The 1137416-nt window shown below is 41.7% G+C and overlaps 71 protein-coding genes, 5 long non-coding RNA genes and 1 other non-coding gene across 234 annotated transcripts; 33 read left to right on the top strand and 44 right to left on the bottom strand.

Annotated features, from left to right (window-relative positions):
- Positions 1–40950: 40950 nt before the first annotated feature.
- On the bottom strand, positions 40951–131913 carry LOC124294501. Its single transcript, XR_006904376.1, has 6 exons — positions 131658–131913; positions 127535–127704; positions 99223–99832; positions 52751–52999; positions 42048–42308; positions 40951–41802 (listed from the first exon to the last, which is right to left on the bottom strand). It is a non-coding gene; the product is annotated as an uncharacterized LOC124294501 (long non-coding RNA).
- Positions 47843–49109, top strand: LOC124294500. The gene is made up of 2 exons (XR_006904375.1): positions 47843–48589; positions 48807–49109. It is a non-coding gene; the product is annotated as an uncharacterized LOC124294500 (long non-coding RNA).
- Positions 52362–53313, top strand: LOC124294502. Its single transcript, XR_006904377.1, has 3 exons — positions 52362–52761; positions 52839–53029; positions 53111–53313. It is a non-coding gene; the product is annotated as an uncharacterized LOC124294502 (long non-coding RNA).
- Positions 55724–58609, bottom strand: LOC124294503. The gene is made up of 2 exons (XR_006904378.1): positions 58001–58609; positions 55724–56777 (listed from the first exon to the last, which is right to left on the bottom strand). It is a non-coding gene; the product is annotated as an uncharacterized LOC124294503 (long non-coding RNA).
- On the top strand, positions 75193–130653 carry LOC107226325 (ras-related protein Rab-37). 4 transcript variants are annotated; one of them, XM_015667108.2, is made up of 8 exons: positions 75193–75659; positions 78191–78306; positions 79049–79342; positions 83982–84092; positions 126610–126718; positions 127553–127663; positions 128304–128445; positions 129043–130653. In XM_015667108.2, exons 2-8 carry the CDS (start codon positions 78244–78246, stop codon positions 129158–129160), a joined length of 948 nt encoding a protein of 315 aa, XP_015522594.1. In that variant the 5' UTR covers positions 75193–75659; positions 78191–78243; the 3' UTR covers positions 129161–130653. The 4 variants fall into 4 exon arrangements, with proteins under 4 accessions (XP_015522594.1, XP_046595775.1, XP_046595777.1 ...); XM_046739819.1 differs by lacking the exons at positions 75193–75659; positions 78191–78306; positions 79049–79342; positions 83982–84092 and adding exons at positions 93169–93284; positions 94431–94765; positions 121744–122127; positions 125225–125335; XM_046739821.1 differs by lacking the exons at positions 75193–75659; positions 78191–78306; positions 79049–79342; positions 83982–84092 and adding exons at positions 93473–93655; positions 94431–94765; positions 121744–122127; positions 125225–125335.
- Positions 131914–131935: 22 nt separating the features above from the next.
- On the top strand, positions 131936–139111 carry LOC107226291 (zinc finger protein 62 homolog). Of its 2 annotated transcripts, none has more exons than XM_015667056.2 (4): positions 131936–132225; positions 133506–133649; positions 133755–133856; positions 134075–139111. In XM_015667056.2, the coding sequence occupies exons 1-4, from the start codon at positions 132082–132084 to the stop codon at positions 137822–137824; spliced, it is 4140 nt and encodes a 1379-aa protein (XP_015522542.2). In that variant the 5' UTR covers positions 131936–132081; the 3' UTR covers positions 137825–139111. The 2 variants fall into 2 exon arrangements, with proteins under 2 accessions (XP_015522542.2, XP_046595774.1); XM_046739818.1 differs by having other exon boundaries at positions 132089–132225; positions 133822–133856.
- Positions 139112–140281: 1170 nt separating this feature from the next.
- Positions 140282–141044, top strand: LOC107226148. 3 transcript variants are annotated; one of them, XM_046739562.1, is made up of 3 exons: positions 140282–140423; positions 140570–140702; positions 140777–141044. In XM_046739562.1, the coding sequence occupies exons 1-3, from the start codon at positions 140338–140340 to the stop codon at positions 140921–140923; spliced, it is 366 nt and encodes a 121-aa protein (XP_046595518.1). In that variant the 5' UTR covers positions 140282–140337; the 3' UTR covers positions 140924–141044. The 3 variants fall into 3 exon arrangements, with proteins under 3 accessions (XP_046595518.1, XP_046595517.1, XP_046595516.1); XM_046739561.1 differs by having other exon boundaries at positions 140298–140423; positions 140519–140702; positions 140798–141044; XM_046739560.1 differs by having other exon boundaries at positions 140298–140423; positions 140519–140702.
- A 1796-nt stretch (positions 141045–142840) lies between these two features.
- On the bottom strand, positions 142841–148603 carry LOC107226238 (probable serine hydrolase). Of its 5 annotated transcripts, none has more exons than XM_015666995.2 (6): positions 148430–148603; positions 148101–148316; positions 147799–147843; positions 147199–147434; positions 145326–145673; positions 142841–145246 (listed from the first exon to the last, which is right to left on the bottom strand). In XM_015666995.2, the coding sequence occupies exons 2-6, from the start codon at positions 148144–148146 to the stop codon at positions 144995–144997; spliced, it is 927 nt and encodes a 308-aa protein (XP_015522481.2). In that variant the 5' UTR covers positions 148147–148316; positions 148430–148603; the 3' UTR covers positions 142841–144994. The 5 variants fall into 5 exon arrangements, with proteins under 5 accessions (XP_015522481.2, XP_015522472.2, XP_046598028.1 ...); XM_015666986.2 differs by lacking the exon at positions 147199–147434 and adding an exon at positions 146504–146742; XM_046742072.1 differs by lacking the exon at positions 147199–147434 and adding an exon at positions 146504–146742 and having other exon boundaries at positions 148101–148295.
- Positions 148604–148703: 100 nt separating this feature from the next.
- On the top strand, positions 148704–150703 carry LOC107226249 (AH receptor-interacting protein). 3 transcript variants are annotated; one of them, XM_046742070.1, is made up of 7 exons: positions 148704–148904; positions 149068–149153; positions 149244–149423; positions 149517–149685; positions 149774–149960; positions 150035–150177; positions 150248–150703. In XM_046742070.1, the coding sequence occupies exons 2-7, from the start codon at positions 149076–149078 to the stop codon at positions 150451–150453; spliced, it is 963 nt and encodes a 320-aa protein (XP_046598026.1). In that variant the 5' UTR covers positions 148704–148904; positions 149068–149075; the 3' UTR covers positions 150454–150703. The 3 variants fall into 3 exon arrangements, with proteins under 3 accessions (XP_046598026.1, XP_046598025.1, XP_015522493.1); XM_046742069.1 differs by having other exon boundaries at positions 148704–148970; XM_015667007.2 differs by having other exon boundaries at positions 148704–148987.
- Positions 150704–150749: 46 nt separating this feature from the next.
- On the bottom strand, positions 150750–156088 carry LOC107226312 (DNA ligase 1). Of its 3 annotated transcripts, XM_015667098.2 has the most exons (17): positions 155733–156084; positions 155557–155616; positions 155261–155347; positions 155067–155164; positions 154598–154776; positions 154299–154506; positions 154066–154204; positions 153814–153986; positions 153506–153729; positions 153299–153427; positions 153071–153210; positions 152787–152988; positions 152473–152679; positions 152051–152267; positions 151687–151922; positions 151410–151607; positions 150750–151266 (listed from the first exon to the last, which is right to left on the bottom strand). In XM_015667098.2, the coding sequence occupies exons 1-17, from the start codon at positions 155750–155752 to the stop codon at positions 151093–151095; spliced, it is 2691 nt and encodes an 896-aa protein (XP_015522584.2). In that variant the 5' UTR covers positions 155753–156084; the 3' UTR covers positions 150750–151092. The 3 variants fall into 3 exon arrangements, with proteins under 3 accessions (XP_015522584.2, XP_046598024.1, XP_046598023.1); XM_046742068.1 differs by having other exon boundaries at positions 154066–154201; positions 155261–155616; positions 155733–156088; XM_046742067.1 differs by having other exon boundaries at positions 155261–155616; positions 155733–156086.
- Positions 156089–156238: 150 nt separating this feature from the next.
- LOC107226205 (ubiquitin-like modifier-activating enzyme 1) lies at positions 156239–160988 on the bottom strand. Its single transcript, XM_015666940.2, has one exon. It carries the CDS (start codon positions 160448–160450, stop codon positions 157298–157300), a length of 3153 nt encoding a protein of 1050 aa, XP_015522426.1. The 5' UTR covers positions 160451–160988; the 3' UTR covers positions 156239–157297.
- A 774-nt stretch (positions 160989–161762) lies between these two features.
- LOC107226369 (kinesin-like protein KIF12) lies at positions 161763–186627 on the bottom strand. Of its 9 annotated transcripts, none has more exons than XM_046739461.1 (17): positions 186553–186627; positions 180876–181184; positions 177744–178000; positions 168043–168135; positions 167773–167851; positions 167278–167490; positions 166650–166787; positions 166408–166549; positions 166207–166301; positions 165824–165965; positions 164777–164895; positions 164576–164680; positions 164316–164445; positions 163972–164200; positions 163693–163843; positions 163286–163500; positions 161763–163019 (listed from the first exon to the last, which is right to left on the bottom strand). In XM_046739461.1, exons 3-17 carry the CDS (start codon positions 177989–177991, stop codon positions 162575–162577), a joined length of 2544 nt encoding a protein of 847 aa, XP_046595417.1. In that variant the 5' UTR covers positions 177992–178000; positions 180876–181184; positions 186553–186627; the 3' UTR covers positions 161763–162574. The 9 variants fall into 9 exon arrangements, 8 of the variants coding, with proteins under 8 accessions (XP_046595417.1, XP_015522662.2, XP_046595419.1 ...); XM_015667176.2 differs by lacking the exons at positions 180876–181184; positions 186553–186627 and adding an exon at positions 178742–179021 and having other exon boundaries at positions 161763–162795; positions 162859–163019; XM_046739463.1 differs by lacking the exon at positions 177744–178000 and having other exon boundaries at positions 186553–186626.
- LOC107226215 (unconventional myosin IC) lies at positions 182444–209056 on the top strand. Of its 3 annotated transcripts, none has more exons than XM_015666951.2 (21): positions 197509–197631; positions 200340–200366; positions 202473–202683; positions 202785–202900; positions 203455–203525; positions 203936–204144; positions 204280–204462; positions 204545–204751; positions 204831–205090; positions 205201–205370; positions 205474–205628; positions 205717–205845; positions 205956–206109; positions 206206–206437; positions 206528–206758; positions 206878–207037; positions 207117–207362; positions 207442–207657; positions 207750–207850; positions 207947–208049; positions 208128–209056. In XM_015666951.2, the coding sequence occupies exons 2-21, from the start codon at positions 200362–200364 to the stop codon at positions 208140–208142; spliced, it is 3174 nt and encodes a 1057-aa protein (XP_015522437.2). In that variant the 5' UTR covers positions 197509–197631; positions 200340–200361; the 3' UTR covers positions 208143–209056. The 3 variants fall into 3 exon arrangements, with proteins under 3 accessions (XP_015522460.2, XP_015522437.2, XP_015522444.2); XM_015666958.2 differs by lacking the exon at positions 197509–197631 and adding an exon at positions 197777–197856; XM_015666974.2 differs by lacking the exons at positions 197509–197631; positions 200340–200366 and adding an exon at positions 182444–182946.
- LOC107226128 lies at positions 208737–210250 on the bottom strand. The gene is made up of 2 exons (XM_015666834.2): positions 209967–210250; positions 208737–209521 (listed from the first exon to the last, which is right to left on the bottom strand). The coding sequence occupies exons 1-2, from the start codon at positions 210079–210081 to the stop codon at positions 209346–209348; spliced, it is 291 nt and encodes a 96-aa protein (XP_015522320.1). The 5' UTR covers positions 210082–210250; the 3' UTR covers positions 208737–209345.
- A 1643-nt stretch (positions 210251–211893) lies between these two features.
- LOC107226084 lies at positions 211894–215004 on the bottom strand. 2 transcript variants are annotated; one of them, XM_046739468.1, is made up of 5 exons: positions 214868–215000; positions 214181–214446; positions 213780–213909; positions 213386–213700; positions 211894–213306 (listed from the first exon to the last, which is right to left on the bottom strand). In XM_046739468.1, exons 2-5 carry the CDS (start codon positions 214211–214213, stop codon positions 212783–212785), a joined length of 1002 nt encoding a protein of 333 aa, XP_046595424.1. In that variant the 5' UTR covers positions 214214–214446; positions 214868–215000; the 3' UTR covers positions 211894–212782. The 2 variants fall into 2 exon arrangements, with proteins under 2 accessions (XP_046595424.1, XP_046595423.1); XM_046739467.1 differs by lacking the exon at positions 214181–214446 and having other exon boundaries at positions 214868–215004.
- Positions 215005–221526: 6522 nt separating this feature from the next.
- On the top strand, positions 221527–226532 carry LOC107226110 (cytochrome P450 315a1, mitochondrial). Of its 2 annotated transcripts, XM_046740654.1 has the most exons (7): positions 221527–221686; positions 223271–223793; positions 224673–224863; positions 224951–225285; positions 225427–225651; positions 225788–226000; positions 226302–226532. In XM_046740654.1, coding segments are annotated over exons 1-7 (1602 nt in total). In that variant the 5' UTR covers positions 221527–221685; the 3' UTR covers positions 226416–226532. The 2 variants fall into 2 exon arrangements, with proteins under 2 accessions (XP_046596610.1, XP_015522295.2); XM_015666809.2 differs by lacking the exon at positions 221527–221686 and having other exon boundaries at positions 222661–223793.
- A 2867-nt stretch (positions 226533–229399) lies between these two features.
- On the bottom strand, positions 229400–235514 carry LOC107226340 (contactin-1). 2 transcript variants are annotated; one of them, XM_015667127.2, is made up of 6 exons: positions 235239–235514; positions 234059–234340; positions 233773–233963; positions 233278–233407; positions 233041–233181; positions 229400–231370 (listed from the first exon to the last, which is right to left on the bottom strand). In XM_015667127.2, the coding sequence occupies exons 1-6, from the start codon at positions 235279–235281 to the stop codon at positions 231207–231209; spliced, it is 951 nt and encodes a 316-aa protein (XP_015522613.1). In that variant the 5' UTR covers positions 235282–235514; the 3' UTR covers positions 229400–231206. The 2 variants fall into 2 exon arrangements, with proteins under 2 accessions (XP_015522613.1, XP_015522622.1); XM_015667136.2 differs by having other exon boundaries at positions 231102–231365; positions 235239–235512.
- Positions 235515–235698: 184 nt separating this feature from the next.
- Positions 235699–262953, top strand: LOC107226165 (protein retinal degeneration B). 10 transcript variants are annotated; one of them, XR_006904524.1, is made up of 23 exons: positions 235699–236257; positions 252326–252438; positions 252513–252849; positions 252942–253078; positions 253150–253267; positions 253367–253745; positions 253847–254016; positions 254458–254487; positions 255238–255342; positions 255431–255616; positions 255691–255853; positions 255943–256344; positions 256431–256717; positions 256779–256931; positions 257008–257270; positions 257362–257470; positions 257567–257723; positions 257838–257987; positions 258068–258248; positions 258325–258599; positions 259326–259442; positions 259885–260090; positions 261632–261767. XR_006904524.1 is itself a non-coding variant. In XM_015666922.2 (22 exons), exons 2-21 carry the CDS (start codon positions 252361–252363, stop codon positions 259399–259401), a joined length of 3756 nt encoding a protein of 1251 aa, XP_015522408.2. In that variant the 5' UTR covers positions 235699–236257; positions 252326–252360; the 3' UTR covers positions 259402–259442; positions 261632–261765. The 10 variants fall into 10 exon arrangements, 8 of the variants coding, with proteins under 8 accessions (XP_015522408.2, XP_015522398.2, XP_015522365.2 ...); XR_006904526.1 differs by lacking the exon at positions 259326–259442; XM_015666922.2 differs by lacking the exon at positions 259885–260090 and having other exon boundaries at positions 261632–261765.
- Positions 262954–263866: 913 nt separating this feature from the next.
- LOC107226384 (kinetochore protein NDC80 homolog) lies at positions 263867–266278 on the bottom strand. The gene is made up of 2 exons (XM_015667187.2): positions 265955–266278; positions 263867–265829 (listed from the first exon to the last, which is right to left on the bottom strand). The coding sequence occupies exons 1-2, from the start codon at positions 266148–266150 to the stop codon at positions 264064–264066; spliced, it is 1962 nt and encodes a 653-aa protein (XP_015522673.1). The 5' UTR covers positions 266151–266278; the 3' UTR covers positions 263867–264063.
- Positions 266279–266368: 90 nt separating this feature from the next.
- Positions 266369–270877, top strand: LOC107226354. Of its 5 annotated transcripts, none has more exons than XM_046740645.1 (8): positions 266369–266537; positions 267295–267400; positions 267556–267915; positions 268023–268367; positions 268540–268661; positions 268741–269073; positions 269167–269591; positions 269677–270877. In XM_046740645.1, exons 1-8 carry the CDS (start codon positions 266509–266511, stop codon positions 270120–270122), a joined length of 2166 nt encoding a protein of 721 aa, XP_046596601.1. In that variant the 5' UTR covers positions 266369–266508; the 3' UTR covers positions 270123–270877. The 5 variants fall into 5 exon arrangements, with proteins under 5 accessions (XP_046596601.1, XP_046596600.1, XP_046596602.1 ...); XM_046740644.1 differs by having other exon boundaries at positions 268020–268367; XM_046740646.1 differs by having other exon boundaries at positions 266471–266611; positions 268020–268367.
- Positions 270878–271447: 570 nt separating this feature from the next.
- Positions 271448–277302, top strand: LOC107226095 (ribokinase). The gene is made up of 14 exons (XM_046740993.1): positions 271448–271494; positions 271669–272425; positions 272742–272874; positions 272985–273111; positions 273234–273395; positions 273471–273562; positions 273663–273851; positions 273966–274141; positions 275608–275740; positions 275856–275982; positions 276071–276235; positions 276322–276413; positions 276498–276686; positions 276767–277302. The coding sequence occupies exons 2-14, from the start codon at positions 272379–272381 to the stop codon at positions 276944–276946; spliced, it is 1812 nt and encodes a 603-aa protein (XP_046596949.1). The 5' UTR covers positions 271448–271494; positions 271669–272378; the 3' UTR covers positions 276947–277302.
- On the top strand, positions 277303–282817 carry LOC107226156 (40-kDa huntingtin-associated protein). Of its 5 annotated transcripts, none has more exons than XR_006904529.1 (12): positions 277303–277437; positions 277512–277573; positions 277657–277818; positions 277878–277924; positions 278130–278332; positions 278458–278659; positions 278732–278840; positions 279176–279294; positions 279404–279582; positions 280937–281234; positions 281415–281697; positions 282720–282817. XR_006904529.1 is itself a non-coding variant. In XM_015666868.2 (10 exons), exons 1-9 carry the CDS (start codon positions 277372–277374, stop codon positions 279571–279573), a joined length of 1140 nt encoding a protein of 379 aa, XP_015522354.1. In that variant the 5' UTR covers positions 277303–277371; the 3' UTR covers positions 279574–279582; positions 280937–281312. The 5 variants fall into 5 exon arrangements, 1 of the variants encoding a protein (XP_015522354.1); XR_006904528.1 differs by having other exon boundaries at positions 281415–282131; XR_006904527.1 differs by having other exon boundaries at positions 281415–282817.
- Positions 279124–284682, bottom strand: LOC107226101 (solute carrier family 23 member 2). 5 transcript variants are annotated; one of them, XM_046740651.1, is made up of 13 exons: positions 284551–284676; positions 283822–283947; positions 283153–283310; positions 282871–283076; positions 282003–282129; positions 281770–281890; positions 281431–281686; positions 280958–281086; positions 280692–280850; positions 280469–280548; positions 280236–280377; positions 279954–280044; positions 279124–279251 (listed from the first exon to the last, which is right to left on the bottom strand). In XM_046740651.1, the coding sequence occupies exons 1-13, from the start codon at positions 284578–284580 to the stop codon at positions 279248–279250; spliced, it is 1629 nt and encodes a 542-aa protein (XP_046596607.1). In that variant the 5' UTR covers positions 284581–284676; the 3' UTR covers positions 279124–279247. The 5 variants fall into 5 exon arrangements, with proteins under 5 accessions (XP_046596607.1, XP_015522283.2, XP_046596606.1 ...); XM_015666797.2 differs by lacking the exon at positions 279124–279251 and adding an exon at positions 279394–279780 and having other exon boundaries at positions 279903–280044; XM_046740650.1 differs by lacking the exon at positions 279124–279251 and adding an exon at positions 279394–279780.
- Trnan-guu lies at positions 283415–283488 on the top strand. The gene has a single exon. It is a non-coding gene; the product is annotated as a tRNA-Asn (tRNA).
- Positions 284683–284740: 58 nt separating the features above from the next.
- LOC107226258 (ketimine reductase mu-crystallin) lies at positions 284741–324228 on the top strand. Of its 15 annotated transcripts, XR_006904534.1 has the most exons (14): positions 290762–291254; positions 291568–291735; positions 291813–291990; positions 292271–292465; positions 292892–293087; positions 293619–293828; positions 293931–294036; positions 298131–298422; positions 300666–300838; positions 300929–301087; positions 312988–313803; positions 320756–321045; positions 323350–323496; positions 323617–324228. XR_006904534.1 is itself a non-coding variant. In XM_015667020.2 (7 exons), the coding sequence occupies exons 1-7, from the start codon at positions 291145–291147 to the stop codon at positions 294002–294004; spliced, it is 1131 nt and encodes a 376-aa protein (XP_015522506.1). In that variant the 5' UTR covers positions 290763–291144; the 3' UTR covers positions 294005–295365. The 15 variants fall into 15 exon arrangements, 1 of the variants encoding a protein (XP_015522506.1); XR_006904537.1 differs by lacking the exons at positions 300666–300838; positions 300929–301087 and having other exon boundaries at positions 312988–313335; positions 313687–313803; XR_006904538.1 differs by lacking the exons at positions 300666–300838; positions 300929–301087 and having other exon boundaries at positions 312988–313335; positions 313678–313803.
- Positions 285592–290491, bottom strand: LOC107226280. Of its 4 annotated transcripts, none has more exons than XM_046740655.1 (4): positions 290404–290491; positions 289039–289262; positions 288712–288807; positions 285592–288430 (listed from the first exon to the last, which is right to left on the bottom strand). In XM_046740655.1, exons 1-4 carry the CDS (start codon positions 290462–290464, stop codon positions 287627–287629), a joined length of 1185 nt encoding a protein of 394 aa, XP_046596611.1. In that variant the 5' UTR covers positions 290465–290491; the 3' UTR covers positions 285592–287626. The 4 variants fall into 4 exon arrangements, with proteins under 4 accessions (XP_046596611.1, XP_046596613.1, XP_015522531.2 ...); XM_046740657.1 differs by lacking the exon at positions 290404–290491 and adding an exon at positions 290127–290266; XM_015667045.2 differs by lacking the exon at positions 290404–290491 and adding an exon at positions 289605–289737.
- LOC107226138 lies at positions 297541–313094 on the bottom strand. 3 transcript variants are annotated; one of them, XR_006904545.1, is made up of 5 exons: positions 312964–313094; positions 304752–304838; positions 303469–303751; positions 302829–303005; positions 297541–298234 (listed from the first exon to the last, which is right to left on the bottom strand). XR_006904545.1 is itself a non-coding variant. In XM_015666845.2 (4 exons), exons 2-3 carry the CDS (start codon positions 304807–304809, stop codon positions 303504–303506), a joined length of 306 nt encoding a protein of 101 aa, XP_015522331.1. In that variant the 5' UTR covers positions 304810–304838; positions 312964–313094; the 3' UTR covers positions 297541–298234; positions 303469–303503. The 3 variants fall into 3 exon arrangements, 2 of the variants coding, with proteins under 2 accessions (XP_015522331.1, XP_046596614.1); XM_015666845.2 differs by lacking the exon at positions 302829–303005; XM_046740658.1 differs by lacking the exons at positions 302829–303005; positions 312964–313094 and adding an exon at positions 304946–304995.
- A 5319-nt stretch (positions 324229–329547) lies between the features above and the next one.
- LOC107222166 (L-asparaginase) lies at positions 329548–332972 on the bottom strand. 3 transcript variants are annotated; one of them, XM_015661415.2, is made up of 9 exons: positions 332821–332972; positions 332532–332699; positions 331890–332001; positions 331702–331813; positions 331259–331595; positions 330863–331177; positions 330490–330794; positions 330216–330389; positions 329548–329969 (listed from the first exon to the last, which is right to left on the bottom strand). In XM_015661415.2, the coding sequence occupies exons 2-9, from the start codon at positions 332653–332655 to the stop codon at positions 329634–329636; spliced, it is 1815 nt and encodes a 604-aa protein (XP_015516901.2). In that variant the 5' UTR covers positions 332656–332699; positions 332821–332972; the 3' UTR covers positions 329548–329633. The 3 variants fall into 3 exon arrangements, with proteins under 3 accessions (XP_015516901.2, XP_015516902.2, XP_046596943.1); XM_015661416.2 differs by having other exon boundaries at positions 332532–332668; XM_046740987.1 differs by lacking the exon at positions 332821–332972 and having other exon boundaries at positions 332528–332664.
- Positions 332973–335565: 2593 nt separating this feature from the next.
- LOC107222164 (SAYSvFN domain-containing protein 1) lies at positions 335566–336972 on the top strand. 2 transcript variants are annotated; one of them, XM_015661413.2, is made up of 2 exons: positions 335566–335721; positions 336170–336972. In XM_015661413.2, exons 1-2 carry the CDS (start codon positions 335566–335568, stop codon positions 336497–336499), a joined length of 486 nt encoding a protein of 161 aa, XP_015516899.1. In that variant the 3' UTR covers positions 336500–336972. The 2 variants fall into 2 exon arrangements, 1 of the variants encoding a protein (XP_015516899.1); XR_006904596.1 differs by having other exon boundaries at positions 335585–335721; positions 336163–336299.
- Positions 335843–341066, bottom strand: LOC107222163. Of its 2 annotated transcripts, XM_046740991.1 has the most exons (9): positions 340099–341066; positions 338504–338643; positions 338173–338397; positions 337881–338083; positions 337606–337801; positions 337420–337501; positions 337248–337315; positions 337060–337137; positions 335843–336442 (listed from the first exon to the last, which is right to left on the bottom strand). In XM_046740991.1, the coding sequence occupies exons 1-8, from the start codon at positions 340371–340373 to the stop codon at positions 337094–337096; spliced, it is 1233 nt and encodes a 410-aa protein (XP_046596947.1). In that variant the 5' UTR covers positions 340374–341066; the 3' UTR covers positions 335843–336442; positions 337060–337093. The 2 variants fall into 2 exon arrangements, 1 of the variants encoding a protein (XP_046596947.1); XR_006904595.1 differs by having other exon boundaries at positions 337060–337315.
- A 132-nt stretch (positions 341067–341198) lies between these two features.
- On the bottom strand, positions 341199–345820 carry LOC107222165 (probable RNA-binding protein 19). The gene is made up of 16 exons (XM_015661414.2): positions 345622–345820; positions 345330–345534; positions 345041–345219; positions 344704–344940; positions 344348–344621; positions 344037–344249; positions 343721–343915; positions 343510–343649; positions 343288–343413; positions 343074–343209; positions 342658–342986; positions 342356–342558; positions 342153–342269; positions 341949–342054; positions 341726–341849; positions 341199–341637 (listed from the first exon to the last, which is right to left on the bottom strand). The coding sequence occupies exons 1-16, from the start codon at positions 345655–345657 to the stop codon at positions 341570–341572; spliced, it is 2688 nt and encodes an 895-aa protein (XP_015516900.2). The 5' UTR covers positions 345658–345820; the 3' UTR covers positions 341199–341569.
- Positions 345821–348585: 2765 nt separating this feature from the next.
- Positions 348586–376978, top strand: LOC107222156 (mucin-4). 2 transcript variants are annotated; one of them, XR_006904594.1, is made up of 20 exons: positions 348586–348968; positions 357788–357848; positions 360386–360568; positions 360649–360908; positions 360999–361253; positions 361340–361525; positions 361603–361868; positions 361944–362455; positions 362544–362666; positions 362779–363264; positions 363373–363745; positions 363827–363997; positions 364073–364153; positions 364245–364370; positions 364437–365022; positions 369474–373415; positions 374424–374625; positions 374756–374917; positions 375021–375268; positions 375696–375834. XR_006904594.1 is itself a non-coding variant. In XM_046740984.1 (19 exons), exons 1-19 carry the CDS (start codon positions 348960–348962, stop codon positions 376142–376144), a joined length of 8433 nt encoding a protein of 2810 aa, XP_046596940.1. In that variant the 5' UTR covers positions 348586–348959; the 3' UTR covers positions 376145–376978. The 2 variants fall into 2 exon arrangements, 1 of the variants encoding a protein (XP_046596940.1); XM_046740984.1 differs by lacking the exon at positions 375021–375268 and having other exon boundaries at positions 375696–376978.
- Positions 376979–378369: 1391 nt separating this feature from the next.
- Positions 378370–389375, top strand: LOC107222157 (protein halfway). Of its 4 annotated transcripts, XM_046740989.1 has the most exons (9): positions 378370–378757; positions 378879–379512; positions 385954–386218; positions 386324–386638; positions 386754–386923; positions 387018–387200; positions 387301–387459; positions 387538–387654; positions 387728–389375. In XM_046740989.1, the coding sequence occupies exons 3-9, from the start codon at positions 385954–385956 to the stop codon at positions 387998–388000; spliced, it is 1482 nt and encodes a 493-aa protein (XP_046596945.1). In that variant the 5' UTR covers positions 378370–378757; positions 378879–379512; the 3' UTR covers positions 388001–389375. The 4 variants fall into 4 exon arrangements, with proteins under 4 accessions (XP_046596945.1, XP_015516881.1, XP_046596944.1 ...); XM_015661395.2 differs by having other exon boundaries at positions 378370–379512; XM_046740988.1 differs by lacking the exons at positions 378370–378757; positions 378879–379512 and adding an exon at positions 379543–382228.
- LOC107222150 (probable ATP-dependent RNA helicase DDX52) lies at positions 389056–393079 on the bottom strand. The gene is made up of 12 exons (XM_046740986.1): positions 392785–393079; positions 392360–392593; positions 392059–392244; positions 391653–391908; positions 391492–391564; positions 391191–391394; positions 390960–391050; positions 390738–390860; positions 390482–390632; positions 390341–390416; positions 390092–390256; positions 389056–389919 (listed from the first exon to the last, which is right to left on the bottom strand). The coding sequence occupies exons 1-12, from the start codon at positions 392869–392871 to the stop codon at positions 389661–389663; spliced, it is 1905 nt and encodes a 634-aa protein (XP_046596942.1). The 5' UTR covers positions 392872–393079; the 3' UTR covers positions 389056–389660.
- Positions 393080–407753: 14674 nt separating this feature from the next.
- On the bottom strand, positions 407754–819191 carry LOC107222160 (RNA-binding protein Musashi homolog Rbp6). Of its 15 annotated transcripts, none has more exons than XR_006904484.1 (19): positions 818398–819191; positions 816002–816042; positions 673998–674079; positions 607671–607727; positions 605861–605945; positions 589129–589170; positions 553594–553686; positions 509682–509730; positions 450946–451028; positions 449494–449578; positions 443027–443059; positions 442217–442300; positions 423108–423200; positions 417282–417383; positions 416102–416167; positions 413375–413661; positions 410156–410344; positions 410022–410086; positions 407754–409087 (listed from the first exon to the last, which is right to left on the bottom strand). XR_006904484.1 is itself a non-coding variant. In XM_015661398.2 (18 exons), exons 1-17 carry the CDS (start codon positions 818460–818462, stop codon positions 410045–410047), a joined length of 1380 nt encoding a protein of 459 aa, XP_015516884.2. In that variant the 5' UTR covers positions 818463–819191; the 3' UTR covers positions 407754–409087; positions 410022–410044. The 15 variants fall into 15 exon arrangements, 13 of the variants coding, with proteins under 13 accessions (XP_015516884.2, XP_015516891.2, XP_015516885.2 ...); XR_006904485.1 differs by having other exon boundaries at positions 410261–410344; XM_015661398.2 differs by lacking the exon at positions 410156–410344 and having other exon boundaries at positions 417291–417383.
- A 4451-nt stretch (positions 819192–823642) lies between these two features.
- On the top strand, positions 823643–859851 carry LOC107222152 (3 beta-hydroxysteroid dehydrogenase/Delta 5-->4-isomerase type 4). 4 transcript variants are annotated; one of them, XM_046740443.1, is made up of 8 exons: positions 823643–823794; positions 857129–857216; positions 857384–857520; positions 857875–858042; positions 858182–858517; positions 858768–858923; positions 858991–859244; positions 859334–859851. In XM_046740443.1, the coding sequence occupies exons 3-8, from the start codon at positions 857442–857444 to the stop codon at positions 859481–859483; spliced, it is 1143 nt and encodes a 380-aa protein (XP_046596399.1). In that variant the 5' UTR covers positions 823643–823794; positions 857129–857216; positions 857384–857441; the 3' UTR covers positions 859484–859851. The 4 variants fall into 4 exon arrangements, with proteins under 4 accessions (XP_046596399.1, XP_046596396.1, XP_046596398.1 ...); XM_046740440.1 differs by having other exon boundaries at positions 857129–857332; positions 857416–857520; XM_046740442.1 differs by lacking the exon at positions 857129–857216.
- LOC107222151 lies at positions 853459–855676 on the bottom strand. The gene is made up of 2 exons (XM_015661389.2): positions 854560–855676; positions 853459–854200 (listed from the first exon to the last, which is right to left on the bottom strand). Exons 1-2 carry the CDS (start codon positions 855625–855627, stop codon positions 853979–853981), a joined length of 1290 nt encoding a protein of 429 aa, XP_015516875.2. The 5' UTR covers positions 855628–855676; the 3' UTR covers positions 853459–853978.
- LOC107222154 (protein rogdi) lies at positions 859631–863658 on the bottom strand. The gene is made up of 7 exons (XM_015661392.2): positions 863585–863658; positions 863395–863470; positions 863007–863078; positions 862643–862777; positions 862298–862576; positions 861973–862182; positions 859631–861881 (listed from the first exon to the last, which is right to left on the bottom strand). Exons 1-7 carry the CDS (start codon positions 863641–863643, stop codon positions 861813–861815), a joined length of 900 nt encoding a protein of 299 aa, XP_015516878.2. The 5' UTR covers positions 863644–863658; the 3' UTR covers positions 859631–861812.
- A 767-nt stretch (positions 863659–864425) lies between these two features.
- Positions 864426–883321, bottom strand: LOC107222153. The gene is made up of 7 exons (XM_015661391.2): positions 883308–883321; positions 871713–871860; positions 868496–871533; positions 868255–868412; positions 867974–868163; positions 867673–867855; positions 864426–867575 (listed from the first exon to the last, which is right to left on the bottom strand). The coding sequence occupies exons 2-7, from the start codon at positions 871741–871743 to the stop codon at positions 866757–866759; spliced, it is 4419 nt and encodes a 1472-aa protein (XP_015516877.1). The 5' UTR covers positions 871744–871860; positions 883308–883321; the 3' UTR covers positions 864426–866756.
- LOC107222162 (cilia- and flagella-associated protein 45) lies at positions 872444–892120 on the top strand. Of its 5 annotated transcripts, XM_046740433.1 has the most exons (8): positions 872444–872759; positions 873312–873465; positions 888542–888744; positions 890084–890488; positions 890583–890968; positions 891046–891178; positions 891252–891545; positions 891608–892120. In XM_046740433.1, the coding sequence occupies exons 3-8, from the start codon at positions 888574–888576 to the stop codon at positions 891803–891805; spliced, it is 1587 nt and encodes a 528-aa protein (XP_046596389.1). In that variant the 5' UTR covers positions 872444–872759; positions 873312–873465; positions 888542–888573; the 3' UTR covers positions 891806–892120. The 5 variants fall into 5 exon arrangements, with proteins under 5 accessions (XP_046596389.1, XP_015516897.1, XP_046596388.1 ...); XM_015661411.2 differs by lacking the exon at positions 872444–872759 and having other exon boundaries at positions 873077–873465; XM_046740432.1 differs by lacking the exons at positions 872444–872759; positions 873312–873465 and adding an exon at positions 887245–887586.
- Positions 892121–892125: 5 nt separating this feature from the next.
- Positions 892126–902113, bottom strand: LOC107222167 (GATOR complex protein NPRL2). 2 transcript variants are annotated; one of them, XM_046740444.1, is made up of 9 exons: positions 901989–902113; positions 893989–894240; positions 893813–893904; positions 893586–893742; positions 893384–893501; positions 893036–893270; positions 892826–892956; positions 892579–892748; positions 892126–892475 (listed from the first exon to the last, which is right to left on the bottom strand). In XM_046740444.1, the coding sequence occupies exons 2-9, from the start codon at positions 894121–894123 to the stop codon at positions 892302–892304; spliced, it is 1212 nt and encodes a 403-aa protein (XP_046596400.1). In that variant the 5' UTR covers positions 894124–894240; positions 901989–902113; the 3' UTR covers positions 892126–892301. The 2 variants fall into 2 exon arrangements, with proteins under 2 accessions (XP_046596400.1, XP_046596401.1); XM_046740445.1 differs by lacking the exon at positions 901989–902113 and having other exon boundaries at positions 892126–892456; positions 893989–894250.
- Positions 894713–899544, top strand: LOC107228077. Of its 4 annotated transcripts, none has more exons than XM_046740451.1 (6): positions 894713–895015; positions 895143–895365; positions 895466–895579; positions 895667–896029; positions 896087–896507; positions 896595–896902. In XM_046740451.1, the coding sequence occupies exons 1-4, from the start codon at positions 894827–894829 to the stop codon at positions 896005–896007; spliced, it is 867 nt and encodes a 288-aa protein (XP_046596407.1). In that variant the 5' UTR covers positions 894713–894826; the 3' UTR covers positions 896008–896029; positions 896087–896507; positions 896595–896902. The 4 variants fall into 4 exon arrangements, with proteins under 4 accessions (XP_046596407.1, XP_046596408.1, XP_046596406.1 ...); XM_046740450.1 differs by lacking the exon at positions 896595–896902 and adding an exon at positions 899288–899544 and having other exon boundaries at positions 894714–895015; positions 896108–896507; XM_046740449.1 differs by having other exon boundaries at positions 894714–895015; positions 896108–896507.
- On the bottom strand, positions 896724–898742 carry LOC124294580 (putative nuclease HARBI1). The gene is made up of 4 exons (XM_046740446.1): positions 898107–898742; positions 897698–897994; positions 897368–897576; positions 896724–897269 (listed from the first exon to the last, which is right to left on the bottom strand). The coding sequence occupies exons 1-4, from the start codon at positions 898446–898448 to the stop codon at positions 896975–896977; spliced, it is 1143 nt and encodes a 380-aa protein (XP_046596402.1). The 5' UTR covers positions 898449–898742; the 3' UTR covers positions 896724–896974.
- LOC124294581 (putative nuclease HARBI1) lies at positions 899533–901910 on the bottom strand. The gene is made up of 4 exons (XM_046740447.1): positions 900800–901910; positions 900391–900687; positions 900061–900269; positions 899533–899962 (listed from the first exon to the last, which is right to left on the bottom strand). Exons 1-4 carry the CDS (start codon positions 901064–901066, stop codon positions 899668–899670), a joined length of 1068 nt encoding a protein of 355 aa, XP_046596403.1. The 5' UTR covers positions 901067–901910; the 3' UTR covers positions 899533–899667.
- Positions 902114–904384: 2271 nt separating the features above from the next.
- LOC107220153 (cytochrome c oxidase assembly protein COX19) lies at positions 904385–904929 on the top strand. Its single transcript, XM_015658620.2, has one exon. It carries the CDS (start codon positions 904670–904672, stop codon positions 904925–904927), a length of 258 nt encoding a protein of 85 aa, XP_015514106.1. The 5' UTR covers positions 904385–904669; the 3' UTR covers positions 904928–904929.
- A 211-nt stretch (positions 904930–905140) lies between these two features.
- Positions 905141–906209, top strand: LOC107220152 (phosphopantothenoylcysteine decarboxylase). The gene is made up of 2 exons (XM_015658618.2): positions 905141–905566; positions 905633–906209. The coding sequence occupies exons 1-2, from the start codon at positions 905141–905143 to the stop codon at positions 905804–905806; spliced, it is 600 nt and encodes a 199-aa protein (XP_015514104.1). The 3' UTR covers positions 905807–906209.
- Positions 906210–923630: 17421 nt separating this feature from the next.
- LOC107220740 (cytochrome P450 4c3) lies at positions 923631–937816 on the bottom strand. Of its 2 annotated transcripts, none has more exons than XM_046741017.1 (8): positions 937738–937816; positions 929956–930153; positions 928744–928929; positions 926279–926348; positions 925885–926011; positions 925533–925772; positions 925280–925442; positions 923631–925035 (listed from the first exon to the last, which is right to left on the bottom strand). In XM_046741017.1, the coding sequence occupies exons 1-8, from the start codon at positions 937799–937801 to the stop codon at positions 924680–924682; spliced, it is 1404 nt and encodes a 467-aa protein (XP_046596973.1). In that variant the 5' UTR covers positions 937802–937816; the 3' UTR covers positions 923631–924679. The 2 variants fall into 2 exon arrangements, with proteins under 2 accessions (XP_046596973.1, XP_015514938.1); XM_015659452.2 differs by lacking the exon at positions 937738–937816 and adding an exon at positions 935595–936594.
- Positions 937817–951562: 13746 nt separating this feature from the next.
- LOC107220718 lies at positions 951563–956015 on the bottom strand. Of its 3 annotated transcripts, XM_046741031.1 has the most exons (5): positions 955868–956015; positions 955389–955586; positions 954282–955305; positions 953456–953833; positions 951563–951805 (listed from the first exon to the last, which is right to left on the bottom strand). In XM_046741031.1, the coding sequence occupies exons 3-5, from the start codon at positions 954373–954375 to the stop codon at positions 951771–951773; spliced, it is 507 nt and encodes a 168-aa protein (XP_046596987.1). In that variant the 5' UTR covers positions 954376–955305; positions 955389–955586; positions 955868–956015; the 3' UTR covers positions 951563–951770. The 3 variants fall into 3 exon arrangements, with proteins under 3 accessions (XP_046596987.1, XP_046596988.1, XP_015514900.2); XM_046741032.1 differs by lacking the exon at positions 954282–955305; XM_015659414.2 differs by lacking the exons at positions 955389–955586; positions 955868–956015 and having other exon boundaries at positions 954282–955372.
- Positions 956016–956031: 16 nt separating this feature from the next.
- Positions 956032–964451, bottom strand: LOC107220715. Of its 2 annotated transcripts, XM_015659407.2 has the most exons (6): positions 963953–964451; positions 960991–961301; positions 960829–960846; positions 960064–960168; positions 956851–956976; positions 956032–956382 (listed from the first exon to the last, which is right to left on the bottom strand). In XM_015659407.2, exons 2-6 carry the CDS (start codon positions 961154–961156, stop codon positions 956261–956263), a joined length of 537 nt encoding a protein of 178 aa, XP_015514893.1. In that variant the 5' UTR covers positions 961157–961301; positions 963953–964451; the 3' UTR covers positions 956032–956260. The 2 variants fall into 2 exon arrangements, with proteins under 2 accessions (XP_015514893.1, XP_015514894.1); XM_015659408.2 differs by lacking the exon at positions 960829–960846 and having other exon boundaries at positions 963953–964432.
- Positions 964452–968419: 3968 nt separating this feature from the next.
- On the bottom strand, positions 968420–976427 carry LOC107220726. 2 transcript variants are annotated; one of them, XR_006904601.1, is made up of 3 exons: positions 975858–976427; positions 968688–968792; positions 968420–968448 (listed from the first exon to the last, which is right to left on the bottom strand). It is a non-coding gene; the product is annotated as an uncharacterized LOC107220726 (long non-coding RNA). The 2 variants fall into 2 exon arrangements; XR_006904600.1 differs by lacking the exon at positions 975858–976427 and adding an exon at positions 970318–970394 and having other exon boundaries at positions 968424–968448.
- LOC107220723 (single-strand selective monofunctional uracil DNA glycosylase) lies at positions 970346–971937 on the top strand. The gene is made up of 3 exons (XM_015659422.2): positions 970346–971359; positions 971444–971593; positions 971797–971937. Exons 1-3 carry the CDS (start codon positions 970652–970654, stop codon positions 971905–971907), a joined length of 969 nt encoding a protein of 322 aa, XP_015514908.1. The 5' UTR covers positions 970346–970651; the 3' UTR covers positions 971908–971937.
- LOC107220725 (tRNA-specific adenosine deaminase 2) lies at positions 972090–972956 on the top strand. Its single transcript, XM_015659424.2, has one exon. The coding sequence runs from the start codon at positions 972095–972097 to the stop codon at positions 972614–972616; it is 522 nt and encodes a 173-aa protein (XP_015514910.1). The 5' UTR covers positions 972090–972094; the 3' UTR covers positions 972617–972956.
- LOC107220722 (probable tubulin polyglutamylase ttll-15) lies at positions 973187–975432 on the bottom strand. Its single transcript, XM_015659420.2, has 4 exons — positions 975261–975432; positions 973917–975103; positions 973608–973812; positions 973187–973461 (listed from the first exon to the last, which is right to left on the bottom strand). The coding sequence occupies exons 1-4, from the start codon at positions 975348–975350 to the stop codon at positions 973363–973365; spliced, it is 1581 nt and encodes a 526-aa protein (XP_015514906.1). The 5' UTR covers positions 975351–975432; the 3' UTR covers positions 973187–973362.
- A 140-nt stretch (positions 976428–976567) lies between the features above and the next one.
- Positions 976568–978046, top strand: LOC107220727 (40S ribosomal protein S29). Its single transcript, XM_015659427.2, has 3 exons — positions 976568–976725; positions 977292–977391; positions 977963–978046. The coding sequence occupies exons 1-3, from the start codon at positions 976664–976666 to the stop codon at positions 977969–977971; spliced, it is 171 nt and encodes a 56-aa protein (XP_015514913.1). The 5' UTR covers positions 976568–976663; the 3' UTR covers positions 977972–978046.
- On the bottom strand, positions 977451–999154 carry LOC107220724. Of its 3 annotated transcripts, none has more exons than XM_046741029.1 (5): positions 999079–999154; positions 992824–993075; positions 980134–980322; positions 978423–978607; positions 977451–978317 (listed from the first exon to the last, which is right to left on the bottom strand). In XM_046741029.1, the coding sequence occupies exons 1-5, from the start codon at positions 999137–999139 to the stop codon at positions 978300–978302; spliced, it is 705 nt and encodes a 234-aa protein (XP_046596985.1). In that variant the 5' UTR covers positions 999140–999154; the 3' UTR covers positions 977451–978299. The 3 variants fall into 3 exon arrangements, with proteins under 3 accessions (XP_046596985.1, XP_015514909.1, XP_046596984.1); XM_015659423.2 differs by lacking the exon at positions 999079–999154 and adding an exon at positions 996513–996726; XM_046741028.1 differs by lacking the exons at positions 977451–978317; positions 978423–978607; positions 980134–980322; positions 999079–999154 and adding exons at positions 992381–992693; positions 996513–996737 and having other exon boundaries at positions 992820–993075.
- A 785-nt stretch (positions 999155–999939) lies between these two features.
- LOC107220721 (protein HEXIM1) lies at positions 999940–1005603 on the top strand. The gene has a single exon (XM_046741018.1). It carries the CDS (start codon positions 1000062–1000064, stop codon positions 1001433–1001435), a length of 1374 nt encoding a protein of 457 aa, XP_046596974.1. The 5' UTR covers positions 999940–1000061; the 3' UTR covers positions 1001436–1005603.
- Positions 1005604–1005891: 288 nt separating this feature from the next.
- On the top strand, positions 1005892–1010549 carry LOC107220720 (transmembrane protein 245). Of its 3 annotated transcripts, XM_015659416.2 has the most exons (10): positions 1005892–1006133; positions 1006225–1006742; positions 1007057–1008064; positions 1008165–1008329; positions 1008429–1008627; positions 1008711–1008895; positions 1008981–1009081; positions 1009171–1009188; positions 1009286–1009588; positions 1009710–1010549. In XM_015659416.2, the coding sequence occupies exons 2-10, from the start codon at positions 1006227–1006229 to the stop codon at positions 1009912–1009914; spliced, it is 2700 nt and encodes an 899-aa protein (XP_015514902.1). In that variant the 5' UTR covers positions 1005892–1006133; positions 1006225–1006226; the 3' UTR covers positions 1009915–1010549. The 3 variants fall into 3 exon arrangements, with proteins under 3 accessions (XP_015514902.1, XP_046596958.1, XP_015514904.1); XM_046741002.1 differs by having other exon boundaries at positions 1005892–1006742; XM_015659418.2 differs by lacking the exon at positions 1009171–1009188 and having other exon boundaries at positions 1005896–1006742; positions 1009710–1010548.
- On the bottom strand, positions 1009963–1014545 carry LOC107220739 (beta-mannosidase). The gene is made up of 11 exons (XM_015659451.2): positions 1014407–1014545; positions 1014295–1014324; positions 1014068–1014214; positions 1013845–1013993; positions 1013554–1013759; positions 1013224–1013482; positions 1012426–1013152; positions 1011915–1012343; positions 1011640–1011854; positions 1011350–1011553; positions 1009963–1011269 (listed from the first exon to the last, which is right to left on the bottom strand). The coding sequence occupies exons 1-11, from the start codon at positions 1014543–1014545 to the stop codon at positions 1010949–1010951; spliced, it is 2826 nt and encodes a 941-aa protein (XP_015514937.1). The 3' UTR covers positions 1009963–1010948.
- Positions 1014546–1016007: 1462 nt separating this feature from the next.
- Positions 1016008–1021538, bottom strand: LOC107220738. 4 transcript variants are annotated; one of them, XM_046741003.1, is made up of 7 exons: positions 1020657–1021538; positions 1020338–1020453; positions 1019533–1020222; positions 1017273–1018361; positions 1016840–1017173; positions 1016454–1016615; positions 1016008–1016380 (listed from the first exon to the last, which is right to left on the bottom strand). In XM_046741003.1, exons 1-6 carry the CDS (start codon positions 1020742–1020744, stop codon positions 1016458–1016460), a joined length of 2475 nt encoding a protein of 824 aa, XP_046596959.1. In that variant the 5' UTR covers positions 1020745–1021538; the 3' UTR covers positions 1016008–1016380; positions 1016454–1016457. The 4 variants fall into 4 exon arrangements, with proteins under 4 accessions (XP_046596959.1, XP_015514936.2, XP_046596960.1 ...); XM_015659450.2 differs by having other exon boundaries at positions 1016008–1016615; XM_046741004.1 differs by having other exon boundaries at positions 1016008–1016615; positions 1020560–1020695.
- A 1132-nt stretch (positions 1021539–1022670) lies between these two features.
- On the bottom strand, positions 1022671–1028375 carry LOC107220744. Of its 7 annotated transcripts, none has more exons than XR_006904598.1 (3): positions 1027412–1028364; positions 1023396–1024062; positions 1022671–1023009 (listed from the first exon to the last, which is right to left on the bottom strand). XR_006904598.1 is itself a non-coding variant. In XM_046741027.1 (2 exons), the coding sequence occupies exons 1-2, from the start codon at positions 1027942–1027944 to the stop codon at positions 1022928–1022930; spliced, it is 564 nt and encodes a 187-aa protein (XP_046596983.1). In that variant the 5' UTR covers positions 1027945–1028359; the 3' UTR covers positions 1022671–1022927. The 7 variants fall into 7 exon arrangements, 2 of the variants coding, with proteins under 2 accessions (XP_046596983.1, XP_015514943.1); XR_006904599.1 differs by having other exon boundaries at positions 1022671–1022982; XR_001525608.2 differs by having other exon boundaries at positions 1022671–1022987; positions 1027412–1028362.
- Positions 1028376–1030523: 2148 nt separating this feature from the next.
- On the bottom strand, positions 1030524–1034401 carry LOC107220713. Its single transcript, XM_015659404.2, has 5 exons — positions 1034395–1034401; positions 1034256–1034354; positions 1031973–1033036; positions 1031380–1031877; positions 1030524–1031312 (listed from the first exon to the last, which is right to left on the bottom strand). The coding sequence occupies exons 1-5, from the start codon at positions 1034399–1034401 to the stop codon at positions 1031133–1031135; spliced, it is 1848 nt and encodes a 615-aa protein (XP_015514890.2). The 3' UTR covers positions 1030524–1031132.
- Positions 1034402–1034450: 49 nt separating this feature from the next.
- On the top strand, positions 1034451–1037417 carry LOC124294523. Its single transcript, XM_046740027.1, has 6 exons — positions 1034451–1034464; positions 1034822–1034898; positions 1035852–1036052; positions 1036439–1036647; positions 1036822–1036956; positions 1037250–1037417. The coding sequence occupies exons 1-6, from the start codon at positions 1034451–1034453 to the stop codon at positions 1037415–1037417; spliced, it is 804 nt and encodes a 267-aa protein (XP_046595983.1).
- A 1196-nt stretch (positions 1037418–1038613) lies between these two features.
- Positions 1038614–1053038, bottom strand: LOC107220743 (peroxisomal acyl-coenzyme A oxidase 3). Of its 10 annotated transcripts, XR_006904597.1 has the most exons (16): positions 1051316–1051591; positions 1049615–1049811; positions 1049047–1049211; positions 1047515–1047670; positions 1047174–1047321; positions 1046492–1046663; positions 1046248–1046363; positions 1045984–1046156; positions 1045584–1045706; positions 1045328–1045448; positions 1045029–1045262; positions 1044769–1044923; positions 1044508–1044655; positions 1044215–1044369; positions 1042830–1043171; positions 1041832–1041965 (listed from the first exon to the last, which is right to left on the bottom strand). XR_006904597.1 is itself a non-coding variant. In XM_046741010.1 (15 exons), the coding sequence occupies exons 2-15, from the start codon at positions 1049780–1049782 to the stop codon at positions 1041843–1041845; spliced, it is 2157 nt and encodes a 718-aa protein (XP_046596966.1). In that variant the 5' UTR covers positions 1049783–1049811; positions 1052927–1053038; the 3' UTR covers positions 1038614–1041842. The 10 variants fall into 10 exon arrangements, 9 of the variants coding, with proteins under 9 accessions (XP_046596966.1, XP_015514942.1, XP_046596965.1 ...); XM_046741010.1 differs by lacking the exons at positions 1042830–1043171; positions 1051316–1051591 and adding an exon at positions 1052927–1053038 and having other exon boundaries at positions 1038614–1041965; XM_015659456.2 differs by lacking the exons at positions 1042830–1043171; positions 1051316–1051591 and adding an exon at positions 1052662–1052819 and having other exon boundaries at positions 1038614–1041965.
- Positions 1053039–1053639: 601 nt separating this feature from the next.
- Positions 1053640–1067274, bottom strand: LOC107220714 (tektin-1). 3 transcript variants are annotated; one of them, XM_046741021.1, is made up of 6 exons: positions 1067270–1067274; positions 1055332–1055758; positions 1054825–1055097; positions 1054447–1054669; positions 1053924–1054142; positions 1053640–1053806 (listed from the first exon to the last, which is right to left on the bottom strand). In XM_046741021.1, the coding sequence occupies exons 2-6, from the start codon at positions 1055730–1055732 to the stop codon at positions 1053669–1053671; spliced, it is 1254 nt and encodes a 417-aa protein (XP_046596977.1). In that variant the 5' UTR covers positions 1055733–1055758; positions 1067270–1067274; the 3' UTR covers positions 1053640–1053668. The 3 variants fall into 3 exon arrangements, with proteins under 3 accessions (XP_046596977.1, XP_046596976.1, XP_015514892.2); XM_046741020.1 differs by lacking the exon at positions 1067270–1067274 and adding an exon at positions 1056826–1056983; XM_015659406.2 differs by lacking the exon at positions 1067270–1067274 and adding an exon at positions 1055911–1056042.
- Positions 1056600–1065635, top strand: LOC107220728 (E3 ubiquitin-protein ligase Bre1). Of its 6 annotated transcripts, none has more exons than XM_046741001.1 (17): positions 1056600–1056811; positions 1058438–1058793; positions 1058871–1059033; positions 1059422–1059608; positions 1059708–1059896; positions 1059998–1060119; positions 1060329–1060565; positions 1060693–1060818; positions 1061711–1061884; positions 1062015–1062272; positions 1062344–1062487; positions 1062747–1063018; positions 1063319–1063472; positions 1063543–1063674; positions 1064098–1064482; positions 1064704–1064798; positions 1064933–1065635. In XM_046741001.1, the coding sequence occupies exons 3-17, from the start codon at positions 1058884–1058886 to the stop codon at positions 1065212–1065214; spliced, it is 2907 nt and encodes a 968-aa protein (XP_046596957.1). In that variant the 5' UTR covers positions 1056600–1056811; positions 1058438–1058793; positions 1058871–1058883; the 3' UTR covers positions 1065215–1065635. The 6 variants fall into 6 exon arrangements, with proteins under 6 accessions (XP_046596957.1, XP_046596956.1, XP_015514917.1 ...); XM_046741000.1 differs by having other exon boundaries at positions 1056601–1056811; positions 1064080–1064482; XM_015659431.2 differs by having other exon boundaries at positions 1056602–1056811; positions 1063561–1063674.
- Positions 1061639–1071304, bottom strand: LOC107220729 (pre-rRNA-processing protein TSR1 homolog). 3 transcript variants are annotated; one of them, XM_015659433.2, is made up of 13 exons: positions 1071164–1071304; positions 1070790–1071060; positions 1070406–1070655; positions 1070120–1070323; positions 1068317–1068559; positions 1068006–1068177; positions 1067703–1067912; positions 1067415–1067638; positions 1066886–1067149; positions 1066676–1066786; positions 1066349–1066556; positions 1066108–1066275; positions 1061639–1062153 (listed from the first exon to the last, which is right to left on the bottom strand). In XM_015659433.2, exons 1-12 carry the CDS (start codon positions 1071273–1071275, stop codon positions 1066118–1066120), a joined length of 2427 nt encoding a protein of 808 aa, XP_015514919.1. In that variant the 5' UTR covers positions 1071276–1071304; the 3' UTR covers positions 1061639–1062153; positions 1066108–1066117. The 3 variants fall into 3 exon arrangements, with proteins under 3 accessions (XP_015514919.1, XP_046596962.1, XP_015514918.1); XM_046741006.1 differs by lacking the exon at positions 1061639–1062153 and adding an exon at positions 1065339–1066002; XM_015659432.2 differs by lacking the exon at positions 1061639–1062153 and having other exon boundaries at positions 1065339–1066275.
- A 75-nt stretch (positions 1071305–1071379) lies between these two features.
- Positions 1071380–1075502, top strand: LOC107220730. Of its 3 annotated transcripts, none has more exons than XM_015659435.2 (5): positions 1071380–1071502; positions 1072463–1072818; positions 1072912–1073186; positions 1073434–1073650; positions 1073722–1075502. In XM_015659435.2, the coding sequence occupies exons 2-5, from the start codon at positions 1072476–1072478 to the stop codon at positions 1073892–1073894; spliced, it is 1008 nt and encodes a 335-aa protein (XP_015514921.1). In that variant the 5' UTR covers positions 1071380–1071502; positions 1072463–1072475; the 3' UTR covers positions 1073895–1075502. The 3 variants fall into 3 exon arrangements, with proteins under 3 accessions (XP_015514921.1, XP_015514920.1, XP_015514922.1); XM_015659434.2 differs by having other exon boundaries at positions 1071420–1071784; XM_015659436.2 differs by lacking the exon at positions 1071380–1071502 and adding an exon at positions 1071825–1071970.
- A 2113-nt stretch (positions 1075503–1077615) lies between these two features.
- On the bottom strand, positions 1077616–1080993 carry LOC107220741 (FGGY carbohydrate kinase domain-containing protein). Of its 4 annotated transcripts, none has more exons than XM_015659453.2 (10): positions 1080508–1080993; positions 1080098–1080209; positions 1079707–1079944; positions 1079491–1079618; positions 1079134–1079316; positions 1078846–1079046; positions 1078596–1078759; positions 1078402–1078476; positions 1078014–1078291; positions 1077616–1077902 (listed from the first exon to the last, which is right to left on the bottom strand). In XM_015659453.2, the coding sequence occupies exons 1-10, from the start codon at positions 1080688–1080690 to the stop codon at positions 1077815–1077817; spliced, it is 1650 nt and encodes a 549-aa protein (XP_015514939.1). In that variant the 5' UTR covers positions 1080691–1080993; the 3' UTR covers positions 1077616–1077814. The 4 variants fall into 4 exon arrangements, with proteins under 4 accessions (XP_015514939.1, XP_015514940.1, XP_046596972.1 ...); XM_015659454.2 differs by having other exon boundaries at positions 1078596–1078746; positions 1078839–1079046; positions 1080508–1080982; XM_046741016.1 differs by lacking the exon at positions 1080098–1080209 and having other exon boundaries at positions 1080508–1080637.
- A 242-nt stretch (positions 1080994–1081235) lies between these two features.
- Positions 1081236–1083407, top strand: LOC107220737. Of its 2 annotated transcripts, none has more exons than XM_046741030.1 (4): positions 1081236–1081384; positions 1081856–1082001; positions 1082495–1082664; positions 1082761–1083407. In XM_046741030.1, the coding sequence occupies exons 1-4, from the start codon at positions 1081236–1081238 to the stop codon at positions 1082875–1082877; spliced, it is 582 nt and encodes a 193-aa protein (XP_046596986.1). In that variant the 3' UTR covers positions 1082878–1083407. The 2 variants fall into 2 exon arrangements, with proteins under 2 accessions (XP_046596986.1, XP_015514934.1); XM_015659448.2 differs by having other exon boundaries at positions 1081353–1081655.
- Positions 1082953–1089804, bottom strand: LOC107220736 (probable cytosolic iron-sulfur protein assembly protein Ciao1). 5 transcript variants are annotated; one of them, XM_046741025.1, is made up of 5 exons: positions 1089706–1089804; positions 1086682–1087061; positions 1086485–1086593; positions 1085435–1085596; positions 1082953–1083695 (listed from the first exon to the last, which is right to left on the bottom strand). In XM_046741025.1, exons 2-5 carry the CDS (start codon positions 1087045–1087047, stop codon positions 1083427–1083429), a joined length of 906 nt encoding a protein of 301 aa, XP_046596981.1. In that variant the 5' UTR covers positions 1087048–1087061; positions 1089706–1089804; the 3' UTR covers positions 1082953–1083426. The 5 variants fall into 5 exon arrangements, with proteins under 5 accessions (XP_046596981.1, XP_015514933.1, XP_046596979.1 ...); XM_015659447.2 differs by lacking the exon at positions 1089706–1089804 and adding an exon at positions 1089555–1089699; XM_046741023.1 differs by lacking the exon at positions 1089706–1089804 and adding an exon at positions 1089400–1089547.
- Positions 1089805–1090024: 220 nt separating this feature from the next.
- LOC107220731 lies at positions 1090025–1107077 on the top strand. 4 transcript variants are annotated; one of them, XM_015659437.2, is made up of 11 exons: positions 1090027–1090263; positions 1096077–1097789; positions 1099028–1099140; positions 1100433–1100573; positions 1100674–1100771; positions 1100895–1101078; positions 1101448–1101676; positions 1103477–1103727; positions 1103893–1104104; positions 1104230–1104418; positions 1104556–1107077. In XM_015659437.2, exons 2-10 carry the CDS (start codon positions 1096091–1096093, stop codon positions 1104375–1104377), a joined length of 3075 nt encoding a protein of 1024 aa, XP_015514923.1. In that variant the 5' UTR covers positions 1090027–1090263; positions 1096077–1096090; the 3' UTR covers positions 1104378–1104418; positions 1104556–1107077. The 4 variants fall into 4 exon arrangements, with proteins under 4 accessions (XP_046596954.1, XP_015514923.1, XP_046596952.1 ...); XM_046740996.1 differs by lacking the exon at positions 1090027–1090263 and adding an exon at positions 1090343–1090496; XM_046740997.1 differs by lacking the exon at positions 1090027–1090263 and adding an exon at positions 1094682–1094749.
- LOC107220732 lies at positions 1092816–1094616 on the bottom strand. Its single transcript, XM_015659440.2, has one exon. The coding sequence runs from the start codon at positions 1094379–1094381 to the stop codon at positions 1093800–1093802; it is 582 nt and encodes a 193-aa protein (XP_015514926.1). The 5' UTR covers positions 1094382–1094616; the 3' UTR covers positions 1092816–1093799.
- Positions 1107078–1108442: 1365 nt separating the features above from the next.
- Positions 1108443–1109599, bottom strand: LOC107220719. Its single transcript, XM_015659415.2, has 2 exons — positions 1109069–1109599; positions 1108443–1108826 (listed from the first exon to the last, which is right to left on the bottom strand). Exons 1-2 carry the CDS (start codon positions 1109458–1109460, stop codon positions 1108769–1108771), a joined length of 450 nt encoding a protein of 149 aa, XP_015514901.1. The 5' UTR covers positions 1109461–1109599; the 3' UTR covers positions 1108443–1108768.
- A 2275-nt stretch (positions 1109600–1111874) lies between these two features.
- On the bottom strand, positions 1111875–1113728 carry LOC107220717. Of its 2 annotated transcripts, none has more exons than XM_046740994.1 (2): positions 1113535–1113728; positions 1111875–1113504 (listed from the first exon to the last, which is right to left on the bottom strand). In XM_046740994.1, exon 2 carries the CDS (start codon positions 1113479–1113481, stop codon positions 1112783–1112785), a length of 699 nt encoding a protein of 232 aa, XP_046596950.1. In that variant the 5' UTR covers positions 1113482–1113504; positions 1113535–1113728; the 3' UTR covers positions 1111875–1112782. The 2 variants fall into 2 exon arrangements, with proteins under 2 accessions (XP_046596950.1, XP_046596951.1); XM_046740995.1 differs by having other exon boundaries at positions 1111875–1113537; positions 1113568–1113727.
- A 1214-nt stretch (positions 1113729–1114942) lies between these two features.
- LOC107220716 lies at positions 1114943–1117732 on the bottom strand. 3 transcript variants are annotated; one of them, XM_015659410.2, is made up of 4 exons: positions 1117499–1117732; positions 1116984–1117188; positions 1116250–1116869; positions 1114943–1115156 (listed from the first exon to the last, which is right to left on the bottom strand). In XM_015659410.2, the coding sequence occupies exons 2-4, from the start codon at positions 1117182–1117184 to the stop codon at positions 1115093–1115095; spliced, it is 885 nt and encodes a 294-aa protein (XP_015514896.1). In that variant the 5' UTR covers positions 1117185–1117188; positions 1117499–1117732; the 3' UTR covers positions 1114943–1115092. The 3 variants fall into 3 exon arrangements, with proteins under 3 accessions (XP_015514896.1, XP_015514895.1, XP_015514897.1); XM_015659409.2 differs by lacking the exon at positions 1117499–1117732 and adding an exon at positions 1117257–1117484; XM_015659411.2 differs by lacking the exon at positions 1117499–1117732 and adding an exon at positions 1117281–1117484.
- Positions 1117733–1120279: 2547 nt separating this feature from the next.
- LOC107220735 (G-protein coupled receptor 143) lies at positions 1120280–1125195 on the top strand. 5 transcript variants are annotated; one of them, XM_046739942.1, is made up of 7 exons: positions 1120280–1120399; positions 1120504–1120764; positions 1121847–1121958; positions 1122160–1122254; positions 1122395–1122573; positions 1122664–1123000; positions 1123069–1125195. In XM_046739942.1, exons 2-7 carry the CDS (start codon positions 1120615–1120617, stop codon positions 1123276–1123278), a joined length of 1083 nt encoding a protein of 360 aa, XP_046595898.1. In that variant the 5' UTR covers positions 1120280–1120399; positions 1120504–1120614; the 3' UTR covers positions 1123279–1125195. The 5 variants fall into 5 exon arrangements, with proteins under 5 accessions (XP_046595898.1, XP_046595897.1, XP_015514928.1 ...); XM_046739941.1 differs by having other exon boundaries at positions 1120283–1120410; XM_046739939.1 differs by lacking the exon at positions 1120280–1120399 and adding an exon at positions 1121428–1121637 and having other exon boundaries at positions 1120645–1120764; positions 1121724–1121958.
- Positions 1123672–1131396, bottom strand: LOC107220733 (A-kinase anchor protein 10, mitochondrial). 2 transcript variants are annotated; one of them, XM_015659441.2, is made up of 10 exons: positions 1131251–1131396; positions 1129737–1130484; positions 1129554–1129677; positions 1129361–1129497; positions 1129077–1129227; positions 1128886–1129000; positions 1128477–1128651; positions 1127411–1127484; positions 1127164–1127216; positions 1123672–1126924 (listed from the first exon to the last, which is right to left on the bottom strand). In XM_015659441.2, exons 1-10 carry the CDS (start codon positions 1131273–1131275, stop codon positions 1126823–1126825), a joined length of 1704 nt encoding a protein of 567 aa, XP_015514927.1. In that variant the 5' UTR covers positions 1131276–1131396; the 3' UTR covers positions 1123672–1126822. The 2 variants fall into 2 exon arrangements, with proteins under 2 accessions (XP_015514927.1, XP_046595894.1); XM_046739938.1 differs by lacking the exon at positions 1131251–1131396 and adding an exon at positions 1130716–1130873.
- Between the last annotated feature and the right edge of the window lie 6020 nt (positions 1131397–1137416).

Raw genomic sequence — 1137416 nt, 5'->3', positions numbered from 1 at the left:
TATAGGTATACCTACCCTACCTTTTCTTATATCTTATCGCATTGCTCGCAAACGCGAACCACTGACCATGGACCACTAAAGAAGTGGAAACAGTCGCTTACCTTACTCGGGATATATACCTAATAACTACACAGTTTCTAGGTATAATCATTATAATGATCGAAATTTCCTCGTAACGCGATGCGTCAATCGGTTATATATACATTACGTGTATATATATATATATATCGTCCGCATAATTCCAACGTCGATATGGCGGCTCGACGAGAAACTTTCCGTAATGAGTAATCGTCTGTATCATATTCTATATTACCGTATACAGGATGAATCTCGCACCGCGGTCGGTGATTTTTCTCTTCGATTCTATTAATTTCTACTTATCCCGACGAATACGAATACACGGATGTTAAATTATGCGATATACGCCGCATGGTTAACGAAGACAAAATTTAACGTTTTCATATCAGACATACATATATATGCAATGTTTATAACATCGCTGCAACGTATTCCACGTATAACAATCGCTGTTCTCCTCCCGTAAAAGTCGCGAGTTTAAAAATCGGCGCGATCGTTTCACTTCGGATAAATACAAGACCGTGACGAGTTTCGTATAAGTTTGTCATTGCGTAAACGAGTCTTAAAATTAGCGAAAGTTGTTTAGTTTTTTGATAACGATCGATTCGCCGATGCGATTACGGCCAGATATCCGCATCCAAGTTTGCTCGATAACTCGCGTTCCCCTCGTCGGATTTCGACGATATTAAAAAAGAAGAGCCGCGAAATGGTCGGGAAAATAATGGTGAAAAAATCGCGTCTCTATCTCGCTTCGATCCCGAGTTATAAAATACACGTTTTTGTATGCGCAGAACGTTTTCATTTCTATCGTCGCGCGCGCCGCTCAGCTGCTGCTGCTTTGCAGTGTGTAAGCTGCTTCGAAATAACTTCGAGGCTAGGCGTCAACCACCGCACTCGATATACGCCGTAGATACAAACCCTCTTTGTTCCTTCTTCGCAGGTTAAACCCGTTCACACTGCTTGCGTGCCACTTCACCTCGTTTAAACGCGCTAATTTAACCATACATGTATGTATATATATATATATATATAGGATGCAGATTACGCAGACGTAACCTAACTTGTATAGGATCAATTAGTTCTTCTGCCCTGATTTTTTCTGCTGTTAAAAATATCGGCAGAATGATTTTATGCGGATGTATAGTAATTATATTTCGCGAATTTTATTACCACGAATCTGGGAGATATTGACGCGTTTGACCATAATGAGAAAGAGTGGCAGAATCGTTCCGATTATAGGGTATTGCCTTCATCCTTCCTTCAAAAAAAAAACCGTCCTTCTCTCTCTCTCTCTCTTTCCTCGTCTCGCCGGAGCCTCCGGACACCGAGTTCGGCAAGTGAAATTGCGATAAATTGGTAATCAACTCGTTTCTGCAGCTTCCGCACCGCCTTTATATAGTCAATTACCCAGCGGTCATTCAATTACTACCCGAGATGCCTCGGGTCGATAAAACAAGGCCGACTCTTTATTGCACCTGAGGTAACCAGCCTACCTACATCATGGCTAATATATTAATGCCTATCCATCGCGTGCATGTATTTGCCGAGCCTTATACCATCCCAAAGTACAGGCTTAAGTGTACAAACTCGCTTCGTTCAAGGAACCCGGTCAATTTTCAACAAGTTTCATTTCGCTGAGGGCGTTTAACGGAAGCAGACACACACCGTTGACTAGTGAATGGTAGGGCAAGTTTTCTGCGTCGATCCGTCTTCTTTGATCTTTCATATCTCTGTCCTAAATACCACAAAAATACTCGAGAAACACTTTGACCGTTCATGTCATATCATATATAGGTATAATGGATACTTGAAATTAAACATCCTACCGTTACACGATACATCAAAGCCTGCGTCATCTATAAAATCATCGGCAAGTTTCCGCAGGCGTGTAACTGCAATGACTCAAAATCTATAACTCTGCACGCATATATCTTACTCATACCTACCATGGTCTATATTTTCTATTTAATGTATATACTCCAAGTATTGTACACAGATAACCTGCAGACTTAGTTCCCCATTCTTAAAAGAAAGCTCAAAGTTCCCCATGAATTCGTTATAGTTCAAGACATCCGCAAGTATGCTTCTTCTAACCGTCTACACTTGACCTGAGAACAGGAGAAAAATCAACCTTACGATAACTCGAAATTAGTAAAATTTACTCCAATTTCAGTCGAAAAAGACAATATTTTAGATTCCCGATCAGATCCATAGACAGCGTTTAACTATCAAATTAAAATTACAAGTTCCTCCTAATTTCCATTGCACACGGGATTAATGAATTCCAATACGTCACGGATAAGTTGTACAACAAGTGCACGCGATGCGATTTTCATGAGTGAAGAAAAAAAAAAAAACATGCAAGATGTATCTACACACAATCGTTAGACGATAAGAATCCCTTTGCGCAATATCGCAGCCTTCGTAGTTGAAAAATAATTAAACCAGCGTTGACCAATACCTATCCTAGGTACAATAATTGCACACACGTATATCGCTCACGTATTTTGGGGATGCGGAGTAGCGCCCACGGGACACCCCCTCGATCCCCTCGATCCCCTCGCCCCAATACCTACCCCACTACCCCGTCACCGTGGCAACAGCCCTGCACCCCCGCACCCTGTGAAGCGCCCACCGCGTCCTCATCGCGTACGTCGAGTTATCGATCCGACGAACCGCCGTCGACGTAGACGTAATCGTGTGGGTGCCGAGAGCGTGGACGAGCGCACCGTCGGTTCACATGGATCGAAGCCCCGATGTGTGCGAAGGCTGCACAGGTTTGTGTCGCGTAGACGCGGCTCCTGCAGTCCTTAGACTCGGGCTACACTCGGCGTGGAAACGCGGGAGTTCCTCCACCACTTTCCTGGCGTAGCCTCCTCGCGAGATCTCCGTACCTCCGTAACGCACGAGTTAACCTACACGCGAATAAGTAGGTACGAAAGAGAGGAAGAGACGGATTTTTTGTTTTTTTTTTTTACTCTCACATTACATGCACTTGATTCGCTTTAGGTTCGAGTTTACGTAATGTAGATACGCGTGTACGTGACGTGCTGAACACTGACGACGAGAGAAAAAGAGTCGTTCACGGGTGATGATATGAATGTTTTTTTTTTTTCTTCCTTCAATTCAAGATCTGGTAGTATGGAAAAATTTTAATAGTTCGATCGAACATTTGTTGCTGTACCAACAGATCTTGAATCGACACGATTAAATAAGTATTCGTTTCGCCGATCGTGAACACTGCATATTTTTTACATGTAGTTAATTCGACGCCTTTTTTTCTCTCTGTGTAGTAGGCTACGCGTAGATAAAAGCTCTCAAAATCGTCGAGCTTTCCCCCGTTCCTGCAGATCCTGATCGTCGTTTATATGACGCGAAATTCCGAATAATTTGCCTGCTTCGCTCTTCTGCTCTCCATGGCTCTCTCTCTCTCTCTCTGGGATTTCTCGCCGCTGCCGTTTATGCTTTTGCTCCAACTCGCGACTACGGTGCAAATGAATTTTTCGTACGTCTAATCCAATATGTAGGTTATATATACACGTGGATAGCAATTAATAAAAAGCTCGATTTTTCTATTAACATATTTTTTACATACGTAGTGCTTAAAAAACTTTTTAGCATTATTTCGCTAATTGGAGGAAAAATTTTCGTACCATACAAATCTTCACGCACGCACCTCTAAGCGTATAGAACTGTTGTATAATCTGTATCTAATCGTTATACCTAATTGTAAGCGTTACATGATCAATTTATATCGCTTGAGATTTATTCTAGAAACTTGTTGCAGTAGGGATTTATACATATATGTATGTGAGTACTGTACATGTAGGTATAGATCACGCGCGCAGTCATATTCTCAAGATTGTCGCGACTTACGACCAAATTAACCTCGATATGCGAAAGTTTATCGCATCAGCGTATATATATACGCATAATCGCGGAGAACAGAACTTGGCGATTTATGCTCGAACCGCTGTGGATTATTGCAAAAATCATTTTTTTATCGTATGCACATTAGTCTGTACGGATAAGCGTTACACAATCTCGATTAATTATATAATTTAGGCCTACAACTACGATCGTAAATTTTATTTACCGAGTTGAACGAGTGTTTTTCCTCCGCGTTGATAAAAATTCAAGACCAGCTGTATTAAAATCTATAAATACAAAATCTATGACTTTCGAACGAGACGTATAATGTGAAAATTTTACCGCGTGAGGGAACGACCGTTCGTGTAAATCTCCCGAGTTAGCAAAGAAAATGAAGATAAGAAACAGTCCGGATTCAGATCCGCAATTTAACGTACTTATACCTGAAATCAGGCTGAAGCTTCTAACGTTAATGTAACGATGGATCTTTTGAAAGAGTCGTTATTTTTCAACTTCGAGATTGCTTGAAATTTAGTAAACTGTTAATATAAGGGTTCAACGAACTCAGATTTAGCAAATGAAACTTCATCAGTCATTCTGAAGTTGTAAAATAGTAATACTTATTTCAAAGTTTCGATAAATCAACGTTACCAACGTTAGCCTCGTTATCTAAACGAACTTTCAACCATTGCCTTATTAGAATGGATGTATAACCAACCCACCTACGTACCGCAAGGTCTGCCGTACGTGAGGGTAAATCGACAAGCTTACTGGACATTTACAAAGACGCCATGCACCGTGTAATCAAATAAGAAGTAAGTCGAGTCAAAAGACAGAAATCAGGCTTGAATTAATGAAGTTGAAAGGAAAATAAAAGCTGGAGGATCGTGGTCGCGAGAATAGCTATGAGACTTGCAGCCGCAGCTCGACATTTATCAAAGGTGATATTCCCCGCTCCTCGGTTCGTCCGGCCGCTCGGGCAAAAACGGCGATCCGCTTCGCGGCCTCCCGTGCCGATCTCGCGGGCCTTATCGGGCCTTGTCGGGCCGGTTTGGGCCTTCCGTCGGGCCCGTCGGCCAAAGTCGCGCGCCTCTCGGTTTCTCGGTGCAGCGCAGTGTGCGCTTCATTCACTCACCGAGGGTCGATCCTTCACTCTCTCTCTCTCTCTCTCTTTCTCTCTCTCTCTTTCTCTCCGGCGTTTATCTCCGTCGAGGCTACCGTCGTTCGGAGGGCGTCGCCGACGTCAGAAACGAGTGTGTAGCTACGTTATTCCTTGCCACGAATCTCCCGCTTTCACCGTTCGCCTCCATGGAACGGACCGCAAACCGAAACAGAAAACTAACGTCAACTCGCTTCGCCTCCGGCAATTTTTAACCGCCTGCGTTCCGCGCCACTCGCGATTGTCTCCGGCTGATGCGATTCGCGGTTTTGCTGCAGGTTCCCGGTTAAAACACATCTATATGTATATATATATATATATTATGTATATATGTGTGTACATACCCACGTATAATACCTCTTGTACTCCAACTCCAAATACTTTCGGCCTCTATCAGATATTTTAAAACAATAAGTGTTTATAACGAATTACCCAAATCGTGGAGAAATTCGTTGCAAATATTCGGAATTTTGAATTTACCGACATTATTGTGATTCTCATTGTTAATATTATTCCGCATTTTTTTTTCTTTTTCTTTTTTTTTACAATACAACTATTCGACAAAGATGCAGTTGTTCTAAGTACGTATCACTGTAACGTTTAATAACATGACATACACGTTTATTTGATATGCTTCAAGGGATTCACCGATATTGTTTTCTACCGTATCGTTTGATTCAAATTTTAAGGCTGCACGACGATTGTATATCCGAAAGGATCAGCCACGTTTGAAAAACCGCGAAAAACCTGCGGTTCGTTTCGAGCTTTCATTTTTCAATTCCAAGACAAATTTATCGCTCTCAAGTTTTGCACAATTTAATTTCGTCATACGATGAAAGAGGCCGCGTGTTTGAAAACTCTCAAGTTTTAGTCCCACGAGACTTTCTTTTTTTTTTCAGTGATTTCCATATAACGGAGTAACCGCAGTCTGCTAATTTTGATAACCGCACTGCAGACGTTATCAGCCGTGTGAAAAGGTAGAGAGCTCGGTAGAGAGGAAAAAAGGAAGAAAGATGAAAAAAAATTACAATAAGAACGGAAAATTAGCCCGCGTGAATAAGGTAAGCGCAAAATGCACCTGCAGTCTCTCTCCGTGTAGGAGAGAAAAAATACTCCTTTGTATACAATAATAATATCCCCTGCAGACTTTGCCTTTGAGCAGATGCTGTCGTGACATTATGCGTATATACATACATGTACATAGGTGTGTATACGATCATATCTTGCAAGCAGACGGTTCTTTGTTTATTATAACATGAACCCGCGAGTGCAGCCTAGCCAGCGGACTTCAGCGAGCACATCAGCAAAAACAGAGTCCATCCATTGCAGACTTGAAAATATGCAGCATCTATTTTATCACGTGTCAATATAAGCAGAAATTAGCATTCAGTCTGTATTTTTTTTTTGCGTATATTTAATATGTCTAAACTGCACATTCGAGTATGCAAATGATATTGGCTATACAAATTGGCAAGAGTATTAATACTTTACTTTTTCTACCGACTGTTTGTAACATTCAATGCAAATTTCCACTGGAAATGACGGCGGTTTATCTTTTCGACAAAACGTATTCTGAAAAGCGCGATAGAAATTGATTCGGGAGGTTTTCCAATCCTCCGACTCTCCCCCTGCGGTATTCCCGATATTCATTTCCATTTCTCGTCGCGTCAGTGATTCCGGGTTGGAATATCCGTTCGTTTCGTCCAGGATCGTGTCGCAGGTATACGAATCACATCCAGCTACAACAACACGCCTTGAACGCGTACAACGAAAAAACTTTTAACTATAATACAACACGTGCCGGATCGAGACGAAGATTAGAATTTCGGGAAGAATATATTATACATGCGTAACTTATACAACGTATTCGACGTAAATGTATATGTATATATGTATAAAAATTTGAAGAGACAAGGAAATACGGCCGTGTGGCTATCCGCGTTTATAATGTTGTATACGAATATAGGCAGGGTCGGAGTTGCGGGGAAAATCAAGCCCTGTGGGGTAAGAAATCTCTAATAATCTGTCGGAATTCTTTGGGGGAGTCGGAGCGTCTTTCATTCACTAAATTCAAACCTTTCGTCGTCGCTCCGGAGATCGGAGGGAAAATATAAGGGTAGAATAATATGGACAATAAATAATGAGGAAAGAGGGCTGCGGGATATCAGCTACTCGATCAACACCTCCCAACCACATTCAATAACGATCACGATTTATATTCACGAAAGCTTTCGTCGTCGTCGTTCGATCGTGATAGGCGATAGCTTCGTGTAATACATACATGACAATCATCGCGCTGTAACTAGATAGCCAAGGTGTTTTCCAAGTTTGTTAAAAAACAAACAAAAAGAAATCACAAAAATTGTGTAAATCGGAAGAACCTGCTTCTAAGCTTGGGCTCGTCCAAAGATAATAAATGATGAAATTTTCCGCAACGCGGCCGCCGCCGTGACGTTGTGTCAGAAAAATATGTTTCTTTTTTTTTCCCATACTTTTCGCCGTAGCAAAAATTGACGTCGTCGTTACATAATTCGGTGATTTCGAGGAATGAAAAATTTCGCTACGGCTTGAATATGCGGTACAGTGGTCAAGTTTGGCACTCGACGCTGCACATGCAGCGATGCGTCAAGGTGTACATGCACGCATGTCGCGCTAATTGGCTCGTTACGGGAATTCAGTAAGTATCATAGCTGGTCTCTTGCTCGCGGAGTTTCATCACCGGCGCCGTGCATCGGGCACCATATGCCTGACTTTTTCGCGTTCGTTATATCGCGCCTTATTAAACGCACACACACACACACACACACACACGCGCGCAGCTATTACCGCGTTCTCCAACACGCGGCAACACCAACGCATTTGTGTAACACAGCGACGTGTTGCACGCACGTGTTTGACACGTATACGGCACACGCATGCATCGGCATACATGGCGAAACAATGAGAAATGTATATAAATATATATATATATATATATGTATGCCTAAAGCGAGACTGCTGCTGCTGCTGTTGCTGCTGGCTGTAATCGTGTGGGTTATATTCGACGCTGCCGAAATCCCCGATGTTACGTAATAGTGTGAAATAAGTGAGATACCTGCTCGCACGCGAAGAAAGCGCGATTTTATTGCTACGTGTACCTACACGTGTGCAACCATGTATGCGACGGCGTAATAAATATGTGTGTGTGTGTGTGTGTGTGTGTATGTATGGGACATTCCGCGCCGACTTGACCAACGACCGACCCTCTCCATTTTTGATCTTAAAAAAAAAAATACGATGCCATTGTTTCGACTCCAAAACAGCACCCAGAATTTTTTCAAACTTTTCCAAGTAAATCTGTTTGACTGCTCATTTTTGAAAACCGACACGTTTTTAGCCGTAATTAAAAAAAAATGTGAAAACATTGTCAAAAATCTTTTGTCAAATATCAATATTTCCAAGCCTTTTTTTTTTTTGTTTTACAAATTCTTGAATTACAGCCAAGGACATGTCTGCTTTTAAAAATGACAAGTCAAACTCTCAGGGTAGCGTTTTGGAATCGAAATAATGGCATAAAAATTTGTAACCAAATTTAAAAATGGCGTGTATCCGACGTTGGTTGAGTTGGCGTGGAATGCCCCGTACGTATATGATATACTGCAGGCGTTAATTTAATCGCACACATGTTTACATCGTTTGCGAATTAATAATAAGGAGATATCGCCGTCGCAGTCGGAAATGTCTGCACTGTTATATCGGCTAGGTTGTAACGCTCTCGTATCTTGCAATGTACACGGCGGGATTTCTAATTCTTTTCAAACATCGCTGCTTCTACGCGTGTATTCGATCTGGAAGAAATTCTCGGAAGACGAGTATCGCTTAATAATAGGTCATTGTTACCACTTTCCTAATATATTTTTTCTATTTTTCAGACGCTGAGTATAGGTACTACGAGTTATTGTAGGTATCAGCTTGCAGTTATCTTTCTCTGAAATTCAATCTCTCGTTTCTTTATTGACTGAATTTTTGCTTCAAGATAAGTATTCAACGTTAATATTTACAAAACGCGTATCGAAACGTCAGAGTAAAATCGAATGAAAAAGTGTTACATCGCGCTGAGAAAAGTGTATTAACATTTTTTTTTTAAATCGGTACTCGTACATCCGAGGGACTGCGAATACAAAGAAGAGTTGCGATCACAAAAAACGACGTGATTAAAAAAAAACGTAAATAAGCAGCGTGCGGCATCATTTAGGTATAATATAACCACGTGACAAGTGAATGTCCGTCATACGAATGAGAAAATTCGATAAGAACACCCTGTATAGATTTAGTATACCTAACGAAGAGTACCTATCTTACGTAACGTAGCGATAGATCGCGAGTCCGATTAGGTATGTCAGTTATTTTTTCGTTCGTTGTTTTATCTTTTTTTTTCCACGTTTTCTCATTCTTTATTGTTTTTATTTAATTTAATTTTTTTTTTTTTTTTTTATTTTCTCTCACTCTTCGTTCACGTCCTCGAGAGCTTACACTCGCAAAGAATATTCGCTTTGACGACGCCATGTTTTAATTCAAGCCCCGGGTAAACGAACTTGCGTTGTACAGGATAGGTATACATTACAAACTGGAAAGGAATATCGGCATAGCTGAGGTGTGCGAATATAGACGCAGATAGATATATCGACGTTCGTACAAACGTGCTCGGCATGCTGATCATCGCCGTTATATACGCTAATACCAATACGCATTATATGTAGGTATATACATTGCTTGTTCAACATTGCATATTACGCAATCTTCTTTCAATAGTTCAACCGAACGCCCGACGTTTCGTCGTAATAGAAGTAAATTGACATTAGGCAGGCATATATTATACAGGCATGTGCATTAGTCTTGTTAAATTACCACTCCGTTAATGATGGATTAACAAATTGTACAACTTTTTCTTTTTTTTTTTTTTTTTTATCCATTAGAAAAAACACCTTCATAATTCTCGACAGAAAGTACCGTATAATAAAAAAAAACTCCTCTCAAATTATCCATAGAATAATATATGTATCCTCATGTCTGTAAGAAAATCTACAGCTTTATCAGTACAAGTGTTCTCACGACGAAAAATTACAAGTCGTCCGAATTTTCACCGATGACTAGTATTCGTTAGGCAAAAAACTATCTGTATGTTCTTTGGACAATTCAAATAATGTAATTTGCTTACGGTTTAAAAATAAGAAATAAAAATGTTAATGAAAACAAATAATTCGAATGTACAATTATTACCTACATTTTCCCAATATATCCCTGACGATCGGTTAATCCGCATGAAAATCGGTGAATATTTTCTCAAAACAATTAAATCCAAGGTAAGTATCGTAATTGGGAATCACGAGTATAACAAGAAATGGTGGATAAATTGTGTTCACCATTCAAGATAGAGTATCGCAGCTAAAAAGTGGCGAATATGGGATCAGTTCAGAAACAAGAATTCCCACCGTGGGCGATTTTGAACGTCGTAAAAACCGACGGGACCGGGTCTTCTAGCCTCGGCTGAGTTCCTCAAGAATTAGGAAAGATGTATATATGTATATATATATATATTTCCAGTTCCCATGGGAATGCGGACGGTAGCTGTAGGTATGGCGTATACCTATATACGCGTTATAGTGGGCGGCATGGAGAGCCATTGTTACGCGCCTATGAGTGCCTCGTTCCGTCCTCGTCCCTCCCAGAGCTACGCACATATCCCATGGTGCCTCGATGAACGAGTCGAAAGAGGAACGCCGGAACGGAGCAGGCATGATAGGGCAATCCGTGTGGTAATTACCGGGGCTTTTGCCATTACGCAGGATGGATGTAAAAGGAGAGCTGGAAAACCGAGTCCTTTACTTTGTTCGCACCGCGTAGGTGCGTTCAGAGTTGGACACGCGATCGCGATTCGAGGTTTCCAATCTAAAAATCTCCACAATTGGCCGACAAATAAGTTGGAACAAGTCGGAAACCCTGATAATCACCCAGGTACAGCTCGCTTCTCAAGATTTGTCGAAGCTCTGTCAACCTCAGGTTGAACCTAAAACTTCGAGGTTAAGGCAAACCGTAGAACTGAATTTAATTGCAGGCTCAAAAAGATCTGATACTTGTCAAAATTTCAAAGATTCGCTCGGCCGTTTTTTGTAGAGGATCAATTTACAGTCGACTTATACAGTGTGTTGATTGTGAATCGACAACCTAGAGGACATTTGCAAACATATGTAGGCTCCGAATATTGCCTGCCGTTCTCGTTATTCTCAGACTATATAAATTGGCTTGATTTTCTACCGGCAACGAGTCAAACGTGGTTACACTTGGCAGGTAAGTCAAATCTGCGCGATTTCCAATATCGCTTCTGGAATCGTGGTGTCCTCGAACGATGACCAAGGACAATTTCTTCCGGGAGTAAGGAGTTGGGCCGCATGCTCGCGGACGGTCTGCTCGGCTTTGTGCGGTGCATGGTCGTCCAGGACGTGACAGGAGGGCCAGGCGAGGCCATGCGGCACTAGTCGTGCTGGAAGCTAAAACGGAAGTTGAGAATATAGGGCGGTGATGGGCGACTTCCGGTGGTTCCCGCGCGTTCACGAGTCACCGCTCAACCGCAGACAGCTTGTCTAGTCATTTTTATTGAGCAAGAGAGCTGCGGCATGCAATGGCTTTGTAGGCTCAGACGCATAAGCGACGCGGTGGTGGTCATTGGACTCTGATGGATCGAGGACGCGTCGAAACGCTTGTCTTCCTCATCTCGTCTGTGGTTGTCGCTGCGGATTAGCCGACTGCCGTTCTTCAACGTCAATAAGAATGGCAGTGTCGAGAAGACGGAGAGTGACGAAGGTTTCGGAAAGCTGACGAGGCGTTCCATGCCCAATGTTTCCAGTTCACCGTAATCCAGTGCCGCTTTGTTTAATCAATTTTGAGTAGCTGAACCGATGGTTAGCTTTGGTACCAAATTGCGTGGGTTTAGGTACATCCTTACAACTAGTCTCGGGATCAATTACACAACACATATAGTACAAACTTCGTGGCAAATAATTGCACATGCTCGTAACTAATCCATGAACAAGTACAGCATGTATGCGATGTTCGGTCGATGGTTCAGTCTTGAGTATGCATATGTTCGCGATGCTATACATGTACCTACTGTAAATCTTTACGACAGTCGAGAAAATGACTTGTTGAATCTACGGAATGGCCTTAACCAGAAATCCACCATTTCACTCGAGTATTTCTCTTGAAACAGCGTCGTACTTAAAAACGCAAATTAGCGGTATTTGCTTGTGATATCGTTTCGCCGTGTTCGTCTCGGTTCGATATGTAAGGTACGTAACCTATCAGCACTGCCTTCGGTTGCAAAAATTTGATAAGACTCTGTGTCAAGTCTTTCTACAGAATCGATACAGAATCTTCCCTGACAACAGACTCGTGCAAGATTTCGGACAATACAGATTCTGATGTCAGACCCGCGGTCAAAAGTGGAAGTAGACACATCGTGTCTTCAGTTGCAGCTTGTAGGCAGACTAACAGGTACCTTTGAATGCTACTAGGGATATGTAAGGTAAGTGTTCCAGTTGTTGACCTTTTTTGATTGTATCTGTTTGATTCTTGGTTCTAAAATACGAAAAAAATTTTAAAAATTGCAGTGTCGGTTAAACTGTAGCAATTTTATTCAGTTATCGAGAAATTCACAATTTGTACCGTAAATTTATAACTTTGGAAAATAAAAGTTTCAACAATCGGGTCTAAACATGCCAATAACTGGTGCACTTACCTCAACGTATGAATATTTGCTGCACCGGCATTGAAAGAAGCATAAAAAAAAAAAGAAGAAAAGTCCCCTCTATACGGGAGTTCCGATCACGAGTAACGGTACGGAATGGACGCTGAGTACAAAGTGAACGGAACCCGTGCGCGGATATATCCGCGCGTTATCGCCGCATGTAGGAAGTAGGTAGGTATCAAGCGCGATAACTGCAGCGAGCTATATTATATACTATAATTACCCAGCTGCCAAGAGCGATAGCCGCCGAGCGGTGATCGAGAGGAGGAGAAAGATATAATTACCGTCGCGGCTACACGAGATGCGTGCATACGTACGTATCTGTGTATGTATGCATGCGTGTACGTACGTATAATTCCGCGAAGCAGCGACCATTTGGCGGGAATATTCGCAGATTCGAAACCGCCAGGTTACGAAGGCATAACACTTGCGATCCCATTGTTGCAGTCGGGTAAAAGGAAAGCCTGCGGACTCGGTACGTACCTGCAACAGCTTTTGTACCTTTTCCAATATGGCGTCGAGGAACAGCCACCGGGGCCGTTGTCATGGCTCCTCGGTGCTGCAGGCGAAGAAACAAGCTCCTCGATGCGGCCGTTTCCACCCTGAGGTCTCCGGATCAAGCGACTGAATATTTCCGTGCGGATCTTATTCCTGGAGGCTGCGATATCGCCGCGGCATGCCGGCCGCATCGACGAAGATGGAATCTCGCCGGTTTTAGGTGAATCCTATAAGTGACTTGCGAGCTCGTCCGGCGTGGTTTGAACCTCGAGACGAAGTCGACGCCCAGTCTAAAATTAGAAACATTTTATTCGGAACTCGACGAGGCGAAAACAACCGGCAGCACCTGGCCAAGTAGACGACCGAATTATATCTCCTGCGGTTGCGCCTCGTCGCAGCTTGCGTATAAGGGAGAAGAAAATCATGTGTCGGTAAAAATTGGTTTCTTGTTTCTAGGGAACAAGAGCTGAAGTACGTAGGATGCGAACTTCGGGAGAAAAGAATGGTTTTCCCGCAGGATACGATCGCCTGAATCGCACACGTAAATTACCATTTTTGGCAACTTTATTTGCACTTGTCCATGGTTCGGAGGATGCAGGTTCAACTTTCGCGTATAGATGTTACCCACTTTCCTAATACACGCGTAAACGTTACGCTACATAACCTAGTGCAGCATGAGCTGCGGGAGCGCGATATTGTAAGCGAGTTGGCGAAGCCTAGCCTTGGGACAGAGATGTTTTAAAAGATAGGAATGACGTCAGCGGTATAAGGCAACGGCGATACTCTATACCGCTAAGAGGATCATCTCCGACCGCGACCTGCACGCTTAACCGCAGACTGGAAATTAGAGAATTTCACCTTTTATGGATACGAGCTGGTTCCCATTAAGCGGAAAGCCACTTGCAGAACAGGACTAGACGCGGGAGGATTCTTTCTGTGCAATTGAAGGCAAAGGCTCGGGATGTAAATTTTGATCACAGAGACATCCTCCACCAAGAAGGTCGTACGTATAATCCTGCAGGGCGAAGAGGACGATTTCATTCGCACTCGAACGAGTTTTCTTTCTCTACGTCTGCAAACAATCAGCGTCTAGGTAAGTAAAATTTGCTGGTTTTCCAGTTTCTCATTCTGACGTTGTAGATTTTCGTCAAATAGAGCGCGGTGATTAGGTAAGATCATCAATTTCGACGGCCCATCAGGAATATCCGATCAACGAACATACGGACATGTTTCACGATGCTCCCGAGTCATGCATAATTTCTCTCGATTATAAAAATACTTTGCATTTTACAACGTATACCTAACCAGCGTCGAATCCCAGTATATGTTGAATCACGCCGCGCATTAAAAACCCACCAACAAAACCAAATAAGATATTCTATCATCCTTGAGGAAGCTTGATTAAGCTATTCTTGCGGGAATAAAATGGCGGTAAATCTGGGCAAAATGGCAGCATGGATCTGCGTAGGAAGGATATCCATGCAGCGGGAACGCGTGTGTAATAGCGACCACGGGGCCCGAGACCCCGGCTAAAGATAAAACGGGATCGACCTCCCGATATAATTAAAACCGCGATAAATGTCGCATAATCAAGAAGCGCCGAACGCGTCGTCGTCACAAGATACGGTTTTTTTCCCGTTTCACGTTGCGGTATGTACGAATTCGAGCTTACAAAAATAAGCTCCGGCACTCTGCTGTCGCACGCGTCCCGTGTCTTCGAGGCTATGAAATACCTTTCAACGCCGGACCAAACTCGGACAATTCGCCCCTCGCGTGTCTCCCTAAAAAATAACGATCAGCAGTCCAGGACACTTCGTCATCGGTACAAGTCTCAAAGCTCGGTTCAAAAAATGCGCGATCGTTCCAACGCGAGATAATTTTCCAACGGCGTAATTGATCGTTTTAAGTGACGTTTGGTTTGAGAGAAGCTTTTTTTAGACAGACCAAAATCCGAATTCAGGCAAGCGTGATGCGGTCGGTCCGTGAGTTCGTGGCCGAGCTGCCGGCTAGCTGCGGCTTATTACACCGGGTTAGGTACATTCGTACCTATATAAGCTGCATCAGCGATATTGGTACACGTAGGTATATAATTTGAAACCGGTTTACTCGCGCGAGTTCTTCTCTCCTTATACATACACGTGTACGTATATATGCACGCATGATGTACGCGCGGTGGGATATGCACAAGTATCGCGTTTACTCTTCACGCGAGAAGAACTTCTTATACCTAGTAGATCTAAGGTATGTTCTAAACGAGAATAAACTGCGGCTTTCGTGTACTCGCGTCTGCAGCGTTATCCGTGTTTACTACCACCTTGTACGTCCCACGCACGCTGCATGTGCAGCCGTTTGTTTACTCTCTACGCTAAAAACAGACACCAACGACCATACGGTGAACACGGTTGGATGAAAACGCACCGGCTGATCGCGGGACGCGGTTCTCCAAAACGCGATCACTTCGCCAAGGATTCGCCAAATCCTGAGGGATGAAGAACGAGATTCGCGAACGGCGTAGAGGAAGCGGCACTTTGTGCGGAGAGTTCTCGGTCCCTTCTTGCAAGTATTATAATTTTAAACCTCATGACTGAGGCGAAACTATCAATGTGAAATAATTCCAAAGAAACAACGCAAAATCGCTGGACATTAAGTTACAATCCACATCGTCGATTATTGTCCATTAATCGTCCATCATCCGGGTGGTAGCGTCAAAGTCGTCAAGGCGTCGATTTTTTACTTTCTTTAAATCCGACCTCGACATACCGAGAACTCTACGCATATTACCAAGATAAGCTCGATAAAACATTCAACAATGGCACTTTGTCTCCCGTGACACAAGAACCATTCTCTGCATAATGAAAGCACTCTGGTATGTTAATTGGGCTTGTGAGTGAAATGTTTGAAGTACTTATCGGTAGACGAATGATTGGCGAGTTGAAAAATCATTTGTGCAAAATATCGTGTAAGTAACGAAGCTTTGTTGGTTTCTCGCGAGACTGACGGATAAAAATGTTTTCGGGTTCAGCTTCGGGAATAATTGCACCGCGTGACGTGAAAAAAGGGAGCAGTATTCGCTTCACGGTGACATAATATTCGTAGCCAGTCGCTGAGCCAGCGCACGGTCGGCGCATGAATATTCATGGCTTGAACGCATGCGCTGCGATTATACGCCGTACCGTATTAACATAACTCGTCCCAATCCTCAGGTTTGCGGTCTCAACTTGTTATATTATACGCGCATTGCACGCGATTGTAAGGTGCGTAGGTACCAAGTTGTACGAAAGGGAAAGATTAATATTATTAAGAAATTATTACCCATCGATCCGATCCGGTATGATCAACGGTAGGAATTCTTTACACAGCGCATGCGCTTACGCTTGTATTCGATTCGAATTCAGCGCAACTGTCACGGAAGGTTTTGGAAGTAGAAAAGCTTTTACTCGATATCGGGAAGGCTCTCAACTAACCTTTTTCCCATCTTAGGTATTGCACGAAAATCGTTGACTGCATGCGAAGAACGCGTGAGTTGAGCGCAGCTTCAAAATGGCGCCGAGCTTAGGAACCTTCAGTCACAGCGTAATGACGATCGCATCAACCGGAAATTCTTTGGTCGGTCTGAAACCAGGTTTACCTCATTACTGAAACCGCTTTGTCCGTTTTCCTCAACCTGACCAGCAACATCGCCTACTGCAGTCGCCCATTTCCGCAGTCGCGTTTCTACTTATAACCGCAGATATTAGAAGGAGATTAAAAGTTGCAACGGTGAATACAGCGAAGGCATTGGTCACCGGATATAACAGGGTATAACTTGCGTTATTGCCTTATACCGCATTTTACAATAATATTTTTTTGAAATCGTCAAATCCGCTGAATTCCATATTTTTCCAAACATGCCAAGAAATCTTGTCCTTGTACCCTTGCGATGCAAGTGTTAGGGAAACGGTGACAATGATCACCGCCCCTTCTTTCCGTTTTCTCACTCCGCACAGTTACAAATATCTCCTCTCCTACTTTTAGGTAGAAAGTTTTGGGTGGGGGAGAGCAAACCGAAGAGAGGCAGAAACCCAAGTGCACCAGGGTGCACGTTAAGTAGTAGGTATGGTTTGTATGTATAATGCATGCGGATGCTGATGAGTAAAACACGTGCAGCCCACATGCCGAGGTAGGTACGCTTAAGGTCCCATGCTTAACGAAAGGAATGTATTCCTAGGACTGGTTCTCTAGCCAACTGAATACACCACCCTCCTCTCGGTGCGTATAATTAGGCGTCTACACCCCCGAAGGTCGTCTTCGGAGTTGCCAAGTCCACCTGGTTCCAAGCTGTTCGCGTTATTTCGTGATACTTTACATTAGCTCATACGTGTAGCAGGTTGAATGATTTAAGGGAGGGGGGAGGGGGAGGGGGGGGGTACAGCTTGGACGGTATGAAATCATACCTATTTTTAGGAGCTTTTTTTTTTTTTTTTTTAAGAAAATGAAAACACTTGGAGCAATTTGAGTTTGAGAGATTTATTATTTATAGTTTCAGCAAAATTTTAGAATTGTTTCATTCAAATTTGTAACAGAATGGCGGGCATGGTTTTCAATCCGGTGGCGCAGATTACTCGGTCAATTTTTATCCGATCGACTTGAAATTTGGACACAATTTATAATAAAGCTTGTTTATCGATTCGAGCTCGTGGCTAGATTTTTCAATTTCAGTCCCAAATTTTTTTTAACAATTATTTGATGCAAATATGAAATTTTTCGTTCATAATCGTATATGTTAAATGAGAAAAAAATGTGTATCAACATTTGGGATACGAGCTCGAACCCGAAAAGGTGTTTCTAACTCAAAGAAACTCTTCTATCCGTTACAAGTTGGACAAGTGATGCCGGGAGATGCGCCACCGCAAAAGCCCTCGAGTTCGGAGTCGTTCGCTACTTATACGCGCCATGCCGGCATATCGTTACTAATTTGAATGAAAAAATTCCAAAATATTCTTAAAACCATAAATAATAAAGCCCTCGAACCCAAATAGCTCTAAATATTTTCATTTTCTTTAAAAAAAAAAAAAACTCTCAAAATTAGCTCCCCAACACAGTCTCTGAAGTATTACTTCAAAATCACGGTCACGAGTGATCATAATACGTACATATAATTATCGGAAGGTGGCATCACACCATCTTTGCAACTGCACGCTGATCGGAAATCGTCGTCTGTAGCCCAAACAGACGCATGCGTATTCGGTTACCGTCCAGCACCGCAATTTATTCCATAAGCTAGGTAGCTGCAGCCCACCTATATATGTATACGTACAGTGTACACCTAGGGAGACACTAAATTGGAAGAAATACTCTGGCAACGTTGGGGGCGCCAGTCACCGGGGGCCCCGGGGGGTATTGATTTACAATGCGGGCCGAGCGTCGTCCCGACGCCGCCCGTCGCCCCGACTCGGTAGGTGTTCTCTTCTCCTACGGTTTTCAGCCCTGAGGGACTCGTGCTGAAACTCGCAGGGTGACACTTGGGCGTCACTTACGGTTGGCTTCCATGGTAAAGACCGGGTGAAACCGGGTGTTTATTGCGTCACGATGACGATCGTGCCGCCAGATTGCGCGTACAAACCATACCCAAACAACTTGTCGTCGCCGCACACCGTCCCTTATCATCCCCTTTTCCCCCACCTCGATACAAATTGCAAGGCGATTGTCGCCCAGTGACACATCCCGCATATCCCCTAATTATGTTTCGTGTAAAGGTAAGTGCATGCAAATATACGAGATTATAAACAATATAGATTCCACTCTTGTATCGTATCCTGGAGGTTATCGAGGCCTGATTACAACCGTTCCGGAGTGATATAGTTTAACCCACGTGCCTCATACATGTATATTGCACTCGGCTGGAGGTCCCGCATCATTAACATCGCCCAAGTTACGTATCCCGCAGGTAGTTGCAGAGTCAAGTTTTAATATTATTAGGGTAATTATTGATGCCACGAGCAGTAGCGATGTAGCTACACCGATTTTCTCTTTACGATCGGATTACCTTCAGCGGTGCACCTACGGCAAACCATCATTGGTAGGTACATGATTGTATCGTGTAATGTTCAACGGGTCATTTCATGGTCTAATAAACATCGACAAAAGTAATTAATGTGACTCTGAATCCTAATAAGATCGCGGAATTTGTATTATACAGGTCCTATTTTGTCGCAAACAGATCGATGTGTTTTTTCATTCGAGAAAACGTTGTTGCTAAGAATATCATTGAGGATTCCAACAAACTTTCCTGTACTTTATATAGCCGCATACTATTTTCAAAAGACTGCACGTGCAGCTTGTCTCGTTGCTGATAGTGTTGGAGGCAACTTTGATTAAGGTTTGAAAACTGACATTGCGATAAGCGCAACCTCAAGCTTGGTGAATTTTACACTGTAAAATAACACCGTTTTTCAACAATTATATATATATATACATTCATCCAATTCAACATTACATACGCAATTCAGACACAGAGACGTTTCATGACGAGGAAAAGCTCACGGAAGCGTGACATGCAAATGAAGATGAAACGTAGGAAACCGTAGCAATAAATACCAAGTTAATTGATTAATCCAATTCAATCAAGAAGCATAATACAATTTCATCTCCGCATTTCACGCGGCAGAATTGGGTATCGTCTACTCACTGCAGGCTGCTGAAGCGATTCAAGCCAGCGTGAAATCTGTACAAACAAGCACTTTGTTAGACGTATAAAGTCTGAGCCCACGTGCTCACCTAAACATGGAATGTATAAGAAATTACTAAGAGAGATGAACTAAAAGATAAAAAAGAACCGTGCAGCAGGCCGCGAGGCAGCGTTATATTTCCCGAAGAGCCGCCGAGCGATTACGCTTCGTGATGATATTATATACGTACTTACGTTTACACGTAATGTAACGTGCGACGGGGGACTGCAGAGCTATTTTTGCACACTCGCGAGAGCGATAATGGCTGCTAATTACCTCCAGCTACTCAGCTTATCTATATCACTGGGGCGCATGACGTAGCCGAGTACACATTCATTATAATACGCGGAGTCTTCTGATACGCACAAGTTTGAAACATTCGACTCTTCGACAACAGAGGCGCACCAGATCTTCGGGGGTTCCTGGAACCCATTTGAGAAATTAAGGCCGCGGATGAAACGGAGCGGAAGCTCCGTTGCCGGCTCGATTAGATCGCGGGCTGCGTTCACGTCTCGCTTCGGTGGAACCTCGACCCTTGAACGGGCATGCCAAGGGACGTTTCGAAGGGCAGGCAGGTGAAAGTGCACGACCACTTCAGAGAACGGTCCTCGAGGCTCGTCGTGCAATGGTGACGTCGGTTCGTCAGGTTGGCAACATCACAGAAAAATCCAGAGAAAGATAGAGGGAGAGAAGGAAAGGAGGATACTCACACCATCTGGTCACATCCTTCGCGCAGAGCAGCTGCCATTCCACCACCGCGATGATCATCCTGCGGCGTCACTCGAGGATCCAAACTTCACAAAACATCCCGCAAAAGGTTCGTGGCGCTGGGTTTAACGCTTATGTGGGTACGCGGGTACAGAAATGATCGCCCATCAACTTTATCGATCTTTTGTTTGTTTCCTTCACTCTGCCCTTCTTTCCGTCTTCGTCATTATAACGTAACTCGTTCCTTACACGTAATTTAATTACGTAGAGTGTAGCAACGTCGGTCATGATCAAAACGTGGTCATCACCACATCTTTTTAAACCGTAGCTCGCGAGCAATTTATGATACTCAAAATGGCGGTCGGGACGACATTTTTTGGGTATAAATCACCCTTCAAGAAAGTCACGTAGAATACTTTTTAATGTACAGATACAGACACATACGATTTATTTTTCCACCGATCATTATGTCGAAATCAACAAATTATCTTTCATTTAATTCTTTTACAATGTGGTTGCAATATTCCGAGTTGACAAATATATGGTCTCGACTGAATTGAACGAAGCTTCGCTTCGAATTCCCGACAGCCTCCAATTGTATCGCATACGAAGAGCTGGACACGAAATGAATGAATGATTTTTTTTTTGCCAGACTCGATCGTCAGACGATATATTGGCCATTCTATATTTTTCATATCTGCAGCAACACTGTAACTATTAACCACTGATTATCGATGATTACAGCGTGACAGAATCCGCATATTTCCTTCATCGATAAAAGTTTACTGATCGCCATAGTAGGTATAAAAGTAAATGATTCCGTAAAATCGACTTGATCAACATCAATTATTCCACAGTAATATAAAAAGATCGTGCAGCCGGTAGCCAACAAAACGGTAGTATAATATATATATATACACGTATCTCGCCATTACGAACCCCTAAGTTCATTGGCGGTTGACCGCAAGTGGTCCGATCGATTTCTAGGTGGGATAATATCCCTGTATTTGTACAATAAGCGTAGGTGTCCTCGGCTATGCAGAGTGGCGTGTAGGAGTGCCGGTTGGCGGTGGATTCGAAGATAGAGTAAAATTATATCCTTGGATTGGGGAATTTTTTTTTTTGCTCAACTGGCAACAATCACTCACAAGATTTCAGTAATTGTCGTAGATGGCCATTTCGATACTGATTTCATTTATCTATTATTTTCACGATCGGTTTCTTTTTCTTTTTTTTTTTATTGTTTCTCTATCTTTGCAATGATAATATGTATATATATACATCACACATCCGACCGTACGCCAACTCAGTTATAAAACTCGACCAGCGTCGATGGTTCTATAGAGTGGCGAGGCGTCGCGTTGGCGTTCGCGCTGAATTTCACACGGATGCGTAGGAGCGCACAGCTGAGATAGTTAAAATAGCAAATCGCCTTGAAGCAAGTTTTCTTTTTTGCTCTTCCATGGTTCGTTGTTTTTTCTAGTTTTTTTTTTCCTGCACGTGGCAATTCCCGGCTTGCCTTGCGTTCGAACACTCCTTTGCTCTCTCTCTCTCTCTCTCTCTCTCTGCATGTTGTACATTATACAATGTCGCTCCGGTTCTATCGAATACCGAGCAGTGTTCCCCCTGATCGTTAGTTATCACAATAATAGCAACGAAAAAATTGGCGATTATAGAGAAAATTGTACACGATTCGATGTATTAATTTATTTTCAGCAGGTATCGTATAATGCGGTAATCGGTATGTGCGGGATAGAAATCGGCGAAAGAATTCAATCCACGATAGAAACGCGAGACAGGATGCGGATATATTTTTTTTTTTTTTATATCGCGATCTTACACCGCATATTATGGGTGTAGCAGATCTCGGTGTTCGACGTCTTCGGAGTTTTGCCTTCGTAGGATGTACGTACGTATTATAGTGGCGACTTTACCGCGGCCTTGCCAGAGTATATTACTCTCGCATCTGGAACTGCCTGCCGGGTTTGAATAGCGAGTTGAAGAGAGAAAGAGAGAGAGGGAGGGAGAGAGAGAGAGAGATTAGAGAGAAAGGGAGAGCGGACGACGGGTGATGAACGGAGACGGCGAGAGACGAAGGAGAGAGAATAGCTAGGCGGTTGGCACGTGCCTCTGTCATCCCATGTTGGAAGTACACAACAGAGTCCGGATCCTGCGAGAGATATGGCGTTGAATTTACCGCACCGGTCACAAGATTTGGCCCGAGTTTAAGCCGCGTTGTGCCTGATTTAACGCTAATGTTCAACCGACGCGATTAACGGGGCGATGATAGATAGATAGAGAGAGAGAGAGAGAGAGAGAGAAGTGTTTACACAGTGATCCAGTTATCATAACGTGGTCGGGTCATCGTTAAGCCGCAAAAAGACTGACGGTGTAAATGACGCCGATATCGTTGACTGATTTAGATCAACGGAACAATGAATTACCGAGCGTCGAAACGACGGAGGAACCGTTCGTACTCAGGGAATACGAATCGACTTGGATATGTAATTTTGTACTATTCGTCGAACAAGTGATATACTCGTTTCTTGTAAACCCTCTGTCAAAGTATATTATACGGACCAATTAGCACGAAGCCAAGTGAAATTCAGGAAGAAGGTAACACTTGAAAAAGGTCCGGGAGGTCGCCGTGATATCTCGCCGCAGGTACGCAGCGGCAAGGTGTAATGAATGTGAACGATTAAAATGCTGAACGGACGAATAGATCTGACTGGAATTAAGGAGGCATGGGGTGATTTTATTGCCGGCCTGCAGTGTAGGTAGGTAGGTATAATGCATATAATAAGCGGCAGACTCCTTATCGGTAGGAATCGGCCGCCGTCGGTTTCTTTAATTTATTTTTCAAATCGTACCCCGCGTAAGAGCGGCGTTCACCGTTTGGTTGGTTTGGTCCGAAATTAATGAGCTTTACATGGAACGAAGACGGCCGCGTGGCGCAGCCTACACGTACAAGGTAAGTGTGTACAACGCACTCGAATCCACTCGAGGATGCAGCGCCACAATGCTTCAACGCTGCGGGATCCGTACCCTCGTTCCTCGACAGTTCTCAGTTTTTATAATGACAGGATACCTCTGTTCCTAATTACGTTCCTCAAATTTGTTTCTCGAGGTGTTACGAGAGACGCGTTGAACCTGCCGGTTAGCTTGGGTGTAACGTGGGAGGCTCAACGCCCAGCAACAATCATTACTGCCCGATGCCATTGACAAGGAAGGTATCCCATGCAGGTCGATATATCTGATTTAATTTCATTTATGTACTATGTTACGGTAGGTAGACTAAAAACTAAGCGACAGCGATTTTTTTTCATCTGATATTGAACACTTTAAGGAGTTGTGTAAACCACTCTCCAAAGTAAGGCATGTCCAAGGGGCGATTTGACAGTTTTACCCACGAGAACATAATATTTCTTAATCGATTCAACTGGAAAAGTTTTCTCATAACGAGAGTTGAAGAATGTAAGTTTTTCAATTAAAAACAATACTGCCAAATCGCTCCTAGGACATGTCTCACTTTGGAGGGTGGTTTCACTCCGTTACAGTGCATAATGGGAGATGAAAACAAAATACGTGTCGCTTAATTTTTAGTCTACTACAACGTACTACAAAAGAAATCAAACCGGAGAAATCGACCTGGGATACCTTCCTTGTGAGTAATTGGTCATAATACGAAAATCATTGTGGAGTAATTACAGTTTCACAAAGTTGTGCAATCATCAATAAGTTTCAAGTAAAAACTCGTAAGACATGAAGTGTATCAAGCAATTGACGAGTCGAACACATATTGGCCTCGTTCATTTGTAGATGAGATGTAAAAATCGAACGATGATAATCGAAGAATCTGATAGCAAACAGTGTGCAATCTTAGATAAGATATATTGGCGGGACATCCGTCAACTTTAAGAGAAACCCACGAGATAACGCTTCGCGTGTAATAAAACCGGGTTGCACAATGAATGCATGGATGATATTAACCGGCAAGTGAGCATTGGAATATCACCATCATTCCCTTACAATATCATCGATGGAGTAAATCAACGTCATTTCGGTCCTTTCGCTCGGGTAATTAGCTAATGCCCGAACCCCGTACCGGAACACAGTATACCAATATAAGATACGCTCAAACATAGACGTCAAGAGCGCAGCGCCGATTCTCCGACAATATAACGACGACGAGAGTCCCTCGAAGGACCCGTAAGGTCCAGAGTGTTATTCCGCGTCCAATTAGAACGATAGGATGCGTCGGAACCGTTGCGTGCGTCGGTCGTATTCGTCACTCGTTGGATCACAGATCTGGAGGACGTCAACGGCGCGTCGGAAGCGCATGCCTAGACGGTTGGCGGGCGGCCAAGGAATTCGTTAAGCAATACCGTTCAAAATATTGACTCATTTGTCACGCGGTATAGCGCGCACACGCGTGCTTTCACGCACGCACTCGACACACGTGCTGGTGTCCGTCAACCATTCTCCCGCATCCGTGCATCCATCCCCCCCAATCGTCATCGTGTTAGATAATATATACCAGCGAGATGCACCTACCGCCGCATCGTCGAGATGCTGCGAGATGCGCGCGCGCGCGCCAAGACCGTCTCGAATCGAGATCATACGGCTGGATTAGCCGTGTGGTAATCGCCCCCATCGGCCGCTTTCACTTTGCCTTTTGACAAATTCTCGCCAGTCACTCACACGCCAGAGGTGAAGACAAGTACTCTAGGATTTATAGGCGAAATGATGCGGTTTGTTCGTATTTGAATTTCGCTACTCGGTATACCTAGATCAAGATATTAGGCAAGACACCGTACAAAGAAGCTCGAGGTTTTTTTGTAGCGACAACTAAGGAGGAGCTTTTACTTTGTTGCAGTGATCGTTGATCGCTTTCGAAGATAGCTGTACGACCAGAGTCGCTCACGTGTCAGCAATTTGTCACGTTGTTTTCAGAAACGAGATTGTCTTGGATTTCTCAATGCGATCCGTTCGGTCCGACTGGCGCCTTGGAGGGCCCAAGAGCTTCGGATTTCGACGTTCCGGGTGGCAAGGGCAGCGAGTTACTTGAGAAAAAGCAGAGAACCACGTATTGTCAATTTATGACGTTCAGAGAGAGAAAACTCCGCAAGTCCCTCGCTAAGCTAGCTAAGCCAATGCCGTGAAGGGTAGTCGATAAGGCGAAGACTGAAGACTCTTCATGTGAAAGAGGACAAGTGTTTCTACCCGAGAAAAAGGCGAATCAATAGGAGTAAAAACTATCCGCTTTGTACATATATATACATAAGCAGGGTCTGTGTGCCACTTATTTGAAAAAAATAAAAAATCCAAAAACAGGTAGAACCAAACTAGATTCATAGGTTAACACAAATAATTCACAGCAAACACATTTTTCCTTTTGAAATCCAATACTAGTTAAACATCGAAATATTAAGAGTCCGTTCGGCTTATGTGAATAGTAAAATATCTGTCAATTATAAATATTAACGAATACAATGTGGTCTGAAATTTTATCAACAAACTGTATGTTAGGCAGAACCTTTAAGCTCAACACGATCGTTCCTGAAAAACATTGGATGTCACTTTGACAAGCGCGAAGAAGAATTGACAATACGCTGCATTCGACATCCAGTCTTCGGTAGTTTGGCTGCGCTACTGCACAAGACGAGAAGAAAAGACAACAGAAAGGTACGTGTGCCGATCGAGAAGGTTAGTATGCATTATATAGCCTTCTAATAGAGATATTATATTACGTCCTGCGGAGTTATCATCGGACTCTGGTGTCTGTCGGGGTACCTAATCTTATCTCCGGGGACATCTAGCCAACGTATAAATGTCGTTTGACCGGTAGCACGAGGCGTGGCTTCGAGTTATTATACGCGTCGCACGATTCTCGTATGCCGCAGTCGTGATCGGTTTCGAAAGATTTATGTACGTGTTTGTCAAAAACGATTCTGCATCGACCGGTGCCGAAGCGATGAAAGGGTGAAAGCGCGAGTCGTCGGTGCCACGGAGCGTGCGGAGTAGCTTTTCTAATTTACACATCACACCTCGTCGAGTTAATTCCTGTGCAATTGAAAGTTTCAGGTCCGCACACGGAGTGCAGCGTTTTCTATACCTCAGCGATCCCTGTTTCTTGTTCAATGTTCCCACGGGCAAAGGAAGAGCGATAGACGGAGAGAGAAAGAGAACTGCGAGTGAAACTTGGTTCGGAAAGACAGAAGAGAGGCTCGTTCAACCCGCTCGGTCGGTTTTTGCAGGATTCCTCATGTCTCTTCCTTGCGCGTACCCCCTGGACCGCATCATCCTTACGTTGTTAAGCCGACCAAGCCACCCGAGATAGACGCAAGTTTGACGGTCTCTTCTAAACAGGGTCTTCCTTCGTCTTTCCGTCGATCATCAAAACCTGGAGGTTCAACACTGTGGCCAGTAGAATGTTAAAACTTGATACGTATAAATTTTAATGATAGTTGTACCGCACGACGATGACATTATTAGGATCCCGACCGGTAGCTACCGAGGCCTGAAGTGCTGATAAGAAGTACCGAAAGGTCTTGTACCCAGATGTGTATGTTATACTGTTTCCAAGACTCGCCAAAGTCTTGCTGACAGCGTACTCGACGCATGCGCGACACGATTTTGAAACTTAAATACATTCACTTGTCCTTTATAGGTGTCCATCCAACCAGGACAACAATAAGATTTTCAATTTACAATTTCCACCATTCAATCGACACTTGTGATTCTGCATTCCATGAATTAATGAACTCTTATTGTTCATCCTCTGTAAATGATTTATTGTCCCTGTTTGTCGCGATCGTTCAAATGTCAAGATGTAATATCGCGATCAGCGCTCATCGACTGTAGGATTAAATTTGTATTAAACCATGCCAATGAAACCGTCAGGACGACTCAACGAAGAGGCTCATTTTCCTCGTGAACTTACCACTTCAGACTCCTGGCCCAACCCTGAATGATTTTATCCCGCACCGGGATCATGCCTAGTCCGGTCTACACTCGACATGGGTATATCCTGAGCATGGTATTGGGGTGTGCGTGAGCGTTATACACACGGTTAGAATTATACCTGAGCCCATGCAACACCCGTTTAAGGGATAGGCACACCGAGGCCAAAAGCGTTGCTGCTGCTGCATCGGCAGCTAGACGAGGCACAAGCTGCTTCCAGACGCGTGTCACGAACGCTGCAGCTGTTGCCATAGGCTTGTGTAGCGTTGAGCGATCATTGTGTTTCGTTATATAGAGAAAGATGGCAAAAGAAAGAGTGAGAGAGAGAGAGAGAGAGAGAGAGAGAGAGAGAGAGAGAAAGGGGGATAAAAAAGAAGGGAACTAGAAAATGAAGGCAAGAAAGGACGCGTAAAAAAAAAAAAAAGGAAAAAATGAAGAAACGAAAAATGAAATGGAAAAAGGAAAAGCGTCCCTTGGCTCGGCGCGCATGCAGGGATGAGATGGGGCGAGGAGGGGGTGCAAAAAGGGAGGCGTATAATGTCTCGAAATGGCCAAATTATAGAGAGGGATGTGTATGCCATCCGTACTCCTGTATGTGCATGTAGACCTCGTATGTATAATGTGGTGTGTCTCGTGCCGATACGGATAATAATCTGAAGCAACTGTTTGTCCAGGTAGGTATAATACACGTAGGTTACTGCAGGGTGACGAACTTCGAACTAGAACCGAGGCGGCGCGGCGCCCCTTCTTGATCCATCGAGACGACGACTGCGACAATGACCAAGATGCTCGGGTCACCCCTGCGTGACGTTTCTGTACCTCCCGATACCCCGCACTTTGGGTGACGCTCGTCATTCATATTCCATACGATATATGGATCACGCTTTTTCGCTTCGCTTAAGACATTGAAAAATTTATGCCCAGCACGTGAATAAAGTATGCCGACGTGTGCAAGAACAGAAGAGGTCAAGGCACGAAATGACCCTGTGATCGATTTTATCTGTTCCGTGTCTGTATCCACATTTTTATCCTCTTCACAATTTGCGGGTACCTAACTCGATTCTGGGTACGAAAGAAGTTTTTTAATACGCTAACAGCTTAGGATACTTATCTACATCGATGTAGATGTTGAGGTAAAACCAACAAGCTATCACGACATCCGGTACATTTCTACGGCTCCCACTTCCTGACCTATCCACTACCATTTTTTCGCCTCTTTACGTACACACTCGATCGTAGGTTCGTTTAAACAACAATTGGTACACAAATGATCCTATACTACAGTAACTGATACAACGGATATCCGACGACCCTGAAAGACTGAGAGACAGAGAGAGAGAGAGAGAGAGAGTAAAAACTGTTGCATTTAACGCACAAGGGGTGGTAATAACGAAACAGTTTCTTGTCGCTCGACACTGAAGCCTACACATATGCCCGCCCGTACAGACACAGACAGACACGAAAGTGTACAGTTATAGTTGTTAGTGTCGAAACATCTGCCGAGCGCTCGGTGGCGCCGGGACGCCCGAAGATCGGGACAAGGGACACGCAGGGGACGAGGACGAGAGGGTTGTTTGTGGTTCGAAGTCTTGTATTCGTTGGCTTCGTTAGTGCGAGGGTGGAGGGGACGGGGACGAGGACGGGGAGGATGGGCCGAGGCTGCATGGTTGGAAAGCGTGCGATGTGACGTAGGACCGGACTCGAAATGTGGGCGACAAGAGGGAAACCGACGATAATACGAGTGTCGGAAAGGTAGAACCCGTGAAGCGGGAGGAAAAAAATATGGAGATGAAGAGAACTGGAGTACTTGTTCAAAATCGAGGTGAAAGTTGGCGAACCCGGTGCAGTTACCAAGCCACCAAGGATACCGTTTAACTACATAGTACTGTAAGTCCTGAGAGTGAGCGAGGCGAAATTTACCGCCTACCTTAAACCCTACGTAGGGTTTAAAGATAGTAAATTCCGTTATATTTTAGTGCAATGTCAGATCCTAATCTGACGCTAAGAATGTCCGAAACTTTCCAATTTACCAAGCCTGGGTTCAGGTAGGGTATGTTTATGACCTCCTTCAACCCTTCGGAGGTGGGTTTGAGCCTGCTTGTTTGAAACCTTCCTTTAACGCTCAAAATTTTACCCCGTTGACGAAGGTCCATCAATTCTAATTGATTATGGTAGAAATACTAAAAATGCGATCAAAACGTATGGAATCAAATTAAAATCCCAATAAATGGGAATTGGTTTATACGTATGTTTAATCGAATTTTTTGTATATTCAATTAATTAAAAGGGTTTTTGTATTCGTAAGAACGTTGAATGGATACAGTGGAAATATAATAGTTGGTTTTCAAATGTTACCGAATGAAAAGTGCAGCAGCATGTAAAATACGTCTGAACGGCTGGAGAGCATCTGTTTGGTTGATCGTCTGTGTTTTTCTTTTAATTCATCATCCTGACACGCGTGAAGTTTGTCGGAGGGATGTACTCGTATGTACGGGTCGCGTTTGGTGTTTTCAGTACGAAAGGGATGTCCGAAAACAAAGGACTTTAGAGCGAGGGTTGTGTGTACCGTGCAGGCATTATACCGGGCCTTAGATCGTAACGTTGTTTCGTAGGAACCAACGTGAATTCAAATTAGAAGAGGTTCGGTGTGTGTATAGCTTCGTTGATGTATCTAATTACGCTTGCATGCATCCGTCCAGGACGTCCCTATGCTTCTTCGCTCCGTGGCACGAGACCTCGGAATGAAACGGCTTCCAGGTAGTCCCAAGGTAGGTAGATCCTTCACGATCAGTGTCCGGGTTCCGGGGGTTAGGCACGGACCAATTCACGTGGAAATAGCCGATCGTCCGATTCGCTAATCGCTTTATTCCCTCGCCTGTAGGGTCGTTCCGAAAAATCCTGGGGTTCTGTAGACGCGAGGCGACACGCGGTACAAATAGATAAGACCATTACCGTCTGCTGATCTCCCAGCTACATAAGCGTCAGTGATATTTCTGTCACTCTCCTACTCCCCGATCTCTCGAGACTCTAATCCATTATTCACCGATATAATCGTATACGGAGCATAATATCTATAATCATCACAAGCGGTTCGGCTAAAGAAAGATAGACACGAAGCACGTAAGTATGTGAGAATGTGAGAATGATAAGAGGCTCGGACGACGTTCACGCACCGTGGCCTTCCTCCGCTTCAGATTAGAATGGTGTCCGGTTGGGTTATGAAGGAAGACGAAAAGATTGAATGATTTCTTTATCGAAAGGGTCACTCCTTGACCCTAGAGCCGAGTGCGTTCACCTCGGCATTGAGAATCGGGAGTCCTGGGCTCGTTAGAGAAAAGACGAGGGTCCAAATTACCAATTTGTTACCACTTGCCCGAACGAATATTATTATACAGCGTATATAGGCTTCGTTGCTGTAGCGTGCACCTTATATACATATATATATAATACAGTCCAATAACTCTGGAGTGAAAATTCTAATTAGACCTCGTGGCGCATCGATCCACAACGTACCTTTTGAAGGCTCGTGTTTGGTGCAACGTTGAAGTATAATTTGATTTTCTCTAGTTCGCCATGTTCGTTTTTCGCCTGATCCCCCCCCCCCCCCCCCCCCCCCCCCCCCCCCGATTAAACCAATTCCCTTTACAGGGTGGCCACTTAATCTCCTTCACGAAATTCCCCGACTTTGCCAGCTTCTCCTGACAAAAATCTTATATTTTTTCCCGACCAATTCGGATAAATTGGTTACAGCAAATAGACAAAAATATACGTATTTTCCATATAACTTTTTTTTTCTTTCAAAGTACGAACTTATTACTTGGGTTACACTGTACGTAACGTTTGCAAGGTAACATTTGGGAATGTTCAGGTATGAAGAGAACCTTCCGGCGATGGTAGGAAAAATTTGTATTCTATCTAATCTTATCTAAAGCTTAAAAAAAGTTGTGGGACGTATTTGTATGAAAAAAACTATATTAAACGATTCCCCGACTTTCCGCAAAAATCCCTGACCATTCCGTGAATTGCAGAATTCCATGATATTTCCAAGTTTTCCAGAATTCCCCGACCGTTACTTAATTTTCCATCGTGGTCGGGCCCGTTGTAAAAAAAATTAAAGTAAAATTTCCCCTTCGTCCCAATCACCGATCAAAACACATTACCCGGGCAAGAACGTATAACCAGGTTAATCAGGAGGACGGAGAGAGGAGGAGCTGGGTCGAGTATTTAAATTCCTCGGTGCAATCAGGGGCTCATTAGTCGGTGCGATAAGCACATCGTGGCCGCGCAGGGTCAGTATCTGCTGGAGGCACCAATACTCAAGTCCGGCACATCGACGCGTACAAACGTATAAATAAGTACATCGTTGTACTGCCCGCAGACGTAATTCCTGGATGGTACTTCGCTCCTGCGTCTACATTAGCATTAACAGTTCACGGGCGTTACAGATATTATATATATAGGTACACTATACGTAAAATGCGGTGCGTCGCACAGCTTAGCAGGTATAACGTGCTTATCGTCGAACGCAAACTAATCGTTTTTCTTTGAACTTTCTTACGATAAAGAAAAAAAAAACTCTCGTCTTGGGTGTAAATTCGTATCCACCAATTCATAGATAACAAAGGTCTGCGACCAAATAACTGCACTGGTTCTTTTTTATACTGTTTCTTATAGAGTTTCAGTCAGTAAAACGGGGAAAGATACTCAAAAAGTTTCATCGCGATAGGTTTTTTCTTGAACTCGTGTTTGTAGTTTCATTTAGAGCGAAGCTCCCGTTTAACTCGAAATCTGGTATTCTATTCTTGATTCTAAATATTCTGTGCACGAGGGATTTCTTACTTTCATATGTCGGAGCGAGACTCAAGAATAAATGCAAAGAGGGAAAGAGAAAATGGAAAGCTGAAGCGTCTTCGGAGGTGTACCATAGACAAGCAGAAAAGGTTACGTAGGCGAAAAGAATAAACACGGAATGTTGAATACGTTTCATAAGAAAATTGTTTGTTTAATTTCATAAGAAATATCGTTTAATTCATTGTAATAAAATGATGGTTTTTTCATTATTGTCGTGCTTCTTTTATGCAAAAATCTTGTATTTTGCAAGAATACCGTACGTAATGGAGGGAAATGGAATTCACATTTGAATTCAGCACATTCGAAAACTTATTATTCGTCAAAAACATCCCATGCAGGTGAAAAAAAAATATTCCCTTGCAGACCTGTGGAATCCGAAATTCCCGTGTGAAAAAAAGTTAAGGACCTTTTCCTTGAGGGCTATTCGCGGAAGAGGCGTAAGAAAGTTGGTTCTCGCCGAATATATTCATCTAAATTTTTTCAGGCCGTTTCGTATACCTTGAGCATTCAATTTTGTGGATATGCGTTCCACGACGACTCCCCGAAACGCGCGGTTCGTAGGTGTGTCCACGTGCAGGAGCGGTATAATAACACAGGTGTTGTTGAGGCAGGCAAGGAAAAAGAATAGAGATAGATGAGAGAGGAGCGAGGAGAGAGGAGAGAGGAGACGGGGTTTCCAAGCCATATACACCGCGTTCGCCGGCTATAGCAAATTAAAGGCTAATCGTAAGGCAAGGCGGTCCACCACCTGCCACCTTCCGCGTTCCTAGCGAGCGAACGCGTTCATCAACAACGATCAGAAGGAGCCGTGCTGCGAAGCGGCCACCTGGATGCCTACTAGTGCATCCAGCCTGGTTCATTTTTATTCCCTTGCTCCTTATTTACCCCGGAGGGATAACGCGCGTGCAGCAGCATTAGCCGTGTGATGCTGCCGCCGCAAATATGCAAATAAATCTTCATCTCGGAGCTGAGTTTTTGCCAGAATGGACTCCATATTACGCGCGGCAGCCCCACCTTTACACGCTTCAATTAGTTCCGGCTTATTAACATCTTTATACATCTCTCCGCTGTTATAAAGGCCGCTCGACGTTCAGTTGCAGGTGTGCCGCGGAGATCAATGGGTGAAAAATTCCTCTCGAGAGCAGAACTCGTTACTTTTATCACCGGTCAATTAGCGGTTCAGAGTTTATAGAAAATTGACGTTGCGTCACGGCCGACAGAAGTTTATTGTACGCTATGGTGTTTCGCATTTTTAAAATTTTCCATTTTTCTACGGGTCCATGCAACAGATGATTGCTTCTGGTCTAAAAAGAAGCTTCGAAAAGACTGAGCACTCTGTATAGTAACAGTTGTAGAAGCAAGAATTTTTTGCATACGCCTGTAAAAATAGAAAGTAAAAAAAATTTGGTAAAAACCCTATTGCACACATTTACGCTTGTCAAAAACATCGCTGCGCTTCTTTTGCAGTGTAAAGTCATTACAAAGCGGTTTTTCCAGCGCTTAAATTCCTCTCTCTTTCACTTCACTCGCCTAGTACCTGAACACCTATCCGTAGAACCTAAAACTGTTACTTGCCAACTGGCAACGCAGGCCGTCTTGCATTGTAACCATTTTGTATACCGGCCGCTGTTGTCCGAGCGAATATTTTAGGTAGATGTCCAGCACCGGTACCTTGTACCGAAAATCCTGAGGAAAAGTTTATTTGCGATGGGACGGATTAGGGACGCTCCCTTCGAGTCGGATTATTTATGGATTTACAACACCCTCCGTCACACTTTTCATGGTAATTTTACGTACGGTACATACCGAAGCAATAAAGATCTTGGGTACCGAGCACTCGAATCACCGCGTTACGGACCTCGTGCCATATAATAACTTAGAACTCCAGGTAAAAGTTGGGGAATCTATAAACAGCGATATTACGTAGGTATGTACGTTTCGGGGTGACATTACGCTAGTTGATGCATTTATTAATCATGATTTGAGCAATATAGACTTCTATGTCTGAACCATCGGATTCTTCATGGAAAGACGATAAATAGACCGAATGGAAAAATGTTTGTAACCTTGTTCCAAGCTCGAGGTACATGCAGTGCGTGTTGTTGCACGTATAACGCGAGAGAGTATAATTCATAGATTACCGGCTTAGTTCCTGAACCGCAAACGCGTTCAAACTGATAATCAGTCACGCCGCAGATTGCTACTCACGTTCCTGGAAGCATAATTGACGCCACTTAGAACAAGAAGTACCTACACGGTATTCGAGTATAAGGTGATTCCAGGATAGAAATAAAAGCATCCGTATACTCGCAACGATTTTCCGACACGCAAAAGTCCATGCGTTTCAAATCGCCAGCGTTCAAACGGCCGCCATATTGATTCTAGGCTGTTGTCGACTTTGGCTTTGGCTGCTGGGGATGACGGATGCTTGAATCTCGAATTGGCTCAATTTGGTGATCATCGGACGATTAAGGGACGTTTAAGGGATTTTTCAAAAATCGACGTTTTTTCTTTTTTAATTTCATTTTCGTAATGTACGTATATTCAAGTACGTACACAGAAAATTGCATATCGATCCGACAAATATTTTCCAAGTTACGCGGGCATTTGCAAAGACGCCCCGGAGCGTTTGAAAGTGCTTTTGAAATTTTGAACGCCTGTTTCTCAGAACTACGTTTTCAATGTCGGTGAACAAGTTTTCTCGGAAACGGCTGAACCGATCAGTCTCAAATTTTTACACAAGCTTTATGAATATATCTTTCGGTCTTTTATGATAGGCTTTTTTTTCACCGATAAATATTTTCTATTTTATAAACAAATTAAGGCGAATATTTTTATGGAAAATCAAATTTTTTTTTTAGAAAGCGCCGTCTTGTTAACAATTAATATTTTACTTATTCCTTCCATTAAAGACCAAATTATACCTCATATTAACAAAATCTTTTTTGTTTTTTTCATTTCCGACGATCCAGTCCTGCTTACCGCAAGATGCCTTTTTTATATGTACTCCCAGAGTTCGACTATAGCAGCATTAAACATCGTTATTTTAAGAAATAAAAAAATATCAGAACGAAGTTAAATGTTACCCCAATATGTATATAAATTTTCATATTAATAAATTGAAACGTATCGTCATGAAAAATCCTTGAAAAATCGCCTTTTTCAGCCTCCTAACTGCGCACAATCCCTCAAGAGATCATCCTCTGGAATACCGGCATCCCTTTCAAGTATAGTAGATTCAATTCCCAGCCAAAGTGAACTCGGCAGCACATTATACAAGCGGGTTGGATCGGCAAGAACGGAAAGTGCAGAGCGCTGCCTGATTAAGGTAGGAGTTTGCGATGCATCGTCCAGGTTTATCGAAGGTATAGCTCCGTGGGGCGTCTAGCTCTTCTCGGTCATTATTTATCTCGCAGTGATGGACCGAACGACGTGAGCTACGCGAACCAGCCTCTGTGTTCTCCCATCCCCATTCATCCCTGGTGGTGCAACGCTCAGAAATCGTGAGGCGTAATGGATCGGCGGTCGCGTATTGCAGGCTACAGAGATGGAAAAAAAAAGAGAAGAAAAAACGAACACCGCAAGAACAAAAAATACGACAAACATTATCGCGGGTCCGCCGCCTTTGCTGGACCGTTGAAGCCGATAAACTTATTCCTGCGGCGTTCAATCGGCGAGGAAATGGCTAACAATGAACTTCCGGTGCTGACAAATTCCACCGCATTATTTTTATCTCCGCAGTTATTCGCGACGTGCTTTTGTTTTCTGTAGCTAAGTAGCAAAAGCGTGAACAACCTTCTAGGTTTAGTTTTTCCCATTTTCGACAATACCAGCCTACTTTTTTCTCAACATTTTCGCCAACGCATCTATTCGCTCCGTTTTACTTGCACACGCATGCACGTTTCGCGCTACTACTTGTTGAAGGGTCGAACCGTCGCCACACGTTTGTTCCCAGGCGTCAATGTCTCTCCGAGAGAAACAGATCAGGCTCGTCGAATCGAATCCTTGCCGGATTTAAGCGACTGCGTAGGTACAGGACCAACATCTCTGTGAGAAGGTACGGCTACGTTTATACGTGCGATTTGCATGGATAGTAGAGAGATATTTTTATTCGTATGGAACTCGTCAGCCGAGGAATGAAAATGAGATGGCACCCTGAATTCGGAGGAGAGAAGTATGAGAAAAAAAAAATAGTTACTCGAACCTTTTTGGGCGTGTCTCAAACCGGCGGCTGCTGCACCTTGTGCCTGAATTATTATCCAGAAAGTGTATAATTTAATTAGTCCTCTTTGTTCGGCGCAACCCTTTTTCAAGTTGGACAGGTGGGCGTTCCGCGTCTTCGACGACTTAATGACTCGCAATACTCTTTAGTTCCTGTGTATATACTTATACATATTTATGCGTTATATGTAGGTACGCGTATGTACCACGCGCTGTACACCGTTACACCATTTTTGGATATTAATCCAATCTCTTGCTCCTGAGCCGCGAATTTATCGACGTTAAGAAGATCAATGACGAGTCAAAGAGACACTTCCCTTTAATCGTTATTACGTCCACCTATTTCAAGCAAATCAGAGAGATGAGAAATAAAAATCTGACGTTTGGATGTAACTCGAAGATGATAATTTATCGGCAAATCCATTCACGATCGTGGTGAGCATTGCAGGTATAACCTCGTCTGCTCGAAGAGAGACTTTCCCTTCTCGGTGAGGTACGAACTTTGTTAAACTTAGGTTCAAACTTGCGGGAAGTGGATAGCGGTTTCATGGTTTCGCACCGCGTGCATACCCGCGTGTATACCATGCCTACTGCAGGTGTGCAAATATCCGCGCGTAACAAGCATGACTAGGGAATTGTGTCGCCGCCTCTTCAGCCCCCTTCTTCCCAATGAGCACGTGGATCGTCGATCACGTGGTTGCAGAGGGTGGCCACGGGGTTCTCTTATACCCGTTTCCGGCTGGCGGAATTTTTTGTCAATGCACGAGGTGCCATCTCGCCAAGAAATCGAACGAAGCCTGATAGGAATAGGTTGCATTTTTTCCTTTGCAATTATTTCCCTCCTCATTTTCCGAACACTAGGTACAGTCGTAAGACGTAAATTCCATTCTAGTATATTAACTAGCGATCTAACGAATGTAACTTTTCAAGTAATCGCGAATTTGAATATACATTTTTTAATCTGGCGCCATTTCTATATGACTAAAAGTCGACGATTGATTGAGTGACAGGTACAGAAAGAAATTAATTATGAGATCGGAGTGTGATTAAAACGTGAAGACAAACTTTTGTAATAAGAGTTAATTATGAAAATAACGTGTTTTGTTTTATTTAATATTATTTTCACAACTTTTATAAACAAAATATGAAGCATTTGCGACAGTCACATTCGTAAAATATACGAATATTGGGGAATGCGAATGTTCGTTACATCACTGATATTAACCCGGAGGATCGCCGCAGAAGCTGGAGCATCCTGCAACCGGTTGTCGCAAAGTGGCGGCGCTTCGCGTTCAAAGGCACGAAGAATCACGCGACTGTGTTGGGTCCCGTGCAGATACCTCCTTTCGTCGCTTAATTGCTCCGCGGTTTTGTAGGAAAAAAAAAAAGAAAAAAAAAAAAACAACTCACCGAGAAATGCCCACTGAGTGACTCCAAATAAGGCTCTGCCCTCCGCGAAGTCTGCGGCGCAAGCAGCGCTGCTGCATCAGCCGGGATTTACTTTCCCCCTTCAGCCCTTCCCACATCTCGACTTAACCTAAGGGGACTCTCGATCCGAGAGTGCAATTCTTCTCCCGAGAACGGTTACCCCCCCCCCCCCCCCCCTCCACCTTCCACCATCCTCCCACCCCTCCCTCGTTCTTGATAATTTAATGCGGTGAATCGGTGATCGATAAGATATCCTAGTATTCAGTATCGAAGTTTATATAGTCGAGGAATCGGAGTTGCGCCGCGATTCCGCACGGTGTAAATTCACCCAGCATTCCAGACCGTAATTATCTGTCTCGTTTGAACGTATTTTAGGAACGAATGTCCTCCGATCAATTAAGAACCGGTTTCACCATATGCGGGAGCTTTTGTTGAGACTTTAGTTGACCACCCGAGACACCGGATAACAATAATTTATAAAAAAAATGCACACAATGCCAATGCAGCTGGTAGAGTGCGCGATAATTTCAGTGTTAATTGTTACGCTCCCACGAATCGGGACCGTGCAAGATCATCGAAATGACGAAAGAGATTCGTTTTGTCGAATCTCAGCCGAAAGGTTACTCCGATATTCAAGAAACAATTAATCATCGCGCAATGATCAACAATATATGGAGATAACCGCGGATGCTTTATCGCGGTGAAAAACGCTCCATATAAAATGCATGAGTGAGAAGCGACAGTCAACGTTACTACCTACGTGTGCTCAAGACACAACAACCTCTTCAGGGTCATGCGTCACTGCGTGACGCTCCGATTTAATGATCGTGACGAGATCACACCTCGACTCAGTGATTTTACATTGACGCGTACAACGGGGATCATCGGTTGATCGTAATACCTACAACCCAAGCACTCACGCCACACATTCATGGACCAATTGAAAGGACTCCTCTTCGTCCACGTTGATCAAAAAATTCCTGGCTTTTTGTACAACCAACCAGCAACTGCACACGTGTGTCTGACTGAATGAGAGTTTAACCGACCATGTGACGATCATCTGCACTCTGACCGGACTAGCAAAAGACCATTAGGCTAAACATTAGTGGTGGTCCTTTTTTAAAAGCATTTTTCTTCAAGGTGCCGCTCGAAAAATTTGTGACCAGTACCGAAAAAAGATTGTCGTAAAACCTGGAGGAGGTAGAAAAATATTTAGAGGTCGCTATCAATTATTTTAGTATCTTTCATTTATTTTCATGTGCACACCTAACGGACTTATATAATGTTAGTTAATTTTTTTCGTATCGTGATCCAGTTAATAATTGTTCATAAAAATCAGGGACGTTACAAGGCGATGCGATACTTCTATTTCGGCAACAAAAACTGTTGTCCAAATTTCTGCGAGAGGATTAATCTTTCGTATAAGACACGAGAGCCGCCAACTGCGGAATTGTTAGACGCGGTTTGACGTTGATTGGTAAATGATTAATTGGACCGCGATACGAAAAAAATAAACTAATATATATATATACAAGTCCGCAATGTGTGTACACATAAAAGTGAATAAAAAAATATTACAATGATTGGTAGCGACGTCTAAATTTTTTCTCCAGCATTTGTCACGAACTTTCGAGTGACACCTTGAGCAAAAAATGCACAACCCTACAAAACATACACGAGTCTAATTATCGGACTGCAAAAGTCTTAAAAGGTATAAATTTGATCTCCATGAAAATTCTTTCGTAATTACATAAAGTGAAAATAGTGCAAGGATGGTGTATTTGCCGAGCAATTGCCAGCTGAGACAACTAAGTCGGATATATATCCCTGCAGCGTTGAACAGAGTGAGCTGCCGAAGGAGAAGCGTCGTGGCGCGGCGGGTCGGCCGCCAGCCAGGGCTTGGCGGCGTACGTGCGACCGTCCCGATGCTACGATCCGATAAGCGCTCCCTCCCCTCCCACCCCCTCGGCGTTCCCGTCCCACCCTCTCCGCGTCGAGCCTTCCTCTCCTCGTCGCCCTCCTAGCGACGCTCAGCGACGCTCAGCGACGCTTTGCCTCCTCCTCGCGACCCGGGAGGCAGCGTGACTCTCTCCGTCCTTGTCGTGTCCGCTGCTCCGATGAGCCAGTCTCTATCTCTCCCGCGAGTAAACGGGAAAGAATTCCTCCTCCCGCCTTTCTCCTCCGTCCGAACCGCGGCTGACGGCCCGGAGACCTTCGTGCAGGCTTCGTCTAACTACTAAACTCTCTCGAGGCTAAAACCTCCGGCTCTTGCTTCTCCTACTACGTGCGCCGAGTCAAGAGTCCCCGAGTCCGCTGCCGCGTTTTATCTTCGCCTATACACTATAGCTCCTGATAGATACGTGTGTATGTACATACGTGGGCTTTTTTTTAAACTCGAAACTGCATATGCAAATTGTACAGAGATTTTCAGGCAGTAACTATACCTATGTGAGGAAAAGGTTTGAGGATAACGAATCATTGACAATGCGTCGTCAAGTGACTGTAAGATAAGAGTTCGTCAAATGTTTATCAGGCTGAAACAATTGACAACGGAAGAAATTCAACATGGCCGCCGTTGACACGCTTGCAATTTTATTTTGCATATACGATCGTAACCAGCGCTTGCCGGTTATCGAACACTGCTTCAGGCCAAACAAAATGACGGCAAGAATAATTTGGTCATCGTCTCGCCTTCGAAAATAATACCAAAAGTCGATTATTTAACCGGCAAAATTTACTCGTGTCTTATCTCATTGTGTACAGTGCTAATTATTCGCTGATCCTAATACCGCATTAATGCTGTATTGAAAAAGCTTCTATAAATCGTAATAAAGGTTACGAGACGCTCACACTTCCGTTCGACGTAAAGTTCTAGACGTTTCCAAAACCGGACGTACTCCAAGACCGTATAGGAAAGTGCAAGAGCGTCTGGGAGAAATAGAGAAGGAGTGGGATTGAGAGAAGGTGGGGGACGAGGGGAGGTCCGAACTTCGGGAACCTTTCTTCGTTGTTCGACCGACAACGAGATCCCCTAGCTGCTTGGATGCTCGATGGCCTATGCCTTCGTAGGTACAGGTCTGCTTCCTTGGGCTCCCTGGACTAAGTGTCGTAGTGTCTTGAAGAAGGCACGCCCAGGATGAGAATTGATTCAGAAGTTGCCAAACCAAATATCGTGGCTAAATGAAGAACGTAACTGGCGATAAGGGTTTCAGCAAAGCTACGAGGCACGCGAAATTGCGTTGGTTACGAACACTGAATCCAATGATGAAACTGAAGGGTTCGTGAACAATCTCGTTTGAAAATATTTCCGGAACAGCTTTCCTCATTATTATCCTCCGACCATTATGAGTCAAATTTCGTACTTGCACATACCTAGAAATTTTATCTTATCTTCATCCGATATATGTTTATAGAGTAGTTCTGAATGAAGAAAAGTACAGTCCCGCATGCGTACAGATACCGTTCATTGCTTATCTTTGTTTCCGATCATTCGTCTCTGAAGAGATAGTCGCACGTGAACCACCGAACCGCGACAACTGGAAGCAGAAAAGACCCGAACCGCCTATAGAACCTTAAACAAACACTGTGTATAAAGTAAAAAATCGTCTCGTCGAACGTGTATTTCCTGTATAATTGAGATTTCTGGTCTTCTTTTATGTATACACAACAGTATACCATATTATACTACAGTCTAGTCGGTGCTACTCAAAAACAACCGTCATTGTTACCGCTATTGGTTGTTTCAACCTTCTTCCTTACAACTAACTGATTGTACGCTTACCTCCTTAAGCGCGAAGCTTGACTGAACAAAGCGTGGGACGTGTCTAACGCAGCTTGGTACACCTACACGTTCACGTCAGTGACCGTAATTCATCGACAGCCTTATAAACGTACACATTGATTGGGCACGAGTGTGGACGCGTGTAGCTCGAATCCCGATCCCTGGATCCATCAATTGATCCGCATAAGGTGCCCGTCATTTATCTCTCAGGTGCAAGGTCAGTCTGTCTTAACGTTAGACGGTTCCCGGTCGTTGGCTTTGCTTGTTCACCAAAAAAAAAAAGTCACAGAATGAAAAATGTCAATCAAAGAAAAAGTTGGCGGATATCTACGAGTTCGATGTATCTAATAATCGAACTCTCGTCATCCGACCGTTTGCAAGGTGTACTCAGCGCCACTCCTGGTGGTCCATCTAGCCGCTGGTTCGCTCACGATTCCGAGACCGTGAACCGGAGAATAGACGGGGCATTTGAGCTCTGGTATATCATGCTCGGAATATGTTGTTTCGCGTGCCTATAAGTCAACCGCTGCATGCGGGCTGCATACCCCGGGTACCAACATGCGTACGTGTATAGGCTGTGCATAAATCAACAAGTGGTAGAAAACAGTTGATCTCCTCACGTAGAGCGTACACGACGCCCTCTTCGGCGCGGATCAAAGGGCGAGACGAGGTGAGGTACTTGGTAAAAGTACTTTGAAAAGTTGATCAGCCGTAGGTGGGGCTGCGCCACGTTGCGGGTGGGCCCAGGGCAAGCACGATGATTAACAATGATTACCGCAAGCGTCCTTGAGACGTACGTACCTACGAGCGTGCTGCACTGGGCCTGATGCAACGATTCATCACATGAAATGGTTGTGCTCGGTCACTTTGCAAGAGCTGATATTCAAACCTGGGTGTACACTTTGACAGCCTACATCAAGCCACGGGTAAAATCCTTAAACGTCCTTGCGGAAACGAAAGTCTCCTTGCGGCTAGAGGTGAACGATTCCTGCAAGGCTGTTTGTCGCGTATATATATATATATATATATATATATATATTATATGCGAGATCAGGAATAGACCGATAGACGGAGAGAATATCTATAGATTTTACGTCTTAGTGTACTGCAGAGGTTTGGTCTTGGCGTGTTATACCGCCAACTGCTTGTGAAGGCTTGGATACCCGCGCAGTTAGGATGGAAAAGGTTATTCGAGGACATAACTGGAGAACATCAGAGTCATCAGGACCGAAAATGGTGGCAAGCTTTCAAAGTGTACCGAATGTATATATATATATGGTATCGTATTTGATGGAAATAAGAAATTCCCAGCTTGCAGCAAACTTTTCGTCGGTTTGTTGAACTAGCCCCAGAGAAGGTTTTCACTTGTTGATTTACCGGGGTCGGGTTTCCTCGACCAAAATATGTCGACGCGAGGTATTACGATGAGAGTACGACGTGCCTATTCCGCCCGTACTCGAAGTAGAGTCCCGGGGCATTACCGCGCTTTAATTACTGTTCGGATTGGGACGCGACGGTGTGGCTTGTAGGCGAGAAGAGGAGGCGAGGCGAGCCACGCAAGTATATAATGCCTCGAGGGTTGGGTAGACCACTTTCCTCCTCCACTTCCATCTTTGTCACGCGTCGCACCGTTGGACCGCACGCCGATTCTTCTCCAGGGCCCTTCCTCGTCTTCCTGTCCCTCCTGGGCCGCTCCCGCGGCCTTGTCATGGACCGCCTCCGCCCACGCGCAATCAGACTCGAGTCAACGTCATTGTTAAGCCGTTTTTCTTCTCTTTTTTTTCTCCTCTACTTATCCCTCTGGTTATGCTCGTGAGCCGTTGACGTGGTTGCGTCGGTCGGAATAAATATGAATCGATCGTGACTTCGGTCCGTCTAACGAAATTCTAATTTCGATCATTATTATTTACGGCACGAATACTATCGGAATTTCAGATTCCGTCGTTGAAGTTTCTCCGAAAATTTTGGTGCAAACGGCAGATCTTACATGTATTTGTGTTTGGCCCAATGTATTCTAAACTAAACGTGACGCATGTTATGTTTTATAGGTATTATAATACGTCAATATATCACGGACGTTCTTTTCGCGTGGGCCGAGATACGCTTACCATGTTTACTGGATATTTACCAGATATAATATTTACCTTGGCGTTATTTGACAAGACTAGGCATGTCCTGCGGGTTCTCAAAACCCTAAGCTATTCATGTAAAGATGTGTCGTAGGTATTTAAATTATTCTTATAAGCGCCGCGGCCGGATTAGCTGCAGCTATTCACGGCTGGTTAGTGGTTATTTCAACCGAAACTCTTTAACCCCGCATCTGGGAATATCGGTTCAAACGAATAAATCGTTCCCGAAAATTGTCTCAAATGTATTTCAGACCATCCGATACGTCAAATTCGACTGTTACGTGTTTCCGCTTTCAAAATGGCGCGTCAAAAGAGATGCTAAACGTCTATAACTTGGAAGATTACCAACAAACATCGACTAAAATTAACCCGCGAGTTTTTTCCATCGCACTGGACGATTTTGAATTATTTCAAAATTTTTCAAACGACCAATTCAAAACTACGGTCGTTTGAATGTTTGAAGTGAGAAGTTTCTGCAATTCTCTGCTATAATTTCGATGTCAGTACAGAGCGGTCTCATTCCCGGTAGTAGCGAGTCTTTCCAATGACATAGTATCCACAACGCATGATTTTTCAGTGAAAATGCAAATCCGTTAAACATTGCGTAGCTACCACCGATACGAATGTAAATGGTGCGAAGCGGGTTTGTATCCGAAGGATAATTCGGATAAACGGCACGTCTAGGATACACGTTCGGTAGCCACGCCCACCGATTCGCCAGACAACCGACTGCCCTGGGACACACCGATCGTTTCACGTATAATTATGTATACAGGCACAATAAGCCCTTAGGTATTATGCACCTATATACCTACCTCCCGACGTTTTTTCACCCCGTAGGTACCATATACGATCCTGAGCAATCAAATACGCGCCGCCGCTATTCTCCCCGCTGCGATACTCAAGTTCCGCTGGCTGATCCTCGCCGCTCGAACCCACCGCGGCTATAAATGATCGTCTGCTGCGTCTATTGTAAGAAATGTAAGAGCTTTTTAGCCCCGCGCTGCAGTTTCAGCACAAGGATGAAAAATAAATCGAATGAAAAAAATGCGGTAAACGCTGCAAGGAATCTTCTGTCTCAAATGAAATTCCCTTTTCGTGCAAGCATAGGGTAATCTACCTACTCGTAACATCATACCGTACCGTTTACAGCGAAAATCAAATGAAATTAAACGACCCGCGCGGGGAATTCAATCAGACGTCCGATGAGCTAAGAATAATCTGGAAAGTCAGAAGCTGCTGGGATACTATTCAATTGCGAGGACAGCGAGACGGAGGATATCGACGGGTGGCCGTCTCACTGTGGAAAGAAATTCACTACCTGCATGTTTCAGTCGGTGGTCGTGCATCATCACTGCGGGTCTCGAAACTGAATATCTTGCGGCGTCGGCCGCGATGCAGCTGGACTTGAATTCACCGATTTCTATTGAAATTTTACGGTCTTCTTGAACGCCGCGTCACATGCGAGGAATTGTTTCAGTTATATCCCCTACATCAATAACTGTATACCTTCATCCACTTATCCTCCTAGGGAGAATAACTCCTGCAAGTGTCACCGATCGAACGATCGCGACCAATTCCTTTCCACATAAATGTTTCTTTTCCCGTGATGCAGTCGCGATATTATGCCCGCGGTCACGATTAAACTTCCACGTAAACGTGATGCATGTATCGAGGACTGCAGTTCAATCGAGTGTGACTCAAACGGACGTGGGTTTCTCAGCTGCAGCGAGAATCGCGAACGCGGGCAAATAATTCCATCGTCGTTATCAACAAGTGCAGTAAGCAGAGTGAAAATGCCGCAGTGACAGTAGCCGAAGCCAGAAACAGATCATGCGGTAAAACAAACACATTCGCCCTATAGATGCACTTATACATTTATGCACACACACATGCGTACGTGATAGCTGTAAGTTAAGCGATAAACTCCTCGTGCGAGAGAGTCTGGAGGCCGCTGCAGCCTTTTGCAACATTCGCGGAGAAAAATGCTTCTACCGGTTTATTTTCATTATGTTTTTTTTTTTTTTTTTTCGTCTTTTCCTTTCAATACGTGCTTTCATGCTACCCCCTTAAAGAATCGATTAACCCCATAAATATTTCAACTCTACGTCCGCGAAACGGGATCGAATCGCGTGACGACGAATACCTGCACACGTTATAGTTACACCGTCGCGGATTCGTACGTTTTTTTATGGACTTTTCTGCACACTGCGGCGCGAGAACGTTAACCTTCTTAAGAGGGAGAGGGGGTAAAAAAATACCTATTTTTAAGAGATTTTTTATTGAAAAACATGAAGGCACTTGCAGCAATTTGAATTTGAGGGCTCTATTATTTATAGTTTCAAGAACATTTTGGAAAATTTCACTGAAATCAATAACAAAATGGCGATATGACGCGTGTAAGTAGCGAACGACTCCGAACTCGAGGGATTTTGCGATGGCGGATCTTCTGACATCGCTGTCCAACTTGTAACGGCTTAAAAAATTGTTTTGAGTTTAAAACATCTTTTGGCTTCGAGCTCGTAGCTCAAATGTTGAAAAAAACTATTTTTTCTTCAAATATGTACGTTTAAGAACAAAAAAAATTGTTACAAAAATATTTATAGAAGAATGTTGTGATTGAAATTCAAAAATTCAGTAACGAGCTCGAATGGTTAAACAAGCTTTACAGATTGCGTTAGAATTTTAAATCGATCGGATAAAAATTGACAGAGGAATCTGCGCCACCGTATTGAAAACGTGGTCGTTCGCTACTTACATGCGCCATGCCGCAATTTGTCATTAATTTCAATGAAAAAATTCCAAAATGTTCTCTAACCCGTAAATAATAAAGCTCTCAAACTCGAATTGCTCCAAGTATTTTAATTTTCTTTAAAAAAAAAAAAAAAAAAAAACTGTACACACCCCGTAACCGCGATTTTCACACTCGCCCGATATGATTTCTACGGCACAGGTGGCAGCCCTCCGATCGTCGTAGAGGATCGTTATCTCACAGAGTGACGTACGGATTTCTCGTCGCTGTTGTTGTCGGTATATTCTTTATCGCAAATATCCATGCCACCGAGTCGCGTCAACAAGATGTAACGCACAAAGTATTTATCATGTTTGTATCGTATATATTATATGTACTGCGCAATCTGCGCGAAAAAGCCTTATGCAAATTTTTATCGAATCACCGTGTACCTACCGCAAGCATTATCATTTATAATTGCGCTCTGGTTTGTAGAAGAATACGCAATGTCACAATTTCTACGTATTTGTGGTATCAATATACCTAATCAGTTGGATATCTGCGAAGAAAAGATACTTTTATATACATACGCCTGGAACACCGTCTATCGTGAAATCGAGAGATTCGTAACGATAATAATGAATGCTGCTACCGGTTTCCGATATCAACTTTTATATGCAGCGCACCCTCTCGTCACGTGTTGGCGTAACACGTATATAACACGCGAACTGCAATTACTCGAGAATCGAGAGGGAATTTATGCACATGCGGCGCGCTTCGTTGATCTCGAATAGCGTATTATAGGTGAAACGTCTCATCCCCATTCACCGAGAATTCCTCACGTATGTATGTCGGTAGATATTGCTCGCGCTTCAGACACGCGTGTTACATAGTTGAAATATGCACGCTCTTGTGTATTTGCAATATTCCGTAGATCGCGTTATTATACTATATATAATACATGTAGTTATACATACGTACGTACTACGATGTGGAATTCATCGCACGCAGCAGATGTACTATCCGCATTTCGGCTTGTCATTTGGAGAAGTTAAAAACGAGCAAAGTGACTCTCGCCAATTAGCCAGCGTCTGAAAGCAAAGATGAAGAAGAGGCTCGACCGGAGGACAGGCAGCGAACTCGATCGGATCCGAGGACGGCAAATCTGGCGGATCTCCAACGCGCTTTGTGTACCTCCATCCCTCTCTTCTCCTCTCTCTCGCCGTCTCTCGCTCTCTTGGCGGTGGCTTCATTGTCCGCTCGGGAGGAAAAGCCGATATTGAGAACGTTCGCAAAGCCCCCAACGGGTATGCCTACGTACCTATTTTATTTTCGCCTCTACACATATACGTATCCGTACACAGACAAGAGGTGCACGTAGCTGATGCGATGCCACGGCGGCAGCTCCAACGGCAGTCCCGCAGCAGCGGCAACAGCAGCCTCGTGCCCTCGGGGCAAATCCCGAACCCCGATCCTCCCGACGTAAACTTGCAAACCCTAACCTTCCGGAGGTTGCAGGTATGTAGGTATTCACGAAGAGATGGATGCAGGTATAGAGGCAACGCATGCCGCGTGTACACGCCTCACCCACGTTCATCCGTCTCAAGGAGAAACTCGCGGAAAGTATCGCAGACCGCAAATTGCACCCGATTGTACCCTCTGTACGCACACGGCATCCAGAGGTGAGCGCTTTTATCACCGTTATACCTGCCTGTAACTAAACTGTATCTAGTATATGATCATTTCGGATCATCGTGAATAAACCTTCGGAACAAACTGTAAGCGCAGGTATGATAATTACTTGGGAGAAACTTACAATTGCAAGATAATGTGACAATCGAAGACCAATTATGTATATTGAGAGGCAGTCGATATTCGTAAAAATGGAAAAACTGTTAGTTTCAGATGAATGATGGACAAATTCTTCTGCGGTGGAGTAAATCAAGAAAAAGAAAGAACTGAGATTTTAATCAACGGTCACTGTCGACACGATAATACACTCAGCACTAAGTGAGCACTGAATTGCGCTAATCGACATCAGCGAATCAGCTATCGTGCGCTTCGAGGAATTTACAGGAACGTCATCTTGGATGTCCTTACCATCATAACATGTAAATTAGAATAGAATTTGAGGATGATGGAATATAAAGTGTATTTTCTCACGATCAAACCAGTGATTAATAAACTAAAATAAATTTCAAAGTACCTAAAATTAATATCCTCGAAACACTTTTTTCCCCCTCGAGAGATTTTACGAGGTATAAGCATGGTGCAGACACGTCACGGTTCGACCTCTCGATCCGTCTCTCTTTCACTTCCACTCTTTATCCTTTTCTAGCTTTCGTCGCGCGCAGAAAGACGGCTCGACGGACGAGAGGGGCGAGCGTAGAGCTGCGAAGGCCGGTAGGTGTAGGCGTCAGGAAACTACGACGCGACGATACACTTATTCGCGATTTCCGCTGAAAGCAAACTTCGGTAAGTTCCTGGTCCGCGAATTTATACCATTTGATTTAAAACGATATTGGCATTAGGTGGGCAGCCGTCTTGTATTGGGGAAAAAACGCGAAGGTACAATTTGGCACCACCAAGGTCCAATCATTGTACAATGTGTAGGTTTTATACGACAGTCTGACAATGCAATCGCCATTTTTGTCCCTACGAAAAGTTCCTCATGCAAAGACTTTCCCTTGTCCGCTCGTCTATCTACGAACCTTGGGTACCATTAACCGATGCGCAATTTGCATAGTGCATTTGTTCGCTAGATCAATCAAACTCCAGCTCGAAGGCTTCGAGATTAGCAACGCGCGCGAGAGAATTGAGCTGTGAAAATGGATGCATATATATAGTATAAAAAGAGCCATGGAGTAAAACGTGGCCGAGAGGCGAGTTTGTTCCGCGATATCGACTCGGCGAGGAGACACGAGGAGCGAGGTAGTGAGTTACTGCGTTTATCGATTGACTTACGACCGCCGCAGTTCACCACGTCGTATCCTCCTCGCAACCTCCGCGAGCCTCCCGACTATCCGAGCTTTTTTGAGCCCTGTAACATAAAAGTGCGAAGGACCTTGGATTCCGAGGGCCGATGGTCAGGCGAGTGCCTCGAGAAGACTGATAACGACTCGAGTCCTCGTCACTGATCGGTCTGGGTACGTTGGTAAAGGGTGGGATGGAAGCGTCGTCGAAACCTTGACAAGAAACGCGAAACGTTTGACCGTCATTAGACTAGACACGACGATTAACCGCGAGAAAATGCAAGTCGGCACGAAATAGGTATAAGGCACCTACCCCGAGGCGTGATGTAAGAGGCGTGCCGAATGTATTGATTGAAAAAAGCTCGCCGCGAGACTCCTCCAGCACGACAATAAGGTTCGAGCTAGGCGTCGCGTTCGCGTTTTTGGAGCTTCAATTTTATTATATCCTAAAACGCGCCAGACGCCGTGATTACTCGTTGAGGAACCTTCGCAGGTCTGTAAAAACGGGCTTATATTGATCAAGGAACGTTCAAAGTTAGAGGAAGAAAGAAAAAGAGAAAGGTATTCGAGTATCGGATGAAACGAAATGGAGAAAAAGGAAGGTGTGGAGAAAGAAGAAAAAAGGAAACAACTTCCCGAGGAACGGATCGCGGACTGCACAGAATTGGACCGCGTCGATTTAAATTGCCTCCTCCCTTGGTAAGCCCAGCACCACACGTCTCTCTTCATCTCTCATTCTCCATGCCCGACCGACCATCGGCCATTCTTTCGTTTAACCCATTTACCAATGCCACTGAAAATTGCTTGATCCTTAATTCTCTCGCCCGCGTCGCGGCCAGGCGGAATTATCTCTCCATTTTTCGCTACCCTTTATCGCATCTTGCGGTACATGCGTGGGTCATTCCGCAAAGTAGGTACGCGGAAAGCCGGCCACACGATTAGCGGCTCGACGAGCTACAACTTATTGCACAACAAACACGTGACGACTGTATCTGTAGGAGAGATGTCACTCTGTGGATAGCTAATCTCGATCCAGCTGCCATGTCAGGTCTTATTCGCTGTCAATTGCAAATGTCCACGATTTCTTACCGCTCGAATAGGCGGAATATCCGCTCGACAATGTTACACAACTCGGAAAAGGTTACACGTTTTGTAAAAATGTGAAAATCACATTTAGGTAATTGTATACAGGCATTGTGGAGACACGTGACATTTCCAACTTCAATCAGAGATTCGATTTTATGTCAGATCATAGATACCTACAGAGTATCTAAGCTAACACTAAATGAGTTGGCACCGAAGACCATGCAACATAGTTTTCTATCTCTCCCCATGATCGTAAGCAATAGTAGGTATCTATGCAAATGCCAACTTGCGATGCGTTAATTTACAAGTGGTCAGAAATTAACCCAGCTCGTTTACCACGCTAGGCTTTTTTCGCTTCCGTAATCGGTGCTGCGTCGCGGCCTACGTTGTCCATAAAATTCGGCATACCAAACAAGTTTGGTGACGTGGTCCAATCCTGTGTAGATTATACGTGTATCAATAAAGGCTTAAATTTAGACTGCGACGTTCGCGAATTGGGAGTCCAGGTCAAAACCAGAGTCGAGCGTCGTATTGAAGAGATTCTGGCTAAGAGCCAGCCGCGTATAAGAACGGTAGCCAAGATCACTTCCTCTAGAATTTGTCCAGGGTCAAAGCCTGGTCTTTGATTCCGTGCAGAGCATAGCATAAGATAAACTGGACGGTATTATGTATGTATCAATCACTCGAAATTCTATTTCTCCTCCCTCATATATTGCAGGGAAAAACAAACAATGTCAAGAATCTGCACCACCTGGAGCAGAAATGATATGAAATCGCCGACATCTGTGACTTATTCTTCCTCGTATTATAATATTATACATCGCAACGTTGGCAGCAGCAATTTCTCGCCAGAATATTTTATCGGATAAAATTTAGCCGCGGTATTCCGTTTACACGTGGCTGAAGCGTGGCAGCTATGCGCAATGTCGTCAACTCGTTTAATATATTGCCTTCGGGCAACAGGAAACTCGGCAAACAATGTTACCAAGTGTCGTCGTTTTTGAGACCACCACGTCTGACAAAGCCTGGAAACGTATCTAATTGCATATACGTAATCCGCACACTGCACCTTGCATGTTACACTCACGTGTAAAATTATACTCTTCCAAGTATGTAATTACGTTAAATTAAGCACGGTCAATCGATATGCGAGTAATGTTTGTTTTCGCGACGATCGTGAGAAGGTATCAGCGTCAAGCAACGAAACGCACACTCTTGTCGAACGGTAACAAACCGAAGCCTGCGATAGCCTGCAGAGTCACGTCCATGAGTCGCATAATTCATAGTTTAAATTTTCATCAAGTGGCCGCGTATTACGCTGACCATTTTTTATCCCTTCCTACTTCTCATTCCGTTCACGCAATCAATGAATCGTACGGTTAGAGCTGAACATGAACGAGCCCAGGGTAAAGAATTACGTACACCCCGGGTACATATCGATATGTACAAATATACGAAGAGCCTGTGGCATGGTATGGGTAGTTACACTAGTACCGCCGGCCTCTACGACGCCGGTAGACAATCGATACTGTTGCTGACAAGGTCTGCTCTCTACACTCGGTGTCTACACAGGTCGAAACCGGAGGCCATCTTTACGTGGCTCTTGACAAAGAAACCATTCGTCGTGTTCCAGTCACGACTTGAGACTTGACTTTGACCGTTTTCTCCGCGCATTTGAATCATAATTGAATCTTGACGCTTCGAGCGCTGCTACCACTACCGCTTCTACTCAAGTGGTAACAGGATTGGGTTGTAAAAATATTATTAATTTTGAGGTAGACTCACGTGAGCGCCGGGTAAGATCCTCGTTTCTTATTCATTCCAGCGTTATTTCACACCTTGAATGAAACAAATTTCATCGTTGAGTTTTTAGACTTTGGTCGGCGAGATGCACAAGGCCAACCGGTGGACTTTCCAGTGGCTGACAAGCTTGGATTAAAGTGACAGACGTCCTACCAGGCTCATGGGGGACAGGATGGGACAAATCTCCAGACATTACCGCTTACACGCCGTCGAAGATGCTTCAACAGCGCACTGCAAAGAATCGAGAGATTATTTACAAAGGTGAAAAAGAATGTATACAGGTTAAAAAGCAATGAACGAAAAAGGGGAATAATAATTGGAGTCAGTAATTTTTTCGATTAGTGCTAAATCGAATCTTTCGTCATACAAAATTGTGGAACTCTTGGAAAAGCTTCGAAAGCCAAAAGGTTAGTGAGCGTAATTGAGGATAACGAAAATGGCAGACTAGGTAAGTCGAAGAGACTTTATAGGCTGAGTTTCGGCCAGCAGTTAAGATGATAAAAATCTGTGAGTCAAATCGAACGGTGCACAGCTTTCCCCGGCACGGTGGTTTGATTTAGGAATTCATTGTCCCAGATCCGGAACGGCATTTGCATTGCACTGCACTGCACGCAGTGCAAGTTTCACCCATTATAGTTCACCGCGCATACTCCCAGATCCAGGTTGGAGGTAGAAAGGTACCCCGTACATAACCTTCGACCCCGTTAACAGGAGAACGCGTCGATGCATGCACCCTGCCTTGTGCGTGAATGTACCTAAGCGTGGCGATTAGTATCCCCGGAATATTGCAGGGTGACATACATACAACGCTACTGCAGGATTGCACAGCATGTTTGACAGTATGGAACGGTGCCACACGGCATTCTGGGTCAGGCACTTAGGCCTTGGTTAAATCTATCAAATTCTCAGTGCAAGTTGAGTTTCGTGAGCTGAAAACAATTGCAAAGCGGAGTTGAACACGATGTGCATTCCAAACTTGTCACCGAACACGCCTAACCCAACATTCAAAGTCTAAAGAGACCAACTAGCGGTGGTAGTTTATTTTTTCATTTTATCTTCGTAAAATTATTCTTATTCCATTACTTGTGACAAGCATAAAAAACAAAATACGATATGCAGTAGAAACCAGCACTACAGATCGGGACTGATCGACGGATATCTACTGTGCAGAAGAATAGAATACCTACAGAATGTCGGTCACGGATCGCGAAACGTTCGAATTCTATCAACGCGAGAATGGGAATGGAAAGGGAAGCCAGTCGCCAGACGCCGAGTATTGGCATGGGAATTTCTAATCGTGCCCATCCTAGGACGAGGGAATCCTGCTACTCTAAGACCCCATGTCGAATTGTCTCTCATGATGACGGTTCAAGCCGTATCCTAATAAATACCTCTTCAATAGAATTCGTATATTTGAAAGTAGGCCTTGTACACTCTCGTGAATAATTCCGCAGTCCCACAACATTTAACAAAAGTTATTTAATATTGAATGTAATTGGTAAATAGGTCCGATGTCTAGTCTTCAATCATTCGTATGGGGAAGAAAAAAACTTTCAGAACAATCGGAAAATGATGTCCGATTAAGATGCGTCCGGCATGGTTTAAAAACAATGCCGCGGGATCGCGTAGTCGAACTATTCGCTCGTTAAAAAATGAGAAGAATTCGGTGAAGGCTACCGCGATTATCGGAGAGCCACTCGAACGGCGAACGATAAACAACGAGCGGAGAGAGGAAAGATGGTGCGTGTATATTGGTGGCTACACACGCATTTCTATGGATGGTTCGGAAACCTGTTTCTCCCCGCTGGCCCGTTCATTGATGGTCCAACCTCATATGCATAACAAGCACAGGTCGCACACAATGGAAGCGCTTTAATGCTGCGGGCGCATTATACACACTTATACACCCATCTTGGGTACCTCTCTATCATAGAGGCACGTCGGTATCTAGCATTCCTCGACAATGTACAGGGGATACATACACACGCAAGCCGTGTATATACTTATCCACGAATAAACAACGCCGTTCGCTGTGTTTCAGACATAAGCGAGACGAACACCGCGAGAATTTTTCCAGCATGCTCAAACGGTGCAATTTTTCATACGACACTAGCGGAGACATCCACGATCGAGTTTGGGCTCATCATGACTTCAGACCTTACGGTGGTCGAAGGTCAGGAACGTGTCGAGAATCTTCATGATTGGGTGGGAAAAATAATGACATGATAACATCAGTTATTTAACAAACGTCAGCAGGAACTGTTTTCAGTGATTTCGAATCTTTCGTGGTTACGAATAAGCGGCGTATATTTGTCAACCCATCAGTTTGAAAAACAAAATCCCTACCACGTCCGATGAGAGGTGAAAATCAAGACTTTGCCGTAGACTTCCGGAAAAAATAATACCTCCAATTACGAAACATTGTGTATAATTCAATTTGTTTTTGGTTTCCTTTTTTTCTATCGACCCGGACGTGGCCCTTGCCTCTGCAACCCCGGCAATCACAATAGCGTCCGGAAGCCGAAGGTATTAGAGCTATATTGCACAATTGAGAATGGCAGAAGAGTGTCTCTGTGGGGTTCGGATGTTCTTAACACTGTGTGCGGATTCCAGGCCGTCCCGGGGTTCCCGCACTTCTTTCATGACGCCTTGACACATGTCACTCATTTCTTTACCCTTCCGTTAACCCCGTCGCCATTTTGATTTTTTTTTACCCCTCTCCTATATCCTCGCCGAAGAGGGTGCCCGGATATCGCCAAGATCCGAGGAACGGCCGTTCGGCATTTCTCACGATTCGCGGCTCCGCCGCTTGCCCTCAGTCTAGGGAAGTCAGACAATGGACCTGGACCACGCTCGTCCAACAATAAGTTGATTTCAGATCAGGCATAACCAGCGACTCTTGGCATCGCTGGAGGAATCCTTTTGTCCTGAGTGCATAGTACGAGGTTCTCCTCATAAATTTTTATTATTTTTATTTTATTTCCTTATTTTGTTTTACAAATTAAGTGTCTGATTCGCGAGGGGGAAATTTAGGGGCTGAAAAACATCGGGGAAACTCGGGGAGAGAGTTAGAGAAAGAATATAGATATATGCAAGGTGCGGGAGTGAGAGAATCGGAGGAGAGACGAGTTGGCGTTGTATTTATTGCACGAGGGTGTCGAGTGGTCCATTGGGAGATGAGAGCGAAACCAAAGCTCTAACGATTATTGGTTTAACGATTCAGACCTAATAGCGTTACGTAAGAGTAAATTTCTCTCCACTCTCAATCCTCCTTTCAGAGCATCCTTACTTACATCGAAATGCCTCGAGAGTAATTTCTATACGGTGCAAGTTCAAGCACTGCGAGAACGCGTTCTCGCTTCCATGCAAATGAGGTCCACCCCGCCTCCCAATTTACCTCGCCATCTTGCCGCAGCACCTACCTACCCTCGAATCTCTAATCTCGTAGGAGAAGTTAATTAGGCGGATTAGCATCGAGGCGCTACATGCTTCTCACGAATCTTGAATACATGAATTCTCGGATGCAGGATTCAGCCAATTTAATCAGGTACAAATAGCTTCTTCATAGTACAATCGCCTCGCGCATAATGGACCCCGTTCATCAACCCGTCCTCCCTCCCTGCGATCGACAGATTCTCGAGTGATCATCACGTGGGACTGACAGGATGCTGGGTCGCTTTGAGCAGGTGCTCGTGGTGTCCGCGTCAATCATGGAACAGAGAGTCTAATGGTGAAGGCAAATCCGAATCACTGCTATCATGGCAGGGGTCGTCGGCGACGAGCCAAAAGGGATTGTAATGTGCGGAAATGATTTGCCTTCGTAAAATGCTGAATGACCGCCGGAGATTAGCCTCAAGTTTCCTTTCCACATTTTTAAGGTTTAGTTCCAATGGTGAGGCACCGGTAGACCGGGACTCACTTCAACGGGGATTTGCCTGAGTAGAACAAACTACGGTTTCCTGTCTCCGCCGCAGTTGCAACAAGACAATCCGCACACCTTCCACCCTTGCTGTAAGTTCAAATTTTTGTTTTAACCTTAGGTCAATGGCTTCGATTTGCCGTGGCTTCTTTCGCACAGATTGCAGAGGTAGGACTATTATATCCTCAAGCGTTCGCCGGAGATTTGACGCGATATAAAAATCGCTTAGCGTTAAACTACCCGCGCTGGATCATTTACGGTAAGAGTTATCGTTCAAGGTTCGAGGAGATGTTTCGATACGGTCTGCACCGTTTATAAAACGGTCTTGGATTTAAGAGACCGCAGTATTATACGTGATAAAATCGCTCGCCAGTTCGCATAGTGTATGAAGGGACTAAAACATCAGAACCGCGTCTCTTGACTCGGTTTGCACCTGGCGTTGCGATGGAGGTACCGCTTATAAAGGACCTCGCAGAAACCTAATAGAAATTGGCTCCCGATCGAATTGGTTGTATTTTCAATATATTATATCAAAAGTTTCCATGGACACAAGTTCCATAAATCAGTAGCTTCCGATTATAGACTTCAGAAGGGGAGCGAATGAATTTTTTGATATACATGGATTACGCGATTCTTACGAATTACAAAGCTTCAAGCGGGACTTGAAATCAAGTATATCAATCAAAAACTGCACAGCCGATTCGCAGAGACTCCGCACAGGCGTGAAAAACAGGACAAGTCGATTCTTGCAAGACTCGGAGGGTCTCGTTCTTCACGCGAAATCCGACGTTGTACCTCCTTCTAGTAAACCAGCGAGTTCATGGATGGAATCGATGCATCGATGGAATCAATCACAGCTTCTTGTCTATCTTTGAGAATCAACCGTGAAGTTTTCGAATGATTTGTATGATTTCAAGTCCCCTTGAAGCATTATAATTCATGAAAATCGCGAAATGGATAGATATCAAAAAATCTGTAGAATTTTCTTTCGCAGCCTGTATCTCGGAAACTACTGAAATTTTTGGGACTTGTTTCCATGAGAACTTTCAATCAGGAGGATATGAACTATAACATACTGAAAATCCAGCCAATTTCCGCAAGGATTCAGCAGGATCCTTTCTAAGCACTATTCGGCATCGTTTTTATCTCTCATTACGCCAACACTGAATCGAGAGGTTGTGACATTCCTCATTGTTTGAAGTTACCCGGGAAACTTTTCCTGAGAACAGTGCTTCGTGTGTAACACCGGCTGCTCGACGATCATAAGGATAGACTGAATACAGTTGCGTTTGATTCGCAGGTCTTCCACGTACCGTGATGTAACGGTGAGCCTCGTGCTACCGTAACACGTATCATCACTTCCAGGAGCTCCAGGTAGGTAGGTAACCGCGATGAATTAGGTGTAACGGTAAGGCGTGGTTGGACAAGTAACGATAGGTTTGAGAGCTGCTTGTAAGTCGAGCTGGACGAGGAAACGCCTTTTGAAAATCAGTCGCGTACGTTCCGGCGTGCCGGAAGCGACGTACGCAGTAGACGTGCTATCGAGGAAGAGGTTATCTTATCCGGTCGAACCGCGGATAGTTGACTACCGGAGTTCCTGCCGTCCATAAAGGAGCGTTTTTTACTACCGAGCATCCGGAGCATCTCCAATTATCCGCCTTGGGTCTTAATACCATCTTGTTATTCGCCTTGGAAATAACCGGGAAACAAATAGCTTGACAAAAATGCGACACTTGTAAGGCATCTTTTCAGCCTCGTATTGGAGTGACACGCACCTGATCTGGACCGGTAATCCTACCACACGCAGGGCTCTAATTGAGCGAATAATTATCGCCTGGATCGTCAATCGCAGTTTCTCACGTGTCTGTCACTCACGTAACGCGAATCGTATCACGTGCGTTCACTCGCGCGGAATAGCGACACAGTGGATATAGTTATTATACAGTTACCGCGGCTGCGTTTTTGCACCGACGTATAATAGTTATACATCGAGAAATTACGGTTACACATAAATTATACTGAAGCAGCGTAGCAGTAGCCTGCAAATTTACGTTCTCATCACTAAACTATAACCTACAACACGATCACCTGCAGCTATCCTAATTGCCAATAGCGTGGAAATTTTGGCAACGTGTACCGGTAATAACGTTCCTGTGACTGCGGGGCCTTCCCGTAAATATCATGCACCATGTGTGCGTTTGTGGGCGTGCGTGTGTAACTGTGTACCTACACTGCACGGAGATATAACGGGGGGAGCCAGTCACGTTGTTCATACGTTGCAGGTGTATTGTGCATCGTATAGATAGGACGTATGCAAGCGTAACGGTGTGGGTAAGTATATCTTATCGGGCCTGCAGGAACAATGCCAGCACCACGATGTCACGCCCACTAGCTCGGCGGCCACTTCTCTATTTCCTTTTATCAACTCCGTAGAATGTTTTACAACGTGGTGATGTTGTATACTTGAGTAGATAGGGCACACAGCTACCTCTCTGCGAACCTCTCGCCCTACTTACGATTATCCGCAATTTTTCAAATCCGAGAGACGATGCCACGATGGATCTTGCTCAGCAATCCTTATTGGGTACAACCTTATTCACTCTGAGTTACTTGGACGAACCTTCTACCTTCGTCGATAGTATAACGGAGAGTAGAGGCAGGGACCACTATGTCCCTGTAAATTAAGATGACGTGTTAGTGTACCAGAGGACCATTTTTCAGGTTTCAAAGCTTTCAGGTTGGATAAAATGAGTCAACTAAATTTTCACTTGACCACGTTTGTAGCAGTTGATCCTTCAATTACGATGCTTTCATCAACGACTCTAGTGTCTACAATTACTCCAAGATATTTTACTATTTCCACTCGGCGTCCTTCAATTTGTCTAATATTGTAAAACAGCCAAGTTCAGACAACGTCCTCAGATGCACAAGCGCCATCGTTATTTTATGCATTTCGGTGGACACTTTTTGAGTAAACAACCATATGAGACAGTGGTCGTTACCTCTACCATTCGTAGTCAGTAGGTACCTACGCAATTTCAGTAACATTTCAAAATTCGTGGAAAAGAAAAGCGCCGATTCCGGACACTCTATTCAAACTCTCCTCACGTAACGATGGAGTCTAACCCACTAATTGCAGTAACGATAATTTACAACAAATCGTCCTAATCTCGCTGTGTCGTCATACCGGTAAACTTTTAATAATAGTCATGACTTCAGGCAAGCGGCTACGACGTCGTTTCTGTAACAACTACCGTCGCACTGTATACCTGCAAGGCATCGGTACAGGTATATCAGATTCTCCCTTTCTTCGCGACACGGTGTTATCGCACCCGCGAATAGTCTAAGGAGGTCTTAAGGAGTTCTCGAAATAACGTGTCGTGACCTCGATGCGGTCGCTCGGCTCGACGTGGCCTGGTCTGGCTTGGCTCGCGGCCCGTTTTCCTCCGTCTTTGAACTTAATACTCACAAAAGCTCCAGGCACCTGTGTGCACGGTTCCGCCGCCTTTGCACTCTGGCACTCGGTGTAATTTTCCTCGAAGACATTTTCGCGGTAGAGATGGTTATCGTCCATGTTCATCAACCGGCTACGGCAGGCGCAACGATACAACGCTGTATCGATTTCAATGATGACTGCGCGAGCCATTTCAACTATCAATTTAACTTATCGACGACAACGAGGTGCAGACATTTTTAAATTAATGAAGTATTACACTCCGTTTGTTATTCAAATATTACCAGTCGATCGAAGCTTGTTACTTCATCCGATTCTGATAGTTGAACCATCCAAAATTAAACCAGACTTGCTTTTTATTTCGGGCTTTAAAAATAACGGAGACACATAGTGACCTTTGCCATTCACCGATAAAACCCGTCGAGTAATGCATGATCATTAGACGAGACAGTGTTGATTCGATTCGGCCAGATGCCAGGAAATCGATACTGGTAAACCGAGTTCCAAGTCTTGTTGAAATTCGCGGTACAGCCATTGTAACACTTTGATGGTTATCGGGTAGCTCGATTCGCTGAAGTCGCGTGCCTTTCGCCAATAATTCCGAGGATAACCGGCACAAAGGAAAGCAACCAACACGGGGTGTAACGATTGACGAAAAGTCAGAGAGACGTTAAAGCCTCGCGACAGCAGGTACGGTTTATACCACCATATTGTTTCCCGACAGTACGCAATGAGTTGTTGTGGCCCTCGGTGACCTTGGCGATCCCCCTCACCCCACGGCATTAGCGCCAGCGGTATGACTTTAATGAATCCAGTTAGTCCAGGGCGCGTACGTTCCCTCGGGAATGGTACCTACAACCCGCTTCGACCGGTCGGTCTCCGATGCTGATGCCTCTCTCTCGTCGTGGGGAGGCGTCGTGCGATCTCTATCGGCGGGATGCAGTCCCCTTTCTCACCCTCACGGTCCTCCAACGCTATCCTCTCATCTTCTCTACATCGTCCGTTCGATGGGCCGATTAAATGCCTCCGCGGACGCTCGATGTGCTCTCCGGTGCAGTAGCTTCTTCTGCATACTGCACTTGGATTTATACATCTTCGCGATCGGGTGACTCTCCCGCCGCATGCACCTCGAAACGACAACGACGACGACGACGTTCCAACTTCGAAGAACTCATTCTCAACTTATCGTGTGTATTCTTCCATCCAAATGAGATCGACGATGCAGTGAATTCGATGCGACCGAGAGCATTCATCTCGTTCCTCGGTTTATCATTATTTTAGTTTATTTTTACCCCCTTGCTGAGTATCGGTTCAATCATCTCTGTACTGGTCTTTCTTTTAATATGCTATATCTACCACGATCTTCTACCTTTACGGAAAATCGATATGTCAAGTTGAACTGCATCTGTCACTGACTCAGGTAATCATCACGTAGCTTTGAAGATTTCGCAGACTTTCGCGAAATCCCTGATCTTCGAAATCAGTACAACCGTTCATCCATCATCGCTAGATCGTAAATCTACGAAATTCACCGCCATCCCAGTTTGATCGTTATAGGAACTAGGGACAAGCCTACCGATGCAGTTTCGACCATCACGTATATGCGTACTCCACGCAATGAGAACAGACCGACGACATCTTCCTCATCCTCTTTCCTCGGGACTCGCAAGAAGCAGCGGTGAAACCGCCTAAATCGACGTCCCTCTCTTTGTCCTTGTCCTCGCCGATGGTCCCTTCACTCCTCCTTCTGGCCGCCGCTTCTCACTCTTTCTCTCTCTCTCTCTCTCTCTCTCTTTCTCTCTCGCTCTTTTTCCGGCCGCTTTCTGGTGGACCGTGATACGAACAGGAGTTTGGGATTCACGCCGGCGCTGCGGCGCTAATTGCTGCAGTCTTTACACAAGGTATATTAACGCTACAACACGTATAGAGCCATAGTAGATAGTTGCCCAGGATCGCCCTATACGCATCGCCTCTTCTCGAGCATCAAAAATCACTACACGTGAAGAGAACTAGCCGGCGGGCGGGGTGGCCGCAGGATGGACAGGATACCCGGGGAACGAGAAGGAAACGCAAGAGAGGCGACGACAGGAAACTTTTATTGGTAGTGGGACTCGACTAGCAACTGGTCAAAACTGACTGGCCGGCACGTTCTACAAATAACAGAGAGAGAGAGACGCGGTATGACATTGACAAGGAAAGGCTGACTGACTGGTACTGATGAATTGATCCGGGATCGTTGAAACATATGAATATCAATTATCGATCTAACTAAACATCGTTTATTTGTTCAAATACATTGTAATCCGATAACATCGAAATAAATTTTTATTCTTCAGAATTTATGACCGAATCAAGTATCATTTGAGTAAACGCAATACTTTTTTATTAACTGATTTAGATAACGAAGGATCCTGATCAATGCAGCGATTTCACTAACTCTTTGTACGTAGATTTTCTGTGCCGTACTTTGAAAACTCTCTACACGTGTTAAAAACTACGTTCAACTTCTTGGATTCAACTGCAACCTGACAGAAGCTTAAGGATGTAAAGGCGTGTAGGTCGAAATCGTTCTAGGTCAATAAAAAATATACATCCTTAAGCGTCTAATTGTAAGTAAGTATAGGAACGGGGCTTGTAATTCAGAGCGACATAATCCGGCTGACGTAAAATGAGTTTTAATCCATACACGGTACCCAGTAAAAATTCCGTAAGAAATTCAAGGACGTTTAAAGGACTTTTCCAGGTAATTTTCAGGTCATTCAGGAACATTAAGAATAGAATATTTTCAGAACACAAGAAAAATTCGAGGATAGTTTCGAGGACGTTTGAAGGACAAGCAGTATTCAAGGACATTTACAAGACCATTCGACACCATGAGTCTGTAACGTTGTTGTATATCGAGTTAAGAGACACGCTGTATAATTATAATTTATTCTAAATTGCCGCCGCAAGGTGTAAAATCGTGCGACGTTTAATTTGCCGAGAGGGCAAACGACGTCGGCGTCCCCTCTGACGAATGAATACCCACCTACCTACCTACCATCTGACTCTTTTGGACGTGACAAGCGAATCGGGGCGAAGGGGTGATCACGGTACGAGCCATGAGGGTAGCTCTCCTCTCCATCGAGCACATATCGCGTTCCCCAACCCCCGAAGTGCGTTTTGTCACCAGGCATCTGATGTTGTTTTTTCTTTTCTCTCTCTCTACTTTATTTTCCTCGCTGTTGTCATGCCAAGGGTGAACAGCTCTGGACCCCTCCCCCGTCTCGGTACCGGCGCTAACGCTTAATTCGGAAGTAAAATATCCCGCTTATCGACTGCGGACGCAACGGGATGCGCCCGAGTGGCGCCGGCGCTTATGCACCCTACACCCCTGCACCCTGCATTGCCTTCCCACCCTGGCTTCGCTCTCATCTTCCCTCTCAGTCACCCTCACCCCGTACAAACGCCTCGCTTCATCCTTTTCCCTCGAAAATGCAGCATGTGATCGTCGTTCTGCAGCACTGAAGGATAAACGCAATCGGGGGTTTAACCCGTGATCATGCGGATGTTTAGGATTCGCACGAATAGGGGTAAAAAAATTAGAAATTTCGGTGAACGGATGGACCAGAATACCGTATTTTCATAAATTCGCAAATCTGAATCGTAAAATTTTTAAGTGTAGAAAGTCCAAGTATAGAAAATTTTAAATATAGAAAATCGAAATACAGAATGACAAAATATAGAATGGCAAAATCAAGAATCTATATACGATTTTATATTATCGAGAGGAAATCTGACGATTCTACACTTCATCATTCTGTCTTCCAACCTTTCTATCCTTTTGCTTCTCCATACCATATACTTTCAACATTTTTAAATTCTACAAATGAACTTTTCGCTTCTTCGAAAATTCGATGTTGTGACTCTGCAATTTTTTGATCTTTCTATATTTTTATCCCCACCCATTCGCACCGTGTTTCAATAGTATGAGGACAATTCAAGCTGTTGGAGCTGGAATCGCTGATTTTTTTAAACCGTTAAACCTATCATTCGTTTTCGAATATATAAAACAGCACGTCGTGTCCGAGAGTGAAAAAAATTTTACCGGGTATGCGAGTGCGTATGAAAAAAGCGGAACAACGTCCTCGCACTTTTACTCAATCTTGGGGTCCGCGATGCTTCGACTTTTCAAGATGTTCCTCTGGAATCTGAGGTAAAAGTACGGGATGCACAGTTCTCTGCTGTACAATAGTTGCTCGAACACACAAATTGAAAAAGTTAGGCAACGCGTGGGAACGCTGCCGGGAGTAAAAACAAACTGAAAACTTTAGAGCACGGTATGAAACGTCTTTCTCGCAAGTTATAGAAGTTTATATCGGTCTGTACTAGGACAATTGGGTATTTCAACAAGAAGTCTGTTATAAGTTATATTAAATCGAGTGTTCGTTAGAGGTGTATACATACATACATCTATACATATGTACACTTATACTCCGCGTAATTTCTTATACTCGCAGTGCTGCAGGGGTGTCTTTGTCAAAAGCGTTGCGGATGCAAAAACCGTGTAGGCTCCAAAGAACCAGCGACAAAAAAAAAAGATGAAACATAATCCATGGTCTGGCAGAGTTAACTACTGGTATAACATACCGAAGTGTTAAGCAAGAAGTCTCATTAAAACCGCGGATTTTCACTGTGTGAAACAGTCTCAATCTCTCTCTCTCTCTCTTTCTCGCACTCGCCTCTCCCTAAAACGCGACGTTTTTTTTTCCCCGCCTCGCTTTTTTGCTGCAAAAAAAATATATATATATATAACGAAGAAAAAGCGAGGGAAAGGAGAAGCGTGAAGTGTAGGGAAAAAAGAATCTCTCCCATCATGAATAAACCTGCAACTAATGCGACCCCTATCGTCGGCACCCCTGAGCCGCAGATTCGTTCGAGAACCGCGACCCTTCTGCTCGGACTATCCATTTATAAATTGAGAAGATCCTGCACCCCTCAACCTGCAACTAACCACGTTCATATTTTATAACGATAAACCTTTATCCATCATCGGTGAGTAGTGTGATGATAAAAATAATTGTACGTGCATGGATAATTGGTAATATCGTTGAATTACCTGTACACTTGTGGTGCGATTCGATCGATCATAATCATCTTTCCTCTTACTGTACATGTATGCAAAGAACATGACCTGGGACGAGTATTTTATCGCACAACTCTTCTCAAGAGCACCTGAGGTGAGGGAAAGCTTTTTAAACACTGCAATTATGGTTGTTCGTTCGTCTTTTGCCATTATTCTGCTGCGTCGACGGTGTAATTGAATGTCGTAAAATTTTTTCCGCACCCCGGATCCATTACAATAGCTTGAATAGAACGCATCCCCTTCTTGCGGATATTATACATGAGCGCATAAATGAAGGAATAAGGAAGCGCGGCAAGCGAAGTGTAATATTCTCGTTAACTTCTTCTTCTTCTTCTTCGACTAAATATAGTACAGAGGGCATCTCAATAAGCGCGGAGTCGTCATCGTTTGCTGTTACCGCTGCTGCTGCATATCGCTTTATTGCTGAATTTATGCTGTCGAGATTTTCGATTCGCAAATGGCGAACGGCACGCGGTGAGCAGAAGCGGAAATATACCGAGAAGAATAATGGGTCCGGGGTAAGGGAGGGAAATCCGAGCGTTAATTTTAAACTGCAAAAGGCCGCTGCTAGCAGATTTGCATCTTCTTTCTACGAAAACACGCGAGCCGAATAATCGCTGTCCTCGGCTTGTCGGTGAGGCACAAATTTCACGTAGCTAAGCCAGCTACACTCACGCACCTAACATTCGAGATGAGCCGCGTAATCAGCTCTGTAAAAAGTTTTTCTTGCATACTTGTGTATATTTTTACTCTGCTTTTGCAATTTACCATTGTTGCGGATTGTATAGGTGTACAATGTGCCAGCCTGCCACGTCTCGGTTAACGCACAACAGCGATTCCCGCAACAAGTGGAAACGCGAGAGAGGAAATAATTAGAATGATTCAGCCCCGGCGATAGCTGAGAGTTTACGTCCTTGTTTTTCGCCGGAAGTTTTCCAAGACACTGCAGATTAATTACGGACCGAATTGTGCCGAGGAATATTCACCCATTTGCGATAATTACGGTCGAACCAATTAAGTATGTAAAATATATATATCTCTATTGGGGTGGTTACTTTTTTAGGTACCCTGCGAAAAGTTAGATTTTAACCTGAAACGAAACCTCGTGAAACTCGAAGTCGGTAGCAAATTTCTGAAAGGTGCTTCATCCGGTTTGAATTTTTCAAACAGTCTAACCGAAATATTTCGAAAATTCTACAAGTTGGGAAACTGTTTTTGGTTTCACTTTGTAGACAGTCAAATGTTCTTTAGAAAATGTCGTGACTACTGCGTGGCATTATTTGTATCAGCTTAGAAGACGAGCGAGATAAAAATTTGCAAAGTAACTTAGCATCTTGCTTCATTTCTTCAATACACTCAACTCTAAACGTTCGTATCGAATACACGACGAACATTTAGGCGTATACTAGTCTTAAACTTTTTTATAGAACATTTCATTATCTACAAAATGAAACCAAAAACAGCTTCCCAACTTTTGTAGTTTTCGCGATATTTCGGTTAGAGTGTTTGAAAAATTGAAACCGATTGAGGCACCTTTCAGATATTTGCCACCGAGTTCCGGTTTCACGAGACTTCGTTTCGGGCTAAAACCTATCTTTTCGAACGGTACGTAAGAAGATGAAGAATTTTTTTTTTTTTAAATATAACCACTCTAATCTATACACTTGCGAACTAAAAATGTTCAAACTAAGGAATCCAAAGTTAACTTTCCTGTAGATATTAAAAACTCGTTATTGGAAAATTTGCCAACAAATCTCGTTCTTTTCAAGTAGGTATAATACGGTGAAAGCCCAGAAGTATACTGAATTTTGCTCTCAACGAGTAATTTTTCATTTCAACAAATGATCTACGTTTCATGCTTTTGCTTCTTCGAGTCTCGTCGCCTACTCCGCGGCTCTCACGGTATGGAGAACCTGCCCGTCGATTGAGATTTCGGGAGCAGGTGGTCCGCGGTAATAAATTGCATTGTAAGCGATCGGTTCGTCCCTCCGCCCTCCGCCCTGCAGCACTCGCCTTTCCGCCTTTCCGCCTCCTCCCCCCCCGCCCCTCACCTCGCCGTCGTCCCACCCCCGCTTCGAATCCACCTGCAAATCGATACCGCGTGACTGCGACTGGTTTTCGTGCCGAGTGTAATTCGTTTGTTAAATAATATTTTACCACTGGCGCGAATTTGTAGAATAATGAAAAAAAACCACGCACACACACACACGTACACACACGTTGTACGACGTAGATCATCTTTATCTGCAAACGATCGATGATGCCCGGCGAAATAAAATAATTTGACTTAATTTGAAGCTAATTGTATGAGAAAAAAAAAATTTGCTTTAGGATCATGACGCTGCCGTGAACAGCGATAAATAGAGAATATCGTCTACAGGAAGAATTATCCTGGTTGAGAAATCTTTATAGGTAGGTATACACGCTGCGTATAATACCTCGAGAAAGCATGATTGATAGACTCTATCCTGACACATGTAATTGCTCTTCGGTAAAATAAATTTAACCTACGTCTTGACGCGGTCTGTATAACTATTGTACATATATTGTATATACATATAGACGTGTGTATTGTAACCTGTTGCGTCGTCGGAAAGCCGTCAGTCGAGCTTCAACGCTGTGTAGGTTTGTACGTCCGTTTCGTACGTATTTATACACGTGTACGTACACCTGTATCTATCAATATAAAATTGCGAGCACAAATAAAATGCTTTTAAATGCTTGCACAATCTAGTCGAGTAATACTTTTTCACGGTTTCCATGGCACGGTCCACGTATTATATTATACCGGTAGACGAATGTTCAAGTAATTGATTCAGTAATCTGGAATCTTGAAGATATAAGTACATCGTGTGCTTGGAATACGACTGAACGGAAAAGGAGTTAATTACATTGAAGACCAAAATTGGGTAGAAATTGAAAAAATGGGGGACTGCGGAAAGTGTAGTATATAAGATCCGATGTATGGAGAAGATAACGGAGCAGAATAATATTAATAACAATGCATGAATAAGAACGGGGATAAATAGTGCCTGATAAATATATAAAAACAAAAAAAAAAAAATAATAAATACATAAAATAACAGCGTCAGCATTATATAAGAAGCCGAGGAACAGTATCTTTTTACCATCTTATTCTTTCTTCCTCTTCTTCTTCTTCTTCTTCTTCTTCTCCCCCTTTGTATCCCCGCTTTTTTCACCCCTCGATTTGTAAGAAAACATAAAGGAACAAAAAAAAACCAAAAAGAATCAAAAAGAATACGAAAAGTAATGGTCGAGGCAAATAGAAAGAAAAGGTAAGCGGCGCGGCAACCGGTCAGGTGAGTTTTTGACCGTCTGCCGCTGGAGTAGCAAGCGAGACACGAAGCTGGCAGACCTCCCATTCCCCCATCTCTCTGTTCCTCTCTCGCTGCCCTTCGGCGTCCTCACCCCACCCACGGCGTACTCGCGTTCGGCAAAAGGGTCCAACATAGGCTGATCGCGGTTCACCTCTGGCCCTTCAACCCTCCACGTCCCGCCCCCGAAACCAAGAAGAGGAACGAGATGGAATGGGAGGAGGAGGAGGAAGAGGTGGAAAAAACCCGAGTATTCTACGCCTGTAGGTTTATATGTATAACTGCCAAAATATCGACCGCCGTCATGCATGCCACTGTCATATTTTTCGTTCCCCTTCATCCATCACCAATTGGAGTGTAATTTGACCTGAAGTATGGAGCTTCCAATGCGCAGTTCCATCTATTGGACCTTCTTTCGCTCAATTTCAGATTTGGCGCGAACGAAAATCCCTAGAAATTACAGTGGAATCCGTGATCCGGAGGTATAATAGTTTTCCTTGCCAGTGTCGAAGTGAAAGAAATCGTTCTGTACGAAAATGTACGGCTGAGGCTTCAATGCATTTTACGACCTGCGCTAAAGTCAAATAATGGATATAGTAACTATTGAACGTCAATGGTACAGACATACAGTTACTTGAGAGAACAGTAGCGTCGAATTTTTCGACAATCCTCCAGAAGATCATGCATTGTTTTCGGAATCAGTGAAACGCAGGTGCGATTTTGCGTGGAAGTTAAACAGCGATTCCGCGAACATGCGGGTCTGGGCTGACCGAGAAAATATTAAACGACATCTGTAAGGAAAACACGATACAAGGAAATAAGGTGAAAAAATGCGCATACGCTTTGGTTGAACCAAACAGAAAACATATCCAAGGTGACGTCACATAATAGGTTTGATATTTTTATTATTTTCGCAACTTTTGACTGCAGACATAAGCATTTTCAGGAAAAAGAATATACGGAAACAAATAAGTAACGTCAAGTAACCTATATTTACGTGATTTCTGTGACGTTATATTGGATATCCGCAGACTGAGCGAAAATCGGTCTTCAGTTCTGACACACCTTATTTCCTTACATCATGGTACAGAAGCGAGTACATCTTCTCGCGACTCAAGTCTAGTTTGGAATTCCGTTGGAAAGAAAGTACAGAAACGACTAACCGACACTGCTGCAGGTAAGTAAAGAGCGCATTCACTCGGTCCGTTTAACCGATGCAACCGGATATTCCGCACTGCGGTAAACTCCGTCCGCCTAATTGGGTGCACAGGTTGTTGTTTACCCTGTTTTTTCAAATCCTGGCCTGCCTCTCGACGGTCACGAATTGCATTGAAGGTATGCGTATAATACTAGTGATGTAACGAATGTGAATTTTCAAATATTCGCGTATACGAATGCGGATGCACATTTTTAAATCTGGCGCCATTTCTCCATGGCTAAACATCGACAGTTGATTGAACGACGGTACACCATGCAAGTCACACGCGCAAATTAGCGCCGTTTGCATCTTATCATGGAAATTGCCAAGCTGTTACGAACTAAGCCGATTGTTTGTTTCATTATTTAACGACAAATTGATCAGAGACTCAAATTAATTTTGAGATTAGAGCGTGATTCAAACGTGAAGACAAACTTTTGTAATATAAGTCCATCAAAACAATGTTTTTTGTCTTATTTAATATTATTTTGACAACTTTTACAAGCAAAATATGAATTACTTGTGACAGTCATATTCGAAAAATATTCGCACGATATTTGCGAATGCGAATATTCGTTACATCACTGGCGTTATACTGGCTTACGCGAAATTGGTGATAATCTCTCGTCGTCGATTTATCGTTACAGGTATATGATTTCCGCTTTTTACTCATCCGAAAGCGGTTGCAGTAGATCCTGTTTGACAAGCGCGGCAAGTGTATCGGTTACATTGGGCCTGGTTGGAGCTTCGCGTGCGGTTTCAAGATTTCCACTACATGAAGTTTCTAGAAAAACTGACTCACAATCAGTCCGTGCATATCGCACAAGCTTTTGAAACCGTGCGAATGAATTCGTCCGTTAAGAGCCGGGGAACAATCGGTTTCAGCGTACATTGCGCATCTTCGGAGAGTTCTTACGAGTGTTTTTTCACTTCCGAACACTCGAAGAAGTGCAGGATCGTAAACACGAATGGTATTATAGGTACCTACTTTTATCGCGGAACGGGCGTCTATAAGCGTCTGCATGAAGTACGGATATAAAAAGCTGTTTCGCTATAATTGAGCGAAACCACGTGGCAACCCCCTCGATTATATTGAGATGGAAGAGCGCAAGGACGAGTTGTTACACTGACCTCGGAATCACAGATGTTCCGTTACGCACAGATCGTGGGAACGGAATTTTTCCTGTAAACACGCGATATAAATCTGCAATGAAAAGAATTCGCGCAAGCAAATATTTCACCACTTTCACGACGGTGATGCAGTAATTGCACTGCTACTTCCTGCCTTACTATCATGGTGTCCAGTAAGCAAAACCTAACAAATTCAAGGACATTTCTAGGTTATTCAAGGACATTCAAGAAACATAAAAGTACACGAATGCAGAGAACAGAGGGCACTGTACATGATCGGCGCGACGTACGAGGTATAGGTTAGTTATACTACAATCTGTTGGTAGGGAAAAACGAAAGCGCGGTTTGAGAAGGGACTCGACTTTTTAGGAACGAGAAAAATTCAAGAACATTTCTAGGACCTCGAGTAATTCTGGGACCATGACTATGTAATTCTTACAAGAGCTACCCGCCCTTGGAATTCGCCCAGAAGCGTCATCGTTTCGCAAATTATAAAACCCAGTTAAGATCATTCGATCAACGGTTATACAATCTACACCAATTTCTTCAACCTCTTCAACCTCGAGTTTATTATAATTGTCTTCGTTAAAACGATTGAACGATTGTTCAGACGACACTCTCTGCGTTTTAGCGTGATTCGATGGCGCAAGTGAAAGATTGTTAACATCGCCAAGTTACCAAACCATTTCTGGTATTGAGGTTCTTGAATAATTCTCTCATGAAACGTTCCTTAGCTTCAGATGATTATCGAATTCCTGTACCTATGCAATTGATTAATTATCTAACCACCGCATTTAGCTGACTGGGTGCCATAAAATTCTCTCTCAATTTTACCCACGCCTTTGCAAAGTATAATAGATGAACGATTTGTGGTCATCTTTATAAAATTCAATGTTTTCAAACACGACTTGTAAACGAAAAATGAAATAATTCGATTTGCATGACTAAAAACCAACTTCTAGCACTTTAAAACAAAAGATAGCTACTGCTTGACGCACTACATTCTTTGAAACCACGGTGTTAAAGATAGTAGATAGAAACCGAACACCTTTCTACCATTTCCAGCCATAACCTTCGATAACGGATACTTCGATGACCAAACTAATCTTTACCTACGACCACCCCCGTCATGGTAAGAGAAAATCGAGGACAGATAAGGCTGTGGAAAAGACGATATGCGCAAAGGTGGAAGAGCTGTTGAAGAGAACGAGATGGACGAGCTGCATCGACGTCGAAGTCCCGAGGAACGAACGGAGCTCGACTCCTGATATAAGGGCTCCTGGTCGTCGAGACAGGAACGACCTCCGAGGTTTCATCTTCTCCTGGTATCGTTCGGGCCTGAGTTCGGTTTCTTCCATACAAGGTAGGGGGTGGACACCAGGGTGTGAAACGGCAGCACCAGTTTGGTCATAATTCCTGTTTAGCCGGTGCAGGTTATGGGCGGTGCCCCGGGCCACCTGCCCGGCGTTATGATCGCCTGGGTCCCGAGGCGAAGGACGTGGACGTGCAAGATGGCGACCCGACGCTAGCGTCGTCACGCCCGCGCCGCGTAGCAAACAGGGACGCATGTGTCACCCGCTAGGCGGAGGTGATTCCGTTTCATCTCCTTCTCTCCATCGACGATCGCGAACCGCACAGTAGCTGCAAATCCGAACGACGAATGCAACGTTTCGCATGGATTCGCAACCTCCTCTCATCGCTCGAGGTCTCCCTCAGGCCTTTGTTCTCCGTCGCGTTTTATAATCTGGCGGCGAGGGGGGGGGTTAAAATTACGCGGCTCTCCGACAGCTTCGTCATCGATTCGAAATTCATTGAAATGCAAAAATCAGCGAAATGAAAACGCGCCGCCCCGTTAAGAGGGGTAACATCGCTCGTGTTTCTTCCCGTGCTAATTGGAAAGTCTCTTCAGCCGCACGTGTTTGTTTCCCCGATATTTATTTTTTTATTTCGTTTCTTTTCTTCGTCTCGCTCTGCCAAGTGGAGACCCGGTTTCTTGTCCTCCGTCCATTCGTTCTCCCTCATTTTCTCGGCGCCTGTCATTCTCCGAGGGTCGTTCTTAGCCGTTTCTTTTCAAGTGCTGCTCTCGGAATTTGGAGCGTGCTCATACAAGGTCCCCTGGGGGGATGGGGGTGAATGTTCGCGCTGTTGAAGCACCGTGTCGTCATCTGGTGTCAGTTTCCGGAAGATTTTTCGCACCCGGCGCAAACGTGACCCAAACAACTTGCGCGACTTGAATCGTTAAGCAGTCGACCCTCCTCCACGTGTCCGCTCTCCCTTGCCTGATGTTTCGGAGACTGGCGGCAACGTTCTACGTTATCGGCCGAGTTCGTTCTAGCCCCGGTAGCTAAGGGTTGATCAGAATAGCACCGAAGCCGGCGATGGCACCAGCTGGTGTTTTTCAAAATCCGCGATCACAGGTCTGCCAAAATCCCGGGTCCTTCGATCATTGAAGCATCATTCAGCCTACCGATCGATCGGTCGAAAACGTTTTTCAACTTGAAGAAGTCAAGTCGTATGATTTAATCTGCAGGTTCTTACTCAAATTTCAACAGTGCAGATCTTACAGTGTGATTATTAAACATATTATGATCCTCTTACGAGAAAACAATTCATCTATAACCAACACTGATATTTCCAGGAGAAAACACACAGTAGTATGATTCCAATATCAACGACATTTCGCAGCTATTTGCATTGGGATTTTTACTACATTGGAAAGGCTGTCTATGAAATCAACATTCAAAGGCGACAGTTAAAATACTTGACCAACCTAAAACAAACTCTCTCAAACCGCCACTGACCCGTATATACTCGGAAATAGAGACTGACTTTGTACTGCATGAGATGTCCGTTCGTTTTTACAACGAATAAACGACCTCGTTGTAATATACGAATTATAACTTCGTTCCTCAGAGTCCCTGAAACCCTGTCTCATCGCATATTCACAAATTGCCTTAGTTATTATACGATTCACCGTGAGTTCTGCAATGCGGACGGGTTACTACTTCAACTAACGACCTCCAGAGACATAAAATATACCTACACCAACTACAAATGTATACCTATGTATAATATAATCATTCAACACTTCGGTACAACATACATATACTGCAGAAAACAATCAAACTGCGATGATTTTTGTACTGGATTTGATCAAGTTTCACATCTACTGCATGAGAATAAAATTCCGTCAAAAGCATCCCGCAGAATCCTTATAGAAATTGGCCCCCAGTTGAATTGACTGGATTTTCAGTATGTTATAGTACATATCCTCTACTAGTCCCAAAAATCAGTAGTTTCCGAGATACAGGCTTCGGAAGAAGGGTGTCCAGATTTTTTGATATCTATGGACTTCGTCATTTTCATGTATTATAAAGCTTCAAGGGTACTCGAAATCAAACGAATCAATCAAAATTTGCACGGTTGATTCTCAAAAATGGGCAGAAAGCTGTAATTGATTCCATCGATGCATCGATTCCATCCACGAACTCGATGGTTTACTGGAAGGAGGTGCAACGTCAAATTTCGCGTGAAGAACGAGATCCTCCAAACCTTGCAAGAATCGACTTGTCCTGTTTTTCACGCCTGCGCAAAGTCTCGGCGAATCGGCCGTACAGTTTTTGAATGATACATTTGATTTCAAGCCCCCCTTGAAGCTTTGTAATTCGTAAGAATCGCATAATCCATGGATATAAAAAAATTCATTCACCCCCCTTCTGAAGTCTATGTATCATAAGCTACTGATTTTTGAAACTCGTGTCCATAAGAACTTTTGATATAACATACTGAAAATCCCGTCAATTCGATCGAGAGCCAATTTCCATAAGAATTCTGCGGGGTCTTTTCGTGAAAATTGAATTTCACAGGTTTATAGATCTGATAGAATTTTGTAAAAATGGCCAAGTCTTGATCGTATATCGACGTATTATTCGATGGAATGAGAAAGTTGGAACTTCTTGATACAGACGCGTAATATCTGTCCGGTGCCCTATCATCAAGTCCAAGGAACTCCTGCTGCACCCTTAACCGACGTAGGTCAGGGTTGTTCACGAGCGAAGATAGCTGGATCAGCGGTGGTCTATAGGTGAGGGAATTTTTAAGAGGAAGAACGATGCGAGGGTGAGCTCGTCCATTGATCTCGGTGTATAAAGCGTGCGTCGCGGAGTCGGGCAAGGGTGCCGTAGTGACGTCACATCTGGCGTCGGAATCGATCCGTCGAAGCGACGGCCGCGGGTATTAGGTTGGGCTGCACGTTACGCGAGAACAGGCGAGCCTCGAAACCGTCGCGTGAGTTCTTCTCTCTACGTGAACAGCGATTTTCGGTCCCCCGGTTGGTTGCATAAAATTCAGTCCCGCTCGAATCGCCCGGCGATTCCTCCTGGATACCCTAGACGAGGATCCTGACGTTAAAGGACACGCGAGTTACTCGTGAACCACGTGTATCTCGTGTTATAAACGTGCACTACAGCCAACCAGTGACGCAACACGTTACAGTGACGTAGGTATAAACGAAAAGTGACGATAAGTGGCACGATGGCGTAACGCGCCTGCGTCGGATCGACGTATCTTGGGGTGTTCTTCGACAAGCGTATAATACCCTCAACTGCGATTCTAGCCTATCTCTTTCCTTCTTTGATTAGTGTTACAACGCATAAGAGTGTCGTTTTGGATTATAAATAACATCCTCAGCCAGCCACCCGTAAACGTCGTTTGAAACATCCGTTTGTCGGTGAGTTAGACGGTCATACTATACAAGTACCTGTACATATTTGCACCGTGATCTAAGCATGTTGGTCCTAGGTTTATTCTCCAACTTTCTTACAATCCAAAGGAATGCTGATTCCCCAACTTTTTTTTTTACAATAAATCCCGTACTTTCCGGCGGTACGAAATCCAAAGATACAATTACAATTATCGGCATGTGGATTTGAAATTTTCTAACCTCGCTGCGCATGAATTCTTCTCGTTTATGTTCTCAAAGCTTTTGTACCAAATTTAAACCCTCTCAACTCGACAACCGACAGGGTGAATTCGTATTGAATATAGATCTGCGAATACGCATGAGTAAACGCGTATTATCATTCGCTGTCAAGTGACCAGGTGATAGCGCTTAATTCCGAACGTCAACGTGGCCGGAGGGATAGCAAAGTTTTAATTAAATTTCGAAAAGCTTTTAACACCGGCCATGATTCAATTTCGCTGACTTTGTAAAGTTGCGGATGTGACACGATTATACCGTCTTAACAAATTGACTTGAATTTTATACCAAACAAGATTTATTTATAAATGTATATATGTGTTACGTACAATTGTAACTCCAAAAAAGTTGAATTCTAATTCGGAGAACTCGAAGTATGTACTGGCAAGTTTCGTAATCACGACAAATTAACCTGTTCAAGCGGGAGTCTCGAAATTAAATCAACTTCTCAGACGCGACGTTTTTGATCCAATACCCTATTCAACAACCTGCCTTAAATGAAAACTCGATATGAAACTAAGGACCAGGACGAAATTTCAATGTAAAGCTTCATCTAAATAATGTCAAGCTAGACGGTATAGAGCGAAGGTCGATGTAAAGAGCGAGCTTACCGCGCAGGCGGTTCCGTTGGCCTCAATTTCTAACACGGATCGTGTCGATCGATTCCACAAGGTTTGCACAATACTCACGCTGCATATAGAGGTTACTTTTCTCACCAAAACGTCATGCACGACAAGCTTTATTGCCGCGATTCGACGTTCTATCAAAATTTAACCCCGATGATCAAGACTGATTTTCTCGATTTGACAAGACGGCTTGTAAGTAAATTGAAACAGACTCACTCATAATAAAGATAATAATCATGAGTATGCGATTTAAAATTGACTAATTAAGGTGTCAATCAAAATTATCACGCTAATAGAATCGCAACCAATCTTACGACTATGGATAAATTAAACGCACTGGTAACCCTTTACTACCGTCTTTTTTGAACTTTGGGCAATGTTTCTTCGGCGTCTGTTGCGTAACAATGAATGTCATTTAATACATACGTCGAGTAAGAAAGGTATAAACACACCCTGGGCACCGATGCGTGTAATTCAGCTTGAAAGAAGAAAAGAGAAAAAGAAAAATGATGAGACACATACGTAATGCCAGCTCACTAATTGTGTGGCTTGTCTAAATACGACGTTTTCTTCGATCAAAGAGATGATTTTGAGCTTTATTATGACATACCGTTGCCAGGGTATTTCACTGTTTGAACTAAATTAAATCAAGTACAAGATTAATTGGTTCTCATAAAAGCCATTGCAAGATAAAAGTCTGGAGAACTTTGTTTAATTGTACTGTTTGTGATGAAACAAGTTACACGTAATAATTTTACAACTAGGTCAAAAATTTCATCGCCTCAAACAACCTTATTGCCAATCTTATAACATCAGCATTTACCACAGGGTATTATAAGGTACCTAATAATGCAGTTACACACGCAGTTTAGATCGCGATAAATTCAACGAAGCTGAATAGCTCAACTTTTAGAGATTCACTCGCCGCCCACCGCTTAACGTGATCATGTAAAAGTCGCGGACAAGTGTTAATCTAATCAGGCATGATAACTGGGACTTTAGTCGGACTGTCTATTACACCTTCGTAGATCTGGAAACAGGATCTAGAATTTCAAGTAGGTACAAGATTGCGCCAAAGGCACATCTGTAATTCACACTGTCCATTTCCTTTGTCTATGCGTTTCGCGGTTGGAGCTGCGGTGACTTATAGGAACCAAAATCGCCCAGCGTGGGCGGGAATTATAGGTAGATATTGTGGTGGGTGGATCTCTCGTTCGACAAGGGCGCGAAAGAGAAACAGAGAGAGAGAGAGATAGAGAGAGAGTGGAGAGAGGTTCTCGGTGATTTACGAGTCAAGCGAGAAGGTAAGAGATCCATAAGTTGAATGGTTCGCACTCACACAGACACTCGGTAAGTATCGGGAAAAAGACGCGTGAGTGGGATTTAAGACACGATATATTACAATGATATTCTCGAGAAGTCGCAAAGATCGGTAAAGTCAAGGATCGTTCAACGAATCGCAACTCGTAATTAAAACTATCGAACAAACAGTCCCGGCGCCAATCATCACTAAAACTGATAATATCAAGTCCGCAAGTTACATTCATGAGCTAATTATCACTGCATGGTCTGGTTGAGTTTAAAAATGTTGTACTCCGTTAGATAAATTAGAAATTAATCAAACCGAGATTATTTTAGAGTTATTCTTTTCCACAGAGAACCAATGTGACAATAATTGTACGGAAGATAAGACCAGTCAGGCAAAAACCATGAGGGGTGGAAGCGGCGGCAATCCTGCAATGGTCACCGTGCCGGCGTCAGCCTCGTTGAACGTAAGTCTACGATAAATTTTTCTGACCACAATCAAATAAAACTAACGATATACCGTTAAGGAATCGAGGTCACTGGTATAGAAATAATTATTTTCATACAGTCATTCACACAGCCAATCCTCTCCACACAACGCATGAAGTAAGACGTAGTTAAATGTTCCAACTTCAAATATCCCCTCGCCAGGATTCAATGAACCAAAAAATCGAATTCCGATATTGTGAATGTGCAAGGTTAAACTTGAGCCAAAGATCACGTAGAGGTATTAGGTTCAACCGTGGGTCCTTCAAGCTCTCTTCATTTCTGAAGTATGTAATGTTGAAAGCGGCGGAAGCAGGTTCAGCACTTGGTATAATTTGCATATACGAGCAAGTGGTTAGAGTCAATCCATTAGTCGGTTAGATCCGCCCGCTCGGTGCGTTCATGCAAACAGGGTTTATGGAGGGGGCCGCCAGTACAGGAGGGGCACCCTTTGTGCCCCGAGGCCAGAAAGCTCCCCTGAGTAAAGTGGAGGGAGTTTGAAACGCGGCATAGGGCCGCCCTGGGACATTGTCGCCCGGGGTCGTAGGGCGGTCTATCCGATGAAATGAAATGGAGGGTTTGTTCGTTAGGGCTTGGATGGAAGCGTGGCGATGCCCCCGATTTTGCCGGGCTCCCCTTTTCCCCTTAAGCTTGTAATACGTAGGTTACAAAACTCCTGACTTTATTCCAACGCAGCCCAATGCGAGATTTTCAAACCCACAGATCATGACGGGTGACGACAGCATGAGCGACGACGTCTTCGAGCTCGACGACGAGATATCAGAGGCGACACTTGACTATGTGAACAACTCCGGTGGCGGAGGTTTGGCGCCCGGTAACATCGGTGAACAATTACCGGCTACTGCCCCTTCTCCGACTGGCTACAGAGACTACAAGCCACCCATCGAGGTGCTCAACAATTCCTACAGATCCACGTCTCAGGGATCTGAAAACGGCTCTGCGACACGCGGCAGCGTTAAGAAGACCACCATAAAGGATGAAGGCATCGCGCACAAGGTAAGAGGGTGATGACGTTTGCTTGCCAAATCGTACCTACGAAGCTAGAGAAATTCCTTGCCACGAAGTCACTGGCTATGGCGGTGAAACCGCATAAACGAATCTCTGGATCAAGATCATCGAGATCACGGATCGTATCCGATGATATCGAATCCTTCGATACCGTTTGATCATAGTTTGCGAAGAGACTCACTGCTGGTATGGTAGGTATTCGATGCTGTTGGAGCACCGAAAAGGTCCCGTAAAAAGCAGCGTTCGCGTGTCGTACGGATGCTTCAAGGTCACCGTCTTTCCTCCATGCGGTGCGATCAGGCTTCGTGGAGGTTCTTAAGCCGCACGGTGCTGAGGCTACAGTACGCGACGTTAGCTGGGTGTCTCACTCGGGCTCCTTCTCTCTTCCAACTTCCATCCTCCTCCCTTTCTCAGCTCTTCATTTTCTTTTTCTCGAGTTCCCCCCGACTCCGAACGCTCCGTCCTCCTCATCCCTTCTCCTTTTCTCTCGCTCTCTTCTCGCGCATAAAACGATAGCTGATCCGAACCTTTCAGCTCTGCTTTCGGGTTTCTTTTCCTGCATGGAGTCTCTCACCTCTGATACGCTGCACAGATTTACGAAGTCGATCTGATGCAAGCGCCAAAGACTCCCCCTTGTTCTTTGATCTCATCTCGTCAAGACAAAAACATTACCCTCTTTATCTCACCGTCTGAGACGACTGTGTGAAATAGTGACACAGATTTTGCGCCACAGTATATACACCACGTATAATACGTCGGCTGCAGCTTGTTCTGGTTATGGTTATGCTTTTGCCTTTAGTTCTCGTTATGGTTCCGGTCATGATTTCCTTGCCAGCGTGGTCACCCGACAGTACGTCAAACTCGACTGCGTCCTCCACGCGTAGGGCAGGAAGCAGCGCGAGTCGAACTGGCATCGCAGACCGGCACAGGCCTTAAGCGGTGACTGGAAACGCGAATTGAGAATATCGGGGTCACACAAGTCGGCCGGGAATTGTATAATAACAGCCGGCTTATCAGACGGCGGCTGATAAAAATAGCCTGTACCTACACCAAGCGCCTTGGAATAATGGCTCCGTAAGCGTATAACCTACTCTGCATCGATTTTTGCACCGCGCGATATACGCGAGTGATAATGTCTCCGGAGCCATCGAGACGGGTAAGAAGTTGGTCTGCCAACGCGAAAGGCAAGGTTGCAGTGGAACTGCGTGCCACCGCGTGGAGCACATCTGGTCGAATCGAGCCTCCGCATACAAATTGAGTTAGAGTCATCATGGTAATAGAAATGGCAGCCGCGGTTGCGAATCAGTCCTTCTTCTCCGACCTTACAAGTCACTACCGACTGTAGTCTCACTTTGGCAAATGAACCTCGGATTGCACATCTTGTAGATTTCTGGGTGCATTAACGAGCCGAACGATAATGAAAAACGCGGTACAGAACTCGGGTTTCCTTGATTGGCAAAACGAAATGAAACTTTTATACTCGTGTATCCAAGAGCTTTGTAAATCGTGTAGAGTTACCCGGTTGGCAACTGCGCGTTGTAACAATTGGAGAACTTTTGATACTGTTGTATGGGTAAAAAGAAAACAGACACACACACACAGAGGGGGGCCAGGAATTAGCCAGACCGGGTATGAGCGGAGTTAACTTTTTGCCAACTGAAATGGGATTATCAGGGTTGAGTGTCCAGGTGAACGGATGGTTCCAAAGGATTTCCATTCCCTCCAGCAGTGTCCTGTCTACGTTACTCGGAGTCTGGAGCTCTCAAAGGGAAACGAAACACGGAGGTAGAGGCACTTTATACCCGGTACAAAATGGTGGAGCTCAGCCCCGGACCGTCTCTCAGTTTGAATTTTTGCTGGTGCCAGTCGACGAGGGTATATAGAGTCGCGTTATATAGAAAACCTGGCAAAGAAAGGGTCGGCAATAAATATCTACGTATCAACGGGCAGTTCTGTGTTACCCGCTGGAGAATATATGTAAGGGACGACGCAAGAGAAGCAGAAAACCTGTTTTCAATCTGAAATCACTCTCTCAGGTTCCGCCCGAGCAGCTCTTTCGTGCGTCAACCCAAAGTCCTTCTCAGACTTCGGCTCAACCAAGTATTTCAGAGACACCCGAGATAAGAGTTTCGTTCCTTGCTGTTTACTCTCCATTTACATGCATATAACTCGGACCTCCGGACCCCCTTCGTCAACCACTGTACCATTCCTCATTCGATTCTTCCCGCACACGCACACTCTCGATATTTTCGTCAAGACGTTATTGCGCAGTGAAAAATCAGCAAGTGGATACGTCAACGTCTTTTCAATTCAAGTGGAATCGGTTACCTAGAATACCGTTCGTCATAAGATTATTAATTCGATCTTAAATAAAGAAGAAACTAACTTTTTAAACGAACTCGTTGGATTTCGTTCTGCTATTTATGTAGAAAACCAATTTTCCTGCTCTATGGAAAAACAAAGAATTAGACTGATCGTGAGCATAATCCTAAACAAGTGATCGTACCTGTCGTTAGCTTCGCAAATTTTACACGAGGCTTGGGAATCCAGAAACAAAAGTTGAACGGTGACGGCCTGACACAGTTTCCGCGTAATTTCGTATGATTAACGCGACTTGGCCGACCTTGGAATACAGAATGTATGGTTGTTCACCCATCGCGTGGTTGGCTCAGAGGACAAAAGCGGTGTATTCGGGGTGACCGACTCCGAACTCGATCATTTAGACAAATGGAAAAGGGGGTGACAGTTCACGGGTTGGTCCCTTCTTAGTTCCCCGGGGAGGTTGAAGACGATCCTTCGGGGTCCGCGTCAGGCGGAACATTCATCATCGACTAATCGCGGACGTTGGGTTGGTTGGAAGGTTCGTTGGGAAATTGGTGTATATACAGCCCAAGCTCATATCAGGAACAGCTATCCACGGTTCGGTTCAAATCCTCATTGAGTACCACTGCAACGGCTGGTGGGCAAACATGCACATGTACAAGAAGGGCACAGGTAGTGGGGTTACCCATATGCAGAGCGCATACATAGCGTGCGAGATACTCGGTTCGTTTGAGTATTTGAGTTGCGTCTGGACTGCTGGAGCTTCGACGACGGTAAACGGGTAACGCGATATGCAGCGCAGTGGGGTTAGCTCCAAGGTTCCCTTATGCACTAGCAGTAGTACCCTATATACCAACAAGTATTCCCTAAGCCGGGGCTCTCGCTTTGTCCCGCTCGAGCTCCCGCTGCTACCGCGATCAAACCGTGATGACCTACGACCCGACCTTGTACGCGGAATTGCCGGAAAATACTTCCAATGATATTTTCAAAACGTTATTGTAATTCGGATGAGTTCTCGTAAACGGTGCGTATTTAGAACTGAATTACCACGTCGACCTCCTTTTTTATACAGTCATCTTCGTACTTGGACAGTGACGCATTTCTGATGGTTCTCCACAGCCTTGAAACGATGAGCCAGAGACCCGCGCTCCCTCTCCGTTCATGGTAGTAACCATTGTCTATAAAGCACATCACAGATGGATCTATGATCGTGAAGCGTAAATGAGCTTTATAACCGAAACGAATTTGAGGTAGAATAAAAATTTGACTTTCAGAGAACAATAGAAATATGCTACCATTCTAATTCACGAAGCGGTTGCTTCGAAAATTCGGACAGGTAACCCTTGCAGGTGCTATCCAAGGTGTTAGGAATCGTCCTGTTTACACTGCATCTGCAACTCCTGCGGCACCTCAATTACTCCGACGTTGTTTCCCATTTTACGAGTGGCTCCTATACAATCGTGCAGGGATGATTCTCGTGTGTTCCGAGAACACTGTTGCCGTGTATGAACTGTCCGATGTAACATAAGTGAAAAGACATGGTCTGCACCTGCCAATGTTCAACTCTGAAGCCTTTGTTTGAATTCCGAACTCCGTGCTAATTGCGGTAATGGTAAAAAGTGAATCGGTTAAAGACTGCGAAACTTTACACTCAACGAAATTAAGGTATGAACAATAAGCTTCCTAATTTGTGAAACTTGTCAAAATAACAGGTCAAAACTCTCAGCAAGATGAATAGATAACGGTTATAAATGGGATGAGTTGAAGGTCTTATCCTTGGTTCTGAAACATAGCCAATGATTCTCGATGATTGATTTCCACTCTTGTCACTGCATGTAACGTGAACAACTTGGTATATAATTCACGGTATTAATATAACATTCAAACTTCGATTAAATATCGAGGCGATTTCGTCGCCGTTTACCGTCTCGAATGATGCGATGAATATAGACGTATCTACCAAGATGATGATCTAGTGGCTCATCTCCCGTGAGAGAACAATAAGGAAGCAGTTAGCACGAGGAAAACGGTACTTCGTTATCGCTCCCTGAAACGACTTCTGGTTCTTCCCTCGCTCCAGGAACCGCAGTCAATCCCCCAAGCTCCGAAGTTTCCCATGCTCGTTTCATTCCGTATTGCACACAACCACTTTACACCGACAAGTACGTCTCAAGGGGGGGGGGGGGGGGGGGGGGGCAATTTTTTTCAAAGAATACAAAAACTTTTGAAAAAAAATGCAAAAATGTCTGTCTTGGTAATTATTGTACTAATTTATTTATGTTTTTTATTCTCCTCATTTTTGCAGACGATTCTACTCGGCGACAGCGGTGTAGGAAAAACATCGTTGCTGGTACAATTTGACACCGGTAAATTTCAGACTGGAAACTTTGCCGCAACTGTCGGAATAGGATTCACGGTAATGTAACAATCATTTAAACAAATTCTTATCCTTCCGGATTCTCATTACACCCTGCAACTTATCCAGTCGGTGTAATTTAAACATAACTCGGTGTACCAATGCAGATCCAGAGACGTGATTCCGGCATCACTCTCCGCCGGTCCGACAATAAGAGTGAGAATAATTACTCGACGAGTGGCACTCGCTTTATGCCTGTTACACCTCACCGCGTATATACGTGTGTATATATACGTACATACCGTATATACATATACATCGGACAATGCAAGCGAGCGATGCATTTATGCATGAGATGAACAAACCTCAAAGTACAACGAGCACCACCACGCGATCATACTTTGAGCTTGAGGAGAATTCAATTAGACAAATACGAGGAGCGTCTCGTCTGTTTGTAACATACCTTGTATATCCTCGAGAATTGAATACCTCGTGAAAAACGGTATATTACATAAAGAGTCTCGCCAGAGTATGAAATCAACTTTAACTCGTTTAATTGTGAATAATTTTATTGAACAAAAAAGTTTTGCGTGGAATGAAATTCCCGATGAAAAGCGAGAAAAGGGTGAATTTCACGTATAACTGGGGGAAGCTTTTCGTACCTTCTTTATCTTTTTCCTTGTATACACGTTATACGCGTATTTATTACTCGGGTAGAAGTGTCTACGGTGAATTAGCATCCACCCAAAGCATTAAAAACTCGATTTTCTGGTATCCACGTCATCTTTTTCCACCCAAATTATTTGCTCGCCGACGAGCTAATAGAATTTCGTTTCGAATCATACGAGGTTATAATAAATACCAAGCGTGGAAGCTGAGCGAGATAATCACGGATCAGTCGCTCCTCCGCAAATTTGCTCAGGCGTGGAAATAAAAGGGCACGAATAATATTGAAATGTTTATTAAAAAATGTTTTTTCTTCAATTTGAAACAGCGCAAAATCCAATTTGTATCCCGTACATGTTTTCACCGTTACTCGATAATTAACGATAAAATTACCCCCCAGGGGTGGCCGGCAGTGATCGCGGTCTCGTCACGTCCTCGTTCCATTTGCATTGTACATCCCCATCGACGAGTCAATTTTATTTATACATACGTACGTACATACACGTACATAGACGCCGCGGCTGTAGCGAGGCGAGAAAAATCGGACTCTTCGGAGCGCGTTTTGCATCCTTATACCATACAGCTCGCCTGCAGAGCTGAGTGTACGTCATAAATATGTATACACACCGTAATTTAATCAGAGCATCGATCGACGTGAACAGCAAAGCCACTGCAGTGTGACTCTTCTGTTATGCATAAGCTACGAGTACCTTCACACGTATACATATGGTATACCGTTATACATGTGCACAAGGAATTCTGTTATTGTACTTTACGCGGTACTTCGAGGTATGAGAAAAGAAAGAAACTTCATTTCATATACCTGCTTATGCGTTAACCCTTTGAGTCACACATTATTGTGCTGAGTCAAGTTTTGTAATAAGATAGTATTGTACGGTTTTTGGGCTCACTGATTAGGAATCTGAAGTCTGATTTTTACAATTCAGGGTGACGGATCCGATATGGTTGACGAAAATGTTAAGTTTGATCGAATATGGTAAAAAACACTCCATGCAGGGATTTTTGGGGTTGCTGATTGGGTTCTCAATACTGAATTTTGGAAATCTGATTTCAGATTCGTAATCAGCGGCTCTAAAAACTTATAATTTATGTAAAACTTGTGTACGTGTAGAGGGGTAACTTTGTCGGAAATGAATTATTCCTTAAATTTTCACGATTTTTTTCAATCAGTTTGCGTCTAGCAATAAAAATTTACATTATATCGTAACAATTACTCTCGAGTATTGAAAACCTATTAGTGTACTACCATAAATAGCAAAAAAGCGCAAAGAAATATGTTTAAAAAAAAAATGGATATAAAATAGGTGGCAAGAATATTTACCCCTGTGACTCAAAGGGCTGATACGATAACGAAAGACAAACAACGAGAAGCATGAAATTTTATTCTTCAAACCTCAGTTGTACAAAATTCAAGCTAAAGATTATTGCCGCAAGAGCAAAATGATTCAATATCAAAAACGAGAAGCTAATCCTTTTTTTCAACATCAAAGGACGACATGATATACGTGCTGTACAAATTGATTTTCCTCTATAATCGAGTCAAATTTAAAATCTCTTTGAAGAACCCCATCGTATCGCATCGCGGTGATACAATTTTTTCTATTTTTATTACGTACCTACATTATCCTTTTAAAAGTATGATACAAATATAATTCGAGTAACTTTATGTATTATCAAGAAGCTTGAGATTCGGGAATGAATTCAATCAATTTCACTCGCATGTATTACTCGTACACGAGTTGCAGGATCTCATTTACAGCCTGATGATTTTAATGAGTCATAATTGCGAGCATAATTGTACGATCTCAAATCAGCGTCAGGTTCAATTTAACACGTACGTACGTACGTACACACACACACACACACACGCGCGCGCGCACGCGTATATGTATAATTGTATACCTTGTACACTATTTAACCCGGCAATCTAAATCTCTTTGCCGGAATGTTACCTGCGAGAGTAATAATTACGTAATTACCGTATCTCTGTGAACCGGTTTGAGTGTGTGCAGTTTGCAGTGTTCAGTGTGCAGAAGCGTTAAACGCGGATGAGTCAAGCCTAACCGCTGGACGAATCGTCGATCCGAGGAGCGGCAAGTATTTATAAGTAGGTACCCAACGCCCGCAGCATCGTATCTTCGCTGATTTTCTACCCGTCAATCAATTGACGTTTAAATCTTCATGAGCAATAATTATCGCTTACCTTAAAATACACCTGTCGTGATCGAAAAACGCGGTGAGCCTGCAGCTGCAATTCAACGGCGGAGGTTACAGCTTGGACTATTTTTAGAAGTTTGTCTTTTTAAAGAAAATGAAAACACTCGGAGCAATTTTAGTTTCAGGACTTTATTATTTATAGTTTCAAGAGGATTTTGGAAATTTTCATTCAAATTAATATCAAAATTACGGCATGACGCAAATAAGTAGCGAACGACCACTTTGACCAATTTCAATGAAAAACTTCCAAAATGTTCTCGAAACTATGAATAATAAAATCCCTCAAACTGAAATTGGTCCAAGTGTTTTCATTTGAAAAAAAAAACTCTCGAAAATAGGTATGATTTTAGACCGTCCAATCTGTACCCACCTCCTAAATCCTTATACGCAATATTCGATAAATCCTAACCGCGATTTTCTCTTCTCTTGAACAATCATCCAGAATTAATCATACGCAATCTTACAAAATAATTATAACATACCTTACGCAACTTTCTACAGCAATAATCAGTAACGTTACCGTTTCAAGTGGTATATATATTTCATAGGTACCTAAGGTACCTTGTACAATACATATATACCTTAAACAACTGTAACATCGCGGAATTTTCACGAGATGTGAGATATAAAGCTCGACACGTTGAGCATTTCCGAGCAAGAATCAGCTTCAAATGAAATACAGACGAAAAGGAAGAAACGGGAGAATAGAAAATGGAAATAGCTAGAAAATTTCCCTTCGTGATACGCTGATTCGAGTCGAATGGGTATACAGAGCTTTGACTACGGGTGCGCACAGTCGGAAAACGAGCTTGTGCAAAACGAGCTTTCACCCCCCCCCCATCCCCCCACAATTCTTATCTCTACGGATAAAGCTGTGACGAGGCGTCGAATTGAGAAAAAAAAAAAAAAACACATACATACGTATGTAAGTTAAAGCGAAAGAACAAACGAACGTTAAGGAAGGAAGAGACGAAGGGGCGGGACATGAAACAGAACGGTTATAACGCTCGGCTGACTTTTACGACGTGACAGGACATCGTGCTCGGTTGTCTCGTTTTATACATTTATATATGTATAAGTACACATATATATATATATATATTATGTGCGTTACACCCTCGCTATATATGTTTTTAATGAACGAGTAAAACTGCGTGGAAAGGAAGAGAGTGGAGCAAAAAAAAAAAAAAAAAAAAGAAAAGAAGATAATCAACCGAAAATAAAAGTTGCAGAGAAGAGAAAAAGGAATTAACTAATATAACAGAAGTGAGGGGAAAATCGAGGTAAGATGTCCCCGAGCTTTCAGCTTCTGAGATAGTATATATGTACCTGCATCCGTTTCTCGTATTGTATGAAACTAAACTAATGACGTTACAACGGGCGTCGCAAAACTTGGAATAGAATATTTATATTTTTGGAAGGAATGTGGTACAAACTTGCAATGTGCAGATATTTGTTTTCTTCGATGTTTCCTCGTTATTTCTTTACTCTTGTTCATCGTATTATCGTATAATTTCTGACCAATCTGCACATATTATCAGCTGTCAGTGATTAAAACTTGCAACTTGGCCGCAGATTAATGAGAAGAAAGATAAATAAGCGAACGAGAAAATAAATGTTAAAAAAAAAAAAAACTATGTCTAAACATTTGTAAATTCGTTGTATATTAATTTTTCGCTTCTTGTCTACACAATCTCTCTCTCTCTCTTTCTCTCATTTTTGTCCCATCAAATCGCGTTCGCATAATGCTTTATGCTAATCATTAAAAAGAAAAACTCTCGAAATCTGTATTTCTGTCTCATTGTGGAAAAAAAGCAAGAAAAAACGACAAATTTTAAACACCCAAATTTATTAATTAACGAGAAAAAAACAAACAAAATACCAACAATTAAACTTTTCCACATATTTATTACACTTACACGATACAACGTAGACGAGAAAATTACGTGACAATACTTTACGCTCGCTGACGTCATATGTTAAGTAAATCATCCGACACATGCACGTTTTTCATATTAAAATATGAAATCTAATAGTTTTGAAGGGAGGAATAAGAAAAATTGCGACAAATTTCTCTTCTCTCGCTGGTATAAAAAGAAAATACTTCATACATGTATTTGTTCGCACGAATATTCGAAAGCGTGTAATTTCGCGAAACCGACTAAACTTGTCGTTTAATTGTTTACACCGTTTCCCGAAGCCTGTATCAGAGCGAACGTATTGTCTTTATCTCATTCTCGGTGTAGGAAGAAATAAAAATAAAATCTAACCGCAGTTCGAGGCTTTCTACGGTTCCGTCGACTGCGAGCCGCCGGCAATGGTTACAGAGCATAAGGTGAAAGAGGGTTTCGAATATTCCTCATAGTCGTATAACTCCAGGGGCCCACCGGCAGTATGGCCGGTCCATTTCTGTCGTTATACACACGATTTCCTGCAGCTTTCCTCGCCCGGAGCCAGAGTCACGGCCCCGACTGATCGCCCGACGCAATTTCAACGCAAACGCCGTCTTGTGCAGTGCTTTATGTACCATGTTTTACGCGGTCGCATTACACGCGCACACACACACACACAAATATTATTTACATTACGTATGAATATATGGTTCGATCCTTTATTACAATGTGAACAGCCATAACTCGGGCCGGCCGCGAAACGATACTTGAAATGCCTTGTTTCAACCTCCTCGGTGAATTCTTGGCACTAAGAATGAGCACAATAATCGACTACTGATTTCCGATCAATCAATTTTTTAAACTCGATTAATCGACCGACTCGATTATTATTCCTCGCGATAGGTTTTTGTTTTTTATTCCCATAATAATAATATAACAATAAAAGCGCATTGCTTATATTTACCTACCTATACGTACAAGTTAGTTGTAAGTAATTGGTAAAAAAAAAAAAAAAAAAAAAAAAAAAAAAAAAAACGTGATGAAAGCTTGAGTAATAAATATACATACTTATGGAGCATAAGATCCCCCGTTTTTCAAAGCCTCAGAATATTCTCATTTTAAAATTAATGAAAAGTCGACGGTTTTGACGTCTCGAGCTTTCGGACCGTGTTGAAAATCTCTTGGTTAATATTATGCATACAAATCTTGCCCGATAGTTAAACAAATCTTGGAAAAGCAATATGCGAGAGGTTTAAAATCGAGTGTACAGGTTATATTAAAAAAGTTAAAGTAAAATAACAGTGGGCGATAATGAAATGCCAAATCCTTTGCAGAGGATTTGAAAAAACAAAGAAAAAAGAAGAATAAATTTTTCATATCTGTAACAACAATGTTAAAGGGAATATTCATTTTTTCAAACTTCACTGCTCACAATGTGCAACGCGCCCCTATATTCCATATTATTGTGCGGTCAAGGTTTTTGCACAGGGGGAATAATTAATCCCATAGACACATATTTCGTATAATAGCGAAAAGTATAAAACCAGCTAAACAGAATTTCAACCCGATGAAAAATTTTTGCAAACTAAATATGCGCATCCGTTCGCCTTTCGTTATTTACAAGAAAAATAAAATATATTGGAGGAAACCTCGAGTATTTAAATAAATAAATAAATAAATAAATAAAAGTAAACAAATAAAGGATAGAAAGGAATCTCGTGTGAAAAATTCCCCAAAAGCACACGAGTAGTGCTTTTGTTTATCTGTTTATTTTTCTTTCGTAATACACAATTTTTCATTACACGGATACCGAGCAAAGAAACAGAGCCGAAATTTTTTCCACGCTCGGGATATTCCCAAAGGCTCTTCTCAACTTTCATCCCATTCCCTGCCTCGGAATTGTCCACCATACGTCTACTCCGTTTTGTCATATTTTTTTCAACACTCTGGAAAACGTCGTGTTAATTTTTTTTTGGAGCGGAATATTTTTTCTCCCCCCCCGTTTTTTTCGAGTCAAAGTTTAAACGCAACTCTTGTTACATGTGTAATGTATATGCGGCATTCCCCGTCGTATGAACATTATTTTTAGTATCATGTTCTTACCAAACCGAAAGGGTCTCGGGAATTTTTACGAATTTTCTTCAACCACTGGTGAAATTTGTACACAATCCCAAAGCCAGAAAAAAAATCGCAAAATAGAATCTGTGTGAATTTAATCAGATTTTTAAAAATGGCATTTTCGGAATTGGTTTTTCAATTTTTTCCAAAATTCACCGGCGGTTAAAAAAATCTGAACAAAAATTCCGAGACCTTTTAGTGTTGATATGAACATGGTAATAAAAAATGGTTAAAATTGAAGAGGATGAGTTACATGGGCTGCTAATTTGACGTGGAATGCCCCATATACATGAATCCGTGTTTCATTCATATCACCAAGAGTGTTTCCTTACTCCTTTTTTTTCTCACTATCTCTCCTTTGTAACATTTTTGTAAAATTGTCGCATGCGCGCGAAAAACTTGAAGAAAAAGAAAAGAAAGAAATAAAAGAAATTATTCCTCGTCGAAACTCTCGACTCCATTTCCTAGTTCTTTCCGTCTGTCTTTATTTTTCCTTTTTTTCCCCGATTGCTTTCTTTTTCTACATACCGTGCTATTTTATTTTATTTTTTTTCTCTACATATTCCCACACAGTTTCATTGTCCGACGATAAAAAAGCTTTCACCGTAGCTCTGGCAGCGGAAAACACGAGGTAGAAATCGATACAGCTCGTACCTACAGATATCGAGTCTCGATTACTGTATCTGGGGAACGATCTCGTTATTGTTTCGATAAGCAGCTTATTATAGACAAAGAGCCGTTGCAAACCAACGGCTCCATTTTCCTCGACATCGTAAAGTTACAGGGACAGAATTCTTTCTCCTCGTATAACCCATTGAAGCATGCATTGTTCCTTGGAGTAAGATTCCTTCAAACTGGTTACATAAGACTTGTCGAGGTTGCTGATTTCAAAAACAGGATCGGATCTGTGATATTTAAAAAATTCAAAATGGCGGATCTGAAGTGAGCGAATAGGATCAATATTTGTATTTTCAGTCGGCCATATTGGATCCGCTATTTAGAATTTTCAAATGTTGGCTTCGGATTCGTTTTTAGCGACCCCAAAAACCCAATATTACAGAGTTACACTTTTCTAGCCCCCGTAACATTCCCACGATTACATTTATTGCGTAAAAACAGTTATTTTCGACACTTTGTTTGTTTATAGCGATCACTATATTCACGGGATCATCGTAATCCATCTTAAATCATCAACATTAAAATCTTGGAAGTCCAATTATGCAAAAAGAAAATGGCAGCGATATTTCAAAATTTGAATATAAATCTCGAATAACCGATTCAGAAAAGATGTCTCATATAATATGAGACGCTCTGCCGCAAAGGGATAAACGAGTTCATACGACAGAGAAAAATTCGTTACATGTACACTTCGCATCATAAAAGCTATAACAATAAAACGCTTTCAAAAATATTGTTACCTTTCCGATCCATTTCAGCTATCGCGAGAAAAGGCGGGAATTTTGAATAATTTCGATAAAATAACACGGAAAATGACCATTCATCGGTATACAAAATTGGAAAAACGTTTTTTCTTCCCTCTGTTTGTTATCAGAAATAGATTGTCCTCTGAGGATGGTCCATACTTACGGCCGAAACGTTGACAAAAATTCCAGCATTTTATTCGTGACCCATATGACCAAGACTTTTCATCACAACTAACAATTTTCTGCAGTTGACGTGCAGTTTTGCGTCCTCGGTCCGACGACTTGACAATCAGTAGACAACGGTGACGTAACTGATATAAATTTTTGAATCCGGCGTCATTTCTCTGAGTCTAAAAGTCGACAATTGATTGAGCGACAGGTAAACCGTTCAAGTCGCAGGCAGACATTAGCGCCGTTTGCAACTTGTTACAAAAATTGCCGAGCTGATCCGAACTAAGCCGATTGTTTGCTCGATTGTTCAACGACAAACTGATTACAGAATGAAATTAATTTTGAGCTTAGAGTGTGATTAAAACGCGAAGACAAACTTTGGCAATAAAAATTCTTTATCAAAATAATGTTCTTTGTCTTGTTTAATATTATTTTCACAATTCTCATTGACAGGCAGAGAGATTGATAAACGGGATTCGTATGACGAGGGAACCTGTTGCGCGGGGCGCAGGCGCGGGACTTGGCACGCGTTCCCCGCCGCGGTTGCCATGGAGACATATTCCCTTTTGCTCCCTTTCGCTCCCTTTTACCTCCCGTCGCAGATTCTCAGCGGCTACGTTATAGCTTGACAGTTCCTCGAACCGCGTGCTTGAAAAGTTCATCTCCGCAGGGCCCTCCGAGTTGTAACTAGTTCTAATTGAGCAGCTTGCCGCGCGTGCTTTTATTCCCTCCTTATTAGAAGTGTAACACATATTACATGTTTAATGCAGATTTAGTTGTAAATAGTGTCGTTTTTTTTTGGTCACCGCTAAACTTTTAGATTACATACCTACTCCAAATTTTCGTGCGTTGAAACCAAATTTTCATTTTTTTATTTATTTTATTTTTTTTTACCGTTTTCTTACTCGTCGATGCAAATTTTTCTTACCTTTTTTCACCTTGCATTTTATTTCGTACAACAAAGCTCGCCACTTTCTTTTTCCTCGCGGTAACGAAAGGAAATATAAACGTTTCTACCGCTATCGAAACATTGTCCGTAAGCTTAAAATAATTTGTTAGATAAATCAAGCGTGTATTGTTAATAATTACATACTTTTTACGTATTTCGACAATTGTGAGTGTACATAAGTTGTGATGTTACGCGTGCATTAATTCATCTGTAAAAATATTTCGCCGTCGTATTGTTTTCTTTTCCTTCTCCTATTTTCTTTTTTTCTACTTCTACCCTCCGTTTTACTCGACTTCAATTTTGATTTATTTTATTTCATTGCCGTTGCGTCGTGAAAGCAGCGTTTCTTTAATACGAGATAATAATAATTTACGATCAATCGCAACGATCGACAAAGTCTGAGCTTTAAGCCCTTAGAAAAAAGCTTCCATAAATTGCCATTAAGTAAAGTTGCAAAATTCATCTCGGTCTATACTTTGCTTTGAAAAAAAAAAAAAAAGAAACACTCATAACAGAACAGCTGGTAAACATATTAATATTAACGATAGCAATGATATTTATATCGTAATAATAATACGATATCTCTATCTTTTAAAACGTTGTAAAATATGGAAGCAAAGTTTTGACATTTACGACATTTTATAAATCGCGATAAATTCGCGTGCGCATGTATACATACACCCATGTTATATAAATTTATGTAACAACGATGGAATGAATTTATTCGCTGTATAAAAGTTTCGTTTCTTTGTTTTTTTTTTTTTTTATTCTACACTTTTTTCGTTCGGGTCGTCCTATCTAACTTAATTCAAACTTTTTTTCGGGATTTCATTTCGTTATTTTTTTTTTGTTTATTTGCTTTTCTCTTATACTTTAAATAACGATCGTAATCAATCATTCGCTTCATTTCTATGCTTACAGCGTGTAACTCAAATTACAGGTAAACCTCAACATTTACACGGGAGACAAATAAATCAAGCAATTAGCGAATTATCAGTGCGAAGTTACAATCGTACGGCCCGTAGCTTGTAATAATCTGTTTCGATAGAGTAATCGTTATTATTATATAAGATCTCGAAACGGGCCGAGTGATTAATAACGATAATATACACCTATATACGTGTGAACGCGATTAATCGCGATTTATACGCATGCGGACCTGTGTAATTTTTTAATCGTCGATCTATGATTTATTGTACATTATACAACCATATATCAATAATCAAATCAATTAACCAAATCGACAATCAACGTTCTTTGCCTATATAATAATATGTAAGTCTTACACATGATATTGAATGATGAATGTTTGTTTGTAAAAAAATATACAATCTGTCCGTCCGTCCATCCATTTATTACTTGTAATTGTTCGTGTATTTATTATACGTTGTACGCCTGCCTTACATATGCAAATTTTCATTTTGTGTACATGTATGAGTAGCCACAATAAGAAAGTAGACACTAAATGCTCAGTGCTGTATATTAATACGTATAATCACCTCATCGATCGTATACTTCCATCTGTTTCTCGTAAATTTATGCACGTATACAGTAACACAAACGTAGTAGAGTGTAATTTTTCTACTTTACAATGCACGTGCCATTACTCGACGATTTATTCACATTTTCTTTTCTGCATAGTGCAGAAAATTGCACGCAAATATTTCGGTGGAAAAAAAAAAATTACGGTAAAAAAAGTTTCTCAAAAAATCCTCAGGACACTTTATAGATATTCACGGTAGTAATAATAATAATAATGATATACGTGATGCGATAATAAAAACCAGTTGAAGCTAATATGTAACAATCGATATCATTTATTTCAAATCAGATATGATCGAGGGGGAGAATTTCCAGGAATGATATTTATCAATAAAATTATCGTCGAATCGCGGTCAGCAGGTATATAATCATTACCTTCAAAATATGACATGTGCAGGAAAAACTAAGGATTATTCTTTATCACGTTCGCGTTCTGATTAATTAAAGAAAAAAAAAAAAAAAACGTATTCAATAAAAAATCTGTACCAACGAATTTGCAGAAAACTATAAAAATTCTATTTCCACAACTTTCGACTACCGCACATTGTCAGGGAAGAAAATAATTTATTAATTGTATGATAGAACGAAGTAATAAACGTTTGTTTGAAAACTTCGCGAAAAACTAATTACTTACGATTTAAGTAACGATAAAAAAAAAAAAAAACATTAAATTTTATCGTGCATGGGTATTAAATTACAGTATAATTAAAATGCTTTTGTAAGGTGATGGCGAAGAGTGCAGCAAAAAATACGGCATTATAGCTTGTTTTCATTCCATATCGACTAGGCAGGACGACCCGTAAATTATAAATTTCATCCCCTCACGATCAATATTAAACAGAATCTTGAGACGTGGGCCTTAATTTAGGTTAAAGACTCGTCTGCGGAGAAAGCAGAGCTTGTTTAACGAGAATCGGAGGCTACAGGTGCAGGGGAACGGAATGATTTGTGAAAAGCGAAGCGTTACGATTTCAGGCTAGACGCACGTTGGGCCAGTGATTGTAAATTATCCAAATTTCGAATGATCTATGCATTCGTATACGTATACATGTAGGTAGGCAGAATGCAGAAATCGCGAGATAAATCAGACCCACTGTCATCGTTCATCGTTCACCCTTTTAAAGCTCGTAATTTCTCAAGTCAAAGTGTAAGGCAAAAACTACGGTATAAACGTTCGTCGCGTATAACCTTCGATTGTAACAACAATCGTACCATTATATTATTATTATTTTACAAATGCGGGAATAAGTCGTATGATTATTGATGGGGCGAGGTTGAAATTCCGTATTTTTTGCCGGCGAATCTTACGGTAAAGAAATTAAACTTTAACGAACCATCAAAGTTACGAATGGTCCGAAACCAGACGCTCAAAGTTCCGAAAGTGCCAAGTTCCAAAAGGACAAAGCGTCGGAAAGGCGTAACTTCGACGAGTCGAAGTTCCTAAAGTGTAAAAATGAGAAAATTTAAAAATCTGACAAATCGAAATTCCGAATGATCGAAAATTTTCTTCAAATAAAATCAAAAAAAAAAAAACAAATCGTATCCTTCAATAAAATCTGTCATGACGTCAGACAGTGATTTTCATCGAAAAGTTTGCAAGTTCAAATCGCGGCTCCATATTCTACAGCCTTCTATCCTTTCAGCCAGAGGGTTGTGATAACAATCGAGAGAAAACTGTGGAAAGCGAAAGCGAAGGGTAGCGGGATTGAGAATTTAACCGGAATGATCTTTGTACCCTCCGAACTGTTCATCCCTAATTCAACCCTTGGCAGGTTTGAAAGTTTAAACGGGCTTGAGGGACGGAGTTCCCAGATTCGGAGTTTGCCGAGCTGACAATTTCAACAATTATTGAAAATTATACGACAAAGGTTATTAACGTACGCATGCATACCTACACTAGCAATTCAGATTTATCGATAATTACGTACCTTGTTACATAATTTCGATCAATTTTTTTTTTACCCTAATTCGTTTTCTTATCAATTTCAATGAAATAAATAATAATGTAAAAAAAAACCCTAATTTCATGTTAAGTTTCAGGGATATTTCCTCACCCCGTTTCTTTTTCCAAATTTCATTATTAAATTTCGTACATTCACTTTTCGACAAAATGTTATTCAAATGAACCCAAATACGTTCTTTCCACGCTAATTAGGTTAAGATTAATTACTTCACTTCCTCGTTTCTCGGTTCGTTTTTCATCTTCAGCAAAAACTCAGTATAACTATATATATATATATATATATATTATATAAATACAGGTATAAATATAGCTAATTGAATATTCGTCACGAGCAAACATCTGGCGGAGCGCGGCGGTTCAAATTTCGAGTAACTTCTCGAACGCTGTTTATTCGTTCCCTAATTAGATATCTACCTGCCTGGCCGCCCGCTCTTCTCGGCCCTTCTCTCTATCCTTCCACCTGCCGTTTACAGTAATTTTCCTTTATGGCACAGGAACCGCAAAGGCATACCCATATACATACTTATAACATCGGGTAGTACATAAAACATATATATTTATATATATATAGTAGCGAAGTTTGTTTAGAGGGTCGTTTTTGCTATCAAAGCCGAACAGAATTCGTTACTTGTGTTATCATGCTGATTATTATTATTATTATTATTATACATACTTTAGAGTATGTTTATACAAAGAACATAATTAATAATCACGGATGGGAAAGCCAAACTCGCTACGTTATTGCAATTTATAAAAAAATCTTTACTTTTTTCTTCCGAATTTTAATTTTTGCCCGGGATATCCGTAAAGTGATGTACAATATACGAAACTCTATGCTCGGGGCGACTTGCAAATAATATCTACACAGCAAAGTTCTCTTTTTGATCATATTTCAGAAGTAAAACTTTGATCTTGAATATTATATTATACGTAAAATACGTAAAATAAACACAGATATGATCTCAACGATAAGCAGGTGAGGCTGCAAAGCCACTTTGATGTAATTTTTCAAATTCTTATGCCGAAAACTCGTCATTTCTTTTTTCTCCCTCTCCCCTCGTCACAAATTGTAATCCAATTTCAAATCGAACTCGAGTGTGCATCGCGTGAATTACAAATCGTTGAAATAAATCGGACGATTCTTCTAATGAACGGGGAGATTTCTGCCTCGATAAATTTTTAGGTAACGGAAAATCGATGTTGTCACATATTCATTTCATTCTGTGGAAAATAATTCTTAACGTTTATGCAATTACTTTTCCATGAGCATGTAGAAGCTTGGAAAATAGGAGTTTGTAAAACGTGTGTCTGTTTTTGTCATTTCAGATGACTTTAGAATAGTAAGAAAGAAAAAAAATTGGTCCAGCAGATTTATTCGATTTGATATTGCGTTTATACCGTACATTTTTTACAATATCAATAAAAAAAATCTCGTTCAAACGAATCGATAATTTACCTACAATACGACTCGCGTGACATTCATATATATATATATATATATGTGTAAGAGTGTATCGTATGGACGGAGAGGAAATATAAGAGTAGCTACCAAGGTATGCGGGTATTGCACCTGACGATCATAAAACGCGTCGGAAAACACAAGGAATATCATATCGCGTCGATATCAATTAAACCCTGCGCAACCAACAGGCTGCATACAAATTATGGATAAAACGAGCCTTCGGAAGACTCGACAAACGAGACGTGACTGCATACGTAAAGTTGAGGATAATACGAGGGGTAATGTTTTCTCGTCTATTAGAGAAAAAAAAAGAATAATATCGAATTCGAATTTTCAACTACAAATTCAGATTCGTGATTAACGATTTTAAAGCACTCAATGTGACCATTTTTTTTTATATTTAACCACTGTAATAGATCCGCCATTGAAAATTTTCAAAGTCTGACCCTGGATTCGTTATCGGTGACCCAAAAAACCTCCGCCTACCAATTTCTACCGAAATCGTAATATTTAAAAAAAATTTTCCACCATATTGGATCGCCATTTTGAATTTCACACCATCCAACAAACCGACGAGTACCAATTTTCATAAAAATCCAAATGTTTTTAGTTTTCCTTCAGTTTATCGAATACGCCAAATTTCAAAGATCGTAGACACAGGTGATCAACGACAAAGCAAAATTTGGATCGTATCATCGTAACCAAGTGACATGAAATTGCGTTTAAGAATAATTATCGTCGATGTATAACATTGGAAAAACTCACCGTGTCCCTTGTCTTCACCCAGTAGTCCAGCTCATGCCTCAGTATTTTAATGTTCAGCCCTGGAAATCCCGCGATCCAAATTGTCCCCGTTTCCGATGATCCGGAATTTTCACCACTCCGAAGCACTTCGCACTCACTACACTCCTAACACCGTAAACGCGAGAAAACTTTCCAACATGTACAAACGGTTGTACGCGAAGCGATGAATTATTCACAAGTAAGTCACACAGTGTCGGAAGAAAACTGATCGAGTTCGAAAATCTCTCTGTGTGAACTTTTGGAACGCGTTGGAAAAAGGAAAATCAACTTCTACCCAACGGCGGCACTTTTCACACGGACAGGTTTCACACTGTTAAACCGCGCACCATGCACGGAACAGCTTCGACGATTGTGATCGTTCTCGAATCCCTTGAAGTTGTCGATTTCTATTCTGGATAGAATCGGGCTGGTCGAACCTCCTCGTCTGTTTACCAGTTCAAGTTGATATTGAATCGTAATTCGCCGGTCCTCCAGCCCTTTATTTACACCGGAACAACAGGGTGCGCCAGTGATCTTCTCTGCTCGTCTATCATATTTACCAACATCGGGCGTAGGTACGTGTATTAGGTAACTGAAACGAGCGTGAAGCGTTAATTAGAACAATGACGGAGTTGATGGTTTTACAGTCGATGATTAATGAACGATGAGTTCGACGATCATGCGGTTAATAATTCGTTCGTAATTGCACGTGGAATTCTGCGGTTACGTTCTTTTTTTCCTTGCGATGCACAGACTCCGATACATCCGAAATAGAAGACATTTAACTCGGTCGGTAAAAACTTTCTATAGCATTCCCTTAAATTAGAGTATTTCGGCGTATAATTAAGTAATGGGTAACCTATTTTTTCCGTTAACAAACAATGCATCCCGAATATCGTAATTGAGTTGCGCTATTTTTTTTTTTTTTTCTTTGTTTTTCATCTCTCTTTTCTGTTCACCGGTACATATATTTCGACCAATCGAAATTTGCTCAGACTTTTTTCCCGAAATGAGAGGAGAAAACAATGTCAAACCTTGCACCGTCATATTCTTCCCCTGACACGTCGAAGCGTAAGATTAAAGATGACGAAACACGCGGGTTACATTATCGTTTGTACGTCGAATTAAATCTCCAACTCGCTCTTCTCGTGTGACTCGGGACGTTTGACAACCGCGCCTTGCAATTAGCCAACAGACAAACCGAGTCCTACATTAGTGTCCACAGGTTCTAATTTCGCAAATAGCGCCGTCCCTTTCATGTGTATTATTATGCCTGTACACGTGGTACATTGCGATTGTCACAGGTGTGAAGTTTCGTTTGAGCTGCAGAAACGGGACGACCACGCCAACCGGGTAACCGGAAATAGGTGACGAGAAATGCCGGCTCTCTGCGAGAGGAGCAGAATTATGTATTCTAGCTTGCCTCGGACCACCCGCACCATGCGCGGATCGTCTTTAAAATATGATACAGCACCGACGACTTTTGCTGCAAAGACGCGGATACTCTGACGTTGTTCTTGTTATTATTGTACAAGGGTGGAAGCATTTACATAGTGAAATTCTAAGTCTGATTTATATTAAAATGCATTACGTGTAACGTATGCATGTATGTATACGCAAGTTTCCAGTGCACACGTAACGTATACATAAATATTGATAAAACACTCAACAATTGCATTGTATAATTATCTAAACGTATCCTCGGTAACGATCGATTTGATTTTTGTACACAAAACAATGCCTGAAATTAGAAATAAGGAGGATTGAACGACTCTGGTTTTTCAACCTCGTTACGTGAATAAAAAAAAGAAGGAGAATTTGTTTTGTTGCATTTTTTTATTTTTTATATTCAATGCAATTTCACTTATTACACAACAGAGTTGAATATAACGCACGGACGGGTGTGTATCGTATACAGTTGCGAATTATTATACAGGTATAGGGGCTAGAGGATCGAGGCGGCGATTGTGCAATAACGGCGAGGCGTGTGCTGGCAAAGTATCGAGTATCGCAAACCATTCCATTGCATCTCGGTTTTACGTAACTTGATATCAAGCACCGTTTCGCTATCCGCATACCGCGTATCTATCACCTGTATATGTATAATTTATACCCACCTAGCTATATACCAACGTTATTTGTATTTCCGCGAAACGGATATTACGGAAGATTGATTTTTACCAAGGTACAATGTTTTTGCTTCGAGGAAACACGTACGTATTATATATACAACATACATTGGAGTGGTCCTTGATAGGGTTGTTTTTAAATTTTTATACTCCCAGGGGCTTAAACGCTTTCAAGTTGATAGAAAAAAAGCTCTCTGTATCAACTCTAAGACAGTCCACTTTTGTGATCGAAGCGTATTATGGAAATAACGTGGGGTAAAGACTTTTTTTGCTCTTTGAAATTTTTTAAGTCGTTGACGAATATACCGAATATAATGGAAAATGGATATTTTTGTAGAGAATTGTGACAAGGTCGCAATATCGACCGAGACTAGGAAATCGAAATTTTCAATTTTCGAGTTTTGTTTTAGTGTTACATCCATCAATACTAGTAGAATAATAATTTTCGACTTTCGTATATTATACGTATAACGAGGTTTTAGAATAATGCAATTACATGAATATATCTTAAATTTTGTAAACTACAAGAAATATGCAATACATTTCACAACACGATTGTTCATTTCGTATCTATACTTGACAGAATAATATAATTCTACATAAATTAAACTTTGATCGTTAATTAACATGTAAACGCTTCATTTCCGAATTTATTTGTTATAGTTTTTTTTATAGAGCGTTCAATTCTCTACAAAAATATGTATTTTTCAGTATCGTCGGTATATTCGTCAACGACTTAAAAAATTTCAAAGAGCAGAAAACGTTTTTCCCACGTTATTTTGACAAGATACTTGGATCAAAAGGCGGACATCTTACCGTTGATGTAGAGAACTCAAATTTTCAAGGATCATTTTTCGAAAGCGTTTAACCCCCTGAAAGCATAAAAATTCAAAAACAACCCTATCAAGGACGTCCCTAATATCCATAATATATGTATATATATATATATATATATGAAAAATTGCAGTTTTTTGGTTCCCAACGAAATAACTTGCTTATATACTACCCTACACATTAATAACATAACGTCATTGACTTGTCGTCGCGGATTCGACCTATTTACGGTTATGCGAATATTCAATGGATATGTATGATATTGTACGTACCATCTATATGCCATGTATATACGAGGTAACGAAACACGGTCCCGAGTCGAGTAAATCGCAGAGTGCACAATGTTTAATGTAAATGGGTTAATTGTGTGTGTACATGTGTAAATGTATGCGTGTATGTGTTCAGAGTATATCGTATATAAACTGGTGAGTTTTGACGCGGTTGCGGAAATTGGATTTCATTGAAAGGCTTCGACACTGATGCTGCGAGGGTGAAGTAGGTAGGTAGGTAGGTACGTTAAACCTTGCGAAGCTGCCGGGTAAATTTTTGCCAATCTATATTGACGAGGAGGCGGCTTAACAGACGTGTTATTTCATCTCGATTGAAATATACGAAGACCGTACGGTTCGGCGTAAAAATTTTTGATTACTCAGGCGAGGAATAACGAAATTCAAAGTTTCTTACGATATCTTGTTAAAATAAAATCGCTTCTGATCGATTATTGGTACGAAAAGAAAAAATTCCAATAAATTTGGAACAACGGAATTTTAATGATTTTCAAATAAAGAATTACACGGCTTATTAATTATAAACGAACAAAATTAAACCCCTTTCCATTAAAATTGACAGTACGATTTTACTAAAAGTTTTAACAGCAAAACTCGCATTATTTACTCGAATTTGCGGTTTGTAATCTATTTTTTACGTTGAAAAGAAATTCTTTCATTATAAAAACCGTGCTGCTAATTCTATTGACTTGCTCTCCTTGCTATTTCGTCGTTAAATAAATTTTTTCACTGGACTGTACCACCCAATACATCCTTAAACATTGGTTATAGATTACGGATTATGGATGATTGATTACACGTGTAGGTAATGGAATCGTTGTTAAAGCCTGAACCGAGGTAAAAACGATCTATAACCGCTGGATTTTTCGAAGTAGGGAAAAACCACACGCACGAACGTTTGAAGGAAACTCGCAAATACATTATAAACTCATGTATACAATAAATAATACAAGGCCGGTTCTGGATACAGATTCCTGTTACCGACACACTTATCGACACTTACTCAGAGTCAAACCCTTCTCCGCAATCACGTCACTCGGTAAGTGTCGGTAAGTGTGCCAGTAGTGGGAATCTGTATCCAGAACCGACCCTGCATTACTATTTATACGTATGTTTTAATGCTAACAAAATAATAATCTTTCTACTTAAACACCGCTAATTTTTTCAAATTACCTTTACGTTTAAGTATATATATATATAAATCACATTCATCGTCAATACACACGAATTAGGCTTGCCAATTTTTTAGCAAGCCTTCGTATATAGTAGACGGTAAATTTGCAATTTTATATATATTTATACATATATATATATATATATATACATATATGCCTGAACGCGATAGGGCGAACACGTGCGAAACAGGGAGCCGTTTATCCGGGTGATTTTGGCTCGTGGAACCCGTTTCAAAGAAGCTGGGTAAACGCGAATCGTCGGCGAATTTATCCGCCGCCACTGTGCAAAGCCCGAGTAAAATACCCACCCTTATGCACGTGTAATATAAATACATACGTATATACATACATGTACTACATGTGTACGTGTTTGCAAATTCCGGGCCATCGAGTTCGCGGGCTAAATTACCAAAGCCACCGCCGAATCCCGTGAAAAGTCTAACTGTATATATTTTACGTATTTACCTACAGACCTATTTACGCGTCTATCTGAGGTGTGTATGTATCACGTACCTCTAGGTCTAGGTACACATATACAAATGCCGTAGGACGACCGAATCTTTGCACGCCTCTTCAGGTATCACTCGAAGTATATTTTTATAGGGATATTTGCACGCTGCACCAATTAAACGTCCCGTTATTTAATCATTCGCGCATATTTTCTTATCGGTATATATTTATTGCAATAGCAATAATGTTCAAAAAAATCTGTAACGGCGAGGTTTTAGCGGGCATTAGTGCTACTGTTTGAAAAAAAATACACATCATCGTACCGGGCAATATAGACGAATTGCGAAATCAGACTTTATTTTTTATTTCTAGAGTGTGCAATTCGTCTAGATTACCTGTTACGATGATGTGAATTTTTCTTCATACAGTAGTACTAATGCCCACTAGAACCTCGCAGTTACAGATTTTTCTAAACATTATTACCATCACAATAAAATATATACCGAGAAAAAAAGTTTTTCCCATGTTATTTCCATAAGAAACTCCGATGACAAAGCGAACGATCTTAGAGTTGAGGTAAAAATCAGAAAAAATTAGGCCATTGTTATTGAATTATTTGAAGTTGATTTGGGCAGGGTGGGGCGAAAAAAATCCCGTCAGCACCCCAAATAAGGACAATCCTAACATACACACATGTACAATGCAGGGCGAAAAAGACAGCTTTAACGGAGGTGTAATAAAGACACAAGCGAGTAAAATAAGCCTCCGATATACCCATAAAAAGGCGAAAACGAGGGAGGCTCGGAATCAGGGTCGAGGGTTAAAGAGGCGTTGATTCATTCCATCGCCCTCTATCCCTTACGATGTACGCGCTATGGCGCAAGACATTTCGCATACGTACGTGCATTATACACACGTACTTATACGTGCATGAAAGCTCGGCGTGTTGCCGGTGTAAAAATAATCCCCTATAAATAGCACGGGGGTCAAGGGGTGACGTTGCGGGAGTTTCCTCGTCCAACAATAGCGATACATGCATCGTAAAAATATGTGGGTAATTTACGATATTGTGTCGCCGCCCACCTGAATTTAAGCCCAAGGGGCGCGCTAACGAATTCAATTAACCCCGCTAATTACGAGCCAAGCTCGCGAAAACGAGAGAAAGGGGTGCAAAGTTTATCCGCGTCGACCAATTTTCATTCGGTTTTCAAATTCCCGCGGCATCCTTCGCGGGGAAAAGTTTACGTATACATCTACAAATATCAAGATCCACGAATCACGAAAGCAAAAAAGGGCTTGACGGCCCTATTCTACACATAATTTTGAAAAAAAAAAACACCATGATACACTTTCATTTGACGCAGAAATGAAGATATAGGACGGATTCTACAAAATCGTAATGGTATAAAATTCGTAGAATTCAACGTCGAAATCGACCAGCACATCCCCTTGAGTAGAAATTAAATATTTTATAGAATTCGATGAAAATTTTGCATTGATATAATTTGAAAAATATATTATACGATTGTTTTTCTTTAAATCGACCGGATGAATTAAGTTGAAGAGAAAACTTCATTCCGATCGCCAGACGAACGAAAAAATCTGATTTTCCGCATTTTGAGAAATAATCAGACAAAAGTTCATGTTTAATTTGAACATAATTTTACCTCGGATTGAATGTAGGGATTTTGTCAAAAAATATATATTTACATATATTGTTAGTGTTATATTACGTAACTTCTTTCTCTGCAAGTGTACGCGGTAATTATTCATAAAAATTGCCGGGGGATTGAATTTCGTACAACGGGAATCGGGAAATTCACGGAAATATTAATCCTGACTAATAATGATAAGCCAGACTGATTGGCCGCCTTGCTTATATGCTTATCCCGTTACGCAATCCTTGCAGAGGGTCCGAAGGCACTACGAAAAATTTCGTTTTCATTAATATATTTATCGAGAAATTGTAATAAATTACAATAACGTTTACATCAACCTAAATAACGGCACATAATTATCACTGAAAATGTTGAAGAGAGAAGTGTAAGGTATACCAAAAAAAAGAATTTTTTTTTCAAACGAGCATCAAAATTTTGACAAAGAATCTCAAATAGAATATCTCAGCCAAATATGACCTTTTAATATTGATATTCGGAGGTGCCTGTTACATCTCTCTCTAATTGTTTAAAGGTTTATTACTGTTTTTTTTTTTTTTTTCGTTTTCTATTTTCAACTTTGTATGTACGTTTCGACTTTCCTCTTTTACGCGCGAGCTGTTTTCGGTATATATTTACGACGAAACAATTCTCACGTACAAATATGTGGGCAAGCAAAAAGAGCGACAAACAGCGTGCACGCAGCACACATAGGAGGGACGAGTAAAGGATAGAAGCTTGAAAATTGAAATGGTTAATCCCAGCGTGGCTTTGCAAAACCGATTAGCGTAGCGCGTCGCTCTCGTGCGAATTTGCGACGGACGAAACTCCATTAAAAATTAATTACACGCGCGGTATATAGAACGTATATTTATAGATTTGCGTAGCTATGTATATTTTATACGTACACATGGACGCGTATATAATAAATAAGCGCAAATTCAAGCTTGCGTATTTAAACCCGCGAATATATGTCCTGCAAACTTGCATACACTTGCAACTTTCGGTTAGTACGCAATATTTTTTACAACTCTACGGTAAGCCTCAAAGTTTCTCTGCTGTTTTATCTACAATATAATCAAATTCGTCCTGACGTTTTAATCCGCAAGCGTTGTACAACGCTTGCAAAGCCTTACCAATTAACCCTTTCGGTCACACGGCTAAGTATTTTTGCCACCTATTTTATATCCATTTTTCGTATATTTAGAGAACTTTGAAAACATATTTTTTTGTGATTTTTTTGCTATTTCTGACAGTATACGAATAGGTTTTATAGTGAATAGTCGAGAGTAATTGTTGCGACATAATGTAAATTATTATTGTTGAAAATAAATTGATTGAAAAAAATCGTGAAAATTGAAGGGATAATTAATTTATTTATTTCCGAAATCAGCGACTCCAGAAAACCATGGAATATTATCTTGTTATAAAATTTTACCCGTCAGAATAACGTGCGATTCGAAAGATTAACAAGGCTCCGAAGTACGTATGATTTAATATTTTCAACGTACACACTTTTTTTTATCAAGATATTATTTTCACAGCTGCATAAAAACGATCGAATCCAACGATACATTTTTTCAATCGTTGTACGTACGGTACAGAATTCGAGTCCGATAAGCCATATAACTGTTATTCTTCAATTTTAGAAGATGACTATTCTATGACAAAGACAGTTATCCGTTAGGGATAGATTAATCCGGTCGTTGATCGATAACAACGAGACAACCATAACAACATTCTGATCAACCTGGTTCTTCTAATTAGTAATGAGTGAGAGCCGAATATCGAACGACGCACCGTCTCTCGGCCGGCTCGATCGATCATCGATTAATCTTAATTGGTAAAGTTCACTCCTTATCCCAGTTACCGCAATATGTAGGTAGGTGCATACCTATGCTATCATACAATACGTATCGCACGTAGGTCTATACATACGTGTACATACATCGTGCATCTGCAATGCCGAATGACACAAATATCCAGTCACCGGAATCAATTGATTATATATCAAGATCACTCGTCATCATAATTATCACAATCGATACAATTTACCGAACGAGGCTGAAGCTAGCAGCCAGAATTAGCAGCCAAACGTTCTAATGTTCGATTGAATAACTTGACAAAGTTGGGAAATCACAGTTTTGCGAAACACTTTGAAACCCCAAGTACCTACTTGTATGAAATATATATGAGGACAATACTAAACTGAATTTTTCTAATTATAAAAAAGTTTAAAAGTTTGGCTACTAACTCTGGCCGCTGGCTTCGGCTTCATTTTTCCGTACACCGATGAAATTTGTTTGCAACTAAGTTTCAACCATCAATGCTGAATATAAATGAATAAGAAAATTCCTTTCACCTGTATATTTATAACACTTTCATTCGAAAATTCGAACAAGGGATTAATGATGTATCCGGAGAGAGAAAAAATTGATGAAAAAGTTTCAGATTAAACGAACGAAACGATAAATTGAAGAACATCCTCCCCCCCCCCTGCTCCACGGTGTTTTACAATTTATATTACACACACGCTCACACATATAATGCGAGGTAATGCGGAATAAATATGAGCACAGCTGTCGCGAGAGGTAGGGTAGGTGAGTGAAGAGACGTATAAATATATACATCGTTGTACACACACACGCATATATTTCGTAGCGATATTTTAGATAGTACAAAAAGGCGTTGACGTGACTCGAAACCGAGAGAAAAAAGTCACCGAATCAACTGAAATGTAAATATTTATTTGCCTCAACTCGAGATCCATCGGTTCAACAAAATGTTCAGTCGAATCAAACAAATATCACTTGATTGAGACAATCCTTTCCATCCGTGTACGTATATAGCATAATACGAAGCCAATGCGTAAACGCATACCTTCGTGCCTATGTTAATTATACGGTACACACGTACGAAGTAAACGATGTAGAGCGCGTAGGAACTCGACACTTGTACAGATATTTCGCGATAGTGTGTAATAATAAAAACTGTACGTAAGCTGACATAGGTACGTACACTTGGGGAGAATGAATCTGAGACTGTTAATTTTTTACACTGGACAGTTACGTTGGCAACATTAGACTTTACATTGGAATTGACGTGCCGATCCAACAAGTCATTATCTTCGCGGTATTCTAAGGTTAGATTCGACGGTAATGGGTTGTGTTATATTTGTCGAGATTGAGTTCGTTTCGCGATCGGCCGACTGTGGCGCTGCAGGTTTCCCTGCGTTGCCAACGTAACTGTCTAGTGGAAAAAATTAACCGTCTCAGATTCATTGTTCCCACGTGTACCTTACAGGCGAAGCAGAATTAACGCGCACGAGTGTGACTGTGTGTATAGGCGCGTTATAATTACATACGAATCACGTGCGGATAATAATTACCCGACGACCTTAATAGATTCCTCTTGCGGCTCCGATCATTATCATCATCATCGTCCTCTTCGTTTCTGTAAGAGCAAGTTTCACGATCAGAATCACGTAGAGAGAGAGAGAGAGAGAGAGAGTCTCAGCGTGATGATCTTTACGATTATGGGCCTCCGGCTGGTGCTCCCGGACCGATTCACATCCGATCTCTGGACCGCGGCCTTATAGGCATACGAATCTCTGTAAGGTAGGTTTTACCTTTCCGAGCCCCTCGCTGAATCGACTATTCGACCCACGTTCTCTGCGTCTGTTTTTTACCTATACGGCTAACTATGGTTATTGATGAAATTATCGAGCCTCTGATACTCGGCGCGTATTCGTGTCAATTTAGAGATTATTTACCGTGCGGTAGATACGCTATATGCATATACATATTTAGTATTATGTTCTATGTGTGCTGATATATATATATGTATTAATCAAATAACATACGGGATGATCATTTTCTCAATGTCATAATATAGTTTCACGAACTTGTTCTGTAGCGGAGAATTCATAAAGTTTGCAAGTGACATTTTTTTAAGTTTTAAAAATTTTTTAAATCTCTTATTTTTCTTCCTATTTTTGTTGCTCGTTCTTTCTTCTTCTTTTTAGTACCTATAAACACTATCTTCCACGTGTCTATAAATATTAAATTTTTCCGGGCATCGAGAAATCGGTGGTAGGCCTGCGTAATAATGATAACAATTCGATTGAATTCTTCAAACTTGTATAAATAACGTAGGTACTGTTTCGTTCTCTTTATTGTTTCCCTCGCCACATGAAATTTTAAAAACCGTTCGGCCGTTTAGTCGTTTATGCCGCGAACATAAAATGCACCGATCGTCTGACGAATACAAATTTACTTGACCTTTATCGAATGATTCTTTGATTCTACAAACGCAAACGTGACGGAAACAATTTTCTGTTGTTTCATTATAGGCGAAAATACTGTCTCGTTACTTCTACAAAGTATTGATAAATAATTTCTTTAAATCGATCCGTATATACGTAGCTGTATTAATTTCGAGTAAAATTTTCGCACACAATCTCACACGGTTTGCATTTATAAGTATGATGCGTATATTATTTTTTTCTTATTTTTCCACCAACACTGTATAATATATTTGTAATCAATGTGAATATTGCCGAAAACAGGGCGATTAGGTTGAGAAGAAAACGATCAAAAAATCTATCCAATTATCGAAACACCTCATTTCATTCCGGTTCAAACACGTGTATTAACGATGATGTACGGATTGTATGATAAACGATGCGACGATGATTCTTCCGCATTATTATAATTCAAGCGGTAAATATCGGTAGACGTTTACTTTCTAAAAATTGTCAGTTATACCCTGTGATCGATGATGCGTTAATTGATGCCAATAACGTGTTATACGCGTTACCGGAGATGCGGCACGTGGCAGACGTCAAGTTTTACACCGACGTGACGTATGCGTGGAAGTTGGGTGAAATTTGTACTTTGCAAAGTGGCTCGCGTTTACCCCAGCTGCGTGACGTAGGCAGCGTAACTCGACTACCCTACGCTAAGCCCTCGTCATGTTTAATTAATATAATTCGAAACTAGAGAGAGAGAGAGAGAGAGAGAGAGAGTAAGAGTCGCAATAATTGAGTTACAAGTTTGCATACGGTAATTAAATTCAACGCATGCCGGGATCTTCCGCGATTTCGTCTCTGCACGCTGTCCTATAAAATGTATGTTATTATTTAGGAGTCGGATAAATTGTGCGTATTAAAGATTACAAAATATGTAAAATGTAAATATCATATAGGCTTATGAAAAAACAAATATGGAGTAAAAAATAACAGCTGTCGTCGAATAGGTGATATTTTTTACTCCATACGTTTTTTTCATTAGTCTGTGTTATACGTAAGTATTTTTTAATTTTTAATACATATTTATCCGCGCTCTAATTATTAAACACTACGTACAATGTATAAGTTTCAAAGTGTATATTAAACGGTTATACGTTTTTACAGCTCTATGTTCGAAGTGTAGGATATAAGAAAAGTAAGAGGACGGAGAAGAAAAAGGACGTGGTTTTTTGGTCGGATAGCATCGATAATGCGTATACTTATAATATATATGGGGCGTTCTACGTCAACTCAGCAAACGGTTGACCCTGACACTCTTTAATTTCATTCAACTCAAAAATACCCAAATTGATTTTTACGAAACAAGAAAAAAAACATTTGGTCACCGAAATGAGATATTTCCGTCTTTTTCTGTATTCATAATCGTTAAAGATCTATCATATTACATATCGCATCTCCGATTTATTTATTCATATTTTTTTATTGCTTCTCTGGTTCTAAAATATACTCGCGATTTGTTTCAAAATTTTTATAATAAATTCTCAACAGGTATAAAGATAGAAAAAAATGAGGTCCCACTTTGAAAGCTTTTCCGAGGTCGTAACATAACGTAGGAAAAATCCTTGGTGCAGAGATTAAAAAATGTCACGGTCGACCGCTTACTGAGTTGGCATGGAATGCCCCATATGTACATATGCACAATATATTTACCTGTGTGCTATCGTTTACAAATATCCGCAGTGCAGGCGACGCGAAACGATTGGATTGTGCCAATTTTGGCGCACCTATTTCCCTTAATTCAACAGCCGACATTTATACACAATATATGTATAGGTATGTAAATTGTAACGAATTACCTGCATCAGAATCTCGACGCTAATTTGGAAGATCCTTATTACGCCCCTCGAAATTCCGGTGGTTATTTTTCAACGTTTATCCCACCCTTCAAACGGAAACCAAATATGAAGAAGATAAGAAAAAAAAATGTAATCAGGATCTTTTTTATCGAATTAACGTCGCTATGTATTTTCTGAAATATATTATAACTCAAACTTGTGAATCTCCATTATCTTCATTATTATTATTGTAATTATTATGAATATTGTACAGAAGCCGTATAAATTTGTGGAATATCGAACACCTGTGATTAACAATTAACATCCTTGCAGCAGTTTTTAATCCCGACGGTGAAATTATACGAAAATTAAAAAAGAGATTCGTAGATATTGTTATTACAATTTAGCCCCACGGACGAATTGATACGGTGCAATTTAATATCGCGAGGATTTCGTCGAAGGGTTGATGACGAATATAACGTTGATCGTCACGCCCTGCAGCGAATAATCTCGTTTGAAGGATTATTTTTGTACCCTGTTATAACGGATAATACGCAGCTGAGACCGCTTCGGGGATTTTTCTCATATTCCATTATTTTCCACCGTTTCAAAATGTCACGTTTCGTTATTCGGAGTGAGGCCCCCCTCGCCCCTCGCTTCAACATCCCCAATGATAAGTGTAAGGTACCTAAAACGGTAACAAATCTTACTCAAATTATAAAGCGTAACACGGTATGCGGGCATATCAGGTATAATAAATCGGATTAGACAGATTTCATAAGTCAAACCCTAATTATGTATATGTATAATATTATGTACAGAGTGCACATTTACTATACGTACAGTATATCGATAAATCGTCGCTGTTGTTGCGCATACGTATATACGATATCGGAGAATAATTTATTGACGAAATTCGAAGGTATGAAAACTTGGCTAGAAAATCTTTACCATCGTCGTTCACAAACGAATCTGAACCGTAAATTCGTTGACTAACGAGTCAACGTGTTTCTTGAATTGATTGAAATAACCGCAGAATATTTATAATGTACATGTACAACACAAGAACAATAAATACTGTTCAACGATCGATAACTTTGAGATTTTGAAAATAACTTCAGTCTTGAAAAAAGACGTCGTGAGTTCAGATTCATCGTTAACCAGTTCACCTTGAAATGAAAATATTGACTCAAAATCCCTTGATTTGATTTGAAAAAAAAAAAAAAACACTTTTTGGACTATTTTGACAAGTTTTGGACATGTTTGAGAAATTGAGTTTCTTCTTCTTCAAAACTTACGTTTTTCTCGCAATTTCAGAATAATTCTAAAAAATAAATAGCGGCAATCGATTTTTCACAAAATTTCACACCTACGTCATATACTTGACAATTGTTCAATATCCAGTGATATATCGAGAAAATCGTAATAAAAAAAACAACAACAAAAATCCGAATTATACACGCCAGTGTCGGAAGAAAAAAACAAATGGCTTGAATATCGCTTCAAATTCAATTCTCGTCCGACGGTGGAGGTGGTCTAGCGGCTAGAGTGCGAGGTTTGTAAGGCTTGGGTTCGCGAGGCTTACGAGAAGTGCGCGGGTTCGAGTCCCTTGCCTCTTTCAAAGTCGGTCGGTCGATCGGAGCTTCTCTCCGTCTCGGTGTTTTTAACACTCTAACTACCAGTCCACGTTGTCCCGTGAGAATATCGGGTAAAAAAAAAGGGCTAGTAAAAAAAAAAAAAAAGAAAAGGTCAGACGAAAATAAATATCACCACGAAGAAAAAAAGGGGCTCACCCAGAGTAAACGCCCGGATAATTCGCCCTCTCCACGCGTAATTACAGAAAAAAAAAATCAAAAAAAAAATCACCACCACACGTGATGCTCCACACGATGATGAATAGCCATTGCGGAGGATAGCGTTTCACGGGCCAAAGATCGTTCTGATCCAAAGCCCTGCTAACCGATGAACAACGCATGTCATAGTTACTCTGAGTGTGAAAAATTCCTTTTTTTCGTTTTTTTTTTTTTTTAATTATATCCTTTTACCATCTTATCTCGACTTTTCACGCTTTTTTTTTTGTTCTGCTGTTATTTATACATTATAACTTACATCGAGAGGAATATTCTGTCGTAAAGTATGAACGAATCATTATAGTTCTCATTTAATTACACAATTAAGAGAAATAAATATTTGAAAAAACGCGTAATATAACGTAAAATGCAACAGGCGAAAGATTACAATTTGAAAGATGAGGATAATATCTTGCTAAAATTTCATAACATTATTACACCGGTCACAGATTTTTTCAAGCATTATAATATATGATTACTAGCCAGGATATGAGAGAAAAAAAATCGACTTTTGTAAGAAAAACTTGGTTTAAATTGAAATTGTCGCAAGTGCAGCCAATGCGATAACGATGAGAATTAATATACAACAAGAACCGAACAAATCAAGGATAGTGAAGAAAAAGAAAAAAGAAAACGAGAATCAGTCGAAAAATAACTTGGGCTAGATAACCGCATATACATATACATATACATATAATATAAGTATCGTAACCTGCAGCATACGCCGCGGTATAAGGTTTATGTACATTCATTGTGTTATTATTAATTATACATACATTATACGTACATATATAATAGCTTCGTGTGCCGGCGATAACTGTTATACACACGGAGAGGAATAGACAGAGAATAATAGAGAGATGCTGAGAGATAGATAGACAGAGAGAGAGAGAGAGAGAGAGACAGATGGATCGATTAACGTTTGACAAGGGTGCGCCAAGGACACTTTCATTACGGTCCACAAACGGCCGACCACTTTGCTCTGATTCTGCGGGTTATATATGCACCTATATGTATGTACATTATGTACACACAACACACCTCTACGCACGGATGGATATGTACACAATCCGTGTGCAGACATCGTTACAGTACCAGCCATCAGCTTTGCAACTTGCAGCCATGCAGACTAAAGTGAGTGTACCAGTTATCGACCCTGTCCCAATTATTGATAATTTTTGGTTGTACATGTTTGATCCTTAGTTCTAAAATTACAAAAGAGTAAATTTGTAGTGTCTAACCCTCTGGCAGCTGGTTTTCATCATCGAGAAATTCACAATTTGTGCCGTAAGATTATAATTTTAGAAAAGAAAAGGGTCAATAATTGGGTATAAACGTGTCGATAACTGCTACACTCACCTTACATATTGTGACATCGTCCTTTGCCCTCTCCTCTTGTCCTTCCGCCAATGTCCATCTAGTTCTTCGACAAGGCGATATACTACCAAGGCAAAGCGATATCCACTCGAAGAATCAAGTCGCTTCCCTGCCCCGTTAAGCGCATCCCCAATGCAGATGATTTTACATATCCTGAGGTGAATATACATGGACGGAGCACTTTTTTTTTAGTTAGATCTACAGCAATTAAGTGGCAAGACTTACAAATCCGATAAGAGAGAGAGAGAGAGAGAGAGAGAGAGAGAGTTACAAAACCAATAGTAAGAGTTACAACATGCTGAAGTACCACATAGATTTACCACAATTGATGTAGATTTGTCTCGAAAAGAGTGGATTACAAATATTCACCATGACAGATCGATGTAAAATCTACATTAGGTACATTATTTTCCCTTTAACGAGCTGTGTTTCAAACATCATGGGATAAAACCGAGAACCATTTGCCGCGAGAAAAGATCGACGACAATGGATCCATCTTTTCTTCCTTCGTTCTGGAGAGTCAAATAAATTGATGCAGCATCACCTGACAATGTTACGCGTGTTACAAGTGTCCGCATCCCATCGATAAAATGTTAATTTAATAAAAAGTTAATGTATCTATCTCATCTTTAATAATATGTTTGAATCGATGTTTCTTGAGGACTCGATGCGGACGAAATTGAAGCCTCCCAACTATTCCCATCGTACGATTGATCATCTCTACATTGTGGAGTATGAAAAGTTTAACTATTGCCATTAATCAATCGCATTTTTTCGATGGAGGTGAAAAAATCGTTCACAATCATCTCATGCGGGATGTTAACAAGGCGATGAAGCTCGGAATGAATTTTTACGAATCTCACGGCTCGCTGCAGTGGAAGCTTCTTGCAAATTGAACATTCGGTGGTTTAAGATTACTTAGGTATTGCTTAATGCGGTATCGTTTAAGAACTAACTCGCCCGCCTAGCCCAAATACCATGACACGGGAATTCATATTATAACGGAAAGTATTTATTAACGAATAGTAGACTCTTTCGTTGTTTTATACATCACGCGTCTCATTATAAACTGACGCAGTTTGGCGTCGGCCATAGAGAGTTCGTCATTTGGAGAGGATGTCTCATACGCACGCTTATGTCTAACTTGTCCATCGGACCTTAGTCTAACTGTTTTAAATTTATGGATGGCATTATGTAATTTCACTTTTCACATTTCCCACCGCCATCCAAGCATTTTGACTGATTTCAAAAGTTTAGTCAACCAATCGGAATGCTTGGATGGCGGTGGGAAATGTGAAAAATGAAACTGCACAATCGACCCAGATGTTACAACATTCACGTGACGTGTATTTCTGGAAATCCTCGTACATACATTATATTCAAATCACCAAAATTATACGCTCAAAGCGATGTCAATTGTCACACATTGACGTAATATTGACACACGTGCAGCCCTGTTTACCGCAAAGCCACGGAAACTGTTTGATCAATTAGCGAAATGCATAACGGACGTTTGTAACCTGCGTAGGTATGTATGTAGGTAGGTATGTATATCAGAGCCGGTGATGACAGGATCGACAGGAACGTTCGGTGCAGAGCAACCGTTATATTGTTGCGATTGAAATTTTGATAACGTATTTTGCGGTCGTCGGGAAAATAATATATACATGCACACATACATATATATATATTGTATATATATGTACAGGGGTACTCGTTAAATATTTAGGTGTTCGGAAATCACCGTTAATCGACAAGTGAAACTTTAACTACCAATCAAAAGTACATGTGTACATTGTATATTGTATATACGTCGATTCCCTGGAGCAACGGCTGCACATGGCACGAAGTTCCGCAGAGCGGCGAAGTAAATTATTCAACGGTGAAGAAAACAAAAATGAAAAAAAATCGACTCTTACGTACAAACCGTATAATCGCAATGCCACTTTTGATTCATTTATTCAACTGTGTGTATACATTGTTGCTTTTGGAAAGTAGATTCGGCATCTGCAAGGTTCCCATATTGAATCAGTTTCTTAGCCTTACATCGATCTAAATTCTAAGAAAAAAAAAAAAAACTCGTAAACTTGAAATACATGTCTTGATAGAAATCGTCGTTAGCTTGTATAGGCATCGTACCCAATGCGATGTCTCGTTATTTGAAGTACAAAAAAAAAACCTAAAGTATTTGAATTTTGCAACCGAGAATTGTTTCACTTTTTTACGGGTAATAAAAAAACGTTTTTGCATCTGCATTTGCAATTTTCAAGTACTTGTAGCTATGCACGTATGAAATGAACTGTGAATGGTATAAGAGAATATGTTTCGTTTCGAAAATCGAATGTTTTTTTTTTTCTTGTTTCATAAAAATGAATTTGAGTATTTCTTAGATGAAATAAAATCATAAATTAAAGACGAGTGATTGTAAAAAAATTTGAAATTTTATTTAGGAAACTTTTCAGAGGTAGTACCGAGGTAGGAAAGTTCCTTGGTGAAATTAAAAAATGTCATGGTCAACTGTTTACTGAGTAGCCTGGAACGCCAACATACTTATACGAATGTAATAATATGAAACGTTGAACATGCTTCTGATTTTTTAACGTGAAATTCCTGCTTTTATACTAGGTTTTGTAAATCATTGCGACAGTCTGTATGATATAATATTATAACAATGACGCGAGCCGAACTCTTTCGGGTCAAATACGCGAAGATTAAGATATGAATTGAGGTTATGTTTCTTTCCTTTTAATCAGTGTTTTGCACCAATTCATTTCATCGATGCACCCGTAATAGAGGAACAAACCCTTCGGCGATGCGTATACATACATATAATGAGAGATGCGTGAATCGTACAAGTAAACGAAATAGAGGATGCCTCGGAAAAGTTTTAATTTCGCGGACGCGAACGACGTCGTCGCGCGTTGCGAGCCGCGGCCGCAATTGTTGCGTAGTTTCAATTTCAAGCAACCTAACGCCGCGTAGAGTTGAACGTCCTCCTCTCACCTGCGCAGGTTTTTGTCCCGGTTACATAAAGACATCCGGTTCCTAGTCTAACAGAACTTCTAAATAATCTGACCGACCGAGCCGACCGCGGGTTGGCTGCTCACACAGATGCACGACTTACACGCAAAAATCCGCATCCCATACACTCATCGATTCCCATTTCCATGAACTACGCAACGTCCATTCTACGTCGGAGGAATTTTTACAACGTTCCTATTTATTGCATGGCCGATAAACCGTAGTGGCTATAATATTATTAATAATAACGATAATTGAAAATAGGAGATACAAGAATCGTTTTCACAGATATGAGAATGATTCGTGGAGGTTTGTACGTTGGTTCGGAGGGTTTAACGAGAAGCGAGGAAAGCAGCAATGAAACGATACAAAGAGGCCCATTCAATGCTCTAGAGTAAGGAATTTATAAAGCGACGCGATAAAAACCGGGTAATATGTAGTTAGACGTAGGTATTAGGCGTACGTTGTAGCTGTTATACATATACGATCGAGGTTGAGGTCTCTGCTAGGTTAGAATTGAGAGCGGGAGCAATTGCGATTTGTTGTAGGGAACGTGACGTCACCGAGTATCGCGCCATCGGTTTAACCGAGTGTCACGTGCCGACGCCGCGCGATATAGCGAACATGAGCAAAGTGGGTGTAAGCTGGCTGCAGAGCCGAGCAGCGATGTCAGTGTCCTAACACAAAGCCTCGTCATGTCCTCGGGGTTTCAATGTCCCAGAAGGAAAAAAAGAAACAACTTCCTTTTTATATACTGCCCCGAAGCTGTTGCGGGAATCGGGTGGGGGTACAAAATTGGAAGGATCGATATTTGGAATGGCCGATATGTCGAAATTTCGTTTGAGAATCAAATCTTTCGAAATTCTCTTTTTCGAAAGTGTCATAGATTAGTATTAGAACGACTAACTACTAATCGGTAGCGACTTCAATGATCAAGAATTCGAACAATTCATCTTTCGTTATTTTATTTACGATATATCGATCATTTGCGATATTGATATTTCCAAGTTTTACCCCCACCACGTGAATGGAAGGTTTTACTACCAGCTGCACCCTTGTATGAATCCGAAGAGGTGTAAAAAAAAAAGATACGGCGCAATTGCGAAACGGTGCGCGGGAGATTCGAATAATTGTATCAATTTCGATGATAGCTGACATTTTAAGAATTTTTTCTACAAATGCTTTGCGATATTAACATTCATCGCCTGTTTCTTCTTTCTCCGCTCAGTCTTAGCGTCAATCAATCAATTAGTCGCAGGTTGGATGTTTTTACGTATCTATCTATAATCAAAGATACGTTAGAACGCGCGCAATTCGCGGATAACGCGTTTGGAGACTTAAAACGAAGAAAAATCGACACAAAGAGCTGTAAATGCTGTCCGCAGACAAGTTCTATATAATTCTATAAAATACTATACACCAAAAACAGTAGCTACGTCAGAATAATGAGAATCAATATCGTTTCCGCGTTTGAATCATTGATTCAGAAAAATGATAGCCATAGTAAAATATAAAAACCAATTCAATGCCGTTTGGGGAAATATTCTGAAAATCTATAATCCGATAGAATAATAAATTTCGATTTAATACCCTGAAAAACCCATCTGTCCGGTGTATACGAAAATTATACGCGATATGCAGATGCGCGATACGAATTGCGTATCTTATAAGCTTGTCGTGTATTTCGCGCGCGTTACGTGAGCGATATCGTATACGTATGGCGTAGCACGCTTTGCGCGCACAGCGAAAGACGGCCGCGTGTTGCGTCATGCGTCAGCGCATCTGTGTGTATAGGTTATAAACGTAGCGCAGCGCGTACTGCGCAGGATTAACAGCAGAGTTACGGTTGGTTCTAAGCGCGGCCGCGAGTCTCTAATGGCGCTAGCAATCGGGTGGTCGAAATGACGCGATGTTCGAGGAAATTACGGGCTTCGTTTCGGGTTAGGTTAGGTTAGGTTACGCTGCGTTCGTAACGATCGGTTCATGGACCCGCGAGACGAAATTGGAGAAAATAGAGAATGATGAAATTCAACTTTCAGGTGTAACAATCTTGATACATTATAGTTTTTCAAATTTCACAGGCGTTCGTGAATTTTTGGCGCGCCTCTTAAATCCAGGCAAATAAATAAACGAAATAAACAATGATTCGCCTTGATTTAATATTTTTGGAATGTTGGAATAGAATTAATGGTGCGGGACGGCTGAAGTGTTATGACGTTGATTCGAAAATCAAATTTCAATCATATTACCCGCAATTGTTTGCATATTGTAGTATTATCGAGCTTTAGCGCGTAAAATAATTATATGTGTCACGATGCATGCGGACTGTTATGTATATATATAAATATATATATGCATAGATATGCCTAGTTGTTTATGCCTGACAGAACGATGTCCGTAATTGATGTGAAACAGAAACTGCCGAGCACCCGTTTGCTTTTTATACCCATAATCCTGTAGGATAAATCCAAACCTCCAAAGTTCGCATGCACGTGTAATATATCAATGTGTATAATATATTTGAGCGAGGCATTACCATCCGGCTGAACGCGGCTAATTATAGAACGGAAATCGCGGCAAAGCGAATCAACCGCGCTGTTTGATTAATGCTTACGTATATGCGTAACACACAGTTGCTTAATTGTTTCTCGATAAAGTCGCAAACACATGTATATTTCTTCGAAAATGAAAAGAAAACAGAAGTGAGAATAAATGAGACATTAGGAAAATTTTGTTGGCAATTAATTAAAGTATTTATATTGCAACGTAACCTGAAATCATGAATAACAGCTATGCATTGAAAAAATTTATTCCTGCTCTACTCGGAATTCGTAATGAATCGTTTAGTATATGCTTATATATCATGTGTCCATGATAAGCAACAGCAAGCTTATATAAACCGTACGTGCTGAATCGCATGACTGGCTTCTCCATAAACAGCGATTTTTAGAAATTCGTACCCCTAACAATAGTCAAAATATAAGTACCTTCTACAGTAAATTGGCGACGTTAAAATTTATCGCAACCGAGATGTTTACGCGCAATTTTTGATTTATTTTCACTTATTAGGTATCTCATTTCTTTGCCGTGTAACGTCGTTCAAATTCTTTAAACGTGACGTTTTCCGGACATATTCCGAGAACAGATGACAAAAAGCACGTTTACGTGGACTTTCAACGGTGAATAATTACCGCCGCATTACAGATAGTCGTAATTTCCGTTTATAGGTTCCACATATACATATATCGCTTATACACATTACCGTTCAAGGCTGGGGGCCATTCATTTATCTGAAATCGCTTGTACTGCATAAAAGAAAAGAATGTAGATATAAAATAAGGAGGTTATTTATTTTACTTTTTCTTTCGGAGGGGCAAACTTTTCGAGTGGTAACTTGTAAAAGAAAAAAAGTAAAAAAAATGAACGACCCTAGTGCGCAACCTATCGGTCTAAAAATCGTTCAAGTACACGGAATAAAATCCTGCGAGAATCGTGACGGAATGATTTTAAATCGAGTAACAGACGAGTCGACGAGTGAATGTCCCCCCTAACCGATCGCGGTTCCGATCCCCGAACGAAAGTGGGACAAAGTTGCGAACAACAATAAATAATCGGTCATGTGACGCGGTTTGTTCCGACAGCGTCGCGACGTCGTCGTCGTCGTTGGTGGAGCGGCGGCGTTTCGCGCAAGCCTCGACAGCGAGAACGTCGGTCCTCGTAGCGTGCAATTCAGGAGTTTACTGACCCCGCAAACGGGGGAACGGTAAGTAATTGGGGGAAAAGACGACAAGGAGTGGTCGAGAAGAAGAAGAGAAATCTGGTGCTCGTTGGATCGGGGACGCATGAAGGCGCAGGAGGAAGAGGTGCGCCATGTGCGCCGGGTCTCTACTTCCAGAACGCTTCGCGGAGGGAGCGAAAGTCCCGCTTTGTCCCCCACCAGCCTCGCCGCCGCCGCCGCCGCCTCTAAGCAGAGCCCGAACTCCGGCAGGGCATCGCTGCAGGAAACCTGCCATTTTCACTGGAAGGTCCTGACGCCCCGTCGCCTTCCTCCTTCCTGCCCCTCCTCAACTCCCCTCGCCCCCTCTTCCAACCCCCGTAGCTTTCGCGTCTTTGCCGCTTTCAGGGTGGCGACGATTTTTCTCGAAGCGAGATTCGATTACTTTTTCACCAAATTTTCACCAATATTATTACCAATGGTCAAATTTAAACGCTGCCTAGGTTTGTTATCGGTGAGAAATTTTTTGTATTTCGTTGAACGATTTTTTTTTTTTTTTTCGGCAATTTACAAAATTTTACCGCGTACGCTTGTTCGTTGTATTTTATTTTTTAGAACAGTATTTTTCGATTTCTACTTTTAGAGATTTTTTTTTCTCTTTTGTATAATTGTTTGAATCGTTTCAGACACATTAATCCAATTAGTTGTCCAACATTATCATGGACATTGATAAATACTAATGCTTAATTAGGTAGTGGTAAGATTGACGCGAAATCTTATAGCCTGTAAAAAGTTTACAGCGAAATGTTTATTACAGCGCATAATGAAGAACGATTCTGAGAGATTGACGGGGGAGGGGAGGGAGAAATTTTGTTTTTCTTCGCTAGAACAACGCAATTTCCTGAGCATTTCACGATAGACGAAATTCCCTGATTGGATTCTCAGTTTTTTCGATTTTCCATGCCCGTCGCCACCCTGCCACTCACGTTTCACGGGGACGATGTTGCGGTAAAGTTGCCAAAAAACAGTTTCTTTACTGTTATTTTTTTTCCATGCATTCAGTCTAATTATAACTTCGTCAACTTGTATGGGAATACTTAAATTATCCAAGAGGCCATTTACTTGGAAATTAAATTAATTAGTATGATTGCATAATGTTCAGCGATTTCTATTAATTTTTATAACGCATCGCGCGATTTTCATTGATTTCAAATGTGCTTAGTTATGTACATTCGGTTTCAACAATTTCCGAACGTTCTGGGCGTTCTTCAGTGATTAATTCTAGATCAGATAGAACTATAAACAAGAAATTGCACAACAAATTACTGGATACCTCCTAGAACAATGAAAAAAAATATATAATTGTATGATAAAATATAAATCAATAGATTGTTAATGAATGCTTATCGCAAGTTTGCGATGATTTCTAATAATTTTATTCTTGTCACGTCACTCCGGATTAATTCTTTGTTTTTTAAAAGAACATTCGACTGTCAGTAATTCAAGTTCCTTATCGATTTGCGACTGATGTTGAATTTATGACTACCTCGAGCGTGAATGGCTCCTTGATATACAAACAAAATTTTTAAATTTGTAAATTGGACAAAAATGCACGCGATAAAAAAGTAACGATCCCGCCGCATAAATTCAGAGATTAAAAACGATTAGGTATACGATTAATGTAGGTAAATGACCGGAAGCGTATCGACCTCTGCGCGACCAAACGATTGGGTACACATATGTAAATATAGATAAAATCGGACCATAAACTAAAGAACGATGACAAAAAATTAACATATACAAGAGTGTGAAAGGTTATCTTCTCGTCGAAGCGGCTGTGTATCTCCATACATCCGAGGAGGTATATTTAGTTTCGAAAATGATAACCGTATGATTTTTCAGAAACAGTTACAATATTCAGGGTTCGTACGATTTATCGAATCTCGAATTCCCCGACTTTTCCGCAGGTATTCCAACCGAAAAATATGATTTTTCCAGTAACCTTTCGTGAAATACGCCGTTGATTAATCAAAATTTCTTTCCACACTCATACTAATGATACCTTCAATATTACCTAGTAACCAACTTACCGTCCAACCGATTTTGCGTAAGAAAAAAATGAACGAAGGTTTTGGTATTAAGTAGTAGGTATACATAGAATGTATGAAGCGGTGGCGACGACGTAAAATTTTATGTGCAATGTTTTCCTTTCATAAATAAGAAGGAGCTTATTTCTTCGACAGACTTAAAATTTCGGCATTATATATTCGAAGTTCCCTGAGTTTTCCCAGTTTCCCAGAATTTTCCTGCGCCTACGAACCCTGATATTACATCTTTATTTATAATTCATAGGTAGGTGCTGACATAACTTCAGGATCGTCAAGTACGCGTGAAATTGGATACGGAGAGAATTCGAGTTACACGGTATTCGGCAGTCAAGATAGAACGATCTCGTCAAAGAGCAGACACACGCAGACACCTACGTGTACAATCTTCAGACGGAAGTCGTTCGGTCGGAATTCAACGTGCCGCGCGCGATCAGAGTTAATGAGAATTAGCGATAAGCCTAATCGCTCCGTCGCCTCGAATGCACGGTGATTTACGACGAATCAACAAGGTCGTCGGTTTCCTCCGAGTAAGCGATGCGGGGCCGTTTCAGAGCTGCCTTACCTCGGGGAACTCGATAGGCGTATCTTCGGCCTGCTCGAGCACGTGGAGAGAGGAGGGGCCATAGAGCGATAATCCAATAACCAATCAATCAGCTCCTCACCTCCCGCCGGACGGAGGAGAGCGGTTTATCACGGCGAAACGGTCCGTCAAAAAAGCCGGCAATAACCGCCGATCTTCACCCTTGTATGCATTCGTCTTACAAGAGGTACAACGTGGCATACCCTTACGGTTGCGATGGGACGCTCAGCGTTCCACCTATGAAATTTCCATCTTCTAGCCGTGTCGCAGTTTACTTATATCTTGGATTGAGAAGTTATCAAATTTTTAGTTCAGATTCGCGATCTGCGAACCAAAAAACCCCCGAGTAACAAGAATTTCGACCAGAATCATCGAATTTTCATACAGTTTTCGATTCTACATCCGCCACATTTAATCCGCCATCTTGGATTTAAAGATTATCAAATTCAGACTTCAGATTCGCGATCAGCGACCCAAAAAACCGACGAGTAACAAAATTCGGGCCAAAATATTGAGTTGAAAAATGTGTAATACTGAAAAGGATGACTCGAATCATTCGAACGCGGAGGTCGCTACGTTTATAGGTAAAAAAAAAATTTGAAATCTTTGAAACAACGCGAGTCGTGTCAATTCAACCCCCGTTATTCGTAAGTTGCGAAGCATCGATTTTCTATCGTATAACCCCCATTGATCTATCCTTGATCAGCACGATTATACAGGTGATGTTACTGGGCGACAGCGGCGTTGGAAAAACGTGTCTCCTGCTACGATTTCGCGAGGGACATTTTCTCTGTGGAAACTTCTTGTCGACGGTCGGAATCGATTTCAGGGTGAGCGGAAAAATCCCAACCACTGTGTCTAACATTCGATCTATCCTTAACCGGCTCTATAACGAGTCTACCAAAGTTGAAAACACTGCAAGCAGGTTACGTAGTGAGTAAAGATCCCCTTTCCGCATACGCGCTTCACTCTAAACATCATCTGAAAGTTTTTAAACAACCTTATACTCGCGTAATCCGAAGGAGCGAGTAGATTCGCGACGGTAAAAAGGAGGATTACACGAACCGCGAGCTTTTTATAACACAGAAGGGTCGACGTCGCGTTGAGTTCACAGTCCGTCTACCTTGGCTAGGTCTTGCGATGCCCGAAGCACCGTGAAAGAAGTTTCAGCGTATCATGCACGCTCCGATGGATCGCCGGCGTCTCTAAAAAGGTGAACTGTGTCGCGACGACGTGTACAAATTGCAGGCACACACGTGTAACTTGCCTGGTTCGGTGTATGCTTAAACACCTTAAGTCACGCCAGGATGACTAGCGCGGTGTGCACGGTGTGACATTACACTGGTGCATTATAGGTATGTAGGTAAGACGACTACGGAGCCGAACAACATCCGAATGCCATGCGGATGACGCGACTCGAGACACCGAACTTACGAACGTAATCTCCTGAACTTACCTACACTGTTAAAAATTATTGCGAATCTACTACACGTTTACACTTGCAAATTAAATTCGGCGCAGCGACGTTAATTGCGATAGTAATTCTCTAAAATTTATGCGATGAAAATGATATTGAATTTTACTTAAATTTGTAGGAAAAACGAAAGAAGGAGTCATTTAAATTTACTGAATTTTTTTTATTTTTAAATTGGATAAACGGTAAATGTATGGTGAATTCCCTGTTTCTTCCAATACAGTGTAAAATTTTTAACAGTCTACACGCAGGTTTTGGAGTCTGTGACGTGCCTTATTATATCGAAAGAATGCATCGCTCGCTCGCTCGCTCTACATTTTTCTATATATTGATCATCCCGCGGTTATATATGACGTAGGTACATACCTATATCGTTATATTATTGTACCTACATATGTGGCGAGAAGTCGAGACAAGAATACATAACTGATACTCGAGTTGCATTAATTGAAATGCAAAAATAATTTTTTTATTCAATGCAATTGACTGTGAACTGTGTATATTATGAGCATATAAATCGTAACAATAAATCATTTATTACTGATTCACGCTGAATAGATAATAGACAAATTACGATATAGCGATGATTTAAAAAACGGGTTATTATCGATTTTCTTTTTATTCTTGTAGAACAAAGTTGTCACGGTGGACGGAATGCGAGTGAAACTTCAGATATGGGACACCGCTGGACAGGAAAGATTTCGGAGTGTAACACACGCCTATTACAGAGACGCGCACGGTATGATAATCACGCATTTGCAGTACGATAATATTGTGGTATCAATTTCTACAACAGGCACACGACAACAACGCTAGTAAATTTAAAGCGAAACTCGCACCGCCGTGGAATTATTCTACAATCGGGGATTGTGCAATTCTCTTCGGGATGCACTTTGCACATAGCATTATGTATTTAATCCTGCAATCGCTGGGCGCGGAGAAAATGTTATTCCAATGAGATGCTTTAAATTAACGACTAACGAACCGGCTGGCTAGGCGCTGATGCTCTCGGATTTGCAGCTGAACTCGTTCGCGTTGTTCCTCAGAGCTTTCTCCTCCTTTCTCTCCCTCTCTTTTCTTACCCCCCTTGTTTTTGTCGCGACAAGTATAAGCACAGGTGCGCGTGTGTAAAACACCGCGTCTGTACGGATAATTATCCCATGGAATCTAATTACAACGACGTGTCGTGGAGGGGGGATGTGTTAAAATCGTTGGCTAATTGACGTTTCGCGATGTATAATAACGGCGTTAATTATCACTTTCAACGAGGGTACGTTGCATGTATGTCGTATCGTTAGAGAATTCGGTATTAACCCCGCATCGTTGACACCGCGTCGTAGCAATTAAGCGTTCGTGAATTTAATTAATCCTCCGCGGAATGAATATACATATTGGGGTTGTATGATACCCGTTATAATCGCGGGGCTGCATAATTTGGCCTTACATACGATAATAAACGGCGAAACTTCGATCGTTGTAAAAATGTACACATATGTAAGCTCAGAACGTCGTGTAGAAAATCAAATCGTTCGCAAATTCGGAGACTAAAACTCACCGATGATTCTTCTTTCAGCATTACTCCTTCTCTACGACGTCACCAACAAAACGAGCTTCGATAACATCAGGGCCTGGCTAGGCGAGATCCGGGAATACGCCCACGATGACGTCGTCATCATGCTGCTGGGTAGGATGAAGTTCTTTTCCGGTAAAATAAGACTCCAAGACCTGTAGCAGGAATTCGATCGAAAGTTATTATTTTTTCTAACGGACGCGTGATAATACGCGTATTATGGTACGATGTACATTTACATACAGATGACCTCGATTATAGTAACCCTGGAATAATTAACGACGAGAAATTGGATCGATCGTCGTTTTCTCGCCACTATTCGTGCCTTTTTTTTTTAGTTTTTGAATTTTTGTATTCATGTTTTTCTTATTTTCATCTTATCCTTGGAAGTTGAATTACTGGAGTAGAGGTAAAAAACTAGAATTGCCGATCGATAGAAGAACGAGAATATCGACAGTCCAATTATAGAAAATTGAAAATATCGAAAGTCGAAATACAGAAAGACGGAATGTGGAAAGGTCAAAACATAGAACGGCAAAATCGGTGATCTATAATATACGATTCTATATTATCGAGAGGAGTTCTGCCGATTCTAGAGTTTGGCATTCCTTTCTATTCTTTCACTTCTACAATACTTTGACTTCCAACATTTCAAAATTCTATACACCGAGTTTCCGCCTCTTTAATAATTCGGTATTGCGGCCCTTCGATTTTTTCATCTTTCTCTATTTTTACCCCCACTCAATTCCTGCAGGTAACAAATCGGACTGCGGAGCTGAGCGAGCGGTGAGGCGTGAAGATGGCGAAAGGTTATCCCGGGAATATCGAGTACCCTTTATGGAGACCTCGGCGAAGACGGGGTTGAACGTTGAGTTGGCTTTTACCGCGGTCGCAAGGTGAATTATTAATATAAATATAGATACAAACTGCGGGGAAATATTGTTACGTAAATCGATGAAACGGTGCAACGCGATTTTTGATTTAGATTGCAACAGGAAAAATGGCCACTGGAAATAGTCGAAGAAATTCCCCGACATTACCCTGACTAAATTTTAATTATTTTTTCCTTACCAAAATTCAGCCAATGTAGGTATATAAGCGCTGATTCGAGTATACGTAATATATTTAATAAATAAAGTTCCGAATCGTTCGGTTTTCTAGAACTGCACGTTCATGACCCAGTCGGTATGTAATCGTGGAAAATAAAGGAGATTAAAATTAGTGACGTTTCGTCTTAACGAAACATTGTACGAAGATTTTAAGATATATCGGTACGTTTTGTTTTATTATACGATTTACCGAATTTCAAACAATTCAATAATCACGAATTAACGGTTTTCCCTCACCATGAATACGAATCGTTACGACAACGTCGCTAACTATCAAAATATGGTGAAAACGAACTGCTCTCGGATATATTTACTTTCGTGGGAAAAGCTAATTTGTGCTTTCTCGTTCCGTCACACCGCCGTGAAATTTCCTGAATGTTTCAGGGAGCTGAAAGCCAAGAAGAGCGGAAACCCCGACGAAACTCGTTTCAACGTTCAGGACTACGTCAGGCAGCAATCTCAGCGTAATACGTGTCTCGGTAGTAATTGTCTTACCACGTGAGCGCGGTAAACGTACAAACTTATAAACCCGCAGCCTCATCGATTCACCGCAATTTTAGTATGTAAACTTAAAACGAACGGCAGCTGCTTTCTTTGGAAAAGTCCCCCCCCCCCCCCCCCCCCCTTCCTTAACCAATCGCAATATCGTCGCGTGTAGGCGAATTAATCGCCAAAATCAACCTGCAATGCTGATAGCTATTATATCACAGTTTGCAAAATCTTCTCTGTAATTATTTGTACTGTGCAGTCTGTTCGATTCCTCGTATCGTTTTAATTATTTTATATATATACACACATAAAGTCGAAATACGAATTCGAGAATTCAACCAACGACGAATAATTTTAGTTATTGATTACATTATACTTTTGGGTAAATGCTTGTTCTACATAGAGGATGTCTGTTGTTTCACATCTTTGGTGATTTGAAGAGTTTCAAGGTGTATGGATTGACGAATAAATATTGGGCACACACTTTAATTTGTAGATATGTAATTATCGCAGAGCGGTCCGAGCCAAGGAGATTATTTTTCCGATTCTGAACTATTTAGAATATCGACGATTGTATAGCAATAATTATACCGTCACGTATTTAGGTTCAGATTCCTGCATTTCAGCCAATATTTTTTCTCCACTTCCACTCACGAATACTACGTACAATTATTATACACATATTATATGCATAAATATTTAAACAGCGATACGAGAATATGTTTGGATTGTAATATTTATATCGAGAATTGTATAGATACGATGATTTTTTTTTTTTTTTATCTTCAATAATCCATCTTTTCGAATATTATTATACATAATTACGTTCACAAATTTTTACAACGACGGAATACGAACCGAATAGCCTTAGCACAGATAATAACGTCTCACCGCGCACCGAACATTGAGATTCCCGCGTTATTTATACCATTAACACGAATAATTCTTACGCAAGCATTATAAATCCACTTAGTCGTCACAAAGGAGTTTCCCCGCAGGAGGGATTCGATTCACGAATTTGCCAAGTTTGTTAATTTTATAATATACATATACGTATGTGTAAATATATACACATACAATGCACATTTATGACGACTCGGGCGAGTGAAGCATATATATATATATTATAAGCGGTTTACGTAACTGTATAGCCATAAGTATGAACATTTATTTCTTAGGCGCGATATTACCGAATTAAGTAGATGCATAGCTACTGTATGTACGTGTGCATAACAAATGAAAGGAAATGCAGAACGTAGAATATTGTAGATTTCGAAATGTGTACATGAAACATGTTACTACAATGCAGCATGTAAATATATATATATAGGTATATACAATAATATAATATGAATTATGTGATGTGAAAATTTCTGTGCGTATTCTTGTAAAGACAAAATTGGATCAATGAATAAATATATATAGTATTATGTATGATACTAAGTTAAATATTATTGGAAAATTTACGGTGTCTGGACATGAAACGAAGATGTATATGAAATAAATGATGTTACATGAAACGTATTTTACCCTTTTCAATCCTGAGGCTGTTAAAGTTCTGGAATGTATCGTGGAATCCAGCTCAACTCAGCTTCAAACAAACGAAGTGTTTGTTATAACAATCGACGATCGGTATGAAGATATTCGACGCCACCTGGCGCCGCCACCGGTAAAAACATCGCACGCGCCATCTCGCGGTTAGTTTTGGTAGCTAAAACGTGTGCCGATAGAAACTAGCGATGGTAGGCAATCCGTATTTACCATAATGGAAGCCGAGGATAATGCGACACACATTTGCCTGCTCAGCGAATTAATATTGCGTTGGTTGAGGATGAACACATTAGAAGAATGAGACAACTCTCAGCTCGGGTGTATTTTTATATCCACATTAAAGTAATCGTATAATCAATGCCTAGCTTTGTAATGGCCAAGTACAGTCTGTTACCGACATTCTCTTACCGTTGATTATTAGGTGCGAAATACGTTTAACATCAGTGGTATTAGGAGACATGTTAAACCAATCCCCGGCTGCCTACAAAACGGCGTATACGACGAGCCCGCATCTTTACGTCTCAAACTAATTATTTTAGTCAAGAATTAGACGCCAATTCATCGAATATCAAAATGTAACAAAAGATTTACATTCTTTGGCAAGAATTTGAACTTTAACTCGGACACATGTTGACAATGCAGAAGTAAACAGGTTTAATTCTTGCACAGACGAACGGTCACGAGTGGCAAAAAGTCGAGAAAATATCAAAAGATCTCCAGATCGTCTTATGTTTCGTTTTATGCGTCCTAGGGTCTCAAAACTCGTCACCAAGATATGCAACGTCATTTAGCGACTATAAAATGAGGGTTGAAACTGTCGAACAGCGCGGAACTACAAATTATAAGACTGAAAATATACTGATAAGGTCGGGCTGCGTTCGTCCTTGTTGACGACGCGAGGATATTGTTTTCGAAAAAATAGAAATGCGAATAATCAAAATAGACGTACTGATCCTTACCCAAAGGTTGAACTCTTGTAAAATGAAGTTCCCGCCGAAGGCTTTGGCAGAAAAGGGAATGATCACGGGTCGCGATCATCGGTGCGTCCTGCGGCGTCTCTGGGAGGTGGAAAATCGAGACCTGCCGATTCACCCTCGGTGCGCATGTCAACACGTGAAGAGTTGGCGAGTGAATAACGGCGAAGGAGAAAGAGAGAGGCTGTCCGATTCCGTGGTCCGACTGCCGGCGGCGCGAATGGCTTGATTGAGACTAGTGGCAAAGGCTGGACGGAGGAACGGCCGGAACGGGAACGTTCGATTGTTCGAATGTCGACTCCTAAACAAAACGGTCGGGTCGTAACCTAGAGCGCGTTATAATGTGTCTTTTTATCTGAAAATCATATTGGATACGAAGATCGCTGGTGAGAATTAACGATCGAAAACGATGGACGATGCGGCCTCAACACCGAACGTCGAAAACGTCTGCAGGCTCTGTTTGTCCGCTGACGAACCTAGGTCGTCGATTTTTGAGGGGGATGATTCGTCGGTGCCGCTATCTTTCAAGATACAAGCCTGCCTAGCTATTGAGGTTTGTTTACACTCACCGATTACAACTAGCCACATATTCATTCGCGTCCCTCTCGCGCTCGCATTATTTCCCATCCGTTTATCCCGCCCGATTTTCCTCCCTTGATCAACGACGCCGTTTCTTCACCCGGAGTCAAGCCCAGACGTATTTCGAGGTTATGTCCAATCCAGTTAAACAATCCGACGCCCCTTCAGCCACTGGATACTTGGAAGTCCGAGCAAGCATCTCCCTATCACCCTGCTTCGGTAGGTTCCACAGGTTTTTCAAGCACAGGGGGTGATCCTTGCGCCAGTCAGGGATCCAGAGTGCCAAGGGGTACCAACTTCAGTCTGTTGCAAAAAGAAGAGACTGCTGAGAGAATATTTTACCTTTATTTCCTTATCCACGATATGCGTGATGCTTTTCGAAGCGAGTCACACTCGACAGGCTTCTGTCGCTGCGACATCCGTACAGTGAATATAGCTAGCTACTACATGTTTGAAAGAGAAATGTAACACAGAATGAACATGCCGGTGATGTGACGTCGTGTTCAAGCACCAACTCGATCAAACCAAGTCCTTTCGCAATCTAAGAACGCTTAGAAACTCTTTCTTCCTAATTGCATCCCAAACTGTTGTGCAAACATGTCTGAACTTTTCAAATTGCTCAATTGTTAGTATAGGCTTTATACGTACTTTGTTGATAAACGTGTGGAGAATAATTAAGGGTTCTCATTCTTCTAAACCCTGTCTCACTTGATCTAAAAGACAAGTGTATAAGTTCTTGTAGAGCTGAGCCAGTCAATAACATAATCAGGGCTGTTGAATTTTCCTCCATTATGACTGGCAAATACTGGTTATCTCACTGAAAAGTCTAGAAATTCTGGACTTTGTGGAAAATGATTGAATCACTCAGTCACTGGTCAGTCTAATGCCGCATCAAAGACTCCATTTCGTTCAAGTTAGACTTGATCTATGAACCAATTAGTTTTTACCAGTAGCCATAATGTAAAAGCATATAAAATTGAAAAATAGTTATATATTTTCATTTGAGTATTACTAGATTCAATCAATGTTGGAAACATAATCATGAGGCGCGATTTTCTTTTTTAACGTGGTGTAATATACTTCGCCCTTTAACTGTACTACCTTTCTCGCCTTGAATGCATAACAGCTTGACGAACTCTGGATTTCAAAGAGAAAAATTAACACAGTCAACGAAAGTCTTACGTTGATTTATACATTTGATTGCTGGAAAGGAGTTGAAAAATATGTGCATGTCAAGGGGGAAATTTGTTACAGGTCTCATCGTCCGACAAATTGTCAACTCTGATATGTCGGTTGTGCATCAAAAACGTGAATCAATGGCACAGTTACAGAGAATCGTGTCTCAAGGCCCAAGACAAATTGCATCAGTGGCAAATGCAGCAGATAGGGGTCCAGACGGTAAGAGCTTTTTCTCTGCACATTACACTACGAATACGGTCCAACGTGGTGAATAAAAATCATCTTCGATCAATGATAAATGTATTATTTTGGCTATTTGGACAGGGTGTAACCATAAAGCAGGAGCCAATTGATTTGGAATTTGATACTGATCATAATGTCTCCATAACAGAACTGCACGGAACACCTGAACACCAAGAAATCCAAGTGAGTATCCTAAAGATCGATGAAATGAACTTCAACTGTCTTACACCGTACGAAACTCACATATCAAACAAATTTGCTGAACGTATTTGTAATGAAACGATATGTAGCACGTTCAATCACCAACAGACAATTTCTCTTGAATATAGTAGTTAAAATTAGTGATTACTCAACCGTTCTTGTCGTTAGTTTTCATAAATTATTTTATTATGTTTAACAAGAATGACGGCGTAATGGCGCTAAAAATAACGAATGAGCAAACAATTCGACTGGGGAAGGATGCGGAGAAATCATTGAAAAGTGAAACCTTATGGAGGCGAAGAACCCGAAGTTTTGCTCTGTCAACTTCTCCATCAGGCCTGCCTCAGGAATCTGAAAAGTACCAAACAAATTCAAAACCGTATTGTACGGTGGAGGTGAAGGAAGAACCACTAGCCGAGGACGAATACGACTCTACCTTGGAAATCGAATCTGTAACAGGCGGTGACATTTTGCCTAACCCCGTAGCGATGAATTGTACAGAAAAAGACAGAGTGATGGAGGCTGATTCGACACAGAGATCCACTTCTGTAACCTTCAGAACAAAGAGGAGAGCAAAGAGAGGACCACACACCCATTTGAGAAACAAACAGAGGTTCACAAAGAAATGCGTCTATTGCCAAATAAACCTGCACTCCAAATATTCATACACCAAACACATGGAAAGATTTCATTCTGCTGTCTCTGATTCTGAACAAAGGGACAACAAAATGGGGTTGAAAAATGTTTTAAAGCAGAAACAAATCTTTACAAAATCTCCATCTGCGTCGTTTCAAGATCAGATTAGACTTAATAGGAATAATCCTCAAGATGAAACAGTTGATAGTATTCCAGAAGAGAGCAGCGCCACGGTGGGGATAAACAGTTACCGCAGGGACGTAGACGAAGAGATGATCGAAGATGTAGAGGACGAGATAGACAACATGGATAAAAATTCAGATATACCGCTCTCTCAAGTACAACAGAATATAATTGGTCAATTAAAAACCTACTCTTGTTACTCCTGTAAACAGGTTTTCCCCGACCGACGCACAACACTGAATCACTTGAGGCAGCATCTGCCGGACCTTCGTCCATTCACCTGCGTAGCTTGTCTCACGCAATTTCCGGATCGTTCGATCTACAAAGATCATTGCTACACCTCGTTTGAATGTGCAATGAAAATTGCAATAGTCGAGCCCAAGTCTGGTTTAGAAAAACATTTCACCTGCAATATGTGCTCCAAGTCTGTGGAGAATAGAAAGGAATTGTTACACCACTTGACCTCTCAACATTCTGACGAACAACAGGCAAACGCTACACCGACTTCTTCTAATAAAATGCCTGCAAAGATAAGCAACAGAGACGGTTCGTCCCCATCTACCGGCTGGTCTTGGGCAGGTCTAGGCTTGCCTGCTCCCTATCAAAATGGAGACCCTGTATATAATAACCCCTGCAATTACTGCGGTATGATTTACAAACACAAGCGAAATTTATTGGAGCATCGTGAACTGTGTGCTCGCCTTCCGGTCAACGCTAGAACTTCTTACGCCTGTGTGCACTGCGGTATGACTTTCCTTGTGTTCAAAAAGTTTTCAAGCCACCTTGCAACGTTGCACAATACAACTGACATTATATGTGCAAAGTGCCGAAAATCTTTTGATTCAGCTACCGATTTCCTGACTCATCACGAAAATCATATAAGAATGGACGATCCACAAGGCAGTGGAGACAACAGAAGATCTTCGACCAGCTTTGAAAGTCCATTAAAAGATTGGAACGATTTCGAAGCTGAAGTACATGCAAACGAATCCAGAATCAGTCGGCAAAAGTACAGCTGCGCGCTATGCGGTCAAGAATTTCCTACTAGAACGGAGCTTGGGGAGCACCGAAATCTCCATTTAAAAGTGAAGATATATTCTTGCGTTATTTGCCGTAGCATGTTCAGTAGCGCTGGGGCGCTGGAAGTTCACATGAAGGATCATGGAATAGAAGATCCCGCAGAACAAAGCGCGCACACTTCCTACATAGAGTACGAAGGAACCGAAGACACGAAGGACTTTAACTTGACGGAGGGTTCGCGAGGCTCGGAAGCTGACGACGAAGAAACAACATGCAAGATTTGCCAAAAGAGGTTCTCAAGTTTAGCCAATCTGAGGAGGCACACAGCGAATGTACATAGAAATAGCAAAAGGCGACGAAAATGCGTAGAATGCAACAAGGTATTTACCAAGAAAAATTCTTACGAATATCATGTGAGGATGGAACACAAAGGGCTTTCTCCGCCCATAAAATGCTCCGTTTGTCCTCAAACATTTATTAGCAGGACTAATTTGAATTTACACTACGAGACGGTCCATGCCCATGTAGCAAAAGCGCCGTACGAATGCGACATATGCGGTAGACAGTTCAAAGAAGATCTATCTTGTAAAATTCACCGGGGATGGCACGCGCGTAGATCACGTCGACTGACCGAAGACTTAGCTGCCGTCAACCGCAATAGTACTTTGATGTCGTCGCGATCCCTCGAGAATTTTGATAATCCGATAGAATTGACACAGAGGCCAGCAAGAGCGCGTAAATCGTTTCCAAATTCACCGCCGGCGAAGCCCGCTCCTCAATTGCAGTGTCAGGTCTGCGACAACAAGTTCAGTGACGTAACAGAACTGAGAAAACACCTTTGGGACGTTCACTGTGCCCGTAATAAGAGCGAGAAAGATTACACAACTAGCGACCTACAGTGCGAACTGTGTACTCACATCTTGCCAGATAGACCCAGCCTGGAGAGGCACCTGGAATGGCATATGGAAAACCCAATATTGAGTGATACGAAAAATGGATTACAGAGAAAAAGGTACTTCTCGCCCACGGACCTGAGGACTCATCCGTGCGATGTCTGTGGCAATTTTTACACGTCGAGAAAGAGCTTGCTGAGACATAAAAAACTTCACAAAGTCAGCACTGCCGCTACTGTCAAGTTTCAATCGCTGGCCAAGAAACCATCGATTACCCAATTTCCTTGCAACGTCTGTCACAAGACATTCGGCAGTTCGATGAAACTCCGCAAGCACAAACTCCGTCACTTTGTAAACCCAGCCGAACGCAAGAAACGCTCTGTTCTCGAGAAGTCCGACTTTAAGTGCGAGCTGTGCTTGAAGTATTATATCTCCGAGGTCGGACTGCGTTTTCATGTGGAAAAGACTTGTCCGTTTAGGGAGCAAGAAACATACAGTCCTCGCCTAAAACGTCGAAGAATAGCGTCGACCGAAGAAAGTGCCCCTTCGGCTGAGGTCGATCCGCCAAAACATCTGTCCGTAAAGTCAAACGTCGGTCTTCCCGTCGCCTGGAGAATGAAGAAGATGGTGAACTGCAGCATTTGCCACAAGTCCTTCCTTGGCAAAAGCCTTTTTTACAAGCACAGGCAGATCGCTCATCCGAAGGAGATAACAAGCCGGGCAGAAGTGCTTTCCGTAAAGAAACAAAGCCTCGCGGCTACCGCTGCGACGGACGTTACGAAAAACTTTCGGTGCAATATATGCGGCAAGACGTTCCCGGCCGCCCTCAATCTGAAGCTCCACAGGTCCGCTGTTCACAAACACGCTTCACTGAAGAATACCTGCGCTATCTGCAATCTGAAATTCAACTCGGGCGTCGGGTTGAAAAATCACATGCAAAAACACTCTACCGATACCTTCAGCTGCAACATTTGTACCCGAATATTCCGTTCCCGGCCAGCTGTATTCATTCACCTTAACCGACAGCATCCCGAAGAGTATGACCTTATGCAGGATAACAAGTCCAAACTGTTCACCGAAATACAGGGAATCCCTGAACAACCTCTTGAACCGGACGTAACAGTTCCGTTCAAGTGTGGCTTGTGTAACAAGACATTTGAAACGAAGAAAGGTCTTAAAGTTCACAGCGTGAAACTTCATTCCGTGCGTCATGAATAATTTCAACATTGACGTAACGTATCATTACCTTATTTTGCAGTAGTATAAATTTTGAAACAACACTGGGTTTGTGTCTGCTTCGCCTTGTTCCCAAAACGCGATATCGGCCTCCAACAAGTCTCTTGTGTCAATCCGTGCTCATCACCGACGTCTGCTTTTTCCCCCTTCATTGTTCTACAGACAACGCAAATCGCAACTCAATTTACTGTCGAGTCGTGAAGTTTCTTTACAGTTTCATATAACGTAGAGATGTTCGTCATTTGAAAATTGTCATCACTGCCTGTCTATTGGCAGTTGTTATACCGCACAAATGAGCGTTCATTTACGGTATATAATGTATATCTTAATTCGAGGCAACGAGTTTCGCAGAAAATTTGTATTGCTACTTATTTGGACAATATTCATCTTATTATTCAGCCTCGTTTGTTGTTATATTAAACTTTTGTACAGCTGTAACACAATGTTAACTCGTACGAACGATAGCAATCTACTGACTGCCGATGTGATATGTTTTTCATTCTCGTCTGTGTCGTCAAGAAAAACGTAATTCACAAGAGGCGTTTTGCGGCGTATACTTTATTACATGCATATGATAATCGATTATAATTTTACCGGCAAATAAAGTGGAAATATTCTATCACCGTAATTTAACTTGATCGGCTATAACGAAATTAAATCCTGGAGAGTCGTAAGTAATTGGGAATGGATGCAAGCGTGGACGAAAAGCAAAATAGTACCGAAATACTTACTCGACGATACTTCAACTTCGCACACTGTATTGTATTATTTTACAAAGAAATATTTATGACAGAACGTTGGAACGAGACTAGTATTCAATTTTTTGTTGTTATTGTCAGTAATCATAATTGTCGATGTATTTACCGCGGTACGATACAAGTGTCATACTTAATATACATATAAGTTGCAAGCATTCTTTGATGTACGAAAATATTCGCCACGACTTGACCATTGGATGTAACATCAAAATGAAGCGTATAATATCATATGGTCACTGATCGGTCTTAATCATTTCATAGCGATTTCGGAAATTATTCATGTGCTTGCGGCATATAATTATATTTGGCTAATGTTAACAAACAAAAAATTGTATATACATAGCATAATAACGGCAAAACTGAATCCCGTCAGGCATTGCCAATCGTATACCTATGTATGTAGACCCTATAAATGCGATAACCGATAAATATTTATTTTCGGTTCGGGAGTAATAAGTCTTGAATAAATTTCACTTAATTGATCAAACGAAATTATTATAAACACTATTTCGTTTATTTTGTACTTGTGTTTTTTTTTCTCGGTTGTTTTTATCATTAATTCAGGTTTTCCTTTTTAATGATTTATCATACATAATATAAGCCTGGAGAGTGGAACGAATATTGATTGACGATCTTTACGTTAACGTTATAGTATAATTGTTATACGTAAGAGATATAGTTTCCAAAAGCGAAAAAAAAAATTTAACCCAACATGCATTTTTATCACCCGAACTATACCTATACTAATACTGTACAAAAATAAAAATAAAAGTAAAAACTGATGTTCGATGTACGTAACGTCGGGTTTACATGTATGCATATACGTATACATATGTTATGTAGCAGCTAGCGAATACGTGCGAATTATTTTGCATCACTGTGTGAAGCCGACAGTCCGAAACAGTATACATAATGTTGTATCGTTGAAGAGGAAAAAAATTTTTAAATTCTATAATGTTCTCAGTTACCCGCCATCAAGAAGACGAGGTGACATTTGACTATATATAGGTAAAACTGAGTTATATGGTAGCTTAAGATAACAAAATGTGTTTTCGGGACAGCTACATCAATAATAGTAGTTACCGAGGACGCATTTTTATTCCTACGTGAATGGAGCGTGTATAATAAATAAAAATATGTAATGTCTTAGTTAAAAAAAAAAAAAAAAAAAAAAAAACATGAAAGAACAAAAAAAAAAAAATAAATGAAATTAATATAATTTTCATTACCTCTCTATTGTGCTTTCTTTAACTCACCACCGTCACAATTCCCTAATTCTTCTAATTCAATTCTAACGCGAGATCCTTCGAATTTCCTAAGGAAAAGCGAGCGTTTCAGGAAGCTGCATTAGAACTTCGAGGGAAGTATACATACAGATCATCTATGTCATTGTAATGGAAGAAGGGTAAAAGTGTAACTTCATTTAAATTCAAGCATTGATATTAAAAATTCTTACAATCACATGAAGCACCGAAATTTAGTAGAATCAGTTTATTCCGTTAACGAGTATCCTGTTCGATATTTTGGAAAAGGCAGAGTAATCTTAAAGGCCATTTTGCAGCCCACCTGTTGGCTTAATGGTTATCGATTATTTGTTTCCATCGTAACCATACTTCCAAACAAATGCCTAACTCTGTACAATTGGATTATCACAACGAAGTATTTATTATCATTGAAAACCAATAAGATTGTGGTATTATAATTGGTAAACTTACACGGTCCCGATAATATATTGAGATGTATTCCCAAGACTCGTCGATCCGTGATATCCTTGACAATTATTTGAGAGCGGAACGGGAATTGGAGATGAAGATCAAAGAGAGGTAAAATATTTATTACAATACATAATATGGATGATATTTTTTGCACTGCAATTTTCGCCGCTTCTATACTTTTTCTTATGTCATACGAAGAGAAGACGTCGTTATAAATCTCGTAATGTTTCGGATAATGTTTGCCAATCGTTCAGCATAGATAGACGTTTCAAGAGGACGCTCGGTGATAACGGAGACACGTGTAATTTGGAAATTAATAATTCTGCTACGATATTTGGCCGTATTGATTCTGCCGAATCGAGAGTTCGAAATCAACAGTTCATAAAAGTGGGTACAGCAACTAAGTCTACGGTATTTACTATGTTTTTATAAGCAATGAACGGTTAATGTTGAATTTTAAGAGCACGTGTTTGAATTTACAGGATCTAGAAGAAGCCAAGGCACGACTCAGAACGATTGCCTCGTTTACTCCGACAGATCAGGAACTACGTGTCCTCGTCGGGGCTTATCGTGGCCTACTTGGAAACGTAGCGCAAACTCAGTCGTAGACAAGCCTAAGCGACCGTGTAATGCACATGCCTTGTGGAAAAAGAAAAAAAAAAAACGAAATTGCACAACCGTACGCAACCGTGAAACAACCCACCGAATTTTAATATCTGTGCGAAAATACAGCCAAACTGTAAAACCATCCTCCTGTCTATAATTATATGTATTTTGACGTCTCTACAGATTAAATCAGAATACCCGATCTTTCGGACAAAATTGTTATTATCTTATAATTCAATTATCTTGGATAAAAGAAAAAAATTTAATTGCATTCGTTGTCATTTAATCTGTCGAAGCAATTAGTGATCTTCTTTTGAGATGTACTTACTGCGACGTACTGAATTGTTCGCAACAGATTAAACTTTCACTCTGCACTTCCAGCTGAATTCGAGTGTTTTTAATTTTTTCTCTTCTTACAATAAAATCGTCGGAAATTTCTGATCCACGTTCATATCCGGCGGCCGGAAATACTTGGTATAAGTGTATTACACCAGCTGCAGTGAATATACGTTAACCTAATAACTCGAGCCGAACGAACAAACTTTCAAATCTAAGTTTGTGATCGTTAGGATCGATGAATTAGATTCACGTAACAGAATATATTACTCCGTCGTACGGACATCTAGAAGTATAATAGGTAAATGATTTAGTTTTCAAATTTAATCGCACGTCGGCCTGAAGTATGATTGGTAATCGAAATTCTGCGCCTCCGTCATGCAATATGATGCCTGTAACGTATCGCCGGTTGCAGAGTTCAAGGCGTCACAGCTGACTTGTAACGACAAGCACGGTTTGGTAAATTGTTTGTGTAAGGTAAAAGTATTCGACGATACAAAAAAAGGGTACGAAATCAGTAACAATCTATAATCAATAGTGTATCGTTCACGATTCATTATAAAATTTGAAATAATTAGTTTGTACAAACTTTCTAACTTATATCGCGTCATATTACTGAACATGCGTAATGCGGCACCGCTGATAAAATTAACGTGATAGTTTTGCAAAATCCGAATTTATTAACTATCGTTCAGAAGAAAGAAAGAACTTTTAATACTGGAATATTTAAACCCTGTATATTACGTGTTCCGTATTAATGCAATCATGCAATATGCGCGCAACGATTCGAACTCTGTAAAATTACCACGTGTTAACTAGTAGTTCACGAGTTATCAGTTTGAAAAAAGCATCAAGGGTAGTAAAAAATAATCAACAACAACAACAAAAAAAAAAAAACAACAAATTTCGTTCAACAATCAATTCCCTTTCGTTCGAAATTAATCAATTCGCGTCTTCGCTTACGAAAGTAGAAACATTGCGTCACACCGCAGTGTATAATCTTAGGTTTGTTGAAATTGCTTGTTACAATCAGTGAGACTCCATTTATTTATACAACCATTAATTAATTCAATTTACCTTGTATATGTTGATTCGTTTCCAGGCTGACCTCCCAAGATCAGAGGCCTGGCTATCACCTCAAGGAGGAGCGAACTGCTTCAAGTGTTGCTAAGACACCGTCTCATACTGACTTCGGCAGCTAACTAAAGCTCTTCCACCTGTCCAAATGATATACGTATACGGTTTCCACGGTTAGGCCACGCTATCGCGGCAATAATTACCCACGTTTACATGTCGTTCCGTCGACGCTCTCGATTGATAGGAATTTATATCAGTATACGATTGAGGAATACCATGTAAAAAGAAAAAACGACGATGAATATCACCGAGACCGTGGAAAAACTTGACATTTTCGTTCTTAATTTTGAAGAATACCGTTCGCGTATTTCGATTCAGTTATAATATTCTGCGCAAATTGTGTTAATATACATATACGTAACATGTTTCGTATAAAATTTTTAAAACTTTTTAAGGTCGGCTATTCTGATTATAATCAGAAGATATGTTTATTACACGATGTGTTTCTACCGTTTACAATTCGAACCGTATTAACAGACAGATTTCTAATTCAAATCAAGATCGTAGAGTCGTAATGAATATGTAATAAATTATTGTAAGATGTACACGCGATCAAGTTTAAACGAATGATACCTATCTTCGAAGTAATAAATTTTTCAATTCTGTTTCTAAATTATATATTCCATAACGGGGAACAAGCACCGCGCCTCAGCTGGGTAAATATTTTACACATGCAATAACATATCTCATTAGCCAACCAGAAGACGTTCTGGTAGCCGAAAAACACTTGAATCAACAGGTTGCTCAAAATCTATTGTAAAAATAATTCCATAAGTTATCATACATTTGAGAATTCGATGTATAACCGACACATCACACGTGTACGAATACACACACACACACACACACACACACACACACACACACACACACACACACGCGCGCGTATATACATGTATATATTCGTCGTTCGAAACGCTGTTCATATACGGTGAAATTAATATTTAGTTCAATACATTGTATGCAAATAAAAATGGATGGTTAACTTCGGAAGGCAATTGCGCAATTATGAAATTAGCAGAGAGAAGTAGAAAAAAAGTAATAGTAAAAATGCAATAATAATATTCTAGGTTTCTTTGAGACTGATAATAATGCACTATCGCAACTTCGTGGCATTCATTCCCTATCTTTTTTGTGGTTTCATGAACGTAAACCGGTATGTTCTTTTTTTTCTTTCTTCCAACTACACCAAAGTAGCGTATGCATTGGCACATTCTACGGTTTATTGCAAGTATCCTTATCATATTCGTATTGTCACTGAGTAAACGTAAACCGTCCGAGTTTCGAGTTTGTATCTTCAAGTGTTCCCTCCGATAGATCATTTTTCACATTGTTGCTTAAAAAACTATCTAATTCAAATCCTCGGTACAAAACTTCACATCTCTTTCTATTTATACAATTTCGATGATATGTTATGGTCTAATTGTTCGTAGATTGCGATCCATTGATGACGATGCTTTTGTGGAATTAAAACATTTCAAAGTTAGAAAAAAGTTTTGACTCTCTAAAATTATCGAGTGCTTTTTATAACTATGATATTCCGCAGAACTTCATGCATAGAACTTAATAATCGTAAACTGTAATGAAGCGAACGGGTGCAAACACACATGACACAGTTCGTGAAACCGTAGACCTCTAAATTTTTTATCCTTCACTAAAAATTTATTAGATGTTATACTCATTTTTCACATCGTAAACACTCAGTAACTATACGTATCCGTAATAATTACAATAGTCTACGTTCTAAGATAATCCGTACTGCAAGTTTAGGATACAAATTCCGGTCATAAATCAGTATCTATAACTCTATTTTGTTAATATATTGTACTAAATTGTTCGTTTTTTATTATATATATTGATGTAGCACAATATAATAAATAATTTAAACTCATTGATTCAAGCTGGTTTGAAAGAGATCACGAATCTAATTGAATTACGTACTCAATGTCATGTTGCAATTGTGAAATATTTTTTCAATAGCGCGAGGATTATTATAAATGGTATAACAAATAATTAAAGACTGATATTGTGAATTATAAGATCAAAACTTAAAACGACCTCCAAATAAGTTGTTTAAAGCTCAATTCTAAACCCAAAGCAGCAGTCTGATTTGCTTGTATCTAAAAAGTCCGTATAAGCTCTAGAACATTGGCTTCTATTAGAAATTTTGTCATATAATAAGTAGTCATCTGTATTTTATTTTATTCTAATACTTTCAGCTATTCGTAAACGTAATATCTCGAAGCAGTTGAATACCATGATCAAAGGATAAAATGATTTACTAGTTTACATATAGTATACTTTGGAACGGTAAGTCTGGTAAGACTTGTTTTATCAATTATCAACGACAAATGAAGTAAGCTCTTGTCTTGTTTTGTAAAGTAGCGGCAATGACAACAAAATCGTTTTCCTCGTTTCAGTTCATACAAATAAAATAATGCAATAAATAATTAATTTAAGGAACGTATTTTTTTCTAGGTGATCCACAGCAAGTGGTTAAAAACGACGTGAGAAAAAAAAAAGTTTAAAAATAATTTCAAAACTTGTCTACTTTCGTTCCACGTACGAAAAACCGCGGTGATACCTACGATGAGCTATCATTATCCTTTTATAAAGTTCGAAATAATGCCGGAAATTCTTTCAGGATTGTTAAGGTGCACATGATGAGTTCCCTCAACTTCGTGATACTCAAATTTCTTAGCGCCCAGCTTTATGACATCTAGAATTTTGGTATAATTTTCCGGCTCTTCGAACGTCATTCCAGGAATTGCACGAATGTTTAGATACGCGCACTTAATATTTGCGGCGTAGGCTAATGCCAGGTCCATGGATATCATACCCAGTAGTGCAACCTATGAATGAAAAGTATTGATTATAGATTAAAGACAAGACAAGGAGCTGAAATAAATTTCAGGAAAAGAAAATACTTGCCTTGAGCCTGGCATCACGCGAGAAGTAGTACTTTCCCCTTTCCATTGCTGGTTGCATACCTCTCTTCATCAATATTTCAGCACTTTCTCTCGTGACCGAGTTTTCGTATGCATCGAAGACTATGTCAATCATTTCTTCGCGTTCGTAACAAGGCATACTGTCCAGCGTCAGATTTTCGTACTTAAGATATCTATCGATGTTACTGCCGGTCATCGACGCAATCTTTGTTAAATTTCTTACACAAGGGCTGGCTATGTCAAGACTTATGACGAATTCCACCTCATCTGGATATGTTGCGGCGTAAAGGAATGATATAGCACCACCGAGAGAATGTCCCAATAGTTTTATCTATGTGTGGAAAATTATCAGTGATGTCAGAGTACTAATAAAAAATATATAAACGAAAACGACGTGGAAAGATTTTTGGAGATTAAGTAGATCAGATTGGTTTTAGTATTGGTTCAAGTTACAAACTGAAACAGAATTAAATTGTTAGAATTTGATGCTTGTATTTTTGAGTACACTGAAACAACCGAATTGTCACCAGTTTCAAGTAATAGCCTTTCGTAGGGTGTCTGAAAAATATTTACAAAGGAGGATACTAGATGGGCTGTATTAGAAATATGACTCTCATAGAAAATGATGAAGTGTGCGGAGAACTGGCTTAGAGTAACTACTGAATTGAGGTACAAGATTGCAATACCTTTTCAAAAACTAAGTTTGATTCCGCAGTAGATAAATGAATTGTAAATAATTGCGTTTATCGAATAAAAACGCAAAACAATGACAGGTTTTGGGTACTAATTTCAAGCAGCTATTCGTGTATTTACATGAGGTGATCTGAACCCAACGCTATCACATGGTATCAAACACAAATCTTGATTAATTTCGATTTTGCGGTAACAAGATTGCCACAGAAAGGAGTCAAATGAGTTCGAGGAAGTAATTTGACGGGTAAATGTTACTGAGAAAAATTATAGTAAATTTCGGGATACAACTAAAATGTCAAAATATTTTCAGAACATTCAGGATTTCTAGAAACCCTCAGAGTTCTAAATTAACTTGATGGCCATTTTCATGAATTCAAAATTATTTCACACAATATGGTTCAAGTAAGTATTAAAAATCATGCCGAGGACTAATAAAAAGAAAATAAAAATAAAATATGAGCAGCTAACCTTGGTCCACTTGAAATATTTAATGATTCTACGAAGCAATGTGACACCATCCCAATAAACGTAATATGAGTAGCCCTTTGGATAATGGGAAGACAAACCATGCCCAGGCATATCCAAACAGAGCACAGAAACATCATTGGGCATGAGAAGAGGCATCAACGTATCAAAACTTCCTGCATTGTCTTGACGCCCATGCAACGCCAATATCGGCTGGATCTCTTTAGGGCCCCACCATTTACCTGCAGGTAATTCACAGATTAAATCATCGAAAGAAGAGGAGAGATGTCAAATCAGGCAACAAGACTCTTCAGCAATACGTACATTATTCACCTACTTATTTTGGAAAAATTAATTTTAAGCACAGTGAAACAAATTTGATTAGAATATGGCCACCAAATTTTGGCAAATCACAACAGAGATATTATGCGTGCAGGTAACGAATAGATAATAGGGTTAATCAGTAAATGATTGACTGCAATACGAAAGATCCAAATCTAGGCCGATAGCGAACCACCGGCTATTACTTGAAACTGCATTTCATCGGTATCCTTTGCAGATAAGCTGTGCTCTCGTATGGGGCATGGCGAACTTTTCTGTAACTCTTCAAATGTCACTAGTTGACTTTTGAATAAAAGAATTGAAATATAAAAAAATTGGAAGGTGTGATTTTTTGTTGATTTCCGAAGCTGGCTAACCTTGTCCCACTTGTAATGCTTAACGATTCTACGAAGGGTGACAACCCCTTCCCAAAATACATAGTAGAACTGTCCATTGTGATGATGAGAAGAATGTCCATGCCCCGGAAGATCTATGCAGAGAATCGCTGCTTGCGGTAACAACAACGGGACTAGGGTGTCAAAAGAACCGGCATTATCCTGCCAGCCGTGTATTGCAACTATCGGCTGCACATCCTTAGGGCCCCAAAGTTTTCCTAAACGTATCATTAGCCGTTTCATAATTTCAATATTTTCCTGACACTGCAAATGATGCCAGACTCGTTTTATGATGATTCACGAACAAAGTTCCATTATAGGAAAATAACAACTAGTCAGAAAACAAAGTTGGCTGGGCTATCTCATCTTTATTCATGACTGGTCGATGTATAAAAGCTATTTTTACCACCGGAAAGCTTAGAGAATAGCTATTAACAAGGTGGCGTCTGTTCTGTGCCAATGACTACCAAGATAATGAATATATTTTGAATGAAAAGAAAGGAAAGATCCAACAAGCTGCCGTTTTTACATAAGATATTTTACGACGTGTTTAAAACAATGTATATGATCATATTTTCTTACCACTAACGTAACCCCAAGGCACCGGGATCTGAATATCCTTTGGATCTGAAAAGGAAAATTTCGGCTAATTGGAATATTTTCGTTATTGCAATATCCATTAATGGTAGTTATTGCCAATAGGAAATACAGGTGCAAAATATCTGGTTATTTAACAATGAAAATAAATACCAATTAAAAAGTGATGCAATTTCAGAGCGCAAATAGGAGTCGCAAATGCGATGGGTGTGTAGATACGGTAAACGGGTAGAATCTAATTATGAATAAAAAAAACTCAATATTACTGCACTTTTAACATATTTTACCTTCTTCTAACCTGTGTCCATTTATTTTCGAATTTTCAGCACTCATGGTGACTTCCTAACCTCGATCGAGTCACTAATGCGTGGGCAATTCACAGCTCAGGAAATTTAATTCTGTGGTTGAATGACGTCCGAATGTTCGAGGTTGAAGAATAAGACACGTTGATGTATTGCTAATTTTTCTTTCGCGAACATGTACTGCTTAATCAGAAAATTCCGCTAGTCATGCAACGAATTGGAATAATTAGATTCCAGTAAGTCAAATGTCAGTGTCTGTATTAAAAAAATTTGCTTATAATTTATTTAGGATTTTATCGATGAAAGGGACTTACCTAGCGAACAGACAGACAGCTTTACTTACGCCACGATAAGTACGAGATTATTGTTTTCTCCTTCTATCCTTGTGTATATCAATTATTAAAAACCGTGCCAGCACGGTCTCGAGATTAAATTCACGATCCTGACAGAACAGCGATATTTAAGATACTGACTGCTGATAAGCAGATGTTAACTTATCAAATTCTCGGAATTAATGTCGTCACGTGTTCCGAAAACCGTCATCGTGCTGCCAGTTTCAAAACAACTCCCCACACATGTTATATGACATCCTGACAAAGAAACAGCCTCTATTTTATTGGAAAGTTACCGAAAGTAACTGAGAAGGGATTTCAGCACATAAGAAGGCCTCAAATTTTATAATATCCACGTTTATGAACGCGACTGCGTGGACCGAAGACAGTTCTTCCAACCTTATTTGACAGCAGCAGACGACAGTTCTACACTTGTCAGATACGGGCTTGTTTGGAGGTTATGTTGTGACAATTTATAAAAGTGTATCAGAAATCACCTGATTTACCACTAATCCTTTAAGAGGTCTGGTGAAAAAAAATGTACAAATTGTAAATCTTCGTGTAAAAAAATACAATTTTTTTTACCACGTAACATTATATTTGCATTTACATTTAAACAGCGGTAACAATGGAAAACAAGGAATTTATTCAGAAATCCATTTTGCACACCGGAACAAAATTTGTGAATTTTTCACCAGGCACCAAGGTTAGTACTGCTGAACAAAATTCATAATAAGAAGTCAAAATCCGTCCTTAAACGTGTCACAAACAGTTGATGGTCCGTACTTCTTCACAGGTTCGTTTTCACTTTAAAACAACCAGGTGTAATGAGGAAAAAACTGTTGTCGACGACAGCAGGGTGATGGGCGAGCCTATGGAACTTGTGCTCGGCAAAAAATTCAAACTTGAAGTTTGGGAAGTGATTGTACAAAAAATGGCTCTGAAGGAAATTGCCAGATTCAGAGTCGACAAGAGCGTAAGTAATCGCATAAATTTATCCAATAACTTGATTCCAATTTCAAATCATTCAGCAATGCCAAATCCTGTTTACTATAAAACACTTCTGCAGCTTGTCACGCCATATCCATTTGTATCGAAAACATTGAGAGAGGTGGGAAAACCACTTTCGGAAAAACGAAGTCATCACTGCTGCGGTGTGATGTTACAAAACGAGGGTATTGGATACGACGATTTGAACGATCTTATCAAGAACCCGCAGGATTTGGAGTTTACGATTGGTACACGAATTTCATTGGATAAAATTATTTTGCAAAATAATCCGAACAAATGCTCAAAAGGAATGCATATTATAGTCGAGTTTTACAGAATTATTAGATGTTGTATCGCCATCTGATTATGAAAAGGAAACTTGGCAGATGACGGAAGATGAAAAACTAAACAGTATACCGACTCTTAGAGAAAAGGGTAACACCCAATTCAAGGAGGAAAATTACAAGGCTGCATCGGATACTTATGCAACAGCGATCGGTATGCTGGAACAGTTGATGTTGAAGTAAGTATATTTTAACTTATTTGGTGTATGCGATATTACATACCTGCTTCGATATTTGTGCTGATTTCTTCAAGGGAAAAACCAAACGACGAAGAATGGCTCGAATTGCAGAAAATGAAAGTGCCACTTCTCCTTAATTTTGCACAATGCAAATTGTTAAATAAAGAGTATTACGCTGTGATTGAACACTGTACTACCGTACTCAAATCTGAGCCAGGTTTGTTATATTACCTATCACATATCCAATAGGAAACCGCGATTGATTTTCCCTTTTCATTTCTCTCTAGACAATGTGAAGGCACTTTATCGTCGCGGAAAGGCGCATATCGGAGTGTGGAATGAAAAAGAAGCTAAGGAAGACCTTGAACGTGCAGCTGAGTTGAATCCAGCCCTACGAACAGTTGTTGACAAAGAATTAAGCAATTTCCAAACGGCTATTAAAGAGAAAGATAAGTTAGAAAAAAACAAGCTTGCACAAATATTCGCGAGCTGAATGAGTTGGTGGAAGATATTTTAACAGTAAAGAACCTGAATCTGATCCCAGCTCATGCTTCCTCTATTCTTTAATCTGAGCAAAAAAATCCTCAGAGAAGAAGCCCGTTTAAACTTGGACACGCTTTACACCCCATATGACCATCTTTTTACTACGTTTGTACCTGGATAGATGATATCTGTAATTTTATGTTGAATATTCTAGGATGCAATTATCTATGTGTATAATTAATAAAAAAAACTTGAAACAATGAATATGAAATATTTAGTATTACTAAACAAAACTTACTCGGGTAATCAGTGTTAATAAAATTTAATATATAGATAAACTGGCAGAATCTCACTTAAAAGTGAATTTCTATAATAAATATCTGACTGTTTTATAGACGTGTAAATAGTGCAAATGAAGCCAGTAAATCATTCGATGTAATGCGGGAAAGAATAAAATCATTGAGTTAAGTTAGCAGGGCTTTGTCAAGTATGCGCTGTGTCTTCTATTTGAATTTAAAAAATTTTGTTTAAAGAAAATGAGTTAACAGTATTTCATATAAACCGAAAAAATTGTTGCAAAATTTTTCCGAGTAATTATATAATTGTACGTAACTAAGCATTTTTAAATTTAACATGATGGATTCAATGCCTAGTAAAAATCTTCTTCAGCAACCTTTGTCGTACTCGTTTGATTTTTAATATGTTCCTGGTTATTGTACAAATCAGCAACTTGTTGAGATGATGTTGCATCCTCGCAATTTTTGTCATTACGTACACCTATAAATCGCGGAAACCGCAGAGATATACCCTTCTCTGGATCAATCTACAAGGGATAATTAACATTGCAAGTATTTTAATATAGAAAATTATCAAATCTGAACTATTTGAACAAACATGAATAAGTAATGTGAAATTAATAATTCAAAAATAAGATTCGCTAAAAGATTAAAAACATTTTCGACTCACAATGCCAGCGGCAGCTCTGTGTACAGGTGAGAGGGAGAGATCGGCACATTTTATTTCCCAAACTTGGACAGGTTCGAACCAGTGGTCAGGTTCATGGCTAACATCATATCGGTAGTAAGATTTAGGCTGCGAGATTACATGCTTCTTTAAGAATTCTGTATGCGTTTGAAGATCTTCGTCACTGAACCCAGTTCCAATCTGTAGATTGTTTTTATTAATGCAAATTGACAAAGATGCGATACTTTGTAGTACTCGGGTGCATACACACGATACACACCTTACAGATGCTTTGATACTCTTCATTCTCTTGGTCATAACAAGCCAATAAAAACCCCCCATAAGTACCAGTCCTCTTTCCCTTTCCAATGTAACCTCCGATCACTACTACGTCCAGCGTATCTCCCACCCCATCTAAATAATCCTTTTTCAACTTCAACCAGTTGCGAGATCTTTTAGCTATCTCATACGTTGCATCTTGCTCCAATGTTTTTACCATCAAACCCTCGCAGTTTCCTGTTTGGGAATCAACAGAAAAATAGGTGATAGTCACAAGGTTTATAAGAGCAGATGAGCAGTAACAATGACACAATGAGCGTTTAACAGCTGCTGGGATTAAATAGAGTCAAGATGTTATCTTTCACCTTTTACAGATTCATCTAGAAAGCCTTGGACCTCTTCCATAGTCGTTGTATCAAGACTTGTTGCGAATTGCCATTCCCCCTTAACTTCCTTGAAATTTTCTTTCAGCAATTCTCTACGTTTTATGAAGGGTTCCTTCACCAGTGATGTGCCGTTCAAATAGAGCAGATCAAACATGAAAACACAAACCTGTACTTTGATATTCGCCTCACTTGCATCCTGTAATGAAATAAAAATTACGTAAAAAAATATAAATAAATAAAAGACGACTGTAAAGGCGCTTACGGCAACAACAGTAGACTGACTGTCTAACGACAAGGCCAAGGGAGACAAGTTTGGATGGGGTGATTATAATATACCTTTTACTATTGGTATTGGCTCGTACGCGACATGCGGTAAGTATTAATTGCAAGGATTACATTACCTTCCGTTTCCTCGTGATTAACACTTGGAATGGCAGAATCTGCTCATTTTCTCTGTCCCAAGCAACAGCTTCGCAATCCAATACACAACTTTTAACGTTTTCCCCACGTGTATTGCCCAATCTTGCAATAATGTCCGGATATTTACTGGTATTATTTTCTTGATTTCTGCTGTAAATTGACACGTGATTGTTCTCAGCAATATGAATCTGAAAAGATTGTCATTATTAATCGAAAATACAATTTTGCTCCATACAACTGATTGGCATTATTAAAATTACATGAACTAAAATTAATAAGGCTTTGCACAACAGACCTGCGCTCTTTCGCCATCATATTTCCATTCACAAGTAAATTTTAGTCCGTCGAATCTTGTCAAGACTTCTTGAACACCTTTCGTTGGGTGTGCCAGCATAGGCTTAAGTGGAATGCCAGGAGTTAATTTACATCGCTCTGGTAAGGCATTTATGCCTTCCTTTAGTATAACAGGAATTATGAGATCGTAATTCGGACATTCACTGAAAAAAGATGTAAAATACATATATAGAATACCAAACAATCAATAAATTTGTTAATTCAATAAAGATCTTTCTTTCTTACCAGTACGTAGTTTTAAGTATCAGGGCTTTTTTATCGTAATCCTGTTTGAATGACTCGGCAGATCTTTTTTCACTAGCATCCAAAATCTTTGGAGGATAATCCTGACCAGGTGGAGTTGTGGCACAGGCCAAAGCTATTGCCTGCAAATTTCATTCACAATGTACAAGCAACTTTTCAGAATGAAAAAAAAAAAACCAAGATAAAAGAATTATATTTTGAATTTTTTACCTGCAAGATAGACTGCTCAGCCAGACCTATTCTCAATTTTCCAGATAAAGAACGTATAAAGTATCTTGCCTCAGAAAAACGACATGCGACAAACAGAGATTGAATCTTGTCAACCTTTTTGGTCATGGACTGTGGAGCAAAGATTACTTGCCTTAAAAACGCCGATTGCACATATTTATTACTGAAAAATAATGTCAGTATACTTACGGCTTGTCCTGTCATCTGTGAGATTTCTTTCAATTTATTAAACACACCAGAAACAGTCAGAGGTGCCGGCTGAAACATCATTCGCTGATTAGAGCGACTTTCTTCAGCTACTATTCCCAAGTCTCCGACTTCTTGGACGTCAGATTTAATCTGTGCAACAGTTCTGCCGGTACACTGTGCAATTGCTCTCATAAGTGTGGTCTCGGCTATTCCCAACTCCATGCCTATTTTATGATAACGAGTATAGATATATGTTCAATGCTGTCATTGGATTCTACACTACTAAGAAGGTCGAAAATTCTCTTCACCTTCGTAGGCTGGGCCCAGTTGATTCAAACAAAGATAAACACTGGCTAGGAAATCATCAGGGCTGAGAACAATGACGGATCGCAAATAATTTGAGAGAAATTCAATCATTTTCAGCCTCGCACTAGTGCTTTCAATAATTTCCAAAGTGCGAGCCAATGCGATGTACGGTACTCTGTAGAGGAACAGAAATTTGATTGAGTTTAGTAGCTGGATAAAAAGATGCTGAGAGTTCGTGTAAAATAATATCATACTTTTCATTCTGTTTCCAACTAGCGTCGTTGATCGGGTGATATTTTGACGCACCTGGGTTATACGAATAAGTCTGTGTTTTGGCGCTACCATTACTAGTTTTCTTCTCTTCAGGTTTTGAACCGTTCTTCTGTTTTACCGCTACGAAGTAGAGAAATTCACGGATATTAAGAAACGAAATGGTAAAACAATGAGACTGAGAACTTTGAAACTACAATATTAATGTGTACCATACCAAAGAAACTATGAACATTTTTCGGAGACTTTTTAGTCGCTGGCGAAGCTTTTGGCTTTTCCACTTTTGCTTTCTTAGGACTTTCTGCTTCTTCCTCTTCCGAGGCGTGCTTACTTTTTGGAGATATATCATCCTCTGATTCCATCTCTTTTTTAACAGGACTTTTCAGAAATGCTTTAGCATCTGGTTTAATTGGACTATCTGGGAGCTGAGTAACGACAAACAAATTGATATATAATCACAGAAGTATGTCTGAATATTTGTACAACATGGCTCACTAGTGAATATTGAAAACTTACTGCCAAGTGAACGTCGTCGTCACTAGAATCATCCTGAGGGATTATTCTCGCTCGTTTTTTGGCGCTCTGATTAATTTTGTTTTTAGAATTACGATTATCATTTTTTGTCGTGGTTCTCTTGGGTGTAGTTTTCTTGACATCCTCATCTTTGACAACAGATTTGTTCTCATTTTCTTTTCCTAAATATGCGAGTGAAAGTGGATTTTTCTTTTGACCATCTTTAATCTTCACATTTGAAGATGATTGAGTTTGAATTTTTACTCTGCTCTCTTCTAGTTTCTTTACTATTTCTGGATGCAGTGTATTACCTTTGAAATTAACTGGAGCTGTAATTCAAGGAATTTCACATTGGGATGTAGAAAGTAAAATTGAATCGAATCACTCCAAAACAAAACTACAAAGTCTAGTAAAGTTGACTAGAAGAAAGAGAGGATACTTAAAGTCATAAACACATCTATACATATCGTACCTATTTGTCTACGCTGAATTGATCCAGGAGATTTTTGTGACGATGAGGTAGATGGTGCATCGTTGACACTAGTACTGATTTTTTTCGCAGGTGGCGGGCTGCGAAAAGATTAAGTAAACAATTTTCAGTCCATGAACAATTTTTGAAACAGTGTAGCTCGGATAATAATCGTAATTCATTTACTGTCATATTACCTTATAGATTCAGTGCCATTAGAACTGTCCACTCGTTTCCTTTTAGCAACTGAAGGACTGTCGTCGTCATCTTTCTTCTTGGACAAACTATTACCGATATGTAACCAATTGAATGAAGAACACGATACACCGTTACTATCTAGCAGTCGTGTTAACGAGATAACCGGTTGCTCGAGGATAATGGTACGAGATTTAAACAGCGTGAAAATCACGTTAAACTTGAGCATATTCTTAATTATATCTAAATATATTCAATTTAGGAGGATTTTTACATTGTTGGTAGTACAAAAGCATACCTTAGCTCTGACTCCAGATCATTCGTATCAATTTTCGGCACACGTTTCGTGAAAAATGAACTGAAATCAAAAAATATCATCGACCAGAGTACATATTATAATGAATCGGTAATCATTCGTTTATTCACACCATTTTCTGGCGTGTTATTAATGAAACATATGCATTATCAACTCACGTGATAGACTTTTGCGCCATTTTCGCGCCGTTTTTAATACCTAACCTCAACTACCCAACCATGGAACCACTGTTGATGCTTGTCAACACTGATCCTAACCTTGACTTCCGATAAGCCAATTTTTGATTTTGTTTTCGGCTACAATCGGTGAATAATAATCATATTAACCGAAGAAATCATGTGATTCATTATTTACAAAAATAACTTATTAATCGTCAAAGTATTTTTACGATTCCGTCTTCAGCTTGGAGGCTTGAATCAACGCCGTGACGTCACAATCGGCATCCCCCTACCTCGAAAATATATAATACACATATTTCTAGCTACGAGTTAATCACTACATACTTATGACTACATAGGTATAAGTCATCTGAGGCAGGTTTTTCTTTTAATCGCAATCGTCTTATGAGTCATAAGTTATAATCCCAGCAGTCTTGCGCATATTCTTCACCAGACGATTGTTCGAATAAATGATAAGGGAGTTGAAGAACATAACAAAACAGAAATTGCACGTTATTTTCATACTTATATTTCGTATTTTCGTGAAATCCAAACACATCTATTTATTTATCATGGATCAAATAATACAATAAATATCCGCGTTATCCTAGAATAAACAAAATATTTTCCATTACTTGGTTTTTTTTTATTTATTTTTTTTCATTTTTACTTCGCAATATTTTATTTTTTTGTATTTTTCCACTATTATATGGTCTAAAAGAAGTTGATTATTTTTCTCCTCTTTTCCCATTCTCGAAACTTCTCAGAAAGATATTTTACAAATTTAAATGCAGTATATCTCGTAACAACAAACAGTCTTGAAGCCAATATTAATTATTATTCATTGTTTTTGAAAAAGATTTTATGAAGCGGATAAATTAAATCGTTAGTATTTTATCGCTCATAACTTTTTAAAATAAGATAGAGATATGATGACGGCGATTTCACAGCAAAAGAATCAATTGAATTCTATAAAAACTACTACAATCATCTTACACTATTGGCCACAACCATCAGTGACAAACGATGATGGCAAGATACAGTTTGCAATTCAGCTATTCAATATTATTCGACATGTATCTTTCGTGTAATTCGCTAACATTTTTCTGTACCAAACATCTTTCTTTAAACCTAATTTATCAATTTGCACTCGACAAATACAGTGTGTGAAACATCCTCCAAGTTTTCTTACCCACAAATCACATGTTTTGGCAAAAAAGTTAACTAAAAAGTTTTTATTGTTGTTAATTTCTGATTTCACAGATTCAGTAATTTGTTAAGCACTACGAAATTTTACGTTCCTTTTACTCTAATTCTTTTCGTTTGACACTGGTAAGAAATCATGAGAGAATTCCTGCAACTAGCAATAGCTAATAAGGATTACGCGAGAAAGCGGAGGCCAAACAAAATGAAATTTGCATTACAATCCGTGGGAGAAATATGTGTGGGGTCAAACGGTTAATAATATTTTTCCTGTATCGTATTTTAAAATAGAAATTTGTAGAAATCACTACAACTAATCAGTTAAGTAGATATTTCCTATATTATGAAGTATAGTCGCTGAGTCAGGGCAGTGTGTAACGTACGTAGGGAACCTCAACGTCGTTGCCATCACTATCGTTGCAGCAGAGTTCAAAAACCAAAGCACGTACATGAGGCTCGAGTTTCTTCTTAGAAACCTTTTTGACTACCTCCGACATAGGCAAGCCCATTCTCTCTTGGCACTTTGCTTTTGCCATGAAAAATGAATAGAGCATACAAACTCCCTGTGATAACATTGTGACCTCAAGATTATGCTTTTCTTTGAAGTAATCCAAGAATTCTTTCAGAGTTAATTCTCCCTTTACTTCAAAGCGGTCCCACAAAGTCCATTCCGTATCGTAATACTTCAATTTTGGAGCAGCAATCGGCTCGGAAAATCCAAAGAAAGGTAGAGCAAGATTGACGAATCCGTTCTTGTATATCGATAGGTCTGTAACACCTCGGGCTAGCTTGATAAGTTCGAGGCATACGAGTCCGGCAACGACGGATGTTGTTGTTGCAATAGCAGGTATAATTTTCCCAGCAATCAACTTGCTTTTATGCCTATCCGCCTGTGGGATTTTGTAGTTTGCTGCACGAAGATTTGAGGCTGCTACAATGAAGTCGATATGGAAGTTGGTGTCATCGTCCTTCTCAAACTCTTGTGGGTGAATGACGAGTCCGTCGAGTCCTTCGGCGTTTGCCAGCTCTTCTTGCAGCTGGTTCAGCCTATCGTGATCCACATTTCCACTTCCGTTGGAAACCTGAACCTGAGAATCAGTCTCTGCGATTTTCACACCTGACTTGGGTACAAAGTCTGGTACTTTGATTTGCGATACAATGCTTGCAATTTCATGGCGGTTGCGGATAGGGGATATCCCATAAACTGCTGCTTTCAAATTTGCCGTGGCAATGATATAGTCCAAATGCAAGGGATCATTCAAATCGAATGTCAGTGGTACCGGGCATCGTTTGGGACCTGACCAAAACGGTTGACCGCTGGTGGTCACTTGGTCAGGGGGGAAGTTGAACAACAGCTGTCTAATTTGGTTGCTGTACTGTTCTTGCCAGTGGCAGCGAGCCCACGCTACACAGTCCGTAAAAGATCTTGGTCTCTCGTCTATTAAAGCTGTTTTAACAGCTTCCAGGACTTCCAAGGGCTGAACACCAGGCAGCTTCAGAGTCCTCTCGATAAATAGAGGATCGGAGATGTGCTGAGCTGCGCTCTCCGCAGCCTGTTTGAATAGTCCTTCGAAGGTGTCTCTGGCCCACTGCAAAGTGTGTTCAATGGCATTCGGAAAATTCTTTAAAGTACAAATTGGGATGCTCTTCTCCGGAGGGTCTTGAGACGAACTGTAAGACTCCGTTAGGAACGGCACAACAACTTGAGTGTTTCCCTTGGTTCCCAGGGTTCCGGATTCAAGCAGTGGTTTTCGGTAATACACACATCTTCGGTCCATGTAAATTCTGGCATCCACATTGTCCAAGGCATTGGCGACTCCATCGAGTACTTCAAAGAACTCGTCGTTGTAAGTTTTCTCAGTCTCTGGTCCAACTCTATTCTCGTGGGCAATCACCTTCATGTTAGGATTCATGCCTTTAATTACTCGTGCAGCGGTAGAAGCCTTGGATCTTTGAACGTCCGTAGGTCTGAACAAAAATTGTCTATTCAAGTTGGATTTTTCAATTAAGTCCATATCAGTCACGGTGACGCAGCCATTTTCCGCACCAACACCCATCATGGCAAAATTCTTTAGCAATTCACAGCCAATTGCGCCAGCTCCAACGACAAAGTACTTGAGCGCCCCAATTTTCGATTGGAATTTTCTCCCAAACACGGCAACTTGAGAATCGTAACGAGTCCCGGTTGGACAGGCATCCTCCTCTGATAATTCCGACTTATCAGCGGGCAGGCATTCGATGGCGTCGAAGTAGAGCCACTGGAAAATTGGGGAAAACTTTCCGGAGCAAGCTTTCATGACTTCTTGAGCAACTACACCTCCGATCGTTGCATTCATGGGATTCAAATCTCCGGCGGAAACTTTGGCAAAAGTTTCTAGCAGCTCAACGTTAATCTCAATGTCGTTTCCACCATCTTCCTTCACCGATTTAGCAACAGCTACAAATTCCTGGGCATCTTCTTGATTCCAAGGGCGAGGAAGGCGTCCTTTAGTCTCAATGTATTTGTGCAGTGTGGTAAAGGCAAGATGCAGTTGTTCCGGATAGTCAAACTTGCCAAAATCAGTGATGAGGAACTCCGGCTCCTTCAGAGCCACTTTGAGTGGCTTGAATTCCAATGTTTTTGGCATTTTCACCTGAGTCACAATACCGCCTCTAATGTACTCCGAGTACTTTGTGGTATCTCCGATGCTGAACGTGTACGGGCCGAGCACCTTGATCTTCTTGGGTTCACAGCCGTTGAGCTCCGTGGTGCCTTGGATTTCGGAAAAGGTGACGTAATCTCCATCCTCCATGCCGTGCCTGCTGTCGTCGAGGCAGGTCACAATACCCTCGACGTCCCTGGATATACTGGCTACCATGGCGCTGATCGGAGGTTCACCGTTGGTATCTACGACGGTGAAAGAAGGGCCGAAGTCGCAGAAGACTTGGGAGAACAGACCACGAGTCTCGGCGATGATCAGAGCGATATTATTGGCGTGGGTTATTTCAGATATGCGTAGTTGCTCGGAAAGTGATGTGTTTGTGAGGACAATGACCTTGAAATTTTTAATATATTCCTTGGACAAGGGGCCGGCATAGTGACGAGTCGGGACGTAATTATTCAGCTCGGATAAATGGTAGCTGCAAGCCTCGGCGCGATTCTTTCCAACGTCAGACTCGGTCAGGTAAAACTGAGAGCCGAGGTCGGTTATTTGACAGACGGTGTCGTCGTGCAAGGTCACGGACTTTACGCCGCCGAGGATAACATTCTTCGCAATTTCTACACCCAGGCCGCCGAGGCCCGATATCAGAACGTCCGAAGACGCCATTCGGCGCATGGCATCGTGCCCGAGGACGTACAGCTGACGGGAGTAAAGTCCCTCGTCGATTTCGGCCGGTGCGCGGGAAGTCGAGCCATTTTTCGCCATCTCTACGATCGCCGTGGGGTTCTCGGCTCCTCCCGTAGTCGCAGCAGCAACGCGTCGCTTCTTGGCTGGGGGGTCAACGGAGCTCTCCACCACCTCAGCACTAGACATCGGACTTCAAGGAAGCAGTTTTATATATCTGTCGATTGTTTTCCTCGTCCGCTTGCACTGATAAGCCCTACGCTTCACGCGCAACACGTCTCCTCTCCTCTCCTCTCTACGACGTCCTTCCGCACCACCCTCTCTTCGCTCTTCCCTCTTCCAGCCCTTTCCCTCGTTCGCCGCGTTGATTTCTTTCCTCGATCGACAACGTGCACGATTGTATTTCGATTTACCTGCTTCACGTTAAGACAAAGACTATTCGTCACTAGGATTGGGGTCTCTAGCCCTGACGCACGCACAAGATGAACAACCAACCATACAGGAATGATTTCTCGTTCTTTCTTCGCTCCTCGGCCGCCGATTCACCCACTGCCTTCTCGATATCGAGTTATCGCAACCCTGCAGTCTGGACAAAAGTAGAACAGGTGATTCCATCTTCGTCCGTAACTACACGAACGAAATTTTGATTCGTCATTCTAAGTGACTACTGCGCCGTCTTACCAAACTTGAACCGTACCGTCAACTTTTACAGTAAATTCCTCCGTCAACGACTACGTTCAACTGAAGATAGACGGAGAATGCTAGCGCAGAGTTATTTCTCGTAATAATTTATCGGGTCTGATAGAGTTTGGGGTCAATTCTAGTGGCCTGTACTTACCGACCCGTCTTGTGGGATCCGATGTAGAGTCGGTATAGCAGAATGCTGCTATTTTTTCCAACGCCCTTCAGCTCATCGTGCACGCACGCTAAAGTCCGCAGGACTAGCAATTTTTATACACCTCGTCAACGGCGAGCGTACCTACGGACTTCCAGAGATTAAATCACTGATTTGAAATTTAATACATAAATCAATAGGATATTTTCAACTTTAGGATTTCTGTTATGATTCGGACCCCAATTCGCACAACTGCGAGTATGGCAGATGCTTCATATTTCTGCCAGTTTTTATTCGTTCTCAATATAAGTAATGTCAAGTGACTGCTCGTCGACTGACAAATATACAACGACTCGAGATATGGCGAACGTTTTTTTTTCAAATTTTTTATTTATTCGCCCCTTTTCAAATACTTAACGGTAGAGTTGCGGAACAATCACATAACCATGACGAATCGGTAGATCAATGCCTTTGAAACAACGAGTCGACCGTCTATTAACATACTGTTGTACGGACGAACTTGCCGCCATTCAATTTGAATTGCTGTTCTCTGAGGAAGCTGCCTTCTTATTTGCTCTACTGTTTAGTAAAATGAAAATTATAAAAAATACAAGATTCTGAGTAATATACGGTGCGGAGTAAAGAAAACTGACGACAACCACAATATTTCACAACAAACCTTCTGCATTTTAATTACGTATGTAAGCCACACCTACACTGTATTATAAATACCGCACTCCATTATCAACGATTCAATCTTTTACAATAATTAGTCAACTACCGGGTTAGCTTTACATTTACGTTCTTCAAAACGTAAGAAATTAGAGGTAAATGGTCTGCTATACCATTTCCTTAATTATTTCATCGGTTTACAGCACACCACAAATACGTACTTCTGCACACAGGGTAAAAATATCTCTTGTTGCAAAACACACTGTTTGAGAATTATGGTATAATCAATATACTCTCTCACTATGTTATATTCAGTTATCTAATATGTGGGTAAATGACGCTAAAATATAATATACATTTGATAATTATCGTCAAGTTTGAGCCTGCCCATTAGACTTCATTGTATACAGTTTTTTTCCACTGCCTGAAGAATATTCTTCTCGTTCCAACTCGAATTGCAGTAACTTCACAATGAAGTTTGCGCAAACTGAATTCAGTGCGTCACTACCATTTTAATTTGCCTGTGTGATTTTATATATATATTTTTATTTTATTTTGAAGATATTGCGATTTGATTTGGAAGAGTAGTTGTTTCATCGTTTTATCCAAAAACGTAAATTTATCGTCATAACTTGCGTTCTTCGCAATCCTGTTAATATCATTCAAATAAGTACATAAATAAACAAATAGTACTCTTTATGCATAATTATCATCCCTTTTTAAATATGTTATATAATTTATACTGTTCAAGTAAAATATCGTACCAAATTGCGACTAAAGTTATGCGGATAATTTCCTTTCTATACCTAATGCTTATTAGTTAGCGAGGTAGACAAAAAATGTGGATCGTCACCATCTAGCGAAACGAGACTCCCAAAAACGCGATGTGCGGGCAAACCATTAGCGACCTTAGTACCCGCCGAGCCAGGGATTTCTTGTCGCGGTCTTGATCCACGCGAGGAAACGTTCGAAGTTTCAATACCGTCGTCTAATTCCGGGGAAGTGAATGGAGATGATGTACGTGAAGCTATAACAGGAAATGCCGCGGTTGGAGCAACGGAATCAGCGGTACCCGGAGCCAAATTGTTACCTTCCAGGATCGGCCCACTTAAAACAGAGTCTGGAGTAGAAGTGTCGTCGTTCAAAGAATGGCTCTTCAACGGCGGATGGTTATCATCGAAATTTGACATCGCTAAGCTCCTTTCTTCCGGCACTGTCGACGTTCTTCGCAGGGTTGCACCTTTTCTGTTACTGTAATCAGGGGGAACGAAATCAGACTTGAGAGAATATCGTCGGGCATACTGGTACTTATTACAACAGCTTAATGAGAAACTTAAGTTCATTGGTTTATACCACAGGCACAGTGCATAAAGTTGAGCTTGAAGTATATTTCATGCTCGTATTGTGTTTGTCCTTTTTTTTTTTATTTTTAATAGTCTGTATTGATTTTCTGAATTACTTTATGCGTACTTGGAAACTGGCGTTACTACTTATAGATGAGACGTCTTAGTTCTTACTGGCTAGGGTCGACAGGAGACGAGGTTTGATCCGGACTATTAGCCACATTTCCATTATCCCAAGAGTTGTTTCTCCTGTGATGACTTTTGTCCTTGTACGCCTCTAGGATGTTATTAAAACTTCCTCCGATTCGTCGCTTGTCCAATTCTTTCAATACTTTTTCAGGCATTCCGCGAACCGAGCCGCCAGACGTTACTTCTCCACCGGTATTGTCCTGAAGTGAAAGAATTTAACATTCGCTACGCGGTAATGATTAATCGACTATAACATGCAGATACGAGGGGTTTCAGTGGCTTCTGAGACAGTTCTTTGTAATACATCTCTAGTTTAAAAACAAGTGGCACTAATTTATGAAAACACGTTTTTACTCCTATGTTATGCTATTTTCTAGCAATAGAGAATATACCTTGGAAGTCGTAAACGTCGCTTGATTAGGGTCCAAATTAGGATTCGTCCAGACGTTTGCAGCTCCAGGCACGTAATCGCCGTTAACGCTACTCGACAACTCCGCCGAGTAATTGGGCCGAGCCGGAATAATAGGCGAACGACAACAGACGCTGAAAATTATCCGTGCTTTGAAATACGGCGAAAATAAACGGGCCAAACAATACGTATGATTACGGAAACGAACGGTAGGTGGAACGACGATTTTCAACTTCCCGAAAAACCGTAAATTTTCACTCACGAATTAACATCCTCAAGTTTTTTCAAAAGCCTCTCATTTTCCCTGCAGACCTGTTCCTGGTCGCGCATTACTTGTTCCCTGGTGACGTAAAGCTCGGCATTTTCCCGTCGAAGAGCCTCGTTCTCGGTGATGTAATCCCGAACAAGTTGGCCGAGTTCCGGACCCTCGAGTTCCGCTAATTTGTCAAGATCAACTCGAGGCGGTGTTGGAAGCGGTCTTCTTTCCCCAGCTGTGGACAATTCAAGACAGTCGGGATTATCGAAGCGATTAATTTCTCTATAGGGAGAGAGATTGAATGTGAAAAAAAGAATTTGAACGAGCGATCAATATTCAATTTTACGTACCCTTGGGTTCGACCCGCGCAAAGATCGGGGATTCCCCGCCTAAGTTGAGCGCTACCCTCAAGTGATCGTTCTCTGTTTGCAAAGCGCCGACTTCTCGTTTCAGGCTGAGTATCAAAGCCTCCCTGGGATCCTGGGTGTGGAAAAATCGAGAACATAACGTAAGTCGTAGGGCATTGACCAACGGTTGGGAAATAGTCTAATAACGACAATGCAGTCGGTTGCAATTTGGCATACGGTAAAAGTTTTAGAAACGTGCATACCATAACGATAATCGGCTTGGTGCGAATTTTTTTAGCACGCGCCGCGTAGCGCAGTGTATTTATAGTTTCGCTCGCGTTAGATCTCGCCGGAGAAATGCATGCGATCTGAAAGTTAAAGCAGAGTACATATTTGCATTTACGATAACGTAGTCAACTTTGTCGGGATAAATGCAATTCGGTGCATTCATTGCGTCTTCGTACCATAAGAGAAACTCCATTTCCGGCGAGACTGTCCGCAAGTAGTTTCGTCAGTTTGCTATCCCGATAAGGAATATGTCCAGCTTTCTTTTTCCCATCACTTAACGAAGCGATGCAGTATCCTGTAACGATAAAAATGAAGATGCTCGATTCTTTTTTTAAGTACATACTGACATCAGTCTCACTGTGAGAAAGAAATGAAAGAAAAGAATAAATGGTTAAAAAAAAAAAGTTGTTGAAATCGGTGAAATAGAGAATATATTCGCATAGTAATTAAAAATCGAACGCGAAGCTAGTCAAATCGAAAAATAAAAATTGTTGAAATATCGTCTGATATTGCAAAGAGAAGAGTCAGGTACATAAGTTATACCGTTAAAATTTTTCTTTCAAAATTGTCAAAATTTCATATGTAATTTTGGAGTACGTCCAAACGAGCATAAAATCGACCCTACAAAGCTGATACGAAACACGTCGTGAATGATGGATCACGTGTAATTACAGTTAGTCCAGGTCTTACATTATATGTATTCCTTTATGAATACGAGTAAATTGTGGTTCGCAGTCGTGTCCCGGTTGTCTTCGCGACTCCATGAACGGTATGTATGTACATAAAGGAAGAATAATGAAATATTTATTGGTAATTTTCGATCGCCCGAATCGCCACAGCCCATAGAAACAGACACGATTGATGGACGGATCACGACGTGCGTTTCATTACAGCGACGATTCGATGTTTGCACACCGTTGCTTGTCGATAATTCTCTCTGTATATTTTGGCGGTTACATTGACAGGTCCGTGGCTTATAAGCCCGTTCCAAACGGTTCTGTACCAACTATTTGCCGAGGTGCGAGTGTCGACTCTGTAAGACAGTCTCGTTCAAACAGTAATTCGGGTCAAGATAAGTTGCACGAAAGCTTCGCGGCTCCGCCTCTTGAAATGACGCGATTTTTCCGCCGATATACTTGCTTCTACAAGTGTTGACGTTATGAATTTTTATCATGAAAAAAAAGAAACGACAGAAAACAGCAAACTTGCAGAGAGTATATTACCTAGCACCATCAAGCTTTTATTGATGTTGTTAGCTTCCTCGAGAGTTTTACCCTCGCTCTGAGTTTTCTTCGTCATTTCGCTGCCCGCAAGATCGACAAAGTTGATCTTGCCTTGCTTGGAAATAAATACTCCGTTTTCCATCTGCGGATTACGAGAGAGAAATATTTGTTGATTATTCGAACGAACTTCAACTTATCAGGGTGGTCGTTATCTAGGTTTGATGAATTTTTTCCGCCACAACCCTCAAATCAACTTCGCGGACAAAGCGAATTATTTGAAGTTGATTTGGGGGAATGGCGTGGAAAAAATTCGCCAACACCCCGAAAACGGACCACCTTATCGATTCATAAATTCACAAAGTTAAGTCACGTTGATAATTTACTTGTTGTTCCGAGGTGATGTGGACGGTCAGTATGGTGTGGCTTCGGCTGGAATGATCGTTCATGTTGTGCGAGCCGACGGAGCGATTCCGCATGCCTGTGAAGGGTGAATAAGAAAGAAAAAAATTATGTAACCGAGCGGCGATTTAAACTAGGTATAATTTGAAGGGAACGGAGATTTAATCGATCAAGGATCGAATTACCTTCCTCCAAAACGGCTAATAAATCGTCAAGCTCTTCGCACTCGACGGTGAATAAATTCTCGACGAAAAAACCTCGGATTTTTTTGCTCCATCTTACCGCCAAAGGTTTCCTACTTGTTCCAGGATTCAGGAGATCGATAACCTGCCAAATGATGATGACAAATGTTGAGCGAATAGCAGGGAAGAATTTTAATACACGCGTAGCTTGAGAAGAAAAGAAAAGACAACGAGAGCTTTCAAACCTTTTCGTTGTAGATTTCGAGAAAGGACGCTCGGAGCACGAAATTGCAATCCTGTCTTTCTTGTAGTATCTTGAAGAGGTAGACGAACGAGCGAAAGACCAATCCGTGACCTTCGGAGTAGGGATTTTTCCCGTTGAACTAAGAAAATAAAGAGAAAAGAAATGAAATACAATACCAAAGGTTGTCAAATTGAGTCTATTTAACCCTTTCATGCATACATTTTGCATACATGTGCTTTTGGGGTCACTGCTTGCGAATCTGAATTCGAAATTCGAAAATTCATAATGGCGGATCCAATATGACGAGAAAATAAAAACAACAACAACATTTTTTCGTGTGTATTAAGTTTGTGTAAAAATTGGCATTCGGATTTTCATCGTGGATCGGCAAAAGATATTTTTTTCACGGAGAAGTACAAATTTCAACCATTTGTTTACACGTCCTATATTCGCAATAAATAAATAAATAAATAAATTTTACATTTTCTCTTAGACTTTCGACGAATAATTCTGAAGACAAATTATTAACTCGATTACTGAACAATAATCAGCAAAAATTTCACCTTCTCCCGATAAAAATTTTTGCCGAAAAATTAATCGATTTGCGAAAAATCGGCATCCTCACTCACCAAACCCGGAGGCCCGGTCAAAGTGTGTGTTTTTCCGCTACCGGTTTGCCCGTAGCAAAATGCCGTGCAGCTGAATCCTTCGACGGCCATTTCGATGAGTTTTTTAACGCCGGAATACTGGAGAATGTCTTCCTGTGACGCCGCCGGTTCGAACACGACGTTGTACGAGAATAATTTGGGCTTCTTGTCACCGCTGTTGGGTATTCCATCGCACTGAAATTAGTAATTGAAGCGATTAAGGTTTACGCCAGAGTTGTCAATTGGAACAAGTCAACGAATAAGTGTACACAAAAAAAAAAGATGATTGAATTTTGAATTCTCAGAAACTCTGTGCTCTGCACGATCGTGTGGAAAGAAAAGAAAGTTCAAGCTTTTCTTCATCGCTCAAAAGTTACAACGGCATAACATATATAACATCTTTTCGTGCAAGTCGCTACGTGTCGCAAATTTTTCGAGTGGCACCTCGAATAAAAAGCAAACAAAAAGATAGCTTACATGAATTTGACCATTGCCAGGAAATTGCACGCCCGATTCGTCGCCAGATTTAATCTCCCTGTTACTCAGTGGTCGGACCCTGAAAATTACACAGTGTTGGTAAATCGCATGAAAGCGAACCGCGAATTACAATTTCTTCGATTTTCCTTGCCCGCAGCGATGTGTGCAGAGGAGGAACACGCGGATAATTTGTCCGTCAAATACAAGTCGTAGGAAATTGGGTAACGTTCGGTTTTGCGAGGGTGTAATAAAACGGACAGCTCGACTCACCTGACCACCACGTTTATGTTGTCTTCGGGGAGTAATTGGTGGGTAGCAATCACCCTCTTGTCACCTGCCTCCAGTCTCTCTATGCTGCCGGTTCTGTCGGAGAAGAAAAATGGGTTAGACATTCGTCGGAGTCAAATATCCCCCCCCCCCCCCCCCCCCCTATTCGGTGGTCATTACAGTCGGTAAAACGACGAGAGAGAAACAAAATAAATAAATAATAATGAAACAGCCCATTGAAAAGCGTCCAATGGTTATTTATGTATCAACCGGAGAAGAGAAGCGTCCGGACTAATTTTCCTAGACGTTTTTAACACCTCGTGCGGACAGAAGGAAATGAAAATATAGGAAGCTCGGAGACTTCGGTGTAACTTTTAGCTTCGAGCTTTTACTCAAGTGACCGAGTATACCTGATTTACTGTATACCCGCACAGGAGACAGGAACTGGGACGATAAATCGAATTTAATTTGCGTAACGGCATGTAAGTGAACGTGTTTCTAGAATATGCAGAGTATAAGGGACGGGAGGTTTGAAATCGATGAATCGATTTTCGCATATTCCTTTTTCCTTCACGATCGGACTGTGTCCAATTTTTCTAATCTGACTTGGCGATCGGAGCCCGAAGAAACGGTATTTCAAATTCTTACGGGCAGGATGCGTTATACCCGACTGGGTTTAATCAATTTACGTAAGATAATTAAATGAATATCGATCCTTATCCTCGACGCGATAAAGCTCCGATCCTGTATTTTTCTAACTGAAAAAAAATTCTTCTATTTGCCACAAGTCGGACAGCGATGTCTGGAAATTTTTATGACGTACGAGGGTACAAAAATGATCGTTAATATTATGGGTAATTAACGCCGTGTACTTTAGCGCCATTCCACGTTACGCACGCGAATCTGACAAGGCATTCGCCTCAATTTTCTACTCATGCGATAAGTGGAAACGACACGTCTGTCTTGATGAAAAGTGCAGCAACAATCACGGAAAGTGATCGAATGAATACCGTTCGATATATACATATATATATATATATATATACAATGTATAATACTTGACTTTTCTGTTCCTAATGGTGGTGGAACGTAAACGAGTACTCGGGTACTTTTCGTAAAGAGGTCACGCTGTCGATTTTTTTTCTCATCTTTTTCTCCGCGGCTAATCGCGCGCGTTAAATATTTAAAAGCGCGTCCAAGTCAATCACGAGACCGTCTCGTCTGGACGTTCTTTGCCATCCTTCTCTCTGTCCAGCTGACTCGACTATATTCTTATCTCCTCTTTCTTTCCCCTTCTTGATACCGGCCAGTGGTCGTTTTTCTCTTTCACGGTATTTGTCGTAGCTCAACCCTTGTTCTCCCCTTTTTGTTTCATCACTCTGAGACCCGCTAATGTCGAGAATTGATTACCTTTCTGTACGTAACTATAACCGCACGAGGAAATCGCGTGCTTTGCCACCTGAATACTTCAGCTCTAGTCGTGAATCCCGAAACTGTTTAAAAAGATCCACCTTTCATTCTAACGTTCGCTGACAATAAACGGCAAGGCAACCACCCCGTGTCGGCCTTGATGAATTATTGAAAAAATTTTCAATCAATTTGCAAATCGTTTGTATCCCTCAATCCGATATCTTCACCACTTCCAGCACGTCGTTTGTGAAATATTTAGAAGCGGAGGGTGGTAGAGTTAAAAATATCCACCTTGATAGGCGCGTTACGTGACACATGGTCGTTATATTCCTAGAAAGAGTAAAATATTGTTTCCTCTCACCGGTCGAGTTGTTCTTTCGTTATTTTCTTTTTTTTTTGTTCTTCAATAGAAATTACAGAACGCGGTTTCTTCGACAGCAAAGTTTAGCATGTTGCAGATTTTTCTTGTTCAATTAATCGGCGGCGGATCATTTACAATTAATTCGCATCTTATATTATAATAATATAATATACATTTGTACAAACAACGATTTCAGCATTCAAACTGTTTGCTTTCATAAAAGTGTAATATAATTTTCACATTTCCATAATCTATGATACTATATGGTCAATCAGTTCCAAACTTTGAGCTCAAGTTTCCAGTTTTTTTTTTTTTTTTTTTTTCACCTTCTCGAGTACAAGTATATGATTCGTGAAACTTTATCGTAACGTTTTGGTTATAATACGTCGACCCTTTGAGTCGCACATTTTTGTGCCGATTCAACTTTTATAACGATATAGTATACTATGGTTCGTGGGATAGCTGATGACGACTTTGAAAACGAATTTGAAAAATTCAGGGTGGCGGATCTAATATGGCGGACAAAAATTTCAAATTTGATCGAATACGGTCAAAAAACTCTATGGGGGGATTTTCGGGGTCGTTGATTGGATTCGCCATACTGAATTTTCAATATCTGATTTCAGATTCCTCATCAGCGACCCCAAAAACCCCTGAACAGAGTTTTTACTTCAAATTCGATGGAGTTTGAAATTTTCATCCGGCATATTGGATTCGCCATTTCGAAGCTTTAAAATCTGATTTCATATTCAGGGTGGGCCAATTTTCTTGAAAGTTCTCTAAATATACAAAAAACGGCGGTAAGACTACTTACCACCAGGTACGACTCAAAGGGTCAAACTCGCCATCGACAACTATGTAATTACGTTGTAAACAGATTCTGAAAGTAAGAAGATGGTGTCCTAGGATAACACGCCGTGTAAAAAAGCAATGCATAAGCACACGTATACCGGGGTTGGTTTTAGTGCCGGCCATAAAATCCGTAAGTATCACCGGTTTGAAAACTTTCAAGCCGCGTGTCTGCGATCAACTCGCATCCCCAAATTACACGTTGACATCCATTCTCACACGTTACCGGGTGTACTGTACGTGCATCCAGTATGCGCCGTGTGTTCTCCGTGTCACAAAACTGTCTTACAGGCATGAGCGAAGCTGCGTTATTGTAATATCGAGCGAGCTGGACGCAATGGACGGTCACACACGAGGTGTTCCACAAACGAGGCAATCGATAACGACATCGGTGTATGCGGGCACCGATGTTCCTCGACCACCCTAACGCTTATCGTAGGGAGGCTATGTATTTACCGCTTTTCGCTACGGATGCACTTTGACCTGGATCTTTGAATCCGGTGTACATACCTACGCGTGGATATGCATATTCGTCACATTTACACATCGTGCCTGTGAGGCTGAAGTTAGTGACATTAATGCAAGGAAAGGTTGAAAGAAGACTTGCAATTTTGAGGCATCGGGATAACTGGAGGAGTTGACTTTACAATATCTGAATTTCTTAACCCTGGTCACTGACAAGGGGTCCAGTTGACCTCGAAGCCGACTTGAACGTACAACTTTAAAATCGGCTTGCTTGAATGAAAAGGTTGTTTGTGCGAGTAAAATGAAGAATGATTGAAAAATCTTTGGGGGCTCGGATACTCCGTGTATGTGTTGCATAATGTTTTACTTTTTTTGCTTAAACAATTTCCCCCACATCCTCCATAGTTTTTTATTAAATCTAAGATTGGAGTCTTGTTCTGAATTGTAAAATTTTTTCGCAGAATTTTGTTTAAGTCGTAACTGTGCATAACGTAGTGTTGTGTCAGTTTTCTCCATTCCCAAATTAAAAATCACCAGACAATTCCACGTTTTTCAGGGTTTCCAGTTGTGTGTCCACCCTGATATACGTGACAACAAATTCGTCGGAAACTGGAGAGGCATAAAAATCGTCTATACTTTTCAGACTCCATACGTATACTAAGGTAAACTCATAAATGGAACAACGTCAGCTCGACCGACCTCTAAATTTCGATGAAATTAAATCTGGTAACTTTTGTAATTAACGTAGTGTAGATAATTATACACGACACGCTGTACACATAAATAACGAACTACGAGACGATTAGTCATTCTCAACTGTTCTTCTTATCGAGAATGTACAATACGAAAATCTCTGCGCAGAATGCAAACGATATTACAATGATCCGGAGATTGGAGTTAATTCGCAATTTGGCAATATAACCTCACATGGAACGGCCTGCATAAGCGTTACGCTTTCGATATACATGTAATTGCGTAAACTTTGACCTTAATTGTATTATCTGCGAAAGTGTATAAGATATACATGCATGTATTTACTCAATATCTCACGCAATTCTACATTTAGTAGAGAGTATAAATTGAGAAATTAATTGCATCAACCAATGCGCGCTGTACATTCGTGTGTGTGTGTGTGTGTGTGTACTGCTGCACGGTATTTGTTATCTACGCGAGTACCATGTAAATGTAAGTAAAACCAGAGCGCCGCTATTTTTGATTGTATCGTTTCACCGGCGCTTTGTCTGCAAGCTTTTTTAGAAAATATGTATGTATACAACGTGTGTATAAATACACACACACACACACACACACACACACACACACACACACACACACACATATATATATATAGGTGATGTACAGCTCTGTACGCATTTAACTTCGGCCGAACAGCCTGGCACGTGTTAATAGGTACGTGTAAATTAATTGACGAGAAATTAAAGGGGACGAGCTTATAAAACTTCGTGAATACCAAGTGCGCCGTGCATATAAATAAGTGGTTTTAATGCTGCGGTAGGTACAGAGGGTATTATTATTGATGACGTTGTTGTTCATTCGTAATCGTTAATTTCACCATGTTTTTATCAATGAAATTATGCTCCGCATATTCTTCGATCCGGGTGATTGAGAGTGTGAATTAACGTAGCTTGGTGAATTTTTTTCGTAACATTTTACTTCCACGTAATTCTCTTTAGCATTTGATTTTGGGTAATTTATTAGTCAGAAACTTTTTGCTTCCCAAACTTGGTGAAACTTTCGTTTCCGTCGATACGTAAATTGCATGATTGATGATCCGTACATTACGGAATTTAGCCAGGTTCACACTCCCTTAATTGATCGAGCCATTCGGCACTTTCGCACTTCAGGTTAATCGATGCAAATAACGTGGACATATTTTAGTGAGAGATAAAAATTGACGGAGTTTTTTTTTTTGTTTTCTCCACCTTCTTCTTTGATTGAAAAATTATACCGTGAACGCGAATCGTTTTACTAAATTAAGTATAATGTATGGTATGTACAGTCGTGTCAAAAAATGTGATAAAACGAAGCTTTTAAAAATATCTGCGAAGGTAATCTAGCGGATGCATTCAACTGAAAACGTCTTCGCGATACATGAAATTGTTTTTTAAACATTCAATTTCAATTCTAAAATTATAAACACGTAATTGTATTTATACTATGAATACGAATCACTGAACGTATTTTAATATATAAATAATAATAATGAAACGAGCCCAAGAAAAAAAATCAGTCTCGTATAATTTATCGGAAATTAATTCATGAATAAAACGAGCTGTTTCTCATTAAAATCCGACGAGTTGTACGGATTTTCAGGTTAATAAAAACATTAGTTTAATATGATTTCTCTCACGTTGTTATTACATATTACAAGGTGTTTGCTTTATCCACGATCAGGGTTGTCAAATTTTTAATGAAAGAATAATACCTTAACTATTAAATTGAATTGTTTCAATGAAAATTTTTTCCACCAGAAAAATGAATTCAACGGTTAATGAAAGTTTTTCGTATTAAAAAATTAACATGAGTGAATAATGGAAACGCCAATAATTGAATAAATTATTTACAACTCTGTCCACGATGTGTTTATGCCTATATAACGTTGTACGTGTAAGTCCTGCTGGCCGATATAAACAAGCGTAAACATATTGTTCGCAGCCAACATTGTTTGTTAACATAACAAGAAACTCGAGTCTGCGGGTCGGTAGATACGCCGTTTGAAATATTGAGTTCTGCGTCAGTCCGATGATGATTATTGTTGTTATTATCGTTGTTGTTGTTGTTATTATTATAATTATACTCACACGCCGGGGCGCTGTGTGAAAATTTCCTATTTCGGCACTCGTAACGTCGGTAAGGTCAAACATAGCGAGATAAAAGTAGAAAGTTGAGTGGAAAAACGGCGGAAATTAGGAAACGACTCGAGGCAAATGATTAATTTGCGAAATGAATTCTCGGACGTAAACGTTACGGGGCTTGCGGAGTTTACGATCGGGGAATTATTCCGGGCTTGAGCAATTAACTTGGACGACGTACGAAGCGTACAGTGTGCCTGCAATAAAGCTTCCCGTATTATCTGCTTGTGCATGGAAAGTTTATTTCGCGTTGCGCGTATACTTAGAACGAGGAGATAGCCTCGGGAGCCGAAGGTATTAATATTCCGAGGCCGAATTATTACCGGTTCACTATACGATCGGAAGACGACGAAGAAACGAGAAATAAACAATTCCGGTGTACCTGCAACAGTCACGTATGTGCGACAATTTCGTTGCAACACGTGGGATGCAAACAACCCTGACACGATTGGTGGTCCTATAAATTCAACTAACGCAAAACCGAAATTCTCAAGCTAGGCTCTTCGACCTTTCTTTAAATAATTCATTTCGTTGTTACTCTTCCAGTCGAATTCTTACTCCTCTATTCTTCCGGACACATCCGCGCACTCGTAACGATTACACGTCTAACTAAGTTGATAAACGACGAACATCCTTGGCACTAATTGCATACCTTGGTTACATCTAAAACGAAGATATGAAACAATTATTGCGGCTCGGTAGGATACCTAATGAATAGGAAAAAATTAATCGATCGGTAAAAAGTCTGATAACAGATCGTGTCGTGTCGATACTTCGGCGTGTTCGTATTTTTGTTTGTTTTTATTATTTTTTTACGACACGCCACGTGTATTCGAAATTCTTGTTATTCAACGTTGAAGGTACCGCGAAGGTACTGTAATTGTAGCGTGGGAGTGGAGCTGACGATTAGGTGATACTGGTGTTCGTGTTTCGGCGATGTCTCATTTTTAACTATCGTGCGGCAAAGCCGCGGTCACTGCAAATATACATATATCGAAAATTTTGTCCAGTCACGAGTTGGCCGCATTAAGATTTCGACGATCGATTTCGTCGATTCGGCACACCGCATTAAATCAAGGTTACACGAAGCTCAGAGCTTGGTTAGATACGCAAGGTGACCTGGGAGTATCGTCGCGATTTCTTCGAGGAAAACGTTTTTTTATTACTGACAGGAATTGTTTGTTTAAAAATCGGCCGATCCGATAGCATCTCGGATCGTTTATATCCGAAAGTCGACGGTCAGAAAGACAGGGAGCGATGTTGGTAGTAGCGAAAACGAAAAAAGGGAATCGGGAAAAGTTGAAGAAAGTAGCCTAGTGTTACACAGTGAAAGGATTTATTGACTTAATCAAATATGGCGAAGGAAATGTTTTTTTTCTGATTCAATAAATAAGTGATCGGATGGACGCGATATGTGTCATCGAGTGAAATCGCGTTTATATCACGTATCAACAAAACATTTCTTTCGCCATATTTGACAAGTAGAGTAACGTCTTGTAAAGGAAAGTTCAGTGTTACTATTTAGTGATTCAGATTTAACATGATTCAAAATCAAAATTACAATTTGAGGTATAAATTGTATTGGAAGGCTTGAATGGAATAAAAAATAGATTTAAAGGCATCTAAACATCGGTGGAAAAAAATATGTTCAAGGAAGGTATCCCAGGTCGATCTCTCCGATTTGATTTCTTTTGCAACATGTCATAGTAGACTAAAAACTATGCGACACGTATTTGTTTTTTTTACATCTGTCATTAAACACTTCGAGGGGGTGAAACTACCCGTCAAAGTAAGGCATGCCAAGGAGCGATTTGGCAATTTCACCCACAAGAACATAATATTTTCTAACCAATCGAACTGGAAAAGTTTTCTCGTAACGAGAAATGAATAATGTAATATCCTCAATAAAAAAAAAAGTGCCAAATCACCCCTCGACATGCCTTACTTTGGCGGATGGTTTAACCCCGTTAAAGTGTTTAATGTCGCTTAGCTTTTAGTCTAAAATAACATATTGCAAAAGAAATGAAATCGGAGAGATCGACCTGGGATACTTTCCGTTGTGAGAGCAAAAAAATATGCACCTCGACCTCGAATTATGGCTTGGTTTTGGTACCGCAAACGTGATGCATAATTACAAGTATTTAAAATTTTCAGTGTTAATCGATGAAATTATTAATGGCTCATCCTGACCTCGAACTAAGGTTGAGTACAATTCACACCCTGTTTATCGTTCGGTGTAAATAGATTCCTAACTCAGAGACAGCGTTGTATCTCTGGAAAATTTCCTTTCAAGTCTAAACTCTGAGCTCGGTTGTGAGGAGAGACCGTTGACTCAATTTTCCGTCGAGGCCAACGGCCTCGTTCGGGGTTTACAAGGGTAGTGGGGAATTGTGGAGGCGTCGAATAAAGGTGACGAATAGACCAGGAGATACATGCCATGCACGTATCGTCGATAAAAGCTGCGCACCCGCGGTTATTTCGGCTCGAAGCGAGGGTAACGGCTGACCTTTGATTGTGCCGAAATGAGGGGGGGATTAATTATAGATGCACCCAGCCGAACATCTCGGCATGACATTTGTTTGTCGCGTCCAGTTAGGAGGAATTAGAGCCGGTTGTTAGAGGCGTGCCAACGAAGGTCAGCCAGGCTCGGAAGTGATAATTGCAGGAACAGTATACGAGGCTGGGCGTTAACTAAGCCCACGGGGATACCTGTGATCCTGAAAAACATCACCTTCCAGCACGATATTACACCCATAAATTATATAAATACTAAAAGTCAAATACGCGCACGCGAGGAAACGGACAGACTTATTGTCTGTTTAATTGATTGCTGGAGGGTCGATTTCTACCGCCAAGATTAAGTCAGGCCGGTCTCAGCGAGGCTGATGATGCCTGGTAGCCGAATGCCTTGAGCTTCTTGCATGTCGAATAATTTGCTGAAGTTTAAGGCCGGAATAATAGTGATCTGAGAGTACAATCAGCCGCGAAAGGACCCCGAAGAATCCTTATGGAAATTGGCTGGATTTTCAGTATGTTATAGTACGTATCGTGCCGATGGAAACTTCTCGTGAACACAAGTCCCCAAAATTAACAGTTTCTAAGATATAGGCTTCGGAATAAAGGTGTACAGATTTTTTCATATCCATGGATTTCGTCATTTTCATGAACTGTAAAGCTTCAAGGGGACTTTCAGTCAAACGAATCACTCAAAAAACTGCACGGTTGATTCTCAAAGATAGGAAGGAAGCTGTGATTGATTCCATCGATGCATCGGTTCCATCCATGAACTCGCTGGTTTATCGAAAGAAGGTGCAACGTCAGATTACGCGTGAAGAACGAGACTCTCCGAATCGGCTATGCAGTTTTTGAGTGACAAACTTGATTTCAAGTCCTCCTTAAAGCTTTCCAATTCATAAAAATTGCGTAATTCATAGATACCTATCAAAAAATCCGTACACCCCATTCCGAAGCCTGTATTTCGGAAACTACTGATTTTTAGGACTTGTCACCATGAGAACTTTCGCTCGGTAGGATATGTACCATAACGTACTGTGAATCCTACCAATTTCCATAAAGATTCTGCGGGATCCTTCGACAAAAGTTTGATCACTGGGATGATTTTAATGAAAACAGCAAATTAGGTTGGTTATAGCTTCAGCTTCGTGCGGTCTTAAGCATGATGGGAATGTGCGGTTCAGGCGAACGAAGGACGGCACTCGCCATCACCGAGGCAATTTGGCACTCACTCGCTTCCTTGTGAGCGTGGCAGCGTGGTCTTCGACTTTCCCTTGAAGACGGGACTCTTTCCAGGGCTGCTGCCTCGCGATCCGGTGCTTTGATCTCCTGGACTGCTGCCTCGGCTGCCTCTTCCACGCTTTTGAATTTGCTTCCCTTTTGGAACCTCCGGACTCGCCCCGAGACCTTCCTGAGGACTAGATCCTTTTCTGGAAGGACTATTGCCTCTTGAGGCTGGCGGTGTTTTTAGCAGCACCATACGTCAACGCTTGAATTGAAATTAAAAATCGTGCACTTGAGACTCGAGGTTTGATTGTTACCCCTTTTCGAGTTCACACGGACATTCGCTAATCGACAGTGAGGTATAACTGGTATAGTGTAATTTGGAAGGTGCCATTAAACCACTCGGTGCATTGCGAATTCGGTTCTGAAAAACAAAACAAAAAAAAAACTACATATATTCAACGAGTAAATGACACTGTATTAATTTGCTTTCGCGTGTACGAGGATTTGACGAGAGTTCGGAGTTTGCATCTTGAACAAAAACTGGTGGTTGAAGCTTGGCCAATCGGTTGATTGGATGGGAATACTTATACCGGACATTCTCGGTTTGCTGGCGCAATAATTTTCACGGTCACAAAGCGGGCGGCAGTAGGCCGGGTCAATTGGAAAGTCATTAGTGGAAGAATCGGTGTGATGTGGAAATCGATTTCTGCCCCGAGGACATCGCATCGCTTTTGCAAAATGCATAAGATACGGAGTTAAAAGAGTCCACACCGTGAGTGGTCTAATTATAAACTGAACTCGACAAAACGTCTGTATAATAGATTTGTTAACAACCATACGAATAGAGAGATTCAAAGATAATACGTCCGGCAAAAGGTGGGGAACTCATTTACAGACAGACTCAAATTAAGTCTAAACCAGTCGTCAGTAACGTTTAATTGGAACGAAACATGACCGAGACTACCGTCTCCCTGAAACGAAACGGTGTGAGGGTGAAAATTACCTTGAAGACGCCGGAACAACCAATTCCAGTTTCGGTAAGATTCTGCACAGTTGCATTTAAGGACGATTTCGAGTTTCTCGAAGCCAGGGATGATCGGTAGCGGGATAAGGAACCCTCACTTCGAAGAACAAGCGAATTTGGAAACGAGTCGGCTGAGAATCGTTAATCGAGGTAACGGACTTGGGACATATTTTGGAAAACCAATTTCTTGCAACAAGCTCGCAGCCGCACTCGCGAGCGGTTCGTGGTGTGCAAAAGGTACGAGCAAGGCAAGGGCGCGCACAATACTGACGGATGGGGTAGAAATGGAAGTGGTAAGCGGGCCTGGTGCGTGGAACTTGACCCCCGTCGCCGGCTACATGCCCCAGTATAAGTCAATTCGATCGAAATCGCCGCGCACCCGTTAAAGCCCGCATACGATAGTCTGGCACCGCCATTTTCCACAACTCCGCGTTTAGCCGCGACCCTCGGACTCTGGGCACACGGTCAGCGTCCACGTGGACTTTGATGACGTCGTCGTCGAGGAGGATGTTTCCGCAGGCCCTAAAGCTCGTAGTTTCATTGCGATCGGACGGTGATGTCCAGTTTTTAATCATGGCCCACTTGCTTTGGGACCTCGAAGAAACGAGACTGGAGGCCAATGATTGGGAATTTCTGCAACGAAGAAGCCGCAGGGTGCGGCTATCAAATTGCTTCTTGACGCCATCTGAACCCCTCCTGCTGTTAAAAATAGTCCCAATAGTATAACCAGATGTTCTTAGTGAAAATATTTTCCCGCATGTAGAGACGGATGTCTAACTACAGCTGACGTTGGCGGTGCAGATATAAAACTCGTTAAGCTTTGATAGGTGTAACGTGTGTGTGGCTTTGAATTATTACGAGCCTCTGCAACCGAACGTACGAATCCTTCCGAAGTGGAATATTCTGGATTCGAGGATTACGGCTCGGCGATCGTAAATATTGTGCGCCAAGGAGTGTAAAAATAAGATGCAAGTACCCAGAGTGAGAAAATACGAATCGGTATCTGCAACGGCAAGATAAATTATTTTTCGCGGAACACCTACGTTAATCTGAAAATAATTTAACCGTGGGGAAAAATCGCTGCGAAGAATTCCTTGGTTTCGGGTCATTTTTTATTACACCTATTAGTGGAAGACCCAAGTCTGGGAAGAGATTCGTTATTCCCAAGGTGGTTTATGCCTAATATCTACTTACAAAAGGAAATTGTCGAGGATATCCAGTCGGGGTATTCTCATTTAAAATGAATGGATGCGCGAGGCTAAATTGCGAAACACGAGCTCCGACCGTAATTTGCATATATATATATATGTACGTACCTGTACAATAAATTTAATATGGCACGTCGTAAGCAAACGGTTATTGTATATCCGCAGGAAAAACCAAACTCTGGCGAAACTGGTCTCTGTACGATTCGAAGGGTTCGAAATTCTAAATTCATTCGGCGATCGCGTAAAGAGAAAGGAAGAATCACTCGATATAGAGAAATTTTACAGTATTCAAGCTCAACTTGGTTATTGCTATAATCAGCTGACGAGTGATTCTCGATTATGAAGAAGCCCCGTTCGCGGTATTTCGTACCGTCAAGTTGCTTCATACAGAACGTCAATGACCGCACGATTATGTCTTTCCACTATTTATCTATTCATTTTTCTTCGCATGAAAACTTGAGTCGCTAATTGTGTCGCACTGAACACAAGCACAGTTTGTCGATTCTCGATACGAAACGTAACGGCATTCATCGTAAATGACACATAACGCGACCTGCCCAAGAAGACAGAAGAGACGCATGTCGTATGCGGTGCATATTCATGAAGAACGTCATCGGCGTAGAATTTCAATCAAGAACAGTCACAGAATAATAACCGGTAATTTATTATTGCGGTTTTTGGTACGCGGAAGTTTGGACCGCCGATGGAATCACCGTATCCTGGTATCGCGTAATCGGGACAGACAACCGCAACGAGCAAGAATACTTGGCACCCGTTGTTAGATGGTCCTGGCAAAGAGTTTTCGGCGCTATTGTCGTAGCGGAAGGAAGAAGAGAGGACGAATCTTCAAAGGAAGGAGCCGGTGATATACCTGCCTAACCGTCGGGTTGGTGTTCTTAAGATACCTTTCTTCTCTCCATTCCCTCCAGTCCTCGATCATCATCCCGCGATCTGGTCGATCCTCTTGATCCTCAGGCTGTAGGTAACCTCAGGGCTTCGAAAGTGAGTGGTCCGTAGCGACTGAGGAAGAATGGTGGAGGAGTATAATACATACCACGATGCCTGTACAGTGTGTATTATACACACGCGCCTATATCCATATACAGTAACAGAGAAGGCGAGTTGAAGAAGGATGGGAAGTCTCAGGGCCGCATCATTCTTCACATCAAAACGATCCCAATGGAAAGTTCGCGCGGGTTTACCGATGTCCTCATCTAAAATTGTACGCAGGACAACAATTAAGCTACCAATTGTCAAGCGAAGCGTTTCGTATACGGAAGTGTCAATTCTATTGTTGGGCGAAGGAAACCACACATTGGCAAATTAGGAACCATACCCTATAATATAATGTATTAGTCAACTTCCCTGCGTGGATAAGAGGAGATGATACGGTATTGGATTGAACCGATGGACATGGTCGTGATCGGATCGATAAGTAAATCGGGGAGTGTTGCGGTTTGGCTTCCCGCGACATTTCGATCGCTAGCATATGTATAAGGCTTTCGTTCTAATCAGTAGCAGCTCCAATGTCCGCAAGTCGTGAAGAAGACGGGAACGAGGAGGGTGGACGTCGGAGACCGGCGAAGAACATCCAGGACAAATGGGCAGGGCGTTCGCCTGGCGCACTGTTACGATTCGACTTATAGGGTCAACCTGCGGCGCTGTAATCGCATCAGGGGGGACACTTTGTCCGCACGGTATAACAGACGCCGAACGAACGATTGCTTCTATGGGTTCTCCTCCTCCTCCTCCTTGGGAGGTAACGAGTGCATTGACACAGGTAATCCGCATCCGGCATCCATCGTCGCGAGTATTTCATCTCGTTAGTGATTAGACAACCGCATCATCCGACCACCTGAGATAAGTAGAGAGAATTCGTGGGAAATGAAACAGCGGATGATATTCAAGGGTTTGTTGTTCGTCTCTACGCTTCGAAGGTTCCGGCAAGAGGCTCGTTAGTCGGCTTAATTCGTGTGTGCACTGGACACACATAGCCGACGTATAAGTGGCGGTTAAAGAAGCCGCCGGAGAAGAGAGAGAAAAAATATATATAAAATAAAAAATACCACACCAAAGTGTCAACGATCCTCGAAACTCGTAACACGGAATAAGAACCGTCCATTTGAACTTTCCGACACGATTCTTTCATGGTTCGTGACCGAAGTGAGGTTGGGTCGAAAGGCGAGATAAAGGTCTGGTCAAATCGACGAAGAATCCGAACAGGATTATCGATTCCGCATCGCGATGACTTCGGCACAATGGGTTCGGAGTGATTCCGACTTATCTGAAGACTGGCGATAAATCCGAAACGAGCTGGCCGAATGGTCTCCGATTACCTACGGAAGCCCTTTGACCTGGCGGGTAGGCCCTTGACGAATAGGGGCGGCCCTGACCGGGCCGCACGAAGAAGAGGAGGACAGGTTTCGAGTTCGGCTGAGTCAAGCAAAAGCGAGGCAACCGGCGTGGCGACTGCCGTGTGGCGTTCTGCATTCGCTCACCGCACAAGCAAACCGTACAGAACGGAGTCCCTCCTCGCTGACTTCAGTCGCCAAACGATTCTGGCCTCTTTCGTACGCGCCGGTCGTCGACGTTCACCAAGCACCGGACAGTCTGGCGGTGGCTCCTAGATTTTTTAGCCGAAAAACGGAGGAACGCGGTGAAAATCGGTAGGATATCGAGTCCGAGAACCCAACTGTCAAGGCGGAAAGCAGTTGCACGTCCGGTTTGAAATACCCGCGCGATTCGGTGTGCGGATATTTCGTTCGCGGTTGTACGAAAAGTTTGTTATCAGTGCAGCGTTGGTGATTCATTTGCTCCACGTGACTTATACGATCGTGGAAAAAAGGTGCGCTTGTTGTACTTTTCAAGTCCAGAAATCACTGGGAAGTTTTTACCAGTTCGTCATCGCGGTGGAAGAACGCCAAAGAAGGATCTCCCGGAAACTTATCGGATTGGAGTTTACAATCGAGGACCCTGGTAAGTGTGAATATATCGTTGAACGTTACGGGTTGAAGGGGGATTTTGGTGAATTTGAGGTAATTGGTAACGAAGTATCATCGTACAGTGGAAACGAGACCGATCCGTCCACGTTCCATCTTCTCTTATACTTTTATATCGTACCGTCGAACCACTAAACGCGATAGCGACGAAACGAGAAGAATAAAATCACCCGTTTCAGATTGCAAACCTCAAGTTAGGAGTAGCGTAACCTATTCCAGGCTGCTGCTATCTTTGTTAATTCCCATTGCGTGATATTGCGGGCCGAGAAAACTACACGGGAAAGTAAAATAAGAAAGGAATCGCGAGATGTTACGCGTTACAAAGCACAGACGACGAGGTGCTTCGAGGGTCTTGTTTCTATTGTCGACAACCAATCGTCGGCTATTTTGGTACCGCTCAATTTAATTTCGGGATTAACCTTTCGCCAACCGCTGATCGGTTGCACAGCCCCGCCGATACGAATCCATGCGATATGGAACATGTGACGAGAAGAAGAAAAAAAGAACCACGAAATTGCTCAAGATGCGCGTTCACCTCGCGATTGACATTTAGGATTATACATACAGTATATACCATCCTTAATGTCATCGAGAAGGTGAACCGGTCCAATTGGTGCTCTCGGATATTGGCTCTCCTAGGCTATGCTGGATTCGCGAGTCGACAAAAATCGGCGATCTCGTTGCCGACCGAATTACGTTCCGGGACGGGCGTGTCGCGAAGATGAATTGTAAAGAGCGTCTAAGAAGCTAATTGTAAGAGCGAATAAGAAGCGAATTGCCGGCGGTGCAATTGTGCCGACAGTTTCCGAGATACTTGTAAGGTGTGGCGAACAAACGCGGAGACAATTGTCCATGAAAATGAAACGGGTGTTGTGAGAGGAGGGGACGCGATTCGTTCATTTTCAACGTTTTGTCACGCGCGAATTATTCGCGAGCGGGCGAAGCTATATCAAGCGAAGCGTGATCGCGGCTGCCGAAGGAGAGATCATGTCATTGGTCTTTCAAGGGCGACGATGTAACGATACACGACGCGTCTATGCATACGTATACGTACACCTTGCGTGTCGCGCGTTTTAATAATTGCCACGTGCAAAGCATGCGCGGATGCAAATTGGAATCGTCCTTTCAACCCTTTGGAGCATGCGTTTTTCCTTGCAGTCAAATTCGTTGAAACTGGGTAGACAAGGGTTCTCGAGGTCGGGTTGGGTTCAAAAATGGGGTCAGATATGAGGAATTTTGAAAATTCAAAATGGCGGATATAACACGAGCGAATAGGATCAATTTTTATATTTTCAGTCCGCCGTATTGGGCCCGCTATTTTGAATTTTGAAATTTTTACTTCGGATTCGTTTTTAGCCACCCCAAAAACCCAAGATTACCGAGTTCCATTCTTCTATTTTTTTTTATTCATTACACTTTGTTTATTTATTACTATTAATATTACTCGTAAATTTTTAAAACCCATCTCGTTCAAAAGTCATTGAAAAATTGCAAAGTAATAAATTTTTTTTTCCCGATCTTTCGTTACGCTAACGTTACCAACTTCAATCTCACTTTTCAAGTTCCGTTTCGCAGCTCCGTTTGCGTTACCGACCTTTGACTCGACTAATTAGGTATCAAATACCGCCGGTACATCTTTCGAGTATTGATAATAAAATCAGACATTCGTAATACACTAATGGAATAATGCCGTGCGTAAGAAAACTTTGTACAAGAAAAAAAGAAGAAGAAAAATTAAGAAGTACAAGGGAACGCTGAACCGTCTGACCGTCTCGCAAGACCGTTGACACATTTTATTTTTGTTCCATTCACGGACATTTGAATCACCGCGTGTCACGGCAACGTGACCTGCCGTGTGTCATAGACGCTTTTTCTCTCTTCCTCTCCCGGTTTACTCTGTATCGCTTTTTTACCTCAGTCCGAGCTGTTTTCGCTTTATTTCACGTCGTTATTTATTTTGCTTCATTTTTACTTTTTATTCTGTTGCCTTATACACTTTTACACCGAAGTGCGAAATGACGGGGAATGGACCTTGCGAAATTCGAATGATTCGCAATTTTCTCTCTGTCTGAATGCGGTTGTCTTGTTGAAAATGGAAAAAGAAAGAAAGAAATTGACTAGCTGCAGGATTGCAGGACAGAGATCGGAAGAATACGATTTCCATAACATTACGTTGTATTGTATTATATTACGTACCTTGCTTTATTCAAGCTTTAACTCTCCGCACATGAAATTTTTTTACAATTTCTGAAATTTACATTATATTGATAGATTTGAAAGAATAATATACGTAGGTACGTATAATAATTGACGGTAGTCGTAAAATTGATATTTATAGGTATTCAAATTCTCCTTCTACAAATAAACGTGTAAAAATGTGATTACAACTTTCTAGAAAGTTATCAAACACCTGTAATATTTTCGGTCGACGAATGACTTGTTTCGGATTTAAATCAGTTGAGAAGAACAAACATAAATAATAATAACAATAATAAAACGAGTTCCTTTCTATTCGTTATTTATGCTTCAATTCAAAATTCTCACAAGAATAAAACATTTACACCCCCGGATTTATTTCTGTAGAATTTTTTGATTTTATAACATTTTACTGAATATTGTTATACATATCGGCATGTCAAAACAACCTCGATTATTTCATTAACGATCGATTATATACGTCGCTTTCGATAGCTTGACACGACGATGATCATTTCGTTATTTCGTTTTCTTCGCGCTTAATTTCTCCCTCGAGTTTAAGATTTGAAAAAGTTGTATATTATACAGCTGTAATAGATATATATATATACATATATATATATAATTATGGATAAAACGAAAGTCGTAACACACGTCTGTGCGGTAATTTCGATAATAGTTATTGGCACGGACCACGCGAGCAATTAATTTGACGATATTACACTTTTATAGATGTTGTAGAACTGCTCGCGTCCATAGATGCGAAAAAAAAAAAACGTGATAGTTTCGAATATTCGTAGCGTATGATGCAAACGTAAAATCTCTCGTAACAAATTGCGGGCGTGATTTAGAAGCACGACAAAAAAAAAAAAAAACAAAAACCAATAACACAGATTAAAGTTAGTAGCGTTATAACGTAACGAAATATTGAAACTAAAATCATTGATTTGAAAACTTAGAACGACTTCAAAAGAGTTTAATTTCCGAAATACGAGCAAACTTTGCTTTTTAAAAATACATTTCTCCTAAAAATGTATCGTTACATTAACGTTACGAATAATTCACTCTTTTAAAAAAATGAAATACATAAGTAAAATGAGGGAAAAAATTTATAATTACAATTACGGAGTATTATATGAATAAAATGTCTTTCGAATTTTTTGCCTGTGGTGATAATATTTACGGATGGGAATTTAGGGAGGAATTTACGAGGCAACGCAAAACGGTCGAGGGTATTATACAGACACAACCGCACCTGTGACACGTACTATGAAAAACGGTAAAAGATTTTTACTTTCTTGATAGCGTGTAACATAGGTGTAATATACTGTAGCATGACGTAAAGTATAGGCAAAGCGTGTACTACGACAATAACTGTATTACGTACGTTTGCGTTAACTTGACCGTTGAAACTCGGTGTAGGTATCCACGACATTCGTCTAGCTTCCAAGGTGCTGCAACAAAGCCGTCAAGGAAGTGGTTAATTTTACGTCGGACTTGTTCTCGAAGCCTCGTCTCTACCAATCCGTATCAGATTTCAACCAGACGGAAAGAGTCCAAAGGAGCTCGTTAAACGGTTGTTAAAATAACGCAAGTTGAACGAAGTTGAATTGTTGTTTTTGAAAAAGGGAAAATCGTAGTCGGGAAAAAATCAGGGACTTGTGATGGACCGTAGGTAAAAACTTACTTCTTACAAAAAAAAAAAATCGTCTCAGAAACTCGAACCGTGCTTCGTAAATTCGGTTAAGTTAAATTTCGGAAATGCTATTGTCTTTCAATTTCTTAATTATTTGTACGAAACGGAGCAGTGCCGTGTGTTTTTTAGATCCAAATTTATATGTTCAACGTGCACAACTTACGGAACTTTTGTGCACAAAAAAGCTGCTCAAGATTACCCAAGTTTAGCGGTAAAAAGTCGGGGAATTTTATTTGAGCGAAATTTTCGCAGGAACGAAGGAATCGAAAAAATGATTTCTCCATTCCGCAGCCGAGGCAGCGTTCGTTTTCTTCTTCTTCTCGCTGTGCAGCGAAGGAGCCCTTGAATCGGCCTCTGCAGCTGTCCAAATCTCTTGCGGAGCAAATGTGTATACGGTACATATATCTATAATCGGTATAAATAACGCGAGTGGATGATTCCCACACGTGCCTCAGCGTGCTCGTATATGTACTAGGTCAATGCCTACGGGAGAATTTCAAAGAGTTCTATAATTAACATCGACGTGAATCTTAAACTCGCCCAGACGTCGATCCGTCCATCCATCCATCCATCATTTGGATCGGGACTCTTGAAAATCGGTCTACCTCAACACAATTTATCCCGCATACGCTCGGTCGGTTATTAATTAGCGTAGAAAGTTGACCGACCGAGTAGCGTTTGACAGTTCATACGGAGTGTCCCTAACCGGTTTGCAAACAGTCATAACCGGACCTTGCGCACTGTGTATATATATGTATATATATATATATATGCATATATGTATATTCAATCCGCGATAACGGCCTGCGGATGCTGCTGAAAGCTTTGGGAGTGTAACGAACTTCTTTATGCCGGGACAATCTATTGAAACTTGAAAATGAACCGCGCGTGCGCCAAATAATTAAATCTCATTGGTCGGCGAAATTTTCCCGCAGCGATATATTCTTGTCTGCGACGCAGGCGGGCCAACGTACGCAAAATGTGTACGTTTGAAGCATTGGATTCCAACCGTTCTTTGAAGAATTACCTTTCCGGCCCGATAACAAATGCTTTCCAAACCTTTCCGAGTCGGCAGCTCAATTATTTGAGATTCTAACCTCGAAAATTCGTACGAACCACATCGCCGGCAGAGAGAGTTTGACGGCTGAAACTCGGGATGGCCAGCCTGCGAGAAGAGCCGATAAAACTCGCGCGTGCGCGATTCATTTTCAAGTTTCAAGAGATTGCCTGGACACGTGTCTTTAACAATAAGCTTTGAAAGTTTTAAACGTAAAATACATGTAGTTTTTACAACCAGTTATTTCGTTTTGCATGACTTTGGTACAAATTAAGGAACCGATTTGAAAGTTGGCAGACTTGTTGCTTATAATTGGGAAAATTTCAAAGTTTTATCATAATTTTATGATCTATTTCCTTTTTTCAATAAGCTTAGGCGATAGTAATACAGAATCAGTAGAGATCGAGTATTCGTTGACCAGTTGTTTTTTGTTTTTCTTTATCTTTCTTTCCTTACGACGGGATTATGTTTTATGTTTCTTTTGAAAGAAGAGAAATCATCGAAACTCGATAAGAGATAATCGAACGTTGCGAGTGGATTACGGAAGAAATAGAAGAAAAAAACGAGCTCCGTACATTCTGATAGTCCGCAGATATCACTGATCGATACAATCGCGGTAATCTGAAACATATTGTTGTGTATAATATATATATATATATATATAATACTTTTCAAGGCTTAGATGATATACTTTCAATCCGAATCACTGATTAATCATCGATTTGTAATACGTTTGAACACGCATGTAATTTCAAATAAGACTGCGAAATAATTACAGTACAGAGTACACAAAAATTAAACGAATGAAAATTGTGTAAGTACATAAATAATATCTCTTTTAGACAGCTGAATGGAATGGTAAATTGGGTGTAAAATTTATGGAAGTACCGCAAACTCGCACCACGATTACGTTACGAAAGATTCTGGTGGAAGACGCAATTTGGCATTCGTTAATTATTCGACCTGCGGTCACGGTTCGGAAGAAATAAAGAAACGGAAAGAGGGCGGCAAAAGGAAAGGAAGAAAAATTTGGAAAAAAAAAAAAACAAACAGTAACGAATAGTAAAAATGTAGTCCCACGTTAACAAGTTTCTCGGGCCTAACGGTTCTTCTTTTCTGCGTTCGCGTCTGTGTCCGTACGTGTGCGGTAAACGCGTTGTCTGAAAACCGGAAGTCTTATACAATGCACAATGCGCACGTGCGACTTCCTCTAATATGTATCTCGCGATAATATAAACCCAGCTGCCTGCCTGCCTGTGTTCCGAGTCGTGAACCGATATCAATGTTAGTTGGTTTAAACATCGACTTTGTCAGTTGCGGATAAAGAATGAAACAAAAAAGAAAAGCATCTCAAGATGGGTTGAGTATAATATCTTAGAAATAAAAAAAAAAAAAAATAAATAAATAAACGGTTGACCGTGACATTTGTTTATTTCACCAAGGATTTTTCCGACGTTATCCTAATCACTCGTTTCAACCCTATGATTTTTTACAGAGAGAAAAAAAAAAAAAAAAAACATTTGGCATACCAGCGTTATTTTCGCGTTTTCGTAACGACCGCGTGTTGAGAAATATTTTCAAAGTGAAAGAAAAGGAAAGAAAAAACAACAAATACACCGGATGTGCAACATTTGACAGTGAGTTAAATGATATTTTTTCACGCGTATAATGGAGAAATTAAACGACGTCTTTGCTCCGCAATATTGATAATAAACACGATCCGTAGGGTACATGGTTGAAGCGTGTTATAAACTATTCAGTTTAGATATCTTGAATCGTCGATGATTAGATCGAGTGTTTATTTTGCGATGTGAAACGTATACGTACCGAAGTGTCTGTATAAGTGCGCGTTATTCGAAAAGTTGCGTCAGTAAATTCCGTACGTGAAGAAGAAGAAGAAGAAAAAGAAATAAAGAAAATTGAATAGGTAGCGAAGTTGCTTAACACCTTGGCCTTCGAGTTGACGCGTTATACGACAAGGGATAACGATTATTAACAGTCAATAAAAGTAGGTACGTGACGTATGCCGAAGAAGAAAAGAGCCCGACGTACGTCAGCTTCTAGGCTCGGATGTATATCGATCGGATTCGATCTACGAATAACTCTGATAAACGAAATTCACCGTACGATGTGTTTTTTGTCGCTATTGTTTTACAGGAATTTGTCTAATTTTTCGCAACAGAGTTTCGTATTTCGTTTACTCTAATGCGATGATTTCTCATTCGCGAGATTCGCGCGTACAAAAGAAGTTCACCGAAAATTCGTATAGTCGGTTAATCAAAATCGCAAGGTTCGCGAAATATTACAAAAATAAAAAAAAAAAAAAAAAGGAAAAGAATAGAAAAAGATTAGAGAAAATTTGAATCCTTACTAAATTCAGTCCATTTTACTGTCGGAAATCATCGAAATTTTCATTAATTTCCAAGTCGAATTATAGGACATGGATTTTCTTGAAAAACGCTTATATGCGGAATAGTTTTTCACGGAGAGATATCCGAGTGATAAAATCAAGCCCCGGTCGTGTGATTGAAAAGGCTAAATAAATTATCGCGGCGTAAAAGTAAGCCAATAAGGTGAGACGAACCGTTAGAGGTATTTCATGCATAGACATGATGCATGTCCGATGATAATAGGTACAACTTTCTCGGACCTCGAGTCTCTGATTTTCGGAGCTAAGCGATTATACAGTCGCCGAATCGACGGAGAAAAGCGCGAGGAATTATTGCCGGGGGGCCGGATCGTTTAAAGTTTCGTTTAAGGATACGCGCGGCGTACAGTCGAGTTAAAAAATTCTCGCGACGAGATTGAGTGAAAATTACATCGCGATAACAAAAGAATTTCCCTAAGATTGCAGAAAAAATGTCCACACAGTGAAGTTTAACTATTCAAATATCTATGGTTTTATCAAAAGGAGCAAAGAAATCGGATTATTCCAAACTTTTATTGGTCAACTTTTGTAACAAGATGGTATTCTATGATTTTGGGATCGCTGATTACGAATCTGAAATCAGATTTCAAAAATTCAGGGTGATAGATCCGATATGGTGGACAAAAATTACAAATTTCATCGGATACGATCAAAAAATTCTATGCAGGGATTTTCCGGGCTGCTAATTGGATTCGTCGTACTGAATTTTCAAAATCTCATTTCAGATTCGTAATCAGCGACCCCAAAAACTTATAACTCACGTAAAAAAATCCAAGTATACAAAAAATGGGTACAAAATAGGTGGTAAGAATACTTGCCACCATGACTCAGAGGGCTAAATGTAACTAAAATTTTTTTCCAACCAACTGACGAGCTGATAAAAACAAATCCGTCCCAGAGGATTAGTATGAAATTCGCTTATGAAAAGAATGACCCACTTTTCGTTCAAGTCATTAAGTCACATATTTACATAATGTGACTTTCTCCGAAATCGTTAACAATAAATAAAGTGTTTCAAGTTGAACTTCGGTGTTAAAATACATATATTTTAATCACGGAGAGTTTCGTAAATTAGGTTCGACGGAATCGGTTTCGTTCGAACTGTTCAAGCCTCTCTTTTCTCGTGTTTTATCGACGTGACTGTACGTCCCATACAAGCTTAAAATTTAATGATATAAAAATTATGAAACGAGGCCAAAGCAGCAGCAGCAGAAGCAGAAGCATCAAGACGATCGCACCGAAAGATCGAGAAGCGTTTTTCCATTGCAGTAACAAGTAACAGGGACGTAGGAATAACGCATATACAGAGAGTTACCGTAAATAAACAAACAGGTGACTCATTCGGTGATTGTATACATATAGCGCACGTACGTGTTCGTGACTTACATCGTATATGTATCATCATATATATATATATTACAACCGAAGCCCTGCAGTAGCCGCATTTCCACGCGCTTTTGACACCGGATCGCATTAGGATAAGGAACCTGCCATGCATCCCTTCTTCAGACTGGTTGATCCCGTTTTTAGAGGACCGAGACCGAGAATAGAACGAACGAGAAGCAAGGATTGACGGAAATGGAATTAAAATGAATAAAAAAAAAAAAAAAAAAGCGAAAGAAACAATGAAAACAACGAACTAAATCGAGCGGTACGATTTTGGTTTACTTTTTTAAGGGGTTATACCTGGTCAGGATTTTTTTTAAAACGATGTTTTTTGGTTCATTTTCGTAATTTACGTATATTCAAGTATGTGCACAGAAAATTTCACGTCGATCCGACAAATGTTCTCCAAGTTACGCGAACATTTGCAAAGACGTTGAGCAAGATTTCTCGGAAACTGTTGAACCGAGAAGTCTCAAATTTTTACGCATGGTTTATGAATATACTTTTCAGTCCTCGATCGAAGGTTTTTTCTCACCGATAAATAGTTTCCATTTTATAAACAAATTGAGGGGAAAATTTTGGTGGAAAACGGAAATTTTTTTTTTCTATGAACCGCCGTTTTGTTTAAAATTAATACTTTGCTTATCGCTTCGATCAAAGAACTCGTATCAACTAAATCTTTTTTGTTTTTTCATTTCGATTTATCCAGTCCGGATAAATCACCGCAAGACGCTTTTCTTTAAAGATGCTTTAAAAATCGATATTTTTACAAAAAAAAAAAATATCACAACGAAGTTCAACGTTACCCCAATATGTATATAAATTTTCTTATCAACAAATTGAAACGTCACTGCATGAAAATAAGTAAACGCAAACAGCGCCGTCTGACTGTAATGACGGTGACTCATTGACGTGATAGTTGGAAAGCATTGAAAGACGACGATGGGGAAAGATTTTCAGTGAAGGACAATTATTCTGCAATCCCAACGACGAAATAATACGTGAAGAGACTGGATAAAGATGCGGGAGATTCGATTAATTGCAGGAAAAAAGAATTTACTCATTTTTATTTATAGCTCATGTTGCAACGAATTTCGCGCTTTCGGAACGTTTCGAATTCGGGATTTCAATTGGATCGCTATTTACAAGCGAAGACGGTAATCAGCGGCTGTGAAGAACTGCAATTTCCGCAGAGTATGCCGAAATTTCCCAAAGCCAAAACGAACGCCGTTTGCCAAATTTATGCACAACATTTAATTCCGTGTCGCATAGCGTTAGTCACGCGAGAGTTCGTAATCCGCCTGTTGAACTCCGAAGACGTTTGTTGGGGAATGAATCACCTCGTAACCATGCGCACGACGTGTATATGGGGCATTCCGTGCCAACTCAAACCGGGTCTGACCTTTCACCTTTTCAATTCAGCTACCAATATTTTTACACCGTTGTTTCAACTCTCGCCTCCACCGCTCGGTTTTTCGTTAGGAATTTGCGGAACTGATTTGAACTGTTTACAATTTTCAATACTTTTTTTTTTTTTTTTTTATATTGGAACAAAGAGTCAGTTCACTCGTGCTCAAAACTTGAAACAATTTTCACATACGTGACGCAGTATTTTTCAGAATTATTTCAGATTTTTAGATTCTGTCGATTGATATGTTTTTCTTTTTAAAAATGGTAAAAAGAAAAACTTCGTATAAAAAATCGCGGGTCAAATCAGAGAGGTAAAGGGTCGTCGGACCGATGTTGAATTGGCATGGAATGCCCCGTATGCATACCTATGTAACAACAGCAGCGGCAAACTGACCGTACCGTTAACCGAGAGGATTTTCAAATTACATTTTTCACGTCATTATATTTACACACGCGAGGCGACGTCTGATGCGGAAACTGATCCTTGAAATCGAAGTTCGTGAATCATGTTTCGCCATATTATTTCCAACGGAGTGTAATTTTTCTTCAGTCGAAACTGTCGAGCGAACAGGAGAAGTCATTCGAAGAACTTTAATTACCTGTTGCGTAAGTTTGATCGCGTTCTTTGGAAAATAAATTACAAAACTCTTAACTAACATCAAGAAATTGTACGTATTTTTTTTTTTTGATATCTTTGAATTTTTCTTTTCAATTTTACAACGTTGCACCGATATCGGTCGTGATCAAGAATTGACAGTACCGAATTCGATACTGAAAACAATGAAAATCGGCTCCGATGACTTTGTAGAAAAAGAAAATAATCCTTCTGAAGAAAATGAGCCGTCGTAGAATGAAATTCTGCAGCAAATCTGGTCTATATTTTTAACAATTTAGATGCAACGTGTCGCGACGAAGAGGAGGGACAATTTGTAAGGGAATAAAAACGAGAACTTCAGGGTTGTTACCTTGTTACGGGGTCCATAGAGTCCTCGCAATTAGACCATGAAAATTTGACGAGGCGTTCGTCCACCCATCCGAAGGCGGCAAGTTTTTATAAAAGGCACAGACACCGTGTAATTTGCAAGAAATTCGCGAAGGAATTGCTCGGCAGGGTCGGTATAAATGCAAATAACTCGACGGCTCTGAAAACTTTGGGGGGGGGGGGAATTTTTTGAGGCCGCGAAATTTTTACGACGAGATGTTCGTACCGAGAGAAAAATGGCCAGTAAGCTAAAGATAATCGAACACGACTCGATCGAATCGGTAAAAATTAATCGATTGATCGATTACTTCGTATTTTTTTCAAACGGTGCATATAGAACCAAAATTTCGTAAATTTCAGTACGTAGTCTTAATGGTGGAAAGGTTTTTGATAATTTGCAGTTTCATTTGAAATACTTTTGAATATCAGGTGAAAATATTCATTTATCTTTCATTTTTTATGTCTAATAGGTATCTTAGTAAGTAAGACAATGATAATAATAGATACTCTAATCGCATAAATTGATATTGCATTGCGTCGTTCATGGGTGTAAAAAATAAAAACCGATTACGAGGAAAAATAATCGATTATTGTTCGTCGTTCTTATTGATACAGCAAGTCAGCTTGCTCTAATTTAGTATAATGTAAAATTTGGTTAAGCGTAATGAAGCAAAAATCCTTTACATTTCGGACTATAAATTCGTAGACTTTTTTCAACTCGATTGTACGGAACATTCGAAATTGAAAAATGTTTAATAAAAATAAAATATATTCCTTGGAATAAATCGCTGTATAATTTTAGAACGACTTTAGAGGAGTTGGTTTTTCAAAATAAGAACATGTGTTTTTTGTTTTTTTTTTTCTTTCTTATCATTTACCAACTGAATTTCCGAAAATCCTAACGCTACAGATTAACAACTTTCTTCTTTAACCTTTCTTTTTTCTTTCTTCCGCTAACTTCAACCTCGTGAAAATTTACACACACGCGTAGAATCAATTGCGTCGGGTAATTATACTCATTGTCTGCCATTCCGATCGACCTTTGATCAACTCGGGGATAAACCGTGAATGACGTATCTGACGATCAACAAAATGACGTAAATAAGTAAAAAGTAACAAGAGTTGCGACGATTTGTGTAATACAAGTATGTAACATATTAGCGAAAATAAATTTCTACTCCCGAGTTTTCCACCTCGACCATAACACAGCAATAATATTAATATTACTATCCTGTCGAAATACGTTGTTATTAATGATTTCACAATTTCCACATCGTTCGTTTCAACCTTTCAACAAAATATCGTGTATGAATATGTAATTGCGCAGATGGAATTGATTGTGCCTGCATTATGAATGCTGCCTCTTTTTTTGTTACAACACAGTTTCTTATCCTATATCTTACTATATACGTACAATAAACCATGGAAGCAGATTTACGTATATGTATATATGTATAATATGTATAATATGTATATGTGTAACGAAATTAATATCTCGTCGTTATCAACGTCGCAAGTGAATTCGTACAATTGTTGTACACATCATTTTCGATTTAATCCGACAGCGTCTGAAATGGACGTTATACGTAGATTAGTTTTATACGTATCGTACGTATACTGGAGTGTTTTACGCAATTGTTATTTTTCCTACGTATCCTTCGAAACGTTAGTTTTTAGCCTCAAACAAAGTCTCGCGAAACCGGAACTCGGTAGCAAAATTGTAAAAGGTGCCTTATCCGGTTTGAATTTTTCAAACACTCTGACCGAAATATCGCGAAAACTGTACAAGTCGGGAAGCTGTTATCGGTTTACAATAGAACTGACTTTTCGAAGGGTATAACGTAAGAAAAAAAAGAAAGGTTGAAAAACGTTTTTTTTTTTAAAACCACCCCTGCGTACACACATGTCAAGTCTGTATTGTGTATGATTAATTACCGTTTCGCGTATGGAATTCGTTTGAGTCATCCTTCGATATACACATTTGTATGCATACATCATTGATTAACTTATCGGAAATTATTACAAATTATCAGTGAGGCTGGCGATCGTTGAGTCGCGACCTTATTTGTATCGCACCAATCCAATATACATAATTTCATGGCGTTTGACAATTTTCTCCAATTTTTGTAAAACAACTCTAGACAAAATTCTCTGTATATCGTACAATTTGCGAAAAGCCATTTTCTCATTTTTGTCGATTAAAAAATTAAAAGAGATTTCAGAACACTGAATTTTACCTGTCAACATATTGTTGTTAACAAACCTAAGAGAAATCACGTTGATTATTCTACAATTTTCGGGTCAGAACAATCGTACAAATGCTTGCCTGATTGTTAGAAATAGTAGCTCATTTTTTACCGTCTATTCATCGTTTTTGAAATTGTAACCGTCGGACACAAATCGGATTTTTTTCTCCTTCTTTCTTTTTTTCAACCGACTAACGAGCTCGATAAAAAAAAAATCTGTCTCATCGTTAAGCGATTTGTTATGCAATGGTAGGAATTTCATTAATGGACAAAAATTCCTTATTCCTCATTAACAGTTATCTAACGAATTTATTACTACGTATAACCGTATTCGTATTCGAATCGAAAAAAAAAAATACTAAAAAAATTTCATAAAATCAGGTTTTCTCTTGAACTCGTATTTGTAGTTTCGTTTAGAATGAAACTCCCGTTTACCTCGAATAACTTCTTGATGATAAAAATCCTATGCAAAAGTGATTTCTTAATTCCAATTAATACGTATTAGAGCGAGACTCGAGAATGAATACAAAACAGGTAAGCAGAAAATGGAAGTCAGAAGCGTGTTCGAAGAAGTATTCAAAGAGAAGAAGAAAAGGTTTCACAGGCAAAAAGACCGAACACGAAACGTCAAGCACGCTTCGTAATGAAATTATTTGTTTAATTTTATAACAAATATTGTTTAGTTCATTGTATTAAAATGGTAGTTTTTTTTCATTGTCACGCTTTCTTTACGCAAACACCTTGTATCTTGCAAAAACACCGTACGTAACGGAAGGAAATGGAAATAATTTTTGGATTCAGCAAACTCGAAAGGCATAAACATTTACCACAAAACCATCCCATCCACCTGAAAGAGTAATATTTTTTAGCACACCCGCGGACAATTATTTTCTCGCGTGACTTATCCATGAACTTACTTCTCTCTCACTTTTAAAAACCGTAACGCGGCCATATTGTGTAATAAATCATCCGGGATTCGATAAAACCGTCGACGATCGACGACGTCTGCTACCGTGAAACGCGTACAAATAAAAAAGTATCGGACATTGCATTTATTTATCTTCTCGGCGTTTTGGCGGGGGTGAGAATATCGCGGCTTGTATGATGTACCAAGAACGACGACGACGACGGACGCTGGTCAGGGTGACGCGACGTCCACGACGATCGCTCTCGACGACGCCGACAGGTGTTAGTCTGATTTCGCGACTCCGGCGATTCGCTACTCGAGGCTGTTGCTGCTGCTGGTTAATTATTTATACCGGTAGATCTTGAAAATTTTACAATCTTGCTTCATTTTCTCTCTTTCTTTCTTTTTTTTTTCATATACGACAACTGTTCGCGTTTCGCCGCTATATTGAACTAGTAAGGCGGAGAATTAAGAATAACCAGATAATAAGGACGACAACAACAACAACAACAATAATAATAATAATAATAATAATAACAATAAAAAAGAAGACGTCGCTATAACGAGATTACTTCTAACGTTAATAATATATATAATAATAATAATATTTCGGAGTCTTTTGCCCTTTCCACGTCATTCTCATCCAGCTGGTGTTGCTAATTTTATTATTGTAAAGTGTGAACAGAATTTGTAACAGCTGTTTTATCGAGTTTTATTGATTAATCAGTTTTCGTCTGTTTTTTAAATTCTTTGTCAACGCATTGTAATACAATATTGTTTTAAGTATGAGAGGTTAATCGGTAAATGAAGACAAGAAATTTGCGGAGAGTTAGAAACGATGAATCGAGAGGCGCGCAGTGTTTATTGAAATCGCCGAGTTTCAGTAAATTCGTTTTCCGGTTATTTGTTTGTTTATCTACTTATTTATTTTATTTTATTTTTTTTGTATAACACGAAATCGTTAAAAATTAGGTCAGAAGAATGTGTAGTGGGTATAACAATCGATGAAGTCACGGACCGAAACCGTGTGTTTGTTATCAGTTGACTTATATCAGAGTGACACGTTGCTGACAATTATTATGTATTATCGGTGATCATCGAAGGCGATTTGACGCCCAGTTAGCAATCGGCTAGGTTCTAGAAATTTCCACGGTCCGGAATTACGTAACTCGAATATCACAATCAGATGCAATGATCCCAATCACCGATCGAGATCTCTGTTAAATATAATACAGGATGGATATAGACGGTGCGTCGCAATTTTTTTCGCGCGAAAACAAAAAAAAAAAAAAGGAAAAAAAACGTTTTAGAAACTACCGACGTTCGCGGAGAATTTGCATGAATATTTTCGGTATCGTTGGTTGTGGAGAATGTGGAGAAAATTAAAAATCGCCATTTTAAACTATGCATTATATAAACAAATCACGGATTTTATATCAGGATTTAACGAAACCAACAGGGAAGAGAGTGAAAATAAAATGTTGGCTTTTTTTTTCGCCCCTCGGATGACACTGTCAGGTGTATAAAAGTAACCGTTAAATAAGGCTGTATAATTGCAGCGTTGAGGAAACGTCGGGAAAGCGATAATTTTTAATCTATCGACGACTCCTCGAGTCGTGCGTGAAACTTGTAGATATTATGCATGTCTGTATATAGTTACGCAATTCTCGGTGATGTAAACTAGTCGTGAGAAGATATTTAATTTCCCTTTCGTTTTAACCGGTCTGTAAATTATTAATTCAAAAAAATTTTTTTTTTCAATTCAATCTATGGTTTTTTTCCTCGCATAAAAGACGATGAATATTTTCTTAATACTCTATATCGATCAATGATCGGACGTAATGCAATTTTTCGCGTTCCAATTGGAACGATGATTTTAATCGATATTGTTTCTCGTTCACGTTTATTAGGCGTGAAAATATTTTTGGGGACGATGTTTTAACAATTAATGACGGAATTTGGCTCGATGATGATAATATACTTGTACGCATTGATAAACGATAAATGTCCGAATGATTATATCATCACTGTCCGCATTACAAAACTCCCGAGTTTCAACAACTTAATTGGAGTGATTGAAAACGATCAGTTATCGTTATCGTTTTATTACACTGGTAACTTTAACAGCCACGCCTAGAAACGAATTTCACATTTGCCCCCGACGTACCGACTACCGACGATTTTTCACACTTAGGAATGTTCATCGTTGCTTAAACGATCGATGATCTAAACACCGTTGACACATGATTAGGCCCGTCGACAATTAGATTATTTTTTGCATAAGACGAGATTAGACGCGAGAAACGTTGCCGCGAGATTAAGGAAACCAAAAGATAACGAACTTTGATAAACAGGAAAAAAATAAATTCATTCTCGATGTAATATTAGGAGAATATTACAAAAAAAAAACGGCATCAATGATACAATTGTAGATAGAAAACCGAATTGCCTGTCAGAAAAAATTCGATAGTTTAGTCATTTCATGCGATAATGTGTGACGGGTATATCAATATATCGATAAATTAAAACATTCTTTGGAAAACAAAATTCTTTCGCAAAAATGATTCAACAATAAGAAATAAAAATAAAAATAAAAAAAAAAAAAAAAAAACCAGTCCTCACGTGATACCCGAATTTTCGATGTTCGAAGATTAGGAAAAATTCAATTACAGTCGATAATCTCTGGGCAATAAAAATACAATCGAACTACCGAATGTTGTAAATGTTTCGCAGTTAAAACGGAACGTGTCAATATCAATTTTTATACACACCATCTTATCACTCCGCGTTGCTATTGGCATCCAACGTCACGTATATATATACATGTATATATATATATATATATAAGGTATACGTAGAGGTAATCTCTCCAAGTTATGTACGTAAGTTACATACGAACTAAGTACACATACATACATACACACGTATATATATATATGTATATACGGTAGCGTCAAAGCGTATGTAAAAGCGACAACCGGCAGGTGTGTCGAACCGGCGGAAGACTCCGTATGAAAAAATAAAATGATGTGATAAAAATAATAAACATTTTTCATCCGCAGTCGAAACGAGGATAACGTCGAAATGAGGTGAGCGTTCCATATATATATGTATAGAAATATTTTGTGCTTTGTCAAACGATTATGTTAAATTATTAATTTACTCTGAGGAATATAACTCGTTGATTCGTATAATAGGTGTTACAGACGCTTCGCTGTTGTAGCACAGTTTTGTTTGTTTCTTTTTTTTTTTCTCTCAAACTACGCAATATCGACTAGATTAATTGACAGTGTTATTTTTGGAGTAGAGCACCTGTATCGTTGTATTATTGAATGAAATTATAGTCATCCACATATATACTCCGACAAAATGAAAGAAAATGAAAATTCCTTCCGCATGGATGGTAATATTAATTAATATCTAATTGAAAAACTGTAGAGCAAGATTGAAAAATTTCTTCTATTGATTTGCGTAGGTACACGTTTGGAAAAATAAAAATATATCGAAGGTAGCGATTAGGTGTATATGTATATATATCGTATATATCGTATATACCGGCAACTAACGTTCCGTATCTAATCTGTAGTAGAGTTTATCAGGCGAGTTTGCAAGGTCGTTAAACGCTGACTCTACCGCAATGTCCGACAATTTGTGATGATGGTATACTTTTTGAAAGGCCAAGAAATAACTGGCCCCCGATCGGTTCATATTATACTTTTAATAATCAAGTAGGTACGGAGCGTAGTCTTGTTATTTCGCATTGAATGTCCGATTACACTTCTTTCCGGGAAAAATATTTTTACAACGTTGTTATTCGTCGTTCGCGTACACATACATATATACATACATACATATATACGTAATGTAAAAATAAGAAGCATTGCAAATTTTCAATTTTTCTATCCACGAGTATCGACGCTGCTTTTAATAATGTAATTTCAAACACATTTCACTCGCCATACTTTGCTCAATCAATGTTCGGTTTTAAGCTGCAGAAATCCAGCGATTTCTAGGCGCAAACGAGTCGAGATAAGCAGCGATATGCAGCGGTAATCGGTCAGAATTTGAAAATATGATATCGCGATTCTCTCTGGGTTACCTTGGTGCGATAAATACGATGTAAATGATGCAAATTATGCAATTGCGATCTGAAAAAAATCCAAACAACCATACTCGCAATCGGAACGTGGTTCTCTTACACGTTGACAATGTTACGCCTGCCACAAGGATCCAATTGCAAGTGATCCGAATTCGGCCGGAACCCGATCGTTCCACTTTGGTTTCAATTCGTTACGATAGAATCGAAACCGGACGATTGTTAGCAGGCTACGTATGAAATGAAATGAAAAATTCTTTGCTCGTTCAAGATCTTGAACGGAATTGACAGGCCGATTGCAATTCTGTTAGAATATTTCAAACAGCAATGCCTACGAATGCAACAACAAGGATGATTCTCTGGAGACACTTTATCAAGACTATTTTATGATCCCATATCTTGTTTTGCACGGTATAATATAAAATATAAAATAAACCACTGAGGTGGTTTTTCTTTCTTTGTGGCCTGATAAAGAATACAAAGAAGAAACACTTCGCTTCCTTCTACAAGAGACCAGAAACATCCGCAAAGAGCGATAAATATCCGGCACTAAGTTTTTTTTTACAGGCTGGCCACAAATATTTGGGGAAGAAAATTTCATGACCTAAAATCCCGTTTTCCATTAAATTTTCCAAATTATTGTAAGTTACTCAAACCTAAGTCGTTGAACTTATTAATTCTATATTCGATTCAAATTCAATTCAAATTTGAGAAAAATATTATGTACAGAAAAGTTAGTTTAAGCCAATTTGTTTTCTCAACGTAAAAAACCTAATCTAGTTACGTCAAAAAAATCGTTTTTAATTCCCATGATGGAAAATTGATATTTTCAGTTCCGTCTATCACCAAATTATGAATCCCTCGACAATTCCAGAATTTCCAATTGTGTGGCCACCCTGTTTTTAGTACACCGCATTTATAACAAAGAAAGTATGACGATGAACGTTCAAAGTTTATACTTTTATTTTTTTTTCCCGAAGTAGGTAGATGTAGATCGTTTTTAGTCAGACGATTAATACTTGTTTCGAAATTTAAGTAATCCTCGAAACACCGAAAACTTAGTCACGTCGTTTATATTGTGTGCGTGCATTTCTTTCAGCGAAAACAATAGCGGAGAGGAAGTCGGCGGAGTTTCGGCCCCGCCACCGATATCTAGGTCGATATCTCAAAGACCTGTAAGGACGATGGAGAGAGGACTTCACGAGCGGGACCGAGTCGGTGTCCAGGACTTTGTCCTGTTGGAGGACTTCCAAAGCGAGACAGCGTTCGTCGACAATCTGCGAAAACGGTTCAAAGAGAACCTGATTTACGTGAGTTTACTCTCTTCGTTATCGCTTGCGATAAAATAATTCATTGGTAAAATCATCGGGACGACGAGATCTAATTTGGAAATTTCGCGGGTATTTTACAGACCTACATCGGCCAGGTCCTCGTCTCGGTGAATCCGTACAAGGATTTGCCGATTTACACCCCGGAGACTATCCAGGATTATCAAAAAATCCATTTCTTCGAAGCGCCACCGCACATGTAAGAAGCGCATAAACAAAACCGCAATATCGTGTGACCGTTCCCACAATTCCCGGTGCTCGCATATACGACGATAATTTGACGTGCGAATTGGCTTGTAACGTAATTTGATAACCAGGAAATACCTGCTGCTCTTGCTATCTTCCTGGCTCTCCACAGTCACGCGATAATGGGTACATCGCATGCATGCACGTTGCTGCACATGCACCGGTAACCGAGGAACGGCGTTTCTTTGAGTGAAAGTCGAACCATGTTTAAGTTGGTGACGTTAACGTAACAACGGATCGTGGAATGAATCATTGTACGATTTCAGAAGGACTTTCAAGAAGTTGGTTTTTCAAAATGTTAACGTGTTCTATCTTTGTTGTGATCGATTAGCTGGATTTCAGACGTTTCCAAGCTTGCGAAGAGTAACGATTTTTCCCGAACATCCATCGTAGGTTCAGTAACGTTACCAACTTCGTCCTCGTTACAAAGTCGAGCCAATCACGCGACGTATTACGAAAGACCGGGATACGGTGTCATTTGAAACACCTGTCTTTTCATATTTCCAGATTCGCCCTAGCGGATACAGCTTACCAATCACTGACCGAGGAAAACCGAGAGCAATGTATCCTCATCTCAGGTTGGATAACATAACGTCATGGATTAGATTTCAATCGCTGGAATCACACGTCGCGGTAGATTAACCGTAATCGGTCACTCTGGGCGAATTTCACCCCAAACATTTTTCAAAGTCCTCGTAGAGTCCCTTGGTCGTAGCAATGGCAACCTCTTGGTGCCATTCTTCGTGCAAAATGAAGACCTTGTTTCGACATTTGTGGCACTTTGCCGGTGTTTTGCAATATTTAAACAATCAATTTTGGTTAGGAAAACCGGGAGAGCTTGTTTGCGATCCTTAAACGATACCTAGATATTTTTTGAAAAATTTTTATAACCCACTTCCGAAGCAAAATATTACGTCTGGGGTGAATTTTACCTCGTGTGACCGATTAGGGTTTAAACGACAGCGCTAAACGTTGTGAAAAATTTCAGGAGAATCCGGCTCCGGAAAAACCGAGGCGTCGAAAAAAATCCTGCAATTTATCGCCGCCGCAACCGGACACAAACAACAAGTCGAGGGAGTAAAGGACAAGCTTCTCGGCAGCAATCCCGTCCTCGAAGCATTCGGCAATGCGAAAACAAACCGCAACGACAATTCGTCCAGGTTCGGAAAGTACATGGACATCCAGTTCAACTACCAGGTTCGTCGCTGTTCCCAACGATATGTTCCTTTTTTTGTTTTTACACACCGTCAGTTACTGGTCAACGACCATGTCCCAATGTTCCCAACGATCGCACTGTTTCCGATATTCACGTTCGCTCTTTTTCATCACCAGGGTGACCCGATCGGTGGTAACATACTGAATTACCTCCTCGAAAAGTCGAGAGTGGTCCATCAGTCGAGCGGAGAGCGAAATTTTCACATATTTTATCAGCTACTCGCCGGAGCCGATGAGGATACGCTCCAGAAACTGTTCCTTAAGCGCAACTTCGACACCTATTACTACCTCAGCAGCGGCGTAAGTGCGGTTTTCCGTTTTTCTGACGTCACTGTCATTGTTACCGTCATTTTCACCGACCAGTTGCTCCTCACCGTTTCAGGCAAAAGGACACGTCGAATCCATCAATGATTCCGCCCAGTTCCGAGAGGTGACGAACGCGATGAATACCATAGAACTTGACCAGGTCGAACAGGACTCCATATTTCAAATCGTGGCCTCCGTTCTCCACATGGGAAACGTTGGTTTCACCGAGACCGAGGGCGTCGCTGAAATATTGAAACCAGCCTCGGTCGAAGCTGTATCTTCGGTAACGTCATCGAATGTTCACACTCTCCCGATCGGACGCTTTGAATGTCTCTCGATAATAACGACCCTTTGCTCTTCAGTTGCTGGGCTGCGATGCCGTCCAACTTGCGAAGGCTTTCACCAGTCGCACTATCGAAGCTCGAGGCGACGTCGTCTGTTCACCTCTCAACAGAGAATTGGCAATCTACGCCCGCGATGCTCTGGCCAAGGCCGTCTATGATCGATTGTTCACCTGGCTGGTCAAGAGGCTGAACAAATCCCTCCATTCGCAGGACAGTCGGCGCAACGTTGTTATGGGAATCCTGGATATATACGGATTCGAAATTTTCCAGAAAAACAGGTGAGTCTTTGAGAAATCGGTCCATTTTTACCTTGCACGTGCAAATCATCAAGTTTATTTAACGTTTCCGTGAGACTGATTAACGAACATTTTTTACCGCATTTCTGTAGCTTCGAGCAATTCTGCATAAACTTCTGCAATGAAAAATTGCAGCAACTTTTCATTCGTCTGACACTGAAATCGGAACAAGAGGAGTACCTTAAGGAGGGTATTGAGTGGGAGCCCGTTAAGTACTTCAACAACAAAGTAATCTGTGATTTGATAGAAGAGAAGCACAAGGGTGGGTATTCTTAGCGAGTAGTTACGGATCGGAGGTCCGTCGATTGGTTGTGCAGTCAAAATTTCACAAGTAATATTCAATTTTTCTTTGCGAATGCGCGCAGGTATCATTGCCCTGCTCGACGAGGAATGTCTCCGACCTGGCGAACCGACGGATTTGAGCTTCCTTGAAAAATTACACACTCATCTGTCCAACCACGAGCACTACATAAGTCACATGAAATCCGACATACAAACGCAAAAAATAATGGGACGCGACGTGAGTGATTTTGTGCAATACTCTGTGCCAAAGTATCGAGTGGATCGAAAGTTGGTACAATGCCTGTAACGCCTTGTTCGATTTATAGGAATTCAGATTGGTCCATTACGCTGGAGAAGTAACGTACAACGTAAATACCTTCCTTGAAAAGAATAACGACCTGCTGTTCAGGGATCTTCGCGAAGTTATGTCTCACACTACCAATCCAATAACCAAGGTATTGTTCGAAGGTTCACCTAAACCTCTTCGTAATCCGATACTCGACTGGTTTAATGGAACCCGGTTGAAACATACGACTTGTTGAACCGTACAATCTTTATGTCCCAGGTTATATTTGACGTGGAAGATTTGTCGAGTAAGAAACGTCCGGAAACTGCGATAACCCAATTTAGAAACAGTTTGAATAATCTGATGGAAATACTTCTGGGGAAAGAGCCCTCCTACATCCGTTGCATCAAACCAAATGACTTCAAGTTGGCTGGTGAGTCTGACAGTGACATATTTAGTTAAGATTTTCGGTTCTCTTCTTCTAGCGTCGAAAAGTACTGACCAAGGCTTTCGTGAATGTCTCTTTCAGGTCAATTCAACGAGAAGATAGTACTACACCAGGTCAAGTATCTCGGCTTGATGGAGAACCTGAGAGTTAGGAGAGCCGGATTCGCCTACAGAAGACCATACGAACAATTTTTGCAACGTTACAAGGCACTCTGCCCTGAAACCTGGCCCAGGTATCACGGTGCAGCAAAAGACGGGGTACAAACTCTAGTCTGCCATCTTGGGTACGAGAATGACGAATACAGGATGGGCAAGTGAGTAAAAAGTTGAAAGTCAGGAATACCGAGTGATTACAAGGATACATAACGGGCGTGAACAATCGTTTGGATTTTTTTTCTTTTTAGCACGAAGCTGTTCATCAGATCACCCAAGACTCTGTTTGAAACCGAAGATGCTTTCCAAGAGAAGAAACACGATATTGCTGCCATCATTCAAAGCAGATGGAAGGGTAGAAAGCAAAGGAGGATATACCTCGAAATGCGAGATGCCTCTATCGTTTTGGAGAAATACGTTCGAAGGTGGCTCGCGAAAAGGGAAGCGGAACAGAGGCGAAAGGCTGTCATCACTATTCGAAGGTCCGTTTCCCTTAAAAAAAAAACGAAAGGATACAAACGATAGAGTTACATTATTATCTACAGCTGATAAGTGCTGTGAGAAACCATGTTTCAAACTCCAATCTTAATATTTTCATTAGGTTCATCAAAGGTTTCATTACTCGAAATGGACCGCCAAATGAAGAAAATATGGCATTCATTGAACTGGGAAAAGCACAATGGCTCCGAAGACTCGCTGCTAATCTTCCGGAAAGTCTTTTGGATACTTCTTGGCCTGCATGCCCGCTCGCTTGTCAGGAGGTAAATATTCTGAATAATATAACGACTGCGATTCAATTTTTTGGAGCATAACGTAATTTCAATATATGTTGAAACTTAGGCTTCAGATTTACTGCATCCAATGCACAGAAGGTGGAAGGCTCGAAATTACAGATTGGCCTTATCGCCAGAAGACAAGGCGCACTTTGAGCTCAAGATTCTTGCGGAAACCTTGTTCAAGGACAAGAAGAAGTCGTACGCAAAGAGCGTTGGACCACGATTCCAGGAGGATCGACTCGGCGAAGAGTTCAATGCTCTGAGACAAACATTTACGACCAACATTCTTCCCAGCGATGAAACTATAAAGGTGATATTTCAGCTGGTTAGGTCGATACCTCTTGTAATTTGTAAATTTTTATGCTCAAATTTATTTTCAATTTCTGCAGTATGCAACTCCGGTGGTGAAATACGACCGTCACGGATACAAGCCTCGCGACAGAGTCCTCATACTTACTCACAAAGCAGTTTACATTCTGGATACGATAAAGACCTTCAAATTGAAACATCGACTACCCTATCAATCGATCAGCGGTTTGGTCGTCACCGGAGAATCTGATAGTTTACTGATTGTCAGAATACCGCCAGAACTGAAAAAGGACAAGGTATATAGAGATTATAACGAGCACGGTCTATTTACGAACACTTATACGATAGCCTTAGAAACAAAATTACACAAACCGATGTACAATTTTAGGGTGATTTGATCCTGGAATTGCCCCACATAATCGAAGCCCTGACTAAAGCGATCGACATAACAAAGAATCCTAAAATCCTTAGCATCGTCAACGAGGAATTGTAAGTATATTTTTTCAGCGAAAATTGAATGAAGGATCCTGCAACAATTTCTGGCAACCAGTAACGGTTACTTAAATATCGAATATACTGTTTCAGACTTTCCCACAAACTAGTCAGTGGCAAGGAAGGTACAATAGAATTCAGAACAGGAAATACTCCGGCGATAAGCAAGAACAGAGAAAGTGGACATCTCCTAGTTGTGAGTGCCGTTTGAATATTGGCATTGAGTTTAACTCGTAGCTTGTCATTTCATTTTTATTAATCTTTTTTTCTCCAGGTCGCATCACCATAAGAGCACAAGCAAAAAAACGATGAGAAACCACGAACATGGGCCGATGATTATCATATGTACTTACAATTAGAAGAAAGATGATACAGATGCTTACGAGCAGTAAAACCAAAAGCCTGCAGCTAGAGCGCATCAGCTAATGTGATTTTTTATTAAAACGAAAACCAGAGTATTACGTATGAACTATAGAGAGCATATAATATATATATTGTTAAGAGACGCGCTTGGCGCGGAATCATAATAGGCGCGGGAAAAACTTGTATGATAGTCATGTAAAAACATTTGAACGATACTTGATATAGTTTTTATAAATTCAGATTCTAGAGTTGATAACAGAAAAAAATAAAATTAAAGATACATACATATATACAAAAGTATATATATATGATTTCAACAGCATAATCAAAATTTCATACGCATACCAAAATGTAGGAACAATTTTCGATAAGTTCACGCTACTGTTATCGAACTGAGGAATGAAATAATAATTTTACGTGAAAATTGTTGAATTCATTCCGATTGTATTTACCGTCATTGCATTTAATATATTTTTTTTTTTTTTGTTTTCTTGTGTAGCACGATTTTTTTCGTTTTTCATTTTCTGTGTGTTCCTCTGTAGCGTTTCAGCTTACACACGATTGCCATATTCTTTAATATTATTTAAACTACAGTGCCATCGACTGTATCCAGTGCTACATTTTATTATTGTAACACCACTTTAATATTATTCTTATTACTAGTATTACGATTACTGTTAATATTGGAAAGAAAGAATTGACTGCGAAATATCAAAAAATGCATATATATGTATGTTATGAAATATCAACTATTTATATACAGGTTCTTTATCTTTCTTTTTACAACAGACATCGACAAATTGAAATGAAAAAAAAAAAGAAATGTACGTTGCGTAGAACGTGACGTGCAAAAAGCAACTGCCAGTAAATATGAAAATTATATTATACAACTACATATTAATATAATAATATAACAATAATTATACCGTGGGACATGTTATGAATAAAGAGTTATTACTTCAACAAGTAAGAAATCGATACTTTTAAAAACAAGTCTCAATGCAGCTACAGCGGAGATTTTTTCATTGAATTGAATGACACGATTTTACGACCTCTCAATGAAATTGCGTACACCATTTTTATTTCAAGTAAATTGTCCATGATTAAAGAGAGAATGAATTATTTACTGTTATTTTTTCTGTCCGCTTGACGACGAAGCCGGTTCTTTCTTTGTCAGAGATTGTTTACCTCCAAGTGCTCTTTGCCTCAACTCTTGTTCCATCGCTTTGTTCACCGTTTTCGATATGATTTTCTTCAGTTTATTCTGTTCCTCAAATTTGGCTTTCTTTGGACGTACCGGCGCATCTTAATTTGTAAACAAATATCATCGATTAGGTTGTACATGGCTGAGGTAAAATTGATAGTGATTGTTATACGTAGCGAGGAGTTATTCACTCTAGAGTATATTAGCTTCCTCCTACCTTATTTGACAACCTACTGTGCCTTGTCTATCCAAAGACTCGTTGGTACTCACCGGTACTCGTGGGTACTCCCCGATATTCACCGACAAATCTTTGGATAAATAGGCAGTAAGAAGCGAGTACACCCAAGAGTGTTCTACAATAGCCCCTCGATCGATAGGCAAGACAATTGTCTCTTTTGGGATTTAGAAAACTTAACGCATGAGGATTCGGATAATTGTCATCGATAAATGGTACCGAGCACTTCAATAATTACTAATTACATTCAAGTCAAGCGCGTTTGTACATAAATACGTAAAACGTTTACAGATTCGTCGTTATAGCCTTACTTCCTCTACGCTGTATCGGTCGACCTTTGTTATTGTTATTATTCTTGTTACCGCCGCCCTTTGGCTTAGCGGAAGCTGGCAGTTTTGCTTTAACCTTCAACTTTCCTTGAGCCATTTTATTCGGTTAAAGATTTGTTGTTGATCAGTCTCTAATGTCAAACTGTGTTTCAAACACGAGGACTCGACAGATTTTGAGGTTAACCTCAATCTCTCGGTCACGGAGATAGAAAAAATAGGGGATACCCGGTCCGTGATTATGTTACCTTCGTTCGCGGAAGATCCAACAAATGGCGCGTTCGTCGTAGAACGGTGGTAATTTCAAAGTCGGATCAGAAAGGTTACGAGTCATAAAATATTTTAACTGAGAAAAAAATAACATCTTAATAATAATGTTAATAGTAATGATAATAATTATATCCTTTACTGACAATCACAGTCGAAATGTGAAACAGTTTATTTTAATTATGAATGAATATTATAATGTTTTGTTGAGCGAAATTTCGTTAGTTTTCTTTTTTTTCTGCTAAGTTTTTCAGTTTCCCGGGTTTCAATTTTTGCCCATATAGTCTATACATTCAGCCATTGCGGTGTATTTGTGAATAGAGCAAAGACTGCTTGAAAAAGTTGACAAGTTAGAATTTGGTTGCCGTATATCGGCGTGGATAGCTTTGATTGTAGTTTCATAAACACTATTATTTCTTTCGCCATTTTGTACATTCTGTAAAACACTGTTCCATTGCTAAATAAAATCATAAAGTGTTTACCTTGCGTAGATCTGGGTGCTCTGTTTTATAATACGCACAGCCCACGATCCCACAGCTTTTGCACATTATGCTTGTTCAACTGTGCACTAAAACAAACCCTTTCACAAGTGTAATTAATTATGGTTCAGCGAAACAAGCAAACACGCATCCGATAAGTGTCATTGCCGCGATCCCGCCTTTAGAGCTCTGCCCTTGTTTACCTTTCTGGTAACTTCGATGAACGTCGTTCCTTTGTTTTAAAACAACAGAGCGATGAAGGGTTCTTCGCAACATCCGGTTTCACATAAACAAGGTGTGCTATCGTTCGATGTGTTGTTTTCCAGTCCCGCAACATTACTCAGGACACTCGAGTTCCAGAAAATCACATTAACTTCCTCATAGGTTTGTATTGAAGAATGCGTGACTGTTGCTATTTTTTACTTTTCTCCGAAGCCGCGTTTTTAGTAGATCGAGTAGGCTTTAGAAGAGACGAATCCGATTCGGTTTGACTTTCCTCTTGTTAAGGGAGGCGAGATATAGTTAGGCGAGGGAAGAATCGCTGAATTTCATGATTCTTTTTGGCAAGTAAAAACTTGTTCAAAATTTTTTAGCCTTTTGGTATTTTCATATTCCTTATACCTTTGACATTGTATATAGGTATGAAAAAAAAATGTCATCTTTCAAAATGGCGGAGGTATGGCACGGACTGCAACTTGCAGCGATAAGGCTACGGACGTGTGGCGTTGGCTAGATCAATCTGAAAGTAAATAAACACAGATTTTCCTTTCAATAACACTCAAATGCAGAACATGAACTTATAAAACCTCCGAAATGTTACGGTTTGAAACAAAAGCGCTGAATTTTCTGACAAAAAATGGCCTTATTTTCGCTAAATATATCTCCCCCCGTAAGTACGATCTCAGGGTGGGTGAAGGTTCGGTGCCGTAGAAATAGAATCTGCAGAATTTTCTTGAATTGCTTGCGAAAACACGGTTCGGGCTTATGCCTATCTGCTCAGAGTTTTCTTCGGCACCATTTCCAACAATTCGATTTTCAGTGGTGTTCAGTAAGGACTGTATTTTCTCCATAAGGAGGGTCTGACCCTCTAGGAACAATTTATCCGGAACCGGTCAGACCCTCTGGAACGTTAACTAACTCCTGCGTCGGCTAAAATTTTCTGGATGTCTTATTTCTTTTTTTTTTTTCATCGGCATATTTATTCACAATCAATTACATTTACAGTACAGTAGTTACGTGCTGTGGGCGTAACAAAGTAAAGTACTCAAGAAGTACAAAGTACATTCAATATACTTCGCTGTAGGATAAGATAACCTCTGCGGAAGCCTGATTTAAAGAAAGACAGTAAGGGAAAATATTATGTAAAAAACAAAAAAAAATTACAAAATAAGAATTTTGATCCATCTCGAAAGATTACTCGTGTATATTGTTATGGGTATATTGATAAATAATTTTTTTTAGAAAAGTTTGTTCACTTTTAATCTATTGGTAAATGATTGAAATTCCAAATTGCCTGATATCGATGAAATTTCTTTCCTATTTTCAGTTCCACTTGTAACGTCGAGCCTTTATACCTTGTGATTGATCTGCTACTTTTAAGTCTTTCATTTTCCAGTTATATTCCAGACATTGCAAAACATAAGTTTCCCTTATTCCTACTGATATTTCATTCGCATGTTCATTATTTTTGAATTTTTCAATATTCTTAAGTAGACGCTTTTGTAAATTACACAACTCTGTTATATTACTTTTATAGACGAGAACCCATCCAATAAACCCACAAGTGGCGATGCTATTGAATAAAGCATAATAGATGCACAAGATACTCCTTTGGTTTACAATCTGTTGGCAGGATTTTATTCAGTTCATCGCTCTCTGTGACGTTGTATAAGATCACATTACTTGATCGGTCTACCGTATCCACGTGATTCAGTTTCTCTTCCATATGCGCCATCCTCTTCTCATTACTTTCCTGTCTTGCCATTTTTGCTGTTTGGCCATTTTTCAGAAGAGACATTTCAATTTTGAGGAAATTAACATCTATTTGTATGTCCTTCACTCATTCAATAATTTCATGTATGCATCTCGATCATCAGTATGTACACACCTGGGTATCGGATATCGCATACGCGGAAGTTTTAAGTCACAGTCACAGTAAGCTCTAAAATACACCGGTGCTCGATTGCGGTTGTTACGCACCTCCTTTTCACGTAACAAAATAAAATAATTGTTTTTGTAAAATTGAAATCGCTGAACTGATTTTAGAGCCAACTGTTTTGTTATCTTATACTTTAATTTATAAGTATGATTCTTCAGCCGCTCTTGCTTCAATTGTAGTTTCAAACGTTTTATTTCATTCGCTTGTCGAATTGTGCCATTTTCAAAACTATGGAATCTTGTGGCTTGTGTGTCAGAATTATTCATCGGTCCATCGGTTATGCTTGTTTCCATTTGCACTGATTGGTCCCCTTCATCTTGGGAACTTGCTATTCCATCATCGTTGTCATATCTCGTATCATTTAACTTTTCCGGAACTAAATTCTCAGCAGGCTTATCAACGATCGCATTTTCTTCTGGACCTATCGATGATGAATAATTAAATTAATTTTTTATAAAAGATAATCTGCTTCATGTGAAATAATTTGAAATAAGACTTACTGTTTACTTCCTGATTTCTTAATGCTGTTGAGCCACCTTTGACGTCGACACACATCGTTGTAATAGCATTCGGTTGTAATTTCCAATGTTTCATTTCATTCGTTTGTCGAATTGTGCCATTTTCAGAAGTATGGAATGTTGTATCTTGCATATCAGAATTATTCATCGGTCCATCGGTTCTGCATGTTTTCATTTGCTTGTTCCCTTCATCTTGCAAATTTGCTATACCATCATCGTTGTCATATCTCATATCATTTAACTTTGCCGGAATCAAATTTTCAACAAGCTTATCAACGATTGCATTTTCTCCTGGACCTATTAATAATGAATAAGTAAATTAATTTTTTATAAAAGATAATCTTCTCCATGTAGAATAATTTGAAATTGGACTTACTATTTACTTCCTGTTTATTTGACGATAAGCTATCGTTACTGCCAGCAGAAATCGTTGGAATAGCATTCAGAGTCAAGTTTCGGCAATTTACTTGCCACTGGCTTTCAAATTGACTATCGTCAAAATGATACTATAAAAATAACATAAGCAATATAGCTATTATAATATAACACTTGTTGATATCATTCATACATATTTGTTGTTACGACTCTAAAGTTAGCAGACATCTGACAAAATTCTTCTTTTCACGAACAAGTTAGATGTTAATGAAAAATGAGTGCGTTGAGTGACCGCGACAGAAGCGAATCTTCCGAGTCGTTTGTGTATTTGTTTTTTTTTTTTTTTTATTTCCTACCCTTCACTAATTCATCTCAATAATCGTTAGTATAATTGTTGTATACCATTTTGGCAATAGCACTTGTTGTATCATCCATTGGTCCGCTGGCGCCCCAATGTCCATAAGAAGCGAGTATAAGAGTGAGACAGCAATCCCTTCCTTTCAACTATCGTCCTTTCGACGCGACACGTTTGCGCGTGAATCCTCCAAATTGTCCTTCCCCCTCACCCTCGGGCTCGTTACCCCGTCGCAAATCGCGTACCCTTACGAGTGACGTGCGTAGGAAATCAATACATGGTGCTTTCCCCTCCCCAAATAGTGCCTGTTTTCCTACATAGGGACTCTCGCTTATTCGATTTACACAAAAACGCACATATATGTATATATATATATATATATATATATATATATATATATATATATAAAGGCAACTATAGAAGTTTCATTTAAAAATTTATCTAAAATTATGGATATGAAGATTTCTAAAAATTTTTAATACATGCATGTTCCAATATTTTTTTCTATCGATACTTAATTTATTTAATTTAAAATACAACAATTGTTAGATGTCCGCTAACGTCACTGTCACTCTGTCGTTGACCACTCTAGCACGGTTAAATTATTATTGATATGATTATTCAGATACTACATCATATTAAATGTTATATTCTTATATCTTATTCTATAAATGGTATTCACGTAATTGTGAATTTTAAAAAACATTTATACATCAAATTAATTATTTATTTACCTCGCATAACTTCGAGCTGCTCTTTGAATCTTTGCTACACTTTTCAGCGCACACTTTTTCTGTATCTTCCATAGTCCGTTCTCTTCAGAAGGAAACAAACGTCTGAAGACCGGAAGACCTTTCTCGGATGGATTATTACCCAGATGTAGAGATGCGCAGTATCGGATTGCGCTGGTACTCCTCCCTTAACAGCGCTACCAGGCAGCTGCAATGTACGTCAAACTACGGGCTTGCATAGGAATTCGGTCTCCTGAGGATCGATTCTGTAATTTCACTTTCAACATTTTCAACCCTTTGAGCACTCTGAAATTAGATTATCGATCCACTGAGTTCCATCTTCTTGACGAGAGAATAATAAAAAAAAGTCAAGAAGACCAGAGACCAGGAAACCGAACTCTTATCCAACACTGTGGGTTTGAAACATGTTTAAATGACGAAAAAGTGCACCTCATTTTTTTTACAGATCTATATTTTTTGAAGGTTCATGTCGTGATTATATGATTCATATTACCCGAATTTTGTAAACAAAGACAGCAAGATCTAGGGTTTAGCGAACGGGCTACGGAATTTGTAGATGCTGATTTCACGAAATGTGGAGGAATTATAAGGTTCCTAAAGAGCATTCAGATTATGCAAACAGATTGCTTCGTGCAACAGAGGAATGTAATTCTATACATATGTAATCACTATAAGCTTTCCTACCTTTGTTCTAGTTCTTCGTTTTTTCAATGTTTCATATTTTCTTACTAAATATGAAGTATTTAAATAGCTTTTCTTTATGTACACATCACTCTGAGAATAACAATTCAATTTTTGTATAGAAAAATTCAAACCTTTTGGAATATGATGGTTAACAAGTAAATGAATACATGCATAGACGTAACTACTACTATACTAGATATGTACTTACACGTATTTGGTTCTTATCCTTGAAAAATAAACATAATCATCCCAAACCTGCAAATTTGCACAAAAAATCCCACAAAGATTGATAAAAACTACATATACGATCCCGGTAACGATTTTTGAACGTTTTCGAACATTTTTTACTTGATAATTCGAACTACAAACTGGGTTTTCTCAAAGACGGATCGGGGGAATAGGCTGAAATGCGAGATTTCGATGTGTCGTGATTGAAAAAACATAAATCTGTAAAAAAAATGTGCTCTTTTTTGTCGATTAAACGTGCTTCAGACCCATCGTGTTGTATAAGAGTTCGGTATCCTGTTCGCTCGCCAAAAAGACTGGAGACCAGCGTATGGATACTCTAATTTCATTTTCCACATTTCCCAAACTCCAAGCATTCTGATTTGTCCACTTAACTCATCAAACAGAATCCTGGAAGGGTGGGAAATATGGAAATTGAAATTATAGATTGGATCCCCAGGAGACCGAATTCAAGCACATTTGACATGGGCCAATACATGGCAGCCGCCTTGCAGCGCTGCCAAGGGAGAAGTACGATCGCAATCCGATACTGCGTGTCTTTACATTCATATTATTCCTAATTCCGCAGCGTTGATATGATGGGTATCGAATTATTTGACTGTGCGGTATCGGATTAGATCGGATTGCCTTAGTTCTCCTGAATCCTCGCTTGGTGGCGCCACCAGGCGGATGCCGTATACGGGCCTACCCCCACCACTCGAGTTCAGTCTCGTGGCTTCTAGTCTTCTTGCTGCTCATTTGTCTACGGACCTTGCTCGACGCTTCCGCTTCCGATTCACCTCGGTTCGTTGTTCGAAACTTTAACTGATCGACTGAACATCAATTCACGTTGAAGGATTCGTTTGCGGTCAGAGAAGGATATTTTATTTACAGCTGGTTCGTTCTTTACTCATATATCAGGTAAAATTTATGTTTATAACTTACGATCAACGTGACGTGAGCAGTGGTCTGAAGCTGGCTTCTTCTGAAGTTTCGAATGCAAGGTCGAGGGCGCAAATGATTTGTAACCACAGCTCGACGCGATTAAACTTACATCAAAATCACGTCGCAATTACGCGATTGCTGTCTAATATTGAGTAGATGTGGGTCTGAGCATCGCGCATGATAATTCTCCGTGAGCAGGAAGAAATTGAACAACAGAAGGTTACGGCGACGTCATTTCTTAACGAATTTGGGCGGGATCCGGTAGCACAAACAATCGACAAACGATGGGGGGTCAGGTTACCGCCGATTTAGTGATTGAATCATGGCGTGCCGTACGTTTCGTAGATATTTGTCGTTCTCAAACTCAAAGTAATGTGAAAAGTAGCCACGGATACTTTATAGTTTGTGCTTCATATTCGTACGTAATTCGATTCATGCGGTGTATAATTGTCAATTGATACTGCAAAGGCGTTTAAGTGGGCCATAAAAATTTATTTGTTCTTCTGCATTCGCTTCGTCCAGTCAAAATGTGGGTAATCTTATTGTTGAATATAAGCTAGTGTAGCGTATCTCAAAGTTCAACTTCGTTCTTTTTGCGAGACTAACAAATTATCGCATATGTATTCTATGTCAATCGCACAATAATACATTCATTCGTCAGTATGAGTTGTCGCGAGTGTTGTCAAATGTTGCAATCATTTAACAGTGCTTTCTACATGAATGTGAAAGCAATTCAGTGATTCCAGTAGAAATTGAAACATTTTTCAGTGCTTTCCACAGGAATATAAAATTCGTTCAGTGATTCCAGCAGGAATTTAAATGTTTTTCAGTGCTTTCCACAGGAATATAAAATTCATTCCGTGATTCCAGCATTAAATGTTTTTCAGTGCTTTCCACAGGAATATAAAATTCGTTCAGTGATTCCAGCAGGAATTTAAATGTTTTTCAGTGCCTTCCACAGGAATATAAAATTCGTTCAGTGATTCCAGCAGGAATTTAAATATTTTTCAGTGCCTTCCACAGGAATATAAGATTCGTTCAGTGATTCCAGCAGGAATTTAAATGTTTTTCAGTGCTTTCCACAGGAATATAAAATTCGTTCCGTGATTCCAGCAGGAATTTAAATGTTTTTCAGTGCTTTCCACAGGAATATAAAATTCGTTCCGTGATTCCAGCAGGAATTTAAATTTTTTTCAGTGCTTTCCAGAGGAATATAAAATTCATTCCGTGATTCCAGCAGGAATTTAAATGTTTTTCAGTGCTTTCCACAGGAATATAAAATTCATTCCGTGATTCCAGCAGGAATTTAAATGTTTTTCAGTGCTTTCCACAGGAATATAAATTTCGTTCAGTGATTCCAGTAGGAATTTAAATGTTTTTCAGTGCTTTCCACAGGAATATAAAATTCGTTCAGTGATTCCAGCAGGAATTTAAATTTTTTTCAGTGCTTTCCACAGGAATATAAAATTCGTTCAGTGATTCCAGCAGGAATTTAAATGTTTTTCAGTGCTTTCCACAGGAATATAAAATTCGTTCCGTGATTCCAGCAGGAATTTAAATGTTTTTCAGTGCTTTCCACAGGAATATAAAATTCGTTCAGTGATTCCAGCAGGAATTTAAATGTTTTTCAGTGCTTTCCACAGGAATATAAAATTCGTTCCGTGATTCCAGCAGGAATTTAAATGTTTTTCAGTGCTTTCCACAGGAATATAAACTTCGTTTAGTGATTCCAGCAGGAATTTAAATGTTTTTCAGTGCTTTCCACAGGAATATAAAATTCGTTCAGTGATTCCAGCAGGAATTTGAATTTTTTTCAGTGCTTTCCACAGGAATATAAAATTCTTTCGGTGATTCCAGTTGGAATTTAAATATTTTTCATATACCTGGCATACAAATAAAAATCCAGTTTACATTCACAGTGATAACTTTTTTATTAAATTCGTGAAAAAGTATATTTTTCTATTCGTGGCGGGTGTAAGTTATTCAAAAAGTAGAGTCTGAGGTGATTGTGATAATGCAGCGTCAGGAAATCCAAACATGTCGAAGATGTGGAACAGCTGAACCGATCATTTTTTTTTTACACAAGGTACACAAACAAAATGATTTTATAATTGTCATACATTCTTCAAATCATCAATCATTTCATTATTCTATTTTACTTATTGCATAAACAATGCGACTAAGTAATTTGTTTTGTTCATTTTTCAGTGTGGTCTTTGGTGGATTCATCTGGACAGGCAGTGCGAGGACCGCTTTCGTGCCGTGGAGCTACGAAGCTACAGGGTAAAATTTCCCATACATGATAATCTACATTTTTCTAAAATTTTTATGCATCGGTAAATTGAAAAACGACGGTACTCAGTTTTCTGTACAATGAATTTAAAAAACATCACGCTATTGCATGTATGATACAACAGTTTTCTAAGCTTAACCGTTACTTCTGTATTCATTTTAGCATTCAGCGGAGACATCCGAGTAACTTCTCCATTACTTGGCAACGTTGGTGAGTTTGCATGTGTTGGGTTACGGTTTTTTATCCCCTGGGATTCCTCTGTCACGTGGCGTGGCGGTAACAATTTAAACACATGTATTTGATTTCTTAGCTAGAAACAGCCTCATTCGCTATTGCAAAGTTGACAGTTTTACAATAACACAAATTTTTTCTCTTCCATTCAATTTTATCATGAAACTAGTACTGTTAGAGATTTCTGGCACGTTGTAAGAAGTGGAATGAGCATCGCGATAACGAATTGTGCAAATTGTAATTACCAAATCAATTCACTTTTAAAATTGCTCGCTGACTGTTTAAATGTCTAAGCGGTAGATTTTTCTGACTTAAAATTCATTTAGCTTTTATTATCAATGAAGCTCTGAAAATCTGACATTAAGTGATGCAATGAAACTGTATAATTCTTTCGCTTCAATCAGTTAGAATTTCATATTCAATCAGTTAAATCAAAAATAATGACAAGCATAATATAGGATGTATATCTAACCCGTTTCAAACAATGTTTGTGTACCAATAGCCATATCTTTTATCAACTCTCACATTGTTTTCCAAATAGTATATATACCATTCGACAACTATCAATATTCATTTCCACAGTTCTGACAAGCTTGGTACACGAACATTTCTAACCCTACAGGTACAATGCTGAAAAACTGTAAGTTATCCTAAATCCACGGTATGATTGACGACGAATGTTTGTGTTGGAGAGAATGTGAGTAGTTTAGATATCGAATAGGTATTGAATCGGGCAGGTAGGTTCGTGCTGGGATCGGTCACTGGGAAGTTTATACATGTCTGTACAGCTGGTTTTATTATATATTTATTTTTCAATCTGTTGGGTGGTTTTAAAGTTGGGAACGAGCCGAGGGTAGGAAGGTTTTTTGCGACACATAATGCGACTAACTTTTGTACGTTCCACAGCGTCAAGCGATTACAGCTGTCTCAGTTCAGTTGGAATCAAGAGACTCGATCGAGTCACGCAACGATTTATATGTTCTCGTATTACAGATAATTCATTCTTTCTTGTTTTTCTTTTACGGTCTTGAAACTTGACATAGATGGTAAAATATCTACTCTGTTATCGCTTGAATGGGCAAAATGTATCGCTTCGTTTACGCATTTCGTGGGATGCGTTTACGAGGATTGATACTGCGCTTGAAGACATCGCGTCCAAGAGGATCGCCGACCGCCACGCCACAAAAACCCATACTTTTTTTCCTTCACCTTATACTCAAAGCCATCAGAACTCCTTGCTTCTGAAAAGTAATCCACATCATGGTGTATAAAGTGTGCGGGGATGCAGATGTGGATTGTTTATCATATCGGCAATGAGTTCTTCTTTTATTGTTTTTTTTTTCTTGGCTTTATAAATAAAAATTTCAAATTGATCGCGGCATTTGCGTGTCAATTTCACGCGGGCAATTTGACGATGAAAACATCCAGAAACAGTTTGCTCAACAATATCCTAAACTTTTTTATTTCGCAATTTTTGTAACATGCAAGTATCGTGAGGTTTTCAAACCTTACCGCGCTTTTTATGCGTGGACTTGATACCTTATGGCTCGGAGATAGAACCCAGCACTTTGTGATTTCACCGACGCGTGCGCGTTACTCTTGAGCCTCCAAGTAATTCGTGGTTTCCTACGATCACTGCTACGAAACTGTTTCTTGAAGAGTGACGAATTTTTTCTTCACAAGTTCGTAAATTCAGAAGTGTAAATTTTGCTCCATAATCGAATGAAATTTTTCATCTCGCTGTATTATATTCGCGATAGGAGTAACGAAAGAATTATATTATGTACGTTAGGGTGTTTCGGAAGAAAAATAATTCGCGATATTCCACCATGGCACCCTCTAAAAACTTTGCTTACGTTAAAAGAAAGGTTCTGGCAAAAGATAAGTGTTCTACGTTACGTCGAAGTTCATGCTCAGTTGGTTTTCACTTTTATACATTTTTTTAAATATACCAAGAATTGGGAATAATTTGTTTTTTTATTGTTTGTACATTAATCATAGCATTAATTTACGTCGCTAAGGAAACTCATACTTTTAATATTAAGTCTTCAGTTGATATTTGAGAAATGTATCTGATTATCTCTTCTTTATTAATTCAATCTCATAAAACAGTTATAATTTGATATGAAATTTTAACTCACAACGTCTATCTTCACAGATTCAAAAAAAAATTTGAAAAAAGTGACAAATCAAATGACCGCGATCAACGACATAACGTAGAACGATTATCTTTATAGAGAATTTTTTTTTTTTTTTTACCTGCGAAAAAAATAGGGGTGCGACAGTGGAAAATTTCAAATTATTTTATTAAACACCCTAAATTGTACACATGTACTGTGTAATTATCAAAGAAATATACGCAACAACAACAACAACGATTTTGAAATAAAATGTACAAGCCGATGATCCTATCATTCGCAAAAGTAAGTCTTGTACGAAATTATACCGTATACGTATAAAACGCGGCTGCATTAATCGTGTATTCAAATTATCCTTGCGAGATCAACGAACGAACACCGCAAAGTCAACGCCCGTTTAAAATCAGCCGAATTCCAGGTGTATACGTGTATGTAATGTATTTTTATCATTTGTGTAGACGCGGTTGGAAATACGTGGGGGGGGGGGGGGGACAGAATTAAAGATTCAGACGCTCGTCGCAATTCAACGGATGGCAAAGTTTCAGCACAGAACCGATTCATACGAAATAAACGCCCATGCACAGTTTTCAAAACGCAACGTCAATCGCGTTCTCCTCACTATGTTTCAACTTACTCCAACACCACGCGTTTCACTCTTGTATATAATCCTCACCTAGTGCCTGTAGGATGTCAATATTTTCCTGACGATGATCGGCGGGCAGCCCGATCGAAAGGTCGTAATTAATAAGTCAATGTAAATAAAACTGACCAACGTCGACAAATTCAGCAATTCCTAAGAAATTTCATGGTCACGAATTGTTCAACTATATATATTTTAATTTTATCATGTATATACATGCAGGTATGTGTGTATGTAAATTAAAATTCGCTGGGGCTGATATGCGCATAGATAAACGGATCAATGATCTGTGCAATCGTGTTAAAATATAGGTAGACGTGTGTAATGTTGTACAAAGAAACGTGATTGTAAACTTTTATAGAAAATGGTTGACGTTTTGGAAACGTGACTCTCTCTCTCTCTGTGCGTGTATCTTTACATTCCATCCGTTTCCAAAGCGTCAACGGTTTTTTATGAAAGTTTACGCACACAGAGGTATAGTTTGTATATTAATATTCTACGTATACACGATTATACAATGCTACGCGAACGTTTTATCGGTAAATCGGTATCACGATATCTCTTTCCGAGAGTCTATTTACAATTGAAATCGTTTCATCGCCCTGCATACAAGCTTATGAAAATATACGGTATATACATACAGGCATGAAAACGGCGTATAGGTAACCGGCAGGAATTTCTTGGTCGTACATGATCCAAGGATCAGGGTTCAGTATAGTTCAACCGTCTTTACCATCCGCATCGTATTTCATCCTGCACTCGAAGCAAAGTCAGCTGAATAAAATGTAACGTCATCTCGTAGACATGCGAATACGTAACGCAACGTGATACTCGATTTGCAGACACGCTGAGGTGTGCGAAAAATAAAGAATCGGTCGCTTCGTTGTACAATTTGTCTTGATTTATTTTTTACTACCGAGATAACGCAGACGCCTTTCGACGCTTCGTAAAGATATACGTTCGTTAAACCGAGAAAGAAAAAAAATCATCGACACTCTATCTTTGAACGTTTTGTTCTGCGGTGTTGTTAAATTATTATACTTACTACTATAATATATATGTACATAAGTAAATTCGCGGTATAGCTTTGGTGTGAAAATTGTTTTTTATTTTTTTGTTGTTGTATAACGTTGAAATATTTCACAAGCTCTGATTCATCGTCATACGTAAATTATACATAGTAAAAATTATGCAGAAGATTTGCGTATTTCATTATCATAGTTTAATAGTGCAGGAAAAAATGTTATTAAAAGTGAACGGAACGATTCGAAATTACGGGATTAACTCGAGTGCGAAGATTTTAAATTTACGGTCGAAGAAGATTTCGGATGTGAAATTAATATCGAAATATTGTGCGACGAAGAGAAATTATCGATCTTGTAGTGGAAATGTTTATGGATGGAGTAGAAAAATGTGGAACGAACGAGAGGAAATTGGGAGGAAATCTTTTGGGACGTCGACGATCCTACCGGAAATGCCCGAACCTCGGGGATTACCCCTGGTCGGTACAACTTTTTCGCTAATTCGCGCTGGCGGTGCGACAAAACTTCACGAATACGTAGATCAGAGGCACAAAGAATTGGGACCCGTTTACAGGGAACGGATGATGGCAGTCGAGGCGATTTTCGTCAGCTCGCCGACGGAATTCAGGAGGATTTTTCGCCTCGAGGGATCGAAGCCTAAAAATTTTTTACCCCATGCCTGGATTCTCTATAATGAGATGCGGAAATGCGAGCGGGGCTTGCTTTTCATGTGAGCTATGATATCGTGTGTGAAATAAATTAACCCGAAGTTGGTAACGTTGTTGTAATTTTGTTTTTTTTCTTCTCATCCACGGTTAGGACAAAGTTGTTGTTTCGCAATATTAGGAATCTCCGAGATATTGCAGTAAATTATAATAAAGAAAATTTAATTTATATTTTGGATACTTGACTACTCAGAGTCGCTATAAAATTGCAAAGTAGTGATTTTTTACCTACCATGTTTAGTTGTAATAGCGTTACTTATACTTCAGTCCCTTGAAAATTCAAATCAGAGAATATAATCTTTACACGCTTTGATTAAAAATTTTATCGCGTAGCTTTCGTTTTTTTTTTCTTCTTGTTTTGTTCCTTTCCTTTCTCTGCTACTTCGTCTGTCGTGTTTGTAGTAAAAATTTATTCGAGACTCTAGGGTCACGAATTGATTCAACGATCTATTCCATTGTACGATTTCTATGTCTCTCTCTCTCTCTAGCTGTCCGTTTCTAGATAAGAATCAGGAATTTCTTATGCGGATACGATTCTCGTTTCAATCGTCTGCTGCAGCGTTGAAAAGTATAATTTTCCTCAAAGAATAAAAAAAAGAAAAATAATTCAGTCGAGAATATGTTAGGGGGGGGTTACAGCTCGGAACGTCTAAAATCGTGCCGATTTTTAAGTGTTTTTACTTTCGTAAAAAAGACTTCTACTTCACAATACTTATCGAGTGTTCTCGGATTGCATATCGAAATACCCGAATAGCGGCGTTGAGACTCATAGTAAAGATAAGTTACACGCGCATATAACACATCATTATCGATACTTCGGTGCGTGTACACATTTTAATGAAAACCGATTATTTCTCTGTTTTTCTTTTTTTTTCACCATTTAGGGAGGGTGACGAGTGGTTGAGCTTTCGCAGGATAATGAACAAATTATTACTGAAATCAGATTCCGACGATTTTATGATAACGCCTTGTAAACAAGCCGCGGAAACTTTGGTCGAAGATTTCAGAACTTACGCTGTAAAAGGTTTGCCGGTTTCAGAGCTCGAAAGAAAATTGTACCAATGGTCGATCGAAGGTAATATAATAATACATAATGCGTGGAGTTGAAGAGAAAACAAATGGAAAAAAGATAATTGGATTCATTTTTTCTTTTACCCTCAAGTTATGCTCGCCATTCTTGTCGGTTCAACGTGGCCTCGGCACAAATCTGAAATATTATTACGGACGGAAAAATTGGCGATCAATTTGCACAACATATTCAAATACTCGGCTCAGCTTTCACTGCTACCGGCAAAATTGGCCATGAACTTGAAACTTCCTTCCTGGACCAAATTCGTAGCATCGGCAGACTTCGCGCTCAACATTCTGCGAGTTACGGTTAAAGAGATGATAAAATTCAAGGGAAACGGTTTGATCGAGATGCTCATGAACGAGGGAATCCTGGAGGATGATCTAGTCAGGATCGTCGTCGATTTAATTCTCGCGGCCGGCGATACGGTGGGTGAAATTGAAGATTTTCGAAAAAGTCAGGGCGAAAAGTCGGAAAATAAAACAAACAATAATTTAATAACGCAATGTTGAATCCGCTTTTACCTTTCATTTTTATTCTATTTTCATTCCCTTTTTCGTAATCGTCAGACAGCGCATTCGATGCAGTGGGCACTTTTCCTCTTGGGAAGTAATCGGAGTGTTCAGGAAGAGTTGTTCGAGAAATTGAAAGGGGCGAAGGGCGAGAGCGCGGTGGAAAAAGGGGTTTTAAAAGGAGCGATGAAGGAATCGTTGAGACTTTATCCGACGGCTCCTTTTCTCACGCGATGTTTGCCCGAAGACAGTATCGTGGGAGGATATCACGTCGGCAAAGGGGTGAGATTGGAAAACTTTTTGCTACACTCTTTATAGATTTATATTCAACGGTTTGAAACCAAAAAAAAAACTATAAGCTTATCTATTCTAACTACGTGTATTTTTTTTTTTTTTCTTATACATTCTACGAGAGCAGCGTCTGATTCTGATGTCGTTATACACGAGCGGACGTGACGGTCGAAATTTTACAAATGCGGAAACGTTTTCCCCGGAACGTTGGTCGAGAAACGAGAAGGGCGATTATAAGGGTGTCCTCAATCCGCACGCTTCTCTACCATTTGCAATGGGCGCCAGAGCTTGCGTCGGGCAAAAACTAGCCGAGGCTCAACTGACGTTGACGATGGCTGAGGTACGTCTTGCGGAATTGCGGTTTTATTTAAGAACAAATAAACATCACGAGATTCTCGATTGAATCGGTTATTTTTTCTCACAATCGGTTTTTTGTTTTTTTTACTCCCATGAACGACGGAATGCAATATCAATTTATGCGATTACGGTATCAATTATTATCATTGTCTTACTTACTGAGATACCGATTCAATCGAGTCGTGTTCGATTGTTTTTTTGGCCTCGATTAATCGGTGCATAGATCGTTAGCGGCCATCGTTAATCTTAGACAACGTAATCTCGTTTTTTTCCTTCCTTCTCAGATGATGAAAGCTTTCCGTATCGAATGTATCAACCGAGATCGTGTCAAAATGATCCTAAATCTTGTATCCGTACCGTCTGAACCAATCCAACTTTTGCTGACACCGAGATGCTGACGTTGCTTCACGGATAGAAGATACATTGTCATTTTTTTCTTTTTTTTCCTTCATTCATACACACCTGGTTGTATAAACACTTTTTCCAATCGAATAAACGGATCGTTATACTGACAATGAGTGAAATGGAAATTCAATCTTTTCCTTACACTTCTTCGTAAGAAATATTACCGAACAAGAAAGAACAGCAGCACTTTTTGTTTAAAAAAAAACTTGGGATAAAGGGAGTAATTAATGTTACAGGGTTTACAATTTATATAATATATATATACACACACACAAAAATGATATATATATATATGTATATATATATAATATAACATCTATAATACTACTCAATGGTTTTACTGAAATGAAAATATTTCGTGTATTTGGCGAAATAATTGTTATAGGTATATATTCACTTGATCAGCGTGCGCGATAATAATTTCAGTTTACTATCAAGGTGGATGTTTCTCTGTATATATTATATATGTATGTATGCATGTAGGTATATAAATATCTTGAAGCCGAATGCATATAATACCTAATACATGTTGATTAGTATTTAATTATAAATAATTCGAACTTGAATTGGCGCAAACTTAATTGATTAATATAAACAAATATAACATACACAATATGTTTGACTTATGATTTACAATAAAATAATGCCGTAATTCAATTGTACGGATGACTCGTAATTTTCAAACAATCGGAAACTCAACGCGTTCACCGCGATTCTAACAAACAATTTCAAGACTAACACAATAATAACGATAATAATCACAAATTGCGTAGTTAATGAAATCGATATGAAAAGAAAAAAAAAAAAAATTAACATACCACACAGATATTGAAACGTTATTTACATATGCAGAGTAATGAAAATAATACCGATCTGCGCCAGTACTTTTTATTACTTTCAAACGACGTTCGAATCTTTCAAAGTCTTTTCGAGATCACGAAACGGTTTGTTTGTTTGTTTTTGTCAAACATTTCCCTCTAAAATCCCACGCAAAGTATGAGTTTTAATTTACCGATAGAGTTTCGACAACGGCGATGCAAACAACGTTTCAATCATTCTCATCATCATTATTATTATTATTATTCTCTTGGTATGTAGGTATGTATAGGCAGGCAATATGTATGTATGTTGGGGACGATCAATGGTGCTAACAGCAACCACATAATACTATACAATATTCTAATATATTGTGCTTACTTAATTATTAGGACATGCGTTTCTCGCATGTCTCTCTCACTCTCTCTCTCTCTCTCTCTTTCTCTCTCTCTCTTTCTCTGTGGGTGTGAGTGTGTAGATATTTTTTGTGTGCTGTAAATATATAATTAGCATATAATATATGTATAGTACGTATAATAATATAATGCAATATAATATAGTCATGTTACATAATAGGTGCGCCTATCGAATATACCCCGGTTCATTATTATCATTGAAGAAAAACGTAATGAACGTAATCGAAACGTCTAGTCGGTGACCGTCGATAAAGGACTCGGAGATTCAAATTTTCATTCGTAATATCATAACATAGTATTGCGCCTGCGTATGTGTGTGTATGTGGAATCTTTAGTCTCAGCTTAGGTAATGTTCCAACAAAAAATATTTTCAACTTATGATCTATAACTCTTCTCCAACCGATCAATAATAATAATAACAACAGCTTGAACAACAATGAATATTTAAGTATACTTTATATATTCGAGCGAGTGAGTGTGTGTGTCTGTCTGTCTGTCTGTCTGTATATCGCATGCGTGTTCGTATTTAGTTTCTCTCTCTGCGTAAAAGGAACAAAGATTGTACTCCGACTTTGTGTGAAATCAGTGTGCAATTTGTAATGTTGTACACATATATATATATTATATATTGGATTGTTTGGCGAGAAAAGTTCACCAATGTTACAAGCTCGCTAAATTATATGTAATATATTTCTTTTGGTAAAATAGCGCTGCTATAATTGAACGTCTAGATAACCAGTATATATAGTATATTGTGTCGTGATATTTTTACTTATCATCATCATCATCATCATCGTTATTATTATAAAAAATTGTCTTTGCTTATTAGTTAAAATATCTTGATGCTTCGGTTATATAAATATATGTATATATTTGTGTGTATGCATGTATGTATGTGTGTATGTGTGTGTGTGTGTATATATATAATATCATTATTATCGCATAGTTATTATTCCGTCAACGGTATGTATGTGTTTCGTTTGTTTGTGTGTGTGCGCATGTATGTGTTTGTTTACTTGCGTATGCCTGTATGCGTATATGTTATATCATTCACAACACAGAGTGCATAGTACGAAGCTGTGCAAAATCTGTTTGTATTCTTCGACGTTATCGATCGTTATCTTCTTGCGAAAAGATACAAACGAATTTCCAAGCCTCTACGTAACAACGCACAACCATTTTTTATACAACCTGCGTGCACCAAATTATTATTATTATTATTACACATTATTATGTAGGTACGTAGCTCTTTCACAACCGTAAAGAACAAGCCTACTGCTATTTTATCCATTTGAAAGAAATGTGATTCCTTTTTTTTTTTCTTTTTTTTTCTCTCTTTTTCTTTTCACACACAAAACACAAGAATGAAAGGATTTTAAAGAAACACGTTGAACGTTGTCTGGAAAGAAAAAAAAAAAAGGATGAAAAAGTTATCGATTCTTAATTAACGGTATAATCGAATAAATTTTTTTATTTTCACAACGTGCGCAAAACTAATAATGCGATAATTTTATTAGTGCTCACTACTCTTATGTGAAGGAATAACGTATCATCAGCTTGTTCCATTTAGTGGAATGTTGTAATAAATGCTATACACGCGTAATTTTATAGATTTACGTGAGATTGCGGGCTTTAATATCTTTTGGTCTAAAACTTTGTCTTCCATCGAAGCGTTTAGGGAATATTATAGGTAAAGGTACGGAACACTGCGAAGGCTGGAAACGGGTTGTTTTTTTTTTTTTTTGGGCAAAAACGTGAAAATATTTTATCCTCATTGATAAACCCTTGAATTGTGAGTTGTTTTTCATACTGAGATTCTGCTTAAACCTACTAGGTGAAATTTTTAGTTATCTATTGATTTTCTTTTTAGTTTTTTTTTTGTTTGTTTGTTTTTTTTTTTTTTCTTTGTTTTATGTTATAAAAAATGACCTATCATTGCATATTCATCGGACGTGAGATTTGAAGTGTTGTCGTACAGATCAAAAACACACGAATTTTCATGTGGAACTTATCACTTAGCGCCCAAAGATATGCTTTTGTCTAAACTATTCTGATATGATTGTATTCAGAATTGCTGAAGCTTATTTTTATTTATTTTTTTTTTTTTTTTCATGTAATATTGCAAGGTTGGAATTATTATTTTCTTTTTTTTAGAAATTCGAGCCAAACGCGCCTGCCTTATTCATTTATTATTCATCTTTTCAATTCCATTCGAGCTCCATTCTCACGTCGCACAGATGCAGATATCCAAAGGAAACGTATACCACGCAAAATGAAAATAAAAAAAAAAAAAAAGAAATTCTCTATTCTCAAATCCCCCTGTTCGCACAAACTACCAATGTAACTTTTTATCTCTGGCGATGAAAACTTTATAACATTTTCAACTTTTGCCGAACGTCGTATCGTTGGAATTATACAACTTATAATCTGCATTAATAACTGTTCGCACGAAGGGATGCTACAATTTAACGTGAAGAATGTGTAGCGGTAAACTTCGGTGCATTGAAAGCGTTACATTGATATCTACGGTTAGGTTTTCTATGTTAAAGAAGCAGAACCGATTTGTTTATATAATATCTTCAAAAGTTGCCTGGTGAAATAGTGCAGTATCATCCTTATGTTTCTTCTATTTTGCAGTTTGCTTGTTTATTTTTTTCTTTTAATGATTTTTTTAAAATTCTTGATGCGGTTTGATTTAGCAGCAACCCGGGTGGCGAAGCAATGGCAAAAGCTATCAATTTTTCGTGTGATAATTAATCACCCTATTGCGACCGAGTACAGAGACATTTCGGACAGATAAAAACAACAACAACAGAAAAAAAAAAGAAGACATTTGTACGTAACGAGAGAAAAATTTGATAATCGATTAAGACTAGACGACTCGAAGCAGAGACATTTTGAATGTCATGTATACGATCTCACGATTAGCACACTTAAAACAATGCAGACTCACTATGTGGTTACAGTCTTTTACCATTTGGTTTAATTTTTAGTTTCTTATTATTTCTTCTTAAATTCGACGAAACTACTTTTTTTTTTTTTTTTTTTATCATCATCGTCATCATATTCTTCTCCTTCATCTCAATCAGTTACAAAAAATGCAATGGTCAATATAGATTCAACCGGTGAGACAAAAAATATCTCAAAAATAGCGCTTCGCCACGCTAGCAAGCCTATCAAAGTCCATTTTGCGTATACATTGAACAATTCGCTTGTACGTGTGTCGTACTTATTGTACTTACTCCAATTGCGTGACTTTGATTAGCGGCAAGATAGCGTGACGGTAAATTTCACAAACTTGCCTCGTAGTAGTAGTAGCGAGCAGTTTACAAAAAATTGATTCAGTACATGCTCGTTTGTGGTCATACTGAAGTTTATGCTTCTAAAGAAGCACGTGTGTATGCTATTATATCGTTATTATTATCATTATTATTATTATTATTATTATTATTAAATTTTTGTTTTTTTTTTTGTTTTGTTTTTTTTTCTCATTTTGTTTAAGCCAGCTTAAAATATAGGTATAAAAAAAATCACATTCTACTCTGCCAATTGCTAGAGCCGCCTGGGTTGCGTGACAGTATTATTGTTCAGTCGGGTTGTCGTTTGGTTGTTTGAATTTTCATCCTGAGGTACGCGCTCCGTTCTTTCGTCAAAAAATCCAGGATTCAGGATTATGTTGGGCACCAACTCAATCACTTCCTGCTCCTCCAGCTGCGCTGCAAGTCGGGAGCGGAGATTAATTTTCATTGGTCTAGGCCATGGACCGTACGGGCTTCGACCCTCTCTCTCTGTTTTCACCACTTCGCTGGGTATTTTTCTCTTGTAATGAACAAACTGAATTTCGATGAGAAATTTTCATCTTGCTAAGTAAAATCGGAAATTCTTTGCGCGCAAAATTGCATACCGTGCGTAGGTTTAATAATAATCCAACCGATGAGAAGAATATTTTAAAACTTTGTAAAATCTTAGTACAATCAAAAAACATTCCAATCGCGTCGCAATCTTTTATCAAACAGATGCGAAATTTTCCATGTGGACATACTTAATGAAGTCGTTTAAAAATTCATTGTAATCGAGCTTAACTCACTTATTACGAACTGTTAACGATTTGAAGAAAGGTTACGCGGACGGGGGATTAACTCTGAATAGTATATAAGTTTATTGGAAGATGACGATTAGTTTATAAACAAGAAGTTGAAGTTTGAAAACCATTGACACTGGCAAAAAAAAAAAAAAAGAAAAAAAAATAGGTCATGAAAGTTTCTTTCAAAGGTTAACAATTCAAGAACGTTTAAAATCTAGGGGGGTGAAAAAATGCAATTGAAAAGATTTGTCCCGGCGTTGACGGCAAAATTATCAGGACTCGAATCGCGTACGTCGTTACAAATCGATAAATTCCCAGCGAGATGTGCATGTGCCATCTTTGGCCTACCTCTCTACGTAGGCAAAGTCAGTCTAATAGCACATGACAAGTATATTATCTAGGCCGCAATGCTCTATCTCTATAGTATTACTTGCTATTCAATACACACTAGTTATTATCCATTCTGCATGACAAAATCGATATAAAACCACCAAAGCTTATACAAAATTGGCGGTTTCAGGTCGCACGATATATTCGTATTGGTCAATGCGAGTTTGCGCAATTTTTTAATAAGTTTGGCGGTTAGTGGTTCTATTGGCAATTATTTTCATTACAATCAAATCTAAGATCTATCAATGTGCAGTAATATTGTTTCAATCAATAGTATGATATAATTAGCCATATAAATTTATAGAAATATTTGATTCGGTGCCTTATTATAAGAAATTTTTAAGCATCTGGTGCAAGAGTTAATTATTATAATAGGTAAGGTAAATTTTATGAAGAGTTAGAAAATTTGTTGTTTTTTTAATACCTAATTTAGTCGCAAAGCGTTTGCAGCTAGGAAAAAATTAGTGAAAGATAATTGATAACGTATATTAGAATAGTATCAGGTTGATCGATAGGTAGGCAGTTACTGTAGGGAAAGCTCGAGATTAGGGCCGTAGATAAGTTTAGTGGTTCGCAAAGCTGCTCATGCTTATAATACGTATAAATTGATAAAAACTCGAAATAATTTTTTAAACGAATCCCACTCCCGTTTTCTTTTACAATTTATATTCAATCGATATTTCGCAGATCATAATACGCTTGAAAGAAAGTATTTGCAACTTCTCGTAAATTCTTTGCGTTAAAGACCGAGGCGGGGTAACGACTCGGTTTTCATTGAGAGAATTTGATCGATATTGATCGAAGGATAATTGTAATTGTTGTTGCAAGTATTTAACTATAACCATGAACAGCGGCGACAAAGAGACAGAGTAGAAGCAAAAGCTTTAAAAAAAGTTATCGTAAAACACTTACAGGGTGCCTTGCATTCGCGGTATAAAAGGTAGCAGGTCCCAAGGCCCAAAATTAACAATGTTCCCATTACTATACCGACGGCTGCTACCCACACTCGAGTATCAAAGTTTTCAGCTCCGTCTAAAAGATGTCTGGCAAGTTCTAGAACAAAAAACGAGAATACTTGTCCTTCTTTTTTTTTCCTCGCCGTCGGTATTCATTAGACTCCTTGTATACCGCGGTATTCAATGACCCTACCTAACTCCTCTACACTGTGATGCGTGTGACCTTCGACCTCGACAATTTCGCCCCGACCGAGCTGATTGGTTGCCCAGACTCTGAAGGAATAAGTCGTGTTCGGTTCCAAGTGGTAAACATCAATTTGTCTCTAAAAAAAGTCAGATAAATCATTCGCAAACATTTTATAACACAATGTAACGCAACGAGTACGAAATTCTTCAATTGGCACAGAGTTAAGCGTATATTCAGAGATCAGAGATCTTGTTCTGTACATATTATTTTTACTTTTCGTATTTTGTCGTTTAGACCGGCTTCTCAAGCTTCGATGTTCGGTCGAAGTGATTTGAATGCACTCGAGTAGGGATAATCTAGAAATTGGAAGAATTGGAGGTAGGCTAAAGAAACAAGAACTCTGTTTGTAGACAACATTTCTTGCAAAACGGATCATCGACGGTATTTCGCTTTACTCCGTTGCCTCTTCTCGGACAAATTCGGAACAACAATCAGACTTACGGAGTTGGGGGGAATGTGCGTGGGAACAATGGGCTTCCAGTCCTCGGGATCTTCGTTAGACGGCGTTTTCAGACGATATTCGGCGGTGAAATCTATTATCGGATATCCGCCAGTCCCGCCAACCTCCCACAAAACGTTTGCCAAAATAGTGGATGGCTTGACCCAAACATTTTGCAGCGCTGGGGGAGGAGCTGATAGGATAGAAATAAAGTTTCAGTGGTTTTGACGCGGCGTGACGAAACGGCTTCCCGAGAACAAAACCGATTCGGCTAGACAGACGACTTACATCTGACAAAAACGTTGATCCTCGTTTTCAGCGCATCCGTATCTTCGTCCATGGTGCAGGAATATATTCCCGCATCGTCCAGACTCACGTTCATCAACTGGAGCGCTCCGTTGGGTTCAACTTTCAACCTCGAAGCCTCTCGCCCCTCCCTTATCCACATCACTCCCGACGTATTGCCGGACTTGAGCAGGACATCGTCTTGCGCGCACGACAACGTCAGGTTCTGTCCCAGGTCTACCGCCACGTCTCGCACCAGAGGCAGCGCTAATACCCTGTGCCATCCTGGTAGACAAGGATGACAAAATGCGTTCTGTATCCGTCTTTCTTTATAATGTCAATTTTTTAGTTTTTGAGAAAAAAGTTTTGAAAAGAGTTTATTTACTTTATTGTAAGAAACGTTTATTTCGATACGACGAACCAAGTATTTCATTATTACAATGAAATTTTAGTTGAGCCAAATACGATTTGTTAACCGACTGTTAACAAAATTCTATCTTGGATCATTGTTTGGCTCGGGAAAAATTTGATCACAATAACGAAACGTATATTTCGCCATATTCAAATAAACTTTTGTTATAACGGTAAATAAATTCTTTGCCGAGTGTAGTAGTTATAGCCAGTATTTTTTTTTTTTTATAGAAACGAAGAGAAATATTATCAAGTATGAAAAAAATACAACGAAAATTGTTGTAACAACGACTATTCTAAGCACAGGCATCTCTTCCTCGCTTGTTCTTTGCATTTTTTTTTTTTTTTTTTTTCATTTTTTGACGTGTAAAATGAAAAAAACAAAAAAATTACTTCATTACGTAACTTGTCCCTGAACAGCGTTGAAGAGGATTGCTTGTTTACAGGATACACCATCATTGTCATTAGCTTGGGTTTTTAAGGCACACACACACACACGCTACGATATTTATACCTTACACGCGTATTACTTGCGTGTCTGTATACCTATACATGTTCACCCTCGGTACGGAGATTAAGGAGAATAGAAGAGCACGACGTATAGTAATAACATGCAGTACAGTAGCTTATAGGTGTGTATAAAAGTTGAGCACATTGATCGGCGGGTAGGCGGTTATTGTATACGAGAGAATAATGATAAGAAGTGACCGTTGCGTAGTTTTTCTCTTTCTTTGTTCTTTTTTCTCCTTTACTCTTTCTTTGCATCTTTTACCTGCGAGTAGAAACAGCAGCAAAACAGCTTCGTGCATAACCATTCTCCCATATTAGGCGGATGCTGTGTATTGTCACCAAAAATCGGGAGCGCTAATTCCTCGATGACATGTTCGCGCCCAGTTTTCTTGGATTGTTTTATAACATTTTATTTTTTTTCTCACTCCACTTCGAACCCCCAACGTCACCCACGTTTCCGACGCAAACGTCACTTTTCGACCAGATCGCTACTGTCAAACACGATAATCACCATCACCACACCACCACCTCCGCTTCTTTCGAGGAGTCGGTCGCTGTTATTGAGCAGTCGATATTACCGCCATCTGCTAACATCAACGTCAATTTAAACAAACGAAGGTTGCGGCAACAGCGGCGACAACCTTCGAGAAAATTCCCTAGAGCGACCTAACCTAACCTCAATTTACCCGTTTATCAACGTAACATTCATTCGCGTTTCGGGGATTGAAATCGAAGATGCAAAGTTCGAATTCACGCGTCCGAAAATCTTAATTCCCTCCTGCTGAGCGATGTTGCAACTGTAACAACGCAACCCATTTTACAAACGGACCCGGAATTTCTTGACGTTCTTTTGTCAATGCGTCCTCTCGTCATCTAAAACAGGCATCGTATATTCGAAATATCACCAGCGTAAAGCTCCGGCCTTTTTATACTCTGGTATATTTATTTTTTATCCATCGACGCCGAGTCAACTAGTGGGAATCGGAAATAAGTATTCACGTATCGCTGCAGGCCATTCCTACGCAGGCTTTGGTCGTTCGAACAATGTACTCGACATTGTTACATCGCAAGCGTTACACGTCCAGCTGCCCGGCAAGGCTCTGCGTTATGCGATAGAAGTTGTTGTTGCTGCTGCTGATGCGGTGGTCGGAAGTAACCAGATGAAACCAACCGAGACTAATCGTTGATTGGATAAATGCGTGTTTTCTGTGCCGTCGTATTATTGATAAGTGGATAAAGATTGCTCCCGCCTCACGAATACTAAAAACCGTCTATGCATTGGTACGTATTACATGTGTTTGGAGTGTCTGATCCCTGGTGAAAATTTCTACTGCTACGAATTTTTACTCAAAGAATTGTTAATTTTCTTTAAAGATTGTATTATATTGTAAATTTTTTACCGACAAAAGTCACGAAAATTTCATGAAAATCTACAAATTCTTGGGAGAATTTATGCATGTTTACAACTTTTTTTTTTTTTGTATTAAATTTTACCAAGTGCTACAATTTCCCAAAAATTTTTTATAAAATGGTAGAAATTATTTTTACCAAAAATGTCTCTCTCTCTCTTTCTACCTTAGTCTCTCTTCGTATCGCTCGCATTTCTTCGAGTTTTATTTATGCAGCATTGGTACGTACGTTGAAATGTGTACGTAAATTCCACATGCAAACATTTACCCGTGCGATTTACGAACACGCCGTCTCGTTATACTACACTTTGTTGAAAATACACGATCGATATAACAGATAAAATAATTCGGAAAATTCGTCGGGCAATGATTAATTGTTTTTTTTTTTATTCCGCCTATAATACAAAATTATGGTGCCCAATTTTCTGTACGCTTGTGTTTCTTGTAAATTTAGTTAGCGAATGTTCGGAAATAAAGAGACACTGATCCAGGATGTTTATTGAACCACATGGCGCAGATTTGGATTGTGAAACGCTTTGATCAGCTTTAAAACGAGATTAGCGTAAATAAATACCAAGGATAATAAATGCCACCACTGGATAATTCCAATGTGGATTGCCGGTTTATATACACTTGAAAATCAAAGTCATTTTGCAGATCGAAACACTGTATCGTAATTATACTCTTTGTACAAATATTTGATCACTACATATATACTTTGAACAGGTATCATTCGTCTTACATGCTTCGTGTTGAACAGTATTTTCACATTCATTGTGTAATTGCGATTGCGAAAGAGAGCGGAAAAAAATTATCCCGACCCGCCTGAAAAAACCGTTTCGATACTTGATTGTATATATATTATATGTATATATATATAGACGTATATGATATAAAATTCCAAACTTTGCTAATAAAGTAAGTATTTTATTCCAGAGTAATAAAAAAATCTATCCCAGGCATTGATACAAAGCGAGTGTAATAATTTATCGCGTCTCGAGAAAGAGAGAAAAGAAACAACCTGACATTTTTCTTTATCATTTATACGTATCGAAAACGGGATGAAGATCAGTGAATAAGCTTTTTATTTAGCGGCGTGGTATTGTTTCATGTTTTATATTGTGTACGTCAGTTTCACACTCGTCTGACATAAATTTATACATTCCTGCATATAAACCGTATAAATAATGTCGTTCGGAAAAACGAGCGCTTATCAATATTTTGCGGTTCATTTCGCCGACATATATACGTATATATACATATATACATATACATAGAGTTGAAATCCATTCCTTTTTCACCGACCGTAGTTATTATTAGTTTATCTCATCGTTGTGACGGCAAAACATGTTTAATGTTGTTGCTCTTTTCCCTTTCTCATCTTTTTTCATCATTCTTGACAACGCGGCTGCACAATCGCAAAACTTGGAAAATATACCCGTAACATCGCGTATCCGTATAACAACAACAACAATAGTAACCCTTGGTTTAACCCGGAATTCAACACAATATTTTCACCTGCTGCTGCAACGACTATCTAATTATTCATGTTTTTCATTATTGTTATTATTATTCCCCATCCACGAAGAAATGTATAATAATTTACAATTCGTTGACAATATCATTATCATATATTTGCATATTGTACAAAATATGTCTAGTCGATGGATTTCGCACAGTTTAAATTTGTCGAATTATCAACAAAATTCAGGCGATACACCGCATTATGTACTTTTGTTTCACTAATTTAAACATTGAATTTGTTTACATTGTTATACATCGTGTGTTTTTTTTTTTCTTAATATTTTATTGTTTATAACAAATGAGAGCTAGCTGTTTACGAAATTCCGGCAAAACCTTAGGACAGAAATAAATTTTATAAACGATAGCATATCGAATTTCTAGATATACGCATCTTCTGCGCTTGCTGAAAACTGAATTTAACGTTATTGTTGATGTGTGAAGAAAAGAACGAACGAAAGGAATGAAAAAGAAAAAAAAAAAAAAACGCACATACCGTCTTGTCGTGCGAGAAATAAGAAACGAAATCATCATATTCGCATAAGGTGCGTTGGTGAAGAGTTTTGTGAAAAATGAAAATAATTTCTATTGAATCGACGGCTCATTATCGACTCACCCCGAAACGGTTCTTATTGATACCTAACAAGATAAATTAGTTCGTATTCTTTCAACAATTTAAACCCCCGATTATATTATCAAATCACAATATTACCAGCGTACGACTCTGTAACAATGCATACAAGGGTTGTTTCGATCAAGGGTATTGGGGCGCGAAAATTGAGGGGCGGGAAGGGGATTCAGAGATAGAGAGAGAGAGAGAGAGAGGGTGGAGAATCACCCCCGTTGTTGACGTCATATCTCGCCTTCCTTCTCTTGCATGACGTAACGTCGTATCAAGGTTGTGACGTCAGAGAGCTGACGGCATTGCACGAAAGTGGATCGATCCTTCTCTCCCCTCGAACGATATGTGTGTGTGTGTGTGTGTCGGAGCATATAAAAGAAATTGTTCGACTGGCACAGTTTCCCAGATATATCAAAGCGCTTTTGCACAACAACCCCTTGTAATAATCAACGAATTGCCTTAGTTTTTCTTTGCGGTTAATTGTCTACATCATCTATGTTAAAATAATAGGCAGATGTAGGTATACGTATGTTACATATTCCATACACGACCACACGATTTGCTAAAATTTATATCTACGCCTGAAGGTTACCGCTACATTTATATGTGTATTAAATATCTATTACACAGCGTACCTATTTATGCATATATTGTATATACAGTGTGTCCCAATTTAAAAGACGCATTACGTTTTCAGCCGATCTGATTGTTCGGTTGGAAAATGTGTCATACAAAAGTTGTTTGTTTCAGGACACCCTGTATAATAACATTTGTTTATACAAAGAGTACAAAATTGAAGTGAACATTAATTCGTTACGATAATTATTACAAACGTGTTCATTCGATATCGATTCGTTGTACACTTTGCACATGTAATACCCCGATTCGGCTAGGTTGTATAATTATCTTATCAAGATCTTGAATTTGTTTTTAAACGGTTAAAAAATATTTCAACACACTTCAGACCTCGTTCACTCTTCATTTATCCTACGTATTATCTTCTTCGGTCTCCATCTATTCAAGCAAACTCGGGGACAATATTGTAAAGATGGTCGTTCGTTCTTCAAGCGTGTAGATTTGAACGATTTTAGAGGACGATGAGTTTTTCATTTGACACGCGAACTTTACGGTGAATCGACGGATCGCGTGTTCGATTAAACATTGAAATCAGGACTGTACCGTCGATGCATCGGTTAATCGAGTCCAAAAAATAATCGAACACGACTCGATTGAATCGGTAGAAATCAATCGACTCATCGATTATTTCGTAGTTTTTTGAAACGGTGCATTTGAAACCAAAGTTTCGTAAATTTCAGACTTGGTCTTAATGGCGGAAACGTCTTTTGATAATTTATAGTTTCATTCAAAATATCTTTCAATTTCGGGTGAAAATATTCATTCATCTTTCGTTTGTTATATCAAATAGGTATCTTAGTAAGTAAGACAATGATAATAATTGATACTCTGATCACATAAATTGACACTGCATCGCGTCGTTCATGGGAGTAGAAAAACAAAAACCGATTGTGAGGAAAAATAATCGATTATACTCGATTAGTCGGGAAAAGTAATCTATTTAATCGAAAACGTTGGTTATAACTCGTCGCTGACTGTTCGAAAGTGAAAAAACATTCAAATAGAAAATACAATTGAATTGAAATATATGAGATCCTCGTTTTAAATCTGGCGAGATAAAAACCCGACCAATCGACCAAACGTGTATGATTTATAAATATGCAGCGAAGTTGGAAAAAAGAAGATAATTGGTCTTGCGTCCGTATAAAATGTACCAGCAAGTTGTGTTCGTAAAACAAACAACATACTGTAAAATTATTTCTTTCTTCCAACACGTGAAACGCGTGTTTCGTGTGGTTTCATTGTACGAGTACATTTTACGTAATATCGTACCCCAGGCTACGTAATAGAAACAAAGACGCCTTCTGACGCTGTTGACTTCTGCTAATTAACACGTTGTGTAATTAACGAGCATTCGTACGCCCGAAGGCTGTGTTTTTTTTTATCCTCCTCAGAAAACTATCCTACAACGTCTTTCTCTCGAGTTATTAATTATTCTCAAGGCTTCGACCAAAACTAATAATAATAAAAACAACAATAATAATAATGACAATAATGATAATAATGATAATAATGATATATCAGGTATCATGAATGAACGAAGAATTTTTTCTTTTTATTTTTCACTCCAACTCGTGTAAACTTTTTTCTACCAAACGCGGAATATCGTTTGATTTTTAATATTTTTTTAATTTTCTTTTTATTTATTCCCTTCTTGTCGTACTCGACGAATTTTCGGAGATAACAGCCCGCAGGGTCGGTCTATGAAACAAGTCTTGGCCGATTTAGGAGGGTCGGAGGCATCCGGGGTCAGGATGGGTGGCGTCCTGCGCCGTGAAGGTATAACCTTTGACATTTCTACCAGACGGGTCGAACCTTCCCCGTAGCCGTAGGGTAGCACCGAGGAGGCGCTCTTATGCTCGGATCATGCAGCGGCTCTGTTCTCTTTCGGCACCGAATCGCGAATGAACCGATAGTAGTCCAACTATCCGCTCATCGCATCGCCGAATCGGCTGTTGAAAATTTAAAGCGTCGCACAGTTTGACGCACAGCGCGAAACGTTGGCTTGTTGACAAAGTATGACCGTTGGAAAAAAAAAATTTGTTTTTTTTTCGAAGCTGAAATGAGCGAACGGTAAACTTTGGTTAAAAATCTGAAAATTCGCAAGAAGATAGGCTGAATTTGATAAATATTATACGACATTACACCGCTGTCGCAGAGTATTTGTCGATGATGCTAAAGTTGTTGGCGTTATGTTTCGATTATTCGAGTCTAGGTAGAATCGCAAATTTCACGAATTTCAAATCTGTTCTGAAACGCGGTAAATTATTACGGCACGAAAAACTCGGTTGTATGAAAAGTCACTGTAAAATTGACAGAGAGTGATTTTTCGGAAACGCATGAAAGGATTCACTCTAATCAAATCTATACTTGACTCAGTCGCTGTAAAAAAAGGCTTTTCTTGAATCAGCGAATTCGCTCGACCGACTCATTTTCGCTGAACCAACTAAATCGACATTTTATTTTTTTTTATCCGAGTCATCGTATTAGAAAAAAAAAAAGCAAGGGACACTAGATTGAAGTAAATGGATTTCATCAAAATCTATTTTGATGCTTCAAGAATTCCTTTCCCCCTGTATGCGTGTATACAGTTTATTAGCAAAGCATGCGGATGATTTCTCTCTCTCTCTCTCTCCGTATGTTTGTATACAAGTATATGTAGGTCGTCTTTAGCAGCGAGTGCAGGAGGTGTATAATTAAGAGGTTCGGTAATAGCTGATGTAAACTCGGCAGCATCGCGACGAGGAGAATGAGGAGGGGGAGAAAACTTTTGTAAACATTGTTATCGTCGATGTTGTAAACTAATGCTTACACCACCCCAATTCCCGATGTATCACGCAGTATGTTGGCGTACACATGTACCTGATGAGACGTGAAAGCACGGGGTCCGGTTGACCCCGGAACCGACTCTCACGCATCATTTTTTGATTCAGCGTGCTTGAATCACGGTTGTTTGTGCAAGTAAAATGAAGAATGATTGAAAAAAAAAACTTTGGGGTCTCACAGAGACAAGTATTATGTATTGCATAATGTTTCACTTTTTTTGCTAAAACCAAGATTGGAGTCTGTTTCTTAATTGTTGCATTTTTTCTCAAAATTTTGTTCGAGTCGTAATTGTGCATAACGTAACGCTGCGCAGAGGAAATAACGTTCTAAAGTTGGCTTGGGTCTTGAGTAACGTAGTTACATATTATTAGATATACGGAATTACGTTGTTATAAATTTTACAATTTGAATGTTAACTTATCTTTTCTTTTTATTTTTTTTTTTTTTTGTACCTTCTCTCTGGTTTTCACCTTCTCGAAATTGTTCCCCGCATAACTTCGTTGATGTTTAATAAATTGACACTTTTATAATGCCTTTATCGTACGTGTATAATTTACCAAATCAATTAAAATGTGTATACGACACTTTTTTTTTTTTTTTGTTTTACCTTTTATTACACGTACGCGAAGATAAATCTATTCAATCTGCAGCCGCTGGTCATTAATTTATTTTCACATATCTCGATGATAGTTAACGAGGCTGGTGAGCGTGTAATCAATACCTTTTGTCAATTAATTTTATCACGGAACAGCTGCTCATTAAATTTATATCATTATTACGAGAATAAAATATACTATTTTTAATCACAAACTGGAAAAGCTTGGATATCAATTTTTCATTTCAATAACTTTCTTATCAATACACGTACGCACGTAAAATCTTGCAGTAAAATTATCGTAAGCTCGTAAATTTGTATAATTAATCTGACAAATGCATTAAATTCGAAAAGTATTAATTCTCAATTCGACTGTGAACCTCGTTTTATAAAAATAATTATAGACGAGAAATATCTGCTCGGGTAAAAATCCATCACGGAGCGGATTTTAACCGCGATTTTTGTCTTCGCGAGGGTCGAGGAGGAGCAACTTAAACCCAGGCAGGAATTCGTCCCTTATTCCTATCTCTGCATAAGAAACAAGGTGACGCGAAGCGCGTATAATTCGAACCATTAATTAACGTTATTAACGTGTCATTGTCAATAACTCGTGTTAAAACAATCGAGACAAAAATAACCCGTGAGAAATATCGGAGGAAATATTAAACTGAATTTAATTTCATCGTGCGTTATTTTTGTCACGGATTATGTTCGGATTTTATTTGATCATAGTAAGTAACTGATCTGCAATCATGTTATGCGTGTATAACTACGTTTGACAAAATGGCCGTTTCATCGATCCGATTGCGAGCATACGAAGCACGCGAACCGCTGCAGCGATCTAATTGTGTAATAATAATTGCAGCGAGGTTACAATTTCAATATCGTTGCAGATGAAACAGAGCGACATCTTATGTAACATATATATATATATATATATATATATACACATTAGGGTGTTGGAAAAAAATAATTTACAATTTTTCACCTTGAAATCCCCTGAAAAGTTTGTTCAGGTTAAAAGAAAAATTCTGTCAAGAGACAATCGATTCAAGTTACGCGGAAGATCGCGTTCGGTCGTTTTTCCATTTTATTTATTACTTCTTTCCTAACATTTACGTTCAACCCAAAGATCACGATCCGTAACGCAAGGATATATCAACCGGGAATCTTATTCTCTTTAATTAAAAGTTCGTATTAAATTACAACTATTTCGTGAGATTGAATTAATAATGAAAAGATCGTCGGATACGTTTCTCAAGCATCAACCGGAGACTTAATATTATACAAGTGCGAGTCTTCTTAGTGACGCAAGTTGACGTTATGATTGATGTGAGCGATAAGAAAAAAATCTCGAACCGTGAAAAATCAAGTCAGCGCGATTTTCCACAAAACCTAAAACGCTCATCCTTTTATACAGAATCTTTCTTTCAACCTAAATAAAGTTTATAATTAAGGGCGTTGCCTATGCCTCGAAGAGCGCGCGCGAACAGAGACTCACGATTTTCCCTCTCATTTCCTCATTTTTGAAGATAATTAGGTTCTTGGGGAGTCATTTCGAAGATAAAGAATAGATCCGTGTCGCCTGTTTTGCCGAATTTTCGATTTCGCTTTCAGATTTGCGAAAAACGTACTTGAAAGTACGTTAACTTTGAAGTGAGACACAGCGGACAGTGAATTTTTTTTCGAAATTCGGCGAAACAGGCGACACGGATCTATTCTTTACCTTCGAAATGACTCCCCAAGAACCTAATTATCTTCAAAAATTTATACTCGTGTATGGTTTGATCGTGGTACAAATGCGGGACACACTGCGCGCAGCCTTTTCCACGGGGGGATGGGAATCACTCGTTTTTTCACAACCCTGTGAAAAATGCTTACGAAACCGAAGATCCGAACACCGTAAAGAAGACGACGAGGACAGGCGACGAAGAATGGAAAACAAACTCATCGCCGAATTGATCATGCATATGTATATGTGTGAAAATTATTATTATTATTATTGTCAGTATACAATTTTTATTTGGAGAGCCGCGTTAATTAAAAATCAAAGAATTTTTTCACTCGTCGAAAGTATACCGCATAGTATATATAAATCATGTTTGGAGTGAATATTATTCACGAAAATATGTACACATAGATTATATTGTATAATTATATAATATGCAATTATTGATTGTACGATGAATTTTGATGTTAATTTTCCGGTATATACAGTTGAACGTAAGAGGTTGGTTTTTAATTGTTCTTAGTTTCTTTTACTTTCATTTCTATTCGTGAATCGAACGATTGTTTATGGATTATTTATTATCCACTGTCGAGCGTCGACGGCGATACCTGCACGTAAAGGAAATAGAAGAAACGAAAAGCTATGTTACGCGTACGTCAGAGTCGATTTGAAGCCGGTTCAAGGTTGTTCAATAATTTTTTTTCTTCTCCGTTCTTCATACGTCATCGAAGCGTGATGACGCGTGCACGAAGTGACGTGGAAAATATTTCGAAAGGCCGAAGGTGTCGCAGCAGACACTCGCGGGATTTTACACTTTACGATCGGACCTGCTTTTGCAGCGTCTTTCAGGGATTCGGTCGGCTTTTAAGAGCCTTTGAACCTTTGAAGATGGCCGATAAGCGCCGATCGTTTTCGTCGATAGTTGATCTTTTCTGATTTTTTTTTTTGTTTTTTTTTCTTTCAGACGCGTCACCCGATTTTAAGGGTTAATTAATTCATGTTCCGTGCTAGTTTTCAACCATGCATATAATATTCAATGTTTATAATTTAATATATCGTTTTAGTGTACCAAGTCGTTTGCTATATATTATTGTCGTATATTATTCAAGGCGTTCATTAATCAGATTTCTGTACTTTCCGGATTTCGCGTAATTCAGGACACTAGCCTAGCTGCAGAAAGGATTAAAGTGATGGTAAACGGAAAAAAAATTGACAAGAAAAAGTAACTGGATTTATAAATAAATGAGATAGAAAAGAGAAAAAAAAAAATTACCGAATCGACGGCGTAATTGTTGTTAATCGCTGAGTTTATTAGCGCCGGTGAAAATTGACGGTTAATTATCATCGTTGTGACGTTGCAACAATCTGCGGCAAGGACAGATTTCATTTTTTATAAGTAAGTCAATTTTTCAACTACTACGTAACTTTATTCGCCGATTTTTAACACGTATATATATATGTATGTATGTATATTACTGAGGTGGATTCAAAAGGATTGCCTGCACGAATTAATAATTCTATTAATCACGTCTCAACAACATCATGTATGATATATGATATGAGAGTGTGTTTATATATGGGACATTCCATGTGAACTCGACCAATGATTTTCCCTCGCCATTTTTGACTTCCTTCAGAATTTTTTATACGATTCTCGGATCACAAATAAGCACTCCTGAATTTTTTTAAATGTTTTCTTACAACCGTTAATTTCTTCTGATTATCCAAAGCAATATAAAAATTGGCATTTTGTAAAAGTCTCAACAAATTCTCGATAATCTTATTTTTTTTCTTACTTTAAACATCTCGAAGAAACAAAACACCGTGTTCCAACTTTCCAAAAATTCTCAAAAAACTACCAAAAATTCTGTGTCTCTGGGTCGAAAGATTCAGATCCAAACACAGGTTTTTTGGTAATCTTTTATGAATTTTCGGAAAGTTGAGACACCGTTTTATTTCTTCAAGATGTGTGTTCAAAAGAACAAAAAATCGAGACAAAAATGAGAATTCTCGAAACGAAAAATATGATTTTTGAAAATTGTTCGAGATTTTTTAAGAATGCCAATTTTTTAACGAGTTCGAATAATCATAGAAAATTAACGGTTGTAAGTAAAGATCTGAAATAAATTCAGGAGTCCTTTCTTGTGATCCGAGAATCGTATAAAAAATTCTGAAGCACGTCAAGAATGGTGAGGGAAAATCATTGGTCGAGTTGGCGTGGAATGCCCCATATGTATAACGAAGCGTCTAACGTGTACTCGGAATATGAGAGTCGAAGGTCGTACGACTTAATGAGATTCCTCGGGAACTTTAGGAGTAGAGAATTTTGAAGAACCTCGTTTTCTTGTAACACATATTTACCTCGTCGAACTCTCATGAAAACCCTTATTTCGCGTCGAATCGCGGAGAGAAATTTTTAGTTGCGATTACTGTACAAAGTCCTTGACTATGTGACGCATTTTCATCTTTCATCAATACCGAAAAACCTAATGCTGGGTAAATAATGAAAACTAGATTTTCCGTTTTCAATCAAATAATCCAGTAATTGTTACTGTTCTTTTCAATTACTGTTACCGTTACTATATATTTTCTTGTAACTATGTATCGCGATAACTCGATGTCCGCCGAACAACGAATTGATGTTAATTAAAATAAAAACAAAAAAAAAAAAAATAAATTGTTCAGTTAACCAAAGAAACTAATTTTGCGATGTAATTGCGAGAAAATGTAGTATCGACAACCTTAATCCCAAAAAATAATTAATTTCACATCGTTTTCTTGTAATTTTATTATACGTACAAGCAATTCCGAACAAAACTACTCCGATACGTTTTCATTTGACGCAGAAATGGAAAAAATATTGCAGGGATTTTACGAAAGCGCAATACTAAATCCGTAGAAATTCGATTCTTTGACCCAATTTCAGTTCGTTCTCATACTCGCCAAAAACCCGCCCTTAAATCATCGCAGCGTCATCTCAATGCCTCTTGCAACGAGAATCCAAGTTGTCGCGCCTTCTTTCAATGCCAGGCCTAACACACACTGCGAGCTATCAGATACATGCATACGCGGCATGCAAACAAAACGTGTTTGGTCTACATGCCTCTATATGTGTAGGCGCATGCCCGACGCGGGAGTGGTTTAACGACCTGAAAAAAAGAACCTAAAAATTCTCAAACCTCGTGAAATGTCACGTCAAATTTTACTAACGAACTTGAAAATTTTACTTCTCAGGATAATTAGTACCTCGGATTTCAACAATAATACAGAATATCGATACTCGCTTATATGTAATTTTTTTTTGGTCTTTTCATTTCAATATGCAGTCTCTTGTACGTATAAACCCATTTAACGTAAAGTGCGAAACATATTGTCATATAATTTATTAAATATTTGAAAAAGTCACGTTCCAAAATTTTCTTAATACACGTATAGTTGTGGATCGTCAAAAAGGTCGTGAAAAAAATCCTTGGCTTGTCTCTACCCCCTCAAAAAAAAAAAAAAAAAAAAAAAAACCCCGTTAAACGTAACGATTTCCTGGTCGCCGAAAAAAAGTACACACCCTGGACTACGACGGTAACAGTAGTAGTTAGTAACGTTACGTCCGGCAGTTTTCTCCTCCTCCACCTCTTCTTCTTCACTGGGTGTCTCGCGTCGCGGAGGGCCGATCAATAGACACAGGGAGAGGGATGGAGGAGGGAAGAGGAGGATGAGGATCGGGAGGATGAGGATCAGGATGAGGATGAGGATGAGGAGGATGAGGAGGAGGAGGAGGAGGAGGAGGCAGCTCTTCGCGGCCGGTTGGCCGGGCCGGGGGCGTGATACACGCGTACATCGTCGGTCGTACCCGCGGACCTCGAGACCCGCCGAAAGCGGCGCCGGAATCAGAAGCGTAAAACCCTTCGACGGCGTCGCGTCGTTCTTTCTACCTTATTTTCAAATATACCCAATCGCGAATTTTCGAACCGTTATCAAACATATCGCTGCAATGAACGCGAAACATTGTACGACGTTCATAACACACCCTGCGCTCGTACAATATACGGACGAATAACATGCGTGTCATACGTGTTACACGTTGTTTATTATTATTTATTTACGTATTACGTTAAATAACTATATCGACGATTATTAATCATTGTGTATGTATAATTTACACGCGTCAAAAACTTTTACTTGCTTATTATACCTACTTTTTTTATCCCCCCCCCCCCCCCCCCCCCATCCACAGCCCCTTCAATATTCGTATCAGGAATTTAATTTTTCGTGTACCTGTAGATCGGATGATAATATGATCGATCGACATAAATCGAATTCATTACCTGATAAAAGATAATGAATAATAGTAAATTTTATTCACTTTTTTAAAATTGGCTCACACGAGTAAGAAGTAATTGTTGTTACACATAGAGAAATTCACACACACGCGCACGCAAAGTGTTTTAATGTGATCGTTGGTTTGTTCGCTTATTATAAATCTACGACATACGTGTGTAATAATATGGACTTAATCACGCGCCGAATCTGCGATTAATCGACAAATGATAAAAGAAAGTGATTTTACTGGTGTCACCTAAAGTGTAAAAGATATACTGTTTTCGTTATTATTATTTTTTGTTTTGCATTCTTTCTTTTCTTTCCCCTCTCCGACAAGGTGAATACACATAATATATATATATTACGGTATTCTGTCAGTTTAAATTAATTAATGTATAAACTACTTATCGAAAGATATAATAATGTGCGAAAGATATACGGTACTGGTATTTCAATTTATGAAAGTGTGTGCGTGTGTGTATTTTTTTTTATTTTACTATGGAACATTTATCACACGATTTGGGCGCGAGACTTTATCATCGCGGGAGAAAGTGAAATATAATGAAAAAAAAAATTCTGTTTTTTTTACAGCGAGTTTGAAATTAGTTTTAAGTTATTCGATTCTCTCTTTTTCCATCATTTCGGTGAGACGTCGGCCGAAGTCGTTACCGCATCATAATTAAATTATATCTCTTCATACTATACTTAAACATGTATTAATTTGTCTAAGAGATCGTTGGCGAAGAATTTTTTATTTCAAAACCATATCGATCCTGAATCTTTTTAAAATATTGTTGATTGCGTTTTCTCTTCAAGAAAATCTCGGGGCTCCGGAGAGAAAGAGAGAATTATGAAAACTCACTGATCCGATTTCTTATTTATATGAATATACACACACATATATATGTATTTGGAGTAATACGATAAGAGTGAGTATAATCCAGCAATACGGAGATAATCCGATCGATTTTTGACGTCTGAAAGATGTTTTGTAAAGCCTGCAGACTATCTCTCTCTTTCTCTCTCTCTCTCTCTCTCTCTGCTCTCTTTCTCTTATATCCTGCGCGTATTTCCCTTTCATTTTGTACACTCGCAGTCAATTTATCTTTCGGTATTCCATACTTATGTGTTTATTCCTTTCCCCCTCTCAGTTTATAATGTTCCATTGTATATTACACACACTCATACACACACACACCCCCACACACATACACAACCGTTCAGCAAGCTGTATGAAAATTGTCCGAATTCTCTTCTGCTATTATTATAGACGAGAGAAACGTTTAAAATTGGCTGCAGGAAGGATTGTAAATTTTGTGTAGAGCTCTGGACACATACACACACGCATGCAACTGCTAAGTACGTAAATCTCAGCTTGTTTATCATTTGGCTTTCTTCACTCAAATCTCACGCCCGAATTACTATACCAGCAGTTTTAATATAGGCATGTATGGGGGGCCTTTCACACCAACTCGTAGTGAACGTTTGATCATGATATTTTTCCATCTCACCAAGGATTTTTTCTACGTTAGTACGACCCGTGGTACGACCCCTGAAAAGCTTCCAACAATTTATACAAATATTTTTCAATCACTCCTCTTTACCCTAGGATTTTTTGAAACCTGCCTCAGAAACACCCAAATCGACTTTTATGAAAGGAGAAAAAAAACATTTGGTTACCGAAATGAAACATTTTCACGCAACATTCAGAGTAGAACCTCATTTTTTTCTATGGTTTAAATAATTTTTTTTTTTTTTTTTCTTCAGAACACCCGTGAAAAATGATAACTCAAAAAGTGTTGGAAATTTTTTTTTTCACATGTACGAGAATAGAAAAAAACGATTTAGAAATAGAGATAACGATGTGAAAAAAATCGATAAAAACGATGTTTCATTCTGAATTTTGCGTGAAAATATTTCATTTCGGAGACCGTATGCTTTTTTTTTTTTCTCGTTTCACAAAAATCAATTTGGGTTTTTTTGAGATAGGTTTAAAAAATCATTGGTTAAAGACAAGTGGTTAAAAAAATTTGAAAACATTCTCGTAGGCTTTTAAAAGGCCGTACTAACGTATGAAAAATCCTTGGTGAAATTGAAAAACGCCGTGGTCAACCGTCTACTGAGTTGGCGTGGAATGCCCCATATGTACACCTATGTACGTACGCATGTATGTATAAATAGATGTAATAATTTACGTACATAGTGTGTATATATTTATATATATATATATACTACACCGTGAGTTGATAATTCAATCGCAGTACATTAGCTTGCTTCGTTGATGATGATAACTCAATTATGAAATGCACCAGCTCTTTGGTGTAATAATATGTGTATGTCGGACAGCAGCAGCAGCAGGCTAGATGTTGAGATACATATTTACCGTATACGTACCTATAATGTATGCGGGTGGAACTAAATAATTGTTATTGTACGTTGTTTCTCAGGGGCTGAGAATTAGCAACGGGTTATAATTTATATTCATATCCTTGCCGAAATTCCCTCAGTACGTACATCTCGTTTCGTGTACAATTCACAGCTGATCTTCTCCGTTACTCGCAGTATAAATACATATACGTTTTTTACAACACCTCATCATCGTGCGAAAATATGCAGTCGCGGCTGTTTATTTTATTTTATACGAACTGCCGGTGATCGACGATTTGTGTAAATCTTTTTTCATCGCCTGCCCTCATTCGCGAACAGACGTATAGTACAGAAGCGAATAGCGATGTGTCCGTGTAAAAAGATCGATCAACGGATCTGCTCGGTTTTTTAAATTAGAAGGTATAAAAATGATTAAAAAAATGGGTTCAACTTGTATTATATACGGTTTATACCTCGGAAGCTTCGTTCCAATTTTCTTATCTTGTGGAAAAATTGTACAAGTGATTTCATGGATTTAGGAATCATTTTCAATTATACCTACAAGTATAGAAAAGAGCCAGCGATTTTCGGATTTTTAAATGTCTAATGTTATTTTTCTCCCTTTTATTTATTTATTTTACGGTCTCAAAATACTTTCACATATGAAATACAAAAGCAAAAACAGGCTAGCCTCTAATAAATGTATAAAAAAAATTAACATAAAAATCCAAAGCATAATAACAGGAGGTGAAAACTGAGCGTTTGAGTTTACGATACTTTTAAATTAATTTTACGGTTTCATCGTTAATGGAATCTTTCATTGATATTCTTCCGTATCAGGTTCCACGGGCCAATTTTGTCTGACGGTGTGTATTTTTTTCATATTCATCTTTCAATAATTTAACGTTACACGTGAGCAAGTCAACGTTGGGTAAATTATATTTTCAGACCGATATTTAGGGCAGAAATATTAGCGAACGTACGTACAGGGAATTTAAATTGCATGAAAGACTGAGCGTACTCCCCAAGGCACTTGGTGTGATTCACAGGAGGCATAAAGAAGCTCGAGTACATCTACACGCATACCTGTACACAGAAATATAGACACACACGTCCCAGTCTCTGGAAGCCGAAAGGTCGTTCGGCACCCTCGACGTCTGGCTCGTATTTTTATACAAAACACATAACGTGTTGCGTGCACTATGTGTCTTTGATAATATAGAAGCTCCAAATGTTACGGACAATGTGTATCGCGGTGTGTAACTGGCGATGAAACTAATTGCGCTATAAGTATAATTGAGTTGTTTAAACTCTGCTTGTTTCACAGAAATGCACGGATGATCGAACATCATCTTGATCAAAATGTTGATAAAAGAATATCGGATACCTCTGCCTTTGACGGTGGAGGAATATCGCATAGCTCAACTTTACATGATAGCGGTGAGCGGATGAACCTTTGCGAAGGTTTTTTACATGTACGTGTAATTCATTTTCACATATTTATTGTCTTTTAGAAAAAATCACGCGAAGAAAGTAAAGGCGTGGGCAGCGGCGTTGAGATTCTTGTCAACGAACCTTATACCAACGGTCCAGGTGGCAACGGACAATATACTCGAAAAATATACCATGTCGGTAGCCATTTGCCAGCTTGGTTCAAAAGTCTTTTACCAAAATCGGTTCTCACGACGGAAGAAGAAGCTTGGAACGCTTATCCTTACACAAAGACACGCTACACTTGTCCGTTCGTTGAGAAATTCTCTATAGAGATAGAGACCTACTATTATTCGGACAACGGATATCAGGAGAATGTTTTCAAACTCTCCGGCAGCGATTTGAGAAACAGAATCGTGGGTGAGTCGAATTTCGTAGGACGACGTTGTATCCGTCGCTTGACGACCAAATTTGTATGCTTAATAAAGTGATTTGCTGTGCGATTATTTTAGACGTCATCGACTTGGTCAAGGATCAGTTGTACGGCGAATATGTGAAAGAAGAGGACCCAAAGTTATACGTGTCGGAAAAGACGGGTCGCGGACCGCTTACAGATTCATGGCTGGAAGAATACTGGGCGGATGTGAAGGTAAGGATCTCAAGCGAGTCTGATCTGTGCCGAAAGAGTCGACTCTAAGTACACGAATGGTTATTTTCTAGGGAAAGTCGCAGCCAACACCTTCCGGCAAATCGCTGATGTGCGCCTACAAAATATGCAGAGTGGAATTTCGTTATTGGGGAATGCAAACTAAGTTGGAAAAATTCATCCACGATCACGGTGGGTCTTGATAACCATTTTTGCTTGGATTAATTGTATCGGATGCGATAAGTTTAAGGAATAAGAAGAGAGGTTTACGTTATATCATGTTTGCAACAGCGCTTCGAAAAACAATGGTTCGCGCTCATCGTCAAGCGTGGGCTTGGCAGGACGAATGGTACGGTTTAACCATGGAGGACATAAGAGAAATTGAGAGGCAGACGCAACTGGCGCTACAGCGTACAATGGGGGCTGGCGAGTCGGGAGAAGATGCGGCGGACGACGATCAGCTGGATGGAACGGGCAACGTATCCTCGTCTCAAGACAAAGATGTCGCCAAGACTCTTGCCGCTACCTTGGGAAGCATAGAGAAAAACGAAGACCCCCAGAGTCCGGCTTACCTCAGAAAGCAATCAGACATTCCAGTTATCAATACGGCCATGAGTTCGGAAGGTGAATTAAGCCCCGAGGACTCGCCGACGGAATCATCTGCTCCCCGGTAATATAAAGAAGAATAAATCAGAAATATGTTTTCGATATCCGATTAGGATCTTTGTTACGTTTTTGTTTTCTCTCTCTCTCTCTGTTTTCACTTGGCAGACTCATCGACGAAAGGAGCGACGTCAAAAAGACATGGAAGAGGAGTAACCCGTCGCTTCATTCGCCGAGTTCAGCTAAAAGTTTTGACATACAAGTAGCGAATTGGCGCATGGAGAGTATCGTCAGAGAGTCGGAATCCGGTAGCGAAGATGAATTCTTTGATTGTCAAGGTAATTTACGGTTCACTATGTGCGCATTCCGAAACGCATGGCAATGATTATACCCATTTCATATTATAGAATAGGAGTAAGAATTTGGTCGAGCATCGATAGTAAAATAATTGGATGATAGCTAGACAACACAATTATGTTCAAACTTGCATCATTTTTTCAATCGATCGAGATTGTTTAATTTACGTTGCAACGACTATTATCCTTATTCGTTTTCTTTGCGAGTTCGAGAAAGACGAAGTCGTTTGAATCCTTGCCCGAGGCGATGTCACGGATAGAGGGACGAATATTTGTTGAAAAAAATGATGCCAAGTTTGCTTATTTGCATAATCAATGCGGCATATAATGTAGCACGAGTTAGCATTGACGGATTTGATTATTCAGTTTCTGTCTTTTTATGTGTACTCTCTCTTTGTTCTCTGTCGCACTCCGATACCACAGCTGGGTTCATAATACCTACTATCCACAAAGGTAGGCGATGTAGGTAATAAAATATAGTATAATCATACAAATCTCAAAGACTACGATGCAACTTCGTATACATTAATAAATTATAAAGATGATTATAAAATCGAATCGAAAGGCTTCTTTCCAATCTTGGATTAACATTTGTATGGTAAAGAAATTTTACGTAAAAAATAAAAAATAAATTAATAAACAACCGACCAAGCATTATCGGATTGATATTTTCTGTAAAATTTCAATGTCAAACTTAAATGCAGAGCATGAGACAAAAAAAAAATAAATAAATATACTTCGCAGCCGCATGCGCCCGCATGGCTAAAAACACACACACGCAATACACTTGGATTCATAGCTTTTCTGTACCGATGTTATAATAACATAAACTATCTTTTGATCGAGATAGTTGAAATTGTCGATAGTATGAACAATTGAGTACAACAATTTTCAAAATCAGAAACTTGTACACTGTTAAAGAGCACTTTCATTAGTAATTGTTGATATCCATTCATTCTTTATTCAGAAAGTCGAATTATCATTAGACATTTTCTAGAAACGAATATCTAGGTTGACAATATTTTTAGTAGATAACTAGAACTAGCAAATAGAGTTAGGATTATGTTACATAATAATAGCAATAATAGTAATAATAATAGTAATAATAATAATAATAATAGTAATAGTAATACAAAAACTGGTACATTGTAAGTAGAAAGACTATGAAAGTAGAAAAAAAAATTTACATTTCTGATTACACAGAGGACTTTGGAGATAATTCGTCATTAGCTAAATGGAGTTCTTTGGATCTTCTAGCTGAAGAGGACGACACGGTTTCTCCGACTGCCGTGACAAGCAATAAGCAAGGTGATTTACAGCTAAAAGATTATCGTCACAATTATTACACTTATCCAGCTATCTCTGCGTCTAGACCCAACTTCGTTTATCCTTGCAGAAGACACAATATTTTCACATTCGTACTTGCAACGCGTGGCAAGCGAAAGGAGCAATAAGCGGTTGTACATTAGGTCTTCGGCCAGCATCGACGTGTCCTGCCCAGCCTCGCCCCAACATTCTCCAACGAATCAGCCATGCAGAACTACCGTTCTGCTCATTGTCTTACATGCCGGAAGTGTTCTAGGTGATTATTACAAACCTGCTTTGTTCCAAACAGACAGAAATACGTGTAAAATGAATTTATACCCTTGACTTCAGATGCCAATGTCGACTTGACGGCGAAAAAGTCGGACATCACTACCTTTAGAGGGGCCTTTGAATCCGTCATGAGGCAACATTATCCCAGTATGGTTGGACACATTGCGATTAAGTTTGTTTCCTGTCCCTCCATATGCACAGAAGTTCTCTGTATTTTGTCGAGGTATTTGTCGATTTGAAAATGTTGCTTGTAATTACTGACGATGCATTTTTACAAAAGAACTTAACGTCGATGTGAAATTTATCTTTCAGCTTGAGCCCTTACAGTTTTGACGTTTCTCCGTCTTGCACCGACGCTCCGCAGGTGACGCACGACACAATTCCTATCGGATCTATTCCATTGCTCGCAACTTGTAGTCCGGATTATCAGGATTCGGTGTCAAGAGTTGTGAGTGGCTCGAATCAAGTATATCAAGAATTTATCAAGAGCGAAGAGGGACGTGGATTCAACGGGCAAATATGCTTCGTCGCCGATTCGGTTGGTTCGATATTAGGATACGACACCCTCTGCCGATCTTTGCAATATCAGTCTAGGCACGACAGTGAGAATAGCATTTTAGAAACTGACAATCAAGTAGGCGAAGATAACGACGGAAACGAGGATGGTAAACATTTGTCGGCTCCCTCTCCGAGAAGAAGGTCTTCCTCGACAAGGTAAAACAAAGATAGATACCTTTTTAATGTCGACGTCGAACCGTACCGTGCTTTTGCGATGCTATTTTTCGTTTTTCTTATTTCAGCGATAATTTCAACCACTGCAAATTAGACTTTGAGGTCGGTGAATTCTTTATGTTTGGAAGTCCCTTGTCTCTCGTCCTAGCGTATAGAAAGATATCATCTACCGGAGACAAAAATAGTAACATTCCTAGGCCACTGGTAAATCAGGTTTACAATTTATTTCATCCGACCGACCCAGTCGCCGCTCGTTTAGAACCTTTGATTTCTGCAAGGTTTTCACTTCTCCCTCCAGTTAACGTTGCTCGATATCAGAAGTACCCGCTTGGAAACGGGCAACCGTATCATCTGCGTAAGTATTTGCGAAGGTATTTAAATCCCCGATCGATTGCCAGATTTACATTCAATTTTAGTGGAGGCTGTGCAGACCAATCCGCAATTGTTTGTCGATGGTTTGAACGTGCCAAACACCCCTATGCCTCATATGCGAAGAATGTCCGAGATATCTCTGCAGAGTACGATGTCCGGAGTCGTGGATAACATCCCGTTGCAAGCGATAACAGCCCGTAAGTTTCTAGCGTGTTTGTTCAGGGAGAATCTTAATCGTCGATCAGAGCTTTGTAATATCGTGAAATATTTCAGTGACGCAGAAGTGGTGGGGGAATAAGAGAATCGACTATGCTCTGTACTGTCCCGAAGGTTTGGCCAACTTTCCTACAAACGTGTTACCCCACCTATTTCACGCCAGTTATTGGGAATCTTCGGATGTAATCGCTTTTATATTAAGACAGTTGGGGAGGTTCGATTTACCGATGCTAGGCAACGAAGAAAAAGAACTCACATGCTTCCGTCCAGGGCAGCCCAGAGAGAAATGGAATAAAAAACGAACGTCCGTTAAACTTAAGGTTCAAATTTTCAGCTTATTGCGGAGTTCTATACCTCGGTTATAGACGAATTTTAATTTTTTTTTTAAAACAAGCTTCGTGTAATTTTCAGAATGCTGCTGCCAATCATAGAGCAAATGATGTTATAGTAAGAGAAGGTGCTCCTCAAGTACTAATAGCGAGGTTTATGTACGGCTTCTTAGATATGATAGCTTTAACAGGTGAAGAATTTAAAATTTAGCCAATCCCGGTGAAACGAATGATTGACGAATTTTTTCGCGTGTCTTACAAATCAGTCATGACTAATTTAATTTCAGGAGAAAAAGTAGACATACATGTAATGAAAGACGCGCCGGCGGGCGAGTGGACTTTTTTGTCTACCGAAGTAACGGACAAAACTGGTCGAGTCGCGTACAAAATTCCCGACGAGAAAGCACTGGGCTATGGAATATATCCTGTGAAAATGGTTGTTCGGTAAAGTAAAGCAGCAGCAGCAGCAGCGAATGACGTTAACGAGTCCCTTTTAGATATGTAGTGATAAATGCATACGAGAACTTGATTACTGATCTACTCTTGAAATCGTTTTAGCGGTGATCATACTTCATTAGACTTTTTCATGGCTGTGATACCACCAAAGACGGAATGCGTTGTATTCAGTATCGACGGCTCTTTCACTGCTAGCATGTCCGTGACGGGTAGAGATCCGAAAGTCAGAGCAGGCGCCGTTGATATAGTAAGGTACGTACACGATTGGTTCGGAAACTTTGAATTGAACAAGCAGTTATCATTCATCGACGAATGTTTCGTTCTGTAATCAGACATTGGCAAGAACTGGGATACCTGATTATCTATATCACCGGACGACCCGACATGCAACAGCAAAAGGTAGTTTCCTGGCTTTCGCAGCATAATTTCCCTCACGGCTTGGTATCCTTTGCCGAAGGTTTGTCGACCGATCCTCTTCGACACAAGGCTGCGTATTTAAACACGCTGATTCAGGTGAGACTACCGATTACAATCATTGACAATATTCTTTCGCCGCTGTTATCACATCAAAGTATTTTCGGTCCGGCAGGAACACGGCGTGATCATTCACATGGCTTACGGAAGTAACAAGGACATAAGCGTATACACGGCAATAAATTTGAAACCGAATCAAATATTCATTGTTGGAAAAGTTTCAAAGAAACATCAAGCATTCGCTACTATACTCTACGAAGGCTATGCCGCTCACTTAAGCGCTCTGACCGCGGTCGGAGGCTCCAGACCGGCGCAAGGCAATGCTCGAATGGTAATACCGAGGGGTCAGTTTGGTCTACCGGGACAGAATGCCTCGTTACGCCGTCGAAGGTAAAATTAAACTCGAAGCTGTGTCGTATATTCGTTAAGGATCTTTGTGTCACACGAATTATTAATCGAATAGAAAATTGAAGTAATAACTGTGTAGCCACTAGCTGTGAATATTTAATATAATCGTTAGAAAGTTATCGGGCCCCTAATAGTTGCAGAATATTTTTAGTGTAAAAAATTTTGTCTAATATTAATTGTTTGAAAATTTATTATAATTCGAATGATTCTGTTATATCAGTTGGAGGCAAAGTGTCACAAGATTAATCACTTGCGTACACGAAGACCATCTGCTTTGAAATTTAATCGCGCAGAGCAGAGTCTTGTGCATTTGTCCCAACAATTTGGGCAATATGTGTTTTAAAGAAAAATGAAACAAACTTGTCAGAAAAATGTAAACGGGGATAATCGATGTGCCATATTGGATAAACTTTTTTTAGATAAGCCGATCATGGGGCATGGCGTAATAAGATGCTTGAATTTTGATGCGGGCACCGAATCAGCATATAAAAACCATCTAATTACGTCATGATTTATGACTGGATTTATCGCATATAGCTCTGATAATTTAAATCACGTACTTTGTCACCGTAATGTTACTCGGAAAAATAGGCCGCGGAATCTGATTATTATCCAAATTCCGGTTACTCGCTATATTTTATTATTATTTAATTGGAGCATGCTATTCGTTGCGTGAGTGAGTGAATGCGAGCCTCGGCTCTGTTCCAGTAACGACACAGCGGTCAACTCGCCGGCACGCAACAGCGTGTACTTAAAGCGGAAAGTCTACCTTAGTCACATCTAACACAAGCCTATTATCTATCTGCAATTAACTTATTCACATTGGTAACTATTTTCTCTGTTTCTCTTCCTATCTTGCTTCGAAGTCCCTGCAAATCCTACTCGCGCAGAAAGATCAACCGAAATGAAAAATAACCGACTAAAATTGTCTTTCTATCGGTATATCAAATTCTCAGCTTGGACGATCGGAGGCATTTTAGTTACGTACTGTGTAACTTTTAGAGCAGCCGTTTCCAACCCGTCTTCTCAAACGCGAATCCCAGGTTGGGAAAGGCTGCTTCAGACAACGGGATACAGAAATTACTACAAGTTTTCTCGTTGTAAAAAAGCAACGAGTCGTGCAAGCAATCGCGATTAATATAAATGAAAATCAGTCGAGCAGCGAGGGTCTTTCTGCTAGGAATATGCTGTCACCGCATTTTGCTTACACAGTAGCAGCCGAATGCACTTTAGTGTAACGAGTTGCTTAAAAGGATATTGATTGCAGGTACCTGTTATGAAGATATGTCGTGCGCAGCGTAGCTACTATTTGCTCCCACCAACAGCTGCCTCTACCCTATAATCTGATTTACCGTTTTACTATCAGCCATATTTATGTCCAGGATTTGTGGTTAATCTACCGATTATATATCTCAAGGATAAACTCTTTATTGCTTACTCCCGAAATGAACTGGTCTCACTTTATCGACGAAGGTAAAACAGGATCTGTCCGTGTTGAAAAACTTTTTAGATGAGTGTTCAATGTCTAGATAACATCTGCTCGTACAAATAAACACTGTATAACAGTTCAAAGAAAAGATTAAAATAATCAAAAAAATTAAATCAAAGACCATTAAACTATAAAAAATGCATTGTGGCATTTAATTCATGCACGATGATTGTAAAATAATAATTTAAAGGAATAAAAATAAAAATTTTGGCACACCACAATTCGCGGACATACAACGTATTCCTTTGCGTTTTTCCATTTCCGATGAATTATATTCGACGATCTTTCACCAATTGACAATGAATGATCACAGCGCTGAAATCCACGCCTGCAAAATTACAACCCGACCAACAAAACTTTTATCTGCAACTGTTCTTAACAGCTTTCGGTCATATCTGATTTGGATAAAAGCATTTGTAAATAAATATTTCCTGATATCGACTCGAATTAAAGAAAAAAATGAATTAAAAATATGCTTGATTTTAAACGCTTCATAGCTGTACAGCAATATTATTTATAACACTTTGTTTTGCCTTGTGATTTACTTCACGCTATCGCATTATTCACACCACTCTTTGTTTCGCAAAGCCTAAATTCTCTAGTCACTAGGGTGACTGTTGTTCAAACAAGATCAAATATCTGAGCCAACATTTATGGCAACATGCAGGAAGACGAGATTTTTGTGCTACATGTTAAAACTTTCATTTCTTGACATAAAGCGATAAACTCTGCATGTCCTAAATATTATAGTCTTCTCAGAGTGCGTAACTGTATTCAATTCATTACTCCGGTAATGATTGTTCATATTTTTTCCCCCATTATACAAAATTTTCCATTCTTCGTTTGCTAAGCAGAGCGCGATTCATGTCTAGGGACTCTTACTATTCCTTAATTACCGTCAAATATCTCTTGACGATTTACAGACACGCATTTTGTTATACTATATGTATTTTATTATACACCCCATACATACATATATGTGTACCGAAATGAATGATACGGTGAGAAGTAAAAACCATAACTGGATAAAAATTTAACTTTAATGTGAATGTATCCATAGAAGGGGCACCGCTGTTTGTTTGCATATGTCGCACAATTACCAATAGTGCACTAATTAGTCGTTACGTTTATATGAAAAAAAGTTAATAGACAGAGCTTGAATGCAGGCTCAAGCTAATTAGTGCGATCTCTTCGGTCTAGGCTTTATACGCAACACGTACGTACGCAGTATTGAGTCAAGTTACCGGAGTAATGACTGATAAATGTCCGTATCTTAACTCGATCCTGTGTGCAAGAAAGCTTGAATATAACTAAGCGTTACTCCACAGGTCGCATGCCGAAGAAACCCAATAACAATTATCATTCTTCTTTCACGGAGACTTGACTTTTGAAGCACAGTTAACGAACCAGACCAAAGAGTCTGAGAGAAAAAGAAAACGGCTTCTCACATTAAACATTTGACTGTCTGTATTTCTGTGGAGTAACGATCGATCGATATTAAATATTAAATTCGTAGCTCTTTCAGATCAGCAAAACGTGCAGTGTCGCATCCGTTGATGGGTGATGTGTGCGTCTTGGAAAGAAGCACAAGCGTCGGACCACCGCCAGCTTCGCAAGTGCCGCAACTGAAAAGAACGATGACCCAGGACAAGCTCTGACGATTCGCACGCTGTCGCTCGTTTTTCGAGTCGAGACAGCAGAGTCAAATTGAAAAGTAATATACGTACAGCTGAACAGAGAACAAAACAGTTCTCGTTACTCAGCTGTCGTACAAAAAATACTTGCTGCGGATAACAGCAAATATATATATATATTTTCTTTTTACGTCTCTGACGTACGTACTTATTTTTTTATGCTACTAAAGAAGGTTTAGCATAGAAATTTTATAAATATTTTTTTTTTTTTTTTATCGCGTCTCCCAACTAATAGACTAGGGATTATCATCTGTTGTCATTCGAGGTTGTCGCAGAGTCTCTTAGGGCTCTTACACGTTCAACTTGCTGCCACATAATCTGGAACGGTGTCCATTTAGATACGCTTATACCTACCGTAGGAACTTTTTGAGTTTGTTTTTGGTGTTGATTAGACATGTATAAATGATAATGAAATGAATCGGTAATAATTATAAAATCGTGGTAGATGATTATTCAATTTGCGTATTAGTTTGCAAGTTGATATGCTAGTCATTTTTCAATTATTATCTAACGAACGATGCAACGTTACAAATTGTAGAATTTTGATCATCAAGATCGTCAAACTTTGGATATCCTTGACAGCTTGACTATACATACATGCATACATACATACACACATACATGCATACATGCATACATACATACATACATACATACATATATAATGTAAAAGAAATTTATAACGACACAGCATCGATGCATTGTAGCGTGTAAGTTGTGAAAACTTGTTGAAACTGTTACCTGAATCTCCCTGTTGTTACTAAAGTAAATCGATCCTACCGATGACGTTATATTGTAGAGATAATTTATAACGGTTTGATCATTATCAAATGTTAAATACCTAGGTAAGATTTTGTTTTTAAATTCGTAGCATGGTTTTGTCGAAAAAGCAGTCACCACTTCGACTGGTCAATCATAAGCCAACATATTACATAGAAATTAATCGTAATATCACTATCGAGCAAATTCATCACTGTTTCGTAGAACAAAGATAAATTATTTACGTGGGACCTTGTGGTGAATGCAAAAAAAATAATCAACAGCTGTTACATAAAAAAATGTTGGCATAATGACTGAATGATGTTTCGTCACGTAAAGCATATTATATTCGATCCTCTTCGATAAGAAAAAGAAAAAAAAAAGAAAAGAAAAAGAAAAAAACGCGAAAGCACAGCTGTACTATAAATGTATCAATATTTAGTTGTTCTCCCAAGTGTGTTGCATATAACTCTATCCTCGGAAGATATAGTATTCGTTGTTATTGCGCGTCATTATATTGAGATAAAGAATCAATAGTCCAGATACCTGCAGTTAGCTATTTGCATATACATGTGTGAGAATTTGAGAACAATGAAGAAAATCGTTCCAAAAATTATCGATGCAAAGTCTTGGTTGCAATATGAAAAATTTTCTTCAAAATCAACTTGTCACCGAGATTCTGTTTCGAAAATCTGAACGTATCCAGAACTGTGCCGTATTTGCTATTACATATTCTATACCGTGACGTATGAGAAGTTAATTACGTACCTCGTACATATTGACTGTATTCTAACTTTAGCGATAAGGTACAAAAGTAGCTCTATATATTCCTATGTCCATACGTGATTGCAAAGTATTTTAATTATATAAATGAACGATTACTATCAGTGATAATAAAAGTTATATTTTTGTTAGTCAGACTTACATATTGTTATAATTATTAAGTGAACGGTATATTATTCAATGCGACTTGGTTGTTGTCGGAAAATTATTAATTTAATAACGTTGACTTAATGCTGTTTCATTTTATTGACAAATCATCCAACGGTTGATCTTTAATCAAAACTGATCTACCAAAAATATGTACATGTACTTGGATTTTCTTAGAAAATTTAAATAAATTCAGAAAGATAGACGCTTAAAAATAACTTCGTCGCTCTTTTAATCTTCTTAAATACCTTACAATGTGTTCAAAATATCACCCTTTACCCGCAATGTTTTTTTTTTACGTCTCAACAATACTGCAAGAGCAATGATGGGTACATAAATTGGGACGAAGAAAATTAAAGATTAAACTTAAAATAACTTCTTGCTTATTGAAGTACGAAATTTATCAGTCATACTGGAATTGCATATTCTTTAACATTCAGTAAATAATGTGACGCATAAGCGATACTTTGAGTAAACAAAATTATATTACAAGATATATTGCGATAAATATTCACACACACAACGAGTGATCGTTACTTATTTTAATAACAATATTTTTTGTATCAGGTTGAATTTATTCTGGAGAGTGATCCTCGGAATTTTGGAGATCCGAACCTTCTGTGAAAAGAGCTGCCAATTTGGTTCTGTGATTGGCGAGCGTCTCATAAAACTGCTCAAAGAATAAATGAGCCGATTCTTCCAAATAGGCCTTTCTCCGACTAAGGGCTTCTAATTTTTCTCTGGCTTCTTCCAATTCCCTTTCTTCCAGTTCAGCATTGGGCATTTTGTTCAATATTTCTTTGATATTATGTTTGAGATTTTCTATCGACTCTTTCAATTCGGTTTCTTCCGCCTTGGCTGCAGCTTTTATTGCCTTTACAGATCTCTTACATTCGTTTACTTTGGCAAGGCGATTCTGCTTTTTCTCATCAAGCGCCGCTTTCTCCTCTATAAGGCTATCCAATATTTTTTCATCTCTTTCTATTATAGATTCTGTTTTTTTGAGACGCTCTTCTATATTTTTGTGTAAAGAAGACATCAAAGTTACTTTTCTGTTCAGTTCGTCCATGATTTTCGGATTCAGTATACCGGTAACTGGCATCGCAAAGTCATCCAAATCAAGGTTTGATTCCTTAATTAGTTGTAGGTAAATGTCTTTGTTATAACTGAAAACGGCCTTGGTCAAAATATTTCTACTCGAAGCTAGTTTGATATCCAGCGTGTAAATCTCTTTCTCCAGATCATTCAAGTGCTTATCAAATTCAAGCATTTGGTTTCGCATAATGAGACAACGTTCGACAATGTCGTCTCTCTGGACAGCTGACATTGGTTGCGAGTTAATTTGTTCCCTGAGCTCTTCTTGTCTCAATTTTTGCTGCTGTAATGTTTTGCATAGGATTTTACTTTCCTCTCGCAACTGCTCAGCTTCCATTAAATACTTTTTCTCAGCACTTTGTTGCTCCCTGATGCGAGTGTCCTGCATAGCCTCTTCGTTCCTCAAGGCTCTCAATTCTTCCTCAAGCTGCCTTAATTCTTCATCGAGCGCTTGGCCAGTCGCTTTCGCATCTTCCAGCTTCGTTGCCTCGCTTTTGCTCTCTGCAACAGCATTTTCTATATCAGTTTCTGTAACACCCTGCGAGTTTGCAACCTTTTGTAAAAACTCTTCGGTCAGAGCTGCCTCTTCGTTCGGCTTCTCCTCGTTCCAAGATTTGTAAGCGTTCAACAGAAATTGGAACTTCATTTTGTTGAATTTCGCCCCAGTGTCTGCTTCTAAAAATGGCAAATTATCCAACTGAAAATGATCTGCGGCCAGATCCTTGACTACGCAGCATTCAACCAGCCAAGAGACCCATCCTAAAACCTGAGGCCAGGAATGCATAGCATTTGCAGTTTTTAGCCAAGATTTGGTTATCTGCCCTGGATAATGAAGCTTCTTGCCAATCTTTGGCAGCTCCTCAACGTAGTTCGCGATCGTTAATGCATGCTTGACGTCCAACAGTTTGGCTAGCAAATCTGTTACCTGAACAAAGATCTTGAGCGTTACCGGTTTCAGACTCCCGTTACTGTTTAGCAGAGACGTTTGCTCGATCGACCGAAAATAGGAATCAATTTTGCCAAGCATTTCGGCTTGGAAAGCCCTGTCTGTCAATGGTCGATTGTCTTTGCAAGATATCTTCAGGCCTATATTGCTCGCTCTCTCTGCCGACGGCGATCTTCCTCGCACGGTGCTGCCCGATGGAGGATGTAGCGATCTGACAGCGCTACTACTTCGGCTCGTATTTGGAGTAACAGCGTTTGGTTGGGGAGTCCCGTATCCATGCTGAGAGGACTGAATTCTCGCTGGTAAAAAAAAAAAGAATTAAATTGAAAGTTGCGGATTTTTATGGTGCGCAAGATTTATTCATCTCACGCGATTCTCTTAATCGTTCGGCTAAGCAGCGTGATAATGATTTTTTAGACAGTACCTGGTGGTTTTAAACTTGACTTTCTGCCTTGAACATCGGTTGACGAAGATCTGAAACGCGCCCTAGGAATATGTGTCTCTTCGGATGCAGCTGCTCTTGATTTCAAGGATTGCGTTCTTCTTCTATCCTCTTTATCGATCAGTGATATTCTTACGGGATTTGCCGACAGTCTATCACCTACGGACTTTTTCTCCATCTCTTACGATTAACCCAACTATCCTTACGCCGGAAAATCTTCCCGACAACAAAATATTTGTCTACTTTTTCACTGCGAAGCGTGTTGGAGCGTCGGTTATTCGAGAATTCAAATTCACCGAGCTACGCGCATGATCCAAAAGTCTGCAATAATGATTTAATGGACGAACGTAGCCAATCAACGCGCATAGCTGGCCGTGGTTATGATTGTTCGCTATTGTTCCGCATAGTTGTAGCTAGCAGACGAATTTGGAAGAAGCCGAGAATCTAACCTAACCGCGGTCAACCTAACATAACCTAAACGATGCTCGAAAATTAATTACGGAAGTCTAACCTAATTTTTTCGTGTCATCGAATGGATGTTTAACATTCCTATTGCCTACTTAATGTTCGTTTACGATATCAATAAGTATAATATTTTTATACTTGATGGGGTTTTTTCAAAATTTACTGTAAATATAGGTAAATAATCCTCCGAGCGATGTAATCAACGTATGTGTAATGTATTTATTAGTCCGATGCATAATGAAAAACATTATTACGTTGCACTTGTTGACAGACAAAATTTTTTTTTACCTCGGAACCGGATATATATTTGAAAAACTGACAATCTTTCTCGATAACGTTTTGATTCAGTATATAAACAACACACCATCCAAGATCCAACATTTGAAAATTAAAAATGTCAAATTCTCTCTGATATTGCCATTGCATGAATTACTTCAAATGGCATAGCGATTTCCAGTTTTTTATCCGCGTCTGTATGTAAGAAATATAGTTAAAATCGATGAAAATCATTGATTCAGATCACTGCTACTTCAAGTCGCGATTTTTCCAATTTATACCGTCAAGTTTCAACCCCATTTAGAACTTTCGACAAAAGTTTCTCATAAATTGAAAATTTTTCACCCATCGTGTACTTGGATTTCTTTCGAAAATGTCGCAATCTTGTCTTCTCACAATGGTACGTGTTGATACTAATTTACAATCACCATCGCATGAGAACATGCGTTAATTTCGCTACACAAAACTAAGATGCATAATTTTTCAATCATAATTTATCAGCTATGCTTTCATTTTTATCAGTAATACATTCCTACAAGGGAAGGAAAATGAACAATTAAACAGAAAATTTATCCCTACAGCAATATGAGCAGTAAAGTGAACACAGAAAGAAAAGCCATTGCTCTGAAAAGTAAGAGAGAATCTTCAGAAGGTGATAAACAAGTGGTTCTACCAGTCAGCAAACAGGTTTGTTATCTTCTATGTTTCTTTTTTCTAGACATTAAATAAAGTGGAAAATTTTTTTACGATTGACTATTTGTAGTCCATTTGTTCAGTGGATCATTTATGCAGAATGTAGAAACAGTAATCTGTGTTATAACGTCTTTATAACATTCTTTCAGCTTTCGAATACAGCACCTCCGGGTGACGTCTTGGTTTTTGATAATTGCAGTACGACGGTGCAAGTAACCGTTAAAACAAAGGGTCGCAAGCGTACTTCCACAATGGTCAGCGGTAGCCCAACAAACCACAAAGCAATTGAGGAAAAGAAAAAGGCAAGTGGTAACGGGGAACATCATCACAATTGGGGAAGAATATTAGGAGATCAAAATCGCATTGCCATGAAACAGAATCTCCAGCAAAGTCTGCAACAGTATGCAGCTAGGACTCATACTTCCAAGTCAACCAGACAGAGTACAACGGACTCCAAGGAGGCCAGAAAATTGCTGGAAGTTCACAGGTCGCAAAGATACGAGCTAGGTGTAAGAAATTTTGTATTAAATCACTAACACTTTGTATCTTACCTGAGCGTTGCTTCGGTGAAAAACCCAAAAACAAACATTATTTTTAACTTGTTATCCTGAAGCAGGTCGCCAGTAAACATCTTGATGAAATTCCCACCAAGCAAGATCCACCGTCCAAAAAGTCTTCCGATCATATGAAAACGCATATTCCTGCTTCCACAATGCCTTCGTCAACCTCAATCGCGAGTAGTATGGAATCCATTGTCGTGGTTGATAGAGCAGTTCAATGCGGAGGTATCTTTGATTGCTCTAACGACAGATTTGGGGTATTCAATCCTGTTCGTACTTTGGGATTCTTGATGAAGGAGCTCGAAGGACTTGTTAGAGATGAGAGATCGAGCAAAATTCTTTCTGAAATGGAACAAGCTCTATTGCGGATACCAACAGAGCCTGGAAAACCGACGCCTGCGGTGAGCTAAATTATTTATTTTACACGTCACAGAGTCGTTGTATTATCCGCAGTTTTTATGTATACCATCAAAAGCTAATTTGCATAAATTTTTCAAGATAGATATTCAGCTACTCTGTTATAAGCAACTCTATTTGTTCAAACTTCTAAATAAGAATTAAAATGATTTTCAGGACGTTGACGCCATAGCACTCAGAGTACAATTGGAAGCAAGTACGGCAAAACTGGAATCAACAAGCCAGAAATTGAATGCAACTTGCGAAAGCTTGCGCGAGCAGAGAGATTCTCTGCAACAGTACGTTCATATCATTAAGTCTTCCATATATTTACTATTCTTATTTAATTTGAGTTTCATTCCTTTTTTCTTTTTGCAGACAAGTTCAAAAGCAGACTTCACTTTTGGAGGATGCCCGACATCGAGAGACAGTGTTGGAATCAGACTTGAAAAGAGTTCAAACGAAACTGGATGAGGCAACAACAATGGCTTCGTCGGCCCAAAAAATAATTAGTGAGTTGAAAGATGATACCAAAAGAATAGAAACGCTGCAGAAAGTTATTGCAGATCTCAGAACTGAACTGAACGACCAAATTGAGCTTGCACAGCAGCGATTTATGGAAGGACAGTACCTTAGATTGGAGAAAGAAAAATTATTAGTTCTATCAGCCTATAAAGATTCGCAACTAGCCCAACACCGCACAGCCGTCAAGTTAGTAGATATATTAAAAATTGCAATCCCTGTATATACCGAATCATTTGTTCAGGTAGTAAATATTTTTTGTATTTGCTCTTAATCATTCAGAGAACTTCAAATCCTGTTAACTGAACAACTGACTGAGTTGCGCGAGACGTACAAAAACACAGAAGACTCCCCGGACCGTCACAGCTCGATGCTCCATGCAGGAAAGGCTTGTTCGTCTCCTACGCCAACTTCTTCCGAGCATTCCAACACTATTCAACCCTGGCATGGTCTGTCGGATATTTCGTTGTCAACTGTCGAACCGAACACTCATAATTTTGGTGATCAAAAGGCTGTAACGAGTCAAGTTAAAAATTCGTCATTTCATGGAGAAATGGCTGGGGATTCGGAGAGGAAGCGAACGGTGAAAGACGTAAAAACACAACTGGAATTTATCAGTTTGCCTGGTGGTGAAACTGGTGAAACTTCGCGTACAATGTCGTTACCTATTTATAAAGGCGAGGAATCAAAACGCCACAGCAATGCAGGTCAGCATGTTGATTATAATAATATGACATTGAAATAGTAACAAAGAAAATAGTACAACATGCTTTGTTTTTTGTGTCTACGTAGGAATCGGAGATGAGGGTGAAGCAAGTTGTGATAAGAGTAATGATTTGTCCGATATTGTTGCTGGGATAGCGGAAGTAGAGAAGCCTACAACAACTGATGAAACGGATGGAAAAAATTTTGAAAAAAGGGATCAAAATGGCATTCGAAGTTTGTTCAAACCAAGAAAGTCTCCATTAGAAAAAACTAGGAAACATCGATCTAATAAAGATCATTCTAGGAATAAATCTGTAGCTAGAGATATTCCCACACAAAATAAGGAATATTCTTCGGGAAATCCAATAGATATTAGCATAAAGGAGCAGTTCCAAAATATCTTCAAAGACATCAGACAACAAAGCCGCATACCTGTTAATATTCCAAGTCCCCCGCGGCATTATCCTCATTCTGACTGGAGCGACAGTTCTTTACCAAGTATCAGTGGCGTTTCAGAATCTAATATTGCTTAGATGCAATAAATTATCTTACTTACCTGACAAAGGTGAGATTGTTCTCAGATTTAACACCGCAAAAACGTTACAACGTACTACGTAAGTAGAGAACTTGCCAAAAAATGTGAGACCATTTTATTGCTGAAAATGTGTTGATGGTCTCAATCCAGAGAAATTCATTCTCTTTTACGACTAGATGTTGCTCATATTGTCGGGAAAAAATTCGTCAAACAATGGTACTGTTCGAGTACTTCGTTATTATTACATCACAGGTGTACTTTCGAAGCTAAAAACTTGAAAGATAAGCTGTTTATATTTAAATCTATGCACAGTTTTCATTTACATTGTACCTCGAGGTTGTGATATTGATTTTTTTTTCATATATGATGGCTGACTGAGTTTCCAAACCTGTCTCACTCTTCCTATCGTAATCGTCAATTGTCCTTTGGTCAGTATTCTCTTAGTGTGTTTTCTAGAAAATTAGGAGAAACGAGACTTGATATTAAAATTTTTAATTTCCTCTTCAAATTTTCTTCAATCTTCTAAGCTAGCAAAATAAAATTAGCAATTATCATTGACTGTAACGTCAATCTTCTTCGCAATTATTGCGACGAATAATATTATTTTTGTACCACTTTTTATATAAAATAAATATTTTTTCCCAATGAACGTCAATCGTCGGTGATTCTTCGATCGACGAATCGTTTGGCGTTGTTCAGGCATGGGTGTACTATTGAATAATAAGTATGTGCGAAAATCAGTAATCGGCGATGCCTTGATGAAGAAAAGATAACTAGTATTCTCCTTTCATCTCCCCCGCCATATAATTTTAAACACCTAAGGTCTACATGGTGAATACTGTCTTTAATAGCAATGATATCAAATTGTTTGATCTTTCAACTGACAGTCTCAGAGGCAGCAGAGTTTTTTCTTTCACTTACACACTATATATACATATATATTATGTTTATATCGTAAAAAGCATCATCCAAGCGGACTTTGGATTGTACGGTATATGTATATGTAAAGGAACATCAATGCCTTGTGGTCAGATTTTGTAGGTATCTGCATATTTCAGTGTTCGTTGTATCTGTGATGTAATGATCGATATGGAAATTACTTTTACATGTTGTTTTCAACTTTTCGTATAATGAGTATGTCCGGGATCAAGTCGATTCATTCTCAGTCGGTCAGCTGTAGTAGCCCACTCGACATTTCAAGTTACAAATACAACATGGAACCAAGTAATAACAAGGCAAGTAGATGATGACATCTTACTTTTGTAATGGATTATTGATAGCCTGCCGTAAACTTGAGTAGAATTATTAACATTTGATCATTTTTTTAGAGCCATCAGGAGGATACTCTTATCAACGTTTTAAGTGGCGGTGTAAGTGTTTTGTATTCAATCTTATTGCCATACATTAAAAGTATGAGTTTGCAGAGGTCAAGTGTATAAAAAACAAACATATAGTGTATAACAATCTTGTAGCATCTACGAAAAATTGCAATTCATCGTTGTTCGCGATTCTCTTTTTTTCACATAGTTTTGTGATGTTTACAGAAAAAATTTATCGATATCAGTGAAAAGGGCATAGATTTCAATTTCCTTGGTTTCTCGGCTGGTATCGATGTCCTTGCCGAAAGTAAACCAAAATCTGTCCTGGGGGGATTGAAAGCCAAAGTTTCGACCCCATGGGGCTCAACGGCGTCTGCAGGATTTGAAGGAAACGTAGGGCCGGCTGGTTTGGGTGGAGGGTTGTCAGCTCGTGCTGCTTTAACTCCTGACATAGCAGCAAAGGCAGGCCTAGAAGGAAACATTAATACAAAAGGTATTAATGGTGGGGTCAAAGCAGGTGCGAAATCCCCTATTAGCGGCGAACACATCGCTCAATTAAGCGGTGAACAGACATTTAAACGCAGCGAATGAAAATTGGCTGTCGAAATTTTTTTTAAAAACTTTTCGATTAAGTCATAAGTTGTTATCAAATTGAAGGATCATATCAGAAGTGTTGTATATATCAAGAATTAATGATAATCGATCGGTAATCGGTCTTATTGGAATAAATCTGTTTCGCTGAGAATAATTTGCCCAGTTTTTTCGCATATTTTTAATCATAAGATAATACGTGTTATAAAAAAGCGATAGCATATCGATAAGTTACATAAGCACCAGGCCATACAGTCTTGGCTTGATTCAAGCTATATCTACCTCTTTGCCGGTGTGTTATTGTACACGTCTATTGTTCAAATTCGCCGACTAGTTGTAGCAAGATGGGTGATGTTGTTGTTGTCGGTTCGTGTATGGTTGACTTTTCATGGTAAGTATAGGTACACTATGAATGATATATATGTATATGACTCAATTATTGAATCTTTGTGTATTTTTCCACAAATCAATATAACCATAAATATTATTAAAATACAATTTGAAACACGTATAATCAGCTAATTGAAACCATAAATGTAGTCGCAGAATATTACTTGTGCAGTCTTTGATGTTCCTTACAAGGCTCGAACTTGATTGAATTCAACAGAATTATTCTACAATTTGATCAATGCGTAGTGAGGTTAACACATATATTATTTACCTTCTGATTCATTGTTCAAAACGATTATAATTATATTATTTAACAGCTATGCCTCACGCTTTCCAAAAGTCGGAGAGACGATGTGTGGCGAAAAGTTTGTCACTAGTAACGGTGGAAAGGGAGCAAACCAGTGCGTTGCTGCCGCAAGACTAGGTGCTTCGACAGCCTTAATCGCATCGGTGAGAAAAGATCGTTGCATACGTTTGTTGTATGAATAAAATAAAAATTGACTCTATTACGGCCTAGTTGGTAACTTTCGAGAATCTTACTAAAGCGGCGATGGCTTTAGCTAGGTGCCGATAGCTTGGGAAAGGAATACTTTGAGAAACTAAAGCTAGAGAATGTAAATGTATCGAAGGTGCATCTGCGCGAAGGCATACACAGCGGCATTGCGCAAATTACTGTAGCTGATAGCGGTACGTGGAGCAATTGCTTGATGATTACATAGATATGAATAGTGTTTGAAGAGAAATATTCAGATGACATAAAGTCAAGAATACAGATCATAAAGAGTAAGGAAGTTTGAAAATTCAAATAGGCGAAAATACCATAATCATTGTCCCTGGAGCGAACACACTTCTAAGTCCTGAAGATGTCGACGATGCCGAGGAACTGATCAAAAACGCCAAGGTTTTGCTATGCCAATTTGAAGTACCGACAGCACCTACGCTGCAAGCTTTGAAACTATTCAAAGGCCGTGGTGCGTAGTCTAAAAAATGTCATTTGCACTTCCTTTCATTTATTTAACAATCTCGATATATGTTTACTGTTTCAGGTCTATCTATTTTGAACGGTGCTCCAGCTATGCCAAATCCAGATCCAGAGTTGTTAAAATCCTGTGACATTTTTTGTGTGAATGAAACAGAGGTATGTCGGTATATCTTGAATATCGTTGTACCAATTCGTGCTGCCGAAATCTCTTCATATCCGACAGCATACTTGGAATAAGCAGCATGTGAAATTACAGGCTGAGATTATGACCGGGGTTCCAGTAACTGGATTATACGAGTCACAAATTGCTGTGAACAAACTTTTACAAAAAGAGTGTAACGCGGTTCTGTTAACACTCGGCGCCCTAGGAGCAGTTTATGCCTCTCAAAGTAATCCAAATGTAATCCACATTCCGACGGAGAAAGTCACAGCTATCGACACTACTGTGAGTGTGTTTCCAAAAATCTGGTCACAATTTTCAGAGAAATTGTGTGTCTTAGAATCTCATGCAGAGATATAATTGTGTCTAATAATAATGATACTATAATTTTGGTTTTAGGGAGCTGGTGACGCTTTTCTAGGATCATTTGCTTATTTCGCTGCATACCATGCTGGTTTGTCCATAGATCAGATAGCGAAGAGAGCGTGTTTCGTCGCGTCTCAATCTGTTTTGAGGATTGGTACTCAATCGAGTTTTCCATACAAACAAGATCTTCCAGCAGATTTATTCTCTCGATAATCTAGTGACCTCTGCACTGTATAAAACATTGGAACTACCCATAAAATCCATATTTTAATATTATAAATTCGTGCTTTTTCTACTTATTACAAATAAATCCTTAATTATCACTCTCCATGTACATGGATTCTAAAAGTTAGAATTCCGGCAAATCACTAATTCATCATTGCATTAGGGCATAAATTGTAGGATTCAGTCGACAAACAGCTATCGTAAAAAATTCTTATCAGTTTTTTTCACTGCAATTCACAGATAGTAAATGTTTATTTGACTGTAAAAACCGAGGTAAGAACGCGTGTATAATCTACATCAATCCATTGAATTGACACACCTTACCTTAATTGTCACCGAGATATGAAAAGCGTATCAGGCTCACACACATAACGAATATACATTTAAAGATAATTTCGTCGCTGACATTTTTAGCAAGATCAATTTCTCCGCGCAACAGTAAAGTACCGACGCCACGAAGATTTTAATCTTTTGGATTTAAGCAAACAAAACCTGTTTTTTGAGTGATATATTACGAGCTCAAAGACTCTTTGCAGAAATAAATAATTCTCAGTACACGCGATGCGCTAATACTGGAAATTTCTAGGTGATTTCTGATATTCAGTCATCGGAGCACATAGCGAAGCGTCGTAGTCCCAAGGTTGCAGTTTCAAATTGAGGAATGAAGGAGCGGCCTGCAACACTCCTTCATTCTGATTTCAAGAAAACTGATTGATTTTTGTTTTTACCAGCATGAATAACATACTTGACTGATCGTATTGTGATAATTAGTTACTGTTGTGGGTCAACATAGTGTTTGTTAGATGATTAAAATTTTTATTGAGATAATAAATCCTATGAGGGCACTGCTTGTCTAGATAAAAATGCTAGTAAAATAAGATAGTAGAATTATATCAAGCAGTTTCACAATTATACATCCTCAATACCCTCCGGTATATCCACAAGTGTGCATGTAGGCTGACTCTAGAAACCAACCAGCCAGCAGACCATGGAGTGACCTGCAAGAACGAAATTACAATTACTTCTCATTTGGAATCTCAAATTCAGTAGCTTACTTTCCAAAGCTCCGTCAACATGCCGGACATTGTCGTCGTTGGTGGATACGTGATTGATTTTATGTGGTGAGGATTACAGAATTTTGCTCATCTTGTATACTCGACCAACAAATCGCACAGCCTGTAATTTTACTATCTTCAGTAAGATACAGAAGGAGGTTTTTCATTGCAATTTCAGAGTATTTGAATCTTTTCACAGGATTGCCAATACCTGTGAAATTCATCTTATTTTACTCAAGCATTGACTTGCCACCTGTGGCTTTTTATAAAACGTTTACACAACACTAGTTCAATTTATTTCCCGTGCCCGCTTGTGTTATATTTAGGTTAATATGTGATTTTTACACTTCAGTATTTACTATTGAGAATAATTTTGTCTACTTGTATGTTCATAGTTACGTTTCGCGATTTCCTAAAGGAGGTGAGACGATATGTGGTAAAAAATTATTAACGTGTCACGGGGGAAAAGGAGCAAACCAATGTATTTCTGCAGCAAGATTAGGTGCTTCGACTGGCTTTGTTGCATCGGTGAGTCTTAATAAGTTTGAATCACATTTCATCGGATAAAAGTTTAATCTTTATTGCTAATCTAGAATCGATAAACAGCCGACCACTATATTTGAGTGATTATTTTATATCTCAGTTAGGTGATGATAGCTTTGGACAGAAATATTTGGAGCAATTGAAGCACGAAAATGTTGACATTTCAAAAATTTATATACAAGAAGGGGTATCCAGTGACGCGTCTCAAATCACTGTAACAGACAGCGGTGAGGTATCAATTGATTTATGATAACGGTAATTGACTGCATATCATGATGAAAATAATGTTTCTGTACCGTTTCAATATTTAATCAGGCGAAAACACTATTATTTTCGTACCTGGAGCAAACAGACTTTTAACACCCGATAATATCAACGATGCAGCAGATTTGATTAGAAGCGCCAAAGTCTTGCTGTGTCAATTCGAAATACAGCCGCCATTACCAACGTTGCAGGCACTAAAAATCTTCAAGGGTCATGGTGCGTAATCTCTAAAAAAAAAATCTTGCATTTTATATTTACACGTTGCGATTACCCGATAATCCCTGACTGATTTCTCATTCCAGGTCTATCGATTTTGAACGGAGCACCAGCGATACAAAATCCTGATCCTGATTTGCTTAAATTGTGCGATATTTTTTGTGTGAATGAGACGGAGGTCGGTATATAGTTGCGCGTTGAAAAGTATTTTTTCTTCGAAATCTCATTTGATGACGCACATGAATTAAGTATGATATTACAGGCTGAAATAATGACAGGTATTTCCGTTACTGGAATACCTGAAGCACAAACGGCCGTGGACGAGCTTCTATCTCGAGGATGTAATACAGTTATTCTAACGCTTGGAGTGTTGGGAGCAGTTTTTGCCAGCCAAAGCAGCAGAAATATAGTCCACGTTCCAACTGAACAAGTTAAAGCTGTTGATACAACTGTAAGTTTGTAAACAGAGAGGTCGGAGCAATGAAAAAAAAAAATATTCGAGCAGTAATAATTACACGTATTTGGTCGCAGGGTGCCGGTGATGCTTTCTTAGGATCTTTTGCCTATTTTGCTGCGTACCATGCCAATTTGTCGCTGGCAGAGAAAGTGAAGAGAGCGTGTTACGTCGCGTCGCAAAGTGTTCAAAGGGTTGGAACCCAGGAAAATTTCCCCTACAAGACGGATCTTCCAGCTAAGCTGTTTGCTCGTTAAACCAGCCATTACATAAACAGCTGTCTTTGAAACATGTGAAATGCTAAAGAAATATGATAATGACATACTTGAATGAATGATGTATACTTTATGCAAAATAACGTGACTAATGATAAATTGTTTTTAATGACATTAGCGATAAAGCGATACGTCTTTATCAAAATCGAATACATTTATGTGGATTCTGTTAAAAACGAGGAAGCAAAAGGTGACATAATTTAAAATAATTAACCGAACCATATTCAGACCTTAGCCGCAATCATAGTTTACTACTTCCGTTTCATTGCAGTTGATAAAGAACAAATTTAACGGACCGTAAAAAGTTAAAGGATAATAAAACGTAAGAACATGCCACATTGGCCAGTTTGTTTCGTTATCAGTTTCCTACCGACTGCACTATAAGTGAATTCAGTATTATCAAGACGATGGCGGAGATCGAGTACTCTGAAGAAATTGACGACGTCTCCGATGAAGATTACGAAATCATTAGAGTAAGATAACGACAGCGAGACATGAAAGCAAAGCGGTGCATATCAGTTTACTTTATCTCTCTTATCTATTCCAGAGATATCAAGAAGCGGATGCGCAGTTTCAAAAACATCCGCCATTTTTGTCCCAGTTTACAGAGTACGTCGGGTAGAATCATGATCAATCCTTATTGGTGACACGATTTATTTGTCAAATTTTGAGGTTAAGATATTTTCTGACAGGTCCACCGATCGCGTTAGAAGTTGGCTCAACGATAAAGGCAGAGAATTTAACATTGGTAAAATAATCGCGATGTCCGAGGGTGATAATTACGATTTCAACAGATCCACCGGATGCGACGAATTCTTGGTCCAGTATCACGCGATTTCAAATAAATTGAAAAAGTAAGAGTTATCGTATTTGGTTAGTGTAACATGTTTTCATCTAAATATTTGTGTTTCAGACGATTTTTGAGAAAACCAAATGTCTCTGAAGCCTGCGATCAGTTTAGTAAGTATCCAATGATTTTTCGACACACCTCGTCAACATTTAAAGCGTTTAACTACGATGAATAATCTTTTCTTAAAGATATAACGTTATTTTGATTATTTCCTTTCTCATGAGATGGCAGCTAGAAAGTCATTCAATTTTATTTCCCGCCTCAAATAACGAAGACAGAAACAATAAAAGAATTAATCAATTATTCTTATACCAGGTGCGTTAGCGACGCAGTGCGAACAGAAGGAACTCTGGCAGTATGCCGGTCTTTGCTGGCTCGCGGCAGCTCGATGTCAAGGAACATTGGGCAATGCTAGCACAGAGGCCAGTTTGCTGGCTAGAGCCGGCAGACAGTTTCTAACAGCGGAGAAAAAGAACGTAATGATCGGATGCCCTGCTCCGGGTCAAGAGAATGTGCAGGTAACAATAAGATCGCGCATGAAGTAAAACCAATTCAGCTTATGTAGGACAGGAATTTGATTTTTTGTCAAACAAGTTTTCCAAGTATTATTTTATTTTACATTCACCATTGATAAATATTTTAGGCAGCTGTGAGTTGTTTCGGCCATTCTTTGGCTCGCACTCAAAATCAGCCAGGATCTAGTATGGCGGCGGCTGGCTTGGCACTGGAATTGGCTACTGCTTTGGGTTCAAGTCCTGCTGGTTCTCAGCAACTTCGTAGAGCGATAAGCATACATGCGACACCGCAGTCGCTTGGCATGCTTGCGTCAACTCATATTAAGCAGGGTATACTTCAAACTTGTGCACTATAAATTATTAATAATTATTATAATGAAATTCTAATTTTTAACATTTCAGGTGATTACGTAACAGCTTTAAGCGTGCTTAGCGAATTGGCAGAATTAGTGGAAGCTAATGTCGGAGGAGGAAATACAGCCACTGGAAATAACTGTGACATATTACACAGGTCTGTATTCTTATAAAACATCATGTTGAAGTTAATAACATTATCGTAACGATTCGTGTTACGAAAAAATTGTTATTTTGTGAACATGGAATAGTTTAAAACCAGTAGACCGTAACAAAACAAGATATACTCACGTTTTGAAATCTTGAAATAGTGAAATGGTGAAGTTTTTCCCGTCACAATAAAGTTACCAACTTTAACCTTGTTATAAAACTGTTGTTAAACGGTTGCTTGTGACATTTATTAGAATCTTGAAGTATACTTTGGAATGAAGTAATTGTAGAGAAGAGGAAGAAACTTCCTTCTAACGCTCATACTTGTTGATTAAAATATAGATGCGAAGTGAGCAGAGTCCTACTGCTCCTCATATTACAACCGACACCGCAAAGACTAGCTCCGTCATTGGCTCAACTGTTGGAAAAATATGCCTGGGTCGAAGAGAGCAGCAATGCAGGTATCACCTTTTATTATTAAGTACGATTTTACATTTTATACACTTAGAAAATGCTGTATAGCATCGATACTGATGAAGTACTGCTGTTTTTTTCGTTCATTTATTAAAGGTCCCGGGATGAGTGAAGATGAAATGCTGTTGTTACAGTCTTTAGTACTGGCCTGCCAGTCTCAGGATTATCAAGCATTGTTGGAACTGGAAGGCGAGTTATGGCCGTATTTAGATACCGAGCAAAAAGAACTGCTGCGTAAGCTTGTGCAAACTTTGACAGCACGTTAAATCTTGCATGTAAGTTGCTAATATCGTACATCCGGTTAAGTAAACAAAAACTACAGAGAAAGTCACCATCGTCATTTCACCACGTGGACTAATAACAGGCTACTCCTGATCACTCAAATTTTGTACTATCATTCTTTTTTACAATATCACCAACGTTGATTTGGCTTGTAAGTTGGGGAGAAAGGTAAGTAAGATGTCCATTTCCACCTAAAAACAGTGATTGAAATCACAAATCGTAAGCAAAATAATTGTTCTGGTCAACTTCGATTTCATATATTATTATTTTGAAGCGGTATGAAATTTTGCGTAAAATTCATTGAAAACGTTACCTTCGCAAAGTGTCCATACCAATTGGGAAGTCAAAAGTATTTGGTACGTACGTAGTACGCCCGGTCTCATCATCTTCTGGGGTTTCATCGGTCAATGCCATTTCTTTTGCCCATGCTTCTAATCCTCTTTCTTCCGATGTACCTTTAGAAGAGAGAAGTTGACATTAAATAAAGAGTCAACAAAGCATTATTACAACTATGGAGGTACAATTTTGTATCTCAAACATATCCTGTCCGAGAAATATGTGAAAATGAATGGATTGCATGTAGCGTTCGGTAATATTCAGATTATTTACAAATTCAAGGGTAATGTGTCTTAAAATTATTACCCACCTGGTATAATATTGTCCAAGAGACAGCCTAACCCACCGCCGACTAAAATTGTCGTGCTTAGTAAAACGGTAATGACACTGTCAAAAATGTCACTGCCAGTTTTTATTGCATCGGAATGATGCGACATCCATCGCGAGAGAACCTGTCGATTATTCAGCAATCATCGAGTAATTACCTCAAGTCGTTTGTATTGTTTTTTGTCGGCTTTGCGTACAAAGTTCATACGCACTTACCAATGGAAAGAACATTGAAAACCCAAGTATGTATAAATTTCTTGCCGAATTAAGATTAATATACTGCAGAGCTGACAGTCCTGTACATAAATGATATTTAAAAAAATATATTACCGAGAAATCTCAGGCCCATGAGTGACGTAATAACTTTCATATAAGACTATTTGTTTCTGATATTGAAATATGACGTCCTTCGTCTTTTACTCGTTAAACAATCACTTACCAAACGCAGCTATCATACCGAACATTATACAGAAAATTCCGCCGACTACTGGTTCAGGTATGATTACAAATACGGCTCCAAATTTACCCACAACACCCTGTATAATCATGATCACAGCTGCCCACTGAATCACTCTTCGACTACCCACCTTAGTTACACCTAGAATTTGATAAGAGGTAAAAAGCAAACATACTTCCAAAGTACAATAACGTTTTAAATTACTTCTGATCCACTTTTGATTGTAGAAACATCGCTCGATGTCCTACCTATGGCGCCAACGTTTTCACCAAATGTATTTGTGCCGTTCCCACTGCCCCAGAGCCCGGCTAATACGGTACCAAGACCCTCGGTACCGATACCTCGATTTATCGCGTGGAGCGGAGGCGGTGGTGCTCCTGAAACGAAACGAAGTAAATCAAAAGCATTATTGAACGAGTATGAGCAACGTGGAGAGTTCCTAACTGCGTAATTGATTGGTCAACATTTATTTTGTTCGCAATGCTACGTGTTTCGCACCTTTCCAATAAGTGGAAGACGGACAAGGTTGTGCATATTGTTAATAATTTTACGAATAAATGATACTCTTGTCGATAACGTTCCGTTTATCATCCAAACCGAAATTTCCATGACAAAAAAGAAAACAATCTCATTCAAGCAAAGTACGAATGCAATGCTAGAATAAAAAGTGGGGCACGTATTTAACCCTTGGTCTTTTTATTGTAGCTGTCAATCTGCTCACCGCACATTCTAGAAGTCGTTGGATAGTAACTGATCGACTCAACTGTACAGGCCAATACACCCGCCAACATTCCTAGGACCCCCGCCAGACTCACTGTGGGTAGACCCCATTGTCCGGGATAAGGAATCCTAAACCAGGACGAATCTTGGAGAATTTTTATTTTCACATCTGTGCGCGCCGGATGCCCGGGCGGAAATGTGTCGGTGGCTGTTAAAATTCCACATACAGCCCACATTATGGATATGGTCAATAGAACCTGAAAGCGACGTAAGTCTGGCTCACGAAAAAATCGACTACGGTAAAAATGGCGAAGGTTCTTTTAGCTCAAATCCTTCTCACCGGAAAAAGTTTGAACAAGTAGCACCAAACGATTTGGAAACCACCAGTTTTCCGCCAAACTATCATAGGCACTTGTAAATTCCCTAGGAGTTGGGAATATACGGTCATCATTAAGATTGTTCTGGAAAAGAAATGATGAAATTTATTCACGCTCTGATCATTGTTAAACGATGGTGAGTTCTCGTTCAGGACAAGTCGCCGATACGGCGGTATGACAATTAAGTTTATATTACCCGGCGGCGATGCCCCAGTGCTGAGATGCTGCCGTTGCAGCGTTTTCAAATAACGACAATCCGACCAGAGATACCGTAGGGACGATTGTTAAAGGAGTAACATACTTGAGCATCGATCCGATGATTCCTGTAATTACAAAAAGTCTTTTCCCATCTCTAATCCATTTCCGGCGAAAAGGGTATTCGTTCAAACGCGTATCAAAATTTCGTTAGAGGATCTGAAATAGAATATCTAGAGGTGTCTAATTTATTTCTTCCATTTTCGATTCAAATAACACGTACAAAAAATCGGAATATTTTTTTACTTTTTTTTTCTCTCGTAAACGGCTTGAGTAATAAACTATCTGAATACGATTTCTTATACGAAATTTCACGCTCTATAAAAAAGTACGGAGATAAAATTTTCCCAACTCTAAACGATACAGAGATATTTGCTTACAGACATTAAATCATCTCGAGTATCTCTCAATCGGTTAGAGTAGGAAAATTCTATCTCGGTATTTCTTTTTTTTTTTTTTTTTTTGTTGCGGGTTCGAAAAAAAAAACATTTGTTTTCAGCACACCCTAGTATTCACGGTAGAGTAAATCTCCGCGAATAAGTACGTGACACGATAGCTGATCAGAAACACGAGGTAGAGCAAAACATCGATTTGTGATCCATAAAGTCCGAAGAATGACTTCAATATTCAATAACAACCTTGAACAAATTATTTCCAGCGAGTTTTTCACACGATCTCTCCTCTACACATGGATCATTTGTAGCACGTAACGAGCAATAAGCGTGTATGCTGAAAAAATTTGCGCCTTTACAAGAACGCACGGAGGTGACTTTTTCTCGTCGTTACGAGTAATTCCTGTTTACATATACCTCCATAACCGACCACAACTTGGAACAATGCGGATACGGCAATAGCTCCAGACAATTCCCTCATCCTGACTTGCCATAGTTCCGTTCTCTCCGGTTTAGACATGCCGTCGAGCACGTTTTGTGCCGGGCATTTCCATTCGGGCAAACTTAATATTGCCAGAGTGGGAACCAGGAATGATATCGTTCCCCCTTGTACGATCGGTAATCTGCGATTAAGTATTTGAAAATAAATATATTTGCGTGTACCGAATATTGTGCATTATTTGATCAATCGTCCCGGACCTGCATCCGAAACTCGTTTGCAACAGCGTTACGATTCCGGTAACGAATATCATGGTCGAAATGATCGACCCTCTCGCCGGATCATCTTCGGCCATGCAAAGCGCCGGAGTCAGAATAAACGGTATCGATACTATCGCTCCTATCATCGTCAAGTAGTGCTGCGATAAGAGGTGCATAAAGTATTTTCACGAACTTGTTCACTCTGCACATTTTACAAGTATTCGTTAACTGTTATATGCATTTATCGCTGTAATTTCCAACGGCCTCCGTGGCGCAATTGGCTAGCGCGTTCGGCTGTTAACCGAAAGGTTGGTGGTTCGAGCCCACCCGGGGGCGTTAATTTTTACTAAATTCAGCTTAGAAGTCGTATTTTTATTTATTTATTTTTTTTTTACCAACAGTATTCAATTTTTGACCATCTAAAATCAGCGAAAGTAATAAACGTTGTGATTTTTTTTTCGTCATGTGCCTCATTGCACATTGAAATCATTGAAAAATTAAGCAAACTTGTCTACTTTTCAATTACTCTTTGTTGTTTAATTTTCGATGTTCTGGATTATATTACATAATACGGCATGAATATTTTTTCCTTTTTTTTTCATTTTTCATTTTTTTGTCAGAACGACTATTTGGCAGTAGAGTAGTTTTCCTAATTGTCATACCACAGACCTGTAGAGCCATGAAAATGCAGAGATACCACGGGGGTACGTCGTCGATCCCATAATTTATGTCAGTTTTTTTATTGCCGGACTTTACGTTGGTGCAATTTTCAAACGGCTGATTCGGCGATGCACGCTGAAAGATGGAGAATTTTTTGTCACTTCGTCGTGTGTACATGTATTTTAAACGTGTAATAAAGTGTACGGTCATCGTTTACATAATATCATTATTCGTAACAACAAGTTCGTTTCTGTTCAGGATTCGAGAATCCGGAATGTAATTTTGTTATAACTTTGCGCGCTGCTCGTAGTTAATTAAGAAAAGTATAAAGTTTCTAATTACAAATCAAAGTATTTTCTTATAAGAAATATTCGCGAAACCGTTTTTCATTTGATAAAATAAAATATCGATATTCTAAAACCATTAATTTTTATTCGTTTGGCTTGCATCACACACAATTATAATACAGAAGTCATGCAATTGGCTCCACGTATATTAAATTCGAGTATTGTAAACAGATTTAATGGATTGTTGGAAAAATGATGCAAGAAAAAGATCCTTCCCAAATCAGAACTGTTTGTGATAATATATTTTTTTTAAATTTTTTACGACAAATTTATTGGTTAAATAAATTCTATGACAGACGCATGTATTTTCGAAGCCCAATCAATGCGATCAAATCCGAGCAGTTTGATACGCTGTAGGAAAATCGTATAATAGTTTTGAAAGTCGACTCACCGTCTCAGACATTTCCGTAACATCCTCCATCGTGTTCGGTGAAAAGTTCCACAGCACTTTATCCAACAATAGTATTTTTATAAAATATTCGTACTGGCTACGACAGTGAAGTCCGAGTTTTCCTAAGCTTGGTAATAATCTAGAATCCTGTGCTGGTTTTTCGTTTGCACAAACGGTGTCTGGGACATCTATGTACCATGAAATTATCGGGTTCGGAGCAGCGGATCAGCTTCTTACGAATACCGTTTGTGCACTTCGAACGGAAAAATATACCAAAGGAAGAGACGCGACCAGCCAGAGTTGGAATTTGAAGGCTTATTGGGCAAGTGATTATACATACGATCGTAGAGGAGTGTATTATAAGTAAATCGCACTGTGTTGGACAGAGAAACGAGTAGCGTCAAAAGACGTTCGAAAAATATCGCCTACTTGTATCGGCTGGGATGAACTTGTACACATATATAATTATTTACTTGTCCGTGACTTGAACTCGAGATCTCATTGATTAGTATCAATGATGTACCAATTTGCACATTCTAGCTGCAGCAATATTTTCGATCAGTACTCGTCTGGCATTGCGCGATTATCGTTTAGCCAAATGAAAGGAAACGTACGTTTATCCGCTGGCAATGGAAAAATTTTCTCGTCAATTTGAAACGCGGTAATTACAGTGTAGTATAAAACACTGGAATCAAACGTTGCAGCTCCATTAATCGTTGACTCCGTTGAGTCACTCAGTTAAATGAATCTTCTGCACGCGTCTGACGATGGGCTTGTAAATTAGGTACAAATTAGGAAGACGAGTTTTCTGAACGGGCCGAAAGTACATCCTAAAAAATTTTGTCGTGAAATTACTCTGTCGCTTTTTGTGCAATGTCACGGATTAATTAGGGAAAGAGACGTGGATGATTATTTGAAACGAATATTCAATTTTATTTGTACGCACCATTCGAAGTTTAAAGTTATAAACGTTCTCGATGTTTGAGATATTAAAAATAGGTTTTGTAATGTTGAGAAATTTGAAAATAGAAACAGAGCGGATTTCCGTTAGGATATTATAATATTTATGATACATAAGTAGATAAGTCTCGTGTAGACGTAACACAGAGAATATATGGAGGCCAGGCACTGACGAGTTTACCCATTTTCACTTACAGTCTATTACTTCTTACATCGCGAATATAAAATATGTAACATAAATATATTATATGTATCTATCGTTACTCTTTCGTCTATACTACGTATGATTCAACATTCCTACTTGGAGGTATCTCCTTTACATTCACCCTGAACACTTATTTTCCAACATTGTCGGAAAAAGATATGCGTTAAAACAATGTAGTTCATGAAATTTTAATTATAATATATTGGTGACAGGACTACTGTGAGAAATTGATAGAAATACAATACATGTAGACGGAATTGCAACAATTACGCAGTAGCTCGTGAACTTGAAAAAATATATCAATAGTACAATCATTTGTTGATAACGAAACACTAGAACGGTAAAACAGTAACTCGTACTACTGTACGCTTATTTCTTGACCGAAATATATCCAGTAGACACGAAGAATTACGTAAAACTGAAATCGCATTATATTTTATACTATGGAATACTCGTTCGAATGATTTCGAAATACAGTAGAATCTCGATTATTAAAAAAGACCCGAGGATAAGTGTAAAACACATAAAGTATGGATAAATTCTTGATTGCTTGGGAAAACTCATTATCACGTTATTAGATAATCGTTTACTTGTAATATTATTCAAGTGTTTTTAGACCTTGAAATTAAATTTTCAAAAATAGAATTCTCAAATAATCTTAACAAAGTAACAAACAGATGTTTATTCATTTTTGAAAATTTAATAGCGTCCGCTTACTAAACATGATACTCTTCATAGATTATATATAATATCTTTTTCCGCATTTTATTCATTTATTGATTTAGAACTTATATTTCGCAAGTTTGCATCAAAAATCATTTACAACGATTGTTTTCAAACTCTCTAAATTCCAAAAATCGTAGTCGATATGCCTATCAAATACGCAATAAAAGTAGTATATCGAATACCAAATTCTATAAATTATCTATTTTCTGACAACTACCAGAGATACAAAAAGTTACAATAAAAGTCACATGTTATCTGTTAATTTCAATGACAAATTACATAAATTTTTATTGCAAAAAATCGAATGGTTGAATCGTATCTCGTAGAAAATTTTACCACCTGTGACTAAGCAATATCAATCAAATGCCTCAGAAATAACTTTGAATGATTGAAAATAGCTCTCCAAAATGACAAGTGAAAAAAGACAAACTTGCGGACGGGAAATAACAAACGGTTAGCTTCTGCGAAGAAATATATCTCTAATTATTTAGATCACTGTGACGCCTTGTTGTCTTGTATGTTGGAAATACAATTCATAGAGCTTCAATGTTACGTGACCATTATTGCACCATAAACTATAAATTATTACTTGCGGTGTTTTGTTCACATGGAAGCGTAAAACTAGATAACAATTATCACAGTTTATGGATAATAAATTTATAAAACCTTACATCATTGAAGCTTTAACACGTAGTTTCGTTATTGTCATTGGAATAGTAATATGGATCTTCATAAGTACAAAGATAAATTTTTGTTATAGTATAAATTAGGTTGAAATCAATTAATCTTAGTTTTTTAAAACAATTCATTTCCTCATTCAAACTAGAACGGAGATGTAGTTGTGACAAAGTAGGAGAACCCCACTTACACTCAACTTACGCTATCGGGTATGTGGTATTTAATGACGATGACGATGACGATGACGATGACGACAATGATGACGATGGTGATAACAATAATAATGATAGTAACATTATCAATCTTAAGTAGCAAATTTCGAACTCTATATAACAGTGTATTCAACACCACGTGTTGATTAGTTTTTCACAACACGTCTGAATGTTTTATGGCACGAAATATTTGAACACTGGCTTAACAAAAATGGAAAAACTTGTCCAGAAACAAGTAACCACGTTATACTTCCCTAATTTGTAGAGTTACGAATGGGGGGTGGCCGGAATAGTATTATTTTCCTAGATTAGGAAATTCGTTATCATTCATTGAAAACGTACCGCTATTGTCGATGACAAACGGATTAAAAGTATCGCTTTGAGCTGAACTAACTCGACTGGTATCGAGCGAAGAGTCAGTGATGCGGCCAAGCATAGATGGAAAACTAAAGTTAGACTTTGCTTTCGGTGCTGCTGCTCGATTCTTTGACTTGAATTCAAAATTTTTATCGTCCAGAGTATCTCTTATCAACTGTTGCCTCGGAGTCGTGGTATTTTTTGTACCCTTGCGTGGTAGCTTATAATCAATTTCAGAATCCTCAAGTATACCGTGCGCTTGGACAGGATGGGTGTAAATGTCTGGATCTTCAGGGTGTGGCACAAGTTGTGGGTAATTTGGATTCTTTTTTGTCTCCTCATTCAAGTCTTTGGAGTCACTTTTACCAGTTTCACCTCCAATTGCTTCCTCTTTATTACTGCTACTAGTCGAGGGCTCTATTTTTGGACTAATTGTCTCAGGGTAGAAATGGTCATCACTTTCCTTGTCCGAAATCAAAGCTTCGATGGGTATTATATTGTTACGGAGCAGACCCATTATAGCCGCATTCTTAGAGTATCTACATTTTTTCAAGTCAATTGTTTTTGCGCTGGTACAATCATTAGTCTTCTGGTTATCAGGTAAAACATTTTCTGTACAAAAGCTACTTTCGTTTACACTTGACGCCGTATACGTAGATTCTTCGTTTACCTCTGGAGACGCTGATATTGATCTTTGAAAGTGCCGCTCAATGGCATAGTTTGAATGGTCCATTCCATTGGCCTGTAACAATTTTATAAAAATTACTTTTTACCAAATATTTGGTTGAAATTCAATTCAATGCAAGCATAAATTTACAGCTAGCGCTTGTCGCATGAAAGTGAAAGGTCGAATGCAATTTTGAAAGATTTCTCGAAACGTCTAGACAACTTAGAAAAAAATTATTACATCCTAAAAATTACCAAGTCTGCCAGGATTGATAAGTTTTTAAATCACGAGTTACGAAAGTACTGGTAAATAGTTGTAGATGAAAATCGATAGAGCAATGGAACTGTTTAACTTACCTCTTTAATTTTTGAAGACAACGAGTGCTCGCTTGGAAAGTTATTCATTGCTGTTGGGTTATGACTAGTAACACCAGAGTCATCTCCCTCGAGAAGCTGATGTGAAACATATTATTATTATCGACAAAGTACCAAATTAATCACTCTCTAGTAGCAGATGTGTATTCTCATCAAAATTGGGAAGACGAATTGGTCAATTTTGCAACCAGGGTTTTTTAAAAGTTCATAAATTTTACAGCTTCAAATGACAAGTGAAAGTTTTACTCGTGTAATCGTCGTGTCCTGGTTTCAAACAATAATCCATAGGGAAGTAAGTTGCATACTTACATCGATATTTTTCGGTGGTCTGACAGTTCGATAGTTCATAAATCGGTCTTTTTCGCTTTGGCTCAAGCCGTCGAGGGCATAAAATACAGGTGACCCGTTCTTCACTCCGCTCTTCACGTCGGTCAGCTTCTGTATATCGTTGTACATTTCCGAGGTATATCGCGCTGCTGCAGCCATGATGGCGATGGGAAGATATGATGAATAAAAGAAATAAAAATAATCACCTGAAATAAAGCGAAATTAAATTAAATTTATAGGGATAACTAACCTTGCGTAAAACTAATGTCTCTGTAATCGGTTGTCATGCATTCGATAATCTGGCTCCAAAACAGATCAAGAAAATAACGAGGCTGAACTTAGTGACGGTGATAAAAAAAATTACTATCTTGCACCTTTAGAATAACGCAAGAAATTGAATTTACAAAATCTGAGTTTGTTCTTGCTCTGTTAACGGTTTTTTTTACATTTCAGGTAATCCTCCCAAGTTGCAAAATAACGAGTTTTTCCAAAGATACATCATTAAAATAACGTTACAAACATCAATCTGACAGAAAATGTACAGTTACCATCTCACAAACGAGACCAACATCTACGTTAGTCTTTTCAAGGTCGTGGCTGTCAGAGTTTTGTCGTTTGTTTTGCACTGTTCTCGATCTGTTTCCGAAACCCATCGGCCTGCCTTGTGTACGAGTACGGACAAACACTTAATCTAGGGCTTTGTGACCGTAGTAACGCGTCGGTGATCAACGGAATCAACGGAATCTTGTATTTGCTTCAACATTGAGGTTATACACTGTTCTAATCGCAACGACGCAGTAAAAGCGACGCCCAGTGAGTTCAACGTTTAATTAAATCATTCGCAAGATTTTGCAGTGCTCTTTGCTCCTGAAATTTTTAAACATCGTAACAAGAATTCAAGGCTTATCGGTCTGAGACTCAGCATGCTCGTTATCTGCCACGTGAAACTCTGCTTTGAATGAGTGTGAAAAGCCGACTGCGTCCAATCGAGAACGGGTAGCAACATGCAGCAGCGTTTAAAATTTCGTAAGATTATTCAGATACGTGTGTATTATATTTTAATTAATAACCGTTTGGAACGAGGGTTTCTTGCTCGGATCCCCAAATGTCAGGAAGTGTGTGTTTTACGTCAGCAACCAAAGACTGATAATTAGTACATACGGTGCATACATATGGTAACCCGCGTTTGACAACAAAGCAAAGATAGAAAATCGTATCAACAAGTTACAAACGCGTTGTGATATCGCTCAGCACGCGAAACGAGCGCTCTCAATCGAGAACTAAACATTCTTTTTTTCCCTTTTTATCGTTTATTGACTTTGGAGTACCGAAAGTGGTAATATCTACCTATGATTAACCACGGATCGGAATCACTCGCAATCGCCACACGCTTCGAGCTTTGACTCATACGGGGAAATTTGAAACTCGTGCCAGCTGGTCAATCGAGGTTATTGAAAAAAAAAAACAAAAAAACAAAAACAGAGGACGTAGAAAAAAATCTAGAGATATTTTTTTCAGCTCTTTGCCTAATCGGTACTGCAGAATTGTCGCGAGGGTAAGCCACTGATCTCTACTACGGTTATAATAATGTAAAGATCAGTGTTGCAAATCGCACATAATTCCAGTTCGACTGCTCAGTTGCTAAAGAAGTTTGCGACGCGTCATATTAAGCATACCAACATCAAACACCACTGTGAATGTAAATTTAGGGAACGCTTGCAATTTGAAATAGTTTCACTGCGCATTTGCGATATGTTAAACAATCCAGCGTGACGCGATCTTTGTTCAGCGGAACTAGACTTGTGATTTTTAAATTATATTATATGGAATAACGTGAAAAGAAAACATCAGCGAAATATCAGCGGAACCATTTTCGAGGATTAGAAAATACATCGCGATATACGAAAACTTGAAAAACGTTACTGCGAATGAAAATCTGGAATACAGTCTAAACGAATCACGCATGCGCAACGGATCAGTCAGCATTCGATATTGACCTCATAACGTATTTTCTATACGTAAAATCCGTTCAGTGAAGATATAACTTTGATTCAAAGATCTCAGTTTTTTCCTTTGTTCTATTAAAATATGTTGAAGTGCCCGTGGTTGATATTAGTTAGCGAATTATTAATTATCGGATACAGTGCGACAAATACGTCGTTAACTGTAACGCCTCTTAGTGGAAATAATTCAGCAAGGTGCGTGTAGTTGAAAACTAATAAAAAAGAATCACATCAGATGACTTGCGATCGCGAGATCATTGACGCAGGAAAATCGAGGCTGCTCCGAAAGTTGGAATTTATAGCGTGAAAATCGCGAGCTCATATTGACTGAATACGATCTTTATGATAATTGTACAAATCTGCAACACGTAAATTTCATATTCATTGATTTGTCGCACGCATTATATCTGCCTTTGCGTCACGTCGGTCGGCAATTTATTTAATATACCTGTATGCCTAATTCGCCAATTCTGTCTACCCTCTAATTCAGCGTTAAAAACTTTGACAGGGAGATGGCGACCGGTTTACCAATATTCTTGAACGAAGCCAGAGTATCGCAACTACTAGACGGACAATGGTTACCCCTGATCGATGCTATGCACCAAGCTCTCTTGGCGTCAGCTTTGAAACATGCTGTACCACCTCTGAGATCTTTTACACCCATCAGAGACGAGGGGTTAGTCGTTCGATATCGTTATTAAAGAGAAAAATAATAATCGAATTCATTTTTACGATTCTTTGAATTTCATTCAGGATCATGTTAACCATGCCCGGCTACGTTGACTTCAATAATGATGTCCACGAAGGCGAGCCCGTGTTGGCATGCAAAGTAGTGACTAGTTTCACAGGGAATTCCGAAAGAGAAAATCCGCTGCCTAATATTTTGGGCACTATACTTCTCTTCGATGTCACCAGCGGAAAGCTAACTTGTGTAAGAAGTCTGTCTCGCTTGTATACACGATATAATTCTACATCTCGTTCCTTTACGTTGTTACCACCAAAGTCCAAGGTTATTGTACTTGTGCTTCGCGACTGTTCATGTGATATCAACCCTTACCTACGCTTCTCAATACACGCATACTTTGTCACATTAGGCTCTTCCCTCATGCGATGCCAGAAAGTAATTGTGTGTGAAAAAAAAAGTATTTTGCCCAACATTGGTCTTATATATCTTCAACGGTATAATGTAGAATTCTTTACGGAATTTTCAGGTATTGGAAGCCACGGAAATAACAGCCAGGAGAACAGCGGCAGCTTCTGTAGCGGCCACGAATATTTTGTACAAAAAGAGACACTCATTGTCAAACAGTTCCGATGAGCCGATCGTTCTCGGTATATTCGGAGCCGGAGTACAGGGGAAAAATCACGCATTGGCCTTTCATGCTGCTTACTCAAATATATCAGAGGTAGGAACCAGTTTACAATTGCCCGGACATGTTTCATCTTTATTTATAGAGTCAGTTTTACACATATCAGAGTTAACCCCTTTCAAAATTAAAAAAAGGATACCGTTACCGAATCGATATTGTTACAAAGATATAACTGTCCGACAGATAAAATTGTTGAGTGGAAATAGCTGGGGTATAAGAGGAAGTTTGGATAAAATTGAACGATGTTTTCAAGTATTGAAACGAGCGATTCGGGGACTGTCATAAACCGTCATGGCCTCCGCTTACGCACACTTCGTATTTTATTTCGGCTGTAGAATCATATTCATCACCTGTAAGTTATCCAGCGCTATTTTACGTCAAACTAGACGACGGCAAGAACGCTTTAGTGCAGACAGGTTCACCTTCGACGAAAGGATAATAGCTGAAATCACCTTTCTTCAGATCCGCATTTGGAATCATCGGCTGCCCAAGGCGGAACGTTTAGTTGCAGAGTTGAAAACCCTCGGCATTAATCAGGCGCGGGTAGCTCGTACCGGAAGAGAATGCGCCGAAGGAGCGGACATCTTAGTTACGGCGACTTCTTCCTCCGAACCAATCCTCTTCGACGAGTGGGTCAAAAATGGCGCCCACATCAACGGTATAGTTACTAGGGTGGAGCTTAAAAAAATCAATTTTTAATTTTGACCGATGCGCCCTCCAAATCGGCTCCACATAATTAAACAATAATTTCCTAATTTTTTTATATTCTTATCTCAACGCTAACCCGCGCCCTAAAAAGAGTGGATTATCCCATTCAAACCTTTCAGGGGCACATCAAATCTGTCCAACGGACTTGGATGAAATTTGTTTTAGGGGGATTTTTTGGCTCGCTGATTACGGATCTGAACCAAGAATTTGAAAATTCTAAATGGCGAAACCCCCGGTAAGGGTTGAACAGGGAAAGCCACTTGGGAAACGAGTTGAAATAAAAATGTGAAAATCTTACAGAATTACTTTTGAATTATGTGGAGCTGATTTGGTGGGCGAACCAGTCGAAATTCAAAAATGACCTTTTTAAAGACCACGCTAATAGTTGTACATAATAATAATTACATGCAGAAAAATTCTCTATCTACCAATTAGGATGAGTGGACGTATAATTTACCTATTTTTTAAACGGTCTGCACAGCTGTCGGCAGCGGTCGTTTTCATTACTGTGAACTGGATTTACCGCTCTACCGAAGGGTCAAAATCTATTTGGACAACGAGTCAAGCGGCCGCAACGAATTGCGGGGGCTCGTGGTCCAGGGCATTTCTTTGATCACCTCCGTAGGTAACGTTTTCCTCGAACCGAATCTGATGCCGGGAAAACAGGATATCACGGTCTTCCATTCGATCGGTACGTTGCTCCTCGTCAGTGACCACACCGGAAATTAATTAATTATTGGTTACACTATAAGTGTCTCACTGTTTTTCTTTTTCTTTTTGTTTTTATTCACAGGCATGGCTGCCGAAGACGCTCTGGCAGCTCAGCTTGTCTACAAACGACATTTGCTTTCTCGGCCTTCGAACTGATCAGGTTTTCAATTCGTTTTATTAGGCGAAAGGTAAGAATGATTACAGGATTCCAAATCAGAGGTAACACCCTCTATTAATTACGAAAGGCAACACAACTGTCGTACAGGAAACATACTTTTCCTATTAGACAATATACCCAATATACGAAAGAAACTGCACCCGCGGGATTAAGAAAATAAGAAGACGAAGAATTCTGTCCATTCCCTCAATACGCCATTACAAATTTATTTTTACACCTAAATCCGCGGATTTTCATCGCTGTTTGTACACTCCGCGGTGACGTGATATGCAATATTCAGCTGAAATTCCCGCATGCACAGCACGTATAAAATACAACGACGAAGCTCTTTGTGCGCTGTATTTTTCATTGAATTGTAAGGTGGAAGTGCACGTATTTTCAATTCACGATATTAAATTTGTACGGTGAATTATAGTCGGGTATAAAATATAAAAGTTAGTGCCTGTTACGTATTGTATATTCTCAGCTACATAAAAATACACCCACAGATAATGATGAAAAGTGTGTAACTGTAGCGGGTGAAATATCCAAGTGTGCCATCGCAATTTTATTTACGTAAATTTCCATTTTATATGTATACACATGCGATAAACTCCGCAGGATGGACGCGGCAATTAAAAAAAAATATATTCTCCCATATCTCGAGGCAACGTGAGTACCTTATATTAAACTCGGAAATGTTAATTAATCAGAGCGGAAAAATACTGTATATTTGCATAAATCTATAGAAATGTTACATACATTTAGATAGCGTACATAGAAAGCATAACGGAGTTATTTCACTTTCAAGTATTTGTGATTTTGCATCGATTTTTATCGGAAACTGTCAGATCCACCTCGCCTGTCTGATAGTTGAATTTGTCTTATCCTGGTTGCAACATTTTTAAACATGTTACTTCTAGATGCAGTAGGGATTCTAATTGTCATTGGCTAAAAATCTGTACGCGTAGCAAATGTGCACGTTACGTGTAAACGAGTAATGAATCAAAGCGGCTTGGTGAACGTCTCTTTGATGTTTCATGATTTGAAATTTCAATATTCCGAACACCTACAGTCGATAAGCTGGAACTCGAACTCGTCTGTTTTCTTTGGCGTGATCGAGACGAGAGAAAACCGTCCCATGACGGTTCGATCAGCCTTTCAAACGGAATATTTCAGTTCATATCTCGGCTTTTCTCTGCGTCAGGCTATGAATAAAGCTGCTGCAGCGAGACCTTCTTTTGATCGTAAAACGAATGGGCTCGCCATTTTTATCCAGCTTCGTATATCTCGATTCTTGTACTCACTGTGATTTCAGATAGAAAAAATTGACGTGGGTTAAATAAATTTTGTAAATTTTCGTTTTCCTTCCTTTTCTTTTTTCAAATTCCTCTTAGAAACGACGGAGTCATCTTAGTTCATTTATTGAATCACACGGAAGTTCGGGAACCGAATTCCGAGTTCGAGACTCCGATACATTCGAAAATAAGAGCCTATTTCTTCGAGTCTGTATGAAGGATAAAGCAAGGCTATTGAGGGATAAATTTTGCCGGGTCGACTCGCAGCGTGAGAATTTATTCTCTTGGGTGATTTTGCCCCTGGTACATGAATTAAGGCGTCTGGCTAGTTTACGGTCCGTTCCATGTTATCCCTTTTCGCTGGTTCGATTCCGCGAACAACGCGGAACTTGCCCAAAAACTTGGGGATAAATTTCAGAGTCGAGTGTCCGAGCCTGCAAAATGCTCGCATTTTTAGTTTTAAGGAAAGAAAATGATGTATAAAACCATCTTCATGGATTAATCGTCAAAGCCAGGCAATTTCTTTCATCGATCAGCGCGTGAAAGAAAATGTATATTGACGCAGGAAGGAGCTGCGCTTACAAATTGGAATAAAGCCTCGATTCGATGGCGAGGGAAAAGATTCGCCCCAAGAAAAAATGTGCCTCCAATATGCTGGATGCTGGTCGGTCTGCAGAAGGGGGAAGAGTAAAAAAAAAAAAAAAAATAAATTGAAAAGAAGACGTGAACAAGTTCAGCGAACGAGAATAGGATGATAATAAATACGTGATGCCATCATCGGAATAAAATTCTCTCGCATTTGAATACCTATCATTTTATATTTTATTGCCACTCGTAATATCGTTTGAATAATGTAAGAAAAATGAAACGCGTATGAAAATTACGAGGGATTGGTAAACTTGACTTGGAAATGTTTGAATTTAATCACTTGGTTTCGAACGTAACCGACTGATCGATTCGATGCAAAGGGAACGGTGAGTCCAATTTCTAAACGTATAAATTACCGACTTACCTATCATCCGTCTCTTTGCGGTTGGGTTACGAGAAACTTGAATGAGAATCCGCTGAGCCGTTTCTACCGTAACAAATAAATTCTCTGGCTCCCTTAGGTACTGCAGAGGATGCAATTAGCACTTAAATCGATCAAATTTTATTGCACGGGACCGCTGCAGCTAGCTTGGATATAAAATGAGATCTTCTCCTCGGAGGAAATAAATGGGGCATGTTTTCATTCGGTTATTCAATACCGCGGGTATTATTCCGCAGTTAAACAGGAGTGATCGATATAGTGTTGAAAATGAGATTGGAAACGGTGGAAAGGGAAAATGATTTGCGAACAACCAGACTTTTCCTTTGTTTTTTTATTTTGTAAACCATCCGTAGTTATTTTATTTACAACTAATACTTTCACGACACGCGCGAGTTGGTAGTATCGTGTTAAATATTATATGATTTCTACAGGTACATCGAGTTTTAAATTAAATCTATCTTATTATATAGATACTTCTAGTGCAAAGTTTTTCAGCCAGAGAGAAATCAGAATATCACCTGATTAATATCACTTACTTTCGTGTAATTATACAAGCTTGTAACATCGATTAGATTATTGCAGAATTTTTCTACTTGCCTAACGTAGTAACGTCACTTACAACGTTTCCGCGTAACAAACGCTTTCAACATATTCAGAGAGAAAAGTAAGATTCTCAGAGTAAATATACGTATACGTATAATTATTTATATTGACCAGTATATTCAAGATTGGTCCACGATTTTTGGCAACAATTGGCTCCGTTTTATAATCATCACTTCATTTCGTTTCGCACAGCATATTCGGAGGATTGAGTATTGATCTTCACAGTGTAATTATAAACCGTTGAAAGTAATAGTAGTAATACAAGGTCGGTTCTGGGTATAGATTCCTACTACCGACACTTACCGACATCTTACCCAGACTCGAGCCCTTCACCGCGATTTCGACCTTCGCGTCGGTACAGCAGGCTTCGACAGCGGTGATGTAATCGCAGAGAAGGGTTTGAGTCTGGGTAAGATGTCGGTAAGTGTCGGTAGTAGGAATCTGGACACAGAACCGGCCTTGTGTTACTATTGGTTAGAAATTTATATACCTTGTAGGTAATATTTGTTTAACTGTATTTTCCTCATTTGACAGAAATTAGCCGACGCGAGGAAGGAGTTGGCAATAATATTAAATTTTATTTGAAACTATTTTTGATACCGGCTATATAATCAATATTACACTTTCATTGAAGGCCAATAACTCAACTCTATACGCAGTTTGAAATTTGTTTCCATCACTTTTTCTATCAATAATCGTTATTTCTATATCTATACAGAAACACACATTATACATAGGTATATACTTCAGACGGTGCATGTAAGTATACGTAGACGGAGGGTAGTTCCATAATGCAATGTGAAAAGTCCACCAAAGATGACGATAAAAATCGTGTACGAAAATAGAAAACATTAGGTATGGAAATCATGCAAGTATCTTCGGTTAGAAAATGTCTAGAAAATTATCATCAGTCTATATTATACTAAATTATACAACAACCTTACCCACGTTTATGAAGATCCTGATTATACAATCTCTACATTACATAATTACGTGCGTGCTTACGTAATAATATTCATCGACTTTGCCTGTGATATTCACAATTGTTAAAAAAAAAAGTCGGTAGGTAATAGACGAGTTGAATGTATAACCGTTTTAAAGCGTATCGATCCGATTGCACGTACAATCTATACGATATACATACATGTGTATATATTATAGGTACAGTTATGGGTTACATATACATAATTACAGAAGATTCGACGAATTCTAAAGCTGTTCGGAACACGTGATCCTTTTGGCATGGTTTTACATATCAGAGCTGAGCGATCCTCGCACCGTCAGACCGAACGTTCAGCCTGAAACAAAGGATCGAGCAAATGTGTGATTTCGGCATCGAACGTCCATCATAATCAACGCACAAAGCGACCCGTGGGACGAATGATCGCAGAGCGAGTGGATCCCGCGGATCATTTTCAGGAAATGAGAAGGAACGATCCCAACGCCCATTCATCCTTCCGTCGAGATCAAAGCGAAGAGTCGTAAGGTGAGCAGTATTAGGGTCTTTCGGAAAAAAATGATTTGCCATTTTCCACCGTGGCAACCCTTAAAAAGTTTGCTCAGGTTAAAGGACAGATTATGTGAAAAGATGATCGTTCGTTCTACGTCACGTGGAAGATCGCGCTCGTTTCAATTTTCCCTTCTTTTCACATTCGAATTTGTAAAGAAACACGTTGTAGCAGTTCAATTATTATTTCTTTCCTGTCATTTATATTCAACCCAATGATCACGAGCCATAACGCAACGATATTAAATTATAACTGTTTCACAAGATTAATTTAACAATGAAGAAGACGTCAGGTACACTTTTCAAACATCAAATGGAAACTTAATATTACAAGTGTTGGTCTTCTTTGTGACGTGAATTGATGTTATTAGTGATGTCGGCATAAAAAAAATTATTATTCGCGATACTTCATAAATTTAAAAAAATTTAAAGAAGTTAAAAATCAACTGAGCGCAATCTTTCAAACCACGCAGAACGCTCATCTCTTACCAGAACCTTTCTTTTAACCTAAACAAACATTTCATGGGGTGCCATGGTGGCAAATAGCAAATTATCTTTTTCCTATAGCCTTAGCTTTACCTTGTTATTATATATATTTCATATTATATATTATATATATATATATATATACCGGGGATTTTCTCTCCAAACAAAAAATCGTCTATCTAACCGCAGAAAGGAGAAGGGTCGAGACGAGCCAGAAAAAATTACGAGTTTCGTTGGATCGGTCAGGGATGCTGTTGTTATTAATTCTTACACGCTGCAATGCGTGTCGAATGAACGAGTTCGTATCATTAAATAGGCGGGACAAAAAAATTTTACCTCGGGTTTTGCCAGCGTGTTTTTTTTTTCATTCGCTTTTTCACATGTAAGGGTGCGACTGGGTAATTGTAAAAATTTCCCCGAAATTTATAAGTGGGTAAATATTTGTTATACGATAATGATAATAATAATAACCTCGAGACTCACGAGAGACAGAAATTGGATGAAGTTTTGGAGAAGAGTCTAAGCATACAAACATCTATTACAGTATGTGTATAATTTTTTTGCTACGTTTAATAGCTTACAAAGAGATCCGTTCGTCTTTGAAAATTAAACTTTTTCACTGGCGTTGATTATGATTAATTAACTCATCAGGCATCCGTGTATATAGTAGCCACGAGTAATACAACAATGAGGCTTTAATTACGCACGGAAAGCTCGTCATCGTTCGGTTACGCTTAAAATCAGGTATTAAAGCGAGTTCCAAAATTATGTTAGAGATCCGGATTTCCGGTTGTTTTAATAAAAGTTCGAACGACCTCTTCGCGAAGTCGAACGCCTCAAGATTGCCAGTTTTTTAAATTCTTTGGGAAAGTGTGAGAACAATTTTCGGGATCAGAAATCTTGCAAGTACCCGAATTGATGAAGATACGAGGTTTGTTGCGATTGTAGTAACTATTTAACGGCTAGAGGCTGGTTCTAAATTATCTGGCATTTGGTTAGCTTTTGGCTAAAGTGGAACGACGGTTTCTCTCTACCTTTCATTTCCAATACATATATATATATATGTATGCATAAATAGGTTGAAAGTGAACAAGATGAATCCGTCGCCACGCCCTTCCACCAAGCATCGCAGCTTTCGGAGCGTATTTCGTGGACCCAAGGTAATCGGTTTGGAATTCTAAGCCCATTCTAAGTCTCTTGGTACTCGAACCTCTTCGGCCGAGAGTAAATTCTCAGAGTTCGTACATCCCCTCTGGTCAAAATGAAACTGGGCAGTCTTGGGTAAAGCGGGCCAAAGCAAACTGTCGAAGCAATAGATTTCTCCCCCCCCCCCCCCCTCTGTCGCTCTATTGTCCGCAAAAGCAAAGGAAATCGATCGAAATACCAATTTTGAATACAAATTTTTTCGGAATCTAATGAGAGTTAAAGATTCTGGAGAGATTGAAAATCCTAATTTACCATCTCTGACATTGAAATCGTCGGCTCGTAACTGACCGTACGCGTTTACTTTGCTTCAAATAAATCGAATAAAGAGAATTATTCGATCCAAGTTATGCTGTTAAACGAATTGAGAAGAGAAAGAAATTAGAAAGTAAAAACGTAATTGAATCGTGCATTTTAATTTACACGACGTATATACGAAAATGATTCACTCGCTGATTACACTAACCGATCTTTTTAATTGAATGATGTTTCTTTTCTTCGTTTTTGTTTTTTTTTCGCTCTTTCTTTCGCAGTACGTGTCTCCGTGGCTTCACATTTACACGCGAAACTTGGAACAGAGAGAAGCGTTTTACCCGAGTTTCTATATCCGTGTGATAATGCAGCGAACGAGAAAAGCGAATGTTTGCGAAGCTTCTCTCTGCATTCAGTATCCCGGCCTCTACAATCCCCCGAAGCCGAGGACGAGGTAAAGGCGAAAACTGAGGATCTTGATCCGGATTTTCCTATATGTATTGTATATATACATATGTATAGTATATGTAGTATGTATATGCAGTCGCGGCCTTGTTTCCGATCTTCTTATCGGCTTCCGGGGTAAGACAGACAAATTTGAAAGCATTTTGTACGTAGGGTGGTTCGTCGATGCCGGATTACTGACCGTACGATTCTAAAAATGCAAGAAAGTTCGTCCTTCTTAACCCTTGGAGTCATAATTGTAAGTATTCTTATCACCTATTTTATATCCATTTTTTGTATATTTAGAGAAATTTTCAACACATATTTTTTTGCAGTTTCTTGCTATTTCTGATAGTATACTAATAGGTTTTCAATATTCGAGAGCAATTGTTGCGATGTGATGTGAATTATTATTGTTACAAACAAATTGATTGAAAAAAATCGTGATAATTGAAGGAATAATTCACTACCGAGAAAGTTGCCCCTCTACATGTATACATGTTTTAAATAAATTATAAGTTTGTGGGGTCGCTGATTACGAACCTGACATCGGATTTTAAAAATTTAAAAGGGTCGATCCGATACGACAGACGCAAATTTCAAACTCGATCGAATCCGGAGAAAAAACTCTGTTCAGAGGTTTTTGGGGTCGTTGATTACGAATCTGGAATCAGATTTCGAAAATCCAGTATGGTGAATTCAATCAGTGACCACGAAATCCCCTGCATGGTGTTTTTTGACTGGATTCGATCGAATTTGAAGTTTTCGTCCGCCATATTGGATCCGCCACCTTGAATTTTTGAAATCCGATTACAGATTCTTAATCAACGACCCCAAAAATCATACTATACTATATTGTTTTAAAAGTTGATTCAGCAGAAAAATGTGTGACTCAAAGGGTGAGAACACTCGAAAATTGAACGCTTCGGATATTATATTATTCTCCGTTTACAAAAAAAGTTCGGTTATACTTTTTCTGCTCTCCCGTTTCTTTACTTCATATTCCTCGGATTAAATGCAAACTAATTCTAATTATTTTCGTTCGGAAAGTACGTGTATGAATTCCATATAAATTTTCTCATTTATATGCGCGTGAAATTTGAAAATGAATATTCAAGCACGCTTTTCCAACTCCCGTATGATCCCCGTAATTATCGTTCCGATCAGCGTCTAGACGCTTTGTTTTCCCAAAGACCCGAACCAGGCCTAAATGAAATAGCAAAAACAAGCCGCGTCGCTCGGAATCCCATAAACCACGAATCAGGCCTTTGTTATTCCAGCTTAGCTAATCAACGCTGGCATGCCGACCTGCGTATTCAAATTTAACCTGCGTGATAAGAAGACTTGTGACAATAATACATGTTCTTCGTTGTGCGGTTCGTGTTTCGTTCCTGAATGTCGAGGAAAATACAACTGGCGTAAAAAATGAAAAAAAAAAAAAAAAGGTAACGAGTATTCGAAATAATACTCGACACGTTCTTCCTAGGCTGATTTGTCGGTAAATCGGGTTGTCTGGGACTCTCGAGACGCTTGTTAAGACAGTCGTGAAATCCGCAAAACGTGCCTAGAGAGCAGCTGCCTGCCAGTGGCGTTTCAAAGACCGTGTGCGAAAGTAAAAAATTTCAACCTTGGGTGGCGAGCAAGGGACAAATTTACCCTCGGTTCTCGAGCTTTCAAAGCAATTCCTGTTTGCGTCGTATAATTTCCCCGTTTTCTGCATGGTTTTCGCTTCGCAAATAACACCCACTGCGGGCTCCAAGCACGTGTTTTACCTCAGGAATAAAACCCTTTCGTCAAATTTTCTCGCCCTTCTATTTTTCCACGTAATTTATACCTGCGGTTACTCATCGCCAGGAGTCGCGTCGCTCTTTTGATAATTCGGGTAATTCGCGCAGCTGTAAAAATTGACGAAAGCTGCGCAGTCGGAGCGAAGGAATGTTAATTACGCAACTACTGGATGTGGATGTATGCGGTTTGACGAAATGTTATTATACACCCACCGAGCTCGTCACGTTTCGGAATTAATTTCATTGGCTCTCTAAGCAGCGCAGAGTGCTGTACAACCGCGAACTCCTTGGGAAAAGTTTAAATTAACCAACTTTACGTTATCATCCAGGTACCCACTCGCTGCTGTATACTAAAATTAATTAAACACTCCTTCTTTTGTCTTGAATATGCTGTAAGAAAGAGAAAACATTGCATAAGTACTGCTTCAACAACTTGTACAATTGAATCTGATGTACCAACAGTTGTTTCATGAATTATGTAGACATTAAGGCGGTTTGGTTGATTTCAAGCTCCTGTAGGAATGGAAGTTGGGGAATTATAACTCGACCTGTGAAGTTTGACCTTGGATTCGTTATCGGTAACCCAAAAAACTTCCACCGAGCAAGTTCTGCCAAAATTGGAATATTTTTAGATTTTTTTTCCACCACATCGGATCGCTGTTTTGGATTTCGCAATCTGACTTCAAATTCGTGATCATCCACCCAAATTTATAAATATATATATAAATAATAAATTTCTTTTTTCTCTGAAAACAGCGAAACCGGAAGTTAAAAAATCGACAGAAAAACGCGCGAGGGTGTTCGGATTAAGTTTTGACTTGTTACACGACGTCTCTTTTTGTCATCTACTCACCTAACGCTTCGGATTCTCGCGCGGATAATTTGCTCCTAAACCGTGATGTAGTAGGCCTTTGGACTACCTCTGGATGGCGTTGGACTCACGATAATTCCAGGTGGTGGATTTAAGGGTGCCGCCCACAACGGTGGCGGCAGGGAAGCGTAATACCCCTCGTGACGCTTCTGGCATTTCTCTCTGACGATGTAGCAGAGAGCTATGGTAATTAGTACGGCGATTGTGATGCCCATGCCTATGCTAATCCATATGATCTCTTCGTTGATCCCGCTATGGCTTCTTCCTGAGGAATGGAAAACACGAAGGTACTAAATGTAGAAAAATTTCTCCTCTGACAAAAATCATTTGGTCAATCAGCGACTGGACAATTTGACGATGCAATCACGAAAAGATTCTCCGTCATGATTATCGCTTCGAAAATTTTTGTACAGAATTTCCCAAAACAGTGTTATATTTTTTCGACTAATACTTCGAATCGTTTTGAAACTCGTCAACTGAAACAGGAACACTAATTAAATCACTGATTAGTAGTATAATAGGAAGAGTTCTGCGTACAGATCCCGTTACCGATATATTACCGACACTACCGACCGATATTACCGACATTCTTAGCCGCTTCACAGTTCAGACACGAACCCTTTTTTTCGGGTGGGGTTCCCTCCACTTACATATAACGTATACGTTATACTTACGCATTCTACTTTGATTAATAAGTAGAATGACGCAATAAACAATTTATAATTCATCCGCTCAACGTGTACGAAGCACTCTGCGTAGGTATGCTATTCGCGTAGGCAGCGTCGTAAATTTCCATAAACTCAAACGCGTTTGCGAGTATCGGATATTGTATGGCTGGGGTATGTGACAGGCGCACATGTCGCACAATTTGCAACTCGCTCGTAACTACAACGGCATTGTTTCGAGAAATGTCGAATGTACATGACATAATACGGGTTCGGGTAGTGCGGTGCACGACGCTACGGGAGGGTGAAAAAGTACCGTGGATTGGGTTGAATAAGAAGCCGCATTTGCGTTTGGTGGGGAGAAAGGAAGTTATTATAATAGAAAATAAGAAAGAGAAATAAAAAGAAGTAAGTAGAAAAAGACAAAACAATTACTCTGTTCCGCTCTCTCGGCGCTGAATGTTTTTTTTAAGGTTGAAATTACACTCCGAATCTCCGTCCGTTCTTCTTCTCCCTTATTCCAAGAGTTTGCAAAATACGCGAACTCTGATGCGGCTTAAGGATAATTAGAGTTACTTTAGGGTCGACTAATAACGTTACCGTTGTAATGATTGTTGTATATCCCGACTTTCCCAGCGACTCGACCACCCACCGGCATCTTGCTGAATTTCCTACGCTTCAGGTTTTCTGTAAGAAGAATATAAAAACTCAGTAGTAGTAGAAGACAGTCCCGCGATATTTATATTTCAAGGACAATTAACTTTCGGATTAGATACTCTTTTAAGTGTACGTACACTTGAATTACATTAAACCTTGGATGTTAAGAGCAGCGCTTAAAGCTGGTCTCAACGACATTTTTGCACCGTCGGAAGGGTCGGACGATCTCTTATTCGAGGTTTTACGTCATGGACTCCATTCCGCGCTCTCTGCAATTTGCCGCTGAGCTGATATGCGAATAATTCTGTACACCCCGCCGAGCTTTTACGAGTTAGAAGCTGACTGGCTTCCCCAAATCCTTTATTATCTTGCTCAAGTCGCGATAAGAATCTACGGAAACGAGTTGGTTACGGCTTGATTGAAACAGTCGGGAGCAGGTATCAGATTTACTGATCGGTTGCCCCATCGATCTTCGCACAATTGGCAAAATCCGAATATCCGATGTACGAACTAACTGTTTGACATTTGATCGTATAGCAATAAAATCTCCGGCCGTTTCACTTCCTCCTACTGTACTATATTATTCCTGTACAGAAAATTCTTTCCATTATTCATTTAGCGACCTAATTTAGTGCCGATAAACTTTATTCCGTCGTTAATTCGTATGCGACTGTTTTTTTTTTCTTGATGTTCTTTGGAAATCACTCTGCTTCCGGAAGTCTTCGACTTTCCGGTGAACTTACGACTCTCTTTCCGCCGAGCAACAGCTTCGGGATTAGTCGGTAATTTATAAGATTAGTATCGACCTGCAGGAATGCAGCGTGTTGAATATTACTCGATTCGTTGGCCATATTAGTGCAGTCGTAATTTTCGTTGCCGAAATTTGACAATTAGCGTTTGAAAAAGGGACGAAGAGTAAAAAACTGGGATTCATTGGATCGTCGATTCACCCTGTTTCCAAATTTTTTATGCCACACTTACACTCTCTTGTGCCCATTTAAATGCTCCAGCAGCATAATTCTTGATTCGTCAAAGGGACGTGACGTCGTTCGAACTGGGTTACAGCTGCTGATAGTTCACCTGGAAACCTTACTCGGTTTCACCGCGCGTCGTTTATACGGTTCCAATCAAAGCGCCACATCAGACGTGTTGTAACGGACAAAGATCCCGCATTTCGCTGGCTGATTACAGTTTCCAGCCGTATTCGTAGCGGTATTACAATCGTTAGCCACAGCCATTCACTGCAGCTGACTCGTAGTTAGAAAATCCAGATCAAGAGTCACAGTTGAATTGAAATGAAACGCGAATTACATCGCTGAATAATTCAAGAGAGTTGAATCGTTTCAAACTTTTCTACCAAAAGTTTCTCAACCACTTGTGCATAATCCTTGTAAAGTTTTTTATTCTTCGATCTCCTCTGTCACCTGAATTCTCGGGATAACTACGTACCAAGTAACGAAACACCTTTACGAATTTTCTTTTGATAATTCAGCAATTCACCATAAATTTTACGTCGCGTTGTTTTTTTTTTTAGAGATTTGATTAAACGCATCTTTGCCTCGAGTCAATTCTGTTCATCGACTCAGCTTTCACAGAATCGAATACAAATCGGTCGGACTTGATTGTTGCGAGTGAAAGAATCGGCGAGTCTTTCAGATGAGGATGGAGGAAATTGAGGAGGTCATTTCAACCTGCTTCATCCAGACTGCAGCGCGGTTCAGGAGATTGAGTTTTCCTCCACTTAAACGACACCCTCGAAGGCATATCGTACCGTACGTTATATCCGCGCCCCCGCAGAGTAGTCGGAATTATATATATGTACGTACCTATATATACATATAGGTACAGGTACGTACTTCCGACGGAACTAATTACGCCCAACTCCTCTGAAATTTCCGCCGAAGCAAAAGCGACGATATATTGTCCGTATAAATACGACGTAGCAGGGTGCGTATGTACCCGAATTATTTATCGTAACCAGAGCCTGGATTCGGCGAAGCTTAGGTTCGAAGCGAGAAGGCAGAGAAGGAGAAAAAAGTGTTCAATTTAGAGGTTCTTAATTACAACTTATTTTGCAGCCTCGCAAAAATTCTCTAAGATTGCAGCCAGCTTCGCGAGGAGCCTTCAGTCCTTGAAGCTGGATCAACGATCGACGAAGTGATCTACGACGATCTATGATCCGTGCAGTAGGAACTTGGAAAAATCTCCGGTGTTTCTTATCGGGTATTTTTGCTGTGCCAACTCGCTTAAGTGAGACTAACGATGCGGAATTCTTTTCTCTTCGAAATTTGTCATCGGTACAGCGTGGTAAGCTCGGATCCGGCGATTCGGCGATACATAAATCCACCGCTGTATATCCCGGGTGGAATATCGTCAACCCTCGTGAGATTTGATCCCGTGTTTCTTCTCCTTTTTCTTCTCGAGTGATGTCTGAACCGGCGCTGACTCCTCGTTCCCATTCCTTTTGTCTCGTTTTTCTTTCCTCTCCATCTTCTTTGCTTCGTTTCGTCTTCTCGTCACCGACTTATCCAACTTTGGTTTTACTTCTTCCTTTCAATCTTTATTTATTCGACGTTCCTTTTGGCGAAAAATGAAACCTCAAAGAATCCGGTTTGTTTTACAAAATCGAGCACGGTACAAAAGCTTCGTTCCTGTTACACGGGATATCAGAGATACTGGAAAATCTTAAACATTCGCTTGATCATGTCGCCTTTAATTTATTACTCTCATCTATGCACATTCGCGTTATTCTGCTCTACCTCCCGGCTATCCAGAGATGAATAATCACAACTTTGATCGTAAATAAATGGATTATCGAAGTTGAACTGCGTTCAGTTTACGTATCTGCTGTTGATAACGTTTACTGGGGTGTAAATCTCTACTCGTTTACGCTTTATGGCCAAATGTGTTATCAAATGACATGAAATTTTAAGATCAACTAGGAAAATTCTTCTGATTCTCGGGCCGAAAGCTTTTATTGCTTTTTCTCACTTCTCATGTTTAGTTATATACCGCGTCTTCTATTATTGTACAAAAGCTTACTTCATTTTTCATGCGAAAAACCCGCAATAAAATGTCCAGAACAATGGTTTGAAAAAGTTGTAAATCTGCGTTACAAATTTCAGAATATCTGAATATATATAGTTATAATAGAAATGAATTTTCAAAAATTTTCAATTTTGTTATTTTCTTCCGCGTTTTTTATACGCCTAACCTGCAAAAAACGAAAACATTACAGTTCAACAATTTTCCCACCAACCTCAATTATTTCTATCTCAAACCAGTTCTTCTACAATATTTATTCCTTTACGAACACGATTTTCATTCACTCTCCGTTATTATCATCACTCCTGTGTTACAATTTTCATATCTTACTTTGGGAAAAATTCAACGAGAAAGAAGAAGCGTTTCGCAAATTCTGCTGAATATTCTAAGTAAAATATTTTTGACAATTAGAACAGCATAATATCGGCAATAATAATAAACCAAGTTTTGTACTGCTTGAAAAAAAGACCAACGAGTCGGTCGGTTTCGTTTTCTCTCCCTTTTATGTGTTTGCTCACTCTTGGCTTTTTTGAATAAAAGTTTACCGTTTGCGTTTCGCGTTCCCCTGGAGGGATTTCGGGAATTCAAAATCCCCCGTGGGAGACGAAGAACTGTCGTGCAAAATTTTTCCATTCTCGCCGCGGTACGTAAATGAAATTATTTTTACTGCACACGTAAAAATCTCCCGTTTATCCCACATACGATACAACCTCTGAAAAGATGCCCGTAAAATCGATCACCGGTAATAAATCTTTGCCAGCTTTATTCGTTATTCCCATGACGCTGTGTATGCAACTTTTCTTCTTCATTCTTTATTCTTCTTTCGCGTTTCGCTGCACCGTCGAGCTGATCAGCTTGTAACTATTCGCAAAAATTCTCACGCCTTCGCTCGTCCCGGAACTTTTTCACGAGCAGCGATATATTCAAGAAACTTCAGATTGTTGAAAAGTTTTCACCTCACTCAGTCCCTGCAGACTATGGAAATAAAGTAAAAACATACACGTAAAGACCCTTCGAAAGAGTGTCTCCATTGTGTAACCCGTAGAGATGTGAGTAAATTTTCATCTTAAATTGACTGACGGCGAAATTTTTGTTCCGAAACGGCTGGAGTTTTTACCCAAATTAAATTGACGGTCTTCTGCAATAAAAGGTTTGAGAAAAATTAGGAAACAATTTTCTTCGCAGTTAGTCGTGATTCGATTCGAATGAAAAAAAATTCTACAATCACTGACACGCCGCCGTGAAGCTTGAATTTTTACGACGAAATTTACGGATAAAGCCGATTTCAATTTCGCAGGCCGTTAACTTTCATTTTAAATATTTTTTCGAAGCTAACCGGTCCGCTTGAATCGAAGCCAGTTGTACCGAAATTCGCATCGCCATTGAATTATTCAGTTTCAGCACTCAACGGATACTCATGAAATATTTATACGTTACGTCACACACAATCTTCCGAGACATTCTCTCTCATAGCGAAGAATTGAAAAAATATATCTCGGATCTCGCGAGGACGTCATGATCAAAATTTATTTATTGATAGATTTTTACTGGCCTCATCATATCTGTCTCGATCAGTGGACCCCTGCCGTAGTTTTTTTTACCTACCTTAAAACAACCAAAAACTTTGCACATAACGAAATAAAAGCGTCGCCGCCGGATAATCCGTGCTTTCATGTTTTACAAAACGTAAAAAACAGTTGAAAAAAATGTCCGCAATTTATCTCGCTATTGTGACAGTTGGGCTTTTAAACACCGTGTGAATCCTTTGTCTGTGAATTAGAGAAAAGTTTGCGGAGAAAAAGTGACGCGAACAAAGAAGCTTAACCCGAAATGCCGTTGAAAAAAACGAGCGCGTGTGAATCGCTTTCTTGTTTAAATGGTCTGTGATAAAAAGTTGAAGAAATTTTTTTACTCTCTTCTTTTCGCATTTTGACCGTCATACTTATCTCGCACAATAGATAAGGTTTTTACGAACATTAAACGACCCCTTGTAAGAAACTTTCCGCAGTTGTACTTTTAAATAACAACCATCCTGAAAACGAGAAGAAAATTTGCCCGTATCTGAGCTTTGTCAAAAGCTTTGGTCAGGTATTCGGATATTTATGCAAACCTGAATATTTTCGCGATATCGCGAGTGTTGGAATGTGGTTAAGATGCTGCTGGTGCAGCACTCGGTGTTGCGTAATTTAACACAATTGAGGGTGGCTGGAAGAATTTCATTAATCATCTTTGAAGACTAAATGAAATGCGGGTATTCGAAATGAGGATAATTTCAAGGTAACTCAATTATGTGCGCAGAATGTTTCCAAGTTATGCAATTTTCGTAACGTCTCGGACAAACTTGACTGCGAGAGTACAAATTTTCCACTACCAGACCCACCTTTCGGGGTTGCGAGCAGCTTTAAGCCTCGGTCCAAATTAAGTGGCAAAAATATGAGTGGAAAATTTTATCGGCGTTTCATTTTGGGTCGTTTCGATGAAGATAATGACTCTTCGATATCGCGGATTCAATATACTCAGAGGGTCGAAGACGAGGAATGTTGTACAACACTCGCAGCCATGGCAACTCCCTTGCTGCGTCCGTTCCTACGCGAATCGTCGAAGTTTTACCAACCAGCCATGCACTAATGGAGCCGAAGAAAGCTGTCGCCCTCCGGAGGAAAATCAAGCGAAATGGTGGATACGTGTCACAGTCGTCAGAATTAAATTAGCCGCCTTAAACGCTCCGGTTTTTCATCCAAATTGTATTGTTTTTTCATTTTTTTTTATCACTAATAAATCTATACTGTTAGTCTATTTATAATGAAAAATATACCACAATCGGATAAGTAGGTAACATCGATTTTTCCGACGAAATAAAATATTTGTAGAACAATGCAATTTCTCCGACGTTGCATTTAAATATAATGAGTATTTACGATCAAAGTTGACATTGGAATTTTTTTTCTCTTCCTACTACGGTAAATTTTTGTTACAGTTAAATGTAAGTAGATAATATTCAGCGATACTTTTTTAATCTTTGTTTCGTCACGTTTTTGTTTTACACTTTTTTCATCCGACATTCTTATCTGCGGTCGAATGAAATAAAATGAAAACCTGATCTGTTGCGAATTATTTCACAATTTTCACAGTCGAGCGTTTTGATTTGAAGTTCTTTATTCCGATTTCGTGGCGGCCAAGTACCAATAGCCAAGTAAGCGCGGCGAGCCTTAAGGACTCTTTTAGTTGGAGTGGCTCCCTTGGGTTCTTAATAGTTCGCGTTAAAAGCGCGTCCCTAAGGGGTCACAGCAAGCTGTTAGCTGCTCGAGGATATTTTCTCGCCCTCTATCCCCTATCTACCATTTCTATTCGTTAGGCATCTATACAAACAACTTTTATCTAACATCGATCCGTCCGTCTCTGATTCTCTTGTCTTTGTTAAAAAATATCATCTCAAAAGTTTTCTTTACTAAATTCCTTTTCCATTCTTCCATTCTTCCGGAGCAACAATTCTCCAATTCTATACGTCCCAAACGCCTCAAGAATAATTCTAACTTTGATTAATCGCAAGTGAATATTTCCACAGGATTATCCGGAGGAGTAAAAAATCATTCCTAGAAACATTCGAAAGCTTGATTTTATACACTTTATTATATATACATCTCGCATTTTGACGCTCGATCGTTGCTTGTGTAAAAAAAAAAAAAAAAGGAAAAGAAACAAGGATTTCTGGTTCACTATTCCGAAGTTATGACGTTCCACCCTGGCTTTACACCCCCGCCTGCAATCTTTGTCCGGTACGTTAAATTCTTACGAGCGGGGTGAAGTTTTCACCTCCAGAGTGGATCGTTCAGACTCTTGATTGAATTCTCCTTGAAAGCACTTCCGAACAAACGCGTATTGTGAAGTGCGATTTTTACTCGTTTCATCTCTTTTCATCTTTTCACAAAAAGACGATCTTTCTGTTTATAAATTGCCGCTGACTAAACGCGAGTGGAAAATAACATTGTCGATAAATAATGAAAAACTAAATGAATATCGGCTGATAGCTAATATCGCAGTAATTTTCTCCCTCAAGATGCGGCAAGCGAGGCAGTTTGCCTTGTGATAAATTTCGTTATACGACCGTCGCTCAAAAGGTAAACCCTGCAATTTTTTTTTTCACGGAATTTTTTCCTTCACCGAACGCCGATACTAATTATCGTAGCGGAGGCTTTTAACTACGAGAGATGCGAATTTATTAGGAAATTTCTGAATACATTATTCGCGAAGAAATTAACGAGTCGAGTCATTTACGTATAATTAGGTTGGTGTTCGTATTTTTTTCCTGTTTGCTTTTACACACTTGACGTATTTTCCCTGTCGCCGGAAGATTCAGAAGTCTCAAATTTTTACACAGAGTAAATTAGCAGCGTTTCTAGAAGAAAACTTTTACAACAATTTGCCACTGTCGTTTTATTTTCAAACTTTCATCGTCGGGTATTCACTGTTCGACATGATCAGGCGAGCTTTTCGATATTCGCAACTGAGTAAATTTCGTTTAACGAGGTTGAAGTATTGTTGACATTACGTGTACGATAATAAAGCATTTCGAGGTTTAGGCAAACGGATCGATGAATATCGCGTCCATTTTTCATCGGGATTAAACGTTGAGGCAAATTGTATCACGATTGTAAATCTGCTTTTCTCTCCTCGCGTAATATAACAATTGGTTGACAAATCTACAATCGCGACCGATTCTCTCATTCTCCGAATATATCTGACAGTTCGTTATTGATTATAGATATCGATTGATCTTGAATCACTCACCCTTTAACCAACACCGGGAGTGATTCACTTCGATTAACGAACCACCCATTCGTTACAACTGCCGTCAAATAATACAATTCGTCAGTGATTTCCGACGACGTTCAAAGTTTTTCTTTAAAAATTTCAGAGTACATGCATACATTATATATAAATATATATAAAAAGGGTTTACAGATTTTTTTTTTGTTCCGAATTTCCCGATCCACTTACGTCTTCAGATATTCCGGAGATAAAATTTTTCGCGCCAAATTTTTCCCGCCAGTTATAATTGTCTTCAATTTTGCCAATTTCTTTCGTGCAGTAAATATCTGATTTCGTTTACCAGTTTATCGGACTGATTTTTCAGAATCCACGGGAGGTGACGAAGGTGCGACCGAAACAGGCTGGTGCGGCTGACTCTGGCTTCCTGCGGCTTCGGGCTCTTCACGCTTCAGTAGTCAAGTCATGTTTTGGTCGGCCGGCGAAGGGTGTTCGGGCGAAACGGAGTAGCAAAGGTACGCGACAGGTCGGGCGTCAGAGGCTCGCGGAAGCTGGCGGCCGACTGGCGATGCCCGTTTCTACTAGGCGTGCGTCGGACAGAGAGGAGAGAAGTGGAACCAGACGGAGACGCGTGCACGTACCTAGGCGTACATATCCATCCACGTCCGTATGAAGTGGAGGCGAGGGATAAACGCAGGGCATACGTGATACCGCGGTATTGCGAGATTCTTAGACTTCCCGAGTTTTCAGCTTCTAACTTTTCGCATTACGCGATTTTGAGGAGTTCGAACCGTACGAAAATTAACGTCCAGTTCTCGATAAAATTTGGTAATTCTATAGATTTGCGTAATTCAATCACCGGATCGAAATTTTGTACCGATTCGCGGGATTGTTTATGAGATATAAAAAAATATGTCTTTCCTCGTTTTTTACACGTATTCTTATGGAGGAACGGACGTGGATTCAAGTTATCAATTAAATTTGTAATGAAGTGACATTGAAATTTCGTTGAAATTTTTTTTGGCACCGGAAGCAAGTCTGATGCTAATTGATAAAGATATTTCAGAATTATTCATCACTCCCGTGATATTGGAAAGAATTATTTTAAAAAATTTATACACGCCTGAGGTTGGATCCAGCTGTGCAGGCCGTAACACGCTGTGACATGGCAACGGTGCATCACGTGAGTAAAACATGAACTTGCTGTATTAGAGTTACTTTTCGGTTATGAAAAAAAAAAAAAAAAAATGGATATTACGCATGACGGATCTTGGAAGTATACGCATAGAATGAGTATACCAAGCTTTCGCAATAACATGACGAGATGTGGCTAAACTCTGAAAAATCTAATACGCTAGTCAGACCTAGATTTCTATCTTTTTCTCATTAAATTTTTTTCCGTGCTACTTTCTACACTCCAACTTTGCCTTCATGTTTCGCATTTCGAATTAGATCTTTAGGCATGATATTTTCTTAAACTCAATTACAGAGGATTGACAGGCAGGCTGTACCGCAGGTGATCCAAGTGCGAAAGAGACGAGAGGAGAGACGTTCGCTGGGGAAATTTGATAAGCCACTTTCAGCCTCTCGTTCTCGGCTTGTGATGCTTTAGCGAAAAATATCTCCCGTGGGCGGCAATCGATCGAGATCCGTGATCGACAACCGGGCGTCGGCACACACGAACACACTCACACACACACACACACATATATACCCTTGTCAGCGTCGCGACGTCGAGGTTCGTTGTTATGCTCGCGATATCAGGCGCGTCGAAAGTCCCGACTAGTCGTGAGACCCGGGAATATATTGGAGGAAGAAGGAGAAACTTTTTTGGATGTAACTTCAGAACCGCCCGTCACAGGACTCGGGACGACGTACAATAATCTTTACTCGCGAAATAACGTCGATATCAGCGATGCGTGAATAAATTCTATCAAAAGTTCCCGAATGATCGAAGAATTTTGTTGTTTTTTGTTTTTCTGCAGGAGCCGGAAATTAATTACTCGTTAGAAAATCGATCTTCAGGGGCGATTATTCAGGAGTATAAAGTCAATGTTGTCCTGATTCAACGTTTTCAAAGCTGAACTTTATGGGCGTAACATATTCCTTTGTCAAAGGAAGGGCGAATTCCTGGAGTCTGTTTTCAGATCGGGGTTCAGTCTGTGTTCGCAAGATTTGCAGACCTTGCTCATTAATAGAAGTTTGCCGCTCGGAATTCGAACCCTTGGTGTTCGGTATTCGCAATGTCAGGTCGGAGTTTCTGCAGTTTGGTGCGAACTAGCGAACACGGCAGTTATATTCCTGCACTGCAGCTCCGTAACGTCCAATTATTTCGGTACGGGGAAGAGAAGCAGTTGGCAAAATGCTAGAGGAAAATCGTGAATTAATATGAAATTTCTCAGGAATAGATAAACGAATATATCATGGAAATAAGAACTCGTCGACAATCAATTAAAAAAAATTTAAACCCAACACTTTTTGACGGATCGAGTAATCACCAGTTGAGGATTTTTTATTCAACCACTGCTCGATACTGGCGAAATAGAGAATCTTTACAGCTTGAGAAATCTCTGTATACCTGATTCATCAAAAGCTTTCAACTCCTTAGCCTTCCAATGTGCGAAATTTCCACAGTGATTCATTACCCACATCAATCACTTTTCCCGTGTTCTTTCTCTGTACGATATTCCCATTTTTCCACAACGTTTTCATCGCCACGAGGCGCTAAGTTTGCTTAGTACAGTATACCTTTCTTCGTTTGTTTGTACTTAGATTTTTTGAGGGTGCACTTAAGAGCGTCTTGGTTGCGGGTTGAAAAACAACACCAACCGTTTTCCGAGAGGTTGGGAAATAGAATCCGTTGTACCGGTGGTGTGCATATCGGGAAATTGTCTAGCCGACACAATAGACTCGGTCTAGGCGCCGTGTTTCGTTTGGCGCGTGGCCAGAGCTTGTCGAATGGATAAAACAGACTGTGGAGAAGACCAGCGTTGCCTGCACGTAACGCATTTTGGCTTCTGATTCGCTGTTTTCACCACTTTCTTTTCTTTTTTTTTTTTATTTTCACCGAATTTGGACAGACTCCAAATCCCCTGCTTCCGAAGAAACCTTCTCCCGTGTCTAATCCTACAATACACTTTACAACCCTGTTAACAATTCGAGACATACATTTTTTTCGCTTGTACATCTTTCGTCTTCCTCCAAAATTTTTCATCCCTTTACCCCTCGATTCAATCTGACGATGTTCCCATTTTCATAATTTCCTCGTTTATACGCGCTGATTTATTTAAATCTATTCAATCTTCTCTCTCACTCTCTCTGAGCAATTTCCAAACCATCTCAATCCCTCCACCCCTCGGATGTGTTACAAGCTCAGTCATCTCGCAGATGTGGCAGACCGCGGAGCAATTTGCGGTACCTTTCTTTTCACCCCTTGGGAATAAAGAAAAAAAAAACAAAAAAAAAAAAAGATCACTCCGATAACACTGTACATGTAATCCAGTCTTAAAATTAATAAAAATAAAGGAAAGTGAAAAAACGAAACGAACGTCAGGTGGCATACAGAAGGCAATTCACACGACCAGCGAAAGCTTGGAAAAAGGATCCGACTGTTCGTCAATGTCCGGTTTTATCGCAACATCTTCCATGGTTCGCAAACTGGTCAAGAGGAGTAGGGTCCTTTCCAGAATCTCCATCCTCTCGAAACCCTCGACCGGAAAGGGATGAAACCGTAAACTTTTAGGAGCAGCGTCGTGTTTTCCCGAGTACAATATCCACACACAAATTTTGCCCACAAATTGTCGGGATTCTGACCCAGCAGAGGAAATTTCTCCGAACGGATAAGCAGCCCAGTTTTCTTAACGAGAGACCGTCGCTGATATTTATCATCACGACGTGTCACTTGAATATTAGACTTTTGTTTCACCTCTCGTAGATCCGACGCACTGCCTAGTTTCTTCTTTCTCTTTCCCACCCTTTTTACCCTTGCAGATTCCATTTGAGCGAAGGAATCGAAACGTTCTTTTATCGCTTTATGGCACTCGAATTATTGCCAGGGCACTCGAGGTCAACGAAGTACGCTGTAATAATTTTATCTACGAGTCATTTTCTGTCTACGACAGGACGTTGGATTCTTTTTATAAAGAAATAGACGTTGATTCGTCGTGCTGCGTCACGTCTTTCGGCTTCGATGCTCACAGCGTCATTCCATCTTGGAAAAACCAGTTTCAGAAAATATCGACTGACGGTATTTTTCTATCGGATTATGGAGAGACGTGGGAAAATATTTGCCAGAGAAATATCATGCGGAGACGTAGTTGACTGTACATAATTGTCCAGACGTACGATCGGAAACACTCTTCCTCCCCAATCGATTGATCGAGCTCGTACAAACGAGCTCACTCAGGCAAAAAGTCAGAGATTTCTGAACGTTTCGAAGTTGCCAGGGTCCATGAATTTTTGTGTTCGCTCTTTTTTATAGGATCTACGAACTCGAAAAACGTATCGAATATATCGTAGAATCAACTGCTGATAAAATAAGACCTGCAATTTTCTCCGTTCATCCTTTTTGTTTTAATAGAAAAGATTTTTAAGAGCCTCTTTCCAATAATTTGGACATCCGTAAACATCAGTAGCAGCGTCCTCGGTATGAGCGTGGCTTTAGATTGAACCAGGTATTAGAGAAGCCAAGAGAAGCTAAGCTCCTGAAGGTAAATTGTTAAATCCGCCTTAGAGCTCGGGGGATATATGGGGCTCAGTGATCAGAGTCACGTTCTTGAATCTTGGCGGAAGCTTACAGGTACAAAAAGAAGTACCAGGATCTTTTCAAGAGATTGCCACATCTCGACTAACGCGTGTATAATGAACGTTCCGCAAAATCCAGGACTCGGTCGAGTGTCGTAAATTGTCTTCCGGACTCGGTCATTGGATAAATATGCCGTTGGATTCTGGTTTCGTTTTTCCCTCACATTACTCGGGACTCGGAGACAAATCTATCTCAGTCCAATACTATTTCCGATCCGAGGGCGATCATCGCTAGGCTACATTGGCCGGCTGTTGAATATCGGGGGTGGGCAAAATTACGCCAAGAACGGTTAGAATCTGGAGGTTGTGATCGGCAAGGTATGTGGATACGCGGTTTGACAAAGTGTCACTTGATATGTCAACGGTGAATGAAATTTATGGCTTCTGATTTCTCGACTTGCTGTTTCTTCTGAAGCTTCTTCGTAATAACAATCTTCAAATTAAAGTTACGTACAATCAAGACGCGACTTCTCGATTTCTCGGCATGTTTCTCTCGTCTCGAGCAACGTCAGATTTCCCGAGAATTCACGTTTCGAGAAGTCTCGGCTAGAAAACCTAATAAAAATGGAAACCGAGAGATTTCTTACAGCTAAAGTTCATTGCTTCGAACAATGGAAGAAAATTGACTTAACGATTAACGAGTGAAGGTTCCGATCTCACGCCGGATGAGAAATCCTCGAGATAGACGCGATAGGTGGACGATATCGCGAGGGAAATAGCCGTCCCAGAATAATTCACGGTTGGATTAATCTCGAGGCCGTTTACGAAGTGTTGTACGTTTTCCAAGGAGTTAAACCGATTGTGAGCTCAAGCACCCAGACGGCTATTTACACTCGACGGATTCGCGACTCGAACCATTCCGAGAACAAAAGTCTCCCAATTACGACGAGAACTGGAAATGCATGATGCGTTTTTCTTGTGAGGTTCAAATTTTAAAATCACCTGGCGAGACTGACGGTGCCGATTAACGTCCGTGGCTCGATGAAATTGTCCATTTCGTATAATTGGAACCAAAGACATCGCCAAGTTTCGACAACATTATTTACTCGGATGTTCCGAGATTTTGATGGTTTATCCGTATCACAAGTTTTCTTGCGAGTTTTGCCATTTATAAATAAAATAAAAAAATTAAAATATTCATACGTTCGTGAGTCGATCAATTTTTTAACTTTGAAAAAGCGTCATGTTTTTGTTTCGCCAGTTCGTCGATCCGAACTTACATTTTCGACTCGCGGCTTGGGGTGCGTTCTGGGTATTCAATTTAAGTTTCCTCCTGGAATATACGTTTTAAATTTTTAAATTGTACTTATGAAAAAGTTTGGATTGCGAATCAACGTACACCGGCATGCAGCCGAGTTCTACGATAATCACATTTTGAAGATGCTTCTTCGGACAGCAGCGGTATCCGAGTCATTCTGAAAGGCTAATTTCAACAGGGTGGTTTTACTGCAGGAAAATTCTATAATTATTCAAACGAGGAACGTAGGGTGGAATTACGCGACCGGAATTTATACAACAGCCATTCGGGCGAAATTGATTTTTTAATAAACTCCGAGTCTGCTTCGTCCAATGAGAAAATTAATCTATGAAGAATTTAAAGGCTATTTGTTTCATTGGTAGAGTTTCGTACAAATTGGTTCGAATCTTTATTTTCATCACGTAGCAACGCGATCGTCTGTAGTTTTATTATTATCGCCTTCGTGAGCTTAGATAACGAGCAAAAAGAGTCCAGGAAAATCGTACCTGCAACGTACATAAAGGAAAACCTCTAAATGATGCATTTTATCTCCTGCGAGTTAAATATTTACCCTCCGTAGCTCGTATTTCTGGACGTTGAATAATCTAGAAACAATGTCCGTGCCGGTTAGTGCAAAACTAGAACAAATACGCTAACAGTAGAGTTTAATTTGCTGACGCGGTAACTCGAGATCTGCTGTACCGCGACTAAAGAGGTTCGCGGTTGAGTTTCAACGAGATAATTATCCTGATCCTGATTTTAAGCGCCACGTTCAGAACGGAAGTTCGTTAGAGACGCATTCGTTAACGTCGTTTATTCCAGGAAACAAAACAGCAGCGCCGGAATACCTGTGAAATTATCGAAAACATCCTCGACGTATAAAGATATTCGTAGAATTTATGACGGTAAATGTGAACGGAAAATCAGAAGCTTTGTTGCAAAATGTCAGGGGTCACTGTAATCAGGCTGCTCGCCAAACTTTATTTCCTAATCTGATACTCAACTCGCATGTCACACCCTACTTTATGGTTCGTCTCATTTTCGGAAAAAGTTTTAACTCGATTTGATCGAGGAGCTTTTCATATCAGTGAAAAAGGTGTTGATAGAGTTTCAACCTTACAGGACGTGAGCTCGATCCTTTGAAAAAGTGACCTTAACGAGCCGTAATTAGCGAAGAACCGTGAGATGTTTACGTTCATTTCGATTTTCATCTAATAAATTTTGGAGCGACTTGTAGTTGAAAAATTGAGCTTTCGACTGATTCGTGAAGAATTATAATTTGCTTTGTTTTGGATTATCTGCTCCGACACTTATGTACGAGGTGTGTATCTTTCATTAATTTCATTTTATCGATTTATTGGTCAAGTTTGCGACTAATGCAGGATTTATATTCGCACATTGTCGTCACTGATACGGCAAAGGAGAGCAGAGCGAGACAAACAAGACGATAAATTGAATGAAATCCAGCCACTGGGGCGTATAACCGTCGTCAATTCGATGTTGGCCAATCGATAAACAATTCTCTCTGTGATTATACGATGTTTCTTAATTCAAAATAATGAAAATAATTTATAATTAAATATTTTTCAATAAAAAACCAAACCTGGCTAAGGTTTTAATTAACTCCGGACGTTCCCTTCTACGTAATTATAAAACTTCCGATGATACGACGGACGTACAGAGCTACGGCTTTGTTGAATAATCCTCGCAGAGTTTTTAACTCCTTTCAACGTGAAATTATACCCTTATAGTCCAGAAGATTATTTACGTGCAAGAACCGAGCACCGAAGGCAGTTTGTTTAAATTCGAGGTAAAATTTTGTCAACCATCATAGGTATTACAACATTGGTGATTTCATACCTTGGAGCGGATGAACGATCGAAGAAAACAAGGAACGTCTGTGTACAATGTTATTCTACATTTTGAATTCAAAACGATATTTCGATTCACATTATCTCCATTCTCATGAAATATTCACGTGGCGTTCACGTTTTTTTTTTTTTTTCTTTCTCGTCTCCTTTTTCCGATGAGGCATCCGATACTTTACCGAACCCCACGAAACTCATATTAACATGTTTATTTATTTTTTTTTCAGAATATTAGATCGCTATGGAAGCTCTCAAGATCCCTGGCGGAATTTTAGTTAGCACGATTAGCGAACGCAGATATTCCAAGACATACTTAACTCTGGTCTGAAGAGCCTGGAAACTGATTGAAGACTGCTGCAGGAGCTGATTGAAACCTGACGCACGTCGGTTCGTTAACCCAACTGGTAGCAATGTTGGCCTGGAGCTAACGAGATCAATTCTCAGGACGGGGAAATTACAGGCTGAGTAACGAAGTCGAGGCGAGAAGGCCAGGAGACATGATACCGGAAATTAAGAGGTGAAGGAAAAAGCGCATCTTTGCATTTCGGCTTACACAATTTTCAATAAAACTTTTCGAACTATTGAACGTAGGCACGTCATAATTTATCTAACTCAAAATTGCCACTGCCTAAATCCTATTGTGTATACGTTTCAATTTGCCTTTCGGTAAATATACCTACTTGAATAGTTTAAATTCTATACAAGTTCAAAGGTAAACTGAAATGAAGGTAAAAATCGAAATCAAATATCATAGACTGTGAAAATCTTTGATATCGGTTGAATGATATGGAAAGCGAACATGAACGATTCTTTCTTTTTTGCACTCATTACCAGTATCACAAATATTTTTCGCGTGGTGAGTTTTTCGAGCGGTTATTTTGTCGGATCTTCATTCTGATATACTTCAAGTTTATTGCAGTAGTCTTTGAAGATGATTTAATACAAGAACCGGATACGTGGCAAATTTCCAAAGGACTTTTAGGCGCCGTGAAACTTGCTCCGTATTTTCAGATACGTTTTCAAAATCATTTACGCGTCAGTTTGACTTGTGATTTACGTTGGCTTACAGACAAAAATATCGACTAATTTCTGTCCATCGTATGCATTATTCATATAGGTATATACCTATAAAAGAAGAGGGCGATTCCGTACCCGAGAGAAAATGTTTTATCACCTTCCAGAAGCTAAGGGTTGCCATTTTATTTTTCATCTTCTCGTAACCCGCGGAATCGCACGTTGTATAAAACTCAGATTTTATACGCCGTCCATGCGTTATGCCGTAATATCATTTATAACCTGAATATCGCCTTCGGATACGGACACAAAAATACATCCGAGACACGCTTGAAGCGATACGAAATCCTCCTTTATGACACCGAAATCCGGCTGATCTTTGACGATTGTAGCGCTCTTCGGAAATTTGGAGAAGGCGTTATCCGGTCGGTTATTTTTCCGAGGGTCTAAGGTCGCCGTAAACGAGAACCTCGATTTCTTCTCCTTTCGTTTGTATGGGATCGGTCACATTTTTATGTATCGTCCACTGCCCCGTTTATGCATCTGAATATATCGAGATCCGAAGGCGTGGGCGTGTGATTTTCAAATTTACACAGAAGGTATCCCAGGTCGATTTCTTCGATTTGATTTCTTTTGCAATATGTTATAATAGACTAAAAATTAAGCGACACGTATTTTTTTTCATATACCATTAAACACTTTGAGGGGGTGAAATCATCCTCCAAAGTAAGGCATCTTAAGGGCCGATTTGGCATTGTTTTCATTTATTTTTAAAATTGAAAAAATTGCATTCTTCATTTCTTGTTATGAGAAAACTTTTCCAGTTCGATAGATTAGAAAATATTATGTTCTTGTGGGTGAAATTGCCAAATCACCCTTTGATATGCCTAACCTTGGAGAGTGGCTTACACTCCCTTAAGGTGTTTAATGGCAGATAAAAAAAAATTCATGTCGCTTAGGTTTTAGTCCAATATGAAGTACTATAAAAGAAATCAAATCGTAGAGGTGTACCTGGGGTGCCTTCTTTGTTAGTGCTTTTTATTTCTGGCCCAGGCTTACAACCTTAAGCCGTATCTTACGAGCTACTGACGTGACTGCAGCCATTCTGACCTCTGAGGATGTTCACTGTACAGCTTTGCGAGCTTTCACGTACGCTGCTTTTATTATTCCCTGCCTTTCAGTCACCTATGGCATCTTAAGATTGCGTTCTTAGAAGGTAACCAGTAGATCCATTTTAGTTGTGCTTATAGAAATAAAAGCTATCTATTTGGTGAGTTCTTTTTTTTTAACAATTTTCCACTTGAGCACTTGCGAAATTCGGAACTACCTATTCGAAAGCGATAATTTTTTCATAGTTCTTTCCTGATTCGTCCCCATACTGTTTTTCGGATTTATGGAATTGCTCTTTTTTTACGCCAGTAAGTCAATCCATTATTGTTCAACTCCATGTAATTACTTCCGTGCGAGAATGGTCCAGTTCCTCCATCCATCGATAAACACCTGAAGTCACTGTGAAAAAGGTACAGTGAGCTGCGGTAATAAGCCGCAATCCATCATTCTTATTTTTTTCCTTAACGACTTACTTTAGGATTATCTGCCATCACGTCGAGCGGTTGAGTCCTCGGAAATGAGCCACTTATTCGAGCGAATTATGTCATTCGTCGGTTACAACATTGAGATACGACCGGCTTATCGCATATGTTACATAGGAATGGAGTAAGGGAAGGTTGAAGAAAGATAACAATATTCTTTATAGATGTGAAAATATTTTAATCGACTGATATACGTCACACTTTACGCTTAACAGTATATTGGAACTGGGAACCATCAACGGTCCAGATGAGAGGGTGAACCCTTTATATTTCCCGGGGATTGCCAAATTTCCATTCAAGAGGATTTTAATGTCGAGGCAAGAGCAAATTGGAAGGAAATGTGCGAGCTAGGGTTGGCTGCGGTAAGATATTATTTTTTTAAAGGTATAGATGGAGGTACACCCTCGAGTTTTTGCACGATCGATCGTTGTTATCTGTATCAGCACATCAGAATCCTGATAGTTGCTTATGAAACTTTCTAGCTGGACCGTATGCTGCATAGGTTCGCCGACTCTGAACAGTACGAGATCACTGAAAAATTGATTCTAGTATTATCTGAACTGGATTAAAGCCCAACAAAAAAAAAAAACTGAAGGCGTTTACCTTGCTTTTTCTTCGACCTTGGAGCCAGAATCTTTTCATCTTCGAATCGATTGAAATCAACATTGCCAGTCTAATTGGATTACGAGGACCACAGAAAAGGGGTTCCAAATATTGGAGAACCGACATTCCAGTACATACAAAAAATGCAAAGAATTTAATTTATTTATATGTTGATTTTATGTCAGGTTACATCAAATAAGAACAATCCATATCTAGTCCTGCAAAAGAGCTTTGCACCTCTACGTGGACCAAAACTTGATCTATACTGATAAACTACAATAATAGCTATCTGATACAGATGCAGATTGCACTCCTTTCACCTCGTATGATTGTCAGACGTGATACGTTATGTAAGATGATTTTTAAGCATTTCGTTTGTGTTTGACTTGTATACTCTTAGGCACCTTGTGGAGTTACTATACACTGAAACCCGATCGCTTGTACTAGAATTAAGGTGTACTTGATAAACTAATAAAAAAATTTGAATTCTATGGCTTTGGAGTTATTATTTTTCGTCCTCTCCTGTGTAAAATTACCGTGCGAACTATATGTTTAACGACTGCGAATTAGTCCAGCATCTTCGTATTTCGTCGAAATTCCAACAAACAATGAAGAAGGGGTTGAACTTCCTTTTTTTTATATATTTTGTCTCAGTTTCGATTTGTATGACCCTTTCCCGACCAATTGGACCCCCGGGAACTCAGAAAACGCAGCGAGAAGAGCGTGGGACCGACAGGAGAGAAATGACGACGAAAAGATGACCAGCTGAAAAATGTGAAAAACACGGGTTCTGGTTTTTTGCCTGTAACTCTTGATCCGTTGCTCGCAGCGTATTGGGACTGCGCCCAATCGATTTCTCCCGCAAAATTACGTCGGAATAGTGCATCAATGAATTTATTCCAGCACTTTTCAAAATCGCGAAAATTTTCGCAAAAAATACAAAGGGGTTAACCTTCCTTTTTTTTTGACCGAAAAATTTTCCATCTCAGAATTGATTTGTATGACCCTTTCCCGACCATTTGGACCCCCAGGAACTCAGAAAACGCAGCGAAAAGAGCGTGGGACCAACAGGAGAGAAATGACGACGAAAAGATGACCAGCTGAAAAATGTGAAAAACACGGGTTCCGGTTTTTTGCCTGTAACTCTTGATCCGTTGCTCGCAGCGTATTGGGACTGTGCCCAATCGATTTCTCTCGCAAAATTACGTCGGAATAGTGCATCAAAGAATTTATTCCAGCACTTTTGAAAATCGCGAAAATTTTCGCCAAAAATACAAAGGGGTTAACCTTCCTTTTTTTTTGACCGAAAAATTTTCCATCTCAGAATTGATTTGTATGACTCTCTCCCGACCATTTGGACCCCCAGGAACTCAGAAAACGCAGCGAAAAGAGCGTGGGACCAACAGGAGAGAAATGACGACGAAAAGATGACCAGCTGAAAAATGTGAAAAACACGGGTTCTGGTTTTTTGCCTGTAACTCTTGATCCGTTGCTCGCAGCGCATTGGGACTGCGCCCAATCGATTTCTCCCGCAAAATTACGTCGGAATAGTGCATCAATGAATTTATTCCAGCACTTTTCAAAATCGCGAAAATTTTCGCAAAAAATACAAAGGGGTTAACCTTCCTTTTTTTTTGACCGAAAAATTTTCCATCTCAGAATTGATTTGTATGACCCTCTCCCGACCAATTGGACCCCCAGGAACTCAGGAAACGCAGCGAGAAGAGCGTGGGACCAACAGGAGAGAAATGACGACGAAAAGATGACCAGCTGAAAAATGTGAAAAACACGGGTTCTGGTTTTTTGCCTGTAACTCTTGATCCGTTGCTCGCAGCGTATTGGGACTGTGCCCAATCGATTTCTCTCGCAAAATTACGTCGGAATAGTGCATCAAAGAATTTATTCCAGCACTTTTGAAAATCGCGAAAATTTTCGCCAAAAATACAAAGGGGTTAACCTTCCTTTTTTTTTGACCGAAAAATTTTCCATCTCAGAATTGATTTGTATGACCCTCTCCCGACCATTTGGACCCCCAGGAACTCAGAAAACGCAGCGAAAAGAGCGTGGGACCAACAGGAGAGAAATGACGACGAAAAGATGACCAGCTGAAAAATGTGAAAAACACGGGTTCTGGTTTTTTGCCTGTAACTCTTGATCCGTTGCTCGCAGCGTATTGGGACTGTGCCCAATCGATTTCTCTCGCAAAATTACGTCGGAATAGTGCATCAAAGAATTTATTCCAGCACTTTTGAAAATCGCGAAAATTTTCGCCAAAAATACAAAGGGGTTAACCTTCCTTTTTTTTTGACCGAAAAATTTTCCATCTCAGAATTGATTTGTATGACCCTCTCCCGACCAATTGGACCCCCAGGAACTCAGGAAACGCAGCGAGAAGAGCGTGGGACCAACAGGAGAGAAATGACGACGAAAAGATGACCAGCTGAAAAATGTGAAAAACACGGGTTCTGGTTTTTTGCCTGTAACTCTTGATCCGTTGCTCGCAGCGTATTGGGACTGTGCCCAATCGATTTCTCTCGCAAAATTACGTCGGAATAGTGCATCAAAGAATTTATTCCAGCACTTTTGAAAATCGCGAAAATTTTCGCCAAAAATACAAAGGGGTTAACCTTCCTTTTTTTTTGACCGAAAAATTTTCCATCTCAGAATTGATTTGTATGACTCTCTCCCGACCATTTGGACCCCCAGGAACTCAGAAAACGCAGCGAAAAGAGCGTGGGACCAACAGGAGAGAAATGACGACGAAAAGATGACCAGCTGAAAAATGTGAAAAACACGGGTTCTGGTTTTTTGCCTGTAACTCTTGATCCGTTGCTCGCAGCGCATTGGGACTGCGCCCAATCGATTTCTCCCGCAAAATTACGTCGGAATAGTGCATCAATGAATTTATTCCAGCACTTTTCAAAATCGCGAAAATTTTCGCAAAAAATACAAAGGGGTTAACCTTCCTTTTTTTTTGACCGAAAAATTTTCCATCTCAGAATTGATTTGTATGACCCTCTCCCGACCAATTGGACCCCCAGGAACTCAGGAAACGCAGCGAGAAGAGCGTGGGACCAACAGGAGAGAAATGACGACGAAAAGATGACCAGCTGAAAAATGTGAAAAACACGGGTTCTGGTTTTTTGCCTGTAACTCTTGATCCGTTGCTCGCAGCGTATTGGGACTGTGCCCAATCGATTTCTCTCGCAAAATTACGTCGGAATAGTGCATCAAAGAATTTATTCCAGCACTTTTGAAAATCGCGAAAATTTTCGCCAAAAATACAAAGGGGTTAACCTTCCTTTTTTTTTGACCGAAAAATTTTCCATCTCAGAATTGATTTGTATGACCCTCTCCCGACCATTTGGACCCCCAGGAACTCAGAAAACGCAGCGAAAAGAGCGTGGGACCAACAGGAGAGAAATGACGACGAAAAGATGACCAGCTGAAAAATGTGAAAAACACGGGTTCTGGTTTTTTGCCTGTAACTCTTGATCCGTTGCTCGCAGCGTATTGGGACTGTGCCCAATCGATTTCTCTCGCAAAATTACGTCGGAATAGTGCATCAAAGAATTTATTCCAGCACTTTTGAAAATCGCGAAAATTTTCGCCAAAAATACAAAGGGGTTAACCTTCCTTTTTTTTTGACCGAAAAATTTTCCATCTCAGAATTGATTTGTATGACCCTCTCCCGACCAATTGGACCCCCAGGAACTCAGGAAACGCAGCGAGAAGAGCGTGGGACCAACAGGAGAGAAATGACGACGAAAAGATGACCAGCTGAAAAATGTGAAAAACACGGGTTCTGGTTTTTTGCCTGTAACTCTTGATCCGTTGCTCGCAGCGTATTGGGACTGTGCCCAATCGATTTCTCTTGCAAAATTACGTCGGAATAGTGCATCAAAGAATTTATTTCAGCACTTTTGAAAATCGCGAAAATTTTCGCCAAAAATACAAAGGGGTTAACCTTCCTTTTTTTTTGACCGAAAAATTTTCCATCTCAGAATTGATTTGTATGACCCTTTCCCGACCATTTGGACCCCCAGGAACTCAGAAAACGCAGCGAAAAGAGCGTGGGACCAACAGGAGAGAAATGACGACGAAAAGATGACCAGCTGAAAAATGTGAAAAACACGGGTTCTGGTTTTTTGCCTGTAACTCTTGATCCGTTGCTCGCAGCGTATTGGGACTGCGCCCAATCGATTTCTCTCGCAAAATTACGTCGGAATAGTGCATCAAAGAATTTATTCCAGCACTTTTGAAAATCGCGAAAATTTTGGCCAAAAATACAAAGGGGTTAACCTTCCTTTTTTTTTGACCGAAAAATTTTCCATCTCAGAATTGATTTGTATGACCCTCTCCCGACCAATTGGACCGCCAGGAACTCAGAAAACGCAGCGAAAAGAGCGTGGGACCAACAGGAGAGAAATGACGACGAAAAGATGACCAGCTGAAAAATGTGAAAAACACGGGTTCTGGTTTTTTGCCTGTAACTCTTGATCCGTTGCTCGCAGCGTTTTGGGACTGTGCCCAATCGATTTCTCTCGCAAAATTACGTCGGAATAGTGCATCAAAGAATTTATTCCAGCACTTTTGAAAATCGCGAAAATTTTCGCCAAAAATACAAAGGGGTTAACCTTCCTTTTTTTTTGACCGAAAAATTTTCCATCTCAGAATTGATTTGTATGACCCTCTCCCGACCAATTGGACCGCCAGGAACTCAGAAAACGCAGCGAAAAGAGCGTGGGACCAACAGGAGAGAAATGACGACGAAAAGATGACCAGCTGAAAAATGTGAAAAACACGGGTTCTGGTTTTTTGCCTGTAACTCTTGATCCGTTGCTCGCAGCGTTTTGGGACTGCGCCCAATCGATTTCTCTCGCAAAATTACGTCGGAATAGTGCATCAAAGAATTTATTCCAGCACTTTTGAAAATCGCGAAAATTTTCGCCAAAAATACAAAGGGGTTAACCTTCCTTTTTTTTTGACCGAAAAATTTTCCATCTCAGAATTGATTTGTATGACCCTCTCCCGACCAATTGGACCCCCAGGAACTCAGAAAACGCAGCGAAAAGAGCGTGGGACCAACAGGAGAGAAATGACGACGAAAAGATGACCAGCTGAAAAATGTGAAAAACACGGGTTCTGGTTTTTTGCCTGTAACTCTTGATCCGTTGCTCGCAGCGTATTGGGACTGTGCCCAATCGATTTCTCTCGCAAAATTACGTCGGAATAGTGCATCAAAGAATTTATTCCAGCACTTTTGAAAATCGCGAAAATTTTCGCCAAAAATACAAAGGGGTTAACCTTCCTTTTTTTTTGACCGAAAAATTTTCCATCTCAGAATTGATTTGTATGACCCTCTCCCGACCAATTGGACCCCCAGGAACTCAGAAAACGCAGCGAAAAGAGCGTGGGACCAACAGGAGAGAAATGACGACGAAAAGATGACCAGCTGAAAAATGTGAAAAACACGGGTTCCGGTTTTTTGCCTGTAACTCTTGATCCGTTGCTCGCAGCGTATTGGGACTGTGCCCAATCGATTTCTCTCGCAAAATTACGTCGGAATAGTGCATCAAAGAATTTATTCCAGCACTTTTCAAAATCGCGAAAATTTTCGACAAAAATGTAAAGACGATTTGTGTGTTGATTCTCCTTTTCGAACTCCATCTTTGTTTCAAATTTAGTTTATGTAGATATGCTGTACGCTACACTGTCCAGCTATCATCGGAACTCAATTACTTAGCAACGTTCTTCCAAACACAACAGCTTCTAGAGATTATTCGTTTTGTAGAAAAATCAGAATCAAATTCTTGGTGTGTAGTTAAGAATTTTATTGTATCTCATGTCACACGTTCATACTTAATCCATTAATATCATGTTATCTCTCTTATATCTATCGACTTAGACTAATTGGCTGCAGTAATTTCTGAGCTATATTTGCAAACGCTAATTCTGCTAGTTGTCTAGGGGTGTGCCCGAGCATGTCGACAGCATCCGGATCGGCTCCACGGTCAAGCAGAAATTGCACCACTTCTCCTTGGTCGTGCAGAGCTCCGAAATGCAGCGCAGTTCTTTCGGAAACGTCTCTTACCGACAGATCAACACCAGCGTAGTAGTACGACATCAGTCTGTCCACATTTCCGACTGCCGCGGCCAGGCAGAGTTGCTCGCCGATCAAATGGTCACAACCAGAAATATGTGCTCCACACTCGACCAGTAATTTAATCACCTGCAGTACAGAAAAATTAAAAAAGTTGCAACAAACTCTAAAAACTCTCCGCGAATTTCCAGCTGTAATATTTCATTAACTAATTATCTTTTTGCAACCGGGTGCAGAGAAAATACCCCGAGTTTATTGAGGATCTATTTTCGAAATCATCTCTGCATTTTCTGACAGAATATGCAGATAACGGTTTCATAGATTGGAATAAATTGGTTAACAACACTAACGGAAAATCATATACAGATTACGTACCTCATGGTGGTCGTTTTCGATCGCATCGATGAGAGGAGTGCGGTCAAATCTGTCTCGCAAATGAACGCTGGCACCGTTTTCTAGCAGATAGCGTACCACCTTCAAACATCCCTCGGAAGCTGCGATATGAAGGGGAGTCCGAAAGTCGGCGTTCGTTTCGCAGAAATCAGATCCCTGTGACATGCAGTATCGTGTTTTGCGATATAATATTACCGTACAATAAATATGCCTTGTTCACGAATTGTCACAAATATCGTATCTACTATATACTCACGTATTCTTTTATCGCCTTCAATTTTTCAACATCCTTATCCAATATCGCAGCAGCGACCATTCCAGGAAAAAGAGTATTCCTCAATCGGATTATATCGCCCTGCGAAGTGATGTTGAGATTCCTGGCAACGGCATCCAACAGCTGATTGGATTTAGGATTGAAAGGTCGTTCGGTGGTCAGCTCGCCTCGTATACTGGTTAGCATAATTTCACGTTTCTTCTGCATGTCCCATTCGGACTTTGACAAAACGTATGCTAGTTTCGTGTACGCGGCTTCCGGGGTCATGTCAGATCCAGACAGGACACCTTGATTGAATTGCATTTTTAAGGTCAACATTCGAATAAGAAAATTTGACACTTGGCCTTGTACTCACCGACATCTTGAAGCGTCCTTCCAGTTTCGTAAATTGCGCTCACCGTTCCCTGGGAGCATTGAGTTATGTTTACTATCATTACGCCCCGCTTGACAGCCTTGCGAAATTCTTCGAGTATGTCCTGTCGGTTTGTAGGCATGTTTCCTGCCCCGTAGGACTGAAGGACCATCCCCTTAGTCGGAGGATACGTCGCGGCGGTTATCATTGCTCTGGTGATGCCAGGAAACAGCCGTAACATCGTTACATCCTCGCAGAGTTCTGTTTCGACGCTGAATTTTTCAATTTTATGGGGACGGAATATCGCTCGGTAATCAACTGAAATTAATACGAGAGGTGAATGAAATGTAGTCAGATATTCGTTGAACAAAATTGAAAGCAGCGAAGTCGACGACCGACCATCAATGGTAATTCCTGCAACGGCCAGAGGCACGTAATTCGGTGAATGGAAGGCTTCGAAGGCATCGGCCGTCCTTTTGCTGGTCCGATTTCCGCGCATCAGTTGATTCGCAAAGAAGACACAGACCTCGGGGATGTTGTAGTTACCAGCGATCAACAGGGACGTAAGAAAGTTGTCGAAACCGTCGCTTCGCGGTTCGAATATCGATATTTGAGAACCGGTTACGATCACTGTTTTCCCCAAGTTATTCAACATGAAGGAGAGTGCGGAAGCTGTGTAACTCAGCGTGTCCGTTCCGTGAAGAATTACGAAGCCATCGTAATCGGTGTAATATTTCTGAAGGAGATCAAAGGAGATAGCGAGTGAGAAAAATTACGGTATGAAAACACGAGGAGCATAAACTTTATGCGATATGATTGAGGATACCATCATTTTGTGCTACCTTTATATCTTCAGCCAGACAAATCCAGTCAGCGGTTCTCGCGTTACTGGAATCGATCAGATTGTCGTATTCAAGAAGCTCGTAAACCACCCTCCGTTTTTCCGAGGTCAACCTATTTCCGAAATAGCCGAAATTAAAAAATTATACGAAATAACGAAAAACTGAACTGGATGACAAGTGAAACTCACGGCAAAACGAGCGGACTGTTTTCGCCAAAATTTTTGAAAGCGTATTCTTCGTCGTGCATTTGAGGATAATTCCGCAACAGTTTGACAATCGCGTTATGAGTCGGAACCAGTGCTGAAAGAACATAATATGCAACGTTATGTAATGCATCACGTTCAAGAGTCCTAAACGTTTAACGTATCAATCGTAAAGATAAACATCTCAGTTGACATTTTTATATTTTATATGCGAACGGTAAAGTTCAAGGGTATGAGGCAGCTATAGCGACCCGCGATAGACATTCTTATTCATTTTTCCTTTAGAATTAATTTGGTATAGTAAATTAATGAAGGATTGCTAGAAGGCATATAAATATATAGAACATGACGAATGGATAAAAATGTTTAGATGGTTCTAGGTCATAAAATCACGCGTGCCTATCTCTGCTATGTCTACACAGTATATTTATTTTCTTAACCCATTTTGCTACTTTAAATAATCATAGGGAATACCCCGTATTGGAGAAGATTGTCGTTTAGTATATTTTTACAGTTCGTGCAGTAGCTGTTTCCTCAAATACGAAGAGTGCATTGCAAAATCGTGTGTGAAAAATATCGTGCGATTATTTGGGACTGTACATACAAGATGCATTTAATTATACCTACATCCGAATTGATTTCTGGTCATCCCGATAGTTCCACCGGTGTAAATGACCAGTACCCGTCCTTCCAAGTCTCGATTACCGATCAACTTCCCCTGCATCGTTCCACTCCTCTCCTTGCAGTACATTTCGTACCTTCGCCTTCGTTCAGTGACGTACAGAACAATGTATCCTTATTGGTGTGATTAAATTTTTATCCGACTATTTCAGCAAAACGTGCAAGGCAACGAGTTCGATCAACCTCGGAGCCAATTATCACTGATTAGCATTGTGCATAATTCGTGTATACATACCTCTCAATCGAGAAATGTTACGTTGAAGTGGAATGTAAACTGAATGTCAAATTTCGTCGAGTACGTTGGATTAACGAACGAACTACAGTAGACGAAGAGTCGCTCGAATGACACTCCGCACCGCAGATTCGAGCCGTACTAACGACTGAGCACTTACATAGATACGTAACGAGTCTTTGCGACACTGCCAGCCGACCGTTGTCCGTTGTATTTGGACAATTTGAACGCAGTTTCGCATTCACCCCGATCCACGCCTCTTGATAATTGCAGTTCACACACGTTTCCCTTTCCCTTTCTCCAACGCATTCCTAAGATAACTGTATTTGCGTGTAAGCATTGTATAAGCGTTGAATTACTAAATTTAATTACAATCACTGTTCGCAGGATTAGCGAGTTTTTGTAAAACAGCATTCTATACGCTCACTAGCGTGACTTGGTTTCTGACAGATGCGAATGCGTGAAACGGAAAATATTCCGATTATTATATTATCGATAAATTATATTGAATCGATTAAGGAATGCTTGATAAAACCATCTTTAACCGCATTACATGAAACATGCTTGTCACAAGCGTTTGGCTAATTGTAAGAATAAAATCGCAACGTATATAATCGATTACATGATACATTGACTGTATGTGAAGTTGAAAAAAATAGTAGATATTTTTTATAGACGTAACTAAATTTATTCCTAATACGACATATGTATTGTAATTATATACAGGATGGTTCATTAAAAAATAGTAAATGTAAGTCTAGTAACTTAAGAATAAATTACAGAATACAAGAAAGAAGATTGCGGACAGTACATTGACACTAAGTTACGAAACGAAAATAAAAAAAAAATAAAAAACTGGACAAACAACTGCAAATCATCGATACAAAAATTAGCATAAAAACGAATATATCAGCGCAAAAACAATATGAAAAACAACATGAGAAAAAACATATCCATAAACAAATAATACACGATCGTTATTATTCGCAGATTACGAGAGAGTCGTTATATGTACTGCCTGCACTCAAGATTAATTAAATACTCGCATCATTTTATTTCGAATGAAGCAATAGTTCGTGAAATACTATAGTATGTTGACATGTGTCGTAAGATTTGCATCACAAGTACTGTGCTCTATCAATTCATGACATAAATAAAAAACTGATACGTACGCCTATAACTACGTTGAATTGTCCTTCCTCTTAAATTTTATCATCGGGAATTGTTGAAGAGATATTTTCCGAGCAAAGAATAAAAATGTCCAAAAAATTGGGAAATGTAAGTGGAAATAAAATTACAATAAATTTTTCAAGTTCGCTGATATACAAACGTACATTCCGCGAGTTCAGAGAGTATTAGTAATATTTAATTCAGAGATTATAGTTTAGCCTACCGATACACGATACATTGGTCTTTTTAACACTGTTTGCATGGGATAGCTCAAAATTTCGTCAACAATAATGTGCGATAAACGAAAATAACATATGGAAAAATACAGTGGTGCGCATAATTGTCTGTAATGAGTAAGATCGTTTAGTACTTGGCTGACATCTACTGCCGGGTTTGTCGTTTCAAACCGTTTGTTGTATTCGACGTATTCCATTACCTTCACAGCGAGTAATTAGAATATGCAAGTGTACGACTGATACACAACAGTTATACTGATAGTACTAAGTTTATTAGTATTACGCATATAGGCATTATTATTTAGTCTTTTCAGTTGTCAGCACGGGAATTAACGATAAACCGCGCCTCTTTTATCAGTGTCATACGGTGATTACTGGTCAGGTAATCCGATCTTTATCTCTCGGCTAGTTCTCCCAAAAGTGGAAACTGGATAACTGTTTCAACAAGATGGAACAAAAATATACATTGTAAGCCCTGATTCCATAGATGCCTACTTCATTTACCTCATACTTTTCACTTACGCCTCTATTTACACAATCGAATACGTCGACAAGAACAGATGTTCAAAGTAATTATCGAGGTTCCTAATAGGAAAATGATTAGCAGAAATATTTCAATATTGCAAATGCGGTCTCTAACTTTGCAAAAATAGCCTGATTATGATAATATCTGTGTAAGCACAACTGTCGCGTGCAAACCTTTGGTAGGTAGGTATGGTAAGAAGAAAAATATGTACTCCTGTCAGCTGGGACTAATTCACTTGAATCAATATATACATTGCAATTTCATCACTTTAATGATCGGTTCGAAATCGCAATGCCCAGATGGTGTGAATTTATTGAGGAAACTGTTGCATCTCGTTATTCGGTCGATCGGTGTGAATATTTTTTTTTCTTCTCATTTTATCGAATAACTACGTTTTTATAAGCACGGACGTTATTTAAAAATCATCAGACGCAGAATGAAAGTCTAAGTAGCATTTGCTTACGCTTAGAAGTTAGCTGATTTATCGACGCGACGATTAGAAATTCCTAGATAAAGTTTAAAATTCGCGGTCAAACGATAGAGAAGATAAAACAAAAGAATTCTCATGCGCAACGTGAAGCACGATGAGACAAGTAAAGTGGGGAATCCCCACTCTTATTGGTCGATCAATGTACGTGTAAAATTCACGTAGGAATACGTGTCGATTGTTTAGTTCAGTGTGTGGATTCCTTTCGCCACGCATACGCGTATTCGAGAGAAGACGACGTTTGACAGGAAGAAATAAAGCAGGAATTGATGATTTAAAAAAACACTTACGGCTGGGAGCAGGTCATGTATCGTCTGCTCGTTTCATAAATGGAGGCTAAGTTGGCTGCCTACAGGGTTAGAAAACGCAAACAAGCTATGGTCGAATCGATGAAAAATTCTGTTAAAGGCGTTTTGACCTGGGGATCGAACACCAGCAACACATCCGCTTCCTCGTCGCCTCCGCCCGCCTACGTAGAACTCGAGGTAAGGTTATGTCTCTTAATTGCAATAATTTGAACCTTGTATCTTGTATTGTATTTTAAATCAAAATCATTGTTATTATGATTACTGTTGTATGTATTTACGGTTAGTTTTTTCATTTTTATCTCGCCTTCTCATTTCCTCACTCACCCAATCTGTATTTTCATCACATTGTTATTTGTTTGCTCGGTTTTGTAACAACAAACAACACTTTTCGAGATAACTGCAAACATTTACACTTAATCATGGTTACAACTTGACGGCTACTTCTCTTCAGTCTTCTGTGTAGTAGGAATTTACACGCTTTCACTTATATTTCTATGTACTATGCTCGGAAAACTGAAGGAAAAGACTATTTCATTATCATAAATTATAAACGCCTATTGTTATAACACTTGAAATACAGAACAGCGTAAACAGTACTGCAACATTAAGAATTGTAAGGTTCCAGGATAGGGAAGACATAGAGAGCAGTCAGTCTGAAGAGAGTCTGGATTTGACGCCGGCAGAGAATCCGGTATTGACGCAAGTCACTTACCTGCTGTACTTCCTTCTGTGGGCAACGCTTTACATGATAGCACTTCAGTTCGAATTCGGCGCCGTATACTTTATCGTGTCATCCTTAGTACTAATATGGAAGAACACTCGGTCTGGTCCAAAGAAAAAGGGCGAGATTAGCGCCTACTCTGTTTTCAATCCAAATTGCCAAGCCATCGACGGTACCCTAAATGCCGAACAGTTTGAGAGGGAAATAAGGTATGGTGCTTCCAGTGTGCATTGATGAATTTTGTACGTTGAAGAACGTAACTCCTTGTGCACCAAACAAAAATGAATGTACATTGAGGCATAAATTTATATACAGTGTGCGTAAGATAAGGTAGCTAATTTTCGTAAATTGTGTCTACGTCATTATTGTGTTTTTGTAATTAACATAAGTATTCAATATACATCGAAACCTTTTGATGCTTTTAAATGACTCACCAGATTTGTTTCGCATTTTAGCCGGGCATAAATCATGTAAATTTACAGAAATGTGATATTTTATACGAACGAAAGTATTCTTAATTCCACTTTATTTCCCTCGTTACCTCTATCTGTCTATTTTAGCCATCCAAAATATCATTTCGTTACCAATTTGAGCATCAATTTTCTATACCAGAGTTAATGTTTTCATCCGATTTGAATCATTATACCAATAGTACAAACCGAAGTATTTTCAGCATTAAATCTCGATGTGGTATCGTGTATGAGAAATCTCGAGAAAAAAGGCCTTGCGTGTTGAATATTTTGCAAACTTTTCAAACCTTACACCTAAGTACAAAGAGAAGCAATGAGCATTACCTTTTTAAAACACATTACTGTCGACGGTGGCTTGTTATTCATTCACTGGGCATTCAGAAAACTTGGAAGTCACCCTTCCTGCAAAACTTGAACTACATTCTCATAGCAATTGAGCATATCATCGAGCATTTCCGAATCCACCAGCCCACGTTTGATTAAAGCTGGGTCAGTTTTTGACGCTAAATTACCGTCTGGGCACAGCAGTACTCGATCCAAATCCATTACCAAGTCGTTCATCACTCGTGCTGACAGTGAGCTGTAAATATATTGTATGGGAACTCAGATTTGAAACGCCTGAAATAATCTTTTTTAAAACTCACACTTCTATCATGCTTAGTGACAATGTGACAACGCACTTACTCAGGCTCTTCGATCTCGTTTATGTTTCGATTCAAGTTGTAAGCTCTATTGACTATTTTATGCACAGTCGATGTAATCTTCTCTGAAATGTGTGCCAATTTAATTGACTGACATTCGATCATATATTGCTGTACAGCATGTCCAAAGTAATTCATGTTCGAACCAAAGTTGGTCTATGATTTCTACCTTTAACTTGGACGAATCCTGGAGAATCGATCATCTTCAAGGCTGCTTTGACGTCGCGTTCGAAGTATTTCGGATCCCAGTGAAGAATCGGACTGTTCGAAAGTCTCCAGATAGTAAGACCGATAATTTGAAAAAAAGATCTACGGTACGGGGTCGCTGTTTCATAGTCAGCATTGACACTAATGTTGGTTGCTGCCTGAAATAATATTGATTGAAACGAAACGATAACAGCTATATTTTAGCGATATGAATTGAAACGGGTTGTAGTTTCTTACTAATAATGCGAGTGAGGCATGCGGTATGTCTGAGGGAAGTCTAGGCAAAAATAGCCCGTCATCAGGTTCCTTTTGGCACCAGTTGAAAATTCTGCGAGTACTTGTTAGGTCTTGGGCAGAAATTGTATCCTGAACTGTCTGAACTGCTTCAAATACCGACGATCTCACCACGTCTGATCCTGGGGCTACGAAGCACCCGTTCTCTGTCGATAAGGGCGTGGTGTTAATTCGAATTTCCACGGTTTTCAATTACTTCTATGTCCCAAATTGCGAAATTTTATATTCAACTAACTCTGTATGGCGTTTCCATGGACTGTTAAATAGGCCACTATCTTATGGTGTGCGTATTTCGGTAGATTGTCGCGACACGAATCCCGACCAAACTCGTTGGAGAAGCAGAAAACTATCCTTCTCCGTGGATTCCAGTTATGTGCATCCCTCAGCTTTTCAAACACTCTAGCAAGCTCAAGGGCCAAGATGACACCGTCTCCACTAACCGAAAGTACGACCCATCTGTCTATTTTTTTATGGAACATCGATCATTTATCACAAAAATGACAATGAATAAAAGAATTATCAGTAACTAGTATTCTAATTATATCTAATTATGAACGGTTTATTACCGGATTCGCGTAATCCAGGTAGAGAAGCAACGACAGTTTTGTCTGGCATGGAATTGGGGAATAAGTGGGAATTCGAAAGGGTTGTCTCAACACTTTCGTGGTTTATGTGATCCTCGTTAGCATCTTTTGCCAACGTTTTCCTGCATAGAAAAGGAGTCCAACAATGACATGTTTATTTTTTAGAGGGAGCCATACCCATATTAGGCTAAACAATAAACAATACAACAATAAGTATAGACAAAGGAATCAAAATTGTTGAACTGAGATGAGGAGTTATAATATAAAAAAACAGACCTAAATGCTTGTGTGGCAAAATTGACGATGAATGGGGAAAAATTAATTAAAGCACTCAAAAATACTCGTGTGAGATATCCCACTAACAAATGTTAACTCTGGGACAAAATCAACATGGCCGCTGTAGCTTCGTTTGCGATTTTGTTTCGACTGTAAAATCGTCATCACAACTCAGAGATTATCGGGCTTTATTTTACGGCAAATAAGAAAATGGCAAGAATATTTTAGTCGTGATTTCACTTCCAAACAATTTTTAAAAACCAAGAACTAAGCATACCAATTTCCATTATTTTTACCTACACGTACGTGTATTGCTGACGGTTTACTGCAAATTCCGCACTAACATCGCGATGTTTGAGTAATGCGACAGAAGGTATAAATGTTCCCGAAACCAATAACTCTGCAATTGTTACCACGAAAAGACTACAAGGAGAGAAAAATAAACAATCTTGTTGTCTATTTTAAACAAGTCTAAAAACTTGTTTATCAACTTGTCTCGTTAAAATGGATGAGACTGTTCTCATCTCATTGCTGTTTCATTGTCCGACGTTCAATATTTTTCTTTGGTCTCCCGTCCATCATTCTGCATTCATACGCCGCAGTCTCAAAATAGCTGCAGACACATGCATTTCCCGACAAGAGAGAGGAAAAAAAATATATATATTTTGCTAAGAAAAACCTTCGATGGGGACACCGCAATTTCTACGTTTTTTTATTGGGCTCTTATGTAAATATTCCCCAGCTAGTGTGAGATGTAAAAATGAGTAAATATATAAAGCTAATATGATTGAAACAGGGAAAATCCAAATCACCGTTTCAACTTTGTTACAATCAAGTGAATATCAAAAAAAAAAATACAGATTGTATATACGATGCCCATGTTTCTTAGTTATACATCCATACTGTTATTGCAGAGGTGTGAGTTGCGTTAAAAGCGGGTCGATCTAAAATTGAAATATACGTGCGTAACGCGCCTCGTATTCGTGCAACAAGATGCGTCACTATCTATGAAACGTATACTTACTTACTAAACATATATGTATGCATATGTACCCTCATGCAACTTTTTATCCCGCGCTAAACATAAATATATTTCATTAACAATTCACAACATATTTTTCCCCAATGTTGACATACTATTGACGGACTCGCGATATGGACCGTAGTATACAAATATTATCCGAGGACGTCTATTTTTTCAGCTGTTAAATTTTTTATTACGTCTGGACGGGATATGAAGCACCGTCTGTTCCCTGATCTAAATTACGTTTAATTTTCAAATAATATTACTGCCAACGTACGTAACGTGATATTGGTCAAATGAAGCTTTTCGCAATTCTTCCAGAAGTGTACGTTCCAGCCGAACGCTTTCCATCCTGTTTTCCGTATATTCAATCTGTTTACGTTGTTCACGTAATTTTTCTGTCCTTTCGGCTGAAAATCTGCCCAACAGAAAACCCCCGAGTAGTGCCAAGAATCCGAAGAAAAATATGAATGAAAAGCACATTCGTTTCGTTACGAATTCGCTCGATTCACCGAAACCTCTTCCCATTTGGAAACTCAGCACGCGGTGCATGATTTTTGTTTTAATTTTATCGCAATTCTAGTAATCTATTTATTTCGGTATTAGTCACACGATTACCAACGCATAGTTAACAACAATGATGAATGTATCAATGACAGTGTCAAAGTGATAAACTTTTTTTTCTTCACAACGTAAATTTGACGAAATAAAACTTCACCCTCATGCCATTCTCACGAAGTGTTTGCTACACACTGCGTGGCACGTCCTGAGCGTATTTTTTGAGCGTATACTTCTTGTTGGCATCACTCCCACCTCTACACAGTGAGATATAGAGAACTTAATTTTACTCTACTGCAGAACGTATCAAATATAGTGTTTGGAATACGATGCGGCATGCCTTTGGAGCGAAGTTATTGAAGCCAGTCAAAATTGCGCTGAACCATCTGGCTTTCAGAGGAAAATTTTCCTAGACGCGATATTTTTAGCAATTATGCTTATAATTCTGAAATGCTTCCTTTTTCTAATTTCCGCATCATTCGAATTCACGCCTTCGTTTGGGATTCGAGATATTTGATGCTGCCACGGGTGTACGGAAATGTTTCAAAATCTCTGAACACTGTTCACCTACTAGTTCGCAATAACGAATATGAAATTCGCAATTGCTCGGGACTTTGACAGATTCCCGCCCACTTTATAGCGGCAAAAATAGTTCCGCCGTTTTTTTACTGGCATAGTCAAATGGCAACACATGCCAGACAAGTAGTAGCACCATCTTTTAGAGTGTTCGAAATCATGTGTTGCGCGAGACGGGATGAATGAATTTTCGAAGCATCACGATTTTGCGTTTCTCAACAGCGTAAAAATGATTGCGAAGGCTTCAATTCAAGGTTTATTCATAATAATTATCCTTTACAACAATAATGACGGAAGTTCTTTACACACCGAATTATACGGGAGCGTGATTGACCGTTTTTCATTTATATCCGTGACGAGTAGCGACACGCGAGTTGTAAACGCCCACAGAAAATGAAAAGGATGATAGCGTAATACGCTTTGCCACGAGCAACCCGTCTTACAAAATCCGTAGTTAGCGATTTACTTAATTGTAAGTTGTTCTAAACTATTTGAAAATTGTTGGACAGTCGGAATATGTACATGGTCAAGTGTCTTCAAAGACACGCGATATTATACAATTATATCTAGTATGAATTCAATATGTCAAAAATCTAGATTTACGACCCAGAATATCATTCTGCGTCTAGACCCACCGCTTCAGGATCCAGAACACCCTTTTTACTTCTAGAAACTGCTCCATCTGTAATTCAATTCAATCAGATATTATTAGTGCACACTAAATCTATATTGTTTACAATTAAACCCAATGAAATATTCTTCCTAAATACCTTGGTGAAAGTGTTTCGCAGTTCGTTTTCTGATCTCGTCTATACCCTCCTCGGTCTGTGCCCATTCCAAGACTAATCGACGTCCGTACAAGTGAGTGCTCTGACACAATGCCTTGAAAGCTTTCTGAAATGTTGGCACATAATTATTCACCGTTACGTAATGAAATAATTGGACCGAAGCATTTGAAAACTTAGAAAGATGTGACAATTTTGTGAAAATTACCTTAGCGTCACTTTTCGTATAGTAATCAACGAATGCAAAACCTCGGTGAGATTCGGAAGTCGACATTTTTTTTGGCAAACGTAACGCTTTTATCTCTCCGAACGCTCTGTAAAATTAATTTTTATTAGATAATGAAACGTATAAAAGTAATGAAGAGACAAACGAATAATCGAAATAATGAAAGGTGTAATGCAAAAAACTCACTTGAATAATTCTTGAACTTCGCTGGCATTCGCTTGGAATGGAATGTTCCTAACTAAGATTTTGGTTCCTGTTTGTTCACCGACCTTTGAAACCTTCCTCGTAGTCTGAGCGTCAGATCTGAAGCATTTTTCATATGCAATACAACATTTACCTTACTAGTGTGATAAGTGTCAAGGTGGTAAACGGAATATTCATGTACTTACTGCAGCGCTCTTTCTGATCTTTTTAGTTCAAGAGTTTTTCCATCTACCGAAGTCATCTGAAGATTTTTAAGAGCCTGTTCGGCATCCGCTTTGCGTTTGTATCTGACAAAACCATATCCCATCGACAGTTTTCCCCCTGGATTATTCGGATCCTTTTTCATTGCAATATTCACGTAATCGAGGCGACCGCACTTTCGGAAATGCTATGTAAAGAAAGTTAGGAGCCTTGGTTAATTAGAGATGAGCATGAAAAATTTAGTTTTAAATCTGCAAAGCTAACAAATCAACTCCATTTATTATACCTCTCTCAGCATTTCCTCTGTGGTTGAGAAGTTGAGATTTTTTACGAAAAGCGTAGTATCTGGTTCTGCTTCCTCGTCATCTTCGCTGCTTGATTCCTTAACGGAAACAGTCATCTGTTTACTCTCTGGTTTATCCTCTTTGGATAAATTCGAAGATTTTGGTTCCGTGTTACGAGAAGCGGCTTCTGGCTGCTTGGAACTGCTTACGGGTGATTTAAAGCTGTTATCGGGAGCCCATTCGAGGTACAAGGGAAGGTACTTGAACTTTGTGTAAGCCAATTTTGTAAATGCTATACGAGCTTCCGAAGGCTCTAGGAATTCGACCAAAGCTGCATAACACGTATTTCCAGTAAGATTAGAAGTATAACAAGCGATAAATTTAATATCACAAGGCGAATTTGATATTTTTAGCTTACCGGTAACTCCAGAGGGCGGCATAATTACTCTTCCTAATTCCCCATGTCTGACAAACATTTCTCTGATCTCCCTGACGTCGGTTTGGGCAGGTAAGTTTTTTACTAGTATTACAGTTTTAGATCTTTTTTCCGGCGGCTAGAAATAAAGAGATGAATAAAGATTGGTCTGTCAGTGATTATGTCGTTTGCTTTTTTTGAAGTAATTGAAATTTACCTGATTGAATGCGTCCACGTGAACGCCGCTCTCCTCTAAGAATTTTCTCGTGTCTTCGACAAGCTGAGTTTCACCCAAAGCTAGTCTTACTGCGACGCTGGAACTTTTTCCACCATCATCCAAGACCTAGAAACAAATTAGATAGCATTATTGTAATTCCAGATCAAGACCAAAGCAATTTTTTGTTTTGGCCGATAAAAACTTCAAGTATTTAGAACCTACCTTCTCTTTTGTAGTATTATACGCTGTAGCGATGGCTTCAGCAACTGCATTTTGACCAAGGAACAGTGTGTTCCAATTGTGCACAGAGCCAGCTGTAGCTTTTTTTTGCAGTTCTTTCTTTGTTTTAAAGTCCAAATTGTCTGTAAAAGAAAGACTGTGGTCAAACACGTTAGAACAGGAAGACAAAAAAAAATGAGTCTCGTCAACCAACCGTTTTCAAGCTGCTGGTCAAGAGATGCTTTTCCTTTCCCAGGAAGTATGTGCAGCATTCTTCCGTTAAGAATTGAACCATCCAATTCCGTATAAGCTTTCACTGCGTGCTCAGGCATCATGAACACAACAACGCCAAAACCTTTAGGTTTCCTGGTGGTTTTATCGATGGGTAGATCTACTTCGGATAAGGGTCCTAAAATTCAAAGTATAACTGATTGTTTGAAGACTGCTTATTTTATAATATTTGTAAGACACTTTGTTGAGAATTTAAAAATTCGTTAGGAAATATTTTTACTGCATATATGATATCTCACCGTATTTTTCAAACAGAGCTTGTATGTCAGCCTCGGTCGTGGTGTAGGCCAAATTCCTGACAAACATTCTCCCTGATTCAGCTATACTCTCCTCGCTTTTGAGGGCTTCTTCCTGTTCTTTCCACCTTGAATTTGCTGGCTTCTCTCTGGCTGACTTTATATCGTCGACTGTGTCCTTCGCCTCATACTTCATAACAAACAGTCGTTTTCCATCTGTGGACAGAAAGTTATATTCAACATAATCCAGAGACTAACGAAAAGACAATAAGGTATTTTCTTTAAGTGCAGAATATTGATCCGCGATCACTTACCCAAGAAGCTTTTATTTTTGTTCAATGCCTGTTTCAGTTGCTTTTCTGTCTTGAAACCAACATAGGCAATGCCCTTAATTTTTGGAGGCAGTCGTATTGATTTAGGAACAAGGGGATGGAAAAACTGCTTTATATGTTTCTTTTTATGGCTGTATCCAAGACCCCGAACTTTCACTGTTAGTAACTTCAGTGGTCCGTGGGTGTTTTTTGCGTCATTGGAGAGTCTTGAAGGATTAATATCACCCTGTGCTTTAGCCTTCAGGATTTGCATGTACTGTAAAAATGTATTGAACATGTTAGTTCGAATACTCAGTCAAATTATGAGCTATTAGCCAATCTTTATATTTTAAACTAACTTCCAGATCCGAAATTTTCTTATCAGCAGCTCGTTGCTCCTTTTTCTGTTTATCCTCACTCTCATTTCCAGAGTCAACGTTGTCATCGTCCTTTTGCGTGTCATCCTCATCGCTTTCATTTTCGCTGCTGTCGTCATTAACTCCTGTGCCTCCTGTGGTATCATTGCTCCAAATGGCATTTGTTCCTGTAATTGCATGTGTCTCCAAAAACTCAGTGAAGAGAGCATCGTCCTTGTGCTGTAAATATCGGTAAAATTCAGTAACACTATAAATCACAACTCTGATGTATCAAAGCTCAATAATTTGGAACTTATAATGAAGTTTTTTCTTTTCTCACTTTTTCAAGAGCTTCTTTAATCTCTTTGCTCGTTTGCTTCTTCGATTCTTTCTTCTTTTTCTCGACGGCCTTTGATTTAGTTGATAAATGGTCATCACTGTCTTTTTTGCCATTAATAATTCCATATGCAACACTGTCAGGAGCGTATTTACTCCATGCTTTCGGTTTTGACGTATCACCTAGTTGTGAAAAAAAAAAAAAAACGCAGACAAGTTGACGGTTTATTGCACGGCGAACTGCTTTTTGAAAATGCCTGAGATTTGGATATAAATATTTTTGATTTGCATACCTAGTCCAGCGCAATGTTCAATGTTGATTTTGGTAGTATCGATGCAGGTATTGTTGAAGTAATCAAGTGCGTTCTGAGCCTGCTCCTCAGTCTTGAGTCCGACAAAACCAAAGCGTCGAAACTTTCCATCCTTTGTATACTTGAGTTGAACGTCAGTGACGATACCTTTTTCGCTGAAAATCTCCTTCAACCTGTTTTCAGTTATCTGACGATTTGGAGAAGTAAAATAAGGATCAGTGGGGTTAACCTGACTTAACCTAACCTAGTAAACGCGTCACAAAAACTAACTTACGCCATTCGGAAGGTTTTTCACAATCAAGCGAGACATTATTGGAGAATAATCTAAATCAAAACTGTCGTTGAATTATTACATTTGTTGACAACGTCTGCCTATAAATCATGAAGTAACTATAAACCGTCACATGTCGTTCCTAACTTGAAAATGAAATCAAACCAAACTTCGATTTTAGCAGAATGCTGAGAATTCAAAGACGACGCTGCTGCTGCTATCGGTATAATTCGAAACTCAAAGAACACATTGTTATTCGTACATAGGCCATTGTACGAAAGGTAAGGCAGAGAACTGTAATAATTATTGATACCTTTGACGACCTGTGAGAATAAGATGGTTGGCATTACTATTAATAGAACAAATGTTGTATCTTCACTATACGCTGCAATTTCTGCAGACTTAATTTTCTCCGACAGATATTGAACTTGTTTCCTTTACTTTTTTTTTTGAGGATAGGTAAGTATACATATATTAATTGATAATACATCAAATCCTGAATTATTAATGAGCCAAATTACAACATGAATTGTAGAAAACGAAGACGCAATGTTTTCTATTTAGACAGATTTCGAACGAAGCTTGTTCTAGAATTTTAATTATTCTTACACATCCGCATTGGCCAAATAAATAACACATTTGCCTGATCGATAACTTCTCTAATTAAAGTGTTATAGGGATGCCTTGCATAACTTGTGTTCGAATTTTTACGTTTTCCCCCTCTCCTTACAAATTCGACTAGCGATTAGAAATATTTAAAGATGTAAGCTAATTAACAGTCCCGCATATTCGACCATCTTACCCGGCTGCGAGGTGAGAATATTTTATCGCCGGAAAGTTGCGATTCAATTTAAAATCACGTATACAAACGAGAAACTTTTTCTTTTATAAATTTTCTCCAAAGTATCACTTTTAGAATTCGCGACACCATACAACAAACCATGAAGCATTCTACATGCCATGCAGCTTCTACTGCAGGTAGTTTGTGAAGGTCAATGGAATGGATCGAGGGTATCGATGTCACACACACACAACTTTTACATCTGAGTTTCTCGTACCTGACCGGCATGAATATTGTTATACTTGGTCAATAAACACGGCGGCAAATTCGTGGTTCTATTAATTTTCACAAATCTATAGCCAATAAACCCGTAAGCCTATACTAGGGGCGTGGATTGTAAGTATTTGCGCGGATACATTATTGATTCATATGCCTGCGTAAATTTATAATTTCGGAACCCGTAATGACGCTGTTCGACTAATTAACAACGACAAACTCCTGGGACATGCGATAAAACCCTACGAGGAAACGATATCTGGACACGCAAATTAATTACCACTTGGTAGTCCCTCTCACTATAAATAAAATATTTACATATCATCGATGAAACTGATACGTCCCTACGTATGTGTTGATTAAAAAATAAATATTATAACGACTGTTTCTCGAGATTTCGTGTAGTATGACGGATGTAAATTCAAATAAAATATATTTCTATAGATTCGCTTTGCAAAGATTTACCGATATATATTCGAATAATAGGAATTTATAGTACCTGGACGGCCTTGTGAGCTCTTCTTCACAGCCTTGCTGCGATCCTCTGATGCTAAAGTCTCTTCATCTCTGATCCAGACCAGTTTCTTTTCACCAGTTTTAATTCGGAAACTGTTCGATAGATTTTTATTTATGCTTTTCACTTCTCGGTTGGGGTTTGAGCGCAATTAATATGACTAAATTCAATGTGGTTAATATCGCGGATGGACCGACACATTACAACCAGGCTCATGTCGACTTTGAGGTCTAGATAAAAAATGGTCAATCACCATTCGGCGGATAACAAGTATAAATTTCTTGATAGAATCAATTTCCATATGTATTGGTGTATAAGTTGCCGTAGGTTACAAAGCTGATCCCAAAAAATCAGAAATAAAAACGTTTGGTCAGACACGCGATACGAATGTCGCAATTTCGAATCAATTTAAGACTTCGAATCAGCGCGGCAGCGACCTCAAAAATTTCTGGAAGAGGTTCCTATTATAGAAACTATGGTAATTTCTGGTACCAAACAAACCACACCATTACACAGGTTTGTAACCGAAAAACTGCATAGATTTTTATACTATTTCTTATAAGTTTTCACTCCTGAAACCAGGAAAAATACTCAAAAAGTTCCATCGCGTCAAGTTTGTTTTTTTAACTCGTGTTCGTAGTTTCATTTAGAGTTGAGCTCCCATTTAACTCGAAATCTGATATTCTATTCTTGATTCTAAAAATCCTATGCAAAAGTGATTTCTTACTTCCATTTAATATGTATTAGAGTGACGCTCAAGAATAAATACAAAGGGGGAAATTGAAAATGGAAAGCGGAAGCGTCTTCGGAAGTGTATCAAAGCGAAGAAGAAAAGGTTTCATAGGCGAAAAGAATGAAGACGGAATGTCGAATACTTTTTATCAAGAAATTGTTTGTTTAATTTTACAAGAAATATCGTTCAGTTCATTGTAATAAAATGGTAGTGTTTTTGTTATTGCTATGCTTTTTTTTACGCAAACACCTTATATTTTGCACGAATACCGTACGTGACGGAGGGAAATGGAAGTCAGTTTTGGATTCAGCACAGTCGAAAATATAATTACTTACCAAAAACACCCTGAGCAGCTAAAAATTATTTTCTTGCAGATCTGTGTTATCAGTAGTTCGGTAGGGTTGAGGGCGAATGATAATAATGAGGAAAATCTTATCGCCGGTAACGATTGTACAGCAGGATTTCTGCAGCACTCGAATCAGAGCGAACTGGTAAGGATGTAAATAGCAGAATGTCAGCCGGCTGGTGGGGTGCGGCCGATCTTGGATCTGGGTATGGTATACAGAGTGTAGGGTGATGCGGATGGTTTCCTTTCACCTCTTCGTCGGGATGCCCCCTCTCCTTGGTCGAATATTCTGCACAGACAAACTCGGAGCCGAGGTGATACCCACCATATCCTCGTCGTCGACCAAGTCTTGGTGGTTTACGAAAGTGACAGTGTGGTACCAGTGGGCACATCGAATAGCCGCCGTTGGTGCCTCAGTGCCTCCGCTCACCTCCAACAGTGATCGCGACCGCCGTTCGATCATCGGTTCGACGAGTCATTGTCACCTACGACATACCTTTAATTTCGAGCCACGTTCGTTCCAGGCCAATCAAAACACCGGATGGTGGATCGCGCGTTGCGATGTGCTGCAGGTTTACAATCGAATAACAATTACAACGCGTAGGGAAAAAGCCCGGAGAAAAGTTTTATTCCAAGAATACATAACATTTATACCGCAGTGCAGGGATTTAATCGTAACACGGTTTACACCATGGATTGGGTAAGTTTCATCCACTTATTTCGATTCCGTTATTATATGTCAAAGATCTCGCACCGGCGGTGCCAGCTAGCTCCTAAACTTCACCAGTAAATAAATTCACTCTCTGGGAATAAATATCCGGGAGGCAAAAAGAATCGTGTACCTACCCAACTCTCCCTGTCACTTATACAGTATAGGTGGACTACAGGTACACTACACCCAGTTCGCATGAACAAAAGTGAAATCACTTACGGCAACAGACGTTTACTTATTATTCGTGATTGGATTCCAGGACACCGTTACGAATGGTCCTTTTTAACCAGACGTTTTTCGTTCTACTTCTTCGCGTTCATCATCAACTTCTTCTTCTTCTTTTTCTTGCCATTTAAAAAATTCGAAGCATTCAGGCGGCGCGACGGCGGTTTGGAAAGGTGAGAGATTCCTTCGAAGGTCGTGCACGATCAGTTGGTAACCTTTCATTGATCGTCCGAGACGCGTTCCAAGATATTGCAAAATGCAACGTGTTTATAGATGAACTCCAGACATGATCTTTACGGTTCGGGCGGTGATTTGTCGAGCTTTCTAGTCCATAAATATTGTCTGGAAATTGTTATACGTACATTGAAAAAACTGGGAAGTACGAATGTGTACCGTACACTCTTGAATCCCGGAAATCTAGAGTCGTAACACATAAGTCTTTCTATGAAAATTTCATTGCTGCAAACATTTGTATCATTTGCAAATGAAATTGCCGAGAGGAATGCGGTATTTAAATTCACGCACCTCTGTATGTTTTTGCCATCACGATATACATATATATAACCGCTGAGAAAGCTATCCTGCACGCAGTGTACCAAGAGTGCGTGTTGGTAGTCACGTGCAGAGATTCGATCGTCAAAGACCCGAATGGTCTCGAAAGCTGTGGGCCATGATCGAGACTCGAATCGTGTTTCTCAGCTCCTGTCCGGAGGCACTTAAGAAAGAACTAAAATATGCACTTATGGGAGGCAGATATGGGTATCGCGAAGACATAACCACATCGGGAACCACGCGTGTAATGGTCCACTGGTCAGCCTTGAAATGATCTTGGATCGTGACGTAATGTGATAAGCGTTCACAGGGTGGTGCGTACAAGCCGCTCAATTCTATCGGGTGAATATTTTATATCGTCAGTTTCGTCCAGTAGCCGAACTCGTTGATTCCGCGGCAAGTGGAACAAGGGCAACATTCATGGTTCGGTATTTCGTCGGTGGTTTATCGTGGATCACGATCGAATCCTCGGGACATAGGAGTACCGCTACCGGTCAAGATAGTGACACACGGTGCCTGAAACGAAAAAGCATAAGGTGTTGTAGGTACTCGCCGATGCGGATCGAAGTTCGAGGGCTCCAGATCCGCGTAACGTCTTCTAATTTGGTATCGTTGCTTCTCCTGTTGCGAGAGGTGGCGATTACGGTGAAAGGGACCACCGGGACCGTTTGCACTTAACGTTATTACTACATGGCAAATGTTTGCAGAGTGGAATACGGTTTTCTTCATCTAATTACTGAACCACGAGTAGGTACAGCGAGAGTGTCCGGCCTCGGTGTACCGACTACATCATGTCCGGCCCCGTCGGCAAATTCCTTAGAAAGTAAAAGTTCCAATACCGAACCTCGCGCTACGCTGGCTTGCTTCGAAATTAAGGAGCTTCGTAGCGATTCGGTCATGCACCAGACGTTCAAGTCCATTCATAGATGAACCCTGTACAGCGAAAGCGTTATCCTCCTAGTGGTACGATTAAATTAACAATCTTACAGTTGACAGTGACATATGCCATGGATGAAGTGACTCGATTAATCACCGATGAAATCTAGACAAGAAATAAAGTAGGTATGACGGCATTTGCATCATGTTGGAAAATCCCAGTACTCGTCCCACCTCGAATTTTTTGTCGTTCGTTCCGAAATTTTGATCAGTGAAAAACAGTCTTGAAAGTAAAACGTGGGACAAAAACGGTGCCCAACATTCCACAAGCAGTTTGGAGGTCCTTGGAAATTTGATGTTAACGGACTGAGAACGTGACTCAGGCGCTATCTGGAAAAAGTATTCTGAAAAGTTTAAAATAAATGTACGACCTTCGAAAAAACCAGTTTGTCAACGACGACTGGAATTTAGGTATAATGGAAACTGTGATATGTAAAGAATTTCACGGATTGTTTTTTGCTATTTAAAGTTTCGAAGGGCGAGGAACTCGTGGCTTGAATTTTTGTTAAACAAATTCAGACGGGACACGCTGGACATTTTAAAGTCCTGAGTAAGCTGTATTATTATTATTAATATTATTGTTATTATTATAGTATAGCGGCCAGCTATTACGTCAGGGATACACGCATAAATTAAGGTAGACTACCCTGAATTTCTGATAAACATTCAACAATAATTTCGCAACCCCGTGGTTTGAACTACGTAGTCGAATAGCCAACGACAAATCTGTAAACTTACTACAAGTTAGGTCGTTTCTATTCAATTCCACTCCTCCTCGTGGCAACTTTCTTCCCGAATGATTTCCAAAGAAACCGTAACACACTTGTATCTGATCACTTCGCGTCAACTGCACACATATACATATACGTATACATATATATACACAAAACGTATATAGGTATTTACGTTATTCGTAACTGCTCACGATCAGTTGCAGCGGATATCTGAATTCGTTTTTTAGTTCACAAAAGAGAAATTTCCCCTCTTTCGTTCGTGCAGCGTTAACAAAGACTGTATATTCATAGTTGTAATTAAATAACGAACAAAAAAGCAACAAGAAATTATACAGCCTTGGATCGCTCATATCGGTGAGAGTAATTTGACGGGTTTACGTAAGAAATTCAAGGAGTAAAAGAATTTAAGTACGTGCAACATAATCTGCATATACTGGGAAAAAAACGTCTTTCGAAAAATTATCTCACGACTGAAAAGCTGCGTGTAAATGGCTCATCTTTGATATGGTTCAAAAACGATGCGGTCGATTAACAATGGAGAATAGAAAATATACTTAACCTCGGATAATTATCGAGATCCGGTGATTTATAGATTCGTTACAACGTTCTACTTGAGTATAAAATATACAAGTATTCATTCCGTGTGGTTACTCATCCGAAAAGGTCAAGATACTTAAATGTGCGCGGATAAATTATCAGTCTGAATAGAATAAACACGAGATGAAAATAAAACCTTACCGATATACGTATAATTCTGTAAACATGTAAAACCTCAGAATTCATTGGAACCAATGGGTAAATGTTTAATTGAATTACTAAATACCACTCAATGCGGACATTGGGCAATCCACGACGCAATCCTCTAATAAATATCGGTATTGAATTTGGGTCAATGGAGGGGATCCATGTTCAGCAATAAATGCTTTCCCATCAAGAATGTACCAAGAATGCGTCCGTTAATAGTTTAAAATTTATCTACTCATCCGAGAACCGGAGGTGATCCGGTGTCCCACCCATCCGCATCAGACCAGGCAAGGTCGTACGCTCTAAACTTGAGAGAGCTCATCACGCCTTAAGGGGATCACGATGAACCTACGCCAGCCAAGGTGTTGAGATAATTAACGAGAGGCGGTGTAAAAGAAGCCAAAGATTAAAATCCGAATTTCTATTTGCTGCTCTGAAGAATTGACGATTTTTTAAAAGGAGCTGATCAACTGGTTCCCCAAATACTGATCATCGCGCTTCAAACTTCAAAAAAGTCACACTCGACGCTCTATGCATAAGGAAAGCACGAACCGGTTGGCATACTCTAACAAAGCGTTAGTCACCAAACCTACGTCGTATCATTTATAACCACAAGTGTCAGTCCGCGAACGCGACTTTCGTATACCTACTACCTGACTGAGAAATTGTCCACGAGAGCAGATGTCCTTGCAGACATTCCGATTAATCCTCGGGGCGCTTTGCGGGTTGGAAAAGCAAGTTTGCGACCAGGTATACGTGTAAAACTTACTTATGCAAAATCTGTTGGTAGACAGGATTGTGACCTTTCGTCTTTGTGACTTGGATCAAACGGACGAGGACAATCGCGTCATTGTGCTTCCTCGCATGATATATTGGACTGCACTCGCCCAATGCTGGAACAGAAAAAGAAAGAACCGGTTAAAAGTCAAGGCTACCCCGGAATGTTTGAATTTGTCTTTGATGTCGATGCCGCTTAACGCACCTCAACGCTTCACCACCATCTGGGTCTCTGCTGCATGGGCGATGGTAGATGTATTATCCTACCCACCTGCACCACTGCACATAACCTTGGCCTTAGATCTACGCTCGGTGAAAATCCAGGCTCAAAGTTACAGTGTCAACAACCTTTTCTCCTCGCTCTCTTATATTGCTTACCAGGACGGGCTAACTAACCGACTTACGTTATACAGACACCAAGACCCGAACGTAACGATTGAGGCCACCACTTGGCGATTGGTAAAACCTCCGCCTTATGATATCAAACTTCTCTTTCTTCACCTGCGTACCATATTGTTAGACATTTAAATTGACGTTTACACGCGAAGAGAGGATCGTACTGTGTATATATAGGTATATAATATGCGTTAGATCTGGGATAGGGAGACTTTCATCGACCGTTTATTATCCGACTCCATACGTGTGCATGTCGTTTTGAATCGAACGCAAGGAATGGTTTGCACGCATGCAAGATTAGGACCGCAACAGTGTTATTCGATCAAGTATAATACTTTGACACATACTACCAGATGGGACTCATTTACGTTGGTATTGTCGTTGGTTTGATGCACGCAGGATGATTGAAAATTGATTATTTGAAAAGAACGTTCACGTTTGCGTAGGCAGGAAAGGGGCGATAAAATCAGAGTTAAACGAGAACAACTATTTCGACATCGATACCTTAGCTACCGAGGCAAAGGATTAATTTACATCTCAATTCGCGCGTGAGAGGCGACTCGGCGTGAAATGAACACATAAACGATAGAATGGGAAAATCGTACATGTTATTATAAAGAACTGAAAAGCAATTTATCATTATTCATAGGAATTCAAGATTACGATTGTATGCGCAAAGTGCGGACATGGTCGAGGCGATTGTACATATAGGTATGGTATATCGATACTGTAACGAGGATCAAATATGTGAGTAAATAATCAGTCAGTCAGTCAGACTTTCACGCGCACGAGGATGAACTTGAAGAGAAAAAGAAAGTACCCCGAAGGAGAACTTGCTGTTGGTGCAGGTTATCGGAGTTTTTTAAGTAGACGTCCAGTTTGACTGGTTCCGGGTTAGAATGCGTTTGAAAATTCCAAATTGAAATTTGACCATCTGCATTTTTCTCCGTTTAAATATTTACCATTCATAATAAAAATCCTCTGTAAGGAACAGTGTACGTATAGAGTATCTTCAATTTCTTATGTAAAATCCCGTAAAGAATTGAAAGTTCTGTGTATGTGTGTGTGATCATTGATCATATGCAGCATACCATAAGTATATATAACGTTATGCAACGATCGTTAGTCGAGGCGTGCATAATGATATAATACAGGTTACACAAATAGCTGTAAGAGATAGGTGGAGTATATAGGAATCGTTACAAGGTCCATGGGCGCGAACAATGAAATTTACCGTGGTAATTAAGCGGTTTATACATATATATACATATAGTATATATACATACGCATACGTATCAGATGCGCATGGTATACGAACTCGGTTTTTTGTTCCCTTTCATCTTAATCAAAATTAGCAAACTGTATAATTACTCGGTATGTGCACGTATAGAACAACAATTTCCATAAATTTAAACTCTTACCGTTGTTATCCTCTCTTTTTCTCATTTTATATAATTTGCATACAATGCTTTGCCTCGAAACGATGCAATTTTTTGGATACGTTTGCAAATTCAGAAGAACAGCTAAAACAAGCTAATATAATTGGCTTTTGCGGTAACTGTATATCTTTCGGCACAAAATTTTATTTCACCAATTGCTGGTAAAATAATTTTGTAATAATCATCGTTTTCATAATTATGACTAATATAATCGAAAGTCTGGTTCACTCGTCGAACAGAAAGGAGAATGTTTAAAAATTCACGAATACCGAGAAAAGCAAATATACTTTTAGATATGATGCAAGGAAAAAAAAATCGTAGTCTTTTGCATACGAATGACATATGACATATTGAATAAATACGCATATGCAGATTTATCGAGAAAAGGGGCGTAGGTACGTACTTTAAACATGTAATTCCCGAAGCGTCCAATTTTGAAGAATTTATAAAAGCCTAACGGATTCGAGAAAGTAATTTCACTGACCGAAGCCGCGCGCCGGTCGGTCCTCTGCTTTCTCTTAACCACGCGTGTGTGTGTGTACACACACATGTATCTATAAGTCTATAATATCGCGCGTACATAGATATAACACAGGTGCATAGGCGTGTTACGTAATTAGGAGTGGTTCTCTGATGACTCTACTTTTTCCATTGCTAAGATAGATATAATGTGAAGAGAGACCCAACATACGTAACAATCATTACCTACGGTTATAGATTTCAATTGAAGCAATGCACACACACACACACACATAATATTTGAATAAACACTAGACCCTCAAATACAGATTTCTTGAAGAAAAATCAATATATCAAAATAAATATTCAAATAATATATTAGCAAAGATTTATGTGCACAATATATTTGCACAGAACTCGAGTTGTAGAAATCAACTTGTAAACGATCGAAGCCTCGATATTATTGACAGGTAAAGAATCTCTACGATCTAGTTTTTTCAAGATTAGCCAAACCATCCGCTGGACGTACAATGTACACAGAATTCGTGATTTATGTATTTACGTGAAATGCAAATTATCCCGATTAGATTTACGGCAATAAATCGACGAGGTGTGGCTCGGTGTTAGATTTCAGGCATACGCGTTCATCTTCTTTTTAATTTCACTAGTTAAAATATATTTTAGGTAACATTCACACGGATCATTCGTTTCGCGGCCGAGCCCTCGGGCATTGAAAAGGCCTTCAGAACTGACCGAGTGATATGAATGTAATTATTATATTATAACATCATTTACTATCATTTATAGCCTTGCCATCGAAACACTGAAGATGAGCGGGTACCACATGAATTCAATCACAGAATATCTATCTATTTGACTGTCGTAAAAAATCACAAAGCAGAATCGAATAGCCGCTGAAATATTTTAACTGTCTTATATATAATACGCGACGCGATGACCGTCGATGAGGAAATTGAAAGATAAAATGAAATTAAATAAACAAATCAAGTGTGAAATTATAGATGTATTTATAAGTCACGGAGAAAAAATATAGTCAAAGCAATAATGTGAAAATTAATTACAAGGAAACACGAATCAACATACGTCTTAACTCTTTTTATTTGTTATGTAACTACGACGAGCTATGCGAGAAAAAAAATTTATTTCCCAATTGAATTAATTACAGTGGACATTTACAAATGAAAATGTCATTCCGTTGTTTCAAATCTTTTTTCACTTGCTTTTACGGTGAAAACAAAAATCGAACAATGTGCGTATCGTGTTTCTTCGAGTTTTATGTCAGTGCAGGTAGATTATTAATAATGTCTCTCGAAACTCGACTATTGTTTTTTTTAAATTTTATTTATTTTTTTAAACAAGGTAGAAGGTTTTTATTTCATACGAGATCCGGGTTCGTTTGGGTATTAGAGTAATAGAAATTAAAATCGGCATTTATCTGAAATGCAGAAAAATCCAAAAACTTGCTTGTTTTTCTTCCGTTACTTAATTCTCGGAGTTTTTTCTTTCTCTGGCAACGGAATTATGTCTTTTAGAGATATCTATATGCACTTGAAGAGTGCAGGCAGCAAGCTATGAATGTTACGCGGGTATGTAAATTCAGACACGTCGAATATAACACAACATAACAAAAGCAAAAAAATTCCTAAGGCGCATTCTACGACGGTTTGCAATATACGAGATATTACAATCCTAGTGCGTAGTTGTAATTTTACGTAACAGCAGCAGCACACCGACGGCTTTCCCCGTTTATTATACAAATATTATCCACATATATATATATATCTGTGATGTATAAATAATAACTGTAGAAATTTGACGAAAAAATATATACGAGAATCTACCTTATTGTCAATTACGCCACCTTCGCAATCCCATGAATGTTTTTTCATTCAAATATTTACATTTCTTTAGGTCAAAAACAATCGTGAGTATAATCATGCGCATTATGATTACAGCGTGCATCGAGTTAAAAAAATTGGTAAGAAATTTTTTCGATTCAAGTCTCTCGCAAAGCCGCAAGGGTCAATGATATTATTATACGCGGAAGTCCGGATATCCTGCTTAAGGCACGATATACACGCGTGGCGATCGTCGAAGCACGCGAGCCAAGTTAACCGTTAACGTATTTGTTCGTGACTTTGGTGCTACACCTTATTATGCCTGTCTATACAATTTAACTATATCCACATACGGATTTGTAGAATGTGTGAAGAAGCCAAAAGTGGTTTGTAAAGTGTACATGATTATCTGAAGCGACGAGAAGATAGCGGATTCATTTCTACACCGAATCCACAGCAAACCGATTTTTTGCCCTTTGGATATAAACCAAGAATAATAATAATTTTAAAAAAGAACGATGACAAAATAGCAGAAAGTCGAAAGAAGACTGACCGTAAATAAATCTGTATAATAAAAGATATTTCATATCGATTATTTCCGCTTTTCATCATATTGTGGAACTTGACTCACCTTCTTCTTTTTCTCCTTCCAGTTACGATTAATTTCCTGTTTTGTTCTGTTGCAGAGGGTACGATCAGTCGCCCAACTTTTGATGCTGGGGTGTTTAACAGCATTGCTAGACTGCGGTGAGTATTTGGAGTTGTTGATATCTGGGATAAAGGAAAAATTAGGTGAAAATATTCATTCATCTTTCGCTTATTATATCAAATAGGTATCTTGGTAGGTAAGACAATGATAATAATTCATACTTTAATCACATAAATTGATATTGTATTGCGTCGTTCGTGGCAGTAGTAAAAAAAAAAAACCGATCGTGAGGAAAAATAATCAAGTCGGTGGATTAATCGAGTTTGATAAATAATCGATTATACTCGATTAATCGGGAAAAAATGATCGATTATTTTTGGTCGTTATTAAAATATAGTTGTCCAGTATTTTGTGCTACACCTAGAGACGCATGAATTCACTTTACACTTGAATTCGATATGAAATCTTTCGCTCGTCTCTTAACATTTATGAGAATGTCGTATAAACAGGAATTATAGTAAACTAGTCCCGCAACGCCCAGGGCGACTGCGTCAGGCAAGTCTTATTATAACATTAGCCTGCGGCAATGCTCCGCCTGTTTCTATATCGCAGTCATAATATCATTTAAGCATGATGTCGACGTGATACAGGTATAGGCATAATACACGCACAAGCCGTCCCCCTGATTGATTCGCAGGAGGTTTTCGATGTTAACGGGTGAAAGTCTAAGAAGTATAATATCGATATCCGTGCACGTGAAGTACGTATCTTATAAGGCATCAAGTTTTAGGCAATTAGCCTATTTAATCACTTACCTCAAAGAATCCTTTACGTTAAGAATCTTCTGCCGATGCGTCCAGCCGCAGCTATTCTGTCTTAGGCAACCTCGGGCCGGAGTTTGAAGAAGAAAAAAAACCTCAATCAATTCAAATTCTGGAGTTCCTCAGTTTTGAGACCGGTGAAAAGTCTGGAAAAATTAATATAAGAAGAGAAAATGAGAACAAGTATATCTTTCTCACAATTCATAATTTCGTAACTAGTATAACAAGGAGAGTTCTGCGTACAGATCCCGATACCGCCATTTTATCGACATTGTAGTTGTTTCACAGCTCAGACACTAACCCTTTTTTCGGGTGGAGGTTATCACCGCTCTGATTGACTTTATCGATCATCGGAAAAAGGGTTCGTGTCTGAGCTGTAAGGCGATTAAAATGTCGGTAAAATGTCTGTATCGGGATCTCTACGCAGAACTCTCTTTGTATTACTACTGTCGTAGAAATTGGTACTTACGAGTATAAAACACTGCAGATTAATATATCTATAACTGTATTATCAAACCTGTCTTTCACTTCTCCTAATACATTTTTTTCAGCGTTAATTTTATTCTATTCTCAACACGGCGTTCAAATTTCAAGAATTTTGATCGATGTAAAAAGTTTTCGCTTCGTATTGTGTACGAGTTGGTCATAACTTTACAAATAGGTTTATTGAATTCCCGGATTGAAATTTCACTTGCAGTTTATAGCATATTGGCAATGAAACATCTACGTAGATGTCAACAGTCAAGAGAGGCCTAGAGGCAATAAAAATGCATCGCATGCTATATGAAGACAATCATACGGTGTCTGGTTGCGTATTCAATGCACGTTTATTAACATCTAAATGTATGTGTGAATAGAAACGCGGCGCACACACGTTTAACTAGAATGGTAACGGTAAAACACTCTCGGTCTATTGTACGTATAGCACATTGCACACGGTACGCATACCATATACATGTTTGTCTGCGCATAGCATCAATCAATGTTGCACCTTAGTCTTTCAGACTGTCTCTATGTGGTATATAATTACGTACCTAGGTGCGAAGCACGTACGGTAATATGAAAATACCGGTGTGAATATTGACGAAAGTATTTTCGAACACTTGGGAAAAAAAATAAATAAATAAAAAATAATAGAAAGACAATGGAGAAACGTTATTTTTTCATTTATTTTATTAGAATAATTTTGTATAATGACTGCACGCGTGTAAATAATCTTCAATACAGCGTCATTTATAAGATTAAGGTGAAACAAAGAAAAAAAAGGGGGATGACTAAAAGAATACCACGAAGAAAAAAAAAAAAACAGTAACGTTCAAAGCATAAAATTGTGGAGTTTCGTACAGCTGACACAAATATACGTTCATTGGCAAAATAAATTTCGTGCGGACTGCATACCAGTTTTGTTTTATTTAAAATATTTTTCCAACAGCGATGTATTCGTAATAATTATCGATGAATCGCTTCCTTTTACTGAAAAGAGTAATAAACAGATGATTACTCACCGCGATTTTCCAGGAAATGGAAAGACAAGCATGCCTTAGGAAAATCTATCGTCGGTACAACCCTGAAGGTGCATAAACTGTGCATGTCTTTCGTGCTCAGCGTGTGCCCTGAAACAATAGAGAAATATGTTAAAAAAAAGTTGATTGCAGAGGTGAAAGATCCTGGAAATTAAAAGACAAACTATTGCGAATATCGAAACTTGAGAAGGTTCCAGTCTTCTCGGGGTTCAAAATAAGAAAAACACATTTATTGGAATGTCTCATTCACTATTCACGTTATCAGTATCGAATGATTTTCCTACATTACAGGTATAGCGGAACAGCGAGTTGTATGTTACTACACAAATTGGTCAGTGTATAGACCAGGGACAGCGAAGTTTTCGCCACAAAACATCAACCCATACCTTTGCACGCATCTTATATACGCCTTTGGCGGTTTCACTAAGGACAATGCACTGAAACCGTTCGACAAATATCAAGACATCGAGAAAGGTATGATTTTTTAATAAGAACTGATAACTTGTCGCAAGAAGATTATTCGATCTAACGGTAAATAATGTTTCCATTGACAGGTGGATATGCAAAGTTCAACGGTCTGAAAACGTACAATAAAAATTTAAAAACGATGCTGGCTGTCGGGGGATGGAACGAGGGTTCAAGCAGGTTTTCGCCGTTGGTTGCCGACCCTGACAGACGGAAGGAATTCGTCAGAAACACAGTAAAATTTTTGAGACAAAATCATTTCGATGGTTTGGATCTTGATTGGGAATACCCGGCGTTTAGGGATGGTGGAAAGCCTCGTGACAGAGATAATTACGCCTCACTGGTTCAGGTGTGTACTGGACTGTTTTCGATTACGTAATAGAGATCCAGGCATTGCAAGATATGGATCTTTGTTTTAACGATAGTATTTTTTCGGTAGGAACTTCGCGAAGAATATGAACGCGAATCATTGAAAACAGGACGCCCGCGACTACTACTTTCAATGGCTGTTCCAGCTGGTATAGAATACATTAACAAGGGATACGACATTCCCAAACTCAACAAATACTTGGATTTCATTAATCTCCTTTCATACGACTATCACTCATCCTACGAACCTGCCGTGAACCATCATTCTCCTCTGTATCCACTGGAAGAAGATAACGAATACAATTTCGACACCGAACTGACAGTCGTAAGGATCATACTTTAATTTTTAAATTATCTGTGATGTGTGATGAACAGTTCTATGCCTCTGACCATCAATTCATCGTTTACCAGGACTACACGATCAAGCATCTATTGGACGTCGGAGCCTCTCCAGACAAAATTGTCGTCGGCATTCCAACGTATGGACGTTCTTTCACGTTGTTTAATGAAGAAGCAACGGAGCTAGGTTCACCATCCGATGGTCCAGGCGAAGAGGGTGACGCTACGAGGGAAAAAGGATATTTAGCTTATTACGAGGTCAATATCTTGCATCTTTGAAAAACCTCGATATTGGGTAATGGCTGGACATTTGCTGTAATTAAAACCTTTTCTAGATTTGTGAGAGCTTGATAGACTCGGACGAATGGGAGGTGGTATCCCCGAATTCAAATGCGATGGGTCCGTACGCCTACAAAGGCAACCAATGGGTAGGATATGACGACGAGGCAATTGTGAGACTCAAGGCACAATATGTTACCGAAAATGGATTGGGCGGAATCATGTTCTGGTCAATTGATAATGACGACTTCCGCGGAAAGTGTCATAATCGTCCGTACCCGTTGATCGAAGCAGCCAAGGAAGCAATGTTGGCTGGAAGCGAGTAAGCACATTGCAGACTTCAATACTCACGATTCGTCTGCTGACTAAATTAATTATAAAATGATAATTATTACAGAAAAACAAGCGTTCGAGAAAAGTCGACTAGACCAACCAAGACACGAATAGAGAGCAATTTTATTGGTAGAAAACTTGGGGCAGGTAGACGCAGAACTACAGAGGCTCCTGCGGGCACGCGTCGAAACAATTTGCGAAAGCGAATAAACTCGCTGAGGTCTAACAGCCGGTCGAACGCTCGAACAAATTTGGAGAATGAAGAAACTAAGTCGCAGGTGAACGGGCGAAACAGGGGGCAATACTCTGACTCGGAAGATGAGGAAGACATTTCGAACATCAGAAGAATAGACGCAAATGTTGTCAGAAGTGCAGAATTCAGCGAAGATCAAGATACAGAAAATTCTCAATCGCAAAACAGAAATCGTCTACGTGGTGCACAGAGGCGAAAAAGCCCCGAAAACACGAGGCGCAGAACTACTACAGCTTCTAGCGTTTCGGAAGAAGTCGAAGAACAAGCCGGAGTTAACAAATTAACAACTCCTGAGCCACCGACCACACCAGACCCCGGAACAGGTACTTCATTAAGTATTAGTAGAATTTTCTGTGAGCAGAGTCTACCTTCACTTGCAGTACTAACGTGATAAAAATAATTACAATCCAGATTTCAAATGCGAGGATGAAGGTTTCTTCTCTCATCCACGAGACTGCAAAAAATATTTCTGGTGCCTTGACGCTGGACCTGGTGGATTGGGAATTGTCGCTCATCACTTTACCTGCCCAGCAGGTAGTAAAAATTGTCATTTAAACCTCTGTGGACAAAAGTTACTGGAGTGCAAATAACAGCGACCAGACTTTAGCACCAACCTAATGTATTTTTATCCCCTTCTACAATGCAGGCTTGGTATTCAATAAAGCAGCTGACTCGTGTGATTACCCTCGCAACGTTGTGTGCCCCAAGGCAAAAACAGCGGGGGGTCCGACAACACGCGCTCCTATTATTGCTGCCACGAGTCGTACAACAATAATATCCAGTACCACTCGTCGTTCAGCAACAAGTAGTACAACTACAGAACCCAGTGAATACAACGAAGAGTATGAATATTACGATGATGATGAACTTGAGGAAGAAAACGTTCCCGTAAGCACGACGACAGCCAGGGCTCTGCAGTACCAGACCATAAGTCGAAATAGAGCAACGACGACTACAACTACGACCACTGCGAATCCACCTACATCCACGCAAATCCCAAAAACAACGACCTCCAAAACGTATCAGTCATTACCTTCAAGAGGTAGCAACGTCGCACCAGCGACATCGATAGACGAGGCTGAAGAAGATCCGCAAGTTCTTAAAGAACTGATTGATTTAATCAAAAAAGCAGGTAAGACTCAAACCCTATCCTCAAATATTTCTTATTTGAAAAGATAAAAAGATTCTGTGCTTAAAGAAAAGTTTTTATGCATTAGTTACATTGTGCAATTCTATTTAGGCGGTCTCGAAGAGTTGGAGAAGCAGCTTCACCTGCAAGGTAAAGGTAGCGAGAGTAATGTACGAACAGGCTCTGCGACGAACAAAACCAGTTCTACACCAACGACAATTAGTAGAAGCTTATACGAACGAGTGTTAAACCGCCAAGCAGCCAACAGTGGAAATACACTGTTCAGAAGAACTACAGCGTCGCCAATCACTGTCACGAAGAAAATAACCGAGACGTTAGACTCACAACCCTCTGTCATCCAGCGATCAAAACCAAGTTTCCGAAACGGCCCTGGGCAAGCACAATTCGAAGGTCTCGATGATGTTCCAGAGGTAAAAAGTCTCAGAAGAGAAAGACCTCAATATGTTACTATTAATCGCCAACGGTAAGTCAACTTTCTGAGATACAGTTATTGCAAACTAGAAAATTTGATCACGGTTTAAATGATATTAAAATTTATAATTAGACCTTCTACTGAGGCGCCACTTGAAGATAGCGAGGAGCTTGACGAAAATAACGAAGATGACTTATCTTCGGAAGAAAACTTATCAAATAATCCACCAGAAACCACAACAGCTGTTCCAAGAGGAACTCCTGGTTATGTTAATATACGCCGTAACCGAATTACGACCGCTAGGTATTTATTTTCCTCATGCACCACACTTATGAACTATTGTACGGAAGATATTATTCTCTTTAATAAATTCTTCAGGTCCAATGTACCCCAAGAAGAGAGTGAAGAAGACGTTAATGTTAATCGCCGCCGACCCGTAGCATCAATAGACTCCGCACTGTAATATATATGCACCCTCCATTGCTTTTATACTATATTCATGATCGAAAATCTCGTACTATTCTATGACATTTTACTGAAATAATTTTAGCGCTGTGAGTGATGATGCTGATGTTGATGATGATGACTCTAAAGAATTAGAAATTACGACTGAAGCAGTTTTAACACGTCGACGAACTCAATTTCCTATTCAGGAAGAACAAACCAGCACGTCTAGGTTTTTATTATATTCCGTTTCAGCACACCAACATGATAAGCAATGGATTAATTGATTTCTTTTCAGGTACATTACCATTCATCGTGTAAGAAGTACTACGCATGCACCCGAAGAAGCAGCTTCGGAAGAAGAAGCTCAAATCGTTGATATTACTACTAAAGCAACTCCTTCTTCTACAGAAAATATTTTACCAACAACACCTGACGTTGAGATCGAAGATGAGATTGATGATAAAATATCTGTACCTGAGACAAATATAGAAAACGAAGCAGCGGTCGAGGAATCAATTGTCCGTACCGAATCTAGCCCACCAATATCAACAACGCAGTCTCAGAGTTTTATTGTCACAGATCTTCCTGTGCAAAATGTCGATCCTTTAACTACAATAGCCCCGTTACCTATATCAGTAAAATCGATTGAGATTGGGGAATATTCTACAACTGCAGTACCATCGTCTACAGTTGTTTCTAGTACCACAATACAAGAATCTAGTTTTGACGAACCGACTACAAAAGGATCGGCGGCAGTAGCACAGCCAAGACCATTCGGTTTCCAGAGAAGAGCTAGGCCAACGACTACCGTTACATCGCTAACGCCAAGCCCAGACACAACGACCTCTTCTTCTGTTAGTTCTGATACAGGACGAGTAAAGGTGAGTACTCAGACACGAAACTTTGCACAATCATCAAATAATAAGCGAGGCCGTACTAGAATAAGAGTAAGGCCAGTAAATGCAGACTTTGGTAACCAAGAGGTTTCTGCGCAGAAAACTGTTGATTTTGACAATAGTAATGAACAACGACAGGGTAGTGGTTATTCCGATATCAACAATACTGACAACACAACAAAAACATTCGATTCTGAAATACCAAAGCGGGTAGTTAAAGTAATTAAGAGGCTGAAAACTAATAGAGGATTTAGCAGATTCACTCCACCAGATGGCACACCGTTAACGGATGGAAGTACACCCAGTATAGTGCGGAGAACACGATTGCGTATTAGAACAACTACAGAAGCGAATTCCAACGCTGATAATGATTCCATGGATTATATCAATAGTGAACCTGAAATTGGCAGTGCGCGAGCCGTACGAACAGGTGCGCCGATATCAAGTGCAACGCCTACATCAGGCCCGGGGGTCGAAACGACTGAGATTAATGATAATTCGAACTTGAGAGACAGCAGAATTATTAGAATTTTGGATGAAAATTCGTCAGCAAGAACACAAGAATCTAACAATAGCACTGACGAAGGTGTAAAAATTACAAAGATTCGTGTTGTACCTAATCAAAACAGACGTCGTGTATTTCGACAACGTTCTAGAATAAATCGTGTCTCAAAAGCCACTAGTTCAGTTGTACCTGTCGTCGGCAATGACAATGAAACAAATGCATTGAGTAGAAGCGTGGATAGCTTGGTGAGGTCTAAAGTACGTACGCCAAAGCCAACAACTAAACGACAATTGCACAGAAATCTCTATGCACGGAAAAACACACCTCAAACTTCATACAGTAGTACAACTGAATCTAATCCATCTACAGAGGGAACAAAATCAATTATCTCAATACAAACTACTACCTTAAATTACATTGAATCGATCTCTTCTATGGAATCGCACACTGAAATTAATGATTTAGAAGTGACAGATCTTCCTAGTACATCCCCACCAGAATCACTAAACAATTCACAAACTTCATACAGCAGTACAACTGAAACTAATTCATACGGTAGTACAACTGACTCTAGTCCATTCACAGAGGGAACAAAATCAATGAGCTCAATTCTAACTAGTACTCTAAATTACATTGCATCGATCCCTTCTACGGAATCACACACTGAAATCAATGATTTAGAAATGACAGATCTTCTCAGTACATCACTACCAGAGTCCCAGAATGTTCCTACAACACCTATACCATATTTGACAAATAAAACAATACATGGCGATATTTCTACTACTCAAGTATACATATCTACAACTGACGGAGAAGATATTAAAATGGAAAATGAAGAGATTACGACAGAACAGGAAGAGTTCGCAACGGAAAGAGAAGAGATTATAACAGAAATGCCAGAAACGACAACCGAACTCCTGTTAAATAATACTATTTTGTTACCACAAGTGCAAATAAACGTAACAGTTCCTGTGACTGCTAGGAATGCAAATGTGACGGAAAGTTACAACGATGAGAGGACGAAAATAGAAGAAGGAACAGAACCGAGACGACGATCGTATGGACAGAAGGTATTACGGGTAAGACGACCTATTTCATCCTTTCAGCCAAGAGCTGTAGGAACACAGATAAAAGATCAGCAAGCTTTGCGAAGGGAACAAAATATTAAACGTTTTCGTTTAAGACCTGAATTGGCATCTAACAAGACACAGAGGCAACAATTCAACATCGTCAGATCGCAGGTAAATCAGAGACAAAATTTTTCAAGCTTATATCCGGATAGAAGAAGTAGATTCAATTCAAGGGTATTCGGCAGACCAACGACGCCAAATGCTGCTAGCTCTAAAGATTATATTGGTATTGAAGTAGAGCAGAACGTGACGACAGCTTTGACCAGTAATCAGCAGGATGTTACCATAGAATCAACAACACCTTTGGTTCCAACAGTAGTAAGTAATTCGTTTGATATCAATGGCACGTCAAACTTCTCGATAAACGTTACAAGTGATGCAACGATCACCACAGAAATTGAAGGCATTTCGACACAGGAAACGGTTGATATTACAGAGCCAGTAACAGAGGTTGACATAATTTCAATGCTCGTTGAAGAAGACGCAGTAACCGAAACTTTGCCTCCAATTCAAGACACGGAAGCGACGACAGAGAGAAATGATATTTTTACAGGGAATGATCCAACCACGGATTCTGGATTTCTTTCTACAACTATTGATGAAGATACAGTAAAGATAACACCCACCAGTGAAGAATTTCTCACTGAGACTAAAAAAGTGAATACTACAATTCTGACCACGGAAAATGACTCATCATCAGTCGGAAATACATCACATATTACCCCAGATATCATCGAACAAACTACAGAAATTCTTGAGGATGAAACGATATTTACTACATTGGCAGATGCTGATGAGACTAGATCCCGGACTTCTATTATAGAAATGGAAACTACTGCTCCGATGATACCTTGGGAAACAACTACTCTGGGATTTCACAATTCAGACGATGCAATTTTGATAAACGAAGACACAACAGAATCCGAAACTTCTGATCCCATCTCAGTTGAAGAATCAACAAAAAGTGAAGATGTAGTGCCAACCGAAAAATCAGTGTTCAAAGTACGAAATCGAGTCGATTCGATACTATCGAATAATAGTACCGGTGACTTATTCGTAACTAATTCGACGTTGAATCACAGTAAAGATTTATTCGATCAACAAGAGGGACAAAATTCAACATCAATAAGGACACTGATAGAAGAGACAAACGATTATGATAAATATAACGAAACTTTGTTAGAAAATTCAAAGGAAGAATTAGAGGCAAACGAAACGACCACGATGGTATCTATTACTGATTATTCTACCATCCTGAATAAGGATGAACTTTCGGAAGTTGATACTTTGAGATCTGTATCTGAAGTGACTACACCATCCACTACTATTTTCACTCCGAGCACAGCGTCAACACCGAGCATTCACAAGCTACCCTCTCAAAGGCCTAAATTCCGAGTACCTAATTCTCTTAGAAATCAATACTTTTCTCAGAAAAAGTCCACAGCAGATGTCGGACTGCGCTCACGGTTAAACAACCGTACTGAATCAGACATTGGTGGACGGTCAAAATCTTACAAACGTACAAGGCCAGGCTCGACACCAGAACCCAACGTTATTACAGTGATTAAGGCAAAAGAACAACCTATAACAGAGAGAATAACCCCTGATTCTGAAGATAACGAATTAGAACCAGATAACGAGATGGCAACCATCGATGAGAAGTTGGTGACATCAACTGTCTCACCAACACAGATTTTCGAAGCTGATTTCGACGAATCGTCAGAAACTGACTCTGTCGAAGAAGACCTAAATGACGATTACGAAGATGAGAAATATCGGTCGACTTCTAAGCGACCCAAGTTTAACGTGCCGTTTGCTGGCACAATTTCGAAAAGGAAACAAAGTGAGTCGTTATACCCATTACCATACGTCAATAGGACTCGTTCCTATCCTAAACGTTTTTACACAACAACCGAACCTGCAGTGACGGAAACGCTGATTCCTGCAAAGAAATTTAACTACGCTGCTGATGCCGAGCAGAGGAAATTCAGCTACCGTACATCGACAGTGAGAAGTACAGAAGTTGATAGTACTTTACAATCTGGTATTGATTACGCGACTTCTTCTGTGAAGCCAACTGTTACAAGGATTGTCACATCGATTGTCGAATCGGATACAACAGAACGCCAAAAGATTTTAATAAAAGCTAAATATTCGTCGCATTCTGCCACCACTAAAATACTTCTGAAAAATGCTCGCCATCCATATGGTTTTTCTACAACACCATACAGCGTTCGAAAATCAGGCGGAATACGTACAACTGAAGAGCATTCAAACAATGGGTTAGTAAACGGAAAGATAAAAAAACCACAAAAATCGAGATATACATTGTACTCACCGAAAACATTACCCTCCAAATATTCACAAAATGAGAACATACGTGATCCATCAGAACAAGACATTGAACACTCGACTTTGTCTATCGAAAGTGCATTTGTAGATTATAAAAATAAAGATCTGATGAATACAATTTCACGTTCAGGGAAAAATCGAAATTTTGACAATGCTGTTACTCCTGGATACAGCGGCGAATCATCAACCATACAAATAGAATCGGTGTTCAATAATATTATCGCCAAAAAGCGCCATACTGTTTCGGTGTAAAAATGAATCCGAAGCTCAAAAATAAATCTGACGTGTCATCAAAGTATTTACTTATCAAATTTATTCAATCTATCACCGTACTGTAATTTGGAAATATTTTAAGTGCACAGTACGGATGACAACAAAATTATAATATCAAGGAGAGATTGCTAAGGAACGTACCAAAATTAAAGTTGAATCATTCTGATTTTCAGGTACCGTCGGAAACAGTCAGATTACCTACCCTGAAGGAGCTCATTGGTTACAAAACCACTGTTGCATACGATTACACAACCACAACACCGATTACACTTTCAATCCAAAATTCACTTGATGACAACGTTTTAAATCACAATGAGCACACTAATTATGTCACCGAGACAATAACACCGACTTTTGGGAGAGACATTATACCGGCAGATGTACAAAGTACAAAAGATACAGGAATCGAAGAAGTTAAGGTCGTGCAGGAAGATCAAGATCAAGATCAATTGAACGACTATTCGGCATGGAAAATTGCTGAGCATAACAAGTACAAAAATAGCATAGAAAATGATAATAGTATCATACATTATGGAAAGTTAAAAACATCAACTGAATCACCTCTACGAGTTACTCTTCCAATAAAAATTTTAACGCAAGACGAAGTAACACCCAAGAGACGTAAAATAAAATTAGTCAATATACCTGTTCGCATATTAGAATCTGATAGACCTGTAACAGATCTAATACTAGAGGTACCAGAATATAAATTGAAGAGTGTGTTAAGGTCTCTGTTACGAGTAGAAATAATAAATCAAGAGAACGTGACAAACGATAATAGCAAAGAATCGAAAACTTTTAATATACATGACCAAAGAATTACGTATAGCAATGATGACCAAAATCGTGGTCCCCAAGATGCGAATACAGAGCATAAGGCAGATGAATCATTTAATGAAAATTCAAATACAAATCCTAAAGTAACCGGAGATTCATACTCTTCGACCACGCCTAGTATTACTACAGTACGAGGCAACCGATCACAGCCCCCGTATCGAAGTTCCCGCAATCGAGGATTCTATGTGACAAAAAGCATAGAGAGCAGTACTTTGCTTCAGAACACAACTCCACCAATTCCTCGGCAATCAACAGAATCGAATAGTGAAAATCCCCAACTGTACAGCACAGTACCTGAACTGGAATTATCTACTTTTACCGAAAATCCATCAACGATTGCAATGGATACTACGAACATAAGCGGCGAGTTGTACACAATGCAAGATGAATCAGCGTCCGAAGAAACTTGGCATTCGACAATAAACACTAGCCTAAAAAATCTCAACGATATTCTGACTAGTAATAAAGATGTTAATAGAACGTCATTGAAATCTGATGAGATAACAGCCATACCTGACACTACTACTGCAGAATACACGTCAACTAGGCTAACTGAGCCGAGTACCGTAAAATCAACACCGGAATCCGTAGCTTCCACCGAATTCAACGATCAGATTTATACATCTGAATCTATAGCTGAATTTGAATCATACTCTACTGAAGATTTCAGCAGTATAACATCTGAAGAAACTTCAAAACCTGAGTCAAGTTTAGACCTGCGTACCACTGTATCTGGGTTAGAAAGTGAGGAAGAAGAGTATTATGATGTGACGAATGAGCCTACATCCACCCCTTATTTAGCCACAGCAAAATACAATGCAGATTCTGTTGCAAAAAGTCTAAGAGAAAGTTCCGAAGTGAAGAAGTCGAGCACAGCCCTGAACTATTATACCGAGATTGGCAGTACGACTACAGAGTTTCAAAAGACGACTGCCTCTGAATATGAAGTACAGAGTGATGATTTTCCGAGCAATGATCAGAGCAAAGAAACTGTCACAGCAGAAACAACTAAGAGCTTTGATAACACATTAACCACCAGTGGATTAGACTCTGATTTTAAATCAAACTTATTAGTCAATGGCGAAACACATGATATTGATTTGGGTTTCAAAACTGAAAGAACTGCAACGACGAGTATAATAATAGGTTCTTCTTTGAAACCTGAGATAAAAACTACTAAAGCTTCAATAGATGATCAACGAACGAGCCCACTGGATTTTATAACAGAAAACATTATTGAAAGTAGTTCATCTGGTGCAATGACCAGTTTTTCCTTAAACCCTGAAACAGGAACTAACACAGCTTCAATTTACAAACCAGGAACTACTCTAGTGGATTTCGTAACAGAAAATATTATTGAAAACAGTTCAACCAATGTACTGGATTTCCTAACAGAAGGCATTATTGAAAATAGTTCAAATAGTGTAACGATAAGTTCTTCTTCGAACCCTGAAATAGGAACTAACACAGCTTCAATCGATGATCGAAGAACTAGCCTACTAGATTTTGCAACAGAAAGCATTACTGAAAATGATTCAACTAGTGCAACGACAAGTTCTTCCATGATCCCTGAAATGGGAACCAACACAGCTTCAATTGATGATCGAAGAACTAGCCCACTGGATTTTGCAACCGCAAGCATTACTGAAAATGGTTCAACCAGTGCAACCGAAAGTTCTTTTTTGAACCCTGAAATACGAGCTAACACAGCTTCAATTGATGATCGAAGAACCAGCCCACTGGATTTTGTAACAGAAAGCATTATTGAAAATGATTCAACCAGTGCAACGACAAGTTTTTCTTTAAACCCTGAAATAGAAACTAAAACAGTTCCAATTGATGATCGGAGAACTAACCCAGTGGATTTTGTAACAGAAAGGATTATTGAAAACGATTCAACCGGTGTAACGACAAGTTCTTCCTTGAACTCTGAAATAGGAACTAATACAGCATCAACCCTTAATCGAGAAGTTACACAATTGGATTACTCAACAGAAAATATCGTTTCGACTATTTCAGTGACATCTGATTCGGTTATAAGTACAGTTTCTCTTGGAACAAATGCAGTTGAAGAAGCAACAGATTCCTTCGTTATCCCAGACACAAAATTGACTGAAATGGAAATGGGAAGTACAGTATCGAGTAACAAAGCATCAACTACTGAGTCAAACAATATAGCAACAGTCACAAGTTCTGTAGGCGAAATATCTGGAATTTCAGAAACACATTCGACATATCCTTCAAAGATTGATCAGCAAGTTGTAACCCAAATTACTCCATTTACATTTAGTTCGGGATCTACATTTTCACCTTCAAATAATGCTCACAAAGACTTTAATACTGTTTCGACTATTGTGGAAAAAGACACAGCGCTAGATACAGCTGTAACGCAGCAAATTTTAGAGGGTTTAACAGAGGCGCCAAAACGTTCTGTACTGACAGAATCTACAAGTTCAGAACTTATAAGTGACACCTTCTATAGATCACCTTCAGCTATTCCAGGAAAGAAATCAGTGCGCCGGCGAATAATTAAAAAACGAATAAACGGAATTCGTCGACCATACGTACAAACCGTTCAAGATACAAGCAGATTGAATGGAATCGATAAACCAAGGAAAAGATTTGTTCGCCGACGTATAATAAATCGTACTACAGGAAAAATAGTGAATGAAACGATGAAAGGAAATTCGAAAGTGTTGGACAGTCCATCGATAAGGAGTATTGCAAACCCTGAACTCGTTCCCAAGATAAACGAATCGCCAGAGCCTCGTAATGGTACTGTGAGAAATAAAATAGTCAGACATCGTGTAATTTACAGACGACGACCAGCAGTTAATCAAACAAATAGCAGTTCCATAGATGCCAAAATATCTAGTCAAAATAACAGTGCCAGTAATGATGTGCAAAGTTCTAGTGTCTCGAGCACTAATTCAAATCAACGAAGACGAGTAGTGGTAGAAAGATCTAGGTATAGGGGTAAAGGTAGCGGTAGAGGTAGAGGACAAACGGAATCATCAACAGTAACTTCAAGGCTAAGTTTGGAAAGGCAATTGAATTCCACGGAAACCACAGTACAAAACGACAAGTTATACAAACGCAAGACTAATGAACAAGATTACGCAGACGTTACGATTGATAATTTGAGCAGTGGTTCTGAGAGCTACGGCAAGGTTTCTGTTTATCAAAGAGAAGAACTTCCTCAAATCGAAAAAATTTCTGAGGCGGCACTCGAGCTTGAACCCGTATCGAAGTCAGAAGATGTTCAAGCTGACGGCGAGGTCAGTGTTGGATGACAAGTTACACCGAAATGCTTGTTGGCTGAGCGCTCACTCTACCTCTTAGCTAATGCTACAGCCGTAAAACTGTCTCTTTTCTTACAGAAAACTAAAAAAAAAAAACAAAAAAAAAACAACAACAACAAACAAACAAAAACTCGCCTGCTCAAAGTGCAAACTGACTTTTCACTAATATACCATACAGGAAATTGGAAATCCTAAGCTCTCGATCACGAGATAAATGTTTCCCTGCTCGAACGCTTCATGACGTCACTTATACACATTCAAGAATATCAGCATTTAACAACAGATAAACGAAAAAAAAGAAAGCTGAATCTTCTATGACTCACTAACGCGAATACTCTCTCGAACTACATCATACATGTACTTTCACAAACACATCACATTACATGTTAACAGAAACCATTTCAAATACTCTGTCGTGCTTCGCTATACTTTCTGTTCTTGCAATTAATTTTTTTCTATCAGTGTCTCTCTTTCTGTTACATGTTGGATATGCTTTTTCCAAAACATTCGAATGCTTCTGTCCGATTTGAATATTACTTTCATTAAACGTTCGTACTTGAATGCTGATCTTTGGTTTTGGTCTTGGTACTGGCGCGTCAGTGGTCTCTGCGGGAACACTTTTTCCATTTCTTTACAAAGCAACCTTTCAAAATCAGCATCCAAGTGAATCGCAGCAATGAAATATTGAACTCAACACGTAGTTGTTGATACCATTTAGATCTACGTTTTCAACCAAACGAGTATTGACTGAAAATCACTATTCACAATCTAGCATATAGATCAAATTCGTTTTCATTCATTCGCACAAACACATATATCTTTTTCATATCATTAAAGCTGTGTTGAATTCAGTGTTGTTCTTTGTGAACCGATAATCAATCGCTTTATATGTACGAATATTTCCAAATTATTAATACTATGTGAATAATCAATTTATCATCAACTTACCCCGAGTCATTCCTCACTACCATTCTCTCTCAACAGATCAATCTCTTCAAGACTCGTACGGGTACTTCGAGACTTCCAGGAACTCTGGTTCGATCAGCGAGACCCAGAACATCGACGTCCGCTCCTGAAAGTGATATAGCTGCAACTGTATCAACTCTGAGAAAACTTTCCAATAACATTGAAGTACGTAGAAGAGGGCGTTTGGGTCAGAGTACAACGAGTGGCTCAACCAGTAATGGTGAGTTTAATCGTTTTATATCTATCACTTGCTTGAGTTTCATCTTTTGATAACTATCACTTGCTACAATGATTATACAATTCAATTTACCATCATTATGCAACAAAAGATGTTCAATTTTTACCTGTAGCTGAAGTGCAGAGCCAGCCAGCTGCGGGTGACGATGGAGCCTTGAAATTCGAGTCTGACAAGGATGTTTTGGAAAGTCTTGACCAAGCCAGCCATGCGCAAGAAGTGGAGGTGACCGTAGCTGCCAGAGATCCCTCATCGCCAGCTCCGCCAACAGTGACAGGTGCGAAACCTCCAGAGTCCCGCTATCAACTTGCTTTGAAGTCTCTACTTGTGAATTAATAATCAATCTTGTTATCACTGTTATTTATATTTTTATTACTCAGCATAACAACGTGCCTACTTCATTTGTCAACTAATTGATTCATGTGGCTCTCGTTATCTGTTCACGTGTCTGTCTGTCTGTCTGACTTCAACTGACCTGCGGCTGTCGCGTGTTCAACGTTATGAACGCCGATTATACCTACTCTGTGTGTATACCTCAACTCTTCAAACTACACTTGACCACCACTTATAATTTTATTCCACCACCTACTCTACCACATGACGATCCTGACTTGCTATTTCTATCTGTGTACGTACCTACTCTTTCTTCTTACTTATACTACTCACTCTTTACTAGTACAAAATCTGCACGTTTACTAACTTTTAACTATTTAATTACTGCTTTGCTCTATACTTTTCATTATTCTTGATATCTCTCTAACAACATACCTTGCAAGCTTGCTAGGCCAGCGAATGCATGCGAATACGAAATAATACATGAAAGTCACTTTGTCATCACTGTTCTAAACATCTTTATTTGATATCAATTTCCCCGATACTTCACTGCTACCCATGAGATTGAGAATAATTTGAAAGCAATGTCAGTAATCACAGTAATTAGTTAACATAATCGACTAAACAAATTAGAAGTAAACGAATCCCCCCAGTAAAATTTTTCTCCCGCCCAAAACTCTACTAATTATCAAATTCTGACAAATCATTGGTTGCGCGATCAGGTCGTCCACGGTTCAGAACTTCTCTAAGGCGTAGGATAATTACAACCGAAGCTCCTCAAGTAACAGTATCCTCTACAGTCCCAACAACACCAATCATCAGACAAAGAACGAGGCCAGCTAGGCCTTTCGAGAAAGTTACCGAAAACACTGCACCGGTCAGACCACGTCGTCCAGCGATAATAGACTACGATTACTATGAAGATTCGGAAGAACGTATTGTAGGAAAGCCTAAGCTGTCTGGCAAGATATCGATCACAGCAGGAGGTTCGATCCGCTGTTTGGATCAGGGAAACTTTCCTCACCCGACGTCTTGCAAGAAGTTTATAACTTGCGCAAGGATGGTTAACGGACAGGTGATCGGAACCGAATACACTTGTCCAAAAAAGCTTTCCTTCGATCCGGTCGGCGGTATCTGCAACTGGTCAGCCGGTTTAGGATGTAAAGAATAGTTTACTATAAACTGATGTTGGCAGAAAAGGTATTGATAATTGTAATAAAGTTTTATACTTGTTAGACATTATGAAAAGTGAGAGATAAATGTGCGAAGGTATTATTTTTTTCAAATCAACATTCCACTTGCCCTTACAAAGTGGAGAAACAATTTAGAAATAGAAATAATCAAAAATTCCTCTTCTCTACCTACGACTGATTGTAAGCTATTCTTTATTTTTGTAACACGATAGCGTTGAATTTTGAATCTACCGAGCTGTTTAGCGTAAGACGAATAGCAAGACTCAAGTTGGAGATGGTAACGTCGTGTGCCACGTATAGTAGTTGAGTAATTTCTTTGATATTTTATACATTTTTGTTCATTAGGTAATTGCTATGATATACCCAATTCATTATGACTACCGTAACGAGGTGTAATTGCGCAAGTAACTGTGTCTATGTGAACGTTGATTGTCAGATTGTGCTACGCTGTGTGAATTTGCTTCTTCGTTGAAATTTTTTTTTTTATCCAATTGGAAGCATATATACATACAACGGTTTTCTTGGCATATAAAATGCATAAATAAATGAATAAATTAATTAATTAATAAATACGTATGTGCATTCATTTTGTAAGCAATATTATATATTAAAATAATAATTTTATATGTACACCCTATATAGATATATTATACTTTGCTCAGTTTACGTACATGTAACACATGCAGGAAAAGATTTGCATTATGTAAGTATATGTATACTATAGAAAATAGCCATATACCGTAAGTAAAAAAAAAATATATAAATACAGATATATAGGTGATATTATTGTAATACTGTTATGAAAATATAAATGACTTAATAGCATTCGGTCCATTATCGTTAATTAAATTGTAATAAAATTTAAACACAATCAGACATATAATGATAAAATATTTTCCAATTAATGATAATATACGTAGGTACGCACTTTTAATTCAAGTTCATTATTCGCCCTACGATTGTAAATAACGATGATAATGATCTTTGTGTAAATACCGATAAGTTAATTAATGTAAATAATTCGACACGTATAATACGGTAAGATGTTACATATACCTATAAGACGTGGTAGGTGTATTTGAAAAATTATTCATGATATGGTGACGTACAAGTAAGCCTTGCGTATCGATAAAATCCTATACATCAATGTGTCTTAAATTGTAATCACACGATAAATATTTGAATGTGCAATGTAAAACGTTCGACTTGTTATTCATTTCTCGTAGTTCTTATTATGCGATATTTCGTACCCACAACCGTCGACATTTGCATTCCGCATAATTACCGCATCAAAATAATTGAGCTTATTTTTCTGTTCTGCTGAAACGAGTCAAACGTGCCACTGGCGCAAAATCGGTCAATTTCCTCCTTTGCACTTCGCACGGCTTTCTTGTTCGAAGAACCCTACGTGAGAGAAAGAAGGAAAACCAGTTGCCAGAAGGAACATTAATATCAACATTGTACCCAAAAATCGTACTAACGGATCTGTCAAATTGGTTACGCTGCGATTTTCATTGCTATTTTCCAAAATGTATTTACGCGAAGAGCGGGACCGACGGCCGGCAGCGGTCTACACATCGTTTTCTTCTAATTCATGTTAGCTATTACAGACCAATCGGAATTATGTGTAAGATTTGAAACATTTGTAATTTTTTTATTTTACAATTATTTTTTTCTAATCCCTAGTGACGGGGGTGTCGTCGGTATTGAAAAAGGTAAATCCAGAATTTTGACTATATTTTGCAGTACCTTCGGCTGCCATTTGGAATTTACAGGGGAATTTGTTTTTGTGAAATAACTCTGCCATTTTCAACTTCTGACTTTAAAACGGCGATAACTAAATTTTTTGAATTCTCTACAACTTTGGTCTGACAATTTTTTTGTATTCAATCGATATTTTACGATTTATCGTTAAACCATAAACGGCGGGTGAAGAAGCTACTGCAGACACTGTTCTAAATTCTGGATTTGGACCACTGTCGACTCCCCCCAGCACAGCAAAGATCTGAATAAGAATATAGAGGTACCGAAAATTGCAATTTCAGGTTTTCCTTTTCTGTACAAAGTGACTGGTCTATTACGGGTAAGTCGGGTCTAGGTGGAAGCTATGGCAAGTCTATCGGTAGGTCTGGTGAGAGAAGGAAAGAGAAGGAAAGGGGGGAGGGAACTCAGCAGCGACCGAAGCAGCAGGCAGTCAGTAGTCATCGTCAGCAGTAGGGAGTTTTCAGTATCCGTGCAGAGTGCGCGTAGCGCGCGTGAATTCGTACGCACGACACGCAGGCGAGCTTTGCCGTCGGAAATCGTTCCGCGTCTCATTTGGCATTTCAATCGGAATATCGGGATATGTATTTCGACATTTAAAAAAGAGAAGGGAAGAAAAGAACCAAACACAGGAAAAGGAATCGCAGACGACGAGAGACGGCGGCTGATTGGCCCGTGAAACAGAGAGGGAGAGAGAGAGGGAGAGAGAAAGAGTAAACGGGTCTGGCACGGCTCTCTGTACGTACGTACAGGCAGTTGGGCAACAACTTGCGAGTTAAAAAAGCGACCGCCTGTGCAACAGCTTGCGTTTAGCGGTTTGTAGGGTATAAGTATGTACAATACGTTCACGATCGCATCACTCGATGATCTTTGACCGCGCTAAGGCAGCCTGATCATCGACCGGCGATGCATCATCGGTCGTATTTACACCGCATTGTTAAACGATTGTAGGGACAAAACGATGCTGCAGGGTGGGAGATGAAGAAGAACAATACTTATACCTAGCGCGGAGAGGAGAGGAGAGGAGAGCGTATGTGTAACACGTGTTGCGCGTATTTAAGAAAGAAAAGACGGTGTGCGCGGCGTTGATACGTTTCATTTCAATCCTTTATGGTTTGACACGCGTTGTTTAAACCGACCGGTCGCCTATGTGTGTACAATTTGAACTGATTAAGCGAGGGCAACCCCTGCAAACCCGGGCCATCAACTCTGGTCAAACGAATTAATTAATTAATCCAATTTAGCGCCCCGCACTGTGCGTTGTTTGCATCATCCGCGTATTATTCGTGATACAGTTTCACCTACCCGTTGCCAGAGTTTGTAACAAGTGAAGGTAAAACTTTTGGACAAATTTTTCGTCAGTACATACCGGCAACAATATGGAAGAGGGAAATAAGAAACACGGAAAGTCTTCACGATTCTACTGAACTTTGAACGGGGATAAAGAGTGGAAGCGAATGAATCACGGCTCGTAATTTATACCGTCCGTGACAATTTGCAATTTTATTGCATTCGGGTGATGGAAGAGTGGATAAAACTGGGGAAATAATTTTCATGATAGCTGCATCGCGATTCTGATTCAAAGGTAAAACTGATTCAAATATATTCATCGTTCTTAACAAGTAAACATACGGATACGGTAAGAGGTAACAATACATATGTGTGTAATTTACCTTCCCACCAGCAGAGACAGCGTGTATTAATATCCTTGGTATTTCTCTTGGCATTGTGGTTGGACCGAGTGAGTCGTGACGACCTCGAGGGTTAACATAACAAGCCTGCAGATAACATAATATCATATTGTTAATGCACGAAAGAATGGAGAGAAAATGGTGACGAAAAAAATTCGTAACATTGATGCGGTTAACCGCGTTCGACGCAGTTAAAGTTAATTTCTCCAGGTTTATAGCGACTTGGAAGTAGTCAAGTTTTCAAAATATGAATACCCACATTTTGTCTTGTTATGATTTACTGAGTTTCACATATTCGTGCAATCGTGAAATAACGATTTTCCGGAACGTTAATCGTTACAATAACGTTACTAACTTCAGCCTTATGTCTCTCTTCAGCTAATGCGCTCGGATCAAGCGATAAGGAAAATTCAGCGTTTCAAAAGCGGACTGTAAATACTGATAAACGCACAAAGATATAATGTTGTGTACACCGAAGTGATGGACCGATTTCCGCCGACTAGGAACGCGACGTCGCTCGCTAATTTCAAGTGTAACAGATAGTCGCTTGTCTTACACTCCCTCGACTCGTTATATTGAAGTTAGTCACGTTATCGTATCGATTCGTGCTGAGGAAATCCGTTATTTCGGGATTTGGAATCGGCTGAAAGTCAGTTATACCAGGTTATACCGTAATAAAGCAAAACACACTCACATATCGAAAACTTAGTTCCTTCGAAATCATTGTGAAATTATAAGACTGAAGTTAGTAACCTTAACGCAACGAAACATTGGGGGGAGGGATACTATTTTGCAAGTTTATAGTGACATTGAAGTAGTTAAGTTTTTAAAATATGAATACGTTTTCTCTTATTATGACTTATTGGATTACAGACAGTTCTGCAACTGTGAAATAACGATTTTTTCGAAACGTAGATCATTACAATAACGTTACTAATTTCAGCCTCATGTAAAACTAAAAAAATTGTGATTTTTACCCCGATGTTTCGTTACGATGACTAAGTAACTAACTTCAACCTTGCCTCGACTCACCGTTTCCGTTACGCCGATACGCGAATGTTTGTTACTTCCGGTTACTCGTGTAGTAAACTGAGGCGCGCGGTTTTTATTAACAAAAACTTGTTTTATTCCTCTCTTATATTTGTGCAATGTATGATATGTAATTTGATTGTAAGAAGAAGTAAAAATTAATAAAACGAGAGAATTAAATACCGAGAATTAGAACAAGGCTGAAGTTGGTAACGTTAACGTAACGAAACATGATGGAAAAAAACGTTGTTTTACAACTTGAGAACGGCTATCTCAGGAGTTGGCCCTTCAAAATATGAACAAGTTTGCTTTGTTATGATTTGCTATATTTGAAGTATGTAATGATTTTTCCCAAACATTCATCGTGGAAGTAACGTTACCAACTTCAACCTAGTGAATTAAAGTTAAACGTTGTGCGTTCGTTCGTTCTCATATGTAGATCAAACGCGGTGATCAATTTTTATTCAATACCGGAAGTTGGAAACGTTTAATGAACCTGACAACTTCTATGTCGCTTTATAGATAAATACCCACACACAATACGAAATTTTCTTTTCCTGCGCGATGACGGAAGTTTGTCATTTTCGGTATTATACAATACGTATATCAGCAGATATGGTCGAACGTGTTTAAATAATTTTACACCCGTCAAATTGATGATACATATTACGTGTGAATGACCGACTATTTTACACGATTAACACGGTGAAAATCTTCAAACTCGACGTATCATTCATCTCGCTATATCAATCATCCCTGTCTCGAGTTATTATTACATGAGTATTCTGTTTCCTATTTATAAATCGACCCGATACAGTTGCTGCTCCTGCCGTGTATCAGGGTTACTGACTGGCTCTCAAGATTCGAAAATTGGTACCGCGAAGAGTTTTATTCAGAGCCCACTTGCATCGTAATCACAATAAGTAACAAATGCGTCTAAACACACGACTCAAAAGTGATTTAACGGGCTGAATTCGCAGATTAAGTATTAACAGAAAATTGATTCTAAGAAGGTATTTTCACAGATTCTATTCTACGAACGATACCTCTAGGTATGCTTCAGTGTACTCGTACACTCAACATCGACATCCGTAGCGATACAATAATTTAAACTGCGCATTGATAGTTGATACATGCAGCAGTAAGAACAAAAATGGGTAAACAAAAATTAATTTTCTCCTTCGCCCACTAATACGGAGTACACCAAATATGAAGTGAGACGGCCTGGACGCGTATTCGGACTATACTTTTAAACCGTATATGATACTACATATATATGTATATATAACATGAACTAATTGCCAGCGTCGTAATACGTAATTATTAAAACGTCAAGGCCGCAGCAGTAGCAGCAAGTCAAGCAACAGCAACAAGTCATGCAGGCGGATGATACGTTGGTGAAGATTTAAAGATGAATAACATTCTCTGAATCCCGGAATTTATCCCCCCTCCTCTCTCCCACTCTCTATCTCTATCTTTCGCGTTGACATTCAACAGCGCACAACGACAACGACGACGATTCAAGTTTTATAAATAGATATAATGAAGCACATATATATAAAGAACTCTTACGCTTCTAATGTGAGTACTAGAAAAGAACGCGAAGCAATATCGCGAGTGAAAAACGATTCTAGGTATATACCTATATATATATGACCGAGTGCAGCAATTACAATATTTTTATCCTATGCGAACAAATCGGCTGTATATATACATATGTATGCACATAATCCGTCGTTATCGCTATTTTTTATTAACCAGACGCCATACCTTATATAGCTGTATCGGAAATTTTCATTAAAACTGTTTTTCATCAAGATTTTTTGCACAAAAAAGAAGAGGATAAAAACAGTGTATGATTGAAGAGCACTTATTGAAAAACGTATATCTTATCTTTGCTCGACGTTTTTTTTTTTTCTTGTTTCAATACATACATCCATACACGTGTGCGATCTGTAATTTACAGCCGGTGAGATGAAAAAAAAAAAAAAAAACTCAACTTTTGGGCAGTGTTTAAGTGAAAAAAACAAAAAATGATAATTCGCAATATGTGTAATAATTATTAGAAAATGTCCTCAATGTTTTTTTTTTTGCAAAAAGGAACTTGTTCAAATATAATTAAATATGTACCGATACGATAGTCAATATATACAACTCTAGATATGAGATTGAAAGCAGCGACTTTTTTTATACACATTATACCTTATACCCACATGTATAGTACTCGAATAATAATAAAATCGTAAGAACAAATTATGAGTATTAATTTTTCGCCCTTTATTCCCTACTCCTCTTTCACCTATTTTTATTTTAACGTCTATGTATGCATGCATACGTTATTATTCTAATTTACAGCTTTATCGCAGTCGTATCGAAGCTGCGCTGTTTGCTCTACCTGATTCGATTATTTATAACCACGTTTCGGAATTCATTACTTTATTTGCGTGTAATTCAAACGGGTATTTGTTGCATACACGTTACAAAGAGAAGAAAAGTGAAATGAAGGAAATCTAAAACGCGACAGTGAAAAAATGACACACGAGATTACCGTTGTCAGTATCTAGATATATTTTTAGCATTTAGCAGCAAACAAAAAATTAAAGTTATAGCGAAGGTTTCGTCGTTCCTAGTTTATTAAAAAATATCTACATTATACGTGTAGCACACACTGGCAGCACGTTATACAAGCATAATTAATTATCTATTAATATATACTTTATAATGTGATATAAACTCGATGACAAAGGTCTCGTTAAAATTTTGAAAAAAAAACATGCTTCTTCCTTTTCACGCATACTCATTGTTATTTAGCTACTCTTCGAACACTCAATCCTGCATAGTAATTAAGTATCTAATAGCAAAATAACTAATTTTTCCTCCTCTCTCGTTTACACACAGCGCATCAATTTAATATTTCGATAACAGCTGGCCGAAGCAATTACAACGGGTAATTTTATAATTGAATTTATTATATAAATTATAATTGAACCTTGAAATAAACAAAATTTTCTTGCCACCTTTACGATATATTATCGGCTTGTACACGTTCATGTAAACACACATACGCTATAAATAAAGGATATATAATCATGAAACGTCTGAGGCATCTATAAAATATGTAAAGAGATCTGGAAAGCATCTGCACAAGTATGCGAATATACAAGTGCAGAGCCTGACTGCATAAATAAACTTCAATCATGTTTCTCTGATACCGGTTATTTTACACTTTATACATTTATTTAGGCGCAGGCATTGCGCACTCGGAACTGTAACTCAAGAGTTTAACTATATTCAGTCGTGAGTATCCAAATATAAAAAAAAAAACGATAAAAATTTCCAACTATCAGAGTTACGACTTAACTTGGATGTCACACATTCATGTTTAACGTGTATTATGCCCAGCTCTAGCAATTTAGATTATACGTGTAATACTGCGCTATATGTATAAACACATAGCTAAATATGATGAACGAAAATGACTCCATATTATCTTGTTAAACGAAGGTTTCTCTACATGCGAAACAAAGCACCGCTGCAATGTTATACGTATAAAAATATGCAAAGCTAATAGTGAAGAATGGAGCAGATATTTTAAGCTGATCGTACTCATTGCTAATCGAGAGAGCAAATTTGGAGATAGAAAAAGAGAGAGACATAGAGAAGGATAGACAAAAATAGACGATATCTAAAGACTATCGATCAACAAACAATACGCGTACGATCGTTTGATTATACAAGCGAGTCTAGCTGCAATGTTGTCTTTGTAAAAAAAACAAATGGAAAAAATTTAGAACAATAAATTTCATGAGAATATTGCAGACCGTGCAGGAAAAGTCGTGTTAGTTGTACGACGCGTGCTATACATAAAAATTCGAACGTAGAGTAATTTGTGAAATTGTTGGTCAAGTGACGACAAAATTTCCTTTTCTTTGTGCCAGATTTAAGCAATTTTCATAATTACGTGAAATGTTATACATACTTTATGTATATCTACGTAGAGGTACACATTCAAGAAAATTGCTGTACGTTTACATAATACGTTATAATGATAAATTGAGTTCTTAAAAGATTTACATGCTACTGTGCTTTACGTACACATTTTGCACACACACAGTCAACGATGACACGAGTTATTTGAAGCAACGGGTTCGTATTTTTAGAGTATTTACAAGTCTTCAAAGTCTTTAGATAAAGTCCTGACTTAATCGTACACTTGTGAGTATGCATATACAGGAAGAGTCGAGCGATCCATGCGTCAGATTGGAAAAGTCAAAAGCTAACAGCCTCGAACGAACCAATTAAATCTCAACGCACGAGCGACTTTCAAATATAGATTATACATATTCGGAAAGTGAATGGCAATAAATTAATCTTATTATTATCTTTTAGTATATACCTAAAAAATAATGCAAATATCATACTCACAGCGTAGATGTATTTTCGTTGTCCTGTAGAGAAACCGCAATCGAAGAGAAGTGCTGTACGAAACCAGACGCACGTACAGAATCTCCGGTAGTTTGCGGTGTAATTATGATCATTTATCGTCTTCTGATTCACTCCGACGCTAATCATTTTTAGTGCACTGAAAAGTAAGAAATGTAAATTAATCGACAAATAAATTTAGTGCGGTATAATAAAATAAAGTTTCTACTTCAACAACCAGTCTATATGTAACGTTAAAACTATAATTTTGATCGTGTATCCATAAACTCTGATACGAGAAACAATCGGCTTAAATAAACTCAAATTGCTCATAAAAATAATCACTTATATCAACTTTCTTGATTTGCCTTTGTTGTCTTTACGTCGAGCGAGTAAAATTCTATTCAAATATATTTCAAAGATAAGAAATTCGTCAAAATTATTTCGAAATATTCATGCAATAGACTCCAGTAGCCCTCGAAGGTCGAGAATGTTCCAGATAAAGCATCTCAGTGAAACGTAATGCATATTCATTAGCTAGCACAACGCGGTACAATGCAGCAGATTTACTACGATCCGTACATGCGTAATGTATAATGCATAAGATTGTGGCATCAGAAACTCTAATCTTATATACCCATGTATAAGATCGGAATTAATTGAGGATTAATAATTGATTTGGATTGAAAGACGAGAAGCTCACTGCTTAATCGTAACACCCCCTATTCACACTAGCCACTCCCGCAGTGTAAACAAGAAAGCTATTGTTTGCCGAGGTGATAAAAGTCGACGTAATTAATTTACCGAAGTTAGCCGTGTTTGCAAATTACTACAGTGTCAACTTTCTCTACTTTCTCTATTTATATCTCTTTCTTTCTTTACAGATGCAGTGGCTGGTAGTGACAGTTTGTTTGTACGCTGGTTTGGCTAACGCTAGAACCGAGGAGGATCAGTCGCTGGCAGCAAACAGCTCGGGAGCATCGGGCGCCTTTTATGATCAATGCTTTTATAGACCTGCTTCAGACTGTCCGGAAGCGAAAGATTGTCACTGTAAGCGGATTTCTGACGTAAACGACAACCCGGAGCACAATGCAATTCTCTGCTGCAACGTAAACAACGCTACCCTTGAGCAAGGACTTTCTTGTACAGGTAATACTTGTCAAATTGCATAAAGTACCTTGCTCGTTTTTTACTAGTAAGAATTAAGTTTTGGCTGAATTTCTGTTCACATATACCGTTTCCTCAATTTTTCAGGAACAAACAACACCGTTACCCATATTCATATTAGAAATGCGACCATCGATACTATTTTTGCCGATGACAAAAGATGGAGGTCCTTAAAATCACTGGCCATCACTGACGGAAGCGTAAAACACGTCAAGGAACAATTCATGATGATGACGCCGCTGGTTTGTTTAAACTTATCCAATAATGGTCTGGTCGACATTGCGGACAACAGTTTAAATCGTCTTAATCAGCTCACGACTTTGGACTTGTCCAATAACAAATTACTTGACTTACCAAATTTGAACAGCATCAAGGATCGGGTATTCTGGCTGGATATCGCAGGCAAGTCGACAGTAGTTAACGATCATTTTGCATCGATGCTAGAAATGCATGACGAGAAAATGGTGCAGGCAATATCTGAAAAATAAAAACAAACAATAATGTAATTAATTTACAGGTACCGACACAATCTGGTGTCAGAATATCTACGAGTATATTAATAAAACTGTGCAAAAACAGATCAAATTTAACAGAGAACCTGAAACAGTCTGTTCGACCAACAAAACTTGGCACTGGTTCAACACAACGGAACATTTGTGGCTCAGTCAATTGCGTTATATTAATTCGGTGAGTGGTAGCTAAAAGAAAAATGACTCCTGTACTGTTTTCCAAAATTCAGAGAGCTCGGTTATAATTTGATCATTTTCCAAATGTTTCTCAGCTGCAACCTGATTGTCCAAAAGGCGACTCGTGGCAGTGCAAATGCGACGTTAACAGACTAGATATAGTTCTAGGAAAGACGCCGATGTTAACTGTCACTGTCGACTGTTCGTCAATTCAGCTCTCGGAATTGCCACAAAAATTGCCCCGTAATACAACTTCTCTTAACGTATCGGACAACAACGTAAGAACGGATATTGTTTGAGTTAATTGACCTGACTACAACTGTCGATGATAATGACAATGATGATAATAAGTCGTTAATCCAATCTCGTTTACTGTAGATAACGGTTCTCGACGATTTAAGCAACAATCCTTACTACGAAGACATCAGGGTATTCCTTGCGGATAACAACAAAATTTCATCTATTAATAAACTAGAGGGATCTAAATTCCTCGACAATTACGACATGCTCAGTTTGCGATTCAATAAAATCAAAACTGTAAGTTCTACCAGCGCTCAGGTTTTGCTTATTTTCAAAATATGATCTGTTTTCAATGAAATTACAACCAATTCACAGCTTCCTGGATACATTTTGGCTCCTTACACACACGGCAAAACATTTTCAAGCAACAGGCATGTAATGCTCGGGGGAAACAAATTGCATTGCGATTGTAACACAGCTAAATCCGTAAAGGTATTGTAAAATCACAAGTTCGATCATGTATTAAAGTGTTCAATTTTATCTTATGGTAAAAAAATTGTTTCAGGTATGGTTGCAAACACGAATTATGGACTACGACGAGGTATTGTGTGAAAATGTTAGAGAAAAAGTTATCGACTTGGAGCAAGCGAGGATGTGTGTGTATCCGGGGGACTGGACGGATTATATATACTACATTATCGCTTTGGAAATAATACTATTGTTTAGCCTTGTTGCAAAAGTATCATACGACTATTGGGTCTTCAAAACAGCCGGCTATTTACCGTGGCCAGCAAATAAAATGCCAAAATTGCCCTGCGACTGGCTGTGTGAAACGTAGTTTGCTGAATTTCATAATTTAACGAAATCCTGCATCTCAACTGTGCAATTCGAGTGCAATTTAGTGTTCGGCGAGATGGTTTAAAATCATCTCCTTATCTCATGAAAATTTCCAGGCGTTCCATTATTGCATTAGTTCAATTATGTAAAAAGTGAACTGTTAAAGTGGAACTTTTCATTCGAGACATCCTAGACTTGTGAGTTGTGATACACCTTGTCATTGGCTATAAAAATCATTCGAGGTCTAGAAACGTGACTGGGCGTAACTACAAACAGTCACGATTCTCTTTTTGATTTTTTTTTTTTTTGTAGCCTTCTCAACATTTTTAATCTCTGACAATATTGATCGGTGTATTCTGATTTGAATCAAATACGTTCGTGTACTAAGGAGAGTCGGTACTGTTTTTGTCTCCCTTTCACGTAAAAAGACACAAGCACTGTTTAAAGTTTTACACAATGAACTGATGATGGATGGTATTCTTCCTCAACAAAAACTTTATACACTGCATGAATAAGAATCTTGATCACCTATTTTTCAGAAAAGCATTTCTCCTAACAAGTTATTTACAGCAATCGAATTGAAATACTAGTAATAACACATGTCATAATAATTTTACTACAATGCAGCATAAATCGAGTTTGATATGGGGCTAACAATAATTATTGTTTTTATATTAAAAAAAAACAAACTATTTTTGCTCAATAGTGCTTACGTTATGATTTTTTTTTTCATGTATTCTAAAGGTTAAAACAATTATTTGTATAAATTATTGCATGTAATACTCGATATAATACCTTTTGATCAATGCTCCAGGGTAGCGTTGAATACGATGTCGAAATAATCTCACACTGATGATTCGGTGCCTTAAAGTAATTGTTTAACAAACTTTTCTTGTCTGTTGAATCCGAATTATGTTAAGACTGATGTGGTAACTGTTTGTTAAGTTAAATTGATAATTTAATTCCGTCGCCAAAGTTGATTGTTTCATCGATTCTGTTTTATAAACAATATATTCGTTTTATCCTTTTAGTTTATTAACTTTTTTTTTCCTCCCATGACATAATAAAAATTTCACCAGCTTCTGTAACGCCACAACTATATGTACAAGGTTTGACGAAATTTTCAGACGATCTTGCCTTACATGAATATAGGGAATCAGAAGATCTAATTAAGTAAGCGAATTAACTGCTATACACAGATTACTGATAATTTTTTTTAAAAATAAGCTAACCTTCTAGTCTGTACTCACTGTTGTCTTTTCTGTAAGTCTATGTCTATGTATATGTAAATACCGAATAAGGAAAATCTTTTTGTACAAAAATGAATCTGTGTCGTATGGATGCTGTATTTCTTAATAAATATTTATTATGTTTTTCACGATGTGTCGGAAATCTAGCCTTTCATTTACTTTACCGTTAATATTTTCACAATCCTTGAAGAATAATTGGAACAAAAACACATATTAAAGAAACACTAGAGGTTAGTGGATCTTCATATTGACGTATTTATTTATAGTTGTGTCGTCGAGCACGCATTAAGCTTATTGAATAATCGATGGATGATTAATAGAAGAAAAATTACTTATGGGATTTTTTTGATACTCAATTTTTGATGCATCTGGTTATTCACATTTTTATTGTTGCATTATTGATATCTAAATTTATGAACTCACATTTCTTTTACCTCTTTTTTTTATCGTTTTGTTTGTAAGAAGTTGGTTTGTCTTTTTCTCATTCTTTTTATGTAACAACTTTTTCTTCTTGACTAATAATTGACCAGGGAATTTTTTACCTTCTTTTTTAAGTTTGTTGTTCAATATTGGTGATTGTGAATTTATAGTGTTTTCTTTGAGATTATCACCGTTTTCAATCAGTTTACGCTGGCCTTCTTTTCCCTTAATGCTCCGCTCCAATCGCTTCCTGAAAATAAGAAGAAATGGAAAAAATTTGATTCAGGAAATGTCCATCAAAACGTATTCAACACAGATCGCAAATGTTTGAGATGAATGAATAAAATTTTTAAGGTCAGATTAATCGACACTTTATATTTGCTGAAATGAGACAAGAATAAAATTTTACAATATTTTCTCACCTCTGTTTTTCTTTTCGTATGTCTTCGTATGTTGGAATAGTTGATATCTTGTCCCTTTGAGGTGCCCTCCTTTCCAATTCGCGTTTCTCTTTCTTGTTGTGTTTCTTCATGCTCAGCATATAATCTGGTACTTCACATCCCGAGTCACGCATTACAGTTGCAATACTGGCATATAAAAATAATATGAAACAATAAAAAGGTACCTGAGAACAATTTGTATCGACGCTCGTTTAGCGACAATGCACTCACCTTCTCAAGTTTATCGTATCATCCTGAGTAAAAAATGTTATAGCCTTGCCCCTGTGACCCGCTCTACCAGTGCGCCCTATTTACAATCATTTTATTAACAATTGGAATTCAATTTTTTAAATAATTTATGAAGCTACTAACCTATTCGGTGTATGTAAGATATCGCTGAAGGGGGAAAGTCGTAATTAATGACGAGATTAACGCCCTTGAAGTCGATACCGCGTCCCATTAGCTCCGTGCATATCAGAACCCAGATTTTACCTTCGCGAAAACATCGCACAACGTTGTCCCGCTGGAAATAATACAAATGAAATGAATGATTATTACTTATTATTGAACCTTTCGACACAGTTGTATAGGAATAAAAACTACTTGACAACGATTAGAATCTACGCACCTGTGTCTGGGTTCTGTCTGCATGAATAACGTCGACGTTAATTCCATCGTATATAAGTTCGTTGAAAAGTTCTTGAGCTCTCTCTTTACTTTGCACAAATACGAGGACTGGCGGCATCATTCCCTTGGGGCAAGAAATTTTTCACGTGTATTAAAGAGTTGGAAGAAAAAGTAGAGCAATCGCGAAAAAATTCTGATGTGTAGAGTTTTTACGGTAACTTACTTTTTGAATGATGTTTCTGAATGCTACAAGCTTTCCTCCCTCGCTTCCAACGAATAATAGTTCTTGAGTGACAAGATTTGTTGCAGAATTTCTGGAAATGGTTGAAATCTGGTTATTTTCAGCTTAGTATTAATCACTGCATTTGAAATTGCGCACTAATCAATTTAAGATCAAGTAAGCCGGGAAAAAAAAAAACAAAAATGGTGATAATTGAATAATTCAAGATATCACCTATGTCCCACAGTGATCGTAATGAGACCCTTGAGATTTTGCCGGCACCATTTTGTCACCGCAGGAGTATTGGTAGCACTGAACATAGCTCGACATAGATTTTCATTGGTACAAGCTTTCTGAATTTGATCCAGCTGATCTTTGAACCCCCTTATTCCTTCCTCAAATAATTTATCTGCTTCGTCAACAATCAGCCATTCAACACTATTGGGAAATGAGAAAAAGTATTGAGAATGATTGCGGAACGTCTCGCATGCAGAATGAAAGACTAGATATCAAACAATTTGCTGTACTATCTTACTTTTTCAGCGAAATAGCCGGCGGGTCTTGATTCAATAAATACACAAGCCTGTTTGGTGTGGTGATAAGTATATCTGTGGTATAATGAAATAAAACTCGTAATTAACAGACATTGGAAGTTTGCAATTTTTGGAGTGAATAGAAGTGGAGGCAGATACTCACCAAATTTTTGTGAACTTTTTGGCCCGTATTTAGACATGGCCTGATTGATATTACTGATGATGTGAACTCTGAATCCACGCCCTTCGCCAATCCTTAAACACTCGCGATAAGTTTGCTTGGCCAGTTCTCTCGTTGGACTGACTATGATAGCTCGGAATCCCTTCTTCTGTGGCCCTTTTAGCTGGTTAACTATCGGCACCAAGAAGGCCGCTGTCTTACCTGACCCAGTCGGAGCACAGGCTAGTAATTGCCTACCCTAACGATGAAGCTTTAATGAATGTTGGCTAGTGTACTTAATTATTTAAGCAGCGAAACACCGAGTACTCAGTGTTTCTTCTACCCAATATCGATTGTAGATATAAAGACTCCAATTCAGAATAAAGTGACTCAGGCTAATTTCACGTACCTCTATCAAAATGGGTAGTGCTTGCATTTGGATTGGAGTTGGTTCTTTGTAGCGACAGTTTTTTATATTCTGTATCAAATCGCTTGCAACTTGATATCTCGATGACAGCTGGTCAAACTCTTCGATCGGCGCAGGAACATGCCGTCCAATCACAGATATATGATGTGAATTTCGCAGTTGATTGATCTGAAGGAATCAAAGGTTTTTACTTCTGATACATATTGACGATACTTGTGAGCTCGTCAATTTAATATCTAGCCGATGTATGTTTCAATATATTTAAAGATAGTCTTCGATGTACTTTTTCTTTGCCAAGCTGATTCTGCTTTTCCACTGTAAGTTCTTTCTTCTGTTTCTTGTGCTTCCGTTTACTCCCATCTTTGGGAACGGAAATATCTCCGACAAGGGTCAGATTTCCAGCTCCATCCTCGTCCTCCACCCATTTTCTCTTTTCAGGAACACCCAGTGGCTCGTCTTCATCTTTCGGCTCTTCCTTTATCTGGACTACATTCTCGGTTGCTGACGATTTGACGAGCTAGTAAACATTTTGCATATGTTTAACTAACAACCAACTAACGTTTGATAATACCAAAATGAAGATCTCTCTCAGTCGAGATTTTTCAATGAACATTTCAATTATGACAAACATTTCTACAAATACATCTCCGGAGGGAAGTTTGCAGCGTGCCGAGAGAGATCATACATAACCTAAATGTAAAAGCTTACCTTGAACTTCTCTGCATCGCGTCGAAAACGTTTCGTATCGAACTTTGCCCCGACGGAGAGTTTTTTGAATAAATCATGAGCGTCCATGGCCTTTTTCGTCTTCAAATTGATTTTATTACAATAGTAGTTCACGACTCACATGCTAACCTCAAATGTACTCTGATTCGGCATGGAATCCGCTGGGTAAATAATTTAGGCACGCGTACACAAACAAGTCACAGACTCATCACGTGATCATAGACCAACGACAGACAACTTTTAGTGTCACGTGACGTGGGACACAAGTAACTCATGCACTACAGCGTTAATTCACCCACTTGCAATGTCGAGACTTGGTCGAGACTACCGTTGCTATTGGTCACGTGACGGTCACGTGTTCACTTTGCCGACGGCCGGCGCGTTGATCCAGAATTCAAAATGTTGATGTTTATGAGTTAATAATATAAGCCAATTCTTAAATGACAGCAAACAAGAGAAGCAGCATTAGAAATATTTGCAGTGATGTGATTACTTTACGGATATCCAATATTCAAATTCCAATCAATGTATTTTAATTACGTTGAGTAGCTCTATACATACATTTTTCCATAGTAAAGAAACATGAATATATCATTTTAGCAAACACTTGCGGGCTTCAAGGAGCCACTTATTCTATACGAATGCTGACTTGTCGAGCAATTGATCCGAAGGTGGTAACGCGGGGAGAGAGTATAAAGAAAATAAATCCGATCTACCGACTTGAACAATGTCCAGTATATTTTTGTATTTTATTCCCACATACACACGGCACGTCGTGAACCTCTTCTTAATCAATATATTTATCATAATTAATATCATATAATATATGAATTTATTAGATTAATAAACCATAGTAATAATCATTGTATTATCATATTATATTTTATATTTACAGTGGGTTACAATTTTGTTTTCATTTATAATATATTTATAATCGTAATATTCATATTTTTTGTGTTTTTTTTCTTTTTTTTTCTTTTTTTTCTTTTTTTTTTGCTTGTATACATACACAGTTAATTATATTATTCGCCCTTCGCGTGCTGCAACGTCGTTATAATTGCTTCGAGCTTCCGACGTCGTCTATGCTGCAACACTTGATTAACAATAAAAATTTCACTGAGCTCGGATAGTGTCCCCGCGACTCTCAGAGTCTCATTTGGGCCCTTCGATCAACGTCGTTGATTTTAAAATTGGGCATATAATATGTAAATACTCGATTTTTCTCTAATCCGTCAAGTTTTCAAAAATCTGAAACCGTCGCAGGACATTCTACGCTCTCAGTTTAATATATAACTCCGTTTTGTCTCACTTTACGAAACATTGATTATAGTCTGGCCATTTTTCAGAAAGATTCTGACGACGGTCAAATTACGGGTCCGATGCAATAATGATCTGCAGATAGTTTTTACCTTAGCATAGATCGTTAAATATATTACCAAACTGGTGTACAATAATAAACACGATCATTTAACACCGAGTCACCCGTAAACCTGAAGTATACAATTTTAAAATTGAAATGCGAGGCGTTCGTCAATTTATGAAGAGATCAACTTGTAGTGATTTTCTTTCAACTTTTGTTCAATTATTTATTTCTACCTCTGAATTCTGTTTCCTTATTTTCTTTTCGTCGTCAAAGTCTTTCTTTGTCAAGCGGACTTCATAAATATTCTGTACAATGTTATAAATTATTATAATACTCTTAACGTTATGTAATTATTATCAGTAGTGTAAAATTGAAATTTACGTACTTATTATTTATATACATACACATATATATATGCATATATGCTTATACATATATATACGCATACATGTATCGATAGATTATTTATTTATTTTTCATCTTTCATCTTTCACTTCTCTCAATTAATTTCTTTAATATGTAATATATTTAATATGTCATTATACGTATTGTATTGTTACGATTAGTAAGAATATGTAAAATTGGTACTAATTAATAATTTTTATTTTTGTTTATTCATTTTTATTTTTTTTTCAACTTTTAAAATGTTTTTTCCTCATAAGCGGCCACATATATACACACACACACACACACACACACATACACATGTGTATACATATGCGTGTGTACATATATATATACACATGTATCATTAATATACATATATGGAATTACGAATGGCTTATTGCTTGTTATATTGCAAGTTTCCTCGCTGTGTTCATGTCCGATCGATTTTCAAATTTCCCCAAGTAACGTCAGAAAATATTAAAAATTCTCACATCGTCACACACGCATGCACGCACACACGCAACCACACACGCATCAACGCAACATTTTGCAAATTGTTTAATATCTTCTTCATGTTCTCAGTGTTCGATCGTATCGTTGACGTTTATCTTTCCTCCTTTTATTTCCCTTTTTTGAAATTTATTTCTTCACCATATATAGTAACTTTCAGTTCTGTAATTGTGGTGGTTATAAATATTCATTGATGTAACATATATATATATATATATGTATATATATATATGTGTGTATATGTATGTATAAATATAGTGTAATATATGAAATAAGAGAGATGAAAGCAAGAAAATTGAATGAAAATAAAGAGGTTAATAATAATTTAAAAACGTACAAAGAAAACGTATCAAATGTGTCACAGCTATCTTTTTGCCATACAGTTGTCAGTGGGAAAATAATTCTTACAATTTTGAACCGATCAATTTTCATCGCAGTTGGAGAAATTTGAATATGTTTTTCCTTCGGGTTCTCTTTCTTTTTTTCTTTTCTAATTCGTCAAAATTAACCGTCATCTTGGAACCTCTGACACGATTATCGTTCACGAAACTAAATCTATTGCAATTTGTTTATTCCACGTCTGTGAATAACGATACAAATCGCGAAATTGACGACTGATGATATTCGTTAACGAATTCTACGGATCTCAAGAGTGGGGAGAATAGAAAAGAAGAAAAGAAGAAGAAAAAAGAAATCACCGATAAAGAAATAAATTTTATTCGCGTCAATTATTACGGTATGACGGTGAAAAAAAAAATTCGATGTTCAGCCGACCCTTTTCAATTTGTTATAAATTTACACGGTGAATACGTCATATCTGCGGCATGTATTTACGTATATGTATAATAAGATCATATTATCGTTGATATGTACATATTGAAGTATATCTCACTTGAAAAGTATTTTTCACAGTGCAATGAATGATCTTCTTCGGCCGCAGTTAAATCTATTGCCGCAGGACGTTTAATTCTCATTAATTATTTTTTCTTATTGCTTCTTACTTCGAGCATTGAATACCGTTGGAAAAAACTTCCAGAGTACTGCTTCGGAGTTGGGAGAATCGCATAAAAATCTTTCAAACAAAATCAAATATGGCGAGGGTTCGACGTTGATTGAGTTGGTGTGGAATGCCCCATATATATATATATATATATATATATATACATACATATATATCTATACAGAATATAATATTATATTTCGAAATGAGTGAAATTGATGAAACAAAAATCATACTTAACAACGGGCAACAAATTAAGAGATATAAGAGACGTGAGAAGAAAAACGTACTGTAAGCAAACCTGTTACTGTTAAATTATATAATATACATTGTATAATTATTGAGTTGTATTGCTTTGGTTTTATTACTCGTAAAACAAACATTGAACAATTTCTGTTTTTCTTCATCTTTTCTTTTTTTTTTATCAACCCTCAAGGTTCTTCTTTCGGTTTGTCTTATCTTTAATTTTGTTAAAATTATTATTACTGTTATCATTATCATTATCATTATCATTATCATTATTATTATTATCATTATCATTATTATTGTTGTTGTTATTGGTATTATCATTATTATTATTATTATTATTATTGTTGTTTTTGTTGTTGTTGTTGTTGTTGTTGTTGTTGTTATTCGATAGTATATATAAGGATATATTGTATTTTGTAATTATTACGATATATGTATGGATACATACGTATGTATTCATCGTAATAATTGACAATAATATTGTCTACAGGATAATATACCGCAACATAGAATTTGATTTCTGTATAGTATATTTTTTTTCGTTCAAGCTCTTCAAAAACAATAGCGCAAGTATCTTTCATCGTTTATCGTTGTCATTATTATTATTACTGCAGTTGTTGCCGTTGTTGTTGTTGTTGTTGTTGTTGTTGTTGTTGTTGCTGTTGCTGTTGCTGTTGCTGTTGCTGTTGCTGTTGCTGTTGCTGTTGCTGTTGCTGTTGCTGTTGCTGTTGCTGTTGCTGTTGTTGCTGTTGCTGTTGCTGTTGTTGTTGTTTTTATTTGTTATTTTATGTATTATTATTCTTATTATTATTACTATTATCGCAAGATCTGTCGTTCTGCAGAAATTGACTCGCGGGAGAAAAAAGTAAAAGAAAAAGAGAACAAAGAAACACGTGAACGAAAAGAAAAATATTTAACGAACAATCAGGGAAACGAAACGAAAAATAATATTGCTGTATAACAAATTAGGAAGAGAATTAAAATGGTAAAACGAGATTTCATTAATTAATGATCGATATCTCATTTATCAATACATTGTACATCGGATGTTTTTATCGATCGCGTTGTGTTAATTATTCGGCTCTCTTACAGTTTGAGCTCTCAAAATATCCGCATGATTGTGAAAGACCGATCAATTACGTTTTTTCGTAATAAAACCTGTTATTTTTTATTATTCGTAGTTCAAGAAGAGGTTGGTTTCTATTCAGCGTTTAACATACGGTCGTAAAATTTTTCTGTTCAATGTTTCACGGGTCACCCTTTAAGCCCCGAGCGAGACGGCTTTTGAAAGCTGATTTTTCAAGTTCTTCAATTTTTCATATACCTACATAATATTTGCGTGCATACGCAATTTAGCCTAAGCTGTTTGACAGCAGTAATTTCGATTTGTTTTTTTTTTTTCTTTTCCTCTTCTATTATTCCGTTTTTATTGCGGTTTTGCCTTCATATTTAAGCGCCAATGTTTAAGGCTTACGGCAAAACGAGGAGAATGTTTCGACACATTTTTCTTCACTTCGTTTTCATCATATTGATACAATTTTTTTTTTTTGTTTTCCATGACAATATAAAAAATTCACACAGATTTCTTGACCACGTTTTTTTTTGTTTCGTCCCGTCGTCATCCTTACAGCCGGAAGTACGACATCGATAAGAACCACGGCACTTGTGTTCCTTCCTTACTTCGCTTTGCATACGTAAAACATATTTTTGTTTTCCTACACATTCAATTGTTCGATTGAAACTTTCGTCTCCTCTGTAATAAGTGAAAGTAACACAGTAAGAGTTATGATAATAATAATAGTTATAATATTAATAACAATAATAACAATAACAATAACAATAATAATAATAATAATAATAATAATAATAATAATAATAATAATAATGAGAATAATATTAACATACATTAACATACATACATACTCATAAAAATATATTTGTCGTAAAACAAAGAATTTTATCGCACTCTGCATGTATACACATACATGGAGGTGTATAATTTTCAAAATATCAGACAATCAATAATAATGATAATAAAGAACAACAACAACAACAACAATAATGATGATAATAATAATAATAATAATAATAATAATAATAATAATAATAATAATAATAATAATAATAATAAAAATAAAAATAACTACAATAACGACAAAAACAACGACAATGGAAATCATATAATTATACAGGATAGGCATGATATATATAATAATTTACATAATCGGATACTTTATCGCGAAATTAGACTTAAATAATTTTAATATAAATATAGGACTAATTTAACCTTTCAACGAAGATGCTGACATACATATTACATGTATAATAATCCAAGCGACAAAGAAAGAAGGAGAGAAAAAAAAGAAAAAGGGAAACTCTTCAGCTTTGAAAAAAGTATCACAGAGAAAAAGGAAGAAAAATTAAAGAAAACATTCGTCCCCAACTAAATCTCTTTCGCCAATAGTTTTGCATAATATTTTTCCTCGCCACACTACAAGTCTGACTTTGTTATAAATTTACTAAACACGACTGCACGGGTTCTGATCAAATTCTATTAAAAATCAATGATAATCACGATGATGGTATTAACAATAACAATAATAATAATTACGGCGATAATGTTGACATGTTGAAAATGGATCAACAGTGAATAACGTGACACGACAGTCTTAAATAGGATAAAAAGAAAAAAAAAAAGAAAGAGAAAACTGATACCATTGTCGTTGTTAACGAACGGATGAACGAGTCAACGAATGAATGAACGAACGAATGCGAATGTAGGTTGATTATTGACGTATACAGTTATAACACATCACGGTGTATCATGTGAGTAATTACAATATTGTTAATATAATATAATCATTTACTATATACATGTATTATGCACGATCCATCTCTATGGCTATGCATGTATACGTATATGTATATATCACGACGAGTGTATTATGTAAATACGTGATTCCGTAGTTGAGAATTGTCTACATTTTTCATCGTTGGATATTACGAGTATTGTTTTTTCTTTTTTTTTTTTTTGCAAAATATTCCGGAGGTGTCGAAGCGGCCCCTCTCGATCATGTGAAAATGTCGAGACGCGTGATAAAATACGTGCAAATTGATCGGTTGCCTCGAAAAGAGAGGTAGGAATAAAAAAAAAAAAAAAAAAACAATACATGTGGCAAAAGTTAAAGGTCGTCGTGTATTTTTTCTTCCGTTCGATTTTTTTTCTCTCTCTCTCTCTCTTCTTCTTACAAGTCATTTTTTCCTTCGGTCTCGTTTTTGCTCCGGTTTTTTAATCATACAAGTAATAGGTTAAATATACACGTTTTCAACAAATTACAGGTTTAATATCATATATATATACGTGCATATGTATTTACAATTGTAAAAATCTTACGCGCCAATCACTGCGTACGCAATCGATCATCATACATGATACAATAATAATTATAAGCAGTGCGCTATATGAATCTTTGTTGTACATATTATTATTATTGTTATTATTATCAATATTTATAATGTTATTGTGGTCATTATCATTATTATTATTATTACTATTCTTATTACTGTTACACATCCAAAAATGTGTAGCGGTGAATGAAAATATACGAATATTATTTAGGGTGATTACAAGTTGTTATTTATTTGCATACTCGTACACTGCGAGAGTAGAACTAAAACGTAATCGTAATAATCATCATCATCATCAGCATCAAGAACAGCAACAAAACAACAACAACAACAACAACGACAACAACAACAACAACAACATCAATAATAACAATAACAACAACGTAAATAACAATTATAACAATAGATTGTGTAACAACGAGAGAAACCTCGACGATTTTCAAAACGCACCTCCGTGAAAATGGACAATAAAAAAAAAAAAAAAAAAAAAAAAAAAAATTTCAGACGGTCAGTAATGATTATTACTTATAATATTCTATTACCGGATGGTCAACGTTGAGGTAACATCAACTCGTAGAGGCTGACATATATAACGCGTCGTATTTGAAGTTTTTGTAAGTTGTTTGTCGGTACGTAGAATTAATACGATACTTTGGTGATTAAAGAATATTATTCAACGAATTACGATTAATAATTAATAGTAAGTAATAATAATGATAATAATGATAGTAACAATGACAACAGCGTAGTTTTTAATTATTGTAAAACACACGCGGAACGGAAATGAACGCGTAAATTTATATATGTATAATAGGTACGTATACAGTAATAATAGTAATAATAATATAATGTATTATACATATGTATAAATGTAACATTACGCAGTTAATGTAGAAACCCGAACGCGTCCCGTGATTTCAATAAGGTTTTACGTGTTACGGTATCATCGCGATCGCGTTGGAACATCTTAAAATTCGTATATTCAAAAAATTTTCCAAAAATTTCCTATCTAACTACTCAGTGTACAATGCGGCAATAAATTTCGTTCCTCGTCGACTCCCAAGTTCCAATATATTATATTATATAATACGCTGCCGCCGCTCCGCTTTTCTTTTATACATATATCGCAGGTATTCGCATCGTGCGAATGCAATTGTAATATCGTCGCGACAAACCTCCCGCAATTACATTACAGGTATATCTTTAATAACACCCGCGATTTCTCTCTCTCTCTTTTTACAACAATTTCTCGAAATCTCCAAACTTTTTTTTTCTCTTCGTTATTCTCACTTCCTTCCACTCCTAATATATTCATAATCCCACCTCTTAATCGCCGATTTTCATCTCTGCTACATCTATTCGCCTCTGCCTGATATAATATATATATAATACGTACGTTTACAAGCCGTACTACATTATCCGAATTTCCATCACGTTTATCGTACACGTCAAGCAAAAGAAATATTTCCTGCACGCTCTTGTCCTCCGTTTCTGTCACTGTATTTTATACGTATACATGTATGTGTGTCTACGTGTGTGTTTTTTCTTTTTTCTTACCTTTATTGCTTATATTCGGTGGAAAAAAAAAAAAAAAAAAAAAAAAAGAAAAAATGTAAAGATAATAGCGATAATAACAATGGACAACAATAATAACAACAACAATAGTAATAATAGCAATAATAATAATAACGATAAATATAATAATAACAATAATAATAATGATAATAATAATAATAATAATAATAATTGATATCACTCCGCGGGTATAATCAATTCTTCCAATAATTTAGTATCATTTATATATAATGAATGTATACATATACTTTGAATTATTATATTCAACGCGATATCTACACATGTACCACACTTTTTATTTTTATTTTTTTTGTTTTTTTTTTTTTTTTTTTTTTACGTACAATTATACCCGTTCAATTTTATTGCCGAAGATTTTCATTGACTCGTTTCGAAATGGTGAAATTTGCGGTTCTTTGTTTTTTATTTTTGTTTATTTATTTATCTTTTTCTATCAAGTTACGTTTCGTATTTTTTCTTTTGTAATTCTTTTGTTTTTTTTCTCGCTTTTTCGTCTTCGTTAAATGAGAGAGACAAATGTAGGGTATCCCCCCCCGCTGCCCCCTTGGAAATGAAAAAGAAATAAAAAATAAAAACGACGCGCATTACGCACGTACGTATGATCGGCGTTATCACGATAATTTTTAATTTTCTTTTCATTTTATTATAATTATTGCATGTTGCAGCTCTCGCGGACGAATTAACGCTGGTTTGTCAACCGATTGACGATCATCGATGATTCGGGATCAAAATTTATCAAAGCCTTTACGGATATATATATGTGAGAGTAATGTTTTTTAATTGTAAATTATTTTTTTGTTTGCGTAAGTTGCTTTTCTTTTCCTTACGGATCTGTTTATTTTCCACGGTACGTAAATAAATCGATCAATCAATCAATCAGTCGATCGGCACAGCGCGTGTTTATACTTACGCAACTCGTTACGAGGACTATAAAAAATTATTATACATATATATTGCTTAGAAAACAGAAATATATATATATATATATATATATTACGTGTATTATATTGTATAATCAATTATACATACATGTATGTGTATATATTTTATCGATACAACGTAAAGAAGAAAATGTAAATTGGGTAAGTATTCGAGTACAAAGGATTTATTTCATAACCCGACTGTGATATTATTTATACGCCCCACGTATCTATCGTCCGACAATTAAAGCAGACGAATCGTGGCGATGTCTGTCGGACTTTTGGAAAAAGAAGTAAAAATAAAAAAAAAAAGAAAACATCAACAAACAATTAGAAACAAATGGTACTTGGTGTCCTTCGTGTGTGTATACACATACCTATCTATATATGCATGTATAACAATGTAAAGTTACGCCGCTCTTCATCCTACAGACACTAAAAGCTACAATAGGTATCTAAACGTGGCTTCTTATTCGTTTTATCTAGCTTTGCGTGCAATGTTATTTAACGTTTGTTCATTCCCCCCTTGCCGCTATCGCCTTGCTTGCATTCTCAATTATCTTCGCCTTTTCGGAATTCGTCTCGCCTTCTCCGCGTTCGAAAAATTCATATTCTCGTCCCACAATTACGCGGATGTAAATCTTCGACTTTCTTTTCATCTCTCCTTACTTCTCACACGTATGCATACGGTAATACAGTGTATATAGCACGATTTAACGAACGCGATATAATATAATTACACGTATTCATTTATCATTTATCATTTATCACTATCATTATCCTCATCATTGTTGTTGTTGTTGTTGTTGTTGTTCTTGTTCTTGTTATAATTATTACGATCATTATTATTATTATTATTATTGTTATTATTATTATTGTTATTATTAATCTTGTTGTTGTTGTTGTTGTTAATCATTATTATTTATAAGTTTACGTATATATATTTATAGTATATTATTATAGTAATATATAAGTATAGTAATATGTTTGTTTGTTTTTTTTTTGCACCCTCCTTTCACATCTTATTCTTTATCGGTCAACTTTTTTTTTCGATTTTTTTTTTGTTTCGTTTTTTGTTTTTTTTTTGCATTTTCTTTTAATTATTCATATAATAATAATAATATTGTATCGTACGTGTATTTTATGTCTATTGTATATGTTTATACGCATATATCGGCTATAATATATACATATGTGTGTAATTTTAGTATTAATGTCATTATTATCATTATCATTATTATTATTATTATTATTATTCTTATCGTTATTACATTATTATTAATAATTATGATTATTGTAATAATTATTTTCATTATTGTTATTATTGTTATTATTGTTATTGTTATTATTACCATTGTTTTGTTTTTTTTTTTATTAAACTTAATCTCGTCGCTTCTCAAAAGTTCATCTCGCTAAAACATGATGATTATACGAAATGGCGGCGATCTTATTTCATTTTCGTTTTTCCTTTTTGTCTTTTTTTTTCTTCGCGGCCAACCGCGCCTCTTCTACGTTATAATAATTGAATTAACGCGACGCAGCGTCTGCAAATTGCAACAAATCGAGGATCATCGCCACGCGATCGTTACTCTGCGCTTGATAATCATGACGTATTATCATTGTCATTGATGTTAATATTATCACTATTTTTATAACTATTAAAAACCAACAACAACAACAACAACAACAACAACAACGACAACAACAATAATAATAATAAGTATATCTATGTACATATACATATATGCAGGGGTATACATTTATAGACGTAATATAATATTTATCATTCTCATTTCTTAACCTTACTTTGTCGTACATATGTATAATATAATCATAATCAATATAGTTTGTTTATACATAATATCATTACGTTAACGCGCGTTGACTGTATATAATATAATATATTTATAATGTGTGTATACATATATATATACATGCACATACATGCATATATATATATATACACATGTAAATATTACATATTAGGTATTTTATATTCATATTTTGTCTTTTCGTTTTTCGTATTATTTATTCTTCTTCTCTTCTCATTTCGTGCGTCTCATTTTAATAATTGATCGTGTATAATAGCCGTTGTACATAATGGTTTTTTTTTTTTTTTTATATCGTGTCGGGGTTTTGTTTTGTTTATTTATTTATTTTTTTTATCGCCGATTCTTCTTCCCTGTGCAATTTCGAGAAGATGGGGGAGTTGTAATATTTTTTGGTAAGGAACGGTGGTGGGGGGTGGATGGTATATTTATTTTATTTTTTTTCTTTCATCCTTGCTCGCTTTCGACGTTGGAACGCGATGATAAGTAAATAAAAAAGAATTATTACACGTATCGTGAACAACGTGGTTGTCGATGAAAATGACGCGCGGTGATAAATTAACGAATGAGTCATATTTTACAATTATCTAATAAATAAATTTTTCCGCTCTTGCTAAGTATTCCCCTAATTTTTCAATATTTCACGCACCTTTGCTTCTGATTTTGAAGAAACAGAAAAGAAAATGAAATAAATAAAAACTACTGTTCGTGGCCGTTTTCTACAGTTCCTTTAATGCTTGTTACGAAAGATTTTTCTTCTTATTTTTGCTTCGTTTCATCCTATTCCCATTTTTTGACACCGTATTTTGTCCGATTGTACGTAAACCCATTGTTTCTCGAATGTTGGTAAGAATGCTTTCTTACACACGTTTTTGTTGGAAAATTTCAGCGTTAATGGCTACCATTTTGTTTCGGCACGCAAATACCAGGTTTAACAGTGTTTGTCGTGAAATTTCGAGTTGAAAAAGAAAAAGAAAAAAAAAAAAACGAAGCAACAACGAACGATGATTTTAGTTTATCGATATATCTCGGGCGGGCATGTGAATTGTAATGGTTATACAAAAAAATTAATTTTTTCTCCCCCCTCCAATTGATTTACGATAATACACATGTGTATAATATACATTTATATCGTATTACAATATATTGCTATATGTTGATAAAAATTGACTTCTCGTACTTTTATTCATATACATTTATATAAGAATATACATGTATGTATGTATATATATATATATACATGTACGTTGTTACGCATGCATATGCATATGCATATATATACACACACACAATGTATTTCCACGAGTTAGATGCGGAAAGTAAGAAAACAAAATGGTAGCGATTTACCAACGCGTATAATATAAGTATAATAATTTGAAATTTACAATAAATTTACCCTGTTCTTGAATACAAGTTTTCAATATAAATATAATACATAAATATAACCGTAATCGCGTTATAATCAATATACGTTCAACATTCGTTCCTGTAATAATCTTGCGTTAAATTTATTTCAAAAACTCGACGACGACGATGATGATAATAATAATAATAATAATAACAACAACAATAATAATAATGATGATCATAATAACAACAATAATAATAATAATGGTTTTAATAAAAATAATAATCGTAATATAATAATAACGATAACAAAAATAATAACGACGATGTTTACTACAACGTCAACACATGACCGGCCAATCATTTTTCGAGTATGCTTTTTAAGCGTCACGTTAAAACAATTGGCCGAACGATTGGTTTCTTGTCGCTGGGTTTTTGCATTTTCTTTCAGTTTCTTTTTTTTTTTATTTTCTTCTTCTTTGCATCTCGGCAAACCTGTCATAAGCTATATATATAATGTAATAATAACCTTACGTGACAAGATTCAGAAGTTATAGATTCAACTGTTAATTATTACTATTATTGTTATTGTTATTTCTTTACTTTTTTTTTTTATAATTATTATTACCGTTATTCGTGTAGATATTAAGCAAGGAGAAGTTGTGAAATTGAATAATTTTTTCTTTCCTCACTTTACATGTGTGTATATATATATATATATATATATATATATATATATATATATATATATATATATATTAGTACAATTAACAATTACCGCTGGAAATTTGTAATTTTCACTCCCGATATCATTTCCAGCCGCTCCGATTCCTTCCCCCCCCCCCGCCTTCCCGAGTTTTTTCCTTTTTTTATTTACCCTTCTTCCTTATTTACCCACACTCCTCTTCCTACCGTACCTTCCGAATTTAAACCTCGAAAGGATTGTGAACCGCGTGGAGAAAAGAAAAAAAGAGACTCGCAATGAAGAAATTGAAACAGGTGAACACATTTTATATACGCACGTTCGCTTCTCGATCTCTGTACATATGCATCATGTATGTATAATCTTTCATCCGTTATCCCATTACGTTTTCTTATTGTGTTTTTTTTTTTTTTTTTCTTTCTATCATTACAGGACGAACGATTCGCGTTTAAGTATTATTACATAATTCATACAAGGGATGTTAATTATTATGATACATTTCAATTTATAGTTTACCTCTCCGTTATTGGGTGAATAGGTACGTGTATGTATATAATAATAATAATAATAATAATAATAATAATAATAATAATAATAATAATAATAATAATAATAATAATAATAATAATAATAATAATAGCAATAATAATAATATAACGGCTTGCGGTTACGTATATGTTTATATGCTCAATTGAGTATGCCATTGTTTTTAAGTTATCGGTTACGTTGGTATGTGTTTGTTGTATGTTTTATATTTATTTACCCTACCATCTTCCTTCTCTTATTAAACACGCGCATATCAATCAGCCAATTATTAATACCTCAGATATTTCGTTAAATTTGCAAATTTCTTATCTACATTATCATATACGTATACATAAATATGTATACATGCGTATGTATGTATGTATGTACATAACATGTATATAGATGCATCGTGAACGTATATATGTATATATATATATATGTATGTATATGTATAGATACCTGTATTGTTCTCGTAATATCATTCTCATTTATCGCCCTAATGCGTTGGATGTGGAAAAAAGTGTGTCCTGCAAAGAAAAGAGGGAAAACGACGAAAGGAAATAGAAGACGAGAGAGAACGATGAAATCGTGTAACCGCGGAGGAATAAGAGAACGGAAAATAATCGTGCAATCGGTAAATTCTTTACCCGGAACGCCGTGATACTTGGATGACGATATGGAGCTGATCTAGTCATCGTACGTTGTCTATACCGCCTATACATGCATACATATATATACATATTAAGTGGTATTCGTACAGGTTATACTTTTGTAAGGTGTGTTAATCATGTTGGTGTATTTCTTCTCTCTCTTAATCCTCTCTTTGCTCTTAAATGTTAAGAATTATGTACGTTGTCAACTATATATTTATATATATATTTATATATTAAGTATATATATATATACATATATATGTATACTTGACCATTATTAATAATAATAATATATTTAGCAATTCAATATAGTAATATTAATTGAATTAATTCAATAATTATATTATATTATATATTTGTAATATCATTATCATTATCATTATTATTATTATTATTATTATTATTATTGTTGTTGTTATTATCATAACTACAACTATTATTATTATTATTATTATTATTTAATTATTATTATTATTTCATTATTTTATTATTCAATGTCGGAGAACGGGCTGGCACCAATATAATCGCTTCGGCTGTAAATAACGTAGTCACACATGCCCGCGTATGTTTCCGTACACGTGTGCGTACATTTTTTACGAGTGTTCGTATACATATATATATATATGCATGTATATATACATATATACATATATATACACATATATGTGTGTGTGTGTGTATCGTGTATCCGGATGACATGGATATATATATATTCGATCGTAATTTGGATCGGTTTTCGTGATTTTTTTTTTTTCGCGTTGTTCTTTTTTACCTCCATCTTTCTTTTCCGTTTCCTTTAAATTGGTTCGTTTTTTTTTTTTTTTTTTTTTCTCTTTGTTACGTCCATAATTGGCGTGTCATTTGATCGATCGTTTTCTTTTTTTTTTGTTTCTTCTTCCCTTTACTACTTTGAACCAAGTTCTATCCCCCTCCCCGCCCCCGTCGCTCCTCTTTCGGTGTAGGTGTGTCAACGTATTATTTGCTCATGCCGTATTTGTAGTTTCTTCATACACGTACACGTGTATATATATAATATATGTATACATATATACATATACAGATATAAGACACGCTACGTTCATTTTTTTGTAATTTTCTTCTCGATATTTTTTCTCGTTTTCAAGAACCGCATTTTTCGTTTACAATTAGCGTAGTCAGTGTGTATATATATATATGTATATATATGTATATATATTTTCTATTCGGCGAACGGATCTCTTGTTGTTAACATTTTTAATTACCTTTATTATTCCCGGCAAGCATTTCCCTTTCGTTTAAATTATTTATTTTACCGTATCCTCCTCTCCGTTCCTTCCAACCTTTTTTCCACGTACACGCGTTAATCCGGCGTTTTTATTTATTTATTTTTTTACTTATTTAAATTTTTTTATTTCTCTCTTTAGCTTGTTCCAATTTCTTTACGCACCCGTCGCCACAATTCGCGCTCATATATCCTAAAGGCTTTGTGTTATCCACGGTTCACGACTCGAAATTCTCATTAAATACATTAATCGATCGCGTGTTCAAATATATATATATGTGTGGGTGTGTGTGTAATATAATTCAACGTATCGCGCAATCGTCTAGGTGTGTTATTTATATTATATATGTATTTAATTTTTATTACTCATTTTTCTTTTTCTTCTCGTTTCTTTGTTCGCTTGTCTTTATATAATATTTATTAATGCTCTCTTGTGTATGTGATGATATTTTTTATAATAATATACGTTTGTCCCCGTTGTTGTAATCTAGCCGTTAGTCGACCGTGCTGCCGAATTCTGCCCTCTCTTCCATCCTGCGAAATATCAAACAACACGGTTAATTATAATTATTTAAATTTATCTCGCGCGCGCGCAACTCGGACGATCAAAATAATTCACCGCAATATGGATTTTATGGGGAAGTAATCGACGCCAGGCAAGGTATGCTGCGTTAAAAATTATTTATTGTTAATCGGGAGAGTTCGGACAGTCGGATTTAAGCAAATACTCTGACACGCGTGATTCGATTTACAAATCAATATACGCGGTAAATACTTGAATTACGACAATACGGTAACGATATCGACTAATCATAGTTGTCGATTTTTGGCCAGCCAATTGTCTTAATTCGGTTAATTTTTTTAAACGATAAAAGAAAAATTTTTAAAATCGAGGAAAACAAGAGGTGGAGATAAATGGAAAGAATCGAGGAGGATCAAAGTGACCAAAAATAATCGATTGTTTCTTCCCGATTAATCGAGTATAATCGATTATTATTTATCAAACTCGATTAATCGACCGACTCGATTTTTTTCCCCCCGCAAAACGGTTTTTGTTTTTTACTCCCACGAACGACGCGATGCAGTATCAATCATTATCGTTGTCTCCCTTACCAAGATACCTATTCGATGCAACAAGCGAAATACCTACAAATCAATACTCCCACCTGGAATCGAAGAATATTTCAAACGAAATTGTAAATCGCGAAATAACTTTTCCGCTGTTAGGACCGCGTACTGAAATTAACGAAATTTTGGTTTCACGGATCAATCGATCAATTATCACCGGTATGAATCGAGTCGCGTTCGATCAACCGATGCATCGATCGCCACTCTAAGCTTCGTGGCCATCGCCAGAGGATCGGAGTCGATTTATCGTTGCTGTCGTTGTTTTTTATTCTCCTCTCGCTCTTGGTCGACAGTCGGGAGGGATCGGGATAAAGAAAAATGAGACCGGTATAATACACACCTGTTGTTAGGTCTTAACAAGGCTCAATGGTAGCCGTTAGTGAACGCCGCTGGTATCAGAGGACCCTGCAAACAGAGGAAACAATTTCCCATCAGCGTTTTCCCACACGTCAGAACCACGTCGACTCTACCAACCCGAGTATTTTCTTTCCCACAATTATATCCCCCGCGTTGTAATTCACGTAAAAAGCGTCGTGCGATCAACTTTATGCCCGTATTTATACCGCGGTGTAATTTTACCCTCGAAACTTCGGGGCACAACAATGTGGCCGGCTGCTGTGAGCGCTACCAAAGTGGCGATTCTAAAACTGCGGTAAACATCATCTAGGAAATTGCCGGTAGAAAAATAAAATAAAAAAAAAAATTGTTTCAAAAAAAGGTTATACAAATTAAATAAAGTTGCACCATCAATCCTATTAATTATAACATCAAGCTAATTATCTCTATACTCTGTTACATATGTCTCTGTATCATTGGAGTGTCGTATGTATATATAGGTTATTATTTACTGTACGTACAGAGCGAATTTCTAACGACTAGACCGATTGGTCCGTCGTTTGCTAAAACGAACCTCATAAATTTTCACGAATGCGACCTGAAAAGTTTTTACAGTTTTCGGTTTTGGTTACATCTTCCAGCGACGACTGTCAAAATTTTTGAGGTTAGATTTAAGACGGTTGGTAACCCTGGCAAACAGTCGCTCTCGAATCGTAGCGCATGCGCATTAAATTTTGCCGGATGACGGACCGTGCAGTCGTTAGGAATTCACTCTGTATGTACACCATGTATAATTTAGAGTTGCCCTTAAAACGATCATTTGAAAATTTTGATCGACGCGCCCTGAAAAATCGACTCCGTATAATTTAAAAATAATTCCCCGATATTTTAAATTTTATAAATTTTCACGTCAAACCTACTCAACGGGCTTGGATAAAATTTGGTAGAGCAAGGTTTTGCGGGTCGCTGATTACGAATCTGAACTCAAAATTTGTAAAAGTCAAATGGCGGATCCAAAACCCGAAAATACACTTTACATTGCCATATAGGATCCACCCTTTTTCATTTCGTAATTTCGAGTTCAAACTCGTAATCAGCAGTCTCAGAAACCCCCGAGTACCGAGTTTTATCGAAATCAAACGACTTTTTGGACGTCGCTCCACCATACTGGATTCGCCATTTTGAATTTTGTTGAGTTGAGTCGAGATAAAGATGTGAAAAAATAAGGGAATTATTTTTGAATTATCCGGAGCCGATTTTGGGGGACACGCCGGTCGGAATTCAAAAATGACCATTTTAAGGACCACCCTGAATGGTATCATACACAACACATGTAAACCATATTTCATCGAGGCTTTAACGCGGCAGCTGTTCACAGTAAACTCTGCACCACTCGAAATTCAAATAAATTTCTAAATCTTGGCTGACATTTTTTTTTGTTGCGAACGTTGGTCATTCACTCGTTCAACGTTTTTGAAAATAAAAATTCCCCCTTGTACGCCAAATTTCAAACTAGTCTTCTCGGATTTGCGAATTCTCATAATACGATCGATCGATCGATCGATCGAATTTTTCAAATCATTACTTTGCATCCTTTGACAGAAGGAAAAAAGCACCACCGAGTAGTTGAACTTCTTGTAATTATACAATATGTACATATGTATACATCGGGAAGAAGCTTGATGGATTACAGAGTTTAGTGCAGGGCACGCAAAGCTCTGAGAGATATATGGTGAAAAGCAATCGGAAATTCGTGCGCTTTCCAGACTTGTCGGATTTTTTATTTTCCCCTCCATTATTCTCAGACGTAGTTAATATACGTCTACTGCTACATATGGCGTGATTCGTCGAAAGAGCACGTGTTTCCGCCGCCTTGGATATGTTCGCTTGCACTTTGTCGATTGTTCGGTTATTAATTATCATGCTCTGGGAACAATCGGCAATGTGCTGTGCAGCGATTTGTCAACTGCTGCTGAATATTGCGATAAGACGAACAGGGTGAAGGAAATAAGATTCAGGCACACGGGTATTTCTGTATTATATAAAAAGACGATTTTCAGGGATTCTTTTAAAAGTGTGCGTAACATTTTAACAGGATCAAAAAGATTCGAAGTAAATTGGTCAGGTTTCAATCAACGTCGATTTTTTTTCGGCCACCCTGTTCGGTTAGAGAGTGATATACGTTTAATTAAGGTGTACGATTACGTGTGTGCTGAGTAATGAAAAAAGTGTAACGTCTGAATGCGAAAATCCGATTTTTCATTGAGATTTGCAAATCAAGTTGCGAAATTAGTTAATTTTTTGTAGTATTCAACTTATCAAGATCCACGAGTTGAACATTTTTGTTTTTACACGATTTGCAATATCTAGTTTTGCCAATCAATTTTTCGATTTTCAAACTCTGCAGGTAAAGTTTTCAAAAATCGAGTTCTGGGTGTGAAACTTTGCGCATTAAGTACCACGAATGAAATTTCCCACGTTCAACTTTAAGAATTAAATTCCGCGGATCAAACTTTGTGTACCGAGATTCGCGAGTCAAGTTCAGGAAATTCAATTTCGAAACATCAAACCTTGCAAATTAATTTCTGGAAATTGAATATCGCTAATTAACTTCTGGAAATCAAACTTTCGGTGATCGAGCCCAAGGAATCAAGTTCGGAAAATCCAATCTTGCAAACCGAATTATGCGAATAAAATTTAGTGCATAACTAGATATTGCAAACCAAGTTACGCGGATTAAACTTTGAGTATTGAAATTAGCAAATCAAGTTCAGTCAATAGAATTTCGAATCATAAAACGTTGCAAGATAATTTCTGCAAATTGCGTGTCACTAATCAAGCGGACTCGCGAGTGAAATTCTAGATACGTTGATTTATTTTCGTACATGCTTTTGAATAAGAAATGATGTCCCACGTAGAAAAACAATTCCGGCAAAATCTTCGCTATTTTCAAAATTGTCTTCCAACGAAGAAGAGTGAAATTTGTATAAACATACAAACCCCTGTCCGAGGGGTAGGGCCCTAAATTCACCAACCGAGCTCCTCCCATTCTCGTAGTTTCAATCGAATCACTCTGTACACACGTCGTAAGGCTAGAATTTCGCTTGCGGTTCCTCTCAACTTCGGGAAATCGAATTTCGAATGATCGATCTCTGCGAATCAAGTTTTGCAAATTGAATATTTGCAAAAATCGCGAGAAGAAAGGAAAAAAAAAAAAAAAGAAATTAAAAAAAGAGAGAGAAACGAGACGAATCGACAATCGTTAAAATCGCAATGCAGGCAAGTTTGTTTGCGTTTCCGTGTACGTGATTGGGTACAGGTGTTGGTGGATTTTTTCGAGGGAGGTGGCAGACTTACGGGGCTGTAGTTGAGCGGGGCGCGGGAGACCGCGATTGCGGGAAACGCGGTCGTCGGCGGTTGCGGGCTCGCCGCGGCCTGAACGTAGCTGGCCACCGCGCTGTCCGCCGCTGCGGCCGCGGCCGCGGCCGCCGCGCTCGAACTGTACATGTCGATCGGTCCTGGCGAATTTGCGGCCGGGAAGGAGCGGTTTTGAGGTCCCCCGTGACCCGCGGCTCCGTGCGGCGACGCCGGCGGAAATCCGGCCTGCGCTGCCGCCTGGTAGTTGTTCATCACTGGAACAAATCCTTCGTGAAGTCAGTTAAGCGGCGGAAATTTTTAACCGATTGATTCAATATGTATATACATACATACATCTACCGGGACGATCTCTTGAAACTTGAAAATCAACCGCGCATGCGCCAAATAATTCGGTCTCGTTGCTCGGCGAAATTTTCCCGCAGCGATACATTCTTGTCTGCGACGCAGGCGAGCCAACGTACGCAACAAAACGTGTACGTTTGAATTTTCAAAGAGCATAAGCATGCAACAAATGCTTCCCAAACCTTTCCGAGTCGGCAGCTCAATTATTTGAGATTCTAACCTCGAAAATTCGTACGAACCACATCGCCGGCAGAGAGAGTTTGACGGCTGAAACTCGGGATGGCCAGCCTGCGCGAAGAGCCGATAAAACTCGCGCGTGCGCGATTCGTTTTCAACTTTCAAGAGATTGCAACGCGATTATCAACGATCGTCGTCATTACCCCAAAACAATTTTTAACCCACCGGCAAGAAATTGCAAAAAAAATGTATTCAATTCACGAAACATCCCGATCAAATACGTCGAATATAAAATATTTTCTCGAGCCAAGAAAAAAAAAAAAGAGGTTTGTTTCACTTGATAAGACAAATGATCGTTGTGACCGACGATTTTTGTTCGGTCTCGAAGAAACATTATTTCTTCGACATATTCGGTAAAATTTAACAAATCCTTTTTATGTAACATTGACCAATTCACTGAGAAAACCTAATACATATACACGTCTCTTACACTTATGTACTGTAAAAGTATGTACTAAAACGGGTATAGATTTGTTGTTACAAAAATAGTTGTTGATAGTATGAAAAAGGCAACTTCGAATCTGTTTCTTTATAGTTTAATACATTTCTTCGGACAAGCAAAGATTGAACATCGTCTTATCATCGCGCAAACATAAAATTATTATATATAGAACATATGGAAGAAAATGTAGTAAGAATAATCGTAATGAAAAAAGAACAGTAAAACATATAACCAGATTTATTATTTATCGCAGAGACATTACGTAGTAAAAATGAGGCCAAAGTAATAACATATTAACAAAAAGAAATAAAATTGTAAATTTCGAAGAAGAAGAAGAAGAAGAAAAAATGAAACGTAAGTCAAGGAGGGGAGTAAAAAAGGGTTCCGCGGGGCAAAGCCCGGGATTTTCGCAAAGTTATTATCGAAACGGGGTTAGGTCGACTAGCGAGTCAAGACACGACCGAAGGTGGTTGGAAGGGGGAGGAATACGGCCGACGACAAAGGAAGTTGGCGCAACAGACAATCTAAAACCTATTCAGCTTTTAAACTCTCGACAATGGCGAACTGTTAGAAACTTTTCTCCCGGGCATCGTGCCGCCGCTGCCGCTGCTGCAGCCATTGCGGATGGGGTGGAAAAGGGGATGGTGCGCGATTCAAAAGTTTGATTTATTTGAGAGGAGATTGCGGACGGCGGGGAAAAGAAAACTGGGCTGAGGATGAGGAGGATGAGGAGGATGAGGAGGATCGAGGCGCCGAAGATGGGAGAGACGACGTCGCCTTTTCCTCCCCTCAATATATATATACATATACGGCGATTCGGACCCGGCTCAAAAACTTTTTACTTCCTCCGTAACCCGACACGCCGTGTACCGATATAATTTCGCCGAGTGTTTTTTACCCGCCCTTTTATACAGGGAATAATAATCGGAGACGAGACTTATCCCCCGAGATTGGTAAAAGGGGGTTGAAAAAAAAAAAAAAAATACATTACATACGAATTTAAATTTCCCGCCGCAAGATAACGGCTCATGTTTTTTTTAGACTCGTGACACCGAGCACGAAAATCACGTTCTTTTATCAATTCTTTACTTTGAACCGGTTTGAAATAACGGAACGGTATCCGAGCTTTCGTTTACTATTCGTAGTATTTTCTATTAAATTCTTGTACACGTCGAGAGATGTTCGTACCTTACGAACGTTATTAATACCATATTTTGTATTGAAATTGCAAAAAACGAAGGCAAAGTTTTTTGTTCAACAAAAGTCCTGAACTTTAAAAAAAAAAAAAAACATTCATCTTAACCGAAAATCAAACATGTTTCGTAATTGTAACCAGACAATCTAGAATGTCTTAACATTCTTCTTCGCTATAGTAAATTAAAAATAACTAAGAAATGTTTTTTTGCTGCAACAATAAATCGATGTCAATCTTTGTCGTTTGTCCGACGAGCAGTAATAAAGTAAACGAACACACGCAATGTCGAAGTAATGAAAAGAAATTAATATCGACAAGTATAATTAAACTCGTAAATAATTATTATACTTGTACGACAGATTATCTTGTAATTTTAACAATATTTCATTCGTTATCGATATCCACCATAGAACATTTCCTTTTTGTCTGCGAGATGATATTTAATGTAATGATTCAAGGTAATTGAACTTTAATTCATAACTTGACGTACCAGAAAGCGCTTGCGTAAGTAGCGGCGTATTGTTGTTGGGTGTTAACTGCCCGTTGGTCAGATCCACTGAAACAGAAAATTCAAATGATGCAACTGTTCTACGCAGATTAATATAATAGCTTTGTGTAATTTACACGAATGTATAATGCAGGGTTGACTCGCAGGTTATCGCAATACGCACAATAATCGTTGTAACGATCGATATAGTTTTAGGGGTGTGAAGATTGATTCGAAAACTTTTTTTTCATCTCTTCAAGATCCGCAAGTTGTTTCGTTTCCAAAGTGTTGCTTTCGGAATTTTTATGCATCCGTAATTATCGCTATATCCGAAGAGAAAAAAAAAGAGAAAAAAAACTAAAATAAAACCGACGCAACGCTGTTAAAAATAATTGCGTCAAATATCGCACGATCGCTTAAACAAATTGTTTGCCATTTTTTTCTTGCTTCAAGATTCAACCCATGCGTTTGCAGTATACGAGTATTCAAAAGTTATGCATTAGTTTGGTTCAATCGGTTTGGAAACACATTTAATGAACAAACTTTGGGTAGTTTTTTTTTTTTATATTCAATTCGATAACCACTCGACAATTTTTTCAACATCGTGTTGCGGTAAAACGAAGACGATAAATGCAACGAACCGGAGAAATATCGAGGAAAAAAGTAAAAAAAAAAATGAGAAAAAACATATAAAAAATCAACAACCTAGTTCATACGCCGAATAATGAAAAAAATGGTATTATCGTTACCGCTGTTATCACTGCTGTTGTTATTATTATTATTATCGTTACTCAATGGATATTTGCGAATAAAAGCGGTATAACACCGGGCCCGCGGAGAATTATTTGTACAAATTGTGCCGAGGCAAGCTTTTCGTATTTTCGTGTTTGTTCCGGTTTGACGAAAAATGCGCGATGTGCGATTTGACGGTTCGCTCATATAAATGAATAATAATAATATGGGGGGATTGATGAATTTTACCGACGTTTCAACGCGATGTTAATGCATCGATCGCTTGCCACGAGGTACAATAGTTTATTAACATACAATGTTTGGGATCGACCGATCAAAGCTGATTACGTATGGAAATAATATTTTACGTATATTATGAATAGGTGAAAAGAAAACTATGCAGAGAATATATCGTATCATATTATATAATATGTGTACGAGATTCCCATACATTTCTTACGCTGGAGATTTTGTTGAACGTGTTGCATCGTCGCCTCCGAATACGCGCGGCCCACACCGTCACTTCCGCTTCCGGGGTAGTACACGGGCAGCCCTGATACGTTATAAAAAATATAATAAAACTGAAAGAAAATAATCTGAAAATTGGGTCATGTGTGAAATTTTATTGTATGCGGGGTTAAGAAGATAAAAAAAAAAAAAAAGTATTACGAATCGTGTCTCTTGAGGACGAAAATTTACAGTCAAATTTATCAACAGAGGGGATGAAAATAATGTCACAAAAAATGAATTCGCGTCGTTTGTGTCCGAGAGGCCAAAGTGGCGCCCTTGAGGCTGAAGAATTGTTCGACGGTGAGGAAAATTCGCTATCGATTACGCGTTGAAATTTTTTTCGAAACGAGCGACAAGGTTTTAAAGGAATTGCGTATAATATTGCCAATATTGCATCGGTTTAGAAATTTTAATGTAACGGTGTATAAAATTTCTACATTACAAATAACGGAAAAGGAATAAAATTGCCGTTTTTTTTTTTTTTTTTCCTATTTTGCCGTACGTAAGCTTAACTTGCGGAAAGCAACACGTTGGACGTATCACACGTAAAAAGAGCGTATTTTTTCAACCGCAGGTAAAATATTCTATTCGACGCCAATTATTTGTACATACATATAATGCGTATGTTGTTGGTGTATGAGAATGGCAATTTTTTTGTCAATTCAGGAATGGGAATATTATTACGTCGGCGATTTTCAGTAATCTTCAAGTCATTTAATGACCGCTGATTTTTTTTTCTATTTGGTCGGAAATAGCAGTTCAATAGAGTGCGATAATTTGAAACGAACGATATCGCTGATATCGGTCAGGCGGTAATTTTATAGATAACCGTGTATAACAATGGTCATTACAGGGTTAAAAGTCACGATCTATTGTATCATCCAAGTCGACTAGTTTATCGTACGAGACACACAATAACTATTATTCATATGTGGAGCGATCTAATAACTATTATTAACCATCACAATTATTATGATTTAACGAAATGATGAAACCCAAGACACAGGAGAATAGCAGCGATATAACATATAATGATAATAATAATATTGATGATAAAAATTCAATTCCTAATCTACGGACGATTAAATAAATAATGGATTTTTTTTTTCTTCTTCTCTTTTCGCCACCACGATTAAATAAAAAAGGAAACAAACAACTGTCTAGGCTACCAAATTTGAAACTACGAATCGATTGTACAATGCGTAATCCGTTAATCACGTCTATTCTATACATACATATATATATATATGCCTATGCCTAATTAACTCTGTAAAACTGTTTAAAACGTTCGTACGTATACCATAAATATTATCTGGTTTAGCGTCACTATATATTGCATATTATGTGTAATTCGTGTATGTTCAACAATGTGCAATGTGTACATATACAATTATAATAAAAACGATAATTCGTAAAAAACATAAATAATAATAATAATAGTATTAACAATAATAATAACAATAACGGCAATACGAACAACAATCACGACGTAAAACGATATTCCTCGGTATCTCGCGTATAAGAAAATATCTTTGTTTTTTTTTTTTATATTTTATAAGATAGTTATTTGTATATACCTATATGTATATTATATATACACACATGGAGAGACATTGTACGGGTATTAAACTACGGAAATGACTATACGATGTATATGTACATAAGATGTTCTACGACTAATTCTATCATACGCTATTGATACGAATTTAGTTAAAGAAAATAATCGACCGATTGTTAGAAAATTTGAAATGTCTAGGAGGAAACAGCAAAAAAGAAAAAAATTTAGCAAGAAGAAGTTTCGTTCGCTTCAAACGAACATAAATCACATTTCAGCGAATTTCTAATAAGGATCGGAATATCGAATATGATCGATAGATTATCGTGGCGTTTTTTCATTGCAGTTTTATTCAACGTTTCAACCGCGTGAATGAAACTTTTTCTCTGAAATCTAATTTCTCTAAATCTTTGTCGCACGTGTCGTTCAACTGTTTCTTCTTTTTTTTTTAACGATACTGCAAAATATGCAGCGCTGTAAACACGTGATTAAACAATCGTTACATGGTATATATATATGTGCTTTACCGCATATAGGCAACTTAAACTATACGCGTGTATAATACCGACTAATTTACTATCAATATTTATACACCCAATTATTCGGTTGATGAAAAAAGTATAAATATATCGCCTACACTATAATATCACTACATACTGTAATATTATACTATAGCCAGGACTAAATCGAATTTAAATACCTAACTAAATTCTACATACTTAAAAGTAAACGATTTTTCTATCACTCGATATAATATATATATTTATCTCTCCTAATGTACACGAGTTCCAGTTTTCGCCAGGCTGAGACGTGATTCCGTATATTTATTTTTCTTCAAACTTTCCTCACGAGTATAAATTTTTATAATCGCATATTCCAAGGATCGAAAACGATCAATCGAAACAGTTAATTCGGTCATTTTGAAAAATCCTGTCGCATAAAATGCACACAAAATCGTCCAAGCTTGGCGAAAACTTTTCAGCGCCGTGTCTATAAATCTATTCAATATGTATAACACCTTTTACACGTATGTATGTACCTATAACGCTATGTGTGAATTTTCTCTAAAGCGACACATTAGGTTCATAAATGTATAGATGTAGGTTACTCGCCCCCAGGGTGATGTCATCTTCGTTCTAGATCTTCCGCGCTCCGTAATTTCTTCTTCTCTTTCGTTTTCTATGTATCTATTACTTTTTGCACCTCTGATAAGGTGAATGAAAGAAGAAAGAGAGACGAAAAATGAAAAAGTTTGGGATAAAAAAAAAAAAAAGAAGAAGAGAAACCAAAAACGACCCCGAAGCTTGCAATCTTGTTTTTTTTTTTTTTTTCTCCTTTTCTTCTCTTCGTCGCATATTTACTTGCGAACGTGACCGGAAAATTTCCCAAAAAAAGATGAATTTTTAAAGTAAAGAAAAAAAAATAATGTCGATAAAGGTGGAATTTATAAATGAGTCGCCGATGTGGTCGGGTTATCGTTTAGTTGATTATGATTTCGAAAATACCATTTACTATGAGCTAGGCAGTCATCTCCAAGACACCATTATATAATATAATAATAATTACATATACGGCATGATACAAGGACGTGATGTATGTACCTATGTGAAATTTACATTGTAGGTATAATATAATAACAATATCAACAACATACAGTATGCGTCAAGTGTTACCAATAATTATGTATATGCATATATGATATGCCTATGCATGTGTACGGATGTGTGCATGTTGCGTATGATACTTTACTGTCACGAACACGCTATTCTAAACTTTCTATGTATGTATATATGTGTGTATTTACGATATAAATACGTAACAGAGGTATACCCGTAAAGTATGGAGAAAAGCTAAGCGGCGAGATTGGAAATTCAATAAAAAAAAACTCTACTCGGATTTTTCTTCATTTTCATATAACATAGCGCAATAAGATTTATCCAACTCACGTATAACAATAAATGTTTCAAACGATATCGGGTTAATAATACGTAACGAAACTTTCGCGTTTTAAAGTGTACATCTTTTCTCAACCATTTCCTACAAACGATGATCCAACTAATTGTTTATTTGCCGTATAATTTGCCGATAAAAAGTAATTTAAACTTGTCTCGAGTGAGGTGGATTTTCGCGTTTGGCATCATTCCGCCTGGGTTTATATACTCTGTAAGGTGTATATACGTATACCTGTGTACACGGCCAAGGCGGCGAGATACTATCTTTCAATTAAATCACTAATTATATTCGTGATTAACCCCCCCCTCGCCCGCCTTTCCTTCCCCACCTACCGTCGTCCTGAACGTCAACTCGCGGGAGACAATAACTTGGACGAAATTAAATAGTTGTGAATTTGAAAACTCGAACCTCCCTAACGATAAGTCTCGTCGTTAAGATACCGGGAATATATAATATACGTGTATAAATATTAAATCTATTTACTGCTGAATTATTTCACTTTTCGTTACAATTATATCAGAATTATATAATTATTCTTCTCATCCGATTGGAGGAAAGAAAAAAATTTAGCCAAATTTCGTCTCTGTCTAATTATTGTGGAAAGAATTTGAAATAAGATTTGATGCGAGTGTATTGCTGTTATGTTATTAATGTTATAACGGGCTTGCAGAAAATTGCAACGCGTTGTAAAAGGATCACATTGTTCGTGTTTTTTTTTTTTTTTTTTTTTGTTTTTTTGCCTCTCTTTTTTTGGCATCAAAATATCGAAGCGTTTTTCGGGGAAAAATCAGCACTATTCGCTTTTTTTACTTTTCGTCTTTGTTTAACACAAAACGTGTGTATTATCAAAGACGGGGCAAATATTTTACAAGTAAAATTTCAATGGAATGATTGATGAGATAAAAAATTCTGCCTCTCGGATGGAATTCTTATGGATATCACGAGAATTTGCGCGCGAGGATTGTACGAGAGGAAAAAAAAAAAAAAAAAAAAAGCACAAGTAAATTTGTCATCCTACAAGAGATGCGAAAAATCATAAGCCGTGAGAAAATTCTCTGCGTACAGCGATTTGCCGAATTACGCATCGGATCTGAAGGTAAAAAGTAAGAAACCCGCTTTCTTGTCGAAACGAAAAAACGACGAATTGCTCGTATCGCTTCTTACGTGTCAATTTTCTTTTCCTTTGTCTCTATTTTTCTTTTTCTCCTTTGACAAATCGAGATACCGAAGTGATTCAATCTCACACTTTGACACATTAACGAGTCTGCCTAGAGCGGAGAAATCAATAAGACCGAAGAAGAAAAGCAGCTTTGTTTCAACCGGTTTATCGCATTTTTTTAGACCTACAACGTTGCGCAAAAAAAAAGGTGCTAATTTGGTCACGTTGTACAAATATTATACTTTTGTCTATACCTTGTTACTCTCGATAAATTCAACATCTCTTCAACGGTGTAATACTAATAACAATAATTTATAATGATAATATAAATAACTGAGAATTCCTTTTTTCCCCTAAAATATCTAGTTACGCAGATATTGGCGTGTGCGTCTGTGTGTGTGTTTGTGTGCGATTGAAAGTACGAAGCTTCTAGGTCTACAGCAGTATTATATGTATTAATATTTAAAACATCCTACCAATGCGTAAACGAATTTTATGAATATAGTTACGCTGCAATTAAGTGGCAGAGGAACGTAATTATACCTATACAACGCATGGTCAATTATGATTTACGGGATGGTTAATAAATGTATATGTATAGTTTAACAAGAAGGTAAGCTCGGTCTTTTCGGGCCGAGCGTAAGTTTGCAATACGACGTCGTATATTGAAAATACGCGAGGCGAAAAGACCGTCGCCATCTTGTTGAACAGGATTATTTACATAACGCGATCATGTTACGCGTCTTTTCACGAAGCAACGAAATTGAGGTTAGGGTCGCGCAACGTCGGATTTGCTCGCGACAGCGCATGCGCGGGGTAGGAAAAATACCAGATTCGAATACTCCGCGCATGCGCATTCGCAGACTCGCCCGAACGTCGTAGAAACGGTTGCCTTGCGTGCGGAAAAGACGCGTGAGACGTGCTCGCGTTACATGTGTAAATTAACGTATGTAAGTACCTACACGACCAGCATACGGTGAAAAAGGTGGAAGAACGACAAGAGGAAAGAAAATGAGGATGGAAAAATTACCTAAGAGCTAGGGCACTGCAGCCAGGTAAATAAATAGTTGATTTCGATTCAGGTTGACAAAAAAGCTTACCGGAACAGCCGGCTGGGCTGACGGCCACCCGATTCATTCGCGCAGGGTTCAGGCCGTTCAGGCGCGGACTCACCGCACGGTACACTAGCGTTCCTACCAGAAGTCAAGACCAACCATATATATAGTATAACGTCGTCTTCCCCCTTTCGTTTCATGTTTCTAACTTTCTATTTGGCAATAAAAAAACCAAAAAAAAAACATTGTCTTGTTGCGAATATTTTTAATACCTTCAAATTTGCAAATTTCTTTTCTTATTTTAAACAACTAAAATTCACAAACACGAAACAGTGCAATCGGTCTCGCCGATTTCAACCACATCGTTCTTACATTGTTGGAAAAAGAAACAAGTTCTACTTCGCGGAGGTTGTGAAGAGTGCTGAAACATTTCTCGCGAGAGCGACGCTCGGCGACTTGCGACGCCTGGTGACATCCGGCGGTACCAACGACCATAAATCCTCCACTTTCCTCTCCCATCTTCAATTCAGCCTCGAATACGTAGCTGTTGTCGATACGACCGCGAAATATTAGCCAGGTAAAGCCACGATTGCGGTACGACTGAGTCTGAGATAAAAATAAGACTATTCTAATTGGTATTTTTTCAAAGTCTCACCGCAAAGTCGAAGCACTTGAAAATCTGAAGAAGCAGGGCGATTAACCCTTTTAAAAATCTATCAATTGTAATTGACTGAATTCCTTGCATTCACGAAATGGCTTGATTTCAAAATAAATAAATAAATAAATAAAAAAACACAAGTTATTTCCAACAGTGTAGTTACGATGCTTATACGTATATGTCATACTTATAACAGGTGTACCGCATTGCACGCTTTACATGTATACCTGTGAACCCGGCATCGATTTGTATAACCCAGGCATGCATATCGAACTGACGTCAGACGTTAGGTTGACGGCTAGCTCATAGTAAAAGCAGTATATAATAGGCGCGGAATAATGGCCGTCTATACATATTTATGTATTACGTAACAACGTCCGCGGTGAAAGCGAGTTATCGTGTGATTATATGTTACATGTAATGTAAATTGGCTGTTCAAAAGTGGGGGGTGAAAAATCGATGACAATTTCAACGACTCGTTGTATGCATCGGGGATGACATCTACCTACGTATACTGGCAACGGCCGGTCTGCTGACAAGTCGAAAGAGAAAATAAGTCGATGAGGCGAAAAATTGGAAGATGAAGAAGTGTTTGAATAATTTATCGAAAAACAAAGAACGAAAATTATTACCGTATTTTCATAAATTTTCTAAAACTTGTGCTGTTTCGTGATAGTTTATTTATTACATAAGACATTCATTATTGATAATCCTTATTTCGTAATTGTACGACGTGCATACACGCCGGTTTGTGTTTATCGTATTTATGTGTGTATTCGTGTGTGAGAGCGCGTGTGTATGCATGTATGTACATATATATCGATAATTGTGTTTACTTTTATGTATTGTATACATATATATTTATATGAATAGCAATTAACTTATATTTTGTTCAGATTATCTCTGAAGGACATAATATCATCATCATCATCATCATTTATTTATTCATTTATTTATTTATTCATTTACTTATTTGTACGAGTGTTCAACGATTAAATACTATCGTTTTACAAAACTCGCGCCTCGAGGTTTCGTTTTTCTCTTTTACTCTTCATCTCATATTTGTAATTTTTGACGATTCTTTACGTTGACAACAAAACCGCAAGTCCTTATAACCAATCGCGTTGCAGCGCCTTTCCCGGAATCGGTTGTTAAAAAAGGAACAAGTTTTGAGGTTATTATTTATTTTTTACAAACGAATCGATCGATTCAACTTAAACAGATTCAAACTTTCCAATTATTGGAACGATCAATTATCCAGAGAAGCTGTATAAAGAATCGAAAATCGCTTTACAACATCCATTCTTCCTGTGTCTTCCCTTTCTAACGAATCGAACCGGCGACGGACGTGCGAACGCGTTCAAACTCACATGCAATCACAGCGATTATTATATGTATATATAAACAATCTTATACGAATAGCAACAATTGAACTACAGATCGAAAGCGTTAACGTTTATATGCACGATGATGGAACAAAGATAGATGATAATCGAGATCGTGATTTGAATCAATATTGTTAATTTTATACCGAGTTTAAATTATCTGTAACATTATTATTCAACCGCATGATTTTCAACCCAAACGGTGCGAAAATAAGGGGAAAGAAAGAAGACGCGAAAGAGGAAAGTGGCAACCGTAATCGCGCTATTCCTGCCGGACGAGAAATAAAATTTTAAAAGTAAGAATAAACAAATAAACAATTAATCTGGACAAAAGTTAACGCGAACGATCTATAGACGTGCATAAAAATATTATAATAGATAGGATATCGTTAAGCATGGTGTGGTAATATAACAAATGTAAGCTCAGGACAGATAGTTTCGTTTGTCTTTTTTCACGTAATTATTTTCCTTTTTTTTCCCCCCTTTCTTATTCACTTTCTTCGTCGTCGAAAGGAATTGCAATATAGGTACGTGTAAATAAGTAAAAATTATTTATATATTATATATAAATAATATACGACGCTGCATATTTTAACGCGAATCGTTATCGTACTTATAAGTAATAAAATATGAATTATAATTGAATATCGATTCTTTTTTTTTCTTCGTCACGAAATAAATTGTTTCATTTCCCCCAAATTTTCTCACGATCACTTTCCACGATTCCTTCAAGTATATATAATATATATAATAAAATTGAATTGATTAAATAACAAATTGACGAATTACACAACGTTGTTAACTTATAAACCACGCGGAATATCTGATCACAGTTTTTTTTTTTTTTTGTTTTTCATATTGCGAATTCGACTTGAACTTGACATTGCGAACGAATAATTATTGATTGGATCGGTGTATCATTATGTATAATATATATGTATAACATATTATACATTTATATACGAACGTATATATACGGGGGAGAAAAAGCTCTTCTTGCAATGACGATGGGCGGTTCTTTCTTTGTTTTTTTTCTTTTTTGTATTTGATTCTAGTTTTTTTTTTTTCTTTTTTTTTTTCCAGAATTTGGTTATACTATATATGCGGTATTAGCAGTAGTCTGGTTATTGTTAAAGTACATGGACAACCTAATCTGGCGGAGGCCCTAATAGTCGTGTAAGTATATTCTACGAAATAGCATTAACATCGCTGAGGATCGGATAGGTTTTAAAATCGGGCAAACAATTTGAGTCTGTCGATGAAAACCACGATTTCCAAGAAACGCGACGAATTAATAAGCTTGAAAATTGCGAATCGAGGCCGAAACGACGCAAAAAGTTGACCCGTTTTACAAACGCCTAACGATACATGGTGTATTATACCTAATTATACCTAACCTAATAGTTTCGATTAAAGGTGTGTAGCTTTTACAAAGTTACACACAACGCACTACGATTTTTGAACATCTACGATCCAACAACTACAGAATGTTTAAAATTCTTGACAATTATTATCGTACGTTATGGGTACGTCTATAATTGTAGGTTATGTAATTAATGAAGTTCCGTCGTAAATTTATACCTCCGCGAGTATAATAGGTCTACGTATTTATACGATTAGGTATACATCATCGGGATGATAACAATTGTGTAACATAACAGGCGAGTCTTTTTTCACGTCGCTATTGCGTATCAAAGTTCACAGAATCGTTTTGTCACAGTAACTACAGTACAGTGGAAATACGCGTGTCCCTCCATTAATTCACCTTTTTATTTTTATCTCGCTTCCTAACTTTCAGATACAATTTGAACCTCGGCCCGGTGCGACGAGCTTTTCACGAGTTCGCCACGCTCTTCACTTTAAGGGTGGAGGGGGTACAGAAGGACGATCTAGGATCGCACCTATTTTTGAGTTTTTTTTTTTTTTCCTCACGACATGAAAACATTTGGAGCAATTTGAGTTTGAGAGATTTATTATTTACATTTTTAAGAAAATTTTACAATCTTCTTAAAATTTCTTGGAATTCTGACACGATCTTTAAAACTTGTTTATGAACTCGATTTGATGGCTACATTTTTGAATTTCGATTCAAAAACACTTCGAACAATTTTTTGTTCACAATCGGATATATTTGATCTACGAACTCGAATCCGAAAGAGTCCTCAGACTTCAAAAAAAAAATTTTTCCATCCGTTACAGGTTGGACAGCGATGTCAGGAGATGCGCCACCGCAAAAGCGTTCGAGTTAGGAGTCGTTCGCTAATTATATGCGCCATGTCGCTATTTTGTTATCAATTTCAAGGAAAAAAATTTTAAAATGTTCTTAAAACTGTAAGTAATAAAGCCCTACATAATTACATAATTAAATTATCTGAGCGTTGGAACTCGTAGCCTAGCTTCAATCACCGGGCATTTTAGATTCGGACGAGCGTCTGGACGTGTGATGTTATCAAATTTTAAACAGGCATAATAATTGTGTATGTATGTATGTATGTACGTGTGTATGCAGTTTCGGTATGTTTAAATGTAATATGATTTTTATACCACGAGACCGTTTCCGATTTCTACGAAATATTTCACCCTCACGTATCTTCACATTCGATTTAATTTTTCTTTCTATTTCCTTTTATTTGTTTTTTCGCTTTCCATCGTGTGTATATACCTATCGTATTACGCACAGTATCTTTGTATCGTCATATCGAGTATCGGCTCAAGTACAAATCGCTCTACATTTCGGCTTCTAATGGAATGGGGGTAGAGGCAGACGACGTTTTGCCGGACGAAGGACCACCGAGTTTGCCAGCCATGCGTCTGTGAACATTTTTTTCCTTTACTACCCATGAACATCGATTATTTACATGTTTTTACACATCATATATATCTATATACCAGGCGTATACATTTTATATGCACGTCTGCCTAATTTCACCTATAATCACATTCGGAACGCTGACATTTTTATCTGTATCTGCGTATTCCTCACATAATATATATCCATACATCATTTATGTTACATAGAATATAAACGATACGTTGTAATTTTCATAATGATAAATCACACGTCAAACCGCGTACATGGATACAGAGTTAAAATAAAATCAAAAACCAAAGACAAAGAACAGAAAAAAATAAATAAATAAAAATCACTCGTTCATAAATTAAAAAATTCTCAATTAATAAGATAATTAAAATATCCGTTAAGAATTTTTATCCGTACAAGTGAAAAGCTTTGCGTGTATAGTAGAAAGCTTGCTGCCATTTTTTTCTTCTTCTTCTTTTGTGTTTCCTTCAAGATAAACTCAAAATCATTCGGTTGAGCATGTGTGCAATATGTGTATATTTTTGTCGATTTAATTACAAGTACGATACCGAAAGTCAAGAATTAACCTGACGCTGACTGAACCTTAGAAAAATTGCGGGAGTAATTTTTCTATTCAACATTGCGACGGCTTACAAAATACTGGCTTCAACCTCGCGGAAAACTCAATCATTCCTTCATAATGTGGCAAATTTAATGTTAATTGGAATCAGGACGCGGCAGCTGAACGAAACTCGCAGATATATATATATATATATATATATATATATATATATATATATATATATATATATATATATCACGGTTCGTTACTATATTAAAGTGTAAGCTTGGCGAAGATTAACTTCACTTACAAATAATTGTCGTATTTATGGGTCGAATGATAAATTGTGACAGGGATTATTTTTTCATTCGTTGTTAAATTTCGTTAATTTTCTTTCGTATGATAATGGTATACGTATAATTATAATAACTTCACAAATCTCGCATTGTAATTAATTTTCGAATGTCTACCTCCTGTAGGCATATAATTATATGTATTATATATATATATATATATATATATATATATATATATATATATATATATATAATAAATATTAATACTATTGTATATATTATCGTAACAATAATGATAACGACAATGGTAATTTTTTTCATCTTTTTGCCTTTTTTCTTTTTTCATTTTAAATTCCGACAAAAGAATCTTCAACTTTGATAGTAATATGTCATTATATTTATAGCAATTTACTCGATCAATGATACTGTTATATAGCTATATATATATATGTGTGTGTGTGTGTGTGTATATTTATTTATACATAATGTGATATGTACAATATTTTTTATACACTTTCAATACCGATTAGAATGCGTGCGGGATGAGGGTGATTTGAGAAATCGTGTCAAAAACATGATAATAACGAACGTGAAACGATTAATTGCGGGTATAGTGATGAAGTTAAATGATGATATGGATAATATTATAGGCGCGAGTGATAATTTTAAATAAATTTATAACACAAAGCGAAATGAGTTGAAAATCGCAAAACAATTAACATCGGTACGTTATATTGTATTATGTTATATGTTGTTGAAAACCATTATTATTAATATTGTTGTTATCACGCGTAAAACGCGCTAGTTTGTGAAGGTATAATGCGAATAATTGTATATTATACAAATCGAGGAAATGATGAAGATCGAGTTACGTTTATCATTAATTGATACACATCATTATGACGATTGATATTATAATAGATTCAAATAAATAAAAATCTTGCGAACACATCGCGAGATGCAATTATCAACTTTTTTCATCTTATCGTTCTTTATTTATGTATAATGTATCATGTTGTGGTATCAAAGAGCATTGTATATAAATTACGTCAATTGAAAAAAGGAGTTGAAAAAAAAAAAAAAAAACTGAAATCAAAATGACATCATTCCCTTTCTGCGTGAAAATTTATTACCGATTATTAACGGATTCAAATGTTTGTTATCATCGGAATCATTAACGATGACGATAATAATCATTGCATTCTAATCTTCGGCAGCGAGATAACAAAGATTTAACACGCGGCAGCTCGTCGGATTATCAATTTTAAAATATTTCACACATAGTTCGCGATTACATTTTGTTTTCCATTCAATTCATTTCAACGATGCAAATTAGATTTCTGTTGAAACTTTACCAACTGTCACATGTCGTTTTGAAATACAAAAAACGAGTTCGCTTCCATCAAAATTTCCCATTTTTTCTCATCCATCAAAATGTACGAATGCGAAAAAATTATTTCCACTCAACGCGTTATTATACATTCAATTGTTATTTAACGACTCGAGTACGTGAGTTTATTATATTTATTATATTATTATCATCGTTGTTGTTGTTGTTGCTGCTACCGATATCACATATATATATATATATATATATATATATATATTTATTTATAAAATACGTAAATCATCTCGTTCGATCGCTCGATCGCTCGATTCATTGTTCGGGAATGATTCTGTATTCCGGGGAGTAGGTGTGTAGCTGCGGTTCACCGGGAGATAGTGCAGAAGTGAATGGCGGTAGTCCCAAGGCACCTGAAAGTACCACGAACCCCCTAAGTCCCTATTTTCATAGCTAAACAACGGGGCTAGTTTGAAACCTACGGTCACAGCTGTGTTATAGTTCAAGTCACGGGTAGCCCGCGATAACCTCGACGGTTTTCCCGCAGGTGCGCGAAATTCGCCGAATAATCCCGCGGGCAACCCTGGCATATGCGTATGAGTATGTAATCGGTATGGGGGATGGCTGAATAGGAGATTAAAATTTTTGTTTATTTCTTTGTTCAAACACAAATTAGAAAAAAGGAACAAACAAACCTGTTGTAATGGTTTACGATATTTTTTACGGTTGAGGAACAAACGGTTATTGTTGGTATTCTGACAAAACCGGTAAAAACCGCAGCTTGTATCGTTCGTAACACGCGATATGTTATATACGTCAGAGTGGGGTTAATTTAAAGAAAAAATTCAATTTCCATTTTTCCTACGTATCCTTCGAAAAGTTGGTTCTTAGCCTGAAACGAGGCCTCGCGAGTCCCGCAACTCGGTAGCAAAATTCTAATCGAAACATTTCGAAAACTCTACAAGTTGACAAGTTGTTTTCGGTTTCTCATTTTGTAAACGATAAAATGTTTGTTAGATAATGTCGCGACTGCTGCGTGATATTATTTGTAACAGCTTAGAAGACGGGCGAGATAAAAATTTGCAAGGTAACAAGCATCTTGATTCGTTTATTCAATGCACTCGTCGTCGACTTTGAACGTCCGTATCGAATACAAGACGAATATTTAGGTGTATGGTAGTATCTGACTTGTTTTTTATAGAAAATCTCATTACTTGCAGACTGAAACCAAAAGCAGCTTACCAACTTTTACAGTTTTCGAGTTATTTCGGTTACAGTGTTTGAAAAATTGAAATCGGATGAGGCACCTTTTACAATTTTGCTATCGAGTTCCGGTTTCACGAGGCTTCGTTTGAGGCTGAAAAATAAATTTTCTAAGGATAGGTATGAAAAAAATAGTTAAAAAACAACCACCCTGATATACATATAGGTATATAGTAATTAAGTATTGTAATTTTGACATCCGATTGTTACGCGATCGAGATTTTTCAGTGTATTATTACAATTTGCGCTCAACGAGTTGGCAAAATTTTAAACAATTTTTGTTTACGTATAATATTTATCATACCCCCTGTAATGAAAATTTCGTTTCCGCAATGCGACAATTTTTCGGTCAACATCGCAAGTGTACATAAATTTTATCTTCCCTTATTTTCTTTTTTCCTTTCTTCCTCTTTTCTACAATGATTAGGTACTCGATACGAATGACGCAGGAAAGATGAACGCTTTTCTGAATAAATTTCCATGCAATTTTATCCGCATATTTTATACACCTGGAGGCACCGGATCAGCGAAGAAAAAGAGAGAGAGAGAAAAAGGGGGGTAAAAAAAAAATGCTTTTCGGACATATCGAGGGGGGCGGGCCGGCTTTCTCATTTTCATCCATCGGTCGCTTCGCTGACGGGTACAAAGAGAAGATAAGACACGAATAGAGAGAAAGTGAGAAAGAGAGAGAGAGACAGAGAGAAAGAAAAAGACCGAAAGATTCAGCTGATAAAGAGAAAGAGAAAAAGAAAGAGAGAGAGAGAGAGAGAGAGAGAGAGAGATGAGAGAACTGCTGCCCTGTGCACGACCATGCCTCGTGAACTTTGACGTGAAAATATTACATGTAAAAATATTCAAATGTACATATTATAAATGCCGCAGCAGAGGATGCGAAAAGCGGGGAAATAATACATACATATACATATACATATATGGAAGTACATAAATATATATACATACATATATAATATATAATATATATCTATGTACGTATCGAGTATGGAGGTTGTGCAGAAAAGCGAGAGGAAGAGAGGAAGAGAGAGAGAGAGAGAGAGAGAGAGAGAGAGAGAGAGAGAGAGAGAGAGAGAGAGCGAAAAAAAAGGGAAAGAGAATCACAATTCAACGGCCGAAAAACATTGTCTACATTATTTATAAGTCGCGTTATTCATTCTTTTCGTTTGAAGGTTCGAGGATCACAGACGCGATTTTTTTCTCTCACTTTTTCACGACAATTTTCCACCCCCTCCCTCCCCACCCTGTGATGTTGTAAAACGATTTGCGATAATCAGAAAAACGTGTTTCGATACAAGCTGCAGTTTTTTTTAAATTAATGCTTCTTCTTTTGCATTGCTTACGAATAAAACGAGAGAGAAATAGTTCCTCGACCGCAATTTTTAATCAATGATTGGTGATATTTGCAAATCTACGAAATAACTTTGTTTCATTTTACTCCAACGAAGCAGTTGTGAAAAATAATTTCATCATGTTGGAGAGAATTTTTATCGATTTCTTATCAAAATCATTTCATACACATGACACCAGAGAATTGTTATCGTACTGCATGTATGACGAATTAATTGGACACTTTTTCTAGTCAAGGAAAATGCAAATAATTATTTTCATTAATCGAAGAAAGCTTTTGAAGCAATATAATTGACTTTATATTATCAGTTCGTTAAACACGCAGTCTAACTCTTTGAAAATTGATCCACTGGGTGATTAGTATGACAATTAATTACATTAAATAATCAGCCGTACTTTCCGCAATTATAACACATTACGGGGATAAGGTACGTAGGCATCTATTAGTCAACGCAAAGGACACACTTCACTCTGATGCTGACGTTATGTGAAATTGTACACGCTTGTACAGTAATTAGTACAGATGGCGGAACAGTAAGCGGTGTTAGTTTCGTTTAGTTATTATATTTTTATGATTTTTAACAATTTTTATTACATAAAATTTTTTAATCCGGTCAACTGGCTGGTTAGTCGATTTCCAATTGCCGTTATCATCCTCGTTATTAAATGGACCAAAAACACGGTTTTTTTATTACATCAGTATCCTTTTGTCATTTACATCAAGATTACGGTAAGTATGCCGCATTGACGATGATTCGTTTACGCATTATAATTATAAAATAAAATAACGCGAGCGGATTGGGTCACGATAATTACGATCCGACGTGCGAGAAATTTCCTCATGCACAAATAATGTGCCGCAAAAACGCTTCTCACAATATTAGCTCGTTTACAATATGTCAAAATGACATACAACGTGTTACAACGTCTTCGTTTATGTACATTATATACTGTACACATAAAGCTCGACTCGTTACTGCGCGCGGTTTTAAAAAAATTGCAGTTTCACGTGGTTAAATATAATCGTTCCGGGCTAATTCTAACGCAACGTCCCGCGGGGCAAGTGACTTCCCTGCATCAAGGTACGTCCGTAATTACATTACATTCCTACAGTACATAATTGTACATATACGCGAATCGCGCGAGCTTTGCTGGTAACTTGAAATTTCTAAGGAATTAAATTCTACAGGCCGGGTTCGCCTTCGTTTTATTTTATTTTTCATTTTTATTCTTTTTCCCCACTTCTTTCGCCAGTTTCTAAAACTCCGCAGCGCAAGGAATCCATAATCGTCGAGCGGGACAATGGAATTATGCAGAAAGCACTTGAGACCCTTGGCTCAACGTCAATTATTCTTACGCTTTTCTTACGCTTTCTTACGGACCTTATGTCATATGTATAAGTATTACATACACGTATATACTTTTTGTATATCACGCGTTTGTTCGTATTTTTTTTTTTTTTTTTTAATACACGTGCGAGAATTTCAATTTTTTTTTCCTCATTTTCTTCCCCCTTTCAACAAGTCCGATTTATTAGAAAGCTGTTTGATAAAAATGATGATAATAATAATAATAGTAATACCAACAACAACGATGACACTAATAATAATAATGGTGACGATAATCTTACAGTTAACGCTGTAAGAGTTTGGACATCACACGTATAGGTTCACACATATACGTGTGGTGTCGATCATCGTGAGGCTGCGAGAATGGTCAGTCGGTCAGTAATCGTCAAATCATCCACATCTATGTAATGGCCGTACAAGACCTAAGACCGAATTTTTAACTATTTATTTATTTGTTTTTCTATTGTAACATTTGCGAACCCTGTGGGGAAAGTGACGAGATTCAGAATCCGATGATTAGATTGATTAAAATAAACAATATATACGGACTGACGATTCAATAGAGCGGAAAAACATTTACTTTTATCGTACGACGCCTCCAAAAGATAAGCGTTATTTTTAAGTATTTATTATTATTTTATTTTATTTCATCCTCCATCACGATTCCTGACCAATTTTTATCTGTCTCACCATTCTTATTAATATAAAATGTCCTTCTCTATAATGCATTTATAGTACTTGGCTTGGCAAACAAGCAATTCGTTACAACGCGAAAACCGGGGCGACGATTGAAAGAGGTGTAAAATAATAATATAAAGAAGAATTTAGCAACTTTCAAGTTGTATAGTATAATATACTCGATACGAAATGTTGCGATGAAGTAGATGCGTATTATATACTCAATATGTATAAGTATATACATGTGTATGTGGATATATATATATATGTAAGTTTGAGACTAATCCAAACTACAGCGCGACTATCAGAGGTCGTCCGCTCGGCACACCTACCAAGCCAGAGACAGCGGTCGTCATGCTGATTAGTCGAAACTGCGTAATTCAAACAGAAACACGCAAAAGGCTCGTAGCGCTTGGCGCTAAAGTTTATAATCAAACAAAGTTAATAATTATAAGTACTAGTTGTTGATTCAGGTAATCCTGGGCATAATTCCATATTGTAATTATCTGAATCGTTTGAACATATGTAAATAGTGTAAATATATTGCAGTTATTACCAGCATCAACCGCAGTACTTTATTGGAAACAAGATAGCCCTTAACTACGAAAGATAAGGGATTGACCTATAAATCAACAACTATGGCTGTGGTTCGAGCAAAATTCTGCTTTGTCTCCGAGGCATTAGACGCTAGAACCACCATTTTGAGAGTTCGCACAATTCAATTAGAAGGAGAGGACACGACTTATGAATTTCCGGAACACTTTTCAACGAAAGAGAATCATCCAAAACTCTTCGAAACGAAGATCGTGAAAAATATAGTCAAGAGTGTTAAAACACGGGGAAAGTTCCGGAAGGTGTGGATTTCGCTAGTAGATGAACTTGAAGGGCAATACTTAGATGAAGAGGGAAATGTATGTTACGACGGTATTTATTTGGATGAATGTCGAGCGTATGGTGATCCCAGTCCCGTTCCCACCCATAATTTTGAAACCTTTCCGCATGAAAAGATAACGTCACGAGTGAAAAACATGATTCTGGAAAAATTCTCAGGAAAAAACCAGAACGCGGCTATTTTTATGGATCTTTTCGTGAGCGAGTGCACCCGTTTAAAATGTAGAGAAGAAAACTACGCAGAGACGTTGAGATTTTTTTTGGAGGGACCGGCCCTTGACTGGTTTCAAAGCTTTTTGAAAATAAATAGGATTACAAGGCCATGGGAGCATTGGAAAAATTCCTTTTTAGATACTTTTGCCGTGATAGGGTGGCCAGAAATAAAGTATGCATACGAATTTCGTTATTTAAATGGTTCGCTTTTAGAGTACGCACTAAAAAAGAGAAATCTGCTTTTAGACACAGATTCTAAAATATCAGAAAACACTCAAATAAATTTAATTGTTTTGGGCTTACCAGCAAAAATTCAAGTACACATAAATAGAAAAGATTTAGATACAATTGATAAATTAATGTCGCTCATAAATCAGTCAGAAGGTCTTGTAGAGAAAAAAATCAAAACAAAAATCCCAGAGGAAAATAAATCAGAAAAAAAACCATGCTCCTACTGCAATAAAAAAGGATTTCCAAACAGGTATCACTCAGAAGATGTGTGCAGGTTAAAACTCTATGATAAAGAGAAAACAAGAAATGATAAAATACGTATAATAAATAACACGAACATTGAAGAGAGCGTAGCGTCTTCTGACGAATCAAAAAACGGATGGCGACCCCACTTATCAGATTAACAATAGGTATCGAGGATACTCCAGTCGTTGCGGTATATGACTCGGGAGCAAACGTATCGATAATAAATTATGATACAGTGGTAAAATTAAAATTAAACAAAAAAATAAGTGGGGTAAACAAACTCAATACATTTGCAGGCACTACGAATACGTTAGGCTCAATAAATCTAAGAACAAAAATTTTTAATATTTCAAAAACAATATGTTTTTATATTGTAAAAAGTGTCTCTTTTCAGGATGACATTTTGTTAGGTTTAGATGCAATCAAAGAATTTAAACTGTGTCAGAATGAAAATTTGAAAATTTTTCAAAATGATACAAAGAAATGTCAGTTACATGAGAATAGGAAAACAGAATCTATGTCAACAAACATAGCGGTAAACAGTGAGATCTATTTGGAACGCGTGTGGAATAAACACAAACAGCTGTTTACAGAGGACAAGTTCAAAGTAGGCAAAGTAACAGGCTACGAGGCGCCAGTAAAGCTTACCAAAAATAAATATATTGCGCGAAAACCGTACAAATGCTCTATAGCGGATAGCGAAGAAATAAATTCACAAATAAAATCATTACTGAAAGTAGGTTTAATTGAACGCTCGACTAGTCCGTTCGCTTCCCCGGTAACTCTTGTTTTGAAGAAAGAAGAAGGGAGAAAGTCACGGTTATGCGTAGACTATAGCGAACTAAATAAAATAATTATACCAGAATGCCACCCATTCCCAATCATTGACGATCTGCTAATGCAAGTCCGGGATTGCAAATTTTTTACAAAATTAGATATAAATTCGGCCTTCTGGTCAATCCCGATTAGAGAAAAAGATAGATATAAAACCGCGTTTATAACCCAAAACGGGCATTGGCAATGGAAATGTTTGCCTTTCGGCTTAAAATCGTCTCCGGCAATTTTTCAGAGAATTCTGAGTGACGTATTAGCGAAAAACAATCTCGAGAAATTCGCGATAAATTATATCGATGATATTTTGATATTTTCAAAAAATTCTTCAGATCATTCACGTCACATTAACGAAACTCTCATCGCCATAGAAAAAGCGGGTTTTAAGTTAAACAAAAAAAAATGCACATTTGCAAAAAAGTCAGTTATCTATTTGGGACATGAAATAAAAGAAAATAAGATAAAACCTCTAAATGATAACTTAATAGCAATAAAAAAATTTCCGAAACCGCAGAATCAAAAAAATGTGAGGCAACTCTTGGGAAAAATAAATTTCTACTTAAAATACATACCGAAAGCTTCGATAGAATTAGAACCACTACATAATTTACTTAGAAAAAATGTAAAATTCGAATGGACACAAGAATGTGAAGACAGTTTTAAAAAAATTAAAAACTATCTCAGCTCTGAGCCGATATTGGCAATTTTTGACCCGAAACTTCCTATATACATTTTTACAGATGCATCCAAAAAAGGAGTAGCAGCAATTTTAAAACAACCTCAAAAAGACAATTCTATAAAACCAGTCTTTTTTTTTTCAAAAAAACTAACAAAACCGCAAGAAAACAAACGCGCTATATTCTTGGAAGTCCTGGCGATAAAAGAGTGTATTTTATATTGGCAATATAAACTTATAGGAAATAAATTCACGATCTTCACAGACCACAAACCGCTTGAAAACTTTAATGTAAAAAAGAGTAAAGATCCTGAACTATTAGCATTATTAAACTACATCTCAAACTTTGATTTTGAAATCAAGTATAACCCAGGCAAAAATAATGCAGAAGCAGATAGCTTTTCTCGAAACCCAGTACTAGATGAAAACACAAGCAGTGAAACGGCTATAAAAATAGTAAATTTTTTATCGATGGAAGAACTGAGGAACGACCAAAAACAATTACATATAAAAAAAGAGGATAAAACAGTAAAAAAAAATAACATTTGTTATAAAATCTTAAATAACAAAGAAAAAATATGGGTGACGGAAAAGTTAGGTATTCAAATGATAAAAAATATACACAACGAAAGTCATATTGGAGTAAAGCAGTTAACTCTGACTTTAACCCCAAAATACTATTTTAAAAACATGCACAAACATATAAAACTTATTTGTCGAGCATGCGACACTTGCGTAAGAAATAAATCAAGGTTCGGAAATTTTATTCAACCCCTTTCACAATTAGGTCCAGCGTCGGAGCCGTTTCAAATAATATCCTTGGATACAATAGGAGGGTTCAGCGGAAACAAATCACCAAAAAAATACTTGCATTTAATCGTAGACCACTTCACGAAGTACGCCTTTGTATTGATCGCAAAAACACAGACAGCAAAAGATTTCATAAATCTAGTAAAAAAAGTTCAGAAAAAGGGAAAAATAAAAGTACTTCTAACTGATCAATACGCGGGAATAAACTCAAAAGAATTTAAAAATTATCTAAAAGCAGAAAACATAACAAACATTTTCACCGCGGTAGACTGCCCCTTTTCAAACGGGCAAAATGAACGGACAAATCAAACATTAGTTAATGCGATTAGGTGTAAAATATTTGAAAAAAAAGACCGGCCGTGGTCAGTCATAGCTGAACAGTGTGTAGAAAACTACAATAACACAATACACAGCACAACAAAGTTTACACCGAATTACCTTTTAAATGGAATTGATAAATCCTATCTCCCGTCGGAACTTAACGAAAACAACTTAGAAAATTTAGAGAAAAACAGAAAAATAGCATTTTTAAATGCAGAAAAAATACATAATCAAAATAAAGTTTACTATGATAAAAATAAACGAAAAATAACATACGAAGTCGGTGATCTTGTTTATATTCAGAACGGAAGTCGTTTAAATAGGAAAAAACTTGATCCGGTCAGAGTGGGCCCGTTTAGAATAAAGAAAAAAATCTCTGACTTACTGTATATTATTGACTCGGGATTTAAAACACCAGAGTCAAACGTTTATCATGCAAATAAAATGATCCCCTATTTCCAGACTCCTGACTCCTGAAACATAAGTCTGGGAGGGGGGGGGGAGGGGGGGATGTAAGTTTGAGACTAATCCAAACTACAGCGCGACTATCAGAGGTCGTCCGCTCGGCACACCTACCAAGCCAGAGACAGCGGTCGTCATGCTGATTAGTCGAAACTGCGTAATTCAAACAGAAACACGCAAAAGGCTCGTAGCGCTTGGCGCTAAAGTTTATAATCAAACAAAGTTAATAATTATAAGTACTAGTTGTTGATTCAGGTAATCCTGGGCATAATTCCATATTGTAATTATCTGAATCGTTTGAACATATGTAAATAGTGTAAATATATTGCAGTTATTACCAGCATCAACCGCAGTACTTTATTGGAAACAAGATAGCCCTTAACTACGAAAGATAAGGGATTGACCTATATATATATATAAGGTTATAACTGTACGTGTTTAATTATAATTTCTCTGACATCCTCGCGATCGATCTCAATTTTCAATTCAATTTTCAATCTTGAAATTCAATCCAATAAATTATTACACAAGTGCCCTGGAGCAATCATTCGTCGACTATATATATATATATATATATATATATATATATAGATATGTACTATATATATATTACATATGTGTAATTATCTATATTTATACATGCATCGTTCTTAGGCGCCTATCAAATATTAATTATATCAATACATCCTCAATAATTTTCATTTGTATAGGATATATATGCATATTCAATGTGTTCATTATGTGTATATACGTTTATCGTACCTGTACAATCTTTGGTTATTATTTACTTATTTATTTTCCTTCAAGATAACGCAACGTTTGCATATAAACAACGCGACTTTGCAGACGCAGTGCTTTGAAATTTATTCATAGAATATAAATCATATAATATTAAATGATGGATAAATTTAGGGTCATGACATTATCACGTATAATAACAGAATTCGCGATTACGGGGATAAAACCGAGTGACAATCGGTCGATTTTATTATATATATATTATATATAATATGTAAGACATTTCAATTAACGGAAATGAATAATGAATATTTTCAATTGACTGCGATTAAAAATATAAAGTATATGTTTATATACATATATGATACCTGAGCTGCTGAATTAACCGATGAGAAGCGTCGTGCTGCAAGTCTGAACCAATGAACCAAATCACTTGGGTTTTACAGGCACGTCACACATACACTGACGAATATCGCGGGTGAAAATTTACAAGGTGGGTTAAATTCACGGGCACTGGGTCATCGGCCAATAAATAATCGATACCGCAAGTCGAGCTTCGTTCGAACCGCAGGCTCCGATTGTGCAACGAAACTGCAACGCACGTGTCGAACGGTCGCGGTGAAAATTTATCGAAGAAAGTTAAATCGACCATCCGCCAGCCAACATGGACTCACTTATCGGTGTGTCGAGAATCTTTCGTTGTTAACAATTTCTGCTAACTAATTTATTGAAAATTTCACGATGCAAACCATTGGAATATCAAGTAGGCACCTGAAACTGATTACCTGAATTTTTCGCAAATTTTTGAAAAGCTCCGAGTGGGAGAAAAGAGCCCAGGACGAAATCGTCCATGCTGACCGTCAACGTCGGTAAAAAAAACCACGCGGCCGGCGAAAGGGTTTCCACTTCAAGCACTGTCACACTTTGGTTCGATCAACTACGAATTACGGAGTTACGGTGAGCAGCTGTTGCTCGCTTCGCGGTTCGCTCAAGACTGAATTTCTTGATCCGAATTTGGCAAGCGCCGATTTCTCGGACGAGCGAAGAGGAATGTAAACAAATACAAGATTTCGGCACTCGGCTCAGCGACTTGGGTCTGATCAGCTTGTAACAGCCTCGATATTACGCCGTGATAATAACGCTCCGACGAAGATTGTGGAAGTAAACAACGCGTGTCTTACGGTGCGCCAAGATACGACTCTTCGCCACTCAGGTACGGAGAACGAAAAGGCGGACGAATTTCTTTCCGTAGTCTCGCAAAAGTTGGGAAAGTGCGTTGGACAAATTTACAAAATTTAGATACTGACAGATCAACAGAGAAGGGTTTCGATCATTGGCTTTCGCTGTCGCTCATTCCCATAGTTTCGCGAAGAACGTCACGTCCAGTTGCGAGCGTCGACGTACTAGCATTTATCACGTATAAAATATGAAAGGATCGCACGCAGAGTTCTTCTTTTCCGTACAACGATTGGGGCGATATTAAAGTTGGAAAATTGCAGATCGATGCAGCTGGAAAACACACGAATATCTCGTTTTTTCCACACTGTACATTTTGACTGTTTCCATGGTGAATGTCGGGGAGTGGAACGGAGAATGACTTATTTTTTTTCTTATCTTTTTTTTTTTTTTAACGATACTGCTTTTTACCTGCAAAAAATCGCTTCTCGCGCACCCGCGATATTGAACCGTGAAACGGGCGAGTGACAAAAATATGGGGAGGCAAAAACGACGAAGACGAAGATAAAGACAAGTACGCAAAAGCGAAGACAGACTGATTGTGAGCAAGGGGATGGCGTTTGTTAGCGCGCGTGTTAGTTCACAGAGGCATGGCGTTGTACAGGTCCAAATTTGGGTGGTAAAATAGCGCCGTTGCCGTTGCAGCTGCGGCTGCGGCGGCGGGGGCGGGATTGTGGGGCGTTGGGGGCGGCGGGTTCAAGTTCGCGTGTATGTGGTTCAAATTCAGGCTCAGGGGCGCCACGTGGGCTCCGTTAAGGTTAAGGTGGTTAAGGTGGTTAAGGTGGTTAAGGCTAAGGTGGTTACCTGTTGGGTAGGGGAGACCGAAACTAGGGTATCCTGAGTAGCTGCGCCCTGCCGCGTACGCCGCGTACGCTGCCGCCGGGAAACCTGCGAACAGACGGAAAATGCTTCTATCACTACACGGAAATTACCTCGTGAGGTACACATTTTCCAACATTTGTGAAATCAAGTTGCTCGGTGTTTTTATTTTCTTTAAAGGAACAAAAAAAAAAAAAAAACTCCTAAAAATAAGTATGACTTTTACAGCGGAATGTGTATCGATTGTAAATTCATCGTGAAGACGTCATTTTCAGTATCGCGAGTATATAAATTAAGTTGAACGATTCTAGACCATTTTTCGAGTTTTAAAGTGCGGAAAAAAAAATAAATAAATAAATAAATAAATAAATAAAAACAAAGAACACAACAAAACCGTATTATTCTTCAGCGGTGGAATCGTTGGTTATTCAAGATGCGAAACTTCCGTACCGACGGCAATTGCTGTTCAGAGGGGACTTGAAAATCCCCTTGATATTGTAAATCAAATTTCAATGCTTGACGCACAGCTCTGAAGAAATTCACCTCCCCTTAAACAGCACGACGCGCTTGATAAAAAGCATTCGAATGTTCGACGGGGATTTAAAAGTGGCGCACTCGAATCGGGGGTGAGTCACAGTCACGTTCCATGCGATATACACGTATTTATACGTTGTATGTACAATTAACGCGGACGAACGAAGATGACGAGTGAGGATGCTGTATTGGTGAAATGCGTCAAGGTTGTGAATAAATATACTTATGTGTGTATATGATATAGCAGTTTGGCAAACTCACCGTCAGGTAATGCTCCCAGGGACCACATAAAATCTATAAGGAAAAACAAGCAAATTAATAATGTTTCAACCATAATCCCCGTGTATAAGTTTTGTGTTAGTATAACCAGAGGAAGTATGTATCAAGGATATTATGTATGTATAGTAACTTTCGAACTTGGTAAATTTCTGCAACGAGTTACCGCACGATCTGCATATCAGCATATACATACAACTTTATCACCACACCGGTATAACATACAATTTGTGCTTAAGTACACCTAACTACGAATTTGTAAATCGTTGCGGAAATTCGGTCATTTTTTTCCTTTGCTCTTTGTTTCTTTTCTTTTTTTTTTTGCAATCAACGAAACAAAAACGTGTTCGTATGAAGCGAGAGTTAAGTGAGAGTTAAAGTTATTATGTGTTATAAAGTAGGGAAAAAAAAATATACATACATATATATATGTATATATATATAACAAAAACTGAGAACAGAAGAGCAAAGTTATTTTTTTTTCTTTTTCTTTTTTTCAGAGAAAAGAAAGAAAGAAAAATGTAAAGAAGAAGAAGGAGAAGAAGAAGAAGAAGAAAATAAGACACATATATATATATATATGTATATATATATGTATGTATGTATGTATGTGAAGCACTAAGTTTTTGTAAACAAGAAAGGCATCCATGAAATTTCATAATTTTATACTAATAAAAACCACACATCTAATTTGACTATCGTTTTGACTAACGCTTGACTATACTTTGACTAGATATATATGTATATAATTTACTATATGCTACGCGACCGTGTAATAAATATATATATGTATATATTTCAAAGCTACCAAAAATTAAACTGCCCCTATCTATCTATGGTTATTAATAGCCATTAATTATCCGATTGATTATAGATTTATACAATTAGAGGATGATATATATATGTATATAACTTTCTATTCCCACTATTGCACTTAAATAACAATATTATGTGTATGTAATATTCTTCTATACACGAGTTCGCACTGTCCCTCTGTTGTTTTTTTTTTATTTTTTTTTTTAGCGCACAAATTTTTCACAAAGACAGAGCACTTTCTTATTTCGGTCAACTTGCACAGTAGAACCCCGAGCGCTGCTGCAGGCCGTCCCGTAGACGACATCGGAAGTCGGCTCATCCCCTCCCCGATTTCTTGCTTACATCCGGCCACCGGAAGTCGGGGGAAAAGAAACGGAGATCTACTGTACGCCGTTACCTCGTAGTAAATAATTGTGCAAGGACCGAATGATCGATACTTTTTTTCGAAAATTACATTTCTTTGTTAATTTTTTTGTTTGTGCAGGTGAGAGAGAAAGAGAGAGAGAGAGAGAGAGAGAGGGAGAATGCGGACCGTTTTCTACGACACGTAAATTATATATGATACAATATTAATAAAAACACCGATCACAAGCTACTGCTGCACTACGTGATTAATCTAGCGCTAAGTTATTTATTCGTAATATAAGTATTTCACATTTACTTATCAAGATGACTATGTATAGATCAATCGATTTATTCTAGCGATATATATGTATATTGTATAATACACCGATATACACACATATATACGTGATATATGTGCATATATGTATGTATCAATAGTATATTATTAATTTCGTACCTAGTCTCTAGATGGGCTGGTTTTGATTCTGTTTGTGTAATCTTTTTTTCTCTGTTACTTTTTTTCTTTTCTTTTTCATCTCATCGTTTGCGAGCATAAGAATCACGTTAATACAATAAACAATACCGTTTTTTTTTTCCTTTTTTTTTTAGACTTGCTTTTACATTTATTAACCGTATTTCATTCATTATATATGTGTATACGTATGGCATATTTGTGTGTACGTGGGTGTGTGTATATATACTTTCTGGTAAGTGTCGTAAATACGTTGTATATGTATATGTATATTAATAGGATACGTTAATATAAACAAAGAATACAAATGATATGCGATTATTATATGTATATATATTATAGACATTATTCACAAATATATATATATTCATATGACATATGATATATGCGATAATGTAATGAAATTCGATGTGGCAATAATCTTAGTTAATTTTTCATTTAATTTTTTTCTTGTCAGTTTCCTTGTTTGTTTGTTTGGCAAATATTTTGACACTTGAATTTATACACGCGCACGTTCCAACCGAGCGTTTGATGTGAAATTTTTTGAAAAATTTCTTTTCTTTTCCATTCGTTACTCCATTCAAACGATTCACTGTTTCATTAACAGTTTCAAACCAAAATCCGCCCCAAAGCACAACTATATTGTAACGTTATATATGCATGTACACATATACCTATAATAAATTGTATCTAACGATTATTAAGATCAATCTGTCGATACAAGTATATATGTATGTATCAGCTACCTAACGATAAGTAGTTAGATTCTTAGAGAGGGGGTGAGTTGTTTGTTCTACTTACGAAAAGAGAAATAGTAGGCGCCACTCGGGCAAAGTAGTAGCTATGGTGGGTAGGTATGTACGTACTTTCTTTTTCTAGGACACACGTCTGACGTATACACACATATATATACATATATATATATGTATTTGTACATATACGCGTATATATACATGCATACACACATAATTTATATATGCATACGTATATACACATACGCGCGCACACACACACACACATATATATATGTATATATATGTATGTACATATATACAGACAAATTATTAAGACATTACTATTCATATATGGCTTAATAGAAGTGTTAACGATAATGCTATTTGTTTATGACAAGTACATATATATATAAATATTAAGTATATAGATACCTATGGTACATATACATGTAGTACTAGACGTATAATAATATAGCTTGTAGGTATTTTTTTTTTCTTTTTTCTTTTTTTTTTTTTTTTTTTTATATAGGTTTGGTACAGCCGCTATGGTCAATTCTTCGTGGATGATGCTAATGTATGCGTGTATCGCGAGGCCATTTTTACACATGTATCAAATTGTGTTCTAAAAATTGGAGAGTGAAATTTTCCAGAGCTCTTTCAAGCGTTTCACTTCTATATACTGCTACGGCACGAGTTGCGGTTCAAAATTTCTTCCTCCACGAAGAATGGCGCCACAAAAATATATATTCTAAACTAACGTAATAATAATAATAATAATAATAATAATAATAATGATAATATTGATTAAATATCTCAACGCTATTACTATCTCAAAAGATAGGAATGTATATATCAATGTATAATACTTTAGTAGTTGTCAAAATTATTATTTCTAACTAAGAAAACCTAAGACTGCGGATTTGCCTAATATCGGTAAACTAAATTTCAAAATATTCGCCTATATGCCTAGTGATATTATGTATTATATTATGTATTGGCTCTCGATATGTAATTCTATTACACGACTAGTTAATTATGCGGCTGTAAAAATATACGTTCATTTATATGTATATATATATTATTTTTATTAATTTTTTTTCTCCTTTCTTTTCAACTATACTTGAATATCGTCAATATGATCGTCAAACACTGTCGATTATATAACATACGTTTTTGATAATAGTCAGCATTTTTCGCCTCGTCATTTTATCAAATTCTCTTTTGCATGATGCGCATATATATATATATATATATATATATATATATATATACGCATCTATTTTTTTGTAAATATATATATATACTCTAGAGTACGTAAAAACAGTTTACGACACTGCACACGCGTCTAATTTCTCCGAGCTATTATGAAATTTCATGAAGTTATGGAAAATATTGTTTGGAAAAATTTCCTCATCAAACTTTACGTTATTATAGCCGTAAAATCTGTGCCTCGTAAAATTTGCATAAAATCTTTCTGCGCCTCGTCCATATTATTTTATAGCAATTAATTTCACCAACATATTTATAGTTTCACGTCGAATGAAAACAATAAAAACAACAATAATACTGATTTAGAGCGCAAAAAAATGTTCAGCAAGTCGCCGCCCATTATTATCACCATATCTGGTATATATTTTCTCTCCTTTCCATTTTCAAATCACTCTCCACGTTCACGATCGCCGCTCGACGTCCTTTTCGCAACGCCTTTTACACCGATGCAAGATGAATAATTACGATGACGATGATAATAATAATAATAATAATAAAAGGCAAGAAATTCTAACAACATCGCGAATGATAAGGTAGGTATACTTTTGCCCGAATTAATGAAGTCGTCCGAAATCTGTAAAAATTTTTAACTTGTAGGATCTCGAGTAATCTGCAAGTTGCCAGTCCGCGACAGAGTGGAATTAGTTTTCGTTTGAGTGTTGCATTGAACTTTCGAAGATCGTCGGTACGAATTCTACGGTAATTCTATTCGACTTATTCCTATTCTCATCAATAACAACTATCAATGCTAAAGAAACTAATCGCTGCAGCGTCCGATTACGAAGGCGCGGTTCGCTCTTTAATCGGACTTGGTCGTTGGATTGAAAGTTTCTATGTTGCGTTGGACGTTAGACCCGCGGCTTCGTCAAACTTGCCGAAATTTTTCATATCAGTTTATCTGCTCTTGGCCGCGCTGATCGTGAAGGACGAGGAAACTTGGTCGATTAATTCACGTCTACGAACTAGCAACTAATTATACGTAATAGTGTAATAGGAACATAATCTCGGCAATCGAACCCTCGGTGATTCACTTTGCACTATTCACACTGTAATCTTTGATTTCACAAAACTATTGCAACTTGCGAAAGTATTGGAGTACCTAAGCATCATCCAACCGTAGTACAGTTTATTCCGGCAGCGAGTAGTATAAGCCGGTGTTATAGATTTATTGAGAGAAAAAATTTATAGGAACGATACCGCGAGTATAAAGATCAATTGAGAAAGTTTCCCGCCCTCCGAAGTTCAGAGATCAATGAAGCGAAATGTGATACCTTCGTAACTTGCCTATCGCTTGATCGCTGCAGCTGTAATATTGACGTCGCGTTTACGGTATTGAGCATTGAGAATATTATTAATATTCTCTTTGAACTGATAATCTACACTCGTATTTTCACTGAACACTTTGTTTATTGTCTAATACCTGCGACTGCGCTGCTACACAGTTTATATAATCAGGATTTACCTACTTTTAAAAATTTTTTTTGCTCCACTTTCCTAACCACGATAATTTAGCACACTACTGCAGTCTTTGCATAAAGATTATTGCTGTACATACCTACAGTTTGAAAATGTTCTCTCTCACAGCTAATTTGAAAATGAGGCCCCGTCGGTAATCTACCAAGTTTTATTACACATGTATATCTATCAAGACCCTAAATGGGCATACGAAACTGAACTACATATTTCTAATATCTACCAGTCTACGATCACAGTGTTCCTGAACTGAGCCTGTCAAGTGGTCTCATTATTTATTAGTTTATCCGATTGCGTAATCAGTTAACCTACTAAAAACAACTCAAAAAAGATATGACATTGTATTACGCTTACAGTGCAATCATCATCACGCGACGATCGCACCGTTATTGCACTGCTGATATGTAACCGAACGACGTTTTTGTTTCTTTGTTTGATTTTTTTTTTTTTTTTCGTTATTTCATATGACGGGCTACTCTATACTGTAACGGGGTTGCAATGGCGGAATAAAGAGGCTTCAACGGAAGATAACAGCTCGACTTTTCACCAAATTTCTATATTCTGTATCGTCTTATTTGATAGTGAAAAATTGAATTTGGAAACCTTTCCCGCGTTTTTCCCCGTAACGAGGCCGATTGGTCGGAGACAAATGACGTCACGCGTGGTTATCTCGAAGGTGGCGCCACTTGCAAAGTGCCACCGATTTATTTACGGTCAAACAAACCGACGAAAAGCAGTTTAGTTCCGTCTGTTGCGTAAATATATCCACGTCAGCCGTTTCCGATGAAGGATTGGTGTCGGAAATGAAAGTGAAATGATATTATCGAAAAAGATAACGATTCAAGATGGATCGAAATCATAAACGAAAGAAAAATGAGATGAGCATAAGCGCGTTTACTGAGGTCGAGAGAGGGGCGTCAGTATCGTGGGTCATAGGCCGATAGTCGGGATCGGATGGTACATCGGGCCCATGTCGAGACCCTGGACGCCGAGCAGGTCGCTCATGGAGTAAGTGAGGGTTGCGGCACGCGGAGCGGCCGCGGCGGCGGCGGCGGCTGCGGCCGCGGCCGCGGCGGGGTGATGCGGCCGATACGCGGCCGCGGCGAGGGCCCGCTTCACGTCGTAGACCGCGGCGGCCGCTGCGGCTGCGGCTGCCGGGGCCGCTGCGTACTGGTACGTGGCTGTGGGCGAACTGGCCACTATTGGGCCCAACAAGTGGTGGGGGGTGGCGGCGCTCGCGGCTGCAGCTGCGTGCGCCGCTGCGGCCGCCGTCGCCGCTGAGGGGAGGGGGTACGGCGCGTACCGGTAAGTCGAGGGGGGAGTCGCGACCATCACCAACTCACCGTAAGCGCCTCGACCTGCCGCCCGCGTCTTGGCCAGGTTCGCTGGTAGCATCACTTCTTTCGGCTGCGCCTTCTTGCACTCAACCTGAAACACAACGCGTCACTCGGATCACCCCGATTCCTCTTCATTCCCTTCCCCTCCTCCTTGGATTCCCCTTTCCTGACAAATATTTCGGTTATTCCTCAACGCACATCTTACCCGTACAAACACCAGGGGAAAAATATTTCTGAAGGGCTAAACATGAGAGTCATCTTTTTTGATTCTTCTGAATATGCGCTGCGTGTACTTTAAACATTTTTTTCAAGATAAACAGTACGTCTGTGTATATTGCGGTAGATGTAAATGATATAAATTATGTGGAGAATTTCAGACTCCGTTGAACAAGATTCTAGAATTGACAATTTTCGCTGCGGAATTTATCTTTACGCATTTACAGGTGATACCGTGTCACCGGAAGAACGAATTGCTCCTCTGGTTCGCACTTACCCCGCCTCTGCAGGTGATTCTTTGAATCTGAGAAGTGATTTACTTAAGATTTGACTTGGAAATTGCTGAATGAACGAGAATGCCTTGTCCCATTTCACATTTCCGCTTGATAATAACCACGTTTAATCATCCAGAGAGTGCTAGTGAAGAAGTGTGGGCGTATAAAGATGTTGATGAAAGAACCGGGAAAGGGAGGGGAACCACTTCATCAGTTCGATTCTGATCTTCGAACCAATCGGACGTTTTCAATAATGTATATACCAATAATGAATTTGAAGAAGTATTATATACGTCGGGTACATAAGTAACGGAAAGGTGGTTGGTCCCTCTTCTCGTAAACTTGTATTCCGAATGGAAACTGATTTTCCCGATTACTCGAAGATCATTAAGGTACATCGGGTGTCCGTACTTCTCATATTTCCGCCAATCCAACGAAATGAAACAGAAACTTCGAATTTGCCAATTGCAGAACAATATGAAATAAAAGTTAGTAATGTACCGAACACACAATACCTATCTTATCCATAAAATTTTCAAGACATTGTCTAAATGGTAGGGTTAATCATGAACATCAACTGCGTGAAGCAGGTACAAGTATAACAAACAACTGAGCTAATCGTCAGTCATCTGCATAACAACGTCACTAATCTTCCCAAAAAGAACTCCTGGTGATCAGAAGCCCACGGATCAAAAGGACCCAGGGTAAAGAAGAGGGTAGAGGAGATCCAAAAAGGGGATGGAAAGGGTCGCAGGTAGGGCAGAGGGAACAAGGTGAGCCCGGTGTGTGTCAAATGCAAACAGCGAGTTAATTAAGAACCCTTCTATACTGTCATAAAAATTAACGCCTTCCACTGCACAGCTGGTGTGCAAATAGCAGAACTTGGTTTGATAGATCTCGCATAGTCGGTCGCAGGGTGCAGAGAAAGGGTTCCGTACCGACGTGGATAAAACGGTTCGACACCTACCATTTTGTTGTTGATCTCGTGGAAGTGGATTTCGCAGACCTTGTCGACGACGTCCTCGCTCTGAAACGTGACGAAGCCGAATCCTGAAACAGAGAAGAGAGCACGGAGTGAGTTGCCGAGTATTTTACCGTGGTTATGGTACAGCGGCTATCGAGCTCCATGCCCGGAAGCCGGAAGCACTAACTCTCGTTTATCCGGAACGACATCAGCTTGGATTCACAAGTCGGGGGACATTTTGGGCAGCGAAAAATCAAGAACCGAGACGGGGATTAAAATCGCGCCTGCGGCGCAGAGCTTCCCGGGGTCGGGAGGAACTTTTTAATATTTCTTGATTCCTGATGATTAAGTTGAGGGAGAAACGAAAACGGTATTAAAAGAGGAGAGGAGTTTACCGGGGTGCAAAACGGAGCTCGAGGAGTCGAACCGGAGGCTGCACCCCCAGCTTCTGTCATGTTTCGGGAATACCTTAGCTAGTGAAACAAATGAGGCGCAACCCCTTCGGTACATTATTCAGAGGGTATTTGCCTTCTCTCTCTATCCGGGCAGCTGCCCTCGGCACCCGGCTCTCTGTCCCCCGGAGTGAACGGTACAGTGATTAAGTTATAAAGTTGGCACGACGTAAGATGCTCGCCGTAGTGAGAGTGGCGGGAGTTACTTAATTTATGTAATTTATAGCCTCCTAGACCCCTTCTCTCTGACCCCAGAAACTCCTTCCGAGATGCCGGTGAGGTTCTTGTCAGCCTCATCCCTCCCCCTTTCTACCCCAACTCTCTTCCTTGAGACTTCGACCGACTCAAACTCCTCTCGGTAAGTGGTGATTCATCTACCTCATCATACGTTTTAAGGTATTTGCACCGTAGTCTTTGAATCTCGATCGAGAAGTCGACACCCCGGCGATTTAATCGCCAAAACGTCCTCCTTTTTGGAAAAGAATGACGGTGCTACCGATGAATGGATGAGCGAATGAGTATCACGTATCCCGTAAATCGGAACACGAAGAACAATGAATGAATTGAAAACGAGGGACTCTTTGATCTTCACAATTTTTTGGAAATACAGAGTGTAGATATGTATCATTTTTGGCCACCTTGGTCCCATCAAATAATCCACTTGTAGCTGCATCCATTACAGAGGTATGTGGATAAAGTGAGCCTGGCCACAAGCGTTACAAGAGTGTTTGGTTAGCTTTGACCATGGTGAAGATTAGATTTTCAATTAATTGATCGGTATAAAGAATTTATGTTCAATACTTATCGTTAGTTATATTTTTGTTGCGATTTATTTAATAATTGAATAGATTTGTAGTGCTGAAAGCAATCGAACCGCTTTAGATGGCTGATCAAAGATCGCGAAATGTCCACAAATGATGCATCCGTCTATCCTAGAGCCCCAAAAAACAGGTTCGTAACAGTTTCCGTCCGTCAGTTGGAATCATCGAGAAACGAGTATGATACAGAGCGTCTATTTTTTTCCCAATCAGACTTCCGGGTAACTCATTTCACGGCAAGCAATTCCGAGATATTAGTATACGAGGGTCGACCGAGTTTGGCACGTAGTTTTTGATACTGGTAGGTAGGTATATTGGCTTGATTTGATCAGGGGGCTTGTAAGTCGGTCAAGGAAGAATATGAGGCGGTCGTCTCACAGTGGTATCTGGTTTCGCAGAGCTGAGTGGGTATCCACGAACCCCGTAAAATCCTTACTGCACGTTATCTGGCTCGCGAGAGCCAATCAGCATCGGTTCTTACGAGCCCCTCTTAGCCTCTATTGAATTCTCTCCATACCGTCGACACAGCCGTAACCGAAGACTGTGCAACGTGCTGCATGAACTGACTCGGAATTGCGGATGCGAAGAATCGATGCATATGAGAGTTCGCGTCTGCTCCTCTTCTGGCTTCTCCTTATCCCAGACATTCGCATCCCAGAATGAGGTTTCCGATTTCAGGAAATTCCCACTCAACTCGTTGGCGCATGAATTATCCTCGTCGGTTAGGTCCGGCTCAGAATGGTGAAATGCAACTTGCGATCATCGCGGTTGGCGAAAGAAATTCGCGAGTGATGTAGCGACGATTCCTTCCTGTGTAGAAAATTTTCTTTTTTTTTTTTTTTACTGATTGAAGAGGGCGACCGGTTCCCGTATTCTCTACCTTTCGGATCTGCGGAGGGACCGCGCAGGCCAATTCAATTCTCGCGACTTAATAACATCGGTACCGAGGGATCGCAGAGATTAAAAAGCCCGCGGGCCTGAGTCATGGGAAAGGAAGATGAAAAAAGGAGAAAGAGAGTGAGTGAGTGAGTGAAAAATTTGAATATTTTAATACGGGACGGTGTGCAGGGTAGGTATTATATTTCCTGCTGTAGGGGGAAAATTTCACTCCGTATCTCCTCTCCTCTCGCTCTCGCTCTCTTTATCTTTCTCTTTATTTTTCCTTTCCTAATGAATGACGGTACCCGGGCCGTCGCCAGTCGAGAAATAAAAAACCGCAAACGCGGTGGGATTATCCTTCGCTTATATTTAAATTCGCTGAATCCGGTCCTCGTCCTTTTCCGCACCCTGGAATCAATTAGCCCCGCTGTTACTTCACTGCTTGCGAACAGTGATAGAGTGTATGTGGGGGCGTCAGCTGTGATATCGCGACGCGGTTATACCCTAACTATATACGGATAATTTAAGGAGCTAGGGTGTTAAAAAAAAAAAAAGAAAAAACACAAGCAGAAAAGAAAAGAAGAAAGAAAAAGAAAAATTTTGCGAGGAGGGGAATAAGCTCGGATATTTCAGAGCTTTTTCACAGGAATGAACGCAGCTGGCGCGCGTGGTCCGGCTTTTCGTTGTGAGAAGATGGAGCCTGGAGCGTCCTGCTGAGCCGGCAGTTTCCCCCCTTCGTCGAGGAGGAGAGTTACTGCCTATCTGTTGGACCGTCGGCGAAATGCGTGCGAGGATATCGCGCGGGTCTCTGGCTCTGATAAAATAAATTCTCTTATGAAAATTGGGCTGCAGCCGAGCAGCCCGCTCGAATTTATCTTCAACGACTCGTTTCTCAAAGCCGTCGCTCTGTCGAACGGATTTAAAAAGAACTAGGTCAACAGGCGTAGATTTTTTTGCAATATTTATCGGGTCCACGGATGTTAATGTTTAGGTTTGTAGATGGAAATTCAGTAATATATATATAATCGTGGAAGTCGGCATGACAATGTTGTCAGAATTGAGTATCAAAATATTTATCTTGAATGACACAGGTTTGTTATCAAAAAACTGCACAGGTTTTTTTATACTGTTTCTTATAGATTTTTACTCACCGAAACCGGGAAACGTATTCGAAAAATTCGATCACGTCAGGTTTTTTTTATGCAAACACCTTGTATTTTGTAAAAAAAACTGTACGCGATGGAGGGAAATGGAAGTCATTTTTGAATTCGACAGACTCGAAAACATAAGATATACCAAAAACATATCACGCAGCTGAGAGGAAATATTTTTTCGCAGATCTGTGCTACGGGTAAGCAGTTCATCGAATGTGTCTGATATTTGGAAAGTTTGTCGGTGATAAAGATTTTACCCAGTGGCTGGTTTTCGTCCAATTCCGATCTGTCGCGGGTGGGGAAAGATTTTCGGATAAAACAGCCCTCGAGAAGGCGACGGTGAATTACGAGGGCCGCCATTAGGGGCGTCGGGATCATTTGATTTGAGATCTGAGGGCAAAGTTCTCGACGACGCGAACTTCCCAGACCCCGAACGACATCCGCCTCTTCGCAGCTCTCTCTCAAGTATAATGGGCGACCCGCTGGCACCGTCGTCGGCATTGTAGCGCCTCGTATAGAACCTGTTTGAGGCTAAAAGCCACGACGCTCAGGAGAACGCGCCTTCATACTTTTACCCAGCATTCAAAGTGTTAAAAGGTTCTCCTTTCACCGGGATGTCGCCAAAGCGATTCAAACGGTACAAATAGATGATTCCGGGCGCTTTGATCTGAATTCGAAAAAGAAACCGCCCATCCCCCCTTATTTCGATCTCAAACTTTCTGAAGCAGCTGTCTTTTCCGGCATCGGACAACCCGCCGGCAGTTTTCCTAAATATAAATAAATTTCTCAGTTTTAGGGTGTTGTTACCGACGAAACTGAGAGGCCATTCACAAATGGAACGACTGACAAACGCTTTTAAACAATTTCATAGTGGTTTCAAGCAATTTCAAACGGTTTTAAACCAATTTCAAGGAGTTTCAAACAGTTCTAAACTTATTCCGAGCTGCTTCGAACGATTTAACGATATTTCCAAATCGCTGTAAACTAGTTTGGGTGAGTTTAAAACGATTTCAAAGTGGCTTCAAGCGATACCAAGCTGTCCGAAACCGATTTTGAATAATTTTCAGGCTGTCCCGGATCGGATTGAAGTGATTGTATGCGATTTCCGAGTGATTTTACGCAAAAATAACGTCACGATTTGAGCAAGAAAATAGCCGATACGTAACAAAGAAAACTCAAACTGCACTGAAAGCACAAAGGGCTCAAGATCGTCAGACGCTACATTTCTGTTAATTGATGAGGGAGCGCGGAGAGCTTTGAAAGCGTGCGGGATAAATGGGCGACACGCTATTCACCCGCGAAAATCGTAATATGGAGGGCGATCAGCGCGGAGCGAAAGCTCGCATTATCGCAAATTAATCCGCACTAACGAGGGAACAATCAGCGAGCCGGTCCGCGTGCGTCGGCCAATCTTCCTCGTTACCACAGCCGCTCCTTGGCCTCTCGCTATCGCGATCGACTTCGGGGCCGGGCAAATTCGATGCTGCATAAACGCGGTGCAGGATGCAGAGGAGTATTGATCGCTCGGTGGCGCGCTTTTTGGCCGCTCTTCTCGATCCAGGAGCTTTGGCATCGATTTGCGAGCTAGAAACCCCCTGCTCAAATCCCATTTCGAACACCAGTGCACAGCCAGCCGCCCGCCCGTTAAACTTTCGCCAATTTGGTTGGCTCGGCTGGCTTAACCGCAAGAAGGAAACGTCGAACCATCATCCGCATCCGAGAGTGCTGCTGCACAGCGGCTTCGTCTGAGCTCTAAATTCCTCGAGGTTATACGTACAGATACAGCTCTCGGAGTGTTTTCACCGCCAATTACTTCTCTCGATCAAAGGCGGCGTGGTTAACGGGAATTCGCATTCGCCGAAATTCAGTGAAATTCAACCCACGCCAATCGGCGTGATCACGCCGCGATTCAACCCAGTTTAAACCACCAGACTCGCCCTGTCCATTCATATTTTGCAATTAATCTGTGACGTGTCAGAAATCGCGATGGTTGTCTGGTATCGATTTGACCTGTGTCAAATTTTCCCACTTATACGGAACAGATGGACGGACAGATGGACAGATATACGGTTAGATAGATGAATAGATCGATAGATAGATGGACAAATTTCAAATAGTGATACACCTCTTTTTATTATCCCGGATATTTCGACTGACTAAAGCAGCGATGATTGACAAGTAATCGACGAGCTGGCGAGAGATTTCGGTATATTTCCATATTTAGTAACGTTCCGGGGTGTATCCAAGAGAATAATCGATCCAACCGGATAAAATTTTGAGGTTGGTTTCGTCTTGGGACGAGAAATACGCGTATGGAAATCGAATCGCGAACATCGATGGTTTAATTCTCCTTGCTCGAGTTACGGAGACTGACCGCTGGTGTCGCTGCCTACTTGGCCAATCCGCACACCGATACTCTGGGTTATGACTCGGAGGCAGCTCACTCGGTCCTCGATGGGATGAATTAAGTTGGGGAAGGTTTCGCCAGGGGCAACAAAGGCGGGTTGCTTCCGGCTGCCCGTTTACGACCGTGTCGTAGTTTCTCGGGCAGATTTAACGAGTCATGCGGAGGTTCGAGTGTTCGTCGTGATGGCGGAACGATCGGCTGTCCAGATAGTAGGAGCATTCCTATCCTTCTCCGTCACAGCTCTTTTCACTTGCACAGTTTCTTTCGTTAATTTTTCCCCGACGCGACGTGCAGCTACCCTATATTCGACGAATATAAAAAACCCCTTGACGCCTGTTGACTGCCGACAACTCGACCCAATTTTTCGAAGCGGCACGAGGTTTGTTTAAGCAAATAAACAAAAATCGTCAGATTTAAATTTCGGTAATTAATATATATCCGAGATTCAAGGCGTATTTTTCCGAACTGTAAGAAAACAATGATCTTGAGGAAAAATTTATAACCTCTCGGTTCGAGTCATCAAGCTTGAAGGGGTAAATTAGGGGTGAGTGAAAACTCGACAGACAAAAGGGTAAAGTCGATGGAAATTCGAACTCCGCGACGAGATTCACAGTTTTCTTGTCGCCTGAATTAGGGGTTAATGGGAAGAAGGCGAGATAAATGGCGAGGATTCGGTGGTCAATAACTCTCGAAGATGAATTCATCGCTTCTGTAGGACTTCGGCAGAGAGAAGATAGATAGATAGATAGATAGATAGATAGATAGATAGAGAGAGAGAGAGAGAGAGAAAGAGAGGGAGAATCCGTGAGTAACTTTGTTTAATTTGCAAATGAAGGGAGCAGATGAAATTGAAGGGAACGGTTTCCCGGGCTTTTCAATATTCATTCGAGGGAAGGAACGGCGAGGTTTGCAAGACGCGGTTCCTAGGACGTTACCAGCGAATCTGCAGGGTACGTGTCATATTTCCCGAGGAATAGCCCACGCGGTGGTCGGTCGAGCTCGGTGGGCGCCAGATATCAACTTGTTGATTTACACCGGCCACAACAGCGCAATTTAACGTCCCACTTAAATCACGCTCTCTCGAAATGGTCCGAGTCCAAGTACAACAACGATAGCGTCAAAGGCCGCAGGATTAATGGAACTATTACGATATTTAATTTATTTTTTTTCTTTCATAAATCAATACCAGCTGCAATTTCGCACGGAATCGAGATCAAGATTCTTACAGGCGATTCTTAGATCGATTATTACTGCTGCGCGAAAATTACAATCTTGATATAAGTTACAGTAAAAATTTGGCAGTAGTTTCCCTTTCGGTACAATTAGTAATTTAAAACGAAATTTCACGATTTTACAAACGGTTTGCTACTTTCTTTTAGCGTATTGGTACACACACGTGTACGTATGTACAACAATATACATATATACCACTGCGGGTTTATCGACGAAAAGATAAATCAATTAATTACCGGCTGCCTGCTGTCTCTGCAATAGATTAATTAGAAAATAAGCTCGGTCACGTTAAGCGGGTATGTTCACAGCTCGATTCCGCCTAATCGTAATCGATCATGCGTTCTGTACGAGCGAAAGCGCGAGCTTACATCCCTAATTGCTCCGCGTTGATGAAGCTCGATTTTGATGATCGAGAGAATAAGGGGAACGTTTGATCGTCATTTTATCGCAAGAATTACCTAAACGCCGATCCGAGTTGCTATGATAATTAAAATTTGCTGTCGTCCGCAAAGCTGTTTCATCCGCACTGCTTTACAAGTACTGCGTATTTTCCATGCGACAATAGTGCTGCTGTTAAATATTTCAAATTCGTGCAGCATCATGTATTATTTTTCAATATCGTCCACGCACGTCTCTATACGTACATCGTTGGAATCCCGAGTGTTAGAGGGAATTCGTTAGGCTAATTTCAGCCAGTCACCCCGAAGCATATCGTACGAAGCAGCCTGAACGGTAATCCGTTTGAGCACCGAGGTATAATAATTTTAATTTCTCCGTTGAGTTACTTAAAGCACCGTGCCGACGTCTGCACAACTCAGCCCTCGCGGTACGTCGACGGGGTAATTTCTTATGATTATTTAATGCCGCATATATCGCACGGTGTGAAATAGGAGGAGAGAAGATGAGGAGTGGTAAAATGAAAGATAAAAAAATAAAAAACAAAAAAACAAAATAAATAAAAGCATTTCCCTTTCGGCGTTCGTTTATGAAAAAAAGGTAATCTTTACATCGGTGTGACGAAAATTTGGCGAATCTTCTTAACCCCCGCCTTTCCTCGCCCCTGTTGTTTTGTTCTTCGTCTTTGTCACCGTCGGTGGCCGTTTCACCTTATCGTCAAGGCCTCCTTTCACTTTTTTTCACTAAAAACAAGGGCTTTACCGCGTAGTTTTGACGGCGCCATTACCGCGACGGCGAACAACGCCGTAAGATATAATTGAACAGAATCCCTCCCCATTATGGGTGGCTATCATTTTCGAGCGTTTCGCCCTCCGCTCATTTGGGGGATGAAGCCTCGGCCCGAGAAGTGGTACATGTATCGCATTTGTCAGAATGCCCCATTCCGTATGTACGCTGCGTGTTGCCCATCCAAACCAGAATTGCGCCAATTTATCCCGCAAAGTGGCTTAGTCCGTTTAAGGTGGCTCTGGAATTTCAGGTGCGGCCGACGTATCGCTGTCGGAACCGTTCCTAACCGTTCCTTACGTCCGCACGGACGCGGAACACCGGCCGCGGGAAATATTCCCGAGAATTCTCGAGAATTCCCGAGAATTCCCGGCTCGATGCGGAACGGCGGAAATGAGTTTTTCGCCTTTTCCCGCTCTCCTCTCTCCTCTCGCTTCTCTCATCCCGTCGACGCGGAGGGAACAAAGCTAAGAGAAAACGCGTTCCTGATTGCGAATAATAACGACGACCGGCGCGACGAGGACCGCAAGGACGACTTCCTTAATCAAGGAAAACCGCGCACCGCCCGCGGATCGTCGAGGATCCTCGATTTTGCTTTTGAAGAAAAAAATAACGAGCGCCTTGAGTTGTACAGTACACCTTATACGTACAAGACAGGTATACTTGTACAGGCGGGTATTCCGCACAGTCAAATCCGTCCAGATTCACGCTGACAGATTTTTTTTATACCCGTATATAGTAAAGATCGTGCGTATTCCTCCAGGACTCTCGATCAGTTATTACTGATAAAGATAATAATTAAGTGTATTGATCGGGAATAGCTTCTCGATAAATCTCATCGAAGAAATAACCTTGCACAAGGACAATTCGATCTTTCCACAAACATGTACGTTATACCTCGACGTCGGAAGTTTAAAACGCGTAACGGGGAATCGTATAAGAATTACATACATGTACATACATATACATACACGATACATACGGTATGTACCGATGCACGTGTGTAACTCTATTTTCCGAAACGGGGCGCGTAATAAAAGTTGGATTGTAAATCAAAAGAGTCGAAGAAAAACAAGAAGAAGAAGAGGGAAAAGAAAAAGAGGAGGACCGAGAAGTCCTGGATGTTGCGGATGAATGTACAAAGGACCTGCAGACGTTACACATTTATATAAACGCACATGTATCGTACGCCTACACATACGCCAACTCCGAAGTAGCCCGGTCGGCCTATTTTATTGTTTCCTAATAAAACTTTCAAAGCTCTCGGCAAATTTCGTTAGACTCTGCACAGTATGACCGTGTATTTACGATCTCGAAATAAGCCGTGGTCCTTCTATCAGACCCATCGTCCGCATAGCCTGCACACTTCGGTATTGACTCTTTTCCTCCATCTTTATCTACCCCCTTTAATAATATTTGAAAATTAACAATGAGGCGAAATCTATATTAACAATCTTTTATCAAACTATGATTAGTAGAGTGACCATTTTAATTTATTTATAAATATTACTACACATGAGCTGTCATTAATTTTAAAATTCATTCATTCATTCATCATTCCTTCATTCCCGGGGTATTTAGTTAAAACGGTGTATATTGTTAAAATCAGTGTATATGGTTAAAACAGTGTATTTTGTTAAAATGGGTGGATATCGTTGAAATTATGATGTATTGTCAATAACGGTTTTTCGTCGAGGCACTATATTTGTTATTGCACTTTTAATGTTCTCGTTCTATCGTCTCTCTTTTTATATTTGCTTGGCTTTTCGAGTGTTTTAATTGTTAATTTAACAGGTATGTCCCCGTAGTTTAAATTTCCGTTATTATTTTTAAATGGTCGATTTTCGATCAGTTACTCTTTCAGTTCAGAGAGGAACACCTCCGCACCTCCTTCCTCCTGGAGAGACGTAGACCACCCTTCTACTTTCAAATTTGTGACCAGGTTCCCCACTCCCTGGGTCTAACCTAATCCACTCGTGCCGTGTTCATCGCGCATTTATATTTGAATCATTACATTGGCCTCCCTTTTGTGATGGTTAGGTTTATCATAATTATCACAAACACCAGTTATTGTCATTGTTCATTATCCATACTCAAATTTATTATATAATGATCGAAAACTGCTTCATGTCCACCGTTCTCTGCACATACTTGAAATTTCATCACCTTTTTGCATTATTAGCACTGGAAAGTTTGTCACACGCATTCTTCCACACACATTCATCCACTTGTATAAACTAATTAACAATCTTCTGGTTTTCCGTTATTCCGATTATTACAATCTCGTCCACTTAATAAAATTAAATCTAACTCACAAAATTTGCTTGTCCTTATTCTATGTCGAGTCCAAAGTAGAGGATGAAATCAATTTCATTGAGATTCATACGAGTTAAATACATTATGATATAGATATATTTTTTTTTTTTTTTTTTTTTGAATATCAATAAACTTAAATGTATATAAATTGCTTTCAAAATTGATTCAGGAAACTAGGAAGTTTGATACTTGCGTAAATTTAATCTATTATATGTACCTTTGACATCATTTAAATTTTCTGGATTACATAACACGAACGCATTCTTTCCAATCACTTTTGTAATCTTATATGGTCCCTGATATATGTGAAAAAACTTATGAGTTACTCTATCAGCTGCATTAGAGGGTAGTGGTACTTTCAATAAAACTAAATCATTCACATCAAGAATAATCTTTGTTTTCACTTTTTGTTGCTTGCGTCGATAACGAAAGTTCTTTAACAATCTTTCCATAGCTATCATAATTTTAGTTTCTTTGTCTACTAACACTCGCAAAGCTAAAGGAATTGGATAAATTTTTCGTACAATTGGATTTGGCTTAGTTACTTTGATTTCATGTTGATATACTTGAGTACATCCGGGTTTATTGGAAAACAAGACTTGATACTTTTTACGAAGTGCACAAACAGTTTCAATCTGTACATTACTGAGTGTCGTTAGACTATGCACGAAGTTTGAAGACTCTTTAAAAAAATTCTGATCCTCTCCATGTATTAAAAATCTTTCATCTTTCTTTAAATTTTGAGATCTTTCTTCCTCATTTGTTTCTTCTAGTTGTTTATGACTACTATTTATTTCAATGGCTTTAACTAACTTAACAAAATCATTTTCACGAGGTAAATTATTTTTATACATTTCACAATTGAGATGCTGTGTATCAACATCATTATCATTAACGATATTATTTTCATCAACTATCAATTCAATTTCATTTTCTAAATGGCAGTGTGGTTGTTCATTATGAATCAACGCATCAACTCCACAATTTTCTTCACCAATAACAAGTTTATCATTTTCATCACTTAAATCTAAATTAACATTTTGCATATTTATTATTTGAATTAAAGTTACTTCGTTATTTGTAGAGGATACCAATTTATCTAAAGGTTCCAAATCAAACAACACCGTTGGTATACCGATATGAACACCGTTGACTTCCAACATACGATCTTTGTAATTTATTATCACTTCGTTTTTCAATAACCAATCATTACCAAGTATTATACGATTAGATAAATGTGGAATAACAAGACATGAATATTCTATAACTTGATTTGCCAGATGCAATTGTAAGAAAACTTGTTTTTTAACAGTTATAGTTTTTCGTCCAATAGCTGGGATTACCATTACTTTACTAACCGGGAGAATATTTAAATTTATTATTGTCATTAATCGATTGAAAAATTCTTCGGATATACATGTCACTTGACTACCAGTATCAAGAAGTGCATGTATTTTAATCCCCAAAACAGTAACTAAGATATGTGGACATCTTGGTACAGTTAATCTTGAATTCTTTTGGACATTTTTTTCAGTACCAGTTACATCATAAGATAGGTCCGTAATATAATCAAAAGGGTCACGACACGTTATTGGACCTTGATTCAACGCGCCGATGGTCAGTTTAAATTTTGTTGTTGGTCATTACTGTTGTTATTATTATAATTCCCTGTTGGTAAATGATATCCATTCGACCTTTGATTTTGTCCAAAGTAAGTAGGTGGCGGATAACTTGTGTTGGGTAAACAAACGCTTACAGCTGTTGGTATAGTATTTTGAAAATTTGGCTTCGTAGATACCCCGTTATGTTGACTTATCTGTTGATATTTCTGTTGTGCGTGAATGTGACCTGGTTTATTGATTTCGCTGGTATTATAAGAATTGTTGTTGTAAGATTGCGAATTTCGAGGTTTTTCACGTTCTCTTTCTTCATAAGTCAAATCTAGCTGAGCTAACGCGGCTTCAACTCTATTATTATCGGAAAAATCAATTGCCACTAACGCTTCCCTCACTTTAATCGGCATTTGTTGAATAATACTATAATTTATTTCATAATCCGACAACTTGGGTTCAAAATACTGAGCTTCCTTAGTTTGTTTTAAAAAATACGTTTGCAAATTATTTTCATTCCCTTTGAATTTGCGCATCGACCAACGATTTTTTTCCCTGATTCTTATAGCTATGGAATAAAATTCTTTCAAAAATGCAGTTTTAAAACATTCGTAATCGTTAAATCTACTTTTTTTTCCATCAAACCAAATCTTAGCTCTACCATCTAATGCACCATGAATAACTAATATTTTTTGTTCAGTCGGTACGTGTTTCACATCGAAATATCTTTCTAAATCACTTAAAAATTCTCTAGGATTCGTGTTATCCTCCCCAGAAAATTTAGGTACTTTTATGTCTATTTGAAATGATTTCATTTGGTTTATCAAACCTCCTACTAACCTTCCTTCAATATTTTGACTTTGTTGAATTGGTTCTACTGCCGACAATCTTTCTACCAATTGACGTTGTCTCTCATTTTCCTCCATCAAACGTCGAATTTCCGCCATCATCGTGTCCTGCTGCTGCTTATCACGCAAAGACTTGTCCAATTCTTTTTGTTGGTTAGCCAATTGTTGTCGTTCTAGTCTCAATTTATTCAAATCATCACCTCCTTCAACTCCAGTCGCATTGTCTTCACGGTCAGAATTTGAATTCGTCGAACCAGGTGCCATGTCTTTATATTGAATATTTCGGCCACTACGTGTAGTTTTCGGTCTAGAAACTGGAGTTCGTTTTACTCTACCCATGCAATTAATTGAAAATTATAAATTCTATCTTAACCTCTTAATCATTCACACTTCTTCCTAGCTTTCGAGCCTTCGCGTTGGGCGCCAAAATTTTAATAATATTTGAAAATTAACAATGAGGCGAAATCTATATTAACAATCTTTTATCAAACTATGATTAGTAGAGTGACCATTTTAATTTATTTATAAATATTACTACACATGAGCTGTCATTAATTTTAAAATTCATTCATTCATTCATCATTCCTTCATTCCCGGGGTATTTAGTTAAAACGGTGTATATTGTTAAAATCAGTGTATATGGTTAAAACAGTGTATTTTGTTAAAATGGGTGGATATCGTTGAAATTATGATGTATTGTCAATAACGGTTTTTCGTCGAGGCACTATATTTGTTATTGCACTTTTAATGTTCTCGTTCTATCGTCTCTCTTTTTATATTTGCTTGGCTTTTCGAGTGTTTTAATTGTTAATTTAACAGGTATGTCCCCGTAGTTTAAATTTCCGTTATTATTTTTAAATGGTCGATTTTCGATCAGTTACTCTTTCAGTTCAGAGAGGAACACCTCCGCACCTCCTTCCTCCTGGAGAGACGTAGACCACCCTTCTACTTTCAAATTTGTGACCAGGTTCCCCACTCCCTGGGTCTAACCTAATCCACTCGTGCCGTGTTCATCGCGCATTTATATTTGAATCATTACACCCCTGATAAACCCTGGGTGAAAATACAGCGGGGCGGAAGAAATAGTGAAAATGGCAGCCACTTCGCCCGACGAACTCTCGACGACTTGCAATTAGGGTTACTTATTATCGTCCAACTTGTAACAGATAGAACAAAATGTTTTCAATCCCCTGATAGAAAACGTGGTCGTTCGCTACTTGTACGCGCCACGCCGTCATTTTGTTATTAATTTCCATGACAAAATTCTGAAATATTCTTGAAACTGTGAATAATAAGGCCGTCAAACTCGAATTGCTCCGAGTGTTTTCATTTTCTTATAAAAAAAAAAAAAAAAAAACTTCCAAACATAAGTATAATTTTAGACCGTCGAAGCTGTACCCCGTCCCTTAATAATACACCGTCTTTCCAAAGTACGTATACATGCAGCCCACACAGTCAGACGTCTTCGGCAACCCCTCTTCCGCCAGGAGTGGGTATTATAATTTCGGTGGCAATTGTACGGCCATGCGGTAGCATCTTCTCGTTAATACCAAAAGCCGAAGCAGGTTTCCCCGCATTAGGCCGGACCGCAGTGGCCGAGGTAATCTCAGCCATGTGTATCCATTTCCTACCAAAACGCGCTAACCGGTCAATATATGCACGACGCCCGGGTTATTATACCCACCTCCCAAGTAGTTTAATCCGTTGTAATTCGATGCGAATATTCGAAGCGATCCCCGAAGCAGAGTCGGTTTTGATTAGTCGGATTTTCGAATATTACACCTTGCGTGAGATTCTCATCGCTGTGTATACGTGTAATAAAAAGGTACGCGAACGAACCTCCCGCACGAAAAAAGTTTAAGAGAGTCGGCGAAGACTCGCCCGCTTTCACCCCGAATTTCAAGTGACCGTGCAGATAAACTCCGGATTGACGATCGACCCGAAAAAATCCTGATGGCAGGGAGAAAATTAGAAGGCTGATATACCTGCATCAGAGGGGAGGAGAAACGTAGCGCGGGGAAAGGATAAATTAGAGGCCTTGCAATAACCCTTTCAGTTATTGCGGCTAGTAAAAAAAGTAGGATGAGGATCAGGATTAGGAGGCGGTGGGCGCGGGTGGGAGGACAGAGAAGAATGGCGATGAGGGTGCGGAATAGAACGGAGCAGGCATCACGAATGTAGGACATAAACCGCTATCACTGACAATAACCGTCTGCTCCATAAACCTCAGCTGCCTCCTTCTCCCCAGGTAACGAGAATAACGCGTGCGATGCGAGTGTATAATATCCCAGGCGACGAGCCCGCAACACGAGGTTCCATTAACTCTGACCTGGGGGCAGCAGCGGCAGCAGCGGCAGCCGGGAGAAGAAACGGAAAATCGTAGAAAGGGTGGCTGTTGGCTGTTAATCGAGCGTCTTGAGTGCCGAGCCGTGCCGAATACTTCTGCGGCTGTCGCGTTCCGCGCAACAAGCCCTGCCAATCCCGATTCCCGAGAAGAAAGGAAAGGGGGTGAGGAAAAAAACGTCGGTGGTGTAACGAAGGCTTAGCCGCGGCGATTCTCCTTCCTCGGGGTCGGAGGTTTTGCTCGGTCAGGGCAAAAAATACCACCTCGCTCGCTTCCGTGACGACGCGGATCGACGGGGAGGAACGGGGGTGAACACTTCCGGTGGAATCTGATTTAAGACTCGCGGACCTTACGGGGGGCGAAAACGCGTTTGGGGATGACACCGCGGGGTGTAATGAGAAATGGTTCGCCCTTCTCGACGGAGGACGCGAAACCGGGCTTAAGTAATACCGGGCTCCTTCAAAAGAGCTATCAGTCAACCCGACAAACGTATAAACCCGCAGGGACCGATCGAAATTACCAAATCTCTTCCCCTAGAGGAATCCAAAAGGCCAGGGTGTTCCGCTTCGGCACCGCGACTGCATCCAACTTCCTCCGAGGACTTGAAGCGAAGGCTGGATTCAAGGGTGGCAGTGGTTTAGCTTAGACGGCAACGTATTTCCGCTGGAAACTAAAACGGGGACATCGGGCGAACGATGGAACAAAATATTTCCCGCGGGCTGCGCGATTCTTTAATTTTTTTCAACACTTGTATCACAATCGGGAAAAAATGCGTATGGTAAGATTTTGTTGGTGGTAATAATATCTTTGAAAAGGGTGGTTTATACCTGAGTTAGCATGCAGCCTGCCACTAAAATTGTTTCTCTTCAATCAGGGTACGAAAATTGAGTTCACGTTTGTTTTTGCACGAAAAAAGTAACTCGCTGAAACAGCAGATTTTAGCGTTAATGTAGTCATGGCGAGTACTTAAGCTGTCGGAACAAAAATTTCCGCTGCAACAGCAAAGGTTTTGCAAGCATAGCCAAGTGGAGTTTAAACTTGGCAAAATTTGCGTTTCGCGTTTGCGTGGTGAATGGAGGGCAGTTCGTTCCACACGATAATCTGTTGATTCGGTGTAGTTGCCCTCTTTTCTAGAGTCCTGGCAACGTTCACATTAGAATTGTTCTGCGACAGGGTGAGCAACGAAACTAATTAAGAAAGTCAAGACGAGAAAAAAATAATACGGTTATGCCAAACGGTGACGTCGTGAGTTTGGCGAACTTTGAGTGCAAGAGTCACGCGATCTGTGTAAAGATGCGTAAGAGTCGTGTGTTTTATTGAAAAATCATTGCATCTCTTGACGTAACACGGTCGAGTATTTTAATGGGAATTTTTATTCCAAAGGTAAACGTGCGGTTAACTTTGTTACTTGACGCGGTTGGCAGCAAGCGCAAACGATGGCGTTCTTGGCGATAACTACGTTGCAGAGCGGCCGAACGGAAAGTGGGGAAAACAAACGACAAGAGAGAGAGAGAGAAAGAGAGAGAGAGAGAGAGAGAGAAAGAGAATAAAATATGCCGTAACACAGAGCAGCGGGGTAAAAAGAAACAAAGAGAATGAGCGAAAAGACGTACAAAAAGAAAAAGAAAATAAAAGGGAGGGGGGTTAGAAACCGCAACGAGAAAGGAATCAAGGGAAAAAAAGTATGTACATATTACGGTGAGAGAGAAAAACGGGAGACGCGGAGAGATAGAATTAGAAAAGAAGAAACCCGCTGCAGCGGCAGCCCGCGCCGCTGGATGTTTGAGAGACTTAATTAGTTTATTTTCCCGGTTTCGCCGGGGAATTTGAAATAATTACTTTTTTCCCCTCCATTCCCGCCATCCTATCTCTTAATTCTGATTTTTTTCCTCCTCTTCTTTTGTACCATCTCGGCGTAGCCGGTCGGGAAAACTTGGGGAAGCAACGAGGTGGTTAACTAATGTTTGGCCAAAGGATTTCCTAGTTTTAATGGCCGTGCTCGTGCTGCAGCAGCCGCGGAAGATTACACTAATCTGAATTTCAACCGCGGTATACCAACTGCCGGCTGTTCACTCAACCGTACAAGAATTAAGCCGGAGCTGCTGATATTTTTTCGAGCCTCGGCCATTTTACTCGGACTGAACAAAGTCCGGTAGTCCAGCATTTCGTTATATGCCTTTTCCGAAGTGCAGAGAGTGATCAAATGTCCAATGCAGGGTTGAAAGAGAGAAAGAGAGACTCGTTTCTTGTTACTATTCGCACTCCCTTCCGCAGATTTCCGCGAGACTTAGGTTCGTCTGGTCCTTCCTGTTTCCTGGATTTAATCTTCTCCTCGGTCCGTCGCAAGCTCGAGACGACTCGAGGTCGTCATCGAGGAGGAGAGAAAGAGAGAGAGAGAGAGAGAGAGAGAGAGAGAGAGAGAGAGAGAGAGAGAGAGAGAGAGAGAGAGAGAGGGATGGTGGGATGGTTCGATGGTTGTGGTGTAATCAGTCGAAATGTCGGCGTGACAAACGAGTGTCGCTAATTATCGACTGCGGCGAGGAGACGCTCGAGGTTTGGGGAGTTTCGGTGCGAGGTTGGGGTGACACCGTCGAGTGGTATCGACAGAAGGGCTGAAGCACTGCTGCCAACAGGCGGGCCAAGTCCCCGCCTCCCTCTCGACTCGACAGACTGGCTCGATTCACTCCGGCGGAACCTGAACAGGTACATACAGGCCTTGCCAGCCGGTGGTATTCGTCGGTGGAAAAACCAAAGGCAGCGTGCGTGGTTGCTCCTCTGGATGTGAAATTGGAATCGGATCGATCGAGAATCGCCGATATAGCGTTAATTATCGCGGACCGTTCCCTCGGCCGCGGATAAAAGCGGTACGTTCACCCGAAAGTTGAGACCCTCTGAGGTGGCGCGAAACCGACGTGACGTATCGAACCACCCCGAATCACACTGCGGCTGCTGAGTGTAAGTGGGTTACAGGAAAGCACGTTAGATCGGGTTGGGTTTGGGGTTATAGCCACTGAATGACACTGAATTAGACGGATTATGTTCCGGGTGAACATGCGGCGTAATTGTCCTACGGGAGAGCCGTTTCAATTCCGCAGACTCGGAGGAAATGGGGCGAAATCTCCGAGGAGAGCGTTAAGGGCTTCGGGACGTCGCGTCGAAGCGGCGACGCGGCTGCTCCGAAAGCATGACGGGGTTTGTTCATTTCCGAATTTCTCATCTCATTTCGGTAGTCGCATCGCGCCGCAGAGATAAATTGGAAAGCCGAAAATTATGGGGGATGCTCGGGTCGCGCTCGGGTTTCCTCCGAGGGCTCGTCCGTTTCTGGATTTACACGGGTGCAAAACAGGAGTTGGCCAATAAACGACACTCGCAGTCTGCGTATATCCGCGAGCTGGTAGGCAAATGAGGGAAAAGTTCGTCCCGGAACTTGGAGCGTCCCGAAGGGAGAAGCCGCGGAGTCCCGATCCGATATCGGCTCTTTGAATTCGACTTTTCCTCGTCCGCCATTTTATCTCAGGAGAGTACCACCGAGTGGCCCAGAAGTGCGTTTCGGCCGAGGTCGAGTCCGCTCTCCGCTGCCTCCGAGGATCCTTTGAGTTAACATCAATGGCGTCTCTCAGACCAGGGCCGTAACCAATAAGAGATCCACTCCACGCGGCTCCTCGAATCACCTCAAGTATGGACCGTCGCTATTGCCGAATGTACAGGAAGCTTCGAGTGCTTCGCTTTGCGAGCTTTCTTCGGTTATTCTACGTGCACAATACCGATAGGCTATAGAGGCTGCACGAAGTATCTTTGACTTGTATTTTCGGAGGTTCGAGTGTGGCTGAATAAGTCGATGACTTTGCCGTGCGAAATAACGAATAACCAACTGCACGCGGTTCGCTTCCATTACCTCCAATGCTAACTCGACCCGCCATCGACAGGCGAGATATTGTAACACGAAAAAGCACGTAAAAAATCGGCTCGAAGTCAGCCGCAGGCAGGCAGGCGGCTTCGTCGTCGTTCAAGGGTTCTGTTATTTTTCACCTCCACATCTCAGCCCTCCGCCGAGGCGTGAGTGAGCTCGGGTACTCGAGCACGACGAAGCCGTGATATTTTCGCGGGTTTAAGTTGGGTAATTTTTATTAAAAATATCGCCGCAGCTGCTGCCGCACAGCAGCGAAGCGAGGAGCGTAAGTAGCGCGGGCCTCTTGGACGTTTAATTCGCCAGAAAATCACGCCTGGATGGAAGATTCCGTCGGGTTTAACCCCCTCGCAGGGTCGAGGATTTCTATTGTCGAGAGTCAAATTATCCGACCGACTCTCTCTCTTGCACCACATGCCGCGAAACGGCGTTGGTCGTTCCACCGCTCCCGGCTCCTGCGGAACTGCCAGCCGAGGCGAATCCCGTGGCTTAAAAGTTTGGGAAAGCCTCGGGTCAGCGATGGCGAAAAATGGGCATCCGCTTCTGGTCCGATCGCGTTCCCTCGTCGTCGGTATCAACAACCCTTGTCCGTCTCTGCGCCTCTGAGCGCGGGGCTCGATCATTTCTACCGACGTTACGTTACACCCCGTGAGGCAATTTGTCGAGCTGGTGTCTCACCCCATTCCGGGGATGAAGGGACGCCTCCGCCTCCGGGGTCACTGGATTTAGCTGCCGGGCAGAAACGGCCGACGGAGTCCAGCGTTGTCCAGGTTCGGTGCGAGGACGTGTTTCCGACCATGCCGCTCCAAGATCCAGGGATTACGCCGCCCTGACATGGGACGCCACTATACCGCCCGGCTAAGGCTCCCGCTACACGACTCGACCGCTTCTCTCATCCCTCCGCCGAAGCATCGCCGAGCAGATACCGGCGGCTGTACGCGAACAGATATCGTAGCTACAGCGCTCGAGAACACACCCGGTGATCCCGAAAACCACGATCCGGTGAGTTTCCACCCCCTCGCGAAGCCCCGGAGGCGGCGAGCTCTCGCGTAGAGGGTGCAGGACACGTTCGTCGAGCGGACACCGGAGCTCACGATTCGGATTTGAATCCTTTTCTACGACAAACTGTCCTGTAAGTGGCTTACATTAAGCACCCTACTCGAGGATGGGGTATAGAGAGCTGCCGAGTTCTGTCCGAGTTAATTACCATCGTTTTCAGCTTGTTTTTGGCCCTCTGATGAGGGGAAGATGTTTTCAGCGACCGTTGCGCAGACCGCCTCAAAGGTTCGCGATTTTCCCCGACTGCCGTCGGGTGGACAGTGAAAAGCCGGATTAACCGAGAGGGAACCTGACCTTCCTCCTCCTCCTCCTTCTTCTTCTTCTTCTTCGTCTTCTTCGTGGCTATTGTTCCAAGAAATTCAGGGCGATGGGTAGGAGAGGTGGTGGAACGGCGGCGTAACGTCGCGAATGCGAAGTCCCGATCCGTCCTCGGTCGGTTTCGGAGTGGCAGAAGCCGGGGTTCATTTCGCCCGGAATAATCAGTTGACACACCGCAGGTTCCCAGCCTCTCTGATATCCCTGGGAGACCGCTGCCAGCCCGAGCTCAGCCCGCGTCCGATGTAATAACACGATTCATTTAGCGAGACGTGCCAGACGGGAAACGGCTAGGCGGTCCTCGCAGTTTGCCTTACGCGAGCGTTGCTGCCTCTTGCGTAATATATAATAGCTATCCGACCCCTGCCTGCAGGTTGAATTTAGCCCGGCGTACACGTCACTCGACGAGTATACGTGACACGTGGGGGTTTATCAACGCCGCGCGTAAAACACTCCATGGAAACAGCCCAGGTAAGAGGTGTGTTAAAGTATTTCCTCAGGAGTAATACGAGCATGCTTTTAAAACCATTTTTGCACACACTCCGATCCCGGGATCGTATGAAGAAGAAGCATTTCATTTTTCACGTCTTTTTCTCTGTCACCCGGCACTAAACTTTGGAATGCTTTCCAACGGCGAACGAAACACCGCGCGCAAGAAAGTCTGACTCTTCTTTCCGAAGTCGTAAAACCAATTTCCAACCTTCTACCTATCGCTGTCTGCATCTCCGCGACTTTTACTATCGAATCGTAGCGACAGTGATCACTGATTCACGGTCGGACAGCAGGAAGAACCGTTCCAAAAGTTTATGAGTTCGACAAGATGAAAACGAGCTGGTTGTTCCATGTTTCCAGAATCAATAAATTGCGGGGTTCTTTTTTTGGAACACCTTCGAAACCAGGAAAAAACAGCGAGAGTGGTCACCGATTCACCTTCGCAAATGCAGCGCGCAGAACTATAGTTTCAAAAGTTTCAAAGCGAAAGAGATTCCGTCGTTCCGTGATCAGCTGCTGCTCTTTCAGGGACGACAATTTTGGAACGCTAAAGGAATATAGCGACAGGTCGAAACGTCGCGCGCCGTGACTAACTGTTCCACGGATTGAAGAGGGTGACAAAATGAAAGCGAGCCTGTCGTTCCGTGTTTATGGAATCAGCTGTTGCTCTTCCGGGGACAATTTCGGAGCGGTGGAGAAAGCGGGTGGCTGGGTCGGGGCGTCCTTTCGAGGAGACCCTTCCAGAACCGGAGCGACGATGCGTAGGTACAAGGCTGAGTACAACGCATTAAGCAAATCATTTCGCACCTGCCATAGGCACCGGATGTGATTTATATGCGGAAGGGTAACGAGCCTAGTGGCTGTTCGTGGCTGGCATGTAGAGCCACGAACCCCACCCGCACCTGCGTGTGGGGAAACGCGGTTCGGTTAGAATCAATTAATTTTAATTAACGCAGAGTCAATTTATGAAATCGCTTTTCCCCTCCAACCTCGTGCAGAGAAGCTGCCGCTGCTTCGTGTGCATATTAGGACACGTTTCCGGAACGCCATTGCCAGACGATTCGAAATATCGCACGCAGACTCGTTTGCGTATCTCTCTCTCTCTCTCTCTCTCTCTCTTTCTCTCTCTCTCTCTCTCTCTCTCTCTCACTCTCTCTCATAAAACCGATATCCATTTATCTGTCCATCCATCCATCTGTCTTTCTCGTCGAGATTGTTGCATTAGTAAATTGACACGTACGTACGCGAATAGTTCGTGTGCCGGATGGATTTCAGGTTTTAAATATTAAATTGGCATCGACGGCACCGCGTGACTTGACACGGATAACCGAACCCCGCGATTTAGTTTCGTTATTTGTTATATATTTATTCCATTCGCTTCCTTTGATTCGATCCATGCTACACAGTGAAAGAGATCACTCTTCCATATTCGTAAAGCCGAATACGGATTTGTATCATTTTTGACCGAAAATAAAAAAGCTGAACATTTTATACTTACTTCGTAAAATTTCTCAAAAAACCATGGATATCACGTACACATGAAACCCTTTTCATCCATTATACAACACACACGCGCACACATATCGCTACACGTAAGTATAATAGGATCATCATCGCAGGCGAGAATATACGCCCGTATTTCCGCACGTATGTAAATGCGTTCGAAGCGCAGGGGGTAGTTTTCAGAGAAAATCTCCGCCTCGTTTCGCCTCCACGAGTTCAGGAGTCGGGGGCGCGTTTCGCTTCAACGGTAATTAAATCTATTCTGTAGCAACTTAGCGGGGCACATCTCTCTCTCTCTCTGTCTCTCTCTCTCTCTCTGTCTCTCTGTCTCTATTCTCCTGCAGTCTGTATACGAGGTCGAGGAGGGGAAACTGAACAGCGCCAACTGCAGCTGCAGCTGGATGCACGTGATGCAACGACGGAAAATTAAGCTTCAGCGCTCCGCGGATGAGCGAAGGGATGTAAGGTTATATAACCCCTCCGTCGTGAATTGACGCGAGGGCGGATTCCTGGTGCTTTTTCAAAAGGAATGTCGATTATCACTAAATCACTGAAACGCGACTAGTTGGGAGCGGGTAGCGTGTGCAGGTCGGAATTCACCCCGTTATAAATTTTGTCCGCTGAAAGGGGCGGAGGGGGGCGAAAGAGCGGAGGGAGAAGAATGAAAAAAAATAAATAAATAAAAACGAAAATAAAAATAATCGGTGGGTGGAAAAAAATAAAACCCCCAGCGAACCTCGACCGCTGCCGTTTCCTCGAGGTGGGAACGAGGGGCGCGGCGAAAACGGCTCCGGGGGGGGGGGGGTTGAAGCCTTGGCTGCTGGTCTCTTATCGGCGCACTTTAAGCAGCGTCAGAGCTTTTACGTTAGAAAACGCGCAGGGTGTGGCAGCCGCGATATCGCGTGGCCCGAACGAGCATCCGCACCGTCCGTGTGAAATACGCGCTTTGGTGTGGGGGTGGTTCACCCCCCCCCCCTGCCGCCCCTTTCACCCCCTTCCGTTTCCCGTTTCCCGCGGTCTATCCGCATCCATCGACGCCGGCAGACGGGGGCCCAGGGCGTCACAGCTGACTGCTCCTACTCGCCTCCCCCGGTAAACATATTAAATGATGCGCGATCACCCCCCCCCCCCCCCCCCGCATCGCTCCGCCTGCCAGATATCGCAACCCCGTTTTCTGCCCCCCGACACCCGCGATGTAGACGTCATTCCCTTTGATGGACTGGCTGTTTGCGCAGACGGCGGGGGTGGACGACGGCTGAATCACGCTCTCCGTTTTCGACGGATATATTATGTATTATAGGTATATGTACGTATAATCCTGCAGGAGGGAAAATGAGAAAACCGTTTCCGCCTTTCCAAACTGCACACCTGCGGCCGGAAGTCTCATTTCTCCTTTATTTCTCACTCGATTCCTTCCCTGGATTTTCATCAAAGAAAAACTCCCGCAAATTCTGGATTGCTTCAAAAACACTGGTGTTTGAAACATCGCTTTGAAAAACTTTGTAATATTGCTTCGCTGCTACGAATGATTTTAAAGTTACCACCTGAAAAACGGTGAGATCTAGTCTTGTTTTCTATGCTTTTCATTCTACGATGGTTCTATAGATACCCGTTTTAGTCGAAAACCGGTTCTAAGAAAAAAATCTTGTTGGCTCCGAAAATATTTGAAAAAGGTAAGGCGAATAACCCTCTTTAATTCTTTGAGCAAAATTTTTGTTAATTTTGAAAAATGTTCGAAAAAATTTACTCATAGGTAGGTTATATTACCGTAATTTTTAAAGAGAAATTCATCAATTGCATGCGCCAAGAATGTAAAAATTCTAAAGCTGCAAAATATGCGGTGGTGACATGAGCCTCGGTGAAATTAATAATTCCCAGTTTCAAATCTTTCATTTTCTCACAATCCACGGAGAATTTTTCACATACAGGCTACGCTGGGTATACCATTCCGAAGAATAAAACGCTATTCCGTGGCCGATTTAGATTATATTCCAAGTGAGTATAATACAACGAAGAAGTGACGATTCCCTTGATTACTCGAATGCCAACCAAATCGCGTACTCGAATAAAGCGCCCTCACCCCATCTCACGGTTCTTATCTCTCGTACAGCTCCATTACTACAACGGTTGGTAGAAACTTTCCTCGACTGTATAACGCGTAGGTATTAATGATAATCGTAACAGTTCGTATATTATATAAGATAGTCGTATCTACCACCACGTACTACACGAGAACGGCGCCGAGGAAAGGTGGCTAGAAGGAAAAGTGACGACGAAGTAAAAGAAGAAGAGAGAAAAAAATAAGAAAGGAAAGGAACTAAACTAATTGTAAGAAGAATTAAAGAAACAAAGCGAATGAGCAAGCCAGAGAAACAGGGCAAGAGAGAGATATAGAGGGGGGGGGGGGGGGGGGGGGGGGGGGGGGAGTAAAAACAGCTACAATGGAAGCCATAATGGTTGGAGTAATTGCGAGGAGTAGATACTTTGCAACTACACGAAGACGATATCTGCGGTGGTATTATTATACTGTGTCGTTAATAGCCGAGGGCTATGCGATACACGTGTATATATACATACAGATTTGTAAGTGTACAAGTGTACAATATATACGTATAATACAGAAGTCGGGTGGCATGGCATTCAAATCGTGAATTCACAGGCCACGTTATCTTTTCACGCCATTAAATCATCCCTGGGTGATAATGCGGGGATAATACATTGTTCGTTGCGCCGGAGGGAAATGGGAAATGGCTCGCGACTTCGGGCCGGTTGGAAGAGCGGGAAAATGGAGGGAGGGGCGGGGAGGGGAGGGAGGCCAACGCCTGGCTTTTCTTCAACCGACCCACTCACACCACGTCAGGTGATAAAATTTTATCGTCCAACAATTTTATTCCTCTTATATTACATCACCTAAAGCTCAATTGCCTTCAACCATTTATACATATACACGTGTACATATATTACGTACACGTACAGAATGTATATACGCGTAGATACACAGATATGTATCGCGGGCGCATCAAACTTTTTTTTTTTTTTTTTATCCATAACTTTGAACCGAGGTTACGGTTGAATATAATATATCAGGGTATAAATTATAAAAATCAACAAAACGACGTCGGCTCGAGGCTGCCGGCTGCACTCGGACCGCGATTCAAGGGTTGCGGGAAAATCGGATAAGGGGTTGAGAAAAAGAGGACCTCTTGCCGAGTGAGCACGAGCCATCGTGTATAAGGGATTTCCTGAACCCCCGAATATACGAGGCGCAGCGCGAGTCCTTGCTGGGCGTAGAAAAGCGTCGAGCTGTGTAAGCGGCTTTGAGGAAACTTATAAGTTCGCCGCGACGTTCAAAAAGCGGCTGATGTTTCGCCCGCAAAGTGTAACTTGTAAGATTGCACGTCGTTGTCGTCGGGGGTTTTACAATATATGTGTGTGTGTGTGTGTGTGTGTGTGTGTAATGTGTGTATACATGTAAATACACGGTCTATATACAGTGGTAATATCGGCAATACAGGTATAACCGAACTTTTTTAGATTTTTGAAAAATTTCTCGCATACCACGTACGCGCGAATCGTAAGCCTTGTGCGATAAATTTACCCCGCGTACTGTATCAAGTGGAAAGATACGCGGACCGCAGAGACTGTTTTCGGAAATTGGACGGGGCGTATAAAAACCCGCTTCTCACCCTTCGCGGCGAGGATGATCCGCGCTATCTCGCCATCTCCGGCCCTCCGCGAAATACAAACTCGAGGCGTCTTTTCCCGAGGAGAGGAAAAGAGAGGGAGCAGAAAAAGACAAAAACGGAGGAGGAGGAACAGGAGGAGAGAAGAGAGGAAAATGCGACACCGAAGTGGCGAGGAACGAAGAGTAGTGAACCTGTAAACCACCCGCGCTTATCGAGACATGCAGGATCAAAGTTGTTACCTTCGCTTAATTACGCCTCGGCACATTTACGCAGTGGATTAAACGACTTGAATAGATACACACAGTCCGTTCTGGGTGCAGATTCCGGTACCGACACTTATGGACACTTAGCCAAGACACAAACCTTTTTCTGGAATGCTCAACGGTGGGGAATATTCCCACTCTACCTAGCTTGAATTCTAGAAAAAGGTTTGTGGCTTGGTTAAGTGTCGATAAATGTCGGTATGAATAGCTGTGTATCTTCTGACTTAAAATACGAATGACTAGCTAATAGAATTTACCCTCGTTTCAATACCAAGACCGGGGTTCAATCGACGAGGACACATCACGGTGTAAATTGTCTTCCTATTACGTTGCATGGACGCATCTACGAGCCACGGAGTGTACGAGCATTGAAGATACCAAGCTCTCAGCCGCTGCTGCAACAGTCAGGGGATGCAATATCGATTTGCAGCAAAAATCATGCGAGTGAGGCGATAAAGCTTATCTATATACGTACGGTTTACGTTGGAAAAACTGTGTGCAGGGGGGTGGGGGGAGGATGAGGGAGAAATAAAGAAGTGGTAATAAATCGAGCCGGCGATACTGAAAGGGGGATGTTCGTCGGTATTATATAGCTGCGACAATATCGGACACGGCTTAACGTCCGGTTGATCGGTGGTTCCCCGACCACATGGGTGGAGGAAGGGGGGGGGGGGGGGAGGGGTTTCTTTCATTCCTTCATATGTGTTATTTACGACCGTGTACAGTTTGTGTATTATATAAATCTGAAAAGACACAGGGAGATATATTTGTTTGCGAAAATCATCGTTGCGCGAAATCGAAAGAACCATTGTCCCAGGTAAATAATAACTTACGTCGAGCAATCAAAAGTTCACGAAGCGCGAGGATTTGTTTTTCCCATTTTGTACATCTAGCCGTCCAAAAGTTGCGGATAATTGAGGTGAAACGAGAAAATGGATAGACAGAAACTGGGCGGTTTCTGCGCAATCGGTGAGTTTACTCAAGTAAAGTAGGGGGGCGAGAGAGAGAGAGAGAGAGAGAGAGAGAGAGAGAGAGAGAGAGAGAGAGAGAGAGAGAGAGAGAGAGAGAGAGAGAGAGAGAGAAAGAAAAAATAAACTAAAAAAAGAAAAAGAAATTCCATCAAATAGAAGGGCGCGACGAGGGGGTGGAAATCTGTCGAAGTCGATAATCGCTCGACGTCTTCGGGGACGAGGACGACGACGCAGGGGGTTACCGGTAATCTGATAGGCTCTACGCGTGGATCTGATTCCGGCACTCACTGTGATTAAACCCAACGTTCTTATCCCACCGCAGCTTCGTTTTTCATCAATACCTATATACCAATAAATATATACATTTACAAACCCTGCAGATTATACACGCGCAGGGTTTTCCTCAAACGGAATACTTACAGTTTTCCATGACTGTGTAATATACGTAATACCGCCACCGTCTTTAGTCCCCGAACGAATGATTGGCGACTATATTCATTGAGGGGTTACATGGGTTTGGGAATTTCACATTATACATTGAAAAAAAAAAATTTTTTTTCATCTAATATTACAACGTGTCAAGAATATTTTCCCAAAGTTTCAAGTCAATTGGAGTCTTGGAAATTCCTCTCATTAGGCTCGACCGTACATCGTTCTGTTCTCAAACCTATGCTTTTGAAGTCGGTGGACATGATTTCTCAGAAACTGATGCACAGGTTTTATTGAAATTTTGCTCACTTCTTCTAGATAGGATTACCCAATACTTGGACGAAGTTTTTTTTTTCTTCTTCTTCGATCAAAATTTATTTTAGAAGGCAATACAATGTGTAGATTTTACAGAAAATTGTACTCACTTGCCGAGAACTCTGGCAAAAATTCAAATTTCAATTTCTTTAAATATCCTTCGTCCAAGTACAAACCATACTCACCTATTAGCAGAAAATATTTGGTTTTTTGATTTCAGATAAAGCTATAGCACGAGTTGCGATGTCCGCCGTGTAAATACCGGGACTCGAAAAACCAGTTCTTGAACGGATGAATTTAAAAAATGTTTGGATACAAATTTTATCAAATATCGTTCAAATATTGTTCTTTCATATACCTTAAGTTTGAATGAAATAATTTTTTTATCGTATTAAGAAAAAGAAAGAAAAATGCAGAAAATACCTACACTTTTTTTCAACTTTAAAAAGCCATGTAACCCATCAAGGTCATGTAAACTCATCATTTTTGTTCCTATATCGATCGATAAGATCGACGTATCCTTCGCATAAGTACAACGAATTTAGGAAATAGCCTGACCGACGTTCTGACGGATTCGTTTGTTAATCGGCCCTCCATTCCTACCGCTTGGACCGAAAGAGGAGTGCAATAATTTGACGAAAGCTAGACAATGAGCCGTTTATTTACGAGTAGGAAGAGAGGGTTGAGGATGGAGCAGCGGGTAAATTAATTAGGGCTCTAGCAACGCTGATACGGATGGTCGGGATTACGTCGGGTCACGTTACGTTCCGTCGGCCGCGTTCTACGTTACCGGGAGAGACGGAGCGATTCGAGTTTCGAGGGGTCCAGCCAGAGACGGACGGGACAAATGATCGGCTTTACCTTTGACGTCCGTATCTGTCACAGTCACTTCCGGTGCCGTTTTGCTCCTCGAGTAGGCACGATATATATATGTGTGTGTATGCGTGTGTGTATGCTATATATATACGTAGATAGATGGCTACGCAACGTTGCGTATACATAGATTGTATACATATATATATATATACACATACATTTTACCGAAACAGCGAATACGTCAACGCAGCAACGTCTCGACCCCTTCCCTCCACCCTGTTCCGCCCTTCTTCTGCCGTTTTCCTCCCTTATTTGCTCGCCGGATTTATCTTCCGTGTATAATATATACACATACAAACAGACGCACACGTATAGGCAGAAGACATTCATCTGTGTGTCTGCGTGTATACGTTTACGATCCTATTGTACCGTCTCGTGACAAAGGGCCAGGACCACCCCTCTTCGTTTGCCTCAGGGTCGCACGGATTTCACAGATTTAAGGGAAATAGTGGCCCATCGATCACCCCTCGATGGCCTAGCGGTAATCGAATATCCACCGGTTGCCCGTGTGCGGGATACGTAGGCCTACGAAGGTGCATTTGACGAACGGTCTCGGCCTCTCGCAATCAGCCAACGTCTGTTAGCTCTCTATCTTACGGTCGGTTCGTTTCGATAATTGCGCGATTGATTGATTTAGACTTATTTCGAATATTAATAAGCACGGTCGTAACATCGAGGATGCAAATTATGCATCGCTGAGATTTGGCGTGAGTTCAGCTAATCTTCAACGAACGGAATTCAACGGACGATTGGAGAGCTTGAATGGGGGAGGAGATGTCGTCGGATGGCGTGACCCTGTTTCACGGAAAACACTGCACTGCTTGACGTGAAAAAGGGTGGAAGTTGTAACGGAGAGAGAGAGAGAGAGAGAGAGAGAGAGAGAGTAGAGTAGAGTGTATTCAGCGAGGGGGAGAATTTTAAAGCGTTGAAAATAGGGGTCGAACGGTGGTGACGGAAAGAAAAAGAACGCAGAGTACGAAGAAGGAAAGAAGGGAATGTAAGAAAAAAAATAAAATAAAATGAGAGAAGAAACACAATACACATCGGCGACCTGGGGAGAAATCTGCGCAGGAAATAAAACACACCCTGTCACTTGCTGCTAATGGACCAGTTATGTTTTAAATACCTATACAGGGATATGTATTTGAAATCGAAGGGAAAGAGGGAAGGGGAGGCAAAAAGTAAAAAGGTAAAGAAAAAACTGTCGAATTTAACCCGACTATGAAAAAATGTTGTATCGTACGCGTCATTGTTATTATTATTATTTCTTCTTGGTTTTTTTTTTTCTTCCTTCAGCTGGTTTCAAATTAGCACGTCACCGCCGCACGCATCGTGGATTAATGATCGCGCGAGGAAGAGGCGGCACCGATATTAATATCGTAATATTCCACCCTCCCCTTCCACCCTCAAGTTGCCGCGGTAGAAAGGGTGAGAATCGACTCGCTGGTCGCCATCTGGTATATGTGACGGATGTGACGTCAGATATCGGAGGACGGTTTCGGCGGATAGGAGATGAGGGGAGGGGGAGGGGGGGGGGGGGGGAGGAGGAGGAGGAGGATCATCCGCCCCCGAAGCAGCTTCTGCTAATTACAATGCCGATACCATGCAGCGTGAGAGTGTCACGGAAGCGGTGTTATTAATCGGCGATTACTCAGATCCAGTTTAATCTAATCCGAACCCTAAGCGAGTGTTAAAGTTATTCCTTCAGGACGAGAGCCAAGGTCGTCGTGACAAAGTGCCGAGAGACGGTGTAGCGATACTTACACACACACGCATACGAGTACATACATACGTATGTAGGCGTAGCTTAGATACAGGTATATGATGTATACAAGCGATAAGTTTAATTTCCATTAACGCGACGGCGACGTCGACGTCGGCTGTTGATGGGAATCCCGACGATTCTCCCTACGGCGAAAAGCCGCCGCCGGCCCTCCGCGCCCTCCTCCGCGCTATCGCTAAACACCTATAAGCACCGCTAAAACGCTAAAATACCCCCGCTTTTTACGCCCCGTTTCACGCTTGCTAATAACGAGACTGTTGCAGCTACACTTTAAACTACTTATACCTCGAGGAATTATCCCCCCTCCCCGCTTCCGTACCTAATTGCAACATAACAACGATCTTCCGACGATGCTTGCTGCACGACCGTGTTTGCAACCCCACGCGCCTCACACAAGGGTGACTGTACTTACATCGATATTTATCCCCACCATGCGACTCTTTCTTTACTGGCTTCAGTAACCATGAAGAAAACAGAGAGAGAGAGAGAGGGAGAGTGAGGAATTAAAAAGTTCTCTGTACTTAATTACAGCTCCGAATTCCGCAACTATAGTCATTTCAAAGTACATAAAAAAAAAGGATTCCGAAATTCATTACTCTTTTATCTTCGTAGTGAAACGTATTTTTAACTCGGCAATCCAAAAGCGGAGACGACTTACATTGTACACATAACCGTATCGTTTTTGTACGCTTAGGAACAAAGCACTTAAATCCAAGGGATGAAATTTCTTTCTTCTTCTTCTCTTGATTCTCGTCACTTTCGAGACTTTTTCTCCCCTCATTCACTTATTGTTTTCTTCACTTCATTCGTATCACGGATGCAGATGTGAGTACGCGTGATTTACGTTACAGGTATACGTATACAGAGATAACTGGCTGGTCGTTGGTCCTGCAGGAGTCGAACTCCGTGAGGGTGAGACGGGCGCTTAGGTCGGGATTTCGAGAGAGGAGATTTACCGGTCGGCCATTCCCCGCGTTTCTGGGCAGAGGAACAACCCTGCAGCGAACCCGGCGCGTTACGGTTTGGCCGTTTGGTCTCAACCCATTATTGCTGATATACCGAGAGATTAGGTGCACGTGTTACGAAGGATACGCGCGTGTACCCGGGGACGTACGAGTTAATTTCCTCCGCGAGGAAGGATAATGCATAAATGTATGTATAACGCGGTCCCCGCTCATAAGCCGGCCAATCCGGTCCGGCTTTTCCTCGACGATCTTTTCTTTCCCCCGGAAGATCAGCCTTCGCGAGCTTTCGCCGCTGCTGCGCCTTTGCAGTTTTACCCAAAATTACGCCTTCCTACCGAAATCGGCGAAATCGGCGTAATCGTCCGCCTCCCCCGCTTGCGGGACGAAACGGGCCGAATTACCCCGAGGATCCGGAATCCCGAAACCGGGATCGGTCTAATCGTCGTTCGAAGAAGATCCGGGATCGGAACGAGACGCCGCGGCCCGGTGGAGGGAAAATTTTGGTCTCGGGTTGGGAAATCCCCCGTTTTCTATATCCCGATGCGAAGGGGTGGGTGGGGGTTAAATTGCGCGGCGTTTCTCCGCGTACCGTATACGAAGAAAAACAAACTAAACGAAGGCTCGAAGGATACGGCGAGCGCGGTGTTTTCCAACCGTGAAATTAGCCCGACCTCTCAAATCCCGTATAATACGCGATTAAAGGGATACACCGTGATTGCCGAATCGCGCTGTGTTGTAACATTGAGAAAATTTTCTATTTCCTACGCAGTCAAGTACCTTACCACTGTATGGCAAAAAACGTCTGCGCCAACTTTATTCAAAAAGCTGCTTTGTACATTGCGGTTACAATTGTCAGTTACTTGATTAGTGCATCATCGGTAATAATGGATCCATCGTGTCGGACAATATTGTTCCGCATCTCAAATTTCCTGCCAGGGTCTAAGGAAAAACGTACACAACCGGGGACTTGAGTAAAGTTGCGTTACAATGCGTTATACGAAGTTCTGAAGCGGAAATTGATAGAAGCCCGGGGATAAATATCCGCGGAGAAAGAATTTATACGCCAAGTTGTGTGTGTATGTAGATAAATATTATAGGTGTGTAATTAACGTGAAGAGAAAGAGAGAGAGAGAGAGAGAGAGAGAGAGCTAGAAAGACTGCAGATTCCTACAGCGAATCAATTATTTCCTGCAACCACGGTATCTCATTCGAATGAGTTTGCGGGATGCATTCAACCGGAATAACGAGGAAGAGGAAAGAGTGGTTGCCCTGACTTGAGGGGTGAGGTGGTGAAGACGGTGAAGAAGAAGAAGAAGAAGAAGAAGAAGAGCGGAACGAAGCGAGGAATGAATGATGTACAAAAAAGAAAAAGGAAGAAACAACGTCGGCTGGATATCCGGGGGATGATTAGACGGTTCGAAACGACTCCCTTCCCCCTTTTCACCTCCGATTTTCATCCCTCTTATTCTTTTTATTTCCTCTCTCTCTCTCTCGCGCCGAGACTCCTGACCCAGTAATATTTTGCGCTCCGAACGGTGTGGAGAAGCGCACTACATTATGTAGGCAGTACTTAGCCGAGCTTAACCGGTACTTCGGTATCGAACGACTTGGGGGCGACTCGGCGATACGCTAACGATCATCTACCCACCTCCTCGAGTCCCGACCGACCTCCGCCTTCATCCCCCGACCGGTACGACCGAAAGGGATAACCACTCTGGAAACTACCGAAGAGATAACACCGGGAAACACCCAGATGATACCTGCCCACCCCCATCACCCACCACTTACCCCCTTGTCCTCTAATCCCCGCGTCCTTCTTCGTCCCATCCTCGATTCCAAGTTCCGAAAGGAAGGTTCGACGTTCATCGGAATCCTGATCGGGGATAATCGCGACAAGATAATTACGATTCCTCGGCTATTGGTACATGCTGTACGTTTGGATATACCTAAATACTTTGTATATTCTGATGCAAATTTCGTTTATGCGATATCGAAAAAGGGTCACAATTATGGTTCCGTTTGGATTTTCGCATCTTTTTGCTTCCTCGCGGGGGTTGATACGAGAGACCGCGCGTATACACACGTATAACTGTGTATATACCTGAGCGTAGGTGGGGTCCATTACACCCACTCGACGGCAGCGTGGCTTAGCATTAGCTTATCTCCAGCTGGGACGCGGAGATAAGCCGACCGCGAACCGTCGGTTGCATGCGCGGCGGAAAGACAGGCGGATGATAAAACATGACGGGGTGTGGGGGTGGATTCGGGGCTGGAAGCTTAATTCGATTGAAATTTATCTGGAAATGAATCATTATTGCAGCGACGTATATCCGAATCGCGTTACGACACGTACAACATCGTGCGATTTCGTTACCCTCCGGAAAGAGGGTTCCGTTTGAAAAATAATAATCGAGCGAGTTCAGTCGCTGATGCACCTTTGTTAATTCAACGGAAGGATAGGTATACAGCACCGTCTCTGCATAATTAACCGGTTCCTAGGGGTTTACGGTAGGGGGCGGTGTATAAGCTGAGATACTCAAATACTCCTGGAGAAGGAAAGTTTCGAAACGTCGAGAACCGGGACCACCGGGTCTCGAGCCACGACGTAGAGAGACGAGGTAGTGCGAGGGCACGAGGAGGGCAGTGTCAGCCCCTGGATTATAATATAGATGGGACCGGAGTTTTAGTTTGACTTTCCACGGGGCTCCCGCTGTTTGAGACTCTGCTTCTCTTCCTCCAGCGGCAGAAGCAGCGGCAGCAGCTACCAGCCGGCGAGAGTGGCATGGGAAGAACCTGTTTAGACCAACTTTCGAACAGTTCTCCACAATGGATCCATCCCGGCAGCGTCCCTCCCGCTTTTTACCTCCGTCCTGCGGGAACAGCAGGAACGCTTCCGCTGCACCGTTCAAATCGTTGGGTTAAAATTGTACAATCGCGAGGAACGAGAGTTCGCAGAGTCAAAAAGGTTGGTGAAAAATTCTTCGGCGGACAATTAGCGGTTCATCGGATCTGCTTTCGGTTCTCGAGTAGACCAGACCATCGGTGAAATTGTCTCGCAATGTTCAGTCGTGATGAATTTTCTTTCGCCGGATAGATATAAGCGTGACCCTCGTCAACTCGAGCTTCCAGCTTTTGCGAAAGGAATTGAACAGCTGCTACCGGAAACCCCTTCTGTCCCGGAACTTGACAGCCTTCAAGACAGTCGGGAGGAACAAACGGGTCGAGACTTGTTCGGACGGAATCGTCGAGACTAAGTATGCCGTGATAGAAATCGCGGCGATTTTTCCCTGACAACTTTTCAATCTTCACCTTTTCAGTCAATTCTTGTTCAACTCTTCCCATTTGACTGCAGAGTTTCCTTTTAAAGTATATAACGTGAGTACCTGCGCGGTTGATCGAGCGGGTATAAAACCGGTCGTGGGGTTACACGCAGTCAGGATTCTCATAATATCATCTATAATCTCATTTTTCTAATGTACATACTCGTATATATTCAAGTATGTACACGGAAATTTCATGTCGATTCGACAAATATTCTCCAAGTTACGCGGACATTTGGAAAGACGCCCCGGAGCATTTGAAAGTGCTTTTGAAACTTTGAACGCGTTTTTCTCAGAACTACGTTTTCAAAGTCGGTGAGCAAGATTTCACGGAATTGGCTGAAGCGATCAGTCTCCAACGCGTTTCTTACAAAGTGTTACCGGAGATCGGCTGTAGCAGCTTTAAAAATCATTATTTTTACAGACAAAAAATGTCAGACCGAAGTTCAACGTTACCCCAATCTGTATATAAATCTTCGTATCAATAAATCGAAATGTCTCTTCGCGAAAAATCCTTGAAATATCGCCATTTTCGGCCTCTCGCCGCGCACAACCCCTTAAGAGAAGCATAATCAGCTTCAGGGTATCGAAATTTGTTTGAATTAAAGATAGCGTCGAACGACTGGAAGGGTTGGGAGAAAAGCTCTCGCAATGTATATACCCGTACATACTGTGGCAAGAGAAGAGTCGGGACCAGAGCATCTTCGAGTCGAGCGGATCGAGGAGGGAGAAGAGACAAATTCCTGGGAGAACGAAGGCGGCTCAGTTACGAGGGATGAAATATACCCACCTACCGGGGCTAATTGCTCCTCGTAAAACCGAGCGGTGTAACACCGTAATAACGTCATTGCTTTCTCCGTGCCACGTACAAGGCGCGTGTTGCCCTCCACGCACGTATAAGCTGGTAAGTCGTAGGAGTCGGAGGCGTGTCACCGCACTTCATTAACTTGGCATGTGAACACAGGTATGCAGGTACGCGTGCTAAGGGATATGACGTAGGCGGAGGGTGAATTAAGACAGGTACCCACTCTCATGTCCGATACTCGGACCCGTGGAGAAGCGAAGCTCTGGCATCGTAAGTAATGTATAACGTTCTCGAAGGCTGGCCAACGTCACGACACCCGCCAATTACACCCTTATTCGAGCCTCACCCTCACCCTCACCCTCACCCCCCCCCCGGGAATTAGAATTTTAAATATTCAAGCACAGCTTGAGAATGAAAGGAAGTTACCTTGTGTCAAAAAAACTAAGAGAACGAAAAAACAACACTCGACTCTGTTATAATTAACGAACCTGAAAATTGGTCGAACGTATCCTTTGCCGCCCCTGTTTTAAATTCACTTCTAATAATATGTTTTGTTGTAACAAACGGCGGTTAACGGCGATATCAGGGCAATTATTGTACACAGGAGCGGGAGAAATTATTGTACAAGAGAAAATTACTTCTCCTTATTTTTCTCAAAGATGTTATAGATATAGTCGCGTTAATTTTATACTAATTACAGTTTTTATACCGATTAGCTGCTTACACCGTTTCCTGTCACACAAAAAAAAAAAAGAAAAAAAAAAAATAAACAGCTGAAAAGACTGAAAATTCAAATCGGAGCTGAGTTTGAAAAAAAAACGTAATAATTAGCCAAGAAATTTTATATGCAGTATTAAGTTTGCAGGCTGATTATCAAAATGAAAAGGAGGATTAACGGAGTGAATAAGCGGTAACGGACGAGAATTCATGAAGGTTGAACAGTTGATTGCGATTTTACAGTTGTGATGAAAACTCGAGAAATAGAGATAGATAGATAGATAAATAGATAGATAATGTTTATTATGCTCGTGGAAATTTTGGACAAGAATTAGAAACACAAGTCAAGTAGTAACAAAAAAAAAAAAAACAATTAATAAATGAAAAGAGGTGAAACCAAATATAGATGTATAAAGGAATTAAGAAAAATAAAATAATAATAAAGTGGAGGATACGTATAAAATAAAGTAAAGCTAGAATAAAGTTGAAAAATAAAACTAAAACAAATGAGTAAAAGAGAGAGGGAGGGAGGATTTCCCAGAATTTCGGGTGACTTAGGGGCGACGAAGGGTGCTAATTAAATCAGCGATACGGAGCGCCGCAGCCGCGGGGGGAACTTTTTCCTTCCGGTTGCCATCGGTCGCTCTGCGTAACCGGAAGTTGGTTTACGTCACGTCGTTTTCCGTTCTCCCGACGTTCGGTTATATTATACATACGATGAAACTTTACAGATATGCGGGTACATGTATTGCGTACGTGTGATACATAAAGCTGCAGGCCGACTGCCGTACTCTAGAAATTAACAGCGCGGAGAGGAGTCGAAAGGTACAAGGTACATATATATATATATATATATATATATATATATATATATATATGTGTGTACATTTATATGATGTAAAAACTCAGCAAGTCCTAATTCTACTGACGGTGAATCCTTTCTTTTTGCAACTTTTTAATTTTTTCTCTCTCATCTTTTTATCACTTTCTTTCGGTTCTTCGGCAGTGTCGAAACACTGCTCCGAATGCAAAAACAAAAGAAGAAGGAGGTGGAAAAGAAAGAGAAGAGGTAGAAAAAAAATAAAAAATAACCGAGATGAGAAGGGTGAGCAAGGGATAAAAGTATGTGTGGAGTAAAAATATCGTAGAAGGAAAGAAGAAGAAGAAGGAGAGGAGATATAAAAGAAACAAAACAACAAGTCTCCGATCCTCCAAGTCGATTCCTCCGAGAGAAAAAACCAATCTGAATAATGCGCCACGCGCTTATATATATCCGAGATAAATTTTCACGCCCTCGGACACAAATCTTGCGATCCCAAGTTTTCCTCCTTATTTTTTTCTCGCCTCTCTTTCTCGCGTGGGATACATCTGAGATTGTTTCAACGAACTTTCGTCGATTGAAACAGAAGGAAAATTTTTTAAATCGACGTACGGTCAAGTACATTCAGCTTCGCTACGCGTGCGAGACAATTAAAATACAAAGACTGTTATCGTTGATCGAGATTCGATTAAAATTTCCACCCCCCCCAGTCTCGTATAAAACATAGCGGAAGATGAGCCACAAGGAAATTGCCTATCGTAAAAAAGGGGTGTAACCCCTTGTCTGATTCCATCACTCCCCCTTTTCGTCAGTCGCGGAACCCGCACAAAGTTTTCACCCCCAAGTATCAAGCAATTGCAACATCATCGAAACCGGGCGTGGCACTATCATCACCCAGTCCATAATTTCGCGACATCTTGGTTGTTCCTTTAATCTATGCAAGTGTGGATGAAAATTCGCCGGGGTTAAAACAGAGCGGTGAATATAAAAATAGTAGCCGTGAAATGAGTTTCGAGGATGGTTTGCCGAACCACGGCTCGCGTAAAGTTGGCGTTATTTCTCAGGTTTCACCGAGGTCGCACCTGCGTTCGATTGCGAGATTTCGACAGTGTATACGCATAAACCTGCGGAACCGGCTTCGCGTAGACCCGCCAAATCGAGGGTTGGAAAGGGTCTCGGGGTAACTGCGTCGAGGTGTAGTAAGTGCGGTTTAGGTTCGGAGGATACAGGCGGGTTCGGATTTAGAGTTTTCTCGGCCCTTCGATTAAGCTAGTATCGTCAATTACACGAGAAAGAATTTGTAAGATCTGGGCACGAAGGTTTGCAAAAGGGGGAGAGAAGAGACGAGGGTTCAAAGAGATGAAAAAAAAAAAAAGAAAGAAAAAAGAAAACAAAAACAAAGAAAACAAATATATACAATATAATGATAAAATATAATGTAGGATAAATGAAAGTGAAAACGAGGGTGAGAAAAGCTGCAGCGCGAAACGAGGCGACGTTATGAAATCAGATTAGCGGATCCTTCCCCCTCCCCTTCCCTTAAATCTCCTCCAACCCTGTCGGTAACCTCGCGGAGTTCGCGTTATTCGCGAAAACCGCTGACACGCAATTTTTAACCGTGTACATTTTCCCCACCTCGTGACGCGATTCTTGCCGTTGACGACAACGTCGACGTTGCGTACATATATAGGTATAATACATAGGTATATGTAATGTAAAGAGATGAGAGGCGAGGAGACGAAGGGTGAAAAAAAAGAGAAGAAAAGAGAGAGAGATGAGGAGGGACGGAGGGGGATAAAAGTATACCACGATCTCTCGGCGTGGGGCCGACAATTTGTGTTACAAATCGGCTGCTACGCGGAGACGACGACGCGACGCTGTAGTAATAGGCAACAAGAAGAAAACTAAGCGATCGCATTAATTGTACGGTATAAGGTATGATATATTGCGTATACCCGTGCGTGTGTCTATGTTACCGTGTACGCGAAATTTAACCTTATAGCGTAGGTGCGTAACGTATATATATGTGTGTGAGACCCTATTTTTATATACCGTAAAATCATTGGATATGTGTATAGTCTTGTTGCTTGATACAGTGAACTGCAGTTAGTATAGAGATTGATATCATATTTTTATAATTAATTATCGAATCTATAATTTCCCATTTGGTCAACTTTATATTTGTGTTATTTGTTAAATTTCTGTTAACGAATATGACACAAATTTTAGTAAATTTAACGTTTAAATTGTCATATCAGCGTATATATCGTAATTTTTACTTTTTTTTTTCACTTGTCAGTAATATACGGAAAAATGTTTAAATCAAGACAAAAATTTCAGTGTACCTGCTGGGGGAAAACTGTTTTTTTTACTAACCGTGTAACTACGATTAATATTTCGCAAACTCGAGTTTCTCTCAATGCGATCATCGACGATATTACGAAGTTTGAAAAGGGTGGATATATTTTCAATGTTTCGTTACGTTAACGCTCCCGACTTGAATCCCGCGAGAGTTGCATGCATGTATCAATGTCTGTGCTGCCCCTTCCATCTCCGTCTCGAAGACTTCGTCGTTCAAGTAGGTACGTACATATATATAATCGCATACCTAGCCTGGGTCGGGGGTACTTGTAATAACCCAGTTTCTGAAGCGGCACTGCACCGGCTGCAGAATGATGAGTATAAGATGTGGGGAGGATGGATGGATGGATGGATGGATGGACGGAGGGAGGAAAGGAAAGGGGATGAAATAGCGGAATAATATTCCGTCGGATTCCATCTAGCATTAGCGATTCTTTGAACGAGTAATGAAGGAATTTAAATATTTCTCTCGCCTCTTCCTCCGTCCACTTCTCCCATCTCCTCCCCCTCCTGCCTTACCTCGCGGAGTTTTCCCAAGTCAATTACCGGATTCAACCACCGGTACAGTGCCTGCCCTGTCTTTATTAAAACGATTTATAAACTCGCGGTGTCTAGCTGCCCGACTTGAGGCGAACCACTCGGACGATTTGCATTATACCTATTAAACTCCTCTAGTTTCAGCCATTTTAACGTACCTACTCGGTGAGACAAATGTGAGAAAAAAAGCAAGAACAAAGGGGAAATAGGTACGGGATATAAGAACCCACGAGCGGATATTTATATACCTATAGGTAAAGATTGCGGGTGTGTATAATCTAGTCTGAAATGCGAAGCCAGACGCAAAAACATCTGAGAACAAGATCTGCAGAATCTGTTCGTATAATTCGTATAATTCGGTATTTTTGATATCCTCTACTGGATTGACAACATTTGTTTTTACGCGATTTAACACATCATTTTTCATTCAAAGAGAATTTTACAGTGATCACGTTAAATCGCAGATAAAACATGGATGTGTATTAGACTGTATGAAAAAAAAATCAAGTATTTTATCTTGCAAAATTCAAGACGAAACACATTGTTCCAAATGACGAAAAACAGATGCTGTCCAAGTTTCAGCTCTTAATATTAATATTCAGAGGTGCCTCATCGCGGTTTTCTATTTCCCATTTAAATAAAGTGGGAAATATTTTTTTTCAACTTTTGAATTTTACAACTCGTCAACGCATTAATGTACCGACAAGATCAGAACGTAGTTTCGTAGGGAATTGAACGCACTACAAAAAATGTCTCCTGTCATTTTACGATCACTCTGCTCTTTCAAAAGTTACTTACCGTCCTTTGTCGACTTTTGACTTTTTGCTGACGCAGGCCGAAATGTAACGCGACATTGAATGAGCCCTGTTTCAGGAATGCGCGAATGAGAGAGACCAGATATCGAAGTAAGCATGTGCCCGGCGTGCAGAAATGGAGTTTCAACGGATACGTGGTACGAGTCGCGGCATTATTGGATAGCCGGTCGTAAGCGCTGCGGCGTATTAGGATTAATATTTCAATAGGAAATGCATGACAAGGCTGGCCGGAGTCCCATGGTTCAGCGTTAATTGCCCCATTCAATGGTATAGAGGCTCTACACTGATTTGCATGATTATTTCAATCGGCATTCTGCAACGCGATATCCCCGTGGCTGCGCTGATTTAATCCTTTCGCCGCATATTTCGCCACGCGGAAAATTTTCAACGCTCATCGATTCGACGGGGTTATAGCTGCAAATTTTAATCCCCTTAAACTGTCGCCATGTTTTCCTTACTTAATGCGATTTTTCCAATTCCCGAAAATACGAGGAATAATTATCCAATACGGAGAGACGCCTAGCGGAAGGAAGATAGGCAAGAGAAGTTACAGAGAAGCGAAAAACCGGACGAATCGAACTGGAATTGATTGTTTTCGTGCGAGCAAAAGGCGACACGAAAAAAATCGTCTCTTTTTCCTGGCCATTTGTTTGGAGGGAAGGGGGGAGGAAGAGAACGTTCCCGAGGTTTATTTCAATAAAAACATTCACTCGGCAGAAGCGAATCGAGCGTCAATCCGTGCCTCGCTTTTTCAGAGCGTCGCGACGCCTCTTATTCACTCCCCTACTGCATCGTCTACGTTCGGCTGCAGAGTTTTCGCCGGGTGATGGGAGGAAGGGAGGAAGGGGTAGTTTCGAGGGGTTCGCGAGACAAATTCAACAGGTAAAACTTGCCCGAGGAAAATTGTCTTCGAGCCTGAAACTTTGGCCAACAATCGTAAGCCGCAATTACGCGAGCGGAAATTTTGCAATTTTATTCTTATAAGAATCGATTTGCCTCGGGCGATTATAAACATAATACATAAGATAAATTTAAAGAACCGATTGAAGACGCCTTACGGACTAAATGTCAATCGTTCTCGACGGTACGGAGATCAACAATAAGATTTGAAACTGATTTTGAATCGGATCGAGCCTGTAGGGCTGATTGATTGATTGATTCGAATCGATCGCTCACTGCGCGATAGAGATTGAATATAATTATTCACCCGGCCGGCGGTGCCGAAGTGAATTGAGTGTATTTTCATTTATAAGGATATTATCATCCGCGATCTGAATGTATAATATAATATCGTCGGAAGGTGAAGGAGAAAATAAGACGGGAGAGTTGAGGAGAAAAAGGAAGAAAAAAAAAGAGAAAAAAAACACCAAAAAAAAAAAAAAAAACAACCTGCACCCTCCGCGTAAAAGCAAACAAAATTCAACCCTGGCGAAGAATTTATCGTGTCAAACTCCGCAGCCATGAGCTGGATAAGGAAGCGGCGTCTTTCTCCGCTCGGGCTTCAAAGTAAACATTTTAAGGTAAAAACGGCAATCGTGAATGCTGCGGGTGCGAGGGGAAGAAACGGGGTGAGTAATCAGTATTTTGTAAGCGCGAGGGAAGCCCGGCTATGTCGGAGGAAGGGTTAATTTAAGTTAATTCGGGCAATTAGTAGGCGTAATTAATGCCGCGGACCTTCTCGCTCGCCTTGTAAACAGCGATCGAAGAGCGACGCCTCGTCTTCCTTGCCGTAAGGTCGTAAAGACTTTTACCGAGGAGATCTAAGGATCTTGTCGATCGGGAAATTCGTCGTTATCCAGAAAAATGTCTTGAAAACAAAAGAGTATGCTACGTGTTTGAAAGATTTGTTGTTGCACGTTGACACGAAGAAAGAAGGATCAAAGCTTGCGGGAATCTAGTCAGCGAGAAGAATGAGCGCAAAAGATTAAAGTTCGATCAGCATTACCTGGGCTTTAGGCATTTTCATTTTCGTCCTACTCGCGTTCGCCAAATTTTCATTGGCGAAATGCGAGGAAAAAGAAGCAAAATTGCCGGAGATTTTTTAAACGGTTTTTCCCCTCTCATCCCAACTATTTCGCATCAGACTGTGGAGCCCATTAATTCTCGAACACAGAGCAACTGCAGCACAAAATTACCGTGGAATCCTTGGATTCATTTCGCGCAGCATCTGGGACGGTTAAAAATGCTAATCTACCGTTAGCCAGAGACGGTCCAGAGATGAACTCTCGCGACGGCTGGCGAGAATTCCCACCGCGGGAGGTGATGAAAAATGATCCACTTTTTAATTACTCCCCCTCCCCACCCCCGCCGCAAAGACATCGTCGTTCTCAGGGTGTTCCTTGGAGGCTCGGAGAGTCGAACCTGATTACGCCTCCGGTAGTATAATAATATATTCTTCGAGCGTGGTGTAAAGGAAAAGGTTAGAGAGAATTCAAGGTGCGCAGAGAAGGATGGATAGAATAAGGGTTTGTCCCGAAATTTATATCCACGTCGAGTATCCTTCGTCCTCCGAGAGCAGTTGGACCCTCGTTGGTTGGCAGGGCGAAGGCCGGTCGTCTCGGATCTCGAATAAATCAGGTTGTAGCTGGCTGACTCCCATGCAAATTTTTATCCCAGAGTGTACGCGATCCTGATGCAAATGTAGGTGACAAATATCCGAGCGAAAAGTGGCTTTAAACGCGACCCTCTGTCATCTGGTAGCTTTTCCAGTCTCGTGAGATAAATATATGGAAAGGATTTATCCCCGGGCTCTCGCTGCCCGGAGGAGGTGGTGGTACAGGTAACCGCGAAACGAGCACATCGTACTTTTTCCCAAGACACGCTTTTTCCTCCTCCTCCATATCGGCAAGAATTTAAAGAAACGAATCGAATCAATCGCAACCCCCGCAAGCAAGGGGGGCGGGGGAGGGGGGGAGAGGGTTGTTATTAAGGCCCGAGTTTGCTCGACTCGGGTTACGAGACATTTCGCTCAGGAGTTTGTCATGTTTACGTTAAGTTTTCCCCCCCGTAACCCGCGGCCCAGCGGCAAGAACAAAAGAGGAACCAACAAGCCAGACCCTCGGGATCGTTTCTGCAGCGAGCTCGTCGCGTGCTGCGTGGATAAGGCAGCGAGGCAACCCCCGGGGGCTGACGTCTATTTCTTGCCCTCTGTTTGCCCGAGCATTTTTCACTTACCTGAAAAATTCATCCATCCCACTTCGCATTGGGTGTACCGGTGCACGTTTAATAAAACGAGATATAAGTCGGTGAACGTTGTTCCCCAGTGAGGAGGTAGACTCTGCTTCTTAATGCTTCTTTCCTCCCCCACCCCTAGACTACGAATATCGTTCGCTTACCAACGGTTAAACTTGTTTGTGGTGATTGTTACTAGGTATTACCATTATTGTTGTTGTTATTCATTAGGAAAGAGAATTTCGGGAATATGGTATTATACACAATAAACAACGCAGCGAGACCGTAATGGTGGTTTGGGTTTTCTCGGGGGTTGGAGAAGAGGGTTGAGTATACCTAGTGATAGTCGGGCACGCACAATGCGTCGGGTCACGCACAGCCAGCCGTGGGGGCGGGTTAAAAAGGAGGCGGAAAGTTTACACGTAATAGCAATAGCGGTGTAACGATTCTTCGATGTAATTTCCCCTTACAATTCAGCTCTACGAAATACCGGTTGCAAAGATTAACGTACAAATGGGTTTATGCCATGTCGAGGGGAAAAAAAACCTCTTGCACTCCCATCGAGCAAGAAAGGAAAGCCGCGCGGAGGAAATGTGACGAGGACACGTGTATCACTCGCGATGATTAGCCACCGCTTGGAGTTTTTGGTAAGATTCAATCTGGCCCTCTTTAATGAACCCTACGGATTACAGAGTTTCGCGAATTGCGTTGCTATCGGATTGCAGCGTTAAGGCAGTCGTCGAGATGAGAGAACGAGGCGAGCAAATGACGGGCAAAAGAGGCGCAAGGGAGGGGGTGAGATATTGAACGGAGTCACATCACCCTGACTCAAACAGTTCCCGGCGGTGAGTTTTGAAGAGAGGATGGCGCGTACTTCCGGAATCTAAAAGAAGGATTTCCCAAGGTTGGGGCGACGTACTGGCCCCGATATCACATACACGTACGCGTGTGTAAGACGAGAATGTTGAGAGAGATTGGAACAATATGTCGCGGCGGAGATGGGAATAATACCCGGGCGGGGAAAGATATTCCAGATTTGAAAAGACATCCAGATACACACGCGATACATCGTGAGGTGGGTATCTATTGGGTTGATATGATCGAAGATGAAATTTGTACAACGTGAAGGGAAAAGAACTGCAGAGACGAGCAGAAGAAGAGGATAATGATCATTCGGCTTCGGTGGAGCAGAGAGGCGTACGACGTACACCTAGCAGCGACTTCCATTCAACGGTTCGGTTGCGATCAAAGAACGTATCACGATCCCCGGAACGCCTCGTCCCACTCTATTCTCTTTTCTGTTCAGAGTGCAAGGACGCGTTGAATTAAAAAAAATATCGTGCCGCATGCTTTGTATTTTCAGATATAATATTGGTACACGGAATGGTTCGATAACGAAGTGACGCCTTTCAGGGTACCGGAAATTGATTCGTTCCGCGAACCGCTAATTAGCATCCGTGTAAAAATATGTGAACGAGAGAGCTTACCGAGCCGGAGAAGGCGGAATGAATAGGGGATAATAGCCGGTGGTTGACTCACCTGAAACAAAGAAAAACACATCCATGAGCTGGGGTAGTAGTTTCATGTATCGCAGGAGTCGTTATTCAAACGGTAGGAAAAGTACCGGCAGGCCACGGCGCATTTCTGCGGTATAACGATGTTCTCGAGGGGAAAATTTGTGCCTCAAGTAGCAGTGCAAGGGGTGGCGGTGGTAGCGGTCGTGGTGGTGGTGCTGGTGGTAGCAGTAGCTGACGGAAAGGATGGACGTGCGTCTGAATAATGTAAGAGCGAGATTTCCTGCCGTGTCTAGAAATAACAGCGATTTGGCCAATGACGGTGGCTAGGTTTTCACAGCCGGCAGGTATTTCCACCCGGAACAACCCCCGCTCGGGAATTATCCCTGTACCTGTTCGCGTACGTGGACGATATTAGCAGCCGCCCAGTCAGCACAACCACCCCACTACCAGCCTAGGAAAGCCTATGACTGCAGATCGGCGGATCGGGCAAAGAGAATAGGTGGAAAAGCCCTGACGACTGTATACCTGCGCACGTCGTAGCTCTAGGTACCTGTAAAGCTCGAAGCTCCGAGTGGCAATATGTCGCAGATTAAAGCGTGGAGCAATCAAAAGGCGTACAGGCTGCGAAATCCGTGTCAAGTTTATTGAAAAAGCTATGGAGGAGAACGGTGCAGGTATTGCAGTACCCAACCCGCGTGTATCAGGGAGGACGCCGATGTGAGCTAAAGAGCGACGGGGATTTGGTACGTCTAGAGGGGGTGTTGTGCGAATTTAAGGGGTTGGAACGACGGCCGGAGGAAAGAAGAAGCGCCGGTTGGGTCGAACGGGTGGTTCGGGGGATAAACGAATCAACGCTTCGCGGAGACACCCTCGAAATTTATTGGTCCACACGGCAGAGGGTTGTTGGCCAAAGCGCCGTGCGGCTAATGAGGGCAAACACGGTACCCGGAGCGCCTTCCCCGAGGCTGCTGGAACAACCCCCGCACGGCAGCGGAGCTGGCAGGCACTCGTCGGCGAATTGATGCCTGCTACACGCTTTCTGCCACCGTCGACCCTAAAACACGGTAATAGGCGTCCGCATTAACGGCTCACCCTCTTGCGACGAAGCAGCGGAGAAAGAGCGAACGAGCTGTATCGGGGTGGAAGATCCGATTATTTTACTAATTTTTTATGCCCGTTGCACCGACCCAGAAAGACACGAGCTCCGAGCAACTCTCTTTCACCGCGACGCAGGTATCCGAAGACCATGCCTGCGAAACGTTGTTGAAAATAATGATTCACCAACCGCTTTTTTAATAATCGATTTCCATCAACGATCGATGGGTACGTACATCCAACTTTGACAAGTCACACGGTTCACGGAATTGTACTCGACGTTTGGAATATGAAGTCAGGAGAAAGATTATTGTCTCAGCAATTATCATGCGTCGAAGTTAACAGGGGAAAATATGGAATCCAGTCCGAGCTAGCCACTTTTTAGTGATCACATCAGCTGGCCACGGACTGAAGGAACGGACAAGATTTTTATTTCAGTTCATCGATGGCTCAAAATATGAGTGAAAATGTGAATAACTTATGGATTTTGAACAGCTGAAATCCCACCTGGCATGATAAGATACACTAAAGAAACACCGTGACGTGCAGTTTTTCCTCATTTTAAGCACAAGTTCAGTTTGAGTATCGAAGCTCTAGCGTTCGCTTGTACAACGCTGTTTCTCCGCGATTTCCTGACCGGCTAAGAACTAATATTTCGACCCACCGTTGAAGCGGATAGAAATAAAAACCGTCCATTCGTTCGCCGTGTTTCCAGGATCATAGGGCAGTCAGGATCGCGTTACAGCGTGAATCGATCTCGCGAATCGGTGATTAACTACAGGTCGTGTAATCGCCATTTAAGCAGCCATAACTCGAAGGTGCTTCAAAACTCTAGCCCAGATGCTCTCGAAAGCCGCACGGAGAATACAGCCGGTATTTCTATCGAAGGAATATAGGGGATGGTGTACCGGGTTCGTTCCGCTCCAAGTAAACCGGCGTCAAACGAGCCGTGGATCCTCGACTCGGCATCGTTTTGGAATCCTTGGATAAGATCCGGGGCCCAACGGCCCGCGGATAATGACGACCCGTCCAATTTTCCTAGAAATTGGGGATGTCCGTGACTTTGAACCTGGGATTAAGCACGACTCGTGACGTACGCACCATCTTTGGCCACCCTTGCAAAATGTTTTACTTGTTGCCAGTACTATCAAATCTATCCAATCATTGAATTTATTAGGTAAACGCACCTTCCAGATATAGTCTCTCAAACGGAACTCTTCGACAACGATCAAAGCTGATTGAGCAGTTTTTCACGATTTGTGGTAAACGACCTCATTTACAAGTAATTGATACAGCCATGAATCGATCAATGGATGATCACAGGCGGTACTAAGGTGGCCATAAACGGTGGTTCTAATCTGCGTTTCATCCCGCGTTTCATACCTGAGCTGAGCTGTTGCAATTAACCCCGGCGATCGATGAGCACTTGGAATATGTGCATCTGACGAGGCCAAACATACCCCTGGGGCTGGGTTGATTGAATCAATGAGCCGAGTGAATAACGACAAATACAGTCTCCGTATGTACACCGACGAAGGAAATTTCATCGCCCTGATACACGGGCCGCGTAATGAACCTTTCCAATTAGACCTGCCGGGATGTCCCATTGCGATTTTTACGAGGATTGCTGGGAGCCGGTTGAAGGGGTGGAAAGCGAATACTGAAAACAAGGGAACAGATCGTTGCTTCGATATTTCACGGCACAAAGACCCTTCGGGGGACCGTTATTACGTCGCGAAAGCTGATTACTATGGGATACCAGGACGAATTTTGTTTCTCGAGTGCCGTAAATTTGCGAGCTTCCGAAACATTCACGGGTAATGTTCACCGTTTGAACATAAACATCGAGATCTAACGTAATTAATTCATGAACAGTGCGTAGGTTCATTTTTCAGGCAAACGATTCGATGGTCATAAGGTTGCTGGTACATCGTCGTTCGAATTTAACTTTGTAAGGCCATTTTCGTTCTGGTGCAGGGATCTTGCTTTTCATGTACGGTTCAGTTATCTATAAAAATCAAATATGTATAACAGCAAATTTTTAGCGATTAGGGAACATCACGCATCTTCTGATCGAAACATCAACTTGTGACGTGAAATTAGACCAAACGTATACCTTCCACCTCACAACCAAGTGGTTTTGCTGAAACATGAACCTTTGTACCGAATGAACCGTTGTACGACCCTTCAATTAATTAGGTAGAATGTTGCTTTCGATGGTCAAACGGTAAACGTGAATCACGAATCTTTCGAAAGGGTAAAAACTTGAAATAATCGGGGGAAAAAAATCATATCCGTGACATAATGCGGGTCAAACGGAAACTCAAATCCAAAGTCTCGATTAATCGGTACTTCTGCTCTTACCAGTACAGTCGAAGACAATTAAGTAGGGCAGGGTCGGGTAAAATGGGTCCCACTGGGCAAAACGGGCTCCGTATGTTAAAAATTATGTTTAGGCCAAAACAAAACAAATTGTGATGTTGAAATTTCTTGAAAATCGTGTGTGTCGTTCAGGGTCCATTTTTTCCCAGTCCTCCCCTACTGCCGCCGATGTTCGGAGCCTGATCCGCGACCCGAAGCTGTATAAACTTTGACTGAGGGTGCAACGCGCGTCGTCGGGGTTTCGAGAGCGCGAATTTCCATCCACTGAGGTATAACATTATTACCTTAACGTATAAGGTATAAGCCGGCACTCGAGAACGGCGTGCCGGGCGTTGTTCCATTCAGCCGTAGAGAATTCCATGGTAAAATTTTCCCATTCAGACATAAATTTCCCGCCTCGCGGGTAACGCACAAAAGCATTTCGTAACCATTGTGTTGAATAATAATTTTATAACTTTGTAATTTATCGCTAATATGATAATGAGTGTTGGTCAAACCGCGCCGCGCCACGCGACTGCCTGCAGGGTCGGTACTCGACGCCAGAGTCCCCGTTTGTCTCAATTAATCAAAACTGAGGTAATTATTTCGCTTCCGCGTTGCACCGGTTGTGTGTTGTTCACCGGCAACGCCGGCGATTCAACGAGATTAAAGATTTCTCGTTAACCATTTCGCCGCTTAAGACGTCATAATATGATTACCGTTGGCCGTTGCCTCGCGAAACATTGCGGCAATTTTTCACTTCACAACATCCCCCCGCATTCTCAGCGGCAACGATCATCCTTCTGCACCGCTGCTGCTGCTGCTGCTGCTGCACGACGATCCATCACTTGAGATGTATTTAGGTACATCATCAACGTCCAATGTAAAGTGATATCTCAAAACCCCCGTAGGGCGATCCCTGTGCCGAGATTTAATTCGATCCTTCACAACAGGGTAGTAATTAAAGATTTTTTCTATCGTCGTCGTTGCGCCGACGTCGATTAAGCCCGCGTCTAATTCCGCCCCCCGCTGCTTCTCAACGTCGCGGAATCAAACGCGGAAGTAGACGGGAAATAAACGCCGAGAACAATTTTCGGGTCTTTGACCGCCTAGTTTCAGGGGCTCGTGACTACCTGCTGGTGGTTTCTGTTTTGCATTAAAAAAAAAAAATTTCTAAACTTTGTATAAAAAGGTATTAAACACTGCAGAGACTCCCAGAGACCAGCCTGCAATAATAAGGAGAAACATGCGGCATGGGGGTAAATTAAATTTGTTTTATAATTTACGAGTTGTACAGTGCCGAGGTTGTACGTAGGCAGGCGTACGTTTTAAGGTCGGGGTCGTTAAGTCTCAGTTGGGGGACAATAAATATTCATTAATTGTTCTAAACTGTGTCGCACCCACTGCATACAGCGCGCCTATGTTTCTCCCCTCTTCCTTTCTTCCTCCCAAACGCCTGTTCCTTCTCTTTTACCTAATTTTCGATTTCGACTGATACGAAGAACCAAAAATAACAGTATGTAAAAAAAATTGCATGTTAAGATCACGTTTTACAAATTTTTTTTGTCAGACGAAAGTCAAGTTATCGTTCTTCGCCACTGTCGCGAATGTTCGGAGCTCCCGAGTACCGTAGGTGAATCGAATCGTCTTCCGAACTTCAAGAATAGACCACTCAGAGTCGGTAAGCAATAACAGGAGTAGACAGCTGGAGAAGGGCTTCCATTAGTCGTACAAGTGTGCGGAATTACCTTCCTCCTCTCGACAATCGAGTTGTTCCGCGTTTTAACACACCAGCGCCACCCCGGCCACCCCTCGACTCGCGTCGTCAGTCTCCCAAGACAAGGCAAGTATAAACTCGCTCCAAAGGGTGCGAGGCTCTTCCCTCTCGGCAAAGTTCAACGCGTTTTCATCTCGATTTTCTCCGGGCAAATAAAACAAACAAACCAAAACAAAGTACGCGAAGAATAGTCATCATCTTTGGTTCATTTTTTCTCTCTACTTTCTCTTACTATCGCGACACGTGAATCAATTGTCTATAAACGGTTTTCTGCAGGAAAAAAAAGTATGTGTTACGTACAGCAGTGTTCATTGATACCTCAATCTTACGTCTAACTCGTTTTCGGTCCGAAACGAAACGCGAGTTCCGTTCTACACGAATTATGTGACAATGACTCCGATATATTCTCTCACGTCGCGCGTCTGCTGCATCGCCAGTCATTTTCACAAAATTCGTGTGGAATTGAACTCTATTTTTCGGACGGAATATAAAAAAACTAAACGTGACCGAAAGGTTTAATGAATATTACCGTACGCATTGATAAGCCACACGCGGTACTTTGACGAAAAAATGAGCTCTCCGACATACCGATTCTCCCAATGTATTTCGAGCATCGTAGACTCATCAAGTTTCGTATCGATTCGATGGCTTGCGGGAGCGTCTCGTTTACGACGGAATATTAAAGTCCCAGGACGAAGTTTGAAGTTCGCGGAGCGGGTTTGACGCGGCGAACTCGGGCACACGGGGAGTGCCGGTTGGAAACGTTTCCGAGGCCGGGGGCATAACTTTCTTCGAGTGAAACGGAGGCGCGTAGCTGCACTGGGAACAGCCGGCCCGAGGAGCTTCCGCCGGTGGCTCGGAGCCTTCTCGGCTGCACGGCACTGGCACTAAATCATGCAACTTGTGTACCCGGACCAGCAGGCACCTACGCCATTGCACCGGGTGAATAGTTCCACTGCGGAGTTATAGCCGATAGTCGAGAAATAGTTTAGTGCCGTTTGCCTGGGTATAACACATGCGGAGCCGGAGAAACTCGCTGCAGAAACCGCCTGACGACGTGGATAAGAAGAAGGAGGGAAGAATAGAAAAGAAAATGGAGCGTCGGCATGACGAGAGAGAAAAATTTCGAAACGTTACGTAATTCAGTTACTCATACACGCTGTTCGGTCACATGCGAGCGGACGTTGCATATCGTTTACCGTGTCTTTAGAGAAATTGAAGTTTTAATGAAACGGATGGGTGAAAATTTGAGCGCGAAAGGGAGAGAGAAAAAAAAAAGAGAAAATTTCCATTAGCCATCAGGTGAAAATTATTCGTTGCAACGACACTCGCGACGTGACAAAGGATGGAGTGGAAGAAAGCCGTTGCATCGGTGTTGCGATGCAGAAGTATGCACCGCGTGCGACGCGGGGCTACGTAGAAGGAGTACAAGATAAGCGAGCCTCTGAAACTGTGTAAAAGGACCTTATTGAAAAACGTGCGAGACGTGTGAACACGGTTCTGTACCTACAAGGTGCCGGATGCGACGATTCCCGGCGCTGCACAAAAGTGAATCAAACACCGTGGTGCGCGCGGGATACGCGTCTTGTCACGAAAGTGTAATTTCTGTCGAAAGTAATCAGGCTCGAAGAGAGAAAGAGAGAGGGAGAGAGAGAGAGAGAGAGAGAGAGAGTGAGCGGAAGGGGTGAAAAAGGGATGAATTAAAAGAGCGTTCTTTCATTTTTCACTTTTCTTGATGGGAACTCGAGCGCGGCACGGCTGCCGGAGCGACAACTCTCGGTGATAATTCGCAGCGAGACAATAAATTACGTGCCTTCGCTTGTGTCTATACACGCGCAAAGTGAGAGAGAGAGAAAGAGAGAGATGGTAGCGGCCTTGTCCGTCTCTTTGGAAATGGAAACGGTGAGAGCGGCAGGACATGCATCTATCATAGGGGTGTAATTAAGAGCGATTCGCGCCCTTCTAGAGCTGCTGGAGAAGACCGTAAATAGCTGAACCAGCTTCAGGCCTGCCTTTCGAAGGCTCTTACAAAGTTTTCCTTCCTTCGAGCTCGAACCTGTCGAGCCGAGCGAGCCGGAATTCTTTCAGGACGAATGGCTCCCGGATGGACGTCCGTGGATATTGCGCCCCACGGCGAAACGACTTTTTTCCTCCTCGCGCCTTATAACCGAGTAGCTGGTAGAGGTGGTCCAGGCTTTTCCAGGAGATAGTCCCCATTCCTTTTTTTTTTATATTTTTTTCTCGTTTCTTTTCTTTACCATCGCCCTGTACCGTTTTTCTCCGTTGCGTTTTTAACCTTCGCGAGAGAAGCCGACCCCGCGTGCGGAGGGGAAATTACCGGGTGCCGAGGAACGGCATTAAACCGTCATACCTGAATTCGCGATCAGTTTATTCCGCTCCGTCAGTTTTAAACAAACGGAACAATAGCAAACTGCGAAGCAACGATCTCGACTTTTCTAACCACCCCGAAAACGTCTAGAAGGTATACGATTTCCGGACCGACGGGCACGCGATTATCCAAGCTCGACTGGCCAAAGGAGTCCCCCCCCCCCCCCCTCGATGCCCTGCTTTATTTCCGTCCGAAGAAAAGCTGCCGTCTCTCGTTGCATCCCGAAACGCCGACTGAAGTCTGTTCGTAGATTGGGAAAGAGGGCGTTGCAGCAGCCGGCTTGGAGATCGGCGAAAAGAGAACCGCTCGCGGGCACAGAAAGGGATTATTTTATGGCCCGCGACGTCAAAGCGACGAGGGGAATATCCCGGTACCGGAAGAAGCTGGGCACCGGGGCCGGTACCAGATTTTCGTGAATTATTGGTCACGGAGCCGCGTGCAGCGACTGCAGTTGCACGTATCGGGCATGCAAGATTTGTGCCGAGGATTTTCCTCCTCTTTGTGTGTGCCGCGGCTGACGGAAATGGACAAAGAAAGCATCCGAGCACGAGTTTGCAGGTCAGCCGAGCTTTCATCGATTGCGCACACTCATGCAAGTACGAGAGTATCAGTTTTGTCTCGATATTTTGTTCATTTCCTAGTTAGTTACACGTTACTAGGTATAAGTTTGATCGTCGAGGATGTGGGAAAGTGGTTACGGCACCTTATACACGTGGAAAAAGGAACCCCCGAGGGGAGGAGAGAAAAACTGACTAGAAAAGCTGAAGACATTCGGATCGAGCTTGCGAGAAGTAGCTGGATGAAGCAGAAGGAGGAAGAAAGAGTGGATAACCGGAACGATTCAATATTTCAAAAGCTCGACACACGGCTCTGCAGCAGCGACGAGGAGAACTTGCGGAGAAGAGGATCCTCCTCTCGCCCCCGTCGGTAATGCGGGTGACAATTGGAGCATGTCTGATGCGTCCCATCTAGCAGTTCCACATAATGGAATGGAAAATAACGTTTTGTCATTTCTCGCGCCCCCGGACGCTCGTATTTGATAGAATCTGACGACCTTCTCTCTCTCTCTCTCTCTCCTTCCCTCCCTCTCTCTTCGAGAAAGTGCTCGGCGTCACCGGGGCGAAACGACGCCACTGCTGGCCACCCGCCGCTTTGCCCCCGCACGCGTGTTTGTCTCTCTCTCTCTCTCTTTCTCTCTCCCTCCCTCTCTTTCCGTCCAATCGTGTTGTGACCTCGGAATTTGTGGCCCACCAAATGCCACCATAATTCATAGGCCGAGCCGGGGCGACATGATTTATGTCACCTTGCCTTCATTTCCGAACAAGAAAAAATTTTTCAATATCTCTGAAGAATAGCGAGGAAGAAGGCCAATCGAACGAACCCCTCGATGATCGATCCTCCACTCTCAGGTTCGAGATCTCAACTAAGCATATCTCAAGTTCGGAACGATCACGCGCTTCGTCGAAAACGCAAGTTTTCATTTCTTCCCCGACTATCGGATAATGTAAAACCACCGTTTCGTGCTTCTGGCCCTCTTCCAGGTTTTATTTACTCTTCGACATCGCATCGTCAGAGTTTTCGATCAATCTTGATCGATCAAAGCTTATTTAGTTACGATTTAGATTAACGTACAGTTTGAACGCACCGTACGGGTCGCGTGTTGGATGGTTTACCGTAAGGTAGTTTCACGCGATACTATTATTATTAATCTCTATTAGGTATACGATCGAACGAACAAGACTGTTCTTGTTGTTGTTATTTTTGTCATCTATTTGCAGAATGATCAGGAACCGAGACCTGCACCTGCGGTGATGATCACGTTCCATCTGCAGAATACTACATTGCATAAGACGGTTGCACACGTACCTACCAACCTACCTACCTATCCACCAGAGTTGAGAACGGGAGAGCTGCTGGGTGTGGATACGGTATTGGATGTCAGCACGAGAGAGATTACGCGGAGCTTTGAAAGAGCTTCCCCTTCTCCTCCCCATCCCCATCCCCATTCCCATTCCCGCCCCACGGGTCCCCGTCGCTCTCGCACCCTATCATTCTCCATCTAGCATCTCCTACCCAGCTAGCGTCTGAACCCCCGGCAGTGCCAACTGTCGGATAGTTCTAGACTCCGAGGTCTTTCCCTCCTCATCCTCCTCCCCGTCCTCCCCTCATCCCACGCCCTTTTTCCTCCCGAAGGCAGGGCTCATTTCGCGGCGTCCCGGCGCCGCCAAGAACCGGCACACGGCCTCGACGTCCCCGTTCCATATTCCGCCCCGTTCCATTCCGTTCCGCGACGACATTCGCTCCTATTTTTCATAAGCGATATTAGAATCTATCACGAGACCGAAATCCGTTGAAGGAAGATCTGCGGGGCAAGAAGAGGAGGAGGAAGAAGAAGAAGAAGAAGAGGAAGATGATGGAGGCTCCGATTATCGACTCGGTCGGCATATTATACGCGCCTACACATACCTACACAATATATCTTGCGCGAACATTCTCTCGATTGATAGCGATTATCGATTCCCGTTTCAAAACCGTGCCGAATACGAGTTCGGATTGGCTGAACCTATATTTTTTTTTCACATACCAACTCTCTTGTACTCGTTTTGCCCGATACAGACCGTCCCCTGTATCGTCGAGTCGAAAAAGCGGGGGGGAAAAAGTAAAACTGAAATGGACACATTCCATTCGGCTACTCGGGGAGAGTGTCGACCCGCTGCCCCCCGCGAATATAGACAGCTCCGATAGTGTATCCAGCCTGGGTATAGATATACATGACGCGTATAAAACACACGCTGGGTGTATGGATTTGAATCACTCAACTAAATGAAACCGTTCCCCTTCGCTCTCCTTTCGCTCTGTTTGACGAAATCTTTTCAGCGTATGTATAGCTACCTTTTTTTTTTTACAATATTTTTCGGCTCCTTCCAAGGATCGCCGTTTGTCTCTTCAACCCTCGATGTATACTGTCCGCATATAAAAGAGCCAAGACGGAAAGTTTCAGATTGAAATTGACGAGATGAAAAAAAAAAAAAAAAACGTAAAGCACTTGAGAATCTTCAAATCTATAATAATCGTCTGCATTTGCCGATTACAATATGCATATGTCTCTGATAACGTACGCAATAAAACAGTTTCTTGATGAAACTCGAGGGAAACTATACCCCGCCTAAGCTTCTTGAAAATTATTTTGACTTCCGCAGCATTCGAGCGGACTAATTCGGAGTAAGCATCTGGGCCGAATTAAGTGGAGTGTATAAGGACAGAAGGTTGAATGTGTGGCGAACGTTTAACCCTGGATTCTTCGGTATAATTCGGAGGGTCGCCTCGCGAACGGAGCTACGGGTTCTTTGCGGCACCCTTAAACTGATATGGCAGAATCCGGGAGTCAGCTGCAGGGATCAGATTGGCGGCATATTTCAGTTCATTGTTATGCGAGACGTAATCGAGTGCGATGAAACGCGATGCTACCCGAGTTATGGCCCCCGAGGCCTCATCCCCCTTCCTCTGCTCCAAACCCCCGCGATAAGAATGAAACCGAGAGAATTTAACCTCCGGCCCGATGATCCGAGCCTCGCGTCCTTTCCCGAATCATTGAGAAGGGTGGCCAGAATTTGTCGAAATATTCGTTAGAAATTTGTAGAAGGATTTTCGATGAATTCGTTCGTTCCGTCTTTTTCACCTAGTATTCGTTACTCCTGCTTCGTTATAACTGTAGTATTTTGATAAGGAACTTACACGCGTTGGATAATTGACTCTAAAAAATTCTTTCCGTCTTACTGTCAGCTGAACCATCCCGTCGTTTACACAGCCTGCGGAGAGAAGTAGAGATATTCTAGTTCGCTACACAGATATAAAAATGTTGGACCCGGGGTGTCGATGGTAGCTCGAAATCTTGCGGGATATAAATAAAAAGAAAGGAGACAAGATAAGGAAAGCGAGAGAAGAATAAAGGGCGTAGAAACGGGGGAAGGGTGACCGCAACCCTCGTGAAAAACGGTCCCCGCAGGTTTTGTTCTCCATTCGAAAAGGGGTGCGTGGTTCCCCCGAAATTCTCTCCTTCTTTTCTCTATCGCTAGGCTAATAATAATATAGAGAATAGAGTCGAGAGCGAGGGGATGATTTGAGGAAAAGGAGGGCGGCGAACGGGCGAGGAGGGGAAGGGTATCAAGGGCTGCGTTTTAGAGCCTCGACTTTTACGCCTACAAATCACCAGTCGTAAAATTTTGTAGTCGCGAACCCCCCGCGCCCGCTTTCTGCAGATGGCTCTCGCCGAGCGAGCGAAAGAACGAACGTCGACGGCATCTCGTTCCTGATATCAATTTCGGGAGAGGAGGAGTTTCCTTTTCTTTTTTCTCTTTTTTCTTCCCTTTTTCTCTTCCTCTCCTCTACCCTCTCGCTTCGTCCCGTACCGTTGGAATGCCAGATAAGTTTTTTCAAAGTACAAAGGGGATTGGCGTAAATTGCGGAGATGGTTGGGGGTGGATTCGAGGGGGTTGACGGGCGAAGGCGGCGACTCCTTCCCCTCAATCTCAACCCCCGCAACTGGGAGACCGATTGCGAAACTTTAAAAACGGCGTTACTCACTTTAAACGTCCTTGAAAAATTTCTGATGAAATTGTTCCCTCTTTCCTACTTCTCCGTCTCACTCGCTCTCTTTCTCTTTCTATCTTTTCAAACTGGTACGTATAGATTTGAATACTTTGAACGCTACTTTCACCCCCCCCCTCCCCCAGCGGAGTGTATTACCAAGCGAAGAAAGAAAAATTTTGTCTCGATGGCGAGGATACGTAGAACGTATACTTGTGTCTGCTTTTCAAAATTAAGTACCGGGGTTCGATATACGGAATTAGATGTGTCGAGGCAATGCCTGTGTCGGGGAACTTGTTGTTGGATACTTCAATTGATACTTGAGAGAACATCCTTCATACAACCCTTGCGATCAGGTGGTTGACGCGTTAGCGGCAACACAAACGCAGGGACTTGCAGAGAATTGGTTATGCGACGATAACTGGCACACATATCGGGGGTGGAATAAAGAATCGGATAAGACGAAGGCATAAGTGAAGCGACGTAAGCCGGCCGACGGAATTTAATCGGCGATTATCACGAGGACCGCGATATCGCCCTCGAGGTATTGCGGGGAAAATAAATAGGGGGAGAATTTTTTGCCTTCTTTACTTCTCTTCGTTTCATCCCTCATGTATAAAAGAATTGTTACAGAACGAAGCAAAAAAGAAGAAAACTTACCTCTGTGCCTGTTCGTCTGCTTGTCGAACATCAGCATGGCATCCTCGATCTGAAACAGCGGAAAAAAAGAGAGGAAATTACAAATCGGTCGAACCTCGATATTTATTCTCGAGTTTCTCTCATGCAGCGGGTTATCTGTTCATCTCTCTCACTCTCTCTCTATACTCGGCGGGAAGCTTCCTATTAACAAGTATTGTTGTGTACTCCTGAGGGAATTTCTGTTATATTGTGTTTGCAAAGGGCGCGGGCCACCCCTGAGATATTGCATCCAGTTCTTGGGGGATAAGAACCGATTGTTCATTCGGTAGCTACGTCAAACTGCGGTCTGGACGAACGCCGCTTTCTTTCACCGAGAGTTTTCCGCGAAACTTGCCACTCGACGCTTCGTCTTAGCCCTTTCATTCGCACATTTTTCAAATTAATATTTTTCCCTGGATATTGTTACTCGGGGGTTTTTCGGGTCGCTGATCACGAATCTCACGTCAGAATTTGATCATTTCTAAACCCAAGATGGCGGATCTAATATGGCGGACGTAGAATCGAAAAAACTGTCAAAAATCGATGGTTTTGGCCGAAAATTTTTACTCCGAGGTTTTTTTTAAGGTTATACGTAGTAACAATCATTTTAATCATTCATCATTTTAAGTGGTTAAATAAACCGTGACGAGGTTGGGATATGGAAATTTTTGAGGTGGGATGCTGAGCATCCTACTGTGACAGAAATGATTGATACTAATCGTATTCAAAATGTAGCTATTGTTGCCTGTTCACCGTCGCCAATCGGTGAGTACGTTTATAGTTCAGTCAAAATAAGAAAGAAGAAATTCTACCTACCGACGGGATCTGCGGATTTTGTGTGAGATAATTTTTTTGTTTCTTAAACTGTTAATCCGACTCCGTTTCCGACATACGAGAACATAGTTCGATGTAGAATTTTCCATTTTTCATCTATCGATAGCGGTTTTTGATTAAAACGCAAAAAACCTCGAATTTTGCTGTTTTCTCGAAACGTCGGCAACGCAACACAAAAATGACTCCGATTTCAGTTCTCGAGGGTAAAAAACCCCTCCGCCTACACAATAATGCAACCGTACCCCGAATATTTTTAATTCAGACCTATTTTGACTGGACCACACGTGCCTGCTGTACGCAACTGGCTCCAAGATTTACGAAGCGTGGGCGGGCGGGATTTATGGAGCAGCGGAAACAACAAGGATTACCTTGGTCTCCGGAGCCCCGAAGCATCCCACCCTCCGGATCGAGGAACGAAAGTATCGGCTATTCCCGGAATAGATCGAAGTTATCGGGAACGGAGTTACACACGGCAGGACCTTTCGTTCTCGTTCAGGAATCGAACATCCCTCCCCGCTCTCTCAGTGAGCGTGGCGCGCATTAGGGGGTGGAAAAATGGAAAGAGGAAAAAATTTCCGCGGCCTTGTTCCGAGGGTGTGCAAGCCGGAAAAGCCGAGTGTGTCAAGTTTAGATTGGCCAATAATTTTCCCCGGAATAAGCCCGGCCAGCCTCCGTGCAGGGAAAACACACGACTCTGGCGATAAATCACCGCTAATTGCGAGCCAACGCGAGTGCTCTTGCCGGCTCCTGCAGGAGCCAGGCCTCTTTGCCGCAGGACTAAACGACTTGGTTCACCTTTATACCAGCTTCACCCGCGGCTTCCCGCCGCGCCGCTCCAATAACGTATCTCTGGCCAAATTGCGTCGGAAATTGCGAACAGATCGTTCGCTGCGCGGGGTCCCTCCTCCCATCCCTCTCTCTGAGAGTGTGTATGACCGAATTTACGAAATGATTCATCTGCCCAGCGCCGCCCGTAATTCACGTCCGCTTAACTTACCCGGTCATTATTATATTTTTCCTCCCTGCGTAAGAATCGGCCAATATGCCTGCCGCGCGAATTTATCGTCCATCCTCTGTTTTCCACTCCCTTCCCCTTCCTGACGAAAACAAAATGAATAAAAATAAAAATAAATAAATAAAACTTCCCCGACGAAAAGCTCTGAACAACGTTTATTTATTCATCAACGATACACGCATATGTACATATACATATATATATACGTATATATTTGTATATCCAAGCGCGAATCATTATAATTACAATTCGCGAAAAAATAATCATTTTTCGTAAATACTGAAGCAATTATCGTTCAACATTCCCCTCGCAATATTTTAACTCACCGACGAGAATTTTTTATTGTACCTTCGTATTAATATAAAATCGCGCGTTCTTTGTTTCGAAAGTGAATAAAATTTTTGCCGACCATCTCCGGGGACGTGGTCTCAATTTTCCGCGATTTTAAAGCTCGGTTTGTGCCGCATTAATTCAGCGAATCGCTACCTTTTTGAACCGGGCATTATTGCCGCAGAAGAAATTCCGAGTTTTGACAAATTTTATAACCACGCTTAAAGCACTCATATTATATATATATGTACATTATTCACATGGTGCGGAAATATCCTCCCTGCAAAGAGTGATGATTATGTACGTAGATATACAGTTTGCAATCGCGCGGAGTGTCAACTAATTATTAACAACCCTGCTACATCCCAGAGGATTTCTCATGGCTTAGCTTGCGCCCGGAGTTCGGTGTAAATGGGTTTTCGTTGAAGTGAGGAAGGCGAGTCGGCTTTGTGGCTAGACTCGATTAAAAATTCTCATTGGTCAGGAAGCGGAGCGGTCTTCTATTTGTGGCTGGCCTAAGTGCGTCACGTCGCGGGGTTTTTGCTTCGGCGAAAATCTCCGCAGTCTTCTTCCCCTTTCCGATTGCGAAATACGATATTGTCGCCCTTCGTTAATTGTAAGCCTCGTTGATAAAAAAAAAAGCATCGTTGTAATTTCTTACAATATCGTTGAAAAAGGAGAAAGAAAAACACCAGGTGGAGAACATTCAAAGTTCAATTTTCACCATGGGATTAAAGTATAGGTATCACACGAAATATACATATAATGTTTCGTCTTCTCCCCAAAGGACTTAATTATATTCCATCCAATCTTTATTCCTTTCCACGGTTCGCACGTCGCGATTTCAGCGCTTGCATCACGTTTTTGCGGAGCTGGTTTACGGTACGCGCGGGTTGCGACCTTCGAGAGGGGAGCTCAATCTGGCGCCGGCTCCTCGGAGGGCTGTAACGGGGCTGAAATCGAACTTGTAATAAGGTAGATCTTACCCGCACATCGGGGAAACAGCGCCCCGGGGAAAGGGTAAGAGAGAGTAAGGGAGAGTGTGAGAAAGAGAGAGAAAGATAGACCGAGGAATATCTCGCACAAAAAAAACTGAACCGATCGCAATGGGCAGGTGCAAGTCTTTTTTTTTCGTCTCTTTGTTCGGTTTCCTTCTCGTATTACGAACCTGTTTATATATACATATATAACGCGCATCTGAGCTCAAAATTTAAAAAAAATTAAAAAGGGCGGATACGATATGGTGGTCCATAATTGAAAAAGTTGGTCGATTTGGGAGAAATTCGGTACTCGAGGACTTTCGCAGTCGCTGATTACGAATCTGGTATCGAAATTACAAAATTCAAAATGGCGGATCTAGTTTGGTGAACCAAAATCCCAAAAGTCACTTGATGTCGCCATATTAGAATCCACCATTTTGAATTTTCAAGTTTCCGAGTTCAGATTCGTAACCAGCGACCCGAGAAAACTCCCTATACCAAATTTTATCGAAATCCATTCGGTGGATTTATTGTGTCCCTGAAAGGGATAAATGGTGAAATCCACCCTCTTAAGGGGGAAGGGCTAGAATTGAGATAGAAATCTGAAAAAATTAGGGAAATATTTCGCAATTATTCGCAAGCGATTTCAGGGGTCAGCTGGTCGAAATTAAAAAATGACTTTTTTAAGGACCACCCCAATATATATATATATATATATGTACATATATATGTATTATATACTATACTATATATTATATTATCGCATCGCGAAAGGGAATTTTCGCTGACCAAACGACGGTTTTATTCCAGCCGCGACATCAAAGGGAGCGCGAAGAATAAAATAAATACCCTCGTTTCGGGGGCGGAAGTTGGAAGTGGAAGAGGAGAAGGAAGGCGAAAAATGACTTCCGCGAATCGGGAAAGGGAGCCGAAGGTTTCGGATCCCTGTGTGCAAGTCAGCCGTCTTTTCGACCCTGCATCCCCCTCGTCCAACTCACGGCCATTTTTCGTTCCGTTTTGTCCCGTCATTCCCGCCAAAAACGACTCGCTCTCTACCCGCCCTCTCTTCCTATATACCGAAAGCAATTCGGGAGAGACGTTCACGGGAAAAGACGGTATTTATTACTCGGCTAGGCCTGCGGGACATTTGCTCAATCACCACGAATTTCTGTGACCGCGGCGCGCGCGTTGCGGAGGCGAAAAAACCGGCGGAAATTTGGTAACGGGAAATCCAATCATCATTGTGCACGAAATTCACGCTCCAATATCTGCGAAATTAAGTCTCGAATTTTGCGGATTTATTTTCCGTTTCTTCTTTCAAGTCTTGAACGAAGCGAGAAGTTAGTAGATGCGGCAAAAGCTGACATTTTTTTTGCACTTGGGTTGATTATAAAAAACTTTGCTTACTACTTTTACTCTCGGAAAACAGAGGAGCGGGAGTTAAAAATTTTTTGTCAAGTATAACAAATCATGAGGTACAATCGTTTCCGACACCTGCCCGCGGTAATTTAACGTGCTTTCGAAAATAAGCGACGAGCTTTCGCGGGAGTGTAACTTCGATAAATTTGTTAGGTATAGAACCTAAATTAATCTTCACCGAAGGGGCTGAACAGATCGTTTGCGAATTTGGGCAGCCGCGTTCCGAGGCGACGTCACAATGGGACTTCCGGTGCTCGGGTGCTCCCCCTCCTCCTCCTGCTCCTCGAAGGCGGAAGTAACGCGAGAGAAGCTGCCGCGATAATAGAACCATTTAATTTCATTAAAGCCGGGTTTCGTTGGGCGCGTCTGGTAATCCTGAAATACCACGAGATCTCGACTCGCTGTATCGCCGGGGCACCAATTTAATCAAAAAAGCGTCGTAAATTTTTCAAATTCGGTTCGTACGGCGGCGTTTGCAAAAAATTCGCCGACTCGGATCGCGCGGATTCGGTGTATTAAATCTCTTTCATCCCGCGAACCGAGCCCCTCGAGGTCCTCGTCCTTGTTCCGCGAACTTCTCATCCTCCTCGTCGATTCTTTCGGGGCGTTCGTTTTCTGCCTCCGAATGCCTTCGAATATCCAGGCTCCTTGTTTGCCTACACCATCCGCCGAACCTTTTGTCGAGGTATAATAACGTTACAATTTCATATATCTCGTTAGGATCTTGATGCTTGATGCCGGGTCCGCCCCCGCCCGCCTCCCTCCGGCCTTTCATCCCCCTCCCCCCCCTTCCCCGTTCTTTCGTCATTCCGCCACCCGTCGAAAACCTTTTCCCGTCCAACGGCCTGTGTCCGGGCTTGTTAAGCAAATCTTTTCATCGCGGCTTCAGAAAACATTTTCGTCTAATTTTTTTACTTTTACATGCTCAGCGTTGTCCCGACTTGTTAGTTGAACACATTTTTTTTATTTTTTTATCTTTTTTTACTCAACCATCTCTTTCTTCGCTTTTATCCGTTTTTCTACCTTATGTATATCCACTCTCTCCTGCTTTTGTTCGGTTCATTTTCTTCCCTCGTGATTCGCGAAGAGTGACGCGAGTTTTTCCAGTAAAATTATCGAGCCCACGGCCACAATTTTCTAACACACAGCCGTGCGGAAAATGTCGTGTTTACACGTGTACATATCACAGCCATACCGCTGATCTTAATTTATAAAACCAACATTGATTTTTTCACCCCAAAACGAGTTTTGAGGACAGAGTTCATTTGTACTTTTTGTTCGAGGGTCACCGCTGCCTAATTTGCGGTTGAAAAATACTCGACGATGGTTTTCCACCCATTCCGTTATCAAAGGTACGCAACGTACGTACGTAGATGCGCGAATTCTTCTTATTCAAAGGTATGACGTAACCTACATTCGCACTGTGCTAAATTACCGCGATACGACGATGGATGTGTATCAAGCTTTTACGTATCATTGAAAAGAAATTCATCGGGCAAGTCTTGTTCGGCGAAGTGTGAAAGGCGGGCAAGGCAGGGTAGAAAGGAGGAAATAACGACCTCGAGTTTCACGGGCAATGAGAGCGAGAAAAAGAAATAGAGGGTCGAGAGAATAAGCTGCGGGGGAGGGGAGAAGGAGAAGGTCGAGGATTTCTTCTCAAGAGAATCTAAAATAGCTATATATACATACGTAATTTGCGCAAAGTCCTGCGAATAATTATAAACTTATTTTGCGAACAATCACCGCACAGCCATGTTTCCGGGTAACTGGAAACTCCGGCAAGTGATGAAGAATTGAACTTTACACGAATGCATGGAATGAAAAATAAGCAAAGCAATGAATGTTCGGATCACGATTTACGAGGTCCATGGGATCAGTGATCGATCGATTTTCCAAACTTATTCCCCATCCCGAGGTTGAGCAAAATATCTGCTCGATGAGTAAGCTTTTTGAAAATTATGTGGTTTTTCGGGTAGGATTGAAAGAAAGTTTGGATGCTCGAGGTTGTAGCTTGTATACGTACTATGTACGTACATACGTTAGTAACGGCGGTGAGATTTCGCTGATATTCTACCTGTTCGGCAAATGTTTTGGGTAAAAAAAAAAACTGCGTTTTACGGATATTAGTTTTCACGGAGTTTATTTCGCCGCGCGGGCGGGCGGGAATCGGAAAAAGGGATTCGCGATACCGGAGAGGAAGGAAAACACGTCCGCCTTTGAGGCGAGTTTCAGGTAAGATGCATTTCCAATCCACGCTCGGAACGTGACCGCAATACGTTACTTGACGAATTGCATACGTTTCGGTTTTTCTCTCTCTCTCTCTCTCTCTCTCTTTTTTGCTTACTTTTTCTTCCGCGTCGAAGAAGGCTGTGCGAGTTTGCGAATTTTCGGCCAGGTGAAATTCGAGACTCTCCGCAAAGCGTACCCACCGAGTCACGAAGCCCGGCCTTTCCAAAGGCATGCACGCGAAAGCCTCACGAACGATATATAAAAGCGAGTGCATCGCACGCTGCAGTTTATGGCAGGTTCAATATTTTAACCAAACAATCGCGGGACCCACGCGAGAGCCATCAATCTCCGAGAGGGTGAAGAGAGCGAAGGGCGTTCGTTGCCGGCAAAGTTTCACTTTATGGGGGTAAACATAGCACCCCGATACAGGGAGGAGAAAAACGTCGAGGGCGCGTGGGCGGTACAGTCGGAATAAAAAATCACGGACAAGAAACGTAATGTTTGAAATACCCTCGGCGATCTGTTTTTATACACTCGCCAAAAATCCTACGTTGAACAGGAACGACGCGAAAAACATTCTAATTGATGTGAGAAAAAAAAAGAAGAAAAAAAAAAATTGTGAATCGTTGATATATGCATATTATATACTCGCTTTGCCTTATTCGCACTCGCTGCATAGGCAGACATAATTGCGTAGGTGCGGAAAAATGCGTAAGAAATTTTCTAAAACGGTTCGTTTCTCCGGGCCGTCGATATTTCAACTAATTCGTCGTACTTGACGCCGCGTGTTTATCGCTCCTAAGTTCACGCGACGTAATTTTCATCGCAGACGCGAGCAAGAACAACAACAACAACAACAACAGAGCGGGATTAATCACACGGCCCATCCGACGAGACAAGAATCAACGTCAGGTGTCAGCGTTTCGAAATTGCAACGCTGCGTATCAAAGTAATTTGGTAATAATACCTGCGTCTGGTTCCCGGTGCTCCTCATCGCTTTTGCACGACCCGCTGCACCCTGCACAATACACAATGCACAATGCACACCGCACACGGCACACTGCACGCCGGCTTATTGTTACCCGAAACTGCATACCGAGACTCGACGCGAGACGCCAACGTCGCGTCGCTCCTAAACGTCGGACGGATTTCGGCTGACTAACCGGAGAGACGGCAGAGCCGGAATGCCGGATGATACTGTTTGTTTTTGTTGTCATTCCCAGCTTCCGATACCTCTCGGCCGATTCCGCAAGGTCGCCTTTACGACATGAGCAGAGTATTCACCTACGCGTAACTGTTCGACCTAATTTAGACCCGATTAGCCGATTCGTCCGCTTCGATTGGAACAATCTGTGTCCGATTTCACAGGCGGCACGTTTCCTGATCGACTGCGACGAATTTTGCATCGCGGCTGTACGAGGGGTTGATAATGTACGAGCGGTGTAAGTCGGTTTGACCTGATTTTTCAGAACAAAGGAATTTGCATAGTAGATGTACCGGCAGTTCTAGTGTGAGGAAAATTGTATTACTTCGCCTTGTCGTACGTTCTTAACAGGATTACCGTTGCTAAAATATGAAGCTTATATCGAAAGCGGAATTAATCAGCAAGTTTCCGAACGACTTTACACCGCCTGCATCGTCGACCCTCGACAATACGTGCCTATGCACGTACCTCGTACTTCTCACGATCGGAATGGTTAAGTGACAGGAATGATCCATGATTTGCAAAGAACGATCCAATGATAGACGTTGCGCGTATCGCGGTGCTTTATCGCTGTGTATTTTCTATATCGTTCGCGAAGGTTCGGGATGTAGGTGGAAGAGGAACGCGGCTCGGCACCGAGTAGCTGGCATGACGTATGGCCGAGTGCCTTCGGGTAATGGGTTTCAGATACGGGAATATCTCGCGGGGCGCAGTGGATTTCCTAAGTCTTGTTTATGGCCGGCATCGGCACCTTCCCCCGTATTTCGCACTCGTTTCGCAGGTTCGTTGGGCGTTTCCGATCCGCTTCTCGCGCGGGTTTGCGTGCATGGAAAATAGCCGGATTTATGCCGCCCTCGTCCCCTTTTTCGCCCGCGGCAAAATACTCCGGATAAGAGTTGAGCGGATCGGTCGAGAGCAAGAAGAAGAAGAAGAAGAAGAAGAAGAAGAAGAAAAAGAGGGGAGAATACACCCTCGTGTTTCAAGGATTTTACTCGGCGAATGGAAGCGACGCCGCTGCTTACAACGGGTACAGGGTGTTGAATTGGAAATTTTATTGGCTACCGAGTGAATAAGTAAGCGCTTTCGAGCTTCCCTGTATTTATTTGGATAAAGATTATAACCTTGGAAGAATGAGGCGACTGACGATGAGCGAGTGCCAAGAAACGGTTTTTCGCATTCCGCGGCTTGTGCCTAGCAGAGGTAAAGGGTATGTGTGTACACGTATGTACATTAGGGTGGTTCGTTTCGCAACTTTTTTTTTCCTCAAGGTACGACTCGAAAAATTTATGACACATTCTGAATAAATAATTATCGTTAGACCTGGAGAAGGTGGGAAAATATTTAGAGGTCGCTACCAATTATTTCAATATTTTTTTATTCGCTTTTATGTGCATACACATTGCGGACTTATATATATATATACATACCTACCATATTTTTTTCGTAACTAGGTCCAATTAATCATTTACCAATCAACGTCAAACCACGCCTAACAATTCTGTAGTTGGCTGTTCGCTTCTTTTATCCCAAAGATTAATCGTCTCGGAGAAATTTGGATGACAGTTTTTGTTACCGAAATAGGAGTATCGCGTCACCTTAATGTCCCTGTTTCGTTTTCAGCACTAATTTTTATGAACAATGATTAATCGGAACACGATTCGAAAAAAGATAAACTAACATATCTGCGTAAGTCCGTAAGGTGTGGTAATGAAAAACATTGCAACGATTGTTAGCGACTTCTTTTTTCAGTATTTGTCGCAAATTTTTGAAGCGCCACCTTAAAAAAAAAGGGAAAAAGAAAAAGATTATCAAACAAACCATCCCAATGCATATCTACATAACTCGCTACCCGTTTCGCCAACTAAAATATAGCCGGTAATTGAAATCACACCTCCGTGCGGCCAAGATAAATATTATTCGTCTCCCGTTCGCGAAAATTTCGTTTCTGTGAAAATTATCAAGGCGAACGACGTCGCGTCGCCTGCGGCTCGACTTCTTTGCGAATCTGTCAAAATTTTTTGCGATATTAAAATAGGCACGCGGCCTCGACGTTTGCGCTGCACCCCGCACGACGCTACACTCCGTGTTTCCTAGTCTTCGTCAGGATTTTAATATACATGACAAGATCCGACCCCGTGTTAAAAGAAGCCGGCTTGACGTACGTGTACCGTGTCATATTCCTGCGATATTAAATATCCGCAAACTGTCGCGAGAATCCTCCTGTTTTTTTCCGTGCTTCGCGAGCTCGCCCAAAAATTGACTATTGTCGGATTATTTTTATTTATTTATTTATTTATTTATTTATCCACTTGTTTTAAATTATATAACCTCGTCATGAATTCTAAAACGCAAACAGTGAAGGACACATGTTCTTCTTAATAATACCACGATTTTTGTGTTACACTCCATAACAGCTAATGGCAACTTGTTAGATTTTGTTTCCGTACACCATGAAACGCGTGTGCAATCCAGGGACGGTTTCACATAGTTTTTTTCTGCCGGTACTGAGAAAGATTTCTAATTACGGATACTACACGGACCTTAAAAAGTACAGTTTTTGATGAAAAATGAAAATGGGTTACGTAGCTATCACCAGAAAATGTAGTATACTTTCACTGGTACTATATTTTCTTGTAACTATTGCGATAATTTGATTTTGTTGCATTAAAAAATTGACGATAAGACCGTAATTAACGGGGAGAATTCAATACAACCATGGCGTAGCAATAACCAGAAAATACAGCATCGAAAATTGTACCTATAATCTCGCAAAACAGTAACTATGGTACTTCGTTTCCCTAAAATTCCAACAATATTGAAACGGTCGTTGTAACGACGCGCCTTTCACCAAATATTTCTAGCAACTATCGCATAAAACGAAGTATTTCTGAGTGGTTGCAGAGAGGATGGGAGAAGAAGGCTGGAGGGCGAAAAATGTTGTTCAAAGCCGGTCTGTTCGATGCTGAAATATTGAACGAATTAACACTGCCGGGGGAGTCGTTACGCAGGCAGGTCTGTAGAAAAGGTCGGCGTATGAATAACGTAAAGGAGTTTCTAAAACTGCAGGGAGATATCGAGGGACAGCCAACTCGCCGTTCAGTCAGTCAGTCAGTCAACAGCGACTGGCAGGCAGGTAAATTGTTGGTATTTACCAACGATCAGAGAGTTATTTATGAAGGGTAAGCAAACCGGGTTGTTCCGCGTTCCGCGAAGCCGGAGCCAGGCACGATCTCCGCCCTCCACCCCCGCCGCCCCGCCTTTTATAACTCTAATATTCCCGAGGGTTGCAGGGGCCGGGAGAAACGACGTCCCCGATCGGTACAACACGGAGAAAAGAGCCTCGTTCGATATTGTTTTCCAATCGGACGATGCCCGGAGCTCCTGATAATCGCCGACTCCTGTCCGAAAAACGAATAGATAATGAGCAAAAATTTATACAAACGACCCCGATTTTTCGTATAAACCGGCTCCGCGAAACGCGTCGGAAAATCTTCAAGCTTCGCGTTGCAATGGCTGAGACCGGCGGTGTAATTGCATTAGGAAACCCTCCGAGTACCGGCGGCGTTGGGCTGCAGCCCCCTAACTGTCACCCCCTTTGGTTGACCCTTCACCCTTATGCAGTCGCTGTCTGCTGTCACCCAGAAGCGATGGCTTACTCTAACCAGGCTTGACTCCGAGGCTGCTCGCTGCACTTGCTTGTATTATTCTATATTTATTCTGCGCACTCCCCTCGTACCTCGATTCGATTTCAGATATTTAGGCGGTAGAAAGAGAAGGAGAGATTTATTTCGCGCATTTCGCCTACGTACGACGGGATAAATTGATATTGCAACCCTGATGGTATAACGAAGAAAAATACTTTGCAATACGTATACGTGTACTTGACGCGTTTAAATATTATACGAAAAAATATTTTCCCCAGCAATTTATTTTCATTCGTGTGGTGACGATGAAACACTCTTTATTAACGTGTATCGAACGCACACCTTGAACGACCGTGTGTATAAATAAAAGCTCTTTATACTTTTATCAGCGTCACCTTTTCTCCGATTCTTTACGGTGTAATAATCTCATTAGGTAGACGGCTGCCAGTGTGTAGATAGTAAGAATTTCAGACGGGTCAAGACGTATCTTACAGTTAGTTCTCACATCGGCATCGCGCGACAAGTCGCGTTGAAAATTGCCTCCTCTTCGGTATAATTCGTTTGCTTTAAAACCTCCGTCCTTTTTGAATCTACATTAATTTCTTATCGAATTCTCGAATTCCAAGGAGCATAGAACTCAGGGGTGCAGAATCATCGTTAAGGGGGTTGTTTATTTTCGAGCGATCGGAACACGCGACGGGGTTGCCGCCGCCGCTCCTTCAGCCCCGCAATAATCGCTCGGCCGAGTACGATTGTTCACGATATTCTCCTCCTTTTTCTTACAATAAATATATTTTTCCCCCGAAATCGATGCCGGATTGTTGTACGTATTCGTGTCGGACTCGGGTTTGCGGCGTAACCACGTCGCGGCGATAGGGCGGAATTCACCAAGCTCGATTCGTTTCCGAAGGAAACGAAGTGGCTCGTATAAAATATATGGCGAAAAAAATTACCCGCCTGCGATTAGGTTTCCAGGCACGAATTGGTACTGTCGAAATCGGCACGGATCGAACGGGGCGGCGATGATGAAAAAAAGAAACGTTTCGGATGAAAAGTGAAACGGGACGAGACGGGAAATGAAGAGGATCCAGGCGATAGTTCGGAGATGCGGGAAACTGCAAACGGGCGAAGAATAAGCCGCGGTAAGCGACGGACCCCGGGGAACGGTTATATACCTAGCGAGGAATTTGGCGCGGAGGCTCGGGAGCTCATAAATTCAAGTTACATGCTCAACGCCGAGCGCTCAGCCTTGAGATACTCGCTCTTCTCCATTGCGCATTTAAGGAGAGTATATATATGAGGTATAAAGTAGGTACGTGAATTATCGTTGTATCCACAGACCCGGAAACCGCACCGCGTCTTGACCTCGAGCTTGCAAGCTCAAAGGCGGAACGGAAAGACACGGAAGGACGAATTCTGCCGATTCTGGCTCCGGATGTCGCGCGTCGCTGACCAAAATCTTCGTTTCTTACTTTTAAAGTTTGATTTTGTGTTTTATCTACGTTGGTAAATAATACCGGTAAGCACGAATTTTGTGTCAGGCTTGTAGGTGTCAAATTTTCATCCCGTCCACGTAACTAATGAAAGGAAAAACAGTTTTGTCAGACGAAGTTTTACTTTCGTGGAAACCAGAACGATATTTCGAATTTTAAGAAAAATTAACTACGGTTTCGCATTTAAATATTTTAATTAAAGTGACGAAATTACTTCTTCCTTCATTAGTTACTTGGGAGAAATCAAAACTTGACATTCAGAACTGAGACTCGAAATTCCCGTTGACCGGTGCTATTTGAGCTCTCCTCGAAAGATCTTTTGAAAAAACTTGGTTTCCGAGTTTCACTCAAAGCGCAGCCCTGCACTACATGGCTGCCGGATGCTTGCAGGCTTGCTATTCACGCTCCAGTTATCGTGCACCCCCGCATATTTTGGGGGTGGAAAAGTTCTGTCTAAAGGGTGAAACGCGGGCCGACGAAAGCTCGGTCAATAGATGTTTCGACGGCGCGCGGAACGCGGGTCGTTCTTCTCCTCGTGTGTACCTACAGCGTTTTCACCCCAGCTGGGCAGAGAGTGGGTTTAAATTTTGAAGAGGCACTTTTTCATGTTCAAATCCTCCTCTCGCTACCGACACCGTCGTTGCAGCTGTTTAAATTCGACGACCTTGCGCAAGCTCTCAAGATTCTCGGCGGGTCTTCGGGTGATAAAAATTCACAGGTCTGTGCGCGAATTAAAATATTTTGAATCAGGGTGACAAAACGAGTGACAAAAATGGAGCGGAGGTTTCGGACTGGATCAACGCGTAGATGATTATTGGGAAATCGGTAAAATTCAATTGCACGCAACATCCGCAATAATACAATTTGTTTTGATGTGAGAGAAGAAATGTGTCGGAGAGAAATGAAAAATCATTTTATTCGTCAAATGCGCATAAAGGAGCAAATTGGATCCAAAGTGGAAATAATTCGCCTCCCCGTGTCTCGTAATTTTTCTTCTCCCACCCCCAGTTTCACGGTCACATTCGCGGGGGTGGCTCGTGGCTGGTGATCCGGTAAATTCGGCGATACCGCCTCGATTCGCGGGGTAAAAATTTGCCAATCATCGTTCCAAGGAGAGATAAAGTATAACATGCAAAGTGCCAAAGTTCATGTATTTTTCATGCCGGTCCCGCCTCTCCCTCCCTCTTTTCGCCCGAGGCCGGCGTTTCGCGTGTTTGCTCAGTCCGTCCGAGGACTCGGCGCACTCTCGAGGGACGCGGTAAGCGCAAGCATCGTGGAATATCAAAATTCAAGTGTGGACAAAGCTGCACCGAGAGAATAAGACGAAGAAGAAGAAGAAGTAGTGGAAGAAGAAGAAGAGGAAGAAGCCGAAGGGGGAAAAGAAGCAGGCACTCCATCGGCTGATTGGAAGACAAACAGTGTCCAAGGTAGACAAGCCGAGTAAGGCGGCTAACTTGGCCCGCAAACTTGGGCAATCTTTTTAATTGTGTTGCAGCTCGGTGATAGAAAAGTTCCTTTTCCTTACTTACCGCCGCTCTTACATTTCTCCGAGCTCTTTCCTACTTCTTCTTTTTCTTCTTTACTTAGCGTCTTATAGACCGCCTCTCCCTTTCCCTTTCCAACACAGAAGCGGAACAATACGTGGTTAATTCGCCAATTTGGGGGAAAGAGGAAAGGAAAAGGAGAAGGAAGAAGATGAATAAGAAGAAATGGCGGGAAATTTTGCAACAGGGATCGGTTTCGCCTGAGCATGAAATTGAAAGTGGTATGCCCGAGCTTTGCCCCCCTCATCCAAGGGGAGAAGGAAATCGACTCGGAGCCAATCACGGGGCGTAATATGCGAGGAATGATGAAAATCTTCTCTTCAAATTTGGCAGGTGGATAGGTATACGGACCGGGGCACGTCGCAAAATTACGCCTTGGGTGATAAATTAGGCGCAGCAATTACTATTTGAGACTCACCGCGCCCCCCTCGACCTCCACCTCCAGCTCCGCTTCCAATTACGTCATCCAATTTATCCACTTACGAAAGTTCAGCCCCACAGCCCGTCGGGCAGACTTTCCGATATCCCGAATCCCCTTCGTCGCTAATAGTTGAAACAGTTTTGCCGCGAATTTGCGCATCTCCGTGCGCCGTAACTCCTCGCCCTTGCCTAGTTCCGGTTCTGCCCTTTTTTCAACCCGCTTTCCGGCTCTCAAAAACGTCAAGTAAACCCCCGCGATTCTCACGCCGCGTTGCCTCCGCCGAATTCCGCGTCGAGCTTTCGCGGCGCAAGCTCCGAGAATCCCGGCCTTCCTAAGAAACGTCGGACCCGTGATTCTTTTCATTTTCTCGAAAGTTTGCAGTAGCCATATAATACTCAAGTATACATGTATTAGTATCGTTTTCGCGGGGTTTGTAATGCCGAAGGGGATGTGAAAAGAGAAGCGAAGCGAGAGCGGAAATGACGCCGCGAAATACGAGAGCGAGAACGAGGTGAGCACAATGAATACGATCAGGGGCGGTGAAACAACGAGGTAACGGGGGAATCGGGCTATCCTGCGCATCCTTATTCCCGTATTCCCCCGTCCCCCGCATCATCCAGGCATCATCCCTTAGCGAAGAGCCATCCTGACTGGATACACGCGCCCTCTGTGCGGGCGGACACACAATGCGCCCTTTGTGCACGGCGGCATTGTGCGAGGAGGCTTATTCCTGCGGTAGTAATTTACCCAATTTCGGGAGTCCTCGCGTCCTTATTCGTCTTCGGGAGACGGGAGACGGGACTCTCGAGGGTGGCTGGATATCGGCCGATCTTTAACCACCTGTACGTCACGCAGAGCGTCGAGAGCTTTTACGATTGGGTATAAAATCGAGCTTCGCGGATCTCGAAGGGTGCGGAGGACGGGTGAGTGAAAGTGTGGAAGGATCGGTGCAAATGTAAGGGTAACGGCGTTGAATCTTCAGAGACACGGCGGTCCGTCTGTTTTGTTACCGAATTTTTAAAATGTAAAAATACGACGTACAAAGAAATCAAGATTTATTATACTTAAAAGGTTCAAGTCTAGCTGAATCGACAGAATTATTACTTTTTTATGTTGTATCATTCTACTCTCTCCTGCATTTTTAAATACTATGAAATTCGACTATATTTCGTTTCCGAATATCCGATGTTTGTTAGCCCTCGGTTTTCGAATCCTTCTATAACGTTTCATCCTCCTCGTTTGATTTCTAATTATACGCGCGCAGGTTGTTTGCGGTAATATAACGATTATTCATTGAACATCGATGGAATCTAATCGAATTCGCATGTCGATGATTTATCATTACGTATCTGGAATTGATAAACGTCGTCGTGTTACATATGAATGCAATTTTTCATACAAGTATTTGTACATATACACTTAAAATATATGACTGCTGAATTCTGTTGTTAATATTTTTACCCATGCAAACATTAAGAATGCGCGTATTTCGTATATTTTTTATTATTTTCCCGTCTGAATTGTAATCTGCAATTAATACGATTTCTTTCCGTTCAATTTGCGTGTACGTATAAAATCACGCCGTGCATTACACGGTGGAAATGAATAAATGAATAAAGCACGATCAGAGGAGGGGAGGAGAAGCACCGCGTACAAATTAATTCGGCTCGTCAAAGCAACCTACAGGAAAATTTCAAACGATTTGCGATATCACGGATTTATTCAGCCCGCGGTCAAAGGCCGTGAGCGTTCAACCGCCTGACAATGAGACGTCGATTTTGACTGTGGGGAAAAAATTTGAAAGTCGATTAGGGGATGCGAGGGGAGAGGAGAAGGGGAAAAAATAAGAAATAAGAAAGAAAGAAAACAGCTCCGCATGCATAATTTTGCGGTTTTCACCGTCAACGAAGCCAATTTTTCACGGGGATCCCTACGTATATTAGAGAGGGGAAATAATAATAATAATAAACTAAAATAAAAGAAATAAAAAAACGCCCCGACGCTAATTTGACGGAGCAAGATTTTATCCTCATCGCGAATCGAAGTCCGTAAAAAAGTCGATGAGAACGGGAGTAACGCGTAAGCTTGTAGCTGCAAAGGCTATCTGGAGATTTTTTCTCTCTCCAAGTTTTCCATCCTTGTTTCTCAATCTCAGAGTCCCTTGTCACGTTGATTCAGTAGTAATACAAGGTCGGCTTTGGATACAGATTTCTACTACTGACATTTGCCGACATCTTACACATACTCAAAATCGCGGAGAAGGGATTAAGTCTAATTAAGATGTAGGAAATGTCGGTAGTAGGAATCTGTAACCAAAACCAGCCTCGTAATACTACTCGCTTCCTCTTTTCCTTTCCACAGTTTTTCTCATCTATTCGAGTCAGCTTCTTCATCGAGCTTTTTCACCGCATCCGATCGAAATACCCCGTGGAAGAGAAATTCTTACTCGCTATTTGATTTCCGAATCACGATAACCGATTGCGGAAATTTTCGCTAACGACGTCGCGGCTCGGTGAGCACACAGTCGCATATGTACTGTACAACTTACTCCGCGTAGGTCGGTAAGCGAGAAACAGCCCTCGTGCGGACCGTCGGTCGGGGGTCAATTAATCGTTGCGGCTAAATCTTGATTACATTCGCGATGTGTTACGTTGACGTGTAACACGCCAGGAGCGCTCAGTCGGAGACCTTTGATCGATCGGAATCCTATTCGCGATGCGTGTGATTGCGGCTAAGGTATAACGTAACGCGTGACGATGATAGTCGATGAGAGAAGCCTTGGAGAGCAATTGAAACGGTCCGTGTGAAGCGGGCCGTTTGGCAACCCTTTTAAATCTAACGAGCTGCAATAATTTGTTCACCAAAATTCCGACACCTGCGAAATGACAGATTTTTTCTGCCGTTTCGCCGCAAGCAAGGCGTGCATGAATTTTAGAGCCGGGTGAGAAGCGAAACGCAAAAATGTGAGAGAAAAAAAAGGCAAGCGAATGAAAAACAGCGACGAAACGAACACGCGAAATGAGGGCAAAACTGGGGGACGTCGCGACTCCGCCGATTCCTATATCCGGGATGGAAGCGAGCCGAACTAATTTTGGCAACAACCGCTCCGGGCCAGATGGAATGAAACCGCGGCGTCCACCGGGACCCGGGATGCGCGTTACAAGCTCGGCGTTTTTCCCACCCCCAGCCTCACACCGAAGTCGAACCCTGATGGGAAACAACAACTCGCCTCGAACTCCCGAACACCGTCCAATTTTCGTATTTCATAGTTCACTCTTCCACCGGCCTCGAAACCGCGCTGCAGATTTTTCCTTTTTCCTTTTTTCTTTTTTTTTTTTTTACAAAAAAAAGCTCTGTCTCTCCATCGCCTTTGCGATTTTTGAAAGGGTGAGTTCTGCAGGGTTGTTTGCTTTACAATCTCTGCGATGATCGACGAACGCACCGGATGATCGTGGGCGGCTAACTGCGAGTTAGCGTGACGATATATCACGGGGATGAAAACGGGGTGAATCAGGCGGGGTGCGGTGAATAAAGCAACAAACTTCAAACATTTTCGCTGCGCTACGCAAGCAGTGCAAGTTCGCAAACGCTCTGCAGAACTAGCTGGCAATATCCGGCCCCCGTCAAAACTGAAACTTGTTTCTGAAAGGATTACGGTTTTCGGGGGTGAATTTCAGCCCTCGAGTCAGCAGCGGACTCGACCTGACAGTTGGCTTAGGATCGCTCGCATATTGGCTTATCTTAAATTCATGCTCGAATGGTTGCGGCACCGAGACGCTCTTCCTTACTTTCTCTGTTGCTTCAGGACACGTAGAATAAATGCTTTTCTCTATTTCTCTCTCCCCTCCCCCCCCCCCCCCCCCCCTTTTAAGTACCCGACAAGACGTGATACATTTGTGATTTCCACTTTATTTCAATTATTTGACGCAATACTATTTCAGGACAATGCTTCGCCCGGTATGAGTGATAATCATATTGCAACTGTCTAGACAACCGAGTCGAATGTTTTCTATGTTTCAGTTCTCACATGTTACTTTATATAATATATTATACATGATTTATCAAATTTTATACCACGACCGTCAAGTAAGCCCATGTACAATATTTATTTGTCACAGCGCAATAAAGGGTGTCTATCTCTCTCTTTTCATCTTCTCGTTTCTGCGGGTCAAATTTTGACAACGACAAGGAAAAGAAGAGGATATAAATTTGAGGAATAGGGGTAGAGAGAGAGACAGAGAGAAAGAGAGAGAGTGAGAGAGAGAGAGAGAAAACGGGCGACTTCGAGAAGGTCTAAGAAGGCGGCAGCGGCCACAGGGTGTGTATAAGCCGCGGAATTAATGACCGATGACACAAATTGGACGCGGGACCCTAGGAGCGACGTGATTACGGGGTAATCAGAATTAATTAAGTGCCGCGGCATGCGCGTCACTGCTTCGTTATTGTGACGCGTCGAGTACGCGCGGCGAATACGCCCCCTTCCTTTTACCTCCCCCTCGACACCCTTGCCCTGCGGGGCGCAGGATGCTTGGTCAACGATATGCGGCCTCACGTTCCAGGAAATTGCTTTTTTTCACGAGTAAAAAATTCTCACTTGCTTATATCTCCGTGTGATATTATGCAGGGAACTATACATACGCGGCGAGAAAACCACGCGGAGCTTGAGTGATGCTGCATGGAAGGAGAAATAACACAATCGCCGAGTGTGCGAGAGTTTTCTCCTAGCGCGTAAGGTTCGTATGATATATTCGTATATAGGTATACGTGTAAGGTTTTACCAAAGTATTCGTATCGCTAGCGAAAAGTGCACCGCGTCACCTGAATAATAGAGTCGAAAGATATGCTGCGGTAAACGAATCGCACTGGATTCTCTAACCCCCCGTTGAAGAAGAATAATTTAAAAAAAGAAAAAAAAACCTTACACCGAAATTTGTTCACCTTTCCATTTTTCGGAGGAAAAAATTGTCTGGAAAACCCTTTTACGTCCGACTTTGTATCTCTCTGCAGGTAACGTCTGTCCCCGGTGACAAAGTGATGTGCAGAAAAAAAAAAAAAATCAATAAGAATTCTCGTGCATTATTTCGAAGCAAACAGAACCATCGCTAAGGGTATAATAACAATTGGTTTACATACGGGGTGTATAAAAAAGATGGAAAATAGTACGACGTCAAATGCAGAATGGAGAAGACGGGGGTGAAGTGAAACCAAGGAACGGGGGAACGACGAAGACGATTACAAGTATCCCGGAGGGGGAGAGGTTCGAGATCCCGCGGGAAGCTCGGTTCCCCGGATTACACGTGCGCTCTCATTGTTGGCGGTTTTTTCTTATTCGACCTTTTATTTTTGTGCCTTCAAAAAATCGAGACAAGGAAGCACTGCAATTATTATTCGCGAGCCTCTCCGGCTGACCCGGCGTCCCTCTCGCGTATGAGACGAGCGGCTTGTTAGCGGTCCGCGTATCCACCTGTCGTCTTATTTAATTAGGAAAGGTGACTGGCTGCTACTGTTTCTCCTCTTCTCTCCTCGATGAGGTTGTTATTATTTAGAAGGCCGCAGAGAGGAGACATGACAATTACCGGCGTCTTAACCCCGCCGCTTGATGCTGCACAGCCAGAGCACAGGATTAGAACGCCCGAGAGGTTATTTCTAAAATTCACGGTTACAGTGAGTCCCTGTCGGGAATTTCGTCGAGGGTTCGTTGCGCGGGCCGTGGCCCTTTGGAAAGAGAGAGTAAGAGAGAGAGAGAGAGAGAAAGAGAGGCTTTTTAATTTCAACCCGGCGTAAACCGGCCAACTTTATTAATAAATTCAGACCGTTACGATCCGTCCAATAACGAACTACCTTAATATTTATAATAAGAGGCTCCTTCACCCTCCCTTTCCCCGTGAAATATGCATGCGAGGTTACAGCCTCCCGACGTTTCGTTAAAGTGGTCAAACTTCACGTCACACGTAACCTAGTATGTAAATATATTTTGCGTCCACAAAGGGAATTGTTGAATTTGTTTTACATCTAGAGTGTACTTTGTTCCTGGGGTCAAGGCAAGAGATGAAATATGCGACGATTTCGTGAGCGATCATTTGAACAGAAATAGCTCGAAGGATAAAAATAACCGCGGTGTAAGAAAAGGAGGGAAGTGAATACAGGGAGGAAGGAAAAATCCGCGGGAAATGCGGTATGGGGTAGACGTCGTTGTGCTTCAGGTGCACAAAGAGAAGACGAGGATGCTGATGCTGTCGCTTAATTAGCGTCGGGTACGAGGGTACCGCCGACGCCACCGACGACGACGACGATGTCACGTGTCGAGGATGGGAGAAGGATTCTCGAGGAGCCTCGTGCCGTGGCAATTAGACGATGTCACTTCGGCTTGCCAGCTTTCCTGCACCGCAGGGCTGCAGCATCCCCTTCGACCAACGAGCGGGTTCTCAATGAAGAAATCCGTGCATCTCCCCTGGAACTCGAGCTCTTGACACACGCGCGGATCGAGACGACGCGACGTGGAAAACCGTCGAGAATCTGGTCGCCAGATCCGTGCCTCCGTTGTCCCTTGGCAATTGTGCAAAGTGGTGGCTAAGCCTGCTACGTGCGGAGCGACGGCTGAAACCAGCCAATATGCAGATATACCCGTGAATAAAGGACGGGTCGACGGAGATCCGTCGTTCGTTAAACCGTTGGACCGCGCGTCTTTGGGCCCAAGATCGATGCGGCTTACGGACGTTTAAAATCGCGGGGAGAATCGTCATCGATCAAAATCACAGTCAAAATTCGGCGCGACCGGAGGAGGAAATTAGCATACATAGCGAACCCGGGGGCTGCGGTTGACTTTAATTCGGTAAATAATCGCGGGCCTAACGAAAGCACGCGACTCGAGTCGTGTAAAGGGCGTGTACGTTTCGTGACCCAGTTTCAACTTTTCGCAGCATCGCGGATACTCGCGTCTCCGAAGATGCGCAGACCTTCCGGCGAGAGGGATGACGGAGGTGTTGTGAGGTTATCGCGGCCGAGGGGGTGAAGGGTGAATTCTTTTCAAATTGCCCGCGGAGCGTTGGGAAAAATGCCGCGTATCGGCACGCGTAAGCTCTTTGGACGAGACGTGAATATCCGCATTTCCATATTTTCGACAACCCGCAGCTATCCTTGCGGCGAAAAAAACAACCCTCGAGCTTTCGACGCGCGTTATTTAACCTGGAATACGGAAATGACCGATTCCTGCACTTGTATATTCATACTGTAGGGTGGTCCTTGAAAAGGTAATTACGAATTTCGACCGATACGCCCCAAAATCAGCTCCAGATGATAAAGAAATAATTCTTTTACTAATTCACATTTTTATCTCAACTCTAACCCGTGCCCCGAAGAGGGTGGATTCCATTGAGCCCTTTCGGGGGCACGTCAAACATACCCAACGGATTTAAATGAAATTTGGTATTGGGGGGTTTCTTGGGTCGCTGATTACGAATCTGAACTCGGATTCAAACAATTCAAAATAGTGGATCCAATATGGCAGTATAAAATGACTTATGGGGTTTTGGTCCACCACACCGGATCTACCACTTTGAATTTTCAAATTTTGAGTTCAGATTCGTGATCAGCTATCCAAGAAACCCTCCAGTGCCAAAATTCACCAAAATCCCTTTGGTAGATTTGATGTAGCCCTGAAAGGATTGAATGGGGAAAGCCATCCTCTTTGGGGCACGGTTTAGAGTTGAGATAAAAATCTGAAAAAATTAGAGAATCATTTTCGAACGATGTGGTGCCAATTTGGGGGGCAACCCGGTCGAAATTCACAAATGATCTTTGCGAGGACCACTCTAACGCACAGTGTAATTTTTATCCAATATCCGTCTCCCTTTTCCCTCTCTTAATTTTGCGAGAATAAAATCTCACCTTCTGAAAAGACGGCCCTGCACTCATAATGAATGATTTCCACCTGACTCGCTGATGCGGAATTGCGATATTCACTGCCGCCAATAAACGCAAGGAAAAGTCGATGATGTTGGTTAATGGGTTAGAAGCCAGCGCCGGGTATACCAACCCCTTGATTTCGGACAGGACTTTTCTCCCCGCTAATTAGACCCTTCTATTCCAGAGCGGGTCGGCAGAGGGGTTGATTCGGGAAGATTTTGGCAAAAGGGAGAAATTTCCGGCAGACGATTCGCGCTCGCGATAAATCGACCCCGAAAGATGACGCGACCCTTGTTCTTAAACGAGATGTTCAAGTTGGGGTAAATTCACCCCGCGCGTCCTCGAAGCTGCTTGGCGTTCCGATTTGAAAACAGGCAAATTTCGGTCATGGACACTTCCGTTTACTTCACCCTCTCTTCTATTTTTAGGTTCGGAGGGTTTGGAAACTATCATAACTTTTCTCCAACCCTTACGCGTGGCGGCACACGAACAGGGCGCGTGCTTGGTGTACAAATCGTGTTGAGCGTGACAAGTTTCGGGGCGTTTTGGCCCGCCGTTTGAATAATAAAAAATCAGACCACAGGGGGTGTATAAGAAAAGTTTCTACACCAAGCTGCGGGAAGTGAGACAGATGCACCGGAAAAGAGTGGAATGAAAATAAAATTGGAAATAATCGAAGATGCGTGGAGGTCTGTAATTAAGAAACTACCCAATCAATATGCACCTCACCTTTCTTCTCTTAATTCTTCGATTCGTTTTAGTAGATAAAGGGGTTAAGGTGTAAAAACCAACTCCAAGGTTCGGCCTGGCACGTCAATTTTCGAATGATTTCTCGATAATGACGCAAAGTTGTTCGATGCAACCAATTGAACACTATTCGCTACGATCAAAAGACTGGAATGCTCGTAGAATTTGACCCTCAAGGGTCGCATCCCTTTCTTACCTGGGGTTAAGGTTTAGGGGTGATTTTCGCCTGTCAAACGGCCGAATGATCCTCACGCTTTTGATTTTCATATCACGACGTCTCACGGATGCAAGAATATCAGTACGGTTAAAACATTCTCCAGAAACTAGCGAGGAGGATTCAAAAATCAAGACGCTTCCGAGTCGTCCCGAATCTTCGACATTCACGTTGCAGAAGAACTGGGCCTCAGCAGCAGCAGCGGCAGCTCGACATCGGCAGGAACGCGGCCGTCGCTCGCAGCGCGGAACTCGAGGCGGGTGTCGGTGCCGCCAGCACCAAGACCAGGACCATTCATCAAAAGCAGCCCATCCGTCTAGCGGCGGGCGAAGGCTCTGGTATAGTGGCTGGCTTCTTCCACCGCGGCGCCGTCAGCCTTGCTCGAAACGCCATCCCCCATTGATTAATCGAAGCTAGGCATGTCGGGACTCGGCAACACCCTCCATTTCCTCCCCGTCCCCTTGCCCTTACCCATTTCCCTTCCTGCTCTGCTCATCGCGGGTCCCGCAGGACGTCGCGTGGAATCGAAACCAAGGGGGATGATTTTCCCCATATCGACGCGACGTTCTTGCTGCCGCACCCTTCAAACTTGTGGGGGCCCGTTCCGCCCCCCACGCTGCGCCGGCAGTTTGTTCGATACACATTCCCCCCCCTTGTGTTTCACCCCGATCGAAACGGCCGGTGGTTTCACCCCGCACGCGATCGGCCACCACCCCTTTCACCGGCTCTTGCGGTAGAATGGAAACAATGCGCCGAGCGCGAACCCCAAGTTCCTGCACACACCGGGTCGTGAATTCTCGGGATTGAGGTGACGCCGTCGAGCTCGAGGGTGGATTTTCCTACGGCGGAATCCCCTCGTTGTGACTGGAAAATTCCGAGCGTGGACGTCGCTTCGCGCTCACTCGCTGATCCGCACTTTCTCGACAAAAATAATTTCCCAGGTTTTGGGTGTGGGAGAAACGCTGCCGTGACCCGACCCTGACCCCAGATTGGAGAAATATGGAAGCGGAGGGGGCTGAGCTATCAAAACGGAAGATATCCGAGGCACCCGAGGCGTCGTCGAACAGCGTCACTGCGAATCGTCGATGGAGTTTCGCTCGACGGTAATGGGAAAGCGATCGGATCATCCACTGTTGGAATTGTGTGCTTTAAGGTCCTCCGCCTCTCACCCGTGCGAATCATCGGGACGATGGTTGATATCGACTTTTCACGCGGTCGATGTAAGTAACGTTAACGCAACGAAACGTCAGAGAAAAATCATTACTCTGCAATTTCCGATTTACTTGCACGAGTACGTTTTGTTTATCATGGTTTCTCGAATTTAGGTGCGAACGAGTTCGTCTGAACACGCGTTGTTAGAGTAACGATACTAACTTCATCCACGTGACTTTACAACAAATTCTCGGAGTTGGGTTCGGAGGCAACACTCGCGTACACGCGACGATGCAAAATATCGAAGGATGCGAATTTTCGAGTGAAAATATTTACTGCGGGACGGTTCATCGGTTCAGATCGTCGCAAAACAGCGAGCCACCGTGCGGGCAGTCGATTTCCAATGAAAAACGAATAACGACCCGTCCGATATTATCCTCGGCGACAATTTACTCCGCAGTCGCGATCGATCCGCCTGATTTGCTTACCCCGTCAATCTTAATACCTGTGTCGTGTTTCACTCGGCGTAAATCAGATATCGGATAGATATGACAAGACATCCGCGTCTCGGTAACAGGTTTAAAAGCTGACGTATCGTTCATTCCCAACCAGGTTAAACCGGTCAAGCAATGAAACATTGAAACGAAAGAGACGTTAAACCTTGTCATTCTATCATATCTTCGAGGTGGTCGAGGTTACCAAAAATATCAGTTTCACGTTTGCATCGTTTCATGATTCGATCGAATTTCAAACGGTAAGTTGGGTTTGCGAGACGACGATTTATTTTTATTCTTGAAACTGCATCGTTATACCAACGTTGCCGAGCTTGCACCACGCAGAATCTGCAAGTGTATCGTAACAAGGTTCAGTTCGAAAAGTAGTCGGTTCACCGATTCGAGTTGGCCCACTTTCGTGGCCGCGGAGCTTTATGGGTGGCGGAAGCACGATGAATAGACTCTTTATTCCAAGCCCCGGTATCAGCCGCCGATTGGTTGACGGGGATTTTAATTGCTGGATAATTAATAATCTTAGGTACAGGTCGACGGACGAGAGAAAGAAAGTGTGAGAGAGAAAGAGAAAGTGAAAGAGAGAGAGAGAGAGAGACAGAGAGAGGATCGACCGAGGACCCGGAGTGTAAGGCCTGCCTGCGAGGCCAAAAGAGGAGCAGGCACTTCTCTGAGGGTGTGCTGAAAGGTTGAAGGGCTCCCTTCATTTGTCACTGTCCTCGACAGACTCTCCGCAAAATCGACCCTTCCGTGGGTGTTTCCCCCGACCATGGTATACGTGTATATATACATACATATACGTATACCGTATAGATATACATTTCACCTCGTCTCCTGGCTATTTTCCTTTATTTATCCGAGTCGGGACACGAGCGCTGCGACCGATATTATAACTTGTAAATTATTTCATAATTGTAATTACACTGGATTTACGCAGCGAAGATGAAATATGAGATAGCTCAGCGATACGTACATATAAGTTTTATTAAATCTGCAAAGAGATTTCGAGATAGAATTATAAATAATAACGAGAGTAGCAGAATCGGGACGATCAAAGAAGTCTGGGAAAATCAGACCATCACCCCAGAGTGAGTCGAGATACATTTGAACAGCGCCTGCACGGGAATTCTGGGACGGTAATAACTGAAAACCGTTATCGTGACTTTTTCCCGACTTTTCCACGGGTGTTAATTACCACGAAGGATGAGGGGGAAGAGGGGCGAAGGTGTATCCGGGCAGCGATAGCTACAGTAGAACTCCGGAAAGCAAGAGCTCGAACTGAGGGTGCGCACGCGGGTCGGAGATAACATTTTCAATTACCAACGGGATGTGACGTAGTTATACGAGTTTGCCTCTGTACGCTGCTGGCGGAGCCGAGGTACAGGTGGGAAGGCCGTCGCACTCTTAGGACGACGAAGAGCTGCGCTGAGAGAGATAAGTTTGGGGGGGGGGTTTCCGATTAGCGGCGAGTTTGCGAGTTTCTGCCCGCGATTCGCGGGTCGGGCCCGGGTGGGGGGGAAGAGGACGAGGAAGAATAAATCGGGTGGGGGGTGGCGCGCGCATCTTACAATTAGCCGGTACCGGGGGGGTAGGAAAGGGAGAAACGAGGGTGGCGGGCTAATTAATGCCGATCCTTGATACGCTGGGAGTAATTGAGGCTTCCAGACTTTGACAGATAATCCCGCAGCCCGGCGGGGTCGAGGAGGTGCTTATTTCACGCCGACTTGCTCTCCTGCAGGATGCATTCCGCGGAAGCAGTTCTCGCTGCAGGATCCCGCCGCTACTAGCTACCCAAAGATATAAATCAAATATGGGGGCGGCTACGGCTACGGCTACGGTTCCAGCTCTGCTCAACCTGCGAGCTTTCGAGCGTTAAGCTGCAACGTTCAAAGTTCAGACTTCCCGAGCTCTTTCTCTCTCTTTCTCTCTCTCTCTCTCTCTCTCTGTCTCTCTCACTCTCTGCAGAGTTCAGAGTTCAGAGTTGGTAGGTGGGCGTACCAGCTGTGTAATTCGATGTCCGAACGGAGAGGCCACGCCGTTCCACCCCTTCTCTCTCCCTCTATCTATCGCTCGCGTGCGCTTTTTTCTCCCCTTCTGCGATTTCTCCTCCTCCTCCTCCTCCTCCTCCTCCTCCTCCTCCTCCTCCACCTCCACTCCAACCCAGCACCATTGCAGGTACAATCTGAGCGGGGCGTTTCGATGGTCATAAAATGCAGCAGGTGGTGGACTGCACGCGCGCAATAGTTCCAGAATGAATTTATTCCCCTTTTGATTCCCTCTTTTATAACACCCCTCCATCCTCGCAACAAGCATCCCCAAGGTAACGCAGGGTGTCGCTTCCTTCCCCCACCGATTCTCGAACCGGCCGTTGCAGGCACCCATCACCGCTACTATACCTCGCCTCAACAGTTCGAAGTTTCGTTATACCATTAGCAAATCGTCCCCTCACCCCTCCAAAGCGCACGCAATCCTCCAACTGACTCTTGAAGAATCTCAACGCGCCGACGTTTAATCGTGACTTTTATACTGGAATTCTTTTAATCGATACAACGGTAATAGCGAAACAACACACCCGGGGAGGGGGGGGATGGATGAAAAAAAAAATGGGAAAGTAAAACTAGAAGCAGAAGAAGAAGAAGAAACCGAGGTCGAAAAAACCTGAGGATCCATCTTCTGCTCGGGACAGAAGTAGCAGGAGGAGGAGAACGACCGACGAAGCGATCTTCGCTAACGATCTTTTGTTTTCGAGGCAGCTATACGATTTTTCTCCGATTAAATAGCCCCCCATCTAGCATCCCCCTTCACCGCCAGCGACAAAGTAAACGATGTACTTCTTCTTTCTCTTGGTCGATACTTTTTCGCCTCCTCTTTCATTTATTTAGTTCCTCGCTACGCTGGCAGTGACGTCATATTTATCCCCTCAACGGGCACGGGCCGATTGTAGGCTACAGCCGGTAGTCTAACAATAAGAATGAAAACCGTGCACCGCGACGTGTATCGAGGTAGGCAGTCGGCCAGGTGGGTATTATTTATAACGGAATTGATTTTTCCCGGTAAATGGGCGTTCGGGATGGATCGAAGAGAGCTGCCGGATTATAGGGTCGTAAAAAGCGATGTCTAAAAATCAGCGGGGAGACAAAGAAGCCACTTTTCATTTTCTTGCGAGTAATGCGTAATTGTAGGTATAAGTGATCGCGTAGTGCGAGGACACCCCTCAAATCAACTTCAAATAATTGAAAAGCAATTGTCTAATTTTTTCAAATTTTTACCTCAACTGTAAGATAGTCGGCGTTGTCGTCGAAATTTTTTACGGAAATAGCATGGGTAAAACTTTTTTCTCAGTATATATTTTATTGTAAAAGTGGTAACGTTCCGAAAAATTTGTATCTGCGAGGCTTTAGTGGGTATTAGTGCTACTATCTGAAAAAAATACATATCATCGTACCAGGAAATCCAGAGGAATCGCACACCCTCGAAATCTGACTTTTTTATTTATTCAGAGGAAATGCAATTCGTATAGATTGCCTGGGACGATGATTTGTATTTTTTTTTTTCAAATAACATCACCAATGCCCACTAAAACCTCGCAGTTACAGATTTTTTGTAACGTTGTCACTTTTACAATAAAATATATACCGAGAATAAAAGTTTTACCCATGTTATTTCCATAAGAAACTTCGATCACAACGCGGACTATCTTAGAGTTGAGGTAAAAAATTTGAAAAAACTGAGCAATTGTTTTTTAATTATTTGAAATTGACTTGGGGCGTGGGGCGGCAAAAATTTGTCAACACCGTAAATAAGGACCCATTTATTATAAAATACACAGATCGTCAGTACAAAGCTCCTCCGATCCCGCATAGTTTCCTCACATTCAAAAACTCCTTGAATTTCCTGCGTGCAATAACATCATATTTCTTGTTTATTGCCTCCTCATCCGATGCCGCGGAATTAAACTGTCCAAGGTCTTTTGATCGAGAGAATTTCCCGCGCGTTTCCGGGGAGGTTGAAACTTTTCAGAAAAGTTAGTTTTACAATACGTTACGACCATACCCCTCGGCGATGAAATATCTGTGGCGCCGGTATTCCGAGTGGGAGTATTGAAATTCGTCGTTCGAGAATTTTGTTGCTACTACGCTCTCAGGAATTACGTGAGAAGAAATAAAAATTAACGCCGAATCGAGGACGCGAGATTAAAACAGCCGAGGGATTGAAAAAAAGGGAAGCCTAGAACCACCCTCAAGAATTCGGCTTAAACTATAAAAGGCGAATACGCGTTTGGCCGCAGGCAGAACGTGGACAAGCGGGATTTTCGACCCGCAGTTTATTCCGGAGCGGAAGTAATGGCTCTGGTCGTTTCCCGGAACGACCGAGTCAATGGCTGCGATTTAGCGGGTCCGCCAGCCCCGCGGGCTCGAAACTATTTCTCGGCGAGAATGATCTGGTCGGGAATATTCAAATCCATTATCCACGCAAATCGAAGAAAACAATTAATTCGATCGCCGCAGGGGAGGGTATACAAGCGCAAGGGAATCGGAGTCACGGTCAAAGAGTACAAATTACACCCACTGCACACTTTAACAATTAACAATCGAGCTAATATCGTACATCCCGAGGGTGTTTGAGGGTTGTAACAATCGCGTAAGTTACGGGCAGCAGAGACGGATCGAACGATGAAGCGTCGGAGAAAGGGGGGCGCGGGGTCGCGGGGAGAAAAAACGTTGTCAATAATCGAACTAACGCGTTGTTTGTCGAACGTTGGCGGCGAGCTGGTAAAAACGAGCTCTGTCTAACCATGCAGCGCTGTCCGCTCGCCGCAAACGTAATTAGCTGTGTCACGAGGGAAGGGAGGCGGAAGGGGGTTGCGATGATCCCGATCGCACGGCATCCGATGGCTGCAGTCGCATTCGAAATCTAACACGCATATATTCCCTGCAGACCGCGGTTGAGTCGGGCAGGGTTAGGCTGGGTGGAGGGGGGGTAGAAATTCGGCGAGAGCGGATCTGCATATTTAGCCAAGGGTCGCGCGGAGGCCATTGGAATTGCAAAATTGTAAATTGGAGTTGCTTGGAACATTGCTGAAAGTTTTCAAATTAACTGCTGCTCGCCGAATCGACAACGCATCCCCGTTTCATCCGTTTTCCAAAAACGATGAATATCAATTGGCATAATCGGTGCTCTCGTACCCGGCCTCGATCCTACTTCCGGTTTCCGGATCTCCGACACCTATTCGCTTTTTCGGAGGGGGTAAAGTTTGCATCTATGTACGGGGTCGAGGGGAGGACGGGGAGGGGGGGGGGGGGGGGGGCGATCGGGGGGCTGGTCAACGATACGATTCCTCTTCGCGGGACCGAGTGGACCCGTGTATCGACTTGCGTTTCCGCCTCTCTGCGCGGAGCACGCGTTGTACCTGTGGCACGGCGGCGGTGGCTACGTGCCGAGAGATTGAGTTGAATAATGAAAGGCCGTTGGATAAGCGAGCCGCCGAGGTCGTGAGCATGCCGGGCCCCTGGCAACCCCTCCGAATTATTTATCGGCCTAAAGGTCGTTCCTAAATATACATCTTGTGGCCGTCGGCATCCGGGCCAATTTCCACTTTGCTACATTTTTTAACAGCTTAAAATTATTTCCCGGTTACCCCCGCGCCTCGCCCCTTCACGCCCCTTATTTTTCCCTTCCTCGTTTCGCCCGATACGGCTGCGTCGGGCCCCGTTCGGGGATGGGAATAAAAGGCTTGTATCGGTTTCGGCGCTCTTCCAATTTCCCGCCAAGGAGAAAAAAATAAAAATAAATAAAAGCAGCGAGATTCCATCGAACGCGAAACGCAACGTCTAGCTGGTTGGCCTCGGATCGCGACCCGAAGTGGCTTGCGGGCTTGCAAGTATACAGGAAGAAGGCTACGGATGGAATATATTCAATATTACGATATTCGGTCGCGCAGGCAGCTGTTGGATAGGCAGAAGCGAGCCGGAGCAGCGTATGAAAAGCGGGTATAGGAGTTACAGGGCGCAAGCTGACTGCTGATTCAATATTCGTTTTGCCCCGGCATAACTTTCCATTTGCATCCCGCCCCCCCGCCTCCCCCATTTTCCCCCGATTTCGCCTTACGTACCGTGTCCTCGAGGGGCCGGGGTGGTGCGGACCGCTTGTATATATGCCCGACGACATGTGTTGTACGATATTGAAATATTTTTATACCAAAAGAAATACGCCCTGCTCTTGGATACCGCGGGATATTAGATTGGATTTACGTTACTTATGCGGTTAAAAACGCGGGTATAAGAGGGAGGGAAAATATTCCCACCCTGTGGGATTATAAATACGTTATATTGGAAATTGCAGCTCGCTCAACGTCGCATCGACGCGTCGCTTCCGAGTTCGCGAATCGTGGTCGAAGCCCCGCAGCGTTCGGAATCTCGTCAAATCGTTCCGAGGCGTAAAAAGTGCACGAGTTCAAAAAGGAGCCGGAGAATGAGAAAAACCATATCTCCGGCCGGGTATCTCAAGTCCGATGAGAAACTCGACGAAGGGAAACGAGTGGATTTATCAAGGGGTGAAATTGATAGCCGGGTAAAAAGGAAAAGTTGAGCCGTCGTACTTCGGCGGTCTAATATAAACGACTCGCTATTTGTTTCGGCCCCCCGAACTAGCCGTAGCTTTTTTCCCATCTCCGCGAAATTTTCCCACACGTCAAATCGTATGACGGATGATTCTTCCCGTTAAATATTCAAATGCAAAACAATGCCACGCAAACGGCGAACGAGAAAATTTCCCGCAAACTTTTTCCACCCCCTCCTTTATTCCCCGCGTTTCCGGAACCGGAAGGAAGACGTCGGGACGGGTAAAACGGGGTGAAATATTCGCGGAAACGCAGTCTCGCGGGAAATAATCGCGAAAGTCTCTATCCCGTCAGATTTCGCGCGAATACAACCCCCCTCACCACCCCTCCTTCCACCAGGAAGTCCGGCTGCCCGGCTCCGCGCTCTGCATTATAGAGCGCGACGCGCACGCGAGTCTCGTACTCTCGTTTACAGCCTGGTCCGAAGGATCTGCAGGTGGATGTAAAAAATTTAAGAGTTATCATATCAGCCGGCCACTCGCCCCGTGTGCTCGATGAATTCTTTATGTTATCCCGACCCTGGTTCGGCAGTCAGGCAGACTCGTGTTTGCGCGTGTTCCTCGTGTCCGCGGAATTCGCCCCTCGGTAGGTCAACACATTAATTTCACCCCCGATCCCCCGGGCGAGGATTTTCAGCTTGGGAAAGAATAAATAAAAATAAAAAGGGGAAAAAAAGGAGCACCACCCCCGTAACAACAACGGTGTTAACGGCTTCGGAGATGACGCGACGGGCTGCTTTGACGCTGATGGCTCACAATTTCGGGGACGTTAATATTTATCGTTAAAAATTGCCGAAGAGAAAACACCTTTTTTGCATTTTGTATATTTATTTTTATTCTCCTCCACCAGAGGGCAAAGGGGGACGATCGATATATACTCATTTTCTACCGTCAAGTTATTATAGCGAAGAGAGAATTTCGCGAGTGCAGCGTTTCGAATGATTAATTTCTTCACGTTTCGCTATACGAGAAATTACCTTCGTCCCCGTGACTATACCAATTATTTTTTAACAGCGAATTTATTCACGATTCAAGTGCGCGAAGCCGGCTGCCTTGGTTCATTATTTCACGCGCAAAGTGAAATTCAAATGTGTAATGTATAATCGTTAACGATTTAATTACCCGTTCCGCGTAGGTTTATACCCGTGTCTGTGTTGATTCCGAGCCACTCGAATTCCGGTATTACTGCAGCAGATTTTATTCAACGTCAGTCCGCACGGGCCGAGTAACAATCGATAAATCGAAATGAATAAAATTAATTGGCGAGCTCTGTATAAGCTCGGCCCAATTCGCGCTGCCGCGGTTTCAAAGAGCGTTACTATTATGAATTTGCTGATCGGTGAAAACGACGGATGTTCGATTTAAATTCAAGCGATCGTTGAAAACTGCATTTCTGCCGAGAGGCTCGAATTAATCAAATGTTTTATTTTTTTTTTTGTTTTCTCTTCTTCACTCTTCAATTCGAATTTATCGATCATGTTTACAATTTTCCTTTACTGTATCTTCACGTCTTACCCACCCTCGGTCGATATAATAATTCACTTATCAATTTCTTCCCGCGCCGTCGATTCGAATCCTGTTTTTATAACACGTACGCGTTATTTCAGGCGAGAGGGAGCGGTTATAAGTTATTACGAAATAAATGAAATTCCGTGTAAAATTGGGGAAGGAGCGACAGAGCCGTCGGTTCCTCCTCATCGTGCCAAGATTTTTTTCCAAGGGTAGGAAATTGTTGCGGAGAATGAAATCTCGGTTTCCAGCCCCGCGGTTGCCGGGTGGAAGGGAGGGAAGCTCGGTTTTCGCAATGTCACTGCCGCCGGGAGCAATGCAGCCGCCCTGCAGACTATTGAATTTCAACCTCATCTGCCTCGGCCTCAAATATTTCGGGTCCATTTGCTCAAGTCGGGCGGCTGCGACGCTCCCACTTTCAATCTCATTTCCTCTCCCGCAGGACCGAGTTGATTACGCAAAATTCACCCCCGTCATGACTTGTAACGCGTCCAACGCACCCCGACCAGACCGATCTGTAATCTCTTCTTTTTTTTTTTCTAATCAACGTGATTTTAATCTAATTTATATTTACAGATTTGACGGAGATAAATTCCGACGGGATAAACTTTCACTCCAATTTTTTCACGAATTCTCGCCGGCGAGAATTGCACGTGATTTATTTTTCATCGAAACGGCATATTTCGCTGATTATACGAGCAGTTGGTTTAGCAGTTTAACGCTACTCCGCCCATTTGCTATATCGCTCTTTCTATTCCGCTACTGCTGGATTCCCGTCGCGTTGATTGTTGGCACGTTTAAGCTGAAAAATTGATACGTTCGCGCGGAACATTTTGAGGTTATTCAAACGCTTGGATAAATTTCACTATTTTTTTTCACGTTTTTTGTTTTTTTGTTTGCTTTTAGCTTCACTTTTGTCCAATTAAATTTTTGCACCTAGTTTGCGTATTCATGAAGGTAACTTGATATCGGGCAAAGGCGAAAAACAGAACGAGAATTTATTTAAAAAAAAAAAAACCATCCGATAATCCCGGAATCGAAGCCGCGTAGAGCATCTACGAGGAAAAAAAGAAGGAGAAAAATTCGCGGCGACGAGAATGTTCGCGGGTGAAATTCAATGTCATCTGTCATCATGCCGTAAGCATTCCCCATAATCTGACCATCGTGCTACAGAGAAACTTCCACATCTTGGTGCCATTTAGATAAACTCGTAATCTAGCTCGAGACGTTGCTGCAGCAGAGAACCGCTTTGCCTCGGGTGAAATATTCTCTCGCCGGTACTTTGGAGGCGATACGTTTCCACCCCGTCTCGCAGCGATGGGTACAAGCAGAGCTCGAAGTTTCAAGACGGCGATTATTTAGCGGCAAAAATTTGCGCCTTTTCAGAGTAAAAATGCAGAAGGAACGAAAAATCGGAGGGAGGGTATCGCGATAATCTGTTTTATAAGATTCGGAAATGTAGAAGATCTTAATCACACTCTTTTTACATTTTGACTTTTCTACACCTTATAAATTGATCTAAATTGATTTGATGAATTGTAGAGTGATGTATAGATTGTTTCGCGTCTTTGAACGTTCGACGTTTCGCAAAAACAACGATTTGTCTGTTTTCCGTTACTACTCCGACACTTCCAAGCCCTTCCCAACCGAAATTCGCTTCTCGCTAGAATTTCTTTGGGCGTTTTTCCTCGGGGGTGGTTTTTCCCCATCGCTAGCGCAGCCGATGGGTGGTACGTCGCTGAAACTAATATGCTTGAAGAATCACCGTCGTATTTCTACGAGGCAAGTAAAACGGCCAGGTCATGAGCACCCGAGAGGTGCGGGAGGGTGGCTCGAGAGATATCAAGGAAGATGAGAGTGGGGGTGGAACCCGGGGCGTTACGTGTCCTACGAAATTGCAGCAACCGCCTCACCACGCTCCGCGAATTATTACTCGCTGCAGAATGCAAGTCGGCCAACTCCAACGTATATACGCGTACACGTATATGCTGTAATATACGTACACATACCTTGCGCGAATTAAAATTTCCATATAAATTGTCCCCGCGCCTACCGCTGGCATCCATTTCCTTCCCGTCCCGCGGACTCTCGGGCTAATCTAGAGTCGAGGGTGTGTATATTAAGCCTAGGAAGAACAAGGACGAAAAAAAGCACAGAGGGTATAACTTGCAAAGCTGCGCGACACTGCATAATTTAATCAGGTTCAATTTAGGCGAGACGATATCTACTTGATATATTGAATCAAATTTTACTCCCGAAAAACGTATGTTGTATAATTTTCAAAGAAATTTAAACACTTGTATTGTTTTTTCATCCAACGGTGAGAAAGGCTCCACCTTCAAATATCTGTGTTAAAAACGTGTTCGATATTGTAATGGTATCGAAAGAAAGTCAAATTCGTGCGGAAAATCTCTCTGCAGGCGTAAGACTTCTCAAAATATTTCTAGTGGTGTATAAAAAGAGTGCTGCAGTTTCGAAACGCTCGTTTCATAGCTTGATCAATCTACCGCTCGATCACCTTCTACAATTTTTTCGCATCCAGATACGGATACTCCAATATCATCGTTGAAGCATTTTCAGCGATAGCTCGTTTGAATGATTTTAACGAGGTTGAAGTTAGTAATGCTACTTTAACGATGGATGTTTAGGGAACATCGTTACGGTAAATCAAAAAAAAAACATGTTTTTATTTTTGAAAATCCTTCAGATAGTCGTTCTAAAATTGCAAAACAACGATTTTTTTTCATCACGTTCCGTTACGTCAACGTTACGAACTTCAGCCTTTCTGAATTTCGATACAACTTTTTTGCTTACGGATCACAAAAAAACGCACCACTCCTCGACTAACAACGAATCACGGCTCACTCGTTACATCATAGTTCGAGTTTTCGAAACGCGATTGTATTGCCCGTCTCTTGGTTTATTCATGGTTCTATCGGAGAGCCCAGATCCTTCAGGATCAGGCACGCGTAGTTTCTAGGAGCAGAAGGTGGACACGGGTCGAGTGTTAACCGGCGTCCCGGGAAGTTTACGGTACGATTCGGGGTCAACTTTGATTGCGAGGATGAAGGCGGACCGCCTGCCGGCCGAGGTCGTCAAGTAGTCGGGAGCGGTGAAGGGGCATATTTGAGCCTGTAACTTCTTACAATTATCGCAGGACGAGAGGGTCTGCTAACCGTGCTTTAATTTCACCCGACGATCGTGCAACGATCCTCGGGCAGTGTTGTTTCCCGGCTGTGCGGAAGAACTTGAGAAACGTACGCAAGTTGCGCCCGTGCATACGGAGGGGTTGATAATTAGTAACTACCTCTCGACGGAGCTCAACGAGCGAAGAAATTATCCCATGCGAAAAGCTCCGACGGGCTGCATTGTCGGCCGGATGATTCTCCAGATAATGGAATTTATCAAGCCGAAGAGAAACGGATACGTTCGTTATTCGACTCGCGGTTGCCCTCGGCGAGATCGCGGCGAAGCCTCTGCCGGGCTAATATTACTGAAAAGTCGTAATCAGCGACCCGATTCCTCCCGATAATCGCGTTTTACGTCGACGACGACACGCTCGTCGGGCTCCGACTCGACGCGATTCGCATTGTCTCATCTGGCGCCGCTATTGAGCCAATGAAACCAGGTAGAAAGGTATAATTTCCAACCGCGTTGAACCTACCGCTGAATTAGCAACAATACGCTAATGAGGAAGAGGAGTATAGGTTCGAAAAACATCAAATTAAAAAATAAAACGAACAGACCAATAGAAGGAATATCAGAAGCGTCTCTCCTCTCGCCCTCTCACGGACTAATTCGTCTCGTTGGAGTAAAAATTTCGATGTACGATTGTACGGACTGTATAACTCTGCGTCAATCCGACGATGACAATGCATGATGCCAATCTAACACAAAAGTCCGAACGGTTGAACGTTAGCAACGTATATTCCACAATGCACGGTCGGTCGAAAATAGAGTCGGACGCGAGCATCGGCTGGAGTATCGAAAATCCAAGGAGGAAACAAACACGGAGGAGGTGGAGGTGGAGGAGTAGTAAGAGGAGCTGTCGTCGACAACGGGGAAGTCGAAGAGGAGGAAGAGAAGCCGGGGGAGATTTACGAGGGTCCTTTATTCTAGCACTCGGAGGGTCGACCTGAGTTTAAGCAATTTATTAATTTATCCTCGTTTCAGGTCCGCTATTCTGCCCCCCCCCCCCCGCCCCGTATTCACTCCCGAAACTCGTGAACCTACCTTGTTCCCCGGATCGTATACGCGATGCAGGACCCTCGTGAAACTGCTCTCGTCCTTCGATTGTAGGTATAAAAGAGAAAAAAAAAAAAAAAAGGTGGAAGAAGAAAATTTACCTTCCCTTGCGACTTCCGTTAAGAGTGTCTGTCTTTCTTTTCCCAAACTTTAGATTTCTCCCCCCTCCTCGGCCTTTATCAGCGAGCCGGGCTGTTTCTTGGAAAGTCCTTACCGAAAGAGCGCATTAACCTGTACAGCGCACTCAAGAATTAATAAATTACCACCCCTCTTTGGGATAATAGTAAAGATACCCGCGGAGGGAGGAATAATAAAGGATAATAAATTAGTCGACGCCACTCGAGGCGGTGAGCAAGAGAGGGGAAAGCAATCACCCTGCAGCCTAGCGGTGAAAATTCTTTATTACGAAGGCGGGAAGACGGTGATCGTTTCGCAGGGTGTTGATCGAAATTAGAACCAACTACGCGTACGCGCAGCTTCCTCATCCATCATCATTCGATTTGAATGCGGGGGAAGAAGAAAGTTTCTACGTAAATCGATTCCGCGTTAAAAATCCAGGTCCGATCGAACACTAAACTTGAGGTCTCCAGGGTGCGAAGAGTTCGGAATTGTTGTTTTTTTATTTTTGTTTCTTTTTTTTGGGGGGGAGGGAAGATCGCTATACTCGATACTCGCTCGAGGACCGCCGAAAGTTGTTTCGCGTCGTGTTGCGTAACGCATCTCTGAGCGGCCAAGGGCGCAGCTTTTTCGTAGACGTATGCATAAGCCGTTCGAGTCTGGATGTGTGTGGTAGGAAGTCCCTCCAGGTCCCCACGGGGAACGGCCTTGTACGCGGAAATAGAGGTTGTACAGCGGGGAAAACGTGTATAGAATTTGGCGAAAGTCCTCGTCTTTCCTCCCTCTCTTTACTACCCCTAGTTTTCACCCCTTGAGTCTAGTCTGTACCCCGCTCTGCAGTACAACCTGTCACACATCTTTTGTCTAGCGATGCAGGCATCATTAGCGTCGCTCCGTTAATGAGCGCACTAATCACCTACAGACGACGGACTCGCCGTTGCTGCTGCTGCTGCTGCATGCTGCGCGACGAGTGTTAGAAGAGACTGAGAGGGAGAGAGTGAAATGAAGAAAGGAGAGAAATAAGAAAGAAAGAAAGAAAGATGGAAAGGAGGAAAGGAAAGTACGAGGAGTAAAAAAAAATTTTTCAACCACGCTAAGAAAGGCTGCCTCTATCCTGAGATGCATCACCGCCTTATGCCTACATATGTGCATACCTGTATATACGTACGTAGGACACGTATCCGTTATATGTATACTCGTAGGAGCTAATGAAAATATTATATACAATTTTTTGTCAATGAGGTGAATTATTCCGTTCTGTCAAATTGTGGTGTTCTATTTTTTACCCGTCCCCGTCTGATTAGCGAAACAATTTTTTTTATCACCATTTGGACAAGCTCCGTCATGAATTTTTTTTTTACCCCATACAAGGACCACCCTAGTGGAGAATAATCATTATTATTACCACGTTGACGAAAATTGTATACATACCTACGCGCATTTTATCGAGGAATCTATGTTCATAAATAGATATAAGTAGTAGTTGCGGACGGTGAAAAAGAATATATTTGAGCGTGATCGATTACCGATTAAACGGCACGATAGCCGCGGTGCTGAGAGGAGGGGGGGAAATTTTATTGACGAGAAACAGGCGTGGAGATCGGGATTAGCTGTGGGAATTTTCTTAATTCGTATGTAATTGGTGCGGATGGATTTTTAACGAGCTCAATGACCGGGCGCAACAATTTTGACCGATACGTATTTCCAGGGGAGGTTGAAGGGTGCGCAGGGATGGGGGAATAAATGAGTCTCAGTAATAAGGAAGAAGGGGGAGCAGCGATCCGTACGCGTCAGTGAATCTTTGATAAATTACCAAAGGAAAGAAAACAATGCCGCGAGGCGAGGGTGGAACAACGCCGAATCGAGGGGATGATGCCGCTGCCGACAGCGTTCGTTTGCGCCTTATCAAAAAGCTCTAATTACATTTTTATCGTGATAAAAAATATGCGGCGGGAGGGCGAAAAAGCTCCTCCCGTTTCCTTTCCACCCCGGCACGTGGGTGCACGTATACTATCGCCGTGACGCGAATCGCCGGCACGCAGCGGGTGAATAGCAACCGCGAAAACAAAAGCGTCTCGCCCCAACCGCGCGCGTTACAAATGGCGCGTATTCGCGAAACGGCATTGTTTTAAATGGCTGTCGTACCGGGCGGAATTTATCCCGTTGACAAGCGGCGTGAAAATTTATTTATTTTAACGAAACCCGTGCGCAACAACGGTTCGTACATCCTGAAACGGTGGGTATACCTGCAAACAACATCGGAATATATTATCGGCGGGTAAAAATTCAACCGAACAATGATTGTTCTCTGCAACAACGCGGTGCCAAATGAATGCGGAAATAATGCGCCGGGCGGTCTAACGCGAAAGTACGAAAAACCAGGTGCGAAGGATAAGATCTTCCTCCCTTTATCTTCCCGCATCCCTGGTTTATTACCGCTGAATAATATCTTGCGTGTATATGAGAGACGAAAAAGTTTTTTCCGTAACATTAGAGCATCGGTTTCGCGGTGGAAAATGTTTTTGCATCAGACTTATCGTACCTATAACTTAAATTCCGTAACTTATGACGTTCTGTAATAACAAACAATGGAAATTTGTTTGCTTCTCTGCGTCGAGAGTACGCTGCGAAAAAAATGTGCTACCGACGAACGCGGGGGAAAAACTGACAAGTTGTACTAACCTTATTTGGTTGTTTGATCAATCGGTTCGATTCGGGTGATAATGTTTTGCAATAACTTGTCTTGAAAAATTAAAGAAACAAAAGGGAGAAAAACTGTTCTTCTTTTTCTTCGCGTCATAGTTATTCGTGACTTGAATTGGTTTTGAACAAAAATGGGAACTGCAGCCTTTCTTAATTTTCCTCTTGAATTTCCACCGAGTCAGGGACTAGACGTAGGTCTCGAATCGCGTGACGCTATTGCTGCTCCTGCTGTTGGCGGCTCGAAGGATGAAGAATTTATCGTTCGAATTTGCATCGACAGGGCGCATTATCTGGGCGGAGGGAAGAAGGCGCCGCCTCGATAACCGAGGTTCGTATTTCTCATTCGAGGATCGCAGCCACGATTTCACGTTCGTCCTTTTCCCGCAGTCTGACATTTCGCCCGGTTATAATTTGGCACGAATGTGAAGGAGGCACGCGCGCGCCCCCGATCTCGATCCCGATCCCGCAGGAGATCCTAACCTAACTAAATCCCCGAAATAGATTCGGATACGAAATAAAAATAAGGCATTCCGGCAATACCATTAGCCTTATCGCCGGCCTGATTCTTCCGGCCGCTTCGCGGTCCGCCGACGATGGTATCTTCCAACCGAGCCCTTCTGCAACCACCATCCCTCACCCACACGCCCGGAATTCCGTCGAGAGATCGGAGAGAGCTCGGCTGAACCGGCCGTAGATCGCGATCGTCCGGATCGCAGATCAAACGTGGAAAAACAGCTTTTTCGACTTAATCTCGACCCGCGACACCGGCGGCCAACTTTGCATTCGACTCGCGACATTTTCTCCCCCCGAGCATGTCGTATCGGATAAACTATCTCGGTTACTTATTTTTATCCGAAATGCTCGCGGGAGCGAAGAGTTTATCATTCCCGAAGTCGAGCGTGAGCTTCGTCTAATTCCTTAAGGGTACCGACGCGGGTTCTTTGGAAAAAAAAAAAGAAAAAACTAACACACAACGATAGTCCAAAATCAAGTTATTTCTTGATCAAAGTTATTGTCACGCCGAAAATATTTTAACCGCAAGGATTCTAAACCACGAATCGAGTCATCGGTGCGAAAAAATCCTAGGGACATTAAATTTCTACCGCAAACATTTTTTTGATCTGTAATCAACTTTGATTTTTAAACTTTGTCAACTTTTGTCCGGAGAAGCTCTATTGGTCCATTTAAAATCATAACCAAGTACAGATGTGACCACACAATTTTTATTCCAAAACAAAGCGAGGCTTACACGAGTACGATGATTCTTTTGAATTCCGCAGGCCAGCTCTACGAGAAGCAAAGCGAAGCTTTATGTCAAAGTTTGAAAGAAATAGGGGAAGTTACGGGAGTATGGAAAAGGGGCGTAGCCGTACATATATGTATACACGCACACACACACATATATATATATGTATGAGGATATAACTGTATGAGGCAGTGAAATAACATATCCCTGGAGAGGATTCAATTACGAGAATTGCGTTAGTTCAAGAGATGGTATAAAGAGAGGATAAGGAATTGATCTCTTTGTGAGTGGAAGGATGAAATTTTAATCGAAATTGCATCAATTGCGCGAGTGCTGCTCGAACAGCTGCACCATCGCCTCATTCAGTTGAAGCGGTTCAACTTCGTCACGGGTTCAGTGCTTCGGGAAGCTGCAGACAAACCGACCGACCGACCGACTGTTTTACAATAGCTGCACGGTAATCACTTAGCGGAAATGGTATCTCGAGTACTAATTATCGAGGAAGAGACGGAGTCGTTTCGCGGAGTTATTCAGCTCAGGAGAATACCTGCCCACCTAATCACTTTACCTCTCGATCATATTCCTACCCCGTCAGCCCCTCTTCCTCCGAGGAGAATCCAAGTCTTCGAATCTAAAGTTCACTTGTACTTGTATAATACCGAGCCAAGGGGACTCGCTAAACTATCGAGAAACCATCCGGCTTGCACGCTACACCGACAATCGATTTCACCGGAATCCGTAAGGTCTCTCCCCCCCCCTTTATCCCCCGTCCCGCCCTTTATACAGAGCTCCGGGATCAGACTCAATTATTCAGGAACCTTTTCGAAGCCCAGTAACAGATAAATTTTCATGCGCGCTGGCCTCTTTCACTCGTCGATGAATCGAAACTATCGATTGCGTCGGAAATACAGTGGGTAGAGATAACGCTGCTCTGTAAATAATGTCAATAAATAATAGTAACGATAAAAATGGCGGTGAGTAAAACTAGAGGAGGATATGATGAATTGTTTTGAATAAAATGAAACCAAAGTATATACAAAGCATAACTGTAGTTTTTTTATTTTCCAACAACAAAACGATTTGCCAAAAGTATAATGATGTGTGTGTGTGTGTGTGTAACTTGTATAGGAACGGTAACGATCTGCGGACGAAGGTGGTGAGCAGAGGTGTAAAAATATATTGTCCAATTTTTTTGTACAACTATGAGTTGTAGAAAAAAAAAAAAAAAAGAAAAAGAAAAAAGTTAATCAACTAGCGTCAGCTGCTGTATCTAGAAGACATACTACCGTACGTGTACAAGTGTACGTACTGTATTGCGTACATATTATGTTATTGCACTTTGAAAAAAATCAGCCCCGCGGTCAAGACAAAAATCGCAATAGACAAAAATCGCGAGACGGCAAGAGGGCGATATCTAAGATGGAAAAAGACGAACTATAGAATTTGAAATCGACGATTACGCGTCCGCTTCCTCTGCGCTGAGATCAGACTCCGTGAGATCCGGGTTTCCGCCGGATTCGTTCCGATCGTTTAAGGTCAGACTTGCGAATATCGGGACAAACATACAGGGAACGTAGTAGACGGCGGGCGTTTGATCGTAGGGGTTGAGGGCGAGAGGTTGGAAATAGGAGGGGTCGTATTGGGGGGAAAAATCAGCTCCCCCTTCCTCCGTATCCTCGCAGGTACGAGGAGAAGGCGAAGAAGTCGTCGCTAATTGCGGCAGCGGAGGGTGATAAGCGTGAAACGCGAATTCGCGAGGACCCTGAACCTGGTGGTAGAACGGGGCGCAGAGGGCGGAATTAGGCAATTCTTGACTCACCGGGCCGAACTGTTCGAAGTAGTTTTTCACGTCTTCGAGTGTCGTCGGCGCCGATAGCCCGCCCACGAATATCTTCTTTGTCCTAGTCACCATCTGCAACAGATTGGAAAGAAATAGCAGGGTTAGTATCGGTTTGCGAAAAGAAATTTGTAGGTACGGAAGTTATTTTACAACGCGATTATGATCAACCGCAAACGGGCATTCGAAGATCGTCGTGCGACTTTCGATGCTCGTTTAATTAATAATGACGAATATTCTGATATCCGTGTTAAATCAGCAGCAGCAACAGCAGCCTGACGTATGATTATATACTGCAAAGTGTTACGACGCGACAAGGTTTCGCGTCGTCGGAAAGCCGACGTTTCAAAGTTCCGAAATGAAATATTTCGAAGATTAAAGTTTCGATAGAGTGAAATTCTGAAAATTAAAATATACCCAACGAGTGGGTGTAAAAAATGAAGAAAACCGAAAATCAGAATGACCAAGATTCCGAATGTAAAAATATCGAAAATCAAAAACAATGAAATATCAAAGTGGTGAAATTTCACAGAACTGAAAATCTTTCATGTCTCAGATTTTTAAATTTCATCATTCTCGTACTCTCGGAACTTTGACTTGTCGGGGTTACGCTCTTTCGTCAAAGTTTCATTTCTTTACTTCCAAGTTTCGCCAGCAAAAAATACGGAATTTTGTGCTTCGGAACTTTTAAGATTCGGAATTTCAAACCCGCCCCCCTTCGTCATACCAGCGGGAAAACTGGCGCAAGGATCAGGAAGAAATCAGGATCACGATTCGAGGTGAAAGCCGACGGACGTAATACTCTGCGGCGATAAATACAATTAACGACGTTTCGCCGAGCTCGAAGCGCAAAAAGTGTGCCGGCGCCTTCGACTTCCGGTTCGGAAGACGGTTCTGAGAAATGGGTGCACCGCTGCTGGGAGAGAAATTGATAAGGAAGAGATAAAATATGAACGCTCGAGTCGGTCTGAACGCAGCCACGCGCACAGAAACGGAAAAACCCGTAGACGCGACGTTTTTACCGGCGCGTGATTTTCGGGTCGCCATTTTGGACACGCCAACGCCCGAACGGAGGGAGGAAAAATGCAGCAAAAAATATCTACCGACGGGCTTATCAATTCCGGTTGTACGATGAGAAAAGCAAAACTGTTATACCTCATAATATAGAACAGGAAAGGAACAAAATCGAACCTTTCCTGGGGAATTATCGATCTCTGATTAGGATGGAAGCCTGTTACCCACTTCCGCTTCCTTCTGATTTTTCCGTCGAGCCATCTTTCCTTTCTTATTTATTTTTATTTCCACCGGTTTTTTACCTTCCATCTCGCCGCGATAGTGGAAGGAATTTTTTTCTTATCATCGTCGTTGTTCTTGTTGCTGTCATCGTGGTTTGGTTTCCCTTTTTTCTTATTTCGTATATCTTTCTTTACTTTTCATTTTTTTTTTTTTTCTTTTCTCTTTTTTTGTTCTACTTTCCAAAACTTTTTACTGCCACGACGCGTTACGTCAGAGCACGAAATCGTTCGACCATTTCTTGCGAAATACGACGGGCGGAACGATAAAAGAAACGAGGAGAAAGGAAAGAAAGGAAAAGAAATAAATAAGCGTACACAGAAATATGTGATATTGCAAGAATGCGCGACAACATTCAAACTTATTGAACATCTGTAATCCTGTGTGAATTCGTTTCTTTTTTCTTTGTCTTCATTCTATTTTATTTTATTTTTTTCCAGCAATCTGACGAGAAAAAATCAAGTCTCGAAACTTTCGAGAAACTCGACGCTTCTTCAACGCTTGCAGACAATTTTCCCGCTCCCATTTATACTTGTTCCATTTCACTTTGGACGAACCCGCCGTTTTATCATCTTCAGAACGGACCTGGGTTTACACCTATTTGAAATTCCTAGCTCTCTCTAGATTTTCCACCGCTGCGTGCTGCCTGCTTGTAGGTATACGTGATACGTGTAATATATGTTCAAGGGTATTTCTCTCACTCGGCAGACACGTTGCAAACTTTCAGCGCTGCTGCAATCCGGAAAAAGGTATACTGGTAGATATAGGACGTTGCAGCTGGTATGCAAGGCGTAGGGGAGAAAAAGCAGTTCGCCCCTGCCCCCCGAAGGCGAAACACACGACTGATATTTCACCGGCCGCATTTCTCACATCCCTCAAATTCTGAGTTTTACCCGATTTGTCGGGAAAAAAATTTACGCCTCTAATCTACGAAAACATCGGTTTGAAGTTTGTAACGTTGTCGTAACGATTCGTTTGTCGAAAAACTGGTTATCTTGCAACTTTAAAACGACCTGATATTCGGTAAACAGTAACTGAGTGATAAAGCATTAACGAACTCGAATTTTTTACACTCTTAAAAGTGATTGTGAATTTGATTTCACTAAAATTTATAGTAAAAACACAAAAACGTAATTTCAATTCACTAACTGGTGTAACAAGTTTATCGTATCTGTAAATTGACTAAACAGTAAACGTATGGTGAATTTCCTTTTCCGTATCCGAATAAAACTTGCAACATAGTGTAGGAAGCTGCTGAACAGTTGTAATTCTTATTTCGAAGCATCGTTACGTTAACTTTATCAACTTTAGGCTCACGTACAGAAAAAGAGGATAATTTTTTAACGCAACTTCTTCATCCCCAGCTTCATATTTCGTTGGCCCACCCTCTCCTTCATCCCTAATTAATCACCAGGCTGAAACGTATACGAGCGATGGCGGTTAGCGTTACAGATACATCGTACGCCGTTCGAAACTCGGCCTCGCGAGCGGTTCGAGAGCAAAGTAAAATAAAAAGTGATTCCGGACCGAGCGGTATTGCCGAGAAGAGGTAGGTAAACTCGAGCAATTTCGGTGATGGCTGGCTTAGACCTTTTTCACGCGTCCCGCTAGCCGGTAGCTTCGCCGCCGCTCGGCGCTATCTTGAGCCGCCCTTTTCACCCCCGTTTGAAGAGAGCGAGGCGAGGCGAGCAGCAGCTTATATTCTCGGCTCGAGCTAATCAGCGGAGTGTATAAAGTCCGGGTATAAAAATAAAATGACAGGATTTCAAAATTAGATAAATGGCTCGAGACCCGGCCGAGCTTTTCCTCCCGCGCGTAGCTGGCTTATTCAGGTCTCGAACTTGTACCGGATTCCCCGATTCGAAAGCTGATACTCTGGGAAAAGGGGATGACAGGGTTGATCTTGAGTAGTCGGTTGTGTACGGTGGGGGTGGCAACAAGTTTAAGGAATAAAAAAGGAGTCGGCAATCGCACTTCCGTCGAGCCGCTCAACTCGCGGGTCTTCCCGTTCACATTTTCTCTCACGTTCGCCTTATCTTTTTTTTGCCCTGGCGCAGTTTCCTCGAAAGACGGAATGGCGCGAAAGGTGCAGGGGTGGCGAGGATAATCCGCGGTCGCGCAATTCAGGTTCGCCCGTTCGATAAGGAGGCCGGGGAAAAATATCGAGGGTGCAAAAACGGGCGAATAACACATCGCACGCACGCACACACACACACACACGCGCGCGCGCGCGCCCAATATTCGAAACCTGGCCGATATACGCAACAAGTTTAACCCGAAGACGTTACACCCTTTTCTCGCCTTGGCCCCCACCCGTCAACTCGCCCCTGAAAATCACCCCGCACGGCTCGGAGGGACGGGGTGAACGGGATGGCGGACAATTGGTATGCGAAGCGCGCGGTACGCGTTAGCCCAATTCAGTTAGGAGAGTTAGGCGGGCTAAGTGGCGGCCTGGCGTACAGGTACCGGGGTTCAGGGTTGCTTCGAGCCTGGATACAATTCGGATACGCGGAAGCTCATCCGGATCCCGAGCATCCCGCAATCCCCGTTTCTCCGAGCTGACAGCTGAGCCGAACGACTCTCGAGGCTCCGGAGAAGCTTATCAACCCTCTAGGTGCGAGCTCCGAGGGTTGGAAAGAAGGATGCATGCTAATCGCGAGGCGGCAGCAGATGCTGGAGATCCGGTTGCACTGAAATCGTAACGGTCAGCTTCTCGGTAGGTGTTTGCATGCGTGATTGATCGAGGGGTGAAATTCGGTTTCGAAAGAACCAAGTCGAAGAGTAATAATAATTTCGAGTAGATAATAAGTTGGAATTTCGTGACCCGATGAGAGATGTACACCTAACGATGTTTCGCTGGGGAAGGTCAATGAAGGATATTGTAGTTTTGAATTTCATAGCTTCTACAAATTCGGTGTCTACGCATGTGCTTAACTTCTAAAATATGTTAACGCACGTAGCACACTGTACTACACGATTAAATCGTTGCCTAATTTTGTTGTTCTTTCAATAAATCGCACCTCGGCGACAATTGTGACATGACTAAAAAATGCAGAGAACACATTTGGATTTGCAAAATTCAAACGTATACAAGCTTGAAAAGTGACGGTTCTGCAGTTGAACACCACAAACTGTTTACTTGAAGGAACAAAAGGTAACTTCCATAAGCATGCGAAGCTTTTGCTCGCAGGTATCTGCTTCAATTGGAGAACTGCGATTTTTACGGGGTGTCACCCTTGTCGCCGTGGTGCGAATTATGGTCCGAAGATGGCTGGCTGGGTCCAGCTATCAAATTCAAAACCAAAATGTCCTTCATCGGGCAGCTTCTCCGACGAAACATCATTAAAGTTGGAACAATTTTCCCAAGTTCGGAGTAATTAATCGGGCTGGAATAACTTTTTTCGTTATTCATTGTACCTACATTGAAGTTTGGAATCGGCTCCGGATCGACCGACGCTCTTTATCGCGGCGGCGTGGAGAAACAACAAAGCGGTGGGTATCGAACCGCGGGCTGTCAAAACACCGCATTAATCACTAGCCCGGCCTCGGCGGCGCGTAATTAGCTCAATTACGCGAACAATACCTGCCCGCGATACGAATGCGCCGACCTCGTTGCCGCCAACCGCGCCCCGCAAGCCTCCGAAAGCCAAACCCTCGATGCTCCCGGATTAGGCTTCGCTAACGTCGGACCCTCGCTTCCCGTACACCTACCTACGTGGCGTTTTCGTTACGAGTTTCCGTGATTCCGAAGCACTTTTTGAACTTCTCTAATCCCCCCCTAAAGACGACTCACGTGGGGGGTCCGATCGAACTCTCGTCGACGGCGTCGAGCTTTTCGCCTCGATTCCGGAACTTTACTTTTTCAGTCTCGGAATTACCGAGTGAATTAAACTGCGAGGAATTTGTAGCTTTCGAATTTCATGGATACATCACGCAGGGTGGCCGCAAACTTTTTGAAAAAAATTTAGGTGTGCGGACACCCTGATCACATCATCGATTTTGGTATTTCGATGCTTGGACTGTTTTTTTAAACCAAACCTCAACGTACGTTTGAACTTGCGCTGAATTATTTTGTAATTTTAAATTTAACAGGGGTTAAAATCCGCCTGCGTAAATGCAAGCTGGAGTTGTTTTTACAGAAGAGCATAAATGCAGGCCGATTTTGGAGAAAATGTATCCCGAATGGCATAAGTACAGCCGTATTTACCCTTCGCGATATTCCAACATATAAATAATCCACTACTCGTACAACGCCTAGTCAGAATATCGAGAGAACTGACAGCCTTTTTCAATCATCCTCTTCAATTATTCGCCTAAATCGTCAAAGTTTTGTAGATTTCCAATCGATCACCCGTTACAGAGTTTATAGTCGTCGACCGGCGGAGGGTGGATTCGGGAAAATACGACACCGCGGATTCGAGGGGGCAAGACCCTTGGAACACGAGCTCTCGCAGAGTCTGACACAGTTCGACGTCACGCGACAGCTTGGCGAAGCGTTACCGTGACCCGGACGATATTATTAATAAAGTCCCTTTAGTTCTCCGAGTATGTAGGAACAAGACGACGCGAAGCCAGCGCGTTCGTATCCATGCGACAGCTCGATCCCTGCACGAAGGGTTGTAGGGCCGCGGACACCCTCTGAATTAATTTTCCTAGGGATGGTTGAAAATCAAATCCGAGTCAAAAATTACAGGAGTCAAAACGAACGGCTGTTAATGCGGGGAAATCAAATCGGTTGAACGCTTTATCAAGTCAGAAATGAGAATTTAGGTTAAACGAAGATGCGTCCAAACCACTGTTATTTGTACCGTTGCAGTTTGATTTAAGATGACGAATAGGGTGAAAAATGGTTGAAAAAATATCTTGCATCTTAAGTCGAACTTGCGATTTGATCGCAGAAAATTGCGAGCTTCGAGGTATCCGAAAACAGCTGAGAATATCTGGCGTTGGCTGGATCACGCACGTTATCTATGATATCGAGCTAATTATTCAGGGAGTCGGAACTGGCTCTGACCGTTACTCGTGGTACAGATCGAGTGACCGGAATTCATCTCGTTGAATATCGTGAATCGCGATCCTCGCGGGATAAGAGAGGTTGTCTCGCAGACTGGATGATCCGGCCGGAGAGAACCGCGTGAGAAAAGGGTCGAAAGGTGGACAAAGGGAGCTGCAGGGTACGTCGTTAACCTTGAATACCGAAGCGTTTGTCGTTCCTCTGTAGAGGCGCGACAATACGCGTCTCGGCGGAAGCAGATTCGGTCATAATGATTCCCAAGGTCTTGGCCCGGAGGGTTCCGTGCTCCGGGTTTCAGGACGACCGGTTTCCCCCCCTTTCAACGGAGAAACTCATTGTCCGGTTGTGAAGTTGCGTCGAAGCCGCTGATCAGGCCGCATACGAACGAGCCCGGGAGCGAGTAAGCAGTCTTCAAGGTTTCGGTTGCGACTAAATTCGGCCCGCAGCTTCCCCTGCAGCGCTACGCCGCACCGGTCTACCGGAAACGCGACCGTGCTCGTTCACACGTGCCGTGAAGGGTCAAGGGTCAGGGCAGGACGACCCGATAACCTGACCCAGTGTGTTTAGGGGTAGTGGGAAAACCCAAGTTTCGAAGGCGATCGCTTATGGGAAATCAGGGGGTAGAGGGCAATTTCTTCTCGACCAACTTCCCGCCGTGCATCGCGTAATTATTAAATTCGGTTCAGCTGAGCCTCGCGGCGGGTACCCAAAATCCGCCCACTACCCCCTCTCAATCGGAAGTTCACGTTCCTGGTCCGTAGGCCGCGTTCATCCAGTGCCTTGACTTAAGCTGTTTGAGTTCCGAGTTAGCGGATTACCGCAAACTCTTCCGCCAAACTCCCCCTGCTCAGAGCTGTCGCGAATCTTGCTCATCGAAGCGGATATTTTTCCGCGGTCCACTCGGAGGCGCGATTTCTATTTGCGATCGAGCCTCGAGATCGCCGAGCGGTGCTTTATCGAAGAGTCGATCATCCGGGCTTCCGAGTCGGCCATTAAAACTCCAAAAGCTCCGAACTTCCGGCCCCACGTATCGGATAAATCGTGATCTAATCTGCGGCGATCCCGAAGCGTTATTACACCCAGGGCTTTTCGGTCCACTCTTTCTACTCGAGGGCGCCACGCTGGGGAAAAAATAGGGCGAAAAAGAATAACGGGGAGAGCAAAGAGGTGGCCGAATCGTTCTTGCGTAACGTGTTTCTCCCTGCGTTCCGTCCCCCCTGTCTCAAGGGGTTTGTTTTACGAGTAAGCGATATCCGAGTGTGTGCACAAACTCGGCGCTCCTTTCTCCTCCTTTCCACGCGGTCTCGCGACGATTTTGACTTCTCATTTTTAATCCACGACTCGATAATCGTAGGCGGATATTATTCGCCCGCGAACGTACAGTGCTTAATGACTCGTGGGAAATGGTTTCCTGAAAAAAGTAAAAAACTCGCTTTGCTCCCGTCTTCTCGAGCCGCTCTCTTTGCTTCTCGCCTGACAAATGACACGCTTAGTTTTACGCCTCCCGCGAGAAAATGCGGAACGACGAATCCCGGCCTCCTTTTCTTTCTCCTTTCTCTCTCCGAGGGGAGCTGAAGGATAACGAAAACACGAGGGAAAGACGAACGAACCTGCGGATAAAGACGGAGAAAGCGAAACTACGAGAGGTGGGGAAATTCGGAGGTAGAAACAACGCGTTGCCCGATTTTATGAAAGGAGACTTTGCCACGGGGATAAAATTTAACGCTATCAATAAAACGAGGTAAGTCCCCGCCGTCCCGATTTCGTGCCCCAATATCACGAGCCCCGGAGACTTGGACTATACTGCAGGCTGTCCGTGTGCCTGACCGAATTAATTTTAAACTTCGCAGCATCGGAATAGAATTTATTTCTGTCTCTACCGTTCGATTTTCCACAACGATTTATTAAATCCTTCCACAATTCGTTCGTTTTTTCTTTTCACTTTCTCTCATAATTAGAGACAATGGTATAATTCCAGAGATTTTATATAAAATAACAACAATTTTCGGAAGAGAACGGATTGTAAAACAGGGGATGAATTTTTCGAATAAATTCAAACACAGAAACGCGCGCGTCTCTGTAAACAATAAATATACGGATGATATTGTACATAAACGAGGCAATGAAAAAATGGCGGTTATAAATTTGTAAATTGCACATTGCGCGAGAAGTATGGCGTCGATCACCTGCCCGAAATATATATGTGTATACACATATACAGAGGTATGTATATACATATATTCACAAAACACGGGTTATTACAGTGGCGATAAAATCTCTGGCTAATGGTTCCCCGCAATCGTTTTCCGATATGGAATTGTTTACAACAATCGAGGCAAGGCAGTTTGAGCCGGTGCAGCAAAGCTGGTCAAGTGCTCGAAAATTGCGTACAACGTACGAATCGAGAGTTGAGTAAATTCGTTCGAGCGTGTTGGCAAAATGCCGGGAATTTGCGTGGGTAAATTTTTTTCCCCGCCCGGGCGTGTGTTTACAGGATAAAATTGAACGCGATCCCGGACGGAATTTCCCTAATCACATCACAGGCGAAAGTTCCTTATACTTGCGCAATTTCAGACGAAGCTCCCCTTGCCCTTTTACGATCCGGCACATAAAACTCGAGGTCGAACTTTCCTCGGTCTGAAAATCATCGGCCGGGAAGCCGGGAATTGCACGGCAACGCCGCTCTCGCGGATCATCCGTAATATCCGCATATAAACAAGTTTCAACGGCGGGAATTTTTCATCGAGGTCAAAGATTAGCGACGATATCGGGAACTCGAGAAATTCTCACGGACGAATACGACGATGCGCTTATTTCCAAAGATATAGGTACAAGCGAATGGAACAATCTGCGGAATAGTGCCGTTACATCGCGAAGCCGCGTCGCGGGCCAAAACTCGCCGCTAATTCGACGTCCCGTAGCTCCCGCGGGATCTCGAGTTATCCCGGATTACCATTTTCAATTACACCACACCCGACGACCTCTGCTGCAGGATGCATCATAAAGGCGGCCGGTTGGCAGACGCGAGCGGATGTAATTGAGCCGGAGTTTCCCGTTCGCTCCTGAATATCCGCGGTCTCCGTTCTCCGCGCTATCCTGCAGGAGACCGCGAGGCGAGCCGCCTCCGGGAATCGGCGCGAAAGCGCAAAAATAACCCGGGAGTGCCTGGAGGGCCGACGAAAGGAGCAAAATTCGGAACTGGGTTAACTATCCCCGCCACCCTTCCGCCCTTCCGCCCTTCGATGCGTCTTCCCTTTTGTACGAGCTTCGCGGTTTATGCCCGTCTAGCGAGACTCGCTTCTCTGCAATATTTATCCAACCAGGATTCGCGAGCTTTTTTCTGACCCCCTTTATATTTCCTGCCTTCCCCTTGCGCCTCTTGCTCTACTTGCTTCCCTCTTTGTATTCATTCCGCGTTTCTGGACCTGGACTGCCGATTTTTTGTCTTATTACCTCCGTTTATTCCTTGATTTGTATGTTGTTTTTTTTTTCTTTGTTCTTTCCTAGATTCTCTTTTCCGAATCGCGATCGGGATTTCCGCGCGTCTCTTCCGTCGCGACGTGCGAAAGTTTTCCTCGACGAATGGGAGGTTTGCGTGGAAAAGAGAAAGTGAAATTTCTTTTTCATCCCCGCGCAAAAAACGGGGTCGTTCAAATTACTCACAGGCGAAATTGATGCGTTATACGATGCGAACACAGACTCGATCGTGAAATAAAACTCCTGACGGTACGATACGACCGTGCATGTACATTGTACAATATATGTGTATATATCTACACGCACGGAGGCGTAAATCACCCCGTAAACTCGAAAACAAGACTCTGATTAACGAAGGTTCGCACGCATGCACCGCGGGGGTTTTCGCCTCGCAGTGAGAAGAAAAATCCGAATAAAAAATGAGAGAGCAAAAAAAAAAGAAGAAAAACGATCAGAGCAAATACGCACAAATTTACCGAAACCGCGATCGCGACCCGACCGATTGGCGTAAGCGATTGCGAAACGGACAGGCGATTGGGGTGCAAAAACGGGGAAGTCGCACCGAGGGATCGGAGGGCAACTTGTGACAGGATGACATATCAATTTTCGGGTGTTTTTCTTTCGATCCTATACGCGCATCACGACGAACTGAAGAGTAGTTCCCGCGCGATGGCCAATGACTTATTTCTACCACTTCTCGGCCCCGGAAGAATAAGAATAAAACGAAGAAGAAATACAAGGCTAGAAGCGAGATCCGGCGATCAATCGCCCGAAGGAGCGAGGGTGCAAAAAATAAGGAAGAAAGAGGTGCTGGATCGAGGTTGAAAAGAGACGGTTGCTGAGGGCGGGGTGGGGGAGGGGGGGGGGGGGGGGGCGGAAAAGTTTGAGAAACGATGAACCGCTAGATATTCAAGCGTACCTTCTCAGAGGTGATGAGAGGCGTGATGTACGTGGTGACTGCCGTTGTGTACACTTTGGGGGTGAGTTGTCGGTAACTTAGTACTTGTCAAGTACTAAGTTGTCCGTATAAATTCCAATTACCACCCTTCGCAGCAGCAGCAGCAACGACAGCTGAGGTGGCTGTATACCGTTACAATGCTTGTCAGCGGACGATGATGTCGATATCGAAATCTCCCTTTCCCTGCAGGTACTTTACGGGGTTGATTCAGATATGTAACAGGCTGCACCACTTCGCGAATACCAATTTTATATATTTATATATATTTGCGTGTATATATATATATATATATATATATACATATATGTTATATATACATATATATACGTAGCAGCTGCTCCTCGATATATATATATATATATATATTAATTTTTTTCACTGCTGGATATTATAACTTTTCTCCTTTGCTTCAGCCTGCGAGCTTGCGATCCAATTGTATAATCGAATAAATCACTTAATTGTCACGAACTCGGCCGTAGATCCAGGTACGAAGTAACTTTTTACAATTTAGTATATTATTATATATAATATATATGACGATTCTCGTTCAACTCACACGACGTTCCCGATTTATAAATATATATACATACTATATATATATATGTATATATATATATACAATATGTGATGTGTATGTGCGTGCGTGTGGTCGCGTACGTGTGTATACGTGAGTGTGTGTGTATATATAAATGTATATATATTTATTTACTCGAAAGCTACCGAACGGACGAAAAATAATCTCGGTTTAAATATATATGTACGTATATTATACATATAACATATATATATATATATATATATTACGTTATAATTTTTACTGCGGAACGCGAACTTTATTCCCGTATTATTATTGTTGTTGTTGTTGTTGTTGTTATTATTATTATTATACGCGTGTATCCGTTTGCACAGGCAGCCAGTGTTTACGCCGCGCGTCGTCGTCGTCGTCGTCGTCGTCGGTGGTGCGACGGAGGTGAATCGCGTAGGCAGTCAGGTGGTGCGATCGGCGCGTTGGATCGTCGTTGGCAATGCTACACGTTGTGACGCCGAGAACGGAATGGGGCATCGGTGGAGGCCCGGGCAGTTCGCGGCAGCGACGGTAGGGGGGATATCACCCTCCTGCCCCTCCCCTCCCCCGCCCCGCCCCTACCATGCCGCCCCCCTTTAACGGCGACGCGGGACGCGCAGGCGCCTCGAACGCCGCGAGGGTTGTTCGCGAGGCACTGCCGGGGTGGCCGCCGGGGGCTTCGCGCTTCGAGCTTTCGAGCTTCGAGCTTGCTTCGGGCTTCGCCAACGCCGCCGCCATCGACCGCGAGCTCCGACGAGCTGAGAGCCGAGAGCCGAGAGCCAAGCGCGTGGCTCGGCGCGAATGCCTGACCCTACGGGAATACTTAATGCCAACGAAGCTGCCGCCGCGACGCTGCGGGGGCGGTGCGGTGGGTTGCCTAAGGGCGGCGGTCCGAGGGGCGTCAAACGGGGGAGGCTATCGGACCGGCGTTCGGGTATTTGGCTTTCCGCACACATCCCCAGCGATATCTGCACATCTTCGAACACCGCGGAGGGGGAGAGAAGGAGGCGGGAGACGGCTACTTGTTACGCAAGGCAAGGAAGATCGCAGCTGATGCGGGTTTATCTCTCCGACCTTAGGATACAAATGTCCGTACTCCCTCCCGTTCTTTTACTCTTGTTTCCTCCGACTTCTCCGACTAACGGAGAACCGCGAGAACGATACGAACCCCCGAGGAACGCGGGGCTGATGGAAGATTATAGCGTTTTACCTGAGTAAAACATAAGGGGATCCTCCGAGTAGTCGTCACCGTTCGTGGTCAGACGACGGACACGGGAAACGTGGACTCTTTTCCTGGCCGCCGGCCAAGAACCGTTCGCGCTTGTAAGATCGGAAAGAGAAAAAGAGAGATGGATAAATAGGCTCAACTGCGGAAAGATTTCATTGAGTCTCAGCGGGTGCTGGCCCCCGGCCAATACTACGGGGCACGCGTACGTCGCGTCTCAAAATCTCGCCGCCGTGTTCGCGGTTTCGAGAGGAGGCGGTGAAAAATCGTTTTATGAATACCGGGGGGCGGTCTCTTCGCGGACGTAATTCCTCTCCTTTTACTTGCCGCACGCGGAAGCTCGGGGCCGAGGAAGCTCTTCTCTTGGAAAACCCCTGCCAAGAGAACCGTCCGAATTTCACGTAGGTATCCAAAAGTATAAACAGCGATCGTGTAACGGGCGAGCGGCAATAACTCCTGGGGGATTTTCGTTGTCACATTCGTTCCTACTAACGTCCCCCGCAATTCGGTGGCTGTACGCGTTGCTGTATCGCGCATCCCCCTCCCCCTCAAGCCCTGCTCTCTCGCCCTGCTGTTCTCGTTATAACGCCTCGAGGAGAGACCCGGAGGAGGATTCCCCGCCTTCTAGCCTTGGCGCTTCGTTCGTTTGGCTTGCATCCAGAACCCAACGGCACCGTGTCGGTACCCTGCGGATCGCTGAATGAACCCGCGGCCCGCTGAGTGACGGCGCAACAGACGAAAAATATAATGAAAGACGGCGGTGAGGGGGAAAGATGGAGATGTCGCAAACTGTTCCTCTTTGCACCATTTTAAAGGTGTTTACAACACCTCCCGAGACATTTTTTTAGACGTTTTGAATGATCCGACTCGACTGGCTCTATCAGGTTGAGTTGAAAATGTATGACGTCGAACTGGAAGCTCTTACACGCAGCCGACTTCGGAGGTAAGAAATCTCTCGGATGAAGTTTAACGCACCTTGTTGGAGAAATGGGTGAAATTGGTGAGTAAATATCGGAGGAGGTTGAAAGGAAAGGGGGGGGTTGAACGGTGAAGAAAATTCCCTCGGGAAACATCAAGTATAGACAGTCGAGCATTGCAGAGAGCGAATGTGGAGATATATGTGTATTCGCGTGTGCGCGTGTAAACATACATACATAGTACATACCATGTGCGTGTATCGTAGAAGCGGAATTTTGCATCCATCGAACGGTAAACTGGGAGAACTGTTGGTAGGGAATGATAAAATGAAATAAAAATAAATAAAGAAAGCAACGGCGGCACCGAGAGGGAGAGGGAAAAGAGGAGGAGAAGGAGACGAAGAAGAAGAGCGATAAGATGAAGAAGAAGGAGAGAGGGGGAAAAGAAGAAAAAAGTAGGTTACTCGCGTCAGACGTGCGACCCTTTCGCATGGCGGTAGCTGCGTCTCGCAGTCTGTAGGGGAGGATTGGGGCGGGGGGCGGAAAGCTGTTTGTTCGACAAAGTCTAACTTCTCCCATAACGGCGTGTTTTCTGTTTGCGCCGGCAACCCGCGGCCGCACCACCCGACCCGATGGATGGATAGGAATAGTGGCTCGCGTAATGCCGGCTCGGCTACTATACTATTTACTCCCCTGCCCGTTTTATCATACTCCTCTAGGTATATGTGTATCCGTATATACGATTATATACTATATATACGTACATCCTACATATCCAGGATGCCTTCACCGTTTTCTTTCTCTCTCTATTCTTATCAACAAATTTCGACCACGAACGGAAAGAATAATCTGTTGGGATATACAGTAAAGCTCTTGACAAGTTTGAAAACAAAAATTCCCACCACAATCCTTGCGATTCTATCTCTGACGATGGAAAATAAGCACTGTCCCTCAATCTGACGCAGAGATACTATCTCGTACATCTGAATCGATGAGAAATTTTTCTTCCGTGCTCATATAAGGTATAATGTGAAAAAAGGCACGATTACAATCTTGAAATTTTCCTTCAAGAGTTTCATATTTTCACCGATTCTTCGGCGTCGAGTTCGAGCCGGCTTCCGCAGGGTTTGGCAGAGCTACAGTTTCTCGCATTTTCAAAAACTCGATCCGCGTCGCGTCGTTTATACGCGTGGGGCAAATCGATAACCGAATGGATTGACGGAGGGATCGGGCAACGGTTGGACGGATGGACGGACGGATGAATGGATGGATGGATGGATGGATGGATGGATGGATGGATAGCCGGGTGGAAGTGTTATCTCCAGGACCGAGGGACCCTCGCCTCGCTCTGACGCTAACGGCGGAAGGCCCGCCATCGTCACCGGCGTCGCGACCGAATTTACCGAATCGACCTTGCCATCCGCGTCCATGGGACGTCCCCCGAGTTAACGGGGAATCGATGCCCTCGACGCAGCTTCGTCTACGTGCAGCTACGGCCTCGTCGTCCCGCAGGGGCTGCTAGAAGAGCGCAGTTTTTCATTCGGAGAACAATAATTCCGTATAACAATGAGAAATTACGAAGGGAAATGAATTGGCGAGTCAAATCCGAAAAGCAAAAAATCGCCGGGAAAGAAATTCCACTGCTAAAACGGCAGTGACCTGATTTTAAGAATGCAAGAAATTTTATCAAAAACTCAAACATTTATTGTATATATGACAAATAAGCGACCTTCAGTTTTGCATTCAAATCACATTTATTGAAAAATAGTAATTAATAATAAACGGCAAATGTAACAGAATTGATAAACAAAGTTTAAAAGTTGATATTTTTCCTACTTGTTCTATTTTCGTACGGACTTTCCCGTATCAAACCCCAAACGTAATCTCCCATCACGCTCTCGTTAAACTGCCCTTGATAACGTTAATAACAATAAAGTCCATCAGATCTTGGTGAAAACGTTTTCCGTTTTTTTCCGAGTATGTATCTACCCATATTAGCTATCAACCAAAAACTTCAAGACTCATTTATCAACGCAAGAAAGACAAAAACAAACTTTATAAGTAAAAAATAAAGCTTTTGGTTATTATTCGGTGTATAAAATTGAAATTTATGTATCTCGGTAGAGATTCGAAAAAAAAAAAAAAGGAAATTCTTTCGTCGACCTGTGTTATTCGTCACGTCGCGTTTTCGCGACTCACGCGAACACTTGGCACACATTCGTGGATGAATCTCGAGGGGGACGAGCTGGATAACCGTTCTATCCAGGTTAGCGGGGGGCTGAATTTGTTATTATCTTCTTGTCGACGGCTCGGCCCGACCGAATCGAATGGGGGCTGCAAGAAGAACCCCCAAAAACTCCTAGTGTCGCGTTGAGTTAACGATTCGCTGAACCCCGCGGGGGATAACGTGATAAAATTGGGGGACAGGATGCGATGTTCTAAATCTTCGGATCGATAAGCGTCCAGCGGGATCACCGGACAATTCCTCGGTCAACCGGATTACGTAGGGGGTTAAAAAATCCCTCGACACCGTAAGCGCAATGCTCGGCGGTACAACATATCATTATTCTATCGATCCCGCAAACAGGTGGCGCTGGCACGCAACAGGCGCGGATTATCCGCACCTGAATCCGCGGCTCAGGGTTCACCGTAATATCTTGCAGGTAACTGATTGCAGAAATTTTAGCAAAAGGAACGAACTTCCGAGGCGAAGAATAAAAGAATTGTTATACACAACGCGTCGTTTGCCAGCCCAGCAGTTGGACAACTCACCAGCATCCGTTCTGCGGCCGTTCGAAAACCGCGAGCAAAGAATTGCAGCGGAGAGCGACGATCGGACAACCCTGTTGAAAACATGGCAGTTGACTGTTTGCTTGACCCAGTTTCTTCTCGCGGTTTACCTAGGAACTTCCCCTTAAACTCGGGCGAATTTCAGAGGCTCAATACTTATCTGGCACCCCGACTTCTCGTCCCCCATTTCCGCCCTGTGTCCCGCTCCCCTTTCCGCTCCTTTCCTTTCTTCCGGAAGATAACGCGCAGCCGGCTGTCACTTCGTTTCGGAAACTGCAGAGTAGCTGTAGTAGGTAGAGTAGAAAATTTCCGCGCGGAGAAAGAGAAATATCAGAAAGAAAGAAAAAGAACAAAAAGAAACAGCCAGAATGCCCGAACTTCTGGAAAATATCACTCGGACACGTTTTCTTCGACGTTACGTTGACCAGCCGTGATTTGGGGGGCGGGAGGGAGGGAGGAGGAGGGAAAGAGCAAATCGCAGGAGGTCACGCGACTCCGACGCCCTCGCGCAACTTCCTTAATTAATATGATACACGAAAACGAGCTTTGGACGAGGTAGAGTTCCACTCTCGAATTTCTGAAAAAAGAAGGGATAAAAAGAAAGGGCAAGAGGGAGGGGAAGGCGAACCGCAAGTTGGACCGATGAAACGATCCTCTGCAGGATCGAAGAACGCGCGCGACTCGCCGGATAATCCGGGTGAAAAACAACGCGGTCCTTGTGTACGAGGAAGGGGGGGCAAGGACGCAAGGACTCGAGCTTATATAGGCGTCGGGGAGGCGAGCTGGATTCTTGAGTCTCCGCCACCCAGCGGCAGCAACCCCACTCGACGTGATTAATGGTATTAATAAGGCGACTCCCGTCCCTGCAGCGTCGTAAGCTAACGGAGAGTTTTTCGTTCCTTGAATTGATTTGAATTTCCTACAGAGCTAATGGCTCGCAGGCGATATGCGGGGACGATGTGACGACGCGGTGCAACGTTCCATTATATCCTTCGGGATAATCTCGCATCCATGTGCAGGAATGAGGAATTGCGCGAAGCTCGATTTTGCCTCGCGATCCTGCAAGACGCGGGCCTCGAGTTGCGTCGAGTTCACTTTCCTAATCCATTCTAAGACGCGTTACAAAGGACAGGATCATCCTTAGTCCTGACACGATATTACGACGGAAGATACGATTTGGGGAAAATTATATACGAGGTGTGCTCGTTACTTGCAGCCCCGAAATCGTTTGATAAAATTTTAAGGCGAAACCGCCGGAGGCGAAGAAATTTGTTCCGGCTAATCGTGAGACTGTAATAGGGAAAGACATCACAGCCGCGTTTCCCGCTAATCCGATCAGCGAGAGACTTTGTTAATGCGTGTGATTACACAGGCTGCAGACATTTGCGGATGGTGGAAAGCTGGTTCTTCGGGATGTTTCCGGTAGATGAATACGGCGTGATAACTACGCCGGGGATGTGCGGGGAAAGTGAGAAACAGGAAACGGTACGAGAGCTGAGGAGCCTCGGTGAATGGTGGTTGACGTAAGAGGATCACACTTGGATTTATGGTGCCTTATACCTCGTACAGCGAGTCCCGAGGAGCTAAAACGCCCGATACGTGAGGTGTTTGTTAGAAATAAAGGAACGGCCATTTCCGGGATATCAAGCGAGGTGGTCGTCCTCTCGAGATCGCGGTACCGCTCATGCCCCCCCCCCCCCCCCCCCCCCCCCCCCGTCCCTCACAGACACACTGCAATGTCGCCACCGCCCCGTAAACCTTCGGCTATAACGTCTTACAGCGGACTTACAGAGACCTGAACCAGTCTCTCGGAGCAGAAAAATATACCCCTGAAGGACCAGGTGACACCCGCTAAACCGGTCCAGCCTTACGCCCGACATGGTGCTCGGATCGAGACTCGACTTCCGCCCGCAGACACTCGAGATGATACTTCCGGAGCCAGAGTCGCCTACCGTCGTGCGGAACTCGCGGAGTGCGAACTGCACCAGCTCGATAAGATAGGTACGTATCGCGAGGGGTGAATTTTCGGGAAAACTTTAATTACGAGGCGACACGAATTTCCGATACAGTGCAAGAAATCAGTCTGACAATGATTATTAGGATCGGCGGGATATTTCCGTTAAATGATATTATCGCGTACCGACGTTGGAGAAAATTATTCCCGAAGACGTCAGAGCGAGAACCTTAACTCGGGTGACTCGTGACCGAGGCGCGACGGCGAACTTCAGGATTCAAATATAGCAGTAGTCCGACGGAATACGGGTCGACTGACATTTCACAGAGATTTTATCCCGGCCTGTCACCGGGGGTGATATCGTATCCTGGCTCGGCGAGGCTGTCGCCTTTCTCGGGAGCCTTCGATCGACCGTCTCTATATTTTTCCCCGGCACATCGCCTCCTCTCGGCCAGGCTACAGGGTCGATCCTGCACTTTCATACCGTTACGTAATACAGGGTGACGTTTCAGCGGAAGCACCCGGCGCCTTCGAGGCGTTGATAACCGGCTCGAAAGCGCGTCCTGGTACGTACAAAATGGAACGTTGGCGGGCTACTTACTCATCTCGGTGTGATAATTATGACATAACCGTAAAGTAGGAAGGGGTAGAAAAACGTCTCTAATTATACGAAACGAGCCGGCGTAGTCGAAGCTTACCTGCAACAGAAAATTTAGAAAGAAAAGATTAGCCCCGTGCATAGAGAGGACCGATCGATGCGGTTACGTGTATACCTCGTTGTATACTACACCTAGCGGACGAGCGTATAGCTGGGAAAATTTATGGGCAGGAAGCGGCTGTGGGTATATAGCCGGTGTATAGAATGAGAAAAGTAAACCGGCCGGTGGCGAGAACTGGACGGTTGATTAAGGCGGTTAAATGGATACTAATGACTCGTCGGTCATGATTCGTACAAGCGGCTGACTCGACGCATCGACCCGACCTCGCTCGACCTGGAACCGGACCCCCAAATATATCCTAACGAGACGGCAGACGCCACGTGAATAAGTACGCAAGCACATTGGATTGATCGACTACAGCACGCTTTGGCGAGCTTTCGCTCGACGGCCTCGCCTCGCATTTAGTTTCCCGCCCTCCCCCCCGGGGGCAGGGGTTGGATTCTCTCTCTCTCTCTCTCTCTCTTGCTCTCCGAATCTTCCGTCCGGGTACCCGAACGTGCGTTTGATCTCTCTCTTTCCCTCCTTTACCCCTCTCGCCCCTTGCGAGAAAAGCCCGCCGAAAATACCGGAGATAAATTATCCCGAAGAACATCGCCGCCATCGACCGCAACGGCGACGCGGTAGCTGTACATGTACAACTTTTACCCTGAGAGAGAGAGAGAGAGATTATATTCTGTACGTAGACCACCAGCTTCCTTGGTTGCGGAATAGTTTTTTTTTCTCTATTTTTTTTTGGTGAAAGCAGGTGGTGGAAATAGAACCGGATAGAGATGCAGGACGGGAAGGGGGATAGAGGTGTGTGTCAGGAAAACAGAAAATGGAAGGAAGAGAGGCAACAATAAGGTGGGAATTTATTCCTCCGATTTCGAACGCGGGACTGCTCTGCTCTCCTCGGGAGAGATAGTGGTAAGCTCTCCTTCCACTACCTCTCTCTCTCTTTCTATTTCTCGCTTTTTCCGAGAGCGGAGAGCCGGCCGCGACGCGGAGCCAACGATATTGGATAAATTAGCTACCTAGAGCGAGCCGTGCCTCCAACCACCGATGGCACGGTCTCTGGGGCGCCAAACCTGACTCGCGATGCATTACCGCCCACCCCTGCATCCTCCGCTTCTCAGTCCCGCGACGGAAACTTGGCGAGTCAGGGGGGGAAGGGGCGAGGGAGAGAAGAGATCAGCGAGGGGGCTAAGGGCGGTGGAAACGCGACGGAAAGGAGACGACTCGCGGGACCGAGCTCATCAGGGTAATGCAGCCGGAATTATCCTGAAACTAAGCGGGATCACGCCGCTACGGCTAAAGATATCTCGCGGGTAGGTAATGCTTGCGGAGATTTATAAGCTCCTTCGGAATAAGCTGCGGTATGGATCGGGATCGTCATTAATTCATTGTCCGATCGGTGAATCGATTCATCGGGGATAACGGTTTGCTCCCCACGTCTGCGACGATGACTGCGGGACTTTTCGACGCTTGCAGGATGTGCTGAGATCGCCAAGAGTACCTCGGAGTAACTCGGGTGTGTTCCGGTTATAGCTGCATGGGAGCGAAATTGTGGCTGCTGCAGGAACAGGCTGAATCCTTAATCCAGAATCCAGAGTTGAATCCAGTCGTGGTACGAATGGCCGGGACGAGGGTGAACTTTGGCACACGGACTATGTTTAGCGCCAATCTGCGGAGCAGTCGCGGCCCTCTAATCTCGCGCTCCTACGAACGAGGATCCGGAGTTGGCGAGCCCCGCTCATCTTAGTTGGTCAAGTAAATCTCGACTCCCTTTCTCCCCAAGGCAATTCATAACAACAATTAACGAACCAACATTCATCCCGTTTAGCTTCGTTTAGCATCCGCCGACTAACCGACCGGCTGTGCAACGCTCGTTGGAAGGTGGAAACTCGTTAGCGATCCGATGCTGACGATTTTCTCTCCACTCTATCCGTCGAGTACGTGTGTCCGGCACCATTGCTCAACCGGAACGAGGTCCCCGTAACCGTGTCGCATTGAGCAATCTTCGTGAGAATACAATAAATTGAATCGAGTATAGATATGTGTATCGTATACCTTGTACCGAACCGCACGCGTAATTCAAACCCTTTTATGCCTTTGGAATCCTGCGGTACAAAAGAGAGAGAGAGGGAGAGGGGGAGAAGGGGAGAGGGAGAGAGAGAGAGATGGAAGAGGGACGAGGGGCATTTAATACGAGAATAATCCAGGCGGTCCTCCGCAAACAGTTTTATTACGATCCGCACAAACATATTAAACATAATACCGCTTTGCTTAGCTGAGCCGAGGGCTTTTCTCCCTCGCCCTTCTTCTCTCTCTCTCTCTCTCTCTCTCTCTCTCTCTCTCTCTCTCTCTCTCTCTCTCTCTCTCTCTCTCTCTGTCTCTATCTCTCTCTCTTCCTCTCATACTCTCTTCTGGCCACGCGCCCGAAACTACCCTTGCAGCAGGCCGAGCCCCAACCCTTTGCGTCAGCGGACAGACGGGATATCAAAGGCCACTAATATCGTGTACCTACCGACCGAATTCCACCGCACGAAGCTTTCGTTGCATGCGTGTTAGGGCCGGCGTTAATCTGGACGTTATTCGAGTCAAGTAGAGCGGCAGTGGACATGCGGCAGAAGCTGCGAGGAGCCTAATCGGCGCGATCGGATCGGATAACCAAGCGGCGCAGGAAGGAAGGAAAAAGCTGCCCGAGGAGAAGAGCTTCAAGGGTATGGCTCAACGATCAATCCATGAGCCGACGGCCCTGAGAACGTCTTGCGATGTGGGCTGCGAGGCCGTGATACATTTGTGGCGGATGAGTTTTGGGAAACGGAACCGAACCCGAGTGGCGTCAGTGACGGATCCTAATCCTCGAGAAGCTTTTGTTGTCACTTCTTCCCCGCGGCATGAGCGCCCGGCTGCCATGCTCAACCCCTAATTCCGCAAGATTACGTAACCGTCAGCCTAGGACAACACACGCGCCTTAGAATTCCGCCCGAGTAACAATTTGCGGTTTTAAGATGAGAAGTACCGTTCCAGGTTTCGTCCCCGTCCAACTTGGTGCCCAGAATTCCGGCGACCAGCGGGACGTAGTATTGCCGCGCAATTTCTACTCCGGGGGAAGTTTTCGCTGAGAGAGCAGGGAGGCGAGTTGGACCCCGGGGGTTGGAAAGCCGCAAGGCGAGCCAGGCCATCGCAGATTGTAGAATAATCGGCCAACGTCGAAAGTTCGACGGTAACTTTTGAGGGTACGAAGTCACAGGTTGGTCAGCTTTTGTCTCAAGGTTCTGCTCCTCACGCACGTCGCTGAGAAACTATTGAACGTACGTGCAGGATGCGTTGAATTGGACTAACGGACACCGAAGGATGGACCAATTACGAAAATGAGATGACTCGAGTGCCCGACCCAACGAACGATCCCGCCGATATTGAGTGTCGGCATACGCTGAGGCAGAAAATGTAACTGCAAGCTCACCGTCGAGCTCAACTGTAACTTTGGGCATGACCCTGAGGACCGTGTAGATTCTGACGGTAGCAACATAATTCAGGGGCAACCGGGAGAGTTTTAATAATAGCGCTGAATCTTGAGAGGAACTTTTAACGCCGTAGGTAAAAGTACAAGAGCGATCATTGAGACGGGACCGAGGTTAGAGAGGTCGGGAATTCCTGGAGGAAAGAGAAAGAGAAGGGAGGGGGAAAAAAGAGAAGGGGGCACCCGCGTCAGTTGGAGGTAACTTTTCCAGCCCATCGTCACCCGCACCGACCGTTCTTACCGCGAACAATGGCGGGATGTCAAAAACGCAGCAATTAATTCCACCCCCGTCGCGATGCGAGGGCCAGAACGTCGCCCATCAAGCACCCGGGGAAACAAAAGCCCTGTAAGAATTCCAGTCGAGCTTTCGGCGTCGGTACAGGAGCGGGGAGCTTGAAACCAGCGCGAGACAAGGGACGGATCACCCAACTTTGCCTCGCTTATTGTAATTCAATTTCACGGAGGCGAGGCAGGGGCATGGGAAGGGGGTCCAGGGGGGGGGGGGGGCTACGTCGACGACTCTGTCTGCGACTCGCGGGTTCCCGAGGTGAAACGTCGTCCCGACTAAGGGATGGACTTGACAACTGTTTAACATCTTTGCTTACAACTTGTACAGATCCTCCTCCTTCTCGTTCTTATTCCCCGGGGACTTTAAGCTCCCCTTCTAGCCGTGATTCGAGCCGAGTGATTCTAGCCACCCGGATCGGTCCTAATTCCACTGATTATAAACGTCTGACCTCACCGAGATCCAGGCGGACGTCAGAGCCGAGGTGTGGCTCCGTGATCACCGAAGGAATATTCTCCGAGGGCCGCAGCAGGCGGCTACAACGTTAACAGTTGACTCAGCTACCCGTCAAAATCTGGCGTCACCCTCTTCCCACTACTGTCTAAACACGCCAACTTAGATTGCCGTAACACCCTTGGCCTTTGCAGATCCCAGAAGCATCAAACTTCACCCTGAATCGAACGTCGGAATTCATTCTTCCCCGCAGTAGCTACGGTACTCCGTCTCCTGTTGACCTCGGATGCAAATTGATCGCCGAGGGAACCTGGTTAGCTGCTATCTCCCGTGTGTATCTGGGTGTTTGGTAGGAGCGGGTATATCCGTCCGTAGACTGCACGGAGCTGTCGATGTTGACCGAAGTGTAATAGAGATAACTCGAGCGACGGCCATCGGCCGGCGAGCAGGGTGCATTTACACGGACGGAGATTAGCGGAGGACGAACCGAACTTGCATAATCCCGAACAACGGCTGGACCACAGTTGAGTGCTCCGAAGCCGCGGTTACGACCGGCCTTCGCGACCCTGGACGCAAGCCGGGGATAAAAGAAGGAAAAGCCGCAAAAGTCTCGACGGTCCGAAAGTCCAAAGAGCCGAAGAACAGCGCTGCCGATCGAGAAAAGCATCGCACCTCACCCCTTACTCGTACTCCGTAATGCATACCCGCAACAAAATGTATACACCGGTGTGTTCACCAAGCGGGCGATGTTGGCGGATTTATTAACATGGCCGGCGATTAGCCAGACCGGCAATATTTCATCGCGAATGTGTGTACGGTGTATCCAGCGGCGGCTGCAGACCGAATGGAACTGGCACGGCGGGCAACAACCTCGGAGTCTGCGGTGGACAGTTAGTGTAGCGCCCTGGAGGGCGGCGAGGCGTGCTTGACGAATCCGGCTATAAGCGGAAGCTGATTTTCCCCGTCCCAAAATATTGTTGCACGAACTACCCTCGGCGGGCAAAAACCACCGAGGGTATCCATTAGCCGTCCGCCTGCCCAAGTCACGACGCGACTCGGACGCTTCGAGTTTGCCGCTGCTTGGGGCTTCTGGGAAGTTGTTGTTCTTATTTCCGTGTCTCGAATCCGGCTCTACAGCTCTTCTGTTGTTGTTATCTCCCGCGGTGAGGTCGGGGGACGCTTAAGACTTCTTACAACCTTGGCAGTCACCCCGCTTAACCCAGTGCATACCTTTTTTACAGTCTCCCTTTAGCTTCGATCGATCAAGCACGGTTGAAATTAAAGAGCAGTTTCTAGCAGCCACCGCATATATCGAATGCAATATTCAGCCACTGTTTTCGTACATCTTACTCTCGAATAGATCATCGAGTTTCTTTCACTACTCAGCGAACCATCATCGTAACTCGCTAATATTAACAAGAATATGAGTTTTCGATTGCACCTGAAAGTGTGTTCCAAGCTCTTTCGGGAACCTACGCACTTCGGAATCTGGTTTCCGCAGTGGCGGTCCCGGTGTATCCCTCATAATAATTATTCAGCCCCGAAACCACGGGCTGACAGATTAGTTCTTGCTGGCCGGTAGCGGTTTATGTTTTTGCCTGGTTCAACGGAGTGTATACCTACGTGGGTGCTGGGCGGGTGTATAAGCGTGTCCTTCGCGTTCACCAGGGTCGCAGCAGCAGCTCGAGGATAGCTGTTCCACGTTGTGCGTGATTGTGCGTTGTTCGCGAGTGGATCCAGCGCCGGTTACGCGACACAAGGGGCCACAGGCGGGGTGGCTGAGGGACGAGAAAATGGATCTGCCGGCGATGCCGGGAGGGCGATGGGGGGTTGAAACAAGAGAAGGGCGGGTCGTGACGTCAGCATACACCGATAGCGATATCGCATCACGTCCTAAACCGCGCTCCGAGACCCGGGGGTTTTAGCTTGAGGATAAATTGGAAGGCCGCAAGTGATTTTACCCACTGGTTCCAAGAATTTTCTACCATTTCCCGGGTCGATCGTCGATTTCGAAGGAAAATCCTTACTCGGTTGTATTATACCTGCAGCCCAATCCACCCCCACCCCCCCCCCCCCCCCCCCCCCCCCCATCCACTCTGATCAGAGACTCCTTTTTTCACCCTCCTTTATATCATCCGAAAGAGGTCCGATCCCTCGTGGCCGATTTTTCACACAGAAATCACTCGGTATATAATATTGTACGAGTCACCGACGTATAACGTATAGGCCCAAGGTCGATTTTCGTCAGATAACAAGGGTGATTCCGGGCTCCTTCGGCATCGTTCAGCCCCGGTAAACTGGCCCCTGAATCGTATTACGGTGTTCGCGAAGCCCATCGCGCACGGCGACTCTTCGTGCCTCCTGTCAGCTACAGCCGCATTTACGATGGACCGTGTGTGCAGGAGGGTTCGCGTACATACAATGCAAATTATTATACTCTACATGCTTAAGCACAAGTATCGAGGGACCCGCGGCTCTGAACGGTCGTAAAACAGCCCCATGCTGTATACGAGGGGTGAGAATTCCCCGGAATTGCGGAGCAGTAACGCAACGTCCGGGCACTCAGAAATTACGGTTCCGACTCGCCGCGCATATTGCCGGAACTTCGCTCAAAAACTTGATACGTACCTTCGTCTCTAATTGCTTTTCGCCGTCAAGTCCAAGCCCGCGCGGCCCTTTAACCGCGGCAACAGGTATACAAAAGGCACGACCTCCGACTTTGACGGGAGCCACGCGAGCTCCCCGAATTCAAATCGCGGATGGGTATTTCGCTCTCCTGATCATCGAGTCATCCCGGAAAAGCGGGGAAACGCAGCTGCCACTCGCCCGGTTCCTTGGGCCCTTTGAAAGTTCAGTACCACTATTCGATCCAGTGTCTGTGGGTGTAATTTTTTTTTCATTTTCTTTCATTTTTATTTTCGCTCATTTTTTTTAGTTTCGCCTTCGTAATACACGGAACGCGGGAGACTATTCGCGGATATATCCCGCGGGAAATACATCCGGCGGTCCAATTAATGCCCAAGCCCGCGTGCACGAATCGGATTCTTGTTTTGTCGAACTCTGGTTCTCTTTCTCTCTCTCTCTCTCTCTCTCTCTCTCTCTCTCTCTCTCTCTCTCTCTCTCTCTCTCTCTCTCTCTCTCTCTCTCTCTCTCTCTCTCGGGTCTTGCAGAATCGCTATCGCGTTATACCGCCACGCCAAGTTGTACGGGGGGTTAAACCTGCGGGGTAAAATGGCGAATGAATACATAATGCCGAGCGGAGAAAATAGCGAGAAAGCGAAGAACCTATTCCGCGGAACGCATCGTGCAGAGAGCGGGCCCCGTATCACCTGGGGAGATATTCGGACAAAATTGCAGAGGCAGTCGAGGCGCGAAAAAAGTCTCGCAGTTTCCACACCCTCGAATTCGTTATACATCCGAATGTATGTTGAAGACGCATGCACGCGGGCAGATTCCAAAACGTAGGGTGCAATTGCACAGTGAAAGGTAAAAGTTTTTCACTAGTTTTCATTGTCAGTGCAGTTTCGGAAAATCCACTAGCAGACGATAGTGGGTATAGGTATGCACCAGCGGAGCAGTTTTCCGTGGTACCAATTACGTAACGGGCGTTTCGTAGCCCGGTTAAAACATCTGTTCAGCCGTGACATAATGGCCGTAATAATTCCTCTACGGGAATAAATTCTCGAATAATAATTCTCCGCGCCGCCGCGTATGTAGCTAACACACCTAACTAGGTATAATTTATCACCTTAACATTCGCACAGCGCGGCGTTGCGCGGCGCGGCGTGGCGCCGTTACGTTACGTTGCGTTACGTTATGTTACGTTACGTTACGTTTCGTTTCGTTTCGTTTCGTTTCGCCGCGCCTCCGCAGTCCGGCGGCCTCTCTCACCCCGCTCCGAATTAAGCTGCTTTATAAAAATGTAAAACGATTCACAAGCGAAGGAGGAACCGCTTTCGCCGAGGCGCCCGGTTCAACTCAAGAGCTCTGGGAAACTTGAGTCTGAGGTAGGAGGGGGTGGGAATACCAAATGTGATTGGGAGTTTTCATTGTTTCCTAGAGGGTGGGATACCGGGTATAAGGACAAGCAGGAGAGCGGACTTCGGAGCCACGGCCACGGCCAGGATCTCGAGGCGCTACCGAACGTGGCGCTACGGGGCAGGAAAGAAAAGGTTTACTTATGCAGGGGAATACACGCTCTGCTCAGGCATTTTTCACCCCCCGTATCCCACGTCTCTCACGCATACACATTCCATACCAGACACTCGGAATATGTGCTCGAGTTCTTATATATGTATATATATATATATATATATCTCGCTTATTCCTATCCCACTTCAGTGAATTCAAAAGCTCTAGAAATAGGGGTCGAACAATCTTCCGAATCAGAGATATAGTTTCGCAGTGGGTAAAAAATTTTCCCCAGATTCACCCGAACTCGTAGGATGAATTATTTGGGACATTAAGAGGTCGCTTAGAATCCAAATTTTCGATTTCTAGACTGCGGCCGACGTCAGGCGTAACGTCAATTGTAAGCCACGCATCGGATCGATGCGGGGCATGTAATCCGATTAAGTATTCACTTAGATAACAAGCCCGATACGTCATAACGGTCAAAACAGCACGTGTAATACAATTAATATTAATCAGTGCTGCAGGAGTGCACAGGCGAGGTAAACGGGGCAGGATGCGTGTGTACCTGGCGATTCTAATTAGTGATTAGGCCGGCGAACGCGAGGGGCTTGAGGGGTGGTCTATGAGGGCGCGCGGGGAAGAAGGGTGGAGCCGGTTGATGCGCGATAGCGAGAGCTCAGATCATATCTCACCCTTGGCTCAGAGGCGGGCGAGGAGGGCCCTTGAGCCCGATGGATCAAGCCGTGATTTCGAGGTCTGGCATGAGAAAGCGGCGGTGCCGTGACCGCTGGCTAACTTCCCGCACATCCTCCCCCCGCCGGTCTTCGATGATCGGTAGCAGCGTCACGCGGTGCGCGTTTCCGTTTCAATTACGCTCCCGGATCTGTGTCATTTTTGGCGAGAAAACAGAGAGAGCGAGAGAAAAAACAATTCCTACAAAGCCTCGATATTCTCGATCCCAAATTGACAGTAAAAAATGTCCAATTAACCCCCGGGAACCCCCTCTATTAGCGAGAGGAGCCGTCGCGCGAAGTAAGAAGCAATCGAGAAGGTTTAATCCCACTCGATTGCCTCCGGTCTCACCCAAGGTCATTCCAGCCCCCCCCCCCCCGCCTCTCCATCCCCCTGTTTCACTCCATCTTTTGTCCCCCTCGGCCTGGAGTAGCACGGGGACCTCGATTCGTCCCGGGTGAAGTCGGCGATTACAAAAGACGTACTCGATCTCGACCCGCAAATATTCTACAGCCAATTTAACATCACGTCACTTAATTACAGTCGCAGCAGTAGCTCGACTGTGATGCTGGTGCAGTGAATTTATAAGGTTCTTCATAATTTCACCGCGTGGTTACGGGTACTTCGAGCCTGACCGTAATCATACGACGAGTAATACGGTTCAGAAAAGCGGGCTGAAGAAAATCGCGGAGCGTTACTCTTCAGGCTTACACGTATTTTCCGCGAGCTTCCCCTTCCTCCCTTAACTCCTGTTTCTCTCTACGTGCTTGCACAGAGAAAGGCACTGAAATATTAAGCGCGCAATTACCAGAACCATTCAACGTCGTGCGTGCGTCCCTGGCTCCGAGCCTTATGCTCGGGGGGGCGGAGAGCCCTCGTCTTGCCCTCCGGCCCCCCCGCCCCCGACGCGAAGCCGACGGTCTTTCGGGCCGACGCGACGCGTGCATCGCGCGACGCGAAAAGGATCCGTACAGCGCGGAGGGAGACAAAAAATGTGAAAAGTGGAGGAAAAAAATACGGGGTGCAGAGAAAAAATTGAAACCGTGTATGCGCGAGGGATGAACTGCAAGAGAAGAAGTGGGAGAGGGTGGGGGGAGGGGGGGGGGGGGGGGTGGAGGTAGGGAACCAGTCAGCGGCTCTTATACCTATGTAACGCGAAAGATGAAAAGCCTTTCAGCGCGAGGCTTTTTACCGATTGTTTCCGGTGCCATCTGTCTACCCTTGATGCAGAGTGAAGCCAGCACCACTGCCAATCCATGCCGTAGGTGCAGAGTAGTCCGTGACGCACCTTGTGCCAGACTCTGAGCACCGTCTAGGTTCGCTCTTCACCAACACCTGCGCACGAATAGTTCGTTCGTTCGCCGTTAGGAACGGGGACCTACGATGACGCGGGACGAGAGGAGGAGAGAGGAAATGAAACGACTGCACGATTAAAGCACCCGTTGCACATGATCGCTCATACGCGACGTATACCTACGAGTATAAGCGTCGTTGTTCGCGCGACTGCATGCCTTCTGTTCTCAGTCCGGCACAAAGTGCTTTTTAAAAAACGGACTGATGCCTGTTTGAGCCACTCCGAGATAATGAAGGAAAAGTCTTTACAGTCAGCACCCTGGACTCAAGTTTCTCGCATCGTTTAGCGGAAAAGGCCATGGATCGATACGAATACCTCAGGGTAGATGATATACCGGCTTTTTTCACATTTTAATCAGTACCAGATGATCACATTCACTATGGGTCACATTCGTTAGGCATTGTCGGAAATTGTGGCCAGAAGTAGTACAAAGATGCCTTGATCTACGAAAACGCTAATTATTGAACATTGAAGCGAATCGTCGTCAAACAGCAAAACTTTTTTTCAGAAACTTGCTTAATACGTCCAATGATTTTAGTAATGAACCTGGAAATTGAAGATACTCGAAGGTACGTAAGTACAAATGGTGTACAGTCGCAACGTTGAATCGTGCGTCAACTCTAATTCCAATTCTCCTGGGTTTCACGACACAGCTGATCCTGTACGATTCACCGTTATTCGAAAACTTAGTTCGTCGAATATTCCGGGAACGATTTACGACCACAGAAGCGGACAGTTATTTCGCGACTCGGACCTGCGTGACCCAAAGGGCGGTCATGCCAACCCTGGATCCCTGATTCGCCCCCGCGGGTTTACGGCTGGGATATTCGGACAATAGTTAATCGAGCGGAACAGCGATAACGTTTAGTACGGCGTAAATAAAAGGGCACCCATAGAAAAACCCGGTCGCAAGATCGGCGGTACGGTGGGAAAAAGCCCGCCAAAAATCTCGACCGCCAGGAATTCTTCGACTGCACGCGCATCGGTTTTGTATCCACACCTGCAGACGGGGTTGAAATCGGCGATACGAACAAAGAATGAAGAAGAAAAGGTACGGAAGGTGCAATGGGAACTTTCCGCTCGGACGACTTTTGCGAAATCGTCGTGAACGATCGCCGGCCGCGTTTTATGTATATCGTAATCCTCCCCGATCGTTCCCCCGATCGTTTCGCGCGTTTTCCTTCTTATCCAAGAGCGCGGCGCGGGTCATTAATAATTGAAACAGTCAGCGGAAAATATGACTTTACGATCCGGATCCGCCGCAGCTACTAGGGCGGTAAAAAAAAAAAAAAAAATCCGGACACACGGAGAAGCAGTGAGGAAAGAAAGTCAGATCGAGCCACGAATTTCGGCCCGCAAGGCGGAGCGGAGTCGTAAACCGAGAGTTCGGAAGCGTGGACCTCGAAAAGTCCCGCAGCAGCCCGTTGATTCCTGACCGTGCTTCCGTTTCTCGTAGTAGAAGAGGAAGGAGATTCTCGAGCCCTTGAAGCGGCGGGCCGGTTGGAAACGCCTCGCGTAGCCGTCACAAAACCCACTTGTTACTGCAACTAGGAGAGCTGAGAAGCTCGCTGCGTCCAACACCTGCCACCTTCTATTCAGCCGGAATAATTATACACGTATACGTATAGAAACGCTCCGCTAAACTGGCTGCACTGGTGTATTACGCGGAAGGAGCGAGTATCGCGTGCGCCGCGCGTAGGTGTGGAACATTATTCAGACCGCCGGGGGTTGGGCTGGAAACGGGGGTTGCATCACGTCTCGGGTAACGAGCTGCCGGCTCCCCAGGGTGTTCAGCTCCTCTCCGTTCTCATCCTGGGTCTCCGCCGGCTTCCCTCATCCTCATCCTCATCCTCATCCTCACCCTCGTCCCCGCCCCTCTGAGACCCGTTTTATTTTCTCAACGAGTGAAAAAGATATCCACCTTACACGGCTCTCGGTATCTTGAATGGCTCGGCGATATCATCGGAGGTCCGGGAGTGGGGGGAGCTAAGGGTAGGAAATGCCGAGGCTCCTTCTCTTCCAACGGTGGTACGATTTGTTTTCATTCAACTTTAGAGACAACCGCGCTCTGGGAGTCACCGCAAAACTTTTAGCGAAAGAATAGCGAGAGATGCGTTATCTTTGATCCGCCCCAGTAAATCGTTCGAACGTTCACCGAAGCCAACAAAATATACGATGGTTCATTTATTCGATCCACACTGTCTTCCCGGCAACGTCTCCCGGTTGCTCTGGCTGGGAAATTACGAGCTTTTGAAATTTTCGTACCATAAACAAAATCGCACAAAGATTGAATTCGACCCACTCAAACGTTTCCCAATTCGTCTTGACGGTTCCGTTCTTCAATCCGAACACGAGAAATCCCCACTCTTCGTTTCTCCGTTAAAGCACGATAAGCTAGATAAGCTTTCACGATAGGACGACTGACCTGCAGGCGCGGGCGCAGGATGAAAGCTCCCGAGCTTTCAGGGAGGCGACGTTTGACGCGCACTGCGGTGCTCAAAGAGCGGAGTGCAAGATTCATCCCTCATCGGCGCCGGGAGAGCCCGGCTAAATTCTATGCATTTTATACGCGGGCCGCGTCATTCATACTGCAGCTTCAGTGTTTTCTGAAACGGGATTCGCCTCGCCACCCCCACCTCCGAGCTTCGGAGCCGCTCGGAGCATAGACACCCTTGTGGACACAGCGGACCGAATGGGGGCTCCCGTCGTGTCGGCGACGATGTGACCGGGACGGGCTGTTTGCTCGGCGTAAGTGGCGGCCAGTGTCCTTCGTCGACCACCCCCGCCCCCGCATCACCTCCGACACGCGGCCGCGAGACTAGGGAGAAGAACTTTTCCGATCCCGAGTTTTAACCCCCGCTGCAGACACCGGAATCACGCTCACTGCGGGTCTCGTTTTATTCCCTTTTTTGGCAAAACTCGATTCGATCAGCCAGCTGAGGTAGCGCCTATCTCCCGGATTTCATTCGATCTTAGATTCCGAATTTTTACAGTTTTTGTTAGAATTTTTACCATGCGGATTATGCTGCAGTACATGTTTCATTTCAATTACTTCAAGCTGTGCTCCAAAAACATTTCTTCATACGGTGTAAATTAGGCTGGGACTTGAAAAGGTCAGTTTTGAAGTTCGACCCGCACGCCCTCTAAATCGGCTCCGCATAATTCAAAAGTAATTCTATGATTTTTTTTGGTTTTTTATCTCAACTCTCATCCGTGCCCCAAAGTTGGTTTGGTTGGTGTTATACTGTTGGTATAAAATTAGCGGTGTTAAAGTTGACTGAACGTGGCCGGTGTGAACTATTATAGGACAATTTTAGTGGTTAATTCAGAACTTGAACGTCAGATAGTATGAGATTGACATAAAAAATGTTCTAACAGAAGTCCGCACTGCGATAGACTCACAGTGTATCCTATCTTACGACTTCGAGCAGGATCGCAATTGTTTCCAGCTCATTTCATAAATAGACAGAAAGTTACAGGAGAACGAGAAACTACTTGGTTACAGAAAAATCTCGCCGAGCTTTATTCGCAACTCGGTTGATTCGTGAATGGCGAAAGGGCGAGAGGGAGCGAGAATCGCCGCTTAGCGAGAAAGAAAAAAGAAGAGAGATGAAGAAGAACCCCGCTACTTTTTTCTGTGTCACCGAGCACCGAACACAAGTGATCCAGGATATTTGAAAAGAAACTTTTTACTCCGTCTCGAGGCTCGGTCGAAGGCTGCGCCCCTTATATTCTTACACGTAATACAAGTGCGACAAATTAGTTGAATATAATTCTCGCCCCGGTTCCCGGAAGCTGTTGCTGCCCTGCCGAGTTGTATCAGTGAGCTTCAAGATGTCGAAGAAGTCGACTCGCACCCTGCGACCCAACGAACCGTTACAACTGCGGAAAAATCCCGTTACAGAGAGAAGCTCGGCGGCTGATCTTCCGCTGAAAACTAGCATCAGCCGGAGGCTGAAGAGGGGAGGTGGAGATCAAAAAGAGATAATCCGGAGCGTCGGGGGGCGGCTTAGCTCAAGGGACGAGTAGTTTAATTTAGAGGGAGATTGACTTGGCCTAATTTCTTCCTCGAGGAGACGGAGCGGGACGACCGAGTGCCGGGGTAATACCGCTACGGGACTACGGTGAACTTTCGTGAAGAAAATGTGCTAGCCGCAAAGTTCATTGAAATGTCATCCGCGGAATCGAGGAGAAGCTCTGTAGGGGCTGAAGAGTGGAAGGCGGCGAACCGGAATCGCTTTGTTACAGTGCTTCCGGGCCGGCGGAAACGGCGCAATGCGCTTCCGACGCGGCGGAAAGTAGCGACAGCCATTACTCGGACTTTACCGTCGTTCCCCATATCCGCGGACATCGGAGCTTGACGCTTTGTTTATCGTCCTGACGTCCCGTAGCCCGAGACACTCAGCTTTTCCTTACATCAGGAAAAAAAGACGCCGTAACGGAGTGAATTTCATAAATAGGATATTTTGGTTAACGATGACGATGAGTGGAGAAAAAGTCCGCCCCCCCGTAAGAAGGAATAACAAAAAGAATTGACTGTCATTTCGAGGTGAATATGCATGATTAGGGTGGTCCTTGTTTGCGGTGTTGAAGAATTTTTTCCACCCCACTCCCTCAAATCAACTTCAAATAATTAAAAAACAATTGCACTTGTTTTTACAGATTTTTCATCTCAATTCTAAGACATGTCGCTTTGTGATTGAAGTTTCTCATGGAAATAGCATGGGAAAAACGTTTTTCTCATGTTATTCGCATGAAAAAATCAGGCAATGGTTTACGAATTATTTGAAGTTGATTTGGGGAATGGGGCGGAAAAAATTCGTCAACATCCAAAATAAGGATCACCGTAATGCACGATCCATCTCGCGAAATGCATCGCACACACTTTTGGCCTGCAATGGCGTTTCCGCAACGCAGGGATGCGGCACTGAAACAAGCAGTGAATACGACCAAAACGAGCTTGCACATCGCCGTTCCGCTTTTCCGAGAGCGTTGCTTCGGTTCACGCACGGAGTTCCGGTGCAGCAGCAGCAGCAGCAGGATGGACGGGTGCCGTGCGATGTTTTGCCATTTTATGAAAATTGCAGCCCCGCGTTTTGTTTGCTCGATATACGTATAGACCCATGGTTGCATGCCTGTGTATTAAATCTACGGGAAAACCGCGGTGTTCCGGTTCCCGGTTTACACGCTGCCGGAATTAAAGCGCTATTTAGACACCGTGCAGTAGCACAAACACGCATATCGCGTTCGGCTGTTGGGTTTGCGGAAAATACAAACAGGCGTTGATGCATTTCCTGATTAGCCATTTCGGCCGCGCGTATAATCGCGTATAATATATTTAGCAAGCGGTAAAATCGAAACAAAGATAGATGTTAATCATCGTCAGTGAGCGCGGTCTTCGACCAAGTTCTTTTCGTTTCTTCCACCCGTTTTTCAACCTCCGCTTCCAATCATCCGCTGTGGCGGATATGTACTATACTGTACATAGTATACGTGTTCATGTACTGTGCGGAGAAGAAAGGGTGAAAATTGAAGGGTTGCGGGCGGGGTTGTGAAAAAAGTTGAGGTGGCCGAGGAGCTTTAGGTATGGACAGACAACGCGGATTCGGGGAAGTTTGGAAGGGGTTCGGAGCTGACTGCAGGTATTCCGGGTACAATTAAAATTAGCGCAATTCATTCGCTCGACGGTAATTTTCGCGTGCCTGGCATTTATATTATTAAACTACGCAAATTTCGCACAACTATATACCGGAGCTATGTACATAGATATATGTATATATACATATATATTGTAAATCGGCGTGTACGCGAAAGGGAAGAAAATTATTTCCCATTTTGACAGTGAATTCGGTTAATTGCGCTTATTATATATGTACCTGCGCTTCGCATTGTGGAAGAACAGCGGATGGCTCGACGACGTGCAAAACTCCGTTTGAATTCATCGTTAAACCTTTTTTTCAGTTCATAATTCTTTCTCGGTGTTGCTCGGCAAAAGCGGTGAAGCGAAAAAAAACCGAGTAGGTACAAATGGTACGAATAATAATAACGATAAACTCTCTTTTCTAGTTTCCTTTACCCGTCTCTCTTTTTCTATCTCTCTCTTTCGAGAATTTCTAATTATCGAATAAAAATTGAACGTACCTTCGGATGTGCTCTCCTTGGAAACGCCACCTTTGGGTCGATCTGGAACAGAGAAATAAAAGAGAAAGGATTAGACTCGTTACCCCGAGTTTATCAGGGACGTGATTCTCTGGGGTGGGGGTAAGAAAATAGAATCCCTAATTGATAGAAGGACCGAAATATCGAATTTTCACACACTCGAAAATTTTGTTGGTAGAATTTAAAAATGTGGCAAGTTCAAGTACAGAAAATTGAAAACACAGCAAGTCGAAGTACAGAAAGACAAGGTATAGAAGGGTGACAATATCAAACAGCAACATCGAGAATCTGTATACGATTCTACATATATTAGCGAAGGGGATTCTGGCCATTCTACAGTTTGGCATTCTATGTTTTGACCTTTCTAATCTTCTACTTCTCCATACTTCGACTACTTCAACATTTTTAAATTCTATCTATATTAAGTTTTCGCTGTTTTAAAAATTCGATATCGTGGGTTTTTTTCAATCTCTGCAGCATGAAACTGGCCGTGTTTCAGAATCCCGCGTGAATTTACCGAGCCGAGCCGAGCGAGCTGCAGGCGGTAATGATATCAATAAACAAACGGCATTCGGGGGGATACGAAGCAAGGCTAATCAGCATAAATGGTTTGTTTCGAGCGTAGCTGCGTAGGTACAGGTGGTTAAACGCGAGTTACGCTGTTTGCGCAAAGCGTTTAGTTCTACACCCCCCCCCCCCCCCCCCCCCCCCCGCTGTGCCAATTTGTTTACCGGCGATATTAAGCCATGGGTAAAAACAGTTGAAATTTTTATCCGCGTAGTACACATGTATTATAGCAGCGGTGAAAATTGGAAGATAATGTAATAGAATCGGCGCTAGTTTCGGCCAAGCTAAAACCGGAATTTGAGGGAAGATCGTATCGATCCGGTAGGAAGAAGCGGGGAAATTCATATCCTCGTAAATGTTAATGAAAGCTGCGGGGGCGGTATAACTCTCGAGCAATCTCTGTTATCAATCAAAAGCCGCGTGGCGTTTCCGGCGCAGGGCTGAACGAGGGCGCAGAGGAAGAGTGTGACGGGTGAATTTAGCATAACACGCGGGTGAGAGAAAGCTCGATTTTCATACGTCTCGCCGGGTACGCGCGGCAATTTTCCGTTCTCGCATCGCGCTTTTACACCCTCGTCAAATCATTCCGCAACAATTTTCCGAAACCCGTGCAGTTCGAAGCTCTGACCGACGACTGACCGCCGTTTTGTTGTTGAATCGAGTCGTTCCGCATGCCGCAGCCGCAGCGTTCTCGAAATAGGAAAAATTCTCCGTTTATACCGACGAAGACGCGTCTCGCGCAAAATTCGAGAATAGTGGTGCAAGGAAAAAGGGATTATGCGCACCCTTGAAACGGCAAAGGAACGGCAATTCCGGGCCGAGATTGAAGTCGGGAAGTGTGTGCAGCCGGAACTTGAAAGCGTTCCGTTCTCTTCCGCGCACTTAACTTGAGATTGTGTGCATGCAGTCTATGAGTGTGCTTTTTTATTTTCTTCGTCTTCTTTCAGTCTCGTTTCTTTTCCTCCGTTTCACATTTTCGAACCGATTGAGCGTGGCAAACAGCGCGGCTACAGGGCGCTATGCAAATCCGGGCTGCATCGGTGATTCTGAACTGGAAAAGACAGCCGGGCGAAAGGCGAATATTCGCGACGAGTACGCAGGATGCCGGACAGTTCCTGCTCTGCGTCGTATTCTCTCTTCGCCTCTTTCGCTACGTCCAGTCTCGTTACATATGCAAAAGAGACACGCGTGCCAGACTGAAGCTCATGCAGGTATTCGCTCCTCGCAGCTGTGAACTTTGCTCGAGTTTATCCGTATACAAGATTCAGCACCAAGTGCCGAATGGTTGGTTTATGGTATATATGCTATGTGCTTTGGACTTTTCGAACGGAAAACGCGAGGGCTTTGAAACTGCAGCTATACCTAACATGTGTGTGTAAGCTGCGCGGTTTAAATTCGTTCAACGACGCGAATGTCCGTGCAGAAAGTTGGAAGATCACCGATTCCGGAAATCGGTATGCAACGACTTGCGAGTATTTTCGTATTACTTGAGATCGGAGGTTTAAGTCAATCGAGTGGTTTGATCCCGATCACTGCTGAAGCTATTTTCTTCAACAGCGTCGAGACGTCGATGACGACTGCAGTCGGTGAGTTTCAAGTGTCTTGTATGTTTATGAGAAATTCCATGCAAAATCGACCGAATTAATCCATTGCCAGTATCGTGAATGTTTATATAAATAATCACCTATGAAAAGTTTCATTATACAGAAAGTTAAACATGACGAGAGTAAATTTGGCATGGAATGCCCCTGAATATATACTTAGTAGAAATGACAAAATTCGCAGTAAAATTCCGGTAAACATCGAGAGAACGAATCGTGTTTGAGATGGGACTTTGAGGTTGATCAGCGATTCGTCCAGGTGACAACACCCCGACCGTCAAGATGCAGGCATTCGTGACTCGTGAGTTCCACGCGAGGTGAAACTCGCGTCACGTTGCCATTCGGCTTTAACGCTACAGCAATGTTGGAGAGGAATAGGGTATAGTTAGCGACGGGGATGCAGAGGAAGCGAGCGAACCGGGTGCGGACTATGGTTGAAAGGCATTCCCAGCACCATAGAATCTCTGATATTGCTTTTTAAATTAATGCACCTCGTTTCCCGACGCTTTTAAACACGGCACCTTGTTCAGAGAACCGCAGCAGCCCGGCAACCTTAATTCCCGTCAAATCCCCGGGACGAACACGCGGCTCTTGTCTAGATTAGATGGTCCCGAAGTACATGCAGATACGTAAACCGGATGTTTCGCTATCGCCGCGATATCTCGCTGCGCTCTCCATGCGAGTACCTGCTCTGTGTACCTAAGGTTTGGTCTGAGAGACCGGAAGCCGAGCTTTTCTCTCTCCCCAAGACGACCAAGTTCGCGCAAATTCGGGCCACCTTACTTTTTATTCACTTCGTTCGCTTCTTTTCCTCCTCTCTCCTGTAATACTCTCGGTGGGAAAACTTTTTTAATTGCTTTTCGATAGATTGTTCTTTCGCTCGGTTCAAGTTTCCTTAATTTCTTTTTTTTTCTCCCTCTACCTTTCTCGTTCCTGAAATGCGAAAGTCTTGGGGCAAGAGTGGAGATTGAATAATTGATCGTCGGAAATATGATATTTTATTATACATATACGTGTATATATATATACATATTAGGGCGATCCGTTTTCAATATAAATTGATATAAATTTTCAATATTTGGAAACCTAAAAAAAAGCGCTTTTCTCAACCACCCTAACACACATATATTAGATATAATATATAATTTAGTTTGAGCTGTGAAGGAATTGTTATTGAATTTTGAAACCGCAATTCGTCCAAAGTTATCCGTGTTTGAACCAACGGGCTGCAAATACGCCGGTTAATTCGTCTGGCAAATTGAACGCAAATATAAGCGATTCTGTAGGTAATATGTTCGGCGTGTGCAGTGATTTCGGAATTATTCGTGCCCTTTTTGTTGTTTTTACTTTATTTTTCACCTGAAATCCTCTGTGATTCGTTTCGATTCACGGAGTGACCCAAATAAAAATAATAAAAATATTTAAAAAAAATCGCTATCGACGCCGCAGCTTGTATTTCCATATCTGGACTGTATTATTATTGGTCACGAAAGTATTTCATCTCGCGATTCCTATACACACCGACTCTACTGTGAAATATACATACGTGTATAACGACACACTGGCGGATTAACGGAGGGCGGAAAGAGGTGGGAGTTCGTGTAATTAAAACTCGAATCCCCGTGTCGTCTGTTCATAAGCCACTATACCCGTAGCTTAGCATTTTGAAACAAATACAAATTAACATATATTCAATATACGAGAAACCGCGTGGCCAATTTTAGCCATCTTTTTTCCCGCAGGAAAATTTTCGCGTATCTATAACCGATTCTCCAGAGGGATTATAAGCCGCGATTTAGAAAGCCGGCACACGCGAACGGTCCAACGATTCTCCCGCCTCGCAAGCCACGGGCAGATTGCTCCAAGTATCCCGGAAGCTGAATTCCGGGAGCGTATTTCGCGTGCCAAAAATCGCTTTTCAAGACGGGATGAACCGGCCCGCGGAATTGGACGCGAAGAATCGGAGGATCGCAGACCGTTCGATGGTCGTGCGGATTTAATTGCAAATTTTACGCTGCGGAGCTTCGTTTTTTCTATACAGCAATAAAAAATCCATTACAAATTACTAATTAATCTCAGAATCGTTTCGCTCTAGAGGTGATGGTCACTGCCCGGATCTTTATTTTGATCGTAAAGAACGATCCGCACTCCGCGTGTAAGCTTACGTTACGGGCTTGCTGACGCTTTCGGATATAAAAATGAGCCGGTATAATAGGAGGAAGAGGACATCTGCGCGGGAATTAGATGATAAAATAACGGGTTATCGTAATTCTCAGTTTGCGGAAGAACATTTCGCGTATACGCAACAATTTGTGACAATATTTGGAAGCGCGATAGCGGCCGATTAAAAGCGTCGATTCGTACTGCCGGACACGAGGAGACGTGTGGGATTCGTTCTGTACACACAGAGCAAAAGCCCCGCGGCATGATGGCCAATAGAGTCGTGTACACACCCGGAGAGGTTGGTCAGTTATATGGCCGAAGAACTGAGCGATAGCTTTTAATATTCGTAAATATACCAGCTGCGCGCCACGCCGGCTATGATATGCGGCAAGGCAAAGAGGGACGAGTTAACTCTGGAAATTTACTCTTATTCGAGTCGAGCTCAGCGTTGTTGGGCAAAAAAAAAACATACCGTTTTCCATACAGCGATATGACGATGATGTTTAATCTAATTATTCATGCTTTCTTTGACAAGGAGAGAATAGAAAAAGACAGTCGAAATGCGATGATTATGTTGATAAAATAAAATAGAATTACCAGTTTAATCAACGACACGGTCTTTATTGAACGCAAGATGATATATGGTTTCGTTGTGACGAAGAAATTTTCCTAGATTATGCATCAATCTTTCCAAGCGACGAACTGGAGGAAGGTATCGCGTTAGCAACTGATTCGATTTTCTTGGATCAGTCGCAATGTTGTATATGGGCACATTTGGTGGGCATAAATCGTTAATCAAATCTGTCGGATCATTTCTAAAAAACATACCATCGTCTATGTTGCTGCTTGACAACAATAAAAATAGTAACAATCGATAAGTCCCTTCATCCAACAATAAGTAAATTTAATCGCGGTACCTAGTGAACCGAAATATATACCAACAGGAACAGCAACAATTTGGTGTGTCGAAGTGATCCCATTTCATTGTTCAACAATGTTCTTTTCCCCAGTCGCTGAACAAGGAGAGCGGGTTAAATTTAATAGAGAGTCCGAGTGTCGGGATTGTGTGTCGGTGACAGCTAACGTCAAAAGCATTCGGCGCCAGCAGCCTGCAATATTCGAAGGCGCGCATCGCCTGGCTTTGCTAGACGTCGCGTATTATAGCTGTACAGTGTACACGTATACGTACGATACCTATATGGGACAAATCCACTTCTCGCAGAATCGAAGCGAAGAGAAGTTCGTACACGTACAGTGCCGTGTAAGAGCCAGATTGAAAGCAGTTTTACGCGAGATATTCGAGTTTTGACTCGAGGAGATTTCGCGCGTCGATCCCTGATCTGAGTTTGATTTTTTTTAAGGAGACCTCTTTTCATCCACCCGTTCGACTCATCGGCTGACTGAATTGGCTCCTGTAACGCAAAGATTCGAGAGGGTGAAAATCAGTGATCGTCATCTTTGGAACCATGCAGAGGAGGAATATCATGGATGAAAACAGGAAGCAGCTGTCCCGCTGCTGCTGACGTTGCGAACTCTTTGGCGAGAAACCGGAAAAGATAGTCGTATCTAATCCGGCGTTATTACAGATCCAGGAACTGCATTCTCCCTACGGAATAATGCGGGATGATTATTCCTTTTTTTATCTGCACTTCTTTCAAACTCGATGCGATGAGTTTCGCCGGCAAAATTCCCGCGATTAGACTTCGGTCTGGTGAAGCCGTTTGTCGCTGACACTTTGACATGGGGTGCGAGACGAGAGTGCACGGCGAGATGAGGGGAGAGAGAGAGAGAGAGAGGAGAGGGCGACAAGGCGGACATCGCAGGGCCGAGACTGCTGCGTCGGGCAGTTATGAGTTCCCGTAATTGTTTTGTCGCGCTTCGGGCGTCGTTGTCCAGTTTCTGCTGCAGAGAACGGGCAGTCAGACATTGCAGCGGCTAGTTGGCTAGTTACCCTTTCCGAGTTTGTGCAAACAGCGCGTGGACTTCGCCTACCGGATGCCAATTCGCCGGGGTAAATGAGCCGCCCCTAGGGATCGAGACGGCAAAGCGCTGGTGTGTTTGCACAATTTCACCGCGGAAGCACTGCAGCTGCAACGAAGGAAAAGAATCGGTTGCATCGTCCAAGTCGCGGCGAAACGAGAAATTTAGCGATCGTTTAATTGAATCATTGCGAATGTTTAGCAGTCACACTACAGAAGAGTTCTCGGTACTGATTGCTGTACCGGCAGAGTCACGGAAACTTGTCCAAGGCACGAAGCCTTTTCGAGAATGTTCGTGGATGGCGGATATCACGGCTCTGATTGACTTTATCGATCCTTCGGAATTTTGCCGAGTAAGGGTTGAAACTATGGTGAGTCGGAGAAAATTGCCAGAAGGGTGGGGCGTCAAAATTATCATACGATCGATAACATCGGTTAACTAAGCGATCCGATGATCAATAAAGTCAACAAGAATGGGGATATCCCCGACCCTCTAACGTTATCGAAAAAAGGTTCGTCTTGGCTGAGTGTCGGTAACTGTGTCGGTGCAGGAATCTTAGTCCAGAACTCTCCTTGCATACCTCGTTGTTTGCTCAAAAGAAGAAAAAAAAAATACTTCAGCCACCTATCTCATTCTCTAAATTCGAAATGGGTGAAAATTCGCTGATTCCCAGTTACAAGTGCCCGTGTTTAGGGGAAATAATATTGAACAGATTCGCGCGTGAATGAAAATCACGAGGAATTCTTCTCCGATTTGTTTTCAGGTTCCAGCGGCTGGGGCAGGCGAAATTATCGAGCCGAGGAGAGAAACACGGCGTGCAATTAGCCGACGCTGCCGCCGCCGAGTGACTTCGATAATCGGCACGAAGGCCCCGGGCGGGTGTCTGCCGCTCTTCTCCACGGCTCACCCTCGTTCTCGTCCTCAACGTCCGTCCGAATCCCATCCGACTAGCTCTGCTAAGCCGCCGCCACTACTTCGTGGGAACTCGCCGTCTGCTCAGCGAGGCACCCTTTAATTATCCACTTTCCTTGTAACTCCTGTTTTTCCCAGAGATTCTCGCAAACTTTTAAAAGCACGGCGATATCAACATTCCCCGCCGCCCTCCTGAGCTACAAGCCGAAACTGCCCTTTAAACCCGGAGAAATGATCGGTGCGACGTATTCTTGTTACAGTTCACAGTCTGCTAAATTTTTTCTCAATTTTAATCAATTATCGAACCATTTCTACGCATCTATAATCGCATTTGTACGTATATTGAAATATGTGCGAAAAGAGTCTAGATAATAATAACGGCGATGGCAAATCACTCGGAAAAGTTCTCGAACGAGTTTGAGGGTTGTAATTTTTACGGCCCTTCTCCTAATTACCATGTAATACGCACACGTGTATCTCGGACGAAGATACATCTGCCCGATAGGTGTTTGGTACACGAGATTGTGCGAGGTAGCAGTCATCCGTCAATTATAACCGGGGATGCGTGTATATACGGGTTCTCAATAAACGAGCCATTACGGGAATTGGTTTCATCTTATCCGAGTAAGGCAGCCTAGCAGCAACGGCGGCGGGTAGAATCGGCTCACCTCTCTCGCCGGTAGGTATATCATTTCAATTTTGTATCAGGCGTCGGCGTATGAGATACGTTAGTTTAGCGAGACCGTCGCCGCGGATCGGAGATGCGGGAGAAAAGCTGGAGAAAATATGTGATAAACATTTTGGAAAAAGGTATAAAAAAAAGTAATCAAAAAGTATACAAAGAGGAGTAGAAAAAAAACGCACCCACAAAAACGCGAAAACGAGGAAGGGGGAAAAAAGGATCGAGAAGCAGGCCAACAAACGCCCGAGTCGAAGAAGGAAAAATACGTTTCCGTTGCGATGCTGCATAAAAAGCATCCCTCGGTTGCCCTGCAGTGATTGCATTTGCAATTACGACTCGGACCGCGTCGCGGATCGTGCTCTACAGCTTTTTCTCCACCGCACCGTTTTATAAATTACGCGTCAAAGTCCGACGGTTGGAAGTTTCGATCGTCAGCTCGAGCAGCATCGACGGACAAAGCTTGCAGGGCTTTTTTCCCGCCGCGGATGCGCGAAATCGTCGCGGATACGGAAAGAAGGATACGATCCTATTGCGAATATCCGTCCGGTTCCTTTGCGCTTCTGGATAAAAAGCGGACGGCACTCGCCATCCGCGTTACATTGCCGTCCCGGTTTTTCGCCCTCGCTTTCAGCTTTCCGTTTTACGCTAACCGTCTACGTTGGGTATATTCGGATCTTCTTGCCGCTTCGGCACGAAACTGCGCTCCACCAGCACCACCGCTGAGTTTTACGCGTGTTTAATCTGAAAATGGATTGCCGCCGGAGAATGTGAGTGAGAAAGAGAGAGAGAGAGGTATATACATAGTATACGCAGAGCGAGAGGAAGAGAAAAGCTCTGCGACTGCGGAAATCTCTCGGCGATCCCTTGCTTTGCAGAAACGGACGGACAACGCGGAATTGTAACATGTTACTCGGAGCGTGATGACGGAGTCTCGAATTTTGGTAATTGGCTATTAACCAGCCCCGGCTTTTTCGATTGATGATGATAGAAGACGGAGAAACTCGGCCAAGGTTGCAGGGGATGGTTGGTATTTTCCCCTACGACGCCGCGGGCGTGGAATTATACGTGTATACATATATATATATATATATATATGTAATACACATATTATGATGTCTTACACCGTAGAAGTGGCTAAATCCGGGGGTTGCAACGGTGTGTGCTGGGGAGTTGGAGAAAGTTTTCTTGAAAGACACGTTTCGAATTCCTCTGGTGAAAACGGAGCTGAGACGGAAAGAGCGAGGGAGAGAGACGCAGAGAGGAGAGAGCCATTAGAATGTCTTTTGTCTGAGATAGTCGGTGGGCAACATACATACATGTATACGTTGTGCATACATATACGTACACAGGCATTCGCCATTCAGGGGTTCATAAAAAGAACGTATAACGTCCCTGGGGCCTGGCGATGTATCATGAGTCCCCCGCTCTCCTCTCCTCTCCGTCTTTTTACGACGTGAATCCGCGGAGCGAGTTTTGATTGCGCGAACGGTCGAATAAATGAAAAGCCAGTCGGTATCGAGCTCGGGGGTGAAATGAAAAAAAAGCGAGGTAGAGAAAGAGAGTGAGAGAGAGAGAGAGAGAGTAAAAGAGGAAGCAAAAGATGAAGCGAATGAAAAAAAAATCAAAAAAATCGAAACGAAACAAAAACTGTATCAAACTTATATCAGGATCTTGCCGCGTTTCTCTTTTGCCGCTGAAAAAAAATTGCGAGGTGGAGAAGAAAAATGATGAAAATAATAGCGGTAGTAATGGCAATGATATAATAATAATAATAACAACTCGCGTAAGAGAAAAACAGCAAGCCGGAATAGTGTACGTACGTATACATATACAAACGCATAGGTATGGTATGTTTATCTAACCGTGCAGGGAATGCCTTTTTGATTTGATAGATGAACCGGTTCCTCTCGTCTTTATCAATATTTAGTATTTGCCGGGAAATCGGGGCTGCAGTTACACGTTACCTTATAAAGCTCCGGGGTTCGACGTATAAGTTTTCGCTGACTTGTGGCTTTTTATCGAGCCCTTCGGGCACGCCGATTCTGCCCGTTCCATCGGGCGCAGCGGCCCGAGTATACTTATACGTACGTTTACCGGATATTACACTTTGTTTGAGCCGCGGTTCCGATAAGCCGGGTAAAAGGTGAGCTTGCTGTACACCTGCCTGACCCTTGAGCTTTTGTCAGCTGTTACGTTAAAGTGAGAATTTAAAACGAACACTGGCTGGGATTGATGAATTGAAAAGGGACATCGTGACTTTGTGGCTAAGGTTTTAAAGAGGGTTACAGCTTGAACGATCCAACATCATACCTATTTTGAGGAGTTTTTTTTACTTTAACGACGCAGCGAAGCTAACTGGGAGAATCGCGAAAAAGAAACAAAAACGCGAAAAGTGGAAGAAACCTGGCACCGAGGGGGTCGCGGAACGCGGGAGACGTAACTCAGGACTTACCGGAAGGCGATGAGGATTGATGGGAGACGTCGCGATGGAGAGGGAGGAGGAAGGGAAAGGGTTGTTTTCCGTTCCAGAGGCAACTCCGGCCCAGAGTTTGAGGGTGCGAGAAAAAGGCTCAAGGAGGCTGATTGGTCAATAATCGACACTTTTTTTTTACCACCAGATAATATAGTCGGTACATTGAATATTCCTTCACTACGAGAACCTCTTTAATCTACGAAAATAGAGCAAATATTGTTATCGTAAACAAAAGTTTGACAGAGGCATCAACAAAATTTATGAAAATTTGCCAGATTCGTTCGATTTCGCTCTACGATGTCTGACTTTATTTAAAAGACAATTTCCTGCATATTTACTGATTGCGAAACCCTTTTTGTTCATCAATTTGGCATTCTTTCACATTACAAAATTGAAGTTGCATATTCATTATGATTGACAAACGGCGATCTTTGGTTGACTCCTGAGAAAAAAATAAATAAGCATCTCTTCGAGTCAGTTGCCAAAAATAGTTTTGCAAAAAAAAAAAACTAGTTCGCGTAGAGTGAAATCGTAAGAATCTACTATATTTTCGACCATTGTTGCGCATTTTGAAACAAAGCAGCGACGTCGAAAAAGCCTTTGTTCAAAATATCAATATTTTTTATTCTAGTATTTTCAAAAAGATCCTCGCAGCTTAAGAATACATAAAAATTTGAAAATATATTACGATGTACGAACACCTCGTAACAATATATAAGATAAGATAAGGAGCGTAGAATTTGGGCCAATTTGGGTGAAATACGGGGATCTTTGACACGCAATTACAAGCGAATCTCAGGTACAATTAATCTCTGCGAATCCAACGAATCCAGTCCTCGTGCAACGAGTTTTGTATTTTCGGTTTTAGCCGCAGGCTGTTTTGCCGATTCGAGGACAGCGACGAATGGCCTCCAAAGAAGCGGAGAGAATCACCGACGACACGGAGAAGAAGCCGGCTAACAAGCGAATGAAATACCGGGAGAGACCGAAAGTCTGGAAAGTCCGAAAAGTCGGGCGTCGCGTCGCATCGCCTTACAAAAGATGAACCCGCGAGACTGCCCGGTGTTGTTTTTATCATCATAATCATTATTGTTATTCCCCTATACTTTATATACTTATGTATGTCTCTAACATTCCTTTGCCGATATATTCCGTACCGCAGAGTCGATTTTGCCTTCCCGGAGTGGGTCGACGTATACGCGACGTTTACTTTCCGCCTTCGCTGAGCTTTTTCCGCGTCATTTTCGTCCGTCCCTTCGGGTTCCAGAGTCACGTTCGGTTTCAAAAAAGTCTGTTACAAAACTCTGACGGAATTATTTCCTTCACCGAATTTTCCCCCAACTATTGCACAAGCTTGCGTTATACGTACGACAGATATTTCTGCAAAAACTCACGGATATTCCGCTGCCAGTACTGATTTCGTTTCAGAATTGTTCACTGAACCTTGAATATCTCGGCAGTGACGAGAACTTTACACAGCGGAGTAATATTGGAATGGATTTCTCAAGGTGTTTCATTTAAAAAATAATTATCAGCCAGTACGGAAAGAATTATTATCGTTTTTCCAGTCTGTTAAATATAATATATATGTGTATATCGATTATGAATTACTTTCATCATAAATTTAGAGCGTATATAAATTTTGTGAAAATTAATAATCCCGGACAGAGGGGTTGTTTATACCTCGTACAGTTCTGCAGCCGGCCGATTCGCTTACACACTTTTCGGCAGGGTAGAAGGAGAAGGGATATTTAATACCTTTACTTAATAGTACTTTGAGCATGCTCCGAGTAACTACGGAAGCGTAACCGAGCCCCAAGTCCCGCTTTCGTTAAAACTTTTGCGCCCTTTATTAACGCCGAAAAATTTCGTCTTTTACTTGATATCATTTTTGTTTTCTTTGTTTTTTCAATTTCTTTTTCATTTTTATTATTTTTTTTTTTTTTGTTTTTACTCTTTCACTTCTGTCTTGTTTGCGAGAAAACAAAAGCGGGCAGCGGCGAAGCAGGAGGGAAAGTGGGGGGAGAAAAGTAGACGGACGACCCCATTTAATTTACTCGGTTAATAAGCGTGCAGCCGCGGCGAAAAAGGTTCCGGCGTTAAAAAATGGTATTCAAAACTCTGGGAAAATAAATTCCTCCGTTTATACTTATGTACACCATGCTTCGTACAACTTTTTTTTTTTTTTCTTCATATATAGACACGCAACGGCGGCACGGCGTGGATTTTCATTTTCCAAGGATCAACGCTTGCTCTCTCGTCCCCCCCCCCCTCCCTTATAATTGCGTATATCTCGTTTGGAAAGAAATAATTTCCACCGCGGGGCTAAAGGAAGTGGAAAACGGGACCTTATTTTAATCCGTCGAGTGTCGCCGCGTGCTTTTTAAAAACAACCCAGTGTGAATTCATGTATAGGTATATATATATATATGTATATGCACGTACAGATATGGGTATAAATCCACTTTGTATATGATTGTATGTGAGGGAAAAAGCATTGGGTGCACTTGTTGTACATCTGAGGCACGCGTACACGTATAAACGTACACGAATATCGTTTGTGTCTAGATGAAAAGGTTCGCGACGCCCTTCTTGTCGCGCGTAGGTATACGTAGTTATATTACATATAGGTATAGTACATACACTAGCCATAGGTAGGTGAAATCGACCCTTCCGACCGGCGGTGCGCGATTTGTGGGGAAAAGCAGGCACTTTTCGTCTTTCGGTCTGTTGTCCTTCTTCCCGGCCGACTTCCGGGGGCCGTAAGGCGAGCCCCCTAATGGCGAATAAGGTCAACAATGTAAGCAAGGCCTACCCGGCAAAGTCGGTTGACTGCCGCGTCGCCGCCTCGACGAGAGTGTCGAGGTTTCCTTGGTGGAGGGGAGGGAGGAATACACCTTATATACATGTATAGGTATAGTATAGGTGTAGCTCGCCGTGTCCGCGAGCTTGCAGCGGAATGGCGGCGTAGCTAATTCTGGAAGGGAGGAAGGGAGGACGGAGGCGTCGAAGCGTGAAATCAATTTTTTTTCGCCAAATTTCCACCCCCAAATCGATTTCCAGTTTTCAATCTCCTCGGTTTCCTGCACTGCAGCCTAATATCAACCCCTCATCACCGAGGGTGAAAAGAAAAAAGAGTATGAAAAAGGGGAAGAGAAGTAGGGAGGGGTTGGGGGAGGGGGAAGAGAAACAAACGACGGGGGAAAGGGAAGAAGTGAAAAGAATAAAATAAAAACTTTCCGCGATTGATTTTATTTGAATTCATTTGAAATCCGGCCGCATTATAATATATATTGTACATATCTATACCACCCGCGTCGAGTTGACGCGCGCAAACCGCCCGAAAAATAAGCATTGCCGCTTACGCTACACTACGTCTCATCTGTGCTACAGAAATAATTTATTTCGAGACGAAGCGCGCGCGCGAGGGAGAGAGAGAGAGAGAGAGAAATGGAGGATCGAGCCACTGAGCCTTGAGGAAATTGTCTGCAGCCCCTCTTACAGAACTCACCACGACCACCGTCAACCCCCTTTCCTCGCCCTCCTCCCTCTCCCCCCCCCCCCTCCCCAAACCTTCTTCTTGCGCCTTATTCTTACCGAGTGAGTCAACAATACCAGAAGCGCGTCCATTGTCGAATGCTTTTAAATTTGAAATATAAACCGCGTCTATATACCTCGTCTGCAGCCCTTCTTCCCTTCTCTCTCTCTCTCTCTCTCTCTCTCTCTCTCTCCCTCTCTGTTGTTATACCTTACAGTAGTCAGTGTAATACACGCGTTTTTCCCGTAGGTACAGGTGCTTTTTACTTCCGATTCTATACCATCGTAGTCCGTCTTGCTTGTAACTGCTGCTCTTCAGAAATGTTGTATTACCTACATGTACACGTGTCAGGTAACGTGTTCTTTGAACGAAATGCGTTTGAGATGAATTTTTTATTTTCTCTTTCTGCGTTACGCTGCTACCCCTTCCCGCCAGTAATTCACTCTTTAATCTACTACCGTGCTTTCGAAATTTTCATCACCGTCTGCTCGAGCAACCGGCGAAGTCGTTCGAAACAGCGGCGGGATTATTTTTCTTGTCCTCCTCTTTCCGCAACGTTAAATTTTTCATGTTCGTCCGCAGAAGGTCCATCAGCAAAAATTGGCGAGCTAAAAAATCGACTTCCGTAGCTGCAGATTCAGGAAACTTCACCACGAGTCATGTCACGTGTGTCTGTCGACTCGATGAAACGGTAATGATATTTCTGTTTCGATTTGTTGTTTGATTTTTTTTTTTTTTTTCTAAACGCGTTAATTTTGATTCCCGTACTTTGTCGGTAAAGTTTTTTTGCTCTTTCTTAATTGTGTTTTATTTTTTTTTATTTTTAATTTTTCACGGGGATAAGTAAAGCCGGTTACTTCGCGAACGAAAGGAGGCGGACGTTTAACGGATCTTGAGCAAACATCAAACAGTAGGCAAGCAGCAGGCAGGCACCGCGTCACACCAGAGAAACGGCGTCGTCCTGCAGCTCGAAAAATTAAGTCTCCCTTATTTAATTTGGAAAGTTGTTTAAAGGGAGAGAGGGGGGGGGGGGGTGGTGGTGGTGGAGAGCGCAGGCTTCCTCCTTTGACTTTATTTTCTCGGTTCTTATACTCCCCGTATAACGCGACAACCCGCCGTTATTTGCCTCCCGCCAAGCTCTTATACTTCTTCTTTTTCTTGTTCGTTTCTGCTTTATTTTTATTTCTTCCTCTTTCTTTCTCTCTCTCTCTCTCTCTCTCTCTTTCTCACGTTTTCTCGACGTCGCTTCGAAGCGACGAAGCTTCGAAAAATGCATGGCTAAAAAAAAAAGATTCGGTTCTGAAACCACCGTTCCGTTACTAATTGAATAACTCAACGGTGACCAGTTCAGCAGTCAGAAATTGACACGAAATTTTAACAATCCGCGATATGGATAAAAAAAAAACCGTAGAGACGAACAAAATGAATCAAACGTTAAATGGAAGTCGATGAAATCCTGCAAATCTTACTTTATAAATGTGAACCAATTATATAGCTGTACCACTGGAGGAAATCAGTGTATATAATACATTGTAAGTCGGTGAAATATCAGTGAAGTGTCACTGAACCGTTAGTGTATACGAACTGGTTTTTTTTCCAGTGATAAAAGTACTTGTAACTCGAATTTAGAGAGCACGTAAACTCGAAAACACGGATTTTTTCCCCCATACCAGTGCAAGCGATGGGAATTTCAATCCAAGAGCGAATGTTCGTCCCTCTTCCCTGAAACTCGGGCAGCCCTATAATTCGATGAAAATAATTAGCTTATCACAAACCGCGGATGGTGGCTCTCGACAGCGAAGCAAGACAATAACCGCGGATAGGAGCTGCAGCAGGGCGGAAGAAAAGGGACCGCGATAATAATAATTGCCAGCGCGGATTCCGGCTTGAATAAATATATGTACAGAGGTATATATGTACAATATACATATACAGGGATGGAGAGGAGTCACGGGTTGGCGTCAGAAACCGCTTACTCAGAAAGGAATTGGTCAACCGGAATTGCCGAAGTGGTATTGGCGTTCAGCCCCGGTTTGGCATCGTGTAATAACGCAATAACGAGAGGACGTGAATTTCCAAGACATAGCTAAGTAAGCCTAATTACGGTATTCTAATAAGCGTTACGCGTGCCAGTTTCTCTCAATATAAACGGCCGTCTTGTCCTCACTTCGCTCAAACGTCTTTCACAAGCCCCCCTTTTCTCCCTCTTAGCGGACGTCCCGCAAATTCGTTTTCAATTTTTGTCCTTAAATTCAGGCTCATTAACGCGTACAGATCTTTTCCCGTTATTTAACCCTTAAACTGCCGTTGTAGCATATTATCTACACGGGTGAAGAAGCTGTATCTTTTTTTTTTAATATCTTCTTCAATTTCAATCTGAAAGTTCGGAAATAATTTGAGAAATAGTAATAGGCACTTTAAAGAAAGTGTTCAACGAACAATTTGATTTGAAAAACTTTTTATTTAAGTATGAAAATTGAAAAATTCTATTTTCAAGAAGTGTGATGTTTGAACATTTTGTTTGAGAAAAATGATTTTTTTTAATGGGAAAGAGGCCTGGCCGTTAAGGGGTCGAAGGCTCGTTCCTTGGACTCTCATGTTTAAAATACCAATTTAAATTCCATCGCGATGATCCGTCGACCGACTTACAATCAGATATTGTACACGTAAGCACGAGGGAAATGATTTATCACGATCGAAGGTTGACCATCGATCTTTTCATTACAATTATTAGTTGGGAGGGGAAGAGAAGGGACGAAAGGGACATGAGAGTATATTTTTCAATACGATGTACTCACCTTTTTGCCGTCGAGTTCGTGAGTGCCTTGAGCCAAAACTTTGTCAACGCTGGCTGGATCCGCGAACGTGATGAAGCCAAAACCTCTGCAACACAACGAAGCGCACAGCGTTGAATTCATAAGTCGGTTGATATCATCCCTTGCACAGGGTGTTGCTAGCAATTAATATAATAACCACGGACTAATCGATTGATCGAAACTAACAAATGAACAAAATATGTGGACGAAAAATAAAAGTAAAGATATAAGAAAAAAATTGGAAAAACAAAACATCGAAAAATTGACCCGCTAATTACAAATGATAATTTGCAAACACGGCTTTGCTTCGAATTTCGGGTTCAACCCTTCCTCTGATTCTCCGTTTCTCGTTCCCCTCACTTGTGTTTCTAATCCTGACAGTGATTGCGGAGTATAAAAAAGTCGGCTTGTTTTCTCTCAATTTACAAGTGTTGCGGAAAAAGGTGAGGCGAAAATGGAATATAAAAAGGGCTCCCCATTTCATCCGTAAATAGAAGCCTGCACAGCTACTCGAAAAGAGGTTCAACGAATACTTCTCACACGAATCCCGCAGGCTTGAAGCATGGTTATTGATAATATCTCCACGTTATTTAGGGTGTAAGCATGCCTCAGAAATCAAACGCGGCAATATCCATACTCGTTCCAGCTCTTTTTTACTCCTCGTGATCCTGTCCAGTATTTCTCTTCCCTCTATCCGACCCGACGGAACACTTTGCACCCCACCACCCGGAGGTTTAACCCCTTTTCGAACTGTGCAACAACTCGAGTCGCGCCGTATATAATACAATTCGATGCGTTACACATGGATTGGATTTTATCGATTTGAATTTCAGAAGTACAACGACGTACGGAAACCGAAGGAGATACCGCTGCATGTATTGTATTCTTTCGAACTTTGGATAAACTCGATCTACATTCCAGGGAGAACGATTTCTATACTCCGAACGCGTTCCCTCGGAAACGTTTCAGAAGTTTTGTGCAATATGAACCGTGGGTATTTTTATTTTTTTTAGTCTTATACACGCGCCTTGATAATTAACCCCGTGTTGAAACAGGACTCAAGTATAGAATAGAGAATTCGTTCGTCATGTCGCGCATAACGCAGTTGATACCGAAGCCGTTGATTACACTACACAGCAAGCTGGGATACATATTAATTTTCACTGGTTATTTTTAAACTGAGAAGAAAAACGTAACGTTTTCTTATTTTTAGTCTTATTTGTACCATCCTAATGTTGATAATTTTTTCCGGATTAAAAATCAACTCTTCATCTCCGCGGAGAGCAAGAATCGAGAATCAATCATGGTTGAAAAATCTGGGTGCCAATAATTTGACACTGCCGATGTGAATGGCAATTATAATTGTTATTAAAAAATATAGATATATATATAAATAACTAAAGAAAATTACGGAAAACGAAAAAGAAAGAATTGGAGAACGGTTAACAACGACATTCAAGTGAACAGACTGGAGAATTGTATATGAATATAATAATGCACGAAAAGGTGTGAAGAAGAAGATGTGCAATGCAAATAATGTAATTCTATGTATATAATGAATATAGGTATCTGATTTTGCTCTTCTTCCTCTTCTCTCTTTAATTGCTCTACAATTTTCGTTACGTTGTTTATTATTTTTTCTTTTCCTCTCTCTCTCTCTCTCTCTCTCTGTCTCTCTCTCTCTCTCTCTTTCTTTCTCTCCCTCTCTCTCTCTCTCTCCCTCGCTTCTACGCTCAGTCCGTTGATTTGAGGGTCGTTGATGAGATGGTAAAGATGTGCGGTGTGCACGTACCTTGGTGTAAACATGCGGCCAGTGCTATCCACCACATACGAGGCGAGCTCACCGCTGCTGAAATTAACACACAGCTATGTTCACTTTCACACTGTTTCCACCAAGTGCCAGCCCTGCACCACCTCGCTCTTTTCATTTTTCTACATCATTGTCAATACGTGCGTATTACATACAGACCGATACTCTGTGTAAAAATATAACAATTTTGCAAACGATCGATTCTTTCTCATTGATATTTATAAAAATTTCCAAACTCGTTTCTCTCTAATCTTTTTTTCATTTTCCATGTCCTTTTTACTTTACTTTCTCAATTCAAGCGCGATCACGAGATGGGCCAACAGCGAACGCGATTCTTGTAGCTTTGAAATGCTTTTACACAAATCGTTGAATCGCGTCGAAAGTTGGCCCACTTCCTTCGTTAATGCACTCGAGGATCTAACAAGTTGATCTACCCGTGGTAACAGGGTAAGGGCAGCCACATTGGACGACGGTCGATTCGACGAATTCAGCCTGAGCCATAAAAATTGTGCGTCAAGAAGGTTTGGGGATGTGCAATGCAGTGCGGTGCGGTGTGGTGAAATTGGCGCGATACGGGGTGATTTCGACGAGGTTGGTTGACGGTGGGAAGGGGAGGGGGTGAGTGATGAGTGACGATTTGGAAAAGGAGGTCATTACGCGTGTATGCGGCGCGCGATGAAGGAGGGTAGTATCGGGGGGATGTGGAAAATCGCGTCGGTACAATCGGGTACAAATGACAGCTCGCTGAATCGGCGGTCATCCAATCAACATCAAAACACCAAACGTCACGATACAACACCATCAGCATCTAGGCACATAATATAGGTATAGGTTATGTTCTATGTATGCACGCTAACAACAAGTCTGTATTCAACTACACAGCAAAAATAACAAAACTACACTGCCATTAACAGATACGCAGACACGCGCGTATACCGTCTATGGTATACAATTATATCTGCCTGAAAGCTGCAAGCTGCGAGCTCCTCTTTCATAATACAAGCATTACCGCGGGACCGTTCTTTTCAACGATAATCGCGCTTCGCTAGCTGGGTCAATTCATTCGCAATGCCGCACTTGCAATTTACCCTCGACGCGCGACTTTTGCGGATTCACGCTCGCTTCGTTGTTCAAGTATCGCTGCAGCAGCCGCGACGTTAATTTCTGCTCGAAAATGGCCCTCCCCTCACCGCGTTCTCGTCTCCGATAAGCTTGTCGTACCCGGTATTTACTCGCGGTATTATCTCTACGCGCTTACCGTTTACGCAAATTGATCGGTTATCTGCTGCGGCTGCGTTTACTTTGGAACCGTTTGTTTCTGTAATACTCGTACGTTACCGTTGCTCGTGCTTGCTGTTTTCAGGCAAATTGCACTCGGCAGGGATTCTTTGCCGTTTCGTCGAGTTTTCGTAGTGCAATCCCGTGAGCAATTCGGATTTCACTTAAACTCGTACAGTTTCTACGTCGCTTTGAAAATTGGCAACGGGGCTGGTGCAACGAAACGAAACGTTACGGTGGCTCGATAATCATAGGGTGGAAAACGAAGGTCGAGAGAAATATCAGGTTTCCCATTAAAGCGAGGAAAAAGAGGGGGGTAATTTAATAATTTCTTATTACTTCCTACGTTCCTTAGAGCGAGCTAGTGGCTGAAGGCAAACGGTGGAAGGGAGACGGGGGACGGTGGAGGGGTGGAGAGGCAAACCAGCGTACGTAACGAACGCAAAATAATTATCTTCTCGTTACCGGCAAAACCTGAGAGGCGGTTTGCGAAATTCGCAGGCGTTTGCGGTGAACGCGCGGCGTTTCTACCCAAGCGAAATTGAACGATACGCGTACATTTAATGGGAAAACGAAACACAATATTTCGTTCTTCTCTCCTCGGTCATTATTTTGAAAACCGAGCCGAACCGTCCCGAATCCTCGTTCCCGCAAGAATTGGGATTCGCGTATTAGACACGATTGCGAGCAGAAATGTGTGTTTGATAAAACTCGCATCATATGAGGACCGACGGTATTCACTCGAATACTCGTATCAATCGTAATCGTGTGAAATTTTACGACTCTGGATTTGAATGGAATTTCTCGTCGAAAGTCGATGGGTAGAGAAAAAGCCCGAGTATCTCTTGGCCTGATCGAGTGGGGAGGAGGTCGGTAACAAATAGCAGAGGTCACGTTCCCGGAGCATGTTTCGGTGGCGGTGGCGTGAAATATAACAAAGCGTGCTCGGTATTGAGGGGGCGAGGGGCGGAGGGATCCACCCCCGGTGGCAAAGGTCTGAGCTTTGCACGTCCAAGTGTTTGATTGAACCGTAAAAAATGAACCGGGAAGTACAAGGGAGGATCGGCGAGGTTTGCGGCGTGTGTGCGAGGACTCGGGGGCTTGTATCGGGGGCGGCGCGGCTCCTTGTCACCCATTGTCAGCCACTGTCAGCCATTGTCAGCCATTGTTCCTGAATAATCTATAAAAGGCTAAGTGGGATGGAAGGGGTGGCTGGCGCGTCCCGTCTACTTGAGCACGGCTTCTCTGATCCTCCACTTTTCACTCGCTCCTCGACGCCGGCGAAGAAGAAGAAGAAGCGGGAGGAGGAGGAGGTGGAGGAGGAGGAGGATGAAGATGAACAAGGGAGAAGATTGTCAGGTCGGGCTGACGGGTGCATTTGTTTGTCACCCCCTTCTTCTTCTTCTTCTTCTTCGTCTTCTTCTTCTTCCTCGCAACCGAGACGGAATGGAAAGTCGAATAGTCGAGGGTTGTTTCGCGTCCCGCGACTTGTTTGAATAAAGTTGCACCATCGGTGGGTGGATGTGAGGTTATACAAGGTACGCGCCTGTTGTTCACCGGGGGTATTTTCGTACAGACCGCGATTCCAATTTCCCCGGGATTTCAGCCGTCCTCATTTCCGCTTTGCAGTAAACACCGATTTTTACCCCAGTTTTGCAGGGAAGACGGGTCCTAGCTGTCGCAAGTTCTAGTTGTCACAAAGTCCGTATCTCAGTCGCTAGATATCGGAACGAACGGCGCTATAGATTCGAGTTATAGTTCAATGTTTGAATGAAACGAACGTTGTTAACTAGAATAATGTTCGTTCGTTCATTCGTTCGTTCAATTATTACCACAGCAGATACCGAGCGCATGTCTGGTTAAAGATAACGCATATCACCGCCCGGAGGAGTGAAACAACTGGATATCCGTGAAATCTGTATCGACGAACGTTATCCGCGGTGTTTTTTCATCCACTTTTACTATAAAACTGCGATGTTCCGGACAGTTGAAAAATGACGAAATTCGCAACTCCGCAGAAGGAGGCCAGGCAGGCATGCCTAATCGTCGATCGATTCTCCGCACCCTTTATTCTCGCACGGTCTTATCGACGATCTGAGTACGCGTCGAGTCATCTGAAATTCGTCGGTGGTAGGTATGAAAAATTTTCATAACCCGCGACAATTATTCTACCGCTAATTGAGTTACGCCGCGTTCTAAATGCCCGATGAATATTCATCGCGAAGCCAGCGCAGCAGCAGCAACGACGATGCGCGGTTACGGAAGAACGAAGCGTGGCTTTTAAGATAGAAAATTTTCGTCGCCGGTTGGAGAAAAAAAAATCTTTTATTTTCAACAGAATTATAAATCAGGTGTCCGGCCGCGTAATCAGCGCCTGCTTCTCGCGATTCGTTTTTCCCGGCATCGGCTGCATTTACAACCGAAAGCTCGAAATTTTCTCACCCCTGTGGCTCACGGTGGCCGTTGGTAATCGGCTCATGTGCGTGGCCGAACTTTTATCATACCTTATGTATATACGCATACATATATACACTTCGGGCTAATGACCAGGTGAATATTTTTAAAGAATCCCGCTTATAGCTGCACCGCTTCACGCCGCTGAAAGTCCCCATGCCCCAACCATAGAGTTTCTCACTGTAATTGGCTTGTTCTTCTTAACTTTGTAGAAACGGGATCTCGTTGAATCGTATTATGCAAATTCATTCGCCCCTAGTCCCTCACCCCCGTGTACGTATATACGAAGAAGCGACGTCGCGACGTCGACCGCGAGAGTCTGAACCCCTTCTGCGAGACGAGTATATAGATTTATATACAATACACATCCAACCCCTAAGAAACAGCGAGAAAGAGTGAGTGAGAGAGAGAGAGAGAGAGAGAGCGAGAATACGAAAAAAACATCGAGTTCGTCCCGTCACAAAGTCAAATACCTAGACACGCATTTTCGCATATTTTTACAAAATTCAATTTCAGTTTGGCGATCGTAAAAACTCAACACATGCAGCCGCTTGCGGGGTAGTTAATTAAACGGACGGATATGAGAATATCCTTCGGAGGGGTTAAGCGTCGCGACGATGCAATTTGCCCGCAGTTGGCGAGCCCCTATATCGGGAGTATTTATGTAAAATGGTCTCATTTCGCGTCGCGAGTAAGCAAACTTCCCTCAAGTACCCACAACCCGGACGGTTTCCGGCAAGTCCGAATTCCGTTGGAATACGCGCCTTACAGTGTTCTCGAGGAGTAAAGTATCGCGTCGTTCGCGTCGATCGATCGATTCGAATAGAAATTCGTCCGGATGGCAGATTTGGATCCGATCACCTCGGGGTCGCGGTTCAAAGATTTGATTAAAACGTCGGAGCTTCCCGATCCCTCGGGACGTGCGACATCATCGGTGTATAAGTAAGCTCTCGAGAAGCGGTTCTTCAAGTCCGAGCTGAGAATTCTCTCCCCCTGAGCGGCTCCGCGCGCTCCAGACGCTCGAGTGGAGGATCGAGGATCGCTCCTTCCCTCTTTATGCCCCCCTCCCTCCCGCCCCTACGTTTGCCGACCCCGAGGCCTCGCCTAAGTGCAGCGCCGTGCCGTCGAGAGGACTGAGATCCCTTCATCCACCCTCTTCCAGTCTCTCCACGTCTTCTTCCACCAGACGCGAAGTAAGCGGCCCTCCGCGCCGCGTTTCCGGCCCGGTTTCGATCACGCCGCCGGAGGCGGGAACCGAGCTCGACTGTCCGCGGTCTGCAAGTCCGCAGCTTTTCCTCCTCGGCTTGTTATTCTTTCGTCTTCCGTCTCCTCTCTCCCGAGGCCTCGAGAAGGCGAGAAGGCCTCGTCCAGCTTCCGTCTGTCTGTCGTCATGGAGACGAGTGCCCGAAGCGTCAAATCTGTTGTAGGTACAATAATCCTGCGAGGCCTCCCCTGCCGCTTCCTCCCTCAGCCCTGACGGCCTGAACCCTCCTCCTTTTCGGGCAATTCGACGCTTGGCCGCGCTTAACCCAGTTCGCGGTCCTCGGTGGGGATCCAGAAGCTCGATCCTTCCTCGATCATGTCCGCGAGCCCTTAGCCATCTCCGTTTTCTCGGATATGCAACACCCTCTGCAAACACGCTCGGACTGTTGCTGAGATTTTGCGGATACACCGATTTGCTCACTAATACAGCGAAACCTGTTTCACAAAATTGACGGGGACGTATACCGAGACTTAACGTCGACGAAGTTACGAGATTCAACGTTTGACCACCTGAAATTGGTCACCTGTCAAACACAGCTTGGGAGGTCGCATTTAAGTATCGTACCTGCCCAATGAAAATTTATTCCAATTCAGGCATAGGTTTCTTAACAGGGCCGGTCATTAATTACGTAAAGGTCCCGAGAGAGTTTAAAAAATCTCTACGTGACCTTACCTCGGAGGGGGGTAAAGCTATTCTTACGTAATATTTTACTACGAGTCGAAATTCTCCTGGGAGCCAATCCGTTCAACCTCGACGACGATCGATGATCCGAATTGAACCGGCTTTTACTCTTTGACTGATTTCCTGTAATATTATTTCAAATCTAGTCGTTCATTATGTAACGCAAAGCATTCCATATCGTTTGTAGTTGTTCGGCTGTTTCCTCACTTTAAGATTGTTTCACATCTTACTTTTAATCACATCTCACTTTACTTTTTAGGTGTTAGTGTAACTGGACCTTTTCTAACGACATTTAAGTAATTACCGCTTCTTAGGGAAACTCCAGGTAAAATCTTACGTAACAAGGGGGCGGAGGGTCCGAGAAATCTTATGTGTCCTTCCATAGGGGTGGGGGAATCAAGAATGGCCAAAATCGTTCTTACGTAATTAACGAACGATCCCTAAACGGTTTCGATGTAGCCATTCGGAAAGGCTTTGGCAAACTTTTACCAATGCGAGTGATCAAATAAGTGACTAGATTTTCAATTGCCCTACGCTTGACTTGCGTTTGAAATTTCGTACCTCATTTTTGCCCTCTTATCTTCCAGACAAAAATATTGCGACCGGTCATTCAGCCTGCCAAGATTCACCGTTTCCTCTATACGTGTGCATAATTGTATTGTCCGTATCCGTGATACCAGCTGTTCATTCTTTTCTATATTTCTATCAATTTTCCTCGCACAATGTCGCCGTATCTCGGCATCACGGTTCACCAACCACGCGAAATGATAAAAATAATGAAGATGAAAAATAAAAAAAAAAAGAATAAACCGCGTCGATAGTAACACGACACAGGGACGAAATCCTGTAAATTCTATTTGCAATTCCACAAGGTGGGTGGATACCCACCTGGCACAGTGAGAGACAAGAGGATCGATGATCCACTCGACCCAGTGAACCCGCAAGTCAATTTCGACGCGGCGGAATCGAGAGGCTGCAGATATAACGGCCTAATATCGCCTCTGGAACGGAGGACCCGGTCGCATTGTGCGGAGTTTGCAAACCCCGGGGGGTGGTTGGTGGATGGTAGATGCGAATAAGGTTCGGAAGCGCGATGTAGCGAGGCCACGAATGGCTCGCTGCCCGGCTGCAAGTATGCGCTAATGCGACTCGTATACCTTTCGACTCCCCGGCGAGCCGGTGCGGCAGTTACGCCGTGGAATCCGGGCAACGAGACACTCAGAATGCAGCCGCCCTTATCCGAATCTATCGAGGTGCTGTGCGCCGCGCGGCGCGGCGTCGAGAACTTCTAGGGGTGAACGACGAGGCTGCACCTGAATTGCAGCGGCAAATTTCGCCCTTTGGGGGGATGACCTTATTCCATAAAATTCTGCACGCGGTCGAAGCCGCGAAACGTTTACTACCCGTAACACCGGTCAACGCGAATTTCGAATCTGAGTTCCGGATGTCATGATTTTGATTTCTCCAACGTAACTGATGGATGAAAATATTGTTTCATTAGATAAAGTTTATTTTTTGTAGAAACAAGAACGATATTTCGGATTTTAAGACGAATTACCTATTTTATCAAACATTTATTGTATATATGACAAACAAACGGGCTTCAGTTTTGCATTCAAATCACATTTATTGAAAAATAATAATTAATAATAAACGGCAAATGTAAAAGAATTGATAAACAAAGCTTAAAAGAGAATATTTTTTGTACTTCTTTTATTTTCATACGGACTTTCTCGTATCAAACCCCAAACGTAATCTCCCATCGTGCTCTTATTATACCGCCCCTTTCCTTTTTCTTCCGAATAGACATCCATATCAGCTATCAACCATAAACCTTGAGACTTATTCATCGCCATAAAAAAGACAAAAACAAACTTTATAAGTAATAAATAAAGGTTTTGGTTATTATTCGAAGCATAAAATTTAAATTCATTTATATCAATAGAAGTTCAAAACCAACAAAAAAAAAATGATCCTGACCTGGTGTAATTTTTGCCAATTGCTGCTAATGAAGATTTTTTTTTATAACCGAGACACGGAAATGGATCCACGAGTAAAACGCCGAATTCTGTCCTGCAATCTGCTTCGCTACTTTCTATCGATTCCCCTCAATGTCCACTCGCGTAGCGAAAACTCCGGCACACTCTGTATCTTATCAGTGAAGAGTGGCTCGTATTCTTCTCGTCTACCGCATCCGGGCCGTGAGGAATATTCCTGCGGGTTCTGAACTCCGAGGGAATAAGATATCCCTGAGGCGTTTGCAGTAGGTACGACCGATGTCTGCGGCAGGAACTTCAAGTCGAGCTTTTGCAATCCTGCAGCGCAGTGCAGTGCGGCGCAATCTTGAGTCCGCTGTTATGCGCTTTTAATATCCTCGAGGTAACCTCAGAGCACGCGATGAAAATTGCCGACTCTTTTGTAATTACAATCTCTTCACGGCACGACCCGGCCAATTCAATTGCGGCCCCCGTCCCCCTCCCTCCCCTCGTCCCTCTTTGCTGTACCCCTCTTTCTCTTTTTCTCTCCTTCGCTCCTGCCGCAGGATCACGGCGAGAAATACGCGACGGGATCCGAGCCACGCGCCACACTCGAGCCTCGAGCACACTGCATTTGCATTTTATTGTTTAATATAAGTTTACGTCATCCTCCCTCGTTCGCCCTTCGCCCGTGGAAGAGCAGCTCCCGCGTTCAAACACTCGAGATTGTGTTGAATCGCGCTGACGCTGCGCGCCGCGCCGGAACTGCGAATCCTTTTCCTCGCGGCACGCTCCGCAGGGTAATGAAAGAGTGAAACTTCGAACGAAATTTACGGTTATAAGCTCGCCGCTTGAGAATATCGCCCGGATCCCACATCGAACGAGGAATCCTAGAGTGACGGGTGCCTCGTCCTCCTTCTTCCTGAAGCGAAAAGGACGAGACAATGAATGCGCGACGTGGCGTCTCTGCTGACGGATTTCCTTTCCTGGATGTTTGACGAATACAAGCTCCGGAGGGAATAAGACAAGTGTACCAGTTATTGGCCCTGACCCAATTATCGACCTTTTTTGGTTCTATAATCAGTTCGATCCTTGATTCTAAAGTTCCAAAAAAATTAATTTCTAGTGTCTACCCCTCTATAACAATTGGTTTTAGTCATCGAGAGATTCGCAATTTGTACCGTAAGTTTATAAAATGGTCAATAATTGAGTCCAAACGTGTGGATAACCGGTACGCTTACCTAATAATATCACGGGCTGGTTTCTTTCTATGTTCTGAGCAGCTTACGCAGTTTCGTCGTATAAAAAAGTGGAAAGGAACTTCCGGCCGACCGCGTCTTGTGGACGGACGATGATGCGTCGAACGAGCGTTAGCAATAAAGCCGAGGGCCCGCAATTTCGGATTTCCATTTCATTAAGCGGGGTCGCGCCGGGCTATTTGATTATAAAACAGTCCTCCAGCTCCAGTGTTCTTGAGGAGGGAGGAGAAGGAGGAGGAGGACTACTGCACCCGCCCCTCTAACCGTGAGCGCGAGCCGGCCAATTTTCCACAAAGGCCAACCTGGGACACACAATAAGGGCGAGCATTTACATTCCCATAAAGGCCAATCCCCGTTGCAGGACGTAACAAGCGTCGCGGCCGTGCTCAGATTGGCCCCATAACCGCGGGTCACTGCACCGAGAAAAAAAAAAAGGAACGTCCCGAAATTGCCGAGTCATTTTCACTTCTTGTAACGAAGCCTGCAGGAATGCGGTGAACGCCGTCGATTCCCCATGTTGCGAAAGTCTGTTTTCGGCACGCTCGTTTCATGCATTAACCATAACACGGTTATCACGCCTTTGACTTGGATAAAACTTGAGAACGACGGTGAACGTCGGTTCTTTTAATTCAAACTCGCGCGAGTCGGTTGCTCCGAGGGATGATCGTTAACTCGAGCTCGAGTGTCGAGACGTTTATTTTTATCCCTTCGACAGGGGGTTTTTATACCGCGGTGATAATATAAGCGAGGGAGCAAATATCAGCTGCGAACGGTTCCGGAGGCGGCAAATGGTTACTGCAAACAGAGTCAGGACGGGGCAGCGGGGAATTAACGTGTGGGAAACGAAGGTAAAGTTTCCGCGTTTGCTGTCTGTGCGGGCGACGCCGAAGTCGCGGGGTCCGCGTAATTGGATATAATTTTTAGGAACCACACTAACCGAATTACGCCAACTCGGAGGCGGCGGTTTGTTTGCGCTGCAACGACGCCCGGCGTCGCGACGCCGCCACCCTTGAGGGGGATCGCAATTATTCAGCGTCGCGATGACGATGCCTCGAGTTCGACTAAAAAGGCACCCTTTTAACCAAGGAATCAACAGCTGCAGGCCCGGGCGGGGCCGTAAAGCGACGACGTTGCAGAGCGACGTGACGAGCAACGGAGAAAACGTCATAAAGTGCGTTCAGCCCGGCCGGATTTATGGGGGAGAAGGAGAAGGTAAGAAGGACCAGAGCGTCTCAGACTAGGCGTCCTCGGGCATCAAATTCCCCCACCCAGCTTCGGCTGCGGAAGGATAAACAAGTCGCGTTTTCGCGACAAATGAGCGCCATCGCGTTAATGCAAGCTATAGGTGACGGAATTGTCTCCGTTTGTAATCCGCGACGTTAACGAGGCTGAAACGGAGATCCAACCCCCGGCTCCTTTCCTCCGACGCTCAAGAAAGTTCACCCGAATTAAATGGGACGTGAACGAACGCGGCTCGGCGTCTTTCTCTCACCCTCCCTCCCTCTCTTTCTCTCTTTCGCGATTGCGTTTCCTTCGGGAATACGTGGTACCGGTACCCCATGCTCTCAACGACATTCCCGCCTCTTTATTACCTCCACAAAGGAACGTTTACGACGAATTCCGGTCGCACCTGCGCCGATCCTCCCTTTTGATTCGTAAATGTTGCGTAGCCAAGGTAGCTTGGCCATTCTCTGAATAGCGATTATCACCTATAATTCCGGAAGGTGCGGACGAAAATTCAGGAATTTCGCCTCGACTCTCCCTCGTAAATATCGGGGCCAAGGTGCCCGCGTACAATTCGATCGCGTAGATCATTTATCATTCACCGATCGTATATTCTACGTCATGTACGTAAGTAAGCATTCATCTCAGCGAAACGAACAATGCGTAAATCTTAACCTGCTGGGTAGGTGCGTCGGGTTTTACGGTCTTTCCAGCCATTTGCGCGGCAAGAGGGATTTAATATACGAATGTGTTTATATTAAACGCCGCCGGGGAAGCCGCAGCTACACGACGGTGAAATCTCACCTTTTATCCTCCTGTTTTTTTTCATCTTGGAATGTATACCTATCATTTTTTGAACGCGTCTTTACTCCGTGATACATCGTTACCTGTACACGGCGTCGAAAAACATTCGCCACCTGCTGATCCGACTGTTTGAGGAGTAAACACCACCCTTAATGCTTATCCCCTTTCCCCAAAATAAGGGAAACAATCGATTCAGGATAAAACCACCGCGCATATTATCGTCCGTTGACGTAGTGGATAATGTCCGATTCGTATGATCGAAATGAATTTAACGTCGGTATATATATATATATATATATATATTTATATATCTGAAAACCTTTTTAAAAACCGTAGGGGTGATTCTTACCCCGTCAACGTTCGAGTCGGCAGGTATAAAACAATGCGCGTCCAATGTTTCTCGACATACTAAAACATATCGCGGAATGATGAAGATCGGCGAGGTGCATTTCGAGTAGCTACTTTCCTTGCGATCGGTGAAGCATGTATACATCTCCTCTTGACCCGAAACGAAGCTTACGTCCAAGACGGGTGATTATTTCCCGACTTCACCCCTCGTCGTGGAACAAAACTGGCTTAATTTCAGTCGATACTAAGCGGCGTCGGTATCGGGGATAATTGCGGCTCGATCAAATTGGTCGATCGACCGATCAGCGAGCGGCCGTCGGTGAAACAACACGAAATAACGGGGCATTCAGCGGCGGGAACCGCAGATGCGGGGGAAACGGGGGACGGGACGGGATAGGTATACCAGCGAGTCGGAGTCACGCGAAACACAGGAATACCCGGCATTGTTCAATCAATGTACATTGAGTCCCGGAGTTCTGCTGCTCCCAGCATCATCGCGGTACCCGCAGGCAACTTTCCGCCCGGGATCTCAGACGTTCCGGCTAATTACCCGGAACGGTGATTCCCGGGATGAATCCCGATGCCTCGATATTCACGAGATTGAAGTTAGTAACGTTGTCGTAGCGACAACGCAACTACGGACAAGAAATCGTCGTGTTGGAACTTCGGAATGACTTCCTTCGGGAATTCGTGGTTTCCAAAATCTGGATACGCTTTACTCTTTACTACGATATCCTGAGTCTCGTGATGGTCGCAAAATTCCAAGGTAACGATTTCTCCTCGCGAAAAACGAACCTGCGTCTCTGAGTCAACGGACGTTGTACGAACATATCGGGGTCCCATGGAAAAGAGGAAAAAGAAGAAGCGTAGTAAGGGTGCCGACAATGTTTACCTAGACGTTGAATCGTCCGGGGAAAACAATGGCCGTCCGAGAGTCGTTAGAAACGATAAGTTTATAATTGGACCCCTGTCTTATGGTAATTATTCGGGGGTGATTTATGGTGATAGATAGACGGCTTGGCTCCTGGGGGGTGCGCCGATGAAGAGGCGCCGCGACGTCGTAATCAACGGATCGCACTCGCAGGACGCGTCGTGACAAATTAAGAATTTGATTGAACTAACGCGGACGGGTGCTCGGCAGGAGCATGTTTCGGCTGAAATTTGGTTCGTCCGGGTGGAATCAAGTGTACAAACAGTCGCCGGATAAAACGGCTGCAGGGAAGAACGAACGAACGAAAGAAGGAACGAAGGAACGAACGAATGAACAGCGGAACGGATTAGACTAGCTGCCACCGAGTGGCGGCCAGATAAGAAGTGGAAGTTCTGCAGCCCTTGAGCCGAGACGACGAGGAGGAGGAGGAGGAGGATGAGGAGGAGGAGGACGACTCTAGTTGCAGGGAATTAGCGAAGTAATTAAGAGTCGGGTAAATAGAGGAAAATAACGGGTGAGCTTCCGCTGGCCGGGTATATAACGCACCGTATAAAGCGCCCGAACTTATCTCAAAGTTTTCCTGAAGCGAGTCGCGTTATATTTCTCTCCCTTCATCAAATTAGATCTAAGGTATAACTACTTACTGCATATTATAATAAGGATCTGTGCAGTCAAATTTTGTCCCTCTGAAGAGCAATAATTCAACCGACGATGACCGGGGGTTAATTTTCGTAGTCGTCTCACCTTCTTCTTCGGCTTCTTCTTACTCCTCTTTTATACAGCTGTTTAGGAATAACGATGAAACGCGACGTCGCGACGTTAATAATTACGAGTCCCGTCTTTGAAATTCGGACGAGCCGCAGAGTTCGAAAGCTGGATAAACGAAGGGTTGACAACGATTACCGTTAACGCGGGGTGAAAGGCGGCTCCGGCTCTCCCCGTAAAAGGGTTAAGAATTCGATTAGGGGGTCCGTACGTTCCGCACGGGGGGCCCGACGCGACGGTCTGCACGCGGCGAACGGAAATGGGAGCGGAAAGGGCGCGTCATTCCCCCGACTCGCGTCTTCTGATTGGCCGAGAATCAAGCCGAGAGGAAATCGCCGCGAAAGTGGTTATTATTACCTCCGTAACGGGATTACGGCTTCCAATCGAACACGAGCTTTCAATCATCTTCGTTAACCACCCTTCGATTCGTTCCTGCAGACACCCTCCCCCCCCCCCCCCCCCCCCCCCTCTGATTGACTTTCAACGGCACGGAGAAATCGTTAACACCCCCTCCCATTCAACCCCCTCGCTCATACTCGTTCCATCGATTACAGGCATCGATCCTCTTCCGCGAACCGATCGTCGTCATTATACGCGTCTCTCGGCTTACTGCTTGCATTATATCCATCAACTCAATCCACCCACGTCGAATCGCTGATAACTGCACCGCTGCTGCTGCTCCCGCTGCAGCGAGCCTGTAAATACGCGATTAATGAGACCCGGTCGTCCCGCAGTGGATATATATTCGTATTTGTGTGTCTTTTCTTTTTTTTTTTTTCTTTGCTCATTTTGATTTTGCTTTTCCAGGGGTAGTTTTCTTCGACTCACCGCAGATCACTGGAATTGTAATCGAAGGAGTTACCGTCGTAAGTATACAAGGTGCAAGTTTACCCAAGTGTTGTGCACACACTGGGGTTAAAATACCGCACCGAGAGCATGGGGTGGGTAATAAAACGAGAAATTACGCGAAGTAGGCAGACTAAGTTGAGCACGAGTAAGAGCGGAGTGGGGGGCGTGGCACGTATAGTTAAGTGCAGAAGACGGGGTGTAATTAAGGCAGCCTGATCGTTAATGCCGAAATGAAACGGGGTCTACCTGCGGAATACTGTGACACGGTAAACGGCCGAGCTTATACGTAGTAACGGTCGCTGTATAACCGAAGAAGGCGGTGGAGGAAAATTACCAGTTATACATACGCCGCCGTTGCCCCGTTGAGTAAATAACACCCTGCATTACAGTTTGTATAATTATATGTTACTTCGTAATAGCCGAAACTAGGTGACAAAGGTATGATATTACTTGTGCATGTGTCAGGACGAATTCACCCTCGTTATTCGTTCAAAATTCACCGCGGTTGCGAGCGGTTTGAGCGAATTTTGAAATTGTAATTTATAAAGACGATAAGTAAATAATGTGAATATTAGAATATAAATGATAATCTGGATTTATCGTTCAGCAGGGAGAATATACGTCGGAAATACAGAAGCGGAGGTATAAATATCAAATCCCTGAACGTGTTCGCGAATTTTACGGTTTCTCGGCGAGAAATTTGGAAAATGACGAAATCTCGACAGCCAGACGTCAAAATTCCCGGCGTATATTTATTTTTCCGGAGGTGAAAAAGCGGATTCTATCGAGTCAACCTTTTGAAAAAATTGAAGAAAAAAGAACGAATCTAAGTTCCCGAATTATTTTCATACAAAGATTGACATTTTGTGAATACGTTGTGAATTTTTGGTCGAACAACGTTAGGTACGCAAACCTAATACGGATATACGTAGAGTTAAAGGGGAAGCGAAGGTAGAGTAAAGGCCGAGATTGCAGGAGGTGGCGTCTGATCATAATCGTAATAATAAATGGGGGGTAAGTTGGAGGAGCGTTATCGTAATCGTAATCAAGCGAGCCGGTTCGCCATCCCCCAAAAATGGTCGTCGCCGCGTCGCGTCGGTCGAACGTCCGGGACATCTGGCAGCTTTGTCTCTCGGCCAAGCCACGCCTCTTCGGGAGTTAGTTTAGCTCCATGAACGCTTCTTACCTCCATCGATTCGGTCTTGAGGGGGTGAGTAGGTATAAAGGGTGGCAAGAAGGGGGGAGAAGGGGGGGCCAGATTTACAGTCGGCTATCGAACAGTCCGCTGCAACGATCGGCGCCCCCGTTTTTCAAATAACTCCGGAATCGAGCACTCGAGACGCTGCTATTGCTGCATGGTGAAAATAATCGCCAAATATCCCATTCCCCTCCGGTGCGATAAATTTTCAGCATAAAGAAAACGGGGGAAAACAGCGACCAGTTTTTACTTTTCCTTTCCTGCATTCCCGATTCTTTCATCCACCGAGTTTCTAGCGCAGGAAAATATGTTTACTAATTTAACCTGTGCAATTACTGTTATACAATTATACATTCTTTTTTTTTTTTTTTATCAGAGAAGAATTATTCTCAGAAGTAAATGAATTGTAAGATTGGCTGTTTCACAGATTAATTCACTCTCGAATACCAGATTCCTGAATGCCGACGCAAGGAGAAATTATCGAATTTTATCAGTGTCCGGAACTTTTCTTCTTTCTTTTTTTCCATTCTCTCTGTATCTTCCTCTTTACACATGTATTTTCTTTATATACCTACAGCACAATGCATAATTACAGAGTTCGGGAAACAAACTTTGTGTCTGGCTCAAGTTGTTTACAACAGAGACAGAGAGATAGAGAGCGAGAGAGAGCGAGTTGAAGATATACACAGTAGATATTACAATATACGCATACCTACATCTGAATGTCATTCGATGAACCGCGTACAGAATACGGCGCCAATTTTTATACAATACAGTAACAACGTGAAACGTCGTCATAACAAAGCGTAGGAATATTTTCAGTCGAGAAACAAAGCAAAATCTAAGAGAAAAAAAAAAAAAAAAAATTATCAAGAACAGCAGATGAGTCGCGGGAATCATGTAATCGTACCCACATAAAATATTTTGTACCGTAATACATGACGCATTGCTGCAAGACAATTGCGAAAGTTTGTCGGAGACGTGGGTCGCGAATTGTACAACGGGATCAGGCTAATTTTTCGGGGCTTTGGAAATGTATATATACATATAACTGAGAGGGAGAAAATAGAGGAAGAAAGGTGGTGGCAGGAGGACGAGGGGGGGGGGGGGGGGGAGACGGTTCCTCGCGAAAGAGAGTATCACCGTCCAGGTCCCATTAATCAAACACGCACCTCCTACGCTCGTCGCTGCGCCGTGACGACGGCGGGGGTTGCAATGGGAAATTAGGGAGGCAAAGGGTGCGAAAGACGGAGGGGGAGGGGGGAAAGGGAGGGGGGATCCGAGAATTCCGCTTGCGGAGGTCCCGCCCGCGTTGTTGGGCCGTGAGTTGACATTTCCGAGAGCCGGGTGACAAACAGAATGATGCCGCGTATCCTTTGTACGTCGTAATTAGTTTCCTGCCCCCCCCCCTCGACGGCCCACTTCACCCCCATCCCTACCTAGGTATAGGTGTACGTACGTGTAACACCACCTTAGGTATATGTATAACCTATGACAGCATATGCCTCGTGGCATTTGTTACGCGACGCGAGGCTCAGAATTATTCTTTATTTTCATTATTATATTCTCCACATTTTACCTATCTCTCGCTCTTTCTTTCTTTCTTTCTCTCTCTCCTTCTCTCTCTCTCTCGCAGTTCTCTTACTTCCTCCCCTCCCGCCTCTTTTTTTTAACCGACAAACCAACGACGACGACGACGACGACGACCTTTGAAAACTCACCGTATGACAAGATGACGCACTGCGCCGCGCTTCGTTCGAACACGAGGACCTTTCCGTACTCCCTACACTCACTCATCTGTATCTGCAACCCTCAGCTTTACCTCCGTTTCGACATATTATAAAGCTGCATGACGATCTTTGCACGGATCCTGAATTATTTATTTCTTATACGCTCGCGTAACCGAATCCTACAAATGCATTACGAGATTTGGAAACACGATTTTCAACAAATTTCAAAACAACGAGTAACTTCGACTCTCCTCTACATAATCATTCGAAAGACTCGTTATATTTGCCTCAAGTATTTGAATTACTCTAATTAGGTTAAATTGGTTCAAAAAGAACAAGCGTTTCATTCAGGACTGAGTTCGCACCTACGTTTGTATGACTGTCTTTTCCCCGTCTCTCCATTTCTGAGTATACTCGTATACGCTCATGCAGCTTTGAAACGACATCGTTGAAATGTTGGTTTCTGACAATCACCCCTCAACGACGTTGAAACGTAAGAGCAGATCAGAACCCGAGTCTTAAGGTTCGGTGTTTAACATACTTCACTTCGCTGTAAAAAAAATCAAATTCCTGCAGGAATGATTGCAGTTTTCATTCTCCATTCTATATATGCGTCGCATTTTCCAGTGCAAAAATAAGCACCTTAAGATGAATTTAAAAAAAAATGAAAACTACCGGCCTCGATCTCAACGCAAAAAAGGTAACGCGCGAGGATTTTTCAAGGTTGCTTTTTCATACCTAGTGTAAGACATACAAATATGGGAATCCGGGGTCGGGGGCGGTACGAGGGTAAAAAAGCAGCGGGCCTCTCGTCATTCGTGGACGGCCATATCAGAGGGTGCCGGCTGCGAACGAGATGCATTTTCCGCCGTACGTAATACAGCGTAGAGAAATCCGAGGGTGAGTCTCGGCAAATATAACACGTCAACCGGTGATTTTCGCGAAGGGGTTTTTACCCCGTTGAAGTAGGGGATGGCGGGGGGGAGGGGGGAGGGGGGGGGGGAGCCGGGAAACCCGGAGGCGAAAAAGGCGATCGGGACTTAATTAAATCTCGGGACGATAGGAAGACGCCGGTCCATTAACGTGACAATTAAGACGTTATCGCCCGGCCGTATCAACGGACTGACGGGGGACACTTTTACTCACCGAGAACGAAAATCGAATCACAGTAGGTAGGTAGGTAGGTAGGTACCTACCGCACAGCTCGAACGAAGCCCGGAAATAAAGGCACTCGACTTCACGGCTGATTGACGCGTTGCATCGCGTAATAATTATTATATTATACATTGCGAAAATATTTTTCTCCGTTTTCTATAAGATATATCATTTACTGTCGTTATCATTGTCATTGTTGTTATTATTATCGTTAATATTGTTATTATTATTACAGGAGAGCGGAGTCGATGAAAATAGTTGTCGGTACGGGATATCGGTTACGGTTAGGTATATAATATTACGGTTACCTCAGCCAATCACGTAGTTGTTCCTGCATCCTTTGAAGTTTAATTTCCTGAGAACTGTACGGGTCGGGGTTTACATTTACACGTTGCCAGTTTCAGGCAACGATATTCGACTAATTGCAATACCCGTACAGCTGTTTGCTCTCACTTTGTTCAAACACATTATACCTATGTACCAGCAGTTGGGTATTGAATTCAAAGTGCAGCTGGGGTTACATTGCCCCAGTTTAACGTCTAACGCGGTTCGATTTGTTGAGGCAGTCTCGTTTTTCTGCTTTGTTTTTCCGGTTTTATGCTTTTCCTTTCAGTGATTCGGTTCACTCTCATACGCATATGTACGCTACGGTGTCCCGTATCTAGGGTATTGACACATTTTTTTAACGCACACCCCTACCAAATTTTTTACAAATAATTCAAAAACAATTTCCTAATTTTTTCACATTTTTATCTCAATTATAACCCGGCCCCAAAGAGGGTGGATTTCTTCATTTAATAAAATACAGGCGTTCCGGACACATTTGCAGTATGTATTCTATTGTAAGAGTAAAAATGCTGAAAAAACTCTGTAACTGCGAAGTTGCAGCGATAATTAGCGCTACTGTCTCAGAAAAAATTCACATCGTCATACCGTGCAATCGCGACTAATTGCACACCATCGAAATCTGCCTTTTTCTCACGTCATTTCGAAACGAAATTCCTGAAACATATCCAAAATATCTCAAAATCGTTCAAACACCGTTCCTTCGTTCAAACAAAGGCAATTCGAGTAAATATTTTAATTTTAAAGCGAACGAGTCAAGCTGGTCACCATCGACACAGATGTGAAGGTCGCTGAGAAAGCTTGCACGCGAATATTCATGACAAATCGTTCAGCGAGCTGTTTAATATATCTTGTATCTGGCTTGCGAGTGTACACAAAGAACGAAGGGGTAAAAAATGTTTTCCCAACGTCGGTCTACGTGTATCAGTAATCACCGGCCGTCTGCCGAACCCTGAATATGCCACGTGAGATAAATTTCGGCGTTTAATATCCTTTCAGAAAGTACGTAATATCCTCTAAAAGCCTCCTCGCGGTAGTCATCGTCGTCGACGTCGAGACGGCGAAGAGAATCTTAGCCGTGGAAGTGGTGCAGGTGTTTTTTTTCCCCCATTTTTTTCCCTTCCTTCGTTTTTTCTTTCTTTCCGTTCATTTTCTTGTTCTTTTTTTTTCTTCTTTTTTCTTTTTTTATTTTCTCACCCCTCGAAAGAATCGCGGCGTCTAGCCTCCCTCCTTAGCAGCTTCCGCGTAATACGTACACGTGTATCATTCTCTATTTCCGTGGGATTGCAGAAACGCCTACTGTTTTCCAGCTCTCGCGGTGTTCCACCGGTGGTGGGACGGATCCTCTTTTGCCTTAATTCTCGCACGTCCGACCTTCACCCCCCAACGCCCCTAAAACGTACGTACAAAGAAGATTATTGACGAGCGGTGATAGATAAGACGAGGGGGAATGAATCACTGCCGGTGTAATTACGAAATGGCTGTTATGACGTCCCCCGATCCATCCATCACTCTCACGTCAGAAGCTACGGACCCGCGAAAAGCCATTCTTTTAATTAATCCGAGCTTAATTTTCGCCCGACACGCGCTCCGTTTCTCATTTTGCCCCCTTACACCCCGCGACAAAACTTTGTTTACACATCATAAAAGGGAGAAAACTCGTTTCGCGATTCGTCAGATCTTTCACCTGCAGTTGCAAATTGTTCGCGGACCGACGTTAACGTTGTTTTCCATTCAGCGCAACTTCCCGTTGTACGAATTGACTTAATCCCTCGACCGTTGAAACGGTCACTGCACTCGGTGCGAATTACTTGGAAGGGCGCAGGGTCGGGGTCGCGAAAGTGAAACTTGCGAATGGTCAATGTTTGGATAGACCATAATTCGATGTAACGGTCTCCCTGAACTTTGACAATTCGTAGCGTTGACCCTCGCCTGGTACGGTTACGCAACAGGGTGGTTATCGCGCTTCGCTAATTTTCACCGCGGGACAAAAGATCCTTACGTACGTATACACGTGTCACGTGTGTAGGTATAAATAACGCCCGATTCCGGCCGAATGTACGGTAGGTGCATGTAATCTACGTCAGGTGTATGGAAGCGGGTCGGGCGGCGATGGTTTGCATTGTTTCAACTTGAGTGCCGGCGCCTCTCCGCTGTCGTCATCATTTTCAATTAGCCCGTAATAACCCAGGCGACATGAAGCCTCTGCGAACCAACCAACCAACCACCCGCCCTATCCTACCTACCCACCGTCGAGTGAGTTATTCATTATTAAGCTCCTCTCCGCATTACGCGTTAATTAAAAATCCAAATAACGGTATGGCGGTGCCGCTGATGCGGCCGCTGATGCTTCTGGTTCTCTCTGCACGCCGGACACCCGTGGGCACGATAATCGTCGCCCGGCAGAAGCTACGTATGTTCACCGGGCCGTGTGGAAGGGGAACCGGAAAGAGAGAGGCAAAAAAGCTACAATTTCCCCCCGATTCGTGACCCGCCGGGAATTCGAGGACGATAAATTTATATTCTACGGCAGGCGTACTGTAGAAAAATCTCATTTTCTGCCTACCCGTACTTAGCTGGTAGAAAATTATTGCAAAATTGGCGAAACGCGTCATTTATAGAATAACGGTTCAAACGTTCATCCAATTACAAGAAAATCGTGCATACTTGACCAGTACTTTGTAAGAGTTGATGTTCTAACCGTAGTTACTTTGCTTGTTTTACCTATAGTTATATCGACGATATGTTATATTAGGAAAGTAAGAAAATCCGTAATGACGAATCGGGAAAACGAGATAACCGAAGCGTCGGAGGTTATCTGCCTGTCCCGCTAATCCATTCGCGGGTTCTTCGCGTCTCTCTCTTCTCTCCTGTTGTTCTGATACACGCACAAGTTGGTGTATAAATTAACAGTCACAGTTTCAATATTTATAGTTACTCCGATTATTCCAATCAGAAAATCAAACAAGGACTTGACATCAATTCATCGTTCCACCGACAAATCGGATTATCTCTGGAGTAAATTTCTCCGTGAAAGATGGATTTTCATTTTTGACCGGAGTCAGTTCCTTGCCCCTGATTTATGGTGAGAAATGGCAAAAATTGAGGATTGCAGCAATTATAAATTTCTCTCTACGCGAGTCGATCGTCCAGGAAGACACGTTACGATCCGTGCACGCGCGGATGGTTTGAGCCGACATTAAAGCTGGATTTAATGGGGGGGAAATTGACTCGGTGGGTGGTCTTCGGTAATCCGTACGTAGCGAGGTAACTGTATAGGTACACGTACCGCCGGATCGTCTCTCTGTGTCTTGAGATTGGATAATGGAATATTTGCATTTCAAATAAGATTAGCATAAGCAAACTATACGCAGTCGGGTTTCGATCGGTCGTAACGGTCACTAGAAACGCGACCCGGTGGCGGGGCGAAAGGGACTATCTCTTGACCGATGCGCGATGTACGTCTGCACACCGTGCATACGTAATACGCTCTGCAATTACGTTTCGCATACAAGTATACGTATATGTGTGTACATTGGACTGTAAAAAAAAAAGAATCAAATATTTGTTTTTGGAAAATCGAAGTCAAAAATATCGTTCCAAATGAAGAAAAAAAGATCCTGTCCAAGTTTCGGCACTTGATAGTAATACTTAGAGGCGCCTCATCGCCGTTTTCTTTCTCCCGTTCGACCTTTGGCCTTGAATAACTTTTGAAAGACTGGATTTACCACAAAATGACAAGAGACATTTTTTTAGAGCGTTCAACTACCTACGAAAATACGTTCTGGTCTTATCATTACTCCGATGCGTTTACGAGTTAAAGAATCGGGTGTTATTTTCACCGCTAATTAGGTATGTAAAAAACTGACAAGGTAATACGTATAATATCCGAGGATCCGTTTCCTCGGTGTATCGGTTATTGTTATGTAGATTTGTAGCCGCGAGTATGATGTACAATGCAGAGGCGATGCACCGTAATACCTGCGCCACGCTGTCCGACTGCAGCAAGCGAACGACATGACATACTATATTTTACGGGTATTTACAGAGTTATTGGATACCCGGTGCAATTCTCCGCCCTCGGGGCATCGATCGGGGCATTTGCTTGATGAGTTACCGATGCGTTATTAACCCCCGAGTTGGTCGAGTGCTTCGGACCCCGGTCGTTTACGCCTGGAGTTCACAAAAAAAAGTTTTTACGGGGTCGAATTGTAGAACGGGCTGGAAATGAAAGGGTCAAGGGATATTGTGAGAATTTTCAGAAGTGCGGAAGTAAAATTTCATCAAATTTCAAAACGCAGAACGTCGAAATGAATAAAAACTGAGAATGGTACGATATTGTCAAATTTGCAAAGGCGTTAAAATCCAGTTTCGTCGAATTTCAAAATTTTAAACAGTCAAAACAAGGTATCAAGTACCTACGGAATATCAAAACACAAAATGGTCATAACGAGTGAAAAATACATCAAGCCAAATACACAATACTTGACCTTTCTGCATTTGAAATTTTTTTTATTTCCAATATTCGCCACTGCGACACGCTTCTATCATATTTTCTGATCTTCGTGCATTTCCACCCCCACGAGAAGAAACGAGTGTATTCCATACGTAGAGATGGGTAAAATTCTCCAACATACCTACCGGTTTATCTCGCACCTTTTTCTACCCCTGAGCGAAAAGAGCTGGATGGGAAAAGTAAAGGCTGACTGCACCGAACCACGCGACCGAGGTTTACAACGGCGCGGAATGTCTGTATGGTATTTGCTTAATGCATAAGCAATTTCCGTTACGAGGCGCGACGGACCTTCGCTGCATGCCTGCCACCCCCTCACCTCCGCCCCCGTAATAAACCACGTGTGTTCACCTCCTCGTCGTTGTTGAACTGTATTGTCGCGGCCCCCGCAGCGGAGGCGTTAAGGGATACGGAACGACGAGGTCAACTCGGATCCTTTTAACGCCGAGGCCGTAAAGCGTAGCTTTTTTCACCCTTTTCTTTCTCATTTTATTCATTTATTCGTTTACTTGATTTGTTTGTTTGCTTGTTTGTTTTTTGTTGTTTTTTTGTTCAGCACATTCTCATTTCGTATGCCTTCAATTATCGGCTATTTCGAGTACCTGAAATGTCTCGGGCGACATTTTTTCACTAGGGTGGAATATAATAATATGTATGTACATGCGTTTTTTATAACCGCGGAACCTGCAAAACCGAAGCGGGACTAAAATTAGCCGCAGTAAACGACGATCCATTTTACTTTACGACCTTTAAATTACCCCGCGGAATTTTTTTTTAAATCCCCTACCACCGTATATTACATATTATACACACGCGGAACGTGGTTCTTTGCAAAAGTCGAAAATAAACGAATGAATGAATAACCTCTTCCTGCCTCGGGTTTGGACATTGAAGAAAAAAAAATATCGAACAAAAAAACAACAATAAAAACGTACGGAACTTGACACTGAAAACATCCACCTAGATGTATCGTCACCGTATTGCACACCTATTATACATGTAATCAGCAACATACGTCGTTGGGGTTTCCATCATCGATAAATAAAACAACGCCCTGCAGCTTCTGGATTCGAGGGTGGGTTCAGTTTCTAATTTGCAATACTCCGGCTCGTTTAACATCATTAAGTACAAGAAATATCATAGCTATAACTCGAATGAGCCGTGCACGCGTATTAATTCGGATGCCGGTTACATCCCTTGCCGACCTGTTTATCGACTGCATCGCTTCCTCCGCGGCGTTCTACATAACTCACGATGATTAACTGGCGAAACGTGCGTGACCGGCCTAAAGACTGAAATAAATTTATTCCTACGATTTCACCCCCCATTGCGGAGCGAGTTTCAGTATCCCTGCGGAAATCCGCCCCTGAATTTTGATCGACGAACGCGGGAGAAAGTACCGCTTCAAAATTGTAACTGCGAGCAGAAAGTGTCGATGATAACATATTTCTCGCGGCAGGGTTGCGCACAACGCCTGGATAAAGCTCGAGTCGAGCTTTCGTCGTTGTTGCGGAACTAACTCGTAAAAAAAAACTCGCTGCTAACGAGCCGTGAATTACCGAGACGATTAGCGGGCAGTCTTCGAACTCTCCTTATACCTAATAGCTCCGATTTCTCCGGGCTGACGGTGGAATTATGCAGCTGTGAGGTACGTAAACCGCAGCAAGAAACGGCGAGTGTTTATCGTCGTACGGAATCGACTACCTTTTTACTCGGGGATGCGAGTTTTGGGCTGTGCTCGGAAATTTCCGAGGCTTTTCGTTTCGCAATCGTTTTATTTACAATACGGTAGAATAAAATCTGCAGCGTGATACACTTTTCAGAAATGCGCCCTCATTTTGGTGGAACGAGCTGCGACGATGGCGCGGGGTTAAAATTTCGAATTTGAAAATTTACTCGATCTTAAATGGAAATAGTTGTTCCCAGCGAAGACTGCAACAGATCGTCTTGTAGCAACAGTGAGTTGCGGGAGTGTCTCGCGGAGCTGCACTCCGGAAGCGTAGGAGGATCGAGAATTTAATTTGGGTCGATGGAATCAGCAATCGGCGAAGGCAAACGACTTTCGCTAAATCTGACTCGATTCGCGAACCTCTGATGTTGTTTGGCGGGGCGAGGCGAGGCTGAAGGGATGCCGGAGAGAAGAGACGCGACGAGAGGAGGAGAGAAGAGAAAAGCAGAGAAGCGAGGCGCGGTTCTTGCACTGTCAATAACACTCCCTCGGGGCGTGATAGATTGGCCCACCCTCGCCTACCCTCGCCATCTAGCCGCCATTTATCTCGTTTTTGTCCCTCACTTTCGTTTTGCGACCACCGAGAGTGTTTACTCCCTATCTCTTCTTTTCTCTCCCCCCACCCCCCCCAACCCCGACCACACCCCGTCCCTCTCTCTTCCTCTTTCTTTGGGCAAAAAATAACCGAATGGAAGAACAGAAGCGAAGTGGGGAGAAAAAACCGGCAGGATTTCGGCCGCGGTATTTTCGCCCTCGTGTATATATATATATATATATATATATATATAAATATATATACACACGTATGTATACCTAGTTTGATTCTTTATTCTTCCCCTCCAGGCTACCCGGTCAGGATTGAATTCTTTAATAAAATAGATGTTACAAGAACTTCTCGTACGTTCGGCTCGACGCGAGGCGCGAGAGATCGGAATTCCCCGATAATCGAAGTTAAAACGGGTTAAGAAGAAAATATCTCGAAAAAAACGCTCGAAAGCTGCAAGGATTGCGAACGGATCAAAATGTGAGGTAACGAAAATCTAAAACGTCTCACCACAGCTAATTCAATTATGCGGATCAATTCAAAACATTGAATATCGCTCATTTTGCTAACGGCATCGGAGGAGTAACACAATTCCGAGATTTAGACAAAAATTTTTGTTTCGGAGTTCGTTGATGAATAACACAAGCTATCTTGTAGTTAGAATCTTACCAACCGTATGAACATTTCCACTAATATCACTGTTTACCCAAACTTGAAACTTGTCATGGTTTGAAACAAAAAATTTCGGATCACACGGTCCTTTTTCGTTCATCGAACTTGACTAATTGATCGATAGTTGTGTTTGGACCTTTGAAATCATCGTATCGTAACGTTTCCCTTTCTACACGTTCTCAATACCAGCATAATTATTCCGCGGAGGCTGCTGAATGAAATCTCTGTATATACATGCATAGCTGTTCTTCAGCTGCCAATTAACGAATTCGAGAATATACGCTGAAGCCATAGAGTAACACCGACGAAGGAAAACGGCGGAGAGAGTTTCAGGACGCCAAGGGAATGAAAGCTGCCAATGAAACTTGCCAGAGCGAGTTGTTAATTGGAAATTCATGGGATTATCGAATAAAGTTGCGCCCCTCTTCTTCTTCTTCTTGTTTCTCTTCTTCTTGCTGCTGCATCAATCCCTCAGCCCATCTCCGCCCCACAATTTAACCAGTTTCCCTTTCGCTCCCCGTTGTAGCGGGGGTAAAAATCGGTATTTCCTTTGAACCGGCGAAATCACGAGCCTAGAAATCGCGATCGTTAGTTACATCCAGTTCCTGAATAATTCAACTTCTCAATATCACGGTTAAACTTGAACTCGGTGTCTCGGGCGACGTATTCAACTAGTGTCAGCCGTTCTCCCTCTCGCCGAGTTTTCGCACCCCCGCAATTGAACGGCAACAGCAGCGGCAGCATAGAAGCCGCGTGGGGTGGAAACGTTCCGCAAGTTCAAACGCACGACAATAATCTCTGGGTAATTGCAGTCGGCGATCGGCGAACGCGAGACTCGCCGGCAGCTCGCGACGACCCAAGATTAACCAAGCCTACGACTCGCAAGATTAAGCGGTTAATTGCCTTCCCGGCTTCTCCCCCTCTCTCCCCCGCGACTCGCCCTACGTTTCCGCCGCTTCCGACCGACCAGGGGTTGAAACATCCCCCGGGGCGCGGGACCGGGACTTCGCCTCCTCACCGCGGGTCAGCCTATCTCGTCCCAGATTCACCGAGGCGGACAGGACCGATTTGGTTAATTAGGGGTCACGCACCGAGCCTTTGGAACACTTATCTCCGAGGGGAGAGCGAGCCGCCGAGTTTTCGAACCGCGGACCTTCGCCCTCGGCAAGCTTTCGGAAGCTCCGGGTTCTCTCGCGTCCGGCTGACGTTTCATAAATTTCGTAACAACCAATAGCGGAGAATTTGTGCTGTAAGATGGTTAGTTGTGCGAGGTACGAAGCGGGATAGAAATTATGAATCAGGGACGGACTTTGAAAGGATATGAAACTTCACGAGGCAATCGAAATATAACGAGGTGCTTATAATCATGGTTATGGGTGAAATAAAAGTGGAGATAAACTTGTAAACTTCAAGTTACGACTGATGCCTGTACATGTATGCGTTATACGTAAGGATTGGAGGTGAGCCCGGAAGGAGGTGAAAATACTTGATGGAAAACAACAGGTGGGTAAAATAATTGAATTCATAGCAATCGGAATAGGATAAAGTTATCAAATAGCGTGGAGAGAAGGCGGAAGAGGGAAAACGAAGAGTAGAAACTCGAGAGAGAGGAGGGGGAATAAAGAAACAAAGTGCGGGATAGGGAGGGGGGGAAAAAGTTGATTTAAAATTTGTATGCCTATAATCGATTTATTGTAATGCTCCGGTGTTTCTTTCTATACTCAATTATACTTAAGGAGTTTTAAAAGATTCTCAAGTTTTCCGTAACTTTAAAGCGATACACCCTCTGACTTTGTGGTCGAAAATCGACGATGAACTTGAGAGGAGTGGTTGATCAAAGTGTAGATCCAAATTACGAACGGAACGTTCGCAATGTCGGATTTTAAAAGCAAAAGCCGAATTCTATTTCGTAGAATTTTTAAATTTATAGAAGGTCTAAATTACAGAAATGACAAAAGGATGAGAGGAGAAAATTTACACTGAAAAAAAAAGAAACAGTTGGATACAAGGGAATTTTTATTTCAATAGACCTTAGCAGACATTGAGGTATTGTTTAAAATGGTTACTTACTTTTGCCAAGAAAAGATTATGCGAAAGAAAATTATTACTGTTGCAACAATCAAATATATTATCCAATCGACAAATTGTCTCCTGTATAGTAATGGAATAAATATTATCTTGATCCAAGTTTCTTTTTTTATTTTTGTTTTTCATTCTACAGAAAGTCAAAATAAATGTAGATGTATGGAATAATACGTAGAAATTCAAGTAAAGATTTAGAATGCTGAAGGGTAGAATAAATGTAAAAACATAGAAAAATCTAAGAAATCCCGCGATTCCACATTTTGGCCTCTTAGATTTTGTCCTATTCTACATATTGCGATTCTGTAAGACAGATTTTTTTTATCTTTGATAACAATTATAGATATCACGATCCTTCCGTTGCATGGCCATCGTACTTTTCGAGCTCCCTTTCCTCTCGAAGCCTGATTCTCGTTCTACTTCGGAGTAAGATGAAAAAAAAGGACCGAATCAAATTCGACATCAAGATTTGAGCAATAATATTCTTCCCCGAAGGAGAAGGAAAAGAATAAAAATTCGAATTTGCGTGGCTAACTGAAATGGTGCGGATATTGGGCCACATCCGTCTGTCCCGAGAGGCGGAGAGGAGACGAGAGGAGGGGAGTGCAGAGAAGATTCGGAAGACGCCGTCGAGCGATGAGCCGGGAGACAAGTATAAGGTGAGGGTGAAACGGAGCGGCGAAGAGGGAGGAAGTTTGAGCCGGGTCCTGACAGCGTTGCGGGAGATGAACCGGCCGAGAAGGAGGCTGGGGCTCGTTATTATATCTATCACTCCTGTACGCAGATCGGATCTGCGGATCGAGGACGAAAGGGGGGTTGAAATTCAATGAGAGAAGGACGAATTTGGTGTATGGATGTGAGAATGTAGAAGGATTCGCGATATATGATTTCCAAAAACACTCGAAATATAAATTACAGATTTCCTGAAGTATGGAAAAGTCTGTAAAATGGTCAAGGTATCGTCGGAATGAACAAGAATACAGAAGAATTCTGACTATCCTGCATACTGGGTTTATACTGTTCTGTACCTTTACTTTTAACGTCTTAAAAATACACGATTTATTACATTTACACACTTCATTCGACTCACTCACCGGCGGAATTGAACAAAATCTGGTGGGAGCGGTGGGATACGAATTGTCCTTTTTCAAGTTTTTCTCACTTTGCCTAGTTGACTAATTACTCGTCAACACGTGACACGTTTCGCGTCTATAAGAATTCGGTATTATGAGCCTTCTACATTTTCCTACTCTCATATTTCTAAATTTTCACCCCCCCCCCACACCCCCGATGAATTGCAGGCAACTCGAAGCCAGTCGTCGCGATCATCTTCGTCGGTTTATCTTGACCCTGAACGAAGATAGATGACACTTTTCGCCGTATCCCTCTTTCGTCGTACCTACTCCACGCCCTTCCTCGACTCCGGCCACTGCAGCAGTATCTCTCAATTTTGGCAGAGTCTCATGAATACCAAAGAAAAGTCCTCGCGATACACCTCCGTCTTCTATTATATATAACGCGGCAACCGCCGTAGCAACGAATATTTATAAATCGGCTATTCCTTACCATTAGTCTTAGGTTTAGGGTGGATTCTCCCAGCCCTCGAGAACCGCGAGAATTATAGCTGGGTGAAAAAATACCCTTGCGAGTTTGCGAACGCCTCCCAGAATTAAACGAGACGACGAAATTACGAGAAATAAGACGAGTCTAAACGATATCGTTGCACCATTTTTGGATATGAAAGAAGAAGCTAATATACAAGAAGTTGTTACCGGAGCGAAAGAAATGCCGACCACGCGAACGTTACGACATATTTCGTTGGAAATTACCCGCTGCTGCAGCGACACGCTTGACACGCTTACATGCAGATATTTTTTGAACATCTACCTTACCAGTGCAGCTTACTAACGATAGGCGGTTGTTGAGGAGTGCAATTTTATGCAACTGCAATATCGTTCGCTCACCTGAAACAGAAAGAATTCGAAAAAAAACATTAGGCGATGATAAAAGTGAAAGTATGTCGAAAAAAAAATTGTTTCACATTTCGGTAGAGTTCACGGAAATGTAATTTATCGGGCATAATATTGTTTCGTTCCTCATTAAATTGTGCACATGACTTTTGCAATTACCTTTTTTAACTGAAACGAAAAAATGCGACCCAATTATTTCGTACAAATATATACCTACTCGTCTTCGTTCCGCGCGCATGAAAAAGCGAATATATTTTTCCATGAAACTTTCCTATTATACGGTTACACGTGTATCTAAAGTTTGGATAACAAGAGTGAAAAAGCTTGCAAGCGAGAGAAAAATAAAACACGACAGAAAGGAAGTTCGTCGTACGTTCCGGTTTCGCGAGACGCACGCGTAATCCGCCCGATTACTTCCCCCTTAAATATTTATCCCCCTGCATTAGGGAAACATGAGCCGGTCTCTATGCATGGCAGCTGAGCACGTGGGATCGACCGTTCCTGGGACGAAGACCCTTAACCTGCGGATCAAGGGAGCGCTCGAAAATTCCCTAAATCAGTCTGGTTCCCGGGGAGACTCGGAGACCGCCACGGGACACCGTGAAGTGAAGAGAGAACAGAATCGAATGGGATAGAACAATTTTTATCGCACTAAGGCAATGCGGCCAAAAGTATAAGTCAATAAAGTCAAGAACAGAGAAAGTACAATATCTTAGGATTAACCCGTTCGCTTCAAAATCAAAATAGAAACTAAAAATTCATTTATTTGAGTAAAGAAACATGTTTTGGGTGATTTTGAGATGTTTTGGACATGTTTCAACATTAAAAGCGTGAGATGTCGTACACGTACATTGGAAAGAGAGAGAAAGAGGGAAGGAAGGAGAGGAGCAGCGAAAATCGAAAACCACGGTCAGAGCCAGAACGAATTTTACGGAATATCGAAAACGCGCCAATTTCGCATATATGATGCGTTATAGGGCCGTTGATTGAAAATCCTCTGGATATGAATTAGTCAACGCGTTTAGATTCTCTATGCATGTACAAGTATATATATATATATATACGTGTGTGCATCTGTAGTCAAATAGCTCACGGTTGGTTGAAAATTTCAATCTGCCGTGTTGTACAGGTTACGTATAATGCGAAAGCGTGAGCGCAGCTGCTATTCATCCGTATTTCGCGGTGTGTCGATACGTCCGTCCGTTCCAAAATCGCGGTAAAAGATATTTATATAAAGCCGGTGGGGAAAAAGAAAAAAGAAATAAATATATACATATATGAGAACAAACGCGAAAATTCCGTGTGTATGTGTATCTCTACTCGTATTTTTCATTTTCAACATATTCAACTGATTTAATCTCTACCGCGTAGCAATTCCACGACCAAAGCTTCAAAATCGGTTCAAAATACTTGTATGTGCGTATATCATTATACAATAGCACCACGTGTGGTATATTAAATGGATGAATACACTTGTTGGAGATGTACGGTCGTTGATGACAAAAAAAAAAAAAAATTAAAAAAAAGACAAAACAAGCGGCTTTAGGCTGGCTATGAGCCAGCCCTCGAATAATACTTCCCGTTTTCACAATTCAGGTTCCAAGTTCACAGAAGAATATAATAACGATATGCAATTCGAATTTCGAACTACAAATTCATATTCGTGATTATCAAATTTTCAAAGTCTGTCCTCAGATTCGTGATCAGCCACCCAACAACAACCTTCGAGTAGTACCAAGTTTTATAAAAATTTGAATTTTCCAAAATTTTCTTTAACATATTGAATACGTCATATTTAAATTTTGCTAATATGAAAAGTTTGTAAATAATTATAAAATAAGGTTCATTCTTAAACCTTACAAGGAATGTCTATGTGTTCGATATAGAGGCAATAATTGTACATATATAAGAAACACACACACGCCTACGAAAATTCCCAGCGACTTCTGCACGGTTCCACTTCAAGTTAACCTTTCTCACTCGAGTCAGTCTGACCCTCTTAACTCGAGGTTAATCGTTCAAAGTATGGAACGTCGGCCTGATCATCGGTATGACAGAGCTAATCCTAGGTACGAAGCAACCACATGTAACTAGCAGATCGGGGGGTTGAGGATGGATGTATTTTCATTTAATAATTGCGTTACACACTTCAATTCATATCAAGAGGGAGGAAAAAGAATTAAATACAAAAATTATCACGAAGCAAAAAAGAAGAAGAAGAGAGTAAAAGACTACGTGGAATAACTAGAAATTAACTATTTTCAAACTTTTACTTGCGCTGTGAGACCTTGGTCATCTTCAAATTTCATGATTCTAGGTCAACGAGACTTGGAAGTACCTGACCTGTAGGTTTTGATTTGTGAGTTTGCGAGTATCAAAGTATGTGACATAAATGGCCGTATCTTTTGATTGCGACGACTTATAATCTTGAATTTCGTACACCTCCAAGGTTCTTGACAACAAAGTGATCCTACAAGGGTTCGGTTTTTACCTTTTCAGGTACGAAACCCTAAAAAAGAAAGAAAGCTTTTTCGACAAATGTGTACATAAGTGTCTATATATATATATTAATAACCTCAGCAACAAATCGTCATTCCGGGGTACGGGGGATGAATCCATGCAGAGGATCGGGCGCATCGAAGCAGCGATACCGAGGGGGATATACCGCGAGGCCGGGGGCGAAGAGGAGGGAAGGTGATCGCGCAATTTTACGCTTGCCCAGTTACAAAAACCATTCGCGCTCGAGTGGCCGCGTCCCAAAACTCCCGCGGGCCACGTGGCCAGTTTCAGCGACCACGCATAGATACAATATAACACACACGTGCATTGTATGTGTATTGTGTACAATATGTGTAGCTATACGTATACGAATATACGGGAGCAGATCGAACCGATCAGGTAGATCCTTTCGCGGTAGGCCAACATCGCGTCGATCAGACGTGACGTAATTTCCGGACTCTCGGTGCGTGTCGCGTTGCAGATGCAGCCGGTGAAAATTTTTCACCACCCCCCGTTTTCCAAAGCTGAAACGAGCGTAGCGTTGATATCGACTCGCGGGCGTGGATGGAAATGCATAAAACTGCCTGTATAAAACGCATTCACGTGTGTGCGTGTGTGTGGTAAATGCCTGAAAAGAACATCTTTTTTCTGCTATTTGTATTTTTTTTTTTCCTTTTTTTCTTATCATTTTTTTCTTTGTAGGTTGAAAATATGATTTTTTTTCCTCCCCCGTGTGGCGTTTTGTTCGATTTTTCGCCGTAAAAATCAAAATTAAAACCCGGATCGTACAATAATACCTTATGGTGCACGCGAACGAAACGAACGGATATGACAAAGGAATTGAGCGGGGGAGTGAAGCGAATGAAAAAAATTTATAAAAAAAAGGGAATAGAGATAATGAATGAGAAGTGAAAATCGCAAAATATAAATATTCAAATTGAAATATTGTATGTCCGGCTCGACTGGCCTATTTTTCATCTAATAACTGTTGCGCAATTAATTTCACAGCAGGAGTCGTTACATGAATCACGATCAATCACGGAGCTGTGTTGTATGTGCCACTGAGGCTCAAGTCGTATTATGTCTGTATGCATGCGTACGGATACACAGAAGTGAAGAAAAAGATAGAGAAGATATGAAAGTATAGGTGAGCTACTTCATTACGAAACCCGAAAAAAAGAAGTAAATGAATAAAAAAAAAAAAAACACAAGGAAGAAAGAAAGAATGGAAGAGAAAGAAAGTAATAAAAGAGAAAAACAGGAATAAAATTAATCTGAAACAATGACCCAGAAGCTTGAGATTAATTCAAGACAGATTATTAACGGCGATAATTATAATCTACATGCATAATCAAGCTCTTAAGATCAGGCGAGAGTGTGGAGGGGTGCGTTGATTTTAATTGGCCCGCTCTCATCCTTCCGCCAACCCCCTTTCCCAAGCCACCCTAATTCATCCCGGCAGCTGTACTTCTTTAGAATCCCGCGTGAAAAAACTGCGTGCGAGTAATACAGGAATTCTTTGTATAGTACGTAGTCAGAAATGGCCCGTCCTAAATAATTAAACAGATATTTGATAATCGAGAAATGTAAAGTTCACGAGATGCTCACCCGTAAGTGACTTCCAAGGTGGTAAGAAATAGGTACGAAAGAATCGACCCGCAAGCTCTGCAGATACAAATTGAAAACACAAAAAGCCGAGCGGTCAACCCGCCGAAGTCGGCGAGTGCCGGCGGCGAGGAAGAGGGAAGAAGGTGCTTTGACCATAGGGGCATTCAGTGTCACGACCGCCTCGGATTAGCATGTGAAAGAAGAGAGCGCCTCTGCTACCCTCAGTCACGTCTTGCTCCGAGGGGTTCCGACAAAAGAGGGGATGAAGAAGCGTCGAGAGGGTTGAAGAAGGCTGGAGAGAGAAGGAGACCGCCCATAGAAAAGGACTCGACACGCGGGAGTATAATAAATGTATGCTAATTCCGCCGATGCGGAATTTGTACGCCTTGGCTATATGTATATCGCTTCCGGAAATCCACCAGCGAGTCGAGGTGACGCTGAGTTGCGCGAGGTAAGCGTACCAGTTATCGACACGTTTAGACCCAATTCTCGACCCTTTTATTTTTCAAAATTATAAACTTGCGGCACAAATTGTGAATCTCTCGATAACTAAAACCAATCGCCAGAGGGCTAGACGCTAGAAATATATTTTTTCGTAATCTTAGAACTAAAAGTCAAACAGATTATACAACCAAAAAATGTTCAATAATTGGGACAGGATCTATAACTGATACCAACGCTTGCCTCGCTTCCGTTCATACCTGGACGACACCGATGGTGCGTTGCTTGCATGATGGAATACCCGCGAAAACATCAGAGAGTTGTATAAAATACAGAAGCAAAGAATAAGGGGGTTGCCCGGGTGTTGAGAGGCGAACGCTTTTGAACACGCGGAATGCATTTTGCTCAGAGAAGCGCGTTTAAATTCCGATATATGTACTTGAATTTCCATCGTTCGCTCGGTGCGCCCGGCTGGCGGGGGATGAGGGGGGTGGAAGAAGAGGCGAAGAACCGGGGGCCGGTCGCCTCCAGGGCGTTTCACATGGTAATCCACTCATGAATATCCTCAAAGGACTCGCACACTCTCCAGCCGTGTGGTGCATGTCTTCGCCTTCGAATTCTCCTCCATCCTGCACACTCGACCCTGTCTCTCGCACTCCCACGTGTGTGTATTGTAACGTCGACGTTGAATCGCTACGAGACTCAACGCTCAGTAAATCCACTCGGCCACTCTCGCCCCTTCATCACACCTATAAGTCGTCATTCGATTAGTTGCGCCCCGAAATACTTGCCGGGTTTGTCATCCCGAGAGGAAACGACGTTACGTTGGAAGACTTCGCTACACTGCTGCGGTACGAGGAGACGATTATTTTTGCATCTTGAAACCACCCTTGTTTCGATTCGTCAGTCGGCTATTCGTGGATACTGAATCCGGTCGAGGCGTACGAAGTAGGACAAAAAAAAAAAAAAAGAAGAAGCGCAAGAAGTTAGAAAAATAAAAACTCGGACGATTTGCGGGGTCTCTAACGACTTCGTTCTCCTCGCTGGTCGTGATTGAAACCTTATTTCGGAAACGAGGATTAATATGCGTCAGGTTATCGGGACCGCGAAGCTGTGCTCAATCGGAGGCTCGAATTCGCCTCGAAGAAGAAAAAGAAGAAGAAGAAGAACACGGGGCTCTGCGAGAGCATTTCTTGATCCGAGATTCGAGGCGCCCTGATCACCTTCGGACTTCTACTTTGTCGGGCGTGATTGAAACCTTCGTTCGGCGATGATCGGGGGTGGCATTAATATGCATTAGACCTCGCCTCATTGTCCTCCCTGGCGGGGAGGGAGTTGCAGGGGGAAGCACTGATCGCAAGGTCTCGGTCCGATTGGCGGCTCTATACTCCTCGGCAATTTGCGCCGAGGGGGGAGAAGTTTGATTACTTTTACCGGTCCGCGGAAGGGAAGAAAGCACATACATCCGCCGTTTGTCGGGGACGTCGGAAGGTGATCCGCCACTATTCACCTACGAGCACCATACTTCTATCCCGGCAATCGTTACCGCAAACGAATTCGCGCGGATCGGACTCGGGGGTCGCTGAGAATCCACCACCAGCCCCACCCCCATTTCACCGGATTAAACCGTCGGAAGGTGACGTCGCGACGCCGCGATTCCGGATCTACTGATCAGCCCCGACCCGACCAATCACTTTATCTGTCCGTCCGAGCGGAAACCGACCTGCAACGAGACGCCTAATCCGAGGGTGGATGGAAGTGTATCGATTCGACCGCCCGTTTATTTTCTTTATCCGATTCCCCCGGCGGATGGATCGACGGGTGATCGAGATCGAGAATCGCACCGCGCTTGCATGGCCTCGTCTCGAGGGAAAAACCGTCGACGTTTTTTCAAAGATAAATAAGATTTCTCAAGGACGTCTATCATGGCTACGGTGACGGCCTATATTGCACTCTGATCAATTTCCAAACGTAAACCAAAGTATATGTTGACGTATTCGAATCAATTGGGACGAAGGGTAATATTTTTGCAAAACACAAGAAAGTCGGTGAAAAAAAAGGAAAGGATTTTTCCACGGAAGGAGCTCCGTTGCTGCACAACTTTTCAGACACCAGACTGATTGGTCCGGCTCGATGGATGTAAAAAATCTTACCACATATCCGCAACTCTACGATCGACCGAAATCAATAACTCAAGTCAAATTGTCAGAAAATATATTTCCGACTTATCAAAAATTCATGTCTTAGTAAGGATATACATGTTTGGGAATAAATGCAAATTACGCAAATAATCAACAAAAGCTTATCGATAATGTAACACCTCACAAAATAATCATCACACGGAACAATTTCATTTTGGTTTTCGTACGAAGGGAATCACATTCTGACAAAAATAATTCGAACTTAGTTCATGAGTTGCGGATTTCGAACCTCTGCTTCGGAATTCTTAAAGTTCGAGACTCTTTTAAAAATTTGAGACCCCGACTCTCGACATTGCCGCGACACAGGCGAGACGCGAGCAATTTTGGCTCTCAATTTTCGCTGTTTCAGAGCAAGGAGACGTATAAGATAGCGGGGGGCGTCAATCACGATCCGTGCAACTGCATTCAGCCGGAATACGGTTGGCGGACAATCAGGCGTGCAATTCCGTAGCCGGTAAATTCTCCAAAATTGCTCCAACGTCCCCGACGAAGACCGGGCGGCCCCTCGAGCGCCCCGTTTCTAGGAAGTCCGCCTAGACGACGAGGTTGGCAGCGGCGAGCTACGCCGGGAGAATTCTTTAGAGCATCTCGTAGCCAGGCGACACACGGAATATGGCAGATGCCAGGCGTTACACACGTTGAGCGCGGAACGTGACGGGGAGAACCGCGAGGGCGAAGAAAATAAAAGTCGAAATGGTCGATCAGGTGAGAAAAGCTGCGGGAGGGAGGCTTCGACTTCGAGTTGATATCAACCCGACGACCGTGTCGTATCAATCAGCCCGCGGTGATGAGTAAAAGCTTTTCAAGCTCGCAGCGGCGATTCGACTCGGCAAAGTCAAATGTCGGAGGCGAAGTTTCGGAGGTCGAAGGAAGGAAAGTCCCCGATTCCGGCGGTACTCGCGCGGTTTCGACCCCCGAAACCAGGTCGAACCACCAACCGACAGCCACGTTCCCACGGTGATTTACAAGTGAGAATAGAATAGAGGAGAAGAGGACAAGAGGAGCCGAGACTCTCGCCTCTCCCCCGTCCCCTCGATTCTCCACGTAATTTGACGCGTTCGATAAATTTAACAAGCTCCTCTTCGCTCTTCGAGGAGGACGAAGCTCGGGGATGGGGTCACAAGTGTCCGGGCAGCGTGCCAGACACGCCGACGGGGGCGGGGGAGGGGTTGCATGCAGCGACACCATTACGTCGAGGAATTCCGAACCGGAGAATCTCACGGGACGCGCTTCGTTCGTCCACTCGGCAAACGCGAATGGTCGAATGCACGTGCCGCTGGCTGCAGGAGCAACGTCGTTAGCAGCTGTATAATACGAGGTCCTTCTTAGATCGGGTGCAGGGAAGAACCGCCGCTGCAGTCGGGCCGGAAGCTGAGGGAAAAACCAACGCGACAAAATTTCCCATTCAATTTTATTCGTGCGCATATGTTATGCCCCCACCCCCCCTCCTCGTCTATATACGAATTTATCCCGGGATATAATTCGAGGGAAACGCGAATTACTTTGAAACTTTTCGCATTTTTACGTGTAACGTACAGTTCCGGGAGAAATTTCGTACTGTGGTGCAAGTTCGGATTGATCATTATTACATGGATAGAAAATCTATTCCATAGAATATTGTGGTGAAATCAAGAAAGTCCAAATCCAGAAATCAAATGAAATTCAGAATTCTGACGATGTTTTGGCTTGATTTTTATGCACTCCACTTTTCTATATATTGACTATATTTTGAAATTCTACGAATTACGCCTTCGCCCAGAATGACCAATCAGGGTTAACAGTGAAAAATGTACCGAAGGGTTCGAGTCGACTGGTTCCAGAAACTTTCGATGCTCACAGTTTTTCCATATACCCTTAAAACCAGACCGATGTGCGACATTCGAATGAATCGTACGAATTACGCGATCGTAATTATTTCGCAACGATAATGACGATGATGCTGTGCAAATGTTACAAGAGGAAACACGCGACGAGCCGCATTCGACCGGAAGACCTCGGACACTTATTTTGCTTTCCTTTTCTCCTTACCTTCAGCCATCGGGTGTATAATTGCCCGATATCCGCTGGCTAAGGGTGAGGCTGACGCTCGGCCAATTTCACGGCTCTCAAGTTTGAGAGCGGAACGGACGTTCGTTCGTTCGTTCGTTCGTTCGTTCGTTGGTTGGTTGGTTGGTCCGTTGGCACAGCCACGGCAACCAGTCGGCCGTTCGCGGTGCGGAATCAGAGTTGCGCCAATGCGGTTTTAAAAGGCACGTCCCGTAACAGCTTGGACAAAACTAAACGGTGATGGATGTGGACGGAAATGGAAAACTGCTCGAACCCGATTCCCGCATCGGTCCTAAATTAATATCGCCCAATATATATCGAACGACACATGATCGTGGCTCAAACTCTTGACTCACAAATCATCCCTCTCCCCCTACAGCTAATCCAACTGGCCAGGCGGCACATTTTTATACACAGTTTTATACACCTTTCTCCCCTACTTTTTTCCCTTTTTCTTTTTTTATTCAATATAACTGAACAGTTGGCATTTCACTCGTTTATTTCCTGATGAGCACACGCAATGGGTTCTTAATATTTCGACGTTCAATGAGTATTTCAATTCGATAGGAAATTCAATGGAACTGATTTTTGATTGCTTCTAACTGAGTTTAAATTACAGGATTTTGCATGGAAGATAAAATAAATGACAAAAAAAGAAACAAAAGGGTGCCGCTATAGTGGCTTCTAAGACTAAAAAAGTTAAGATCGTCGAGTCTTCGATTCTGCGTAGTGAAACTCCGAAGAAGTGACCAGAATTCCGCGCGCCAATTTCCTGCGTCCTTTGATTAATGAAGGGTTAGATTTTACCGTGTTTTCACCCCACGTCCCTCCGGGAGTGGGGGGTGAATTTTGTAAGACTTGTTGCCGATCGGTCTTTTTAATATTAAATTCGGTGAAGGGGTAAAAGCGGAACCGCGAATCGATGAATTGTCTTCATTCTGACATTTGGAACAGAGAACAATCGGATTATTAAGGGGCGCGCATTCCGCCATTCGTGCATCCGCCCCACATACAAACGTAGACGTAGCGTGCACTTTGCGTGCGTGGGCACTCTCCTCCCTTTGCAACCTGCAGTTTATACCTACATGTGTACGACGATCATAATACCATCCCGTCACGAGCGGGCAATTTGTCACGTACATTGCTTATTAGACGATACAAACTGCACCGGCATGCATTTCTCCCCCCTAGTTACCATTACATCTATACGTCCAGGTACGTCGGTCACAGACCTGTATGTGTGCTGTATGCACGTTATACATGTGTTACACAGCGTTCCGCTAATTGAATGCAACCTGCTTCGTCGACACGGAATAATTCGCGAAGAATCACTTAAGGTCGTACTTCTTGTTTACTTACTTTTTTCTATTCATCAGAAACGGATTATATTTCAAGACTCCATGAAATTTACGCGGCAAAAAGAATGTTTTTTGCATTCTAATAATGAGAAAAAAAGTTTTTAGCGATGCAATATTCTTTTATCATCGCATCAAGTGAAACCCAATACGATATGTATAAATAATTATTTTAATCATAATCACACTTAATTTGTATAATTCTTTGTAAGAATCGAGCAAATAAGTCCTACCACTACTAGCTGTTATTTGAATCATTCACACCTGTAAATCACATGTATAAAGTGCGATGTAACAACAGCCCAAACGAATCATTCGCACAATGATGAGACAGAAATGAGAAAAGGGTCGAGTGATAAAATCAGGGTGAATATCAGGGGCTGCCAGTGGGGTGGGATTTATTTTTAACACTGGGGTGCGACTGGCAGGTAGGTATAGAATATGGGCGTGTTTCGGGCTTAAAGTAGGTATTATATGTAGAACCTCGCAGCACTAACGACATCCGCTGGCGAGACTAATGCCTCGGCAAGGTCTCGCCGATCCTTTCAAACCAACTCCGCGTCTTCGTCTACGTTCCAGAAGCAATAATTCGCTCCCCGACGTGTATGCATGACGCGTATAGCTACGTCTGTATGTATAAGAGGAGGAAGTGCGTTAAGAAGGGTGTGGCAGTCCTCGCGCGTATCCGAATTAATTTCTTCCTCCGGTATATCAATGTATACATGTATTAGACTCACCGTTTAAAGAAATGTTTGTACTCCAAGGTGAAAAATTTTCAGTTAATCTAGAAAAAGGAGTTCCTCAAAGTTTCGACGCTCTATCTCACGATTAAGGGGTGCCGGTGATTTTCTTTTTCTTACAAAGAAAAATTTTTCGAATTTTATAACGATAAAAAAAAAACCACACGGTGAACATATAAATCTAGGATTGAAAATACTGTTTAACCAGACATTTGGAATTTTTCGTGATCGTTAGAGTTCAACGTTGCAGCCGAAAAAAAAATATAGCCTGGAAATTAGTCTGTAAAAATTTGTTAAGAAGGCCTGGGATAGAAAATTAACGAATCAAAATGGTAAATAAAATGAATTATGTGAGTACAGGTGTAGTTGTAAGATCTTGTTTATAAGAAAAAGATTAAATACATAAATTAATAGTGAGATAGAGCATTGAAATTTTGAGGATCTTCTGTTTTCAAGGTTTACTTAAGATTTTTCAACTTGAAACAAAAGCATTTGTTTTTAACGGCCACTCTAATACGCATGGAAAATTTCTCAAACACGTTAAAGCTACCAGCCTGAAACTTAGCCCCACAGCGTCCGGTTTTGCGAATCGCGATATTGGCTTGGATCGCCGATGCGTTACGACCCAAAGGCGCCCCCGCGTCGCGGTCCGTCAAACTTTCCGGTTTGATCACCGAACGAACCCCTTTGCGCGAATCGCTTCGCGAACTTCGCCCGCTTCGCCCTTCTCTCCTTCCCCTCTGAAGCTGCGGGGCGCGCAATTTGCGGACTAACCATCGGTTAAAAATTCCGGTAACGCGATTGTCCGAACGGGTAACAAGCCGCGTCGGTGACCCAGCAAAAAGCTCTCCTCTCCCTCGATTTATCCTCGTCCCTTGAGCTTTCGCAGGAGCTGGAACTACGGAAAAACTGCCCCCCCTTTCGCTCTCCCCTGCCTCTTCGGCGAGTCTGTAATTTTTGAATAATTCACTCTTCTATTATCCGAGCCGTTTCAAGGGGGATGGTTCGCCGAAACTTGGATACTTTTTGTGTCGTAAATTTTGTTGCAGTACCAAATTTCATCGAAATCGTGGCAATAACCAAAAGCGAAGACTGTCGCGAGACGCGTCGTTGATTCGAGTCAAACGCGATTGCAAAGTGTACTGATTTTTGGTTATTAATTTGAAATTTCAAAGCTTTGAATAAAGATGCAGAAACTTTCAAAGTATCTTCGAGCCGTATAATCGCTGCTCATTTGCGAACCTTACACCCTGTCAGCGGCAGCTATTCAAAGTTAAGTTTAAAATGGAGTGAAAAGGTTGATCACCCCCCATCGATGGCGGGGCGTGAGGGGCCTCCAATATTCCGTGAAAGCGCGGCGTGGCAGCAGCCACTATATCCGATCCGTCGGGATAATCCTTCTCTTACATCTGGCGTGCGTGAATCGTCAGTTTTCGCCATCAAACCCGGCTTATGCTTACGCCGCGCCATGCGGGGGTGTGGGGGAGGGGTTCATTCGAGTTCCCGTGACGTGTGTGAATGCAGGGTGGAGTGTTGAATTTTTTCTTTTACGAGGTGGGATCGTAGCGCGAAACAACGGCCCGAGCATAAGGCGCCGAAGAGGGTGAGGTGAGAGTAGTTTATAAAAAAGCCTGCAGAGAACATCTTATCTGCCGGGTGTGTGTGTGTGTGTGTGTGTGTTGAATGGCTGAGAGGCGGGGGAGGCGTTCAATATTGAACCGAGCGATTGATAAGAGGAGTCTGCAACATTTCTCTAAATTTCAACACGCGCCGCCCGAGCATCGGCTTATTTTTTTTAAAGCCCTCAATATTCACTGAGCAGACCCTCGGAGAAGAGCTCTTGCCGCCGCTGTTGAACGACCCGGGGGTCGGAGGCCGGGGCTTACGAAAGGCGGGATATGACTGGGGGCTCATCAATCACGATGAATATAATTTATTTTCTCGCCCTCCCCCCCCCCCCCCCCCCCCGTTTCGCGCGCACTATTTTCTGATTCGACGGAAGCGGGGCGTCGCGCCGCCCGAAGGGGTTGGAATCAGATTTGATATCAACCCGAGTACGGGGAAAAAATCTAGAACTGTTACGATCGTTTTCTACCCTGGCCATAGGGGGTTTTTATTTATCTGTTTTATTCAATTAGCTGCCGTTAAAGAATAAGGAATATTAAGGATCGTAAGGACGAAAACGTCGTTTCTCACCATTCGCAACTTGGCTGCTGCCTGCTGTTCGTATAATAAATTGACTCCCGCGACTGCCAGGCGAGTGAAGTACTTCTCACGGGGTTGGTTAAGAATCTTGCAGCAGCAACAGCAGCGACAGCAATTTTTCACCATTACAATACATATTATAGGCACCGTACTGTCCGCGTTATATAAACCTCTGAATGAATACGAATTGATGCGAGTTTCGGGTTGGCCAAAAAAAATAAAAAATTAACCAGTCGTTTTTTTCTCTTTTCAAGTTTCGCGGGCAAATTGATGCAGACGAAGATTTCCTGTTTTGGTTACACCGAACTAGACGCTGCATCCGACGTGGAAATAAAAGAAGAGAAAGTGGATTTCTTCCTTCCCGAAGGTCTCCCACCCTCCATCATCGGGGATGTTTTCCCGCGCCTGCACCGGTGGAAGATGTCATTATAAGAGAGAGTCGCCATCGCTCATCCCCGCCGCCGAGGATGGACACGATGACAATCGCGGTTGCGCACCTAATACGCATATATGTATGTATATATCTGCATACATATCACGATCCCCTTCGGATTGATGGATGCATCGTGCCAATGGTCGGATTCACGGCGAAAACCGGGATCGTAAAGGCTTTTGTACGGAGTCGTTAAAGTTACCGATAGAATTATAAGGGAACGTTCATAAACCACGTGGTTCATTTAGGAGGGGGGTTAAAATATATTGAAAATAAAACCACGTGGTTTATGAACGTTCCGTAGCGGAGCGGAAAGAGCAGCCTAAAAAAATCATCATTTATTCCGCCGCGTTTTCCGAATCGATTCACACGTCGCGTCTTGGGCGTTCATTTTTGAGTGAAGAAGATAAGTGGAACGACGCTTCACCCTCCCCCGATCGAGTGTTTGTCTTGAATTAAAACCGGTGGTGGGATAAGGGGGGGAGGGTGAGGAAGGTGGCTTGACGAGTGAGAAAACACGCTAGGAATAGCCGTTATTTTAATACAGGTAGGTAGAAGCTTAGGAGGCGTCGGTTAAGTCGGGTCGTTATCTGCGGGTTTCACGCGACGAGTCGGTTTCACCCCACCGTGTATGGTGTATTTGCAGAGCCACCCTACGTGACGTTTGCTCAGCAGAAGCGTTCCAATTCCTATGCCGGAATATAATTTCCAGCCTTTCGCGTACCTTCTATTGGATGTATAATTGTTCGGTGTTTGTTTTGTCGATAATCAACAATTTCCCGCGTTTCCGTGAAAATGAGTCGGCTCGTCGTTCGACGGTTTCGCGTGTTCCGCGGTGTTTCAACCTCACCGACATTCACCAAGCGGGTGAGCAAGTGAGTGAGTGAGTGAGTAAGCGAGTGAGTGACTGAGTGAGTGAATGACGGGTGACAGGGAAACTTAGTTATTAAGACTAAATTAATCAAAGGACGAACGGCTGCCAGTTCAACGTCACGCGTTTTCAGTCGACGTCGCGTCGTCAAGGAGAAGGGCTGATCGATTGTTTTCGAGGTTGGGAGGCAAGCCTAGGAAAAAGCTTGCATCCCCCCCGCAGAGAATTCGTCGCGATTACCGATCCAGGATCGATGACGAAGCGACTGATTTACCGGCACGAGCGATTATCACGATCGGCAGCGAGGGTGGTTCGCAGCGTTCGGTCCTCCTCGGTTCCAGGTGTGTGTGTGTGTGTTTAGGACATTGATTAAGCTCTTCGCGAAGAGTAGGATCGTCCCACGTCTCGGGCTTGCGGAGACAAAGACGACCCAAGTCAAACGACGAGGATGCCCGTGTCCGTAACGATTAGCCCTTCGACGTTCGAGACACCGCGTCGGTTTATCGCCGGGATCAAGGGCTCGGATTTTCCCTGCCAAACGAAAATTTTTGAAGGTTCCAAGCTTTCAGGGCCCGCGTGCCGCGTTAAGTTCGCTCGTTTATTTCGACTGAGCCGAATAAATTGCCCGGCGAAGTCGGGCCGACGCCTCGACACACCCGGCTGCACGGCGTAAGGGTGAAATTTTGTAAATTGCAAAATTTACATCTCATAGAGCCAGGACAGCCCTCCTTCCCCCCCCCCCCCCCCCCCCCCCCCCTCGTTTCCTCGCGCACTACGCTAAGTGAATTTGCGGTAAAAAGGGTCGACGGTGAGAAAAAGTTTCCTTCGACGCGCGGCGAGCAGCCGGCTAGAGTGTCAATTTGTTGCCGCCGCCGCCGCCACCCTTCCCCTGCAGGCAAAGTGGTGGAGTCGCAGTCGAACCCGCGGGACGGGTTGCGTTACGGTTTCCGGCGAGAAGCGGAGGAGACGGGGGATGATGAGGACGATGCCGAGTGGCGAAGCGCACTCGCTGCCCCCACGATACCCGCCCCCTCGCATGTATACTTAACCATCTCGCTCTTCGCCGGCTCGCGTCGAGCGAAAGTGCCTGCAAGCCTAATGGAAGACGCACACGTCGCACGCCAACTTTTGAATAATATCGTTACGCGATATTATTTTATGCACGTCCCGCCGTTTCGCTCGACACCTTGACTTGCCTTCTCCGTGCATCACGCGGACGAAGAATCGCTAGAAATGGTCGAGGCTGAAGTTGGTAACGTTAACGTGACGAAAAATGATGTAAAAAAAAAAAATCATTATTGTGCAATTTCAAAATGACGTTCAAGGAGTTGGCTTAACAAAATATTACTATGTTTCGTTTATTGCGGTTTGCCAAATTTCAGACAATACCAAAGTTGCGAAGTAACGATCTCTCCCAAACATGTTGCATCGTTACAGTAAAGTTGCCAACTTCATAAAATGACCATCGAAGATTTGAGGGCTGTTTAAGAATTGAGGGAGCAGTTGTGACGTTGGACTCGCTTGTCCGAATTTGTAATAACCTGCAGAACTTTACCGCGAATCGTTTCAAATATTAAATTGTTTCAATTTCAATTCCGCTACTACAACCCTCGTCAAGGAAAAAAATAGAGAGACTTCGATCTGGGTGGGAATAATCCACGATGAATACAACGTTTAAATCGACGCAACGCGAGGAATCGCGGTAACGAGGGAAGGCGAAAGAGAGTAAAGTGTAAAGGTAAAACGCCTGCAAGCAGAGAAGGGTGGAAATTGGCCTTTACTGCGCTGTGTTACCCCGGACATAAAACCGGGGCTGCACCTATTTGCCCCCCTTTCCTTACCTGACTTACCTCCTCAACGCCTCAACATATTCCAACTTATCTTCCGGCATCGCGTTCCGCACGCAACTTATAAGGGAAAAAAGTCCGTCGAACTTCGGTATTATACAGCCGAGGAAGAAGAAGCGATATCAACCCCTGAGAAAAATTACATCGTATACTGCATAAGCTCGATTCGACTCCGGAAGAGGCGAAAGCGTATAACGGAAGATAATATCGCGGGGACTTAAGGATGAGGAAAACTCTCCCCATGCATACCATGCATCGTTCATCGAAACTCTCTAGTGGATAACGAAAACTCGAAGCAAACGACGAAAAACATGTTTGTTACCGGAAAGTGCGGGGGTGGTGTGAGCTTTCGATTTCTGCCCCGAATCCTACGCGGTTGAAACCCAGCTCGCTTATATACCCACACGATGCACGTGCTTGAAATGCAAATGCCAATGTATAACCGATGGCAAACTTTTCTCCCCTTGCAAGGCGACGTACGTATATGTATGGATGTATGTATAGCCGTCTCGGGGCGAATGAATGAACGAGCGAACGAATGAATGGATGAATAAGCGAATGAAGGATCGTAAGAGCGCCCGAGGTGAAATTAGCTCCGCTTTACGACACATCGACTCGAGGATTTTTTCCCCCTCTCCTCTCTCTCTCTCTCTCTCTCTCTCTCTCTCTAGCGTTGTTGTGGTAAATCAGTTTAACGAGGATCGCAGAGGGTCGCTGTGCAGGGTGAAAGCCCTCCACTGACTGCTTCATTGTTACATACCCGTACATAGAAATTCTAACCTCCCGTACGATTAGCCCCGTTTTCCCGCCTGTGATTGATAAATTTTAATCACGAAAGGATACCTATGCATTGCATTTTTTGGGTTTTTCAAATTGTGTTTAAGATTCGTGAGACAAATTAAAATTCTACAATACGAGTGAACTTTTTAAATAAATCGGAAAAACGAGAATTTGAAAATCTTTACAAAATTTGAAACGAAATTTCCTACGGCCATCTAATTATTTGAAAAAAAAAATTGTTGCAACTCTGCGACTCGTAAAATTATAAACTGTTGCAAGAATGTCTAATGAATTTGGTAAAAAACGAAGCAAGAAGGTAAAATATAAAACCGAACAAAGAAACACAACCCCGTAACTCGAGAGACGGAGGGGATGTTAAACCGGCATATTCTTTTACCCCGATTTTACTTTTGCGATGATCGCGTAAAGAAGAGCCACAACGCGCGGTGCTGTTCTCAGGGAGTTAACGCAACGCGTTGACAGCGCCATCAGCATGGAAAAGAAAAACTTGAAATGATGAGGGGGCGGCGATGGCGGCGTTCGGGGCAACGACGACCCTCGAGTACGCCGTCGTCGTCGGGGGCTGAATATTCATCCGCGTTACATATGGATCAGCAAGAGTTCGCGGCGAGTGCCTGCAGAGAGTATCTGGCCTGCTGCAGGTAAGGTTTGGACGTTACGTCGGGGGTTTCCATCTACCGGGTGACCGAGTCGCGTGGAATATGAATTTCGCGACTAGACGTGTCAGCCTCTCGTCACGGTAACCCAAAGAATGACTCTGACTAGGAAGGTATCGCAGGCCTATTCCTCCGATTTGATTTCTTTTGTAACACGTTATAGTAGATTAAAAACTAAGCGACACGTATTTTTCTTTTTTTTATCTGCCGTTAAACACTTGAAGGGGGTGAAACCACCCTTCCGAAGTAAGGCATGTCAAGGGCTGGATTGGCATTTTTTCTGTTTTTTTTTTTTGTTTTAATCGAGTAAATTACATTTTTCAATTCTCGCCATGAGAAACCTTTTCCGGTTGGATTGGTTGTAAAATATTACGTTCTTGTGGGTGAAACTGCCAAAGCGCCCCTTGACATGCATTACTTTGGAGGGTGGTTTCATCCCCTTGAAGTGTTAAATGGGAGATAAAAGAAAAAAAAAAAAAAAATACGTGTCGCTTAGTTTTTAGTCTACTATAACGTGTTACAAAAGGAATCAAATCGGTTATTTCGATCCGGGAAACCTTTCTTGTGAGGATCAGCAGTTCGTTCAAAGGTGGTGAAAAAAGTTGTGACCGATTGAAATTTCTCGACTGCGACAAGCTTGCGGCTTGATTTCGAAGCTCGCGGTTACCGCAAGCTTCTCACACAACTACACGACGTTATACCTTGCGAGAGTTTCTGCTCTTAAAATTCCTTTTATATAACAGTCGGGGAGCCGGTTCCGCGGTTCTCTTACAAAAAGCTTTTATGAATGAAATTGCAGGAATCGAAAAGCGATAATTACGGGGCGTAATGGCCGCTTTAAATACAGACGACTGGCTCTCTCAAGTGCCGAGGCGAGTAATGTAAACTGACTGACTGACGGTGTTCGTTCGCGGTGCGAGCTGCCGGGGGATGACGGGGGATTAGGGGGCGCAATGGGGTGCAAGCACACAATGGAGCTTTCCACGTGGGCGGCGGTGACGGGAGAATCGGGGAGGCAAATGGATCCTCCACCTCCTCCTCCTCCTTCTCCTGCTTCTCACCCCTCCCGGTTCCCGGAGACCGGAAATGAACGAAATGGCCGCTAAGCTAAAGGGGTTCTTTCTTTCGTTCCACCTTTCCCACCTACCGTCTCTGAGCCCGTCGACCCCGAGAAGTTGCGAGAATCGAATTCGAATTAAAGGGAATAACATTTTCCCGCATGTTGTGAATACTGCGTTTCAGACGTACCGAGGGTTCAAAAGAAAACACTGCACCATGATCCGTAGCGAGTTAACGGAAAAAAATAGAAAAAAAATGCGGTGTCTGTAATTGTTCGTGGGGGAAAAAAAAAAAAATTGGCGCCAACTGTAACTTATTCTGATGCCTATAAACTAGGCGTCGAATAGTTTCCTGCAGGGGATATATGCCGTGCCTACACATACATATATATATACATATGTATGTATACATATAAAGGGGTGGAAAAGTTTTCGAAACTACGAGTTCGGGAAAAACTAAGAACCAGCTATCTGCATAATATTGCTATTCTCCTCCGCCATCGCCGTCGTCGAGAGGTCGAGAGTTCGCGGAGTTATGCTGGGGGGCGGTGAGGAGGTGCACCCTCAAAACCCTTTCAATCCTCTCTCTCGCTCTCTCTCTCTCTCTTTCTCTCTATCTCTCTATCTGTTTTTGTCTCGCAAGCCCCTCGGAAAAGTCAGCGGCTCGGGTTACGGAAGCTGTTGCCATCTGACGGCCGCGTTTTCACGTTCCTTAAGTCACTGTTTGTGTGCGTGTGCGTGTGTACTTCAGACTGCCGCAAAATCACCGGATTGAGAAAAGGGGATGAATTTCTGTAAACGAGGGGATAGATAAAGGGGTGTAAACGAATACCGCAATCATTGGCATGCTCGTACACACGCCTCTGGTGAAACAATAACAAGCATTTAAGATCCTTTGAAGTGTATAACTTTGAGTTTCCTTTTGTAGCCTTCAAACGATCCCTGGAAGCCTGTACAAACTTTCAGAGATATTCCCAATCAGTTGCTGGAAGTTAATATTATACAAAGTGAATTTTTCTTCTTAATGATAGACTGTGATACTTTACCAATATGTTGAAGCTAATCGGAAAGCAAGTCGGTATACTTAAGAGTCTCTCAAGCTTACCTGAAACACAAAGAAAACAATATCGTGAAGCTACAGCTGATGACCAGTTTAATTTATGAAGAAAATGATACAAGACAAGAAGAAAAATATCGGTATTCATGGAGTAGAAAACCAACGGGGAAATAACATCAAGCCGACTGACACGGGGTGAATTTGTTTTTTTTTTTTTTTACCAAACGAAAAAGTCGGTTAATTGAGCCTTTAGCCACGATCTTGATCTACGGAATTTTCAACAGGCGACGTAGCTGTAGCTGTCCATCCTGCGTGTCACCGATACAACAGTGAGAAGATGTCCCCGAGGACAATAATTACGGCCAATTCCCCGTCGACTATCGTACGTCGAGCTCAATTAACAACTTCGATGATTAATGGGTCGCGCGGCGTTGCAGAAGAGGAAAAGCGCAAGCTGAGTAGATAGCTACTACTTGCTTATGTAATACATACACGCAGCACAACTCGGCCTCGGACAGAACACATTCGTACGTACTGCGCAACGAGAGGTGAGTGTAAGTATACAGCCGAACATCGAGTCCTTGCTGCAGGAAAAATTGGAGGGAATTCCGGTGCCACTGCTACTGGGACCGACGAGGTCGAAACGGTCGGTGAAACTGAGGAGCCGGTAGAAGCAGAGCGGAGTGAAAAAGAGGGCAGGTTAACTCAACGCTAATGAAGGGTTGGTTATCCGCATTCCCCGAGTACAATAAACTCCCGTAAGCCCCCGCACTTTAGCCGAGTAACATTTTAACCCCGGCATGGTGGAAACAGAGCCGGTGTGGAAGAATCTGCTGCAATCAACCCCCCGCGAGGCCGAAAACCACCCTCCGACCCCGAACCCCTTCCGCCATAAATCCCAGACCTACTTTCGCTCCATGCTTGTAACGCTAGCCGGTATATCTGTAAACGCACCACTCGCATCATCTATGAGAATGTAGAGACACGTGTCGGCTACGCAAAGTCGCAAAAATCCCCCCCCCCCCCCCTCCTCCCTCCACCCTCCTTCCCATTTTTCACTTATTCAAAGCAATAACGGGGTGCTTAGCGTTTATATTGGAACAACTGTCTATGGAGGGGAGAGAAAGGAAGGAAAGGGGAAAAGGGAGAAGGGGCGGGAGGGCGTGGGCTCAATCCTTTTTGGCATTGAAACATCCCTCCGACAACGATTCGCCCTGGCAAGAAATCCGCTTAGGTTTTAATTTTATATAAAACAGGAAAAAGGCCAACTTTCGCGAAATATTTACTCGTCTAGATGTAGTTTCTACTTAAAAGCATTCGCAAATGAGGAGAGATTTCGTTTGTGATTGTTTCCAATTCTACGTTAACGATTTATTATTGTTGTTAATATCAATTTTATCCAGAATTTCACATTTTTCATTAATTCCCAGCCATCTGATAACCCTGCTTTTCCTTTTAACGTTATCTATCGTATTATACTCAAGTGGTTAAATAAAATTGTGTTAAATAAAAAGAAAGTGTCCAAACGGAAAAATTATTCTCTTCGGACGTTGAAAAGTTGGAAACCATGAATTTTAATCGAGATAGTTTATTAATTGTAATAACCTTAAACGACTTACGTTATGGTAGAGCTTTTTTTTAATTGCAAATTCGTACAGTTGGCCCCATTTCAGTGAATAATATCTCATTCCGTTCGTAAATGAATCCTACATAAATCTCTGGCTGTTAATAAATTTCGATATCTCGAGCATATTTTGAAATCAACTTTCAACTTATTGGACACATGTGCCAACAACATGTATCGATTGCAACAGTAGTTGCTTTATCGTTAAACTGAAGGCCTGGTTAAAAATGTAAGCACGTGATTTATTGAAGTTGAATGTGACGTACAACTTTTTCATTTTGTCCAAAAATTTTATCGACAACTGAGCTCGTTTCACAATTCATGCGATCGGACGTTGTTTCGACTCAATTGTAGACTTGACGAATTTCTAATGGCGGGCCAAAAACACCGTCGATCTTTCAAGTTCTTCCAGGAAATGCAAAACGCGAAAGCGAGTTTGCTGATCCATAACGATTTCAAAAAGAAGTTCAGATCCCATCCGACACAAAATGGGGTGGGAAAAGAGTCCCGGGAGAGTCGGGACTGAGTGTGGCTCGAGAAGGGATGGGAGGGCGGTAGCTGACGCAACGGAACAGCGGGGCCAATCGGATAAGTGCATTCCAATAGAGCCGGGCCGTCTCGTCCAATCAGATAACGCTTTGACGTTTCTCATGCTCTATCGCACCAATCTCCGGAGGTAGAGCAGAGTAGGCGAAAAAGAAGAAGAGGAAGAAGAGGAGGAACTCTGCAAAAAACGGGACGTACCTACCGCCGCCCCGGCATGGCAATAGCCGAGACTCTGCATAAAGTGAAAAGAAGAAAAATAAGACGAAGAAGAATGAGATGTGGAAAAAGGAGAAACCCGTAGGAAATGAATCAAACTCCGCGACATTTCAATTATTTCTTACAAGTGCCCCCAGGCTTAACAGAATCAGAAATGAATTGAATATACATGGTATTCCTGATGTGTACGTAACGGAGCGTCGTCTACCGAAAACTCCTACTTGCGAGTAAAAATTGGGGGAGGGAGTAATATATTTAGCAGAAACGTTGCGGACGATCTGATATACCGGGTGCTGAAGGTGCGGGAGAGGGTGAACATCCCCATTCAGATTGCAGCCTAGAAGAGAGAAATGGCAGGAAAAATGCAACCCACCTCTTTCGGGTTCACCGAACTTTTATGATGCGTTTGAGACTGAGAATTAATTACAAGGATGAAGTTAGGTTAGGTTGCTTTAACGATGCATGTTTGGGAAAAATCGCTAAATTTTCGAAATTTAGTAAACCATTGTAAACAAAGTATACTCTTATTCCGAAAAGCCAACTCCTCGAAAGTCGTTCTCGAATTGTTCAATAATGATTTTTCACCCTGGTGTATCGTTGCATTGACGTTACTAATTTCAGTCTCGTGATTAATTACTCATCGTTTGTTCCTGCGCTTGACCGGATGTAATATTTTATTAGGGGCGACCTTAATCTTTCCTAAGCCTGTTGATTTTAATTTTTCGATTGTCATATATATATACATATGGTGTGTGTATTGCATTGAATTACAAGCCCTCCAAGCGAAAAGCGAACAAGTTCTTTTCATATTCCAGCAGAACAGAAATCCGCCGACACCTGCCTCAACCCTGTCACAGCACTAACAATAAGAGACTGACTTTGTAACGATGTCAAAGGAAGATCGTTTCGTCGACTTCAATAAGAAGCTCAAAGTTCGGAATTACTTACGATTCAGTGAGGCAAGATTGTTATTCGAGAGTTAAGGAATAAAAGAGACATTTTTTCATCACGGCTGTATTCTGCAGGGTGTGAAAAGAAAAAAAATTAGTGAAAACATATATCATCCTTTAAGGTGAAGCTTTCGGACGATTTTGAAGGATTTTTAAGTATTCATAGTTTTCTTCTCGTCGCGTCTCTTTTAACAGAGATTAAACCGAAGGTCGTGCCGTACGGGATTTGGACATTAAAAATTGGGGAACGAGACACGCGGTTTTAGTTATATAGCTGTCGCAAAATCGGCGCCGGTTTTCCAGTTTCGCGTCTTAATGTTCGAGGCGGCGAAATTTGGGAAAGTTGCAAACCAGCAGCGGGCGTGAGTTTAATTAAACTTTGGGCGTTTCATTTTGGCCGCTGGCTAAAGAGAATGATTTTTTCCCTTCCTCGCATCGCGCACTCGGACCTTATCTCTCAGCTGTTGTAATCTCTACGTCATCTTTGCAGCGTTCGCTGTGCCGACGCGAAGAAAGCCATAAATATGAGTCAGCCTACATTTTGTTCTCGGTAATAGTAAAAAAGGAGACGAGAAATTAGAAAAAAAAAAAATCAAAAAGTTCGCCCTAATCGTTAACGAAATTGTACTCTTATCTAGCAAATTTTTCTCGCTAATATGATACGTTGTATTTCATATCAGCAAAAACGGCCGGGCCGTTTAAGTGGTTAAGTGAATTAAATTTAATTCACAAAAATATATTCCACATATAGCACATGTGTACACATACCAACAAGCTTTACACACATGTCAAAATTGTGTCTCTTCGCGACGAATTCTCAAATGTAATCGTTAAAGTGAAACGCTGCATTTTTATAGCAAAATAAAATTCTCGCGCGATCCCATCGCCTCGACGATTACACGGGTCTGCAACCAAAAAACTGCACAAGTTTTTTTACACCGCTTCTTATAGATTCTCACTCGCTGAGACAGGGAAAAGTACTCAAAAAGTTCCGTCACGTCAGGTTTTTTCTCAAACTTGTGTTTGTAGTTCCATTTAAAGCGAGACTCCCGTTTAATTCGAAATCTAATATTCTATTCTTGGCTCTGCAAATTCTATGCAAACGTGATTTCTTACTTCCATTTAATACGTATATTAAAGTGAGACTGAAGAACAAACACAAAGAAGGAAATAGAAAATGAAAAGCCGAAGCGTGTTCGGTGGTGTATAAAAGAGATGAAAAGGTTTCATAGGCGCAAAGAATGAACACCGAACATTGCATACATTTTACAAAGAAATTGCTTATTTAATTTTATAAGAAATATTGCTTGGTTGAATGTAATAAAATGTTGGTGTTTTTCATTATTGTTATGCTTTTTTTTATGCGAACACCTTGCATTTCGCAAGAATACTGTACGCGACGGAGGGAAACGGAAGTCATTTATGGATTCGTCACACTCAAAAGCATAGTATTTGCCAAAAAGATCCCGTGCAGCTGAAAAAAAAATATTTTTTTTGCAGCGCTGTGTTATTGTGCGCCAGCAGCCATTGCGGTGCTGCAGCGTCTGCTCGCCGAGAGAGCCAATCAGATTAGCTCGTCGTTCGCTTAGCGTGATAATGGCCATTCGCATTAATGAGGAGAGGAGAGAAGAGGAGAGGAGAGGCGGAGGTGACGTCATCAGTACCTGCCAAGCCGAGTCGGCCAATCAGCGGAGCGGGACGTCGAGTCAGAGCCGGCGGTAAATCAGGTTACCTGCACGTTCGTCGGTAATTAGCAAATAGCCAAGCGACGCGAATCGACGCAACGAAAGCTTTTCGATTCGCATCGCGGCTGCATGACAGTTGCGAATCGGTGATTCAGAGATTCCCGGATTTTTCAAAATACGATAAAAACTAACTATACATGTATATGTGAACCGTCTCGTTCAGCGAGCATGAAAGAATTTTTTAACGAAATTTTATTCATAAAAATCATATACTGTACGGCAATTATATGCCACTTTGCAATTCTTTTGCAGAATTTCTTGCCCGCATATTTTCAATTTATAGCCTGTACCGTTTTTCTCCAGTTCGAAGACAAGCGATTCTCCCGAATTCAAGATTCATCAGTTCTTAATTCCTTCACGTTCAACAAATGTTAAGGATATTCCGAGTGGATAAGAATCGTTGGGCGTTTTTGGCATGATTTATCTTTGTACTGAGGAGATAGAGAGAGGGTAGAGGGGGGGATGAAAGGGGACAATTATTATTGACCTCCTTTAACGACACGCAATAAACATTCTATGCATATTACTGTCTAACACTGTGCGCCGGTGTAAAGCCGCTCCACAGAATAGCTTGCGATGATAATACTCACGTGTATTATACCGTGTAGGCGATATAACGTTTGACCTCCCGATGCGAAACGATTATCATTTTTACCTATAACCTGCACTCCGCTAACCAATGCGCACGCAAGGGATCGCTAATTACCACGGCCATGCGTGACGTGAAGATAAGCGTGTCCGCTCAACTGCCTGGACAACAAGTTGGTTGAGTAAAAGCTCAAATTGGAGGTTAAAATTAAGCTGCAGAAATAAAGACAAGGAAGCGATAATTCGGCGTCATAAACAATGGCGAGAAATTCGTTCGATAATGCAGTAAAGTCTTGGCAGATTGTGAGGCAGAAGTACTCCAGGTACCGGAAATGACGCGACGTGAAAGCCGTTGGACGAGGGTGCGGAAATTCCCGCACCAGGTCAGGTTTTCTATTTTGAAACGAAAGCGGGGCGCCGTAAGCGATGGCAATTATTTCGCATAATTACCCATCCCGCATACGCAGAGTCGTCCATAAATCCCGGCGGATGTACGAGCCGTAATGATTTCACAAACCTGCTGCTAGCCGGATAAGCAGCGGACAGTCCCATTAAAGCTCGTTGTCCGCGCGATTCATGGATGGACCAGGTTTCCTCGATGCGGAATGAGGTGCATGGCGCGCGGCCATATTTCACCGTCTACGAACCACCCGAGGGGTGTTTTTACGGGAATGACTAGGCACCCTGTCGTTTAGCCAAGGTGTACAGTCGGCTAGAAAGCATGCCCGAAGAAGGGAATCGGGAAATCAAGATTGAAGACGTGCAGCTGAAGTTAACCGAGTTGAATTAGGTCGAAACAATGTTCCTTCGGTATCCGATACTTGCACGGAAATAGCTCACTTATCGACAAGTTTTCAGACGCCGTATAGCCATGCTGCCTTTATTCAACGAAACAGTATAAACAACGCATCCTCAGATTGTTATAATTTGCACTGAATTGTTTTGACACAATTTTTCGATATTTAGAAAAAAATATTTAAAAATTACCATCACGAAGGTAGTTTTCTAATAAAATTTATCGGACCCTCATTCGGTAGTGGAATCCAAACATTTGTTTCTTGACCTCTCAATATTGAGATTTATTGTTCGAGTGGACTGTAGGTACACCCGGTACACGCTTCAAGCATCATACGGTAAAAGCTTTTACATGCAGTTCCTCGAAGCGATGTAATTGCAAATTCAGTCGATCGACATGGTCTAGGAAGTTCGGAGGGTTGGCCGAGCAGCATCGTGAGGTAATATTGTAAGTACGTACGTCCGGGGTTAGGAGAGAAGGGATGAGGAAAGGAAAGCAAGAGTCCGTATAGGGGAGGAGGGATCTAAATTCGAGAAGTTGCTAACTGGGTTACCTAACCAACTTGAAAATATATAACCGGCAGGACGTATGGCGGAAGTTTAACGGAGTAAGAATAAGGGAAAACTTGGCCGAATCGTCTCCTGCAGCATGCAGTGGAGCGTCTCGTCGGTTGGTCAGCCGCCGCGTCGTGTAGCCGTATCTTTATTCCCAATAACGTCTTTTATGTGCATTCAAAGTCGCCTCTGCACCGAGCGAAAGAGGGAAGGATGGCGCATAGACGCCGATGCGGAGGCTGCAACATGCAGCCGCTTCGGAGCGTATCTCCAATTCCAATCGAATTTCCACCGCATTGCTCCTCCCGCCCGCCTGTACAGCTGAATCTCGAGCTGCAATCAGAGATGTAAACTTCTCTCCGTGCGAGACTCTCGAGTCCTCCACGATTTCCTTCCTCCTTCTTGCCCCTAACTTCTGTCCAGCGGCAATTACCGGGGTCGTTAGTCTGCCGGAATATTCTCGTTGAAATTGTGTACGGAGACGTTAAAGTTTGATTTAAGGACGAGAGTAGCTAGTGACGTCAGGTTCATTTCTAACAGATTGCTGGACAGTTTGGTAGCACATTTTTTTCTCACTTTTACCACCCCTTGTTTCTCATTCATCCTTATAACACAAAAACGAAGAGTCGCGACGAGACGAGAAAAGCTCCACTATTCAGAGGCGGAAATCTAATTTGAGCTACAGCGGGGGTTCGAGGATGAGACAGACACCTGTGACCGCAATCCGTCAGTACCGTGAGTGCGGCTGGAGTGGCGCATCTTCGCGTTATTAATACACCAAGGCAGCGTACGAAGGGTGGTGATCAAAACGGCGAATACCTAAATGTACCTACGAGTATAAAAGGAGCGCTGACGTGGACGATGACAGAATACCGATTGGCGTCAAGAAAAATCCATGCCCCGACATGTCTTGGCACCGCGGTTAGACACCTGGTCATTGAAATCCGTTCGACGATACTCAAAACGTGCACCGGAACCGCTGAGACGTCGTTGAGCGACCGCAGTCAAAACGGACTAACAAGTAACAACCCCGATCTAACCAAACTTGTCCGTCAGTCGTTGCAGGGAGCAAATTTACGCGTGCCTTGGGTGGAGAAGAGCCAATGCGCTGCAATCTGGAATGAGTTTTTTCAAGCCCCGGGGATCGTTGGAGGGCCGAATTATTCACCGTCACTGCAGCGAAGGCGAATGTATAGGCGATATTGTGAAAACCTTACGCCCGGCGCTTCTTGTCGGAGTCACGAGAACACCTCGGTACGTTTTCTTCTCGAAAAGCGTGACAAAAGGGCGTAAGCAGTACTGAAGTGTAAAGTCGGTACAAACCTGACTCCGGAACTTCAAGATTTTACAAGATTTCACGTAACTTCAACCGAATGACTTCGAGTGACTTCGTAACTCAACGTCACTTCAAGTCACTTCACAGTACTTTTCTTTGGTTGCGAACACCTGACTTCGCAAGTGGCTATTCCCTCGGCCATGACATGGCGTCCGAATGAAATGTCCGTTTAACTTCGGCGCGATATCGACGCGATGCAGTCGTGCCGCGATTCTCGTCAACTTTGCGGAAACCGGAAATAGCCACCGTCGCCCAGATTCGGGGCGAAACTCATCGCGCCAGCGAAATCTACCACCTAAATTGCGGGATTATCCCCCCGCGAGTATTTATGACGCAGGAATCAGGCTTCGCAATTCACGGAGTCGCAGCTTCGGGACAACCGCGATTAACTGGAGCCCCCCCCCCCCCCCCCAGCACCCGAGTTTCGCCGTCCCTGGCCGCCGCCTGCATGCATGCGGGGCCCAACAGATAGCGCTAAAATATACCCCTGGTGCCTCCGGACTTCCCGCGGCGAACCCCCATCGGCATAACGCGCCATTCGCGTGCTGCGCCATCCCCGACCACCGACCCCTTTTGTTTCGCACGATCACGGACCGGCGCGGATCCACGCTTCGAAGTGCGGCGTTGGTCTTGTATACCTACAGGGTTATCACCTTGTGGACGAGGTTCATGTTACAGTGACGTCAAATTGATCAAACACCGAATGATAATTACTATTTTAGAACCTAAGTATTAGGAATTCAGAGAAATTGAATTGTCCAATATTATATTGTAACACTTTTGGTGTTACGGAAATTAAATATCGGTTCGTTGAGCGATAAAGAAGTGACCTAATGTCGTAAAACAACGACTTTTCATAAAGACTTCGGCGACTTTTGTTTCAGGATAGCAAAACAATGATTTGACATGCGAAGTCTGAACATTACGGTGAAAATGGTTTTTTCTTTAAACCCTGATTGCCTTTCAAGTGTACTTTTTTCAAAACAAAAAACTGACAACGGCAATTTTTCAATACTCAACTTTGGCTTTGTTCAAAGTTGAAAGCGCTGCAATCACTGATGCAACTCAGCCGAATTTAGAATGATAACAGGCTACAAGTTTTGTTTCCCAAGAATAAAAAAAAAAGAACAATTTCCATTGGAACTAAAAATCGTCAATGACAATTTAACGAACGATACTCTAGTATTCCGTTCCAAACTGGCCACCCTGTATGTGTATATTCGCTATTTTATTCGTGGCCAAATTTTCTGATCATACTAATCAAAACAATTGTCAAATGATTTTCGAACAAGAAATGTTTGGGTCGATAGCTAGATCACCCATCTACATACAACACAAGGAGAATATCTCCAGTCAAATTATTCCAGCTGATCAGTTTGGCCAGCATTTCGAACATATTGCAAACTCGCATATCAAAATTTCCGGGATTTGAAAGCTACGTGAGGCGGGGTGGAAACGACCTGCATATTTCTCCACACTCTTAGGTAGGTCGAATGATCCGTATCAAAGGGAAGAAGCCGGAAGGCAACAAAAAAAAAACATCAGGGTAGAAACAGCCGTCCGGCGGAATTGAAGTCGGCGTAGTGAAATCGGGGCGAATTAAAAACCCGCGGCACCGCATGCACGGATCGCTTGCGACCGAGTAGCTCCGGGGGTGGCATCCACGCGAGGGTGGCTCACCCTCCTCGGACCCCAGGACCACCCGGTGCGAAGATACTATCGCGCGTTACACCGCGGTGGTGGTTAGAGGGTGGCGGCCGTGGCGGCGGTGGGTGCTTCGCCACCTCCGGCAGGCCGTAACCCACACCTTTCAGACACCCTGATAAATTACTCAACCTTTCGAGCTATCTAGCAGCGAGCCTATTCGGTTTGCACCCCTCGAACCCCGCGCTTCCTCTCCCAGCACCCTGCATACACTCTCCAGAGGCAGAGGAGTAACCACGCCACGCTGAATGGGGCTCTGCAGAAACTATTCCGAGTCCGACCAAGAAGGAGATTCACGTGTAGCGAACTTCCCGTTGAGAGAAGCAAGACTCCAGTTTCACGTATAATACAGCGAAACTCTGAAAGAGTCATGTTTTCTGTTTTCCCTGCTTTTTTACCACCCCCCTTTCTCTCATTCCTCATTGTTTTACCCTCGGAACAAGAGGTCTACGTCTCACTGTGCAGGCGAAGTTATTAGGTATACAGAACCCGGGGAGAAAGAGAGAGATAGATTGATTGATTGAATCATTGATTGACATTTAATAAATTATACCTTAGCTCGTATGAGCCACGAGGCGATAAACAGTGTGATGCAGAGATGATTCAATGCGCAAAAACAAAAATGACTAAATACAGATAACAGAGTAAAATAGCATAATAGAAGTGAGGACAGCAAAAATGAAACCAAAAATAAAATTAGAAAGTATATAGATTGGAGTCGATTAATAAAAAGAACTTGAAGATGGAAATAAATTTAAAAAATAGAAATAGAAAGAGTGTGAAAATAAATAAAAATGAACTTGATAAAAATAACGTAAAATAAAAGTAATAGTACAAATATGAATAGAGTTTTAGAGAATAATATGGAAATAAGGAAAAGGCTAACGAACAAGAATAGAAATACTAATTAAAATAGGAGGTTACGGGAAGACAAATAATAGCAAGGCGAAAGAGAGAGAGGTTTGGGGGGGGGTATTAATATACCGGATGAAACGAGGAACTGAGTATACATAATAAAGTTCCACGAAAATTGCTTCAATATTCACGGAGTCATTTTAGAGTTATTCTTGTATTCATAAGCTAGTTCACTACTCGTGCATTGTATGCACTACCTTCAGCTTAAAATTAATTCTAACCAAAAATTATTACTCGATTCCATATTCTTCCACCAAGATAGAATAACCTGCACTACGAGAGAAGAAGAATCGACAGCTACAGCCGTTTTTCAATATCCTTACAATAAGACACCAAAATTTTACCCAAATCTCGTTTACAGTTGACATACCTACACTGCTTTTAATCGACTGTTAGTTCCTAAATTACAATAGAATCAATCGATGAATATAAATTCTACAATTTTACAAGTGGACTGAAGTCGTCCATAGATTGTTGGCGATATTCTAGTCGGAGCACGTCGGTAAATCTGTCGTGATTCGCGAACCGGTTCGGCGCAGCGGCGGTATCTAAAACTTTTCGGGGGTTGAGAATTGGGTGAAACTTTACGGCCTGAGCGATAATTACATCTGCACCCAGGCCAAGGTCCTGCTATACGTAGGTACTCACCTATATAAAGACGCGAAACGGTTGGCGGTTGTTAAGAAGGGGGAAAGTGGAATTTATCGGGTGATAAGGCGGCCAACTCGGTTCCTTACGATTGCCATTATTCATCGACAGGCATGGGGCGCCGGAGGGCGCGTGGCGTCGGCGGCGCTACTGACGAGCGTTTTCTTTCGGTGACCCTGCACCCCCAACCCGCCCCTTGGGTAGCGAACGGTCAATTATCGCGAACGGGCTTCGCTATCGGGGTCAAAGAGTGGAACCGTCCGGCCGGGGTGGACGGGTGGTTTTCCCCGGATGGTGGTGGTGGTGGGGAGAAGGGGTGGGGGTGGGGCGACCCCGTATCACCGGCGAGCCCCGTTTGACCCGGCACACACGCTGCCCATAGATCAAGCGGAACCCTTACGCCGAACCACTCGGCTCACCCCAGCGCCACGGGCCGACCATTAATTTACAACCCGCAGGGTCGCCCTCGGTTCGCCCTTATACCCTACACCCTTCCTCGCGCCGCTGCCGCTGCTCGACGTAGGATACACCGGCAAATCCCGCCGCGCCACGCGTGGCAGATATGAGATACAACTGGGATCACCGAAGGTATTCCGCAAAATTCCCTCCTTTACGGCCTTCCAAGATCTGTTATGCACCTTCTCGAGAAAGACGATGTGATTCAGGTTAAGTTTATCTACGAATGGTCAGTGATCACTAGGGTGTTTCAGAGAAATATAATTTACCATTTTCCAAAGAAAATGTAATCTTTGTTTATTCGCTAACGTTCACCGCGTGACCAGTAACTGTTCAAAGTTAAATGAAACACCCGTAGAGTGATCGATCCCCTTTAACGCGCAGCTTCTGCAGATAAGTTGGACGATCATTTTGTCGAAGCGGGACTTTCCCGCAAGGTGTATATTATCACGCGTTTTCAACAACCGAAGAAACACAAGACTTTCGGTAAAGGAACAACAGCAACAACGTCAAAGCAGTTTACCTTGTCAGTTTGTCAAAGTTAACCAGTACCGTTCTTCCCCAAACCTCAGACTTCATCCAGGCCAGTAAATTCATCGGATTGTAAATCTTCGCGTTAATTGGATTGGGGTTGACTATGAGCAAGATCGTCCCGAGTCATGGAGCTGCGGAATTGCGACTCGAAGAGGAGAGTCGCGAAAATAGTTTAACACTAAATTATCGCATGTTTAATGCAATGCAAAATTGTTATTCCTGGTTAATTAATTGGAGAGTGCTGGAAGCGAGAAAGGCGGTTCGAATTATTATTCCTTTATATTCACCAACGTGCCTGCAACGGCAACAATGACGAATAAGAACGATTGTACGAAACAAGTTTGCAGCCAGGTAGCTATAAGAGAAGTCCGACTCCAACCCCTTGTTATAGTCGCCCACTTCCTCGCGGTTACAAAGCAGAAGCAACAGCCACGGCCTATTCATACTGGCTTATTAAGTGGAAGAGAAGCCAACTCAATCAAAGCGGTCGACTTCAACCTACCCCTTCCTTGCCATTCCCTGCGCATTCTCCACCCTGAAAACAATTACAAGTCCTTACTACCGAGAACTCGAAGACTTTGTTGCGTTATGCAATTCGCCTTGTTACGTAGCTGCTGCCACGAGTTGCAAGTTTGCCTCGGTTTAAGAGGTTACACGTACCTGGGTAGGTGAAAAAAAAACATAGATTTTTAAAAAAGGTGCTCATTCGAAATCACTATCTTTTGAGTGTCTGAAAATTTATAAAGAAATTCGCAGTAATGACAAAGTTATGACGTTTTGTAACGGAACGAGTGAGCAGCGACACGGACATCAAAAGAAGGAAGAATGAGGTTGACGCAGCAAAAAATAAAAATGTACTGGAAGCCTTAATATCTCAGATAGACCCGTCATATGACCCAGGAACCAACGATTTCAGGTAAGTTTGAAAAAAACTAGTTATTTCAATGTCAATGTAAACTGTACTCAAAACTGGACCGATCGGGATCTAGTTTCGCAGTTATATTTCACACAATAATCTTGTACTTGTCGAGTCGTTTTTTTTTGACACCCGGCACAGCTTTTTTTTTTTATCATCGCAAGTACTGAATAATTTTGAGGCAAAAAGTCGCCTGTTTTATTCCAGAGACTGCCATGATCCGAAAAAATTAAATTTTTAAATTTCGGCTCGATAAGTACTAGTTTTATGTATCTACTTTTGAAAAAAATTTTTTTTTTTTAGATAAAAAATAGCGGAGGCGCGTCCGATACCGCAAAATTTATCAACTAAAACACGTCCCAGGAAAACCCCCGTAACTTTTGTTACCGTTTGAAATTTTTCATACAATATACATGAAACGTCATACTTTAAAAGATATATAATGGTGGTTTAATAAAATTCAGTGTTATACACCAAAAAAATTCTTAAACATAACCCTAGTCTTAGTCATCTCAGGTACATGTAACCCCTTAAAGAGAGTGCCTCTCCATCCCTAAATTTGAAGGTGAAAAAAGGTTGGCGATCCTAAGGCTTGTTTAATCCCTTCCGAATCGATAAGTGACATAATGATCAGAGTTGAAATTGTCGAGTTGTCCCTTCCATTCGTCGTTCGTCCGCCTCTCGAGTATCCCTCTTTTCGCGAATTTGAAACAAAGAAGAGAAGAACAAAAATTCATCGTTCAGCCCCACGCAGGCAGGGTTTGGTTTAATCGATTTAGTCGCATCAAAGCCATGCACGATGTCGGACGAGACAGGCGGTACGTACATATTGGTCTAGAAAAATAAACAGGCTAGACGCGTGCGTGGCTACAACGTGGAATGAAAATATTTCACATCTGGTCGAAATGAGTTCGGCCGGGTTATACATATAACGGGAACTAGCGAGTGACGGGTATTTACGGAATTCCCCGAGCATGTACGTATATGTAATATCGATGCATCAAAACGTTAAATATTAATACACGCCGTTTCGCACTCCGACACGTTGTAGAAATCGCTCACAGGATTATGCGAGGCGCGATCCGGTTCAGCGAACTCGAAATACCGTCTCTGATGAAAAATACCTGCAAGTGGAAAAAAAAAAGAATTCCCCATTTCGTGTTCTCCGACGATCTGGATCAGTAATTTATACAGCAAGTTTGATAATCACATATACACCGCCTAAATACGGAACTTGGCGATTATTACAACACCGCGGATATAACTCTGGGATGAACGTTAAACCGAGAGCCATAACTCAGTGTCAGGGTTGCGTCGCGTCTGAAGCCAACAACCGGTAGATGTGAAATCCAAATCCTCGCGTATCTACTTTTGTCAGGTACGAACACCCCAATAAGGTCTGATCCTCGGTCTCCGGAGACACGCCGCGGTAATTAATAATCGAATTAATTACACCACGTGATAGGACAATCGCTCAGATCCACTCTCTCCGTGCGCTGATGCGACATTCCCCACTTTTCGGAGTTCGGTTGGGACAGGATTATACAGGCCGGAGGATAAAGCGGCGGCTTCCGGAAAGCTTTGTGCTTCAAAAACGGATCAGTTCGATACAATTCCAGTAAAAAATGATTCTAACGAATCATCGCTTACTCCAAGCATATGCGGTGATACTGGAAATCTCTGGGTGATTTCCTTTTCTTTTGTTATTTTGTTTTTTATTTTTTATCCCAAGTATAAGAGAAACACGCGTTCAGCCTTTGAACTGTTCTCGGAGAAGCGACGCAGGGTTACGACCGCGGTCAGGAATGATTGACGAGCCAAAGGTCAGTGGAGCTAAAAATGCCAGCAAAAGAGACAGAGAATCGACGCCGCTGGATTATATACATGTACATTCTTGTACATATATATATACATATATATACATATAGTACACAACGCGTTACGTGGCGGCTTATCCGATGCCGATACAGAAATTGCGAGATTGTCCCCTAAGTGATTTAACTTCACCTGTTTGTCCCCCTCCACCGTCACCATTATACCTATACCTAGAGTACTTTGTTGTCAGCTTTCCGTTGAAAAAAAGAAGCAGAATCCGATTATACAAAGAACGACGTATTATAATAGAAACGAAGTAGAGAAAGCGTTGAGGATGATTAATTACGGTGTTTAATTAAACGTTGATTGTCACTTATTACAGCACCGTTTGCCTCTTCCTATTCTACGTACACAACGTACAGGTTGTGTTATACCTAGGTTGGTATGTACCATCTACACACGCTGTGTAAAAGCGAAGAATAATTTGTCAAAGTTGGTCGCCAAGAGCCGACCGACCCTCCCCGCACAGTTTCAACGCTATGCGAGCATAAAGCGAAGCCCAAGGCTTTAAATTTCCCGATTCTCAAACTGGAATACGATGTGAACCGCACGCTCACTCGCCGATTCGCGGAAATGAATTTCAGCGGCATCCGCCTGCATGGTGATATGACAAAGCGGGGGTGGAGACAAAGAGGAAGAGATAAGGCCCGACGCCCTGATCTCCGCCGGGTTTATGTGTAGGTACGCGAATCGCGGTGCCGCTTGCAGCTTGGAGCTTGGAGCCTGCAGGCGCAAAGCCGCGGGGCGATAGGACCGAGAAATAATGGACACTGGGGATCGTTCTGCAGGCGCGCGAACGCTGCACCAAAGTCGCCAGACGTATACGCTCCGGGATATTTATGGGCGAAGAAGACCGCCGAGGAACGGAGTAATGGCGAATCTACGACATCCGGCCCGTCGAGGGGATTTTGCGCATGATTTAGCAGATGCGCGAACGAGGGAGAAGCTATGGTGAAATCATTTTCTTACGGAGCCCCGTGGGCCTTAAGGGGGGATACAGCATGGACGGTCTGAAATCATACCTATTTTTGTGAGTTTTTTTTTTTTCAAAGAAAATGAAAATACTCGGAGCAATTTGAGTTTGAGGGCTTTGTTATTTGTAGTTTCAAAAACATTTTAGAATTCTTGCATTAAAATTAATAACAAAATGGCGGCACGGCACGTAATAGGTATGATTTTAGATGGTCCAAGCTGTAGCTCCCTCCTGCAATCCTGCCTTTAGTCGCCTTTGGCTCCTAGGAAGAATTTCTAACAATGAGATCCATATTGCAGCTCGCTGACTGGTATTAGGATTGAATTTCTTTGCAGGACACTCACCTTGATCGTCTGGTGGTGGGATCTTTCATGACCATCACTTCCGTGATTTCCCCATACTTGGTGAAGTACTCTCTGAGGCTCTCTGAAACAGTCGTGAAAAGGAATACCTATTAAAATAGAGTCTTGAGAAGGAAGAATAATAAAAAAGAAAGCAGCTGGAATAGGTACGGCTGGTTTCGGCAAATATTGGCCCGCGGATCTTGAGCTCGTAAAGCGGGACTATAAAAGCTCGGAGAATGGAGTTTGCTCGAGAAATGAAGAAGGCTCGAGTTTCGGCGCACGCGAACGATTTCGGGGGCAAGAATGGGGGAGGAACGGATAGGGGTGGGGGCTGCAGCTTCTCTATCCCTGATTCTCCCGATTACCGAAACTTTGATAATTGCCGGGCACGTCCAGAAGCGAGCGCTTCAACCAGCTCTGTTCAAAACCGAATTAAAACTTTATTTTTCCCATCGCCGTCAGGCCAAGTTGCATGGCAGCAGAAATAAGCCTGCAGTGCAACTGCAACCTGCCTCGTTCTTCGCTATCGTCTCAACTTTCCCTAATACCCGAGATAACAGTTTTCTCCCGAACAAACTGCCCTTCCACAAATACACCCTTTGCCTCTCACTCGGACTAGGTGATATTAAGTTTTCAACACTTGTAAGTGTAGTTTGTTCCGTCGAGCGCTCTTTTCCTCTATTTATCTCTTTTCTATTCTCGACGCGACCGCAAACCTGCCACGACAAAGAGCCGAGTATAAATATATAAGCGGGACTTGAGATCCACCGAGCAGGTTTGGCGTCTCCGGAGCTTCCTGCACTTCGTGGTCAGGCTCTGGTATCATCTTCGCGGTGTGTATTTCTGCATCGTTGACACTGCACGTGGGAAAGAAACTTTCGAATCGTGCTCAGCCGGCGCAATAGGTTCCGAAGGCGGACCGATTCGCTCAGAGTCATTAGATCCTGTCGGTGATCCTCATCGGTGACATCGTCAAAGAACGATAACTCGGGTCGCCGTTGAAGGGCGAAGTTTGGCTCGAGTGGTTCGACCTTCTTCCCCACCTTCGCTGTCGCTCCCAAGTAAGCAAACGCGGCACCTAAAAGCTCACAGCACTTAGGGTGGTGACGGTGGAAAAGGGGGTTCGTCGAGAACGCGCCGAGATTTATAGCCAAGAATCAAGCTCTAAAGTTAGCCAAGTCTGTCCTATTAATTTGAACGCTCGTATAAAAGTATCGTGAATACTTGAGAAGTAGGGATGAATATTCGATAGGTCGATAAATCGATGTAGGTATACGTTGCATGAGGCTGAAATTAGTAACGTAACGTAACGAAACGAAACATCAGGAAATAACCCATCAATTCTCAATTTTAGAATGACTTTCAAGGAGTTGTCTTTTCAAAATAAGATTACTTTTTGTTTGTCATGGTTTACTAAATTTCGAACATTCCTAAGAGTGCAAAGTAGCCATTTTTCCTAAACACGCATCGTAAAAGTAACGTTACCAACGTCATCATCATTACGTTACGCCCAAGTTCGGAAGGCAGATTTCACACAACTGATTATGCGTGTTCGATAAAACAAGCGGTGAGAAGAATCTTCCTCTGTTTACGGCTAATCACGCGACAAGCAATGGAGGTATATACGACAATGTGTAAAGGTATGCAGAGTGCAGCAGAGACTCTCTAACGGTGATTAAAAATCCGTAAACTTCACCCTCGCTGCACGCTAATCCTCCCCCGCTTTACCATAAGCGGATTATTTTCTCTTTCGCGTGTTTACAACGAGTAATTAAATTTCACAGAGATCAACCCTGCACCCCCGCCTACCCGCTTACCAAAGCCAAAGCTTGGTTAGCGATGCGCGTTTCACGCACGCCGTCACGAACGGATTACTGCAAGCAGGAAACAGGTCGACGACACACGTTAAAGTAGGTAATGCTGAAACCCCCACGTGTATACCCGTGCTTAAATGCCCGCTTGGCTGTCAAGCCCGTCCTAAAGTATTCCACAATATTCCAAATTCAATCCAACTCGAATCGACGGCTGTCAATTTTTGGCAACCCTTCTAAACCATGCCATCCATGGTCGATCAAAAGCGGAGCAACAGGCCTACGATGTACTTGGGCAAAATTTGAAAGCTCCCTCTCTCTCTTTCCCTTTCTCTTTTTCTCTGTCCTCGGGCAGAATCGATTGCACGAAAAATTCAAAGGAGAAAAGGAAAAGCGAAAATACGGGAGAGGGTTGGATATCACCCAAGACGAAAAATATCTCGACTCGATCGTCGCGAAGTACACATCACGGGGTATAAAACAGGGTATAATTAGATGGCCGAGAGGGTGTGAAGTACAACTGGGGAATGCGGCCGTTCTGGCTCTTGTCCAATAAGCAAGGGGTGATGAAGGGGTGCGTGGAAAAGGAGGGCGGAATGAGGCGACGGCTAGATTGGTTACACTATGTTACAGGCCGCGGCAGCTCGTCTCGCCGAGCCGCAAGACAACCCTTCATAAATCAACCCCCAACCCCCGAACGCCAAGTACGAAGGGTACCGCTCATATTTCGCAAGAACAAAAACCGATGGTGAAATTTTTTATTATTTTATTTCCTTTTGTTTTTTTTCTATCCACACGATGAATGGAAATTAGACAATATTTTACCTCTGATCGTCGTGACGGACGGATTAAGAGGCGAAAAATCACCGCCAACTCGCCGAAACGCCACGTGTCACGAACCAGACGAGAGAGCGTAAAACATATCCGATGCTCGATCGTGGCCGAGGAAATTCCAGTAATCATTAAGCGTAATCCGAGAATTTGGCGTCGTTTTTGTTAAATACCTCGGGGATCGGGGAAACAGCTGCTTGAATGTAAAGGGGGTAAAAATAATTCCACCGTCGCCTCTTAATCAAGGATTACGATCGGTCGCGTGCCGCTGCTGAACGCACTGCAAGACTCGGTATGAGTGTAAGTGTGTGCACCAATTCCACCCCCCGTAACCACTGACTAATTATTATAATTACCTCTACTATTGTCTTCGCGACAAGCGCGATGCGATTCCACCGGCGCAAGGCGCGAGACACCCGTTGACAATTCCACTTCCAACCCCGGGAACTAAACCACTTATCTGCAGTCCACTCTCCTGAGAGGGAGGGAGGGAGGGAGTGAGGGAGGGAGGGAGGGAGGGAGGTAGGGAGGGAGGGAGGGGGAGAGAGAGAGAGAGAGAGAGAGAGAGAGAGAGAGAGAGAGAGAGAGAGAGAGAAGCGTTTATTCAGAATGTCCTGGGGCAAGGTACCCCCTAAGGACAACAATACATTACAATGTTGAACTCTCGATAGAACGTAAAAAACAGAAACATGTAACAAAGTGAGGAACATTTAAATTAAATTAAATCTATGCTTATTGAAGAACACATGCTATCAGGGTGGTACTACAAACCTAGTTAACTAATGATCTAATCATACAAGGAACATACATGTATGAGTCGTAATACATTGACATTTGAGAAAGAGAGAGAGAGACAATTTGGCGCGGACTTGTTGCTGCTGCTTGCTGTACAACAGACGGTTTCCAAAGATCTCGACGAGAAGGGGTAAGAGAAAAGAGGAAGAGAGGGAAAAAAAAGAAAGAAAAGAGAAAACGGACGTGGGGTGAAAATACGGAAAGCCCGGAATAGGAGAATATAAATAAAAGAAAAAGAAAAACGGGGTAGCGGAAGAGAAGATGATAAAATTCCGAGAGAATAAACGTGGAGAAAAGAATTTTTCAGGGGGGACTGAGCAAGACGACGACGACGACGACAACGACGAGTCAAGACGCGACGTCAGCTTGAGGGAATAAGTCAAGCGAGGGGGAACAATTAAGGAAGTAATGCCGGTAAATTTCGGCGGGACATTTAAAAGTGTAACGGGGAATGGCAAAATTGCCCCCATCAATCCGTACTCCGAGACAAATTAAAGAGGAGAAAGACTCCTCCGCACCATGGTCGCCCGGCTTGTACGGCTTTCCGTCTGGCTCCTCTTTAAATTAGCCTTGAATTTGAATTTCGCACGGGGAAAAGGCCTGTTTTCTTACTCTCTTCTCTTCTCTCCGTTTCATTCATCACCCTACACTACAGCTTTGGCCGTCGTATTCAATAGCTTGAAATTATTAAAGCTATTTGATCGACCAATCCGTTGTTAGGTTTCTATCCTTTTTTTTTCTTTTTATCTTTTTTCAGCTGTAATGAGTCGACGGGTGGAGGTGTGAGAAGATAAATCGATGAACCCAGTTTTCATGTGAACGAGGAAAGCGGGATGAAGTGCTCGCTGAATATCAGAACTATTTGACGGCGGTAATAATAATTGGATTGACAGGGAGAATAGGAGCGGAATGGCATTTTGACTTGTACCCTTCGCGCAAATGTCGAGCTCCGCTTTGAAACGTATCAGCTATAATTCTGGCCGCGATGAATGTGAGTATAATTCACTCATCTCGTCAAAGTTCAACCGACTCTGATGCTATTTCGCGAGTTGCATGAGAAGAGGCGACACCGAGATCCTGTTTTAACTATACCTGAAAATAACCTGAAATTAAATATATTCTCTCTCTGTGAAAAGGTGCAAAAAGACTATCAAGAAACCCCAGATAGATCGATATCTCCGATTTTGATCTGTTTCATATATGTTGCAATGCATCGAAAACTAAGAGACACGTACATTCTTTTATCTGAATTCATTCGTCGATAGAAACACTACAATGTTGGTTTCATTCAAATACATCAAGCGCTTCTATTTAAAACTGAGAAACCACCTCGTTGGGTGCCCATCTTTATGGGTCGTTTTCACCCCTTTTCGATGCACTACAACATATATGAACTAGATCAAAATCGGAGGGGTCGACCTACCTACAAGGATCTTTGGAAAGAGTGCCGAATCCCAGTTTTCCGCATAGCTGCCGACCTATCGTTACTTTTCGTTTATTCAAACGATACCCCAATCGTAGCGAGAAGAGCCGCATCCTTTGCCAAAGGATGCATAATCCCGAGGTCAAGCGAGGATAGTGGATGCGTAGTGAAAATGCAGATGGAAAAAAGGAAGACGGAAGCCTGGGACGAGAGAGAGAAAGAGAGAGGGAGAGGGTGGACTGGTTGAAGGACCGTTCGTTTCAATGAACACCCTTGGATCTTCTGCCGGCGGTTCTCCCCCTCTTTCCCGGCTGGGGGATGCCGGGAGTAGTTGCGCCGGGCTGCCAGGGTGTGAGTAGTGCCCGCGGAAGTTAGGCGAGCCCCAGCCGAACGGAAAAACAGCTCGCGAAGCCCGGCGTTTGCGGGGCGAATATTCACCGTTCGAGAGATACACATAAATCTATAATGGGGATTGGCCAACGCCTGCGGCATGGTACAGCGGTCGTAGAAAGAGGAATATAGTAATTCTCGTGGAAAGCCTGCAGGATATGCGACACGGACGGTTCCACATTTTTATCACACTACGGTAATTCAGGGGGCGCTTTATTTGAGAAACGATTTGCAGAGCTCTGATCGACTGCAGGGCTTCGCGAAAAGCTCACGGGAAAGGCCGGCCCAGGTTATATGTTATACGTACAGGGTTGAATTGAAATCAGTCGTGTTATTGCAGAACGATGAAACGGAGATTTCGGAGTCGTCAATTGGTGTAAAAGTATTCGAACCGATTGACGGAGAACGATCCCGTTTACAGAATAACGGAATATAACCCGACCCCCGGTGATCAGATTCAAGTGTGTAGCACGTGACGTATTATTTGAGACGTTGTAGAGCGAAACGCAGAGAAAGAAGTAGAAGAAGACGAAGAAGAGGAGAAGAAAAACGGGCAAGTACAAAATCCCTTTTAAAATGAGTGGTGCGTCAAGACGTGGTTTAGGGGCGGCGGTTTGGGGGAGGATTATTATTATAAGGACAAACTCCGCGGGAAAGACGTCATTTTTTAAGGGCTGAAGGCCCGCCGGAAGCTCGGCTAAGGACGGTAGTGACTTACGTGTATAAAAGGACACGTCATCTTTATTAATGCTCGGATCGCATGCCATGGCGTACGTTATATTCGACCAGAAAGCCGTTGCAGGGTCCACGGGTCCCGTGTCTTCTATAAATTAGTTTCGTTTCCGTAATTTTCTTCCTTCATCGTCGATGTTTAATTCGAAAACTTTTCTCCATCCTTTTTCTCGTTTCTATCAAGCTTCTCGCGTAGCTTCCAAATGAAAGATAGACTTGTTTATGCGACACGCGGGTTTAAAAACTGTTTTTACCCCCTCACGAAACCCAAGTCGAAATTCAGCGTCTACATTTCACCCTGCTAAGGTTCATATATAACCCTAGTTTGAAGGGAACTGATCCTGGCAATCACACATTGAGACCCTCCAACTCGTAAAATTTACGAACAAACCCTACATTAAACCTCCAACTCTGGAAAATTAAAGTAGGAAATCCTACTTTGACGCTCTCGGTAGACGATTAAACCTATTTTGACGCTATTCAATCTACAGCTGCTCCGATGGACCAGTAACTCTTTCTCTACAGATATATTATTGCAGCGATATTCAAGTGTTCGCAATGAATAATTAAAGTACTATTTCGACATAATTTTGATAAGTTTTATCAGCATTTGAAAATTAAGTATTCAACAATTCTTATTTATTAGGATTTTTATTTGTTTTCACATGTTTAAATTGTATATTTACTATTACTATTTATTTACTATATAATTGTATAATCATAATTAATCAGAATCGATGGATCTTTATCAGCGGGGTAGGATTGTGAGCGGTGAAGGAGGGTTTCAAACAAGCAGGTTTAACCACACTTCTGGAGGGTTAAAGAAGGTTCTAAACGGACCCTACTTTGAGCCTAAACTTGGCGAGTCGGGAAATTTCGAACATTTTTAGCGTCAAAGTAGGGTTTGTTATTGCATTGAAACTGAACCTACTGTACTATCTTTAAACCCTACGTAGGATATAAAGTAGACGCTAAACTTCGACTTTACAATCCGCTCAGCGTTTATCTCTGTAAAGTCTATGGTTTATGTATCAAAAAAAATCAAAACAAAATAAAAACCAACAAACAAAGAAGGGAGCGAGTATAAAAAGATAGAAATTCACAAGACAGGTTGAATCGCCAAATCCTGGCGTTAACGAGCAGTTGTAAAATAATGAAACGAGCATTACGTAGAGTTGCACGCGTTCTGCATATATCCTGCAGCAGACACCGATTCGGAAAGCAAGTTCCTACGCGCGAACCGGAGTCACGTGCCAGTCTATTTCGGAGACGTTAGAATCTCAAAAAGGAGAAAGGAGAAAAGAAAAGCAAAAATAAAAATAAACACTAGAAAAAAAAAATATCGAGTCTTAGCCGATGGCCGTTTTACGGCCTTTTGTCTGGCATCTCTCGCAGTGATCTCGCGCCGCGGTTAAATGCACAGACTGCGTGCTTGGTTTGAAATACCCTGAAAAAGCTCTCTTCTCCACGCTGCACCTGCGCCGATCCCGCAGCGCAGTGCGATGCAGCACTGCATGGATTCCTCGAGAGTTTTGCGCACTCTATATATTCGCGCTGTGTTTTATGACCAGTGACAACCGAGTCAGCGGTGATAATTTACATATTGTAAATTTACGGTAAACATGCTGAAAATTTCCCACTCCCAGACTTATTCTTCATCTTCATGCATACATACATGCCCTGCAAATGCACATATTCAAGTGGATACCGATCCCCGTGTACCTAAAAAAACCTGGTAAACTATACAAACATTATTTTCATACCTACATTTCATATTATCTGTCACGGTAGGAAGTACATTACTCGGTACGGTCGTAAGTCATACTTGTAATCTATGATCAAATTCAAATCTCGATAGAAAGTTGTATGGGTATACTTGATATGTACATCTAGCGTAGGATCGTCGATATTGCAGGGTGTAGGCAGCCATCTTCGCGTAAATTCCCGTCGTAAACGCCGAATGTGAACAAACACTCAGATCCACGTGAGGAGATACACAACCGAAACAATAATCACGCGATAAGGTGGTGAAAAATGGGGAGTTAAAAAGCTTGTTCACACGCCTGGGCGTTTGTTTGTTTTACAAGAATGACAAAGGGAGACAGCTAGCCTGACAGCGAACGATGACTATGTATATTCATCAAGAACACACAGGCACGTACATATAATGGAGTTACTATGTGGCCGTATTCCTAGATCAGGGAAGAAAATCCTGTAATCTCGCGTCACCCAGCAGCAGCAGCAGCGGCGGAGCTTCTGCGCGTCGTTTTTATTGTCCCGAAGGGGGAGTGAGCAGCGTTCAGAGACAAAAGCTCGGCCCGCACACGAGCCAGTGAAATTCTCAGCGGGGTTAAATCCGCTACGCGACTGAAGTCCGCAGCTGGTGTATAGCCGACGGAAGTGCCCGGTCGTTAAGCGAAGGCTGTTTGACCCGGCTCGGTGTAAGAGTGAAAATGAGTTCCAAGACTCGGTAGGAGAGAATTTAGGAGAAGGAAAGAAAGAAGGAAGGAGACGAAGAAGAGCAACGAAAATAAAAATGAATAAAAAATTCAAAACCGGCGCGCGGCTCCCGGATCGCCGTCATTAGACACGGTGTGGCCCCCGTGTGTAGCTGCAATGCGGAGACTCGCGGTACGCGGTGGAGGGGCGCGAAAGGCGAAAGGGTGGAAGGGGGCGCGAATCGCGGGGGCCACCCGTACGGCCCAGGAAGTGAGCCTGGCAGCCGGCCAGGTAGGCTCGGCGCTACTGTCAACTCGGTACAAGCCGCACCGACACCGTGGAAACGTCGGGGGAGGGCACATCAGACGTTTTCGCAAAAATCCCGGGGGTTTGCTTTCCAGACTGGCAGCGGTGTCCGATGGACGCCACGTAGGTGTGAGCGGGGTGATGATATTTCGCGGGGGCGAATAAGCGATCCACTCACCCTGCAACCGGCGTTGGAACACTATTACCGGAGTGAGAGGTGAGCGGAGAGGAGAGGAAGTGGATAGGAGGGGTACGGGAGGTCTCTCATCGGTTCAGAGTCGGATAGTTACAGATCGCTCAAGGACCTGGAATAGAGGCTCATTCAAGATTCAGGCCACAATCCGCATCCGATGAATTAAAGATGTCGCCAAGAGTAACAAGAATGGCCTCTTCCCTCTTCTCTGTCCGACCGCTGTGCACCCTCGGCGCTCCTCATCTCCCCAGTCCATAAGCGTTCAGCCCCAGCTGTATTCGCCGCCCGTTTTTCCACCCCTCCCGCACCGCCGCACCTCAATCGCAGATTGCTTTAACTCCCCTCATTACGAGCAGGTACGGATTAAGCGCCGCTGAAGGAGTAAGTACGTACAGAAGCTCGACGGGAACCAATCGCCGATGCAAAACAGAGTGGAATGAAGAAGGGAAAATAACAAAAGAAGGTATGAGAATAAGAAAAAGAAGAAAAATAAAAAGACGAAGAAGAAGTGGGGAAGATGGTGAAAGAGTGGGACAAAACGATCGAAAAATTACAATTCCATTTGAAGAGAAACTCTGATTTACAAATGGGTTCCTAAACGAGTAGGGTGTCCTTTGTTCTCGCCCGACAGACAAACAGATAGACAGATAGATAGCGTTTTAGTCAGGGCTGATAGCAACTGTAGAACGAAGTGTCACCGAGCTCAAGGAATTCCTGCATGATTCGCAAAGTATCTCTGGAGTTAGATGGGAAGAAGGAGAATGTCTGCGTAGTGGCTCGACTACGTCGCGAGTCGCGTTCCTGATTGGCCTAGTTACACGGACACTGTATATCTTTAATTAATTTATCTGGTTAACTATGGCGCAGTGATCATTCCAACGTAACACGGAATCATGTATTCCGACCGCACCGCGTTCTTTACAACCCGTTTTACCCGAGCGAACCTCGTGAAGTATAACAAGCTGGATGCCCTGTACATGAACTATGATCAGCAGCAGAAGGCGTGTGGAAGTAAAGGCTGGCGTGTAACGAGTGCCTGCAGCAGCAGCGTCGTAACAGCACCGCGACTTTCTACACAAGACCGTTTCATATTGCAAATAATTTCAGAGAAGCTCGAAAAATTGAATTTAATAATTCAATCCAATATACGTCTGAAGGTTCGACGGCTCGGGGCTTGCATTAACAAAGCCGCGACTTCCGAAGTGATGAAAAATTTAACAGTGTATCCAGTCTAAGTTTACGAATCCGATCCGATTTCACTCTGATAGAGTATACTGTATATGTATATACGACACACACGTATACGGTATAAAGGCTATGTGCGAAACGAGCCGCGTTTTCTGCCCGTGATAGCTTGTACGGATCAGGGGCAAAAGCTTCTTGAATAAATAACGAAATATCACAATGCTTCGTAGTAGCGAGAGAAACGTAGATGTTTCACTTGACCCGGGTTAACCCGATCGGCTCAATGCCTTATTGAATATATTGATGACGCGAGCGATGGTATACAGAATTCAATTCAGCCAGCGTTATACCGGCGTGTGTTGGTGATCGGGGAAGATAACAGCACCGGAGTTGCGTTGCATCGTCACATCGGCGAGCGAGAAGAGCGAAGAAGAAGGGGGACGGACAGTCCAGATTATGAGTGCCAAACATAGACTCCGTATAATTAGCCACTTGGTGGGGCCTTGGAGCCAAACCGAGTCCGAGCGGTTCTTCTACTCGCGGGTCGCAGCATCCATCCTCGCACGCAGACACACAGACGAATGAATCAACGGCGTGTCTATCCGTCTGTGAATGTGCGACGGGTCACACAGATTCGACCACCACCAAACTGATCCCGTTCTCATTCCCGCCCGTTCAATTGCAGCCAAAGCGGTGCTCAATTTGAGGCTTATTCCTACTGCTGCTGCATCGGAAGATTCTTACCGTTCCGACTCACAAACGCCTTTCTAAAAACTCGGGACAAAATCGCATGGGTCTGCGACCGATCGCAACTACCGGAATAAAACTGTCTCTCCGTCTTGTCCTGTACCGACAATTGTCGAGTAGTTTTAGAATAGTATAACCAGGGTCTGAGGGGCAAGTTCGCTCAGCTACGAGCCATAAGACAGAAAAGCGGCCCAAGTCGAGACCTTCGTGGAGATGCATGGATAACCCCCTCGCATGTACTCAGGACATGTGACAAATTCACTGCACTCAGTATGAAGGAATGGTTGCCCACGTTCAACCCTTTTGAAAAAACGCGCACGAAAATAGATAGAATAAGGGTTTTGAACAAAACGGTGACGCTTTCATCAAACATTTCAATTTTCTTACGCATTTATTTCATCGTGATTCGATTAAATCCTGTTATCGTTCAAGTTTGGCTTAGAAAATACATTCTATCTTTGGTATATAATTATTGTACCTAGACACTATCCTGACCAAAATATTTCACCTACCGGGTGAAAATATGATAGTCCGCGGTTCTGCGGATCCTATCTAACCCATTATATAAGCAGATCGGGAACGAACAGTCACCCTTCGATGATAATCGATTCATGGTAAAGAAGGTTTAAGAGTATTCGAATTCTCTTCCCAGTCCATCGTCTCACAGGTATTCATCCGTGCCGTGCTCCAGCACTGCTCTCACCCTCTCTCTCTTGATATAGATACAAATGTAAATCGCGAACGCTAGTGTGTGCGCTCGTTCACGATGATGCATTATTCAAGAAAATTTCTATCGATCTATACACTGGCAGTGCCAGTAGCAGTGGTAGCACCGCTTCCCCTTCCTCCTTTCCTTTTCCTTCGCCCATCAACGGTCTGAGAATTGTTGTTGTTGCTAACGGAATATTCCGTGGGGAATTTGCAGCCAATTTTCCCGATTGGATACGTGATACGTTACGCGCGAGATGCACGAAATAAGGAAGGGATGCCGCCCGTCTGCCTCCTTCGACAGACGCCTGAAATATCCGCGAAAACCTTTCGGCATATATCCTGCGGGGTCTACCTTTCACCTCCGACCCATATATTTCTGGGTCCCGGGGTTCCGAAGTCGCTACTGCGCCTGTGCCCCCTCACTATCCTCGTTACCCATTCCCGAAAACCAGCTGAATTTTCTTGTGACACCTCCGGGATTTTTTCATCAATTCTGAAAAATCGGAAGTGATGAACTTCCCCGAATCTTCTCTTCCGTCGCTACATATTCACCGGCTTCGTAGTAGTTTTCTTATTATACAAGCATATTTCGCCGGTTTTAATTTATACAGAGATGAGAACCCGCTGATTAGGACCGCTGTGATTAGCGTTTATTTCGGTTTTGTTTGGACCGAATTCCCCGGGCTAAATCCGGCACCGTGGTGTTTCAGCCTGGTCCGATGACCCGAATCGGTGAAAGGTCAGCGACAGCGTCGTGCCCCTAAACTCAATACCGATCGGGCTAAAAACTTGGCCTACGCAGCTGGTTGCAGGAAAAATCCGGAGTTTGAACGGGAGATTGAATTCGATTCGTATCATAAGTAATACGAAGTATTTCGATAGCGACGTTTCCAGTATCAGAGGCTGATACAACGGATTAAGCCAGCATAAGTTCGACGTCGATACCGCTTCGCTTCTCTCTTTCTTCCACTCTCGTGCAACGACACTGCATATATCCGAAGAGCCCGTGGTCTTGCATTAAGCTTCGCTTCCCCGAGTGTGTAAGGGACAAAATCTAATTTGCATCGGCTCTGGTCTCCGTCATCGTCAACGATCGTTCATCCAGGATGCAGGATGAAGTCGACTTCCTCCTCCGGTCCACGCCTTTCGCCGCTGCAGGTACTGCAGCAGGCCGCGTTAATTGGAACCCGGTATTCAGCTTCCCGGGGCGATAATTGCGCGGGGGAATTGGCGCACTGTCGTCAAACCTTCGAACTACCTGCCTGCAGGGCCCTGAATTCCCACTGCACGTGTTCCAAACATGCTGTAGGCAACATTTGCAACTACTTCAGAGTCGATTCAAGTCTTTTCTGTAAGGTTGTCGGTAAAGTCCAGTAAAACTGATCCACTTGAATTTTCGTTTTCCAACTTTTGCTTCCAATTGGCACGGAGGACTCGCTGAACGTTACACCAACAGCAGCTGGAAGCAGAGCTTGGAATCGAGCGCCGCGTTCCCGAAGGGTTCAAAGCCAGGCGATATTGCGGAGCTTGTCAAGGCTCCATTAATTGTGGCCTAAGGGCGTGTGTGCTTTCGGCAAATTAGTTCGCTAGGTTAAGATTCAATAACAGGGGTAGGCGGCTGGCACGTATGTATATCAGGATCAGGCACGCATGGAGGGAGGCAGTCAGGCAGTCACGTACCTACGAATGGGTAGCAGCGAGGGCTGTGCGAGACTTTGTAAGCAGGGGTAGGGGTCGAAGAGAGACGCGGCGCGTCACTGTAGCGGTGGAATTGTTCGAGGTAACGGTTTGCCGCAAGTAAAGTCAACCTCGAGGCTCGCCGAGAGACACTCGGGTCGACAAGCGCAAAAGTGACTTAAGGATACAGGCAGCCTTCACCGGAGTAGGTGTCGGAGAAGATTCGGAAGAAGAACGAGTAAAGGGGCACGAGAAGGAGACAAGAAGTCGAAAGCGCACGCCGAGTGAAGGATGGAGGATGAGGAAGAGAAGAAAAGAGTACAATAAGACGAGTCTCTTTCTCTCCGCGTATTTATACCCATCCTCTTCGTCTCCTCTTCGCGTCAGTGTGCCAACAATGAGATAAGTTCTTTCCCCATCCTTCGGGCGAGAAGTGGCCCGCGTTTGCGGCCGAACCGGTCTCGTTGATCTTCTCTTCGTTTCAGGCGAATAGGAGCATCAGGAATCTTTGAGGATGGCATAAGGAATGATCACGTTCTGTTAGATTGTCGCAATAGAGGAGGGCGATAAGGGAGCTTGCTTTCTCCTCTCCTCCCCTTATCTTCCGCGGTCGGTCGTCTTCTTCCTCTCCCTTTTCCCTCCTCCCCCGATCTCATCCTTTAATCTTAAAAGCAGCCATTGTTTTTTCCTCGCTGTTCCAGCTCCGTTCTTTTCCCTTCTTCCTAACCTCAGCCAAACCCCTCCGTCGGAATCGGCCCGTTCATCACCCGGGCGCCTAGTCTTCTCGAGGCGACGAAGGAACTTTGAAATTCATTTTTCCTGCAGGCACAATCTCATAACCATCTCGCTTAAGCCCCTTGGAGCTGACGGTCGGTGGGCGTACCTCGACGTCATGCCTTATTCCCTCCGACCGCGGTGTTACAAATGCACCTCGTATATCATTCTCGTGCCAAGTGTCCCCTCCCCCCCCCCTCTCTCTCTTTCTACCTTTGTGGCGCTTTACAGTTCTCACCTTCAAGCCGCAGGTGAAACTGTTTTCGGTTAGCCACCAACGAAGTGCAAGCCCGTTCGATTCACCCCTCGGCAGGGCGAAATAATGCAACTGTCGTGTACACCGAAACCCAGATATTCCGCAGAGCGTGACGTAAAACGCAACCGCGATTTCAAAGTGGCTTCGATCTGCAGCGGCCGCCTAAGCCACATCCAGACGGTTCATTCCCAGCCAGCCGCAGCGACGTCGCGTCGAGCTTGCGATTAGTTTCCGGTTCCGAGCTGTCGAAGGAGTTCGGGCAAAGCCGTAGGAAAAGCCCTCCCGGGTTTGAAAACCGGGACGAGCAGCTTGATTCCGTCTGAAACGAGGAAACAGAGACGAGGGTATTTGCTGCTGCAGCTCGCTATAGTCGGAACTGAGATTTCGAATGAAATTTATCGATCTGGTCCGCCACCCTCCGCGTACGAGGGCTGCAGAGGTACGCTGAAAATGCCTTCGACTTTGGCCAAGGCTAACCACTTTTTGCCCTGGCGAAACCTCAAACGTTGTACAAAGGCGGTTTATACGCGCGGATCCTCCCCAAAGTGAGAAATAACGAGAAACGAGAAACGAGAAACGAGAAACAAGAAACGAGAAACGAGAAACAAGCCAGCGATGCTTTCGGAATTTTCGCTATCCAGCCAACGGTCCGTGGTAAATATTTCGCGTTTGGCCCGTCGCCGGAGTCTTCTTTCTATTTTTTTTTTTTTTTTTATTCTCTTCTTTTTCTCTTCTTGCTTTTTTTCTTGGTTTGCGTTGAAGAAAATTTTGACCGACACGCAGTTTTCACGAATAATGTATCTATGTCAAATGTTTTCTATGACTGTTCAATCTTTCAGACGATCCATATAAATTGGGAGAGGAAAAAATCATTCGTTTCACAGAGAAGATTCTCCACACAATGATTATACTAAAGTCGATTGATAATTCATTCCTTTTTTCTGACGATAAATAATTCTTGCTTGGTAATTTAAGCCTGGCAATGCAGTGTTATACTTCTGTTGAATATTATCAGCAGTTTTGCGCCCGCTGTAGGAAATTTATATAATATTAAATATATTCCCCCCCTTCCGTCCCCTTTAACGTTCGACGCGTTTCAATTATCACAATACATTGCCGTTCGTTCGGCAGGATGCGAAAAGTTATCAAAAGCTATTAATCTGACGGTGCGAACGTGATCGGCACGCGCCGCCTTGTCCCCTTCCTAAAGTAGTATCGTTATATGAAAAAAAAAGTTAATTTATTTGTTTAATTGTGTCTCCTTTTTTCCGCCAGGCATTTTGCGTATACATTAACTTTGGATTTTATTTTTTGTCCGTACGCCTTTTCCTTTTCATTTACGTTTTTTCCTCTCCTCGTCATCTCGCATTAGCAAACGCCTGGAGTGAGAGACGCGACTCGCGTTTTCCACCCTCACCTGTTTCATCGATAGAACGGCGGGGAGATAGGTGAGGGGGGGGGGGGAGGATTCGTCGACGGAATCAGTGATACCAACTGTCATTTAAACACCCCGGCAGCATGTGATCGAGGACGACCTTCCTCACGGGCGACTGTGTCGCATTGTGTGTCGTTGACGGCGATACTGTTCGTCGCGAGAATGATGCGATAACAATTCCCGCGTCGCTGATCTACAGGGACCACCATATAGATACCCCAGGCAGTCAACGTGCCTTGATCATTAGAGAAGTATATACGTTGTACATGGACGTGTAGAGCAAAAACACATACGCAAAAAGTGGTGAAAAAAGCACCCCCTCGACGAAGAGAGAGAAAACGCGAGGGGTGTCATCGTTGCATCATCGCGCAAATGAATAGCGCAATTTATAAATGTCGACACCAGTGGGTGTTCTTCTCTCTGCGTGTTCTCGTCGAAGGTACAAAGATGAAAGTATATAGGTAGGCATATGTAAACACATATACATATTGGTATAGCGGTATTAAAAATACGATGACGTAAAAGTGGCCAGGGAATAATGAGAACGAAAACAGAAGCGATAGACCAAAATCCATCCAGCATCCGTCGCACCGAAATACAAATTGCGAAAAGGACGTAATATTTCCAGGTGAAAAAGTATAACGTATGCAGATTGCAGAGGAACCATCGTGATCGCAGCTATCAACTAATCAACTTTAAGGGTGGCTTTACCGCGTGTAAACGGCATTGCAAAAGTATCCACGCCGAGTTGCAGCCCCTGCGATCAGCTCGAAGGCAGCAGAGCTATTCAGCGAAATTGGTTACTAGGATTCAACTTCTAAGGATCGTAAACGGTATTTTGCTACCCTCTCTCTACAGAAGAGGCCATGGCAATTAAACGACTGTAAGACCACCGCATGCAGATGTCATCGGAAGTGTCGGTTTTATCTTCGAGTCTGATCCTAGCACGATTGAGAGGAGGAAAATCTACAGGTATAATAATGAGGGAATAAATCCCGGGGTGATGGTTTCTCAGCTTTTTTTCGCGATTCCCGTTTCACGTGTAAAACTCCCTCGGGCTACTCGAAACGGAGTGCGAGCAAGGCCTGGAAGTAGTATCGAGCTCTGTTGGAAACACGTACCGTCATCAACGTGACCCAGAAACTGCAACTCTGCATCGTCATTCCGCTTCCACCCCTCATCCGTAGTATAGAGATGCCTGAGCAACCCCGCTGCTCCCTTGACATCGATAACAAATCGACCGATGGAGAAACAAACGAGAGAAGGAAAGAGAGAGAGAGAAGGAACTCATGTGTTGCACTTTTGCAAATAAAAGTGAAAAACGAAACGGGGTCATTCGACTGGCCCCGTTTCAGCGATTTCCTCCTCTTTCGTTACACACACGAGCGTGCGTACGAATCGTGAACGTGACAGAACGTACACGCGTGCCAACGTAGCGGTGACGTGTGTAAGTATAACGAGGGTGAAAACTACAAACAATGAAACGCCAATTTTTCCTGGCGTCAACGCGTGGCGAGAGAATCGAGGTGGAAAGCTTGTCGCTATTCCGAAACAACGACGACGCAGCAGGGCAAACAAAGATTTTCCTAGATTGAGTGAAAATGCAGAAAATGCTGAATGAATTTGTCCTGCCCGATCAGCTGCACGTCGCCTAATGGACCGTGAATGAATAAAATAAAAATTCCATTAATTTACACAATTCAATTTCAATGTTGCCGGTAAAAAGGGGCTACGAAGAAAGAGAAAAAACGAATAAACCGTTCGAGTATAAATATTCTCGAAAATCGTGACAAGGAAGTCGGACGCCGGACTGTCTGAAATTATGCGACAGGTATACATATAACACGGGGTCGTAAAGCAGCACGTCGATAAAAAGTCGAGTCTTTTAAGGGGAATCCGAGACAAGTAATCGCTGGATAATCACCCTCTACGAAAATGTGAATTTTTATGGCCAGGACTTAACATGCACGATACAGTTGCAGCGTGTACCTATATCACATAGGTAATTCTGGCTACCGCGAGGCCGAGCTTCTGTGGGGCGCAGAGGCGTGATGCATTCTTCGAAAATTTGTGGCTTCGATAAATCAGTGTACGCTGTGTATAACGCGGTTTGCCCTCGTTCCTCGTGCTGGACGTCAGGCGTTCGAACGAACCCTTGGGTTCGATTATGCATGCGGCGAATAGTCGGGTTCGGTGTTATTATCCTAACCGGGACGTCACTGGATCTGGCCCGTTCCTTTCCCCACCATACATGTACTTATTTTCAGCGCCATTCATAGCTCGTAAAAACCCCTTTAGTTTTGAGCGAGAACTTGTAACATTTGAGAAAAAGGTCGTCGCGGTTCGACTGCACGAACTAATTGATCGTCATTCTATCTCCACGGCCACAAAATTTCCCGCTTAGCGAAATCGACTCGAGCTTCTCTTCCTCGGTTCTTTATTCGAAAACTGCAGTTAGAAGCGGGGGTTAACTTGTCAATAAACGCGAAGGCAGCAGTAGCATCAGCCAAAGTCCAAAGTAGAAATGCATCGCAGAGAATCTAGCCACCAGCTATATAATTGCGAAGACAACAACCACCTCGTTATAAACTTTGGTGTAGCTTACACCCAAGTCAGAGATCCTTTCCAAGGAGTAGTTAATGACCTATACCTACGGGTAGAAGGCAACGAGAGAAGAATAACCGCAGTCGGAGGTGGCAGGGAATGATCGACAGGCCGACGGAGTCCGCTCGCCATTCAACCCCGGTTCTAATGAAGCGTTCTTCGATTTAAGGTATCAGCCGGCGGAATCTAATCAGTACTTTATCCGGCCAAGGCAGAACATTAGTCGGATCCCCGGGCCATCCGCTCCGGAGACACTTCTAATTCATCCAGCAACCCCCTAATCTCGGTATCATCAATAACAATAACGTCAGACAATGGGCGGGAAATCCTCTCTGTCTAGTGCAGGATAAGCACCATGGCGGCACACGGAGTGGCGAGCGACCATCGGCCACCCCTACCGAAGGGTGGTAAGGAGGAAGAGAGACACGGCCACCCCTCGAGTGTCAATTGTCCCGGAACCCCTGGAAACTGCTGACGTCTACGAGCGACAGGGAGGTAGGGAAGGGGTGGAGAACCCTTGTGCACGTATAGTATACCTTACACCGAAAGAAGGAAGAACGGAGCCCCTCTGCGCCATCCTTAGAATTTATAAAGGGGGAACGCGACGGTTTACGGGATATTTTGTCTGCAGGCATGGCAGGGACGACGTCGTCGAAATGTCACTTGCAGTCAGTTTATACTTTATACGATAATCCGACCCTCCGCCGGCGGGACCTCAGTCCACCCTGAAAGATAAAGGGGAATGAGCCGGAACCGTTTTTCACAGCTCCACCCCGCCCCGTCAATATCATACTATCTGGTCTACCGGCCTTTTGACAATCTCGGAATTTCCGAGCTGAGGAGAGGCCTCTCAGTGCGGTGCTTTAATTATCATCTACCGCTGCGAAGGGAGTCCTCCGGAATCCCCTCCAGGAGATTCACCTCCTCGGTACGGACGCAGGGGCGGAACAGTAATTAAGACTATGTTACCGAAACGGCGTTAAGTACCTCGAGCAGCCCAGAGGCCACGACCCTTTGCCTCGGAGATGAGCACCGGCAGCTGCTGACTCACTCCTCCCGTGGCTTTGATACTCGGCTGCGTCTAGTTGCACCAAATATTGGTAATAACGTTAGAATTCGAGGTACCTCTAATCAGAGACTCCGGAGTCCTAGACCAACTCGGTCAGGGCCCCAAGGCTAGCTGAGTGAATGTTTGAATAAAGCGTCGAGGGACGGAGGTGGTCGGCCCACTTATTATACATCTTGACGATCAGTCTGAAGTTTCGGTATTACCATACATGCGGTTCGGTAACGACATGACAGTTGCAACCGTGACACTTGACTCGGAGACTTTGTGACTCGAAATTACTGCGAGTGGATATGGTCACGTGGCTACTGAGTGCGTGACTTCAAATGGTTTAAAAAGTCTTTAAGTGACTTAAATTGGACTTGAAAGGCTTTTGATCGGACGTGTCCACGTGCTGTCAAGCCCTATAGATGGTGTTTCATCTTGACGGAACCCCGGATGACTGAACGCTGATATTCCCGTCGAATATAACTTACTATATATATATAGTATATATGTATATACTAGAGAAACCCGCGTTTTCCGTATTCAGATTGCGTCCTTCGTCCACGTTTCTCCTCTCTATTCGCTTCCCCTTTCCACTCACAATTACGCAATTTAACCAAGCATTAAAGTGATCCTCAATTCCCCAATCTACTCAACTCAGTTTCCAACCTACAGAGAGCACCGCGCCGTTCAAGAACGGCTTCTCTTTCGTCGTCGGCTTCCATCACTTCAATTCTATTCCTCGAGTGAGTAGCGCCGAGGAGGATGATGGTGAAGAAGGAGGACGAGACTAACGTAATCTCGTCAGCGTTGATTATGACGAGATACGAATACTCCGTTATTTATTCCAAACGAGAGCCAAGGCACAATGACGTAAAAACACTACCAGCAAGTCTATTTAAGACTGTCTATACATAGCCCGAGTCTCTGACGTTCTCAACTGATGTGAGAAACGCCCGGATGATTGCTGCGAAGTTTACACATACACGTCGATACACACAGAAATGAATCTAACGAGTAACGATCAACTCTAGGCAGTATGGTTTTATGATCTAGCCGTGCAATAGAGCGGCGCGACTTCTCGTAGCTGGGCATAATGGTGGAAATAAAAACAGTCTTCAATCGAGATTTCGTCTGTCTCCACCTCGAAGAGAAGATGAACAAACAAGCGAACTCTTCCTAAGGCGGCAGAAGGTGTTACTCTCAGAGCTGAATAAAATTATCGAGAGATCTTTCTCTTAACTGCTCACTAAACGCGCACTTCGGCTCGTCGAAACAACTCCGAGGCCGTCAGTCTTTTTTATACCCAAAGCCATGATGTATTTTAGGGGATAAAATTTGCAGGACTTTCATATTACACAGAGGTTCTCGCCGGGGTGTCGAAATCAACAAAATTCCAATTTTAAATCAATGAAATGCACATGAGCCAGAGCCGTCTTGATCCGACTCCCTTCTCCTGATCCTCCTTTCTTCTTTTTCATTTTCTTTTTCTTCTTCTTCTTCTTCGTCATCATCTCTTCTTTCCCCGACCCTCTTAGGTTGCGTCGCGCCGCCCTGTGCGAGATTCAATTTGTTTCGCCGATCGAGCATTCGCGTTTCTCTGGCAGGTGCAATTGCCGATAAAACGAGGATTATTGCGCGCGGGCCTCTCCGCTCGTAAAACCCGGAGACAAGAAGCTCTCTCGCGTAGGGGGGTCGGTCACCCGATCCCCCAGCTCGTTCGTTACTCTCCCTCTCTTCTCCGACGAAGGACCAGCTCCGAATGATAAACCGGGCGCAGCATTTCCACTTCACATGCCACCAAAATCAAAATTTCGAGCCTCAAGAGCGTCTGTCGAGAAATATCGCTGGATATAATCGGCTACTCGGTTGAGCGCGCTTTGCAGCACCCTTAGAGTAATGAATATCCACCCGGTGCATAGCGAAGCCGCGGTTAAGCAGGCAGCCATGCAAACGGGTGCTTGAGTATACAGCCTGGTCGAAAGTCATCAGGACTACCCTGCTGGCTGGGCTGACGTGGGTGCCCATCGATGGATGAGAGAAGGAGGACAATTGGAAGAAATTCCTCGTCAAGCTACCGTGACGCGAGCACTGCGTTGGGCAAAAGAAGTAGGGAAAGTAAAAAAACATTCTCTAAGAATCTCATTAGCGACGTAGTGGATGTAACGGTGACACGTGGTATTTTTTTCTTCGCAAACCAATCGCGGTAATTTTTGTTGCTGAAGCGGAGCTTTTTAACACACGTTTGGGATGGGGAAATGAGGAAAAGTGAAACGTCACGAAAGTACGAACGGAAGTTGGCTGGGCATCGCGTATTGTTGCCCATGTGAGTGAGGGAGCCAGGGTACTATAGAAGGGAACTGCAAAAGGCAACGTGCACTTTTTGCTATTGTTGGGATCCGTGCTTAAATTGGATTTTACATACAAAGCGTAAGATGCTTCGCTTCTGTCGGGTGTCTCACAACACCTCACCTTTTTTTGTCTTTTCTTGTGATCCTCAAACGAACTGCAGCTGCATGCCACACGCGTAAGAAAATCGGATCACGGAAGACTTCGTAGTGATAACACAACTCAATCAAGTGCAGACTCAAAACATTTCCTCGGCTAAGTCGTGTTCAACTTTTTGGAAATAGAAAAACATAAGATTTTGATTTTCGCATTTCATTACCTTATTCGAATGAACATTGGAACGTTTGGCTGCTAATTCCGGCTGCTAGTTTCAGTCTCGTCTCATAAAGGTGTGCGTGAATTAGCGCCGAGGTTTACCCACTGCAGCCTCGATGCGTTTCTCGTATTCTGTATATATACGCAGCTGACCTACGCACCTTAACGTTTGTGCAGTGTGGAGCAACGTGGTCAAATGAATTCACAGCCGAGGCGACTAGATTTGTTTTCCGCGAACATTCAAGCATGACAGTTTCCGTTCTCGCTATTCTCTGCGCGACCCTCTTCACCTCCCTCCCCCAACTCCTCCTCCTCCTTCTCCTCTGCTCTCGCTCTCCTCCTACCACGTTTTTCACCGAGTGTCTCGTAAATACCAACCGGTGACCCGCGTTCTAAATAACGACGACCATCTCTCGCTTTACGAAGGCCGTTACGTCAATCGAGTGTCTTTTAACTACCAGCGTAGCCGCGCGATCCTCCCCACGGCGATATCACGTTACGGAAACTACCGCAGAGGGATGAAAATTCCTACTGCACGTAGGTTGAAACATCAGTTTTTCACATTTTCGCGTGGTTGGAAGAGGGAGACCGAGGAGAACATTCTCAACGAAATTAGGAGAATGACAAAACGAATCACCACAAACTTCTCTGATCTCACTGCGGGAGCTTGTAATTGAAACAATTTGGAATTGCACGCTTAAATTTCGAGTCCGTGTGGCCAATGGCGTAACCTAAGACTGGCGAAACGGAGAGCAAGACAAAAGGACCGTATCGAGTGACGGTGGTCAGCAGCTCGCTGGTGCATTCCAGTAGCAAGTGCGGGGGGAAAATGGGGCCGTTTTTGCTGGATGGTATCTAGCGGAGCATATCGGAGCATCGGTTGTACCAGCAACCTGTTTGACCATGCGTCACACGTGGCTGGTTTGTTGTGAAGTGAATTATCACCGCCAAGTACCGAAGAGTAAAGCGGCGCACAGGCGGGTTATAGAAACGGATCGGTAATCTGCCGGCGGAATCTAACAGGGATTTATACATTACACGAAGTTCTAATGACACGCGATAGCTATCTCGGAATTAAGAATTTGCACGTGATTCAGACACCGACGTGCAAAAAGGTCGCGTGGCGTATCGTTTTTCCTCCTGCTTATGCTATACCTACGTACCTGTGACGTATCGGCGGTGTTGCATGTTACGGGGAAAACTCTGCAGTACGATTAGCGCAAAATTCACGATGATAACCGTCGAGTTGCGAAGCGCCGATGAGTTTATCAATCAATAACGCAGCAGCGAGTACCGGGTGGCTTTAGACGGTTGCGTGACGTGACGAAAGCAATTAAACGCAGGGGTATCATAGCGTGCATATAACACGGCATCGGCACGGAACACCGTGTATAATAAAAATCGTTTGATATTGGCAAAATTCCAAGGCAATTTAAAAGTTTCGAAGGCTTCGAGGTATATGTGCTGCAGGGTTCGCCGATTCTCCGGCTTCCGATATTTCCCTAAGTCAGTCCATCCATCGCTCGGATCCTTCGCTATAACGACAGGCTGCGCACGGTATCCATAGGAGAATAAAGTTAAGGGTGAGGAACAATTAAACTCGCTCCGTAATTTCACGTGAGGAGATCGCGAAGCGTGCCTAATGAGAAATGTGCATTTGGCGAGAGCGATTCGGCCCCCTGCCCCCTTTTTGTTGGTACCCGAAGTCGCGCCTGCATGGAATCGTGCATCAGTTTTAAACTTGCTATACGCTACGTAACGACCACGTGAATAAGTTCTCTTTACGTTTCTTCTTTTTAGATCTTCTCATCGTGTTCTGCAGTTTAACGAAGGAAATACATGTGAACGATCGACAATCATTCCATCCTCTGGAAGATGTAAAATATTCTACAGTATTTTCAACTTTTCCAAAATCAACAGCATAGTCAAGTCGATTTTGGAAAAGTTCAAGATGTGTATATACAATTCGTCCCGTTCGAGTGTTACGGGTACCCACCATTTGACGATCGGGTAAAAAAATTTCTATTTGGTCATCATTCAGATGTGTTATGGTTGGTGCAGGTATACCAACAATGAATACCGGCTTGGAATCTGATCGCGCTTACCCATAATTGTCAGAATCGCGTATCGAATAATCTTGGTATATATTTCATAGCTGACTTGAAGTGGTATCGATCTGGATTACTGCTTCGGGATAAAATCGGGAACGGATAATTCCTGCGTCAGGTCTCTACGAGGGATCGATCAAAGCCGTAGCGCGACGGTTCGGCAGAGGATTGAAACACGTGCGTGGGTGCGACTCTGGTAGCGTATAGTGTGAGGGTCTGCGGCTCTCTTGATAACGAGAAACGCCCGACCATATCCTCGATATTCCGTGATATCCCGCAGAAAGATGAGAGCTGGGAGGAAACAAGCAGGCAAGACAGCGAGGGAGAGGGAGAGAGAGAGAGAGAGAGGGAAAGGGGAGCAAGATTGCACCGGGACACGCGTCTTGGCGTGCCACCGGCTCAGATCTCGAAAGTGAGGTCGGGTTAACTGCCTGCCGAGTATATTGAAGCAAAGTTTATTGAGCTCCGAGTGCTCCGCGCGACCGGGATGGGGGTGGAGGCGGGGGTTGAAGGGTTGCGAGGGGGACGCTGCATGGCGTTGGGGAAATTACGTGGCCACCGCCTCCACCGTCTCCGCTTGTGCAACGCGCACGATCTAATGCATTCTTGCAATAAACTTTACTGCTGCGCGTTGCTCTCCGGATCAATCTAGGGTGAGTCTAGGTGTATATCATACCACGCTGCAAGATAACTTCCGCAAGATACATCAAACGATTGCAGCAAACCGGACGAACGGTTACTAACGGCCGGACTCGAAGAGAAGAGCTCAGGGGTGACTCTTCTATATCGCGTACTTCACCCCGTTTTATATTCACCGGTGTAACCTGCGCCTTGCCTTGCGATACGACGCCTGTTAAGGACGCGCATACAGTCAGCTCATAAAAGCGTGAGATCATAGGTTTAACCCTACAGCTCGTGACTGGAGTCGGAACGCACACCGCGCGAACTTTGAACTACGCTCTTGAACTAGCGTTTCCGTAGGTTTTCAGTCTTTGACTGGGTTCCTCATTAAGTAAATGTAAATAAAATCAGATTTCTCGTACACCATTGTCCCCCTTGTGAAAAAATGAAGAAAACCATGCATGACCTGTTTATCAGTATAAGACCGGTTTTACGACCAAGAAAAGCGTTTGAAGGTAAAAAAAAATAAAGTCTTAAGTTTCAGGATTAAAAAGTATCGCTGAAGCTGATCTCTACTCACATGTTTAGCTGAAAAAGTTACCCCGTGATACAGGAAAAGATGTTCAAATACTAAATTTCTGCTCTAAACACCTTGCTATTGTTATAAATCAAAAAAAAACATCAGACCTCTCAATATCATATCATAGTCTCACCCGAGATCTTGGTTAAGAATAATGTATTTCATGCTGATCCATTAATTCGTCACGTCTGTATATTGTAACCGCTATACAAATCCCCATTTTTAACGGCTCGCGAGCTCACAAAAAATGTCTGTCTCAGACCGTTTGTGGGGAATTCATTTGTGAATAATATTCAGTATGCCATTTTTCATTGAGAGGGAATGGACTGGATGAATTTTTCGATGAAAAAATACTAGAATAATATAATATCTTTGATATAGTAAATGACAAGTTGTTTACAGTTGAAATTCATTGTGTTAAAAATTTTTATGAATGATAAGACTTTTGAAATCAAATTCAGAGTATACCCGTTTCAATTCTAGATTTGCTTCGACGCATTTTTGACCTGACTGTACATCCCATAAATCTCCAAGCCACGGTGCAAGCTCACCCCTTGGCTTCGGCAGATAGGTAAATTTCACACCGCAAGCATAGTGTAGGATACCATCGTGTATCCAGCCAAAGAAGAATAGAAGAGAGAGAGAGAGAGCAAGAGAATGAAATTGAAATAATGAAAGCTTGCAACAACCGTTTAAGAATTGGTGAAATTCTTATACGTACAATAAAATTGGCTTCGTTCTCTTCCCGCTGGTGTAGAAGAATGTGATTCAAGAAAGTGCCTCGATCTCGACTCTGCAGTGCAAGGGGAAAAAACATTCTTAAGATGTTTGAGAAAAGAAAAAAAAAATGAAAAAAATCCTGCTTCATAACATAATTCGGTGGCGTTATTGTGATTTTTGTCGTTTCCCCCTTCACTCTGCATGCCACGAGCTATTTCGGAACACATTTAATAAACAGAAAAAAGAAAGAGAATCAATACGATGCGACGTGCCTTTTTAAAATTTCCTCGAACTCCGAAATTTTTCACTCTATGCACCCACTCGTTAAATGGCTTGAGAACATTGTCAAAGGATTGAAAAAGAAGAAAACTCGCAACCGTAAGCCGTAAACCAGTGGGAAATTATTCTCCCGATAAATTCGTCTGGATCATAGTTTTTACTATACATGAATTCGGTGACCGAAAGAGTCAAAACGAAACGCGATGTGACGGATAACCGCAGATACTTAAGCAGCGCACAGAACTGAAGTATCCGTCTTCTTCTATTTCTTCTTCTTATTTTAGAGACTCCTATTTCACCTGAAGGGTAAATTTTAATCTCACATACCTAAAGAGCACAAATATGTTGAATTTCTCGCAATCCAACCACCTCAACAACAAGTATTTGAAAATTATCATTTATATCGTTACTTCATACGCGCGTTGGTAATTTTTTACGAGTACAAAAATGATAAACTTTATAAAGAGAAAAAGGACCCGAGTGGTAAGAGAGCGAAGGACGACGTTATACGTGGACAAACGGGAAGGATTTTCGCTGTATAAATCACGTCCATAGAGAAACTTTTTCTTTTTTTTATTATTGTTGTTATTTTTTCCCTCTGAGCTTTTTGAGGGCAAGAAATGGAGTACGAAAAAAAGATTAAAAAATCTCCAAGTATCCCGTTTTTCTCATCTCCGCAGCCAGCTCTGTCGTCTAGGCGCTCATCGCGTTCTTCCTATAAACGGGAGGGGGTAGAGGGGGGATGGCTGTGTGCACGTGCCGACAACCCGGCAAAGCCTCTCGACTCGGTTGACGTGACAAAGTTTGGCCGCTCGGGGCAACCGCGTTGCAAAACGCCAAACTCAAAGCAAACTCGAGGCTGGCTGTCCCGAGACTTTGGCTTCGCTTCCCTCTCCATCTCTGGAAGAGCCAGAGCTACATCATGCAGCGGTGCAGGACCCGTTGTCTCAGAGCATGCGACGAAAGTTGGAGCAACAAAATAAACAAAAAAAAAAAAGAAACGAGAAAAAACAAAGACACTGCAAACTGAATAAAAATGCAAATAAAAAAAAATAAATAAAACAGATAGCAAAATAAATAAATACATAAATCAACCAAGAAAGAAGGGAAAACACAACGATGCGCATACTTTGACAAAAGGAGTAGTGTAGGTAATGCAAATTTCTATCCGCGATGCGACTTTGCCGCGCCGTGCATGCAGAGCTGCTTAAAACTTGGCCTCGCGGATGCTGCTGAATGCACATACAGACGACAGACTTTCGTCGGCGAATATACGACAAGCTTTTGCTGTTGCTGCTGTTGATGCGACTTGTATATGCATTGCGGTAAAACTAAAATCTTCACCTGCTGACGCGGCGATGTCAGTTGCGGAGAAATGTTGGGGTAGGTATACATATATATGTATATATATATACATATATAAGAGTTTTTAAGCGGTTCAAAAGTTTACAACGAATCTGCGCAGGCTACTAATTCCCTTGCTCCTGTAGGTCTAAAGGTATAATACCGAGAGAGTTTTCGAAACTTGAATTCCCGAACCGGATCAGGAAACGCAAGGTTCGCGGGGGATAATCGGTATCATCGCCGCGCGTTGGAACGAAATTAAGGAAGGGGTTTCATTCGGGGGAGGGGTGGGATTAATTATTCCCGCGAAAACTAACTTTCGCGAAAATAATTAAGTATTATACATACGTATATACATATATAAGCTATTCTCGGCGGATGCTCGGCATGATAACTGTCCAAAGAGAATCAAGAGGGGGTGAGGAAGGGTGGGAATTCCGAAGAAGAAGAGGAACCGGCAGGTCACGAAAGGGTTGTTCGGGGCTAGGCGTCAAGAAGAGGGAGGGATTTTTCGACTAAGGTTAATTGAGTCGTTACGCGTGATAATCGTCACCCTTTCCCTGAATTACTTCTCTAATTCGCTCCATTATCGCGAAACGAGTTCTCGAGAGCAGCAGCGAGAGGAACCTAGCGAGAGATTCGTGCAGGACGCGTAAAGGCAACCAACCCCCGAACTATATGATGTTATTACATTATATTATGTCGGGGTGCCGCCGCGTGCCGATGCCTCGGTCCTTGCAGGAAGACACGACGCGCGAACGTAGAGGGAAGTTGAAAGCGGCGAGGGACTCCTTCGACGATTACCTGCGTAACCGGATAATAATATCAGAGCGAAGAGAAGAGGATGATCAGATTTTTGTGTAAAATCTCACGGGGTGAAATTCGCACGACTCGAAACGACTGTAAAAACCTGCGTGTAATATACCTAGTAAAAATTTACGATACTTGTATTCTTAAACGAGCTGCAGGGTTGAAAACGGGAAACTCGGGCGAAAAGTCAGCAGCATTTTGGCTTCGTCGTTACAGCTGCTTGAGGCGGATCATTCATTTTCCTGCAGTAGGAATTACTCGGATCAGGCGGGTCGGGGTGAAAATATGGAAATATCAAAAAAACCGAGGGGCCACAACATCGAATTTTTAAAAGAGCGATAACTTAATATAGGTAGAATTTAAAAATGTTGAAGTTGTCGAAGTATGGAGAGGTAAACTATTAGAAAGGTCAGAACAAAAAATGCCAACCTGTAAAATCGTCAGAATTCTTCTCGATAATATAGAATCGTATACAAATTCTCGATTTTGCTGTTCCATGTTTTGACCCTTATATACCTCGTCTTTCTGTATTTCGACTTTCTATGTTTTCAATTTTCTGTACTTGAGCCTTCCACATGTTTTATTTTTTCGAATAAAATTTTCGCGTTTACGAAGACTCGATATTCTGGTCCTTCTATCAATCAGCAATTCTAGTTTTTCACCCCTACCCGATCAGGCACTCGTTCAATAATTATAATTCTCGGTTATTACTACGACGATTCGCTGATTTATAATCCGAGAAATGCCTTGTTTGCCTAACGAGTCTTATGATAATTGGTTTTCGCCAGGTTGGCTTCTCACGCGGCGATCAAATTAATTGGTCAATTAATAAAAGCGAGGCAACCTCGATTATAATACGTGAGTGGAGGAGAAAAAAATTGAAAAGCAAAGCAAAAAAAAAAAAAAAGAAACACAAAAAAAACAAAGTTCAGAATCGGAAAAATAAAGTTGCGGCGCTGCAGCTTTCGGAAAATACTTGGCCGTTATGTTTTTTCACGGCTCGCAGGACGAATCGTTGATGTATATATGTATACAACCTGGGTAATAAAGTTACGGCCTGAGTGCCGCCGGCTCGGGGCGAAAATTAAACCCACCCCCTCTACTTTTCTTCTTCTTCTCCTTCTTCTTCTTGTTCTTCTTCTCTTGCCGTCAAGAGCCGTACCGCCAAATCGTGACTTACGTACGGCGTCGAAGACAATCGCCGAGGGAATTGCTTTCTCCTCCTGAAATCTTACACGTTGCGGTTCTCGTCTTACCTGAAACAGAAATAGGGACGGCGGAGGGTTAGAGTATTTCGATACACACCCATCGACGTCTGCGCGTGTCTCAAATTTCTCAGGGATGAAGCGCGTTCGGTGGTTTTTACAACTTCTTTGAATCCCTGAGCATTTGCGAAATTTGCCCTGATTTTCCCCAACCCCGTTAAGTTTTATTCCCCTCATTTCTCGTTCGCTCGAAATCATCGATTCCAAAATTGCACCTCGGCAATTTTAGCCGAAAAGCATCAAAAATAATTCATCGCATTCTTTGATATAAATGTCTTTGGTTATTTTCCAGGATGAGGAACACAAAGAGTGGAAGAGTACGAAGAAGGTAAGGGAAAGGGGAAGAACCAGTTAGCGGGAATCAAGATAGTTTCAGGAAGCTCTTGTTTTTAATAATAAATTCTCCAGCATCCTTAAGCTCCTGACAAAGTACCTGAACGAGCCAACTTTTCGTTTTTTTTATTTTTATTTTTTCATTTTCATTTCCCTATTTTTCTCCCCCGCTTCTCTTTCTTAAGTTGACTTTACCCCGCGCGCAGAAAAGAATCCCGGCTTCTTTTTCGCTCCCTGTATCTTTCGGTTTTACGGATAACTTCGCATACATAACCCGACTATCTCTCTCTCTCTCGCTCTCTCTCGCTCTCTCTCCTCTTTCTCTCGCAAAAGAATGTATGAACGTACGTCGGCTTTCCACAGCTTCGCCCTTGTCGTTGCATATTTTCACAACCTCATCTACCGTACGTAAACCTCGTTGGCTTGTTTGGCTGATGGAGGATGAAAAGAGAGGGAGGCACACAAACCAGCGCGATTATTTTTTACTCACTACCATTTCTCCTAAACCCTCCCCTCTCCGAAACATCCCGCGCAGACGTACGGGGCTTGAAAAAAACCATACGAAGGAAATTTATAACTCCGATACACGCACCAGGTGGCATAAATGTAGTCTAGTGGTGGTCGTGGAATTTCTTTTTCGCCCTTCTCACGACTCGAGCGCATATTCGAACGAAACGGCCCCCGTGATATCCGTTTCTCCATGTAGCCATTCGAAATATGCTGTCATTTTCGAAATCCGTATGAACTAAACTATAACAGCTATAATATGTACGAGATAAACGAAAGGGAGGACAATATCCTTTTACACAGATGTACCTTGATACGGGAGTTGAAAAAGAAAAATTATGATACAAAAAGTTGCCGGTCACATGAGGACTGCGATAACTTTTTTCATATTTTTTTTCTTTAATTCCGATAACCTTTCACCTATGCGACGAAGAACAAAATGAGCCTTTTATGATTATTGAAATAATGATGAAAGAATTTTGACAGAGACCGAAAGGGAAGAGAGCTGAGCAAATAATGAGGTTTGAATTAATATATACCGGAATATCCAATCGGACTTTGGAGTTTCCAATTAAAAGTAAAGAGAAGCGTTAATCCGCGAACAATGAAAGAGGGACGGAAATACAGTCGGCAGCGTCTTGCGCCAACGATTAAAGGTGCAAATCGGCGTAAAGTTTGAATTAATTAAATCGCAACGCTGAGGAAACTCGATCGCTAGTTCCATATCTGCGTTCCGCATACGCGGATCGGAACGCCAAGCGGAGAGAACGAATCGCGACGACGGAGATGAGAGTGTTCAATCGCCCGACTCTCGGGGCCAATAACGAACCGAATCTCGTCTGTTTGGATTTGATTACGCCGACCTGCAGCAGCCGCCGAGTCCCGTTGCCTCGACCGGATGATCGCCGTTTTAATCCGCGAAATCGTATTTGACGGAAAAACTTTCCTCTTATATGCAAGGAAGACCGCGTTCAATTCGAAATATCGAATTTCGCCATAAAATTTTACCTCTGTCCGGTTTCTTTTTTCTCTGGTCTTTTTTTTCGCTCATTTCAATGTACTCCTACATAAGTAAGACTTAATAAGCACGCAGAAAAAGAGTTTATTCAATTCACCAAATACATGGCGATAAAATATGGTGAGAAAATATGTTTTTCATTCAAATAAACGTCATTTGCTTCGACAAAAATAAGATCGGAAGAATAATTCAGGTTGTTGAGCGAAACCAGATTTATTTGAATCAACGATAAATTTCTTTCAATATATTTGATCACCGTGTTTGGTAAAGACAACATTTTTTTTCTACTTGGACGTAACAATTTTCGTTATATACATATTTGAAGATATTTCAGCCCGTATTATATGAGAAACGACGTTACACGCACGTTCCGAGTGCAATTTTATACATCCAGCAAATTCCACGAAGTTACAATCGGAGATTGAAAAAGTGTAAAAAATAGTACATGATGGAACAAGGAAATAAAGTCGAAGATTATGCAAATGCGGAAGAAAAGTTCTACTTTTTTCCAAATATGAGGGAATAAAGTAAAGAGGAAATCACATTCCACTTTCGTCCCGCTTTTCAGGTAAAAAAAAAAGTAAAGTTGACATACGGTTGAATCGGGAATAAAAGACAACATCTCCCTACCCTTAACCCCAAAATTCCCTTTTCGCAAGTTTATGAACGACCTTCATATACATGCCATTAGACACACGCGACGTATCGATGCGTAGGGCGGTTTTCCGACTGATTGAGACCGCGAGTTCTTTTCGCAACCCTGCGTGTCTCCCCGACTTCTTACGTAGATACGTACATACATACATACATACATACATACATACATATATATATATATATATTTTTATACACACACACACGCACACATGCACACATATAGCATGTATATAAAGCTGCGCGATTCCGGTCACGTCCCTTGGCGGGATGAGGTTTTGTTCCCTTAAGAGGAGCTTCTTCTCAGTTCCCCGGGGCTGCGGCGCCAAATTGCACTTTCATTTCACCACCCCCGCGGCGTGGCTTCGCTGCAGCGAGAGCCGAGAGGTTCGCTGTGCTAATTTATGCGAAAACGCCGGATGCCGACTGCACGCGGTTCGCGACTCGCGCCGCAGCCTGGAGCCTGAAAGCTCCGATCGCTCAAGCTCCGTCGAATCTTCCCTGTTGCTGCTCGTCCTCGTCAAACCGCGCCTTGTGTAAGTCGGTGTGCACTTGCATATTTAGGCACCTATGCAGGGATGATGATGATGCTGCTGCTGCTGCTGCTGCTGCTGCTGTTGGTGCTGCTGGTGCTGCGGTACCGGAAAGTTTCGCGAGATCCATCTACTCTGCAGCTCTCACGGCTCCGTTCAAACTCAGACTGACGACCTGCACCTTCAGACGCCGGATTTCCGGTTAGACGCTGGGGTCGATGGGTAAATGGATCTAAGGAAGAGGCGGAGGAGACCAGACCACCTCTGGTATTTCGTATTAGTCACGATTATGACGAAATACTCGAGATTAGATTCGTAAAGGATAATGCGGACTCGACTCAATTTCAAGAGACTTAAAAAATAAGAGAGGAAAGACAGGAAATATTCAGATATATTTACTTATTTACAAGTATCCGTTTACTGAGCAGACAAAATAAAAGGTACACTTAGAGAAAATTCTTTTACATTTGTTTCAGGCAAAAAGTTGTCGACCCTATTGAAAATTTACTCGACTCAACTAGCCAGGAAATTCAACTTCATTTGGTCAAAATTTATTTCAATCCGCAGTTTGATGAAATGAATTAGAATTGACAGTTCAATTGATTTTTTTCACAGCCGCTTGGCTCGTAAACGAACCGTTTTTGTTTCGATCTCTTTAATCCACGCAGAGTAGCGGATCCGTCGGATTAGTTAAGAGAGTTAATTTCGGGATTCTCACGGCGGCCACAGTGGACATAATCGTGAAACATGATTATTTCGGGAGGTCGGTGGCCTCGACGTCGGAGACAAGTCACGTGGGAATACGGGAAAGAAAGAATCGGAGAACGATGATGGAAAAACTTTTTTCGTTTGCCCTTTGATAGGAGAAAAAGTAGCGCGTGCATAGGTATCACGGCGAGGATGTCCACACACAAAGAAAGAAGGGGAAAAGAGGAAAGGAGAAAAATAAACGTGTAGGTGCTCGAACCTCCCCTTTAACGGTGAAGAAGAAGAGAACTTGGTACAAGTATGTCGACGCAAAATTATTGTGAGCCAAATACGCACGGCAAATGAATTAAATTATTGCAGAGTAGTGTTCAAAAATGGTTCAGACAAATTGTCCCAAAGTCAAATGAGCGGTGCAAAGGCTGCAAAGCATCGTGGAAATCCGAAAGCTCTTCTCCTAGATTGTACGGGAAATCATATTTGGCAGGGTTGCCAAAAGCCTGGAGGTTCTCGCGAGACGTTCGTTAAAGTTAAAAGGTACCTACGTACCTACATAGTCGATTATAACGAAATTGGCGCGTATCGCGAATACGATCTCCGTCTCAGTTTCGCTGAATAATCGATTAACGATATGATCAATGTGGGATTTATTGCACGCCGCTGCTAGGAGGAAGAATAATCGTCGGATATCCTGCACAAGCTGCAGCATCGGTGATTTTAATTTGATAATATTGAAACGCCCCGAGCTGTAGCGCAAAACCCGGAATGTTTGCAGACAACTTCAGCCGTCGTTTCTCCTCATCCTGCCACTTTCGTCTCGACTCTGCCTAGCTGCTCATACCGAAAAGAAAAAGAGACAGAATGAGAGAAGCGAAAAACAACTCTCGATTTATTTGTTTTCAAGCTCACAATCAGGATTAATCCAATTTCCCTCTCTGGCTCTGCTTGCATGGAGCACCGGGTATATAAGCTATGGGCCATGCGTTTCGAACCCGTCATGTTCCTCAAACTGCAGAGCCGTGAGCTTCCTCGTTTCATATTATCTTCCGACAGTAGAATAACGAGCGCGACGCCATTCCGAAAACTTTCAGAATTTTTACTAGCTTCCGGTATCGAGACACTCTTGTAATGTTCCTAAAACGTTTATCACATGCATATTGTAAATACGCCAATATTGAACAATTTTTTATGAGTTTGACCTCCGTATGTCAATATTTGTTTAGTAATATCTCGTAAAATAATCGGAATATCAACTTTTATTTATTTCGACTCGAAAACCGAAAATTCACCATCAAATTTTCGCGCGACGGAAATCGTACTACTGCCAATGCGTGAAGCCAGAAATTACAAGAAAATCAAAGAAAAACTCATGTTTCTTCGCTGCATAGTTAATTCGCCTGTGATTTTTATTACATTTTTATTTTTCAAACGCCCCTTACAGCTTTTTTCAACTCTCCTCTTCAATCGTCCCGACGAAGATTCGAACGGGTATGCGGGGATGAATGATGCAGAAGCGGTACCGTTTTAGAAATCGCGATGTGTGAGAGCCGATTTGGCATCGTCCGAAAGAAACGTTGGTAAGGAGTAGCGGCGACAGGTTAAGCGCATCGCATCGTCTTTGTCCCTCGGGAGCGTCGCGAAGTCCCAGCAGCCGAGCAAGCCGACGAAGAGGCGAATCCTCGCCTCTGTTTCCCTCTAATTTAAGCCCGAGTCTCGATTGGCGGGGTCCCGTCCCGTCGTAATCTTCATTGACCGATGCAGCTGTTAACTGGCTCAATGAGATGAGCGACGCGGCAGGTGAATCGAGCCGCGGCCTTTCCTCTTCCCCTCTTTATCTCTCTTCGCATTTATTTATAGACCAAGAATGACGGGGAAATCGGGATTGTCCGAGATAAATTTCCCGAAATGAGTAGGAACAGCTCTTCGTCTCTCGACAGGTGCGATTCTCCACCGAAGCGAACCGCCAAAGAATCTCAGCTATTCCCATAAATATTATATATAACATTATAAACGCAGCGCTGGCGTCTCTAGCGAATTCTGCACTTCGGCCACATCAATCGGAGGCATCCTGACTCGATTTTCGCCGATAGTCCGTGCGCGAAATGTCACGGCTGAACTATGCGAACGATGCAGTCGATCGATACCGTGGAACTCTGTGTGTGAAAATTTGTCGCAAAAGCTAGAATTTTAATAGCTAAACCGCGAGTTTGATACATTGGAACTCCGCTTGGCGGGGCGTGGTTGAAATTCCGAATTTGAAAAGTTTCGAAAGCGCCAAATTCCGAATTTTTTCACGGCGAAACTTAAAGTGATAGAGTCAAACTTTGACTAAGCGTGTGATGTTCCCTGAGAAAAAAAAACGAAATAAGGGTTGGTATTGCGTAGTATGTACACGTATAGAATACATCGAGTGTTGCGACAAAGCAAAATTTCAAGTGCAATTTTCGTTTTTTATTTCTCGAGATCGATAATTAAGACTTTGCACAGGAACGAGTTTATTTTTTCGACATACTCAAAATTCCAGTCTTATTTTCGAAATTCCCTGACTTTTTTCTACTGCAAGAAATACCCCGAGCTTTCCCGGTTTTCCACGTTTTCCCTGTGCGTACGAATCTTGCAGTCAAGAGGATCTCGTTGCCTCGAAAAGCCCGGACGGTTAGGAGGCAAGTGCAGGCTCTGTATTTTTAAGCCCTCGGTGTGCGCAAGCACGACTTGTAACGTGACCCGGGGTGGAGAAGGAGGCTAGAATATCGCGCAGAGCGTGGCGGCGTTTTCCGCACCTGTACCAACACATGGCGGCGACCCGACATCTCGTTGCGGGTAATTTGGCCGGTATTACCCGTGAGCTGCCTGTGTTTTATTACCGAGGTGAATTACTCCCTGCCATCCTCCTCCCCTCATCCACCCCTCTTCGCGATTCTCGCTACAAGCCTCTCGCCCCAGGTCTCAGCTTCTGCCGCTTCTCTTCATTTCTGAATTGACTACTAATTATACATGCGTAAGTGTTTGATTATAGATTATTTCCGATGGGCTTGAGTTGAAATTAAATATCACGGCATAGTTTTAAACCACTCAGATATTTTTTTGTTGCAGATTTACAGGGTTTAAGAGTATTCCTCGATCGAAGTTGAACTCGAATATACACTAAATCCGCAGTACGTCATCGTTTCAATTTTTCCCTGTTGATTGCAACTGATTTTTAAACGATCTCAACAAAGATTCCACCAAATGTTCAAAGCCAACACGCCCTCTGCTTGAGAATGATGAAGAAAATTTCTCAAAAGGAGGTATCAATAATGCATGAATTGCTCAATGTTAATATCTTGGCAAATATAACGTTTATTGCATGCATTTGAGAAGGCAGACAATATATAATATATTTAATACCCAATGAATAATGAATTCACGTTCTACTGAAAATGTTAATGTGTATTAGTAATTAATAATAATAAATATTTAATAAAGTAGGAATAAATTGATCAGGATGTCACAATAAATGGCATTTCTGTCCTTCCAAGGTAAGGAATCGATTTTCCAATAAACTTTTAAAAAATCGTTGTCTGACGTTAAAAACAGTAGTGGGCAAAACAAGCAAACATTACCAATCGTTAACACTAGAAGTGGGATGCAAAAATTTGCCAAAAAATGCGTTAGCTCGTACTTGAATGGCCGCATGCTTGATTTCTATTAAAAAAGTCGTCACGTGATACGCGCTTGATATAAATTTGATGTAGAACAATTCACAAGGGTCCAATTTTGTTGACGGACAAAAAGATAACGAGGATGATATACACCAGACAAGCGTTTCTCTGAAACGGAACACTGCGGTCTGAGAAGTCTAGGTCTATCCTGAAGAGGCATAAAATTTCGTTTACCTCAGAAGTGTTTAATCGGCGAACGTGAGACAGGCCGTAAATCACCTCGCCGGTGTTGGTTTTGGGCGTTGGTTTTCACAACTAATTCTCCGAATAAGGTTGAAAATAAGAATAAGAATAAGAATAAAAAGAAGAGGTTCACCGCGCGGCGTATTTAAGACAACAGACGCAAATGCGGATGAAATAGGAGAAAAAGTGATGAAAAATAAACCCCAACGGTAGGAGAAGGAAAGAAAGAAAAAAAAATTGGGGAAAAAACGGTACCGGAGATAATTACACTTTCCACGTGGATGGCGAGGCCGGCCGTCCGGCCGGTTTATACCGCAAAGCGTTCCATCCATTGCCGTTTCGCTCCTTTCATGCCTTCGCATAACAAGCGTGCAACCAGCGTCATGTAACGCATTGTACGTACACACAGTGTAGGTACACAAGCGTCTGGATGGATGTTATGAGGAAAATTGAGAGTCGAGTCAGCCGAGCCTCGCACCGTAATGACTGACGGACGTGCTTTATGTTTCCTTAGTGGTTTTTTCCGCGTCTCGCAGCACGCGTTTTTATCTTCTTCTCATTCCCTCCCAGCCTTTTTCCATCTTCTCCTCTATCCCCCTCCCTCCTCCTCTCACTTCTACCTGCGCATCGCAAGCTTCCACCTCTCCATCTCTAATTCTTCTTCTTCTTCTGCTTCTTCTTCTTGATCTTCTTGTTACTCGTTGTCCTTTCTTTCACCGATTTTCCCGCTTGCATATCGAACAGCGCAGATCTTAACGGGCGGGTTTCAAGACTTTCCGCGGAAAGTGACCGACGATTGCGTGAAGTTATCAGGAAATAGATGTGGTAAGCACCTATTTTTGCTGCGTGTGTAAAAGTATAATGAAGAAACGTAGCCTCGGGGATTTATCCTCTCGCCAAAACGCGGGAGAATCAATCTCTGTTTCTTCTACCTCTCTCTCTCTCTCCCTCCTCTCTCTCTTTACGCGGGGCTGTTTCCACGGCCGGCGAAATGTTTGCATATAATTACCAACGAGGCGTCGATTCGAGTATACGTGTACGCTAGGGTGTTTCAGAATAAGATAATTTGCGATTATTCACCATGACAAATCCTAAAGAGTTTGTTCAGGTTAATAGAAAGATTCTGTCAAAAGATAAGCGTTGAAGATGAGAAAAATCGTGCTCGGTTAATTTTTCACTTTTATACATTTTTTCAAATTCATCAATTATCGGGAATGAAATTTTTTTTGTACCGCTTAAATCCGTCATAATATCAATGTACGTCGCTTAAGAAGGCCCACACTTGTCATGTTAAGTCTCCGATTGACGTTTGAGAAGTATATCCGAGGACTTTTTCATTATTGATTCAATCTCATGAAATAGTTATCATTTAATATGTACTATTAATTTAGGATAATGCGATTCCCAGTTGATATATCGCTGTCTTATAGATCGTGATCTTTGGTGTGAATACAAAGATCAGGAATTAAAGAAATAATAATTGAAGTACTACAACGCGTTGCTTTATAAATTGAAAAAAATGTGAAAAGAGGTGAAAAATCATATGAGCGCGATCTTCAACGAAACTTTTAACCTAACCAAACTTTTTAGGGGGTGCCACGGTGGAAAATGGTAAATTATGTTTTTATAAAACACCCTAATATACATATAATCGACGTTCAGGAAAGGCTGTATATTCTACGAGAAACAGCGTACTCTGCATATTTAAATACACCTATACATATATAATGTATAAAGCACCACCTCCGATTTTCGGATGACGAATCAAGCGACCCGCCAACAAAATACCATTTGCAAATTTTCTCTCAGCGCATTTCCGTACAATGAACGAGGTATGAGGATACCTACGTTTTCCTTTATTTATATTTTCCCTTCGTCTACTTATTTCTTTTGTTACGTACGGTTCGCATTCGCCGTAAACACTCTTCGTGGCATCTAAGCTTGGCGTTTTCTGTTCTTTCTCTGCTTTTCTTTTTTATTTTTTTATTTTGCACTCGGAGCAGATTGAAAATAAAAAGAAAAAGTAGGTCAAATTTTCCACTTGGTGACAATGTCGACGGGAAACATTGTTGTTGATGAAAGAAGCGTATCTCGTATGACGTGATAACAAAAACGTGTGAGAATATAACACCTGCAGCAATTCTTATACATGGTCAAGAATTACACAAATAGGTATTTCTTTCCTCTATCGCTGTTAAAATCGAGGACGTTACAATATAATAACAATTACCATACGAATAATTAATCAGTGTAGTAAAAATTGTAGCTGTTTACGCAATAGTCATCGATCGCATCAAAGATCTTCTTCCCTCCTACCCGTAAGCGCGGACTTTTTTCGCTACTGTGAACAATAAGGATGATGATAAAATTCATACATGAGTCTAATTGTAAGCCGAGGGTGCTGTGCAGCGTAACCTCCCAACGAGCCAAGCTGTATAAGTTGCGGGGGGGTTTTAAACTTGGAAAGTTGCGCGAAGTCGCTATACAGTCGCAATTCTGCAGCTAATATAGGTACATACACCTTCTCGCATAACTTATATTACACCCATGCCACGTAGGTAGGTATAAAGCAGAAAAAGTACCGTATGCAGGCTGCAAGGTGAAGCCACGGCGAGTTCGTTAGCGGCTAGATCACAGCCCGCGTGTAAGTATATAAGAATAAGTGTAAGTATAACGTGTGCCTAGCTGCATATTCGTGTCTGTGCGCATGCACGCGTGCATGCATACATCCACCGATAGCTGGCACGCGAGCACGCTTGGCTGACCTGGAAATTCGGTGGGCCATGGACGGAACTTAGCCCATTACACGGAGACTAACCACCTGGCTTCCCTTATATTATAATCTTTGCTAACTTCTCGTGACACCTAGAGCGACAATGCAGGCTTATGCACCACCCTTGTGTATATCCCTCTTATAAGTCACACGACGGTTATACGCTCGGATTTATGTAGATGGATAGACATTTAGGTAGATAGATAGATAGAAGTATAGATAGATAGATGCGCAGACAGATAGATAGATAGTTAGATTCGTAGGTGGGTAGATAGGTAGATAGATGTATGGAGGGGCGGATAAATAGATATATAGATGGATAAATAGATAGTTGGACAGATAGCTAGATTGTACGTTTATACCGGAACACAGGAATATCCTTAAAACCCCTTCTTTCCGCCAATTTTATTACGAAACAGTAGCGCTTCAAAGAACAAAACCCGTATCCATTCGATTTTCAACAAATTGTAATTTCATAGCTCACGTGACGAAGGATCACGTATCGAAAGTTTCTCACTGACGGGGCTTATTCTTCGCAGCTCACGAGTTGCCAGCCCTTTTTTAAATTCAGTGGATCAAGATCAGCTGCGGAAAACGGCATGAAGAAGCTGAACAGCGACGGTCGCTTAATCAAACATCGTAACTCAGCTGGGAGGACTATAAAGCGGGACAGGGATTGGTTGTTAACCAGATAGTAACCCGGCGATTACACGTCGCTTAATTCGTTGCGGTTAAAGAGATGCGGATAAGACGTGACAAATATTGGCCATAACCGTGGCGGCTGCGGGTCTCTTCTTTCTGTCGCTCTTCCTCTCTCTCTCTCTCTGTTTCTTTCACCAACTCTCCTTTCCACCCAGAAGGGCGATCCCTTCGGACCGATTCCTACGGCGACCGGTATAACCTGTTTCCTCTAGCTCCAAAGGCTGCCTCTCATTCCTAACCCTGTTTAGCATAGTTCAACCAGAAACACGTAATGAAATTAACACCCGGAGGGCCCGGTGACGCGACCTACGACATCGAAACGGAAGTTGCACACCTCTGCTCGATTTTTTTCTCCTTCATTTATAAAGGATGCACGTATAGATAATGGAGTGTAAAGTCGCTGCAGTTGACAAATTTTCAAACAAGGGTTTAAACAGTCTTGAAACAGAATCTAATCTAAAAGTCGCATCTGTAACTGTAACGCGTAAGAAAAAAAGGCGAAGGAAAAAATCTTTAATCTGTACTTAACGTAATTAACTTGATTAATAATATTATTTAAAGATATAATCACGATATTCTCGAAGTTTTTACTTGTCCGATTCTGATGAATAAAAATATCTATTCATCACGTATTTTTCGCAAATAAATAATAAGATTTTCTCGTCTAACGAGTTGAATATTTTGGATGAAAAATAAAACGTATTTCCTACCGAATCGTATAAATTTCACATCATTTCCCTTGTGTTTAATTTTTTCTCTTCTTATTGTCTAAAAGGGAAACATTACAGACCACCTTCATGCCGTGTGAAAATACGATTTGACGCAGAAGCAGCTTATGTATATATATAGACTGACTCTGAAGATAAATTGATAACCGCGTCAAGTTTACAGAGTACCGTTGCAAGCATGGAGCAGGCAACGGGCATGCCTGCCTATTAGAATCGCTTTAATTCGCTACGTGATGAAATATGAAGGATGACTAATGATCACCGAGGAACCTCTAGCATCGTGTAACTCGCGTCAATACAGCCCGGTTCAACACGTGGCTCATCTCCAAGGATTTATACGTATAAGTGTATGCGTGTATTTGTTTGTGTAATCTACGAAGAGATCTTCCACGATGACAACTCACTGTCGCTTTTCATCCCTGGAAATAATTCATTTCGTTACATTGTCATACCCATGCAACAGCGTCCCGAAGTGAATGTATAGATTGTCGTTACATAACTCCCTTGTTGGCTAGTTATTTTAGCTATTGTAGAGAAAAGCAGGACTTGTGAGATGAAAAAAGAATGGTGAATTTTCTGTAAACTAAGACTGACAGATTTTACGGGCTTCTTTTTCTTCAAACGTGTTCGCTTCTTCGTTCTCCTACCCTTGTTTTCTCACATATCAAGATTCCTTGTCCTATGTATGAAGAAGATCGACTCTCAACATCCGCGATTTTTTATATACATCTATACGGGATGTATACCAATTCTAAACGACGCGTTTCAATCACAAAGCAAATGAAATGATCCCTTTGATTTACTGACTGCCGCGATCATAACTTTTTTTTAACATAAAAGATTTTCACATAAACCAATTAACATGTGTACGTCGATGAGAGAAATAATATCTACTCTCTAACACCAACCGCATGCTTCAAAGAAAGCTCCTGATTCCAAGATTGAGATTTTCGACTCGGAGATTATTTGATCGGTACAAATGAATGAATCAAAGAAATAAAACCAAATGAAAAAGAAAACGTTCCAACGTTACGAATGTCGAATAGATGGAAAAGACAGGTGCATCTCAGCTAATTTTAACCATATCCGAGGCGAGTAGTTTATACGCGTTCGAGGTTTCTCTGCAACACTTATCTATGGTACGTACGTAGTTACATACATATACAAGAAAACGTTACAGAAATAACAAGTTATGTAATGCGATTCACGTGCGAGCGCGAAAGTGTCGGAAGGATGATGTCAAGGTAAGACTGAATACACATAACGTGTCACAGCGATGATATAATATTCGTAGCTTCGTAAATCGGCTAGAAAGGTTTGAATGGTGTAAAAACTGACAAATTTCGTTTGTTACAGTTAGTAGAAAATTTCAAGTTCACGCGTATCGTTACCACAGCTGTTTAGGTATGATTGGAACTACAAGAAAATTAGGCAAAAGTAAATATTTTGTGCGATTAAAGTCGCTAATACTACATTTTCTGATAACTGCAACGCAGCACCAGTTCGTTTGGTTCACTATGTTTTTTTAGTTAAATGGCCGCAAAGCCAATTTATTGTTGCACCACCACCATCAAATTGTCGCAATAGTTACAAAAAAATATGATGATAGTGTAGACCATAACGAATGAGAATAGTAACGGATACTAGATTTTTTAGTTGCGGCGAGAATACTAATTTTCGTTTGTAAAAAATGAAAATAATTAACAGCTTTGCAATAACTGAGTTTTCGTAAAACTGACAATTTCTAAAATTTAGATTCGTACACAATTATATGTATATGTATCGTTCCTTTAATTTATCAACAAATTGAATTTTCTTTGAATTGAGAAACTTCATTTTCAGATAGTTTTCTTTATCGAAATTACAAATGAATCCATACAATCGTACGAGTTTAAGGCGTTTTAGTCTATCGTGTATATCAAATTCCGATGAAAAAAATCGTTCGTTCAAAATGGGGAATGGCGTGTGAGGAAACGCAGCGGCCGTACTTCCGGTGAGTGATTAATTATTGGGCTCGCGATTGAATTGTCAAAGGTACTCAAAGAAAAAAAAAAAGAGAAAAATAAATTAAAAAAATACGCTCGGCCAACGGGAGCGGCGGAGTTTTTGAATGGAGTCAACGCCGGTAGTGACTAAGCGGCGATTAGAGTCAGGTGAAATCAATATCAAACCGGATGAGGAGAGGCGCGTAGAACGGCGGGATGGCGAGGGAGGGGGGCTTCTTCTCTACGCCTGTCAAAAAGCGTAAACGAAGTTGCAAATTACATTTACGGCTTTAAAGGGCTTACAGAGCTTAAAGCTGATTCCATCGTGCAGGCACGGTGCCCAGAAATCAGCGGCCGTTCGGTGATGCTGACGGCTTCGCATCAATCTTCTACTCTATGTAGCTGTATATCCTGCTCCTCGTTCTCCTACAAACTGCTCGCCAAAAAACATGGCTATCCCGAATCCCATTTTTCGATGAACGTATATCATTATTTTGCCAAAAGTTCGGGGAGTGGCTGGGTATTAAAATTTTAACCAATTTTATACATACTCTCGAAAAAGTTACTTCCTTTTTTATTTTGGTATACCGATTAAACATGCAAACCTTTGTTCCTGCTTGCAGCGGTTACTTCAAACACCAACATATGTTTATATTATAATACAAATCGTCGTTTGCTTAACGACGAGAGCAAATATTTGAAATATTCGCAGACTTTTGATAGTTCAACGCGGGAAACATCGTTGTTATGCTCAATGTTCTCAGCTGTTTTTTATACTTTTATTTGTGGTATAATTCTATCAAAAGTTCTTTTCAGCCGGTTTCCGTGTTCGGTATGTTTAAGTGCCTCTGGATTATAATTATAGAGCTAGCTAGGATAGCTCTGCCTCTTCTTCGTCAAGTTCGAAGACTTTCGCTGTTAGCCAAGTTTCCACGCGGGGCTAAACAGGAGCCCGTGAAGTTTGGGGAATTTTAATGGGTGTAAAATATGAGTAATAACAACGCCGGCTGAGGAATTTCGAATTAAGGAGAAACTAACGGCCGACTACACAGTTTATTCGAGGGGATTGAATTTATATATCGAACGCCGTTGTCGTAGGATTCACGAAATTGAGCCTCAGGATTAACAGCGAATCGATCGCCCGATACGTATTTGTTCTTATACCTAGATAATATGTATAGAAGTATCTTAATGGAAACGAATTTACAACAGCAATTTACTCCGCAATGATAGAGAGAATGTGAATACATTACGTCACACAGTTTTTACCTGGTTGCAATGCGGATGCGAAGCTCCGTCCTGGGCGATGACAGGGAATTCCGGGAATGACGCAAAATCGGAAACCGTTCGAGCGAATTTTGCCGGACGAGCAGCTCGTCGGATTTATGTTTCATGTTTTTTTTCTTCTATTTTCACGTCCGGAATAAATCATCATTGACAGATTGAGCGATCGCGCCGTGCGGTTAAATGAATAATCGAAACGTAATAACCGTGTTTGCCGATACTTCGTTATGACGTGAAAATGTCGATGACAAAAGACGCGAGCGGCGAGAATCAACAAATCATGCTGAAGTTAGTAACGCGTAATAAAACAAAACACGCTCATGTTTCGAAATCTGAGTTACTTCAAAATCATCGTTAAATTAAGAAAATAGTGATTTTATCTCTAATTATTCGTTACGATAACGTTACCAACTTGAACCTCGTACGAACACACAAGTCGTAACCGGCTGCACAGACACTTAACAACGCGAAATGAAGAAACTAACCCCGGACGCGGTCATTTTCACTATTGTCCACTGAACTTTGTGTCATTCGACAAACTACCGCACTGAACGACTGACAGCGGCGAGATTTTCACGCACGAACATTTTAAACAAACGAATTACGCTAGCCCGCTCCACGAACACTTAACGACGCGAAGTAAACTAACATCGAACGCGGTAATTTTCACTATTATCCACTGAATTTCACATCATTCGACGAACACCCGCACTGAACGACTGACAAGATGGCCACGCACGAAAGTGTTAAACAAACGAATCACGCACGCCGCGACTTTTGGGTTGGCAACCATGCTCTCGTCGGTAGTTGAGCGGATTGTGCGAAAGAGAAATAGAGACCGATCGGGGTCGATGAAGCCCGTTTCTAATCCGATATTTGAGCGTACGTCCTTCGCCTTATCAATACATTTAATACGCGTCGCAAATCGCCTCGACAACAACAACTCATCTGCGACTACATTTCCGACGTAGAGCCGCGTCCCGTGCGATTCTTCGATACGGCGTTCCGCGAAGCCGATGTGGTGGTCATACCGGCTTGTCGTCTTCATCTTCTTCTCGTTTCACTGACTTTTATCTTTTACGGTGTTGGCCACTCGAATTGTCATTGTCTAACGTCGTCGATTAATACGCACAGGTAAATCGGGCGGTCTGTAACTAGGCGAAGAGTCTCGGGTCAGTCGGTAATTACAGGTCGGTAAATACAGGTCGCAGTTTCTTCCGCGCACTTTCAATTGTTTCAAACAAACAAAATGGTCGACTGTTTAGTGTCCGACAATATTCAGCTAACGACACGAGGAGATGATATTATTATCACGACCGCGAGTGGCTGTGAAAGTGATGAATTTTGATAAACCGATATGTTTTGATCACCTTGAGGCTCCGTGTTGTGTACAAAACAGTGCGAAAACAGGGAGCATCCACATCAGGCCGTGAACGCAGATCAATACCGGATTGCAGATGTATTCAATGTGAGTATCATTATTTACCAAATATCACGTAGAGTATAGATAACAATTGATGGGGAATTCTGTGACTGATATTAGATGAAAGTTGAGAAAGAAAGCATTACAATTATGTTTTCGGACACGTTCGCCGAGTGTATCATCAAAGTAAAACGAGAAAATTTTGCCGGAGTGAATAGAACGAATTATCGAAGGTCTCAAAGGGACTTGGTGTGTTTATAACTCGAGTTGAAATTTTATCGAGTCCATCGAAAGTTTATCGGTCTGGAAATAAGTTGAATATTAAATTTCCGACGCATTAGTAAGATTGTATTTATTTGTTCAACGCTCCGACTCGCTTTTACAGAATCTCCTCGATTACTCCTCGACTTATAATTCAATTTTCTCTAAAGTAACGTGGCACATTCGTCGGCGGACTTACATAATGCTTCGATTCGAGTTGTACGATCCTGCGCAGATTTTCGTTGCCAAGAAAACCCTCCGAGTCTTTTTAATTCGCGAATAATTATAACGCGTGAGCAGTATTTAGCTTATCGTTGTTTGAAGGGCAGATTCAAGGTTCTCGTTTTTAAATCGGCAAAACCGGAACGTCGATGGGCCAAGAAGCGGCCAACTTCGTGCCACTGCCGAGGAGTCTGGAAGTGCATAATCCAGGACTAAGCCGGGGGTGAATTAAACCCGCTTCAGGACGAGGCGTAATGCCTTGCTACTTGGCTCTCGACGCAATCGGACACGGCACTCTGCCTTGAGGGTGGAACGCCGGTGTCTCGACGCTAACTCCGGCTAAATTAAACCGATCTGTCTAGGATCCTTTGCATGTCGCCTTTGGTGCATCGACCGCGGCGATGGCCACCAAGCTAAAAATAATTGACGCGTCGATTAATCGATTCCGAAAAATTAATCCAACACGGCTTGATTGTATCGGTAAAAATTAATCGATCATTTCGTATTTTTTTAAAACTGTGAATACGAAACCAAATTTTCGTGTATTTGACCACGTAGTCTTGATAGCGTAAAAGTTTTTTGATAATTTATAGTTTCATTCAAAATAGTTATTTTGATCATTCAAGTAGTTTGAAGTCACTCTAAAATTGCAAAACAGTGATATTTTTCTACCGATGTTGCATTACGTTAACGTTATTAAACTTGAACCACGCGAAACAAACGGTTTCTGAGATCTTTGATACTTCAAAAATGTTCGAATTGAAGGCTTCGTTTTATTTGCTTGGGTGCAGAAAGTAAAAAATAGGACGAACACATGACAGGAAATCTTCAAGCATGCAAAAATCTGATTTGTAATATACAATTTCAAATAGGGAGAACGTTTAAAAATAGAAAGATCAATACAGGTTAGAATAAATCTGAAGAACACTTCCGTTCTTTTGTTTTCCATGTTTTGAGTTTACTGTACTTCGAATTTATGTATGGTTTAAAATTCAACACGCCATGTTTCTGCGTTTTTGAAAATCGATTTCATCGAATTTCGATATTGTGATCTTTTCACGTTGTGCAGCAGGTCATTCTGCGTTTTCAAAACCCGTCTAATCTCTGGGTAAAATGTCACGGTTTTGCTGTTTCCGCATCAAAAATCTTTCAGCACTGGCGATTTTCAGCAGTAATTGGAACAAAGAGAACGTTATTTTTTTTTCCTTCCAGACCTCGAAAATATTCCTGAGCACAGAAACTCTTTACCTAAAATAGGAACTACATTTGTATGAAAAAAGCTTAAACTAGCATGCATAATTTACGACAGCTGCAGCTTTCACGTAACGAGTACCCGATACAGAAATCGCCGAAAGACCAAGTGTATCAGATACACTTGGATTCCAATATGAAATTACATCCAGCCAAGTGTAGCAGGCATGCACTCGAGTTCGCGGCGTGTTGCAGGTTATAAGGTGGGTACGCAGCAGCGTCGCGTTACGCGGAGGTATTCATGAACGGGCAGCTCACACCCATCATGGATGGGAGAGTAGAGTCGAAACGCGGCATGGGAATGTAGTCCGCGATTTGCTCGTCGGAACATCAAGCCAAAAAATGCTCTTCTTGGCGGTGGCGAAAAATGAAATCGGCATTTTTGTGTTGGGGGAAAAGTTCCGCCGACGGTTCCGCAAGTCAACGACCGGTGAGGACGTACACTTGAGGTCAGTGATTCTGAGAGGGCTGATTACTTGGAGAAGTCGATCAAGTTGACAATAGAGAATCAGCCCGCAGCGCCACCGCTTTCGATCTTTGTAAACATAACATATAACCCATGACCATCGATTCCAACCCAAAAATACAAAATTTGACTGTCATAAATTGTAGGTTATGTGATCATTATAAGAATCCCTGTAATTCACCTAGGTTGCATGGGTTCTTGAAGTTCTCGCAGAACCCTTATGGAAATGAGCTCCCGGTCAAATTGTCTGGATTTGTAGTATATTATAATACATATCCTCCCGATCGAAAGTTCTGATGGACACAAGTCCCAAATATCAGTAGTTTTCGAGACACTGGCTTCGGGAGAAAGGTGTCCACATTTTTTTGTATCTATGGATTTCGTGACTTTCATGAATTATAAAACTTCAAGGGGACATGAAGTCAAACGAATCACTCAAAAAACTGAACGCTTGATTCTCAAGGATAAGCAGGAAGCTGTGATAGATTCTGTGATGCATCGATTCCATCTACGAACTCGCTGGATGACCGGAAGAAGGTGCAACGTCATATTTCGCCTGAAGAACGAGACCCTCCGACTCTTGCAATAATTGGCTTGTCCTTTTTTTCACGCGTGTGCGGAGCCTCTGCGAATCGGCTGTGCAGTTATTGAGTGATATATTTGACTTCAAACCCCTCTTGAAGCTTCGCAATTCGCAAAAATCTCGTAATCCATACACATAAAAAAATCGATACACCCCCCTCCCGATGCCTGTATCTTGGAAACTATTGATTTTTGGGACTTGCGTCCGTGAGAACTTTTGTTCGGTAGGATATGTACTATAACATATCATAGAGTCGTTTTGCGTGAATTTCAAGGAAAACGACCAATGTTTACAAAGATTGAGACCGTTCCACGGTTGGCCGGCGGTGACGCTGCAGGCTGATTCTCCATTGCCAACGTAAGCGACTTGTCCAAGAAATTATCCCTCCCAGAACCACTGACCCCAAGTGTACAAGGCGTAACAACGCGGAGGCTGTCCTGGGAAAACAGGATTACAGGCAAATAATTGCCAACTGTTGCCGTCACGTAAAGTATGCGGTGGAACTGACGCGACTTGGACAAACTTTGAGAGCAGGGTTCGGACGAGATAGGTAACCAACAGTGGATTTAGGAGGCGGTCCGCGGTCGGCCGTTCAAGCCTTCCGTCCCTCTCACCCCCAGTTTCCGGTTCTCTCTGCTGGATGACCAAAATCCTTGCCTACATTCAAGTAGTTGCCAGATTTTTTTCTTCGGTTAAAAAGTGTCAAACAAAAAAAAAAAAATGAAAAAAAAATAGACAAACCGATCATGCTTATGAAAATCTATAAGTGAATATAGCTTTATCAGAAAAATATCCCGTCGGTGTGAAGAAATTGGAAACCGTGAAATTTTTACTGAAATATATTATACATGATATGGTTCAGTGAATATGATCTGAGGAACTTTTGTTATTGCCACATTCGTAGAATTGCAGATCCAATTTCAATGAATGACAGGTCATTTTATTCTCAAATGAATTCTCCTAATAATTAGCGGAGTGAATTTTTCATAAATTGAACATACTTCGAAGTGAAGAATCAGTTTTTTATGCATAGAATCTATGCAATTAACTTGAGCTGGAGTATTCGTAAGGTTGATTGAAAAGTTAAATAAAAATTTAAGTTCAGGAAGCCATTTATCGCAGATAATTTAATTATAAATCAAGTAAACTGCAAGCCGGTGTGATTGGTTGAAACTAGACTTATCACGGTTAAGCAAAATTTCTCTCGTTAAAAAAGGGCAGAATATAATCTGCTTTCTAATACATTGTTATCAACAAAATGAGCTTTCTCCAAGCAAAATCCGTAAGTTCGTTTACTCTTGCGTTACGTAAATTTCACTGATATCGATAAAACATTGTTTTCAACGTAATTTCGTTTCATTAATCTAACAATAAGTTGCCAATTGTTCACGGACATGATTGTTTTGTTCCGACTGCACTGAATGCACCCGATGCATCCTTAAATGCAATCAATAACGCTAATCCGAGCAGTGCGGCAGCTTTGCATAAGCTATTATTATACGTAACGCGATAAAATAATTTTCCCGCGGTTTGTTCGAGCTCGGTAAACCAGTATGCTAATGCACGCGGCTAATGCCACGCGAATTCAACCCGAGCAAATAACCCTATATACTGCAGTTTTAACTACTTAATGCAATGCGATATTGTTTATTGATACACTTTCCCGTGCTTCGTTATCTCGCTTATACAATTCCGGACAGCATTTATCTCGCCTGCAAATCACGATGCTGATAATATAACAATATTGCATACCGCTTAAACTCGCTACGCGGTTGGAAAATCGAGCTGCGCGTATTTTTGTCGTTGCAGGTACTTCCGTTCAATTTTCCCAATCTCTTTTTCATACACGGTGTATCTGTAATATAGTAAACTAGGGTGTATTGAACCACCGGTTAAATCGGACTGTTCTGTAAGAAGTACATTTCTTGCCCTATACTTTCCTATACGTAGTACAGTCCAATTTGACCGGTGGTTCAATATTCCTCTACTTTACTTAATACGTGTACATATATTTTTATACATATTTGTTCCATATATCGGTATAACGAGCGATGATTATTGCCAATGAAGCTATTATAGGATAAAACCGTGCTAGTTTCACGTTTCTTAAAAAAAGTAAAAAGACGAGTTAAGGCTGTTTTAAACCGTCAAGATCGAGCCAATGGGCCGTCGCAACGAGACGACTACAGTGCGTTGGCATATTTTGACGTTTTTGTCAGGGGTGATGTACGCCTAGGCATACATCGCTCGCACGTATCGGAGCGGCAAAACACGCGCAGGGGGCCGACGGGCGTCGCGACGCCAGCCGCTCGGTCTCGGAATTTGGTATCTCTCTCTCTCTCCGCCGCCTGCGACTAGCGTAACCGTGACACATTACGCATACCTCGAGGGGCGACTCGTTAGGTGGTCGTAAAATTTGAACCACGATTTTCTGGGGCTAAAAGAACGCCGAAATTTCAACGTAGTAACCCTTCGTTGATATACCACGGGTAATTTTGACCCGGACGAATTTTTTATTGAATACTCACTTTTCCATAGTCGATAAGTTTTTCAATAATTTTTTTAAATAATTTAATTTTATATTTTCCGGATTTCAATTTTACCGACATGTTAAGAAATACTCAAAGTTTATCCTTGAATTTTTATACTGAGATCCGACGAAAGGATTCTTAATGACTGGTGTACGAAGCACCATCCTGGTCAAATTGACCCGGTGTGTCAAAATCGTAGCAAGAAGTAAGCGTGTCAAAGATCGGTTAAAAAATGTGGAAAGTATGAAAACACTGCACAGCCTTAATTCACTTCCACGTTTAGGCGGTGCAATCTCCAGTTTTTAGGGACATCTCTGAAACGGGACGCGGGTAACTTCCGGGTATCTACAAATATAAGGATAGCAGAAGGAGTAGAATAAGAAGAGTAAACAGAAGAAGAAGCCAGCGGCTGAGAAAGCGTCGCGTTGCTCCACGTCATCGATCCACGTCAATTCTTTATCAAAATAGCATCTTTACGCGGTAAACTTGTGCAATTTCGAATTTCTCTTACACATACAGCTCTTCGTTTCTCTTTGTCTATCTCTATATCCCTTATCTCTTTATTCCCGGATTGATAATGGCCGAGCGACCCAAAATTCGCGGGGGATGAAACTTTCCTATAACACTCCTGCACACGGCCATAAATAACCGACGGTGGAAAACGAAAGAAGAAGAAGAAGAAGAACAAGAAGAAGAAGGTCGAGGATTCGGTTGGTTCTTTCTACCGTTTTGTCAGAGATAAATGACGGTTCGAAATTCAGATTTCCGCTTTATTGATTTCAAATTTACTGCCGCCCTATGCGCATTATACACATATCCTATACATCGGTTCGGGAATTTATTCCCGATCTCACCATTCGCCGCCGTGTAGGTATATCATGTACGTACGTTTCGTATTTCCAAATACGAGGGAAGCACCCCTTGAAGACGACGGAAAATTGCTTCCAATTCTCGCCACTAAATCGCGCGACGATTGTGGGGTTCCACCATTTTTTTTCTCTTTTCTCTTCATCGTCCACCACGTTGTTATCGAGAACATTGCGAAAATCGCGAATCCCGGGGGTTAATTGACCCCCCGCACGCGGGGGTGGGTTTTTTCAACCTCGTGGGCTTGGCACCCTTGCGGCATTCGGAACACCTTGAGTGTGTCGTTATTGCCGTCCGCGGTAGTTAGCGGGCGCCATTTAAACTCTGCGGGAGCTGCTGCAGTTCCTACGGAGTCGGTGATTTGGCAGTATGCATGCGGGACTCGCAGCTTTTGAGGCGTAAACACAACTGGCAAATCGCCGCATCGCTAATTTTTTCCTCTCTTGTTGCGGAGATTCCGATCTCAATTACAAGGATGCCCGGGGTGTTAATTCCTGTGCAGTCTGGTCGAAAAAGGGTTAAAACAGAAACGTAACGAAACGGAGTTTCAGATAATGTAAAAGATCCCGTCGTATCAAGGAGAAAATGTTGCAACAATGAAATTCAACTGCAAGCTCGTTATTAATTTGACTACGTCGAATAAATTTAATTACTCGTTGTTAACGAAAAGGTGTTTGCAATGAAAATTCAGTCTTTAAACTTATTTTTCTGAATCATATTGCCTCTTCAAAACAGATTCAACTTGATCAGTTCTAGTTGCTCCGCTTCATCGATACGATTTCGACTCGACACACTTTTGACCTGACTATATATACGTACCGTACATCGCATCGCTAAACAATACCGTTCGGAACATGTTATCTTTCCGGCGTCGCTCTGCAAGATCCATCATCGCACAGCGAGTCTACCACCCTGCGCTATTATAATCGGTACGCGTATAATATGCATACCATGCGAAACACACGTGTTCACCTCGGGTTATTCGCCTGAATGGCTCGACCGCGTCAGCTGTTGACGCCCGACATATGCGTGCAGATTTTTCTTATCATCATTTTCGCTCCTTTCTTTTTCGATTATATGGCGTCAAGATGGCTCGTGAATGTTTCAAGTTCCTACGGTGTCAGTTTGAGGGATGGAAAACCTTACAGAGGAATTAAAAACACACTTGGTTACGCTCCTCGTTGCATCGTGATTTATTATACTATTATTATTCGCGAAATGACTGAGAGTAAACGGCGAAAAAATAAATAAATCGCTGGTCTAAAATTTTACGAGAAACTTAAACGCGAGACTTGTCGTACGAATTCAGAAAGCCAAATCCTGATTGGTAGATAGAATTGTATCACCGCAATTTACGGTTGTGTATTTAACGAAATGAACCGAGTTGATATTTATTCGGAAAATATTTATACGACCGCCCTGAAATGCGATTTTTATGAACAATTGAAGCTATATCTGTCCGCAGAGTACGACCTGTGAACAAACTTGCGGATGAACCCCTCCTGTGTGTTCTTCCTCCCTGTCGTCTAATTTCGCAAGCTATTTCGACGAGACGTTATTTTCTCTCCCTCCCTTTTTTTTTTCATCGTCATCGCGCAATTGGCAACGACGTCCCCAGGGGCGCAACGTCGACAATCAGCGAGATCAGTTAACTAACGAACGAACAAACGGGACGAATAACGTTATACGCGTATAATTCTGCAAGCGGTTCTCTAAATAAATGGCACGAAATTCAATCGAATTAATTATCAGGGTGTTGTTAATTACTGCACACGGCCGATAAAACGTGGGATCGATGAGTGTCGGCGGCACAGGAAGCGGGGGAGGGGAGGGGGAGAAAATTTGCGAAACACCGAATTTCAATTATTCATCCTCAGGCACGGGGTATATAGCTGCAGGTACAGTTCACGCCTAGCCGGACACAAAACTCCCCTTTCAAATAAATCATAATTACAAACTAACTGACCATCGCACCGGTTAGTCGAACACTTTGCCGTTTTATACCGACAACGCGTGCATCTATCGCGTACGAAGGGGTGGCTGATATTCCTCAGCATCGCAGGGACGCGATGTATGCGAAATTGCCAGTACACGCGTTTCCTCTTACAACTAATAACCTGTTTTACCCGTTCGAATTCCGCCGGTGTTGCGGTCATCGAATATCGCGAATTCAAGCCCCGCGATATTTTTTATGCGTATCGCAGCAACGACGACCTGCAAAAACCCGGACCATCTCTCAATTGTGACTGTAACGCATAACTGGAGCGTACGGATCCCTACTGCCGACATTTTTAGGAATCTGTGTCCAGGACCGTCGTTGTCTATCTACTTTTAGGTACTGTAAACAATAACTCAGTTCGGTTTACGTATCACACGCCTTCCTCATATTGGAATCACGCAGGCATATAATTAAATATATATATATACGATATGAATAATATATTATACGCAAGGCGATCATTACGGATGTTATCGCATCGTTTTTGCAGACGACGCGACGAGCCGATCGAATTCCCTCTTGCGAATCGAGTGCGTGAGCTTATCGCCCGTGCAGCTTGCAGTGCGTACAAGGTTTGATTGATTGGCATTCGATCTACGACCTCCGAACCCCGATAAACTCCTCGCTGCAATCGTTCAAAAGTTCAAACCTTGAACAAATTTATGTACGAGAAAGATTCTATCCGTATGTGATATTAATACGCTTATCATCGACGCTTTATGCAGACAGTAATCGGCAAATGCGAATATTGATCTGCGACATTAGAAATTATTATACAAACACGGGAACAAAGCTCAGCATCTAAACAATTTTTGTCTACGAATTTTTCGTGGTGCTTGGAAAATTATGCTATTTGGAAATTCGCATGTTTGGAAAACTAGTTGGGCGAGTTGAAAATCAATCACCAATTTTTGCTAACTTCGTTATAACGAGACCGTCACACGTCGAATAATTATGGAAACAATATTGTACAATATTCGTACGCTTAACATACGATCATTTTTCTAACAATGAAAGATGAAAACATACCAAAATTATAAATGAACCCTTTATAGATATGGATTGATTGAAATTGTTAAAAATCTAGAAATTTTCTTCAATTTTACTCAACGATGGTTTACATTTCCGTGGGAAAACTTGACCTTTTTTCTTTAACAGTCGATGCAATATCGTTATATATTTATGTTCTTCGTATCAAAATCAATATTGTTATACGTCAATGAATATTTAACGATACCAACGTGATAACAAAAATGCATCGTCAGTCTTACCGTGTCACAGAATCTTTCGAATGTAATGAACCGTCGCAGAATGTGTACGAATCGAACGAATTACATATTGCAATATTTTTCACAATTTTAAAACAATTTCGAATGAAGAACCGACGTCAAGCTTTGTAAGTAACGTAACCATTGTATTTCCCTCCTTGCACTTGTCGGACAATAATTGTAACTTACGATTACATAAATCAGTCGAAAACCCTGAACAATTCGTGACTACATATCTCGCAGTAAAATTGCATAACAAGAACGAATCACTAACCTCGTCGAACCGTTTAAAGAGAGGAAAAATGAATAAATCGTGGGTCTTTGAGTTGTACAGTTTGACGTTAAAGCTTCATAAATTTGTCGAGTTTCCAATTTTGCCAGGAGCGTTCACCTATTGAATTCGCAACATCGACCACCCACAACCAGTCTCCGGAGCACAAGCGAAGAGAGATAAAAGAGGAGGAGAAGAAGAAGAAAAAGAAGAAGAAAGAAATTCAACACAATCTTTTTTCTACACGCAAAAGTCGGCGAAGAAGTTTTCCAGCAACCTAGATAGAATGCAATGGAGTACGCTGAGCACGGACCGGAAGTGGTTACGCAAACTTTATATCATTTCCAAACTGTTGTGTTACGCGGGGCGGTGAAATCAAATTATGCAATCTGGGCAGACTTCCTCTGTCTTAGGACGTCCCGACTCCGTTTCCCCCTTTCTCTCCTTCTTTCATTTCCAACTTTTATTCCTTATCTACCGGATTCCACCACCACCGCCACCACCACCGTCATCTCGGTCCGCGGTGCGAGAAGGAGGAAGGGAGAGGAAAGAAAGGTGAGCGAGAAGGGTAGGAGGAAGAGTTTCAGCTCGATTGAATTGAAATATTAAACCGGGCGTAGAGAGTCCTATGAGCTCTTTCGATTTATTAATGCCTACCTATGTCCACCGGCCGGCATGCGGCATGCGGCAGTGAATGTACGTACACCTCGAGTTACCCCGCAAGTGTCTTGTCCTTCCTCCGGTCTTCTTCGCGGACGATACTCGCATCTAACCCGGTGAAATGAAACCTTGTACGGGAAACAAGAGACCTGTGTGAGTCGACCCAACGCGTCTGTGTTCGGTACCGGGCATTCCGCATCGCGTTTTTGCTTTTACTTTTACTGTCTGTTTTTTTTTCCTTTTTCTTTATTACAGCCGCACCGAGCGTCGTTGCTCTCAAGTCAGTTCTCACGCTGAGACAAATTTCAATTTTTCGCGTACGGTTGCACTGGTAAATTGAAAGATGCAATTTTTTATACACGTGACAACTCGGTCTATTCGTTATAGTTTTGTCCGATGGTAAATTTTTTTATTTTCAAAACACGTAACAAAAAAAATTATAGTGAAAATTACCGTCGCGTTACTTGAAAGTGGTTTTCAATTTTCATACCCAGTAAATGTTACACTTTTCGGTAACGGTGAAAAGCGGAACTCGTTTATATTTTTGGATATTATTCCAACGCGTTGTATGGATCGATCTTCCTCAACGTTTCGTTGATTTGTTTCGACGATCGATCGGTGGTACAATCATGGAGAACCGAGTACCTACGTATGTACATAACTATAAGGTAATTGTTGTTCCTCTTTTCGGGAGAGTTGAAAGACTACGAGGAACGAGCCATACATTCGCATATTAAAGGCTACTCGCCCCTCGGTCGAATCGTTCGGTCATGAATAACTGACGAGTCCGTCAGCCGTGGTTATAAGTCGAGCTTCGGCATGCACGGTTTGTGGAAAGACGAACGAGGACGCGAAATACGTGTCCTCCTTTGATATATCGAGTATATTCTACTCCTATTATTTCTCCTTATCCGTAATATCGTGTTTGTTTTTAGAAGATGTTCGCATACAGAGCATGAATTTATAAAACGCTGGAAAAACTGATGAGGTTATTTTGGTCAATCGATTATCTGAAGGTAATTTATTAACCCGCTTATCGAAAGAACAATTAATTGAAAAGGATTAATGACCGGAAACAATGAGGCTGAAATTATTAACGTTAACGTGGATTATGGTCCAATTTAGAATAATTTTGAAGGAGTTTGCATTTCAATTAAATATATCAGTATGCTTAGGTTATCGTGGTTTTTACCAGATTTAAGATAATCCTGAAGGCGCGATTATAACGATTTTTTCCGAGTGTGCAGGGTTTCTGCAACGTTACTAACTTCGTCCTCATGGATAACACGTTCCACAGAACGGGCCGATCAATTGACCGTAATAGGTTAACAAAACAAACAACTATTAATCAGAATTGTTGATTCGTTGATTGATAAAAAAACAAACGATCAATTTGAAAATACACGATTAAACGGAGAACAATTATAATTGAAAATATGATCGATTCGAGGCAATATATTGATCGAAAAAAGTGATAAATCAAAATTTCATTCGATATATTAGTTGAAAAAACGATTCATCCAAGTCGACAATTAGATAACCAGCCCTATTTTAAACCGTGACTAGAATAGCTCCAAAAAAAATAAAAACAATCGCAAAGTTTCATTTACCGATTATCTTTGCCGGAAAAGAAAATAAAAAAAGCTCCTGGCTTGAAAATCTCTGCGGTTGTGAATTTCTATCACGTAGAGGGGCGATAACGAACCCGTAACCAGGATTCGGGCCGTTCGAGATCTTTATCGACAGTCAAGATCCCGGACAGATGGATGTTTCGTAGTTACGTGCCGCGTTGCCTGTCGGGATACCCGCTGATACACGTTTTAAGCCTCGTTACACGGCCGGCTGGACCTTGGCCAGGAATCCATTCCGGAGCCTCGGTACAAGGCAGCGGCACTTGATCGCCATCGGAGCTCATACGCGGCGTATTTATCGGTCAATTCCGGATGTAAATTCGCGGTGAGGATTATCGGGGAAATCCGGACGCGGAATTTATCCGGAAATCAGGTGCACGGGACTGCAGAATGCTCAGGGAATGATTCTATTACAAGTCGGGATTTTTTTTGTGTTCGGTTGGGGTGAATAAAAATTTTTGTTTGCCGTATTCTCAATTGTTTATCGAGTAATTACTGCTATTAACAGTATCACACCGCAGGGTAATAATATTTCGCGATAGAAGCAGAAAAGATATAGACTAGTATTCGTTGAGCGAAAGTGTTGAAAAATGTTTTTGAGTACACCAAGTCTTTCATGCAAGTAGTTTACAACAATAGAAGGTGAACTTTATATTATTTAAAACTTCTTTTCGGTAGCCTTTAACATCCCAGTTGTTCTTATCCTCCATTCTCGATCACAAAAAACTTACCTAATTCGTAACGAAGTTACAGTTAGTCACGTCGATGTAACCAAAAATAGGTTCGGAAGGGGCGGGGGATCACTATTTTGCAATTTTATAGTGACTTTGATGAATTCAAAATCTGAAAATAAGATTACGGATTGTTTTATTACGGTATGCTAAATTTCAGACTCTCTTAAAATTGTTAAATAACAATTTTTTCCTATAAAAATGCATACGTCGTTACTTTAACGCAACTAACTTCTACCTCATAATTTATGTGTCCATTTCTTTTCTTACGTATTGGTTGGGGAAATGAACAGATTTTCAATTAGTAAAATAAGAGACACGTGAATATTTTTTCAGTATTTTTGCCAATTCGGCGAGCAGAGGCCCGCGTTATTTTTTCCGGGCTAAGAGAAAGAGAGCGGTTGGAATTCGATTTCGGAGCCGCAAAATCCGCGGCTCTTATCCGGGCGAAAACAACCCGCACTTCCGGTCCATCGTTCCGTTCTCGTCGTCGCCATTACAGGGATTCGGCTTATTTGCCCCTCATCCAACGACGCGCTAGCAAAAACGTTTCGGCAAAGGGTTTTAAAATTTTCTGGGTCCCCGAATCGATCGACGCGCACAGCATAAGCGGCGGAACGCCTTGCGAAATGAATTGCGTTTTTTCCAGACGTATAATTCGATTGTATTCGCGGCTCGTCGTCCACACTGTGAAACAATTTCGTGCAGATATCATAAAGGTTGAACTCCATGCGGATTCGCGAAAATTTTACTAAAAATCGTGCAAATTCACTCTAGCTCATGAAAATTGACACGAATTTCACACTGATAAGATAATTTGCGTAAACTTTACACAACTGAGTGAGTTCAAATTTTTCGCTAATGCTTATGAACACGATTTGAATTGAGAAAATTGTTGGTTTTGTACCAAAACGTGAGAATTTCACAAAAAAAAGTGAAAAGTACGTGAAATATTTCAACAGTTGGGCAGATAATTTTTTCTTTTTTTTTCTCTCTCTGTTCACCCTTTGGACGGAAGAATTTCTTCCTCTGGGGAAAAACCCTATTACTTTACGTGAGCTCGGATGGAAGAAAGAGGAAAATATATTACACCTGAACAATGCTTTGTGCAGGTGCAGGAGTGCTGTGATTGGACCTGTTGAGCCCAACGCGAAACCAATCCAACTATTTCCTCGATAACCACGACGTTATTCGCGGCCTTTCTACAACCGGGTACGTATATCTATTATATGTAGCCATACTCATCGCGTGATTCATATATTATAGATACTCTGTGTGGTTGCGCAATCAATCGCCTCGTTAAACCGAAGCTCCTTATTCTTAAATACTGATTATTGTATTATTGACCGCCAGCTCCGTTCGCCGCGAAATAACTCAGGGAGGAAACATTCTGTTTATTTCTTCTCTGTTGGGTTTACCTGTAGGTACCTTGATACAATAGTCATATGCTGGAAACAGACTTGACTCTTATATTCGTACGCAGAAAATTACAAGGTATAAGTAATACGGCTTTGCACGATATCGCCGTACGGTATTTGTTATCAAAATAATGTTTTCGACGGTGTTAGTGAGTAGTTTTTGCAGTTTGAAAATCCGCTGTACGAATCGGAAGTAAGAAGAAAGCGAACAATAGTTGCACCGTGATAGTGAAAATCGATTTTCATTCTGCACGAGCAGGGATGAAAAACTATAAGAAATGTCAATTGATGAAAAGACCAGTATATCGAATTTTTATAGATGCGAAAATCTGATTCGTGAAATTTAAAAATGGGCAAAGTCCAAGTATAGAAAATTGTAAGTATAGCAATTCGCAGTACAGGATAGGAAAATATAGAAAGTTTTTGGAACATTATCACATTTACAATAAAATATATACTGAGAAAAAAAGTTTTTCTCATGTTATTCAATAACAAACTTCGATGACAAAGCGGACCATCTCAGAGTCGAGGTAAAAATCTAAAACCATCAGGCGATTGTTTTCAAATTATTTGAAGTTCATTTAGGGGGCGGGACGGCAAAAATTCGGTACTCGAACGTATTTTTCCATTCTGCAAAATCGATCAGAATCCAAGTATATTTTTTCCGCTGATATAATTTTGGCGGTGGTAAATTGGCACGGCGATGAAAAGAGGATGGAACGATTCGAAACGTCACCGAACACAATGCGAGAGATTACAGAGCTGCATCAGCAACAGTCTGGTGCAGACTGGATACTGCAGTGTTTCCGAACGGATGAATCGGGCTGTTCCCGCTGTTCCCGCCTGCCGCGAAATTTTGCATTTTGCATTTTGTATTCCGGTATAACGTTTTGTATTCACTCGCGTTCCTGATAAATTTACCGTAAATAACGCGAGCACGCCCCGCGTTTTCCTCCGTAGGATATGCATCGTGTCGCAATGCAGCCGACCGCAACGCGACGAGTTGCGTAAACCCGAATATCGAGGCGCCCTGCAAGGGCCGCGGAGTTCTAGGCTAGGTGTTGCACGTGAGGTGCCTTCAACCCGCGATTCTTCATCCCAAACTATCCCCGATTTGTCGGGAAATTGTTCAATTCGAGAAATAACAGGTTGCACACTACGCGATTTGACGCTTCTGGGTTTTTTCGTTTTTTTTTTTTTTTAATTTCTTCTTCGTTTTCTTCTTTCGTTTCATCGAAACGCGACGTATGCGAGACATTTTCGCGAATATTTTCAGTAATTTGACTGCAGGTGTCTAGTGTCTGAAATGAAAATCGCCGACGGGATGTTTATAGTAAGAAAGGGTAATAAAAAACGTGAAAACAAAAAACAGGAAAAATATAAATAAATACGTATACCGTCCAAATTCAACGAATTCGATTCATGAATGACGTTTTATAGACGTTGTATAATATCGGCATGTATGTTGTACGTATCCTAGACACGTGAGCGGGAAAGTGACAGGATATATATTCCCTTCGGGGGGGTCCGCTGGTGTTTTGCATTTATTTCTCGCACCGTGAACGCTGCCCGTAATACATATATACGTACATATGTACAAATACATAGCGTTATACGTTTTGCGGGGGCGTGAAAATAGCCCCGACAGTGTATACTTACCAAACAATGATAATAATCAGCTGTATATTATAATGTACGTATATAATAGTATAATGATGCATCAGGCTACGTCACAAAATTCAAAACCACCGCTTCACCGTGCACGCGTTTGTATCGTCATATTCTCTTCATCGTATGTTGGTATCTATGCATAGATATTAGGGTGGCTCATTATTTAACGTTATTTTTTAAAGTGCAATACGAGAAATTTGTAACAAATACTGAAGAAAAATTTTTCGTAAAACCTGGAGGATGTAGGAAAATATTTGGAGGTCACTACCAATTATTATAATATTTTTTTAATTTCTTTTTATACGTACGTACACCTCACGGACTTGAAAATTTTTTTCATCACGATACGAAAAAAATAAGCTAATATATGTATGTGGTGTATATAAGCTTAAAAAAAATTTTCCAATTATAAGCCACTCTAACAGATATGCATGTATGTAATATGAAAGTAACGCCACCGGCCGGTTTGATCGACGCGTTACGTTATATTTTATTTTTTTCTTCAGCCAATTAATTTCCCACGAAGGTTGACAAAACTTGATTTCTTCACTATGTTTTATACGGACTAAAAGTTGTTTTCTTCTTCATTTTATTACACGTATTTTTGTATTCTAATAGCCGCAATAAGCACACACGTGGTGTCGGAGTGAGAAATTGAAATTGGCGCCCGTTCGAGGACTGGAAGCAAAGATCAGAGGTCGATTTGCGGAAGCTGATACAGGTGATACAAGGTTGGGAAAAACGATCCGCACTGCGGGAAGAACCTCGACCTTAGGGGTTTTTTCTTTGATTCGGCGGAGGTGCAAAATACCGAAAGTGTATTTTCAGTACGTGCCCAGGGAGTAAATAGGCTTATATATGTACGCAGAGACCCCCTTCCGCGAAATAGATACCTACCCACTATGAAATCAGAGATAAGTTTGGGGGAGGAAGAGGAATATAAAGGGAGCTGTAAGGAACCGGAGGAATATCTCGAGGAAGATGTCCGCTTAATATGCAAGACGGCAAACCGCGGACGAAAAGCCGACCGAAATTCTCTCGCGGAGTATAATAATTCCCCAATTTCCCTCCCCGCCCCCTCATCTAACCCCCGACATCCTGCCGCTGCTGCACGCCGCGGCCGGCCAATTCGCACAATAAACACGTAACAACCACCGCCTTGTTCACTTTTCCGTTTCGTCTAATTGCACCCGAACAGCGAAGACGATAACGGTGCGAATAAATCGAGTTGCGTAGGTACCCTTTTCGCGGGGATATTGTTTCACAAACTTCCATCTCCTCCCGCATTGCCACGTTCATTGGGCTTTACGAAGTTTCGGCTTTTTTGTTTCATTGAAAAATATCAATTGACAACGGACTTATTGGTAATACAAAAAAACCATGTTTTTCAAAACAGTATGGATCGAATGTCAAACTCTATTCGTCTAATTGACTTGGAAGTTGGACAGGTCCTTGATTATAACGTCTCTCTCAGAATGACCGAATACTTTGAAAAAAAAAAGTTTATCACTGCAAAAATAGTGACCGGATAAAAGGAAAGTTCAGTTCTCGGCGAAAAGGAACGAACCTAATCGTTTTTGATACATGAATGAATAAACGTGTTTCAAAATCATCCCGCCATTTTATAGAAAATATAATTAAGGATCTGTCCAAATTTCAAGTAAATCGGATAAACAGATTCTGAGATTCGATTCGGGTCGTTTTGAAAAACATCGTTTCTTTTTATCAACAACAAGACCGTTGTCGATTGATATTTTGGAATTTAGAAAGAATTGTAACTTCATAAAACTTTGTACTGACCGTATGTAAAAATCCGATCTTGTCCTTCTAATACCCGCGTAAAAAAAAATGTTGAAAATCGACGTTTTTTTTTATTAAATCCTCACGCTAAATGCCCTAATCGGAAATCACGTCTTATCACAATATTATCGTATCGCCTAATTTCGCGGAGAGACGGTTAACCGAACTTGGAGCGCAAAACTACGGAGCGAATTGCAACTGCCTGCGGAAACGTAACACGCGCATTTGCAGCGTTACGCGACGGCGAAATGAAACGGATAGCAAACCGGCGCCAAGGTTGCCTGATTGCGAATAATTTGCGCCGTTTTTATACCTTCGTATAGCTTTTAGCTGTCGGTGAACCAAGCTGGTGCAAAGTAGGTATGTCGTACATACAACGCAAATTGCTTATAACGCAGCGTTTAAAAGACGAACGAATCGACCTCGAGTGATTGTATAATTCTCGAAACTCATTTAGCACGAAAGGACCCCGCAGAATCCTTAGGGAAATTGGCTCCCGGTCAAATTGGCCGGATTTTCAGTATGTTATAGTACATATCCTCCGAATCGATAATTTTCATGCTCACAAGCCCCAAAAATCAGTATTTTCCGAGATACAGGCTTTGGAAGAGAGGTATCCTGATTTTTTTACACCTACAGATTTCGTGACTTTCATGGATTATAAAGCTTTAAGGGAACTTGAAATCAGACAGATATCTCAAAAAACTGCACGGTTCATTCTCAAATATAGGCGGGAAACTGTGACTTATTCCATCGATGCATCGATTCCATCTACGAACTCGCTGGATGACCGGAAGAAGGTGCAACGTCATATTTCGCCCGAAGAACGAGACCCTCCGACTCTTGCAATAATTGGCTTGTCCTTTTTTTCACGCGTGTGCGGAGCCTCTGCGAATCGGCTGTGCAGTTATTGAGCGATGTATTTGACTTCAAACCCCTCTTGAAGCTTCGTAATTCGTAAAAATCTCGTAATCCGTACACATAAAAAAATCGATACACCCCCCCTCCCGAAGCCTGTATCTTGGAAACTATTGATTTTTTGGACTTGCGTCCGTGAGAACTTTTGATCGGTAGGATATGTACATATAACATACTGAAAATCCAGCCTAGTCAACCGGGAGTCGATTTCCACAAAGATTCTGCGGGATCCTTTTACAATTTTTTCCGAATCACTAACAAGGAGGGAATTTCATTGATTAATCATACTGCCGCTGTCTGTATCATTATTCTCTTGTGCGTGTATGCAAAAAATCGCGAATGCCGCAGACAATCAATGTTGCATTCACATATCGCTGTGACTAGTGCAATTTTCATTATGTTTTACGACGATTTTAAGTGGTTTCTTCAACAAACGGCATGTTGGCGTAACCCGCTAATTATAACCGCTATTCAACGTACAGCGCAAAAGTAGAAAAACCACACAGGCACAAGGTAGACAAGAAACGAAGCAGTAAAAGAAAATGACCGGCTGTATTAAACATTGTACCATAAGTTGTGAATTTTCAAGAATTTTACTTTCTACGAGAGTATAATTATAACATTATTATATGCTATTGTATACCATGTGTACACTTGTCGGTCGATTATACGCGCATAGCTTCTTAGAAAAATTTCTGCCATGCAGCTCTCTTGCGTTAAATAAATTAAAGAGACGACGGGTAATCAGCGAGAAGCCGACGAGTTCACGATAATAATCGTTTTTCTGCTTCCTCGCGATGCGATAATTCCGATGTTAGAGGTCTGTATGTACATTGCAGACTTGGTTGGTTTGTGGAATAGAATATTTAAAAGCAAGACAAGAAGGGGCTGGAATCGAGAAAATTGGTTTCACAGGTTGATTGGCAAATCCATAAACCACAGGATATCGAACGAGGAGTCCGTTTGACTTCTTTCATACAACCAGCTTGCGGAATTGTCGTTGAAATAAAATTCGAAAAATTGGATCATTGAGTATTTTCTTTTTTCATTCGGATCCCTGAATCTCGAACGTTTCTAGTTTTTCTTCCCTCTTCGTACGAATAAGAAAATAAATCCACCGATCGTTGTTGTTGTTTTCCGACCTATTAACCCGCATCTCTATTTTCCATTTTCATAAAGTCAAGGCCCATCTTCCTCATCTGCCGCGAGCATAGCTAGAATTTCTGACAAACGCGTATAATTAGAGTCTGAGATCTGGCCGAAGGTGGGTAAGAAGATTCGCGTTTACCTCGGGAGCGAAGAGCGGATTGCAAATTACAGCGGACGCCTGAAGTCCCCGTAAGCTAATAAGGATGCGGCGGGGGCGGCGAGCAGACGGGCAGTCGGGGGCGGAGGGGGAGGAGGGCGCGTCTCGCGTGCGCACGTCAGATATGCCGGATGGATGATATGCATTTCTACGGTAAGCTAGCGGAGGCACGAAACCCTAGCGTTGCAGACGGTGGCAAAGGGCGTCTTAATACGGATTAGGTTATGGCTGCGGTGCTCGGGCCTTCGCCGCGTATGGCACGTAATGCGCTAAAATTCGAACAATTTTCAAATAATTTCACTCGAAACTGTGACGCTTTAGAGATTTCTTAAGCACGTTTGTAAAAATATGAACTTTCGCATGCCGTGTAACGCACTGAAAACTTCGGTACTGATCATTTTTGGGGACAGGTAATTTTATTACACTCTTTCATTTCTCATTTCATTATATCAAGCCGTCGGATTTGCGACTTTCTACAAATATCGATACGGAGTATGAGTTTCGATTGATTATAGACGTATCGTCGAGTTGAAGTTTGTAACGAATTATCGTTCTGATGTATTTTGCAAAACTAAAACAAAAAAATCATTAACTTGCAACTTTAGGATAACCTGAAAATCAGTGAATCCGAAATGCAGGATTAATAAATTCAGATTTTGTAAATTCAACTGCTTCGGTTATTCTAAAGCTTCGAATTAGTAGTTTTTGTTTCAACGTTTCGTTACGTCACTCCTTTACAAAATTTTGATTCAGAACTCGTTAACAGTTGAAAAAAAAAATATAAATTCTTACACGAGTTCAACTTCAATCTTGAATAACTTTTCAAAGAGTTGTGTTATCAAAAAATTATAAAAGTCCTTTTTTATAGAGCATTAAGTTCCCTACAAGAATATATATCGGACATTTATGCACATTGCCTTGTTACTTACTGACCTGCAAAATTCAGAAACAACTAAAATCATTTACGCATGTTAATTAAATGGAAAATGAAAAATTGCGTTCAGGAACCACGTAACGTAATTATTAAGGGCTCAAATTATAACAGGCGTCTCATTTCCTTTTCCTACAAGTATTAATCTTTCGACTTTGAAAAAAAACATTGTTGATTTTTTTAAATATACGTTGATATACAATACACACGTATGTCTCGGAACACCCGGTGAAACACCATCGCAAATTTCTCCCCCAATCTCTCGGGCTCTTCTCGACTCAACCCAGCAGAAATTAGGGTTCAGAGTGCGCGTTGCAGGTAGGTAGGTTGGCACGTTATGTACGTGCAACAGACTCGACGATGCACACGTCAATCGCAAAGCGTAGATTATTGCCGCTAATTAGAGCCTCTGTCTCCGGCTTGAGCGAGGCTCGACGTGATCGCGGAGACACAAGGAGCCTCGAATCCCGTAGACTCCGGTTCCTATTCACCCCCCCCCCCCCCCCCCCCAATTAGACCATAAATTCAAGTCTCGTCGTTCCGAATTTCACGATATCCTGCAAGTGAAACGTGCTCGAAGTTGAGGTCCGAAATGGGATCCCCTCGACTCTGCGGTCCGGTGTAAAATGAATTCTTTAATTTGGGAATTAATTCATTTGCAACTTATGTACTCGACGGAACGAGTGAATAATTAATAAGTATACCTACGCGTGTCATGGGTCTGTTTTTTATCGAATAATTGCCGTCGCGCGGAGATGTGAATCTACGATTGCAGTCGCTTCACACCCAGGTACATGTGTAATTTTTTTCCGTTATTACAACTTCGATGGCGACGACGATAATCTCTAGGTGTTAATACGACAATGTGTTTCACACCTCAATTTCACGCGTGTAACATAATCTACAGCGTACAGTCGACTATAGTATATTTTTTACCAGCATACTCAAAGGCGACATCGATCGGTGTTAAGGTTTCATAATACCCGTTCGTCAGCTGCACACGTGCGCCCGAAAACGGTGTTAATCTTAAGACCGACCGAAAAATAGGTATACAAGTTATTTTTGGTACGGCACCCGTTCTATGTAAATTTTTTTTTTTTTTTCGTTTATTTTTCCTCTTTGTTAATTCCCTCGTGTGGATTTTTTACCCGATTGTACGATCACAAGCTCGCAAGATTCCCGCGTGGCTTATTATTAAACTAGTGCGGTGTCTGGAGAATTAAGGGCCACTTTGATGGTTAACACTCGTGACCGCGTCTCGAGTAGGATTAATTCGGTGCAAGGTTGGGACGATCAAGTCACACTGTGTGGCAAGTGCCACTTTCCGTCCTCTAAATAATCTACACCGTACGACGTTAACCGCTCTCGCAGCTCTTCATCCGCTACGCACAGAGAGAGCGTCGCGTCGTCTGTAAGACAAGACGATGATGGTTCGATAAACAGACCTTCAGGAAAGGCGAAGAGATAAGAGAAAAAAAAATAAAGAGCCCGACGTGGGTATAGGGGAGAGAAAAGGGCAAATATCGCAGAGGTATGTATACGAACAGCGCGGTTCCGCCACGGAGACACCCGAGCTGTTGGTACAACGTCAATTAGTACCTACCTCGCAATTGGACACGGAGAGAGATAGAGCGAAAAAGAGATAGAGGAAAGGGAGAAAAAATGAAAAAAAAAAAAAAAAGAAAAAAAGAATGTATATCGGGGGCAACGAACCGCGTCCGTGCGATATAAACGTGCTAACAAATCCAGTCACTAAAAAGTCATTCGAGTACCGGATAGCCAGCTGGAACGGTAGTGTGTGTGTATTGTATACATGTAGTTGTACATGTATAGCGGAGGTATGTACAAATCGTTCGACACTAAAAGCTCTTCCAGCTGCAATGTTTTAACTGCTGCCCGAGTATATGGGGATCGAGGCCGTTTATCGCTTCCGCGTTGTTTAATAACTGTAAAACCATCGGATCGGCAGGGTACCATAACGATCTCTACGAGTACACGTATTGATGTATGAAAAATTATCCTCGTTATTGGATTCCTCTATGATCGATGCTTCTTCGATTCTCGCACTTCGACGACGAAAGTGACGCAAGTTAAAAACTGGCACTTTTCAGTGAAAATAAATAACTAAGAGTGTGCTTGACTAAACCGTTTATGGTGTTCAACTACAGAAATTTCAGTTTTCAAGCTTATAGATTTTTAGAACTTTGCAAATGCAAATACGGTCTCAAGTCAAAAACGCCAAATGTTTTGAGTCGCCTCACTTTCGTCGCCGAGGTGTGATGTATATGTAGAGCTAAAAGTAGGCTAAAAGGATCGGGACCTGGAGGGGCTAGATTCGCGAGTGGGAAGTCAGACCTTCGGAGCGACGGCGTCTCGACAGCAGAGCTTGCAAGAGTCCCTGGAGCGCGTAATCGACACTGATCGGCCACTCCCCGATAGCAGGAGACAAAGCGGCTCCCGAAATTGGATCGGGGCCGCTGCTACGCAGTGCGGCGGACGCATTCGAAGCTGCATGCATCCACACTGCAGTTGTGTGCAGCACCGTTCGAAAGCCTCGACAAGGGTTGGACTCGAGGCGGCTGAGGTGACAATGCGGGCAAATGAACCGGCGGTAACGAGCCGGGCACGTCTTAACCACACCGCCTGCATCCTCCAAGATAGCGAGTCATGACCGCTCTGCCAAGGCGCAACAATCAGCTTCGCAATTGCCCGGGGCCTGAGGGGAAAAACGCGGACCCAGAATCGACGGCTTCTCCGAGTCCTCGTCTAGAATTTTTGCGGCTCTGGAACCCGCGTTCTTATACGCTCATTTACATGCCAAGTCACGCTCAATCCTCGACGTCAACTAGAGAAGAAACCTACTCAACTCGGGTCCCCGGATAGACGCCGTCCTTCCTTTCGCACCTTCGGTTTTTCCTTGCGAAAAGAGTCTCCGTGTATAGCCTTTCGGTATTTTTTACCGGCGGGATTGAATCGTTCTGGAGATATACTCAGACCGGCTCCTACGATTAAATCGATCGCTCAGATCGAACGATAAAATTTCGATTCTCAATCACGCAGATTTCGCAGCAAATTGGAGCAAGATTTCACGAAATCACTTCGCCTATTTACGCTTTAGATTGAATGGTCAGAACTGATGTTTCTTACTTTCTCAAGTTTCGACGTCGGGAAAAAGAAAACCTCGGCGTGTAGACGGGAAAATTGAACACCACTGTATGTATAGCCAAACCTGTAGCAGCTAATATCGACGGAAGAGGAGAGACAAAAAGTGCAGCGGCTCTTGGCTGAGAAAAACGGGCCAAAGTTTACTCAGACAGATTGCCGAGTTGCGCCCCGTGCAGGGTAAAAATGATTTAAAGGCTCTGGAAAAACTCCAGAGAATCGAACCGACGCGGACGCCGGAATAGGCAGGGCAATACATTAACCGCTTAAACCACATCTCGCTCAGAAGTATAACTCCCGGCTCGCATGGGAAAGAGCGGGACTCGATCAAACGAGAGATCGGCTCGACCGGCTGGTCAGCTGACCACGTATCCGGAACTCTCCCGGGGCTTCCCAGCTGGCACGAAGCTTGAGGGATGGGAAATGAGCTTAATCCTGCTGAGTGAAATCCATGCCAAATGTGATGCATCCATTCCGTCTCGCGGGCAACCGGCTCCTTTACATTATGCTTCCGTACCGACCCGCGGTGATGCATATCAGGGTAAACGTGGTGCGTCTCAACCACTTTCCTTTCCTCTCCTTTTGCTATTGCATCAACAATAAGTACGTCGATCGAAGATTGCAGCATGTGATTGCAGCCGATTCGAGATTAGCGGAGCAAGTAGATTCAGCCAATTAACGGCTTTAGCCTGCAACGATCACTTTGCATCGTTGCTGTTACCGACTGTGCAAGGCAGTCGCTGACGCCGTCTAGTCGGCTTCGATCCCTGCGAATATTAGGTATAGATATCGGAGAACGCGTTTGGCGGTTCTATTTGCAGAGTGACGAGTCTGTGCAAGCTTCGAAAGATCCATTGTCACAGGGGCTCGTCACCCGCCGGAACTGTAATCGCTTATTTGACGTAGTATCAGCATAAAATCCCGACATCTTACACCGCTCGCTGAATGAAATCTCACCGTGACTTCAGTGCGACTTGCGACAATTCCTCGAAAGTCAGACATCTTCAGATGCATGCGCATAAATCAGCACGCAACTGCGATCCCGTTCCCGTTTCCGCTTTCCCGGTCTTCCTCTTTGGTGCTTGCGTGGTCCGGATGAGAAGACGACGACAACAGCGACGACGAGCGGCGAGGAAGTCTCGAAAGTCTCGGTAGGAGGTGCTTCTAATCAGTGGCAAGTTCCGTCAACTTCATTTGCGTCGAGTTACGCGGCTCGCGTTTCCGCGCTTCCTGCTTTCTGTATATAAACTTTGAACCTTGATTCCTGCAACCTCGGCATTATTCTGCACTGCAGCTCCGTTATTGTCGTATGAATTTTCGACGCGAAAAACTCAGCTCCAAGTTATCCCGTTTGCGCGGTGGCTCAATTAAGCACCCTGCGTTTGATCGTTCGAACCGGTTATCGTATCGCAGTCGTGGATTAGCGTCGTTAAAACTTTTATATCCGCCGCGGTTACTGTCACAGTATACCTCGATTTTTCCATTTGTGCAATTGGTTATTACAGCACGTGTCCCCGCTGCAGACGTTGTAAGCTGACCCAGCCTCCACCGAAACGTCTCGTAATCCGAAATTAAAGTACCTACCGACTCGTTGTCGAACTACCGCTTTTGAGTAATAGCGATAATCTCATACCCTTGTACCGACCCCCACATCTCCCGCACTAGTAATTGAGTAATCCGAGAAAATTGACCTGCACTCTATAAAAGCTATACCCCCTCGGAGACAGACGCATGCGGCACCATTAGCGACTTCGATCGGCGTTGATTGGGATGGTATAGATGTTATAATATGGAGATAGGAACGGAGCTCGACTCACCTGAAACATAAAAGAGAAGACACCTCGCTAATTATCCGAGAGTAGAGAGCGCGGCGGGCGATTGTCGAAAGGTCTTATCGAGGGAACGATTGAGCGGAACTTTTTTCATCGATATGCCTGAATATGCCGCGTTCGACTCTAACGCCAACCCCATCGCTTCGTCTCTCCGACTGACCATCGTCCAGCGATACGGTAACTTAAGGATAGACCTCGAGCAACATAGACGAGGAATAAAAGCAATAAGTGCAACTTGTTACGCCACTTCGAGTAAACCCCTCTGGGTGTTCTCTAGAGTGTAATTTTCAACGCCGACGGTCCTTCGACGCGATGAGCGGGAACTCCGCGCTCGCATTACAAAGAAGAAGAATAAGTCAGTCTGAAGTCTTCTTTGAGAGGTTCTAAACACACTCTAAACTCCGTTGGAGAGTCCGACTCACAACCGAGGAAACTGACTGTGGAAAAACATTCGACTTGCAGCATTGCAAGTATTTTACTCTTGGACAAATACGAACCAATTTCAGGTTCGATGCGCGATAAACAGAACGAAATTGAAACGCATAATGCGTGAGTCGCGTAGTGCGGTTCTAATCCGAGTTGAATCAGGTTCCTTATTCGAAGCGCTAGCTGCACGCCGGTAATGCATCGCCACGGAGGCTTTCGCGAAGGGTAACAGAAGGATTTTTTAGTATAATGAAAATCGCGCGACACTTACGCTTTGGAACGAAATGAACGTTACGATGTAAGTAATTAGGTTCGTGAGTTTATTAAGCCAATTGTCAGGCAGCAAAATTAAAGGATGAGGAAAAATGCTTTAATAGCAAAATACGTGTTTATAGCTTAAAATCGGAAACAAGTCTGTTTTTACGCATAATGTTGGCTGACGCAGCAACCTTATTCATTTTATCACGGAGAGAACGAAAGAGCAGATTTTTACTAAAAACTGCGGTAAAAGATGGACACATCAGTTTTTTTGGTGAAATATACTTTGTAAAATGCAGAATTTACTCTAGAAACAGTGAAAACCACTGTGTGCAGAGTAAAATCTGCCACATTTATAGTATAAAATACGGTTGACATGGATATTTTTTACCAAAAATTTCGATGTGTCCCTCTTTCCCCGCAGCCTTGAGTAAAATCCGCTCTTTTTCTTCTATCCGTGGTCGACATATGAAAGCTCTTATACGTCTTTCATTTATGACAACTACTAGATCAGAAAAGGGGACAAAACAGTTGATTTCACCCTTTGTAACAATATATTCAAGATTGCGGGACGACTTTTCACCCCAGACAAGTTAGATTTTTCACCTCGAAGAGAGACGGGCTTGCGTCGAGAGCCGTCTTAACGTGTCGGCTCGACCGCGACTGCATTATGCATCTGGTGACCTGACGTCAATCGGCGAATGACGTTGGAAGCTAGCAGCTATAACAGCAGCAGTCGTTTCAGCGGGCGATACAACGAGCTAAGAAGGCCTCTTGCATACACGACGTCGTCGTGTAACGCAGAGTTTAGAAATTCTCCTGCTGGTGCTGCAGAGGCGCAGCTAGCGTTAAACTTTGCACACCTCTTAACTTGTAACTTGTCGTTGTTGAAGGTATACCTCCACCGCCGCGGCGGCTTGCGTCACGCTCGCAATTAACGCCAACTTCTAATTACGTTACGCAATTGTAGCGAACCGCCGCAGCGGCAGCAGCAGCGGCAGCTAATCCGGAGCCTCGTACAGTTTCATTTCAATGGGCTGCACTTTGTCGAAAAACTTTTTTCCCTCCCAAAGAGGAAATCGAGGACCTCGAAAAATTCTACCGCTCGTTCAAGGTTGGATCGTTTCGTTCAATTAGACCTCGTCCTCTTCTCCGGTGTATCCAGCAGGCGATTTTATAACTCCCCCCTGCGGTGTTTCTCATAACACAGTATAAACCACGTGCCTGTGCAGCCTACCTCGTTGCATAAATCACGCAAGTACGAGCCTCCTCCCCCTCCTGCCCGTCCCTTGGGCCGAATCCACTGAATATGTGCCATTCGCGAGCTTTACAAAGCTCACGAGCACACCTAGTCGTAAATAGCACCCAGGCAGCAATAACTGATAGGGTAGGAATGTGTTTGTTGTTTTTTTCTCTATTTTTTACGGTTTGGTCGTATCCTTTTTTTCTCCGCAGCTACTCGTTTTGGCAGTATTTGCAAGGGTACGCAATTCGTTCCGGCTGATCGCCTGGCTGTCTAGATAGCTGGGCAGGGCTAGCATCCAGCTGTAGTAGTAGTAGTAGTGGTAGTAGTACGGGAGCAAAAAAATAGACAGCGGCGAAAATGGAGCGAAAAAAGGAACGTAACGTCCGGGTGGGTGCTCCAGGCGGTGGTTGAGAGGCGGATCCGGTATTCGGTGAAAAGATTTCGAGGGAGTTACATCGCTATATATAGGGGCACACTGCACAACAGCAGCCTCTCTGGTACGACTCCCATTTCTTGCCCCCCCCCCCCCCCCCCCCCCCCCCCCCGGACATAAAGATATATATCCCGCACGAGCGATTGCCAGAAATCGCGCAACCCGCACCATCTCTTTGCTGCTGCTGCTGCTGCTGCTACAGCAAACCAACAAGTAAAAATAATCCCTCACGAGAGCCACGTAACGACAACAAGATTCATAGTTCTATTTTCAAAGTGTTGCCGCGGAACGGCAAGAGCAGCAGTCCGTTTAACCCGGTCACTTCGGTGTTATATAGTCTAGCAGCAGCTCGGCACACCGACTCTGCAAACGCCGTATCTATCGCCTCATCTATCATCCCGTAACTCATCGCCGAAATTATCGTCACTCGTTTATCTCCTCGCCGAGCTCTATTATATCTATTATTGTTCCTCCTCGTCGTAGTTGATTTTTTTTTTTTTTTCACTTTTTGGAAGGGGTAGTAATCAGTGAAGAACGATTTTTATCTTATTTCTTGTGTAGAGGCAACAAATTGTTATTGTCATTGCTGTTGCTGTTGTCCCTAGTATTATTATTATTATTACTATTACACCATCGCATAATTAAAAGGAAATTTTTGATTGCATCGTGATACTGTACCTTGATACTTACAACGTGTGAAATAACGATGATATGGGTGTATGTATACGGATTGCAAAATATTATCATTGCGGGTATTAATTTCAGAAGAGTCGCGGATGAAAAGAGCCATTGTGGCTAATTACAAGCCTGGAAAAGGACAATGTGCGCCTCCCCTGTTTTCCCCCGGCTTCTCTCACGGCTTCGCCCCTTCCCTTAACTCGGGCAAAGAGTTTTCCGCACCCCTGACGGTGCGCGATCGCAGCAGAGGCATGAAAAGAGGAATAGAAAAGCGCGAGAGGGACAGATATATGGGTTTTTGTGCTTTACAGCTTTTGTGGGTAGGTTTACTTCTATTTTTTCGCACTGCAGGCATGATGAAACAATACCGCAATACTGCAATACTTCGATCACTGAACGGTCGTTATTGACGATGACCGCACGAAACTCGCCTACGAACAATAGAAGATTGACCAAATCCCCGAAACGGCAAACCTACCAATTTTTAAATTGCCGCGTCAATAATCAGGAGGAAAAATCGATCATCGATTTAAAATTTACATGCATAAAAAAAAAAACACTTTCTGCAAATTGTAATCGCGCGACAACTCGCCAACAGGTCCGCGGCTCTGTAAACAGCACATTTCAGGTTGCTTTATATTGGCTGCGATCCTCTCCGCCCTTAAGAGTAAATTATAATGAAAATAGAAGAGCGGGTTGCCGTGGACTTTTAGAAAAAACCGCAGAACTGAGAGAAGCAGAATTGAGAAGAGAGAGTAAAAGAGAGTTATCTACGTGCGATTGTTCCTTGCCTGTCTCTCCGTTATTCATTTCTTTATTCTTCTCCTTCGTCTTCGTCTCCTTCGCATCGATATGTTTTCAATTTTTTTCCATCCTGTTCTTATCGCCGCGGACAATATCCGCCGATCGTTCTTCTGGGGTTGGAGAAGAAACGGTTGAACCAAATGGAACGGAATGAAAGGAACGGGATGAAATGGACGCCGTAAATCCAGAGCCAACGCGCTTCGCTTTGCATAATGTAAGCTCGATCCGCTCTGCGGCGTGCACGGGGTCCGTTTGCGTACCGCTCGTTCCTCGGCTCTGCCTTTCTCGATTTTATTCCCCGACCGCAAGCGTGCAAAAGCCTATCCCTTCTGCCCTTTGCACAGCGTACTCCGGGTATAACTCTGTATCGTACCGCACGCTTTAAACAAGTTCTACCGGTTCCCGAGCCCCAGAATCGCTCAGGTACAGAGCTAACCGCGTTCTGTGGGTCTGCCGCTCTGTTGTGTTTCTGTTTGCATAAGTCAGCGAGCTCTGAGGAGCCTGAGATGAACGGTGGACGAAGAAGAAAACCAAAAAATTGCAGTATTCCGGTCATGATCGAGATCGTGAAATCGACGTGATCGATGTTTTTTTTAACACCTTTAAACAGATCACTGTGCAGTGTACACAAATTTTCAGAGAAAGGTCGAACGAAGATTGATCGTTTTATGTTGACTAAAATCTTGCCTCGATTAATAAAACTTTTCTCCGAGAGTATTAACCTCAAAGCGTGAAGCTGACTTATAAATCCAGTTAATATTAACAAAAAAAATATCGCAGTCGAATATTCCAAGAGAATTAACACCCTTCCCATTATGATGACCACCGACTGGACAATGATAAGTGCACTTTGTACAGTAAGAAAAACGCAGCTGCATCCGGTAATGTTTGTAATTTTCGGTTTCACCTGTTAGTGCGTCTCCGCGTGCTAACCTGTCCATTGAAACTATTTGTCGCTGTGGTTTCGGAACGAACGTCTATTAATCCAGAGTGCGTCCGTCCTCGGCTTCTGCAGAATGACGAAGTGACCTAGTCGAGGCGAACGTCAAACAACGTATTGGGTGCCGTTTCTCGTGCTTTCCAGTGGAGTAAAAAGGGACAAATAAAAAGAGAGAACCAATATTTATATCGTTGTGAACTCGTTCATCCTAATTTACGCGGTCTGAATGCGGCAACGAATGAAAGCGCGATCGTCGACGATGAACCAAGAGTCGGCATAACAATTAGGATGAACTGCAATATAGACCATGCAAAGAACGTAAAGCGGCGGCGAAAACTCGTGCGAATTCACCGGGTGATAGTTATCGATACCAGGTAGAACTTATCCTAACAGCTACGTACCCGCCAGCCGACCGACGGGCTCCTTCCTCTGATTTGTTAAATATTAATTTCCCGAGAGGCGGAGCCGCCGACCCATTTAAAATTCCCTGTCGCTCATCCTGGGCGTGGAACAGGGAAATACGGAAAATAAGGTCCGCACAAATTCCCCATGAATTATCGCCACTTCGGTACCGTTGAACCTTTTTCTGAATTACCATGATATATCAAGGGTATTTTCGTGATCGTCGCAAAGCTTAGGCGCGAAAATTTGTCCCGCGATATTGCGAGAAATTTATTGTAACATGAAATATAGTGTAATGGATTCGATCATCTTCCAGCAGCGACTTATATGCAAACACACCGTGCTGAAATTCGCAATCGTTAATGGCGTGATTGTCAGCCTCAATTTGGGCCCGTTTGCAGTACTGTTTTTTTTTTTTTTCTTCGGAGCGTCGTCGATTCCCCAACGAATCCGTTCACCCCGATCTGCCCTTAAACCTGATTCGCTCCTTCGTAGGCCAGGAAAGGCCAGCGAACGCTGTGAAATAAGAGTCGAAAAAAAGTCGTTCGAACTCTGCAGGCTGTGTTCCGATCCTTAAATTAATTTTTGGTTGCCGGTGTACGAGGTGCGCGGTCTTCCGGCAAATCGATACACGGGTAACTATTTACACCCATTATACCAACGGCTCAGAGTTGTATGTATCATCGTGGGGATAAGAACGGTGGTCTCGGGGTTATTAAGCCACTAACGGAAGCCCGATGATAATGGGACGCAGCGATTGGATCACGAGAACGGGTAACGGGGAAAGTTTTTGGCTATCCAAAAGCTCGGCCTGCCCTCCCGCTGCGCCTTGCAAAAATCCGGTAATTGATTGCTTAAGTTTGCATTGTGCACGAGCAACTACTCCCAGAGGGTCAGCAGCCCCCGGTCCCTACAACGCTCCAACGCTCACAGATCAGCAGCCACTTGCCGGCCAGAATTAATAGTAAGACTGCATCGGGTGTGAAGGTCGCTCAAAAATATGTCGAAACGGAGAAATTAAGATACGGAGGTTTGGAATTAATCGCTGAATCAAGGTCTATTGTTCGTTATCGATAACTGAGTTCTTACACTATGTAATCCGTTTGTTCGTGTTTCTCGTTTTTCTCTATCAAGTAAAACATTGTTTTCGACCCAATCGGAATTCATGAATCTTATTGTTAATATCACATATTCAGCCTTTGTCTCGCATGAATTATTTCGTTCGGTCATTGCTTTGACTGTACTACCCACCTAATATGTCGTTAAACCCTAAATTCCAACCATCTTCCACCCGGGGATGAATTAGCAATACGGCAATCAAGAAGTGCGTTATCGTTTTCATCTCCTGACTCGTCGTCCAGTCTGGCGAACAATTGAAGTTTATTTCCAAGAATCGAGACCTCTGAAGGTATAATGAGTGTCCGGGAATAGTAGCGCACATGCGAAATCTAAAGGGTTTTTGCGGTGCCCCGGTCGTTTTGGACACGCGCCCAACGCGTCGTATAGTATAATATCTCGGTGGGTAGTGCCCAGGGGTGTATTACAGGTATACATACATACATAGGTACACACGCACATACATACATATACTGGGAGGTCGGTTGCCCACCGGAACGAGAGTCGAGGCTAGATTTAAAGTCGAAAAAGGAGAACACCCTTAACGTTATTACCTTTATTAAATTGAATGTCTCGGAGGGGTGGAAGTGGCATCGAAGGCTCTATAGAGGGCTTCATATACCGAAGGAGGGCGGGAGGGAGGGGGGGGAAGGAAGTGGGGCCTTGGCGATTGTCCAAGAGCCCTCCGTTACTTTGGAGAATAGACTGAGCACGTGCTCGACGTCGCGAGGAGTTTCCCGGGGAAAAAAAACTCCCATACTCTCTATATAGAAATTTATCGGAACCTCTGCTTCGTTCATAAAGAATGCAGGCTAATTGTAAGAACCTTTCGAACGGTCGAACAACCTGTGACGCGCGGTATACGCGGGGAGGACAATTACACTTTGTAACTGTTCGCAAAATTCAGAAACCTGGTTTCGTGAAAGTGATGTAATGAAACTTTTTTCATAAATCTGCAGCAGGTAATTATCAAAATTGATTTTTCGATCGTAGCCCTTAATTTATCATCTTCCCAGATACGCGATTTAGATTCTTGAAAGAAAAATTTATTATACGTCCACGAGAATTTCCGGATGCGGCTTATGAATCCAAATTACGTTCAAACTCGTGTCTGGCCACCGTCCAATATTTTCTCTTCACTCCTGCACCGTCCGATCTGGAAAGTATATCAGGCGCGGTCCATTCTGATAACTCAAACTCCTTCAATCTTGATTTGAATCGAGTTGGTAGATGGGTACATGGGTACTTTTCGCAGGTTGTTTTCGCAGTCCTCAAATGAAAATCAGCGATGCTTATTCAGCCAGGAATTCCGAATTTCGAGATCGAGTTATACGACTAAAAAAAAAAAAATGGAGTTGGGAAATGTTTCTTTCTGCAACTTACGTGTAAAAATTGACGATTTTATCCGCATACTCAAAATGAAAAAACCACGCTATTTCTCAACGAATGACGTGCGCGTTGGGAATTAGCGAACCATTTTTCCACTAGAGATCAGAAACTTTTTTTGTCCACTTATAGAGCAAATAGCCTCCGTACAGTGGCACGCTTTACCACCCGTCTCGTAAATGTGTCGCGTGAATCGCGGCAACTTCATTGTGTTCACGCTGTCAGTTTCCTCAGTTGAGATTATGTTTTCGCGTCATCGTAACCTGAATTTTTGCTCGTGCATTTAGTTTGATTTAGTTTGAGATTGTTTTAACACTCAATTTTTAAGAGATTCTATTCTTTTCTTTTTGAGTCTAGATTTTTGTCTTATCCGGGGGGCTCCGCCTCCTGCACCCCACCCCCTCCGCGGCACCGTCGCGGAATCATCGTGTATGTTGCAACTTTTTACCATAACCGTTAATTAATTGAGAAATCACGTCCTTTGCTTATTTTCAGCATGCGACCAATTGCCTAATTTTACATTTTCACAGGGGAAAAAACCTGCAACTCGTGAGCAAAACGATTTTGAGTATCTTTTGCCCAATTATCGTACAATATACTATTTCAACAACTGTTGCTTTTATTACTGATATACAATGAAGAGATTGACTTTGTCTGCAATCCTCACGTTGCATGCGTATTCCGGATGTCGAGTCTTTGGAAATTGATAATTAGCGAGATCAGCGAGACGTTGGAATTTCATGTAACATCGAGATTTGATTGGGTAGTTGCAATGTGCGATAATAATTAGTTCCCATTTCTGCTTCTGTACGTGTTTGCGCGTGCGTGTGTGTACGCGTAGAGCTATTCTCGACTGCAGAATCGAATAATTACCTGCCTGTCATCGCAGATGGGACGTATTGTGTGTGGAGGATACACGGGCTGTAGAGAGCGGATGTGAGGCGATACTGTGCAGCCCACTCCTTCGCGGTTTGATTAATCAATTATCATCGTTACGGCCGATACCGATTCCAAACCCGGGGTCGAACCACGCTCGGATTTCTCAGCACTCCGGCGCTCCGCAAACGGCGTTTCAACAGAGAATTCGCGGTGGCCGCGGGATCCGGAACGGGAGATAGAGAAACTGCAAAACAGGGCGAAAGGCTGAGGCCCTCTCGCAATATCTTGAGAGCCGCAGTGAAGGAGGAGGCGGCTGTTTGCAGTGCAAAGGGAAGCAGAAGACGTAAGGAACGAGGAAACTGAGGGGGGAGGGGGACTGGCAGTTGGCTCGGGGAAACCGGCTCCCTACCAATCTCAATCTCGCTCTCTAAAGTCTAATGCTCAATCTCAATCTCGGCCCTTGTCTTCTTCCTACTCCGTAATAAATTAAAATCTCTCCCTCCCCCACATCCGGCTCTTCGCTGGACCGAGGAAACCGCGGGTTTCACGATGTGTCAGTGGAATGAAATCCGCGAGCAGAATTTCGCCCCAGAGTTTTCAAATGCTTTGCTTTCTTTTTTCTTATCCTAGTCGAAGTGTGCTGAACCTGTTTTCTGCGAATCAAGATGAAATTCACAAACTTGATAGAGTGGGCTGATCCCGGATCTGAGATCAAGAATGACGGATTGACAAGCGAACCGAAAACGATCTTGGGATCGAAACTGTTCAACAACGAGTGTGAGCAACTTGCGGTACCATAAGCAACTTCCCATTTTTATAGATACATGTCTGCAATATTATGTCTGAGTCGAGGAATGGCGAACAATAGTTTGTGTTCTTTCTTCTCGATTTTGATAGCTGAGTCGTGGTACATCGATTTCAGGTTCGCGATCAGCAGTCCTCGAAGTTTAAAAATACAACTTCAGATACACATTACTGCTCCGATTCAGTCGCTGCAGGTAGATGCAAGTACAGAATTAGGAGTCAACCTCGCAACGAAACCAGTTTTTATTTATCTGCTTCCTCATTCTAGTTCTTTCTCCATGTTTGACACGTGTATTACCAAGCAACGGAGACCACAGCTAGTTTCTTATAGCGATCTTCGGCTCACTTGTAGCCTGAAAAAAGGCAGTGACCGTTGGATGTCTGCAGGCTCGAAATAGTGACTACAAACAAACCGAGGGCGGTTCATTATCGTTGTTTTCACATAATTAAGCCGCGGCAGCGGGAACTTCGGCCATGGCAGCCGACCGGTTGTCCCACTATTAATAGTGCCCTCTCACTCGGGCTTCGGCCGGTTACAGGGTCACGTACACGCGTTGCGTAACGCGTACGTAACGCGATATATGTAGGTAGGTAAACCATCATACGTGTCGATGCCCACACGACACTCGTATTTTCAGTGTTTGGAAGCGAGCGAGGTACCGCGTACCGCTGGCCTAGATGCGTCCTATAAGCTGGCGAGGAGGCCAAGTGCTGTTGCAGTACGGCAGCAGGCGAATCGACGACATTAGTCATTTCACGCGCTGACAAGGCCTTTAAGTGTTTCCGCTGGCCGACGCGACGCGCCGGAGTTCAAATGACTCGCTGGAGGCAAATCGCTGATCTCGCCGCCTGTTGAATTTCCATGATATTCGCGGACGTTTCCAAGACTTTTGCCAAGTCCTTAGAGGGGGACTTCGAAGATCCGCGGAAGGTGACTCCGATTCTGGTTCGCTTGTAAATCACGACTATTATAAACCTGCAGTGACGACGAGTCATTCGAATCTCGTATCACGCATGCATGGCCTTCTCGTCCTTCGAGCAGCGCACCACGATGCAACTGCAGCAGAAGTCGAGAGTTACGAGGGTCGTAAATTACACGGCCAACTCTCAAGTCGACGAACTATCTCAAGGAAAACTCAGCCGTCACGTTGTTATCCCGGAAACAGCTGGAGCAATTATTAGACCTTTAAAATATCAGTGCTGAGCTGGAGTCCCGAGGAGCCGTGATTGATGGTGCCTTATTGGGTGGAAGAATCTATAGAGTATGAATCTGGAGAGCAAGTGAGCGCAAGAAGACGGAAGGAGGAATGGAGGGATTATGGAAAACGTCAGAAATGATGCATCACCGCTTAATTATTTTCATTGCTAAGTTCGACCGTCGGCTTATTCGAGCCTTGGTTGAATGATGGATAAGGAGATAGTGCAGGGCAGTTATCGCTTGATTTTGGTGACAACATTCGGCGATAGAAACCACGCGGCGATATTTTCACTCTGGAATATTTGAGGTACCGGTTTCCATGATAGAATTGAATAGAACGACGCGTTCTTCGGTCGTTCGTCCTTACCTGTCGCAAATAACGGAGCCGAGAGAGCGACGACGGTAAGCCTCTTACCTCGTGCTATCATCCCAATTAGCGAAGGCCTCTTTCATCAATTTAATCGCTGATTAAATCGAGTCTTCCCGTCCAGTCGTAGGATCGGTTCCAGCCCTGAGACATATCCGCCAGTGGTTGCGCGGAGTGTGTATACAGATCTTTCACCGAGTTTACATTCATCACTGACCTCTGACAACGACAGTGACCCAGTAACGACAGGCTCAATAGATCCATGCCACATACGAGTGGGGGCGTAAGACAATGACTTTCTCTCTTCGCAAATAATGTAGGGGAAGTTGTTGGGGCGAAATGTGAAATTAGACGCAGACCTTACCTTGCAAGTCCATGGTAACAGTAACGAAACTAGAATAAATAAAAGTGCCTGCCATGAAGTTAAAAGCGCCGCTGCAGTGGTAAATCCGGGGATTTTAGACGCTGGGGTTGCGGGGAAGCGAATGAAACGTAGAAAAGCTGCTGGCAGAGGGAATGAGAGAGAGAGAAAAAGAAAAAAAGAGAAAGAGTGCAGCTGAATAAAGTTACGCGAGTTAGCGGAGTAACAATAATGATAATTGTTCGGAGAACGTGACGGGAATACCTTTACAGCTCTCATCAAGGGTGCTGTGGAGTTTTTGATCAGTCGATATACCAAGAACGAGCGGACGACGAAGAAGAGCTGCGCTGTGTAAGCCGCATCAAGCGAAACCGGCTGGCTTGTTCGGTGTCGCAATGATCATCGTTACGTGAGAAAGGTCCAGCTGCCCCGGTTTCGGGGTCGAAGGTGGACGAGCGATCTCAACTGGTTCTACGTCTCGCGGTGTTGCATAGCAACGGCTTTCTCTCTTTCTCTTCTCCTCCTCCTCCTCCTCATCCTCCCCCCATCGTTTCTTCAGTCGTGGATGGTCACGACCGAAGTCTCGATGTCAGTCGTTGCACACGGGTAATTAGACCGTCGGGTCTGCTCACTTTGCTCAGGAGAGACGATCTACTGATTGGAGATGAACTGTTCGAGGCGCAGCTTTCGAGCGGTAACTACCGGCCCGCAAAAAAAAAACGTTACTTGCATCAATATTTATACACGGGTCGTCATCGTGAACGTACATGCGGCGAAACTATTTATCGACCGCACCGCATCGCAGCCACGGGCACGGGCGAGCTTATAGGATATATCGACACTCGACTAACTACCACCAAGCTATCTGCATGCTAATGGCTGATCGGCACAAAGTTTACTACCGAATTTATATACACCTGTGATCACGGATTCTGCGACGGCTAATTTTTTGGACAAGTTGGTTACGCTGACTAAATCTGCATTGCCAATGTGACCAACTTGTCCAAAAAATTAGCCGTCTCGGAGTCCGTGATCACATGTGTACATGTAACCACGCAACCGTAACACGGATACCGAATCAGAAGGACGGGACCATCATCTCTAGCCCAGCCAAATTCGGTGTGCCGTTTCCCGACTTTGGTCGTTACTGGTCGCGACACGACGAGTCGGCAATATTCAGTTCGAGCCAACTGATCGAAGCGAAGGTCAGAGTCCACTGCCGAACGTGCACGAAGAAACGGTGATTTATTAAAGGCTTCTCCTCGCCCTCTAGGGGGGGTCTATCATTGATCCTCCTCCAACAGCTGCAGCCAACCGCAACAAACAACAACAACAACAAGTTGGCTAGTTTACTTCGCGATTCATTTCCCTTGAGTTTGATACGGCGAACCGGTGATGAACGATCATCAGACCATTGGCACCTACACATGATCAAGAAAAAGAAACAAATGAAACCGGAGCAATTCTATCTGTAACGCGAATCGATCGACAGTCAGTGATCGATGTTACACTCGATCGGTGCGGTGGAAGCACTGACCTACAATGGTGAACCGAGTTGAGCGTGATGTTTGGGAAGCATTCGGTGTTGTTTTTACCAACTCGTCTATTCAAGGATGGAAGAGCGTTTCGAAAGCGTAACGCGAAATCGTGAAACAGACGTGTTTTACCGGATCTGCGTTCGCACCCCGACTTCCGTCCGAATCTGAAATCTGTGAAAACAATGGGGACCAGTTTGGTCGATAGTTCACGTAGTCGGGAGCGAACAGGCTGATTGTGAGTGTACGAATCAGAAAGACGGTGATGCTCGGGGATAGAAGCGAGCAGCGAATCGCCTCGCGGTGAAACGGTTCGGTTGTGTGGGTGGTGCAGGGCAACGCGTGTAACCCGACGGAGGTAAAAGGAGCGGGGGAACGGAGTTCGGTAACGTCGCATCCGGCAGAACGACCTCGATGCATTGTGGGAGCCTCCGGAGCATGGCATTATGTGCCTACTCCACACGGACTCCCGCAGCAGCTCTGCGTCGTAATAGTCGAGGGCGCGGCTTACCTTTGAGGTGAGAGGAGAGCCTCTTGGCCGCTGCACCGCGTTCGCTCATTCCCGCCGAATTATTATCCGCGCGAGTTTTCCACCCTGCTTTCGACCCCACGGCCGGGCAGGACGACGACCTCGTCAAGGGGTCACGCAATTACTCCCCACAACACAGCCACTGCTACCTGTAGACCGACTGTATATTATAGTAGATTGTCCTCGGTACCGTTACCTCGCTCTGTTATTACGCCGCGTCTCTTCGGATGGACCTTTTGTTCATCGTCGAGTTCGAGTCACACGGCGCAGACGCAACAGGTTCCGGACCTTTTTGTCTCGCCTTTCGAGCTCGGTCAATGGACGAGAAAAATTGACGCCGAGGGGCCGGTGATACGGGAAATTAATTTACGACTCTTGTTCCGCGCGCGGCCTACACTCGGCTGCATGCGGTTCGTTACTCGAATTTCCTAACGTAAGTAATAACCGTTTAGTTTGTGCCCTAGCATTGCGAGCTGTAAGGCTTGTTGGCTCGGGGAAAACGCATTCGATTGCAGGAACGATGCGTAGACAGACCTGCGCAGGTCCTGATACAGTATACCTACGCAGGTAAACGTCATTCGCAGACTCGGGTGATGCAGAATACGTCGAAAGGCTGTCGCAAGATTAGGAGGGGCGAGGGACGATGATTATTGGGTCACTGGGTGTCCCACTATCTCGGACGTGACTATGAATAGCCGAGGGACCGGAGCGGCGCGCACCTTGGCTGTGTCGAATTCGCGCAAGATCCGCACCTAATTCCGCGGTAGAATAAGGTCTTCTTGCTGCGAGAGCTTGCGGGCTGGTTGCGCTTAGCTCCGATTGCGAGATTGACGCGAGATTGACGCGATATTGCGTAATCGTTCGCCGTACGACGAGGCAGGGGATGTAATATGCATGCATTCGACTCGATTCGTGGTCGCGTGGTCGCGGTCACGATTTTCTTACAACCATGGCTCGTTAGCGTGCAGTGGCGCAGTGCGCTACAGTCCGTGTGCTTGTGCGACTAAGCGCAGCAGCGCAGCGCCCGAGTTGACCGGACTCAACTGGACCACGTGTCCGTTTCGCAACCTTGTGTCTCCCGCAAGGCTACACGGCTGCAGCGCAGCTTACTGCATAACTCTTCAAACATATACGCCGCGGCTTTATCGCCCTTTTTACAACTGGCAAATAAACCACAGCACGGTCGTTAATTTCAGTCAGGGTTAAGTATGAGGTTTGCCCACGGGTCGAAAAACAACTTAATTACAAACCTCGAATCGACTCGAAGTAGTCATCGCACTTTCCTCTCCTGCACCCTCAATTTCTCATCTATACTGCATACATTGCTTCGCTTTCAGTATAAACCTCCTCATCCGCGAGGGGATTCGCGGTTTTATTGAAACGCGAGTAGGTGGAGGTTATTTGAGCTCGACGTCATCGGCAGATATCATCGTATTTGTTACGCCCGCTGATCACCGCACGGCACGTCTATGATTAGCTCTCATTCGCTGATTACAGGTAACTCGCACGCTTCATTACGCGAGTAATAATTTCAACAAACCTGTGACGATTTCTCGTCAATCGCACGCGATCCGACTTTTCGACACTAGAATCGGGTTCACAAAAGGTTCAGGGACTCACACAGTTATATAAATCCGGCATTTCTTCCTCTCTGAAAAGCAAGCGTGGTGTATTGATCAGACTCTGCTCAGCTATTCAGTTTCTTTCATAGAGTCGGGTTCAACTTTATTATTACATAGAATGTAGAATCTTGATTCGAAACTTGCAATTTACTCACGGTCCAGACTTGGAACCTTCATTTTCTCGGAAACTGTTCGTTAAGAAGACTATATGCGGTATAATAGAAAGACTCTGAAACTGACCGATGATCACGGAATTCGAAGTTCAACAATAATTTACAATCTAGCGAGATCGGTAACTGCACGATGACCAGGATTTCGGGGAGCATTGCCAATACTGCGTCTCATGCCGATTATGGGGTCCATTGACTTTCCATCCAACCAGCGCCGGTCCCTCATTTGTGAGAAAATCTCGCGTTAATTGAGCTGTTGGAGTTTGGAAATCCGGGGCGGTCGCAGCTACGTAGCCGACGTAAATCATAATCGTCGTCGTAACTCACCGCCGCTGTCCCCAGTGGCGGCACGGCAATGGAGTGCAGTTAACGTCAAAATACACGAGCATTGAATACCGTAGCCGGTCTGAGAGAGAGCGACCTAAGTAAATCAGACACCTCTTCCGCACGTGGTCGGCCGCCCTCAGCGGGGGTCTACATCTCTCCAGGCAACGCAACTCGAGATCCTCCACCTCGGCTGGTATTCACTGCGTATAAGACTCTCGGTTAGGTGCGCACCTCGTGCGTGCCTCGGTTACACACGTATGCGTGCAACCGGATTACGAACGGATTGAGACGATGCAGCTGTTACACCAGTCAACATAAACGCCTTCCTTCTCGCGTACACCTCATACGTATACCTACTACTCGAACACCCCAACTTCACCCCGTCGCACGTGTCGCGACGCCGATTTTCACAGCGTTGATGGACCGTGTACTCCATTCTTTTGATCCCCATCGTCGAGCCCGTACGCTCCGATACTTATTGGTTAAATCGTGCTAAATACAAATTTGATCATGTTCCGTCAAGCTTTTTCTTTCACCCAAGATTCAAATTTCTCGATGGGCTTCGATAGGAAAAGAGAAACTGCGAGTTGCCAATTGAGATTCAGGCTCAATGAAGTTATTCTCTGAATACTGTGTTGTGAGGTAATTTTGTTGCAGTGTATGATACTTGAAATTTTTAAAAAAACTCTCTCTACTGTTAATACGAGAAAAATGTGACGGATCTGTTGTGCCGTCTAAAGTAATCTGATCGATCGGACCACGTGACGTATCCATCAGTCGAACGTCGAGGGCCGTGTCTGTAGTGTTTGGACCTTCACCGGGGCAGCGACCTTGCCACCAGAGTAATTGGTTGCGTAGGTGAGTTGCGGATTAGAACGTCGAGTGACTGGCACAAGTCGCAAGACCGGTGGAGCACGTCCATTACGTGTGCAGGGAATAGAAACATAATTTCAAGATGCCGGCCTGAAGCGGGAAATATCGAGAAGCGAGTAGCCGCGGTTGTCCCGTCGCGAATTGTCTGACGAATAGCTACGTCACGGCGGTGCCAGTTTAGTCTGATGTACGACACGATCGAGGTGGCTTACGCCCACGCGCCGAGAATCAAGCGTCGACCTAAGGCTCGAGAGAAGGCGGCGGCAGCGGCGGCGGCGGCGACGGGGAACCACCGAACCCTGAGAACATAATTCGGAGATGGCTGACGTAATTCGAGAGCCGATGTGGCGGAGCGAGCGAGCGAGCGAATGAGCGACTCCGGAACACGCACACGCTGACGCACTATCTGCCACCGTCGACGAGCGCGTGGTTAATTTAATTTGGTAACGATCTCGCGTGGGCGGGGATCACAAGTCGCGTGTGCGACGCTCGGCACTTCGTCGCGGGAAGAGTTGGCTTCGCCGGGTGGTCGGACAACGTTCACTCACCAGTGTACCAGAAACCGGGCAGGTCCTCTGAATTGGGCTTGGACTAATTGTGTGCCTAGAAGAATGTGAGCCTAGTAAAATGGTTGAAAGCACTGTTAAGTAGAGCTTAAACTTTGTGCAACAGCCTAACTGGAGTCCAGAAACTGTGGTTGTCAGTCCATTTTGGCTACGTTATATATATACCGTGTGGTTAATCGAGCTCATTATTAGAGGGCTAGTAAAGCTCCGTGAAAATGCATAGAACTGAAGGTAATTATTACCGGGTATTTTACACGTCCATGAGGTAACGATTCACCGAACTGAGTCTAGGAACTTCGATGTTGATCACTTTATAATTGAATGTAAAGACCCGTTAGTCCCCCTCGAGGGCCGGGTTCGGAAACGGCGACGGCGCCGGTGGCAGCCAGGAAGATCCTCGGGATTACAAACTTCTTCCTGTGTCTTAAAATATTCATTTTCTCGAGTTTAAGGCGATTCCTCCCTCCACCTCTACCTCTCTCTCTCACTCCCGTTCGGTTTCCTCTCACCGCCCCGTTTTCCTCCCTGCATGTCGTGGAAATACGAGACCTGGAATCCTCGAGCCTGAGACCGAGACTGCGCCCCCTTCCCCCTTCGGCAACGATCGCGAAGCGTTACAAATGCCTCGATCCGCCCTGCACGCAGCTCTGGAGCTGCCTGTCAGGGCGGCACAAATTTGTTTCATAAATTCAAGAACGACGTTCAATGGATCTGTTCGGAGACGTTGAAATCCCTCAAACGTCGTCCGCGCGCGGAATATCAATCGTCGGATAATTATTCCACCCTGGAACGTCAAAAGAGTCGAGGATGATCAAAGAAAAGCCGAAGAATAGATCGAAGGTGAAATCGACCTACGTCGAGATTATCGGTCAGTTTATCTGGATCGAGATGCGACAACTGTGGGTGGGTACTATCGCAGCGAGGTTGGTGCTAGCTGGTGTGATAAGGGCGATAAGCTTCACGAGCTGCAGGCTGCACGCGAGAAAGAAGTTTGAAACTCTGTCATTAAGCCCCGTCCCATGATCTGCGCCTGCAGTGAAGTACTCGCTGTGAAAATATCCACAGTGCTGCGAGACTGGATGACGTTAATTAATATCACCCCTGGAGCCTGCAGTCGACGCGGGGATGGCAAGGGTAGGTTTTATCATCATCTCTCGACTCCTCGATTCAGTTAAACTTTGAAATAACCCCTTAATGAGTCTGCCGCGGCATTCTCTCTCTATATCCATCCCCCTGCAGTACAATTCCGGCCATCGAGCCTGCAACTCGCCCTCTTGCAGCCCAGTTTAACCTCTCGTCCAGACCAAGGAAGAAGAAGCCTTCCCAGGCATAATCCTGGATGCGTTGTCCGTACCCGTATGCAGTGCTTCCCGCTGAGCCTGACTCGGCGACGAGCTGAAAATTTCCTCCTATGCCGATAAGATAGCGACAAAGTGGGACTGGACGCTGCACCCAGAAGACGATATCTCCCGAATTTCTTCACGATGCTAGAACACGATTCACCCTCCGCAACTGATTTACGGCCGCTTTATCACTCCCATTATCGGGCCAGGATACAACGAGCGATATAATCGCTATCGGACTACTCGTGTACGGAACTTTGAACCTGCACGCCGTCGTGGATCGTTTCGGGACAGGTATATCGGACCCCATTCAAAACCAACTCGTGTAAACGTGCCGGGGATGGACTATAATTAATTCATACTGTAACCGCGCTCGCCACTGCTGAGCCAGACATTCTGCACCCGAACAAAGCACCGGGGTTGAACAGGGGCTCGACGCGAGGGAGAAAAGGGTGGGACGGAGAGGTTGAGGAGGAACTCCGGGTAAACACGAGTCAAATAGAATCCAAAGAGTGATATCGTCCCGGACGCCTGCCGACAGATTAGCGCTACCTGGTCCCGAATTCTCCTTTCAATTTCGGACGGCGGCGAGACGAGGCTGCACCTGCGGCCGCCGCAGCGTTTGAAACAGCGGAATTGATCAATTGATCCGGATCGCAACATCCGGTGCAGACCTCGTTGCTGCGGGAACGGGGACACGGCACGATTCCACATGGTAATGGAGTTTCTATGTTTCGCGAGGGCGTGACCGCCTTTCAAATACCTTTTGCCACCGATCCACCGATTCCGCGATTCGTCCTGATCCTTTTTCACAATGGTATGCGTATTAAGTATGTATATATATTAGGGTAGTCCTTTAAAAGGTGATTTTTTAATTTCGAACAACTCGTCCTCCAGATCGGCTTCACGTAATTTAAAATAGTTCCCTAATTTTTTCAGATTTTTATCTCAACTCTAACCCGTGCCCTAAAAAGGGTGGATTTCCACATCAAATCTACCGAACGGATTTAGATGAAATTTTGTATATGTGATTTTTTTGGGTCGCTGATTACGAATATGAACTGAAAATTTGAGACTTCGATGTTGCGGATCCAATATGGTGGATCAAAATCCCAAGGCACTTGATATTGCCATATTGGATCCACCGTTTTGAATTTTTCAGTTTTGCGTTCAGATTCGTGATCAGCCACCCAAGAAACCCCCCTGTACCAAATTTCATTTAAATCCATTCGCTATATTTGATGTGCGGATTAGAGTTGAGATAAAGCTCTGAAAAAAAGGAATTATTTTTGAATTATCTGGAGCTGGCTTGTGGGATGAGCCGGTCGAAATTTAAAAATGACCTTAAGGACCGTCCTAATGCATAGGGGAGATGCGCGCTAAATGAGCCCTAGCGAGAAAAATTGGCCCCCTGTACAATCAAATGGGATTTCGAAAAATGTCGATACCGGTTGAAATCTATTTTCAGGCCAAAGACAAAAAAATTGCGTTTGCGAAATCGGTCTAACATTATTTCTCCCTTAACGAACCGATTTTGTCCCCCTCTCTCCTGTGTATAATATAAAGGCGCGAATTTTCTCCGGTCACGTTCCTGACCCGCCTGCACTGCAGAGCCAAGGACTCGATTGAGGGGGCGCGACGAGTCGTGCAATAGCGTGTGATCGGACCATCGGGCGTGTAATGTTGTGTACGCGGCAATTATCCGGTTTTTTAATGACTCGACGGCACGAGACTCGCGGCAAGTTTTATTTATTTTTTTCACTCTTTTTCCGATGATCGGCGCATTGGTGCGAGGCTTAAATCCGGGTCGCATGTGCATGTGTTTCGGTTTTCGGGGCAAAGTTTCTCGCAGTGTTTTAACAGGGGGTGTAGTGCCAAACTGGGTTGCACGGGAATGGCGTGTATAATTTTTCCGCTCTGTCTCCGAGACAGACTTCAGCTCGGAGAGGGTGCAGTAGGAACGCAATAACTTGGTAAGACATAAACGCAAACATAACCGTACGTCCGTGGTGCGGGGCTCCAGAAAACTCGGCCGCGAATATGGTTGCCAAATACTTTCACGAAAGCAGTGAATTGGACGGCTAAGAATCTCTCTCCAGCCCCCATCCTCGGAGGGAGGAAAAAAGATTAAAGAAAAATAAAAGAAACGATATACATAGGAAATACAAAAAAATACTCAGACACGGGGAACGAATGTGTGCTTTGGCAACGCGTAGACGCCACCAAACTTGGCGTCTACACGGCAGCGGCGTCGAACCATGAAAGATTAAACATCGGTACGGTAATTGCCCGGAATATGAGCAGACACACCGCCGAGGCGCGCACAATGAGCCTGGATGAGCATTGAGCATCAATTTCCGTCGGGCAATTTATCTACCGCTACAGCTTATACTCTACGCAGCTAGAAAATTACAAAGGTTGCCGGCTACGGTATTCTTCAGGTGCGATCCGTCCTCTTTGAACTCCGCGGTAGGCGATGAAATCGCGGTAAAATGAGAACGAGTGTACGACGCTGGCCGCTATTTCGAGGGATAAAAACCCGCGCATCGAACCGAAAGACGATGACAACGGAAAAAAAAACCTTTTTTTTTACTCCCTTTCTCCTGCGGCCTAGATCCCGTTTCGCCTTGCCGAGGTAATTGAAAAAGAGATTCCCATCTTAGGTTGTCGGAGGCGGCATCAGGCGGGGGTGGAAAAATAATGGCTTCCTTTCTCTCGTCGGATTATTTAACCACCGTTACGTGGCTCCCGAAACCGTGACATTGGGATAATCGGGAGGGATGTGGAAATGTCGAGTATTTTCGGCGCTCCTCGCAGAAACTGGGATTCCGGCTGTCGTTATATACTGGGGCAAATGAAACGGAAGTGGTAGAGAAACCTGCACGGAGCCCAATTCGTGGAAACAACCGTTCGCGTTCGGTATCCGTTCGTTTCATTGATCCACGGAGTGTTTCGCAGGACCTTTGAAAGGAAAGGTGACGAAAGCGATCTTGGCCGGCTAAAACGGCGAGGATACCTTCTAGGGCGGCTAGGTGAAGGATGGATCTGCCTGGCGCCATCTCTACGGTAAGCCGTAAACCTGCGGGAACCAACTTGTTCCCGGATATCAAGAACGTCGTGCACCCTCCGGTACACCTCGGGACCGCCCTGCTCAACGACGCAGGTTTTACCCCCCCCCCCCCCCCCCCCTCTTTCTCTCTCTCTGTAATTCCGTTCTCGTCGAACGTTATTGCTCAGCATTAATTCGGAGGGTCAAATCTCCAGCACCGTCTGCAGCTCGTCGACAAAGCGAAGGGTCAATTAGCACTGAGAATCAACGATGATAATTCAAGATCTCTCTCTTTTATTCCCGTCGTATGTACGAAAACTCGTTATTTATACGCGCAAACCGAACGCCTGCAAACAGATTGCGTGAGAGAAATATTTCGTATTCGTTCAAGTTCGAAGGTTTAAACTGGTCGGCTCGTTATTCTCAAGGTCGAACCAACAGCCGCAGACCAACATTCGGCTGAAATTACGTCAAGATCAATTACGCCGTAAGGATATAGCTGCTATTTACGAGGCCGGTTCTCGGTTCGCGTGATTCTCAGCTCTTAAGCGTGATGGCCGTGGAAAGAAGGCTTCAACAGGTCCGCTGAAGAATTACCTTTCTCTTATATTTCTCTTTGCATCTGACCCAATGCCGCGAAAACATAGATTGGCACAATTCGGCCGAATTTCACGGTGGAAAAATAAGCCCGAGAAACAAACGACAATTCAGGCGGCGATGAGGATGGCTATGCATTCTCGATATTCGAGTCAAAGATCAAAGCTCGGAAGAATCCAGCTTCGAATTCGCCACGAAGGTAGGAGTTTAAAAACGTCGGCGATAAACGCGGAGATTGGCAAAAAGAAGGTTTGCGAGAGAGTTGTTGGTCGGTAAACAAAACAACACCTCGATTTCACAATCGAATCACTTCGGGGCTGCCTGATGGGGACGAAGGTGCGGGGGTCGAGGAAAATATAACTCTGAGAATGCGTCGAGGAGGATGAGGTGGGTGGGTGGGGATCGGACTTGGACTGGAGTCAGAGAGCGCCGTACCCCGTTATGGATGCAAATCCGCGTACGAAACGTATAAAAGATTTGCCAGAACAAATACGAGAGGGAGCGGCGAGGTGCGGGGATAAAGGGGCGAGGCAGAGTCCCAAGGGATTCAAATGAAGATAAATATTTATAAAAGAATGCCGAGAGACGGAATTCAGGCCTTATACTCTCCTCTCGAGGGGCAGGCACAAAACTCCGTTATATTTCTGTACCGGAATGAAATATAAACTGAAGTAAATAGCGCATGTAAATAATAAATTAAATAAAAATTGAATAACCGAGAAGGAGCGTAATTTGCAGTTTCCGTGATATAAATCCGGTCGGTCCTCCCTTCGATCTGTAATCAGCGAGAATTCGTACGAAGCCACGAGAGATCCGAGCTTTCGCGGAATTATTGCCTTTCGGCCGCCAACCCTTTTCCCTCTTCCCTTCTTCTCGGCCGACCGGCGGCTGCTCACGTCGGGTTAAACTTTCATCGAACGAGACTCCCGCGAACTGGATATGAGAAGAAAAATCGTGGGGATGCGGAGGGGAAAGAAGAGATGGGTCCCGGCGTCTCCTGTCATTCGGTGTCCTCGAGGTAAGAGGAACCCGATTGGTAGTGTTGGTTGCGTGACAGCCGACCCTCGTCGTTCTTAACTTTCACGCTCCTCGAGAACAGCCTTGGCCTTCCGCGCTTCGCGCGTGGAGGCGGGAGGGGTCATCTTGGTCAGCCGATCGATCAGCGGCGGGCGGAGGATGAACGGCATAATTGCGGCGAGGGGCGGGGGCTCATTCAGAGAGAAAGTGTGCATGCAGAGCGGAACGATGTCGGGTGTTGTAAAATGTATACCGGTGCGGGGGGCGGGGGAGGAGAGAGACAGCGATTACTGCTGCAACGGAGGGCGAACTGAGCCAGGCAGCCAGAAGATGATAAGAGAATTATTTAGCCCCCATTAACGTCAGTCACATCCGGCGATTCGCGGGGTTGAACTCGGTCGGATGGTAGACTCGGGCCTCGCCTCACCTCACCTCGCCTCGCCTTGCTCTTTATTTATTCCGAACGCCGGGCTGCGGAAAACGCGCTTGAGAAAACCCGTAGCCCTGAGAACGAGCGGGATGAACGGTGGATTTCGCTTTATTCGAGAGACGGGAATGACGTGAATAAGAGAGCGAAAGAAAGAAGGGAGGGAAGTCAGGCCCACCGCGCTAATTCCCGAGGAAAAGAGCGGCTCAAGTAGAACGCCAGGGGCGGGAATGAGCCGCTATCCGTAGCTCAGGAACCCGAGGACGTCGACGACGACGACGACGAAACTTTTTACCCGGTTCAACGAAGCGAAGCGCCGTATGCGTGTCTGGAGGCGGCAGCGGGGCGATTTACGCTCGCATCGGGCGCGGACAACAAACGAAGAAAAATCACTTGGTTGGGAGAGTAAGGAGGAGGAGGACGAGGAGGAGGGAGGGGGGAAGAGGGGGAGCATCGTTTAACGAATCGATGGCGCGGGTGACGCCGCGATTATCTCAGACCGGATCTCCATTCGATGTACAGGAATAAATACACATTAATGGTATGCCCAAGGTAGCCGTTCCCGGTCTCTCGATGTCTACGTTACGTCCCGGCTCGTTCCCGCGTCTTGAGCTCCGAGAAAAGAGAACGAAATAAAATAATGGGGAGGAAAAAAAGGACGAACGATGCTACGGCGACCTTCCGAACCGAGTTTATAATTTTTCCAAGCCATCTTTCTTTGTAGGTCAGAAACGACGGTGAGAGTTTTAGGGTGGAACCGAAGCTATGCGGAAAGAATTCTCCCCCATTATCTCCAGCTTGGAACAATTCAAAGTCTCGTTACGGATTGGGGCGCGGTATTGATTGGCTTAAAATTTCATTAACTATCTGATAAGCGGTGGAAACGGCTTTAAATAAGTTCGAAGTAACGGCGTTAATTGCACCAGCTGCCGAGAGATTATCTTCAAGAAACGGCCAGATGACTCAGTTTTTGGCTTCTCCTACAAAGCTCAGATCCGAAAGGGTGTAAAAATTTGAAGAAAGTTTGCCAAGACTTCGAGTCGTGATTTTAAACAGCTTCTTATCTCGCAGAGTAAATCGGGAATTATTTCTCCACGTGGTTAAAACGGTCGAGTACCTGATGTCGGAATTGGCAGGAACGGCGTCTGGGCGCACAGGCACTGGGGCGGGTGAATAAAGGGCCGGAATAAAAGTGTAAGCCGAGTACGGCGGTCACGTCGGACGAAAATTGCACACCGCAACGACACAATACACACGCATGAACCGCAGACGGTTGCGTCGTGATGCGACGTTGTGTTATCGCTGCCCCGTCGGAACGTCGCCTTCCCTGCAATTTTCCTCCGGCCGTCGTCGTCTCCTTCCACGTCGAATTCGTGTGCCCTGCACCTGGTACACGGACCTCAACGACTCCTACGCACAAATATGCCAACTAAACGTGCAGCCTTGCAGCACAGGCTGACGCCGTGAGGAATCGCTCTGCAATGGTCAGACCCGTCAAGCTGCGGTATCTCGAAACATTTTCAAAGTAATGCCTGAAATGGAGACAAAACGGAAAACGTGAGGAATAGAAAACGATGAGACTGGTTTGGGTCCGGTCAAAATGGATCCGGAGAAAACAGCCGTGAAGAGAATTCTTCCAAATACTCTTTGCGGACATCTGGAGGATCGGGTATATGTAAGGCCAGTCTCTCGGTCTGTCTTCTCTTCCTCGGCTGCGCGATGAGAAGACGCGTTTTCGGCTCTCTTGACCGCGAGCTAGCGCATACGCTGACGGTTGACAAATGATGCCGGTCGGCTGACGGCGTTGCTTGTCTAGTATCGCCTCTATACATTGGCCGTCGGAGCGCGGTTCGATCACCTTCGTCAAAGGCGTCGCGGGATGAAAGATTCTGGGCCGAGAAGGTAGAGCATGCTGCAGACCATGCAGTGTGACCAGGCTGGGCTAAACGCTCGGTAAAAGAGTTGGGCACTGCGAGATGTGAGGAAGAGAGAGGGGAAGAGAGAAAGAGATAGGGAAAAAGAAGAGAGTCATTTCCATGGTCGTTCCACCTCCATACTATCCGTAGTACGGACCCCTTCCCTCCCCGACGTGGAGCCCTGCTGATGTACCTCCGTGGTTTCAGAGCGCGTCTGTGGGCGAAGTGTAGTATAAGCCCGTACAACCTGCACACACGCACTTCCCAGGAACAATGGGACAGCGGTTAGTGGTTACTGACATGAACGCCGCAGCCACGGTCCAACCTCGGCCTCGCATTGAGAGATATAATTAATGTGACATAAACCCTCGACCGGAGAGTCGAGCGCAGTGCCGTTTCAGGCTTCGTCCTCATCCTCGCGCCGTGACCCGAGAACGGAATTCTATAAACCGAGTTTTTTGCCAGGTGGCGATCTCTGCGACGGCGACGACTTCGTGGAAGTTCCCGCTGAGCAGAGGACTCCAGAGGATGCAGGGGAGTGGTTGAATGCGGGAACGATTAGCGCGTGTTACGTTGACGCATGATAAAAGCTCATCCGCGCTAGTGCCTGTGCCTGGGGACCTACTGTAACTACGCGTGTGGTTAAGTCAACGTCGAGCAGGGGAGGGGCGGGGAGGGGAGAGGAGAGGAGAGGAGAGGAGGAGGGAGAAGCAGAGGACGAGAGAGGGACTACGATAATTGCTATGACCTAAAAAGCGGAGCGCGGAACAACGTGTAACAAGATTGAAACGATGAACCAGCAGCATCAGCAGCAGCAGCAGCAGCAACAGCAGCAACCATAGCGGCAGTCGCGGCTGCACCGAACGGGGGCCGCGTCCCGGTCTTCGATCGATGATAACACGTGGTTAAAATACTTCGATGTACGCCGGGCTAATCTCCACCGGGTCTAATCTGCCTTAATTACCCGTTTATAAGCCGTAACACGTATAAGGGTGACACGGGCGAATTGACCCGGTCGTAAAACGTCCCCGATACCAAAAACCTACCCATAGTTATGGGCTGCATCCACGTGTTTCGGACCTGTGTGTGGATCACGCTCACAAGTAACACGTGTGCCGCTGGCCTCGCATTTAAGCCGCGGAACAACTTCATCGGGGTAACTCGCCTATCCCGTCGAGTTGAGATTCGATTCGGTAATGCCTCAGACAAACTCCGGCTAACTGGGTCAGCATCATTTCGTGGTGTCGGGTATCCAAGGAAGAACCCGGCAAGTGTATACGGCTATGATAACGTTTAACTAATCATCAGGACAGAACATGATTCGCGGATTATTAGTCGTGACGAGAACGACGATCTTTGGCTTATGCGGATGCCGATAATTTACGCGAAATTTTCTGATTGGGGCTGCATTTCGAAACTGACGCTCCGGTCCATTGCGAGACTTTTATTATGTCGGGTGGAACTGCGAGCTAGTCCGTGAAACTAAACTCGTTTGGGATCCCTGAAAATCCTTTCGATTGCCTGCCTTCACTGCAGATGGGTGGAGGAGGAAGGCATGCATATTCAAGCTCCGAACCTTTCTGGGACAAAGGATAGTAGTCGGGCGGTTCCGTCGCGGGAAAGTTGGCTAAACTCTATGGTAATCCAGGCGGGGGAGACCAGAAAGCATCGCTGTACCGTCCCATGTAAATATCGCTTAATTCGTTCCTAGATCAACGTAGCAGCTAACGCCCACGGTGCGCGGGTCTCAAGTGCTGCTGGGACGAGTACACGCTTGAATATATGCTGACTGAAATTACCGCATACCTCCGATCGCGATTAACGCGGTTCGGGGACGTGACACGTGACGAGAAGCAATTACGAACGGCCCGAAGGAAGAATAATTCGAGAAATAACCACTCGATCCCCGACGGGGAAGGGGGGAAAATTCTATCATCTGAATTTAGAGCTTTTCTACGAAACCGAGGGAGCTCAATAAGAAGAAATATCGTTTCCGGTCTCGTTTCCCGAGTGGATGCAGACTCCGTGGGGGATTTTAAAGGCAAGTGAGACGGGGGAGAAGAAACCCATTGCAGCTCGCAGGTAATTCTTCCACCTGCATCGAGGGCCGCAATGTCTTTAAGTTGTCCCGATAAAAGCTTATATACCTCGTAACTCGATGCTTGTGTACACGTATAGGTGTATAGTTATTTTGGCTATGGGCCAGCCGACTAAAAATTGTACGCCGGCACCGAATGCCAGTAAACGATGTCAGGTAGGCAATCAGGACGTGGCGTAAAAAATTTGGGGCTTCGACCCGGCTTATCGTCGACTCACCCCGAGAGCGGTTTTAACCGTAGTGTAGAGGAGGAGCGGAGGAAGGGAGGAGAAAAAATGCCTGAGTCTCGCTGCTAGGCCATACGCTGTTCAACCTGCGTGGTCCTTTACTCCATTACTTCATCCGCGACAGATAACGTAAGCCAGTAATTTTAAACTTGTCGTGATTTTTGCACAAAGCTACACAACAACCAGTGCCTTCGAGCACTGCATGATTTAAGAACTCGGCGTTACGACCGTCCGGATAACTACAACACCGAGGCATGAAGAAGCTTTCCGGTAAAAATATTTATCCCAACTTCTGAATCCCATGTGATTTTTTATTTTTCCTGACGGTTTCGGAAATCGGATACCCGCACAGGACGCAGGATTAATAGTCAGCCTTCGTGCACCGAGAGAACAACAGCCAGGCCAACACCGCATCAAAAGCTGCTGGTGCACGTTGCAGTTGTTCTCGGAGGCGGTGCGTGACGATCCTCCTGTCCCAGATGGCGAAATGAACTCCGATCGTTACACTGCTGCAAGATCACAAAAACAACAACAACAAGCCGAAGCAACGAAGCCCGTCCAGTTTGGGAACGAGGAGAAACAACAGGCCCTGCGTGGGGGGCCGGAAATTCGAAAAGCCTCTGGGTCAAGGGCAACAACCGGTGCCCCGTTGCCATGCCGCCCCTGGATCCGAACCCAGTGCCTCTCCAGAACCGGGCCCACGTCCCCGACGTCTGCATCAGCGATGCCGGACGGTCGACCGCCGCGAGGGACGCGGTCTATGGAAATTACCCTATGGGAATTGGAAATCGTATCGGGAACGCGATCTATCGAGTCCGTGGCCCACCGGGAATTCGTGCAGGAAATGCGAGAAGCCACGGTTGCTAACGATCGATGGTTGCTCCAAATTTCATCTAACTTTACCCGGTTTTGTTAGCGCCGTTGCTGCCTTGGAACGGAGGACCATTAAGTTTCAAGAGATTTTTTTCCGGCTCTCGAGATCGAAGCAATGATACGAAATTAGCTACAGATTTTTTGGCTTTTTTTTTTGCTCAATTTATTATATGTAATATCGCACCACCAAATTGTGAGTCAAATTTTTAACCGGACCTTTTCAGGTATAGACAATCAACTTCAACCATTTTTTCATCACCCTTAATCAATTTATATCCGACCACGACTCCGGAATGAATCAACGGCTTTTCGTCTTAATCAATGCGAGCTGATTGGATTTTGAATGAAATCAGCTGCGTTGTTCCTTAGTTTTTGTATTAGACTGTACACTCTTTTGTTCGGCAATAACTTGACGCATCCACTGATTTGGATGAAACGTGCCCCACTGTTTTGACTTCATTTAACTTACAACTAGAAATGAATCAGATTTCAAGCAAAGTCAGCAGAGCCATTTCTGAGGCTGTTAATTCCGAAAGCAAAAATCCTTATGTCAAATATTTTTATTTTTGCGTGCAACTGGAACAGCGATAAGCTTTAGGACTGGTCTCTTTAGACCAGTTGCATTTTCTTGCTTCTCAACTTGGTCACATGTTTGATAAGCTCGTTATTCAGGATTAAACTTCGACTCTAAACAGCACGTTAGTAGCACCAATCTGTTATCTCAATTTTACTACTTTTAGCTATAACACGTTTCGAAAACTGTAGCGTTTACAGAATGGAGAAAGTTTTTTCAAAAATTTTTGCTGCAGAAACAAACGGATATCGCATAATCCCGAAGTGTCAGATTAAGATCTTTAATTTTCGCGAGTGCGTATAAGCCCCCCAAATATAATTCCGTTCGAAACTGAGGTACTCTTTGCTTATCGTACTACGAGGGAATTGAGTCGTCAGGGGTTTCGAAGTTGCGAGAGCTGTTGAGACGGTTGTACACCCTCCGCGCAGCGGTCGTTATTAATTTATTTTAATTACGTCAGTGGCGTTGCTCACCCGTAATCATCAATTACACGTTATCCCCTCGTTCTCAGAAACCCTCACCTTATTTATCCGGCAATTTAAAGGGACGTATCCTGTCTCTGTCTCTCGCTTACCTGAAACAAATATAAATGAAAATTGGGTTAGACCTTCAGCTGAGAGATATGGTTACTCGCGAAGTAATTAGCTAAGTTTCTAATCCCACCCCTTTCCGATGCATCCCTTTCGGACCATTTGTGTATATATATATATATATATATGTTTAGGATTATGCGCCACTGCACTCGATTAGATATCCAAGATGTACGGCTGGTCGTCTGAAACGGGCCACCGCGTAGCGACGAACTTCTTACCGTCGTCAGAGACATCCGTCAATCTCGTACCATGCGTTGGTACGACGAACCTCGTCCCTCTCTCCCACCCTCTCTTTCTCTTTCTCTCTCCCTCTCTCTATATTTACACTTGATCACTCTGGAACGACGCGCGGTTAGCCAGTTACGTTAAAATGTTCTAATTAATTGTATATACATATATATCGAGTTAATCGTACTTTTGTTGTTATATGTTGGCTATTGTAGACCTTCTTTATTACTAATGTTCGAGAAGGTGTTACTTATGTGTTGCTAATTTATTTTTCATAATTCTTTTTTCGAATGTGGTATACTATATTACTATATTATTTACACTAATATTATTTGGAATTTTCTCTTTTATTCAATTTTTTCGTACATTTATTTTGTCGATTCGTAAATTTCGTGAATTATGTACCTATGTGACGCCACCTAGGGGACACTGACCCATGGTAATAAAATTCTATTCTATTCGATTCTCTCGTTTTCTTTTTCATTCTCGACGGCCACGACGACACCAGTAAGGTTCAACTTACTCGGACCGGTTGGCAAAATTTCCGAGAATCATTAGCTCGACGGTCCCGTCACGAACTCCACGGTTGATTGCAAATCTTATACGCATCCTTCAAACAGTTGGCAACATCACATGTAATTACCATAAATCAAACGCTCCTTTCGCTGTGCTAGCGAGATCTTCAAACTTTTCGCATGCCAAAGATTAAGCAAAGCTGTTGCTTGTTTCGCGCGCGATCAAAAGTCATGGAATCAATCGTCAAAAATTATGATTTATAATCAATTGAAAGTATTTCCTATGTATGGACTAATAAAATAATTGATGAAGAATTAGGTTCTGGGGAACTATTTCGAATCAGTTGATTTTTCAACTTTCGGAACTATTATTCAAACGCGTTGTTTCGCGCTGCATGAAGGATCAAACGATGCGGATAGACTAAACCGCAATTCCGAGGTCATGTAGCAGTTAACAACGGCACGTCGTGTATCATCAGGAAAAACTCGCGCTTGTTACGCGCGGCGCACCGCTGCACGAGAATTAGACCGACAAGGGGGGTGTTTAAGGGAGGGATCTAGTCGAAGCTTGTGGGGGGGGGGGAGGTGGACGGATAACAGAAAAGTTTCACCGAGTGTGTATGCATGCGAGCCTCCGCATAGCGTCAGATTGATGATACCGCTGACAAATGCGTCCCGATGACGACCGACGCAGTTTTATCCCGACGCGACGATGCGACGCCCCGTGCACCGCTGATTGATGCCGTCGGAATAACAGTGATTACGCTTGATGAGGTCACGTCATTGAACCGGGGGGATAATTAGGCGTCACAGCTGTCCGGTGGAAATAAACGCTACATGTCGGCTAATGCTGTGCCTACCAGGATTTTTGCATTTCTCTGTTGTATACCGCACAATTAATGGATTCAAAAGCGGAGGTTTTTGAAAATAGTTCGACTTTTTCAAAATCTTTCCGTCCAGCTCTGATTATTAAGGCTCCTTCCTCGGAATGTACGGCCTTCGTGTTATGCTTCAAATAATTCGTCGCATGTACCTACCGATTGCTAGTCTCCTGGAATTGATTTCAACCAGTATCACGCCAGGCGGCGAAATCAGCGGCGCTCGGTGGACATGATAATCCGGTATTTGAAATTCAAATCGATTACCAAATTTCGTATTCGTGACGTCCACTGTGAAATCGATCAATTCTCGATGTAATTCCACGTGCCAGTATGTCAGTACATAGGTATATACCTGTAATGTATACTGATGTGATCTGTTACCGCGAACAGTTTCACGCATCGATCCAAGATTATGTGAGGACATTTTTTACGCTACAATCCTCGCGCTTTTTGCGGAACAGTTGTTTTTTACAATTTGCGAAGACCCAACGTGCAGTGCCAGCCCCTCCGTTCGAGCCTGAGTGAGCCGTGAGTATTCAGACGGTGTCGGGATAGTTGACGTAATTGTTCCAAAGATTTATCGCCGAGCTGCTGCCACAGGCTGTCGCGTATATAGTCGCCCTTTCACGCGTCCGAAATTTATAAACACACCCACTGCTCACCCTAATTGGTAGATGGTCTACTTCCCCTGTTCCCCGGGAAATTTACCCGGCACTCTTTGGTATTGTGTAACATCTCTCAGGTGTCTCAGGGATGAGCAGCGGTACTTTGACGGCGATCGTTTGATGTCCAGCTCTTCAAAACGCCCCCGATACGCTTGAAGTAAAAATTGCAGGCAAAACGACGTGGCGGCCGAAGCGTCAAGAAGAACTGGAGAGAAGCGACATGTGCAGTCACTCATTTGATTCATGACCGGATTTATCCTGGACGGTGTGACCGTGGCTATAACCGTGCAGCGGCGTCGTTCCGGCCTCGCGACTAACAGCCTCGTCGCCTTCACGGACTCGTTATTTTGGCAGGCAAGATCTATTCCTGCAGTGTGTGCAGGCCAGCAAAACTTTGTCTTTGTCTGACAGAGTCGCGGGTATAGGCGATATAGGCATGTCCGTACCTGTATTAGCAGAGACGCAGAAAGATCTCGATCATCGACATAGGTGTAATCCGCCAAGTTCGAAATCCGCAATTTCAACCCCCAACAGGGACTGCGCAGGGCTGTAGGAGTTTGCGTGCTCTGGGACCTCCGGCCAGTCTCGCGAAATCGTGGGTAATCTTCGCCCGCAAGTACCTACCGCGACCCTATTCCCCGACAGAAGGATTCCGGATCCCGGAGATCCCGGCCCCGGGCGCGGAAGATGGCGTTAATGACGTCCCCCTGCGGGATGTGGAAATCTCCAGGCGGGCCCGAAACCCGCAGCTATATCGGGCCAAAAAGCAGCCGCCATGCAAATCGGATGGAGCCAGCGTATCCCGCCCGGAATCACTTAGTCCAGGGTTAGGGGAGCCCGGATTCGGGGGTTGAAACGAGGGTCGCGCCGGCCTGCCTGCCCGCCCCTCTCGGTCGAACGAGCGGCCAAGCGGTCAATTATTATCGCCAAATGACAGACTCTGATAACATGTCCAAGGACAAGAACCACCGACGCGTCTCCCAGAAACGCATCGACGATACTTGAGACTCCGTTACCTCCACTCGACACACCTGTAATCAGGCCGGCTTCCCTCTAATCCATGAGCGGTCAGGAAACCCACCAGACGGAATTGTAAATTCATCCCCGATTATAATTGATCCCGCAATCATGCTCGTGTTGGGTAGAGGCGCCGTCTTTGAACACACTTGTCAAATGTTCCGATACTCCTTGTTATTGCCACTACGAACCTATTGTTCTATGCTCAATTGTCGAATCAATTACACAAAAGTATTCGTGATTCTTGTAGAAAACGTCAAACGGAATATTGTGTTACTCGCCAATTAATTGGAATACAAATGTTGAGCTGAGCGTACACGACCTTTTTGCCAATCCATTGCGGTCTGCATCCCGCAATTTGCACGTAACGGATTCTTAAGTGGCCAAAAATGGGACATGGAAAGTTTCCTGTGAAGCTGATAATAGCTACTCGAAATTGTTGGAATTGGTTGAGTCGGCATAGAAGGATGCCGTAAAGCGTGAGAAGAATTCTGCGGAGTCTCCGAAGAACCTGTGATAGACTTGATCCGAAGTTTGCTCACCGCAGAAAGTGAAGAGTAGCGCGTGTCCCAAACCATGTAGAAGATTTCGTCCTTGTGTTCTTTTTGCGCAGTTCGTCTATGCAGCCAGTCATTGGCAGCCCAATTCTGCGCCACATCAATTCCAAGTTCAGCCTAGCCTGTCCGAGCTCGTTTTTCAATCCTCCGGTCTTCTCTTTGCCCAACGCATGACTAAGTGCAAGTCGAAGAGGAGCATCGTCTCTGCGTGCTGTTTCTATTTCCGTCCACGAATGCACTCGACGCGAGATGTGCAACGAGAGTGAAACGTGGGGCTGGTATAACGGAATATTCCCGCAGCTGCACAGTTTCAACGTTGAAACGAATTTTGTGTTTTTTTTTTTTTTTCAATTTGAGGGGAGGGGTGACAAAATATGTATCGTTTCTTGACTGGAAGTAGAAGAGAGCGAAAAAACCACGGGGTCAAAACCATGTGACTTTATTTTCACCGCTGGTTTATGGACGGAGGAAACGACTCGCTGCCTACGGTAACTCCACCAGCGGTAATTCCCAGTCTGTATGGTGCCTGGCAGCCTCACCGCCTGCGATCCTCTTAACCGGGCTTCTCGTGTCAGTGGGTTATCTCTTCGGGATCATCGTGGGATTCAGCAGCAACTCTGCCCCTTTCTTTCTTTCCCTCTTTCCCTCTTTCTTTCCATCTTTCTTCGCGATGCCGCACTCTCGGCGGTACGACCGTACACAGTTTTCAACAAAAACGTACGTGAGTTTGGCAATCATTGATTAACGCTCCGCTCTTTTCAGTGCAGTACTGAGTGCGAAATGACCGTTCGTCAAATTATACGGATCGAGTGAAAAGTGGAACATAATTTATACTACACGCAAAAAATCTACCCAATTGAAGTGAGTTGAAGTAACTTTAAGTCATTTCGATGCAGTTAAATGAAGTGAGATGAAGTCGTGTCAAGTCAATTAAAGCGCGTAATAATTCGAATTTAGTTCAAATCCGTTGAACTCGTGAAACATGTAAGCTTCGAGTGAGTTTACGTCCATCCGCCTTACACCGAAGTCCTTTGAAGTCATTCATCTCTCTGAAATTAGGTGTCGGTCATTAAGAATTTTACAATGGTCGAATTATAACCCTTCGAAACGAAATCTACTCCTCATGATACCCATGCACGTTTGGCTACGGGAAGAAGTAAATCATGCGTCATCGACATGTATCGACGCGCGTGTGATGCGCGGCTGCTCGGGCATTAGCGGATCCTGAGCTTATCACCTGAGGCATGTTGCCATACTCGTAACGTCGATTATCTACCTGGTCTCAAGACAAGCCCCACCTTATCCGGAGTGCCACGATATCAAAAGGCGGCCGCTCCTCTGGTGAGAGATTCGCTCGCGTTTCGATCGGGCAGCAACGGACCGATCGGTCGATGAAAAATTGAAGAAGAGTTTGGTTTCAATTTGAAAAAAACTAATTTCTCAGAGAATTCAAGAAGTTGTGAATGTCAAAAAAGGAGGTTAAAAATTTCCGCATAATTTTCGGAGAGCATTTTACGACAGTTTAAAAAAAGAGAGGTCGTTTAAATATAATGCGATATTAGTATTCATGAAATCGGATTATACGAGTTTCCATTTTTTCCTCCAAAGACTCTGTGCAAAGTATTCGACGTATTAACTTTCAGCCGAGTTTTAAACGAATGCTTTCATGCATCACTATTTTTCCGTTTACATTTATCAGAATCTTATCTCAAATCCTGCACCGTATAATCTATTAAGTGCGTTCGAACTCCGATCGAAGCTCTAGAAAAACGGTCTGAATTTACAGCAGGCCTAAATTTTCCGCTGCAATCCTTATATATCCCACCGTCGGTGTAAGCGAGGCTTATTTTTCCGATCAGCATAAACTCAAGCTCGTGAAATATTGCGGATAATAAAGGCTCCGGTTGACTCCGTCGGCCTCGAGTATACCAACCCACGCTTGGAGGATTAAAGTTACCCGATCCTTAAAATCTAACGCGATACTCAGGCTCATACTTCAGAGTGTTTAAGCTGCCATAATCCGCCGTGAATTCTCTACGGCGATTAGCGCAGCTGAGAGACTCGTATAGAAATTTTATCGGGCATTCCGCCTAACCGATAAACCAATTTATTACTACGGTAGGGGTGTGTGTGCCTTTACGCAAGTCGACTTCCTGCAGGACTCTCAGGTTTAGAGTCCAGGTGGCGATGAAATGATGGCAGGAACCAACTCTTTTAAGCAACTCGCAGCTATTCCCTCGAAAAAGCTATCTTGACCGCACAAAGCGTATAGTGTAACAGCGTTGTCCCTCATCTTGGTAATTCATGGCAAGGTAAGCGGTCTGCAAAATTATATCAACAATCACGATCAGCGTAAAAGAAAATCTTTCAGTGCATTCGTTTTGTCTGACAATGAAATGAAGTTGTCCGGTTAGCTTAAGAGCCTCCATCGACACCTGACGTCGGGCCGCCGACAAAGTGGGGGTCCATGGGGGCGTGATGTGAGTTTTACGATGATTTTATTCAACCGGTGGCTCGACACCCAATAATAATTTGTCGTGAGGTGGTCGCAGCGTCAAGTGTCAAGGGGTGGGGGGGCTGAAAGGCGCCGTTGGGTCTGACGGTGGCACGGAGGGCCAGAGAAAATCGGGCTCTATTTACGACGTGTACACACGTCCAATTTGTAGCCGGCCCCGGGGCGCTAATGCGTTTTAAATGAATATACGAGAATGAATTAATGCGAAGCACTACCGGGCGCCCGTATTTATTAGGATCCTAGTCTCCGGCCACCTTGGGCCCCGGTGTGGGGCGAGAGCCAGGGCGAGAAACCGGTTCCAGTTCTTTGCCTCGCAGTGCCTTCGTGCCTTTCGGCGGGCCCCGGAGCGCGCCTCGCTTCACGGGGTCCGAAGAAAGGCGATGGCAGAGGAGCTGCTCACGCTCAGAGCCCTTTTCATCATCCGGCGTTGTCACGGTGCAAACTCGTTTCTAAAAATTCTTCACCTTGAGTTTAAGAGGTGTGTTATGGAACAAATGGGACCAGTCGCCGGGCAAAGCGAACCGATTTATAAACAGGGAAGACTTATTATATCGGTTACAAATTTAATTAACGAGTGTTAGAGGCTGGCGATCGGTCTGTCCGGTGACTTTATTACCGGTACTCTGGGTGTAAGGGAATTAGCATATAAATTGTGCTATCTCCGAGATTCGCCGTTCCGCGTGCACGGGGATCTGTTTCTGCATAATCCGCACGTACGGTAACCGATAAAGCGCTGTAGCGCAGCGCGAAAACGCGACGGGGATGTCTGTGCCGTGTGCAGTGCTGCAGCGGGATGTGCAGTCGGCTCGAGAGCCGGGACGATATACTGGATTATACAAACGACCCGCCTTCGCCGACAATGCAGCTTCGGAAGGCCCTTACAGGAAGGATTTACACGAGGAAGGAACCCGATAATGTATTATAGTCCAATTCAATGCACACACTCGAGGCAGCCCGGGCAGACTCTAGCTTTCTTGTAAATTATGTACTTCAACTTCGCATAGACACATCGGCGGAGTAACTCATCGTTTCATAATTCAATCAAACAAGAAATACCGCCTGGAACCAATTACTCCTTACTACTACGCAGTTCTTTTACCATTATTCGATAACTTGTTCGGGTACATCGAAACTTTTATGTAAATTCGATCTTTTATTCACCGGCAAGGCGTATCATCGAAAATGCTATCGAGACTGTATAAATGGTAAAAATCAAAACATGAAGACCTATCACCACGTTTTTCTCTCGGTGCGTAATTCTGAATAAACTTTCAGAGATCGAAGAGTGAAACTCGAGTGAATTAAAATAGCCAAATAGCCGTCTGCTATTTAGGCAGACTTAAAATTAATCCTCGCGGATTTGAGCTACCTTCAATGACACTTTACACGAACCCAAAATCTCAAAAACACCGAAATTCTCTGGATGAAAAAATAAGATAATCGGTACCAATGGCCGTAATTGGAGGTATAAAAAAACAACAATCAGGTTTCGGTCGAAGGTGGGAAAGAAAAAGAATAATGGCTATAGAAGCAGCGCGTCGGTGGAAAGTTGCAGCTAATTGTAATCGACCTTTAACGGGTCGTTGGAAGAGCTGCAGGTAAGGGTGAGGTCGTAGTAGTCTGTGAAAGCCTGGAAGCCAAGAAGTTCTTGAAGAGGAAGTGCTGCAGCGGCGGCCAGTCTCAGGCATTAGTTATAAGCAGAAGCTTCGTAAGCTCAGCGTGTCATCCAGCTATACCAGTAGCGGAGAACTCTAAGCTCATCGTCAGAGAGATCTTCGTTGTGGAGAAGGTGGAGGCTGTTAGAGCGTAAGGTGTATAACGTTCGTTTTTTACCTGACTCGCTCGTCTTTTCCCATATTTTGTACCTTTTTATCAAAGGAGAGTCAGAGCCTGGCTACGCTGGCTCTAAACGCCTTGTCAAGATCCAAGTTATACGCGGCGCGCTTCTCTGCATACACTCAGCTTGAGCTTCATTGAGTGGATATCGACTCGCAGTAAACAGCTACCGCCTAATATCAATAAAAATTCAATACCGCCTCCTTCTACTCTTCTTCTACACGGTTTACACGGCGATGCTGCAGTCGGGCCCGAAGCTCGTTTTCATACTGCGTTCAAAAACCGAACCTTATCACGAGCCCTGATCCTATCCCTTCGCAAACATTGTCGTATCCCCTGTAAACCGAGTGTTTCCAACCCCTGCACCTCGCTGCATAGCAACAGCTTAAAACCACCTTAGGCCCGCCTTAAAATCCCACGCATAGCAGTATTTCAGTATAAGGTTAATTGGATATCCACCGTTTTTGGTTTTGAAACCGCCGATTTGTTCAAGATCTATCAATTCCGGCAATTGTTCTCTCTGAAAGTGCCTCGACCAAACGAGCGTCTACGTATTACAACCCAACTGCGAATTTATGAAATAGCTGGGTCAATTCAGCTGCGGTGGAGCCGGAATTGCAATCGTCGCGGTTGGGGTAGGGGGGAAATTTTTCATTTATATGCAATTTGAAAGTGTCGAAGTTCCCCGGCGATCAAAGACCAACTTTCTATTACGCTTCTTTCTTCTCATCTCTTTATCCCTGTACGCCGCCGAGGAATAATTTACGAACGGAAGGGAACAATGAGACCCCGACGATATTGGCTGTACCCGCTCTTTTCCCATCTCCAATGCTGCGGCAAAAGGCGCGTGCGGGTCGAACCAATTCTGTAAATTCCAAGTCTGCCGCAGCCGGCGTTTCCTTATCGCCGCCAGGCCCTGCAGTCTAAGGGTAGGTAAGGGTCGCTCCTTTGTTGCCCCGCGTCTAGCTGCGCCACGCTGCAGGCTTTGCTCATTCGCAAGTAATTAGCAACGCTGCGAAACCATTCGCCCGGTAAATCAGCGCATGCTGCAAGCGCCAGCGAGGCAAGTTCACCGTTGCGGTTCGCTTGCAGCTTCCCTGCAGAATATTCTCTCGCGGCAGGTAGTCTCTTCGTCAAAGGCCCGAATAATGGGTTCGATCTTCGCAATTGCCGATAAAAATTTCCACTTTTTTTCCGATTGGAAGGATTTCCCTGTTATCCGGTAGCGTTCCTCTTCGTTCGACCCGGTTTTCAAATAACAATAAAATTGGCAACGACCACAATGTCAGCCGTCCAAGCGGGAGGCATCAAGTTTCCAACATCCAATCGTCAGGAAGAACCGGGATGTCGGGCCTACCGACAAGCGGACACATTTTTCCTGAGAAACAAAAAAAAAAAACAACTTTGCTCACGAGCCTGACGGGCAAGAAAGGGAAAACAAGAGCGGAAGAAATTGAAGGCAGCTGTGCCGCCCGTAGGATGATTGATTAAATATGATGAACTCCTCGTCGAAACGGACTCAAATAACCGAGTGACTTCTACAGACTTCGAGGTGTTCCAGGGGACTGCGACCGACTTGTCCTGATAGATAAGCGGAAGGTGATGTGGGAAAGGAAGCAGCCCGCTTCGCGTTCAGTGCCGTTTACGTAACCCTACGGTATAAAGTTGTCCCACGTGTTCCAGCTGATGGAAAGCAAGAAGGCGCTTCTCAACCTTCGACAAAACGTTGCACGATCATCGTGATGCGATGATACCTTCAGTCATCTGTCAACGGATATTCCGTCGAACAATCAACCAGATGCCGATACGCCCAGCCGACTTCGCTTCTCTTCGAAACGAGAATCCTGCCCCAGCCAATCCCGACGACAGAAAGAGAGACTGCATGCAAACAGTGGGCGGTTCAATAAGGAAAGGAAGCTGAATCTCATTAGCCTTGCGAGCGTGTGTGTGTGTGTGTGTGTGTGTGTGGATCACGCCGCTTGTTCTCTTACTCGTAAACAAGATATTATTTCTCTTACATCACGTGCGGCTGACTATCGGTAATGGCACGTCTGAACATTGCAAAACTCATCATCGAATTGTTCAAAGTGTTATGACTTCGGGAGATATTTTTAATTTATAGCTGATATCCAAATCCAGTTTTCAATCTTTAATGAGTTGAGGAATGTGAAATCATATGGACTAGATTGCTGATACGCGTAACTGTTTTTTCGAAGAAACTTTCAGCTGAGGAGAATAATGGCGGAGGTGACATTAGATAATTGCAGTGATCGATATGTTGGAAATCCGTCACGGTAATCCAACGATAGAAAAGTTTACGACCTATTTACATTAGCTATGAAAAGAGGTGACTATCAATTCCACTACTAGGCATGATCGTTTCGGATTCCTGTTGTCACTTTAACCCACAGTCTAAACCTCTTCTGAATTCGTTTGAGAGATGTCGAATTTCAGGAAGAACACAACTAGCATCAGTCAGCAGAAGCGGTCTTTCGGTGGAAATAATGACAACAGATGATGGGACTCTTTGATTAGCGATTGTGGAGCAGTAGAAGTTGGAAACGAGGGGAGGATCACAATTCGTTCCCGTTGACTGGGAACACATAGTCGTCTTCAAGATGTTTACCGCCGGTTGGATGCGGTCCAAATCTTCCCCTTGTAGGAATTTCCATACCCGGTATTTGAGTCTCAGTCCAAAGGAGCTTGCGGCGTTGCCCAAGTGCGAAGGAAACGTTGTTTGCAGGTTCCTGATAAGCGGGTTATCTCGCGCGTATCACCGCGCTAAGATTCCTGGTAATCTGTCAATTTTTTCCGCCTCTTGACTGTTCCACCGCCTTTTTCGTCACGCAATTTAAGGCGCGTAATCCTCAAAAGGAAGTCTTGTTTCTCGGAGTTTTGTCATGTTTTCGGGCGTTCCAAGTTCGGCGATAAAAGTGAAACAGCCGTGAGGCTTCCTATCTCGCTGAGAGATCAGTGCAACGGGGCTTTGGATTACCCCTCGACCAACCAGTGGCCCGGGTAACCTGCACAAGGTGGATCTCGGTCGGTTTGCTCCATTTCACTTTCGTCCCTTCGTAGGTGTACCTACACGCGTTTCGGTGTCGTCTTTTTCCCGGCAACGTAAAGCTGCTATCACCTTGTCGAGATCAGGCGAGGGTTTCAGCCGACGAGAATGTTTGTTCCGGAGACCGCGGAGGCGGGACCTCGGCGAGCAAACACACGTGTCATATGTTAAACCGAAACACGTTTCTGAGCGAGTATGGTCGCGAAGGATCTCCAAGAATTTGCCAAATCACATCACGAAGGCGTTTCAGCCTCCCTCTCGCAACCGTTGAAACTCAATCCCTTCGACGCGTAGGCATGCCGTGCAGCAGCTGATAGTTCCGGACGAGTTACAACAATTCGAGTTAGGAGATACATCGAAGTAGTGTATTCCGGGAAAATTACAGGCCCGAATACCGAAAATGAGAACCCCTGTTTGGCGGTGCGAGCGAATGACTCGGGTCTTACTCTTCCTCTCCACGCGGCTTTTTCCTACGTGACGCGCAAATGATCCCGGCCCGGTGTGTCGGAAAAGAGCAACGGGAGAACGCCGGATGAGCGTCGCGACGCCCCGTGGATCCTGCACTTCGGCATCGACCTGGGGTCTCGGTATAAACGCGGCCGAAAATATCCAGACGGCGTTCGTACGCCGGGATGATCATCGGGTTGGGCTGGGGCGCCGAGAAAGCGGGCGCGAAAATACCCAATTTTCGCGCCAAAAGAGGAGTGGAATGTAGGAGAAGCTAAAGGGGGAAAACACCGAACAAGCTCACAAAATTCCTCAGCCTCGGTGCAGGATCAACCTGCGGCTGGATCGATGGGAATTTACTTGGGCATCACGGTGACGTTCGGGAAACTCTATCTTCGGCTGAAGGCCTCGAGGTAGTTCGACCAAGCGTACAGTACCTGTTGTAAAAATATTGTTAATGCGGTTATTCTTGTGCTACGTAAGGAAATGATCGATGACGCATTGCGATTCGAATATCGCACGTAGAGCTGGACATTAACGAAACTGGTTTTTACATTACACATGGTCAGAGAAACAACCATGTTGAAGTTAGTAACGTTAAGGTAACGAAACATTACGGAATAAATCATTGTACAATTTTAGAACGACATCCAAAAAGTTGGCTTTTCAAAATATGAATATGTTCTCTTTGTTATGACTGACTAGCTGAATTCCAGACAATACTAAGGCTGCGAAGTGACGATATTCCTAAGCATGCATCGACAAAGTAAAGCAACAACTTCAACCTCATGAGAAAGATATACGTTTCATCAAGTTACAACCACAGACCAAGTTCATTGAACCGCCCGCTGAGAGAAAAACATGGTAAAAATTGTCCTCAGCCTTCATTTCAGCTCGAACCATTGAGCTGATTGCAATTTCATCGTGACCATGGAAATAGTCGATATTATAAACGATATTTTGAGTATGTCCAGACGTTTGTCCTGAATACTAATTCCGTCCACGAGACAGCGGAAGCTCATTGAATCTTCCCTTACCGGGTACAAGAACCGAAATGCGTCTTGTAGGAGCGACGTCAACTGCTTTTTAAAGCCCATTAGTCTAGACGTGACGACGAAAGTTGCAACGAGACAACGTCTTTCTGCATTACTGAAACCCTCGATGATCGCTTCAACATAAGTTGCGAGTAAGTACTTTTGTCAAGTATAAGCTGACAGTGTGCGCGATCAACAGTTAAAAAAAGCTCCCATGCTGCGTTCAAAACTCCGAATTTCATCGTAGAAATTCTGACGAGACTCCCGCGGCCGGTGTAACCGCGCATTGGATATCCGGATCCCCCGCAACCGGGATCACTGACCTCCTAGTCGATTCGAGACAATACAAGTGAGCCATGGACTTTCGACGTAACGCGTTCGATACCAACGGGCAAATCGGGAGTCGAGAGGGGGGCCGGCGAATATGTATCGAGGCCGTTAGATATCTCCTTTTTCAAGTCACTCACTATCTCTGTCTCTGCCGCCGTTGTGCCATCTAATCCAGAGGCCGACGTGAGAGCTGGACACTGTCGCTTTTTATTTCCGAAAACGCGTTAGTTCGGCTATCCTCTCGTCCTCCTCGTCCTCCTCCTCTTCATCTTCCACATCAAATATAAAGAACTTCGAGGAACGGCGGCGAGATTAGAGGATCGCGAACGCCGGCTCGGACCTTCGATTGATTCCCCCCCTTTATTTCCCCCTTTCTCTCGCTTTCTTCTCGCCCAGCGCGAGCCCCGGAAGAGGCGGAATCTCACCGCTTTGAAAAGTCAATCGCTATCCGAACGCTTTACAGATTCGGCCGTGTGGATCCAGTCTTCCGATCTCTCGGCCCCGGGTCACGGGTGTCTGTAAGTCAAGCCCCCGAGGGCCTGTATAACATTTTCCCGGATTCACGATCATCCCTGACCAATTTCAGCGTCGTAGGTTACCTTCAATCAATTCTTCCTCGCCGCTTTTTCTCTCCGTTCCCTTTTTACTTCTTCGTTCTTTATTGTATCACAGAGACGGAAACTGATCTTCAAAATCGTAGAGACATCGGAAAATTTTCTTTCTTGCTATAAATTAAATCGGAATAAAGAATAAATTCATAATTTTTTTGGAGTATAGACTTAAAAGAATTTTTTAAATTCGGATATTTTCTACACTGTTTGTTCGCCATTTTAGGTATTATACAGGTATCTTCTACAACTTGTATCCACTGCATTTACATGAGGCGACGAATATTCGATGAGTTGATGTATACATAGCGTGACTGTGTGTAGAAGAGTCCGTAATGCAAACGAGTCGCAATGAATGTAGGGTAATGATTTCAACGACGGTTTCACAAAGTTTTTATACCGTTCGCCCCGTGCACCGCATCAGAACAAACTCTGCAGTCGCAGATGCCGTAGGTGCGACAAGATTTTAATTGCGGTCTGGCCTTTCATCATGACGTGTAACGAAAGTTCACCCCCTCAGCCGATGCAGGGTATGTCTTTTACAAACCCCTTCCTCTCTGTCTGTCTCTCTCTCGAGCAAAAAAATCCTCCTCTTTTGGAACAACTGTTGTGTCTGAAGAATGAATTGCGCAGAGAATGATACGCGGAACGAGTCGATCTCGTGCCCCGTGCATAATTCATAACCGAAAGTCTAGTTTGGATCGGAAGTTGACGAAGCGCGAATGAATTTCATCGCGTATCGGAACGTGGCCGATGCTGATCTGACAGATTTAAACGTAAATTCGATTTAATAGAGACGAGACGACGCGCGGCATCGAATGCATTTTTAATTCACATACGCTTATACATATAGATGTATACGCGCTGGTCGCGTATTGTTTGATCAGCTTTTGACCACTGCACGAGATACTAGTTCCCGATTGTTTACATGCAGGTTCACGTGTGCACTAGTACCTACCCATGCCGCCGATGCGCCTGTGCGTCAGAGTACTCGAACGTTTAATCGTATACCATATCTGCACGCGTAAAATAGCATGTGCAAGGCACGTGATCGTCGCTCTTCGTTAATGCATTCCGGCGTCGGTGCAATGCGAATTAACCCTCACCGTTTCTTCGAACCTCAAATTTCCTTCCAGCAATAAGGGTTACATTTCGAGACTTTGCCTTTTATCGAGTACATCAGTTTACGACGGAGCTTCAAAGCCTCTTCGCTTATATCTAAAAACTGTTTCCTTACACCTTACAGATTACAAAGAAATTTTTCAAAAAAGCTTGCGACTCTCGTATGTGGGTGGAAAGTTATTACTGAGCGGCAGTTTTCTAGTGAAGAAAAAACTCTTCTTTCCATGAATTTTCAAAGCGTTAAAAATGTACTAATACATGGTGTGCAGTACAAAATCCACAACAAATTCAAGGAAATATCCAGGATATTTTCAGGTCATTCAAGGATATCGAAAATAGAACATTTCAAGGTCACGCGAAAAATTCAAGGATAGTTTTCAGGACTTTTGAAGGACAAGTAAAATTCAAAGACATTTCCACGACCACCGGACACCATGAAATATTCAACTGAAAATAGTAAGTAACGTAAAAATACTGATTGCAACAACTGCATATCGTAGATTCAATAATGAACGACAGATACAAAGTAGGTACGCACACAGAGATTGACGAATGAATAAAGGAACATGATTCATATATTTAGATCGACTGTTTACAGCCAGTAAATTATTATCGTCGTTGATTAAACGGCGATACGATTATTCAATCATCGTTTAATCGTATGATCGTTTTTCGGTCCGGTAGCTCGTAAATTTGATATTTTCATTACAACCAGGAATGGATTCATACTGCGGGTAGGTAATTACAGAATAGTGTATACGATTTAGTTCCGATGCATGTATAGGTACCCCAGCATAGGTATGCATATCGGTTTATTACCAAGTATTAAACACACATACCTGTCGCGACAAGCGATAAATTATTTATATCATAATCCGCAATAAATTAATTCCTCTACTCAGTTACCATCGTTGGTCCCTTGCAGGTTCCTGCTTACGTAAAGCGTGAGGCAGACCGGAGCTTGGTGCAGAAACGGTGCCTCGTAACTCAAGGACTATGTACAGAAAATAGGCGACGAGTTATGCGATTGAATCGAAATCACGCTAACCAGCGTTCGGATTTAATTGGAAAATACATTCGTAATGCTCGATACATTGTGAAAGTGATTCGTAACTTGTTACAACGGACGTGCAGGTAAAAAGGATACGTTCAGGGTAGATATAATTGGTACCTCGTCCCGCGTCGAGTGAAAGTCCAATTGAATGTTCGAGTGACGGGGTCGCGAAGCCTTCAAATTGTCGAAAATTTTTCTAAAACCTTCCACTATCGATAACCGGTGAATATTTTACCGCCTGCGGCGTTTTTCAATCACTTATACTTGGAGCTATACTTGGAAACGGGATCAAGTTCGTTTCAAGAATTTCACCGCACCGGTGATCTACAGGCGAAATTACCCCTCGGTTAAGTTGGTTGAAGAGAAACGTTGCTGTTCTCCTCGTGCAGGCGGTCGTCAATTCTCTGGATAAGCCGGACCAAGTAGCGGAATAGCGATTAGCAATCAGCGACGATTACCGAAGTTTGTCCCCGCTGTGTTCTCGTCGCGTTTATCAGCTTCGAGCTCCAGTTTCAGGAACAATATACACGAGGTGGACGAAAGAAAATAGACTAGATCTGCAGCTACTCTTTGTCCTCTTGTATCTTCTTCCTTTTTCTTAACGCGAACACACAGATATACAAGCTGCCAGTGTGCAATCCACCGCCGGATACCATCGAGCTCGATGGCGCTACGGCCTATAATAACTATCCGTCGATGATCAGTACAAGAGACGAAGCAACAGTTGGATCGCGAAAAAGCTGGAGGAAGAGAGAGAAAGAGAGAGGAAAAAAATACACGCCAACTTAACAAACAGCGTGCGGAGAAAAAGTAGGAGTATATCTCGGTGAGTTGATTGAGACACGGCCGGGAGATTCTATGCGTAGATCTATCTCAATCTAGATGCTTGATTCAAGGTCCTTGTTTCTATTCACGATCCAGAAAATTATCCATGATCCTGAAAAGTTTTTTATTCACCGTCGTTACGTCCCCCCCTTTTTTCCCCGCTCGCTCTCGTCGTTACTGGAGAACCGCAAAACGAATGGGGATGCATTCAGTGTGCAAACATCGTGACGCAAGTAGGAAGTGTAAAACTGTACCAGCTGAAGGTTATCGCGGATTTGGCTCTTGATCGTCTGCACAATTCGCGTGCCAAGCTATTTTCATTCATTCCTACGACGCGACGGTGTGACGAAAATTTTAGAGGGAAGCCTACAGCGAAGGTATAAAAAGCAAATTAGAATAAAAAGGATGAAATATTAGAAGGGGGCCGTTCGCTCCACGGCCGTCAGCTATCGCTTCAAAATGATCATAATTATTTGCCTCTTGGCGTCATGAGCCGCCCGTTATTCGGTCCGCGTCAATCATTCTCCTCTCCTTTAATTTCTTCCCACAGCAAAAGGCTCAGGAGCGAACGGGTCTTATAAAACGGTCTAGAATACGCAATAACGTTTTTCGTTCAGAAACACGGTTTCGTCGAATAGCGGGAATAAAAAAAGATGACGAAGCGAAGAGGATAAAAAGGGGGCTTCGAAAGAATTTGAAAGAACGAATGAACGGGTATATTATTAATTTTTGAGATCGATATGAGCTAGTTGACGGAAATGGTCTCAAAAATTCTCCATAAGGGATAAATTGTTGTGTCGATTTATTTCGTTGTCACCATTTTTTCGAAAACAATTCTACCAATGGCAATGGAAACTTGATACTTATATACCATTATTCCGAAAATTTCGGTATTAAAAACCGTATGAACGGAGTCTATATAAAAATACCCATGCATGTTCAAATTCGGGCCGAGAGAATTTATTTCATATTCGATAATTCACAGTTGGAGATGCGAATAAGAATCTGCGCTAAAAGGGCTATTTTAAAACGTGATTAGTATTATTTTACTAAAAAAAAAAACAGTGCATTATCCTCTAAACCGTCGTCATTTTTCTGCAAGTTCAATTGACACAATTTTAACCCAAAGTATATTACGTATAACTTATAAGTTGGAAACGGACCGAACTGAAGAATTTCTAAGTAAAACGTCTATAAAATCTGCATGAATTTGTTGTAAAGCAAGCAACGGCTGGGTGTAAAATCGAGTGACCAAAATTTCAACGCTATCGCAGCAACGTTGGTAAATAATCGTAAGCACTATAAGTATTTAATAAACGTATAAGTTTATGGTGCAAGGGGGAAAGCCGCGTAGATCTACGTCGGGTGCACCAGATTGCGAGAGAGAGAGAGCTGCGTCGTCGTGGCCTCGTCGGCCGTTGACGCAACTCCGCACCACCGCGGGCAACACGGGAGCGAGAGCAAGACGGGTATTTCCGGGTCCAAGTGGGGCGGAGAGAAGCGGCGGGAAGAGAGGAGCGGCGGAGGGCGGAGGGGAAGACAAGAGAGAAGGTGGAAGCGTCGACTCGACGCGACTGAGAGAGAGGTCGCGAGTCTGGCGGGAAAAATCAATAGCGGTGAGCCGGCGAACCCGCCCCCACCACCACCACCACCACCACCCCCAACGCCTCCGACAGCGGGGTCGAACTGAAAGCCGCGCGCCCGCCGCCACCTACGCCACCCTCGACACCCACGGCCTGGCCGCCCGCGCTACCGTCGACGTCGACGTCGCAGACCCCGACCCCGACCCCGACGCTGACGTCGACGCCGACGCTTAATACGCCCCCCGACCCCCGACCCCCGAGGCTCGAGGCTCGAAGCACTGAGTTTCAGCAGCCGAAGATCCGCTCCAGGGAATCCCGCGGTCGATCCGAATCGCATCCATTCCCTTATATTATCATTATTATTATCTCGCGCGCAGGTGGAAAACAGTATACGGTATGCGTATACCTACGCATGGGAACTGCGAGATTTGTTTGTTCGTTTTTTATTTTTATTTTTTTTTATTTTTATTCTTATGCAGGGACATTTCCACACCTCAACTTGGACAGGATTATTAATGCCGAATACCTTACTACGAGAATCCGATGCCATTCTCTATCACTAGGTGTCAACGGGTGGGAACAAACAAGGCGATCTTGAATTCAACCACAAGTGCACGATGAATTGACTAACTGAAAGGTAGAAGTCAAGTAATCCTGGCTTGATTCGAACTCGTCGTTTTCTTGCTGCGGGTAATTCTTGAGAGCGATCGGTAACTCTGTTTCTTCAAAAAAAATAAACCTTCATATTTGAGCTGTCCGAATAGTCGACGTATCGGTGGTTGAAAATTATTTTTGAATTCGTACAAATAATCGGTGGAAAGTATTTGACAATACAAACTGCAAGTGAAGAATAACTGTGTTCGATGAGTGTGACTTGATCGATGAGGCTCAAGTAGTAGTAACCTCGAAGTAACAAAATATTGAAAAAGAAATGTATCGCTTGTTTTGCACGATTTCAGAATAACTTTGAAAGAAGTCGAGTTCTCAAAATATTTACAGTTCACCGAATCTCAGATAATTCCAAGGTTGCGAAGCATCAAGTTCGGCTAAGAATACCTTCGTTACAATAAAGCTACGAACTTGAACCTCAATACTAATCCTGTGCTCACATGAACAGGGAAGAACAATTTTCCCGGCGATTAATCGAGAGGCATAGACGAAGCGTAGGTGTGCGGGCATCCCTAGCGCAGAAGCGTCGGATCAATAAAGAAAACTTGTGATATTATATAAGGTGCGTCGGATAAGCCGGGGGTTGAAACTGTGTTGTTAATGCGATTGAAACGTCGTCACCGGATGTATGATACCTACGTAGAGCAAAGTCGGGGTGAAGGTGCGCGGGGCGGGAAATTTGAATACAATGTATACACCGCGTCTGCGAAACACTCACGAGTTCTTAGATTGCCTATCCTTGCGGAGCACATCGTTAAGTGGGTTAAAATGGTAATTCATTTGAAAGGGGACGGGGGTTTATCGGGGATCTCTCGTGTCTGGTTGTTGTACACGTAAATGGATCGCGAGTACGGAGCGCCGCTCGGCTAGCCCACAACTTCCGGTCGCCGGTTTCTCACAGTCCTGACTTCTACCAGTGTAATAGAACAGAAATTCTGGCAAACGTGCGGCTAGAACGAAATAATTCCAACCGCCAGTAAATGGGCAGGTGCCGCGGCCGCGTCGCCAGTCGTCGTGCTTTAACCGACGATTTAAACGGATCATGCAATCTTGAGTGCGGATCAACCGAGTTACTCTCCCAGGAATGAGAATTCCCCGACTTCGCCCTCCTGCCTACCATCCCACGGACCGACATTAACGAGCTTTTCAAATCCCCCTGCTGATTCCGCATCCCCCACCCGAGCCTCTCCTTCGTCTCTTTTTCAAATCCCAGTATTCAACCCTGCCGCACTCAATCTTAAACTTTTTTTCCTCTCTCGATACTGGTACATATCCTCGCATCGACGATACAGCCGGGCGGATCTGCACGCTCGATAACTTTCCGCCCGTTGAATATCCCGTAGCCCCGATGGTGGGAAGTTGTCGAGACCCACCGTACAGCGGGCATAAGCCGAGGAATTTTTTCACATCGGTTGGGGAATAGTACCTCCGTTACACCACTGCAACTACGCTTATCTGTTACAACGCGTGACGACGACTGGGTAAACGGTTGCGCGGACGGTGTGTTTACACATAGAATGCCTCGTACATACATACCGGCGGGACCTTGTATACACAATACGTGCGTATACGTAGGTATAGTTTATACAAGGCGGCAAGTCGCTCTGATAATCGAGGGGGGTAATTAATATCGTATGTGAGGCCTGCGTGTGAGGTCGAACCTCGGCGACCAGACGATGACGCGTTTCTGCGTGCGGATGTGGTTGGCGGATGGTCGTGGAATCGTCTATCTGTCTCTCTATTTCTCTCCCAATTTGATAATTCGATAATTTGTAAAATTGCGCAGAGCGTGGGTATAATACGGCGCCTGTATGAACGTGTGATAATTTTCAGCTGTTTTTCCGCTTGCGTGTCTCCAGCGCTTATAATTTTATTATTATTATTTTATTATTTCCATCTATACTATACGATAATTTTTATTGGTATTATTTTCTTCCTGTTAATTCTTCATTTGTTATGTTATTTCGATTTAGCTATCGTTTACTTTTTCGTTATTCTGATTTACCTTCTGTTTTCTATTTTGCTTTTTATCATTTTGTTTTAGCTTTTGTTTTTCCTCTATTATTATTAGAATTAATTGGTTTTAGGTTATCATTGGTTTTTTCGCAATTTATGCCTGTAGTCCTTAGGGAGTTGCACTTCAAGATCGAGTAAATATACTCTCCCCCCCCCCCTCTTTTTGCTGCGTGTGTTTTTCCGTTGGTGTGTGCATACTTTACGTAATGCGATAAGAACCGCGTGAATTCAGCGTATGAATCGTACCAAGCCTAGCGCCTGCCTGACGCTAATAGAGACTATCTTTACCGTTCTTTCTCCCCTTTATCTTTAGCTCATTCTTTCGCTATTCGTTCCTCTTGCCGCCCCAACGCGAGGGCACCGAATCAAAAGACCCGCACCCGCGGCGTAGCTGGTTATGTCAAAACGGAACTTCTCTCCCATAAAAACACCCCTTAAACTCGACGCTTTTTCTTCCTACCCGCCGCGCAGACAAATCCCGTGCACGTCACGAAAATACCGTGGCGGCGTCGTCGCGATTTGTTACCTACCTGATAATATAAATACTTGTGCGTCTCGTGTGTAATAAAAGTAGAGAAATACGCTGGAGAAATGAAGCTATATTTTTTCTCTTCTTCTCCAGGAATTTTTGACACGATCATCCGATAGAGTTCGAATCGTGGTATGTTCGTATAATCAAATCCTAAGGCAATGATGCGATCCGTCTTACTCTTATCCGAGCCAGAGAAAAAAAAAGTTTTGGCTCGGATTCGCCCATTATGAATTGGGGTGTCACGCGGACCGCTGAGTCGCTCTTATAAATCGCGATATTGTCGAGTCAACAAAGGGGAAAAAGGGGGCGGGGTTGCCGAGTTGCGGGATGGAGGACATTTTGTATTTTCAATTACGGTGGCCTAGAGTAAACGCTGATTTATACCGAATCTGGATTAATGCCGGGGAGGTTTTGGGGGCTCTTCGCCCTCGCCAGCAGCGAGTTTGGTACAGGCTACAAGCACCCGCCGCGGTAATCCCGGTACGACCGAGTATGGAGGAAGGGGGTAGGGGATGGGAAATAAAACGTGGGATGAAACTCTTCGCAAAAAAAGTTTCTCCCCAAAAATAGAATACAAAAAAAAAAAAAAAAAAAATGAAAAGAAAAAATAAAAACAATACACGTATATATACTAATAAAAATACTTGGGCGTGCGGATTTATCATACATAAATATATTAACGATGATTTACGGCACTCTCTGCGCGCAGAACGCTCCTCGTTCTCCGGAGGCTTAGCGGGTATTTCGTATACGAATTCGCGGGAATGCCGCATAGGAGGTAAAAAATAAAATTAAATAAAATTGGCGTCAAAGTAGGTATCGAAGAATTGTAAATTTTCACCGATACTCCGTGTACCGTGGTGTGCAGTTGTACAAGAAAAACTACGTTCAAATTATATGCCAGTATCGATCGCGACTTTCACCGAGACCGAGAGTGCACTGTAGGAAATGTGTAAAAAGACGGAGGAAAAAGAAATCAAAATGTTTCACGGTGTAAAAGTTTTAGAAGCCTGCTGCTCCAGTGCAGGCGGCCCGGGACAGAAGGGAGTCGGTGGCCGCAGATGAGCTCGGAATTTGAATGCGCCCGGGAAAGTTGGAGGCTGGTAATGATAGTGTACACTGGGTACTGAGGTAGGGTAATAACCGTGGAGGGAGAGTGTGTAAACGACTTAGGAACGTCGTTTATTAAGCCCCCAGTCTGCAACAACACCGTAGAGCAACTTGTTAAACAACCACTTTACTACGGCGTTAGCTCCTGCGACAGTGTGGCTAACAATAAGAGAGAAGACCGGTGGTAGGTATCCACTTGGATTCGTCGTTGGATCGGTATGCGGGGTGTCCCGGTCAATGGTCGGGAGAAACATCAAGAGCATGAAATCCGAGGATGAGAAATGCGACGAACCTTTCAAGCTTTGACTCTCGGCGCCCAGACGAGGGGTGGAAGTTCGGTTTTCCACTCGAAGGATTTACCGTCGTCTAAGGACTTAATTGCGACTCGCTTGATTCAATCGGACGGACCTTCTTCCAAACTCCAATCAACGCGGCGTCAAGCAATAACAATTTCTGGTAGTTTGGCGGGAAGAATAACGCGTAATCGATTACGACATGGACCGAGACCACAAAGAGGTGGACGGAAAAAATTGCCAGAAATATCCTCTGCGACCGGACGTGAAGAGCAGAATGCACAAAGCGCCGAATGGCAGAGGCCGCTTATACATACGAGCATTACGGAACAATGGGTGCGTGTGCTGTTAATAACAAGCCTATCGGTGCTAATCGATCACTAGCCGGTACATCCTGATTGACAGCAACGCTGGATTCACAATCTGTAGATCGCGGTATTGCAATAGTGCAGATAATCATTGGAGAATCACGCGAGCTTAAATATGATCGTCTAAAACGAGGGTCGGGGCATGATGTCTGCTCTACGACGAAATCCGCAAGAAGAAGAAGAAGAAGAAGGAGAAGAAGAAGTGGTGGTTGATGGGACCGATAGGTGTAATCCTCTAACCTCGAGCGAGTATCTCGCGGACGGCACGGGCCTCGGTGAAAAGCGATCCTGGAGTTCTCTCTCCTGGGCGAGGATCAGCAGGGCGAAGTGGAGAAGGCGAGTTGAGTTCGAGGATAGTCCTCTCATATCGATCGGCGGGACAGCGAGGGCTGCTTGCAATATCTCACTATGGTAAACAAGTCACGGGATCTCTGGTTGGCCCACGGGGGGGTTTTCTCCTCGGGTGAAAGTCAGGGTGGCGGTAATATTTGCCCTACTATTACGTTACCGAACCCACGTCCTCGTCCTCGTCGTCTTCTTCCCATCCGAAAAACCCGACGAAGGTTTCGAGGCTCGGGTTACTCCCAGTCGCTGCCCCACGCAAAGTAATAACAAACCCTGTGTTATGCCTCCGCGACTCGCCGCCGCCCATCCCGTGTCTCCCCCTCCCCCCCCCCCCCCCCCCCCCCCCCCCCGATACCGCCGAATCACTCGGGGGTTCCAGATATATCTGCATGCGAAAACAGCCCGACCTTCGGCTAGTCCATTTCCGAAATTTCCGTGCACCTGTTCACTGAGCATCTGAATGCTGATCCAAAGACTAGACAAATCTAAAGTTCTGTTCTACAGTGTGAACAGGTTTTGGCTCCGTCTATAACCGGCAGAAACAGTTCGTGCTGAAAGAGCGGTGTGGAACGGGGGGGGGGGGTCACTTTTAGTTCGCAACACACCCGCGGTACCAGACGCGCAACCATAAACGTTTCGTTATGTATGTATACATGGTGTAGCGGGGAAAGCGCGTGCTTGCGCACCATTTCCACGGAGCTTGCAGGATCGAAACGGAGATTTTTTTTCATTAGTTTCACTCGCGCGACAGTAGTAAATTTTACTACCCACCTACCGTCTACGTCTGGCCGTTAAACGAAGCAGCTCTGCTGACATTTCACAACTAATTTGACGGGGAAAACTTTTTTTTCCCTGTCTATCGGAGGGAACGAAAATTTCGTTGTAGACGTTCCCAAGGATCATATTCAAAGACGTTTCTTTTCCATCAACCAGTTTTTGAATTTCAACTAATGACGATCGTTGTGCAAATGGTTTTCAAAGAGGGACTGGGAATTTCGTCGTCGTTCTCCTCGCCGATTCGGGATCAGAAATATCCCTGCAAACCCTCCTTCGGGGAGAGCGTGTCCGAAACGGAACTCTGAGGAGCCACCCGGAGGGAGTTGTGGGGTGAGTACCCCCTAAATCACGGGAAACTGCAGGAGGGAATTACGGGGTGGTAGGAGGAGAGCCTTGAAGTGAAGTCGGAGAGTCTCGACTCTCCACCGCTCTCCGGTGCCTCGCCCGGGGAAAAATGAATGTTGCACAGTTTCTAATTAGACATTTTTAACCCAAGAACACCTCTCTCTCTCTGCACCACGCACACAAAGCTCTCCGACACGTGTCGGTTGTGCACCGGCTTTACGAGATTGATAATTGATTCTGAATCTCTCGAAGTTTACTTTTCAATTTCTTTTTTTGTCTTTCTGTGTCTGACGTTCTACAATTAGAACCATGCAATCAACTTCTCTACAATCTGACTTATACAATCGAAAGGTGATGCACAAATGATTGAAGTAAGAATCGTTCGTGCCGGAATTATCATGCCTCTAATATATGCATACATAAACCTTATTTTACAAGGCAGGGCGGTACGAGTGCCTCGCGAATCTTCCGCACTGCCGATGTGCAGTTATAGAGGGTCGTTAAGGTTGATAATTGGGCCGAATAGCCGCCGCAGTAGGTCTCCGCCCGGGCGAAGTTGCACGCGGGAATAGAGGAGAACATGAGGAGTGAAATGAAAATAAAAAGGAGAAAAAAAGAGACATTCTCCCTGAATTTATTATGCTCTGCGGGTTTTTATTGCGGGCCTGCAGCTACACGGGAGCCAGGCAGACACGCGATTCGGGCACCATTCCCCAACCTGAGGGTATTATACACCTAGCCGACGATGGACGCGAAAGCCGACGAACCGAGGAATATTCCTCCACCCCGACGACCGGGGAAAATTACAAATCAATCAGCCGATTATTTCCAATTGATCTTCGCCGGGTTTTCCGCGCTGCTTATAATGCGGCTGCAGCGCATCGACACCGAAGCGAATGTCGAACAATCCCCTGTGTCTTGATTGCTGCGTCCATCACCGTATCCGCTTACCGCTGTGGTGCAACATCCGTCGTTCAACGCGTTTCTATAGCCCCATCATCATCTGCAGCATCGATTTATTTCCGTGTAGTGTTATTTCAATACCGGTGAAAAAAGAATCGTATCCGGCTCTTACGTAGCCTTCGGCTAAATTACACGAGTCGTCTCAAAACCTCCTTCGACAAATGATTTCTCGGCAACGAAGCTGCGGACCCACTCGGTAGATTTAACATCGCTGAATCGTCAATTTGCATTCGTACTTCGGACAGAGAGATGCAGTGCAATAAATGCTGCGGCCGCAGTCGTATAAATAGGGTTGGAAAATCAAGTAAGCCATTTATTAGGGGAAGGATTTGCACGTCACATCCCGTTAATTCAGCATGAATTTCTAAGGCTGCCTGTCGCTCACCAGTGCTCAAGGCAGCTGCGCTATTCATTGCTCCGGACGAATTTCAATCAATTACAAAATCCTCTTCGGATACAGCCAGTGCATTTTTATAGAATTATCTTGCATGGTCGATTTACTCCTGAAGTTGAAAACGTTTTGTGTTTGTATTTTTGTTTCTCTCTTTTTCAAATTTTTATTTCTTTCTCCGTTGGTTGTAAGAGTGTAATGCCGTTCGGTGTCTGCCTCAGTTTCATCATCCAATCTCCTTGGAACGATTGAAGTGAAATAAAGTTGAAACAAGGGCTGGATCCGCAGTGGGCTAAAGTCGGTGAAACGACGGTACGAAAAAGCCCATTTTAGTGGGTGAAAAGCGATTGGACGAAAATTGAAATCATCCCGGCGACCGCCCTCGGCCGGCTCGTTCGGCGTTAATTAAAAGGTCCAACCTACGGCGGTCCATGCAGCAGTAGCAGCGGTCATAACATACGGGAACACAGAGGGAGAGAGAGAGAGAGAATTATAGACACGACTGCAGGTGGATCATGTGTGTGTGTGTGTGTGTGCATGGAACGCAGGCTGCACCGGGGCCATCCATATATTCCAGGCATAGCACACACAGTGCACCGTTACAATACACACGTGATCAACAACCGGGCGGGGTTTCACGCACGTGTTTACCACTCATTCACTCGCGTGTTTGTAAACGCGTTATATATATATGTATATATATATATATATATGTACACGTAGGTATGCATACACACATATACAGGTGACATCGGCCGGCCGCGAAGCAGCAGCGAGGATACGATGCGAGGTGTGATCACTGTGCAGTCAGTGTGCACAGTGTTCGTCGTCATATTGATTGGCTCGCTCAGTATTACGTAATGTCATTAACACGTCGCAGCTCACACATGCGCCACTGCGTGGCGGCCATCCCCGGCGCTCTGGGGTCCAGCAGGCTGCAGACACGTGCATCGGATACCTGCAGCAGGACCCGGGACTCCGACTGCGTCAGTAAGCCAAAAGCAAATGCGTTTGACGGCCGGATGATGCATCGGGCTGGTAATACCTGCAACCCGCCGAGAGGAGAGTTCGGAGGGTGAGAAAGATTCATTGTTACGGGGCGAAACGCGTGCCGGTCGCCAATAAAATTTACCATGCGGGATTGTTTTTCTTCCGATTCGATATATTGCACTGCGGGCTTATTCGCGAAACATAATTCCTAGTTGAATTTGCACCACCGAAACGTGTAATGAGAACCGCTCGTCTAGCTGTTCTCCAGCCGTTTCAAGCTTCAACCAGATACTCAGTTTAGTCGGTTCTTATACCATTATGGACACTGCTGTCTTCGAATGCCGAAGAGGAGATAACGACCGACGTTTATTTTTAGGCGGTCCTTCGTTCCCGCCCAAGACTCGCGAGCTTGCTTTATGGCAGCCTAAACGAACTCGCTTGTGTCTGCCTCGTCACATCATTGACTCACGATGCTACTCTTTCCGGGGTACTCTTGTTACTCGGGTGAAAATATAGCACGTTTGGTGAAACGAACCATCGGACTTAGTCCGAGTCCAAGAAGTACCTGTACATCGATTCGATGCAGTTTCATTGGTGCACATCAGATTCCAAAAGCATGTTCTATGAAGGGCAGAGGTAAAGAGAAGTATTTCATATGGATTTTCAACTGAAAAAATGTCTACCGGAAAGCGACAAATAGTGGTTCAAAAAGTCACTTGTTTGGTGCTTTGTAGAACTTTCGCTGCATTAATTTCCCGTCTTAATTTGCCTGTACTTTACGGACACTTTCCATGCACGGAGATAGTCCACCTTACCTCTACCCTTCATAGCATGGTCCTACCATCCAAAGTACAAGACCGGGCGAGGCCTCTGCCGCAGTCACGATTCCGAGTGCAGCTGAGCGGCGACCGAGAATCCGAGAGCCAGAATCCACGGTCGCGTGGTATTCTCGCGTAAAATCTATTGTTGGCGGCGTGGGTGGAGGTATTTTAGGAGGCTTTTATTAACCGCCGCGGCGCGAATATTTATGCACATGTATACACCGTGTATATAACCGAGGCGTGCAGGTGCGCGTTCTCGCCGGAATGTGGGAATGTGCGAAGGCGATCTCGGTCCGCACCCGCGTTTATTATACACGGTTGGTGGACCGGGATGCCGGGAATTTACTCAACAAGTGTTCGCCCAAGTCGGCGACATCTCGGAGCTGGCTGACTCGTCGTCGACCTGGACCTCAAATCGAGGGCCAAGTGTGCCCGTCTGCGGTCAACCAAATCCCGCTCAGTTGCCAGCCGCGTGTCGTTTCGGTGACGAAGGGAATATCGCCGTTTCGGTTACGGCGACGGAAATTTGGCAGATTCCGGGAGACGCGAGACAGCGAAAGGGGAAAAGACAATAAAATACTGCCAGACGACGATCCAGAGAAGGATTTGCTCGTGAAACCAGTCCCTGGCGATAAGAGGGACTGACGTGAGCCCGAGGGGAACCAGACCCCGTGCCGCGCGATCGCTTCGCGTCACTTGCGAGGTGCATAGCACCGCGACGTAATCGGGAGAAAGGAGGACGGGAGAAAAACACTCTCTAAATGTAAAATCGTGTCCATGCTCTAAGCAATTGGACAAGAGTGATATGTTGGATGCCACTCGTCAAATTTCGAGATGCCGGAAGTCTTTCAAAACCAGAATTCAGCATCCAGAAATCAACTTCGTCCCATCTCTTTCTGCAGCAGACTTACCGGCTCAGTGTAGTAAATTTTCGTAGTGTTGGTCGCGTAACGTTGTGGATGAAAATGGTAGGGAGAAGAGGCATCGTTCGTGACTCAGTGAAGAGGGAATAAATGGTGCAGGGCGTTCGGGGGACTCGCAAATCTTCGTCTCTCTCACTCTCTCAATCTCTCTCTCTCTTTCTCTCTCTCTCTCTGCGCCACTCGCAGTAGGTCCTCGAGCTTCTACCAATTAACGGTCTGGAAATGATCGCCGACTGATGCGAAATAAAGACCTTGTTATTCTTTTCCACTGTGGAGCTAACGTCAATACCGTTGAATTCAAGAACGCAGAACTTTGTCTCAGGTACAAAAACAACGGCTATGGTCACATTCTTCGCAATGCTCTTCGATAATTCGTTGTTCAAATCGTCCAATTCACTGTCGATGATTCAATTCTTTGAATCATCTACCATCCGTTTCTGTTTCGATTCACAGCTCCTGCACCCCCGCACATTTAAAGTCGAATCCTCCAGATAAACTGCCAATCGATCCGAGACAGTACAGTTTTAATTGAATCCCATCAATTCGGTGCTTGTACGCCGTCTCCTTTTTACTACTTATATTTTTCGTATTTCACCGCTAAGCGGATTGGTCGGTATGCGAGAGGAAAAAATAAAATTTCCAAGGCGAGAGCGAAAGGTGTTCGAATCTCGTCATGTAAACACGTTTAATCGATATCGATCAATAACTTTCCCCGCGTCTATCCTGCTCCTGGTGCTGCTTCGCGAAGCCGTTACCTTCTGTATGGGATATCGATACCCGAGCATGCAGACCGCGATATCCTATTCCGGATCAATATCGATCAATGAGAGGCGAGCGATAAAATCGTGTCAGCAGGTACTGATTCCAAGTCGCAGAGTGAGTTTCTAGATGCAGCTACGAATCCACTCGGGACGTTTATGACGCCTTAATGGTTCGTAAATCTCTGTTCTACATGCTGTTTTTAAGTCGAGCAATGCCACGTGGCGCTGGATGGTATCGGGCGGCATTGGTTTCCCATGTCGTTGGGTCAGGAGGCAGGCGGAACGGCGGAACGGCGGCGGGGGCTAATTACTTAACATGTAACGGGCAAACAGCCCCGCTTTATTGGTTCAGTGCCGTATGAATTTATGATACGTGTATTAGCTACCCACGGCTGGACTGCTGCCTCCTATATAATACGTGGCATGGGTCGGCTGGAATCTAGCTTGAGGTACACCAGCTTCTGCCCGCTATACGTGCTGCATGTATTACGGCCCCGCTGACGCCCGCTGCATCGCATCCCGTGTATTCGCCGTGTTTCATGCACCGGGATACCGCCGCATCTACGGGGAAAACGGTAAAACCAATTCCCTTTATCAGAATCCGTTACGTAACACCGAGATAAATTTCTGGTTCTGCTTACCGAACACTCCTCAGCTGTTTTCATTCCTTACCGTATAACCGACAAGTACCATATCGTTTAGGGTATTTTTTTCATTTCATTTTATTAATTCAGGCAGTTTTCAGCCGTTATCAGAACAACATCCATGCGGTATATTGCAAAGCCACGGCTTGACATTATCAGTTGCAAACCGATCTCAGAAATCGATTGAACGAGGATAATTTGTGTAATCAGTCAAAGCAGACATTTGGCAATTTCTCTTTTGGCGCCAATTATATAAAAGTTACTGAACAGTTGATCATCGTATGACAGTATTTGAACTCCAATTTTTCGTCTTCCGTTTGACGAACTTGACATTTGCATTTAGCCAAGAAAGAGTTGAAGGATTCATCAGGCTTTTGGCTGGCAACACTTGATCGGGCTCACATAATTGATCGCAGCTTATACTTGCAACTCTTTGAAATCGCTTTCTCTCGCAAAACCTATCGAAATTTTGGTATCAATTCAAAAGGGGACGCCTGAGAAAGAGCAATGTTCGTAAATGAAATATTTTCTTTTCGAAAGAATCGAGCACGATCATTTTCAATACTGCACGTAATCAGCAACCAAAGAGCACTAAATTCCAATCTTGATTGATTTCCGAAATAGTTGCTTCTTGTTTCGGTTGGTTTTATCATGCTTCACTACAACGACCTCACGTTGGCAGGGCACAATACGAATGGAAGTATACGGATGAAAAAATCTACCACTTAAATTTTGGCTAGGGCAAGTAGTATAATCAGCACCTAACTAAAGCAAGAGAATTGATGGTCGTTGACATATTTTTAGAAGGTAATGGCCAACCGAAAAAAGAAGAAGAAGAAGAAGAAGAATAGTTCATGGTCGGAATGTTAATTGACATTGCCCTGCTAATGTCATACGATCCCGCTCCGTGATCTGCAGAGTTGTTCGAGGTACTGTTCAATGTACGCGCTGTACCTACTCCTCGGGTTGTGGGCACCCACAAAGAAGTCGTGGGCGACGACGACTCGCGCTGCTGAGGGAGGAGTGTGCACCTGTTTCGCATTACGTAAGGCGACGGATGTGTCATGAGAGTGTGCGAGCCGGTGGTCGCGTGACCGAAACGGGCACGCGGAAGTCTTTGAATCGCCGCGACGCGGAGCGAAAGGCTAAGAAACAGGCCTAATGAAATTTTCATATTTCTATTCATTCTTTATAAGAAGTGAAAATTACCGGGCAACCACTCGCTCGAGCTGCGCTAGCTCCTCGCGTTTTGCCCGCAAAAAATCCATAATTCTCCGTACAGGGCGAGAAATTGTGGTACCCAGGCTACTGGGGTCCTCTGCATAACTCTTGTTATACGTGTATGAAGAGCTGCAGTGGAAACCAATTTTACTGTGTAAAATTGACGTCGTGCTATGGACGAGCAAAATCGATCCAGCATTTTACCGAGTAGTCCAGGTGACACCTGGAACAGTTTCATGTTCGGGGATGAAATTAGGACCTTCAAATGGATCTCTTCCTGCAGATCTATGGTGTCCGGAATGTCTTCTTATACATGGTTAACCAATATTCGAAAATCTGTATATCCATTCGACTCTTAAGCCTGAAAAAACGAGGCCGTTATCCCTAAGTCGAATACCTATAACTTGAGCCCGTTTAGTGGAATGATCGGCTAAACGATCAATCCGCGAATTGAAAATTGAGCATAGATCAGTAGCAGTGACGTTGCGTGGCTTCCAGGTTGCGCAACGAGCGCCAATTGGTCGGTGTTTCGAAGGCATTGAAAAGCTGGTGGGGAGTCCTTTGTGCATCACTCGAGTGACGGTTAGGAGGTGAGATCTCGCCGTTGTCGGTTCGAACCGCGATCACTATCTGGGATGAAAAAATCCAAAATAGGCCCATTGTCAGCGCGTGGCTGAAGCGGGACTATCTAAATTAGAATCGCGAAGCTTGTCATCCGCTCAGAGGAACGGAGATTCTCCTCCACCTGCACCGTCTTCCGATGTGCCGGCGCATTCAGTGACTCCACGGCCTTCTCGGCGACTCTTTTCCACCCACAACAAATCCGAACGATCCAAGGTCGGGAACCCGTCTTACTTACACACACCGTCGTCTTGACCCCGATATAAGGTACATAAGAGAGCTTCGCTAATCCAGTTCTTTCATCTCTGGTTTGCTGCACGTGGACAGAATTCGAGATGGAAAGAAAACGGGATGTCTTTTTATGGAATTGTTCATCCGTACAGCTCTCCTGTCGCATAATATTGAATGGAGACAATTGGAGAAGTCGAGAAATACCTACCGTGTTCTCTTCTCAATTTCAGCTTGGTTAAAGTGGCTGAACGACCGCTGTTTGAATATGGGGCTTGCCACGCCAACTCGGTAAACCGTTGTCCATGATATTTTTTAATTTCACCGAGGACTTTTTCTACGTTAGGACGACCTCTAAAATGCTTCGAAGAATCTTTTCAAATTCTTTGAATCACTCGTCTTTACCCTATGATTTTTTTGAACCCATCTCAAAAACATCGAAATTCATTTTTATGAAACAAGAAGAAAAGACATTTGATTTCCGAAATAAAACATTTTTACGCAAGATTCAGAGTGGGACCGCGGAAACCAAATGGTTCTTTTTTTGCCTAAAGACGAGTGATTCAAAGAGTTCGAAAAAATTCTTGGAAGCTTTTATAGTGGGGAGGGGCCTCAATGAAATTAAAAAAATGTTACGATCAATCGTTTACTGAGTTGTCGTGAAAAGTCCCACACATAACGTAAGCGCGTATATCGCACGAGTGCTACTGCAAAGCAGAATTGGTGCATAATAGAAAATTTCCGAGTACCTACTGCAACGGATATTTGCGTCCTCCTTCTTTCTCATTCTCCCCGACCGCGCTGCGCGCCACTCTTCTTGTATATTATTATAATTTCACGCGAGTAAGTGGATACGTGCATCGCGATATATAATGTAGAACTGCGCACACACGGTGAAGAAAAGTCGCGGAGTCCGATTACCTGCGACGAGATAATGCCAACGGTGCGACTTGAGAGGAAGCGAGACGAGCGTACGATGAAACTTACACCCGAGACCCGATGAATGGGGAGAAAAAAAAAAAATTCGTTTTCTCAGCTGAGTCATCATAATTGCCAACAATTGTCTCCTCGCGAGTTGCAAAATATTTCAGTACACAGCACTGCATTATTCTGCATTTTCGATTGAAATCATCATTATACCTTGCGCGACGGATCTACGGATGGCAAAATTCAGTAAACTTTTACCGATATGTAGCACTATGTGAGTTGTCGCTGTAATTGATGAAATTTCGATTCTTTTCAGCGATACCTCTCACAATTAGCTGTGGAAAATGAGGAAGGTGAATCGGCAGATAAGAAATACTGGAAGCGTACGGAAATGGGATATACATCGGTTCGTGCTTGTGCAGTGTGAAAACCTAGCGGACATATCGCCGAAGTGGTGGCCAGGTGAGTAAATTTTTCAAAATCCTAAGGTGACTTCATTCCTTCGATATAATTCATGGTTATTCCGAGATTCCCGTTCAATACAATCAACCAACTTTCCAAAAATATACAAAATTCGGCGTTGTACGAGGAATGAGAAGAAAATCCATGGCATAGAATTGAAAGAGACACGCGCCGGATGAAAAAGTAAATATAAATTCGATTTTAATATCGCGCCAAATTAGTAATCGAGGTTTTTCCTGTATCGTTGGTGCTCTGGAGTTTGCTAATAATAACTTTTTGTCTCCCTGCATGTCACGCGACGAGTTAATTATGACGCTGCCGGACGGTCGCGGTCGGGTCTGCGAAAAAAAATATAAAAAAAAAAAAACGAAAAAAAAAACCACACCTCGCTTCAACACGTGTTCTGCTGCATGTAAAAAGAGAGCAGGACAAAAAGTATAGTGAAACGATGGACGAAACGCTAATTCGATTAATAATCGCAAGGGGCGACTGTAAAATCGAATCGATCGCCACGAACGGCTTACCCAATACCTGCAGAATGTAATAATCTGCGCGGCTATTGGAATTATTGTGTCTTATTGTTAGATCAGGAGATTCGATCAGCGAATGTATCGGGCGTGATAAATTCTAAAAAAAAGGGCAACGACAATTTATTAATCTAAGCACCACGAAAAAATTGCCGCTTCCGGTAGAAACAACGCGAATCTTTATCGCCGTCTGTGAATTCGGTGGATTCGAAAAGTCCGAACGAATTGCAGCCCGTCAATCAGGCTGATCGATCGATCGATCATCCGTTCGTTATCTCGATGCCGTTATTACGTAGGTACCTACATATAACTTGTGCACACAGGTTTCACAGCTATCAAAATACCACGGGAAGAAGACGATCGCTTCAAAAAAAAAACCGTCTCTGCGGAGGTAAGTAAGCCGAGCGAACGATAGCGATAACGACGCGTGGGCATCGCCGGCTTTCCGAGATTATCAATTTCTAATATTTTCTTGCGCCGGTTCTTCGATCGGGAAAACGCCCGTCTTCGTTATCATCATCGTTCCTCGACATCAGGCTGCGCCGCCGGGTCGGATCTCGCTATAAGGCCATTCTCAGGGCTGTCGGGGAGCCGTCACACAGGATGTCTCTTGTCTAGCTTCAATGGCGTTTCCCGTTTATCTTGACAAAAATTTTTGATCTTTTCCACAAGGCGTTTGAACCATCCTTACCGAACCAGCTCACTCCTTTTATGATTATTCATCGGGTTATACGTATAACGTTTTTAGTCGTAATTAATTGACATGGGGGCATCCTTCTTAAATTTCATTCAATTTTTCTCAATCTCAGTTACTCGACATTTTAATGAACATTCGTCGTTCTTGTTTCAAGAAAATATTCCATCACCGTATGTATGTATAATTTAGGCTTAAAAAAAAGAATTCGTATAGCCATCGGTTTAACTAAGTTGAAAAAATTAGTTTTAGTGCTCGGTTATTGGCAGCATTTCACATTTCTCATGAACCTAACGATGACTCAAGATTCATTTAATGTACACACCGCATCTTACGTATTTTATATCTTGTACAAATGAACCACGTGCTCGCTACAATATTTGTATCAACGGAGTATTAAGGACCCCCCCAAGATTCCCTGACGTTTCACGGTTATTCCAAAATTCGGCGGGAACGGTGACAAGTACTTTGGTAAAGAGTTATGTCGTAGTATAAGACGAGAAGGAAAACGTGAGGAAAAACGTCGTTGAGTCGCCAAATTGATCGGCGAGTTTGCACGTGATACAATCGAATCTGCGTTTGTCATCCTCGGAGCATCGCGGCTAACAGAACTACCGAGATGTTTCACAGACTTGAACAGTACCGCAAAATCAGGTCTGTAATACACTGCACCGATGATGGATCATCCGAGTAACGGATTGGCTGCAGCTGGTGATGAATCGCTATGATTTTAATACCTATGTTTCTCAGAAAGAGAAAACTCCGTCAGTCGTGACAAGATCAACTCGCTTATTACTAATACGTCTGCGTAAGTTTCATTAGGTGTAGTTCGAGAGTGTAATACCAAAAAGAGAGAAAAATTTTCACCACGATTCCTGCAGCTTTTGTCGGAATTAGCAGAGTGCGCCGTGGCAAAAACGAGGTCGTAATTAGAATAACTAAATTCGGGATTTCATTGCCGCGTGGAATTGCGTTGCCAGCCACGCGGTTAGTTGTGCGGCCAGCAATTAGCAACGGCACCGGCAACGGACGTAGATTATAGGCAGGTATACGTAGGTATATCCTGCATAAACTCAGCCTTCCTCTAATAGGAATAACAGAAAGAATCTTATAAGCACACCTGCAGCGGCGGTAATTAATGCCGTGTATTTCTCACTGTCAAATCAATACCAAATGTAAACGCAGAGCTTACCTATACCGCCTAACTGTTAATTCACTTCTTCTGAATTAATATCTTAGTTTTTTTTTTTTTTTTTTTCATTTATTAATTTTTTCCCACGTATTAGACGCTAGTCGCGATGTAGGATATGTACGAGTAACGTCGTATGAACACGCGGACGCGATTCACCTCGTTTTATCGTTTCTAAGACCGTAATTGATGCATACTTTGTATCGTAAGGAACAACAAACGAAAAAAATAACAACAATTAAAAACTTGTCGGTGGAAACCGATTCGTTCCAAACACCGAACCGAATCGTAAAACGAATTTCAAAACCACGCCACAATAGTCGTGACACACATTTTTTTTTTCTTCTCGTCAAAGTTAATCCGATCATAATCATGAGGTTGGATTATTTTTGGAATAAGAATTCTTATTTGGAGAAAACGGGCGGTGGAAATAATACCAATAGAATTTTGTCATCTAATTCATGTAATTTTCCTGAAATATTTTAGTTATAACAACAATAACAATCCGCCTTATTATTACCGTAATATTCTTTTACAACTAATTAAAGGAAAATTGAATCTCTACAACTTCAAGTATTAAAAATATCAGTTCTGAGATATTGGTTTAGAATATCATAAAAATTTGATGTTCTTCAAAAAGCTCCTTGCGTCACATTTTTTTGTCTTCATAAAATGATTGAAATAATTGCAGCAATTATAGAGGTGTAATTTTACATAGCTAATCATCAAATTGCAAATTGTATTTAAAAAAAACACGAACATGTACAAGGATGATAAACTGTGGATTCGCCTCAAATTTGAATAAGAAAAACTTTGGCGTAATTCGAAGCTTGTGTGGAACACGAATTACTGGCGTTAAAATCTAAGAACATATAACGCATTGTATACGTAATTCAAACAGAAAGGAAATATAAATACAACATTTATATTGATATAGTTAAAATTTCAGGTGATTAAAAAAGCTCTAATTTCCACTGTCTTGTCCGCTTTATAATCGAAGGTTGCGATCCTGTAGGTCCTGCGGATAATATCAGAGACAGTCCTTTTTCTTACCGAGAGATTGATTCGTCGTTCAGCGGAACTGCAGAAACATAATAATATGTATAACGAATATTGCAAGTCACGGTGAAAGCGCCGCTGCATCTCGTGTTTCAATACCTGCTTCTAACAATCAGCCAGCTTGCCGCTTGAGCTGGACGTATAACGAGTCGACAATTCAGGTATAATAATCCGACATCAGACGGCCGGTTTATCAATCATCGCGAGGAAAAAATCCGCGCAGCGCGTGTCTCGCGTCTTTCAATTCTACTCCACCTGCAGCTGCAGCAACGGACAGCTCCCGCTCCTTTCTTACATCCGCAAATTATCATATTGGAATATAATTAACCGAGAAATCGAGAGGCGAGTATGTAATGCATCGGCTATTATGTAACGGGAGAAAAAGCCGCATCAATGCGACCAGCGATAATATAAATGACAACTGGCATTTGCAAAACCGCTCGCCCTCCGGGAGTCGTGATTGTCCGGTTTCATTGTCAACCGGCTGCGTTCAAATCCCTCGTATCCTATAATCTTCCTCTCTCTCTTCGTTCCGTTCTTCGGCACTATACCGTTTCAAAAGTTGCTCGAAATTTGTATACGTATAATATAATTAAATTCACAGTCTCGCTGAATCAATTTTTTGCTTCGAGTGGCTTCTTTTTTTCTTTTTTTTTTTGTCTTCCCCTTCACTTTTGCACTTCTACCCGCAGGAGAAACCATTTATGTTGACGGTGAAACATTTTTTTTTGCTTCGTCGATGTTTTGCGGGAAGAGGATTTCGATACTCTTAATTTTTTTTTCTTCTCTTTTTCGCAACAATGACGATGGTAATAACACGGCGCATTATTCGAACTAAATTGCTGTAATTTCTGAACACACACACACGCATACAGATACCTACAACAATGATTTAAACTTGATTTATATAATCTACGCGCAGAATTTAAACGGAAAATGGATTGTCAACGAAGGCAGCTGTTTATGTAATATCGTCGGTGTACCGCCCAATAACAACGAGGTAATTATTGAAGCTCGTGCGTATGTATGTACGAACATTTTGCCTGTGCGTACATAATACGGCATCGCACGCGAATATTCACGTCAGAGACTAGCGGGTCAGCCAGAATTCGAAGAAATAGCCTCGCGAAGGGCGCCGACTCTCCGAATCCACGTGATCTCTCCTTCTCCCTCTTTCTTCCTCTTCTCATCCTCTTCCACATTTTTCCCTCCCACCCTCCCCCACATATCTCTATTTCCCATCTATCTATCTATCTATCTATCTGTCTCTCCTTCGGCTCTCTGTCTCGTGCGTGCCACGCGAGAATGACTTATGTAACGCCACAAATAACGTTAATATGCCACTGCTATCCTCCTCCTCCTCCTCCTCGGACTCGTCATGCCTCTCCGAGGCTCTGCATGCGTATCTTCTTTTTCTTCTTCTTTCTTCTATTTACCAACCGCACGAACCCCCCGCCCGAAATCCGAAAGTTGCGAAATCAGGCGTGTTTTTCCCAACCTCGAAACAATTTTTACTCTCTATTCTCATATACGAGGTTGAAATTGTATAGTAACGTTATCGTATATAACGAAACACCGACTTAAAACTTTGTAAAATATAATGAATTTGCAGATCAGAAATTCAGTTTTCGAAAACTAGACATATTTTTTTTCTCTTTAGTACGCTTTCCTCGATCGCTGACAATCACAAAACTGCACTGAGGTGTGCTGATTTTTCTTTGTCATTTTTTTCTAACGTCAAGAACTTTAACCTTGAATTTTCTCCTGCGTTTCTTTCCCCTCCCACATACTCAAGTAATTACTAAACGTTTACGCTGACTTTGGATCTTGTTTATTGGACGTTATTAGACTTGTACGAAAACTCCAGGTTGTTAATGTACACCGCGTATTTAACAACGTAATAATGTATATTCGTGTAAAGTCGTGTGTGCACTAAGCATACTACTTCGCACCAATTTTAGTCCTCTGATCAAATGGATTAGTAACGGAGTAGGGTTATTGGTACGTGATACTTATTTTCGCGCGACGAAATAACCGTGAATATATTAAGAGGAGGGGGAATCTATGACTCAAATTACCGGCGCCAACTATCGTACAGATGACGAGATCCGCAGTCACGTGGCCACCTAAGAGAACCTGCTCGATTATGCCCGATCCATCCGCATCGGCATGATCGACTTCGCGGATCAATTGCAACATGTTCATATAGAAAGACCGACGATTTTCAACATTTCTATCGTCGTGCTTCTCCCAACCTTATATCTTCTTGCCACTAACAGGTATTATAATTTTAAAGTAAATGTTTCCTCCCTTCGCACGAGGAGAGGATTTGGAAACCGGCAAGGTATACTTTAATTTTATTTAGACAGCGAGAAAAATAATGGTGGAAACTAGAAAAAACCACTTGAGCGACAGCCAGACCCCCTCCTTCAATTTCTCCCCCCCTCCCTCCCCCCCCCCCCTCTCTCTCTCTCTCTCTCGCTCTTTCTCTCTCTCTGTCCAGCCAGATTCCGTGTTCTATTTTCGAAACCCGCCTCGCGGGTCCTCGATATATCCGCGTGCTGCATGAACCACGAGGCCTCTCGAGATGGCTTCTTGTTTTCGGGTCTGTGCAGAGATGAGGAGCTTCTCTCACCTTACAATTAGATGTGATGCCGAATAAACTATATGTTCGTCATTTTTCGAGAGAATAAAACAAAAATTGGGCTCTGGGTCGATTGGTTACAGTGCTCGGAAATTCCGGAAGAAATCGCAATTATCGATGGGCATTATAATTTTAAACTTTACATCAAATTTTTTTTTGTTGGGGGGCTATTTCTCACCCGGCAAAACTCTTGCATGTGTGTGTATTCGGGAAAACCACGTGGATTTACCTACATCCGTCGCATCAGGGGAATATGAAGTCCTAAAGCGCGTGGCCCTGCGGGGGTGGAATTTGAAATGCGCGCTGACTTTCGTAACGTGTATTCAAATTTTAACCCCAACGAATAATTAATCCAAACTCATCGCGATCGTCAAAGTTACCTAAATAAATATATTTTTTAATTAAACAAGGTACACAGATTTTTCCCCTCGTCGTTTTATATTATTATCACACAACGGTGTATCGTTCAATTTTCTAATAATTGAGTAAAATGAATTATTTTTATCTCACCTGGACTGGTCTGCCAAGATAGACCACCGATGAACATTTTCCTAGAAAAGAAAGATGAATCCATCAGCATACACACGATCGTCTCCAATTTCCAAATTCGTTGTGCAGGTAGAGATAACATTATTCAAAGAAAGAATACCATCGTATACTTTTATTTGACTTATTTCATTAATTATTTTAGCTTTTTCTTGTTTATTCGTTAAATCGTAATTATTTTGTCTATTATTTTTATTATGTTTGTTTGTTTTGTTTTTTTTTTTTTTTTTTTTTTGTTACAAAATTTTTATACATCTCTTATGTACAGGCATGTATGCATACGCATACCAGAGGTTACTGTACTTGCGCAGTAAGCTCCGTTTTTCCTTGCCTGCAGATGTCACCACACTTCAATCAACTGAACTTTTTAACGAAACTTATAGGAGCATAGCGATAAGCTTTTTCCTTTTCTCTCTTTGATTGTCACGATTCCTCGCTGTTGTAAATTGTAATATTTTAAACAACTCCGATCGGCCATTGCGATGCGGTGAACATGCATAAATGGATGAAAATTCATTTATACGTACATATTATAAAATATCACTTCAAATTATACATGTTGCTTTGTTTTTTCTCTCTTTTCTATTGCTATTTATTTGTATTTATTTGCTTTTTAATTTGTTTAATCGCCCGTCAACGAACACGATTCAGTCTATGGAGCGGGTACCTGCAAACTCGCCTGTAAATTTAGTTAAACCTATTGATTTTTCACCCCATGACGACAAAGCTTTATGCCAAATAAAAAGCTTACAAATTTTTTTTCCCGAAAAAATTTCGGGAACACTACGCGTCGTGTATACGTGTATATACGTTAGAAAAAATTATACATGTACAGCAGTTTGTTTTATATCTCTTTTTCTCTTCCCCTGATTGTAAGCAGGGAAAATCTGTGAATGTGCAGATGTAGAAAAAACAGAGGAGCTCATCAGCGATTTTTCCGCGGGTATATAATGTACAACGGGAACGGAAGCGGGAAGCGGGAAGCGAGGAGCGAGCTCTGTCACGTGGAAAGTAGCGGGGGAGGCAGTATTTAAATATCGATCTTGGGAGGCGAAGGCCAGCTGCGGGACCGGCGGAATTCGCGAGTCTTTGACGCGGTTTTCACGATAAGGGCGAAAGGGCGGAGGGGGGAGAAGAAAACACGCGCTCCAAGCGACGAATAATCTGCCGCATGCATGCGTTCGCGGATCAGAGATACCGCGGATGACGAGTTCTTTGCTTTGCTGCACGTGCTCCGAGTGCGGGGGCGCGAAATAAGAAAAACACACATCCGTGAGGTAGACGTGCAACGTTTATACATTGCGCGAGAGAGAGTCAAAGGTGAAGATTTTGTAAACGCGATGAGAGGCTCCTCCCCCGTTTCCGGAATTGTAATGAAAAATAGAAGAGGGGGGCTGGATGGCGCCGAAACGCGGAATCGGGTGCGTCGGGCGCGTGTCATTGGCGTGTCTGCGTATACACGGCCTACGTATGTTTATATATAATTAAATGTACAGAGAATTAAACATGCTGCAGGGGCGCGACGTCCGAATTAATAACGTGAACGTTGGATAGGAAATAAAACTCGTTTAGTGCGATTATTATTAAGTTGTTTCTTTCCTTCTTTTCTCTTCTATTTTATCACCATTTATTCAATGTGTGTCTGTATATACATATATCCAGCAATATATCCCATGGGCTATATGTATATACGTATGTAATGAATTATAACAAAACTTTTCACGAGAACGAACATAAACACCGTAATAATATATATATGTACACGTAAACAGGAAAATTTAGTTATTTCTAGTTAGTTTTAGAGAGGAAGAGTGAAAAACGGTTATTACGCGTAACGGGAACTAATCGTAATTTATATATTGTATGTGCGACATGCATGCATTATAATTATAGTTGGTTTTACACGACATAAAATATTAATAGAGTGTAATTAAAAGAACGAAGAGAAACCGTAATACACAATTTTGATTTAATTATCCATATGTATAATGTAGTACATGTACGGATATGTATAATAATTTTGCGGAGGTATCGTTGACACTGATCATTTAATTGAGGTTTTAGGGATTCAATTAACATTTTCTCTTTCGGTGCGAATTTTTACCAATTAAATGCTCCCATTGTCTCATTTTTTCTTTTTTTTTTCCTCTGCTTTTATTTTATCGTTTTTAAAACGGCAATTCGCGGCTTCCAAATTTTTTACTTCATATACATACTTTATTTGTTGGAAGGTGGCGTTTTTTTTTTTTTTTGTTTTTTTTTCGGTTCAATTAATCCTGACGAATATTGGTATCGATTCTTTTTATCATTATTTATTTATCGGGTGTTTCTTTTTTGCTTTTTTTGTTTTTTTTTCGTACCCTGGATCGTTCGGCACCTCGGCGGGCGATCCGCTGGCCACTATCTCCTGGGTTTGGGGCTCCATATCGGTGGGCACGATATTACCGTGAGACTCGTAGTACTTGGGGGATGGACCCGGTCTTCGGATGATTGAGTGGGTGGATCGGTGGGTGGTTGGGTGGGTGTTTGGGTGGGTGGACGGGTAGGTCGGGGAGGGGGGTAGGGGGTGGTGGTTGTGGCGGTGGTGGCGGTGTGAATTAGGCCTGGAAAGCGCGTCGGGTCAGTCGGTCGGTTGCGTTGCGTTGCGTTGAGTCGAGGTTGAGGTTTGAGTTTGCGTTGCGTTTAGTTTCCCCGAATTTAGTTTCAACGTCACGAGTTTGCTTGGTTTTCGTTATTTTTCGTTTTTCGTCGTTGTTGCTTTCGTTTGTTTCTTTCTTTCTTTCTTCTTCTTCCTTTTCTGTTGTCTTTTTCACGTTTCTTTGCGGGGGGGAGGGGGACGGGGATGAGGGGGAGAGAGAGTAGAAACGGCAATAGCTAGGAACGACGATCGACGACGACGACGACGACGACGACGACGTAGACGACGACGGCGACGACGTTTTTTACTCTATAACGACGACGCGCTGATGTTCTTACGGCGTTTTATCTCTTCTCCTCTCTTCTCTTCTCCTCTCTACTACTCAACTACTATAAACTAATACGACGAGGTTACGTGGTTGCGACGCGACTGCTGACACGGGCGGCGGCCACTTCTCGTACGTGCGACGCGCTCTGTGAGACGTTCAACGCGACACTGCACTCGCGTAGCGGGGCGGGGGTTTCCCCGCTGAGGGGCGAGGTGAGGCGAGGCGCCGGGGGGCGCCGACTCCGCGAACGCCGCCGACGGGGGAGCGCGAGAGAGACAGAGGGGCGTCGATGGCAGAGGGGGGGGAGGAAGAGGCGAACGACGCGGCGCCTCCGCGCATGCGCACTCGTAGCCGCGACCCCGCCGCCAGGCTCTCGGTTGGCTGCAGCCAGCCTCTCCGCTCTCGCTGCTCGCCTGCTCCGTCCTCGCGACGCCGCGAGGCCGCGAGACCGCCGCCGCCGAAGACCGACGCTGCTGCGCCGCGGTAACGATAAACCTCCCGGACACTCCGGACCACGAGGAGGTCCCCCCAATCCCCCCGTACAGAGGCTCCTACCTCCGTTCATTCAGAAATCCCGCCTCGATATCCACATGCCCTCCCGTTACCCCGTCGACGGGACACGGGGGCCTCCGTACGGCCTCTCTTGCGTCATCCCGGTTTTTACTCTTCCTCTTCCTATTCCTCTTACTACTCTTCTTCCGTTTCATCTTCTTACTCCTTTCGGGGTTCAACCGCGACTTACCGGAATATTTTTACCTAACGAAAAAAGAACTTCTATGACTAACCTAACCCAACCTTGCCTAACCTAACGTGACCTAACCTAATCTTACCTAAACTCACACGCCCTCGAATAAGAGAAACGACATTTAGGAGGAAAGAGAATAGAGAATCTTAAAAGTCATTTTTACAAAATAAATTTTAATTTACAAAATGTTCACAAGTACTTGTCGCAATGCGTTAAATTTGTTTCCCAATTCTTTCTTACAGACGCTTCGAAGCACTGTAACATATATCTGTAATGTACAAAAGTATTTTTCAACGAACAGAAATACGTGTAAAGAGACGATGCAATATAATGAGACGAGCACGCGAAAAGGACCTTAACAATATCCGCACATTCCACAATCAATTCATATTCAAATTCGCTAAGCCGGTATCGTTTGAATGCTTTAAGAAATGGTTCATCGTTTACTTTTAACTATTATACTTTGTACAGCAGTGAAAAAAATTCATTGAAAATTTCGAAAGAATGAAATGAGAACAATATAGCACTGAGAAGGATCGCATTCTTTACAGTTATCAAAAAATTCTACGGTAAAATAGTGAGTATCGCTTAACGATAAAGGTTTCTATATTATTGGAATCACAAGATAATGTGATACACGTATAAGTATTCGGGGTGATTATTGTTGCCGATACTAGATATCCTGACTACAGTAACTTTGAATCCGTTTGTTCGGTTTCCTACATTTTTCCGCTTAAATAATGCCTCGACATCAATTTACTGCTACGCCATCTTCGAATTGTTGCAATAATGACAAGGAAATATGTAAACATACACAGTAAGTGTGACCGGATCAGAAATAGTACCAACGCGTATTAGATTTTCCGATTACAGCTAAGTAAGCTAATTTCATTTTGTACACCCAGAATTATAATATTTCTCAGGTTATGGTAAGAAATTAAAATAATCGAGGACCGCACAGTAATCACACGCGGAAAGTATTCTCGGTGCTGATCGTCCAGTGATTAACTGTCGGTTTTCGGTGTCCCTCTGTTTCTCGTTCCCCTGATTTTCCACGCTCCGTTGTTCACCGACCCTGTATGCAACGTGTCGATTCGCACCTCTCGACAGTCAGTCGGTCAGCCAGTGGATGAAATTGGGTGAACGAGCGCAGGCAGCGTGGCCTGGAATGAAGAAAGGCCGACCGGTACGAGGCTGCTCTCCTGATCCGCGATAGCGCCGCGTCCGTCTGACGACGAACGAGCAGCCGCTACTTCGACTCCGACGGCTGACGCGACTCTCGGCTGTATCACTTGCTGAAATCTCATGGTGCGCTGTTCGCTCGTGAAACTACGGTGCCTTCGAAGAGCTTGCGACGCCGTTTCATATTCGGCGAGAAAACGGAGAGGGTGAAAGAAGAACCGTGTATGAGAAATAGCGCAAACCTTATGATTGTCAAATTTTTGGTGCGAATGATCGATCGTGTATGTGATGTAAAATGAGGCGAACAGTTTAGCGAACTAATTTTCGACCGATGAATGAACATTTCAAATACCCACATACCCATTCGGTCCGGGCTTATTTAAATAGTTCGCGATCGAACCAGTTCCGTGTTTCGTATTATAATTCTGCGGTGTGATGATGTTGATTGAGGAGAAAAAAATGTACATCTCAGGTGCGGTTTACGGTTTCAGGGCCTTTTCACTTATGATGAAAATTTATTGTATAATCATAGTATAAGTATGTTTCCATTATCGTATAAAAAGACGCGATGCAGCGGCGTTTTTACGCGTCAACTACCAGAGTATATAACTCATTCGAAGATAAGATAAAGAAAAATTATCATCATCGTCACGACGATCGTATGTATACATATACAATTCGTGCTAGTTTCACTATGACACGCGTGTTTAACAGATTTCTTTGACCTGGTTGGAAATATGCTTGGCTTACTATATTATATAGAATATTATATATTATCGTTGCACGATTACCCATAGATATACGATAAAGATATTTTTGTAATCTCACTTTTATTTCCGGATAGTTTTTACTTCCTCATCTGTGGGAAAAAAAGTAACACATTTCCACCGTAAATTATTTATTCTAGTTTTTAAAGTTTTCTCTGTTTCTTTTCGATTTTGAACTACATCCCTCTGTATTATTATAAACTTTCAATAATATTGTAGTTTTCTAACTGATAGATCACACCTCCACGTACAAGGAATACACTTTTAAGTCGATAATGTGACCGGGGATAGAGGAATAAAAGTCGATTATCCCCGTTACATAATCTACTATTACGATTCGTTCGGCAATTGATTATAATTTGTTATATGTATTTATAGATTTCAAAAATAAAAGAATCATTGAAACACGTTCGGCTATAAAAGAACTCGGCCATCGCGAAATTAATACTCACATTGTTTTTGCACAGCTCGTTTTCAAAACATCTTTAATTTCGCTTCAACTGCTTGCAGTTCGATATTTTTGCCACGGAATTGCGACATCGCTATTTCCGCTACGAAGTTTATGAATGAGTAATTCTTTCGGATATAGAGAGCGTGGGACGGCGCAGGTATAAAGTGCAGCTGCTGAGTACATCCGTGTACATTATAGCTATGTCCGCTGATTCCGTCGGCGGTTTTCCGGGTTCCTTCGTCCGTCGTCGAGGCGTCGGAGAGCGACGGAGAGTCGGAGAATCGGAGCGGCGGAAACGGCAAGGACCATCCGAGTCACGTCCAGCCCCCGACTGATGAGGACCCAGAGGACAAGCCTCCTGCGGGACGCCGTTCGGGGAATTCGGGCGCTGCATAACCCGCACGTAACCGGCTGACTGACGTCGTCGACTCGACGTAGCAAACGAGCCGCCGTTGCCTTCGGACCTGCGGCTAAATTATGCAAGCTTCCCGCCTGCATTATTCCAATTCAACTGCGGAACTGCAGGCTGGAGAAAGGAGGAAGGAAAGAGGAGGAAAATGGGCGTTTGTCCATGCTCTATAAAATTGTGTAACAGGACAATGCACGAGGCTTTGTGCCAATCCACTTTGAAAACGAACGAATGATTCTCATTCGTTAAGGTTAATTTTTCATTGATTTTTAGTGCACCAAGCGTAGCCTGTTCCTTTTTATTGTTGACCCTGATTTCCGATGACTTCCGAGCGACTCAAACATTTTTCAAAAATAATTTAGGGATTGGAAGAAACCACAGGAAATCAATAGGAGTCAACAAAATTGCACGTGATAAGATGAAATGCCAATGAATTCATAACCAATTAAGCATTTTTAATAACCGTTTCTTCACAGCTGTAATCATGTGATTTACAATTATATCTCACCGAGATACATTTTAAATTGCGTTCACTACACAGTCCTCAACTATTTTCATTCTTCGCGGTAACTAAAAAATACAGTTCTGGGTGCAACATGAAAATTAGTTTTATAGCTGTAACTAGAAAATCTAGTATCTGTCACTATTTTTTTGATTATGGTCACTCATGCTATATATATTTTCATTCAACTATTGCGATAATTTGATATTAATGCTAGAAAAAAATACAATAACCAACCCAATATGATTTTGTGTTGCAATTACGAGAAAATATAATATCAATTTTTACTCGCACAAATTAGTTACTGTTACCACATTTGCTTGTAGTTCCAATCATATCTAAACATTTTTTTTAATGACACGGATTTATCCTAAATTTTCTAGTCACTCCTGTAAAATAAACAAAATTTTTCTCACTGCGCAGTCATTCAAGCTCCCGATTACGTACCATTTCAATATCACCCGTTGAATATACGATTTCCTCGAGAATTGAAGCGATCCGAATTGATCGATGAACGAAGAAACTGCCGGTGTTCACGCCTGCGCAAACAGTCGGTACAAGGATCGAGAATCAAAGTCGCGAGAACAGCTCAGTTTACGTCGGAATCATACCAGAGCAACATGGTCTCGGTGCCGCGAAGCCGTGTCAACAAATAGTGCGTTTGTTTTGAGTGAACTATTTTTCCTCTGGGCAAATTCAGCTGGACGCAGTGAGGACTCAAGTCTTATTTACACGGTAAGTTTTCCACGTTTGATGTATTTATGTACGCTCTAAGACCGTGCTGCTGTGTACTTTCCGATCACGCGTCGAAAGCTGTCGAGATTTTTGAAATCGCGGAACTTGCGATTTTTCTTTATTATTATATGTAAAGAGAAAACTCTCGTCCCTTGTGCGAAATATTTTTTCCTGCACCCTATAAGTCACTCTATATTTATTATAGACTTTTATTGCTATTTGAAGAACAAAACTTTTCCCTTAATCGCAAACCGACGAACGAAACATGATTGTTTTACTGAAAATTTAGAGGTATCTCGACATAAATTTTATCGAAATAGCGACAGAGGGAAATTTGCCGTTTAATTAGTATGCACGATACTTTCTCTCTCTCTTTCCCTCTCTCTCTGAACAGGCATTCGTGTGTAGTCGCACCGCACTTGCCTTACCTTCGTGTATAATTATACCTACCTTATACCTGTACACGGTGCGAAGAAAAGACAAAGAAGAAATAAAAACAAGAAAAAGAAGAATGACCGAGGGAAAGAAAAACGGGCTGAAAATAAAGGGAAGAAAATAGGTTGGGTATTAATTTTCGCTAACGACCCACCGTCTCGGCTCGACAATGCCGGAGCGACAAACGGGTATAATAATGAAGAGAAACGGCGAGCGATCGACGAATATGTATAATATACGAGGGTGCGAAAGAAGGTGGCGAAAAGCTGCAGGCTTGCAGGGAAGAGGATCGGAGTGAACCTTTTAAGCAATATGCGTTAGCTTCGAATATCACGCGTGAACTCCTCGTAATACTATTTAAAGGATCAGGTGCGCGGGCATAACTTAGATTCGAATGAATTGTGATCCTGCAGATTAACATAACAATAAATGTGAATAACGAGTTGTTATGGTGAGTGGAACGATGTGACTTGTTGTTTATACGTAACATCGAGTTCTCATTGACAGATTGATACTCGAGTATAAATTGAAATTTGTTGAGAATAACTCGCGGGGTGAAAACGTCCGATTTGGGTAAGGGTGCACGGGCAACTGACATATGGTTGGAAATTGGAAGAAAGGCAACCCTGCTGAAAATGTTCGTGTGATAAATCGTAAAATGTTACGATCGAAATCAACTAGTATTTTATCACATGATTTATCTGGTAAATTCGAGTGAAATTTATAAAAAGTCACGCAAACAATTACAAAATCAAGAATCATAAAGTATACTGGATACAAAATCACATGGTCAAATACATGTGATTTATAGTATATCTTATGATTCGCATTTTTGTGATTCATTACGTGATTTTTCCTATATTTTTCCCGACTTTAAAAGACGAATCTTTCGATAACAAAGTACACGTTGATTTCAGTGAAGAGGGGGAAGAACGCCCCGCAAAACACACGCGGAAATTGAGCGGCGTAAAAATGCAACGCGTGTTTACGATGCGCTGCAATTGCACATACACACACACACAGACATACATACGTGCATATGTGCATACATACGTATATATATCTATACGTGCCTAAAGGCGCAATCAGCTAATTGAGTTGATCGATGAACCCGTCTCGTTTTGAACGAGAATTAATCCCGGAAACTCGGTGCGTCTGATTGAGTGGCTCGCTGTTGAAACTTTGCCATCCCTTTCCGGTTGATCCGCGAAAATCGGGCCTGTATGCATTTCGCACCTTCCGTTCCCTGACAAGCGTGGCTCTGCACCTCGGTGTAATTCGATTGTATAATGCAAATATGAGGTGATTCGCCAGGTAACGAGATGGCAAAAAAAAACAAATTGAAATAAGAAAAAAACTAAGGAATTAGCGAAGATGATAATTTGCCGAAATAGGAAACGTTCGGCCGTTTGTGTGCAGGTCCAATTTATCAGGTATTGGAGGGGGGTGGGGGTGGAAACGCAAACGAACCGTTGACCCGTTTGCATTATATTGCATACTATGTATACATGTATACCTACGTGTATATAAGTGATGCGGAGTTTCGCGTTCGAAAAGAGTTTATTGAAAAAAAGAAAGAAAATAATTTTTTTTTCGTTCTCTATTTATTCGTTTTACTTTAATGCACCGTAAATACCGGTGGTAGCTGCTCTCGTAGACACACGTACGCATCTGCGACTATAATATTGCAATATCTATGCCTGTACATGCATTCTCATGTTCACAGTGCGGAAATTCAATCCAATTATCGAAATATTCGTTTAACCCGTTAACGCGGTCAACCATTAAGTTGAAAATATGCGGAATGTGAATGTTTTTTGGGGTTTGATTCGTTTATTTTTTATCCGATATTATATACCGCATTCCAATATCATGTACGTATTACGTGTATCTTCGACTTTGTACTTATATGTGTTGAAAAATCCAATATGCGAAGATTGAAAAGCCATTGCTATGATTAAAGAAAATCTGACATCGTAAGCTGGAGACATATTTCAAAGTTATTACAATTTATCAACCTACCGGAAACAACGATTTTAACTGTATTAGGTACACGTTCTGGTGAAAGATAGGAGTCAACATGAGAGAATTGAGAACCGCATCAGACTTAGAATCAACAAATGAGTTCATTACTGACGTCAATGTTTAACATTGGCTATACGTAAGTTGATTTTTTTATCATTTCAACGAAGAGCTCAATAAAAATTGAAGTTCATAGACGCTTTTTGGATGGTAGATTTATAAAAAATAAATTAATGCACAATTGTTATAGTCTTCTCACTAAAAACAAGGGTGGACCGCCGCGTACGATGATCGATTGTAAGAATTTGTCAATAACTGAGCTTTAACCGTAAAAACCCGTCGATATGTATCTCTGATTTCTCCGCATAATGCAGGAAGATTATTTGAATCTAATTCAACTTGAGTCGCACTCCTCCGATCTTTGTTTCGGAACGATTCTTCGTTTGAAGATTATTTTCACCGAATTCGAAGATTGTTGGAAAAATAATGGAGATCCTCAAAGATGAGGGAAACTGAATTGTGACCCCTTCTTTCGCACCCGAGCAGAAACGCCTGTGCAACAGCAACGGCAACGGCAACAGCAAAAGCGGCAGAGGTGGGTGGTGTTTGGTTAGGACTACGGGGCAAAGAGCGCGGGCGTTAATTGACTGGTTTGAACTTATTAGTGCGTCTGCCGTCTGCATTTATAAAAAGTGAATTATCTCCGGGCGAGAACTCGAAGGCTGCTCCAACGGCGGACAAACACGGGACGGACGGAGAAAGGTGGAGCAGAGAACACGGGCGCGTTGCTCTGCAAGTTTACTCTGGCGAGTGCCGCGAGGCATTTTCGATTTTTTTAACCCCCGCGTTCCCGCCGTTTAACACTCCGTGGCTCGCGGCTCTCGGCTCTCGATACGTGCGAGTCGGGAATTCGAGGAAAAGTCGTTATCCCCGAGTCGCATATCCTTCTTTTAGCGCATACGCGTAGTCCTGCAAAGTTTACTCACGTCGACCTTTCGCAGCAGCGGACCGAGTTGGCAAATTGATTCTCAACCGAGAAATGCGAGAGGTGTGAAAGACGAGAGAGAGAGAGAGAGAGAAAAGGAAAGTTTTGCGCAGTGCCGGTAGGTAAGACAAGTGTGGGCACAAATTGTTGACCATCTCTCAATTATTGACCTTTTTTTATTGTATCTGTTTGATCTTTGATTCTAAGATTGCCGAAAAACAAATTCGTAGCGTCTAACCCTCCAGCAATTGATTTTAGTCATCGACAGATACACAACTTGAGCCGTCAATTTATAATTTTCATCAAATAAAAAAGTGTCAATAATTGGCTCTAAACGTGTCGATAACTGGTACACTTGCCTTACATTTACGATTTTTAGCATGAAATTTAATAGAGGTAATACGATCGTTGAACCTCTGCATGCAGGGGGGTAGGTTTTACATCACCCTGAAAAAGGATACCAAGGACCCGGATTCCCGAACAGCCCTCGTCTTTGTCCCGATCACTCTGCCCGGCCGAAAATACGCGACCCAGGAAGATATTGCTTTGATCGATAATATCGATCAATCAATGTCCCCTCTTATCGGACAATTTCGTAACTCGAGCTGCGTAGACACGTTCCGAGTATAATTTAGATCTCTTTTATACGCAGCTAAAAATCATATGAATGACTGGCACAATCGGTTTTTCAATTAATTCAACTTGTTTGCGCATTCGCGATGATCAGATTCATTTCTCTCGGCATACTTCGAATATTTTCACACCATTCCTGCACAATAGAAATACTGTAAAAAAATGTACATGCTTTTTCAAGCGCAGGTATTTGATGGTTTCAAATGCTCATTTGTTTAAAAAATATCACTCGTCTAGTATTCAGAAGTGAACAAAATTTTGGTATTTCTTTTTTGGATTTATTTTTCATTTCGGTAACCATGCATGCGTCTGGTTAGAATTGTTGAATTGAAGATTCTTTTGCCCGTGCGCATGTACGTTTTTTATTCAAGCTTGTCAGACGTTTCGTCGGATTGAATTTTCAACCAACCCGAAGCAAAGGAACAACGCAAGCGTGGACGTTGATTGCAATAAATTTTATGAGACTGAAATTATAAATTTGACGGTAATTGAATAAAGATTGTTCGCGACGAAACCAGACAAGCAATCCCTAGAGTCTCACAGGATAAGTGCCGCATTTACACGTCACTGAAACTACGCGCATACGTATAATAATATAATACATAAGGTTGTTGTGTAGGAAAAGCGTGAAACTTGATTGAACGTAAAACCGGGTTAATTCCGAACGCGTCGAAAAACAGAGCTTAAAAGATCCTCTCGAAAGCGTATTCAAACATACATACATTCGTACACGTACCTACATTGCACGCCTATGCCTACAGAGTATGTGCAGAGTATAAAAGCAGAGGAGTCAGGATACATGGGAGGACGGTTTACCTTAGGGTTGAGTTAAAATTTCGGCGGTAAGAGACGCGCAAGATGTGCATACGTGTAGGGGAGGTTTCGGGGGTGTTTGGCGGAAGCCAGCCTGGTAAGGAGTGGCGGGAGTGGGGGAGGCTTACAAATTCATTCGTCGGCAAGGTATATGTGTGATACCGCATATACCCCCATACCATGTACATACTACTAGGGGATGGGGATTGCGATGCTATGCCATGCGATGCGATGCGATGCGATGCGGTGTAAGTACGGCAGTACGGTGAATCCGACGAATCGCTGGAAGCGACGCGACGGTTGCCTTCCACCCCCGCCGCCCCGCCGTCGTTGTTGAGGCCACGCGAGGGTCGAGGCAGCCACCCCCATTATTTATCGGGCGAGATTTGGCCGAATAAATTTTCCGACTTTGTCACTTCGTGCAACGCTCTACTCCTAGCTCATACTTTCCTTGACGGCTACACTGCACCGAGTATACAGGCTTATGTAGACTTACATACTGTACGAACACGCTCACGCGCACACATTGTACATATACGGGGCAGTCCATGCCTTTTCGACCTCGGTTTGACCCTTGGCATCTCGGATTGGGCCCGCGATTTTTTTTTTATATGATTGGTTTTGACTCGATTTGAATTGTCTACAATTTTTTAAAACGATCTCATTGATCGACACAATTTAATAAACGTGAAAAAACGTGTGTCATGTATCAAAGTTTAAGCTGAGAGCCCGAGTATGGAGTTGTTTCCTTCTTACTGTTTTCAAGCTTTTTCCGAAGGAAAATAACGTTGAAAAAATCAGAAGCGGGAATTGTTTTACTATGGATGGCTACTGAAATATTTTCACACGTCGCGGCGGATTTTTGAACATTTTTTCAGTTACGTACATCTCTGTATAACCGAACAGATATCACTAGTCGACTTACGGAATGACTCAATTCCAACCCCACGATCGTGTCCAAAGAGATACAGATTCTTTCTCTCCATCGTCGATAATTTATTATATTATACTTCAACTCGCGATTTGCGTGGTTAGGATTGTGTATGCTTAATGCAACAACTTCTCTATGCAAAATATAACATTTTTTAGGCAGTGAAGGCTGAGAAAAAAAATCTTCCATCAATTTTTCTCACAATATAGTTCGGAAAAAAAATTATCTGCATTTAAAATCGAGTGGAATGAAATATTCGTTTCCATTTGTTTTTTTTCTCTGTGCTTCCAATTAGATCGATACACGTGTGTTCCAATCTTAAAAGTGCTCGTATGTAGTAAACTCTTTTTGTCGTGTTTGTAGTTTATTCTTCTCCTCCTTCCGACGAGTAGGATAATTGAGTTCGATGTGTTATAAATTGTATTACCAACTGCGCATCGCAGGCATTCGGGAATGAATTTCTCTCTCTCCCCTCGGACGTTCAGGAATTGTCCTGCGATTTATCCCCTTTCACATTTCGCGGAACGACGCTGCGCGTCCCCTCACCCCCGGACGTCGGCGAAGCATCAATCTTGACTTTGATGAGATTGCGGATGACACCGGACCTTACCCTTATACGCGCAGGAAGCTACGTCCTCCTCAAGGAGAATGAGATGCGCTTCCTGAGACTCCCTTGGCTCGTTTACCTCGCGACTGAGGCGCAGCGCCTCCGCTGCACGTGCATCGAGGCCGTCTGCAAGGTCCCCTCATCCCCTGGGTATTCGGGAAGAATTTCGATGCGGGATAAGGAGCGGCGAAAATCGTTAATCACAACCGTCCGTCACCATCAACGCCGGTCTTCGCCGCAGCTGCCAACCTTGTCTCCTCGGATCGTGTGCCGTAAGGGGCGTTTCGTATTTTCCTACACAGAAGATTTTTTCAAAACATTATATTCCTTGCGGAATGGGAATAAGGGTACCTACCAGGATCGCTGGTCGCTTAAAAGTACCGATAACGGAATAACGATCGAGGGGTTGAAATATTTACAATCGTAAAATTAAAGTCAAAATATTCGATCTGTACACCAATCGTAAGATGGTGCTTTCGGATAATCCGAACGGCGCGCGGCTTAGCGAAAACATATGGAATAGCGGGAGTGCGATTTTTACGGAAGGGTTTGTAACGAGGTGTAAGAAAGCGGAATGTTTCTTCGCGTTTCCCTGCACGTGGAATAGCTTGACAAACTTCCGGTTCAAAGTCAATTATTCAAATGTCACGTGTCTCGGGTAGGGAAATAAAAGAGCCAGGCAAGAAGCTCGACGGGGCTGCAAGCCGGCGAGCCGATGGCGCGATTCCAAATCTCGTGCCGCCCTTGTGTTTCAAAATTCAGACCGCGATCGCCATCGTCGAAGGAGCCTGAAGCAGCCCCGTTGCCCCCTGGCAGTACGAGCGAGACGAACAGCGACAGTTCACGAAACAGCCTTTTTTCCCGCACCCCTAATTTCCACCCCCGAGTGACAAACTCGGCGAGAAATAAGCGGCGACTCGTCGATTCGTTTTTCTCTCTTCTCGTTTGTTTATTTATTTCTTTTGTTTTTTTCTTTTGCCCCTCCAATTTTTGCAACCAAGGAAAAGAGGGGAAAAAAGAAACTCGCATGAACTGGGACGGGGAATAAATCGGCCTGCGGGAAAGAAGGGGGGGCTCGGGATATGTTGCGGTGGAAAACTCGCGAAGTCGAGGAGATTGGGGGGGTCTGTTTAAAAACGACTTTCTCCAAAGTTGCACACGCGCGACTTGTCGGTGCGTATCCTCACGGTGTGTTCGTGTGCTTTTGTACGAAACGGCGACCCGATTTTAGGGCTGCTGCCGCTTCCTGCAGAGAGCCCGTACAAGATGCGTGGTTTTGGGCCACAAATTCGACGAATATAAACGCGGTAAAATATCGACGCTCAACTTCACCGGGAAACTTATTTCGCCCCGCGGGTCGGGCTAAACGTGAATTTCCCGTTCCTCCCCCACCCCGTTCCCCTCATCCCTTTGGTCATCCCCGGTTGGCGTCAGCTCGCGCGTCGCGTCGAGATTAAAAACTACATTATCAAAGAGTCGCGAAAAAAGCTTTAGGAATGCTTTTGCACCGCGATCAGCACCCGGCTGAGAGTGCGGTGGTGCTTTTTTTACACCCTGCATAGAGAAAAAAGAGAGAGAGAGAGAAACCGACAGCCCTTCAAAACTACCTCGGCTTCTGTCGCTTTTATAACTTTATACCGATCGCTTTTTTTCACCGTCAGCTGACCCACCGTTTTTATCTCGCAATCAAAATTACCCTCGTCCAGCAGTAATTCCCTTGTGTGTAACGATATCGTTTGTTACACGGTTTCACAATCGTACTCAGTAGACACAGAGTCTGTAATCGATGACGTTTGTACATTTTCATGAATTTTCATGTCATGTTTTGTATTTCGCGAACGATTGAAATAAATCGCATTGTTACGATCATTTCGCATCACATCGTATACGATCAGTAACTACATTTGTAGGGGAAACGTATTTATTAAAATTTTTGTATTGCATTGAGAGTGAGCGAATCAAAAATTTACCCTTTGACGTTTAATGAAACCTGTACTATTTCAAACGATTGATAACACGCACAATCGATATAGCGAATTCATTTGTTTATAAATTAATTGGCAAATATTACCCCGTTATTATAGTCATCCGTACAAGATTGCCGGCGAGGTTTCTTTTCGTGTTTCCTAAAGAAAATTTACCGTTTCACGCCTGATGCGAGAATGAATTTTAATAAAAATCTAACAGAGCTGCAATGTGAGTAAATTCCGAGCACTCTTGACGCTGCAGAATTATTTATTATTGTTATCATTGTTATAAGCGCCCTCCGATCACTCGTCCGTACAAAGCATACAGATAACACGTGTATACAAAGCAAGTGCACTTCTCGGTTAGGATAACGAAGAAAGACCAAGGACGGCGAAGGCAATGCATCGTATACCGGGACGGAATTCAAATATTCACCGCTCGGTAATCGCGCGAAAGTATCCATGCCTGTTTATAACGCCCCGTGTAAGTTCCCGGTCCTTGCGAATAACGGGGTTAAAACGTTCCGACAATAATTCCGAGGCACAAAGGGTCGCGGGTTGAGCGGTTGTACGCGGCATGCGGGCGATGCGCAAGAGTGGGAATAAGGAACTTCTTGAAACGGCTGAGAATTCGAAAGGCTGATAGGGATGAGGGGCGAGGGACGGGGGAAGTAAAAATTGATAACGAGCCCCTGACACGCACGGGGGTGGTTATATTGATTCGGGCAGATAACCGGAGCCCGCCATGCCGTTATGGGCGTAGGTGGTATGTTTTACCTGGCGAAAAGCCAGCTGGGCAAGAGTCGAAATTATTATCACCACCGATAGATTACGACGCGTGACGAGCCCGGATTCATTCCCCTGAGCCGCTCTCCCGACCACCTTTCAGCCCTTCTTTATCGTCTTCGATTTCTCCCGGAACGAAAATAGCCAGCCGCGGGAAAATTAATTCAGGTACACATATACGCCCGGTATGCGTGTAACGGGCGACGGGGCATCGGTGGGGATATAAATACTTAATTTGGGAAAAATAAATTACAAATTATAACTCTGTTTTGTATTTAGAAGAAACGAAATCACAGTACAGTACAAATTAAGTTAGTAATCAGTGATGATGATTTTATTTTCATTAAATTACGCGGAATTTTTGCAAGAGACTCTTTTAATTTATATTCTCATTGATTGCAATTTTCAAATATAATTTTCAGTTTACTTTTGTTTCTTTCTAATTACAAATTTAAACGCAACTTGTATTCTATCGCCGGTTCAATTGCAAATTATACATGTAATATTACGTTTATAATCGAGTGATTAGGTATACAGCTTTGCCCGTCACTGCAGGTAACAGGACGAAATGAAACGAGCGATGATAATCCGACAAGAAGAAAAACGCGCTCGAAGCACTTATCGTACGAATTCTCGCGCAAAAATTGATCCTCGAAAACGATGCGGAAATCCTGTCGGGGTAAAATATTACCGAACCTGATGTTTCGCCCTGCGGGGTGAAGCGACCCTTGCGGCCGAAGCTGTCCGTCTTATAAATCGCCGACGTTCACTCGTCCGTAAATTTACCAGATAATTCCGAGCGACGTTGATGCAGCTGAACATCACAACTCGCCTGCTCAAACTATCGTCCGGCGATTTTTATTGATTTGCCGACCAGAAAAAGCACAACTTTCGTTCTGTCTTTTCACATCCGTGGTATAGAATTACGAGAAAATATCCTTTCTCAACACGCATATTTAGAGAAAAACTTCGTTCAACCTCATCTTTCAATCTTAGGAAGTAGCGTGATTTCATTTGATTTGAAAAAACTTTTTTGAACTAGCAAAAATTTGCTTCTTACACTTCCGCGAAGTAGCTGTTGCAAGTTTAATATAGTTTCGATTAATTGATGTGAGTTTTAACGATTTTGTCAAATCTATAACATCGTTTCTTTGCATATACTATTGTATAAAATGTAATTTGAAAACAAGCGGTAAAACTCTGTTTAATTTTGCTAAATGGGAACCGAGGCAGAGAGGTGATGATAACAAGAGGATGCAGGGTAGGTATAAGGTAGCTGTCAGAGTGTGGGAAAAGAATCTACGGTCTGGAGGAGTTTCTTACTTTTAATTTAAGGACTCCCTCTTAATTTATAGACTTTGCTTGTCAGTGCCATTTTTCTATATACTATGTTTGTTCCTTCGTGTTCGAAAAAGATACCCGGAAAAAACAGTTTTACAGATCTGAGGAGGCAGACGTTTCTCACGGAGTTGATCGCAGCTATGATCATCGACGCGATGCACCGCGAGACGCGAGAAGCTCTCTTCGCCCCTCTCGAACCCAGCGATATGAATATTGTCAGCGCTTTTTCACCCCCGTCAAACACATTTCAACTCTCTCCCTCTCTCTTTCTCTCTTTCTCTCTCGCTCTCTCTTGTGAAATTATTGAAATCGACAGATGTATTGTATGATGTACGCTGTATGATGCATGATGAATGTTGTATGATGTATTATGCGCGCAGAATGTAGCTGCCCTCTCTGTATGTACGCTTTTCATTCGGTTTGTGTCTATTTCTATTTCTATTTTTATTTTTATTTTATTTTAATTTTTGTATTATTTTATATTATATTATTTTAGTATTGTTCACCAACCGCCATATTATGTATTGTATGTATGAATGATTTTATTTTATTTTTTTAAATTTATTTTTATATATATATGTGTGTGTGTGTGTGTGTGTGTGTGTGTGTGTGTGTGTGTGTGTGTGTGTGTGTGTGTGTGTGTGTGTGTGTGTGTGTGTGTGTGTGTGTGTGTGTGTGTGTGTGTGTGTGTGTGTGTGTGTGTGTGTGTGTGTGTGTGTGTGTGTGTGTGTGTGTGTGTGCCTATGGTTACTAGGGGGTATTACCCTGCGATCAAATAAATACTCTCTCTCTCTCTCTTATAGTCGTGCGGCCTACCCTGAACCAAGTATATTATAATACATCTATGACGTATAATAACGCGACACGAATATAAAAATCTCTACTTACTCGTATAATAGACGATGTCGTCCCCGATACTGCGAAAGCAGATTTCAACCCCTAAACTATAATGCAATCGGTCATTATTCACGATCGTGTGAAAAGTGTAATCAGGTGGAAGGAAGCTGTTATTTATTAATTCCTCCCGTTAGACACATCCCGGTTCTTACCATAACAGATCCGTGAAAAATGACTATCCAGGAACTTGAAAATGATTTATAAGATTTGAGTTTTGAAAACGTGATTACGTTTTTCTTCACTAATGGGACCATAACTGAATTCGAGAGAAATACAAGGCCGTGAAAAGATGAAGCGATTGTCTTTTTTATAAAAATGCATGTTTACATTGAAATCGCGAGGTTCAACGAGCGCACAAAAATCTCGGTCCGTCCAACTAAACCCTGAATTCAATTGCCACCAAGCTAGAGAAACCGACGAAGAATTTGAACGTTATGTGGTACAATGTGGATACACGCGTACATATGTACGTACTACATACGTCAGAAGAACAGTCGGCGTCGTCGCCATAGTGACGTTATTGCAGTACGGAAAAGCAAGTCGGTAAAATTGTCCCGTAACAGCCGTACGTACTACGTACGTATACATACACGGGGGGCGCAGAGAACAGCGGCCGGTTCACCCGGTGCAATATGACCCTATTAAAAATAAGGAGCGTAGTTGCAGACGCGGTGTTATCACCCTGCAAGTATCGATCCGCGAGGGCCCTCCGCCCCGTTCAACGGGGGCAATTCACCGGCCTCGCGAGGGAAGAGGGACGTGCACAAAAGTCCCGAAAAAGCGGAACGCGCGGTCGGCGAAAAAAAGAGGATATACCCACGTAGGTACCGACAAGGGAGGAATTTCAACCCCTCCGGGAAACGGGATTGTCTCGTTGCTTAGCGGTCGCTGTGATTTCGGGCGAGATTTTCGCTAACGAGGAACAAAAATCGTGATCCCCCGTGGTTCGCGAGAATCGCAGAGGCGTTTTCACTATTAGGCCTGAGCTCTGCTCGAGGCCGCATCTTATTCGCGGGTACGGATCACGCGTTCCTTAAGCTCGTGCTGCACTTCTTTACCCACTATTACGCATTTCCGGCTCGTTGGACCGGAAACGGGAAGATAAGACGGTCTACTCGACGTCGACGCGGACGCCTCCCGAGGCAGTTACACATCCTGGCCTCGGGCTTATCCTCGAAATATTGCAGGGCGGCTAGGCGGAGGATAGGTGGCAGGGTACTGCATGTTCCATCGATTTCAAACGGTGGATAGATGCCCCGTGTACATGTATATATATATATATATATATATACGTATACATGTGCGCGGTATCGTCGATGGTGAAACGACTCGACGCGCCCGCCAGCTCCGCATCGCTATTCGATCTCCGCGATTGAACGATAAAATGTAAACAAAATTTATACCGCGACTGTATGTATAAGAGGCATGGGTAATACGTCCTTATACACCAGCTTCAGCTGTACCTTCTGATCCGATTTCTCATTCCGATTCCGACGTCACGGAATTAGACCATACGAAGTGTCGGTCATTCTTCTATCACGCGTGGAAGCTGTATACTGTGTACGTACACAACTCGATTCACCGTCATATGCACCCGGCATCGTAACAACATAAATGCCTTTCCAGCTGCTGTTCGATATTTTATAGCGTGCGCAATAACAGCCTGTCTATTTTCTTCCCATAACCATGGCAGCCTTCGATTTGTAGATCTCGGTTTACGGTTATGGAATTTCCACGGTTAACCATGTACGTACGTACAAACTGCGAATGACGCGCCGTTAAATCGCTTGGACTATGCAGCGTGTCGTGTAAGCCGGAAAGAAAGTTATCTCCTTCGGACGCTGAAATCTTGGACGATTTTATCCTGGGCTTCAAAAATGGTACACCAATGATCGTGGAGGATGTTTGAATTACGCGACAAGGTCCAAAACAAAACTGGAAACTGCAGTTCGGACTCGGATCGGATCGAAAAATCGGGGAATCGCGTTGAGTGCTGGAACCTCGGTACAGCGGAAACATCGCGCAAGAGGTTTGTATTCCCGAGAGGGTCCAGCGGTGCGTGAGGATACGGTCTTGGAACGAGTGCGCTCCAGTTGGCGCACGCGACTGTAGGCAGAAGCAAAAGCAGCGCAGGCGGCAGAAGCTTTGGAGAGAGAGCGAGGAGTGAAAAATAAAAGCCACGAGGAAGAAAGACACCCTCCTAGACGTCGTCGTCGTACAGGCACCGGGAAAAAGCAGCTCTTTCGCAACCGCCAACCTGGGTTTCTCGCGCTGATGAAAGGAAGTGTCTCATATACCCGCCCCCGGCGCTCCGCCCTTCCGTCGCAACGTCGCGTCGCAAAGGATGGATGCAACGGGGGCGCTCAAGACCCGACCGGCAACCTCCACGACGAAACGGAATTTAGCCGCTATTGTCTCGCGGCATGCCCGATCACACGGCCTGTCTTCCCCTCCACCTCCGTCCTCTTATGTCCTCTCATCTTCCGCTTCCTCACCGCTCTCTTCACTTCAATCCGTGCTTCGTTTCTCGCGTAGTTCCGACCCGAGCGAACGGTGCCAGAAGCTGACTGCACTAACCGTGCCCCGAATTTTACTTACCAGTTTCGAAAGCCTTGCTTGAGTAATGCCGATGCACCCCTCGTACAGCTATGCCTCTATTCTATTCTGCGGGCTTACGTCACCTTCTCAGCGTGGGTATATTTTTTCATCCGAACCTTTCGCTACGACTATCGATACGTTAACCCGGTGTAGCTGTTCCAGAGAATCGTTCGATCCTAATTCCCGAGCTGGCGGTGATTAGCTAACGTCATTTTCGTAATGGAATTGGCTTCGGGAGCGGTTGCAAATTGCAGTGCTTTGCGGGTTGAATATCCGTTGGAAAGATCGATACGAATAATTATATACCCATCTCGGAAGATTTTCACCAACATTGGGAAGAAAAAATTAAATACGATAAGCGGCTGTGAAATTCTGTCGACTATGATTTCGTGTCAGTCCAACGTTGTCTGATTGTTTTGAATTTCCGAAAAAACTGTAAAAAATTGTCTATCGTAGTCTTACACTGGCCGGTTGTGGTCAGTGCACCACAATTTTTCACCGCAAACGTCTCGGTGCTGTCGTAGACCGGTGTACCAACGTTTAAGAAGCACAAGAGTGGATCACAGGTATACTCAAAGTATTATCTTGACTTCGTCAAGCGCATTCGATCAAGCCTCACTCGTGCCTGACTAGTGTATATTTTTATTCCAACGAAACGTGTGATTATACAGAGCCAGCCTTTACACGACCAAACCATTGAAAAAAGGTCGAAATTAGCAAACAAGGGTTGAATTGCGGGAGAGCTAATTGTCTACGGAGATCGATAAGCGTTCACCCGGGTATCCCGGAAGTTGGGGAATCCTGACACGGAGAAATCCGTTTGGCACGGGGCACGGGGAAGAAGGTGGCTAAGGGGAGGTGAGGATGAAGAGGACGAGGAAGAGGAAGAGCACCGGGGCCGCTTGGCACCAAATTAAAAGTTGGTTCCTTACTCGAGGCGTGTCGAGGCCGAGCCTTGCTTCGAGTTGAGAGCGTTGCCGACCCTCGCGCGAACCCGGTCGTGGTAGGCGCTACGTCCCGGTGAAGGGCCTGAGTTAGCAATAGTCTAGCACCACTTCGGGTGACACTCGCGAGCGGCCTCATTGTCTCTCGAGAGCGTTCCCCCCGTACCACCGGCTCTTCTTTCCGAGGTGGGCTCTTCCCGCCCCCCGGTACCCCGACCCCCCGTAGCCGTCCCACTCGTGCTGCGGAACCGCGACAGCGCGTGTGCGCCAAAGACCGAGGCGGCGGTGCCTGGTTACACGATGTAGGTACCCACCTACCTTACCCGTGAACTGCGGCCAGCCAGCCTTAATAAGCTTATGCAGCACTCTCCTATGCACTCCGACAGCTAAGCCGTCGTGATATAGTGCGCCCCAGGTATCACCGTTTTCCGTTTCTCCGCGATCATGGGTTCACGACTCGTTAACCGCTCGTCATTGGTTTTCGCCGGTTTCGAGTCCATCCTCGTCGGATTTTCTGTTCAATGAAGAGCGGAAGTCGGTGCAGCGATCGTCCCGAAAGTGAAACGTTCACATTTCGCTAGGTCACTGACCGTTCACATTCAAAGTTACGGAGAATCATTTTCAACGACTTTACATTACCGTAATCTCAATTTTTTCGTACCACGATATCTCCAGAACGGATCAACGACTTTTGTATGGTGTAAAAAATGGTGTCGTTAAAATTATCCAATATTGGCTGGTGTTGTAGCCAGTTCGGTAACTGAACAATAGGTAGTGTTGGATTGTCATCAGACATTGTTAGATTAACGCCAAACTTTTTTCGCCACAAGCCGACACCACCACACTCGACCGATTTCGATGAACCACGATCGATTGGTCTCCGGCTTCGGTTGACCTACGACTCGTTGGATACATTTTCAGGGGAATCGGACAAGCGATCACGTTTTTTCCACCGAAATTCTTATTTTTGCTGATAACGGGATTAGGAGCAAGTTCTAGAACCGGTACTTTCGGACCGGCCTACTTTCTCTGCTTGTTAAACCACGTTTTTATCGGCCGTCAGCAACCCGGAAATAGAGGGAGGGAATCCAGCGCACGGTATGAGGTTCAGTTATATCCCAGCCGTGAAAAGCAGCACTGCCTCAACTGACGCGAGGCGACTTTGAGCCTAGGCTCCGTCTTAAAAGAGATATATGTACCTACATAGTAGTCGTGCCAGGTCTCGGGCGGGAGAGGAATTAAAAAAAAGAAAGGGTTTTCCGCACACTTTAGCAGAGAGGGAAGCGGCAAAGTTTAAACTTTAAACTCGCTGGCGTCGCTCCTTGAAGGGCCGGAGAATAGGGTGTATAAGGTGGATGCTTTATACCGAACCCAAGAGCAGAGAGCCAAGCCGTAAGAAAGCGAAGTTTCGGTTTCCGCCACTTCTAGTTGAGAATTTCATTTGGTTTCGCATGATATACGTACATATATACACACAGAATTTTTTTCCCTTCTTTCCTTTCTCTCCTTACTCCCATTTTCCGCTCTGCCATGCCGATGTATTCTTCCTTTTCTCAGGCTACCCTCGTGCCGCTCTATTTTTCATCCATTTTTTCTCTACTTCTACTTCTATTTCCTCTAGTTCGTCTCTTTTAGCTGGCTGGCTAGCAAGCTAGCTAGTTATTCTTTGACCAAAGTCTAGGTGTACCTACCAACCAGCCAACCGACGGAGAGCGGCGGAGAGCGGCGGAGAGACTCCGGGAGCCGAGAGGCTTGAGGCAGTGACTAATGTATCTTCATTCCGTCCGTGTTTAACTTATTTCGAAAGTTTACCGTCAACTCGACAAGAAACACTCGCTTGCTTCCGTCTGCGTCGTATACCAAACCTCTCCACGTTGCCGCAGGTACTCTTCGCGTGCGTCGCACGTACGTGTGTCATATACGTACACACGCGCATTCTCATCGTTACGCGATGTGTGCGCGGAGGAGACGCGAGCTCGAGACCCAGGAAGACGTCACGTGCCATAAAACACTCGATCCAGAACAAACGACTGTCCAACTTATTCCACCCGAGCCCCGCAGCCGAGTCAAGCTTGCAAGCTTTGACTTTGCACCGCATCTACTATACCTATACCTCTGAGTATCTATAGATCCCTGGCCGTTGGTACGGGTACAGTACACACGTTGCTCGTTGGAGTAAAGTTCTGCCGCCGCAGATCCCGAACTGAGGTAAAACATCCCTCTCGTTGTGTCGTTACTCCGTTTCTTTTTTCTGCCTCCCCTTACACACGTTGCTTGAGAGTAATTCGTTCTCGACGACGCGAATATTCCATTGTTAAAGTCAACACATTAGGAAAATTGATCGGACGGATTTACAGTATGGCTTCATAGATGTTTCCACGAATTTCCCAAGACTTACACACATTGAAACCGAACGTGTGGTTAAGGCGTTTAAGTTTGTATAATATGTATAATATGGAGTGGGCGGTGGAATTACACATATACCTATATACAGGCATAATGGACAGGGTAGTAGACGAGTTCTGAAAACAGTTGTCCTATCATCGCGATGCGGGGTTTGTGCGGCGGTAAATCAAAGTAGTCCTCCGGGAGTTGTCCTCCGCAGCTTTCCTTCTCGACTCACGCGACGAGGGGGGGAAACGCCCGCCGCTCCCGCCGCTTCTCTTACGGACAATCTAACCCCGGAACTAAATATGACTTTGAACAAACGTCTGGCTAATTGAAACCTCGACAATTTCAGGAGACTCGCGCCGCTCATCCAAAGTTAAATTCGCGCGTCACGCGAATATCACACCTACTCCGCGTTTCGCCCCGCAGACGCTTCCAGTCATATTCTGGCTGAACGTGAATTAATGACACAACAATTTTCTGTACCTACCTGCAATTATATTGCCAGGCGATTCCTCCTTCATCTGTAATGCGAAACCGGGGTTTCATTTTCTTCGCGAAATTTCACGGCAATCCGATTGTCGACCCGACGATGAAGACGAGACTGGAACATGTCGGATTATGGAATCTGGATCCTACAGGATCGAGTCCTCGGAGTTGGGCGGGTGTGTAATTGGAAATTTATAATCCCGGCGCCCGTTTCCCTGCCACAATGGAAAAGATTCTTCCAATTAACGAAGAGTACCGGCTCTGCGCGTTGGCTCGACCTCGGATAAAGATAAGACACACCCTGGCGATACTATCGCAAAATAACGGATGCGTACCGCGGCCGTCAATACCGAAGGAACCCTTCTCGTCGCGCACGCAGAAAATCCAATGTCCAATTGAGCCGAAAAACACTGGAATCGGTTTAAACAAAACACGAGAAAAAAACAAAAAACACTAGGTCCTAATCATTTTGAATTAGGTTTTACTTAATTACACGTAAAACCTTTTCTCAAATTGGTTGCTACCGTAAAGCTTGACATCGTTCGAATTTGGTCGGATATACATCCCTGTCACATCTAAGAAGGGATCTTGTTCAATTCCCATGCACTGTATCGCATATTGGCATCGACAACTTTGCTTTAGATTTCTTACACAGGTTTTACCAAACTCTTTGTCTAAACAAAGCGTGGCATTTCACGCGAGTATCTTTCACGTCTGTTTTTTCTCGTTACCGTACAACACGGGGCACGATCCGAGAGAACAGGATTATGATCCTATCTTCTCGGCCCCGTGAGTGGCGTGCCTCTCGCGCCATATTCTCGCTGGCATGACACGTATACGGTATTACGGTACCCACGCGATATCGGACAACTGTCAAAAACGCCAACCGGCAACTGTCCATCCTCTACGGTTTTTGCACTCGGCGACTGCAGTCGGAGTAATTTTCGTCCCGTCCGAGGTTACGGATAGACGAGACGAAGAGCGGAGACCGACCCTCGTCCGGTCGGTGATCAGTGAAAAATATATCAATTCCAATTGCGGTGAGACTCCATCAGTCCTGTAACAACCGTCCCAGAATCGTTATGCCATCTGCATCACCGACACTGCACACGCTTCTACGCGGCAATCGGAATAAAGTGACCACAGATGAGTAAACTCTGCCATTTTCATTTCCCTTTTTCAATACCTCTGCAGAGTTTCATCGACCCCCGGGATTCGGTATCCGTGGTCCTTTCTTCCAGTTCGCTCTTCGGTCGTCGACCGGCGAATCTTTCCTTTTCCCGATCTTTGCTGACCTGTTCCGTCCTCTCCTGTTCGGCGCGGATATTCCGCGGTGCAAAACAACGCTTCCGCCCAACTCAACAAGGGCCGCCATCTTGTTGTTTGCGCAACGAAACCGGATCGGGAACGAGCCAAGTAAAGCCTAGCCTTGTTTCTTTCCGCGCGCTGCAGATCTTTTCGCCATTCATTTTTCAGCTGCACCCACGTACCTAGGTTGGTACATACATACTTAAGTGCATACGTACCTATCTACCAGTAGGTGGGGGTCAAAGCTTGGAAGCGTCGATGTTGCGAATGGCCGACATATCGAAATTTCAAACACGCGAAAATAAAATACACAATTTTAAGTCCATCCGGGAAAGGAGAGTGTGTAAAATAAGGCCACTTGCGCTATCGGACGGTTATACACAAAGATAATCAATTATATTTCGAATCATGTCCTTTGTGTTTACATGTAGTAGTGCTCGTTGCCTATAGTAATTTTGCAACGTTTAGAGTAAGTTAAAGTAGACAAATTCTTACACGTTACAATACTCGGTACCCTATAAACTTACATCCTACTCGCGAATTATTCGGCTGAAGCGACACACCGGTGATATTAATTATTTCCCCGGAAGAAGCAATTATTTCCGACATTTTCATCGATTTCGCATCGAGAATCTTCACGGAAAATAAGAGAGCGTGGAATAGTCGATGCATGCATATACGTTCAAGGATGATTTTTTTGTGTCGTCGCGAAATTTTTAATTTCCTTTTTCCATGCAGCAACTGCAATAACTTCAGCTGCCGAATGCAAATTGAATTCGAAGCTTTGTTAAAATATTCAAAAATCTCTTGCGGCTAGGTTTCTAGTACCTACGCACCGCACGTGCGGGAAAAATGTTTTTCTGCTATACATATCTCTTCACTTCTCTCCGCGTACAATGAAACTTCTTTACCAAGGCGCGGGGTTGGTTCCGTCGGTTTTACGATGCCGAAACGGAGCGGCGGTCTGTTTTTGCAAAGAATTTTTGTGAGGGGCCGAGTTGAACACGCATGGTTATTTCACTCGTGCAGCAGCAGCAGCAGCAGCAACGGTCCGAGGATACACGGGTAGAGTTGTTTTTTGAATCTGCACCGGAACTCTCCTCGCCAATACATTACACACAACATGCGGCGTGCGGATGTATACAGGAAGAAATACGAACGCGATGGAATAGAGCTGTACGTATATATGCCTACAGTAACGCCAAAAGTAAACCCTCGGGGCTGAATATACGCGTGTAGAAACTGAAGCCGGCAAACTGTTGCCACAGCAAGTGAACAACCGGATATATAATACATATACTATACATATATAATATATATATATGTATATATACATATATGTTATACAATATAAAGCCCATAAAGCCCGTCAGCCACAGGCGCGCGTTATGGCTGGTGCAGAGATTGCACTTATCATGTTCACAGGGAAGAAGGAATTCCCCGGATGCCGGGGGTGCGGAAGAGGAACGCGAAAAAGTAGCCAACGAGCCGAGAAGAGGTACCTGCGGGAAATGAAATTTTCAGCGACGAAAAATGCGTGCGGATAGTTTTCGTTCGTCCACCCGAAGTCCAAATTCTATCGGGCGCAGGCTCTTATCGCGATCCCTCGATAAGCTGCATTTTATGACTTCGCATTCATCGCCGAGGTATCGGGAGCGCCGATTAAAACGAAATCCTCGATGTAGGTGCAGGAGGCCGAGGATAGATCTAGTTAGGTACCTACATAGGTAGGCGGGTAGGTACGTAGGTACATACGTGTAATAAAACATAAGAGCTTATACGACGGTGTATAGTAGGTAAATCCGAATGCTCTTGATAGTGGATTACCGAAGCTTTGGCCCAATCATTCAACGGATTAGGTTATCGCCGCGGCGCCCTCGCCGGACGGAATCGAGCGTGCTCGGTTTTGCCGACCCCTTCCTCCCCCCCCCCCCCCCCCCCCCCGCCCCGCCGTTCGCAACGTTTTTATTGAAAAATAAAACTCCAGGATCCGCGGGAAATTGAGTCTGCATAACCTGAAACGAGGTTTGAAATATTGAAGAAACCACCCTGCAGCTCCCCTTTTGAAAGGAGGTTCGCGTCCACCTATACGAGAGATGAGAAAGGAGAAACGGAATCAGGAAACATTGAAGCTCCGCAGCCCCGAGCCGGAGTTCGGTCGGAGGTGTGGGGGCGGGGGTGGCGGAGGGGGGAGGGTTTGAGGAACGAGCCTTCTTAACGCGGAAGAACGCGAGAGGCCCGACCTCGAGGGCCCGCAACTGCAGGGAGGGCTTTCTAAAGTCGTTTGTCTTGCGAATAATTAAATTCTAATCACCACTCCGCCTCGCTGCATTGCAGCGAAAATCCTGCACCCGAGCCGAGTCGCGACGGAGGACGAGGAGGATGAGAAGGTGGAGGAGGGGGAGGAGAGGGGCCGACACTCTTCACACGATAGAATTACGCCACCCCTCCTCACTCTCGCAGTGTTCCGAGCATTTTCTTATCCTCTCCTTTTTTTTCTTTTTTTATTTCGACTTCTTTTTTACTCACCGGTCGTTCCTCATCTCCGTCCTCGTGTCTCCGCAATTTTCAACCTTTTATCCACGATCGGACGAACGAATGGAGGAAGCTAAAAGTTTATACGGTATGAAAATTATTTACACAGTCAAAAGATCGAGACTTTGAATACGAACAGGAGACGGATGAGTGCTGAGGAAGAAACAATGTCAAAATCGAGTTAGGTACGCGACGCCGAGACAAACCGCGGTTGGCCCGCTGACGGTGCGCCGTTACGTCTGCGACTGCCAACACCTTTCACCCTCCTACACTCCAGACCCCTTCAAGTCTTAAGCTCCTGAGACACTCCGATCATCCTGAAACGAGACTAATGAAATCCGATCACCAAACGATCTCGGTGCCAAGATTTACTGCAGAGTAAGACGTGCGGGGCTGGAGAACGGTGTGAAAATTATTGGTCACGTCGCTCTGGTTAAGGACAAGAATTGCAAAAATTTCTCTACCAATCGTCGCTGGTCACTTTTACTTATTTACGTATTTTTTATCTAACTCTTTGCATCGGTAATATAACTTATGCAAACAACCCGCGATTTATATAATATTAATTTCTGAAGACCACGACGGTCCTGAATTTCTTTTTCAAGAACGAATTGAATACCTTTTTACAAGGTTTCGAAAACTTGATTCTATTCGGTTCGAAAACAAGCATTAGCGTATCGTAATCACAGATGTGCGGGTAAGTTGATAGGAAAAAATATATTATTTCATCGAATACAAAAAAAAAAAAAACACGCCGGTGAAATAAAAACCAAAGTTTTTTCGATACGTTTCCCAAAAAATTCCCCACGGAATTGCAGTCACTCCATTTTTTGCAACGTTGCATAGGTATGTTTTGTACGTATACGTGCCTATAATACGTACGCGTCGCATGCCTCAGAGCGAAAACACCGTCGTGCCAGAGTGCAGCAATTTATTGATAAAACTTTACGAAGCGCTTGGACACCGTATGTACGTACGGTACTGTGCCTATTATATATTACATCAGTAGTATACATACATATAATACATGTATATATGCTTTTTTACGAATCCGAAATTCCTGCAGACTTCGAGAATAAAAAAGAAAAGAAAAAAGAAAGAAAAACTACTCGCACCTCCGCAACTTTTGCGCATTGTTGTTAAAATAATGGAAAAAAAGAATAGAAAAGAAGAAAGAAATAAAAAATTTTACCCGTGCTGCGTTTCTTTCACGCGAATCATACCGCAGAGCTGCGGGGTGTTGGATCCAAATTCTCGCCTCTCCGAAGCCAAGGGTGGGTATTATAATAAACGTATACCTGTAACCATCCGGCGTAGCTTGTTGCGATTCAAATCTCGATTACTGCCAGCCGCAGTGATTGGCGACGCGGCGAACCGAGCGAAGTGACGTAATTTAGCAAAGGGTTGGCGATACGAGCGGGGTGATTTTGCGGAAACGGGAGTTGCGGGGCCCGAAATCCCGCTGTCGCACCGCTGTCTGTCCGAGTGACGTATCATTGTATCGGGTGACCCAATTAAAACGAACCGACCGGTCCCGATTCTCGCGTAGTACTCAAAATACACGCCCGTTCGCGCGTGCCGATGTAGGTATTGGTGATGTATCGAATGTAAATGCTTTAACTGATCGCGAATGCGAATATACATTTTAAATCTGGCGCCGTTCCTCTATGGCTAAAAGTTGACAATTGGTTGACCGACAGCGACAGGTACACCATGCAAATCACACGCGCACATTAGCGCCGTTTGCATCTTATTACGAAAATTCCCGAGCTGATCCGAACCAAGCCGATTGTTTGTTTGATTATTCAACGACAAATTGATAACAGAAACAGAATAATTTTATAGCCAGAGCGTTATTCAAACGCGAAGGCAAACTTTTATAATAGAAGGTCATTATCAAACTGATGTTTTTTGTCTTATTTAATGTTATTCTCACCATTTTTATAAGCAAAATATGAAGTATTTGCGACAGTCACGTTCGTAAAATATTCACGCGATTTTTGCGAATGCGGCTGCGAATATTCGTTGCATCACTAGTAGGTATAATAACAGCGACTGTCAAGCGTTTTGCAAAACTATGTGTAGATAAATGACTTGTTAATAAACGGCGATTCTCGAAATAATTCAACACCGTCTAATGGCCGTGAAAAAATGAGCTGGGACTGTGAAATACATCGCCGTTGATTAATTACACGTCTGCGTACGATACTTTTGACAAACGAATGAAAACAAAAAGTTATTCAAACGAAGCAAAGTAATGGGAAGAATCAGGAGGAATCAACACGGTTCCTGGTCGATTTCTGCCGAGGCCAAAGAGAGAACGGGAAGTCTCGCGATACTCGGTCGCATATCCTACAGGATTTACCAATTCTCCTCATTAGCGTCACACCCTGTTACGTATGTGTAATATCCATGCATTACTCAGGCCGCATGACGGATTCTGAGAGTACGGGCGGATATACCCGCGGGGGACTTTTAAATCGGCTTACGCAAGGCGAACAACTTCGATGGGCTTTGCCGTATCAGAGTTCCATTCCGGAGACAGCTGTACCACGCCCAAATAAAAATGGCATTAAAGTTTTTCGAATCCTCTTAACCCGACTGGTGGTGCATTGATCGGATGATAAAAAGCTGCGAGAAATCGATTGGAGAAGAAAACAAAACTCCATCTGTCCGAATCCGGGTTTGCCAATGTCGAAATCTAAGATAAATATTGTAACTTGGAAGTTATTGCTCATTGCGGAACTCGGTTGCAATTATTTGCCAGTCAGCGTATATTAAATAATTGACGTTAATATTATTTTTCATCGAAGACGTATAAGTCTTGAATCACATCTGATTGAACAACTGATTTTCGCGTATCTTATTTAACTTTCCATTTCCAGCATACCTACTGAGTTTTAATAAATCGCGACCTTATAAGACGTAGAATTTTCTTCGGCAATAGAAAGGATGAAAAATTGAAAGCCGTATAATGCAGAAGAAGGAAACAGGTATAGTTTCAGTATCGAAAGAAGCAGCAGCAGCAGCGGCAGCAGCAGCAGCAGCGGCGGCTCTTTTATTAGCGCAAAACGGAAACAGTGGAGAATATCGGAGGGATTCTACCCAAACATCGACAATATATGTAATGGAGATGTGAGTAATTGTTCGCGGAGTAAAAGAAAGCAGCAGGGAATCCGGGTTGGTATTTTCTCGAGGGTTCCGGATGAATCCGGCGCGTAGCCGTAGACCTTGGCGGCAGCTATAAGCCCCTAATGCATTTCACGGGGAATTGGTTTTCCAGATATTGCCAGGACCCACCGTTGCCAGTTTGGTACAATTGTACTAAATCTAGTACATTTTTAAACTATTTAGTACGTCAACACGCCCCTCGTCGATCTAGTAAGTTTTTCACATTCGGTATCCGGATATGAAAAAGACTCAAAACGCATGAAACCCCTAGTTCATCCTCAATCGGAAAAATAAAGGCTTGGAAAAACAATTGGTTGAAAAAATAATGCCTCGAATAGCAAAGCCGTGAAACCAATTTATCGAATGAAGATTTAGAGGGTTGAGTTGCGTTGGGTTGTTCTGGATTCGTGTTTGTTTGGGTTGTGTTGGGCTGGACGAACTTTTATTCGTCAGATTTCCCGCAAATCTTTTGTCAAAATATATGAGAGAATGTAAAAAAACTATTGCTTCACCGTATAGTTTTGTAAGTCAAATCTGCGACTCATACGGCACGTTGTAAATAAAAACCGAGATCTTCGTATGAGATTTAAAGAGTAGGCAAAAAAAAAAAAAAGAAATAGGGAACGGTAACGTTTCTACGTATTTATTACGTACTCTATTTGATTTGAAGTAATCGCCAATTTAATTGTACAAAAGTTCGAAATATGTTGCGGTGTGGCGCTGCCGTCTGGTACCAAACGATAGCTCAGGCGGAACGGCCGCATCAACCAGAGCTTCGCGTACTTTGCACATTCGCGGGCCAAGGCTCGTTGGATTCGGGGCACAGAGGACGCGCCGAGTCGACGAAACAGGGATTTCACTGCGCGAAAGTGTGTTTCCTCCGAGATTTTCTCGCGATCGGAATATATCCCGCGTTCAATTTTGAACGAGAGTGAAGAAATGAATGGCGACGAAGATTTAGCGCGAGGAAATCAAGGGATTGCGGAATTAGTTCCCAATTGAACAACCAAAGCGCGGATAGAAGAAAATCCCGCCGTTCGCTGTTCCGATGCGATTTAAATTAGCACCTGCCGCCGGCTTCCATTAAATGTCGCTCGATCGGGACCCTCGAGACAGCTCCGGGAAATTAGAAGCATGCCGTGAGAAAGTTCAAGTCGTATAATCCGCGGGTACGCGCGGCTGCGTCGCCCCACCTTCCCTTCCGCCTCCGCTTCGTAAATTCTCACTTTCATCCCCTCAGCGCAGTACGTCTGCCGGACTGAATGATCGTCTCGAATGTGTTCAAGGGTCCGGGAATCCCCTACGGAAATTTTCGCGTTTTAATTTACATATAATTTCCGTAACGTTAACACGATCCATTCCCAGCTACAGCCCCGACGGCGGGATCTTATCGAGAGCGTGCGGTGAAGTAGGGAAGCGGTAAGGACGCTCAGTTGTACCGCAGGATCATTGCTGCGGGCAAGTATTCGCGAACCGCGAGTTCAGTTTTTGAAACTTTCCGACTATCCGGAACGAGATATTCCTCGTCGCGTGCGACGGATGTCTTTTCCCGGATGACAGCCTGCGAGAGGTTGGAATACTTGGACAAAGCGGAGAACTATGGATACGGCTTAGCCGCTGCTTCGGTGTAGGTATGTACGTACAGTGAATTTTCCTCTCCTACTGGATATATTTTCACTCTACGGCACAAAAGGATCCCCGTGCACCCTAGCGTCTAGCTACGCGAGAACGAGGACGAGGATGAAGAAGACGCGAACTGCGGGTAGATGGAAGGAGAACGCGGGCAAATACGTAGGTGGAATTCAATTTAATAATAGTTTTCTCCCATATAACCGACGGAATCGAAGTGCCCCGGGTGGATACCCGGTCTCGCTTCTTCTCTTCCTTCTTCTTCTTCTTCTTCCTTTTCTTCGTCTTCTGCTTCTTCTTCCGGGTGGCTCTAATAAATCCGTCAATTTGACGTTACAGACGGACCGTCATAGGGATCGAAAGAGCTGGCTGGAGAAGAGAAGGTGAAAAACTGATAGCAATTCGATGCAATCGAGACGGTGTCGAATGGACTCAAAGCAGTCGATGGCTCTGAAATTGCATCGTCTATTGCAGGCCGAATGTCGGAATGAGAACAAGTCAATTATCGTGGCGATGCGATACACTTATACGTGTACCGCAACTGTAATACAACATCGGATCGCTCTGTGTAATTCGTTAAGTATACAACGTTGCGATTTCTGCACTGCAGCTATGATGCAGAGGGTTGGTTTACACGCCGGGATAAATCTGTGCCCTGAGTGCAAAAACAGGGGATTGCAACACGAGAAAAGCGGTGGGAACGGGTGGGTAAGGGGAGGGAAGAAGCGAAAAGGTAAAACAACAGGATGAGCAGATCGCGCGCAGTATTTCGCATGGACCGTATTCGCGGACAAAATCGGGGGTTATGAATCACCGAAGGATGCAGCCCTGCGGGGCAAGGGGTGCAGAGGCGGAGGAGCTCGGTTTGGAACGTGTAACGTGCGCAGATATATTTCATTACGCCGCAGCTTCCGGTGTAGTAACAAATAACCGGAAGTAAAAGAGTAGAAGAGGGAAAAACATCGCCGCGATATAAAGCTGTTCGGCTCGCATGCACTGCACACAGCTAGAAGCGAATATGACGTAAAACCCCCGTACCGATACGGCCGATTTAAAAACGCCCGCCGAATTTCTTGTCGCGACGATCGATCCGGGAAACGCTGATACCCTAATTTCCCGCAAGCTCTCACGTCACACGGATACCTGCGAGTGACCGGTGGCCGTTAGCCGACGTCTCAGCAGCAAAGCTTTGAACCCGACCGTTCATTCGCGAGCTTTCCGCACCACGAATAATCCGGTAGGTAAACGCAAATTATACCGGGGAAATGAATTATTTGGTACCAAATACGAAAGCACACCATGTCTGGAATTTCCACTGATACTTATCACGTGACGCGGTCGATGCGCATCGCGCCACTTATTACGCTTCAACCAAATTACACCCCGTGATACCCGGTTTTGTGAAACAAGTGCGGGAATTTTGGGGAATTTATAGCTCGACAACCGGTTATTCGATTAGATTCGGGTTTATTTTGTTCAAAGGTATGCGGATCTCAGCTTTGTCAGCGGAATAAAAACTGAAATGAATTATTTTTTATATAGAATCATTACGTATCTATGTTCGACGTATCGTTTGTTTAATACCTATTAATGAACATTACTGTACTTGGTATAACACCTTATAAATGTTTCGCCCGATTAATTGACGCTGCATTTTCATCGACGGCGACGAACCCCCGCGGGGCGCGGATTCCGGGTTGACGTCGGGCCAAGTTCCTCGCTTCCTCTACCTATGCATAACCCCGGGTTATACCTAAGAATCCGAGGAGAGCCGAGATGGGGCGAGATAGGGTGCAGACTCGAAGTGATCTGATAGTGGTGTTGTGACGTCAGGAACTGCACCGGAGGATCGCGACGCAGAATGCTGACTGGATGTACGTCGGCGGCGGCTTCCCGCGGAGACGTCTCGAAGAGAGCACTCCAAAAGCCAATCAAATAAAATCTCGGTGAGCGGGATCTGCGGTTCCGCCGAATCCGTATTCGAGCCAAGGCGAAGAGCAGCTGATTCATTTCAAGATAAAAATTTTTTCATCACGCGAAGATGAGGAGAAACGCTCTGCTCGTCTTCTCAAGGATCAGATTCCACACCTTCACCGACGATGATGCCACGGTTTTCATATAAATAAAGTTAAAAAAAACCTCGCATTGATTAATTCTAGTACGAAGAATTCGGTATCGACGTTTCAGGAATTTTAGGGAGATCCTTGGCGAGTAAATCCAATTGAAAATTCATTTTACTCCAAGAATAAATACACAACTGTTTATTTAAAGTTGCATAACTTCCACACAAGTTCCCTAAATTTTCGTACAATTTTTTAGTGTAATTTACAATTTTATCATCATTTTGCCATAAATAATTTTTTTTATTCACCATCCCATTAGTTGAAATAATTTTCTCGATTAAAATAACGTTCGAATTTTGTTTCCGAATCCACTGAATTATAAGATTGACCGTATGTGTTTGACGCTTTTTGTCAAACTCGAACTGATTTTTGAGGAAACTTACGGCGCTGCTGCGTTTTGGCCGCCGCGGGAAATCACCCTGTGCAGTGTATAAAGTACACGCATTATATTCATCGAGATACCGAGGTGGATTGTGCGAAGCGACTTTTTCGTGACCTTCGCGTCGGCCAATGACGTCATTTTTGAGTTGTTTATAACTGTCTTACAGGATGTACTTCGTTATGTTTTTTTGATTTTTTTTTCTCGCGATGCATCAATTTTAGTCTGATAAGGGCCCCCCTCAAAGGGCGGAAACGTCAGAGATACGTTATTCTTATTGATGACCGTTGACACCGAGTAACCCCCTTTTTCAAGCGGAATTATACCGAGCGGACCTATATCAAGCGAAATTACATCGAGCGAAACTATATCGAGCAGAACTATATCAACGACCAATAGCCGATTAATAGGCTGTCGGTCGGTAAAGTGTTAAAACTATGATTAAAATCAATCATGTGTTTTGTCAGGGCTGTTTGTTTATCCGGGTCAGATCGAATGTTACGCTTGTGTTCGTTAAGGTCTATTAATCACGCGCCATCTCAACCCTGGCCCCACAATAACTAAACAAATAATAGCGCGGTCCTATCAGCTGCCGAGTAACACGGCGAAGATCTACGGCTCGATTAATCCTTCGTGGGCACAATGCAGTTCTGCTGGACTTAATTCGAAAATCCCCTTCCCGCAGCGTTCCAGCTTGACTGCTTTGATCGCACCCGGTTTGTATGCATGTGCACCGGTGGGGATTAATGAGCCGGCGTCACATTTATACAATCTGTTTGAAGAACGCATTTTTTTGAAGGAGGGCATTGTTCGGGTTTGAGACACTGGGTTATACTGTGGAAATTAGTTTCTACAAAACTTGACATTTTTCATCTCGAATCTATATGGGGAATACATTCTATTAGTTATTGTATCATGGAAACAATATGTCTGCAGATAAAATGAATTAAAACCTAAGACGTAAAGCGAGTAAATGCCATACTCGTCGCAAATACCTTTCTCACGTAAACAACATACAGCGGTATTCACTGATCGCTTTAAAATTCATCGATTTGTAATTAGTTTACTCTTTGACGCGCTAATCTTACAAAGAACCTTCCTGACGCACCGCAGGCAATTTACTCCGAATCGAAACGGCTACGGCACGCATTGATTGTGAGCACTGTAGCCTCGTTGGACGTTGTAAGTTTTCGGGAATTGAGATCACACTCCGATGGCCGCAGGTACGCTCTTCGAGTGAATTCGGACGTGGATGCTCAGACCCGCTTTCGTTTTAAGAACCCTCTTGCAGCATCTGCACTGAAACTGACGCTTCGACTCGGACGACTCGACGTGCGACACCATGTGTTTTCTGAACTTTTCTTTGCTCTCCGTTGAAGCTTCGCATAATCGGCATTTCTCCGATGCGTGCATCCGCACGTGAATCTACGCACGAAATATCGATGTCATTATACGATAATATTACATTTTCAAAGAAAACGTTTCATGCCAAAGTTTTCTAATCGCGTTACACACCACCGAGTTTTCGGTAAAGGTTCCCGGTGCGGACGATGTTTCGCCTGCACATAGACAACCGAAGATACATCTGAGGTACTTGTGTATTGCGTATAAGCGTAACTAGCTACGCTTGCCTATCTATATAATAAATATCGCAGGCACCGGGACCTTCACCGATAACTACTTAGGTTGTGTGTCGTTGATTTATTTTGTACATTATTTTGCATTAATAGAGTATTTACGCCTAGACACGGAATCGCCGAGAGGTGAATAAATATCGTAGTTACCTTGAAGCCGTGCAGGCTCGCGCAGATCTTTTTGCATAAGGGGCAGTTGACCGGGATTTTTGAGTTATCGGTGGTCGAGACGGGGCCGTCACCCTGAGCGCGGCCGACGTCGATTGTGTGAACGTTGGCGGAAGCCAGGCGAGTTTCAGAAACGACTCTGGTTCTTTGGTAAAAGTATCGTTTCTGGGGGACGGCGTTTTCCGGCGTAATCGGGTCGAAGAACTCGTCGGAAAAATTTGAGTCCGCGGAGCTCGGGGATGAAAAACGGGTTTGAAAGTCCCGTGCGAGTCTGGCTTTCCCGTCATAAAGCCATGACGGCGATGAGCGTCCGGTGGAAACGGAGGAAGCCGCGGAGTCGTCGTCGTCGTCGTTACGATCAAGGAGGGGCCGGACTTTCTTTACTTTTAGTAAATTCAGAGGATCCGAGGGGAGTCCGCAGCTCTGTTGGAGGGCGTGTTGGCCGCTCGATGCAAGTTGGTAGTTAATTACGTTCCTGCTCGTACTCTTGAGGGACTCCTCGCCGCGGACCTGTCGCTTTTTTAAGAGTCGTCTTTCTCGCTGCCTGTGTCGCACGATTCGAAAGCCGCGCGTTCTCTTCGCTCCGTTATCCTGCCGCTCGTTCGAATCGAAAACACTCGCAAACGACGAAGGCAGCGAGAAATCCTCAGGGTTTTCCTCCGCACGGCAACGATTGGTCAATGTCGTGTAACTAGCGGTCAATGACCTCGCTGTTGAGCTCGAGTAGATGAAAGATCGGTCCAAATCGCTCTCCCCGCGTCGGACGACGCTTCGCGATTTCCTACCGCTCGATCCATCCCGCCACCTGAAACTCGACATATTCCTCGAAGTGTGCATCCGTTCTCGACAGACTCTATGTCGGTAATTCGACCTGAACAGATCTTGGGAATCGTGGAAGGAATTACTCGTGCCGAATTTCCGTAGATTCGGCATACTTTTATTCTTCGAACTGTACCGCTGGGACCCTGCATGGCTTGAGACAAAGGCTCGGATCAATTTGTCCGTTCTTCCCACTTGCCGACGGAATTTATCCGCGATTTTTAATTTCATAACGCACAGATCGCACACGTTGCTCGGCAGGCCATCTCCTCGTTTTACCTGCAATACAAGATTGTACCAAGATACCGTTGTGTTTTGTACAAGAAACTACACGCTCTAACATTCGTAATAAAACTCGGCCAGAGTTAATGTCGAAAAGACGGTAAATCCACGGTGAAAAATACATAATTCATTCACTAACAATAAGTAAACACCGTCTTTCCGAAACGTTTCGATCGAAATCACCAGATAGAAAGAGACCGCATAGACGCAAATGTGAATCGGGTTGCCTATCGTGCCGCGTCTGCGACGCCTGCTGGGCACGACATATAGGCAACCCTCCTGCAATTTTCCGTGTCATTGAAGGGCGAAAATGGTTGGTGTAAAACATGAGAAAAGGAAACAGGCGTGAGGAAAGAATAGGTTAGTAAACCTAACAACTAATGTGGAACGATGAGGCCGATTTCGTATCGAAGTTGATATTGATCAGAATTGGTAAATATCATTGAATAATCGTTATTCATACCTGAATGTCGGTGAACTTTCTAATTTTATTCAGCAGACCCGAGGTAGTGAAGATATTTTGGGGTTTGTGAACTTTGAAAAAACACAGCCGGCACTTCTGCTGAATGTCCATAATGTCAATGCCAAAGCAGTAAATATTTTTAAATCGACGTTTCAACAAGTAAATTCACCACAGCTACTTCCAAACGACCATCACCGTCGACTGTCGCCGTGTTTCTTTGTGGGAAAAAAAAAAAACAGTGCTGACACCTCGGGCGCTTCATATTGTTGGATATTTGCCGACTTAATCACTAATTGTAAACCGAGTAGACAAACTTTGCGTCACCTGATTATGTTAGGTTAGGTTAGCCAAAAGGGTTGCTTTCAGAATAGATGCCGTCGCATCACTCGAACGATAATTTGGTCCGCGCGGACATTCCACCTTGCTCATTTACGGCCACAAGCCGATATTCAAAAACGCTAATTGGCCGGATAATTGTCGGACGACTATCGACGATACACAGTCGGATATCCGATCCGTATAGATATATATGGGTGCTGATTGACTATTGAAATCACGGAAAAGAGACAGGCCACTTGAATGGAAGTCTATATTATGAAATGGCCAATTAGCACGTCGAACCGATCGTAATCGCTCGTTGTCAGATGCCTTTATTGCATTTGCGTATCTGTACCTATGACGTGCATGCTCCACATTTTTTACATTCAAGTATCGCAGTTGATGAGACGACGCAGGCTTTGTTTTTGATAGTATTATTCACTTTCCGGCTTCTTTCGCGATTGGTGAACATATCGTGAAGTGAAGGTGACGATCACATAAGCGTTTCTTAAGTTTCGACATCGCCAGATAGGAATATAAAAATATATCGTAATGGCTATTCTTTGAAATTTGAAATAACACTCAGATCTATTAGTGATTTATCGATTGAATTTGAAGGAACCGAGTGAAAGTATTGTTACATCATATAAGCGATCATACCTTCCGTAGGTGCACAGGCATTATTCCATTAACGCTTGTACAGCCGATGAGTTCTAAAACCACACAGAAGTGCTTCAACTTTCATCAACTTTGTGCAGTAAGCAGAATGCGATACCCTACTGCTTTTAGATAGGAATTCGCTGATTCAGTAGCTTCATTTGCTGCTGAACATGGCCTGGAACGGGTCGCGCACAGAGATTGCTCTTGTTACCGGTAAATAGAAATTAAATCCGACAAACTTGCAACTGGACAATAATTTTACAGATTTTTCTTGCTCTTTGTTTAACAACCTGCAGGCGGTAGCGGGTTCTTGGGTCAGCATATGGTCAAGCATCTTCTGAAGGACGAGACAGTACGGGAAATACGGATACTGGATAAAGTTCGATTCAATAATATTTTAGGTAAGTAATTTTCCACCGAGTTTATTCAAGCATAATGACTACGTTAAAGCGCAAGTCGTCGCCTGATGACGGGATGAGTAAAGCTTAGAATGAGTCGTATTTATTCGTGAAACTTGTATAGTAATTTTTCTGTAATATGTTATTACACGCTTGGCCAGTTTATTGTGATAAAATAAGATACTGACTTCTCGGAGGAAGTTTTCTGTCCGTTGATACTCATTCAATCTGGCTAAAACGATCGGCTGATCGGTCTACCCGGCGCCATATTGCTCAGTGACGCCCAAATGTGGAAGCCCAATATTTCCTCTCGTGAATAATGAATCGGTTGTTTTTTTTCGCTTGACCCTAACACAGATCTGCCCGAGGGCGGCAAACCTGTAGTATATCTCGAGGCTGATTTATACGACAAGGAGAAATGCCGAGGAGCTTTGCGAGGCGTCGACGTCGTTCTTCACTGCGCCGCTCTCGTTTCGTACGATTTTCCACCCGACGTAGAAGCCCTCCACCGTAACAATGTGGCAGGTAAATTACACGTAATATCGTTAACTCTCACGAAGCGGTATTTACTGCCCTCGCTACACTGTCAGGGCCGATCAAGTCGCCGCAGCATTGAGCGCGAGAAGCTCTCTCATTCCTTGCTTCTGTAATCACTGCATTTCAGCTACGAAAAATCTCCTCGAGCTTTGCGTAGAAGAGAGTGTCCCTCGCCTCGTGCACTGCAGCACCACCGAAGTCACCCTTCAGTCGTACGTCCGCGGTGGAATCGTCGCGATGGTTGTTTACTCCCAGGAGTCAAGGGCCCCTCCTCCGGATGATGAGAACAGATTGATCTTACGGGAGTACGCCACCTCCAAGCTAAGGGCTGAAAGAATCGTCCTCGCGGCCGATGGAACACCACTTAAGAACGGTACAAAGCTGTTGGCACTGTTTACTCACCGAGTTCATCATTCTCGCGTAATTTTCGTCCAGAAAGCCAACAATGTGAATCGGCTTTTCGGTAATCATTGCAAGATGCGTGACTTGTCTTGTTTCTGTAACTCATTCCGGTACTCTCGAACTCGTGAAAGATTTCACCCGTACTTGGGGAAAAACTGTTTTCCTTGAAATTCATGATCGAATATGATTCTCGAATAATAATAGGAAACACCCTAATTGCGAATTCCTTCGAGCACTCTGCCGTGTAATATTTTCGAACGATTTAACGAACCGGAGAAAATTTCATTAATCTCTCTCTCTTCTCTGCGAAGGTGGGACGCTTCGGACAGTTTCTTTGAGACCCCCGCTGCTCTACGGCGAGGGTGACTTGGGATGTGTTTGGCAAATTTTGAAGGTTGCAAAAAAGCAAGGAAACTCGCTGGTGAGGGTGGCAGGTGTTGGAGGAAAGCAAGAAATGGCGTATGTAGGTGAGTTCAGCAATGCGTGTGAATTTTCTAACAGAAATTTTATAATTCACAATAATATTGCGGGCAGGCAACATGGCGTGGGCATTTATATGCGCGAAAAACGCGCTGGCACGATGTCCGGACGGGATAGGAGGACTTCCGGTATTCGTAACGGACGATACAACGGTAGAGAATTTGCTTAGATTTTGCGAACGTTTGACGAGGAATTCCAATCACCACGTTACTTTGTCGTGGTCTATTCCAATAGTGGTTTCCTACATCTGTGCCGTGATAGCCGAACTAGCGATCGCTTATTTACCATTTTTTAGGAAAAAACTTCCCGTAAGTATTGACCTCTTGAGTTTTTTTCTTTCTCTTTTGCCACTTGCGGATGGGAAAATCGTGGTTCGACAGTTACGTAAAATTGTCAGATATCACCACGATCTTTGATTGCCTACCTGGGATCCATGATTCTGCATAATCGAAGTCGAGCCGCTATTCACATCGGTTACACACCGATCTTTACCAGGGACGAAGCGCTTCGAGTTTCCTCGGCTTACTACTCGAAAGTGTTTAACTGACAACTGAAGAAGAATTGAAGGTAATCTTATGAGAACCTTTTTCTTTTTGATGAGACTGATTGTGAATTTGCCGATTTTGTCATCGATGTGATTTGGGAGTAGGAGAGGCGTGAAATAAATTGATATTTGAAAGAAAGACAAAACTTGTTTCGATTAACTTGTACAGTTTATTGCTTCGAAAACTGTTCCACATAACAATAAATACACTCAAATTGGACTATCTTAGTTTGGTTCTTTCTAAAATACAAACTACAATGGAAACGCGATTTGTCTACACGCGGGAGATGTAGAGAGTTGTTTAGAGTCACTCAACATCTCTGAGACTTATACGTATAAAGTGCAGTTATAAGGGTGGTTAACGTTTTATTCAAACGCAATAAACATTGTGGCCGACCTCTTTGCAACCACCACATCAAACACACTGTAACAATTTTATTGTCAGGACCCATAAACTGCATTCGTTTCAGTTTCGACCGTGCGTTATTAACAATTTGCGGATGCGTAAAACCTGATGCGCGTGGTTGTCGTTATTTTTTTTTTAAATATTTTTTAGCATAATTCCTAAAATTCAATGAAGATATTCAAAGATACGTGCTAAAAGAATAGTAATAATAATAAGACGGTAATACAAGAATGCGAAATGCAACATTATGCAGGCATTGATTAAAATCCACACAAATTCATTTTAATTGTCAAGTTTTACGTACATAACGGTGATGTGTGTACTGTAACTGTACACTTACAATTAGTTATTAAATTTATATGAACAAAAATCACCCTAGCAGAAGAATTATTAGAAAATTTAAACTTGCGGTTTAAGAATTCCGTTTAATAATATCGAAAAACTCAATTCGCGCCTTGTTGCTTCATTTCCCAGCATTCTTGTAGGTTTTGCAGTGCCGAAAAATTACATTACAAATCATCGTCTATTTCAGGCTATACATAATAGTAAGTAAAATCTCTCACATACCGCGTTAATTATTACATTTATAGCTGAATAACAATGATCGCACAATAATTGCTATAACATATTACGATAATCATGATACTATTTACAAAAAATTAAATAAGTTTTACATATGCATGTATGCATATACGGGTATAGGCGCGTCGGTTTCATTCTCTGAAATCAATCGTGACGTTACGCAATTATTCGTGCGTATACCATAGTATTAAGATACCTATAACGAATTAAAATTTAACAACAGTTCAATTACATATTACTTCAAGTTGACATTTACAATTCACTAACTACTATAATTTGGATCGGTTATTTTTTTTTTTCACTAGTTTTTTGGTTTGCAATTAATATTATGCCTATGACCAATTTTACTTTTATCATTACACATTATTATTGTAGACTAACGTCGAAACCGATACTTAAATACAATACTGTTAAAATTAAACGGTTACACGAGGCACGTAGATAATTGGCCAAGTATCTACACTTCTTTTTATCGGCGCAATCTCTTGAGACCGTCGCTATGAACATACAGGCTTTAATTCGTTGCCTCTGAAATTCCAGTCACGATTCGCAATATGGAGTCAAGGACTAATTGCATTCTTTTACAAATTTTTTCTCATCCTATTCCCGAATGACCATTAATATTCATTTCCTGCATTTTTGTTTCCATCACTATTTATTTAAAATTACCTATGTTATTGGTATTAGTTTTTTCTTTCAATTATTATTTTTCGTATCCGATTCAAGTTTATAGTGCAAAAATGGGCGATTACCATTATTATTATTATTTTTGTTGTTGTTGTTGTTGTTTTTATTATTATTATTATTATTATTCTATAACAATTCTAGCCACACTACCAACAACTTTTTAGTTATAATCTGGTAACATATAATTTACAAATAGGGTATCGTATTTATAAGTAACAAATCGTTACGAATAAGCGGGCTTTCCGTGGATTTGAAAAAAAAATACTGATAAATAAAAATTAATTCATTGCATAAACTCTGCGATAGATATAACAGAAACAAATCTAAAAAAAAAGTTTATAAAATTCGGCGGGACTAAAGCGTTGGATAATTTGTTTAAAAATGAAGAAACAGAAAAAAATATATAAAACAAATGTACGTTACATATTTTCAAATAAATGTGTGCGAGGTGATGAGAGTTAAGAAAATCGAGAAAAGTGAAATTAAATAAGAATGTATGGCTTTCCTAAAATTTAAATATTGGTTTTTTCAACGTACCGAAACACGCGAGGTGTAGAAACGATAGCTTGAATAATTCAAGCCGTCAGGTTTGTAGCAAGCTCAATGGATAAAATTGATATTTGAAACACATTCAACTCAACAGGACTCTCGTCAATGTTACCAATCCATTGCAGATGGTACTCTGGATCCGACTGTAAAATCCTTGTACTGGGAGAAAACGCAGATCTATATAGATTAAAGAAAAGGATTCGTTATCTGAAGAAGGTAAAGTTGTGATAAACATAACAGAGCCAAATAGTCTCATCACTCATCTCACCTTATCCTTCAATCTTTGGCACAGCTGTAGAGCTATGGTAAGTAGAACCAATGCTTCATTTAACCACGGTACACTACACTCAGCCTGATGTGTCTCGTACTTGACGCTACCGTGGGCATTTTCCAATTGATAAACAGCTAGAACTAACTTGTAGCTTTGTATATAAAAACTGATCGCTAAATTGTCTGGTAAAATCGGATTCAACGATCTCTGAAACAATACACATAGTTCATTATTATCATTTCTATTTACGATAAAAAGCTTTCTGATTGTTTTCTTTATCTCAAAACAATATCTGGATAACAGAAAGATCATTTTTTGTTACCATGTTGCGACTTTTGATGAGATCGTCTATAGTTTTCTTTCGTGGTACAATAAGGCTGGTCCGACTTCGCTGAAGGCATCCCAAGATATTTCCCAATATGTGCATAACCTCGTCAGAAGTTTTAAAAAGATAGTGACGATCGACGTTGTCTATGTGAGCGATAGCCTGCTGCAAATGATTGGCCGCGTCTTGAATTTGTTGGAGTTTCCAAGGATGATCGTTCTGTATGCTGGTTCTCATGTTGGTATTCTGTTGACGCTGAACCTTGATATTGACCTCCTGAGGTTAAAGAATTTCTTAGTTAATAACAAAGATTAGAACACCACCAGCAAAATCAATACTCACCGCATTTGTAATACTGTCCCCTGTCAAAACTATGACGCATTTCACTTGATCGTGCGGTGCTGTAAACACGAATCTGTCTGTCTTGTATGGCTGATCATTTCCGAATAATGCCAGCGGAAACCTCTGTGCGCAGTCCTTGATAAGAAGAAAAAAGGAAACATGTAATCTGTACTCTGCAATTGTAGAATATTTTAGCTACTCAAAGTAGCGTTGCATAACGTCAAAAAGTCTAATCGTTGAATATCACAACTCCGAAGGTTGGAGAGCGGTTATTTTTTTCCTGCTCGGAGATGAAAACTTCACGACGACTCCAATTATGCACACTCGTGTAATCAATTCAATTACAAACAATGTCGATACGCACCATTAAAATGTTGCGCAACTGGGACAGCGACGAATGTACTTCCTCGCGAAGCACCCATTCAAACTCCATTTGCTGAATAGAAAAAAGATCACTCAATATCAAGTGTGAAATTCATGTAATCAATTTGGGAATTGAAAAGTGCGACGGGTGATGAGAACTCAACATACGGCAGTAACAATAACGAATAAAAAGAAACGGGAGGAGGGTCATTGAAGGGAAAAAAAATTTCCTAACCTCAAAGAATCAAAAGTCGGTGCAAGATATCCACATGAACGTAAAGCTCTATTATTCTTATCCCAGACAAGTATTTATACAGTACATCGTCTTTAACGCTCTATTAAACGATTAGATAAAAATATTTACGATGATAAACGAGACAATTACTCACGAGATTGTGCGCCTCCTCCTTTTCAGTATCCGCCATTTTTATTGAGTGTAATTGATGGAATTCCGTCTGCGCAATGCTAGAAGTAATGCAGTGAAATACGTTGCGCAGTTTTCTCGCCGTTCAATTCACGAGCGCGAAAATAGTACAATGGATTATTATTGCTTTAAAACCGCCATGTTGAAAAGCCCACCTACGCAATGTACCATCATCGCAAGTGTTTTCGAGTAGTCTTTGCACTTGATTAAACATCGAACTTCTGGTGAACCTGTACAAACTTATTACACGTGTGCTTATTCATACCTATGTGTCGTACAATTGTGCGTTAATTGGGTTACGATCGGTCTTACGATCTTTACGTTACACGTATTAGAGATAAGATTTATATAAGTAACGCGCGATCGACGAGAAGAATATATTCAATTTTTTCATACATTTATTGTCGTTTTCTTTTTGTTCTCGTTATAATTACCGATGAAAAATGTATGTACCTAAACCGCGGAGACCTGATAATCCGGAAATAGAAATGTGCAGCAGTTCCAGCAATTTTTTCCCAACGTTGCATGCACATCGACGTAGCTTTGTTTGATTTCTCATTATTCCCTACCTATACCTATGTAGTGAAGGGCTCCTCAAATAATTTGTCTAGTCTTTGATAAGACAAGATCTCGACACAACATAGTAATATAACTGGAGCTCGTTAATCAATCCGCTGATGAAGCTACGTTCTTAATATGACTACATTAATTGACTACATATTTATTAACATGTATAATTATTTCGAAAAAATATCATTTTTCTCCGTGCGATAAATTTTATACTATTTTGCGCTCTGCCTCATTAATATATTATAATCATTGTGTTTGAAAATTTCAACGGGTATTTTTTCAATGATATTTCCAAGAAAGTATTTATTCTTATTAGCTTCAAATTTATTAAATGAATAATTATACCATTTTATAGCAATATATATACAATGCACGTATATACATACCATATATGTGTATATGTGAAAATATATATCGGCAAAGAAATATTTGTACATATTTATTTTCAGCGAAACAAACGCATCGAACTTAGCTGAGCTTACATAGTTGACGTACGAATATGCGATAAATCTCATTTTTTGGATACATACAAGCATATGAAATTCGACATGTGTTTCAATTGAAATAAATAGCTATTACAACACATCGATATCTCACATCGAATATTACAACAACATCGCGCAAACATAAATTATATTAGTGTATTACACGCAGATGTACAGTAATTTTGATTAATGCCTTGGGCTTCCGGCTAACTTGTTTTCGGTCCGAAACAAAAAGCGAGTTCAATTCTATACGAATTATGTGACAATGACCGGCGATGCAGGACCGAAAACAAGTTGTTCGGGAGCCCAAGGCATTAATGAACATTACTGTACGTATAATACGTATGACATATATTTTTTTTATCAATTACACAAAACATCAGACTATTAATTCAGTTGATTTGTTCATTTATTTTTCTTTCTTTTCTTCTCGATTAGGCAGTATCGCTAAATTAAAGGAAGGTGATATGCCAAAATTCGGCGACCAGAATTAATGAACGAAACAACCGTACTATGCCTGTATAATTGCTTCATTCGGTGAAATGTCTGTTACTCTCCACGTATAAATATTCTCAAGTTTTGTCTGTCTTTCTTACAGAAATATCTGTACATTTATAAGTGTATATAATATGTATTTATTATATACAATACATTTATCATATAAAACCTTGTATCGCGGGACAACAATGGCGCAATACCGGGGCGAAAAAAGGTGGGTCGTTACAAGTAATTGAGTTGCTACATAAATGAGAACATTTATTGCCAACAATTAAATAACACATACAGATTTATCGCACGAACCGGCGCGCGACTGAAATGCTAAAAATTGTCCAGAAATTTGTCCAACTTTCAAAAGGTTTTTCGGGAAAATCCGATACGGTCAAAATAGAATAAAGAAAATTCAGGGATTATATTTCCAAGCCTTATTACGTTAAAGGGAACAGGAAATTAATAGTATTTTATTCGAATGTTCATTAGGAAAAAGGAAGAGTATATGAAAATGTAAGAAATTTTTTTTCAACTAATTTTAATATATAAGATCGCAGATGCAACAGAGTATAAAATTAAAAAATTAAAATAAAAACTTAACTGTTAAAGTAAACCAAGAGGAAATCTGTCAGAACATTATTTGTCCATTTGTTTCACCTTATTTAGTTTCACTTTAACTCTTATTTGTACGAAATCTTATCCAACTATATAATTTGTATCTTATAAATATAAACACTTTGGTATTCACTGATTTGACTCAAAAACCAGTTAAAAAATAAGCACCGGAATAGAATAGTAATTGAAAAACTTTCGATATTCGGACTATTTTTAGCTGACTTTTTTCACCTAAATCACTACACATATTAATTTTCTACCTTAAACTTGTATTACTGACTTTTATTTGGTCATTGATCAATTATATACGTTGTCATCGACACGATTACCCGTATCCCTCATCTATTCTAAAGTCAAAGTTACAATTTGTTCGATAACACAACTCAGAGGACCAAGTAAAAGAAGGAAAAAGAATTAAAAAATCTATGTCAAATTTAGCGACACTTATAATAATCCATGCTCATAAGATATGCTTTAATTATTTCTCAATTTTTATACGTATATGTATGTACGAATACATAATTATTCGAAGAATTTACAGCAACAAAATCTCTGCGAAATACGTAACTCGATTTTCAAACATGGTGTGCGTTTATAATTCGTATTCATTTTCTTCCTTGCTTCTTTTGCCACGCTACCAAAAGGGTTATGGATTAACGCGTATAGTGAAACTTCTCTTAACGGATATCCCCCAACAACGGATTCCTCTTTACAACGGACAGTTTAAAAATCTCCAGAAGCAAAATTTACACGTTAATATCGTTCTGAATAGCGAACACTCCTGAATAACGGACAATATTTTTAATCACGAAGATGTCCGCTATTTGGAAGGTTCACTGTAAGTGATACCGATTTCCGTCAAATTAATCGAAAAGGTGATGCGATTAGTGTGCCAAGGCAATTCATAAGGCGAAACGAATATGAAATGTTTCACGCAATTTCTATCATCACTTACTCGCGTTTCAATTTTTTTTTTTTTACCTGCATACTTGCCACCATTAGTAGATCGTATAGTTATTCTTCTGTGTGACTTATACATGTAATCTGTAGTATAATACTGTCGTGATGAGGAATTTTTTGATATTTTCACTAAATGGATATTACATATAATGCTTTCCGTATTTACTATATTACCGGGACAAGTGTCCTAAAATAATTCAATGAACTTTTACGAGACTTTTTTCAATCTAGGCATTTTTCTGCGACACTCCAGTAAATGTGTGTTCCAGTGTTGAACCTGGCAATTTTTATTACAGTAAAACGCTGTTTCGCATCCTAGACAATTGAACTTTGGACCATTCATTCCACACCGTGAACATATCAAAGTACCAGACCTATCAGGGCTTTTATAAACCTCACCCAAGTTCGGAGTTGGGCAAGATCTTCTACCATCTATTGAATCAGTTGTCCCCTGATTCTGTACGACAGAATTCAAGTTCTCAGCTATATTGTACATTTGACTTAATAATTTATGATTATGTATATTGTGAATTACGTGTGACGGAATGACATTCGGACGCGGTGGTGCCGGAGCAATTTTTTTCTTCGTCGCTTGATATTTCGGTGGATTACTGACTGTTTCACGATTAGCATGTACAACAAAACCTGCATTTACTTGTTGATCCAAATAATTCGGATAGTAATTTTTCGGAGGATGCCACGTGGGTTGCACAACGCGCACATACTGCGGGGGCGGTTGCTGCATGTACTGTTGCGAGAAGACAACGTCCGGGTTTCCTTGAGTTTGATAATATGGTGGAGGGGCTGACGTTCGCGGTAACGACGGATCATACTGCGGCGCATTTTGCTGACAATGAGCAAGCTGCTGAACGCCAGTGCGTTCGGTACTTTGAACAAGTTTCGGATCAAACGAAACCTTCTGTTGATACAGCTGCTTTGTACAAGGTACGAATACTTCCGATCCAGGATACCCTTGGGGTATTCCGTTGCGAGAAGCTTGATGACTCTGAGGATGCTGAGGATTTACCTGTACGAATAATAGTTGTACGTTATTTATCATATGTTACACTGTCCGTACCATATTCATGCAGGATTATTATCCATTCTACCATAATAGTAATCACCGGATAATCTCTGTGGTACATTGCAGGGTTGCTCCTTCGACATGGATATCCTTGGGCTGGTCTATGTTGGTCAGCCCATGGATATGACGTATTGCTCCACTGCATTTGGATGTTGGCGGTGTTTACAGGTCGCCTAGCATCAACAGCAGTAGCCGCCATTTTGTACATGTCTGATCCAGTCGACTGTGAGTACAACAAAAACATGGAAATTGTGGTTGAGTGAGAATCTTAGCATCAAATTCTAAAGATAAGTTCAATAACGATGCAACGTTTCTGTATTACTGAAAACTATGACAATTACCTTGTAGCTGGTCACGTTATCAGTTGTTGAATGACAATAAACCGGCGCAGTTGCAGGATTATTATTTGCAAGATTACTGGTTATCTGAGTTGCTGCCCAATTGCCAAACGTCGGAAATTGCTCAGTCATTATACGAGTGGTGACAGGCTGCGATATAGTTGTTTGAACAGTTTCTCTGCTCTGAGTAGGACTAGAATAAAGAAATAAATTTTCATCAAAATTGCGTCAATATGTAATTACGAAATTCAATTTGTCATGTTTCTGTAACAACAAAAACCCACCTCAACAGTTTGGCAGTTGATGCCGGATAATTTGCAGGTTCTTGAACCGTTCTATTCAGTAAATGAGAGGCCAGCACTGTGTATGACCTGTTATTTTCTTCCCGGATAGTCTGAACGGATTGCTTTGTCGCAGAATGCTGAGCGTGCCACTGTGTAGGCTTAAATAAATCAATGTACAAGAATTAATCTAAAATACAGAAAGTAAATAAAACAATTATATCAGCAGTAAATACAGACATACTGGATGGTTTGGGATGGATTCAGTAGGCATCGGATAGCCTTGAGCGGTTGGTAAATTGCTGTGGTAAGATACAGGGAGAGGTACAGCCGAGTGTCCTTGAAGCGGTGAGCAGAGATTGATATTAGCACCTCCATTATCCTTGGAAAACATGCTGGATGCTTTTTCTGTTGCATTGTAGTTGGTCTGCTGAGTAGGATAAACGGGTGAAGGATAAGACTTGGCATTGGTACATGCACTTTCTTGGCAAACCGCTCGGCGTATCGTGCTTGGAGTACGCAGATCACTTATAGTGTTTGGAATGAAGTTCTTCGGGCTAAGATTAAGGGCTCTATTCTCAACTACTGTCGAACTACCGCCTGTGGAGCAAGACGCATAGTTGTAGTTTGAGTTTGTTTCTTCGCAAACAACATTCTCAAAAACCACGTTAGAGTTTCGAGCACCGAATTGTGTACTTGGAAATTTTTGAGCGACATGGACTTTCAGATTACTTGGGTTAACACTCGTTTTATCACGTATCAGAGGACTGTTTTTTGAAGTATCAGTAGCATCGGTTGGGACGGTCTCGTACGCCGGGGGTAAGTTTTTACTTGAATATTCCACATTGTTGTTTATTACTTTAGGATTTACGGGATTTGATGTAATAGGTTGAACCTCTGGATTGGGGGTTTGGAATGGGTTTAAAACATCCTCCCAGGAATAACTGTCTTGTGACGCCGAATTTTCGACAAAGCTCGTATTTTCAGGCACATTCTTCAATTGAGTTTTTTTTTGTAAGATCCACTGAAGCCGGGCGATGATACTGTCAGATTCCTTGATTTTATCTTCGTTAGATTCAGAGATTTCTTTGCCTGATGCAACAGTCTCTCCATCATTAATGGTAATAACAATTGGTTGAAAATCTAATAAGCTTCTCCCCATCGAAGCTTTGTCAGTTTCATTTATCGGTGCCAGAGGCGACTCTAAAGCAGGCTCGACACACACCGGCGATGGTATCTTCTGAACAAGATCTCGCCTCACTTGTATTCTCAACGGGGTGACAGGTTTTGTGGGCAGAGTTCGATTCTCAGCACTCGAACGCTTCCGCTGCTTCATAATATTTTCTATTTTCTTTTCAGTAACATTGATTTTCTGCTGTAATCTTTTGGCTCGAGATGCATCCAAAGTCTCTGTTAATTTTTGCTTCCGATATGCAGCTTCTTTATAAAGTTTCTCCAGATATACGTCATACTTATTTGTCCTAGATCTAACTGTGCTCTCCACTTTGGGCTTAATTTGTGATTCCTGTAGTTTTTTTTCCGCCTGTTTTTCCTTTCCTCGGCTTTGGTCATTTGTATCTAAGACTGAATTATACTGATCTTTCCCCCGTAAATCCTGACACTGTTGTTGACAACCGACAAGCGGTGATTGCAGAACTGAACTATCTATGGTAGACAGCTTATTTTGTGCATTTTCATCTGCAAGTTTTTTGAAATTTGGTTCATACCCTTGTATATTTTCTTTATCAACTTCTATCATTCTGTTCAATGCGTCTATTCTCGTCGACTCATCATCATTTTTAGACTCGGTGTGAGCTGGTTGAATGTTGGAAGGCACTGATACTGATAGTGTCGCCTCTACATGGCTAATCAATTCTGGAAAACACTCGGGTATTTTGTGCTCGTACACAGTAGTCGTGGCAGTAAGTAATTCATTAGTCTGCGGCTGATTATTCTTTCGATTGTGTACTGTATTGACATCTTCTTCGACAGGGATATTTTCATGAAAATGACTTACTCTGGTCGTTACATCACTCGGTGTTTCTAATACTTTAGCTTCAACTTCACTAGCTATGTTTGTTTCAGATGTATCAAGATTCATTTCACTGGTAGTCAATAATTCTGATTCGCAGCCAGCGGCATCTGTCCGTGTATCTTCCAGAGCTGGCATAGATGGCAAGGTACTTTCGGTCATCTCCATATTTTCAAGAATGCATGTAGTCTCCTCATGTACAGTAGTCTTTGATTCAACAGATTTACGTAATTTTTTCATTGTGGCATGGTTTTTGGAAATATCCAACCCACGCGTTTTTACATTATTCAATAAATTCGTTGACTCTCCCTGCTTTATCGCATGTGCCACTTCCATCGGTATAGCCTTAGGGCACTTTGGAATACTGCGAAGCCGCGGTAGCGCAGTTTTTTGATACCCATCCAAACTTCTCTTTCGCCGATCAATCATTTTTCGTTTTTCAGATGCCAGTGGATTTGGCATCTTCTCAAATCCAACCGAGTCACATGCCTCAGCGTCATTATACTTAAATATAGTTGGAAAAATTGTGCCAAAACTTTCGACTTTATCACACTTTGTTGTTTTAACTCTGGTCACTTTTCCTTCATTTTCAGGTGACGCAAGTTTCATCTTCACACGAGCAACTGGTGAACTTGAATTTCGGACTCGAGAAGAATTATCTTCAGTGCTTGAAGACTTTCTTTTCTGCCCACAAATGTCTCTCCTTTCCTTATCTTTGGACATCTTAGTAGTCCCAGGGCTGGACCTAGTCGACTCAGAATCACTGATATCTGTCTTAACACTGCTTCTTATTTGCTCAGGCCCCAATTCCATGTCCAACGACTTGATGTGTCTGGATTTAAGATATTCTTTTGAGATTCTAATTTCAATACTTTCAGCAGTTTTGGGTGGTTCATTCTTGGATTTTTCTTCCCTATGTATCGGATCGTAGAAATTCATTCCAAAAATACTGTTTTGGCTCGATTCGACAGCGTTACTTATATCGTCAACATGTTTTTTTGTCATTTCTTCGTTATCATCCTTTGCTTCTTCCCTTTTTTGCGTCGATTCCTCTCTGACCTTAGTCAACGAGGAATTTTCCATTGGTTTGGCAACCGGCTTTCGAATCGGAAGTGGGGGCGCTGGTCTAAGGGGCAATGACCGATTTGGCTGCACAGGTATTCCATGACGACGATCTTTCAGCGCAGTCGCAAGGCTGTGACCGAGCCTGCTTGCATCTATCATTACGATAATTGGTCCAATTCCGAATTCTGCAACAAAATAACAAGCAAAAATTGAATCTCAGATTGTTTGCCTGATCGAGTGTTTGAAATTTCAACGCCGTGCAGTCAAGTTGAGATAGGTAAGTATAAGAAAAGATATCGAGATTGAGAGAGAAATCAACAGCATTCCAACCCAGGTGTATGATAACTCATGCAGAAAATCAGACCTGCGTTATTTTTTCCGCTTTCTTCAACCATGTCCCAAACATCTGAGCAAATGTCGTATGAATAGGAAAAAGGGTCGCGCACTTTTCGTCGAATACTGTGACCGCGCGAGTATAAAATCGCTCCTCGTTCGTTTCTCTTTCTCTTCGTCTACAACACAAAAAAACCACAACAATTGTTTAGATTTGCAGTTATCGCAACACCGTTAAATCAGGATTAAAAAGACCGCGACGGCCAGGACCCCCCCCCCCCCCCCTCCCCCGCTCCTTAAACTATAATAGCCATAACTGGAACGTGCGCTCGCAGCGATGAGCGAAAGATGCCGACATGGTTTAAGTTTTGTCTCCGTCTTATGGCGTCATATAACATGGTATTTGCAAAAAGTTAATCGTAAGATATCTGCGCTTCAGAAATACAGTAAACTTTAATTTACCCGAACTAGCTTTTTCAAATGCACCGTATGAAGAGACAAACTACATCATGACGCTATCTCTCTCGGCTCGCGTCAAAGGCATCGAAGAGTACGTTTTAGTTACATTATAGTCCAGTGAATCCCGCACGCGGCTTTACGGAACGTGTGACCATGTGCTTACGCCGGCTCTTCTGTCCGGCACCTGAAATATAAAGCGTAGCGAGCCTAGCTCAACCATCCTCCCCCCCCCCCCACTCTCCGCACCTTAAATTGATCTGGGAGTGGGGGAGGCCGTCTGTTCAGTCACCGTTGAACGTTGCAACGAGTACGTTGTGGCCGCGGCGTGATATCACTTTCGTTCCGCGAATCCCTTTCTCTTTGTAATCGGTGTACGGTGAACTCGCAAGACTTGCCGCGACTTATCGCCCTCGCCATGAACGATACGCAGATTTTGAAACTCGACCGTGTTATGTAGAATTGTTCGTCGGCGTTTGCTAAATCGCAAATATCCAGTATGAAATTCCAGTTACGTTTAATCAAGTTATGTTATCAGTTGAACGCGCAAACTGGGACAGAGAGTTCGTTACACCTCCAAAATCATATAGTATTGCGTGTTCGTCGTCTCCAAGCGTGGCTGGTAAACTAAATATTATTTATGGCCATATAGTACACATTTCATGTTTCGGTTTTATGTCGGTGAATTATGAATGAAATGAAAAATTTTACAGCTCTTCCCCCTGAGGGTAATTATTTGCTACATTGACAAAAACCATAAGCAAAAAGGCGTATTGTATTATACTTATTTATGTTCTATTGCGCTGAAATAACGCCAGCACCGTAAACAGAACACACACACACACACACACACACACACACACACACACACACACACACACACACACACACACACACACACACGCACACGCACGCACACGCACACACACACACGCTTACACACGCTGGATGTATTTGTGTGCAGATATGAAAAGACGGTTGTGTTTACACGCGGTTTAGGATTACATCTCACGTTCGACTCACTCGCCAGCGTGTATCACTAAACTACGTAGTTATATATAAGCATGATGTCGGTACGTGTGGTTTAGCGGAAGAAGATTAAGCCGAACGTGTTGCACTAGAAATAGTACGGAGCAGCAGATTATTCGTGTTAAGATTTGTAATCTTTGTATAGTCTTCGGGATGAAGTTAAGGGGTCGAAAATTTCACCTCTCCTACAACAACAACAACAACAAACCAAAAACAACGACAATCGATACTTCTATAAAAAAGAGCCACGGTGGGACGCGTTTCCAGGAAGAACTTCACCCGTGTGACCGCGAATTCAGGTACGTATACTGTATACACTTACGTATTATAATCATACAAATATGTGATTTGCATAAATGCGGCTGAGCGTTAGAGAACGCGTTGTTACCCGGCGCGTCAGGAGGACGATGATCAAAAATCCTTCGCTCACCTTCTCCAATTTAATAAACACGACAACGATGGACGGTTATGGCAGTAGACGACTATTTTTCTTCATAGTACAAGTCCTCCTCCCAAGTAGCGAGAGTTAACCGTTGCCTTCTTCTTTTTTCTCCCCGCGCATGTTTATCATTTGGATAACGTGTCGGGCGGTCCGAAATTCGTTGAAAGAGCGACGGACGAACGTGAACGGCGCAATCGTATCTCAACAGAGCGAACTCATCAAACCGTGCGCATCACCCCGGGTGGTCCAACTCATCATGGAGACGGTAACGCGTTTTGTTTACACTCGAAGCTCGCGGATGGCGGACATGTTAACCGAACGGACGACAGTTCTCATCTTGGCAACAATGATTATCGCATGGACAAGAGAAAAAGCGAGCTGGGACCAACCAGCACGGATCTTTATAGGGTTTGAACTTTGGTGCATCACTTCACGTCAGTCATCACAGATGTATGTATGTACATTAATTGGTATCCGCCATTTCCCGAGACGTTGATACACTAGTGAGGCGAGGACTCTCTGGCGAACACTCTAGACACTGTCTACTCTACCCCCACCCTCCTTCCCCCTTGCCGCCCTTCCTTCCTACCACCGCCTGCCCTTCACCTTCTCATCGTCGCCAGGCTTTCAGAATGTTGCAACGCGTCGTTCAAACCCTCATCGTTTAATTTATATCACGATTATTTCACGGCTAAACGCTTGTTCCTACCCTAGGATAAGTGTCCCACGGTTGTATTATTTTCTCGTCGTAACAAGCAACTTACTCAGAAATGCAATTTACATGTATGGCCGTCGTCTTCACCAAGAATAGATGAAAATTTGTATTAGGTTTGCAGTTAAAATTGACTAATGATAGTACAGCTCGTTCTAACTAATTATTACTAAAATGTACAAAGGACTGAAGTGTGTCTGAGGGAATTGCGACGAAATAACTGGAGTAGAAGTGCCTCCGCGATATTTCTCTGGCAACTAATTTTTACGCATAGTTATTTGCATTCGATATGTACAAAAGGGAAAGTATGCGAGGCTACACATACCGCGAATGTGAGGGAAGACCAGGCATGTTCGAAATAAACAATGAAACTACCCTTACGGTCTCATTCGACTGCGCGGTCCAGAAAAGGATGTAAATCACACTTGGCGCGGCCAATTGCATGTCGTAAATGCGTAAGACCACGCGCTACCGTTCGGGGGGTACCCATCGATTATTGTATTATTGCTAAAAAGCGTATTAAGGAGTCAGAATTGACCTAGTCTGGGGCTCTCCTCCCTTGTAGACGTGTAGAAATTCATCAGAAAAACCCGTTGTTTCGCGATTTTGTAAACGTTTGAAATTCGGCAGACCGTAATAAAACGAAACATACTCTTTTTTTTCAATTTTATTTCCCTCAAAATCGTTGTCAAAATAAGAAAATTGTGATTTTTACCCCAATGTTTCGTTACGATTACGTTACCAACTTCAACCTCGTAAAAATTCCCATTCGTCAGCCTAGCCATTTCTTCGGAACTTATTTTAAACTATAGCATGAAATTATAAAACAAAAACTGGCTTTGCAGCGCGCCATTCTCTTTCTTATTAAAGAAAAAGAATATATTTATCTACTTACGAGTCCCATTATTGCTCTAGTAACGATTTTCCGAGCAAAAATCACGTGTGGTGGGTATCTGCCCCATTCATGAAATAGAAGGTAGGAAGAACGATACGTGTGTTCTACGGTTAACGAAGTTACTGCCCCATAAAACTAGGAAATTATTATAGGAAATCACGGGACGACAACTTGGTTTCGGCAACTGTAAATCATCGGTAATTGACTGGTAAGAGTGATTTGTTTCGGTATGATAATAAATAGGTAGACAATCAATTTTTGTCACAAATAACAACACTATTTCCAATACGGATCATCAGTTAACTGAAAAATCATGCGCTCAAAGTAACGGCTTGATCTCGAAAACTTTTTCAGCCACAAAAAAATTATGTGTAACAAAGTGTGGAGGATCGAACAGATCCTCTTTGATTAACAAAGGCCGCCGGACATTGCGAGGAAATAAAGCAAGGCCAAGTTTTGGTATATTTAAAATCGAAAGTTTGTTGATCTTTCTACAATACAATTTTGGACACACCGCATGCGCGGCATAAAGAAAATAATAGGGAGAGAAAGACTAAAAGTCGCCCGAAGTAAACTTGCGTCGGGGATCGCGGCCGGAGAACCGAGCACAATGCCAACTGTTGTACCGCTGGTTACAGTGTTTATTATAATAACCAAGCACCGCACATGATGCGAGAACTAGGAACAGTAAATAATGCAATGGCAGATCGTAAGTTTCCAACTGACCCATTTGGTTATATGTACCGGGAACGAGTGAACCGGGGTTATGTCGCAATGTTTTCTGCATCGCAAAATTAAGTATTATGTGAGATTTTCGTCGATAATCGGGAATTAAAAATCAGTGCATCGGATGGATGAACGAATGAATGGGACGGGTAAAATGGCACGCAATGTGTCCTGTGTCGACCGCAAAATTTTTGATGATATTCTTCATGTTTGTTTGCGATGCTTAGCCAGCCGCTATCTGATCGATGGCAAAACTTGGACCACAATATTACGGAATGCAGATCATACATCTGTGTATAATGTATATGAATGTACAGTGAGCGATTCTGACCTGGTGAATTATTGATTAGCCTGGGACGTTAGCTGTACTTACTACTCCGTATCGGTTAGCTGTTATAACGATGCACTGCGTGAAACTGACTGACCTGACCCGGGAAATGCTTTCAACCCAGATTCAACAGTTCTCGTTTATGCGTCGCGTGGGCGCGGAAAGCTCGGGCAAAGAGGGACCGCTACATTATTGGAAAATGTGCAACATGTAACTCGCTGTCAAAGGTTTAATAAGCGGTTTTGCCGCTCTGACACACGTGTATACAGGGATAGATCCGTGGTAAAGCCTTTGATGCTGCCATAGACGTAAACTTGACGCTTTGTGCAAATTTAATTGCAATGTAAAGTACGTTTGATCGTATATGACTAATGAAAAAAAAAACTCCGACGGTAAAACAAACGGAGCTACGGAGAAATTAATTTGATATACTGCGTGTTGAAATCTTTGATGTCGTCGTGAAAAGGTATATTAACGATTCAAATTCGTAAAGTTGAAAAACACAGTTTGAACATATTTGTATCTCGAAATTAAAAATTCGTCCACTTCTCCCCGATTAATCAATCATGCTAAGCAGGTAATTAACCCTAACAATACGCCAAAAAACCTATTATACAGACTTGGGTAATGAAATGACACAGGTGCGATAAACTGTTGGCTGCGTTCAACAGTAACATCTATACCTGCCTATCGGCCTACTAATTACTACACGCGCTGAAAAGAGCTCCACGGGAGTCCTTATTTCCAAAAGATATTACAAGTCGAAACCATGTATCGGAAAATATTTTTAATTCTCAGTTGAAACAATTTTTGACGAATATTTTCATCAGAAGTATCAACGGGTAGCAATATTGTATTATAAAAAGTCTCAAGTGTATACTTCAGTAATGTTAGTTCTTCTCACGTTTTGGTGTAAGAAAAAGATTATTCCTTTTTGTTCAAACTCTGTAGTAGTTGAAAAACTGCTGATATATGCGAGACATCAGAATTTTCAACGAGCCATGATGAAGGAAGGAAGTCTGCAAACGATTCGAGCGACCGGATGTCAGATAAGATGTGCCTCGAAATGTAACAGAGAAAATACATGTATAAGATATAAATTTGATAAATTGGTGAATTCGAAAAATTAACGACGGAGCCAGGAATCGAACCTGGTATCTAGAGATGCTTGACCGGAGCCTTACTCCACTAGACCACCTAGCCGCCCTGACTCTGTTGTCATTAATTCCTCTCATCATCAGTTTAGTTCAAATTTGTTTTCTTGTGTTTTGTATGTGTGAATAGAAAGTTATCGTCTCTTAAGCACCCGGTGTAAGAATGTATGTAAGGAATGTTTACATTTTGGAATCTTACGCTTCTGATGGGAAGCACGTGAGACGGTCAAGGACCGTCTAATAATTGAAATGCGGATATGCATTATCATTAGTCACGAGACAATTCATTGTTGAAGATATAAATCACCAGTTTATCAAATTTATATATCTTCAACAATGAATTGTCTCGTAACTAATGATAACGCATGTCCGCATTTCAATTATTAGACGGTCCTTGACCGTCTTACGTGCTTCCCATCAGAAGCGTAAGATTCCAACATGTAAACCTTCCTTACATACATTCTTACACCGGGTGCTTAAGAGACGACAAAATACATGTATATATGCTGCGTATGATATTACTCTTTCCCCAAGTGTGCGGAAAAAAGGCGCCAGCCCGGTTTTAGTTTTCCTAGAATTGTTTTTTTTCAACAACAATGAGGCAAGGGCTCCGAGTCTGGGTTATGTTCTTGAAAGTTAGGCCGGCAGGCCTTTCCCTAGACTTGTGTCATAAACCTGTCTCCGACTTAATGGGTCTCCAAGGAGATGAAAAGAAGATCCTTGTGTCTGCAAAAACACGTGGCTAGAAAATACAGCGGAGGATCAAACAATTAAGATGAATTCTTTTCAGGGTAAAGTCCGAAACATGCCTAATTCTCTCGTACGTCCCTTCGTTTGTCCCTTTTATCGTTAAGAGATGCGAGACGGTCTACGGCACCCCGCAGACCAGCAGTGGCTGAAGACATAATTTTTCAAGGCATCTGAAGATGGTCCTTGAGTATACGAACGTACCTGAAAGAGATTGAAGAGGTTGCCGTGGTATTTTACGTATATTTTACTTTCGAAAAAAGATTTTTCTCAACACTGTTTTCATACATTTACGTCACTTTATATGTTATGATATACACACCACATATTCATTTCTGATATGCGAAAAAAACAAAGTTGAATTAATCAAATGTAGGTATACGAATTGTATATGCATGTGATTGGTATGAATGTACGGGTGACGAGCACATGAGCAAATGTTTCATCAGTGACGGAAAACTACGCTCAGTGAAATGACAAAATTATTTAACAACCGAAAATTCAACGCGGCACGTGTGTTTCACAGTTGCAAATTACTTACGTAATTTCCTGTTTTTTTATATATATTTTTTGTTTCATCCATCTTTTAAATTTATTTTCATCGCATGAGGAGAGGGGTAATTATTCAAATACATTTAAATCATTTGTTTGCACTGTATATGCAGTATAATAATATAGTCCACTTTTCACGCAGGCATTCTCTGGCCTATTCTAAAAAAGTTTGTAGCCGTGCGTGGAAATGATTTATTTGAGCAGATAAATAGTTTGAGCGCGCGTAAAAATGTAACAGAAATTCTTAGTCCGCATAGTTTTTATCTTTCTCTTCTTTCTTTAGATCACTCATGCGATTTCTTACCACCACACGCGACGCGCATACATCACAAGTGATCATGGCCATCATAATGATTATTCACACCGCATTTTTCTCGACCTTTATAATGCGTGCACATGTCTCGAGGACATCGTCGGACAAAGTAAAGTTACAAAGTACGTTACAGGTACTATACATGTACGTACGGAATAAGGCTTGCAAGAGTGGGAAGAAAAATTCTCGTTCAATGGTTCTGTATCGAAATGCTGCAATGTCGGTGATTTTTCTCACGTGTTTTGATCAGTATTAATTTTAAAATCTTGACATTACATACCGCGCTTTTCAAGAAGCCTATACGAATTTAGGTATAGGTATAATGAGTAATATCGAAGTAACCTCGCTTACATACATACCTATATCTACAATAATGTAATATAAAAATAATGAAGTAAAAATGAGGTAAAATTTTACCCAATTTTCCGTTTGCTGTGCCAACAATTATAGGCGTGATACCTATAATATAAAGTTTCTTTGCGGTTTTTATCACAAGCAAGAAGCGGTTATTATCGCTGTCGACTACTATAAAACATTTGAAAAAAAAAAGTAAAAAATGAAATATATACGTAGAAATCGCAATCTCCTCTTCCGTCAACGGTCTTTCAACTTTTTGACGATGGCGCGAGACTCGATTTAAGCGGTGAGAAGCAGGAAGACGAAAAAAACAGGAGCAGACCGCGAACGGTCACGTTTTGTTTTTTGGTTTCTTTTTTGCGAAAGGATATTATACCAGGTCAGTGTGTGTACTTAAACTGTTCATTCGAATGAGGTCGAAGTTGGTAACGTTACCGTAACGGATCACCGGGAAAAACTTCACTAATTCATGATTTTATAATGAATTTGAAAAAACCAAAATATCGAAACATGAGTAGACCCTGTTTTGTCGTTACGGTTTACTGACTTTAAACTATTCACGGTCACGAAATAATACTTTTTTCTTAACATGAATCATGAATCGTTACGATAATGTCACTAACTTCAACATGATCCATCCGACAAGTTTCCGATTGCCGTGAACCTCGACCCCCACCCCCACCGCGCCTCTCTCCACTTTTACACTGACAAGTTTATGCATAGCAATTCATTCGGATAATTACGCGGCGATTTTATAATCAATTATTTTCCAACGAAAACTATTGCTGAAACGCGCAAACGGGTGAGTCAATGGATAGATATTACTGCCGAAACGGTACAAGGTGTTTTTTTAATACGTTGATGGAATTAGCCGGCGGGGGGAGGGGGATACAGCGATGCTTGTCGGAATATGTATACGATTTGTTGCACCACTGTTGATACATAGTAGTTGCATATAATCGAGGAGGATGAGGATGAGGAGGATGAGGATGAGGAGGAGGATGAGGAGGAGGAGGAGGAGGAGGAGGAAAGGGGAAGAGGGATAATGTCGGTCGTCTTGTCACGGTTTTACGCCTTATTGTCTCTTTGATCCCCAGCAACCTTGTTTTGAATGTATGCGATCGGCAGGAAACGAATGAAGTCAGCTGACGATGAGCCTTCGGCTAAGAACGGAATCACATGTGTTTTTTTTTGTTGATGGTTCGCCCGCTCTTCTACAACATTCGAAAAGTACTTCCATCGTTATTAACATCACGAAACCTTTGGAATACACCGTGTAATGCAGTGTAAAACGTGGAATAAATTCAGAAGCGAGAGGCGAGGGAAAAGAAAAGATTACATATATTGAAGTTAGTAACGTTATCGCAACGAGTGCTGCAGAAAAACAGTTATTTTGCGCTTTCGTAATTATCTAAAATTCAGTACACCGTAATAAAACAAAATACCCTTATATTTCGAAATCTTTATAGTTCCTTAAAAGATCATTGTAAAATTGAGATAATGGTGATTTTTAATAAATAATTTCACGGTACGATAACGTAATATCAACTTCAACGTGGTAAAAAAAGAGTATTATACATGATGCAGTAAGAAGATCTGAAATCCTCTCATCGCCCACACGCCGCTCGACAGACATCGTCGGATGTGTATCGTCATTCTGAACTCGGGCGAACGAAGCTATCTCGCATAAAACGCTCACTGACCCACGATGAATCAACGACGAGCACATACGCTGTCGAAGAGAGCAGGAGTGACTGTCGAGAAAGGGAGAGGGTGAGGGAAAGGGAGGAGGGAGATAAATTAAAACCGGCGGCGTCTATGCGGGACCGTCGGACGTCGTTTCGACGAGGAGGAAACACGCCGCGGAAGAATAATCGTCGGAGAAATAGCTGGGATAATACTTATTGTTAGTACGAGGAGCGAAAAGGGAAGCTCAGAAACAAAAGTAGGCAGTTTATTTATTTTCCCCTCTCGTACATTCCGGCTGGATATAAACATACACGCCAAAAAAAAAAAAAAAAAAAAAAAAAACGAGCATGCGAAGCGGGAGAAAAAAGGAAAAGGGTAAGGTGAAGGTGGAGGTGGAGATCGTTTTGTGTCGTACCTGTTCAATATTCTCAGTCACGAAGTTGGCATTGAGCCGAAACGGAAGCGACGAAGTATCCTGTTTTTTTTTTTTTTTATTTCCTTCGAATTCTCACCGCTACGTTACACGCACTTCACACGCGTATTGTTATATTTCTTCGTGAACAATGTCTCGTAAATAATAATTCTCCGTCACTGTTCACCCATATCGTTTGGATCCGCGACACTTTGATAACTTTGTTTGTCACAAACGGCTTCTCCTTTCCTGCGCCTCCTCCTCGTCATAATCGGCCGAATATCGCCCACATGTTTGTTCAAAAGAAAGAGGAACAGGACACAACAATAACAAATCACAAATTCCGCGCGGGAACGGCGTGCCGATTTTCACTCTACCGTGTTCGAACGAGAATATATTAAAATTATTTTTGTCACTCGCGGTGCGCAACGGCAAAGTGATTCGCTCCGGGAGAGCCGGAAACTCGGAAGCCTCGCGTCTTCTTTGACCCTCGTGCTAAAACGCCGACGGCTGCGGCCACAATGTTCCTCCTGCGGCTGCTGCATACCGCCGTCGCCGGTATCAACGTTCGGCCCGCTCTTTCACCGAGGAGACGATGAGGCGGTGAGCCGGGGCAGCGCCACGTGGTGGTCGAAAGGTTGGACTATACGGCGAACGAACGAACACGCACCGTCGTCGGCTCGTCGATTGACGCTTTAACGCTTTGACGGATGGATACTCGCGGCTCCGAAGCCTCCCTCCGAAGTCCACCGCTTGCCCTTATTTATACCTATTTCGCGAATAAGTAATTCGTACCTGCGACAACGGCAAGCCGACATTGTTGGGTCCCGCTATGCGCTAGGCAGACGGAATCGCATGCCAAAATCATTGGTTGACATTTCGGTCTCGTTGTATTTATAAATCGTAACCCAGATCACGAGATTTGGCTCAGCAATCTTACTGGCAGCCGGCCGGCTATCTTGCGATTCGCAGAAAACTCGACGCTTCTCTTATACTTTATTATTCCTCTCTAGTTACTACGGTTTTATAGACCGACTTCTCGTACACGATGTGCACGATCCAACCCTTCTCGCGATTATATTTACTACAGAATGCTGCACGTGCGTATATTTCATACGTAAATTCCAACTGCGCTCTGGCTCCAAGTATGCCGATAAAGCCTGCGTTATGAGATACACGTATATCGTCAACTTTCGTTGCAAAACTCAAACGGTTGATTTACTTTTTAACTATGTATTATTGTGGTTATCATTATTATTTTTTTCTCGTCATCGTTTGAATGATTCATGTACGATACAGCGTCGCAAACGGAATGATGACAATATAACAGGGCGTGCAGCCGCTTCCTGCAGAGTTCTGTGTGAATACCTTGCTCTTTTCGCAACATTTTCAAGTCGATAAGGAAATTTTTCCAGGAAGTTTGCTCATTTTTATAAAATACTTTGTATAACCGCGGGGATGAGAAGATAAAAAAAATTCCTACGAAACATGAAATAAATGCTTACAAACTAACAATGTGCTTATACGATTACGTCGAGACGATCCTAAAAAAATAAGTATCTAAAATAACGAAACCTACGAATCTATAATCTGTATCTATAATTCTCAGGGAATTTATACTTTATATTTAAGTCAATAATCTTGTTATAAATTTGGCTCACTGACTTCGATCTCTCAAATACGTGTGGGACGCATAAGTTCACGCATTATAATACACAGCTTTGCAAAATATTTCATCATCTCTGCTGCTTTGGTCGTGCACAGTGAGAATCTTTATTAGATTTGCAGGAATGAAAAAAATTTCACACACTCACCCGTACTGTCGATGAGTCAAATAAGTATTTGAGCTGAGCCTCTGTACCGCACGGAGCATGTAATCTCACACAGTATTATGAGATCGATCTTCTTGTTGGGTAGATTTTTTATCTTGTTTATGAATACTTCACTCTTTACGTCTTCCTCTTATCGTGCCTACATACGTAAATGGGTCGCTTGTTCAAATCGTAAGAGTATTCGACAGTGCAGATCTTGGATTTGGCGATATATTTTGTATAAAATATTTTTTTTTTTCTCCTCCGATGGCAAACATCGTGCCTAGGAAAGAACAAAGCCCTGATTGACTGGCGTGAAAGAATGGCACACAGATATTTGAACGACGCCCGTTGTTGGGGAACTTAAGAAACGAAACATGAGCTTTAAACTCTCCAGCGCCTTACAGCCATTCCTAAGAAAGTATGTAATTCAACGCCGAACGATCTTATGGGTTAAAAATACCTCACCGTTTCCGAGTAGCACTTAATATTCACAAGACGATTGTGTTCGACCCCCGAATTCTAACGCACATATACGCATAACTACACGCGCTCGTTATTGTCTGACGTATATTTTCGTGGCAAGTTTTTTCCGGCGTTATACCGCCACCAGTTATGGACCGATACGTTGTCAATGTTGTGAAACGTGTTTCGAGTACCGAGCGTTGTATGTACAATTACACCCGTACTGTAACCAAAAGTATACACAGATGCTTATACAGGGTATCCTATCCTAATGAGTGGAAGGCCCAAATATCTGGGGGAAAAAATACCTTTTACGTCGTAGTAAAATCTTTCGGTCTGAAAAATTGCAGCGTTTACACGTTACCCTCGAAACCTTGGAAACCTTTTTCTCTGACGCCCATCTTTCCCACGACATTTGACCGTTCCACTTGAATCCGGAAACCCTTCGCAGGTATAACGGAGAATTTATCTCATTCAACAGGTCGAAACCTGCTGCAGTATATTTTTTTGGCAAACTTTTACCACAGGGTAGTAAAATTTTCAACTCCGAGAAAAGAATGAGGGAGTGATTTTTTTTTTTTCACTACCTGTTCTTTGTGACTGACTACCTGTAAGGATTTTATTTTTTGGTGTTTTTTTTTTTATCCCACAAAGCGAAAAAAAAAACAAAATTGATTATTCCACATCGGGTGGGACTAACAATAAGTTACGTTTGTCTGGGTGGGTATCATTCTGTCGACGTGGATCCAGATTCAAAGTTTCAACGCTCATAAATTTTCACCCTGCCTGCAACTCGCTGGCAAGCGGGGGCTGTGAATACGATTGTTGCAGCTGTAAAGCGAAACCCACGTCGGTTGTTCGTAAGTTGTGTGTTTGCCTCCTTTTTCCACCAACAACAGCTCCCTATACTTTTTTTTATCTCCCTTCTTTTCCCATTCTTACACTCATATTCTTTGCAAAGGCCACTGACTATTGTCTCCGGTTAAAAGTTTCAGAGCTTGTACAACGTACAGGTATATATATATATACGAGTACACACGTATGTCAATAGGGTTATGTAATAGATATTACATACGAGTTGTCGGAGAGCGATAAAAGTTGAAAAATTGAAGACCATAAAGCGGTAGAAAAGGTATTTCCTATAAGGGTCGGGTATAATGTTGTATTTTCATTACCAAAGATAACGATTCTTTTTCGTACCGTTGAGAATTGTGGCAAGCGCGGGGTCGTAAAACGCTGTATGAGCTGGTCATAAAAAAAAAATTAAAAATACACGTGCAGATACAAAGTATCAATTCTAAGGTACGCAGAGTGTAATGGTTGGGGACAAAAATGACAGAAATCTAAGGTAAAAGAAAATGGATGTAGGTATACGATTCTGTCGAAGGTAGGTACGTACCTTCAATTTCGCGATGTTTCGAGCTAAAATATCGATATCCCAACGCCAATTTCCACTCTAGGTCAGAAATTGTTACATGCGAAGATAACGAAGGGTGTGCAAAAAGAAACACGTAAAAGCCGAACGTTTTTAATAATTCAGCCAACACCATTGAATCCTCGATCATAATTCGATCGACTCGCTTAACTGCGGCTTATTTTCCTAGCTGCGGCACAGATTCTGCGTTTCTGCACTTCGACGAATCACTATACATTACTATACGCGTATATTACGTGGATAGATTACTGCAGATACCGGACGTCATCGATGGGCAATACATGTGTTCTTAGACGAATGACAGTGTCAGGCATTTACCTCTTATATTACATGTGTCATAAAGTATATTGTGCTTCGACCACTTCGTCGGACAAAGAACATCCTAACTCCGTGTCAAACGCCATTTGACATTATGCAATTACGCTCAATCTCCAGATGTAACCTCTTCTTCTCCCTCGCAAGCTGCTGTAGTAGGTACATCACTGTAAGCCACGTGCATGTATACCTATGTACATGTATACACGTATATCCATACGGACAGAAATTTCGAATTAGATGAGAAGTGAAGGATGACGTAATACGATAATGATACTGTGCCACGTCAGCCCGTAAAGATTTATAGATTTTACGTGTCTGTACGTTACATATATGTGGGTACACATCGCGGCCTTGGAACTTACGGATGGGGAAGTGAGGGAAATATTTCCTCGTACGGTAAACCGCGTTGTGGAAATGTCGTGAAGCAATTTTCACTTGATAAATTCTGTATTCCTTTATATTATACAAACACTAAGCCACGAGTGATTGCAAAATTTTATACAATTTCATTATACCAAACTCGTTTAATTTTCAATATCCTATGGAAAACTGTGTGATTTCGTGCGATACCGTATGTATAATAATCAATCTGTATAAATTGTATATTACAAGGAATCGAGAAAAATCACTTGCGAAACGAGTCACCTTTATTCATCCCTTCTGCATACAGGGAAGTTTTTCATTTTGTGTATAATATTAGAATGAGAATAAGAAACGATTGATCTCGGTCCCAATCGCGTAATAATCAACTATTGAACGTTGAATTACGGAGGTGCAAAATCTCGGCGAAAAGTAGCGCAGGGTATTTCGCGGATGTGCACGGCTGTGCTTATTGTTAGAACAGCCACGTGAACCGAGGTGCAGTATTAACGATTACACCCGCGAGGGCGGTGGGGAGCCAAGGGACAGGGGATTCTCCGTCGACGTAAAGACCACGTGTCGTTGGGCCATTCGTCGCCTTGACGACACATCGACGGCGATGTTTCACGGTATTGACACGTCTTACGAACAAGTGTTTAAATTCTTCATATATAATATTTCCTGCGTTTGGGGCGATATTCCGTCCCTGTACACGCGATATTCTATCTGTCAGCTGCAGCCAAACCGCAATTTTCAACCTGTCATAAAATAATCACCGTCCGTACTGCAGTTACAAGTTGTATATCTATCACATCGAAAATTATACGACATGCAGGCGATTATTCTATGGAGGAGAATTAGCCCGGTTCGTTAATCGGAATTTTAATCGTGTGATTGGCATTTTATTTCGTAGGTATTCCGATCCTCGTCAAATACCGTAACTCATATGATGACAAATTGGAGTATGAACAATAGACGCTGCAGTTTCGGTCTTAATTCAATATTGTAACAATCGTACGTAGGTATTGATATATTGTTAAATGCAAAATCATTTCTGCAATTAAATACTTTTTCTTCGTAGGAGGAGTTTCTTTGCCTTTGCAGCAGGCGAAGCCAATTTATCAAGTTCCGTAGTGTTTCAACCATTATTTTATACCGATTTTTTTTTTATCTAATTATCGCATTTCCCTTCGAATTAGTTTATCGCAATGGGAGCCTGCAGTGGGAAAAGACATTCGCATCCTGCATCTCGGCTTGCGTTAAAGTTATCTGTAGGACATTTCATTGTCAGCTGACTTGACGTTAGTACAAGATGCTTTCAGTCGTGATATGTTTACGGCGCTGGTGGTGTCAGCAAGGCTCCCGTAACTGATAAAAACTAATTCTGTTCGTAGAAACTTTTTTTTCACATATCATTGCATCACGTTGTTGGGTGATATAAAATGGACGAAGTAATGATTTTCCTACATTATTAGTCTATAAGCGTTATACGGAGGACAAATCATCTCTACGTCTGGGCCGAGTTTATTAATAATTTCAGAATAAAAACCGTCACGTCGGTGCTGATGAGAAAAAGAAAATCGTTCTCTATACTTGGAACTTGATCGCATTCGGAGCCAACATTTAGTATCCCGATTCGGTCGTAATACATAGGTGTAACAGCATTATATCCAAGCTCCAAGAACACGTTACGTCCACAAATGGGTACGTGAAAATATCATAAAAAAATATACCTATACAATGTCGACACGAATTTCGTCTCTACGATGAGGTCATCTGTAAGTTATACGGACAGTAAGAGGTGACCCATTGCGCGAACTCTATAATTCCATGTCGACCTTCTCTGCGCCGTAAATTTTAGAAAAAAAAACGTAAGGATTTGTTCAAACGCGTAGACGATGAAGACGTTATATTATTATACCCGACTTCACTTCTGCATATGATATCAAAGACACGTGATGATTAATTAATACACTATCGGCGCGTCGTTGCAGGATTACACGTATATCGCGGTATATACATAGGTGGTATATTATAGCTGCTCTATTCTACCGATAATCGGAGAATTGCCGAGTAATTCTAAAGTTGATTCACTTGTCTTCAGGTTCAGATAATTCTACGCAATAACGCAGAACATCGCTCTTTTATGCATTTATTAAACATGCATACCATATTACAATCAAGTGGTGGTTATCTCCCGGCTTCGTTTGTGTTTGAGGCGATAATGGACCCGTTGTTGATTTCGTTTTTAACGCCTGGCAAACCCGCGTCACTCTCCGCCTATAGATGTACATACGCTGCAAAAAATGTTACTGCACTCTACGCTTCTAATCAATTCATATTCTCCATGCGGTTATCGTACCTTACAATCGGTCTCGTATGGCCCGTTATCACGAGTTCACCAGTGACAAAGTTCAAGTCACGTTTAAACGCTTGCTAAGACAAAAACAAAAAATATGCATCTTCCGTTCGCCAGATAACAGAATTCGTGTTTCGTTGGCATGGATACGCGTGCATCCGGGCGTTAAAATAAGTATTGAGTAATCGAATCCGACGATTCTGTTCACTCTTTGTTCACCCTCATTCGTCGCGGCATTCATATCGAACAAACAGAACAGCATGAGCCAGGCTCTGTAAACATTTTCCTGTAACTTCCCAGTTTATCTCGGAGAAGCGGATGTTGCGGAAAACATGCCCAAGGAAGTCAAGCCAACTGTGATACTGCGCGAGGCCGTCAATTTTCCTGGCACGACCAAATTTCCACCAGGTGTTTACACCAGGCATCCCCCAACGAAATGCGACCAAACGCTGGACGGTCGGCCCATACATTTGCAGAAGAAACGAGCCTACGACGGGAAGGAAGTAAGTAATTGTCTACTTTTAATTCAAATTCAATTATATAAATGATATATACACGCGTGCATCATGGACTGCGGCATTAATTGATCGAGCGAATCGTTCCTACAATATATCCCCGTATAATTATCGTTATACTTTCTATTTTCATTTTCATTTATTTATTTTTACTTTTTTTTCCATCTTGGCTCGTTTACAATTTCTTGACTGTCACTTGTACTCGTCGTTGGATATTGATAGGATCAGAAGCAGAGAGTGAGTGTATTTATTTAACCCCGCGTTATCAAGCAGGCGGGATTAATTATTATTAATTATCATCTACAAATGCAATCGATTTTTAAAGAAAATTCTTAATGCTCGCATCGGTAATAACTACTGAAATCATTATTTGGCACTGTAAAAACTACAGAATACGATCCGTACTACTATTTGCACAACAGGAACATTGTACTTGTTTCATCGATCGGCGATCAATTGTTGTTCTACGTCAATCTCGTGGTAGCCAAAGTTGTCCACACAAGTAATGCATATATTGAGAAAATACCAAATACAATGTTTTGGAATGTATTTGTTCGTGGATACAATAGATATTGGGGGAAGATCGTGGAATATATTCTCGACTCGACGTGTACATATCAAACTTTTGACAAATCTGTACAGAGTTAATTATTGTGACATAACGAAGAAGTTAATTAAAAACGCTATCTCGATTCGAGAGAAATTATTCAATTATAGCAAAATACACCGAACAAAAATCGTTATACAATCCCTGTCTGGTGTGTGTCGGAATCAAGGTCTCGCGTACTCCTCCGCAGGCTTGATCCGCTCGCCGATATTTTGTCACTCTAGAGATTTGTGCGGACTTGAAGCGACGCGTCTGTCTTTGAATATAGATACCGCCAACTCGTTTATAAATTATACAGATATTATATGTATATCGTAAGCAATGGAAATTTCATAGTTCGAAATGCGACGGATCGCTCTGCTTACGTATGTGCACTCACGTGCGCTATGGGAATATAATTATCATACTTCCGCGAGTTTTATCGGCGGCAGCGGGAAGTCCTTCTTGGTTGAAGATTTGATAGCGAGTCACTCGTACGTTCGTAACATGGGACAGGCGTCAGGTCCGAGTGGTATAGGTATAATATATACGGTTATCTGGCAAGTTTCTGCACCCTGATACACCGCGCGATAAGGTTTCGTTGTGTTTTTTTTCCCTCTTTCCTGCAGATTGTTCCTTTCTACTCTTCGCGCCTACCTATGTCAACGTTAATGTTAATGTTAATGTGGCACCTAGACATATAATCGGAAGGCCAGACATTATTCGCCAATTTCACTGCAGATGGGTCGTCGTAACGGGGCTGACGGCGCCCAGGCCGAGTTCCTGGTACCGTCCAAGGAGCCCTCGGTCTATCCGAAGATCATTAGCAGGAAGGAGTACGACTACTTTCGGGAGAAAGGTCGGAACGTCACCAAGGAGGAACGGGAGGCGATGATCGATGCTGCGGAGAAGGAGAAGGACCGATTGCTCAGGGAGAGCATGGCCAGGAAGGAGGAGATGCGCAGGATGGACATGCGGAAGGGACCCAAGGGCCAGAGGGTGAACGAGGTCGAGGCCGAGGCCAGGAAGAGGACCATGCACCTCCTCGAAAGGGCTTTCAATCTGAAACTCGAGCAGGAGGAAGAGATCCAGAAGTGCAACAGGCTCATCCTCGAGACTAAGTGTCGGGCGATCAGAGACGCTCAGGTATATATAACCCTGTAACACGATAGGCGCGACCAATTCTAACTACCAAACTGCTTCGCTCTATCCTTCTCTATCCGCTCTATGTTTCTCGCAGATATCGGAGAAGAAACTGATCGAGAAGGAGCTCGCCGAGGAGGACGAGCGGCTTAACCGAATGGCCGAGAACGAGAGGCGACTCGGGCTTCGCGATGAGGAGAAAAAGGAGGAGGAGGAGAGGAGGAGGCGGATGAGGACCGCGCAGGCATTGAAGGAGCAGATAGAAGAGGTAGAGATGCAAAGGGTCATAGAATTCGAGAGGAAGCAGGAGGAGAGCCGGCTCATTAACCTGAGCAACATCGCCTGGCAGCAAGAGGAAATGCGACAGCAGCAGATAAAGGAAGCCGAGCACGCCAGGATGCGAAAGGAGCTCGCCGAGGGGAACGATCAGCTTCGCCATTTCAAGGATATGGAGAGAGAGGAGAACAGGATCATCGACCTCAGGTATGCGCCACGTCCGTCAATTTCAGCAGTCAGTACATCCGGGAACTAATTGACGAGCGTATGATACGTATCTTCAGGATACAGGAATCAATGCGGAAGCAGGAAGAGAGGGCTGCTCAGATCGCCGAGGAGACCCGATTGGCGAATTTGCGAAAGGAACGCGAGAAGCAGAGAGTCTCGGAGCAGGTGCAGCTGGCGCAGAATGTTCAGGTAATGATCGCGCGACTCTGGTTACCAGGACTACCGCTTTCGGTTTCGCAATTTAAGTTTCTTATTTTACCAGGCGACGATTGACGAGATGAACGCCGCCCGGATCCAAGAGGAAGTTGAGCGGGAGTGGCGGCGTAAAGAGAAAGAGGAGGCGCTGAAGAGGATCGAGGATCAGCGCAGGATGAAGGAATCTAGGGACGACCAGATCAACAACAAACGAATTATGCAGGCCATGGAAATCGAGAGGGACAAACGCGAGTTTCAGCGCGTACTCGTCGTACAGAAGGAGGCCTTGTGTCGCGAGGCGAAAGAACGGGAACGAAAACACCACGAGGCGATGCGTCATAGGAGTGAAATTTTGAAACAGGTATAACATAGAATTTACCAGCTGCAAATTGGCGTACTTTATTTTTTACTCCATATTTACAGGTTAATGAGAAGGAGAGAGAGAGGATCGCCGCGAGGCAAAAAATGTTCGAGGAGGGACTCGCGATCAGGACGCAAAATGAGATCAGAATGCAGAAGCTGCGCGGCGCGATGCAGAGGAAATGTCAAGAGATGCGAGATAACAAGGTACCCGAGTATTACGTCAACGAAGTTAAACGCATGATCGACACTATCAAGTAATGATCTCATCCTGGAAACTCACATGTTTCTTCTCACCTCGTTTTGGTAATCCCTGTTCATACAAATCGAACGTCACGCGACGGTGAAGTCGGCAGTCACGTTCCTTATCAGCCGATTTTATCACGAATTATACAATTTTTTTAAACTCGCTTTTATATACTAATTAATAATCGGGGATGCATATAACTATCATATTTTTATCCGCGTGTGCACGAATGTTTGACACTATAGCAATTGATCTGTACTGTAATACTCGTGCTATTAATAAATTATTATATACCTAATCATGAGATTGGTGGTATAAATTTAAATTCATTCAATGCAAGCAGTACTTTTTTTTATTTTTAAGTATTTACAACCATATATTTACATTGCCTCGGTAGACAAGTATATATTACACATATATTGTATTTCATTTTAATGACCTGACCTATCGTTAATTGATGCAAAATCTGTGTGATAATAACTAGCCGCCGAAGCTATTGGAAATATTTTATCATTTCCATAGCATTACAACGTTTGAGTCGCGTTCGACAATATCTTCAATTTGTGCAACTGATTGTCCTGTGCTACAGCATATTTCATCGAGGCTGTAAGTTCCAGTGAAGTATTTGTAGATCGAATTACTGTGTCCTTCTTCGCTAACCGTGCCTGGCAAGTGAATCGGGTACTATAATCAGATATAATATCTGTAAATCTCAAACGATCCCACAAACTTGTTTGTAAAATAGTTTGGAAACAATTCCTCAAACTCCAGTCTGCTTTTCACGCACCTTGTAAACCCTTCGAATGAGCTCTTCGATAAGTCCAAACTGAACGAGCCTCCGCTCATTGATTCTTAAGGTTTGAGGATTGAGCCGCTGACATAAATCGCGCATGCTATTGCCATGCGTCATGCTGGCATACATCCGATAAATGTCCCTCAGGTAAGCCGGTTGTCTCGCTGTATTATTGGTGTTGAAAAATTGAGATCTGATCAACTCCCCAAACCGCGTATATCTATCGTTATTCTACAATTACCAGTTTTAGATGTATACAAGATACACTTTTCCTGAAGCTGCGTATCCTCAGCTAATTTCTTCAACTTTGGAGTAGCTGCGTAAACATTGCTGTATTGAAATATCGGGATCAGACTGACTACCCCATAGTATCTGAAAGGGAGGGCGCGGTGCCGTTATGTTGAGAAAAAACATTGTCAGATTATTGTATAATACTCCGGATGATACGTACATGAGATTTTGTACGCAACTTTTCACTAAATTATTTTCCACATCCGCCTCTGCTGCTATTCTGGCAACATGGTTGAAACCGTTAATATACGGAAGTACTTGCTGCGTCGTCAAATCCCAGTGATCACTTCTGAAGGCCTCTCGACCTTCAAGAAATATAGGCACTTGATGATCCAGTACTGGCTTCGGCTCTGGGGCTAACTTGACCACCTTTAAATGCGAGGTCATAGTTCCTTCTGCAAGTGACAGATTACCGTAACCAGAATTCAAACTCTTTACTTGTAATCAATAACCTGATAAGATGATAACGAAGATGATACAGTGCTATCCGATTAAACCAACGAATTACCAGTGAGTGTACACATTTTGTGCATGTTCAGATCATGCATAACTTGCTTTAGCATTGCTGAGAGTCTAGTCTTGTCCTCGGAAGCTGATAAGAAGCAGTTTTCAATTTCCATTGCTATCTGAAAGGTGAATGATGGAATATACAAGTTAGAATAATGAGGTTATTCGAAGATACAAATATTGAGGTAACGATGAAATACTACCAAGAAATCGGACATTTTCTTCACCACAGGTTCATAATGTACCGTACGAGCCTCGGCGTCACAGACAAAGCACAGATTGAAGTAAAATGCATTCCTAGCATATTTTTTGTTGTCTATCCTCACGGGGAATCCCAGGATCTTGAAGTCCTTCAAGGTTCTGTAAATGGGTTATAAATATTCGGTGCTGATACGGAACGGCTTGGATAATTAAGCTCCGGTTTACCTACACCGTGATGGTGCTCCTTTGCAGCTGAGCCTTCGGTATTATGTAGACGCTGACATTATCGAAGATGTCTTTGAGTATATAGTTGTCAGGAACCTGGGTACAAGGAACTCGGGATTAATGTCCAGAGAAGCTAGTTTAATTAGCAACTGGCCGCATGATCATCCCTAGAGGACTAACCTGACAGGTTATCTTGGGCCCGGCAATGTGATGGAATTCGGAAAAAAATATGCACCGTATCGGGCCCTCCTGACCTTTCTCATCGTTGCTGTCCAGCGGCGATCCCATTGCGGATGCTGCCCCATTGATTATCATCGTTCGAACAAAAACGATTTCGATCCGACTGACATTTCAAAGGAGTCGGTAAACGATCTAACGGTGCAAACACGACAGATATGTTCCTTTATTCCGATTGACCGATTCCAGTGGTCTCTGAAACGTGATTAAGGCCCGTATTCATAGTCAGGTCTCAAGGCGGTGCTTAAGACCGTCTTGGTGAAGATCGTCTTATTCGTTCAAGACCGTCTTGAGATGCTATGTATTCATAGTCGGAAAACAAGACGGTCTTCGTCAAGAATTTGGTCTCAAGCGCTAGCTTATTTCATTCAAGACCGTCTTGACGAAGACTGAGCTTGAGACGGTCTTATTCGACGTTCGGTTATGTTCGGAATATTTCCGATGTATCCCCCAATAAGATGCTCGGATTTTATTTCTCAGCCTGTGCAAGATATTCGTATAGGCATGCAGCTCTTGAGTATTTTTATAGTTTATGAACACAACAACGTTAGCGCCACGTAGTGGAACCATAGAGGAACTAAAGAACGGCAACGAATCGCGTACAATTTTTTGTAGTGGGGGTATAGCTATAAAAAGAAGAAGAAGAAGAAGAACTTTATAGTACACGAGCAGCAGTACTAACGAGTAGTGGTGAGTGTCAGGGGTTGTCCGTATACTTTTCTAACCTTGTTTCAAAAACTTGAAGTTTACGGTGTGTGGAGTTTGAGGTTTGTAATACTCCATGGCTCCGAAAGGCAAAAGCGGCAAGCATTACACTGCGGTTGATAAAAAAATATTTTTAGAAATTTTGAAAAAATATAAAAATATTGTTGAGCAAAAAAAGAGTGACGCAGGATCTCTCCGTGAGAAAGAGTCAGCATGGAATGAAATTGCTGAAAAATTCAACGGTGTACTACAAATCAGTGAGACGGTGAGTTATTCAATTCACTTATTGGCCATATTTTTTGTACGTTTGATCACTCAAATATGATAGTAAATTTTTCGACGCTTCATTAAAGTCTACAGAATTTTCTTATATTTTATGTTCATTCTTTTAGAGAACAGTGCCACAACTTAAAAAGCTGTGGTCTAACATGAAACAGAGCCAGCGGGATGCTTTGACCCAGGAAAAGCAAGCACGTATGGCTACTGGGGGTGGTCCGGAGATTCCAGAGGCACAGGTAGACCCTGACATTGCAGCAATTGTGCCGCATTTAATGACTCTTGCCCCGACCGAGTTCAGTTCCAATATTATTCCGGGGGAGCAAGCAATAGCCATGGGTGATTACAACTTTTATTATATTACCAAATTATCTATCATATTAATACAAAATTGTTTTTTTGAAAAAACTACATTTCAATAATGTTTTTCATATTCCAGGTAGCGTTCTGGAGAATGACGATGATTCACTTTTTGAATTTCAAGATGTCGAATACTTGTTAGACGCGTCAATTGATAGACCACCGACGGAGCCTATTCCAAGCTGTTCATCAGGTAAAAATCTCACATATTTTAACATATATCATTATGTAAACCCCTATACCAGTTATTGATAAATAAATTGTGTTGATATGTTAAAAGGAATCCCGGTGCAGACTTGCAAAAAAATGCGTGCGGCGGCAAAGCGAAGTCGGTCAGAATCATCGAGCCATTTTTCAGCGTCAAAATCTATAGCTCAGAAGGCGATGGAAGAAGCTGTGACTCAGAGACTAGACGCTCTCTCAGCTGAGGACAGAGAGCTCTTTCAGATGAAGAAAGACCGTGAGCAAAGAATGTCAAAATTAATGGAAGATAACGAAAACGACATTCATCTGCTGAAAGTTCAACACCTTTTACGAATTCAAGAACTTGAAATCAGGAAAGCCACAGCAGAAGCAGAGTTGGCTGAATTCAAACTTGCGCGTGAAAGGGACAACCTTTGATCTGGAAGCTCCAAATCGATCGGTAGAGCGACGTTATTGTTTTCTTTAGCAAACAACATTAATGGTTTTTCTTCTGTAGTCATTGGATATCCTTTTCCAGGTGTGGATTCCTTTATCAAGTTCGAAAGCAGGATCTCACCCAGTAGTAGTATCTGGGAAAATGGTGCCACTTCAGTCTGTTCCTGAATATGAGTTTGCAGGGCAATAAGCTTCTCCGCAGGATGAAGGAACACTTTTATCAAGCTCGCTTTATGGACGTTAAATATATGTACAGGTTTTCTACAAAGCGTAGAAAACTTTTATTATATTACCAAATTATCTATCATATTAATACAAAATTGTTTTTTTGAAAAAACTACATTTCAATAATGTTTTTCATATTCCAGGTAGCGTTCTGGAGAATGACGATGATTCACTTTTTGGATTTCAAGATGTCGAATACTTGTTAGATGCGTCAATTGATAGACCACCGACAGAGCCTACTCCAAGCTGTTCATCAGGTAAAAATCTCACATATTTTAACCTATATCATTATGTAAACCTCTATACCGGTTATTGATAAATAAATTGTATTGATATGTTAACAGGAATCCCGGTGCAGACTTGCAAAAAAATGCGCGTGAAAGGGACAACCTTTGATCTTCAAAGTTCAAAAGAGCAACTTTAGTTCTATTTACTGGCTGTATTTATAATGTATTGAATATTTTTACGTAGACAAATTTTCATAAGTATTATCGTAACTATAAGACTGACGCTTAGTACAATTACGTACATATCAGTATTTTCATGAGTAAGTGAGGGGTTTAAAAATAAAATGAGAACCAATGATAAGTTATGAGTAAAATATGTATTCTAATGTTAACTGTTTGTACAAATTAAATTCAATTTTATTAAATATTTGGAGTATATTCATTCTAAAATCAATTAGTCTTTACAATTAAATTAACTTGATATACATATATTTTGATTAAATGAATAACCGTTCGATTAGAGCTTCGCGTATTGCAAAACCCTCTCCAGGCTGCCAATGCGGTGCTTGAGGTGGCAATTCATCCGCTTCTTCTTCTTCGATGCGATTATCTTCCGGAAGAGCATTATCCAATGTTAGTGATAAATTGTGTAGTACGGCACAAGCTACAACAATTGTGGTAGAGCACAACAATTTGGTTCCCAAACCTCGGGATAGGCAAGGAAAACGTCGCTTCCAAACTCCAAATGTTCTTTCAACAATTTGCCTTGTTCTGCTTTGTACGTTGTTATACCTATCAAGATACCGACTTGGTTAATTCACACATGTATACTTTGTCAATTTTATGACTACTTATCGAAATCTAAAGTAATGCGATAATCTTTATCTTACCTTTGTTGAGCATCTGTAATTGGATTTGCCAGTGGAGTCAGCAGAAATGGCAAGCACGGATAGCCGGCATCTCCAACCAGGGTTCCAGTAAGTTGTCTCTCATGATACCGCATGTAAATTCGTGAATTTTGGAATATTCGACTGTCATGGTTACTTCCAGGCCATTCCGGAACCACATCCAAGAATTCCATATTGGGTCCGACAACTGCCTGTGGTATCATTTAAATTAAAAGTACCGATTTTCATAGAATAGTATTGTTTATTTGTATCCTAGATAAAATTAATTGCAACTTATGGTATTTGTAAACGGTTATCGCCAACGCGACATACCTGTACATTGAGGGAAAAATATCCCTTACGATTCCTATAAACCTCCTGCAGGTCTGCAAATTTCGTATGACATAATCGAATGTGAGTGCAGTCGATAGCGCCATCAACGCCAGGTAAACCGATACCCTCCCTGCGTGCACCAAGTTGTCTGAATAGATCTCTGTTTGCGATCATAGCAGCTTCCGTACTAGGAAATTTGATAATTGCGTGAATCAATGATGCAATTTGAGCCGATACTCTGTGTATTATCCTCGATACTGTAGACTGCGATATAGTCATCAGATCTCCGTTGACGAGCTGTACAGTACAAAATGTATTAGCAATCATTTATTCCATGATCACAGGAAGCAATGAAATCACTTTATATTTTCAGTAGAATGTCAGGAATTATAATCACAATGATCCTTACTTGAAAGCTAGCGGTAGCGTAAAATCGTAGACATATTAATAATTGCATGACAGGTGGAATTGGTAGACCACGATTATTGGCACTGACTAAGGCAGCTTCAATTCTAGGTAGTATTCCGTACATAATACCATCCTTTGAAAATCGGAATCGCCGTTTGAACTCCTGCTCGGAATAAAACTCGAACGGGTTTTGACCATCTCTGATGTATCTCTTCGGAGCTCGCTGTACTTCACCCTCGTCTTCGTCATTCGGCCCAACGTTGACCATTGCAACCACCTCAATCATATTATTCATTTCTTCGATCTGATCGTAGAAATTAAACATATCTTGCATATTCGCCATGTCAATAGAATTTCACTATTCACTTCACTTCACAAATTTTTCAAAGCGAATGCTCTCATAACCTCTATTTCAATTGCAAGTTTCCGTTGCTACCCTTTTACAGTAAATAATCCCGTCCCAGCTGCACTTTCCCAAACATTCCTTCACAATCTATTCCTGTTAATTTATATTGTTCGAATATAATATTTTCCAAACAATTCGTAATTATCAATTTCGTACGCATCAGAACAATCGAGTAATATTTAGGCAACAAGCATTTGCTTAAGTGCAGTCCGAACTCGACTTGACCAAGGCCCGTATTCATAGTCAGGTCTCAAGGCGGTGCTTAAGACCGTCTTGGTGAAGATCGTCTTATTCGTTCAAGACCGTCTTGAGATGCTATGTATTCATAGTCGGAAAACAAGACGGTCTTCGTCAAGAATTTGGTCTCAAGCGCTAGCTTATTTCATTCAAGACCGTCTTGACGAAGACTGAGCTTGAGACGGTCTTATTCGACGTTCGGTTATGTTCGGAATATTTCCGATGTATCCCCCAATAAGATGCTCGGATTTTATTTCTCAGCCTGTGCAAGATATTCGTATAGGCATGCAGCTCTTGAGTATTTTTATAGTTTATGAACACAACAACGTTAGCGCCACGTAGAGGAACTAAAAAACGGGAACAAATCGCATACAATTTTTTGTAGTGGGTGTATAGCTATAAAACGAAGAAGAAGAAAAAGAATTTTATAGTGTATGTTTATGTGTATATAATTTTTATATACACATATTTTAACCTATATCATTATGTAAATCTCTATACCGGTTACTGATAAATAAATTGTATTGATATGTTAAAAGGAATCCCGGTGCAGACTTGCAAAAAAATGCGCGTGAAAGGGACAACCTTTGATCTTCAAAGTTCAAAAGAGCAACTTTAGTTCTATTTACTGGCTGTATTTATAATGTACTGAATATTTTTACGTAGACAAATTTTCATAAGTATTATCGTAACTATAAGACTGACGCTTAGTACAATTACGTACATATCAGTATTTTCATGAGTAAGTGAGGGGTTTAAAAATAAAATGAGAACCAATGATAAGTTATGAGTAAAATATGTATTCTAATGTTAACTGTTTGTACAGATTAAATTCAATTTTATTAAATATTTGGAGTATATTCATTCTAAAATCAATTAGTCTTTACAATTAAATTAACTTGATATACATATATTTTGATTAAATGAATAACCGTTCGATTAGAGCTTCGCGTATTGCAAAACCCTCTCCAGGCTGCCAATGCGGTGCTTGAAGTGGCAATTCATCCGCTTCTTCTTCCTCGATGCGATTATCTTCCGGAAGAGCATTATCCAATGTTAGTGATAAATTGTGTAGTACGGCACAAGCTACAACAATTGTGGTAGAGCACAACAATTTGGTTCCCAAACCTCGGGATAGGCAAGGAAAACGTCGCTTCCAAACTCCAAATGTTCTTTCAACAATTTGCCTTGTTCTGCTTTGTACGTTGTTATACCTATCAAGATACCGACTTGGTTAATTCACACATGTATACTTTGTCAATTTTATGACTACTTATCGAAATCTAAAGTAATGCGATAATCTTTATCTTACCTTTGTTGAGCATCTGTAATTGGATTTGCCAGTGGAGTCAGCAGAAATGGCAAGCACGGATAGCCGGCATCTCCAACCAGGGTTCCAGTAAGTTGTCTCTCATGATACCGCATGTAAATTCGTGAATTTTGGAATATTTGACTGTCATGGTTACTTCCAGGCCATTCCGGAACCACATCCAAGAATTCCATATTGGGTCCGACAACTGCCTGTGGTATCATTTAAATTAAAAGTACCGATTTTCATAGAATAGTATTGTTTATTTGTATCCTAGATAAAATTAATTGCAACTTATGGTATTTGTAAACGGTTATCACCAACGCGACATACCTGTACATTGAGGGAAAAATATCCCTTACGATTCCTATAAACCTCCTGCAGGTCTGCAAATTTCGTATGACATAATCGAATGTGAGTGCAGTCGATAGCGCCATCAACGCCAGGTAAACCGATACCCTCCCTGCGTGCACCAAGTTGTCTGAATAGATCTCTGTTTGCGATCATAGCAGCTTCCGTACTAGGAAATTTGATAATTGCGTGAATCAATGATGCAATTTGAGCCGATACTCTGTGTATTATCCTCGATACTGTAGACTGCGATATAGTCATCAGATCTCCGTTGACGAGCTGTACAGTACAAAATGTATTAGCAATCATTTATTCCATGATCACAGGAAGCAATGAAATCACTTTATATTTTCAGTAGAATATCAGGAATTATAATCACAATGATCCTTACTTGAAAGCTAGCGGTAGCGTAAAATCGTAGACATATTAATAATTGCATGACAGGTGGAATTGGTAGACCACGATTATTGGCACTGACTAAGGCAGCTTCAATTCTAGGTAGTATTCCGTACATAATACCATCCTTTGAAAATCGGAATCGCCGTTTGAACTCCTGCTCGGAATAAAACTCGAACGGGTTTTGACCATCTCTGATGTATCTCTTCGGAGCTCGCTGTACTTCACCCTCGTCTTCGTCATTCGGCCCAACGTTGACCATTGAACAATCATATTATTCATTTCTTCGATCTGATCGTAGAAATTAAACATATCTTGCATATTCGCCATGTCAGTAGAATTTCACTATTCACTTCACTTCACAAATTTTTCAAAGCGAATGCTCTCATAACCTCTACTTCAATTGCAAGTTTCCGTTGCTACCCTTTTACAGTAAATAATCCCGTCCCAGCTGCACTTTCCCAAACATTCCTTCACAATCTATTCCTGTTAATTTATATTGTTCGAATATAATATTTTCCAAACAATTCGTAATTATCAATTTCGTACGCATCAGAACAATTGAGTAATATTTAGGCAACAAGCATTTGCTTAAGTGCAGTCCGAACTCGACTTGATCAAGATACGTAAATAAGACTGCGTTAATTGACTATGAAACGTTGCGTGCTCAAGACCATGCTTATTTCAAATAAGACTGGACTATGCAACCTTGTAAGCACGCTTCGAATAAGACCGACTTGATGAAGACCGTCTTATTTGCCGCGTCTCAAGACCGTCTTGTTTGACGTCTATGGAACCAAACGCCATCTTAAGGCCTCGTATAAGACCGTCTTATTCGAGTCCGGTCTTAAGCACTGACTATGAATACCGGCCCAAGATACGTAAATAAGACTGCGTTAATTGACTATGAAACGTTGCGTGCTCAAGACCATGCTTATTTCAAATAAGACTGGACTATGCAACCTTGTAAGCACGCTTCAAATAAGACCGACTTGATGAAGACCGTCTTATTTGCCGCGTCTCAAGACCGTCTTGTTTGACGTCTATGGAACCAAACGCCATCTTAAGGCCTCGTATAAGACCGTCTTATTCGAGTCCGGTCTTAAGCACTGACTATGAATACCGGCCTAAGTTAATGAGCGCTTGCCTTTTACGTCAATTTTCTGACAAAACACGACACTGACTAATTTCATTGGCCTATTCTGCTAGATCCGACTGACGACAGCACCGAGTGCGTTCCGATATTTAGATCCATGTGCTTGTTGTAACGGTGGTTTTACCACGTGCATTCCGTGTGTGACGAACACACCTACTTTGGTTCCTCCCCACTACCGCCTCTAGAGGCAAAGTTCGGTAGTCATCGACGAATAGCGTGTAATACTCATAGATGGTGATACTTGACACGAGAAATAGCGAATGCAGAGAGTTGTGTCAACCCAGTGTAACGTCCGACCGGAACGTCCGTATGTTTTATCGACTATTATTACTGCATGTTACTTTTATCAACTAACCAAACTCGAAGTACGAGAATCTTGTAACCATAAGAAATTAAAACAACTGTCTAACTATTTGGAATATCCCTAGATGGAAATAACTATGAAATTCACTAGCCAAGGCTTAAAAACCATGTTACGAGATCTTCGTACCACAGAGAACTATAATACTATTATACGTTATTATATATCACTATCATATTAACACTATAATTAACTAACACAATTATACCCAATTATTATATAGCACTCAACAATGCCATTTGTGCATTCGGAGCTGAGAGCTATACTTAAGCAACATACGCTTTACTATATAGCCTGGAGTATAGAAGACTGTAAAACCATAGATAAATGCATAACCAATATAATGTAAAGATAGCACTGCTGCAATAACCCATAAAACCAGAGACTGCAAAACCATCAAACCGTGAATGCTAATTACCCAGCATGAACTATACCTTCTTTCGCAACGCCGTATTGTAGGCAACACGCGCAACGTTTTGAAGGCAATGCAGATCTCCAATGTGGAGCCAACAGAGCTTCACCTAGAGAATACATTAGGAAACTTACCGACGAAACGAAAACGTTCTAGAAGCTTCCAAGCCGATTTATATCAATATAAGAATTAACAACTACAGAAGGGAATCATATACAAAAGCACACATGTAAACCTGCTCTAAAGCTATGAATCATCAAATTACTAAGTACCCTAAATCTGTTAAGATAGTTATAACACAAACAACTAAAGATATTCGCAGCAGCGTGATTCTAATAATGCTAAACAAATAACAAACTATGTTCATAAACAATTGCTATTGTACTCCAGATTAACAACGACAGTAGTCGACTTTAATACATATGCAATTCTATATAGATACAACTATAAAACTAACAACGACAGTAGTCGACTATAATACATATACAATTCTATATAGATATAACTATAAAACTAACAAACGACAGGTAACCAAAATGAAATATGGGCTTTGTAACGAGCAAGATAGCAAAAACATTCAGAGGTAGACAGGTAGTTAAGTGGCTGACGGGCGCCACAAAGGGGCTGGCGCCACAAAGGGGGCTGGCGCCACAAAGGGGGCTGGCGCCACAAAGGGGGCTGGCGCCTCAACGAAAAGCTCACGCAGTTCAGAGAACTACGGAACAAAGTCCACGCACCTACACCACCGCACCAAGCAGCGATATACCATACGTAAAAACCTACAATATAGTAATAGCTAAAGAACTAAGATCACAGGCGTGCATGCGGCGAAGATGTCGTGCCCTAATTAGAATTCCTAGAAAAGAGGGGAGGTGCGCAAAGGCGACCAAAAAACTAGAGAGGGGGATCGTTCTGCGCAACGATCGACCCCTATAAAAACGGCGACCGATCACTCGATCGCTCTCTTGTGTTTCTACCTCCAGATTCGTCATCTAGTTCCGGTACAGTCTCGCGGTAAAATCCTTTAGCCTTTTGCATTAAAACTTTCATACAACGTTACTCTGCCCAAAAGTTCAGCGAGCTTCAACTCCATTTTTACTAAGTCTAAGATCTTACACTGTGTAACTCTGCGTTTGTGACTTTTAAATATCAAACTTATAAAATAAACCAAGTTAGTCAAAATATCCAAATATTAAAGTCAGTTATTCCACTAAGACCTCTCACCAATCTACAAGTCATCGCATCCAGAATACTCTCAAAAAGGTAAGCCAAATTAAATCTTTTATCCAACAATTTCTCCCTCTTCGGTTCGTTCGACTAGAGCGACAGAATGCCCGTTGTCCGGTGTATTTCAATACTTAATCGGTAATTGGTGACCCAAACTACTGATGTGAGTCTGGCTGTAGCTGCGTGTGAATGTTTCCGGTGTCTAACATCTGGAGATTTCCACTAGGTACCGTTCCGACGTCACACCAGGTCCCTGACACACAGCACTGCTCGTATACTAAAAAATTGTACGCGTTTTGTCCCCGTTTGTTAGTTCCTCTACGTGGCGCTAAAAGACTTCTGACAGCTTGTCAGACAACTACTAGCGCCAATAGTGGTGGAGATTGGCGGCAGAATCGAGTGACATTTTGTGAACCACTTTTAGCAGCGTGTGTCAGTGGTGTCAGGGGACTGCGTCAACCATTCGTTGCACGGCGTGTGCGTGCGTTGAAGCACGTGTAAAATAGAGCAGATAGCTAGTGTGTGAGTTTTGTGGAGCTTGGATTGCCTTGGATTGACCACCGTTACGTATGTACGCAGTCGGAGGTGATTTGCTCATTTTCTTTTATACCAACATTTAATACAGAGGTTAAGGTCTGCTCAATGGTAGTGATAAGGACGAGGAGTTAAGAGTCGATGTTTCGCGTAATAACAATCGTGTAAAGACGTGATGTCGTCGTTTACATTCGGTCAAAAAATATTCACCCCAACGCCGCCCGAGAAGGGTAGCTTTCCATTGGATCACGAAGGCAAATGCAAGCGGGTTATGGTTGACTACATGCGTTGCCTCAGAGACAACAAGGGTAACAACACAATCTGCAGAGACGTCGCTAGAGATTACCTTGGCTGTAGAATGGACAACAATCTTATGGCTAAAGAGGAATGGTCAAAGCTGGGTTTCGGTGACGAAAACAAAAAGGAAACATAACCTCTTTAACCCCGCCTCTTAGCTCGCCTATAAATCAGAGGGTAACCGATATATCGCCGTGAAATTACTTCCTCTACAATTAAGAGAGGGTGCTCTTGTATCTACCCTCTTTATCTTTGAAAGTATAATTTTAATTCAGGCTGTCGTACGCAGCGATATAATACCTTACTCTCGTTTCATGTCAATACCCTGGTTTGATAATACATTGAAAATATGTCTTGTACGACGAGAAAAAAGATCCTCATAGGCTGCACGGGTAGTGTGGCGACAATCAAGCTTCCTACTCTAGCGGAAAAATTCTGGGAACAAAACTTGGAAGTTAGAGTTGTCGTGACGGAGAGAGCTAAGCACTTCTTCAAAGAGTCCGACCTGCCACCTGGTACCCAAATATTGTCGGATACGGTGGAATGGGCTGCCTGGCAAGATAGAGGCGACCCTATACTTCACATCGATCTTGTCAAGTGGGCAGATTTGTACCTGATTGCTCCTCTGGATGCAAACTCCCTGGGGAAACTGGCCAGCGGTATGTGCGATAACATACTTACCTGTGTCGCCAGAGCTTGGGACCCTGCTAAACCGCTTCTGTTCTGTCCTGCCATGAATACAAAGATGTGGGAGCATCCTGTCACTGGTCCTCAGGTATGCAGTAGAGATAGATTCAATTTTTGATCAAACATAAGCGAGTATGATTGATTTTGCCCACAGATATCCATGCTGAAATCGTGGGGTTACAAGGAGGTTCCATGCATTTCCAAGACTTTGATGTGCGGGGATAATGGGCTCGGTGCAATGGCCGAAGTTGATACGATAGTTCAGACGACTCTCAGAGCTCTAAATCCCTGGCACCCTTACCCTCCGTCGGATCATCTATATCCGTAATGAGTTACATGAATGATAGAATCATTTATACATAGACATATTTCAAATATTTTACCTGTTATTATATTATGTATGAGTAAGTCATAGGATTCTTTTCAACAATTGAAGCCTCAAATGAATAATGATGACATAATTCGCTTCCCAAGAGGACAGTGACGCGAAATATGTCTTCGTTTTTGGTTCGAGACTTTATGATGCTGCACCATTTATATCAAAGTTTAATCTCTAATTAATGATTAATGCATTAAAGATAGAACAGTTGTCTAAGGAAGATATGTGGACTATTATTATTGAATAATTCTATATTAAGGAGATTCTATATGCTTACGAACACCAAATTATACAATTTAGGCTGGCGAGAATATATAGAAAATGAGTCGTAGGTGAAGACTATTTGATATTACTTGAAAAATGATTTCAAATTTACCTTTCACAAATATTGCTACCCACGAATTGCGGAAGCCTCGGAGGGACGGCTGCTGAAAATGGTGAAGTACGGACTGATTCTTCCATGTGATTCAGAATCCGTCTGTTTATTTGTTTATAACAAGGGTACCGGACAAATTTCGTCATACTTAACCGCCACTGTACAGACATGGATATGAAATGATATTGTTAACCATCGTGCATTGTGGGTACAATGCAAAACAGAATACGTGATACTCGAATAATAGCACATTCATCGAATACGCTGCAAGAAACGGGTCAAGAGTTGCAGCTGCTAAACAGATCACTTGCATTCGTCATTTCTCTGCTGGTACTTTTTCCTCCGTAATTTCTCTGCTGTTGGTCCCACGATCTTTTGCGCTACGTTTTCTGACTTCCTGGGGGTCCAATTAGTCAGAAAAGGGTCATACGAATCGCCTCTGACATCCGCGATTTCTTCGTCGAAAAATGAAAAGAAAGTAAGGCTATACCCCTTTGTGTTTTTGGCGAAAATTTTCGCGATTTTGAAAAGTGCTGGAATTAATTCTTTCATGCACTATTCCGACGTAATTTTGCGAGAGAAATCGATTGGGCGCAGTCTCAATACGCTGCGATCAACGCATCAAAAGTTACAGCCAAAAAACGAGAACCCGTGTTTTCGACATTATTCAGCAGGTGGTTTTTGGCTCGCCATTTCTCTCCTGTCGATCCCACGCTATTTTCGCTGCGTTTTCTGAGTTCCTGAGGGTCCAATAAGTCAGGAAAGGGTCATTCAAATCGAATCTGAGACCAAAAGTTTTTTGCCCAAAAAAAAAAGTAAGGCTAACCCCTTTGTGTTTTTGGCGAAAATTTTCGCGATATTGGAAAGTGCTGGAATTAATTCTTTCATGCACTATTCCGACGTAATTTTGCGAGAGAAATCGATTGGACGCAGTCCCAACACGCTGCGAACAACGAATCAAAAATGACAGGCAAAAAACTAGAACCTGTGTTTTCCACATTTTTTGGATGGTCGTCTTTACGTCGTCACTTCTCTCCTGTTGGTCCCACGCTGTTTTTGCTACGTTTTCTGAGTTCTTGGGGGTCCAATTAGTCAGGAAAGGGTCATCTAAATCAAATCTGAGACCAAAAGTTTTTTGCCCAAAAAAAAAGTAAGGCTAACCCCTTTGTGTTTTTGGCGAAAATTTTCGCGATTTTGAAAAGTGCCGGAATCAATTCTTTCATTCACTATTCCGACGTGATTTTGCGAGAGAAATCGATTGTGCGCAGTCCCAACACGCTGCGAGCAACGAATCAAAAGTTACAGCCAAAAAACGAGAACCCGTGTTTTCGACATTTTTCAGCAGGTGGTTTTTGGCTCGCCATTTCTCTCCTGTCGATCCCACGCTATTTTCGCTGCGTTTTCTGAGTTCCTGAGGGTCCAATGAGTCAGAAAAGGGTCATTCAAATCGAATCTGAGACCAACAGTTTTTTGCCCAAAAAATGGAGAAAAAGTAAGGCTAACCCCTTTGCATTTTTGGCGGAAATTTTCGCAATTTCCAAAAGTGCTGGAATAAATTCTTTCTGGCACTATCGCTACGTAATTTTGCGAGAGAAATCGACTGGGCGCAGTCTCAATACGCTGCGATTGACGCATCAAAAGTTACAGCCAAAAAACGAGAACCTTTTTTCAAGACATTCTTCAGCAGGTCCTTTTTCCTTCGTAACTTCTCTCCTGTTGATCCCACGCTCCTTTGGCTGCGTTTTCTGAGTTCCTGAGGGTCCAATTAGTCAGATAAGGGTCATTTAAATCGAATCTGAGACGAAAAGTTTTTTGCCCAAAAAAAAAGTAAGGCTAACCCCTTTGTGTTTTTGGCGAAAATTTTCGCGATTTTGAAAAGAGCTGGAATAAATTCTTTCTGGCACTATTCCAACGTAATTTCGCGAGAGAAATCGATTGAGCGCAGTCTCAATACGCTGCGATCAACGCATCAAAAGTTATAGCCAAAAAACGAGACCCTGTGTTTTCGACATTCTTCAGCAGGTGCTTTTTCCTTCGTAATTTCTCTCCTGTCGATCCCACGCTATTTTCGCTGCGTTTTCTGAGTTCCCGAGGGTCCAATGAGTCAGAAAAGGGTCATTCAAATCGAATCTGAGACCAAAAGTTTTTTGCCCAAAAAATAAAGTAAGGCTAACCCCTTTGTGTTTTTGGCGAAAATTTTCGCGATCTTGAAAAGTGCTGGAATTAATTCTTGCATGCGCTATTCCGACGTAATTTTGCGAGAGAAATCGATTGGGCGCAGTCTCAATACGCTGCGATCAACGCATCAAAAGTTACAGCCAAAAACGAGAACCCGTGTTCTCGACATTTTTCAGCAGGTGGTTTTTGGCTCGCCATTTCTCTCCTGTCGATCCCACGCTATTTTCGCTGCGTTTTCTGAGTTCCGGAGGGTCCGATGAGTCGGAAAAGGGTCATTCAAATCGAATCTGAGACCAAAAGTTTTTTGCCCAAAAAAAAAGTAAGGCTAACCCCTTTGTGTTTTTGGCGAAAATTTTCGCGATCTGGAAAAGTGCTGGAATTAATTCTTTCATGCACTATTCCGACGTAATTTTGCGAGAGAAATCGATTGGGCGCAGTCCCAACACGCTGCGAGCAACGAATCAAAAATTACAGGCATAAAACTAGAACCTGTGTTTTCCACATTTTTTGGATGGTCGTCTTTACGTCGTCACTTCTCTCCTGTTGGTCCCACGCTGTTTTTGCTACGTTTTCTGAGTTCTTGGGGGTCCAATTAGTCAGGAAAGGGTCATCTAAATCAAATCTGAGACCAAAAGTTTTTTGCCCAAAAAAAAAGTAAGGCTAACCCCTTTGTGTTTTTGGCGAAAATTTTCGCGATTTTGAAAAGTGCTGGAATTAATTCTTTCATGCACTATTCCGACGTAATTTTGCGAGAGAAATCGATTGTGCGCAGTCCCAACACGCTGCGAGCAACGAATCAAAAGTTACAGCCAAAAAACGAGAACCCGTGTTTTCGACATTTTTCAGCAGGTGGTTTTTGGCTCGCCATTTCTCTCCTGTCGATCCCACGCTATTTTCGCTGCGTTTTCTGAGTTCCTGAGGGTCCAATGAGTCAGAAAAGGGTCATTCAAATCGAATCTGAGACCAAAAGTTTGTTGCCCAAAAAATGGAGAAAAAGTAAGGCTAACCCCTTTGCATTTTTGGCGGAAATTTTCGCAATTTCCAAAAGTGCTGGAATAAATTCTTTCTGGCACTATCGCTACGTAATTTTGCGAGAGAAATCGACTGGGCGCAATCTCAATACGCTGCGATTAACGCATCAAAAGTTACAGCCAAAAAACGAGATCCTTTTTTTAAGACATTCTTCAGCAGGTCCTTTTTCCTTCGTAACTTCTCTCCTGTTGATCCCACGCTCCTTTGGCTGCGTTTTCTGAGTTCCTGAGGGTCCAATGAGTCAGAAAAGGGTCATTCAAATCGAATCTGAGACCAAAAGTTTTTTGCCCAAAAAATGGAGAAAAAGTAAGGCTAACCCCTTTGCATTTTTGGCGGAAATTTTCGCAATTTCCAAAAGTGCTGGAATAAATTCTTTCTGGCACTATCGCTACGTAATTTTGCGAGAGAAATCGACTGGGCGCAGTCTCAATACGCTGCGATTAACGCATCAAAAGTTACAGCCAAAAAACGAGAACCTTTTTTCAAGACATTCTTCAGCAGGTCCTTTTTCCTTCGTAACTTCTCTCCTGTTGATCCCACGCTCCTTTGGCTGCGTTTTCTGAGTTCCTGAGGGTCCAATTAGTCAGTTAAGGGTCATTTAAATCGAATCTGAGACGAAAAGTTTTTTGCCCAAAAAAAAAGTAAGGCTAACCCCTTTGTGTTTTTGGCGAAAATTTTCGCGATTTTGAAAAGAGCTGGAATAAATTCTTTCTGGCACTATTCCAACGTAATTTCGCGAGAGAAATCGATTGAGCGCAGTCTCAATACGCTGCGATCAACGCATCAAAAGTTATAGCCAAAAAACGAGACCCTGTGTTTTCGACATTCTTCAGCAGGTGCTTTTTCCTTCGTAATTTCTCTCCTGTCGATCCCACGCTATTTTCGCTGCGTTTTCTGAGTTCCCGAGGGTCCAATGAGTCAGAAAAGGGTCATTCAAATCGAATCTGAGACCAAAAGTTTTTTGCCCAAAAAATAAAGTAAGGCTAACCCCTTTGTGTTTTTGGCGAAAATTTTCGCGATCTTGAAAAGTGCTGGAATTAATTCTTGCATGCACTATTCCGACGTAATTTTGCGAGAGAAATCGATTGGGCGCAGTCCCAACACGCTGCGAGCAACGAATCAAAAATTACAGGCATAAAACTAGAACCTGTGTTTTCCACATTTTTTGGATGGTCGTCTTTACGTCGTCACTTCTCTCCTGTTGGTCCCACGCTGTTTTTGCTACGTTTTCTGAGTTCTTGGGGGTCCAATTAGTCAGGAAAGGGTCATCTAAATCAAATCTGAGACCAAAAGTTTTTTGCCCAAAAAAAAAGTAAGGCTAACCCCTTTGTGTTTTTGGCGAAAATTTTCGCGATTTTGAAAAGTGCTGGAATTAATTCTTTCATGCACTATTCCGACGTAATTTTGCGAGAGAAATCGATTGTGCGCAGTCCCAACACGCTGCGAGCAACGAATCAAAAGTTACAGCCAAAAAACGAGAACCCGTGTTTTCGACATTTTTCAGCAGGTGGTTTTTGGCTCGCCATTTCTCTCCTGTCGATCCCACGCTATTTTCGCTGCGTTTTCTGAGTTCCTGAGGGTCCAATGAGTCAGAAAAGGGTCATTCAAATCGAATCTGAGACCAAAAGTTTTTTGCCCAAAAAATGGAGAAAAAGTAAGGCTAACCCCTTTGCATTTTTGGCGGAAATTTTCGCAATTTCCAAAAGTGCTGGAATAAATTCTTTCTGGCACTATCGCTACGTAATTTTGCGAGAGAAATCGACTGGGCGCAGTCTCAATACGCTGCGATTAACGCATCAAAAGTTACAGCCAAAAAACGAGAACCTTTTTTCAAGACATTCTTCAGCAGGTCCTTTTTCCTTCGTAACTTCTCTCCTGTTGATCCCACGCTCCTTTGGCTGCGTTTTCTGAGTTCCTGAGGGTCCAATTAGTCAGATAAGGGTCATTTAAATCGAATCTGAGACGAAAAGTTTTTTGCCCAAAAAAAAAGTAAGGCTAACCCCTTTGTGTTTTTGGCGAAAATTTTCGCGATTTTGAAAAGAGCTGGAATAAATTCTTTCTGGCACTATTCCAACGTAATTTCGCGAGAGAAATCGATTGGGCGCAGTCCCAACACGCTGCGATCAACGCATCAAAAGTTACAGCCAAAAAACGAGAACCCGTGTTTTCGACATTTTTGAGCAGGTGGTTTTTGGCTCGCCATTTCTCTCCTGTCGATCCCACGCTATTTTCGCTGCGTTTTCTGAGTTCCCGTGGGTCCAATGAGTCAGAAAAGGGTCATTCAAATCGAATCTGAGACCAAAAGTTTTTTGCCCAAAAAATAAAGTAAGGCTAACCCCTTTGTGTTTTTGGCGAAAATTTTCGCGATCTTGAAAAGTGCTGGAATTAATTCTTGCATGCACTATTCCGACGTAATTTTGCGAGAGAAATCGATTGGGCGCAGTCCCAACACGCTGCGAGCAACGAATCAAAAATTACAGGCATAAAACTAGAACCTGTGTTTTCCACATTTTTTGGATGGTCGTCTTTACGTCGTCACTTCTCTCCTGTTGGTCCCACGCTGTTTTTGCTACGTTTTCTGAGTTCTTGGGGGTCCAATTAGTCAGGAAAGGGTCATCTAAATCAAATCTGAGACCAAAAGTTTTTTGCCCAAAAAAAAAGTAAGGCTAACCCCTTTGTGTTTTTGGCGAAAATTTTCGCGATTTTGAAAAGTGCTGGAATTAATTCTTTCATGCACTATTCCGACGTAATTTTGCGGGAGAAATCGATTGTGCGCAGTCCCAACACGCTGCGAGCAACGAATCAAAAGTTACAGCCAAAAAACGAGAACCCGAGTTTTCGACATTTTTCAGCAGGTGGTTTTTGGCTCGCCATTTCTCTCCTGTCGATCCCACGCTATTTTCGCTGCGTTTTCTGAGTTCCGGAGGGTCCGATGAGTCGGAAAAGGGTCATTCAAATCGAATCTGAGACCAAAAGTTTTTTGCCCAAAAAAAAAGTAAGGCTAACCTTTGTGTTTTTGGCGAAAATTTTCGCGATCTGGAAGAGTGCTGGAATTAATTCTTTCATGCACTATTCCGACGTAATTTTGCGAGAGAAATCGATTGGGCGCAGTCCCAACACGCTGCGAGCAACGAATCAAAAATTACAGCCAAAAAACGAGAACCCGTGTTTTCGACATTTTTCAGCAGGTGGTTTTTGGCTCGCCATTTTTCTCCTGTCGATCCCACGCTATTTTCGCTGCGTTTTCTGAGTTCCGGAGGGTCCGATGAGTCGGAAAAGGGTCATTCAAATCGAATCTGAGACCAAAAGTTTTTTGCCCAAAAAATGGAGAAAAAGTAAGGCTAACCCCTTTGCATTTTTGGCGGAAATTTTCGCAATTTCCAAAAGTGCTGGAATAAATTCTTTCTGGCACTATCGCTACGTAATTTTGCGAGAGAAATCGACTGGGCGCAGTCTCAATACGCTGCGATTAACGCATCAAAAGTTACAGCCAAAAAACGAGAACCTTTTTTCAAGACATTCTTCAGCAGGTCCTTTTTCCTTCGTAACTTCTCTCCTGTTGATCCCACGCTCCTTTGGCTGCGTTTTCTGAGTTCCTGAGGGTCCAATTAGTCAGTTAAGGGTCATTTAAATCGAATCTGAGACGAAAAGTTTTTTGCCCAAAAAAAAAGTAAGGCTAACCCCTTTGTGTTTTTGGCGAAAATTTTCGCGATTTTGAAAAGAGCTGGAATAAATTCTTTCTGGCACTATTCCAACGTAATTTCGCGAGAGAAATCGATTGAGCGCAGTCTCAATACGCTGCGATCAACGCATCAAAAGTTATAGCCAAAAAACGAGACCCTGTGATTTCGACATTCTTCAGCAGGTGCTTTTTCCTTCGTAATTTCTCTCCTGTCGATCCCACGCTATTTTCGCTGCGTTTTCTGAGTTCCCGAGGGTCCAATGAGTCAGAAAAGGGTCATTCAAATCGAATCTGAGACCAAAAGTTTTTTGCCCAAAAAATAAAGTAAGGCTAACCCCTTTGTGTTTTTGGCGAAAATTTTCGCGATCTTGAAAAGTGCTGGAATTCATTCTTGCATGCACTATTCCGACGTAATTTTGCGAGAGAAATCGATTGGGCGCAGTCCCAACACGCTGCGAGCAACGAATCAAAAATTACAGGCATAAAACTAGAACCTGTGTTTTCCACATTTTTTGGATGGTCGTCTTTACGTCGTCACTTCTCTCCTGTTGGTCCCACGCTGTTTTTGCTACGTTTTCTGAGTTCTTGGGGGTCCAATTAGTCAGGAAAGGGTCATCTAAATCAAATCTGAGACCAAAAGTTTTTTGCCCAAAAAAAAAGTAAGGCTAACCCCTTTGTGTTTTTGGCGAAAATTTTCGCGATTTTGAAAAGTGCTGGAATTAATTCTTTCATGCACTATTCCGACGTAATTTTGCGAGAGAAATCGATTGTGCGCAGTCCCAACACGCTGCGAGCAACGAATCAAAAGTTACAGCCAAAAAACGAGAACCCGTGTTTTCGACATTTTTCAGCAGGTGGTTTTTGGCTCGCCATTTCTCTCCTGTCGATCCCACGCTATTTTCGCTGCGTTTTCTGAGTTCCTGAGGGTCCAATGAGTCAGAAAAGGGTCATTCAAATCGAATCTGAGACCAAAAGTTTTTTGCCCAAAAAATGGAGAAAAAGTAAGGCTAACCCCTTTGCATTTTTGGCGGAAATTTTCGCAATTTCCAAAAGTGCTGGAATAAATTCTTTCTGGCACTATCGCTACGTAATTTTGCGAGAGAAATCGACTGGGCGCAGTCTCAATACGCTGCGATTAACGCATCAAAAGTTACAGCCAAAAAACGAGAACCTTTTTTCAAGACATTCTTCAGCAGGTCCTTTTTCCTTCGTAACTTCTCTCCTGTTGATCCCACGCTCCTTTGGCTGCGTTTTCTGAGTTCCTGAGGGTCCAATTAGTCAGATAAGGGTCATTTAAATCGAATCTGAGACGAAAAGTTTTTTGCCCAAAAAAAAAGTAAGGCTAACCCCTTTGTGTTTTTGGCGAAAATTTTCGCGATTTTGAAAAGAGCTGGAATAAATTCTTTCTGGCACTATTCCAACGTAATTTCGCGAGAGAAATCGATTGAGCGCAGTCTCAATACGCTGCGATCAACGCATCAAAAGTTATAGCCAAAAAACGAGACCCTGTGATTTCGACATTCTTCAGCAGGTGCTTTTTCCTTCGTAATTTCTCTCCTGTCGATCCCACGCTATTTTCGCTGCGTTTTCTGAGTTCCCGAGGGTCCAATGAGTCAGAAAAGGGTCATTCAAATCGAATCTGAGACCAAAAGTTTTTTGCCCAAAAAATAAAGTAAGGCTAACCCCTTTGTGTTTTTGGCGAAAATTTTCGCGATCTTGAAAAGTGCTGGAATTAATTCTTGCATGCACTATTCCGACGTAATTTTGCGAGAGAAATCGATTGGGCGCAGTCCCAACACGCTGCGAGCAACGAATCAAAAATTACAGGCATAAAACTAGAACCTGTGTTTTCCACATTTTTTGGATGGTCGTCTTTACGTCGTCACTTCTCTCCTGTTGGTCCCACGCTGTTTTTGCTACGTTTTCTGAGTTCTTGGGGGTCCAATTAGTCAGGAAAGGGTCATCTAAATCAAATCTGAGACCAAAAGTTTTTTGCCCAAAAAAAAAGTAAGGCTAACCCCTTTGTGTTTTTGGCGAAAATTTTCGCGATTTTGAAAAGTGCTGGAATTAATTCTTTCATGCACTATTCCGACGTAATTTTGCGAGAGAAATCGATTGTGCGCAGTCCCAACACGCTGCGAGCAACGAATCAAAAGTTACAGCCAAAAAACGAGAACCCGTGTTTTCGACATTTTTCAGCAGGTGGTTTTTGGCTCGCCATTTCTCTCCTGTCGATCCCACGCTATTTTCGCTGCGTTTTCTGAGTTCCTGAGGGTCCAATGAGTCGGAAAAGGGTCATTCAAATCGAATCTGAGACCAAAAGTTTTTTGCCCAAAAAATGGAGAAAAAGTAAGGCTAACCCCTTTGCATTTTTGGCGGAAATTTTCGCAATTTCCAAAAGTGCTGGAATAAATTCTTTCTGGCACTATCGCTACGTAATTTTGCGAGAGAAATCGACTGGGCGCAGTCTCAATACGCTGCGATTAACGCATCAAAAGTTACAGCCAAAAAACGAGAACCTTTTTTCAAGACATTCTTCAGCAGGTCCTTTTTCCTTCGTAACTTCTCTCCTGTTGATCCCACGCTCCTTTGGCTGCGTTTTCTGAGTTCCTGAGGGTCCAATTAGTCAGATAAGGGTCATTTAAATCGAATCTGAGACGAAAAGTTTTTTGCCCAAAAAAAAAGTAAGGCTAACCCCTTTGTGTTTTTGGCGAAAATTTTCGCGATTTTGAAAAGAGCTGGAATAAATTCTTTCTGGCACTATTCCAACGTAATTTCGCGAGAAAAATCGATTGAGCGCAGTCTCAATACGCTGCGATCAACGCTTCAAAAGTTATAGCCAAAAAACGAGACCCTGTGTTTTCGACATTCTTCAGCAGGTGCTTTTTCCTTCGTAATTTCTCTCCTGTCGATCCCACGCTATTTTCGCTGCGTTTTCTGAGTTCCCGTGGGTCCAATGAGTCAGAAAAGGGTCATTCAAATCGAATCTGAGACCAAAAGTTTTTTGCCCAAAAAATAAAGTAAGGCTAACCCCTTTGTGTTTTTGGCGAAAATTTTCGCGATCTTGAAAAGTGCTGGAATTAATTCTTGCATGCGCTATTCCGACGTAATTTTGCGAGAAAATCGATTGGGCGCAGTCTCAATACGCTGCGATCAACGCATCAAAAGTTACAGCCAAAAACGAGAACCCGTGTTCTCGACATTTTTCAGCAGGTGGTTTTTGGCTCGCCATTTCTCTCCTGTCGATCCCACGCTATTTTCGCTGCGTTTTCTGAGTTCCGGAGGGTCCGATGAGTCGGAAAAGGGTCATTCAAATCGAATCTGAGACCAAAAGTTTTTTGCCCAAAAAAAAAGTAAGGCTAACCCCTTTGTGTTTTTGGCGAAAATTTTCGCGATCTGGAAAAGTGCTGGAATTAATTCTTTCATGCACTATTCCGACGTAATTTTGCGAGAGAAATCGATTGGGCGCAGTCCCAACACGCTGCGAGCAACGAATCAAAAATTACAGGCATAAAACTAGAACCTGTGTTTTCCACATTTTTTGGATGGTCGTCTTTACGTCGTCACTTCTCTCCTGTTGGTCCCACGCTGTTTTTGCTACGTTTTCTGAGTTCTTGGGGGTCCAATTAGTCAGGAAAGGGTCATCTAAATCAAATCTGAGACCAAAAGTTTTTTGCCCAAAAAAAAAGTAAGGCTAACCCCTTTGTGTTTTTGGCGAAAATTTTCGCGATTTTGAAAAGTGCTGGAATTAATTCTTTCATGCACTATTCCGACGTAATTTTGCGAGAGAAATCGATTGTGCGCAGTCCCAACACGCTGCGAGCAACGAATCAAAAGTTACAGCCAAAAAACGAGAACCCGTGTTTTCGACATTTTTCAGCAGGTGGTTTTTGGCTCGCCATTTCTCTCCTGTCGATCCCACGCTATTTTCGCTGCGTTTTCTGAGTTCCTGAGGGTCCAATGAGTCAGAAAAGGGTCATTCAAATCGAATCTGAGACCAAAAGTTTTTTGCCCAAAAAATAAAGTAAGGCTAACCCCTTTGTGTTTTTGGCGAAAATTTTCGCGATCTTGAAAAGTGCTGGAATTAATTCTTGCATGCACTATTCCGACGTAATTTTGCGAGAGAAATCGATTGGGCGCAGTCCCAACACGCTGCGAGCAACGAATCAAAAATTACAGGCATAAAACTAGAACCTGTGTTTTCCACATTTTTTGGATGGTCGTCTTTACGTCGTCACTTCTCTCCTGTTGGTCCCACGCTGTTTTTGCTACGTTTTCTGAGTTCTTGGGGGTCCAATTAGTCAGGAAAGGGTCATCTAAATCAAATCTGAGACCAAAAGTTTTTTGCCCAAAAAAAAAGTAAGGCTAACCCCTTTGTGTTTTTGGCGAAAATTTTTGCGATTTTGAAAAGTGCTGGAATCAATTCTTTCATTCACTATTCCGACGTAATTTTGCGAGAGAAATCGATTGTGCGCAGTCCCAACACGCTGCGAGCAACGAATCAAAAGTTACAGCCAAAAAACGAGAACCCGTGTTTTCGACATTTTTCAGCAGGTGGTTTTTGGCTCGCCATTTCTCTCCTGTCGATCCCACGCTATTTTCGCTGCGTTTTCTGAGTTCCCGAGGGTCCAATGAGTCAGAAAAGGGTCATTCAAATCGAATCTGAGACCAAAAGTTTTTTGCCCAAAAAATAAAGTAAGGCTAACCCCTTTGTGTTTTTGGCGAAAATTTTCGCGATCTTGAAAAGTGCTGGAATTAATTCTTGCATGCACTATTCCGACGTAATTTTGCGAGAGAAATCGATTGGGCGCAGTCCCAACACGCTGCGAGCAACGAATCAAAAATTACTGGCATAAAACTAGAACCTGTGTTTTCCACATTTTTTGGATGGTCGTCTTTACGTCGTCACTTCTCTCCTGTTGGTCCCACGCTGTTTTTGCTACGTTTTCTGAGTTCTTGGGGGTCCAATTAGTCAGGAAAGGGTCATCTAAATCAAATCTGAGACCAAAAGTTTTTTGCCCAAAAAAAAAGTAAGGCTAACCCCTTTGTGTTTTTGGCGAAAATTTTCGCGATTTTGAAACGTGCTGGAATTAATTCTTTCATGCACTATTCCGACGTAATTTTGCGAGAGAAATCGATTGTGCGCAGTCCCAACACGCTGCGAGCAACGAATCAAAAGTTACAGCCAAAAGACGAGAACCCGTGTTTTCGACATTTTTCAGCAGGTGGTTTTTGGCTCGCCATTTCTCTCCTGTCGATCCCACGCTATTTTCGCTGCGTTTTCTGAGTTCCTGAGGGTCCAATGAGTCAGAAAAGGGTCATTCAAATCGAATCTGAGACCAAAAGTTTTTTGCCCAAAAAATGGAGAAAAAGTAAGGCTAACCCCTTTGCATTTTTGGCGGAAATTTTCGCAATTTCCAAAAGTGCTGGAATAAATTCTTTCTGGCACTATCGCTACGTAATTTTGCGAGAGAAATCGACTGGGCGCAGTCTCAATACGCTGCGATTAACGCATCAAAAGTTACAGCCAAAAAACGAGAACCTTTTTTCAAGACATTCTTCAGCAGGTCCTTTTTCCTTCGTAACTTCTCTCCTGTTGATCCCACGCTCCTTTGGCTGCGTTTTCTGAGTTCCTGAGGGTCCAATTAGTCAGATAAGGGTCATTTAAATCGAATCTGAGACGAAAAGTTTTTTGCCCAAAAAAAAAGTAAGGCTAACCCCTTTGTGTTTTTGGCGAAAATTTTCGCGATTTTGAAAAGAGCTGGAATAAATTCTTTCTGGCACTATTCCAACGTAATTTCGCGAGAGAAATCGATTGAGCGCAGTCTCAATACGCTGCGATCAACGCATCAAAAGTTATAGCCAAAAAACGAGACCCTGTGATTTCGACATTCTTCAGCAGGTGCTTTTTCCTTCGTAATTTCTCTCCTGTCGATCCCACGCTATTTTCGCTGCGTTTTCTGAGTTCCCGTGGGTCCAATGAGTCAGAAAAGGGTCATTCAAATCGAATCTGAGACCAAAAGTTTTTTGCCCAAAAAATAAAGTAAGGCTAACCCCTTTGTGTTTTTGGCGAAAATTTTCGCGATCTTGAAAAGTGCTGGAATTAATTCTTGCATGCGCTATTCCGACGTAATTTTGCGAGAGAAATCGATTGGGCGCAGTCTCAATACGCTGCGATCAACGCATCAAAAGTTACAGCCAAAAACGAGAACCCGTGTTCTCGACATTTTTCAGCAGGTGGTTTTTGGCTCGCCATTTCTCTCCTGTCGATCCCACGCTATTTTCGCTGCGTTTTCTGAGTTCCGGAGGGTCCGATGAGTCGGAAAAGGGTCATTCAAATCGAATCTGAGACCAAAAGTTTTTTGCCCAAAAAAAAAGTAAGGCTAACCCCTTTGTGTTTTTGGCGAAAATTTTCGCGATCTGGAAAAGTGCTGGAATTAATTCTTTCATGCACTATTCCGACGTAATTTTGCGAGAGAAATCGATTGGGCGCAGTCCCAACACGCTGCGAGCAACGAATCAAAAATTACAGGCATAAAACTAGAACCTGTGTTTTCCACATTTTTTGGATGGTCGTCTTTACGTCGTCACTTCTCTCCTGTTGGTCCCACGCTGTTTTTGCTACGTTTTCTGAGTTCTTGGGGGTCCAATTAGTCAGGAAAGGGTCATCTAAATCAAATCTGAGACCAAAAGTTTTTTGCCCAAAAAAAAAGTAAGGCTAACCCCTTTGTGTTTTTGGCGAAAATTTTCGCGATTTTGAAAAGTGCTGGAATTAATTCTTTCATGCACTATTCCGACGTAATTTTGCGAGAGAAATCGATTGTGCGCAGTCCCAACACGCTGCGAGCAACGAATCAAAAGTTACAGTCAAAAAACGAGAACCCGTGTTTTCGACATTTTTCAGCAGGTGGTTTTTGGCTCGCCATTTCTCTCCTGTCGATCCCACGCTATTTTCGCTGCGTTTTCTGAGTTCCTGAGGGTCCAATGAGTCAGAAAAGGGTCATTCAAATCGAATCTGAGACCAAAAGTTTTTTGCCCAAAAAATGGAGAAAAAGTAAGGCTAACCACTTTGCATTTTTGGCGGAAATTTTCGCAATTTCCAAAAGTGCTGGAATAAATTCTTTCTGGCACTATCGCTACGTAATTTTGCGAGAGAAATCGACTGGGCGCAGTCTCAATACGCTGCGATTAACGCATCAAAAGTTACAGCCAAAAAACGAGAACCTTTTTTCAAGACATTCTTCAGCAGGTCCTTTTTCCTTCGTAACTTCTCTCCTGTTGATCCCACGCTCCTTTGGCTGCGTTTTCTGAGTTCCTGAGGGTCCAATTAGTCAGATAAGGGTCATTTGAATCGAATCTGAGACGAAAAGTTTTTTGCCCAAAAAAAAAGTAAGGCTAACCCCTTTGTGTTTTTGGCGAAAATTTTCGCGATTTTGAAAAGAGCTGGAATAAATTCTTTCTGGCACTATTCCAACGTAATTTCGCGAGAGAAATCGATTGAGCGCAGTCTCAATACGCTGCGATCAACGCATCAAAAGTTATAGCCAAAAAACGAGACCCTGTGTTTTCGACATTCTTCAGCAGGTGCTTTTTCCTTCGTAATTTCTCTCCTGTCGATCCCACGCTATTTTCGCTGCGTTTTCTGAGTTCCCGAGGGTCCAATGAGTCAGAAAAGGGTCATTCAAATCGAATCTGAGACCAAAAGTTTTTTGCCCAAAAAATAAAGTAAGGCTAACCCCTTTGTGTTTTTGGCGAAAATTTTCGCGATCTTGAAAAGTGCTGGAATTAATTCTTGCATGCGCTATTCCGACGTAATTTTGCGAGAGAAATCGATTGGGCGCAGTCTCAATACGCTGCGATCAACGCATCAAAAGTTACAGCCAAAAACGAGAACCCGTGTTCTCGACATTTTTCAGCAGGTGGTTTTTGGCTCGCCATTTCTCTCCTGTCGATCCCACGCTATTTTCGCTGCGTTTTCTGAGTTCCGGAGGGTCCGATGAGTCGGAAAAGGGTCATTCAAATCGAATCTGAGACCAAAAGTTTTTTGCCCAAAAAAAAAGTAAGGCTAACCCCTTTGTGTTTTTGGCGAAAATTTTCGCGATCTGGAAAAGTGCTGGAATTAATTCTTTCATGCACTATTCCGACGTAATTTTGCGAGAGAAATCGATTGGGCGCAGTCCCAACACGCTGCGAGCAACGAATCAAAAATTACAGGCATAAAACTAGAACCTGTGTTTTCCACATTTTTTGGATGGTCGTCTTTACGTCGTCACTTCTCTCCTGTTGGTCCCACGCTGTTTTTGCTACGTTTTCTGAGTTCTTGGGGGTCCAATTAGTCAGGAAAGGGTCATCTAAATCAAATCTGAGACCAAAAGTTTTTTGCCCAAAAAAAAAGTAAGGCTAACCCCTTTGTGTTTTTGGCGAAAATTTTCGCGATTTTGAAAAGTGCTGGAATTAATTCTTTCATGCACTATTCCGACGTAATTTTGCGAGAGAAATCGATTGTGCGCAGTCCCAACACGCTGCGAGCAACGAATCAAAAGTTACAGCCAAAAAACGAGAACCCGTGTTTTCGACATTTTTCAGCAGGTGGTTTTTGGCTCGCCATTTCTCTCCTGTCGATCCCACGCTATTTTCGCTGCGTTTTCTGAGTTCCTGAGGGTCCAATGAGTCAGAAAAGGGTCATTCAAATCGAATCTGAGACCAAAAGTTTTTTGCCCAAAAAATGGAGAAAAAGTAAGGCTAACCCCTTTGCATTTTTGGCGGAAATTTTCGCAATTTCCAAAAGTGCTGGAATAAATTCTTTCTGGCACTATCGCTACGTAATTTTGCGAGAGAAATCGACTGGGCGCAGTCTTAATACGCTGCGATTAACGCATCAAAAGTTACAGCCAAAAAACGAGAACCTTTTTTTAAGACATTCTTCAGCAGGTCCTTTTTCCTTCGTAACTTCTCTCCTGTTGATCCCACGCTCCTTTGGCTGCGTTTTCTGAGTTCCTGAGGGTCCAATGAGTCGGAAAAGGGTCATTCAAATCGAATCTGAGACCAAAAGTTTTTTGCCCAAAAAATGGAGAAAAAGTAAGGCTAACCCCTTTGCATTTTTGGCGGAAATTTTCGCAATTTCCAAAAGTGCTGGAATAAATTCTTTCTGGCACTATCGCTACGTAATTTTGCGAGAGAAATCGACTGGGCGCAGTCTCAATACGCTGCGATTAACGCATCAAAAGTTACAGCCAAAAAACGAGAACCTTTTTTCAAGACATTCTTCAGCAGGTCCTTTTTCCTTCGTAACTTCTCTCCTGTTGATCCCACGCTCCTTTGGCTGCGTTTTCTGAGTTCCTGAGGGTCCAATTAGTCAGATAAGGGTCATTTAAATCGAATCTGAGACGAAAAGTTTTTTGCCCAAAAAAAAAGTAAGGCTAACCCCTTTGTGTTTTTGGCGAAAATTTTCGCGATTTTGAAAAGAGCTGGAATAAATTCTTTCTGGCACTATTCCAACGTAATTTCGCGAGAGAAATCGATTGAGCGCAGTCTCAATACGCTGCGATCAACGCATCAAAAGTTATAGCCAAAAAACGAGACCCTGTGTTTTCGACATTCTTCAGCAGGTGCTTTTTCCTTCGTAATTTCTGTCCTGTTGATCCCACGCTATTTTCGCTATGTTTTCTGAGTTCCTGGGGGTCCAATTAGTCAGGAAAGGGTCATTCAAATCGAATCTGAGACCAAAAGTTTTTTGCCTAAAAAAAAAGTAAGGCTAACCCCTTCGCGTTTTTGGCGATAATTTTCGCGATTTTGAAAAGTGCCGGAATAAATTCTTTGATGCACTATTGCTACGTAATTCTGCAAGAGAAATAGACTGGGCGCAGTCCCAACACGCTGCGAGCAACGAATCAAAAGTTACAGGCAAAAAACCAGAACCTGTTTTTTTCACGTTTTTCAGCTGGTCATCTTTACGTCGTCACTTCTCTCGTGTTGGTCCAACGCTGTTTTTGCTACGTTTTCTGAGTTCCTGGGGGTCCAATTAGTCAAGAAAGGGTCATCCAAATCGAATCTGAGACCAAAAGTTTTTTGCCCAAAAAAAAGTAAGGCTAACCCCTTTGCATTTTTGGCGAAAATTTTCGCGATTTAGAAAAGTGCCGGAATAAATTCTTTGATGGACTATTCCGACGTAATTTTGCGAGAGGAATTGATTACACGTCATGTGTAGGCTCACTGAGCAACGAGTCAACATACTAAGAAATAACTCTACATCTACTTATGTGTTTGTTCTACGCAGTTCTACCTGTCCTTTTCGCATTTCTGAGATCAACAATAAGCTTTGTGGCACTTTATTCGTCCGATTCTTAGTGGAAAAACTTTTGGCACTCAGAACCGATAATAGACAAGGCAGAAGACCACCTTTAATATTTCCAATCGAGTGTTATCAGATCTGGAAAAACGACTAAACTTATCTCAATTATACATCGAAGTAATTCTACGCTAGAGAAAACGACAATGGACAGTCATTCGTCATTCATAATTTATTGAATCATTCGGATAATAATAATAATACCGATTAACCCCGATGAAACGGCCGTTCTTTTCCTCAATATTATCTGTTTCAGCAATATATTCACTTTCCGTCTCCCACGTCAATTATTTGGAAAAGAGACCCTCGGTAATAGATTTCAATTAATATGATACGTTAGGGAGCGTCATACATCTCCAAGTTATTCGGTGCATGCATCTTGTTTCGCAACTGCAGTACCATGTATCAATGCTGCCATGTAGAATCACACCTTATCGTCATTTTTCGAGTCGGTATGTAAGTATTTATTATATCAACGTGTTGAAAAGTGAAATTCCACTATTTTCATAGCACCCAATTTCTCTCTCCATACATATTCCAATGACTAGGTGCTAAATATATCTTCTTACGACAACGTTATAGTACAAATATGTAACTGTGTTAGTTTCTAAAAATGTCCTTAACCTAATATGAATAACAGAGCGAAGTCAATCCTCCATTCTTACGCTTATAACTGGTTGCCATTAACTAATATAGCTATGTGTAGATATCCGTGACGTTTAATCTAGATATTTTCATAGTCTTATTGTCAGAGTACCCGAAACGAACATAATCGGTTCTTAATTGAATTTTCTTTGGTCGTATTATTGCTTCTATCCAGCACTGTCTAAAATATATCTAATTTTCTTATTCTCCTATTCACTACCGCATTCACACTTGGAACAAAAATGGTTTTTCAAAAATTGTCTATTTTGTTCATTGCTATCAATTTCTCGGTCCTACCACTATGATGTATGGGACACATAGTTTAACCAATCGATATATCTTACAACAGGTCACGTACACAATTCAAGATTGAAATCTTTTCATATATGTTATTGACGCATTTGCTCGCGTCAAACCCTATGACAAGAATGAAAATGAGAGAAAATCACAAACTATTCTAACAAAGAATGTCATGGTGAAATTGCACTGTGCATATATCCATGATACTTCTGAAATGAGATTTCAGTCATTCACAACAAAATATTTATCAAGAAACGTCACTCATTGGCACATCCCGTCGTAATTCCTTGGCATAATAGTCAGACGAACTCCGTTTCTGTTCACAAGTACGAGCTCGGAAACAAGTCGAAGCTGTTCCTCATCCTCTACGGCCCGTACTTCGAACGCCTTGAGGACCGACAAAATGAAAACCTTCACTTCCATCTGCGCAAATTTCCATCCTATACAATTCCGTGAACCGGCACTGAACGGGACGAACGTAAACGGCTGCGGCTTAGCATTTTGAGATAAGAAACGCTCTGGATAGAATACTTCTGGTCGTGGAAAATGACGTGGATCTCGATGAAGGATGTACGTGTTAACTAGAACCGTAGAACCTGTTGGGACTTCCGTTTTCACTGCAATACAGATGTAACAAATATAAATCAACTCTGTAGTGGCAAGAAGCTTCTTCTCACAAAAGAGTGATGTTTGGGAAAAGACCTCAAAACTGCAAACTTAGAAAGTTTATAGATCTCCGTCAGCCCGAATTTGGCAGAATAAATATCTCGAAGTAGGTTGACCAAAAATCGAGTTATAGCTTACAAAGTAAAAAATTGGTCTTTGACCATTATAAAGTAATAAGCTGTAAGTCGTACGTACTTATTTTGATGGGGCTGTATATCTGTCTCGCTATGAGAGGCACAGCTGGATAGAGTCTCCAGGATTCTTTCATGCAAGCATCGAGAAACTCGAGTTTTTTCAGACCGTCCATGGTGATTTCGTTGCATCCAATAACGCTTCGATATTCTTGTAGTATTTTTTTCTGCAAATCAATAATCAGCGTCGTAAAACGGTTTTGTGAAATCCCGTATGATTGATGATACTGAAATAATGAACAGTACTCGATGCTCACCTGATACTTCGGATGTCTTCCGAGGGCGTAAAGGATCCAGGATACGCTGGTGGCAACAGTGTCGTGTCCAGCAAACATGAATGTGTTCACCTCTTCGCGGATGTCTTCGTCGGTCAGAAGGGTATTTCCACACTGTGATACTTCGAGGAGATGATCGAGCAGGGCTTGTCTTTTCCTTGGCGTCTCGTTGAAGTTACCATCGTGCTTCAATTTCCACTCCGCCTTTCTTTCAGCTATCACCTGCGAGCGGTCCAAAAATGTACGTAACATAAATCATAAATATATATCCTCACTTGAACGAACGTCAAGGCGTAAAGAACGACATCTAATCATGTGTTTTCTTTTCTCATACCTTGTTGGTGAAATTGTGAATCACTTCCAATGCAGCCTGCTGTTCGGTTGCCCACGAAGTTCTGTTGAATAGAATATCAGGATGGGCCCAGAACGTGATGAACCTTTTCTGAACGATCGATGTCATCCTGAAAGGGCGATATTATCATTTTTATACCATCAATTTCCATTCATCGATTTGCACGATACTCAATATCATCGGTAGGGTTATTTCTTAGAAATTTCCGATGCGCGATATAACTTGGGGCATATCCGCCTGCACTTATGCAATTCAGCATATATTTTGTGTCCTGAATTGCATAAATTCAAGTGAATTCACCTTTGTTAAATTATGCATGGTACATTTCCACGAAATAACTTGATATACTTCTATACATATACAGGGTTCGACTCACTTGTCAACTGCCAGTACATATTCGTTTCCACAGTTCGTTTGAGCGTTCATGTGATATCCCATGGCAGTGTCTGTAAGATACAAACAAAAAGGATCCTTCATTTCAATTCTAAACGGAGAATCGATGCCTATCGATAACAGAAGATAAACTTGTAGCTCCTGAATACAAGTTGAACAATTTTTCAGCGAACTTCAGATCATTGTCATACTTTTTGCCACCATCAGTCAAATCATCAGTTCCGCAAACAAAATGGTGTATATGTAGCAGTAAACTATTTTTCAAATTGTACAAGTACCAATAACTCGATAGAAAAAAAACAGTAAAATCTATTACGAATAACACAGAAAAAAATACAATTCCGAAGACGTGACTGATTCTGAATACAGACAAAGACGACCTGCCTGAAGTAAAAATACCACAATGGCTACCCTGATGACTACAACTCGCCGGTGGGGGTCGAGCGATTCGGTCGAATCAATCGCTAATCGATACAGAGATCCTGGAACTGGGCAAATCTCTATAAACTGGAACTCGGAAATAGAAGTAAGCGATGTAATGGAAAAATGTACTTCTACACCTCGGCGAGATCATAAAAATGGGAACAGTTCACACCTAGAAAGGCCCACAATAACAACCTTACTTGTCGCCTTTTGCAGCAGACGATCGGGTCTCACGATCAGCAGTGTAAGAGGAGTACGAGGAATTTGTTCACAAGAATTTCCCGAATGACTTTTCTTGCCACTCCAAAGTGCAGGAAGCTCAAACAAGAAGCGCGAAATCTAGATGCGAACGGGGTGAGTATCACTCGTGATTGGTTAAAAGTGGAACTTCATCGGCGCTGGAACCGCCTTGTAACTTGGATTTGAATAAATCAGGTAAAGAGGTCGGCGCTCCTTTACGAGATAACCGAAAGGACCAACAGACTTGCGCAGCCAAAAACAACCGCGAGTAAGGCAGATCGGTGCCAAATCGAGGCATCGCGTGCTTCGCTTCCAGCGGCTCGTACCCATTCAAGAATCAGTGAACGTTTCAGCGAGCTTTCAAGACCCAAGACCTTTTACGTGCCGACTGCACAGCCTCCGGGTTACATCGCTCCGAGTGCTCTGAGGGCAGTTGGTGAGTGGGAGAAAACACAGTAGTATAATAGTCGAAAATGAACTCGGCAGAGGCCTTCGCGATTTTCTGGGGCTTCCTATATGACGATTCATTTTTCCATTTTTACAGCCACCCAGAGAATACTTGAATTGGCGACACCACGGAAAACAAGAACGCTACGTCCTGCTAGAAGGCACGCGGTCGTTTATGCACCCTGTAGTTCCAGGATCAGTTACTTGGCCAGGCCGAAACACTCGGTGGTCGGCAAAGAAGTCCAGAAAAATTTTTTGAAACGGAGCATGCCAACCCAGATTCAACCTCCTCCATGGTACTACTACTTGATGAGATCGAGATTGAACATTGTGCTTCTCGATATTAAAACGCAAAAATAAAATCGAATGAAACATTCAGAAGTAGTAGGATGAACGATGGTGATTAAGCATTGCGTACTCTGAATGCAATTTCTCTATCTGGGTACACAAAAAAAAAGGTGGCAGAAAGCGGTAAAGGTTAAGACAGCCTTTATCGTTGAATCATGTAACGCACATGCATGTATAGCCAGCTCAATCGAGCAGCTTACGAAATAATCGATCCTTGACTCGGTTTGTAATTTACTAAGAAAAAATAATAATTGCAATTCGTTGCCGAAAACGTGTCACGTGTGAACACGTGATTTTAACGCACCAGGTTACATTTGCCATTGCGATTGAGGTTGAACCACGATAACAAAACGCTGTAACCTTGGGCGCGAATGATCGAATTTTTCACAGGTCAATTCGAGAAAAATGTTACGCATCGTGCGACGGTATAAATTGAGAAAATAAACAAGACCGTGGCGTAGGAAATTGAGACGGAGATGTGAAAGGAAATTTGCAAATTCTGAAGCCTTACGATAAAAATTCTGAATTTCAGGGATGTTCCCGGTACTCGTTTATGGCGGGAATTGGGATACTCAGCAAACGTGATTAGAAGGTGCCAGGAAGAGCGTAAAAAGGACAAAAACCGGAGTAAGAGGGTACGGAGATTTCGAAAGGAGCGGATGTCCCCCGAACCCTCGAAATCTGACGCCAGCGTTTTGTCCCTCACAGTTAGAAGGGATTCAAGGAAATCCCTTCGAACGAGGAGGAAAAAAGTCCGGTTAAACAAAAGCAGGAGGAAAAATAGGCAGATTTTAAGAGCATCTCGCGACCGGTGAAATTAGGAAAAACGCATCAATCAATCTCGTTATTTGCGGTTAGAGTGAAAAGTCGTTTCTTACCACATGCAAACGTTGTATAATTTGTAAACTGATCGTCGGAATGAATTTTTGTGCACTCGTAGCTTTCGCTCCACTTTTACTTTTCGTCATATTGGTTTCACGACTTACTTACCGCATATCACATCGAGGGCAGCAAGTTTAGCGTAGGGAACAACGTCGAATTCTGGTTTTCCAATCTCGGCTCTGAGTCGGGAGACGAGGACGTTGGCTTCTCGGATTGAACTGCCAAGATACTTCTCTATCACACCATTGTGGAAGCTCGAGGTCAAAAGTTTCCTTCGGGCATGCCATTTTTCACCTGAGTTTAAACGAACAAATGAGAAGAAGAAGAAAAAACGGGCTAAACTTAGCAAACTCGAAGCTAAAATCGTCAAAAAAGTTGGGTATGTACGTGATGTCCAGGTATTCTAAATATCTCCGTCCAATTCTCCTTACGCATATAGGTATATCCCGGTTTCTGGCAACAAGCCAACAGAGTTTAACGAACTTAAATTATCCATCATCAGTTCGGGAGCAGTAACAAGCCGCACCGGCAGAAAAGCAAATTACTAACAAAAATTCCTACGCTATAATAATATTGCGATGCCAATTTGAGATGGGTCAGATTTTGCGGCTTCGACGCTTCATCTGCGGCATTTAAGCGAGTGATAAAAGTTTACTTTTCCTTAAAATAATAATTTTCCGTAAAAACTGAATCAATGCCGAAGTTTCATGTCAAAATCAAGACTGCTTACAAAGTTAACGGAACGAATATTCTGACGTTTTGAACCTCACGTCTTAAGCGTATTAATAAACCGACCAAGATTTAACGGCAATGATTTCAATCATGGAATATTCCACATTAACTTTACTTCAGCGTTTTCAAATTTCCAGCCAGATCTATTTTCCACTTATTCATTTCCAAACCAACGCAATACTTCGTATATGTACGTCAGCTGGCGCCAATTCGAACGTTACTATTGAAAGAAAAAAATTTAGAAGACAAAAAGGAAAGTAGCCGCGGACTGGCGCCAACTCGCCAAAAATATCTTGTACATAACAATTAAAGCATGAAAGGCATAAAAAAAAAACAGAATGGCAAAAAAACATTCTTCAACAACTTTCGAAGGCGGCGATCACTTTTTTGCTTTCGTTTTAGTTTGCTCGCAATTCTTTGTTTCGTTTCACATATAGGTTCTATCTTCTGTTTCCTTATTGGATTGAAAATAAAAATCCGGCGGTAAAAGCAACTTAGAACGCACCGATTCTACACCGTCCTGATTGAAAAATAATTTGCGAACAGTGAGCTGAATAAAGTGTCGAATAATTGCGGATAGCGACTTACCGTCACTGGTGACGAGGCCAGTGCCCAGCCAATCGCTGAGGTACCGATACTCGATGCTTTTATCGATGTGTACAGTGCTGCTTAGTATGGGCTGAACGGATTCTACCCGATAAAGCCATATGAACGGCCGCATGCCGACCCAAACCAGAAAAATATCTCCATATTTTTCGCTCCATGACAACAGCTTGCGAAAGAAGTCTGAAAAACGAAAAATCGAAAGAAACATTAATCGTTTGAAATTTTACAGGATATGAAACAAGTGACCAAGAGGATTAAAATGGAATTCAAAAAGGATTGTTAAGATCGTTGGTCGAGTTTTAAAAACTGTCGAAAGAGGAAAAAAAAAAAAAGAACGAAAGAAAGCCAAATAAACTTAAAATGTACGAAGGACTGCTGGCCTTGGCAACACATCATCGCACAAGAAGTTGATAAAATTTACTTTCATGTCGCGGATCGTACGAGTTTTCGTTGGGAAAAACAAACAGTTTTTACTTTTTACAAAAAGAATTGGCGTCAGGGGAAATATTGAAGTTGATTTTTAAAAAAATGTAGACGGGCGTTTTCGAGACATGCTTTAAATACATGTAACTCATTTAACGATGTCAACGTTCTGCATTGTGAAGACGACTTATAGATAAAATGCTGCATGTTTGCCCGGACGCCTGCACCCATACCGCTGGAAAAAACTTTTGCGCAATTTCGCGTATACTTATATCAGTTTTCAAGTAAAACCCGATTATCTTTGACCTATAATTTAATATACCTACCCGTCGCGTCGCATAAAATTATAAGTACGTGATTAGTGGACGATAGTGAGCTGATTTATTTGGATTTATGAATCTGAAAAATGCAGAGGACTCGCGATTAAAGATGACGAAAATAAACAATCAGTGATATCGAAGCGAGAAGTGCATTGACCGCGGTTATAGCTCGTACGTATAACATATAAGGAGTGCATGAAACTACGTAAATAGCAAATCGACGCAGCAAGGAATGCGAGAAAAATTCGAGGAGAGATAATTTTTAAAAGCAAACAGTCACGTCGACGCGTGTGTGCAATAATCTACCTGTCTGTGCGAAAAGTCGTCGGCCTCGGTATAACGACTGTACATACCTACCTATATACATAGAATTCTCGGCGATGCATGACAGAGGCAGTAACCTTCGACATGCGATTTCTGCACGGCGGCCTCGAGGAGCGGCGAGATGCGCCCGAAGGACGCCGCTGCAGAAAATAAATAAAGAAAGAAGGAAAGAAAGAAGGAAGGAAAGAAAGAATAAAAAAGATCCCAATCTCCAGGCGGGAGAGAAACGACCCAATTCTTATATAATTCCGAATCCTGTATGAATGTCCTATTGTCATAAACGAGGTCGCAGAAAAATGCTGCGACGCGTAAAGTAAACGACGAGAAAAGAAGGGGCGATTCTCCGTTTACACATTTTTTTTTTCACCATAGGCATATTTATAAATAAATTCGAAAATGCAATTCGATTGCAATTATTCCGTTGATACAGAAGGAGACCAAAGTCTCGTCAATAATCGTCGGAATTAATATCTGCCAAGTGCCATTTTAATGTTGATTAGGTATACCGTACCTACAAGCTTTATTACTCAATCGCAACTCTCTTCTACAGCGAACTCAGCGGACTCGATCAGGCAAGTGCAGCATATTTCATTAAACAAATTAGTGTCAACGTTAAACGCCTCTTGAATCCGACTCCTGACTTAACTGTGCAACGTCTGCACGCGCTGCTGTAGCGACGAATTGAGATCACCGCATACGCAGAGCTCGGAACTCATCTAAGGCACCTCGCATCTCAATGAAACGATTCAGTTTTAACGGTATTAATCGTATAGAAAATTTTTCAAGCCTCGGCAGAGGTGCGAAATAGAAAATAACTTAAACAGCATCGTTGACTTGTTGTTTCTATGGTGTATACCGGGAGTTTTCCGTGAAACTCACCGCTCGCCGCCAGCGGATAGGCAACCGAACACGCTTCCGCACTCGGCGCATTCGTAACCCAACTCCGATTGCCTATCCGCAGGCGTTGTGCGTTGAGTTTCACGGAAAACTTCCGGCGCAAAGAATTCGCATTCCAGATCTGGAGCCACGTCAGCTGCCGAAAATAATGCCCGGGGTATCGCGCAATGTGGGAAATATTACGCAACGTGGAGTATGCAGAAAAATTATGCAGAGAATGAGAGCGTGCAAATTTAGAGTACGGAGTGAAAACGGCGAATCGCGGTTCGCGACTCGTGTATTGGGAATAAATTGCCCTGAATTAATTCAACTTGCGATTAATTTGGGTCACGGGGTGATAGGACACGCCGCATGTATCACGCGTGCAAGTGAACCCGTCTTGCCGAGGAGACCCAAGTGCAGCAGATGCAGGACGGTACAAAATTATTATATACCCCAGACGCTAGCTTCTCATTGCTCCATTGCACACAATACCCGTGCAAGACCCACTTTCCACGCGCTGAAATAGACCGGGGAATTTTTATTACCGTTCATGCAATAAAAACCGCGTGGAATTTGTTCGTCGGGAAACGTGCAGCAGGCGTTGTCGAACTTTAGGTGAAGACAATTAATCGAGAAAAATCAGGACGCACATGTGGCCATTAATATACGAAAGATTTTAACCAAGTTTTTTACACATTTCAAAATCAACATTCCTGCGAGTATCGGCAAACGCTTTTTTTACTGTCCATCAAATTATACACGTATGTAGTGTTACTCGCAGATTTCATGAGAAATTTGATAGAATATAAGAAATATCCGAAAATATTCTCGTGAATTTCAAGCGTTTCTCTACATAATGCACGACACGTATTTACCTTCGATTCATTCTATTCGTAGGATAACCTTCAAACAACTCCATTTGCTTCCTCGGTACACGGAAAAAAAAATTCTGTTCGGCGAGCTGTATTCTACAGCTCCAGTAACTATACGCACTCTACGGTCTATCTTGTAGTTACAGCAACTATATATTAGTCAGCTCTGATAGCTGCAAGTTGTTCAGCTCTCACAGCTGAATGGTTTTGCTCTAAGAGCTGTAAGTTGCGCTGTGCTCTGGTGCGTTGACATATTTCATAACCTTAAAATTTCATGAGTATGATTTCAATACAGTTGATAGATAATTGTTTAAATACTCCATTCAAATATGTAAATGACACTGAATAAATAATGATAATAATGATGAAAAATAATACTAATAGCAATATAATTGTACTATTTAATAATAAGCGCTGTGAGCGGAGCCGAAAAATTCTGGTCTAGCTCTTCGAACGAAGCTGTTTAGCTGAGAGAGCTGAACAACGTACAGCTATGACAGCTGACTAACAGTCAGTTATACGAACCATGCAGTGCTCTTCCAATAACAGAACGTTTAGTTCGACGAACTGTTTACAAGTAACTATCTAATATTTAGTTCCACGAGCTGAATTTTTTTTTCCGTGTACTCCATCATGCAGGCCTGGTCGTTGAATTTGCAATTGAATTCCGACCCCAAGATTTGGACGTTCTCTTTGCGTAGGTATACACATCCGGTGAATAAAGAATTTGTTAAAATAATCCTACGATCCCTAGTTATATCCGAGGAGCAGTAGTTGCACAACAGTGTGCGACTATCGCCTGATTCATGCGCGATCTATAGATCGATTTTCGCAAGGAACCCCGTCACGCTCTTTGCCTGCTTGTGAAATTTGAGGGATTTTTTTCCTACTTTTTCTTTTTTTTTGTCCCCTTGCAATTCCGCCAAACCGAGAGTACCGATCGCGATGCCAACTGCCCAAATTCCTGCACGTGCCGACGATTAATATTTATTCCCGCCGGCGGTAACGAGGCGTATTAAGAGTCGGTAGTTTGACCCGTTGCTGTGGATGCGGAGACGAAAGGAACTCATTGTAATAAAATTATGCGATCATTTCCTGAATTCCGAGCAATCGCTGATTTCAAAGAGTCTCGGTGTTGCGAGAACGCTGAGCGAGCTAAACGTATGACGAGATTCTCGTAATTACCGTCCATCGTGCAACGGGTAATCTAATCGGCTCACAGCCTTCCTTATTATTACATACATGATACTGCACGCACATGCACTGACCGTAATTACGTATACACTTGTCGATACGTCGCGTTACATAATTTTGCACACAATATAATGCACCAACACCCGTATCTATATCGTTATGTCACGTTCAGTGTAAAAACACCCAGACATGATTTGACGACGTGCGGAGTACAAATTTTAAAAGCGCACTTTAGAGAATCCGCGCTTCTCTCTTAGACAGGCTTTTTAGATTCGAGATTTTGTTTTCTTTTTTTTTTCTTGTTATTTGCAATCCCTTGATAGGCGCGAAAACTTGATTTTTATTACCTTCCGCAAAATGCAAGATAGCCCGCAATATAAATGCGAAAGTAATTTCAACGATTCACGACAATTGGTTCTGGAAAATAACTCTTAAAGAACGTAAACCCATTGCCTAGGCAATATGAATCCTTAGAGGAATTATCAACAGATCGTCAATAATTCAAATTTCGAACAGTTCCGACTTCAATGTTTCGACTCTGCGTGTATCTTTCCACGTACACACATGATATACAGATATAAATATCTATACCTATGTATATAGGTAGATTCTCATATCTTGAGATAGCCACGTGTGTGTCAGTGACATAAGACGACATCGTTATAAAAATAGCTATATATATGTGTGTAACATACCTACTAATCACACCAATGCAACCAATGAAATTCGGCATAAATATGTGTATATATATATATATATATAAATAAATTATTCGATAATATTATAATATACTCGGCAATTATCGCTCGTTTTACAGTCACTGCTGCTGTTGCTGCTGCTGCTGCAAGGCCGACGAGATACTTTGATGGCACGCGTGGGGGCGCGAAGCTATAATATTGTAGATACATACATTCGTCTGGTATGTACATTGCATACGTGATCCGCTAAAAGGTAATCTATAAATATATGTATAATGGTGAGACGCGAGGCGGTAATCAAGTTTCTCTCCCGCGGTGCAGCAGCATCGTTTAGCTGCCTTAATTAATGCATACTGTTGATATTTCAATTACTAATTCGATTTCAAGATAAAAATATATCTACGGTTTTTCCTTCTTCCTTTGTCGTATTTTTTCTCTCTCTTTCCGATTGGCATTTTTTTCATTTCGTACTATCAACGACACTTATTGGTACGATTAATTATCGTCATCCCTGGGTAAGTAATTCATATTCATTATGGAGAGATAATGAGCTCCTTCTTTACGTAAAAATAGAAAGAAAAGTAACGACGAAGTTAAACGAAATTGTTGGTTAAGCTGATAATCGAGCCCTTTCCACCATCTACCTCGTTTTGCGCATTTGTTCCATCTAGTCGGTCAAATATAACGATAAATAATCAACCAACGTACGAGGATTACATTGTCTTCTACGTTGATCATATTATGCGATTTCACGCATTTCATACTAGAATTGATATTGTTTCTTCTGAAAAGAAATCCTTTTTCCCAATTCTTGACAATAACAATAATCGACGCAATCTCCACTTTTATTTATTGCCCGTAAAGTACGAATGTAGGAAATTTTATCTTGAGAGTAAAAATGATTTTCTCACCTTCTTGAGGACAGTTGAGTTGAAATGCGTTACCGATGAATGGAAGAGCCGGCGGCGACGGTACGTTACGAAGCGCATAGACGAACCTTCCTCTACGTACTAAGATCAGTAAAGAAACTACGAGGACTACGAAGCTGAGAAAAATTGTTACCGGCGTGACGCCACCTCCCACCAATGATCCGGCTATCGACATCGCGTCTGTTGTAGTCTATAGTCTATTATATCGGGATAGTGTGGACGAAAACGCTTCGCGTCAAATTCGATTTTTCTTTATTTTACTTTCCGCAAATTAAATTACGATCTTTTCATGTTTAGGTTTTATTTACTTTTTTGTACCGTTATAAAAAAGTATTCGCGTTTTTCACCAAGATTTTTTTTTCTGCCTTTCCCGGTTCTTCCTCCCCTTCTTCTTCTCCTTCTTCTTACGAGTTATTACGTATTTACAATTTTCGTCCGTTATGCGTTAAACTTTAAATGACGTTACATTGATTGCGATTACAGATACCGAGCTGCACAGCAATTGTTTCACGCAGAATGTATACATAGTACAACACTTCGTACGTAATAAATCGTAGACGCGCACATTTATATCTATACGTGAAATAATATCGTAATATATCCACGTGCGAATGTTTATTTTGATTTTGCTCTTTAAGTTGTTTTTAATTCAATTTTCTTCCTCTTCGTTTTTATATCCTGCGATTCTTCCGTCACGTGAATAGGGTTATTTATAATTGTCGTACACGATAATGGAATTTATGTTTTTCAATTCATCTCCAGTAAATGTTCAGTCTTTTTAAATTGTGCAGAAAATCGCGCTGAGTGCTTGGAAATAAATAAAATAAAAAAAAAAAGATGAACAAGTAAAACGGTAACAACCTATCGATTTGTAAATGCAGCACGACGATTCGTGATCATACGTTATATCGATGCGTACGAGTGAATTTTGTTGAACATTTAGTGAAACAATTGTAAAATGACGGATTAAAAATGCTTTTCGTGAAAATGCAAAACACCTCATCCGGTCATCCTATTCATTTTCTCTTCTCTTCTTCTCCCAATTCTTCTTCTTATAATCGGCGAACACACGTGTTATATCTTCTTGCAAACATACAGAATCGAATAGTAAAGAGATAACGAAGTAACGACATAAGCGAGTAATGACGCGTCGACGAGGTCTGCGAAATCGAACCGTTGTTAAAATTTGTTTGAAATATGGGTGTTTTCTTGTTGTATTTTCTTCCTCTTACGCCCGCAATACAATTACAGCGTCACTTTGAGTTTGTTTCACGCGCGGCTCTGTCATTCAAGAGAGAGAGAAACTTGCTCGTCGCATGAAGAAGGAGTGGTCACTCAGAGCGAAAGACTCTCCCTTATATACCTACCAGCAACCACCGGCTGCTCTGGCTCTGGCCAACCGACTACATACTACCACCACTACCACTACCGCTTCTTCCACCACCGGCGTGTGTATAAGTATATCACGTATGTCGCATAGGTACAGTGCATACGGCGCATAAATGCATTGCCCGATCCGTGTACGGTGGACCAGCGTAAATATCCATGGTAAATATTTATTTATTCCTCCATACGTGTAACATTATATTTCTATGCATCACGGTTTATATTTAATTACAACGTACGGGTGTTTCTGGCAACATCCGTCGATCGATACAATTACGGGGATAATTGATTGCGATTTGCCAATTATCTCATTACCGGTTAAACATCCTTCAAATTATCATACGACTTTTTGAAAAATATTTTTCTCTTCTTTTCCTCTCATTAATATTCAACGTGAAAATTTAAGCGCGTGTTGAACAACCTCAGAAGAGAGAGAAAGAGAGATAGCGAGGAGATGGAGAGCAAACGTGGATTACACACGTGTAGGTTACACGCGCTGTGTTGTGCCTGATCGTTACGTAAGGCATCTGTGTGACCCATGTAAATATAAGCGCAATCTTACGCACATATACATGTACATATACATCCCTGTCTCTCTCTCTCTCTCTCTCTCGCTCTCAATAGAGAGTTTATAATAAGAGCGGAAGCCCCTCTCGCGATCCTCTCGACTCTCCATCTCACGGCATGTCAGTTACTATAATGCAACTATGTACGTGTGTGTGCGAACATCTGTACTCACGTTTTGCATACCGCAAAGCTGCAGCGATGCAACTGCAGCGTTGTGTGCATGCCTCCTCACACATGTGCAATGTGCCCTTGCCGCAAACTCGGTGAATCCGTGATGAACTTATCGTGCGGTTTGGTTCGTATACACCGCACAGTTGGTTTCTCTGTAGACGGTAGAAAAAAAAAAATACACGATGATTCTGTATTTACTATTGGCAATTTTTCTTTATACAAAAATTCCATTCGATTTATTTGTACTCACATACCGTTAGATTCTTGCAGAGGGATCGTACACAGAATACGCGTATGATAAGATTCTGATTATTCTTTGATGCATTTTTAATCGGAACAACCGATTAAACAACAGAATAATAAAAAATCATACATATATTTCGATAACTTTCTAACGACATCGGGCAATTGGCATGTACAACTTGGGTTAATTGCGCAAAGAAAAGTAGGAAGAGAAAAATATTGGTTAACAAAAGTGCAACCGTCTCGTCAGTGACAACGAACATTTACGGGAATTCCTCGATGATATAAAGAAAACAGCTCGTGTCTCGCCTCGTGGCTCAAGGCGAATATTCTCAGCGTGTGTCTGCTGAACGTAGAAAATATGTAATAGACACGAAACATGCATACACAGTATCCCGAGAGAGCCGCCTTTTGCGGATGTAACGGGGTCGAAAAAATCTCGGCGTCCTAGACGTCCGAAGTCCTTGCGTCGCATAAAATTACAAACAACAAGAACAAGACAGAGAACGAGAGAGAAAGAGAGAGAGAGAGAGAGAGAGGGAGAGAAAGAAACGAACGAGGAAGAGGCGAGTCGAGATGGTGACCTTGACCCCATGATCCTTAGAAGTAAACGCGAGCGGCGCGAGTAAACTCCTATCTACTAGGCCTCGGCGACACGTGCAGCGCGGATACGTCGATCCCATTGACTCGCGCCGCTCTTCTCGTTGCCCAAATTTCATTCGTCCCGTCTGCCTTAAGAAGGGGGGGGGAAGGGCGGGAGGGATCAAGACGCCGCCGAGACACGTGGTGTACTCGCGGCCCCGCCGAGCCTCCTCTTCTCCGAATATCGTAGGAGTAGGTAGATGTGTACACATGTACGTGCGTCGATACGTGACTAAGAAATAGCTGAGGAGACGCGGGACACCTCCGGAATCTCGGGAATCCTTTTACTGCAAATTACACGCCCGTATGTTTACTAATTTGTTGGTAGTTTAAAAAGTACGTCCGGCGTTTGGGGTGAACATTATGATAATATGTTCTGTACGTGTACGTTGAAAGTGGAAGGTGAACGATATCCGTTTTGAGGATCGTTGAAATGATCGCTAATAGACAAATCGGGGTATTTCGTACCTGCGTATACGTGATATTTTATTATATTCTCGCGATGGAAATGAAAACACCGTTTTACCATAATATAACTCATTGTCGGTAATTTTCGAGGGCTCCGCCAATGATTTCGTAACGATCTGGAATGTCGCATAATATCGACCATTTTTTCATTTCTTTTTATTTCGTTAATTTTTCTCTTCTCTTTTTTTCCCTCCATTCTTGCAGCGCATATTTCCAGATTTAGCCCAGGTGCGTAATAAGCTACGTAACTCGTATCGTATGCATACGCGTCTTGCGTAATACCGACGGCCTGTTCAGGTTGCACTTCTTCCCCAAATTCTGTATTCTCGCGTGCATTATATTGTGTAAGATTAATAATATACCTGGGCAATATAATACGCGTAATTGATACCTTGCAATAACAGGTAGATAATTTCCGATTCCTCGCGTATTCGATCTCACCGGTGTAGGCATAAATTTTTAATCATTTAATTTTACCATCGGACATTCGCTGATTCAACTTGATGCAATAATAGGTTGACAAAGTTCCCGGAGTGTGCGGTAATCGATTTTTACCGCAAAGAGATTTATAAAGAAAAAAGGTATAAGAAATTAATTGAACGCGGACGATAGTCGAAAGATCAACGTGAATCAGTCAAAACTTGAGAACCTTTCGACTACTGAAACGTGGAAGAAAGAGACAAAAGGAACAAACATCCGATGTCCGAAAATTCGTGCGATACGGAAAAAAAAATTAATGATCAAATTTTAAACACCCCGCTGCATAATTTACCGTGAGAAACATCGTGACTGTCGTAAATGGATTCCGAGTCATTGAAAGGATCGCAAAAATTCCTTGAGCACCGAAAGCCCGCAGGACAAAATCCTTGAGAACACGTGTATTGAAATGCATGGTAGACAAAAATGAGGGGTTATTTTGGTCCTCGTCCTCGTGTAATATTATGTATATAACAACAACAACAACAATAATAATGATAATAGTAATAATAATCACTTTAATACAAATTCTGACAGGGGAAAAGTAGGAGCTGCTGACCTTCAAAAGATGAAGGTTTTCGCCTTTTCCAATAATAACAACAACAGCAATAATACGTAGGTGCATAATCTGTACAATGCATAACGGCGCACCGCAGAGCGAGCGTCGTATCGTATTTTCGAATTACCCGCCAACGAAATTCGAAAAGCCGTTGATCCTTCGCGCCGGGGGAATCGCAGCAGCCTCGAATCCGGATCACGTCGAGGTCTATTAAAAAGATATACCCTTTGTCCAAAAATTTCGCTCCTCGTGCTGTGGGGAAATCAACCGTCGAAATTCCGATCCGTCAACGTCCGTCCAGTCGACTTTTTCATCGTTCAACACTTTACATTCGGAGATGACGTAAATATTTTATTATAATCGCGGCTCATCGGACGATATTTAAATTGAGAGAAAATTAAAAGTAGAAGAAAAGACAAAATTTTCGCATAATTCACGTGCAGCGGCTGCCTTATTTCACGTCGCGCGAAAATTCGTGAAAATGCATTGCAAAAACGGACTGAACCTTGCCGGATACGGTTTGATACCTAAAATATATGCAGACGCTGGCATAGAAACTCTGTACGCATTTTTAGAAATCGAATGTCGCTTCGTTGGTACCGAGCCAGACAACATAATATATTAAGATGGCGTTTCGACAAATTCTATTCAACTATTCGAATTTGCAAATAAAATACAATATCCGTTAGTTTGAAGGCACAGAGATTTTGGCGGACGGCCTTTTTCCATCAAACTTACGCGTACATTGATATATACTCCGCAAAATAATGAGCGGATTGCAATTATTTATAACGTGTATGTTGTAACTTTCGATAATGGGAGTCTTCGCGTCGAACCTGCACGGTGTTATCCAAGCTTATAGGTCACGAAAATGGGATTTCTGGGTAAACGATCACTGCGTCAATAAATTATTACAACGCGATTACAATACACGCTCATGATAGGCGAATCGGAAAAAAAAACACGAGGCACGAGTAGCCGCGGCCGGTGAATTATTACAATATACGTATACGAGCGCGTGATTGTCTCTTGTGCATTATATGGGGCACGTGCAGCGTATGTAACCTACGTACGTATAGGTATAATACACGTACGAATCAACGATTGCAGGGCACTTGAACTGTGTCGTTTTTCTGTATATAATGCAGGAACTGGGATGAAAGAAAGAGGATAAAATGACGAAAGAACGCGTACAATCAAAGTTGAATGAAAATAAGGAAAGAACAATGCTTGCCAGAAGCTCTCCCTTGCTGTGCTAATTTTTACTCCGTTTCTTTCATCTTCTCTTTCTCATCTTATTTGCGTTCAATTATTACACTGCTGCAGCATTTTGCATGCACGTTTATAATACGTCATATTGTCAAGCGCGTTATATTATCTCTCTGGATATCGTCCTTCGGTTTTATTAAACTGCAGCTTCTGCAGCTTCTTTTCATTGCAATTCGCATCACTGTGTGCAGCATTACGGATTAACATAAAATTACAGTTTCAGAGACGGAAAATTTTTGGAGTTTACTCCTTAAGAAACGATTTGAGTTATAGGGCCCGGTACGGAAATTATATGAGGAGTAAAATCAAGTGTAAGACGAAAACTTGAGGCGTTATAGAAAGAGACAAACATATATATTGAACGTGCAAAAGAATGAGATGGAATACATTACACAGCGTATCCTATACTCGGGGTCCCCTCTTTGTGCGGTGCTTCGTAGTCTCACTGCATAGTTCATTACCTCTGGTCCGAGAGTTGAATGTGTGCGAATGTTTTTCCTTGTGTTGTGTGCATGCGTATGAATTTATAAGACGTGACGTTATCACGTCAAAATATTTGAAAATATGGAAGAAATTGATTTAGATGATAACGAAGAGGAATCCGAAAAACACATGGATGCGGTTAATTGGTAAGCTTATCGTTTATATTTATGAATAATATACATTTCAAATACGAACCACTAGATCTTTTATTTAGTGTTTTTATTATTTTTGATTGATTGATTTAATATATTTTATATTTATATATTATTTTCATTACTTATATTAACCCTTAGCGGCACACATTTTTCCTTACTTACCATCGACTTGAATTTTGTACTCCAGGGTTTTTGGGGTCACTGATTACGAATCTGCACTCAAAATTTGAAAATTCAAAATGGCGGATTCAATGCGGCGGACCAAACGTGCAAAAACTCGTTTGACCAGAGCGAAAATTGGTACTCGGGGATTTTCAGGGTCGCTGATTACGAATCCGCACTCAAAAGTTGGAAATTCAGGATGGCGGATCCGATATGGCGGACCAAAACGCAAAAAGTCGTTTGACGAAAGCGAAAGTTGGAAATTCAAGATGGCGGATCCAATATGGCGGACCGAAAATGTAAAAAGTCGTTTGACGGGAACGAAAGTTGGTACTCAGGGGTTTTTGCGGTCACTTATTACGAATATGCACTCAAAATTCGAAAATTTTTGAAGTAATATAAATAATCCGAATAATTACAGATATATGTTTGTTTCTCCTATCATTTTGGAAGATGCGTTCATTTACCCTCTTTTTCTATTCGATATATATCATAATTATCGTTCGTAAGGAGTAAACTCCAGTCGTGCGTCGAAGCTGACACACACTCTTTTTGTTTTTTCTTTTTCCTCTTATTTTTTTCTTATTTATTTTTCCTCTCATTCTGCAACACCCGTATCATGTGTACGTACGCGACGTGCAGCCGCAACGGAGCGATTCAATATCGCGCGGAATACACAAACAAAAAGTATACGTGCATATTATAATACAAGTCATATAAATAAATGCGTGTGCGTACGCGCGTGTACACGTGTGCATATATAGTTCAAGGCGATGAATCAAGCGCGTGTAATAATAATATTATAATACAAATGAGCGCGTGGCAATAATAATTAAACGGCCTAAATAAATATTTTCACACATGTGTCTGATGCGCGTATACCTATACATATTATAAATTGATATTGAGCACGGCAACGTATTATTGTACGTATACTTGTGTCATGAGGAGCAAGCATCGATTCGATAGACATTAGAAAAGACAAGTTTCGCGTATACGTGTGCGCAACGTTACCGCGCCACGTGTCCGAATGATTTTCGGGAAACAGGTAACTTGAATGTTATTACATAGGTAGATTCCTATATATATATAAATAAAAAAGTTCGAAATTCGAAGAGACAAACAAAAAAAACCTTTGGGGGGATAAATGAAGAAATGAATTTAGGACATCCGTGTTGTACAAGTTAAGGCGCCAAATCTGATCACATTTGTTGGGCGTATGTGTGTGTACCTACCATGCGAGCCACGTGCGCGCAACTTTGGGGCCATTCACGAATTATTAATTGGCACGTCGTGTTTATACGTAGAAATCCGTTGAGTCGAGCGGTCGGGATATATTACGCAGAAGAATGAAATTTTAGAGAAAATAAGAAGGAGAGGAAGACAAAAAAAAAAAACTCGAGACCGCAGAAGTAACGACAGGAGCGACGAAGACGAATGATCCTCAAAACTGAGAGACGCCTTACCGATTCCACGATTGCAGATTGAAATGTACCTTTCGGTTCTTCGTTGTTTCCATTTTTTTCAAATATTAGCGAATAAGACGAGTTAACTTGATCTCGAATTCAAGAATGTAGGCGAGAGTTAGCCTGGCGCCAGGCTCTGCGGTTCCTGATATTTATATTATAAAAATTTTATACTCCTGCTGCACCGATATTCGGTCGGATGTGACGTAGAATCGAAAGAGTGGGATTTTCAAACGTTCGAACGAACACTTTTATTATTTATAACCTACGATGAGACGAAAATTATTCATCCTATCCAAATAGTCAAGATGAAAAGCGTAAGGTTGACTGACAAATTGTTCGCGGGCAAGAAAAACGAACTTACACTGCATAGTATACAAAAGATTTTTCTGTACGTGTGAATTAACGAAGGAATCAAATTGGCTGCGTAGCCGACCGCGACTTGAATATTTATATCGGGTGTAAGAGAATTTCGGTCACTCGCCAAACATCGAATGCTCATACTTATTTGAGGTCGAACAAAATGACGGAAAGAACGATTTTTATAAAATTTTACTGCGAATGAAATCGCCAAGGTTTAGAATTCAGCTTGTGAATAGAGTATGATTCGATTCACATATCCCCAGCACTCGTGAATATATTTACCCGCGCACAGAAAAGTCTCGAGTTTTTGAGTATGAAAAAAAAAACAAGAAAAAAAATAAAAACCAAGCGTCAACACATTTTTCTGCACATTGTATTTCTATACACGTTCACCACCATGATCTAGACGTCTGCACAGCGCCTTTTCAATTCCATTCTTAGGGTAATTTTCCTTGCCTATTTCAACCTGGCATATTTTGTACTGCATATCTACATTGTGCAGTTATTGTTATCCGCGCACGCTGTGAGTCGTACGTTACAATTTTTTTCTTTTTTTTTCCGAACCAAACATTTTTATACACTCGTGTATAAGACGTTCCAGCTACGGTTTTGCGTACATATTCACAAACGTATTTATTCACGGTCTAACTCTACGCGGTGAGCATCACGCGAAAATACTCCACTCACCGGAAGTTAAACCAAGCCTCACGTTCAAGTAGAAAGCTTCCCTATAAATTCCTGTAATTCGTAAAATCTCTGGTATAATCCTAGATGGATTTTTATATCATCTTCGAGGTTATTTTAATTATACGCCCTCGGAGGAAGGTTTACAATTATATCATACACAAGCCACTTATACAACATGTATATTCAATGCGTCCAACTTTTCCTCAAATCACCGTAAACATCTCCTCTGTGTGATTGTGAAATATATGAAGCGTTGCGTAAAATTTGTTTATCTATTTAATATTAACAAATATCTCCGAGTATACAGATGTAGTGAGATTTATAGACACTAACGAACGTGGCGAAACGTATGAAATATATCGCGAAGCTAGATGATCGCCCAGCGCGTGGTTAACACATTATAATAACCCAGAAAAATAACGTCTCTATACCTAGAATTACGCATGCTAAATAGTATACGTTACTTGTTTTTCTACAATGATACGTAATAATGTGTATTATAGACCGAATATGAAATAGATACACAATTGCCGCGTACGATCGTCATAATAAATTCCACGGTTATTACACGCAAGTATGTAAGACTAGCAAGAATAACGAAATATGGAAATATCGAGGAAACTCGACATGTGGATAACATGTGAAAGATTTCATGCAAATGTGATCCGTAAAAATCGCGAACGTTGCAACATCGGTCGAAAACTTATAAAACATACATGTTCCCGATTCCGTAATGAAGATTTATAAAGTTTGAAAAATCGCGATTACACGACACATGCTACAATACAACGTACATCGGCAAAACTGATTTACAAAAGGAGTCTCTTTATACACAGAGAGATTCGTTGCAGCGTTGCTCTCGGTGGAGCTGCGGGAAATTCTCGCATATGATACGTATAGGTATAATCTGCATAGATCTATACGAATGTGCAAATGCAGTCCGTACGCGAGTGCAACGAGATTAAACTAGATAAGTACGGATACCGCGCGAAGAGAACTCTTCCGCCTATCGCAGGTATACCTGCGTTGGCGTACCGGAGATATCGCGATATTGCACATCGCACGGCTAGGCCTGCGAGTAAGTTTTGCCGGGTCCACGACCGCTCGGGACCGCTGTAGTTAGCTTCTATATAACTCGCGAACATTGCTCGCGCATGTGCGTATACACACGCGACGCACATATCGATATACATATATACATGTATTTACTATAGGCAATGATGTGCGCATGCCAGCGAGTAGATGTATTGTATATATTTAGCGAAAAGGTTATTGAACTATTCTAGAAGCTGAAAGGCCTTGTACCCTTGCAGTATAACGTGTACGCATTACATGTGTATGTATTCACGTGGTATGTACTAGATACGCTATTACGCGTACACCGATATAGGTGTGTAGGTACAATAACTCTAGTGCAAGTCTCGGGATGCTGCCGCGAGCTCGGAGCTATGAACTCTACAAGGTGCACCGCGTGCAGGGAGAGAGAGAGAGCGAGAGAGAGAGAGAGAGAGGGGGGGGGAGAGAGCGAGAGAGACGAACCCAGTCTTGCAGAAACCAGATTTTGCTACTATCGTAATTAATAGTATTAGTATACATAGGCATAGAAACAGTAACGATATTACGGTTTCGGTATATTACACTACATTACACGTATCGTAATCTATTATCGCAGCTTGTCTGTACTTCGGATATGTAATAATATAATATTTGTGTAACATCTGATTTTGAAATTATCTCTATAAGGCGTTTTTTTATATCCTCTTTCTGGTTCCCTTTCATTCGACTCGTGCATGCACTTTCTTTCCATTTTATCTCACCTTGGCCAAACAGTGATTACAGGGATTGCACGTAATGAAAGAAAAAAAAATATATACAAAAATCCCGAATATGACTGCAATTGTGGAAACAATATTCGCGTATACTTTGAAAAAGATACAAAATTATTTTTAAAAAACTGCAAAAACTGTAAGGAGCTGACTATGTAATGCAAAACTGAACGTATGTAAGTTACTATAATCTTGCACACGTGCGCGTTAAGTTGAAAAGCAAATTTTGGTTCGCAATACGACGATCAATTGCAAGGTTGAAAATTTGCCTTGTCATTCCAATTTTCCAATCAGTTACGAAGTTGAAATTAGGCATGAAGAATTAGAATGATTTTCGCGCGGCAATTAAACAGACTTTCAACATTTTCGAAGTGAATCACGGATACCTAAATAATACATTCGCGTACCAGAGTTACTCAACCGGCACATAAGTATAACTGGTACATAAGCAAGGTCGGTGTAGAGAGATTATATCAACCTTTCAATTACGTTATCGCATTTTTCCGCTCTTATACAGTACGAGACTCTCTCGCCCTAGATAACAAATTCCACGTGTTAACGACACTACGCAAAGCTACCCTTGACACATATCTATGCAATGTCGACGAATAAAAAAACTAAGAAAAATTCCACAAATCTGGCACCGTCATCTTTAACTCTCATTTCCAACCAACTATTCCCATTCTCGCATTTCCCCCTGACAATGCACAATAATAACGCATCATCATTCGATTAGCACGTCATATTGCGCACGATAGCTGCACATCGTGTCTTACTGTAGTTTTAGGTAACCCGTAAACACGCCACGTTATATTATACGATTTCTAAATACTCCCAACTATTTCTTATTATGTATACATGTGTTTACACATGTAACGCTTCTTATATACGTATTTCAGAACAAACATTATCACGTATATTATATTAACGTATAACGCATATTTCGGTAACCACACGCGCGTACGACGCGTGTTACATATGTATATATATTTTACACACGCGTAGTACGTTTCACTGATCATCACGCGTAGTATACCGACGTCGCAGCCTTGAGTCAACGGTACGGAAACCAAAAACAGGCCAAAAAGAAGGAAAAGAAGTAAAAGAAGCCAATGAAAAAACAAAGTTGAAAATTCCTCGGACTACCGTACTACCGGCTGCAGCTCGGTGCGTGACTACAAAGTATTCGGATAACACGTCGGTGTAACAATGCCGGAATTTTGACAACAATAGTTCTGTAAACTGATAAAAACATTCGCTTCCTGAAATTTTGGGCGCGTCCCGCTGAAGTGCCAAAAAATGAAGATAAAAAAAAAAAGGTTGGGAAAAAAGTAATCCATCGAGAGAATAAATTGTCAATATCGAGTTAAGGAGAGATCCGTTTGTTTTATCTCGTTAGTAGCTGAATTAAACTGAACTGGTTGACACTCGGGGAGTGAGTGGAAGAGCGGGAAAAAAACACAGCTTATTATCACATCTACATAGGTTCTCGAGCGGACAAAAGCGGAAAAAAGTCGTTAAAAAGACAATGAACGAAGAGAAAGAAGAGAAATTCATAATTGCAACAAGTTTCCGTTTTTCACCGCATGCATATTTTTCCGTTTTAATATATATATTATACATATATACGTATACGTAAAGCATATTTTTACATTTTTACTTTCGTTCGAACCGAGACCTTTACCGGAATGTGAAAAAAAAAAAAAAAAAAAAAAACTAGAAACAATAAAATTATTCCCGTCTATTGAATACATATGAAAACAAGCATTAAAAACACACATGCACACACACTCGCACGCGTGGCTATCAATTTCTGTCCGCCAGGAAAAATGTGCAGAAGAGGATGAAGAGAAATTTTTGCAGGCGTGAGAAAAAATGTTCCGCACAGTGGATGAAGACCACAGACCATGGACCATGGACATGCCCACGGAACGCCTCACACCTGCCAAATTCGAAAGCCTACGAGTAAGGCCCCGATGTTCACTTAAGTCGGTTATTTACCTGGGCCAGACCCCACGTGTAGGAATTTCGTTGTTTACGCGACGGTGTGCCTATAATCGCATCGGCCTAACGGATAACGCGGTGATGACGTGAAATGAGGAAATCGTAATGGCGTCTTACGGAGTTTCTTAGGGGCCCAATTGACATACAGAGACGGTCATGTGTGGCACACGTGTGGCTGTTCGAAACGACCGTAAGGGGGGTGCGTATGCCTGACACGATGAAACCTGCGGAGGACAATCCCGCCTCCATCTTCCCCCGTTGGGAAGAAGAGACACATTAAAAATAAATAAATATATGAACACAAGAAAATAAAAACAAGTATCCGGACTTCGGTCAAGGCTTTTCTATATATATATATATACGTATTTATATACATGTACGCGCGTGAGCTTGAAAAATTCTATTTATTTTTACACGTGGTATACCTTTTAATGTACATATCTCTATGTATATATGTATATATAGATAGGCATAACCGCGATAAGTCCTGCAGTGCATGCACGTGTCGAGTTCACACGTGTCTCTGAAGCTCTCTCTCTCTCTCTCTCTCTCTCTTTCTATCGTTTTCATTTCTCTATTTCCAAGAACTTACGCAAACTAACATTACACATCAGACTGCAACATGTATTATAATGGACATACCCGCACGACTTACGCATATGATTCTCAATTATTTCGAAACGGACGTCAAGTATTCCCTAATGGGTTTTTCCATTTTTGGGTACAGCACACACTTCAATAAGACGGGACTGAATTTCCTCACTGCAAAACGTCGTTACAACTTCAAGATCAAAGACAGGAAATTAGTCCCATTAGTTGCAACTTATTCATTACCCGGAATCGGTAGTGAATTATTGCGGGTATGGAAATTCGAAACTACGATTTGAATTTTCAATTTAATTCTTTTTTTTTCAGCAAAATAACCAGGACGATTGATGCGACTTCAATTTCTTAGATCCTGACGCTTCGGAAGAGAAGCTGTGAGAAGAGTAAAAAAATGTCGGTAAAAAGATCAAAGCTTTTTTTATTAACTAGCAAAAATTTTTTTCCATCATTTCGGTTTTATGGATGAATTTTTTTTTTAACGAACACTACTTATTTCTTATCACTTAACTTGGTACCTTTGAATATTCAATTTTCCCAAGATTGCACCGTTATAGATTTTTATACACTGTGTTAAAATGAAAGAAAAGAAAACATAAAATCACAGAAAACAGCCGCTGGTGCCAAATTTTCTCGAAATTTGAACAACATCCAAATCGTTACCGTTACGATTATACGATAATACCAGTGTTTTACTATATAACGCGGAATCGAGCGGAACGAGTGAAAAATTTCTCACAGAACGAGAACGTTCGGTCCAAAAATCGTAGTCGATTCTAGGGGCCCGCATGCAGGAGCGTAACGGAAAATTCTCAAGGTTAGGTAAGGGCAACACGTGCCGCCGGGTATAATTCGTTCCTAGGGCGACAACCCTCTTCTTCTACCCGCTGGACTCGGGATCGGTTAAGGAGGAACGAGGCTGCACGGGGACCCGTTGTGTAAGCATGCACGAGGGACGGACATTCCGATGGTGCCCGAGATACGGAGACCGACCGTCTAGAAGACCGTCCCCCGTCCGTCCCATCCCACCTCGGGTCAATTAAACCAAGAAGTCTAGTCCGGGACCCGCATGGCCCGACTTCTCGACCCTCGAGCCTAAAGGAGGTCATGTTTCGTTTTCCGGACGCCGGCCATCCAATTCTACGATCCTTTTTCCAAGATATTCCAAATTCGAGAACCATCCGATTTTGACTCCGATCTAGTACCGGGGTCGAAACGATCAGTTTCGCGAACGGTGCTGGATCGGGTTCCCGAAACCGTCATCCTCATACTTGTATAAAAAGTACACAATTTCGAATGATTCCGAGCGATTCTGCGACGACAATCGAGCCAATCTCCGTAAGTGCAATGTTCCGATTTAGCCTGACTTTACTTACACCGCTGCACTTTCAGAGATATACTCCATGGACGAGATTGTCGGGGCAATTATTGAGGTGTTAAGCTTACCAGTTGTTGTCCTTTTTTGGTTTTATAATCTGTTTGATCCTTGGTTTTAAAAATACCAACAAATAAATTTCCAGCGTCCAGCCCTCCAGCAATTGGTTTCAGTCATCGAGAGATTCGCAATTTGTGCCGTCAGTTTTGTAATTTTGAAAAATAAATGGATCGACAATTGGGTCTAAGCGTGTCGATAACCGGTAGGCTTACCTTACCGAGGAAAGTGACAGCCGTTTATCGCTTTCCGTTGTGATACGGATTGCGGTGGGCGGTGCTATCTGCCTTGAATAAATTCATGTTTATTTTAATAAAGGCAGAGTATAATGCCCATCACGGAGACACGTGCCTCACCTTGACATTGAACTCCGGACGTTGTCCAAAGCTCGTTAAAAATCATTCCCTACGGCGGCGGTCCGGTTCGGGGTGGCCAAGCCAGACGACCGCGACTGCCGTAGGTACTAATACTAATCCGCGAACGAGCTGGACGGGGAAGAATGAACGATAATTACACCACCTACGACGAGGCCGGCGTGGTAAAGAGACGGTCACACGTGGCTGTTGATGTCTGGCGGAAAAAAGCGAGCTGAATCCATTTTTCAGGGAATTTTCACGCCTCGGGGTCTTGATAGTCGGTTCGAAAGATTTCAAAAACTGACCGGAAATCGTCCGGCAATACCGCTATTTTTAATTCTGAGGCTAATCGCAACGCGAACTTTTAAATTTTTTCTAAAACTTGGTAACATATTCCGAAGATTTTTGTGAGCTGTTTGTTTTTCTTCATTTTTTCGTACTTTCATTGCCTATTACCACGACACGTATACCTATACACATTTATTACAAGTTTAGCCCAGGTCGTAGTGCGGGTAGGTATGGGAAATTTCTTGGAGGATTCATCTACCTGGATTCCTGTTATGATAATGCATTACGCTGCAGCTGCATTATATTGCAGTGGTCCTGGATCGGGGAATTCAGGTGAGACAGATTAGGAGGTATAAGAATCCGGCCGACTTCCTCGAACCGTTCGTTGTTATTTTTCCCCCTTTTTTTTATACATTTTCTTTTCTTCACCGGCTATTGGTTCGATTTTTTTTTTTTTTTTTTCACTCAGAAACGCGTCATAATAACGTTGCGTAGAAAAAATGTTGATTTTCCGCCGTTTCCAAAACTTCCGCCCTTGTGATTCTCGTTTTTCAATTATCAACCGCTTTCTCAGCCACCGCAGCGTCTGTAAGGATAAAAATTCATGTTTTGCGTAAAAGCTGACAAATCGATACACATGCAACGTTTTTTGATAGTAAGGAATGCTAAAAATGCGATTGGCAAGTTTTGAAACTGAAACTCAAAGATAAAATTGTACGTTATGCACCTACAAGATAAGTATGTATATTCCAAGTGCTGTATACATGTGTGTGTGTGTGTGTGTAAATGTATGATTGATGAAATTGACCTCGAGATTTTGTATCGAAAATAGATTTCTTCGACGGTATGGATAATATATACATAATAATTCAACAAGTATAACGTAGAATATAAACCGCGAGTTCAAAATTAATTATACTGTTATTACAACCTGTCAGATATTGTTATTTGCGTCAAGACTGTAATTGCATGAACAGCAGTTGGAGCGATTAAAAGATTCAAGCCGATGCTGCCGCATATCACGTATACTTTATATCGTAAAATACGGTAATACACACAATAATTGTAAACATCTTTGTCTATTTTTTATTTTTTTTTGTTTTTTTTGTTTTTGCCGAGCATGCAAACATCCACGTATCCTCCGAGCCACTTACGTTGTGGCACAGAAATAATAATTATTAGACCTCACGTGGAAATCGATTAGACATTGGTTTACACATAGTTAAACGATTTGGTCGTTAAATTCCTCGCCGTGGAAAGATCGTTCGTCCATAATTCTATTATGATCAAAGGTCATCGACAAATAATTGTTTTTGAAAAATAATAAGAAATTCGTAACGCAAAAATAAAATAACACACAATAAAAAACATCACGAGAAATCAATCATCATTCGTGCAGCCGGAGTGTGCGAATTGAAGTTAAGAAATTATTTATACAACCGTTTTGACACGAAAAAAAAGAACATGCTTATAAAAATAATGAACCAGACCTCGAGACGCGCAGTTTTGTGCATGGAAAATATTTGCGTACAGTCTGGCTGTAACAGCAATTGGTTATACCTACGTATGTACAGTTGGCTGCAGTCATCGCATCCAATCAATCGCGAAAACGCGTAGTGTTTTGCCGTTACTTCTGTTTTCTTGTTCTTCTTTTTTATTTTTGTACAAGTCAAAATATTTTTAAATTTGTTTTCACTCCTTTCTTATTTCTTTGATTTTGACATTTATCCAACGCGTCGTACGGTATTCCAAATTCCAGTTCTAATCTAGGCCACCGCATATAATGGATTCAACGCAATATGTATTATATATGCGAGTCGATAATGCCCCCGACAGACGTGAATTATAATAAAAACAAATCCATGTAACAAATAAAAATCAGGATTGCATATATAATTATTTAGAGAGACGTAATCAATTGTTATTGATGTTATAAATGTTAAAATGATTATTGTTGTTGCTTGTAAACACCCAGAATGGACTCGATACTTTCGCGTTGAACCGAGAAGCGCTTGCAGATTATTAAACGTTGAAAAATTGGCAAATCGGGATACAAAAAAAAAAAAAAATGTCGAATCTTTTTCTCCAACTCTTTCCTTTACTTTTTAGCGAAAGAGGGTTAGAAACGGTCTTCTCACTCTAAACTGACGCTAATAAAGAAATCGCAAATTTTTCACTCGAATGGTAAAAATGAATTGACAAAGATAGCCAAAACAATTGTCATCGCTGCACTCACCTCTTCCCCTCACGAAGGACCTGTACTCGTCGCTGCAGCAACAGTTGGCAATGAGCCTGTGTTCCCTGCAGGTATTAGCGTGAAGAAAGGCGCAATCGGCTAATTGGCACTTGTAAGGAAGTGGGTACTGGTAGGGATCGGTGCAGCAGCATGCGTCGTGAAAAAGTTTTTCACCGCAGTAAGGAAACACTGAACTGTCGCACAACGGGCATCGTCTTCTGCTGGATGATCCAAAGGTACCAAAAGGCTCGTAGTAGGTTTGACGAAGCGCCTGATCCGAGAAAACCGGAGATACGGTCGGATTTGGCTCGTCATCAACGCCGGACAAACTGCCACCCGCATTACTTTCGCGTAACGCGGGTAGAGCTGCTTCAAGCGCTACAAAAGTTCAATACGGTGTGAGATCTTTTATTTTATTTTGATATGACAAGTTTTACCCATGAGGCTGTAGAACTCCTTTGGAAGAACTTTATCGTGCGTATGTATGGATAATTTTCAAAAGTCTTTGCTTGTTAAATTCCAAAAATTACAAGGAGGTATTGATCAAGAAGAAAATATGGATTTTTTACCACAGTATATATTGACAAAAGTCTTTGTTCACGCAAAATTGTTTGAAATATATTCTATGATATTTTGTGCCAAATCAAAGAGATCACGTTATTCCATCAAGAGTTGACAGAGCACTTTTCTCTTATAAGAATTTAACACATGGTAAAAACAATCGTTATTTACCGAAAGGTTGTACGGATTAAAATCAAATTTAAAATGTAAGTAAATATGTAATCAAGTATCGCATCGTAAAATTAGAGGCAAAATTATTACTCACGTTGGACAGGGTGAGAAATGTTGCATCGAACAGTACAGAAAGCGGCAAACAAAACAAAAACATGAAAAATCTTCGGGCGACAGTGACTCGCCATTTTTTCTCTTATGCTTCTACTGTTTCGATTCGGGAATATAAATTAAACACACGTACACACTGGAGCGTACACACAAAAATGGCTTTAAGAACTTTTCAATAAGAGTGAATGAGAAAACAAAAATAGAGAAAGATGCAGCGAGAGGGAGTGCAGACGTTGACGGTGATCCGTACCTCTTCGATTCAGAATTACGTTTGGGGGCCACGTAGGTAGGATACATCGGATAAAATCCCCACGTCTTCTAGACTTTATAGGTATGCATAATCGTATGTAGATCACAGCCTCGTAGCCGGACAGGATCCGTTACTGAGAGTATAACTGGTTAGAATCTTTCTTGCCTTTTTAAACGGCAACGAATGGGGCCGGAAATTTGCTGTTTATTTTACTCTCTTTCTCTATCTCTCTCTCTCTCTCTCTCTCTCTCTACTTCTCTGCCTTTCTCCCTTTTTATCCAACACAAATATCGAAGGTGGGAGAAAATTATGAATAATTATTCTCATGCTGAATCTTTTACTAATAATTAACAACGTTCTCGCGGGTCTGATTCACTATTATTATAATATATGTACGAGTACTTGACGAAAAGAAAGTTTGTCTGCAGTAATAATAATAATAATAATAATAATAATAAAGTTTGGAAATAATCCTAGAATTTTATTGTCAACTCACGACTTCGTCCCGCGACGATTCCTTACATGATAAATTGACGGTAAATTTTTTTTTCCTTGCTCCTCGACCCACTGACGTTCTTTGCAAAAATATTCGCCTGCGGTTTTCTTAGATATTTAAAACATAATTCAAAACATTACCAAAACTGAGACGTTGAATGGGTTAGGGATTCGCGGAGGTCGAGGTGTTTTTGCACACGAGTCGATTTAGTCGACTTCGAAGCGGATACTTATTATATCGGAATTCCGGTTCCCACGAACCCTGGCGAAATAAGAGTATCGCATGGAAATGAAAATAGGACAGAAGGATTATGTGACGCAACTAAATGTTGTACATTATGGTACCTGGCACCATCATCCCGATGCAGACAATGGTTCGCGTGCATGAAATTAAGCTGCAGGCAGCTTCGCTGTACGCCATGCAGTTATTGCCGGTTTATTACGTTTTTTTTTTTTATCCAAGAAGCATCCATCTCACGTTCCAATAAAATAAGATGGGTACAAGGCATGTGCGAGGTACGGCAAAACTGCAGATATCACTCGCTGTAATGATAACGACGAGGCAGAGTTACATTTCGATTTGTGATTATACGTATATGTATATGCATGTAACATAAACGATAATAATTATACGACGATAATGACGGAGATCTGAATTATGGCATAGGATTGATTTTATCCACAAATTTCATGCCTGTCCACATCGTTTGTAATATATAGTTCGTTAACCATTGGATTTCGTTCACAGCCATAGTAGAGATTACACGTCATTTCGATTATGAATAAAATAGACTTTAGAATTGGAATATTTCCAGAAAACTTACATACAGTTGTTATGCGGAAAGTCTTGTGGAAAATAGTGTCGACTCTTTCAGAGGTTCAATTCCACGATCTATAGACTTGGATTATTCAGAAAGTAATTGAAACCGAGACTGATCCTGTATTTCTGCAAAATCTTCATCGTGATCACTCATTTCTTATCGCGAGCTTTGAAACATGGAAAAATAATTTATTTTCATAATAACTTGCACGATACAAAATATTTGGTTTCTTTAATACATCTATAAATAAACATACATATATATCTATATGTATGAATGTATACCTAATGTATATCTTTTTTGTATATTTGTTGTATATAATATATGTGTATATAGGTATATAGCATTTATGCGTACGTATGCATACATGTACGATATATGTATGCATGTGTACATTTACCGCGTTAACGTTAGGATGGGAAATATTCTACCCGAAGCTGTAAATAACGCTATGAAGTTCATAAACGAAAAATAATCACTCCGCGCGCTCCTTGATGATCCACTTGCAATGTTTTTCCCTGAAAAACGCGGAAGAAATTTTTTTTTTCCAGCCAACGATCATTCGTGTACATAATTAACTTATGCGTTGATATACTTGATTGATTCATCATTTTCGTAAAACTTTTGGTGCACGCATATTTTTCATCTTAAGCTCGCTGATACTTTTATATCTAACGAACTTGATTTACAGAATTTAATAACATTTATTAATAACACGTGTTACGATTTTGAACGCTAATGTCGTTTGGTCACGTATCCATTATAGTTGCATATTGGAAACAGTTTTTCGTTCCCAACGGTCAAACACGTGGCGCCGCGATGCGGCCGGCCAATTAATTAAAACCATAACCCGCCGCGCTTTTGAGCGGGAAATTCAAAATTTCCAGGAGAACAACCGAATGGTCACGAAGTATGAATTGTGTAACTGTATTTCAACGCATCGGTTTTCTATGGACGAAATATAAAAACGGAAATATGCCACTTACACTTCTCGGCGTGATAAGCGTGACAACAACACTCACGGATCCTTGTATATTCGGCGCAATCGGCAGCCTGTACTTGACAAACTTCTGGACCGATACGGCAGACGTGAGGCATGAACCTGAACGAGTCTGAAAATAAAACGAGAGAAACGAGTCTTGTAGAAAAAAATTAATTGTTTCACATTATTGACTTAAATTCTTTTCCCCCCTAGGACACGAAGTACATAATTGTTATTATACTTGGAATCAAACGCGTGCAGACAGTACAGTACTAAACATCTCTATGCACAATTCAACACATAGGGTTTTGAATTACACGCGATATCTCAAATTCGACGAATCGATATAAGTATGCGGTATAATAATTCCCAGAGACGCAACGTTATGTTTATTGTTTACGCATATTTTTAGGGTATAAAATAAACGCACAAACGCACACGCAGTGGTAATATTACAATAACAAAAGATAAGATAACCGGTTGCGTATACATTTATTTATTTTTCTTTCTTTATTTTTGCAGTATAAAAATCGTTTGTCAACCGAAATTCCTGTACGACTGTAATAAACTCAGCTGCATCACTCGCAGCGAATTAAGTGCTGCAGATATTTTCACGTAAGCAACTCTCGTACACGTACCTACGATGCATGAAATTTCATCGAAAATTCCAGCACGTACGTATTGTACGGAATTTGCACAACGCTGAAAGACTGCTGTAATCTTGATCAGGGAGCGCGAGGATTGAGCTTCAAAGAAATGAAAGAAAAGAAGAAAAAACAGCACCCCAATCCATTTTACACGATTTCAAAGTTCCGGTTGAACCGAACGAATATTAGAATGCGAATTTCTCTTCCATCGCGATATTTCCCCTCGTTTCGCATTTAGCACGATGCAAAGAGTAAGGGGGGAGGGGAAAAAAGTCGTCAAGACGTCAGCACGCGTACGACGTAACGAGACCGAATAATAATTATTACAGCCAGGCCTGCAATTACGTATTGGTACGTATAATGTGACGGTGATCACGACTTCCTTTATCATTACTTCTAAAATTCTTCGCGCACAAATGAGTCACCAGGTGTATCATAGGAAACCGAATGTATATGTATGTCGCCTCGTCGTCGGCCGCGCTGCGCGATGCGACTCGAAGAGCCAACAACCAACCACCCGGCTCTAAGGCGATCGACGAGTTTCCTGAACAGGTGATTGCCCGAAACACCGTTCTAGCAACGGATTCGATCGATATTAAAACCAAAGATTTTCAAACATTTTTTCAAGCTGTATCGAAATTTTTTTTACAATTTTATCGTTACATTTGAAGACAGAAATTTCTCAGGTTTGTTTCCGACTTGTTGCGTTCTAATAATATGTTTTCCCAAGTTCTCTCAAACTCCGTCAAACGTTATTTTAGACGCTTGAAGAAATTCTACCACAATATTTCATCCACCGCGTCAATCTCGATAATTCAATCTGATGTATATATTGGTTTTTTTTTTTTTCTTTTTTTTTTAGTACTTCGTCACATAATTGCTTCATTTAGAATCTCTGTATATTCAGTTAATTATTTTTTATTTTGAAATAGTTTCAATTTCCCAAGGTTCCGTTACACTATTTCGAGATTTTCTTAATTCAAGTCTTCAATTTACCCGCAAGAGAATTCCTAATTTTACACTGTATATGAACTTCCAGTACCTTCTACGCGATCTTAACATGTACCCATATTCTTATACGGTAATGCATTTTTTCAACGATTTTTCGAGCTGCGCTCAAATCCGTCACTTATGTTCGAACAATGCCATAGATGCGATACGTACAACGTTATACCTAGGTACGTACCTGCAACTGTTCAAACTTAATTAGTTATTCATACCCTGTCCCTGCATACATGGAACTGTGCGTGCAGGCGAAAAAAAAGGATAAAGTGGAATCCAACGTGACGTGTGTGGCACTGCACATGTCGGCATCTTTTGGCAATCCCCCCCCCCCTTCGTTCATTCAATTTAATATGTAAATTTAACGACAGAAAAATCGTTGCGTCTTTTGGCCCGTCTGTATTAAATTTTCTACCTGTTTTTATTTTGATTTTTGCTTATCGAGCTGAGAATCAAGCCTGAATTATTAATTTTGATATTGTGTATCTAACAGAATTTCAACACCGTTCAGGAAAAGATTGAATCCATTCGACTTTTCCGCTCATACAGCGATCTAAGAAATGTGACATTATTCCACGAATCGTAATACCGGTGAAACTTGTGGCTGAAACGGGGCCTGTCTTTCGATAACGAACGACCGTCGACATTTCCTTGATAACGCGACATCGTGTACGTACGCCTAGGTATACGTTATATACACGGTGGGACAGTTCGTTTCTGTCATCCACATTGTTCCACAAGAATATATCTACAAAATATTATTATTTTAAACACGTAATATCATAAACGTAAATAACGATCAATTATTTTTCTACTGTAACTCATTGATCGCACAAGACTCATTTGATTTTGCACTCGACGTTCTGCGTGCAAAAATTTCGCAATTTCAAATCAGCATTGCAGCCATGCAATGCTTCACCTCGAGCTCCAGTTTCTCTGCTTTTTGTGTTTGATTGTTTTGTCGTTGTTTTTTCTATTCTTCTTCTTTTCCAACGTATTATACTTATCGTACAAAACCCGAGCAATGTTTTTCATTGTTTTATTCTTTCATTGTATTGGCTGCATGTTCGTAAGCTTACACGTCCACAGTTTTTCCGGTATGTAATATCCTTGTATTAGTAATACTTTTTTTCATACCCTCGATTCCAATAATGAGAAAATCATTCGACCGCACGATATCGATTTCAGAATGGTACAGCGGACAAAACGATTCGCACGATTTTTACGTAACGCGAGTATTTATAGTGTCGTTATACCTGTGCACATACAGGCAAATTATATTGCAGCCTTGACTAGGCAGGTAAACGACAATGGAAATGACCGTGCTCGCTACAATAAAGTTAATTCGCTGCGTTACCTTAATTTGTTGTTCCTTTATCCCCGAATCGTTACACTTGAAGGTATCGAGTGTATCGTAAGACTGTTTTTTTCTTTTTTTTCTTTAAATAAATTCAAACCCGTCCCAAATTTGCATATTTATAAAAATTTCCTGGCGAACGGTAGTAGCATGGTATGAAAACTGTAAAGAGATGGAAGAAATTCGATTCCGTTAATCGCTGCAATCTCACCATCTTCTGGTCCGGTATCACAGCAGCAATGATCATTCACAACGCCTTCGTTACTACAATATTCCATCTCATCGGCGCTGCAGGTTTTGCAGCCTGGTATTGGTCCTGTAACAACATTAAGATAATCGTAGTATTTAATCTTGCTTGTAATAAGGAGAGTCAAATCGTGTCAATATCATGACTCTAACAATAACATACGACGTATAATCGTGCGTATGAAATTCGTGAAACGGATTTGTTATGAATGATCCCGCGCGCGAGGCTTATCACCCGTAAACCGCAAAGTCTCCGATTTCCATGCAATTATAATTTCCTAATCACATAACGGGTTTATATATTTTCAGACAAAAGAAAAATTCCCGACGACTCGAAACTGGAACAAGATAGGCAACGTAAAACATATCTGCATTAAAACCGTTGTAAAAATTGTTGAGCCGCTGTCTGATCTTCTTTTCCGTTTCCTCCCCCCTCTTTTATATTTTTATCCTTATATATAATATCCGCGCAATAAGATAAGGCCGTATAATAAAATCCCCCAAGGTATGCTTTATAGGCGTTTGCACGACTTATTACCGCAACGAAGTTATATAAATTGTACAAACTAATAACGCGGGTTATAATCGCTTCTTCATCCGCGTATAGCCATGCTTTTTTTTATACCGCACATAATAATAACATGAGCCTCGTGTGCCTGGTCTAAATATAATGAAATATGTTAATTATATTAAGGATGCGTATTTTTATTTCTTTTTTCTTTTCTGTTACCTTTTGCATCCATTCCCACTGTTATTGTTGCGAATGCGGCAAATGCAAAAAGAGACGAACAAAGAAGAGGAAATTAATGAATAAATCGAGTCACTTTTCGTACGGTTGGCGTCCATAAATCGAGAAACTGACTGGCGGATAAATCGATCGGGGCTTACTTACCGGGGTATATTTTGAGTTTCTTTGCCTCCTCGACAGCATCCTTGTACGAAACTTGATGCTCTATGTAGTATTCTTCGTCGGGGTGATGGTCAATAACGGTAACAGCCTCGAGACTGGCCAAAATCACCAAAAACACCCCGATAATTATTATCGTCATCAGGCTCATGCTAGCTCAGCAAACGATCCTCGCTCACCGACATCTTCTTCATCGCCGCGAAGATTTAAAGGAAAAAAATAAAAATGGCAAACAGCAATAATCGATACTCTCGCAATCCAGCTTTCGTGTACGTTTCCACCGTTCCCACCCGCCCCTGCATTTGGGTTAAAATAAACACGGATTAGAAACTGTGAAAGATGGAAAAAAGAAAAAAAGAAAAACATCTTTTTCGTGGACGAGTACAAACGAACGTACTTATTGTATTGTGCGGATAAAAAAATCGTCGAGTCACATTTTGTGCGTGAATCGATGTACCAGCCGGTATTGTACGATACACGCGTGATATGTATATTGTGTATATCTAGAATATAGTTGAGCTATCGATCCTTCTCGACATTCTATTCCAAGGGTGTGATTCATCCTCGCGGGCTTCTATATGTGTAATAAAAGTATACGCGCGCTGTCTCAACTTATCGCCAGAGGGTGTCGGTATTTTTTTTTTTTATTTTATTTTAATCGTATCATTACTATTAATCTTCAGGTGAACGTTTTGTCAAATAAACTAGTATCAAGATTGATATACGAGTAACCAAAAATCCGACAGATCTGTTCAAAATTCGTACGAATCTACGCTTCGTAGGTTAGGATTAAATTATACCTATGCGACCTAATTAAAAATAATCTATACGTCGAGTCGAAACATTAATTTCACTAATCGTACAAGCCGGAATTAAGATCATGCTCCCGGAAACTATTCTGCGATATCATCGTACACGTTACGGGTCACGGATAGCCATAAGCGATTATGTCATTGCGTTGCAACGATTATTGACGAACCGAGTTACCCGATGGCCGTTTCAACGCGACATAAAAATACTTGGAATAAACACGGTGCAAGGCTCTTGATACAAAACCATTGCGATTCGATCAAACGGAGAGAAGCGTATCGTTGTACGTGTCGCACGTGACTTCTTGAATTTTATAAATATGAAAAATATTTTCTCTCTTGAATGCGGCAGGATTTTGGGACTTTGGGAACCGGCATTATTTTCCAAATCGCCGAATATTCGTTTCAACTTTCTATCGACATTGAAATGCCTCTCAAGTCTATTCCCGTAGTTAACGAGCTATACTGATTGTACGGCACGTTGATGGAAATTCGACGATTACCCGTAAGAGATACGCACAGGTTGACGGAAAGCCGTGGGTTATATGTTTGGAAATTGAAATATTTACGGATCGGTCGGATATACCTATAACACATAAAATATTGTTGTACCTATTCTCGTTTCGAACGCGTGACCGTTTCGCAAAACAATATCTCAAAACGTTCGTACGTGAGTACGTAATACAGGTATACAATATCGTGTATACCTGTGCTCGGTACGTGACTTTGAAAACGATTAATGCTCGTGCATTTTCATGCACACAGATTAAAATCGTGCTCGCGTTTGATATTTCTCCAAGATTTTTTGTAAATTATTTTGCGTTTTTTTACCTGACACGGATAATTATTAGGGTGTGAATCAAATTTGGGATAATTATTTGAGAAGGGAAATAGAAGGAAACAAGGAAGAAAAATCAAGCAAGTGTAATGAAGTAACGGTGCAGTAGAACAGCAATAACAGATATGATTGAATGAATTTTTTTAAGGAAAAAATAGGAATATAATGGCTTTTATTGTTAGGTTATGATGTATCTAGACAGGTATATGCGTGTATATATGCATGTACAGAACACCACGGCTAATAGAACAATATATCTTGTAACACGACCGAGTTTCTTGAGACAGCGTCCGGCAGTAATTAGTGAATTAGTTCAATTGAGACCGCATCCCGCAAGTGCCGCGCAAAAAAGACGCATGACTTATATATTTTCTACATTATGTGTATACGTATTGTGCAGATAGAAGTAACATAAAATATGGTTTCAAAGCAATAATATATATCGTTTCTATATTTTGCGTGTGCAAAACTTGGCCGAATATCGTGTAACGAAAGATTTCGCATAGGTACGATAGATAACTAAAATACGAAGAATGAGACGTAAGGGAAAAGGGTGAAAATTTCTTTACAATTTCAATTTCGTATATAGTATCAAATTTCATCACAGCCTTTTCAACTCGTGTCTTATTGCGTACGTGATCCGAAAGAGTTAGAGAGTTTAGAATCTTCAACGACTCGCAAACGAATCTGTTAAAGACACGTATAATATGTCGCCGCTGCAGGAACTGGCAATGAGTCAGTTTTTAAACTCGGTAAGACAGACGAACATAATTGTATAGGAGAGGGGAAAAAGATGAAGAAAAAAAAAAAAAATAAGAATTCAAACCGGTGAAAACGGGTTTGCAATTTATCCAATTTGAGGATTGCATCACGTAATATTTCGTCTATTTCACAAATTAACCCACTGTACAGTGGCATGTGCGGACTCGCTCTACTTAACACGTAAAACCGACTTCTTGAGTCGGTGGTATAATTCGTGTCTCGATCGTTTATTCGTACTTGTCTAATGTTATTACAGCAATTTATTCAATTTTTCAAGCTTGAAAAACAACGTACTTAAAAACAGTTCTACTTCCTCGTACAAAACCAGCGAACGTGATTCATTTTTATCGATAACAAGGATTCGTTTTTCCGCCGTACCAAATTGTGCAAATTTCAGCACGGATGTTTTTCTTTTAATTCCATTACAACAAAGTATTAATATTTTGAACCTGCTGAAGCGAAAAGTACTTACAAAAAAAAAGCATGTAAATGAAAATCGTATAAAGAGAAAAATTATAAAATATTGTGACATACTCACGTTTTTGGGAGAAATTCATTCGAGTCGAGGGGTGAATATGTATAATATTTAGTTCGATTAATTTCTTATTGGCCCGCCTCGCATTTCTCGATTAAAAAATTGTAGCCAACGAAAAATCGATCATTTCTCTACTTTCGTATCTCTGAGCGATAAATATATATATATATATATTTTTTAACGTAACGCCAACCGATCGTTATCGTAAAAATATTTTTGTCCCGCAACGCGCTTGTGCATGCACCGAAAGTCCACAAGTTCGCGCGTTCGATGCCAGATTATTATTTTCTATTCTGATTTTTTTTGCTCGTCTCTTTCCAAACAAACAAATAATCTCGCCAAGGCGAAAGGACGAGGAGAATTTCCAACTGACTACGAGTTTTACTCGTTGACCGATCGAGATCCCGCGATTTGGTCCGACAACCGTAATCCTCTACAGACCATGCCGGACTGCTAGTACTGCCAGTAGTTAGCGTTGCCGCTTTGCGGAGGGCTGAAACGCCTTTTCGGAGGGGCAGAGCTCTCCTCGTGTAGGTAACGGCTGCACATGCGTGTGTACCTGGAGGCCAGGCTGTGCCGCCTGTAAATGTATTGTGTCATGTGATCTCAGGATCCGTTGGCGAACCCGAAAACGACAGCCGGTACTCTCCTGCCCGATGTTTCCTTCGGTATTTCCCTTTCGCTGTCCCTTTTTTCCTGTTTTTTTTTCTTTTTTTTTTTTTCTCCAACGCCCGCTCGAATTCCACGTGACTCACAATTGAGGCACTGACGAAACAAAAAAAGAAACTTGTGGCGAAAATATAGAAATGGTCCGTTTATTGGCGGGTTCAAAGTTAATTATTCATCAGCTATTGTGCGGGTAATCTTATTGCGAGATGGATCCACGTCGAGATGATTGGATTTTTCAAATTAAGATAAAACTATTCGCAAGCTACGGTCGGTTTCCTCCAAATATTCAAGATGAAATATAGAAAACAAAAAAAAAAAAAAAAAAGAGATGCAATTTTTGTGATGCTTTTTTATTCTTGTTTTTTAGGAAAAACTTCGAATTATGTAACTGACGATTGTACAAATTTGATAAATTCGCAATGTGCGACTACCGCGTGGTAAAATTAGCGAAGAAGTACGCAATAAATTTACAACTTGCTAAATTAAATACAAGATAAATATCGGATAATTTACAAATTTGCAAACTCCGCCAGAACAAACGCGACGTATGCCTGAATTTAAAAATTCAAAAACGAATTCGTTTCGGGCATTACAAAAACGCACAAAATTATTTCATTAGTTGTATGCGCATATCCCAGTAAACGGAGAAAAATGTTAAACCATATTAAAACAAATGCATTTTCATGACCCAACGATTCGAATCGCACTAGAAGACTCATCGCACGTTTCGAAAATCAATTTGTTTCAATTTTTTTTCTATATATTAATTGACAAAGACGGAATTGTGATTGGATCGAATTGAAATTGCGTTACAACATAAGCATCGGATAAAATTTGGAAGAAAATGTGTATTTCGAAACAATAAATGGATCGAAGGGCATCGAAAGGAATCTCTTTGGATATGAGTGTCGAATCTGGTTTTTCTTTTTTTTCTTTTTGTTCTTGTTCTTTATTATTTGTTTGGATAAGACTGACAATCGTATTTCAGCAACGGCTTCTGCAAGTGCGCAGTTCTCCACGGCGCAGGACCGCCGTCATATAATACACGCACATATTTTACGTGTATACACACGCGCATACACGCACAGATGCATATAGATGCGGGATGACGTTTTGCGAGTATGTGTGAAGGGGGTCCTTCAAAGCATGAAACTCATAGCGGCATGTCGGTATTGATCCTACGGAGATCCTTGTTTTATTTCAAACCGCTGTTTATAAACAGCTGAATCGTATAAAGTATAATGATTCGAGAGAATGACGATTTTACATCGGTGTAACATAGTTTAAATTTATTACACGCTCAGATTCGTAGAAAATGAAATTGCCAATTTTTATCACCTCGAGAAGAAACAGGAACAAAATTTTCTTTTAGATGATTGGTAAAATTACGAAATAATCGTATGTATATAGTATGTAATAATTTACTTGTTTATTTTTTTTTTTCTGTACCGATATATATATGTGTGTGTGTGTGTGTGTGTGTGTGTGTGTGTGTGTACGAAGATACTGCGAGTGATGTCGAATGTAGGTACCTAATATATGCATATTTTGTTGGAACAAATTTTGACGTGCAGCAAAAGTGTAGAGGCGATAACGGGTGGTAATTCAAATGTATGGAAGCACGGAAAGAGAGAGCAAGAAAGAAAGGCCAACGAACCAGAATAAGAATAAAAATTTTACGCAACGACTTGCATATCGATTTGACTGACAATTTTAAAAATCGCTCCGTCTTATCGTCGCGTATTAATTGGAATTTTAAGCGGAGTTCAACGTCCGAGAAACATATAAATTTCGGAGAAAGTTAATTAAAATTTGAACAATTTTTCACCGATTAAGTAGTGCGATAATTTTCGTACACGTGGTAAGTGCGTCAAACGAAAGTAAATCATCGATTAACCGTAGCCCGCATAACGGCTGCAGTCTGGAGAGTCTACGGTATTAACCGATACCTTTCAAACACGTTCAAATACACATCTGTACATACACGCAGTACGTGCATCCCGTCACGGTTATCTCGTACCGTCGCCGTCACTTCTGATTTCGTTCCTACAGCTTACCGGGCGCCGAGTGTAAACGTAAAGAAAATTGTCACCCATGTGCCCACGTGACGATAGGTACCAAACGCCGGCAAATTGCGGACAAAGGAGAGGACTAATAAAAATTGAACAAAATTTTTCTCAAAGTAAATCTGATAAACAGAAAAGAGGAAGAGCAACGGAATGAGCATGAAAAATTTTAAGTTGTTACATATTGAACGGGCATTTGTAACATGCGTACCTTACAGATGCTGCGACAGCATGCCGACCAGTATTTTATTTATGTAGGGCACACCTGGCCAAGCCCTTTGCATGGTTCACTTATACGACGTATGTATTCGTCGCGTCACACCCCATATTCAAAATTTACATCCATACGTACGTATGTACGTACATACCTATGTATGAACGCACTTACACGACGTGTGTAACACGACTCTGCCGTACCTTAACTCCGATTCAGAATTCTATCGGTACATGCATACAGGTATGCCTTATATGCCCGTACATAAATTTATACATAGATGCGTTGACGATGATCACATTTATTGCATACGATACGTCATTTGTTCCGTAATTGTGAGAAGTGGTGTTTTTAAATTTTTTTTTTTTTATCTTCAGCTTTCTTAAAAGCAACAACAAGAACTGCAGAAGCAAAGATAGAATGATAAGTGTTGTAATTCAATAATTTTTACCGTTACTTCATACATACACTTATCAACGGTTATCTTTCAAAAATTTTAAATGCGACAACTTTTTTATGCTCTGGCTTTCTAAAATGATCAATCATATATTTCTAATTGGTTCGTTTCCCCGATGCTTGGAAAACTTTGTTTTCTTTTTATAACAAATACACATTCTATACTACAAAAAGGACGAGAATAGCGTATTTCATGTATTACAGCCAAGCATAGGTCGTTACAATTATACTGCGGAGTTATAGATCGTATATAGGTAGATAATAGAAATGTGTCTGGAGCGTAAAAAGGCGATGAATCCTCGCGAGGATGAAGCCTTATGAAGAAATATTAGTATGTGCATTTATGTTAGACACGCGGGAACATCGCCCATTTATACATATAATACGATGCCTGTACGCTGTGTATACCTTGTGCCGATGGGATTTGCTGTTACGTATTTTCATCTACTTATGTGTACAATAATATAAGTATTTTGTTTTATCATGCATGGCCGCTTGATCATGGCGTACGTGTAAGAATACTTTCATACAGTCACGAATAAATCAGCGAAACATGTACGTAGGTTGTAGGCGTGTTAAAAAGTTAATTAAAAAAGTGATGTTTGTTAAATTTCACGTAAATAATTACGTAATTATTGTCGGTAAGATAAATATTCTCACTATGCAGACACACGTTGATAATAAAATATTCCGTCAAATTATAATTCTCGAAATTCAGTCGATAATTGCATTATGTGCACACGATGCATAACGTACACATTTATTATATCAGTCACGGTCATGATTTATCGATTACAAGGAAAAAAATAAGTCGATCGTCTGAAATGAAAGGTCCTCTTGTGTATCCTTCTTTGTTGAAGACGTTTCGATTTCATTTATTTGTTTATTTTTATTTACTTTTTTTTGCTCTTGAAATTCTTTACCTCTATGACGTCATATTTTTTCTTAATTATTATGTTATTTTCATCTCAATCGTTGTCAATTTTTTTCTCAACAGCAACAGTGCATCATGTACTCGTAATCTCTGCACACGTCGTGCATGAAGTTGGGGCCAGGACAATAAGTGGCCGGAATACAGAGCACAGGCAGAATGTCTGGAATGAAAAAAATCGGATTCTTTTTCTTCTGTGGATAAAAATGACGCCTAAACTGGATTAACAAGAATCACAGATTCAGGAAATACATTTTCGACCGTTTAATAAGAATCCAATAACTCTGCAAGTATATGTTTACGAAGTGAAAAGGTCATATATTATATCTAAGGACAGGAATGAAGATCGGAGGAGGCGAAAACTTGGCGATCATACGTCTGTTCCTATTTATTCGTGCTTACCGTATGTTCGTCGACACCCGCAACAGTATCCAAGATTTATCGCCGGATCGTTATCACAGAAACGCATCGGACATCCCGTGCATACAGGAGGAAACAGGGCGTTCACTAAGAATGATAAATCATAGAGTATGGTGCAAAAAACGCTGTTGTGATGTAAAATTTTACAACGAAATTCCGGATAATCGTTTAATGCGTTTTAATATGATTTTCCGTTATTGCTATCCGAATCGTACTTGGCGAAAAAGACTCGGCGAAAAAGACAGCCAACAATTGACAGCGCATATTTTTTTAACAAAATAATTTCCTCCGTAGTGAGCATTGGTGAGATAATGGAAAAAAAAAAAAATTTACCAAATGACCAAGTATTATTGAAAGCAAAGAAAGTCAAAGATCCGACGAACCGATATCGATGAAACGTGAATGACGAGTCTTCGTTTCGCGAAGCGAAGATGCCCTGGCGAATGTAGTTGACATCGCAATGACGACAGCGAGAAAAACGATGATATTCACTTTGAAAGACATTTTGACACCGAGTAAACATGTTGAGAGAATTCCGGCTCTCTTATATACCTTTTCAACGCTTGGGTTTTTTTATTTTATTTTTTTTATTTTATCGTGAATCGTTTTACCTGGACACTGATAAAGTCAGTCGCTCGTTTCTTCGTAAGATCGTAAATAACAAATTGTTTTCAAATGACCATTAAAATCAGGTCACCGCCTCTTCCAGGTAAACCAACAACTCGTAAAATTTACATCGTGAACGAGTGATCTTTCCGCTTATAGTACTAGAAAAATCTACTGCCTGCGCGTGTAATTCGTCGGCATCGCGCATATTCAAGCTGTGTTCTTTGGGTGATTGAGAAGTCGGTATTTTATCATAATTTACTCCATGTCGATTCAAGTTTATACATTCCACATTGACACGCATTTAATTTAATTCCCGAATAAATTCACTCCTCACTGTCAGAACTATTCACACTTGTGTTTCGTCGGCTATTACGGCTGAACGATAACATGTGTTTAAAGATTCCCGCTTCCAAAGCGGCCGTCGGCTCTGAAATTAAATATGGCTGGAGACACACGATCAGCTGATCGTCGAGTTCGTTGCGTTTGCAACTCGTCGTCGAGGCTGTTGCGAATGTGTTGTCGGTGAAATCCGTAAAAAATCAGGGTAAGTAGTAGCAAAAATTTCATTTTCACAACTGCTATACCCCTATAATTTCTAGGCATCTATGCTAGATTAACAAATCTCGCGAAATAAATTCGCGGCGAGTAAAGTAGAATAAACATTATTGCGGTATGAAGCACGTGACAACGTTTATATGTCATTCGTAGATTGGCAAGCATGAATGGTAAAAGTGCAGCGATTCGCAGAATGAAATTTTCTTATAATCGACAGCTGCGTTCTAGGATTTCGAACGCATTTCATATCGAATTTAATACATTGTTTGACGCCTATACGATAGAAATTGGCTAGATGAACACTGCAGGAACGAACGTATTTGGTCAGGTGATTTGGCGGTTAAAAGCATCAGACGAATATCAAATATTCGAATTTCGTACTGAAAGCAAAAAGACTTCAAGAGCAAACAATACGAGATACAAGATAAAATAAACATCTAATTCGTACCTCGATTCGTACCAACCGATCGCAGAACCGTTCAAGTTCGTGCAGCCTGCGGTTAAGCTGCGTCGGATAGGTTACTGGGTAGGCATACGTATAGATATAGGTAGATAGGTACAGTCAGTATCAAAATGAAAAAAGAATTCACAGTCGAACTGGTATTTACAAATACACGAAATGCGGATTGAAATGTCAATAAACCGAGGGACTGTCACCCACGAATTAGGTGCTGGGCGTATCGCAGACGCGTTAAGAGTATCGATATCGTTTTCAAGCGTGACCGAGAAGGGTCAAAAGCAATATTGAATTGAAAAAAACCGGGAGAGACGCAAAAAACGTAATGACATCGTCTAAGCGTGCGAAAATCGAATATGACGATCTGCCGTTGGATCTGAGTCTAAAAAAGGTGCCGGAAAAAATGGCTGAGGATGAATACGACGACGAAGACGACGAGGAGGTGGAGGAAGAGGAAGTCGAGGTCGAGAGGGATAAAAGCCTCGTCAAAATTTCCCCCCTCGACGAAAGCGGTGTCTTCATAGTCCCAGCTGTCCCTCCGCTCAGCCATCCGATCCTGAAGATACCGGAAAAGCTGCTGTCGCTTGAGTGGCTACTCACCGAGGAGCTGAGGTGCATTCAGTTCCAGCTGCCAGTCGAGTACGTCTACAACCCGATCGAGTACGCCTTCGACGTCCACGCTAAGTACGTCAGGAAATACTGCCAGACGACTAAGAAGATCCTGTTCCTCGGCATGAACCCGGGTCCCTGGGGAATGACTCAGACCGGCGTCCCCTTCGGGGAGGTGAAAATGGTCAGAGACTGGCTTGGGCTCTCGGGCTGCATTGGAAAACCTGTCAGGGAACAGCCAGACAGAAAAGTGACCGGATTTGCTTGCACGAGGAGCGAAATAAGTGGGCGAAGGTTCTGGGGACTGTTCAAAGACGTTTGCCAAACGCCTGAAAATTTCTTCAGGCATTCTTATCTTCACAATTACTGCCCCATCGCTCTCATGGACACCAAAGGAAGGAACATTACACCTGCCGAATTGAAGGCAATTCATTGTTGTTGAAAATCGGATGCGATTCAGGATTTACCAACTTCGGTTTAATTTTGCTTTCTTGTTTGGATTTTTCAGGGCCTCGAACAGAAGACTCTTTACTACAGATGCGACGAGGCACTCGTCGCCACCATTAAACTCTTGCGAATCGAGATAGTCATCGGCATCGGAAGATTCGCCGAGAAAAGGGCACAGACTGTCGTCAAAACTGCCGGACTTCCCACCCAGGTTCATTTCATTTTATCTATTATTTAATATGAATTCTCGTTTAAATATTCAAGATTCAATACTTAAGAATGAAAGTTTGTAACGATCACATAACGATCTCTGTCATTCATCTGGATCGATCATTTTACTTACAATCAATTACACATCTCTAATTACCAATATGAGTACTTCAATGTGTAATTAATGTTGTTTTGTTTTTACAGGTGTTGTGCATACCTCACCCGAGTCCCCGGTCCCTGGGAAATGAGAACTGGAGTGAGAAGGCTGCGCAGAGATTGCAGGAGTTAAATTTACTGAGATATTTTGCCAAGTAAATTTTCACTTACAGATATCCAGCGTGCAATATCAACGAGTGATAGTCACAAGTGCAAAAACAAGACTCTATATACAATCGCTCCGATTTAAGCAATAATCCGTACTAATATTTTATTCTTGTCATTTCTTTCATAATACTTCGCTGTTACTGTTGTCATTATTATAACGTATTTTTATTTTTCAAACATGAACGTAAACGAATGGATGAATGTGGCATTGGAAAAGGCTACCGAGGCTTTGAATGCCGGAGAAGTGCCAGTTGGGTGTTTGTTCGTTTACGAAAATGAGATAATAGCATCGGGTCGCAACACTGTCAACGAAACAAAAAACGCAACTCGTCATGCCGAGCTAAACTGCATAGATGATGTGCTCGAATATTGCAAAGATAAGGGAATCGATTATCACAAAGTGTTTGAGAATATCGACGTTATCGTCACTGTTGAGCCATGCATAATGTGCGCCGCTGCGCTACACCAGCTAAAAATTCGCAGCATCGTTTATGGTTGTCAAAATGATCGGTTCGGCGGTTGCAAAAGCGTGTTTGATGTGACGAAAATTTATGATTACAAAATATCTATTACCGGTAGCGTCAGAGGTGACGATGCGATGCAATTACTTAAAGACTTTTACAAAGGTACAAACCCCAACGCTCCGGCGTCCAAAGTTAAAAAAGGTCGGAAAAAGAAAGTTGAATCCGATGTAGGTTGATTATTTCCTTTTATTATAATTTTAAAAAACCGTTTGCCAACTTTTAATCATATCCTCAAGTCTTGTTTTCACGAGATATCGAAAGCTATGAAGGTTTTCCATTTTTCCAACGAAAACGTACAGACTGTGGATATTAAATAATAAGCAAATAGTGTACGATGCATAATAATGCATAAGGTTGTGCTATCGTAGCAATCGTTTTCTTATCGGATCTCATTTCAATTTGCAGTAATGGTATAAATTAACACAATAGTATTCAAACTCTGATTAATCACCCGTAAGTCCATATCAGTAGCATAGATGCTCTGTACGATGAAAAAGAGACGGTGTTTTAAACTTATTCGCAACAAAAAAAGGAACATAATTGATGAGAGAAAACACTACGAAAATTTTGGTTACAATATTTCAGATTTTTATTTTGATAATTTATATGTTACATTACCTTTTAAAATTGCGTATCTACTTAAGTACTAAGTATCCAAAAAATTAAGTTTATACTTCTTACGAGTAAGAAGCTATTTTGATTTTGTACCGTACGATCGAGTACCGTATGCATTTTTGTTTTAAAAGTTGTACCAACCTTTTTTTACAACGAAAACTTTCAAGAGTTCAGATCTAACTTTTTCCACGTTACACATTAAACGTGAACTCGCAGATCTTCCCAGTCGTAATCGATGTATCATAAAATTCGGGCAGGGTATATACCTATACTGTATAGAAGATAGTAGAATGTAGAAAACTTACGATTATCCGCACCACGTGGGATCAAGTTCACATTTACCTTGATACCATCTTACGAGTAGTTGATTCTTCAATGTGTAATCCTTGAGGACCATTGTTTTCGTCTGAAAAAAAGAGTGCATAGTAAAATGTCAAAGGTATTAACATTGTAAATACTCGAATAAAACAAACTAGCAAAAAAAAAAAAACCAATCACCCTGCGATCAATTTTCAATTAATTTTCTATAGGTATCACAGGTTTGTCACTCACGATAGGAGGTGGGAATATTCTTTGAAAGTCCATAGCGTTCTGGTGCTCGCGATAACTGGTCGACAAAATGTGTCTTGTCTCATCCGTAAAACACGGTTTACACAATTGGCATTCGACTCGAAAACAGTCGTCGCATTTAGCGCAAACTTCTGGCAGTACGACCAGATTTTTATCAGCCACCTGCATTTCCTCTTCCTTCTGATTTCTGAAATAATAATCGCGTTGTGTGTGTCATTGCTGAGGTTCGAAAATTCTCCTTCAACCCTACGGTTATGATTCTGGAATTAGCTGTGCGAAAATAGGATTCACCTAATTCTTAGCGATTCCTTCCTTACTCTTTGGCCGATACCGACGAGTCCGAAAAGGTTGAATAAAACCTGTTCGTAGAGCAGTTGATTAGGCGGATAATGGGCCGAAGATAAATTCGGCGACATATTGGCCTCCATGACAAATACGTTGAGCTCATCGTCTATTGCGAAATCGAATCGCATCATCTCGAAAAAGTTGTGTTGGTTTTTGAACCGTTTTACGACGTCCTTGATAAGGGACTCCTTACTCAGAATGACGTCCCGTATCGCATCGTTAACGTTATCCCAGACCTTCTGGGGATCCTTACCCTGCGCCCTGACGTAACTGTCGAAAGAGTCCTTCATGGAGAATCCCAGATTAGCGTAGTAATTTTTGAGCGACGGAACATCCCATATCGGCAAGTAATCATCGCCGACAACATATTTGTCGATGTTCTCAGGATCGAACGGATAGTACTTGACAGGACAAAACCGGAAGAGAATATCACCCTTGTAAACGTAGACCCTGAGAGGATCGACGGAAGTGACAACGGTGTAGACGCCGATGTCGAACTTGAACCCGTCAACCAGAAAAGGATTCTCAATGAACTCCTGGACGAAAGACCCCTCCGATGCCAGATCGATGTCCGAGACATTGAGTATCTGGATTCCCCGATGTGCGTTCGACTTTTGGACGAAACTCTTCGCCGGGTTGTCGGCCACGTATTTTAGCAAGGCTTTCTTGTCTTCTGGTATCTTGAAAGCTGCCGGCAAGTGCCTCGCCAACTCCGACGTCGAGAGGTCGACTTTGTTCGTTATGTAACCGCACCCCGGTACATGATTCACCTTCTGGTGCGGCGCCAGGGCGTTAAGACTCGAGTAAAGCGATCTGAAGGGATAATCGTGAGCCCACAACAAATCCCAGTCCGACTCGTTCGTTCCTCTCTCAAATCCGAGTCGGTCCAGCAATGCGAAAACGTGTTTCAAATACCCGGAGTCGGGATTTCTTCCGTAGACCCAGTATATCGGTTTTCGATCCTTTATCAATACTTCCTTGACTTCGATCTTCGCAAAGTGTTTTTGCAAACTCGAAGACAGATGATAGAGAGTGTATAAAATGACTGGTCCAACGATACCGAGTATAAATAGTTTGAATATCGTTCTAAGTTTGGTATTCAAAACCGTTGTACCGACCGCAGTATCTTCATTCTGAAAAACGGGTCAATTTTTGTTAATGTCAATCAATTTTGACTAAACTCCATCACCGCCTGAAGAATGTATGACAAGCCCTTTCGAATAGAAATTGCAAGAATGTAAACGTAAACATAACGGTGCGTAACGTTGCATAATTTGAAAAATGACCTACCTTTTTGCCGTCGGAATTTTTCCCGCTCTTCTCAAATACTTCTTCATCTTCGTTAGAGGTCGCAGACACAAGGCGTTTTTTGACAGTCATTAGAATATTGGTTTTACCCGTTTGTAGAGAAAATTTCGTGCGTGGTACACCGTGTTGTTGAAAAATCACGTCAGAATACGCATCGCCGCGAAGTACCGTTGTGTCTCGAGTCTCAGCCCCGCTCCAATATAACGTTTCGTACAACCTGCGCACGTGGAATGCATTGCGCAGGAGAACCGGATTTCAACCTACGTATGTATGTATGCACGTAGAACACGCATACATGACGCGTGTGACGTGCGCTCAGAAAAGTTTTTTTTTCTTTTCGTCATACGTCTTACGTTATATTCTGTACCTTCATCATTTTAGACAAAAAAATACAAGAATATGATGATCGTTTGAAAATTCGCAGAGTGGGCCGCCTGATTGTAGGCAACTGACTATGCATGCACGAGGTTGGCATTTAGGTGCCTAAGATTAGGCGTTTAGTTTAGCAGAAACGACAGTTTGGAACAATACACGAGTATTTGGCAATACAAATTTGTGAAACTAATTTCTACTACTCACCGAACACTTTTGGGTAGCCGGAGATGTATCCTCTGGTCGTTCAGGTATGAGCATGGAATCCATGTTAAGTTCACAATATTGCACCCCACTTCACTGCGATAACAATCACCGAACAAAGCACTCGATTGATTTTAGTTTACGGACCTGTTATGTGTAAGAAATTTGTCACCCGTCAAATAAACAACGAACATTCCGGCCACGTAAACAGCAAATAACCTTGCAGAAACCAAATTCGATGCAACAGTCGACAGTGATTGAGAGACATGACATGCCTAATCAGCAGGTCTACCGGCGTGAAGTAGTTTGAAAATAGACGTGATATGGTCGTTGACGATATAATCACCACACACTGCACTAAAAAACGCGATTAGGCTATTTGCTCGCGTGACGTCGTTCGATTGTTTCGCGGTGAAAAAATTACCGATCAAATTGCACGGGACAGACGATCCGAGTTTCGCGGTTACAAAGCACGCCGTACACCTGGCGCTGCTCGAGAGCGAATGGCACCGCGCGGAACTCTCACTTGGGAGGAAATCTCGAAACTTCGATCGGTCGAAGCGTGCTGACGTTGTTGCTGAGCACTGTGGTTGATGTTTACTAGGTTGCCGTCACTCCTCCCGTCAGGCGTATTGCCCTGAAGCTGACGAAGGCCAAGTGTATTCCCGCAGTGCTGACAATCTGAAAAAAATTAGCGTGTAGTTTAGTTTCCGAACACAGCGCCAGGTAGCACTCGCAACCGGCCAACTTCCTATCGGCTTTCTAGCTCGCGCTGCTTCTTTTCCGCTAAGGGTGCCTCAAAACGCAACATGGGTTTCCAGAATATTTGGTATTCTCACCCCCGTAAATACGGCCAAGGATCGAGATCTTGGTGAGTAATTAACCAGAAGTCTTTTCCCGGTCCTGTTTACCAAAGATTCGGGTCCAGATACCTTCCACAACTCCACGCGGACTGCTCAGGTCTCGTTATTCCCACAGCGTGGTCGAACCTCTCGTCCACATGTCCTAAATGATGCAAATTCCGCTCAATTCAGGTCCGAGCTCAGCTCGCGACTTTTCAATGTTCAAAACACCCACAATTTTCGGGAGACCTGCTTACGATAACTCGACAATTTCAAAAAAACTTCGAACCGCTACGTAACGCGACGTTTTTTTTTTATCAATCTTTCATAGGTTATGTTTATGACGTCATTTTCAGCACGCATTTTCCTCCCTCGATATTTTTCAGCAATATTTATCCCATCGCGATTTTTGCAATCTCATAGCTGTTAAGCCTGAAATCGCTTTGAACTAACGTTATTGATAAAACTTTCTCAGATGTATTCCAAGTTTTTCCAACCTAAAAGAATCCGATCGACGATATGTCCTTCCTAAATTTTTATTTCTGTTTACTCAATCCGACGAATGAGGAAATTAATATTTTTCATTGTCTTTTAGCCGAGCGTGTGCCAACAAGCACGGTCTTATCCGAAAATACGGTCTGAACATTTGCCGTCAATGCTTCAGGGAGTACGCTGCCGACATTGGCTTCAAGAAGGTAATTTTAATTAATACGAGAAACGTATCACAATTATATTACTGAGAAACTATTAGAAATGCAGCCGCAGAATGTTTTTAATTTATTACTCGATGTTCCTTTGTGTACAATGCATTAACAATATATCTGAGAATGGAAGCACGGCAATCGAAAGATGAAAAATTCTGAATTTCTAATCGCTCACTTGATTATGCGTTTGCAAAATAGTTTTAAGCACTATTGGATTCTCATAAAACTTTAATCTTATCTGATTACCGTATATCCATTAATTTCAATAGTCTAACGTATATTGAATTGTACTCGTTAAGTGTTCAGGTCGACAAGTAATCATGAGTCTGACACAATTTGCCAGTGCTATAATGATATAAAACATTATTATTATTATTATCGACTATTACTCGTGACAAAAATTGATTTGTTCACATCTAATGAGTTGAGTACTGGAACAACCAATAACGCATTATCAAAGCATCATTAATGACTTGAGCAACATGCGTACCAATATCGTTTCTACATGTAACTTTTTGGGGATCAAATTTAAAACTATTTTTTCTTCTGATATCTTTTGCAGCTGGACTGAAACACCAAACCTCAAACGCTGGGCTGATTCGTATGATAAACAAGCTTTCATTTGAATATGAAGTATATAAACATAAGAAAGAAAATGAATTGATATTGAATAATTTTGTCCACGAGTATGTTAGTGATGTCGATTATTTAAATGTATGTTTCGCTTATGATGGGGAATCAGTAAAACAGCTTTAAAAAAAAAAACGCCAACTTTTCTTTCATTCTCATTTGTGCTAAATTAATATTCCTATCACCATTGCTTCAGAATGGCTGTGTAATTGAAAAATTAGACAGATCAACCGCTTTTTCCTTCACATCTTTCGGTCCACCGCAACTATTCAGCCCCTTGCAAACCTCTGAAACAAACAAAAAAAAACATCGATTTTACCGCTTCTTTTTCAATTGACATGAAAACAATACATTGAGCGAAACAAGAAACTATTGAAAAATTTTGTAGTCACCTGCGTAGCCTGAGCAACCAATGCTAGTACAGATTTCCTAGGTGGTCTGCAAAATTTACTCGGCCCCTCTTGGCAGCATAAATTCGGAAGACACTCTATCGTCCGATTACAAGGTTGTGGAAACAAGTCGAGTACTGGGGGGGGTGCCATTTGACACTGCATGTATTCCATCAGAGACATTATCGCTGGAATCGTGATATAATTCAACCATTATATCTGCAGTTTTAAAAAATTCCCTGAGACTGATGAATTTTAGATATTTATAAATGGCTCTAATTACTAGCGTCCGGGTTCGTATTTCGTTTCCATTTTTCCTTTTTTTCCAACTTCCCTATTCCTTGAATTCAGGTCAAGATCAGCTTAGCCGTATAAACGCGTATTACATTCAGCCTGTGTGATGTACCCAATGGGTATTATACCTTTACACCCGTGTATTCGCGACGGTGTGCCTTTTACTTTTCACACGTGTGTGTGACAAGAGCTATTCGAATACATTCGCGGCGGGATTTACCCCACATGCGAAGCTTGATGTAAAGAAAATGAAGCGAGAAAGGTAAAAAAGTTGTACTTTTGTTACCTTCTTTTCTTGCTTTCGTTTTTCTTCTTGTTGTAAAGAACTATAAGAGGTTCAAGAGAGCTGTCCAGAGATTAATCGATAAGACTAAATATTATTATCACTATACCTATCTATAAACATATATCGAGTATACGTACCTCTATTGATTAGAAAGTTTCCATATGAATAATAACTACATCGTCTTTAAACTCGTCCAGTCGCGAAATTACTCGGCTCTGGTATAATTTTGCAAATTAGTGACAGAATATAGATAGTATTAAATCGATCGTAGATTTTATTTATAGACCACACGCGATCGCGCAGCTGACTGTTTTCCACGCTTGCAAGTCTGCGCGTTAAATGGGTTTTCATTTTTCTAGAATAATCAATTTTGGACGATCCTGTGAATTAAAAATATCACAACTCTTGCGATTTTCACCGAATCGTCGTAAAATTTGGTATAATGTAAGGTCGAGTTGTAGCAGCTGATATCCTTGTAAAATTATACAGAATTCACTGTGTGTAGATTTCTCGATTACAAAGAAAATGTGGGATAGACGATTGAAATAGGGTGTTTCGTTTGAAAGCAACATTTTTTTCTAGCTCCTGTATAAAAAATTTATTCTAAATATAGCCAGAACGAAATTCTTGTGGAAGGATATCTTTTAAGATTCAATTTTAAAAGGCCGCTCTCAAAATTCGAAATTTTCACATCCAAAATAACATGAAGAAAATGTATTTTTCTTTGAATTGTTACGGACTTGATCATGGAAGCATTTTTCGGGTAATTAAATTTTTAGATATTCGATGATTGAATTAAACGTCTATACCGGCCAAAGTATTGACTTTAGAACATGAGAATGACGCTTTTGTAGAGAATTAGTAGTAATTAAAATGCTTCCGGGAATAACACTCCTTATCATTAAATGCAGTTCAGCGGAAAAAATTTAAGAGTAACAATGGCATCTTCCCGATGTTATTCGATTAGAAAAACTTGGGATTGAGAGAGCGATCTTCTAAAATGGGATTTGAAAAATATGTTTCTGCAAGGATTTAGTTTCTGCTACTTAGAACGACTTCGTACAGGTCACACCGAATCAACGTGATTTTGCTTCCTATCGAAAATGCAGTATATGTACTTGAAATTATACTTGCCAGCGTGAGCGCGCGGAAAAGGAAGCTGGGACCATACCGGGGCTGCGGTTCGACAGTAGAGTTTAAAGTCCTTGTCAGGGCAGCATATCCGTCCTTCTTCCTCGCACTCAATGTCAGCCTCGCACCTCTTCACAGGTAAAAGTTCGGGCACCGGTCCCTTAGGGCACATACGATTTACTCCCAGGACGGCTGAACAGTAAACAGAAAAACGAGAAACCGTTAGACGATGCCGATGTCGCCTCTAGCTCGAGCCGTCGGCCGCCCTTCCTTATTTTTTTTTTTCCAGCTTCTCTCCTTGTTGTTTGTTCCCCTTCAAGTTTACCTATTCATTCACTGGCCCAGCCGAGGGGAGCAGACAAAGCATAGGTACAAGCAGCAATGACTCGGCAGAACGTAGGAAAGGTCAAAGTCAATGCATTTTTTGAGAAAATTACGGGAGCGTGTGTAGGAAAAATGATTTTTCGAGGTCGAATAGAGGCGACGATATACTGTTTTTTCGAGCTAAATCGTTATTTATGCAAAACGCGAAGCAAATAACAAAGCTAGAAGCATTTGCACAAATTTTGAAAAAAAGAAATAAATCTATTTTCAAACTCATCGGAACCCTGTCTTCATAGTACTCGATTCCTACGTATCATAGGGCGTAGAATCAATCGCGAATGGGTGGAACTCGCTGAAACGAACGGTTAAGAAGTTACGGTGAAAAAAACCGGCCAAAATAATTGGAAGTGAAATCTGTAGAATAATGATTATTTCGAGGGAGAAGAGGGAAAGAGAGGCGTCGCGAGTAAATACCATATCCGTAGGAATCCGGCGAACTGTGCCGTCGTAAATATACCTATCATAGATGCACGCGAAATGTACGAAACGTTGAAAACCTGCTCGGGCGGCTAATCTTGCTTTAACTAGAGCAGCCTGAGCGCAAAGCCTGCCTGTTCGCTAAATACGTGCACATGTATGATATACGTTGGTGGCTCTATACTTTTGTCTGCATCGCGTGTACAAGCACGTACCTACCTATACCTGTGTTCACCGGATCGGGTAGCAACTAGCCTCGACGATCAAATAAGTTATTCACGCGACTTCGCGGAGTGCCTGCTGCAAGGATGGTTTTACACTCGTAAGGAATGAGACGCTCTTTAAATCTAAGCCGGGAGTTTCCCGTATCAATCGGCACTGCTGCTAAAAAATTTATCAAGCCTTACAGAAAAGGAGGAGAAAAAAAATTATGGGCAGGTAAAGGCGGTAACGGTGAAAGAAAAAAAATTTCCACCGGTCGTTCGAATAGTGTAAAAGTCATTCTAGATGTCCTTTTTTTTTAAATTTATTTGTTCATGTTAATTCCTCTCTTTTTCTTTCTGCTCACTCTGCTTAATCGTAATTTTTCTATTTATATAATTCTATTGGATACGTTTAACCAATTTTTCATTCTCTCTATTTTTCTCATGAATTCTTTACACTGCAGCTCTTACGTTTTTTCGATGTAGAATTCCTGCTCGTACACTAAAGCGTGATGAAAACTTTTATTTGTCTGTATTCATACACGTTGTATGAAGTGGCAATTAACGAAACTGCGAATGCGACTTTTATTCAAGATGTATATTTCATGCTTTGGGCAGCAGTGCTTATAATGTAATAACCGAACGACGATGATCGCGACCTCGTGCAATGCCGCAGACGATCATTAGGTGTGTGCGCCTGCGTGTGTGTCGCGTACAATTAGACTCGTAACTATTGCACTTCGCACAGAGATTGACGTACATGTGCGCGCGCGCGCGTGTGTGTGTGTGTGTGTGTGCGCGTGGCAATTTTTTTCGATTCTATTTCCAATTTCATCGATCTTTTCTTCCCATTCTTACTGCACGGAATACATGGATTATGTATATGTAACGAATTATTTCGAAATAAGATACCGATAGAATAGAATTTTAGAGTGTATTATACGTATATTTATTCGTATACTATAATATACAGGTATAACTTACTTTCTATTATTGAGAGAATATCGCCTCGTTAAATCTCTAATTCCGCGGACGTGAATTTCTCGACGTTAAAATATATTGTCTAGCACTTTTATTTCAGGCTGAATTGAAAAAAATTTTCACAAGCGATAATGAATGCAGTTCTTGTCGTATTTTAGTTCAGCTATATCGCAACTCTTTATTTAAATCTAATAGCAGAAATAAAAAAAAAATAAATAAATAACTTACTTTTGTGCAAACTACTCGTTTAATTTTTTTCTACTTTCCTCAATTTCGCGCAGATAATCCTATACCTACGGTTAATTTCCCCCCTCCAACTATTTTTGTCGCCTTGAATACCGGCCCTGCGATTTTACTGCACGATGCGGATATTATACAACCGAAGAAACTGTAGATAATGTACATGTACCTGACCGCATCACGGTTGTGCAAGCGATAAACCTGCACAGTGTATCTAGCAGAAAAAAAAAGTACACTGAGAGTTGTAACTCGATAGTATTTATAAATATATGTACCTATATCTGAGACGATGATAAACGTCATTGCAATTTTACTATTCCGCGGGGAAGAATCAACCTTACTGTTGGAATGAAAATTAGTTTGACACGTGCTAGTCTATAATTTTCAATGCGTACATATGATTAATTCTTATGTGATTCTTGCGGTGAAAAAAAGATCCAGAAAAAAAACTCATGTGCACGCTTTCGAGTATATTATGTGTGTACTTGTTTTTTGTAAATAACAACACTTCGTTGAAGTTTATCGTTACATGAGACGAAACGGTTGAAGAAAATTGACCGACAAGTCTTTACGAGATAAAATATTGCAAAGATATCCTCGGCGAATTTCTTTTATCTTTCTCTCTCTCCTCTCTTCTCTTTCATCGTTCGCATGATCAATTATTGTATCATACATTTAATATTTTTCTTGTTATACGTAATCTGCCGACCTCTCGAGTTCAGAACGCGCGCAAAGTCGGTAACATTCTGGATATTCAGCTGAATGAAGGTAGATTACGGACACGAAAACCGCTTTCTCCGTGTAACGTCGGGTTCGAAATCATCATCATCATCATCGTCGTCGTCGTCGTCGTCATCGTCGTCGTTGTCGTCGAATTTACTAACCGTAATTCAGTTATATTTAGCCATTCGACAGCTCTTAGAAAAAGATACATGCTTAGTTTACAAGTTGTCGAGTTATAATCTTAAAATGAATTTTGAATTTCCCTTTACACATGTTATACCTATGTACGTACATTGTTGACTTCGTATGCAGATACACACGCGTATTACACATACATATCATATCATAGATTTACAATTAGCCGCGAGCAAGCGAACGAACCAGTTCTCCTGAAGCCTTGAACGATACGAATTTGAAAGGCAATCGAATATCATCCATATCCGTGCAACTCGACGTAAAACGAAACACTCGCGACTTCGCGGTAATGAAACGACCGGCAAATTGACCATTGGCCCAATAATTTTAGCTCTATGGCATGCATTTGAAGGATCAAGAGAAAAAAAACTGCAATTGCCGAATGAAAAAAATTATGTAATAATGTATAAAATTATTTTTTATACATTACTATAGATGTAATGGTAATATTATATTGTTTTTATTATCGTTTATACACTGTGGTACGGGAAAGGAATTGAATTTTCTTACTCTTTCCTCGATTTCGTAAACTGGTAAGATGATGTTGTTGGAGGAAAAAAAATGAATAAAATTAAAGAATAAACTGTAACGCGGTATAAATGATAGCCACAAAGAAAGTGTCTACAGTTGACTTTTTGCATCTAGGTTAATTACGTATTTTGTGAAGATTGTTTTATAAGCCCAAGAATCTTTTTGCCGATAATGAAAGTTTCCGCTCGGCTATACATAATAAGCAATACGTACATAGGTATTTGGTATGACATAGGAATTAAGGCGATGACGCGCCAATTCAAGCGTTACGATACCTATATATATATATACCTATGATCGTTACGGGAAGAAAGGAAAAAGAAAAAATCTTATGGCATGAGCTATTCAAATAATTGAACATACGGAATATCGTAAAATTGATAAATGAAGGAAAGATAAGAATATTGAGGGGAAAAAAAAACCGACGAATGACGAAGCTGAGAATTAATTCAAATCGAGTCTAATGAAACTCCAAAAGTCAATTTTTCGAGAGTCTAATTTTACTAGTACTTACAATTGACGAATCATTGCGTAATCATAGGTACACATGGGGCATTCCGTGTCAAGTCTACCTATCGCCAATTAAATGAAGAATTATGTACCTACCTGAGTTTATGGAGTATTCAATTACTTGTAAACCATTTTACAAAAACGTAGTCGTATCGAACTCTGATGTATAATCTATAAATTGTGATTTTAAGTTCCGTAAACTCAGGTAGCTACATAATTTTTCAGAATGTCTACGATGTATTGTAGAAAAATTGATTTGCCGTACGGACGAAAGATGTTCATCGTTTGATAGATCGAACATCATGTTCGTATACGTAATTATACGTATACCTCTCGGGGGTTTTTTTTTTTTTTTTTTTTTTTTTTTTTTTTTTAACCAAACAAATGAATAATTGATTTGATTTTCATAATTTCACTAGTAAAATCCGCGGACATTTAGTTCAGGTATGTACTCCCATATTTTTCGTTTCCTTGACATTCATTTGATCGTAACTTCCGAACCAAAGATCTCTCCACCTTCGGCAAGGTCTCAAAAGTTTCGTATTTTTACAAGTAATTGATGGTGAAAATTTGATAAAAATCGAAGGTTTGGCAACAACGTGAAAATTGTAAAAAAGAAAAAAATTCATCCACTGGCCTAAAAAATCAGCAAAAAATATTTCCGCCCATTTCACGTCATCGCGAAGTTCTTTTGTATTAATAATTTTTTCTTACGACTGACGGATGTTTGTATATAAATCGGTGCGAATATAAGACAACTTCTTAACCAGTGGTCAAAAAAATCTGAAATAATTCAGGGGTTACTTGACAAAATACTACACTAAAATAAATCGGAGATGGTGAGGGTTGGCGGTGGGTCGAGGTGGCGTGGAATGCCCCATATATACCTACATGTATGTTAAAATATTTTTTAATTATGCAGTCAGTTAGTATAAACCGCTCGAATACAAATCTATATATTCTCTTGCACGATTATTGAAATTTTCTACTCATTCCCGAGATTCGACGCACGTGCAGACTTAATTATATTCCATTCACGTATCGATTTTATCCTCTCAAATCTTCGAATTTATTTTTACATTCATTTTAGTGTTGACTGAAACAGTTTGCGTCGTAATATTCATAATTACGGTATCTGCATATTGCACTTTTGTGACTTTCCGAAATTAATTCAACTGTTATAAACAACAGAATATACACTGATTCTGAATAGCCAATCCTTGAAAGTCATCCTAAAATTGGACAATATGATTTTTTCATCGGACGTATCGTTACGTTAACTTTACTAACTTCAGCCGCATATGCTCCTTTTATATTTTCGTAGTTTCAGAGAAATATACTCTTCGTCACTCACTTCGTCATGACTCATTTTGCTGCACGCGACAATGAGCAGGAGGGCGCGACCTGACCGCTAGGGTGTTTTCGTTTATGTTCAGAAGCGATTCTTATACATTTTGACTGAAAGTTTTGATTTGCCGAGGCCGGCCCGCAAACGCGGAAAAAAAAAACAAAATCTTTATGTTTCGGTTGCGTGAGAGTGCAGACGGAATACAACGTGTGCAGCATAGTTTTGCGTAGTATCACTCCGAAGCTACTTGTTTTGGATAAAAAAATTATCATTTTCGGAATTTCATCTTACGCCCACTGCGTCAAAAAATATCCTGTACCTTCTATGTGTACAATACACATCGCAAGTACACGAAGAAATATCCACCGAGTGAATAAACGAGATTTCCTTTCATTTTTACGTTCTGGAAAGAAAAAAAAAAAAAAAAACAACCGCGTTGCGGCATATCGTTGATCGGTTTAATTATTGTTCTCCGCTTACAGCATGTATTATACATGATATAGGTATAGGTAATCAAAGTACACGGTACTATCTGTGTACGCATGTATGTGAAAACGTGAATAACAATATTGTCACAAGTGCACACGCGCTTGTGTTGACCAAACCTGCGGCTGTTGGCTTACAATTTTGCTTGGCGTATAATGAGAGGTAAAAAATCGACGTTTAGTAGGTGTAAACGAATGAAATTGTGATTTTGTGTTTCGATCGTTTTACAGAGGTTGTGTATTACAGAATTTCGCGTCGTCGAAAACTAATCACAACAGACTAAATTTAATCTACAAATTTTGTTTAAACGAAACGATACAGCAACAGCAACAGGTATTATATGATTTCAATCTACGTCATAACGTTTTCAAACTGTTATGTCGTGCTTAATTTACCTAAGTATGTGTACATACCATGTATGCGGATATCAAATTAATCGAGAATCTTTAGTCTTCAAAAAAAAAAAAATTCGATCGTAATTTTGTGCAAATATTATACAGTGAAGTTCTTGAATACTCGAAGAACGCGCTGGTCAATCAAGTCAGTCGGAAATTTATGGAAAAGGGAAATTTTTTTTTTTTTTATAAACGGTAAATGGTTTTGCACGCAATCTTGACTTGATCATTTAGCCGTGACATTCTGAGGAGAGGATGCGATATGTAAAAACGAAGTCGAAAAAAGTATTATATGATCGTAAGATGTTAATAGCGCAAGTGATTAGTGATATTTATGTCAGTATAGTAGCGATTATTATAGTTATGTAAGATATGTACGATGCTTCGTCGATTTAAAATATCAAACGTTTGCTGTTGTCTGAACGACGTTCGTTTCACGCACGCACAAAGATGCGCGTGTAATAATGATAACAATTCAAACAAAGGAAAGAAGAAGATAAATCCTTTTAGACTTTTGCTTGTGCAAAAATATCCCGAGAGATCTTTTTTCCGATATCGATTATTAAACAGTGCAGATTGCTGCAGTTTGCACCAGATGGCGCGATTAGAAAGTGACTTGTACACACGTATACTTATACCTACCACTGTCGTATGCATATAACAAATCACCTAAACGTTACCCCGTTAACGTTAAACATCCCGCATGAGTATGAAAATTCGTAAGTGCAACGTACGATTTACATGTAAATAATCTTTGTACATTATACGCCTATATACCTGTATGCATACGCGTACGTATATTATTGTATTATACTAACCTGAAACAACCGCGACGAGTATAAATTTTGTCCCGCATAATTTACGTATATACTGTAGGCGCGTTGCTTTTTTCTCACCGCACGAGAATACACGATATGAGTATCGTAATTCTTTCGGTAGAAAAGCAAACTTGTTGCCACCATCTTAACTCTCGTTGAACAGTGCGGTGTGACGTCACTGTGAAAAGTCGTTCGCCAATACGGATATAAAACGCTCTAGCGGGAATTTCAAACCTTCGATGCTCTCCCGACTATAATATACGATTATATGAATAAAATAAAGACAAAAATATGTTTCGCAGGTGTAATATATGCGTGTTTAATACCTGAAAATCTGTCTTCTACAAATTATATGTTGTATTATCGATTGAATCCCACCTCTGCCGTTTTGAATACTGGAATACTAATGTATTGTATATATAATATTCTCTCAATCTCGATAATCGTAATTCAAATTTTATCCACGCGGTTACGTCGATATAGATATAACAGTTATTATCGCGTCGCGTTAATATTTCATCACGGGACTCTCTCGTCTCGAGAAGAATTGCGCAACTGATACACACGCAAACGCACACACGCGCACATCGCCCACCGCTAATCACTCGAAATTTATATGCATGTACAACTCACGTGCAGTAACTATACACGTTTGGATGTACGTACGTAACTATATGTATATTCGGTTGTATCGCTGTTCTCTCAACTATAATAACTTTTACTCATATACATATTGTCTATATGTAATAATTACATCTGTATCGGACAAGTTTCACACAGGCTTTTCTGAGCTACATTACAGACTACGGTATAATACGGTATACATATAGAACATGGAGAATCTAATAATAGAATTGTATATTGTTTACGTACTGCGATTAGACACAAATGTGCTTAATTTTTACCTGAATGTACACGGTCATCGTGTATACAGCAGGTCGAAATTCCACATTCGTTCATGTTTACTCTTGATTATTTATCGTTGAAGCGAAAGGACGAAGAAACTTGCATACGTATATATTCGAAATTTTTCCGTTCCTCCTAAATTATTATTAATGTTTTTTTAATTTTCACCGTGTACCTATTATCGTCCGTGGAAATGAAAAGGAGAAATCCAGAAATAAGGCAATGCATGATCTACTCGATACGGATCGAAGATTTAAGCCTTGTGCGGATGTAATATCATATAATGTGTTACTACGTAGCTAAAGCTATGCAGCTTCGGATAAAGATGCATAGGTATGTATACCTATATCTATAAATTGTCTCACGGGATATAACAAACGTGGCAGGCCTTGAAAATGTCTCATTCTAATTCCTAAGAGTATAATAAGATATAATCAACTATAGGTACAACTATACCAATACCCTATAACATATCTACATCGATACAAACGTTTTCCGAAGAGAATTTCTTATACGTTAGTTTCTTCCGTATATCTATATATTTACATTATACTGACAATGAGCAAAGTTATTGACCCACCGACGGATTGCAACATATCATCTATGTATATATAGGTATACGTTAGTAGGTATAACGAAGTGTTCCGTGTACTAAGGTAGTTGCGTACCGGAAATAATCAAAACGAACAGTCGCGCTACAGATACTGTAAAACAATATAGAGAATCGATGGAAAGCTAAACTAATAGACGTACTTTTAGCGCTAAATTAGTGATTACCGAGTTTCTCAAATTGCAGGTAAAGCTCGATCTCTCTTCTATGCCGGTATTCCGTAAGAGTAGGTAGATGTACACATGTATACCTAGGTAAAAATCTACAACCGACTATATCACGTGTAAGGTATAAGAATGATTAATTAAATTTCAATGCCCAAATTGTTGCCATTAATGTTTCCGAAGTTGAATCGCTTACTGTTTGTTTGATAAAATTTTCAAGCATCGGTAATGCTTCGTCATTATTGAACAATGTTGCCTACGTGTGTGGATAATTGTCGGAGAGAGAGAGAGAGAGACAGAGAGATGAGCGAAAGATGGGAAGATGGGAAGATAGGAATAAATATATAGGTTAAGTCGCGTCGTTAGCTCGTCATCGCGCCGTGGCCGCTGCAGCACACGTGCGAGGGCCACACACACGGTAGCGATCAGATTCTAGAATCATCCAACACTAATCGTAAATGCTGCACAAAAACGTGACCGAGCCTCGCGACAGCCTCTTAACTAACGTGTAAATGCAGTAAGACGCAGAGATCTACGTGCCGAATGAAACGTACCTATGCACTCGCATCCTCCTCGCGTCTTTTCGTTTTATTTACCGTTTTCTTTTTTCAAAGTTCGTTCTTCCTCTTTTCCTTACCGACGAATTTTTACTCTCATTTTCGCCTTTCTCTGCAGGCAGTTGCACACGAAATTGAGTAATGAAAAAAGCGAAACAATAATATGAAGGATACGTGAAAAGGAGAAGAAAAACAGTTCGTAAGAAACGTCGCCCCTCGTTTCCTCCGAGAAAAGAGAGGGGGGGAAAACAAGAACAAGAAGGCAAGCTCACATCTCCATTGTCGCGCAGCGTTGTGCAGCCTATAATCCGAATACATGCATGCATGCCATAATGTTAGCCTGTATATCACGAATACACATATGCATACTACATGTGTGCGAGCGATGCGTATTCCTCTGACTATAGTCTAGTCGACGAGGGTTCTTGTATTTGGTTTGGAAGATTGCCACACGGCGTGTCGTGTGGATATCTGCTTTTAGTTGGTATTCCTTTACGTTGCAGAGCTCTTCACGACTTTACAATCTCACACCGAGCTCAGAGAGTGGCAGTACAATACGAATTAACTGTAACAAAATGGCAATAAAATTTGAACGATCTAGCGACAGGTGGAATAAAAATAAAAAAAACAAAAAATTCGTTTGAAACATTTTTTTGTTGGATTTCATATACAGATAGAACGTATGGTCAAATCATGATGACGCAGGAGGTTCAAAATTCTTGCCCCTATTTCGATTCGTTCAACTCGTGCCTATTAAATTACGCGTACTACACACGTTATTATACCTCAATAATTACACTGTGCAGCACAGAAGCTAAGAAGAGACTAGGTATATGTATACCTATAAAAAGCATCACAGTGCCGCCTCCAAGGCTTGTTATCGTTAGCTCTGTCTCTCTCTCTCTCTCTTTTTCTCTTAGTGGGTCAGTAGCAAACATTTAGTATAGATCTGCTACACCGCATTAAAGTGAAGTAAAGTAAACACACAGTGTGTAGCATGGAAGTAGTAGACGTATAACAGTTTGGCCTCGACGGTTTGAAATTCCCTCTCGTAACGAAACAACGGTGGGATGTGAATTATTTATTTATTGTTTTTCAAACGTAACGAAGTAAAATGTGTAAACTAGATGACACTTCTAATGTTCGTCGCGTCGATAGGAGAGAAAAGAAAGCCCGTGCTTGCACGTTCGGATTGATAAAACCGGATGGATGGACGTACATATAATATAAGTGCTGACTTTACGCGCAAACTGCGATGCGAAGCGTTGAATAATAAGGAAAAGAAGAGAAGAGAAAAAACATTGCGACGTAAATGTACAATGTTGTCATATCGCGTTGTATTATGTGTATACCTGTACATTTATCGTGCCAATTTTTATACGTTTTATTCTACATCCCAAGCAGCAGAATTCTTATATACATATAATATATATATATGTATACATATACATATATATACATTATGATTTTCGTTTTCTCTTCCTTTCTTTTCCCTCTTTTAACTGACTTGAAACGGTGGTTTAGTGTACCATAGACTGATAGATCATGAATTATTCCACGCAAGAAAATCATACACAACGGCGATTTTCTATAACTGTAAAGACCAAGAGAGGCAGCACCAGTTTGCTAGAATTGATAGTGAAGGCATTTTTTCTCATAAAACGTCGTGCTGCAGGATTTTCAGCAGTGAACGAACCTTACCAACGCGCCCATAAGTCATGCTGCTTACAATAATAGCCGCTACCGTACAACTGCAACACGTAATCTCGAATGAAGTATAAAAAAAAAGACGAGGAAAATAATTAATAGAAAAAAACATTGTGTAAGAAAAAAAAACCAGCGATCAATGTGACGTCGGATTTCGTCGTCAAGACGATAAAGTGATAAATTTTCATCGACAGAATCGCTAACAAGACTTCAAGTCATTAGGTATAGGTATGTAGAGATTACGTGTGCAGATGTGAAATAATATTATGGCAGAGCGGCCAACGACGGGGAAACCGGGAATAGTCAGGGAATTATGATGGCCTACAAGAAATAACGTACTTTTTTTTCATAAATAATATTCAAACTTCAACCAGGCTTCGTAACTTTACATAAGCTCGCTCTCGGAAATGCTATTGTGGAATTTCTACGCGCACGTAGCTTTTAGTCGTAAAAGCCGCCCGGCATTACCTGAGTTTTGTGGAAAAAGGTCAGGAAAGTATGAATTTTGCTATTCGAAAAGTCTGGGAATTGTATTCGAACAAAATTATAGCCACCCATTTGCGCTACGTATGAAAGATCGATCGATTACCGATTCATTATTTTCTTACCACATATGCACACATAGTATATAATTGCGTGATATGTGTACGTATGTATGAATATACAGAATGCAACGTGGCCAAATGGTGCTTGTCCTTTGTTTCTCGAGTATGAGGCAATCCAGAAACTATCAATATTACAGAATCAAGTCGGTGCACGCGATGGAAACTGTTCGTAACCGGTGAATTTACTGCATCGCCAGTCAAATGTACAAGTTTCCCAACTTCCATCGATTGTTATTTTAGATGTTAGAGACGGATGGCGATGGTAGGGGACAAGGGGAAGGAGGATGACGAACGAGGTTTTGGGTGAGAGGAGAATTGGAAAGAGAAAAGAATTGTCGAAACTGAACCTGTACGAAGGAAGAACATACTCGGGATAAAAGCTTTAAATGTTGATTCTTTTGTTCTACAGGTAGGGATCAGGGAAATTAGCAAACATTGCACACAGTGGACATAGTGTAAATAAATCTTTTGTTCTACAGAGAAACGCAATTGGGTTTTATTCTAACCTCAAATACGGGATAACGAATACTTATTACATGAATTTCATTACGACGGGTATAAGTACAGAAAAAGCGCGGCTGATGGAGTCTCCGCACTTTCGTTGCGCAACGTCGCCGCAACGAAGTCGTGGCAATCCGAACAGGTTCAAAGCCCATCGCTCGGATCCCTGCACGGAACTCCAACTCCGCGTGACACGTTTCCACCGTTTGCCAACCAACCCAAGTACCGGACTTTAAACGCGCTGGTTTCCCCTCGCGGTCTAGTTTACGTTTTACACTGTCGCTACGAAATTGAACGGCCGTAAAACCAGGCTTCGTTTTCACCCTCCGTAATGTTAGGTGCACAATGTGTGCCGTTATACACTGGCCGCACACGTCCCCTCAGCAGCATTACTTTGTCAATACGAACCTACCTCGGTGTTCGGGCTCCCTCGGCGGCGCTAGAACTCCTTTTCTGCACCGAAATTTGCAGCAGCGTTGATCCGCACCGAGAAAGACGCATTCCGAGTCGGTTTCGCAAGGCACGCTGAATATTCTCGCCAAACCGAGAAGCTCGTTACCGGGACAAACGTACTCCGGAACCCTGTTCGACGATCCGGAGGATGCTGTTTTACCGATCGAGATCTTCAGCGGCCCTTCCGTCGTCCCTTTCGCCGCCGGGAGGACTGTAACATAAACCGGACAATATTATGCGCCACGCAAGTGTAGTATAGTATGTGAGTGAGGTTGAACGGTAATCGGGAGCCTGATAAACTCGCTGAACTGCGTACGAAGTTCAAGTTAATAACGTTACTATAGCGCAAAGAGATCTTTCAATTTTGGAAGGACTTCGAAGGAGTTGAGTTTTCAAAATACCGGCATGTCCTCGACCCTGCAGTTGCGACGTGACGATTTTCTTCTATAGATGCACCGTTACGATAGATAGGCTAAACTTGATCCTATTCCATTATGTCACGAGCCCTGAACTCGCTGCTGCATATCGCGCGAGTGTGTATTCGTGTTGCACAGATGCGAGAGCGAGCCGAACCGTTGTGGACGGACAGTAAATCCAGCAATTACGAAAACTGTTGCCAATGCTTTTTTTCTCCGAGGAGGTGGAAACGTTGTTTACGACGCTCGGCAGCCACGTAGGCCACAAACGAGCAGTCCCTTAAGGTCTGGGCAGCGCGATTCCGATGCCTACGTGTCCAGCTGCTCCTCCGCTATATCTCGTTAAACTTTTCTAGCAAACCGAAATTCGATTGGTATTTAAGGACGAAGTCCTATTTCTACCTCAATCACAACAGATCGAAGTGGATGCGCGTGTAAACTTTGGCTTGTACGTATGTACAATAATCACACGGTTCGTTTAGCACACCGCAGGTTTTTCTTCTTCTTCTTTTTTTTTTGTCATTTTTCATTGCGACCAATTGCGGTTATACTGCAATAGATATACTGCGATAGAAAGCAAACGCCACAGATTGTTGTTGGCAATTCGAACGGATGGAATCAAAGATTGAAAACGCGCAATACGACAAAGAGACGCAGGGCCTTCTTATCCACCGGTTGTGTTACAAGCCGTTGAGAATCGAGATGCGAGAGAGACGCACAATGTGAATCTATGTCACTATAGCTGTACAGTTTATGTATATGTATTATACGTATACGGTAAAATGCATACGACCAAAAGTTCTACGATTGCATTGTCGCGGCGTCGTCGTGCGACTTCGACACGCCACATTGTTGTCGAAATGTAAACATCTTATTATTATGTCTCTACCGAACTTGCATAATATAATCACACCGCAAACCGAACGTGATGTGACTTGACGTGTACTCACATTATAAATATATCAAACACGTCTCATGTTTCGTATACCTTTCCTGCGCGACTTTTTCTTTGTGTTATTTTTGCGATAAGGGTAACCTTTCGCGATAATTTAAGTATATTCTCGTTAGTTTGAGCATTGCAATCAGGAAGTATCATTAGTTTAATGAATAAAGATAAAAATAAAAAAATAACGCTCGGAAGGACAAATTTCAGGGTTGTCAAAGAAAACGACGTTTGCTTGAATTGAGAAAATACTTCTGCAACGCGGAATGTTCGGAAATTAAACAAATAAACCTTTTTTTGCGTGTATGCGAGATATTTGTTGGTAAATTTCTCTCGCCATTTGGTCTGCAGGAAGATTAGAAAGACGAGAAGAAGTGCGTAGTGCGTCTCTCCCGCATTGTTACATCTATATTTATAACACAACTGCCACGCTGCAGAGAGGAAGCGATATCGCTCGATAGATATAGACACCGCGTATACTAATTGTGTATAATAATATACGAAATAAGCAGGAACGCACCGGACGATACAGACACTGAAGAACGATACGCAGTGGAAATTGTCAGATTTGATTCACACCGAGCGATTCGCTGTCCGACGGACGACGAATCATTAAGCGGAATTTGAAACGCAGCGTTTTAATTGGCTGCTCGCCGCATTCAGCGTGCGTCGCGGCCTCGACTTTATACGTATTCGAACAAAACTGTGCCAAATATCGATACGATGCCCATCGTCAGGGTCGGCCACAGACTTATAGAAATAGACTGCGCGGTCTGTGCACCGAGATGAAACCGTAATAAGACATCACAGAGAGAGAGAGAGACGGCATCACCTGAAGCTGGTTCTGTCACTCCGATCGGTGACTTGGCGAGGGAAACAGATAGACTTATACCTATGTTACAAGTTTACCTCCCCGCTCGTCTTATGCCTTCCCCGCCGCGCGGCTGCTTCCCACTTTTTCGATCGTGCAACAGAAAGGGCCGGGTGCAAGACCATCTCTGTCCTACGGTTTAGGCTTCACCGGTCCCGTAAGACCGCGTACGGTCTATCTCTATAAGTCTGTGGGGTCAACGCGGATAATCGGAGAAAGAAGGACAAAAAAAAAGACTTACGTCACGTACCTAGCTGCAAGTAAATACAGATGGAATTGGAAGTCGGCGCTGCCGTAAGATATAAATACTATCTCTGTTGCAGATATCCCGGACGGCATGTATATAGATATAGATATACACATATAACGCGACGCTGCGTGGCAACCGATAAAAACGTTCGATTATATTCGGATTGCACGGAACGACGCGAGGAGGCGTTACGGAATTCTCACGATGCACGTTGTTACGAAACGAGTGCAACGTTATTTTTTTTTCTTCACTCCATCTCTCTCTCTTTCTCTGAACTGTTAGGAAAATTGGAAAACAGGACCGCTTCGTCATACTCGTTAAAGACTTTTTTATTCTTCCGCCTCGTCATTCAGCACGGTGTTTTCAACGATCCAGAGAAGGACAGAGTCGCACCGGCAACTGCAAAAGCTCGCGACTAAACTCGTCGGACAAAGTATATACCTCGACCACTTCCGTGCGTATGTGTACGTGCTCGCGAGTACTTTCAGCATACGTCGAGATTAAAGTTAGCGTTGTCCGCTCCGGCAGTTGGCCGTGTCCACCCCCCCCCCCCCCCCCCCCTGCCGGCCTTTCTACTCCCCGCAAGCCAGACGATCGACTTGGGGCAGCAGCTCGTACGGCTCTCTTGTACCCTTCCTACAAGTCCCAACGAGCTACGAGCTCGACAAAAACTGTATTCATTGTCAGTTATGCCTACACGCGTTTGCACAACATTGAATAACGTGATCTTGTGAATGTTCGTCGACGATTCTTTCCCGTTTCAATCGGACAATACGCCGAGATGGTAACTTTTTAAAGGATCATGAACTACGCGAGAATAGAGACGAATCGCTTGACTGCGCTTGACCTATATTCGCGGTAGTTATTAAGAAATCGAATCCAGTGCGGTTCGATTTTTCAAATGCCACAAGTACGAACCCTGGATCCGTTTTGAGATTCGACCATACGCCCGCGTAAAATACGTATGTATGTACACATTCGCACGTGCCGGTAACAAGCGAACCTGCAGCACACCCAGAGTAAACACAAAGCAGATATTTCGACCCGTGTACGTAAGCAGTAATGGCGCGCGCAAGTGTGCTCGAGTAACGCGTGTACTGATAAATGATACGGAAAATGATGTGATTGACAATATCGAGACGATCGTGATCGGGAACGTTGCACGCACCTGTGTTTGCGTTTGTACGCTGCTGCAGGGAACGCGCGGAGCCGGCTAACGATATTAGGATTAATCGGAGCAGGCCCGAGCCGGCGGATTTTGAGCGACGGATCGGTCGTTTAGCGCAGGTTTCACCGATCTCTGCCTTTTTTCCCATGTTGTCTCCGGACCGGCGGCGGCACTTCTCGATTGTTGCGAACCAGAGCGAGGTGCGACTTGTACTACCGCCTTACTCTTTACACCGAGATATAACAATCTCACCAAAGTTCAGCGGTGGCTCCTTTACTCCTTAGCCGGAGGAGAGATAGTGTAACGAAAAAACTTTCTCGTTTCTTCGAACGTTATATTATGTGTGTATTGTATATATATATATATATATATATATATATATATATATATATATATGTATACACCTATATTTCACGGGAAACCGGATGACCGTGTTTATTAATGTATGTGGATAAATTTCCGATGAAAAGAGAAAGGATTCCACGTTGAGTGCGTATATACATACATATACGTATGATAATCGTTCAAGCGTACCGCGCCATTGAATAATTGCTCCTTACGTCATTTACCTCTGCAGCTGAAGCTGTATGCGCGTACTTGCGCGTATCCTGTCCCATCGACCTTTAAGGACTCGTCTCATCGTGCGGTATATTAGTTGAACATTTTACACGTTACGGAAGTAAAAAATCGCGATCAGAATGAGCAGTTTTACATCGATTAGGTAACATTGGTTTGTAATTATTCATGTGCAGCAAAGCCGAATTCAGGTGCAGCTAACAATATACATACATATACAATACATATACCTATAATATACTATTAAAATTCAGGGAAAGTTACAATATTCGGATCTCGAATGCGGTTACCGCTGCCTGTATGTATACCTACGTATACAATTTATAACACGTCTATGTAATCGTGTTACGAAATTCGTAAAATATTTATATTACTCTTTCTGAGGAGGCGTGAAGAGGGGAGGGAGAAGGTTTGAGCAGCCGATGCGCGCGGATTATTTCAAGAGTATAAAAGAAGCAAGAAATAAGAGAAAAAAAAATAGAAAGAAAACACGGCATAGTCGGGAGTTTAAACGTGGGGATGGATGGTGGTACGTTGGTAGGTATAAGCGGGCTCGGCGACATTTTAGTCAGTCAGCGTGTTTACTTTGCAGCGCAGGAGGCACGTTATACATACATATGGGCAGATCCATTACTTTTCGACGAAAGTGTGCGCACTTGGGTCAGCGATTTTGATGCTGACTTTTTCTTCGAAAGTGGGGTAGAAAAGGAGACGATCCTGAAAATTTTAGCCCGATACGATCAGATTTGGCCGCTGAAGGGATTTTTGAAATTTAAAAAAAGTCGATTTTTTAGGCATTTTTAAAAATTTGTATCTCAGCTTCTAATTAAATTGTTAGAGAATCGTTCGAAACGGCATTCTTCTCTGTTGACCCTCTATTTTCAAGAAAATATAGATTTTTAGTTCAAACTCAAATCCGGCTCGGCGGGGAGCATCATTTGATTAGTTGCTTCTATTTCTTTAACATATAGCCACAAAAAGTCAATCGATTTTTGAAAAATCGATATTTTCAGATAGCTGTAACTTTTTTCTTTGAGCTTTGATTCGCCGCAAATTTTCAGGAAAGTTGGTCTATGATGTCCCCAACAAGCCCTGAAAATTTCAACCTTAGAATCGAGCCAGGATAAGAGCTAGGAATTTTCAAAGTACCCGAAAATTGGATTGAAACCAATGAGCATTTTATTCACAATTTCAACTTTGTCCATCTACCTTATGCTTTTTATTTTACTTGAAATATACTCGTACATTTCGAATGGAGTTGTTACTTGTTTTTCAGGCGTCCTATTTGATGAAAGTGAATAAAACGCTTATCGGTTTCAATGCAATTATCGGGTACTTTGAAAATTCCTAGCTCTTATGCCCATACGTATATCAATACGACCGTGTATGCAGGCGTGTTATACCTAATGTAAGTATGATACATAGCCGTGCGAGCATGTAGTTACATGCACGTACGTGTGCATACGCGGGCATGCGATGTTGCATTAATATAACGTCGCGGAGTAGGAAAGCAAAGATTCGAGATGGGTGAAGGAGATACTATACATATGCGTAACGTAACAGGTATTTAAAAGTACACGGCAGCACTCCCACGAGTTGTAAAAACTGCAATTGTTGTATGCAATAAGTTCGTTTCGTTAGTTTTAGTGGGTTGTTGAAACACTTTTGTGCACGAAGAAATCCGGAAGCTCGAATTTTGAAAACTCTATTCCCGAAAAAAGTTGTTGGGTAGTCGTTACGGGCACGTGTCTGCAATAACATGCGCAGGTCTGCCACCGGCGTGCGAAACTCACTGGTACAGTGTTTAATGTTTGCAGAAGTGACCTACGATCTCGCTATCGAGTTGCGTCGCACGCTACGTTTATTTATAAGCTTTGTCACCCCCTTCGATAGTTTGTTAAACAACATTCTACTCGGACCCATTATATTCCCATATGCACATCGAACCCGAACCCATTGGCGTGTCATAGATCGATCGAGTTATACCTACTTCGTAGTTTCTCTGGTTGCACGGTTGGCGGAAAAATTATTAACCATTTGACCAAGTTCATGTCTACAGGGAAAACCGAATAACGATCGGGCTAAACCTGAGTTCCGAGTGAGTTCCGATTCGGGGGGCACAGCTCACTATGATTGGTGATTATTAATTTTTACTCGGCAACGCCGAAACTCCCGACTCTCTGTACTGTTACTATGCGGTCATATTGACGATACGTTGAAGGTATGCCTATAGGTAGGTAGACGTACAGTCGGGACGAGAGAGCGAGGAGAAGCCTACAGCTGTGCCGTTACCAAGCCCGCGACGACCCGCGAAGGGTCTTGGTGTATGGGTGACGGAACGGACGGAGAGGTCCGGGTGCAAGTTTCCCGTGTAAGGTTTTATCATTTGTACGAATCGCCGACACGGACGAACGGCCCTTGGTGCAATTGCGCCGCGAGTAAATGACCTTGAATCGAGAGTATGGGAATCGAGAAACGGCGTTGCGCTGTCCGAGGAGGGGGGAAGGGGGGGAGACTCGGGTGATTGTGCGAGACCTGGGCGTGGGATAAGAAAAAAAAAAGAAATCATGATCCAATGGGACGGGCAAGGAAGAATCATCGATGATTTCGGAACGCGGTTAGCGCCGAGGAGGCTCCGGTCGCTAGGTCGATATGCGAGAACCGCGGCTCTTCACTTTGGTTATCCAGAATTGGAGAGAATTCGCGGATGGCGCCGAGCGATGATAGGGGTGCCGGGGGTGTGGCAAGCTTGGGGGGGGGGGGGGGGGGGCGCCACTTGATAGCGGAAAACGGCGAAAGCTCGGAGAATCCCCCCACCGCGCGAGCTGAAGCACGCTGCGTCCTCCTATCGCACGGTTGAATTAAAAATGGCGATTCAGTCGCTGTTTATAGTGGGAGCGTACAAGTCGCGTTCCAATCGGTGGAGAGGTTAGTTACCTAGTGGGTATAAAGGGTGCTTTTTGAGAGGGGGTGATGAGTGCGCGTGCCGTTACGAACAGACAGATACTGCACAACATAACTAACATGGACGACAGTCAGCCGTTATCAACAACCGCGGACAAATCGCTGGGTGACGGTGACGGTGGTGTCGGCGCAGCGGCCGACGGTGGCATACGTGACGTAAATGGCGTTGTTAAATCGGCCCCTCGGCTCGACCCGACTCCGCTCAACGAACTGGCCGGTGGCCGGGGCTCGCCATCTCGCGGCGAGAACGTCAACAAGAAGCCGCGGAAGACGGGGGGGAAATTTGAAAGCGGAAGCGGCAGCGGTGAGCAGGACGCGATCGATAACGCGGCGGCGAAGAAGCGAAAAACTCGACGGGGCAAACCGAAGCACAGGAAGCTGAAGCCGTACTTGAAGCAACAGCTATCCTACGGTCAGAGGGTCAGGCTACGCGGTATCGGCTCGCGGGTCGCGAAGACCGGTCGGCAGCCGACCGCCCCGTACAACACGACCCAGTTCCTCATGGAGGACCACAGCGACCTTCCAGACCTCGAGCAGAAGCTGGCGGCTGGTGCCGGCGGCGAGGCGGTCACCGTATTTCAGAAACCCTCCGCGCCGCCGCGGACGCGGGATTCGAGTTTCAGCATAGATTCGGACGAGGATTACTTCTACTCGTCGCCCGAGGACGAGGAGGAATTCCTCACAAAGGAGTTCTCGACCGCGTACGAGGACCTGCACGCCGAGCGACTCGGCGGTCTGACGAAGACCGAGCTCATACAGGAATACATTCAGCTCGAGAGCAAGGTTGAACTTCTCACGAAACGGTTGCGGGGCAAGAATTTCTGCCAGATGGAAGAGCTCGAGGTATCGGATACTAACGGCAAGTACCCCCAGGGTGCCGAGCTTGAGATCGCAAGAAAGCTCAAGCACTGCCAGCAACGGATCGACGATCTTATCCAGCAGAACGAGCAGCTCAGGCGGGAGAACGACGCCCTAAAGGGACAGCGGCGTGGCAGTGTCGCTTCCACGATTGACAGCGAGAGCGACAGCGACAGCGATACCAGCACCAATTCGAGCTCGTGCAGCTGCGCCGGCGACAGTCCGGTACCGTCGGCAAACTCGGTCGGCAACTCGCAGACGGCCGCGGCGGCTGTGATCGGCAGGAAGGAACAGCGGAGGCAAACGAACGGCTACGGCTCGTCGACGGTGCCTGCTGATTCCTCCTCGTGCGTGTGTTTGACCGATAGCGACAGCGAGCTCAGCAGCAGTAACGGACCCGAGAACGACGGCTCAAGACTTACGGAAGCTACTCCCGGCGACCGCTCTGCTACTCCCCCGTTATCCGGAAATATCATATCTAACGGCAATGCCACGTCTCAGGAAGTAAATGGTCTGCCCACATAGACTTGGGAATCACCCGTACATTATACGTTATCCCGAATCTACCGCCCGCTAATCGCTCCGCGTACTATTTTTCTGTTCCTTTTCCTCCCCGCCCTTCCTCATCCCGTGTCTCTTTTCTTGTCTTTACCAAAAACCTCCTTGTCTAAGACTGTTTTGTACATAGGAATATGTTATATATGTGCATAATGATAATAACGATGATGATGATGATGATGATGATGATGATGATGATAATAATAATAATAATAATATAAATAACATACATATTATTATGCAGAGGTTTAGCAGGCTCTTGTTAGGTTTATACAGTATAGTATATTATGTTACATTATGCCGGCATGTATTGCTGGGCATGATTCGCAGCTAGGTGTGTCGTTTAAAAAGGAACAAGAAAAATTAAACATGTTGTGGTTTTATTCAATTTCATTTCGTTTCATTTTGGTTTCATTTAGTCGGTGAATTTTGATGTATACTTTGTGTGTGTGTATATATATATATATATATATATATATATAAAATTCTCTTTAAACGACGGACTTTGTAATGAGTTTGCTGCATACATAATATGGTATAGTATGGTATATAATTTATCCATCATCACTGTCGTACTCATTTTCAAGGATATATAATGATTAACAACGGAGTAGCAAGAAATATATTGATAGTCGGAAGAAAATTTCCTTCGTACTGTGCACTGTGATAATTCAAAATAAGAAGAGGAACGAAACATCCACCCACACACACACACGCATAATAAGTGGCATGTCGAGGATCGCCTTGATACGTAGCGTCACAATAAGACAATCCAAATTACGTTCCGAATCGCTATACTTGCATACCATCAAAAATGACATCACGTGGCTACCGGCCGACGAACTTGACTTATTTCGGTTGAGGAATAAATTATTTATAACATATATTTATTCTGTATTTATAATCACACAATGTATAGTATATACACGCAAAAGTAACCGCGATTCAGCATTATAAACTAATTTATGCAAGAATTATCTCAGTTCATGGCGTTTACCTGATTCATTTAGCTACACCGCATTCTATCCGATCAACAAACCAAATTTTCAACATCCGCTGTTTCAGTAGCTTCATGGTTGAAAACAACTCTATATACTTAAACTTATTGAAAATTGTGACGGCCGTGAGTTGCGAAGGAAATTTTCAAGTCTCGTTTTGTAACGATCGCGCGAATGTTTGTTCGTCATTAAATCGTGCGCTGAAGTCGAATTTCTATGTATTTGACGTACCTTGTGCCCGTTTATTCGCTTGAATTCTAGAACCAATATTGAACAGTTTTTCTTTTTCAATTGGTAAAAACGTTTTTGCGAGAGCTGAGTTCAAATTCTTATAAAATAACTACTTAAAAAAAAGATTATGCGTTTATTATTTATTACGTGCGAATGATGCGGAAGTTTCTAATAAAAAGAATTAAAACAAAACAAATGAAAGAAATAATTATAATTTACAGTACACGCATGGATATTCGTGTAGAAGAAAATGCAAAAATTAGGTTTTTCCTTTGTTAATCGGAATTTTGGCAATCAATACACATGCTAGCATCTCATTTATTTAATGTGCGCTTGATTATTCAGGGTATCATATTACATGATATCCAGAATTCAAAATATTCATATTGATAGTTATAATAATAATGATAATCATCTATCAATAATAATAGCTATGGGCCGCGTGAAAAATTAGAAACACGCGCCTGACAACCGTACTTCTCAATTCCTCGCGGAAATCGATTTGAAATTAATTAAGCCGCTGTTAGTTACGGAATGGACGGTCTATGACTATACATAACTAATCAAAATACCAATGGACACAACAGACCATCAACTAAAGAAAACTTTTTACACAAATTTCATAACAAATCGATCGCTTAAAAATTCTCACTATTCTTAGCTGTGAGTGAATGATTGTATTAAGTATATGCTAAATAAAAATATTGTGATGAAAAGACACACCCGTTATAAATTATTGACGGGTGATTGTATAATTGTATAGACAATAGATTAAGCCTAGAATTAGTTAATGGTCTGAAGAAGATAAAGTGACGAGTGACGGTATTTATTTGTTGGTAAATTAGAATGCTATATATATATACATATATTAGACCTGTCCTTAAGAAGGGTGAAATCGAATTTTTCATGGTCTTACCCCCCCAAATTGGTTCGAAATAATTAAAAAAAAAATATCCGAATTTTTAAAAAATTTTCCTTCCATATTTACCCACGCCTAGGAAGCCTTACTTTTTCCCATAAGAAAAGCATTGGTTTTTCGGGATTTTTAATCGTTTTTTTACCGCTGCCGTAATTATCAGCTAAAAAATCGCAGATTCTCAGAAAATGTTGACAGTTATGTTACCTTTTTGTCCAATTTTTTGGAATTCGATACAAGCATTTTCGGGCTGGCGCAGATACCACGTTGCCCTGCACCCCTCCCCTCCACCTCCACCTCCGACCCAAAGGGGATAAAAAAAAAAAAAGCATTTTTGGGCTAGACCGATCACATCTTTATTCTCTAAAAATGCGGAAAAGAGTCGATCGATCTAGCCCAAATTCCGAGCCCATTTTCTGAGAATTTGCGATTTTTTAGCTGATAATTACGGCAGCGGTAAAAAAACGATTAGAAATCTCGAAAAACCAATGCTTTTCTTATGGGAAAAAGTAAGGCTTCCTAGGCGTGGGTAAATATGGAGGGAAATTTTTTTAAAAATTCGGACATTGTTTTTAATTATTTCGAACCAATTTGGGGAGTAAGACCATTGAAATTCGATTTTGCCCTTCTCAAGGACAGCTCATACCTATACATAGATACATATTTTTTCTTCCCCTTCTTTTCATTTTACAACCGAATACTATTACTGCTGCTATTCTAAGTTATTATTAATTGATAATGTTCTACTTAGCTTTACTATCATTATGATAATATAGCAATAACTTCAGTCTATGCAAGTTTGTGCTAAAACATATACCTTTTGGTCTATCAAAATGGTCGATGGATTAAATTCTTACAAAATAAATTCGAACTGATAACATTCTTATCTCTTTCTTATTTTTGCCAATACTGTGTACGAAAAAAAAGAAAACTATGAGAAATGCCAATATCAACCATTACGACGAATTTCTGATTAGAAATCCGTAATACATCGTTATTTTGTACTTCACATACAGACAAGTAACATTCTTAATAAATCTCAAAGCATTTTTCACTATACCAACTCCAATAACGAATATAAGTATTTTCGATCGGCAAATTGTATTGCAATTTTTCTTCAATATTTTAACCACAACATCGCTGCCGCGATAACTGTCAATGATCTATTTAGAGTATTTTAGAGGCAACTTTGCAATGCCTTAAAAAACAATCGAATAACTATCGTTATATCTTCAAATTACTTTGAAAAAAAAATAAAACAACCGATAATTCTTACTCGTTTTATACTCGCTTGTATTCTGAAATTGCTGAATTTTTGTTTCACTCGAATAAAAACTGTGTTAATTTGCCGGACCAATTTAATAATCAAAATTGTGAAGGAAGAAATAAATAAATAAATATATATATATATATATATATATATATAAATGTACATTTATTAAAAAGTACTGTGATATATCAGTTAAATATTATTCCAAGGGTGTACAAAATAAAACCCATGCGGAAATATGCCAAATATTAGATTGTTTGATAAAATGGAAATAAAGAGATTAAAAAAATAAAATAAGATAAAATGAAAAAATGAATGTATAAGTAAAGACGAATGCTCACAGGCTTGCAAAGACTCTGATCGATGTTGATCTTTTGTTAAGCATAGATGAAACTGATAACCTTACATTAGCATATACACTGCAGTTGCAAAAAAAGACTTGGTAATATTTGTTATTTTTAAGTTATAAAAATTCAAATCCGTTGAAGCGTATATTTATATTTAGATAGAATATAGTTGTGATCGATATTATTACGCCGATTTTCGAATACGCATAGAGTACATAAATGTTTTTCATCTGCTTTTAAAACAGACGTTGTGTATTATACAAATTTATGATTAAAACTATACCGCAAATACAATTCAAATATATAGATACAATATGCGTATACGTACCCTTTGCCGTGCGTTATAACCTTTCCGATAAAATTATCGCTTGTGGTTATGGCGTTTTATTTATAACCCATCAACATCCACAACACTCCACAATTTCCTATGCCGCAAACAATCCCTTCCCTGTCCTACCGTTGTTTACCGATGCGGTCGAGCTCCGAACTGATTGATATCCAGACTTTTGAATTTGCATTCGAACGACAACTGCAACGAATCCCAAACTGACGATGATACTTTCTTATCGATACTAACTCCCGTTTTTACAGGTATTGTGTGGTTTTTACCGTTCTCAAATTTTGACCCCACAGCAATTAGGCGCTGAAATATCGAGATTTTACCTTTTCAATGGCACAATTGGCACGAGAAAACTGAGAGCTCCTCACATGCAGGCGTGAGACCATTATTTAGGAACGGGGAAACTTCAGCAGCTGACTTCACACTACTCGAGACTGTCATGGCGGCAACTGTCAAACGACTGAGAAAGACGCATGGTCCGTGGCTGGTCGACGGTTAGAGTCGTCTGCTATGTTGTAATAGCGCGCATATACAGCTTATAGTAATTATATTGGGCTGGAAGAGTTGAGTAATCGTATTTACGAGTGATTCACGCCAGCACGTGAGTAAAATTAACGCTCATTACCCCCGTTTTGTTCCCTCCCTGTAAATTAGCAATGGAGGCACCGCGAACGCCGATGGACAATCTCCTGAACATGTTGGGAGGGTTTAGTCCGGGTCACGAGAAGGCACTCAAGCAGGGCTTCTACAATGCCGTAGCTCTCTTTCTACTTTTCGCAGCCTCTGCTGCGTTCTACGGCCTCTATTTCATACTCAGTCCCTTTGTCAAGCCGCTGATATGGGCGCTGCTGTGCGGCTCTGTACTTTTTCCCTTCAAACTGCGACTCACGACCGCCGTACAGTCCTGGTTCGTTGCTATGGAGAGTTCCAACAAGCCATTAATAGTCAATGTTGCTGTAATTCCACTCCGGTTTTTCGACGACGTTTCTGAAATCATCGGCTCGCTGCTGAGGAAGTATTTCACATACATCGGACCCGTTTTGGTTGGCATTCCGACCCTCCTACTCATCTATAACTACACTCCGAGTTTTCTCACTTGCATCATTTGGAGGGAGTTCCAGATCGCCAACACCATAATCAACTTCTTCGTTTCAACATGCGGTTTACTTACGGTAAGCCTAGCACTCTTGTCTAAAATCTTTCGGGAAAATTCCAAATGACTGTCTGATGAGTTATTGCCTATAAATAAACTTGACTTGTCGGACCTGCTGCAGCTAACTTGCAAAGCTAGACAAATAGCCGTGACTCCATAGTATTCAAGGCATTTTACGTTATTCAAGTATAGAAAGATAAGATTTTGATGACGAGTCAAGGGATTCTGTTTTTCTATTTCATTCTACTGTTGTGTAATACAGGATTAAATGAGGATCTTTTTCTTAAGTTTCAGTAAACCATCAACACAACAATATAATTATTTCTTTACCAGGTAACAACAATTGTCATCGGGTATTTGTCCGTCCTCTACGTATACTGGTCACCGGGAAATTCTATCCAATTCCGCTACATGTCGTTCGTTATATGGTTTGTTGTTAGTTTGTATATATCAAACTTGATCGGAGCGTACCAGGTGATCGTCTTCGTTATTCTGCAGCTGCTTTTCCTGTTGGGTTTCATTTACGAAGTAGTTCTAGTTTTGGAGCGTCAGGGGATGGAGGGAAGAAGAGTAACCTTCGTAGACGCTGCCCGCACAGTTTTCTCTAATCATCTCGTTAGTCAAATACCAAACGATAGTTCTTCCAAATCACTAACACCAGAAGATGACGTATGTATGCTGCCACGTTCGTCGGGCGAAGGAACGTCAAAATTTTTCTCTGAGCTGGAAGAACAAAAATTTGAAACCAGTAAAGAATCGAAAACTCTGCCACCTCAGAGTAAGCTGTGCACCAAGTCAATGTCTCTAGATGCAGATGTCGGAATGTCACCTGAGCATCTGCTCAATCCGCAAACTTCAAAGTCAATGGAAAATATGCGCGCAAGGTCAATAGCTCAAGAGCGAAATTTTTTAAAGAAGTTAAAAATCGACTTCAAATTGTCACTGGATATCGAAGACGATACAGTGAACACGGAATATTACATGTACTTTGCATTATACGCTTGCATCGGGATGCTTGTTTGGAAACATAAATGGATGATACAACTCTTATCCCTGCCAATTGCCTACTATTTGATCAAGCAAATTGGAAGCTCCTGCGGGTTTTGGAAGTTTATAGACAAACAGTACAGCGCTATCGTCGACACTGTTGCTACCTGGTGCAACGAGAGACATCAAGCATTGGTCCCTGCGCATGTCAGAGGCCTGTACAAAATAGGAGTAATCCTGAATAAAAAATTGACCGAAGTCTTGAAGGGGTCTGTAGACGCTGTAGCTACCACAGCTGTTATCCTGGGATTGCTCATATTCACTACCTGTGCCTCAATTTTTATCACCATACAGGTGAGTGCGCTCAAAGAAGAACAAATGTTCGATCATTTGAAAAGAATTCAGATGATTCATACGCACATATTGAGATCCTTCTATTTTCGTCCTACTGCAGGTTTATGCTGAGGGTATGCACCTGATTCAAGTCACGGGCGATGTTCTGAACTCTTCGCTAGTCAATAACGCAGACATAGACTGGGTGCCAGAGCAATGGGAAGATTCGGTTAACAGCGTGCTGGACAATGCCTACACTTATGGTCGCAGTGCGATATCGGATGGTGTGAGTAAACGACTTTCACGTTCTCGTCTACCTCCCATTCATTGTTTGCTTCTTACCTGGGCAAACGATTTCATATTAAGTTCGTCAATTATTTCGCAGATAAAAGGGCTCGTCAAGGACATGGAACCGATAAAGGCTGAAATGATGGAGAAAAAGGTTCTTGAGCTATGGGACAGGCTTTACCAAGCTTGGATGATGTCAAACGCCGATCCTGCAATGGTTGGCCCTACAGTAGACGCTGATGCCGCCTATTCTGTATGGGAAAGTTTTAAAGACAGCTTCGGAAAAGCGCCACTGCGTTAGTACGAAATATGAAAAAAACTACCTGAATTTCAACAAAAGGTCGAAATTTCTAATGTGATTCACAATAATGTTTTCTAGAATTATTCAACATGACCAGCGTACAAAATTTTGCCAAAGAAAACGTCGGGATTCTAATGTCACTTTTGGATTCCGTTTGGGGCATAGTCAAAGGAAACGTATCCGTGATAACGAGTGTTTTCACCGAGTTATTGTATGTTGTACTTATGAGTGGCTCTGCAGTACTCAACTTCATGCTCAGCATGGTACGTTCGATCGTCAATATCTGTCCACACATTATAAAATCAAACGGCAAATTATTCATCGTTCCATACATATGTACAATTACAGGTAGTGTTCTTCACAACACTATTCTATCTGCTGAGTTCTAGTGGAAAGACTTATAAGCCAATAGAACTGATTACTGTGTTCAGCCCGATAAGCTGCAATAGGTACGTATTGGAAGATGCCGATTGCGACGAAATATTGTTTTTCGTAATATATTCGAATTAAAATTCAAATAACTTTTGTTTCGCAAAAGCATTCTCAGCATTGGACGGTATGTTTGTCTAATACAATAATTCAAAGATTTCGTCACTTATTTGTTTGATGTTGTATATATTGCTTAATCTATTCTCGTTTTTTGAAATCTTCAGATTCGCCATTGCCTTGGAAGAAGCAGTGATCGGCGTTTTCGCGGCAACGTTCAAGCTCGCATCGTTCTTTGGAATGTGGACATGGTTTACGCACAATCTATTCCAAGTGAAAATAGTTTACCTTCCATCAGCGTTCGCAACTATGCTAGGTGCAGTTCCTTTCCTGGATGCATACATTGCTTGTGTTCCAGCAGCCATGGAATTGTGGTTTACTCGAGGATCCATGGTTGCCTTGGCCTTTTTCGTGTTCCATTTTGCTCCGTTCAACATCGTAGTCACAGATTTTTACAAGGAGATTAAGGGGTACTTGCAAATACATTTTCTACCCCCCCCCCCCAAATTCAATACCAGGATTTCTTTGTAAAACAATCAAATTATGGTCAGACTGAGAGTTTCTAATATTCCATCTTCTTCTAATTTTCAGGGGCGGTCATCCGTACTTGACTGGGCTTTCAATAGCAGGTGGCGTCTTTTGCCTTGGGGTACAAGGTGCGATATTTGGTCCGCTGTTACTTTGCTGTATAATGGTGGCCATAAATCTGAGTCGACGATATCTCCACTCTCCGTCAGAAGAGGCTATTTATAAACTTAAATCTCAATTCAGTCGTTTGAAAGGGGGTGATATATAGCGATATGCATGAAAGAGCGTAACTGTCTCGCGTCTTTTTATTTAGACCTAAGCGTTAAACGCTTCTCATTTTCGCGGTAGATAAATGAAACGTCATCTACAGCGTGTAAATGCAATGAAAACGAAGGCAAGAAAACTTGAAGCAGCGATGAAGACATCTAGAAAAAGAGTATATCGTATGTATACTTCAAGGTTCTCTACAATTAGCAATGACAAAACATGTTACGCATTCGCTATTACAGCTTCTCTCAAATCTAATTGCCAAATTGAAAGATTGTTTATTGTCGATCGAATATTTACGTAAATCTTGCTTCTGAACTTCGATAAAATTTTAAAAGTGTACACGAATTGGAACAAACGTTGTAAAAACAAAGAGAAAAATTACGTGCTGTAAGCAAAAGTGATAATAATAACGACGACGACGATGAACGCGGGTACATACCTAGTCTGTATTTAAAGTACTATCAGTATAGTCATTTTTATGGTCTAATATTAACATAGTGTATGTATTTTATATAGGATATAAATATTTATTTTGCTATGCTTTTTTGTTTACTAAACCAACTTCATACTACTGTTACTGTTACTACTTTGATAAGAAAAACAAAATGAAAGGAAAAAAAATTTGCTGTGCGAAAAACGAAAATCATATTATTTTGAATAAAAATTAATTTATTTAACTGTCATAGTGTTGTTTCAATATTTATCGAATGAGTTGGAAATCCCTTTAACCGGATATAGATTGAGTGTAATAAAAAACAACGTGTGCAAAGCGAATAACATTACATGGGTGTAAATCGAATTAGTCAAGATGTACTGGATGTGGATCACCTGCATCGCAATCATCATTATATTAATTTTGCTCGTCGGATTTGAAATCTATATTCACCGTGACAAGTACGGGATTTAATTGTGAATCAATTCTAATTGAACTGTGATTCGTATAATCACAGATACTGATGGTATTTTTTCTGTCATTCATTTCACGCAAAATAAATATTCCGTCATATTCTAACAAAGATGCGTAGTTTTCACCTAGTATACGATCAACTCAGGTTCGTCATTTCGTTGGTTCAAGAAATGCGGTGTTTTTATCTTTTGATTAACATAAATATCTGACAATGTCGTAACGGAGAGTGATTGCCTAATAATTTCAGCTGTCGTTGTTTCCTCAGAATGAATAGAAACTATCTTCACTCCACGGAATATGTGAAAACCATTCTCCGAAAACCGTCCATTTACCTCACTACCCAGATCCAACCACACAAATAGTGCAATGCTGTTCGATCGTAGTAGAATAGTGTAATCCGACCCATTTGAATTTGCCACTTCTCCATTTTTCTGCTGAACATGTACCTGCAAGAGAAACGTCAGACCTCCATTGGATGAATAATGAGAAATATGCCGATGAAATTTGAATTAAGATTCAAACTTACACGAATGTCTGCCAACGGCAATGACACTGTTTTCAGTGGCGCAGGATAAATGTAGTTATTTGGCGCGATAGCCGACTTATCTTTATCCATCAACACAAGCTCTATGATACACTTTCTTTTTCTCAAAGTCACCCCACCGCAGTCAGCTTGCTCAAGATAATGATCAAGCCCGAAATTTGCAACCATTGTTGCGGCATTTGATGACTGAAAACAGATAAGTTTACTATTAAAAGTACACCAGGCCGATTGCGTTGAGGATTTCATATTGTTTGAGCAAAATAATACTTTACAATTGTAATTTCCCTAATGATCTGCGTGTGAACTGGCATAGCAGAGCTCCATTTATAAGTATTTATTGCCAAGCTACAATTCTTGATCTCAGTTAGTTTATCCGATACCACGTAGAGCTCCAGTTCACTCGCGGGTGAAACATGGGATGTGACAATTATAGGTGCAAAAAATTCCTGGGCATAGTAATGAAGCATTTTCCAACGACCCCCGAATTCTGGATATACAAGAAGTTTCGGTAATTCAGTGTCTAATTATCAATGCTATTGAAACTCACCTATTGATGACCAGGACGGGGCCTGCCAAACGTCGTTGAGCTGCCAATACAGTGCACCCATGGTCATTCCTTCTCCCACGGAGTTCAGACTGCTTCGAGCTTGTCTGTAAAACTCGGTTTCAATCTTAATCGAGACAGCCTGGTTGATTTGCGTTAAATAAATATACTTGATGAGGTAATCAGTCGCATTATCAGATTGAGGAAGTTCAAAATTTTTCTTCACTAGAGTCTCCATGGATTCATATCCGCCTGGGAGGTGCTGACGATGTTTCATGAACGAACTGTTGACCTTGAGGTCATCTATATTCTTGGTTGCACTTGCCAAGGTGTGTATCGACGGAATTGACTCTACCCCATATTCCGAGGCAAACCTAGGTCTCGGATATTGATTTATGTCCCATCCGTTGTTGATGTAGTTGTAGTAGTGTACTGAAAAAAATTGAAGCTGGTTGCAATGGATGATACGTTAAGATTTTGAATTACCACTGTGGAAATTAGAGACTGCTATTACCATCTCCGTACAAATTGGAATAAGGATCCGGTCCAAGATAATTATTTTTTTCAGTGAACAGGCCGTCGCTAGGACTGGAGACCACAAACGGCCTACTCGGATCTACCCTTTCTACTTCGGTCTTAATGACATGAACGTACAGTTTGATGTAGTCTTGCTTGTAGATTTCTTTAGTGCCGGTTCCATACCAGTTACCATAAAGCGCGACTTCATTTTCGTTGTTTCCAGCCCAAATTGCAATGCTAGGATGGTGCTGTAGCCTCCTTACATTTTGCACTACTTCTTGTCGCACGGAGTCCAGAAAATCGTCGGTAGTTGGATACATGGCACAAGCAAACATGAAATCCTGCCAGATCATTATTCCGTACTCATCGGCGATCTCGTAAAATAAATCAGACTCATAAAAGCCGCCGCCCCAGACTCTAAGCATATTCATATGCGCGTCCTTCGCAGACTTCAGCAGCTGTCTGATTGTCCCTTCCTCCGCTGAAAGCTCTGGAAATACGCTTGACGGAATCCAGTTACTGCCCTTTGCGAACATAGGAACGTCATTGATCTTAAAATAGAAATTCAGCCCTTTTGTCAACGGCTCTTGAAGTAACTGGACTGTTCGGAAACCTATCTTCAAATTCCGACGCGTTTTCTCATTGGAAACCGTTATTTCAATAGTTAATGGGTAAAGACGTTGATCTCCGTAACCATTTGGCCACCATCTCTCGATATCGCTCTGAAAACATTTGTTATTTATTCACAAACTGTTCTGTGAATAAATTCATAAAATCATGCGTAATCGCTTACATCAAGAATGTTGAGAACAAGAGACACATTAGCATTTTGTTCAATCATTTTCAATGTCGCATCACTCGAGTTCTTAACATGGATTCCTCCATTAACTTCCATGTCGGCAAATATATTGCAAACAACAGTCTCGTTTCTTGTTTCAACAGTATTGACGAACGCTGTTATTAGGATGTGCCAGGTGTTATTTTTCTTGTAGAGATCCGCAGTCACATCAGTTACCAAAATGTATTTTACAACTTCCACTTCAACGTCTTTCCTGAAAAAGTATAAGAATTGTAGAGTAAAGGTGATAAAGTAGAAAAGGTTCACAGAGGAAGAAAATCTTACCAAATTCCAATTGAAGGAAACGCTGGGCCCCAGTCCCATGAAAAACTGGCTTGCATTTTTCTTATATGATTTACGTGACATTCTCCGTTATATTCTTTGGGGACGCATTGGGGCGGTACTATATACTTGCGGCTCTGTTCGTCATACAGTTCGTTGGCTGCCCTGATTGGTGAACCTAATATCACTTTCAAATTATTCTTCCCAACCTGCGGTGTAACAACAAATGTAAAATAAACTATCCACGCAGAATCGCATGATTCCATAGCATAAAAACCCCTAGTTGTTATTTACCTGTAAATGTTTTGTCACGTTGAATCGATATCTCACAAACATATTTGTCGCTTCCCCAACTGGTATCTCGTTGATAAATATTAAAGCAAATGTGTCCAGTCCATGAAACGTTAAAATTGCATTTGCAGTTTCATGGAACGGCACGCTGACTGTGGGTTTATAATTTACGATAAAAAACATTAGCCAAAACTTGTACACGGATTCGTTTATCAATGTATCGTACCATTGAAGCTGGTGGTAAATGCAAAGATTTGATTTCCCACCCAACGATTGTTGACATCATTTTGACCGATTAAATTTTCTGGAATTATTCCAGCCTTGACTAAATCTGTGTAGACGCCTCCAGGTACCGTTGCATCGAACAATACAGCTGCAAAGTTGGAAAGAGATAAGTAATGAAGATTACTAGAGAAACACCGCAATGCGTCAAATAACTACTAAGCTACTCACTGCCTTCGTTCAGCCTATGAAACGTGTCATCTGTAAACAAATGTCATAAGAATTTTGTGAGTTTTCTGGAAAAACACAGATAAGTCTGCAACTGGGAAATCATCTTACTTACTCGGAGACAGAATGTAGGCATTCCAGCGACCGTTTAAGCTGATTGATTGAGCACCGAAGGAAAAGAGAAACAATGAAAGGAAAGGTGATACTTGGGTTAATTTCATTTTCAAGTTGTTGGAAAATGAAACTTTGCACATCAATTCTTCTGAGATCGTTCAAACACCCCAGATGTGGAGTGCAGCTGACTTGTCTGTCGTTGAAAGGTAACCTCCGATCATAGGCGGTGGTTAGAAATCTCTGATTGCATCAATTATAACTGATAAATCATCTGGTTCGCCACATTAACTGAACTCAAGCAAGTCTTCAAGTCAATTATCGTTGTATGCTATCAAAACACCTCACTTTAATTTGACCTGCGACCTTATACATCAAACTGATAAGAGTGTAAACTAATCTGCTTGCATGTCTCTTATCACACTTTATTTACAAAGATAAATATGGTGACTTGGGCTCGCCATGCAGTTGAGCGGATAAAACTTGTACTCTTCGGTTATAAATACTTGATGAAATTTAAAATGTAAGTTCAAGAAAAATAAAATAGTTAAATCTATTAATATTGTAATCATAAAAGTTTTTGCGAATGCAAAACATTAATTATGAATCTTATTCCAATTAGTACAAGTTTGAAATCGACGAGTATGATCGGCAAACAATTTATACAACAGTTTTTTGAAACCCTATCGCTAACTCAACAAGCTTTCTGTACACAGATTGTGACGTAAAAACTGCTCGTCGGTATAATTTCCCTTCTCATGTAAATATGCTGTAAAAATCTTTAATTCATCTTAATCACTGCTCATACCAAAATTGCTAGGGTATTTTTTTTTTTCGACATTCAATGTCAGTTAACAAAATAGGTACAACGCTTGCATATTCTCTATTACAAAACGCTTGGGTCATGGCCACGTTACGACAAAAGGAGGTAATAAGCTGTTGACTGTAGCATTTTCTTGTTTTATGTAGTCCCGATATCGAATTGTAGCTACAGTATAACAATAACTTATTTACACCATCTGAACTGTAGTACATCAGTAAAATGCTAATAATTTCTAGTGGAATGTTTAACGATCGAAACATTTTTTTTTTTTTCCTTTAAAATGATAGAAAAAGTTTGAATATAATTCGTCCATTATATTTTATGGGAAGAATTTCTCGGGGTCGGCAGTTAGTGACAAAACATTCAATCACTTAATGTTTTGACCTGATAGAGGGGGACGGGGGGCTCCTATGAAATTCAATTGACCCAACAAATCAATAAAACACGCTTAATTGCGGTGCAAAATAAAAATTAACATTCAGGCCGAAATCGCTGTGACAGCGAAAAATGAAAATAAGAGTAAGTTATGCGAACGAAACCTATCGGAAGACATATGTCATATGCAGGTGGTCATCATCAAAGAGTGGAAAGGATAAATTATATTTTATCACAAGATGATAGCTTTCGTTTTGAGACTCTTCTGTCTGTGATTAAGGTTTTTCGTGTATACGCGATGTAATCATGATACTTACAACAGTCTTCTTTACCCACAATGACCAACAACAAGGAATTAATATTACTCAATATCTATAAACCATATGTAAAACAACTTGTCTATTAAATTTCAATTGTATAACCGCACGTAATTTTTATTCAAATTTACTTGTAACATATGTAATATAAATAATTGGCATATTATCATCATTTCTAATGTTATTATTATTATTATCATCAGTCAATCCGTGATTGCATCTAGCAGCAACACCACGAAACTGTATGCTGTTCAATTTATGAATGGATTTGCAGTTTACAATCCAATTAGGTACCCAAACAAACGTTTGGTGAGAACGTTTTGTTGTACATAGCTTCGGTAATTTATATCCATATAATTACCAAAAGCACATTAGCCTGTGTTTGTAAGAAAACTGCTTGGAATACAACGTGTATGACTCTTTACATAGGCTGAAAATTCTCGTTGATTTTTAAGTGAAGAACCTGTAATGTACGAATTTGTTTGAAATTCTTCTGTACGCTGTAGAAGCTAAATGCTGAAGTAGGAAGAAGCTACCCAGTCACTGCCTCCGCTTTATGTTTGCAGGCGATTTTCGTTTTCTTTTTTGCTGAAGAAATTGCTCCGTGTAGTTTATAGAGGATTCACTTTGCTCACTGATTGGAATAAAACAGCGTATCGGTGATGTTGGAACTTCGATTATTCGTGCGTCTGGTGAATCTGAATTTCAGTTGATCAATCAATCGTTAGCGGAGGTCACATGATGTTGCTATTATATGAAATAGATTAGTTAATGAATTTCCTTTTCTTCTGATATTTGTCCATCTGACTTTTCAGCATTTGTAGAAGATTGCACATAAATAGTTTAAAGCAAAATGATTACACGTCCCATCATAGTTGTCCAAAATTGTTAATTACATTTCAGAAATTCGTAATTTACATACCAAATTGAGTCTGATTACTCTGCTTCTCCTTTTCCTTCAACAAACAATGGTGACAGTGATCCTCCAAGATGATACCGTCCTTTGTTGAGAATTTAGAGCAAATGTTGCAAACTAAGAGTTGATCGTCATCAGTTATCATAAAATCGTCATTACTGGCTGGCGAACGGCTACCACCTGGTATCGCGACATTATCAAATTGGTTACAGTCAGCGGCGTGCTGTTGTATTTCTGCTTTCGAAAACTCGAGAAGACAGATTGGGCATTGAACTCGTTCTTCCATAGCCTTTTGGTTAATGTTGATAGATGTGAGGATGTTATTATCATCATCATCGTCCTAGGAAAGACAAAAGTACATGGACTATGAATGTGACTATTTATTCCACAATAATTGAAATTTAGTTATGCTATGTCCGGAAAAGTTCATAATACAAACCGTGAACACAATTTCTTGGCGGTGCCTCTCTGCATCTGCCTGTTTTTGTTGCATCTGCCTCGCTCTGCGTTTCTTATTACGAATGACTTCGCCGTTTCTCCACTTCTCTTCTTTAGCTTTCATTTCATCTTCTTTTGCTTGTTTCTGCTTTCGTTCCTCTTCATCCTTCTGCAATCTGATCAATGCTATTTCTCTTCTTTTCTCTATTTCTTCACTCTGCAGTTTGGCGTGCTCTGTCATTTTAATAGCCTCCATTTTCGCCTCAGCGTTTTTATTATGCAGCAGCCACGATGCTCCGAGAGCCAGTTTACTTGACAAACCTTTCACTTTCAAAGGTTTTATTTCTATGTCGCCCTGATTTTCCTCAGTTTCATCATCATGGAGCTCGTTTGTTATTTCACCATCGGTCAGCGTTCTAATCGGACTCTTGGTTTCTTTGGAAAACGGATTCCTAAATTTACCTCTCGCTGCTGCGGTCGTTCCTATATTTGAACCTTTTTCCAACACGGCCTGCGCGTCTTTTTTTACAGGGCATTTCCTTTTCCGTTTTGCTCCGTTTTGTCGTGCACCCTGTGGCGATTTAGGTTTGCTTGGGTTAGGCGGCACGATGCGCCTAGGCACGAAGTCCTCGGGTGATGAGATGCGATCAACTTCCTCCACTTTCTTCGTATACTTCTTCTTTCGCAAGCTTGCCAAATCGTTGTTGTCAAAGTCATCGCTGTTGTACGCAGTTATTAAAGAGGGTTCCTCTATTCTAACTTTGTTCAAATTATTCAACATTTTTTCGCTACGTGTTAGATGTTTTTCGCAACCGCTAGAGCTCCCTGATCTCATTTGGGGTTCCCAACACATATCAGATGTTTTAGCTTTCTTCTTTGTATCAAATATACTCTCATTTTCATCATCACTATCAACCTGATCCTGTGCTACATCTCTAAAGTGATCAACAGCTTTACGCTTGCAAAGACGATCCTGGTTTCTCCTTGTCAAAGAAGACTCTTGATTTTTGATGAAACTTGTCCGCCTTTCTGGCGTACTCGGTTCTTCTTTCAAAGGCTTCTTGTCCAAGCTACCATTATTGGTGCCCACCTAAAGAAACGTTGAAATGAATTAGATACTTTATTTTCGTGTTTGTAAGGAAATATATAATTCATTCGTTTTTCTTGTCTTTTGTTTTATTATTCCAGTACAATATTTTAAAACACTAAAATGCTTTTCTCATTATACATGTATGTACAATTTTAAGTAACTAAGAAACTGCGACAGATGTAGGTTTAAGTTTTAAAGTGAGAGACAGTATTTAATGCTTAATGGTACAAGCGGTATAAGGCGTTGTTGAACAGAAGGCAGACTAAGATACGTATGTTAAAAGTTAGAGAAAAAGTGGCGCTTCAATAGATTTTCAACAACAATCATGTGGGTCGTCTTAAATATTATTCTCAACATTTTAAACCATGATTGAAGATTAGTTTGAATGCTAACTTTGAAATCACGATATTTTTCGAAAATTAAGAAAGAATAGAATAAAAAGAAATCACTTCTAGTTGTCTCAATAAAAAAAATCCAATATATAATTTCATTAGTTTTATAAAATAAAAATTTACAACCCGCCAATTGTATTTCAGGATCGAGAATTAAATGCTCTAATTTCAACGATATACATGGCATAATATATACAAATGTTACATTCACATACGTATGTGAACAAAAAAGGATCGTGGAGTATTGTGTAACAATATTTTTTAATAACAGGAAGACGTGAATTGGAAGTGTTTGTTTTATTTTAAATTAAATACAATCTACCACTGAAAAAATATCAGATTGAGTATGTAATTCTAAAGAGAGATGCGATAAATAAATATAAATCTGATGCAACTGTTCTCTTTGTAAAATTGAAAACTGTCACGGCTTATAAAAATATTTTCAAATCGGTAACTTTTCATCAGTAATTAGAGAGGCGAATGTGTACATATATTGAAAATCTACTAAAATTACCGCAACGACCGCAAATTACTTGAGTCTTTTCAGTAAACTACGTCATTATTCAACATTTACATGTCAGCATAAATGTAAATTGTGTATATCAAACGTATCGTATATATGATGAATATTTAAGAGCATAAAACTGCTTTTTGCTTGATTACACAGTGATAATTCATATAATAGAAACTTTTTTGTGTAGTAAATTGAGTTTTGTTGTGAAGAATCGGCTCCGTCAGCGATAAGATTGATATGAAACTGATTGGATGGAGGTACCCACCTTGATGGGTGACCCCCATTGAAACTCTGAAGCATCATGCCTGTGTTTTCTCCTCCATATATCGGCGACTTCTCCTAATTGGTAAGTCAGAACGTTCAATAGTTTTTCTTTTGCATCCAAGGCCTTTCTATGATGACAGAAGTTGTAAGGTATTCTTTCCTGTATCACAGGTCTGTCCTTTTGTCTTAGAGGTACGTCACTTTCCTCAATGACAGATTTGGTAGGATCCAGTTTCCACCTTTCAACCCTCTGATTTTTCCTAGATTTGGCATTTTCAACGTTAACCCTGAAACTGGCACTCGGGGAATTTTGTGAATCTTGTGATATGTCTGAAACAATTTGCCACGCATTTTTAACCAATGGTTGAGTTTGGGTTTCCTCAACTTCCCCGCTTGCCATCGTATTTTCTTTGACCAGTTTGTCGAATATCGACTCAGGATCCGTGCTGGACCGCCTAAGATTACGCTCTTCGTTCGTAAATAATTCGGGCGATGATAAAGACATTTCTTCGACCGGTTCCCCATCTAAAACTGATTTACGACTAGACGCTGTTGGCGATACTTTATCCGATTGCTGGCGATAAGAGAAACTTGGTTTAGGTAACGAGTTCTCTTCCGATGGCAAGTCTCGCTTCGCATTACCCTGCAAGGCCACTTCTGTCCCCGTCATTTCTTGAGAGTATTGACTCATCTGAAATGACGAAACGTATTCCTTACCTTCTGCGATTAAATAATCGTATTGATTTCTAACTCGTCACCTCACTGTTTACAATGGTGCATTTCAATTAAAGTAAGACTATCATTACCTCCTGAGAAGAACGATTCTCAGGTTCAATACCAGCCATATCTCTGGACTCATTAATGACCTGGAGTATTTGTTTCATCTGGTCGTAACCCATTCCATCCTCGTACATTTCCATACCTGCAGAAGATTGGAATGTACAATGAAAACGACCAAATAATGAAAACCCATCTTGCTTGACGAGGGTTAGTTATCTACGAATTGAGGGGGTTAGGCGGAATTTTACCTGGAATGTTTGGTGTATGATGAACCACAGTTAGAGGTTGGATTTGAAGAATAATAAAACTTGAAACAGATTTCAATGATCAAACGAGTGAACTTACTCATCAGTTCCTGAGCCATTTCGGCAGCTTCAATTTCCTTGGCTGACATTTGGTTTCTTTGCTTTGAACTTCCCTCGCCGGTCGACATTGTTGAATGAACAGTAATGATAATTGTAAACAAAAAAATCTATCTACCTATTTTCCCTTGCAAAACGTGAAAACAAATATCAATGAACAATAACATTGGCAGGTATCGGATTCCCAAGGTAAATAAACACACCCGAAAATAATGCGCGGCTCTAACGGCTCGTTATCGCCCGCGGAATGGTTAGGAAAAAAACCAAAATTTTGTCGAAACCATAACATTTATTTGACTTTGATTACTCTGATTTATTTGCCTCCTACTACTTTTCTCGAGCACGAAGAGAAAAACTTTTCGGCCAATTGCTTGAATTGACGTAATCTAGAAATCAAAAGTTTATCCGAACGATCCGAACCAACGTGTCGATCGAACTAGCTGTGACGCGTATTTTTACATTTGCGTTCAACTTCACGTGCTTCCAAAATATGTATGTATGTACGCATGTATGTATGTATGTATGTACGTACACACGTGCATATTGTACAGTACAATGTTCACGAGTCGAGCACGTCTGCATCCGTTCTCTTTTTATTATCTCATAAAATTATCAGACCATATTTGTCACTAATCTTATTGTTAGCTCATCACGGAACCTACGTTTTTGTCTTCCATTTTTTTTTTTTTTTTTCGCTAATACTTCATCAATCAGCGTAACGTTATGGTATTTTTTTTCCTTTTTGCATTAATTTAGGAAGTGGGATGGCAGCAGTGGACATACGCAAGTAATTTACAGATTTCACACCTCATTATTGACAGTCCACGTTCGGCGCGGCGCTTGAGACCTTTCTGAACGTGATTCTGAATGACGTGGCGCCATGAGTGCGTTCCGATATTTAGTTAACAGCACTGACGGCAGGGTGTAATTCTGATTGTCTATAATTAGGCGCAACCAGCCACCCATTTTGTTGTCGGGTTTGCGAAGAAGCATATCTATAAAACGCCGATAACCCCCTCAATTTTAAACGGACCTACTTGAAATTTGAAGAAAATATTTTTGATATTTTATATTTTGAGTATCGTCGAAAATTAAAAATCAACATTTTCGAAAATTCCAACTAAGTGTAACTCGTTGAATATCTGTCCTGCCATTATAACGTCGTACTCACTCATCCGTGGTTAAACTTGTACCGATTATTCCGATTCAGAGCGAGGCATCCTCAAGAGCTTTGCATTTACCTTAAAAATATATGTAGTATCCGTAACGGGTAGAGTGAGCTAGCGAGGATATGAGAGGGTGTGTGTGTGGTCAAGAGACGAATCAATCGTCGCCGAGCCGTGCTGGTGTCCGGCTCGAGGATTGTATGAACTAATAAAGGGTTTGGAAGAAATCATAATCGTGTGTTTCCCTAAATACCCTACAATATATTATACCCAATCTGATCAATCATAATTTACTGAATTCAAGCTTCTCGGTCTATTTTGATTTTTTTATGTATGTACCTCATTATAAGTTGGATGAGTTGGCGATGTAAAGGTCCTCTAACTGTTATTTATCATTACACAAACAACAACAACCATCCGGCTGAGTTCCCTCTGCTTCCTTGTGTAGGAATAAATAAGTCACAAAAAATTCTACCATATATGCATCAGGATAAGATCAGGATGAAATGCAATACTAATTCTCTTTTACTTTGCCAATCAGCTTTGAAAAATTTTTGCTTACGCCTCAATGTGCGGCAGCTCACAAAATCGATGATAGTAATATCCATATGCGTTCATTTTCTACGCGATTTTTACAATTTTATTGCACTCTATGCACGAACGCTTTTGTAATGATCTTAAATCAGTGAAGTTTGGTCTAGCCCTGAAAAAAAGGAAAGCTTGCTACAATCCTGACGTATGTATCTATATGCATGTATATGTATACATACCTAAAATCTATGCAATAGATTATTTTTCGTGGACGAGTGTTCAAACAGATCAAAATATATATTTGAAGGTAAATGGCAGGAAAACGCCGATTTATTCACGTGAAAAACTATTATTACAGTTCAACTCATATGGATAAGGGTGCACAATGTTCACTGTAGAAAAGTAGCTGATTTCATCGTTACGTCCGACAACGTAGTGTAATATAATACACGCGTATCTGTTTCAGATAAAAATTTTGTCGTCATTCCGAAATCAGCGGGTAACTACGTAAATTTCAGATGGTGAAAAATCCCTCCAACGCACAGGTGACGTTGGAATCAGTCAGAGACGTCGGAAGTTTGAAATTGGTTGGATTCTTTGCCTGGTTGGATTCTTCGCTGGAACACATGAAGAAAGATGCTGCAATAATTAAAATGTTTATACATGTACTTCGTTGAAAGGCGTTTTACCAGCTTCGACGTATCATATTTAATCTACAAAATGTTACACGAATTTGATTTTTCGTTTTTCACCCCTTGTTTCATAAAAATCTTTCAACCAATCATCCCGTTTCTTTCTTCTATTAATTATTCGTCTTTCTGAAAACGTCTGTAAACCATATCATGTATATTTCACATACTTATGTAGCTTATATAAGCGTCGAATCTTCCGCAATTATTCGATACAGGTATGTAGGGTGTGAAGGTATAATGTATGTATGTACCTCTGATAACGAGTGTATAATGGTTAAATGTATACGCATCACGAAAGTAGGTATGCAATTTATTGTAAGTTGTAATACGTACAAATGATCAACGGATACTGCACGTTTTATTAGATGTACGATCGTCTGCCAATCGTTCAGGTTCTACTTCATAATTACAAGTTTGCACTTTCCTTTGCTATCTTGTCTTTCGCCTTTTCCGCATGTTTTGAAAGGGGCAGTGATGATATTTCTGTTGATCACAAGTGGATCTCTTGATTTCGCCTTTCCTTCGTCCCCCGCGTACACATATATCTCCTCGGCGTCTTGATCCCTGCTGTGTCCCGGTTCCTCGTGAATTTTTTCAAGGAACACGTCCGGGGCGAAGACGAAATCCTCCGGCTGGGCCTGTGTGGGCCCCTGCAGGAGCGGGTACCGCCGAGGATCGTAATTAGCATTGAAAGTCAACCGTTTCGAGCTTTCGTCACCGTTCACGCCGGATAATTCGTTGGTGTCGATGAAGACCGGAACGCGATTGCTTGTGTAATAGGAACCGACGGAATCTCCACGGGAAAAACGGCGATCCACGTGTCTTCCCAGTATCACGCGATTGCCACAGGTAAACAGTTGTAAGAGGACCAAGAGGCAACAGACTCGAATTGCAGGGCACGGCCGCAAACTTTTTCCCCCGAACATACTCGTAGGCTTCCTTAGAGACATCTCAGCACTAACTCGAGTGAACTCTTCAGGTCGTTTTCTAGCACTCCGCACTGTAGAAAAGCTTCGCTTGACTTATTCTTGGAATTAATTATACTCGCTGCCGCAAACAAGATCTTACTGGCATACATATTCCGTATGGGAGGTCTTATCTCGAGAAACATCCGTAGATAGGATACCGCAATTCCACTCTGTGCAATGTTATAATTCGTAAAGTCTAGGTCTGCTTGTAAATATAATTCTATGCAGCACATGTGATAAATATTTATCAGAAATCTGATCATTCCGCCCGGTATTGCGCGACTTCTCTAGTTCGTTTAGAAGGTGGAGGATTAATACCTGTCTCTCATAAGGCATATTACTGAAGTCCATTTGAAATCATCTGGGGGATTATTATGGTTTTTCACGTTTCACATTTCCCACCGTCCAAGGCATTGTGATTGGTTAACGAAACTTTGCAAGCCGATCAGAATGCTTGGACGGTGGGAATTGTGAAAAGTGAAAAACCTTAAGAAGTCCCCTGAAGCGAAATGCAACAGTGGGGTCAAAATTCACTGAAAATTATACAATTTAGAAAACTCACTGGAACCCTTTCTTAAATCAGCTTCCGAGCACACGAATCGTGTAATTTTTTAAATTTTCGCATTCGTGCTACGGTGTTTCCACATTCGTTCCGGATTGACCTGCCTGATTAATTACTTTTATCGTCGATGGATAAACAGATACCAATTCTGCAGCATTACAATTCCCTGAAGAACAAGAGTTGGATCATTGTTGGATGGTGTAAGTCCCTTCGTAATATAATAAGCCTGCCATCAAATTCTACAGCATATGAAATTCTCGAGATGGCAATAGTTGCATAGAAATCACTTTTCTCGATGCCTCAACAGCTCAATTAAAATTTAATCGACGGTGGTCGCTATTACGTCTGCGATGCTTAATCATATACCTATACACGTTGCATGAAATATAACGAATGGCAAATAGTTGAATATGCAAGCTCATTACAACGAATGCCGACAACGAGCCCATGCAAGCTGCAGGATTAATCGGTGTAACAATTCAATCGTTTGAAACTTGAAACTTGAAATTTTGAAACAGCATGATTAAAATGACGAAGCAAAGCGAGGACAAACTATAAGACATACCGCGGTCATGTTCGCTACCTACGCGTATACACGTGTGCACGTCTCGCGTAACACATGCAGTTCTATTAGATTTTGGCTGTCAAGATCGACAACCAATTGGAGAAGTCACTCACCAGAGGTTTATCGTGGGCTATGCAAGGAGCACGGGTCTGCATGCACCGGTGGCGTCTCTTCTTCGGCCAGCACCGCACCGTTTCAGAGGTGCGGCAATGATGTGCATAGTCCTGAGTGAATATTTTTTACTCTCATTATCGGACGACACCGCGGTTGATGCCTCAGTTTCCGGATCTCCTAACGCCTGCCGCGCAGGGTCGTAATTTATAGTTTGAACTTGTGCCTCGTTACCCTGATTTTCCGTTTTGTCTTGACTCCCTGCCGTTCCGTTGATACTGCCGAAAATTATCAAGCCGATGATTACCGTGACGCATCGAACTCCGTGAATCGACATTCTGTTACATCGACCGTTGATGTACGCTACGGGAACGTGACTAGTAAAATCAACGCATCTCTTGTACGTTTTATAGAAATTCCCCGTGAAACAGATGTCCCGGTTGGGTTACGCAACGTACGGCAATAAGACGACGCACTCATCGTTTAAGGCAAGTGGGTGGTTCCTGGTATTGCAGAGAGCTGAACTCAGCTTTGCTTGTTCAATAAAGGTGCGATAATGTAAACTGATTGGCACTCATCGGCAAACGTTACGTAAATAAAGGTCGAGTCTTGAGCATCGCAGCGAATGCTTATACATTATATTAATATATTACACGTATACTTTATAAATCTGCCAGAGCTGACAATGAGACATGATACGTTAATTCGTGCGTATAATGTGAATGTGTTATCACGACGAGCGCAAGCTTCGATTCAAACAATTTGCGATTCAAAATTTGCTGTGTTTCCGAACAGAGTTTAATATTGGCTCTCGGGTAACGCCAGATTCATCACAACGGACCCGTAACGTTACAGTCGGTCTGACAAGAGCGTATTTTTTTATTACCTTTTGCATTTAACTGGCAGATCGTTCAATCGCCACCGCAATTGACTTGGAGTCTGTCTGGCGCTCGTTACCACGCAGCTGCAAGGAGAGTTTTTGAAAGTTTGGCTGAGAGGATGGATTATATGAAGGAGACGAAGATTCCGTAATGCACACACACAAGGGCAAAGAGCACCGCTCGTCCGTGGTCTGGTAAGTTTTTTGCCCGCTGTCTATTCGCGTTGCTCGACGGTTGTAAAACAGCTACTTTAGTCCCGGATCTGAGGCAAAGAAAAAACGCAAAATCCATACACGTGTTACGAAAACTACGGTACGCACCACGGACGAGCGGTCCTATTTGTCTAGTGTGTTCGCATGAACCCTTTAACGGCCAAGCCTCGAAATGTTTGAAAGAACACGCTTTATAAAAATAGAGTCTATCAATTTTCGTGCCTAAATAAAAAGTATATTCCAATGAAATTATTGGGTGAAAAATTTCCTTAGAGTGCGTCGGTATCTGTTAAATTATTTCAGAACTTTCAGATTGAAATTGAAGAAGATATTTTTTGAAATGGCTGTTAAAAAAAAAAAGCTTTAATACGGCATCAAAATTCTTTCCAATGGTAAGGTCGCTGAAATAAGTCACGTCGACCGATGGTCGCATTATTTTAGAGCCGACCATCTGCTAAAGTCGATAATAACTAATAGTAATAATAATCTTGTCAGTGTTTAATATGCCCGCGAGCGCTATTCAACGAGAATACCTTTACGAACAAAGTATATATGCAATATTGTCATATTGCGGTCATCTCCAGCATACTTCCTTATTGCACACGTATAACTATATCAATATTACATACATTGTATTGACTTTCCTTCACCGCCTATATCCATACGACAAACGACGGCCGTTACGCATAACCATACGCGAGCCTCGAGTTCAGTTTGTCTCGCTGCAGTCCCGCTGCACCTTCCGAACTTATACCCAAATGTTACATTACCTATACATCACGAGGACGTTACGAAAACCTTCCGAGAGTATTCCATTAACGTTGCGCGCGGAAAGTTACAATTATCCTAAGTGTATCATGTTCAATGGGCATATACGTACATAGTATTACGCCATAGCCTATACGCCGTACACCATCACGCGATGTGTTCTATGGCTTTGTGATCTCGGTGATCGAGTATGTCACCGGCGGTACATTGGTTCTGACCCTAACGGTATTATGCCGCAAGGGAAGAAGAAGCAGGAAAAGAGGAATATCACCACGAACGAACCTTGCAAGCAATTGTCCAACTTACAGGACCAGCCTTGGTTTCCCGTTGGCGTCCAGTCGATATTCTCCGGATGAGGGTTGACGTATCGGGGCGGTAATGATGTTTCTTTTTCCGCGGCTCTTCGGAGCTCCCGCCGTTTCTGTCTCGGCATGATCGGGATTACCGGTATCGGTTTCGTCGAGTAGGATCTCTTCTCCTTGGTTAACGTCGTCGTCGACTTTCGTCTTATTACCGATGGCCGCACCGTCTCGCAGGGTTGGCGTTGCTTCGTTATGCTCGTGCGGCGTCGTTGCAGCCAGACTTTCCATTTTCCCTGCATCTGCCATGACGCCGGCCAAATGTCTCGTACCAATTTCAGAACCAATGTCCGTTCTTCGGTTGTCGGTGACCACTGAGGACCTCTCCACCCCCGCGACTTCAATGGGATACGTGGCGTTGATTTCGCTGCTCTTAGAATCCCTGCCGTCGCGTACAGGGTTCGGTAGACAGTCCCCTACCCGGGGCGTCGACGACGTCGATACCTCGCCGCCCATTGCGCAAAGTTCACCGGCAATGATAATTCTGTCGTCAAATGCTAATCGCGCCTTACTTTTACGTCACGTATCACTCCTATTACCTAAACCCTCGGGTTCCTCACCGATTTCATTCCCAAATTTTCACACCGAACGTGTTAACGTTTTACCGCAATACTATACAAGGCGTTATTTATCCACATTTGTAGCTTCGCGAAACTTTTACTCACGATTTATTGGTTGGAATGTGACTGAAACGCGGCTGAATCAGCGCACGCCGAACCTATATATATACTTATACGTGTGTGCGTATATTACCGTTATCCAAGCTTTATCGGTGCACTAATCAGTCATATCTCTTCGACCAGTTTTCAGAAACGCATTATATATCTACCGCACGCCTACTCGATGAGTACAACGAACACGCTGTAAGCACACACCTAACAAATATTCCCGGACAATGATACAACTTGTCCATGTTCATGCAGCCTTTATACCGACGATGAAAACAGATTCCGTAATTTGGTAATTGCACGACACCTAACAGAAATCGGGATATACTTGAAGCGGATGACAATCAGCAACGAACAGCCTTCACCTTATTCACGGTCAGAATTTGCCACGTGTAAGCGACGGAAATGAGGCTACCTCAAGGTTTTTCTCATCACAGTTCCATGAATCATGTTTCGTAACAGAGTGCAGCGTTTAGAGTAAAAATTATGACATCCGTGAAGCATGCCCTTCGTATCGCGGGTGAGTTCAAAGCTGTGCCCCGATTGTTTAACAATAGGACGATATTTGAATAACCGTCGTAATCGAGATACGGCAACAAAAGATGATTTCAGTCGAACCTCGGAAATCATTGTGATAGTATGTACAAACATGGTTATCTCTCTGTGTGAATTTTGCTTATCATCGTGTGTACAACCTGATTTCGTTCACTCCGGAATTTCGACAAATTAATAGAATTAATTGACCGACCTGTTTAATGCGGCGATTGGTAGTATTCGGTTGAGTTCATTATTTCGGTAGGAATAGAAATTTGTTACTATTAATTATGGATTTATTTGTATTCGGTAAGGCCGTGAAGTATAGAATTTCTAAAAAAAAATTTATCCTCGAATTAATTATTATTAGTACAAGTAAATATTAGTTCGTCTTCAATAAATGCAAATAATTCGCTTCTGGGAGTGTCTGAAACGAAAGTCGTATTTTGAGTGGATATTTAGATTTTTTATCGCAAAAGCACCCGGTAGCCGATTAACCAGGTCGGCCGTCCTGGCCGGTTAACCGGTTAAACCATCGGAGGTATAAGTGACATATTTTTTTAATCCATTTCTAGAGACATCTTGACTAGCTACCCATCGCGTCGAAATTGCTAGAATACTATCCTGTACGATTGTGTTTTTTTTTTTTCTACTTCCAAGCGCCTGTCCACCCTGAAACAAATTGGAGAAAATTATTTGGCATTTGCGGATAATTGAAAATCAAAATAATACGAACATCGATAGATGTAACTCTGGGATGAGAACCGTTGTTGCGCATTTTTCATACCAGTCAGAATGAAAATCTTCATCAAACAACCTTGCTTTGGTAAATGCAACATTTGAGGACGATGTCATAATAATTTAATTAACCTCGACGGCAAGGGTTTTCGGTACAAAATTTACTATCACAACTCGGATCAAATTTCGCGAGTATTGATTAAACCGACGTCTGTTAATTAAACGTGCCCTTGAATTTCTCTGATTTGATGATATCAGCTATCGTCGAGTAAAAAGTTGCCGCACCCGCCGAGTTTTCACCGCAGTAAGATGGGGTTGCGACATTCAAAAAGGTATTCTGCAAAAACCGTAATTGAATACGTAATCGAGATTGTTTATATTCACATTCTAAACGTATATTCCAAAACGTAATCACGTCATTTTTGTACACGTTTCATCCTCATACCGATGTAATCAAATGGCAGACACAATGAATATACACATGTTGTTGAATATAGTCATCGTGAAGTTCAATTTCTGTGACTGTCTTAAGCACGATAAAAACTACGAGTACATTGAATATAGAATTAGAAGTGCGTGGAAAAAACACGTAGTGGGGATGAACCTGACGCAGTTAGCACACGAGAAAAAATCGCCTCACACACACATCGCTTGGCACAACTTTTTTTGCCTTCTATTTTGTTCGACTCATTATAGCAATCACTTGATCTAATTGTGAAAAATTAATTTTGGACTCGGAGCGAGGTTTGTAGTCTACGAGATATCACTATTTTTCTCTCATTTCCACCTAGATAGCTTGCATTCATTTGAATTTGGTTAAATCAATTGTTTAATTCATAAGCTTTCGTGCTAGTCGATGATGCTAATATTATTGACTGACTTTTATGGTAGTATATAAGGGGTAATGTTACAGAACATCAGCCACTCAAAAATTCACTTAAAATCCTTGGATACGCGTAAAAGCTTTAGCTACTCCAATATACCAGACTAAAACTCATGGAATTTGATAATACAAATAACTTGTAGCAACTACAGATTGAGCATTATAAAATTCCCATGTTTCATGTATTATATTGCGTCTCTTTAATTTTTGTTGTATTGATTTTTTCAAATAAATTATTGAAAAACAAATAGAAGAAATAAGAAAATAACATCCTGCGAATATTGAAATCTTCTGATCGCAAAATCGACCCTTTCGGGGTTACAGCCCTACTGACATGACAAGTTGGATACAAAAAGTACAAAACGTTTATTATTCATCCAGTATCATAGAGTCGTACAAAATGGTCAGTAGTATACTTATACACAGTAAAATTCAGAGATAACAATATCATGATGAGTTATATTGCGTAACTCCCCTCGGGAAAAAAACCCTCAACTTTGGTGTCAATTTTCACCCCCAATTTATAGATAACGCTAAATTTCCATTAGAAAAAAAGTTGAGGATTATTTTCTCCGATGGTCTGTTGCCTTGGGCACAAACGGTAGAGATAAACTACAGATACGTGAAAACTCAAATTTATCATCTGTATCCGTGACCTGAAATCGATAAAATGTGAATGTAAGTAGGCGTAGTATAAGTATGCCTCTAACACAAAGCGTCAATTGTCTATCGAGAGGGGGTTCAGATGGTTCAAGCCTTAAGCTTCAAGCTTTCAGTGCCGTCTGTTGCTCGGCTGCCAAACGTCAGTCTGATGGTGCGAATTACTGGATCGTATTACCATACGCCAGTGAGGACTTCATACGGTTCATCACACGTTCGCTGCGGAAAGTTTCACCGGTTGGTGGTTGCTGCGAATAGTCGTACTCTTGGGCGGCAACGCGTGGCACGTTTCGCGTTGGTTCTCGTTGGCCTTGTTCTCGTTGTTGCTGATTCTGCCGATACTGAATAAAATCAGTTAGTCTGTTGCTCCCCGGTATTGGATACCCGGTTAACCAAGTCGTTTCTTACCTGAGCAAAAACCGGTAGTTTTTCGCTGTCAAAACCGTTCACCGGCTTCTGATTTACGCTCGATATTCCAGAACCAGTTTTGTCCTGTTCGTCGCGCATCGCTGCTCTACCATATCCGTCAGAACTAGAACTGTCTTGGTGCTTGGGATTAAGGGGCAAACTAAATTTGTTATTTTCAACTGATTGCGAAAGGCCCGTTTTCCGGTTGTTGGCGCCTTGGTGGACTGTGTCCGCGATCTCGATCGCGACCGAATTTGGCACAGTCTCTTGATGCCGCGATAGTTGTTCCTGACCATTTTGGCGAAAGCCCGAAATTTCATCGGCGGTTCCCTCTCGGCTTGCGGAGGAAAACGTTTTTTCTTTGGTTGGTTGTCGGACGTGCTGTTCCGCTATTGTGCCGTGTTGAACCGTAGCCTCCATCTTTCTTGGCTGCTGTCGATAGATATTCAATTCCGGTGACAGTTCTAAATGGTTCTGGTACGGTGCGGCGCGTTGAGTCTGAAATTGATGGTGAACAAATTACGCATGCGTTACAAATGCTTGATGAGGAATTATTGAACAGCAAAGCGGCGGAGAATCCAACTTTTGCTTACCGAATGAATGTCTGGTGTTCCCGATACCGGTACTCGATACGCCGGTTCCTCCGATCTTATTACGGGCGTTCCGATTGCAGTCTTGAACATTCGTTCGCGCGCGCCATCAACAGCCGCTGCATAGACCGCCGGTGTCAGTGGTATAATCGTCGGATTGCACTGAATCAAAAACGGCACGTTGTACGAACTTTCGGAAATTTGATTCTTATCTATCGAAGCCACCGATGGAATTCGCGGTTTGCCGTACTGAAGCGACGTGGCGATTCCCCGCTTTGGATATATCAGTTCGAACGGATTCTCCGAGAAAACGTTTGACGGAAGCTCCGCAGAGGAAGACTTCGGGAAGAATTGTGTCTCTTTGGCGGGTCGATCGTATCCGTTCCATTCCCAAAACTTTGACTCGCCCGTTGGGTATAGTTCTGTGAATCTTGAGTATGGCTTTGAATCGTATAAATGGGAAAAAGAGATAGCCTCTAACAGGCTGGAAATAATGGACGCCAGTGGGCAGGTGGGATCAAGGCCGAATAGGGTTTGGGGCGGTTGGAAAGGAGTTGGCGAAGGTATTTCGGGATGTACAGGGAATGATGGAAGAAATTGGAAGAACTGAGGGAATTCCGGAAGAGTTTGAGGCTGGAGTATTTCGATTTCCTGGGGGTGTACTACAGACGATGGTCCGTCCAGAGAGCACTGCTGATTCGGTTTCGTCGGTGCAGGTAGGTAGCCTGGTACGACATCAGGAATTGGTTCGGGATAGTTTTCCACTATTGACGGGACAATTGGCAATGGGCTCGGTATCGGTGGTTTCTCATCGGTTTCCCCGGGCGGATCGCAGACGATTATCGGTGGCTGATCGATTCCTTGTTTGATCTCCACGCAAAAAGTCGTTGTTGTGGAGGATTTTTTTTTTCGGGCCAAGTTCTCCTCACTTTCACTCCGGTATTGCAGATTATCGGATTCGGACTTGAGAGATGGAACGTCACTTTTCGTCACGTCTGCAGCAGCTTGGTCAACGTTCACGGTTTCGTAATTTTTCAAGGCTGGCAATGCACGAGCTACGGCGACCCCTACGCACAAAAGAATCGTGACACTTTTAAGCTCCATCGCTGCTCTGAACAATTGTAAGCACTGCGACTGAGAACCGAAAACCAGCAAGGTTGAAACTAGCTATGCAGCATTCGACTCGGTACCTACGGGCTTATATGACACAGGAACAGCGGTGAGATATACTCGTATGCGTGGATACAACTGCTGACGCTGACCCATGCGCGTTACTTTGCGGCTGACCGAAACTGTTGCAATGCCGAGCGCGCGAAATATTTCTGTGCTGTAAATTCCTTTGTCATTTCTTAAATCGGCGATTTGACACATGTTTATTCGAATCGAATACTTCACCGTATAGTGACGTTATGAAATCATAAAGGGAAATTTGCAGCATATCTCGAAATTGATCGACGATCCGACGTGGATTTTATGAAAAAATGATGTAGGGACTTCTTTTTCTCCAGACTGATAATCGTTAGTTTTGTATAAAATCACGGGAACAGAAATATCGTAGTATAATAGTGACCGACCACGGCAAGCCTGAACACGATCCACAAAAACTGTCCAACACACTGCGAGATTTTGGTAAAAGAGTACCTCGGTCCACTACGATTTCGGATATGCGATACCGAAGTAACTTGGTAGGCGAAAATTGATCTTTCAACTGATGTTACTTGCGGAATAATTCGTACGTCACTTTATAATATTTTCACTTGGTGCGCAAAAACTGATGCGTCAAATAACGTTTTTCAAACCAAGTAACTCGTGTACCGATAACGACATCAGTTCCAAATTCATGTGCACCGAGTAATTTCTGTACCCAAAACTTGGCAGAGCCTTCGACATTTTTCGCGTCGACCGAAGTTTTATTACAAACGCGCTGTTACAAATTACACATGTTAGTCTTAGCTCCGATCGTACCAATGCTCTGTGTACCATATCGTACCGTGGACCTTCGGTGCTGTGTATCGTTTGCGTATCCTCCGTTACAGGCAGGATAATTTCAGCTTGACGGATTTGTTTCGTAACGGCACGAATTACAATTACGGTGTTGCTTGCAATTAATATTCCTTTCACGCGTGAAATATAATGCTGTTATGTTTTCACAAAAATATGAAAATCGTGTTTATATGTCTATGCCCGTGTTAATCGAGTCGTGCTACGATATACATATAATTACTTATAGTATTGAGACTTAATTGGTAGTAGACGTTTCGCCCAATACGAAAGAATACAACACACCTCCATCCGCCCTGGCACAACCGTAGTACCAATATCTGAGATTTTTGTTTAGAGGAAAGAAGAAAATGCACCGCCGGAAACGATGAGAATTCAAATTCACTGGAGATCTTTAATTGATTTATCGCTCGAATTGGGTCGCGGTTCATACGCGAATTAGATATCTCTTCTCATACGGGTTCGGGTAGCGGTTACGGGATGTCAGTAAAGACGTCAGCAGACCTTGGATTTATACTCCTCGTCTGCGGAAGCGGCATCTGCTGACACGCCAGATTTTTAATTCTGCCGGACGGCACACATACGTGCCGTCGAGAAACCAATCCTGGTGAAAATCATTTCTACGATTTTCAACGCATTTTTAGAGAAATTGGAACATTTCGTACAAGTCTGTGAAAAAAATTGTTTTCGTGCAAGATTGTAAATACGCATAGTTTCTCATAAAAACTTGTATATTTTCATTAAATTTTGGTCTTTTTTTTCAGTAAAACATGTACAAACTACTATTTTACATTAACATTTTATAATAAAAATACAACTAATTCCAGACTTTTAATTTGTGAAACATACAGGTATTCCGCGGGCGACGAGATCATATCGAAGAAGTCTCTGATAGCTGTAAAAGAGAGTATAAATTTCCTGAAACAACGTACGTCCTCGGATGTATATAAGTATTCAATACCAAAACCATACATCCGTAGATATCGCGCCTGCGGGCACACCTACGTACACTCATAGATACATGCATAGATACATACGTCGCACGATCCGCATCATCTATACACGTGTCGAGGTGACGATATCGGGAATCTATGAGTAACGAGCGAACGAATTACGATATCTCAAGTTTACTGGAATTATCCGACAGGCTATAATGGTTGTATATTTTTAATCGAATTGCACGTATCGTTCGCCGATAAGATGACGCAAAACACGGCTATTCGGTTGCCCGCGGCCGCGCCATTGTACACGAATGAAAATTATGCATTGCCAAGGCTGCAGGGTCATACAGGATAAAGAATATGTACAAAAGCATGGATAAGTGAACTCTGTTGGAAAGATTTAACGTTCAACTGTGTGATTCGGTTAAATTTATGCTTATGGTAATGATCCGCAGAGTATATAGATCATCACGGACATTCGTGAGAAAGTGTCGTCGCTCACGGGTTTTCTACGATCACCTTGTCACGCAACGCGAATCCTGTCGCGGATGTATTCGAACAGTATCGCCGGAATTCCGTAAAACTCGTCATCCCGAACGCCAGCAGATCGCGCGGTAATCGATCGAATTACAGTCCAGCTCTGCACTGCCATTTTCGAAAATATCGGACATTGCGGTTGACGCGGACTCTCCCTCGTCGTCGGATAGGGATATCTTTTCGGTAATGACAGTGCGGACCTGTAACAATAAGCTTCGACTGCGGTTGCCTGTGATCCGCTGGCGATGAGGCGGCGGGATTCACGGGTCATCCTCCAGTAGGTGTAATGCAATATCGCTGGCGGTAATCGACTTATACGTTACATTCACCGAACTACAAACTGTGCGCAGTTGTTGCGATAGCAATTACTCACGTTCTAACGTACCTGTTCGATTTCCAACAGATTCACGGGAGGAAGGACTTTTTCGGAGAGTCGGCCGCCGTGACGTAAGACGTCGGATCCTGTCGGCGATGACCAGAGGGGAAAAACCGCAGCTAGGAGATATAAACGGAGCAGCACTCGAGTGTGCCGCGGCTCTGCAACTATTTCTGAGTCGTTTGAAAGTGCCCGTTATGCCACGTAACGTGCAGCAATTGATCCTTGGTGAAAATCTGATACTTTTTAAGGAAACTTTGTTTCGTTGAATGTGAAAGAACTTTTCGATGAGAAAAATTAACGCACCATCCGCGAGGACCACCGACGGGCGGCCCCGCGATCGTCCCGTTAATCCCTCTCATCTTATACTTTGTTCATCTCGGCCATTGTGCTTGTATTCATAGTGTTGGACTTGTTGATTCTCGACAACCGCACTCGTATCCCATTTATTTTGACTGCAGCCAGCGGATATTGCAGATCGAGCGTTCGACGTTGCGCGTTCGAACCTGCAATCAAGCTCGACCTTACGCGCGATATATGAGACGTCGAAACACTTTTCACGAATACACGATACGTATGCCGCCTATAATTTTCACGCTCGTTACCGATTGTAGCCGAAAATCCCGGTGTATCGCCACGGACAGTTGCTCGGGATGCATTGGGATTAATTCGACAGGACGTCAACGGACGTCACGGAGAACTTTTGTGCGATCTGCTCGGATTGCTGCGACATTTGACTTTGGCCGCACCGCCCTCGGAATGTTCGGAATTGCGAGGATCGCCGCTTCCAGTCGCTTTGTTGCCGGTTTTCTTCGCGCTCACCGTAATTCCCCCAATCTTACTCAATCCACGCATACGCACGACATACTCGTAAATCATCCTGGTGTTTAAAAATCGACCCACGCGCAATGCTGCGTGATGTGTTGCACCCTGCACGTTTATGTTTACACTCGCGTCGCCGTCCCGTTTAAATATCCTTGTTTTTGGTAAATTTCAGCCAGCCGATCTTGTCAAGTGGCGTCAAGTGGCGGCCCGATTTAGTGAATTAATAAACGAGGCCCCGGCTCGTCTTCGGCTCAATTACAACGAAACCTTACACCCAGCGAGAGATTCGTCCGTAGACCCGACTGAGGTAGGATTATAGTTATATAACGACAAATGACTTGCCGCCGTACGGAACATTGGACGTGAGAATTTTCAATGGATGGACATCCATCGGACTTTTGCGATTATCCTGATACATACCTATATGTGTATGAATGTAGGTAATACCCAAGTGCACGGGTACGTCTGTAAACCTGTCCGTTATAATCAATTGTAGCCAATTAGATGTCCAGGGCATATAATACGTCGACTGTTTCGTATCGGTGCATCCTGCATGGTAGGGCGAAAACGCGAGGTATATAAAGAATGTGCTACCGGCAGGTGGAGGGAAGTCGCATGCGCGGTGAAGTCGATCGGTTATCGGGAAATCGGGATCTATCGCTTTGCTATCCCGTCACAGGACTCGCCGGCGAGCGCAATGTTTGTGAGTATATCGCATTTATGGTACAGCCACGAGTACAAGTTCGGTTGGCGATTGAGCTCCCCTGACTGAGGCTTACTCTGGCTAATCGGTCTACTGCCAATGGTTACGACATCGTGTATGCTACGCGTATACAGGTTGTTTAGTTTTAATCGCCCTAGGCTGATTACACGAAAACTAAGCAGGTACGAAAAAATGCTTCCTACGCAATATCCGCCAGGCTTCGAAGGGGGAAAGAAAAAAAAATCAAGGGTACCTTCACCAGACCTTGGTGGCTCCACTTGCAAAAAATCCGACATCCTCGTATTCTTTCTGCTTTCAAATCCGACATATTTTGTGGGAATTTTTTTTTCGCATCTTGCCATAGTTTCGCAATGATCGGACCAGTGCTTTTTTAGATGAAACACCCTGCAACACCTGCCACGTTCACTATCTGCGGCACACGTTATACGATTTGTCTCGTTATTGCCGGTTTCCATGTACCCTGCAGACCAGATTCCTCGTAAGACGGTAAACGAAATTTATTCGTTCCAAATATCAAGGTTTTCCGTTTTCAAAGCTATCTGATGGGAACGAGTTCAATTGTTTAGCTTCCTCACAACTCTCCAGAATGTCAATTCGTATAAAAGACATTTCTTAGATACTATGTGTTCCCTGTAATGAATATTATAGCTGATTGTTTGAATAATTTACGGACACTCTCCGATATGATTAGGACGTTTGCTGACGAGTCATACCTTGTAATAGAGGTATGTATAATGAATATGCGTGCCACTTGCAAAATTCCACATCGTTGTTCCGTACTCGTTGAATGATTAATTACAATTAGCGACGACGGATTGTGCGAGACGACGATGACAGAGATGTCCGATACGTTGCGAGCGGATTATCGGAAAAAAATCTTTGAAGAAATAAGTTCAGTCCTGTGTTTGAAATAAACAAAATGAATGTGAAGGAAAAAAAAAATCGGAAAAATTTATGAGCATGCAAAATCTATTAGGTATATCGTCGAGTGTCCGATAAAATGCAGGTCAAATTGGCGAAATAACCCGGATCTTGGCACTGCCGTTACACCAACCACCTGCAGCTGGCAGACTTCATCCAGTCATATCGCATTCTGCCACATAACTTTCAATGACCAACGTATACGGATCGTGGGTATGGCGCTTGCTGAATATTCATCCGAAAATAAACGTCATATTTAAAAAGGTCAGACTTTTTTACTCAAGATACACTGTGGGTTATATTTATTTTCTGACAACAGTAAGTTGATAAAAAATTGTGTAATCAATCGTTACGAATGATCCTCTATTTATTTTCATGTCTTTGTTCTTCACTTACATTAGAATTATCTCCGACAAAAATAACAAACTCGCATCGTAAACAATGACGGGATATTTTCAAACTGAATAAGAGAATTGAGAATTCCGAAAATACGCCGTTTTCGATTTCTGATGTCCGTTTCGAAAGAAACTTGACAGACAACGGAAATTTTCACCACTGGCTCAACGTGGGACGATCATTTATTAATTTATTGTTCATTTTCCGATTAGGATCTGAAGAAATTTCTGTCACGACGCTAGCACCCACTAAGGGGGAATTTTTAAAAATTCACCTCCTAAAAGGATGAAAAGGGGCAAGTCGCGTTTTCGCGAATTGCCTTATATCTTTGAGGCCGGATGGGACATCGACTCGGATTTGCTTCTAAAGTTTTTTACCATGACAAACTGTAATATAGGTTCCTCAGTGACAATTCGTAAGGAGCACAACCCTGGACAACGAGGCGCGATGCGAAGGGTGCAGGAGCCAGCCTTTAGTTCATAAATAAATTCAGCAAAATTCTTCGAAAATTATTGAATCAGGGGTGAATATACCTACTCGTTTCTTTGCCTGGTATTGCAGGAGAAAAAAGAGACATAAAAATCGGGAATGGTTTATTTTCGGAATCTTTAATTCTGTGTCTCAATTCAAAAATATCTGCTCGTTGTTTACGATGGGACTTGGAATTATATTTCTCCAACTGTTACAACAACTAATAGTGCAAAAATTAGCCTTGCCTTTTCTTTCACTGGAAGGAGGCATTTTCTGGGTACGAATATTTGTTTTTTTTTTCGGAAAAATGATGACAAATGACCACCAGAACACTCGTCAACGTTAGTGCAAGTCACTGCCGATAGGGATAAATTTGGCCACTCATACTCGCGCTCGGTCTCTGTATAACAGCAATATCGATTTTGGGAAATAATTGACACAAAATTCAGCCACTTATAGAACATATGTCCAGACATGACAATACTTTTTACCATGTGAATTTAGAAATACCTTATGAGGCTCAAGTTTGTAACTTTAAGCTAACGAAATACAGAGTAATGCATTACTGTGCAACTTTAGAATGACTTTCAACGAGTTGGCTTTTGTAAATATGAGTAAGTTTTGTTTATTACGGTTTACCAAATTTCGGACAATTCTAAAGGTGTGAACAACGATTTTTTTCCTAAAGCTGCGTCGTTACAGTAACGTTACTAACTTGAACCTCGTAATTTCTGGAGGTAGCCCGACATTTATACCTATATCATTGAAACTATGCAAGACACGAAACCAAAGTAAGTGGTGGAAGCCTCTAATCACCCTGAGGATACTTACATATGAAATTGTTAGGAATTGTTATATATATTTTTCTTCTTACAACATATTTATTTTCTATGCAACTTAATTATCGATTTAATCGTTTTTGGCCTCAACAAAGATAGATTATAAATTGACACACTCCTTGAAAGAATACTTATCTACACTTCGCGAATAAACTTGGATTCTATATTATGGAAATTAAACAGATATCTCATATGTTTTCGTTAAGGGCAGTTACAATTGCACACTTTTTTTTTTTATCATCTATTGCGAAATAACCAACATTACTATATGCATATCGAATAAAGAAACAATTTTATACATCGCGAAGTATTGTCCAAGTTGATCCGCATCTTTATCTTTGTATGATATGATGCTCATATCATGCATGTATGATATTGTAGATTGTACATACGTGCCCATGCCATGGGTCATTGACTAAAGATTGCTAAAGACAGCCAGCCATGAGTATTCTTTTGAAGCAAGCAAAAGCGCACGAGTGCCGCAGGGGTAATGGCGGTGTCTTACGTTCGCTGATTCATTTTATGGGACTTACAATGCTAACGGAGTCGGTGAGGGTAGGAAATTTCTATATTAAAGCTCCCCTGACTATCCCTCGCCCAATCGGAACGGGCTGCAAAATTCGTCATTCAGATAGCTGCCTTTAGCAATCTTCAGTCAACGCATGGGTATACATAGGTCCTCTTGCGAATGCATCAAGTCTAGGACAAATTTTCGCAGATGTTTTACAATAATCTGGACGTACGCATGCGTGGCGATGTAAGATAGATGGATGGAAAGATACCAATTGACTCGCTTGGGAGCTATGTATCTTTTTCGAACCACGTCACTTGTATGGAAGGGAATCGCCAGCGAGCGTCACAGTATTAGCATATTTCCATTCTTATCCGCAAATATACACTCGTCTTTTAAAACACTTGTATCTACAAAATATTTTTCGATTACAAGCATACGCGGTAAAATGTTTTTTGCATACAAAAATAAAGGGGGACTATAATTACACAGCATAGAAAATTTGGAAAGAATAAATTCCCATACATTTTGCAATATGCTGTGAAATTCGGCTCGACCTAAACTGTCGGAATCAGTCACAAGAATACAAATCTTCTTCTCATATACATTCTTTGATACTTCATTAAAATGGATAATGGTTCACATAGCAATAACAACCTAAATCAGTATTCCGGACGACACTTCCGTTTCGGTATCGACCTATGCAGGTGTACATAATGGAAGAAATTAGAAACAAAATAAATTTGTTTTCAACCTTCCATCTTCTAAAACCGTAGTTTGACATAGAAAAGTTATTCTCTTTGATACGGAGCCCTGTACATTGAGATAAAGAGGTACTGCATTGCGTTTGAATATTCCCCAATTAATTAACAGAGGAACAATTAACTATTTTCTAATCAAATATGAACAACTTTAGTTCCAAGCAATAAATTATGCTCCCTCGAAATTCATTAGTAGAACGGGTATACTATGCATATTTAACCGCCTTGTGTTTCTAAAGAAATCGCTCCGGACAGCCGCTCAGGTGCGTCAGCGCACAAGGTTCGGTTCACGCGAGAATAATTTTTCATGCCAAAGTATGGTTTAGAAAAACGACACATGAAATAAAAAAAAAAAAAAGGGTAAAATATCACTGCCGATACGCCAGTCAGTTGTACCAGCAGTACAGATCGCATACTGATCTGCTTTTAGACTTAATATGTGGTAAATGAAACAGGTCCCTGGTCTACAAGGGGTGTGCACAAAAAGAGCTGGTACATTATAATACGCCACACACAGTGGATAGGAAGTTTAAAAATAAATAAGGTTGTCGAGTGATTGGCTAAATGATGTTAGAGCTTGGCACGGGGAACTTTGAGAGGATTCTCCGAGGCGGTTAGCATCTCCTTCCACCACTTGGCCCTCTCCATACCACTTGGATTACACCTAAACGAGGTTTCGAGATGTTCGTATACCTGAAATTAAATAATTGTCAGTACAGTTTGACAAGTATTGGACTTAGTCATATATGTCGGATACATATCAACAGTTACATAATGCATTTCATAACTAACCAGGAATTATTGCATTAAATTCATGTTACAGGGTTGCCACAAATTTTGGATTGTAAATTTCCCGGACTTTTCCTGATTTCAGGACGAAAATTGTAATTTTCCAGATACCTTGTGTCTCTCAACATTAAAATAACGGACTTGAAAATTTAACCAATCATTACAAATTATATTTAATTAATTTTGATGCGTTAATACTTTGCTTGTATTTCAATTCTTCATTCGATACCGAATCATCATCCATACACGGGTGAAGTCAGTTTTTCGGGAAATTTGAAAAATATCTGACTATTCGTGATTTTTAACGTTTCTAAGTAACGGCAACCCTGCACTTCAAGTATTTTGTACGTAAAAGGCGGGCTAACAAAACCGGACCAATTTAAAACCTGAATAAAACCCGAACGCGTCGACCGATATTTTCCCTCGAAATAAGAAGTATAAACTTTTCGTTTCCCCGTTTGATGATCCAAATTTCTATTCCATGCTGAGATACATGCTCATGAAAAACGGGTTTCGAAAAATTCGTTGGAAGGATTAAAAAATAAATGAATATTAAAGAATGTTGAACTTAATTTCCATCTTGCACTGTGATTTGAACACTAATTTATATTGGCTCAATTAATGACTGAAAGCTTGCAGCAATGTGTTTTTCTCTTATTCTTCTTGTGTTTCATATATAAAAATTTTCTACTAATTCATGTGATCAACGTAATGAAAGAAAAAGCAAATGAGGAATAGAATTTAGTCACAGAGGTTCGAGGTATCCACCATTCACGGCTACTGTTGTCAGTACTCTCCTTCGCCGGGATGCAATAGTTTCTGCACTATAGAGTAAGAGCAGGCTATGTGACTTCAAGTTCCACTTATAAGTGAATAATCTCCCCTATGACTTAGATTCCGATGCTCTAGATAATTCGCCAATATTAAATAAGACAGCCTTAACGCCATCTCACAAATTGTTACAAGTATGTTTTTTCTGCGTGGTGAGTGATCGTTCCTGATCAAATTCTGATTGAATTCCGATCAAGTGTTGGCCGAATCAGTTTCGGTCACGTTCTCGACATTATTTACAGCCGACTTTTTCGATAGTGGACTTTCCTGTTGATATTCCTAAAACAAAATTTTTAACGTCAGAGTGCGCGTTTTGACTCTAATATTACAAGGAACGTTTTATGACACGTGGAAAGAATCTGGAAGAATTATTGAAATACCAGAGTTGAAAGTCGAATCACAATTAAAGATAGAAATTAAGTTGAACATTGTTTAATATTAATTTATTTCACTTTCCCAACGACTTTGTCAAAATCCGTTTTTCAAAAGCATGTATCTCAGCAAGGAATAGATATTTTGCAGATTTACAAACGTGAAACAAAAGGCTCATTCCTGCAGTTTCGAGCAAACAAGGTTTTTGAAAATTGGTCGGCGTGTTCGGGCTTTTGTTTTCGTTTTAAATTGGTACAGTTTTTTTCTCTCCCACAGTGTATTTACGAATGGCTCAATTATTTTCTTTATTCCTGACTTCACCATAATGGCCATTTTATCGACCTGAAAAATGGGCACAAGTATCATATGATTCTGTCTTATACTTTTCCGACGCATTCGCGGTATTCAGTGTTTTTCTGGTTTTTTCCGTCTTTTTTTTTTAAATTTAGAACTACTTCTCTTTATATTAATATAAATGGTCTATAAATTTTAGTTTTCAGACTTATAAAATGATCGCACTTGAACATAAAAAAAAAATATTCACTCAAGTCAGGAATAAAGCTCTATTCGCAACATGGAAATAAAGCCTAATACATATTCCCTTGTTCTACAATGTACTATTTTTCAAGGGGAGTCGGACAAAAAATAAGGTTTTCAGAACGGACGCGAATTTGTTCGGTCTTTAGCCCAGTTGGATCGAAGTTTGAAGTAAATTTTTTTCGCTGTAGCTCAAATGGTTGTTTAACTCACAAACATCGAATTTTCCAGTTTAACCGGCGCATTGTTCTCTTTCTATATCTCCAACTCCTGTTCCGCAGTAGCTAACCAACTCTTTTTCTACTTTGATCTACGGTTCAACCAGGCTTCAGATTTACAAAATTTTAATTCAAACCGAAAACTTTTTTTTTGGTCACGTTGCTTGGGAAATGATTTTTCATATATTGATATACTTTTCCATCGGCTCGACCCAGGACAGAATTCAAAACGAAGTCAGGAGGTGCTAATGAGTCTGCGATGCCTAGAGCTTCCGGTTTCAGCTGTTCGCATAATATAAGGATCGACTCCCGCAGTAAATCTGCCATTCGAGGCCCCTCACAGTATCCACCTATTATGGTGCGTGCACGGATGAAAAGTTGAATTCTTAATTAACACACAAACTTGATATACATCATAATAAGATAAGATGTTTATTGACATGCAACTGGGATATGGTTTGTCAAACTAATACTTTTAAATAAATTACCTTGGTAGAGGGTAGCCAGATGCTTCTCAAGACAGGACAGCGTGTAGAGAAGAAGTACCTTATCTAATACCAGTTCCAAGGTACGTGTGTCTGATCTCGTTGGAATCAATCGTTTCAGCCTGACGATACAGTACTTTTGCACTATCATCTGTAGTAAAAATATATTTTAGTATACATGTATTGGATTTTAGTCACATATTTTTGATCAGTGACTCAACCGATCTTTGCGTGTTGCTATCTGCAATGGGCATGGAAAAATACCTCTCCGTAAACTTTTGAAAGATTTGCTGCACGGTAGACCTGTGCCTTGTTACGTGCGGTGAAGTTATCTAGCCCACCATGAATACCTTGATCAATTTGACGTTGCGTTTGTACGACGAGCCAACACAGCAGCCACTCGTTTGTTTCCCTTACAACTGTGTGAAGAAAGTTTAGTTTGTTTGATTGCATGAAGGCTAACATTTTACTTGATGAGCTGATGGTACAAAGGGCGTAGAATCTCGTTCTGCCGTTATACATACAATTATTAGACATCACATCGGCGACGCTGTTTCCCTGGAACTTCCTTTTCAATATGACTGGCCCGCTAGCAAGGAAATCTACTGATCCGAGAGGGCTTGATAACGGAGCCCCAGCTTGCACCTCCGCCCATTGACGTAACAGCCAGTTACTCGTCTGCTGAGGCAGGACATTGTTGTCACCCTCATAGGTGACGGTGGGCTCGTGATTTACACCGAGTTCACCCAGGTTAGCAGCTGCAGAGAATTTTTTTAGAAATCGACTATCAATCAATGATCGAATTTCACGGCAATTATCGTACCTTTGAGGTAACCGTGACCACCGCAAGCTTCTCTGCACTCTCGTATTGCGTCCCGACAAGTCCAGGTGATCAGTGGCTTTATCGCTGATATAATTGAGTGGATTTCTGATACAATCTGACTCTAGAAATAATCCAAAGAATGTATATTTGTAACAAGTCAAGTGCTTTGTTTCGCTGATTGGCGAAAATTTTTACTTGTATGCTATCCCTACGCTCCTGTAAACCTGTATAAACCGAGTTTGAATGCGATACTTACAAGATCTGGTATGTTTTCACCCTCCATGGATTTTTGTACATTTTCCAAGTAAACTCCAGTAAATTCAGACATAAAGGTCCTGAAAACTATCGCCGCAGACAAGTAGGGAAACAACCGCCATCGCTGTAATCAATGGTTATCTGCATTACCCAGATGTACACCCGTGCTATCATATGCATACACACCGTACCGTATCTGGTGGGAGCTAATAAGTTTAATGCGGACAAAATGTCAAAGACAAAAATAAAATTACTAGCTGGATAAACAAAAGTATCAAGTCCAAAGTATCAATTTTTCAAGTGTCATGTGGCGAAGCCTCTGATAACTGAAAGTCTTAAAAAATTGAAAACGTCGGTGGCGCACCTCTGCTGAATCCTGAATTTTTTACCAGAAAACTTACATGAAGCTCGTACTCGATCAAAGGATTTTCCCCCTTTCCATTGGACGTTGATTGACCGAACTGTTTCCTAACCGCAGCGTACCTCACCGCTATTACTACCGCGGCTCCGATTGTGTTTGTGCTTTCTTGGCAAATACCTATCCGGCCGGCAGAGAGATTTTCAAGTGCCGCACCTGAAGTGATAGCGACAATAATTGACAAACGCATTCATCAAATCTATATCTATGTACATGTCGAATAGTGTTGAATAGATAAAATTATTACCAAGAATTTTTTGAGGATCTGAAAAGGAACTTTCGTATTCGCCGTCCGGAGAAACATCTCCCGTTCGATTCAGCAGACTCTCCCTCGGTATTCGGTAATTGTTGAACAATAGGAAACTGGGGACAGCGAAGGCATCGGATAGTTCTCGAGCTTAGGAGCACGATCATTTAATGTACGAATAGCTAGGCCACACAAATCGCATGCAGCATAACGAAATCTCATGAGAAACGGAATTGTTACCCACCCGTTATCAATACCGTTGAGACCCATTTTTTCTCCCATATCCCCTACTGTGATGCCCGGATACGGAAGGTAGGTTTTCGGATCTCTAATCGGGACTATGAAAGCGTGCAATCCATGGCATTCTTTCAATGTAATCAACTGAGCGAAGACTATCGCTACTAGGCATGTTTTCCCTGAAATACAGATTTGATTCGTATAAATATATACGTTTGATAATCACTTATTACATGGGTGTGCACAGTTTTAGGCAGTCCATGGGAAAGGCTGTAGAACCTTGGTGAGAATCAAGACCAGATCTGCTCACCGTTTATTTTTCATCACCTTCAGATCAAGGTTTGATCCGTAACCAAACTATATTCATTGTACCGCATGAACTGACATGTATTGTTCGGTAGGCACAAATTTTACCCAATGTGTGTATTTGGCATTTCCTGCAAAGAAGTTAGATGTTCGGAAGAATTCTGAACAAAGATACTCTTTTGGCAAGGAGAAAACTAATCTGAGCTGCGCTGTAAGACTGCGTACATTATTTTTTATACCAATGTCGACAGAATAATGCTCTGATGCTCAGTAAATACGATTGCCGATCAAGATCTAAACAACTAACAGTGAAATCGGTTCAATGTAGTCACAAATGGAGCTGTGACAAAATACAGCACATCTACGATGCCTTTCAATGTCACCTAAGTTTCCGATCCAGCACTTTGCAGCCTGAAAGTCGGGGGTGTGTAGTACGAATTGTTGGGTTTTTGGATCATACGTTGCCGTGGTTCTCATCATTTTCGTATTGCTACCATGGGCGACTTCCGTCAATGCAAAACAGCCTAGCATCTGAAAGTTGAAGAGGGCTCAATACAATTGACATACAGGCAGCAATAGGGGTGAATCACATCTCTGCTTCTTTCCAATGTATTTACTGTCAGGTGTAGGTATAAACGTTTATTCATCTACAATAGAGGTTTCGAAGTGGCAACTGACTTGAACGCATCGCTGCAATACAACTGAATGGTCGTGGAGAGTTTACCTGCTTGTTCCAAACTGCATGAAACATAGGCAGGTGACGATCAGTGCCCAGACTAAGCAGCGTATTGCCAAATAAGTAAACTCCAATGGCAATCTTCACAGACAACGACGGGCTGACTATGGCTGTTGCTTCGTTCAACGTCATCAGGTAACCTGTCTAGAAGAACAATGGTATCGTTTGAAAGCTCTCAACACCCAGCAGCTTCGAAATTTTATGCAATACACGATTAGCAAATTACTTTTGCGAATGGCGATTGTACTGTGATTCACACAGATCTACCTATATTGGTACAATATGCAGTGATGTAGAAATTTTGCAGGTTTCGTGGTCTCAAGAGGATACATACGCTTGAAAAGAAAGAAAGAATTTCTTGGAACTGGTATCAGTTGCTGAAGTTATACAAGGCCTGCCAGCTCTGGTTTAATTTCATTGTCGCTGGTGGGTCAGAAACCTAAAAATTATCTGCTAGACCGGTTATATTGCAGTTGATGATGGATTAAAAATGTCACGCCCTTGAACCACCTAAATCTGCTAACTCTGAGTGGATAAAATTTTATAAAGCTGGCTGTCATAACTCAATAGTTCAATAACTTGATTTCTTCAAAGCAAATTACTGGCATTCCTAAGCATAATTTGGCAAAACTTGAGATTTGTCTGACTTCAGTTACCGTACCAACAGCTAGTTTGTGTAAGAGTGCTTGACCTGAGGTACAAATCGCATTGTTTATTATAACTTTATGAAACTCCATGTTGGTATTCTACAGTGACGTGATTTTGGCACAAACCAATAATAATTGAACTATGCAGATCTTAGATTCCTGAAAAAAATTGGCAATTTTTGTAATAAGTAAATGTGTTTTGCACTCGAAACGTATAAAACGCATGACATTTAGATGTCTTATCGGTTTGCACCAAAATTACATAAGTGTACAAAATTTACATGAAATTTCAAAAAGTTATTATAATCGATGTGGTCTATACCATTTGACTGTGTATGGTAGTTAAGTCATGACGACCAATTTCACTTCTTTTGTCTATAATTGTGAAAGACCAAGTAGCACGAACCGCAAATTTTGCTTGATTATAGTTAAATCCGTAAGTAGTGCTATGTCGATGAAATATTCCATTAGGAACGACGAACCTTTATTAAAAATCGTTTTTTCAGGCGTGTATACCCCCAATATGATTCTATCCCAGGTCCAAGCTATGCTCGTATTACCAGGTATCGAAGCCGTACTGTTAGAATGCGTGCATTACAATGATGCGGAATAGGGTAGGGTATGTGCTCAGTTAAACTTAACACAAGCGCCATGAGGTGTTGTTGCAGTTTCACACTTCAATGTACTAGAAACCCGCGGAAATTGTGCCCGTACACGGGGGTAAGACGAAACTGGTTCAAGCGAAAGATATCTAGAATGCTCTGAGAAGGACTTGGAAGCGAAAGGACTCGAATCCTATGAGAAATTCATCGAGTCACTACACACGCATACCTTGTGATACGAGAACACTAGAACAATAAGAATACCTCGTACCTTTGCCTTGTAGTTGAATTGATTTATGTTAGGTGGCAAGAGATGAAGATGGTTGAGGCGAGCCAATTGTCTGGCAACTTGTCTTTTCTGTTCATTTGCACTAGGCGTTATATCCTGATGCGGGTGAAATTCAGGGTCTGCTTCCATCGCTTTCCACAATTTCATCTGCGAGATTGACAGACTTGTTAATTATCTCAAGAGTTTCATATTTTAATACATCCTGTGTATAGTAGGTACGTTATGATGAGGCTGAAGTTAGTAACGTTAATCTAACGAAAGCTAAAATAAAACTTACTATTTCACAGCATTAGAATAACTGGAGGAGTTGAACTCATAAAATCTGAATTTCTTAATGCCGTATTCTGGTTTACTGAATTTTATATTATCCTGAAGTTGTGAAATAACGAGTTTTTCTATAAAATGCATCGATAAAGTAACATAGCAAACTTCAACCTGATAGATTGTGGAGAAAATCAAAGATACACTATTATAACTACCCCTGATTTTAACAGAATTAGTACGTCTCATTACGTAAGGGCTGAAAATATAGAAATAGAATTGAGTTCACCTTCAGTCTTAGAACATCCGGATCTTCCATTACTAGGCGAAGTTGCTTCCAACAAAAAGATGCCGAAGCCCTGTACTCGGCCAAAGCACCGGTACTGGGTACATCTTCAATCCAGTCAAGGTCATTCTTGAAAATATGTCCTGATACCGTTGCTTGAGTTGGAGACATCGTCAGAGCGTATCTTTGGTAGGAATTTCCTGTTGAACAGGTACAAACACGATATACGTATGTACCTATGTATCTTACAAGTCATGCGATTGAAGATACAGGTATGTTCCATGTAAAGATGTCTCAGAATACAATAAAATTGATTCCGGTACAGGTGACACACTTACTAGCTTCTCTTTTTTCATGCAAGATAAAACTACCTAAATAAACGTACGTAAGTAAATGATCATGGCCATGGTGTGCGACCAGCTGTTGAATTAGATTGGGCAACGGGATTATCACACACTACTATATTACCGTGAACTAAATCTGATGGAAAAATATTATTATTCAGCCAATTTTGTTATCAGAAATTACTCCTGGCACATTCTGCATCAGGAGTGGGACAAAATTTTTCCGTGAAATGTAGAGATAATAACAATGTCAAATACTACTCATTGTGCAGTAATCACTTGGTTACGAAACGAATCATATGATTAATTTGCTGCACTATGTTGTCTCTTAGTCAATTAAAATGTTATTAACAGTCCAAAGGATTAAGTAAGACGCCGGTATCGCTTAATTGGTTCGCCAATGTTATAAATGTAAAAATTTATTATTTCGACATTACTTATGACTTAGGCTTTATAATAAAGATGAGTGGAACATACCACTTAGCGCCGACCAAACGAAAATATATTATGAAAAGTGTGTATACATGGAAAATGTGGAAATGTCGATTTTAGGCCTTCAGTGACTGCCTTAGATACACTCATGTATTCAAAACGTGCGATCAAGACAGCCTATGTACAGTTCTGCACATCATCATATTTCCGTGGTTTATTTACACATTAGTACGGAAAATAACATTGACACAAGTATTATGGCAAAGTCTTTGGAAAGTAATATCCACACGATACCATGGTGTTTCATATCAGAAATTAAAGGTTTCACGTACAGTGGCCCTATTGTCTGATACGATATCTCTCTCTTATACTTGTTACGATAGATACGAATTCACAATTGGCCAAACATACGTGATAACGTGGTGGCTCATTCATGCGTATACGACTGATTACCGACAACGATTACATCCACTTTGCCCGTAATTGCGTTCAACAGCGATCTGTACATGTTCAGGTTAAGACACACGTGATTACAAGAACATTTCTATCTATCATTATTGAATCGATACGAGCATGTAATTTAATGTTATCAAGGGTGAGCGCGGCACATGTCTGGACATATAATTATACTCATATATACAGGGATACAAGGGCATATGAGTATAATGGAACGAAGCTTCTTGATAACGAACATCTTTGAGGGCGGAAATAATATCCGTTACTGAGAAGAGTGTATTATTCCGAAAATTTTTACTATCCCATTTCCATTTTACAAGGGATGATATAGGATCGTGATATTCAGAAAATATTGATTAAGAACCAGGAGGAAAAAAAAAAACCAGGTCTGATTCGTTTATATTTTTACCTAAACAATTCGACATTGAATAAAAAAAAATGTTCTCATTCATTAGAATTTCTTTGTATTTACTCATGGAGGTACGTGTCCCCATTGATGTAGCAGCACGAAACTTTACATAGAGTTTTTGTTTATGATGTGAAACACGTCTCGGGTGTGTAGCAATGACTATTTTTCGATTACCCCCAAATAAGGACTACCCTGGTATACATATTGCAGTTGAGCAAAATAAAGCAATGAAAAACAGGCACCTAGTCCATGAATAGCAGTTGAAACTTGTTATTTGTGCAACATAAGGTTAACCCTTTCAGTCACTCGGTTTTTTTTTTTTTTCGCACAGAAGTGCAATTGTACGTTTCCTATGCATATTACGATGCTGAATGCGAATCTGATGTCGAAAATTTAATAAAATTAAAAACCTACCCCTGAAATGGGGTGAAACGGGGCCGAATCATCAACATTGTTTTAGAGAGTGTTCTTGAATGAGATTTATATGAACATTTATTTTGAGATAGTACAATGTCAGGCCGGGAATATGTGCAACCCCCAATACTATTTATATGCACCCCTAAGGAGGGTAAAAACTACCCCTATGCGTTGAATTTTGTAAATCTAATTGCCACTCTGAGATCTCTGTTTGTTTACCAAGGAATTCCAAGCTTGTTTAGTACATGTTTATTATCAAATTTCTCCGCTAATGAATTACATTAACGAAAACAAGTTTTGCATTTGTTCATTTATAACAATTACAAACAATTATGGATTTGCAAATAATCCTAATCATTTCAAAGTTTAATTATGTTTCCGTGACTGAAAGGGTTAAAACATTCGATCCTCCAGTCCACGAATGATATATTTGACGTGTATTACTTTTCAGATTCAGCCTATGCACGATTCTTAATCACTGTATAGAGGACAATCGCGATAATGAACGGAATATCAAGCAGGCCCACCACGTGCATTACTACTATCTCTCCCAGTCGCTGTAATTGGCGCGATACACCCACAAGGAGGTTACATTGGCCTGTATAAAATACCTGTGGAAATTTCACACGCGGATTATCACTCTTTAAGTATGACCCACCCACAAACGCTTGCGCACAGTACGTCCTACCCATTTAATTTCCATCGCACCAAGTCGCCCTAGGCATCGGCTGATTGAGTTTAATTGAAAAATTAACAAACGTAAACAGCGCAGCGTGACAGCCTACAATCACGATACTAGCCACAAGTCCTCAGCACGTCGCACTAATGCAGAATCGCTTCTTTTTTTTTTTTTGCATCTGCTGTCGATTTCTTCCCGAACGGTTGTATACATATACCTATGTAGATTCATTCAAACACCGCGTAACCGTTCTTTGGCACTATTCGTCCTATCAATGTTATACAGCGATGTATTTATCCGGGACAATCATTACCTCTTTAAGTCTATCAGCAGAGACGAATATTTCCGGTCGAGTTCGGGTATGCGACTAAATTTCGTGCGGCATACGGAGTTCCAAAAGCCGGCCGGCCGGCCGCCGGCACCGCCCACTGAATCTTGGGATGTGGATTGTGGTTGCGTGCGGCGAATCGTACTACCTTAGCTGTGAACTATATCGACAGCAGCTGATTAACCGTTTGTCAGTAACGGAACTTTCACTTGTCCACTTGTTCGCGTGCGTGATTTGAAATTATACTTACGTATTCGATGTATGGCGAAGCTGGAATTCTTTCTTAGGTGCTGCCAGGACTGAACTCTACACGGTGCCAAGTGCCAGTTGCCACAGCTTATCTCGTTGCACACACGCGATAAACATGGTGCTGCTGTAAAGTAACCTAGGACCTCTGCCAAGAACACTTATCCTTGTTTATTTTGTCCTACATAACAATCTTCATTTATTAAGGAATGGAGTGAATTTTTGTCAACTTGTCAAGTCTTTGACATGGAGCGATCCACTGTTGCAAAAGTTCACCATCACTATTTCTATTGAAAGTAGACAGTTTTTTCATCATTTGGTCTATTTGAAATAAAACTTGGAACCAAACAGTACCACAGCATATTTGATGAAATTCCGTATTAAAAGGTGTATATACGCTCAAAAGCGTATGACGTTAGGTACGTACTGTTTATTTGCTGCTACTACTACTACTACTACTACCACCGCTGCCTGATCATAACGGCCTGACTCGGATGACAGATTTAAGAAACTTTTGCCCAACAATAACGTTTCCAGACCTTTGCAAAGGACTGTGTTTGGAAAATACGGACAACTATGTTCATGGGGCCCTATGATCAGTCTTGAATTTTCTCCACCCGTTTTAAATGTCAAATTGTACATCAAGTTTGCGACTAGCTTAACAGCATTTTGGGAAATTAACAGAACAGGAATTTATATAAGGACTGGTGCACAGTATTTCATTGCTGTAAATACTATCGATATTTTTAATAAGCATGATAACTCATGCTTTGCCGAAGCGTCATACAGTCGACTTCATCAATTTTCAATGTATTAGCCTTAACGTTTATATCCTCTTCCAGCTGGATTTGTGTTCTCAATAAATACCGGAGTGAAGCTTGAGCCTGAAATATGTATCTAATTAACATAGGTAATTCAGGTAAATGGTGATCGAAATAATTATTCAGCATTCCTGAATAAAATAGTAAAATTCTTAATGATTGACGCATAATCTGTATCACCTCATTGAACATTCGTTGTAGCATAGAGACATTCCCACGCAAATCATAGACCTCTTCAACAAGACTCGTCTCCACCATATCTCGACACAACTCTAAGCCAGGTCTTTGGCAGCGATTACCCAATCGTGTATGAGCCAAAGCCATATATTTTTCTTTTTCCGCAATACTTTTTTCCAAACGTGTAATATTACGTGTCATTTCGTTAGCTTGGCGCATGATCTATGGGTTGATATTATCATGAGTAGGATGTATGATTGCGATTCAAAGTAGAAACTTATATGACAATTACACTACTCAAGAGTTAATCGTAAAACGGGATGCTTGAGAAATGAGGGTGACTTTGTACCTTGCGATAAGCGCTGCAACAAGCGCCAAGTGTATATGTGTATATTTGAAAGGGCAGCGAATGAGCATATAGTTTGTTTTCATGCTATGGTTGTGAAAATTGTATAAAGTTGAAAAGTCCAAGTGTGAGAAAATTTCTATCAGGAGTTATAGATGAAAGTATCTTCATATCCCAAACCTCAGAATGTTGTAACTCCAACTTCATTTTAACACTTTTAGTTTCGTCAATACGACTACGGAAAGCTTCATCCGTTGCCTGTTTTTGAACATTAAGATCGTCTATAATTTGTTTGAGTATTGTATCGATATAACAACGCAAGGGCCTTGCACTATTTATCTCTTTTGAGGCTTTGACAATATTGGTGTTGGTTTGCATTTCCCATTCGCTGAGTGTAATACTCCTAAGACAGGTGAAATATAGCTTTGCAATGCTTGAAGCATTACGAATAAATTTACGTGGTGAAAAAAAAAATTTGAAAATATGTTTCGAAGGTTTTGGACCATCGCTGCAAAATTTTGCAGTAATTGTCGATCGTCATACAACAAAGATACCTACGATGGATCGAGCCTTGCGTTTCCATGATAAAGAGCCAAATTCAAACTGGTGTCTGTAAGTGTGCGATTATGCCGATCGATACGTAGATTATTATCCTTGTCCTCAAGATCATGGTCCATGTAGTACAAAGTAGCCTTGAGCCTGCGAGTTTGTTCATGTGTTTGCTCAAGAGTTCGTACTAATAGGTCCTCCGCACCTCTGATCACTTCGCACTCTTTGCGCAACTCACGTTCGACATCATCTCGCGCAAGGTCAATACCTAGGCGATGTTCTCTAAAGAAAAAAACGTCTTTTTTTAAGTTTATATATCAACTATGCGCCTGTTTCCTATGTTGTTTTAAATAACTAAACATTCTGGTCTGTCTCTATGAAGGTATTTGGAGATATGTAAAAGTACCGACAATGGACTATTAACAATGGTAAATTCATCTGACGTCACACTCTGGTAGACCTAAGACTCAAACAGCACCATTATTACGATGCGCCTATACATATCTATATACTAACCGGACAATCAGGCATTTTTGACAAATAACAAGTGCATTGCATTTGACAGAAGAAAGGGCATCCATTAAACGTTCCTTGTATATACCAAGTGCATCAACTTCATGGAGAACTTCTTTTCGAACATTTAGAAGTTCCTTTTTTCGGAATTCAATATCCTTAACCTTCTCCTCCAGACGATAATCAACTTCCTCTTTGTTACTTCTAGCACTTTCCTCAGTCAATGTTCTAATGCGATCGCATTCAGCTAACAAGCGTTCGGCAAGCTGTTGCTGTGTTTCGGAACATCGGTATCTATGTCGGTTATTGACATACCATTCGTCTAGTGTAAAGCGCGACGGAGGTGGAGGTACAACAGTTGATACCGTGTCCACTTGCGCTCTTAATTTTGTTGTAGTCATCATAACCCGATATATAGACTGGCTGGTTGCTGTAAAGCAGGAATTGAATAATAGATTGTGAGTAGGTAAAAAATGACTCACTGACAAAATTGCCAATGTGAGACGGTCAATTCTGTTCAGATATAGTACGCTGTAGGCTAGCAAAAAACTTGATAACAGCTTTGATCAGTTTCATCCGTACCAAGGCGACGGATGCAGTATGTTGTTACCCAGGAAACATAAACAACTTTGACAGTAGGTTGTACAGGCCCGAGTAACCCTTTCGCTCGCGCGTTTTCTTTCGTAAGTCAGTGACGCTATATTTTTGCTCAGACTGTCCCACGCATGCGCAGTAGCTAGTAGAAAGCGACAGCACTTCACATCCGTGCCATCTCTCTCTCGGGAAAACTAACTGCTGTAGAAAGCAATTTAAACCATGGAGACTAGAGTAAAGGAGTCCGATCATCGTACATTTGATCCGGCATCGAAAACCCGTACAATAACACCCGTATTCATAGTCCTTCCATGAGGAACAAGGATTCCTTGTTCTTCATTTCACGTTTCATAGACCTTCCACGACAGAATAAGGAGCCTTATTGGCCTCCTTCTTTCAAGGCAGGTCTCGAGCTTCCTTGAGGAAACCTTCGGCACTGCGATTGGCTGTTTCGTTTCATGTAGCCAACGCTTGCGCTTGCGCTTGGCGTCTATGCACTTATGACCCGTATGACGCAGATCACAGCCAGTCTACAGGTCAACTTCTTTGGGTTTCACCCTCGTCAAACGACGCAGCTTGACAATAAGAGCCACGCGGTTTAAGTTAGATTTTAAATATAGCCGAGCGGCGCTTCGATCAGCAGTTTTACCACCATAAGCAATCACCAAGCATCATGTCTTCCTTCTGGAAGGGAGAGCCAAGTTGTGACTATGAAACGAGGACGCCTCTGAGATTCAAGGAAGCCTTCATCAAGGCGTCCTTTATCCTTGAGATAAGGAGGGACTATGAATACGGGTGTAAGGCTTGCACTGGCTGACGCTGAACGGCATTGATATCGCAAAGATCCAACGAGTGGTGGGGAGACTAGGGAGCTTATTACGGTTCTCAGGTAAGAGTACTCACTTTTCACATTCTTATCTCATGTCTGGTCTACACCACGGTCTCCCGTGATCCATCCCTCGATCACAACGCCGGCCTGGCAGCCACAACGTGAGATAAATAACCGGCCGTGAAATGATCCACCCCCACTACCTTCGTTGCCAGACCTGTATGTAAGACCGTGGTCTGCACGTACGCTTTAACCCTTCAGGACATGGGTGTTTTGACTGCCATTATTTACTCTGGCCATGAGAAAAAATCTCATGGCTTCTGCGCATGCGCTCAGTATATTTTAAATACAGCTTTCTTAAGAAAATATCATTTATTTATAATTTTCAATGTTTTTTAAGGTAAAATAATTGCTCAAATTTATTATTAAAGTAATATCAATTAAATATTCACAATGCAAAATAACTTAGATCTAAGTACTCATAAAATGTATTTGTCAGGGTTATATATAAAACAAAAATATTGACTTACGTTTATTTAACACCTTTTAATAATATTCATTTAATGAATATCAACAATTAAATTATAAATTTTACATTTTTAAAAGCAGATAACACAGCACAACATTGCAAAATTATTCTTTAGGTATATGTATCATGTAAACAAGTATGGCGGACGCATACTACGGAACGACCCGAACTAGGCCGAAAAGAAACGAAAGCTAAAATCTCTCACCCTTTAATACTCTGGCCATGAGAAAAAATCTCATGTTTTCCAAAAAATTATTTTTTTTCGCAATTTTGATTTAAAAAAAAACAGTTTTTAGTGAATGTGTATCTAGAAAACTAAATTATAGGAAGATACAAAAATTTTCAAGTAGTCTTTCCATTTGAATTTTAAAAGATATTTGAGATCTACGTTGAGCATGAGAGAAAATCTCATAACCCATGTCCTGAAGGGTTAAGTGGGGGATCTTAAAGTGCGCCTCCATTAAAGCTGATGTGTAGCTGAGTTTACATGAACTTTAAGCGCCTCCCACTTAAAGATTTTCTGAATTCCATTTGAAGCTCAATTTTCAGCGAGAAGCAGTGCCAACCGTACCGACATGACAGATATATTGAAATCTCGTGTGGTTTGAACCCGTTCTTTGTTCTTTGTGCTTTGTTCTTTTCTTCGGTCGGCATTTTGCCGTAACCAAGGTTGGTACATATTTATTACTTGAACAATTATTGATATGAAAATATAATCCATGTTGAAGTATCACCAGGGTTTGCAACAAACAAAATGCGTTTTGAATTACAGATGAGAGATATGTTGATTATAAGCTATTCAAAAAATGAATAACAAAAGATGGATAGGTGATTATTAATTAATGAATAAAATTACGGAGAACATTGCATTATATTGCTTCATATATTGTATTACTGAGGTTATAAACACTAACTGACAGTTCTTAAGTTCTACTCGTTACTCCGTTTACCAACTCGAAATAAATTTTTGTCCTTAAAGTACTGTGTGTAGCTGAGTACACACTTTATCCCAAACAGCTTGTACATACTGACTTTAAGACCCCCACTCAAATTGCATGTGTGGACCAGGCATCACCTTTTTATGCAATATCATATATGCTGAAGCAAACACCAGAATCATTGACCAATCAGAGCATTTTTCCCGCTGCTACATCTAGCTCTTTGCTGCACGTGAAAATGCAGCTTAACGTGCGCATGCGCGTCAAGTATTTAACGATCACAGCGACAGGGACTATTTAATTTGTGGACAGATTGTAAATCACCACCACCACCATCACCATCACTACCGCATTTGGTCTCCCCTCTAATTTCAATACGATCATAGCAAGTCTTGAAGAATGGTTGAAACAGTATTGCCGTCATTTTTTCCATTTCGTATGGTTAAACGAGGTTAAACCTTAATGCTTACATACCTGTACGGCACGGATTGGAAGAAAATCGAGTATTTCAGATGCGGACTGTAGAAGTGAGCTGGTAACTCAAAATACCAAAAGCTTGCCACGAATATTACAAGGTATAAGTAAACCCACGCGTATAATGTGCGATCAATAGTAAACCAGCGCACAATTTCAATGTCACTTATTTTCACAGAAAACCAGCAAAAATGTCCAAGCGGCCAGCTGACAGCGGAGATTCGGGTTCTCAGCCTCCTATAAAAAAAGTCCAATTTGAACCGATATTAATCGGACCAATATCCACCCTTGAAGAGATGGACATGAAGGTTCTTCAGTTTCAGAATAAGAAACTAGCTCAGGTATAATTTTCCTATTATTTTTCATCACTACGTTGATGCAACAACATAGGATCATGATCTTTGCCACTGTGGAACCAAAGGCTCATAACCCGCTGCTTAATGGCAAGATGGGGTGCCGATATGATGGCAAGCCTTCATTTTATTTGTACAGGAATACATATTTTCAATCACATACGATGGACTCTTAGAAAGACATCTTTTTTCTGAGCCATATTTCGTGAAGTCGGTTTGAAACCTATGATTCGGTCTGACTTGTGCCTACAAATTTTAATATGGCTGATTGTTTAATGTGTATTGACAACTGTGACTTTAATTCCTCATCTTCTTTGTGCAAGCGATGTACCATTTGGGATATGTTGTTAATAACTGAGTTTAACACCTTATTTAGAGGTTGGAACAGAGACATCGAATGGAAGCTGAACTGCGCCAGAGGATTGAACAGCTAGAAAAGAGGCAAACTCAAGATGATGCCGTACTGAATGTAGTTAATCGATATTGGAATCAACTTAATGAAGATATAAGAGTTCTTCTCCAAAGATTTGATGCAGAAACTGCTGACGAGTCTGAGAATAAAAGTATGTAATTAGATGTAGTTACTCAATTTATTCTACTTATATCTATATCTATTCGATTTATTTATACATAGTATTTATACATTTGTTATCTCCAAACAGACGAAAGCGAAGCAACAACCTCATTTCTAATGCAGCTTTCGTCCTGGGACAAAGAAGAACTTGACGATAAATTGGCTAATCGCGTTCAAGTTTCTAAGCGCGCTGTTTCCAAAGTTGTTCAGGCATTTGATCGGCTCTCTCAGCGCAATGAAAAAATTACATTAGCTCTTAAAGGCGAGTTTGAGGGAGGTAAGATGTTTTCCAAAATTATTTGTATACCATAACAATGTGCAAAGTTGGTTGTTATATTCTACAATTATTACTCAATTATTGATTTCTTTTGTGCACAGAGGAAGCCCCAAACATCGATGATGTCGTTAAGAAAGCCAATGCTGAAATTCAAGCAGAAAACCGAAATTTACAAGCTATCAATATACAGCTTCATGAAAAATATCATACCATTTCCCTCAAGGTATAACTTTTGATACTTCATTCAACTTCGCATCCTTCTTGACATATTCCCTTGAATCGATAGTTAATTAATTTGTTGACTAAAACTAAGGTTACTGCTTCAATTGGAAAAGAAATCAAGCAACGAAACAAAGGAGGACAGTGACTTGACTCCCTAGAATTTGATTTACAGGTTGGAATCTATATTACAAACGTTACTTGATTGCACAGATGTCCGAGCTGCAAGATACTATAACTGGAAAAGATACGTTAGCTGCAGAATTGAGAAATCAAGTAGACGATCTGCAATACGAATTGAATAAAGTGCGTTCTCGAAACGACAAGCTGGAACATCATCTCGGAGAGGCTATTGAAAAGTTGAAAGCCTTCCAGCAAATTCATGGTTCTGATGATAAGGGATCTAACAAACCAAGTACTATGGTTGCTTCTAGTGTTTCTCAGACCAAGGTGAACTTGATGCACTGCGAAGAAATTTGTTTGAGCAAGTTGTCTCTATTACACTTTCCTCTGATTTCTTGACATTAAATATTTGTACCATATCTCCGTGCAAATCAAACTTTTGTGTGGATTGTAGGTCGAAGATCTTCAAAGAGAATTGGAAGAAACTCGTGAACTGGCGAATAACAGGCTGCAGGAATTGGACAAACTACACCAACAACATCGAGATTCACTGAAAGAAGTTGAGAAATTAAAAATGGACGTAAGTAGTTTAATTTGAGGATTCATTTCTGTGATCATGCATCCGTTCTCTCTCCCCCTCCATCCCTCTCTCTCTCTCCCTCTTCCTCTCCCTCTCTCTCTCTCGGCCCTGTTCACACTCTACGCAGCTAACATTAATAGTGTAATCAAGAACTGTACTATAGTCAAATACGCGGATGACCTACGGGTCGTCAGGCATTGCTCCCGATCGAGTATTGAAAAATGCGCTATGCGCGACGTGTCTTCCCACACTGACTTCAAGAAATTGCTTCTTGAATATCTAGTCACTGTCTCAGCTTAGTTTAGTTTAGTTGAGTTTAATTTAGTTTAGTTCGATTTAGTGCTTTCGTTTTTTTCACTCCTCGTAATGTGCTCTTGCGATAGCATTAGTATTAGTATCACCGTTATTCTCATTATCGGAATTATGTTTCTTGCATGATACATTAAGTTATTTCTGAAATTGTTACTCTGAGATATGCTCTTTTATACTTCAGGACACCCACCGTGGTATAGTAAATCCTGTTCTTTGTCTTCTTCTCTCTATTTTCTCTCTGAAAATGTACTTCAGACGAATTTAGATGATTATTTCCATAATAAATCGATGGTTCTGTGAATGATAAAAATTTGAAATTTATCTATGACGTCTCAACTAAGAAAACAATTTTAGTAGAATATTGTAATCGAAATTATTTTTCCATTATAAGTTTTTGTATATCTTATAATCTGTCGTGTACAAAAATTGTTTTTTTCCCTTGTTGATAATCTCCAGATAGTTGGCCAATTCGATCCAAGAATCCAAAATAAATGACTAATTTCGACAATTCACTCATGAATTTACTTATTAATAATTTCACAGTCATAAATTACACACATCATTATAACCATAATTACAGATTCGTCAGCTGCCCGAGTCTGTCATTGTTGAAACAACCGAATACAAATGTCTTCAGTCTCAGTTCTCGGTTTTGTACAATGAGTCTATGCAGTTAAAGACACAGCTGGATGATGCTCGGCAGCAGCTTCAATCTAGCAAAAATGCTCATCTCCGACACATTGAAATGATGGAGGTATGAACATTGAAATTTGAGACAATATTATGATTGAATATGGCCGTTGGTATGATTGGTTTGGAAAATCCTGGAAAACTAAGTGTACATAAATACTGAAAAAACAATCATCTGACAATTCTTGGTACAGAGCGAAGAGCTGATGGCTCAAAAGAAACTGCGCGGAGAGTGTATTCAGTTGGAAGATGTTCTGGCCCAGCTGCGCAAGGAATACGAAATGCTTCGCATAGAATTCGAACAAAACCTGGCAGCCAACGAGCAGACCGGACCTATAAATAGAGAAATGCGACACCTTATAACTTCTCTCCAGAATCATAATCAACAATTGAAAGGGGAAGTGCATCGCTACAAGCGGAAATACAAAGAAGCATCTGCAGAAATACCGAGAGTAATTGTCGGGCCTCATTCCGTTAAAATAAAAATAATAAAACACACTTCTTTATCCAATGTAATTTACAGCTAAAAAAAGAAGTGGAGGAGGTGACAACTAGATTGGGTCAGCAAACTGCGTTAGAAAACAAGGAGGGCAGTAGCTCCGACTGCAGCGGAAAGGAAGAAGATACATCCGGCTCACTCCAAGGATCCACTCAGGTGCGCAGTGTTGTTAGTAAAACTTTGACACTGCTTTACACAGAGTCCCACGGTAGTTTTTCATTCTCAACCCCAACATGCATCAGGGTATTTAAGTTTCCTAATCTGCAGGTGTGGTGGGTAAGAAGGTCGAGTCAGAATTATGGTGCAAGTAAATCTGAGCCAGGGTTATTGAATCACAAGCACATTTCATCGTATTCTGGATACTCAATCTAATACTTCAAACGCGAATTTCATACTTTTAATGTATTCTCTATATGATATGGCACAGATCAAGGAAGAGAGTGGGATGGCAATCAAGAGAGAGACTGGAGCTGACGAAGACGTTGAGACTGTAGATGTCGCAGAGGGAGATGCTAGCAAAGGGACCCCGGATTCTCTTACTCTAGCTTCGCCAACTCTGAAAAAGGAGAAGGACACTAAAAGAGAAAAGGATGTGAAGAAAGAGACTGTGAAGACTGAGCACCGGGAGCCTGCGCATCGTACCAAGGAAACTAAGATCATGGAGTCAGAATTAGTCAGAGATCTCAAGGCTCAACTCAAGTATGTCTTATCAATCATATTTACACTTTTCTCCCTGATGCTTCAGCATTCAAAACATGGTATAAAAGAATTATACTTTGCTTTTGCGTTTCTGATCGATGCACTGCTGCGGTTGGTTAGTGGCTGGCCCGTTGGAGCCAAACTTATTTCTGATCCGCTAAAATTAGGGGGCTAAGATTCAACTTCAGTCAGGTGTACTCGGAACCACAGAAGCGAAGTATGATTTGTACATAATGTTGATCTGATTTACAATTTTCTGTTATCTATCATTCAGATCATTTCAATTTTCAACCCTTACAGAAAAGCTGTAAATGAAATGAAAGAAATGAAGCTTTTGTTGGATATGTACAAAGGGGTTGGCAAAGAACAACGAGACAAGGTACAACTGATGGCTGCTGAGCGGAAAATTCGGGGAGAAGTTGAAGAACTCCGCCAACAGATAAAGAAGATACAGGTATTGCTAGTTCAAGACTTTTGGAATCCATGACCATTTGGTTAATGATCGGGTCATTAAATTATAATAGTGCACGAATAATCAACAGGAAAGCAAACGTGAGGAACGTAAAAAACTAGCAGATGAAGATGCACAAATCAAAATAAAAAAATTAGAAGAGCAGGCCTACACTTTGCAAAGACAAGTAGCCTCGCAGAAACAGGTAGATCACACGTCCATGTATCCATTATTAACTTTATTTTGCATGCATTGCCACTAATCTGCATCTTTACTAAATCAGTCTCAAAATATCGCCAGCTAACATAATCTAATTATTCGTTATATTTGATCACTTGTCAGTTGGTTGTAAAAACAGTTCCAACATCTGCTTCAATTTAATCACTTAATAAAAAAACAAATCTCACACACACTACAAACACGAGACTCAACCTTGTTGCGTTGAATTTGGCAGTAATGTTTCCAACCTCTGACGTGGCTGAGACCGCATCCGACTGTTCTTTCATTGACATATAGTAGTTTAAATATGGCGCAGATAATGGCTATGCATGTTAGTGATGATATTTTTGGTACCGGGTATGTGCTGGGACGGAGGTGTAACGCTGAACAGAATTGCGTCTGGCTGCAGGAGGAGGAGGCCCTTCTCAACGAAATGGAGGTTACTGGCCAAGCGTTTGAGGACATGCAAGAGCAAAATTCAAGACTCATACAGCAACTGAGGGAGAAAGACGACGCGAATTTCAAATTGATGACGGAACGAATAAAAAGCAATCAGCTCCACAAGCTGGCCAGGGAGGAAAAGGACGTTCTTAAGGAACAGGTCATCACTTTGACTACGCAAGTAGAGGCTGCTAACGTAGTTGTAAGGAAACTGGAGGAGAAAGAACGATTGCTACAAAATTCCTTGGCCACAGTAGAAAAAGAACTGGCTCTCAGGCAGCAGGCAATGGAAATGCATAAAAGAAAAGCCATTGAGAGTGCCCAGTCAGCAGCTGATTTGAAACTTCATCTTGGTAAGTTTTGTTATCGTATCTCGGCGGTTTGTCCTCAATTGAATAATGCTTCTCAATTTCTCTCTTACAATTACTTTTCAAGTTGACCATTGATGTGGTGTAGTCGAACCTTTGTTCAGTTGATTTCTTTGTTACTTCTGTCCATATTTGTACGTTTATAGGAGAACACGTATATATGTGCATAAACCTTGGGAAAATTTTTTTTGTTTTTAATTTTACAGAAAAATATCATTCGCAAATGAAGGAAGCACAACAAGTTGTCGCAGAAAAAACAAGTTCCTTAGAAGCGGAGGCTTATAAAACAAAAAGATTGCAGGTATTGTTCTGAATTGGCTCTCTTCTGAAACTGAAATTATCTGTCGTATTAACTGCAATTCGTTTTCAACAGCAAGTGAGTTAAAACGTGGTTCCAATTTCGTCTACTTTTCTCTAACTATTATTTTTCCTCAGGAGGAAATAGCACAATTGAGAAGAAAAGTGGAACGTATGAAAAAGATCGAATTGGCGGAAACGTTGGATGAGGTTATGGCTGAAGAATTGCGCGAATACAAAGAGACTTTGACTTGTCCATCGTGTAAAGTAAAGCGTAAGGATGCAGTCCTCACCAAATGCTTCCATGTTTTTTGTTGGGACTGTTTGCGTACTCGTTATGAAACACGTCAACGTAAATGTCCAAAGTGCAATTGTGCATTTGGTGCCAATGACTATCACAGACTTTATCTGTCAACATAAAAAAAAAAAAAAAAAAAAAAAAAAAACGACAGCAAAATTATCCATGTAAAATTTTTCACATTCTAATTGATGAGACGCTTAAAATGGCATCTTATTGCAGCAGATCATACTTTTTTTCCTCCAATTTCTCTTACACGTAATCATAATGTTATTTATTTCAACAGATTCTCACCTATTCAAAGCATTTCCACCCATAATATTGATTGACATCGTTACTTATTACTTCTCTCTATTGATATGAAGAACAATTTTATTTACTTGATACGAAATTTATATGCACATACCTTAAGCCGCGTCATTGTCGTGTGATATTCATTTATAAAGAAAACAGAAACACAAAAAAAAAAAAAAATAAAAATAAATAAAAATAAAAAACGATAAACCAATACCGGTACTTCCTTAAAGTGTCAGTATGAATTTACACCTGCTCTCCACAGTTTAACAAATTGAAAATCAGTGCATGACAAATGCATTTTGATTCAAGACGTTAATGTTGGAACCTTCCAACTATTGCATATTCAAGCAATCAATAATGAGAGAATAATCGAATATCGTGATATAGATGCCACGACTACACTCAGTGTCTGCAGATTCCACTGTTATCGTGTACAGAATGTGATTAGTAATCAAGATTAAGTGAAGTTCGCAGCATAACGAATAAGTCGATAATTAATTTCCTATTGCCTACCATTCAATAAACTGCGAACGTACACTTTCCATTCTCATTCCAAATGTTGATTGTGCATCCAGAATTCCCTCTTTATATCTAGATTATTTTGTATTTTGCACTAAATGTATAGAAGAATAAGAAACAATAAAAATGCTTGAGAACCTGCACTTTGCTAAACAGAAATACATGTCGCATTTACAATTTTTTCATTACAGGAACAAACCTGTGTTTGATTATTCCATCTGAACGTCATCGACAGGGTACGAAGTTGCAGTTAGAAGGTATGGATCGTAGGTCCATTTTGGGAATACCCTTTTGTAAAGATTCATCAGAATTGTATCTTGAGATTTCAATTGTCCGTTGAATACGCATTTCATATGTCCGTGAGTGCCTGTTATTGAACAAAAACACCAAATTAAGAGAAAAGAAAAAGAAAAAAAGGAAAAAAAAAGCAGGAGTCAAACCTAGGGGTTCTTTGATGTGCCCGCGACGACCGTGTTTTGTATGTAGCTGAACGGGCCTAAACCAATTGATGTCGTCCCTATTGAAAAACATGAATCGCACAACTGCAGATCGTTTGTGAACTTTGAATGGATAACCGCTCAAGACGACTCGTTTGACGATTATTCGATCTGGATTGGCGGAAAGTACGCTGCCTGTTGCTACCAATTTCTGAAATATATAAATTCACTGTAAAGGCATCTCAATTTTCCGATTTCAATTTCGGAATATGCATTTTCAGAATAATTAATTTTTCCATTTGAACTACTCAAGTAGTCTAAATATATTACCAAACTGCCGTCGTTCTGCTGCAGGTAACACATTACAGGGCAGGGTGAAAATGTGATAGGAGCGTACATACTTGCCACAACTGTACTATTGGGCTGGAAATATCGCTCGTACTGTAATATGATACAAGTTTTTGAAAATCAATTCCTACCAGTTTGATAATTTTTACTATCTCTATTCTCTACAATACAATATTTTGCCTATTCTCTTACCTTATGTTTGTTTCCACTAGTATGCTGACTGAAAATTGGAGAAGTGGTGAATCTACGAAAGCCGCATTGGAAAACTAATTTCTCCTTGGATTTAATAGCGTTAACGTCATCAGCCGTGCGTTTCAGGACAACGTTTAATACGGACATCTTGTGCTCGTGCGGTAGTAGACCAAAAATTATAAGCGGTTGTTCTTCCACCATGTTGTAAGCTTTATAGAGATCCTCGCTCAACCCTGTCACATGGACTGTAATGTACCAGCCTGGCTGGAAGAATTATTGGACTCAGAATCTCTATTCATACTTAGTATTATCGGCGAGAGCTCCGACTAGTGAAAAGTAGCTGACGGACGAAAGACCTTAGGATGTGCCCAGGTACAGGGTAACCGAAAAATTCTTCATAGGCAAGAGCAAGGTATTTTAGTTTTCAATTCATACCAAAATTTAGACTTATAGTGGCTATTGTATGTAATGCATTTCGCGTGTAGAGCAACAGGTTGAAGTCGTAAAAATGACTGTTGATCAATCTTACCATTGCTCCCACACGGTCTACACTTTCCTTCATTATACGTTTACGGGTACGATCAAAGTTTTCAAACTGATATATTCTGGCATAATCTGCAGGCAGATTTTCCTTAGGATCCCAAAGACTGGTTCGAAATGATTCGAGACCTCGATATTTTTGAAAGTACTCTTTTGCAGGTATATCTTGGGGTGTATCCCTCTCGTCAGGAAACTGTGCATCCATTCTCGCTTCTAAAAAAATGTAACTGTTCAATGTTGGCTATCACCCTACTACTTTCCAACAAATATTATCCACCTTTGATCTTCATAATACTACGCTGTTCTTCCTGCATGTCCATATCTTGGTCGTACCGTTGCTCGTCAGGTGCAACATCTGTAACAGTCATTGTTTCGTAATCCTCAGCTTCTTCTTCACTGTCTTCAGATAACTGAGCTGAATCGTCTGCATCAACTGCCATTTCATCATTGTCCTCGTATTCCGAGTCTGATATTTCGTCCGCTTCCTCTGTCGAATTTCAAATTGCATACAATATGCTCAGGACCTCTATGAAACTGCGAATACATTCAACTTTGCACTAAATTTCCTGTAACAACAAACCTTCATCAATGTCAGGTATCCAAGCTGCTTGATAAACGGAAGTTCCTTTCGGGACTCGCTTTACTATTTTTTTCCTCATCTTTTCGGCTTCTGCATCTGCCAATTCTTCGTTCGTTGGCCAAGTCTGTTCAGCATCCAGCGGGTCCGGTATATTCTCACTTTGCAAAGATTCCTGCAATTAAGTGCCGCTTGTTACTCAACTTCAGTATTGTTAGTAAACATCAATTCAAGATTCCGGAAATAAGAGGCATAATGTTTTTCCCTTTGTTGCTCTATCAATACAGCTCTCGAATATAGCACGCCATATCTACCTGTAAATTTGGATCTACTCGTTCTAAAACTCTTGAAATGCAGTCTTTTTTCATCTTCACATCATTGGTCAGAGGTATACCCTTGATCCCGCGTGTTTCCAATGGATAAGGATCTTCTGGTGCCTCGATTTTCGACATTTGGAACTCTCCTAACCCAGGTATATGTACTAAACCATTTACCGACAGTGGCATTCCGCGTAGGTAGCCTGCCACTTCCAAGGTACCATAATTGTTAAAAGCGTCCTATTGAACAGTAATGGAATAACTTTAATTTTGCCTCGGGAGGTCCTAAGAAGCTATAATCATACCATGTTTTATCAACAGCAACGTATTTTTGTCAGTGCCATGATAACTAAGATTTGGAAAGAAAGCCATATTTTCGTAGAATCACTATCCACTTTAAATTGTATCTAAAGAATCCATTGATTATTTCCTACAGTCTGCGAATTCCCATAACATAAGTGAATGTTATTAAATGAAATGATTGATTTATTTAAAGCTGTTGCTCCTCCGGCTGTCACTAGAATATTTTTAATACACAGATATGGGAAAAAAATTATATCATTTTCAGCATGTGTGGAACGAAGAGACACCTATTGCAGTTAGAGCATGCTGTCAAATCTCGTGAGAAATATTGTTAAAAAAATAAGCGAGTATAGTGAACTGATGTAATAGTCGACCAGTTGTTCAAAATTGCAGTAGTACAAACTATTATCCCACAAATATGTTGACTTCACATGTGTGTTACATTTTCCGATGACGAATGTCCATATTTAGTATATAATTTCAACAATAACTAAGGCATTTTCAAGACCTTTGCATATAAGTAATAATGTACATGTTCCTCGATTTTATTGTATTTGCAACACTGTATAAGTAGATATCGGTAGTTGTACTGATTCTCCAAATTTTCATAACACTCTCTCTCCAAACTTGAAAGTTGTGAAGTTGATTGAATATCATATGTAAATTGGTAAAAAAAATTATGTGAAAGATGACTCTGAAACTGGGCGTCGGAACAAGTCACCAGAAATCACGTACAATAAAGGCCAAACGCAGCCCACTGCCGTTCGATTCTGAGTTAGCGAGTGCTGGATCATTTGAGTAATATGAATGTAATGTTGCTTCTACTAAATTTGGTGCTGAGTTTTGACACCCATTGGTTGAATCATAAGGTAACTCTCTACAAAAATATATATTTCAATCTTGCCTAAAATTGACTGAAAAGTATTCATAACATTATTACACAGCCAATAAAGTTGGGCATCAGTTTTTTTTATGCTTTATTTTAGTTCACAAAAATGACGATTAAAGGCCGAAACAGATGATAAGCGGCATCAATTATTCGGAACACAACTTCAAGTTGATTCTAAAACAGTTCGAAATATACTAGTCCATTTAAAAAAATCAAATTGACCTTCATCTGACCTTGGTGGGACCACTTACGGAAAAACTAACACTCTCATCTTCTTTCCCCTTGAACCATACAAATTTTCGCTGAAAAATTTTACACTCACACTTTTGGTTTTCGAGATCATTGACTGGATTGATTAAAATGAGACACCCTGGAAAAGGGGATATTACATTCATAATACCAAGACAATCCAGCATACACTAGCCTAGGATGAAACGCTAGTGGGCGCGTCCGGTTCATACTCTTAGTATTTACTGGTGGATAGCTCCAATGGCCAGTTACAGCTTCAATGTAGAAAGTTGTTATTAACGTTATTCAATTGAGAGGCCAGAACTGAATTTAATACTCGTAACTAATAAACGTCCGTACATGTTACAAATGATACATACGCTGTTGTTATTGGATTTGAAAACAACGTGTTCGGCAAATAGATGGGATCGATTGTCCCGGTAAGATACAGTTTTCTGCTTTTGTGATCCCACACGCCTTAGAACATTTAAAGCATCCACTTTCTTGTCCAGTGGCATAACTTTTTCATTGGGCAGCCATTTGAAAATTGATTTTTGCACTTGTTGCTTGACGTCTTGTCTTTTCTGTTAAAGCGAGAAATAGATAACGATTAGGAGCACCGATATATGGCAAGGTTTCCCATTTGACATGCCAAAAATCAACTACCTTCGGATGGAGAGTTTCCAAATCCACAATCGTCACTACCGTAGTAGGCAGACCCTGTGCTATAGATGCTGCAAGGATTTCCTCACCCCAATCATCTATAGCTTTCCATGCCTGATCACTTTGCTGCGACTTTGGAAGGGTGGGAACAACGAACAATATTGTATCGGCAACTTTCGCTGTGTCCAGGGTAGCAAAAGTATTACCCAGAGGAGGAACGATAAAAGAAAACCGTTGTTTATATCTCGGTACGCTGTGGAATGGAACAAGAATTTGATATCCAATTTTCATCAAAGTTTTGTGGAAAATCTAAATTATGGTGTCAGGAAATTCACTAGTGGTTCACAGGATAAGAATTGTTGGCGACAAAATTAAATCCAGCTGCACCTAACGTGAGTTGCCCCCGACGGGCTTTTGGTAACGATCGCATCCTGGTCTGCACCGGCTATTAAAGACAAAGTTGACTGTACATCAACATCCTCATTCAGAGGGATCACTGTTACAAGTAAGGGTGGTTTCAAATATCCTCCTAGGTTACGTTTTTGCGCAAAAGCCTGATCACGTTTTTTCTGACGAATTTGGTGAGCCTGATTCTTGCGTTCTTCTTTTCGCAACTCTCTTCGCACTCGTTTAGACAATGCTTTGACCTCGACTTTACCTGAAATTGTTGGTGAATGAACATAAGCGCATGTATGTGCTAGCTACTGTATACGACATGTACATATTTAATTGTAATTACTCAATTTGCCGAATCGACGTACCTTTAACCTCACTTTCAATACTCCCTTTGCTGCGATGTCTGCCAGTTTTATGTACCTTATTAGACTGTTTAAATGCACCGGATCGATGCCTCTCTTGTTTGTTTATTCCCATTTTACGTTATCTTTGCAATGTAATTACATTCGATCAATATTTTTATCTAGAAAATCAGGAAAACTCCGAACTTTTCCGCACAACGTTTTCTGCTCCCAGCTGATCCTCAGTCAGGCCTCAGTCAACGCGGTCAACGCCGTGGCTTACAAAATGGCTTCATTGTCAGAGAGGAGTCTGAGAGAGCAAGGGTTACTGTCATCACGTGAAGACCAAACTCCGTAACGCTCGTAAGATCGTAGGGGCTAGAAGTTATAATTTTGTTCGAGTGTAGCTGCTTACACAACAAAATCTAGTGTTTAACTTGACTACAATCGATTGGCCTGGTGTGCGTTATTGGGCCTGATTTCGTTATGTCCTTCTTTGATTATCATCAAAACGATAAACTCTCGATCTGATATTCAAATGTTGGTCGAATTTTTAAACAGTGATTAATTGCGAGGAGCTAACTCTGTGACACTTTTGTACGTGGTATAATCGAAGATGTCAGATTTGAAATTGAAATGTCGAAAGTGAGTGCATGTATGATTATATGCATGTATGTAACCGTTAACACATGAGGCATGCCTGTACAGCAGGTCGCAGTTTTGTTGCGATTATAGATAGCTTTCATGCGTGCATGCATAAATTCGTGGTGGATTCTTTTATGCCTCTACGAATCGTGTACAACGAATTACGAACGACAATATCGATCTAAGGTTGCTCGCTTTACTCGTGAGCACGTGATTCATCCCGACAAATAATAATATTCACCCTTATGTACTTATATTACGTTCAGTCCAATTCAGTTTGTTTCAAGGTGTCGCGGGCATAATAATTATCGATTGTTATTTGAGAAAGCAATAAATCAATACTGCCGTTTACCGTGTATAAACATAACCATGCCATTTCGTTATTGCCGAGAATATACGACAACCGCTCGTTTCGTTTACTTTGTTTATAGCTTGTCAAATTTCCTACAACAAATGTGCATAGCTGAAAATGTTTCAAAATCAAATTACACATATGCATCCTAAATGATTACAGTTTAGTCGTTCGTCCAGTTTTGCTGCTTCTGCTTATTCCCTCCATTGTCGCCGTTTCATTCATGTTCAGACGAACAATAATACCGTATTGCGAGGATCAAGCATTTCATATGCTTGGAATCATTCGTTACTATCTCACAAGTATAATTGCCTTGTATTGTTTAGCCCTGATGTGAATATGGTCGAGAGATTCGGTGACCATGGCGGGTACTTTGACTTGGTGGTTCGTCCGATATTGCAGCAAGGTCACGAGGGTGAACTGTGCAGTTGGTTGAAAGAGATGAGCTTGATACGGACAGTCTCCAATTGTCCCCATTCAACCTGCAAGAGGCGAACGATGATATGGAACCCTGCGAGGATAATAGACAAATATAACTGGGGTTGTCCGGAATGCAATAAAAAATTGTCAATAAGAGAGGGATCTTTTTTCCTCGCTATAAAATGTGACTTAAAATTATGTCTTCAAACGATATTGGGATGGTGTCAAGTTGTCCCCGAAACAGTCGCTGCCAATTATCTCAGTTGGTTTCGTTTTACTATCGGATATGTCTATCGTGATACTTATTTTTAATATCCACTTTCATTTTATATAAATTCTCCCTTATGCACCACAGATCTTAAGGTACATGTGGTCAAACGCATTTACGAGAGATGCACACAAGTCGCAAACGCATACGTAGACAATCACCCGGAGGAATGGAGTTTGGGGGGGAGGGACCGTGTCCTAGTTGTCGATGAATTTCCTGGAGGATATATGGGTGCTGAGAATCCTATCGACGTGACCGTTCACAAAAAACGTAACAACAATTCGCAAACGATACTTTGCATAGCCGAAGCCAGTGCGATTCCACCTCGTATGTGGTTTCACATGATAAAAGCTGTTCCAGAGGTAAAAACTACAATGCGTTGAACATTTAATTAACATCGGCCCTCACCAAGGCACTGAGACCAATATCTTGACAATACCGTAGCTTGTATGTTCGCCATGCTACCTCCAATTTACCTTTGAAAACTTTGAAAATCTAACTTTGTTACCGCAATGTATTTTTGATTCTTGATAATCCAAGGTATATCAATAATATGCTGCAATCTACTCCTCTACCACCCCGCGACCTAATTGTTGCAACTTCCCATAGGTACCAATTCCAAACGCTGGTAAATGCGGCATGGTAGAAGAAGCGCTCAAGGAAGTCGTTCGACATGCAGCGCCTGGGAGTTTTATTGTGGCAAATAGCAGAGCCAGGTGTTGCAGTTATGAATCATTGCAGGAGCTAAAACAGTTCAAGGTCATAAGCGTTGAGAACCTACAAAAATTTGATGCTCCTGGCACAAATAATCTCCTCCATAATCTCGGTAAGAGTGATGTTGTAACTGGATGTTATGTTGTTATGAAAATACTAAAATTGTTCCATATCTGATTAAAGAAACCATATGGCAGACTGGTGTAGAAGTTTGCGAAGATGTCCAAGAAGCTACACAATCCATGGGACAGCATATTCTATCCACACATTTGTGGAGACAAAGGTTTGGCACGACATCTTCGACCGCCTTCCAATATATGCTACATCACATTGCCGAGTGTTATCGATTCATTTAGTTGCATATGTTTAAGCTATTTTTACTGGCTGATAATTTTGACGTGCAATGGTACGCTGCTGCATTTGGAAAATCAAGCCAAGATTTTATTATGACTGACGGGTCTGTGTTAATGTTTGAACGTCCACATTAGCTGATGGTATTTGAAAACATTGAAAACGACGATGAAATATTTATTACACGATGGTAGTATGGATTGTTACAAATCGAGCAAACCGCGATCTTCATCGTTTATTTCATATTTCACAATAGATTGTCACTAGCGTCTAGCTCTGGACTACCATCAGGCTCTAACACTCTTTTCAATTACTGAATTAATCGATAATTTCACTCACCGTATTGACCATATTTGAAATTATCGATTTTGAAGATCAGTGTTAAGTATTGATATTTTTCCTCGATTACCGAGTTGTAGTGACTTTTTTTGTATCGGTTGTTGGTTATAATCAATTTGCCACTGCTCAGTAGTCATATATACTTATAAGAGGGCGTAGCTTCATTTGGGTTCGGAGGAATAATTACTACCAACACCCGATACACCCGACAGGGTATGTCCACAGAAGTCTTTTTGGCTTCTACAGGGAAAGAAAGAGGATCATTAATCGTCATTATACGTCTGCAGCTGTCGTAAAATCTCCATTAGAAAAACCCACATTCCCACAAGGGACAAAGAAAACTGCAGGAAACCTTGCCCAGGTGTAGCTGGACCGAGTTCAAACCTCTAATCGCTGATTCGGCACCTGAACGACATGACCTCTCTTCAAATTTTTGCGAGCTGCCGCTCAGATCTTCAGTCAGGCTGGAGATTCGAACTCTAGTCCTCCTGCTCCGCAGTCTCGTACGCTACGCGCCTCACTACTACGGTTGGAGTTCCAAAATGTAAAAAATAATAGTCCAACCCAATTTCAACCCCCTACATCAATGGAAATCCATAAACAACCAAACCAGGATTTTCACTATTCGATACGGAAAATATATACTGTCTGTGGAAACAAATTTTTTTTCGCCGCAAAATTCTAACTGTATTAAAGAGTATGAGCAATTTGCGACAAAAAATATTGTTCTCCTCATGATTTTGGTGAACAAAATAAATGTTCAGTCCCAAATTGTTTATATTTTTCAAAAAAAAATCCGAACTTTGCAAGTAGAAGCATTTTTTTATCCAACAATGAGAGTCATCCCTGAATGGAGAAAATACGAGCTTAGCAGCACACAACCTCCCATTGATGTAAGGAGTTACAATTTTAGACACAATGTTTTAGAATGATTTGGAATATGTTTGATGGACGTTACGATGAAAATTTCCCTGAACCAAAATTAAGGATGACCCATACACTTATATTATAAACACAATGAGTATATTGATTAGTGTTAAAATTATATATTTTATAAAAGATTTTTACAAAGTATTTTAGTATTGAAAGTTGCAATGTTTTACGAGAATATTGCGAAATGGAAGTCTTCCAAATCTTTTGATACATTTGCACAATGTGAGACTAACGCAAGTGCCTTTTATATTAATAAGAGTTATCCTGATAATAATAATAGTAATATTAATAAGGATGATAATAATAGTTGGTAATGGTGATGATGATGTTGATGGTGGCCAGAAATTTTGAAAAAAATTATGTCACGACCAGTCATAATGCCTAAAATTGTTGTAACGAGTTTGAATGGAACAGCTCGCGTATTAATTCGCAATAATATTGGAAATTATCAGTTAATTTAGTCTGATTACCGTGAATTTTTGTTTAAGGATACATTCTACATTGATTATACGTGGCCTGTGTTTTAAAAAGCAGCCATCGTAATATCGATACGAGAATACCAGCTAGGCAAATCACAAATCTATCAATACTCTGAAAAATTGATTCATTTATATCGTCCAGACATATCTAGCAAAATTATGCGTATCTATCGGAAAATCAGTTACTTGTAGATTTTGTTAACAAGGTGAACTTTCGATTGTAGGTAGATTATTGATACTAATCAATTGGACAGGCCATGTACGATATGTATACCAATTTGAGTTCATTACGTGATTTTACGGATTGTATAGTGAATTTTACTTTTCAGCAATACAAAAGAAAATAAGTCACCCGATTGATTGTTTAGATTTCGAAAACTGAGGAATAAAAACCATGTACTGGAGAATGATATGGTTTGAATTCCTTGACTATAGGCGTGTTCTTCTAATTCTGTGATCACTGATCAAATTAATCATTCTTTTCCTATACGGCATTGGAGAGTGAAATGAATAAACATTCTCAGTATCGCGCCACATCGATTATTGTAATTCCAAAACTGAAAGGACAGTCAAATGCAGGTTCGTTCTTGAGGTAAAATGAGATCAAAGGTGTCGAAGACATGTTTCGACAGAGACGACTTTACCGAACAACAGCAGACTGAACCAACTTTTCGTCGCATCCATACGGGACGTAAAAAGAATACGCCTCTGATCGGAATTAAAGAAATTTATAATTAAGCATTCTAATGATATGCCGCATATGAAAGTGCATCACTTAGATTTGTGATTAGGTTTATAAATGTCTACAAAACACAGACCCTACCTTTCCAGAATGATTAACAAAGAAAATAGTTGTACAGATTGTTTGATGATTTTTTGTGTAAGCAGAATATCCCGATGATATATCATTGTCTGGCGTACTCATTTATAATTATTTTACGCAATATTTAAAATTCACAACCCTCTAGTCTTGAAACTTGTTGCCAATCACTTGTACGATTCAAAATTGCGCTATTTTCGTTAATAATTATTAGACACATCAGAGATTGGGATATTCACCTTATGTATTTCACTGTAAGGTTACTAGTATTTTATTGTTATTCACCTTGTAGTGGAAAACATTGAGTTTATTGCGAGACACATTACCAGCACACGAATGGAATTCAACTTTGTAATTTCTCACGATGCTGAGCCTACATAGTGACCACTCGAAAAGAACCTCATCTTTGGTGCTGTCTTATCTATTATGGTAGATACCATAAAAATCACAATAAGTTGAAGATTTTTATCAGCAATATTAACCGCTCACCCTGTGGTACACATGGGGAAATTATATTCAGTTATTACCAAGCACGCAGACACATTATATGAATATAAAGGATCTGACTTTTCTGTCTTAAAAAATTGGTATAGCTTGATTGTTCGAAAACTCCACGTCCGCCTCACCCATAGGTACATGAATGTCTATTTATACTGTGGCTGGTCTATTCAAACCCATCCTTCCAAGCCACGAGATCACCACCCGTGCCAATGTATAAACAAACCACTTTAGATTGGCAGCATTTGTCGGTACGCTCGGTTCAAGTAAGAATTGTACATGTGTTAACACACGCGGTGATCGCATGGCTTGGAAGAATCTGTTGCAAGAGACATTCACGGTATTCGTATAGACAGGTGACAATCTATGTCTGTGATATACCGATAGTGCGTGTGCGGTATGAGGTTCAGGAATTTTTCACAATCACCTCTGAAAGAATTCAATTTGTATCTGATTATGCCTAGATTTTCGGATCCATTTGAAAATAAAAGGTCTTAAACTCGATCATAACTTTTTCACTCATTGTAAGTCGATGTGTTGTCATTCTTATCTTTGAAAAGTCTGTTGAACTTCCATTTGAAATTGTTTGAAAATATGCAGCTAGCTGTCTCTAATAATTAGAGACATCTATCCATAATCTGGTTGGATACATGTAAATATATTTTATAAGTAGAGTTTTTATTGAAATAAAAGTTACAACCATTTTTAGAACATAATAAGCTTTAACACTAAACCCACTATTTCGGTCCAAATCACCGAGTTCAGTAAAAAATGAGCAAGGTATGGTAAGAGTTTGAAAAAACGTGTCATACGATACCACCCATTCGTTGATTTTTCGTTTCTCCCAAATCACGATTCAAACCAGCACGTGATCCATCGCACTTGCATATGTTTTCTGATCTTGAACCATTTTTTTAAATACCTCATATTTCTGCTGGTGATATCTACATCAACCGGAAAATATAACATTGCCTTGGGTAATTTGCTTTTTGCATGGTTTGAAATTACGATAGATGCAACACGATTAGTGTACTTGACAAACTTATTTTACTCACCTTTTGGAGAGGGCATTAGGTGCTATGAGATTCGCCGTTCCACCCATTTCTCGGATAGCATCTTGTACAGATGGGAAAACTCCTGCAGCACAAGCTCCAAGAATAGCTGCACCCAGCAAAACTGATTCACGCTCATGAGGAATTAATACCGGTAGTCCAACAACGTCTGCTTGAGTATGAACGAATAAAGGATTTTGACTGAGGCCTCCACAAATCAAGACAGTTTCTATGTTATGGCCGGATAACGTGAGTGCTTCTATTATGTGTCTGGTTCCATACTGTAACCAATGGAGCATCACGATGAATGGTCATAAACTGGTAGCGGATTTTAATTACTTTGAAACAAAGTGCGTAAAACTTGATACAGGTGGAGAGGCTGATTTATTACCGCTAAGGCTTGAATAGTTGCCAAGTACAGAACTGCAAGATCCTCTTGATCGGAAGATAAAGATAGGCCTGAAATCTGCAAGTGGATAAATTTGTGAATACAAGATTATGCCATTGTTAAATCAATACGTTTTCATTGGTAGCAAGTCAATTATTCCTTAATTATAACAATAAGGTAAACAAAGCTCAACTTGCCATTCCCCGAAGTTTTACATCGGCTAACGGCGAACGATTTCCATGGAAATCTGGCCAGACATGAATGTTCCTGGTCAGAAATGCTACATCCTGATGCGAATTCTTTTTTGCTAGCGATATCAGAAGGTCCGACAAATATTGTTGAATATGCCTGTGAGGAAGACCTATGATCAGAATTTTTGTCATGTTGGTAATGGAAATTCGTGAAAGTTTAATGGAAAATGAGTGATAAAGGCCACCAACATTTTACCAGTTAGTTGGTGCATGATGGAGGCTGTAGCAGGATGCGAATTAATTATGTGATCCAACAATTTCCCAGTTGCACTTTGACCACCTTCGCTGAGCCAGAATCTAGGAATCATAACACTGTAATACGGACCCCATACACCGTCAACTGTTATCTCTTTATCACTTATCGCCATATGGCATGTTGAGGTACCACAGATTAAGCCTGCAACATTAAACATAACGCCATGCACATTTGCAGTCATCCACCAGTGGCAAGAATAAGTAGTGAACAAATTTAATGGAGTATTACTTAATCTGGAGGAAAAGTTATTTGGAACACCTGGCACGCTACAGCCGATCATTCCAAGTCCCCCCGCATGAGCGTCGATGATTGAAGTACCGACGGGAGTTTTGGGACTGAGTCCTAGTTCGTTTGCAGCTTCTGCCGTCAATCCTAAAGCAACTGGATCCCCAGGAGGCTTCACGTGAGTACCTACATCAATTTAATTTAAATTTAGATAAAAAAATTTTCAAGCAGTATGATTGACAGCCCATCGTGAGTTGTTCCGAATACGCAGTCGGATATTTGTCTCAAGTCAAATTATAATCTAATATTCAGGCTATAAAAGTATGTAATAATGTGATATTGTCAACTCTATGTGCATACCGATTTTCCTCCAGTTATCCTCACTCAGATCAGACAACCCAATTTTGTTAAAGAATTCGGCATTCCAACCATTGTTTCCATCAGGCCCTGCTTTATAATTCCATTTGCATACAAGGGAGCATAGAGATCTATGAAGGGAAAGTTTTCAATGTTGAATTGGTTCAGTGATTGGTAAATATTAAATTATATCCTCAACGGTATGCAGTATAGGTACACCTTGATTGAGATCTAGTGGCGCGCCAAGTCAAAAAATCAGGTAAATCGAACAGCATTTTTGCCCGCAACCAAGAAGTGGGCATATTTTTCTTCATCCAAAGCATCTTGGGCGTTTCCATCTCAAGGGATATCTTTCCACCAACGTATCGGAGCATCTCGTCCTTAGTGCTATTTATAAAAGCGGATTCCGCTTCTGCCCTATGATCCATCCAAAGAATAACATTTTGTTCATCGTTTCCTAGACATAAAAAAATATTCTATGCTTGACATATTTGTCTCGACTTGTGATTGTTAAACTTTACTCTTAATCTTTGAATCAATTATCTCCCCCAATTGCAGTTGATGTTTACATGCTTCTAATGCCGTTTAAACATTAATGGTTTGCTCTTACCAGTCGGGCTCACCGTCACAGGCCTTCCATGTTCATCGAGTGCAACTAATGAACAGGTAGCATCAAACCCGATACCTTTAATTTTTTCCTCAGACACATCTTTAGTGACCGTCTAGATTGCATAAGTGTGTAAATATATTTCTTTCAACAAATCAGATACTGAGATTTTATTAATGAACAGTTTTTCTGTATGATTCATGAAAGGAACTGTATCACAACTTAGAGCTTGAATTATGAAATAGACAAGTATAAGACTAAGGTGGACAATTGGTTCGGGTTCACTGGGTGTCACTATGCAAGAGGAGGCAAACGATCAATCTCATGCTGTAGAAATTGAAAATGGCAATATATAATTTGCTTATCCACATCTATTTCTACAGATAGGTGTCTAATCTGGAATTACAAACAACCTTGACGACATTGCAGACAGCAGACCAAATATCATCTGAAGATTGTTCGAAGAAATTAGGTCGTGGATTGAAGGTCTTGATGGGACAGGTTGCCATATTGATCAACTTCCCATTAGAAGATACAATTGCTGCTCGAGCACTGCCTGTTCCGACATCCACGCCGACAAAATAAATTGACTCCATTGAAGGCGTTTGGCTACTAATATGGCAATTCAGCAAGTGACGAAATATTGACAGTAATTAAATGTTTACTGTGCAGTATATACTGGAATATTACACGCACGTATCTCTACTCGTCTTGGCAATAACTTATTCCGACAAATTGTATCAATGAAATGTACCTTATGTTAACACCGCATCACGTTTATACTTTAAAAGACCTTGATTACTGAGAATTGACCCTGCATGCCATGATAGATAACGGTTTTTACTATCGCACGCACACTATTGGTCTATTATAGAAGCGGAGCTGATTCTAAGCAACGGTCTCATGATATGGTGATGCACGCATACATAGAAACGACATCAAAAACGTTACATTTTATCAATTGCGGTGAATAAAAAAAGATTAGCATGGGAGCGAAAATATATTCAATTACAGTAGTATCTCGTTTTTCCGAGGTAATTTGGGTCGAGTGAAACCTCTGTAAATACGGAGAACATGCACAATCCAGTCTTTTGTTATTCATCACATATTATTAAATATTCTACTATATTTCCGTAAACATATGCATATGAACGTAACTCCGCATGGAATTACGTGTAAACGCGAGAACCTGACAGACACACGTCAATCTTTCGTGCATGCTTGCGTGTTGAATCAACAGATTAAATCAGGGAGGATTGCTTCAACTTGTACAGTCGTGTTTTGCCCCGAGTATGTATAAACAAGGATTTTACGGCACGCATAATTTGTGTATGTCCACCGGCGAGTATCTACGTGGGGATCTGACACTCATGGTAGCTGTGCTCATGGTTACCCCGTGGTGGTGAATTAGATCATAGCTTTCAGAGGATCACAGCTACTTCACCTAACGACCTAACCTGGACGTCAGAGAGGTTTCTCTCTGCGTTAGAGCGTATCAATTTCGTGGTGCGCAACAGCGTCATAAAATTTAACCCGCAACAATGGTTCGTTTCAAGAACAGGTACAAAGTGAACTTTAATTCCTTTTGAGAAACAAAAGTCAGATGTCGAAAAGTGTGAAGCAACTTTCAAATTTTAGAATCTCCAGTGTTCTTACTCAAGCAGAGGTTAGGTTTTTAGAACGAGAGTTTCCTCTGATTGCATCCATCATTGAACCGTCCCGTTGAGCATTTGTACAATTTTCAACGGTTCTTTTCTTTAGGTATGTGACTGTACGTGTGAATCCAGGTGACAAATCTGACAAATGTTTGATACTGAAACCGACTGTTCTTCATCATGCAATACAGCAAAAAGTTGAACTTATGTATGGCGATTTTGGACTTTCTGCCATAAAATCTGGCTTTAATGGTAACGAGACTAATTTAATTTGTTAGCTTACTATATAACTCAAGCTGTATGCCTCAATGTACTCAGAATAATGTTGCAATAAGGATCAAAATTGGTGTTCCAAATAGAATGCTTATAGTCAGTCTATACCAACCGAATAAAATGTCACACTCTTGACAATTATCAGAGTCCAAGTAGCACTGACATGAAAATGCCGCAGTCAGCACAATTCTACATGCAATACCTGACTAAAATGCCCAGCAACTTTCCTGTTTCAAGTAGGAATTCTATTACAGGAATACATTTCTTGGCATTATTTTCGTGTAAAACAAAACTGTTTACTAGGTATTTGTATTCGAGATTGCACGTAAATTTGTGATGACTATGGGATTTTCACATTAGTGATGTTTAGGCTCCAATAATCGTTACAATGAGTGATATTATAATGCTTGGTAAAGACTAACTATAAAAACCAGTTGATCGGTTATCATAAAATTGTGTTTTGTTTATTTAGCTAAATATTTCAATCACCATACAAGGATTGCGTTAATTAAAATTCGACATGGACCACACAGACTTGTCATTGATTCGGTCCGTGCTGTCAGTGAAATTGACAGTAGAATTGCTTCCCTTGACATTATTTATGTTGGGGCTACAATGAAGCACTGCTTTCAATTTATCCAAGTAAGTTTTGTTACCTTAAATCGATAATTTCATAAAGGTTCGTAATTATAATTTGTCCTTAATGTGCTAATGTGCATGCACTTTATTGTGATGTAGAGATATCAGCGGAAAAAATTGGAAAAGATGTGGACGAGCCTGAAAAACTATGAGAAGAAAACGGAAATGAAAGATGCTCTAATGACAATCACACCGATTATGAAAGAATTCAAATGAAGTAAATACATCCAGCCATATCTTTTTTTTTTTTTTTTGTTTCGAGCATTTTGGCACTCTAATTTTTTTTTTTTAAAGCAATGGAACAAATGTATGCGCTGAATATTCCATGAATTAGCAGGATACGTTTTCTATTAATTGTGCTCTGAAGAATTCAAAGAAAACATCTAGGACATCATAGAGCAACCAGCTTTCACGAACAACTGCATTGATGCCTGAAGTAGAAAATCTGTCAAGCTGATTTAAAAAATAAAGGTGAATTCATTTCACCTCTCAACCTGATTTTATCCTGATGGGCTGCAGAGGATAATTAGAGTTAAACAGTATTTTCTGTGACTCTGATTTATTGTTACACAAAGAACAACAACTGGAAACAACCGAAAAGTTGCTGTTCGTGCAATAACGAATAACATTCTAAAGGACCCCTACAAGGGAAAAATCAATAGATACCACGAGGCTTGAATTCAGTTAAGTCTAACTAATCAAACTGTATGTTTTAGAGCCAAATACAAATCATTGAATGCTTGTCACAGGGATATGTTATTTTATTCATACTGTTTTCAAGGGATCGGTGTCCAAGAGTGATAGGCTCACTTTGACAGATTCACCTAGAAGCTGGCGTAATTTTATAGCAAATAATTTCAGGAAGCCTCGTTCTGAATCTGAATGATTGGTGAGTATAACATTAGCTCCAAGATGAATGGCATCCAAAATATCATGGTGTAACATCTCGCCTGTAATGTAGAGGTCTGCCCTCACACCTTTTAAAACAGATGAACCAGAGCCCGCACAGACCGCTATCGAAGTAATCATGTCATCTGTAAAAATGAACCGAGTAAGGAATTAATTAGCGACAACAAACTTATGGTAGATACTGTGAATCATTAAAAACGATTACTACCATACAAAAACGTCTGTATGATATGCCAGTCGAACATAGACTTTTATATATTTCAATTGAAGTACTAATGACAGCAAGACAATATGTGACAAGTTATTTAAATTATGGCATGTCACACTGTGAATTATTCTCGCAGAATGATTCACATCACACATAGTATTAAAGTTTGAAACCTAAATTTCGGATGTTCAGAAATTACATTTTGACGTCACTAAAAGTTTTTTTTCTTCTATATTATTTGAACACGATAATCAGTCAGTAGACTTCCTTAGTCCGGAAATAAATGTGCACTAGAGAGGACGAACGAAAATCGCGCTCCGCGAACTTCGAGCATTGGGTCCTCTATCTCCTAGGTACTGCGCTTCAGGTCCTCTACCTGGTGAATTTTAATTTCCAGAACTAGCGCTCCATAGTTCCGGGGCTCCAGGTTTTATACCTGGTGAATTTCAACTTTTACGACTAGAGCTCTGTAGTTCCTGGGCTCCAGGTGTCAGAACTTATCTTGTCTTAGTAAATTAATCATGTGTATTAATAAATAAATGCGGATAATCACATTCATCGTATCCCTTTGTAGAGTACTGCAATGTCATCGTTTATGTTAATAAGTTGCAAAATTTCAAACGACACACCTGTTTTATTCTAAGGACGTACAGACTGAGGTGATTCGAGGTATATGTACATTTTTTCGTGCATTTATAGGTTCTCAAAGATATTAAGACATTGTATCATCCAAATATTCAAAGACCTACTGAAAACGCTCACCCAATCTATTTAACGATCCTAGCAAGAGCACCAGCATAACGCTAATTATGTAGTCATATATACCTATATGACAATATATATTGTAATGATATATTTTCTTAAAATTGAATATCTATTTACAACGTCATTATCTAGACATGCAGATTCACCAGGTAGACTATTATATATACTTTACATATTACGATGTATACGAATACAACTGTCAAGTAGTCAGTTAAATTTCACTATTTTACGAATATATGGTAAACCGTCAACAGTAGATCTTATCCAATGGAGTGAGCGAGCGCAGCGAGCGAACGAGTACAAAAATCAGCTATACAAGGCAAACTGACCCCGAGCGAGCTTTACAGCTAGTTTTATATTATTTAGAAAAATTACTTGGACCTATTGAAATTTTGTGAACCTCCCATTCGATGGATTTCAGAGACTACATAACTTTAATTGGTTACGTATTAATAATGTAAGTTTTATTTGCCGTATAAGGTTGCAGAAATTCATGTACGTAAGTACAATACTTGGGTGGTCCTTACTTGCGGGTCGAAAAACAAAGCAGGCCATAAAAAAAAAATTTGGTTGTAATGTTTATATTATATCAACTTGTTTTTTTTCTGTTCAATATCCTATTATTTAAGAAACACCGGTAAGAATGTCTGACTTGTTTATACTTTCACAATTCGTGTATGACAAAAAAAAAAAAAGTTCTTCGCCGGAATTTCTTTTCATGTGCTTGTGGAGGCAAGTGATCCCATTGATGTACAGGCTTGAAACTTTATACAGATTTTGTTAAAAATATTTTAGATCAGATTTGGGGGACATCGTAATGAAAATTTTTCCGACCCCTAAATACACGACCACCCGAATACAATAAATATAGTGACATGATATTCTTCTTACCTTGACGTCTGGCACGAGCAAGTCGGACGTGTGGTAAATTTGTTCGTTGTTTAACAATTGTCACTGCGTCGGCTGTAGACACTGGGACTTTTAACGTGCATAGGCGGCCGAAACCGTTTTCAGGATTGACACCAGCTTCAATCGGTTTGCATGTTTCTAAATCTGCAATTTATTGTTCGCAATCCGTTAGTGTTTTGACAAAGATATTGACTTACTTATATATTCAGTCACTTTGAAGATCCAAGTACAGAAATTTGATGCATACATATCAGAGTGAATGTTAAAATAAATTTCGTCGAACTTTAACCCAACTGCCCACAAAATCTGAAATTCACCCTCAAAGCACAGCACTCTATCCTAATCCTAAACCTACGCGCAAAGACGGTGAAATTTGCCTTTAAAATTTATGCATTATTACTTCACTTTCACTATATATTTTATCGTGAGTCTAACTATTTTCCAAAAGAATCTGTAACTGTGAGAATTTCGTGAGCACTGTTGCTACCATTTGGTAAAAATATTAACATCGCCTATGGCTCATTCTATGTTAGCTGTACGCTACTGAGAAATTAAAAAAAGTTAAATTCAGATTGTCTACAACTGACAGAGACTGCCCCATGGGCGATATTAATAATCCTACAAAATAATAACATCAGTGATTACTAGCTCCTCAGTTATAAATTTTTAATAAAATATACCTATAGTAAAAGTGAAGTGAAAGCGTACGTATATTGAATGGCGAAATTCACACGCCTAACGCGAGGCTTTAGGATTGAGACGACCACTGTAGTCTAGTAGAGAATTTCATCGATTAATTTGAAACTGATTTAGTGGCCTGTCAAAATTTTATAAAGCCTAGTTTAAGAACCACATTAATGCATATGGAAGGGCTATCTGAAAGGGAAGCAGCATCCTATCTAGGTATGTATAGGCATCATCCAAACTATTGATTTTGGATATTTTAATAGAATGGCCAGTCATTCAATACCAGAGAACCTCCCATCATGAGCTTCAATTTTTAATACATATATATATTATGTATCTGCCTACCAAAGGCTCCTGCCAACCAATCATTCAATCCTCCCTTCACTGAATCAAAGCTCGTATGGGGAGAGTACAGGGCAATTTTATTCTCTATACAGGTGCTAGCGATGCGTTCCTAGTTATTTGTCAATCAAAGAAAGTATATTAATAAGTCATGTGAGTTTTGTATAAATTCAATACACTAGTTTCTTGCCAAATATTACCTTCCATGTACGAGTTGTAATTGACTTCAGAGGACTGAATATCGGTGGATGATATGAAATAATTAGATCTGCATTTAAATCAATAGCCTCTTGCATTACATCCTCGGTAAGATCATTGGTGATGAGTGTGTGCGTAATTAACTTCGATTTTGTTGGTTCAATGAGCAGGCCAACGTTATCCCAGGAAGCCGCTAGCTCGATCGGGGCAAACGAGTGAATAGCATCCAAGACTTGGCTTAGCGCTAGTCCCTCCCTAGTAGAGTCCAGATCTCCCATTCTAGATGTTACGTGATGGTATTTGAGAAGCTTATACAGACCGTGAGTTCTGAATAGAAGTCTCGATACAACCGTTGAATGAATGTGCATTTATAGTTGTTTATCTGCAACAGAGATATACGAAGAGGTTTAATTATTACACAGAATGCATATGTGTTCAAGAAGCGAATGATTTGTAATTTTCGTTGATGAAAGAGAAATGCAGAAATGTCATTCGTAACATGATTTGTAGAACGAATGAAGAAAATTTCCAGTATCAACATTTTTATCATGCGTTTACATTTCATATATTGTGGGTGGGGAAAAAAAATGAAGCCAACAACAGTAGTAGTTTTATATTTACAAATTATTTATTGTTAGGGTTAACAGGATATGTGTACATTTAATTTGGAAAAAACCGATTACTAATAAGTGAGTGCTGAAGCAGGGAAGACAGCAGCTGTGCTTGACTCCCATTTGAGCTGCAACATCAGTGATTGAATGATGTAAGCCTCTTATTCACTGTACAGCCAAATTTTGACAAGCCCGTCGTCGCTTGCCGATGCAAGTTGTCCAGGAACAACAGGATTCCATTGTACAGAGTTGACGTCCTGTGTATGTGCATCATCTGTAGTACAAACCATACTAAAGGAGGGTTGATTTGGATTTGAATCAGTGTCCTCGCGAAATATTCTGATGATATCGTCGCCACATGCTGTGGCAATAAGCCCTGTTAATTTGCACCAGTCAATATCGTATATCGGCCGACTATGGTAGCCTGACAAAGTGCAGCAACACTTCCAAACAGATTCGTTGTTTTCTGTTGATATACCAGCCTCATTACCAGGTTTGTATTCCTGCCATATTTTCACTGTCTTGTCATCGCTGCAGGTTGCCAAACGGTTTCCTGTGCTATCGAAAGACAGGCTCCAAACTGTAGATGTGTGGGAATTCAGAGTTGCCGTGCAGACCCAGTCGCTGTACGCGTCTTCCTTGAAAATTCTCACAGTATCGTCATAGCTAGCTGAGGCCAGGGTATCCTCGTGCGGATGCCATTTTACCTGCAATCATCAGAGTTGCCATTAATTAAGAAGAAATACCGCCATTAGCAAGCAATGCGATATGAATTCACCTTTTTTACATCTTGGGCATGGCATGATATTACAGAAGCACATTCGTATTCATCATCGGCAGCTTCCCAAATCCATACAGATTTATCTCGACTACACGTGGATAATAATTGTCCGCTCCGTGACCAGCTGACACTCTTGACTTCATGCTCGTGTCCTTCTAATGTTACGTTGCACTCGAATTGACCAGCCTTTTTATCCCAAATAGCCGTTGTAGCGTCAAAACTGGCAGATGCGATATAATTTCCACACGGAGACCATGAAACTTCCCTAACCGTTCTCTGGTGGCCTTCAGCCAAGATAGTTTTGACTACCCACTTTGAACTCTCATTCGCCCAAATTCTTATTGTCCTATCCTCGCCACAAGAAGCTAAGCTATTGCCTTTTGGGTGCCAACATACATTCCACACTCTTCCTTTATGACCTGATAAACTCTGTTTCAGTTCCAACGAACCCATCGCTACCTGAAACAGGACGACCCAATTCTAAATGTGCCTAAGCAGGATAGTACCGAGTCTGTCCCACTAATATTCCAGTTACACAAAACTGCACAAGGGATTGACATTCTAATAATCATTTGATATTTACAATAATGATGGTTCATAGATAGCCCGAGAGCCTAATATTGGGCAAACGATACAGGGCACCATAAACAATAGGGAAAAGAACACATTTCTGGTTGCAACATACGCATCATCATGTCTGTTAACGAAGGGAAGTTTTGCTCGTCAGAACAAATGTTAGAGTTGATATAAAATAAAATTCAGAACGTAACGCCTCTTGAATGAAATATCGATTAAATGGTTAAAAAATCAATGAAAATTAATCGAAATGTCAATTCGCACTACATAGTGAACTTTCACGATACACTTCAGACACATTAAATGTTTAATTGTCCAGAATTGGTTGCATAAACTTGAAGTGTCCGAACGATAATTCAAGGCAGCCTCAAATCGAGTGCAACGGGTAAGATTATGTGCAGGCTCTGTTATATCCTAGCCAGAGTTTTGATAAAAGATCGCATTCTGTAACAATCGAAAATCACACACACACAAGAGGTACGAATTATGCTGCCGGTGTTTATCACTTTCAGCGATTGTGTACGCGAAAAATTCTGTTCGCATGGAAATCGGCGTGTCTCGAAAACTTGTTGTGGTTACTCTAATTTTTTCCGAAAAATTTGAAAGAAGAGAACATTAGGTACATTTAGAGTGTTTCGTGTAGGTTCACGCTGTAGTTGCAAATAAACGAAGCGAAAAATAATTGAAAAATTCAAAGGTTCAGATTAGGATCGGGGATCGGACTTGGGTTAGGTTTATTTTTCCAGACGAACCTATGATGCTAGAATGATATTTTATCAATCGCAACGATTATTTCAAAGAGGAGTGTATTGCGACGGCGATAACGAGGACGATTTGCAATTCTTGTGTTTGTCAGAATTCAACTATTTACATTACTTAAAACTATGACCTTGCTTAAAATACATACTCAAGTCAACTCAATCAATCTGGCGATCACTATCCGCGTTGTACGTATGCATGTACGTATGTATTGTACATACATACAGAAATGTAGATGAAAAGACTATCGCTTTCTGAAACTAATTGACTGTGGTAAGGACATGTCGAACTGTGTTTACCATCGCCAAACAGATCGTTAGCTAGTATGGTACAGTGGTATGTGCAGCATAGCCAGATCACAATTCCTGTGCTGCCAATGGCACGCCCGATAAAAGGAACAAACGTAGAGCTCCATGTGACTTTCAAGGCTCCTATGTTCCTGCAGGCAAGAAAGAGATGGATACCACTTCCGCGATGTTAAGTCCGGATCGGTTACCGACGTGCCTTCGACGTCATCAACGCCAACTCGAAAAGCCTATCCCCTGTCAGAGGGCGCTAGTCCTCTATTTACCAATTGTTCACCGGGCGGATTTGACGCAATTTTTTGTCCAGTAGACGTCGCTGGTTGTGCCGAGTCGGGCGTAATTTGCGTTTCATACGGTACGGCGGTCGGTGTACTTACGGGAATATTCACGTTAGCAAGGATCCGGAGAATTGTCTGAGTTCGAATTTTTTATTTTCTGAAATGTGTTCGTGTCGTGCTTCGATTTGCAATTGCGCTTAATCTAACATGGAAAATCGCTGGAGTTGCATTGTACGTTAATCGCATCGCGGACGGGTAGTCGCTATTAATTAAGGTAAGAAAGAATTTTGCGAAGCCGATCGATCGTATGTACATACAATATTTCTGCTATGTGACGTTATACATGTGTATAACATACAATGTATGTACGTATGCATATGAGTAAGAATGTAGCATCCGTGGATGCACAAGTGTCGCGCGATTTTCATCATTTCGGGTATATTCAGATCCATTCTGATCCTTTTGTTTTCTGAAATTGATGAACTGGATTTTCATCGGTCACTGTCAGTAAGTTATCTTTATCCTCCGTATATTAATATATAAATATTTACCTTCGAATCAAAGTGCCAATGTTTCTCGTACGTACGTACTACTACCACAGTTGTCCATTATTGTTCCTTGTCGCGTCAAGTGTAATCATAACTGCTAAATAAAAAAATCGTTTCATATCCCTTGTCAAAGAAGACAGTAGTATGGCAATGTTTCTTAACGAGTTTATATGAAAACATTGTTAACAGTTGTGATGTACACGAATCGGCAAGTGAATATGTCAAATCCGTGATTCCAAAGAATGTTATCGCAAGTCGCAAGTCGCCAGTTTGGTCGCCCCTGGGGCTGCGCAGTCTGCGAAGGTGTGCGTGCGTGCGTGAATGACGCTGTTCATCTCCATAGCGTTCCGTGACATACCATATAATACGCACACGTATGGCATATACATGCCTATACGGACGAGTGGTCTGTTGCACAGCTATCATTCACAAATCTGCGTGACACAGATAAGAGTTTTATAAACCGAATTAAAAGTATTTTAATTAAATATAAGGTATGTGTTGTAATAGGGAAGTCATTGGTGGACTTTGTTGGAATGAATTTTTCGATTCTTTGTGATTCGGTCCCAACTGAAAGCCGCACAGCGGTACGAGTTCTTCGTTGTTTATATCGAATAGATGACATATTCGCCAAACAAAACCGCAGTGTAGGGTCGAGGCAAGCCTCAGACTGGCAAGTCTTATTAAACTTGACGGCATGGTTATATAATTATATGAACCGTGTACATGCCTATGGTCCCCTGCAGATCGTTCCTGTTCCTTCTTACACGGATTATAGATCATTTTTGTTCGACGAATTGCTTTGACGTCCAACCGACGCCACGTGCGTATTATTATTCACACCATCAGGAAAGTTGAGTCTGCGCAAGCGTATAAATTTATACGTTATCATATGGTATGATTAGGAGGCCAATATTTCTCCCTTCTGCTCGGTTCCGCCACCTACGCATATGCATGTGTACACACGTTTGTGTTGTGTATATTTATTGTTAGTGTGGTTCTGTTTCTTGTGCGATAAGGGTAAGAGGTTTGTTTCATTTTTATCTATACCACTTTCGTCATTAGGGTTTGAAACCCTGTTAACATCTGTTGTACGGCAATATAAATATATTTTACGCCGAATGAAGCCATACAAGTATACCGTACAACATGCGCCATGCACACACTTGAGTAAAGTCGGGTCGGAAATAAGGTTGGCAGCACTAGCAGCGTCTAACTTACGCCTCTCGAACAGCACACGCCGCATCTCCTCGATGCGCGGCTACAATTGGTTAGTTGCTAGTGTGGCCAACCTCATTAATGATCCGCTAATCGAGGCGGAATAGTACGATTTGATTTGGGTGTGCAGGTCATTTTAACTGGTAAATGCTCTCCAGAAGAATGTCGCACGCTCGTCTGCTACAGTCCGAGACGAGAGGTGGGGCCTGCCGGTGCCACATACCTATGTGTACAGGTTATATTTATCTACCCGATTTCTTGTTAATATGATTGTAGTTGCGCTCCATCCCTCGTTTACTTTGCGAAATTCTGTTTCAATTTTCAATTTTCTACGCGTTCGACTAAGGTGGCAGAATTACTTCTTACTCTATAATTATTTATTAGAAATTGTACACGTGGACCTTTTTTGATATGATTTGACTTTTTTTTTTTACTATTCTACACATCTTGGTACACCGTACGATTCTTTCACTGCCAGTCGGAGAAAGAAAATTAGATCCTCTTAATATTTTCAAGTGCCCTTTGCGATTGGAATCCGCTACGGCCAGCACGAGCATTGTTCCATAACACGATTACGTATGCAGTTACTTGCCCCGGAAGATAGGTTTAGGCGTTTCGATAATTATTCCACGGCCAAGATGAATCTTCTCGACATTTTTTGTTCAATTAATCAACCAATAAACAGAATGGGCGACGAAATTTTTGACGCTGTATGTTTTATGGTTTGATTCGCATGCTTATTACGAAATTACTGTCGTATAGTAAGCTAGCACCACGTGGTAGAAATGCAGCTATTGACGCAATTAGGACCAAATCTCTATCGCCTGTTTTTTCTCGCACAAGGACTCGTGTGTAATCAAAAAGGGACTTATATCTCAATCTGTCATGTGCAAAGTAAAAGTCAGTGCATAGACAATGCGTAGTAATCTTACTTTATCCGTAAAACATGCTATTGGTAATTCAGGTTTTTACTCTACAGATGTTGTAATACACTTGACTGTATCATATATCAATTAAATGCAAATAAACGATGTCAAAAACCATAGTTGAAGCCATCAAGTTCTGCTTAAAAATTACACTTTATTTAAAACTATACGACCTTTTGGGAATGCGAGTACAAATTCACCGATCTTCTCTGCAAGCATAGGTATAAATTAACGATTCGTCATCTCGCCTGCGTCACGTTTGTATCCTCGTCTTGACTCGTCACGAAGGCAAAGTCGCGTTCAATGTCGGATAATAAGTATGTGTGCAATTACAAACATCTATAAAAATTAAATTTGTACGCAGAATATTAACTAACTATAGTAACCAGCACTTATCGAGCTCAGACACATTTGGTTTCTTTCAAATTGGCCTCAACTTTGGCATTCATGGGTATAAATTATGTGTAGGTATGCCGAATTTCATGGACTTTAGTATTACATAAATACCCTCACACTCAGAATTGAAGGATCGGTCTTCTTTTCAATTTCTTAATCTATCAAATAATCACCAGCAGTTCGAGACACAAATATCTACACCTATGATACTTCGTCATTCTCCTTTTTCTTCTTTTTCTTCTTGATATGAAATATGTATTATTGTTTATTAATAAAGGAAAAAAAAATGCTACATTGACACACACACACACACGCGCGCGCGCGAATATGATATACTCGGCTTCGAGGCAGTGAGTGGTGTGATTGCTATACATAGTGATTTTAACACAGTTGTTCATTTACCGGTGGTTTTCTCAAGCGTTGATTCACTGGTGTATTTATCGTACTATTATACCTTTTAATATTTATCGTTAGTTTGCGCGGCTGACTCATCGATGATATTGTGGTACTGGCAGATAGATTTTTGCCCGAGCCGTGTTAACCAGTCCGTAAACTCGATCACCCAACGTTTTCTCAACAAAGCTTCACCCACCCTTTCAGCTTTACCCGTAGTGTACGTAAGACTCTGCTAAAAATTTGCGACCCTAAAACTTCCTAAACCTGCATTTTAGAAGACTTGACAGCCAACGCCGGGGAGGAGGATTTGGAGCTTTGAAAAATGATCAATGTCTATAAACGAAGTTCTCGTTAACAATTACGGGGATTTTCTGATTAGTGGTGAAAGTTTTTGCCACCGAGTTCTTCATGCACTGTCGAGAATATCTTTCCCACCTTTTTTCCTGAGCATTCGAAAACGTTTTGCCATTTCTCTCTTTCTTCTCGTTGCTTGTGTTCTCCAGCTCCGTATCTGTGTGCGATAGGGCACACCCTTTACCATCGCTCTTCCCGCCGCCTACATCTGCTTCTACCAACTTCTCTTTTCTCCTGTTGTTTCCTCTGTTGCCACTAATTATTCTACCGCCGTTGCCTACGTAGCTTACCGACTCCATATTCGAGCCCGTTCCAAGAAATATCCGTCCGCCGTCGCCTTCGTATTTTATTGCACCGTCGTTGAAATTCACTTTCACCGAACAACCGTCACCGACAATGCGGATACTACCGCAATTTTTGGCCACCGTCACCTGACATCCATCGCCGCGTATGTTTAATTTAAAGTCATTGGATTCCAGCTTGACCCTGAGACCGTCACCTTTCAACTCTTTCGCTTTTTCCATCGTCATTTTCGTATCAGTCGTAATCGTCATTGTCGAGCAGCTTTATATTATCACAATCTTCTTCAATTTCTCGTCCTCGGCATTCGTTTATTGCCAGTTGCGTATATTTTTCTCCTTCGGTAATACTTGGACCACGCTGTCATCTACCAACGTTATATTTACATCGCATGTATATGCAAGCGTGCGTCTGCCTACCTCACAGATTGGCGATATCGATAGTTGTTTACTCGACGTGCACAGTTACACGGCTCGTTTACCAATAGTTTTAAATCTCTGCGTGGCGTGCGACTATATCGCCTGGAACGGCCGATTGTCGGAGGTCAGATGTCTACGAGTGAATACGAAGAATCAGGCTGGTTATTCCCCGGGCTAACTCTGTGCTTGAATGTGGTAAACAAGTTAGTAACACAAAGATTATGTATAACAGCGATGGCCGAGTGTCGACGAGCAGGTAGCTATGTAATTACTTTGTCGCGTATGTACAGCCACGTATAATAGGTACACATGGTTCGTCTATTCGGTTCAGTTGCACCGTACGTTATTACGAGAAGTGCCGACGTCATATAGAATATAATTTGGCACCTATAAGAATGTCGTGTTAATTCCCCCATACTTCACGATCAGTGCATCAAGACGAGTCACGCCCAATCTTTTCAGTGTGAAATTGAAAATTTCAATTTACCTAAGGGCCCTTGCGATGGCTATGAGTATATAGAAAAAACAACCTGCACATACCTGCATCGATGATCTATCTCACTGATATATGTATAATAATAGTTATACAATATCAGTGATCTATATTCGCAATGTCATTTATCCGTCGCTGAACGCATAATAGTCCTTCAGCGAGAGAGAAGCAGTTATGCGGGCGACGGATTTAAATCGGTGTGTCAGTTGGACAAGTGTTCGTCACCTACAGACATTATACGTTTGTATACATACCTATTTACACGTAACTATCGTCTTTCAGACATATATATTATAATTTGTATAATTGATGACACCATTTTTTTTAATTTGCTCAGATAACTCTGTGTTGCAGTACCTTACTTTTCGCTTCTCCACAAATGGTGCGCACAATTTTCAGGAAAAACCAGAATAGTACACTGGGATTTACTGTACATACACAGAAGTAGCCGTGCGTAATAATGGCTTTACTCATCAAGGCATTGACCCGCTAATAGTGCGCATCGAATCGTATAGATATATTATAGTTTTCCCTTCTACTGTTCCACTATAGTTTTTCTAGAGGGGAAAAGTTTCCGTGGCAGCGAACCCGACGTCTCCGCGTGTGTGATATCGAGCAATTATTGTTGAGATAGCGGTAATTCTGCATTGAGACGTCCCTCATCGTTTCCTCATATGACCTACGGTATATTTGTGAATTCATGTCCAATTCCATTTAGACGCGATAATACGGCCGTATTTTGTACCAACTGCGGGTAATCGATGATTGCCACTTGTATAGGAACGTATCACGTTGGCATATACCTATAGGTATTTGCGTTTGCGACCTTCGAGAATTACTGCAGCAGCATGATCGTAGTCACAATAATTCAACACTGACACTCAAACGCGAAAAATATCACGATCATATTTCATCCAGAGTATTCGCTAATGCTGCACTGTCAGCCAACCGCGTATAGTTGTCATTGTGAAATACTGATCACAAAACTACACAAAATGTATATACTTACCTGCCATTATGATTACTCTTGTTGGCAGGATGACGTCGTGCAATGCATAAACGATACATCCAATTGGTTCATTGGAATATCACAATGGAACTGTCTAACGAAATTGACGCCCTCGTCGCTCCTTTCACGCAAACTGTTGCCAGGCAAGACTCTGGAGTACCTGAGGACCTTGCATCTCCAACAGATACAATGCTGTTGGGTGACGGCGACGATGCTGACGAAACCATGAACAGCGATCTCAATATCACTGTAATACATGTAGTTCGTGATTCGACGTGCGACGGGGAGGAATCGCTGACAATGACTGCAGGTACCGAGGTTAAAGAATTTCCAGGGGAGAGCAAAGACAGTAAAGATGGGAGTGATAGTGGAGTCGAAGGATGTGCGACGGAAGTACTGAGAGTTCGTAGTAGAAATAGTGTAGACTATGGAAGTAGCTGTGGGGGATTGGACGAAGCGTCGTGTGATTCGAGTCTCGTTAGCTGCTGCTCTGTCTACGAAGATCCCTGTGCCACGCTCCCAGACGACTTGCGGCTTAACACCGGGGGAGAAGGTACCAGCGAAGGTGGCAGCGAAAGTTCCTCCATAGCTGGAAGCATATCTGCCAGAGGTACGAGGGCAAATGGAAAACGAACCGTCATAGCGTCAGCCACAAATAAGAAGAAGCTCGGTGTTGCCGAGCCTCAAAAACCATCCCGTGTCAAGCCCAGCGCCTCGACTAATCCAGCAGTGGCTTCTCCTAGGTCTAAAACACGAGTTGTTGCACCACGAACCGTTCCGTCAAAACTCCAGCCGGGATCCAGGGACAGAGGTCGCTCGAAAGAAACAAAACACTCCTCCCTTAAAGATACAGCCAAGGAAATTACTCCGATAAATGGCACGTGTCGTCAGGCTGCTACACAACGACCAAGTGCTACGCCTGGCTTTCATCGAACTCGCACAAGAGCGATCCCCGAATCCCTGCCATCAGCGCTGACGACAGAAATTAATAAAGATTTGGCACAAAGAGGACGGGGCACCAGATCCAGAGGGGGATCTAGTGGCAGGGGACGAACTCCCGGATCCACTCCTTTGGACGAAGGTAAAAAACTTCCGAGCACTCCACGGGCAAATTTCGCAACGTGCATGGAGCCTCAAACCGTTCGCAAGGACAAAATCGCCACTAGTTTAGATAACAAAGCGTTGGATACATATGCCACGTTGCCTAGAAGAAATAGAAGTAAATTTGCAGTTCCTAAGTCAAACGATAAAGCGGCTAGAAGTCGATCAGGTAGCAGAGATGCTAGCCTGAATAGAATGAATGGTAAAAAATCGGTTCCCATGAGAGACGCAACGCCTTACAAATCTCTACCTTCTTACGCAAGGATAAAACCCGCAGAGAAAACGCGCATTTATCACGAAATTAGTGTGCAGACTGGCCTGACCAGAGCAGACATGGACAATGTCTTTGCCGGACTTGTCGCCACTATGCCAGATCCTGCCAGAGTGGATAGATCGGATAGAAGTTGTCAGACCGAAGGCTCCTGGAAAGACACAAAATTGATGCAAACCGAAGTTGAACGAGTCACAGAAGTGGCTGCATCCTCTCAGCTAGAAAATGAGAAATTAAAGATAGAGCTTGCCCAAGTCCGACGGGTATTGGAAGAGGAAAAAGCTGATCACGCGTTTGCTCGCCGAGAACTGGATAGGAACGCTCAGAGGGTTTTGGCCATGCTCGGTACCCCTCAATCAGAACATACAGGTACCAGTTTATTTGATATTTTTCATGATTTTTATTTATCCGTTTGTTTATGGTAAGTCTGGTTCTAAGCTGATTGTACAGAACCATAGATTGCTTCTGGCATGTTCAAAGCGACACCGGTGGCATGTGGTTTACATGTTGAATAAGTGACAGCAGAATACATTGGTGGCATTGAATGTGTCAGAACCAATCCAGGGATCTGTACATACGTTCGTCGATTAAAGATTGTCTTCCATCAACTATACGTATCACAGAGGCTCACGTGCCATTGCTATTTAAATTTTCTCACAGTTTCTTCTGAGCTTGATAATGTTTTACTTTGCAATGGCTGTTCCTTGAAGTGAACAATGAACATGGCCCTTAATCTTGTATTTGTATTTCAAGAAATCTGTTTAAGTTTTGGGAACATTGTTTCCTGAAATTGGACGTAAGCCATTAACGCTTCTGGCTGCAATCATCGTACGAAAAAGAATCATTTGAGTAAAATATGTGCAAATTTTAATGTATCAATAAGAATTTTTTTTTTATTTCCATCATCAAGAAGGTAAAACATGTATTCTGAGTTTAAGTGGCGACTAGACAGATACTTATATTTTCACGGAGTTTCGCATTGCAGTCGTTGTGTGTTTTTTAAAAATGAACATTTTGAGTTTATTCGATTATTCTAACGTGCATTCATTACTACTACTAGTTCGTTCTTTTTCCTCGTAAATTGTAAGTGCCAGTTCATCATCAGGTAATTCCTCTTATATGAGCACAAACAATCCTGCTTATCACATAAACCTTTCACATATAATTTTGTGATAACTTTATAAAAATTTTTCTGTTCATGACAGATGTTCTGATATAAATTGTTCTGAGGAGGGCCCCCCATCCGGACTGAAACGTTAACACAAAAATAGTGTTTTTTGTTTATGACCTTCATATCCAAGAATAATATTTACACAACAGATAGTTATAGTTTGATATCGCGTAATGAAAAGTAATCGAGTATCCGTAGGTCGCAGGATGTATGTATACTTTACTCTGATAATTTTTCACACAACTCTTAATATTCTGGTGGTATATACCTCATAATAGAATATAGAAGCATCGCACGAGAAATGTCAAATGCTAATATAGTTGCAGTACAGCGTTAGTTGCGAGAAGCAGCCTCAAAAAGTTGAAACGCATTGCCCCATACATTAATGCAATATCAAAGGCAATAATAATGACCTATTTATGTTGTACAATTTAAGAAGGGGACAGCTTCCTGGAACTGGAATCCCATATACAATCATCCGGGCAAGTCGTCGCTAATCAGCAAATTGAGATCGAGGACCTACAATCCCTTTGCCGTATGTTGAATAGGGTCAGTAGGTACAAAGAATATCCCGAGTATCCGGTTTAAGTTAGTAACATTGACGTAATAAAACATCAGAAGAAAAATCATTACCTTGTAATTTTAGAATGGTTTTGAACAAGTTGGCTTGTCAAAGTATGAGCACTAGGGTGGTCGTTATTTGGGGTCAAAATTAATTTTACCCCTTCTGCCCCCCAAATCGGTTCGAAATACGTAAAAAGTAATGCTGTAATTTTTTAAGATTTTTAAAAGAACGCTTAACCCTTGACCACACGGGTTGAAGTTTTCTATTTAAAACAACATGGGGTTTACCTGCGTTTGGAGTCACTATTTTACTGTGGGCCTTAATATGTTTGTAATATCCTGAAATTTTCAGAAATTAGTTTACAAGCATGTTGCTACATGGAAAAAATTTCCGAAACCCCTACCCTCAAAATGTTGTATAACATTATCATAATAATAATAATTAAAACAAAAAAAAATTTTCTCAATTTTTTTTTATTAATTTGCTTCCTCGTTTTTTTTTTACAAAATATGAGATAATGAGATTGCACCGTGAGTAAAAACCGGCGAAAAAACAATACGAATGCCTCCGGCGTTGCGTCGTGGTCGAGCGAGAAGGACAAGGACTGCTCGCGAATGGGTAAGCGAATATCGAAAAAATCATCCAGATGCAACAAAGCAGTCAATACTTAAGAATTTGTAACTCGTGTAGAAAATTATTCTATTTTAAATACATTTATAAAAAAAAAAAACGAGGAAGATAATTAAGAAAAAAATTGGGAAAATTTTTTTATTTTTTTTCAATGATTATTATTATGGTAATATTATACAACATTTTGAGGGTAGGGGTTTCGGAAATTTTTTCCATGTAGCAGCATGCTTGTAAACTAATTTCTGAAAATTTTAGGATTTTACAAACATATTAAGGCCCACAGTAAAATAGTGACTCCAAACGCAGGAAAACCCCATGTGTTTTAAATGGAAAACTTCAACCCCTGAGGTCAAGAGTTAAGTGTTCTTTCAAAAATCTTAAAAAATTACAGTGTTACTTTTTACGTATTTCGAACCGATTTGGGGGGCGGAAGGGGTAAAATTAATTTTGACTCCAAATAACGACCACACTAATGAGCACGGTATGCTTCATTACGGTTTAATAAGTCTCAGAGAATCCTCAAGTTGTATAAAAAATTATTTTTCGTTAAGATGCATCATTGCGCCAACAATACTAACCTCAACATCATCCGGGCATCTCGTTTTCATCAATCATATTCTAGTTATGTTATTTATTAATTTCGAAGGATTTGGAAAAAAGCATGGTTGTGCAAAAAACATTGCTGCAACAGCACCAAGAGTTGGAAGCAGAATCGATAGAAATGCAAGATTTTCTTCAGGAAGAGAAGGCTACACTGGCTGAGGCGCTTAAAGATGCAGAAGCTGAGGTGCTGTATCTTGTTTAATATATCACTAAACTTCGTCACCCTTGCAATTTATTTATAATGCTCACAATGTGATGGTTGATAAATTTTTTTACGTGTCTAGATAAAAAAGAAGGACGAATTGGTCAAACGAAGCAACTCTGAGCTAGGAAGGCAGATCGAAGAATGTAAACATCTGGTACGCATCAGCGAGCAACGAAGGTATTTAAATCACCATTGAACTATGAAAGTCTACACGTTGAATGCATTTTGTTGTTAATATGTTTCAACCCTTTCATTATCCATCCCTCCAGTCTTATTTGAATTGTTGACAATTTTTGACAGGCAAGAAAACTTGTTGATGAATCTAAAATTAAATGCTGTGGAGAGACGGAGCAGAGATTTGCTCTTGAGTCAGGGAGCGGCGGTATCCGGAGCGGCTGTGGCCTTGTCCGGATTGGGAACGAGGCTGGAGGCTTTGGTGGATCAACTTGTTACTTCATACAATATTTCTGAAAAGGATCTTGAGGTAGTGGTTGATCACAAACAATAAACTCACATGGAGTAACATTACGCCATATGCTACGCACAGTATTTTACAACACGATTCTTACATTTCTTCTGGATCGCCCATAGTCGTCAGCAGCTTTTCTGTACTCTTGCATATTTCCAGTCACTTTGTTCGAAATAATGCCGCTTCCATCTCTGAATATTATCAGTTGTAACCAAAAAGTCATTGGGTACGTAACAAAAATATCACAGCAGTTTCTCAATTTGTTTGCAATTTCATCAAGAACTCAACAAGCAACAAGTAGGTGATTCGAAAACTGATTTTTATGTGCTAGATGTAAATCAAGGTTGCATTTTACGAAACCACACCGTATGGATTAATTTTCAGGATGTCATATATATTAACGAAGCATACAGTTGTAGTAACAGCAGTGTCGAGTCAAGCCCTGTTAGCTCTAGGCAAAGTCTCAAAGAGTTCACGCCAAGTCCAAAGAGAGGTTCCTTTGTATCAGCGGTTATTGGTGCTATCAGAAATGCAGCAACACATCCGTTTGTTGGAAAACCTGCGGATAGAAAACCTGCATTTATTGAACCCGCTTTGAAGCAATTGCACAAGGGTAAGTGATTTTACCAGACGCATATGGGGCATTCCAAGCTGTTTCAACCAATGTTTGATTCTAATCACGTTAGATTTGGACTTTGTGTTTTATGTTGTAGTATTACTCAAAATGAGAATCCACTATCAAATCATCCTAGAGCAAGAAGTATTTTTCTTTCATCATCTTTTCGATCTTTGCACGGTCCTGCATCGAAAACTAGATTGCACCTGGCAATCTTGACTGAGTATCATAAAAACTTGCAGGACAATAAAGTTGTGCCTTGGAATTACTATTTTGCTGTGTGTGAAAAACAAAAGTTATCTACTGTTAAAAATGCCCTTTTTTTACAAAACAGTATAAATTTATATTTCACCACTGATAACAGAATTTACATTTTTTTTTTCATCAATGAATTCTTTGCAGCTGAGAACGAGTTCAACACCTTGTCAGAAGTGGTGATTCTCATCTCACTGAAGATATAGTCATTTACGATTGTCAAAATTTGACGAAATGGTTATTAAATCGTACGCAATCCACACCTTCCAGTCAGTTGTGAGGAAAAATTCTAGGTTCGGGAAATTAGTAATCCAGAAAACCGACAACCCTAGGTGTGACAATATAAATATACGAGATCATTCCTGGAACGATTTGACACGGCGAAGTCTATCCCAGGAATCCAAAATTCTCATTTGTATCAACTGTGGTGAACATGGCAAAGTTATCACTAATCGTAGGTCATACTCTGCTTCAACGGAATTTAGAAAACACAGTGTATCGAAAGTAAAGTAATAAAAATGTTCTCGATTAATTATAAGTTCTGGAGTTGATCACAGTTTTCTGTCAGTTATTACTTCTAGACTACTGATTTTTCAAGTCCAGAATTTTTCTTCCAAACTGACTACAAAGCCTGCAAAGTGAAGATTGCAAACATAACAATGTCACCGAATTTTATCAATTTTTACAATTGTAAATGCTCATATATTTGGTGCGACCAGAATCACTGCTTCCGACAAGATCTCAAAATTCATGCTTGGGCTGCAAAATATCCCTATTTTAAAAAAAAATTCAGAGTTACATTATTAGAGGCAGAATATAATATATTCCTTTTTTTTCAAGAAAATTGCATTTTCAAATAGTGTAAGCTTGATACTTTCACTGGAATAGTCATTCACAGGTGCAACTGTATAGGTATCTAATTTGTTATGATATACCTAATATCACGGCATTCATTGTCAGGTAGGACCTATTGTACCACCCCTCGGTTATTGACCGGCTTTAGTTAATATCACACATCATCCTCCGCCAGAAGGCCAGTATATGATCGAGTGACAAGGTCTGTAGGTCCCTAGATTTCAGGAACATTGAGCCCAGACTACAAAGAATGCAAAAATGAAAAGAATCCATTTCTTACTGAAGGATACATTGAAAAATTTGAAAAACGTCGTATCTTCGGTAGAGTCGTACTGAAATGTAAAAAATCAATGTTTAAATCAAATGGGTGACGGTCCAACATCGGTTGAAACGGCATGGTACGCCTCATGTGTATTGTATTTCTCAGACCGGAAAATCTGCATGCTCTGTAGATTAATGACCAGTCTCATCGTCTGAGTAGCTCTTTTCAGGTATATGGTGTCTGGTCATCCGAAATTGTCAATTTTTGTTTCCAATGTATACCAATAACATAGTGTAGGTAACCCACAGCTACCTTGCCACGTGAAAATGATTTCGCATCAACTGTACATTATGCCTTCTCTAAACAGTTATTCCTTACACATGTCATAGCTGCTGCTGATATCCAATTTTCTGCATTATTGACAGAAATAAGCTTAGACTCGTCATCCGACCTGTTGGATTTCGAGACAGAACCATGTCTAATGATGGAAAGTGTCTTGGAGGATGTTCCTTTGCCAGATACTTACACCCACAATATGGTATCGAGCAGCGACTCGCTTCGCAGAACACTGGGTTCCACGGAAAATGGGCTTGAAGAGAGTTCTAAACAGGGTCGATTTGCTGATGAATCCACTAGCCTCTCAAACCTCACACAGGCTATTCTGCATCGCCGTAAGGTAGATAGTAAGAGAATTATGTAAAATTGGTTGGACAATTGATTTTTTTTTATTATTAAATTGCAAACAGTCGTTGCAATTCCTTATAATAAAATACTTGACAGTGTTATATATGTTAAGTATTAATTATTGGTCACGTTTTGATTTGCATCAATGTGGAATTAGGTGGAAGTTGAAGAACATGATGAATGCGAATCCTTGAGCGAATCCGAGACTGGCATCACTGATAATCCAGGACCTCTTACAGATTATTGTCCAGCTATTTCTCTTGTCGATCAAGTGATTGATGTTGACAATCTTGTCACTAAACTTTTGAAAGTTCTCCGAATTATACAGCTGGATAATGATACGTGCATACAAGAGTTGAGGGAGGAAAAGTAATCATTTTCTGTTAAAACCTACTAATTTCTGTATCATAGATTAGGAATTCCTTATCACAGACTGTATAATCTACCCTTCACGATGGTGGTCAATGTAAATTTTTTGCCCTTACTCTGCTTAGGTCTGAACTGGAATGCAGGTTGGAATTGCTTGTTGGGGAATTGGAAAAGGTTCAACAGCCAGCACGCCATCTCTGTGAATCAGAGAATCCATTGCCTAACATGACTGGTGAAAAAAAAATGATGGTCAATCAAAGTTGTCACAGTTAACGATACGGACACATTGTTCTAAAATAATTACTAATCTCAAGGTAATCTGTTGTTTTCAAGCGGGTTCAATCCATTCTGTAGTACTTTTCATAAGATTGTTGTCTGTAAATTAACAGAAAAATTCTGAGTTTGACGTGAAATTCTATGAACTTGACATTCTTTGATTTTCTTTGAATAGTCTCCAGCCTGCGGACACTTTAAGAATTTACCGGCTACACGTCGTTGGAAGCAACATTGAGGGGCAAAATTAGCTGTAAAAATAATATCTATTTTGTGTGAAACACTTATACTTTCTTTCTCGGCTAATCTTATCATTAATGCGTTATTGAGAACGATATGGAAAATTGCTTTAAGATTCTTAGTTTTCCGTAACTTCTGGTCCGTTAATGAACGCCTGTACGCGTGTACATATTCAATCAAAAAATCTAACCTAAATCATTAATCACTTTATTTTTCAAAACCAAAAATTCTCGATAAAACTTCTGAACTTATCAATCATGCTAGTCAGTCGGAAAATACGAGAAATTTAAAATTATAACTTACCAAATTTCATTCGAGATTACCGAATGAGTAGGGATTTAATAATAATTAATAAATGCGACATCCACTTTACTACAGTTATCAATATGGTTCAGATCTGTGAAAAATACGATGAATGCTACGGCTAGCCACAGCCTAATCATGCGGCAAACTAGTTGACGACAGTGGTGAAAATCGGCCCTAGTTAAAGCGCCTGATCTATAGATTCCTTGTCTAAACATTGACTATACGTATATATGTGCTCGCATAAAATAGTTGATTTCCTCTTTACACGCTTCACAAATTCATGATCACACTGTGTTGCAGCACATTTTTTGAAGAACCCAACGTTTGAAACACATAAATTGAAAGGTAGCGATAGAGTTATAACGAAACTCGGATACCCGCTGTATGTCACCTGGTTCCTAGCTGACACGAATTAGCACAATTATAACATTCACTCATTCATCAATTGTTATTAGGTAATCAACGTTCGGCTGCATTTTGAAACCGTATAAAAAATTTTTTTACAGACCACTCAAATTCGTATTCGAAAACATTCTTATTCATTCCTATTCCAATCATTAATTTTCCCCCTGATTCAGAACAAAACGTTTGGAATTGTAAATTTATTTTCGTGGGTACTGAAAACTATTGAGATCTCAGTTAAGATAATTCGTGTAACCCTGTACGTACCGTGAACCACCTATATGTGACAAAGCGGACCCTCGTCATCGACCCAGGGATCGACTTGCAGCGGTTACTGCTCATAATCTCAACCATCCTGGACGGGCACATTTCACCAAATATCCACAGTATAACAAAGGTGCATCGAAAACTGTTGATCACCGTGTGCTCTGCAGACGCGTTGATGAAAAATATTTTCTGTTCTAGCAATTGAACTTTTTCACATTTTTGAATCGAAGTGTCCTAGATATATGATCATTTCTCCATTTTTTTTTCCAAATATTGTAATTAGGTATGATAAACCAAAGATATTTTACCGTATGAACGGACGTAATACACACCTATGTATACATGCATACCTGTATATTACAGCGAACGATATGCAGATGGGAATTTCTGCAAATTATTAGTAGACTTTCGGAAATCAAAAAACTAATATCGATCGCAGAGTTTATTGTTGTACATACCAAACACTGAAAAACCTGCAAGAGCCTTACAAGCCCTTGGTTTAATGGACATTGTTCGGTTATTGACATTTGCGCTTTCCCTCACAGCTGAAATCTAATCTGTCAGCGTTTCCTGCGAGATCACAAATGACGGGAAAATTTAGGCATAAATATGACCTTATGTTGACAACTCTATTCACTTTCATACACACTCAATTGTCCTTGTTTGCACTGTCAGACAAACAAGATCACCGATAAGTTGACTCGCAAAAAGTATGTTACGCATTTCAACGTTGTTCAGGTAAATTCTTCAAAACTTATTTTCAGTACGAAATGTAAGTTCCTCTTTTAAGAAATGTACCAAGTTTCGCAGCGCGGATCGGGGTCGTCGTTGTCGTGTCATGGGACCGCTGTGCCCTCGTTTTAATCGGTTGTTACCTTGATATTTGCAGCCATGTCCGAAACGATCTACATTGCATTAAAAGATGAATCAGTAACATCAAACACAGTCAAGTTCTTCAGTGGGATTGGCGAAATTTAAAAAATGTACATTTTACATCGTTGGCGACTGAGGAGAGAGCGACAAATTTGCAAAGTTAAGTAAAAAGTATGAAATTGACACGCTCAGGAATTGGTCCAATTCACTTACTGTAAAATCAATTCTTTTGTGTAGAAAAATTGTCGGGATGATTCGTGGAATTCCCAATGCCCACAGGTCTATTTTAATTCCACTGTACCGTTGTCGGAAAAGAGCAAAATTCTTACTCTACAAATAATTCTGGCACACACGCAAAAGACACCCTGAAAAATGTCCCCAATTATTTAATTAATCATATATATAGTTACGATACGTGCGCTGTATTCTGTGTACTACAGACGGGCCATTCCCGAACGGGACAAAATGTGATAGAACGAATCCAAATACCGTTACACTGTATCCTAGCGTTAAATGTTTTTATACACAGCCAATAACTTGATGCCAAATAGTGGTAAATATTGTATTTTAATGTGTAATCAAATAAAACGTGCAACGAGATGCAAAAGACAACATCATAGCTGCAAAATTTTAATCCGCTAGATGAATGTGTGTGCATGCCTGCGTGTGTGTTCAATCTGTTTAAGGGCCGTATTGAAGTTACGTAACAAATTTAGGGGCGAGGCGGGGTGGGAGAGGGAGAGTCAAACCAGTTTATTTATTATTTGTTACGGTACGGGGTTATAGGGCGTTTTTAATGTTTGTATACGTGATTTATCAAAATATAAATAAACAAAAACAAACGTTCACGGTGATTGCCAAATATTATTGGAAACGGCGCGTCAGAGTCTGCCTGTAACAAAGCTATCGGTATCCTCAGAGTACCACTGATTCACACTGCGTAGAGGGAAGTTCTAAATTTTTTTCTGACGTGCTTACACGAGGGGGTTGGGCTAAAAAGGGATTCCTAAATACGTCACGTAATTTACGAACAACCTTTTACACGATTGCAAAAATTACTACGGCCATACCTGATTATTGATAAGTGTCACCATGAATCAGTTTTCGAGGTCAGCCAACGCTATAAGAATCGAGCGTATTAATTACCGTCTAATGTCTACGCCTGCCTAGTTTGATCACCTCGTAATTCCCTAAATGAGTTGGCATTATTCGAATAACTGTGCGATAGATGTGGAATTCTCTTAAAATTGTTTCAAGTTGAATCTGCAGTAGGTGTGATGAATCTGGTAATTACAAGCTCATCCGGACGCCTTTTTACCACCTTCCAGGTTAATAAATAGGCAAGCTTCTTATCGAGGCAAGATCTTCCGATGACCTTTTTATAACTGCAGGCTGGTTCGAGACGGTCCTGTATAACAGATTGCTGATAACCGCCTAGATATAGGTATTTTGGAGACGCTCGAGCGAAATACTTTGGGCGACAATAGCTTGCGGGAAAAATGCGGCACGACATGGAAAACCTGATCCACGCAACCAGGCGGAACGGTCAAGTGCAATAAGTTTCTGGCAATATCAGGGGGAATATAATATTTTGCTTTAATTAGTACATTACAGTCTGTTTATTGTCAATCTGAAATCATCTCAATTGCTGATAACACATGTTGCCGCTTTATTGATGTTGCATGGTCGTCAGAAATAAAATCCAGCATTCGGTTGGGCAGGAGCGGACCGCCCTTGCCGTAAAATAATTCAAAATTCGGCCAGCTGGGTTCAGGTATTCTTATATTGCGTATGCATACAGGGTCATTTATAGAATACCAGCCGTCCAACCCCTAAACGAGAGAGAAACGTTTTATGCGGGTTCCAGTTAACGTCGCCCCCATCGTTTACACTGACTCGAGGCCAGTATAGGTATTCAATAAATGACGCTGTAAGTGTAAGAGGTATGTACTAATAATAAATACAAAATCTTTGCTATTACTGTATTGAATATGCTCACAAATTTATTTCGAATTGCAGTTACACATTGACACCTATGCGTATAGAATCTATTCGGTACAAAAATTGTAGTGTATCGTGAGTAGTTGATGAAGTCTACCGCTGACACAGGTTGCTCGGGGTAATTTCAATCCTTACGCCGTGTTGAGCGGTGTGGATCGGCCTCTACCGTCTGTGTCAGATGTCCCCGTCAATAAACACTCACGATTTGCGGCACGCCTTGAGAATACACCATGACGGATATTTATAATTACTCGCGAAGACGGCAACTGATCGGGTGCATCAACACCAGACTATCGACATCTTTAAGGTGAAATGCTCCGTAGAATTGGTCCGAGTAGGCTGCTCAGTCGTAAGTTGTGACTGCAAAAACATTTTTTAACCATTAGAGGATATCGTATGGTAGTGTATTATTGTCATTTAAGCTGAATGGGAGAGCTGCTGTGATAGGTATTTTCGAGCACGCAGACACTAATTATATGCACGAGAAAAGTTCACTTTCGGGTCATGCTCATATTGGAAATATTCTGCACGCGGAGAAATGCAGTCCCCCCGTCCCTGGAAGAATCACGCAGCACAGCAGTTGTGCAAATCGAATGACTAACCTGTGGATAAATTTTTTTTTAATCGGCTTTTGGGTCTCCTCGACCGTTAATGGTTTGTGCGATTCCGTAGTCGCAGTTTCCGGCTTCAAGGGGGCGTCGATTCCCTCCTGTCCAAAACCGAGTATAGATGGATCCAGTTCTCCAGGGAGGAGAAGCGCTTCCGCCGGGGCCACAACGATAACGACGCCGTCGACGTGAATGCGAAAATTTTTCGTTCCGTTTTGTCGTTGATCGTAATGATCACCCCCGACGCTTGGCCTTATCGCCGTTATCTCTTCCGCCGAGAATTTGGAAGATTCAACTCCCGCGTCCGTATCTAACGGGTGACTCATCGCCTGATACAGCAAGGCCAGCAAAATGAAGGCTGATTTGAATATAGTCGTATTAATCATGTCAACGTACTTTTGAGCCAGATCTCGCCAACTCGTGATAAGAATGTCCAAAGTTACGACCTGATCAGTGTACGACCTGATCGGACGAAGGATCGACGCGAATTGTTCTAACGAACCTTGGAAACCTCATCAGACTGATTTCATTCCGGTGCAACCGGGATCCCCACCCCATCCCACTCCTGCACCCCACCTCTACATCCCGTAGTGGATCAACCAGCTCCGTGAGTTCAAGAACCCAGGAGTCATGCATGGCCCGGAGCAGCCTGGAGTAAGGTAGAAAAATTCTTCAGGTCTCGGCTACGCACCACAACATTTGCAAGTATAGGTATACCGTTTCGCGGATATCGATAATTCGAATTCGTTAAACAATTCAACACGAGTCACTGTGGCATGCAGCCGGGATAGGCGATTTTTTGCCAGACCCAAAGGAAACGGTAAATGTAAATCTCACAGCATCATGCGACTTGCAGAATAACGGCTGCGAGTAGGATGAGAAATGATTTGCGAGAGGGCAACGTCCTGACATGGCCCCACGCAGAGTTCGATTCCCCGTTCTTCTGCCATTTGCCACCGCTCCATTCCATACTTACTGCGACCCGTTGCCTCTGGCCGCCTTGCCCTTGTTCGCTGCGTGTTCTTTCCAGAACCTGTGAGACGTAGGTATGACCGCGTATAATACCTTATTGCGAGTGTCAAAGTTCCAGCGTACACGTCGACGTACCCCATGCGCGTATCCGCGTACGAGTATATGTTATTATACGATATCATGTCGGATGCACGAATCTTTCACCAGGCACGGTTATTGACATCATCGAAATACCAAACTATAACTTTTGTCCAAGCGATTGTACGTGCCGAAGATCCGAAACTAAGTTACGGATCATTGATTCATTCACATCGTGCATTTTTTACGCAGGAGGCGAAGGTGAGATAGCACCGGACTGTGAGGCACAACCGGCCGGCCAATAAATGTTGGCCAACTGGGCGGTTCCTCGTCCAGGCGAGTAATACGAAATGGTATGCAACGCGTGGCTCCGTTGACAGCGATAAACAACCAGGAGGGTGGGGTAGACCCAGCCCTACCTGTAACAATTTTATAAAAATAAAGATTCAGTACAAATGGTACAAATGTAACTATGGAACTTACTTCCGACTGATGAAGCTTTACCTACAACTTGAGCTTTTATTCATATACATTAATAGTAATATATTATAGGTATATGCCGCTACAGCAAATAGATTATAGCGAAAGAGCAAAAACCCATTTTACATTCATTTTGGGCAAATATTCGCCGAAATACATGTATGATGCATCGTCTCAGGCCGACACATGTGAATTTCCGAGGAGAAAAAGTCTCTTTCTCACGTAGCCGAACATAACTACTACCGAAATGCGCATTTTTCGGGGCGGAACAATCCGGTATTTTATCGTTCTTTGGCGAATATACGCTGCATTCCGTTTTATCTCAGTCATCTCGACTCGGAACTGCGATTTATTTATTTTTTTCGCTGACAGGTCTTGCCCGACCCTACTGGTTGTTTGTCGCTGTGAACCAGACCATGTTGCGTACCATTTTGCAATACTCCCCAGGACAACGAAATACCAGTTGGTAAATTTTTATTGGTCTACCGGTATCTTGCCACACAGACCTGTGCTGCCCTACCTTCCTCTATAGGTATGCGTATCCCTCAACGTAACTGCTTTTTAAAGATCGACAATATATATACCTATGTATGAAACTGACATCAGTTTTACATCTATCTATCTTATCTTCTATGTATGATACATAGTAAGCTTATTCATAATTACTTGTCTCATTTTCACCATGCTCATGCATTCTGGTTGTTGTTGACAGCCGGGGACTCCTCCTGACGACACATCTCATAAATATTGTAATTATTATTTCCCACCATCATATAAATGTACGCATATGTACTGATACTTTACATTCGGTATTCATTTGTTTCATCCTAGTACATGGATATCAAAATTTGTATATGATCTGGGATATCTTTATAATACAAACGTTAATTGTTTCTCAAACATTACTTATCGACTTTCAATCATCAAACTCGCCAAAGGAGCGAAAGGATCTGATTATTCCATGTAAATTAAACTTGTTTAAACATGTATAATATTGTCAACTATTCGTGCGGGTATTAGGATCTTGTTTTCATATTTATATTACTTATCCATTTCATTAACCGATCCAATTCACGAAATATTTGTTATAGCCTTCAATCCAGGCACAGTCGAAACGGATTATGGGTACATCAAAGAATTAATTAAGTACATCCACACATCAGTGGTTATATACTACCGTCATTCGAGGGCCGTGTAATTCATTGCTGGGGAAGTGGCATGCATATAAATACTTTACGTACGTTGTAATTACCGCACTTACGCATAAACATATATTTTACAATTTCATTTATTATTTCATGTTGCATACATTACAGTAGTCGTAGTATTGATTTAACTTCGACTTTTCAGCTAGAAAATGAACGCACATACCATCTATATTTCAAAAAACGGACCCCTCTGAGCTTCTTGAGACAACGTATCGGGACTTGCGCCATTAGCACGTCATCCCAATCACAAAACGGCTCGGGGCCCGTTTCATGAAACATTCACAGTATGACGTGCATCAATAAAGACAGTTGACCATAAAATTATTATATTAAAACTGAAGCTTGAAGTAAAATGAATATAATTAGCTTGATATTTGAAACTATGAATCGAAGCGGGACCGTTAACTCGAATTCCAGCTAATAAAAGCGTCACATTAACTGAATAACGAACTGCGAACCGTAGATTTGATTGTGACGATTATTCATTAGAAAAAGAGAATGAAAAATTTATAAATTAAAAAAAAAAAATAAATTAACAATTAAATAAAAATTAAATTGCTCACTCAGTTGACAAACGAATGAAATAAGCAAATAGGTTTGACCTACAGACTTTAATGGTGCGACATTACATGCTACATGCTGATATACTATTGAATATGCTATCAGGCTGATCGTAAAGCCAGAGTACCTACTGTGTGTATCATTGACAATAAATCAACGTCATGATCGGATGCACGCTTTACAACAGCCCTGCGTCTCTGTTGATTTTCAGCGGTCTATATCGGTGTTTTTGCAAAATCCCAGTGAAAATTTAACGAGGTTAAATTAATTGATTTAACTTTTTACTCAAGCTAACAATTACATCATTATAAGTAATATAAATTATAAATCGAGTATTTAATTAAGCTAACACGCGAGTTTGGTGCTGTAAAAGAAATTGAAAAGGAACTTTGAATCTTGTATGTACGAGTTAGTCGAAAAATGGTTGACAGATGCCGTAACTGTTTCGGCGCCTATACGGTCCACAATCTTCAATCGCCGTTCCTATAAGAGTTAGACGATGATCGGCAACCAAACCAACTTCGTTGTGATCGCCGGAACGGCTTTGCCCACCGTTGTCAAAATTTCCGGTTTCGAGATTTCTATCCAGACTCCTCCGGGAGATTTCTTGCTTCAAGGACTCCTCCGGCTTGTCGTGGATTAATAAATCTGCTGCGACATTTTTCCACTGCAAACTCCTTGCCTTTGCCGCGGAAGGGTCTCTTTGTTTTAGGGTCTGTACGATCACAGCTGTTGCCGATCCCGCTTCTTGCTCCTGCTGATCCTCGGCGGAAGATAAAGAAATTTCCAAATTTTTACGCGGTAAATCCTGACGTGCATTTAACGCGGGAAGAATATCGGCCACATTTATCGATCCGGTATTCTTCAGGTGTGTAAATCCGGTGCGATCACGACTGTTGAGCATAGTCAAATAGGTCTCTAGTCTGTCGCTCGTTCCCTCCGTGGGAGAGGTCGAACTCGATGGTGTGGCTATGAGAATGAGGATGTTCTCAAGCTTCGCTGCCAAATTGATATCACCATCTTGGCGTTGGTCGTACGTTGTCGGGGCGGCAAGGCTAGCGGCGATACAGTTGCAACTCACCAAGAGTATAATCGTAATTTTAATCATCGTATTTGCATATACGTTGCGTCTGTGTGTGTGTGTGTGTGTGTGTGTGTGTGTGTGTGTGTGTGTGTGTGTGTGTGTGTGTGTGTCGTTTGTCTGTTTGTCGTAGTATGCGTGAAATAATTCTAGATATTACTCCGTGGTATATAGGATGAGGCGATTGTGCACCTGATCGTCAGGAGGACTGGCGAACAACGTTTTCTTATTCCGAACTGGGTGAAGTTTGAGCAAAGACTGATGTAGGAAAGTGAGTGGCTCCGCGGAATTAGCTACCTCTTCAAAAAACGCGCAGAACGCCGCGCCGGGGCTGCTGACCTGAACATTCAGGACTAGAAGTCAAGCGGAGGGGGTATCGTTTAATATCTAGTCTGGGTATGTGGTTTATGTTTGGGTACACATGTATATGTATATGGCGTGTGTGTTTGCTCACAAGTAAGCACGTAACAACGAAGTAATATCTATTATCACTATAATACAACGCAGTAACCGGGCGCCTTGTGAGATCTTCTCAGCCTGCAATCATGGTATAATATGTGTACGTAGATTACAGCTTGTTGGATAATTCTGTTTACATCTCATAATTCAACAGGTTAAGGGGAGCGCCCGGTAAAAGTGCCAAGTCCGGCATTTTTCAATAGAACTGAATGCGCATCAGACTACCTACTCGTTTTCAGGCCTTGAGAACCACGCGCAAGCATCTCAAAATTGAAAAATGTTTTTTCTTAATGCGTGTTTTGGTATTTGATAGATAGGTCTCAGACAGTGATACTCGCTCTTATTCCTTTTGAGCAAGGTGTCGGGCTGTCACACCGATTATTTTTAGGATTCCTAGCATCCGTACGAAGAATGCCTAGGATCGTTTTTATTCTTTTATGGCCCCAAATCTGAAAGAAAAAATCAAAACCCATATTTTACCCTATTTCTTGCGTTGCGGTCAAGTTCTATTGAAGAATGCTAGACTTGGCAATTTCACCGGGCACTCCACTTAAGTATACCATCCTTGCGAGTGACTATTTTATAATCACTCACGCGGATATTATTTTTTATATACGTACAGATATGATAATAATTAAACTAATGGACAGTCACATGGCTTCGGAATTCTACATACCTATAATGCTATACATGCAATCTTATGCTACTATACATATAATACAATGTAAATACCATTCCTCGTCATATCCTATACAGCATCGACACCAGCTTACCGAGCGCTGCAGGTGTACGTGATTCCTATCTCCTCGGCGCCAAGGCATGCACGCGTATAAAACGTTGATTAGGTCAAGTTTCAACGAGTATCGTTTATCATTTTAATACAAGTTTCTCTTCTTTCCCGCAGCAGTCGAATATTCAAATAACGTTAGATCTATGCTACGATTATTCTGCATTTTAAAACTCTCGTATATGCTGCCGGAGAATCTGTGCTACAGGTTTCATCTAAATAAATATTCAATGACTGACGCGTTCTTTTCACCAGCATCTTTATTCCATAGTAAATACTATTCTATCCAGTATAATAATACATATCTGACACAGTCTGCAAGTATGATATATTCAAATTATAGGATAATTCGGAGCATCGGCGTTACTCGATCCAGAAACGTTATCAATTTTCTATACAGTCCCTCGATAGCCGTTGTGCTGTTGCATAACTTCCGGAGTCAGTCTGATTCCAAATCTGGAATAAAAGAAAAAAAGAAATACGCTCGATTAATATACTTATTCCATATAACAATATGCGTGCAAATTTTGCAGCAAAACTAGCGCAATGACTGGAAAGCATTGCTAGGAATATTAGAACAAGCTGTATCCTCAATTGCTATCAATATTCAAGCAAATCATTCTAAGCAACGGTACAGCTATGGCTGCATACCAGGGTATTTCAGAAAACAAAAACAATTTACGATTTTCCACCGTGGCATCCTCTAAAAAGTTTGTTTGGATTAAGAGAATGATTCTGTCAAAAGATGAGCGTTCCACGTTGTGTGGAATATCGCGATCGTTTGATTTTTCACTTCATTTTACATTTTTCTGAATCTATAAAGAAACACGTTCTAGCACTCATAACACAACAATATATCAACAGGACATGTTATACTCCTAAATTGAAAGTTCATATGAAATTATAACTATTATATGAGATTGAATCAATAATAAGAAAGTCGTCACGTAAACTTCTCAAACATCAACCGGAGACGTAATATTACAAGCGTGGGTCTTCTTTGTGAAGTAAATTGATATTATGATTGATGTAACCAGCAGAAAAGAAAACTTATTTACGATAATTTATAAATTCAAAAAATTGTGCAAAAGTGAAAAATCAACTGAACGCGATCTTCCCACATAACGTGGCACGCTCATCATTTTACAGAATCTATCTTTCAACCTACGCAAACTTTTTAGGGGTTGCCATGGTGAAAAATTGCACATTATTGTCTTTTGAAACACCCTACCTATATGCATACCCATGGAATAGTGTATATATTCGGCTTAGGCGATTATGGCTACGAAATAACAAGAAGTGACATAGTGATATTGGAAGTAAATTCGGAGCCAAGTACTTCTTACATGAAATGGTGGCCCAACAACGATATATGTATAGTAATGATGGTGGATTTTCTAATTCGACGCATGTTCAGAATTAACATTCATTACCCCGAATGTTTCCAGCTCCAACTTGATTTTAACGGTCGACCCGCCGTGGGTTCTGCCTAAACCGATCATGAACAATGTCGGTCATACCTATCGTATGTATATGCCTAAATATTTACGGTATCAACGACGATGCGACTCTGCGGCGGATTTGAGGCCGACACTGTCCTTTCCGGTCCCGTCTGTAGCCTTGATTACATTGTTTCGACAGCTGGACTTGCGATCGCTCAGTGGACGTTTCTGCGTTTCCGGGACGTGCGGTTGATGAAGGATTTTGCTCGTTGGCTGGTACAGCCGCGTCAATAGCTGCGAACACGTTGTTCTTATTGTTAGTCGCCAAATCTTCTCCAAACTTATTAGTTGACTCTGCTCTCATCGTTATAGAACTCGTCGGTGCCGGCGAATCAGTTGATGGTAATTCACTTTCGAACAACGGTTTGATTGCAGTATAATTATCATGCATCGCCTCAGGTGCGGGTGGGACTGATACTGATGAGCTTGCGTTCTCCGTAAATGCAGATTCCGGTTGAACGTCCGCGGATTCTGGTTGCAATAGCGGATGAGCCGTAACAACAGACGCGGTGGATGCCAAGGATGTTGCCGTAGTTGTAGGCCAAGTATGCCAAGGCTCTACAGAACTCGTTGACGAGGCATTGATCGGGGGATCTAACGTTGTTGTCAAATTGCGCATTGGCGGCTTTATAGTGAAGTCACTGTAATCGTAAGTGTAATCGTAATCCTGTGAACAGAAATAATGAAATCAATAATCACAGCAACAACATTGATGACAACGACAACAAAGAAGGGCAAAAATATTAGAATATGGGGTACCGCTACCTCGTTCTGTAATTACCCCGTAATCAGCTTCGATAGGGTTGCCGTTCTGCAAGACGGCAACAAGTTGAATATCCTTCAGATCGATGTGGACGTTGAGATTTCCAGTCTGTTGCTGGTTATATGAGGTGCCAACGGGCGCGGCGAGGCCGATGTTTTGGAATATGTCTGCAGCGACGAAGACGATCGCGACGACGGTTGCTAACGGCCGGATGATCATGCTTCTGCAGTATATGTGTTATTATAATCGACAATGTCTAGCTGTGGATTCACAGGAATTTATTACCCATACATATAGGTATCATATATTGCGCACGTGTATGAGCAGCCAACTCTCAAAAATCGATGTACAGTGGCGGGTGTTTATAAGGATCTACGACAAAGACCTGGGGGATAAGACGCGGGCTTTCCACCAGGCGAGATGTTGAAAAATTATATGAATCAGATCGCGAATAACTTGGCAACGCCTCGACGAACAACACACTGGTAACTGGAAGAAGTTCGCTCAACGTCTGCCGAGAAACCGGTACCTACCTCCCGTTCACGGAATCTCCGTGGCTCCGCCGGTTTCAGGCTCTGAATCTTGACCGACGGCCAAAAGGCCATCGGCCCCAGCCAGCAAGCTCCAGTCGCCAGGATTCCTTGACGTGACGGAGGACGGAAGCGGGACGAGTATTGGCTATTGGTGAGGTCGAGGTCATCGGAACTTTCAGCCTTCGGTTATATAAGAAAGATTTGCACTCACCAACTCATCATATTTATTCCTATAAAATTTAATCGCTTTGAGAAACCTGTAACGAAACCCGCAGACAGGAACGTGCCTGAGTGAAGTGTTATGTATAGTTTAGTCTTAAAATATTCCAATTCCAAGTGCACGTATACTCGGGGATCCGTTACGTGTTTTGGTGATTTTGAAATTTTTTCAATTACCACCCAGAAGTATCGTTGCGCGCCTGGAATACGTCTTTCCATTTTCCATTTATTCTTCAGGTATAAAATAGAGAACAAATCACACATCAGGTAATTTCATCAAAATAAAATGAAAATTGCCCATAAAAAACGTGTATCGATAAATATCATATCGATATTTTTCGAAAAAAAAAAAAAAATATCGGTGTATCGATGTATCGATATTTTTGCCCAAAACCAGTAGTCATCTAAACACATTTTCAAAATATGTCAAAATATTGAAGTGAAATTTGAAAAATTGAAGCCCCGTGTAGAAGTTACAGAAAGTTTTATTAACCTATTTATTATTACGATCAATTAAACCAGTATACATCTGATATTGACATCAGAAGAACTTTCTGTTCTAAATTAAATGTTCCATTCGATCTAAACATGCAACGCATGAAACTGATTACTGAGCTGCGTTGAAAAAAAAAAAATATCGAATTTAATACTTAAATTGATATTCGAAAAAAATATTGATTTTTGATACATCGACAATAATTATCGATCATGATATGAAAAAATATCGTTATTTTGGTAGACCGGTTTACCTACTTTACCCATTTCTATTGCAGTCTCCTTATTACTACTTCGCGGGTCCCCCTCTTAGATCATATAATACTGGAGGTAGCCTCGCGTGTACAGAAAGCGTGGCGTAGGGGTTAGATAGAGCAGTATGCCGTGTAAAACCTGTCTCTGTCACTCTACAACCTGGTTGGGCCACACGTTTCCTCTCGGCTAGTGAAATTCAGAGTGAGAGTGATGGAGTAACCAGGGTAACCCGGGAATATGCATATCGCTGTCTCATCGGTATTGCCAGTTTTCGCGAAGTTTACGGCATGGGTAGCTGACTCATAGACTTATTAAATTGAATTGAATTTATTCAGTAAGAAGGGTGTATACATATGGTTAAATACATATCGCCCAGTCTACTGCGTGAGGAATTTAATCCTCGTGCGCAACTGAATTTATAAAGATAGACTGATCGCTGTGAGCTTCGCTCGTGCCGCCACCTAGCGGTTACAAAAGCTAAACAGCCGGCGTGTTTATTTACATTAGAGCAGCCCCCTGACATGAGCTGCTAAAAGTGGTTCGCAAAATGTCCCTCGATTCTGCTGCCAATCTCCACCACTAGTGGCGCTAGTAGTTGTCTGACGAGCTTGCGCGCGGTCAGCGAGGGTAGCGAGCGTGTCGGAAGCTTACTAGCGCCAGGTAGAGGAACTGAAAAATTTTATTAGATCTAATTTCATCTTCGTCTAGCAGTCATGATGCTTGCTGGAGCCGAAAGATAGAGGAGAGATTCTCAAATTTTCAAATTTCATAGGAGTAATCCACAGCATGTCCGATATCGAAGTATGGATACACATTTTTTCAGCTTCTAGAGGTTAATTGCTAGGTATATTTCAGGAGATTGGGACAACTTGACTTGCTGCTTATTAATTTTTATCTTTTCAGCGGAATTGTCAATTTTTTTTGCCCTTGTATGCTCGTGTCTAACATTTGTGACATTTATTTAGAAATAAAAAATTACCGTTGCGTTTGTTCAATTGGCTTCTTTATCACTTGCTTGAAAAACTGACAGTCGCGCAGTCGGTCAAGTAAAGTCAGATTATTTCTAATTTTGGAGAAATTATGATCCTAGTCTGCCTTTATACGTTTTACGGCGTGTTCCACTCAGAAGGTTTGCCCCGATGCCGGGCGACGCATGCACGGAACGAGTGCACCCTGTTGGAGCCAGTGCGCACTCAGTGCAACCAGTGGAAAACGCTATCAGTGTTGCCAGTCTTGTACAATTGTACAAGATCTAGTAGGATTCAGGGGAATCTAGTACGCTGATACGACTTTCTCCTATCTAGTACGTTTTCGTAATTGCGTTAAAAATTTGTTTTTTTAACTGGACTAGCCAACTAGCCATTTAAATGCGTCCTTTCCAACTTGAGTATAGTGTTACACAGTCATGGACGTTGTCCGTTCATGGTTGTACTCCATATGGGTTAACCTGTAGACTTATAATAGGTGGCACGTACCTCTGTATCATGTATTTAATTGATTTATGTTTTAGAGAACATAAAGGATATTATTGACAAATATGGGTATCAATATGGTCGATAATTAATAGTATTCCATTGTCATAATCATAATTACATTTCTTGTACGAAATTTTCCATTCTGGTACGTTTTGTGGCGCCATCTAATACGGCGAAGAATTTCAATCTGGGAACATTGAGTGGACTGCGTGACGTCACGGTCTGCAGAACTGGAGGTATATTTCGGAATATCGCGTTCACGGTCAAGAATGTACTGACTTCATTTTTGAGATTCCGAGCGGTGTTATGCCCCACCTGATAACTACGGTAGCGCCCTCTTTCTTATAGTTGATTGCAGCAATGAATCTGACACTATTTGTACTGTATTACAATCGATGTACTGAAACGAGACCACGAAACCACAAAGGAGACAGAATGAACGAAGCCCTTGGTTTTGGTTGGTTTGAAGCAAGTTGAAGAAATGAAAAAAAAATGAAGCGAAATATGCCGAGTCTAGATAACGTTACCGGCCGCTTATCTCGCTGTTTTTTTGTTGTTCAGAGTTCATCCATACATGTGAATTACGCATCCATAAGAACCTGGGGTACCTCATCATCGTTCTGAAGAAGCGCCAATTTAATAGCATTGCTTTTAATCATCAGTCCTCTTACTATGGCTGACCCCACGATACAAACATTTTGCTGCCATCACAACAATAGCACCGACATGGCGGTTGTAATAATGCAAGAATTTGACACCGACGCTTACAATACCGTCTGCATGCTATCCTCGGCTATGGGAATTCTCGGCGCAGTTTATCAGGTAAAATTGAAGAATTTCGAAAGATTATGGACTTGATATAGCTGAAACCCAGGGCACGGAGCAAACGCATCTGCCGCACCTGGTGTCAATGGCCACCCAAGTCACCCTGGTACGCTCCAGTTATTTACCTACAGGGAGTAAAGCTGACGCTTCATGCCGATTGGAACGAATGCCAATTTACAATGGTTACCGTGAGACCTGAGTCCCCTTCATTGAATTCTCACAATCGTCGTGTCTTACATTTCTGTTGACCTTGCCAAATTTCTATTGTTGAGCTTCGGTGTTTTCAATTTCAATCAATGTTACACTTTCCGTTGCTACCATTAACTATGTACAGTATGTCAAACTATAGAATTTCGTTTCGTAGATCAGCGAATGCATATAATACGTTTTGGATAGAATGGCTACTAGTTCGATCATACTGAGATTTTCTTAACAGCCGCATCGGTCGTTACTCTGGTTTCCCAATGACTTCGGAACTATACCGGAATAAAAGAAACCCAGGCAACAGGCTGAATCGTCAACGCAATCAAGTTCATCAGTCAAATCTGTTGAGTTTTCCGAGTTGCCGAACCCTGTAGGGTGCTTTACAATGCATATCTGGGTTTGGGTGCATTGGTCACATTTTCATTAATTCTGATCCTCTTGTTGCCCCTAATTTAGCTGTGTATCGATAGCTACGATCGGTGGTGCGACAAATAGTTGGAGAAAGAACGGCTAAGTGATTTGTTGATGTTCAGAAAAACACCTTTCCCGTGCACAATTGTTCAATACTTGTTAAAACTCTGTCTCAATAACTTCTGCAATACTTTGGAACAATTGAAGGAACTACGTGTCACTCTGAGCAACCGAGCAATCATTATCTTCGTTGAGGTGTGTCGTTAATCGACATGAAAATTTTTCTGTTAAATCAAGCTTAAGTTAATTATAAGTAAAGGAACTTTCATATGGTTGGGTAGATTGCCTCAATCTTGTCAAAGGGCAAAATTGACAACTATGATTGGAACCGTTCATCCTGGCTGCTAGCCGCACCGCTGTTCACTACAGCTTGGACACAGCGTCATGTTTTACATACCCAACAGGTTCTACCCAGAGAAGAGTCCAACTTCCCTCATCGATGGCACACCTTTTCTGCCGCTCGAGGACGAGAGATCATCGTATGGCTGGCTGTCGCGGATCTATTCGCTTCTCTTGGTTTGTTGTGGAATAAACAATGGAAATTCCTTAGTTTGACCTCATCACTAATACCCAATGGGTAATTCATCTGTTGTCCCGTCATGCCCCACAATGGAGCAATCTTAGCTTCAAAACTCAGCCCAGCGCTTTCTAATAAATGAAAAATCATACCATCAGCGAAATCAACATGTCAGAATTGTCGACTTTTATTATCCCCAGGCGTGTTCATCAGATCCGCACTGTGGATGAATTTTAAATCCATCATGCCTACAGAAGATGACACCTCTAGCGTAGTGTTCTGCGCTATATCATCGGTAATGTTTGGATTATAGTTTTCTTTGACTTTCTAGAAAATGTTTATGGACAACATTTGTCTCGATTGTTTTAACAATATCGCTGCTTGAGGGTAACTTGGGTTGAAAAGGGATGCCAAGTCATGTGTCAAATTTTTTAGGCATGGACGCAGTATTTTTACACGGCAACGTGGATCTGGACGCTTTGTTATGCCATTGATATGAGATTACTGCTAATTGAGCGTCCCGGTCATCCACGTTATTATCATGCCGTAGCTTGGATGTGTCCCGCGATCCTGACAACTTTTGGCCTGTCGATCTTGTATACACCGGATGCCAAGTGAGTAACTGGAAAAAGACGTAGTGAATCCATTGCTGCTGTCCGGGTTAGCGATTAGTAACCAATAGTATTGCACCCTCTAACGATAAGATGTTCCAGCTGTCACAATTCGACCTCATTGTCGAGCGCGGTATTAAGGATATTGCCAAATTATTGTGCAACTTACATACCATTGGCTGTAGTGATGATAACAAATCCAACACTCTACATGGCGGCGACTCGTGATCTTACAGCGGCGGTGTCTTGTAGCATGTCTCAAGTGACGGGACGTGAGAGGAAGCTTGTACAAACGGTTAGATTCAAATTTGCTCTGACAAATTTGGTTTATTATATATGCTGGATGCCAAATTTAATAAACGGCGTTCTTTTGTGGACTTTGTGGTTCAAGTTACCAATAAAAGTCATCATCAGCTTGTGGTACATAATGGTGAGTCACGGGTGAACTAGTATAAAAAATATGACATCAGTCGGAAATTTATACTTCTCAACTTTCAGGCGGTCACAAACCCCCTCCAAGCATTTTTTAATGCTTTGGTATATCAGAAGTGGGGTAGAAGTGAAAAGTTTCGGTTGTCGTGGCGAAGAACACTATCAGACAGGGTACACGACTGGAGAGGCGTCAACACATTGTTACCAGAAACGACTCCACTTCTGAACCAACGTTTTACCCCGCACACAAGCATAAACGGATCATCTTCCCTGTGAAAATTTTACATTGCATTTCAATTCATTCGGAAAAGAAACAAGCACAAAATAGCATTGAATGTTCTCAGTTGTTTGTCCATCAATACTGGATATATTCTATTAAATGGTGTCACATTTATTTATCCAATAAACTTTGGACTGTTCATGAGTTGAAACACGAAGTATGTTATGAGCTTGTTTCTTCTACTCTGTCCAAATGGTTTAATTCTGTTTGTTTCACATATACATTCAATGCCACAAGCTGGAGTTGTTGGCTGTGGTTGGCAATAGTGCATTAGAGTAATGCAAGGGGAAGAAAAACACTGTGCGTCTCGTTGTTCAACATTTGTCGAAAATTCATTGTATCTGTCCAGAAACTAGGACAAGGCCGTTGATGAAATGCCTCGGTTTAGGTACAGTTTGAAAATTTGTATTTCGTTTTGTATACTTGAATACGATCATACACAAGAAATCTATTTTATGAATATAGTATTACAAAAATACGTATCCCATAGGCTTTCTTGGCTAGATACTACCCTATAATACGGGATGTGTTTTTAATCAATTATTTTAATGATGACAATCTGTCATTGATGGGTTGATCCTCTAATAATGGTATCCCTTACTCGATAACATGTCTGTGAGATAAACTGCCAACAATTCGAGCATTGTCATACCTGATGTGGATACGGTTGCTCTGCAACAGCCTAGAACTAATTGTCTTCAGAGTTAACAAGGTTTGCCCCAGCATCAATGGCGGCAAATTCGTTGAGATGAGATGCCCTGACTTTTCCTTCGCAAAGTTCAAATCTTCTATAAAATCATCTTTAATAATTCGTCATAATTCTTAATACCGGCTATGTATACAGTACAATGTTACCACAGATCAGGTTACAATCAAGCCTACTGCTTTTACCATTACATAACATACTGCCGTCAATGATAGTTGGTGTATACCGAACGGTAAGATGCAATTTTGTTTCACTAGGAATTCTTATTACAGAAACGCCAAGCTCATCGCTTGGGATTACACAATGAGAATCACCCGGTACATGTGGATCATTATTTGACATTACCTTATCGTTCCTATATTTTCTCGCCAATCACCAATCATTCGATAATGCCGGTTAACATGTATGGTATTGTATGCTCATTTTTCAATTGGGACAAACATAATATATACGTATGTACAGATCCTTGGATTGATACTAACACATTGAGGCCGCCGATGTGGTCTACTGCCGCTTGTTTAACATGGGAAACAGATGCCATCCGTGGCTTTAAATTTGTCAGAATCAATCTAAGGATCTGTACATATACTACAACATAATATCAATTCAGTACCAATTCCGCTTCACCATGTCAGTAACTAATACTTTACTTCACACTTTTATATTTAATATTATCATGTGTTATATTTAGAACGGTAATTTCGACACATGATTAGGTACATTACGTACGTACAGTGTCAATCTATGCGATTACTTTCAATCAATTTTCACGTCATATATGCTCGCGAAGTGGATGTATCGATGAAAGAATAACAGGGTGGTGACAAACTGGAAATGGTCAGGGAAATCAGGGAATTATGATGGATCATCCAGAAAAACGTACTTTTTTTATAAATCATTTTCAACCTTCAGTTATGCTTCGTAAATTTAGTTAAGCTATCTTTTGGAAATGATATTGTTCAACATCTAATTATTTTTGTAAAACGAAGCAATTCTATATATTTTTTAGATCCGTACTTACATATTCAAGGTAGACAACTTGTGGAACTTTTGGTCATAAATGCTGCCCAACATTACTTAAGTTTCATGGGAAAAAGTCAGGTAATTCTGAATTTTTTGCTAGAAAAAGTCAGGGAATTTTATTTGAGCACCCTCGAATGAGATGTAAAAATTTACATTTTAAAATAAAAAAAAATGTAGAGGTTAATATATTTGATCCCACTGGCTCTTAGCTTTGCTGATAAATTTGTCACAAATCAGAGTGTGTGAGATCGTTAAGTTTTGTTTTTGCCACTTCTCTTTTGCCGTCCTTTTTTCTCAAGTTCGAAATAAGGCTTTAGTTATTCTAGTAGTTTAAAAATCATATTAGTTAGAGAGAGAATGTTTCACTGGCCGAACATTATTCAATCACTATAATAGATGATCAACGTGTATCGCTGTCATCCTAATCATGAATGCTTTACAGTCATAATACAAGTGAAAATATTATCTGGCACTTGTCACGTATGCGGTAAAAATGTTTCAAAATACTTTAAAAAAAAATTACTAATTATAACGATATAACATAAAGCCATTATAAATATCTCAATGTTTTACACATTTTAGTTGCAAACTCATTTGCCAATAGTTATTTGTCTTGTATGGCGCTAAAAAGTGAAATACTAAACTATTGAACAAAATACTGTGAAGTTATGATAGATATTAGTAGAACGCATATCTTTCGGTTAGTTAACGGTCATTTATAAAATTTTGCAAAAGTCAGAAATGCAAGAAATTGAGTTCACCCCATGATTTGAATTTCGAATTTTAAATAACGAATCAGAGTGTCTACTACCTAGGAAACTCTGGCATAATTGGCGTTCTCAGGGAATTCTTCTCCTCAAAGAACATGGAAATCCCAGGGATTTTTATGGCTACTCAGGTAATGTTTTGAGAAGTAAACAAATAGTTTTTTAATATTTTTCAAATAATCAATTTTGAGATGTAAAAACTCATTTTATTCCAAATTTTACTACGGATGTGTGCAGAAAGAGATTCTTGGAAATTTTGTTTGAGTAGTTTATGAATGAGACATCTTACTTTCAATGCACCTGGAGAATGATGACAATTGAATCGGAAAATTTCTAATTTTCTGACAATTTTGGGGCCAGGTTTTAGTCGACACTCCATAGAAACAAAGATTGTAATAAGAACAAAAAATACGATCGTCCAGCCATTAAACTTCTGTGCGCAAAGTAAAACGATATATAGGGTCAGGACTGCGTCTGAAATATTTATCGCCAAAATGGGAAAAACCATTAAATATCCGAGAAATGTTGAATGTTGTATGGTTACACGCAGGGACTATTCATAATGGGTTGTATCTGATGAAATTATTCCATTTTTTGGGAAACATTAATGTTGATGTGATACATATTCAGAACAGATATAAAACTCGCTTCTCGCCTCCTAGATGTATAGGGAACCTGGAGCAGCTGGGACCATAAAATTTAGCGATTCCACAGTGTACTAAAAACATTGGTATACATGCATTCTCACAATTCGCATGGCAAGAACCGAGAGAGGCTTGCAAGACGTTTTGAAGAGAAAACTGTGATAGATGGAAGCACATAATTTCTCGTTTTCATGGATGCCGTTGTAACACTGCAGGTTAAATTTCCAATTCCAATATAAGCATCCATTTCATCAAACTAACCGAAACAGTTTGTCTTCAATTATTTGGTAATTTCAAGAGATTCATCTGATGTAGTATGACTGCTTAGAGAAAATGTGTGCAAAGAACTTGCCGGTCTCTCTGCGAGAACAATTTTGCAGTCCCATAGTGGCAGATTGCATCAAGACGGATTATGTGTTTGGCAAACCCTCTGACTCTGGGTCAGGCTTGTTATTTCACCTACTATCATCTCTGCAATTCTCCAAGCCATTTCTTCTTTAGCCTGATCACACATAAATTCACATTATTTAAAAGACAATTCATGCGGATGGCCTATAATTCTATGCAAGTAACAAAATTCAGTCTTTCCCCTCGTTAAGGAAAATAGTTTACTCGCAGCGAGATGTGTGTTATACTATTCTATTAGGTATTTCACCAATATATTTTGTGTCATTGCGTGTAAAGTTCTTTCGTTTAATTCTAATGAGTAGTAAAATGATATGGTCTATGCTGTGAATTTACCTTGTCATTCTCCAAATTGACGAGCCTTTTCATGGCGCGTGACAAGCGAGATTCTGGAAATCATGTACAATTTCTTAAGATCAATCAAGTTTTTTTTTTTTTTTTTCTCGCAGGGAGGGGGGGTTCTTTTCAATACAACTCGTTTTGAAAGTAAAATATGCGGTAATGAATTGGTATAACTATACATGAAGCATGCCGATTTTTGGGTGGAAATAATCCAGCACTAAACTAATATACTCTCGCTTACCGTATCTGCGATGCGGGTCTGGATCAATCTCGGTAACAAATCTGCCCATATCGTTGATATATCCAACGCTTAAACTGCACAAAAAAGAAAATCATTTCGCTTGTATCAAAACAATGTGCCTAGGAACAAGAATGTGACACACTTGAACTTGCTGGTAGAAATTGCATTACAATAGGCAATGGTAAGCTGCTCCTTCGTATATTGCTGTTCAGACAGCTTTACCCACTATGCGTATATTGCGCATACCTGAATTTATATAAGCATCATACCCTCGCTATACTGGTACACCCACTGTAGGAATATCTCTCACTGACAAGGCTGAGAACACTACACACCTATACAGCACAGTCAGAGGGTTTCCCTTCTGGCCAGTGTCTGTGCTCTTGACTAGCTATACTAATGCACAGTTCTAAATCTCGCTTGTGTTTTAGCTGAGCTGCAAGTAACAGGTATTTCCTCAGCAGGTTTGCTTTTGCAGTTATATGGTGACATATTGTCAGTATTAAGCGAAGCAGACCTATAAGAGTCACCTCAAGCTCCCTGTAGGGGTAGACATCCCAAAACGCTTACGATGCTACACATTATATGTCACAAAGAGTATCGACTTGATCAAGATTCATAGGCGTGTCACCAATCCCTAGTGAAAAATTCTAAGAGTGTGCCGGCTTGCGACCTCTGAGCGAATCTGGTACATAGACGCATTTATAAGGTTACTATTTATGAGAGCTTTCTACCCATACCGGTGTATGGGTTACAGGATATCTGTTATCTATTGTATTCCAAATAAGCTATATGCTATATACAATTTACAGTTGACTTGCATTAAGTTTACATTGAAATAATAGACTAATGGCTCGTGCTGGCACCGCCGGGTTAAAGCCAAATGAATTGAATTGCGCAAAGTTTTCTCTGTCTAGGTATCTGTATATACTCGGCCAAGTTGATCTGCTGGTTTGCAGCCCACTTTCCGATGGTGTATTGCTTGATGACCACGACTCAATTTTTGTTTCCAAATGACTGACAGGAGTCCACATTATATTGTTGTTTCTTAAATCAAGGTTCTCACTTGTACTTTTGGCGTTTCCACAAAGAGTCTGGATCATAGAGTTGTCTGGTATCAATGCTCATACTTCCTGTGTCTTTTGCACCGCTTTTTCCTCCACTACCCTCCTCGTGGCTTATTGGCATTGTACTGAGCGTACCGATGCTCACTGTGCTGACATCGCTGCTGCAGTCGGATTCTAGAATCACAATGCGAATGTATATTTTACATCGGCATTCAAGCCCCAATAATACCAGCAATGACAGGGATAACGTGGAAATAGATTATACGAACAAACAGACTATGTCCCATTCCCAAGGGTCCGGAGAGGTAACAAAAACGCGCACAATGTGCATATTATGGTTGGTTCCAAATTAGAAAAACATAATAGTGAGAACAAGAGATAAAATACATTAATATAGTTATTTTATACCTGTTCTTCTTAACTGAGGGTGCAAAGGTGGGCACGGACTACTCTGGATACTGCTAATTAGCTCCGATAAATATTTGTAATACAACTGCGATGACAGGAAAGCACCCAGATAATGCTGTAATCATTTTTACAACGTGCATTTTTGTATAACGCGTACTTGACAATTAAAAAACAATTTTTTACTTGCCCACCTTATTGAGAAATCTGTAGACAACTTGACAAGGTCGGTCGAAACATTCAGGCCTTGGCCCTTCTCCATCTTCGCGACAAATATTTTGTTCCACGTGAAACCGTATTTTGTCACTGAATCCAAGTGGCATTGTCGCTTGCAAACTAAAATATCTGTAAAAACAAAGATATCAATCACATATACAAAATCTTATGTTAGCAAACAATAATATCTGATACCCGAGACAAATGATATCAGAGTCTGCAGTCTATCTCTGTAAAAGTATCGAACCATTTATCTCCTTACTTGTCGTAAAGTATTAGCGCATCCGTTTGAGCCTCCGCTGAGTTAGTACTATCTCCTTTTTGCATTAAATTCTGCTTATAATTCACCGCTGACATCCAGAAGTCCAGAAGCTCCCGTTTTCCTTCAATCTCCATAAACTGGAAATAGACATCGATATACTATAAATACGTCACACCTAGCAATCACATCGTACCTCCATAAAATGGAAAAAAGCAGTCTCGTTATAAAGTATGTCTGCAAGCTGGACATCGCCACTGGTAAGCACATCGATTTGATGCTTGCAATGAAAATCACTCCTCAGGAAATCATTGATGTACCTGTGAAAACGGCAATACGTTGACAAGAATCGAATCTTAGAATTACCGATCTTACTCACTCGTCCTCCAAAGCTTTATAGACGATCTGTTGAACGTTGGACAAACACTTCAAGAGTAGCCCTATGTCGTGAGAATGCAGGGCAGATTCCATACCAATTCGGATATCCATGGGAACTTGAACTAGCCCCAAGCATTCATTGGCAATATATCGTTTGTAAATTCGCAAGGTGTCCTCTTCTGCAGCAGTAGTTTTGTGATTTTTAATTATTAATTCATTTTTTGATTTTTGAGCTCTTTTCACCGTTTGACTAGTCTTTGGAGTTTCATCACAATTTGATTTAGTATGATTACTATTTACAAGGTCGTGAGCCCGTATATCCCCGGCTGCTATATTGCATCTAAAGTTATCATTATTGTCCGTTGAGCCGGTAGCACTGTTCTCTTCAATAAATGTCCAGTCACCAGCTTCGCCCAATCCCTTCTTCACGCACTTTTCGAATTCATCGACACCGTGAGAGTTACACACACATTCCACCTCTAGCCAAAACTTGATGAGCGCTACGGATCCTCGAGCTTCAAGAAATTGAAAAAAGTAACCAAGAGCCCCTTTGTCCGAAAGAATTTCTGGCAGAGTTTTCGATAGCCGCGATTTGAATGTGGTGACCTCAAATTTCTGATCCCTGCAATCTTCGTCTTCCTCTTCCTCCTCCAAGCAGTGCAGCGGGCGGAATTCTTGGCGGAATACATCTACCGCTAATTTTCCATAATTTTCAGACTTTGACGACGATCCAGGCTTATCGCGGGGCCCTGAAATTTTTTCCCAAGAATCAATCATAATTACTAGCATAATTTCAAGATTCTACATCTATATGCTTCAATTCCTGAAGGATTGAACAACGACAAAATTGTATTGTGTACTCTCAATAGATTTGTTGTCGACCCTGGACTTAGTAGGTATATTTTTTCAGTCATATTTGGACCAACCTACATCAAATTTTTGAAGCAGCTTCTAAAGGAGTAACAAAATACAAACCATACTTTTCATTCGACAATTCCACGGATTGTTTGCTCTGAGGAATTGTTTGCCAGATATTTGTGTTAATGTTTCGAGCATCAAATTCTTAAGGGGATATGCTACTGCATTTCTACCGCGAGTGCTACATATGACGAACATGACTCTTGTCCATCATTCGTAACATATGACTAATAACATTGGTCAAGCTGTTCTACATATTGTTGATTGGAATCAGCTATACCGTTACTCGTAATGGTACTCCATATTTTTCCTGCTACAACCAGAGACTGCTTACCAATCAACTTTACTCATATTTGTTTATTCATGTATGTACATCGTTATGAAACAACAAAAATTTTCAAATAGACATGGGTTCATGTAAATTCAAGTTCATATGCTGTGTTGACGCTAAACGAAACAGTACGAGCAATTGATTAGTTTTAAGGTTACGTCGTCCTGACGGGTCATTTAAAATCGTGAAGAGTGATAGCGTTATAAAAAACGAGTGGGAAACTCGCGGACCCTAGAGAATAAGTTGATATCCTGCAGAGTAATTACCAGATTTTTTAAAAAATTGGAGCATTGTTCATGTTAACAGCAAACATGATCAACGACGCGCTGTGTCAAATCTTAAATCGACAGGCAAGTATTTCAAGCACGGTGTACGAAAAAGCGGTGGTTCGACTGCCCCATGGACGTAATATTTCTTACGTCCGTGGACTGCCGTTTACTCCCCATGTAAAGCTCAGTGATTATTTAACTAAAGTCCCCTGGCTCTCCGCCAGGCGTCTCACGCACGGTGGGACGGATCTGGCGCGTGGTGTGGGTATACATGGGGGGGTATTCCGAAATATACTTTCAATAAAGTCCATGCTTCAGTACTGCCGACCTTGACGTCACGCAAACGCAGTCAACTGCGAACTGCGTTCCGTTTATACTCCGAGTTGCCAGTCGCAGTAAAATCGAAACGCTACACCAAGGACGCGGCCATCTCTCAAGTACTGCAACTGCCTCACGCCCAGACCGCAGTAGTTACGGTCAACAACGTCACAAATTTCATGACGTCACTGACTGGCGGCAGTAAGCTGTCGCGCGATTTTGGAACGCGGTTGCCAGTACTTGCAGTACTGCGAGTATATTTCGAAATACACCCCTCGAAGAAAGGGGCGTGTCGTAGGGGTCCTAGGCACACCATGGGTGCAGTCCTCGGTGTAGCGTTCCGATTTTACTGCAACTGGCAGCTCGAAGTAAAAACGGAACGCAGTATGCAGTCGACTGCGTGACGTCACGATCGGCAGTACTGGAAGTATATTTCGAAATACACCCGAAATACACCCATACTCAGATTGATTGCTGAAATCAACCAAGAGTGGGCGCCACCGTAGTTATCAGCTGGGACGTAACACTGATCGGAATCTCGAAAATGAGGTCAGTATGTTTTTGACCGTCGACGCGACTCTACACTCGTTACAATATCCAGACAGTTAATTGGCGACGAGGATAAATCCAGTGATTGAGTGTGCACAGTGTACGCGTGTGTATATGTGTATGTGCAGTGCACTTTTTCGACACAATCTAAAATCTAATTCCCGAATCTTCCGGAACGCTCTGTAGAGGTCCCACGATTGAGAAGTGCAGGCGTCGGTGTTGCGGCGATACGTTCAGGGTGTTCACATAATCCAGGGACGCCGTCCGCCGAGGCGTCCGACTGTGACGTCGGTACGGTACCTGGTGGAAATTTCCAGATGCTAGACACTGGAATCGTTCTCACAGCTACAGTTAGACTCACATCGGTAGTTTGGGTCATCAATTACCGACAAAGTATTGAAATACACCGGACAACGGTCTATCCGGACACCGGATAGGATTATCGCTCTAATCGAACGAACCGAGGAAAGAGTAATTGTTGGACAAAAGAGTTAATTAGTTGGCTTACCGTTGGAGAATAATCTGGATATGTTGAATTGCAGCGTAGATTGGTGAGAGGATTTAACGGAATAACCGTTTTTAATATTTGGATACTTTGATTAACTTGGGTTTATTTTATAAGTTCAATATTTCAAATCACAAACAACGGGGTTACTTAGTTGTAAGATATTAAATTAATATGACAAAATGGTGCTGAAAGCTCGCTGGATTTTTGGACAGAGTAACGTCGTAGGTAAGGTTTAAATGTGTTAGAATGGTTGGGAAAAACAAGGCTCCAATAATTCTATTACTACATTTATTGTATAGAAATACATTAAGAGTTAATGTAGGACTACATTAATACTAATTGCGGGACAAGTACAGGCGGGCCGGTGCGGAAAACTTGCGTCAGCAAATTCCGTGCCGTCAGTAGGTCACGCGCTGCAAGAGTAGCAAGCGGGTGACTGCTTACATAAGTAGTGAGTAAGTAATTACCGTAAAGTAGGGATAGTAATTAATTATAAATAGCGAGTAGGTACGAGGAATGGAAGGGAGGCGTAGCCTTGACAGGCCGGCAAGGAGCATGCTCCGCGCCGGCTGGCGAGCTGGCCACGGAGAGAATAAGAGGCCAGGAAAACAGGCCGGCCACAGGGACGAGGTGAAGTAATGCGAAAGCGGTTCCGCCTCGTCCTGGGTGATGAGCGGCGGAGGGGTTTTAGCCGGTAAAAATCCGGCACTATCCGATGACATCCAAGAACAACCGGATGTCTTTTGAAGATTTCCCCTTCGCCGCTGAACAAAAAAAAAAAGGTTAGGCTGGGCTGGGCTGGGCTGGGCTGGGCTGGGCTGGGGGATTGGGGATTGGGGATTGGGGATTGGGGATTGGGGATTGGGGATTGGGGATCTCGGGGATCTCTCGGGGATCTCGGGGATCTCGGGGATCTCGGGGATCTCGGGGATCTCGGGGGTCTCTCGGGGATCTCGAAGATCTCGGGGATCTCGGGGATCTCGGGGATCTCGTGGATCTCTCGGGGATCTCGGGGATCTCGGGGATCTCGGGGATCTCGGGGATCTCGGGGATCTCGGGGATCTCTCGGGGATCTCGGGGATCTCGGGGATCTCGGGGATCTCGGGGATCTCGGGGATCTCTCGGGGATCTCGGGGATCTCGGGGATCTCGGGGATCTCGGGGATCTCGGGGATCTCTCGGGGATCTCGGGGATCTCGGGGATCTCGGGGATCTCGGGGATCTCTCGGGGATCTCGGGGATCTCGGGGATCTCGGGGATCTCGGGGATCTCGGGGATCTCTCGGGGATCTCGGGGATCTCGGGGATCTCGTGGATCTCGGGGATCTCGGGGATCTCTCAGGGATCTCAGGGATCTCGGGGATCTCGGGGATCTCGGGGATCTCGGGGATCTCGGGGATCTCTCGGGGATCTCGGGGATCTCGGGGATCTCGGGGATCTCGGGGATCTCATGGATCTCGGGGATCTCGGGGATCTCTCGGGGATCTCGGGGATCTCGGGGATCTTGGGGGGATCTCGGGGATCTCGGGGGGATCTCGGGGATCTCGGGGATCTCGGGGATCTCTCGGGGATCTCTCAAGGATCTGGGGGATCTCGGGGATCTCGGGGATCTCGGGGATCTCTCGGGGATCTCGGGGATCTCGGGGATCTCTCGGGGATCTCGGGGATCTCTCGGGGATCTCGGGGATCTCTCGGGGATCTCTCGGGAATCTCGGGGATCTCGGGGATCTCTCGGGGATCTCGGGGATCTCGCGGGGATCTCTCGGGGATCTCGGGGATCTCGGGGATCTCTCGGGGATCTCGGGGATCTCTCGGGGATCTCGGGGATCTCAAGGATCTCGGGGATCTCGGGGATCTCGGGGATCTCGGGGATCTCGGGGATCTCGGGGATCTCTCGGGGATCTCGGGGATCTCGGGGATCTCGGGGATCGCGGGGATCTCGGGGATCTCGGGGATCTCGGGGGTCTCGGGGATCTCGGGGATCTCGGGGATCTCGGGGATCTCGGGGATCTCGGGGATCTCTCGGGGATCTCGGGGATCTCGGGGATCTCGGGGATCGCGGGGATCTCGGGGGTCTCGGGGATCTCGGGGATCTCGGGGATCTCTCGGGGATCTCGGGGATCTCGGGGATCTCGGGGATCTCGGGGATCTCGGGGATCTCTCGGGGATCTCGGGGATCTCGGGGATCTCGGGGATCTCATGGATCTCGGGGATCGCGGGGATCTCTCGGGGATCTCGGGGATCTCGGGGATCTCGGGGATCTCGGGGATCTCGGGGGGATCTCGAGGATCTCGGGGGGATCTCGGGGATCTCGGGGATCTCGGGGATCTCTCGGGGATCTCTCAAGGATCTGGGGGATCTCGGGGATCTTTCGGGAATCTCGGGGATCTCGGGGATCTCTCCGGGATCTCGGTGATCTCTCGGGGATCTCTCGGGGATCTCGGGGATCTCGGGGATCTCTCGGGGATCTCGGGGATCTCGCGGGGATCTCTCGGGGATCTCGGGGATCTCGGGGATCTCGCGGGGATCTCTCGGGGATCTCGGGGATCTCGGGGATCTCTCGGGGATCTCGGGGATCTCTCGGGGATCTCTCGGGGATCTCGGGGATCTCAAGGATCTCGGGGATCTCGGGGATCTCGGGGATCTCTCGGGGATCTCGGGGATCTCAAGGATCTCGGGGATCTCGGGGATCTCGGGGATCTCTCGGGGATCTCGGGGATCTCGGGGATCTCGGGGATCTCGGGGATCTCGGGGATCTCTCGGGGATCTCGGGGATCTCGGGGATCTCGGGGATCTCGGGGATCTCGGGGATCTCGGGGATCTCGGGGATCTCTCGGGGATCTCGGGGATCTCGGGGATCTCGGGGATCTCGGGGATCTCATGGATCTCGGGGATCTCGGGGATCTCTCGGGGATCTCGGGGATCTCGGGGATCTTGGCGGGATCTCGGGGATCTCGGGGGGATCTCGGGGATCTCGGGGATCTCGGGGATCTCTCGGGGATCTCTCAAGGATCTGGGGGATCTCGGGGATCTCGGGGATCTCGGGGATCTCTCGGGGATCTCGGGGATCTCGGGGATCTCTCGGGGATCTCGGGGATCTCGGGGATCTCGGGGATCTCGGGGATCTCGGGAATCTCTCGGGGATCTCGGGGATCTCGGGGATCTCGGGGATCTCGGGGATCTCGGGGATCTCGGGGACATCGGGGATCTCTCGGGGATCTCGGGGGGATCTCGGGGATCTCGGGGATCTCGGGGATCTCGGGGATCTCGAGGATCTCATGGATCTCGGGGATCTCGGGGATCTCTCGGGGATCTCTCGGGGATCTCGGGGGGATCTCGGGGATCTCGGGGATCTCGGGGATCTCTCGGGGATCTCTCAAGGATCTGGGGGATCTCGGGGATCTCGGGGATCTCGGGGATCTCTCGGGGATCTCGGGGATCTCTCGGGGATCTCTCGGGGATCTCGGGGATCTCGGGGATCTCGGGGATCTCGGGGATCTCGGGAATCTCTCGGGGATCTCGGGGATCTCGGGGATCTCGGGGATCTCGGGGATCTCTCGGGGATCTCGGGGATCTCAGGGATCTCGGGGATCTCGGGGATCTCTCGAGGATGTCGGCGATCTCGGGGATCTCGGGGATCTCGGGGATCTCGGGGATCTCAGGGATCTCGGGGATCTCGGGGATGTCGGGGATCTCGGGGATCTCGGGGATTTCAGGGATCTCGGGGATCTCTCGGGGATCTCGGGGATCTCGGGGATCTCGGGGATCTCGGGGATCTCTCGGGGATCTCAAGGATCTCTCGGGGATCTCGGGGATCTCGGGGATCTCGGGGATCTCTCGGGGATCTCGGGGATCTCGGGGATCTCGGGGATCTCGGGGATCTCGGGGATCTCTCGGGGATCTCGGGGATCTCGGGGATCTCGGGAATCTCTCGGGGATCTCGGGGATCTCAAGGATCTCGGGGATCTCGGGGATCTCTCGGGGATCTCGGGGATCTCGGGGATCTCGGGAATCTCTCGGGGATCTCGGGGATCTCGGGGATCTCGGGGATCTCAGGGATCTCGGGGATCTCGGGGATATCGGGGATCTCTCGGGGATCTCGGGGATCTCGGGAATCTCGGGGATCTCTCGGGGATCTCGGGGATCTCTCGGGGATCTCGGGGATCTCTCGGGAATCTCGGGGATCTCGGGGATCTCGGGGATCTCTCGGGGATCTCGGGGATCTCTCGGGGATCTCGGGGATCTCGGGGATCTCTCGGGGATCTCGGGGATCTCGGGGATCTCGGGGATCTCGGGGATCTCTCGGGGATCTCGGGGATCTCGGGGATCTCGGGGATCTCGGGGATCTCGGGGATCTCTCAGGGATCTCGGGGATCTCGGGGATCTCGGGGATCTCATGGATCTCGGGGATCTCGGGGATCTCTCGGGGATCTCGGGGATCTCGGGGATCTCGGGGGGATCTCGGGGATCTCGGAGGGATCTCGGGGATCTCGGGGATCTCGGGGATCTCGGGGATCTCTCGGGGATCTCGGGGATCTCGGGGATCTCGGGGATCTCGGGGATCTCGGGGATCTCTCAGGGATCTCGGGGATCTCGGGGATCTCGGGGATCTCATGGATCTCGGGGATCTCGGGGATCTCTCGGGGATCTCGGGGATCTCGGGGATCTCGGGGGGATCTCGGGGGGATCTCGGAGGGATCTCGGGGATCTCGGGGATCTCTCGGGGATCTCGAAGATCTCGGGGATCTCGGGGATCTCGGGGATCTCGTGGATCTCTCGGGGATCTCGGG

The sequence above is a fragment of the Neodiprion lecontei genome, chromosome 5 (genome assembly GCF_021901455.1).
Source record: "Neodiprion lecontei isolate iyNeoLeco1 chromosome 5, iyNeoLeco1.1, whole genome shotgun sequence".
Classification (NCBI taxonomy): Eukaryota; Metazoa; Arthropoda; class Insecta; order Hymenoptera; family Diprionidae; genus Neodiprion; species Neodiprion lecontei.
The sequence above is the reverse complement of the archived record's forward strand: the minus strand, read 5'-3'. Positions and strand labels throughout refer to the sequence as shown.

Excerpts from the sequence above, each read along its gene's own strand:
- LOC107226325 (XM_015667108.2), top strand. The coding sequence starts at position 78,244 with ATGAGGGGTGGAAGCGGCGGCAATCCTGCAATGGTCACCGTGCCGGCG. Across the intron at positions 84,093-126,609 it reads CTGTCGGAATAGGATTCACG|AACAAAGTTGTCACGGTGGA; the intron begins GTAATGTAACAA and ends TTATTCTTGTAG. Across the intron at positions 126,719-127,552 it reads CTATTACAGAGACGCGCACG|CATTACTCCTTCTCTACGAC; the intron begins GTATGATAATCA and ends TTCTTCTTTCAG.
- LOC107226291 (XM_015667056.2), top strand. The coding sequence starts at position 132,082 with ATGGACGATGCGGCCTCAACACCGAACGTCGAAAACGTCTGCAGGCTC. Across the intron at positions 132,226-133,505 it reads AAGCCTGCCTAGCTATTGAG|GTCTCATCGTCCGACAAATT; the intron begins GTTTGTTTACAC and ends AATTTGTTACAG. Across the intron at positions 133,857-134,074 it reads CTGAACACCAAGAAATCCAA|AATGACGGCGTAATGGCGCT; the intron begins GTGAGTATCCTA and ends ATGTTTAACAAG.
- LOC107226148 (XM_046739560.1), top strand. The coding sequence starts at position 140,338 with ATGTATTCCCAAGACTCGTCGATCCGTGATATCCTTGACAATTATTTG. Across the intron at positions 140,424-140,518 it reads GAGATGAAGATCAAAGAGAG|ACGTCGTTATAAATCTCGTA; the intron begins GTAAAATATTTA and ends TACGAAGAGAAG. Across the intron at positions 140,703-140,776 it reads GAAATCAACAGTTCATAAAA|AGCACGTGTTTGAATTTACA; the intron begins GTGGGTACAGCA and ends TTGAATTTTAAG.
- LOC107226238 (XM_015666986.2), bottom strand. The coding sequence starts at position 148,146 with ATGAGTGCTGAAAATTCGAAAATAAATGGACACAGGTTAGAAGAAG. Across the intron at positions 147,844-148,100 it reads TGGACACAGGTTAGAAGAAG|ATCCAAAGGATATTCAGATC; the intron begins GTAAAATATGTT and ends TTTCCTTTTCAG. Across the intron at positions 145,674-146,503 it reads AATATTTCAAGTGGACCAAG|ATAAAACTATTGGGACATTC; the intron begins GTTAGCTGCTCA and ends TTCCACACATAG.
- LOC107226249 (XM_046742070.1), top strand. The coding sequence starts at position 149,076 with ATGGAAAACAAGGAATTTATTCAGAAATCCATTTTGCACACCGGAACA. Across the intron at positions 149,154-149,243 it reads ATTTTTCACCAGGCACCAAG|GTTCGTTTTCACTTTAAAAC; the intron begins GTTAGTACTGCT and ends ACTTCTTCACAG. Across the intron at positions 150,178-150,247 it reads CGTACTCAAATCTGAGCCAG|ACAATGTGAAGGCACTTTAT; the intron begins GTTTGTTATATT and ends ATTTCTCTCTAG.
- LOC107226312 (XM_046742067.1), bottom strand. The coding sequence starts at position 155,487 with ATGCTCAAGTTTAACGTGATTTTCACGCTGTTTAAATCTCGTACCATT. Across the intron at positions 153,730-153,813 it reads ACTGGGCCCAGCCTACGAAG|GCATGGAGTTGGGAATAGCC; the intron begins GTGAAGAGAATT and ends ATCATAAAATAG. Across the intron at positions 153,428-153,505 it reads CACAGATGACAGGACAAGCC|TCCATGACCAAAAAGGTTGA; the intron begins GTAAGTATACTG and ends TTTGCTCCACAG.
- LOC107226205 (XM_015666940.2), bottom strand. The coding sequence starts at position 160,450 with ATGTCTAGTGCTGAGGTGGTGGAGAGCTCCGTTGACCCCCCAGCCAAG.
- LOC107226369 (XM_046739461.1), bottom strand. The coding sequence starts at position 177,991 with ATGGTGCTGCTAAAAACACCGCCAGCCTCAAGAGGCAATAGTCCTTCC. Across the intron at positions 167,852-168,042 it reads AACATAAACGTGGTGGTCAG|GGTCCGACCACTGAGTAACA; the intron begins GTGAGTCGAGCT and ends TGTAATTTTCAG. Across the intron at positions 167,491-167,772 it reads CTGGCAATGGTCAAATTCAT|TGCGATGGAATACCCAACAG; the intron begins GTAAGCTATCTT and ends TACTAATTTCAG.
- LOC107226215 (XM_015666951.2), top strand. Across the intron at positions 205,846-205,955 it reads CTACCAATCCAATAACCAAG|GTTATATTTGACGTGGAAGA; the intron begins GTATTGTTCGAA and ends TTTATGTCCCAG. Across the intron at positions 206,759-206,877 it reads GCTGTCATCACTATTCGAAG|GTTCATCAAAGGTTTCATTA; the intron begins GTCCGTTTCCCT and ends TATTTTCATTAG.
- LOC107226128 (XM_015666834.2), bottom strand. The coding sequence starts at position 210,081 with ATGGCTCAAGGAAAGTTGAAGGTTAAAGCAAAACTGCCAGCTTCCGCT. Across the intron at positions 209,522-209,966 it reads ACCGATACAGCGTAGAGGAA|ATGCGCCGGTACGTCCAAAG; the intron begins GTAAGGCTATAA and ends TTACAAATTAAG.
- LOC107226084 (XM_046739467.1), bottom strand. The coding sequence starts at position 214,939 with ATGGAAGATACAGAAAAAGTGTGCGCTGAAAAGTGTAGCAAAGATTCA. Across the intron at positions 213,910-214,867 it reads GCAGCTCGAAGTTATGCGAG|TATCATTTTGACGATAGTCA; the intron begins GTAAATAAATAA and ends TTATTTTTATAG. Across the intron at positions 213,307-213,385 it reads AAGAAATCAGGAAGTAAACA|GTCCAGAAGAAAATGCGATC; the intron begins GTAAGTCTTATT and ends CATCATCGATAG.
- LOC107226110 (XM_015666809.2), top strand. The coding sequence starts at position 223,231 with ATGCAGAAGATTTGCGTATTTCATTATCATAGTTTAATAGTGCAGGAA. Across the intron at positions 223,794-224,672 it reads GAGCGGGGCTTGCTTTTCAT|GGAGGGTGACGAGTGGTTGA; the intron begins GTGAGCTATGAT and ends TTCACCATTTAG. Across the intron at positions 224,864-224,950 it reads GTACCAATGGTCGATCGAAG|TTATGCTCGCCATTCTTGTC; the intron begins GTAATATAATAA and ends TTTACCCTCAAG.
- LOC107226340 (XM_015667127.2), bottom strand. The coding sequence starts at position 235,281 with ATGGTTATGCACGAAGCTGTTTTGCTGCTGTTTCTACTCGCAG. Across the intron at positions 233,408-233,772 it reads CGCACATTCCCCCCAACTCC|AGACAAATTGATGTTTACCA; the intron begins GTAAGTCTGATT and ends GACTTTTTTTAG. Across the intron at positions 231,371-233,040 it reads CCGCGAATGCAAGGCACCCT|CGCAGCTGGAGGAGCAGGAA; the intron begins GTAAGTGTTTTA and ends CCCGACTTGCAG.
- LOC107226165 (XM_015666879.2), top strand. The coding sequence starts at position 252,361 with ATGTTGATAAAAGAATATCGGATACCTCTGCCTTTGACGGTGGAGGAA. Across the intron at positions 254,488-255,237 it reads AATACCTACTATCCACAAAG|AGGACTTTGGAGATAATTCG; the intron begins GTAGGCGATGTA and ends CTGATTACACAG. Across the intron at positions 256,932-257,007 it reads GTTGCAAGCGATAACAGCCC|TGACGCAGAAGTGGTGGGGG; the intron begins GTAAGTTTCTAG and ends GAAATATTTCAG.
- LOC107226384 (XM_015667187.2), bottom strand. The coding sequence starts at position 266,150 with ATGGAGAAAAAGTCCGTAGGTGATAGACTGTCGGCAAATCCCGTAAGA. Across the intron at positions 265,830-265,954 it reads GTCAAGTTTAAAACCACCAG|CGAGAATTCAGTCCTCTCAG; the intron begins GTACTGTCTAAA and ends TTTTTTTACCAG.
- LOC107226354 (XM_046740644.1), top strand. The coding sequence starts at position 266,509 with ATGTTTAACATTCCTATTGCCTACTTAAT. Across the intron at positions 266,538-267,294 it reads ATTCCTATTGCCTACTTAAT|CAATATGAGCAGTAAAGTGA; the intron begins GTTCGTTTACGA and ends TTATCCCTACAG. Across the intron at positions 267,401-267,555 it reads TTCTACCAGTCAGCAAACAG|CTTTCGAATACAGCACCTCC; the intron begins GTTTGTTATCTT and ends ACATTCTTTCAG.
- LOC107226095 (XM_046740993.1), top strand. The coding sequence starts at position 272,379 with ATGGGTGATGTTGTTGTTGTCGGTTCGTGTATGGTTGACTTTTCATG. Across the intron at positions 273,112-273,233 it reads AATTACTGTAGCTGATAGCG|GCGAAAATACCATAATCATT; the intron begins GTACGTGGAGCA and ends AAATTCAAATAG. Across the intron at positions 274,142-275,607 it reads CCAGCAGATTTATTCTCTCG|TTACGTTTCGCGATTTCCTA; the intron begins ATAATCTAGTGA and ends GTATGTTCATAG.
- LOC107226156 (XM_015666868.2), top strand. The coding sequence starts at position 277,372 with ATGGCGGAGATCGAGTACTCTGAAGAAATTGACGACGTCTCCGATGAA. Across the intron at positions 277,438-277,511 it reads AAGATTACGAAATCATTAGA|AGATATCAAGAAGCGGATGC; the intron begins GTAAGATAACGA and ends TATCTATTCCAG. Across the intron at positions 277,925-278,129 it reads TGAAGCCTGCGATCAGTTTA|GTGCGTTAGCGACGCAGTGC; the intron begins GTAAGTATCCAA and ends TTCTTATACCAG.
- LOC107226101 (XM_015666797.2), bottom strand. The coding sequence starts at position 284,580 with ATGGAGGATGTTACGGAAATGTCTGAGACG. Across the intron at positions 282,130-282,870 it reads AGTTGTGGTCGGTTATGGAG|GAATCATCGGATCGATGCTC; the intron begins GTATATGTAAAC and ends TTGTAATTACAG. Across the intron at positions 280,378-280,468 it reads TTTCAATGTTCTTTCCATTG|GTTCTCTCGCGATGGATGTC; the intron begins GTAAGTGCGTAT and ends AATAATCGACAG.
- LOC107226280 (XM_046740655.1), bottom strand. The coding sequence starts at position 290,464 with ATGAGTCAAAGCTCGAAGCGTGTGGCGATTGCGAGTGATTCCGATCCG. Across the intron at positions 288,808-289,038 it reads GACCACCGAAAAATATCGAT|CTTCTCGAGGGAGATGACTC; the intron begins GTAAGTATGCAA and ends GTTTCACATCAG. Across the intron at positions 288,431-288,711 it reads TGTCTTCAAAAATTAAAGAG|GCCAATGGAATGGACCATTC; the intron begins GTAAGTTAAACA and ends AAATTGTTACAG.
- LOC107226258 (XM_015667020.2), top strand. The coding sequence starts at position 291,145 with ATGTTGAAGTGCCCGTGGTTGATATTAGTTAGCGAATTATTAATTATC. Across the intron at positions 292,466-292,891 it reads CTTACTCAAATATATCAGAG|ATCCGCATTTGGAATCATCG; the intron begins GTAGGAACCAGT and ends ACCTTTCTTCAG. Across the intron at positions 293,829-293,930 it reads CACGGTCTTCCATTCGATCG|GCATGGCTGCCGAAGACGCT; the intron begins GTACGTTGCTCC and ends TTTTATTCACAG.
- LOC107226138 (XM_015666845.2), bottom strand. The coding sequence starts at position 304,809 with ATGCCGGTGGGTGGTCGAGTCGCTGGGAAAGTCGGGATATACAACAAT. Across the intron at positions 303,752-304,751 it reads ATACAACAATCATTACAACG|GAAGAAGCCATAGCGGGATC; the intron begins GTAACGTTATTA and ends TCCATTCCTCAG.
- LOC107222166 (XM_015661415.2), bottom strand. The coding sequence starts at position 332,655 with ATGTACTGCAAGGAGAGGAGTGGAACGATGCAGGGGAAGTTGATCGGT. Across the intron at positions 332,002-332,531 it reads GACCAGAAATCAATTCGGAT|CACTGGTTCCGACTCATAAC; the intron begins GTAGGTATAATT and ends ATGTTCTTTCAG. Across the intron at positions 331,596-331,701 it reads GTCTGGCTGAAGATATAAAG|AAATATTACACCGATTACGA; the intron begins GTAGCACAAAAT and ends GATCTCCTTCAG.
- LOC107222164 (XM_015661413.2), top strand. The coding sequence starts at position 335,566 with ATGGAGGCTAAGTTGGCTGCCTACAGGGTTAGAAAACGCAAACAAGCT. Across the intron at positions 335,722-336,169 it reads CCGCCTACGTAGAACTCGAG|GATAGGGAAGACATAGAGAG; the intron begins GTAAGGTTATGT and ends GTAAGGTTCCAG.
- LOC107222163 (XM_046740991.1), bottom strand. The coding sequence starts at position 340,373 with ATGCACCGCGTGCTGAGTTTCCAAATGGGAAGAGGTTTCGGTGAATCG. Across the intron at positions 338,644-340,098 it reads TTTGACCAATATCACGTTAC|GAAAACGTTGGCAAAAGATG; the intron begins GTACGTTGGCAG and ends TTTTCTATGCAG. Across the intron at positions 337,138-337,247 it reads AGTACTGCTGTGCCCAGACG|GAAGGGTGACTTCCAAGTTT; the intron begins GTAATTTAGCGT and ends CAAGTTTTGCAG.
- LOC107222165 (XM_015661414.2), bottom strand. The coding sequence starts at position 345,657 with ATGTCTCGCTTGATTGTGAAAAACCTTCCGAATGGC. Across the intron at positions 344,622-344,703 it reads AGAAAATTTCGGATCTGGAA|TACATGCAAATCCTGAAGGC; the intron begins GTTAGTTTAAAA and ends ACATTTTTACAG. Across the intron at positions 342,055-342,152 it reads GAAGTTCAAGAATTATTCAA|AGCGTTCGGAGAGATAAAAG; the intron begins GTGAGTTTTTTG and ends TTAATTTTACAG.
- LOC107222156 (XM_046740984.1), top strand. Across the intron at positions 364,371-364,436 it reads GAACAAACCAGCACGTCTAG|GTACATTACCATTCATCGTG; the intron begins GTTTTTATTATA and ends ATTTCTTTTCAG. Across the intron at positions 374,918-375,695 it reads AGCTCCGCCAACAGTGACAG|GTCGTCCACGGTTCAGAACT; the intron begins GTGCGAAACCTC and ends TTGCGCGATCAG.
- LOC107222157 (XM_046740988.1), top strand. The coding sequence starts at position 382,190 with ATGAAGCACATATATATAAAGAACTCTTACGCTTCTAAT. Across the intron at positions 386,219-386,323 it reads GCAAGGACTTTCTTGTACAG|GAACAAACAACACCGTTACC; the intron begins GTAATACTTGTC and ends TCAATTTTTCAG. Across the intron at positions 386,924-387,017 it reads AATTGCGTTATATTAATTCG|CTGCAACCTGATTGTCCAAA; the intron begins GTGAGTGGTAGC and ends AATGTTTCTCAG.
- LOC107222150 (XM_046740986.1), bottom strand. The coding sequence starts at position 392,871 with ATGGACGCTCATGATTTATTCAAAAAACTCTCCGTCGGGGCAAAGTTC. Across the intron at positions 391,051-391,190 it reads ACGATCACTGTGGGACATAG|AAATTCTGCAACAAATCTTG; the intron begins GTGATATCTTGA and ends AACCATTTCCAG. Across the intron at positions 390,861-390,959 it reads TCAGAAACATCATTCAAAAA|GGAATGATGCCGCCAGTCCT; the intron begins GTAAGTTACCGT and ends TCTTGCCCCAAG.
- LOC107222160 (XM_015661405.2), bottom strand. The coding sequence starts at position 818,462 with ATGGAGCCCCAAACCCAGGAGATAGTGGCCAGCGGATCGCCCGCCGAG. Across the intron at positions 674,080-816,001 it reads ATCTTGGCAGACCAGTCCAG|AGAGCCTCAGAGAGTACTTC; the intron begins GTGAGATAAAAA and ends CGACTGTTTCAG. Across the intron at positions 423,201-442,216 it reads CGGTCTCCCCTACCCAACAG|GAACGCTAGTGTACCGTGCG; the intron begins GTAACCACCTTA and ends GACTTCTGGTAG.
- LOC107222151 (XM_015661389.2), bottom strand. The coding sequence starts at position 855,627 with ATGAAATTAAAAATCGCGGATAAATTCCGTCGGCAAGTGGGAAGAACG. Across the intron at positions 854,201-854,559 it reads CGAGCCTGCACGGCTTCAAG|ATTCACGTGCGGATGCACGC; the intron begins GTAACTACGATA and ends TTTCGTGCGTAG.
- LOC107222152 (XM_046740440.1), top strand. The coding sequence starts at position 857,290 with ATGGCCTGGAACGGGTCGCGCACAGAGATTGCTCTTGTTACCG. Across the intron at positions 858,518-858,767 it reads CAATGTGAATCGGCTTTTCG|GTGGGACGCTTCGGACAGTT; the intron begins GTAATCATTGCA and ends TTCTCTGCGAAG. Across the intron at positions 859,245-859,333 it reads TTTTTAGGAAAAAACTTCCC|ATATCACCACGATCTTTGAT; the intron begins GTAAGTATTGAC and ends TAAAATTGTCAG.
- LOC107222154 (XM_015661392.2), bottom strand. The coding sequence starts at position 863,643 with ATGTTTAATCAAGTGCAAAGACTACTCGAAAACACTTGCGATGATGGT. Across the intron at positions 863,471-863,584 it reads GATGATGGTACATTGCGTAG|CATTGCGCAGACGGAATTCC; the intron begins GTGGGCTTTTCA and ends CATTACTTCTAG. Across the intron at positions 861,882-861,972 it reads GCCAAAGATTGAAGGATAAG|ATCTGCGTTTTCTCCCAGTA; the intron begins GTGAGATGAGTG and ends TAATCTATATAG.
- LOC107222153 (XM_015661391.2), bottom strand. The coding sequence starts at position 871,743 with ATGGTTGAAGAAAGCGGAAAAAATAACGCAG. Across the intron at positions 868,164-868,254 it reads TCAACTGCCAAACTGTTGAG|TCCTACTCAGAGCAGAGAAA; the intron begins GTGGGTTTTTGT and ends TCTTTATTCTAG. Across the intron at positions 867,856-867,973 it reads ATAACGTGACCAGCTACAAG|TCGACTGGATCAGACATGTA; the intron begins GTAATTGTCATA and ends TTGTACTCACAG.
- LOC107222162 (XM_046740432.1), top strand. Across the intron at positions 890,489-890,582 it reads GGGCGATCAGAGACGCTCAG|ATATCGGAGAAGAAACTGAT; the intron begins GTATATATAACC and ends TGTTTCTCGCAG. Across the intron at positions 891,179-891,251 it reads AGCTGGCGCAGAATGTTCAG|GCGACGATTGACGAGATGAA; the intron begins GTAATGATCGCG and ends TTATTTTACCAG.
- LOC107222167 (XM_046740444.1), bottom strand. The coding sequence starts at position 894,123 with ATGATAATCAATGGGGCAGCATCCGCAATGGGATCGCCGCTGGACAGC. Across the intron at positions 892,957-893,035 it reads AGTTGCGTACAAAATCTCAT|ATACTATGGGGTAGTCAGTC; the intron begins GTACGTATCATC and ends CCTCCCTTTCAG. Across the intron at positions 892,749-892,825 it reads CTTGTATACATCTAAAACTG|CGAGACAACCGGCTTACCTG; the intron begins GTAATTGTAGAA and ends CCAATAATACAG.
- LOC107228077 (XM_046740450.1), top strand. The coding sequence starts at position 894,827 with ATGGCTCCGAAAGGCAAAAGCGGCAAGCATTACACTGCGGTTGATAAA. Across the intron at positions 895,366-895,465 it reads GGAGCAAGCAATAGCCATGG|GTAGCGTTCTGGAGAATGAC; the intron begins GTGATTACAACT and ends TTCATATTCCAG. Across the intron at positions 895,580-895,666 it reads TATTCCAAGCTGTTCATCAG|GAATCCCGGTGCAGACTTGC; the intron begins GTAAAAATCTCA and ends ATATGTTAAAAG.
- LOC124294580 (XM_046740446.1), bottom strand. The coding sequence starts at position 898,448 with ATGGCGAATATGCAAGATATGTTTAATTTCTACGATCAGATCGAAGAA. Across the intron at positions 897,995-898,106 it reads ACGCTACCGCTAGCTTTCAA|CTCGTCAACGGAGATCTGAT; the intron begins GTAAGGATCATT and ends TGTACTGTACAG. Across the intron at positions 897,577-897,697 it reads ATTTTTCCCTCAATGTACAG|GCAGTTGTCGGACCCAATAT; the intron begins GTATGTCGCGTT and ends ATGATACCACAG.
- LOC124294581 (XM_046740447.1), bottom strand. The coding sequence starts at position 901,066 with ATGGTCAACGTTGGGCCGAATGACGAAGACGAGGGTGAAGTACAGCGA. Across the intron at positions 900,688-900,799 it reads ACGCTACCGCTAGCTTTCAA|CTCGTCAACGGAGATCTGAT; the intron begins GTAAGGATCATT and ends TGTACTGTACAG. Across the intron at positions 899,963-900,060 it reads ATTACAGATGCTCAACAAAG|GTATAACAACGTACAAAGCA; the intron begins GTAAGATAAAGA and ends GTATCTTGATAG.
- LOC107220153 (XM_015658620.2), top strand. The coding sequence starts at position 904,670 with ATGTCGTCGTTTACATTCGGTCAAAAAATATTCACCCCAACGCCGCCC.
- LOC107220152 (XM_015658618.2), top strand. The coding sequence starts at position 905,141 with ATGTCTTGTACGACGAGAAAAAAGATCCTCATAGGCTGCACGGGTAGT. Across the intron at positions 905,567-905,632 it reads ATCCTGTCACTGGTCCTCAG|ATATCCATGCTGAAATCGTG; the intron begins GTATGCAGTAGA and ends TTTTGCCCACAG.
- LOC107220740 (XM_015659452.2), bottom strand. The coding sequence starts at position 935,787 with ATGTCGATAGCCGGATCATTGGTGGGAGGTGGCGTCACGCCGGTAACA. Across the intron at positions 925,773-925,884 it reads TTCACAATTTCACCAACAAG|GTGATAGCTGAAAGAAAGGC; the intron begins GTATGAGAAAAG and ends GACCGCTCGCAG. Across the intron at positions 925,036-925,279 it reads ATACAGCCCCATCAAAATAA|TGAAAACGGAAGTCCCAACA; the intron begins GTACGTACGACT and ends TCTGTATTGCAG.
- LOC107220718 (XM_046741031.1), bottom strand. The coding sequence starts at position 954,375 with ATGGCGAGTCACTGTCGCCCGAAGATTTTTCATGTTTTTGTTTTGTTT. Across the intron at positions 953,834-954,281 it reads CATTTCTCACCCTGTCCAAC|CGCTTGAAGCAGCTCTACCC; the intron begins GTGAGTAATAAT and ends GAACTTTTGTAG. Across the intron at positions 951,806-953,455 it reads GTCCTTCGTGAGGGGAAGAG|ACGCTGCGGTGGCTGAGAAA; the intron begins GTGAGTGCAGCG and ends TTATCCTTACAG.
- LOC107220715 (XM_015659407.2), bottom strand. The coding sequence starts at position 961,156 with ATGAGCCTGATGACGATAATAATTATCGGGGTGTTTTTGGTGATTTTG. Across the intron at positions 956,977-960,063 it reads TGATACCGGACCAGAAGATG|ACTCGTTCAGGTTCATGCCT; the intron begins GTGAGATTGCAG and ends TTTTATTTTCAG. Across the intron at positions 956,383-956,850 it reads CGCTTATCACGCCGAGAAGT|GGAAAAACATTGCAAGTGGA; the intron begins GTAAGTGGCATA and ends CGCGTTTTTCAG.
- LOC107220723 (XM_015659422.2), top strand. The coding sequence starts at position 970,652 with ATGACATCGTCTAAGCGTGCGAAAATCGAATATGACGATCTGCCGTTG. Across the intron at positions 971,360-971,443 it reads TTACACCTGCCGAATTGAAG|GGCCTCGAACAGAAGACTCT; the intron begins GCAATTCATTGT and ends TGGATTTTTCAG. Across the intron at positions 971,594-971,796 it reads CTGCCGGACTTCCCACCCAG|GTGTTGTGCATACCTCACCC; the intron begins GTTCATTTCATT and ends TTGTTTTTACAG.
- LOC107220725 (XM_015659424.2), top strand. The coding sequence starts at position 972,095 with ATGAACGTAAACGAATGGATGAATGTGGCATTGGAAAAGGCTACCGAG.
- LOC107220722 (XM_015659420.2), bottom strand. The coding sequence starts at position 975,350 with ATGACTGTCAAAAAACGCCTTGTGTCTGCGACCTCTAACGAAGATGAA. Across the intron at positions 975,104-975,260 it reads AAAATTCCGACGGCAAAAAG|AATGAAGATACTGCGGTCGG; the intron begins GTAGGTCATTTT and ends CCCGTTTTTCAG. Across the intron at positions 973,462-973,607 it reads GAATATTCCCACCTCCTATC|ACGAAAACAATGGTCCTCAA; the intron begins GTGAGTGACAAA and ends TCTTTTTTTCAG.
- LOC107220727 (XM_015659427.2), top strand. The coding sequence starts at position 976,664 with ATGGGTTTCCAGAATATTTGGTATTCTCACCCCCGTAAATACGGCCAA. Across the intron at positions 976,726-977,291 it reads GGCCAAGGATCGAGATCTTG|CCGAGCGTGTGCCAACAAGC; the intron begins GTGAGTAATTAA and ends ATTGTCTTTTAG.
- LOC107220724 (XM_015659423.2), bottom strand. The coding sequence starts at position 996,660 with ATGGGAAAAAAGGCAGAGATCGGTGAAACCTGCGCTAAACGACCGATC. Across the intron at positions 993,076-996,512 it reads GCGTACAAACGCAAACACAG|TCCTCCCGGCGGCGAAAGGG; the intron begins GTGCGTGCAACG and ends TTTATGTTACAG. Across the intron at positions 980,323-992,823 it reads GAGGGAGCCCGAACACCGAG|CCGTCCTGGGAGTAAATCGT; the intron begins GTAGGTTCGTAT and ends TTTACTGTTCAG.
- LOC107220721 (XM_046741018.1), top strand. The coding sequence starts at position 1,000,062 with ATGAGTGCGCGTGCCGTTACGAACAGACAGATACTGCACAACATAACT.
- LOC107220720 (XM_015659416.2), top strand. The coding sequence starts at position 1,006,227 with ATGGAGGCACCGCGAACGCCGATGGACAATCTCCTGAACATGTTGGGA. Across the intron at positions 1,008,330-1,008,428 it reads GCAGTGCGATATCGGATGGT|ATAAAAGGGCTCGTCAAGGA; the intron begins GTGAGTAAACGA and ends ATTATTTCGCAG. Across the intron at positions 1,008,896-1,008,980 it reads TCAACTTCATGCTCAGCATG|GTAGTGTTCTTCACAACACT; the intron begins GTACGTTCGATC and ends GTACAATTACAG.
- LOC107220739 (XM_015659451.2), bottom strand. The coding sequence starts at position 1,014,545 with ATGTGCAAAGTTTCATTTTCCAACAACTTGAAAATGAAATTAACCCAA. Across the intron at positions 1,014,325-1,014,406 it reads TGCCTACATTCTGTCTCCGA|ATGACACGTTTCATAGGCTG; the intron begins GTAAGTAAGATG and ends ATTTGTTTACAG. Across the intron at positions 1,011,554-1,011,639 it reads TCATTAGGGAAATTACAATT|TCATCAAATGCCGCAACAAT; the intron begins GTAAAGTATTAT and ends ATCTGTTTTCAG.
- LOC107220738 (XM_015659450.2), bottom strand. The coding sequence starts at position 1,020,744 with ATGTCGACCGGCGAGGGAAGTTCAAAGCAAAGAAACCAAATGTCAGCC. Across the intron at positions 1,020,454-1,020,656 it reads AATGGCTCAGGAACTGATGA|GTATGGAAATGTACGAGGAT; the intron begins GTAAGTTCACTC and ends AATCTTCTGCAG. Across the intron at positions 1,016,616-1,016,839 it reads GAGTAATCAGACTCAATTTG|ATTCACCAGACGCACGAATA; the intron begins GTATGTAAATTA and ends ACTGAAATTCAG.
- LOC107220744 (XM_015659457.2), bottom strand. The coding sequence starts at position 1,027,944 with ATGGGCGGCGAGGTATCGACGTCGTCGACGCCCCGGGTAGGGGACTGT. Across the intron at positions 1,022,988-1,027,435 it reads GGGAAACCAAGGCTGGTCCT|CGAAGAATCCAACCAGGCAA; the intron begins GTAAGTTGGACA and ends CATGTGTTCCAG.
- LOC107220713 (XM_015659404.2), bottom strand. Across the intron at positions 1,031,878-1,031,972 it reads GAACACCAGACATTCATTCG|ACTCAACGCGCCGCACCGTA; the intron begins GTAAGCAAAAGT and ends CATCAATTTCAG. Across the intron at positions 1,031,313-1,031,379 it reads AACTACCGGTTTTTGCTCAG|TATCGGCAGAATCAGCAACA; the intron begins GTAAGAAACGAC and ends GATTTTATTCAG.
- LOC124294523 (XM_046740027.1), top strand. Across the intron at positions 1,036,648-1,036,821 it reads CGGTTTTCTTCGCGCTCACC|CCAGCCGATCTTGTCAAGTG; the intron begins GTAATTCCCCCA and ends GGTAAATTTCAG. Across the intron at positions 1,036,957-1,037,249 it reads CGTCCGTAGACCCGACTGAG|GTGGAGGGAAGTCGCATGCG; the intron begins GTAGGATTATAG and ends TGCTACCGGCAG.
- LOC107220743 (XM_046741007.1), bottom strand. The coding sequence starts at position 1,051,337 with ATGGGGACACGTACCTCCATGA. Across the intron at positions 1,047,671-1,049,046 it reads AATTCAACTACAAGGCAAAG|ACAGGTTACCTGATGACGTT; the intron begins GTACGAGGTATT and ends TTGTTCTTCTAG. Across the intron at positions 1,046,664-1,047,173 it reads GTGCTGGATCGGAAACTTAG|GGAAAACATGCCTAGTAGCG; the intron begins GTGACATTGAAA and ends TCTGTATTTCAG.
- LOC107220714 (XM_046741021.1), bottom strand. The coding sequence starts at position 1,055,732 with ATGATGACTACAACAAAATTAAGAGCGCAAGTGGACACGGTATCAACT. Across the intron at positions 1,054,143-1,054,446 it reads TGGAGTTACAACATTCTGAG|ATCATGCGCCAAGCTAACGA; the intron begins GTTTGGGATATG and ends ATCAACCCATAG. Across the intron at positions 1,053,807-1,053,923 it reads TACAACGAATGTTCAATGAG|GCTCAAGCTTCACTCCGGTA; the intron begins GTGATACAGATT and ends TACATATTTCAG.
- LOC107220728 (XM_046741000.1), top strand. The coding sequence starts at position 1,058,884 with ATGTCCAAGCGGCCAGCTGACAGCGGAGATTCGGGTTCTCAGCCTCCT. Across the intron at positions 1,061,885-1,062,014 it reads GACACATTGAAATGATGGAG|AGCGAAGAGCTGATGGCTCA; the intron begins GTATGAACATTG and ends TTCTTGGTACAG. Across the intron at positions 1,064,799-1,064,932 it reads ATAAAACAAAAAGATTGCAG|GAGGAAATAGCACAATTGAG; the intron begins GTATTGTTCTGA and ends ATTTTTCCTCAG.
- LOC107220729 (XM_015659433.2), bottom strand. The coding sequence starts at position 1,071,275 with ATGGGAATAAACAAACAAGAGAGGCATCGATCCGGTGCATTTAAACAG. Across the intron at positions 1,070,656-1,070,789 it reads TCGGGGGCAACTCACGTTAG|CGTACCGAGATATAAACAAC; the intron begins GTGCAGCTGGAT and ends TCCATTCCACAG. Across the intron at positions 1,066,557-1,066,675 it reads AGCAGAACGACGGCAGTTTG|AAATTGGTAGCAACAGGCAG; the intron begins GTAATATATTTA and ends TATATATTTCAG.
- LOC107220730 (XM_015659434.2), top strand. The coding sequence starts at position 1,071,756 with ATGTCAGATTTGAAATTGAAATGTCGAAA. Across the intron at positions 1,071,785-1,072,462 it reads TTGAAATTGAAATGTCGAAA|CCCTGATGTGAATATGGTCG; the intron begins GTGAGTGCATGT and ends TGTATTGTTTAG. Across the intron at positions 1,072,819-1,072,911 it reads AGTCGCTGCCAATTATCTCA|ATCTTAAGGTACATGTGGTC; the intron begins GTTGGTTTCGTT and ends TATGCACCACAG.
- LOC107220741 (XM_015659453.2), bottom strand. The coding sequence starts at position 1,080,690 with ATGGAGTCAATTTATTTTGTCGGCGTGGATGTCGGAACAGGCAGTGCT. Across the intron at positions 1,079,047-1,079,133 it reads TAACTTTTCCTCCAGATTAA|GCTTAATCTGTGGTACCTCA; the intron begins GTAATACTCCAT and ends TTAATGTTGCAG. Across the intron at positions 1,077,903-1,078,013 it reads CCTAATGCCCTCTCCAAAAG|ATATCACCAGCAGAAATATG; the intron begins GTGAGTAAAATA and ends CGGTTGATGTAG.
- LOC107220737 (XM_046741030.1), top strand. The coding sequence starts at position 1,081,236 with ATGCATATGAACGTAACTCCGCATGGAATTACGTGTAAACGCGAGAAC. Across the intron at positions 1,082,002-1,082,494 it reads CATAAAATCTGGCTTTAATG|CTAAATATTTCAATCACCAT; the intron begins GTAACGAGACTA and ends TTGTTTATTTAG. Across the intron at positions 1,082,665-1,082,760 it reads ACTGCTTTCAATTTATCCAA|AGATATCAGCGGAAAAAATT; the intron begins GTAAGTTTTGTT and ends ATTGTGATGTAG.
- LOC107220736 (XM_015659444.2), bottom strand. The coding sequence starts at position 1,088,524 with ATGGGTTCGTTGGAACTGAAACAGAGTTTATCAGGTCATAAAGGAAGA. Across the intron at positions 1,087,998-1,088,068 it reads ATGCCCAAGATGTAAAAAAG|GTAAAATGGCATCCGCACGA; the intron begins GTGAATTCATAT and ends TGATGATTGCAG.
- LOC107220732 (XM_015659440.2), bottom strand. The coding sequence starts at position 1,094,381 with ATGACGATTACGACTGATACGAAAATGACGATGGAAAAAGCGAAAGAG.
- LOC107220731 (XM_015659437.2), top strand. The coding sequence starts at position 1,096,091 with ATGCATAAACGATACATCCAATTGGTTCATTGGAATATCACAATGGAA. Across the intron at positions 1,103,728-1,103,892 it reads CTATTCTGCATCGCCGTAAG|GTGGAAGTTGAAGAACATGA; the intron begins GTAGATAGTAAG and ends ATGTGGAATTAG. Across the intron at positions 1,104,105-1,104,229 it reads CAAGAGTTGAGGGAGGAAAA|GTCTGAACTGGAATGCAGGT; the intron begins GTAATCATTTTC and ends TACTCTGCTTAG.
- LOC107220719 (XM_015659415.2), bottom strand. The coding sequence starts at position 1,109,460 with ATGATTAATACGACTATATTCAAATCAGCCTTCATTTTGCTGGCCTTG. Across the intron at positions 1,108,827-1,109,068 it reads AAAAAAAAATTTATCCACAG|TCACAACTTACGACTGAGCA; the intron begins GTTAGTCATTCG and ends ATGTTTTTGCAG.
- LOC107220717 (XM_046740994.1), bottom strand. The coding sequence starts at position 1,113,481 with ATGATTAAAATTACGATTATACTCTTGGTGAGTTGCAACTGTATCGCC.
- LOC107220716 (XM_015659410.2), bottom strand. The coding sequence starts at position 1,117,184 with ATGATCATCCGGCCGTTAGCAACCGTCGTCGCGATCGTCTTCGTCGCT. Across the intron at positions 1,116,870-1,116,983 it reads CTATCGAAGCTGATTACGGG|GATTACGATTACACTTACGA; the intron begins GTAATTACAGAA and ends TTCTGTTCACAG. Across the intron at positions 1,115,157-1,116,249 it reads GTCGCATCGTCGTTGATACC|ATTTGGAATCAGACTGACTC; the intron begins GTAAATATTTAG and ends CTTTTATTCCAG.
- LOC107220735 (XM_046739939.1), top strand. The coding sequence starts at position 1,121,497 with ATGTTCAGAAAAACACCTTTCCCGTGCACAATTGTTCAATACTTGTTA. Across the intron at positions 1,121,959-1,122,159 it reads GGATCTATTCGCTTCTCTTG|GCGTGTTCATCAGATCCGCA; the intron begins GTTTGTTGTGGA and ends TATTATCCCCAG. Across the intron at positions 1,123,001-1,123,068 it reads TCAGCTTGTGGTACATAATG|GCGGTCACAAACCCCCTCCA; the intron begins GTGAGTCACGGG and ends CTCAACTTTCAG.
- LOC107220733 (XM_046739938.1), bottom strand. The coding sequence starts at position 1,130,851 with ATGTTCGTCATATGTAGCACTCGCGGTAGAAATGCAGTAGCATATCCC. Across the intron at positions 1,129,228-1,129,360 it reads GCGCTAATACTTTACGACAA|ATATTTTAGTTTGCAAGCGA; the intron begins GTAAGGAGATAA and ends TTGTTTTTACAG. Across the intron at positions 1,127,485-1,128,476 it reads TGGAAACGCCAAAAGTACAA|TTTAAGCGTTGGATATATCA; the intron begins GTGAGAACCTTG and ends TTTTTTGTGCAG.